This window comes from Sceloporus occidentalis, unplaced genomic scaffold (assembly GCF_023333645.1).
Source record: "Sceloporus occidentalis isolate IW3139 unplaced genomic scaffold, rSceOcc1.0.p SCAF_2, whole genome shotgun sequence".
In the NCBI taxonomy this organism is placed as follows: domain Eukaryota; kingdom Metazoa; phylum Chordata; class Lepidosauria; order Squamata; family Phrynosomatidae; genus Sceloporus; species Sceloporus occidentalis.
In genome coordinates this window covers 148257621-149411053 of record NW_028316982.1, presented here as the reverse complement: position 1 = coordinate 149411053, position 1153433 = coordinate 148257621, and the positions used below count along the sequence as shown (strand labels likewise).

Here is a 1153433-nt window from a genome sequence, read left to right as displayed (position 1 = left end):
GGTAATACCCTCGATTTGGTCTTCTGTTCGGAGGCGGAGAATCCGTGGGCGGAAATAGATAATGTTTCCCCCCTGTCATGGACGGATCACTTCCTGGTAGAGGTGAAACTCAAGGCCTCTACCCAGATCCCCCCCGGGGGTGGCGGACCTGTTAGGATGGTCCACCCTCGAAGGCTGATGGAACCTGAGAGGTTCCAGGAAGCCTTAGAGGGACTCACGGTTGGAAATGACGGCGACTCTGTTGATGCCCTCACCGGTATCTGGAATACCGGTCTTTCTAGGGCTATACACAGGATCGCTCCCAAGCGCCCTCTCAGGCCCGCTTCCAAGCGTAAGCCCTGGTATACGGAAGATCTCCGGGCAAGGAAGCGAGCTCTGCGACGGCTAGAGTACCGTTGGCGCAAACACCTTCGCTTACACGACAAGACTCTCCTAGACCAATTATTAAAGGACTATGGAGAGGCAATACGAGCAACAAAGAACTCGTTCTATGGTGCTCGTATTGCGTCCGCTGAGTCGCGTCCGGCAGAGTTGTTCAGGGTGGTCAGGGAGCTAACTCAGCTCCCTCCCACCCCGAACCAGATCCTTGAACCTTCTAAGGCCTGCTGTGACTTGTTTAACGACTTTTTTGCGGATAAAACTTCTCGTATAAGCGAAAGTCTGAACGCCGACGTTATAGCAGAACCTAGAGTAGAAGTGTCCAGAGCCTCCGTGGACTATGTTAAACTGGATCAGTTTGAGTTGGTGAGTACCGAGGATGTGGACAAGATCCTCGGAAGTGTTCGGAAAACGACCTGTTCTCTTGATCCCTGTCCCTCGTGGTTAGCAGCCCAGGGGGGACCGGCGGTAACATTATTGTTACGCCGGATAATTAATTCATCTTTGAGGGATGGGCAATTTCCATCGGATCTTAAATTGGCCATCGTAAAACCGATCCTAAAAAAGCCCTCCCTCGACCCCCTGGTACATAATAATTATCGGCCAGTTTCGCTGCTACCATTTCTGGGAAAGGTGATCGAGAGGGCGGTTGCTATCCAGCTTCAGGCGGTCTTGGATGAAACGGATTATCTGGACCCATTTCAAACTGGCTTCCGGGCGGGTTACGGGGTTGAGACGGCCATGGTCGCCTTGGTCGATGATCTCCGTCTGGGCATCGACAGGGGAAGCGTGTCCCTGTTGGTGCTCTTGGACATCTCAGCGGCTTTCGATACCATAGACCATGGTATCCTTCTGGGACGCCTGGCAGAGGTGGGAATTGGGGGCACTGCGCTCCAGTGGTTCCGCTCCTACCTCTCTGGGAGGTCCCAGATGGTGCAGCTGGGAGACGTGTGCTCCGACGAGAGGCCCCTTAAAACTGGGGTCCCTCAAGGAGCCATTCTGTCTCCCATGCTATTTAACATTTACATGAAACCGCTGGGAGAGATCATCCGGAGACATGGGGCGCGGGGTTATCAGTACGCTGATGACACCCAAATAATCTTCTCTATGTCTCCGACTGATGCAGTGACTGGGGATGGCGTCTCTCCTCTCGTGGCCTGTCTGGAGTCAGTAATGGGCTGGATGAGGGAAAACCGACTCAAGCTGAATCCAGAGAAAACGGAGGTACTTGTGGTAGGTTCTTCTGGTCCGGGAATGGCGGTGGTTCCACCTGTCCTGAACGGGGTCACGCTCCCTGTGAAGGACTCCGTGCGCAGTCTGGGGGTGCTCCTTGATTCGTCGCTTCACCTGACTGCTCAGGTGAATGCGACGGTCAGGAGCACCTGTTATCAGCTTCGGCTGATTCGCCAGCTGCGCCCATACCTGGCCCAGAGGGACCTAGAAACTGTTGTACACGCTCTGGTAACTTCGAGATTGGATTTCTGCAACGTACTCTACATGGGGCAACCCTTATACCAAACTCGGAAACTGCAGATGGTGCAGAACATGGCTGCTCGGCTGGTCACTGGCGCTTCCAGGACCAGCCATATAACACCGGTCTTAAAGGACCTCCATTGGCTGCCCATCCATTTCCGAGCTCAATATAAGGCGTTGGTAATTACCTATAAAGCCCTAAATGGCTTGGGCCCAGGATACCTAAAGGACCGCCTCTCCCCGTATATTCCGCCTCGCACCCTCAGATCGACTGGGCAGCAGCTACTGAAGGTGCCTGGGGCTAGGTTAGCCTCCACTTCGCGGAGGACGTTTTCCACAGCTGCCCCAGCCCTTTGGAATGAGCTGCCCATAGAGCTCCGCTCGTCTACCACCCTGGCCCAATTCAGGAAGGACTTAAAAACCTTCCTGTTTCAACAGGCATTCCCCGAATAGTTATCCTGCGGGCCTCCCTCCTCTATTCGTGGCCATGAGGTTGGGTCATGGGGTTTTCTTTTGACTTTTTTTTTCTATTTGTTGGATTTAAGCTGTTTATGGTGTATTGGATGTTTTTATTGTATTTTTATGGTAATTTTTTATCGATCTGTATTTTAAAATTGTCTGTTTTTACTGTTGTGAGCCGCCCTGATCGAAGGAAGGGCGGCATACAAATAAAATTTATCATTATTATTATTATTATTATATTGCCTACAGTACCCAGTATTCATTAGCAGTCTCTCATCAAAGTACTAATCAGGGCTGACCCAGCATACCTTCCAAGATCAGATGGGCTCTAGTGCCTTTAGGATATTTAGACTGGTGTGCTTCCATCACTAATCCCAGCTTCTCCCAACCCAGCAGTTTGAAAGCCTGTAAATGCAAGTAGATAAATAGGTACCACTTTGGTGGGATGGTAAACAGCATTCTGTGCAATCATGCTGGCTACATGATCACAGAGTAGTCTCTGACAATGCTGGCTCTTTGTCTTAGTAACGGAGATGAGCACTGCCCCCTATAGTCGGAGACAACTTGACAACCTTGTCAATGGGGAATACCTTTGCTTTTACTCTAAAGTTAGAGGGGAAATGTTTTTGTTTAAAGATGATGGCCAAGATCCTACATGTAATTGTAGTTCTGAATAATCACAGGGATTGATCCTCAAATCCTACCTAAACTCCAGTGAGTTGCTCCACGCAACATTGATCTGTGATGTGGGTGAGTAAGACACTCAGAATGAAGCAGCCAGTCACCTCCCACCCCTGACCTGCAGTGAGTTGCAGTGTAATAAGAATTGATAGTTGTGCTTCTTCTCATCACATCATGACATGGGAATGGGAGGAGGTTGGCTAAATCATTCTGAAGCCCCCACTTGACAATACCTCAGGTTGCCAAAACAGAGAGAAGCTCCCTGGACTTTAAGGGGGATTCAAAGAATATTTATGTTCATGGTAACAGTTCGTGGTAACAGTGCCACCGTTGTGAATACACAGTTTAGGTACACTTACAGATCCATACCTCTAGATTACACATCTGTAACTGTAATGCAGGGTGAAGCCATTCCTTATATACAGGCTGAATTCAAAATGCTGGGGACCAGAAGTGTTTTGGATTTCAGATCTTGTACTTGGAATAATACGAGACCCAAGTCTAAACACGAAATTCATTTATACATTGTATACACCTTACGTACAGAGCCTGATGATAATTTTATATACAATATTTTTAGCAATTTTGTGCATGAAATGAAATGTATATACACTAAAGCATCAAAAACCAAAGGTGTCACTATGTCAGCCAATCATAGGAACAATGTTGTATTTTGGAGTATTTCAGATTTTGGAATTCTGGATAAAGGATATTCAACCTGTGTTACAGTTTCAAGTTTGCTATTTGAAAACTGCATTGTCTAAATTTTAAACGGGCATTTACCAAAATAGGGCATAGAAGTAAATAATAACATATTAAAAAATAAGATCCCATGCACTGACCATTCAATTTGCAGAGGTTCCCGGGAATGTTCTAGAACACATGCGAACATGCTATAGCACGGTCTGTATATGACTCCATCAAGAGGTGTGTATTCACATGTGGTCTAGGAAGTATACAAGTATACAAAAAGACAAAAGAATATAAAAAATGAAGACTGGTAGGGGAATGTGGTAGTGATACTGAGTGGTTAATGAGTGAATGCTTTGTGTTGAGTGGATGGCTGCTTTAGCATATAGCTCAACAAAGGCAATAATAAGGTTAGAATATGGTAATCTCTCCATTTTTATTTGGTTACATTTTTCTGCCTCCAAACTACCTTTTCTACCCATCCTTTCTTTTTCTTTCTCTGCCTGCATTATTCCATTGGAGAGGGGATGCAACAAAAGTTCTTCAACTCCTTCATGCATTTTCCTAATGTGTGCACTTATTTTTTTCTTAATTTACACATTCCTGACATTCTCCCCCCCCCCCCAACCTGTGTACAATTTAGCTTTTCAGAAGCTGAAATACGTACATTGGCTGCAATCCTGCATCAAGTCGTATTGTAAAGCTATGCTCAGGTGGAACTATGATACATATCTTCTTCCACCTCTAACATGACTTACATTCCTCCCATAACTCCTTATCCTCCATTGCTATGCCAGAGCTGATGAAGAGCAGGGTAAACAGAAAACTTCCTGTCTCTCTTCCTAAATCAAGACATACAACATCATCCTCTAGGACTGCTGCACAACCTCCACCATTTTGTAGGATGCCACTGCCTGCTTTCCGATGGCCAGTATATAGTACAACTGTGGAGGAGATGAGAAATAATAAAATGATGCAGTTCAAAACCACTTTAAGTGCTGTGACTCCATTCTATGGGTTTGTAAGGTTTTTACAATAAAGCACTTACAGTTCTATACTGCTAAGCACTCTCTAAGCAGCTTACATTGTGTTAGCCAATTGTCCCCAACAAGCTAGGTACTCATTTTACTGACCTACAAACGGATGGTTGAGTCAATCTAGAGCCCGCCATGATCAAACTCACAACTTTTTAGCTACAGTACCACAATTTAAGCAGTGCACCAGCAGGGCTCCTGGTACAAAATCTACAAGGTCTTTAGCTTTCTCTGCCAAAGAGTACTGGGGCATCAGAAAATTAAATATACGATGATTTTGTAAAATGGAGCCATGGCAGTTAAAGTGGTGTCAAACTGCATTATTTCTACATTTTAGATGACCCAGGAATACATGTCCTATGTGAGCTGTGATTGTTGTGGTTGTGAGATAATGAATTTTTCCTTCTGTAATGACCATAAATCATTATAAACATCCCATAAATCAGGTGTAACTATTTATCTGTTTAGTTACTGTTCCACCTTTCTACCAACATAGGATCCAGGATGATTTCCAACAAGTCTAAAACATGAAAGAGCTAAAAAACCTGGAATGGAGAAGCTCAAGAAGCCCTTTGCTTGCATCCTTAGCTTCGTGGGGCTTGAAGTAGTAGATGGAATTCATGTTACTGCCCCTTAAGCTCTGGTTTGATAGAAGAAAGCATATCCCATGTTGTTGTTGTTTTTAATGAATTGTTGATCAATATCTTGCATGCTCTTGACACAAATTCCCAGAGGCAAAGATGCAGTGCTGCTGCTGTCAGAGGAGAAACAATGGATGGCTGAGATATTTCAGCTTCAAAACCCCCAAAGCCCTTAATGTGCAATTACAATGAACTTTCAAGGGTTTAATAAGCCATATCTTCAGAGTGTGTGTGTGTGTGTGTGTGTGTGTGTGTGTGTGTGTGTGTGTATACATGTATACATTCACATATACACACACCAGCACCAGCAAGCATGAAGGGGGAAATTATGTATCTGGGGAGGTGGGAGTGGATACAAAAACAAACTGTGAAATCAATATGCCAAATCAGTAAAGGCCAAGTTTTCCTATTATCTCTCTGTCCCAGTACAATAAAGCTTTCCTTCTGAATCACACATGTATTGACCTAATTGCATAAATATTGACATAATTTTATATGAAGCCTCTTTTAGCCTCAGTGTAACCACAATGTCAATATTTATTACATGGAATAACACTGAACTTTGATTTGTTAATTTTGATTGATAGTACTACTGTATGAACTATCATATAGGATGAGAATTCAAATGGCAACTGTAGTGTTGTAAGATGCATCTCTGTCTTGTTCTTATTAGGATTTATTGAAAGAAATGTTTGATGAATCATGGAACGTCATTATACTGGATCCTTAATTTACCCACTCTTCAATAAAATGTACTGCTCTTCACATCTAGAGAGTATCTATCACTATTCAAACATTGGTAAATTACAATGTAGTTTCTCCCCCTCATCACCACCATACATATCTTTTATCCAATTGTTAATAATCACTAGAGCAGACCCATAAAATTAATGGGAACATGGCAAATTGAAACTTACGTGGCTTCCACTGATTCAGTTGCTTGACTCCTGCTGAAACTAACATTTGGATTTAGACCTAACAGAAGTGTCTGTTGTTTATTCATACACATCTCCATAGTGTGAATGAACAACACTGTCTGTTTACTAGGAATTCTGAGGAATATTCAGAATAGTCAGTAATTTATTGTCCTGTGTCCTAGGCTCTAGGAATGGAGACTTTTCTAGTTTCTGATGTGAACAAAATAGGAATGAAAGCTTTTTATTAATTTGAAACTCTTTGAACTGCACCATGGCTGAAACGCATCCCACAACAATTATTGGAGGCATATCTGGAGATTAGGAGGGCATTGACTTCTGTGGAGCCAAACAAGAACAAAAAAGATCTTGCAGATTCAAACACCACCATTGAGTCACACATAGGTCTTCCCCACTCCAGCTGTCAGAGGACCAAAGTCAGAGATGCAAGGATTGCAGAAGAGTAAGGAGGTCTGCCTTTGAAGGAGAGTCCTGCACCCATCATCTTTCCAGAAGATTATGGAACATCTTGAAAACGGGCCTGGTATGCGGCCAAAATCTACCCAGTAGTACTGCCACCAAACCCTTCTTTGGAGATTTAATCATTCTCAGGTTGCTGAGAGTGTAAGGGCTCAACACCCTCACCATCTCTCTTTTGGCTATTGGGGACAGATAATGATAATGATAGGGTTCCTCTTAGTCCTGGTCATGGAGATGTGAGACCAGATCTCCCCCTTCACTTTCCCTTTGAAAATAAAATGGCCTGAATTCAACTGCTACTCTTAACTAAAGCAGACCTATTGAATTTGTTGCTGAATTGATCTTTAGCTGATACTAGCAATTTGCGTTTAGAGTTTACAGTTTCAATTATTTGGGGGGGGGGGGGTTAGAATAGTAAACATTTGTTCCTGTTAATTTAGAATTACTGTTTTAATATTTTAAGGCTGAAGCAGGAGCAACTCTGAAGGCAGGGACAGCTGTCTGTTACCTATACGTATCTCTTCAGAGATCTCCTGTCCCTGAGGATAATGGGCCTGTCACAAAGATGGTCCATAAATATGCATTCAGAAAAATCCAGAATTGGTTGGAAGGTGCGGGTTGCTTCAGTGAGCTTCCCCTGCACCAAGCAGATGTGACCTCAACTCTGCAATCTTGCATAGACTGACAAAGAAATAAAAATAGTTAATTTCTGAAGAAGCCAAAGATCTTGTTCTTTAAAGAGTCCAAGGCTGGAGATTCCTCGGCACACACTCCAGCTATGTCCTGCATGAGCTCCTTCGTTTTCCCAATGCAAAATGATGGAGAGGACATTGCCACTTTTGTGCTGTCATACAATACAAGAGATGCCTTAAATTAATATTTTACCTCTGTCATTTCTTTTAGATTTCCATTTTTTAAAATCCAGCTTTTTAAAGGGTGGAAAAACTGCTGGGGGAGGAAAAATCACACCTACACACCTCATGCAAGACTCTTGGAACAAGGAGATCTATGATAGAAGAGAGACTGTAGAAAGTAGAGTGGGTACAGGAAAATAGCTGGAAGGGAAATTCCCTTCCCTGGAGGGACCCTTGGGCCACAGTTGGGGGCTATTTTCATCAACTTCAGCCCATTTACTATATTTGGTCCTGCTTTCCTCCTTTGTAAGCCAATAGAGAAAGCTTCCGCTTCCCTAGCAGGAACTAGGTAAATTTCTGTAGCACTAGAAATGCAATAACAATAAATTACCTGACATTTTGCTCCTCTTCATGACACCAGGAATCTGCAGCCTGAGGCAGCTGCCTCCCTCTGCCTGTAGTAGGACTGCTTCTCTGTTTAACCATCCCCAAATCTGTTACTGCCTGAAACCTTTCATTTCTATTAACCTTCTTGGGATTAGAGAAAAAGCTTGGAAAATGTCACTTGTCAATGCTTCCATAAGCTAGGAAACCATTTAAAACCATGTTTAATGATTTCTGAAATGATGCGCTTGTGATTTTCTTTTCCTTTTTTGAATTTAGTTATATCAGGTCTCCTGTCAGTAAACCTGGCTGGAAGTCTTCGAAAGTGAGACACAAGTTTTCACACTTCCCCCTAGCCTGTCAAGAAAAATGAAACACCGCCTAAGGATCAGCATGCAATATTGGTTGCAGAAAAGTTTATAACAAAACTTAGATTGTGCAGAGAAACTATGTGGATATCTGTATATAATGAACTCATTTGAAAACAGACTACACCAGACCTTCCTTTTCTGCTTCCACTTCAGTTCCCAACATCCCTAAACATTGGCCATGCTGGCTGGAATTGATGGGATCTTGAATCCCAGACCTACCTATCTTTGGATATTTGCTATATCCATGCATTTTGCCCATGATATTATGACTGTTGCAAAGACGACAGATAGAGAAGACATTACTTTTTTGTCCCTTCTTATAAAATTTAGGTTCCCCCATTAAACTGATTGGCAGTTGTGTGGAAGACATTGAAACAAAAGTAACTGATTGTGGGTTTTGTTTTTATAAAAAATTACAATGCACACTTCATTTATGGGAATAACTGTCAAAGGATGTGATTATCACCACTAGTTTAAATGGCTTTAAGAAAGGATTAGATATATTCATGAGGGATTAGCCCATTACAGTTATTAGGCATGATAGCTAGTTAGAATCACTGCATTCCATGGCAGGAAATCACTGAATAGCCACAGTTCCTTCCTTTGTCTTCCTTCAGGGCATACTTGCAGTCTTCCCGGAGGTAGCTGGCAAGAAGTATGATACTGGTATACATGGACCTTTTCTCTGATCCTGCATGTCTTTTGTGCTTATGCCCCCAATGGTGCATAACTTACCTTTAAAAAAACCCTTTCAACTCAGAATTATCTTCTCCTCCAATTATTCAGTCATTTTAAAAAAGGAATAATTCTTTGCTACAGTGACGTCCTTTTGGAGCTCATGAGCTTTTTTTATTCTAATCTTTTAATATCCTAAAATACATTAGATTTAAATTAAAGTTACTCAGCATTTGTCAAAGAGACAGACTGTAATTGCTGAGGATATAATAAGCTGGACTAAGGGAGATGACATATTTCAATTTAAATGAGTAGATGGGGAGGAGGGAGAAAAAGATTCTGGCACTTGGAGAGCCGCTGGAGGTCAACGAATAAAAGAATAGGATAATAATGCTTCCAGGGTCATTTTGGTCAACCACGATTGTAAAGCTGGTATTGCAGTTATTTCCAGCATATCCTGATTTATTTTATTATTATTTTTGAAGTGGTGATTATTGAACTCTCAGTGTAGTGAAGGGACAGCTGGTGGCTTTTATGTCAGTGGGATCATGAATCCACTCTTGAATTTAGTTCATACTTTTTTTAAACTATCCAAGATGCTGAACCATTTCATACCAAAATGCATTCCTCGCATAAGACAGCTCCTTTAAGATTAGAGCTATAGGGGATTCCCTGCCCAAATAACACAGCAAGCCCCAGCCACCACTGTTCATACTGAAGATAGAGTACCCTCTTGTAAAGCTCCTGCTCAAATCCTGAAACAGGAAAATAATTTCCACATGGAACTGAGCTGTGGAACTAGGTGTGAAGAGCTGGCAGAGATGGGCCAGCCAAGCAACAACAAATACAATGAGAACTAGCAACAGCCAAATCAAATTGAAAGCTGAAGCTGATAAATGGTCTGTTGGTAACATTTGGAAGTCAGATCGGTTAAGTCCAGAGAGGGGCAGTTGTAGTGAGGGTTCAAATATGACACAGGGACGGTTAGGGGTAGAGTCCAAAAGTGAGGGACTCCCTTCCGATACACGTCCACAACTCTGAGAAAGAGAATTTAGGGACTGTACAGACAGGCCAAAATGAAGCTGTTTTGGGTCACTTTGGAGGTAAGCTGTTTAAATGACATGCATCCTAAGAGGCCAGAAGGACTGGAGTGCATCTTTGGCACAGCTTCTAGCCTCTTAAAATGCATGTGACATTTAAACAGCTTACCTCCAAAGTGACCCGAAGCAGCTTCATTTTGGCCTGTCTGTGCTGGCCCTGGGTTAGCCTGGTTGGCTAAGGTAGAGATAAGTTTGAGAAGGGAACATAATACAAAGATTGTGTGATTTTAAAGTGAAAATAACCAATTTGCTCTAGAGAGAGTGTGTGTAAAAGAAACCATAAAACAAACAAACAAACAAACAAGCTTCATTTATATACTGCTTCACACTGCCTAAACAATGTCTAAGCAGTTTACAACTGTAAGTTAATTTGCCCCCAACAGTCTGAGTACTCATTTTAGCGACCTCGGAAGGATGCAAGCCTGAGTCGAGCTTGAGCCCTTTTGCTGGTCTTGAACTTGCAACCTTATGGTTTTGAGTGAGTGGCTGCAGTACAGGCATTTAACCACTGTGCCACCAGTAACAGTAACATGTGTATAAAACAGCTCAATACGTAAAACATTGTTAAATCTGTTGTTTAAATAAAGTTTAATTGTTGTCCAAGAAAGACTCATCTAGAACCTGAATACTTACCACACTACTTACAATTCAAAACATATTTGGGGGGTAAAGAGACAGAAAAATAGTGTTAAAAGTAAAGGTAACTGTGACAATTAAATAGCAGCGGTGGGATGAAAAGGCCCAAGGTGCTGTCATCGAAGAAACTCAGTGGTTGAGAATAAAATGGTCGTGACACTAGGTTAAGATACAGCTTTGAGAGCAGGCAAGTGCAACCACCTGTTAAAATCCCTGGATTTTAGACCATAAATAGACCATAAATAAAGATAGTGTTATTTTTTTTGTTCTCCTTCTTAAAAAAGGTAAAGGTTTTCCCTTGACAAGTTTGTCTAGTTGTCACTGACTGTAGGGAGTGGTGCTCATCTCTGTTACTCAAAGACAATTCTGTGATCATGTGGCCAGCATGAGATTTCTTATGACTTCATGGATTTTTACTTACTTGTGATTGTCTTTTTCAATAAGTGTGTGTGTGTAGGGATAATTAAAACATGTGCATCTGTCATTTTTATCAATAATGTGTGTGTGTGTGTATCTTTGAATAATACTTTTGTTCTTCTTTTGAGATTATTACATTGATAATATTGTTGTAGGTCTCTAATAGTTCAACAAAGTATTTTGTTTATTCCCCATATTTCCTTCCAGTATTCTAAGATTGGTTGCCAATCTTTTTCTAGTTTTTGCATTGGTTTGTTATTTTTTATGTTAGTATATCTACTTATATTATTTTGTGAATTTTCTGCATCCAGTCATCAATATGGGGAGGATCTTCTACCTTCCATTTTCTGCTTATAGTTGTGCTTGCAGCCACGACTAAGGTCCAAAACACACTGCAGAAATAATCCAGTTTGAGACAGCTTTAGCTGCCCTGGTTCAGTGCTACAAAATCCTGGGAATTTTCGTTTATTGTGGCCTCAAAGCTCTCTGACATAGAAGACTAAATGTCTCACAAATCAACAGTTCCCAGGATTTCCTAGCATTGAGCCAGGGCAGTGGTCTCAAACTGGATTATTTCTGCCATGTGTTTTGGACCTAAAGTATTATTCTCCAATATTTTTCTCTTTGTCTTTACATAGAATTGAAATTATATTAAGCAGGTATAATTCTGGAGTGAAAGAATAGTACAGTTTGAACTTTTTTTTTTTTTTTTTTTTTTGCATTATCATGTGTATCTTTGGCCAGAATTTCTTTATTCAAGGACAGGACCACCTGTGTTATAAAGAACCAATTTCTTTTTGGCACTTCCACTATTTGTTATTTCCAAGCTTGTACAACTTATCCAATTTCCAGGGTGTACAATACCACCTGTTTGCAATTTTGAAGTAATTTTCCTTCAAGTCTTGTGACACTGTAGAGTTATTGATTTTTTTTCTCCATACATTTTAGGTGGGAGTTTCATGCAAGAGAAAGCCTACAATTGCAGGGAGGTGGGGCATTCAACAGAACCTCCATTGAGAAGCTAAGATTTCAATGACATTCACACATGAGAAGGTAGTCTTTCATATATCCTCACTCCAAGCCATTTCAGGCTTTGTATGCTGAAACCAGATCCTTTATTTGAGCTCTGAGTTAAACTACAAGCCAGGACAGCTTGTGCAAGATTGGTAATGTATAATTTCTGGTTTCATTCTTCTTTGTCCATCAAAACCGTTCATGTTTTCTATCTCTAAAGTAAAAAGAAACCAATAATGGAATGAAATTGCCAATGAAATACCTTTCAAGATAAGGGACAATTAATAACCTACTTCTCAGTCATATTCAACAGGAAGGAATACATGGACTGATCATGTGTGTGTGTGGGGCGGGGGAGATATGTATTTATCTGACAGGTAACTGTTTCTGAAAATTAGAGCATTGTAATAAGTTCCATTTGGACTTCCATTTGAATTACTCTTCCAGTATACTATTCTTCAATCATTGTATAAGGTTTTTCTAAGCGAAAGATTATGATAGAAGTCATCTTTAGGTGAACATAAATGGGACATGCTGAGACATCAGTTGTGGTGGTATAACATGAGAGAGGGGGGCGGAAAAACTGCAATGGTATTGCACATTAGGGCTATTTTTTTTAATGTTTTGGTAATTTAAAACAACCTTCAAAAGGTGGATTATAGCTGTCAAAATTTCCTGATAGAAGATTAATAAAAGAAAAGACTTTGATTTGATGATTAATAGAATGCTCAGGTTTTAGTATAAAAAGGTCACTCGTCTTAACAATAAAACCACTCTGGCGGCAGCTAAACACAAAGTTGGATGAAAGTCAAATAGTATTGCATAGATAAATTATCTGAACCTTAGAAATTTAGAGTGGGTGTGACAGCAGGCGCCAGCCAACTCAGGTGAAAGCAGTTAGGGAGGGAGAATGAATCAGGTGAAGTCCAGTCATCCCCATTGGTGGTGCCACCAAGCCACCATTGTTGACAATAGGAATTGAACATTCGCAGATTTTAGTATCAGCGGGGGTCTGGAATGGATCCCCCATGGATACTGAGGGCCCACTGTACTCACTTGAAAAGTTAATACTGCTACAAAAGGTAGAAGGCAGTTGAAAGAGAGAGACCATACACCAGATGGCTGGGCTCAAATCAGGGAAGTCACAGGCAAAATCTACAAGACTTAAGCAGAGCACTCGAGGATAGGGTGGCTTGGAGATGTCTCATCCACAGCCTTGCCATGAGTCGGGACTGACGCGAAGGTAGTTAACAACAAATACTTAAAAGGGTGTTTCCTTTTTCAAAAAAGATAATGTTAGCTCAATTTAAAATTCGTTATTAAATATTAAAGAAAATAGACCCTGGCAAAGTTAGGGTGAGACCAAGGGGTCTTCTTCAAGACTTTTGCTCACTTGTTTGGATGTCTTGTAGCAGGGTGTAGGATTAAAATTTCTACAATATTATGCAATATCCTATTCACACATTGGAATGTTTCCTACAAACTTCATGGATTCTGTTGAAATAAAGTTATCCTTCTTTCTCCCTTTAGACATGCCCAGAATGTTTGTTAAGAGGAAAGCCAATGCTTCCTAAAATCTGTCCAGGAAGCTCCCTGGTCTGGATTTCATTACAGCATCATGTTCTTTGCACAATCTGGTTCAAATGGTTTTGATCACAGTTTTGATGTGGTAATAATAAGAAAGATATGCTCTTTTGGGGATTGTGGGAGTTTAATAGAAAGTTAATAAGGGGGGTTGCTGGCAAGACAATGGAATAACTGCTTTGAGTGCCCTCATGATGGAAAATCCTAATCTCTTTTCTTGCATATATTAGAATGCAATTCTTTACAATATGAGAACTCGAAGCACAGACTTTAAAAATAACAATGCAGCAGACATTTTCAGGATATATTTCTGAAACTGCTGGAAATGGGATTATGCGATTTCCCCTGGGCTTTGTTTTTGGCAATGCAGATTCCACAAGTGACACCCCTTGACCTTTTGTTTCTCTAAGAAGCAACGAAGCATGCATTCTCCTTACTTTGCATTCCTGTTGATCAATGGTTACATGTCATTTGAGAGCACAGTCAATACTGATGAGAAATGGACATCTAGTTGATTTTCTGAGAGAGAAAACCAGAGGAGGAGGAGGAGGAAATAATCATCATAATAAATAATAAATAATAAATAATAAATAATAGTCTCATGTACTGGGAAGAAGGCGGGATATAAATAAACATAACCACCAGCACAACAACAAAGGTGGTTCTTTCTGAACATGACACTCCTATTTTCCTTCATATGATAAAGCATTTTACATCCATTTATCATTAGGGTTCCCAAATGAGATGAATTTGTTTCTACTTTAAACCAGGAATAGGCCTTTCTCAGAGCTACTCAGGAATTATTTTGAAAATGTGGTACTTCAGACCTGAAAACTGCATCTTCTACCCTAAACATTTATTATTTAGTATCCACCCTCAGATTGGTTGTGAGAGAAAGGTACATTCCAACTATTCAAAAGCAATATGGCAATCCATATGTTCTAGAGGTAGATTCAAATGCTGAAATCCATTGTTCAATTGAATTCTGTAAGCCCTTTGCACAAGGACAGTCCATCACAGAAATATTGCTAAGTATTTCATTATTGTTATATAAAGAAAATGCAGTGATACAATACTAATGAAACACCAAACTGCACCCAATTATTCTAGGTATTCTTGGATTGCTGTTCTTCTGCACTCCTCAAGACTTTTTCCAGATTTCTTCACTTTTTGATTTCTTCTTCCCAAGAAATGCCAGTGGACTTATATGTTTTATTTATTATGGAGTTGTTTGGGAGGGGGTGTTAAGAGGCCTATTTATTCATTCATTCATTTCCCAGCAAGTCAGGCCCTGGAAAGCAATAAGGGCTGGATGAAAAATAAGATTTGCCACAGCAGTGTTATTGTACCAAGGTATCAGTAAAAGAACAAGGGTTGTTTTAATCAGGAAGAATGAATGAGTCCACGGCATCCGATGCTAAAGATGTTTGGGATTAGCTTCTTAAATTTGTATTTTTTCATTTGTCACATAGTTTCTAAGTGATGATATTATTTTGGGAAGCAGATGCTCTGCCTCAAAGAAGAATCATCATAGGAATTGTCACACATTAAAGAATAATTTTTTTGGCTTTCATGACTGCATCCTACTTCATCAGATGACTGTTTGTCTTTCAGCTGGAGCAGACTAACACAACTCTTTCTCTCTCACAAGCCACAATATGAATGGGTTCCCTCAGTATACATTTTGCATCTCAAAGTATTTGAAGGTCACCAACGTCTTCAAAAATCTATAAGTTGTGAAAAATTTCATTTCTCCCATGTTCGTTTGTTTGTTTGTTTAGCAAAAATGTGTAGGACTTTGTAAGTTATAATCATCTAGTCGGGCTTTTCTAGCAAACGAGTCATGTACTTCCTATAACCAGCCCTAGCCTAGCTGCAGCCTTTTGAATTAGTTAAAAGTTTCCAAACATTGTTCAAAGACACCTGTGTGTACAGCAGTTAGAAGAACTAATGATGATAAAACTAAGGCGGGATACAGACGGGCAAAAAGGGGTGTGTTCATGACGTCAGCCCTTACCTGAATGCCGCCATGAACACGCCGCCTGCACGCCCCAAGCGGGAAGAAGCGGCATTAAAAAGGTGCTGCTTTTCCCCGCTTCTTTTCTGTATGATGCGCAGCTGCGCAGCTCCGTATGTAAGCTGCTGCACCAGTACGCCAGAATTGTTACGCTGATAATTTAAGTTGCCCATTTAAAAGCTCCGAGTCAGCTGCGTCGCATAATGAGTCGGGGTCCTGGAACATGCGCAGTTTGCAGTCAGGCTTTAATTGCAGCGTCAGCTGCCATGCAGGTGTGGAAGCTGCAGCACAGCTGCAGCGCATTTTAAGACTCGTAACCCTAACCCTAACCCTAACCCTAACCCTACAGCAACATGTACGCATGCGCTGCTAGAATTGGGGAAAGTTTGGAATGTAAAGTGAACCCCTACACACATTCCTGTGCCATATTCACCTAACAATAAAAACCTCTAAAACTTTAAATATTTACATATGTACAAGGGAGGTGATGGGGGATGGCAGGGGGACAGCGGTGGCAGCGGTGACAGCTGTGGCTGTGCATTGCAGATTCAGCAAGAGCGCGGGGACCAAAGGAGAGGAGGCATCCATGATGCTGGTGACATTGGCAACGTGCAAGCGGACAAGGGTGCCAACACCAGCTGATCACCAGCTGGCAGGAGACCACTATTGTTCTTGGGCAGAGCGGGGGGAAAAGTTTTAAAGGGGCTTGGGTGCTTTAAATGTGCACATAGGCTTTCTGCCGCCGCTGCTGAGCGCCACAGCTGCGCATCCGCCAGCCGGCAAAAGAAAAAAAAAGCCCTGTTTTTGGCCGCCCGTGAGGAAGCTGCCTCTCTCTTTGCAGCGTCCTCCGAGGCGGCGGTTTGGAAACTGCGGGTCAGAAACGGCCCCAGGTGAGGCGTCTTCACTGCCCCCCATGTGGAAGCCCCATCACCTGAGCCACGCCCCCGGGGCAGGCGGTCTGGAGGCTCCGTATTCAGCAGAATACACCTCCAAGATGTCTTCCCCTGCCCGTCTGTACCCCGCCTTAGTCTTGTGTCACCAAGTAAACCTGGTGCACTGGCTTCATTTGTGCAAATGGACTCCAGAACCCATATAAATATGAATATCCTGAAAATGGCTGCATCTAAGAGCATGCCTGAATTTCAAGACTGCATCTTCAGAAGAAGTGTAATCCATCTAGCATAGACTAAAATCCTGTTACCAGAACAGTCTTTCAAACCAGGAACACTTCTGGATTAATCTTTAGTTGGATCTCCCTCATCAAGTTGATTCAGGATGGCAGGCACTGGTTTAGAACCAAGATTGCTTCCTCAGATTTAAGTGGAAAGGAAAAATAGTAGTGGGTGTTATCAGTGTATTGGTTGCACTGATACAAAAATTCCAGACCCATGGGTTGCATGTGCCCCCCAGGGTTATTTTGTAGCTCAAGTGAACATCCCACTGGTGGGGTTTTTTCCTGTTAAAAATTAATATATAGGAAGAAAAATTTTGGAGAGATATTCATGGTGGTATAAGAGAAATACATGGCATTGATTTGAAATTTAGCCCAGATGTTTTGCTTTTGAATATGGTGGAAGAGAAAGTGGAAAGAAAATATGGGAAATTATATTTTATATGCTAGCAGTAGCTAGGTTAGTATATGAGAGATATTGGAAAACAAGGAAGGAGATACAAATTGGCGAATGGGTTTTGAAACTGTTAGATATGATGGAAGCAGATATAATATCCAAAAAGTTAAATGACAATGCTAAAGAAACTGATATGGGAAGCTGGGGAAATTTATATAAATATATTAAGAAGGAATGGCCAAATATCCCATTTACAAACTAAATGAGGAGAAACTAGAAATAATAGGAAGGGGAAAAATTAAGGAGGAGGTAGTGTTATAATATATACAATGATATTGAGTATATACGAAATAGAAAATAGGTGGGGTCAACGAAGGTAAAGATTCTTACACTGATTATGATAAGAAAAAAGGATGTAAATATGAATCGGTGAAGGATGGATTAATGGAAGTTTGTATGATGAAAGAATGACTGTGTATGTCTATGTTTATGGAAGGTTAGTGTATATGGAAGATGAGTATGTAACTATGGTTTACTGTTGATAGGTAGATGTGTTTGTAGTACGATTGTAGTACTAGTTTGGTTGCAAATTGTGAGGCTTTTTTAATTGTTGTAACAATGCTTTCTAAATAAAATGAATTAAAAATTAATATATGAATTTTCCCTCAAATGCCCTCTGAGGTACAGGGATGTTCACTATGGGCCATTTTAAGCTAGGAAATGCCTTTTTAAAAAAAATCCACAAAAACAGAACTAAACCGGAAGTGACTTCTGGTCACTTTCTGTTCTGGAAAAAAAAGTATTTTCTTAAGCCTAAAATAGTTCAGAAACACAGCAAAAATGTTTCCCAAAACCCCTAGAAGGCATTTGGGGATGTTTGATGGCAAAATAAATTTGCAGTTGTGGTGTGGTGGTGTGAGGATGCCTCCACTGTCTCCTAAGGGGCCCTAGCCCCGCATAGTCGTCCATCCCCGCCACAGGTCAATGATTAAGACATTGAACTGGAATTGCGTAACACCATCTTCAGTTTTCCTGACCAAGAAAAAATGTTGTCATTGTAAAACAGTGTTTCAAAGTTCCACCCCAGCAAGGCAATTCTGTGGTATCAAAAGTTGCCAAGAATTCTAGGAAAACTAATAGGAACACACTCACTCTGTCCAGTTCCCAAAATAGGTCATCCACCAAAGCAATCCAAGAGATCTCCATCCTGCAACCTCTCCTTAAGTCACATTAGATCTAGATAACCTATTTCCTCTATGAATATTCAAAGCCATCATTTGATCCAATACCTTACCAAGAACAGAATTATTCGTAGTTACTCAATATTCTGTGGTAGTATGAAGATGTTGGAGTAAGTGTGCCTTTAACAACAGAAAAATATTTTGAGTGACAGATGACATGGAATGACACATATGCCATGGGACCGCCACAGACTGCTGAGTCAGGAGCATGTCGCATGAGGCAAAGCTACAGCAAAGTTGCATCATGCTATGTGGCACTGATTAATGACTCAGTACCAACATCCTATATAAGTGGACCAAGAGACTGGTCACATGTAGGTTAGCTGAGTTAGTTTGGACAGTTGGAGAATTGTTTGGAGCAGACATCAGAGTAGTTGGTTGGAAGTTGACAGAGATTGAGTCAGTTCAGTTGATTCAGTTAGTCTAGTTAGATTTGGTTGGTAGTCCTACTAAGAGAGCTAAAGTAGGATAAAAAGTGGTTAAAAGCCTGCCGAGTGTTTGATTTTAAAATAACAGTACTAAGCTTGAAGCTAACTCACACCAGATACTTTATTTCTGTATCTTTCCCAATAAAAGTTACTGTTGGTTTTATAGTGGTTGACTTTGACTGAAGTGATTATTATAAACTGTAAAGAAGAACATACACACTACCTAAAAACACTGAAAGTGGTTTATGGAAACACTTGGAACCCTTGCCTTTATACCCTTAAGGATAGTATTGAAATGGTAAGAGCAGGGCAAGTGTTAGTGACAGGGGACTTTCTGGAGTTGGAACGTAAAAGCAAACTAGGCCTTCAAGAAGATCATGTCATATCCCCCAACTGACTTTATAAGCCAGGAAGAGGAAGGATCCAGTGCGCTCATGGTATTAAAGAACAATCGTATACATATCTTTAAGTTGTTCAAATTGGAAGTATATATTATTGCTGGACAAACAGGAGCAAAGTTAAAATCCAAGGGGATTGTATCAGCTCCAGTATCTCAGTCAGAACTGAGCCAGATGATTTTAGCTGCAAAGTACAGTCAGACCATGGTATCCATGGGGGATCCATTCTGGATGACCCTGTGCATACGAAAAAATGTGACACCTCAAGTTCTGTTGTCCCTAATGGCAGTGCACCATGTACATAGCCACAAGTATGGCCAAGTGCACACACTGCCATTGGGAACAAAGGGCTTGCTGTCCATAGATGCTTAAATCTGTGGATGTCAAGCCTCAAGATAGTTAGGCCCCACTGTACCATGTAAATTGTTTATATCAGGACAGAATGTAATAGATCTATGACAACTCAAGACACATTCACTCAACAGATTCAATGTTAGCAGTCAATGTCCCTAGAGAATAGCCCTTCCTATGAAGTCTAACCCATTTTCAATCAGTTTCATTTAAAGTTTTTCTGTCATTATTGCTCTAGTTGCTCTCCAATTTGTTCACCACCAGCTCCCTAATAAACCAGGGGGTTAGCTAGGCTCCACTCCGTGGAAAGGTACACCCAGAAGTGTTTATCTCACTGTTCTTATTTTTTCACCATTCCAGAGGCTAACCAAAGTCAAGAGGAAACATCCCAAGAGCCATTATGAAATAACTTAGATCCATCAACCTTCTGGCAAGAGGACATATTAATTCTTCCCACCAACCCCTGCAGTGGTTCCAAGTTCCAGGTAAACCCTGTTGTCCATGGCAACAGGACTAAACAGAGTCCTGCCATGCCAACTTCATCATTTTCCCATATGGCAGAGAAGAATAGGTGACATGTGTCATGAGTGAGATCAGATCTCACTGGGGATGTACCCACGCTTGTCAGGGAGGAAATGAAGTCCTGGCCATTGATAAAAAGGAAAGTTCAGCATGTATGTGTCCCTCAGTACAAGCCTAAGGGAGTTCAACACCACCGTAGAGACCAGCTCATGTAACTCAGGCATGATACTGTTGATGACAGGAAAGGAGGTGTGACACATCTTCACTTTAAACTGTCACCAAAATTCATACTTATGTGACAGTGGGTCCCCAAACTTGAGCTGACCCTTTTAGAAACTCTCTGGTTTTAAGCTACTATGTAGGGATGATGGTAATGTGGTTGTACTCTAAAATGAAGACACTCTTTTTATTAAAATAAAATATGAACTTTATTAAACAGGTGTTTCTAACAGATGTTATTTGAATAGCTTTAATAGAAACAATTGTTGGTTCAGGCACTTATCTCTCTTAGATGTTAACGTTGTTACAAAACAGTCCACTCTTTTCAGTGTGCCAGTGTTACGAAAGCTGAAGGACATTCACACTGCCCTGTTCTCTTACTTTTTTCCCTACGCCTATAATAACTCTGGCACTCAGACAAATGATAACCCACAGGTTATTTCGTAAGGTAACTCCCTAAACCTGGAGTATTTGTCTGGTTAAAAGTCCCTCACCCTTGACTTTAACCACAGTTTCCTCTCTGGATCTCTACAAATCTGCATCCTTCTCTGGACTTGGCAGAACCCTATCTGAATTTCCTAAGCAGTGTTGCCAATCACCCTCGAAGGAAATTTCCTGATGGGCTTCCTAGAATGCCCCCAAATTTCCCGGAATGAATGTGGGGCTTCTAGATCGGGGACAGGACTTCTGGGCCAGGGGGTGGGACGTCCGGGTTGGGGCATGTGCAAAGCACTATGGGAAGGGTAAAGGGGTGGGACTTCTAGGATGGGAAGTATGTCCAGAGGTTTATTGGGGGTGGGAAGATATTTTTGGCTGAGTGTTTTGGGCAGGAAGGCTGAATTTGTTAGAATCTTCCTGAAAATTTAGCAATCCTGGAAATGACACAGAAAAACTTTAAAAATCCCAATTTCTGGGGGAAATTTCCAAAATTGGCAACACTTTTCCTAACTGCCACAACGGAACTTCCAACCTCTCCCTGCCAGCATCTCATTGGCTGAGGGCAGCTGGCTTGTGATTGGCTGCTGCTGTTGCTAGGCTAATCTATTTTTTCTCCACAGGAAGCTACACTGCTAGTATTCCTATTCTATTCCAGGCACTCATGCTCAGCATTGTACCCCCAAACCCAGCAGATTATGGAACATGAAACCCTGGGAGTGGGAGTGGGAGTGGGAGTACAGCATTTACCCCAGTCTTTTCTGGTGCTGTACAGAGGATTCTGGTAGAGAAGACTAACAGAGATTACCCTCATCCCAACTCCATTTAAGCAGGTCTCTGAAATACAGTCAAGTCGGCACAGCCAACTCATGGATGGCTGCTGTTTTCCCTTTCACCTGCCAGTCAGCAACAGTGTTGTCAACTGAAACCTCAGACAGTCCTTCCAGAGTGAGGATTCTTGCCCAGCATGCATGAGTCCCAATTCACACATTGAGAGAGAGATTCTTTATGGCAATTTATTAAATCTTGCAAGGTTGAGTACATGCAAGTTAGTAGCAAATCACATAGTATCACAGAGTTGGAAGAGACCACAAGGGCCATCCAATCCAACCCCCTGCCATGCAGGAACACACAATCAAAGCATCCCTGACAGATGGCCATCCAGCCTCTGTTTAAAAATGTTCTCCCATTACTGATGAGAACAACATTATTATACAGTTTTACAATTATCTCTATGACAACAGAGCAAGCTCTGATTGGAAGACTGCTTTCTACATAAAAACATAGTCTAAGCTTGTGGACATGCATGGACACTAACTCATGATCGGCTGCTCATGCTTCACTTACTATGTCCATATATGATTTTCTGCTTATGCATAGTAATATTGAATTCATTTATTGTCTATTGGCCCATCAGAAATGTGTTTCCTGTTATAGTTGTACTCGCTTATGTTCCCAGGGGAAGGAAAGTCAGTTGCTACTCCAAAGAACCAGATCTCAAGGCCAAATCTGGCCTGCTTTCCTAAATCATACTGTTAAGCTTGAGGCCTACCTTCTGTCCCAGTGTTTGTTTTGGGGTTTTGTTTTTTTACCAAGCATGGGGTGAAGGCTTTCACCTTTTGAGTAGAATTTGGACCCCCCCCCCCCATGCAGCACTGCTGTGTGGAAGGGGAGATGCATTTGCTGACCTCACTGGAAGGCAAAGACAGGTAAATGTTGCCTCTTGGTGCTCTATGCCTGATGGAGAATGTTGGGTAGGGATAGAGCAATGTAAGGATCTGCTGCTCCCCACTCCTTCTCTTTCCCTCTACACTCAACCCACCCTCCAGCTACTGACACAGTGTGAAAAAATAGGTTGTTACAGGTCAAAGTAGGAATTTTCTCCCCTTTCCTTGTGTGTGTGTGTGTGTGTGTGTGTGTGTGTGTGTGTGTGTGTGTGGTTACCCTACACTGCTGAAAGAGGAATCAGATAGTTGACCAGGGCGTTGTCTTAAATAGATGATCACCTGGCAAGTAGTGTGTGGGGAGTTTGGAGTTTGGTGAGCACCTGTGCTTGTCATGGGCCAGGAGTAAGCTTCTCAGATGAAAGTCAGCCTCAAAGGAGGACATGCAAATGCAAGCTCACCAGGAACTTATCAGGCCATGAAGGAGGAGGGCATGGATGAGAGCCAGCTGGTTCCAGCGTTTTTAAGGAAGGCGATAGTCCAATGACAGAAATGTGTGGGTTGGTCTGTACCTCTGTGATCTGTGCCTCAGACCCCCGCTTTGCTGTCTACCTGGAATCCCTGAAACCCAGACTGTCTGACTTTCTGTTTGCCAAATTCCTGACTGACTCCTGACTGATGTTTGACTATTCTTCTGCTACACCCTCCCAGAAAGGAAAATGTAAAACTTTTCTGCCTCCAGCCAGCCCTGTGTTCTGGTGCCTAGCAATAGGGGGCTGGCTATGACAATGGCACCCCCTTTTGGTGAAGGAGAGTGTGACTACATGCCTTTATAAGCTGCCTAGTTTGAAGAACAGCTTGGTAGGTGATAACCAGGCAAAGGTCAACACAACACAAGAGGAGTGAAACTCAGCCCAGCTGTGTTTGATGGGCAGGGTCTCCTGATAAGAGGGGAAATTTGAAAATGCAGAGTCAGTTGTATCAGTTGGTCTGGTCTGGTCAGATCTGACTGGTTGTTCTACTTAGAGAGATAACAAGAGAGAGAGAGAGAGAGAGAGAGAGAGAGAGAGAGAGAGAGAGAGAGAGAGGGTAGATTAAATATTGGGTAAAAGACAAGATTTTGACTTTAATGTCATCATACTGAACTTGAAGTTAACTTACACCATAAACTTTATTGCTGTACATTTCTCAATAAAAAGTACTGTTTGTTTTACGGTGGTTGACTCTGGTTGGAGTGATTACTATAAACTGTAAAGATGAACATGCACACTACTTAAAATATTGAAACTGGTTTATGGAGACACTTGGGACCCCAGCCTTCATACACTTAAGGATAGTGTTAAAAGGGTACAAACAGAGTAAGTACTAGTAAAAGGGTACCTTCCTAGGGTTAGAAGGTAAAGCCATTCTATGCCTTTAAGAAAGTCCCATCAAAAGGGGCTGCTAGAATCTGCTCTTTTGGTCCTGCAACTAGAGGAGTTGAAGAAAATGCTTCCATTGGGGCTGTCCTGAGACCTAAATCCTCGCTTTGGCCTTCTCCAGATGGGCCTTTTATCACATACCGAGTATGTGCTAGGGTTGCCTCAGAGCGTCCTTTACAGATGCTCCCTAACCCTAGCACTTAAACTGTATGTCAAAATGGTGGCGCCTTGTACAGATGGGTGCCACCATTTTGATGTGTTGACCGCACCACGTCCAAATGGCGCAGCATGGCTGTGACATGCTTGCACAGCTACAGGGCGCATAGGGTGCTCTATTTGCAGCGCTGGAAGGAGCTCCTCGTTCCTGCAGCCACCAAACGGCTGGGAACGAAGCTGGGGGGGGGGGGCAAGCGGCCTCTTTCTCTCCCGGCAGCAGCTCCCTGGGGTGTCCTGGGGCATGAAGCCCCAAGGACACCCCTTTCTAGGCCGGGGGGAAGTGGCATTTTGCCGCTTCCTTGAGGCCTGGAAAAGTGGTGGATCGGGGCCTCTGAGGCTGCCGCTGTGACTGCTCAGGCCCTGATCCGGCAGGGAAAGTGGCGAGTGCAGGTCGCCCCAAAGGGGCAGCCTGTATTCCGCCTTTGTGACATTGGGGAGGGAATCTTGGCATAGGACTCCAGATGCAGGGGAGCAACACACTTACTGTGTTCTCCTTGGGGCTAAGGTGTTTCCACCGAAGGGAAGTTGTGGAGGAGGCCTGGAGGAGGTCCACCTGCATCAACTGCTCCCCCTATTTTGCAACTCTCAAGACAGGGATTAATAAATATGAGATAGTTTAAATATAGTGGCCCAATTTACAATCCAGTGTACATTTCTGGTTTAATTATTTCCCGTGCTAGTCAGCAAATACTTACCCCCAAGGTATATATCGATAATAACATTTCATCCGAGAAGACAAAGTTCCTTCTTGTTTGCTTGTAGGAATGGAATACAAAAATGAAATTGGACACATGCCAATGAAGTGGATGCCACTATTACCTGCTATTGAAATCACACTACAATGTTGGGCTGTGATGAAGTCTTACCTTTTTTTTCAGGGGGGGAAAGAATGTGAAAAGATTATTGTAGGTCATTTCTAGTGAGAAAGAATAGAAACCTCTAAATCTTTGATATTTACTTGTTGCACAATCGGGCAATATTTCATGATGCTGTGGGAAAACTGGAATATAGGATTATCAGCTGCACAGAACTCCATGGTCTCATGGAAAGCCTCAGTTTGAAATTGAAGAGAAGAAGAGAGGACAAATTCTAGGGATGATCAGCCCAAATCTTTTTAGACAATGTGTCTATAATTGGCAACAGAAATTTCAGAGAACAAGCCTGTGTAAGACATTGACCTGGTGCACTAAATGTCATTGTAAAGGTATCATGTTGAAATATCACTTAAAAAATAAATGTCAGAGCTTTCTCTTCACAATGATGCAAACTAGCCAGATTTACAGACTTCCTACAACACTTCACATGGAAATTAACACTGACAACCTGTATTATGACCACTCTTTTTTACAACACAAAGAGGAGTGAAGGTTTTCAGACAGTGGCAGCCAAATGAAGAAGCTGGTCTGTTTCATACTTTTTCATTCCTGAGTCTAAAGTCCACTTTGAAAGAAGATTCATTATGACACAGCTCTGGACCAAGGACTGAAACAGGCAGCATGATTGTGTTGTGCAGACCAAGCCAAACATTAACACCTGTGCAAAGCTTCTAGACTTATTTTTAAAATAATGTGAAACTAATAAAAAAGACAAGAGTCCAACTCAAAAAGTAAGACACTAAGGATAATTGAACTCAGCTTTAAAAGAAAAACATCACATTTCATTTTAGTGTGAAAGTGTTATGCTGTGTACCTAGCTGCAGAGAGGAAGGCCAAAATTAGGAGAGGGTATCAGAAGTGGCTGCATTTGGATTTTATCTCTGGGGCTTACTATTGTCTTTATTGTAAAGGTGTGTGTGTGTGTGTGTTTTTACAGACTAACATTAAAAAAGAAAGCACAATACACTAAGCGAAAAACAGCCTGTGCAGACCGACCATTAAGGCTGGCCTGGGGGCGGAGTCAGGGGTGGCATCCACATGGCACACACCCTAACTCCGCCCCCATGGTGGTGTGATGCTGCATGCCACACCACAGGGTGCGTGGCATCATGGCGCTCTCTGATGCTGTGTTTAGATGATGCAGCACCCAAAGAACACCATAAAGCCACAGGGTGATGGCTATGGCACCCTTTCCAGGGTGCAAAAAGGAGCTGCTGTTTGCACCACAGAAGGACCAGATCAGGGCCAAAGAGTAAATGAAAAAGATTACTCTCTCTGAGCTCTAAATGTCTTTTTTCAACGTTTCAGTTTGAACAGGAGAGGCAAATTAAAATGGTGACACTGGTGTTCAAACTGAAACTTTGAAAACTAGTCCTTTAGAGGTCAGAGAGAGTAATCTTTTCCATTAGTGTTTGGCCTGGCCCTTCTGTAGTGAATTTAGACAGGTAAAACCACATGTTGGTTCCATGTGGCTTTACCTCCAGGAATTTCCTCAGTCTAGAGTTAAAATCCTTACCTGTTATGAAGATCCATCTTGACAATATTCTGATTCCATCTGTTAACTATCTCTCACTCAGAAATGGATCTTATGCTCTTTGTGACATCATGCTTGACATCAGAATGTCATATCTGCATTCAGCCCAGCCATCTCCATGCCAACACAAGAGGCAGGAACCTTGTATTTATAGATAACAATCAACCTAAGTTTCTAGCAAGTCCAATACTTGCCTTTGTTCATGTAAACTATTCCCCTCTTCTTCAGTATTACATATTTTCAATCCATTCTGTTCAGTTTCCGCATCTGTGTGTAAATTAGGGGTTTTTTGTGCTGGGTTTTTTGGCTATGAGGCCATGTTCTAAAAAAGTTTATTCCTGACATTTTGCTAGCAGCTGTGGCAGGCATCATCAGAGAATGCTAACATGGAAGAGAGTGGGGTATATATACTGTTGGTTGAGAGGAAGCAATTTGCATGTTAATCTGTGTATTGTTCTGTTGTTGAATGGCAAAGCCTCAGGATCTCTATTTAATTAATGATCCACTGTCTGTTGGGAAATCCCCTCACCCTGGGTGGTTTTCATTTGCATTTGCTGGGTCATGATTTTGGTGTTTTTCAGGACTCGCAGCCAACCTTTGTTTACTTTAAGGGTTTCTTCTTTCCTGTTGAAATTGTCCAGGTGTTTATGGATTTCAATGGCTTCCCTGTGCATTCTATCCTGATAGTTGTTGGCATGGTCTAGAATTTCAGTGTTTTCAACCAACATTTTATTCCCAGGATGGTTTATAACATGTTCTGCTACTGCTGATTTTTCTGGCTGACCCACTCTCCAGTGTCTCTCGTGTTCCTTGATCCATGTTTGAACACTGCATTTGGTGGTCACTATGCAGACTTGCCACAGCTGTATGGTATTCAGTAAATTCCTGCAGCCATGAGATGGTCTCTCCTGAACTTCACTGAGTGCAGCATTTGCTGGATTTTCTTGGTCAGTTTGTTGACCATTTGAAGGTTGTGTTTCCTCACCAGTTTCCCTATTCTGTCAGTGACTCCTTTGATGTATGATAAAATACCTCCCCTTTGGATGGTTGGTTGTCTTCATTCCCCTGGGTTTTTCTGGGTCTGGCAGCCCTTCTGATGTCTGAGGTGGAGTAACCATTCACCCGTAGAGCCCAGTCTAGGTGCTTCAATTCATCTTCCAGGAAGTGGGGTTCAGATCCTTTTTGCCAGATCTACCAGTGTGTGTGAATTGTTTAATATACATTTTGTATGAGGAGTAACCACTTACAGGTTCTATTCATAACAACATATAATTAGTTACAGTATTTACAGGATGTGTTAGAAACAAGGAATCAATAATTAAAATAATGATAGAAAATTAATCTCATCTCGTGTGAAGAACATTTGGAAATATGTACAAAGAAAAGAGACATCTATTATGATTTCAGTTTGTATGATTTTTTTTTCTTTTCAACTTGATGTTTTATTATTACAAAATGAATAAAATATATACAAAAATTACACATTTTGTAATTTCCCCTAGCATACACATATTTAATACACACCATTTCTAAAACAAGCAATTTTGTTACCAATTTTTGAGCTTAATACCCCACTGCAAATTTCAAGAGCTGTGCAGTCTGTTTGGCACAGTAATCCAGGCAGCATAAATCAGGTTTATTTCTTTTAAACTGGAGACCAAACAAAATTTTCCCTGATCACCCGATGATATGAAAACATCTACCTGGCAATAAGGCCCATTGTACTGAACAGGACATACTTCTGAATAGACATAAATAGGATTATAAACTGGAAATGTTTAGCTCCAGCATAATGGTATTATTGCATGAAATATTATTATATATACTATAATAATTTGGTGGGTTTTTTTTCTCCATTTGAAAGTATTTTCTAATGATCTGAGTGGGATTTCAATACAAGAATCAAGTTTAGGAGTCATTCATCTTGTAACATGTTACATATTTAATTTGGTGGTCATTTCTGAAAGGATTTCTCTTTCTGATCAACTGCTTACTAGGCTTTTAATGGTCACTTCCTGCTTAGTTCTACAACTTACTCCTGTGTGTTCTCTGCCATTACAGAGCCTAGTCAAGCAAACAGTGCAATCCTTTGAAGCTGAAAGCAAAACTAAACTTTGTCAAGGCCATGCACAGAATGATGCCAATGAAGCAGACAACGCTGCAAGAGATTGTGGCAGATACAACATGGCATTACTTCCTAAGAAGACAGTGATAATAGCACAAATTGGTCTTTCACACATAAAGCAACAAAGCTGGACTTTTTTACAATTTGAACACACAACAGTGTGCCATGGCCACTGCTGATTCTCTATACCTTTATAACATATACGTTTTCCAGCTTTTGCTTATCATACTCACATTTACATTTCTAAGATTAATATAATGAGTATGGGTCTTTTTAGAACAGAGAATTCATGACAGCAATCATTGTTGTTTGTTTGTTGTTGTTGTGTGCCTCTATGTCATTTTTGACTTATGGTGACCCTAAGGTGAACCTATTACAGGGTTTTATTGGCAAGTTGCTTCAGGAGAGGGTTTTCATTGCCATCCTCTGAGGCTGAGCACATGTAATTTGCCCAAGATCACCCAGTCAGTTTTCATGGCCAAGTAGGGAATGGAACCAACATGCAAACCATGCTGGCTGTCACAGCAGTCATTAGATGCCAGTAAATTATTTCCAATTGTAAGTGTTTACAGATGATAATGATGAGTGGATTATGTGCTTACCTAAATCAAGCCCAGACCTATCATTAGCCAACATGATATAAACCATTCATTGGAAGATGCTTGGAGGCAGCAGTACCAGTTGTATATGCTTTCCTGTACCCTGAAGCTAGCCTGCTATCCTCTGGTGAAGACGCTGTACTATTTGCTAGTGTTAAAGTGAGATGCCCCTACCATGCTTGTTCATGTGGAATGGGTTGGATATCTTTTCCTTTATCTCAAGCAGCAAAACAGATCAGGGTGGTCTTGGATTGAATCAGTTCATCCATTGCCTTTTCCAGTGAGTTGTTATTTCTTCATTCCTTCATCCTCAGTACATCACCTTTGTTTAGGGATAGTACTGATGTACCCACATCAGCTGACAACACTGCTTTTCAGCAGCTAAAAATACTTTACATTTTCTGTGCATGAAACCGTAGCAATCCAATTTACTGCTAATTCCCAGTGAACTGTTATTGTTGTTTCAGCTCTCAACTCAATTGTTCAAGCATCTTTTGATATGACTCTTGCTTTTTAAATTAAGTACAAACCAGACCAGTGCATCGCTCATATTACATTGGCTGTCTGCCATCACTCCTCGGTTCAGTCAAAAGACATCTTTGTGACTCTGCATCTCTAGTTTTAATTTGTGGTCAGTGTATCTATTTTGTCCAATTTTGCTTTGGTTTTGTACCAATCAACATTTACAGGACGTCTGCCAATGATATAGTCCTCTTCAAGAATCTGCATTTATTTTTCCTTTGATCACATATTTCCAGTACATCTTATTTGTACTAAGGAAATAATTTTAAACTAACAGTCAAGGTTCAGAAAACTTTACCATCTAGAGAAGAACTTGTAGATCTCCCACCCATGACTTTAATCAGCAACAGACTGATTTTCCTTACCTTGCATAAGGCAATGGATCCAAAATGACTTCCGTTCTTCAGGAAGGTGGTGTTAAACGTAGTACAGGCCTTGCCAGCCCACACTAGGCTTAGTTTGGCTTTAGATAGCCACTGAGAATGATGGAAGCTATCTTCTCCCAACCATACCAAAAAAAAATGCAAGTTTTATTTATTTACATATTTCATGAAGGTAATGAATTCTATAGACATTTTGAGTATAGGCTAAGCATACTTGGCCATGTAAGCCTATGTACAACCTCCTTTAAGGTAAACAACCATTTCTCAGTCCTTGCTAACTAACCCATTCCTCAACCATTGGTACCATAGGGAACACATTATATAATGTAACCTTCACAAGTCATCTTGTTCTTCTGAAAGAAATTCCTAGGACCAAGACATACAACCCAAAAGAGATTAAACATTTTTCTGTATCCCTCCAGTAGGTGAAATAGGAAGGTGAGCTCCTGACAGATGTACATACAGGGAACTGTATATAATTCGGACTTTCCTGACCCTGCTTAAGACCACTCAGTCATTCTTTGCCTAAATAAACTTGCATTTCCATAGTTTATTTTGGCTGGATCTAATATTTTAGACTTGACCCGACCTCATTTGGCTTGCATAGAAGAGGCTTGGCCTGACCGTACCATGTCCACTATGAACTTTGATGGAAGAACATACACATACTCTTGATGAAAACCCAACCAAGTAGTTAAAAAAATGAAGCCACCTCCCATGAGTCTTATACATACAGCTGGATAATAAATTAGTTTGTGAAAAATTATAGACAACCACATTTGGATTGGGCATCACTGTTCCTATTATTTATTCTCTTCCACTGTTGTTGTTTTGCTTGTCTGGGGTGTTCCACACATATGAAACATCACTTCCATGATGTGACCCAGTTATTAACTATCATAGATAAGTCACTCAACTGGCATTGTCAATCAGCCCAAAGTGGAAGCAAGCTGATGAGGAGGCATATATGAAGCATCTGGGAATATTCATGGGAAATACAAGCGATTACTTAGGTGAGGAACAAAGTTGACTGGCTGTCAGAGTGTCTGGGGGCATGAAGACCCAAGGACACCCCTTTTCTGCATTGCCTGGAAAAACTCTGGATTGGGGGCGCAGGGCTGCCGGTGAGGCTGCCCTGCCCCAATCCAGAGCAAAAAGGGGCAGGTCCAGGTGGTCTGTACCTCACCATAGTTGCAAGCATTCTTGAAATAGACTGAGAACATCTAAGGATTTCTCTGTGTGTTTATGTGCCTTCAAGTCATCTTTTGACTTATGTCAAATGTATGAATTTCACAGGGTTTTCTTAGACAACAAATGCTCAGAGGTGGTTTTTCCAGTTCTTTTCTCTGAAACATAGCACACAGAACTGCATCTTAATTGGCAGTCTCCCATCCATGTACTGGCCAGGGCTGATTCTGCTTAGCTTTCACGATCAGAGATGATCTAATGCCTTCAGGGTATTTAGGCCTAATTTCCCTTTAATTAATGGACTTTATATCTGAAGGCTTCCAAGAGATGCATGTTGATTCTGTGGGTTGATTCTGAATTGCAGTATCTTCAGATTTAGAGATTAAGGCAAGATTGAATTGGTCTGGCCAGTAAGAAGCATGCTATACACTTGCAACAGACATTGTGCATTCTAAACATTGTTTTAATTGTGTTTTTGTAAATGTAACAAATGTAGGGCCCAATTCAATTGCACCCCTGAGTTGGAAAGACAATGAAGAAAAGAGATAGCAATGGGGGACTGTTGTAAGTAATGCAGTTTAACAAAAGGGATGGTTTATGATGCACACACACACACACACTCAAAATTAATTTGAATTCAGACAATCGATATATGAACAGCACTGCATGTTTGGGGAGAGCTTATTTTGGGATCATCAGTTTAAACAAATTTTGTCTTCATTTTGCCTTCATTTCAAAATAATCAGCAGAATTTCCATTGACTAGATACTTTCATTTGTTCATTTATTTATAAATTGCTGTTCGTTATAACATTTCAATACCAATTTTCAGCTAATGCGCCCATTACAAGCAATTTCACAAATAGATTAAAATTGCAATTAAAATCCAGAACACTGCACAAATACTCAATACCAAGCATCCATAAAACAATTAAAACAGCAGAAGAACAGAAAAAAGAATTTGGGGATGACAACAAGCAGCATTGTACTATTGCAGAAAGGCTGAGGGATTAAGCCTAGGAAGATGTGCTTCTTCAAATCTTCTTTCAGTGTCACTGATCACTGAGTAGGTTTGGGGGAGTCCTGCTCTTTCAGCCTAATCTACCTCAAAGGTGTGAGAACAAAACCCAGATTTACCAGGTAGAGGGCAAGATTAATATGTGTTAAATAGCAGCTATTGTTTTAAAATAACATCACAAAATTATTTTCCCTTGCTTCTAGAATAGCATAAACTTTAAGAACTGTCTTACTAGAACATACCAACATAATTCAGCATCCTGTTTCTGATATGGTTGACCCTATAACGACCAGAAGGCAGATAGGATGTCAATGGAAATCTTTTACTATCACTTCACAGAAACTAGTATTCTGGAGTCACATGTGAGCCTTGAAACTAATACAGCCATTGTTGTTGCTGCTACTATGCTCTTTAGCATAGTAAAACTGCTTATTTCTTACCTATATGGAAGAAAGAATAATTTCAGCAATCCCTCCCTGTACAGCACATAGTTCTCTCCTCTATCCTTGCTGTTGTTTAACTCCATCTTGGAACAAGGGCTACACTCTGCAGATGAGTGTAAAGTAGTGATAAAATTTTTCATAGAATCATAGAATCATAGAATCGTAGAGTTGGAAGAGACCACTAGGGCCATCCAGTCCAACCCCCTGCCATGCAGGAAATCCAATTCAAAGCATCCCTAACAGATGGCCATCCAGCCTCTGTTTAAAGACCTCCAAGGAAGGAGACTCTATCACCCTCCGAGGGAGTGCATTCCACTGTCGAACAGCCCTTACTGTCAGGAAGTTCCTCCTAATGTTCAGGTGGAATCTCTTTTCCTGTAGCTTGCATCCATTGTTCCGGGTCCTGTTCTCTGGAGCAGCAGAGAACAAGCTTGCTCCCTCTTCAATATGACATCCTTTCAAATATTTAAACAGGGCTATCATATCACCTCTTAACCTTCTTTTCTCCAGGCTAAACATCCCCAGCTCCCTAAGTCGTTCCTCATAGGGCATGGTTTCTAGACCCTTCACCATTTTTGTCGCCCTCCTTTGGACACGCTCCAGTTTCTCAATGTCCTTTCTGAATTGTGGTGCCCAGAACTGGACACAATATTCTAGGTGGGGCCTGACCAGAGCAGAATACAGTGGCACTATTACTTCTCTTGATCTAGACACTATACTTCTATTGATGCAGCCTAAAATAGCATTGGCCTTTTTAGCTGCCGCATCACACTGTTCACTCATGTTCAACTTGTGGTCTACTTGGACTCCTAGATCCCTTTCACACGTAGTTTCATTCAGCCAGGTGTCACCCATCCTATATTTGTGCATTTTATTTTTCCGCCCTAAGTGCAATACCTTACATTTCTCTGTGTTGAATTTCATTTTGTTAGCTTTGGCCCAGCTTTCTAGTCTATTCAGGTCATTTTGAATCTTGATCCTGTCCTCTGGGGTATTAGCTATTTCCCCGTAATTTGGTGTCATCTGCAAATTTGATAAGTATGCTCCCAATTCTGTCATCCAGGTCATTGATAAAGATGTTGAATAGCACTGGGCCCAGGACAGAGCCCTGTGGGACCCCACTGGTCACTTCTCTCCAGGATGAAAAGGAGCCATTGTTGAGCACCCTTTGGGTTCGGCCGGTCAACCAATTACAGATCCATTTAACAGTTCCTTTGTCTAGCCCACATTTTACAAGCTTGTTTGCAAGAATGTCATGGGAAACCTTGTCAAAGGCCTTACTGAAATCAAGATATACTATATCCACAGCATTCCCTTCATCTACCAAGCTGGTAATTTTATCAAAGAAAGAGATTAGATTTGTCTGGCATGACTTGTTTCTCTGAAACCCATGTTGACTTTTTGTGATTATGGCATTGCCTTCTAGATGTTCACAGACTCTCTGTTTAATGATCTGCTCCAGAATCTTTCCTAGAACTGATGTCAGACTAACTGGACGATAATTGTTGGGATCCTCTTTTTTCCCCTTTTTGAAGATGGGGACAACGTTTGCCCTTCGCCAGTCTGCTGGGATCTCTCCTGTTCTCCAGGAGTTTTCAAATATGATTGCCAATGGCTCCGATATTACTTTTGCCAGTTCTTTTAATACCCTTGGATGGAGTTCATCTGGTCCCGGAGACTTAAATTCATTTAGATTAACAAGGTGTTCCTCTACTATCTCTTTACTTATTCTGTGCTGAAATTCCCCTATTCTGTCCTCTGCTCCATTATCCTCAGGTTGAGCACCCTTTGCCTTTTCTGAGAAGACTGAGGCAAAGAAGGTGTTGAGTAATTCTGCCTTTTCTCTATCTCCTGTTAGCATTTTGCCATCTTCTCCACGCAGTGGCCCTACCGTTTCCTTCTTCTTCCTCTTGCTGCGGACATATCCAAAAAAGCCCTTTTTATTGGTCTTAACATCTCTAGCAAGCCTGAGTTCGTTCTGCGCTTTAGCTTTTCTGACTTTACCCCTACACATGCCTGCTATTTCTTTGAATTCCTTTTTCGTGATTTCCCCCTTTTTCCATTTCTTATACATGTTCCGTTTCAAACTTAGCTCGGTTGAAAGTTCCTTAGTCATCCATCCTGGTTTCTTGAGACACCTCCCATTTTTCTTTCTCACTGGAACTGTTTGAAATTGTGCCTTCAGTATCTCCCTTTTGAGAAAGTCCCATCCGTCCTGAACTCCTTTATCTTTTAGTATTTCTGACCATGGAATCGCCCTCAATGCTTCTCTAAGTTTACTGAAATCCGCTCTCCTAAAGTCTAGGATGCGTGTCTGACTCTGCCTGGCTTCTCCTTTCCACTGTATTACAAACTCCAGGAGAACATGGTCACTTCCACCTAATGATCCCACCACTTGCACCCCATTAACCAAGTCATCCTTGTTGGTTAGGATCAGATCTAAAATAGCTGACCCCCTTGTTGCCTCTTCCACCTTTTGGACCATGAAATTGTCTTCCAGGCAAGTGAGGAATTTGCTAGACCTTGAGGATTTTGCTGAGTTTGACTTCCAGCAAATATCAGGATAGTTGAAGTTGCCCATCACTACTACATCTCTCTTTTCTGACTGTGTGGTCATCTGTTCTAGAAAGATATCATCCAATTCCTCAGTCTGACTTGGGGGTCTGTAGTAGACTCCCACCGTAACACCCTTGTTGTTTCCCTCCCCTTTGATTCTTATCCAGATGCTCTCCACCTGGCTTTCATGATTGATGTCCAGGATCTCTTCACTGGTGTAAATATCTCTGACATATAGTGCTATTCCTCCTCCTTTCCTGTTTGGCCTATTTCTCTTAATAAGGTTATACCCCTCTATTTCCACATTCCAATCATGAGACTCATCCCACCAGGTGTCAGTGATGCCTATTATATCATATTTGCTTTGTTGTACTAGGAGTTCGAGTTCATCTTGCTTATTTCCCATGCTCTGTGCATTAGTATAGAGACATCGCAGACCATGGTTCTCTTTTACTTGCTGCCTGTGCAAGTTTTTTTGCCTCCCACTGTTGGGTCCTTGCACTGTTTGCCTTGTTTCCTCTGTGTCAGTTTGACTATTTTCGCCATCCCTTTCGCCTTCCTTAATATTGTCTCCCTTCCCCTCGGAACTCAGTTTAAAGCTCTCCTGATCAAGTTCTTGAGACTGTTGGCAAAAACATTTCTTCCAACTGGCGTGAGATGCAACCCGTCTGTTGCAAGAAGTCCCTCCTCATGGAACCGCAGCCCATGATCGAAGAATCCAAATCCTTCTCGGCGGCACCATCTGCGAAGCCAGTTGTTCACATCTGCTATTTTCCTCTCCCTTCCTGGACCATGCCCTTCAACTGGCAGAAGAGACGAGATGACAACCTGTACATCCATTCCTTTCAGCTTCCTACCAAGCGCCTCGTAATCCCTTTTGATGTTCCGATGTTTTCATTAAGTTTCTTTTCAATGATAGCAATGAATAATTTTAATAATGTTCTTCCCACTGTGGGAAAGTCTTCAAAAACCATGCAGTTTCTGAATGCTATCTGCAACTTGGGACTCATCTGTACAAAACCCACACATGGTTGTTTTGCACAGAAAACAACATTTTCTGTATAGAGAACAGCATTTTCTGCATTAAAAAAAATCAACACAGAAATGTTAATTCCTGCACAGAGAATTCTGTTTTATCCACAAAACAATCACATATGACTCTTGGAGAGTATACGCCCGAACTGTGAAAATTTTTATTAGTCTAAGGTTCTTTTCATAAGGGTTTCTCAACACTCAAAAACATGGTGTGTGTGTGTGTGTGTGTGTGAGAGAGAGAGAGAGAGAGAGAGAAATTGTCAAAAACATGTTTTTGAGTGTTGAGAAACCCTGATGAGAAGAATCCTATATATATCTCAGTCTAGGGTTCTTCTCATCAGGGTTTATATATCCATCTGTAGGTGAAGCAGTTTGTTAGGAAACAGAAGTGAGCAATGGAAAGGGACTCCTGGAGATAACTCTCACCTTCTGCTATTTCCTATCAGCTTTTTTTTTCCTTTTTAGTTGCAGTGGCAAGCTAGCTTATCATCACTGCTATCCATGATCCTCTGTAAAGGTTTGTGAACATGTGTTCTCCAATCATATACATTCCCATGCTCTGGGTAAACAAGCATCTCCCAGAAAATCCTTCCCCTAGCCAATTTTACAGGGCTATAAACCCTGAGAGTGTGGGGGGGGGGGGAGAGGAAGGTGATAATGAGCACTCTATGTGATACTTTTTTTTATTCTCCTCTTGCTGATTGTGTTGATCACTTTGAAAAATTCATGTGCATTCTATAACAGCCTCAGGGTGGTTGTACATTAGTAGTTTGCAACCAGCTCTGTATAATTAAACAGTATTTTAAAAATGTTTGCCTGTAAGAAGATCACTGTAGGAAGCTTTTCCCCTGCCCTGTAGCTCTGACAGTCAATTACGGGGGTGCTGGGGGACCTGTACTCCCTCTGCTCAGTCCAAGGCAGACAGACTCATCTCATTCAGGGAGGGAGGCCCTCGGGCAGGAAGCATTTCATCTGTTGTGTAAAAAGCTTAGATACTTGCTCACACCAGTGTGCTCTGGCTGCAAGAAACAACCAAGCAAGAGGGCACAATGTTTGAACTGGACACGAAATATATTTGTTTAAAAATGTATATCTCACTAGTAGCGAGTATGTAGAGAGAACTTGTAGCACCTTTGAGACTAACTGAAAGAAAGAAGCTGGCAGCATGCACTTTCGTAGACTTAAGTCAACTTCTTCAGATGCATTTGGTGGAGTGGAAAGCCATGAACAGACCTATATATATGCTCTTCTTGTGTGAGAATATCAACTCAAATTCAAAATCCTTTGTGTATGGAAATGAAGTGACAAGTCCAGTTTTAACAATGGTCATTTGTGAGCAAAGGCATTAAAAACTAGCCTTTGTGTATGGAAATGAAGTGGCAAGTCCAGTTTGGCATTGGAAACTAACCTGTAGATGAAGAGAATAGAGTGCAGGACACCCCCATGAGCTGGGGTTAGAAATGTTTGTAGTATGTCAGGAAGCCATTATGTTTGTTCAGTCCATTGCTGATGGACTGTAGTCCTGAGTAGAGAATATGTATTTTATCTGAAAATTTTCCCAGTTTCAATCTTGACATCGCCAACATAGGAAGCTGCCTTATATTACTGAGTGAGATCATTGGCTCATCTAGTTCAGTACTGCCTACAATCATTGCACCTTACCTGGAGAGGCCAGGAACCGGACATTTTCTTTGGAAAATTGGTACACTACTAATAAGCTGTATTTCCTCTCCATAGCAGTTGATGGAAAAGACCATGCTCTGCCTGGGACTCTGAGAAGAGTCTGGCTGTCCAGACAGTACTGGGATAGATGAACGACTAGTGTAAGCCAGTGTATAGCAGTGTCATGTGTTTGTTATGACCTTTAAAATAAGTTGATAAGTGTGGTATGAAAAGCTAAAGAAACATCTTTCTTTAGTATCAAAAGAACAGCCATCTTTAAGTACGTTAGGCCAAAAACAGATGGCAGTAAAGGGACAGCTTAATGCTACCTCTTTTAGCATTGGGTTGGGGCCGTGGCAACTGCATGCCACACCCCCAATCTGGCTTTTTCCTGGTGCAAAACGAAGCAGCAGAAAAGGTGCCTTTGCCGACATGGTAATTTTTCAGCATTTCTGCAGAGCAGTGTGTGTAAGCGCTGCACTGCCAAAATACCATGAATCCGCCACACATGTGCTTAACCGTGGGGCTTCCTGGCAGCCGGGGGCATGCTGTTGTCTAAACACCAAGTTCCCATGGCACCAGGAAGCTAGCTTTATTTATCAGTCTGTTTTTCCCCTTAGTCTCACTTTTCCCCATTCACCAAACATATGTATTACACAGTTAGAACTGGTGATTGACAACAGAATCCTTTTTTCTGCATTAATAACACTTTAGAACCTGATTTTGCTGCAGGTTATACCACATGACACATTATGGATAAATTGACCCTAATGGTCTAAATCTCAGTTGCTAGTTCCAACTATAGTAGACACATTGAATTAATTGCTAAATGGTAAGTCAACACCTATGTAGATGTAATTGATTAAATGGATCTAATTTAGTTGGGACAAGGAATTGGGTGTCGGCATGTGATAACAAAGACAATGAGGAGCATTAATCAGGATGTGGAGGGTTAAATTCTTAAATAGATTGTATAAACAGGCAGATTAGCTCTGAATTAAGGGAACTCCTTTCTGCTAGTCTGTTCAGTGATGGTGTAACAGAACAGAGGCATGCTATACTTTATATTCCTCTGATTACATCTGAAAATTTTGATTGGTTTGAAGGGAGTGAGTAGCTTAGTTCATTGGAAGTGTTGAGGTCATCCCTTAATATATTTTGCAAAGATATTTCCATAATCAGAAAAAAATGATCACAACAATTTTCTTGTCCTAGTGTTTCCATTAGTTAGGCCAAATAGAGAGATGACAGTGCAGGTTTCTGGCAAACATTTCTAAATACAGTTGGAATTGACTTAATCCATCAAATGTATGTTGTCGTTACTATCATCATGGTCTTCCCATTTTCCTGATTGTGTTTAGTGGTCATGTTAAGGGAAGTGTGTTAAAATGATGAAAGTAGACAGAATTTTGGGTACTGATTCATGCTGTTGTATGTAGAATTATCATAACAAGTTCCAGATTAAGTATCTGTAGAATAACTAAGAAATTTAATGATGACAATTTGACTTTTTAGCACTTTATGTGGATGATTTATTTTTTATTTTCATAACTTGCAAAGCCAGAATTGATTTCCCACACCTATAAAATAAAGAAAGAAACTTTTTTTTACTACTTATGGGGGTGACGCATTGCACAGTCATTTACTCTTGCAGTGTACATAGAATTGTAACAGACTGGCACAAATGTTTTAGTGTTTCTTTTCCAGTGCTGTCAGTAAATGCACTGCACCATTTTGACAAAATGTTAATGCAAAACTGTTGCTTGAGCAAAACTTGTAAAATTCCTTTTAAAGAAAAGGAATATAATGGCATGCTATCCTTGCAAGATGACATGCTGGGGCAGTGTTTCTCATACTGTCTAATGATGAGGTAGTGGTGTCAATTTCCCTCCAGTTCACCAGGGACCAGTACAGTATTTGTTGACATTGGTTATAACTATTTTTTTTCTTTCCAAGAAACTCCCCACAGACCAGTACTCAATGATTTGCAAACTGGCACCAGTCCATGACCCATCACTTTAAGTATCACTACTCTGTGGAACTTTTCCAACTTTGTCTGTGGACTGCAACTAGATATGAAGGAAGGACAACAGTTCATCCCTCTGTTTATTCTATCTGTTTCCTCTCTTGAGTTACCTTGAGACAAATCATCATATTTATGATTCTATATCAAGGTACTTGCTGATGTGCTTGCTCTTATTTCAAGGCTACATGGAACATATTGTATTACTCTATAATAACACACACAAATGTAACATAGACAGATGGTAATTTGATTCTGTTTACTTTTGAAATTAACTCTTCCAAATTTACATTTTTCCCCATAAACTTCTCATGGAATCTCAAGGAAACTCTTGAGATTAAAAAAAAAAAAATCTGGGTAAAACAAATAAATGTGTTATTCACTAAAGACAACCCATGCAATTACTTGCTCTCCCCTCTTTCAGTTCTATGAAATTCTAGTCCCAGCTAGATCTACTGAACCAATGGAATCTGCATAAGTGATAACTCACGATTTAACCATGGATTCAGAACTGAACACTCTGCCTTTGTAGACTATCTATATCGAGAGAGAGAGAGAGAGAGAGATATGAAATATTAATGAAATATAACTTTCATCACTTTTGTGGTCCCTGAAGCCCACCTGTATTTGTAAATACAGTTCTCAGAGAGCAGTATTTTGTAACTTGAAATGGAGAAACCCCAATGCCCTAGGCAATGGCCTATATTCCCATTCCACTTACATCTATAGGATGAGGCTCACCTTTCATCTAAATACATTTCCAGTAACATCTAAAATGTAGATGCTATGACATCTATGCCTTATGAAGAAGCCTGAGAAACTCTAAAAGCTAGTATGATGTGCTTTGAACCTTTTGGTTGGCTCAATAAAATATCATCACAGAATGAATATTCAGTAGAGGATTGGTGGAGCTTGCTGCTGCAATGATGGTCTTCAACTAAACTTGCATTTACTGAACTTAAGTTTTAAATTATTGAAAGGGTTGGAATGACCAGTGGGATTGGTGTGTGCAGTGAACAGTTTTGGAAAAACCAATTTTGCTTTCTGCAACTGATCTAATGGAAATCTGTTGGTCAGGTGAAATCTGAAGCCATTAGGCATCTCAATTGAGGCTTCACTTTACTGCATAGCCACTGGCCATGTGAATGTCATCCTTTAGAGGTAAGTAGAAAAAAATAACATTCCCATAACATATAGTTTGCAATAGCACTTAACAAATCAATAGTTTGCATTTGTGTTGTATCATTACCACCTTTACCGACTTTATTTGATTAGGAGGAGCACCATTTTATTTGAAATGAGCACAATGATTAAATATAACATCTGCTGCAGAGAAGAGACACTTGGATATCTGTTTCTTTTAAAAGGTTATAAAAGAGGGGTCAATAAACAGGAAATTGTGAAGGAAGACTCAACATTCTCCCACTGAAAGCTTTAGGGAATACTTCCAAAGATAATGCAAGGCAATTCCACCCTTCTGCTGCTAGTAGAGCTTATTAAAACAGCATTGCAATTGCACAGTAAACCCAACATGTTAAATAGACAGAGACAAAGAGTATCTTCTGTATCCCAAAGGACCAAAATCAGCCTATAGCAGTTTCTTAAATGGCTGCATGCTAATGTCCCTGGTAAAACCAAATAGTGATTTTGTGGAGAAGGGACATTTCCCCTCAAGAGTAGTTAGTGTGAAGGAGTCAATTCATTCAAAAACATTGGCATGCATACTAGAAGATTGCAAAATCTCTGCTTGTATTGATTTAGGCAAATGAAACCTGAACGTTATAGGAACAAAAAGCTACCGGGGTTGGTTGGTTGTTGTTTTAGGAAGTAGGTTGTTGTTGAATTTTGTAACAGATGGTCTTGGGCTGCTCCACACACAACATTTTTCCTACATGGAAATAATTTCAGTTAGACAGAGCAAAACTCTGCTCTTGTTGCTATATACCCATTATATTTTTTTTACAATAGTTTTTTTCCTAAAAAGAAAACAAAAGGGGAAAGATTTGTTTGTTTGTTTTTATGTAGGGAAATCCAGAAGTTTAAGACTCTAGTAATTATTGGAAATATGACAAAAGTTGGTATATGTTACCACTAATGTTGTTGTTATTTTCCAGATAGCTTGCCAATTCATGTGGCATTAGATCATAGTTCATAGATCATAGATCATAGACCATGGGATATTAATGCTTGCCCTGTGTCTATGCGTATTTGTATTGAATTTATCAATTTCTGAGACATATGGGAGGGACTTAAGAAATTACAGATTTTTTTTTTCATATTATCTCTTTCTACTCAAGAGACTGTGGGTGCATCTACACTGTCTAAATAATGCAGTTCAGCACCACCAACTGCCATATCACCATCCTACAGAGCCTTGGGATTTATAGTTTTGTGAAGCACCAGCACTCTGGCCAACAAGTCTAAAGACTCTGCAAAACTACAAATCCCAAAGGATAGATTGGAGATACATCACTTAAACCAGTGTCAAATTGCCTTATGTATAGTGTAGATTCACCCTACGTGAAAGAAACATTAGAAGTACTATATGTCCATTAGTAATATTTATGTTGTGAGTCACAGGCTAGTGTGAACCCAAGTTACCATTACCTTAACAAAAAACATGTACCAAAGTTTCTTACTACTGGCAGTTGATAAATCAAGAATGTTCTACCAAAATATCACTGATTCCTAAAAGGTTTGGCTGTCTTGCCCACTCCATTTGGTTTGGTTCCCTGGATTCTAGCAGTTTTGCACAAATAATTTGAACATCTATATGTACATATGTGCACATATGTGTGCATGCACACACACACACATATTTGTGGATCTGTTTAAATACACTGTGCACAGCTTTTACTTCCTGCAAAGTGTACAGCATTAAGTAAGTTAGTGAATCATCACTTAATGAAAAAGGCATAAACACTGAAATCATTGTGATCATTGCAATGAATGTGTTTTGCTGTTGGATAACATAACATTTTCATAGAGTCAGTTATTTTGAGTGTAGGAAGCCAATATTTTTGCAATTTTCAATGTATACACTGTTCTTTTCATTGACTTGAATAATGGCCCTTAAAACCTAGCTAAATCCTTTTGTTTGGGCTTCCTGGACAAAATATTTTGTTAGAAGAGAGGTGTATTAAACAACATGACAAATCTTCCACACAGCTTCAAGTCCTTGCCTGGAATTTTCTATAAACAGAAGGTTTAATGGAGATCACCAGATTGTCTGAAAACATATTGGGACATAATAGATTGCTTGAAAATATATCACAAATGACACAAGAGAAATATTCTGCCAATAAAAGCTTCCTCCTCCCCCTTGGGTGATATGAATTTATCTGTTGGGGCCAGTCATCTCGCTCCCTTCCATTCATCCACACAACTGAATTGCTTGGAAGAGCCAGAATGCCATATGGCATACCAGAGATCTTGCCTAATAAATCTAGCTAAGCAGGCCTTTCCTTCAAGCTGTTGTGTGTATACGTGTGTGTTTTTAATACAGTCTACTGGTTGTTTCAAACATCTGGGCCTAACAATGAGGACAATGCTCATCCTACAAAGATATTCAGGTCCTCTATTTTCTGCATCATTGACTTTGAGTGCTTGAAATGATATTTTGCTACCGCCTCGTAGCTATCTTTATGAGACATTGGAGAAATAAAATGGAAAATGGGACGCAAGCATTGACAAACTGTGAATGTTTGGGAGGATTGCTTTTTGTCTTTAGTATGGCAATGAAAGGAAAATATTTAGGTCATAAAAGTGAGTTTTTAAAAAGTGGCAAATTAAGATAAACACTTAAAAAAAACTGTGCAGGCACTCCACATCATCTCCACAGATGCACTTCTGTAAAAAATTCTCCAGAAACAACTGTTATTGTATATCAACCACTTAAGGGTCCATATCCACAGTCAGTTGGCAGAAAATTATGCCAGGTCTATTCCCCTGTAAATAAAACTACCTTACCATACTTGTTGCATAAGGTAACCAAGTACAGCATCACAAATGTAATATGAGCAATGTGCATATAATGAAAATATGATCTGCTCTTCCTGAATAATTCCACAAGCCTTCCTCTCATGCTCCAAGTACAACAGGCCTTTTCAGCACCAGATATGTTCACACAGTAGCGGCCAGGGAACTGGATGGGGAGGATAGCAGTAAAAAGAGACTTTGACCTCTCCGCTCTCCAGTGAATTGGTAGAGGTTACAACGGAGCATTACAGACCGCCGTTTTGCGGCAGTCTGCCGGTGCTGCTAGTTGCTCTGCGAGGGAGCCGCAGCAGCCAAACCACGCGACTCCCTCGTGGAGCAAAAAGGAAGCTCCAAAATGGAGCTTCTTCCTGCGATGCGGTTATGACACCGCGAGGCGCCAATGGCGCACTCGTGACGTCATAAGTGCTGTGCGACGTGCGGACGCACAGCGTCCGCTACGTCAATATGGCAGTGGCCGTGTGGAACGGCCGCCGCCATATTGTACATATTCACTACGTACTAGGGTTAGGGGGGGCGGAAGCACCGCCCCTTCCTAACCCTAATACGTAGTCAATACGTATTTTATGGCGGTCTGTAACCCACCAATGATGCCACTGGGGCAGAAAGGGAAGTCCAGTGATGTAGTGGAGATTCAGAAGAAAGATGTTTGTTCTTTTCACCAAGAGCCAATCCTGAAGCTAGATGCTTCCCAGGCACCTAACACATACACCACACCACCTCCCTGGGGCATTTATTTGCCATGAGGACATGTTTTGAGGCTGGAAAGGTCCACTGTGCTTGGGGAGGGAGGACCATTGAGCAAGGAGGTATTGGATACCTCTTTCTATAATGAACCCTCCCCCCCCCCGCAAAAAAAAAAATAACCCTGCATAGCAAAATGTAAGAAGATCAGTATATGTTGTCAGTGGGATTCCAGACTTAATGTTACAAATCATCACTGGTTTGGAGGAAGGAAAGATTTCTACTCCGAGTTTCAGAATTTCACTTTGAATTCCTTAAGAGTACTTTAGGGTGTTTGATAAATAGATTGCAAATATATAAGCTCCGGTGTGTTGATACTGTCTTAGCAGAAAACTCCACCTGGAATAAAATGAGGGTTTGGGTTTTGTTTGTTTTAAACAACAACAACATATATGTAAGACAAATTTTCTTAAAAGAGCTCAGAGCAGCAAATAAGCGCTGCCATTTTGCCCTTACAACATGCAGCTCGGAGCCTACAGTTACTGTCCAAGGCCCTGAAAAGTGTCCCAGTTCATAGAGTAGTAATGTTGATGGAGACCAAAAATAAGGCTTGTGTTGCAATGTTCTTCTGACTGAACTCCCTTTCATGAGAATTGGATTCTCTCTCCTGCAATTGGCTTTTAGAAGGCTGGGTAATTCTATACTGGCCATCAAAACATTTATTAATAAATTACAAGAGTTCTGATTTTTTTTTAAAACAGTCCACAGGTTTGGGCCAGAAATCACTAAGGCACTTATTAGAATGTAGCCTAAAGCTATGCATTTGTGACTTAATCTTTGGCGGGATACAAACGGGCAGGGGAAGATGTCTTGGAGGTGTATTCTGCTGAATACGGAGTCTCCAGACCGCCCGCCCCGGGGGCGTGGCTCAGGAGATGGGGCTTCCACATGGGGGGCAGTGAAGACGCCTCACCTGGGGCCGTTTCTGACCCGCAGTTTCCAAACCGCCACCTCGGAGGACGCTGCAAAGAGAGAGGCAGCTTCCTCACGGGCGGCCAAAAATGGGCCTTTTTTTTTCCTTTGCCGGCTAAGCAGCGGCGGCAGAAAGCCTATGAGCACATTTAAAGTGCCCAAGCCCCTTTAAAACTTTTTCCCCTGCTCTGCCCAAGAACAATGGTGGTCTCCTGCCAGCTGGTGATCAGCTGGTGTTGGCATCCTTGTCCTCTTGCACTTTACCAGTGTCACCAGCATCATGGATGCCTCCTCTCCTTTGGTCCCCGCGCTCCTGCTGAATCTGCAATGCACAGCCACAGCTGTCTCCGCTGCCACCGCTGTCCCCCTGCCATCTCCCATCACCTCCCTTGTACATATGTAAATATTTACAGTTTTAGCATTTTTTATTGTTAGGTGAAAATGGCACAGGAATGTGTGTAGGGGCTCACTAAACTTTCCAAGCAGCGCATGCGTACATGTTGCTCTAGGGTTAGGGTTAGGGTTAGGGTTACAAGTCTTAAAATGCGCTGCAGCTGTGCTGCAGCTTCCACACCTGCATGGCAGCTGACGCTGCAATTAAAGCCTGACTGCAAACTGCGCATGTTCCAGGACCCCGACTCATTATGCGACGCAGCAGACACGGAGCTTTTAAATGGGCAACTTAAATTAGCGGCGTAGCAATTCTGACATACCGGTGCAGCAGCTTACATACAGAGCTGTGCAGCTGCGCAACAAACGGAAAAGAAGCGGAGAAAAGCAGCACCTTTTTAATGCCGCCTCTTCCCGCTTGGGGCGTGCGGGGGGCGTGTTCATGGCGGCATTCAGGTAAGGCCCGTCTGAAGGCTCTACCTTCATGACGTCATGAATACACCCCTTTTTGCCCGTCTGTATCCCGCCTTTGTGTATTCCCTAGTTTATGGGATACATAAGGACTGTGAAAGCCTCCCAATCCCCACTTACTGGGCAGCAGTCATTGCAATTAACAGGGATCTGTTCCCCTGTGCATTTGGGAAGCAGCTGACTGACAGTCCAACCCCACTTGGGTGAGTGATTTCCAGTGCAAGGGGGAATTATAACAGAGGTTCTGCTTCTGGCTGTCACATCAGAGGTAGTTCACAGGAAGTAGTGGGGACATCAGTCAGTTTCTGCCTGGTAAGTGAAGGGAGGGATAGGCTGGGAGACACTACACACCTCTGTAACTAATATAGCTATGCATTCATATTTTTTGTGAATGTTGGCCAATCATTTTTATTTTGTTTGGAATTGTTACATTTCTGTTGTTTCTTGTTAATCACCTCAAAGACATAATACATAAATTCAAGTAATGCATAAACAAATAAACCCCTGTGAGATAGGCTAGGCTGAGGAAGAATGACTGGCCCAAGGATTTCTTGTGAACATAGTGGAATAACAGGTATTCAACCCTGTCTTTCCTTGGCTCTAGTCCAACATGGAAACAGACATGACTGTGATATTGTAAAAAGCATTACAAATGTAGAATAACATTTCTTGCCAACAGATCTACAACATTCCCTTCTTCCACATTATATGTGTTCTGAAATACTTATGTAAGACCCATATTCAATGCAACTATGTAGCATTCAGAGGGGAATTTCATGCCTACACACATGTCCCAGACTCCCAGGCTGAGAAAATATTTAATTCAAAAGTCTGTGTGGTTCCTTTAAGCCAAGATGTACAAATGGGCAACATTCAGTAGCAGCTCTTCTGTCTCATGACCCAGTTATTATTCATTATGAATAATTGTTTGTCTCCTTGCTTCACTACTTTGGTACCAGTGGGTATCCCTCCAGCTGTTTGAAGAGCTCCTTAAGATCCCTGAGTTAAGAAGTGCATGGAGTGATTTTTATTAACACTCTTACACGTATTTCCTCAGGTTCTCTTCAAATGAATAACCACTGCCAACTAGTCCTTCATCATTCCCCAGGAAATCTCTCCTTCTCCTAGTGTACACAAGTGAGTCAGAGCTTTTCTTTTTTAAATGAAATAAGATGGGACTGTCTGATCTGGCTGTATACTCTGAAGTGCCAGATTAAAACTGGCCATAGATTCAAATTGGCCTTGTATAATAGGGAGAAGTAAATTGTCAGGAATCACATTCATCCTTGCTCATGTATATCCACTCTGCATGGGCTATTGTGGCAATTCTACATAGCTCTGTCTTCTCTCCCTTTATTCCAGCCTCTCATAAAGTTAAAAGAAACAATCTCTTGTGAGATGAATAGTTTCTTCAACTCTGTATTTCCTACCTGTCCTTCAGATTCCTGTTCTATCTACTTTGTTGTTCTTCTGTGCCTTCAAGTTGTTTCTGGCTTCTGTTTCTGGCACCCAGTGGGTTTCCATGGCCAAACAAGGAATCAAGGCCTGAGTCATAGTCCAGCACTCAAACCACTGCATCACACTGGCTCTATGTACCTAGGTAAAGGTAAAGGTATTCTCCGTTGACAAGGTTGTCAAGTTGTGTCCGACCGTAGGGGGTGGTTCTCTACATTACTGAGCTGAAGAATCAGTGGTTTATCACAGGGGTTTATTTATTTATGCATTACTAGCTCTTTTTTTGTGCCACAGAAATGTCGGATTGGGGCCGTGGCGTGTAGTTCCCACAGCCCCGATCTGGCGATGAAAGAGGCAGCTGCAGGCTGCCACTTAAGGGTGATCTGTTCAGCCCCCTAGTGTGTTTGTTTCTCTTAACGTCTTGTATCCACAATTGTATATCTTCCCTTGTTAAATTTAAATCTCTTTCCCAGACTCCTTTCAAAATGTCTACAGTTTTAAACTTATGATCTAATACCACTCTGTATATGAATCCAATGATACCTTTGCCTTCATTTAACATCTTTTTGGTAATCCCCTCCAATGGTGTTATATTATCTTCCTTCAAATGTTTAACTATACCCTTAATCAGTTTATTTATTCCAGCTGCATAGACCCAATACTTCTTTCCAATTAAGTTGGTGAGTCTCTCCATTCCCCATGGCTTACCCTCTTCATCAAGCAGGTCACTTACAACTCTATAACCTTCATTTTTAACTTTCTTTAGTGTTCTCCCTAAGTTTTCAGTATTCCGTGTATTCAAACTTTCTATAGCACTGAAACAGCTTCCTTGGAATTAGGTGGAAAGGAGTGATAGAGCTGGGTATCATCAGCATACAGGTGGTATCTTACTCCAGAACACCGAATGACCTCTCAAAGCAGTTTCATGTAGATGTTTAAAAGCATAGGGGACAGGACGGAGCCCTTAGGGACTCCATGGGCCAATGGCCAAGGAGTCAAACAGGCATCCCCTAGCACCACCTTCTGAGAACACCCCTCCAAGAAAGAATGGAGCCACAGTAGAACAGCGCCTCCAAGCCCCATCCCAAAGAGGCGACTCAGAAAGATATCATGGTCGATGGTATCGAAAGCTGCTGAGAGGTCTAGTAGAACCAACAGGGGCACACTCCCCCTGTCCAGTTCCCTGCATAGGTCATCCACCTAGGTGACCAAAGCTGTCTCTGTCCCATAGCCAGGTTTGAAACCAGACTGACATGGATCTAGATAATCTATCTCACTCAAGAACCCCTGGAGTTGAGAGGCCACCACATGCTGAAGCACCTTGCTCAAAAATGGAAGTTTGGAGATTGGCTTGTAATTATCTAATACAGTAGGATCCAGGGAAGTTTTTTTCCAAAGAGGTCTTACCATAACCTCTTTTAGGCATGTTGGAACTCTGCCTTGCTGTAAAGAGGCATTAATCACTTCCCTTACCCACTCCACCAGTCCTCCTTTGGCTTTTTTAATAAGCCAGGAAGGGCAAGGGTCTAGTATACATGTGGTGGCTCTCACCTCTCCAAAGATCGTGTCCCCATTCCTCAGGCTGCACAAACTGAAAGGTATTTATCAATACTGGACAAGCAGGAGCCAAGGTTACATCCACTGAACCCGTATCAACTCTGGCATCTAGGTCAGAGCAAATCTGACCAATTTTATCAGCAAAATGGTAGGCAAGTTCCTCACAGTGAACTATTGAATGGCTTAAATTCTCCTCAGAACCAGATCGTAACAGATCCCTGACCACTCAGAATAGCTCAGCTAAACAATTCTGTGCAGCCCCAATAGTTTTAGTAAAAACAAAAGGCAACTAGATCACACACCCCAAAAATTCAAGAGTATATGGTCACACAAAGTAAACAAGCTGTATAGGGACTTTAGGGATGTTAATCCTTGTTTATATTCCTCTCACAAGGAAGAATGACAGTCAAGTCACTATTTATTTTCCTCATTGGCAGGACTGTGAAAATTGTGCAAATGATTTTCCATAGGTTTCAGTTGCTGCTTTCAAGACTTTCAAGAAGAATTAAGCATTGCATGGTTTTGTATGTCTGTGTCTTTTTTATCTAACCTTTTGTGGTATGTCTGTGCTTTGCTTAATAAAGAGAAATGGAGCCACCCCGACTCACTGGAGCCAGTTCCGTTGTTGCCGGGGAGGGAGCCAAAGCCCAGTGGGCTTCTGGCACCTGCCCAAGCTCCCAGTGTGCCTTGCTGGGGCCAGTCGGGTGCGCGATTGGCTCCTCATGCTCGAGGAGTGGGTCTTCCGCTCCCCAGCAATGGGAGACTACAACTCCCAGCATGTCTGGGGAGTAGAAGTGCATGTGATTGTCTGGCCCAGTTCCCAGGCTCAGCCGTTGGTCACAGGGGCCGGGGAGGCGGTGCCTCCTCCCTCTCCCGGCATCCACAGGCTCAGGCCTATATAAGGCCATGTGGAATCCTGCGTGGGCTCCATTCTAGCTCGGCTCTCCCATCCTCCCTCAGTTTTGGTGGTCTATTATCACAACTTTGGGGGGGGGGGTAGCATACGTCTTGGATTTGGTGGGCATGGTTTCCAGGGCTGCATAGCACTGGATTGGGAGTCCTTTGGGACTCGGGAGTGCTGAGGACAGATGGTGTGGCCATTGAGGGGGCCACTTCGATTCAGCATCTCCCAGTGACTAGGGGCTTCACAGGAACATGTGATCGTCTGGTTACATGTCCTCAAGTGGGCCTTTTCCGTTACCCCATGTCATCCTGAAGCTTGGCCGTGACCAAGCAAAGAGGTTCATCAATAAACCAGGGGTTAATGGATGTTCCAGATCCAGACCTCATGCTTTGGGCCAACCCTACCCCTATTTTGCTTGGTTTAATAAAGTTGTGGCCTTTCTTCCAACCTGGTGTCATGGTCTTCTTTGGCATCTTTCCTCTGCAGCAAAAACTCCGTTTGTGCACAATTTCCTGTGCTAGTGGTGTGGCTGAGGGGGTGGTTGCCACCAGATAGCAATGGTCACATGGCCATCGGTGTATGTGCCTTCAAGCTGCCTGTCAACTTATAATGATCCCATGACTTTCATAGAGTTTTCTTAGGTGAGAAAAACCCAGAGTTAGTTTCACCAGTTCCTTCCTGTGAAACAGCCTACAGCACCTGGTATTCATTCACAGTCTCTCATCCAAGTAGTAATCAGAGCTGACTATGTTTAGTTTACAAGATCATATGGTATCTAGTGTATTTAGACTACACTCATCATCTGCCTGCTGATATATCTGGGCAGTAAGAAAATTCCTCTGATATTTCAGGAATCTGGTTCCAAACGTTGGCCTAATCCTGTTGTTATTCCTGATTGGATAGACCCACTGAGTCAAGAGAGTTTACCTATATATTGATTCTTCATTCAACAGCTGCTTTGATGAGTCTACTCTAGCTGAGATTAACTAACATGATTCCAAACAATATCGGTATTCATTCTTGTAATACGATACTTGGCCATGCATTCAAAAAACAAATTTCCCTAAAAGGGTGGAAACATGACTTTCCTTTCTCCCAGAGTGGCTCATTATGCCAACTTTCTAACAATTTTTTGTCCTGTTGACAGTGTGTCATAATTCTGTAGCAGGCCCCAGATTAGCTTTCTGGCATCTCCGGTTTTAACCAGGACTAGACAGCAGTTGATGAGAAAGAGTGAAGGCTGCATTCTGTGGTCTCTTTTTTTATTAAGAAATAATGACTGGTGTACATCCAGTCATTACTGAAAATTTCTAGTATGATGCTATACAATGAATAACTGATATGAATATCTTTAAGAAAACCATTCCATAAATGGGGAAGTCAGCTAGCTTTTTCTTTTAACCATCAGTATTAAAATGTTCTATTTTACTCTACATTATTATGATGGATAGGGAACTAATTAAAAGACTGCAAGGAGTAGAAATTGTAATTAGAAGACTTACCCCTGGGTTCTCAATTTAAAAACTGTGTAAAACTTAAGCCAATTATTAAAATGGTTGTGGACAAATCAAAGTGGGAGACAATTAGGCAATTGTCAAAGGCCTACAGGTTTTAAACTAGTTAATAGCTAAAACACTGAAATGGATTCATGATGAATCAATGATTTAGGCAAGATTAAAAAATCCTCCTGTCATGACCACTTTACCCTCCAACTCTAAATTTCTTCAATGACAGCACCCTGGGCCTTTTCATCCCACCGCTGCCACTTAATTGTCACATGCACCCATACTTTTAACACTATTTTTCTTATTGATTTGTGATCCTGCCACCTCTTTGTGACTCTCACTTTACCCCCAAAATATGTTTTGAATTGCTAGTAGTATGGTAAGTATCCAGGTTCCAAATGGTTCTTTCTTGAACAACAATAAAACTTTATGTAAACAACAGTTTTAACAATGTTTTGTGTATTGGGCTATTTTATACACTTGTTACTGTTATGGTTTCTTTTACACACACTCTCTCTCTAAAGCAAATTGGTTATTTTCACTTAAAACTCACACAATCTTTGTATTATGTTCCCTTCTCAATCTTATCTCTACCTTAGCCAACCAGGCTAAATAAATTCCACAGGATATCCCACTCCAGCAGCTCTCTCTCTCAGAGTTCTGGAAGTGTACTGGTAGGGAGTCACTTTTGGATTCTACCCCTGACCGTCCCTTTCTCACACTCAACCCCTCACTGTAACTGTCCCTCTCTGGACTTAACTGAAACCCTATCTGACTTCCAACTGTCACCAAGAGACCATTTATCAGCTTCAGCCTTCGATTTGACTGGTTGTTGCCAGCTCTCATTCTAATGGCTATTCCCAAGGCTTGCCCTATTCTGCCTTCTCTCCACACCTTCCAAGAAAAATAAATGGATCTCTCTCTCTCAATCTCTCTCTTTTCCAAGTAAGGAAGCAAGGACGTGTTAACCTTGCAGCTCAACAGTGGTTTTTGTTTGTTTGTTTAGTTTAGTTTAGTTTCTCTCTCTCTCACTCTCTCTCTCTCAATTTTTCACATGCTTTATATAAATAGGACTTTTAAAAAAGAATTGAAACATTCAAAATTCAACTCCATGCATAGGAATGTTTGAATACGGTATCCCTTGCGAGTCCCTATATAATAAGGAAGAAAAAAGCAGTCGATCTCAGACAATTGAAAGTGCTGTTACGATCTTTAAAGCCCTATATGAAAGACTATTTTCTCCCTATACGAGTCTATGCATGTCTTAAGATCTATGGGGAAAGGCTTTCTCTGGATCTTCCCTCTATCACAAGCGCATTTTCTGAGGACATGGGAGGCAGTCCTCTCAGTGGCTGCTCCCATTCTGTACAATTCCCACCCATAGGAAGTTGCTTATCCCCCTCTTTTTCTTTTTCTTTTTCTTTCCTTTTTTTATTTCTTTCCACTGGCAGGCAAATTCCTTTCATAGGCAGGCCCTTGGCTCTTAATTTGTGATAGCATAAGGAGCTTTTAATGTGCTGTGCTCTGCTTTAATCTTTTTATTATGTTAAAATGAGTATTAAACTGTTTAATTACTGTTTTTAAAATAGAATTGTTGTTAATTGTTTTTAACTTTGTAATAAGAGTACACTCTGTACAGAAAATGTCAGAGATGTGGCTATAGGCTGGACCTGGGACAAAGGTGACAGGTGACCAGAGTTTGAGTGGCAACCATCATGAGTCAACATTTGGAGAGTCCTGAGTCCCAGGACGCTGATGACAGAAGGGCAGGAGGTGAAACCAGCAGGCTTCAATTCTGCAGTGTCACAGCTGTTAGCTGACAGTAAACTGGGTGACGTACCAGGAGTGGGATGGACTCAAAATCTCAGGCATTCCTGTTCCATGTGCATGTCTTCTGCATGTTGCATGTTGAATCCTGATTCTACATGCCCTAACAAGGGTGCTGTGTGAGGTTTATTAAAAACAGTTGTGACTTCAACTTATGATTCCATGAATGAGAGACTTCCAAGTCACCCTGTCATCAACAGTGCTGCTTAATTCTGGCAAGCATAGGGCTATGGCTTCCTTGACTGAGTCTAGCCAATTCCTAGTCTTTTATCTGATTTCTTGACTGTGGTCTCGGCTCTTGATTAATGACTAAGGCAAAGTATGAGAAATCTCAAACTATGTCACTGTCTTCAATATCTACTTAAAAGTTGTGTAAATCATCTGTGGTCATTATTTTTGTTTTCTTAACATTCAGCTGTAAACTTACCTTTGCACTTTCTTCCTTGACTTTCTTCAGTTTCAAGTCTTGGCTATTTTCAGTTGGTAGCATGATGTTATCTGCATATCTTAAATGACTGGTATCCCTCCAATTTTCACACCTCCTTCCTCTGAATCTAATCAGCTTTACATATGATGTGTTTAACAAAGATTAAACAGATAGAGTGATAAGATGCTGGACTCTCTCGCTGGTTGAAAACCATTCTGTTTCTTTGTCGTATCTGTCTTGACAGTAGCTTTTTGTCCTGTCTGCAGGTAATTGCAATATGATAATTAAATGTTGTGGAACACCTTGTTTGTTTAACAATGATCACAATTTTTCATGATCTCCACAATCAAAGACTTTGCTTCAGTTTATAAAGCACAGGCAGATTTTCTTCTGAAATTCTTTGGTGCACACGATTTTCCAATGTATGTTTGTAATATGATGCCTAGAGCCTCTTCCTTCCCTGAAAACTATGGTCCAAAACACACTGCAGAAATAATCCAGTTTGAGACCGCTTTAACTGCCCTGGCCCAATGCTAAGGAATCCTGGAAAGTGTAGTTTTGTGAGACACTGAGCTTCTTCTGTCAGAGAGCTCTGGTGCCACAATAGACTACATTTCCTAAGATTCCCTAGCACTGAGCACTCTGCAGTGTGTTGCAGACCTGTGTTTCAGACACAGATCATCATCATCATCATCATCATCATCATCATCATCATCATCTCCACCAAACAGGAGGGAAAACAAACAATTGGAGATGTTAGTCAGATGGCTGCATGTTGTTTCAGTCCTTAGGGAAGAGCTCTCAGTAAAGATGGTATACCTCTTTCCTATCATTACCTCTTCCCTATATTTATGTTATTCATGTGTTTTTATATAGTGGTTTGAATGTTGGACTACAACTCTGGAGGCCAGAGTTTGAATCACTGCTCAACTGTGGAAGTGCACTCACTGGGTGATCCTGGGCAAGTCACGCTCTCTCAGCCAAAGAAAAACACATTTAGGGTCACCATAAGTCATAAATTACTTGAAGATACTCAACAACAACGACTAATATATACACACACACACACACACACACACATCTAGAAATACATTTTAGTGATATTTTAATAAATATTGAAATTATTATTTTGTAATGAAGATTATTGCAGAAACAAAATAGAATGGAATTAGAGTTGAGAACAAGTTATCTGCGATCAGTTTTATATGTTTGTGGCACACTGTACATTGCACACAAAAAAAAACACCACAACCCACATAAAAGTGATCTGAAGTAGAAATAAACTTGTTCGTCTTTCCTTCCACAAGTCATCTATCTAAAGTGGCATGGCACAGTACAAAATGTTCCCATCTCATTTTGCATATTATGTGGAATGACTTGACTAAAATACTTTAGATGCATAGCTTTACCTCGTTCTCTTAATATCAAGGAATGAACATTCCAAAGGTTAAAGAGAAAGCTTTGCACAAAAGCCTGCCTTCTCATTCTGTTCTTTTTCATTCTTCCCATTCACACAAGGGATCCCCTGGGCCTGGGCACAAAATTGAGTAGGAGTCTGAACTCTGCAACTTTGTAGAACATTGGCCTAAATTAACTATAGCCTTTAAAATAACAAATAAAAGTACAGATAAGAGGCCTAATAGAACATTCTACCAGTAGTTTTAATCCAAAAGGTTACCACTTAGAATCTAAAAAGCCTTCTGTTTTCTATTCTGTATAGCACACATTTAACAGCACTGGTGTGAGGCTTGTGTTCCTGAGGAATAATTTCAGAGTTTTCATACACTATAGGAACTTGTGCATGAAGGATAATGTGTGGGTGAGTCCAATAAAATGATCCTCCTGTGGTAATGATTTGGGGTCAAGAGATTAGCCACAAGGAAGGACTTTGTTACTAACAAATATGATCCCATCATCATCATCATCATCATATTTTATTCCTCAGTCTTCAAAACTGGGACTCAAGGCATCTTAAAACACACAAAACATCAACATTAAAAGGAAAATAAACTACCAATAGCATTTAAACTCAGTTTTAACCTTTCTGTTGAAAATAATTTAAAAGCGATTTTAAAAAGAGTATGTGTAAAACACTAAAAACAGTACTGTCTTAAAGCTTGTAAAACCTGCAGTTTGCAAAAGGCTATCAGGATTTTAAAAAAGTTTTTGCTTACCAATAGAAAGACTGAAAGGAGGACCTATTTCTAAGTGAGTTTAGAGACGAGGCTTTATATATTCCCAATATATATTCCCTTCTGTTAAGAAGGAGGAATGGAATAATTGAAAAAATGCTTTTTGATCAGTCACATTAGAATCCTCCATCTGAAAGTATCCTTAAACTCTATACTGAAATGTTTTATGGTAGTGGAAAGTGCTCTTTAGATAGTATAATTGACTTTGTTTGGTTTAAAAGCTAACAATCCAAGCTTGTGTCTGAGGGATCCCCTGCTCACTCTGAATGAGAGTAGGCCTGGATGTTTGCTCACACTCTTCTGATGGTACCATTGCTTGTGATATACAAATTTGTTTGTAATAAAATTCTGCTTTTTGTGCACCTGTTTAAAAGAATATACTCCTTGTTAGGTTCAGGATGTCTATAACTTGAAGTGTGTTGATGGTGAAACAAAACTTGATAGAGAAAACATAAAGCTCAGCCAAAAGTTTCTTGACCCCTGACCACGTACAGACATGCTTGCAGCACCATGAAGTAAGGGTCTTTATTGATTATTGGAGGGGGTGATAGATAAAAGTATTGTAGTTTTCAGAGGTGAAGAGGTTACTGAGAGAAACAGCAATGTAGATTTACCACTGGCACAAGTAATGGCAGTATTCTTTTCAGTTGCCACAAGATGCTACAAAATTCTGTCAATTTGCCCCTGAAAGACATGGGTACAGGAAATAGCACCATCCCGAAAGAAATGAGAGGAAAAGTTCTCATCCCCTTCACCTTACTGATCTGAAGTGCTCTGGGAAAGGAGAGAGACTTGCGTTTAATAAAGCAATAAGAACAATATTTTTCCCCACAACTGTTTTCTTAAAGTTGGTTTATTAAGATTATCTTTCTGATCATTTAACTGAAAAATTGCTAGTTTTTGTTTGTTTTGAATTATGTATATCATGCAAGTGAAATCCATGTTTACTAATCAGATCCCCCCACTCCAGCGGGGCATGTGCTTTTAATATTTGGCCCAGCAGGCTTCTTCAGCTAACATTGTATAATACAAGATACTCTGGCAATCCAATTTTAATACAATAGGATAGTGACAATCAATCAGACTGAGCAACAGTGAAAGCAATTCGCTTACACACATTTTGGACACACAAAGCTTCCAGCTTCATCAGCATACTCTCAATAAAGAGAAAATTATGTTTGCAGGGGAAAGCCTTCATTTTGCTTTTGTCTCCAAAAGCTCAGTAGCCTGAGCAAGTCAAAACCTCCATATTCTAGAAATAAAGCTGCTACTTTGTTTTTGTCCAGCTATAATGACTGTAATAGAAGTAACATTGTTGAAGAAATTGGGTATTGTCCCCCCCAATAAATCTGGATTTGTACAGGCCTTCTCTCATAGAAGCTGTTGTGTGCTACATGCAGAAGCACACAGAATCCAGGGGAAATCAAAATGTTTTGATGCAGTAAATAATTTTTTAATAGAGATATACGCAAGCAAACTGTTTATGCACAATGTCCCATACCTGTTCTAAATGAATGCAGATGTATACACATGCCACCAAAATATCTGGTAAGTGGATTTGTAGTCTCTGTCTGCTATACAGCAGCCCTTTGAATCCACCACCCTCACCTCAATTCTACAGAGAGTTTCCAGGGATCTTGCTGAATGAAGTGAGCTGTGGGGTATGGGGTGAAAGGGAGAGGGTTTTTCCAAAGGACTATTCAAGACATTAACCAAAGGCACATTTGTGTGCATATTTCTAATGTGTTTGTATGTGTTGAGTGTACAATAGGTTGTATATGTTTTGTAGAGGAACAAGACAAAATGTGTAAAAATAAAATCCTGGACAATGACAGTGGATAACAGCAACATGAAGACGAGACACAGAGTAGATTACAGATCATGCATACATCCCTTGTTAGCATCCTGGGAAAGAGATATAAAACAAAGGAACATCTGATTCTGTAAAGGCATTTGTAACATACAAAGCAATGGGCAAATATCACCCATCCTTCATGAATTCTCAGGCAGCAGACTCAAATCTGTCTTTCAGTTGAGTACCCATTTCAATTCACACAGGCCATTACTTTAAAGACAGAGTTTTGAGGCCATTTTCCCTGAACATCTCTCATGCTTTCCATTTTCTTTCTAAATAACTGTAAACAGAACTTCCCCTCTTAAGTACTCCTTTCATACCACATCTCCAAAATACACAAGTACAAAGCACTACACAAATTTCACACCATCATTATTATATATATTTTTTTTGCACAGAAAATGCTCTATTTTGCACAAAATTCAGGCTTTTTGGACAAAAATGTCTGTGTGTATATACAAATAAGTTTTTTTTTTTTCATCCCCACAGAAAAGTTCCTGAAGAGGAAAGGCTAGGATGTGACTGAATGGCCTAACTCAGCTAGAGCTAAACTAAAGAAAACGTCTGCTTAAGCATAGCAAAGCTCTTAGAGATTTCAAATCAAGCATGGATAATAAAACCATTCTGTCCCATTTTGTGAAACATCTTCACCCATTTTGCTGGTAAAAATACAAGCTAGAATACCAGTGTGAAATACAAAGAACACATGTGACATACATAGTTAGGTTAAAAAAAAAAGTTCCTAGGCAGGTATTAGGAAATATGAAAACAAAGCTGCTGAACAGAAAACTAATAAAATGTTTAGGACTTGGAAAGTATTTAAAAGCTAAGTAGAAAATACAGGTTTTATGTTTTTAGTATATTCTTTTTGAGATTAATAATAATTGTATTAGCACTGAATAATTGTTGGTTAGCTTAGTGTAGCTCACAGTCCTCTAAAAAGCAGCTCAAGAGAACAATTCAAAGAAGAAAGCAGGAAAATATAAAGGAAAAGGGACTTATGTAAAACACAGAGTGGGCTACCATTGCTCCTCTCTCTTCACCCAACTACACATCATGAGCAGCAGGACATGAGGAGAGAACAGGACATCAATAAATCTCAAATAGGAAGGTGACAGACAGGACAATGGGAGCAGAGGTAGAGCAGCATAAGGAATGTGGAAGAAGAAAAGGTAAGTGGGATTGGAAAGCTGTAGTCATATATTGACTATTCTGTAATTACAGAGCATGTAACTTTTAAACCTAAACTTGTTGTCAATACAACAGATGATTTCTTACTTCAGATTACAACTTCATTTGGACTGCTGTAGTACAGGAAAATCTGCTTACAATTAACATAAAATTATCTAGTCTATCCCCTCCACCCCCATAGCAACAGTACTACAAGTTTTCTGCCTTGACTGTTGGTTAAACACACACACTTACATGCTTGCACAGTTCATAATGCATTACATCAAGCACTCTCCCAGCCCCTACAAGCCGGTCCCATGAAAGTATGTGAAAGCTGAGCTATGCTGTTTACTGTGTAATGTAGTGCTGGGAAAGCATCCAAAACTGAGGAATCTTTTAAGATCAGCACTTCAGAACTGGACAGATAACAGGTTAGATTTCAAGGCATCATCTGGGCTTTTCTATGAGGCTTTGAATGCTTGGAGTGGTGGGAGGGAAGTGGTACCAAAGGAGTCTGAATCCTTAGAGGAAAGAACTACCGATTGTTCTCTGTCTATAAATCTCTCTCTTCATTTTGCTTTTTGCAGTTGTTCTTCCCAAAAGGCCACAGTTCTGGTAGGCTATGCTGTAGTAATGATTTTGGCTTATGCATGCAACTGAATGTTTTGCAGACAAAGCCACATTACAGAACAGTTGTGTCTGTGATCACCCACCCCAATAACCCAGAGACAGTAGTTGAAGAGCATCATATTACTAACCCATAATCAGATCTCCCCTCTGTTGCTGCCAAAAGAAGACATTCCTGGAGTCACTCTTTCCTCACACAGAAATCTGAACTGCCTTTGAAAAGAAGCAGCCAGACAATTTGTCTTCACAGAAGGAGTGGATTGCAAAACAGTTCAGAAAGGGAAACTGGCCATGGTTGAAGATGAACAGGGCTGGCCATCAGAAATCATGCTAGAAATAGCTTTCTGGCGCTGTTTATATTCCACCATTGCAGAAACATACAGTTTGGAATGATGAGTGTCAGCGAACAAATGTGACAGCTTCAAGAGGGAGCCATTTATGGATGCCACAGGCAGCTGGCAAGTATATTACTGTACCAGGAAATCCTACCTGATCAACTTGCAAGACTGATATGCTGTGTAGGAAGTGTCAAGAAAATTATTTAACCAGAGGAAAATGATGGAAGGAAAGTATTGCCTTTTTCAGTGTTTCACACAATGGAGTAGTATTCTTTAAGATTATGCTCTGGTAAAGTCATTAGCTCCTCACATGTGACTCATTCTAGAATAGAGATGGATACATTTGCCAGCTTTACTTTCACTCATTGTTGATGTTAATTGCCAACAAGTTGACTTTGACTTACAATGGTCTTATGAATAAGAGAGCTCCAAGTCACCCTGTTATCAACAACCCTGCTGAGGTTTTGCAAACATTCACTCTTACTCATTAAAAAAAGGTTTTCTCCATTCTTCAAATTTATGGGGAAAAAATAACATTTTTTGTGGGGGAGAATCAGAAATAAATAATGAAACAACTGAATTTTTCACTCGAAGGCACGGGACAAATTCAACAAGTATAGCTATTCACAGTATGGAGAGGCTCATGTTGTGTCTTCCTGCCATAAAAGTACAGACCATCATAGAAAAAGAGAGAGGTAGCAACCCTAATTCAGGAACTGTACCCATCTCTACTCTGCTCCAGGCAGAACAAGATGTTAAAAGAAGTCTCTCATTGCCTTTCAAACACCAACCCTGTGTTTACATTCATCCTTTCCCAATCCTTCTTCTTTTGTACCATATGCTACACAATTTGTGTATTCTGCAAATGTCCTTCTAGCTAACACTGCAGACAGTGAGATCAAGTAGTGGGAGGACTTGCTGCAGAGTAATGTCACAACATATATACAATGTTTCTTGAATGTTCAAAGCATGTCACATACCACAACATAGGGCATTCCTACAGCAGGGCCATATATTATAGCACTATTGTTATCAACATACTACAAATGGAGGGGCTGAGACTTAAACAATGGTTGCTTAAGATAAACCAGTGAACGATAGGATGACATGCAACGTCAGGCTATAAACTTCTTATTTCATTGTTCATGTTTTTAGTCACCAAATTACAGTCAAATATTACACTACTGACAATAATAATATACAATTGACCCTTGATATCCATGGGTTCTGTATCCATGATTCAACAGTCCACAGCTTGAAAACATTCTGCCTTCCCCCACAAAAAACAAATCCAAAAAACAAACACTGATTTTGCCATTTTATATAAGGGACACCATTTTACTATGCCACTGTATACAATGGGACTTGAGCATCCATGGATTTTGGTATCCCAGGTGCCGAGGGGGGCTGAGGGCTGGTACCGCTGTACTTTATGGTAGCAACACATGTTACTATCACCTGCATTTTTCTTCCTTCCTTCTATTTGTACTACAGATTATTTTATGAGGGAAGGACATGGTGGCTCAGTGGTTAAGTCACTGATTCTGACAATTGCAAGATTGGCAGGTCAGCAGTTTGAGGCCCAAGTGCTGTGAGATGGAGTGAGATACTGTCACTAGTCCCAGTTTCTGCCAACTTAGTAGCTTGAAAGCATGTAAAAGTGCAAGTAGATAAATAGGTACTACAGTGTTCCATGACATTACTGGCTCTTTGGCTTAGTAACAGGGATGAACCCTGCCCCCTATAGTCAGACATGACTTGGCAACCTTGTCAAAGGGCTTGCCTGAAAAGGAAGAAGGCCCTCCCTCTATCCACCATAATTCATAGGGAGAGAAAGACAGGCCGGCTCCATCAGGCCTAGCCACAGTAAGAAGGGCCCTCCCTCCAGTCCATCTGCCTTGGTCCAGGCTTCAGAAGCAGAGAAGACCTGCTGGACTTATTCCCCTTTCCCGTCGCCATTTCCTTCTCCTTTTGTGTCTTGTCTTCTTAGATTGTAAACCTGAAGGCAGGGAAATGTCTAATTAACAGTTTGTAAGCCACTCTGAGAGCCTTTTGGCTGAAGAGCAGGTATAAATACTTCAAATAAATAAATAAATAAATGGGAATATCTTTACCTTTACCTTTTTTTTAATGAATACATGCAGAACAGTGCATTTATTATGTGCCATTTAAATACTGGTTTTCACAAATGAAATCAACACAAACTGAGAAGTATTATATTAAGACTGGCACAATTCATGTTTGTATCATGCTAAATGACTTCCCTCCTGATTATGTTCATATTTCTCTAGAGGTTTTCATCATCCCTAGACACTGAGATTGCATGTCACCCTATCACATAGGCCTTTACAATTAGGAGTTGTAGATTTTCTGGAATGGGAAAATCTTCTTACCTCCATTCCATTTAATCCCCTTTGTTAAACTGAGTGCCAGTGAGCCACATCAATGAACTTGATAAATCCGACTCTCAAAAGCTTTCGTTTAACCTTTCTACTGGCAAAGAAGACCATTTCAAGATTGCAACTCAGTTTCAATCAGATAGGAGAAAATGCTTACTTGTTCTTTCAAGATATAATTCCATTAGTAGAGTTCACAGAAAGAAAATGACTACCAGAGGACTGAGATTGCCCAGAAAGTTACTATTAGAGATGACTGAAAATATGTGAGTGTGTACGTCATCTTGGAAACTAATGGAAAAGAATAGAGTCTTATGAAAGAGGTAGTGCCGATCCAACCAACTATTTGGGAGATGAGAAATACTGTACTTTCAGGTACCACTTCATTCTCTAGATATTAATTCTGGGCTTAGACAACTAAAAATGTCATCCTCTCTCAATGGTCAGCTAGGTTTTGTAATAAATATGACATCATCTAAGATAACATAAGTGCAAAGTAGAAAAAACTCAAAATAATATGAGGTAATTACTTGGGAAGGCTGATAAATAAACATGTCTGCTGAAAGATCCAGGTAACTGACAAGGCTATGGGTTTTCTAAGTGCTTGGATATCCTTCCTTACTGGTATGGATCACATCTCTCTATGGCTTCCAGCACTGATTGCTTTTTCTCTAACCTCTGTGTGGAAGCTGAAATTGTAGAGCAACTACCCATAGTGGCTTCTAGTTAAAAGTGGTGGGAAATCTGCTAGAGGCTTACTCCCAATATTAAAGGCCTACAAATTGCATTGACTCTTTTTCAGGGAATAGGGATCAGCAAGCCTTCCCAGAATAAAATGCTCGGCCACAAATAAGACTTCCCATCCAATGAACTCTGCCCATGATGATTTTTATTTAGCTTAGTCAGTTTTAATATGTAGATTTTAATCTTACATTGTTTAATCTTGTTTTAAGGGGGTATTATGTATATATGGATGTATTTTAACCTGTTGTACTCCACTTTGATTGCCTGGCAAAAAGCGGGATAGAAATAAAAAATTTATTATTATTTATTTATTAATGCTTTGGGAATCTGGACTGAAGTCCTGGGCAGATATGTTACCCCACTGCAGTGGAAGCCACTATCTTCTACAGGCTGAACCAAAAAGTCTTTCTCATACTGGTCCTACTTATTGTGTACACTGTACATCACTGAATGCCATATACATCACTGAATGTCATACCCCCATATATTGGTTACTACTAAGGGTTATATAGGCCATCCCTCTTTGGCTGTGTAGGAATACATAGGATCCGAGAACTGGAAGTTACTAGTAAGGGTGATATAAGCCAACCCTCTTCGGCAGTGCAGGAATACATAGGATCCTAGAGCTGAAAGGTACTACTAAGGGTGATATAAGCCAATCCTCTTCGGCCGTGCAGGAATACAGATAATTCAAGACAGTGGGAAGGGAAAGGATTAACTGGGATAATTGGGGAGTTTGCAATGGAAGGAAGCTAAGGATGAAGGAGAGAAGGGAAAGAGAAACTGGTACATTATTAAAAGCAGCTGAGAAATTGGGAGGTCAGAAGGTCTGAAGAAAAAACACAGCAAAGTGCATGAACACACAAATCACTATTTAACATAACCATTTTTTATTATAAAATAACCATACTAAAACTGTCTTTCGCCAGCCTTTTTGGACTCTCTGCTGCTGGTTTTGCCTCTTTGGCCTGCTGCTGGGCTCATCAACAGGGAGCTGGTTCATCATCATCCCATTCTCTGCTGCAGATGGCAGGCAGGCAGACGGACGGAAGGAAGGAAGGGCCATGCTAAGCACCAGCAGAGACCCATCATTATTCTCTGCCGCTGGCTCCCAGAGTCTGGATTATTGGGAGCCCTCCTCTTTCATGGGAAGGGAGGGAGGGAGAGGGGAAAGGGAAAAGGGGAAGAAGGGAAGGAAGGAGGGGAAGGGGAAGAAGGGAAGGAAGGAGGTATGGGGGAAGGAGTGAAGGAAGGAGGGGAAGGGGAAAAGAAGGAGGTGAAGGAAGGAAGGAAGCAAGGAAGGAAGGAAGGAAAAGGGATGTAGATAAGAAAGGAAAGAAAAAAGAGGGAAGGAAGGAAGGAAGGAAGGAAGGAAGGAAGGAAGAAAGAAAGGGGGGAAGGAAGGGAGTAAAGAAGGAGAAAAGAAAGGAGAGAGGGAGGGAGTAAAAAAAGGAAAGGAAGGAGGGAGGGATGTAGAAAGGAAGGAAGAAAGGAAGGAAGGGACTAGAACTTCTTTTTGGATGGTATAGATATCTATTTTATACTAAATTAAATTCTAAGAAGCAATTAAGAGTATTGGTTGAATATTAAACCTAAATGTTGTTCAGTCCTTCCTAAATGGGCATCCATAAAGGAAGCGTTTTGTAACTGGGTCCAGCTAAGCCAAGCAAAATGGGTAAGATATGCAGATCTGATTGATCAAAAAGGCAAAAGGCATACAAATAAAGTCACAAAGCAATTGATATCAGAAGGTCTTAGCTGTACCCGGTTTACTTATAGACAGATTGGGGAAAGGTTTATAATGGAAGTTAAGACTTTAGCAATTGGCGAAGCGGATATGGAATAGGAAAAAAAATTGTTCAATCAGAAGATAATCATAGAATCAACACTTTTTATAAAATGTTATTAAAAATTGAATTAGAGAATGAACAAGTCAAAACCCAGATGGTGAAATGGACGCAACATTTGGGACCAAATATAGATTTTGATCAGTGGGAGAAAACAGGAGTGAAGAGATTAAAGTATAGGTCTGAAAAGCAATGGGAGCCTTTGATAAAAATTTTAAAAACAGAATGAGGAAAAGACTTTACTTTTGGACTGGAGTGATAAAAATATTTGTGAAATAGTTACTGTACTTTAAAGCAACCACAAATAGATGGACTTTACAATCGTGTATGCGATTGTAGATACTTCTTGAAAATGGAGTATGTTTACTTTTAGATTGTAAGTAATATATTTCACTGTTAATAATGTCTGGAGATATCATTTAATACTAGAAGGCAGGAGATCTCAAGTAAAAAGAAGGAAGAGTTGATATGGTTTAGACATATAATTAGATTTCTCTGTGGTTTGTTATGAAAGAAAATGAATTGTATGTGTGTGTTTAAATTATATATATTATTGCTTTTAAAAAAATTAATAACGAATATATTTTTAAAAAAGAAAGGAAGAAGATGATGAAGGAGAAGAGGAAAGAGGAGGAAGAAAAGCAAGAGGAGGAAGAAGATGAAGGAGGAGTAAGGAGAGAAAAGAGGAGAAAAAAGAGGAAAAAGGAGGAAGGAGATGAAGGGAAGGAAAGAGGGAGAGGAAAAATGGGAGAGGAAAGAGGGAGAGGAAGGAGGTAGAGGAAAGAGGGAGAGGAAAGAGGGAAAGGAAAGAGGGAGAGGAAAGAGGGAAAGGAAAGAGGGAGAGGAAAGAGGAGGAAGGGGTGGAAGGAAGGAAGGAAAGAAGAGAGAACTATATCTCCCAGCAGACCCTGCCCACCATGCCCTTCCATCCTGCCACTGCTGGTCAGTTGGCTGGGCTCCACTAAGCGCCAGCCAACTGACCAGCAGTGGCAGGATGGAAGGGCATAGTGGACAGGGGCTGCTGGGAGATATAGTTCTCTCTTCCTTCCTTCCTTCCACCCCTTCCTCCTCTTCGTTACTTCCTTCTTTGGTTAAGCCGAGGTGTGAATCCAGCCAACGCTCAAAGCACCTGGCTGGATTCTGAGAGTTGAAGCCCCAGAGTTCAATCCATACCCGGGTTTGGGTGATAGTGCTCCCCTCGTCTTCCCCATTGGTGCAGAGATACGTCCGGTGACTTGAACCCGGCAAAGGCAGCCCGATCTGGATGAGGCAATTTAAGCCTGGGTGGAACCGGTGTGATTGTCCCACCCGAAATGGGGAAATGTCCACACCCAACGTCCGAGTGGCACAGCTTGGAAAGGCATGATGGCATCCTTCTCTTGCCACGCTCTCCTGCTGCTGCCTGGCCTCTGCTGCCTTCTGTGCCCCTGGTGGAGTTGGGGGAAGAGGGAAGGCTCTCTTCTGGTCTGGCTGCTGGTCTTCCTGAGGGCTGGAGGAGTGGCTTTTGAAGCTTACCACTCCTGCCATGTCCTCCTGCTGCTGCCTGGCCTCTGCTGCCTTCTGTGCCCTTGGTGGAGCTGGGGGAAGAGGGAAGGCTTGCTTCTGGCTTGGCTGCTGGTCTTCCTGAGGCCTGGAGGAGTGGCTTTTGAAGCTCACCACTCCTGCCAAGCCCGCCTGCTGCTGCCTGGCCTCTGCTGCCTTCTGTTCCCTTGGTGGAGTTGGGGGAAGAGGGAAGGCTTGCTTCTGGCTTGGCTGCTGGTCTTCCTGAGGGCTGGAGGAGTGGCTTTTAAAGCTTCCCACTCCTGCCATGCCCTCCTCCTGCTGCCTGGCCTCTGCTGCCTTCTGTGCCCCTGGTAGAGTTGGGGGAAGAGGGAAGGGCTGCTGCTGGCTTGACTGCTTGTCTTCGTGAGGGCTGGAGGAGTGGCTTTTGAAGCTCACCACTCCTGCCAAGCCCTCCTGCTGCTGCCTGGCCTCTGCTGCCTTCTGTTCCCTTGGTGGAGTTGGGGGAAGAGGGAAGGCTCTCTTCTGCTTTGGCTGCGGGTCTTCCTGAGGGCTGGAGGAGTGGCTTTTGATGCTTACCACTCCTGCCAAGCCCTCCTGCTGCTGTCTGGCCTCTGCTGCCTTCTGTTCCCTTGGTGGAGTTGGGGGAAGAGGGAAGGCTCTCTTCTGGTTTGGCTGCTGGTCTTCCTGAGGGCTGGAGGAGTGGCTTTTGAAGCTTACAATTCCGGCCATGTCCTCCTGCTGCTGCGTGGCCTCTGCTGCCTTCTGGATTATTGGGAGTCCTCCTCTTTCATGGGAAGGGAGGCAGGGAGAGGGGAAGGGGAAGAAGGGAAGGAAGGAGGTGAAGGGGAAGAAATGAAGGAAATTGGGGAAGGGGAAGGAGTGAAGGAAGGAGGGGAAGTGGGAAGGAGGGAGGGAAGGAAGGAAGGGAAAGGGAGGTAGGAAAGGAAGGAAAGAACAAAGAGAAAGAAGGAAGGAAGGAAGGAGAGGGGGAAGGAAGAGAGTAAAGAAAGAGAAAAGAAAGGAGACAGGGAGGGAGTAAAAAGGAGGAAAGGAAGGAGGGAGGGATGTAGAAAGGAAGGAAGAAAGGAAGGAAGGGACTAGAACTTCTTTTTGGATGGTATAGATATCTATTTTATACTAAATTAAATTCTAAGAAGCAATTAAGAGTATTGGTTGAATATTAAACCTAAATGTTGTTCAGTCCTTCCTAAATGGGCATCCATAAAGGAAGCGTTTTGTAACTGGGTCCAGCTAAGCCAAGAAAAATGGGTAAGGTATGAAGATCTGATTGATCAAAAAGCCAAAAGGCATACAAATAAAGTCACAAAGCAATTGATATCAGAAGGTCTTAGCTGTACCTGGTTTACTTTAGACAGATTAGGGAAAGGTTTATAATGGGTGTTAAGACTTTAGCAATTGGCGAAGCGGATATGGAATAGGAAAAATTTTTTCAATAAGAAGATAATGATAGAATCAACATTTTTTTATAAAATGTTATTAAAAATTGAATTAGAGAATGAATGAGTCAAAACCCAGATGGTGAAATGGGCGCCACATTTGGGACAAAATATAGATTTTGATCAGTGGGAGAAACCAGGAGTGAAGAGATTAAAGTATACTTTAAGTGTTAATGACAAAGAAAATTATTGTAAGATATATTTACGTTGGTATAGCCCCTTTAAAAAGGCAAAAATGTTGAAAAACACAAAGAAAATTTGTTGGAAATGTGAGGAAAAAACACGGTACGCTATTTCATATGTTCTGGGAATGTGCTGAAACTAAAAAAATACTGGATGAAATACATAAGTCAACACAAATTATATTAGAAGAAAAGATAGAAAAAGACCCCAAAATGTATTTACTTAATATTATCTCAGATGATAAATTAGAACAAAAATATGGGAAACTACTATTTTATATGATTTCAGCTGGCAGAATGGTTTACACTCAGAAATGGAAAATGAAGACAATACCTAATGTAAAGGACGGGTTGATAAAATTGTATGATGTTATAGAAACTGATGAATTAAGACATTTATTAAAGAAGAATTCAATGAATACGTCTGAAAAGCAATGGGAGCCTTTGAAAAAAATTTAAAAAACGGAATGAGGAAAAGACTTTACTTTTGGACTGGAATGATAAAAATATTTCTAAAATAGTTACTGTAGTTTAAAGCAACCACAAATAGATGGACTTTACAATCATGTATGCGATCGTAGATACTTCTTCAAAATGGAGTATGTTTACTTTTAGATTGTAAGTAATATATTTCACTGTTAATAATGTCTGGAGACCTCATCTAATACTAGAAGGCAGGAGATCTCAAGTAAAAAGAAGGAAGAGTTGATATGGTTTAGACATATAATTAGATTTCTCTGTGGTTTGTTATGAAAGAAAATGAATTGTATGTGTGTGTTTAAATTTTATATATTATTTCTTTTTAAAAATGTAATAACGAATATATTTTTGAAAAAGAAAGAAAGGAAGAAGATGACGAAGGAGAAGAGGAAAGAGGAGGAAGAAAAGCAAGAGGGGGAAGAAGATGAAGGAGGAGGAAGGAGAGAAAAGAGGAGAAAAAAGAGGAAAGAGGAGGAAGGAGATGAAGGGAAGGAAAGAGGGAGAGGAAAGAGGGAGAGGAAGGAGGTAGAGGAAAGAGGGAGAGGAAAGAGGGAGAGGAAAGAGGGAAAGGAAAGAGGGAGAGGAAAGAGGGAGAGGAAAGAGGGAGAGGAAGGAGGTAGAGGAAAGAGGGAGAGGAAAGAGGGAAAGGAAAGAGGGAGAGGAAAGAGGAGGAAGGGGTGGAAGGAAGGAAGGAAAGAAGAGAGAACTATATCTCCCAGCAGACCCTGCCCACCATGCCCTTCCATCCTGCCACTGCTGGTCAGTTGGCTGGGCTCCACTAAGCGCCAGCCAACTGACCAGCAGTGGCAGGATGGAAGGGCATAGTGGGCAGGGGCTGCTGGGAGATATAGTTCTCTATTCCTTCCTTCCTTCCACCCATTCCCCCTCTTCGTTACTGATTCCTTTGGTTAAGCCGAGGTTTGAATCCAGCCAGCGCTCAAAGCACCCGGCTGGACTCTGAGATTTGGAGCCCCAGAGTTCAATCCAGACCCGGGTTTGGGCATTAGTGCTCCCCTCGTCTTTCCCATTGGTGCAGAGCTGCTTCCGGTCACTTGAACCCGACAAAGGCAGCTCGACCTGGATGGCACATTTTAAGCTTAGGTGGAACCGGTGGGATTGTCTTGCCCCAAATGGAGAAATGTCCACACGCAACGTCCGAGTTGCACAGCTTCGAAAGGCATGATGGCATCCTTCTCCTGCCACGCTCTCCTGCTGCTGCCTGGCCTCTGCTGCCTTCTGTGCCCCTGGAGGAGTTGGGGGAAGAAGGCTTGCTTCTGGCTTGGCTGCTGGTCTTTCGAAGAGGTGGAGGAGTGGCTTTTCAAGCTTACCATTCGTGCCATGCCCTCCTGCTCCTGCCTGGCGTCTGATGCCTTCTGTGCCCCTGGTGGAGTTGGGGGAAGAGGGAAGGCTTGCTTCTGGCTTGGCTGCTGGTCTTTATAAGGGCTGGAGGAGTGGCTTTTCAAGCTTACCATTCCTGCCATGCCCTCCTAGTCATGGTGTCTGCTGCCTTCTGAGCCCCTGGTGAAGTTGGGGGAAGAGGGAAGGCTTGCTTCTGGCTTGGCTGCTGGTCTTTATAAGGGCTGGGGGAGTGGCTTTTCAAGCTTACCACTCCTGCCATGCCCTCCTACTCCTGGTGTCTGCTGCCTTCTGTGCCCCTGGTGGAGTTGGGGGAAGAGGGAAGGCTTGCTTCTGGCTTGGCTGCTGGTCTTCTTGAGGGATGCAGGAGTGGCTTTTGAAGTTTACCACTCCTGCTTCACCTGCTGCTGTCTGGTGCTGCTGCCTTCTATGCCCCTGGTTAAGTTGGTGGAAGAGGGAAGGCTTGCTTCTGGCTTGGCTGCTGGTCTTCTTGAGGGCTGGAGGAGTGGCTTTTGAAGCTTTCTACTCCTGCCATGCCCTCCTCCTGCTGCCTGGCCTCTGCTGCCTTCTGTGCCCCGGGGTGGAGTTGGGGGAAAAGGGAAGGCTTGCTTCTGGCTTGGCTGGTGGTCTTCTTGAGGGCTGCTGGAGTGGCTTTTGAAGCTTCCCACTCCTGCCATGCCCTCCTGCTTCTGCCTGGCTTCTGCTGCCTTCTGTGCCCCTGGTGGAGGTGGGGGAAGAGGGAAGGCTTGCTTCTAGCTTGGCTGCTGGTCTTCCTGAGGCCTGGAGGAGTGGCTTTTGAAGCTTACCACTCCTGCCACACCCTCCTGCTGTTGCCTGGCCTCTGCTGCCTTCTGTGCCCCTGTTGTAATTGGGGGAAGAGGGAAGGCTTGCTTCTGGCTTGGCTGCTGGTCTTCCCAAGGGCTGGAGGAATGGCTTTTGAAGATTCCCTCCTCTACCTTGCCCTCCTGCTGCTGCCTGGTCTCTGATGCCTTTTATGCCCCTGGTGGAGTTGCCGGAAGAGGGAAGGCTTGCTTCTGGCTTGGCTGCTGGTCTTCCTGAGGGCTGGAGGAATGGCTTTTCAAGCTTACCACTCCTGCCATGCCCTCCTACTCCTGGTGTCTGCTGCCTTATGTGCCCCTGGTGTAGTTGGGGGAAGAGGGAAGGCTTGCTTCTGGATTGGCTGCTGGTCTTCCTGAGGGCTGGAGGAATGGCTTTTCAAGCTTACCACTCCTGCCATGCCCTCCTACTCCTGGTGTCTGCTGCCTCCTGTGCCCCTGGTGGAGTTGGGGGAAGAGGGAAGGCTTGCTTCTGGATTGGCTGCTGGTCATCCTGAGGGCTGGAGGAGTGGCTTTTGAAGCTTCCCTCCTCTACCTTGCCCTCCTGCTTCTGCCTGGCCTCTGCTGCCTTCTGTGCCCCTGGTGGAGTTGGGGGAAAAGGGAAGGCTTGCTTCTGGCTTGGCTGCTGGTCTTCCTGAGGGCTGGAGGAATGGCTTTTCAAGCTTACCACTCCTGCCATGCCCTCCTGCTGCTGCCTGGCCACTGCTGCCTTCTATGTCCCTGGTGGAGTTGCCGGAAGAGGGAAGGCTTGCTTCTGGCTTGGCTGCTGGTCTTCCTGAGGACTGGAGGAATGGCTTTTTAAAGCTTACCACTCCTGCCATGCCCTCCTGCTTGTGCCTGGCCTCTGCTGTCTTCTGTGCCCCTGGTGGAGTTAGGGGAAGAGGGAAGGCTTGCTTCTGGCTTGGCTGCTGGTCTTCCTGAGGGCTGGAGGAATGGCTTTTCAAGCTTACCACTCCTGCCACGCCCTACTACTCCAGGTTTCTACTGCCTTCTGTGCCCCTGGTGGAGTTGGGGGAAGAGGGAAGGCTTGCTTCTGGATTGGCTGCTGGTCTTCTTTAGGGCTGCAGGAGTGGCTTTTGAATCTTCCCTCCTCTACCTTGCCCTCCTGCTGCTGCCTGGCCTCTGCTGCCTTCTGTGCCCCTGTTGTAGTTGGGGGAAGAGGGAAGGCTTGCTTCTGGTCTTCCTGAGGGCTGGAGGAATGGCTTTTGAAGCTTACCACTCCTGCCATGCCCTACTGCTTCTCCCTGGCCTCTGCTGTCTTCTGTGCCCTTGGTGGAGTCAGGGCAAGAGGGAAGGCTTACTTCTGGCTTGGCTGCTGGTCTTCCTGAGGGCTGGAGGAATGGCTTTTCAAGCTTACCACTCCTGCCATGCCCTACTACTCCTGGTTTCTACTGCCTTCTGTGCCCCTGGTGGAGTTGGGGGAAGAGGGAAGGCTTGCTTCTGGATTGGCTGCTGGTCTTCTTTAGGGCTGCAGGAGTGGCTTTTGAATCTTCCCACTCCTGCCACGCCCTCCTGCTGCTGCCTGGCCTCTGCTGCCTTCTGTGCCCCTGTTGTAGTTGGGGGAAGAGGGAAAGCTTGCTTCTGGTCTTCCTGAGGGCTGGAGGAATGGCTTTTGAAGCTTACCACTCCTGCCATGCCCTCCTGCTTATGCCTGGCCTCTGCTGTCTTCTGTGCCCCTGGTGGAGTTAGGGGAAGAGGGAAGGCTTGCTTCTGGCTTGGCTGCTGGTCTTCCTGAGGGCTGGAGGAATGGCTTTTCAAGCTTACCACTCCTGCCACGCCCTACTACTCCAGGTTTCTACTGCCTTCTGTGCCCCTGGTGGAGTTGGGGGAAGAGGGAAGGCTTGCTTCTGGATTGGCTGCTGGTCTTCTTTAGGGCTGCAGGAGTGGCTTTTGAATCTTCCCTCCTCTACCTTGCCCTCCTGCTGCTGCCTGGCCTCTGCTGCCTTCTGTGCCCCTGTTGTAGTTGGGGGAAGAGGGAAGGCTTGCTTCTGGTCTTCCTGAGGGCTGGAGGAATGGCTTTTGAAGCTTACCACTCCTGCCATGCCCTACTGCTTCTCCCTGGCCTCTGCTGTCTTCTGTGCCCTTGGTGGAGTCAGGGCAAGAGGGAAGGCTTACTTCTGGCTTGGCTGCTGGTCTTCCTGAGGGCTGGAGGAATGGCTTTTGAAGCTTACCACTCCTGCCATGCCCTACTACTCCAGGTTTCTACTGCCTTCTGTGCCCCTGGTGGAGTTGGGGGAAGAGGGAAGGCTTGCTTCTGGATTGGCTGCTGGTCTTCTTTAGGGCTGCAGGAGTGGCTTTTGAATCTTCCCACTCCTGCCACGCCCTCCTGCTGCTGCCTGGCCTCTGCTGCCTTCTGTGCCCCTGTTGTAGTTGGGGGAAAAGGGAAGGCTTGCTTCTGGCTTGGCTGCTGGTCTTCCTGAGGGATGGAGGAGTTTTGAAGCTTCCCTCTCCTGCAATGCCCTCCTGCTGCTGCCTGGCCTCTGCTACCTTCTGTGCCCCTTGTGGAGTTCGGGGAAGAGGAAAGGCTTGATTCTGGCTTGGCTGCTGGTCTTCCTGAGGGCTGGAGGAATGGCTTTTGAAGCTTACCACTCCTGCCATGCCCTCCTGCTTCTGCCTGGCTGTCTTCTGTGCCCCTGGTGGAGTTGGAGGAAGAGGGAAGGCTTTTTTCTGGCTTCGCTGCTGGTCTTCTTTAGGGCTGCAGGAGTGGCTTCAGAAGCTTCCCACTCCTGCCACGCCTTCCTGCTGCTGCCTGGCCTCTGCTGCCTTCTGTACCCCTGGTGGAGTTGGGGGAAGAGGGAAGGCTTGCTTCTGGCTTGGCTGCTGGTCTTCCTGAAGGCTGCAGGAGTGGCTTAGCCAGCCACATCCACGAACATCAAAATCCACATCCACGAAAAGACTCGAGGGCCCCATGGCAGATCCGTAGATGGAAAATTCTTCTTCTACAGTGGGGTCTTCTTGACCTCTCGGGCGGACGACGAGCATCGGCAGAACCAGGAGAGGAAGCCGACTGGATCCAGCCATGTTGGCTTCTCAAAGCCCCTCTGCCCAAGTGGATGCATTCTGGAACCTTTTCAGCCATGTAGCTGATTTCCCATTGTGACTTCATCAGACCTCAGGGTTCTGCTGAGCTGTCATGGTTGACTCAAAGATATATGCCCTTGTTACTCTGTAAAATCAGTGTCTCCCAGCACCTTTGAGACTGAAGGAGTGAATTTGGCAGGAGGAACTTTCCTAAAGTCCAATTGCATGAGGCCACTATGACCACGATGTGGATATCTGGTCTTATAGCATAAGACCGTAACATCTGTTTTATTGTATTGATAAAGTCAGTTCCCCCTCCTTCTCCATGATTTCTCCAAAACAAACCAACTTATTTTTATTTTTATGTGTTTACGGTATATCTAGCCTGCTTTTCTCCTGGGTCAGGCTGTTGGTTAGGAGGGGCTGATCCGAGGCAGAGAACATGGGAAACTCTCTTTCTCTGTGTCCATCAGGGTCACAAGATGGGAGCCCCTTGCCATTTATTGGGATTTGCTGAATTAGCAAAAGCATCCTTCCTCCAGACTGTAAAAGAGAGCACTCCTTAACGCTGTGTCTACATCACACGACATCCCATTATTAGATCAGTTTCATACCAGCTGAGCCTCCTGGGAGTTGCAGTTTTGTATGATATTTTAGCCTTCTCTCTCAGAGAGTTCTGGTGCCACAGCAAACTACTGCACATCCCAGGATTTCTATCAGATGGAGCCACGGCACTGTCAAGCTGCATTATTTCTACAGTGCAGACGCACCCAAAGTTAAACCTGCACTGGAAACGTGGGCTGTATCTACACTGTGGAAATGAACGCAGTTTGACGCTGCTTCAAGCACCGTGGCTTAGCGCTACAGAAAGCCTGAGATGTGTAGTTTTTGTGAGATGGCTTTGGTGCCACAGCAAACTGGGCATCCCAGGATTTCCATAGGATGGAGCCGTGGCAGTTAAAGCGGTGTCAGGATGCATTGATTCTGCAGTGTGGCAGCAGCCTGGGCTTGAAATGGAATTGCTGCTGTGAGGGCATTTCCCATTGTCAGCTCAGTTCCCAAAGAGGGATTCTGGCCGGCCAGAGCCGCTGGGGCTCTTAAACGGCTGGTCTGATCTGGAAGCTGAAATGGATGAAGGCACTTTAGATGTCAGGCAGAGGTTGGTCACCCCTCCCTCGCATTCGGCACATGGCCAGGGGCCTCTTTGCGCTTCTATTGTGGTTCCATCCAATTTTAGACCAAGTGCTTTGAAGTTGTTTCCAATTTATCAGGGGGCTTCCTTGGCATCTTTCTTCGGGGGGGGGGGGGGGTCTTTGCCTTGGCTATTCTCTGAGACTGAGAGAGTGTGCCTTGGCCAGGGTCACCCACTGGGTTTTCATGGCCGAGGCAGGATTTGAACCCTTGCCTCCCTACTTCCTAGTCCAACACCACATTGGCATTGTGTCTCTTATATAAAATGGAAAATCAAGGTTTGCTGTTTAAATCTGTGGATAGAAAATCCACGGATAAGGAGGGCCGACTGTATTCCAGTCTATTCTGCCTTGGTCAGGCTTCAACTGGAATAATCCTGTGTCCAGTTCTGGGCCCCACAATTCAAAAAGCATGTCGAGAAGCTGGAATGGTGTTCAAAGGACAGCGACTAAAATGGTGAAGGGTCTTGAAACCATGAAGCCCAATGAGGAAAGACTTAGGGAGCTGGGGATGTTTAGCCTGGAGAAGAGATGATTAAGAGGTGATATGATAGCCCTGTTTAAATATTTGAAGGGATGTCATATTGAGGAGGGAGCAAGCTTGTTTTCTGCTGCTCCAGAGAACAGGATACAGAACAATGGATACAAGTTACAGGAAAAGGGATTCTAGCTCAACATTAGGAGGCAGTTCCTGACAGTAAGAGCTGTTTGACAGTTGAATATGCTGCTGCCTTGGAGAGTGGTGTAGTCTCCTTCTTTGGAGGTCTTGAGACAGAGGCTGGATGGCCATCCGTCTCAGGGAGGGCTTGGATAGTGTTTTCCTGCATGGCAGAACGGGGTTAGATTGGATGGTCCTTGGGGGTTTCCTCCAACTCTATGATTTTAGGATTACAAAAAGGCAATAATTAAATAGCAGCAAGACTGAGAATCCACATTAGGCATCCCTTTTGCACTCTGGCACCTCCTAGCCAGCGTCTGGATGACCATCAGGATTGCCTCAATGCCCATCAGTGCCTGTTGCACATTGGGTCCATGGTGCATGAGTCACTCCACCGTCAACTATTGCACAGCGGTTGTCTCGATGATGTAATGTCACAGTAGCCCCTGAGGTGAAGACGTATTGCAAAAGTACTTAATTATGTTCTCCACACATGTAAGTACCATTACAAAGACCCAAGTCCCATGCCAAATTGCAGCCATATTCTTAGAACCTGGGAGCAGCCATAGAGAAGGCCCTGTCCCTCATTCTGATTAAGTGTGAAGGTGGTGGGATCCAGAGTAGTTCCTCCCCTGAGGATCACAGCGGCGTTGGATGTTTTATGAGATCAAAATCCTAACATCTGATCACCAGTGCTTAATATATGAGAAGAAATCTGTTAGGAAGGCCATGGTACCCAAGTGACCAGATATTCTAAACAGAAAGGAGGACAGGCACCGTGAAATGTAGGGCCTTCAAGAAAAACGTAGGACAAAATGCAAGCTAAAAACACGAAAACGGTCAGCCCCCAATTTCAAACGGATTTTTTTTTTTTTTAATCCACGGATTCAAGTATCCATGGATTGAAAATAGTCCAAAAAATATAAATTCCAAATAGCAAGTCTTCATTTTGCCATTTTATATAAGGGACACCATTTCAGTATGCCATTGCATTTAATGGGACTTGAGGATCCACAGATGTTGCTATCCATAGGGGATCCTGGAACCAAACCCCAGCAAATAACAAGGACCCACAGTAATAATAGTAATAATAATAATAATAATAATAATAATAAAATATAATGATAATAAATTTTATTTTTATACCACTTTTCCAGAAGATAATAATGATAATAATAATAATAAATTTTATTTGTTAACCGCTTTTCCAAATGATCAAAGTGGTGTACAACACGAATTGCAATAACAAGAAAACATGGGAATAAAAATTGCAATACAAATAAAACTTCAATAAAACACTACAAAATACCGATAAAACCATCACAGTATACACAATATAATAAATCCAACTAGCAAGTGTGGACGATAATACATTCATCTGGGGGGGGGGGTAGTCAGGTGTTGTTAGAGACATCAGGGAAAGCTTGCTCAAACAGAAAGGTCTTAAGTCTCTTTTTAAAGAGTTCTAGAGAGGGGGTGGAGCGGAGCTCCTCGGGAAGAATGTTCCAGTTCCTAGGGGCAGAGGTAGAGAAAGCCCTTTGCGAGGTAGATACATATCTCGCCTTTGGAACTTTCCGCAATTTCTTCCCAGCTGATCTGAGTGTGCTGGGCGGATTATATAGGGAGAGGCGGTCCTCCAAGTACCCTGGGCCCAAGCCATTTAGGACTTTATAGGTTATAACCAACTCCTTGTATTGTGCCCGGAAGCGAACCGGCAGCCAATGAAGATCGTACAGGATTGGTGTTATATGGTCGGCCCTGGAACGACCAGTGACCAACCTAGCTGCCATGTTTTGCACTAACTGAAGCTTCCGGGTTTGGTACAAGGGTTGCCCCATGTAGAGCGCATTACAGAAATCGAACCGAGAGGTTACCAGAGCGTGTACCACCGTTTCAAGGTCCCCTCGGCCCAGGTAGGGTCGCAGCTGGCGTATCAGCCGAAGCTGATAACAAGTACTCCTGACTGTCGCATCCACCTGAGATGTAAGATGGAGTGGGGGACAAAATAGCACCCTGAGGGACACCAAACGTGAGTTCCCTCTTAGAGGAGCAAGTGTCCCCCAACTGCACCATTTGGAATCTGCCCGAGAGGTAGGATCGGAACCACTGGAGCACAGTGCCCTCGATGCCCAACTCCCTCAGGCGTTCCAGAAGGATACCATGGTCAATTGTATCGAAAGCCGCTGAGATGTCCAAGAGCACCAACAAGGTCACACTTCCCCTGTCGATACACAGAGGGAGATCATCGACTAAAGCGACCGTGGCAGTCTCAATTCCATAACCCGCTCTGAAGCCAGTTTGAAATGGGTCCGGATAATCGGTTTCATCCAAGACAGCTTGGAGTTGGAAGGCAACCGCTCTCTCGATCACCTTACCTAAAAATGGCAATAGTGAAACCGGCCTATAGTTGTTTCTTATCAGGGGAAGTTCTGGACACCTTTACAATTGTCTCTGATGAAGTGCCAGCGTCGAGATCAGCCCTTACCCGAGAGATTTTATCTGCGAAGAAGTTGTTAAAGTTGTCACAGCAGGCCTTAGTTGGTTCTAAGATAGGGTTCAGGACGGGGGTGAGCTGAGTTAGCTCCCTAACCACCCTGAACAGCTTTGCTGGATGCGACTCTGCAGACGCAATACGTGCAGCATAGAAAGAATGTTTTGCTGCACCTATTGCCACTCCATAAGACTTCGAAAGAGCCTGATGGAGTGTCTTATCGGACAAACGGTGGTGTCTCCGCCAGCTGCTTTCGAGTCGTTGCGCAGCCCGCTTCATTTCCCTGAGATCTTCCGTGTACCAGGGTTTCTTATTAGAAGCGGTCCGGAAAGGACGCTTAGGAGCGATGCTGTATATAGCCCTGGAAAGGTCATTATCCCAGATGTCAGTCAGGGCATCAACAGAGTCGCTGTCAGATCCAACCATAGGCCCCCTAAGGCTTTTTGGAACCTTTTGGGTTCCATCAGCCTTCGAGGGTGGACCATTCTAATAGGTTCTCCACCCCCGGGGGGGGGGGGGATTAAGGTATCTGCCTTAAGTCGAATCTCAACCAGGAAATGATCCGTCCAGAGGTACCACCAACCTCTGCCCACGGATTGTCCCCGTCCGTGCTAAAGACGACATCGAGCGTATTACCTGCTCAATGCGTTGGACCCGAGACTAATTGGGACAGGCCCATAGCCATCATGGAAGCCATGAACTCCCGAGCTGCACCTGTCAGATCTTGAGAGCCAGCCTCGAAAGGGATGTTGACGTCCCCCAGAACAAGAAGTCTGGGGGACTCGAACACCAGTTCCGAGACCAGCTGTGTCAGCTCGGCCAGGGAGTCTGTTAGCACACGGGGTGGATGGAAGACTGTCCCTAGCCTTCAGGGTCAGGTAAATACACTCGATGAAGTCCATCTTCCGGACGGGGTTCCTGGTTAGGGTAAGAGTGTTTCTATGGACGAAGACAACACCTCCACCCCCACCCCCGCCCACATAACCTGGTGTGCTCCTTAACAACATACCCGGCTGGGAGAGCCTGTGCCCACACTGCAGTACTCTCGGCCCCCAGCCGGGTCTCAGTAATGCAAGCCAGGTCACAGTTCCTATCCTCCAGAAGGTCGTGAATAATGTGGATCTTATTCTTGATTGACCTGGCATTGCACAGGAGCAGAGACAGCGTCTGTGGTACGATTGGACTGACCCTCGGTTCTATTGGGTTAGCAGGGTGGATGGAGGGCAGGATAGGTATTAAGTATCGATCCTGTCTTCCCTTATATTGTGATTCCACCCTCCTACCGCTATATCTCCCCTTGCCCCACACTACTTCAATTTGAGCTCCGTCAACACGATCAAAATTCACAATACACCCCACCTCTCCACCAATCCCATAACCAGTGTGTGACATAATTAATAGCTGGAGGAGAACCTGTATTCAGGACATTCCTCAAGCTATCACAGATTTATCCAATCACATACACCAACCCACTTAGCCCCACTTCGGTGCTCCTCAGGGCCGATAACACAAACCAAGTCCTGGGGCACAAAGCAAAAACAAATGCACATACGCCGAGTCCTGGGGTCGGAAACGGGGAGGGAGCCGGCGAACGCAGTTGTAGGGCAACATATGGATTATTGTTCTGCAGCGTCCCTTGGGTTCAGCAGGCAGAGTCCTCCGAGGGACCTGTATTGGAGGGGAGGGGTCCAGCAAGCCGGCTTTTGAGTGTGCCGCTCTCACCAGCACACCCCTCCCTCCTCGCAGATGTTAAAGCGATCAGGCTCCACAGTTATTCCAACACAGGAGTTGCACAGCTGAGCAGCTCCCTGCAGTGTCCCCTGGGTTCAGCAGGCAGAGTCCTCCGAGGGGCCTGTATTGGAGGGGAGGGGTGTGCTACCAACCCCATTGTATTTAATTGGACTTGAGCGTCCATGGATTTTGCTATCCATGGGGGATCCTGGAACCAAACCCCAGCAGATAACAAGGACCCACAGTAATAATAATAATAATAAGAAGAAGAAATGACAAAGGATGAGTAAGAGTACTGAAAGTGTAGGGGAAATAATAATATGAAGCATTTTCTGTGTAGAGCCTCTGGATCAGCAAGTTCTGCCAAAAATTGAAAAGTTGCATCATTATGCCACCTGCACCAGTGCTATACTCCCTTTGGGAAAAGCTGGACTTTTGGACTCCCTGGTACAGGGATATCTCTGTAGAAAAGAATTTAGCAATTTCCAAATGTGATTTGGATATCATATAAAATAGTGTCAAAAAACTGGCCACCTGATCATCCAGTGTCAATCTCCCATCACTACGACAAGCTCTATCTCTATAGTTTAGAACTGGAGTGCTTCAGTCCCTTTCAGAACTGAAAAGTAGTCTTGTTCTAGTTCTCTAGTGTAACTCAGCAATAGCTAAGCTTCCCCATACTATTTTTCTATTTCCCCACTCTAAACTCCTTATCATAAATGTTATCTCACATTAACTAAGTAGATACTATAACCCAAATCCCATCTATAGCTTTTCTATGTAACAGGAAGAAATGTAGGAACGCACCCTCATAATAGTTACCTGTGATTTATTTCACATGTAAAAACTGAGTGATAAGAGAACCAATTTGAAAAGCAAATTTTTAAAAAAGAATTGCTAATTTCTGAAATCATGAACAACATAAATTCATCTGGATGTCTGTGTTAAGAATGGGATAGGTGGTTTCTGTAGAGTCACACTATTCCAACTTAAAAAACATACCCTATACAACAAGCGTAGAGGAAACCTGAACTTGATGGGAGCCTGTGTTTAGCTCGTGTGATGTAGTGGTTTGGGTGTTGGCCTAGGATCCTGGGAGACTAGGGTCCAAATCGCCACTCAGTCCTGGAAATCCAATGAGTGACCTTAGGCAAGTCACACACTCTCAGCCTCAGAGGAAGGCAATGGCAAACCCCCTTTGAACAACTCTTGCCCGGAAACCCTCCTTCACATTACGGTCGCCCTAAGAAATTATTTGAAGGCCCATAAATGTGTTTAGTCCTTTCCTCCCTCCACTCAGTCAAATGTGATATCAATCAGACCCATTTGCACACTCGTCCTTCCACATTTGCGACTTTGACTATTGGGTATTTGATTATTCATGAATTTTATTAATATGTTCTCTCTAGGAATATCTCGGTCCTCCAATGCAATGCTGTGGCCAACATTAACCAAAAGTCGCACTGAAGGATCTAGAGATTCCTAGAGAGAACACTCCACTAGACATTTGTAGCTCCTCCAGCTTAATTCTGTGGTCAAGGTCTAGCAGATGTTGACCACAGAGTTGCACTGGAGGACCTAGAGATTCCTAGATAGGTGTTCTCTCAGGTAAAAACAAGTGTTTTTGTTATTTGCAGTTTTTCTGCATTCACGGGGGTCCTGCGCCTCTAACCTCAGCAAATGTGGAGTGATGAGTGTATTTACATCCCCCCCCCCCCGCTACTTATAATTTTTGGGTGAGGAGATCACTGTCAAGGATCTCCATTATCATATGCAATTTAGACCTCAATGGTGAAGAAAATTCTTTCTGTACAAATATTCTCTTCATTATTTGTCTGAAAAGGAGTTCTGAGTCGGCTCAAGGATGCTGTTGGGAGACAGCGCTGAGACTGTATCACCATGGGTTCCTGGAGCATTTAGAGCCAATCTGTGAGATCTTAGCTGCTGGTCTGCTGTGAGTTTCCATGAAAGAAGCAAAGAGTTGTAGTCAATGGGCACAAATAGGGGACTGGTCTCTGGCACACTGGGGGGAAATACCCCATCTTTCCAGTTCCCTGCATCAGACGCAATTATTGCTTTAGAGCAGTCTCCTCAAACCTCTTGTGTGATGGAGCTGGGCATTAGTAAGAGATGTCAACCTTAAAAAGTGAGGACATTTTGAAGCAAATTTGATCCGCCTTTAAGAACTCTTCACAGCGTTCCTGCTTTTATTTCTTCGCAGAATGTCTGCACCTTTTACAAGAGAAAAAAGAAGGAAAAAAAGGTGGCTTTCTCCCTATCACGCAAATTTTAGAGGAGGAGTGGGAATATGTTGCCCTCTAGATGCATTTGGACTACAAGTCAGAGCAGCCGTACGCAGCATAGGCAATTGTGAGACATGTTGGGAGTTGCAGTCTATCGACATATTGTTTGTTCTTAACTGCCGTCAAGTCAACTTTGTTTTATGACAACCCTATGAACGAGAGACTGCCAAATCCCATGATCATCTACTGCCCTGCTCTAGTGTTGCTGTCATGGCTTCACCTATTCATCTGGAATGTGGTTTTCCTCTTTTTCTGCTGCCTTCTGTCTTGCCATCTAATTCCCTTCTCTCTTTTGGATGCACAGGAAGCCAGTTTTGTGATCGCCCTTTTATACATTCAGTCTCAGGAATCTATTACTGGAAATAAGTGTTCACCAAAATGATCAACATCCTTCTCGATGGGCAACTGGTTAATCCTTCCTGCCAAAGACTACAGGACACTGTGGCATTTTAAAAATAGTCTGCCAGCCACAGAATTTTGTTTGTTTTTCACCTTTTAATGCCATCTTTTCACCAAGGAGTTGAAAGCGGTGCTTTGCCCTCCACCTTCAACCAGCCAAGGGCTGTTAAGTTGCCAAACAGTGAAGCCCACGGCCACCTAGCTAGTTTCACAGCTGAATGGGGATCTAAACAGGGACAGAGTTTTCCATTCTCCTTTCTCTCATGCAGAGACTCCCAAAATGGCATTTTTAAAATGGTACTTAGAACTTCTGTGACTAACATTTTCATTTTATAACAATTTTTCTCCTGGATGATTTTCAACAACTTTGTCTAATGAAGAATTCAGGGGAGCTTTGAAAGCCAGCTACATGTACAATGTGCATTTGGGTTGGCCAAATAAAGTTATCATTTGCTCCATACAGACAGGCCAAAATAAAGCTGCTTCTAGTCACTTTGGAGTAAAGATGCATGCATCCTAAGAGTCCAGAAGCTGCACCAAAGCTGCACTCCAGACCTTAGGACTGGAGCGTGCCTTTGGCACGGCTTCTGGTCTCTTGGGGGGGGGGCAGCAACTCTGAAATGGTTAGGACATGCATTGTGATGCAGCAGCCACAATGAGGCTCAGCTTTTATAGAAGATTACCAGTAAGAATACTTCCTGTCCAATTTCCAGAGAGAGATGATGCAATAGCAATAATAAAATAGCAATAATAATAGTCAGAAGGAGAAAATCACATCCATGCATGAAGGGCAAATACAAGAACATAGAAATTATTATTCAGGGTCACACAAACTCATTAATTCCTTAATTATACCAAATGATAGATTAAAGGCCAAAGTCCCATATGACACCCAGCAAAGCAATTCTAGTTTGACACCAGAACAGAGGTTTGAAAATGTTATGATATCGTCATACTTCACTGAACAAAAAGAAAGAGGGTACATTGTGAAATGAGTAGGACATACATTCACCCATCTAAAAAGATTGTAGACTGGTTTGAGTGATAATTTTATTTCTAGATATGTGTAAGGAAAAGCAGTACTTGAAGCAGCCATTTTTTAAATAGATTCTAGCACTTTAGGATCACTTCACTGACCATAAGAAGCTTTTTATATTGCTATCTGAAAAGAAGATTCATGTGTTCTATGGTGACAACAAAAGAACTGTTAACATACATTCCTTGAGTGATTTATCATGTTTAAAAACCTGAAGGTAAATCAGAGTGAACATTTATTTTTAAGAGCCATAATGAAAGGACATGGCAGGGTGCTTCAACTCTGTGTTGTAACTAACCATGTACAGAACATTAGGGAAATTCTTTAGGTTTCTTTTGATCGTGATATACATAAATGTAGCATTTCTTATTTGAAAATATTTTTTTCATTATACAGAAGAATAGACTTTGCTGGCATAAAACATTGGTGAAGCATCAAGTCAGAGTACTGACTTACAATGAATAGATGCAGTCAGCACAATTTCAACACAATCCTATGCATGTCGGCTCACAAAAAAGTCCCACTAGGTTCAATGTTTACTCCCAGGTAAATGGCTTTAGGATTGTCACATTAATGGCAAGTATAAAATTTACCAAATGGAAATAGGTTCATTTCATACGTGTAAAGCCCCTTTAAACATATCATATAGCCATATTAGATAAATTACATCACACATGTCATCAAAACAAGCTTTGTTTATGGAATGTGGTCTGTCCAAAAGGAGAAAATCTAGGTTTATGTTTCTCTGTAGTAGAAGTGGGAACTGAAATCTTCAGTACTGTAGCCAGGGAATGTAGCCATTCTCAGGGAATGTCTTGAGATATATTTATCAGTAAATTAAATTAAATTACATGCATTCATCATTAAAATTATACAGCCACTTTCATTAGAGGTGGATAAGCATTTTGTTTAGTTTTGTTAATAATTTAACAAAATTCATAAATTCTTCATATTCTAGATGGTAAAAAAATTAAATTAGAAAAAGAAAGAATATAGAATAAACTGAAATTAACAGATTCAGCTTTCCGGACTAAGGCTTTGAGTGCTTAGATGTTTAAAAAATGGGTCTGAATCTCTCTATATATTCAACCATGCTTATGGCACTGAATTAGACTTGTTTTTCAATATATATAGGCTTGTCATCTTTAACACTTATACATATAGTGCATAGTTTTCTATTTGATAGGAAGAGCTGTATCTGTTGAGTTAGGCCTGCACAAATGGAGATAACTGAAAGGGTTGTCAGTTCATTTTTGGAGAATTTACTAAAATTCACAAATGCCTTCATAGTGAGGTTAGAAATGGGGAAAAATATTTATTTTTAAAAATGCAGGAGGAAGTGACATTGATAAATCAAAGCTGCTGCCACACTGCAGAATGCTTTAATTGCTTTTACTGTCATGTTTCCATCCAATAGAATCCGCAGATTTGTAGTGGCACCAGCCCTCTTTGACAGAGGAGGTTAAAGATTTACAAAACTACAGATTCCAAAATTCCATTACATTGAGCCATGTCAGTTAAAGGGTTCTCAAACTGCATTCATTCTGCAGTGCAGGATTGCTCCATCTGTGTTGCACATTAAATAGAATTATTCTTTGCCTTATATACTGAAATATCATTATTCAACATTAAAAACTAACACAGAGAGTAATTAAAGGTGAAAATATGCCTTAGTATTGTCGGTGAAAGCTAACAGAGATGAATGTTATATTAACTAGTTTGGATCCATAGTTAAGCATGTGAAACCGGCCTGGCAGAAGTGGATTTCACCATTTCCTATCCACAGCAGCTAATCCAGTCCCTGGGAAATCTTACATAATAAATTATGTGGTAAAGCAGGAAGAGATCTCATCACTTATCAATAGAGCTTTGTCATAAATTAATAACAAAACTATGACTTATTAGATATGAAAACTCCTGGGGAAAAATGTCCCAAGGCAAGAGGGACACATCTAACTGATGTGATTTTAGTCCCTTTAATTCTCCTTAAAGCTGTTTGATCTGCTTTGTTTTTATCCATCATGTTTTATACGTATTGTGATATATGTGTGGATGAATGGCAATGGCCAATCTTAGAATGTTGTTGTTGTTGTTGTTATTATCATCCTTTATTTATAAAGCGCTATAAATTTACACAGTGCTGTACATACAGTCTTTTTAATTAGATGGTTCCCTGCCCTCAGGCTTACAATCTAAAAAGACACCACACAAAAGGAGAAGGGAGTAGTGGTGGGGAAGGGGATGAGGTCCAGCAGTTCCTCTCTACCTCCAAAGCCTGGACCAAGGCAGGTGGACTGGAGGGAGGGCTTGGCTTCATAATGGATGGTTAATCTTCATCCAGGGAGGCAAGCGACTATTATGCAAGGCCTGGGAACGCTTCTCTGAACAGGACGTTCTCTGACAGAACAGAATGTGGCTCATGCATGTGTGATTGGCAACGTATGTCTTCTCTAACTGCTCAGCAACACTAAAGACAACATCTGCTTTTGAAAAGAGAGGCAAAGGATGCTTAACAAATCATGTTCAGAAAGGGTAAGTCACAGGGCTTCCAACAACCATGGAAATGCAATTTAACAGTGTTCTGCCACACATAGCACTGCCAAGACAATAAAAGACTGTGACCTCCAGGTGGAACCCAGCATGGTTTCTGGCTAAGATAAACAAGAGAGCAACAGTAGACAGCCCTGAAAAAGATACATCAGCAGCACCTGAAAAATGTGGAATAGGTTTAATCCAACTATGTGCAGCTATGAAAAAGCTCATGGAGGACAAGATGACTGAAGATAACTCCAGGTTTACACATCTAACCATAATAAATGATACAACATATAGAATGGACATGGAGCGGGGGACATAGATACTAATTTAAGCCATCCTAGAAATGAAGCAGAAACTTGAGAATCTAGCAAATAAGATACATGGTATGAATATTATGGTCCAAGAACTTATGAAATTGGAAGATGGTAACAATTCGGTGAGATTCTCTGTGATATGGCTTAATAAACTGTTACCAGAACTGCAACTGAAGAAGATACATCATCTTTAGGGCTCAGTATGTGTGTGACCCTAGACTTCAGGATCAACAAAATCTAGAGACAGATTTGTCAGCTTCTCATGCTTTATAATAAAAACAGTAACACTATTTCAAATGTTGCTTTGTTATGGTTGATTTTATAATACAGTCTTTTATCTTTTCATTCAAGCTGCCCTGAGAGCGCATCTAAGCTGCAGTTTCAGCCTACAAACGTTAGGAAACATATTGATGACATTTCACATATTATGCAGCTAATTATTATGACAACAATCATTTGGGAAGAGAGTGACTTTTCAGAAACATTTACCACTGTCTGGATTAGAAATGTCAAGACTCAGAGTCCTAATTCTGAAAGACAATCAGTGATAGAGAAATCAAAATTAAAGAAATAGAAATGGAGATTTTTCTGCATCCCTAAAAGTGGTGATTGATTCTAGGAGATTAAAACATATTCTTCATTCCATGTATATTCTGCCGTCCTCATGGCATGGGACCCTTTGTAGCTCAAAAAGCTAAAAACAAAATTAGTTAAAAACCTAACAATAAAATTAAAGCAAATTAAACTAATCACATTTAAATTGTTCAAGTATAAGTATAAAAATAATTTTAAAACATATTTTTTTTAAAGTTTAGAATAAGGAAAGAGCCTACTTTTTAAAACATATTTTACAGCAACACTACCGCAGATGGCAGAACAATTCCTTTTGGAGGAAGACAATTCACACCTGCTATTTTAAATACATTTATTTATTAATTTATTTATTTACAAGCGCAGGTTCTCAGCAGAGTGTAAACTGATCTTAAAATAGTATTTTAATTGCTTCGTGCATTCTTGTCTTATTTTTCAATACCTTAACCTTCAGTTTGGTTTAAGAGTCTCTTCAACATCTCATAACTATCTCTTTTCCACCTTTTGGGGTCATTTCAAAAAAAATCCTTTCAGCTCCAGCAGCACTATATTCTCAGACATAAACATTATGTTTCAAAATAAGGCTAGATTAAGACATGGTGCAGTTCTGGGCATGCTCATCCAAATACATGCATGCCCTTCCCAGTTCTTCCAGGTCAAGGTGCATAGTATACAAACTGACCAGGATGTTTTGGCACTTGAGACACAGAAGAACACAAGTACCTCTTCCATGCCCTGACAATTAAAGAATGCAACTGTAACTGAACCTCTAGTAATTTGTTGTCCTTCCATGAAACCACAGATCTGCTGACTGGGGTGGCTACCTCACTCTGGTGAATTGCATAGCTGTTCCTGATCACATACAGCACATAGGAACCATCATTTGATAGCCACTTGAAGGCTGATGTGCCCCAAAGCAGTAAAGCACTTATATTAAAGTAAGGGCCAAAGCAGAAAGAAAACTATGGAAAGAATCTGTGACTTTTAAAAATGTAATTGGGAGAAAGTGAAATGGACAGATTAGTCCATCCCTCCCTTTAAATAAAAGCATGTCTGTATGTTGAAGACTGATACAATGTATCTCCATTCCGCCTGGCTTGTAAACTTCCACATAAACAGGTTGATTTGAAAGTAAAATAAATCCTGTTGTAGTCCCTTCTAGAAGAGGCCCATTGGCTCAATGAAGTAAGCACAAGACTTGGTTTACCAGTTCTCATTGATTCTTTGGATCTAATCCAGTTGCAACTAACAATCTGATTTAGACTGAAGTAATGGTTTCACCTTAGGGTCACCATAATTTGGAAACGACTTGAAGGCACACAATGAACACACACACACACATACACACACACAATGGACCTTTGGCTAATCTGTCAAGGAAATACTGACAGACATGACCATATGAATGTTATGCACATTGCAGACAATGACTTAGCATGTAAGACATTCATATATTTTCCCCAAACCTCCCAATCCCCAGCAAGGTCATCTTACAAGCATTCATGCTTTTGATAATATTTAGAAACTGTGGTTTGGGATATTGTTCCAAAATATACTGCAAAGTGAAAATGCATAAAGGCAGATCACCAGTACTGTAATCTTTGTACTTCATTTCTATGCTAATTATAACAAATGAATTATGTGGTATAGGTTGTAAAACAACTTACTTAAAGAAGTGCAAATACCAATAAACATGAAACAATGCTACTGGAAAGAGATCAAGACCTTGTTTCTTCTATGTGCTTTACCTTGCCTGTACTAAATAAAAAGCAAGAGCTGACATCTATTAAATGCCCACCCAAAAAACCCTCTGAAACACTTGGCCTGAAATATAATTCAATATAATATTTTTTAAATAAATATAATTTTAAACTAATTAATTCTCCAAAGGATCTGAAATGCTGGAACCTCTGAAATTTGGAATGGCCATTTATTCACAAAAAGTAATATTATATTTCAAGGAGAGCCAGTATAGTGTAGTGGTTTGAGTACTGGATTAGGAGTCTGGATTTAAATTCCGTCTCGGCCATGGAAACTTATTTCCCTCTCTCTCTCTCAGTCTCAAAGGAAGGCAATGACAAACTCTCTGAATAAATCCTACTAAGAAAGCCTCATGATAAGTTTGCCTCAGAACCATCACGAGTTGGAAACTACTGGAAGAAACATAGTAGTAAGGTTTCAAGAAAAACAATATTCTAGGAACACACCAACCAATGTGTTTTGCTCTTGGAATGCAGAGTGTTGAATGTACACAGCATAGTTTTGCTAGAGTGTTAGTCTCAACTAAAGTAGATCCATTGAATCAATGGGAGATTGAGAATTCAACACTTGTGTATATTTCATTGAGTCATAGGACTAACTTTAGATGGGACTAACAATAGGATTCAGGCCAAACCGTAATAATCTTTGAACTGTAGCTCAGAACTCACCAATCGATGAAGAACTGTTTTCTTCTTTAATGATGGATATAGTCTTAATTAAAGGGATAAATAAATACCTCCCTGTTCAGTACATTCTAAATTCCAGTCACTTTGGAAAATTCTATGAGAATAGTTTCAGTTTTGTCAGGGATGATGGGAGTTGTAGCTCTTCACCTCTGGCTCGAACTCACCACCTTGTTACGCACCGGCGCTGACCAGTTTTGGCCAGTGGTTAAAGCTTTGCTCTAAAGCAGCAGAGTTACAGAGAATAGGCTGAAGACCCTGACAAACTCTTCAAGCCTTCTCACTCTTGCTTCCACAGAAGTCTTCACGCTTCTTCAGGATCCAACTGGCTCTTGTCTCAAGACACCAGACAACTCAGTAGTCTTATATAAAAGATCTACTTTATTCTACTATATACAGCTCCAAAACTATCCAACACAACTCCAACATTCCTCCACTATCCACTGCTACTACCCACAAAATACATTGGGAATCATAGCCATTATTATAGCCCTTGGAAAACACCACCCACTCTTGTCAGTTTCCACCCAGTGGGCGTGTACAATCATTTTCATTGGTTCTCTTGTTTCATCCCATAATTAATGATTTCATCATTTCACCTTGTCCACTTAACAATTCTCAGGTGTGTTCAATTATCCACTTTGCATTTCTGTCCTTGGCATTTAGGACTTGTTAATTACATTACCTTTTACACCTGTGTGGCTTCTAATTGCTTTTGCTGAGTCATCCTGACTCTCACATACATGTTTTATTTCTTTCACTGTATATCCCATGTTGCTTTTTCCTTAACAATCCCCTCCGAAATAAAATATTGTATGTGGCTTACAACGTCATTCCAACCAATTGTGTTAACCTTTCATGTTTTTCCACTGTTAAAGCTTTTGTAAACAAATCTGCTATGTTATTTTGTGTTTCTATGTATCTCAACTCTATTTCTCCTTTTTGAACCATGTCTCTCACATTTTGGTACCTTACACCCACATATTTGGTTCTGTTCTTCAAACTTTCAGTTTCAGCCATTGCTATGCATGATTGCGAATCTTCCTGAATTTCCACAGGTACTTTGAAATTTTCGTTTAAGTCATTTAACAATTGTTCAAGCCACTGTACCTCATTCACTATTTCGTTCAAAGCGGCAAATTCTGCTTCAGATATGCTTAATGCTACATTCGTTTGTTTCCTACTTCTCCATACTATTGGACTTTCACTATACTTGATGATCATTCCTGTAACTGATTTCTTGTCTCCTAATTCTGATGCAAATGAACTGTCTACAAAACAATCTAAATCTGCATTACTGCTTCTGATGATTAACTTTTTGTCTAGGGTCCCTTTCAAATATCTTAATAAATGTTTTACAGCTGTCCAATCCTCAACTTTAGGATCACAAAGTCTTCTGGATAAAACGTTCACGGCATACGAAATGTCTGGTCTAGTGTGGCAAGAAATGAATTGTAGAGATCCTATTATGCTCCTGAAAAAAGTCTTGTCCTCAAAATCTCTTGTTGTTGGTTCAGATACAAAACCAGTTGTCATTGGAGCTTTAACTATTTTAGCATTCTGTAATCCACACTTTTCAATCAAGTTTTCAATCTTCTTTCTCTGACTTAGCAAACAATGACCTTCTTGTGTCCATTCAACATTAATGCCTAAATAAGACTTCAACAAACCTAAATCTTTTAAAACAAATTTTTCTGACAACTCTCTCTTAACTGACTCAATTTCCTGTTTTGTCTTTGCTGCCACGCACAAGTCATCTACATAAATCACCAGCACTATGTCTCCTTTTGTATAAACACAAGCATCTGCAACGCTTCTCTTGTATCCTAGCTTAACTAACTCGTCATTAATGCACAAATTCCAAGCTCTGGCACTCTGTTTTAAACCATACAATGCCTTCTTCAATCTGTAAACTTTCTGACTTCCATTCTCCTCAAAACCTTGTGGCTGTTCCATAAAAATTTCTTCATCCAAATTTGCATTTAAATAAGCTGTTTCAAAATCAAAATGTTCTACAACTAGATTCCTTCTTGCTGCTACAGCTAACACCATTCTCAAACTTTCTGGCTTTGCTGTTGGAGAATAAGTCTTGTCAAAGTTCTCATACTGCTGTTGTGCAAAACCCTTAGCTACTAACCTAGCTTTGTACTTAATGCTTCCGTCAGGCATTTCCTTTCTCTTGTACACCCATTTACAGCCAATTACTTTCTTATCCTTGGGTCTATCCACAACTTCAAAAACATCTTTGTTCACCAAGCAACTAAATTAACTATCCATTGCATCACACCATCTTTCCTGTTCTTCCCTAGAAAAGGTTTCCAACTCTTCAAAAGTCTCAGGCTCTTCTACAACTGTACAAGCCCTTGCCTGTGTCACAACAAACCTATCTGGTGACTTTCTAACTCTGTGACTACGCCTGGGTACGAATTCTGTCGACCTGCCTCTCTCTTCATCATTGTCTGCACTAGAAGTTGTTGTTTTTCAGCTAAATCTTTTGTCTTCTGTCATTCTGGTGGTTACTGGTCTTGATTGTGTCTCCCCATCTGAGGTACTACCGCTACTGCTAGTAGAGGCTTCTGGCTTGACTGAAACCCCTCCGTTTCCTGAAGTTGGTTCAGTCTGTGCTTCCTGCTCACTTGAGCTACCTATCCTCAAGAACACTTCCTTGTTGGCATGCAGCTTGTCCCAGCCGGCATGTCTTTCAAAATTTGCAGACCTGGAGTACTGCACTTCTCTTCCACCCAAATGAAATTTATAGCTGTTCCCTGAGTATCCTAAAAACATAAGCCTTTTACTCTTGGGTTCTCCTTTTCTCCTAAAACAAGCAGGTATATATACATGTGCATACTGTCCAAAGACTCTTAAGTATTTAAAATTTGGCACTCTCCCATACAAGACCCTGTAGAGAATGTCTTCAATCTCAGAATGAAACAGCCTGTTGCTTATGTGTATGGCAGTCAGAGTTGCTTCACCCCAAAAGCTGTCTCCAACCCCGGCATCTGCCATCAAGCAAGCAGATATTCTTTTTATGTCCTGGATTTTTCTTTCAGCTAAACCATCCTCACTTGGACAAGCAGGGTTGGTGGTTTCATGTCTTATCCCCACCTTCTGAAACCAATTATACAGCTGGTTGTTTAAAAATTCTCCACCTCTATCTGTAACAATTGTTCCAACTCTGCTTTCAAATTGTCTTTCTACCATTCTTACCCATGCTTTCAAACTTTGCCCAGCATCAGACTTATTTTTCAATATTCTTACAAAAGCATACCTTGAATATCTATCCACAATTACTAGGAAATATTTGCTTCCTCCTAAAGACAAACAATTAGCTTGGGCTACATCAGCATGTACAAACTGAAATGGTCTTTGAGCAATTCTTTTGGATTTCTTAGCAACTGGAAAAGCTCTGACCTTCACTTGGTTACAAACAGTACAGTCTAAATGATTTTTGCATTCTGCTACTTTTAGATCTGGACACATGCTTATTAAATTCTTTAAACACTTGAAACACATGGCCAAATTTTCTATGGCGCTCATGTATGCAGTCTTTGTGCATTGGAACATTATCAATATTGTTAGCATTTTCAGCCTTGTAATTATCAACATTTTCCTCCAGGAAATAAAGCTTATCCTTTTTTTAAGCCTATACCACACAATTCCCCATTCAATGTTATTTTACACAAGTTCTTTTCAAATGTGACTATGTAGTCTCTGTCTGTTAATCTGCTCACTGATAACAAATTGTTTTCTAATTCCTTTACATGCAAAACATCAGTAAAGTTTTCTTTTAGCCCTGGAATGTAAACTGTCCCCATTTGATTTATAGTACTGAGCTCATTCCCATCAGCCAAAACTACAGCATTTACATTGGCTGGCTTTCTATCACTAATCAAATTAATATTATTACACATGGAGGACGAAGCTCCTGAATCTATAAGCCATTTAGAATTTGCATTTTGTTTTTCTTTGATCATGGTTGCAAACCCTTTATTATCATTACTATTGTCCTTCAAAAATGGCGGCTTGGACTGCTTCTGCCTCTGATAGTGCCGTGGTTGCCATCTGCTCTCTTGCTTGCTTCTCTCAGCAGCCAACTGCTTGCAATGCCTCTTCAGATGTCCAATCTTCTTACAGTAGAAACATTTTCTTTGCTCCCTCGAAGAAGCTGCCTGGTCCAGCCCACGCACATCAGGCTTCGTTTGCTCACTTGGCACATTCTTAGAAGTTGGAGCGTCATTCCTCTCAGACAGTCTCCTCTGGTTTTCTTCCAGAATCCTGGCCACAATTAAGTCTCTAGTCAACTCTGCTTCCGGTAAGTTTTGCAAACTGTTGGTAATGTTTCCCCAAGAAGGGTCTAAAGATTCAATCAATATATAGCACTGTTGTTCTCTACTTATTTTCACTCCTCTTAGCTCAGCCTGCACAAACAAGTTTTGCATAGTTTTTAAATGTTCTATCACACACTGCCCTTTTGCCATCTTCTGCCTATAAATTCTCTTAGACCATAGCATTTTTGCAAAGGCAGTCGAAGGAGTGTGTAGTCTCTGCAGAGTGTCCCACACATCTTTGGCGGTTTCCTTATCTCTGACATCATTAATCAAGTCTTCTTCCAGCATTAGAAAAAGACAGGCTTTGGCTTTATTATCTTTCTCTTTCGTGGCTGCATTTGCGGCGGCTGGCAGCCCGGCTTCAACTGTGGCCCACAAACTTTCTTTTACTAGTAGTGACTGGGCATAAATCTTCCACGTGGAGTAGTTGCTTCTATTCAATTTACTAAACTTCAAAATCTCCATCTTAATTTGTGCAGTGACTCAATTGACACAGTCCTTCTGAGTATGCACAGCCAACCCCTTTCAGGCTTAATCAAAACACAGGAGTAGTTACTCACAGAGCTTATCAGTGCAGCGCAAACAGCTTGCTCTGATCTGTCTTCCACAAAACTGTCTTCCACTCTCTGGAACTTTTCAGCTTCTGTGGATGCTGGGTGCTGCAGTATCTGGGCCCATAACCCTTGTCAGGGATGATGGGAGTTATAGCTCTTCACCTCTGGCTCAAACTCACCACCTTGTTACGCACCGGCGCTGACCAGTTTTTGTCAGCGGTTAAAGCTTTGCTCCAAAGCAGCAGAGTTACAGAGAATAGGCTGAAGACCCTGACAAACTCTCCAAGCCTTCTCACTCTTGCTTCCACAGAAGTCTTCACACTTCTTCAGGATCCAGCTGGCTCTTGTCTCAAGACACCAGACAACTCAGTAGTCTTATATAAAAGATCTACTTTATTCTACTATATACAGCTCCAAAACTATCCAACGTTCCTCCAACAATACTCCTCCACTATCCACTACTACTACCCACAAAATACATTGGGAATCATAGCCATTATTATAGCCCTTGGAAAACACCACCCACTCTTGTCAGTTTCCACCCAGTGGGCGTGTACAATCATTTTCATTGGTTCTCTTGTTTCATCCCATAATTAATGATTTCATCATTTCACCTTGTCCACTTAACAATTCTCAGGTGTGTTCAATTATCCACTTTGCATTTCTGTCCTTGGCATTTAGGACTTGTTAATTACATTACCTTTTACACCTGTGTGGCTTCTAATTGCTTTTGCTGAGTCATCCTGACTCTCACATACATGTTTTATTTCTTTCACTGTATATCCCATGTTGCTTTTTCCTTAACATATTTGTAGTAGATTATGCATGCCAAGGTTCACATTGTTAGTTCATCAAGTCTGATTTGTATAAGCATTTGAATGTTGAGGCTTATAATGGCAGCAACTCCTTTTTATGTAACTGAAGGCCGTTGAATACACAATGCTTACTCTTATGTAGGAATTCACAGGACACAGCTGTACTGTCATAATATTGAAGAGTATCCACAAACATCTTGAGACAGATTAACCTTATGGGAACTGTGGCTATCCCGTCATATGATAAATGTCTGACAAGTGCTCACATCAGTCATAAAACATCATTGCTTCTACCATTCCTGACTAATATTTCATAAAGGAAACCAAGCTGGAACCCAAAGGGGATAAGACAGTACTCTCTAGTGACTCACCAAGTGGTGATTTATGCCAACAATATTTGCTTTCAGATTCTTGCATCTGATCATTTAGCAGGATCCCCTCCCTTCTTTTTGACTCTACTAGTTTGCAATGACAAGAAAAGATAAATTTTCAACAGATCGAACTCTACATTTGTCTTTTATCTGGAATTTTAATTCAGCAATATCAGGAACTTTAATGGTTGAACCTGATGTAAATGTATGTTGATCTCATATATCACTGGGAAGACATTTGTACTATTTTATAAGGCAAAATTTAAAACTATAAATTCAAGGCAAAAGCATTAATGTTGAATGAGATCCCTGTGGGACTTCCCATAATCTTCACTTATGTTTACAAAAATGTATGCCAACTTGCTCACTTGTGCTAATTTAAATTTTTCAACAGAGAAGATTAATTGAGGTTAGTATTGACTAAATTAAACATCTCATTTATCATAGGAAAGATAAAGGACCCTCAAGTGACTAAAATCCATAACAAGCCTGGAAGATTTGTTCTCTGAGCTTTGAAAGTGCTCATTTGCAGCTGTTTGTGGTTGTTTGGTTAGTTGTTCAGCATGTTTCCTTGTAGTTTTAGAGATGGACACTTTCTCCCACATTCAGACTGTTTAAATATCATTTTTCCATCCTATTTATAAAGAAATTTGAAATTTTTGATAACTATCCGATACTAATAATTTTTACAAGTCCATGCAACAAGGCAGCAAGTATCATAATTTAGCTATTCAAATCACACAATTTATACAAGACTCTCTCAAACACACACACACACAAAATCTCTCAATGCTGACAGGAAAAATCTCTCAGTCTTGTAGATAAAAACTGCATTTTCAATTAGTTTGCATGCTAAGGCCCTTGGATTATACTGTTTATATCTGTTTTAGTGAAAGAGCCACATTTTAGAAATAAGACTGGTTTACTTTTAGTGTTAATATTAACATTAGTAAGTTTTTATGTTGATTATGTCTGATGTATATGTATATGCTAATAATAGCATTTAATTGCAATGGCCTGTGACTCAATGCAAATAAAATTTGACTTGATTTGATTTTATAGTCCCCCATTCTTACTTGTGAGGACAAGACAAGCAAGGATTTATATCTCTAATTGGAAACAGGATGTTCCATTTATAAACACGATTTCCTAACCACAAGCAGACAATATGGAAAACTTATTAAAGCAGACACCGCATGTCTGATGATTTGTGTGTCATGAATTCAAGTTAGTTGTTGCAACATTATGGCTATGAAGAATCAGGAGCTATTCATGGTCTCTACTATCAACATGAACATCAGATCAATAATTAGGGACAATAGCAGTAGTTTGTGAATAAGATTGCTTCCCCAGACTTCCCCTCCAAAAACCAATTGTCCCAAAGGGTCCTGCCACTTCCAGTACTTCCTAATCTTCTGAACCATCCAACAGAGGCAGACATTAGGCTAATTAATACTGTCATTCACAGCAAAGATACTTGTCAATTTAAATAAGGGGTTGAGGGGACTAAGATTGTGTCTTCGTAACTGAGGCAAACAGGATAATGCTCCCTATTTTGCAGAACTGACATTACAAAAGGATTTTGTCTCAAGGTTCTAGTTGCATATAGCTATACTTGACAAGTACAGTTGAACGTGTATTGCAATATTTGTGCATATGTCTGTCTGTGGGAGAATATTTTTAATGCCTTCATCCCTATATCAGCCCTTCCTATTGGATGATGCTAGGTTTATTTCAAACCCATGAAGAAAGCTGGCAAAATACATTTCTACTTAGAGCATTATCTGAAGCATCTATAAAGTAATCCCTAAGAAGGCAGAGGTCAGCCATCTCGATTTTATAGCACATATCTAGATAGATGCTCTTTAAATATAATTTCCATTAAAGGTTTTTTTTTTCTTTTTTAAATCCATTACTTCAAGGTGATGTTCTAAACTTACAATCTGCACTAGTGAGAAAGATCTGCAACAGGCACAGGCTGTAATTTTTTCTTCATGATATGTCTCTATTTACCAAACAGAAACACAATGAAATGTTTACAGAGGAGGCTGTTAAATATTGAAAACTTGGAGCAGTGAAATCTGTGGAGTACAAATCATCCTGTAAACTAGAACATGAGGAATTCAAGTGATAGAGAGAAAAAATCTTCAGAAGATCATATTAAAGAGGAAAATATGAAATATCTTTTCAGAATGCCAACAATGGCTCAAAAATTTGATCAGGAGTTATATGGGGGAGGGAGACAGTATTTTGGAAGACTGGAGCTCATCAAGGGCTGGAGATAATAGTCAAACTGTTATAAAGGGAGCAAGCCAAATAGTGCAAGGCTTCAACAGTGTGAGGCAAAAAACTTTACACAGGCAGCAAGTGGGAAGGACCTACGGTCTTAGATGTCTCTACACTAATGCACAGAGCATGAGAAATAAACAGGATGAACTTGAACTCCTAACACAACAAAGCAAATTTGATATAACTGGCATCACTAAAACCTAGTGGGATGAGTCTCATGATTGGAATGTAATAATAGAGCTGTATAAACTTTTTAAGAGAAATAGACCAAACAAAAAGGAGGAGGGATAGAATTATATGTCAGGGATGTTTACACCTGTGAAGAGATCCAGGACTTATAGTCTGGAAGCAAGAGGGAGAGCATGTGGATAAAAATGAAAGGGAAAGGAAACAACAGGGATGTTATTATGGGAGTCTGCTACAGACTCCCAAGTCAGACTGAGGAATTGGATGATGCCTTTCTAAAACAGATGACCACACACTAAGAAAGCAGAGATGTAGTAGTGATGGGGGACTTCAACAATCCTGATATTTGCTGGAAGTCAAACTCGACCAAAACTTAAAGGTCTAACAAATTTCTCACTTGCCTGGAAGACAGTTTTAGTGGAAGAGGCAACAAGGGGATCAGCTATTTTTAATTCTGATCATAACCAACAGGGATAATGAGGTGAAAGCGGTGGGATCCTTAGGTGGGAGTGATCATGCACTCCTGGAGTTTGTTATACAATGGAAAGGAGAAGCCAGGCATAGTCAGACACACATTCTAGACTTTAGGAGAGCTGGTTTCAGTAAACTTAGGGAAATACTGGGGATGATCCCATGGTCAGGAATACTAAAAGAGAAGGGAGTTCAGGATGAATGGGAACTTCTCAAAAGGGAGATACTGAAGGTACAATTTCAAACTGTTCCAATAAGGAGGAAAAATGGGAGGTGTCTGAAGACACCAGGATGGATGACTAAGGAATTTTCAATGGAGCTAAGTTTTAAATGGGGCTTGTATAAGAAATGGGAAAAGGTGAAAATCACCAAAGAAGAATTGAAACGAATAGCCAGCACATGTAGGGGTGAAGTCATGCTCCACAATAATCTACACACAGATTGCAATGATAGATAGAGGGGGGGGGGGGCTTGATATCTGCTGGGGCTTGCTATCAATACTCTCCATGGACACCAAAATCTGTGAATGTTTAAGTCCCATTATATATAATGGCGTAAAATGATGCCCCTTATATAAAATGGTAAATCAAGGTTTGCTTTTTGGACTTTTTTTCTAAATATTGTCAAGCCATGGATAGTTGAATCCATGGATGCAGAATCCATGGAAACAGAGGACCGACTGTACATGATCAATAGAATGGCCATTTATACACAGATTGTAGTTTAAAGTATCTTTTCTGCTGAAATACTCATTCCTCTTTATAAAAATACATCTGCACTTCAAAATTATGGGAGTTTTATATGACTTTACCACTTTAACCATGATGAGTATAGTACTTATTGGTGAAGTACTTAGAACTGTCTCCTTGATAGTTCCAAGAGTGCTGTAGTTCAGGGGAATGGGCTTCAGCTCTCTAACATACAATTCTAAGTGGTATCAAGGTACTAAAAACTGTTAATATGAATATGCTGTAAGTGTCCTTTTAAAATAGAAGTTGCAGCAGTTTTTGAGCTGAGAATAGCATCATGACAACATCCAGGAAGCACCAAAGCCAATAGAAAATTTACAGAATGATCTAGATGGTGTTGATTGAGTTAGGTTTTGCTAGAATTTATTCAGATCAAATTTTTGAAACATTGACACTATAGCATGCACTCTGATCCATAGTTTGGGAAAGTTATATTTTTGGTATCCAGGTCCCTGAACGCCAATCCTCAGCCAACACAACCAGTGATTAGTCCATGTTCTCCTCTGATCTCAAACAGAATACCTCACTCCTTCATCTCTTATTCTGTATGTCTGCCTGTCACACAGACTTCCACCCATGTTAGGGCACAAAAGTGTTTAACTTCATTTATATTGTTTTACATGCCTCTGTTTATAATATAATAATAATAAAATTTTAGTTATATACCGCCTTTCCAAAGATCAAGGCGGTTTCACAACATAACACATATCAACAATAAAAGCCATTAAAAACATCATAAAAACAAATCATACAGTAAACAATCTCATGCTAGCTCAACAATACTGCTGAGAGGAGAGAAGAAGGGAGTACATCAGGGGTCGTCAGGGGTATGCCTGCTGGAATAGGTGTGTTTTTAACCCCTTTTAAAATTGTTCCAGCGAGGCGGCCGAGCAGAGCTCGCCGGGAAGCGAGTTCCAGAGCTTGGGGGCCGAGGTAGAAAAGGCCCTCTGCGTGGTGGTGACATATCTAGCCTCTGGAACCCTTAACAATTGCTTCCCGGCAGACCTGAGTGTGCGGGGCGGATTGTATGGAGAGAGGCGGTCCTCCAAGTACCCTGGGCCCAAGCCATTTAGGGCTTTATAGGTAATAACCAACACCTTGTATTGCGCCCGGAAGCAAATAGGCAACCAATGAAGGTCTTTAAGGACCGGTGTTATATGACTGGTCCTGGAAATACCAGTGCAGCTTCCGGGTATGGTACAAGGGTTGCCCCATGTAGAGTGCATTGCAGAAATCCAATCGAGAGGTTACCAGAGCATGTACTACCGTTTCAAGGTCCCCCCGGCCCAGGTAGGGGCGCAGCTGGCGTATCAACCGAAACTGATAACAGGTACTCTTGACTGTCGCATCCACCTGAGATGTAAGGTGGAGTGACGAGTCAAGGAGCACCCCCAGACTGCACACTGAGTCCTTCACGGGGAGCGTGACTCCGTTCAGGACAGGTGGAGACACAACCATTTCCAGGCCTGGAGAACCTATCACGAGCACTTCCATTTTCTCTGGATTCAGACTGATTCTGTTTTCCCTCATCCAGCCCATTACTGACTCCAGACAGGCAACGAGAGGAGAGATGCCATCCTTGGTCACTGAATCAGTCGGAGACATAGAGAAGACTATCTGGGTGTCATCAGCGTACTGATAGCCCCGCGCCCCATGCCTCCGGATGATCTCTCCCAGCAGTTTCATGTAAATGTTGAAAAGCATGGGGGACAGAATGGCTCCTTGAGGGACCCCAGATGTAAGGGCCCTCTTGTTGGAGCACACGTCCCCCAGCTGCACCATCTGGAACCTTCCCGAGAGGTAGGATGAGCGCAGTGCCCCCGATTCCCAACTCCCCCAGGCGCTCCAGAAGGATACCATGGTCAATGGTATCGAAAGCTGCTGAGATGTTCAAGAGCACTAACAGGGACACACTACCCCTGTCCATGCCCAGACGGAGATCATCGACCAAGGAGACCATGGCAGTCTCAACCCCGTAGCCCACCCGGAAGCCGGTTTGAAATGGATCTAGATAATCTGTTTCATCCAAGATTGATTAAAGCTGGATTGCAACTGCCTTCTCGATCACCTTCCCCAAAAATGGCAATAGCGATACTGGCTGATAATTATTATGCATCAGAGGGTCGAGGGAGGGCTTTTTTAGCAGTGGTTTTACTAAGGCCAATTTTAAGCTAGATGGAAATTGCCCATCCCTCAGTGATGTGTAAATTATACGGTGTAACATGGAAGTTACCACCGTCCCCCCCTGAGCCGCTAGCCACGAGGGACAGGGATCGAGAGTGCAAGTTGTCTTCCTAACACTTCTAAGGATCTTGTCCACATCCTCGGTGCTGACAGACTCCAAATGATCCAGTACAATCGAGTACACGGAAGCTCTGGAGACCTCTACTCTGGTATCTGCACTAATACTAGCATCAAGACCTTCCCTTATCCGAGAGGTTTTATCCGCGAAGAAGTTGTTAAATTGGTCACAGCAGGCTTTAGATGGTTCCACTATAGGGTTCAGGGCAGGGGGGAGCCGGGGGAGCTCCCTCACTACCCTGAACAGCTCTGCTGGACGCGACTCCGCGGACGCGATACGTGCAGCAAAGAACGAATTCTTTGCTGCATCTATCGCCTCTCCATAGCCCTCCAACAGGAGGTCTAGGAGAGCCTTGTTGGGTAAGCGCTGGTGTCTACGCCAGTCGCGCTCTAGACGTCGCAGCACCCGCTTCCTCACCCAGAGATCTTCCGTATACCAGGGCTGTTTTTTGGAAGCAGGCCTGAGAGGACGCTTGGGAGCGATGCTGTGTACAGCCCCGGAGATATCAGTATCCCAGATGTTAGTCAGGGCATCAACAGAATCACCGTCATTTCCAACCATATAACCCTCTAGGGCTTCTTGGAACCTATTGAGTTCCATCAGCCTTCGAGGGTGGACCATTCTAATAGGTCCACCACCCCCGGGAGGGATCTGGGTAGATGCCTTGATTTTTGCCTCCACCAGGAAATGATCCATCCATGACAGGGTGGAAATGTTGGTTATTTCCGCCCACGGAATTTCCATGTCCGTACAAAAGACCATATCAAGTGTATTACCTGCAGAATGCGTAGGCCCCGTGACCAGCTGTGACAGACCAATGGCTGTCATGGTATCCATGAATTCCCAAGCCGCACCTGATGGAATATAGTTGGTCGCGAAGGGGATGTTGAGGTCCCCCAGGACCAAAAGCCTGGGGGACTCCAGCACCAGCTCCGAGACCAACTGTGTCAGCTCGGTCAGGGAATCTGTTAGGGCACGAGGCGGCCGGTAGACCAACAGAATCCCTAAACTGTCTCTGGCCTTCAGGGTCAAGTAAATGCACTCGATATAGGAAGTTTGTCTGACATGGTTCCTGGATAGTGATAAGGTGTTCTTGTGGATCAAGGCAACACCCCCCCCCCCCCGCCCACCTAACCTGGTCTGGTCCTTCACTGAGTACCCGGCTGGTAGGGCCTGAGCCCACACAGCTTCCCCTTCAGGCCCAAGCCAGGTCTCAGTAATGCAAGCCAGGTCGCAGTTGTTATCCTCCAGCAGGTCATAGATAATGTGGGTCTTGTTTTTAATGGACCTGGCATTGCACAGGAGCAGAGACAGGGTTTGTTGTACGGTTGGAATGACCCTCAGATATCTTTGGATAGAAGAGGGACAGGAAGGAGAGATAGATATTAAGCATCGATCTCGCCTTCCTCTGTAACGCTGGTCCACTCTCCTACCGCCATACCTCCCCCTGCCCCACACTACTCCTATAGGAGCCCCGCTCGTAACAAGGGAGTTACCCTCTGTCTCCCCAACCGAAACATTCCCCACATCCGTACCCCCCTCCCCCCACAATACAACAATGATGGCAGAGAGGAGACACACCAGTCATTCTCTGCCATGTAGCTAGCACGGGTTTGTTGTATATCATGCCAGGAGACTTTGTGGGCTGGAAGGTGACATATAACTACATCATAAACAAATTAGCTGCTCATGGTTGAGTACCATCCATAGGTAAATGATAACGTGCATATAGGATGGATGTAAAGTAGTGAATTTTCTTTAATTTTTTTCCTTTTTATAAAGTATGCCACTTCACCAAAATTTAAAAAAATTATTTTAGTTAGAATAGAAAGAAATTAAGACTGGGGGGGGGGGGGGTGTAATGGAGATCCTGAAACTGATAAATTTATCCATTGACATCCAAAGTTTTAAATGCCTAATTTAAAATGTAGCTTTGAATTTCTGCATAATAAATCAAATTGCCATCTCTTTTTTTCCAGCAGACTCATCTTCTTAAATACATAGGGAAGGAGATACGGAGTTGAACAAAGAATTTAAGAACGAGAAGGAGAAAGTAGATACAACAAGGTCCTCTCCTTGTTGAAAATAGCTCTACCTGTATGTATTGAATTTGACTGGTGCAGGTGGGAGAGAATTTGAATTCATTTTTGAAGAACTGATTAAAGTTTGGATATTTATTCAAATTTGTAATGGAAAGAACTTGATCTTTCAAAAACCTGAATGTGAAAAAAACAAAAAATAACTGATTTTCCAATCCTGAAGGTAAAGTCTTAATGAAAACCCATGTTACTGTATACTGTAAGACAGGTACTTGTCATTGTCTTTGCTTGCACAAGGTTGTCTTAAAAGGTGGAGGCATTTTCCTGCTTCAAGACTTAACACTTCAATGTGGCTTCCCATTAAAAAAATCTGAGACCAGAATATGCACTCCAAGTTATTACAATGAAAGAATTAGCATCATGCAAGATCTTCTGTTCTCTTTATCTATTCTGTGCCCCAACCCCTAGGATTGCAATCTAATCAATGATCACTTTGCTCTTGCTCGACCGATGACCTCAAAAGATCAGAGTGTAATTCACTGATTTGAAGCTGTCAATAAAAATGCCAATTCCACGAACAGAGAATATTGCTTTGTAAGCAAATATTATCACATTGTGTGACCTCATTGTGCAAATTCTAGTACGGAGTCACAGGAATACATGAACTCTCCTCTTCAGAAATTATTACAGTCAATATTAATTAGAGTAAGTCTTTCAGCAGACAACAAGAACTACTAAATGCGGACTACATTAAGTTACCACAGTCTTAAACGTTGGGCCTACCTGCAATAAAAGGAAAACTGTTCTTATTTCCTGACCCACTCCAACTAATTATAAATACGAGCTGTTATTAATATTGTTAGTACCATTATTTTTGTTTATTTATATCCCCCCCTTTTCCTCTAAACCTGGAAGTGAAGGCAAACTTTCAAAAAATTGAATGAATACAGATTTTAAAAAACAACAATAAATGGTTGAAATGTAATTAAACTATCCGTAGAACTGAAACGATTTAAATCATATCAGTAAAACAGATCCAAAGAAAGAGATCCTTTCATGAACATTATATTCCTGGTCAAACTGAGACAGTGTTAAGTATTTCGAGTATATATTTATGCCCTTCATTACACAGTCCTGGTTCATATTGCCCTTCATTACACAGTCCTGGTGAAAGAAATAGCTTGGGATCTAACTAGTCTCTGAACAGTGTTTTCCCCCCTCCCTCTAATGAACCTCAGCACAAGTTAATATCTCAATAAGGCCTTCTGAAGACTCTTCTCAGGAGAAAATCAAAAAATGACCGCAAGGAACAGGGCCACTTCAGTTGTGTCATCTTCCCCTCAAAACTCTCTTCCTTTAGGTATGCACAAATATCCTTCTTTGCTGTCTTTTTAGCAATCAAATTAACCCCCCAATGGAAACAGTATTACTGTGTATGAAGTTGGCTTTACATTGTTTAAACAAATTAATTAAATTAAGCGAATAAGTCAAATCTGTTTAATCTTAACTAAACATCCCTTTGCGATCTTTATGTTTATACAAAGGCAGCTGTCAGATAATGCCTGGACTTGAACTGAACTTTTCCTCGTCTACAAATGTCTTGCATTCCTAATTGGCAGCAACTTTTCCCCTCTACAACCAAAGTATGAGAAGACAGCTAGTATCTTTGCCTTTTTGATCTTTCTTTGACCATATAATACAGTAGGTACACTTGACCTAATCTGGATCGCAGTACTGGCACAGGCATGGAGGGGGGGAGTTTAATTGTTTGCTCCTCGCTGTGCTCACAGTTCTGCCTGGGTCTGCTATGCCTGCAATTTTGTTTCGCAAAATGTGGTCTTAAAACAAATGGATCAATTCAGGGCAACAAAAATTGAACCTCTGAGCCCACCAGTCTGGGTTGGGACCACAGCAGAGGCCCAAAGAACAAAGGTTTTCCTACGTCCTCTCCAGTGGCTATTCATTTTCACCATCAGTTGTCTTAAGGAATGCAGCCTGCTTTGTTAACTTTGTCTTAGACTACTCAGCAGAAGCCAGTGGGAATTGTTGCTGTGCCTAATCTGCATAGCCCTAGCCTTGTATGAGCATAAGATTTGCCTTCCAGTCTTGTTTATAGCAGAGTATCCATGAACTGTGTGTCTCTCTGTGTATCAATGATTCCACTCGTCGGCCATCTAGTCAGTTATATTTAGAACTTGTACTGAGATCATCAGATTGATGTTGTCTTGAGAATTCATCAAATGTATCCGACGGGGTCTTTATGAGACATGCCAGACTATGGTAAACAGGAGGGCACTGCACAAAGAAAGTATTGGATGCTGCCAAGTATGTTTCGTTTTGAAATATAATTAGGTACATTTCGGATGAGAATTGGCTGTTTAATTAACAGACATGGATGGTTTTGAAAATATGGGTCCGTAAATGTTTGAGTCAAATTATAGGGGAAAGAAAGTAATGGCTAGGAATGAGGCAGGCCTCAAACCACTGGAGAGCTCAGAAGCTGCAGGCTGCCCATGCAGCTGCAGAAGACTAAAGCCATTCCCTAAATTGGCTCTTTATTTTATCTTCTCCTTTTCCCAAACAGCTGCTTTCACTCATTGGCAACCAGATCCCTTACTCAGAAGAAAATTCTAATGATTGCAGTATGTTGTACTCTCCCCAGAAGTGTGTAGAGTGTAAAGTATTAGGACTTATTTGTGGTCTCTTGAGACCTCTATTTCATCTGCCAACCTGAGAAAGGCTAGCAAATATGTTCCTTCCCCAGTCAAGGTACACAGAAGTCTAGAACATGCAGAGTTTACTTTAAAGTATTGCTGCAGTGTTTTGTTTTACTAAATGCTTTTATGGCATAAAATATGCTAAATAAAATACGCTACTGGTCCTTACAGGCCAAATACTCCAGGAACAGCCCTGAGTATTCTGACCCTGGAACTGCCTCATTCCCAATTCCTCTTCCATTTGGCAATGTTCAACTTCTTGCTCTTTTCATCAGAAATATGAAGAAATGTATTCATTTTGGCCAATTCTTCAGAACAAACTAAACCAACTGAAATTCTTCAGAGGCAACTGAATCTGATTTGGACATATCCAACGAATGCAGTTTATTTGTAGCCTTCTACATCTATTTGCCATTTAATGATTAAAGATGAGGGGCCTGATAGGGAAAACAGGCAAGTAGTAACTGTAATTTGACACTCACCCCTCACCTGCACTGCAGAAATAATTCGGTTTGACCCCATTTGAACTGCTATGGCTCCATGCTATGGAATTCTGGGAATTGCATTTTGTTGAAGCACCAGACTGGACCTCTGGGGCCTCAGAAAAAAATCAGTTCCCAGAATTCGACAGCATGATGGAAGTTCAAGTGGAGTCAAACTGGATTATTTCTGCAGTGCAGATGCAGCCTCAGACTTCTAAGAGAGTGCATTCATAAATGGCCAAAGGCCAGCTGCACTAACTAAGCATATGAAACTATGCTGAATCCAAACCGCTTGTTGGGACTTGTGAAAGAGTTGCTAGTCAGATTTGGCTTCCTGGCAGCCAATTCTAGTTCAGGAGGACTGTGGGGCAGTACTGCCTAGGCATAAGATCTAATGTGCATGTCTGAAAAGAGGAGAGATAGAGGGTTTTATTTAAAATCAGATGAGGATTCTGACAGGAAAAAGAGTTCAGTTCATCCAGAGGGAAATGAGATTCAGTTAGACTAGACAGGTCTGGTTGGTATTCCTACCAAGAGCAAGAGAGTAGAGTACAGAGTATTTAAAAGCATGCTGCCTATATATATTTTTTACAATAATAATACTAATAATACATTTTATTTATAGCCCACCTCTCCCTATGTATTGAAGCAGGTTACCACAAACAAGAATATACAATAAAATAGTGTGTAACCACACTAAGTGTGAAGTAACCTACATATGATACTTTCTTTCTTAAGGTTAGTCAATAAAATTACTGTTTATTTTTTTACAGTAGATGTCTATGTTTGTGTGCTTTCTATAAACTGTAAACAAAAGCAGACGGAATACCTAAACATTCTACTGGTTTATGGGGACACTTGGGACCCTAGCCCTTATACACATCAAAATAGTGTTAATAAGGTAAAAGCTGGGCAAGTAGAGTAGGCCCTCCATATCTGTGGACTTGCCATCCACAGATGCCAGAATCTGTGGATGGCAAGCCCATGGGGGGGAGAGCAAGGAGGTGGAGGCAGCCCCTTGCCATGGCAAGAGCAGAAAGGCAGGCTTTGGTGGCTGGGGAGGCAAAGTCCACTTGTTCCTAATGGTGGCACATCCACATGGCTGCACCACCATTGAGGACAATGGGACTTGAGCATCAGTGGATTTTGGTATCCTGGGGGGTGGGATCCGAAAGAGTTCCCTTGCAGATACTGAGGACTGATTCTATCAGTGACTAGGGACTTTCTGTGGATAAGAGGTAAAGTCATCTAAAGTTTAGGAGAAGGTGCATCACAAGACTATTATACACTTAAGACTATTTTCATCATGGACTAAGCTTTTGCTGACATTGTGGTTGTGTCCCTGGTCTGATGCCAATTTGTGTCTAACATAATTCAGCTCCTCCCTCATGGCACCTCATCTCCATCTCCATTTTGGTTATTCTTCTGAAAGGATTCTCTTGTGCTGCTGGAAAATTGTTGTGTTTGGAGAGTGTTGATATCAGCTGACAAAAGAGGAATCTGAAGAAATGCATGTGATTGCAGAAGGAAAGAAAGAAAGAAATTCTGCTGGCATAAAAGTTGTATGTAAAATCCACCACAGCTGCACATCACATTAGAAGTACCTAGTATTCAAAGCTCTAAACATGAATGGAAAGTTCTGCTCATTTTGTTTTTTTAAAAAACTCAAGCTTTTCCTATATCAATGCAAAAAAAATTTCATCTCAAATAAATAATATTTTTTTAAGGCAAAACAAAATTCTTCTCCATCGCAGCATCTGTTCCATCAAGAATCATGAATGTTTATCACACTATACTCTTAAAGTGCTACAATTCCACTTTGACTCCTCTAGCTGCCTCCTGTTGCATGCTGGGATTGGCAGTTTTAAGGAGCTGAACTTCTCTGCCTGAGAATTCTAAATACCCCTCCTTAAAACTGCCAATCCCAGCATGCAACAGGAGGCAGCTAGAGGAGTCAAAGTGGAATTGTAGCACTTTAAGAGTATAGTGTGATAAACATCATGGACTGGTAGAATCATAGAACTGGAAGAAACTCCAAGGGCCATCCAGTTCAACCCCCTGCTATGCAAGGGCATGGTACAGAACGCCCCAAAAGGGTGGCCTGCCAGCGCCTGTTTTTCCACAGGAAGGAAGCCTCAGCTGCCAAACCACAAGGCTTCCCACCAGCTGGCGCACTCATTACATAAGTGCCGTGTGGCACCATGCAGACACCGCACGGCACTTACGTAACAATGGCGGCACCCATGTATACAGGGCGCTACCATTGTTACACCCTCATCACATGCAAGGGTTACGGGGCGTGTGGGCGCTCCACCCTCAGCCAACCCCTAGTACATGACGAGGGCACCTTAAAGGCCCTTATGTACCGGGCCAAGAATACACAAACAAAGCAGTCCTGGAAGATGGTCATCCAGCCTCTATTTAAGAACCTCCAAGAAAAGAGATTCCACCACACTCTGAGGGCTCATATTCCACTGCTGAACAGCTCTTACTGTCAAGAAGTTCTTTCCAATGTTGATGTGGAATCTCTTTTCCTCTAATTTGTATCTATTACTCCATGTCCTAATCTCTGGAGCAGCAAAAAACAAGCTTGCTTCATTCTTTATATGACACCCCTTCAAATATTTAAATAGGGCCATCATATCACCTCTTAATCTTCTCTTCTCCATGCTAAACATACTCAGCTCCCTAAGTCTCTCCTCCTAAGGCATGGTATTCAGACACTTTACCATTTTGGTTGCCCTCCTCTGGACACACTCCACCTTGTCAACATCCATTTTGAATTGTGATTCCCAGAACAAGACACTAGGTGAGGCCTGAGCAAAGCAGAACAGAGTTGTAGTATTACTTCCCCCGATCTAGACACTATGCTTCTGTTAATGCACCCTAGAATCATTGTCTTTTTAGCTGTGCATCACACTGTCAACTCATGGTCTACTAGAACTCCTAGATCCCTTTCACATATACAGTTGTTAAACCAGACATCCCCAATCTTATATCTGTCCATTTCACTTTTTCTGCCTAAATGCAGTAACTTACATTTCCCCCTGTTAAAATTCATTGTTAGTTTTGACCCAGCTTTCTAATCTGTTAAGGCTATTTTGAATGTTGATCATGTTCTCTGGGGTATTAGTTACTCCTCTTAATTTCATGTCATCTGCCAGTTTGATAAGCAGGCCTTCTGTTCCTTCATCCAGGTCATTGATATAGATGTTGAATAGCACTGGGCAGAACCCTATGGCACTCCACTGGTCATGTCTCTACAGGATGAAGAGAGATCTATCCAAATGGACCTAAGAAGAATTACACAATGGCTATTCGCCTGCAGGAGACAGCACTGTCATCTTGGCTCTTGTGCATGCTTTCCAACAAACATGCTAATTACGCCTCAAAGTTGGTGCTGCCAAGCTAGGTAAAAATGTGTCCTGTTTTTGAAGACCAAAGTATTCTTGTGTCTATGAGTTCAAAGGATGATAAAAGCAAAGCTGAAACCATTAAGAGAGAGGTCAAAAAGGTACAGCTGTACAAAAAACTTTCACACAGGTTTTCCCATGTATGGTTTAATGAGAAACCTATTAACCCTAAAAAGCCAGTGAATAATTAGAGCTGATGTGTAATGCTAACCTTGAAGTACTCTGTGGGAGTGAAAATCAACATATTAAAAGATTGTTTGAATTACTTGCATCATTGAATAACTGAGCAGTGCCTCTAGAAGCCTTCGTAATCATTTAGAAAAGCTTTGGTGTATTAAATCATGTATTTATATATTTTAAAACTTTGACATCTATACAGATACATTTGAGAGTCAGAACTAAAATTGCCTGAAATGATTACCAGTTTAAGAACAAAGAAGCTGTTGTTTTGTGTAAAAAGTAATGATTAAAAAGAATATTCATCCAGGCAACAAATTTCTGTCAATTAAGCCACTTCTGGTGTAGGCCACTTCTGTTGAAGCAGATGCAGAAGAAGAAGAAGCCAAGGAAGAAAGAAAACAAACAAACAAAAAATCTTTATGATGTCCAACCATATTTGTTCCTTTGAAGTCTTCAAAGATATTTCAAGGATTTTCCCCTTTAGTTTGATCTCTTTCCAGTGGATTCCTTTAAGGCAGAGAAACAGATTAACATATTTAAGAGAATATGGCTTTTGATAGGTCATTCAGTTAAATTTATGCTGAATACACTGTTGACTGCACTTTAAAAACACAGTGTATGCTACTGAACTAGGACCTATGTACAGTACAAAAACATCTCCACAAGTGTGCTCCAACGTCAATCCATCCCTCTTTTGTGGTGCACATTGGATGAATATTGTTGGTGTCACTGAATTGGTGGCAATTATCTACATGTTGACATTCAATAATCAATTTAATAGGTCTGTTCTAGCTGGAACTACCAACAGGATCCAGGGCCTGAGGAAGATTGACTTTTGTAGGGGTCCTAGAGGGCAAACCTTCCTCCACATCCCAGGCTTAGAACTGGTCAGAGAGAGAGATGGGAGGATGGGTAGAAGAAAGAGTGTGAAGAGAAATAATTACAATGGTCTGCTTGGAGACTTGATCATTCTTCAAAATCAATTGCAAGCTTGTTTTGGACTCTGTTATGTCCAATGAAGCACTGTGGTGCAGTAGTTTGAGTGTTGGACTAAGGAGCTATACAGATGGGCAGCATTCAGCCGCCCCTTTTTGCCCTGGATTGGGGTCATGGCAACTGCACACTGCGGCCTCTGGAGGACACAAAAAGAAGCCACGAAAAGCAGCTTCCTTTCGGAGTCCTGGAAGGAGCATCATAGGCACGCCATGATGACGCCCCTTCCGTACTGTGTCGTTTGAGTGCTGTGCCACAGTGGCATCATCATGGCATGCACCATGTAAACGGGGACATGCCAAAATGGTGCCATGGGGGCAGGGGCATAGCCCCAAGCATGTGGACACTACGCCGTGACTCTGCCCACAGGCCGGCACAAAGTGCCGGTCTTTATCCCCCCTAAGACTCTCAGCGATAAAGATTTCAATCCTCATTCCATCATGGAAACCCAGTGAGTGACTGAGCTACACTGTCTCAGCCTCAGAAGAAACTAGAGGCAAACCCAAATAAACAATTTTTATTGTTTCACAGAAAAAAATATTGCCAAGGTTTTGCCTTAGGGATGTGTAAGTTGGAAATGACATGAAGGCACACTGAAGTATTTCACTAGGAGCATGACAATATCTAATTCTTTTCACAGTATCCACTGGTAGAAGCGTAACACCCAACACCTTCCTGAATGCTTCAGGACTGACGGAGGAGTGGAGGGGTTTCTCTCACTTTCTTTCTGATGCCTGGCATATTGTTATGAATTTTCTAGTACTACTGATAGGAGTGAGCAGCACTGGGAAATTTTAAATTCTCAGATATCCTTGCCCCTGGTAGACAGCCACTGTAATGTGTCAGGCGCCAAAGAGGGGCAAGTTATCCCCCAGCCAGGAACAACCATTAGGTTGGACTGAGCTTGCATCATGAGATAGACAAGGGCAGGACTGGACATAATTATGTAGGATTTAAATCATCATCATCTTTATTTATACTCCATCTTTCCCCCCAATGTTCAGGGTGTTTTTAAATCAACCCAGAAGAAATTTGTGTGAAAGTCATAACACTTGTTTCACACTGAGAAACATAGTATGAACCAACTGAAATCAATTTCTGGCATTCTGATAACTTTATGCAACCTCACTACATATGACCCAGTTCAGGCTTTCTTAATTTGTTCATCTCACAGTAGGAGGAAAAAAGATTAATCCAAATTTTTATCTCATTGTTCTGCCACAAGGAGAGCATACATGTCCAGGCAATGCAAAAGCCAGTCCATACATCTGCTGCCCTGCACAGCAGGTGTTGTGCAGAATTTAGTAGATTTCGGAGTTGCCCTAGAAACCACCTTGATGCAATGTTTTCATGTTAGTGGTGCCACCTTGCCATATGGATACTTTCTGTATGTCTACAAGTGTTGTAAAGGAACTGGAGCTCACAGATTCTACGAATCTCCTTCAGTTTCCCTATTTCTCCTAAACTTAGGTGCAAACTGCACAATAGGGAAAGAACTTCCCCAATAGCAATATATTATTGTAATGATGTCACAATTGCAATGCAAATTATTTTGGGTTGGCTTTGACTTGCACAAGCTATTAAAACCCATAGCATTTCAATGCACAAATATAACAACTTGTACTGCACTAACAGGCAATGTTGCATGCTATGAAATCCGGTAATTTGTAGTTTGGGGAAATACATAAAATTCCCCCCATTTGCCTGAGCAAGAGCTCTCTGATAGAGAATTAGAAGAAAGGGACTGTGGCACAGACTACTGAAGGAATGGAGAAATCACTCCTGGTCCTAGCATTCTTGTCTCATCCCAGTTTCACCTTGGGTAGCACTTCAGGGTTTTTTTCTTTCCCTTTCCACTAAAGGTGAAGTGAGCACCAGAATGAAGACAATTTTTGGACTCTGAACCTAATCCTCAGAACAAATTATTTCAGGGCCTCAGGTAGGGAGAGGAGAAAGGCATAGGATTTTTTTTTCTTTTCATCAACTTCATTAACTAAATTTTAGGAGCCTGTTCAATACAGGTATACCTCAGTTAAGAAAACAGATGTGTTCCTGGGAATTATATCTTAACAGAAAATTTGGTACCATATAACATGGAAGGAGTAGGAATAGCTTTTATGCTGCAAAAAAAAAAAAAAGTGCAGTTTGTTCCTGTCTCTGTGTATATTTATGAGAGAGAGAGAGAGAGAGAGAGTAGAACCATTACTTTTGTAAATTCTCCATTGGTGCAGTCCAGACCACCAAAAAGCTGTGTACCAGTGCTGGTATTAGGCTTAGGCAGTGAGCACCATGTACACTCCCTAACCCTAGTACATGCCACCGGCGACATAATGGCGGCACCCTGTGTACACGGGCACCACCATTATGATGTCATGGCTGTGCCGCGTCCAATGACGTGGTACAGGCGTGACAGGTTTGTGCCACCCCGGGCCACTTGTGGTGGCTTAACAGGCATGTGCCTCGTTCCCGCAGCCACCAAATGACTGCTGAAATAGCGCCAGGGAGAAAGGGGCCAAGCAGTCCCTTTCTCCTCTGGCTGGGGCTGTCGGGGTGTCCATAGGACATGAAGCCCCAAGGACACCCTTTTTCCAGGCCACAGGGAAGTGGCATTTTGCAGCTTCTCCGTGGCCTGGAAAAGTGCCACGTTGGAACCGCAGGGGCTACCAGTGAGGTTGCCCTGCCTCCAACCAGGCAAGAAAAAGGGCGGCTGCAGAACACCCCTTTTCTGGCATCTGTATCTCGCCATAGAAACAGACTCTCCATTACAGATCTCTTTAAGATCTGACTTTTGATAATTTGAGTCAAAGGGATAGGGCCTTTTTTGGAGCTGCACCTAAACAGCTGATACACTGTAGAATTAATGCAGTTTAACACTACTTTAACTGCCAATGAATCCAGAAATTTGCAGTTTGTTGTGATACCAGAGCTCTCTGACACAGAAGCTCAAATATCTCACAAAACTACAAATTTCAGAAATCCACAGCACTGAGCACTGTGCTCATTCTATCACACTGAGCCATGGCAGAGTCAAACTGCATTAATCCTTGTCGTGTTCCTTTATTTATCCTGCAAGGTTTGGTTTTTCTGTTTTCTAGAATTCGGGCTCATAGGTGATTGTAAATGTTTTAAATGTTGCATATTTAAATAGTTTTCTCCTATATTCATCTTTTTCAATACTTCTTCCATAAACTTCCAGTTAACACTGTCAAAGCATCTAGGAATATGATCCCTAATTTTCTCTCATTATGCATCTCATAAAATTTGATAATGTTAAGGACTGTTCTTACGTTTTATTTTAATTGTATGTTTGGCAGGAAGCTTTATTAGTTTTTGTTGATACATTCTGTTAGTATTTTTTACTTTTTTTCTGTCAATATTACTGGAAAAAAATTATAATCATGAAGCAGTGAAATTGGTTTATAATTTTAAACTTCTGATGGATCTTGGGGGTGAAACAAACTACCCAAAAAGTGCAGATTGGAGCCGCCCCATAGCTGCTTGCTCCAGAGCCATGGCAAAGAGATGCATACAGCCCCAATGCACCCCAGAGCTGGCCTAAATAGGAGCAGAAAAAAATCCTTTCCTTTTTGGGGTGGTAAAGGGCTTCTTTAGGCAGCCCTGGCACAAATCCAGGGTGGCTTCTATGCACTCTGGGAGCATGTGGCATCAAAATGCCATGCCCCTAGAGTGGCTTGAAGTTGCCCCCATCTCGTTGGCTAGGCATCTTCAGGGCTGTGTCAAAATGCCATGCTCCCAAACTGCCTGGAAGCCAGCTTTTTACTGGCTTCTTTGCTTGTTCAAAGCACCCCTGTCTTCCAAATTTCATTTTAGAGGTTATTTCAGCAGTTGTTTCAATAAACAGTTGTTTTGCAAGACCTTGATCTCATTTTTTAATTTTACCATCCTTGGATTTCTTTTCTTGTTCTTTTTTCTTTAATTCTTCCAATATTTTCTCCCTTTTGTCTCTACTTTTCTTTTTCAATCCTATCTCCTGCTGGTTAAAGAAAAATCTCCTTATTGTGGCTTTACTTGCTTCCCAGACAATGACTATAGGTATATCTTTATTCAGATTTTCATTAAAATATTGTCTCAATTCATTTTTAATACAACTTTTTCAATTAGATCCTTAATCTTTAGTGGGGGGGAATCTTTCACCTTCCAGAAATATTCTTGTTTTCTTGTTCTCCAGGTTAGCGAAAGATTATTGTGATCAGAGAAAGTCCTGGGGAGTATTACTGTATCTTGAATCATCTTACTCGTTGATTTGGAAGCCCAAAACATGTCAATGCAGAATAAAATTAAAGAAGATTTAGGAGGAAAACAGATGGGACAGAAGAGGTGGCTTGAAACTGCCCCTTCTGAAGATGGATTGGGACTGCAGCAAACACATGCCGCAGCCCCAATTCACCTTGAACCCAGCCAAAAAAGGAGCTCCATGATGGCTTCATGACACTTCAGCAGCATGTGACATGTAAACACCGTGTCATCGGAATGTCATGAAGCCACCTGCATCTGGGCAGCTGGGTTCATCAGGATATGGCATCTAAATGCCACATGCCAATGATGCCCAGAAGTGGCCTTTTTTGAGTCATCTGTTCCAGCCCTTAATGAAATGGATAAAGTTGAAACTTTCTTTACTGGGAAAATTTTTGGCAATCCAGATGAATGCATTTCAAAACCTTCCTGTAACTACAAATGACAAAACTTTTAAGCAATGGGACAAGGGATTAGCCAACTTTATACAGCTTGGGGGGAAAAAACAAGAATTCAATGGAAAGTTCTACAGCACAGGAAAGAAAAGAGAGGCCTTGGATTACCAAATCTAAAGGTGTACTATCATGTATGTTGCATGACGTGGATAAAGGACTAGATAATATTAGAAAATGAGAAACTTCTACACTTATAAAGGTTTAATTTTTATTTTGAATGGCACATCTTTTTGTGCTACAGCAGATTCTAAGAATTTGCCAACAATCATATGAGGAAGTCTCTACTGAGAATATAGTCTGAGTATAGCTAAAGTACAAAAAATGTCTGTGCCTGAAAATAACATTAGGGTCCTTGCCCATAATAAAGGAACTGAAAGTGGGAAAACAGGACTGGATATACTGCTTTAGTCCAGAAACAAATAAGCAATTAGAAAGTTTTATAAAATGCTATTGACCTTCAAAATAAAGGATGAGACATTAAAAGATAACATTTTCATAAACGTCCAAAACAACTGTGGGAAATGTAGAGAGAATAATGGTATCTTCTACCACATATCATGCCAGTGCATCAAAGCATAATAATAACTGGAGAAATATTGACTAGGATGCACTCAATATCAACTTTCTGTTCACTCTGGAACTTTGCTTATTAAACATGCAGAATGGATTGGACAAATAAATAGAAAAGAAGTACAGAAAAAAAATTCTACTGTACATGGCCACAGAATAATTTATGCTAAGCAATGGAAAACCAATGAGATATCAACAACAGAAGAGTGGCTTCTAAAATTACTAGACATGTCTGAAATGGACAGAGTAACAATTTATCTCATTGCAAATAGTATGAAGCATTTTGAAGACAACTGGAAATGGGAAAAGAAATGGGGAAATCTAATTGTATGAAGCAGTCTTTAGTAGGAATCTCAGTAATTGAGGTTGGAACCCGTCCTAGAGGAACTGAGAAACAACAATTTAGTTGGGGTTGAATATAGTTAATGGGACAGAACATAGATCAATAATCTAATTTCTAGGATTAGGATTATGGAAACAGTTATAAGGCATATAGAAGGGTTAGGAACAATGAAGCAACAGCTCACTTTTAGTAGGAGTAGAAAGTCATCAGAGTATGTTCTATGTGATCTGTGTGTGTGTACATTGAGTCATTCTTTTTGTTTGTTGTTTGACTGTTTTATAATGGTTTCTTTTATATTATGTCTTGACAATAAAAACGGGACATAAAATGACATAAACAATTTAAAAACCTGCATTAATTCTGCAGTGTAAATGCAGCCCAAGGCCTTGTCTCCACTGGCCAGGATACTCCAGGGACATCCTAGAGTATGCTGGCCCACAGCTGCCCTGACCTTCCCTTGCTACCTCAGCCTCTGTTTCCATGCTGCAGCAGCTGTCTGCATGGGTGTTCCACTGGGCAGCTCAGTACTGCTACAAGTCACTTGCTTTTGAGGTCAGAATGAAGTAGCCAGCAGCAGTCACATACTGGGTGATTCATGCTGACCTCAGAACAAATGGCCCACAGTGATGGACAATGCACCAGATGGCCCAGTAGAATACCTGTGCACACAGCTACCACAACACAGAAACAGAAGGCTCTGGGTCTTCCTGGAAGATCCAGATTAACAGATAAAATTTTAAAATTCATTTTAACCCTCTTATGCCCCGGTTCTGGTGTGGGTCATTTTGCCCACATCAGAACTAGGGTTTGGGACATGGTTTGTCCAAAAAGGAATGTAGTAGAGTCTCCATCCCTGGAAGTTTTTAAACAGAGATTGGATGGCCATCTGTCGGGGATACTTTGATTGGGATTTCCTGCATGGCAGGAGGTTGGACTGGATGGCCTTTGTGGTCATTTCCAACTCTATGATTCTATGATTCTATGATAATTCCAGAAAGGGAAGGAAACAGGCCTTTTGGCCCATGCAGATATGCCACTAGTCTCTACAACATCTTACTTAGGAAGGTTGACCTCTGGAGGTATTCTGTTGTTCTGTGAAGAGCTTTCCTTCAAGAGTCAGTTTTGTTAGGAACTCCTCATAAGCCTTGAAAATGAATACTGGAAAGGGGCTAATGGAAAAGGTGGTCAACGGAGAGTTTCACTTTGATCTGAATTAATTTGTCAATTCTAGTGTTAAAATAATGATTGTTTTCAGCTTGGAAACAGAAAGTGCCAGATGTTGTTGTTGCTTTTTAATAACCTGTACTGCCAGGACTGAAGTCTCAAAGTACAAATACTTCATCAACTTGCATTAGCACTAATTTCAGTCATTATCCCAAGTGATTCACACTTAAGATGGTGGGAGGAACAATGCCATGTCTTCAAGGTTTCTCTCTCCCTGTACCTGCCTTGCCTCATTTTGTGCTTTTCCAGACAATTGCCAGGGTCTATATGGATTAGAGAAGATTATTTGTTGTGTGGTTTTTTTCCCCTTTTTTAAAGAAAAGGTAACAGCACTGTAACACAGCAAAATAAGCTAATCAAATATCCAATTTAATAATACCAGTAGTGGCTGTCTAAAACTAAGCCAAAAATCAATACTTTTAGCATAAGCATCCAACGGTATTGCTCAGAAACTCCTTCAGGGCAGAATAATAAGTGTTACTGTATATATCTGGGATGCCTATAAAACTGCACCTCACTTACTTTTTTTAAAGGCATATTTCCCTAAAATCCTGTTTTCTCTTGATAATTTGAAAAGTTCAACTGCTGCCATCTTTCCAGTTAGCAATAATTCTTACACTATAGTTGCAGACTAATTCTTTAACAATTATTTTTCTGGTGTTTAGTACAAATACAGTTGACCTTCCATATCCACAGATTCTTCATCAACGGATTCAACCATCCATGGTTTAAATTTTTTTTAATGCCAAAAAGCAAACCTTGATTTTGCCATTTGATAAAAGGGACACCATTTTACTATACCATTGTATTTAATGGGATTTGAGCATCCACAGATTTTGATATCCTGGAACCAAACTGCAGCGAATATCAAGGGTCCTCTGTAGGTTGCCCTCGGCCCTTTTAGCCAAGAATCTTGTAGCTGGGGCAGACTTATGTGAAGGTGCATATGTATAAAAAGCAGGCATATATACCAAGCAAGAATTTCATATGTAGTCCCAACAACAAAAACATTTTGGAAACAAAATGTTGGCACTTTCTCAGAAGTACTGCAACTGCTGATACAGTCAGAATCCTATATCACTTTTCAGGAAAGCTTCAGGCTTATTCCTACATAAGGAAGTTGATTTGCTTCTTTTTATAGCAGTAAAAATGAAGATTGTCAAATACTGGAAAAATTACTTAAGGTGCACAGTTGAAGTCTGGTTTATGAGAATCTGCAAATATCATTCACAAAAAAAGAAAATACATCACGGTAGCCTAACTAGAGTTGCAGTGAAATAAGATTCCATTTTGAGATGCAAGATTCATTTTCTGTCATATATGAAGAGTGGGCTGCTAGGTTTCCCTTGTAAAAGTAAATGTACTCTTCAGACCACTTTCTGGGAATATGTTGTGCTACCAGATCCCTCTGATAGAGAAGTCTCACAAAACTAAAAATCCCATAATTCCACAAAACGGAGCCATGGCAGTTAATCAGTCAAACTGCATTAGTCCTACAGTGTAGATGCAGCCATTGTCTCTATTAGAACTGAAAACTTCCTTCTCTTGCAGTATTCTGTAACTTTCTAACTGTCTGACATGCAATAATTTAACATCTGAAATCTTTCTGGACACAGGTAGAAAAAATGTCACCAACCCACTTTCTGTGTACTAGGAAACTGTTACAGGTTCAGGAGCAGAGCCAGTAAAAAGCTTATTGTAGGCTTTATGTTGGTTCTTCCAGCTGAAAAGTGAAAAAGGGAGGTTGATTTGTAGGCTCATATTTCTGATGCAGAAGTTTCACAAGCCACAGAGGTCATTTGTGTGTGATGTGGACTTGGCTTGCAAAGAGCTCTCTGGCTGTTGTATTCAACAAGTCTGAAAGGTCACAGATTGCCTTAGCTTCAACATTTGCAAATTCAGCAACAGTTAATTCTTTAAAATTAATGCAGAAGATTTTTTTTCCCTATGACATTATTTGCAAAGGTTGTCTGAGGCTGCTGTCAAACTGCAGAATTAATGCAGTTCGACACCGCTATAACTGTCATGGCTCCATTCTATGGAATCCTGGTATTTGTAGTTTCTTGTGACACCAGAGCTCTCTGTCGGAGAAGGCAAGATATCTCACACAACTATAAATACCAGAATTTGATAGCATTGAGCAATGGCAGTTAAAGTGGTGGAAAACTGCATTAACTCGGCAGTGCAGATGCAGCCTGAAAGCTCTGGTAATGTTCTGAGGTAATAGATGAGGGTGTATTCTTCTGGCCCAAGGATTTCCTTGTTTCAGTTGCAAAGCTCCAGGGCAGATACCAGTAGTGGGTGGTATCAAAAATGGCAATGGGCAAGGGGGGCTGCATTGCAGATGTATATACACATATTTATTTCGATTGATGACAATAAAATTTACAGGTGTGTGGACTCAGTCAAGGAAGACATGTCTCTTAGCAAGGATATCAGTACCAGCGTGTTTTAGAAGTTCCTCATTCGTAGGTTTACCAAGAGCTAAAGTCAATTTGAGAATGAATCATAACCATTCTGTCCTAAGATCTTTCGATATAGGCTGGATCAGAAATATATACACACACACACACATACTAGAATTGTTTCTCTGACTAGGCTCAGGACAGGGACTTTAAGTACTTGCTGTTGAAAGATGCAACAACAAATCTGAGGCAGTGGGTAGGATGAAAGGGTGACAGTGGGCAGTTGCAGTCCTCCATGGTCCTACTGGCCTCTCATCCATGTCAGTTGTCAATCCCAAGGTAATCTAATGGTAGTACAAAAATTTGCTTCCTCTTCTTTTTTTCTGTGGAAGGCAGATGACTAAATATTGTAGCTACTAGTTTAGAAAAATGAGTACCAAACTCACTGGAAGTCTTTGCAGCAACAACACCCTTCATTTTTCCTCATCCTGTCACAGCTGTGCTACCTCCTCTCCCTCCCTCATCTCTTTATTTTTGGTGTGTCAGTGAAGTTTAAAAAGAGGGGGGGGGTCTTGTACACCAGACAGCCTGTTTTAAATCCACATGCTTTGAGATGTCGTATTTCAAAGGCCTGCCAGTAATAGCAATGATATCCTGCCAGTATATAGGCTCTAAATTTATTTAAATAAAGTTCACTTTCTCTTTAGGGGAATCTGAAAGAATGATTTCTCAGTCACCAAGATCAAACAACCTGTTAGTGAATAGCAAACAACAAATACAGTAAATTACACTGCAGAGTTGCATTTCAGTTGTATCTTTGGCTGGCAGTAGTGACAGGAAACAGCTTGAAACCAAAGATACCAGCACATCTGTCCTAAAGTAATATTTATCATTGGAGGAATGGGGGAGTGAAGTTATATCATCATCATTCCTTTGATGCATCTTTGCATTTTAGATATATACTTTAAAAAATAAAGAATATTTCATGAGAGGAAGTGCATTATAAAAATGATTTCATTATCAGTGAATTAAATAAAATAACCTTAGTTCTGTACAGCATGAATAATCACTTGCTAACTTCCATAGACCATCTGCTCCCTGCTAACTGGCTGGATCTTTGTAAAATAAACCATTCTGGATTGGGTTGACCTTTAGTGTCATTCAGGAAGACTAAGAGTAGTGCTTCCAAAATTCAGTTTGCAAGCCTTTCTCCCCAATGCTGGATATTACCAGGTCTTTCTTCTGATGTGGATCAAATAAATTAAGTATTCTCCAGTGATCTATGTTTAATGTCTGCAGTGGTTTCCAAACATTGGTGCTCCAAATGTTTTTGGACTTTAGGTCCTAGAATTCCTATTGACCAAGCTGGCTAGGGCTTCTGGGAATTAAAGTACAGTGAACCCTTGTTATACGTTGGGGTTTGGATCCAAGATCCCCCATGGATAACAAAATCCAGGATGCTCAAGTCCCATTAAATATAATGACATAGCAAAATGGTGTCCCTTATAAAAAGTGGAAAATCAAGGTTTGATATATGAAATTTATACTTTTTTTGAACATTTTCATGTATAAAAAATCCAAGTATAAGAAGAGTTGACTGTACTAAACAATTGGAAGACCAGAGTTTGGGAATCACTGATCTAGTGTTTGTGTAAATCACTATGTTTATGCGGTTTGCCACAGTTTTCAGGAACTTTGTATCTTTCTGTCACTTTCATCATCATGTGTATTCCCATCAGTAAAATGCCACCAGCTTGGTGATATTGATGCTGTTTGACACTGTGCGGGTTATATACTGTATGTGTGACACAGTAAAACACAAGCTTTGAAGTCTCAATGTCTCTGGGTCCCATAATGGGAGAAAATATGATATATAAATTAAATAATATATTTTAAAAGACTGGATTTTTTGGCAAATGGACAAACGTGGCTGGCAATATAGAGATGTCAAGTAAATGAGCTGAAAGACCTGAAAAGTTTTGCAACTACACCATGCCCAGCGCAAGAGTTAAGTTTAGTTGTTCTATGTCCCATGTCTACATCCTTTGAGTGTATGAAAGTAAAATTAAGATAACACAATCATCAGTAGGACAGAGGGTGCTAGAGAAGCTCTCATCCCTCAACCAGATTCTTGTGTTCTGGAGTGTGAACACTCCAGATTAATTATGCCTAACTGATAAGAGATTCAAAAAGTGCACCCTTGCTTTGTAAATTTAATTAAAACACATTGGATATTCTAATTCTTAAAATGTTAGACCATGCAAGACTAAAGTACATACTTCTCTGACTGAGAGTGCAATCATCTCTATCTCCTTTAAATATGTTGAAACAGATACCAAAACATTCAAGAAAATGACAGTTTGCACATAGCACTGTGGCAGTGTTAAAAGGGAAACTGTGGGTGACAATCATCTTCCCTCTGAGGTTTGGCTTCTGGTGCTGTTCTGTACTCCTTGGTTGGAAAGGACAAACAAAGAGCTACACACCATTGGGAGACCTACTATAGAAAACACAAATATTAGAAAAAAGAAGAACAAAGTAAAGGAAACTAAGGACTACACAGACCAGCATTTCTTCCAACGCATAGTGATGCCTCTGCTTGAGGTATGTTCACACTCATGGTATGCAAGAGTAAGAGACAGAAATATGGCTGTAGCAGGTTTTTTGTTATTTCAGTTTTTACCAATAAAGAAATCAAAATTTAATTGAGAGCCACACAGGGAGACAGTTATCTAGTTGCATTCATGTTGCCTCTGAACAGATGCGTTCCATCCAGGAAACATAGAAAGAAAACATGGAAAGAATATTCATTCTGTGGCACCTCCTCCCAGACCTTTCCTGACCTTCAGCTGTCCCTCAAAGACAGCTGGGGGTCAGGAAAAGCATGGGGGGGAGAAAGTCCTCCTAGACTTTTCTCGACCTTCAGATATCTCTTTGGAGGCAGCTGGAGGCCAGAAAAGGTGTTGGGAGAGAAGTCCCACCCCGGATGTCCCACTCCCAGAGGTCGGAAGTCCTGCCCTGGGTGACGGAAAAATTCTTATTTGGGTTATATATCCCCAAAAAGGTTCACCTTCACTGCCCTAGGGTCTGCCCTTAAGTGCCATGTCTGCATGCTATGGAATCCTGGGATTTGCAGTTTGGTAAGGGCCACTAGAGAGGCTATCTGGCTGAAAATTATGTGCCCCTCCTTCAGTGCCCAATCCCAGGATTCCATAAGATGGAACCATGGCAGTTAAAGTGAAATTGTAGTGTTATACCTCTTTCATGTGAAAAGGTCCTTAGTTCTGATCCGTAATGTATATTATTATTATTATTATTATTATTATTATTATTTTCTATAACGCTGTAAATGTACACAGTGCTGTACATACAAATGATCAAATCAAAAAACAAAACCTACCAATGGCATACAATCTAGAAAATAGATATAAAACAATAGGTAATAATATAAAATAGAATTGGTTAAAATAAGCAGGCAACAGTTGAAAACATCAACATCAACTATCCAATCAAAAATCAGATAGATAATCAGATCAGATACTCTCTATATGTGAGGGCCCACATAACCAAATATATGTGGAATTCTACATATATCGTTATAAAACATTCCTTGCATATATACAAATATTTTTATGCCACTCACTCAGATAGAAGAAGAAATCATCTGGAAATACAATCAAGTAAACATTATCTAAACTTTATATAAACCCAAAATCAATGGATCAAATTAGTGACAAAAATAAATCTCATACTTATAAATATATTATACTCCCTAAATCTAATTTGTAGGTGATTTCCGGATCTTTATTAGCACCCTGTACATAAAATCAGCTTCTTGTCTTGACCTTTGATTCACCCAAATAATAGAAATCCAATGTATCCATTGTCATATCAACCATGAACTAAAAGCTTGATTCTCTTGGCCTAATAGTCTGCTGAAAGAATTCATGATGCTGAAAAATGTTGAGAGGAAATTTTGGGATGAACAGTTCTATCCCTGTAAGAAGTTATTACTAACTATGGCTGTTCATTTCAAGCCAGTCTCTATGCTTTCACTGCAGCCTCTTTGACATTATTTTTCAGTACAGTGATTTTTTGATTTGTTTTGAATGTGACATGCAATCTTTTAGCAAAGGCTCCTGGTGAGTCTGCTCACACAGCAAGCTCTGGGTAGCACACACTATTGTCATATTTTATTAAGAAGTGGCTATCTTGGTTTCACTGTTGACTATGTGTGGACACATACACAGAAGGGTATTGGTGATGATATTAATTTAGAGGGCAAGAAGAACACCAGCTGGGAGTTTCCAAATGCCTAAGACTTCCTACAACTGTGAGGACTCAACAAGCTCTATTGGCAGCATGCCTCGACAGAACACAGAACCACGCAAAAGGGCTGCACTGGGAAGACAGTAGTACATCTCAAGAACTCAAAAATTCATGCAGTCTCCATCCAGGTTGTTGCAACTGGGTAAATTTCAGCTGCTAAACCAGCAAAGATGCTTTGGGCTCCTTGACAGTTAATATAAACTAACACAGGTAGTCCTCTCAGAACTGAATGAACTAGATAATCCATCGGAATCTTTTTCTGGAAATTATTTTGAACCAAACAAATCCTTTTCATTCACAGGTTTCTTGAAGTTAAAACGTGTTTTGTAAATAGTGAGGATTAAAAAAAAATGGTTTTGCTCCAGCATGCCATTTCAGACAGGAATGGGTTTTATATCCACCAGCAATGAAAATCCACTTACATAGCAGACCAGTAGGAGGAAGACTTGCTTAAAAAGGACAGTTATTCCTCCATCCTGTGGTGTTTTCCCAACAGTGACAGACCCTTCTTGATCTTCATCATGAGATTAGGCAATTGCCTATAGTTAGGAACAATGGGGATGGGAACTGAAGGAATAGAAAGCTCCAGGAGTGTTGATTTTCCCTTTAAACAAGGCACAACCCCTCAGCTTCCTCAAAAGTTAAAAGAAATTCAAAAAGACATGGGGTTTACAAAATTGGAATTGGACTTTTAGCTCATTCCAATTTTATGTTTGGGGGCTGATGTGGTTCTGGGGGCCGAAAATGGGACCCAGATCTTTGGTGTTTGTCCTCTTTCTCCAGTAAAGCATTCAAAGATATTTAACAACTTAAAACAGGAACTTGCCAGTTGTATTATTCTCTCCATGTCTGACTTATATCATAGTTAATCAAACAGGATTCACTTATATTAATTGGGAATTTAGCATAGTTGCATAAAGGTATTGTTGCCTTTCTTCTTTACCCTTGCTGTCTCTCTGTCAAAGCTTTCGTACTCTTTCATAAAATCAAATGATGCTGGGGAGGAGGAGAGGTTCATAGGACAGCCAGAAAAGTCCTCAATGTCCTGGAAGTTTAATTGTACCACCAGGAAGCCTAGCAAGAACCACCAGCTGCTGTGTAGCAGATGGCTATCATTAGTGAGTGATTTTTGACTGCCGTCTTTCAGAAACACATTAAGACATGCTTCACAAATTCTATGCATGGCCCAATCATCCACGTTTTCTCTGTGTAGCTGAACTCTTGGCCAGTTGGGAAGGCTTAATTTGTCTTGCCCTTCCTGCTTCTTTTGACAACTAAGGATGGGAATAAAAATGTTCTTAATCCCAGCCTATCCCCTCTCTGCATTCATTCTTCTTTGTGCAACCATGCTAATTTCTCTCCACTATGGTATCTACACATCCACAAACCCTTACACTACATTAATTCAATACAGTTAAGTACTGTATGGAACAGACAGACAGAGAGTCTACAATCAGTCAATTAGTCAGCCAATACCAGGAGAAAATGTATGAGTAATTAGCACAGTTGTTTATTCATGGAACTATACAGTTCATGTTGTTTTCAGAAATAGAGTTGCTAAGGGGTAAGCAGTGTTAAACACAGTGAAACAAGCTTCTGGTTATTAAAGGATTGTGCTGGGAATATATGAGTGAATGAAGGACACCTTTTGACAGGCAACATCTTCTGTTAGAAGGTATCTGATAAGCAATTGTATCTTTTAGTAACCCATCCCAATAGCTATGTATGTACATTTTTAATGTATGAACATTTTAAAAATGTTTCTTTTGTATTACTACATTGTTCTAGAGATGGATGCTAAAATGATGTATTTAATTTTTTGATGGCAAACCTGAAATATGTTTTCATGACCATATGGCCTAGTAGACCTTACCTGTCATGGCTGATATTAATAGAATCATTAAGAAGGGCTATAGGGGCCATTCAGTCCAACCTCCTACTATGCACAGCTAAAAGACTCCTGACAGATTGTCATCCAACCCCTGTTTAAATACCCCCAAATAGGGAGAGTCCACCAGCTTCCAAGGAACCACTTATGATCACTGTTCAGATTCAGTCCATGAACGAGTTAAACTTCCACCCAACAACAGTTTCATCTATCCCACATCTTACTAGCTTGTCTGAAAGAATATCATAGAGGTCTTCCCAAAAACATTACTGAAATCAAGTTATGCTAAATTGGCCAAATCCCCCTAATCTGCCAAACTTGCGACTCTCTCTCAAAAAGAGATAAAATTAGTCTGGCATTACTAAGGGTTTTTATTTTGTTTTAAGAAAACCATGCTGGCTTTTAATAATCAAAACGTTCTTTGCTAAGTGCTCACAGACTGACCTTTTAATGATCTGTTCGAGAATCTTCCTTGATATTGACATCAAGATGACTAGCCTGTTCAGCTCCCCCCCCCCCCCCGCCACCTTCTTTTGGATGATGGGGACATTTGCTTCCTATCCACTGGGACCTCTCCTCTTCTCTAAGAATTCATAAAGAAGAATTCATAAAGAACCTCTCTGATTACATCTGTAAATACTTTTATCACACTTTACAATTAGATTGATCTTCTTGTTGCCTTCTCTACTCTCTGGACAGGAATGGGGATGTGACAGAACAACAAAATACTGATGTACTGAAGTCCTGCTGCACTGTGGAATGCATTGACAACAGGTCTGGAGAATTTTTGGCCCATCAGATGTTTTACATTACAGTTCCCAGAGTCTTCTGGTCACTAAACATGCTGGATAGGGGTGTCAGGACTACAGGCCAAAAAAACCAGAGATCAAAAGGTTCTCCATGCCAGATTACAACCATCTTCTAGTAATTTCACATGGATAAAGCTTTCAGATGAAAATTCTTTATTTAGATGTTTATTATATTGGGTAGGATACATTATTTACTGAATAAGTCTTGTGGAATTGCCACATGAATCTTAATGTAGCAGTAGTAACTCAAAGGAATTATTCCATCAATTCCAGGAATTTATTACTGTTTTATGAAAAAAATGGAATTATGATATGTAGTCATTTCAATGCACTGGATACAATTTTAATTTAAACTTTATTAACAGTTATGCTTACCATGAAATCTTGTCCACCACCTTTTTCTTTGTTTCTTCATATGTTGTGCGCTATTTATAATGTGTAAGCCTAAAATGATTTAAATTAATTTCATTCCAGCTTTTTAATATCAGTTTTCATTAGTGTGACAGTTTAGCTAATGTAGCATTAATTGTTAATGCATAATTATTTTAATGAAATTCTAAGTAGTGGAAATCCTATTTTAAGAAGAACATTCCACACTCACAGGCGACCAAACTTGCTCAGCCAAGTATCAAAGATTGGCTTTTTGCAAGATTGGTTTGTCTGCTATGTAAGTATGTAAGTATGGTAAACAGGGGAGTAAACCCAATGTGAATGTCATGTGACATGCTTTTGAGGTAACATGCTTAGGATTACAATGCACAAATCTACCCAAGTGCTCTCAGAATCAGGAAAATGGGACCTGCTATTATCATGACTGACCAGGCTGCAAGGTTCATTTGTTTTTGAGAGAGAGAGATCATGAAGACCTGACAGTTCAAAGTGCATGACTTCCTCGAAGTGTCAACTAGGTGTTGTTATACTCTCATCTTCTCATTCTCCAACTAGTAAAAATGTCAGAATTTGGTTTCTTTATAATTATCTTATGGCATTTTTGTGATATTTGCATTTGTGTTCAAAAAGGTTGAACAGAGGTGGAAATTCACGGCATTAATGATCCAGCAAATGCTGTTTCCATGTCCAGATATCTTGCTGCCTACAGAGAAGGACAAGATGGTGGTCTCCCTCATTTAGAATACAAAAAGCTAATCAGATTAGTAATTGTAGCTTATTTTAAAACTTGGAATGGGGTATTATTACGACCACACGTGAAGGAAGCAAACTACTGGGGTAGGGAAGATTTACAGGATAGGTCACATTATACAGAAGCTATCACACTATCACAGGACCATACTAGCATTCCTTTGCTCTGCCTCTACCACCTGAGATGGCTGCCTCAGTGTCTAGAGCTAGCTCCAATAGATTTTTATGGCATTCTTACAGTACCAATGTGCCTCCAGAGTTTCAGTCCAGCTGTATGACTTTTATACTGATCTTGTATCATTTATCAAAAAGATAAAAATGTGGCATAATACTTGACAACACCATCTCCCATGGGGGTGGGCTGATGGGTTATGCTAAGTCCTTATTTTTGAAAGATACTCTTGCTCTATTTTATTTTTATCTTTATTTATTTCAAGGATTTATATCCCATCTTTCTCCCACAATGGGATTCATTCTAGAAGATTCTAGCTACATAGAGAAATATTTTATCTGACAAAGTCAGAACTATTTGAACATTTTACCATGTAAGCAGGACTTCTTTGTTCCGATCCCAAACTTGGAAAGATAAAAGCAATGGCTTGGAAGGGACCTTGAGGAAATCTAATACTACTATCCATCTCAGTACAATATCCACTGAATGTCCCATGTTATACTTTGTTTTTCAAGTCATGGTTTGTAAGGGAGGAAATTTCAGTTACCTTAGTAAAAGTGGAATTGTTCTGCTGGTATATTTTCATAATATTATTTGATGGCTAGCTTCACTGATTTATTTTTTAACATTATTTTTAAAATAGTCTTTCTATGAGAAAGAATTATGGAACTTTATACGGGTCAGAAGGCAGATCTCTCCCCTCCCCCTGCATAAACTCTACAATACTGGGAGATGTTGCCGTTTCCTTGGGCTTAATTCCTCTTCCTCTTTCCCTGTTTGGTTGACCGGCCGAATCCAAAGGGTGCTCAACAATGGCTCCTTTTCATCCTGGAGCAAAGTGACCAGTGGGGTTCCACAGGGCTCTGTCCTGGGCCCAATGCTATTCAACATCTTTATCAATGACTTGGACAACAGAATTGGGGACATACTTATCAAATTTGCAGATGACACCAAATTAGGAGGAGTAGCTAATATTCCATAGCACAGGAACCAAATTCAAAATGACCTGAAAAGACTAGAAAGCTGGGCCAAAGCTAACAAAATAGACTTCAACAGGGAGAAATGTAAGGTACTGCACTTAGGGCAGAAAAATGAAATGCACAGATATAGGATGGGGGACACCTGGTTGAACGAGACTATGTGTGAAAGGGATCTGGGAGTCCAAGTAGACCACAAGTTGAACATGAGTCAACAGTGTGATGCAGCAGCTAAAAAGGCCAATGCAATTTTAGGCTGCATCAATAAAAGTATAGTGTCTAGATCAAGAGAAGTAATAGTGCCACTTTATTCTGCTTTGGTCAGGCCCCACCTGGAATACTGTGTCCAGTTATGGGCAATACAATTCAAAAAGGACATTGAGAAACTGGAATGTGTCCAAAGGAGGGCGACTAAAATGGTGAAGGCTCTAGAAACCATGTCCTTTGAGGAATGACTTAGGCCCATTACAGATGGGCTAAAAAGTACGCGCAGAGCGCGTACTAGGGTTAAGACGGGGCGGTGCTTCTGCACTGCCCTAACCCTAGTGCGCGCTCTGCGCGCACAAAATGGTGGTGGCCATTCCACATGGCCGCCGCCATCAATACGTGACGACCACACCGCCTCCAAACGAGGCGGCACGGTTGTGACGTATTGGGGTCGCGGCAGGGCGCCTAGGGCACCCTTTCCGCAATCCCGGAAGGAGCTCCGTTTCGGAGCTCCTTCCTGGTTTGGTCCGCTGGGCGCAGCCTTCAGATGGCTGTGCCCAGCGGACCAAAGGAGAAAGGGGCCAAACGGCCCCTTTCTCCTTCTCCCCGCCGCTGCAGGGAGTCCTTGGGGCTTGAAGCCCCAGGGACACCCCTTTCTAGGCTGCGGGAAAGGGGCCTTTTGCCGCTTCCCCGCTGCCCGAAAAGCGGCGGATCGGGGCCTCAGCAGCTGCCGCTCTGCATGCTGAGGCCCCGATACAGCGAGGAAAGGGGCGGGTGCAGCCCGCCCCAAATGGGCGTTCTATAACCCACCTTAGGGAGCTGGGGATGTTTAGCCTGGAGAAGAGAAGGTTAAGAGGTGATATGATAGCCCTGTTTAAATATTTGAAGGGATGTCATATTGAGGAGGGAGCAAGCTTGTTTTCTGCTGCTCCAGAGACTAGAACATGGAACAAAGAATGCAAGCTACAGGAAAAGAGATTCCACCTCAACATTAGGAGGAACTTCCTGACAGTAAGGGCTCTTCGAAAGTGGAACACATTCCTTTTTCGGAGAGTGGTGGAGTCTCCCTCCTTGGATGACTGGATGGCCATCTGTCGGGGATGCTTTGATGGAGGGTTCCTGCATGGCAGGGGGTTTGAACTGGATGGCTCTTGTGGTCTCTTCCAACTCTATGATTCTACGATTCTATGATTCTATATATGTATGTATAAAAAGGTCCCCATCCCTGGCCTATGGGTCCCTAAGGGTTCCATTTTGTCCCTCATACCATTTTATTGTACTGCTTAAAGAGTTTGCGGGGGGGGAGGGGGTTGTGCCACCAATGTGTTACTGATGCCTAACTTTATCTCTTCATTCCATCTAAATCAAAGAAAGCTCCTCTTGTTCTGAACCATAGAATGATTTCAGTAATGGACCATATGAGGACAAACAGAATGGAACTAAATACGGCAACAGAGGTAGTGCTCCTGCTCAATTAAAAAAATGTCAGTGACATGAATAGGCATTCAGTATGTGTTGAATGGGGTTGCATTTTCCTTGAACACTTCAGGTATTTGTGACCAACCAGTCTGCCTGAATTATGACCCCTGTGAAGTAGGGCAAACCACAAAGCAGCCTTTATTATTTATTTATTTATTTATTTTACTTTTAATGCTCTACTACTCATCTGATCTCATAAATGTGTGAGAAAGCAGGCTCACACAATTTTGGAGACTCGTTTCAACTCCCTACCAGCTAGGTCAACATGGCCAGCACATGGGTGAAGCCCACCTTCAAATTAAGAGACAGAAGGTAAATCAAATATTTTCCAATTTGATACACAAATTAATGAACCGGGCCAAGAGAAGCTCAAGTACTGTCAGTTTCTTTTAAAATGAAAGGAACAAACAAATCATTTGCTATCTAAATGCATCAGGATACTCAGGTCAACACACCAAGGAGCTTTCTAGGGGAAGAACAGCCCTGAGGCTCCTTAGTATAGCTTGAGGCAGAGCTTATCTCCTTGCTAGCCATGTGGAGACAAATAAAACCTACTTTGCAACTGAAATTTGGGCAGCTCCCAGAGAGGAAAATTCAAACTGACCAATCAATAGCCTTGGATGACCTTTCATTCAGGTTATTTCTTTGAGGCTGAGTCAGGCTTGAATGTACAAAGCAATGCAAATTGTATCTATATATGCCTGGCTGTACAAATATATTTCCAGAAAAGAGGCGCTAGGGAAGAAAGACTGGATGTTACAAGATCTGATTAAAATGCTTGCCATAATACATGGCTCGGTTTTTTAAAGTACCAAAGAACTCTGTGTAGTTTTTACTGCAGGGGACTAATGGAGCCTCACTTTTAGAAACTCATCTTAAAGACACTGGAAGGATTCCTGAATTCAAGGCTACATACTGTGGCCAGACTGTTAAAAAACGTGTGAATCATTGCTGCAACAATGGTGATGACTACCTATCTGTTTTCCAGAAGAATTTGCAATGCTGGTTATTTGCAGAATAGTTTTTCTTCCTTATGAGTCTACCTAGATTTTAAGAATTTATGCTTATCCCTTTATCCTACTTGCCTTCATAGGAACATTACTTTCCTCTTGGCAACCGGGCATGACAAAGTAGCACCGGAAGTAAACCCACCCTAAAGAACCATGAGAAATCTGGCAACAAGTACAAAAACTGTAAGAATCCTGTGAATAAACTGCAAATAGATTTCACACTAGAGCAATCGCACAAAAAAGAGTGATACCATGAATGAAAAAGAAATGAATTCATAATATTTTCCTGAAAATGACTAATTGCTGGTTCATGTCTCTTTCTGGTGAGATTCTTAGTGGTTTGCGCACAATGGCATGTGAAAATCAATCGCGTAATTGCACTTAATAAGCTGGATAATCATGGGTTCTTATCCTTTTAAAATTTCCCATGTGATAAACTCAGAAGTTGTGGGTGAAGGAGATTCTGACTGACCGATTTTGAATTTTTTAAAGAAAGGAAAGAAAAGGACACGAATTCTGAGTCATAAAAATTTCAGTTGTGTGACCTTTGATTCTAGTTGAGTGGAGTAATGCATTTTTTCTTGCATTTAGAAATTATAATTTAATTAAGTCTTGAATGGTAGAAGGTTTCTAAAATGAATTAAATTGTTTGTTCCCCTTCTCTCATGCTGGCAAAACAGTTGCGACATTTAACTCCTGCAAGGCAACATATTTTAGCTCCGTGGGTTTGGCTTCTTCTGCTCCTCCAGGAACTCTGTGTTATATTCAAATGATGAGTTGTTTCCCACTTTAACACTGGAACACAGTTCACACCTCATCCAACAGTGAGTCTTAATTAAACCATTCAATGATCTGTAGCATGTGCCTTAAGCAAAGGTTCCGCAGAATACTTAACATTTCAGTTTGGGGAAAGCAGTTATTAACTAATGGTAAAATGAACACACAAAAACAATTGCAAGCTAATGAGTTCAAATTAAAGAGATCAGTAAACAAGAACAGCTGTTTAAGGTCTAGAAAGTATGAAAGGTAGAAATACAAACTAGAACAAGGGGCAAAGGTAGCTTGTGTAATCACCCAATTTACAGAAATTAGGCCTCCTCTTCTAGTATTAGGGAGAGTCATCATAGTGTGGTGGTTTGAGCACAGGACGGTGACTTTGGAGATGAGGTTTTTCCAAGAAAATCCTGTAATCAGTTTGTCTAAAGGTCACCTTAAGATGCAAATGACTTGAAAGCACACAACTTCTAGTATTGGACCCCTACATTTCTTATAATTCCTTCAAAAAAAGGGGGGATGTGCTTTCTGTCGCACATACTGAAGAAAATGTGTGATAAATTTCTCACTGAGATTTTTCTGGAGCTTCATTGAGCTATTCCACATCTATGAATTATGAATGTGTGGTGGAAATGTAGGCTCTGTCCCAACCTACACATAGCTCCTAGAGCAATTATCGGGAATATGTGGCCACTCAGGTTGGCATGCAGAGAGACAGACAAGGCAGGGGCTGGAAAGGAGGGCAGGGCAGTTTACTGCCACTGTTGACACTGCCCCCCAACAGCCTTTTGCAGGCCTGGCTAGGCAGCTGGTCAGGCAGGTGGGTGGAATTGTGGTAGGGAAGGGAGAGCAGGGAGTCCGTTGCTTCTGCTGCCTCCTAATATCCCTTTCTGGGTGTAGCTAGGTGGCTAGCTGGCTAGAATGGGCAGGCAGATGGATGAGGCAGCAAGAGAAAAGGGGGGCCATTGTAGTCCACTGTCTCCACTGGCCCCAACAGTCCTTTCTAGGTCTGGCTGAGAAAGTTGGTTGGGCTGCTATCCAGATGTGCAGATGGGTGCACCAAAGGAGGAAAGAGAGGGTGGGTGGGGCAGTCTGTTGCCCCCACTGTCACCATCCCTGGCAGGCCTTTCTAGTTGTGGACAGATGAGGGAAGCTAAGGTGGTGGGGCAGTCTGCTCCTGCCATCACCCAACATCCCTTTCTGGTCCATGGGGATGCACTGGGTGAAACCAATCCTAGTAATTCACTGCATCTGGATGATCTGTCTATACATGAAGAAGCTCTATAAAGAGCAAGGGAATAGTCACCACCACAGTCCTGGAGATACAGCTCCCCTGACCCAGAACTGACTTATTGTCCCCAAACAAGCCCCAAAATTCAAACTGAAAACAAACATTGCTGCCAAAGCAAAACATAGGAGTTCCACTTTGAATGTAATACCAGTCTTTTGCTGCTTGGTGAGTTCCTATCATTTAGCAGTTCCAGCTGGTGAGAGGAGTCAAGAAGGAGTGATAAGGCAGCATGTGCTGGCATGGTAGCTGTGAACATAAAGCCAAAAGTCTCAGCAATTCCAGTTTATTATAGTCTGCAAACACAGAACTAATCAAGGCTACTGTGCTCACTTGCTTTCTGAACACAAACCATGCATATACAAGCCATTCTGAAAAATGCAACAGGCCTGAAGGACCAACTGCATTCTTTTCCCCATTAACCAAACAAAAGTCAATCAATTTTTACCTGGTTGGCTGGGGGGGGGGGGGGGGGGAGACAGCAATTATCTTTAACAGTCACTGTGCTTTAAAGGTCCTGTCACCAAATTGAGACAATTTTACCTGTATAAGTTATGTTTATGTTTACAAGCTATACATACACATACAATCACTTTTAAAACAGATCCTTTCAGTATTTCACTGCTTTCTGTGCAGTGTTTAATTTTTAGGTGTAGAGTGCATGAAGCTCAAGTGTTTGTGGAAACACAATCTCTTGCCCAGATGCACGTCTGTCATTAATATTTGAGGACTATGTTTATCCCATGGCTACTTAGATGCAGTGGAGATTGTTGTCCAATCATCATCATGGTTAAAGAATGATTCAACGATCACTCCACCTAACCTCTATATATGGACTGGAGTGGGGTGCCATTTTGTCCTTTGCCTCAGATAGAAGTACAGCTTGAGCAAGTCCAGGAGGCAAGAGACTGCTTAGGGTAGCAGGGTAGAGTAAAGTTGACTTTAAGGCTGAGAAACAGATATATGCCAGGGCACAGTTGAAACAATCTATGTGCCACAGACACGAATGTATTTTGCTTTATGTCTGTCCCTTTCTTTTCTCCCCCTCCCTTTTTTCTTTATAGATATCTATAAACTGCTGTATTTCTTATGAGATATTCTGAAAGAAATAGGGACAGCAGATGGTTTTCTTTACAATATATCTAAATGAATCCAAACCCAGAATTTTCACCTTTCCTGAGGATCAGATATCACTCCTGGCTGAAATCTCTGCTTGTTCCAAACTAAAACTCAGAATGGTGCCCCCTGGTGTGAAGCAATAAGCAACTCCTATTTTTGCACTCTCAAAAATTTTGCAGTGTTGGCATTCCTCAGAAGACTCTGGTTGCAGTGTTGGCACCCAGAGAACAGTTCTTATATTGCAGTTTGCCTCCATTTTCTTCTCAGTCTGAATTTCATATAACTGTTGAACTCTTTTCCTGCAGGTCCTTATGACTAATTCATAAACCAAAAGTTATCAGGGAGTTGGAATGAGCCGGCTCTTTGGTCGTTCAATTTATCACATCTCTCATGGCAAAGACATCTGATTTTACTTCAGCTTCCTTCGAAGAAAAATACTGAGCATGAATCATTACTCAACAATCTTGTCATTCTTGCCTTCTTGATCCATTATGTAATTATAACATCACTGTTCCATTTGCCTTGGTCTTTCACATTTTAAACACTTAACTCCAGATACTTATGACTCCCATTAAAATCATCCCTGAGGTCAAATAAACCCAAGTTCAGTTGAAACCTGAAAGGGATTCACTGCTATATTGATATTAAGGTGCCATTGTTGGTGGAGATAACGTGGTGTGCAACAGAGGGGATCTGAAAAAGTTCATCCAGATCTCTTAAACCCATTATCTTCTGGTGTGCTGCAAGGTCCCTACTCTTGTTCTTGTTTCCTGATAGATGCTGAGCTCTCACAGGACCACCAATATATCATTTAGATATATTGTAAAGAAAACCATCTGCTGTCCCTATTTCTTTCAGAATATCTCATAAGAAATACAGAAATAGACCTCTGTTTGCAAAAGAAGGCAATGCATGAAGAGGAAGAAATATGGAACAGTCTGTCCATTTCTCTTTTACCCACATTTGAAAAGAAAACCCTTCAAATTCTTTCCATCTTTTTAAAAATTATTTTTATTAAACCTAAACATAATCACTATTAAACAAAAAAAAACATACACTATTGACTCTCTCTCTCTCTCATACACAGATAAATATACACAACTATTACTCTACTTTCTTATTTATAATAGTACAGCATGCTCATGTCATACACAGCTTTCAGCTTATGCTGAAACTGTGCACAGGAAAAGGCAATGATGCATGCGCTTGTAGCACGCACGCCATACCATGCCATGTGCACAAGCCCCATTGTTTTCAATGGGGCTCAAGCATATGTGATATTTTCCTTACATGGGGGGGGGGGGTCAGAACTGGTCCCCTGCCTAAGGGATGGGCCCACTGTATATATAATTCTTTGTTATGTATCACTTCTGTTTATTTTACAAAAGCTAAATGATTCATATCCCCAATGTGACTGCAAGTAGGTAATTAAAAAATCGCATTTTAAAAAAAATATTCAAATATATTTTCTTTGATCAACATGGTCAATTATCAGCAAGTTCAATCATCTACAAGTTTTGTTTTTTTCATCTTGATTATATTTTAAAAGTGAAGCACACAAATGTCCACGCTTGCTAAAGTTGGTGGGTAGATAAAGCTACTGACAACATGGAATAAACTGTGCTGTGAGCCTTTAATTGTTAAAGAGCAGTCAGTTTACCAATATGGTGAAATACAGAAGTATTATTATTATTGTTACTACTACTACTACAGCTGCTGCTACTCTTCCAAAATACAGTGGGACCTTCCCTTATGCAGGGGATCAATTCCAAATCCCCCTGTGTAAGGGGAATTCTGCATATGCTTGTGCCCCATTGCAAACAATGGGGCACATGCATGCCATTTGTTTCATTGTAGAGCAGCATCAGCATATACTTGAAGCCGTGTATAGTGTGCCCATGTATTGCACAGATGCACTGTATTATAAATACCATAACATACATTCTTCACAAACAAAACAAACACATAAACAACTTTAGTAGATCCGTAAAGATTATCCAATATTATCTTGAAGAATACCTATACTGTTATCTATACTAGTCTATCTAAACTATCTATAGATCTTGCAAACAAAACATGACACAAAAAACAATAACAATAACAAAATATTATTATAATGTTGACTTCCTACCTTCCTGTATTGCTACTTCTGTAATAACTTTCCATTCTTAATCTGTGTATTTTTATATGAAACTCTACTTAATTGAACTTACAGAAGGCAGAAAGGTTCAGCTAGTCTTGAAGAGCTAAGGTCCTAAAGCTGTAGGCCTACCTCACAGCCAGAGCAGAAGTGATATTATATCACTTTGAGTTTCATATTTTGCCTGTTTGGGGCATTTGGAGTCTTTTGGAGGAAGAAAAGGCTAAACCATTTGTGGTGGTGGGAGTTCTGCCTGCAAGATCACACTTTTACCGTAATATCCAAAACCACAAGATGCAGATGTGCAGTCTTTTGTGATTATGGCCCTATACAGACTGGCAGAAAGTGCCGGTTTGTGGGTAGAGTCAGGGCACAGTGTCTTCACGCTGGGTGCCCTAACTCCACCTCTATGGTGCCATTTTGGCATGCACCGATCCAAAAAACACGTGCCATCATGACGCACCTCCACATGATGCAGCACCGAAGGAGCATCATAAAGCCACACTGCCGCGGCTATGGCACCCCTTGGAGGGTGCAAAAAGGAGCCATTTTTACAGCTCCTTTTTGCACTCTCCAGAGGCTGGATCAGGGCTGTGGTGTGAGGTTCCTGTGGCCTTGATCTTGCCAAGAAAGGAGCAGCTGCATAGCCCCTACAAAATCATACATTTCCCTGCATGATTTTTTACCTGATGGATAAGCTACTATAATGTTTTTGTGTGTTCTGGCTGTCCAAGGATAAGTAGCAGCAAAAGAAAATAGTGAGAATCAGGAAATGCCTACTCATCTGATATGAGCATTACAGTCTCTTTTTTAAGGCAGGGATGACTAAATCTGTCAGTTTTGCTTCTTACACATTTAAATTTGCTTAATCTAAAGTTCTTTCTGTCGCATATATGAAGGCATTTCTAAAATTTGGATAGTTATTTTTTTAAAAAAAATCTCATTCATCTCTCATATCATTATACATTTGTTACTCTTCAAGATATGCACAAGACTCTTGTTTGTCTTTGCAGCACAAAAATCAGAAAGGGGAGTATTTAACAAGTGCAGACAGTAATATTTACTTTATGTTAAAAACTTTATATTGGTTCATATCTATGGCAGCCCCCACAAGAGTGCTCTAAGATCATATGGGGGCAGTCAGGAGATTAGCAGCCAGGCACCATTTCTATGGAGGTGAGGACTTGGAGAGATGCATGTTACAGTAGCAATTTGCAAAATTTCAGGATCTTAAAAAAAGAGAGAAGACTGCTATGATTGCAAATGGAGTACTTTGAATAAAAAAAAGAGTAAGAAGAAGTATCTTCTTTACAAGAACTAAGTAGTAAGAAAAGCTCTTTGCTTTAGAACAGAAGGGTGAGTCAGAAGAGCTGGTCTAGCTAAACTGGAAACAAGGAATTTCTTACTTCACAAAGCAACGTCTTTTGGAGCTTCTCAATTAAAGTAGATGAGCTTGACTTATCTCCAAATATTGTGTAAAACATAAGCTTGTTCTTTTTGTATTCCTCATCATTTGGGAGTTTTGTTCTTTGCTTTTGTTCAGGAAACTGCCAAATGAGAATGAAAACTAACTTCTATGAAGTTCAAAAACAAACAGTGACCTAAAGCCTCATAATAGCAAGTTTTGGGGGAGTGATTTTGTGTGTGTCAGGAGCTGTAATTGTAAAATGTATGACACAGTCTCCGTTATCCAGAATTCAAATATCCAGAATTGTTCATATGGGTGGCTGAGATAGTGACACCTTTCCTTTCTGATGGTTCAATGTATCCCGACTTTGTTTCATGCACAAAATTCTTTAAAAAATATTTTGTATCAAATTACCTTTAGGTTGCGTGTACAAAGTGTATAAGAAACATAAATGAATTTCATGTTTCGACTTCGGTCCCATCTCTCAGATAGCTCATTATTCATATACAATTATTCCAAATTTTTAAAAAAAAACCCTCTGAAAATCAAAACACTAACTATGCATCCTTATCACCCTTAGTAGTTTTTAAGAAATTATGGTATGACATTAATGGAGGTTCTATTGGCACATGCATGACACTGAACTCAGTTTGCATGCTATTGTTCATGTTATTTAATCATAATTGTTTGAAGCCTTTCATTACAATGGAGAACTGTGTACAAATAATGAAGCTAAATAGCACTTTCCTTGCTGGTGATGGGTTACTAGTGAGGGGACTCTAATGACCAATTTTTTCTGATCGTACCATTTTTATCCTGCCTTTCTCCCAGTGAGCTGAAAGCAGTGTACATGGCTCACCTTCACACCAGGGATGTAAATCTTTAATTTTCTCCCTGCTGTGGGAGGAAATGAATGCTTCTGTGCCACATTCTTCCCATATGTGTACATCCTGAAGTGTTATAGTTTATTCTGCATAGAAATACAATTCTACACACACACATATGGGATAGTTTCTTCACAGAAAGTGCATTTTGTATGCAGGAAACAGTGGCTGGCATCCTGATCAGTATTTCCAATGTTGTAAGCTGGATTTATGACCTCATTTTTTGGAATTTTTCATTTAAGATTCTTGCACTACTGCAATTCTGAAAGTGCTCCTCAACTCTACCTTTGCAGTAGCACAGCTCTCTCACCTCAACAGAAGGATTTCTGAGGCACTGGAGAGCATGACAGTGTGCAATGATACCTCCAGACTTCTCCCAAGGTGAAAAGCTATGTGACAGGCAGCAAAAGGGACCCCTGTGTAATTCTGTTACAACTGCCTGCCTCAAAGTGCTGTGCTGCCAGGAGAGGCCTGGAGGTGTCATTGCATACTGCCCTGTTCTCTAGACCTTGTAGTTCCTTCTGTTGGGGGATATATGTTGCTGAAAAGATAAGGGTTTGGGGATAGATGGAGCTCCATCACCATTGCTCTGTTTTCTGATGCTGCATCTTGGCCAGTATTTTCTATCCACGCAATATATTTTCCATTTGTATTACTACACCAAACAATCCCCCCCCCCCCCCGAATACTTTGGAATGTTTAAATACCAGGAGAAAACTGCATAAAGGACTTGAGTTTGTATTATTCTTTCCACGTGTTAGAAACCCATTTTGGGGAGGAACAAATATTATTGACTATTCTTTTAATCTCTAAGCTGCATTACACTTTTTCTTCACACTCTGGTGAGATAGCCCAGGCTGAAAGAGAGCAAGTAGCCCAAAGACACCTCACCCAGTGAGCTTCATAGAACTGGATCTCCCATTCGGATATTCTAACTATACAACATGCCAACTGTAAGATAGGGTTTTAACTATCAGAATAATATCAGTGAACAGATCTTGTGCTTAAAGGATGCAAAAAAGCCATCAAAAATGTATATGTCATTATATTATTCTCAATGCCTCTGTACATCAATGATTTCTCATTTAAGAACATCACACTTTCAGATACATAGGCATTAGAGGCCTATTCCCTGAACTCAATCCACTTTCTTCTTTCAGTTCTATTCTTAGCAACATCCTTCAAGTTACTGTCACTTCCATTTTTTCCAATTCATCTTCTGCTCTCTTCATCTTTTTTTCAATATGGCATTCTTCTTGCCCTAATTCCTTTTGCTATTCACTTTGTTTCATGACTTCCCCCCTCCTTATCTACATCTCATTATATGTCATGTTCATGGGGTCTTCTGATTTTTTAAAAATATCTACAGAAGACAAAAAATTGTGTGCAGTCAGCTCCCCTGGCTAGCAAGAACTGAAGATAGAAGCAAATTTTCTTTTTCATCCTATGTTGTAAAGAGGAATCTGGAACTCTTTGCTGAGAACATATAATTTGAGTCACTTGTTTCCTCAGCAATATAGTGTGGTCTGTATGATATGATTCCATGCTGCTCTGGTTTGGAGAAGCCACAAATGCCAGCAAGTGACATTTTTTTTCTCATATCAGTGTCATTGCATGAGGCCAGGTTGATATTTCTGCATATAAGTAAGGTTCCTCGCATAGGTAAACCTGCTGTAGGAATGTCAACACGCTTCTACTCAGATAGCAAAAAATAAAAGGTGTGGTTCAGTGGTTAGAGTGTCAGACTAAGAGTTGGGAGATCTAGTTTCTTCTCCCAAGTGAGCTGTGACACTCACAGAGTGACCTCAGACCAGTCATTCTTTTTCAGCTTGACCTTGCTTAAAGAGTTATTATGATAGGAGGAGGAGAGCCAGGTATGCCACATTGAGCTCACTGGAGAAAATGCAACAAAGAAATAAATAAAACAAATCAATGCTCTAAGAATGTAAGCTGCAAGTAGAATCCAACTGACCACCCATATTTGGGAGTATAGCACTTTTTACGGTGTTTCTGTTCTGTCCACACAGTGAGAAGACATACCCATGTGCAGTGTGCCCTCTCACTCAAAATGGAGGCACTGTTAATTGACAGGAGGGTTATTTTGTACTTTGTATCTGTATTTTATGTTACCTTTGCTTGTAATCCACCTTGATTCTTCAAGGAAAAGGTGGGAAATAAATTTATTATCATCATCATCATCATCATCATCATCATCATCATCATCATCATCATCCATTCCTTTACCCAACTATAAAGCCACTACAGCTCACCACTCATGACATTTGAAGCTGATATTTCTCAGGCATTTCCTGTATTTCTGTATCTCTGTGCCTGTGTGTAATCTATGTATTCTGCACCTTGTGGTGATGGTAAGGTGGGTAGAGGTCATTAAACTTTCACAGACTTTGGCAACCAATATGTTTAGTAGCTCTGTAAAGAACCCTATAACAGTGGTACTCAAACATTTTAACCTTGGGACGCCCCTTTACATCTACATGTACACATCGTGGCTCCCCTTTAGGTAGTATATGAATTATATATATATAATGTGTATTTTAATTTGAACATTCGTGTATATTAATATTTTAACATTTGATAAGGAAATAACATGGCTCAAATTCGAAATGTTTTATTTAAGTAAATTCAATATTTAACACAACAGGGAGGGTTTATAAAAGGAACTCTGTTATGTCTACACTTTTTTTCCCTCCCACACCATCCTAACTACTGTGTTGCAGGTAGTTTTGTTATTTGAACAGTAAGATGCTATTTTCATGTTTTCCCCTTATCAAACCAGTAAGTGAGCAGGCAACTATAGGGTTGAGAGCAGTGTACAAGGAGAAGGAGACGAGGAGAAGCTTCTAGGTGAAGAAAAAGAAGAAGGAATAACCCTTTTATAGTGGCAGCTATTCCCATATCTCCCTTCTTATTATTCTTTTCAGCTGAGAAACCCATGAAAGGAGGCAACAATAGCAGTAGCAGCAAAGCTCCCCTCCCTATTCCACCAACCTGCTTGTCGTCCTCCTTGTGTCCCCCACATATTCCTTAATATTGTGTAATAAAATGAAATGAGGAATGATGATACATGATAATTAGAATGAGAGATGCTGATTGATGGAAACCAAATCACTTACAACTTATAACCATCATTGATTCTGTCATCAGAATCTAGGAATCAGTGAGATATCATCAGGTAACATTGCATGTGTCAATTTTTGTAATTGTGCTGTCATGATGTTATCTACAGTGACATATTTCAGAAGTTTTGGCAGTGTAGAATGGTTACTAAAACATCTCTTCACTACTGGAACTACAGTTGTTTTCTTTCCACAGTGGCACTACAGCCAAAGGTTTGCTTGGCTTTCAAAGTGTCTGTGAGGTTTTGTCTGAAGTGCTGATTTTTGCTGTCTTGCTGTTGCTGCTTAAGGTTTTTTATTTATATTTTTGTTGCTACTTTATTGTATTAATATGCCTTGAAGATTTCTTTCTCTATGCCTTTGTCTGTTAATCAAATGCAAGATATACAGAATAAATAATAACTAAATAGCACTCCAGCCTTTCTTACTTCTTCTCCTTCCAGTCGTTTGTTTCTCAGTTCCACCCAATCTTTTTGCTAATTCATAATGGTCACAAGGAGCTTCTTGCCTATGCCTTGCGGTTACCTTTTCACCTCAGAAAAATTTGAAAACCCCTCGTAAATGACACCTGCCTGGCATCCACTCTTTATACACTTCTCCTAAATGTACAAGAGCTAGGGTCTTCTTCTTATGAGTTTTATAGCTTTGGTAGTGTTTTTCGTATGCCTATATGGTTGTAAACTCACTCAGGCAGAAGCTTCTGTTGTAACAAACAAACCTTAGGAGTTTATTGCACAGCCCCTTGGGACAGGATCGGGGCGTGATGAAAGGGAATGGGATGGGAACAGAATGGGGGGTATCACCCATTTTATCACATGCTGGAATGCCAACACTGCCGGAACTTCCCATTCCATTCCCGATCTGTCACAGAGGATGCAATTTTCAGGAACTGTTCAAAAGTGTTCCTGAAAACTGCCTCCTCTGGGATGGATTGGAAATGGAATGGGAACATCCCTTCTGGCCATCTTTTCCTCTACCGTTACTTGTCTTCTGGGCCACATCCTATTTTCCTCACACTTTACCTCTTCAGTATTCCAATGATTCTTCCTTTAACAAAAAATTCATAAGGGCATCTATATAGCCTGTTTGTCTCTACCGGGGGTGGAAAACCTCAAGGAGCCTCAACTCATTGAAAAGTTGAGTTGAGCCAGATCCAATGATGGATGAAGCCAAATTCCAAACTGGGAAGAATTTCCAGCACTGAGCAGGGACGTAGCCGGGGGGGGGGGGTGTTCTTGGGGTCCGGACCCCCCCCTTCCATTAGAAAAATGAATGGTGCATGCTGCTGCGCCACCGCGCTCAAGCCCCATTATAATGGTGGCACTTAGTCTGGACCCCCCCCTTCCTAAAATCCTGGCTACGTCCCTGCACTGAGGCATGATTGGCCATCCATTATGAGTCGACAGTATTTATCATGTTTGCTTTGAGTGTTCTGCAACGTGGAACTGAAGAGTTACAAGCATTGTTCTGTTGTAGAAATGTTTATAAAGGACTGTCCTAGAATCAAGCCAGCAAGCCCTCTGAACAAGAGACAAGGACTAGCCTATATAAAACTACTGTAAACAAGAACAAAAGTCATGATGTAATTCAGCATGGCTTGCTTTTCCAACTAGAAAAACATTAGAAGCCATCCCTGACTTTATGGGAATGTAGCCAACCCAGCCAGACAGTAAACAATTTCAATACTTGGAACAGCAACACAGGTTGCAAGTAATGACTGTTGAGAGGAAGTACCATATACTTCCTCGCAACAGAATGCCAGGGCTGGGATCCAGCCCAAGTGTGTTGTGGGCCACTAGTTTCTAGTACTTTAGGGATTTCAGCCCATAATATTAACAGATAAGAGAATGGCAGCCACAATAATAAAAGCCAACTGATTTCCTTAGAGGCAGGGCAGACTGATAGACTGCATCCATTAGGCTGTTTCCTATGCTGTTTGCATGCCAAAAGAGAGTGAGAAACTTACTCTAACTGAAATGTTGGTTAATAGATACTGTCACAATACTCTCTGAGCAGAGAAACAATATTATTTGTGTTAAATTATTATTATTTTTCCCCCACTGGAAAACCAGACAGTGAAACAGGCATTATGCACATAAACTAAGCACATAACAATATACATATAACTGGAAAGAAACACAAATAAATTACACAAAAGCCCATCCTGGCCCCATCACCCACTTAAAATGACTCCTGCACTTCACTGAATACAGTAAATTAATTTAGATTTTTGATTCCTCTGAAAAGACAGAGAATATCATTTCAAACAATGATAATAGCTATTCTGGATTAATGCAAGGCGCTGGAAATCCTGAAAACCTTCCAGATAATGCAATATATGTTAATACCTGCATGTGACACACCAATGCCCTCAACAAATGTGATATGAGTTTAAATGCCTCACTATTGTGCTGATGTTCCTTACCATTGAGATGAATTACCAGTGCCATGTTGCTTATAAATGTTTCTTCTAGGGGGAAGATAGTATGCACAATAGGTTCTGCATGTCTTATAAGAAGACATATGGCTATACTATGGAATGTCTATATAAGCAATATGCCTAGGTTAGAAATCTCTCTGTTTAGACTGGAAACGTTCCGTGTGCTTTGATGAGCCTCCACAAGGATTGTCCATAACCTAACTGTTGTACATAATAAATATATAAAAGAGATAAAGTATCATTTTTATACACTCCCCTTATAGCAATTCCCTGAAAGAGATTCTTAAGGGGAATATTGATGCTGGTCTGCCTACTAGACAATGCTGTTGTTTGCAACCTTGAAAGTGCCAGTCTCCAAAATGGTAAATTCTAAGGAACTCTGTGTAGATACAGACTGAGGCAAAGAACCTTCAATCCCTCAACAAAAAGATAGACATGGCGGAATCACATCTGTTTAAACAGGATTATATAGCATACTACATACACCACCATATTTCTTTCTGCCACATGAAAGCAAGCAAGGGTTATAGATTTCCTTCTCAAACTCTACAGGATAGAATGTTACATTATAGTGAAGTTGAAGGCTTTCATGGCCAGTATCCATAGTTTTTTGTGGGTTTTTCAGGCTATGTGGCCATGTTCCAGGAGAGTTTATTCCTGATGTTTCGCCAGCATCTGAAGATGCCAGCCACAGATGCTGGTGAGACGTCAGGAATAAACTCTTCTAGAACATGGCCACATAGCCTGAAAAACCCACATGAACTATTAGATTATAGTGATAGACACTTTTCCCACTCATCAGCCTCTGGCATAAAGGCAATCCATTCCTCCCAGTTTCTCCAGAAACACAGAAGCCTTCAGAGCAGAATAATATGCATGCTATTTTTGACCCAAACCATGGTAATCAATTAAATGGATCACTAACATCTGTTTCAGTATAAATTGTAGGGCTAGTGGCACCCTGTTCAGATTGGGACTATAGAGAGAGTCGAATTACTGGACCCTGTCCCACTCACAGGTCCAGTCCAGGTTGGGGCCATGTGCTTACAATAGAGGAGTGGTCCCCAAACTGTAATCTTTAAGTGAATTTGGATTTCAGCTCCCAGAGTCCAAGACTATTGGCCAACATGCCTGAGGCTTCTGGGAGCAGATGTCCAAAATCTCTTAAAGGGCACAGTTTGGGGACCTTTTGCTGTAAAGCAAAACAGGAAGGAAGCTGTAGTGATTATGTTAAAGCTTGGCTTTAACATAATATTTGCTATATTCTTAGCTACTAGTTTAGCAACTAGTTGCTGAACAAAACACATTTTCAAATAAGTCATACATAATATTTTCAAAGGTTGGCCCACAATTAAATCCTGTCATTCAACTGGTTAACCAAACCGAGGCAGATGGCTATAGATTAACACTAACATGTCTTTATTGCCATGCAGTTAGTGCCAGCTGTACTTGCCAGCAAGTCATGAAGATTAATTTTATTTCTGCCTCATAGTCACATGACACCTAGTGACCTAACCATGAATTGCAAGATATAATTGATGAGGAATGACTTCAGCAGAATGAAGAGGGAATAAAGAAAGGGATGGGGGTGGGTGGGAAACTCTGTGTTTTTTTATGTGCAGCTGGTGTGTATCCATTTATGAAGCTTACATAATACATAATGAAGAATTAAGCCATATATTTGAGAAATATGCATATAACTATTACACATGCATCAGTCAGCTTTCTCTGGCTCAGCCAACAGCATAAGAATAGAAGAAATGCTCTGGAAACTGAACCAGCATCCTCTTCCTGACAGTGTCCAGACAGATCCTTTGAGAAAGCCCATAAAAGTGACACCTTTCTCCCATGGCTTGACTGCAGTTCACTGTAAACTTGGCAATCATGATTAATACCTGTTCATAAAGGTATCTTCCATCAATTTAATAGAAATGCAATATCCGTCAATGGAAAAATTCCACCTACTCCATTTTAGGAATTCCACTTTCACAGGGCAGGGTAACTTCAGGCGGTCCAGAAGGTATTTGTACCCATCACTGGATCTCAGCATATTAGCCTTGGCATTCACTATCCACATATACACAGAAAGAGAGAGGGGGAGAAACATTGGCATAAAAATGGCCAGTTACATACATAGACAAGCCTTCAAGGGACATGATCTGCCACGTAAATACCATATTGGATCTCCATAGGCCTATTTTATGCCCCAAAGAGACTTTTAGAACAGGAAAAAGATTTCAGAGGGGGGCATGTGCTTGAGACTCTGGTGGACACATCTAGCCTGCAAACTGCACTAGTGATATATTTTTTTTCTACTCACTTCCACAGACATTTGCAGTACTTGAATATCTACTCTGAGATTTGCACTGGTGCACTGGGTAGAGAATGGTTGGGGAAGGAAGACTCGCTTCCCTTAGCTCTGGTGAATGATGTGATTCTGATAATGGAATGACCCAACTAGATGCAATTCAAGGTTTTTAAATTCCTATTAAAGTAATCAAACCCAGTGAACATCATTCTACAAATTCAGAAAATATTTGTTTTTATTTTCATAGTAAATTTGCAATACCCTAATTGAAAGGAATTTCCTGCTAATTTAATACTTTAATGCTGCTTTCAAATTTTGGTGGGATAGCCATGACAAGATGTACAACCCATGAAGGATTCCAGGCAGAGGAGGATAAAAACCAATATTTTGCGCAATCATTTACAGCCTTACTGAATGGCACTTCCAGGTATATTGAATTTAGAACTTCCATGTGCAAGACTAGTGCACTATCACTAGCCTTGACCATTAAATGCACTGTGTACTCTGCACCATAGTTATTTGGGCTTTTAAACTGAATGACAGCAGATAAACAAGCAAATCCGTATCTCTAGCTCTCTTTCCCTACAAAGGAAGTGTTTATGCCTAATACAAATAAATCATTCTTTAAAAGACATTAAACTTGACCCCATAGTACCAAGTGGGTTTGATTCAAACATAAAGCATTTTTCAGAGCTGAAAGCCTATCCCAAAGATTCCCACAATATGCTCAGAGACAAAGATGGTGGTTCATTTCACTTGTCTGGTTTATCAAAATAATTTGTCTGCTTTTTCTCAGGTGTATTGTGGTGATTGTAGAACATCCATGAGGTTTCTTTCATTACATAAGCAGTTGTGGCATTAGCAGTGTGGCATAATGGTAGGTAATGTGGATTGGAAAGCATCTGATGACAATTTAATGTTTGAAATGTAATGAATAATTCAGCCTGTGGATCCTGAATATCACCCTTCTTGCCACATTATTAAAACTATATGGCAAAGACTATTGTTATAAGATCACAGCAGACTACTTGACAAAATAAAAGCTGACATCACAGGCCAACACCTTTTATAATAACATTAGTTTGCAATCTCTTTGAAGAGAATTTGTTAAAAGAAACCAGAGTTTTATGCAGTCAGACTATTACCTAATCCCTTGCCTAGCTCTCCAAAGTATGGTATATTGCTTCAGCACTCGCCTTATTTGTTATAGCTTCCTGAGACAATATTTGCCTTTTATATGAAAAATATTTTGTGTAATTCCATAAAACTGGCTGTCTATAGAGAGAACAAGAGCATAATATATTGTAATAGGCTATAATACTGCAAACAGATAGAAAGAGAGATAGGGCTTAGCATGGAAAAGTTACCCTTCAGAGTCAACTAAAAACCCCATGCCAGGGGATTCTTGGGCTTATATTCCTAGATAGTACCCTCTCTGAGCTCTGCTAGGCTTGTCTTGTTTCCATTTCCTCAAGTACAGTCTTAATCAAAATGTGAGAAAATAAACTTTGTATGCCTAAATGTGATGTCTTCTGATGTCACTACTTTTTGGCACAATGTGGATTACACTCACTGATATAAGATTCCTCTGATTCATTTTACATCTAGCTTCACACAAATCTTCAGTGCAATCAGGTGTGCTTCATGGGAGGGATCATTTCATCTGTTTTATACATTGAGAGAATTTTGGGACGTGATATCTGACACAAGACCCATTGAAACTGACCATTCAGTACCTACATTAAGGGAATCTACACATGTACAGATATGTAGAACTCCACATATGAGGGAGAATCCTGGTTGGTCAAGGATTCTCCCATCATGTGGAAGAGTTCCACACATGAACAGTGATCTGTCCATGTTGCATTTTGACACTGTAACTGTCTGTTTCTACCACCAGAAAGTCTTGTCTGTGGTCCAAATCATACTCCAGAAATAATCCAATTTGAGACTGCTTTAGCTGCCCTGACTCAGTGTGAAGAAATTCTGTGAACTGTAGTTTTTTGAGACATTTAGCCTTCCCTGTCAGAGAGCTCTGGTGCCACAATAAACTACATTCTCTACCAATGAGCCTGGCCAGGTACAGCAGTCTCAAATTGGATTATTTAAATAACCATCTGCAGATTATTTCTGCAGTTTGTTTGGAACCTATAGCTACCTGGCAGATCTGGCCCTGATTTTATCTATTTAAAATGCTTAACTAATTTAAGCATGTTATTGCTATCAGCACTACCATTCATAGATAGCCATTTTTGTCTTCAATCATTTTGAAGCCCAACTGAAGAGATGGGGTGGATTTTAAAATTATGTCTGATATATGGGTTTCTATTTTTGGTAACTAAATCTAGATTAGGTAGTGGTGTGGGTGTGTTCGTGTGTGAGAAAGTTGTATTTGTTTTGTTTTTTAAAGCAAGCAGTTGTGTAATAATCTTTAAGATGTTTTTTTTAAAATAAGTAATGGCAATTCAATCATTTCATGTGGATTATGCATATAAATATGTATATTTCTTCATAAGTGCATTACTTTGTGTGATTTTCCATTTATGTTTCTTAAAACTAGCTTTAATCTTAATAATATCATTAATCCCGTTGTTTACTATTTTGCCTTTCATTTTTCCATGAATAAACCCTTTTTTAAAATGTTTAAACCTTGAGTATTTTCAAATAAGAAAAGGAACAGTTGTATTAATATTCATTCTTGTTGAACAGATTTAAACTTACCAATATAGGATGTAATGCTCTTACTGAGATGCAAACCATAGCTTGCTTTGTTGACAGGACATTTTTCCCTAAGGATATACCTGTAGGTTTAACAAATGAAATTATTTAAATATTTTTGTATGGCTTTGAGGATAGTACTAAAAGCAATTTACCATAGGCCCATAAATGACTCCCATTAATTATTCCTTATCCTTGATTTGCATAATGTCTTGAATCTATAGAAGGGAGACTTTTTCTATCAGAGTCATGTCTTCTGATAAAATATCTCACATATGCATAGATTCCAAACTTTTTCTTTTAAATGTAAGCATAGTTTGAATAAACCCAACCTGGTGAGGGCAGCTGTTGTGCATGCCAATATTGATGCAAGGGCAATATTAATCAGGGCTTCATTGAGATTGCTAGATAGGCATCTAAAAAAGAGAGATCTATGCAGCCGTAACAGGGCCACTAATTGCAATACAATGGGCTCTAGGTATCCTTGGGGTTTGGTTCCAGGACCCCCTCTGGATAACAAAATCCATGGATGCTCCAATCCCATTAAATACAATGGAATAGTAAAATGGCATCCCTTTATAAAATAGCAAAATCAAGGTTTGCTTTTTGAAAATTATTTTTTTAAATATATACTTTCAAGCTTTGGATGGTTGAATCCGTGGTTAAGGAATCCATGGATACAGAGGGCTGACTGTACAACAAAGTTAAATTAGGCCTGGATTAGAAATAGATAAGAATTTCATTCTGCTCATTTTAGAATTTGCTTCAGTTCACAGACTGCTTGATAAATTAAATGAGAGGAAATTGAGATTTAAAATTATTTATTGTAAGGAAAAAAAATAAAAATGACAGATTTATCCATCCTGACAGAGGCGTCTGAGCATCTAGCTCCCGCATGTTTACATTCTGGTGGGTTTGAATTAGGGTTGCAACCTCTTTTTTCTTCTTTTAATGAATTCTTCTCCCTTAGTCATGTGACAAATGTAGCACTCTTCATGGTGGGAAGTGAGTATTTTGTTTGGTGTGTTTCTTCAAATTGCACATTTCTTCAAAACTTGAATGAAAAGAAGTGTAAAACATGGAAGTGAAACAGACTGATTCATCTATCTGCAGCTGATATTGTGGCTGTAGGATTGCATCCCATGCTGTTCATCTGCTAGCAGAGCATAAATCACTCATAGAATGCATTTTCTCTCTATGTGCTACCATCCTTGTCACAGATCTGCTCTAGAAAGTTGGAAATTCGTACAGAATATATGTGGGAATGTATGGGGCTGTAGGTGTGAATAGAGGAAGGAAATGTCCTGCACACACATACAAGTCAGCTCATGTGTCACTGGGTAAATCCCTCAACAGTTATGCTTTGTTTTTCTTTGATTTTTCCAGAAGAATACAAACCAAACAAAATATATGCCTACCAAAGTAGTATGTACATTAAGATACCAACCAACAACATCAATGGAGTAATGTACAACTATTATGACAGTATGCAAATATTGAAATCTATTTAGGACCTAAAATTTGCATTACCATATGTTACTTAATGCCTGTTGGCAACTAAGACAACAAGAAATAATTTCTCAAGTAAATGTTGAAAATAGTGACTATCTTTTCTTTAATCCTGTCAGCATGACAGCTTTTTAGAAATAGCACCATAAATATTATTATTATTGATGGTGGTGATGATGTCAATGATGACAACAACATCAACAGTATCACTTTCTCCCCAGTTTGGGAGTCAAGGCGGCTTACAACAGTTAAAAGAGACATAGCTAAAAAACTCTATACAAAAGTTAAAATTAAATTAAATTAACCACAAAATTAAAACCAGTTTAAAAACATATCAATCTAAAATATCATGAAAACAAAATAAAGACAATACAACATAATTCTGCAAAACCCAGTTCCCTTGAGTAGTTCATCTTCAAAGACCTGCTGAAATAACACAAAAGTCTTAACCTGCTTGTGGAATGGTAGCATGGGGGAGCAGTTTAGCCTCACTCAGAAGGGCATTGCAGAGTGTAAGTGCAGCCATAGAGAAGGATCTCTTCCATGTTCCCACCAGAGGTATCTGCAAAGGTGACAGGTCAGAGAGAAGGCCTGCTCCAGAGATTCATATGTGAGAATACAAGCCTTTACATGGGGCCTTACCTTATCTCATAACTAGCATTTAGAATATCAATACCTTCCAGTATCTACTGCAGTAAAACCAGTTTGTTTTTTGTGTGTGTTTTAAACTACATTTGTTTTATTGTATTCTTTGTCTCTTTGTAAGCTAACTTGAGTCCCCACCAGGGAGAAAGGCATGATATAAATAAAACAACATATGAATGAATCAGTAGGTTGGAAAGAGTTCCATTCAGGTTTTCACTTTCTAGGACACAAAGCAGAGCCTTTTCTGCAGGGGTTTTGAAATTTTGAAACAAGATTCCCAAAGAAATGGACAATTGTTTCCTTACTGAAAATTTGAGGTTCTATAAAGCTTTTTTCCCCTGGAAGAACTTGTTGAATGAGTTTCTAGTATGGTTTTGAGATGTTTGCCTGTCACTTACTTTTATAAGGTTTGTTGTTTCTATGACTCCCATTTCATATATTCCTAAACTTAGCCATAGAAGCCCATGGCCTATAACATGTGTGAAGATCACCCCAGGATTGCTGATTTTTAGCAAAATGGTATGTCATCACCTTGGTGAAACAGAAATAGAACTTTATGTATGTTTAAGGAACTGCACAAACAGCTGGAGTTTTCAGCTGGAAAACTAAAAATAGGTAGATTATATGCACATACTGTATATACTCATGTAAGTCTAGAAATTTTAGTCAAAAAACTGACCCCCAAAATGTGGGTCAACTTATCCACAGGTCAATGTAACTATTTTACTTTAACTCTTACCAAAAAAAGTAACCATCCCCTGGTGAAAGGTGAGGACTTAATCCTTTCTCAGAACATCAACTCCCTCTACTATCTCATCCAGCCAACCTTTAGAGTGAGCACAAACAGTTGTGCTTGTCAAAAAATGTTAAATTCTTTAGCCTCATTTTCCTTTGCTTCATCCTTTACATCCTTTGTTACATGCTGCTAAGTTTTACCCTTGATTTATCCACAGGCCATATCAAAATCCATAATATTGGCCCCAAAACCTGCCCTCGACTTATACATGAGGGTGACTTATAGTTGAGTATATACGGTAAATATCCTCTTCGTATCATGTTTCATATTTACACATTGTAAACCCCACATTAACAATGTGAGAGGAGAACTGAATATCTCATATATTTGCAGGATCCCTGCAATTCTTTGCAATACTGAAAGACAAAACAGAGTCTGCAGGATCCAAACCCATTTGAACTACAAGCTTGAAATCTCAATATTTTTCCAATTTCCTTTGCTGGAGACCTATTATGAATAGACAAAGCTATCAAATTCAAGAGTGGGTCTGTAAAGCATACCTGTTTCCTTAACTGTATCTAAAGTCCTTGTTTACCTGTTTCATGTTTTAAATGCCTAGTTGTATAGGGCTAGGACTGTACATTGTGTGCTCATATTACATAACTTTGCAACTGGCTATCTAATCTCTACCACATACACACACACACCACTGTACATGGATATGCCAGAGTTTGGGCTTAGCTCTTTCTAAAGACAAATCAATTGTTCTACCACTGAGGCATGTTTTTTCACTGTCAGGTGATAGTGAAGCCCAATAGGTCTGGCCCATTCAGTGCATGAATTAAGGATCATCTTGGAACTGGAATAGGCAACTGGTGACCATCCAGACATTCTTGGACTCACTACCATCAGTTCTAGTCAGCATAATCATTGCAACAACTAGAGAACCACACATTGCCCACTCCTACCTTAAAACATGCCCCACCATCCTCTCTAATACACAGGAGGTTCTCTGAAGACTTGTTACCATAGTAGTGTTCCCTGGAGGGTAAAGGAAAGGGAGGGTATAAGAAGGATGAGTCTCTCAATGATGAGATAGTCAATCTGCAATTTATTCCTCACAAAGGATGTATTGTTTGTCCAAAGATCTGGGCGACGTGTGCTTAAGCTGAATGAATCAGATGCTGTTTAGGACAAGATAAGGCTTTGTGTTGAGGTGTAACTCCCAAGGGACCTCTCTTGTGTTCTTTGCACAGGAGTGGGAGATTTCTTTTAAATTAAGGAATGGAGATGAAGACGAATAGTGAGATGCCACAACAGAGATAGAGTAAAATTCAAGATACGGTCTACTAAAGAGCAGGGGATTTACCTGTCTGGAAGTATAACCTAAAACAGAAGATTCATATAGCCCAACACTCTTGTTCAAATAATTGTCTCATGCCTAGTCTAGATGTACAGCTGTTTTCTCCAGGATCAAATGGGAGGAATGGACTTTGAACTTGCCCATCCCTCTCATTCATCCAGATATACCAGCAGACGGTTTGGCCAATAGATAAATTAAACACTGTTGCTGTGGCTGTCCTTGAGATTTCCATTTCAAAACAAATGGATTTCTCCTAATGGAAGGGTGAGGGAGGTGTTCTTTCTCTTCAAAGCCTCCCACCTCTCCACCCCTGCTTTTTTTTGTCGTTCTTGTTGTTGTGACGACAGTGGATAGTGTTGTGTGATGTATTATGTATGAAGCTTTGCTGCTTTTATTAATTTGTATATAATTTCCCCGAGAGCTGTGCATAGAGGCCTGCTTGCTGTTCTTTTAAATTTTTCAGCAGCGCTCACAACCATCTGCTGAACAGAACACAGGATATTCTGTGGCCTCCTTGAGGGAAGGGAAGGGAAGACAGAGAAAGGAAAGATAAATATTCTGCCATGACCACTCCCAACCGAGAGCAGGGGAAAGAAAAGAAAAGAAACAGCTCTGGATGGAGTGAACCTCAGTGGACTGATGTAGAGAAAATGGAATGTGAACATGAAGGAATAAAGAAACAGAATGTTTGTTTAAAGCCATTTTCAGCTGCTCTGACATTACTTTTCACATTATGGGCCAGCATCTCATCACAACTCATACACACACACCAGCTGCTATTTCTGGAAGAGATTTCAAACTGTTTTAGCTTATATTGGAATATCTTTAATGCATTATTTCTGTTGCTGTTGTTTGTTGTTGTTGTGCTGTTTGTTTACTTTTAACCAAAAGCTACCTCTCATTTTTTGCAATTGGTATAAGAGAAGGAGCTATTTCATCTATAAAGGGAGAAGAATCCTGAAGTGTTTATGACCCCAACTTAGCTTGGAGGTTAGACTTGACAGAACTCAGGGTTGGAAGTCCCAAGAATGTGTTATGCTTCCTGAGTCTTCAGGTAAAGAGAAAAATGGTCAAATAGTAGTGAAGGAGAAAATTTCAGTTTTCTATGTGAGATTATTAAAGCCTAGGCAACAATCTTCAACCATTTCCAGATGAGAGCAGGGTGCCTGAGCTCAGCTTTGTTGTTATACCATTCCCACAAAAAAGCTAGGCATAAGATGAGGAAATTGGGTTGAAATCTAATGGGTGCTTGCCCTTGGGTCCACTAAGCCATTTGGACCAAGGCAAAGTTCCTGTGTCAAAGACTTACAAGCCTTCTTGGAGAAGACAGCATATCACCAGGGTAAGAAAAATCCCCAAGTGGTGGAAACAAACCTCCCACAAGCCCTAACTGTAGCATATTTCCAGGACAATAATCTCCAAGTACAATGAATGGTTTAGGTTAGTCCACAAAGGATGTGAACTTTAACAGGAATGACAGTGATGGTTGCAGCCATTTTGTGCATTTGGCCAGCACCTATATGTATTTGTGTGTGAGAGAGAGAGAGCTGAGCTTAACTGAGCCAAAAGCATTTCCGACCCACCTTCTTACCCTTGCCTGTCACTTATTTCTGACACCACCAAGGCTCACTCTTCTGGTTTTATATGGGCCCATCCTGTAACAAGGGTTGCCAGCTCTGAATTATCTTAAGCACTGAGATTTTTTTAGTCAAAACCTGGGACCTAGGATACAGGCCCTTACAAGTATGATGTTAAAATTGAAAGGACAATGACTGGAATGCAGATAGTGGAAAACTTGGTATCTTACAAAACATGATATAGAAAATATATCTGTTCTTATAAGGTGGCATATGTGCAAAAGCTTTCTGATCCAGGACTACGTTGGAAACTGTCACCCAGAAGACATTTTCTTCAGTCATCCCTGGACTGAGAAACAACCTATCAGAAGAGATTCAACAGCTGAATATGCTGACTGAATTTAAAATAGCATTAAATACCAGTTTCATCCAGGCCTATCCAGATTATTTTAAAATTATGAATTTTAAATTAACTATAGACTGATTGTTTTAATATGTATTGGTTTATACATTCTTTTAAAATGATGCTATGTGTTTTAACTGGTTATGTGTTTTAACTGATGTTATGTGTTGTATTTTATTCTGTCGCTGTTCCCCAATCCATAGGGAAAGGTGACTAAAGAGTTTATCACACTAGCAAGATCCCGTGGGAAAACAGGATTTAAACGCAAAGAAAACCCAGAAATGCCCAAAGTTTTTCGCACTACATTGCAGTTAACATGACATAATGCGAAGTTAATCTGCAGTTAAAGTGAAGGAAACCAGCAGCTTTTTAAATTCTGTTGAGTTCTGAATTTGAAAAGTTGCTGGTTTCCTCCACTTTAACTGTGGATTAAATTTGCATTATTGCACTTTGCATTATTTCGCTGTGAAAAACTAACCAAATTTACAAGTTTTCTTTAAATTCAAATGTAGTTTAACTCCCGTTTAACTCCTGTTTGCCCACGAAAACTCGCTAGTGTGATAAAGGCCTAAGAAACAGCAACAACAACAGTAGCAGCAGCAGCAGCAGCAGCAGCAACAACAACAGTCCCTATCCATGCCTCATTTATAAGTCTTCAGTTTGTTCTTCTCAAGAGCCTGCCAGGATTCAGGGCCTGCTAAGTGACAACAGAGCCATTTTCAAAAGGCAGAGAAAAGATTGAAAACACAAATGAATGGTTGTAAGTTGATCGGCCATCACTGAGGAAATTTGATGTCATATCCCTATCTGCCAATGGCAGGTGTTTTTAATTTCTCTCCAGGATGTCAGTTTTCAGCTAACACGGATGTATATTTTGATGAAAACCATATCAGCTCAAGGGATTATTCTTTCTTATTTCTTTCTCATTTTTTATCACTTCTTCTTTCTCTTTTTTAAAAATGACTGACTGAGTAACTGCGGGCAACATGCTGAGTGCTGAAATTGAGGCGAAATCCCCATTCCCCTCTGGGATTTTATGTGCCGAATATTGCCCAGATGTTCTCTGGCTCATATATTCTTCAAATACCAGGCCACTGTCCTTGATGCTCAGTGATATTTAAGTTTAAGCATTTAATAGCTGGGCATGATGAAGAAACACAGATGAGTTGTTTTGTTTTTGTTTTTCAAAAGCCATTTTAGTTGGCTTCACAGTTTTCTCTGCAATATGTTTAGACAATGCTATCCAGCTTTATACTTGTCCATGACTCCTACCATAAGCCTTAAGCATTCTCCTTCTGCCTGCCATTTTCCACACTGGAAATTATACCTTCTGGTCCTACATTGTAATGGAGAAGCAGCATCCAGGCTTTGAAGTCATGCATCAGAGGAGGAACATGTAGTTCTTTCCTCAGCAGAAACATGCCCTAGTATGTTGAAGAAATATAGGTGTGTTTTGATAAGAATTGCAAAATTTCTCTGTTGTGAATAAGAACATGAAAGGGTCATACTGGTTCAAGCCAAAAACCTAGCTAGTCCAACATTCTGTGTCGAACTAGTTGCCTTTGTGAAGCCCACCGGCAGGATGTGAGTGCAATTCTATTATCCATCTCATGTGCCCTAGCAAATACTATTCAAAGGTATACTGCCTCTAACGCTAGAGGTGATTTACAAGCCTTCTGACTAGTAGCCATTAATGGTCCTAACCTTCACAAATTTATCCGGTCCTCTTTTAAAGTCATCCAAATTGGTGGCCATGTAGTTTCTCATACCACCTCCATTCTCAGCATGATCACATTAATAAAGGGAAGTGCATACACACCAGTTTGGGGGCACTCTGTACTGCACGTCCCTTCAATAAAATGACTTGACCCTCATGCTCTCTTCTGCCCTTGTCCTTAACCATGCCCAATGCTCTACCAAGTATGCTCTTTGTTTCTGTTTCGAGTTTTTTCAATGCAATTCTGATGTTATGTGAACGTGATTTAATAAAAAAATATAAAAGAAAACAGGAAAAAGTCTGTTCTGGAATAGCAAAGGAGAGGGGGAGAGGGTTGAGGAGGAGACACTGACACCATGTTACTGTGCAATCCCAGAACGGCCATGGGATAATTTACTGCACCTGAAGACTAGTGCTATACCAGCAACACTGGGAGATTATTGGTGTTTTTTTTTCCATCAGTGGTAAGATGTGGGCTAACCATGTTTCTAGGACAAAGTGGCAATGAGAGGCAGATGGTGCTGCACAATAGTTGTTGTTGTTATATTCATATTTATTTATATCTTGCCTTCCTCCCAGTACAGGAACTCAAGGTGACTAACAAACTTTAAAACAGTCTAAGGCCCTGTACAGACCGGCCTGAAAGGCTGGCTGGGGGGGGGGGGGGGGGCGGAGTTGGGGCATAGCGTCTACATGATGCACGCCCTGGCTCTCCCCCAGGGTGGCATAACACTGTGCACTGCACCACATGATGCACAGCATCACAGCACTCCTCCAGCACTGTGTCCACATGACGTAGCACTGAAGGAGTGCTGTAAAGCTATGGTGCCACAGCTACAGCACCCCTGATCTGGCTGTCAAAGGGGCAGCTGGAGGTTGCCCTTTGGGGCTGTGTGCACAGTCCCTACATTAAATCAGTATGAAACATTAAAAATTCAAAGTTTAAAAAACAATTAAATAATTCAAATGATTAAAACATTGTTATTAAAATTTAAAACTCTTTAAAACAAAAACAAAACAGCACTCATGTCAACATGTGAAAGCCTGACAGCATAAAAATGTTTTTATCTGTTGTTGAAAAGAAAGTAAAGATGGAGCCATCCTGGCCTCTCTAGGGAGGGGGTTCCAGAGCTTGGGAGAAGCCACTGAGAAGCCCCTCTCTCCTGTTCCCACCAAACATGCCTGAGAGGGTGGTGGGACAGAGAGAAGGGCTTGGGCTCATACAGAAAGATTTGGTCCTTCAAATAACCTGGACCCAAGCCGTATAGGGTTTTATAGGTCAAGGCCAGCACTTTGAATTATCACGTTAGTTATGACCAAAGGCCCTGTTATCAAAATTTTATGGTGGTTTAAATACTGTGTATGATAAAGTCCCATAATTATGACTTGTGTCAGTGAATTCCACAGATTATCTAAGTGCTGAGTGCTAATGGTACATCTATACATTCCTCTATATTCCCTTTGTCAGGTCTTTATTTTTTTTCCATACAAATATTTTCCCATTAAGAATAGTGCACACTTATCTTAACTCACCATATGCTCTGTATACATAATTTAAGTGTGTCATGTCAAAGGTTTCTTCATCACTTCTACACCTAGTTGTGCCCTACCATTACCTCAAATTCCCAGTGCTGCCTATTATCCAATGTGTCTGTCTTTATACCTGACTACTCATCTAATCACTGCCATAGGATAAAAGGTAGGTTTTTTGCCCAGAGAAATCCACCATGATATGGAACTACTTGCATTTTAAAAGATCTATAAAACTAGAGTTCCACAATTTCTGAAGAACAATAAGATAAAGAAACTATTGTCTGTCAACTTAATGCTCAGAAAATGATTGAAGGAAACAAATTATGTTACTGCACTTCATTCTATCAGAGGCCCATTCACATTGCACAACTATAACACAGTGATTCCATTTTAATAACCATGGCTATGGAATCCTGGGGATTGTAGTTTAATGAGGAACTAGAGGAGTTCCTGGCTAACGATTCAAAATACACTATTGTAAACTTCCAAGATTACATAGGAAGCTACCACAGTGCAATAATTGTGTAGTGTGAAAGAGCCCCTGGTCACATCACTAATGTCTCATTACTAATTTTAAATCTTCCTGCTTCCCTCTCTAATATTGTCAGATCAGAAAATCCACTTACTGGCTATGGCCTTGTGCATAACACGTCTGTTTTCTTCCCCTGCCTTAGATCTTAATGTTGCATTCTTGTATCATAAACTGAATTCTATCTACTTTTACATCTAAGGGATTTACTGCATGAGAAAAGAAAGGTGAAACCTATCAGGAGAGTAGCGGCTTTATCCGTGTCAATCTGCATGATCTCATAGCACTTCCGTTTTCTTTTGATGGGAGACAGTCATCACAGACTACCTTTTGCCTAATGGAAAAATCCATTCATCAAAAGGCATGCTTTGATGACCATCTCCCCTCAGGAAGTGCTACACAGTCATGTGGAGTGCCACAGAGAAAGTTGCTACTCTTCTTACTGGTTTTGCTTTTCGTTTCTCATATGGTAAAGCCCTTAATTTTTTTAGTTACTATTTTACACTCTTTCCACCCTGTACCTATTATTTACCAACTTCAATATCTTTGGTTAATTGTGAGTAATATACTAGAATATAAATCTTCCATAATGGATGGTGAAGACCATAGTTCAGGGGTTAGGAATTGCAAACCCTCCAGATGTTGTTGGATTTCAGCTTCCAGCCACCCTCACCAATTGCTATGCTAGCTAGAGTTTATGGGAACTGAAGGTCTACAGCTTCTGGAAGGTCTTTTAATCCTTGTCCTTGCTATACAGTATGTTTGTGGCAGTTAGAAGGCTGTTGGAAAATCTTATTCGAAATAGGGGATATTCAAGAGACTAGAATTTCTCTTCTAGTTAAGAGTGTTCATGTTAATTGAAGTTCTTCAGTATAATATAATACGTTCATTCACATGATTAGCCGAAGAAACATGGATTGTAAAGAAGATTAACCTTATAACCTTTGCATACAATAGGTGATTAACCTGACAACTACTGACAGTTTTATGGTGTGAATTGCAAGCTATTTAGCTTGAATTTGTTGGACTTTTACAGTTTAATCAAATCCCTGTTAGCAACTACAAAACCTTCTGTAGAATATCATTGTATACAACCTAATATAGAAATACTCCTATACATTTATTTTGCTAGTGTGATGTATGGTTACAATGCTGGACTGGGCATTAGGATATCAAAAAACCCAGTTGATGACCTTAGGCTGGTCACGTTTTCTCAGACTGACCTATCTCATAGGCTTGCAGGGATAAATTCAGCTGCAGCTGGTTGTTCCTATGTCATAGGATCTGTGGATTAACTTCAGGTTTTAGGCTATATTTTGAAGGAGTTTTGCAAGAAAGTGAACCTTTTCCTGGCTGGACTATGGAGTAAAACCCAAAACAGATTCTGCATTCCACTGACATCGGAATTACCAGCCACCACTGGATGGGTTGCGGAGGGGGAAACCATGTACCCCACCTTACTCTCAATAGAGGAAAGATGGGATATAAACATAACAAAATAAAGGTAATTTGTCCATTATTTCCAAACATCTGTCAGTGCCGTCATAGGCCTTTATCACACGGAGGCTTACCATTAGCAAAACGTTCCTGAAGCGCGAAAGTGGGATAACTGGTCGCACTTCTTAATCGTCATTGAGGCATCTCACTTCTCTCCCATTGTCAAAGCATTCACAGAGCAGCCATATCTTAAATAACGGAAGTTCCTGTTATTCAAAAAATGGCTGCTCCATGAATGCTTTGACAATGGGAGAGAAGTGGGGTGCCTGAATGACAATTAAGAAGCGCTACCGGCTATCCCACTTTCCTGCTTCAGGAATGCTTCAGGAACATTTTGCTGGCATTTTAGCAATGATACATGCCTCCATGTGAAAGAGTCCATAGTAAACATTTTTCCTGTCCTGGACTGCGGCCAGCACTCACAGACACACATCGATAAGAATGGCTCAGCCAAGCAAGTGGATGCAAAACACAGCCCTTGCAAGGATTCAGCGTGAAAGCAGTCCGAGAAGTCAAGGCGAGGTCAGGATACCAGAAGACAAAGCAAACCGAAAGCCAAGCCGAAGTCAGAATACTGGGAGTCAGAGTGGTCAAAGCAGTCTGAGGTCAAAGCAGCCAGGAGATAACAAGGGTCCGGTCCTAGGTCAAAGCAACAAGGAATCAAGATATAAGAAGCCAGTGCTAGCAGCAATCACGCCAAGGGATCATGCAATAAACTCTGGCAAACAGTGAAGGTCTCTCAACAGTTTAAGTAAGGGAAACTCTCCCCCGTGCCACCTGAGGCTGGTTGGCTAATTGCCTCTCTGCAATCCTCTTGGATCTGCGCCTGCAAGCATTCTCAGCCCTTCTCTCTTGGAATGTAGGCACCTCCAGGCAAGCTTCCTCCCCAGAGTCACCACTAGGCTGTTGCACCATAGGAGGCCCCTCTCTAGCACTAGGACCTGGTTGGGCCTCCTCCTCTGGGGCTGGGAGAGCACAGCTGGGACCTGGCAGAGCAGGATTGCCACCTGGTGTAGCCTCAATCAGCTCTTGCTCTGGAGAAGGCTCATCCTCCTCCTCGTCCTCTGAGAACTGATCTTGGCTGGCCATGACATTTCCACCATTAGAAAAATGAGTTGTGAATGACTAATTGGAGACTTGAACTCATCCCAACCTGCAGAGAAACTGGGACTGTTCAGACATTCCTGTGCACATGCAGTGGACACATGTGTGCAAAACAAGAACACATTCTCCAACACCTTCCCTCTGCCAAGAGAAAGCCAAATGAGAAACATATGGTGGCTACTGACTTTTCAACTGAAGCAACCCCTTTATCCCACAGTGTGAGAGGATGTTCTTCTGCTGCTCTTTTCCATTTATCCATCCAGGCTGCCACTCTGCTTTATAATTGGCCTGGAACAGAAGGAAGAGCCAAGATACCAGTTGCTGGTGGAAAGGGAAAGAATATAGCCATCTGCTCTGCCCACTGCTTTTGCTTTCATTTTTCCATCCCAGGTGGGAGAAGGAGGATCAATTCCAATGCCAAGAGGCAATAAACGTATGGAGTGGCTATTGTGAGCATGGATAGCCTAAAGGTTGAGGGCACTTTAAGGACCATTAGAATTAAGACAGTTTGACACCACTGTAATGGCCATGATTCTGACCCACAGAATCCTGGGATTTGTAGTTTGGTGAGGTATTCAGACTTCTCTCTAAGAACTCTGGTGACTCTCCAAACTACAAACCTCAGGATTGTATAGGATAGAGTCATGCCAGTTAAACTGCTTTAATTCTGCAGTGCAGATACACCTTGCAACAACCCACAGTTGGCCCTTGGTATCCGCGAGGGGATCTGTTCCGTATCCCCCCACAGATACCAAAATCCATGGATGCTCAACTCCTATTGTTGTGGTGGCCGTGCCACCACTGGGGACATTGGGATTTTGCCTCCCCGTATGCCTGAAGCCTGCCTCACTGTTCTCACCACAGCAGGCGGAAAGGAACTGCCTCCTCTTCCACCTCCTCCTCTTCTCACTACCACTTTTCCCTCCTCCTCTTCCTCCTCTACCCCCCACTGCCACCACCACCATAAGTCGGAAATGACTTGAAGGCACACACCATTAACAACAATGGCCGATCCTTAGTCAGAGAGAAACGCAGCTACCTTTCAAAGGGGACTTGCCCCAAAAGTCAATGCCCATCAGGGGATCACAGCTGTCAAAGATTTGGGAATTTGGTGAGGTATTCAGACTTCTCTCTGAGAACTCTGGTGATTCTCCAAACTACAAACCCCAGGATTGTATAGGATCCCCTCGTGGATACCAAGGAGGAAGAGGCGGAGATCCCCTCTCAGATACCAAGGGCCAACTGTGGGTTGTTGCAGGGTGTATCTGCACTGCAGAATTAAAGCAGTTTAACTGGCATGACTCTGTCAAAGATCTTCTCTTCTCACCGCCACCAGTGCCTCCTCTTTTCTCCTCTTTCCCCAGCCACTTTCTCCTTTTTCTCCTCTTGTAACTGCTGCAGCTGCCTCCTCCTCCTCTGACATCCCACACACATAGGCTTGCCATCTGCAGATGCTGGAATCCGCGGATAGCAAGTCTACGGACACTGAGGGCCTACTGTATTTGTTTTCCAAGCAAAGAAACCCACCTCTGGTCAGGATATCCAGGAATCTGGATGTCCAGCTATTCCTTCTCTCTTGGCTTACTTTCATCTGAGACAGCCCATGAATCCAGACCCAGAGGTCCAACAAAGAATTGAGGCTCTTGCTTCCACTCTGAAAAAGAAAGAAAGAAAGTTAAAAACTTGGGTACACATGCCAAGTATTCTTCATCACCCTTTTAGTGATGTGCTCCCCAGTTTGGAAACTGTCCATCTAGCTTATCAAGGTAAAGGATGAGGCAACCGCCCACAGTTTGCTGAGGAAGAAGTGGGATGTGGGTGTAAGTGTGGCTCTTGTTAGACATGGTATCAGTGTTCCTCTGCCATTTGTTAGCACATGCTGCATACCCCATGTTGTATTTTTGGGGTCCCCATATTTCATATCTCATATCTGGAGATAGTATTTTTTTTGAGAGAGAGAGACACTGATGACCTATTAGGAATGCTAGGTCAGGTTCCCAGGGAAAAAAGTAATGTGTGCTGTGGCATGTCCACATCGAGGTAAACAAGACAATCAAATCCAGATGAGTGTATCAAGTCATCTGCATTTCCTCTTACAACTTGAGACAAAGGATCTCCTTGCACCCAAAGCAGTAAGCCAATCTCTCTGCTTACCCCCTGTTGTGTTCCCAGTCAGACTTCCCTATCCACCCATCCTGGGGATATCCTTATCTAATCACTGTTTTTGTCACACACAAAAATTAATGCCATTATTTTAGAGATAGGATTTGGCTCTAAAAAATATAACTGGAAATTGAATACTATTCTATTAAATGATGAAAAGATTTTGTTAGAAGCTAAAAAAGAATTAAAAAACTATTTTAAAGAAAATTCAAATGGTGAAGTCAAAATGGATATCGTTTGGGATGCAATGAAATCAGTTATAAGAGGATTCTATATAAAGAAAGGAGCGGAGAGAAAAAAGAAAGGAATAAAATATTGACAGATTTGCAGGGACAACTGAGAAATAAAGAAAGACAATTACAAGCAAGATGTGGAGATAAAGATATAGAAAAAGATATTAAACTAATACAGAAGCAAGTCTCTTTATTACTGACCGACCAAATAAATAAAAAAATGAAATATGTAAAGCAAAAATTTTTCGAGTCAGCCAATAAACCAGGCAAACTTCTAGCTTATAGATTAAGAAAGCAAACTCAAAAAAGACAAATAATAAAGATCAAACATAACGGGAACTTATATACTACCCAAAAGGATATTTGTCAAATTTTTGTTAATTATTATAGTCATTTATTCCGGCAATCTCACATCGATGATACCAAAATTATAAATTACCTTAAAGAAAAGAATGTCCCTAGAATAACAGAAGAGCAAAGGATGGCACTAAATAGGGAAATAACATTGCAAGAAATAAGGGATGCTATCCAACGTAGTAAAAATGGTAAGTCTACTGGGCCGGACGGACTCCCAGCAGAGTTTTATAAGACATTTGCTGATGAATTAATAAACCCTTTACAACAGACTTTAAATAACATTCTAAATGAACAAATTCCTGAATCATGGTCTGAATCTAATACTACGTTAATACCAAAAGAAGAAAGAGATGTGTTAGATCCAAAAAATTTCCGGCCAATAGCGCTTTTAAACGCTGATTATAAGCTCTTCGCCTCCATTCTAGCTAATAGACAGAGGCCTGTTACAGACTGCCAAAATAAAGCTGCTTCGGGTCTCTTTGGAGGCATGCTATTTAAATGATGCATGCATCGTAAGAATCTGGAAGCTGCATCAAAGCTGCACTCTAGTGCTTAGGAATGGAGTGTGGCTTTGGCGCGACCTCCGGACTCTTAGGACCCATGCATCATTTAAATAGCATACCTCCAAAGAGACCCGAAGCAGCTTTATTTTGGCAGTCTGTAACAGGCCTAAAAAAGCTTCTTAAAGATTGGCTAAGTCAAGAACAAAGAGGGTTCTTGCCTGGAAGAAGAATGAGGGATAATATAAGGTACTTAATAAATATTATTGAATATCATGAAAAAAGAAATGATAAAAAATTAGCTATTGTTTTTTTGGATTTCGAAAAGGCTTTTGACCGTGTGAATTGGTCTTTTTTAAGAGAAGTACTTAAAAAGATTGACTTGGGTCACAACTTTTGTGAATGGATTGGACAAATATATAGGAAACAACAATCCAGTTTGATAATAAACGGAGAAAGATCAAAGAAATTCAGCATATTTAAAGGCACCAGACAAGGATGTCCCCTCTCCCCCCTTTTGTTTATTCTAGTTTTGGAAATAGTCATGGCAATTATCAGACAAGATAAAGATATAGAAGGAATAAAAATTAAAGGAATGGAGACAAAATCTAAAGCCTACGCGGACGATGTAATTCTTACATTGTCAAATCCCATAGAACAGATATCTAAGGTCAACAAAATTTTAGCTCAATTTGGAGACGTTTCTGGCTTAATGGTTAATAAAGAAAAAACATCCATACTAGCAATGAATTTAAGTAAAGAAGAAAAGACGATGTTAGAAAAAATAGCAAACTACACAATTAAAAACAAAGTAAAATATTTGGGAATTTGGTTGACCACAAAGAACATTGATTTATATAAAAATAATTATATGAGAATTTGGCAAGATATCAAAAACAATATTGAAAGATGGAAAAAGCTTGGCTTATCATGGTTAGGAAAGATAGCCACGGTCAAAATGAATATACTACCTAAAGTTCTTTTTCTCTTTCAGTCTATCCCTATTATTGTCAATGAAAAACCTTTCCTGCAATGGGATAGGGAAATTAGTAAATTTATTTGGGATGGGAGAAAACCCCGAGTGAGGTTTAAAACGATGCAAGATGACTGGAAAAGAGGTGGATTAGGTCTTCCAAGCTTAAAAAATTATTTTTATGCTTGCTGTTTTGAGTGGCTAATCGATTGGTTTAAACTTGAAAATAAGGAAATATTGAATGTAGAGTCGTATGATTTAATTCATGCGATTCACGCATATCTATTCTATGATAAGATTAAAGTAAACAAAATCTTTCTTAACCATTGTATCCGGAAACCCTTAATTAAAGTGTGGTTCAAATTCAAACCATTAATCTATGGAAAACTACCTTTCTGGACTTCAATCAATGAAGCCTTTCATAAAAAAGATACAATATCGCCCATGAGGTGGGTAAACTATAAGGACTTGACCAAATTGGATACTAATACTAATGCTCCAAAATTGAAATCATTGGAAGAGATGCGTGCAGCGGGTTTATTGGTAAATTGGTTTCTGTACAGACAGATAAATGAAAGATTTGTACAAGATATTAAATCAACCGGAATAGAATTGTCTATGCAGGAATTAGACAGAATTATTTTTGATAAAAACCCCAAAAGAGTGTCACTATTCTATAAATACTTTTTAAAACTTGAAATGTATGAAGAAACGGTGAAACCCACAATGATTAAATGGTCCCAGGATTTAAATGAATCAATCCTGCTGGAACAGTGGGAAAAAAATTGGAAAAACAGACTTAGGCAAACCGTTTGTGTAGAAATTAAAGAAAATTAAAGAAAATTATTATGAAATGCAAAATCGTTGGTATCTCACGCCGGTTAGAATTTCCAAAATTTATAAACATAATAACCCGAGTTGCTGGAAATGCGAAAAAGCCCCAGGCTCCCTCATACATATGTGGTGGAACTGTGAGTTGGCAAGGAAATATTGGTTTCAGATACATGAGAAAATACAAACAATCTTAGACCTTCAATTTAAGTTAGATCCGAAATGCTATCTGCTAAATATGATTATGGACTCAAAATTAGAAAATACTCACGGTGTTCTTTTGTTTTATATGATTTCAGCGGCTCGGGCAGTGTACGCTGCGCACTGGAAAAAGAAGAGTCTTCCAACTTGGAATGTGTGGTTTGTGAAGCTGATGAACTACTTTGAAATGGACAAACTTACCTGTTTATTAAGAGAAAAAGACTGGAACAAGCATAAAAAGAATTGGATGCCACTAATAAAATTTGTGGAAAAGGAAAGCAAAATGGACAAATTCATATGCTAAACAACCTTTTTTTTTGGGAAAAATTGGGAAAAAGAAGAAAGATGTGTTAGGAACCTTTTTGTTTTTCTTCTTTATATCGGGTAAGGTAAAACTATTTTTTTTATGAATGAAATATGGCAGTTTATTTATATACAAGAAGGAAACAGCACATAGAAATTAACTATGTTATAAAAATATATTAAGGACTAAATTTATACAATATATCACAGACTAATGAACTTTAACATCAGGAGGTTAAATGTATGTGAGATTTTTTTCTTTTTTGTATAATCCTTGTGTGTAAATGTATGTAAATAGTTTTTTTTTCAATGTAATTGTATGTGATGCGATCTGATAATGTCTTGTGTTTTTTTTAAAAAAAACCTCAATAAAATTTAAAAAACAAAAAAAACAAAAATTAAAGCCATCAACCAGGCTGGAATCCCATTCTTGATTCCTTGAAAAAGACATCCAGCCTTTGTTACATGGTGAGATAGCCTGCCACTCAGGGCTATACTTTAGGTATAAATATGGTTCCAAAATCTAACCTTTGTGCACACAGCTGGCATATACCCCACACTCTTTGTATTTTCTGTGTTGCCCTCAGACCTCCCAGTCTGAGCCTCTCCAGCTTTATATGGTCTCCTCATTGGACAGGTAATTATAACCCCCTATAAACCCCTAAAATGCCACTATCACCTCTCTGTATTTCTGTTTCAGTTAGCTCTGTATGCTTTGTCTGTTTGAAATACTATGGTGTGTGTGTGATTTCACTCTGCATATTTTTATAAATAAAAACTCTCATAATTTACCACAAACTTAGAGATATCCTCAGTTAGTACTGGTATAATCAGGTGGAAATGGCCCAAAGGTTACCCAAGCTTCTTGCAAAAGCTAATTTCCCCCACATTTGAAATAATTCTGACATCCAGTCCCTCTCACCTGGTAACACATCCCCATCTCATTTCTGTTCTTTTTCTTCTTTGTGTTCTTCCACTTTGTGTAAGCAGAAATTCTATTTCAGATTTCAGTAAGACATAGACAGATTTCAGTAGGTGAAGTGGAACCATTTGCAACCAGATTGAAAGGAGAGATTCAGTCTCATTGAGCAAGAAACCCAGTGTAGCTTGAGATCATTAAATTGCAGAGGGTGCTTACAACTCATCATAATAAACCTACAGCTTAGTTGAACAGCCTGGTGCTTTCGGGAATGGAGCAAAGCAGATACAAAACAGAGGCTGGAATCTTATTGGTGTGCTATGCTGGCATAACTACACAAGTGGTGGCAGCAGGAGGAAAAGGCCTATAGGCACCGTAGAAGGCAAAGAATTGAGGGGATGATGGTGTACGCTTTTTGTACCTGGGAGATGTGGTCCTCTGTTTCTTGCTACTGCTGTGGGTCCATGGAAAAAGTGTAACTCATAATAATATGTTATAGTAAATGACTCCTAGCCTGAGTTATATATAGTTCACCAAAAAGACTGTAACCAAAGCTGCCAGATCAGGACTGTCTCAGGCCCTGAAATTTGAGTACCAAAACATGAGGCCTAGGGAAGGCCCCGGGTGATGTCATTTAGCATGATACAGGTGTAAACGGCATTATACACACACACACCACCCCAAGTATATGGCTGGCATCCTGTTGGTTAGTTCCAATTGTTAAATGGTGAGTTAACACATGGGCAAATCTCATTGATTCAATGGGTCAATTGTAGTTTAAACTGAAAACAGGATTTAGGCAGCACCTTCTAATCACACCCTAAGATCTAATTTGCACAGCAGAAATAATATAGTTTGACACCACTGCAACTGCCATGGCACAATGCTATGAAATCCTGGGACTTGTAGTTTGGTGGAGCACTAGGTAAGATTTTATTTATTTATTTATTTATTTATTTAGTTATATCCCGCTCTTCAACCAAAAGGCTATCACAGCGGGTTACAAATTGTTAATTAGACAATTTATTATAAAATATCTTATAAACTACAAATACCAGAAATCCACAGCACTGAGCCATGGCAGCTAAAGCTGTCTCAAACTGCATTATTCCTACAGTGCAGATTAGAACTAAGATTCCTTCCCTTCCCCTCCCCAATGCTGTTTTTTAATAATGAATACAGAGCACCTTCTCCACTCGATTCTGTAAAGTATAAAGATGAAAAGGATCTCTGCTTTAGGCATGTGCACTTTAGAAATAATCCTGTTTTCCTTTAATCAGTAGGCAAAGCTATTTAAATGAGCTTTTGTTGATTAACTAGTAACTTCAGGTGGTTCTTTGAATGGTGGGAGAGGCACTACTCTTATTTTTTTTAAATGCTTTTAAATTGTTTGAAACAGTTCTTTTAAAATATGATAGTTTATTCAAAGTTTCAAATTATTATGGGTTGCTCACTCCTTCCTTCCTTCCTTCCTTCCTTCCTTCCTTCCTTCCTTCCTTCCTTCCTTTTACAGTTAGATTGTTTAATGGGAACATTTTATTTCAATCTATGTTGCGAGCTGTATTGGTTCCCATTTTGAGAATGAAATAAATAAATGTTGCAGCCACTGTACAGAACCAACAAATTTGCTACTGAGGAATTATGATGTTATTGAGGAATGAATCTGGAATAAATATAAGAAAGAGAAATGTCCACTTGCCCAGTTGTACCTAACTGATGTCGTCAAGAGTATGTTAACCACATCGTTGTAGAGGGCTGAGTGAGGCAACTACTTCAAGCAGTCAATCTGGGGTTCAAAGAAAGGAGAGCAAATTGTTATTATGAGATACTGTCGTTACTAAGGTGTTTTTATTGAATGGATGAGAATTCCAGGGTGTGATTATTCTGTTTTGTCTTTAAGTGTCACAACAGGTAACAACGTACAATACACCTTGACCTAGTGCAGGGTTCTTTTATGTTCTCCCTCAGGCAGAAACATGTCTTTGCCTATCCCCACAAAAAGGAGGCCGAGCTCACACAACAGGAACCCATATTTATCTATTTATATGAACTCATATATGGGACTTGCTATCATAAACTGGGGCTGCAACTACAGTGCAGAATTAATGCAGATTAACACTGCTTTAACTGTCATGGCTCAATACTATGGAATTCTAGGATTTGTAGTTTTGAGACATATTTAGCCTTCTCTGTCAGAGAACTCTTGTGCTAAAACAAGCTATACATCCCAGTTTTCCCTAGGATGGAGCCATGATAGTTAAAGTGGTGTCAAACTGCATTAATTCTGCAGTGGAGCGGGAGACACAGGAGATTATCACACGAAGATAAGAAACAGGAGAAAAGTGCTATGCTCTCATCATGTTTGTGCGATCACAGGACAATTTTCACACTACATGGTGCACATACTTTACTGATCCCATCATCAAAGCATCGTGTTAGTGCAACTTCTCATTAATGACAAAAATGTGTAAATGGCTTGCTTTCATTAGTGATATCATGAACGTGTGAAAGGCAATCACATTTCAATAGCGCCATTGAGAATCCATCATTAAACCTTCAGGAAATAAATTGAATCCCCCAGTGTGCTGTTTGGCAGAATCACTTCCTGTGTCACACTTGCAAATCAAATGAGTGGTGAGAGATTACCTGTTTTTTCTCTGATCACAACCCCTTCTTTCGACGTGAGGAATGTAAAAGCATTATTTTACCGTTCATGAATTGTTAATGCTCCATTATTGAGATACCATGTGAAAGTAAGTGTTGCAATTTCGCCATTGTATCATTGTTTTGAATATTGTTAGAACAGAGTTATTAAAGTGTAAATAGCCCTCATATGATAATCTCCATAGTCTCTTCCATACATGCAGGCCTGCCTAACAGCATTTTCAATAAATAGCTATGTAGACATTTGCTTAAGTAATACCAAGGAATGTTGCCTCCCTTGCCATCTATTTATTTTGTATTCTTCTGTGCTAAGGAACTTCATAATATTACAAACCTACCTCTAAGTTTCCTTCTGTTCCTTTATCCTCCTCATCCCCTGTTCGTTCCATATTATGTCCTTTTGAGGATTGAGTTTGCCTGATTTGTAATTGTATTTTTCTGCCTGCTGCTTGGTTTGGTAGAAAGAATGGATTTTGTTGAGTAATGGAAGGCCATGATTTTATGTTTAGATGGCATGGATTTTTACAGTATGATAAACTTCAGGTGAATGTAGATTTTAATAATAATTTTGTGAGCGGTCCCTTAGTAGAAGTTTGGAATAAACATAAACAAAAAACATGGGACCTCAAATCCCGTTGTTTCCTATGGTGGTGCAATGTATGTGTAACCACTCATGCTGATGCATGCATGCATGCACCTCCATTAAAAACAATGGGGCTTCGCATCTGCAGAAGCTCAAACCCATGGATGGCAAACCCATGGATAAAAGGAGCCCAGTGTATGGGCAATTTTTAAAAAACTGTTACCTATTTAAATTTATTTCTTGAGAAATGCAACAAGAATGGGGGGGGGGGGGCAACCTAATGTGGGACCAGGTGAGGCAGTTGGTCTCACTCAGACCTCCTCCACAGTTTCCCTTATATGAAACACCTGAGTCCCAAGGTGAATCAAAAAACTATGTTGCTCCTCAACCTGCCAACTGCTAGAAAACCTACCAGAGGATCCATCCCCCAACACACACACAAATTCTGTTGAGGGCAAGATCCCCAAGGACAGTCTCCTTCCTCACCCCTCTAGCCGATTGAACCATGAGGGCAGTTCCAGAGGCATATCCTTCACCAAAAGGGTACCATAGGTCATCACTGAACTCCACCCACTACCTGCCATGGATAAGGGGCAAGTGTCTGCTTGGTCCCTTTACCCAGTCAGATTGACCAAAGTATCCCTCACCTCCCTGTTGCAGATCTTCTTCAGATAGGTGAATGCTGTCTGCTCAGTAGAGCTCTGGTCATTGGAACTCTTGTGATGTGGAAGTAAGCAACCCATCCCATGGCATTCTTCTTCTCCCTGTTGATCTTCTTTTAAGCCACACTGATACTTCAGGGGTCTCCCACACCACTCCAAATCTGTATGGGAATAATAGCAGATGAAATAACAGCCAGCCCTGGTCAAGATTATCAAATTCATTCAATGTCATCCCTTGCTTGAATAACAAGGGCTTTTATCATTTAAAAGGCCAAGGTCATTTCCACTGAGGTAGATAACCAAAACATGTGATGGAGGCCCACAGTTCTCCCCATTAATCAGGTTCAGGAATTAATGAGTGAAGCTTAGGACTCTGAGTTAGCTAGAAGAGTGTAAGTGAGAGAGAAATATTTGTTTTAAACCTATTAAATTTTGTTATGTTCAATTTCTGTTATTAAAGAAGTGTTTTTGTACCATATGCTTTGGCCTTTGGAAACTCTAGATATATAAAGATTCAGTTCAAACACAGTGTGTGTGGTGGCAGCAGAGAAGAGAGAAAGTTTGTGTCCAGTGGGGTTAGAGGTTGCTTAGTATCCCATGCAGAAATCTTGAGGGCATATAGTAGGTCCCTGGAGTTGGTGGCTATAGCAGAGGGACAGGAGGGTACAGTGATGGCAGGGGTAAGGATAATAGAAAGCTCTCGCTCTTGGTAGTAGGAGTGGGATTTGTAAAAGTGTTCACATGTGATGTTGGCAGAGATTTTGGCAGAACGTTACATCTGGTGAGAAAAGTGGTGGAATAGGGGGCAAAAGCCTCACACACATATGCTTCAAAGCTAGACAGCTCAATGTCAATGCATGATCTTTCTGCTAAGGCCTGAAAAAGGCCTGGTGACAAGCTGTAGGCAATACTGAGCTAGATGGTCCAACAGTCTGACTTCTGCAAGACAAGTTCCTCTGTTCCTATTTTATTTTTCAATACTGGACTGAAAATTAAATCCATAAAACTTTTTGGTAAAGGTAAGATCTTCCAGTTGGTTAATTAAAATGTCACTTCATTTCTTACCATGAGTGCCAGATATTTCTTGGCATACTATTATGACTGATCACAGGATATTTCAAAGCATCAAACTTTGCCCATCCTTTGCTATTTTGTACATTGTCTATATAATTGTAGATCATATGCCTGGTCACTCCTCCTGTTGAATTCATGATAATCAGTTACAAATTACAATTCTATTTTGTCCCCTTATTGAATAGACCTGATATACTAGAGTTATTGGTCAAATTCTTACGGCAGCCTGTCTTTGTATTATTATTTTTTAATCCACTGGAATCAAATGAACTGTAAATTATCTGGAAACACTTTGATTCTACCAGGACGTGATTGTTGCTAAGATACTCATGGTCAAAAGGTGACACTGTAAAAGTCAGTTGTTGGAAAAGAAATGGCAAGCATGATCACTATTGGGGCTGGGAGTGGAAATTGCCACTATAACAAATTCTCAAGACAGTTTCAGCCATGAATTGCTTTCTCGTGAGTATCAGTGAAGTTTGGAAAGGATCCCCACTGTCGTCATCCCCCCCCCAATATTCCCTCCCTCCCTTCCTGTTCTCTTCATTTCCTTCTTGATTTATCATACACTGGCCTTGAACTAACTTTCATTTCATCATGCATGCCTCCAGTACGTGAAATTGCACTACAGCAAATGTGAGATGTCATGAGACTTGTGTGTCCTTATTATTCTTAGTCAGAAGCCATTATATAATAAAGCAAGAGTTTACAGGTTTTGAAAAACTGGGATTATTATTATTAGTAGTAGTAGTAGTAGTATCAAACATAATCACATTATTGGACATCCTGCTTGAGCTAGACTGCATCATCTGAAATGAGCTACAGTTTTTTTCACAATAACTGGGGAAGGTGAGGAGATGAAACTTGTATATTGTTTTCAGAGACCCCTGTTACTGTGCAAAGGGATTCTCTATTGTTCCAGAGGTTAGGATCTGTACTAATAAATTCAAATGATGAGAGACTGCAAATACACATTAAAAAGAACTTGTTACTGCCAGAGCTGTTTGACAGTGGATCTGACTATCTTAGAGGTTAATAGAGTATCCTTTGATGGAAATTTTTAAAGCAAAGGTTGAATGACCATCTGTCAGGAGGGCTTTAGCATTGGCAAGGAGTTAAGTAGATGACTCTCCAACTCTATAGTTATAAGATACTATTATTATATTTGGTGCTGTCTTGTTCTGAAATGGACAATTAAGACTCATTTGTGACAAACCGGAGGGAGAGTTGGGATATCAAGCAAGAGGAATGGGGGCAGGGCTGATGGACGAAGTGGAGAGGAAAACAAATCATGGAAAACAGAGGGGAATGGGAGAAAGAACCAAGGAGGAAGGAAGGGGTCATGAGCAGGCAATTGAAGAGAAACAGCAAGCTGTGAGTAAGGGAAGGGTTACTGGTCAGGGAAAGATGGATGAGGAAGGATTGGAGGGGAGGAGAATAGAAAAGGTGGATGCAGAGAGGGAAGGAGGAGGAGGAGATGGAGAATGCTGAGAAAGATGGACTACTGGTCTACAAAGAGGAAAAGGACTTTCAAGGAAATCTAGCCCAACAAGGAGCCAAGTAAGAGACCCTAGGAGGAAAGGGTCCTTAGAAGAAAGACCCCGAGCTGCAGGTTTAGGGGTGGAAGACCCTGAGAGGGAAGTCCTTGTTCACTCAGTGGAAGATGAAGGAGAATAGTGGAATGCATGGGGCTGTCGATGGACTAGAGAGTCCTGAATACCAGTGGTGGAGATGGTGGAGAAATACCTAAGGCCAACCCAGGGAAGTGAATTGAACATCTCAGTCAAATAATGAGGAACCTGTGAGAAGATAACAGGTCTAAAACACTATATGAGCTAGTTCTACCTTAAGTTTGTTCTAGACATGTGTTGGTGTCAATAAAGTTCTGTTTCCAGTTTTGAGCATTCCCTGAGAGACAACATTTGCTCATTTTGAGTGTATAAAAGATCAAGCAAATATGTCAAACCCCATCGATAAGGGTGGGACCCTGAGGGGCCCCACCACATCATTAGCTGTAGAAAAGGCCTGCTTCTGTTAATGTAGAGATGAAAACTGCTATAATTGGTTGGTTGCTGTGGATCAAGACAGTTGCCTGCATTTCTGAACATTCTTTAGGAATTTGGCTGTAGATCTGCTTACACTGATGATCTACATGTCAAAATGTATCACTACACTATTGCTTGGAGTTCAGTCTGTTCATGTCAATGGAACATATTCTTAGATAAGGGTATGTAGGGTTACATTAAGCAATGTATCACTGCATATCTCATATATATGTTTCTCTCTGTTACTATATTCTGAAAAGGCTTAGAATAACTGCCAACCTGCCTCTTCACATTAGCTTTCAGGAAACATATTTGTTCCTCCTCATCCTCTCCACCTATTTCATATCTATCACATTCTCCTGTGGAGCTAACAAAGCTAATAGATGCTGACTTTATTCCAGAGCCCAGTGACCATGAGGAGGCTGTTTTGTTCCAGTTTCTGTAGTAACAAATATTAATCCATTTAGCATATATATATTCTATTATTTTTTTAACAATCATTACTCAAAACCATTTTTCATGAAGTCATTTAACTTCTCAGGCTTGACATGTAGGGGTTTTTCCCCCCATCCCTGAAGAAATAAGTTTATCGCAAGGCCCTGGAGAATGCAACGGGAGTGGAAGGGAACGGAATGGAGAAATAACACATATTAGTGCATGGAAGAATGCTGCCAATGCCACCAGAAGTCCCTGATCTGTTTCCCATCCATCCCACAGTAGCCGATTTTCAAGAATGGATCAGGGAATGGATCAGGGACTTCCAGCGGCATCGCTGTTGTTCTTCCCTGTGGTAATATGCATTATTTCCCCGTTCCATTCCCTTCCTGCTTCCTTCCGTTCCACTCCGGTCACGTTCCCCAGGGCCTGTGCGATAAGCTTAAAGAAAAAAGAGTCCCTTAACATACACATAATTATATACAAATTTCTGGCTGTTTTGGAAAGCAATCATTATTGAAAGCCCCCTTGCTCACCCACCAACTCCAAGACTAAGTTTGACATGTCTGATCCTGCCACACAATTCTTCCCTCAGAGAGATAAATGATGGTAATCTGCATCCTCTTTGGTAGAAGGTTATGATGGAGTTGTCCACTCTTGTTGGTTTCCACTGTCTTTACTTTAGGAATGAGCAATCCCAGCCACTCCCAATCAAATCCAGATTCTAGTTAAATATATTGCTGGCAAATCTTGGTGTGCTGCAAGGCTATTTTTCAGTGGAAGGAGCTGTCAAAATACCTCTGAGTATTCCTTACCTAAGAAAATTCTATGAAATCCACAGGGTCATCATAAGTCAATCATGAAGGCGCACAATATGTAAAACAGTCTACTACCGAGACACATTGAAAACTGTAGTGTTGCTCCTCACTCCAAAGTGTAACAAAATTGCTCGGGGCTGGTCATTATCTTTATTAAAATGAGGGAGTCATTTTGCTTGAGGCTTGTGGGCCATTGTATTGTTAATGCTATATACAAGTCACATCTTCCACTTGCTGACCTCAGTATGATAGCATGTTGTACTAGAGAGCCTTGAATAAATAGCACAGAGGGCTAGTTATATGCCAAACTGGTGACCATATTTGTTTATGTGGATGACATCTTAATTAGCTTATCTGTCTTTTGGAGGCATATTCAGGAACACTCATTTAGTTGAACCTTACTCTCCAACCTGCTCTGTCCTGCTGCATATTTGGGTAAAATTTGCATAAACAATACAACTATAATTATCCATGTTTCCCACCAGATTAGAGGAGAAAATTACTAATTAATCTTATTTACATGAGGATGAGGTTAATTACCCGGGCATACTAATGCTTGTTATTGTGCTATATTGTAATGTGTCATTCCTATGGTGATGGTGCAAAGTATGGATTTAGCAACACTTCAGTAAAGTGAACATTAGAGTTTGCAGCTGCTCAGCTACACCTATATCTCCATGTGGATTTCCCTTGAAAGAGCAGCAGCAGCAACAACAAAAATCCACCTAGGGTTGTGTGTGATAGTACAAAATAATGGATTGCAAGATCAAAGGCAGCTGGGGACATTCTGGAGAAGAACTTGACCTCTGCTACAGGTATTTGTCACTTTTTCCAGTATAAGTGGAAGGGTATACCTTTCTCAAAAGGGATAAAGTGGAACACTGCACTTAAGAACAAAACGGTGGAAAGGCCAAGCTTTCTCTAGTGTGAAGGGTATCATATGTTTCTGTATGCTAACCAGGGCTTCGAAAAGGTAACTGTTTTCACTACATCTCGCTCTCTGTAATGGCTGGGGATGTGGAGTTCAGTACAAAAAATGAACTTTTCCAAGTTCTAACAGAGACCCTTGATGCAGTAGAAAGCTCTCTCTCTCCTTGCATCCCTGTTCCCACATGCTCAAAACAGTAGCTTTATTCACAAGGTGTTAGCAGAAATTGTTGACTTTATGCTCCCCATAAAGTCTTTCTTCATGAAACGGACCCTTGGAAGGAGTGAGGCTGTAAGTGCCACAAGTGAAATATCTCTGAAAAAATAGTGTAGGACAATGGGAGAAGTTGGGGGGGGGGGGGTTCCTTTAGAATTCCTTCTAGATATCCTGGCAGAAATGTACACCAGCTTCAGCGCTTTTGTTTCGTTTGTTTTTCCTCCAACCACCCCATGCTTCTCCCTGTTGGAGATGAGAGTTTTTCTGTCATGGATTCCTCCTTTCTTTCTTTGGACTACTCTTCACAACTTCTTGGCAAATAACTGGTGCTTTGGTATGGGAAAATATGTGCAAGCATACAAGTCGCATCAGTTTGAGAAACAAATTTATCGTGGAATAGCTGTAATAACTACAGACACCCCTTCACATTTGCAGGGGTTAGAGGCAGAAGACCCCCTTGAAAGTGGAAAAACCAGGCATATGTTAGCCTCTGCTAACAGGAATAATAGAGTCTTCTTCCATCAAGAGCACCACCCATAACTCTTTGCAACTTTCCAACATATAGTGTCCCCAACATTTCCAAAGTGCTTCCACTTTCAATCTGATTTTAGCAGTCATCAGATAATGTGCTGGCAAATGCAATGTGCTGGCAGTTGATCCACCTTATCTCTTCCTTTCTCCTCCTCTTCTTCCCCTCTCACATCCAATCAAAAGCAACACCGTACATTCTCCTGCTTTGCCAAACTTTGTATCCTCCTCATTTCCAAAGTCTTTCCCTCTGAATCCAATATTTGCAGGCAACACTAGAGAAGATACAATTTCCTTCCCTCCTTTCTCCCACTCCAGGCCAAGCAAAAGCAACAACATACATTCTCCTGCTTTGCCAAACTTTGCATCCTCCTCATTTCTAAAGTCCTCCCAGTTTGAATCCAAAGTTTGCAGCCACCACCACAAAGGGAAGGTACAGTGTTGTTTTTGTTTGGCCTGGAGGGGGGAGTAGCAGGAGGGGAGAGAGAATGTACAATGCTGTTTTTGACCAGCTGGGAGAGAGGGTGGAAAGGAGGGGACGAAGAAGTCGACCTTGTTAAGCAGTAACTACAAAGTTGCAAATAGTCAAAACTATGAATTGGCAACCCACGAATGTGGAGGGCCCACTGTATAAAAGATAAGAAAAAAAAATCTACCCTGGTAACAGGGAAACTTCATAGCATCAAGTGGGACCTGACCATCTGTCTGCACAGATTCTTTTTCCTGTAACATGTCAAACACGCAAGATGTAGATCTGTAATTCAAAGAACTCACCTTTCTTTCTGCACTATACTTTCTAGCACCTTTGCCTGATGAAAAGCCAGTGTGTTTCACAATCTAGCACAATAACTTTTGTGCCTGGCCTAATAAAGGCATCACCACAATGTATATTTTGGATTTTCAGTTTCAATCAGAATTATGAACTTGCACATTATTTAGAATTGTGTGATGAATGAGCATCTGTTGCATGTTCTTAGCCTTCAGAATCACCGAAGGCAAAGGAACATGAAAACCTGAAATGTGAATTGTACCCAAAGGATTTCTCCATGTAGTATCAGCAGTACCAATGGAGAACATTTACTCTTTACTGACACAAATATGAAAAGTACGCAACAAGAAAGACTACAGAAATAATTTACAACTTTAATGTAAAGCTTGAACAGAACTCTCTCATGGGAGCACACGAAGGGAAAACAGCAACCTGTTTAACAGTAACAAGTTATTAAACCAAGCATTAATTTTTTTTCTTCATTTTCTAGTAAACTGGAATTTCTCTTTCATGTCTCTTTAATGTTGCAACAAACTCTCATGGCTTAATCTTCTGAACCAGCACAAAGGTAACTGAAGGTCTGTACAGATTGCCCCTAAAGGGCAGCGGGATGTCACCCCTTTTCTTGCCAGATTGGGGATGGAGCAACTGCACACCACACCCCCAAACTGGCAGATCCATGGCACAAAAAGAAGCCACAAAAAGTGTCTGCTTTTTGCTACACAGAAAGGGTGCCATAGCTACCAGTGCCATGGCTTTTCGGTGCTCCTTTGTCACAGTATGTGTACACACTGCGCCAAGGGAGCGCCATAATGCCTCCCATTATGAGTTGGGGCATGCGGCATCACGCCAGCATGGGGGCAGATTTGGGGCATGTAGTGTGTGGTCACCATGTTCCCACTCTGCCCCGATGCCAGTGTTTATCGCGGGTCTGTTTAGGGCCTGAGTGCTTTGGGTGAAGTGCCAGGACTGTTGTACCTGCAGAAGAGATGAACATGATGGCTTGCAGTGATGTGAGCAGATGCAAAATCTGGGGGCCTGGTTCTACTTCATTGATGCCCTTGGAATGAGTGGGTGATATGCTTTTAGCACTAGCAATTTCCCACCTAGCATTTGTACTTGTAACCATGCAGCAGTGGTAGTTATTATGTCAGTGAGATAATGAACCCAATCTTAGTCTTAGTTATTTTGAAAGAGTTACCTGAGGCAATGAACCTTATCACCAAAATAGATTCAGCACCTAAGATAGACCCTTTGACATTCAGATTTAAAATTATCATGAATTCACCACCCTACTGACACTGTAGTGGTAAGCCCTCATGGTCATGAGACATTTAGCCCTTTGCAAAATACATCCTATGTCATACCATGCATGGTCACCATCAACCGTATGGCAAGTCTTCATGGCATGGGGTTGGACTTCATGGCCCTTGTGGTCTCTTCCAAATCTATTATTCTGTGAATTGCAACAACATGCTGACTTTCAAAGTTTTTCATTTCATCAATGATGCTTTTATGTTCTGTCTATTACTCTGCTCAAAAGACCAAAGAGCATGCTCTCTACGACTGTTCAGAGCAGCAGCATCTTGTTGTGCCCTATTTGCATGCATGAAACTCCACTTACAGTTCCTTGTTGACTTACATAGTTAACCATCCATTTAGGGCACACAGTCTCCCGAAAATGGTAGCTCAATGGGAGATTCAGATGTGGTGAAGATGTAGATGAAGAACTAATGAAGCCCCAAAATAAAACACTAATTAAATGTTCCCCTTAAATTGGAACTACCTCACATCTGTATCACCCAATTAGAGCAAATTGTCTGGAACAATGTATCAGTAACTTCCCAGAATTTGATACTGGGCTGTAGCTGTGTTGCAGTGCCCGTGTGGGTTGAAACAACAGTCAGCAAAATCAACAAAAACTTTGCAGATACTTGTTCTTTGCCATAGCTCCACCTCTCTGTTGAATATACATGTTTAGCACCTCTAAGATCAGAATTGCTTTTAAATACAGAAATACTAAAGGGTCACCAAAAATATCTAAAATTGTAAAGAGAAGATGTGCAACTTGTGGTTTCAAGACTACAGGAGCCATCATCCTTGGCTAGATAACCATAGTATGCTGAAGGGCCACAGATTATTCACACCTGATGTAAAGGGAACTATTTTCTCTGCAGTATTCAAGCCCTCGGTGCTGCTGTGTTTATGAGGTGCATTTGCACAGCAGCAAATGACCTGAACAAACTAGAAAACTGGGCCATAGCTAACAAAATGAAATTCAACCCAGAGAAATGTAAGGTACTGCACTTAGGGCAGAAAAACGAAAAGCACAGATATCGGATGGAGGACACCTGGCTGAATGAAACTACATGTGAAAGGGATCTAGGAGTCCAAGTAGACCACAAGTTGAACATGAGTCAACAGTGTGATGCGGCAGCTAACAAGGCCAATGCAATTTTAAGCTGCATCAATAGAAGTATAGTGTCTAGATCAAGGGAAGTCATAGTGCCACTATATTCTGCTCTGGTCAGGCCCCACCTGGAATATTGTGTCCAGTTCTGGGCACCACAATTCAAAAAGGACATTGAGAAACGAGTGTGTCCAAAGGAGGGCGACTAAAATGGTGAAAGGTCTGGAAACCATGCCCTACAAGGAACGACTTAGGGAGCTGGGGATGTTTAGCCTGGAGAAGAGAAAATTAAGAGGTGATATGATAGCCCTGTTCAAATATTTGAAGGGATGTCATATTGAGGAGGGAGCAAGCTTGTTTTCTGCTGCTCCAGAGACTAGGACCCGAAGCAATGGATGCAAACTGCAGGAAAAGAGATTCCACCTCAACATTAGGAGGAACTTCCTGACAGTAAGGGCTGTTCGACAGTGGAACAAACTCCCTCAGAGTGTAGTGGAGTCTCCTTCCTTGGAGGTCTTCAAGCAGAGGCTGGATGGCCATCTGTCAGGGATGCTTTGATTGTGATTTCCTGCATGGCAGGGGGTTGGACTGGATGGCCCTTGTGGTCACTTCCAACTCTATGATTCTATGAAATCATCCAGTTTGACACTACTTTAATTGCCATATCTCTATGCTATGAAATTCTGGGAACTGTAATTTTTTGTTGCACCAGATAGATAGAGCCTTCTCTGATAGAGATGGCTAAATGTCTCACAAAACTACAATTCCCAGAATTCCTTAGCACTGAGTTATGGCATTAAAGTGCTGTCAGACTGGATTATTTCTGCAGTCCGGATACAGCCACAGGTTCTGACTGAAAATGCATATTTTTAAAACCTTGGCTTTCCTCCAGTCATGATCAGTGTAATACTCTCTGATACATAATATTATTGTGTTTTCGCTGGATGGTTTTGTGGTGCAGTTGTAAACAATTTGGGGATTTGAGCAAATGAGAAGTGATATAGAAATATTTATAATAACAGTAATTGTTATTTTCACTGAGTAGATGCGACCTGTATACAATGGGAAAGGAATTCATTTCAAGGCAGATGGCAATGTCTGAGTCCTGCAACTTCTTTTTTCAGGAATTAAGTCCTGACCTGCCTCCATTGAGAGTATCTTGAGATCATTGCAGAGTTTCTTTTTAATGAAAATAATAAATATTTTTAAAGCAGAGAGATTATAATGTTATTTTCATACCATCTCCAAGTCTTACACTTGCATTATATTCCTTGACATCCATCCCTCACTTTCCCTGGGAAGCACTCTTACTCAAATGTCATACAAAACTCTAAACTGCTTAATGAAGCCTGTAATTTACATTGAAACAGCCTATGTACACAATTTCAGCCAACTTAATTAGGAATTAGAAAAGGGGGAAGGAACATTAAGAGGTCCATTTGTAACCATGACAGTTTCATAAAAACATTATGTGGATGTGCTTTTGGTATCCATTCTTTTCTCTCAGAGAAGGTTTTCTGAGAGGAAAACAACCCAGCAGCACAACAGTAGTTTTCTAGGAATATATCAGAGTTCCGGGTAAACAGAAAAAGCATCATCATAGGTTTTGAGAATATGTTTATCAACAACTCTATGTCAAGCTTCAAGACTGAAGATAGTGCCTCCTTATTATGATCCTAACATGCCTTAACCATGTTTCTGACTATGAAACAATGATGATGATGATGATGATGATTTATTTATTTATTTATTTCTATTTCCCGCCTCTCCCTGCGGATCGAGGCGGGATCACAACAGTATCAACAATACAAATTACAAAATGCACAATATAATAAAAACAGTATTATTTAACAATACATAAAATACTACTCAGCCAGCTGTATTGCTGTAGGTGAATTAAAACATCCAAATCGTCGTCTGTTTCCACATTATCCACATGATGGTTTGTGGGTGTCATTTAGTAATGAAAATCTTTTACCATTTCCTTGAATTCAAAGATATAGACATGTTAGTCTGTAGAATCAGTATGTAAAGAGATCTTGTAGTGCCTTTGAGACTAACTGAAAGAAAGAAGTTGGCAGCATGAGCTTTTGTAGACTTCAGTCTACTTCCTCAGATGTATTTAGATGCATTTGCTTCATTGAATGTTCACATGAATACACTACATAGACTTCTTCCTTCATGAAAAGCGCATACATTTCTGGCTACGGTAGATTTCTTTTTCATCAAACAATATTTTTCTGCCAAGAAAACAAACAAACAAACAAACAAACAAACCAAAACCAAAAGAATAGTTTCCAGAAATGTGACTGTTGGTGCAAAATGGTTTTTTTAAAAAATGCAACAAACCAAATTTTTTGCCCCAAAAAGGGTGTTTCTGGAACGCATTTTTGTAAACAAAAACAAAGCCCTGCATATTCACGCAGTATTTGTTTTGTGCAAAACATATTGTTTGCAGAAACACACACATTTCAATGCAAAAACCATATGTCTCTATTTGTTTGCACAGAAACTGTGTATCTGTGTAAAATAATTTCCCAAAACACATTGCGATGTGCAAATACCAGGTGAAAACTGCACAGAATTCTCATTTCTGTGTTATTGTTTCCATCTGGGTTTCTCATGTACTGAGAATTTTCCAGCTGGGAAATGAATAATGGTGAGCTTTCTCTTCATTTTTATTCTAATGTTGTGGGGCAGTGGAGCCATTCTGGACTTCAACTCAAAATGTAAATATGCCATTCAAGGTGAAGAACCATATCCTAAAAACAGGTTTAATACATTTGTTAGTTCTTTTAATGACTGGAAAAAACCTTGACTGGGTTCTCCACCCCATTGGCATGAAAGTCATTAACCACCACTGCTTCCAATGGACATGGAGTATTCCAGTTGGAGGTCAACTAATAATGGCTGCATGACCGCCATATTTATATGGACCATAAATGGACAACTTGCTGGCGGACTGCATTCAAAAATCTAGGACCCTTATTCTCAGCCAGTTCCATAGTTGCTGCCCAAATTCAGCAGTAACTGTGACAGATCTAGGTTGCAGAGGAGTGTCAGAGCACTTCCAAAAGGGGAGGGAAAGCATGCCACAGTTTCTGTAGTCTGGATGACAGTGACAGTCACTATCAATTCTGCTGTAGCTGAAGGGGTCACAAGAAAGGGATGCAAGGGAATCATAAGGGGATTTTCCTCCTGAATAGTATAGTGTTCAGTGTAAAGTGGGCTGTAAACATATTTGTTATGTCAAATAGCTTTACTAATAGCTTAAGGTGTTGTGCAGTGTTGCATTTGTATCAGAATGTATATTTTTGCAGATGTGTAAGAAAATTGTTAAAAACTATGCATTTTTTGAAAAATTATTTGCATTTTGGGACTTATTCTGTGCAAGGGGGATAAAGGCAATTTCCCCCCTTTTGCATGAAAAACAAATTTCCTGTTCACCAAACAAATGTGCTACACATAAAATAGCATTTCTGCACAGAAAATGCTATTTTCTGTGCAGGAAACTTGTTTTCCATGAAGAGATTGTTTGAATAGTAAATGCCATCCCCCCCCCCCCCAAGAAATCATTTTCTTTGTAGAAAATGTCACACACGTTTATTTGTGAGTGTGCACTTTTGCACAGGATAAGTTCTAAACTGTGAAGAGTCTGACCTGTCTAGGATTTTCATTTTCAGAGTTTCTCAACATTATGATAAACAACTTCTTTAGTTTTGGGTTGTTTTTTTTTTCAGGCTATGTGGCTATGTTCTATAAGAGTTTATTCCTGACGTTTCACCAGTATCTTCTCTGAAGATGGCAGCCATAGATGCTGGCAAAACGTCAGGAATAAACTTTTATAGAACAGGGCCACAGAGCCCGAAAAACCCACAAAATACTGTGGATGCTGGCCATGAAAACCTTTGACTTCACAAACAACTTCTTTTTCTTCTTCTTCTCTTCCTCCTCCGCCTCTTCCTCCCTATCATAACTATTAGGATGCTATATGAGGTTATTCACTCAATAGCCATTCTTGATGAACTACAAAGAGGTCAGTTTATATGGGGAGACAGATTTGACCCCTCATGAATTTCTCTCAGAAATGAAGTGCCCCCAAAATGCAGAAGATGGCCATCATCGATTTACCCTTTATGTGTAGGGAAAATGTTGACACATCTTTACAGATTTGCAGTATGACCTTTTGCCAATCAAGCTTTTAAATCATCACAAGTGCTACATTTTTTTTTCCAGTAGCCCTTTTCATTATGCAAGTAGGTCAGTAATAACCTCAACATTTCTGTGGTGTTGTGTGAATGTTAAATGGAATTCCATTTTAAGATATGCAATTCCATTTGAAGATATGCAATTTGCTGAAGGGGTTTAGTGGGAAATTATTAAATTAGACTTCTGCACTGTGTTTGTTCTGTGTACCTTTCTGTCTCCCTATCCATTAGTGAAATTGACTTAAATGGTCAGCATGGTAAATGGTCTGAATGAGCTAGCTGATATTAAAATTGTGCTAATTAAACTAATTTCTAAATTCACCTACTTGCTTTTACCAAGGTCACTTAACCAAACTTCACTGCAATATATATATATATATATATATATATATATATATATATATATATGCTATCTCCCTTATATTAAATCGGCTCAGAAGGATTAGCAGAGAAACCAGATTGCTCTTCAACACTTAACTTTTTTAATCCTTCTAGTCTATTTGACTGAGTCCCTGGCATAAATTTTATCTCCAAAAATTAAAAAAAGGCATATGTTCATTGACTTTGGGAGGGGCCACACATTTTCCTAAGTTGTTACTTTGATAGGCTGACCATATTTCCTTGGGACAAAAATGGAACATTGGGATGGCAAAAATGGGATGGGGTTGTTTGACATTCATGAAAAAGTAAGATGATAATAAAGGTTTTATTACATGAATTTACTGAGCTAACAATTATTCTTCAGTGACAGAACTCTTAGGTAGATGTAGAGTGAGACTGTATTTCACCACAATCATACCATGATTATTTCTCCAATGAAGTAACTATCTCCCTAAAAAAGACAGGAAATCCCAGAGAGGATGCCTGTTGGTAAGGAGAGGGGAGAAAAGATAAAATGAGAGGAGAAAGGATAAATTGAAGGAAGAAAAGGCAAAATGAACTTCAGGGACAGTAATGTGTGCTAGGGATAATATATACAGAGCACCCATACCTTATGTGAGGGATCCGTTCCGAAACACATACACCGCTACGCAAAGCAAAAAACATGTATGCTCAATACTGAATGGGGCTCTGGCATGGTGGCATGGTGGCACAGCAGCACATGCGCACCACAGGCACACGCACCATTCATTGTATTGCCGCACGGATTCAGCATAAGCTGAAAGCCACGTATAGTGCATCTGCATATTTAGGTAGATGTAGAGTGAGAAAATATGAAATATGCAAGCAAAAGTTGGGGGGGGGGGGGTGCCATGCAATGACCAAATTAAATGAAGGCCCTCATTGCTTGCTTTACTTTTGATTAATATTTGTATTCTATTATAACTATCCTTGCTGGAATAGTTTGCTTTTTAGAGTTCATTTGTTCCCTCTGCCAATTAGAATATAATATACTATAACCTTTGAGCTTCTTTGTATTAGCCTGTCCTTAAACATTGGCTGAGATCCAAGGAACAATGCAGCTAGTTTTGTGTACCCAAAGGAGGCTTAGATTTATGTTTCCCCAATAACAATATGGTACATCTGTTTTGAAACAGTGGGAAGTTTGAGAAGCAGTTTGTGCTATGAATGGCAGTCATATATTCCCCTTGGAGACACAACCAAGCAGTTAGTTGTTGGGCTGGCTGGCATCTGAAACTTTGGCACATTCATACATTAGGGGAAATTTATGGTGGCTCAAAGGAGTTTGAATCCTTTTTCTTGTCCAGTTCTGGTCATGACAGTGGATGTTACTGGCAGGAAGTGTTTATATCGCCATGGATCTTAAAGAGTGAGCTGGGTATACAAGGAGCTACTTTGTGAAGTTCTTCCTTCACAAAGCCAGTCACTGTCAAAATGCTGCCAGAGAATCCCTTGTTTGTATTTGAATCTCACTTGAGAGTTCCTGTAGACTGGTGATTACAAGAATGGATAATTATGGAAAAGTAATGGAAATGGGAGAAAGGAAAGGACAATACTGGAAGGATCATCTTTAAAAGAAGAATTAAGGTTTCTTTATGTGTGCATGTTTACTTGCCAGCACTGCCTAGTAAATAGAAAAGGGTGGGTTCCATTTTTATCAGTATTTACCATTCTATAACAAAAAGAAGTTTGGGAAAGAGAGAGAAGGGGATAAAGCCAAAGAGAAAGCCTGGATGTGGAAGAAACTGGAACTGATACATTTGTCCATCCAGATTCAAGGCTCTGCGTGCCTAGTTTGGTTTTGAATTCCTGTATGCTAGTACTAAATTCACATTGCCATTGTTGTTGTTGTCATTGTCGATGATGATATTTTCGTCTTTTTCCTGATGGCCTCCTCATCTTTAACCATTTATTGAAGGCAAATAAAACACAGTCCTCTCCATTCAGGGAATAACTGTACTTCTAGAATTTGCCCACTGTGGATAGGTAAGAACATTATTTCAGTTCAATTTTGATAACAATTTAACAAAATCCCTATTTTTAAAAATATTCAAAATGGAAATAACTAGAGTTTTGTTTTTTTTGATTTTAGCAAATGCATTAAAAATGAACTTTGGTGGTTTGCTTTGCTTTGCTTTGCTTTGCTTTGCTTTGCTTTGTGGGGAAGAAAACACTCAGAAACAAGCTATACAAGTTGATGTATTTTACCATGATTGACTGTACCATCAAGTCACCTCCAGTTCTGTGTTTCTGTCCTTGTAGAGTAAGCCACAGACTAGTTGTGGTTAAGAACTTTTAGGGCAAATTTAGTTGGGTAACAGATTTAATTATGCTGTTCTTTTTAATTTACCTTAATGGGACTATCTTAACTATTAGATATTGATATAGCAGGAGTTAAATTTTTAAAGAGGTAACAGTTATTCCAAAACTTGCAGAGATAATTAACAGTTAACCACCATTTTACAAGCTTACAGATTTGCTAGTCCATTTTGAAGATGTCTATTTTAGATGGAACAGAAAATAAACAAAAACCATGGCCTAATATTTCACAATAATGGCTGTATATTGGCACATAGGCTATGCAGGAGTGTTTAATTAGGCATGCTATTTGCATGGGGCTTTTGTGTCCCTTGCAATTAAATGCTGAATAATTGATCCTCTTGTTATGAGAAATGCTGTGAAAAATGGATTGGCTCCCATAGTTCTGAGTGTGTAGATTCTCTGGCATGACTCTTAAGCTGAAATGCCGGCTCAGCCTTAGATTTTAAGCGAGAGCATCAAGTAGACCAAGTCAATTTGCAGATCAAAGCATCTAGTTTGGGAAGTTGAAGGCCTTGAAGATTCACACTTTACATGGGAGATTCAGGTAATTTACAGCCCAGGATGTCTTCTGACAGGGCTAAGAGCAAGAACAATTCTCGCCTCTGAGTCTATCTACATCAAAACAATCTTTGCTATGTAGATTTGGGTACCTTTGAAATATAGGAAAACAACCTTCACTTCAGAGTAGAGATAGTCTACTTAAGGAACCCCAAATTCTTTGTTTAGTGTGCTAGTCAAGATTTGAGTGTCCTCCATTTCACTCTCGGTTTTGATTTAGCTCTGAACCTCAGCCACTTTCACAGTCCCTTCCATATGGCTTGGAACCTGAAACTTCCATTCATCATAAGGAGCAGCCTCATTCAGGTAATTATCCCCCATTAGCAGGCATGTTGTCTATATCCACAGCTAATACCTTTATTCCTGAGCTTCTTGGGTATATGTGATAGAGTGAAAGGTTGTCTTTAGCATGTGTGCATTTCCCCAATAAATTTATCAGTTAATTTGAAACACTTTTTCTCTGCCAATCTCTTGTCCCTAGCTACTTTCGTATAAATAGGGATAGAACATAGAGTTAATTAACTGAGCTAATTCAAATTCACCAGATCTAAGTTCAAGTCTAAAGTTTTGGTGGGGAATGCAACCATCCTCTTAAATTTGAATATTCCAAACTGCACAATTGGCATTGTTCAAATTTGGGGTGTAAATGTTAAAAGGAACAGAGATATGGCAGACACAAAAATAAAAATCTATGTGTGTGTGTTGCTTCTTGCATGTTTGGCTACAAAGGCTTGGGCCTATGTGGGTTGGCTGAACCCATTTCATCACTTTGGTTGGGTGTCTTGTCAGCTGTCTAGGTGCAATCATCCCAGTGGCGAACATCCAATCATCCATGGGTCTGATGTCAGCACAGATTCCTGACACCCTATTTGTATTTTTGCTATCATGGGTTGGTAAACAGTGTTAGGATTCTCTTTCAGCCCACCATGCAGTTCAAAACCCCAGGTTCAAGTTCAAAATCTCAAACCTCAATAAGTAGAGTGATGGATTGATAGCCAGTCTTAGGTGAAGGGCAGTAAAACCAGGTTTGGAGAGATGTCTCCTCTCATGGTAATCAGACCCTTTGCGAGACTGAGGAAGAATTGAGGAAGCCCTGTCTGTCTGTCTTTCCAACTCAAGGTAGAATCATTGAGATTACTCTGACAGAGCCTTGATAAGGAGGACAGAAGGCCCAGATTTTGGCTCCGGCCCCCTTGTTTTAGTCTAGCTAGGGACCAAAGTCCTGTACTGTTCAGCCGACTACTTTGAGCTCAAGTGGGACTGTCATGCTAGAACTCCCTAGTGACAAGGATCAGTGGATCCAACTACTTTGGCCAGATCTAGCAGGGGGATAATCCGTAGGTTCACAACTGCAGTGTGGCAGGACCCTCCAAAGTGAAAGGGTGAGCAATTTTGTCCCCAGTCTGTTGGAAACATGGGGAAGGTGTCCCTGTGCGAGAGAGAGATATCTGAGTTGGAAACACGGGGAAGGTGTCCCCACGGGAGAGAGTGATACCTTAGGAAACCTGGGAGGTGTCCCACAAAGCTAGGAGTAAAAGATACCCAGAAATGATGGCAAATGTGTCATCCAATGCAGCAAGGCTGTTCAAGGAGGAGCAGCCTTGAGACCACTTAGAGAAATGGATTTTGAAAAAGGGACCTAATCCCTGGAAAACAACAGGCTTCCTAACGGAAGATCCATTTGCCACCTTGTTTGAAGTGTACAATGCAAAAACAGAGAAAAAATGATCAATAAAAGGGGTACCACAAGCAGAAACAGATAGGTGGGTTTCATGGGGACTTTGGATTCTTGCCCATGAAGCAACCCAAGAATATCAAAAGCTCAGACAAGATGCAGAAACCTTGAAGCAACACATAGGAGATCTGGTCACACAGGTCAGGGAAAAGACAGGAGAACACTCATTGCTAGTGTGCAATACAAGTGAGGCAATTCAAAGAGCAGAAAATGCAGAAAAAGACATTTTTTCCATAAAATCATCCCAATCCATAGTGTCAAAAGTAAGGTATCCCATGCCAAAGTAAGGTTTGGCTGATACCTGGAGCACTTGCTATACTTTTTCCATGAAATCAATATCTTATCCAGAATCATTCCAGACAAGATGCCTACCATTTTTTTTTCTTGCTACATAAGTGGCAGGAGCTTCATCAGGCTTTTGCTGTTCACTTTGATACATGGACTTCCTCATTGTGCCTGGCCATAGGATTTCCATTACCTTTTTCATCCATGGATATATGGTTAGTTTGGGCAGTTCATAAAGTGAAACAGCTGCCTCAAATGTCTGATGTCTCAGATCAGCCAACCTAATCCATACTCTTTTCTGAGCAGATGATGGATTTGATATTTAAATTATGTTTCACAAACATCAACTAGAATCATGTTCAAATGTTTTTGTGGCTAAAGTAGTAATCATTTTTAGCTGCAAAGATTTACTGTATTTGTTTGTAATCAAAATTCCATACCAAGCGAATGCATACCACACTTAGGAAATCTAGATTACAATATAGAGCTCCAGCTCAAGACCTGTATAGATAGATCCCAGACACCTTTTGCTTCTGACATTTTGCCCACACAAGTGTAAGCCAGTTCACATCACTGTAAAGACTAGTAAAATGATGACTTAAGTTTTTCCCACCTGCTTACTGATTCTGTCTTTTGGTGACATCGGAGATAACACATAGACCCGTTTGTCTACATGTCCTTGACCACATAGAATTATTTAAGTATTAATCCTCTCCTGCAATTAGGGACATAGTACTAATGGGTTTATTTACTTTTACATTTGTCTATCAGCCTTTAAATCTAATGGACTTTATCCCTAGAATATAACTGTTGCTTTTCCATCAAAACTAACTCATAATTGTTGATGAAACATACATGTATAGTTAAAGCAAAAATAGGGCTTAATAAATATCTGATTCATAGGGTTTTCATAAGTTGAAATGGCCTCAATGGCAATTAAGAACATAAAAAGACAAAGGGAGTGTTGAAAGAAAACTTTTTTCTGGAAAAGGAGATCTTTGATGCTGCCTGTTTAGCCTTATATTGCAGTCATAGAAATTAATAACTCCAGACATGATGTAACTGAAAAGCAAATAGAGAAGTAGAGACTCTTTCTCCAGTGGCAAAAGTCCATGGTTGACCTCACCAAAGGTGAAGGCAGAGGTAACATTTCAAAGGTAGTAGAGACAGTTTGAAAGTGTGCTGATTAACTGAGATCAGCACAAATGTATTCTTTCACTCCCAGGGAGATTTTTAAAAATTACATCTATAAGTTTTCATTTGTCTTTCCCACCCTGTGCCGCCCCAACTCAACTGGGTTCGATTATAACCTCATCAGCCACAGCTAATGTAACTGGCATCTATACTAAGTGTGGATGATGGGAATGGTAATATAACACATCCAGAATGCACCACGTTGGAGAAAGCTGATTTTAAAGCATTTTTTCAAAGTATTTTTAAAAATTAATCATTTTTAATGTTGGAAAAAAGATGAAGGATGGGTGTATTTTTAAAAGGGGTTGCTTTGAAAGGTCATTAATAAAAGTTCCTTGCCTTGTAAAATCACTGACAGTGGAAGAAATGAAGAAATCGTGTACAAGAATATTAGTGAGTGGTGATTTTTACTTTGGGATCTTAGAGCCTTTTCAGACTAAAAGTAAACAACAGGGAAGCTGAAATTCTATCAAGTAGGAAATATCACTGGAAACAACAACAACAACTGAGCTATCTAATGTTTGAGTGGAAAACTTGATGCTCATGATCTGCTACAGAGAGATCCATAGAGTAATGTTGGGAGCTTGGGGCTTGTAACTCTTAGCTCAGCAAAGGAAAGGAAAGCTAATGAAATCATTAGGACTAAAGTAATTAGCTCATTAGTATAATTTAATAGGAACAAATGAACACAGCTTTCATAAGGGCAAATCAAATATCTTTAATCCATTAAGTTCATTGGAGCAAGAGCTTTCATTTATAGATTGGTAGAATCTACTTTTATGGCCACCCCTCAAAATAATTTTCTATAAATATTTGTGGGTTTAACATCCATTGTAAACCCATCCAGATCTATTGTACAATAACAAATACACGATACTTAAATTAAGAGAAGATGGTTGTGATGGTAACCCTCTCCAGGCTGGCACCACGGTTCCAAATCATTGGGATCCTGTTGTTCATCATGCCCCATTTCACCTCAAGATCCCTCCCTGGATCAGATAATTGGGCCTATATGGACCAGTTGTTACCAGCTGTGCTCAATAAATATGAATATTAGACTTTGCTAGACAGAAAAGTGGTCTGTTTTCAGCATCTGCACAAACTGTTAAGAAAACATACTGGACAGGTAGGATTGATGGTGGCCTGTATCCTTGTCCATCTTGGGAGGGGGGAGTTACACCTTATTCTAAAGTATGAACTGGAAATTCCCCTATCCCCTCCTGCTGAAAAGGAACTTGTTTTATTGATTGAAAACAGTCTTGTCTACCTCATCTGAATGGAGACCTAACAAACTGGCTCACACAGGTACATCCCTCATGGTGAGGTATCATGCAGCCTCCAGAGAGGCTGAGAAATCTATCTGGGTTTGAAAGAGGGCATCTATGTTGATAGTCTTTGTCCTGTGTATGCAACCACATTTTTTACTACATTACTTAAGGATCATTATCAGTACTGAAGGGCCCATTCAACTATCCTCTTTGCAAGCACATGGTTTTGGGGTGGGTTACAATATTGAGGTAATGTTTTGGCCTCACCCAGAAGTATTCCCTTCACTTTCAGGAGACAGTTCTCACATTAGAACGAGGTTGAAACACAAAGAAAGAGTCTCTTTCTGAGACTCGTCTTCTGTTGCTCCCATCTCCAGCCTTCTTCTTCACAAGGGCAGGTAATACAATCCATGTGTACGTTTTAGACTATAGTCGCTTATGTTTAGCTACACCCATGTATCCCCATTTAGATTAGTTAGGAGAAGGATTTTTTAGCTTCCATGCTGTTTTTTCCTCCTGCCGTTTTTTAACCTTGAGAAACAGCTCACATAGAGCAGAACTCTATGAAGACACCAGATGACACACCAACCCCTGAAATATTTAATTATTCACAGCTCCCCAAAACCTAACTAGTTCTTTTCCTTGGCTGACTGTCCTATCTCTATTACAGCTTTCCCCTAGCTCTATATAATTTAATCTTCATAACATTTCCTGAACTGTGACTGGTTGGCACCAACAAGCCATACCCAGCTCTTCCTTTGCAATGGTCAGGGAAGGTTTTATTTGCATTTGGATATATAAGTTGTGTGTGTGTTGTTGTTTTTAAATCAGATTAATATGTACAAATATATACAAATCTGGGCAGGTACTACTGTCATATTGAAGAAGCATGAAATAGCCTTTGTATTATGGATTTCTTTTTTCACCACCACTGGCATAACATTATTTTGCAGAATGCATAAACTGCATTTCTAATAGAGATTGCACACAGTGATATACAAGACAGAAAGACTAAATTTATTATATAAAAGTAAACAATAAAATAACAGCAACAAAAATATAACATAAATCAGTACAAACAATAAGGCCAGTCATTTGCTAGTTGCACAACTTTAGAATGAATCTATCTATCTATCTATCTATCTATCTATCTATCTACCTACCTACCTACCTACCTACCTACCTACCTACCTACCTACCTATCTATCTATGGTACTTTCTCACTTGTCTGAGTGCCGAGAAGCTCAATGAAAAGTAATTGCACAGGTCAGCTTCTTTTTAAAAGAAATATCATTGGAGATTTATGGTATTTCTGCTATATGTAGGTTTTGTTACCAAACCAGAAATTGACTATATACAGGTTGAGTCTCCCTTATCCAAAATGCTTAGGGCCAGGACTGTTTGGGGTTTTGGATTTTTTTTGGATTTCTGAATACCTGTTTTTGCATACATGTACACAATGAGGTATCTTGGAGATGAGACCCAAGTCTAAACACTTAATTCATGTATGTTTCATATACACCTTATACACACAGCCTGAAGGTAAATTTTATATAGTATTGTCAGTAATTTTGTGCATGAAACAACGTTTGTGTTTATACAAGTTTGTACACAGAAGCACCAAAAAGCAAAGGTGTCCCTATCTCAGCCACCCATGAAACATGTTTTGATTTTAGGAATACTTCAGATTTTGGAATTCTAAATATAGGAGGTTCAACCTGTACTACAAACAGCAAATCCAGTGAACCCTAGAGAGTGCTTTGATTTTACAAGTTATTCAGATGTCACTCATTCTATATTCCCAAACTGCTTATTGAGCAGCGAAGAGAAAGTCAAAAACAATGTCCCTGGGGCCATAGGATTGTTCCTGTGTCATCTAATATTCTCAACATTTAATCCATTTCTTTCTGCTCCTTCCCTATCTCTTTTACTCCCTAATTGTTTATCTGAGAAACGTCTAGTTTGTATACTTTTCCCATATATCCCCCTCTGGCATTCAGAAGGCCGTGACTATGTGGCTTTACTCAGTCATGCCATACATGCTTCACAGACACTTCACATGGATTTTATGGATTCTAAACTGTAATGTGGCAAATATTCACAGATTTTCTCATCTTTTGCAGAAAAATATTGCCGATGGCTTTCTTTGATCCCTATACGAGAGGAAGTTTGCACAGAATATAATGGTTGGTGTTTTTTTTTTTTTGGGGGGGGGGGGCTTCTGCAAAAAAAAATGCAAAAAAGACTTAAAATACAAAAAATAGAAATGAATAATTCTCTATAATACTGCTCTGCCTAAATGTTTCATTCTTATCTATTATTATTTTATTATTATTATTCTTTATTTATATAGCGCTGTAGATTTGTCTATGAAGACAAAATAAGTAAAGATGTATTTCTCTATAACAGTTTGTCCATCTGTATTAAAGAACCATTCTCTGAACATTCCATGGCAGTGACAAATTACTTTAACTACCCCCCGTCCAAAAGATAGTTTGTACAGCTGACAGTGACCAGCATTCACAGTCTTGCTTATTTTAGGCATTTGGATGATGATGATGATTCCTCTACCTTTCCCCCCAAGATTAGGGCTCAAGGCAACATAAAAAGATTACAGTTATAAACATCAAAAAGTCAACATTAAAACCAAATTAAACTATTAACCATGTTAAAAAACATACACAGTCAGTCTTCAGTATCTGCAGGGGATCCGTTCTTGATCCCCCCCCCTTGGATACCAAAATCCACGGATGCTAAAATCTGTATTGTTGCCAATGGCAGTGCGGCCACATGGCCAAACCACCACTGGGGACAATGGGATTCGTCCTTCCTTCCTTTCTCCCTCCCTCCCTCCCCACTCTCATAGTTGGCAGGCAAGTGGCCACTTCCTCTTCCTCCTTGTCTTCCTTCTATGTCTTCCTGCTGCCTCTTCCTCTTTCTCCTCTGCCGCCTCTTCGTCCTCTTTCTTCTCCCATTTCTTCCTCCTCCTTCTCCTCTTCCTCTTCCCGTCTCTTCTTCCTCCCCCTTCTTCCTCCTACCATTTCTTTTGCCTCCTCTCACTTCTTCCTCCTCATCTTCTTCCTTCTCCTCCTGCCTCTTCCCCTTCCTGTTTCTTCCCCCTCCTCTCACCTCTTCCTCCACCCAATTCCTCCTCCTCTTCCTGCCACCTCTTCCTCCTCCCATTTCTTCCTCCTCTTCTTCTCTTCCTCTTCCTGCCTCACTCCTCCCATTTCTTCTTCCTCTTCCCCCCCCCTTCTTCCTCCTGTCTCCTTTACCTCTTCGTTCACCACTGCCACTGCCTCTTCATAGGCTTGCTGTCCACAGATGTTTGAATTCATAGATGGCAAGTCCATGGATACCAAGGGTGGACTGTACTCTAAAAAATATTTTAAAAAGTAAAACAATACAGTTTTAAACAGTGCAGCACTTATAACCCTTTTGTTACAAGCCTTCAGTTCTAAAAGGCTGTCTGAATAAAAACGTATCTGTCTGCTAATGGACAGACAATAAGAGGTGACCATTCTAGCCTCCTTAAGGAGCGAGTTCCAAAATCTAGGGGCAGCCACTGAAAACATGCTATCATGCATCCTCACAAACTGTTCCTGTGAATATTTGAGACTGAAAGAATGGCATTTCCTGTGGGTCTCAGGGGCCAGGCAGGCTCATATCAGAATAGACAGTCTGACAGATAGACTGGATCAGAGCAGTGGAGGCACTTTGAATTGTGTTCAGAAACAGGCTGGCAGCCCATGGAAATGTCATATCAGGTGCGTTCTTTGATCCCTGTAACCAACCCTGTAACTAGCTCCACTCTAACTACAGCTCTTCATACCAAGTGAAGTTTTCAAATACTCTTCAAAGGCATTCTCATGTAGAGTGCATTACAATAATCCAAACAGGATATCACAAAGGCACCTCCCCCCCCAGGTATTTTGGCCTACAATTTTCATCAGTCTCACTCAGCATGGTTAATTTTAAGGGCTTATGGGAGTTGAATTCCAGAGGTTCAGAAGTGCCGTACTATATGGTATCTCGTTATTCTGAGTACATATGTAAAAGAATATGCTGGCCATGATACTATCATGGATTGTTGAACTATCAGTCCACAATGGTAACATGTCAAGGTCATAGCTAAGAGGATAAATGAAGTAGCTAAGGCCTCATTCCCACTACCTTTTAAACCAGATCGCAATTCATTTTGAACCAGTTTAAATGACTCTGGTTCCCACTTAAACCAAATCACTGAAGCGATTCAGAGAGGGGGGGCACATGCTAGATCCATTTAACCTGCATCTTTTTGACACTGATTTTTTCTGCATCTTTTTCAATAAATTGATTCCACGCAAGTGTAAACCAGATACAGATTGGAATGGATTTAAATTTGCCCTTTGGGTGGCTGGAGCGGGTCCATTTTTAATCAATTCATGCATGAATGTGAACCAGAAGTGAATTATTTTTAGAGGGTAAAAATGTGATCGGGGCAAATGTAGTGGGAACCACACTCTGCTGTCAAATCGATCCAGATCGCACACTGATTTATCTGTAAGTGGGAATGAGTCGTAAGCTAATCCATTTTTTTAAACGGACACATACAATGGATGTTCTTGAAAGTAAGTTTGAATATTTGGGAGGGTATCTCCCTTTTCAAAGCTAAATTCTAAAGTTCCTTCTGAATGTCATTTTCTTCTTTTGGTCATTGCCCTCCTCATACCTCTGGGGAAGACTAATGGAAGGCTGTTTCAAATGATATGCACCATCTACTTAGATGACACTTCAATCACACTGGGGATGTGGCGTGCAAGTTTTATTCATTTGCCTACACGTAAGTACTATTCCCTAAATAGGAAATGTGAATCCCCAGATTGCTGACATATGAAATCAATGCAACTTTTTTGAAAGACCCAAGGAGAAACAACCATTCAGAAAGGAATCTGGCCAGCATGAATGAGGGATAATTTAAATTTTGTATTTTTACAAATAGTCATACAGTATAATCAGAGAGTTTAATAGTTTTAAGAGGAGACATGCATTTTAGCAGGAAGGTTTCTAGGTGGTGAGGAGGGAACAAACCTCAAAGATGTCCTGGAAGAAAAATAGCATTCTAGTTAGTCACAGTATCTGTACTGACTTGAAAGGATATAAAATATCCAGCTTCAAAAGACACACATTTTGAACAGCACTATATTAGAAACCATGTGAATATATAGTTACATATGATGCTAACCTTGATTTAAAGTAGTTGGCATGTTCTTTCACTTAAGGTATCTGTGAGTTCAACTGATACAAACCTGTGCACTTATTTGTCTGCAAAAGAGGCAATTAAAAGTTGTTAGGAGGAGTCAGTGTGGAACCTATTGTTTTACTTGTGAATCAATCCCTGCTATTGAATTTGTGCAGAGCTGGCAGACAAGTAAAATGGAAGCATAATTAATTTGGATTCCCTCTGGAACACTTATGCTTTTTCCATACAAATTGGGGGAGAATATTGTACACTCCAATCTTGGCTTCTGTTATGGAAAAGAGTCATCTAGAGGATGCAGGACAGAGTGAGGAGAGAACCTGCATATTTAGCTCTCTCTTTCTCTTTCTCGCACACACACAGAGAGAGAAAGAGAGAGAGAGAGAGAGAGCGCTTGGTAAGATAATCAGGTTTTCTCCTATGGGGACTGGAGATGGGATTTAAACAGTTCAGTGGTGCTCAAGAGCCATTTTTTGGCTCAATCTTACACCAGGGATTCAGAGAAGTACCCATGTTTGCAAAGCTGGATGGTTGAAATTGCAGTTGTGTGTAAATGGCCTCTCAAATTTAATTGATACCATTTGTAAGCAGAGAACATAGGGTGAAAATTTGATCAAATTCCTCTGGGGAACAGTGAAATTTTCAAGCAGTTACTTGGGGTGCAGCTTGCCGTTACCAATGGAAGCAGCTTAACTCTCTCTCCCTTTCCTCCATTGGGGGTTTTTTGTGTGTGTGATGGGATGGGATAGCAACAATTCTGCATCCTGCACAATGTCCCAGGCCCTTTTGTAAAAAAAATAATAATAATGTGTGTGTGCATGTGTGTGTGTACATGTATATGTGTGCAGGAACACACACACAGTGTACTGGAAACCCCCACATAAAATAATGATATTTGTTGAAAATCCTGCAAAATGATAGATTTCTCATTGGTTTGCTGATAAAAAAATGCTAAGAAAATTTGTCCAAAAAATATCTTCTCAGACATTTCAGCTCATCTCTAGGTGAAATAATTTGACAAGGTACTAACTTCCAGATTCATATCTGAGCATGCAATCAAAAAGTTTGGGAACCCCTGCTATATAGAATTTGTTTGAAACTTTCCCTTTTTTTCCATTGCCTTATTTATGTCTAGCATTTTAAATCACAGTAACATCTCAAACTGGGGTTAGACTCCACTATCTAGCTGTTACCTGTGTTCCTGCTGAAAATGACCTTCTCAGGTCAAATGGTTTCTCTTTTCTTCCATCCCATGTAGCTTCACGATGAACTAACTTAACAGCAGACATTCTTGCCCACCCTCAACATAACCTGCTGCTACCAGCAAAGGTGGAGGTTTTCACAATATCTTTTGTGACGTCACATGATGTTCTGATGTTTTTTCTGTTTTGTGGGAAGGTAGAGGGACTGGACATAGATGCCATTTTGAGAAATGTTCCCATGTCACTCACAAAGTATGGTTCCAAACTCATAAAAATGTTTTTGAAGTGGCAAGTGGGCTTGTGCCTCTGTGTAAAAACCAGCAACACCACAGTTGTTTGCTTTACATGGTATGTGTCTACAACTTGTAAACCTCACAAATGTCATTTTTCCTCCCTGACAATTGGCTACTCCAGGGCAGCTGATGAGTCAAACTGGTTGGCTAATGAGCCAATTTCCCCCTTAAGAAGGTATAATTGTTGTCTGAAGATATTTCAAAGGTCACACTAGAGACCCTGCATGTAATTTATCTGCTCCAGTGGGAATGAGTGGGAAATTAAAGGCAATGTGTCTTTTAGGGGGTAGTGGACATGGGCCATCATAGTCATATCTGAAAAATACTATCACCTTGAAATCTTAAACTCTTTATATACCATCCAATTTTTTATTCTATTCCAGAGTTCTATCAGGATCATAGGTCGTGCCATACTTGTTAGCTATGTTTGCATGCATATTTTGTAATGCTGGATGATGGGAAATACAACAGAACTGGTGAAACATTACTTCCTGTTCATGCTGTGAATAATGAGCAGATGTGTGGAAAGTAATCAGATGCTCTGAGTTATGAAGGTCATTCCTGTGGGAAGTTTAGTGCAGAGGAAGAAGAAGGAATGAACTCTAGGAAGAAAAAAATGTTTTGGTTTGTAGACAAATGGGATGCAAGCCCACAGAACCATTTCAACTGCTATGAGCTTTTAATATGTTGTGTGACTGAAAGTGATTTAGTCCTGACAACATCATTATGCTGTAATAAACTCCATTTTCTGAATAAAGATTTTTGCCTGTGTTTCTGAACTGATGTTAGCCAATACATGACAAGTTCCATCTCACAGCATTTTACTTCTTTTCTTAACATGTCCAGGCACTGGTCAAGGCACAGGCTATTTTCTTCAGTTTCTCATCCCTTTCATGGTATTAATATGCAACAACCCTGGAAAATTGTATATTGTAACCCACCTTGAACCTCATTGTGGGTGAAAGATGGGATATAATGTCATTAACAATAGCCACTTCATTTATATACCACTTCATACCACTCTAAGCAGTCTCTAAGCTTTTTACAACTGTCAGCTTATTGTTCCCATCATTCTGGGTACTCATTTTATTGACCTCAGAAGGATGCAAGCCTGAGTCAAGCCTGAGCCCTGGCTGGTATTGAATTCACAGTCTTGTGGTTTGTGAGTGAGTGAGTGGCTGCAGTACAGGCATTTAACCACTGCACCACCAGAGCTCATAATTAATATAAATCCTGGAAATAAATAAATTAATAACCTGAAAGGTGTCAATCTATACATTATTCACTTTGCATTATTAAAGTTAATAGAAGTGAAGAATAACAGCAGCTGTTAACACACTTTTTAATGGTATTTTCAAAGAAAAATGGAAGGTAGAAATGCTTTTCCCATAGTGCAACATAGAGATTGATTGATAACTTTGATTATAACCTTTCTATGCTTAAGGTGCTGAATAGTTTACATACATTATTTTAAAATGGACATGTTGTTTTAAAGTAGAAGAAACACAAGTTCCTTTTGAAGGACACCGGTGGGTTGTCACAAATATCCATGTTTTTCAACTACTTATACGTATATTCCCCATAAAAAAGTGTCTAGCAAGAGGTTTGCAATGCCTTTGAATGGGACACATGAAATGCACCTCACCCAAGGAATAATAATACCAGTGCTGATGTGATACAAAAAGGTGATTTGGACTGGGATTATATCTGCTCCTGTTATTTTATCAAGTCCCAAACAAGAAAGGACATTGTGTAAGATGATAAAAATATCTGTATTTATTATATTTCTTTTTTTTTTCTATCCCACCCTTTTCCCAGATTGGGATTCAAGGCAGCTTACAATGATTAAAAACATGGTGGCCATTTCACATGGGAACCAATGCATGATCGGAGTAATGCACAACAGCACCAATGCACTTTGGGCATCACCAGGAAGGCACAGCATATACCTGGGCTTGCAGTGGATAGGTAGCTGTGAAAGAAACATGCATAACTTAAAGAAAGAGGAATCTTTTAACAGAATGGAACAGAACGTGGTGGGGAATCCATTTTCAAACACATTGGTGGGAATCATGTGGCCCTCCAGATGTTAGTGTACTACCACCCATTGCATGCTGTGCCATTGCCTAGGCTGACCAGATACCAAAATCATCTAAAGGGCTACATGATTTCCACCCCAGTTTTAACAGAATCCAATCATTGCCAGGATTAGTGATCCAGTTTGGACTAAGATGCTCCATATTTCGACTGAATAGTAAGCCTGCATGATTCATTAGGCTTCCATTCATTATGAAGATAGAATAGCAAATTATATCCTTTGTAAGTGGAACCATTACGGTGGTAATTTACAAAATATACTGAGCCCTTTGATGATCTTTTTCAAAGAAAAAAAGTAGTCTAATACGTATACTTTTAAGCATATTGCCAAGCAATTATCATTTTAAAAACTCTAGGCCCTTTATTCAGAGTTTGATCACCTAAAAAATATTTTTGTGTACATCTAATCTCCAAATTTGGATATAGTTGCACACTACGGTCTTTGTAATTGTCAGGAAGATTAAACCGTTAATGGAATGTAAGAACAAGACATAATGGTAAATTGCCTTAAATTGATTTACTTTTCAGTTCTACAATGTTCTGGCTCAAATGCAATGCAAATCAGCTTGTCCATCAAGGGTGACTGGCATACTGAAACGTTTTGTTAGATAATGTGGCATGTCTTTTCTTGAATTTTTAGCAGTGGCATACATATAGAAATAAGTATTGACTATGAGATGTCTGCTCAAAAAGCTCACTAATCATTTGAGGATGATCTTTAGAAACCTTTTCAAAACTGTTGACGGTAGTATGAACTGTGGCTTTAATTTTCAGTCTTTTAGTGGGAGAATAAAGAAGTCAGATGAAAAAGGGAGGATAAAACTAGAGGTGGCATAAAGCAGTGATTAACCTATGATTGCACTTCCACCCACCTTACAGGGAAAAACAGCAACATGGTGTGATTGTTAAGCTTCAGGTTTGTTTCTGAATAAAGTATCTTTGCCAAGGATGACTTGGATATTTTGCTGTTTGGTTCAAAGGACAAAATGGCTCCTCTATCCAACTGAACCAACAGCTGATGCTATTTCAGTACTTGCAGTGGGATGGATTTGTTACTACTACAGTTGAAAAGAGCAGGATAGGGTGTGTTGAACACTCAGATTTGTACTCCAAGAGAATGGAATGGCCAAGGGGCCCAAGAGAAACAGTTGAGGGTGGCTATTGTTGTATCGCTCATGAGAATTAAAGCACCAACATTGCAGCAGGTGACCTGAACCCATAGTGAGGGCAATAGGAAAATAAACACACCCTGATCTTCTAAATTCTAGATCTATATATAGATTGTTGTGCTTGGCCTTTACTTCTTTTTTCCCTTCCATGAAGGTACTTCCTATGTTTGCTTCCTGTCAGAGAGAAGCAGACAGAATATGGTCATAATCCGCACTACAGAAATAATGTAGTTTGACACCACTTTAACTGCCATGGCTCAGTGTATGGGATTCTAGGCTTTATAGTTTTGTGAGATGTTTAACCTTCTCTCTGAGAGCTCTGGTGCTGTAACAAACTACAGTTCCCAGAATTCCATAGCACTGACCCATAGCAGTTAAAGCAGTATCAAACTGCATTATTTCTGCAGTGTAGATGCAGGGAACCCCAGTAATGATTACCTGTACAGATTTGCAAAAATGGAAGCTAGTTTTAAGGGGCTTCTGTAACCAAATTTAGAGAGTCTAAATCATCTGTGATGGGTTTTTTCCTGAAACAATAAAGTTTTTCCTTTTTATTTACTATGAGCATCCTACAGTAGTTACTAGCCTACTGCAGAATATTCTTCCACTTCTCACATCTAGTGCTTGAGGCAGTTGCTTTACTAGGCCATATGGTAGTCCTGACCCTGATCTCTGTGTACAGATTTCATCTGTGCATGTGTAACAAACCAAGGTTCCACTTATATGTAGAGAACTCATATGATAACAGCACACACACAAACACACACAGAGAGAGAGAAACAGAGAGACAGAGACTATTCAAGGGTGAAAACAGGGACCCTGTTGTCTAGTTCCAACTAGAGTAGACTCATTCAATCCATTGTTGAATGGTGAATCAACACATAAGACTTTATCCCATAGGGATAAAATGGGGGGGGGGGGGGGTGGAGGTTTAAACAGTGATTATCCCATGAAAATCATACAATCACAATTAAAGGGTTATTATCCTGTGAATAACCAGGATATAACCAGGCAATAAACAGCAACAAATCATTCACAGGATTTCACCATAAATGATTTGTTGGTGTTTATTGCTTGGTTATTCCTCGTATAATGGCTCTTTAATCGTGATGTCGTGTGAAAATCTTAACCACGATTGTGTGATTTCCATGGGATAATCACTGTTTAATCCTCCAATTTCCTCCATGTGAGAACGTCTATAGATAAATCCTATTGATTCAATAGGTCCACTTCACTTGGAACTAAATTATAGGATTTAGACCCTAGGTTACAATCTTTTTTTCCTTAGAATAATTATGAGCTCAAGCAGACCAGTGACTTGGAGGAGCCTCTAGCTGCTCCAGCCCCAGTTGGCCTCTGATTGGCTGTGCACCACAGCAACGGGCCATCGTGGTTCCAAAGACAGCTGCTGCCACAGTCCTGAATGGACCACTAGCAAGGAGCGGCTTTTTGCACCTTTCAGCTGATCCAGGGGCATGTGTCATCTGCACACCATGTCCCTGAAGTAGCTAGAAGCCACTCTTTTTTGCCCCCCCCCCCCCCCGTGTTTTGGGCCATAGCAAAGAATTCTTTGGCCAGAATTCTATTTAAAAGCATATATGTTTGTATTTAATTATGAATGTGCTGAAAATACTTCATACTTTCAAAGAAAGAGGAAAAGAAACCCTATGATGTCCATACTATGTGTGTGAAGAACAACAAGCTATTGCAGTCCCCAGACCTGTTAGTTCATGCTAGATTGTTCTAGCTTACTCTAGAACAACACAGCATGTGTGTAGCAAGTAGCAATAACAAATACATTTCTATACCGCTTATCAGTGCACTTAAGCACTCCCTAAGTGGTTCACAAATTGTAAGCTCATTGCCCCAACATTCTGGATATCAATTTAGCAACCTCTGAAGGATGCAAGCCTGGGTCGAACTTGAGCCCTTTTGCTGGTATTGAACTTGCAACCTTATGGCTTGTGAGTGAGTGGCTGTAGTACAGGCACTGAACCACTACACCACCAGGGCTCATGGATGTGCACCAGGAGCCCTGGTGGTGCAGTGGTTAAATGCCTGTACTGCAGCTACTCACTTGTGAGTTCAATCCCAGCCAAGGGGCCTCAAGCTCGACTCAGGCTTGCATCCTTCAGAGGTTGCTACAATGAGTACCCAGACTGTTGGGGGCAATTAGCTTACACTTTGAATACTGGTAAGGGAGTGCTTAAGGGCACTGATAAGCAGTATAGAAATGTACTTTCTATTGCTATTGCTATTACCCTCAGCAGTGAAATGCCACATCACTGCATTGAGCCATGCATAGCTTCACTTATGGGCCTTTGTTCTATACTTTCTTTGATGGAAGGTAGTTTAGAAAAAAGAGCATGCTCCATCTTAACATCAAGTTTTGGCTTGAACAAATAACTGTTTCCTATTATTTGCTGTCATCCAGGATTTATGAATAGAGCCATGATGTTAGACTATAACAAAAGGCCACTTTATTTCAGGAAGGTACAACCAGAACTCTTCCAAAACAAGCAAACCAAAAGCCATCTTCTGTCAGAATCCTATAAGTGAATAGTACCGTTCCTTTCTGCTTTAGGATATCAAGTGCCTTTTTGACAATATCAGCTATTATTCAAACCTTCACTCCCAGTTCAGACCTAAGATAAATGACAAATAGGTTTGAAAATAAGATGACATGAGTGTAATGGTATAGCAGAGAAAAGTAAAGTGGGGCACAAGTAAGTTGGTAAAGGATGTAGCATATAGGCAGCTGTGATTGTATTTTTATATACATTGCTACCCATCATTTACCAATCATCCTGTGATTTTCTTACATTATTCTTTCAAAAACATGCATATTTCTCCTCTTTCTTCTGAATCCTATTTTAATTCATTTTCTGTGAGCACATTAAGAATTTCTGATGAATATTAAAAACAAAAAGGTTATGTCAAATGCTGTGTGGGTAGGATGAGCAATCAAGAACAGAATTATTTGCTAACTTTCTTCTTCAGGGACATTGTTCGGAGAATGGGACTAAAATTTAAATTACTTCTTAAGGCCCATATTAACCACTGTGTTCCCCTCTCCCTTCCTCTGCTCTAGTTAGTAAAAAGGAATATAAGACAATGCATAAAGATTGCATTAAGCAAGAGTTCAAGGTGAATGGACCATTTATTTGAAGAATTCTTCAACAGCTGCAATTTAAACCTGTTTAACAGCATTGATAGGTAATGAAAGAAGGAGAGGGGTGCACTTGTATATTTGTCCATATACACAAATCTTTACATACATATGCACTAGACTCAAGTTGTATCATCCCAGGCCCCTAAATATAGGACCATTTAATTTCTAGAAAATGAAGAGCTAAGAACTAGCAGAGACAACCAAGGGCGGCAGGACTTCAGAAAGGAAGCATACCATAGTACAGCATTTCAGTGTGCTTTCAGCATGTCCAACCATTATGAGGGTTGGATATGCTGAACATGGATTAACTATAGGGTAATTTAAGTTTTCTAAAGCTTCAGCCTTTAGTAAGGAAATAAAAATATTGAAATATCAAAAATGTCCAAGCCAAGCCTGTTAGAATCAGGCTTTAAATTAGCAGAGTAGCAGAAATGTGCTTTTGGCTAACTGTTCTTCTCTAAGAACTAAGACTGACTCAAAAACAACAAACATGTGGCTTGTAGTTTAAAACAAAAGTTTACTCATGGCTTTAATTTATATTTACATAAAAGGCTATATCCTAATCAATCTAGTGAATAATTCAGGTAAAAAGGAATCTTTATCTCACCATCTTTCCAAGGAAAGTTGAAAGAGGAAGAAAACCAACAGTTCAGTTGAAAATCTTTGAGGGAGAAAGGCCCGAGACAGACGGGCCGAAAAGGGAGTGGTGGCGGTAATACTAAGGTTAGGGACTGCGGACCAGTCCCTAATCCTAGTATGGAGAGGCAGCGTACTAATGGGTGGCATCCCGTGTACACGGGCACCACCATTGGGACGTAAGCACCATGCAGTGTCCGCATGGCGCCACGCGTTGCTTATGTCATGAGTGCACCACTGGCGCACTCGTGACATCACTCCGGTGCCTTAAAAAGAACCCAGAAACACCAGGTTCTTTTTACTCCAGAGAGAAGCTGTGCAGTTTGGCGGCTGCGGCTTCCCTCCGGAAGGAAATAGGCCACCGCCAGCCCGGACATTCCTAAAGGTATATACCAGGCCAAGGTCTGCTAGACCCAAAGGTGGAGTGACCTAAATCAGATGGTTAGTCTGAATGAGAGGGGAGGAGTTTGAATGCAGGAAATCCCTATCTATCTAAGGTGGGGAAAAGAGAATGCAAAAATCTTCCAACATTAACAACATGTCCCATAGGCATAATGGAGTGAAGAATCTATGAGTCTCCAGATGTTCCTGAAATCCAAACACTCAGCCCCTGCACAACCCTAGTTTGAGCCCAGGCCGGTGCAAAGCATCCATCTGTACAGGCCCTTAGCCCCTTTGCTTGCTTCCTGATGTTGAGGTCTCTTCTTCCTTCATGAAACATGGGAGTTTATCGCACCGGGGATAAAACGTTCCCCGATGTGTTCTAACAGACATGAGCGGGGCCGCGCACGGAGCGTGATGGGAACCCAATGGGGCCCAGAATGCGACTTCATCGCACAGGGAATGCTGCCGCCGCCGCTGCGCGTTCCCGTCACGTTCCACTCGGGTTCCAGGGGACGCCATTTCTGTGAACGCTTTGAAACAGTTCCCAGAAATGGTGCCCCCTGGAACCCGATGGGAACGCTCGGCTGCGGCGTTCCCTGTGTGGTAAATTCGCATTCTGGGCCCCATCGGGTTCCCATCATGCTCCGTGCACGGCCCCGCTCGTGCCCGTTAGAATGCATCGGGGAACGTTTTATCCCCGGTGCGATAAACTTCAAGATCTCTTCTTCCATTTGTCTGAGAAAGAGGCAGCCTTGTGAAGTCCCATCCCCACTTATGGCTGCCAGTGTACCCATCTGCATAGAAGACAGCTTTAGGGGCTCCTATAATCATGAGTGTATCCACACTATAGAAATAAAGCAGTTTGACATCACTTTAACTGTCATGGCTGTATTCTACAAAATCCTGGGATTTGTAGTTCTGTGAGGCACCAGACCTTGACAGTCTAGGCTGAATACCTTGCCAAACTATAAATCCCAGGATTCCACAAGATGACATGGCAATTAAAGTAGTGTCAAACTACTTTTTATCTCCAATATGGAAGAGGTGCAAATCTACTGTTGTTCCTTTATCTGCTTTCCTATCCTTGAATGGATTTCCTAATCAGTGAAAGAAAGTGTTCTCCTCCTCTTTCCCTTATTAGAGCATGTACTGCAATTACTACTCTTTCTATCCACCCATCCCACCCCATCACATTGCACAGCACTCTTCTGGCAAAAATGCTGAATATTTGTACTTCTCCACCAGCTGCTGCTTGGCTATGCCAAATCCTGACACCAATTTCATATGACTACCTAATGCATTCCCCCTCCTTGTCACATGTAAATGTGCATAATGGTAAACATGTTTTCTCAGCTGCTTCTTGCCAGCACATACGTATTATCAACTCTCTCCACCACCACAACCACTTTTGCTACAGCTCCTCAATCCACATCAGGGGAGCTTTTTGAATGGACAACTAAAGCAATGCACCATAAACCCATGTGGAAATTTGCAATTCTGTTTTCTACAACTCTGTGTGATTATTCCTGGCAATATATCTTTGAAAACAAGAACAGGAAGGGAGGGGCAGAATGTGATGTGCAACACTTCTTAGCCAGCAAAGGGATAGAAACAATGGCTTAACAGTCTCCCTTCTTTTTCTTCTCTTTCTAACAGTATGATGTAGAGCTGTCTGTAGGGAATCAGGAAAAGAGGCCAGCACAGGTGCTGATGGTCTCATAGACTGTTCCTCTCCTTCTAACCCAGTGCTTTGCTTTAGCCAGGAGGCAAGGGGCCAACCAGCTCACCTCCCATTAGATTGAAAGTGGCTCTTTGCCCAAACCCTAGCCTGGATTGTTAGTACTGGCAGGCCTTTTGCTCTTCAATAATCCTTCCTTCTCAGGGCAAAGAGGTGGGGACTGCTTCCCTCCAACACTCCCTGTCTGTTGGCTCTGGGGATGAGAGTGAGCATTTCCAGATTATCCATCTGGCCGGACTCTTTGGGCATATATCAGCACTGTGAGGTGTTTCATGCAAACATTTCAGAGCTCCAGATTCTTTTTGCTCTATGCTCAGCTTGCTTTAAAAGATCTCATAAACTAAACTTTCTGTATAACAGACTGGATTTCTCATTCCTGAAGCATGGAGTGAGAGTTGCAAACACCACAGTGGTGACTCCAAGTGCCTTCCTATGATTACAATTCACTTCTATGGAACAAAATAATGTAAGGCTGTACAGGAGAGAAATAGGAAGGGATGGCCCTATTACTAGGATGATTGGAACAACTGTCACAAATAACAGCTCTGTCCTTTGCCATTCTCTGTCCTCCCTCAAGTAGTCAGCTGCCTCAGATGCAAGTGAAGGTATTATCCCATTATTTTCCATGCTAGATTGTTTCTGTACATAGAAGGGTTGAGGGGGCCAACTTGTCTTTCACCTCAGGCAGCAGGGTGTCTTGGGAAAAGCCAGCAGGGACGATTTCAGTTGTCTCAGTGGTTAGAGAAGACACACATGGGCTTTCACATGCTGTTGTTGTTAATTGCCCTTGAACTGAATACACTCATGGCAACCCTGTGGATGAGCATCTCCAAAATCCCCTGTCCTTCAGGGCATTTTGTTTAGGAGTTTAGGCTTGATCTGTTCTAGACTCCATTTGTTTGTCTTTTTGGCTGTCCACAGTATCCTCAGCACTCTTCTCCAACACATTTATGAACTATGAAAAGCAATGTCCCTTTTTAAGATTTCTCTTCTGAGGAGTGAGGGCAGAGGTTTCAGATATAAGTTCACTACTCACAAGCTGTGGCAGGGGAAATAAGTGTGTCCCCATGTTGTCTAGGAAACAAGGTGAGGCTCCCTGACTTCTTACATTGTGCTCTGAGGACTAGGAATTTCTTGTTGCCACACAACATGGAACGACAGGGGAAATTGCCCAATTTTATAGCCATTTTCACCCCACAATGATGGGAATACTCTTTTGTGATAATGCTACACAGCCACTTTAGAAGAGACCCCTGCCTGACTACATAAGAATGTGATGCCATCTCTCACACAACATTACTCCTAGGTTGTTAGGTTCATAGGGTGGGGTGGAGGTGCCAGAACAAAAGAAAATAGGAACATGGAAACAATGTTGTACATATCTACAAAATGGGAGCAGATACAGTTAAGAGGTTTTCAGGAGCAAGTCATTAGAAATTTTGCACCTTTTCATATCACTTTTTTAAAAAACCCTTTCCCATTTTTTTAAAAAAACAAATGTGATTATTCTGTCACGTTAGTTTGAAGTCGGGGGACAGACAGTGATTCTAGATAAATCTGTCATCATGCCATCATCCTGCTTCCTTCATTTAATTTTACAAAGGGTTCACAAGATGTCTTCAACTAGTAATCCGCCCCACCCTACATACACACACCTACACAAATGAACATGCACACACACTCCCATCTTTTTTACTAGGAAAAATTGCTGCAGAATACAAGAAAACCCTATGATAGGTAAGCCTTAGTGTTGCCATAAGTTGTAAACAACTTGAAGACACACAACACATACACTGTAGCAAAGTGCCTCCTAATTGCTTCCATGAGGAGCCGTCCATAAAAAATGCCCAGTGTGTCATCAGTTTCTAACAGTGGCACATTGAATGAACTTTGTAAATCTGACTATGATGCTCTAATTGATGCATTGCTATCCACTGGGAATTAGTGAAGCATTGTTCTTAAAATCCAACTTTTATTTTGCTCATTTTGTTCATTTTGACTTTAGAAGGGACCCCTGCCCCATTTCATGTCGTCTTATTTCTGTAATATATAAAATGGAATAGCACAAATAATTGTTGTTTGATTCAATCACTTCATATTTGTTCAGATATATTTGGATTCCTCAACATTGAAATTATGAAACTGTGCACCATATCATTTGATTATACTGACTACAAGTAAACAATTAAAACTCTTCCTTTCCTCCCTCCAACAAAATGACATAATTGTCTTTTGCACTTTATAGGGAACTAATTACTCAAAGGAAACAAAAAAAAAATATTTTTAACAATTTTCTTCCTGCTGCAAAGAAGTCTTGGGTTTTTTTGGTGTCTATTTGCAATCCATGACTTGTTGCACTCAAAATTCTCATATGGTTATTTTGCACAGAAAGAACATTGTGTACAAAAAACAGCATTTTCCCCTGCAGGAAATAACATTTAAACTCAGTAATAGTATTTTCAGTGCAGAAAAATTCTGCTTCCTGCACAGAAAATATTGTTTTTGGTGAAAATCTACCATGTGTCAATTTTTCACATACTAAATCCCCACTTACCTCATTTGTAGGAAATATTTTTGTGTAGAAATAATATTTTCTGCATAGAAAATGCTATTTTTTGGTGCAAAATGACCAGGAGAAAACTTAGTGCTGAATAAAGCCCAAACTTTCTTGTCAGTCCAAGATTCTTCTCAAAAACTGCAATCAAAATCCCACCAAACACACAGTGGTGCTTAGGTGTGCGGTATAGGTGCCTTTTTGTAGATCTATAGCAGAATTCTTATTGAGTGTTAATGTCCTCATTTTCCTCCCAGCAGCTACATCTCTGCCCGTAGTACTAGGATGAAAACATGTTTGTCGTGTGAAACTGCACCTGTGAAAGTTTTATTTATTTATTTAAACTAAAGATTGGCAAGTATTTGTTTTGCTCTACTGTATCAGAATGCAGAAGTTGCAAAGCATGGAATAATAATAATAATAATAATAATAATAATAATAATAATTTATAGCCCGCCCAATCACAAGGAATCCAGGTGGGTTACAACAGTAAAAATAAAGATAATAAAATAAAATACAATAAATAAATAAATAAAATACAATAAAATTAAAGAGAGCGAAATAAAATTAAAGAGAGCGAATAGTGGTGGGTGGATAGTTGAGGAAGCAAGGGCTATGTCCATTGGCAGGTTATGACCCGGGGGGTGGGTGGGCAAGAGGCACCTCACTTTGAAATTCTGAGTTCACCTTCTGCCCTACTCACTGCCCTACAAGCCAACCCTACCACTTGGGCACTTCATAACTGAGGTTACATCTTATTGTTGTTAACTGCCTTTAAGTCAACCCTGACATATTGTGACCCTGTGAATGAGACATGTTAGGAAGGATCGAATTAGGGGAATTTACGAGAGGCGTGTCCTAACAACGCACGCAGCGGGGTCAGGTCCCTATGTGTATACCAGAGGTCATCTAGTCCAACCCCAAGAGACAGAGACTCGAATGCCAATGAGTTGCAATACAAATATAAAACATTTATTTAAGCCACACAACAAAAGGGATCACACACGCACACACACATTCAATGCTACAGCAAGGGAGGGGTGATTTTGGGAGTAAAGGAGAAAGGATAGAAGCACCGTTGGGATAATTACCTTAGGAGTCTTCTCCAAAGCGATGGATTGAGGGATGGTGGATGGTGAGGCACGGCCGAGAGAACGGGAACGGAAGCGGCGACCGCAGTGGCTAGGAGCTGAGTTCCTGTGGGCAAAGCGAACTAGAGGCCTGAGAGACAATGAGCTTTGGCTTAGCTCGAGTGATTTCAGCGGAGCCCAAGGCTCAAGGATTGCAAGCTCAGAGCAAGATGCTCTACAAACAAGGAACTCAGGCAAGGAACAACAGCTCGACAAGCCCAGTTTCAGGTTTGGAACTCAAAGCTCAACAAGCCGGATGAGGGCTGGAATCTAGGTCCTATTTATATTGTGAAACATATCCTCAGGCTATGGCTACCTGGCGAACAAAGGTCTTGATGGCTATCTTTTGTCTAAGCTGAAACTTACACAATGGATACACAAAGAAGTGGTCTGGCACTTTTCAAGGGAAGACAAATATCTAGATGGCAGAGCTGTTAATTCAATCACTTGCTCATTGAGAGAGAGGCTGCTTCCTTTGTCCTCTTCTCTTTGGGCTGCCTGCGAAACTTGTAGGGCAACTTCCAAAACTGCTTGCTTAAGGTTTAAATCTCCCTTTTCCTATAACCATATCCAATAAGGCTGGCTGGCTACATGGTCAGCTCACTTTTAGGATAATGGCGGCTTGCGATGGGGTCAGTCAGGGGTCATGATTTTTGATCGCTTGGCACCCAAAATTTATATTAAACCAAACTTGGTAACAGACATCTCCAAGACCCATCATCCACTGCTTTGTTCAGCTCCTGCAGACTCAGGACTGTGACTTCCCCAATTGATTCTATTCCCCTGGGATGAGGTCTTGCTCTCTTTCTTCTGCCTCGTACCATTGTCTCTCCGAAGTATCCATGCCTTCTCATGATGTGGCCAAAGTACAACAATCTCAATTGAGTTATCCTGGTCTCCAAGGAGATTTCAGGCTTGATCTGTTCAAGGGCCCACTTATTTGTCTTTTCGGCTGTCCACAGTATGCTCAGCACTCTTCCCCAGCACCATAGCTCAAATGAGTTGATCTTCTTCATCTGTGCTGCAGAATTAATGCAGCTTGACACTGCCTTGACTGCTGTGGTGCAATGCTATGAAACTCCAGCAATTGCAGCTTTGTGAGCTGTTTAGCTTTTCTGTCAGAGAGGTGTGGTGCCACCACAGAATAAAAATCCCAGGATTTTATAGGAAGGAGCCAGAACAGTTTGGGGTAATACTGAAGAAGTGGGTTCCTGTAATTTTGACAACTGTGTGGAAGGGAGGATTTGGGCAGGGGAAGCTTCCAGGAGACCAGTCACACCTGCTGAATGCCTGTCTCTGACACAACTGGTGAAGGGCACCAGAGCTCTGCCCTCTTCTTCATGTGACCAGATGTCATAACCACAAAGGAAGACAAGGCACCACAAAATGGAGGGTGTTCAAGAAAAATCCAGGCCATTACAAAACAAAAGCTCAAGACACTCCTATAATATAAACACATGCTTCTTAACAGTGGTGCGGGCTGCACCAGGTGACACCCTAAAGGAGGTGACACCACTGCTCCTCAAACACCTACATTTTGGCAGAAACAGGCTGTGGCATTTGTCTGTTTTCCTTTAAAATGCTTTAAGAGATGGTGGGAGTGAGGAGGGGGAGCTCAATGAGAGGAGAGACGAGTGGTCCTGGAATTTTTTAAAATTAAAATTTTAAATTTCAAATTTTTATTTTTTTAAAAAATGAAATTTTTATTCTTTTAAAATTTTATTTAACAATGTCACATTTTAATCAAATCTTCACTCTGTATATGTAAATACATTTAGGTTGTGTGTATGATATTGGAATTTGAAGGTACAATCTGTATTAGTAATGTATTTTTAATGATGTAATCCCGCTTCAATCCTTCAAAGAAGTGGGAAATATGAATACAAATTATTACTATTATTATTATTATTATTAAATTTGCTGGTTGTTTAAGTCAGAACGATTAGCATTACGTTGAGTGGTATACGGTACTTGTGATTTACGAGTAACATTAGAACAAAAAAGCATTACTGATAATTTTATATAATGCGAAATGGAAGGAGGTCAATGGAGGGGGGGGGGTGACACCATGACTTACTTCACTGGGTGACACCAACCCAGTATGTTAGCCCTGTTTAAATATTTGAAGGGATGTCATATTGAGGAGGGAGCAAGCTTGTTTTCTGCTGCTCCAGAGAACAGGACCTGGAGCAATGGATGCAATCTCCAGGAAAAGAGATTCCACCTCAACATTAGGAGGAACTTCCTGACAGTAAGTGGAACACAGTTCTGTGGAGTATAGTGGAATCTCCTTCTTTGGAGGTCTTTAAGCAGAGGCTGGAAGGCCATCTGTCAGGGATGCTTTGCTTGAGAGTTCCTGCATGGCAGGGGGTTGGACTGGATGGCCCTTGTGGTCTCTTGCAGCGCTACGCTTCTACCCTTCTAACCCTAGGGATGCCAGTGCTTCTTAGTCAGGCTCATAAGGAGGACGTTTTGGAATTCCTCCTGGACAGAAAGCTGGAAAAAAAAGCAGGCTGTGTCCTGGCAAAGGGGGATGCCTGGTTGCAGGGAGGTAGCCAGGATTTTAGGAAGGGGGGGGGGTCCAGACTAAGTGCCACCATTATAATGGGGCTTGGGCCCGGCGGCACAGCAGCATGTACCATTCCTTTTTCTAATGGAAGGGGGGGGGTCCGAACCCCAAGAACTCCCCCCTTGGCTATGTCCCTGCTGGTTGCCCTACCTAGGGCCACCATCCCAAGTAAGGCAGTCTTGGGGGGGGGGAGCAGAGTGCCCAGACACGTCCTCTTTTTCCAAGACCTTTCCCACATTTCGACTTTCAGTCCAGGAGGAACCCCCCAAAACGTCCTCCATTTTGAAGCATGACTAAGACGTTGGCTTGACATTTCTGTGGGTGCTCTGAGCTTTGACTGGGCCCTCTCCTCCCTTTTCCTGGACTGCCCTCCATATTCTGTGCAGGACTGAGGAGCATAAACATCACACTCCTTGGAGCCCTTTGAGGGGACCAGGCTTCCCATTATTTTTCCCCTCCATTTTTGCGGTGCCTGGTCGTCTTCCTTGGGGAGGACACCTGGTGGTCACCCTGCTATGGAACAGGTTGTGTGTGTGTGTTCCTTAAACCTAGGCCCTAATGTCCCCTGACACACGCACAACTCCACACCCAAAATGCCCCTTCCCCCTTGAGGCGCCAAATAACCTGTGGAGGGGGAAGGGGCATTTTGGGTGTGGAGTTGTGCGTGTGTGTGTGTCAGGGGACTTTAAGGCCTGGGTTTAAGGAACACACACACACACACACACATATATATATATTCATAGGAAACCAGAAAGGGAGAAGAGGCCACCAAGGGCCCTCAGCCCCTCGTGTGTGTGTGTGTAGCTGGTCCAATCCATCCCTGGTTTTCCTTGCTGCTGCTGCTGCTCTCCAGTCCCTCGGCGAGGCAATGGGGAGCACGTTTCCTCGCTGCCTGCCTGGCTCTCCTCCTCCTGCCTGGCGCTGCCTTCCCTCCTCTTCAGGGCCGGAGGAAGCAGGGGCTGCCTGGCTGGGTCGGGAGGGCTGCCCTTCCTCCTTCATGTCTGCCGCCAACCCTCCTCCCTGCCTCCTCCCCGAAAGAGAAGGAGGAGAAGCCGGGCAGCGCTTCCCTGCTCGCCCCTTCCTCCTCCTCAGACGCTGCGGGGGCTGACAGCAGCAGCAGCAGCAGCAGCAGCAGCACCTGGGGGGCTTCCCCGGCTCCAGCGCTGCCTCCAAGCCCACCCTCCGTCTCTCTCTTCTCTCTGGAGTTTCACAGGAGCAGCAAAAGAGGAAGAAGAGGAGGGAGAAGAGGAGGCTGGCTGCTTCTACTGCTGCTGCTGCCTTTTTCTCCTCCTCCTCCTCCTCCTCTTTCCTCTCCTCAAAGTTTGCCCGGGCTCTTGCCCAACGGGGCTGAGGGCTTTCCGCTTGGCACGGTTGGTTTTCCCTTTTCGAAGGAGGAGGAGAAGAAGAAGAAGAAGAAGAAGAAGAAGAAGAAGAAGCCGTCTTGGAGGAGTCTATTAGGGATTGGATTTGGCTGAGGCGCCTTTCGGGGACCAACTTGGAGGGGTTCTCGGTCTCTCTTTTGGGGCGATGGGGGATTGAAGGGAAGGCTGGTGTGTTCGTCGTCTCTCTCTCCCTCCCTCTGGCTTTTTGGGGAGGAGGAGGAGGGGGCCATGGCTCCTGCGGGGCTGCTCCGGGCGCCGGTGCTGCTCCTGGGGCTTTGGCTCTGGCTGGGCGCCCCCGAGGCAGAGGCGGCGGAGGTGAAGGCCAGGGGCTGCGGCGAGGTGCGGGAGGCGTACCGGGCCAAGGGCTTCAGCCTGGCCAGCGTCCCCTTCCAGGAGATCGCAGGTAAGGAAGGCAGCGGGGCGGCCACAAGGACTGTGTGTGTTTGTGTATCTCAGTCTTTGTGTTTCTGTGTGTGTGAGAGAGAGAGAGTTGCGAATGCCCATTGACCGGGCATCTCGGGGGCATCGCCTTCGCTTCCCTCTGCGTCCGCACTGCAGCCATAATCCGGGTTGACACCACTTTGGACTGCCATGGCTATGGCAGTTTGTTGTGGCATCAGAGCTCCGATATATATATTTGTGTGTGTGTGTGTGTGTGTGTGTTAGATAGATAGATAGATAGATAGATAGATAGATATCAACACACACATGTGCACACATATACACAGAGGAGCTCTGGTGCCACATATACACACACACACACATTTACACACATACAGACACGTGTGTGTATGTCTGTGTGTGTGTGTAGTGTATATATAGTGTATATTTAAAGTGTTTTTTTTTTTATCTTCTGAGCCGCCCTGGGTCCCTTTTTGGGAGAAAGGCGGAATAAAAGTGATATATGTGTGTGTGTGTGTATTATATACACACACACACACACAGACACACACACGTATATACACCGAGGAAACCGCCTCGCGGTTCTTTTAAACTGGGGCTCCCTCCACCACATCCTTTCAAAACCAAAGTTTGGCACCAAAGGCCTCCTCCATTCCTTTGGCTCCAGACCGAAAAAGAGACCGCCTGCTTTTTCCCCTCCAAGCCGCCCTCTCCCTTCTCGGCCAGGGACTAGAAACTTGCCGATTTCCAAGCTCCAAACCCCGCTCCGGTGCCCATGGCGACTAAAGCGGTGTCAACCCGGGTTATTTCTGCACTTTGGACGCAGCAGCCCCCTTCGCCTTGCCTGGACCTTTTCCTTCCCTTTCCAGGGAAAAGGAGCGCTGCTGCTTGGGGAAGCCGAAGGCTATGAATGGCTTCATTGTGCCTAAGAGAGGATCATTCCAAAGAGATCTCTAGGGAGAGGAAGAACCAAGGAGGAGATGGAGAGTTTGGCCAAGAGATGCACCCTTTTCTCTTTGGGGACAAACACAGAGGGATGAAGTTGGGATCTGCTTCCCAAGAAGCAAGTTCCTAGTCCCTGGGAGGGAACTGGGTTCCAATCTTGCCTGGGAGGAGGGTGGCTTGGATGGGAAAACAGAAACACAAAAGCCAGGTTGGCTTCCGCTCTGGAGTAAATTCCATGTCAAACTTTTTGGTTTTGAAAAGATGTGGTGAAGGAAGAAGCTCCAGTTTGTCAGGGCTGCTGTGGGGTTTTCTCAGTGTGTGTTTGAAGGTGTGCATATGTGTGTGTACATATTACCTGGCAAGCTTTGTGTGGGTGTGTGAGGGGTTGATAGTGGTTGCCTTTTGCCAGTAGAGTGTGCTCTGCTTCGTGTGGGATTCTTGCTGTCTGTCTGGTGGAGCACCTGGAAAGGATGAAAGAAAGGTTTGCTTCACCTGAGGAAAGGGAATAGACAATGCTGTACACCTGAGACTGGAACGATGTAGTGGGAATTACACTGAAGCCACCCCTCTCCCTGCACACCCTCCATTTCAACATAGTGATCCTTGGATATTATGATAACTTTTTTTCTTTTTCCTTTGCACCATCATAGCATACCAGTTTTTAAAAACACCAATTTTCGTTGGACTTTTGCACACAGGGACCTATGTGCTTCAATCCCAAAAATGTTTGAAGTGTTGGCGCCCCAGAAAAGCAAGCCCATTTGCTAATGGTTATCACACACAAGAGCACAACTTATCTTTAGCCGATGTCTGTGTATAATATGGTTGCTATAGTCTAGCCTTGCCCAGCCACCTATTCCTATCATGGGACTGCAGGGCCCATCATTCTCTCCCAGCCATGGCTCAGAATGATTGAGTTGTCATCCCACCCATCTGAAAGGCTCCAGATTATATTTGAGGGGAAGTGGTTATAGCCTTAGCATAGTTCAATATGTGGGAATTAAGTAGAAGAAAGAAAGTATGGTTAAGAGAGAGAAGAAAAGCTGTGTGTATGTGTGAGGGAGAGTGTGTAAAAGGACAAGGAATAGTTGTTCCAGCCTAGCAGAGTGAAACTTGCTGCCTGTCAGTTTCCAGCACTGAATTAAGCCATCCACCAAAAGGTCTCTTTAATAGTCGAACTCGAGGCACGTCAACTTTCACTTGCTCCTCTCCTCCCTCCGTTTGGGGCTGAGTAACACAATTAATATGGATAGCTGGCTGTTTACTGGGGTATATTAATCATTTTCGGAACACCATCATCATCATCACCATCATCATCATAATAATGGGTCAATTCAGACAACAGAAACAAACTTCTAGGTTTAATACGAATGGGGTTTCCTGCATGATTGGGTTTAGCTGTTTTGATTTTGAGGGGACACAAGTGCAGTTGTTGGCTGTCTCTGTATCTACTTTTAGGACCAAGCTTGATGCAGTATTAGTGATATAAATACAATGGATGTTTGTATTTTTTAAAAGTCAGTAGCTGTTGTCATAAGTATTGGGTTCATGAGTGGATGCTGGGGACGGAAGCTTCCTTTTGCAGCCAATACTAGGTTGGCTGGGGGTGAGCATTACTTTCTTTTGACAGGACTATCATTCTGGGAGAAGAGGGTGGTTAAACTGCGCCCTCACACTTTGATCCTGATGGTATTTAGCCCCATGCCTCCATAGCTGCTGTTCACCTTTTTAGAAATGTGAAAACTCACTGCATTCATGCAGCTTGCTTCATATCTAGTTTGGCTCCTTTAAGCTCTGTTTCAGGGCCAGATGATCCTAACAAATAGTTTAAATAAATCCATTTGTTGACCATAGGGATGTCCCTATGGTCAATACTTGATGCGTCTGACTCTCAGAAAAGCCACAGTCCTATAGCACAGTATCTGACTTGTACTTTGCATTTATTTAAAGTAGTGCTTCTCTGACATTTTGTGATAAAACACGATCAAAGAAAGAATAGTAAGTGTTATAGAAAGAATAATGAACTGTTTTGGCTTCAACAAAACCTAAACGAAATAAACAGTACATTAAATAAGGTGGGAGGGAGGGATGATTAACTATAGAAAACCACAACACAACAATGTATACGGACTCGTAAGAATACTTGAAGATGCAAATATATGTAACAAGTAGTAATGTTTATTTTAAAATGTATGAATTACAGATGTTGAATACAGATTATATATATATATATATATATACACCAGTGCATCTCAAAGTGATGGTCCATGGGTTGGTATTATCAGTCCATGAGCTTTTGGCTGTTTGTCTGCAGCAAGTTTCCAGGAAAGAAAGAAACAGTAGAAACTGTAGTACAAGCTCTGGGTGGGGACAGAGCTTGGAAGAGTATTTTTAAGACTGCAGGTCCCATTATCCTAGCCAACACAGCCAGGGATGGGAAACCAACAGCCCAGTTGAGATCTTTTGATCATCAGTCCACAACTTTGGCTTTCCTCACCAGGGCAGGTGGGAGTTGTGGTCTAGTAGTATGTTCCCTATCTCTGATTTACTTTGATATGACGCAAAGTCAGGATTGACTGGAAAGCATTGCTGCAACGAGCTGAAATAGTTGTGGAAATATGTTCACACAATGCTCTCAGCTTTACCCATTAAAAACAGGACAAGGTGAAAATTCCATCTGTCAATTCCTTGCTAGCTGCCTAGATCGTTATTATGGCCAGGTGGTTAAGGGGCATTACAAAGGGGAACACATTTTGGTTTCCTGATCATGAGTTTTTGATTCTTTTCAGAGCTGGAATGGGTAACTCAGCCCCCAACCATGTGGGATATGGAGTTTCATCTTCCACTAGTCTCCTTAATAAGGTGTGTACCAGCCATTCTTCCTAACCGAATGGTCCACCTTTGGTCACAGGGGCAGAAGAGCCTTTATCTGAAGCAGTGTGAAAGTTGCTACAGGGCAAGGGCAACTGCAGCCATGGCACACTGGGTTAGGTGTAAATGAGGCTTTTGCATCAACTGCTTTGTACCACATGTGGTTGAGAGAGCAGGCAGAAGATGGAAAGCTATTTTAGGTTAGATGGTTTTTTTTTATTGGGAAAAGCATGAACATAACAATGTTGCTTAGTAGGAAGAAAGAAGAAGGAAGAAATCAGCTAAGCAAGAAGAGAATTGTCCCATCTTAAGACATACAGTACTGGGATTTTTGAGGCCAGGAAGAAAAGTAAGAAATAGAAGGGAAGAGTCCTTCTTGTAGTAATTTCAAATGGCTCGCAGTGGCTGCTTGAAATTTCCCCTCAAGTTGTTAATCAATTACATGAGAGCCCTTCTCTGACTGAGCCCAAGAGCCTCTGGGTTTTTAAGTCAAGTTTTCTCTGGACTGACTGTGATTTCATTTTAGGTCAGTGATGGATGATGTCTGTTTTTCCTTTGCCTTTTTTTTAAAGGCCAACTATTACAGTTTGAATGGCTCAGGTGCTACTTTCCAGCTTTCATTGGAAAGTTTTTGGGTTTGTGGGTGCTTTTGTATTTGTTCTCCAGTTGTAGATGGCTCTAAGTGCAACACTATAAACACAGAGAGAAGGAGATGCTTTCAGTATTAACAAAATAGCAGATGTAACTGATGAGGAAACTAATAATTAATCTTTGTTTTAAATGACTATATCAGTCATTCTTGAACCCAATATTACCCTTCATCTTTGCTTTAATACTTGAGTCTAGAATATGAAAAAAAAAAGGGGGGGGGGATCCAGGTGTATCATTGTTCACTATTTTAGAAAGCTTCTCTGACTATTGCTCTGTGAGTTTAATTTAAGCTGATGTCACTTTATTGCAATGGTTTACTTTAATAGTACTGTATATGCATCTGACGGAGGGACTGGGTTATTTTAAGGGAATGTATTTGCCAGTATTCTCTTCTGTGGGTGCTTTGTTTGAAGCAAAACTAAATTTGGAAAGATGTAATGACATGCAGTGTTGTGACATTCATGTAGTCACCATCCCCAAGAAACTACTGTAACCGACCTAAGCTATTAATGAAAATGTATTTTGGGTCTGATTTCTGTTGGTTCTTATACAGGGCATATATAAATCAACTTATTTCAGTCGTATTTTGCATATGAAACGATGTACTGGATTTTAAAAGACCTTGACTAAGATTCAGTATAGAAAAAAAAATAGATGGTAATTTTTTATTTTCATTGAATATAAAGTTCTATGGGCATATTCAGAGTTTAGTGATTGAACTGATTAATTGATACCTTTGATAATAGGGTAGAAATATGCTGAGGACAATGCTGTGTAGAAATGAGCCGAGAAGGATCGGTCAAAATGAGTGGCTGTGTTCAATTTTTGTGGATCAGTCTTTCACAAATATTGTTTAAGATTTCCAGTGTTTTCCTGAAATAAAGGCATGTTTGGTACATGCCTTTGGTTTTCATGTAAAAACTATAACAGAGAATGTCTCATCCTTCAACTGTTGCTAGAGTGTGTTTCTTATCAGCCCTGTCTTGTGAATGAGAGTCTGTCCTATCAAGGATATATCTTACTGCCATCCAAATTTCAGCACCAATGATATGGATCTTTCCCATAAAGTCCGTTTAGTTTCCATGAAGTCTGTAAACTGAACTCATTCTTTTGCATAAACACTTGCATCGTATTTGACAATTTATGTCCAGATGTTCAAAATACTCCTATCGTAGATTACCTCACCTCCCCCCAAAAACCCACAGTGATACTAGTGTGATTAGTCATCTGTTTTGTGTTTGTAATACTATTTTGTGCTGGCCAAATGGCCGTAATAAAGTTATTATTATTATTATAATACTATTTTTCTTTCTCAGAATATTGTTCAGAAAACACAGCAGTCATGTGACAATAAGCTACTACTTTGTCATTTCATTATATGGGTGTTAAATTGCTAAGTGTAACTTTTTTATGCACCAGCTAGCAAATTTTGAAACAGAACACATACATCTAAATCTGTTTGGGGATTTGCATACACAGATAATGTGCTGTGTTGCAAATTTCTTTAGAGTATTGAATGTCCTGGCAACATTTCCATGATATGGGGGCTATAGGCTGGCCGCACACACGCAGCACTGGGGAAGAGGGACTTTTGCCTGCATAGATGATGGAGTGGATTGCTAAAATAAGGCTGCTGTATCCATGTAACTTAGAATGTTATCCTTCCGTGCATCATTGATCCACAGAACATTAACTCCAAAATTAAATCAAACTATGTGTAAAATATTAGTCTTCCATATGTTCATTCTCTCAGCCCATTTGAGGATTATAGAACTGGTATATTGTAATTCTTTCATTTAAGAACATGTTGGAAGTGATAGTTTGGGGGCATCTACACTGACTGAAAGACCAGAAAGTCCCAGATTTTGCTCCTGTTCTTTCTAATTTTATTTTGGAGATCCATATACCTTCTGTTTATCCCAGAATATTTTCAGTCAGCTCCCAGTTCAGTGAGAGATTTTTTATATCAGCTTCCCAGGTTAGTTTATTTTAAACCAATATGAAATCAGATCTATGTGTGATATAGTGGTTTCAGCATTGGACGAGAACCCTGGGAGAGAAGAGTTCAAATCCTTGCTTGGCCACGGAAACCCATTGGGTGACCTTAGGAATGTCACACTCTCTCATCCCCAAAGGAAGGCAAGAACAAAACCCCATGAACAAATTCAGCCAAGAAAACCTCATAATAAGCTCGCCTTAGAGTCACCATAAATCAGAAACTACTTGAGACACACAACAAAATAAAATCTGTAAGAACAGGAACAAAATGTGGGGTTTTTCAATTGGTCCTAGGTGTGCACTTTGACTGTCCAGAACCAGAGTTACTATTGCAATGCTGGGACCTTCTCAGGGATAAAAAGGATGAGAATCTTGCTACTTTTAGGCAGTTTACTGAATCAAAAAGGAGGGGGCAGACACAAGTGCATTTCCAGATTCTGTCCCTAGTATTTCCAGATAGTGCTGGGAGAAGGGGAAAAACATCCCAAACCTCTGCCTGAATCCTTGGAAAGCTACCACTAGTTGCAGTATACAATACTTTATTTACTTACTGTCTCTATATAGCTGTTTCATAACACAGGATTTCCGAATAACTCATAAAACAAATACTGAGCTAGATGGACCAGTGACTGTTCTACTTGGTAGAAGGCAAATCCTTACATTTTTTTTTTAAAATGAAAGTAACCTGAAAGTTATGAGTTGAATTTATTACTAGAATTTCAGAGGTTAAATTGCAACCTTAATTTATTGTCAGCCATATAGAAGATAATATTTCACAATTAAGGGTGCTGAAAATGGAAAGCTGCTTCAGATGTTATAGCAAAAAGTTGCATAAGCACAATCCATACCAGAGGTGAAAAGAATATTATTTTGCTGTTCATGTCTCAGTGGAGAAAGGCCTTTCCTGATACTCAAGAAACCCCATTGAGAAGGATGTATGCAGTTGTGATACTATGGAGATATTCTCTGCACTTCAGGAAGTAGTCACCGTCACAGAAATACATGTGTTTTCTTGGCACAGAAATGAGGCTTCTGCATATAAAACCTTGTTTTTTTCTACACCAAAAATGTGTATTTCTGCACAGAGGAGAACCCCACATATTTGCACAGATAAATACATTCCAAAGCACTCAAAGACATTGGGAACTGCACAGAAAGCTCATCCAGCAATGACAGAGGATATGAAGAGGTACCTCTCTAGTCCATACTTTCCTCTGCTGCAACATCCAAAAAAAAAGGATGCTTTGACAGATCCTATATACCTCTGTATTAAGAGGATAAAGTTTCCCACTGTATAACTCCCCTTTTCAAAGAAGCCTAACTTTAACCTTAAGGAAATACATGCACATGCTCAAGCATAACCTCATATGCAAAATGGAAGTACTAGCATTGAAGGGTTGCTGCTTTTCTCAGTCTCACAGAATTAATTTTAACATTGACTGTGATTAAGGTAACTGGAAAGGTTGAGTAAAACTATGCAAAACTATTTTGAAATAGATGTGAACATACCTTAATTATTTATGTTGTGACAGCTGGGTATGGGTGAGCTTGTCTTTTCATAGTGCCATAAAATGCATTCAGCAGCTTTTTCAAGATTCATTGCACCCCATTCCAGATTAAATCACATCTATATAACTGTCAAAAATTGTTCACATTAGGTCAGAAGCAAACTCAATGGTTTCTGCAAGTGGTAGCTTTGTCCTTTGTGCAAGGTTGGTGAATGTATGTCTCAGCAGATGTAGCTGGGTTGCAAACTCTCAATGATCCATCACCATTGGCAAATAGTGATAGGACTTGCCAATGAACAGTTTCAGCTACATGCTCCTTGAGTTTCTTTTCCTTTTTCCAAACAGCACTGTGGGCTCCTCCCAGTCCTAATCTTCGTATCCCATGTATTATGCTGCAGTTACATTTTTAATCAAGGAGTGGGAAGGTTAAGAGTCTGTGCATCATTTGTTGCTAATGTGCTCAAGCCATTTTACTGCCACTGTGCTCATTTTTTTGCTTCCTTGGATATCTTATATACTCTTCTAGAGACTTGGTGATGTTCAAACACCAAAGAGGTCAAGCACTGTGTTAAAAGCTTGGCCATTCTTTTTATACGTTTGCAATAAAGAATATATTAATTTCATTTATATTACCACTTGGCTCTCATAAAAGGTCAGTTTCGGTTGAATGTACAATTACTTGCAAATGGCAAGTCTTATAACAAGTCATCAACAATAAAAGCTTTTTCTGGGCGATTTGTTTTTAAAATTATCACCTGCTGTTCTCTTGACTGACTCTGTGGACCCTGCAGGATCACCCGACTCTCAGCTTGCTTTTAAATTTTTTTATTTAATTTTACTTTTTTAACAAAGGGCAGCACACTACACACATTAATCTTGGTTTCTGCTTTGTAAAGTAAGGATTGGTGTAATTACATTAAGGCTTTCAGTTGAAATAACAAGCCATGTACTTAAAACACCATTATAGTACTAAAGGATCAGTGGTCGTATTTCCAACATAGTGAAGTCATATTTTCAGTAAAATATTAGACTTCAGATTACCATTACTACCTACTTCAGCAGCTTCTCCATTTGAATAATTGAGTTATCCTATATAGAACCAAGAATGTAGACCCCAATGTAGTACCAAGGAACTGACAACTCAGGAGCCTTACTGTCTGTATTCAGAGATAGGCCAACTGCTGACTTGCTCTCCAGCTGATAGAGATGTTGCTGCTGTAGATGACTAGAAGGTAGTATTGTGCTGCAGTCTAACCAGCAAGAGTGTAGTGTAAGAAGCCAGTGGGGTTTTAATCTTACCTTGTTAAGATGTCATCTTTATTCTTGAGTATCACTGTCAGCCGCTAAGCCCTGAGTGCTTTCAGAGAAACATCTGTGACAGATTCCAACATCAGTATCATAGGCAGAATCTACAAAACAAGTTCTAAGCTTCTCTTGAATCTGCTTCAGTTTACAGTATTTTGGATCCAGGTCAGCCCTGACTTGCTGTGTCAGGTTTTTTTAGTCCAAACTTGCCTTGTGAGTCACATGGTTGTGTTTCAAGTGTAAAATCAGGGCAAGGGCCATGCCAACAATATGCACACAAGCAGCGGCATCACTAGGGGTGTGTGGAGGTGTACATCTAGTGGGATGGTACCTCTTGTTGGACTGGCGTGAGTGCTGGGCAAGTGAGAAAGGGTGTTGCTTCCCTTTCTCACTTGCCCAGCACACCCAAAAGAGACCTCTGGAGACCATAGCACTGCTCCCCTCAATTAAACCAGGCTCCTAAAGTGGGGTAGTGACCTCCATTTATGCTCCAATATGACTATAGCTGTGCCACTGCCCCCTCCAACAGCCCAGGCTGCTGAGGGGCCAGTACCTTCTGTTTGGCCTCTGGCATGGCTGCAGTCACACTACAACCCAAACAGCCTTCTGGAGGCCATGGCAATCTGCTCCCCCACTTCCCCCACACACTGCGTGGAACCAATCCCAAGAACACCACTCAAGTGTCTTATTAGTATGATGTCCTGCATTGTCTTGACTATGTAGTAGTAGTTTTAAAAAAACAACACTCCTCCTACATGTGCTGATCCAGGAAATATTTTTATTCATATTTATACCTACATATTTGTATCACAAGACTTCTTCCTGTCAGTTCTTCGAGAATACCTTCCCACCTCAGGAATGTGTGAAGATTCCTTGTGAATAATACTTGCCCAACATCCACCCTTAATGCACTTTCTCTTATAAATTTTAAATCTGTGGTGGTATGTTTCTTGTGCTTCTAGTGTTATGAATTTGCTCAGTCAGAAGCTTTACTTGAAACAAACAAACATTAACTTTACTCACAAGCATGTAGATGAATATAACATGGGGGAGTACAGACCACCGAGAAACGGCAGTCTGCAGGCACCTGTTTTTACTCCGGAGAGACAGCGCAGCCCACAAACCGTCCGCCATCCCACTGGAGTAAAAAGAACCCAGAAAAAGCGGGTTCTTTTTGCTCTGCCATTGTTACATTTTGAGTGTGCCAGTGGCGCACTTGTGATGTAACGGACATGCCACAGCGTGCGGATGCTATGCATTCGTTACATCAAAATGGTGGCACCTGTATATGTGGGATGCTGCCATTATTGCAACACCGGCACATACTAGGGTTAGGGACTGTGCGGTTGGTGCGCGGTCCCTAACCCTAAAATCGGCACCAGCACAGCGCATTTGAATCGTCTGTTCCGAGCCTTATTTAGGATTGTTTCATAGATGGTATAGTTACAGTATATACAATGAATCAACAATTGCAGGTACTTTACTACTCAATTTCCTTTCACTAAATTCTCCTAACCTTAAACTGCCCCCTTCTGCCTCTAAACTATTACCTTCTGCCTCTGAACCCTTTCTCCTTCAACAGAGATCTGAATTCTGCTAAGGGAACTTTGCACTGAACCCCAACTGACTTTAACTGCCTCTCAACTGAACTGTTGACTATCACTCACTCCTCCCCTTTATAATCACTCTTCCTACAACAGCCTCTCCTCCAGAGCCAACTTGAATGTCAACTGGCTGTTGGCAAATCAAGTCTGCCTAGTTACTCTGTCACAATTTGCATATGCACAGACTCAAATATCTTGTCAGATTCTTTGTTTGCAATTTGTATTTTCAACACCACCTCATCTTTCTTACTTATACGTGCTCCTCTGCATTCTCTCTGCTTTTATACAGTACAATCCTATATGTGTCTGGGAAGAAGTATGTCCTGTTGACTTTGGAGGGACCTACTTCCATCTAAAGAGATTCTCTGCAACTCTCATTTTGCTTTGAAAAGAAGGGGGATGGTTGTAGTTGTGGCGGCAGCAACAATAACAGATCTTCACCATGACAGCCAACCCTGGTCCCCCATAAGCATCAGCACTTTTGTATGTGCCACACCCATTTGTCCTTGCTGGAGTAGACACTCTCATTCCCCCCATCCTATCCAGCTACAGTTGTCTGAGGAAAATGCTATGTAGTGATACCTATGTGTTCATATTACCAGACAGGAAAGGGAGGAGGGAGGAAGGTAGTTCCTATGGAACAACAAAATATCAGCATGCCTCCTGCTCACCCCGGTACAAGATCAAAGCTGAAACTAAACTGTAGTGTAGATCACACATAAAAGTACAACAAAAACTTGGATAGCAAGGAGAAATCAGTGTTTGACTTTAGGGGCAAGAAGAAGTGAAGGTTTGATGTGGGAGCCAGGAAATGTCATGCATTAGCAGGACAGGCCTAGCAATGGGGCTGCAATACATTTTCAACCCCATGTAGATTAGACTAGATAGTCAAGCTACACATCATTTTAGCCATATAGTTCTACCCTTGAGTGCTGGGTTATTTTGGCAGTATGCCTCATCATGATTTGTACTGGATCTTTCATATGGAAATGGAAATGGTGGTTGTGGTCATGTAGAATTATTACTTTGCTTGTAGTTGTGGTTGTGGCATAATTGACCAAACTAGTTCTATATTATGGTCTTGCTATACTTTTCAGTGGCTGCATTCTGATCAGAACAGCCTCTTCCACAGCCTTTCTGTGGGTCTCCTGAATGGAGATATCTGTCCACCTGTTATCCATGCACCACAGCTGAAGACCCTCTACTCCTTGGTTTAATGCTGTGTCTTAAAACAGCAGATCTTGCATACCTCTGTTCTGAAACCTTGATTTCTCTATTCCCACTAGTTTTACAGCAGCTGTTTCATAGCAGAGAGTATCAGGGTTTTAATCTATTATTTATTATTAGGTATTCATTGCATCTATATCCAGCCTTTCCTTCCTCAAGGTGCTATCTGTGGCTCCCTTGCTCTTCATATTATTCTCACAGCATTCCTGTAAGGTTGATCAGGCTAAAGGAGTATACCTGGCCTGGATTACCCAGTGAATTTTATTAATCTGTCATATTCACAACAGGTTTAAGCAGTTTTGTATCTTGTTTCTGTGGTAAAGTATTTAGTGTCACATTGCATACAACCTAGAAGTTTGTTCAGAGAATTCTGGAATTCTTTATAGTCTCTTTAGAGATAACTGTGTAACATCTGTTCTTCATGAAATCCTATAAACAATAGCTCCTGGTAAGAAAAATGATCTATTTCAGCATTAATTTCTTATGTCAAGTCACTTCTTGAATCAGCTGTGTATGACACAGAACAATATGGTTTCAATTTTTATACACTTCCTACTTTGTTCTCCTCTATACAATGAGGCAAGCATTTCTAAACACAATGGATATATTTCCATATCTGTGAACATGAACTAAAATGTGTATAAGTTTTGATGCAAAGCTTGCTGTCTTAATTGGCAAGACTGCTTTTCAGACATGTGAGGAATCCATTTACCGGTTTGAAAAGAGACTGAACAATGTCTGTTAGTTTAATGTTTTAATCATAGATAGCACAATAGTTACAACAATCAACTCCATGCCACATCAGGCTGAAGCTTACGTGGTCATCGCTTTCTTTTGCCAGAACATACTTAGAGCCTCTCTGTAAACACACTGGGATCAAATAGTTTCTTAGTCCCAGATAAAGTGGACACACTGAAGCAATGGAAATATATCAATACAACACTTACATCATTGTTCTTGTTGTGTGCCATCAAGTCATTTCCAACCTATGGCAACGCTATGATAAACCTACCATGGGATTTTCTTGCCAAGATTGGTTCAGAGGGGGACTTGTCCTTGCCTTCACTGAGGCTGTGAGAATGTGACTTGCCCAAGGTTACCCAGTGGATTTCCCTGGCTGAGCAGAAATTCAAAGTGTGGTCTTCAGAGTGGTAGTTGAACACTCCAACCACAACACAATGTAACAGAGTAAACTTTCCACACATTACAATTCCTCCCATCAACTTGACAAAACTCTGCCCTAATACCAGCATGGCTGTTTTGCTTCTAAGTGACTGCTGCTATTCATATTAAATCCAAGTGAGAAATAATATTTAAGACAAATAGCAGTTCATTTGATACTGAATTAATATGTCTGATTAGAATACCGAGGGACAATAGCCGAATACCAAAATAAAAAACATTTCTTGAGCATTTGACATCTACATATCAAGATATGTAACTTTGTAAGATATACACTGAGACACTATAGTAATGACTATTTTCATCTTTACATCCATATCTGTGTTAGAAGAATGTTTCTATGTGGACATTCTTTGCAAAGGCTCTAAGTATTGAATAAGGGGTGGGAAGCAATATCTGATGCTTTTCAACCTGATCTCATTTATGGGGCTGGCATGTTGTGACTGTCTTATACATTCTTTTCCAATCCAAATTTTTGTGCTGATGTTACTTTGTAAAACAACAAGAAACAAAAGAAAACTAAACTTCTGTTAACGCTGTGCTGTACCTTGTATCTTTAAGTAGGGTTGCCATTAGTCCGGACCTCCAAACCGGGACAAATGTAGGACAAAATTTTCAAATGTAGGACCTTTTTTTTGGGTCCTACATTTGAAAAAGAGCCTCTCTGAGGGGAGGATTCCTTCTCTGCCTGGGCTCTGTTGGAGGGAGCCCAGGCGGAGAGGGAATCCGCCCCCAGGGAGGCTTTCTTTCCCCCCTGGGCTCCGTTTTTGACAACGGAGCCCAGGGAGAAAAGAATCCTCTCTGAGGGGAGGATTCCTTCTCCGCCTGGGCTCTATTGGAAGCAGCCCAGGCGGAGAAGGAATCCACCCCCAGGGAGGCTTTCTTTTCCCCTTGGGCTCCGTTTTTGACAACGGAGCCCAGGGAGAAAAGAATCCTCTCTGAGGGGAGGATTCCTTCTCCTCCTGGGCTCCGTTGGAAGCAGCCCAGGCGGAGAAGGAATCCACCCCCAGGGAGGCTTTCTTTTTCCCCGGGTTCCGTTTTTGCCAACGGAGCCCAGGGGGAGAAGAATCCTCCCCTCAGGGAGGCTTTCTTTTCCCCGCCTGGGCTCCATTTTTGCCGGCGGAGCTCAGGCGGGGAAAGAAGTCTGGCCTCGGCAGGCGAGGCTTCTTTCCCTCCCTCGGCTCCAGCGGAGCCAAAGAGGGGAGGGAAGCCCCCCGCCAAAGGAGAGAGGCCTACAGAGGCCAACCTGGGGCGGGACCGTGCGGATCCGGCCAAAACCGGGAAAGTCCCGCCCACAGGCGGGATATGGCAAGCCTATCTTTAAGTGGCCTTAGTCTTTTATTAAATGTGAACAGCTTCATCCTGTTGCAAGAAGCCGTAACAAGAAAACAATTATTTTTAAAGAAATAAATCAGCATATATGGGGGAAAAAGAGTGCCCTTCTCAACAGAAGTTATTCAGAAGAGTAATAAACTAGTTAAGGTTGCATTTTCCTTCTGTTTATTAACAATAAAACAAATTAACCTTCTGAATGCTCAAGTCTTTCCCCTGACAACCCCAATTACAGATTTCTCTTGATTTACATAATTTATACGGAGCCTGTAAGGCACAAAGAGGTATGTCCAAATAAGCTGTCTGAACTTTCAGGGAAAGATCTCCACATTCAGGAAAATGTGGGGATATCCTCCCTGCCACAGAGTCATACTACCAGTATGTAAATGTGCACTGATACACCCTGCAGAAAGATCATATGGGGGCCCTTGGTTTACAGTGGGATTTGGTCCTGGGACCCCCTGGACCAAATCTGTGAATATTTTAAAGCTGTGTGTGGTTGAAAGATGGATATGGATATGCAGTAAGATCCTTTCTATTTGATATCTTGCATATGGACACACAAACACTGAAGAATCTTAAAACATTACACAGACAGACTCTTAGCAATAAGAGTACACATGGCATTTTGGAGGGGCTACATAGATTGGACCTACCCTGACATCTCCAAAATATTTGGTAGTTTGATTCTGGAACCTGTACTGCACAACTTAACCTTTCCAGACTGACTGTAGCTCCCTAATGAAGCTTGAGTTCCAGATCATCAGCTCAGTGAGATAATTTTGTTCTCTCCACTTAAACAGTATCATCAGTGGGGGACATGCGACTCTTTGCATATTTTTAGACATTTTGCATGCAGATTTCCCTAATACACACACACACACACACACACACACACACATATACACACACACACGACTGTGTGTGTACAGTGTTTGAGTCGAGAGAGAAGTTATCCAAACTAAAACTGACTGTGTTCTGATCCATATATTAGTCCAATGTGTAAATTAGGTGGCTTATTTATTTATTTGATTTATTACATGAATTGATTAAAAATAAAAACGAAATGAAATACTTCCCCATCTGGACCATCTTTAGCATCTGTCTCTCCTGCATTAAAAGAGAAACTGAATTCTAAACTTGAACTCTCCCAGACTGCTGCAATTTCCATTTCCTCCTCAATTGGAAAAGCTGGGGATCTAAGATGACAACAGGAAACTTGGATTTTGCATACATAATATCTCCTTTGAACAAGTAGTTCCCTCTGTTCTCACAATGGGTACAATCACCTATCTTACACATATTGAACTGGTATCTGGGCCCAGATCTGGCCCCCTCATTGCCTGGAATATCACTGATTTGCCCACAGAGTGCACCAGAACATTTCCACCTGGTTTCAATGATAATGATAACGATAATAATTTATACTTCCTCCTTCTCCCTGCAGATTGAGGCAGGATTATAACATAATAAAAATGCAAAAACACAATAAAAGATTACATTAGCCCCTGAACCCTCCCACCATTAAAATAATAAAAATTCAACAATTAATTACATCAATGGCATAATCTAAAATAATCAAAATGGAATGGAACGTTAGAGGCGGACGGGGCTATCCTTCTTCGGGAGGTCAGTCAGGGAAGACCCGCCAGAAGAGATCCATCTTGACAGCCTTCTTAAAGGCATCTAAGGTGGTAATAAGATGGATCTCCTCCGGCAGGTCATTTCACAGTTTCAGAGCGGCAGAAAAGAAAATCCTCTGGTAAGCTAATCTGGTCTTCTGTGTCTGAAGTAGATTCTACCCAGAGGATCTGAGAGTGCGGGATGGATTATATAGGGACAGGCGTTCCCACAAGTAACCTGGACAAAAGCTATGTAGGGCTTTAAAGGTAATAACCAACACTTTGTACTGTGCCTGGAAGCTGATTGGCAGCCAGTAAAAGGTTTTTAGAACAGGTGTTATATGGTCGAACCTGGATTTGCTAGCAACCAGTCTGGCTGCCATGTTTTGGACTAACTGAAGCTTCCAAACTTGGCATAAGGGTAGCCCCATGTAGAGCACATTGCAGCTTCTGTCAACCCCAGTCATCTCTTCCAGAGGTCAGGGATTATAAGTGTTGTAACCTACAAAAATGAGGGAGGTTCAGGTTCGCCACCCTGACATAACAGAATGAGCAAACTAGAGAATATGCTGGTGTGTCTTTAAAAATCTGCTTCTGCAAAGGTGTATTTCAAAAAACACTGGGCCTACAGAATCTTTTCTTCCCCTGATGTCCAGCCTTCTGATTTCGTCTTTGTCCCTCCTCCTTTTTCCAGTTATTTTTCCTCCTTATATTTTCCTCCTCCATATCTAATATAGTCAAATTATTCCATCTCTTTCAAGGCAAAGAATGTTGTGAGCAGAAAGCTGGAAAAAAAGATGTACCTGTCAGAAATGCCTATTTGGGGGAAATGTGTGTGTGGTAAAACATACAAATTATTCAGTTAAGTGAACTGTAAGGAAGTCTAGCACAAATCTAGGACCACGAAAATATGTGTGTATATGGCAGAAACCTTTCCCCCTGCACATCATATTAACTGGCCAGTAAATCTGACTTGGGATTGTTTTTACTGCATTTTTTTAAAGTATGAAGTTTCAGGATTATTTCAGACCATTTTTTTTCACAGAGAAATAAGTTCTATATTTTAAAAAATGGCCCTGTGGGACATAGTTAATATGAACATGTTCAGAGTGCCTCTCCTCTGCACTCTGAACATGTTCAAATGAACTTTTAAAAATTCAAATTTTGAATGTAAAGGACAATCCTATCATATCAAACCTTTGTTTCATGGCTCACAGAAATCCTCAATGCTATCTTGTGCAAGGAGAGGAGCAGAGTTGGCACCAAACTTGAATGCCAGCATCAGAGGAGGAAGCAGCTACCTAGTCTGCATCCCCAGCTAGAGTTTGGTTCTTCTGTTACTGTTTGGCACTTTTTTGGGGGGGAGGGGGGTCATGTGTAAAGATGGGAACTATATGCAGAAATATTACAAAAACAGTAAACAATAGAACTCCAAACACAATAACCATGCTTCTTGAAGATATGAGTTTAGAACTTACTCTGCACAAAAACTGCACACAGTATTTTTGCACATGAAATAGCATGTTCTCTAAAGAACTATTAGTTTCTGGGCTGAAATATTAATTTTTGCACAGAAAACCCTCTTGTTGAACAGGGTTTTCTAGAAAGAACCAGTGTCTTGAAAGAGGTGCATGCCATGTCACTAGTGTAGCTTGCTGCCAGTATGTCATGTCCCACTGCAACATCATAGGATCCTGACTGATTTGAAGGACATTTGCCTGTAACGGAGTCCTAAGAGAGGACACATGACTGGTTATATATTTGACTTACCTGCAGAATAATTAATTGACTACACATAGATAGTATGTGTAGTCTTCAGTCAGCAAATAATGACCATGGTCCTATTTAACCTGATTGAACACAAAACCCTCCCATTTTCACTTTGGTGTGTAGCAAGATTCCAGGTTCTTAAAATGTCAGAGAGGGTGGGTGGATATGGCTTGGCTTGTCGTAGTATGGATGGCAGTACCAGAATCTGGTGAAAACATCCTGATGCATCCTATAAGATAATCACAGGCTCATGCTGAAGGGCGAGCTTGACTGAACCAGGTGCCAGTCTAGGGGGAAATTAATTTGAACTTCATTTTAAAGTGTACCCTCACTGAAAAACTGCATTCACAAGATGCACATGTTAGGAAACCCATTCATCAAAATGCATATGATATAGAAAAAAAATTAAAAAGTGTACATTAGAAATTGTTTTGTATAAAAATGCAGTTATTAACTATTTGCCAGTGAAATTGTAGTTTTCTTGTTTCTAAAATCTGGAAATTTGATGGTGTGGATTCATGATTGAATACATGCAAAACTGACAGGGGTTGTTGTCATTCCTGAGGCAAAGCAGAGCGAGTGCAAAATAGATTACCACACCAGACAGAATCAACTATTCGAATTGGCACCCTTGTGCATGCTCAGTGGGGCTCTGGATGCTGTCATCCTTCCCTGCTTCTTCCATTTGCCCCCTCCTTAGCACCAGGACTAATGGAGGACAGGACCAGATCCCCAGCTCATCACCCAGCTATATAGACCAAGCCATGCCATTCTTAGCCCTGCAGGGCGCTTGGGAACTCCTCCTGGAGAGAAGGCTGGGATGGAGGATGCATCCTGGGAAAAGAGGACGCCTGGTGGGACAGGCAAAACATAAGGCTGCAAACTGATCCCTGCTTCTGGTCCAGTCCCTCCTGGACAGAAGAGGGGGGGGGGGCTCTTCTGGGCTCTTGCAAGGTTGCTGCCTTCAGGGTTAGTTGGGCATCTATGGCCTGGGCAAGGCATCCCTCCCGCAGGGTTCTCTCTCTTCTCCTCTCTGGCCAAGTCCAAAGGGGAAGCCCCAGGCAGGCAGTGGCAAGCGAGCTTCCCTCTGCACCCAAGCCCTGGCGTCCTTCCTCCTCTTCCTCTCTCCCTGCCACCTCCAATCACGTCCTTCCTCTTCTTCCTCCCTGCAGGATCCAGGGGGCCAAAGGGAGGTGAGATCAGGGTGATCTTCCACTCCAGACCAATTCGGAGTGAAATCAAAGTGACCATGGAAGCAATTTTTGTAAATTCGCTTGTTACTGAATTCACAAAAATCAGGAGTCACTTTGGATTGACTCTGGATCTGGCTCGGAAGTACTCCCCATAGAAAGCAATCACGTGTGATAATACATCACGTTTCAATGTGAATTCGCATGGTTGGACCAGGAGTGACTTCGTAGCTGAGCTGCAAAACCCCTCGTGTGATAAGGGCCATTGTCTTGTTTACACCCAATACTGAAAGTCGGTGTTTCTTTGTGATTCTGCTTTTTAAAAAAAGTCGGGTTAGGGAGACTACAAAGCACAAAAGGATAGTTAAGTGTAAAGGGGGATTTCTTTGCCAAGATTTTTGTTAGTTGGGGTAAACCTGTAAAATTATTTCCACTTGAACTCCCCTCCCTATATGTGTATACACATACATATATGCATGCAAAAAAACGCCATATTTCCATTGACTTTCCACTGGTAAAGCAGTGAATAACCAGGAGTAATGCTACCTAAGTGGTATCTTATCTCCATCTGCTGTCATTTCTACTTTCAATCCCAGGAATTGAGGTGGGGTGTGGGAGCCATTCCAATAAAATAAAATAATCATTCTCTTGTGACTTAGAAGACAATTGTCACCAAGCTCACCAATCTGATAACGTACAATTTACTGTCACTCAACATGACCTTTTTACTTCAAGTCATATAAAACAAAGCTTTATTGCCTTTAAAGATATTTGAATATTGTTATTTGGAAGGGAGGGCATGCTAGGCAATTACTATAATCCAGGACATAAAAGAGGCAAATAAAACCAAGCATTGAGCTGATCCCTCCCTGCTTGGCATTGCTTCCCGCTGCTTGCTCTGAGCATGGTTGTAATTCAGATTTGAGAGAGCCAGGTCTCCTGTGAGCTCTGTTGGAAAGTTATTAATAGTACCTGAACTGTTATTTGTTTCATGAAAGCCTTTGGGGAGCGTTCCTTACAAAACTGCTGGTAGATACCACAAGTGCCCAGAAGGAGGCTCTACTGCGTCAGCTGGTCCTGAAGGCAGAAGTACCTCAAGCTCATTTTACCCTCGTTATTGTGGAATTGATTTTCACGGCTCATGACAGAAGCTGTTTGCAGTCCAGGCAAAGGAAGTGGCTGGGGCTCATGCTCCAAATACAAAACAGCAAATTGCTCTACTTTGTTGTTGTTTTTTCCTCTGCATCCTACAAGGTCTGTTACGTTAAGGATCTAAATAGCCTTTCCTCAGGGTTTCCTATTGAGCAGCCAATGTAAAAGATATGAAAAGCTGGTGGTTGAGAATTTCTCCTTTTTCCACCAAAGCAGCATTTCTACAGCTACTGCATCAAACAGTGGATCTGCCCTGCAATAGGTTGAACTTAAATTATGCATTATGAACTTTCTGAAGCATCTAAAAATATTAAGCATTCTGCACCCATTAAAGTGAGAATTGTCTAATCTATGCCTCATTACCATGTATGGATGTACAAGCTGGACAGTGAAGAAATAAAAATCAATTCATTTGAGATGTGGTGCTGGAAGAGAGTGCTGAGGATACTGGGGACAGCCAAAAAGACAAGCAGATGAGTCCTTGAACAGATCAAGCCTGAAGTCTCTCTGGAAGCCTAGATAACCAAATTGAGGCTTTCATACTATGGCCATGAGAAGGCAAAACCAGGAACATAGCCAAGGGGTAGGGTCTGGGGGGGTCCAGACACCCTCTTGCATTAAATACAATGAATGGCGTGTGCTGCTGCGCTGCCACACCCAAGCCCCATTATAATGGTGGCACTTAGTCTGGACCTCCCCTTCCTAAAATCCTGGCTGTGTCCCTGGCATAACTCACTAGAAAAGACAATAATGCTAGGAAATGTAGAGGGCAGTAGAAAGAGAGGAAGACCACATACCAGATGGTTGGACTCAACCAGGGAGGTCATGGGCCTGGGCCTGCAGGACCTAAGCAAAGCAGTGGAGGACAGGGGATCTTGGAGATGTCTCATCTACAGGATCGCCATAAGTCAAGGTTGACTTGAGATAATTGTTAACAACAATAATAAAAAAAACAATTAAGCCTGATTCCAGGCTTACACAAAAGGATAGATAAAGAGAAAAGTAAACATGAGCAAACTATATACCAGTGAAAGTTGCATAATTGCTCTTATAAGGACCACTTGGATTAATTGCAGCTTAGGGACGGTAGGAGCCAAATTGGTTGATCTCTTAGGCAGGTCATTGGAATGGGTCTTTCTGCCCGTTCTCTTCCTCTCTTGCAGGCCAAGAGAAAGGATGCTGGCAGATTACAGTTGAGGAGAGGCGATGCAGACCTATAATGCATTCACAGTATTCACCAGTGCAGAAGCTACTCAGTTTTACATTCTGTGTAAAGAGTCAGATAATTTCCTTCCAGCCCATACTTATCTGAGAGAGGACAATGACTGAGGTTTCTTCCACATTAGAAATTCCTGAATTCTGTAGAATGTTGCCATAGAAGTTAGAGTGGAATCCCAGCATTATAATTGTGTAGTGTGATTTCAAGTTCAAATATGTTGAGTCCATTAAGTCATTTAGACTAGGGGCTACACTGGCAGGAGAAACTGTTTCAGTTCTGTTGCTGCTTTGGTTAACTATTAATTCCACATGGAGAACTAATTATGCTAGGAGCTATTCTGTGAAGGGAAAACACCATTTCTTTGGATGTTACTATCTAAAATTGGTAAATGGCTGCTGTACAAATAAATAAAATTAAAAAAAAACATTACTTTTATTTACAGTAGTGTCTGTTAAATATTTCATGTCATTTCTGAGTAAACAAATCTGCTTTAGATTAGGACTGTGCAGGAAAATATGTATGATTAGAAACATGCATTTTTGTCCTATACTTTCTGCATTCTATAGTTATTTCAAAATAGGAATGCACAGAAAACAAATCTTTGCACCAGTCTTTCAAATCTTTCTTCCCCTCTAATCCATGGTTGGGCTTTAGTATAGTGCCCCCCAGCTTATATTAAATGTCTCCTTCTCCCATAAAATGCTTTGAATTTTCTGTATGTGATCTCTGTTTCGGATTTAAGAGACCTCCAAGGTGTCTGGTGATCAACTGCCCTACTCAGAGGTTGCAAACTCGGGTCCATGGCTTTCTTGATTTAATCAATCCACCTGTAATGCGGTCTCTGACTGCCTTTCACTTTCCCAAGAATTATTGCCCTTTCCAGTGAGTGATATCATCTCATGCTTAAGCTGATAATAATGTTTGTTTGTTCAATAGTTTCTTTCATGCAGTCACTGGATGAAAGGAAGGATCATGCTACTGTATCCCTGTTCATCACTCCTTCTCTCACCACACGACATGTGGGTGATGGTCTGAAGAGAAAAGATGCTGCTCTTCATGAAGTTCTTCCTCAAGGATTCAAATATGAAAACAGTCCAATATGGACAATGTGTCTACTAGTACTGTATAAACTACTATTCCACAATAGTGGGAAAGTTTCTGAGTAGCAATAGCAATAGCATTTGCATTTCTATACTGCTTCCTACTGAACTAAGTAGTCCCTAAGCAGTGTACAATGTGTAAACTAATTGCCCCCAACAAGCTGGGTACTCATTTTACTGACCTATGAGAGGATAGAAGGCTGAGTCAACTCTGGAGCCCTGGGATTGAACTCACAAACTACTGGCTGCACTACTGGCATTTAACCACTGCACCATCAGGGCTCCCTTCTTTGGTTGAGTCTCCCTTATTCGGAATTCTGAAATCCGAAACATTCTAAAAACCAGAGCTTCTTTCAAGAGTGGCTGGGATATTACACTTTTGTTTTCTGATGGTACAATGTACACAAACTTCATTTCATGCTAATTATTTAAAACTTTGTATAAAATTCCCTTCAGGCTATGTATATAAGGTGTATATGAAACATAAATTAATTTTGTGTTTAGACTTGAGTCCATCTTTGAAATATTTTGTATGGATTTGCAAATACAAGTACTATTCCAAAATCCCAAACACCTCTGGTCCCATGTATTTTGAATAAGGGAGACTTAATTTTTCATTAAGGTAGGTAATTTAAAAAAAAAATGTCAGAAAGAGGAAACATGGAAGTCCAAAATTTTGGCTAGATATTTTAGCTATGAGCTCCACATGTAAATGAAGGGGCTAAACAGACCACCCCAAAGGAGCAGCTTGTCATCGCCCCTTTGAGCACCAGATCGGGGCCACAGCAACTGCACACTGTGGCCCTGATCCGTCATTTTTCTGGGCCAAAAAGAGCGACAAAATACTGGTTCTTTTTGGCCTGGACAAAAGGTAGCCCTTGCTGCTGCAGTGGCACTTTCCACATTCTTTTTGGTGTGCGGCATGTGAACGCTGCACCAAAGGAATGTTGCAATGCCACCCACCATGCAGTTAGGTGGGCGGTGTGATGCCAGCTTGGGACTGGCATCGGGGCATGCACACTGCCCCCAAGGTGGCACTTATTGCTGGTCTGTAACGCCCTGAAGTGAATATTATTTTAATTTTTGGATCAACACAGCTACCTACCTTTTTGGGTCTAGAGTTAATGTGAGACTCTCCTCTTCAGGCCATTACCTGGCAGATGTAGATAGAGATTGAAGTAGTGATGGGGGAGTGGAATTTCCATCCTCTTGTGCACTTCAGAACAGGGGCCAGAAGAGCTCAAGCCACTCAGTTTGGGGACTGAGCTTTTACTTAAAATGCTCAGGCAGAATTGAGCTATCAAGACTCTTATGCAGTTGAGCCAATCAAGAATTATAGCCTATCAGAAATTATCAGTTAGAAGTATATAAAATGATTGAGCATGTACACAGGCACTCATACATACATACATGCACACATATATCAAGGCAACTGTTGTTTTGACCCCTCCCAGAAATGACAAAAATGACATACAATCTGTCCTAGGTATGTTTACTTGGGAATATACTACACTGAACAAGCAAGAGGACTGCTAAGTACACATTGTGCTTGTAAGCGTCTTAAGGATGATTGAATATGAGATGGGAGAAGTAATTTGTCCTTCCTGTAGCTGTGTCCTAAGCCATTATGATAGCTGTTGTGATTCCCTGACTAGAAATCCCAAATCACAGCAGGAGATACTGTTTTGTTTTCACTGATTCCTGGATACATCTATATTGTTTAGTTGTTTCATTGAGCCAAGGTTAGCCTTACCTTCTGGAGTTGGAGAATGTAACAGGGGAACTTGAAGCATTTCTACTTTGTGTGATAGAGAAAAATCTGAATAAAAAAAGGCTTTTGACAGCATTGCCATATGAAATAATCTTGGAGTTATGTTATTCATAACCCCTTGTGTGTGTTGTTGTGTGCTTTCAACCTGTTTCTGACTTAAGATCTTAGTCTGTCTAAAATTTGAAAATTATTTTTTGGTTCTGTAGTCATAGTCATAGCCTGATCAGTCAGCACAGCAGCATTTTTAAATGAAACAGACTGCAGTAAGAGGAGACCAAATGGGTTGTAGGAAAAGTTTAAATGATATAGATATTTTATATTAACAATGAACCCAAATGTAAGGGTGTTTTCCCCTTCACTTTTTTGGCCTATTTACACTTTATTTTGCTTTTAGTTAAGATGTGTGAGGCAGCTCCCATAAAAAAAAAAAAAAACAGGTCTCTCTCTCTCTCTCACACACACACACACACAGGCATATATGCTGCTCATTGCCTCAGTCAGGTAGAAGCTCCTATTTTCTCCTAAACTTTCTTTCTAAAAACCTATATTTTTCTGTTTTTGAATGTTCTGTTTAGTATTGAGGTTTTTTAGAGCCTCGCAGAAATTTTCTTAATTCTTTAATTTTTAAGATTATTTCAGAGCCCCCCCCTCTCTCTCTCTGCGTGTGTGTGTGTGTGTGTGTGTGTCTGTGTCTGTGTCTGTGTGTGTGTGTGTCTTTGACTGATTCTCCCTTGACAGCATGTTTACTGCTGGTTCTGCTTTCCAGCATAAAGTGTCTTTGACTTTAAACAATTCAGAATGAGTCCATCATGGTTAAACATGTGCTACAGCAAAAAAATATCCTATAAAGTTCTCTGTTGCTAAAAACGGCTGTTTAAAAGGGTATCTGCACTGTGTCCCACTGAGACTTCTCCTGTAATTGATAGGTCCTTCGTGGAGGCATCTTTGTACCCAGTTAATTAGCAATGTAGACTTTGAATGAGCTTTTTTACATCTGTTCCAGCTGGATGTTGTAAATCATTGTCTGAAACTGCGTCCATATAGGGTAGGGAAACTGTCCCTTCATTGAGACCAAGATGCAGATTTTTGAATGCTCTGCAAGTTGAAATCTGGTTTCAAAATGATGTTTAAAAGAATGAATTCAGACATTGATCAGTTGGGAAATTTCCTTTCACTGTGGGTGGGTTCCAATTTTGTTTCTGTCTGCCTCATTTGGGCACAAATGTACCATTAGCTTTTTGTTCTCTTTGTAGCTGGTAATGCAGTCCAAGTAGGGACTTCAGGAAAGGTACTTCCAAATTTTCAAAAAGAATAAGCAATCCAATAAAATGAATAAAGGAATCAAAAAGGAGCAGCATGCGTTCTCTCTTATTTCGCTAGCCATTTTTCTGGTGTCACAGTAAATGCCTGAAGTTCCTCAAGATAAGGTTTTGTCCTTTAGTTGTGTTGAAACTGTAATGTGCTAAAAATGGCTGACAACCACAGTTTTGGACTGCAGAGGATGCCCAGAGAGGCTGTGATACTCCTTTATACAGGATAATTCTCTTTGGTTAGCTGTCAAAGGATAGGCTTCCAACTGAAATGAGTTTGAATGAGTCTTGTCAGTTTTGCTTTGTCTCAGTTCACAGTATTCTATCTTCTGCTTCTTGCTGTCCTGTTTATACAGAAATATGTAAATGTTGTTATATCCTTATTAAAAAAATTGAACCAAATAAAACTCTTACCAATCTGTACCATTCAAATGCAATAGGTCCAGGTGGCAGGGCCATGCTGTATGCTACTGCCATGTAGCTGTTAATGATAAGTCTTGGATGAAAAAAGTAGTGGCAATCCTAATTCATCACTATAAATATGGCTGAATGCACATAGATTCAAATCCAAGCTTTTAAATTATGAACACAAAACCCTCTGCTTGGACGGGCAAAACTGTTACACTGTCTCCCTTGTGTGTATCTGTTTAATATCTCAAGTTCTTGCTCTTTTTAGAAGATATGTGGAAATTTCCAAAGCTAAAATAAATATAATACTTATCCATCCCTAGCCACTTTCAGTTTGAATTTATGCTGCTGTTGGTGACATTCAAAAACCCTAAATGACTTTGGGCATTGGTACATGATACAAGACCATCTCTTTCTCTTTCCCCCTGCACACACACACAAACACACACACACCTGCTTAAGGTGTGAGGTCTGCAGAAGAGGTCTTTTGCTGTGTTCCACAAATGGGATCAATATACTATGAGAGGACATGGGAGAGGGCCTTCTTGGAGGCCAATTAGTATCAATATGGTGCCATTCCAGCACCAAGTACAGTCTTGGCAGTTTAGTAAAGCCTCGGGTACTAACTAATTTCATCCAAACCTGAAAATATGTGTTGCTGTGGAATGTCTAAACTGTCATGATCCCACAATATAGGCTGAGATATAAGCATTTGAGTCAATCAAACAAACAGTAATATCTTCTGTTTGAAAATCTGCCAAGGACAAGTCTGCTGTTAATACAGTCAGTCCTCCTTATACGCAGATTTGCCATGCGCGGATTTAAGCATATGCACATGGCAAATCCGGGGATTTTGTCCCCAATGACGGTGCGTGTGCACGCGCGCCACCATTGGGGACAACTTCCCTCCCTCCCCTCTCCTCCCCCCAACTCTTTCCTTCCCTCCCTCCCTCCCTCCCTCCTTACTTACCTTTTCTCCCCGGTGCCGTGTCGCTGCTGCTGCCGCCTCAGCCGAAGCCAGGGGGAAGGCCGGGTGGGGGTTTTGGAGGCCAAGAAGCCTCCAGCCTGCCACCCGGCCCTTCTGCGGTGGCGGCGGCGGCGGCAGCGGAGCACCAGCGCCAGAGGCCTCTTCGGCCCCCACTCTGCTGCCACCGCCACCGCCAGCACCTCTGTGCAAGGGCCGGGTGGAGGGCTGGAGGCCTCTTGGTCTCCAGTCCGCCACTCGGCCCCTACATCGAGGTGCAGGCGCTGGTGGCGGCGGAGAGGGGGCTGAAGAGGCCCCAGGCGCTCGGCCTCCTCCTCCTCCTCCTCCTCGCCGTGGCGCCGCCACCGCTGCCAGGAGAAAGGCCGGGCACTGCTCCTGGAGGCCTCCAGGAGCAGCGCTCGGCCTTTCCCCCGTCAGCCGTGGCGACGGAGAGGAGGCCTCTGGCGCTGGTCCTCCAGCGCCAGAGGCCTTCCCTCTGCGGCTACAGCCAGGGAAAAGGCCGGGCGCTGCTCCTGGAGGCCTCCAGGAGCAGCGCCCGGCCTTTCCCCCGTCAGCCGTGGCGACGGAGAGGAGGCCTCTGGAGCTGGTCCTCCAGCGCCAGAGGCCTTCCCTCCGCGGCTACAGCCAGGGAAAAGGCCAGGCGCTGCTCCTGGAGGCCTCCAGGAGCAGCGCCCGGCCTTTCCCCCGTCAGCCGTGGCGACGGAGAGGAGGCCTGTGGCGCTGGTCCTCCAGCGCCAGAGGCCTTCCCTCCACGGCTACAGCCAGGGAAAAGGCCCGGCGCTGCTCCTGGAGGCCTCCAGGAGCAGCGCCCGGCTTTTCCCCCGTCAGCCGTGACGACGGAGAAGAGGCCTCTGGCGCTGGTCCTCCAGCGCCAGAGGCCTTCTCTCCGCGGCTACAGCCAGGGAAAAGGCCGGGCGCTGCTCCTGGAGGCCTCCAGGAACAGCGCCCGGCCTTTCTCCTGGCAGTGGTGGCGCCGCGGCGGCGAGGAGGAGGAGGAGGCCGAGCACCTGGGGCCTCTTCGGCCCCCTCTCCGCCGCCGCTGGCGCCTGCACCTTGGTGCAGGGGCTGAGTGGCGGACTGGAGACCAAGAGGCCTCCAGCCCACCACCCGGCCCTTGCACAGAGGTGCTGGCGGCGGCGGCAGCGGAGAGGGGGCCGAAGAGGCCTCTGGTGCTGGTGCTCCGCTGCCGCCGTGTATTATGCGCCTGCATATGACATGGGCGCACTGTACTTTATTTTCCCTAGAAAAAAATTTCTAGCAAACTCTATACAAGTACAGATCCCAAAGTGGAAGTAGCAATCTTTAGGACATGTCACTCACTGGAGTTTATCAAACAAGACGGGAAGCTCTCAATTTCAAAACAGAAGATAGCAAGGTCAATTCAAAAACTCACGCAGTTATGTGATTACTTATCACACCTTAAATTTGCTGTAATGACCTCTCCAAACACGACCCAGATTCTGTGAAAGTAAGCCATCACATTGGTAGTTCTTAATTGTGAATTGGCACCCTTGCACATGCTCAGTGAGACTCCAGATGACTGGAGCATAGCATATTTAGGCGAGTGAGAGAGAGGAACCAAGGAACCCCACAATTTGCAAATGAGGTGGGGGGGGGGGAAGAATGGTTGAAAGAACATGCTCTATTCACCTTAAAATGAGCATATCCAATAGCTCCCGGTCCATGCCTCTTCATCAGAAGGCAGTAGTCCCCCCTCAGCAATGCTGAAGGACAAGCGGAAGCAAAATTGAAGCAGAATTGCAGCGTGGCTTCATGGGAAACCCCCCTTCCAGATTTGGGAGTGGGGGAGGAACCAGGACCAAAGGAGACATGTACATCACACCAAACAACAGCGCACTGAGTGCGAAGTTGCCCAGGAACAGGGTTTGTGACTTCACTAGTTCACTGAATTTACTTAACGGTGGATTGATGCATGATTGCGTTCGGAGTACGTTCAGACTGCCATCGATCACGTGTGGTAACATTTCACGCAATAACGTGAATATGCATGATTCCGCTCAGGATGACACTGGATTATACTTCCAATTTCAGACATGTGATATCGTTCGCTGAAGTTCCCTAATCCTCTTAAAATGCAAATAGCAACATAAACACCCATACACAATGCAAAGAACCCCTTTGTGGCATTTCCCAGAAAGCAGGAAGGAATCCCAACATGGACAAAGAAGAAGCAAAAACTTTTGCAACATAAAACAGATCAATACCCTGCCCTTCCTTACAGAAGTATGACCAGAATCCCTGAACTCTGCTTGAGTAACTGGGGCAGGGGGAATGGGTTCCAGTCATCCAGGTTACAGTCCAGTCAATCCCAGATTATATTTTGTGTTAGTCCCCTTGGAAGGCTATACCAGGAGACATGTTGGGTTAAAATGGGCAGAGTCTTGTGTCTCTTCTCTTTCTACCACAATTGAACATGTTATCAATGCAGAGAGTGAGAGTGAGACAAACACTCTGAGAGAGATGCTCCATGCACCCATTATTCCTTGTTACAGACATATGACTGGTCTGTAACAAGGAATGGTGTGGGACACACTTTCCAGCATTCTGCCCTTAGTGCATTGCAAGTGAGGTAGTGTGATTCACAAATGGAAGCCTAAAGATTTTAGAGGAAAACTGGAGACTATTTATTTGTCTGAAATACTGCTCAAATGCAAACAGAAATCTCTCCTGGGTTCATGAGGGACTTTCCCCCTCCTTTTCTTTTAAAGCTCCATAATCACAACTGTTGCTTCACTATTGATTTTGTAATTTTGGTATGCCTGTTCAGGTGCTGCTGTATCTATTGTGCAAGGCAATGTAACTATTCTATTAAGAGTAAAGGAGGTACTAAGAATGGGACAAATCAATCCAGTGGTTTAACCACAAGTCCTGGTGTGGAGGAGGGATGGAGGAGAGAGATTTAGAAAGCTGATGCATACCGAAAGCAGACAAGATATGCTTACAACACTTTCAAGAACATATAAATCTTTGGGTGTGTTCAAAGAGGGCATAACATATCCTCTGCTTGTCTTTCTTTACTGGGAACAGTTTCTTGTCTTTTGATACTTGTTCCAGGTTAAAAAACAAACAAACAGTATTCTTACTTACACTTTAAGAATGCTTCTTGAATATGATAGTTACCTCTTTGTGTTGCTAGTTTTCTGCTCCAGGTTTCTAGATTTTTAATAAAGAGCTTGCAAGTAACTAGTTAAAGTTAATAGCTACTAATAGTTCATTTTCCTAATAACAGAGAGAGAACTATGTGATGTTAAGATTGGATTCACTCTTCTTTCACGGTAACAATAACTTTTTTGCATTCCTTTTATAGTTATGAAGATGTGGTTTCACTAAATGGTAGGAGAAAGATATCACATGTTTAAGTTTTGGCTTCTGTTCTGCCTTGTGATCTATTCTGTGTTGAGCCAGTGGTCTGGTAGGTAAGAGGAAAACGTATTTGGTAACTTGTAGCATTCAGATAGGTTCTCCGTTTTGATCACACTGAGAAAGGATGATGTCTTACATTTCCAATTGCAACAACTGTCACTTGTAATGTGGTGTCCTCACCACATTAGACAGGGCTTTGGTGTTTAAGGTGGATTACTGTAATAGGAGTTTTAACTGTTCGGGTACAGTTTTTTTAAAAATTCTTGTGTTTTAAATTGAGTTTTAACCCGTCTTTTTAACATTTTAATTATATCTTTTCAAATTTCCTTTTGTTAACTGCCTTGAGTGGCTTTGAAGGGGAAGGGCAAAAAGGCAGGATATAAATTTAGTGAATAGACAATAAACAAATGAATATGAATGTTGCGATGGAGCCAGTGAGACAAGAGCAGAGTAAGCCCATGAAAATCCCTGCCAGTGCAGTCTGATTAGCCTCTGTATTTGAACAATTCCTGAGGTTTACAGAGGTCCCAGTAGCCAACGACCACAGAGACAGCTTGATGAAGTAGTGAGCCTTAAGCTGCCATTGGAAGCCATCAAGTTAACGATTCTGTTTCAAAGGAAATAGGTTCATTATTTTTTAATTGGGTGGCTGTTTGAGCATTTTCATGAACTGCTTATCAAAATGCATGCAGAGTTCCTTGATACCAGAAACTAGAGGCTTGTTGAAGTATTCAAGAAGCTTCCTAGGTGGTGGGGAGAGGATCTGACATTTCATGCCTTTCACAAGCTGCTTGATTCCTATATTTTTAAGGTCTGATCAGAGAACAGCCCCCTGAGTATTCAAAGTTGTGAAAATGAGGGCTCACCTAGATAAATTCTAAAGGAAGTTAATCTTTTTTGTTTCTTTATAAGCAGGAAAGCAGATAAAAACTGAAGGGAGCACTAGCCAAAAATCATGCCAGGGATTCGAAGCGCTGAACCTCAGAGGGTGGGTTGACTGGGTTAAAGCTAGGAGGGAAATATATTTTTCACATGCTCAAAAGTGATTTCTTCAGTGCTGCTCCCAGGTTCAGAACTCTTTCAAATATTCTGTGTGTATTCCCATATTAACCCAATGAGCACCTCCTGTTGCCCTCTCTTTCATATGCCGGGGTAAATCCTGGAAATACCTCCTTCCTTCCCTGCCCAGGGTTTCAAATTGTATTATCTCATACACCCCCCATATCATCTGTGTCTTTTCTCAGAAAATTGCCTGAAGAAAATATGTAAGCATGAGCACAGTGCCTTTTGATTTTAACAGAGGATCATGAAAAATGTTTCAGACGCAGACTGTTTTTTACACTGCAGTTTCTCTCGCATCCAGCACTTTAGCCATAAAAATTAATCAAGTTCTCTTCCCCATTAAATATACAATAATAATAATAATAATAATAATAAAACTTTTAAATATGTATGACAATGTGTAGACATGTACCACATTGTGAGAGGAGATAACCTGCTTTTCATTTAGGTACTTGTATTGGATTCTTTCTTAGTCAGAGGAAATGGTGTCAACACTGTTTCCAACCCATCCCAGAAAAGGAGGAACTGTAGGAACTCCTTATGAAGCACAGTAGCAATCCTGATACCCATTGTGCTGGGCAAACCTTAAGTAATACAAATCCTTCAGTTCAAAAAACTACATTGGATTTTGAGTTTTATCCATGTGGTGACTGTTAAACACATCGTTGGTTGTAAAACTAGGTGATTCCCCCTAGGTTAATGGCAACCCTCAAAGAATTTGAATAATACCAAGATCCTAGTCGGTTTTCTTTTATCCAATTTCATGGTTTGATCATGAGTTGTGCGAACATGAGTATGTCATGTAAAAACCTGGTGGCTGAATGAAATCTTCTCTCAGCTCTAATAATTAAACACCCTTTCCCACCCATGGTTCAGAGAAATGTTTTATGCATGACTGTGCATTTGAGTTGTGTCTTCTACCTTGACAAATTAAAAACAATGTATTTTTTCCCCTATTGAACACTGAACACTGCAAAGGAGGCAAGTGTAATCTGCTTCTATTTGTAATTCTGTTTGTAATTAACTGGTAGCCATAATTATATTTCCTAATGTACACAATTAATGATTGCATGAAGGTGCAGTGGTGGGGGGGGGGGAAGAGAGGGGAGAAGGCACAGGTCTTGCCCTGAACACACACTGCAGAGGGGAAAATGTTTATGGAATCTGTGCATAGAAATTCTTTCTGTGCTCTTGGGTCCTGTATGATTAGATTTCTAAATTGGGGAAGGGAAGAGGTTCCTGTATATACCATCTCCAATGTACATTATTGAGGAGCAGTGGGTATGGCTCTGCTTGCCTCTTACATGACTATTAAGGATGTGATGACAGACATATCAACAAATGTATGGCTACCACATGAAATAGTTGCCTGGTATCTTTCTCCACCTAATGTCAACTGTGTTCACATGTTTTTGACAGTGTCAACATATGCCATGTGTTTTGTTTTGACTTGTATCTTCACACACAATTTCAATAAGCTAAGTTCAGATTAGTGTAAGAAGTTACAGATGTGGTTGACTTTGAGGGGAAACAGTACAGCAAGATCGCAGGTAGACTGGGCACACAGAGCATGTCTTGTTATTCTTAAAACAACTACCTTGGCAAATGGTTGGTCCTGATCCCAAACCCTTTCGGCTTAGGGCAAATGTATCTTCAGGACTACAGGCTTTCGTATAAACTTGGCAAGGAATTGAAGAGGTGTTGTTCATGGGTTTTAAAATCCCTTTGATTTGTTAACTGCACTGGGAACCCCTTTGATGATGAAGACTACAAAGTACATGTGTGAGAAAAACAATAAATAAATAAATTTGAAAATGCCCTGTGTTGTCCTTCCTAAAAGACTATCTTTATATTCAGCAAGATATCTTATCTGTCTTTGAGTAATTAATATATCTCTTACATAGCAAGATGCTATGCCAAGAATCCTGAGACAGTTAAGAATTGGCACTCATTCACTCTCTTCTCTTTTTCTAAGTCTGTCAACAATTTCCATTTGTCAGTGTCAGCCTGTGTGAAAAGAGCTTGACGGGAGTGATTAATTATGTGATTCAACAAAGCACATAAAAGATCTGTTTAAGACATTACAGAAGCATGTCTTAGAGTACAAACAGGGTGACCAAAATCAGACCCTTACTTGAAGACAAGAACATTTGCGGGATTAAGATGGAGAGTTCCTCAGCTAATGCATTCAAGGTTTTAAGGAGCAAAATGACTAGTGTAGTTGTGAAGAAGTGGAGATGTTGGGAAGATTTGATTTAGTACCACTAGGAGCAGAATACTTTCCCTAGCTGAACAAGGAAATAAGGGGCCTGAACAGACAGGCCAAAATAAAGCTGCTTTGGGTCACTTTGGAGGTATGTTGTTTAAATGATGCATGTGTCCTAAGAGGCCAGAAGCCACACCAAAGCCACACTCCAGTCCTAAGGACAGGAGCGCAGTTTTGGCTCAGCTTCTAGCCTCTTAAGACACATGTGTCATTTAAACAGCATACCTCCAAAGTGACTCAAAGCAGCTTTATTTTGGCCTGTCTGTTCAGGCCCAAGGTTACTCATAATGTGGAGCTGTTGGCTCCTATATTCTTATAAGTGCTCTTTATGTTAGAGCAGTGGTTCCCAAACTTTGGTACTGCAGGTGTTTTGGACTTCAGTTCACAGAATTCCCGACTATTGGGCAAGGTGGCTGAAACATCTGGAAGATGAAGTCCAAAACCCAGAAGACTAAAGTTTGGGAATCACTGCATTAGAGCATAGTTGAGCATGATGAAGGTAAAAGTGCAGACATAAATACAGTGGTGCCTCGGGTTACGAAATTAATTCGTTCCGCTGTCAATTTCGTAACCCGAAAGGCTTTCGCAAGCCGAATCCCCATAGGCCTAATGGGGAAAAGCCGCGATTTGGTGTAAAATCGCGCAGAAAAGCACCAAAAGTTTTTTCGTAACCCGAAAAAACTTTCTTAACCCGAAACAGTTTTTTTAAATTAATTTTTTTCGTATCCTGAAAATTTCGTAACGTGGGTAATTCGTATCCCGAGGTACCACTGTATTTTCTTCAGACATTAAGGTTAAGCATGCCTCTGCACTTAGGTTTAAGGAAGTTAATGGTATAGTGTGGTGGTTGATTGCTGGACTGTGACTCTAGCCACCCGGATTCGATTCCCACTCGGGCATGAAACCCACTGGGCAACCTTGAACAAGTCACATTCTCTCAGTCTCAGAATAAGGCAAACCTTCTCTGAAAAAAATCTTGCTCTTAAACCCCCATGATAAGTTTGCCTTAGGGTCGCTATAAATTGGAAATGACTTGAAGGCAGACAACACACACACACACATACCACTCTTCCTATGTTTAAGGAAAATAATGTCTGAGGCAGACCTTTATTTTTTATTCTTCCAAAATCACAGGCTTCTCCAAATCCTCTAAAATTATTTTTCTTCCAAAATCATGTCTCAAAGTACAGTATTCCTAATACTACCAGCATAACTACATGAGACTAAGGATATTAATCTCATTTCATTTACCCATAATGAAAGATTTTCAAAGTTTTCTCCTCACTGGACAATATTATGACAGTTTTTTCTCTTTCTCGTTCTTTTCTTTTCTTTGTTTATTTTTACATTTGGGCACTTTAAAAACATCTCTCCACCAGCTCAGTTTGTCAGACATTTTGCACAAGGTTTCTTCAAATCAATGTTTTGCCCAGAAAAGAATATCCTTTGAGCAGAAGACAACTTTCTGTGCAAAATCATTCCTTTGCACAAACAACCAACAGTTTTTCCTTTTTGAACAAATGATGTTTTTGCAGCTCCTTCAAAATGTGAATACTCTTGATTGATCATTTTTTATCACATCTCAATGTGCCAAGAAACCCTTTCTTATTGAGAATGTGAAAAATTTGTGCGTATTCTTTATATCACTATGTGAGATGTTATGCTATTTCAAATGCCATGCCTAGGTTCAATATTTTTATTATCCTTTTCCCTGCAACATTCTTTTCTTTATATTCTGAAGTGTACTCCCACTTTCCTGCCTAGTGGTATCCAAAGCAGTTTACCATAGAACTGAACAACATGATAATGTAAAAACCTTTAATAGATAAACTTAGTTCTCATTGTTTTTTGTGGGTTTTTCGAGCTATGTGGCCATGTTCTATAAAAGTTTATTCCTGATGTTTCACCAGCATCTGTGGCTGGCGTCTTCAGAGAATGCTAACCTAGAACAGAGTGGTTATATATATATATACTGTGTGACCCTGGGTGAGGAGGAGTGATTCCCATGTTAATCTGTGTATCTGGGAATCACTACTCCTCACCCAGGGTCGCACAGTGTATGTGTGTGTGTGTACCCACTCTCTTCCAGGTTAGCATTCTCTGAAGATGCCAGCCACAGATGCTGGTGAAATGTCAGGAATAAACTCTTATAGAACATGGCCACATAGCCTGAAAAACCCACAAAAAACTATGGATGCCGGCCATGAAAGCCTTCGACTTCACATTAGTTCAAAGTAACTTACACAAATACAGCGTGACCGCGCCATACGCGGCCTTGAGCATACGCGCTCAAGCCGCGGGGCGGAAGGGGCGGCGCGGCCCATTCAATTGAATGGGCGCGTGCGCCTGTTGCGCCCCGTGCGCTCTTGCGCCGCTGTGCTGCCGTGCACGAGCCCCATTGTTTCCAATGGGGCTCGAGCATAGGCGGAATTCGCCTTACACAGCGGGATCCGGAACGGATCCCCCGCGTAAGGCGAGGATGGACTGTATCCATTTTGCATTCCTCAAATTTCTCACAAACTAATGTGCATCTTGTTTTGGAAATCTACTTTTATGAGCCTTGGAATATATACAGTATATTTTGACAAAGAAAAGAATGGACAAGACCAAACATTTGGGCAACTTGTAAGGCTCTATGTACTGCAAAATTATTCCCTTAGAAGAGGGAGGGCCAAAGCAATCAGGGACGTAGCCAAGGGGGGGTTCTTGGGGTCCGGACCCTCCCTTCCATTAGAAAAATGAATGGTGCATGCTGCTGCGCCGCCACGCCCAAACCCCATTATAATGGTGGAACTTAGTCTGGACCCCCCCCCCCCTTCCTAGAATCCTGGCTACATCCCTGAAGCAATCCAATGTACCTGGACACCCCCTCCAATTTTTGACTTAAAACCATCCTGCCTGGCCTCTAGACAATTCAGGGGGCAATTTCAACAAAGCCCCTCACACACACACACACACACACACACACACACACTGTCCAGACCTATCTTACAATCTGGGGCTTTTTTTCTTCTTCTTCAAAGAAGGGAGTGAACAGAAGTCACATTCATTTTTGTGGGGAGGGAAGACTTGGAGGGGAACATGGTACACTGGGCCTCGCATCCCCTAGAAGGAATGAAGATAAAAATATTTGTGGGTGGTGGTGTTATTTTGGAGATTTGGGGGTACATTGAAATTCCTGGGAAGTGCATTATAGAGTGCCATCTATGGTAATGGATACCAAACTTTGGGAAATGTGATAAGGCTCTGTGATGTTCCTTTCTCCCTGAGAACAATGATATGTTCACAGATGCTGGCAAAAGATCAGGAATAAACTCTTCTAGAATATGGCCACATAGCCCGAAAAACCCACAAATAATAATAATATGGTCCATCTGTTACCATACTCAGTATGATAATCTCATTATTCAGGTAGTCTCTCCCCCATTCCACTGACATTTTTTTCCTCCCAACAAACTCCAAACTGTTGATGACACATACAGATTCCTTAGAAGTTAGAGTTATAATAAACCTCAAGGGCCACTCAGTCCAACCTCCTACATATTTCAGACACATAGGTTTTGTAATAAAGAATCAAAAGAGAATGTGGGGAGGGGGATGAGGGTTTTAAAAGGAATCCTGGGGGGGGGGGGGAGTATACATTCGGGACAGTAGTATACATGAAACAGAATGTGACACATATGTATATTAGAACCACTGCTCCTAGATAGTCAATAATATTTGTGTTAATAGTCTGTTTAGTGGACAGAGCAAATTCGAATTCAGCACTTTCCTTTTTTCCAGTGAGATTTCAAACTCTACTGGGGGGGGGGACTGTGGAAGACTAAGGGCATTAGCCCACCAGAAGACCTTGGAAGGTTTCACCCTTTCCATACCTTCACCTGCAATAAATAAATAAATAGATAAAAATCATTCAAACCCCCCCCCCCCCCAGATGTCCTTTAGGGAGCAGGGGGAAATCGTGTTTGGGAAAATACCTAAGTCCCTAGGAAGAATTTGGAAATCGGTCACTTAGGGACCAAAAAGATCCTGGGAAATTGTTGCAAAAGGTTGTTTTGACCTCTGTAGGTTGGGGAGGTGTCCAAATGAGGTGGAAATATCCTCCACTCATCCTAACAGGTCATTCTGGGGCATTTTGGAGCAATTTGGTGGACCCTAGAGGCCATGAAAATGGCCCTAAGGGGGTCACATGCAACCTGTGGGCTGGACCTTGCCCACCTCTGCTGTATGTAAAAATATGTGTATATTGACAAATGTAAATATCTATTTATTGGGAACATTCATTAATGTATGTTAGTCAGTGGGATGGACTATTAATGTCTGAATAGGTACATTAGTAATATACTTGGGAAAAGTGTGAGAATAAATGTAAACATTAGGAAAATGCATGCAAAAGTAAGTGTGTCTTTCTGTGTGGGAAGAAAAAATGTCTCATAAGCTGCTCTAGATCTGGGATGTGACAAAAATGGGATTCTGAGGAACATAACATCAATGGAGGAAAGATGAAGGATGCTGCAAGCTAGATTTCAGTTTGTCTTCATGATACAAAGAGTAGCTTCAGAGAAGCATTTTTTTGCCAGGGCCAGTGGGAGACAAAGAGTTAAACCTCTCCTTCCCACCCAATTTCCCATGGCTTTCAGGCAACCCAGAATGTCTTGTGGCTGTGATTGACAGAGCAAAATGCAAACACAAACACAAAAAGCAAAATATGTGTACTAAATGTATTCACACACTTCACAAGCTGTCTAGTTTGGTCCAGATGCATTGGAAAATCACTGTATTGGACAGCTGCCATCACTGGTATGAACTGTGCCACCAATTATGATTTTCTATAGTGTTATTGCAAGTATATCCCTATGCATTTCAAATGCCTCTCTGCATGATTGTCATGAAGCACAAAAGAATACAGCGGACAAAGTACGTCATTATCTCACAGCTTTCTGCCTAAACACCAGGCTCCCTTCCTCCACTGCCACAGCCCTCTGTGATTAGTTACCCCACAATTTTGTCTCAAGTGTTGGTGCTCCTCTAACTGTGTAGAAGTGGTTGCCCATATGGATCTTTACCACAAAATTGCAGGTGTGGCCTTCTTGTTGCTCCTGTATGTATGTTCATTGCCAGATAAATGTTTGCAATTATTAATGAAAGCCCACGTATCTCAGAAAAGCAAGAACAATTTGTTTTTGTTTTCACCAGCTCACGGATTTGCCCTCAGTCTGACAGTGTATTGTGAGTGTGACAGTGGAAAGTGTATTAGATCCAGCACACTGATAATTAAATACCAGTTTCTTTAACAAAAAAGGTAGGAAGGGGAGAAAGTTAGTGGCAAAGGTGAAGAACAATTTCTTTTCAACAGAAATATGTTAGTTTTCTCTTGTTCTTTGCACTGTCAGAGAGGCTATCTGCTGTCTTGACAAGGTTAAACATGCACAGTTGGTATTATTGGAAACCTCATGATTTTCATACTTCACTTGCTTTTTGCTGTGGCATTCCACCTTTTCCTAAAGCATTATTTTTGTTGCTGTTTCCTTCAGAGTTATCATATGATTGAAAGAATATACCGGTAGGTACACATACACATTCAAGGGGGAGATCATGCTTGTTTTCAATATCCTTGGCAGCAGTGCTTGAAAGAAAAAATAGTCTATTTTCATATTCAAGTAACAAGCTTAGAACAACTAATACCAAGAGATTCACAGCCCAGTTCCCAGTGCATGTGTCCCAATGAGGTGTCCCAATAGGCAGTGGGGGTGGCCATATTCTTCCTCCTTGAATGCTGCTTGAAATGACCCTGCCATAACCTAGCAGTGTTCCCATGGGACATTGTATTCCAGACTGCAAAACTGCTGGGCTGCTGAGGGCAACCATATAAACTACTTGAAGCAGTAGCAATTATCTTTATTTTCCTGTTTAAAAAGAATGAAAAAGCCGCTTCCTACCTCAATTTGGAAGATAACCCCAACAAATTCCTACAGTTCACTATCCCCACAAATTACTGAATTCTTCCTTTTCTTTGCAGGGTTCTTTCTATGTTTGTGCTTATGTATGTGGCACAATTTTAATGAAAATCAAATTCCATATGTCATATATTGATATCAGGTAGAGTAGTGTAGGATAGGGAGTCTTGGAGATGTCTCATCCACAGGGTAGCCTTGAGTGTACATCAACTCAAAGGTAGTTAACAACAACAAATTTAATGAATATCTGATAAATATTCAGATAAAATGTTAGCCTAGTGGCACTGATTGCTAATATGTTTTTTGGCCAAATTCAGAGTGTACATGTGTTTTAACCTATAAAGCCTCAAATGTCTTGGAACTCCATACTTGAAGGGATACATTTCTTGTCATGAGCCTTTCCATACCATAAGTTCAACACCTGAGGTTTTTTTTAAGGGCCTCAGAAGGTAACAAAGGGTAACTATTTTAGTTATGGCACCCAATATAGAAATTTCTCCCCAATGAGACTGGCCTGGCCCTCCACATTATCATATTTTCAGTGACAAGTAAAAACATTTGTCACCAGATCTAATTGGATCTGGTTGGACAGTCTTTAATATCAGGCTTTGCCCAACTGATTATCCCTATAATTTGTTCTTGGGAGTGTTGTTTTATATTGCACTTTATATGGTGTTTTTTGTCCTTATATTTTGAATATCTTAACTATAAGGTGCTTTGGGTCATTTTAGAAGGGTGTCTAAGGTGGGTTATAAACGGCCGCTTTGAGGCGGTCTGCCGCCGCCGCCGTTTGCTCCGTGCGGGAGCCGCAGCAGCCACACCGCGTGGCTCCCGCACGGACCGAAAAAGAAGCTCCAAAATGGAGCTTCTTTAAGCGGCGCCTCTGTGACTTCACGAGGCGCCAGGGGCGCATTCGCGACGTCACAGATGCCGCGACACGTTCGGATGCACAGCGTCCGATACGTAAAGATGGCGCCAGCCGTGTGGAACGGCCAGCGCCATATTGTACGGACAGAGTCCGTATTAGAGCCAGGGGCGTCTAGAAGAGACGCCCCTTTTTTAAAATGGGACGTCGGACGTCCCAAGTGGCGGTTTGTAACCCGCCTAAGAAATGCTGGTGATGACAATGACAAGGTTATGCAACTTTAAAAATGCAGATTTTTGAAAGACTTTTCAGGGGCAATGTGGTAAAGTGGTTAAAGGTTGGCTTGGGAATTGGGAGACCCAGACTGCATCTCCACAGCAGAAATAAACCAGTTTGACGCCACTTAAATTGCCATGATTGAGTGCTGTGGAATTCTGGGAATTATAGTTTGTTGTGGCACCAGCTCTCTCTGACAGAAAAGGCAAATGTCTCAGCCACAGGGACCCTCTCAGCCACAGGGTCATTGTGAGAATAAACAGATGAGGGGGAGAGCCAGGTATACTTTTGAATTAATTGAGCAAAAGGTAGGAAATAGAATGTCATTAATAATAATCATGAAATATAATAAATCAATTTTTTTAGAACATGTGCCTTTTATAGATATATCACAATGTTGGTTGCCTCCAGATGGAAGTACATGTCATTCAGCCTCAACAGGCCTGAAGCCAGTATTGCTGTTTTATTTGGAAAATCAGGCTATAACTCTGTGTGTGTCTATGGACCACAAATGAAACCCACTTGAATTAAATGAGACTCCTTCTTAGTCACAAAGGCTATGGAGGGTTGCCTTCTAAGTGCTTATAGCCTCCCACTGCTGCCTATTCTCACACAAGTGCATTTAAGAACCCCAGAACTGGCTAGTCACAGAGTTAAGCATATCTTGTACAGCTATTAAGCTGTTTTGTAGGCCAAGTGGGAAGACAATTCATTTTGTGTGTGGAGATATATATATATATATATATATATATATATATATATATATATATCCCCCCAAACCAGTTCCTTTTTTGCTAACAGGTTTTATAATAGTTTACAGATCTGAAGTGATTTCTTTTGGCCATACTTTGAGTGGTTTCCACTACATTAATAATCTCTTTACTTGGAAGAGCTACTGCAACAGGTGTCACAGGTGGCAAAACAACTGAAGAGACTTAAGTGATTTTTTGCTGAATGTACAAGCTAAGAGGCCCTATAAATAATAAATGAACAGCCAGTGCTGTGTGCCTGATAGCTCAGAGTGGATGTGCATGATTGTAAGGAATACTGCGCACTGAAATGATAGGGTAATATTGCCCTTGTGTACTTTCCTGATGGTTTAGTTTGACAAACATGGTTCCTTGAGGGTAATTGTTAATGAGATCAAGAGCAGCACACCACAGATTCTCCATCTTACATGGAGAAGAAGTGTGAGAGAAAAGAAGTGGCTATCTGGGAAATAAAAGGAGGCAAGCATCCTTTCTGGTGAACAAAAGATGAAGCTAGCTTCCATTTTCCTTTAACATTCAACTGAGAAAGCTGTTTTGTCAAAGTTGGCTGAGAGAGAAAGCACAATGAATACAGTCAGTACTCCACATTTGTGGCTTTGACTTTTGCAGGTTTGATTATTCATGGATTTGAATAAAATGTTCTCTTTAGGAATCCCTAGGTCCTCCAGTGTGACCATAGAATTGGGATGGAGGACCCAGAGACTCTTAGAAAAACAATTATCTAGGCATTTTTAGGTACTCCAGACAGTGGCATCACTAGGGTGGTGTGAAGGGTTCTGACTGCACCAGGTGACCATCCAGAGAAGGGCGCTACCCAGTGGGGTGGAACCCCTGGAGACACTGGTATGGCTACTGGGCAAGTGAGAAAGGGCACTTTCCCATTTTTCCAGCAGCTGCACTGGATCCTAAACATGCCCCCTGAAGGCTGCAGGACCATCCCTTTCAATAGCGGTTATTGCTAGGGAGGGGAGCTGCCTTCAGAGTCTGGCATGGCAACAGTCATGCCAGACATGAAGACTTTGGGGGGGGGGGGTGCTGCTGCAGTGGTTTGGCTGGGTTCAAGGAAGTTCACACATTCCTCACCAGCTGACACCAACTTGAAGGATGCCACTGCCTCCAGTGGATATAGACCATAGAGTTGCACTAGAGGACCTAGAGATTCCTAGCGATATGTTCTCTCAGGTTAAAAATATAATGGGTTTTGTTATTTGCTGTTTTTCCACCATCAGAGATCCTGTGCCCCTAATCCCAGTGAATGTGGAAGAACCACAGTAAATCAGTGGCATAATTTATACACACACACACAAAATAAAGTTATGTAAATCATCATTCATTGTTGTTGTGGTTGTTATCTTCATGTTAAGCTGTAAACTTCCCTTTACATTTTTTCCCTTGATGTTTTTTGCTAATTGTTCCAGATCTTTGCAGTTTTCTGCTAGTAGTATGGTACTATCTGCATATCTTAAATTGTTGATCTTCCTTCCTCCACTTTTCACACTTTCTTCTTATATATAATTGGATATCAAAGATGGTGTAAAAAGCTCATAGGAAGAAAATCAACTCATTTGAAATATGGTGCTGGAGAAGAGTTCTATGGATTTTGTGGACTGCTAAAAAGACAAATAAATGGGTCCTAGATCAAATCAAGACTGAATTCTCCCTAGATGCTAAGAAGACTAAACTGAGACTGTCATACTTGGAGTATATTGTGAGAAGACATGATTCACTGGAAAAATAATGCTTGGTAAGGTAGAAGGCAGCTGTAACAGAGGAAGACTGCATTCTAGATGGATAGACTCAATGAAGGAAACCATGGCCTTGAATTTGTGGGACCTGAGCAGGGCTGTTGGGGATTGCGGTGACTTGGAAGTCTCTCATTCATAGGGTTATCATAAGTTGAGAGCAAATGGATGGCAATTAAAACAATAGCTAAAAAAGAGAGAAAGAGAGTAATGTTTTGTGCTCTGTCAAAATTCCTTTTAAAAAGGCAGATATACAGCATTCAGCCTTAGCAAAATTTGTATCTTTGTGCCTTTTACATAGCCAGGTGATGAATGGATTGCCATAAACTGAGACTGACTTGAAAGCAGTTAACAAAAACAAATATGGCAAAAATCCTTTTTGTAAATTGTTTTCAAGAATGTTGAGTATCACTTTGTGTATGGGGAAGATTAAGGAAATGGTCCCATGGTTACTGCAATCCCTGTTGTCCCCTTTCTTGGGTACTTGAATGTATATTGAGCATTTCCAATCTTTGGGCCATTGATTTGTCTTTTATATCTATTGACAGGTTTTAGTTAGAGTAGATTCTGTCTCTGTAGATTGAACCAGCCCTCTTGCTCTATCATTTGTTTCTGGTGATTTCTTTCTCCCAAGAGCTTTGAGTGCAGCTGTCACTTCATTTTATAAAACCGGAGGTTCATCTTCATATGGTTTTTCTTCAAATTAATGTGTGATTCTTTCATCTCTCTTATGTATTCTTTCCACCATCATTTTATTTCTACTTGGTCATGTTATGTTTTTCCCTGCTGATCATATAGCATCCTTACTCTTGATTTAAATTTAAATTGATTTAAATTTCCCTTTGAATTTTTGGATCTTGTAGATGAGGTCTCTTGTTTTCCCTTTTTGTTGTGGTTGTCATCTTCTATTTCTCTGCATTGATTATATAGTAGCTCTCTTTGTCCTTGTGTACAAATCACTGACCCTACTTCTGTCACCTTTTACTTTTGCTTCTGATCTGTCCTTAACTGTTTGAAAAGTTTCATCTGTCATCAATAGAGGCTTCTCGCTCTCTCTCATTTTGCTGCAGATAGTATCTGCACTAACTATGGCCTGTTACAGACAGCCAAAATAAAGCTGCTTCGAGTCACAGTGGAGGTATGGTGTTTCAATGATGCATGCGTCCTAAGACTCCAGAAGTCGCACCAAAGCCACGCTCCAGCCCTAAGGACTGGAGCGTGGCTTTGGTGCGGCTTCTGGACTCTTAGGACGCATACATCAGTGAAACACCATACCTCCACTGTGACTCGAAGCAGCTTTATTTTGGCTGTCTGTAACAGGCAGCAACATTGGTCTTTGCATCCACTGTTAACCAGACAAAGGAGGATTAAGGTATTCATTGTGACAAGAATATCTACCTCCCCCCACCCATGGTGATAAAATGGATCTAGGAATATCCTAATGCTACCACCTTGGGGGAATGGAGTCCTGTTCACAAATAGTGGTTAAAAACAATTCCTGACCATGAAAACGACCTACCCTTTATCTTATCTGAATAAAATCTGAGTTTACTGGCCACCATTAAAGAACCATTGCCTCAACTCTGATCCAGCATTTTCATGGCCATAGCAGGCTTGATAAGGAGAAAGAGTGATCAGTGTTATTAGCATACTGCTTAATCTTCTTGTAAATCACCTGGTGACTGTCCCCAGCAGTTTCATATATATATTAAAGAATATAAGGAACAGGATCCATAGGATTCCATGGCATAATTGCCTAGGTGGGAGCAGTAGCTGTGGAAATGTTCCCACAGCTAGTCATAGAGTGGCATAGAAAAATGCATTATATTAAGGAAAGTTGCTTGGGAAATGTGTGTGTTAGGCAAAAACTACATACAGTGGGCCCTCGCCTTATGCGGGGATCCATTCCGGATCCCTCTGCGTAAGGCGAATTCCGCCTATGCTCAAGCCCCATTGTAAACAATGGGGCTCGTGTGCGGCGGCGCGCAGGGCGTAACGGGCGCAACGGGCGCGCGCGCCCATTCAATTGAATGGGACACGCTGCCCCTTCCGCCCTGCACGCGCCCTGCGGCTTGAGCGCGTATGCTCAAGCCACGTAAGGCGCGCCCGCGTATGACACGGGCGTGCTGTATTAAAATACATACATTAGATGAAACAGGCATGAAAATAGGGTATTTTAGAAAAGATATCAGAAAGAGGCGCAGAAATAGGATGGAAAATATCTAGAACTAGAATAATAACAAACTGAAATAAATCACAATTGACAGCCTTTGCCTCTGTCTAGTTAGTATGAGTCCATGCCACTTAGGAGTGTGTGCGAGTGAAGACAACATAGTCTGAATCATATCAACTTTCAGATAACCAATGTTTAAAATGTTATTGAACTGTACCATGGGAAGCATTAAAATAAAATAAAAAACCATAGGAAATGCTGAAATAACAAGTGTAGATCTTGAGGGAGAATGTGAACAGTATGAGTTATTTGTGCTCTGTGTTTAACTCATTTTTAGTGGTTGCAATTTCATCCTTCAGAGATTGTGGTTTTAAGGTAGGCATATAGGTGCCTTCAAACAGAATTCTTAGCAAGCTTAATTAACAAAGTTCCAGTTGGTAGGATTCCTTTGGGAAGTGTACATAGTTGAACCATGTTGAATCTAATTTAACATTTCCAATAGAGATTTGCTCTTAGGTTTCCAAGAGCCCCTTGTTTTCAAGTTCATATTTTGATTATGATCTCTCACGCTACTCAGGTACTGACCTGTACTCAAGCAGCACATGAAAACTATAGTTTTGCTATACTTTTAATGCATTTCTTGTTCTGCTATACATTTCAAAGTTTTAAAAACTTGAAAGAAAGAATCCTACAGTCTCTGACATGTCATCTGTTTGGTGTTAGCATTTTTACACTGAGTGTAAATGTATTGGAAGAAAACTGGTGAAGGTGCCTGAACACCAAAGGTTTCTTTAAAGTAGCACCAACCTTGTTAGTTCCTTAGACACACCTGTCTCTTCTGTGGCTTGGGTCAATATCCAGAATAGTGAATGCATTCTGGATTCCTATCTCCTTTTCTTCCTAATCTGCACCAACCCCCTCATCCAAAACAAAACTCTCTCTCTCTCTCTCTCTCTCTCTCTCTCTCACACAGACACACACACACACACATTATTCTTACAGTAGTGAAAAGAGAAGAGGAGGAGAAAATGAATCCAATCGATACATTCCTTGATCTTGTTGGAAGGAATGGCTAAATGGAGACCACTCTTCCTTATCAGACCTTCGACTCCTAAAACACTTTTCACATCTTTCTCTTTTTTCTTCTTACAGGTAGGTAAAGGTAATTACAGTGACAGTCAGCAAGACATTTCAGAATGGAAAGAGAAGTAACTGGGAGTCTTTCCAGTTACTTCTGCTCTTCTGTCCTGATATGTTGTGTAGATGGTGGAGAGAAAGGGGAAAGTCCACCCCAGTCCCAAATCTACTTTCTGGCTCTGATCTTACCATTATCACTGCTTGTAGGCAAGAAGACAGAGAAGTTTGGAAGTAGCTAATTATGACAACCTTTGTTACTAACTGCCATCAAGTTAACTTCAACTTAAGTTGATGCTATGACTGAAAGACCTTCAAGTCAACAGCCCTGCTCAGGTCTTGCAAGCACTTTGTTGAAGTATTCAGCTTGGTCTGTCAGAGAGCTCTGGTGTCTCACCAAGCTACAAATCATAGGATTCTATGGGTTAGCATCATGCAGTTAATGTGATGTTCAACCGTTTTAAATCTTCTGTGTGGATAGCCCATAGATACTCATCTCTGTCTTTTAGGAGCCCCACTATAGGAGAAAATGTTAGGCTTATGTAGGATACATGGTTTCAAATCCCCAGTAGGTCATGGCATTTATGGGTGGAGGCATTCAAAATGGGCAAAAAAAGAAAGACCAGATGAGCTGTTTGCCAGAGTCACAAGTAATATTTATGCATCTTCTGTCAGGAAATGTGGGCCGTGATTTTGATTGACAAGATGAACAACTGGCAGAGAATAAGAACTCGTATTTTTTGATAGACTGTTATTCTTGTACCACATTGCAAAAGAGAACAAAGCCATTTGAAGATACCATTTTGCATCTTTAGAAAGCACTTAATCAGAGCACAATTCTTCTCCCAAATACATATTCAAAGCATCTTTTGGGACACAAATGCCATCAATGATCCTTGTTGTAACATTTACATGATGTGACACACATTATGTTAGGATGCACTCTCAGGTCCTGACACTGAGTGTATGCCAAAGCAGAAGGGGGCTTGATGAGAGATGGAAGAGTAATAGATCTCCAGGCCACCTGTTCAGCCATCCTGATTAGCTTATTCAGTTCCACAAACACACACATGCAACCCCTTTTCTTCTATTAGTACTTAATCAGTCAAAGGGCTGCAAAACAGCATTGGCAAGAGCTGTAGCAGCTTGGAAGAACAAGCTCTGATTAGGGACTTCTGGCAGAATACATCCCTCAGAAAGAAATTTTGACAGCTATATAATTTCAATCCTATTGAACAGATCTGGGCTTTAAGGTCAAAATCAAGAGTCTCAAATGAGACTATTTAAACCTGCAATGAGCAATGTGAGGACGAATCATTGCACGTGTGTGCTTTGTATAAGTACACAGTGCTCTAGCAGAAAAAAGAAGATGCTTCCTGAGACAAAAAGACCACCACCCCCCCCGCAAAAAAAAAAAAAAAAGCTTACAGTTTCTAAGAGCTGTAGGCATAGTCTTGGCTATGTTATGTTTAAAAAAACAAAAACAAAAACGAAACCCTTGGGAATCATAAAAATGAGAAATGGGAATGTATAAGCTTCCTTTAGTTAATTATTTTATATGGATGATCATGTAACTGCAAGCATTTAAATATTGTATGTGTGTCAGTGGAGTCTCTTATGATGTTTTGTTGCTTGAATGTACAGTTCTGGAGTGTCTATTTGTTTAGACTTTTATTTTTCTGTATACTTGAGTATGCAAAACAGATTACACTGTGTTTCACATACAGCTAAATTCAGCGAAGCAATAATAAAAATTTCTAACAAACTATTAAACATTAATTTCTCTCCCTTAGTGCTTCATTTCATCTTTAGTGCACCTCCTCCCATGGTTGTTTGTTCCGCACTCTTGCAGCTTTTCTTTTCTCCTAGGAATGCACCATGCCTGCCTTGTCCTATATTTCTTCCCACTGTCAAGCTTGGGGAGAAGCCATCGTGTGGACCAGTCTTTTCCCAGCTGTGGATCCCCAGATGTTGGACTACAACTCTCCTCGCTCCTACTGGTGATCATGCTGGCAGATGATTTAATTGTGGCTAAACAAAATGCACAATTATTTAACCATAATTGCAAACTATGAGGAGTAAATTAAATCAGATCTTAAATATAGTATTCAGTCAGTTGTCACTCTGAAATAAGAACCTTTGAACTCTTGTCTTATAGAATCTATGCACTTATAATGCTATACTTTGACACCATATTCTGATTCCATTGATAGAAACCTCATATTTTGGTTTGTGGAAATCACAATGTTTTGTTTACTGTGGCTATAATAAATTGGCCTTTCTTCCAATCTGTCCAGTTTTTATCTGTTCTTTCCAGTTTAAAAATAAATATTTTCCCCTCCTTATTTTATCTCATTGCAAACCTACCAGGAATCAATAATATGAGATCAGTAAAGGTATAATTCTGTGGAATTCTACAGAATACCTTTTTCCATTCTGAACTAGGATGAAGTATTTCTGTTTCCCCACTTATCTGAGGGTTTGATCTGAAGAAACCATGCATCAGAAAAAATAATTGAACTGGAAAAAGTACTCCAAAGGAAATGCTCTTTTCACCAACCCTAACACAGATGTAACTGGAAGAGGGCTTAACAAAATGTCTACGGGCCTTTTCACACTACACAATTGTAGTACTGTGATTCTACCTCAGTTGCCAAAGCTGTATCCTGTGGAAGCTTGGAACATGTATCTGATGAGGCATTGGTGCTCTCTGGCTGAGATATCTAATTGCCCCTTCCTAAAATGTAATTTACAAGATTCCATAGGATGGAACCATGGGAGTTAGTGGAATCACAGTGTTTTACTATATAGTGTGAAATGGGCCCAAATCAATTAGCAGTAATTCTTTTTCACAAAGCATTGGAAACCCCAAATCTGAGATAGGGTTCCTGAGTACATGACACGTTCCATTGCAATAATATATTTCAGGCTATGATTATATGCATACTTACTGGAGATTAAGCCCTTTTGAGCCATTTGTTTTGGTTTGGCAAGTATGCTTTGTATTGCTAGAGTTTTCTAGCTTAGTTTCCACACACACACACACACACACACACACACACACACACACACACAATTCCAGAAACTGCAGAACGGTTCACAAAACTAATCACAGGTATAAATGCAACACTTCAGCTGCTGTGAAGATGCTGGAACAGATTTTTACAAAAGCAATATATTTATTTTCTGATGTCCTTTATATCAGCCCTCCACAAAAGCCTTCTGGGATTTGGAGCATGGTAGAGCTACCTAGGTAATATTTACAATCTTCTTAGCCAAACTCCCACAAATAAGACCAGAAATTAATTTCCTTTCAAAACCGTTTTTCTTGTTGGTAGATTAAAAGCAACTCATCCCACCTTGCAGCAACTAATAATGAAAGCTTCAATATTTGTCCCCCCCCCCCCAAGTCATAAAAGAATTGATGTTTTGTAAAACCTGTCCAGAACAACAATAGTGTTCATGGTTTGGTTTGGTGTCCCCCCCCAAAGGAGGAGGATATTATTATATACTTCCTCTTCCAAATAGTAGCTTTATGTTTAAATGGCTGTAATGACTTCCTACCTTGGTTTCATCTGTTTATATGGAACAGATGGAACTGTTCAATCTAGAGTTATAATTTTTTAACTTCTTTTTTTGCTCACTTTAACACCTCTCCCTAGTAGATGTGTGAGTGCTCTGTATTTTCGTGGATGTCAAGAAGAGAAAATGTACATCAGGAAAAGATGTATTTTCAATATGTTTCTAACTTTCTGATAATTGGATATTTGCTTGTTTATATTTTATCATAATGTAATGTTTTTGTCATAACACCTGCCTTCCAGAAGCAAGGCCTGAATCATGGTTACGCTATTTATTTTTTATTTATTTACAGTATTTATACCCCGCCTTTCTCAGAGTGACTTACAGTTATTATTTTTAATTAGCCGGTTCCCTGCCCTCAGGCTTACAATCTAAAAAGACACAACACAAGGAGAAGGGAATGATGGTGCGGAAGGGAATCAGGTTCAGCACTTCTTCTCTCCTCTGAGGCCTGGACCAAGGCAGATGGACTGGAGGGGGGGCTCTGCTTCTTAATCTAGGCCAGACCCAATAGAGCTGGATCTGCATCTCTCCCTACATGGCCGAATGGCAGTAGGTGGACTGAAGGGAGGACTCTGCTTCTTAATCTAGGCCAGGCCCAATGGAGCTAGACTGCTATATGAGTTTGGAACAAACAGTGTGTTGCATTCAGAAACTCTTAATGGAATAAATTCTACAGTTGGTCCTGACTAGAGTAAACACACTGAATCAGTGAGATCTCAACAGGTTCACTCACCACTCAACATTTGATTCAAATGGTTCTCCTCTAGTTGGGACTAACAAACAGATTGCTAGCCAGTGCCCTCTCCCAGTGTCCTATAAACAAGCTATAGGAATAGCATATTGTTGAAACAGCCTTTTCTATGCAAATCAACCATGTGCAAATTTACATAGAATAAATCCCCAGTTACAGGGTTTTTTTTTCTACAGAGAAAATAATATTTCCATGTGCAAGATTTAATATTTCTGTTTTGAAACATTATTTTCCACATAGAAAATGTTTCCTGCACATAAAATGCTGTTTTCTGCCTAAAATAACCTTGTACAATTTTTGCACAGAATAAGTCCCAAACTTCAAATATGTTTATCAGTCCAGGATTCATCTCATGAGGGTTTCTTGACACTTGAAAAATGTTTTTTTCTACCATTTTTTGGGAATATTTTTAAATAGCCTTTCCATCCCTAACTAAAAGACATGTCTCCTCCCTCCATGAGCCCACCAAGGGTTTGGCGCTCAGTGGGCTTTTTGTTCTTTAAACACTGTGCCACAAATCAGTTTTGAAACACAGCCAGTTTCAAAAGGAGCATACTGCTCAACATGGGGAACTGAGACCCGAGATCAGAAGTAGGGCCCATATTTTGCTTGCCAAAGGTCCAAGGTTCATTTGCCTCAAGAAGAAGAAGAAATATTAGGTCATGACAAAACCACTGTTTGTGACTGAGAAGACTGGCTGTCAGATAGACAATAGCAGACTAGATGAATCAACAGTCTGATTTAATTTAAAGCAGCCATTATGGGTTCCTCCAGTGGGCATTTTCAGGTTGCAAATTCATGGGAGTCTGTGAGTTTTGATAATCTCACTTGCCACATAATCAGTTCCAGATTCCCTTATTTCAGATCTGATTCCTCACTGAGGAATAGTAAAATCTGAGTATGAATATTTTATCCAGCCCATTTAAATAAGCTGCCTTACTGAATTCATATAAATGGGTGGATAAAAGATCAATTTTGTACCATAACACTAGCCTTTTCTCTATATTTGTAATGTGGAAGGTATTTTATTATCAGACCCTGGTGCCAATTAAATCCATGGCAGTTGATTACTAGTATTAACACTTTCTGTGAGACTTGTATCAAGAAAATAAAGCTTTAAATGTATATCTTAGGAAGAAAAGCCCTACAGCTATTATCACTTCAGAAGTCTCCTTGAACTACATGAAGATTAGTACGTGAATGTAGGAGCTTTCTGTCTGTTTGAATATTTAATAACTTTTCGTTTGGATTAACAAGGAAAAAATGCCTCACCAAATGTTCATCTTTCATATATCTGCTGCAGTAATTTGATATTCTGTTTATACATGTGTAACAGTGTTGGAGAAGCAGAACATGCAGTCTTTCATTTAAAGTTTTATCACATTGGTACATGTTCTAGAGCCTCTAATAATGCTTTTTCAAAGCCTTTCTTTGCTCTCTCTCTGTCAGTTAATTGCAATCAACAGGCTACAGTTTTTTCTCATTTTAAACTTGGAGATCTATGTATATGAAGGTGTCACTCTGGCTTCTAAGAAATGCAATATTAAAATTATGGGAAGCAACATTTGACAAAGAACAATGATGGCATGAACATTTGTCATTAGCTTGTTTTTTAAAAACAAACACACACACACACACACACACAGAGAGAGAGAGAGAGAGAGAGAGAGAGAGAGAGAGAGAGAAATATATCAATTTCACTTTCTCCTGCATAAAGACATTTAAATTTCAAATTCTTTTCCCTGGATTTATGAAGAAATGTATGTATATGTATGTATATTTGGTATATTCTTATCAAAGAGAAATCAATGATTTTTTTCAATTATCTGCACAAATCCCACAAACAACAGCTGTTCCACAATGTGGAAATCATGTACCTGCCTACCCTATAGCTATTAAAGATGACAAGACTATCAGAAAAAAGAGGTAGCAACCCTAATTGAACAGTATCGAATCTTCACATATCACCAGGCATGGGACTCAGAGCAGCTTCAGAACATTAAAAAACAACAATAATATTTATTTATTTATTTATTTATTTATACCCCGCTCTTCAGAAAAAAGGCTATCAGAGCAGCTTACAAATTGTTAATTAGACATTAGAATGGGGCCATTGTAAAACAGTACCTCCAAGTCCCATCTCAGAGAGATGGCCTAGAAGGATACCATGATGGACAGTATTGAAAGCCACTGAGAGATCCAGGAGAACCAACAGGGACACACTTCCCTGTCCAGTTCCTTGCGTAGGTCATCCACCAAGGCGACCAAGGCTGTCTGTTCCTTATCCAGGCCTGAAACCAGGCTTGAAATGGATCTAGATAATCCATTTCACCCAGAAACCCCATGGAGTTGGGAAGCCACCACATGTTCCACTACCTTGCCCCAAAATGGTAAGTTGGACACTGGTCTATAATTATCCATTACAGTGGGATTCAGAGATGGATTTTTTAACAGAGGTCTCACAACTGCCTCTTTTAGGCACGTTGGGATTTTGCCTTGTTGAAGGAAGGCGCTGACTACCTCCCTCACCCATTCAGCCAGTCATCCTCTGGCCTGTTTAATCAGCCAGGAAGGGCAAGGATCTAAGACAAATATGCTGGCTTTCACCTCATCAAGAATCCTGTCCACATCATCAGGCTGGACAAGTTGAAAAGTATCCATTAATGCTGGACAGACAGGTGCCAAGGTTATATTTTAACACTATATCAACTACTGCATCCAAGTCAGAGTGGATTTCAGCGACTTTATCTGCAAAATGCCATGCAAATTCTTCACAGCAGGCCTCCATGTTTCTAATTCATAAACTCCTTCCCTGTTTTCCCATTTGTTCACAGTTTCATCAATGTCCTTAATTCACCTATATCTTTCTCCTCCTTTCATTAGGAATGAAGCAATAAACAAATGTGCCATGACTGGGGGGGTCAATTTTTGTTGTGAACCACAGCACTGTAAAACCCAAAATAGGAGTGACAATAAGTTTCAAGGGTTTGAAATGTCTAAATCTTAGTTTAAAACTCAAATCTAATAAGCATTTGATGCTAAAATGTATAAATTATTGTTGAGATTTGAAAGGGGAACAGGTGAATGATTGTGTAGTGAAATGGGCTGAAAATATCAGTTTTCCAGTTCAAAAGGATCAATGGGAAGAATGTTCACAAAGAGTTTGAAATCCACATTGAGTTATGATTTAAGGGAGAATGTTTATAAAATGATATATAGATGGCATTTAACACCAGATAGATTGTTGAAAATGCATAAGAATAATTAAATAAATGTTGGAAATGTAATCAGAAAATAGGGTGACATCAAAGGCTTTCACGGCCAGCATCCATAGTTTTTGTGGGTTTTTCGGGCTATGAGGCCATGTTGTAGGAGAGTTTTTTTCCTGATGTTTCACCAGCAACTGTTGCTTGCATCTTCAGAGAATACTGGCATGGAAGAGAGTGACGTATATATACTGCTGGTTGAGGAGAAGCAATTTGCATGTTACTCTGTCTATTGTTGTGTTGTTGAATGACAATAATAATAATAATAATAATAATAATATTTATTTGTATCCCGCCTCTCCCTGTATTGGATTGAGGCGGGTAACAACAAACAATAACAATAAAATCAAACATGACTATCAATAGATAAAAGCATAACAGGGCATATTGGATCGTAGTTCCCCAATCTCCATCCCACCCTAAAATACCATTAAAAACAATTCCCAATAAAATGGTTAATAAAATAAATTGAGATTAAAGTCCAGTGGATACAGCTAAACAAATGGAGAGTGAAAATTCTGAGATCAGTTTGGGAAGGCCTGCCAGAAAAGATCCGTTTTTATTGCCTTCTTAAAGGCCTCCAAAGATGTTAGATGGCGGATCTCATCCGGCAGGACATCCAGATTTTTGGAGCGGCAACAGAGAACATCCTCTGGGAAGTCGTCTTCAGTCTAGTTCTCTCTAAGTGCAGTAGGTTCTTCCCAGAGGACCTGAGAGTGCAGGAAGGATTGTATGGGAGGAGGTGTTCCCTCAGGTAAGCTGGGCCCAAGCCATGTAGGGCTTTATATTATATGGTTTTAAATTGTTTTTCAGTTGTAATGTTAGATATTTTATTGTCCGAAATACTGTTGTAATCCCGCTTCGATCCGTCAGGAGAGGCGGGAAAATAGAAATAAAACTTCTTCTTCTTCTGCTTCTTCTTCTTATTATTATTGGTAATAACCAACACCTTATACTGTGTCCAGAAGCTAATGGGCAGCCAGTGTAGGGATTTTAAGATAGGTGTAATACAATCAAAGATAGGTGTAATAGAATCAAGGCCTCAGGGTGTCTAATTAAAGATCCATTGTCTGCTGGGAAACCCCCCTCACCCTGGGTGGTTTTTATTTGCATTTGCTGGGTCTTGATTTTGTTTTTTTCAATACACAGATTAATATGCAAAAACCCACCAAAACATAGAAGATAAGGTTTTTTTTCCATATGTGGTGGTCATGCAATGAAGGACACAAATAGTGGATTCAGATTCATCTAAGTTTAGAGGTCATTTTTAATGTGAAGATACAGTTGAGAGCAAAATAATAATTTTATTATTCAAATAAATAATTTTAATAATTAAAATCCTACTTTGAGATTTGGAATGGGGGTGCCAAAACTGCCAAATCTGCTGAGGTTTTGAGTGTTTGAGGTTCATTTTGAGATGGAAAACCACTCTCAATTTTGGAGGGAGGGGAGTTGGGTGATTTTAGGAGGTATCTAGGCATTCCAGGGACTGCATAAAAAGTGGGCTGGAGCCATGTGAGGCCTTTAGACTGCACTGTCTCCACCTCTTGAGTAAAGAAAGCTGTCTCAATCCAGGCAATGCTGTTTGTCTATCTAGCCCAATACTATCTATACTGACTGGTTTTCCAGTGTCAAAGAAGTGGTTTCCTAAGCTTTTAACTGCAGATGCAAGAGATTGAACTTCAGAATATCTGCATGCACGACACATGTTCTGCCACTAAACTATGACCCCTTGTTTGAATGCCTTTTTGCTATTGCCTATTTATTCCTCATTTATTCTTGAACCTTTGCTTCCAAGTCTCTCAGAGTTGTTGCGTCTTGGTTGTAAGTGCATAGAAATAATTCTGAGAAGAGAGCAAGGATTGGTTACAAAGGGATTAATCACTGCCCTCCCCCCAAAAAAAAGTTGGGGAAGGCAATTTGGTGGGAGGGTTTTGGGGAGAGAAGTATATCTGTCTGAGATGTTCTCTAAACACTTCAATATTGGCATTTCACTAGTGTATCAGCTGAGGTATAAGACATTGTTCTAAGATGGCATTATTTACTGTTATGTCATAAAGCAAGCATAATAGTTATCATGGGGCATCAAGAGGAAGCATATGGAGTGGGGAATCTGACCAGGTTTTAATGAAATAATTCTCCCTTCATCTCTTACTATTGATTGGGTTCTGGGCCTGATGGGAATGGGAGCACAAGAAAATCTGGAGGTCCACCACTTCCCCAATGCTGTAGCACATGTTGGTATATTGGATCCAAACTATGATGAGATAGAAATCAAGATGTTGTATTGTGTGAGAAACATGTATATGACTATCATGGACCCTACAACATCAGTGTAATGCACTCCAGCCACCACATCTTAATCCAGATGAAACATTCATATAGTCTTTAAGGCTATTTCTTATAGAACAGATTACAAAAAATAACTTGGGGGTATGAAATGATGAACTACATTTTTGCCAAGTGTGAATATGAAAGGAAATAATAGCTCAACTCAGCACCCAAAGAGCTGCTACATAACATTTCTAGAGTACTGTTGGGACAGTAATGTTGAAGGAGCTACATCATGTTTCAATGTCACTTTCATATGTATCCATCTATCACCATCATAATCATTATCATCAGCACCACCATCATTATCTGCACCCAGACTGTTCAAGAGTTTATACAACTAGACACTAATGATACTTTGCAGATTACACCTGTATCCTTCTGTAATACCATTGTTTTGCCACTGTCTTCCCTTGAGATCATGTTATCTTCTATAGGCTAACTGGCAACATGATGTCTGCAATAGTAATGGAAATATTTGCATCATAAACTTGAGTAGGTTCTCAATATAATTTCTGTGAAATTAAATACCTAACACAACACATATTCTTTTTAATTCTCAATAAAAAAGAGCTTTATGGACTGTAGTGTGTGTTATTTTACTATAATTTATCAATCCAGAGATACTGTCTGCTACTTCATAATGCATTTGCTACTGGGATCCTGCTTGAATGTTTATTTTTAAGCTCTAAAAGATTCTGAACATATTCATTGGGATTGACTTTTAAATAATACATGAATGAATGACAGTATTTTTTCGGTATTTCTGCTCGGAGTATTGTTTGGCTCATCTTTTATTATCTCCCACTTTTCTAAACAACATAAATTCAACACTGTTCAAATGAAACTAATATTTATGCGGCAGGTTTTGAAAAGAGGCTAAGAGTTTACAATCAAAAGTAGACGAAGGCCAGAAATATATTCGACAGGCTCTCAAATCTCTTTGAAGTCAATGACACTTCAGAATCCGATAATAGATGGAGAACCTCTGTAGTGTAGTACCTAAGAGCACACATATGCACTCTGCTTCCAGGGCTTATATTTGACTTGTTCTTTGCAGAGTCTAGGTCACCGACAGCAATTTCCAGCAGAGAAATTGTAGGCAGAAGTGGGGTACTGAACACTTTGCTCACTTGCAGTCCCCCCTCCTTTCCAACTGGTTTGTCAGACCACAAGCTGTTTTGCTCACAGTGTGTTTTCATAATGGTACCACTAGTAGGCCCAGAGCACGGAGAGAGCAGATTAAGAGAAATACAGTTTACTAGGGCTGTAAATAATATTTGAAAATATCCACTCAACAGTGAAAAAAGGGTTAAAAAACAACCAGTCTTGAGCAAAGGAACATCCCAGATTCCTGCACAGGAAATGCAGTTTTCCACATGAAAAAATCCATGTGGATTTTAATATTTTATTTATTTTATTTTCATCGAAAAAATCCAGACTTTAAATAATAAAACCATAGTTCTCCAGGACTTCCTCACATCAGGAAGAAAATTTTCTAAATTACTTGTTGCTTCTTTTGAGAATGAAATTGTGAAGATTTTCACTCTCACACTTTTCAAGGGTCCAGAGAGGTCATTGCTCAATATCATGAAAATAGGCTACAGTGTTGTAGATCGTCCTTGATGATGATATTATTTCCTTGTATTTTTGTCTCTGTTCTTCAAATCTGGATGAGATTTGCTGCAGCCATTCAGAGAAAGAGTGAAGAATCCAAACAAGACACATTCTGAGTAGTGAGCTGAGGTCATTCTTTATAATATTGTGTGCATGATAACTTACAAATAGCACTTGGCAGTTTGTGTTTCCCTATATTATGTATTGTTTTAGGAACTGATGGGCCCAAAGTTCCTTTTATGAATATAAATCTCCACTTATTTTGTTTTTGCAGACAACAACAGCAAAAGTTTTAAAAAATTAAATGTTTTCTCTTCTATGGGAAGGATTATGAGAATTTCTCATAACTTTCAAAGATTTTAAATTTTATTTTCAATTATCTTTCTCATTTAAGGGCATTTTTGCAGATGTGTTGCAAAAAAAACCCCATTTTATTTTGTGTAATGTCATTTTGTTTAGTACAAATGTAACATTGGCGGGATACAAACCGCCATATAGTATGTATAGGATACGTACTAGGGTTAGGAAGGGGCGGTGCTTCCGCACCCCCCTAACCCTAGTACGTATCCTATAAGTACAAGATGGCGGCGCCCCTTCCACATGGGTGCCGCCATCTTTACGTACTGGACGCATAGCGTCCAGACGTGTCGCGTCCTTTGTGACGTAGCGAGTGCGCCCCTGGCGCCTTGCTACATCACAAACGCGACTCTAAAAGAAGCTCCATTTTGGAGCTTCTTTTTAAGTCTGCACGGGAGCCGCGCCGTGTGGAGGCTCCGGCTCTCCCGCGGACTAACCGGCGGCGGCGGCAGACTGCCGCAAAGCGGTGGTTTGTATCCCGCCACTGTATTTTGCATAAGACTTGATTTTTTTTCAGCCAACAATATTGATAAATACCCCAAACTAGAATCATATTTCTTATTGTGTTCTTCTAGTTTCCATACATTGAAACAGTTTCAGTGTGCTGCTGAACTATGCTGTTCATTTGTTTCTTACATTACAGAACTTTTCAGAAATTCCACTGTGTCCTTTTGTTTATTCTGAGGAGTACCCTTCATTCTGCATCAGCAACGTTGGTCTCTAACACCTATAGAAGCAGCCATGCAACTTTTGCACATAGTCTTCGGTGCACCAATACCCTTCTAATGAGATAGGTAAAACAATGTGGTGCACTAATACATTAGACTGAACAACGCTCAGAAGAGAAATCTTGCATCTTTAGGAACTGGCTGTTCATCAGATTATGCCTCCAGACATTTCCAAATAACTTTAGTCAGCCTGAACAATCTGGTCTATCTATGATCTTCTATCTGAGGTTGCTGAGAAACAAGAATCAACTTTGAGTGGTAGCTGTCAACCTAGCTGCACTCCTGAGACTTTTCTCCTTCTAACCTATTTTAAGTCCTGCAATGTATTTTTCTATGTAGCTGTGTTCCTTGTCACTTTGTATCAGAGACAGAACACATAAGTTCCAAGCAGGACAATGAGGGGCTGCACTCCCTGCACCACAACTGACTTGTTATTTTTATTTCACTGGACAAGACCGGTAAGATGCCATTTTGCCATCTTTACCTAGCTATTTGCCACCCAGGAAGGCTTCTTTTCAGAACAGGAACTGGTCAGAAATCACTTTTGATTATAATAATAATAATAATAATAAGGTCCCTGAGGAACCTGTGAAAATTGTCCCCAATGATCCCTACTGAGCGGAAGGAAAACAGTATAGCATTGACTTCTATAATAGGGAAAAGCCCACTGCAGCTATTGCAATTCAAAAAATTTCAATTAGTATTAAAGGTGCCTAGGATTCTTCTAACAGATTTCAAATAAACACATGCATACACATTAACATTGTACCTTCATATCATTTACTATGTTGGCTTTCTCCTCGTGTGTTAGAGTTTCACCCATCAAGACAGAATACAAATAGAACTGCTGTTGTTTGAAATGAAAGGATGCCAGGAATTATGCAGGCTCTTTAGACTTTGCCATTAAGGCAGAAGGGAATGTAAATCCAGTTGTTGGAGGGTATGCATTGCCTGACCTCATTGGGATAAAGTGCAAGTAGTTCAGACCATTCAAATAACTTCCTTTGATCAAGAATGTTCCCGAGAGACTTAGTTTGAGAGGAGGATAGAAATACCTCAAAACAGTAATGCTTATTTTGCTGAAAAGGGGAAGATACAAAAAAGTAATTGAAGAAAGAAGAATATTCCCTGTCACAAATTGGTAATAGAACCATCCTAATCTATTAATGGAACATTCATGATCAAATAAGTCATTTGAATGGCCTGATCTACTTGCACTGATCCACACCAAAAAATAAGATTGGACTCATACCTCTCTGATGTGTGGTTCCAAACCAAAATGGATCTTTATGTGGGCTTGCTAGGACATTTGAGGAGCACTCACTGACACCTGCCTTCTCTTATTTATTGAGAGATGTTGGAAAATTTGTTATGGTAGGCCTCTGTTAAGCTTCCACTGCTACCATGGTAGATGCAGCAACATTTAATGAGGCAGGGAAACTTTACTGTAGTTCTTTATGTCTTTTGCTGCTGTCACATATTGATGGTAGTGTTGTGCTGCTGACCCAACTCCCAGCAACCAAGCAATAGCTTCCACGAACAGAGTCTATGGCAGGTTATAGACCACTGCTTTGAGGCGGTCTGCCGCCGCCGCCGTTTGCTCCGTAAGGGAGCCGTCGCAGCCACACCGCGCGGCTCCCTTATGGAGCAAAAAAGAAGCTCCAAAATGGAGCTTCTTTCTGCGGCGCCCTAATGATGTCGCGAGGCACCGCTGGCGCACTCGCGACATCATTAGCACTGCGACACGTTCGAATGCACAGCGTCCGATATGTAAAGATGGCGCCGGCCGTGTGGAACGGCCGGTGCCATATTGTATGGACAGAGTCCGTACTAGAGCCAGGGGCGTCTAGAAGAGACGCCCCTTTTTTAAAATGGGACGTCCTGCGGACGTCCCAAGTGGCAGTCTATAACCCACCAAAATTTAAGCGTTTGTGTTAGTCGCTGCAGTAAGAATCTAATCCACAATGTGGAGGTTGTATTTGTAACAAGGGTTTGGAGGACATTCTGTAGAATAATTTGATTTCCTCAAATTATTTTCCCATCATCTTTGGTAAATGTGTACACATTCATTTGTGAAACATAAGAATTAACTGCTCACTAAACTGGAGTAGCCCATTCCAGTTTCTAGGCTTGTTAACCTAACATTTTATAGTCAATAGTACACTCTTACAACTTTTATTAGCATTAAGTGGATAATACAGCCTTAGAAAATCCAGGAACACAGCTAAATTTAACACTTGATAAACTCAGTGGGAGTCTTAAGTGCTTAATTGATTTCAGAGGTACATAACATCTGTTTTTCTTGGGTTTACAACAACTTGCAGGCATAATATTTAAGGATATTTTTGATTAAGTATGAACTCTGCATTTACTTATGAAAATACTACTAAATTTCAGTTCATTTTAAAATATTTTGTCTTTCTCTCTGTGTGTGCTTAATGATCTCTGTAAATGCTAATCTTATAATAAACAGTATCCCAGAAGATACGGTTTTCTGAGAGACTGTACAATACCAGAGAAGGTAGTTTTTAGGAGTAATCAAACAAGAGTATCAAGGAAGTCTGTTTATAGAACAGACTTTATTTATACACTGTTGGAATGGTAAGATAAAGACTCAACATAAAATGAATCCATATACTTTTTTCATGTATAATGGATCTGGAAATTTTAACATTATTTTCTATGAAGTGGAGGAGAACTCTATGGATACAATGGACTGTAGATATGGATGGATGGATGGATGGATGGATGGATGGATGGATGGATCTGAGATCAAATCTGAAGTCTTCCTAGATGCCAAAATGACCAAAGTGATTAATAATATTTATTATTTTTAAAAAAGTAATATATAGTGCCAATATTCTGCTCTGTAAAACTAATGGTGAACATACAATTCCCTTGCTACAATAGCAGCATTGGCAATTAGTTCTTTTCTGGGCACACTTTAAAGTGATGGCTGTGACATATGAAACTCTATACATTTCCTGTTCAGGTTATATGAAGGACCTTTCTTTATAACCCTGCCTTGGTTCTAAGTTGTTTCGGAGAGGCTCTTCTCTCCCCCCCCCCCCCCCCACTACTTTGACAGTCAAGTTTGGTGAGAACACAATTGAGATCTTTCTTGGTGGTTGCTTTTGACTCATTGGAACAACTTCCCTGGGAAGACTAGGACAGCTCCTTCCTTGCTTTTTGTCTTTTGATCTTTTTCTATCCTGACAAGTTTTTGAAACCAATGGCAAAGGCTTCTCAAATTCTTTTATTTATGGATAATTTAATTGCATTTTATATCTTTGTATATTTTTACTTCTGTGTCTGTATGCATTTTTATCTGTTTGATTTTTTAAAGTTATCTTGAGTCCTGTCTGTGGGGGAAAGAAATGCAAATGAATTAGTGATGATGATGATCATGCTCCTAATGATGATGCATGCTCTGGTCTGAGCGGCAAAGTAGCAGTCCTAGACTGTAGTTAGGTGTCTACATTCTCAGATTTAAGTCATTTATTGAAAGATAAAATTGCTTAGTTTTTGATTTCGTATTTAATTCTTTTCTAGGTAGATTTTGTGTGTCAATCATTTTCTTAAAACACTCAAAATTAATAAAGAAAAGAAGATATTAATCAGGGATTGTTTCACATTGATTTACATAAATTAATTAATGCCAGCACTCACAGTGAAAATTTAGCATATCATTCCTGAGCAAAACAACAGACTTATGAAGCTCAGAGATTATCTCTTCAAATACATATCAAGGTCACAAATAGCACAGTACAAGTGACTATAGAAATCTTAATCAATATGATTCATAGCTATATCAGTGAGATGGAGAAGAAAAGAAATATATATAGAAAGCAATCTCTGTGCCTTTTTCTGCTTGGTCTGCTCTTATTCCCATTCTCGCTGTTGCCATAGTAAGGGTTTCTTTCAGTGTTTCCTTTAGACGTAGAACCCTGTTAATAATTCACAGCCAATAATTTATTCAACAAATTGCTCCTCTCTGTGTTTGTGAATTGTGTGCCAAGTATCTGCTGTTTTCTTGGACTAATTTGATATCCAACAATGTTTCACCATTATATTCTACAACTGATCCTTGTTTGATTATGAAGTTACTTGAGAGTGGTAATCCCCATACTTGCAACCCAAGAAGCAAGTGATTAAGGATACTCATTCCCTTCTGGAGTGAGTTCCTCCCAGTGAAAACAGGGTAGAAATTGTGCAGCCCTTTAGAAGTTGCTGGATTACAGTTTCCAGCAAGCACCATCATTGGCTGGGCTGGTTAGGCCTTGTGGGAATCACAATCCAACAACCTCTGGAAGACTAAACAATTCCAACCTCTGGTTTAGGCAGGTTTACCAAAAGGAATTCTTGATCCTCCCACCCCACATTATCTCTCAACATATCTGCAAAGGTCAACTTGTGAAATGCAGTGTTGTCATTTTTCTAGTTTTGAGGGTGATATTTCCTGAAACGAACATCTCTGGCAACCTGCAGATATAAGTATAGGTCAGTATTCTTTCTCATCAGTGAACAGAAATTGAACAAACGTAAGCCCATTCAGGTGTTCTTCAAGCACATCAGTAAAAAAGCTGCTCATCCTGCTCTGCCTTTCCACTCATGACCTTCTCATTTTGTGGCTTTCCCTATTTTAATGTTAAGCCACAGTTTAATTTCTATTCTTGAGGTGCATGTGTTTATAACATGGCCAGTCTGGTACAAGCAGTTCCCCTCTTTAGCACTGCTTAAGCATTTGACTCCTCTTTCGATTTTTTCTTCTCTTGCTTTCTCTTGCTTTTTGTCTTCATTTTGGCAGGTTACAAACGGCCCTCAAGGGGCCATTTTCCTGCCGCTGCCATTCGCTGCGTAGGGAAGCCCCAGCGGCCAGACCGCGAGGCTTCCCCACACAGCGAAAAAGGAGCGCCGAAATGGCACTCCTTTTTGGAACGCGGAAGTGGCACCACGAGGGGAGGAGCGCGCCCTCGCGGCGTCACTTCCACCGCGACACATCTGGATGCACAGCGTCCAAGACGTCAAAATGGCGGCGCCCATGTGGATGGGCGCCGCTATAAAGTCCACACTCCGCACGTACTGGGAGGAAGGGCCGTCAGGAAGGTAAGAACCTTCCTAACCCTAATACGGCCCTTCCTAACCCTAGTACGCGCGGAGCGCGTACTTTATAGCGGTTTATAACCCGCCTTTCTTTCCTTTTGACTAAGGGTCATCTCCTTCTCTTTTTTCTTCTTCACTTGTACTTTTTCTCCTCCCCATCTACATTCATCTTCTACCTTATTACCTATTTTTTTGCCACTTTCTCCTCCTCTCCTCCCAATCCCTTGCTTAACACAGAATCATGGAAGAGAGCAAAAGGACCACACAGGAAAATAGAATCAAAGCACCTCTGACAGATGGCCATCCAGCCTCTGTTTAAATACCTACAAAAAAGGAGACTCCACCACACTCTAAGGGAGTGTGTTCCACTGTAGAGCAGCTCTTACAGGGAGGAAGTTCCTCCTAATGTTGAGGTGGAATCTCTTTTCCCGGCGCTTGCATCCATTGTTCCGGGTCCTGTTCACCGGCACAGGAGAAAACAAGCTTGCTCCATACTCATTATGATACTCCTTCAAGTATTAAAATGGCTATTGTATCACCCCTTAACCTTCTCTTCCCTAGGCCAAACACAACCAGTTCCCCAAGTCTTTCCTCATAGGACATGGGTTCCAGATCCTACACCATTTTTGTTGTCTCCTCTGGACATGCTCCAGTTTGTCAACATCCTTTATGAATTGTGGTGCCCAGAAAAGTATTCCAGCTGAGGTGGCATTATTACTTCCCTTGATCTAGACACTATACTTACATTGATGCAGCCTAGAATCACATTAGCCTTTTTGGCTGCTGCATCACACCATTGGCTCATGTTCAGTTTGTGGTCTACTAGGGCTCCTTGATCCCTTTCATGTATGGTCTTGTTAAGCCAGCTGTCCCCCATCCTATATCTATTGATTTCATTTTTTCTACCTAAGTGCAGTACCTTATATTTCTCTCTGTTAAAGCTCATTTTGTTAGTTTTGGCCCACTTTTCTAATCTATTAAGGTCATTTTGAATTTTGATCCTGTCCTCTGGGTATTAGCTACTCCTAATTTTGTATCATCTGCAAATTTGATAAGCATGCCCCCTATTCTTTCATCCAAATCATTGATTAAGATGTTAGATAGCACTGGGCCTAGGACAGAACCTTGTGGCATCCCACTGGTCAATTCTCTCAAATATGAAGACGAGCCATTTTTGAGCACCTTTTGGCTGGTCTATCAATTATAAATCCATCTAACAGTTCATTTGTTAGGTAGATTTGTAAATGTCAGACTCCTTTCATCTTCCAAGCTGGTAATTTTATTTTAAAAAGAGATCAAATTAGTCTGGCATGACTAGTTTCTCAGAAAACCATGTTAACTGGTTATGATTATGACATTCCCTTCTTTCACAGACTCTCTGTTTAATGATCTGCTCTAGATCAATTTTTCCTGGTATTGATGTCACACTGAGCAGTAATTGTTGGAAGCCTCTCTCTCTCTCCCCCCCCCCCCCATTTTGAAGATGAGGACAAAATTTGCCCTCCTCCAAGCTGCTGGGACTTCTCCTGTTATCCAGGAGTTCTCAAATATTATTGCCAGTTGCTCTGATATTACTTCTGCCAGTTCTTGGATTTAGTTCATCTGATCCTGGAGAGTTAAATTCATTTAGATTAATCAACTATTCCTGCACTTATTCTGTGGTGCATACCCCCCTTTATGCCCTCTGCTCCATTTTCTTCAAGAAAGCTTGAACACCCTTTTCCTTTTGTGAGAAGACTGAGACAAATAAGGTGCTGAATAGTTCTGCCTTTTCTCTGTTGCCTGTTAGCATTGCACCATCATTTCCACACAGTGGCCCTACCATTTTCTTCTTCCTCCTCTTGCTACAGACAACCCCCCCTCCAAACCTCTTTTAATGTTCCCAATCTCTCTAGCAAGCTTGGTATCATTCTGTGCTTTAGCTTTTCTGACTTTCTTTCTGTATGTGCTAGCTATTTATTTGAATTCCTTTTTGGTGATTCCTCCCCTTTTTCATTTCTTATACATGTCTCATTTAAAACTTAGCTCAGTTGAAAGTTCTTAGTCATCCCATCTGGTTTACTGAGACATCTCCCATTTTCCTCCTGAATGGAACTGTTTTAAATTGTGCCTTCAGTATTTCCCTTTTGAGAAACTCCAGTCTGTCCTGAACTCCCTTCTCTTTTAGTATTCCTGACCACAGGATCACCCCAAGTATTTCCCTAAGTTTACTGAAATCAGCTTTCCTAAAGTCTAGAATGCATGTCTGACTGTGCCTGGCTTCTTCTTTCCATTGTATAGCAAAGTCCAGGAGGACATGATCACTCCCACCTAAGGATCCCACCACTTGCACCCCATTTACCAGGTCATCCCTGTTGCTTAGGATCAGATCTAAAATAGCTGATTGCCTTGTTGCCTCATCTACCTTTTGGACAATGAAATTGTCTTTGAGGTAAATGAAGAATTTGCTAGACCTTAAAATTTTGGCTGAGTTTGACTTCCAGCAACTGTCAGGATAGTTGAAGTCACCCATCTGTACTACAACTCTCCTTTCTGAGTCTATGGTCATTTGCTCTAGAAAGGCATCAGCTAATTCCCCAGTCTGACTTGAGGGTCTCACAATAACATTCCTATTGTTTCCCTCTCTTTTAATTATCTAGATGCTCTTCACCTGGCTTCCAGGATTTAAATCCTGGATCTCTTCACACATGTAAACATCCCTGACATTTAATGGTCCTCCTTTCCTGTTTGGCCTATTTCTCTTAAGAATGTTATACCCCTCTATTACTACATTCCAATCATGAGACTCATCCCATCAGGTTTCAGTGATGCCTATTATGTCATACTTGCTTTGTTGTACTAGGAGTTCAAGTTCTTCTTGTTTATTTCCCATGCTCTAGAACATCTTGTTGCCTTCTCTCTTCTCACCTGCTTTGTCCTTTTCCCATACCTCACCCCAAACCCTCAAAAAGCATCTGGTCCTTCTCTTTCTTTCTTTCTCTCTCTTTCATTCCATCTCCCACTACCACATCATCTAGTTTCATACATCTTCTCTATCCTTCCCTTGTCCCTTCCCTCTCTCTCAACTGTTTTCTTTCCTCCTACTCAATTTCCCTGGCTACATTTATCTGTTCCTTCCTTCCTTCCTTCCTTCCTTCCTTCCTTCCTTCCTTATCCTCCTCTTTCTCTGACTCATTTTTTCCTAGATAGACCCATTATCTTCCTTTGGTACTTTCCTCCCTCTCTATCTTCCCAACCCTTTCTCCTTGCTTCTCCACTAACCATGACTGTTATATGTAAGATTCTTAATGTTTTATTTTGTAGGTCCAATTTAACTCACTTGGGCTTGATTCTTAGTAGATGTACGTACATAGGATTGTCCTCTTGGTCCATCTTGGTTTATCTTCCTTCTCTTCTTCATTTTCCCTCTCCTGAATATTTGCTGATTAGTAGCAGCATGTTTAAAAATAATTTTGCCAATCATTATTGGTGATGGCAGTGAGGAATTCCACAACTAGAATGTAAAAAGAAAAAGAAAATATAACCAGTGGAGGGCACTAGTTAATGGGGGCAATCCACTGAAAGCAGGATTCAGAAATCTTTCTCTTTTCTTGGATGATGATGATGATGATTATTATTATTATTATTATTATTATTATTATTATTATTATTGGAGGGGGAGAGGAAAGTCTTGAGTCCCCTGTGTTAAAACCAGTGTTTTGCAAAATTGTTCAAACTAGAACCGGGGAAAGTTCGCTTCATTCAATGTAGAACTTGAAAACTTAAATTCTAACCGGAGGTATATTTTCTCATTCTGGTGTTGTTGTTTTTTTTAAATCCAAATGACAAATGCTTAATGCTTTATGATGTTAGCAGGACTTTCTCAATGATCAGCTCTGTTCCTAGGTTTCATCATTCCTAGGTTCCAGGTTTTGGCACTAACATCTCAGGGCTCACCATATACTGTACCTGTTGACCACCTCATACATTCAATAAAGTAAATCCCCATGCATCCTGCTAAATATAATTGAGGTTTTTCCTTGTGTCCACTTTGGAAGCTTCTTTGATTTCTTCCTGCCTTGAATTGTTGAAAGGTAAACATGAGAAAGATTCAGCAGAGCACTGTTAGAGAGATGAAAAACTTGCAAGATTCCTGCTGTCCTCCCAGCCAGTAAAAATAAGAGTGTTAAAAGGCCATCTGGGGAAGGAGGGGATAAAAAGGAGGGGGGAGGAAATGTCCTTGCAACTTTAAGACAAACAATATACGGTGTATACTTAAGGAAACTGGGACACAGAATTCAAGTATGTATTTAAGCCTGGCATATTTATTTTGGCTTTCTCATCCTCTTTGCTGGTTTATATATTGGCATAACTTCATGTTTCAGGATGATTTACACCAAATCAGACAGCAGGCATATGGTTTTCCTGTTCTCCGTTTGATTGCCATAATTTCTTCTGAATTCCCTTGAGATGCTATTTAGTATTTGCATATTTTCTGTGTCACACGCATGCTTGAATGCTTTACATGCCCATGCCTTTAAAATTCCTCTTTAGTCAGCCTTTGCATCTCATTTAGTTCCTGATTCCATAGAAGAGTTACCTTGTTAATTTTGGGTATTGCCATTATCCAACCAGATATTTCTCTTTGTGCAAACAGACGAACACATTTGTTATCACTACTGGGCATCAGAATATTCCAGAGGCCTATCTTAATGACCATCAGAGTTGGGATGTGGGGTGTTAATGCAGTACCCAAATGTCTCCACATTTCTAAATTGGTCAATTATGCATGATTTTACAGTGGACCCTTGTTATACACTGGGGTTTGGTTCCAAGATCCCTTGTGGATAACAAAATCCATGTATGCTTAAGTCCCATGGATGCTTGAATCCATGTATAAAAATAAATCTGTGTATAAGAAGGGCCGACTGTACTTGAGCCTACATAGTGGCTTAACCCAGTTGTGTCTGATCCACAGAATCACAAAATGGTACATCTGGAAGAAACTGCAAGCGACAAATATCCAACCTCCTGCTATGCAAGAACAGATAGCTGCCACACTCCTTAAAGATGACTATCCAACATCTGTTTAAAGATCTGATACTTTTCTGTTACCATTCTGCCTTAGGCATGTAAAGAACAAGCAGAACTGGTGCCACAACAAATGACAGTTCCCAGAATTCCATAGCATTGAGCCATGTCAGTTAAAGTGGTGTCCAACTGATTTATTTCTGCAGTGCAGATGCAGCATGACTCAACATAAAGCATCGGTGAAAGTCAATGAGGCAGTCTTTCCCCACACTTCAGTCAGCTGAAAGCTGCTGCAATTTTGAGATTATGGAACATAATTTATTTCAAGATAGAAAATGTATTTGCAATTTGGGAGAAATGGTAGATCTTGTTCATGTGTGATAATGTCTGCTGTATAAATTCATGAAGCATGAGTGAAATATCAATAGATGTGGCCTGCAAAAAAAAAAAAAAAGGGGGGGGGAGGATTGTTCTGATTTTCATGGCTCTTATTTTGACGTATGATCTCTTAGGCCTCAAACAGATAACCCAAAAAGGCCGCCATTGGGCCGACCCAGAATCACACCAAGGCCATGCCAGGGCTGCTGAAATTGGCCCAGAACTGGCTGTAAAAGGAGCAGTTTCTTATTGCTCATTTTTGCGGCCTGTTCAGGACCATGGTAGCGGGCACCCTTGGGATCGCTACGTCTGGTTGCTTTGGTCTCATAGCACTCCTGGGACAATTGGGATGGGAGCAGCCTCAGGTTGCTCCTGCTGCCCCATCTGCTTCGCCAGTGTATTAGATTTATATGTTCAATGGGAAAGAGTAGACATAGAGAAGGGGTAGACATGGGTTGCTACAATTTTGTTACTGCTACATAGTGTAGAACTATATATCAGGGCCTACATCCAGTGGTCAGCATCCATTGATGGAATAGCACTCATAAGGAAAACTGGGAGGGGAAAATTCATCTGCTTTTTCCAGACACCTGGAGTTAATGTTTAGGTTGCAGCGACGTGGAGGGAAGGGAACTGGAAGAAAGTTTTATTACTATGGTGCTGCAGTGCCGGGGCAATGTTAGGTGTAGGCCTATGCTTATTTTCAGATATATTTTTTAAAATTAGTAAAAGAAGCAGAGGGCTTGCTTTGTTACATTGGGGTTCACCTGAGCTTCATATCTAAGTCTGATTTCAGTGACTTTTGTGAGCATCTCTAGGCCTTGGAAGCATCTCATCTGTTTCATACCCTGTTCAAACTAAGGGCTTATCTAGGCCCAATTGTACTGCAGTCCCACCAACTGTATACAGTGTGCAGTGAGGCCATGACCTGTTCAAGGAGTCATATTGCTATTTCTTGATACCCTGTGGAATTTTAATATTTCCATGTAATATTCATGGTGATGCTTGCCTTGATATTATTATTTTTTAAAAGAACCAATTATTAATTCCCAGGTCTTTAGGGCTTTATTTGGCCTTGAGTTTCTTCATTAGTCTTCTGGTGGTGAGGCAACTTAGTTTTGTTTTTTGTTTGCTTTTCAATGAGGATTATTGTCATATCTCTTCATTAGTATGCTGTGCTGACAGCAATAAGATTTTCATTCATTAGTAATTAACTTTATTGCTTTTTAAAGCCTCCTTTCTACTGTGTGTTACACACATCCATTTTGATATGGACTGTAACACTGAAACTGGCAGGCTGTCTCTTGCTGCAAAAGTTCAAGAGCTATCACATAAGAGGTAATCTTGGGTGCACATGGCTATAAGCTACACCCATGCATGCATAAAAATGCATTAAGAATGCATATGTGGTGACTCCAGCATTTAACTTAATATAATGTCAAAACAAATTTTCCTCAGGAATTTGCACCCGTCCTTATATAATATACCCCTTGCATCCTCTGAAGTTTTTAAATGATTTTTTTTTTGCATCTGATCCCTCAAGAACATAGGCCAGTGAGAGAAAGAGTATCAGAGTGTATGTGTGTGAGAGAGAATTAGCAAGTGAGAGAGTTGGAGAATGTGTGTAAATCGGTATCTGTGAGGCAAGAAGAAAGACCATGACTTTGTGTGTGTTTCTGTAAGAGTTAATTGGCTAAGGAGGTGTAAGGGAGAATGAAAGCAAAACAAAAGTGTGGAGCTGAGCATTTGTGCCTCTGTGCAAACAGAGAGGCTTCTGTGTGTCATTAACAAAGTGATAACACATGTGCAGCACCCTTTGAGACTGAAAGGAATTCTTTTCACAGAAATGGCTGCCCAGTCATCTGCCATCCCTGGTGCCTCCAATGGCTGACCAAGGTCTCTTTCTTCATTTCTTGTATGTATCGAGGTGCATGGGAAGTGTTGTGCTCACTGGAACATTAGTTGTACAACTTGAGGCTACTGCTTTCTCTCTTAAGAAACTGCAGAAAGCAATACATCTGGCAGATTGTGTGTTTGAAATTTCATTCTGAACTGCAGATATACCTTGGGTCCGGTCAAGTTCCTGCCTACCTGCCTGCCTTACCAGACCAGAGGAGCAGCTTATCATGCACCTGTTCCTGTAAGTGGGAACTGCTGGCTGGCCAACCAGGAGGGTAGAGCTGGTGGTACCAGGCAGTGTTGAGCCCAGGCACATGCTCTGCTCCAGTGTCTTGAGGGAAGTAGAGTGCTTGCTCCACTATTCTTGGCTGGCTGGTTCAACTTTACCTTCCTTGAGAGTGGAGCCACTAAGATCACTTCCCCTGTGCCTCCAAGAGGGCCCAGCCAGAGCCAGGTGACAGCATTGGCCCTAAACAAGAGGTGCTACTCGCCTCCACCACCACCACCACCACCACCACCACCAGGGGACATTACAGATGGCTGCTCTTCTTTGGCCACCATGCACCTAGAGCTCAATGGGCTGAGGGCAGTGAATGAATGGCAGCTCAGGTTGGACCCCACCAAAAGCTATGTTGCAGTGAGCCTCCCTCCTCCGCCTCCAGTAAGGAGAGCTGCTCCAAGTATGCTCCTTGCCTTTCCCTTTGGGAGGAGGGGATGGGAGGAGGAATCAAACCTCTAAGTCTCACCTCCTACGTAAAAATCATGTCCCCCCCACCCCAGGAATCCCGAGAATTGCTGTCAAAGGCAGTTGTAATATATAAAACTAAATCATACTTTAAAGTTTATATGAACAAAGGCATAACAAATTCACCCTGCGAAAAATGCTAATATTCCTGTATATATTATGATTGTGTTGGATATAAAGTCCCCACTGCTCCCTTGGTTTTTCACTACTGACATCATGTACAACAGAATTTTCTGGAGGAAATGTTTTCTCTCTTTAAAATGCATTCGTTGTATTGTGCCTACAAGTAATTTCTGACTTACGGTGACCCTAACATGAAGCTATGGGGGGGGGGGGGGTTGTGTCAAGATTTATCCAGAGGGGGTTTGCTTTTGCTTTCCTCTACTCCTGTTACACCCTCTCTTGCATCCTAATTTTTTGTAGGCTACATAGATGTTAAGAATTCTCTTAATGAAGTTCACCGATTAAAGAGTTTTAATCTATTTAGCATGTGAATTGATGAGTTAAGAATCTTAACCTTTGAGATTCTTTTCAGCACAGACAGTGGATACAGTTTTAGGTTCACACAGCGGGATTTTGTATTGTCAGAATGGAGCGTTCTGCTTTTCTCATCTTTCTGCTCCTCCCGCATCTTGTAGGCTATTCTGGGTGAAACCTAACAACATGACAGTTCTCACCATTTGAGAGTCTGTAGATTTCATTCTCATTGCACCTCAATATGACATACATACATACATACATACATACATTTAAGATCAAGTCTCCACTGCCACCAGTTTTCCCTACTCCTACTTACTTTTTGTAAACTCTTGCCTTACCAGACCAGAGGAGCAGTTTTTCCAGGCCTGATGAACAGTTTTAGATATGTTAAAAGGTCATGCCCAATTTTGGTTGGCCTGATAAAGGTACTTATGAAACAACATGGATATGGAATTTGTATTCTGACCAATATGGCTGCTTCTGCTTTTGTGTTTTTTGTTTGTTTCTGAGCTGTTACAATAGAACTAACATGCTCTGGATGCAATACAATCAGTGTGCATGTGTCAGCATACAAGCTTTTTAAAATTCTCACTAAGAAAACTAGTAAATACTAAGTTCAGTCTGTTTTGAACAGGGAAAATACTCCCAACAGTAAATGAGTGAATCTGTTGTGATCTCAGGAAAAAAAACCTGTTTTCTACTCTCCTAAGAAAAATAAAATGTACACTTAGAATATTTCTGCTCAGTTGACTTTCCCAAATTACTTGAAGTATAAGACAAGTCATGCAGAAAGTCTGTTTGGCTTTTGGGAATACATTTTGCCTTGTAGCCCATCACTCTGCTGATTTTCAGTGTTATTAATCTTCATATGTTGCATGTTGATTTCTTTTTCCTCTGTGCCCCTTTTGTGTTTATCTCATCTTATTGTTAATAGAGCTATCATTAATATTGGACCATATATGCACAATGCAGAGGTTTTTAAAGAATGTTTTGGTTTTAGCTTAATTCTGAAAGGTCACCCAGTTGGGAATAACATATATGAGAAAGCTGCAGTTTTAAAACATTTTCCAGATCTTCATGACCACTGATGGCAGCATTTTAAATCTTTATTTGGGAACTCAAATGTGCATAGCATTTTTACCAGATAGGAATGGAAAGAATATTTAAAAATATTTGAAAAATGGCCAAGAAGCAACAACAACAACAGACCAAGAAGCTTGTTGGTTGAGTGTTGAAAAACCCTGGTGAGAAGTTTGCTCATAATCTTCATCACTTGGGTCTTATTTTGCACCAAATTGGCTCTTTGCACAGAAAACTTTACTGTATTTTCTGTGCAAGAAGCAGCATTTTATAATACTTATGTGGATATTTTTTTCTGTACAGAATTTTTTTTTTTCCAGCACTGAAGATACTGAGATTTGAAACTTATCATCTGCAAAATTAACACATGGCTGTTTTGCTCATAAAACATCATTTTCTGTACAGGAAACACAGAAAATGCACAGAAAATACTATTTTCTGTGCAAAAACACCCATATGCAAAGTTTCCACACAATAAGTACCAAATTGTAAAGTAGGTTTCAAAACTTCATGAATTTTAAGGACTATCTCACAGTGAGAAGAAAATTGCTTAAATTGCTTCCTTCAAGCAGTACATAAATTGCATCCTTCCTCCCTTCCTTCCTTACTAGCATCTTCCCCCCAGCACCATCAGGACTTGCTTGCCCAGTGGCGCTTGGGGCCCAGTGTGTGCACACCCAGCCCCACCTGGCCACACTCAATTGACATATCATGTACCCATTGGCTGCGGCGGAGGGAGCGGGACGTGCACACGCTGAGCCCTGAGTGCTGCTGGGAATGGTATCCAGCCCTGATGGTATCCAGGGCTGATTATAAGCCCTGGACCCAGAGGAAAGGATAGATTGAAGGGGGGGAAGAAAAGGGAGGAAGGGAGGGAGGGAATTTTACACTGGGGACAATGGGACTTGACTATTTGCAAAATTTGTTATCCGTGGGGGGGCCCTGGAACATATACCCCATGAATCCAGAGGGATAAGTGTACACCATAAGTGGTTTGTTGTATTGTTGTTGTTATGTCCCTTCAAGTTGACTCCAATTTATGGTGACCCTGCTTTAGGGTTTTCTTGGCCAGCTTCTTTGTCCAGAGGAGTTTTTGCAATTGTCTTCCTCTTAAGCTGAGCAAGAGTGACTTGTCCAAGGTCACTCAGTGCGTTTTTGTGGCTGAGTGGGGATTCAGATCCTGGTCTCCTGAAATCTTAGTCCAACACTCAAATCATTACACCATGCTGGCTCTCAAGAGGTTTGTCAGGAGAGGCTAAAACCAGCTCTTGAATGGCAGCTATCAGGAGTGCTGTAACAGTAGATTTTCCTGCATTGACTGAGAGTTCTCCCCTTCACAGCTCTGTGGTTTCATGTTTATACTCACAATTAGATCATCCAGTGATAGCAGTAGCTTCAGGATGGCCAACAAATTGTATCTGTTCACACAATGTACAGTTAATTCATATCAGTCACTTCTACAGGGTGTAATGGTGATAACCTAGCTTTAGATGTCATGTGCGATAAGTTTCATTTTGGTGATTAGGTATGAAGAGTACATGTAGTCTCTAGATACTATATGCAAATATATACTAATTGCTTGGGAGCAACAATTGGGAAGAATTATTCAATAACCACTATTTCACCTATGCTTCCCTTCATATATACTTCTCAGACACAAATTGGCGTCTACTCAAGGAAGCAGGACTCAAAAACATATATGTTTATAGACAGCAACTTCCAGAGTCCCCCAGCCAGTATTCCTAGTGGTGTATAGTCCAAAAGTATGGACCTATTCCAAACACACATACACATATACTTTCCACCAAGCTTTTCAGTGGGAAGTAAGATGGTAAACTAGATGGATTTTTGAACTGATCACATGTAGATCTTCTCAGTTCCACAGTCATTATTATAATTTGTTCTGGAAGCGTAGGGAACCAGAGATTGCATTTTATTATACCAGTGGTTAATATTAGGGGCAAATCAGTTCAGGTAAGAAAAAGGAATTACCTTTCAGTGAATGGGTAAAGAAAAAACATTGCTTCCTTACATAAAGAAACAATAATATATGAACATATCATCTGAACAAATCAACATCCATATATTCTTTTTAGTAAAAAAATATTTTAATAAATGTTCTGTCACCAGGAATTATATTAAAAATAATGCACATTCATTGACTAAATTTTATTTTGTTGATGGAAATACATTAAGCGACAAAACAATCTGAACACAAATGGTTTTAAAAAAGGCATACTATGGGTTTTACTGTCTTTTAAGGTCACAAGATGCTTTTTGGATCAGAGTATATACATAGCTTGGGCAGTGATCTACTGCCACACATATTTTTGTGAGTCCTTTGTGATTACTATATCATTGCTGTATTTAGTTGTGATGTACGTTACATCAAATTACGTGAATATTTAAGGAACACAAGAGAACATAGATTAGCTCCACACTGCCATTAATCCAGGCTCCTTTCTTTCCTTAATGAGTTGATTTGTTTTTCTCCTTGGGTTACCTGCAATCATGTCATACATCATTGTCCTACTCCCTAGCATCTAATTAGTGGCTGTGTATATTCTTTAAGAAACAACACTCCAATAATTTTTCATTTCATGGAATCCAACATTAATAGATTTCTTGTAGCTGCTCTTCCTCTGGTGGACTCTAAGTGTAATCTATTTACGATATTATGGTCTTGTAAAATGTAAACATAAGTTATAACCAATTGTCAGTACTGCAAAAAGGGGCATTTTTTAAAAAAATCAAACATTTTATTCAATGTTAACTTGTGTTATCTAATGCTGTTTGTATACTTGTAATACAAAGGAAGAAAAACACAGAATCCAATCCGAAGAGGTATTTTACTGAATAGAACAAACAATCAAAGCAAGGCTACCCTTACCCCCGCCCTATTCATCAGGGCAGCTGATGAATAGAGCTCTTGGAGAGCTCTCATTAGTAGGGTCACCATCTTGGTTGCCATCAGGTTGACTTGATGGCAAACTAGAACAACAACGTAGCTTGAGAAGATCCAAGCAAAACTGTTAATTACGTGAATTCTCAACTTTAAACTTCCTATTTTGATATTATGGATTTCCTTATAGTGGAATGAAGATCCTGAGGTCCTGAAGCTGAACCTGGCCCTCTTAAGGTCCAAATCAAACTTTCTGGGCTTCCCAAGATGTCTGCATCATATGACATTCTGTTCCACTCCCATATAGTGGAATTATATTTAAAATCCTTATCACTTTATCAGTGCATCTTCATGTAGATGGTGCATGCCTCCAACGTGGCCGGAAGCCACTCCAAGACCACCTAAAGTGAAGCTGATGAGCAGTGAAATTTTGCTCCTTGCTGGAGGCCCATTTGTGACCACAGTGGCAGCCTGCTTTCAGAATGGGCCATCTAGTCGCTTTTGTCCCCAGCAGATTGCAGGGTGACCGTGACCAGCTGTTTGCTTCACCCCAAAGCAGTGTATTGATATTAACAGAAGCTCATTCTAATATAGATCAGTTGTTCTTACAGGTTCTACAAGATTTCTAACGTCTCTTTCCTTTTTATACTGTGACATGCAAATAGTCCAAGACATGCAAATGACTATTTTCTTTGAAACCAGTACAAGTGTTATACAAACAAAAGAAGCCTTTTTAAAAAACTGATTAAAATAGTTTCAACTTTAGGTTATAGCTGTGTAGAGCAATGAAAAAATTCTCACATTTTCATCTAATGGAAATATTAATGTACAAAAGTCCAGGAATAACTGGTCAATGCTCATATCATCTTTATGAGATAAATATTTGGGAGGAAACTGTGTCAGAAAATGTATTTTAAAAGGCCTAGTTTCTCTCCTGCCTGAGTTTGTGGGTAATACTGGTTTCATGCAAGCAGGAGCCCATAAAATTCATTACTAAACATGTACCAAAAGATTTATTTTAACACCACATGAATGCATGACTTCACTATCCATCTTCCCTAGGTCAGATGTTTAGATATATAGAATCATATATAATGGCAAAAATATGTATGTTGGAAAGTTTCTGGGAGACCTTGGTGCAATAAATGGAATTTAGAACACCTGGGGATGGAAGTATTTCCATTGGGACAGAGTACAGAGAAATGTGATTTGTATTTTAGCAGTTACAGGTTACACTTATGAACATTTTATGACTTTGCTTTTCTGCCAGTAAATCCACAGTGAGAATTTGTCAGTGTTGTCCTTGTCAGCCTTGCTAAATCAGAGGGTGATATTTGTTTGAACTGTTAGACTGTTGGCTAAGGTAAACAAAGTTGATGGTTTCCCTTCCTTGGTCCAAGACATGCAAACAGACAAAGCAAAGAGAAGAAACAAATTCCAAAAAGACTAACAACCAAGTACAGTGTTGGGATTTGGGAGCTGTGATTTCTACAAATCTTAACTGTAACAGGCTGGGAAACTTGGACCTAATAGTCATAATAATCATAAATATCTCCTACTCAGATTAAGTTATTTCTCAGTTCCTTGTAAACATGTGTATCATTAAAACTTAGGATGTCAACCCCTGTGTTTTCTTAGGGAGATTCCATTGAAGTAGGGCTGCCGGCTTATCAAGTGACCCTTGTAACTGTGTCTTTAAGAGTAGATCAACAGTGGACAATTTCCAACTATGCAGGCTGTCATTTCTTTCCTCCCCCAGACCTTGGAAAGATATAGCATCCGTTGAAAGTCCTATGCCTGCAGTTGCAAATCATGGCCTCATATGCCTTTGGGGGTACAATTTGTTATTTAAATATTATTCTTCTCAGGATCAGTTTTAGGGCTTAAAAGGCCCTAAACAGGAAATGCTTGGCTGGCTAAATGGGGAGAGGGGTCCAGAGGGCTTTATGTGGCACATGGACCATCCCAAAAAGGTTTATCTGTTAAAGCGTATGTGTCATGTTGCAGTCATCTGCAAGGGCCAGACAAAAAGCTACCATTTATACACTGAACTAAGTATTAGTAAACTAGACACATGATCCCTGTCTCATTCATTGAAAACTGGTGGTTCCAGAAATCTTTTTTTGTTTATGCCATCATACTAATGTATATGAATATTGTGATCTCCCCCCCAAAAAAAAAAATTGTATGCAAATAATTGAAAGCAATGTCAGATTCTCAGTGACTTAAGAGCCTTGGTTTTTCTGTAGCAGAGGACCAGATTGTACTATTCTTTAGGACTGGTGTTTGAGCAATTGAGCAATAAAATATAACATTTTATTGTTATTGTATTACTGTCATTTTAATGCTGGAAATGTTAATATTTATTTTAATATTAGTGATGCTTTCTATGAGATGATGTATTTCATTATTAGCCACATTCAGTATTTTCATTTTGCTCTAAATTATTTCAAATAAATACAACTTACATTGAATTCATATGGTGAGCCTTCTTCTTTCACTAGAATATGTACAGTATTTTATATGTGTGTTTTTTAATTCAATGTTTCCTTCTGTGATGTAGCAATGTGATAGCCTGTTTTAAGGGCCCATCAGCACTTAAAATGAAGGTAGTATCTCCTTGCATATGATTTAGCTTCCTTTTCTGAATCCTATACATGTCCACTCAAAAGTCATGTGCAAGGTTTTCTTGCAGGAGAGTGAGTATAAGATTGTATCTTATGCAAAGGTTAGACACCCATTTTCTTTGTAAATTGTTTTTAATCTTCTGCTTTCAGGTGAATGTCTTTCCTTCATATAATTGGAAAAGCAAAGAGGACTGGTAACACCCATAGAAGGGATGCAAAGAAGAAACAAAGGTCCAAAACACACTGGAGAGATAATCCCTGGCTCAGTGCTAGGAAATCCTGGGAACTGTAGTTTATTGTGATACCAGAGCTCTCGGACAGAGAATGCTATATGTCTCACAAAACTACAGTTCCCAGAATTTGCTAGCATTGAGCCAGAGCAATTAAAGTAGTCTCAGATTGGATGATTTCTGCAGTGTGTTTTGGAGCATAGTCTCGGGGTGTTGAAAAAGATGGCTTTATTCTTATAAAAAGCCCATGATTTTATTCTTACAAATACCCCAGGCAATCTAGGCTATTTGTAAGAATAAAATAATATTTTTAAACACCTGAGACTTGGTCTCTTCTTTACATCTCTTTATATAATTGACACACATTGGTACTGAGTTATAAGTTTCATTTTCATATTATGTTTCTTCTTTCCATGGTTGTGGTTGGCATGATTCCCCCCCCCCCCCCCCCGAAAAAAAATGTATGCAAATAATTGAAAGCAATGTCAGATTCTCAGTGACTTAAAAGAGCCTTGGTTTTTCTGTAGCAGAGAACCAGACTGTACTACTCTTTAGGACAAGTGTTTGAGCAATTAAGTAAATGGCACTAAGTATGAGAGAACATTGGTGGCTGGTGGCACTAAAGTGACGGTACTGAATCCATTCTGTATTTGAGTCTTAATTTGAAAGGAGAGCTTCAAGGTGCTGAACTTTAATGAGGTTAACCAACTAACCCAACACCCCCTACCAAGCTTGTTATCTCAGTAGTAGTTGTAGTTAAATTTCCCCATTGGCCACTTGAGAGTGGATTAACTCAGGATATCCATTCCTACTTTAGAAATTGTGGGAGCAGGTTACAGTTCCAGGTCACTGCAGAAATGTGGATTACAAACAGAGTCATTTCTGAATGTTTTGAGGCATTATCTTTTGTAGATGTAAGAAGATGTAAGAAGATTGCCAACACCTGATACTCAGGATTTTGAGATCCAGGGATGTGGAAAGCAAGTATCTTGGGCCTTACTGGGCTCATGCTGGAAGGAACTAATTCATGAAGGTTTGTAATTTGTAAACACTTGAAGTTGTGTCCAAAAGGAACAGAGACAGATGTACAGTATTTGTGCCTAAGGCAGGGCAAGATTACCCCTTAACCAGACTGATTAGGAAGAAGTTTCAAGGGGCAACTCCTGCCTCAGCCAGTTCTGACACAACTGATCTGTTTCTGGTCTAAGACAAAAACAAATGAGAATTGAGTTAATGTAATATATGTGTATCACCCCTTTATTCAATGTTAGATGCATCTTCTTCCTTACCAGTCACTTTTTTGGTATCTTGGTCAAGGCTAATACTGGAAAACCTGTATCATAAAGCTGGTTTTGCTGTATTTTTAGGGAGCATTTTGTAATTGTTTTACACTACTCTGAGACCAACTCATTAAATAACGAGACCAGACACAGAGAACTGGGTTATAAAATGGGCAACTTTATTAAAATTCAACCTATTTAACTTTATTTCTTGAGAACTGCAAGCCCAGGGGGGAGAACCTTGTGTAGGAATAGCTGGCGGATGGTCTGCTCCAAGACCAATTCCCCAGCTTCCAAAAAGGGCGAGAACACCTGAGCCCCAAGGGCAATCCATAATTTGGGTTTCCCCTGGCCGGCCCTCATCCGGAAGGCCAACCCATGACTTCCCCACTTAACTCTCAAGACTTAGGTGAGGGTTTGAATCTCAAGACCGCCCCAAGGCAAGTCTCTTTCCCTTCGTGTTTAGCCTCAAGACGTAAACCTCCGTTCCAGAGACCCACCTTCACCCTTTAGGAGGGTGCCGAGGTGCTCACCGAACCGCCTATGCATGAGGCCTATTTATGGCCACACCCCAAGTCAATCATCCAATTCCTCATCCAGCAGTGTAGGGTAGGCAAAAAACCCTTGGGAAAACAAGGGCAAAAAATCCTACCCGGCTCCGAAGCAACCAGAACGAATTTTACACTGTCATTGAGGGTGGGCCAGCTCTTTTGAACTGACAGGGAGGCAAGGGCGAGAGAGCCTTAAACAGGCTTAGCCCCTCCCTGTCTAACGGCCACACAAAGCGCACCGTTTTTATTTAATCTTCTGGTCTCTCCAATGAGAGGCCAGCAAAACCTTCTCGCTGGGCCAATGGGCCCCGAGAACCATTCTGGCAGGAACTGTACCTCATGTCAATAAGATCTAGTAGCCTGTTTGTGGCAGGAAGCTGCACCACAATATCCTCTTTTAATATGTTCATAGAATCACAGTATCATAGAACTATAAGGAACTTCAAAGGGCCATAGAATCAATCTCTCTGACACACAAGAATCCACAGCTGTTTTGAAAGATTGTCATCCACCCTCTGCTTAAAAACATCCAGTTAAGGAGAGTTCATTATCTTCTGGGGTAGTCTGTTCGACTTTGGAACAGGTCTTAACATCAAGAAGTTTTTTCTGCTATTTAGGTGAAATCTTCTTTCATGTAATTTGAATGTGATGGTTTGTGTCCTAGTCTCTGGAGCAGCACAAAGCAAGATTAGTCCATCATTCATACAATATTGATATCATATCACCTCTCAGACTTCTCCAAGCTAAACACACCTAGCCCACTAATAAGTCTTGCTTTCAACTCATTTTTTTTAAAAAAAACCATTTTGGTTGCCATTCTCTGAACATGTTCCAATTTGTCAATATTCTTCTTGAACTGTTGGGTAAGATCTCACCAAAACAGAAAAGAGTGGTATTATTATTTCCCTCAGTGTGGACACTGATGCATCCTGGAAGTGCATAGACATTGCATGTAGACTACTAAAATTTTGGTAACCTTTGTACACTGTTGCTCTGGTTTCCTCGTATAATGCCACAATTTCTGCATAATTCTAAAAAATGTTTACTCACTTAAATGTTAAACATGTATTAATAAGTGAACGGCAGATCTATAATTTTATTTATTTATTTGATTTCTAGCCCGCCTTTCTCCCCAAAGCAACCCAAGGCAGCTCACAAATAAAAATTATAAAAACATACTACAATAAAACAATTAAAATTATGATCTAAAAACTGTATAAATTACAGACATTAAAACCACACTAAAACCATGATACCCACCCTATATAACAACCACCCAAGCCACCCCGTGATTATAAATCAAAAGCCTGCTTGAATAAAGCCATGTTTGCTTGCTGACATAAGGCAAGCAAGGAGGGGTCAGCCTTGCTTCTTGTGGAAGGGCATTCCAGAGGACAGGAGCAGCCACCAAGAAGGTTCTCTCTTGTGTCTTCACCAGGCAAGCCTGTGATGGTGGCAGGACAGAGAGAAAGTCTTCCCTGGAAGTTCTTAGGGCTTTAGTAGTTTCGTATGGGGAGATATTGTCTCTCAAATAATCTAGCTGTGTAGGGCTTTATAAGTCATAACCACAACTTTGAATTGTGCCCAGAAATGGACTAGTAGCCATTGAAGCTGTTTCAGCAAGGGAGTTATGTGGTCCCTATTACTAGCCCCAGTTAGCATTCTGGGTACGGTGTTTTGCATATGGTGAAGTTTCCAAACAGTTTCCAAAGGCAGCCTCACATAGAGTGTGTTACAGTAGACCAAATGGGATGTAATCAAAGTATTTGTCACTGTAGCCAGATCTGACATATCGAAGAATGGATGCAGCTGGCACACAAGTTTCAACTGTGCAAATGCACTCCTGGCCACAGCTGAAACCTGGGCACCCAGGCTCAGAGTGGAGTCCAGGAGTACACCTGGAGTACAACCCCATCCAGCACAGGCAACATGCCTGTTCCCTGATCTGCCTTCCAATTGACCAGAGCACCTCTGTCTTGTCTGGATTATGTTTCAATATATTTGCCCTCATCCAGTCCATTACTGACTACAGACACTGGTTCAGTACAGAGACAGCTTCCTTGGAATCAGATGGAAAGAAAAGAGAGTTGGGTGTCATTTGCATACTGGTCACACCTCACCCCAAAACTCTAGATGACCTCTCCAAGTAGTTTCATGTAGATATTAAATAGTATGGGGGACAAAACAGAACAGGATCCCACAGGCCAGGGCCCAAGGAATCAAACAGGAGTCTCCCAACACAACCTTCTGAGTCCACTCCTCCATGAAAGAGTGGAACCACTGCATAACAGTGCCCCTACCTCCCATCCTAGAGAGGCTGTTCAGAAGGTTGATGATATCAAAAACTTCCTAGAGATCCAGGAGAACCAACAGGGACACACTCCCCCATCTAGTTCCCTGCAGAGATCACCCACCAAGGTGACCAAAGCTGTTTCTGTCCCATAGCCATGTCTGAAGCCACATTGAAATGGATCTAGATAATCCGTTTCATCCAAAAACATCTGGAGCTGGGAGCCACCACTCACTCCAGAACCTTGCCCAAGAATTGAATATTAAAGACTCTCCAGAATGGTAGGATCCAGGGAGGATTTTTTCAGTAATGGCCTCACCACAGCTTCCTTTAGACAGGATGGAAATCTGCCTTGGTGCAGTGAAGAATTCACCACTCCCTTTACCCACTCAACCAATCCCTCTCTAGCAGCTTTCAGGAGCCAGAAAGAGCAAGGATCCAGAATGCAAGTTGTGGCCACTTCTCGAAGGATCCTCTCCACATCATCAGGCTGCACAGGTTGAAACCTATCCAATAAAATAGGACAAGCAGGTGCCGTGATTGCATCCACTGGACCTCTATCAACTACAGCATCCAAGTCAGAGTGAATCTGAGCAATTTTGTCTGCAAAGTGTCTTTCAAATTCCTCACAGCGAGCTGTCAAGTGGTCTTTGTTTTCTTCTTAGGGGCCAGAGTCTAAAAGGCCCTTGACCACTCGGAACAGCTCTGGTGGACGATAATGTGCAAATGCAATGGTGGTAGAGAAGTGTACTTTCTTCCCTGCATCCATTGCATCACCATAGCCTTCCAATGGGCCTTAGCCTGTGTTTGGTTGGACTTACTCCGAGTCTTCTGCCATCATCCCTCTAGTCTCCATCCCACTTGTATCATCACCACCAGCTCCCTAGTGAATCAGGGGGCATGTTTGGCACTACTTTGTGGGAGGGGACACTCAGGAGCAATTGTGTCCACCATTTCCCTATTTCAGAAATCTGCCAGGGCTTCAACAAGATCACCTGCCAAGGCAACAGGAAACTCCTCACGAGCCATCAGGAATCCATCCAGAACCATAAGTCTCTTGGGTGAACCATCTTAATCGGTCCTCCACCTCTGCAGAGGGTCTGAGTCTCAGTGAATCTAAACCCTACCAGGTAGTGATCAGTCCATGACAATGGAACTACAAACAGTTCCTCCAGTCCCAAATCACTGTCATCCTTCCCAGAACAAAAAACAGGTCCAGAGTATGTCCTGCAACATGGGTGGGACAGCCCCATGGTTGTCATGACCTCCTGAGCTGCTCCTGGCAGAGTAGTCTCTGCATGGATGTTGAAGTCCCCCAGGACAATAAAAGATGAGGGGACTCCAATGCCACTGCAGAGACAAACTCATCCATCTCAGGCAGGAAGACTGTTGTGCAGTGGGGTGGGTGGTACACCAGCAAAATCCCTATTCTGGTCTGACCACCCACCTTTAAGTAGACACACTCTTACCTAGTAGATTGTGGGACAGGGTAAGGGAGAGGGAGTCCCTATAGATGAGTGCAAGTCTGCCTCTCTACCCCCCAGGCCTCACCTGTTGCTGTATGAAGAACTCAAAGCTGGGAGATATTACTACCACCACCACCACCACCACCACCTCTGGTTCATCCAGCCAGGTTTTCCATTCACCGTCCTGGCATTGAGCAGCAGCATTTTCAGCCCAGGGGGCCTGTTGTGAAGACCTTCCAGATTATTTGAAATGGGGAGGCAGCTTGGGAGAAACTAACACTCTGTGATTCTCCCTTCTCCCAGAAGAAAAGTGCTGACTCCTGATGTCATAATTTCTGTCTTCAAAGTGATTTATGTGGTAAGTGATTGTCCAAGGAACAGAATATTTTAGTATTTGGGGAACAGTATTAGAAAGTGCTATAGATGTTTTTCATTTCCATTTTATTGTTTGTAATGTTCCTGGTTATAGATATTACTGCCCATTATTGGTGTGATGACTGCTCCATGCATTACTTCCCCTCCAATGCCCTCCCCAAAGTACATATTTGGCTGCTAACAGGCAGGTTGTTTCAGGATCACATGCAACAATCCTCCAGTTGAAGCTAGCAACAGTAAGCAGGCAGGCAGGCAGTAGATGTTAAAACTCTGTCCCAGGGTGGTGGTGTGGCCTGGTTGTTCCTCTCACATGCTGGCTCTCTCAGTCCTAGCAGGCTGTTTGCTAAAGATGTCATTGTGAAAATCCAAAATTACAGTATTTTAAAATTAATGTTTTCCTTATTGCTGGGGAACAGTAAAAATATTTTATGGTAACTAGCAACTTTTCATTCACATCAGGGCCTTTTACATCCTAGCCAAACGTTGCAGAAAACAGAGCTTCAATTAAAGAAATATTTTAGGATATATTGCAATAACAGTTCATAATTTCTACCTACTGTTTGAAAATCTTATTTGGGAATAATTGTGCCAATTAATAGCTCTTGCTGCTGTTTCTTTGTTGGTTTAAAATTAATGTTTAGTAGATGTTCCTTTTCAAAAGCAAGGTTTTGTCCAAATTTTATTTCAAACTGAGTTTGGCTAATCCATTTCTAATCTATTCTAGCTCAATTCAGTTCTGTTCCACTTCATTTCTTATGAGTTGTATATGCATCACAAAGGGAAGGGGATACAAGTACATCACCTTCACTCCCTTCCTCATGTGTTTCCCATTACCCACTAGACCAGGAGTGGGCAAATGGAGCAGGACCACTTTTCTACCCTTTAGCCTCACATGACAGTGTAGGCTGCCATCCATGCTAAAAATGCCCCAAAGCCCACTTCTAGTTTTGAAAAAAAAAACCTGTTTTTTTAAAATGATAATATATTGCGACTTGTTTAAATGGTGAGTTGCCATCCAGTAGAAAGGAGAAGAAATTAATGCAATTAATAGATGGTAAGGGAAGGATAGTCCAGGAAATCTGCAGGTCTGTGAGATTTGTTTTGACACCCCAGCACCAGGCTTTCATCATTTCTGCTCCAGATAAAAAATGCAGAAGGCAATTTTCTAAAGAGGATAGCCTCTCCTATCCCTGGATGCTCTCTATTTGATTTGGAATATTATTTCCAAATTTTGGGACATCATCCATAGATGGAAGTAGAGATGACAATTAATTCACTATCATTTATTTATTATGTATAATTCATTGTAATTTCTAACAAATTCACAAGTCATTATTTTAATTAGTTCAGTATTAATGACACTAACAGTTTCTGAATAATTATTCATGTTTTGTGTTATATTAATTCATTATTTGGGGAGTTGGCTGTATGGGACCAGTTTTATTTATGTTGTTTATTTCATTTAAGTGTAAAAGTAGCATCATTAGAGATTATCAACACTTAACAAAATAATTTTATAGTAACTACAGGAAAGTGATTAACCTAGATGGATTAATTTTAAATTCATGTTGCCATGCCAGCTTTATTATCAGTGTTTCCAAGCCCTGGACAGGAGAACCAGATATATTTTTGTTTTGTTTTGTTTTAATACACTATGAAGAATGAGATGATAGACTGGTACACAGTCCTAATATCTGTGAATCATCAGCCTGATGTCTTCATATGAAAGATGGATTAAAATATATTATCATCAACAGCAATAGCAGCAGTAACCATAGCATTCATAGTGCCAAACTCATGAGAACCAATATTTTTGAAGTACGGTAAAATTCTCCCTGATTTTCACTCTTTCTACTCCCTATTCTGTATCTTATCTAGTAAATGGAAGCCACACATAAAGAGAGAGCAAGTTATCTTTCAGTCATAAAGTAATTTAAGTGTCTGTTTGTACCCTTCTCCAATTATGGCCCGGTACATACCTCTTCATAAGTCTGGGCTGGCGGTGGCCTTTTTTCCAAACCACGTGGCTTCCCTCTGCAGGAAAAAGAACCCAGAAAAACCAGGTTCTTTTTAAGGCGCAGGGGCGGCATAACAAGTGCGCCACTGGTGCACTTGTTACGTAAGTGCCACATGGTGCTTACGTAACAGTTGCGGCTCCCGTGTACACACGGTGCCACCATTGTTAGGCCACCAGTACGTTCTAGGGTTAGGGACCGTGCGGTTGCCATGTGGTCTCTAACCCTAGAACCGGTGCTGGTACACCGCTTTATGGCAGTATGTACTGCACCTCTATTAGGGGTTTCCATAAATTATGAGCCACCTTCCCCGATGCAGGCTCTAAATTTTGATAGAGGATTTGTTTTTCTCTGATCCTGTGTTCCAGTACTTGCAGAGACAAATCACTAATCTCACTCAAGCATTTATAAGCCATCCCATGTATGTGTTGTGAAAGAGCTTCAGAGGTAGCTGTTTGAGTAGTGTTAAGGATGTCTTTTGTTCAGATAGGGATTTACGCAGCTAGATGGGCTGCCTTGAATTTCTTCCTCCCTTCTTCCCCAGCTCACATTTGCTTACCTTCCTTCCTTTCATCACTGGGATGACAAAATCCAGAACAAATTCTTTACATCTTTGTATGGATTTTTTAAAAAGAAAAACTGAGGGAAAAAGTTGTGTTTGAGATGATCAGTTGCTTGAAAACAAAAATCTATATCTTGGGCTTACAGCTCTTTTATTCTTTAACAGGCCAAGTGGGAATTCCACTTCAAAAGTAAAATTAGAATGCCAGTGTGCTGGAGTCATAATTGTGCACTAAACTAAACTAGATCTCATTCTTTTGAAAAGATGCCCTAAGGAATGCTTTCAACAAAGATGTTTCCATTGTGTGTTCTTTTGTTTTTGACTTTAAGCTTCAGATAAAAGTTGGAGAGGAGGAGGAAAAAAAAACTTTTCTGTTTCTGTAATAGGGACATGTAAGCATTGAATCTTTTATCATATTAGCCTCCAGCATGTAATGGCAGTTGCCTGAAGAAATCCCAGGAACATCTCAATTGCAGAATGCTGAATCTATTTGACTTACTCAAATTCCGAGTGTTTAGACTGCAGTTAAAAAGACTTGTAGATCGTTGACAGATATGTGTCATTTTATTTGTCATTGCGTTGTAGCTTATCCCATGATGGCTCCTCACTGAAGTTGTTAACTAGATTCATTGAAAAATAACTTTGTTTGAGGTGATATCTGCTGTTGGTTTCATGATGGTCCATCATGATGTGTTGTGGAAATGTAAAGGGGGCAGGCTTCCAAGCTTCCAATATCTGGTTATTTTTTATTTTTGAAAAAAATGGGGATGAGATGTAGCTTGAACAAAATGCACATTTATAATAATAATAATAATAATAATAATAATAATAATAATAATAAAATTTATTTATATACCGCTATTCCATTCGATCACAGCGGTGTACAACAATAGCAATAACGATACAATACAAGATAAAAATTGCAATAGATAATTAAAACTTACAAAACAGTGCACAGTATACATAAAATCAACATTGAACCAAGCCAGCAATATACTCGAAGATATTAATCATACAGGGGGGTCCACACATATCAAGGAACAGCAGGGAAGGCTTGATGAAACAAAAAGGTCTTCAGTCTCTTTTTGAAGAGATCCAGGGAGGTGGCGGTGCGGAGCTCCTCAGGAAGGGTGTTCCAGATCCCAGGGGCCAAGATGGAAAATGCCCTTTGAGAGGTTGACCTACATCTTGTAGAAGGGATCCTCAATAAACTCTTCCCAGCTGACCTGAGTGTGCGGGGCGGATTATATGGGGAGAGGTGGTCCTCCAAGTACCCTGGGCGCAAGCCATTTAGGGCTTTATAGGTTATAACCAACACCTTGTATTGTGCCTGGAAGCGAACAGGCAGCCAATGGAGATCATACAAAATTGCTGTTATATGGTCGGCCCTGGAGTGTCCAGTGACCAGCCTAGCTGCCATATTCTGTACTAACTGAAGCTTCCGGGTTTGGTACAAGGGTTGCTCCATGTAGAGTGCATTACAGAAATCCAACCGAGAGGTTACCAGGGCATGTACCACTGTTTCAAGGTCCCCCCGGCCCAGGTAGGGTTGCAGCTGGTGTATCAGCCGAAGCTGATAGCAGGTGCTTCTGACCGTCGCATCCACCTGAGAAGTCAGCTGGAGCAACGAGTCCAAAAGCACCCCCAGACTGTGAACAGAGTCCTTCAGGGGGAGCGTGACCCCGTTCAGGACAGGTGGACAAATATCTCTCCCTGGGCCGGGAGAACCTATCACTAGCACTTCCGTTTTCTCTGGGTTCAAACTGAATTTGTTTCCCCTCATCCAGCCCATTACCAACTCCAAGCAGGCATTTAGAGGAGAGATGCCATCCCTAGTCACTGGTGTGGGAAGCTAGCTCAAAGAAGTTTTACAGGTTCCCTGTGTGCCAGGTCTTGTTGAAGAAGCATTCTTGTTTAGAGACATAGGTAAAATGTCCTCACACAGTCAGAAAACTTGTAGCTTTCCTGAGCTAGCCCCCTCCAGGACCCCACAATTTTGAATAGACAATTTACGTATCTTATTAGCCTCCTTCATGTAATGGCAAATCCAAAAAGGCAATCCAAAATGCCCCAGATCGCATAGTCCTAAGTGGCAAGTTTCAGGAATCATCATTCAACATAAAGTTCATTCTTACCTGAGAGGAGTAAAATTTTCAGTCAAGTGGCTTTTAATAATATTTGACTAAACTTAGCAACGTTCATATTTGTTGTGGAGAAAACTAGCGGATTTTTTCCTTTTAATGTGAATATGGAAAAAGTGAAACCTGAGAGATTTGCTCACCCAGGCAAAGGGCTTTAATCATTTAGCTCTTGAGATTTAAGCTTTGAAGTTCCAGTGTTCAACCAAGATTGTAGCCCGTCACTTATGTGCTGTTTTATTTTAATTTTTTTCCTAAGGTGCAAAACACACTGCAGAAATAATCCAGTTTGGGATCACTTTAACTGCCCTTGGCTGAGCACTAGGAAATTCTGGGAACTGTAGTTCTGTGAGACATTTAGCTGCCTTTGTGAGAGAGCTCTGGTGCCAAAATAAACTACAATTCCCACAATTTTCTAGCACTGAGCCAGAGCAGTTAAAGTGGTCTCAAACTGGATTATTTCTACAGTGTGTTTTGGACCTCAGAGGCACATCATCTTTAACAGTTATATGGCAAACAAATGCACCATAACTTAATAATACACATAATAAATGTCTGGATGTGACCTGCCCCACCATTAAGATAATACATGATTTTATACGCATTATCTTTTCCTTCAGTTTCTAAACTCCTTTGTCACCATGAGAACCATAGTGTCAGTTAGATTCCATAAAGAAAGGAAGCTGTAAATTGCATTGTGTGTTATGTTATCTCCACGATTCTTTAAACAATGCTGCATCAAGCAGAGATAATATGGACAACATTTTTCATTACAAAAATCTTCCTTTCTTAAAATGATTTTGTGGTAGAAAATATGCTGATGTCCTTCACTCTGAAGAGCAGGATGTGAAAACTTTGGCTTTTTATTCAACAGGTTCTCTTTTTAAAAACAAAAACAAAAACCCAGAACATTAAAAAAAGTAACCCAAACCCACACCTTACTGAGTAAAAGAACAGTGATGCTGAAAATCAGGCTATTTAGAGTTTTTGTCCTAGGAAGAAAAAAATGAGTCACTCTGATTAGTTGGATGAAATAGATAAAACTAACCTTGAACAGATGCCCTAGATTTCCTGTCCTGTCTTCTGTCTCACAGCAATGTGTTTTCTCCCCAAACCAAGGATGAAATTCTGACTCCCATCACAGTCAATTTCTGTTTTCCCAGGAACGTCAGTGGAGGCAGGATTTTGTCTCTTGAACAGGGATCACTAAGGTGAGGAGAGAAATCAAAGATAATGCTGACATTTTCCAAATTAAAAAAAGGAGGAGAAAATAGGGGAGGCTGTGAAAGATCAAGCAACAAAGGTTTTTCCTGACAATGATGTACTGGGTTGTATGCCTAGTGAATCAGAAAGTAGAGCAGGTTTTCCTCTGTTGTATCAGGTGATGGTAGGATTTATCCATGCCAACAGGCTTAAATGGGAGAAAAAGTGAGAGGGGATGAATGATGCAAGTGAAAGGCACAGAGCAGTCGTACTCTAATCTAATAACTTTCCCCCCAAAGTTATTATCTACTAGAGCAATAGTTCCCAACATTTGGTCCTCCAGATGGTTTGGACTTCAGCTCCCATAATTCCTGACTGTTGGCCAAGTTGATCGGAGTTTCTGGGAGCTGAAGTGCAAAACAAATGGAGTACCAAAAATTGGGTACCACTATACTGGAGTATTAATTTTTGGACTGTGCACTGGGTCACACTATTAAACAACAGTAAATAAGTGTACTCCAGTCAAGATGTTACTAGAGTTTGCACAAGAGTGGCAAAGTCTTTATTACACAGATGCCTGGAATATTCCTCTGGGGAATATTCATTGCTTCTGTTCAATGCCCCCTTGGCTGGCTTGTATGAAACAAAAAGGGGAAATATAAATAATTAATAATAATAATTTGTTTTATTTATATACCGCTATTCCAAAGATCATAGCGGTGAACAGCAAGTAAGCTAATTAGCAAGTAAGCTAATTTGCCCCCAACAGTCTGGCTACTCATTTTAGCGACCTCGGAAGGATGCAAGCCTGAGTCGAGCTTGGGCCCTTTTGCTGGTCTTGAACTCGCAACCTTGTGGTTTTGAGTGAATGGCTGCAGTACAGGTATTTAACCACTGCGCCACCAGGGCTCCAAAGAATGTGTTCTGTCCAGTTCCTCAGCAAGAAGTATACCAGACCAGTGTTCTGCCAAACTACAACAAGCATCTCTTGTGAATTTCATTCTGCATTCATCCTTCATTCTGTGAACAGCCTGAACAATTAGATGCTTGACTGACAATATTATAACAATGTTATAATGAGAATCTCCAAACATTGTTTCTGAGACATTTCATACTGGCCTACGTGAAGAAATGTGTAGGATTTGGATTATTATTATTATTATTATTATTATTATTTAAACTAATAGGAACTTAAATTTTCATCTATCCCTATTGGAAGTTTCATCCCAGCAGTGAATGGGGCCATATCCCAAAATGAGTTGGCTGTCTTTAGAATGTGGGAGACTACTAATGTATTCATGGCCAAGATCCAGATCCAGATTTCCCAAAGTGGTCATTCATTGTAATTCACATCAATCAAGGTAGCATGAACAAGGACCAGAGATGATGAGAATTGTCATCTAAAACATTGGGGACTGGAAAGATTGAAGAAGAGTGGTCTTACACAGTGCTGGACATACAAAACTAATGCATCTTCATGAATACTTCACAGCTAAAAGCTTCTATGCAACCCCATAGTCCCTAGATAAATACTACCAACTGATAGTGTGGTAGACCTGTGGCCTTCTTATGAATGCCCTATGGAATGATTAGTTTTTCACTGTGATTAATAATAATAATAATAATATATTTATATCCTGCCTTTTCCTGAAGAAATCAAAGCGGGTTACAAGACAAAGAAAGCACTAAAATACAATAAACACACACACACACACACACACACACACACACACACTTAAAAATAATCCCATACCCTAACCCCCATCCCAAACATAAAAACTGTTACACCATAATATAGGTTACAAAGTACAATAAAAAATTAACAAAAATGAGCTAAAATTAAAGGTAGAAAAATTGAGGCAAGAATCTCTTCATGGGGTAAATGGGGGCTATCTGTATCGGAAAAGGGGAGGCTAATCTGGAAAGGTCTGCTGAAAGAGATCCGTTTTAACATCCTTTTTAAAGGCTTCTAGGGTAGCAGTGTGATGGATCTCCTCCGACAGGTCATTCCATAGCCTAGGAGAGGCAGATGAGAAGGCCTTCAGGGTTACCATAGCCAATCTGGTGTTTTTAGGCTGTAGAAAATTCTTCCCAGAAGTCCTTAATGCATGGGGTGGATTATGTGGAAGAAGGCGCTCCCACATGTAGTCCGGACCCAAACCACGTAGGGCTTGGTTGTACTGCACCTTGTACTGCTCCTGGAAACTAATTGGCAGACAGTAAAGAGATTTCAAAACAGGAGTTATATGGTTGATTCTAGATGAACCCGTGACCAATCTGGCTGCCATATTTTGTACCTGTTGAAGTGTCTGAACTCGGCACAAGGGTAGTCCCATGTAGAGCGCGTTGCACAAGTCATGTCAAAAGATTACCAGCACATGTACCACTGTTTCTAGGTCGCCCGGCTACAGGAAGGGGCACAGCTGGCATATCATCCAAAGCTGATAACAGGTGCTCCTGACTGTCACATCTATTTGTGCTGTCAACTGAAGTGACAGGTCCAGGAGCACCCCCAAGCTGTGAACTCCGTCCTCCAGAAGAAGTGTGACCCCATCCAAAACTGGTTGATATATCTCCATTCTCAGATTAGGGGTCCCTATAGCAAGTACCTCCATCTTATCTGAATTCAATTTGAGTCTGTTTTCCCTCATCCAGTCCATTACCACCCTAAGACAGTTGTTGTTGTTGTTGTTGTTGTTGTTGTTGTTGTTGTTATTCAGAGGAGAGATGCCATCCTTAGTCACTGCATCAGTCCGAGACATAGGGGTTATTCCTACAACGATTTAAACCGGATCTTGATCTGGTGTAAACCACAATGGTTCCCATTTAATTCTAATCCCTGAAGTGATTCAGAAAGGAGGGCTATGGCTTTTAACCATTTTTAAAATGGGGTGTAAAATGGGGTGTTTTTGGGCTGAATAAATTTATTTGGAAACAGCCCAAGTGGGAACAAAGTGGAATTGAATTGGATTCGAATCTGCCTTGGTTCCCACTGGCAACGGCTTTCCCGGCCATACCTCCATGCTCCATCCTCAGTCCTCCATCCTGCCTCTCTCCTTCCACCCCGGCCTCTCCTCCACCCACAGTATGGCCAGGAAGGACATGGTAGGCTGTCACTTCCTGTACTGATTCTTGCAAGTGGCGCAAACATAGTGGGAACCACACTGTTTGTTGAACCGGTTTCAGGAATTGGTGCAGGAAGTGGATCAAGAGGTAAGTGGGAATGAGGCCATAGAGAAACATATGTAATGTAATCAGTGTGATATAATCAATGTGCTGGTTCAGCATCATGCAAAATATTGTTTCACTCATATTTGGGGATGGATCCCATATGCCTAGGAAACTATAGTTTCCAGGGATTTTTACATTGGAAAAATCTTGTTAGGCTTTCAGGCAGCGCTAGCCAAGTTACTTTTTTCTGTTGAGCATCACATGGTTTTAGGTGAAGTCTGGTAAGGGCTACATGTTGGTAATGGAGGAGCTTGGCAGTAAAACCAGAGGTAAGTGAACCTAACTATTTGTGATTGATTGATTACTTAGTATCCTCATATAGATGGCCAGGAAAGGGCAGCTAACAGTTAGTTCTGGTAGGTGGAAATAAGATCAAGGAGGGACCAAGGAGACAATAAAAACTCCCTCCCTTTACTCAATGGTAGACTGCTCATGATGGGCAGCCTTTGTATTGCTGCAGCTGTTCCTGGCTGGTAAATGCCCTTAAGATGTTAGGAGGAGAGAATCTCATTCAATGCATAGTTGCAAGCAACCCCAATGGAAGATGTCTAAAGACACTAGGGTTTCCCCCACTTTTTTTTACATAGAAAAGAGCAGCGTTGCACAAGAAACCAAATGCAACACTTTTATGCAACACTGCTGGAATTTTTGCAGCATTTTGGTTGTTTTCTACATAAAAATAATAATATTGCAAAAACTGTTGCACAACAAAAATGTACAGAAAACAGCAGTGTTGCACAATGAAACCATATGTGAGTGAGTCTGCAGTTGCCCTGGTTTTTTTTCCTGCTGCATAACATTTGGGTTGTGCACCTCTCAAACTAGAAAAAAATGCAGCCACAATGTCAAATTTTCACTTTGTTGTTAGTGTAGAGGTATACTGTACAATTAAGTCTTGCATTTTTGTGTACCTTTCCCAAGAACATAGTGAAAAACAATATAAGTACGCAGGGTTCCCCCGTCAACCATTTGCAGAGTTTTCTATGTGTTGTTAAAAAAAAGTGAGTGTAAGTTTTTACTATAAAGGTGCACCATTTTGATAACACTTGTGCATGTCTCAAAAACTGTGCAGTTTATGTTGTTCCAGGAACAAAATGTTTCTACGATTTGCAGGAATGTTGATGTGCCATCTTCCCTCCTATGTAAGTTTCTTGAGGGGTCAGGAATTCAATCTTCAGCCCCACTCAGGAAATTGATTAATTTCCATTCTGTCCCTAATAGATATTACTTGTTTATGTTAATAAAATATCCTTCAAGATAATTAAGCTTCCTGCTCATTGTCCCATTCTAAAAATCTTGGAATTCCAGTACTTAAGTGCGTATAAGTGGAACGTTGATGCCTATTTGGCCTATAACATTGTTTCATCAGTTGAGAGCTAAGCTAGTTAGAAGATATTAAGAGGAACCTCAAAAGATATGCAGATTAGTGACAACTGGCAAAGAACCTTCCATCCCACATTTTAAATACAGTTTGCAATTGGGAAGTCTGATGAAACAGGTTATCTTCCTTCGCTAACCACACAAGGTAGGTTAGAGCAAGGCAGAAATGAGAGGAACAAGTTGCTGGTACCCAGAGGTCCTGCAAGGAAGCAAGTGGAAATCTTTCCAAGATAGCACAAAAATAAAATAAAAAAACCTCTGTGAAAGAGCCTAAGCCTCATTTATTTATTTACAAATTCTCTGGGATAGGCCAGATGTCATGATCACATTCTGAATAGTGAAGAACCAAGTGTACTATTTCGTCCACAGACCGGGCATGAAGATCAGTTTTCCTCGTGTTTTAGTCTCAAATGATACTGCACTATTTCACAGTCAAAATAGCTCAAAATACCCAGTGCTTTGGCAGGTTAGAGAGCCATTCTTAAGACATATGAAGGGGAAAAAGAAATAGTTCTCCTTTCAGACTATCCTCCTTATGAAAATGTCATATAGACTAGCTTATTAAAATCCTCCTGACCAGGCTGTTACTACCATGTAGATTGAAGTCAGATTCATTTAAAAAAAGGGAAGCACTGCAGTTTCAACAATTTTGTGGTCAGTTTGTGGCTATGAATTTTCACTGGTGGTGTTTTCCTTTTCTTTCTTTCTGCATTAACTTTTACAAAGAATAGAAAGTTTAAAGAGAGATGAACAGAAATGTATTGTGGTTTATGAGCAGTGATGGCAGATCCAATAAAATCCATCATTTTGTAAATTAATTAATTAATTAATTAATTAATTTTGGAATGTTTGCATATCATTTTTCAGCTTGAATAGTTCTCAAAGCAGTTCATGAAAATAAAATCACATCTGTGGGCAGATAATATCACCCACAGAATCATAGATCTAGAGTACATTTTGCTATCAGACAAAAGAACTGTGTAGATTCCCCCCCCCTCCCTGAAAAGGTTATGACTGCAGCAAAGGATGGTCCAGAAGGAGATCTGTTTTCCAGCATCCTCTCTTTGGGCGTTAGGAGTTAGAATATCACTGGTACTCCATGGTCTCTGTCACAAAGTTTCCAGCTCTTAGGGAAATGGTCTGTTGGATATGCCAGGGGGTGCAATAGAGGTACTATTTACTAATATAAATTGTATTATTATTATTCAGCACAGATGATGTACGTACTTCATATGGGGCTACTGATGTTGAAACCTCCTGGAAGTTCAAGTTGACTAGAACATTATGCATGCACCTAGTTTTAAATGAGAACTTGATTTTAAATGGAAGCAAGGCACACAGAATCCAGCTTTAAAGTTTTCATTGTGGTGGCTCTCTGGCACATTTGTCAGCAAGCAGAGGGTGCTTCACTCCTTGGAGGTGTTTGTGGTGCTGATGGACAAACACAGAGAGAAATTATACGGTGTCAGTCTTTCTGGGTGGAAATATTCTACCACATTTTGCTGTGACCAGATTGATTCAAAACTCTGGACCTTATAACTGTGGCTCAACAAGCAAGAAGGTGCCCAATAGAAAGAACATGCTTTATTAAAAAAAGATCCCATGTGTCATCCCTAATATTTCTATTTAAGACTGGTAAAGTCTCCTATTCAAAATCATGTTTAGCCACTGTCATTCATCGTGGACAGTACTGAGGTATATAAACTAGTGGTCAAATCTGGGAAAGATAGGTGTCAAAACTACTGTACTGACTGCTTGTAAAAGCGACTGTGGGATTTTGTCTTGCAAAAGATGGTAGCCGTGCCTGTGGTTGCATGTGAATGGCAGTTTTTGAACGTCAGGGACAACATCCACAGTTACATTGTGCCACAAACCATGAAAGCATAGCTGTACTCCTTCCACCAAGAAGGCTATCTCTTGCATACTCACCAAATATATGTCTGAAGGCAATGGGACAGAGACAAGGTGTCTTCTGCAGATTTCAAAGCCTAGGCTTTTATGGGAGAACATGGTCTTTCAGATAACTTAATTTGAAGAGTGTCAGTACAGTATTTGAGCATTTTTTCAGTGTGGACACACATGTAGCATTTAACAGGGGTGTTGAGACATCTTTTCATTTCTTTACTGCTTCCATTTCTGTTAGTAAAGGCTCTTTAGGGCTTCTTTAATTTCATTATTCATTCAGTAAAATCAAATTCCCATTGTTAATAATTTACATAACTTTCATTATGAATTTACATTCATTTTCTTGTTTATCAGCATATTTTATTTGAATGCTTTTGAAGATAGCTTCCTTTTTGGCTGGATAAAAACGAGCAACTGTCACTGAATTTGGAAAAGCTCTAAATTTTCCTTTGCAAAAGAGGATGTTTTAAAGTAGTATTTTAATGTCTTACTGTTGGTTGGAAATCTCTCTTTGGAGGGAAGATGCTGTCCATGGTCCTGACTCATATAGCTACTCAAAAACCTTTGTTGTTAATTGCCTTAAAGTTGTCTTCAATCTATGATTAGTGCATGACTATGAGAGTGTGACTTGCCTAAGGTCACCCAGTGGGTTTATGCTCGGACATGAAACCCACTTGGTAACCTTGGGCAAGTCACACTCCCTCAGAAGAAGGCCATGGCAAACCCCTTCCAAACAAATTTGCCAAGAAAACCCTATGATAGGTTCACCTTAGGGTTGCTATTAGTCAGAAATGACTTGAAGATAAACAACATACACTTGTGAATGAGAGACCTTCAGATCACCTTATCTGCAACAGCCCTGCTCAGGGCTCCCAGATTCAGGGTTGTGGCTTCCATAATTGAACAGAATATGGTTTTCCTCTTTTCCTACTGCCTTCTACCTTGCCAAGCATTATTGTGTTTTCTAGTGACTCATGTTTTCTGATATGTCCAAAGTATAACCATCTAACTTTAGTCATCTTGACCTCTAGGAAGAGTTAAGGCTTGACTTTTTCTAGGAATCATTAATTTATCTTTTTAGCAGTCCATAGAAGTAGTATTAGGCAATCCATAAAACTCTTCTCCAGTACCACATTCCTATGAGTTTTCTTCACTATCCAAGTTTCACAACCATATATAGATATTAGAAGTATGATCTCATGGTCAGTCCTAACTTTAGCCTTCAGTGATATATCTTGATACTTCAGGATCCTGTCTAGGTCCTTCAGAACTGCCTTTTAAAATTTTAGTCTCTTTTCATGTCTTGCCTGTAGTCTCCATTCTGTCTCATGACTAAGCCAAGGTATGGAAAATCTTTAACTAGTTCAATGTCTTAATCATCTGCCTTAAAATAATCTAAATAATCTGTGGTCATTAGTTTTATTTTCTTAAGGTTCGACTGTAAATGTACCTTTGCCTTTTCTTACTTGAATTTCTTTGGTAATCATTCTAAGTCTTTACTATTTTCTGCTAGTAGTATGATGGACATCTGCACATCTGAAACTGTTGATGTTCCTTCCTCCAATTTTTACACCTCCTTTCTCCCAGTCCAATTCTGGTTTTGGTATGATATATTCAACAAACAAGTTAAACAGATAGGTTGATAAAATGAAGGCTTGCTACAAAAATGTGATTGTGGATGCCGTGTGTATAGACTGCATCATATTTTGAACTTGCTTTAGCAGTACTTTCCCCCACACCTTAATGTTGAGCAAGAATAGAGGACATTGAAAATGGGTACTTTTTAATTTCTTTTATTCGGATCATGTATTTTCACCCCACTACTATATTTGAAATAATATTGTTTCTTTGTGTAGAAGTATTAAACTGGTGAGGTTTTCCAAGCTTGTTCATATAAACAACAATCATATTATCAAGTAGAATTGTTACTATGAAAACTGCTTCTATGCTGCACAATTATAATGGTTGTGAAAATGGAATGACAAATGTTTCCCTATGGTAAACAATTCATTCAGTCTATACTGGATTTCTTATTATACTAAATTTTTGGATAGTCATACTCTTAAATATGTTCTCTATGGTAAAGCAGTGGACTGAGTAATTTAACAAGTATTCCATTGCAAGTCATGATCTGCGGTAAGCTTCTTTTAAAAGGGATGGTCAGGCATCATTAGGTTCCTTTTCAGGACATTATTGTTGAGATTGCCATTGTAACATGATGCAGTGCAACTGTTTGCCATCTCAGGAACAGATTTGTATCTCTGGTCTGTTATATACTTTGGTGGGTTTTTTTAACAATATCTTTGGAGTCTGATGATACTAATTCCTGGATACCTTCTAGGTTTGAATAGAGGGTGAAAGAAAGGGAAGAGTGAAGATTGAAATTTTGCAGCTAGTTGGCAGGATTCAGTCTTTGTGGGATGTCAATAGTAGAGTTCATGGGTTTGCTGCCTTACAAATGATGACTGCCTTTCTGATGCTCACCTGACCAACAGATGTTACATAAATATCATATCACAAGTCTCTCTTCTGAAAATGTATGTACGGAATGGGGATCTTCAAACAGTAGAGACCCATCCGAGGCTATAGCTTTTAATATCAGTCACAATCAATTCCATTATAAAACTGGTAAACCCACCTTTTGGTGCCTGTCCAAAATTCAATCTGATGGGTGAAATCTGTGTGGTTTTTTTTTTTTTGGGGGGGGGGGGGGAGGTTACTTTATCACCATAATACCACTAAAAGAATAGGTTTTCTTTTGCTTTAACTTATGCTCACCCGCCAGTTGAAGACCTGTAGTTTGAAAGAGTGACATGTATTCTGGATTTTGAAAAACCAAGGTAGAGAGATGACTGGTTTAAAGAAGTATATGAGTCCTTTTGAGTATTCAGACTACCATTTCCCACTATAAAGGAAGCTTAAATTTTAATGAACTGAAGACTGGATTTCGGTCTTCTCTGTTTGCTGTTACATTTTCTTTGCTTTAGATTTGTACCAAGTTGAAAACCAACTGTGAGACGAACAGACTGTGTGCAAACCTATTCTTACTTACCAGAGAATGCTGCTTTCATTATGCTTCATAGTGTGCTATTCATGAAGTAGTTTAATTATTCTTATTTTTTAGTAATGAGGAAATACCTTCTGTCCCAATTCAGTATCAGCTGGAGTAAAATTATTTATTTTACTTGGGAAGGGTATGGTGCCATATTTGACTGGGTTCAAGATGTTCCCAGTGCGCTTCTCTGTTGAATTGTTCAAGGTGACTTTAAAAAGTCAAGAACCATAGACTAAAACAAGGACAATCGTACAAGACAGCAGGAGAAAAAATAAAAAACATTCTAGGAATCTGAATAAGAACAAGGATCACATTTTAAAAAGTTTTATACAGATCAGATCTTCTATATGTGCTGCCTAGAAGCAAAAATTAAAACAGCTTCCTATTCACTGGAGGCCATAACTTCATGTCAGAAGAAAAGATTCAAGATGAGTCAAAGCCTAAACCAGGTATTGAGAATCTTGTAGTTACACTCACCCCACAGATACATCCCTTTCTCCCACCTGCACACAGGCTGTCCTTCCGCTTTTGAAGAAACTGGAATTGACTGGAAGATCACTTCTAGTTGTAGGGACAGAATCCAGAGGGATCTTGTAGCACCTTTAAGACAACTGGGTAGGCTATTTAAGCATGTTGCCCCCTAGACTGGCACCTTTTGCGACCCACCTACCCACCCTCAGTAAAGTGTGAGCTCAGCCGGTTGCTTATGAGATGGATAGAAATCCCCCCTCCACTATCTGGGTTTTTGTTGCCTATCCCATACTGTATATCTAGGGGGATTGGACAATTGGCTTGAGGTGGTGTCATTAAATAGGTTTTCCCTTGGCAGCTAGTCTGGGGAGGAGATTTTAGATCGGTATACACTTTGACTTCCCATTGATTGGAGGGATGGTCTCTGGAATTTCACTGGGCATGTGACTGGGGGTGTCCTTGGGGCCGTTCTAGAATTTGTTCTTTCTTATGAAGCTTTGCGGCTTGGGAGGGAGATCCCCAGGTTTTGGCCTTCCAAAGATGACACTGGCCGAAGGAACAACCAATCTCTTTTGGATTGCCCTCAAGGTCTGGTGTTTTTGGTCAATTGTTCTGGGAAGGTGTCATGGGTTGGGATCTGGGCCTCAGTTGGACTCACTAGGTTGCCCCCCCCCCCTCCGTTTATTACTTTGCTTACTCCTAGGTTTCAAATAGTTAAATATTTTTTTAGATTAATAAAATGGCCCTTGTTTAATCCAGTTATTTGTGTCTTGTCTCATTATTTCATGGTTGGTCAACAAAGAGCAAAGGTACATTTCAAATAAAATGATGAATAGAAAGGGAGATACTTTGCTGCTGTAATGAGTAAATTTTTCTAATTACTTTCCAAAGTTACACTCCAAGGGTGTTTTAGATGCTACAATGGTGTAGCAAAATTCTGACAGGAATTTTTAATGTAATTCTCTTAGCAGTCCTAAGGGTTTAAAAAAAAAAAAAGAAAGTAATGAAAATGTTATAAGCAATGCAACAAATAGTTCAATATGGCTTGAAACAGACAGGCTGAAAAAAACCCGCACGGGGGCCACAGTGGTGCCATTTGCACTGGAGACATAGAGACTGCATGTGCCCAGCCCCAATCTGGACCGCTGCCATGGTTTTGAACCAGGCTGGCAAAAGGAATGGTATTTTACAGCTCATTTTTGGCCTGGTTCTTTTGGAAAAATGCTGCATTGGCATGGTTTCTGGCTTTGCTCAGCTTTGCTCGGCTTAACACTACACCCAGAATGTGGCAGGAAACCACATAATTTAGCCTGTCTGTTTTAGGCTTTAGTTGCTTTCCAAAAATTGCAACAAGTAGCAGCAACAAAAGAGCCAGATGGTATGGTGGTTGGAGCACTGGACTATGACCCTGAAAATCATGTTTTAATTTCCCGCTCAGCCGTGATCACCCACTGGGTGATCTTGGCCAAGTCACACACTCTCAACGCCTAAAAAACCCTTGATAGGTTCATCTTAGTGTTTCCATAAGTCGCAACTTGAAGGCACACAGCAAAACAGCAACAAATTTTAAAATAGGGTTGTGATTTTGTTGTTCTTATGTTACATTGTTATGTTTGTTGTGTTGACACTTCGGCTTCAACTCATGGTGACCCTGTAGATGCGAGACCTGACAGCCTTATTCAGGTGTTGTAAACTCAGGGCCATGGCTTCCTTCACTGACTCAATCCATCTGTAATCTTCCTTTCACTACTGCTTTCAACTTTCCTAAGCATTACTATCTTTTCCAAGGATTCGTGTCATGTCATATGTCCAAGGATGATAGCCCCAGTTCTGTCATTTTGGCTTCTAGTGAGAATTCAGATTTCATTTGCTCTCAGACCTATTTATTGCTCTTTTTGATGGCTCATGGTATTTGAAGTACTCTGCTCCAGAAATACATTACAGATGAGCTGATTTTTCTCCCTGTCAATATTCTTTACTGTCCACCTTTCATATTGACATGTTCTAATTAGAAATACTGATGATGCTGACTTTGGCATTCAGCTATATATCTTTACATCTGAGATGCTTACTTTGTTCCTTCATAACTGCCCTACCAAATCTTAATAGATTACTGCACTACACGCTTAAAGTGCTGCTATTCCACCTTTACTGCTCTGGCTGCCTCCTGTTGCATTCTGGGGTTTGTAGTTCAGTGAGACCTAAGAGCTCTCTGGTTGAGAATTCTATATGCCCCTCCCTTAACTGCAAATCCCATAATGCAACAGGAGGCAGCCAGAGCAGTAAGTAGAGTAGCAGGGCTACAAGAATGTAGTACGGTAATCTCCTTATTCTACTGATTTCTTGATGACAGACAATATTTCCCCCACAGTAAAATAACTAATGGAAAACAATGACATTTTAATAGTGGTTTTCTAAGCACTGGACAATATCTCTGTGAAGGCTGATGTTTCTTGTTTAGATTCATACTCTTCTAGACACATCCCGTAATTGTTAGTATATTGAAATGGCTTTTGGCCCACCTTTGTGCAATATTTGCATTCCAACTCACTTTTTGCAAAGAGCCATATGAAGCAAGCGTGCACATTGTGTATGCCTATAGGCTTGTAAATGCATTAACAGTTTTTAAAATACAAAATCATTGTGCCGTATTTTAAAAAGTCTTAGTGCATTTGCAAGCCTATTGGCACACACATTGTGCATGCTAGTTGCACAAGTTAAACAGGAAAGGTGAGGTGCATTTCTATGAACCTAAGTTCAAGTCATTCTTTTTGTATTGTGTTGTTTTTGTCTTAAAGACTGAAAAGAAGAAATTTACAAGAGTATTATTTTGTCTGTGTATCAATTTGTGTGTTGTAAAGCTGGTGCATTAAGGGATTTCCAAAACAATTTTTGGTCATTAATATAACCCATTAAAATTGTAATATTTTGGTGTCTAATAACTAATCTGTACAACAGTCGGTGAGTGTGTCTTTGTGTGTTCTTAAACCGCTGAGTGCTATCGAATCTGGCTGCTACAAGCAATTTCCAGAACTTTGCCAGCATTTTTGTCACTTGTCTGTTTAATTCCTGTTTAAAACCTGTGCATGGTTTCTTCTGCTACGAGACAGAAAAATAATATTACAAGAACTTCCCTTTGGCATTGCTCCCCTCTGCTCCCATTTGCATGGTGGCCTTTTATATCCTAGGATAAACTGATCCACAGAGTCAGAGTACATTCAGTCTGGAGAAGGCTGCCATTACAGAAGAAGGATATGGAAATTTAGAACGCCTCTGTGGTACCACAGAAACACTTGGCTGTTTTTATGGAAATACTTGGAGGCACATAGATGCCTTTTGGATCCTCGCCTATATTTTAAGTGATTGCCTTGTCTGCAATCTTTTCTTTCTCCTTAATGAGTCTGTTAAAATTACTTGGGGGACATTGTTAAACATGTGTGTAATGGTTTGTCCCTGCACATGTTGCCTGCTGATCTGACAGGTGTAACAACCAAAAAACAGAGCAAATATACACGTAGCATTACGGTGCATTTTATGCTGCTAAAGTGCATACACTGTAGTAAGGCAGATGATGTTTCCAGTAAGTTATTCATGAAGGATTTGCTTTGCATCAGAACTTGGAAGAATTAAGTATCTCTCTTGTCAGTCAGAACCTATTCAAATCATTTCCCTCTGTTGTTTTCAATACAAGCATCTAGAAGGATAAAAATAATCTTCTGTTGTATACATAGCTAAGCTTGTACCCATGCATTAAGATAATGGCCATTGTTACTATAATGGCTGCAGAGGGCAGGAGAGACAATGTAAGGGTGGGTTAATCTGGTTTGGTGCAAAAATACAGCTACAAAAGGAGGATATTGTGCACCTGTGTAAACAGGCATACTTTAAATACATATTGTATGTCTCTTTTTTTCTCCATTGAACACACAATAGAGTGCCTATTGCCACTGTAATAGTAATAGTATAGTGAGCCCTCTGTATCCACAGGGTTTGGTATCAGGACATGCCCACTCCATGCATACCAAAATCCACGAATGCTCAAGTCCCAATATATACAATCATGTAGTAAAACAGTGTCCCTTATGTAAAACAGCAAAATCAAGCTTTGCTTTCTGGATTTCCTTTCTCTTTCTTTCTTTCTTTCTTGGTTTTTTTTTTTTTTTTTTTTTTTTTTGGTGAATTTTCAAACTGTAGTTGGTTGAATCAGTGGATGCAGACTCCATGGATATGGAGGGGCAACTGTTTTCATTGTTTTCATTGAGTCATTAATTTCATTGGTTTCATTATCCAACCATATAAGAAGCCTTTTGTCTGTCTTCCTTTATGTAATTTCAAAGAATACATGCAAGTGATCTTTGGGTCCATGTTATATTTTCAAATAGGTAGCCATTGTAGGATATTATCACATGGCACTTGGATATGACTACCCCAATAGGATAGACACACGTTTAACTTGCAATGGTGAATCTTATCGTACTCCCCTGTGGTCGGGCCATAGGCAGCCTGTATGCATCCTGTGCTTGTTCCTTAGCTTTTCAAGAATGGGGTTTTTCCATTCTTGAAAAGTTATGGGATAAGCCCGGATTGCATACAGGCTGTATACAGGCTGCCTATGGTCTGGCCATGCGAGACCGCAGTAAGATCCGTCATTGTGGGTTAAATGTGCATCTATCCCATTGGGGATAGTTGCATCCAAGTCCTGTGTGATAATCTCCTCAGTCAGTAAAATGAGTTCTGGGGTACCTTGAAAGTAAATGAATGCTTATGTCACAATCAATTTATTAGTCTTTAGTTGACACATGTCTATTTTATTATGTATATTGGCTTGGATTATTGTAACAAACTCTCTGTGGGTTGGTTTTAGAAAATGTTTAGAGGCTTCAGTTGGATAAAAATGCTGTGGATGGTTATATGGAACCTTGCTGAAACAGCTTCACAGGCTACTGGTCCATTTCAAGGGAGAATTTAAAGTGCCATTTATAACCTATAAAATCCTATATGGGGCTTGGGTTCAAACTACTTGAAAGACTGTAACTCCCTATATAAGCCTATTCAGATTTAAAAATCTTTGGGGAAGGTTTTCTTTTGGTTGTACCACCATCACATGCATATTTAATAAGGGCATGAGAAAGAGAGTGTTCTTGGTAGCTGGCCAGAGGTTGAGTAATACCCTCCCATGGGAGCTTTAATTCCACCCTCCTCAAACTGAGTCTGGATGCTGTGATAAAATTGTTGGTACCTCAGTAATTTTGCACTAAAATGAGAAGTAGACACTCCCCATGGAGAGTTTCTTTGCAATTAAACTTCAAATATACATCTTGATACATTCCATGTGATATGTCTTACATGGTTGAAATGATAATATAGTATTGACTATGGCGAAGAGCTTTCACATCACTTCATAATATTTCTGATGCAACACGTTGGCTCAAAAAATATTTTAAGCTAAGATTCCGCTAATGGAGGAAACTTCTTCAGATCCAGTCCATATCCATACAGTTGTCGACACATTTCACTATAAGTTATTGAGACTTGAACAACTATAGATCATACTTGTGTGTCTCAAAGGTCATTTGTTTCACAGTAAGCCCATTTACTTCAACAAGAACGCAACCAGTGGGTCCTGTTAACAAAATGTTGTTAACCAGTGATTTAGATTAAAATCCTGAACACCGCCAGTTTATTTCCAAGTGCCAGTTCTGCATGCATATATATTACCTAATTACTCAGCATGTCTTGCCTCTCAGCTGAATGTGTTTATGGTCTCTAGTGAGAAGATTTGAATTTGTCCTTATCAGGTGAAAAGTTATTGTCATACCATCTATCCTCAAAGGTCATTCACACATATAGATTGCCAGCCGAAGACTATGTATGTGTTAATCAGACCTGTTTAGCGCCAGGGTGCCAAGATAGTATGTTTTCCATTTCAAATTGGAAAAGCTGAAGTAGAATGTTAAATACCACTGTCAGGGATTACGAGGGGCTGATACTCAGCTAAGCAATCAGGCAATGAGATGGAGACTCAGCTAAATAATTAATGGAACAATTACTCTGACAAAACCTCAGGCTAGAAACAGAGGCTGTCAGATCAAGTACAGTGCTTTCTTTACTTTGTGGATGGCCATACATGTGTCAAATGATGCTTCGGTGTACAACAGCAAGATAAACCTAAGTTTGTAATATGTGCTGCTTTAGTAAGAAGGCAACATAGTTGTTATCCATTTTTGAGTGAAAATGACATTTTCCTCTCAGCTGTTGACATACATTTTATTAAGAGTGACGGGCCTGAAGTTCAGTGCCAACCTTCCTAATTAGGAGGCCTTGAAGTTCTTAGCCTGGAGGTTGTTGAAGCAGAAAAAGTATTCACTAGCACAAACATATTTTATTTCAAGTGCAAGTATGCCTTGCTTGTCTAAATTGCAGTTTGTTATTACAGAGATGCACCCCTTTCGCTTCGGGCAAACACTCTAAGTTACATTTGTATTCAAGAAGATAGGTATCCCTCAGTGTAAATTCATGTCTCCTATGCAAGATGCATCTTCTGAACTTTTCAGAAAGTGCTAGAAAATTGGATGGTATTAGCAAGAGCTGTTCAGCTGAGAAATGTCAATAATGTAATTCTGTCGAGCCCAGTACATGGAATTGACTTGTTGGGAGTTGGGTGACTACAGAGCCAAGAATGAAATCTGTATCTGACGGTTACAAATAACTTGAGTTTACTGATGAGGGATTGTACACAGGACTCAGGGTCAGTACAATGTGTAGAAAATCAATGTCATGACAATTCATAAACAGACTACTGATTTAGATTTCAGATCCTCTGGAAAAAAAGGTGAATAGCTTTGCTTGCATGTAATAGCTGCCAACTATACCAATTTCCCACGGTGCTGATTTTTGGGAATCTGAAGCACTAAGTGGTGAATGAGACAGGTCTAATTTTGGTTTGAGGTCAAATGTCCTCAGAGATAGGACTAATCTCATTCAGTTAAGCTGCTTGTCATTGCCACACATTAACAGTGTCATGCTATCTAAGAAGGCATTTCAGCTGAAAACTTTAGGTGGGGACAAAACAGATGACAGGGGAGAAACTGATACTTTTTCACAAGAGGAGAAAGTAAACTGTGGGATCCTTATATTGGGAATATTTATCTTTAACTTTGTCATAAATTATCAGGAGCCAAGTGCTAAGCATGGCACACTGGTGGGAATTATTCATAATAGGAATCCAAAAGAGTCAGTGAAGACTAGACTTACATCCAAAAAGATCTTTCCAAACTGGATAGGGAGAAAGGGTAGTGAAATTCCTTTTTAGTACAAAGTATTGCACTTTAGAACATAAGAGCCTGACTTCCTAAATTTCCCTATAGTAGTCTGTATTGGCTGCAATTTTCCAGGGGAAAAAAAGGAATGATACAGTTATAATGGAAAGCATGCTGAAAACTTCAACTCAGGGCCCTGTGGCTATGAAAAAGACAAATACAACCTGTGTTTCAGTGACTGTGCTTAGGACTTGTCTGAAAGAAAGAAAGGTTATTGGCGCAGGTGAGCCATTAAGTGGGCAGATGAATGAGTGGGACAGGTTTCAGCTCTTTTGGACTGTACAATATCTGTCAGAAGTATAAGCCGTATAGAAAAGGATTGAAAATAGCTGTCTCGTGTTCCTTTTGCTGCATTTGTTTTTCTTGGAACCTTTCATAAAATAAAAGATTCTGTTTTTGTAGTGCTACTTGTTTGATTGGAAAATACACTGTTGGAAATGATTAAGTAAGGAAATGGAAAATGAAAGTGTCCAGGAGTCACAGCTAAGCCCAATATGGCAGCCAAACCCCCTTGGATCCATTCTATGCCACTCCAGTAAATACAAGATAACAAAAGGGATAGACAGATAACATAATAATTCTCCTTGCCAATGTCTCTTGTTCTCCTCTTTTTGGATATAGATACTACTTGGGCAACATAAGATGGGGGCTGCTGGAAAACAAAATTAAAAAAAAAACACCCTGAGAGTGATGGTGTTTGATATTCTGTTTCCAGGTTCAAAGAAGATGTATGTCTCAGCAGTTCTCCATTTCCATAAGTCAGGATGGGCAAAACATGGCCTGTGGATTACAGGCAGACCCCATATTTTTGTAGAGTTGACATGAATGGGAGCTGCACTGGTTCATGTTTTTTAACAACAGTCGATAAGTCCATAAAATGTTAATCCTCCCCCCTTAATCCCTTTGTGAGATTTTGCCAGTCTGCAGTGCTTAATGTCCTCTCTCTGCAGGTCACTTCTTTCCATTCATATTACTCCCAAGAATATGAAAAATAATTACCCCATTTTGAAGTGATTATCATTTTTCTGTATGGTGTATGTTAATCCATTTGCTTTAAATAGATTATACTTTTTTAACATTTTTCATTTTTTTTTAAAAAAAGGCATTACAGTCGCTGTGTTTATCCCATTAGAAACTCTATCTAGCAGTTTGGACAATGCCACTCAATTATGATTTCAATAAAGCTGGAGACAACTTCATATAAAGGGAAATGTTGGAAGCAATACATCATTAGAAAAACATCAGCGATAAATAGCTATCTGGTTAAATTGCATGTTTTAATAATAAAAACAATGAAATAAAATGTAATAGACTAAAGAAAGCACAATGTGGGGTGGGGGAACTAAGAACAGAAACATAGACCTTTCCAATCTGTTCTACAAATAACTGGAAACTTGACTGTATTACTGGAAAATTAGCAAAAAGCTATAGCATTTCAAGCAGATCAAGACCATGAGGTGCATTGGCCACTATAAAGCCATCTCCCTCATTTTTTTAACCTAGTATATCAAATCAGTTAGATATAATATTATCAAATCTGCAGCTTCTCCCATCCATCTTGTGCATTGTGTGTTGGCATTCAGGGCCTGAGAGAAACCTTTTCATCTACCTTGCCCCATCACTGTTACCCATCCCCTCGCCTTGGTTAGTGAGGGAAAAGAGGGTGGAAAAGGCATATATCAATTTATAAAGTAGAGAAAGCAAAACCAATCCAGTGGGGATTGTGTTTGTACTCCAGATATGTTAGCTTCGAGTCCTAATTCAATGAAGCAGGGAAATGGAGACAAAGAATGCACCGACTGTCCACAAATACTATACCCTAACATTTCAAAAACCCAGATATTTTCTGTGCATATTTTAGAAAATTTATTTTGCACATTGTGTTTAAATTCTATGGGGATTTTCTTCAGATTGTATTTCAGCATGATGGTAGGTTTAGTGTTCTTTAATTGATCAGGAATAAATGAACTCTAGACTGAATCTGGGGACATTGTCATTAAGGAATGCAGAAAGACACTATCTGTAAAAAGAAAGAGAAGAGTCTATGGAGGACAGAAGGGAAGCAAAAGTGAAAAATGACAAAAATAAAGCCAGAATCCTGAATGCAACTGTTCAGTGACTTGTGTCAGGGATATGGAGAACTACTATGATAATGAATGCAGAGAAACTGAAGTTGACAACAAACATATCAGGACAGAAGAGCAGTAGTAATTGGAAAGACCCCAAATATCAATGGCTATGCTCTTTCAGTTCTGATAAATTGCAGAGTATGAAGAAATGTCTTGCTGACTGTTTGTCACTGCAGTTACCTTTACCTATTTGTAAGTAGAAAAAGGGAGAAAGAGATGAAATATGTTTTAGGCGCTGTAGGGCTGGTGAGAAAGAATGGTCCCCATTTAGCCATTCCCTCCGGCAAGATTGGAGAATACATCAACCTGATTCATTTTTTCCCCTCCTCTTCTCATTTCACTACTGCAAGAAAAGAGAAGGGTGATGGGTGTATGGCTTTTTTGTGGGGTTAGGATGGAAGCTGGAATGCAGGATCCATACACTATTCTGGATAGTGACCCAAGCCACAGAAGGGACAAAGTGTCTAAAGATCTAACATGGTTGCTTCTACGTTGAAGAAACATTTGGTGTTCACACACCTTTCATCAGTATTCTTCCTATACATTTCTTTTTATACAACAGAGTGCAGAAATACTACCACCAAGCAGAAGACAGGAAAAGTAGGATTCTTTTGTTCTGGATTTAAAAAAACCTTGAAATGTATATCAGATGAAGCAATGCATTAAAAGTATGGCAAAGCTATTAAGTTTCATCAGTTTCCACTGAGTACAGGCCAGCACCTGTGTAGAGTATGAACTTGAAAACAATGGAATCTTGGAAACCTTACAGCAGATCTCTATTAGAAATGTTAAATTAGATTCAACATGATTCCACTGTTTACACTCCCTAAAGGAATCATACAAGCATGTTGAGAATGAAGGCACCTATAGGCCTACATTAGAACCACAATCTCTGAAGGATGAATTCAAACCATTAAAAATGAGTTGAAGACATATATCACAAATAACTCACAGTGTTCACTCCTGTGTCTACAGAGCATAAGCTACCAAGGGAGTTTGAAAGGGATAGTTCAAACACTTAGTTCCTAGAGTGAAGTGAAACCAATCCAGAAATTTCCCAGGTATTTTGTACTCCCAAAACCAAGAGTTTTATCAGTTTCCATTGGAAGATATTTTAACTCCATAATTGGTGTCTGCTTTAATTTTATATGCATATTTTCTCATTTGATGACAGTGGCATTTAATAATTACCTGAATGTGCAATCAGGTCATAAATGATATAACGAGGATTGTCAGTCTTCCCTGATTTTGTTCTTGCATGTAAGAATGTATAATTTATAGTATATTATCTGTGCTGGATAAGATTATAAGAATTTTTGAATAGTTTTGAATTTCACACTTTGGGACTTTACTAAAGTACACATGCACATTTACATTAAAAGGTGTTATTGGTTTTTGATTTTTTGAAAATATACATTTTTTGTAAAAATACATTTTCTGTGTAATATGTTACTTTTTTTCAAAAATAATGTGCAATCCACTTTTCTTTTAACAACCTTCCTTCATGTGAAACTCTCATGATAGGTAGTAATTTTCTTGGCATGGTGTCTTGATGTCTCAGGGTATCCTTTCTTGTAGAAGAGAAGAAAAGTTGTAAGCATTCCTTATATCCTTATAGATAACATTAAAGTAACACAGAATGTTTCCTTTTAAAAAATTTCCCCAAACTGTTTTGAAGTACAACTCCTGTCAGCTCCAGCCAACATGTCCAATGTCTGCTGGTTTGTTTCTGAGCACAATTCAGATTGCTGGTTATGAGTTATAAAGGCTCACATGGCTTATGTCCAGACTATCTGAAAGATTATGGGGCTCGACAGACTGCCCCAAAAGGGTGGGCTGGAGCCACCCATTTTTACTTCTGATGGAGGCTGCACCAACCAAACACCGTGGCCTCCATCAGGAATAAAAGGAACCCACTGAAAGCAGGTTCTTTTTAGTCTGTGCAGCAGGTGTCATGAGTGCGGGAATGGCACACTGTCGTGCAGTGATGACACACACGTAGCACCACAACATTTAGATGCTGCGCCACACTTGCATCATCATGACAGTCCCCATGTGGACAGTGCCACACTGATGGCGCCATCGCTGTGCAGTAGGACTCGGGAGCATGCAGTCGCTGTGCAATCCTGAGCCCTAAGATTGGCCCCAGACTGCCACTTTCCGGCGGTCTGTACCGGGCCTAAATCTCCTTACATGAATCTACCAGAGTCTTAATATCCTTGGAGGAGAGTTTCCTTTTTGTTCCATCACCATCATAATGGCTGGTCCCACTGGCTGCTCCCAGGCTGTGGAATTCCCTTCTATGTTTTATCAGGGTCGTAGCCAGGATTTTGGGAAAGGGGGGGGGGGTCCAGAGTAAGTGCCATCACCTTAGACACTCTCTCCCACTCACCTACTCTTTTTTGTGGTGGCCACCTAGGCAGAAGGGGGGTCTGTACCCCACCCCCACCCCCGGCTGGTTTTATCTATAATAAAACTGGTTTTATCTATAATAAAATAGTGAGGTGACTGATGGATTTCTGGAAATTTTAAAAATACTTTTCCACCAATGACTATTTGTTTTCATATTTATGATTATCAAGTGAAATCTAACGAAGGCAACACTGAAATCATTGACAGAGTCTTTGCATTCTTTCTTTCAGTATAATTTTGGAAGTAAATGTTTAATGTCATTCATTGCACATAATAAGCACCACGGTGCATGCAGCCTTTTCTTCTTCCTTAATACAAGAGTCAACATTGTTATAGTTTGTTCTAGGAGGAACAGAAGGTAGTTTCTCTTGTGTATTAATTATATTTCAAAACATTGGAAATGACAGGGTTCAGTAGACAACCTTAAACTTAACAGGAAGGCTACTAAAATTTTCTTATATTCTACTTTCAGGACCATGATCAGGAGATCTACCATGACTCCTTTACAGTCTTAACTTCTACTGGGATTTCCTGGAAGGGAATATCTCTTAAGAGAACAAAAATGTCAAAAATTTACACTGGGAAAGGTGAGCAAAGAAGAGTTATTGAACAGGGAGTAGCATAGAATACACTCGGGATGCCATATGAATCCCCACTATCAAAAGTCCAATGTCTCTCATGGGATTTGCATTAACAGTTATGAGCATGAACAAATGCTACAGAATTTGGATACTTAAAATGGCTACAAACAGGAGGGACATTCCTGTGAGTATCCAGCATGAGGCTGACAGCACTTTCTGGTATGTAGCCCTAAAAGATAAGCGACAAGCAAAAATAGTTATAGAAACACTACCTTTGGCATAACTTTATATTCCTTATATATGAAAGTGTCATGGACCACAAACAAACCTATTCATTAATGCCTAGTGAGGACTAAGCAAAAACATGCTTACCTATAGAGAGGCAAACACCAATCATGCAGATTACCAAATTAAAAGTAGAATTTTACCATACATTGGATAACAAGTTGGCGAGGGCTCTAAATGGGTAGCAGGATGGGATCTTGGATCATGGACTTTCCCCCTGCATCCTCACATCTTCATGCCCCTTCTCCTCATCCCCAAACCTGCCGCCATTGAGCAGAAAGGACAGAGCGAACACTCTAGTCATTTTCTCTTGAAGATGCCACACAACTGGGGACCCTTATAGGTGGGTAAATGTAGATCACTCCTTCCATCCATCCTGTTCACTGCAGGGATGCCAAGATAAAAAGGAACAAAACAGGCAAGTGGCCGGATGGTGGGATTGTGATGAATATGTGTGATAAAATGTGTGGTTGAATTGCCATTAGCAGTCCACTCACTCATGTGCATAACTGCAAGGTAGTTACACTGCATTATCAGTTTCATAAATGGTTGCCAATATTGACTCTAAATAGCTCAAACAGCACTGTATTTAAAATGAAATATGATTACTTTGATGTTATATTCACAAATTGGAATAGTAAGGCCTTTAATGTAGTACTGAATGTTTATTCACTTGAAAGTTTCAAATCATTCTTGATTTTAGCCCTGCTCTTCTTGTTTTTCTTTCATCCTTATCTTCTTCCCTCCAATCGCTTCTGCTTATTGTTGTGAAAACAGTGTGCAGAAGATTTCATTTTTGCCTGCTGCTTTCACCTGGAAAGTATATTGTGGATACAGTTGCTGTATTCTATCTGACAATTTAGAGGGGGAAATGATTGCATCATGCATCACAAAAAGAAGAGCTTAATAGATTATAATCACATAATACAAAGACAATAAATGTTTAAGCACCAAATCTGAAGCGGAGATGTGAAGCCACCTCCTGGAGCCAAATTTGAACAATGGAGATATATTTATCTAAGTACAATGAAGATTTTAAAACTCATTTCTGGCGTATTTAAAATACTTTTTGAATATGATATACCCAAAATTCAGAATTTTCTCAGTGCCCTCAGGGCTTTTTCAACACCTCATTTGTTTTATCAGCAATGCACTATAGTCAAATCTACTTTCTACTGGGACCTGTAGTCACATCAACCTTTTTACAAAATCTCAAGAACATTTTCAGCTGATTTGGGTATATATGATCTAATTGACATTCAATTGGCCCTCTGTATCCACAGATTCTTTATTCACGGACTCAACCATCTACAGCTTGAAAATATTTTTTTAAAAACCATATAAATTCCCAAAAGTAAAACTTGATTTTGCCATTTTAGATAAGAGACACAAGGCCCACTATATATTGATTTGCTGTGGCAATAGATAGTTTCAACTTTAAAACTTTAGTTTGTTCAGTTATGACTATAAGTCATTTGTTTTGTTTTAGTTTTCATTTTAAAAACCCAGTATAGTCCATGCATATTTCGTCAAAAAGTAAATTCTACTGCACTGAGTGGTATATCCTCCCTGGTATGTCTATGTATGCTGCTGCTTCAGTGTTGAAAACCTATTATCTGTAAATTATACAACTGTCTAAAGTAACTTCAGCTATTTAATACTATATGTTATATGAGGTCTGTAGTCCCCAAACTCAAATTGCCACATAACCCTAAATTACTACAAAGCAGCCTGAACATCTTTCTATTCTCCGCATGACACTGAAACCTTATTGTCTCAGTTTGGGCTTTGAATGCAAATGACTGTTTTGTTCAACAAGCTAATCATGTGGTACCACCCTGGTGACATCTAAAGACATGTGTATATAAAACAGGAAGGTGGCTGCTAGCTGGAGGAAACATTCCTGAAGGGCATAGTACTGTACACTGTGACTTTTTCAAGGGATGTGGTTGTGCTGTGACCAGACAGATGGGTGGCTATAAATGAAGTATGGTGCTATTCCCCCTGAGACATATGAAACTATGTCCTTCATTGGATGTTCTGTCATGGTAGTGCACACAATTAGCTACAGGATATTAGTTGCCCTGCTGGATGCAAGATGACATCTTTCCATGAAACAGAATAGTAGAATGACAAACTTATTTGCAGCACCAAGGAATGTCAGACTCTCACTATATCCTTTGCTCTCTATTTGCATGACTCCATGTGTTTTGTTTTGTTTTTGTCAAGGGGGCAGAAAATAGGTGAACACATTCCCAGAGATAGCATGGTGTTAAAGTAAATAAGTTGCTTCAACTGCCCAATTTGGAGGTACCAGTAAGAGGAACAGACTCAAAAGAAGGCAGTGCTGAAAACCAGGCTTTGCCAAGTTCACTTGGTGCAAGCCCCATTAAAGAAATGACAGCTGCACAAGAGTGTGAGTAGCACAGATCCTGCTCATTTCAGTGAGGTCCATAGCTGCATATATGGGATACAAGTCCCTTAAGACCCAAGCAAAATTGAAAAGCAGGAACAAGGATGTGGTTGTGCCATGTCACTGCAGTAGTCACTGCAGCTGTAGCCAATCAGTGACATTTGTGCAGGAGACATGAGTTCTCCCTTCTTCTGTCTACAAACGGTGAATTTTTTAAAAGAGCCTTTTGTGCCCATTATGCTACTAGCAATACTAGCAATACTGACATACTAGTACTAGCAATACTAACATACTAGAATCTGGAACCTTTCCACCACAGATTTTAGTCAGTACTTCATATCTTTCCCTCTCTCATTCTCTCTAAGCAAGGTCTATTTAAGCAACATTGAATCATCTTCTGGGCCTTAAAGTACTTGTTGCAATGTCATCAAATCTCTAGGAATGAGACCTGCTCTTTGGGCCTCCAAACAAAGGAGCCAGTCACCAGTAGCTGGGCAGGATTCTTCAAAAAGAAGAAAATACTGAGCCATCCAGATGAGTCTGAAGCAAACATACACACTAATTTTAAAGGAAAGTATTTCAAAAATGAGACGTATTAGTAAGAGGAATGGGCAACAGCAGTGCAGGAGAGAGGAGAGTAAGTCCAGGTCAGAACAGAAGATGTGGAAGGACCTTGCCCAGCAAAGGGGGGAGAGAAGAGGTTATCAATATATCCACAATTGAACACAATATTCTCCTGATACATTAGTATACAAAAATATTATTTCTTGTTCAGAAAATAGAATTTTCTGCATAGAAAATTCTGCTATTGGAGATTCACACTGTGCAGCTCTGTCTGAAACCTCCTAGGGGTTTGGTTTGAATTGCTTAATATTCCTACATAGAAGATGCATCTTCCTATGTAAAAATGCTGCGCAAATTTTGTGTACACTACATCTTACAATGTTTTGAAGACTTTCTCACAGCAAGAAGAAAATACTAAAAATACTAATTGATTCTTTCTGGAAGATTTACATTTTGACTTCGGGGTTAGCTCCCATGATGCAAATTGGCTTCTGTAGTCCATAATCAGGTTCAAAAGAAATAACACGAGGAACAGAAGGTATGTTTCCTTTAGTCACTGTCAAAGATAACATGTCCTGTGACAGACAGGACAACAAGCCAAACTGTTGGGGATCCAGCTTGGTCTGAAGCAGCTGCATTGTAGGTAGCAAAAGTACTGAAACACCCAGGCAGATTTTGGCAAATAAAATAATCAGTAAGTGCTCCTCCTCTTCTTCTTCATCGCCGTCAAAAAATAAGTCATCTTCTTTATTAGAGCCCTAAATTTAAAGTGGCAGTCTTGCTTTAGGCAAGAATCTAGGAGGTCTCAGACAGAGCTGCAAGAAATAAAAGGTTATGACTTTTCATTTTTGGAAGCCATGCTAGACAGACAGACAATATAAGAGTTGCAGTGACGTTGGCTCCTGCCTCCATACCACACATGCTATCAGGATTTTATTTTATTTTTTATTTTATTTTTTGAGAATGCAGCTGCTTGTATTGTTCAAAAGACTATCCAACCAGAAGTCAGAAGATGAATCATTGATTAAACTTGGTACTTGTATGAATCATTTCACTCTGTATTGGCAGCCACAGGTTGCCTTAGCTGTTCTAATGATTGCTCTCTAGGCTGCACTTACCTGCATATTTGTAGGGCTACCATCACTCTAGAGTCTGAGCACATCAAATATGTCACTGCATTTGCCTTTCCTGGGATGCTGAACTGTTTTACCCAGTGATAGGAGTGGGTGGGGGAAGTATTACCACAAATTTAAGATCTACATATACCATCTGTGGGTTTTGTATAGTATGTTATATAAAAAGGGAAGAAAGCATTGATAATAATCCCATTTCTAAGTACAGCTGATATATCTGAAGCCTACATAAAGTAAAGTATGTATCATAAATTAAGTAAGTACTCTCTGTGTGAGAGAAGAGCTTCCTCACACACTTTCCAGCTCACAAGCCATGCCTTTTAAGAGGGAATTTATTTGAGGAGGGAGTGTTAGAATGACCTATTGCTTTTGCAGGAATGATGTTGTTATTTCCTTTGTGAATGTTCTCTTCTGAAGCTTTTATTATACAGTCTTCCTGCTTAATTCACGGACTTCTAATGTGGGCCTCTGGATGTCCTTGTCTTCCATTTGTAGCCCTCTCCACACACAGTTCCCCCACTACTTTTTTCACGTTTTTCCTTACCACAGAAAAAAATGTTATGAGGAGTAAAAGACAGAAAAATTATATGAAATCTTTCAGTGTGAAGTGCTAAGAGCTACCTAATGGGAGAAGAAACCGCACAGAAACCCATGGGGAATCCCCACTATCCTAAGCACAGACCTCGGAGCTGCAAAATTATTGCCAAACACCTAATGTGGATAAGTGTCACAAAGAGGCCCAGGGATTGAGAAAATTGTTGCATTCAACTAAAAGCTGCAGCCACTGAATTATACAAAATGTAGCCAAGGCTGATGGTAACCGACAACATTGGTTCAGTGTGTGAACCAATTCAGTCAATCATTCAGACATTTAAAACAGTAGATATTTTCTGCTGTATTAAAATGTAAGAATGTGGTAAGAAAGAAGGGGAAAGAAGTAGTGGGGTAATTGTGAGTGGGGAGGGGGATACAAATGGAAGATAAGGACACCCAGAGCTCCTCATTAAAAGTGGATGAATTAAGCAGGGAGACTGCATGATAAAGACCTCAGAAGAGAACATGCACAAAGGAAATAACAACACTGGTCCTCCAAAGCAGTAGGTTATTCTAGTACTCCCTTCTCAAATAAATGCCATTCAGCTAACCATAATGCTCAGCTCCTTGGGAAACTGGATCGCTTTCTTACTATAGTACTCTGCAATGTCAGAATAAAAGAATCACCCTCTATTAAGTTATCTTCCATACTTAATCCATTGTTATATCTAGCTCCACTTCATGGAGATCCTGTTTGTCATATTTGGTTTGTTTTTAGTTATTTGTTACATGTAGGTAGGAATATGTATTCCATATTCATTACGGCATTTTGCAGCATAGTGTGTCACATGAGCATACTTTCCTTAGATAAATAGTATTAGAACCGTAATAAGGCATGCACCAATGTAAGAAGTCGGTATGCTTTTTAAAATGATGTCTGCTTACTTTTTTGTTATGATGGAGCTCAATATTTTCTCTTTATTTGCTGTTTTACCTTTGTAATCTATTTTTTAGAAGAGAATCTCCATTTTGACACCTTACAAACTGTCTGCAGATCTGTAATTATTCACACATCATTTCATCAGTCAGTTAGGCACACTAATTGCTCCTTGTCCCTTTCTTAAATAGACTGTGATGTCATACTTGGCCCCATAAACTAAAAATAGAGCAATGTTAATATGGTGTATGGTCAAATTAATTATTCATAAACTCCTACTTGTGTGATTATCCTGACTCTCAATGTAAATTATGCTTATTGGTTTGGGCTCTTTTATTCATGGAAAATCTTAATGGCAGTGGAAGAATTGCTATGTTGTTTGAGGTGCCGGAAATCTCAAAAGTGCAACAGAAGAAAATCAAAGGCTTGGGTTTCAACGTACTTCCCTTCACTTCTAAGCAGTCTAGCATGTTGCTTAGAAGCAAAAGATGGCAATTACACTGAATCCAATAGATTGAAGAGGTACCTGTTCTTAGAAATAATAAAAAACATTGGTTATCAGGATGCTAACATAGGGGCTCTACAGACCACCCCAATAAAGTGGTGTCCCACCTCCCCTTTCAGCACAGAATCAGGGCTGCAGCAGCTGCACGCCAAGGCCCTGATCTGGTGCTTTGTCAGCTCTAAGAGAAACAGCAAAATGCCGCTCCTTTTAGTGCTGGCAAAAAGACGCCCTTGCCGTCTCTGTGGCACTTTTCTGTGCTCCTTTCAGTGTATGTTGTATAAACACTGTGCCAAAGGAGCACCGTGATGCTGCCCAACATGTGATTGGTTGGCGTGATGCTGGCGTGGGGGCATGGGTTATCCAAACACCATGCCCCCACACCACCCCCAGGCCAGTGCTTCAGGCTGGTCTGTACAGCCTCATAATCTCTTTTTAGCTATAGATGATGGTTAGTCTCTCTCAAAGTATAGTAAGGCTGACAATTAGTCATTGACATGCATCTGTTCCATGGGCTACGGACCAGTCCTCTGGTTTCTCCCTTATGCCTGTAATAGTCTTGTGCCTCTTGTTTACTATATCCACACACCCCACCCCATACTCTAGAAGCAAGAGAAAGTACTGTTTTATCCAAGACTTTACTGCTATCTATCAGAGGAATGATGGTGGTTTTCTAGCATTTTTCTGCGACTAATTAGATTTGAAGACATAATTTAATAATAATAATAATAATTAATAATTTGTTTTATTTATATACCGCTATTCCAAAGATCATAGCGGTGAACAGCAAGTAAGCTAATTAGCAAGTAAGCTAATTTGCCCCCAACAGTCTGGGTACTCATTTTAGCGACCTCAGAAGGATGCAAGCCTGAGTCGAGCTTGGGCCCTTTTGCTGGTCTTGAACTCGCAACCTTGTGGTTTCGAGTGAATGGCTGCAGCACAGGCATTTAACCACTGCGCCACCATGGGTCCATTAAAAGTCAAAGGAGCATATGGTTCAACAACTTGGTGTGCATTGGCTTCCAGTGACTGGAAAGTTGGATCATTTGCGCTCCCTGGGAATGGATTTTATTTTATTTTAAAAATAGGAGACAACATTGAACACATGCAAGGTAATTATGATGGGCTGTAGTTTAAGCTGCTCAAGGAATGCAAAAAGCTGGATCACTTTGTAGACTTAAGCACTGGCTTTTAAAAATGAAAAAAAAAGGTCTGGTTTTTAATTTAGACTGAGATAGGCCTGTTATAGACTGCCAAAATAAAGCTGCTTCGGGTCTCTTTGGAGGTATGCTGTTTAAATGATGCATGCATCCTAAGAATCCGGAAGCTGCACCAAAGCTGCACTCCAGTGCTTAGGAATGGAGTGTGGCTTTGGCGCGACCTCCGGACTCTTAGGACCCATGCATCATTTAAATAGCATACCTCCAAAGAGACCTGAAGCAGCTTTATTTTGGCAGTCTGTAACAGGCCATAGAGACCTTAAATAGATATTTATAATAATAATAACTTTATTACGGCCATTTGACCAGCACATAAATAGATATTTTGATTTATGAGCTGCACTTAAATACCTAAAAGCTATGCCTGCATTGGCCTGAACTGATTGCAAAAATTACACTTTTTGTATAAAAACAGAGTTTTCTCTTCCTAGGTTTGCATAGAGACATTTCTTTCATATAGAGCTATGTATTATTTTCAGAGTTGCTTATATTCCACCACCTTCTGATTTACCACCTTCTTCTGGATGAACCTGATCCATGTATGGAGGAAAATGAAGTGTCACATTTCCCATTCTGCTTTTTCATTTTTTCAATATTGCGCTCCCAACCCCTTATTTGCAACCAATTTTATGTTATTGTTACACACTTAATTCCTGACATAAAAAGTTGGTTGTTCTTGTTGTGTGTCTTTAAGTCATTTCCAACTTATGGCAATGCTTACTCAGCCATAAAATATATACTTTAATTAACAAATCTGATTCCACTCTCTGTCTTCACACATGCATAGATGTATACACCTATACATGCCAAAACCAAATAGGATTGGTTGAATCCTAATGGTTTGAAGTTACCAGATGGTAAGTTTTGATCAAACATTGGAAGGAATATCTTGACAGTAAAAGTGGTTGGGCAATGAAATAAATTGCCTAGAGAGGTGGTGTGGATGTCTTCTCTGGATATCTTCAAAAAGAAGCTGGACGGGTACCTGCTGGGAATGCTATAGCTGAAGACCCTGCATTGAGCAGGAGTTGGACCTTGATGGCCCAGTGGGATCTTCCAACTCTTCTATGTTTCTATGATTCTATGAATGAGTGCTGATGTTTCAAGTGTTAATGATGGTGATGACATATTAAAACAGCTCCGGCCATGCAGATCAATACTACAAGTTTGAGATGTAAAGATTTACACTACTACTCTTTGTTTTGTTTCTTCATATATAGTTTATTGTTGATACCTTCAGCAATTGTCTATCACTTACTTCATATCAACAGCCCTCCTTCTATTCTCAACAAAGTTGTTGTTGTCGAAGGCTTTCATGGCCGGCATCCATAGTTTTTTGTGGGTTTTTCGGGCTATGTGGCCATGTTCTGTAAGAGTTTATTCCTGAGGCTTCGCCAACATCTGTGGCTGGCATCTTCAGATAATGCTAAACTGGAAGTATGTGTGTGTGTGTACACACACACACACACACACACACACACACACACACACACAGATACTATGTGACCCTGGGTGAGGAGGAGTGATTCCCAGATACACAGATTAACATGGGAATCAATCCTCCTCACCCAGGGTCACACTGTGTGTGTGTGGTGTGTGTGTGTGTGTGTGTGTGTGTGTGTGTGTATCTCCACTCTCTTCCAGATTAGCATTCTCTGAAGATGCCAGCCACAGATGCTGGTGAAACATAAGGAATAAATTCATATAGAACATGGCCACATAGCCCGAAAAACCCACAAAAAGTTGTTGTTGTTTCTATTTCTGCTTACATTTTAAAATGTATTTCATGTATACTCCCACCTGCAATTTGAAATAGTTCACTATTTGCATCAATCTCACAACCAATTTAACTTCATTGGTATCATGTGTACACTGACTTTCAGTGAGTACACAATACAGATCTTCCATGGGAGTTCGCTAAAAACAGAATTTATGAAGGTGCCTAGTTATCCTAATTGTTCATCAATCAGAAAAATAAATATTTACTTTGAGTTACAACTCCTGCTGATCATCCTGGTTGTGGCTTCTGAAAGCTGTAGTCCAAAAAATAACTTTTCTAAGCTCAGTTCTTTAATATATACTTGGAATTCTCCTATGGCGACTTTCTGTAAGCCACATAAACATGAAGCTTACGAATTGCCTGCAGAGAGTGAAAAAGCATGATGTTGAAAAGAGTTGTACTGGTCATGCTTAAGTGGGTAGAAGAGTCTGTTAGATGAGGAACGGTGAAATAATAATAATGAAAATTCAAACAGCCTACAAACTGCAGGAAACTGCAGGTACAACATGTTTCTGCAGTGTATGCTCCAAGGTGTGATTTAAGCACCCTATAGATGTATTGGCGTGCTAATTGGTAGTGCTACTCTGCTGAACAAATAAAATCAACAGAAGGGAGATGCACAAAGCCTGCTTTCCTGCGAAGGTCCACCTCCTCATTTTTAGTCAAGCATTATTATCGTTTTATTTCTGTGTAATTTGAAGACAAGTTCAATGAAAAACTGTGGAGGCTATTAATGGCTGTCACAGAGAATTTATTCTCTTTTAAATGGAATATGGAAGTAATGCAGCAGGCACAGGATGGCTTCAACATGGATAATTTAGTGTTTCTTCTTTTTTATTTTTATTTTTCGTGCTTTTAAAGACCATGCTTATTGTTTCACATTATGACTCCCTGGACTATTCAGTAAGGTAACAGCCTTTGCTGCTGTTGTACAGAATAAAATTTATGGAGTAACCATGGCCCAAGAGAGCAAACACTGACTAGTTTTAGTGACTATACTAATAGTTCACAGTTAGTGTCAATGGGAACTTCTAGAAAACATCTTGAAAATTCACATAGGCCTGTCAGGATATAGATTCCAGCAGCATTTTCTCTTTCACTTACAAGAGAGAAGAAACTAAACATCCACTGAACTGTTGTCGGCATCTCATTTCATTTAATTCGGCCATAATAATAATAACTCCAAAGGTGTAGATGGAAGTAATAGATTTAAACTTCTTTCTTGATTATTTGTCCTGCTTTGTTTATATGTTTCACAAGGGATAGTCAGATGTCAAGCTTGCTGCATCTTCTTGAGTATTTATTAAAAATCTACTCTCCAACAGAAATTGACAAGTCTGAGCCCAGGAATGTGTTTTCTTTATCAGAACTAAACAGTGGTCCTAATTTTTCCACATACAAATCCACTCCTAGAAATCTCCACTCACACTGCTTTCTTCATTTTAGCATTATAGTAGCATTATAATTTTTATCCTGTCTATAGTATCTTTCCTTACACCAATAAGTTGGGATAATTTTGGCATTCACTCTTTTCCCCTCCTAGGATTAAAATGAACATAATAAGACTTGCCTATCTTTCCACCCATTGTTGTTGTGTGCCTTCAAGTCATATTCAATTTATGGTGAACCTATTCTGGGGTTTTGTTGACAAGATTTGTTCAGAAGGCATTTGCCACTGCCTTCCTCTGAGGCTGTGAGCATGTGCTTTGCCCAAGATTATCCAGTGGGCCAAGCAGGGAATTGAACCCAGAGTTCCAGAGTTGTAGTCCAACACACCACACTGGCTCCACAAACATGCATAAGAAACACATATATACACATAGTGAAAGGATAATGATGATATTTTATACCCTGCCTTTTCCCACCCTGAAAATTGGTCTCAAGGCAGCTTAATAATTATGATTAGAATATAGCTAAAGATAAAAAAAATCAATGTTAAAATAGAAAATATAAACATTGTTAAAATGACATAAACGTATACTTAAAATTTTAAAAAGTTAAAACAGTACAAATCTTACAAATCTTTTAATGAAAAGCTTTCAGTTGTACAGCCCTGTCTAAATAAAAAAAAAATTTACCTGTTAACTGAAGAACTACATGGAGGAAACTATTCTACCTTTTCAAGGGAGGAAATTCCAGGGCCTAAGGGCAGCCACTGAGAAGATCCAATCTTGAGTATCCACCAACTGTTTCTGCAAACATGGTGAGATTGAAAGAGGGGCCTCTCCTGAGACTCTCAGGGTATAGGCAGGCTCATACAGAGAGATAAAGTCTGAAACTAAAGCATGTTTAACTGTGGCCAGACGAGACATACAGTATCTAGAAAAAAGTACAACTGATGTGGTAGCTTTTAGTGTGCAAAAGAACTCTCACAGAAACCTGAATCTCCTGGTTTAGAGTCCAGGAGTAAACTCAAACTGTGACCCTGCATCTTCAGAAGTGTATGCCTACACTGATCTGTCTTTCAACTGACCAGAAGCAACTGTGTAGTGTCTGGGTTGAATTTCAATTTGTTTGCTCTTATTCAGTCCTTTATTGATGCCAGACACTGGTTTAAAACTGAAACAGCTTGCTTGGAATTAGACAAAAAGGAGAAATAGAGCTGGATGTCACCAGCGTATTGGTAGCTCCAAATGCCAACCTGCTGGACAACCTCTCCAAGCAGTTTCAGTGTGGAATATCATGGGGGACAGAATAGATCCCCAAGATACCCCACATACCAGGGCCAAGAAAACAAATATGAATCCCCCAACACCACCTTCTGAATTCACCTCTCTGAGAATAGCTGGGACCACTAAAACAGTACAACATGTGCTGTCCCAGAGAAGTGGTCCAGAAGATTACCATGGTCAGTCATGACTCAAAGACACAAAGAAATCCAGAAGAAATAACAGAGACATATCCACATACCCAATTTAGTTCCCAACAAACTATGGATCCATGAAGGTGATCAAAGCTGTCTCTGTCCCATAACCAGAGTTGAAGCCAGATTGAAATGGATCTTGACAACCTGTTTCATTCAGGAATCTGTAGAGCGGGGAGGGCACCATATGGTCTATTACCTTGGCAGAAACAGAATGTAATACACTAGATTATTATTATTATTATTATTATTATTATTATTATTATTAATCCAATTATGAAGGGATCCAAGGAAGCCTTTTTCCATAGAGACCTTACAGCTGCCTCCTTCAGGCATGTTGGAACCCAGCCTTGTTTTAAGGAGACATTAGCTACTCCCTTTACCCACTCTGACTCTTTTATTGAACCAAAAAGTCAAGGCTCTAGTGGACATGTGGTGGCTATTACTTCTTCAAGGATCATGTCAATTTCCTCAGGCTTAGTGGAGATATGTCATCCAGCCAAAATACAATCCTGTGTTTAATCCTGTGCTTTTCTTGCACCACAGAGCAGTTAGATGCTCACTATATATAGGCAACATGCCCCTGTAACCTGCAGTAGAGTCTCTGCAGGAGTTTACTCCCAAAAGGGACTGCAACAACGTATAGTTTTTGTAGGAAATATAAAACTTATATCTCATTTTCTTCTGTACCTGAGGCTAAGACCCAGTCAGTATGGTATAGTAGTTGGAATGTTAGCTTGGGAGTTGGAAGATCCAGGCTCTCACAAAGTAATCAGGAGTCAAGTCAATATGCACAAATCTACCCCACTCTCCACATTTCTAATGATGTGCTCAAAACTTTCCTGTATATTCCTAGTAGAGAAAGTTTTCAGCCTTTATGTCCCTAGTATGAGCTCAAGACACGTTTAAATACTGGTATTAGAGATATCTACTTAGTTTGGTGTTTTGTGTGCATGTAGATTACCATTTATTAGCAATAGGAGAAGGTGAAATAGAAGACTGAATCGATTATATATTTGAGCAAACGATATTTCCTAATAGTTACTGCATTTAAATGAACTGTCCAGTTTTAAGATACTGTGAATTTGTTCTAACATTGGAGTAACAAGCTGAAAAATGTATTTTCCTTCTTTTTTTAATTAGCACATTTTAATGTACAGTGGAAATGGGTAACTAAAACATCCAAACTTACTGCTGTTTCTTGCTGGCTTTTCCATTCCACTTGAAGAATTATAGCACAAAAGAAGCCATTAATTGGCCAGCTGTATCCAATCAGTGTTTAAAAATCCAGCATATATTACAGTTTCTCCCGTTGCATTTATTAGAAACAATGAATGGGCACTTGTTGGTAAATTATTTCCCACAGGCCTGGCTTATTCCCTTGTTAAGCAAATAAGTGTTACTAAAGAATTGCTTTGAGCATTGATTTTCCCATTTATTTGATAGATTCATCAACTTGTAAAAAAGAATCCCACATGCATGATTCTGCAGACATTAGTTGCATGTACTGGAGAACTTTCTTTGTCCTGATGAGCCTATGGAATTATATTTTTTTATTAGAAGAATGATAAAAGTTTTATTTTAAAAATAGTAAAAATAAATAAATAATCTGGAACGGTCTCCATGGAACACTGATGGGAAGCCAAGCAAGCCAGTGTGGTGTAGTGGTTTGAGTGTTGGGCTATGACTCTGGAGAACAAGACAATTCTCAGCTTGGCCATGAAATCCACTAGGTGACCTTGGGCAAGTGACTCTCTCTCAGCCTCAGGGGAAAGCAATGACAAACCTCTGAACAAATCTTACCAAGAAAACCCTGTGGTAGGTTTGCCTTAGTATCGCCATAAGTCAGAAATGACTTGAAGGCACACCTACTATTACTATTACTACTACTACTACTACTACTACATATTATGACTCTTAATGGTTTATTGTGGCTAGAGCTACACCTTTCAACACAGTTAATACCTTGAGTCGTTTCATGATAGACTGAAATCAAGAGCTGAAAGGCTTCCTAGAAAGAAATTTCAGTGATGGAAAAAAAGTTTCTACCTAGGATTTCTGAAGGCTGTGAGGCTGTTATAAGATGTAAGAACCCTCTGTTTAAAAACAGATTACTTGTATTTCATTGGGACCAGAAAAGAAACCATCCATACCAGATGCTTTTCTGTATGGCCTCTGTGGGTATCAGGAACTGTTCAGACTATAGTCTCAGGAGAACCAGAGATGCAGGAGAATTCCCCAGTGTTTCAGTAGAAGAGTCTCATGGCTTCTGTGTCGGCAAATAAGGCTAGGCTTGGAAACCACTGTGCTGTAGTCACTGTCATGTTTGTCTTGGATGTTTTAGCCCTGATCCAACTTCATTTTAGGATTTGCCTACATGATTAAAATGCTCATCATTCCAGTCTAACAGAATGTGACCTGGCCACATGTGATTTGGCTTTTTGTGCCTTCCCCCGAAAAGCTCTTTAAACTCAGCAGAAAAAGCTTCATGGTATTTACTAGAATATCTGTGGAAATCCACAGAAACATGTATTATTCCACACATGGCTGTCTTGTGGGTTCAGATAGCTGCACATTTTTGACAGAGAGAGGATTAATAGATTCAAATTTTTGCAGGAAAGTGATGATTTTGTGAATGTACAAAAAGCTACAACAATTCATATAATGCACTTATGTGTAGACTATTGATTAGTCATACTGAGTTTTTTGTGGGTTTTTCAGGCAGAGTGGCCATGTTCTAGAAGAGTTTATTCCTGATGTTTCACCAGCATTTGTGACTGGTATCTTCAGAGAAAGCTGGCATGGAAGAGAGTGGGGAATATATATACTGTGTGACCCTGGATAGGAAGGAGTGATTTGCATGTTAATCTGTGTATTGTTCTGTTGTTGAATGGCAAGGCCTCAGGGTGGGAGGATATGCAAGGAGGATTAGTGTCTGTTTAATTCGTGATCATTGTCTGCTAGGAAAACCCCTGACCCTGAGTGGTTTGTATTTGCATTTTGCTGGGTCTTGATTTTAGTGTTTTTTTTAGGACTGGTAGCCAAACTTTGCTAACTTTAGGGGTTTCTTCTTTCCTGTTGAAGTTCTCTTGATATTTGTGGATTTCAATGGCTTCTCTGTGCATTCAGACCTGATAGCTGTTGGCATGGTCCTGAATTTCAGTGTTTACAAACTGCATGTTATGCCCAGGATGGTTTATAACATATTCTGCTACTGCTGATTTTTCTGGCTGACCCAGTCTGCCGTGTCTCTCATGTTCCTTTGTCATACAGTTTTTCAAGCCATTGTCCTAGTTTGTTGGAGGGTGACTGCTGCAATAGTATGCTGTAAGAACTTTCTCTCATCTCCTGAGGCCCTGCCTCCATGGACCAGATACAAAGGCCTCCCCCAGTTCCAGTGGCAGTTGTGCCATTAGGATTGTCATCACCCAGTGTGATACTCACGGTGTCACCCCCATAATATACAGAATCCTTAGGAATGCTAGTTTGTACTAATGTTACTCATAAATCATAATTCCTGTATATCACTGCATGTAATGACAATAGTTGTGACTTAATCAACTAGCAAAGTTAAAATTATTCCTTGGCATTACAATATCATATGCACAGCCTAAATGTATTTACATGCATGTTATTCCATGTGGTTAAAGTGGACATTTGGTAAAAGCTGATTTTAAAAAAATGTAAAAAGAAAAAACAATTTAAAATTATTGGTTTAAATACTTTTTTTATAAAAGCATTTTTGAAAAAAAAATTAAATTAAAAAAATCAAGGTCCTCTCCTTTTTCATAGTCTGCCTGTGATCCAATAGCTGGTACATAATAGTCCAAGGAACCCCAGGGATTCTTAGCCCACCCTTTCCTTGGCCACTATATATCCTAGTTGCTTGGGGAGGGAAGGAAAACAGTAAGTGGAGTTGGGAGACTTTCACAGATACTTGAAGACAGTCTTTTGGCAAGGAGAAAATAATATTAAATTATTCATCCACCCCTGCAGGAAAAACTAATAATCAGATGCACATCTCTAATTGTAATTGGGCTGATACTATTATGATGTCACTCTATTTTGTTATTCTAGGTTTTATTTGGATTGTGTACTACATTAATGTTATTTAGAGCTGCTGATGCTTAATTTGGTGTTACTCCATTGTCTAAGTTTAAATGTGATGCTTTTTTGTATTGCTATAACATTGTTCAATTTATATATCCCAGTAAGGCTCTTTGTGAGGTTTTTCTCAGTTTACACAAAAACAAAACAAAAATTGTCTGATAGTCACATAGGTTGATAAACTCAGACGCAGATAAGTATTGTACTTTATTTTGTCAAACCACAAACAAATGAGCTTTACTGGCCACCAAACAAGCACATTGGTGAACCTGTCTTTATGAGTGGTTATGAGATTATAGTGGAGTATTTCAGTAATTATTCTGTATCACATTCAGAGCCTTTTGGGTCCCTGAAAAATGAATTAAAGCCTTGAATGTAAGCCTTGATCTAACAAGGAATGAGATCAATCCCTTTCCTCATATGGAGAAATGGCAGAGTTGCCTTTTAACAAATGTGATTTATTTGGGTTACATGCCCAGCAGTTTGTACCATATTCCCCTCTGCAGTTTCTCCCCATAATAGAAGCAAAAGATTCAGTAGTATTTCACCTGCATTATTACCTCCAAGAAAAGATATGCAAGAGAGTTTGAACTGTATTTCCCAAGCTCATTAGTTTGAGGAGTGACTCCAAAATTAATTTTTTAAATTAACTGCCTGACTTCTTCTTCTTCTTCTTCTTCTTCTTCTTCTGCTTCTTCTTGGTTCTTTCTCAGGTGGCTAATCCATATGTGTCCTCAGGGCACACAGGTGTCGTTTTATGAATGTAAATTGTGACTCGGTGGAGCATTCAAAGAGAAAAAGCTCTCATTAGAAAAATGCACATTGCCTGACATGCAGCCATAATTAGCACTCTTTGAAGGAGGTCACTGTTTTCATATATGTGTTTAGGAATAGTACACAGAACAGAGCTAAAGATAGGCAAGGTGTGCTAAAACCATAGAATGACAGGCAGTAGTGACAGTGTGCTGTAAATCAGTGCTTCTTAAAGTACCTGATATGGCAGACTGGCAATACCCATTGCTCCCTGTACTAGGGACCAGTATTCTATTTATGCCCTTTGGCCACAACTTTTTCTTTCTTTCCTAGAAAGTTGAGGCAGACTGACAGCCTATCGCCTATGGATTTACCCGAATAGCATTGGTTTAAATCCTCCTCCTCCATCATCTTTATTTATAATCCCATTCTTTCCTGCAAAATTAGGACTCAAGGTGGCTAAAGATTGTTTGCACACGTGCAGCCAAAGAGATAGGATCAGTTCAACACTATTTTCTGTCACAAGCAAAGGATTAGATAATATTCTTTCTCCCCTCCCCACCTTTAGCATATCAGCTAAACTTCAAATAGTTACAGTAGGATAATTTTCTTCTGCATAAGAGGGCAGCAGGTCATACTGTTCCATACAGTGTGGCCCTTTAACAAGTCACCATTGCTTCCTTCCCCACCCCAGTGCTGTGATTGAGGCAGTTGCCTCACTTTGCCTTATGACAAGATCAGTCCTATCCACAGAAAAATATTTACAGTGTGGCTTCTCCTCTTGAGCTACATTCCTAAAAAACCCCACCTAGATTTAGTTTTTAAAAAATTAAGGGAAATCACTCAACCATTTGCAATGATTATTTCAGTGTTTGCATTGGCTGAATCAGAGTGGCCAGCATTCTCTAGTCAGCCCTGATGCTAAATCAGCATGCCTCAAACTTTCTAGCACGAAAGTTCAGAACTGAAAGGCAAGCCTAAAGGATCCCAGTGAACTGGTATAAAATTAGAGTTGGAAAGGGCCCATTAGGCCATCAGGTCAACCCCCTGATCAATGCAGGATGTCCAGCTACAGCATTCCCAGCAGGTACCTGTCCTGCCTCTTTTCAAAGGTATCAAAATTTACACTTCTGTATCTCAAAATCATTAGATCCAGTTATACTCTCTGAGGAAACAAAGAATACTCCCAAATCCTCCTCTTTATGGCAGCCTTTGAGGTATTTAAAGAATGCAACTATGTCACTCTTCAGTCTTCTCTTCACCAAAATAAACATGTCCAGCTCATTCAACCTCTCCAAATATATTTTGTTCCAAATAACTCTTATTATCCTTGTTTCCTTTCTCTGAACTCTTTCCGACCTGTTTATAGCCTTCTATTTGGCAAAAGCCACACCATCTGTGGTTCACCCCCCACTTGGCAAAATGGCCACATAGCAGTCTGGACATTGTTGATGACACAACAGGAGGGAAAGGTAGGACTTCATTATCTTCCCATCCTCCACAGGTGTGGTACAAATGGTGGCAGGATGCAACTGAAGGGGAAAATCTGGGTCAGCAAGTTTTGACTGTGCAAATGGATACCCAAACTTAGTGACATAATGAAATACTGCAATTTGGCCTGAGACTGTACCTTGAAAACAGTTCAGGAAGGTTTATTTAGAAAAATGATATCCTGTAGTAGAGTTAGGCACTTGATCTGTAACATACCACCTGATCATCTGATTCTCTCCCTGTCCATATATAAGCTGGAGTGCTTGAATGAAAAACAAGAGAGCCTAAGGAGCTTATCACATGCACAAATAAGCCATTTTACCTATTCCAGCTTAAAATCAGAATCCAGGATGCCTGAGAATGTTATCAGACCTAAATCACCACTGATCTAGTCTCTGACTTTCAAAAATGCTGGCTGAGCGAGGCTTCAACCATGGATGCATCCAGGCAGTGGCATCGTGGCTAGATTGGTGGCAATTTATGTCTGATAACATCCAGGCACATCCTGGATCCTGAATTGAATTTGGAAGAGGTAAGATCACTTATTTGTGCACGTGATAAGCTCCTAAGGATGCTCTCACATTTAATATAACTAGAAGGGAATAAAAGGAGAACATAACCGTTATATGGTTTTGTGTGTGTCTGCATAGAAATAGAACAGAAATTATAATCTGGATAAAGTTGTACTGGCAACTCACTTTCCTCAACATTTGATTCTCTACCCACCCTGTTTTCATAATCTTTTTTTGACACAGCACACCTGAATAAGACGCTGGAGATCAGGAAGTATCAAGTTAAACATGATTTGTTTAATGACAGTCTTTTTGTTGTTGTTGTTGTCTAGAGCCATAAGCATTTCTCTCTCACCCCTTTCAAGATAAAAGGTTGTACTATTTATGTCTTATCTCTACCTCATTGTATTTGAGGGTGCATGGGCCAGATGACTGATGGCTGTCCTTTTAGGCTTCCAGGCATTGATTCCAAGTTGCTGACCCAAAACTGATAGTAGACCTCCTTATGGCATAGATTATCTGAATTTCCCTTTTCCCCTCTGCTGGAAGTGATGTGTTGTTTACCTTTTCTGTGTTTAAACATAACCATTGCTCAAGTGGGCTGTGACCCTTATGGGTGTCTCCCCCCTGCACACAGTATTATAGTAAGCTTGCAAGCAAAGTGATTTTTGTTCCATGATTCTAAGGAAATGGCAGCCACAAAGACTTCTGCTATGGAATGGTGTGGGGACTGTGGGGGAGGGATCAGTGATGCTGAAATTTACTTTAGTTGGTCTCATTCAGAAGATGGGAGATCCTAGTATGAAATAGCTAAAGTAGAATTAACAGCAGAAAGGTTAGTTTTTATTATTTTTTTAATATGAAGAGAGACCATAGTTTAATTTATTTAGCTGTGACAATTTATGTTATCACTAATTACCGCTTTTGTGAATGGCCAGTGTGCTTATATTACATAAATTCTAATTGAAATTTCACAGACTGTACCTTTTACTCTTTCACACCCACGTATCTGCAGATGCATAGAAATACAGATATCTACCAAGTGGGAATAGTACTTCATACATCTGATATAAGTGAACTGCAATCTGTAATAGCTAATGCTGTGGTAAGTTTTTTAACCGTAAAGGTGCTAAAATATCCTATGCTTTTGTTGTAACAGACTAACATACAAACCCCACAAGAACTATTTGATAACCATTTTAAAAATCATTTGCTCAGGACAGTTTTTCTTACAGTAAAGATGATAAATCCAGGTAATAGGTAACATCTTATTCTCCTACATTGTTGCATTTGGAATCTTAAAAGGTATATAAATTTAACATAAAGCAAACTGTGGTCCAAAACACCTTGCAGAAATAATCCAGTTTGAGATGGCTTTAACTGCCCTGGCTCAATGCTAGGGAATTCTGGGAACTGTAGTTTTGTGAGACATTTAGGCATCTCTGTCAGAGAGCTCTGGTGCCACAATAAACAACAATTCCCCAGATTCCCTAGCATTGAACCAAGGCAGATAAAGCAGTCTCAAACTGGATTATTTCTGCAGTGTGTTTTTGGACCACTGTTTGAGAAAAAGAGTACTCTCGTCTCTCCCGATTCATTGGGGATCCATTCCAGACCCTCTCGCAAATTGGAAATATCGTAGATATTAAAACCTCATTATATGGGTTATAATGGGGGTGTGCTTGTGTGTGCACTGCAGCATGTGCACCCCAGGCATATGCCCTGTTTTGTCTCTCCCTGCTTGCCATCCATGAAGGACCAAAACTGCAGATCCCAAGTCTGCAAATGGGGAGGGATGAGTGTACATGTAACAACATCTTCCTGCACATTAGGATCCAGCCTCAGAAGCGTGCTTTTTCCCTCTTGTCAATATGATTTGCCCTCTCCCATCTTTCACGCACTGTAATCATATTTCAGATTACATCTGAATCAAAGCCAGAGGGGATTATCAAATGAGGATAAAAACTGGAAGTCAAGCAGAATAGACACATGTATGGCTGAACCTTATCATATGATGCCATGGCTGAGCTGTAGCTGGTCTGTCTTCCGTCATGACTATTACACATCTTTTAATTCCACTTTTATCCTCGTTTCATCATTCATGGGCTTTCCCCATCAGTTTTTACCAGTATCACTGCTGTAGTACTAGATTTGTGTGTAATAATGGAGAGTATCACAGGGGAGGCCTACCATGAGTAAATCACCATAAAATCATCCAAAATCATGAAAAAAGCATAATTGGGGTTCACACCCATGTGCTTGTCATGACAGTAAATTGTCATGGAGGCGTCAGCGCTAAACAAAACCTTTCTTTTCCTTCTTCCCTGCCCAAATCACATTGCCACAATGCCTTTTTTTTTTACAGAGATAGAGAGAGGAATAATTTTTTTTTAAAAAACTGTGAAAACCATGATAGTAAAGCAATAGGGAAGGTAAGGGGGGTTAAGGAGAATGCTAGCAATGGCTACTACAGTGCTTGCAGGCATGTGCTATAGGAACGGCTCCTAAGACGGTATGCCTGAGTTATTTTCTGATTAACACAACTGTGGTGAGAATGGGCACTTATCTGATAATCTCAACAGTTAATGCTAACCATCTTAAATAAGGTTTAATGCTAAGATGGAAAGCAAGTTTGCAAAATAAGATTGGCTCTTAATGGTCAAGATTGACACTAGCTTGATAAATGAGTGAACCAGGACTCTCTCTCTCTCTCTCTCTCTCTCTCTCTCTCTCTCAGTATATATATATTGTCCTGGCTAGAAGTGGTTCTCTGGTGTCTCAGATGGAGACCTTTCCAACTTGCAGTCAACTTGCTGTCCGTTTTTGAAGCTGCCAGGGACTGGATATAGTTTCTCAAATGGTGGCTTCTGTCCAAGACTTATGGTATCAGGGGATCCAAAAGTATCTAAAATGGCTTGAATTCTATACTACTTTGCTAGTGGAAATCACTAGGGAGGGAAATCTTTCAGAAGTTAATTTTTGTGGGTTTAATTTTGCTAAAAGTTCTAGGGAGATGTTTCAGTCATCACTTGCACTTGAGGCATGGTCTTCTATCAACATTCAGTGAAGGAAAAAGTTTGAAAAAACTTCATGCACACTTATACTTTGAACTGCTCTGATGTCTTTCATTTTCCAGTAGTGTTAAAAGGCAAACAGTACTACAATATGAAAGGTAGCTGTTTTTTTGTGATTGTGGAAAGTGCCTATTGTGCAGTTCATAAATTGAGTATTATTGGCAGAGGAGATGGTTATACATTACCAAGTTCAGCAGTCTGAAGAACAGGCTACAGAACTGTCATTAAAGTGAATGCTAAATGAGGTTCATTTGGATTAGCTCATATGCACAAGTCTGTGATTGATTTTCACAGTCTGACTAACAGAACATTTTTCTAGACTTTGGTGCAATTATATTAGTATTATGATCTTTTCAATTTTCTCCAGTATTATGTTTTAATAGAATCTTTGAGGCTACTTGGTACTGATAAGGCCTGATTTAATTGGATCTGAAAAATCTCAGTGCTGGAAAGTTCACCTTTTTCTTTTTCTGTATCAAATGGGTTTTGCATTCTCACTCTATCATCTCCCCCCCCCCCCCACATACATGGGTTATTTGAAATGGTTATTTGAAAGTATCAAATTTAACCTTAACAACTTTATATTATATATATATATATATATATATATAGAGAGAGAGAGAGAGAGAGAGAGAGAGAGAGAGAGAGAGAAGGGGGGTTGCAGTTCCAAATTGGGATGTGAGATATGTGGTGATTTGCACTTTTTGTTTGATTAATTATTGAAACATAATGAAAAAGTGTAAAGGTTTTTTCACAATACAGTTTGCTTTTACCACACCATAACTTGCTTGATATAGTTACAAGGGGGGTGGAGGTACCTGGAATGTCCTTTCAAAGGGATTTCCAGTGATAAGTTCATCTGTACTGGACAGCCACAGCCAAATCTTAACTCAGGGAGACTGGAGGTCTCCCCCCCCCCCCCCGCCAGTGTAAGACCATTGGCAAGCCACCCCAAATTTGGATTTGAATAATATTTTATCTAGCTGAGGGTTGCAGATCTCAATGGCCTGTACTGAAGCAAGAAGTACAGATTATTTTGTTTGGTTCATATTCATGGATTAAAGGCCAGACTCTAGTATGTATGCCATTCTTGGACAATCTTGAGACTTCATATTGTCTGCTGAACTGGCATTGGGCTGATGGTTTGTGGCCTTTCTAGAAGCTGATTCCCTGCCTGGAGCCTGAGTACACCATCACTTATTAGGCTAAATGTTTTTCTTGGTCCAGTCTGTGGAATCTTTTTGTGTGTTACTGAACAGAATCTAAACTCATGATTGACTTCCAGGCTCTTGGTGGTGTATGCAGAACATTTCTTCTGTTTCTCTGGTAAAAGGAAGGTACTGAGATTGTTCCACCCTGTTCTAGTTTTCTGATACTCAGAAAAAGTTCCAACCGGATGTAGGAATGCCTTTTTTAGAACAAGGAAACAGAAGGGGATACATTCCCTGGTTAAGATCTTTGTGCAGAAACCTAAGCACAGTGGTGCAGCCTGCTATCAGGTTTTTGTAACATAGTGGTTTCAAATTTGGGTTCCCAGATTTTGTCAACCTGGCTTCTAGAAGCCCTGCTATTAAAGCCATTAGAGATTCTGGGAGAGGTAGTTCAACAACATTTGGGAACCTAAGATGGGGAGCCACTGCTGTAGGTGACAGTTAACATAATGAGATGTGGCATAAAAAGGAAGTAGGCCAACTATCCTAGCTTAGTTTTTTGTGGGTTTTTTTTGCTATGTGGCCATGTTCTAGAAGAGTTTATTCCTGATGTTTCGCCAGCATTTGTGGCTGGCATCTTCAGAACATGGCCACATAGCCTGAAAAACCCACAAAAAATATGGATGCCAGCCATGAAAGCCTTCGACTTCATATCCTAGCTTATGTTATTCAAGCACTGGCATAGATGACCATTTCTAAATCAGACTGCAACGTCCCATCCAGAGTTCTCTGCTGTTCTGCTATTCTCCCAATAGATTTATGCACCATACATTCAGTGTCTTGTGTCTTTCTTCTTGCATTGTGGAGGATCACAGTGATACAACAGGACTAAAGGCATCATTAGGGGATAGAGTTGGGCAGTTCTTGCATGATATTTGAGGCAGTGAGAGTCTTCAGCTATGCCTTAACAGATGCGATAAAGTATATCTTTAAAAGGAAAGTGTGAGTTTTGACCCATAAAGTATAATTGTTGTACCTTGTAAACAGAACTGGTTCAATGCAATGTAAGTGGATTAATGTGCTGGAGAATGCAGTCACTGATTTTCCCTGACACCATCATGCCACAGTTTCTTTTAATATCATTGTTTGTTCATATAAAACATAACAGTAATGACAACTGACCAAGCCACAGAAATACGTATTATAAGCACTCAAGCCAGTCTTAAATATCATCTTAATGACATTCCCTTTACTTCTTATAAAGACCTTCAGGAAATTTTTCCTGATTTCTCCTCATAAGTTAAATATTGCAAACAGTGAAGAGAAAGAGAAAGTAAATGCAGATGTAGTCCTAAATCAAAGAATTGTACATTGGTTTCTGTGTGTGCATATGAGGCTTGGTGGGTTTGCTACTCTTCAGTTATCAAATCCCCCCTGCATTTCCACAGCCATGACTGGGTGATTCTGATGCATGACCCAACATCCTAAGCACAAATCAGCAATTTACATTTGCTTAGATCACCGCTTTAGGCAGGAGTAAGGAATGTACAACTCCTTATCAGCAATGATAGTCTAATCCTATCTGGAGGACCACATATTTATTTATTTAGTATATTTATAGCCTGACCTTCAGCCAAACAGTCTTCCAGGATTCCTTATAAATCATCAATTTGAGAATTTGTAATGGAAGATGGGAATGGGATCAAGTCCAACAGATGATGTCTGCTTTTCTCTCCCTCAAAACCAGGCCAGGGACAGTTAGAATGGAGATAGGGCTTCTTATCAGCCATTTGGCCAAGGCACAATGGAGCTGTGCTTGGCTACTCTTCTCCTGTCAGAGGCCAGAGCAATGACAGTTGAACATGGTGGGAGGACTTCTCACCAGCCAGTTAGCCAAGGCATGATGTAGAGGCCCATGTTCATCACATCTGGTTCAGAGTATTTACCATGACTTCTTTGTATCACAATCACAACCTGGTTCAGTCATTCTAGTTTACCTTTCTAAATCTAAAGTGTTGCTGTGACTGTTGTGATGGACTAGGGGAGGGAATCATGCCAGCCTCCACGTGTTGGGCTGTGACTTCAGCTGCCTTAGCCAGCAGAACCAGTTGTGAGGAATCCCGAGAGCTCCAGTCCAACAACATCTGGATGGCTGCATAATTTCACCTCTCATTTAGACTGACTTTATTATTATTATTATTATTACTATTAACCTTTATTTATAAAGTGCTATAAATTTACACCGCGCTGTACATACAATCTTTTTAATTAGACGGTTCCCTGCCCTCAGGGGCTGGATCCAAACATAATGAGGCTTATAGCTGAGTCTCTAAGGTGCGGTACAGGCTGGCCACGTACTAGGGTTGCATGGGGGTGGAGCAATCGCACACCCTGCAACCCTAGTACGTGGTGGCGGTGTAATCATGGCGGCCTCACATCCACACGGGGGCCGCCATGATGATGTCACGCATGCGCCGCATCCAAAAAGCATGGTGAATGCGTGACATCTCTGCGCCGGCCCAGGCCACTTACGGTGATCTGGCTGCGGCGTGGGAAGGAGCTCCGAAACGGATCTCCTTTGGGGCGTGCACATCATTCCTGCAGCAACCAAACAGCTGCGGGAACGATACCAGGAAGAAAAGGGCCAGGCGGCCCCTTTCTCCCATGGCTCTGGCTCCCGGGGTGTCCAGAGGCATGAAGCTCCAAGGACATCCCTTTTCTGTGCCATGGTCCGGAAAAACTCCGGATTGAGGCTGCAGGGAGGACAAAGGGGTGCCACATACTTATTCAGCTTCCTTGGTTCATAACTATCATTCTAATGCAGGGCCAGAAACTGTGCTTCCTGGAAGGCTTTCTATGCAGCCTACAGGGCACTCCTGGACTTCCTTCATCTAACAAGATTAATACAATAAATGATTACACCTGCAGTGGTCTCTGTTCAAACACAATTACTACCATGCCCCCATGAACAGTTTAAAGCCTGTAAATAACATTTTAAGAAAGAAAGAAAAATCAACTTTTGAGCTATTTCTAGTTTTGAAAAACAAAGAAACAGGTGGATCAAAGGGATGGAAAATGGAGGGATGACTATCCCCTGGATCCAGCAGCACTGCTGACCCCTTCTCTAAGACTTTTTCAGACTATTCTCTTTATGTGGCTAATACACTGTATGTAGTTTCACATTCAGAAGATTACCAGCATACTGCTTAAGGCCCTTGATTTATCTCTTTAAAAAAAAAGTAAGAAAAAATGAATACTTTGTTTCTTAGGACAGGATATGTTCCCAGTTGTAGAGTCCCACAAGGCTAGAAACGTATATATTTATGTATTATACTTAAATTGGGGGGAAAGCACCATTCAAAAAGTAATTAAAGTGTGAGCACAAAGTTAACCTTTCCTTGGAAGAAAGGCCATAGCAATCTACATATTGAAAAGGAGACTGCTTCCCACAACTTTTTAACATAGCTGAACTTCAAGAAACATAAATCAGTTATATGAATAACCCATGGACATAATTTTGGAGCCACACATAGACACAGCTGTTTCATTAGGGGGTTCTTGTAAGAAAAAATATAACTCAGCCAATCACTTTTTCTCATTGTCATGACCTTTGAGTTTCTCATAAAATTCATGACCGAAGGATTAAAGATATTGGACTGAGAAAATGACTGTGATGTTCCATTCCAAGTTAGCTTTGCAGTCCTCCCTGGAATTGCCATCTGTTACAGAGATCTCTTCACACTATAGATTTTTGTGCCATAGGTTCAGACAATCTATATTTATTGCTTCCTTTTTTCTTCTGTGGGATATTTTACTGACTTGATAAGCAGGTGTGTGTCCTGCTCTGAACATAATGAGATGATGAGGTCTGTTGTAATGCCTTTCCTTTATAAGATCCCAAAACACCAAAGTGCCAGTCAGTGTAGTTCATTATCTGCTAGGGCACTTAAGAGCATGTCTAACCTCAAGCTTAAAGTGAGGCCAACTGACTGACTTCAGCTATAATAACCATTAATTTTGAGAACACACAAATGGATATATTACTTCAAGTGTAAATGCAGATATTCAACCTCTGCTGATTATGTCCAGAGGAGTTCATTAAGTCAAATGCTGTGGCTTCATTTTTGAAAAACGTCTCTTCAGTTCTTTAGCCAGTAATAATAAAGTGACATGTACAAAGAGAGATAAGAAGTTCTTACTGTGGGAACCAAGAGTTGGTAAAAATGCTAGGATTTTTAAAAATGTATAAATGTGATATGTAGTTGACAACAAAAGAAGCAATTCTCTGTAATCCTTTTCTCCCCAACTAGTTTCTGTTTGTGACAGAAAATCTTATAGGTTGTAGAGCCACACAACACAATACGGTAATCACAGTGTGTTTCTAAAACTTGTGCTGAAGCTGACCACTTTTATTTTGCAGAAAAAGGGGTGTGGGTCTTTCCGTTCAGACTGGGGGCATGTGTTAGCTTCCTGCAAATGCTTTGATCGCTTCTCCTAATTTCTTCACTTTGTAGATATTCTTTACTGAAAAAAGTACCTTTGGTGAAAAATAACAGCTGGAAAAATATTTTGGCATGAAACTGGTAGGGGGCCCTAGCCTATATGAGGAGCATATTTCAGACTAGAGACCTTGTGGATCCTTTGAAGGGTTAGGTATGACTTTTTCTTTTCCAAAATACAGGCATTTCTCAGTTAACAAAGTGGATGTGCTCCTGGGCATTATTTTGTTAACAGAAAATTTGGTACAGGAAACAGAAATAGCATGGAAAGAATAGGGATACATTTGTACACCACAAAAATAAAAGCAATTTTAAAAGTTTCAGCAAAATTTGCCCCCAAGGCCAGAATACACACATGCGAAAGGAAACAACCAGGTCAAGTATACTGTATATACTTGACGATAAGTGTATAGATTGAGGGCAGGTTTTGGGCCATATTTATGGATCTCCCCATGGATAAATCAAGGGTAAAACTTAGGGGCATGTAACAAATGATATAAAAGATAAAGCAAAGGAAAACAATGACCTTACAATATTCTGACAGGCATCACTCTTTGTGCTCATCCTAAATGCTGGTAGGATGAGGAAGGAAATACAGTAAATGGTGGCAGTGTGATCTGTAGGGGAGGTGACCAGTCACAAGTGGGGGTTAAGGAAACATGTCAAAAAGAATGAAAAGGAAATGCAAAGAAAATGGTGGCAGAGGGCCCGTACAGACAGGCCAAAATAAAGCTGCTTCAGGTCTCTTTGGAGGTATGCTGTTTAAATGACATACACATCAAAAGAGGCCAGAAGCTGTGCCAAAGCTGTGCTCAAGTCTTTAGGACTGTTGGGTGGCTTTGGCGTGACTTCTGGCCTATTAAGACACATGCATCATTTAAACTGCATACCTCCAAAGTGACCCAAAGCAGCTTTATTTTTGCCTGCCTGTGTTAATAGTGATTATAGCCTTTCACCACTCTGTTCAGAAAAGAGGATGGTTCCTTTTTTGACAAGAGTTAAAGCACAGTACTTACATTGATCTGTGGATAAACTGACCCAGGTTTTTTGGGTCCTTTTTAAACTAAAATTTCTAGCCCCCAGACTATGGAACGACCTGCCGGATGAAATCCGTCAATTGACATCTTTAGACAGCTTTAAAAAGGCTGTCAAGACGGATCTCTTCCGGCAGGCCTTTCCTGGATAGATAATCCCGGCCTCAGGAACCCTCTTCTCATGAGAGTCCCTAAGGTCCTCCCTGGAAATTTGAGTGGAATGCTGCCAGTTTGCTGTTTTGTTTTTGTTTGTTTTGTAATGGTCTGTATGTGTTGATGTTGTTTTCATTTGTCGGTTTTAATTATAATTGATGTAATAACTTTTTAATAGGGGGAGGGAAGTAGATTTTGATATATATTGTATTGTATTTTATTATTGTTAGCCGCCCCGATTGACCTCAAAGGGGCGGGATATATTATTATTATTATTATTATTATTATTATTATTAGACTTATACATGAGTATATACAGTAACCTTCTAGCTCAGTGGTTACCAACCTTCCTAATGCCGTGACCCTTTATTACTCATGTTGTGGTGAATCAAACTCATGAAATTATTTTCGTTGCTACTTCATAACTGTAATTAAATAGGTGTTTTCCAATGGTCTTAGGTGACCCCCATGAAAGGGACCCCCAAAGGGGTCCCGACCCACAGCTTGGGAACCACTGTTCTAGCTAGAGAACACTTGCAGGCTTCTTCTGAAATTTTTCCCCACCAATTTCCACTTATCATATGATTTCCATTTGGGTGTCCAAACTTACAGATCCATATTTTAAAAAAAAACATGCTAAGGGTAGCTGATGCTTATATGCTTTCCCCATTTTTCCCTGTTTTCCATTTGTTTATATCTGCTCAGTAATGGATTCTGGAGGCAGCTGCTGTTTAAATTGCCCATTGTAGGCAGGCAGGGATAGCTACTGTAGGATCAGCTAGAGTAGAATGCCATTTGTTCTCAAGTTTTATTGCATCGTTTACTGCAGACATACTGTTTCAACCTGAAGTTGAAAACCAGCATTTTCCCCACACCGCCATCTCAGTGTCACTGCTTCTAAAAAACTTTCAATTTGGCAGAGGACTAAGAAGGAAAAGTAGTCTGAGATGGCATAAAAAGACTTTGTAACAGTGAGCATCTTTGTCTGAGGCTTTGTTAACTGAGACACATCAGTAACCAATTTCATTTTAAAGACTTTCTTTTTTAAAAGTATGAATAAGATAATATTCCATTTGGCTTTAAAAACAGATAAGAATGACAATGTGGTAGAGTTTAAAGAGAAAACTGAGTAGGACCACACATGGACCATTTACTCCAACAGAGAAAATGAAGGCTACTTTTATCTTGAATGTCAGTCAGGGACACCCACTGTACTCTGGAAATATTGGGAACATTTCCTTCTCATTCATCAAATGCCACTATATTTCACTGGATGCATCTACACTGCAGAAATAATGTAGTTTGGCAACACTTAAGTCCTGTAGTGCCATTTTATGGAATACTGGGATTTGTAATTTTACAAGGAGTTTAGCCTTCTCTGCCAAAAGAGTAGCAGTGCCTTGCAAAACTACACACTTCAGGATTTTGTAGGATGGAGCCGTGGCAGTTAAAGTGATGTCAAATGGTATTATTTTTACAGAGTAGATGCACCCATTCAAACGCAGAAAGTTCTGGGAATACTAGAATATGTGATATAATAAGTCCAAAGAAACCTGCACTGGAGAGGAAGAAAAATATGGTCCTCATGATTTTGGCAAGGGAGGAAAGTGGGTGTCACTTCATTTCAGAGAAACAAGTTTCAGTAAAACAGAAAGTTTTATTCAAAAAACTAAAGGTGTTCACAATATGGTGTTATTGTCAGCCCTTAGGCACTTTTAGTTGTAGTGTATATTAAAAGTAATTAGCAAACTTCTCCGTACAAAGCATTCCTATCAAATTGACCTTGAGCTTTCTTCCATCCCTCCCTTCTGTTCATTAGCTAGCTTCAAGAACGATACACATTATTTCTACCCATCATCACCACTTGTATAGCATACCCCATCATTGTATTGTAAGCATAATATCTAATATCTAATATATACATAATATCTAATATCTAGCCAGCAAACATGGCAGGATCTATGATGCTGGCAGTGGGTATTCATCTGAAAGGTTCAATTAGCTACTACCCTCCAGATAGTTTGAACTACAAATGCTATATCTTTGACTTCTAGCCATGCCAGCTGGAGTTTGTAGGAATTTTCATCCAAAACATCTGGTAGCCTAGCTTGACCAAACTATTTAATTATTGCTTTTGGCCTGCTTGATAGGATTTATGTATAATCCTTCGGTTATCATATGGCTGAACAAACTGCAGAAAAGATTGGGGCTCATGATAGAAGAGAGTCCTTTCTTATGAACAACATATGCTAATAAATTAGAAATGATTTCATATGGATGAGCATCAGGGTTCCAACACATACACACAGTTACCTGTCATTTCCCCTCCTTGAGAATTTTAAGTGCTGTGATTATCCAGAAGCAAAAGTGCCAGTATCAAGACAAGGGCTTCAGGTTATCTCCGTGAGAATTTACCCTACCAGGTAGGAGGCTGTTTGATGTCATGGGTCCTTTGTCTCTCCCCACTTCCCCCCCCCCCCCGCTGCCCACCCCAATATCTTTTTTCTAGGTTGTATCTCTTTTCAGACGACACCATTTCTTAGGGTTTTATTTTAATGGGAATGGATGTCACTCCAGCTCCTGCTGTGAACAGCTGCAAGAGAGTGGTGAGAGAAGCTGCTTTTCTGATTAATAGAGAGGTGGGCTGCTGTGCATTAACCTTATTCATTCTGGGGAAGGAGAAGTGCGACACGGTGGGGTTTCTAGCCTCACACCAGGCAAAACAAAATTAAGTTAACTGTTCTAGGAATAATATGGCTTCACATCCATACTTGAGATCAGACAGAAATTTGTTCTTTTAGCTGATGGCAATGGTGGCACCAAATCCTGTCTGATTTGGAAGATAAACAGGGTCAGTGTTGGTTAGTACTTGGGTGCGAGACTGGCAAAGGAGTCAGGTGCTGTAGGCTATATTTCAGAGGAAGTAAGAAACAAAAACTTCAGAGTATTCCTCGTTTAAGAAACCCCTATGAAATTCATGGGGTTAAGTCAAACAGGTGAATTCAAAACACATGCACACACACGCAATGGTGGCAATGGTATGTAATATTAATTGTAACAATGTATTTTCCTATAATCATTACTGGGAGTATACAAATCTTGACCAAACATGCATTCCAGATCAACAGTCATAAACATTTAGAATGCATTACTAGTCTCTGGGTTTTCTCCTGGAATACCTGATGTAGAAACAAACAAACAAAAAGTTTGAAGGTAAGCCTTGTTTAATACATAGACCAGGGGTCAGCAACCTACGGCCCGCGGGCAGGATCCGGCCCGGCAAGGCCTTGGGACCGGCCCCAGCCCAGTCCTGCTGCCGATTGCCGCCCCCGCCGCAGCTTCCCGCCGCTCCAGGCGCCATTTTGAATTTGGCCCCCCAGTTGTCTGAGGGACAGCAACCCGGCCCCCGGCTCAAAAAGGTTGCCTACCCCAGACATAGACAATCTGTAGAGTTCACTGACATTACCTTCTAAGAAACATCAGTTTTACCTTTAAACAAGGTTTCATCTACAGTCATGGCCAACTCTGTTTAGAACTTTATAAAGTCTGCCTACTTATAAAGTTTGTATTTCTGGACAGGCTGAAATAGTACCCACAAGAAATTTATTTAACCGTAAAGCAACATGAAGAACCTGCTGGCTGTGTTGCCTGCCTCTGTAAGCAAACAAAATGGGAAGGCTATAGATATAAACATAATGACTAGTGAGTTCCTTTTCACTTAGTTGGCAGGCCTGATTTGAAGAAAAGTGTTGAAACATTCATACTTTGCAAACTATAAATCAGGTATACTGTACTAGAAAAAATTCTTATATCACCAGTACTGAGGTAAGATTCAACTTCCAGTCCAGTTGGCTTCTTCTGTACATGGAATGAGGAGGATGGTGCTCTATTGTCCTTTCCCTCAGGCAGCAAAGTGCCCTAGGCCTGCCCTGTCCATTGCTGATCTATGTAGAAACTTGACAGAGAATAAGGGATAAATATTTGTGGTGAAAAAGAAAGGGGGGATTCATAACAAATACAAAATTTCAGGTAGAAAAAAGAATATCCTGATGACAAGAAGTCTAATCTACACTAGGTTGCCCCATGGGAATGCCATTCTTTTCCAGTGCAACTTCTAGCTGAAACAGTACTCTGAGGACCTAAACTGTTTCAAAGAGGGATGTCAGCAAATTACTAAAAAGGCTTTTTCAGTAGGAAGCAGAAGGTGAGAGGAGATTAGGGAGACAGAAGACAAGATGGATAGATATCATTAGTACCAAAGAGAGGGGGCTGTAAAATAGAAGCAGTTTTGGAATCTCCAGAGTTTATATGCCACATACAGAACAGACTGTTTAAAGCTTGTGAAACATCCACAATGCAAACTCTGCAAGGAATTAACTGATAATGCCTATGACGACCACATTAATATACTACCTTCATAAAATGCTTGTTCTTGTTATCAGAAAAAGCCTAGGCAGTGCTCGTCTGTTAATGGCTGCATTGATCGTCTTGGCCAAAACAGCAAATAATATTACTTGGAAGAAGGATCCCTTGTTTAGATTGATTCCTCTTTAGAAAATAATACATTAGAAAATAATACATTAGAAGGTGTTCTTGTATGCTTGCAGGACCAAAAATGTCCATGGAACTCATTATGTTTCTGCTAAAACATGCTTGAAAACTGTTCACCCCAGATTACAGTGTCTGTTTGTACCAAAGCCTTATTGCACACAACAGCATTTGGGACTGCTGACCCACTTCTCATCCATGACATTATCCCCATCCCTTTTTATTGCTTGTTACATACCCATGCACACACACACGCGCACATCCCCCCCAACCAGAAATGTAAATGAAAATAGACCCCCTTTTCCCTTGTGTTGGTGCCTTCTTGATTGGGATAGATCAGGCTTCCTAGACTTAGCATTTGCAGAGAAAAGTCAGCAGCTACAGATCTGTCTGATCTGTTCCTGGCTTTCAGTAGCAGTGATTAATATGTCTAAAGAAAGAGGCAAAGGGTTTTAAAAACTGCTTTTTCCTATTCCATTTCCAGGCACGTGTGTATATATGTGAGTGTGTGTGATGGAGAGATAGAAAGAGAAAAAGGGAATATGAGGGTATCATTGTGTAGTGGTGAAAAAGACAGGCTAGAATGAGGCAGTGAGTAAAATTTGGCTTTTCTGACAAGTGCCAGAAAGGGGGGACTAGACATTTGGCAACAGATTTTTTTTTCCTAGATTAAAAAAAAAAAAAAAAAAAAAGCTTTAAAAGTTTCTCACAGTTAATTTTGCCAACTGAAAGGAAATCAAATTGAGATTCCATACCTTTCCCTTCTCCCCTGATTATTATGTTTCTCCACCCAAAGCATGCCCACTGACAACCCCCCTGACCATTCAAAATTGGCATAAAAGCACAATTAAATTTTTGCACAGAGAAGCATAGCACAATAGAAGAAGAAGAAGAAGTTCATTAACAGATATTTGTGTTAATAAAAAATAAATGATTTTAAATTTTTTAGAATCCAACTCTATGATTCTGTGAAAATGGTATCTCATATGAGAACAACAGAAGAGGAATGGAGTCATGCAGTAAGCCCCAACCAAAGGTGCTGTTATCCAGATGCATTTGCAATTTACTTGCCATGTGAAATAAGGCTCATATCCTACAGCTCTTGGTATTTGTTGGTAGTCTTCCATCCAAGTGTTAACCAGGGCTAACTGTGCCTAGCTTGCAAGTTCAGATAGGGTCTGGTGCCTGGAGGGTATTTAGGCCTATTCCTCTCCTGGGTGCAGTCTAATAAAAAGGATGGCCCAGATAGTAAAACAACACCGCTTTGATCTAATTTGGAAAAGCGGTATATAAATAAACATCATTATTATTATTATTATTATTATTATTATTATTATTATTATTATTATCATGTGATGCCACACTAAATATTTCACTTGAAATGATCATTGCATTGTAATTTGGAAATAGCAGGCATGGGACTGCCCACTCAGGGTCAGGACCACATCACATAGGAAAGGTGGCTAACCCTTTCTTCCTTCACTATGGTTTCAAAAATATTCTCCTTCTTACCCTCTACTGTTAGCCCTTGGAGAGAAGCTTCCAAGTATATCTCTCACTCCTCACTTGTTTGCTCAGCTGGCATTATAGTGGCTGTTACAAGTGAGGCTAAAAGGAAAAGGAAAAGGAAGCACTCAACTTAATTTGTGCAACTGTTGTCATAAGACTTTCACTACTTCTGCTGATCATAGCATTTGATTTGATCAATATGGATAGGCTGTTTAGTTTCAGTTCTGTATTGTTGGAAATCTTTTTTATTTGTGGATCCTGGATACAAATATTAGACCAAGGATGGATTAATTGATATTTTTCCATCTGCTAAAAGAGTAGTGTAAATGTATATTTAGTTTAGTTAGCTATCTTAGTAATGTGGTTACAGACTGTAATGGAATACACACACACCATATCCACATACACAAACACACATACATACAAGGATTAAATAGTAACTCCAGTCAATTTTAGTGTATTATAAAAAGATGAGTTGGTTTTTGTTAGGCACAACCAGTGAGACGCCTGATAAAAGCAGGAGTGTAAAGAACACTTGCAAATTTTCTCACCCTCTATGAGAAAGAATATCTTGATACATCAGAACATCTCATAGAATCATAGAATCATAGAGTTGGAAGAGACCACAAGGGCCATCCAGTCCAACCCCCTGCCATGCAGGAAATCCAAATCAAAGCATCCCCGACAGATGGCCATCCAGCCTCTGTTTGAAGACCTCTAAGGAAGGAGACTCCACTACACTCCGAGGGAGTTTGTTAACCTCTGTATGTTTTTTGGGACTTTTTGTAGAAACAGTGGTCAAAAACAGAGGGGTTTTTTGCACCTAAACAGTATCTTTAGACACAAACATCATTTTTTTTTTTTTGCCCAAATGCAAAAGATCATTGAAAAAGAACTCTAGTAATCTCACCCAGTGGGGATCAGACTTTTGAACCTCTTCCTTCTTGTATGCAAAAATAAAATAAAAAGTCAAGACTTACGTCCTACTGAAAGCCATCCTGAGTTTGCTTATAACAGGGTTGAAAACTTTGGCCCAGGCAGCCACATATTATAATGGGTGGTGGGTGAAGGACCAAGTGTTGGTAGTGGAGCTGGTCAGGGCTGAAATCCGCCATTACCTATCTCTCACTTACACAAATACACCCATAAACCCATATGCACACAGCCTTTCTATTCACTTGCTTTTTTAACTCACTGTTTTCACACATGAGAAATTTAGCACGCTGATTCCCCTTTAACTGCTATGGCTCCATCCTGTGCCTCAACAAACTGCAAAGTACACAAATTTGATAGTATTCAACAAAGAGAGTTAACCAGAATCATTGCACTATAATTATGCTGTGTGAAAGGATTTTTGCATATACTTACATAGAGACACATACACAATCACATATCCCCGTACACCCAGGGAAATAAAGGATGGTTAGGAGAGAGAACATCTCCCTTCTACTCTTCCAATCTCTCACACACATATTACCACCCACAACACACAATGGACTTCCTCCACAACTGAACTCTGTTGTTCCCACTCAGTCCACCAGACAACTGAATGGTAGACTTTGGGGCATGGGGTACAAAACCTTGAGGCTGAAGGCTTCACATTGGTCTGCTATTGTTTATATGGGAACAATTTTATTGACGTATTTGTTCATGTTGACAAAGTGGCTTCCGGCTTTTGTTTTTCAAATAGCTACCTCGCTTTTCTAAATGTCAAACTCCTTTGAGGCTGAAGCAGTTTTTTAAAATACAGCTGAAAATATAGTGTGGTGCTTTATCATTTGGAAAGAAAAAGAGAAAGAAAAGGCAAATATTCGCTTGACCACAAGGGCATGACCAGGAGGCTAGGCATGCTTAACACAGCTCTTTGCATCCCAGATTTAATGTATAGTCCATCTCTTCAAATGTTTAGAGCAGTATAGAGAAGTGAAAGCCCAAATAGCCGCTTCAAATCAAAGGTGAAAACTGATGATAAAGTTGTACAGTTAGTTGCACTGAGTGAAACTCAGGGTAGCTGAATGCACTTGATTCAATCCATGAATGTCAGAGAAAAATATTTCCTGTGTAATTCGTCCAGAAAGGTAGCAGAGGTGAACATTTGCCACGTCAGCATTATGATGACCACAAAGAAAGCACTATCTGCTACATTCTTATTCCATTCTGCATGGATATTCTTATCTGCACATTGCCTTTAATGAAACCTCCCCCATGACCTTTATGGGAGAAGGTTTTCTTTAGCTATTCAGGTTCCCAGCTGTTAAAGCTCTTTTACAAGCCAGTAAAAACATCTAAATTTGAACACTAAAATATAACTGGAACTCAGTGGAAATTGCCACAATATTGGTTGTATATGCTTTTGCCTACTTGCAGGTATTGAGCTGGGAATCAACCAGCTACAGCTTTCAAACTATAACTAAGGGGAGCCCAAGACAAATCATGTTACAATGGTCCTGAATTCATAATTGTATTTGAATAGAGTTATGGCTCTCTAAGGTTTATGTGTGTGTATGTGTATGTGTATATAGCAGTCTTAAGATGGGTCCAAAACACACTGCAGCAATAATCCAGTTCGAGACTGCTTTAACTGCCCTGGCTCAATGCTAGGAAATTCTGAGAACTGTAGATATTTAGCCTTCTGTGTCAGAGGGTTCTGCTGCCAAAATAAACTACAATTCCCATAATTCCGTAGCACTGAGCCAGGGCAGTTTAAGCAGCCTCAAACTGCATTATTTCTGCAGTGTGTTTTGGACCAAGGTGAGCTGAACATGTACTCCACACTTGAAATATTGAGCAAGAAGGGAACTGTGTCATTTCCTTAGTTGTATCATTCCTTTAGAACAGACCTGCACGACTTGGCAGTAGGCAGGGGCCAAAATAAAACTTCTTAAACTTCTTTGGGCCGCAGATAGATTTTTAGTTGCTCATTTTCCAAGTAAATGTATAATTAATAATTACATATTTTAATAATTAATTATTATTAATATTAACTCTTTCTCCTCCACCCAACCCTAGTTTGAACTAACAGTAGGATGCAGGCCAGCATAAGCCAGTACTTATTCATTTCACAGGTGGAATTTTTGCCCTACAATTCCCAGAAACCCCTGTTAACACTTCCAAGTCCTGCTTCCTTCATAAATATCAATATATAACATGCATACCTATTCTAACTCCCCTCCCACACACACAGGTTCAGTATTTGTCCATGAATCATGAGGTTGCTTAAAGGGATAAATGCACACATATGCCATTTCAGTAAACTAGATTTCATTTGGGCTGCAGCTTCTTGATTCCCCACTTCTTTAAAAAAATGAAATTCCTAGTCTGTGCCTTCATGTTGAGGCTGAGAGAGTGTGACTTGTCTAAGGTCACCCTGTGGGTTTCCATGGCTTGAGCCAGGATTTCCCCATGAAACCTTGTGCCTCCACCCACTCTTTCTTTCCACCCAGGCACAACCTTCCTTGTTGCAGTGGCATCCCACTTGGGGTGACCCCAACTCACAGGCTGCCCAAAATCATTTGGTGGGCTGCATGCGGCCCGCGGGCTATATGTTGTGCAGACCTGCCTTAGAAGTTTCATGGTGTTTTTAGAATTAGGAGTATGATCCAGCCAAATTTACACACTTAATTTAGTTATATTTACCTCTATTAAAGCATGAATTTTAAAGCCCCATTCTTTCAACTGGAGAGCTAAGTGCATGCTTAACTTCACAGTTCCCAAAATGAAACTGTGGACTCACAGTAATGAAGCTGAACTTTGGATGACTAATATAATTTTGATCTAAGTTGCCAGAAGTATAATTCCTCCTATTGTTATCTTCCCTGCCTCCCAGTCTTTATTAATATACTGCCTTGAGGGGATGAAGCCTAGCAACCTCTAGACTAGAGGGTAAATGCAGGTGTCTTGCATTTTACCAAGATAAAAATGAAGGACAAAATTAAAGATATTTGTCTCCCTTGTTCATCTTTTAAATTTCTTATTAACCAATCTCAAAATACAAGAGAAATGATAAATGCATTGTTCAGGCTTCAAGTGTACTAAAGAGAAAAGCAGCTTGACTCATGCATGACCATCTCTGCAGTGAATAGAAAGGTTCAGCTTCTGGTGGATATTGTTTGTCAAGTTCAGTGTAGTCAATTTTTAAAGTAATATTTTTCCTTTTTGTCTTTCATTCTATTTGATAACAAAAGTTTGATCTGGAGAGGGAGATAAAGTTTATGGAAATAACTGGTGCATATTGAACAAAAATTAATTCTCTGAATCTATAATATTGAAACTGTGTTTGCTTACAATGTTGCCACTGTGAAAAATACCAAGCGCTTCATAACATAATTGACTTAGGTGATAGTGAAATGGTTGTAGTGCTGCTGCTCATGGTTGTTATGTTGATAACCAGTGTGTGAAGTATGGGAAATAGGGTACAAGTTTCTGCATTAAACAAAAACAACCACAAAAGCCGTCTTTGGTATTTTTCTTTTCTCACTCTTACATTCAGGTTGACACAGAGTAGCAAAGGGAATAGATTTTAAAAATAAGAGGAATTGATCTCTTCTCTGATTAGTGCATATCCTGACACTTTTCCATCTAAATGGTGGCTGACTATTGAGGGTCAGATCTCATACAGTACTGAGGTGCAATGGAGTAGTAAATTTATGGCGTATTTCTGTTAGAGATTGAAAGAATATTAAAAAATACTCAAAAAGTGGTTGAAAAATCCCTGATGTGGAAATTCCTGGACTGAGGATAATCAGGATCTAAGCTGCACCAAATCTGCACATAGTTTTTAATGCAAAACATCACTTTCTGCACAGAAAATACGCTTCTGAGCAAAACTGTTTTCAAATTTTGGACATAATGAAGAATACCGCACTGCGTTCTCAGAACGTTCTGAGAACCCGATGGGAACGGAACACATTTGAGTATACCGCACATATGTGTTCCCATCGGGTTCCCATCGGGTTCCAAATGTGTTCCACATGTGTTCCAGGGAGGGTACAGATTAGATGTGTTCCCAGCGAGCTGTAACGTGATGAGAACGTTCCAACAGAGGTCTCTGCAGTATTCTTATCGGTTCTCAAATCCGTTCTCTCATTCCTCCGTCTCCTGATTGGCTGAAAAAATGACAGGCAGAGAGGCAGGCAGACGAGTGACTGCAGTGAGGGAAGGTGAGTGTGTGTGTGAGGGGGGAAAGAAGGAGGGAGGGAAGGAAGGAAAAAGGGAGGAAAGTTGGGACAAGGGAGAGAAGAGGAAAGGAGGGAAAGAGAGAGGGAAAGAGGGGACCAGGGCAGAGAGCAAGAAGGAGAGGGTCTGGCTGCTTCTGCGGGGGGCCTCTGGTGTCATGTCCAGTGGGGCTCCTGCGCTGTCATGCAGGAGGCAGGGATGGCAGGGATGCCCAGGACCTTCTCCTCCTTCCCTCCAGGAGGGAACCCACAAAAGCTCCTCTGTTTGGAGCACCACACAAAAGCAAGCAAACAACTCCCAGAATTCCATAACAAAGAGCCAGACAAGAGTTAAAGCGGGGAGGGAAGCTCACAACCTGAAGGCACACATTACATGCACACACACACAGGAGGCAAAAGGGTGACAAGCTGCCAAAAAGGGGAATTGGGATGACAGCAGAGGACTCTTCTTTTCTAACCGGTTTAAAGAGCTGCAATGGCTGCCGGGGCTCTGCCCATGGCCCAGTCCCCTCCCTAGCAGCTTGGTTTCCCTCGGCTTGAAGGGACCTCCGTGGAGCTCCTCCTTCCCTCAAGGAGGGAACCCACAAAAGCTCCTCTGTTTGGAGCACCACACAAAAGCAAGCAAACAACTCCCAGAATTCCACAGCAAAGAGCCAGACCCTCTCCCCCTTGCTCTCTGCCCTGGTCCCCTCTTTCCCTCTCTCTTTCTCTCTCTTTCCCTCCTTTCCTCTTCTCTCCCTTGTCCCAACTTTCCTCCCTTTTTCGTTCCTTCCCTTCCTCCTTCTTTCCCTCCTCTCTCTCTCTCTCTCTCTCTCTCACACACACACACACACACTTTCCCTCACTGCAGTCGCTTGCCTGCCAGCCTCCCTGCCTGTCATTCTTTCAGCCAATCAGGAGACGGAGGAATGAGAGAACAGATGGAAAATATTCTGGGAACGGTTTCAAGAAAAAGGAAGCGCTGTGCAGTAAAATGCATTCCAATAACGTTCTCATCACATTCCAGTTTACTCAATGCGGTAATATCCGTTCCAGGAACGTTCCCATCACGTTATGATGCAGAACATTCTGAGAACGATAGGCGATAATCTCCAATGTCTCATACAGCAAGTAGTCTTCAAAATACTTTCTCATAGGGATCAGAAATTTACAAAATTATTCTTTGCTGCCTTCAGTAATGAAATTAATGAATAATTGCATTTTGTGTGTGAAAGAGAGAAACAGCCAGATACAGAGAGTGGGGTGTGTGTGTGTTTCCTTTCAACTTTTGGTAGACTGAAAAGGAGGATAGAACAAGCTTATTCCTGCTGGCATTTTCCATCTGATCTCTTTAACAGTCAGTCAAAAGTAATTTAAGGATAACGTTCATATTCTTGGCACTATGGATGTGGAGAGATTCCTTGGAGACGTGTGACTCATCACTTGGGTCCTTGATTCTCAAAGCATACCCTTGTTCCCTCCCTCCACCAGAGACCAGCTGCTTCATGATCAAAATTGCTTTCCCTGTCCCTGCTCCCATTGGTAAGCTCCACCAGGCGTCCCTCCTCAGGTCTGACAGTTGCAGGGGCAGAGGAAGACAAAGAACTGCTTCTGCACATTAGTACACCCTCCTGGACAGCCTTGTCATCGTTTGAATTGTCGCCTTTCACTCCCCACCAGTAAGTTGCAGTAGAAGTCCCTTCCCAAATCCTGACAGCTTCAGGGAGGGGGAAATTTTAGACAGAGTGCAAAGAGTTAGAGAATAGCTGCCTGTACCCCATCCCCAAAGAAACATATGTATGTGTAAGTCACATGGCCTCACTGTATTGGTGAACTAGATATCTGCAGGTGCAAAGACCTACAGATCTCCATACTCCATTTTATTCACGTTGCTGCCATTGAATAAAATCCATGTTTTTTTCTCATATGCAGCTGGAGAGGGGAGGCACTCAGAACCAAATCCCCACAGCTAGAGGGACTGTGTGTCACTGACAGGATACCACTCACTGATTTTACAAGTAACACTTGAATCTGTACATTAGTGAGTTCTTCCATAAAGATCACACATCTATGAAATGAATGCCACAAGGCTGGAGGTAGAAAATATAATTGAATTCTTCATACCAGATTATTTCTCTACACATCCTTTATCATCAAGAACTCTGACCTCAACAACATAGTCACAAAGGATACACAAGCGGTGTGTGATGGAATGAGCTCCTGTCACTAGTCAAAGCTTCTGCCAACCTTGCAGTTTGAAAGCATGCAAAAGTGCAAGAAAATAAACAGGTACCACTTCAGTGGGAAGGTAACAGCGATCTGTACAGTCATGCTGGCCACATGATCAAAGAATTGTCTTTGACAAAACTGACTCTCTCAGCTTAGTAACGGAGATAAGCACTGCCCTCTACAGTCAAACATGGCCAGACAATCTTATCAAAGGGACACTTTTACTTTTAAGGATATCAATCTTATTTCCAGATTACCTGTGCTGAAAAATTGATAGGGAGGAAGGAAGTACCATGTTTTGGTTTGTTTTTTGTTATATTTGTGTAACTTCTCTGATGGTTCATCCAAATATTATACAAGTCTAGCAATGATTTCCATCAACTAATCGAGGTACATGTTAGATATTCCAAACTTATTCTAGAGAAGGTTCTCAGATGGCTAAAGTCAAACAAGTGGAAATTTAATTTGAACAAGAAGCTGGTGTGAAGGCTTGTAAGTTTGTTGATCTGGAATAGAGGGATGAAAGCTGTTCTGGGTAAAGTTATAGGATATTTCACATACTCCTGGACCCTGCATTACTCATGAATGTTTAGATGTCAGTAATCAAGAGTGCCCCATATTAGGTTTTGTCTTTTTACAAGTTATGAATCTAGCCTCAGTTATGCATATATTTACATTCATGCTGTAAAACTGTCTCCAGCTGGGAATGCATCTTAGAACAATTTGTAAGGTTTTGTTGTTAAAGTTGCAGTTGGAAAGTTATTGACAGAAGCAAATATTTTTATTAGTTTTCCTAAGTGTAGTCTTCAGAACTAGTATTGATTTTGGAGCTCTAAATGAGCTAGCCCTATCTGGAGCTTCCCTGTCCCTGTCCTAAAGAAACAAGTGCCAAGAGGTTTGAATCATACATATCTCCTCACCATGAACAAACCCACTGAGGCGCATTACAGATGGCCCAGAAGGGGCCATCTCGCATCGCCGCCGGTTGCAGCGTCCGGGAACCGCAACAGCCAAACGGCGTGGTTCCCAGACGCTGCCAAGAAGGAGCGCGAAAATCGCGCTCCTTCTTGCTCCCCGGAAGAGATGCCGCACTAGTCGCGCACTCGAGGCATCATTTCCGGGGCGCGACGTGCGGACGCAGAGCATCCGTTACATCAAGATGGTGGCGGCCGTGTGGAACAGCCGCCGCCATTTGTTACGGACTCAGTCCGTGCTAGGGTTAGGGGCGTCTGGAAGAGACGCCCCTTTCTAACCCTAGCACAGACTGAGTCCGTCCTAAGGTGCCCGTTTATAACGGGCCTGAGACTAGTATTTTGGATTTCTGGCTTTAGACATATACCTGAAATTGCCACAGTCTGCATGTACATCAAATGAAAACCAGAACAGTAGGAACCTAAATGCCTAAAAGATGTCAAATCCTGTCTAATCCTGGAAGCTAAGTAGGATTAGTCAGCTTAGTACTTGGATGGGAGACCACCAACAAATACAAGGTACTGTAGAGTATATTTCAGAAGGAACTGGGAAAGCCACCTCTGAGTATTCCTTGTCTAAGAAAACTGTATGAAATTCATGGGGTTGCCATAGGTCGACTGGTGACTTGTAGGCACAGACACACACACACAAGTATATGCCTAGAGTCTATCACATATTGCACTCAGTACAATAATTTGGATCCCATTATATTTCATCCCACTCTCGCTTCTACAACTGTGTAAATATGCTTTATATCTTGAGATAATCTCTCTGTACTTCATCTGAAGAGGTGGGCATTCATGAAAACTCATTCTAAAATAAAAACTAGTCGTAAAGTTGCTGCCACATTCTTATCTCTCCCCCTCTTCCTTTGTAGCATTATCATAAGCAGTGATTCTGTTTAAATCTCAGCTAAGAAAGTTTGTGAGATCAGGACCCATTTTATTGGGCATACCAGGATAAATAAAGCAGTTCCACGTTCTTTAAATTGGTTGTGTTTTAAAAGACAAAATGGATTTTTGAAACATTGTTTGATTTGCTTTCAAGAGCAAATAGTTAAAAATCTCAGTTGGTATCCTGGAGCCATGAGAGCTCTTTTGAACTGCAAGGACTATGTCATGTTCTATTTTCTTCTTAGTGCATGTAGCCTAAAAGGCTGCTCAGATTAACAGTTTTGTTCATGTCATGTTCATGACTGATTTAAGGAGGTAGCAACTACTGCTTCTTTCCTCGTCTTGTGTCTCCAGGGCTTCAAGAATATTGGAGAAGACACCATAGATATATCTGTTAAGATATGTAGCTGCACTGCCTTTCACCTTTCCAGGTAGTATGTTAGAGGGGGAAATGTAAATATAATTTTATTGGAATGGATCCGAACAAGTTACACTTAGTTTGTGGATAAATTTGTGGGACTTATGTCATGTCCAGCCTGTCTTATTGATTACAATGGAACCTTAGTTCAACTAATTTATTTAACATCTCAGCAAATATCTTGCTAGTTGTATGATATAACCTTGCCTTCTCTTTTATTTCACAAAGATCAGTTTGTTACCAGTTATCTTTTTCTATACTTAGAATCACGTAATATTTGGTCAAGTTAATGTATGTTTTTCTGGTCAATAAGTATTTTATTTAAAAATGCTTCTACTGTTACATACTGTTAGAGTGATGTTTCTCGTGAAATTCCCATAAAAGTGAAAATACCTTGTGTCATAGAAAAAATGAGTCATCATCTCTTCTAATATCTCTTCTAATCAATATATCATATCCTGTTCTGATTTTGTCACTGTCTTGCTCTGCACCTGTAGGAAACCCTGTGCTGAACTCATCGCAAGTTCAGATATATGTGTACATGTATGGAAGAGAGTGGAAGAGAGAGGAAGGGGGGAGCAGACCAGTGGCTGCTCCATCCACAATCAAGCCCCAATCATCCTGAGACAGCAGTGATTGGATGGCCAGGTCCTGAATCAGGCCACCACTGCAGTCCTGAATGGACTGCCAGCAGGAGCAGTTTTTTACCACTTCTTTTGTTGGCAGCTTTGGGCTGCCTTAGGCGGCCTTGGAGTGACTTCTTACCACATTGGGGGCATATGTTGTGTAAACGCCATACCTTCAAAGCAGCCAAAAGCTGCTCTATTTGGCCCATCTGTTTTGACCCTAAGAAAGAGAAACTTGTTACTTAGTTTAGTCATGAATAAGCCCAGGGTGATCCATGCAGTGGGCACTTCATGTCCCTGGATGTTCCATTCCATGCCAAAAACTGCAGGATGTCAAGTCCTATTGGTTTTAATAGTGGTGTCCTGCATGGGTTGCCACGCTACCATGGCCACATGCATTTGCCACCATTTGAGTAAATAGGGCAAGGCCATCCATGGATGCTCCAATCTGCAGTTGGCAAGCCTGCAGTTGGGGTGGGCCAACTGTACCATGCAACAATCAGTCAGCAAAATATTTAAGTGTTGGATGGTTCTACATGCAGGTATATTCAGAACTGGCTGAAATACTGAACTCAAAGATTGTTTGTGATTTCTCATCAGATTTGAAGAGAAAGGTTTCACATAGGGCTCCATGGGGCTTTTTCTTGGATACCATACTCCTTTTAAAATGCATATATTGATTGAAACTCTCTCAGATACTCTTCAACAGTTGGAACAATTAACTGTATTGAAGGTACTATTACTAATTCACTGGAGGTCTAGTATTCTTGAAAATTTGTGTGAATGACTTAGCTAATGGACTTGAGGGATTCCATGTCAGATGTGCATACATTACTTGACAATATAGCTAACATCTCAGAACAGAGGAATAAAATTCAAATTTATCTTGACAGAATGGAAGACTAGACTGAAACTAGCAAAATGAACATTGAGAAAGACAAGTGCAAAATTCTGCATTTAAGACAAATGATATTGATGTAAGATATATGATTTGGACATACTACATATAAAAGGGATCTATGAATTGTTGTTGATCCAAAGCTGAGCATGAACCAATAGTGTCACATCATTGTCTGTCTTTCTTATATGGTCATCCCTCCATATCTGGAGATTCTGCATCCATAGTTTCAAACATCCACTGCTTGAAAATATATTTTTAAAAATAATCCAAAAATAAACCTTGATTTTGCCATTTTATATAAACCCAAGCCTTCTACTACACCATTGGGACTTGAACATCCATGGACTTTTTTTTATCCACAGAGATCCTGGAATCAAACCCCAGTGGATACCAAGGGCCAACCTTATCACATCACTACATAATACATAATTGTGAGTTTATTTTTAAGGATGATTACAATACTAGATCCAATGCATACCCTCCAACTGTCCAATTTGATGGAGACAGTTGTGTTTAACCCTCTATTGTACCCTTCATTCAACTGCTTTTAAAATGTCCCAATTTCTCTGTCTTTGGTCTCAGCTTACTCTAGCTACTTCAAACAAAAGTCAAAGTGAAAAATTAATCCAGCAGGTGGGAAGGTGAAGTGGGTTGGAGAGAAGATTAAGGAATCTGGTCCTTCCCAGTAGGCTCAGGCAAAAGCAAACTACTGAAGTCTCTTCTAACTTATTTTCTTCTTCTTCATTAATAGCTTTTACCATTTTGAGTATACTCTGATGTCACTTGGCCAGAGGTGTCCTGGTCTTCATTTGTGCTAAAGGGTTTGCCAATGCACAGATGGTTCTAACCATCAGCAGAGCCTCACTTTTGTTCAGTGTTTGTATCCATTCTACCCCAGTTGTCACTGAAGTCACTGATCCTCAGCACACTGAATTGCTAATAACAAAAGGAGTGAAATTGCAGAATATCAAAACAAGGAATTGTGCAAGAGATGTCGAAGTTTACTTTCAGGCATCACAAAATGCAATCATAGTTAAAAATATCCATGCCATTCATAAAACTTTATAATAATTAATAAAAGTGCTCCTACTTGGATGTAAATTTTAAAAGAATTGCAGCATGCTGAATCTTTGTTAGTAGCAAACATAATTTGTGTAACAAAATAAAATCCCCATTTTCTGTATTACAAGTTAAAAGGCTTTTATTTTTCTACATTGGTTGATTTCAACTAAACGATAGGAAATTGCTTGCAAACAGTCTTCACCACTACATGCTCATTAATTTATTCCTAAGACATGGCGATTTCATCACTGTAGACAAAACAGGATCATTTAGCTCTCTGGAGAGTTAAGAGGCTGCTAAATTAAGTTCCTGGGGCATGGGTTTGGGCATGGTTCTTCCATACTAAAAAAATAAATATGTGAGACAACTTAGATCTAGGCTTTCTGAAAGACATATCTCCCCATATAAATTTCCATATAAACCTGGGATGTATGTTTTATTTATTTATTTTAATTTTGTGTCCCTTAAACTATTTTTTCTGTTGTTTGGCTTGGCTTGGCTTTTAATTTTTTTTTTTTTTAAAAAATCATACTGTTTTTTAAACTGACTTTCTTTAGGAGTAGCTTTGGGTTCTGCTCTGGGAGAAAAGTGGCAAACTAACTAACTAACTAGTGTAATGTCTTGATGCGGACCTTTCCTTTCCCCACTTATTTAGGCAAGCCATTGTCTTTATCTTACTGAAATTAGAGGTGTTAATTGTTTCCACAGTAGGGGGAAATGGGAGGATGTAACTTAACTGCACATCTTAATCATGATCTTTATTCCCAAAGTCAGTACCTTGTGAAGCAGATGTATGTCGTTTTCCAAATAAACAAAGATGAAGACGGTGGGTGGATAGGATTTTGGTGCTGAACTTCTGGTCTTTGCCTTTTTCTTCTTAACATCAATTCTTGCCACATCCCAGTGCATAACGCAGTTTTCTCATTGCCCGCTGTCTGCTCTCAATAGCAGAAATGATTTGTGTCTCATTGCCACAAAGCAGCATCCTTCGATGTAAGCAGCAGAGCCTTAAATAGAAAACCCATTCATGATTGCTTCTCCCACTCTATTCCTTTATCTTTAACCTGCAATATAGAGATGATTGGGGGGTGATACAGTGTTTACCGGGGCAAGGTTCTCCTTTGTTAATGATCCTCCCCCCAAATGACTGGAGGAAGTGTCATTTTTCAGTCTAGGATAATGTATACAGCACTGGGAGAAGAATCCCTAGTGGTTGATTCGGCTGTGAACTCTGGCAGTCACTTTACTTTTGAAGACAGGTTGGTGACCATGCAGTTGTTCCTATACCTGTTGGACTGCAATTACCAGAAGCCATAGCCAGCATAGTCAATGGTTAAGAGTGCTGGGAATTGCTGTTCAGCAACATCTGCAAGGCCACATTTGTCCCACCTTTGTGGAAAGTCATGACAATTGCACAGATTGTTACCAGAAACGGAATGGGGATGCAACTAGAACGCCCGGCAGCAAAGGCAGCGTTCCAGTGTGCAATAAAATTGGGGCTTTGGCCCTATCCTGTTCCATGCGTGCACACTTTTAGAACGCACTGGGCCCGTTTCAGGGACAGTACGATAAACTCCATTATCTGCAATATGGATTCAGCCTTTTTTAAATCACATGTTTTGGTTTCTTTGAAACAAGATGTCCACAAAAATCAGTTGAGAAAATCTTTGTTGGCACTCTCTTGTTTTGGTAGCAGTAAATTGTGCATGGAAGCTAGTTTCTGGTTTGGCATGATGTTTCATGTGAAGCTTGACTTGAGCTTCAGCCAAGTTTGGATCGTTAGATCAGATATATATTCACAATTCCCCTTTTCATACAATTATGAACATTTTACTAGTTAGTATGTCTGGCTTAGCCAAATGCCAACAGCTCTATACTATTTTTTAAAATGTTATTAAATAAATTTGTAAATTGAATATAACATGAGCAAATTCCTAAAAGGAATGACCTAAATCCTATTGTTAGTCCCAACTAGAGTGTTGTTGTTGTTTCTCTTCAAGTAATTTCCAGCTTAGTATGATTTACCAAATCAGTGCCAAAACTTACTCCCCAGTGCTATACAATGGTCTCCAAGTGTTGTGCTTTAGCTTTGTTCTCTGGAAATATATAATATTTCCCATTTAAAAAAAACAATGTATGAAAAGAACACAAAAGTGTGCTGTCCTTGAGTGGTTGTGTAGCAAACCACACTCTTGAATATTTCAGTATTAGTAAAATATTTATTTAAGCACTTACACAAGTCTCCAGTAATGTCCTTTGACTAATGTAAATGATGATATGCTTGAACAAAATTCTGGACTATATGCAAGTGGAAGAGATATTGTTTTGTGCAAAGTGGAACCAGTTACATAAGCAGTAGTATGCCTAGGGATTGCAGGGGACTACAGAAATAGATGCACTATTGGTTACACAGCTGGACAAACAGGTACAATTCTAATTATACCTTGCATTTATACCTTGCATTTACATCTTAATACTTTTAGTTAACATGACAGAAAGAGTAAAAATAGAGAAGCAACACCAGAATGGCTAGGAAACCTGCCACATAAAGGGAAAAACTGATATGATCCCAGAATATGATCTGAGGTCATGGGATGAAGCCACCTGACTGACACGAAGCAACTCATCATGACATGACAGCCTAAATGGACAATTGTCAGATTATTCTGTCTACTCTGCCTTCAGTTATAAGATGCAATAAATAAACAAATGAACCAAAGTAAATAATCTTTAAAATAGAAACAGGTTGGGAAGAAAAGAACAAACAAACCCACAGTTTAGATACAGTTGAACTGTTGATCGAGTCTATTTTGATATAGAGGAGTCTGATGGGTGTGTTAAGCTAGGTTAATGAGAAGGACCTGAATTCTCCATATTAACAATGGTTTTACTTTATTATATTGCAAACCACAATCAAAGCACTAAAAGGAGCTGGATTTGTATTACAAATGCACTAAGGGTGACTTTAATAGTCTGCTATATTTTAGCTGTTTAGCCATTTCTCCTCTGTAAAAAGTGGTCTAACAATAACTTCCTTCAGAGAGCTGATGTGAAGGTGAGGCACTCGAAATCTCTTTGTTCACCAAAGCATAAAGCTGGCACCTTGTTATGCATTTGTGAGTCCCATTGGAACCAATGGACTGTGATATATTGGATTGAAATCTAAATGCATTGTAGACATATTAAAAAAGATGATGGGTGGGCAAAATGCAACTACTGGTATCTTTTAAGAATCTCCACAAGGCATAGGTGGCAACAACCATTTAATTTTATTAACAGTTGTGTTTAAAGTTTAGCAAGAAGGTTACCTTTTTTAAAAAAGTGGTTATTAGACAGATTTACTAGGCTAAACTGGTTTTCAGAATATTAGACATGTTGTCTGTGGCAGTGGTATCAATGACTGAAGGGAAGAAACCTCTGAAATTTTTAGCCTAACACGCCAGAACAAATGCTATTTATCTTGCTTAGGAAGAGTTGTAGTTGGGCCATCATTCGGTGATGTCCTTTAGAATGAAATCAGTGTGTCATCTGTCAGCTGTTTTTTTCCCCCCTGTAAAATGCATTAAGAGTACACAGCTAATTAGTACTGACCTTTTCCAATATTCATCATGCCACTGCTTTATCATCCTGAAAGGTTGCATTCAAGAGGATGTGGGGAATATTGGATGAAGGGAGTGTGGCTGGTTTACAGCATTTTAAAGAAATGGATTCTTATTGGGTTTGCTTACAAAAATCAACCTTGGTAGAGCCAGCGTGGTTATTTTTGTATCATCTGTGATGTCATTGTTGTTTTTGTGACAGTGAATTTTTCAATGAATGGTATGGCTAGTGGACAATTCTGTGGGAAGAGGTGTGCTTTATGAAAAGAATCCTGGACTGAAAAGAATTTCCATAGTTCAACACTTATTCTGTTCAAAATTCACACTTAGGTGAAAATGGCCTTTTCCACATAGGAAAGAGTATTTTGCATAAACTATACAGTCATCCCTTCCCTTATGTGGAGGATCTGTTCCGGACACACACACAGACACACACACACATACACCCCAGGTAAGGGAAAACATGTGGAAGCTCAAGCCCTATTCAAATTAATGGTGCTTGTGCCCATGGCAGTGTGGCGGCGGCACATGGCGCACGCCACGGGAGCACACGCCATTGTTTTCTTCCGGTGCACGACTCCCTTCCTTCCTTTCTGTGCATAAAATGCTGTTTCCTGTGCAGAAATTTTATTTTCTGGCAAAACAACTGCATGTAAATATTGGCCAGAAAAAGTCCCAACTTGTAAATGGGCTGCATGGTTTTTGGAGGCTTTCTAGAAGCAGTAAGAAAGATGCAAAATTATTTTTTGCTTTCTTTGAGAGGAAAATTAATGAATTTAATCCCAACTTTTTTTAGTGCATCATATTTGAATGCACTATATAGGAACATGTGATAGCTAGTGTGGTGTAATGCTTTGAGCATTGGACCAACAGCTCCAGAGACCAGGGTTCAATTCTCCGCTCAACCATGGAAACCCACAGGGTGACCTTGGGCACTTCACACACTCTCAGGCCCAGAAGATCCTGCCTAGGTTCAACTTAGGTTGCCTTACGTTGGAAATTACTTGAATGCACAGAACAACAATGACAACAACAATAACGACATAGGGACACAAATATTTCCTTTTTTAGTTTCAGTCATTTGTATTTGTATGTGATTCTCTGATAATATTTCATCGTCATCTGACCAGTTCAGCATAAGTAAATGAAAGTAAGACCACAGCTGCATCTTGACACACAAAAAGAGAGGTAAAGTACACTAATTGCTGCTTCACCTGAAAGGTAGTCCTAATTATCTCCTTGTGCTGCTGGTTTTAAAGAACATATCATGGTTCTCCCATAGCAGAGGATGGAATTAGCAAAAAGAGCAGTGGCAGCTGTTAGATGCCATGTTAAGCTGGTAAATTCTGGGTTTGAGTCTGAACCCAGAAGAAGCTATATGTGGTGCTGTACTGTATCCACAAGCCAGCACCCTAGATACCTCCTTCAAAGTTTAGACTCAAAATCAGTTAATTCACCACTTCATTCACATGAAAATCACAATCTGCCACTGGAAGAACAGTGGGGACAATGATATATGTTCAGAAGTTTATAGATTGTAGAGAGGATTTTATGCCTCCCATGTGATTTAATAATGGGAAACAAGTAACTGGTGAACACACCATCATGTTTTTGGATGATTTAGCCACGTTTTAGCAACAGTAAGCCTCTGTGTGATAATCTCCAAGCTCTACAGTTTCTAATAGTTCAAAAGAGGGATAAGTGAGACATGTAGGAAACACAGAAGATGATAGTATGCCTTGTGGCAAGCCTATGCGACATGGAAGCATTGATAACATATTGCAGTACAAGACATATTTTTGCAGAAGGAGTTATTTGCACAAAGGGCTCAAAGCAAATGAGGAAATATCTGTACAGCTCACAAGTGGAAGTCAGTGAACAGTAAGCAATAGTTGACCACCATTCATATGAGAAGTAGCTATAATATTTTTCTTGGTTTGGTCTTGTGTGACTGTTCTGTTGTAGGTCAGTGGTTAGTTGAATTCAGCCCAAAGAGCTTTACTAATCGCTGGCTCAATTTGGGTAAATCTGAAGTGGCTGAATTGGAATATTGGCCTATTCTGTCCAGAAAACAGACATAAATCTGCCCTGTTAATGTGTGAAAAGGCAAATGAAACTTCCATAAACCAGGCCCTACCTAAAAAGCATATATTTAATTATACCAGATATTTAAGCAAACAAGATGTTATTTCCATGGTAAGTGTCATGTTTCTTTTTTATTCTAGACAATTAATGTGCCAGTAAAAACGTCATACACACTTAATCATTCATAACCAAACAGATCTGATTCTCTCCAGCTAAAAGCTTCTGCATCCATAATTAAGCAGAATGGAACTAGTGAAATCTGGAAATGGACAAAATGAAAGCTTTAATGAATGTTAAGTCTATTTTCTGCTGAAATGCAAAAAGCAGCTACTCCCTGCTATAGCTTTCAGGTACAATGAAATAACATTTTTTGAACTATAAAACCTATGGATGGGACTCATCCCACACATGGGAAAATTACATGGTCTATTTCCAAAGGCAAAAAGGGAGAGAGCAAAAATTAAATCTGGCAAAGGAAAAATGGATATAGCAATCAGGACTGATATATATAACATACAAAGTATTATACATGAAAGCCTTCAACTTAATATCAATATTTGACTGTCAAAATATAGATTTCATTGGTTTTATAATCAATATATGGATTTGCACATTTTCAGAACCATAAAGGAGCCTAGGGTTTAATTCTGTGCATACTCACTTGAGAGTTGTCCATTGTTATAGTGCAGCCAAGGCTTACAGTGTCAACATGCTGGGATTTTATTTATTTTCCAAGATTAGTATTTCATTCACTACTCATCTCAGACTTCCCTCTTCTTCTTGAGATGAGCAGCAGTCCTCACACAGGCGGCTTATAGACCGCTCATTTGGGGCGGTCTGCACCCGCCCCTTTCCCCGGTGTATTGGGGCCTCAGTGGCCAGAACGGCAGCCGCTGAGGCCCTGATCCACCACTTTTCAGGCTGCGGGGAAGCGGCAAAACACCGCTTCCCCGCAGCCTGAAAAGGGGTGTCCTTGGGGCTTCAAGCCCCAAGGACACCCCGCGGCGGCGGGGAGGCGGAGAAAGGGGTCGCTTGGCCCCTTTCTCCATTGCTTCGCTGGGCGCAGCCATCTGAAAGCTGCGCCCAGCGAAGCAAAGCACCGCTGCAAACCAGGAAGGAGCTCCGAAACGGAGCTCCTTCCTGGTCCACGGAAAGGGCGCCCTGGCGCGGAGTGAGGACGTCACGTCCGCGCCGCCCCGTGTAGAGGCAGCGCGGCCGTGACGTCCTCATGACGGCCAGAGTGCGTATTAGGGTTAGGGAGGTGTGGAAGCACCGCACCTCCCTAACCCTAGTACACGCTCCGCGCGTACTTTAATGGCGGTTTGTAACCCGCCACAGATAGCAAAAGGGAGTGTGTGAGGTTTTCTTAGTACTAATATCATTGTGATACTATCCCTGGTGCAATTTGTAGGTGGTTTGGGTTTGAAAAGCAATTAAGGCCCATTCGCTTTGCAAAGGCCTGCTTCAGCAGGATGTGGAAAATGTTAGAATGACAAATGGACACCACCCTTCCACTTTTGTTTGGTTCTACTGACCTGCTTGCAGAAATGTAGCATTTGAGCTGCCTTGTACTTGCAGTGTGCACCCTAAGTTAAACAATTCACAGTGTTATACTCAATTATTTAAAAAGATTTGAGTCAAAGGCAAAATTTGGCTCTAGTAACTGACTGTGTTTGAATTTATCAGTTAGGTCTGGAAGATCACCATGGGTATTTTGGCTTTAGCTCACAATGTATTCATCCAAGTGGTTCAGATGGAACCCTTTTCTCTTCTTTTTCACTGGATGTACTGCACAGATTACAGGATGACCCTCTACCCATGGGCAATACATTCCTGGACTTTCTGTGGAAGCAAAAAATGTGGGTAATATCAAATTCTATTGAAATGAATGGGTTATGGAAGTCGACTATAGAGTTGCACTGGAGAACCTAGAGATTCCTAGGCCAAACACATTATTAGGCATTTCTAGGTTCTCCAGCATGAGAAGCATACTTGAAGCATACCATAGAATCACACTGGAGGACCTAGACTATGCCTAGAGAGAACATATTTTGGGTACATGGGTAAGTGAAACCATGGCTATCGATCTCTCAAATGTGGGGATAGTACTGTATTTGCATTCTGAACAGAAGGCTAATGTCCATTTTTCTTCTTGGTCCAAGTGTGATGTCGCTCTCAGCTGCACAGGTTGCTGATCTCTTCTTAAAGGCTTCTACAAGTAGGCGATCATTGAATTGCTTTAATGAGTTTCATTTCTCTTAGCTTCAGTATTTTGAAAATGTTTGCTGTTAGCAACATTTGCACTCAATTAAATTACTTTATATTTGAACTAATAAAATAAATTACTACCATCTGTATCTTTTTTTCTTCTTCCAGTCATTAGCAAAATCAGATTTCGCTGAAACAACATGATGCTGCAGAATTAGTCAGATTTTGGATTTGGTTCTCTAATTCTGACAAGAGATAAATGAAATGATTGGTAGGTAAATACTGCCTTATTGACAGCTGGTGCAGTTCAGCCTAATTCTATTTGCATCAATTGGAGAATCTTCCCCTAAGGATTGTCAGCGGTTAGTGTTTTCCTGCCTGTTGTAGCAAACACACAGGCTTGTGTAATTTCCCTCATGATATTCGGTGGATTGTATACAACTACTTGGCATGAAGGTTGTTTTGTCTGCATCCTCTCATCTGCACAGTTTTGGGGGAAAAAATTTAAAAAAATAAAATATTGTTTAAAAACAATTTTAATTGAAACATTTTTATATTTACATCCTGAAAAAGAAAGCAATCGCATACAAAGCAAGTGCACAGAGGAATCTGATGGCTGATAATTTACATTATTCAGTTTCCCCTCTCTTATCAACAGTGTTCCATTTGTGTCCTGCCAGATGTTGGACTGCAGTTCCCATCATCCCTCATCTTCACTGTGTTGGCTTTGGGTGATGGGAGTTGCACTTCAGCAACATACGGAAGGTCACAAATTGTTCACACATGATCTGTATTTACACAAGGGAATAAGGCAAAAGGCTGGATGTGGGAGTAGGTCCCACTGGACTTAATGGGGCCTTATTCTGAGAATGTATATAAAGGATTGTGCTGTTTCAGAAGGAAATATTGGCAGTACGTATTTCAGAGGCAAATACAATGCAAATCACCTCTGACTATTCCTTGCATAGGAAAATCCTATAAAATTCATGAAGTTGTGACTTGATGGTATGTAGACACACATTTTAAATGAGTTGTTTATTTACCACATGCCTGATGTGTGTTAAATTATATGTGCTCAAATCTCAAAATCTCCAATTGATGTCTGACCAGATATGTACAGTATGGGATATAAATGTGGGATATATATGGGATTTATGGGAAAGTGGTTGTGTGTCTGTCAGCCTGCCTGTCTGCCTCCTATATTTATCGGCTTAATAATAATAATAATAATAATAATAATAATAATAATAGGATTTATTTATATGCCGCCCAATCACTGGGAATCTGGGCAGCTTACTACAGAGGGAATAATAGACTGTTCCCTGCCCTCAGGCTTACAATCTATATAGCCTTCATGCAAAAGATGAGTAATTTATGCAGCATAAAACTTATAAACAGATAATCTCTTTTTGGATCCATGTGCCCCCTTTCTTCTAAACACCAGCTAATATGATCTTTTATAGAAGATTTTATAGAATAAAATTATAAAAGATGCTCTGCATTGTATTTACATCAAGTTTTAATAAACTGCTTTGACCAAGAACTGTTGATGCTTCTAAATTTTCACCTGCGTGTTTGAAAACACTTTGTGATCTGATAACTGCCTATTCAAAATAAGATTTTCTGTCTATAATAGAGTGTCATACAAACGTATGGTGTGGCAAAACTGGGACAGAAAGTCAGCAAGGAAGTAGACTTAGGAGGGTGGGAACGCTGAATCATTCATGTCCCTCTTGAAGAAAATCGGTATTTGGAAGCCTTTATCTAGATATTTTTCTAGGATTTTCTTCTATCTGGCCCAAAACATCCCTATCCTCTAAGTAATAAATAGTGCATATCAGTGGTCATAACATTCAGAAGACAATCACTGGCATTCCAAACACACATTGGCTCTGGTAACACAAGCAACAAACACCACAGATGGCCTTTACTTTCAGAGTGTTGAATAATTTCCATGTGCCAAATTTTAAAAAAAACTACCCAGATCACAGTACAGTTGAAGTACTATCTGCCCACATCAAGTGTGGGCTTGCCATCTGTGGATTTGAGTACATGTGGACAGCAAGCCAGGGGTGACAAAATGGCGTGTGCGCCTATGCTGCACATGGGAGTGTGCAGCCATTAGGATCAACGGGATTTGAGGCCCTGTAATTTTTTTTTTGCATATGCGGGGGGGGGGGGGGGTATCTGGAACGGATCACCTGCATATACAAAGGGACCACTGTCTGGGGATTTTTAGCCTGGACAAGAGAAGGTTAAGAGGTGATATGATAGTCCTGTTTAAATATTTGAAAGGATGTCATATTGAGGAGGGAACAAGCTTGTTTTCTGCTGCTCCAGAGAACAGGACCCAGAACAATGGATGCAAGCTACAGGAAAAGAGATTCCACCTCAACATTAGGATGAACTTCCTGACAGTAAGGGCTGTTCGACAGAGGAACACACTTCCTCGGAGTGTAGTGAAGTCTCCTTCCTTGGAGGTCTTTAAACAGAGGCTAGATGGCCATCTGTTGGGGATGCTTTGATTGAGAGTTCCTACATGGCAGGGGGTTGGACTGGATGGCCCTTGTGGTCTCTTCCAACTCTATGATTCTATTCTTTTCATTATCATCACATGGTATATGTGTGCTGTTCTAATCTTTTTCAAGTGTATGTACATTGGGGAAGGTGAAATTTTCAAGTGTATGTGCATTGGGGAATGTAAAATATGTCTATTTCATTTTCTCTGTCTTTATTTAAAAGATTTTTTTCTATCCTAAATATGAAGAAATTTACAATTTTGGATAAATTCTTCAAAATTCTTTTCGCATTTGTTCTGGTTCAGGTCAATAGTTATAGATGCTTCCAAGCAAAGGGAAGACTATATTTCTTGTGCCTGCTATACAGGTGTTAAGGGTGAGGAATTTTTTCAGGAAAAAGTAAAAGAGGTGGCAACTTTAATCTTGAACTAACATGTCTCAGTACACAGAAATTCAAAACTAGAGTAAAGCACACTAATGGCCTGGCTCTGGATGGATGAATCTGACAGCTTTAGTTTCCCCCCACATTTTTTAAAAAAGTTCTTTCCATCCTGAATATGTATAAAATGGCAAATTTTGGTGTACTGAAACAAAATTGTGACCTATCCCTAGTGCATGTGGTAATGTGTTAGTAATGCAGAGAAATAAAGGTGACTGAAAGTGGAGTCTTTTGAAGGCATGATGATGGTATAAGCACATTCAACATCTAAAGTAGCTTTACACAGCTTCTGATACTATTACTTTTGTAAAAACTGAATTCAATATTTGGGTAACTAGTAGAACCTTTCAAATAAATACTTCCCTTACACTTCCCTCAATCTATTTGTTAGTTGCTTCAAATGGAATCAGAAATATATATGCCTCTGAGACAAGCTTAATCCGGAAAATTTATGAGTGGCAGAAATAAAAGTGCTGATGTCTTCCATCTTCTATCTATAACTCTCCTGCTAGTTTCAGTGTTTTATGTCAGTGGGGGTCTGTCTACTTATGCAAAGATCAGGCTGGATAGAAGCAGGGGGAAAGGAGAGTAAATGTCTTAACTGCCATCATTGCTAAATATTATTTAAAAGCTGTCAAAACCTTCATTTGCCTTAGGAGTTGTGACATATGGTCAGAAACGGCATGAAGATTTATTGTCATCTCTGTTGGAAGAATTTCAACATACTCTCTTAGTAAGATGCCTGTCCCTTATCATTGGCAAATCCCTTTCGAAACTGTGAAGCATTTAGCAAGTAGACAGAGAATAATGAGGTTTGGATAGTTTTAAAACAGACTTTAAAGAGGATTGCCTAGTCAAATGACTAAAACATGGCTAATTAAAGAAATTGCAGTCAAGCCAAGTTTTGTTCTCCATTCTTCATTTTTTTGTCCCCTAAAAGTGTTCCATTATTAACATCTACATTAATTAGAATCCAGTCCTATGCAATTCAGTCTTATAAATGCTTAATAGGATTTGCACCGCAGTAAGTTTGTTCAAATCTCACAGTGCAATGCTGATTTACCAAGAGGGCCAAGGGCCAACTGAGCCAACACTAAGCCATCTGAAACTATGCTAAATATAAATTTCTTTTCTTTATTTAATTTTTTTCAAAATTACAATCTTACATTCTTACATTATTGATATTGTTTTACAAAATATATGAGTGTGTCTTCCCTTCATTTTCTTATTGGTTTGTTTGTCTTCTTATTATCTTCTGCTTGAATTCTTTGGTAACTTCTCCTCCTCCCCCCCCCCCAAGGTTTTCTTCCTTTCTTTCCTCTCTTCACCTATCTTTTTGAGTATCATTTTACAAATTAATTTTCCTCCCAAAGAATTCTATTAATAGTTGTTTTTATAAATACTCTCATGATAATAACATGAAAAGAATGCTCATAGTCTATAGCAAGAGTCCCCCTTTTTTCTTTTGTTATCTAATATTTGACATTTCATTTCTCCCATCTATAAACTTCTCTCACTTTAGGACCATTGGAAATTATTCAGAAATAATAATTGCAGGTGTTGTTCATTGTTTCTGGCTGTAGCTGGATGAGTTTTACCCAGACTCTGCTGGGAGTTGGCCTTGCCCAAATATAATTACTGGCCAAATTCATCAGAATTTACCAAAATTCATACAAATTGATCATTAGCGAAAGTAAAACTAACAGATTTGCCCATCCCTGGATTATGGAAAATATCTGTGACCCAGTTGTTTACAAAGCTTGGAGTAGTTACTTGCTTGGCTTATGTCTTCCAGAATCCTTCAGCCATTATGATTTTGACAAATAAGTGGACCATGCAAAGTGGAGCATTCCCACATTTTTCAGTGATGAAGCCTTCATTTCCTTCCCTCATTCAGATGGCTCTGAGAGTTCCCTTAAATGATGGTCATGAAAGATTCAGCAGAACCATCAGGTGCACACACACCTTCACCAGGTTTCGCCCATGTTCTTCTCTTTAAACATGAACCAAACATAAAGGTTTTTAAATCTTTTGCTTTTTTACAACAGTACTTTGCTACCATAGTCTTTCACTGCTTTGCATGTAGAAATAAAATTGAAACTCATTTATATGTATATGGGGAGATTTACCTATCCCCAAATGTGAAAGGTACCAATAACACATAGTGAAGTTTCTTTTTCATTATCCTTTTCTAAATTTTGCATTAGCTGGACTACTTTAAACCTTGGACAGAATAAAATGCTGCAGTTTTAGTAGTCTTGGTTAAAATGTGTTCTCTTTTGGAATAACGAAATAATGCAGAAACATAATCCTCAATCATACGTTCAAAGGCAACTTCAAGTTATAAATCATACAGCTTGCAAGATGGAGCTGTAGCTACTTTATAACAAAGTGTCCTTGACTATATTTTGGATAACAGCAATTTGTCGCATGCCTGCAGCTTCTTATTTTTCTTAACATCGAGTTAAGAGTTGGTGGAGGTGGCAGTTATGATGATGATACAACAGTGCTGTCAGAGAGTCATCTCATGCAGACACATAGAATAACCCAGGATTGGTGGCTTGACCCATGCAAAGGTACTGCTACTTTTTAGTTTCACATGGATGTTTTGGTCTAAATGTTTAGGTCAAGAGCAACCTATAACCAAAAACAAACTGGTCCCAGAAAGTACCTTCAAAATTATCTGTAAATTCTTCCAGTAAATAGCCTCTGAATTTCATTTTTGCTTGTATGTTTGTTAATTCATTTGTCTGAGCTCTAAATGCACTTATAAGTGATTTAGGGCAGGATTATTTAGTGCAGCAACCATGAGATAGGTTTCATACAGTTATTCCTGAAGCAGTCTGTAGGATGTTCCTTCCCTCCCCATCATACAGAGAGCCCTTCCCTTATGCAGGGGTTCGTTCCGGACACCTCCCCCCTGTGTAAGGGAAAAAACATATATGCTCGAGCCCCATTAAAAACAATGGGGCTGTGCAAGTGGAATGGTGTGGCGCACACACCAAGGGTGTGCACACCATTGTTTCCTCCCAGCTGTGGCTGCAGCGTAAGCTGAAAGCTGCATATGGCACATCTGTGTATGGTGCGGGTGCACTGCATATGGCAAACTATAGATTTCTTTAGTGTTCTCTCTCTCTCTCTCTCTCTCTCTCTCTCTGGGAGAGACTTGTGTTCAGAATGCATTCATATATATGTAATATATTATTACATATAGAGTGATGTTGGCTATGCAGGAAGATTATTTTAAATTCTCACATTCTGGGCACCGTGTTTTGTAACTGGGGCCTTTCTCCTTCTCCCGTCATTTGATGTAAAAAAAATCCAAGACAATGTATTCAAAACTGCCTAATCTGAAAAATGTTGCCTAGTTGCTGGGAACTTCCCCAGCAACCCTATCTTGTAGCCCGACTCATAAGCCAACTTGGTACAATGTCTGGAATACATGTTCCATGACCTCAGTGGGGACCATTGACACAATACACAGTGCAAGTAAAGATCATTCATTTGTTATGAAATAAAAGTGTGTCATACATCAAAACAGTGTCAAATTATTACACATGCAGCATGTTTGTTCCTGCTGTTGCTTGGGTGATGCTTCTGGCCTTTGTATGGACATTTTGCTCATATACTCTTGTTCATCTACTTTAACTGCTTTAGGATTGTTTCTTGGGGTTTTGAGACTAATAGCCTACAGCTTACTGTGATAAAGCATCTTACCTACAGTTATGTCTTCATTCATAGGTTGTAAAAATGATCTGTCTCTTGCTTCCTGTCACCTGATTTGTTTTAGAGGCCCGTTCCAGATGGGTGCTGTAGGATGCCATTGTGACGTGCGAGCGGCGGCGCTTCCAGACGTGCCTTGCCCCTCGCAAGTGATGAGGGTGTCAAAATGGCAGCATCCTGTACACATAAGCGCCACCATTTTGATGTGATGGATGCCTAGTGTCCGCACATCCTGGCGTCATTGGGGCACTGCGAGTCACAATCGCACTGCAAGAAGAACCCGCTTTTTGCGGGTTCTTTTTGCTCCGTGGGAAAGTCCCACAGTCTGGAGGCTGCGGCTTCCCTGTAGAACAAACCAGGGTGCCAGGAGGTCATCCTTTTTGGACGGTCTATCCCGTGCCACAGTTAGTATGGAATTTATATGTATCTGTAGTCCTCCCCACAAAGATTTGACACCCAAGCCAATATATTTGGAGACTTTACTGGTAGTCTCTAGTTGGATTGAATTAATATGTCACTTTGCACAGAGCAAATGAGAGTGGTAGGACAAAAAAAAGTACAACAATAAGAAATGTTTCGAATATATATACAGAGCAGGGTGGCCTATTAAGAATGGTTCAGAAATGGCTCTCTGCCCCATGGATGTTAGAAAAGCTTCAAAAAGTTGTCCTCACATCACAGCTTGATGACATTTGGAAGATTGACTTGATGGGTTAGAGTAAGGACAGAAAGAGCGCACTTCGTCTGGAGTAAGATAGTATTTTTCCCCATCTAGTTTCTCCTTCCTGAGCTCACAAAAATATAACCCCAAATTGCCAGTTTTCAAAAAGCAGTTCCACTTCAGCACATATTGTTTTGATCTTGTTAAAGGAGCTTTTCCCCCACTGATAATATCAAAAGGTTTCAGCCCTGAAATATCAATAATAATAAAAATAAAAATGGTGATCTGTTTACCAGGCAATCCTACACCTCATATTGGTAGTACCAGGTATGATAATATAATAACCCAGGGAGTTGATCTGGGTATCCTGCTCAGCCATTTGGTACATCCACCACCCTCATGGATAACTCACTCTGAGGTCAAAATGAGGCACTTAGCCAAATGATTGAGAACAACCACCACAGTGAAGGAACTGAGAGCCAGGTGGGGGAGGGAGGAAGATTGGGGCAGCTGTGGAACAAGGATGCTCTGGACTGACCTCATGCAAACAGGGCCTAAGACCTGATCCTTAAATGGTACTGGTTCCTGATTCTACTCGTTCTTTGTCTTTCTTATTGAAAAAAAGTGAAATATTATGAATCTAGGCTATGAATTGCCCTTAAAGACATGGGAGTGCCAACACATCTGATAGTCCTGATGAGGAATCTCTACTCAGGACAAGAGGCTACTGTCAGAACAGAACACAGAGAAACAGAATGGTTCCCAATTGGCAAAGAGGTCAGACAAGGCTGTATCCTTTCACCCTATCTATTCAACTTGTATGCAGAACATAATATAAGAAAAGTAGGCTTGGACACAGAAGAAGGAGGAGTGAAAATAGGAGGAAGGAATATCAACAATCTAAGATATGCAGATAACACCATAGTACTAGCAGAAAACTTCACAGACCTGGAACACCTACTAAGGAAGATCAAAGAAGAAAGTGCAAAGGCAGGCTTAATGTTGAACATAAAGGAAACCAAAACAGTGACCATCGAGGACCTTCACAAGTTCCACCTAGACAATGAAGAAATAAAGAACTAGAAAAGATTCTGAAATGCAAAGATATACAACTGAGCACAAAAGTTAGAATCATACAAGTCATTGTATTCCCTATAACCATGTTTGGATGTGAGAGCTGGACAGTTAAGAAAGAAGATAGGAAGAAAATCAACTCATTTGAGATGTGGTGCTGGAGAAGAGTGCAGAGGATTCCATGGACAGCCAAAAGGACAAACAAATGGGTCCTACAGCAGATCAAGCCGGAAATCTCCCTGGAAGCCAAGATGACCAAACTGAGGCTGTCATACTTTGGACACATCATGAGAAGGAAGGACCAATTGGAAAAGACAATAAAGCTCCAAAAGGTGGAGGAAAGTAGGAAGAGAGGAAGGCCACATGTTAGATGGATGGACTCTATTAAGGAGGCCATGGGTATGGGTTTTCAGGAATTAAGCAGTGCAGTGGAGGGCAGAGGGTCTTGGAGATGTCTCATCCATATGGTCGCCATGAGCCGAGATTGACTCAAGGGCAGTTAAAAACAACAAGAAAGTTTTGTTTTTGTTGTTTTGTGTTTGATTTCTTTTTGTGTGTACAGAAACATTTTTATGTGTGTGTCTGCATGTGTGTGTGTGTATGGGAGAGGAGGGAGAGATGTGGCCCATTCTCCAATGAACTGTAGTGTTTTTGGAAGCTCTTGAGCAGAGCCAGGCACCTCCCCCCCCCCCCCGGCCGCCATTCTTGTCCTCCTCTTCTTGTGTCACCCTTGGGGGCATAGCACTGCCTTTTTCAGGGCCCAGCATACTCATAAAATCAATTTTCTATGTTCATCCAGAAGTATGACAAGCCTAGATGACGTTGGTTTTTAAAGCAATTTCATTTTCCTTTAAAAAGCATGAAACACAAAGTAATCCACTGATCTCACTAACATCAGGAAAGTATGAGTACCCCCAGTAGGCTTTACTCTGTCAGTGTTCAGCAGACTACTCAGGCACACAGATATGAATTCATTTTTAATGTTAGGAAAATACACTCATTAAAAAGCAGCTAACACAAAATGCCAGAAATGCTTTTAACATTACACAAAGTGCACTCCTTTGCTGAAATAGCTTGTTACTTTTGGAGATCTGGAGATGCTGAAGTCTTAAATATTTAAAGTGGAATTGGCTTTTTTAAAATGCAGTGTTTCTGATCAGAAAATTGTTTCAACAAGCAATGTTGTTGAATAATGCAAGACACTGTTAATAAGATAGTCTGGGAGAATCATTTGTTTTGCTGAAAAAAATGACTAGCTCTTTGAATGATAAAGAAGATTCCTTTGATTAGAAAGTCCATAACAAATAGGTAAAGGTGCAGTGAGAGCTTGACAACTTTCCAGATAAATGTGTCCCATTCCAGTCAACTATTCACCTTTGTTAGTATGATTACTTTTTAGTTTTTTATTCTTTCTTTCTTTCTTTCTACTTCACCTTCTAGTGATAAACAGTCAGACTTCACAAGATTCTTACATGGACCAAAACCTGTTGGATGAATAGAAATGTAAACACAGTACAAGTTGTATTTTTCAAATAATTTCCAAAAAAGGTAGTTGCATTACTTGGGCACAGCACGAAATGACAAAGTATCAAATGGCACCTTCAAGATTAATAATTTTATTCTAGCGTTAAAGGTGTCACAGAACTCTTTTCATACAAATGTAAAACACACAAATAAAATGTTGAAACCATGAGCTTTAGTACATTGATACATGGCTACCTACAGGATATGTCATAATAATGTTTTAATAACTAAGGCGGGATACAGACGGGCAGGGGAAGACGTCTTGGAGGTGTATTCTGCTGAATACGGAGCTTCCAGACCGCCCGCCCCGGGGGCGTGGCTCAGGTGTATGGGGCTTCCACATGGGGGGCAGTGAAGACGCCTCACCTGGGGCCATTTCTGACCCGCAGTTTCCAAACTGCCACCTCGGAGGACGCTGCAAAGAGAGAGGCAGCTTCTGCACGGGCGGCCAAAAACGGGGCTTTTTTTTTCTTTTGCCGGCTGGCGGATGCGCAGCTGCGGAGCTCAGCAGTGGCGGCAGAAAGCCTATGTGCACATTTAAAGCGCCCAAGCCCCTTTAAAACTTTTTCCCTCGCCCTGCCCAAGAACAATAGTGGTCTCCTGCCAGCTGGTGATCAGCTGGTGTTGGCATCCTTGTCCGCTGGCACATTGCCAATGTCACCAGCATCATGGATGCCTCCTCTCCTTTGGTCCCCGCGCTCTTGCTGAATCTGCAATGCACAGCCACAGCTGTCGCCGCTGCCACCGCTGTCCCCCTGCCATCCCCCATCACCTCCCTTGTACATATGTAAATATTTAAAGTTTTAGGGGTTTTTTATTGTTAGGTGAAAATGGCACAGGAATGTGTGTAGGGGTTCACTTTACATTCCAAACTTTCCCCAATTCTAGCAGCGCATGCGTACATGTTGCTCTAAGGTTAGGGTTAGGGTTAGGGTTACGAGCATTAAAATAGAGTGCAGCTGTACTGCAGCTTCCACATCTGCATGGCATCTGATGCTCTAATTAGAGCCTCGGTGCAAACTGCGCATGTTCCAGGACCCCGACTCATTATGCGACGCAGCAGACACAGAGCTTTTAAATGGGCAACTTAAATTAGCAGCATAACAATTCTGGCATACCGGTGCAGCAGCTTACAGACGGAGCTGCGCAGCTGCGCATCATACAGAAAAGAAGCGGGGAAAAGCAGCACCTTTTTAATGCCGCTTCTTCCCGCTTGGGGCGTGCGGGTGGCGTGTTCATGGCGGCATTCAGGTAAGGGCCGTCTGAAGGCTCTACATTCATGACGTCATGAACACACCCCTTTTTGCCCGTCTGTATCCCGCCTTAGAGTGCATAGTCCACCATGAACTCATGTTAAGTTCCTCTGATTTACATAGTAAATATATTTAAGGAAACAGCTGCTATATCTTTGGTGTCCATAACGAGCAAGTTCTAAGACAAGACAGGGTAGTCAAGCAGAAACCATAAATACATGTAATTTTATCCTGTGTTGTCAACCCATGCATAAGAAATAAAGGGGACAAAAATGGTTGAAATTCATTGCAGGATGACACCTGTAGCTGTGTCTTAATTTCACTCATGGAGCAAGACCAATGCTATCCATACATGAGCATCCCTGGTGAGGAAGCCTTTTCTTTTTATATAATGTTCTGTATGTGAATACATGAAGATCAATTTCAGCAAACCCTATGGATGGTAACCCCTATATTTCATGATGGAAATTTGTGATAGCAGCCACTGCTTTATAAATTGTATCCCATGCATCTCTTCTATAATCTTCTGAAGTTATTTCTTAAGATGTTTTGGCAATTCTTGTGATATTCCATAACTGTGTGAAGATCGAACTAAGTGTAACTTCAGTTCTTTAGCTCCTGTTGAAAAGCAATTAAAGGTAGAGACCTTCTTGGTATTTTGCCTTTGCGAGATTAACTCAATTGTGTTCAAACAATTGGGTTCACTTTTAAAAGTCTAAAAGAGAATTTAGGCTGCACTCCAATCATACAATCTGACAGCATACATTCAGGTCTCTTCAAACTGTTAAGAATACTCTGATTCAGCAGTGTTGAATTTTCCCCTTAAAATATTAATGTCTTTCATTTACGATAGAATCACATGACAAACAAACAAAATGGGATAACGTCTTTGCATCATTAACCAGTTGCAGTCTCCTTACTACTTGCATGTCAATCCCCATATCCACTCTCCTTCCCTCAATGTAAATCTGAAATCCTTTCTTTAAAGCAGTGACTGAATTCCAACCTCTACAAAACTCAATTCATTTTCTACCTTTCTACCTTGGGTTGCTGTATGATTGATTACTCAACAGATTCCATATTTACCATTGAACCCCCAGTTGGGCCTGGTAAGTCTGTGATGAGTGTTTTGGATTGAAATTACTTCTCATCTTTCATTTATATAATTTTACTCTAAAGACTTTCATAAAATATGAAAAGACACAGAGCTTGGATCTACAACTTAATCCAATTGTCAATATGCATTTGCTGTTACCAGCTGAAAGATTTTAGGAGCTACTTCTATATGTCTAAGTCTATTTATTTGTCTCTTGGCAAAGTAAATAGAGAAGGCAATAGCTACCTTTTGGCAAGTGAGGGCCAGTTCTGAGATGACCATTTTGAACTTTGATCTCTGTGGAAAGTAGAAGCATAAACACAGAATGCTTGTGCTGTTGATACTGTGAAAATGTTTTTAAGTTAGTGATCGTCAGCACTACTTTTGCAGCTAGACTGGATAAAAATTAGTTCATTTGAGATGTGGTTTTAGAGAAGAGTACTGAGGATATCATGGACAATCCAGAACAACAATATAATCCAACATAACATTATATGATCTCCAATATAATCTAAGAATATATTAACTGCATAACTGCTTCACCAGAGCTTTCTCACATACAGTCTTAAGCCCATCATCTACTGCCCCTCTTAATAAATGGTGTATTCCCATAACTGTAAATTCCATAACTCAAACTCTATTCTGAAACTCTAAACTAACCAGTTTACATATAACTTTTAAAAACATTGAACTTAACCATGAGAATTAGAAACAAATTCATAACAGGCTTAATTTGATCTAATTAAATCTTGACAGATGACCTCAATCAGAGAGACCACAAGCTTGGAGACCTCTGATTCACTGGGTCTCTGTGAGTTGAAGTTGACTCAAAGGCAGCTAACAAGAACAAATGTATCCTTTTAAAAAATAATAATAATGCAGTAGCCTATTCATTAGGAACCCAGTTGTATGATTAAAACCTGATAGCCTTTCAGTGATAGCCAGTGAACCCAATAACCCTCCTATAATACTCCAGTCACCATCCATGGCCTAATCTCATTTATCTATCCTGTGAGGAATGCTGGGAGCTGCAGTTCACAACTTCTGGAGGGCTATATGATTCCCCCATGACAAAAAATAAATTATGTTTGCTCCTTAAAGTTATGAAGGAAGGGAAACATGGGGCAGTTCATGATTTATATTGGAAACAGAAATTCTTGTACATGTAAGATTATTGCCAGGTTGAGAAGGGAATTTATCCCATTCTGGTTTTATTGTCCATCCATCCATCCTTCCATCCATCCAATCTGTTTGAGATCTGCAGTACACCAAACATTTTATAGTGGACTGATCCTGATCAGAATGCTGGTGTCTTCTAGGCTACTGCCTTCTAATTTCTCTTGCCCTAAAAGATTTCTGTGACCATGCCTTTTTGTCACTTAGGTAGATATTCTGTGTTCCCTGAGCACTCTGTTCTTGCAAGGATAGAAAGAATACGGAAACACACACACAAAAACCAAAAACAAAACAACCTCTTATGAGAAGACTCTTGGACTGATGAGAATCTTTGGAACGTATTCTGCACAAAATTTATATATTGTTGTTTTGCACATTAAACATCATTTCCTGCACAAGAATTCTCGTAAATGTAAGGTTATTGTAAAAGGTTATTGTCACATTTACAAATCTTCGGGTTACTCCACGTCTGCTAATATCTCCACCTTAGGTATGTGTTATAATGTTTTGGCATTAAACTTAAGGATTAACTTTTTAAACTAGATCTACAAAAAGATGAGGAGTTAGTAAAGAAGACTGAAAATGATCATAACTCCTACACTCAGAGGATATAAAAGCATATTCTATGCTAATTGCAGCTCCTGAGCAGTCTTGAAAGGAAGGCACCATGTTTTGCACCTGGACTGTCTGGCTTGTGGAAAGGTTTGGAATGAGTTCCTTGCCTATTTATTCATATATATTCTATCTTTTTGCTTGAACTGAGACCCGAGATAGCTTGAACATTATGTTTTGGCTAAAAAAAATACAGTACATGAAAAATACAATAAATGTAAGGTTAATGTGTTCAAATATAACCAAGCAAACTGTTATTTAATTAAAAGCAATTTAGAAAAACCTTATTGAAAACACACACATATAAATAGTACTGTCGAATTACACATGCATCTTTATTCAACAACCAGTCAATTGTAGAAGGGACTTTGCTTGACAGTGGAAGAACATTATGAAGGAGGCCAACATGACCTTGCTAGGTAGGAAGCTTCTGCATTAAGGAGGCAGGCACTGAGAAAGCCCTCTCTCTCATCCGCAACAAATGTATCTGTGAGTGTGGCAGAACTGAGAAGCAGGCTTCTGCAAAAATGTCAACATGGAAATTTAATACTGAGTAGAACAGAGTGTGTAGTGGTTTTGAGCATTTGACTATGTCTCTGGAGACCTGGACCCAATATAACCCAGTATGAGACTGCTTTAACTGCTCTAGCTCAGTGCTAGGGAATCCTAGGAATTTTACTTTATTGTGGCCCCAGAGCTCTCTAACAGAAGACAAAATGTCTCACAAAACTACAAATCCCAGAATTTCCTAGCATTGAGCCAGGGCAGTTAAAGCAGTCTTAAACTGGATTATTTCTGCAGTGTGTTTTGGACCCAGGTTTCAAATTCCCACTCAGCCATGGAAACTCACTGGCTGACTTTGGGTAAGTCCCACTTTGTCAGCCTCTGAGAAAGGCAAAGACAACTCTCCCCTGCCCTTGAATAAATCTTGTTACAAACCCCATGATAGGTTTGCCTTAGGGTCACCATAAATTGGAAAGGACTTGAAGGCACAGAACATCAGCAAATTTATTCAAAGGTGAGCAATGCTATTTTTATTCAACAAGAAAATAGACTATTTGTTTTGGTAAAGTAAATGAAAATATAGATCCAACAGGAGAGTAAAAAATATTAAAGTAAATTGGTTATATACTGCATTAGAGAAAATTCAAATAAAAATGTTTTAAGATCCACAGAGCAAACAGTAAAGCTTTCATGTAACCTTTTCAGCAATCAGAATCCGTGTAACAAGCCAGAATATAACAGGATGTAGATTCACTCCATCTGAAGGAGAAATAAATGAGACCTAGAAATAATGGAAAAATCTGATATATGATTTACAAGGAAGCTGACAATATAGGTGTGATTAGAGGAGTGTTTTAGCAACTCACATAAGTGAATGTCAAAGCACATGTTTTTGAAACAATAATCCAGTTACTTTAAAGCTCTAAGCTATATTATTCCATTTTGATAAAAAGCGATCCCCCCCAACTGATATGTGTGGCATTTGCAGCAATGCTTCCTAGTAACAAATTGTTTTGATTAGCATATTTCATTGAAATGGAAATCGAGGCCACTCTTTGCTTTGTCTGATGCTTAAAGAAGAATGTGTAGGAATGTTGCCTGCATTCTGGACTTCTGGATGTGATCCATGCATGCAAAAGAGTAATGTGTAATGAAGATAACCCACATCTAGCAATGCAACAAGGATATGTGTGTGTTTGTTGTTCACCACACTTCATGCAGAAGAGCTTGTAGTATTAACTCATGAGCTATATCATATTCTCCACCCAATTTCTGGGCAGTGGACTCAAGGGAAACATTTCACCACGTTTTGCCCAAGAAAGAAAAATTCTGTTCATGTTATTTAAGGGTATGACTATAGCAGAACATTTTTCATAAGATTGTGTGTGTTAGTTTATGGGTGTGCACGCACACGCACACACTGCTGCTGCAGGTGATGACAGGAGGAACTATTTGGACAGCTTGACCACTATTAGGTGATCATAATACCCTCAAGGTTATTCCAGGATGAAAGAGATGGGGAGAAAAGTGCAGAATATTCAGAGGCTTTTCTACAAAGTTGCCATCTTTTCTGGTTATGGTGAGAAAAAGTAGAATCTCAGAAATTTTCTCTGGAAAAAAAAGTCTTCTGAGAAATATCAATTTTTAGAAGTCTTATATCTTTGAGAACCATATGTCAACAGTAATGTATGAATTTGTCAATTTCAGTTTCTTTCTGTGTTCAACATCAGATTTATTGTGTTCCAAATTTGCATTAGTATGTTGCGATTGTTTAAAGTCTGTACAAATATTTGTGCACATTTTTATCCTCATTTCTTCTAACAAGCACATTTTGACTTAAGCATACATGTTTTGATCGTCATTTCTTATATAATACATGGTGACATATTGCTTGCATATCATGTGTGTGTATGTGAGTGTGCAGTTTTCCCAAATATATGCATTTTTCAAATATAATTCTTTGATCACAGGGCTCCACTGCATAGTTCAGACATGTTTGCATACTGCTTTCTTATACTTGGTTGGTGAATTAGGCCCTATACAGACCAGCCCAAAAGGCCGGCCTGTGGACAGAGTCCGGGCACAGTGTCCTGATGATGCACATCATGACTCCACCCCAGGGTGGTATGATGTCGTGCGCTACTCCAGATGGTACACGACATCATGGCACATCTCTGGTGCTATGTCCAGCACCAAAGGGCTGTGCCACCGTGGCTATGGCACCTTTTGGAGGATGCAAAAAGGAGCTGCTTTTTGCAGCTCCTTTGTGCACCCTCCAAAGGCTGGATCGGGGCCATGGTGTGAAGTTGCCACAGTCCTGATCTGGCCAGGAAAGGGGCGGCCTGTAGAGCCCCTTAGATAGATTAACATTAAATGTGAAGTAAAAGCTGATCCCTTGATGGCAAGTGTCACATAACAAGGGATGGCTATGTTCTCCTTCAAGTTTTTCTTGTGGACTCCTTCATGCAGGAATGGAGAGAGTACAACCGCCTGCAACCACTATTGGCTATGCTGACCATACAGCTTCGACTTGCAGTCTGAATACATTTGACTCACATGATTCCCACCGGTATGAAAATGGTGGATCCCTATTTAGACCTAAGGCAATCTTAGGAATCCTTGCTTCTGAAAAGCATATGTGTGCTGTCCATATGATAACATCAGCTCTCCTTTCCTAAGAGTGTTGTAAGAGTAACCAGTTTAAAACATAAACAAAAAACAAAATCCTAAACCATTTGCTTCTCCCAACTAGAATAAACCCATTTAATCACTTGCCAGCACTGTTACGATAATATACCTTTGATTGATTCAATGGATCTCTTATCTGTTGGAAGCAAAGAGGCATCAACTCTTATATAAAGTGATTAGTGAGGGAAGGGAGTCTAGATAATTCCTGCTCTTTGTTTTCATCCCACTATATTTTTCTTTGGTCTGTGTACTCAAACATTCTAATGTCAGTGCATCTCCTCTCATGGTACTAGCCATAAATTTAAATTTAAAGCTATAAATGGCATAAAGCCATAAATGGTTTTGAATTACAGGCCAATCATATGTGTATTTGGATCTGACCCATTTGTGAGGGAATGGAGCACAATCTTACTTTAGCATGTTCTGTCAGTGTTAAACACTGTTCCTTCAATATAGCTTAATACCACGTGTGGGTGGGTGTTTACTGTGTGCATCAATGTAAGGTGATGGGGGGATACAATTTGTTTCCTTTTCCTACATAGTCCTTTCAGTCTGATGTGTAGGTTCCTCATTTTATATATCAACAGGACATGTATGATTACCTTGTATGTATAGCTTGGCCCATAGCTATCACATCATAAGGACATGTAGAAATGATTATTATTATTATTGCAGTGATAATGTTCTCTTTATTTTATTCAGAAAGAGGGGGTGTTCCTAGTTGTTATTATCCATTTTGATGATATGCCTGCCTCTATTAGAAGTCTTGGATTTGTGGAAGATTTGTGGAAGATAGACAAACCTTCCCATTTTTATGACAATGCCCATAACACTGTATCAGATTTGGGAATACGTGCTCTAGTATTTCTGGAGCAGCCGTTTGTGTAGTACTATTTGATCGAAATTTCAGTAGTCATTCAGTATGCATAGTACCTATTTCACTGCAAGAAAGAAACCAGAGCTTGGAAAAGTTACTTTTTAGATTACAACTCCCAGAAAACTTAAACAAATATGCACTTTAATTCCCAGAATCCTTCAACTGTATCATTCTCATGCTTGCTAAAGGTATTTTCTGAGTGAAAGTTTCTTTTTCATATTGTAATGGGTGTCATGCATGCCAACTCATTTTCATAATTTTTCAAAGCTTTGGAAAAGACCCAGCTACTAGAGGAATGGCTACATTTTGTTGACTTCTAGGATATGGTTGGTCAAAGCATATTCCATGTGTGCTGCTCTGTTGCTGCTATTGTGCTTGTTCACAATAACATTTCATTGGAACTTGGATCTGAGTAAGAACAAAGTATTCTTAAAGTGTATGGGACCTAATAATGTATATGTAATTATTCTAAGAAGGTACCTTGTTACTTGTTTTTCAAGGTCTCCCTCCCATTTGTTTCCAAGATAAATAGTGAGTATTAATAATCTCAGTTTTTTCTATAATTAGAGAAGTATTTGGCCTCTTCACTAAATTTCATCCAAAATGTATATCAAGATGCACTTGATAACTTCCAGGTTTCAGTCTTACCAGCAACACCTTTGTTCATGCCGGTGGCATTTTTCAGAGAGCAGATGTTGCATCACCTTTGCTAATTTAAATATGCCTTTTCACTGAGTGTTGTTTTTGATTTAGAAGCCACAGTAATATTTTCTTGTCTTCCTGGAAATCTCTAATTATGCTAGTGTCTGCATTCTGCAAGGATGGTTTTATCAATGAGACCGATAACAGCCTATTCATTATCCTGCTGTGGTGACAATGAGCTTTTCAGCATGCAATGTCAGTTGGCCCTGCAGTTAAGTCCTTGGGCTTTTGCTGCAGGTGAATACTGATCAAAAGGTGGCTGCACCTCACAGTGCACTGTGTGAGTCTAAATCACCAGCAATAAACAGCCTTTAAGAAGCTTAGAATGAATTTTATCCGTGAAGACAAAATTGGGGAGGAATGGACATAGGCAATAAAACTGTGAAATCAAGATGTGCTCCCTGGCTTTTTCAACATATGCAGTTATGTAGATTTCAAGTGGAAATGAGGCACTCAGTAAGGGCCCAGGAACTTTGTCGGAAACACAGATGACCTGCTGTGGCAAAAGAACGATAAATGAAATAGTTGAGCATTTCTTTCCCCTTTGTGATAGCTCCAGTCCTTCACTTGACTAGAGGTAAAGACAATCATTCAGTTGGGAGGAAGCCACTCAAGTTTATTTTTATGTACAGAATATCAAATAATATATTGAGGCTGTGGAGTGAACATAAATATTGTTTGGAGAGTTAAAAAATGAGGAGACTATAATTTGATAAAGTGGGTATGTGGTTTCCCCCCACTCTTTCTCCTCAACATGTTGTCCTTGATGTAACATGCTCCAGGTGGGAAGAAGGTTTTAAAAATCCACACATTTTCAGCTCTCATAGCTCACTTGCTATACAGTGTTTCAGAAAACCTCTTTTACATGCTCTCTCTCTCCCTCCCTCCCTCCCTCTGTGTGTGTGTGTGTGTGTGTGTGTGTGTGTGTGTGTCACTCATACACATGTTGATCATATAAAGGAGGTTCTCTGAAGTACCTTACTGCAAGTATGCTATGGATTTAATTCTTCACTAATTTTGTTCTTGAAGCAAACAGCAGCCCACTGTGGGAAAAGCTTAAAAGCCTGCATAGTTTCTGAAGGCTAGTTGCAACTTGGGACTTGCAAAGTTCACTCGTGACTTTTTTTGCATGTGTAGAAAAGAACATTTCCTGTACAAGAACACTGTGTTCTGTGCAGAAAACAACATTTCTGTACAATATTAAGAATTCCCTAACATCGAACCAAGGCAGTTAAAGTGGTCTCAAACTGGATTATTTCTGCAGTGTGTTTTGGACCACCCTAACTCTAATAAATCCAGACAATCAATCCAGATAATGCAGGGCTCAGTCCCCAATTCTGGTGCAATCTGTCCCGTTCACCACTGAACCCACATTATACTACCATTTTAAAAACCCACCTTTTGCTTTGGATCTTCCCAGAAGCTCCAAAGCCCTCTGGAACAATGTTGGGTGGCAGTTTACTATTCCTCCCACTGTGCCTCCTGCTAGTGCTGGCATGATCCACTCCCCTCTGAAATCAGACCAAGACACCAAACCTGGACCCATCATTTTTGGCTTCAAAAATGGTTTGGAGTGTCCAGATAGCAGGGGGACTTCAGGGCAGCTTCAGGGCCAGAATACTCCCAGAGTACCTGGCCTGTCCAGACACAGCCTAAAACCCAAACTAAAGATTCCTCTCAGTACAGCAATCTCCTTGTTGGGATTTTCTGACACTCAAGAAACACAGTGGGAAGCAGGACCCCAAAGCATGACTTAATTCTCCCCATCAATATGTGAGGTTGTCTATATGAGTATCCTTCGCATCTTTTCTGTAGGTGGAAAACCATGACAGGGATACACACACACCCTGCCTGCTCTTCTCTTTCTCTCATGCTAGTCTTTTATGTTTGTGAGACAAGGATATGCAATTGGGGGGGGGACATAGTTGGGTATATTCCCTCTTCCTTTCTCCCAGCTGTAACAGATAGGCAGCACTCCGACTTGGTGGATTGAAAGTTGTGCAGCTTTCACCTGCATACCACCATTTTATTCTTTTCTCTCCTGTGTGTGTGTGTGTGTGTGTGTGTGTGTGTGCGCGTGCACGTGCGCACGCGTGCACAAAGATAAGGAAAAAATAGTTTGTCTAGGCTAATGACTCATTTCTTTCTTGGTCATCAAAAAAACTTGTTTCAACGTCTGCAAAAGTTTTAACAATTATTCACTGAACTGCTTGGGGATGACAAATTACTTCTTCTACACATTCAGTTTGGTGACCCATTTAATTCACTTGAGGACTCAATGTGTCAATTTGTTAACTTTAGCCAAGAGTGGAATGAGATATTTGACACACATCCTTAAGACTGATTTTATATTCATATAAGTATATACATAAAATTTCATCATTAGCTTTGAGAGTTCTCAATAGAGCACCTACTTTTGCAATCAGTTTCTTTATTGTGAAATGAAATACTCTCTTAAATTCATCACATCCCAAATCTGACATCTTAGTCCACTGCAACACTGGCTTTCAAAGAATGCGATTTCCTCAGTTACCTCAAAGATTAGTTGGTATTAATTTCTGCAATTAACGTTTCCAGTAAAATCTTACAGAACGTAGACATGTCTTTTCTAGTCTGTTGTATGCACAGTCAGTGCTCCAGTAATTGATAAACTGAACCTCTTTCTCCACCAGTTCACACAGAATATATGGTGGTTCATTTCTCCTCCTTGCACTGTCCACTAATGTGTTCGTTTTTGGTAATTTTGCAAAGCTCTGTCATAGAAACAGTATTTGCAGTTTTTTCACATAGATCTAAGAACATTAGTAGGGAGGGATTGTGTCTGTTGCAGCTGCTGAAAAATAGTTTACATTATTTCTAGAAGTTAGTTTTAAGTCTTTAAACTTTTCAATGAAATATAAACACCAGTATTAAAGAGGTTGGAACATACCTACTAGAAGGTAGCAGGACATTTATTCTGAATGTTCAGGCTCAGCAGAATAATGGATAATCTGAGAAAGGACCAACTATATTTAGCTGTTTGTGTACTTTTGTTTGGAAAAAAGCAATTCAGCTTTCCCTTGCCCTGTGCATGGACAATGATAGAATGGAGTTGAAAGCTTTTTGGGGATCAAGAGGAGACAGCATGACCATCAAGAGTAAGTTGAGACACTGCTAACTGAAAAAAGGAGCCATCTGCAAAATAAATTAGAGCTTCGGGCAAATGCAAGCATGGGGTTTGGTTCACGGCAAGGCACTTCAGGAACACAAAGGTTTGTCTCCTCTGTGGGAATGGTCAAGCTGTTTGACAGGCAGGAAGCTCTTTTGCATGTAGTGCCATGGCTTACTTTTATCTTGGACAGATGGTAGCAAACACAGGTGGAAGCCTCCAAGATGAAAAGGAACAGGAGAAGAGCAAAGCAGCTTATGTGCTCACAACCTTCAGCTTATTGATTTGGTTTACTTCCACTTTGTGCTTTGGGGCATGTACGCCACTTGGATTGCTGAACTACACTTGTCTTGTGAAGCAGCATAAATCATACAAAGGCAGGTGATGAGTTAGTAAAAAGGAGCTTGCATTAACCATCTGCAATGAAAAAAAGTTTCAAATTAACTATCAAGAGAACTTGGTGGATTCTGAACAGCCATAGAGAACATCAGAGGCGCATGATGGGATGTTTTTCCATATCTTTATGGAAACTGTTGCTCCAACCTTCAAAGGACTCCAACAATTGGCAGGGCTAGAGTTTCACCTCATCATCAACTCCTACAGCTGGGATGCCTATTCTATGGGAAAGAGCCACACAGTTCTAGGGATGGATGAATTCTAAGAATTTTATATGATTCATTTCTTTTGGTAAGAATTGAATAATGTTCACAACATCTTCATAAATGGTATGGAAATAACATATACACTGCTTGAGTGTGAAAGGAAGTAAAACTGACAGATTCATCCATTCAGGGAGAGGACTTGGAGTACTTTGATTTTAAAAGTCTGGGTTTGAATCCCTGTGTATTCAGTCAAGTCTTTGGTGCTGGATTGGCACTTCCACATTTTATTTCCTAATACACTCATCATCTGTAACACTTACATGAGAGGCGAGACACCACAGTTTTCTCTGTTGTTGGAAACTGCTGTACTTACTGAATTTATCCACTGCAGGTGGCTAAGAATTTTTATTAATTTTCATTAGTTCTTGCTTTGTATATTGAGAACAGAAATGAGAAAGAGCAAATCTACAGCTTGCTTATAGTTTGCCAATGTGAGGAAAAGTAAAATTGTTAACCTCCATGGCTTAAGTAAAGCCAACTAACCATAGCCTTCAGAATGCTGACAGGAGGGAGATAATATAAAACTAGATGTTTGTTTGTTAAACTGTCAGGTAGAGTCAATTAGAAATAGAGAAAGGTACGAGAAACAGATGGGAATGACTTAAATTTCAAGCAGGACGGTTAGAGATAGAGTGAGTTAGGAAGAGAGGAATGGTTAAGCTAAGAATAGATAAGATCTCAATAGGGACTTTGGTTTGATGGTTTGATGTGGAAAGAGTTCTGGGGAATTGTCATATTGTATTGCTTATGAAGCTAGATGTTTAACTATTTGTGATACAATGCATCTTTGCTGTTTTATTTTTCTACATCCTCTCTAAATATATTTTCATTTATGAATTAATGAAGAGGTTTAGTTCCACATTACCAAACTGAAACCAACTCTAAACACACCTACCTGCTCAGTATATTGGGACCTAATTAGCAGATCTGGAAAAGGATAAAAGGGCAAGTTGAATGATAGGAGCCCAAGGGTTGATACTTTTTGACCAACCAGAAGAGGGGTTCATCACAGTCTACTACTGTGTGAGGCGTGCTAACTCTCAGAACTGTGCCCCCATAGACTAATAGTATTGTATCATTTTGTTGTTGTACTTTTTCAGCTGCTGTAGAAATGGTTACTGTGCAAGATCAGTGTTTACACAAAGTTTTGTGCATATGCCAGAGTTGTGGAATCTTGAGTTCACTTTTCTTGCAGTGGCAAGGCAATTAGTTCATATTTCTAGTCTTCTGGTATGGCATCCTTGTTAGAGTATATCTCCCTGGAACCTCATAAATTTTAACTGGTGAAAGCTGCAAGTGACCTTCCATAGATGGAAGTGGGAAAAAATGATTCAACATATTTTCTTTCCCTACCACATATTGCCATGCTCATGCCATGCATACTTCATACTGGCAGTTGACAGCACAGTTAGCAGTAAGATCAAGGCTTTTGTAATAACCCATGCCCATGTTTTGTGATGCCTAATGTTGTTATTCTCTCCTACACCCCAGCAAACTCCAGAAAACCAAAGCGTTACAAGGTTATTTTGTTGTGAGTGGAATGCCTAATAATTCCTCATCAACTGAGATGTTGGTACTTGAAGGTGTTGAGGACTAGAGTCCACTCTTTTCTGGTTGGGTCAGTAAGACTGACTGAAATTAGATTGAATAAAATGTTGTGGGGGGAAGAAAACATATTTTGGAAGTTTGGCTTGTAAGTCGGGGAGCTAGCCAGCTAATAGGAGGTTGTGAATAGTTACTTCAGGATTTTAGCCATCAAAAAGCATGATGGTATTAGTCAGAGTTTGAGGAGGTGAGGCAAAAGTACTATGTAAAATTTGGGAAGGATGAAGTAAGCAAATACATAGAAAGGAGAGCCAGACTGTTAATGTCATATGTTTACGGTCTAGAAATAAAGCCCTTTTCATGTCGATTCACTGCCTAATCTTATTCTACCAGGAAATGTACGGCTGGGTTTCTGACTATAGAGGCTTAGCGATGCCTTTATAATTCTAGCATTATAATTCTATTCTATCTGCCATAGCTGCATCCTTGGGAATCTTTGTAGTTTTGGGAAGCACCAGAACTTTCCAGTAAAGAATTCTACGTACCCTTCTTTAAATGAATAAATAATAAATAAATTGCAAATGCCAAGATTCCATGAGAAGGAACCACAACAGCTAATGTGGAATCATTGTGCTGTTACTGGGTAGTGTGAAAAGATCCAGGGACACATGTGCCAATATATTTGTAGTCACCTTATTTTCCTTGGGACAACCCAGTTGTGTGTTTGAAAGAAGAGTTAAAATGGGACAGAGGCTCCAGGGTAAACATTAAGAAGTAACCTCAGGCTCCATCACAGATGTTTCATTCCATGAACCTTTGTTTGAGTGAAAAAGACAATACGCAGAGAAATCTCCTGTGGGCTATTAATTAGTGGAGGCTGATTTCCATATTAATTGTTAATATACACAGAGCTCCTGCTGAGAGCAAAACACCTTCATCCTGCTGTCACAAAAGGCCAGAAGAGATAGGATACACAAGGCCAGCTTCTATTTTGTGGCAAATGTGTTAAAATAAATGACAATCATGTTGGACAGACAGTCAAAGCCACTGATCCTGGCTTTCAGATTCTGCCGGGAATGAATTTGTTTCAATTATATTGCAGTTCATAAGAGTTGAATAGGCCTGTGATGTCACCGTGCACCATGTATTTGCCTGTACTAAATTGTTACATGAGCCTTCAGTTATTGCAAAGCGAATGCTCTCCTACTCAAACTGAATACCTTCTCCTGCGTAACGTTTAAATAGATATTTTTTTATAAACTAAAAGTAATTTTCAGTGAAGTGTACTGAGCCCTATATTTTGAACACTACCAGTTCCTTTGCTAGAAAGGGAAAGATGTTGTTGTTGTTGTTGCAAGCTTGCACTCATCAAAAATTGTAATTTATCTGCTACAGAATAAGAATGGTTATACCAGGGAGCTCTTCTGCTTGTTCAATATAAATGTGCATGAAAAACTGATTTGGGGAGGTAATGAATGATTTTAAAACAGAAAATACATAAAAATAGTACTTCAAAGTGAATTGGTGTGTTTACAAAATTTTACTGCTGCTTTAGTCTGTTCAAAGAAAAATAAAAATAAAAACATAGTCAGGATGATACCTTTATTAGGACTGACCAAAATGTTACAAAATAGGAAGCAAATTTTAGAATTGTCTTCTTTAGCTTGGTTGTTATGTCAACCCCCCCCCCCAAAAAAAAAGAGAAGTGTGTGTGAGAGAGAGAGGGGAGGGGGTTGTACTTTTGTCCACAATACTTGGATAAGATTGTGACCAGGTGCTAACAGTTATGGGCAGCTTGAAGTCCCTTGTTTTTCCATCATTCTAAAGATTATTTTTCTTCATACTGGAATGGGTCTGCACGATCTGAATCCTTCAAGTAGATTTGATTCCTTTATGTAGAAGACTCTCGTCTGAAAGTCTTCTAAATGGAGACATATCATCTAGGACATAATACATAGCCAGTTTATAGGGTGGCTATGATGGATCATGTATGAGTTTCTTTGAAATGCAAAGGCTTTCAATTGTTTATATTATTCTAAAAGTTTTAATACCTATAGGTTTTTAAAACTAGACAAGGGGAGAACATGTTAAAATTCAGTACAGAATGATCCTGAAATGCTTAGTTTAGTAATAAGCATAATGAAAAGTAATAAGAAGTCATTTTTGCTGATTTCAGTGGGAGTTACCTTGTGCATGGGTGCTTCTTATAAATTCTAAATGTTTCACTCTGTCGCAACATGAGATAGCAATATGTACTACAGTTCTCTTGTAATCTCATATAGAAGCCTTTATTTTCTGCCACAAAAACATGATGGTAAAATATCCGTGTGCTTTGCTATGCATAGACAGCTGCTCTAACTCTGTCTTTAGTAATACTGCCAGGATGTACAGATTATTTTGCTGTTCTTCACAATGTCATCTCACCGATTAATTTAGTTCACATCTGAGCCAAAATCTTTAGCTAGGAAATGTATTCAATAAAGCAGATAAGAGTATGGGTCTGCCATAAAAATCTATGCAAGATAATCTCCTTTGTTTTTTCAGCGTTTTATTCACTTTAGGAATTTTTAAAAGATTAGATCCCACCCATAAATTATATTAAGGATTACCTAATGTTTTCATTTTATAATGTCTTTGAAACCTTCTAAATTGGTATCTTTTGGTGGGGTGCAGGGAGATGAGTTATTGACTACTGTATGATCAACATAATTCACAATTTAGGGTGATATACTTCAGTTTAGTGTATTTTCTCACTCAGAAATATAACTCCCACATCCAGTTTTTATTCAGAAGCTGTGCAGTAATGGCACTTAGTCTGAAATTACTTCTTAGACTTGAGTGGGCATACTAGGTCTTGGGTGCAGGAAGAATGCTTGACTTGATAAATGCTGACCTCTAGACATTTTAGGAAAGAATAAGCAGCCCAATTCACATAAAATAACCCAGCTCAGGAGAGCCAGCATTAATTAGAGTAATTGCAGCTCAAACCTTTACTTACTAATGGATATCCCGGATTTTTTTGCGACCCAACTCCATTTGACTTTAATTGGGGTTTTTACATTTTGCTCCTCCAAACTTAGATGTAATTGCATTCTGTTGACCTTTTCACTCTGTAGAATTGTGCTTGTTTTCTTTGGAATAAATGGGAGTTGTGCCATTAACTTGAACTGAGAGCAGGTTGGAGTCCTACGAATCGGCAAAGGGCACACTTTACATGAAAACAGGATCTCTTCTTTGCATAATTATTAATGAAAAATATGTGCACATCCTTTCAATGAATCCTTCTCAGGAAAGAGAGAATTTTTTCATTCCAGCAGGAAATCCATTCCCTTCTAATTTAAAAACTGGCATAATGTAGATGACAAGTCAATTATTACCATACTGCATGCTGCAAGTTATTCTTATATGTTATAGTCCCACTTTCCATTCATGGTTGTAATGGATTCAGTTGATTAAAACAGCAGATGGTCTGGACTATCTCTTAGTACTTACATTATATATAAGAGAGTCAAGACATAACTCTTTATATTTGATTAAGGCCTCCTTAATACACGCTGTTCCAATGGGGATGTAGCTAGGTTTTAATAAATCTGGGGAGGATGGGGCATGTGAATTGTAAGGATCCCAAAATTGCAAATAGAATTCACTACCAGTTGTGACTTCGTTTTTGATAGGCTATTTCTATAGGTTTGGTAGGTGGACTGGGTTGGAATATGTGTGAGAGGGGTAAACCACTAGTTTAGGAGTGATTGTTTGCCTTAAAAAATATGGGGTGTATTACCTGGAAATGTAATTATTATTTGTTTTGTGGTGCATGGACCTTAGCGGGGAGGGTCTCAGGGAATCTGGGAAGCTACAAAAGGCCCCTGGGAAACCAAATGCAGCCCACAGGTTACAGTTTTCCCACCCCCTGATTTATAGTAAAAATAAAACCATAAAATAAATAAGAATCATGACAACTAGAATAAAATAAAAGAACTAAGCCAGAATAAAACAAGTAACAGTGCATGACAATAGTGCAAAGGCCTTTAAAAAGGGACTATCATGTTTTAAGATTTTAAAAACCTGCAGGTGATGAAAAGTTATTCATTTGGCACTGCAAGAACCATAGCATAGGGAACAGATAGTCTGTTATATAGAGTGTGTTTCACAGTTGGGGCACTACTGTGATAAAGCCTGCCTTGGGGCACAAGAGCTAGTTCCCAGAAGATGATTTTCAAGTCCAAAGTCATATATTTAGGAGGAGATGATCTTTCAAGTAACCTGGCCCTAAGCACTATGATGAGGATTATCTCTCTTCATTTTCTCTTTAAAGAAATTGGAATAGTAAATGCTGTATGAAGTTTGCTCAGGCAAGTTTTTTTTAAATAAAGGTACCGGATACTGTATATTTTAGACCAAATAGGTAAACAGATGCAAGTTGTAGTCATAAATATGTATATTTCCCGACTTGTGATACATTTCATGAAAAATGAAAAATAAAATATATTTGACAACATGTACACATTTGAAAATAAAGAAAAACAGCATTGCATACATTCCTGAAACATGTATGAAATACTTTTATTATTGCAGCTTATCTTTCCTTTTGAGCCTGCCCAAGTTTTAAGATTTTGGGGATCTGCCCCACCATTTGCATAGACATGTTTTGTTGTAATACTGGATAGGTCCTTCTTGGTGGCTGCTCCTAGGTTCTGTGGCTCTCTTCCTGAGGGGACTAGGATAACTTTCTCTTTACTGTTCCTTCATAGGCAAATGAAAAATTTTATACTCCAACATGTTTTAAGGAATTGACTGCATGGACTGCTATGATCTTTGGAATAGTGGTATATAAATAAAACAAATTATTAATTATTATTATTAATAGTATACTGTTCTGCTGATTTTTATTTTTATTTTTCTATTTTTAAATGGATTTGATTTAAACAATTTTAATTCTATAGATAGTGTGAATTCATTACGATAATTATCTTTTTAAAAAATATATGTTATTTTGTGCTTTTATCTGTATTGATTGTCATTTATTTAAGCATGTTTTGGGGGTGTGACAATGATGTGATTTTATTCATTTTATCTTGCCTTTTCCTTAAAATTGGAATTCAAGGCAGCCTACACAGTATTAAAAATATACAAAAACATGAGTACAATATATGTGTACACATACAAGTTGTGTACCCCAATACAAAATCTGAAAACCTCCAAAACCCAAAATGTTTTCCCACCATCTGCCCACTTCTGCCTTTGAGGCAGCAGATGCATTACTGCTGCTCACTCATCTCTCAGATCCCCAGTCTCATTCCAGCCCCACATCTCACACATAACACAAGTAGTGAACAAATGGAATGTGAGGCTGCAGAGAGACATGAGGCTGGAGAAAGAAAGATGAATGAGCAGCAGTGCTGCAGCTGCTGCCTCAAAGGCAAAAGTGGGCAGATGGTGGCAAAAAGAGACAAGGCTGGATAAAGACTGAGGATCTGTGAAATGGTGGGAACCCAAGCATAGTAGTCAGTGTGAATCCATACCTCCTGCCAATTCACAGATCCTTGCGTCTCTCTCCACTCATGTCTCTCTTCCGTCTTGCAAATACAATGCAGATATGTACTACACTACTTTGGAGTAGAAGTATTTCAGAGTTTAGATTTTTCGGGAGGAGGCTTTGTGGTATTCCCGAAAAATCCAAACTCTGAAATACTTCTAGTTCCAATCATTTTGGATAAGGGATAATCAAGTTGTATAAGGACATTTTCAAAACACTCACTCTATAGAATTAAAACCCCATAAAATCATTAAAAGACTGCATATTTATATTAAAAAACCTCAAAAAAAAAAAAAAAAAACAGTTTACCAATAAAAGCTCCTGCACTTATTTCCCAAAAGTTTGTTGGAAGAGAAAAAAATGATGATGGAATGTAAAAAAAGAAGAAAAGAAAAGAAAGGCCATTCTAGACTCTCTAGGGAGGGAATTGCAATGCGTGAGAACAGGCACCATGAAGGCCTCTTCCTTGTACACACCAAACATCCCTAGGAAGATGATGGGACTGAGAGAAGTGCTTCTCTACAGATCTCAAAGTTTGGTCAGGGATGGTGTTGTTGATGCTGGTCATATGTGCAGTGAAATGTGTTCATTTGAAAAGTGTGGCAAGAATACACCCTCTTTCTAAATCCACACAGAACTGCCATAGAATTAGGTAGGTAAAGGAGGAAGTCCATGGAAACAGACTTGACAGATTGGCCATACTCTAGAAATAACATGTAACATTTCTGATTTTTTGTTTAGAATGTCTATTATGTAAGTTCTCCTTTTTAGGCAGATAGCAGAGTTAATCCAGCAGAGTTACCTTTCCATTGCTTCCCACTTCACTGACTGGAATGTAATGGTAATATCCTTTTGCTTACCTTGGTTACTGAGACTTCTCCCCATCTTTCTTTATGAACAGTTCTTAAGGATCAGCCAGGTCAGGCCACAAAATAAGGGATTATGTAGTGGAGGTATTAGTGAACTAGTAGGCTCAGCATTTCTTATTTAACTCAAAGAGAACAAGATCTGTCTAGGGAGCTAATGCTTCGTCACAGCCATTGAGCAAGGAGCCAAAAGAAAATTGTATTTCAGGAGAGAAAGGAGGATCTGGGTGTTCCATAGAACGGATAATCCCTGAGAGCTAAGATGGGATGTGTGGCCAATATAAAACAGGTAACACCAAATTTTTAAATTCAGCATGAACAAGGCTTTGAATTACTCTTGGGCAAAAACGAGATCTGAGTTTTAGAATTAAGTGTTTTACTGAAGTTGAAGCTTTCACCTTTTCTTCATCATGCAAACCATAGAATAAAAGAAAGATAATAAGGAATGCTAGTTAGCTATCATCTAATTGCATGAAATATCTGTGGCTGTTTGTAGGAGCATGAAAAATACAGGAAAATTCACACATGCATCTTATGAATTGATGATTTCATGTGTCAAGTTACATAGATGAATGACTATTCAATACAGAGCAAACAGAGGCAGCAGAAATTTCACAACAGAGTTTGCATCTTAATTCATTGAGATATATTTCAGTGAATTCTTTTCATGTTAGAATTTACAATGGGTTAGGCTTAAAGCTATATTTCACATAGGTTGTGGGAGGTGTGGAAGGAGCCTCTGAGATTTTTTAAGGGAAGCTAATTCCAGTATCCCTCAATGAAGTTCCAGGCATTCCTACTTCACAGAAAGCATTAATGGAAGTTAAGTTTAAATTCATAATAATTTGACTAGCACCGGATATTGCAAATATGAGTCCGGTCACAAAACTCTCCATTGAGAGGTCAGGATAAGAAATACTATGTCTATAAATCACATTTTACTGAAAGCAAGTAGCAGTATGTGTTTTTGAGAATTCAGGAAAAAAATTCAAGGGTGAGAAAAGAAAAAGAGCTTCACCAAACCAAGAAAATCCCATGATAGAATTGCCATACGGTAGTGATGGCAAATCTCATAGAGACTGAGTGCCCAAACTCAGTGATGTTCCCACACTGGGTGTCAGCTGGTGCTGGAGTGGGGGCAGGACTTCTACAGGTGGGACTTCTGAGAGAAAAAACTCAAGGCACACTTTCTCAGCCTCAGGCTAGCAACAGCAAACCCCCATTCCTCTGACGAAACTTGCCAAGAAAACCTAGGGTCACCATAAGTCAGAAATGACTTGAAGGCACCACACACACAAGTCACACTCTTTCAGCCTTAAGGGATGGCAAGGGCACCCCCTCCACTCCTTCCCCTTCCCTCCCAGTTAAAGAGACATTGGGGGGGGGGGGGGAGAGGCACAGGCGTGTTCTGGCTCCTTCTTCCCCTGCCCTCCCCTGCCTTTAAATGTCTTCCCAAAGCCAGTCAGAGGCACAGGAGGACAGGAGGAACAGGTGCATGCCAGCTCTTCCTCTTCCCCTGCCCTCCTGTGCCCAAGGAGAGAGCTTTGCATGCCCTAGAGGGCACACATGACACTGAAGACGAGCACTTACCATTGGGTAAGTGCTGGTAAAATGCAGCTAAATCATTTAGGAAGTGTGTGTGTGTGAAAGCCTGATGCACTTCCTAAATATCAGGGAATCATTTGCTCCCCTTCAGTGTCCCTGAATCATTTGGAGAGAGGTAATTTCCTATAAATGCAAAGTTTCTGTTCCTAGGAAATTGCCTCTCCCCAAATGATTCAGGGATGCTGGAGGGGAGCCGACAGTTCCCTGACATTTAGGAAGCACATCAGGCTTTCACACATGCACACTTCCTAAATGTTTTAGCTGCATTTTACTCTGGTCTCAAAATCTTCAAAAGTTCGCTAACACTGCCTTAGGGTCATCATATGTCAGGAATAACTTGAGGACACATAAAAACAACAAAACAGCTGTCCTCTCGAGTGATTCCACATATCGCCAGATCATCTCATAGTTTTCCACATAGCAGTTAGTAGTTCCAGTGGTGGAAAACTAGATGTATCCCCTCATGGAAGACAAAGTCTGTACTCATTGATGAAACACAGTAAAAGGGTCCATACTGAATGTTAGAAAGGTCTCCCCCCACTTAAAATTTGGAGAGCCATTGTTGGTCGGCTTTCATAGTCATGAGCTACCTTGGTCAGTGGTTTAATGTGAAATAAGTTATATTCCTTTCTTGGCTAATGTTCTAAAAGGAAAAAAATCGATAAAAGTTAATAAGCCAGCATGACAAGGAGAAAATTGGAGCCGAGACTTCATCTGATTGTGGTTGTTTTCTGTTTGTACAGTGATTGTGTTTTGGGTGGGGGAAGGAATTAAGTTTGTTCTGTAGTTTGAAGTAATATCCATCTTTCCACCTCAGTGATTCCCATATTCTGGCATTCCAGATTTTTTGGATTCTGGTCTTCAGAATCCCAAACCATTGGCCACAATGGCTGAGGCTTCTGGTAGCTGAATTCCAAAACACCTGGAGGAACAGAGCCTGGGAATCATTGTTCTGCTTCATGTGGTGGATCGGGTGGAAAATCTCAACCCTGAGGACTAATGTAGCCCTGTTGTTATTGTTAACGGCTTTCAAGTTGACTTTGACTCGTGGTGACCCTGTGGATGATACGCCTCCAAGGCCTCATTTTCTCAACCACTCTACATACTTCCTTCAGGCTCCTAGCTATAGTTCCTTGATTGTGTCTATACGTTTCATATGCAGTCTACCTCCTTTTCTCCTACTCTCTACCTTTTCAATCATTATTGTTTTTTCCAGTGAAAAGGCATCATGCCTTCTCATGATGTGGCCAAAATCTAATACTACTGAAGACTGTATCTATTCCTGTTTTCCAGATGGTCATACTTCCCCATGATATACATTGTACCCCTCCTGAAGACTGTACTGGCTTTAAAACTAAACCCTGCTGGTATTTTTTAATACATATATATCACTTAGTGCTTTTAGCTCAGATAAAATGCAGCCCCTGGAAAATTTCTGTAAAATTGAATTTGGATCTTGGACTGAAAGAGGTTTTGTATTGATGGCCAACTTTGCCTCCACTGTAAGTCCTGAAGTGCTGATTATGAAGTAATAAGGTATCATATGATACATATCCATAGATGATTGTGTCCATAGATGAGTCTTGATGAATGTGTATGTGGACCTCAGTGGGGTTTCTTACCATGTAGACATATACTGTATAGGATTGTACCTTTGTAACGCACATTATCATTATTTTAAGGATTGCTTATGCTTTAAAAATGGTTGCACCCAGTTTGTTTGAGCTTCTGTCCTGGAACATGTTGCCTGAGAGACAAATTCCCCTTTTACTCCTCTGCCTTGTGTAATTAGAATATTCTATATATTACAGCCATGCTCATTGCCAGACAAATATTGACAAATTGCTGAGAATTCAGAGAGCAGAAATGCCTGTAGAGCTGGAGAAACTGACTTAGAAGAGCAGATTAAAAGAACTCAATATTTATCATTCTGTTAAGCAATAACTAATGGGAACATAAATCTATGGATGTTGAAGGGCTATAAATGCCAAAGAGGGGAGAGAAATAATTTAAACCTACAAGTGGTATAATTGAGATCAGTGGAATGAAATTAAAGAAAGAAACAGTGAAGCAGAGCTACAGAAACATAAATAATTGGGAAAATACCTCCCAATTCAGGCAGTTCTTTCAGGGTCAATGAAAAGGATTCAGTACAAACTACTAACAAACAGAATAAACACTATTATTTAATATTAGATGAGTGACTATCAAAAAATGTTTTATAGATGACAGGATACTTATTTGATGTGAGGATGTTAATTCAAACATGTTAATTTATAATGGAATGAGATGTTTCCCCACGTGACTGTTTGGGTGCTGGAGTCCGCACTTTAAGGTCTGTATCATTAGATGTGCATATCATCTTTGAGTTCCTTATGAAAATGGAACAGAGCAGATGCTAGTCTGCAGCATAGGACTAGGTGATATAGGTTTTTGAAGTTTTCAAGAAGTTATACTAGATCTGCATATTCTGTGATTTAACATCACTGACAGGATAGTCAATTGTTTTACTTTACAGTCATAGATGTCTTTGTTATAGATGACTTATGTTTGAATGGTTATCAGAGAATGATTTCCATGAAAGCAACTTCTGTATGAAGGACTTTCCAATCAATGTCTGATCTAAAGTTTAAAAAACAAAAGAAGGGAGAAAAGGGGCCCTGAAGTTGACTGCCATCCATTAATGGCTGCCCTGCAGATTGCACTAGCACAGAGGTTACTGGTTTACAGTCTTCCTGACTATGGTGTGATCCATTGCGTTTAAATTTTAATACCAAAAAAAAAAAAAAAAAGTCTACTTTACAGGGCTGTTATAAGGCTTACTGAGATAATATGTATGCAGAACATTATGTTCAGAAATAGACTCCACTGAGTTTTAATAGACTTACTGTCAGGTATGTCTGGGTTAGCTTGCAGCCACAATGGCTGAGAATTACAATTAATGAACTAGTGTTGACCAAATTTTTGTGGAAGTATAAGCTGCTCCTTGGTCATTACCCCCTTACCCTCTCCCCAGACAAAATCAGGACAAAATTTGTATAGTATTTTGTCAATATAAGGAAAAATAAGCAATGGGAGGCTATTCAAATTTGATCTGTACACTTGTTACCTGCTTCTGCATAAAGACTGAGGATTATATAGAAGTCTTGTTAATTGTTTTCCTGACATCCCCAAGCAACCAGAAGTAAGTTAGTTCTTCACATGTAGAGCACAAAGTTCTGAAAAGGGATTTGTAACATGATTAGGAGAATGTGATTACAAAGCTCCCATGAGTGGAAAATCTGAGAGATAAAATATGGTCATCTTCTACTGGACAGGGCTACATAGCTATATCCAGGTCTTTGTGTACAATGTGTAAAAGGCTACATCTGTGTGCCTGAAGACACATCCCCTGTCAACAGTTTGAGCCCTGCACCTATTTAGATGAAAGCCTGAAAAGGGCTAATAATTTCACAAGCTGAGGGACATGCCTATATGAAGAGCCTTAATTAAACAAACAAGTAGTAAAATGAAAGCACTGAGTTCCATCCAGAGGAGCGCTGTGAATCTGGAAATCAGATGCCATGTTGGAGATGGCTTCGTCTTAATTTCTTCCTTATGGTTTTTCAGAAGTGTTGCTGGTGATTTCTCTTGAAAACAGAATGGTTCACTAGATGAATATTGGTCTCATTTAGCCATCTCAAGTTTGTTTGTAACAGAAGCCAGTGCAAGCAATTCATAATGTGCTATAATCATCTTTTGAAAACATACAAGCCCTTCTGCACTACGTTTACATATGTACAAGCATATAGAGTTTATTTTCATGACCTGTACTCTGTTTTTTACATGAACAGGATTTATAGCAGGAAGAGAGAGTGTATAGCCCTTCTGAAGTTGCTGGACTTCAGCTCCTAGTATCCCTGACTATTGGCTATGCTGAGTAGGACTGATAGAAGATGCAGTCCGACAAGATCTGGAAGGTCACACATTTCCTCATCTCTGCTTTTCACCTTAGGGGTGGAAAGGATATTCCCAATTACTCATTTCCAGGTGAAAATCTGGTTTCCTAGCAGTTGGGAACCCCCATTGGGAAAATTAATAGGCCAGTGAGATTGTTGCACAATTTTCCTGATTTTCAACATCCCAAAGTATTACGTAAGAACTGTTGTACAGAGAAATATAGATATATTTGTTGTTGTTTTCTAGGGAAAAAAGTGAAATACATACAGACATAGGAGGCTTCAGAATATGATGCAAGTCTGTACAGCATATAAAATATCTAGCTGACCTTAGTCCACTAGTAATGTACATTGGCTCCTAAGATGTTTGATAAAACTACTTCTGTAGGTATAGAAGATGGGTTTGTCATTCAGCTTTCATGCCATAAAACATGACATAGATTCCACCTTTTTGGCAGGTCACCATTTCTATGAACTGGGCATTGTGCCTCTGACACATGGTTTAATCCAGTAGTGACCCTTTTAGCATGATGCATGAATAGAAATGACAAGTCTAACCTTTGACTGCTAGGAAAACCACAAAGCATTCATCTACAGAAATGTTAAAATGTTTTGACAGCATGCAGGATCATATTAACCCAACAGTTAATATTTCTGTGCGCGCAGCCATTCACTGTTCCTGAATGCTTGGGGAACCAATAACTGAGATGAGAGAATGAAAAGAATGGAGAGAGGACCAAAGACCAAGGTTTGAAATTAATTGCATTGCCCAAGCTCTTTAGAGCATTACTGACTTCATGTGTGCTTCAGGTACACATTAATTAGACAGCTTAAGCTGCTGGCAATCCGTGTCGCTGGTTTGGTGGGATTTGAAAGTAATTTATGTCAGCATTACTTTCTGAACGTTATTTGGACTAAATGAATAAATGGAGAGGAAGACACAACACAAAAGGAGAAGGGAGTAGTGGTGAGGAAGGGACCTCTCTAGTAGCTTGTCCTAGAGGACATGTAGTCTGACCCCTGTTCAACATCAGGATGGCACTGGAAGATGGGACAAACCGAGGGTTTTCTTGGCATAAAGAGGAGTTTTGCCATGGGATGCCCCTCAAGCTGAGACAGTGTGACCCACCAGGGACGTAGCCAGGATTTTGGGAAGGGGGGTCAAGACTAAGTGCCACCATTTTGAGAGGCTAAGAGCCCCCCCAAGACACAAAAAGAGGGTCGAGCGTTTACCCTTGACACCTTGATGGCACCACTTTAACTTCCGTTATGGCTTCGTGCTATGGAATCTTGGGATCTGTAGTTTTGAGGACCTGTTGAGTCATCTGTCAGGTTCCACAACAAACTACAAATCCCAGCATTTCACAACATGGAGTCAAGGGCAGTTAAGTGGCCAGCTGGATTATTTTTTCAGTGCAGATGCAAACTGAGTCCTTCCTCTGAAGGTGTTTACATCAGATAAATTCATCTCGATCAAGCAAAGTGCAGCTGCTCAAGCAATGAACGGCAGCCACTCTGTTCATGCTCAGAGGCACTCTGCTCATGCTTTGAGACACTGTATTCCAACTTCTGAGCTGAGTTAAGAACCCAGGCTGCATCCACACATTTCATTCCCACTTCCAAGAGGGATTTTTAATTTTAAGACACACACACACACACACACACACACATCTATCTATCTATCTATCTATCTATCTATCTATCTATCTATCTACCAACCATAATTTTTAATTCCAAGCCATTATACGTTCCTTTCTTTTTATAATAAACAAACCCCTTTAAGAGAATCCTATTTTGGGAGAAAGGCAGGGTATAAAATCAATCAATAAAAAATTATAGTGCAATAGTCCATCGGTGCATGGCTTGCATTATAAGACTTTATACCTTTATACATTTAAAAACAATTAAAATCACAGTATGCTCAGAGTGCTATAGAATCATGGAATCATAGAGTTGGGAGAGACCCCAAGAATGGCCCTGATCCAGTCCAACCCCATTCTGCCATGCAGGAACTCCCAGTCAAAGCATCCTCAACAAATTATGTAATGGAGGTGTCCATCTACATTGTAGAAAGATATACTATAGCCTTATTACACTGCAGTTCCCAGCAGTCTGTGGTGCTCCTCTTTTTTGTTGTTGCAAAAATCCAAAAATGACTGTTTTTGAAAACATGAGTCCATTCTCAGGAGAAATGTCCAGAGTAGAGTCTGAGTCTCCTTTCTCTGGACTTCTGAAACCTAAATTATCAGCTCAGTGTGCAGAAGCACAACATGATTTTAAAAATATTGTGCATTAAATTAAGTTCAGTCTATGTCTATGAGATGCATATGAGACATACATGGATCCCATCTCCCATTATATCCCATTAGACATACTGTATAAAAATATACCAAACTCTGAAAAACTCCAAAATACATCTAGTCCTCAGCATTTTGGGTAAGGGATATTATTATTATTATTATTATTATTATTATTATTATTATTATTGCATGACCTTAGCATCACCATGAGAGAGGTGCAGAGAGAGAGAGTTGGTCATGTCTTGCCTCTGAGGCTGAGAGAATGTGACCCTCACAAAAGAGAATGTGGGAGAATGAGGATCTGCTGAACTTTTCCCCTGCCATTCGCTTCTCCTTTTGTCTCTTGTCCCTTTAGATTGCAAGCCTGAGGGCAGGGAAATATCTAGTAATTTGTAAGCTGCTCTGATAGCCTTTTGGCTGAAGAGCTGGGCAATAATAATAATAATAATAATAATAATAATAATAATAATAATTATTATTATTATTATTATTGGCAAGGAGAGTGCAGAATTTCCAGGAATGAGAGAGTGTGACTTACCCAATGTCACCCTGTGGATTTACATGGCTGAGCTGGGATCCTCCCAGTTCACCATAGAAATTCACTGGCTGACCTTGGGCAAGTCACATCCTCTCAGCTTCAACTCCAACTCCTAGGTATTCCTTCATGGTAGGTTTTATTCATGGCAGAATTCTTGCCATCACACCCTACTCTGCTCCTAATTGAGGATTCCTGCTTGGCAGAAGAGCATTGCCACTTGGCACCCGACCCCTCCCCTTCTCATCTGTGAGGGTCACACTATCTCAGCTTCAGGGGCATCCCATGACAAAACTCCTCTTTATGCCAATAAAACCCTCGGTTTGTCCCATCTTCCAGTGTCATCCTGATGAGACAGTGTGACCCACTTAGCTGTTGATGTTTGTTGCCTTCTGGTGGGCACTCTCAGTGCTTTGGGAGGACCCTGGCAAAACGGGGCAAGAAGGGGGGGGTTGTGGGTTTTGTGTGTGTTTAGAGGGCTCTTGCAATGAGGACATGCCAGTGTCTTCCTCTGAGACCCAGAGAGTCTCAGAGGAAGACTTGGCCAAGGCCTCCCAGAGGGCTCCTATGGCCATCCAAGCCCTGAGCTCCCTTTCCCCATGACCTCTTGGAAACATGGCTGTTGTCGTGTGTTGTGACTTTTAGGATTCTCCTGGCATGCAAGGCTTGTTGGGGGGGGGGGCAGTGCCTCCCTTTGAGGCTGAGAGTCTGTGCCAGGGATATAAGAAAACAACAACAACAACAACAATATCTGGGTATTGTAGTTTTGTGAGACATTTAGCCTTCTTTGTCAGAGAGCTCTGGTGGCACAACATACTACAAATCCCAGGAGTTTCCATAGCATTAAAGTACTGTCGAACTGGATTATTTCTGCAGTGTGCAGCCTTATTAGACTGCAGTTCCCAGCAGTCTGTGGTGCTATCAGAGCAGCTTACAAATTGTTAGACATTTCCCTGCCCTCTCTCTCTCTCTGTACCTCTCCCATGGTGATGCTAAGAGGTCATGCAATAATAATAATAATAATAGTTGGCACATTCTCTCAGCCTCAGAGGCAGGACATGACAAACCTCTCTCTCCAACTCTTTCAAGGTGATGCTAAGGCAAACCTACGTTTATTTTGCAGTGTGTGTGTGTGTGTGTGTGTGTGTACTTGAATTTCTTGGCCTTGGAGAACCCAAATCAATGTCTCCACTGCAAGGTAGTCTCCAGATCATAGTGATGTAACTGTATTTCATCAAAGTGATTAGTCATTTTTTTATCATCAAAATACCTGTCTTACTCCAAAAAACTGTGGCCAAGACCTTTCCTGCTAAGTTTTGAGATTTGAAGTTATTCTCTTCTGTGAGAATTTGAATGTCAGAGCATGGCATAAAGGGCAGAAGCCTCACCTTTTGTTATCTTTTGTTTTTCAAAGCAAAGCTGTGATTAAGCAAAGTTGGAGCAAATCACCCTAACAAAGGAAATAGCCTCCAGGATGAATGGTAGCTTTTCTTACACAAAATATGCAAATAGTGGCCATTGAGAGTCAGATGAAGGTTTCTTCTCTCCCTTTCATTTCGAAATGACTAGCAGTCAAAATTCTTACTCATTGATCGAGAACTGCTCAGAATTTTTCTCTCTAAAATGTTATAGAAATTGTCGAATTAGGCATATTTCTCCTAATTTTCGAATTTTGGAGAATATTCTTTACATCCCTACTTCACAGTGAAGCAGCTAGCAGACAGAAAATTCAGGTGACAACTTGAATTTCAGTGTATGTTCTGACAACTGCCAAGTTGTCTTGGCAATAGATCTAATAGAAGAGGGTGTCTTGCACCAAGTCTTTATACATTTCAGAAAGAGAAGAACACTGAAAGGCTACTACAGTGCTGTCTTTATAAAAGAAGGCTTTGTAGTACAGAACAGAATTTCCCTGTTAATTTAAACCTGTGCGTTTGGGAAAGCAAAGTAAAAGTTGCTTTGGATGTTAAGTGTATGTGTAAAGCATAAGGAAGTCTGGCATTTTCTATTTATTACTAAGGACAGAATTCTGTAAAAAATACAATTTCCATTTTCCTCATTGTATTTCAATAATACAGCCCCCCCCTTCCCCATTTCTTTGTTAAGGTTTTTCTCCTAGAAAAAAATTGTATGTATTTTTCTGTGCATTTTGTAAATGTGGACATTTGTGTGCACATATTTTAAACTCTAAACTCCCTGGAGCATGAACATTTAGATAATGTACATTGTCTAAAGCAAATTCATGAGCCTTTTAGAAAAATGTTGCTTCCAAAATCTGTGCATGTGGGTGAGCACCTGTTGTTGTTGTTCTATGGCAGGGGTCGGCAACCTCCGGCCCGCGGGCCGGATGCGGCCCGCGGAGGCCTGGCGACCGGCCCCTGCCTCCCCTTGCCGCCGCCGCCGCCGCGGCGGCGGCCGCCCGTCGCGGCGTTTCGCCGCTCTGGGCGCCGCCATTTTGGGCGGCAAAATGGCGGCGAAGTCTCGCGCGACCTCCCTCGAGGTCGCGCGAGACTTCGCGGCCATTTTAGCTGAAAAAATGGCGGCGTCCAGAGCGGCCTCTGGGGCTATGGGCGCCGCCATTTTTTCACCCAAAATGGCGGCGAAATCTCGCGCGACCTTGGGGGAGGTCGCGCGAGACTTCGCCGCCATTTTGCCGCCCAAAATGGCGGCGCCCAGAGCGGCGAAAAGCCGCGATGGGCAGCCGCGGCGGCAGCGGCGGCGGGCCTTTGAGAGGCCCGCTGCCGTCCCTGGGGCCCTCCAGGAGGGCTCCGAGGGCGGCAGCGGGCCTCTGGGGGGCCCGCTGCCGTCCCTGGGGCCCCCCAGGAGGGCTCCAAGGGCAGCAGGGGGCCTCTGGGTGGCCTGCTGCCGTCCCTGGGGCCCTCCAGGAGGGCTCCGAGGGCGGCAGGGGGCCTCTGGGTGGCCCGCTGCCGTCCCTGGGGCCCTCCAGGAGGGCTCCGAGGGCGGCAGGGGGCCTGCTGCCGTCCCTGGGGCCCTCCAGGAGGGCTCCGAGGGCGGCAGGGGGCCTCTGGGGGACCCTTTTCCGTCCCTGGGGCCCTCCAGGAGGGCTCCGAGGGCGGCAGGGGGCCTGCTGCCGTCCCTGGGGCCCTCCAGGAGGGCTCCGAGGGCGGCAGGGGGCCTCTGGGGGGCCCTTTGCCGTCCCTGGGGCCCTCCAGGAGGGCTCCGAGGGCGGCAGGGGGCCTACTGCCGTCCCTGGGGCCCTCCAGGAGGGCTCCGAGGGCGGCAGGGGGCCTCTGGGGGACCCTTTTCCGTCCCTGGGGCCCTCCAGGAGGGCTCCGAGGGCGGCAGGGGGCCTGCTGCCGTCCCTGGGGCCCTCCAGGAGGGCTCCGAGGGCGGCAGGGGGCCTCTGGGGGACCCTTTGCCGTCCCTGGGGCCCTCCAGGAGGGCTCCGAGGGCGGCAGGGGGTCTCTGGGGGACCCTTTGCAGTCCCTGGGGCCCTCCAGGAGGGCTCCGAGGGCGGCAGGGGGCCTGCTGCCGTCCCTGGGGCCCTCCAGGAGGGCTCCGAGGGCGGCAGGGGGCCTCTGGGGGGCCCTTTGCCGTCCCTGGGGCCCTCCAGGAGGGCTCCGAGGGCGGCAGGGGGTCTCTGGGGGACCCTTTGCAGTCCCTGGGGCCCTCCAGGAGGGCTCCGAGGGCGGCAGGGGGCCTGCTGCCATCCCTGGGGCCCTCCAGGAGGGCTCCGAGGGCGGCAGGGGGCCTCTGGGGGGCCCTTTGCCGTCTCTGGGACCCTCCAGGAGGGCTCCGAGGGCGGCAGGGGGCCTGCTGCCGTCCCTGGGGCCCTCCAGGAGGGCTCCGAGGGCGGCAGGGGGCCTCTGGGGGAACCCTTTGCCGTCCTTGGGGCCCTCCAGGAGGGCTCCGAGGGCGGCAGGGGGTGTCTGGGGGGCCCGCTGCCGTCCCTGGGGCCCTCCAGGAGGGCTCCGAGGGCGGCAGGGGGCGTCTGGGGGGCTCGCTGCCGTCCCTGGGGCCCTCCAGGAGGGCTCCGAGGGCGGCAGGGGGCCTCTGGGGGGCCTGCTGCCGTCCCTGGGGCCCTCCAGGAGGGCTCCGAGGGCGGCAGGGGGCCTCTGGGGGGCCCTTTGCCATCCCTGGGGCCCTCCAGTAGGGCTCCGAGGGCGGCAGGTCGCCTCTGGGGGGCCCTTTGCCATCCCTGGGGCCCTCCAGGAGGGCTCCGAGGGACGGCAGGGGGCCTCTGGGAGGCCCGGTGCTGTCGCTGGGGCCCTCCAGGGGGCCCTCCAGCGCTGGTGGCCCCCACCAGCTTTTTTGCCGGTCTCTGACGGGGCCTGGGGCCCCGTCAGGGGCCAGCAAAGGTGGGGAGGCCTGGCCCCCGGAGGGTGGAAGCTCCGCCCCCGGTACGCAGCCCCGCCCCGGAGGGTGGAAGCTCCGCCCCCGGCACACGGCCCCGCCCCGGAGGGTGGAAGCTCCACCCCCCGCATGTGGCCCCGCCCCGGAGGGTTGAAGCTCCACCCCCCGGCTTCGGCCCCCCAGTCGCCTGAGGGACACCAACCCGGCCCCCGGCTCAAAAAGGTTGCCTACCCCTGTTCTATGGAATACATCACAAATCTGAAACTGTACAGATTTCTGGCTATACATTGCACTAGGATTAATTATAACAATTGGGCAATTGTATGAATCCATCATTTTTCTCCTGAGCCATTACATCTAAGGCAGAGGAGGTGGCCATATGACACTCTCATAATAGTCAACATTTTAGAGAGACAAACTAGCCAAGTACCACTAAAGGGTGCCCACTGAATTCCTCTGAAGTCACAAGGGCTTACATCCCTTGTTAATTTGAAGGGAATATTGCTCTTAGAGGCAGAATCTAATCTCCCCACACATGCACACACAGAAACAAATTCTCATTGATCTCACACACAAATACAGACACACTTTTCCCCTCTGCATCTCACACAGGTACACACATTTCCCATTTCTCTTTCCCATATGCACATGTGTACTTCTCCCCGTCTATATTGCTGAAAACAGACATTCTCTTCACTTTGCTCACCCACACATTTCCTCCACTTTTTTCCCCCTCATACATAAAGATCTCACTCATGGAAACAGGCACACACAGAGATAGACAAGAAACACATCATTCCCCCATGCCTTTCTCTTGTCTGTCTTCCCTTGGCCTCTCATGGCTCCTGAGCAAGCCAGCCTGCACATCCTCAGCCTCTCAAATAGACTAGCATGGCTGTCTCTTTGAAATCAAAGAGGTGGTAGGGTGAGGAAGAGTGAAGAAGTGAATCAAACCGATGACTAAATCCTTCAAACTTGCACAAAAGCAAGTTCAGGAGTGACACAGTTGGCTCCTGCCACATAGCTCTTCCCTCCGATACAATTGAATAGTTTTATTCCCTCCCTTTCCACTAAGGACTCACAAGAGCTTCTATTTTTTTCCTTGTTCTTTTACAGCATGGTGACTTGAGATGTGAGCTCTTGAGATTTTCTCTGTTTTGTCTATTCCTTTTCAACTGTTACCTATTTTAAAGCTATCTTTAAGTTAACACAAATACCAAAGTTTAAAAGATTTGGCAAAAGCATCAGGATGATTAGGGGGTTTGCATATGGGAACATTTTATTTTCATTTTTGGTGCATTATGGATGTAGTGAAACTGAATTAGCAGACTGGATTGTTTTCTTTCATATTTTCTTTCAACTGCTGTTTGCTTTGAAAGTGCCATTATAGCCAGATGTAACTGGGTAGGGCATGTGCTTCTTAACAAGTTCCTCTGAGTAGCTTTGTCCATGTTCTTGGCATCATGCCGTTAGAATTGTCATTGTCTGTTAATTCATGTAAGTAATACTTTCATTGCTCTCAGAAATCTACTCAGTATGAAGAGCACCCTCTACATTGTTAAAAAACCCAACAATGTTAGTTTTAGAAAATTAGCTGCTTCAAATATTACTGTTTCTAGGTGCTTTGGAGTGAAGCTGTCAAGCAGGTTTTTCTCACTGTGTTTTTGAAAAATGATGGTTGGTAAAAGACATGCAGATGTTTGTCTCTGAAAGGCAAGCATCCCTTCAAATATTCATGAAATTCCTGCTATTGCATTTTAATTTGCTTTAGAAAATTGCCTACTTTGTTATTCATTTTTGGTTTGTATAGTAGTTACTTTGCCTCAGATTGGTTTCCATTTCTAAGGAGGATTTGCAGATGACATAGGAACACTGATTTTTGTGTTGGATCATAAATTGAATTCCTTTCATTAAAAAAGTAATTTTCACTGTGTTACGGGTACAATTTTTTTTGCTAATGGGACAGATCTTTTTGAGAGTGTTGTTGGGCTTTAGAAGTTCTAGCCATGTGAATATTCAAATACAAATTTCAGAATATATTGTTAGTGTTTGTAGTGCAGCTACATGAATATTGTAAATTGAGCAGTTTCAATAAGGAATTGAAAACAACGCTAAAAAGTATGTTTTCTATCAAACTGCCAGTACTGGCCAACAAATGACATACAGTTCCTTGTAGAGGAGGAAAAGACATTTATAGCAGTCAGGTACTGGAAGTAAAGAATGAGAGATTTATGTTAATCTTCATGCACTACAATGGGACTATTCAATCTCTCAGGCTTGTTTTCTTGCAGAAGTCACATAGAAATTGACCTGCAGTGTAAGCATGCCATCATTGTCACTTGGACATTCTGACCAATGTTCTCACATTTTAGTTATTTGCCATCTCAAGTGCCCCCCCCCCCCCGAATAAAAATGGTGGTTTAACTGTTTTGGGTGTAGGTGGAATACTTTGACCCAACAAATGCATTTTTTGTTATCATGTGGCTTCAGTTTGGCTTTTGCTTATTGTGACCCTCTCATAAGGTTTTCATGACAAAGGAGGTAAGTTACGACTTTCCTCTAAGGCTGAGTGTGATTTGTCTAAGGTAACCCATTGCGGATTCAGACTCTGGTATCCTAGAGTTCTAGTCCACCACTCAAACCACTGCACATGCTGTCCTTCATACATGTTATGGGTTCATTGAGACCAAGAAAAACCCCATTCTGTTTTTCAGTGAACCACGATGTGGTTAAGTAGATATGGCATGCTCCAACTGTCATCAAGTTGGTCCCATCTGGAGATAGTTTAAAATTTGTTCCTGAGGGTTTGGAATTCATTAGGGTTAGAAAATACCCTACAAAATACTGATCAAAACAGTGTTTTACAGCAAAGTTGTACCCCCAATCAATGTTCAACCAAAAATAGGAGATTTGGCCAAATTTATGGAGGTACTCAAAGGCTTCATTGAGGGGGTCTGGGGGAAAAAGTCTGACAGGAAACCCTCTCCATAAGAACAACATGCAGTCCACCAGTTGCAAAGATTCCCACCCCAGTTAATAGTGTAACCAAAGAGGTGCAGTTATTGTCTACACAAGATTGTATGCCATTGGCAGATTATATGCTGTTTTGATGATGCTTATAGCACTAAATAAAAATAAGGGTCTCCATTTGATTGCAATGAACTGCACATAATCTTCACTCAATTTTGTTTTGGACATTGAACCAAAGGTTTTAACTTTAAATTTCATATGAAAATGTGGTGACATGAACCCAAAAGCCAAAAACAAACATCCGAGCTTCCATGTTCTCTTAGACAACATTTAGTCTGATACAAAATGCAGAGATGTGGATCCAAAACACACTGATGAAATAATCCACTTTGATACCAGTTTAACTATCATGGCTCAATGCAGTGGAGTTCTGGGAATTGTAGTTTTGTGAGTGACTTAGCCTTCTCTATCAGAGAACTCTGGTGCCACAATAAACAACAATTGCCAGGATTCCCTAGCATTGTGCCAGGACAGTTAAAGCAGTCTGAGACTGGATTATTTCTGTCTTGTGGACCTTAATATGTTAGCAAGGATGGATAGATCAGTGTAGTTCAGATCTATGTCTGTTTTTAATGTGTTCACTAAGAAATTTGTTCTTTCCATTTTTTCATTAATTTTATTTTAAAACAACAACAATTAATACATTTTAAATAGGGCTTTGGTAAGTATTTGGTATGTAACCTATAAAGCTAGCTAAGATATTTTGGCCCATATGACAGAAAGTTCCCTATAGAGTGGGTCCTTGGCATCCACTGGGTCTTGGCGGAGAGGTTAATTTTCTTGCCTTTTCATTAGACCTAGATCAGTTTAGGTTGCATCACAATTGGCAAAAAAACCCAACCAAACAAACAAATTCGTTGAGCATCCTCATGTGTGACACATCTCCTCATGCAAGACAAAGTGGGAGTACCATACTTTCAAGTATGCAATCAAATCAGTAACACTAAACACCTGTGATACCACTGGATAAAATAGATGCACAATATTACTTCAGTTTATAGCCCTTAAGCCACATTAAGGACAACAACATGATGCACAGCAAACATCTGTTGTATTATTCTTATATTTAATCCCAGAGATATTGAATTTAAGAAATCCTATTAAAAAGGGGAAAATATTTAGATTACCGAGAAAGGAGAGTCCACGAAAAAGAAGGAATAAATTTGGCTGGAAATGAACAGATACCATTTAGCACTTCTGAACATTATATTGGAAAACAAAATTGCCATTTAGTCCTGTGACAACATCATGGTGTTAGATGCAGTAGCTGGGTAGATAGCAGAAATAATTTCTCAGAGTTTTCCTTATGATATGGCAGTTGCCACAATTTATACGTAAAAAAACTAGATGCGAGATCCCTAAATAAAGAGAAGCAATGAACAAGCTTAAAGTATGTGTTCTTTTTTGGATAACTTCCAGAATCCCTTGGCTACGATCACCCCAGCTGTGGTGTGTATGTGTGTGTGACTTTTTTTCTTGGATAGACTTGCTATATTGAGGATGTTATCTCTTGGGAAGAGTTGCTGAAAACATTGTGGGCATCTTGTATCACCATGCCAGCTGATTGCATCACACAGCCAGTGCCTGAAGGTTGTTACCATGGCACATGTGCCCTTTGTTTTTCTGGCTTCCATCTCTGGAGACAAATTATAGTAAAGATCATCATGTCAGGGGGAGGGATATAACCAGATATGCTTGGGGCAGATTTGTCATTCAGGTCAGCATGTGGCAGAGGGAGAAGATGCTCAGTGTTGTCTTGTGATAATGAGGTATATGATTTAAACTTGATGTCATGAACTTAAAAATATAACACATGTAACAAAAATGTATGTCAAGGAGAAAGCTATACCAGGATCTAAACTTTTCCCACTCTTACTCCTCCTCTGCTGTACCTCACAAAGACTAGTTTTTGGGATTAGGAAACAGACAAAGCCCTGAAACAGTGCAAGCCATGGAGGGGGAATTAGAATTCCTTGAGCAGAAATGTCATCTGTTCCTCAAAAGACTCCCCTAGATCAAAGGCACTCATTTCTGACTTGTAGTCCAGTAGTCCAGCAGTGTGGTCTACATAGAGTTTGACCATGTGATTCTGTTCATAGTGCTGCTTAGCTCCGTTCTGCTCAAAAATATGTTGTATGCATTTCATGCCTACAGTTTCATTAACTTGGGAAGAACAGTATGCATAGGAAAATGATATCATGATTAGGTTCAGTTGATATCATGATTAGGGTAAAACTAAATTGATTGGTTATGAACCAGACACTATCATGCTTCAGCTAAAACAACTCAGAAAATTCGTAGTGTTCTGATACTTCAAAGACAAATACTTGTTCCTCTCAACCTCTCCCTCTAATGCAGTTCAGTTGGTGTCCAACATGCAGTCTTCACATCTTTGTGGAGCAGTCTGCTTCTTGGTTGCTTGCTTCCCACTTATTTTGGAGCTGAAAAAATCCACATGGCCACCTCATTCCCTGCTGCTAGACGAGTGACAGGAATACAGTGCAGCTTATTATGGCATATTGTCAATTCCTTTATGACTATTTTTAAAGATTCACTATGAAGTATGAAAAAGTCATTATTACATACAGTAAAAAGAATGACGTGTTTAAATCATGTCTTGGTTTTATAATACTTGTATTATTTTATCATGTAAGAGAGGAACACTTTTTGTGTGTAGGAGAGCTTTATACAATCAGCTGTTGCAAAAGGAGAAATAGTAAGCAGAATTTACAGGCAAACATGTACATACACTTCCCTGAACAGATCGGAGAATGTAAATAAAAATGAGTGATGATTATGTCTTTTGAAATCCTCACTTCTCTATGGACATTATGTTAGAAACAACCTCTATGCTGAGATCCTATTGGGAGGAAGTTGCACTGAACACAATTGGGTTGGTGGCTAGATTGTATTTAGGATTGTAATCCAATTGTGTTCAGTGCAATTTCCTCCCAGTAGGATCTCAACATAGAGGTTCTCACATAATGTGAGGATTTTAAAATACCTAGAGGTTCTCATATAATGTGAGGGTTTCAAAATACTTTATTGTTGTTATTAATAATAACAACAGTGACTAATGCAGTTTTCTGCACATGAACAGCAGCACAGATTTTCCTTCCTATTTGTTTTGAAACTGTAGGGAAGTACTCAGGTCTAGAAAATCTTTAAAAATAATAATAATGATCAAAGACTGACTTTCTTTGTGGGAAAGGGCTTGGAGGATGCAGGGAAGGATAGGCAGAATGGAAGAATAGTGAATTCACATTATTCTCTCCCTCTCTGTCTCTGTCTCTCTCTCTCTTTCTGCTGCCCCCTTTTCACTCTTTCTTCTCTTCCTTTTAGAAAACGGACACAGACACACAAAAAGCCACTCTTCAAGGACTGTTCAGCAAGAGCAGTGGCTGAAAGAGTAGACACACACACACATGGGAAAAAAATCTTCAGGTGTCTGCTCAGATTCCCAGCCAACCAAATCTCTAGGCACACATGGATTGAAACTTGCTGTATTAATATTTATTTGTTTATTTATTTATATCTCATCCCGCGAAATTGTATGCTGTAAAGCTGAGTGAGAGAGTCTTGTGCTTTTGCAAGGCGTCACCTGAAGACCCCCACCCCCAACCTCCAGTAGAAATAAGATTAGAAAGCCACCAGAATACAAACAGAATATTGATTTCCAAAAAAGCTAGAGAAGCCAAGGAGTGACTTACCATGAATGTATGCCTGCACTAAGGCCTGGGCAAATAAAGAAAAAGCCCTGGCCTAGAATGGGTTAGAAGAGAGGTCAGTGCTTTCCCACTTGCATTATATATTTAAAAAGTATAGTCTGTCCAATTAATTATCATCATGTAAGAGGCAATGTGGTGTAGTAGTTTGAGTGTTGGTTTAGGACTATGGAGACCAGAGTTTGAATCCCCACTCGGCCATGGAAAACCACTGGGTGACTTTGGACAACTCACTTTTTCAGCCTCAGAAGAGGTCAGAGTCTGAGCAAATCTAGCCAAGAAAACTTTGTGATAGTTTCACTAAGTCTTAAAAGGTTTGACAGTACATAACAACAAATTACTGTTTCACATAGAGATTTCTCCCTTTTATAATTTATAAATATATAATTTCATTAAAGGTTATAAACATATAAATATTGCACCCATAAGATGAGGCCAAAATACTTGCTCCATAGAAAGTAAGTTGTGGATAAGTCAGTTTGAACAAATGAAGATTAAATTAGGCATGAGTAGTCTGTCCTTTTTGGTTTAAGCGGTACATGACTGTGAATAAATTAGTCTAGATTCTGCCAAATATTAAATGTGTCATACAAAGCATTTAGACCTCTGTGCTTTTGTGAAAGAAGAAATAGCTGAGAATCATAAATAACTCTTGGCATTGCCCCATACATCTGATAAATGTCTGACTTAGGTATGGATGAGTGTAATTCTACTTAATGTCACTTTTGCATATGTTCATTATAAAGTCTGTTTTTCCCCCAGATTCCATATTAATGTGTAATTTAAAAATATCTGCACAAAAACAATCTTATTTTAAAATCTATGCTTTTACAAACTGGCTTTTAAAACCTTGAAGTTATCAGTCACTATTAGCTGAGGACGCCTGGTAGCTACTGTAATCCAACCCACCCATCCCACATATACACACACATGTTCAAATGTTGCTGCAGTTGCCCCTAGGAAGTGACTGCATGTGACAGTACATCATCATCTCCATTGCTTCCAGGGGCATTTGCAGCCCCATTTCTAATGTGGTTACAGCCACAGCTAGATGTTCTAGCTCCTCGAACTATAGAACAAAAAGGGGACTTTAAAAAAAAAAAGCAGCGGGCAATGTTGACTTGCTTTAGACATGAGATCAGATTCTCATGCCTTGGTAGTCAAATATTAACCAGTCTTTCCCAGACCAGGCTTAATGAGAAATAATTTTAACATATCCTGGACTTTATGATGTACAGTAGCCCCTCCGTTTTTGTAGGGGATCCATTCTGGACCTCCTCCCCATGAAAACGGAAAATCACTGGTATTCAAGCCCCATTGGCTTGAATGGTGGCATGCGCCTGCGGGCACTCCCAGGCATGCCCCATTTCCCCCCTCCATTTGCTGCCCACTGTTAGGAAGGATCTAATCAGGGGAATATCTGAATTTAGCTCAAATTGCTGAGAGGGGGGGTCCTAACAACACCCTCGCGAGACCGTGTCCTGTGATGTATACGAGAGGTCCACAAGAATCCCTTGAGAGACGACGCTGAGACAGACTGCTCCGATTAAGTCCAAATATTTATTAAAAGGGGAAAACAAACACACAGCAAAAGACACACACATACACACATTCAGTGAAAGTAAAGGAGGGAAATTCAGGAGAGAGTTGAGAGAGAGGCAAATCTATGGGAGATACTTACTTCTGAAGGCTTCTCTGGGAACCAGATGTGGATGTAGATGATGAGAGGACACAGCAGCCAAAACGTGGGGGGAAATGGCCAAGGGAGCTAAAATCAGAGTTCAGTCTGACAAGAAGCCAGGCTGTATTCTGAATGTAGCACACCGGTGTGTGCTTGGGCTGAGGCTTAGACAATTTTTAGCCTTTAACTATGAACTTAATGGCTTAACTGCATCCAAGACAAAGGGTGTAAAGACCTGGGCTTTTGTTAAACCAAGTGAAGAATAGAATGAGTCCGTGAAAATGGAGGGGTGACTGTATTATGATTGGGGAGTAAGGTAAAGGAGAAGAGAAGAGGGACACAAAGTTTGGACATAATATTTGTTCTCAGTCTAATGAACCATGGTTTATTGAACTTACATCTAAAATTAGGTCACTGTGTTCAGGAAACAGACTAAGACAGAATTTTAACTAATATTGCTATCTTATGGATCTTTACCCAGAGTAAACCAAGCATTGAATGATACCTGATCTCTAGAAACTGTTTTTACAAGTATACCTTAATTTTGGAGCAAGAAACCCAAAACAAAACAAAACCCAAGATGCAACATTCTTTATTTTCACAGCTTTCTCTTTAATTTCTCCTATTTTGGAATATAGTTAATAATTACCGGCCATGCTAACAGAAAGACTGGGGAGTTGTTGTGCCAAAAGGTAACTTTTACAAGCTCTGCTCAATACTGGTAGATGAGGAAATAAACTAGTTGGACTGGTTCTTTTCTATGATAACCACATCTTTCCTGCAATATTATTTTCCATTATGAAGTTAGCTGTCTCAAAAACTCTATGCTGCTACATGTAGGCCGGAGGTCCCCTCTCTCTTCAGTGTACTTGAACCAATTTCATTAATGGAAAAATTCTTTCTTGAGACTAAGTAAAACTTCCTTAGATAGGCAAAGTCCACAGAGGGCTAAACTTGATAAATGAAGAGTGAAGAAATAATTTAGACTTCACATCTAAGACTTTGGGTGAAATAATAATGCTTCAGAGTTCCTTTAGGGTATACTGATTAGTATCTTTGTTAATGAATTAATTGGACTCTTTTCAGACTTGAACATGTTCTATTTAATTATATTTGTACATTTTATTCTTCAGATCCTGTGGGTTTGATGTCACATTATTGGTGCAGTTTAGCTAGTGATGTGTTTTTGTTTAATGAATTGACCTATGTGATCCCATACATTTCTATTCAAAGCTTCACCTCACTGCAATCACTCTTAATACTGGAAAGGGGGACACAGGATTGTGACATAACACTGAAATCCCATGTAAACTAACGTTTCTGTTTGCGCATGTTTAAGTGATAGGTTTTGGCTATGGAAACATTGAGTGGTGGCAATCACTTGCTTACTAAATATATGCTCATTCTGACTAGTAAAGCAATCTAGTGGGTATGACCATGTAACTGTAAGTATCTCCAAAGAGGGATTGGTACTGAAGCTGGTACTGGAGACTCATACTGGAGAAGCAGTGGTACTACCACAACATGTTGATGCTGAATCCTAGTAGGCAAGAGGTACTGGTGCACCATAGACAAAATAATCTGGGATTGAGATTACTCCTTTTCCAGATGGAGTTTCAGTTTAGAGGTATTCCCTGATGTCACATTGCTTATGGAAACCAATATGGCTGTTGTAGCCAGGTGTAGTATCACTGATGATCACCAGCTCGTTCTGCCCCAGATCAGAGAAATCTGGCTAAAGTACTGATACACACATTGCTTTCTTTCACATTAGGTTACTGCAACTACATGGAGACTAGAAACTACATGGAGCATGCATGGAGAGTGTTCTGAAAGTATGGTCAGGGCATACTGTACTGGCCAGACTAATTTCTAGCCTTGGCAGTTCAGTGTATTATCATAGTCTTGCATCAATTATACAGGTTTTTGGTTCATTTTTCAATCTCAGTTTAAGATGCTATTTGTTGTCATTTAGGCAACTGGCAGTAATAGATGTAGCTATATAGAAATGGAGATATATAAATAGAAATGTATATTTGTGATTTTTAGTGGCATTTTATTAGAATGTAGAGCTTTCTTTCTCTCTTTAATTTCTGAGGTTTCTTCGATTTCAGTTTTTTTTCTTGATCTGTGCTTTAAACACTGTTCATGTTTTAATTTTTGTTTTTGAATATGGTAAACTTCTTTGGGAGACATTATTTTGTGCAGAAAGACAGTCTAGAAAACAGTCAGCCCCCTGTATCTAAAGACTTTTATCCATAGATTCAACCATCCACATCTTGAAATTTTTTAAATATATTTTAATATATCCAAAACATACACCTTAATTTTACTATTTTATGTAAAGGACACTATTTCACTATGCCATTGTATTTAATGGGATTTGAGCATCCACAGATTTTGGCATCCATGGGTGATCCTGTAACAAATCCCTGGTGGATACTATGGTCCCAGGATACATATAATGAAATAATTCATGTGATTAATAAAAATTCATATACATTTTCACTCATAAGTAGATCCCACTGAGTTCAATGAAGTTTACACTCAGGCCAATGCATATATGGCAGTAATATTAAGGCCTGAATCCTGTTTGTAGTCTCAACCATGTAGTCAACATATTGAACCAATTGTTGAGTGATGAATCAACATTTATGAAAATCCAATTAATTCAATGGGTTTATTGTAGTTTGAATTATTAGTAGGATTCAGATTTCAATGATTGCTAAACTGACATTGTTTAGCAATGTTTTCAAAGTTATGCTTTGATTTTGGTGTGCTCATTTTTGTAAGATTCTTTGAAGTTTGTTATGCGATTACTTAATACATACAAGTCATATTGTTGAGGGCTGTTCCTAGAAATATAAAACATTGAAATTCAATATTTTTAATAGATATTCTGGATGGAGAGAAGATGACTACTCTGGATATTTTGATGTTTGCTACAAAATTTAAACTAGGGATGTAATTCTTCACTAATTTCTTTCTTGGAGGAACCAGTAAGTAAATTTAGCAATGTTCATCCCACTAGAAGAAAGTAATTAAAAACTGGAACACTGTAATAAACGATTCACAGATCAGGAGTTATTCTGTAAAAAAATAAATCACAGATTGTATTTTTGCATAGAAAACAGCATATTATGAGTAGGAAATAGTTTTCTTTGCATAAAATAACTATTATTTTATGCAGAGAAGATACTTTTCCTTGCTCAGAAAATGTTACAGTTGAAGATGCATTCTACACAAAATCCTTTTACATGTAGTTATCCATAGTACACCTTGCAGCAATTCTAAGCAATAGTCAGCAACTGTTGTTGTTGTTGTTGTTGTTGTTGTTGTTGTTGTGTGCCTTCAAGTTGTTTACACCTTATGGCAACCCATGGGGTTTTCTTGGCATGTTACTTCAGAGAGGATTTGCCAGGGTCATCCTCTGAGGCTGAAAGTGTGAGACTTGCCCAGGGTCATCCATTGGGTTTCCATGGCTGAACTGGGATTCAAATGCTGGTCCAGTCCACTCAAACCACTATGCCACACTGACTCTCAGCATTAGCAACTATCTAATCAATTTTTTAAACTTTATTTTTTATACATCAGTTTAAAGAAAATTTCATAAATGGATATCCCCACAAAAAACCATTAGAACAACTAAGGCCCAAAATATATGGTCCAAATAATGCACCTTCCGGGCACTTTTGGGGCATGGTTTTCAAACAAGACATACAGTACTCCAAACTGCCTGGAAGTCAGTCTGAGGCTGCCTAAGGTGGCCTGAAGCCAGCCCAAAAAGGAAGGGCAAAAATGTACTCCTGCCAATCGCCAATTTGGAACCAATTCAGGACCATCTGATTGCCACAGTCCTGGAACAATCAGGGCCAAAGTGGCCTCTGATCACTCCTTTTGCCTCATCTGCTTACCCTTAAGAAATTAGTCTCCTTTAAACACTGTTCAGAACATCTTATTGAGATCCATTTTCTATTTAGTTCATTCTTATTATTTTCTCCACTTTGTGTTATCAACATGTATTGACAAAATGCTTGGCCCTGATCTATTGAAACAGCACTGGAACAAAGTTGTTGGGTTTGAAACTGCACCCACCTAACTTATCGTTCTTTTACAAGGCCTTTTCTACATCATTCTACACAGCTCACATGGTGTCAAAGAGATCTGGTAGTGCAATTGGCCTATGAGAAAGAGAATGAGAGAGAGATTGAATAAATAATTCAAGAGTCTTAGAACACCCTGGATATGCATCTTTTCAAAACTTTTTCAGCCCATGTTTTTGTGTCTCTCTGCAGGGGAAATAATTTTGAGTATTATACTATTCAGAAACACCTGTGAGAATTTGCTGTTCTCACAGGAGGTGCCTTACCATGTTGCTGCATGTCAGGACTCTGGATGTGATTTTGTTTCCTGATCTCTTCAAGTGTGCATCTCATTTCAGTGCAAATAAATAAATAAATAAATAAATAAATAAATAAATAAATAAATGTCTCAGGTGTCAGAAGTCTGAGAAACCTTAGGTTTACTGATGGAAATGAGGGAATTTACTCCTTTCATAAAAGGAAGTGAGAGGTCACAAGTGGAAGACTCTACACACAGCCAGTGTTTTCTCTTCCTTTGATTTCTATATGGTCTCTCCACATTTTTGAACACCAAGATAAAAGGAATAATAAAAGAAAACCAGAGATATTTGCAGATTGCCTCTGGAGTAAACAGGTAAGAGATCAGAGCAGTTGCTTCAACTTTGCATCTGGTTACCTCAGGTCAAGACCTTCATGGTTACTAGTTGCAGAGCAAATAACAAATTGTGAAAAGGTGACATGGACAAAAAAGCTTCCAGCTGCTCCAGGGGTGTGGTGTGCAGATAATGCATGCCCCGGATCATCCAGAAGCCGATCTGGGGCCACTGTTCAGGACCGTGGTGGTGGCCTGCTTTAAAAAGAGGCCACGTGGTTGCCACTGTCTCTGGCTGATCGCCAAGTGATCGTGGGCAGAGTGGCCTCTAGCTGCTTTATCGTGGCCATCTGCTTGACCCCATAGTAGAGAGGAACTGCTGGACCTCATCCCCTTCCCCTCCACCACTCGCTTCTCCTTTTGTGTCATGTCTTTGTAAGATTGTAAGCCTGAGGGTAGGGAACCGTCCAATTAAAAATATTGTATGTACAGCACTGTCTAAATTTACAGCGCTTTATAAATAAAGGTTAATAATAATAATAATAATAATAGTAGTAGTAGTAATAAGCAGCGAACCATAATATTAGTCCTTTAAAAATTAATGAAAATATAAAATGGCCCAATGCAGGCATGGGCAGATGTTGTTGAACTACCATAACTATCTCCGTTCTTTGGCTGTTCTATCCATGACTGATAGGAGTTACAGTCCAACATTATGCAATGGGCAGACATTACCCAGGCTTGGTTTAAGGTGATCTCCTGTAGTATAGGCCTCATCCAACATAACATTGGTGGGATGGTCTATGGCCATGTCATTTCCACCAAACAATTTCTTGAAAATATGCTTCCCTTTATTATTTTTAAAACATATTTTTTATCTTTTAAAATGTTTTACAGCCTCACATTTTTCACAATTCTTTTTTTAAATACAGCATCAGAAATGCTGTTCATTTGGTGAACACTTTCAATATGTTACAAAATGGATAAGCATTGGGATAAGTAGTACTAATTATTATTTGCAAAACAGTGAAGTGAATTATCACTGAAAATGAACACTGAGGAATCACTTGAAATAGTTTCTCACAAGGGCCAATTTGCTATTTACAAATGACCTCAGTGTTATCAATTATAAAGAAATGGAAATATTCTTTCTGTAATCAACAGAGCTTGGAAGTAACCTGATAAAAATAATTTGTTACTCAGAATTCCTTTTTTAAAGTTATATAACAGTTATAATGCAACAAGATAAAGTTACCCATCTTTCTGTGGTACAGCTATACTTTTTTAGTTACTTTTATAGTTACACATTGTTCCTGGCTTCTCTTAGCAGTGTTTGGTACCACAGGCCAGCAGCTTGAGATGCTCTGGTTTTTTTAAACAATACTATTTAATTACTGTTGAATATAATTTTTAGTAACTAACTCCTTATCTGCTGTCTAACTGTGGGACAGTGTTTTTGAAAGTAACTTTTCAAGCTTTGTCTACACCTTGAATACCTTATACCTGCATTTCTGATCATCTAAAAAAGGGAATTAAATTTAGTTTGCCCACTGAAATATTTCAAAAATATAAAGAAATAAACCATGAGTTTCTTGTATTGCTGCTGGAATTTTTTTTAAAAAAAGAATTATTATGAACGTGGCCTCTAAAATTTATTTTTATCACAAAAATTAATCTGTATAATTGCCCAAACAAATAGCATGTTGTGCAATATATAGCATAACAATAAGCTACATTTAATGTAGTGGTCCTATTTAGTTATAAATTAACATATCTTTATGGTTCTACCAGCTAATGAGAATACCTTTTCCCCTTGAAATTAACTGACGTACAAAAGGGAAAAGCTGATTAAAGTCACAGATTTAAATTAAGGCTTTCTGCTCAGTGCCTTAAATCATTATTTAAGTTGCCCTAGATTCAATGCAATGTTAAGAGAGAGAGAATATAGCTCTTTGGAATCATGTAGTGTACTCATTCAATGCCAGTATGATAGCAGCATGTTTAATCATGAGGGTATGGCATTGATTGATCACACTTTCACCTTTATGGACTTTGCTCACTATATTATCTGCCAGTCTCATCTAAAAATGTTTCTGCCAATGATACAGCCTCTTGTAATGGAAATTCAGACACTTTTCTGAAACTCTATTCACTAGTAGAACAACTGACAAGGATCCAGTTTGATTGTTCCATACTTTGAATGTGCCTTGTCAAACAAGGCTTTGATACCATCTTGACTCTAAAAATGCTGCATCAAATTAGCATGAAATCGCTGCTTATTGGTTTTTGTCTCAAAAATGTCATCAGGAGTTATACAATTGTAGTTTGACACACAAGGTATTCCTTAAGTGGGTGGAGGGCATGCCTCGGAAGAACACAAGATGTTTTAAAGATCCTACTAAAGACTTCACACAAGGCTGGCATTCTGAGATTTCTTGTTTGTTTTCTGAGTAAGGTGATACAACTCTTTCAAACTGAGGGCTGGATTCAGTTTCAGAGAGGTCCCGAAATTGAAGCAAACCCCAAAGATGAAAGAGTAGGACCACAAATGCCACCATATTGTAGTTCATACCTCTATGGGGTGCATTTCAACTTTTTAGAATGGGTGAAATATACAAAAGTTTCCCCATCACACCAAATGAGGACATAGTTACTTAGGGAATCTTAGAGGGATGGAATCGAACCTCAGGAGGTCATAAATGGCCTTGTGGCCCAGTGTTCCTTATCTCTGCATTGAACAACGGCATAAAATATCTCAAGAATAGAAGCCTTTCAGATATTGAGTACAGTCGGCCCTTCATATACACCGATTTTTTATACATGGATTCAAGCATCCACGGTTTGAAAATGTTCCAAAAAAGTATAAATTTCAAATATCAAACCTTGATTTTCCATTTTTTATAAGGGACACCATTTTGCTAGGTCATTATATTTAATGGGACTTGAGCATACATGGATTTTGTTATCCACGAGGGATCTTGGAACCAAACCCCAGCATATAACAAGGGTCCATTGTACTCATGGAATCACAGAGCTGGAAGAGTCCACAAGGGCCATCCAGTCTAGCTCCCTGCCATGCAGGAACACACAGTCAAAACTCTCCTATCTGGCCTCAGTTTAAAAACCTCTAAAGAAGGAGACTCCGCCATATTCTGAGGCAGTGTGTTCCAGTGTTGAACAGCTCTTACCACTAGGAAGTTCTTCCTAATATGTAGGTGGAATCTCTTTTCCTGTAGCTTAAATCCATTGCTCCATGTCCTAGTCTGTGGAGGAGTAGAAAAACAAATATGCGCCATCTTTAATATGACATTCCTTCAAATATTTAAATATGGCCATCATGTCACCTCTTAACCTTCTCTTCTCTAAGCTAAGCAAACCAAGCCACCTCTCATAGGGTATGGTTTCCAGACCTTTCACCATTTTAGTCATCCTCCTTTGGATACACACCAGCTTGTCAAGATCCTTGCTAGTGCTGACAACTGGTGGCTCCTACGTTTGCAGGACAGGAAATCCATTTCAAGTTTGGTCCAGGCTTTATAGGAGCTATTCAGTGTTCTGAACTCCCAGAAATTTCTGGTGTTTCTCCAAGATAAGTTCTGCACAATGAATAACACCTTTAAAGTTACCCAAAACCCAGAGTGGATTCACTGCTCTACTGGCATGGAGGAAGTCCATTGTACCTTAGAGAACATGCCTCACATGACATGGCCTTTACTGCAGAAAACCTCTGCCATAATAAATTTGTTAATCTTCAAGGTATCACAAAACTCCCTTCTCTCATTCCACCTGTTAATTAATTCAACATATGCTAGTTTATATCATTGTATGGTACAAGGCTTGAAGTATACATTACACCAGGAACTTCGGAGGGGGGGGGGGTCCCTCTCTGTTTGTTCTATTAGAACCCAACAAAATTAGTAACATTATTTGCTTTGAGAACAGACTGTAGAAGCAGCAAGACTGCCGAGTTAATTCATACTAAGTCCAAGGATATCTGTCTCAGTTCCTAAAAGTGTCTGTCATATATGAATCTACTAGCATGTATGACTATTGGGATACTGCACCAGAGGGCAAATTATATTTATTGTGTGTTGAAAATAGGTTGGTTTTAAAAAAAAATCTGGACCTATGTATTGATCTAAAATATACTGCAGTTTCCACAGTTTGCAGAATTGTACATCTTACAGAACTCCCACATTCAGCCAGTTTCCTCCATAAAAAGAACTGTCTTGCCAACTAGGATCATCCCACCTAATTAGTTGAGCATGACTGTATAAATCAAATTCTAATTGATAAGCATTCAGTTGGTACACACCATCTTTTTTGTTTATTTGTTTGTTTGTTTAGATGGACAGGAATTTAAAACAGTCCAGGGGAAAAAGAAGGTACCAGCTGCTTTGGTTCCAAAATTTTGTTTCAGAAAAATATTTGATATGTGCATTTCTACAATTTGGAAAGTACTAGATGGTCAACATGGATTCCTCTTGCTCTTACAACAACTAAAAACTCAGGTTCAAAGGCTGGAAAGAGAAATACTCACTATCCATTGTTAAGTGGTCAGAAAATCTAGCTGCTTTAGACACTCATTGACATGTATTTTGTAGTTGTCAGCTCCAAGTGCATTTACAACATTATTTCACCTTATATGATTGTGTATACCATACTTGAAGAAGTAATCCCCTTGAATTTTCCGCATTTCTTTGTGTTATAGCATAGAACTAGAGGACTTAATTATTATGATTGCCACTTGATGTATGCAAGCTAATCAACACTGTGCAGGTATAAAGTATTTTTCTTGTGGGAAAAGGTTAAGTAAATAAACAAAAATTACACTTATTTGTTGCTGAAGTATACACACACACACGGCTGTGATATGTTTAAACATGTTCTGTTGTAACCTACTGCCACCAGAAATTACCTAAATAGTTGAATGGAGTCTATTGTCAGAGTTAGTGGTGGTATCTAGCACAATAGGTTGTGCAAATGATTGTCATTCAGTATAGGAGTATTAGTGAGGATTTTCACTCTACTACTCTGGCCATAGTAGATGCATGATTCTGATGGCTATAGTCTGGGGGGGGGGGGGGGAGGACCTTTTGCCATCTATGAGCATTCTTTTGAGATTGCTCTATGATCATGGTATTTAAGTTTGAAAGAACAGTTGAATGCATGTTATAATTTGAATTGTTAGAATATTGTCATATTGCAATAAACTTGTTTTATATGAGCTCGACATTTCTTAATTAGTATTAACAACCCCTGGAAGATTTGAAGATTTCTTAATGTGGGGTTTCCAAATCTTGAGAAATAAGAGAGACAGTAAAAAAAAATGAGACAAGGATCTTAGGAGGATTTGCTGAGTCTGCCTCCTCAGAAAAATGCATTGAATAAGTGTATCAGGAACAAAGACACAATTCTGTTGGTGTATTCATTGCTGCAAAGTTTGTCAGCCCATTATATCAGCAAAGGATGATCTATGTTTGGTATGCAGAGGCTTCCTTAGATTCTGATACAGAACATTTTCCAATTTTCATCCAGTTGTAAGATAAGGTGTCTACAGGTGACATTTTCAAAAGCATATTTTCCCACTCATCCATTGAATTTTCAATGAGTGAAAAAATAGAATCCCAGTGTTTCAATGGTAGGTAGTTTTTATTTTATATATATATTTATTTTTTAGAATAGAATAGAAGTTTATTGTTAAAAGCTAAAAGCCGTCACAATATAAAATAGATCCAAACAGTAAATACAAAAACAGTATTAAAAAAAACCAAGGCATAAAAACTGCAAATAAAACATGGTAAAATTAGTAAGAGAGACCCATCAATAAAAAAATAATACATCATAAATGATAAAATAATAAAAAACATAAAACTAGAATGGTTCCAGTCATCATTCCGATCAAGAAAACTGATTCTAATCTTGCCAGCAGCTAAGTCAAATTTTGCTACCATAGAGGTAACAAAAAAAGGACGCAAATCTGCTGAAAGCAAGATCTATCAGAAAGGGATTTTAAAATACATTCAAGAAACCTTTGTCTAGGAGATATATACAGAGGACAATGTAAAAGGTAATGTTCGATATTCTCCACTTCCCCGGTTTTGCAGATACATAATCTTAGATGGACAGGAGTGTTATTATATCTGCCCGTCAAATAGGCAGAAGGCATATATTGGTACTTTAGAGCTGTAAATGCTTTTCTAGCAGGGGCCAAAGTAAGATGAATAAAGTAATGCTCTAACCCCCAATGAAGTCTTGTACAATGGGTACCAAAAAGAAAAAGAAGAGTTTGAGAGTGAAAGATCGGCCCATTTGGAAGCAAGATAAATTTTCTCTTTAATCAGTTGCTTTACGGATGGCATAATTTGGAAGTGAGTCCACATTAATTTCATAGCTCTGCAATATTGTTCTAACTATAGATACCCAAGAGCTTGGAGAGTTAATAGATATTTGTTCTAAAAAACATTTTTGGGGAGCCTGGAATCACTCATGGATAACAACTTTAGCCAGTAGAAGGCAAGAGCAGTATGTGTACCAGCTTGAAGAGTAGTTTGGCCTGTTTCTGCTCTCAGAAAAGAGACAGGGGAAAACTAGGGACAGCCAACAGGGATCTTAAAAATAAGTCCTGAACAGTTTCTAAATTTGAGACACTGTTGTATCCCCAAATTTCTGCTCCGTATAATACCTGAGGAACAATTTTTCTTTGATAAACCTCGATAGTAGGTGCTACTAAATGACCTCCTTGAAGTCTATGGAATTTCAACGAATTTGTATAGAGAGATGATTTTAGCTTAGTAGCAAAGACACAATTCCGTTGTTATTTATTTTTTAATGATTAGTGGAAGAAAGAGTGAAGCTATACAACCAATGGGAAATGCAGGGCTGGAAATCATTCCTGTTCCTCTCATTTGCAAAGGAAATGGCCATCACACAAAACAGCAGGAGGGTATCTTCTTCATCTTCTCATCATTTTTCTTCTCTGCAACTTTGTTCCTCACCTGCTATTCCTGTTTGACATAATAAATGTACCTGTGGTGATCAAGATTGGGTTACTGTGGAATCTGTGTGCATATTTTAAGAAGGGTGGAGCCATCTCTTATTGCTCCTGGCATCTCTCTCCTCTCTCATATACACAACTCTTTCAGCCTTGGTCTATGCCATAACATGGGGTGCAATTATCGGCTAATTTTGGTCTGTAAGAAAAAAACAAAGTAATTTTTAAAAAATATTCTCATCGCAGGCAAGTAAAAAAAACTGTGCAGATGTCAGATATTATTTGCAGCTTGGGACTGATTTTGGGCTAAAGTCACATGTGGTGTTTTTATGCAAAAAAATAAATAAACAAATAGCATTTTCTGCACAAAAGTGATTTTCTGTGCAGAAAATGATGTTACCTAAAATGATGTGTGTGCACATGCATGTAGACACAGATGTGCAGAAAATAGCATTTTCTGCACAGGAAATACTATTTCTTCTCGTATCTTCTGTACAGAGAAATGCAGTGTTCTGCGTGTGTGTGTTTTTGCGTGTGTGTACACATGCACACCCACATACAGAGAGAATTACAAAGCGTATTAGGAGATGCTATTGTTTTCTGTGCATCTAAATGATTCATTAATTCTGTGCAGAATAAGTCCAAACCTACAGAAATGTTCACCTGTGCAAATTTTTCTTATTAGAATCTTAACACTGGAGAAACACTTTTTTGGCCATGTTTAAAAATATTTTTGAATATTCTTTCAATCCCTGGTGGAGAGGGAGTTGCTTCTAACCATCTTGTATTAAAGTAGTCCAGTTTAGTCCACCAGTTTCATTTTTAACACTGGTGAGAATATTAAAGAAATATAGAATTTGTACTGTGAAGAATCAAATGCCATCCCACGACTCTCTTTCTTTCCTTTGTAATATAAAGTGGATCAGAGGACTTTTCAGAGTCCTATCATTCAAGCTGGAGCTCTTGCAGATATGGCCCATTAAATACAATGTGTCTCTATTTCAAGTAAGCATTCAAAGATAATGTGCAGAAGATTCAGTTCTTTTTTGCAGAGGCTTTCAGGTTTGGTTAAGACAAACTAGGCACATACATTTTTTCCCCAGCAAAATAATCAAAATGTACAAGAAACCAAAATCAATAGATTTTTAAGTACATTGATTTACATTTTTGGTTAGCAAGGTGCTGTCAAAGAGTTTGGTCTCAAAAGTATTTGACAATTGTGGATGCACTCTTAACATTGCTCAGACTTTGAGCATAATGATTAGGACAGTTAATATCACCTGCAATTTGATGTTCCACATTATAGACCAATAAATCTATCTTCCATAAACAAAAGGCACTGTGGGAATCATTAGCCGATAATAAATGGATATAATTAGCATGACTAATTGCTCATTTGTATTTTTTAAAGCCAATACTAGTATTCATATCATTTAGTGGACAGATGTGCACTATTGTTTTTGTTTTTCTTTAAAGCTACTCTGACCTTGACTGTGTAGGTGACTTGTTTAGATATCACAAGCACACTGTAATAAATAGCACTATCCCAGCTTTCTTTGATGACATCAAAGACTCAGGGAAAGTTCAATAGCTCTATTGTCCCACTAATATAATATTACAGAATATCTAGAAAATACCTATTGTATTCAAAGGACCATACTGTGTGTACGCATAATGTGAATACTGAAAAAGCATATGACAGATTATTATATTTTATTATATTTCATGCATATTCCCTGTTTTGTTCTTAAGTGGTTTGTTGTTGCTGGTTTTTTTTTTTCCTTTTTCTTTAACCTGGTCAGTACTTAGGGGATGGTCTATGCATTTGCCAAAGTACTACTAACTAGGGATGTGAGGAACATTCTCCAAATGTCACATTCTTTATGAGAAGCTTTCTTAATGCATCAGACAAGAAACAGCCAAATTGCATAAAGAATTCCAGCACAAGAAAGAGACAAGGAACATGATTTTTGTTGAAGTTTCTATAGTTTTGGTAAATTCTAATTGGCCTGAAACAGATGGGCTGAATAGATTGGTATGATGTTGTGCCAGCACCGTTTGCAATGTGATCACATCACTCACACCCACCATTTTCCAATCCAGTCCTGAATTGGGCCACTGGAAGGAGCAGGAGTCTATCTCCTCCTTCTTGCCTGGTTCTTTTCGGATGATGTGGGCTCGGTGCAGCTTCTGCATTGGAGGCATGCATCATCTGAAAACTACACCCCAAATGTGGCCATAATCTGCATCATTTGGCCCATGTGTTTTGGACCACTGAAAAGATAATGAAGCAAAGTTCTTACCCACCCCTACTATAGACCTGAGAAATTAGGGAGGTTACATTTATGGGGAGATACAGAATTAGAAGAAATTAGGAAAGTTGCATGTGTGGGATGATACAGAAGGCATACCAAACCTATAGGTAATAATGAAGATATCAACAAAACTGGGTACACAAATATTTCTTCAGTGGACAATCCCAGAAGTAAAATCCACGGAATTCAGTGGAAGTGAGTAAATGTATATAGGTAAAAGGTGAATCAAATTTGGATATAAGTGAAAGGTGGAGCAACATCTATGAGCTAAATCCAAGTACTAGTCCCAAATAGAGTAGACCAATTAAATCACTTGCTAAATGATAAATAAATACTTACATAATCCCTGTTGGCTGGAATTGTGTTGGTTAATCCCAAGCAAAATTTGGACCCATAAACTCAATTGTGAGACAATACATAGTCTAATTCAACTGACACATTCAAAGATATAGCCATGTTAGTCTGCAGAATCAGTATGTACAGAGATCTTGTAGCACCTTTGAGACAAACTGAAAGAAGGAAATTGGCAGCATGAGTTTTTGTAGACTACAGTCTACTTCCTCAGACTGAAGAAGCAGGTTGAAGTCTACGAAAGTTCATGCTGCCAATTTCTTTCTTTCAGTTAGTCTCAAAGGTGCTACAAGATCTCTCTACCAACTAACACATTGGGTCTGCTCTGTTTGGGACTAATGGTTGGATTATGTCCCATCAATTTAAAATTAAATGAACCTTGACTTTCTCATTGGGGATTGTGTGAACATATTTTATTTCATTTAGTTATTTTCAATACCTATTAGCTGATAACAAAAAGTCTGTATGCTTTATGGGGTTGTGTTATATTTAGCTGGACAATTTAGGAATTTTCTCTCCTCTGACTGCCTGAAGAAGCCTCTTAGTATGAGAATGGTGAATTTTGGACTCTGTGAATTCCAGTGATAAAAGCCAAGGGCAGAATCAGAATGTTATCAAAAACTTTCTTTGCAAAAAAAAAAGTATGTGGAGATTTTAAAAAAGAAAAGTAAATAACAAGGAAGATGTCTATCGCTGAAGTACATAAGGAAGACTATTTAAAGAGATCACTACAGAGAAGGCATGAAATTCAGATGTGGATTTCCTTTCAGGTTGATCTTTAACTGTAAAGGTCAAACATTTGCCATTAAAGGAGATGAAGGGCAAGAATCTATTACATTTGGTTATTGATTTTGAAGGCTCTGAACCTTGCCAAGTATCAGAAGCTGCCAGGAATATAATTCTATAGGTAATAATGAAGATAACTGACAACGTAGAAGACCAGCTCTATGTCTAAATACGAATATAGTAAGCAGATCTTGAAATGCTGCTTTCAGTTTTATGTGTTCACTCTTCTTTTATCTAAGTATCATTAATATAAACCTGGGAGGCTTTCGTGGAATAAAAGGCACTGTTAGCAGAACAATAAGAAGTAAAAATGTACATGTCTTAAGAAATCATCTTTAAAGATGAGTGCCAGTGGCTATTTGATCTCCTTGTAAATGTAACTTTGATCCGTTGCAGTATCAAATAATCTAATAGAAAGGTTGGATTTGGATTAATAGACAGCTGAAAGAAAATGAGAAACCATGTAATTGCAGATGACTTCCTCTGCATTGCATGTGGCTTTGGCAGGATAAATTATGATTCTCTTTGAAAATGTATGTGTATCTGCAAGGCTGCAATGTTCTCTTCATGATAAGTTAAATATCCTGTGAGGCGGTAAGAGAGATATTTGGCACTGGACATTGCATCCTTATTTTACTCTGTCACATATTTAGGGAGTTTTGAGATTGATTTTTGCTGCCATCTGTCATAACATTAGAACAGGAACTCACCTAACAATAAATTGTTAATAATTAACAAATATCACCCAAAATCTTTAACTCTGTTTCACTATGAAGGGGACACTGTAGGTCCCTAGAATCTCATTTCATTGCAGAATCTAGACCTACCACATATATATATATGCATTCTTTGATTTTGCCTGCCTAGTTGTAAACAATATTCCCAGATTTCAGCCACTTTCCCCCATTGGGGAGAACACTGAAGGGATACGGGAGTTCATTAGGGTCCTGTATACCACACAATAAAAAGTACACATTTTGTTTACCTTCTATTTGGTTGTTTGTTGTTAAATTTTTCCTTTCATCCCACTTTGTGATTTTGACTATTTGGTTGGAATATCCTTCTGCACACACAAGCACTCCTTTAGACGTGGGACACTTCCACATCCTGATGGAACTCTCATTGAGATCAGAAAATATGACACACAGTATAAGTGTCCTTATCATCATACAAGAGAGTTAATGGGAATTAAACCAATACAGAGAGGATATCTCCGTAAATTACTATCAGCAATGACAGAGAATTGAAACTGCTATGTTCAAATTCATAACACTAGATAATAAATATTGGTGAACAGAAGTGTAGTGGTAAATTTTGAAGCACGGGCACTTATGACAGTCCAAATAAACTTTCCCCCAGAAGTGTTCAGTAATGCAAGCCACTTTCTTAGCAGTTTTCATTGCTATGAGGGGCAGGTCTTTTAGTACTGATATGTCTTAATTACCCATTTAGAATCACATCACATAGTTCACATAATAGCAGGAACAATTCACAGCAGTGCATGGTTGCATGGTTACTCATAGCTACTGTGACAATTGCAGCTAAGCCTAGAAGATTTGGCTCCATTAATGATGACAAAGAAAAAGAGTGTCATCGCTTAGCTACCCAGAACTAGAAAACAGGATCCTGAATCTAGGGATGGAATGATTTTATTATTATTAGTTGACACTGTTTCTCTCAAGTGGCCAGAAATCCTGATGAGGAAAATCCTGGTTGATGAGAATCTTCACAGATCGGGTTTTACTCTGAACAAAAAGTTAATTTTTGGCACAGAAAACATAATTTCTTATGTAGGAAACAGCATCTTCTGCACAGAAAGCAATATTTCTTCAGAAAGTATTGTTTTCTGTTCAAAAAACAGCATACAAATTTTGTGCAAAATAAGCTTCTAATTGCAGCCAGCCCTCCACATTTCTGGATTCTTTATCCACAAATCAATCATCCACAGCTTGAAGATATATATATATATATATATATATATCTCCAAGAATCAAACCTTGATTTTGCAATTTTATATAACAGACACCATTTTACTGTGGCATTCAATGAGACTTTAGTATCAACATATTTTTATATCTAGCGGGTTTCCTGGAACCAAACCTCAGTAGACAAGGGACTACTGAATATCATTTTCTGTGTAGAAAACAGCATGAATGCACTTTTTTTTACTGTGCAAAAATAACACATGCAAATTTGGACATAAATGTGAAAAGCTGAAAACTATAGTTTTGAAGATTTTCTTGCAACAAGAAAAAAAATTGCTAAAATCACTTCTTGCTTCCTTTGAGAATGAAAATAGCAAATTTACTAATTTATTTATGAGATTCATATTCTGCCTTTCTCCCAAAATGGGATTCAAATAATTACATCCTTATCCAAATCCATTTGTTAGTGCCAGCTAGTGTAAATGCAGTGAATGAATGGGAACTTCATCAGTCAATACTTCACATGAATTCTGGGGCTCGTCTTTTTCAAACTAACAAGTGGACTTGGGCCATAACAGTGAACTAAGGGATCTGGTTCTACATGGGTATTCTTGTACAATTCTGTTCTTATTCTTTTCAAAGTGAACTGACTTGCTCTCTATAGTCAGATGTATACATACATATGCTGTCTCACATCTGGTTATGGCACTGGAAAAATAACTGTAAACCTATCAATTTGACATGTATTATGGCAGAGGAAGGGGACATGATCTTCAAGCATATTAGCATAAAAATTATGCATAGTTTTCCCCCCTCCTTGTGCTCATGTAGTGCTAGAATGAACAGCTTTGCCTCAACCTCTATTTCTGTGAGTTTCATGGTTTCACAAGGACAACTAGGTCAGGACATGTTGTAAATTAATGTCCCCCATGAGACTCATAATGAAGAGACTGTTAACTAATTATCAGTCTGTTTTGGAAGGCATTCATTTTTTAATTGACCTCAAATCTCTAAGGGACCAAAAGGTGTATTAAGATAGAATATTTTCCCCCTTTTTTCATTCCAGTTGAAAACAAACAGATGCATTCAAGCAGGGTATGAAAAGTCAGTTTCTTCCTACTAGTTTAGGATGCCAAAGAGGGACTACTTACATCTCATGTGCTATGCACTGATGTTCAGCTGCTCATTTGGTAACCATATTTTGGAAAAATATTGCCTCAATCTTGCCTTGTCTGAAATGTTTCCAAAGAATGAATTTACAACATTACAAGTTCAGATCTGAGCTTAAGTAGAAAAGTTGAACTGTGCAATTTAAATGCCAGATGCAATTTCAGTGAGGCAATGTGCTGCGTTGTTATACCCTACAGAGAAGATAATTGCTAAGCCAGAAGGAGAGTCAAGACGGCTGTTCATTGGGAACAATATTTGGTCCAGTGAAGTGATATTTCACTTTAATTCACTTTGAATATTGGCTAGAATGCTAAATCACAAATTTTCAGTTCATTAACATTTTTAAAAAAAAAAGTAAAGAAAATGTTCTAGAAACTACTGCCTTGTGCAGCTGTTCTGTATGGTATAATTTTCTTAAATCTGTATCAGTGTTACAGGGTTATGTGTTATGTGTCTTATGTAGGAATGAGAGTGGGAAGTTATTTGATGCATGCTTTCATACAAAGAAATCTGAACTTCCTTAACAAATAAGTGAAGGAGTATATGGAAACACATATATAATTTTTGTGTGTGCAATTTTACCAAAGTATTCGCAAAATGATATGGATACTAGATGGGAAAAGAAATGAGTATTTGAAGATAATACAAAATGGACACAATCATAGGGTGCATCTGTGAAAAGTTTGCTGGTTCTCTTCAAAACTGCTTTTCCCATTACAGATATCTCATTATCGATGTTATAGTCAATACTGGTCCCACACACTGCAGAAATAATTCCGTTTGAGACCACTTTATTATGGTCTTTATGCAACAATAAAGCATGGAATAGGACAGACATGGTATGCAAAATAATCCAGTTTGAGACTGGCTCAGTGTTAGGGAATACTAGGAACTGGAGTTTATTGTGGCACCAATGCTCTCTGAGGTGGGATACAAACCGCCGCTTTGCGGCGTTCCCCCGCCGGCGCCATTTGCTCCGCAAGGGAGCCGTAGCAGCTAAACTGCGCGGCTCCCGCGCGGAGCAAAAAAGAAGCTCCATTTCGGAGCTTCTTTTTGCGGCGCCTCTATGACGTCGCAAGGCGCCGCTGGCGCATTCGCGATGTCATAGGTGCCGCGACACGTCTGGACGCTATGCGTCCAGTACGTAAAGATGGCGGTGCCCATGTGGAAGGGGCGCCGCCATCTTGTACGTATTGTATACGTACTAGGGTTAGGGGGGTGCGGAAGCACCGCCCCTTCCTAACCCTAGTACGTATACAATACGTACTATATGGCGGTGTGTAACCCGCCAGAGAAGCCTAAATGTCTCACAAATCTATACTTCCCAGAATTCCAGTCTCAGACTGGATTATTTCTGCAGTGTCTTTTGGACCACTGTTGCCTTTATTTTGTACAGTATGATGTGCTTATTTTATGTATATCATTTGCAGACCTGGCAATGAAAGCAACTTATACAACATTTAAACAGATATAAAACAGGAAGGAACTGTACTATACGTAAGCAGCAATAGTAAAACCAAGAGCCTTATCACACAGGACTGGCTGGAACAGTACAAAAGGGGCCAGGAAGAGAACAAAATGAGTGAGGGACACATTTTACCGCACATAGAATGCTGCTGCCGCCACCCACAGTGGAAGTCCCCATTCCATTCCACATCCGTTCCCCATCCATCCCAGAGGAGGCAATTTATGAGAACTGTTCAGAACAGTTCTCAAAAATGTCCTCCTCTGGGACAGATGGGGAACGGAACGGAACGGGGACGTCCTGTGTGCTGTAAAATGCATCCGTCACGTGTTCCGTTCCCTTCCCAGGAGCCCTGTGCGATAAGGCTCCAAGGTAAAAGAAAATAAGGAAAATGTTACGGCAGATCCAACCAAGGTAATAAAGCCAGTAGCAAAACAAAAGAATGCTACAATCTAAAAGGACTGGAAACAGTTCTTAAAATGTCTGGAGAAATAAAACGTTCCTTATCTTATGCCTAAAAGACCATAATAGAGGTGCCAAAGGAGTCTCTTCGGGGAAAGTATTCAAAAGATAAGGTGCCACCACTGAAAGTACTCTCTTTGCTTGTATCCACCTGTCTCACCACATTTCATAGAAACTCATACAAGAGCCTGTTATTACACAGAATTATACTTGCTTCTTTGATGGCAGGAAGTCATAAGGATGCAACAATATGCTGGCTTTTACGTGCCTTGATAGAAGTACATTGGAAACAGGAAAAACTGGAAGTTAGAGCATGATTCTTTGACATACTGTAACACTAGAGATCTGCTCAAGGCTGCTGAGAGAACGTTGAAACACCTTGTAAGAGATAATTACATCCTCCAACTACCTATTCAAGATGTATGGTACTCAAAACTAACCGTATCTGTCTGCCTGCCTGTTGGTCTGCCTGCTTGTCATTTAATGGGTATGCCATCTTTCTCCCAAAGTGGTAGAAAGGCAGCTCCCAGAAAAAAAATCACTAAAAACCAGAACAATTTAAAAAACAAAACAAAATTAAAATAATCATATAAAACATTATAAAATAATTTAAAAGACATACAGAGTTTTAAAAAAAGAATAAAAACATCTGAAACAACAACAACAACAACAATTCTGGTAAATGAGGCAGAAAAGCCCATCAACAGTTCTTTCTCCTCCATTCTTGTCAATCAAAATGCAATAGTAAAGCATGGAATAGGAAAGACATGGTATACATAATATGCTGCCTGAGATGATAGCCTGGCTCTGCCTAATGGTAGGGCTGGCCATGGTGAAGTTGTGTTGTTGTCCAGGATAGCTACACTTACCTCATCAAACCCATGATTTTCTCATTCCAAATGGCACTACCTTTTCCTCTGAACTCCTCTCTAATTAAGAGCCATGCTTCATCGTTGTTTGTTTCTGGTTTCCCACACCTAATTATGATCTCTAATATTGATTATACATACAATTCAAGTTGCCTCTGGATATTCCCATTTATAGAGACTCAAAGACCAATCTTGTCCACCATTCTGATCACACAGAGACCCCTCAGTTGCCTGTGGGAAGCCCATCAGGAAGGTAGGAGTCCACCCACGCCCTCCACCTCATTTTCCATAGTAGCTAATTACAAAGAGGTATACTTTGATACTGGATGCGATATATATCTATCCTGAATTAGTAGAACCTATCTATCTATTTTCCACTCCTAATGTGATTTTAGTGCAACAAATCCCACAAGGTTCCAGAATATAAAAACTCATTTTCTGCACCAAAAAACACCTCTCTTTTTTGTTCAAAGTAGGTCCCAACATAAGAAGAATCCTCAGAACTGGCAATTTTCAAAGACTCTCACAGCAAGGAGTAAATGGCTTAAATTATTCATTCTCACTCATAAGAAATAAATAAATGAAGATTTACAACTCTAAGCCTGAGTAGTAGCCATTGGTGGTCTCATCCTCCATGAATGTATTTATTTTTTATTATTTATCAATTTATTTAATGCTGAATACTTTTCTAAAACCATCCAACTTGGCAGCCACTACTACATCTTGTGCCAATTAATTCCACATTTTAACTATGCATTCTACGAAGAAGTATTTGTGTCTTTGCTGCATCTCCCACCATCAACTTCAGTGGAGCACTAAAAAAGTCTAATATCATGACAGAGAAAAGTTCTCCCAATCATTTTCATTTCATATATAATTTTCTGCACCTTTCGGTTTTTCCTAACCCAAACCACCCCCAATGCTATAGGAGAATTCTAATCCTTTGATCATTTTGCATGCCCCTTTCTGCAGCTTTTCTGGTTCTTAAATATCCCTTTGAGATGATACCATAGAGCTGGAAATGTTGCAGAAACTAGCAGCCATAATAATTAGCAGACAAGGAGCAAATCCCCTATAGAGAAAGGTCTTGCCACACCGTGATGGCTACATCATATCAGCTTTGTGCTAACCCTATAAATATATATAGTTCATTAAGGAAAAGCTTCAGATCATTGCAAGAGCGAAAACAAATATTGCCACTGATATCTGAGTTCTTCCAAGAGTTCAAGAGGGCTGGCTACAGACTAGGAACCTTAGATTTCTTTGCTTCACCAGAGAAGTACCTTGGGTTTGTTTCTGGATTCAACCACTGGCCTAAAGGACCACAAGCCAGGGTAAAACAAACCAAAACAACCTCCCCACAAACATCCAAATCTAGGTTTTCCAGGTCTCAGGGTCTCACCTGAAGTCCTGACTTTTCTCCCTCAGTCTGCATGGTGAGGGAACCTGACCACTGCCCCTGTCTCCTCCATGTTCAAGGTGAGGAAAAGAATATCAGGGCAAAGTAGTATAGTGTTGTTATTTGCCTTCAAGTTGTTTCCAACATATGAAGATCTTAAGACAAACCTATGACAATGTTTTCTTGGCAATTATTCAGAGGAGATTTGTCATTGCCACCCTCTGAATCTGGGAGTCTGTGACTTGCCCAAGGTCACCCAGTGAGTTTTCATGGCCGAGGGAGGGACTCAAATCCTGTTATCCAGAATCATAGCCCAATGCTTAAACCACTACACCTTGCCGGCTTTCCAGGCCAAAGTGTTACCCCTAAAAAGAAAAGAAAACTACTCTGTATTACTGGCCTTTACTGCCACAGGCTGCTATAGACATACCAGAAGGTCTAACTAACCACCTTCTGACCACCTTCCTTTCCCTCTCAAAATTTCTACAAAGCTCAGTAGGGGGCATTACTGTTTTGTGGCTTTTTAATCTTTTTAACTTTCCCAGTTCTGTTCCTACCTACCTCTCTGTATCCTACACAGCTGAAAGTTCTTTTCTGCTTCCTTTTTTGGCCTAAGGCACACATGGGTTGCACCACTGTAGACAAAACAAAACAACACAAAACATGTATGTCTTCTTCTCTTCTGCTTTATATGTTTATAACTTTCTTTTTTGAGACTAGGTTATTTCTTATCATCTCTCTCCTCCTCCTCCTTCTTCTCTCCCCTTAACCCTTGGCTAAATAGCTTAGGGACACCATAAGTCAGAAATGACAAGAAAATCACAAATACTAATTCATGCAAAGCTATTTTAGACATGAAATGTTTACATATTCCCTTTGCTAATATTGGTTTGTGTAAAGCACAGGTATCTATAGTGATTTATGCTAAACTTTTCCATGTAAGATTAATATGTCTTCTTTGGCAATATGGGTCATATAAAACTTGGATAAGTGGTCTGGACTGGCATATATGAATAACTGCTCCAAATTATGGAAAGTTTATTATGGGTTACACATGGGTGTTTTTTATTCTTTATTGAATATTCTTAGTGATAAACAAATATTTTGTTTGGAAGTTTTGTCCTTTTGAACTTTGTTTTGTTGGCTGTGGTAGATGTCATGCCATGAACCTTTTGCTAAAATTAAGTGTGCTCATTGTTAGAAGAGTATCCAGAATGTGAAATTGGGTTTTTTTTTATTTCCCCCACAGCTGAAATTTTACCAAAGTTCTGACCGCAGTCATTAGTGACAACAGCACCCTTGTTAAAATAAAATTTAATCACACTAACTTATCTGAATTCCTTATGATTTGTGAGATAAATTTTACAATTACAGGGATATTTTTTTATGATGTACTCATTTTTTTTTCATAGCTCTTGACCTATCCCCAGCTAAAAGCCAATCATAAATTCCATAATTTATGCTATTCCAGCTGAGGTTGTTAAACTAGTGTCAGGACTATGAAAGAAATAATATGGCCATTACCATTCTTTGGGTGTAATATAAGAGCAAACAACATTAAAGGCAAACATTAGACAGATGCTAACTTAAGTTAATGTCCATGGAACAAAAAATTCCCATCCACATCTCGTCCTTGCCACCATTTACTACTCACACTTTTTTCATGGAGGCGGGGGTGGGAATGAATCGCAATAAAACAGTGATGGCAGATGGACTTGAACACTGGTCAACATAAAAGTGGTTTTTGTGGGAAAAGAACCTTAATCCAAAGTGAACAGTGGCTAATGTTACCTCTCTGGGAACAACATCCTGGGACAGTTTGTTGTAACCCATGCCTGACCTGTGTCCATCATCTCTTACATGGGCCTAATCTTGACCCCCCCCCCCAACTGCAGCTGGGGACCCCAGGGAGTTGCTGGAACGTGATCTGTTTTGAGACAACTGGGCTTGTATCATTGTCGGGTACTGGTGCAGTTAAAGTGGAATAACACATAAACTAAATGAATCACAAATGCATGCATTAGGTGTGTGAACTCTCCTTAATTAAGGATGGATGCTTGCAGTTAGAGTTTATCTTTCCTTATGGAGCAAGATAAACTGGTCACAATGGTGGATAATGTGAGCACTGGTCCAACGCGTAGACAGAGGATGAATCAGAACTGTTGTGTGTTTTCAAGTTTCCAGGTGAAACTGTCACAAGGCTTTCTTGACAAGATTTGTTCAGAGGGTTTTTCTTGGCATAAAACATGTGTATACTAGTTCATGTAGCATAGTGGTTTGTGTGTTGGACTATGACTCTGGAGAACAGGGTCTGATTCCCAGCTCAGACATGTAAACTCATTGTAGACTCGGGGCAAGTCACATGCTCTCAGCCTCTGGGGAAGGTGATGGGGGTTTCTTGAGTAGATTTGTTCAGAGGAGATTTTTCCATCACCTTCCCCTAAAGCTGAGAGCATGTGACTTGCCATAAGATGGAAACAACCTGAAGACACACAACAGTCCTGATTCATCCTCTGCTGTCTCAGGCGGGTTACACACCGCCATTTAGTACGTATTCTATACGTACTAGGGTTAGGAAGGGGCGGTGCTTCCGCACCCCCCTAACCCTAGTATGTATAGAATACGTACAAGATGGCGGCACCCTGTTCATACGGGTGCCGCCATCTTTACGTATCGGACGCATAGCGTCCAGACGTGTCGCGGCGCCTATGATGTCGCGAATGCGCCAGCGGTGCCTCACGACGTCACAGAGGCGCCGCAAGAAGGAGCTCCATTTTGGAGCTCCTTTTTTGCTCCGCGCGGGAGCCGCGCAGTGTGACTGCTACAGCTCCCGCACGGAGCAAGTGGCGGCGGCAGCAGACCACCGCAAAGTGGCGGTCTGTAACCCACCTCAGTTTTTCAGCTACTTTTAAAATATCCCAGTTTCTCTCTCCTCTTTTTACTTTCCCCCTTCATTCTTGATTTATTTCAACTGCTGCAAACAACACACAGAGTGCAAAGAAAGTGCAAAAGTAGTTTGTATTCAATTAGCTCAACCACTGAGAAAACAATAGGAGGCACAATTTTGACCTTCCCATTAGGTCTGGGTAAAAGCAAACTCCTGCAGTCTCTCCTAACTTGCATTTTCTTGTTCATTAACAACTTTTGCTATCTTGACCTCACTCTGATGTTGCTTGGCCACACATGTCCTGGTTTTTATTTATGAAATGTTGGAGGATGTAAAACTCCCTGTGAACAAATGTGGCCATTTTATGTTAGGTTTACTTTTGGTGCTGTATTACTTCAAGTTGTTTCTGACCTATGGTGAGCCTAAGGCAGATGTGTCACAGGATTTTCTTGGCAAGATTTGTTCAGAGGGTGTCTACCTTTGCGTTCCTCTGAGGTTGAGACTCAGTGTGTGATTCAGCCAAGGTCACCCAGTGGGTTTCCATGGCCAGGCAGGGATTCAAACCCTGGTGTCCAGAGTTGTAGTGCAACACCCAAACCACTACACCACATTTACTCTCAAGTTCACCTTAGGGTCACCATAAGTCAGAAATTACTTGAGAACATGCAACAGCAATTGGTTCAGAAACTGAGAATTAGGCTCACATTAAAGAGTGACCTGCACAGATTTATTCCACTTTCCTCAGTTGTTTAATTCTCATACTGGCTTGGGAGTTACCCATAACAGATATCCATGTGTCACTTTAGGACTAGCTGTTGTGTATCTTTTAACCACTAAAACAGGGGTAAATAAATTTGAATTGAATGAAGTTCTCCAGGGCACTGGCTGCCCAGGAATGCTGGACCTCAGACCATCTTCTTGTATCATAGCATTCTGTAGGATCACAGAGCAATATATCCTAAAGGACTCTGGTGCATTGGGAAGACAAAACACAACACTTCTTCAGAGCTGTCTCATTTGTGGCAGAGTTCAATCTGATGCTCAGTTTGAGGACACTGTGAGAGGCATGTAAGGCCACAAACTGGTGAAAGGGTCAAGAACATATTGCCTGTCTTGCCTTTGAAGATGTTGTGGGAAGGCTTTTCTTAATTCATTACAATTATCTGCATTTGAGAATAATACATATATGCTCAGAAGCTGTTCTAATGTGTTGCACACATTCCAGGCATTTGCGATTATACCAAATTTAACTGTAAGACCTTGCCAATATGGAGCAAGTGCAGACAGGTGTGAGATTACAGCTGTAATAAAAATGGGAACTGAACACTAGTTGCTGAATTTGTAGCAGGTGATTGGCTTGATTTATATAATATGGGCAACAGAAAGAGAGAGACGTAAGTCAGCATCTTTAGTCTGAAGCACTGTGGTTCAATGAGTTGCAGCAGGTCACTAAGAACCGCTGAATTAATTCCTGCTCATGCCTGGTATAGTGCTGGCACAGCATAACAATGCAGCCAAGCTTCTTTATGGAGACACACTCTGGGGGCAACAAATGCCAGTCAGCTGTATCTGATGCCCCTTATGCCATATCATCTTTGCTGCAAGTGCTGTAAGAATAGAAAAATATATGTTGTTTTCCAGGGTAAAAAGCATGCATTAGTTGTGAGCATAGTTGTAGCCTGTAAAATAATTAAGGCTTGTAAATAATAAATATTGATAATTTTGAGACTTTTTAACCCAAAATATTCCAACACTATGAATTAGAAAATTATAATTTGGACTGGAGGAATTAAGGAATGTGACACAGACATAGTCTGATGGGAGAGATAGGATGAATGATATTAATGAGGAAGAATTGCTCACAATAATTCACTGAACTGTAGAACTTCTAGAATTTAAGGTGCATTTGTTATTTATTACCAAACATTGTAGACAGGAAAATCTTGACACCTAATACTGGAGCCATTTGCAGTAGTGCTGCATACCTTATATTTAACATTTTGATACTACATTATTTCAGCTTCAGTGCTTCCAAAATTATATTGTAAAATGTCAGGCTCCACAAGGGCTGTCCTTGTCTTCAAATAACCTGACAGTTGTAAAGAGCTTATCAACATTATTGGCTACATCCCTATACAGCAGGGGTGAGCAACACACAGAGAAGTGTTTTGTGTGGTTCCTGCTACTGTCATTGACCACCACTACATTGGCCACCACTATCAGAAGTATGTCAACAAAACTTTATGTCACACACACATAATACTCTCTCTTCCATTCCTTTCCCTGCAGGAAAGAGATATTCTGCTATGATGTAGAGTTCTGTGTTGCAGGGGAGCACTGTGTCCCCCGTCCTGCACCTCAGATACTCATTATTCTTTTTTCCTAAATTTAGCAATAATAGCAGTAGGAATCTTGGCAGTGACTGCAAAAAACGGATTTTATCGCACCTGAAAGCATCCTCCAAAAGACCCCATTCCATCCCCCAGCGCCCAGCCATCCCCGTTCAGTGCTGAGGCATGTGAAATCTCCTGGTCGGACATCTTCCGACCAAGCAAAATGGCGCCCGTCAGCACTGAATGAGGATGGCTGGGTGCCGGGGGATGGAATGGAGCCTTTTGGAGGATGCTTTAGTGTGCGATAAAATCCATTTTTTGCGGGTCGTGCGCACACACGAGCGTCCTCTTTCTGTACCTGTAATGGAGAAAAAAACAGGTGCAATAAAGTTCTTGGTAGTGGTGATGCAGCCCCTACCAGGTTCAGTGTAGCACTCCATCAGCAGAATGTTGTCCACTTCAGCAATAAAATATTCATAGATTAATTTAGATGCTATACCCAATGTGATTTAGTGATTTGAACATTGGATTATGGTCCTGAAGACTAGTGTTCAAATCCCTGTTCACTCATGGAAACCCACTGGGTGATCTTGGACTGAACACATCCTCTAAGTTTCAAAGAACAATACCAAGAAAATTCAATTATGGTTTGCATCAGTGTCATCAAAAGTGCGAAATGGCTGGAAGTCACACTACAATAACAACAACAACAGAGCAATATTCAGATGTGTTTTAGCCATGTAGCAATGTAACCAATGCATGGAGACAGAGATCAAAACGGGGTCCAGTGAACCAGTCCATCTTGTATGCAGAACCTTGTTTACTGTGTATATTGTGTATACACACAGTAGTGTGTTGTATGTAAACTATGGGGATGGGGTCAGTTGGTATGATCCCAATCTCCAGTGATCATGGTATATTACTGTTATGCTATTGATCATAGTATTATACTTGCCCAGCCCTTTGGGTTAAATTAAGAGATATGGTGATGGCATGACTCCACTCAGCTGTAGGTCAATTACATGTAATATTAGGGGATTTCTGCTTGGAACCATTGAATGGTGTCTGCAGTTTTTCATCAAGCTCTGTCTACTGTTTCCTGCTTCTTAACATTTACATGAAACTACTGGATGATTTTATCAAAAGCTACACAGTATCAGAAATATGCACACTGACAACCAAATCTAAATCTAATTCTCTTTGCCATCTGTGAGTCAAGCAGACCTGTGAAGTTTTTGGAACCTTTGGTTAGATGTGGTAATAGGTTAGATTAGGAATAACACAGAGAAAGTAACAAGCTGGAACCCATGTGTATGTGGTGTCCTGGTCTGGTGAATAAGTGTTGAGCTTGTTCTGGAGGTTTACACTGTCCCAAAATATCAGGTGTACAGTTTTAGGAAACTCCTCCATTTAGCACTATCAGTGGAAACCTAGGTGGTCACTGTAGCACTGAGGCCCTTTTACAAGCTTCAGATAGTTAATCAACTATGTATCATAATCCATTTTGAGGACAGAGAAGCTCAGGAGTTAGCAATCAAGAAAACCAAGACAGATAGAGGGACACACTGAAGATTCCACCATGAGAATTCTGACTGGTTTTTCAAGGTGGAATCATATTACATAGATTCTTAGTGACATAGATCTAAACCTCAGGTAGAATAGAACCACTGATCAAAAGGGAATTTGGGATGCAAATGTTCACGTGCATCCCATTGATACAGCTGGTCTACTCTGTCTGAGATCATCAATTAGATTCAGGCCATGGACTTTTCATTCATTGGTGCTCATCTTTAAAGCCCTATATCGCTTGGGATCCAAATATCTGAAGGAGCCTTTCCTCCCTTATCGCTCATGTATTCTGGTGGGCCCTTTCCATATAACATCAGTAGATGAGAGGAGATATGCTTCTACAAAGGAAAGGGCAATAATATTTACTATAAAAATTCTCACAGAGGTTTGATTCAGCATGGGTTGCTCCGAAAGTGAAGCATAGCATTTGTACTGGCATGCAATTAACAGGGGCAGATAGTTTGCTGCATTTCTCAGGAGAGACAGTGGATTTTTCTCCCTCCTTGCACACCAGGCTAAACATTTCTGACAGCCAGAGTGCAGTACCAATTGGAAATTCACAGTTCATGTAATAACTGAGCATTTTAATTTCATGAGCTAAAGAACTGCAGATTGCAGTGAAGAAAGTAGTACTGTCAGAAACACTGGTGTGGTGTAGGAAGAGATAAATTTTTGGAATTAAAGAAAACATGTTCATTGCTTTTCCATTGCATCCCTGCTGACTACTGTATATCATAAACATTAATTAAACCTTTCATTGCATTGTTTGACACAATGATGTGTTTGATGTCTCTGACATGAATTCAGCTGTTGTCTATAGGAGGGTGCAGCAGCCAGTCTTACCATAAAATGCATTATATTCAGCGTGACTGAGCTGTATAATGTTATATATAGGAATCAAAAATTAAGTTCCAGTGATGAGGAATTTCCCTGAAATGCTGAATTCCTTCCTTGTCCATGTTTTTAAACTATAGCAATGCCACCAAGACAAATATCTCATATTTAAAATGATGGTAGAGAAAAAGATCTCCTTTCATGCAAAACTGTGCAGTGTATGTGTGTAGTAGTGGTGTGTGCAGTTACACTTACTCGTGCATGCCATCCTCTTCCCATCCCCATGGATGTTAATCATATTCTGTACAAGGAGCTAAGCCAGTTCATGTAGTGTGGCAGCACGGGGGGCAGCACATCCCATCGCAACTAATGGGGCACACCCGCCATTGCACCACTGCGCCGCTGTGTGCACGAGCCCCATTCAGTTAAATGGGGCTTGAGCATGCGTGGTATTTACTTTATACGGGGGAGTCTGGAACGGGTCCCCCACGTAAAGCAAGGGCAGACTGTATATCATAAATATTAGGCAACAGAAAAGATGTTTCAGGTGTACTGTTTAATGAAATCCTGTTCTTTTTAATGCATTAATTGGTTTAAAAAGAAGAAGTTACTGTGCTTCAATCAAGTCTTTTATTATTTCCTAGCATTAATCAATTTGTTGTTGTTAACAGCCTTTGAGTCAGCCTCAAATCATAGCAACCCTGTGAATAAAACACCTCCAAAAACCCCTATCCTCAACCTCTCTGCTCAGGTCCTACAGGCTCAGGTCTGAAACCTCCCTGATTGAGTCTAACCATCTGGCCTGCAGTCTTCCTCTCTTTTTCTTGCCTTCTACCTTTGCCAGCATTATTGCCTTTTCTAATGAATCATGTTTCCTTATGATGTGGCCAAAGTATGACAGCCTCAGTTTAATCATCTTGGCTTCCAGGGAAGCATTTATGAAGCCTAAATCCAGTGTTGTGCTAACACCCATGACATGACGGAAATTTATTTCTCCTAAAGCCCTAAATGTGAAAAACCAGCTGAACCGGGTCTCCCAGTGCTCTGGAACAGGTTTTGAGTTGTAGGATGGGAGTTGCAGTCCAGTAACATTTGAAGGGGCTGCATGTTGCTCATCGACTTAAGTAGTAACATGCATTTTTCAAAAATTTAAATGAAAGCTACAAACCATCCATGGAAGACATAGCACAGGCTCATGGGAGAGTGGCAAATTCATGCTTGAGAATGTTTTGAAAAAGAAAAAGAAAATAGGACATTTGGTTGCATCCAAACATAGTTTTGGGTGAAGAACACAAGTGATAAACATATTTCCAGCTGGAGGCACATTTTGCAGTGTAGTGTCATAATGTTTATATCTTTCCAAAGATAGTAATGGTCTTTAAATACATGAAAAATCAATTTCTTCAGAGTGATACTGACTTGTCAGTATGCATGTACTGATGGGCTTGTTTGCTTTCCATGCCTCCATTTATACTATGTATTTATTTGTTCTCATTGCAGGGGAACACTTGAGAATTTGCCCTCAGGAATATACATGCTGCACATCAGAAATGGAAGACAAACTAAGCCAGCAAAGCAAATTGGAATTTGAGAACTTGGTGGATGAAACAAGTCATTTTGTGCGCACTACATTTGTGTCCAGACACAAGAAATTTGATGGTAAGTAGCCTGTTAAAAATTTGATTATTGCTAAAGCCAAACAGCAAGTTATCTATAAAACTGTATGTAAATCAGCTGGATTGTATTCCTTCAGGTAGGAAGCAAATGTTTTCAGTATTTTAATGAAACATTTAAAGTTCTGTGTGCATGCAAAGCTAGCATGCCAGAGAAATGGTTAGGCTACAGAGCAGAGATGGAGTACTTGTGGCTATCCAAAGGCTATTATATGCCAACTTCTATAGCCTGAAACCATAATAGTCAGTGGTCAGAGGTTGCACAGGGGTTGCAAGTTCCCAATTTTGCTCATTTTATACAAACCAGACGTTTGTGTGTGTGTATTTAAAAAAAAAGAAAAGAAAGAAAACAGAGTAGCACCATCTTTTTCTTTTGGAAAGTTAAAATTTATGACCAGGCAGATCTTTAAAACGTTCAAGTTTTCATGCAAAGTTCCAGGTTGGAGGATGTGGGTGACTAAGACAACTAAGATGGCTGTCAGAAAAGGCAGAGAAGCAAAGCGAAGAATTCTGCAATTATCTCTTTAGCGAAAAGCTGTTGTTAAAAATGGTGCAATCTACAGACAACTGCAGATCTAGCTTAGACTAGCCAGTGTCAGGATGAAGAATAAAGTGCAACTGAAAGAGACTGACCACAAGGTAATTGGTTTTATTTATACTGATATATGGGTTTCATAAAGCAATGTGTTTCGTAGTATATTTTTGTACTAATTTGAGCACATTTCATGTTAAAACTATTAGATATTGAAAATTTAATTATAATTTAATTATAAGCAGATTAGTTGTTAGTATTATTAAATATTACTAAATAATACATTAAAATTGTTATTAAATACAGGAAAAGTTAGGAATATTTCTAATAGCAATTATAACAGTTTATCTGGTAGGGGTGTTTACTGTGAGCATTTCACAACGGTCAGTAATTTCAAATAGTCAGTAAATGTGTCCTCTTTTTCTTTCTTTCTAGTTATGGTAACCCTAAACATTCTGCGGTAGTTACTGCTTTTAATTAGAAGGATATGATGAACTAGACTGTTGAGAGTGTGAAGTCTTGCCTGCTGTGTAAAAGCATGAGCGGAAGAAAGATTAAATTTCCCTCACTTAATACCAAATGCTTCTTTTCCCTATTTTAAAATGGCTGTGTGGCTGAGAAGTAATATATATGTTTTTAAGAATAGATAGATATTATGGAAATTTAGTTGAACTGTTCTTACAGTATGATTTCTAGCTTGCTTTATATACCAGTATATGTCCAAGATCAAGTGAGGTATGCCATATATTCCCTTTACCTAGACCATGAAGGTGGCTGGAATCTGTGACACAGATGCAAGGCCCAGTTTATTATATTAGGCATATCCATATCCTCAAATGCCATTAGAAACAGATTGGGTATTTTTAAAGATAATTTTTTCCCCAAAGCACACAACTTTTGTCATCACAGCTCAACAAAACAAAACAAAAACCTTTTTTGCACTGCAACCACAAGTCACTATGAACCCTATGAAGTTCTGAGCTTCTGTGAGCTCTGTTTTATATTGATAAAGAAGAAGGTGCTTAGTTCTCCCAGGATCTTTTCAGCTATGGTCCAAATACATAGATGTTTGCTATGGGGAGGAGGAGCACCATACACAGTAGTGTTTTTCTCAGTATAGTTCTTTTTTTTTTTTAAATGAGCCAAACATTGCAACCTAAATTGATATTTGAAGATGGACAAGGTCGATGTTTAATTACAGAAATTAACTGGAATAGTGAGATAATGTATTTTATGGACATTTATGGCCCTAATAAATGAGAAATCAACATTTTGTGAAAAGTTATTAAGAAAGACAGCTATATTGAACTTACAAAATCTGATTTGCATCTGTGAGTGGAATGAAGTTGTTCAAGAGACTACATCCCCCCCCCCCCCAAATCACCGCCAATTGCTTATTTTATAATGTCTAAGAATATGGTTGACCTAATCAAGGGCAAAAAAAAAAATCAAGCCATGATACCACCATGATATCCTTGAAATAAAGCAAATGGAGAATGAGTGTTGAAGATGTCACAATTAGGAGGGTTCCTTTCTTCTTACTGTATGTGGCGGACTTGTAAAGAGACAAAAAGTTATTATATTCTGATTCAAATAATGTTAAAGATAGATGCTGATTTATTACCAGAAATGTTACTGTTGTGCATTATGATTAAAGAACTGGACTTTAAGTATTGATTACTTCTTTGTTACATGATAACAGCAGTAAGAATATTGCCCAAATTTTGAAATGTACTTTAGATCAGAGGATAGAAGAATGGATTGTTAAATTTGCTGTGTTAATCTAAATGGCCAAATTAATGTAGGTACTAAACGATAAGGCAACTGAAGACTTTTTGAAAGACTGGAAACTATTTATGGGCTATTTGAGCAATAAGAAACCTTACAACATAATTATCTGCGGTTATGAATTTTAGTAATTCTAGAAGGATTGTTTAGTTAGATCTGTAATGGTGGATCTATCTATCTATCTATCTATCTATCTATCTATCTATCTATCTATCTATCTAGTCATTATAAAATTGAGCCCTATTATGGTTTATGTGTTTCATTTTTTCCCCTTCCTCTCTGATATTTATTTTAACTTTTTCTTTCTTTTTTCTTTTTGAATGTATTTGTGAATGTATATTATATTGGTTTGGAGTGAAAATTAGTTTGTTAGTGTCAAAAGAATTAATAAAACCTTCAAGGAAAGGGTGGGAATGAAAGGAAAGCAAGCTATTGGTTATTATATTTGTTACTATTGTATTTTGAATGCCACAAAGACCGAGAAGTAATTGAGAGATTTTTTGCTTTCTACATGAAAATAATGGGGTATGTTTGTTACTAGGCATGCTAACATGTGTGAGTGTTACTGCCTCTTTGGACAGTTCTGTTGAAGGGAAATACAGTCAGCCCTCTGTTTTTGCAGGGATACATTTTGGGACAGCTCCCCACGGAAATTGAGACTCACACATATTCAAGCCCTATAGGCTTGAATGTGCCAAGTTCTCTTGTGTATGCTCAGAGCGCACACTGTGGGGACTGACTCCATTGAAGATAAGGGAGGTCGCTCCTCTGTGAATAATCAAGAACACGTATCTCAAGTCCATGAGAAAGGAGAGGCAACTGTATATCAGTAACTCTTTGAAGCAGCAAAATGGGCATTTTGGATGCAACTATGTTGGAGATGTAATTTACCATTTCGTAGAATCATAGAGTTGGAAGAAACCCCAAGGAACATCCAGTCCAACCCCCTGCTGTGCACAAATAAACAATCAAAGCACCACCAACAGGTGGCCATCCAGCTTCTGTTTAAAATCCTCCAAAGGAGGAGACTCCACCACACTACCAAGGCAGCATATTCCGCTGTCGAACAGCTCTTGGCATCAAGAAGTTCTTCCTAATGTTTAGGTGGGGATCTCTAATTTATTACCCTGGCCACAAAAGTGCTGACCCAAGAGAAAACATATTTATTAATATTTTTTCAGTCTCTGGATAAAATAAAAGCAAAAACATTGGGGCCCTTTCACACTACATGATTACAGCTGTATGATTTCACTGCAATTGATATGGTTCCATCCTATCGAATCCTCATTTATGTAGTTTAAGGAAGCATATTTAAAATTATCACCTAGAAATCTCCAGTGTCTCATCAAATTCCAAATCCTAGGATTCTGCAGGATGTACAGAATGGCAACTAAAATGGAATCATAGTGCTATAATTATGCTATGTGAAAAGGATCCTGAAGGCTCTATGCCACAGTTAGTGTTAAATTACCAGTACTACTTATATGTTACCATTAGTTTCCACAGCCAAGGACTTCTAATTATGATGGATTTTTTTTAATGGATTCTGCATTTTATTATTAATTACTGATGTGTGACATTCATCAATGAATATAGTCTTGGCTGTGTGCTGTAAAGTGATCTGCTCAATAAAGGGAGATGCTTTCCTGTGCCTGCTGTAGTCAGTGGGTTTGGAGGTTTCCTCTGAAAACAAAGATGGAGAAGAAATGATGAGCAACAGGGGAAATTGGGTAAAATTCACAGAAGCTGCAACTTTCCTGTTCCTTTGGAGCCTTGAAATAACGTTCTTTGGTCTCCAGAAGCACAGTTGGCAACCTTAAATGTCCTCAATCACAGTGAATTCTGACCATAGAACTGTTTAGCCTCTGACTCACATCACATTCTTTTTGGTAAGGTAGCTTGAAGCCATCACATTACTATTTTTGTCCATGAAAACTTCATGAGACCAGGAAAGATTACTATTACAACAGAACTGATTCCCATTTAACCCTCTCCAAGGCTGCATCTGCACTGCAGAAATAATGCACTTTTGACACCACTTAAAGTGCCATGGCTCAATGCTGTGCCCTTCTGGGAGTTGTGGTTTTGTGAGATGTTTAGCCTTCACTGTCAGACTGTTGCACTTTAAAGTCACTTAAAATATATTCTCCTCCCAGTGTTGCAGTAATGCTATCCTCTTATTATCACCAATTTCCCCTGCATCGTGGCTTTGCTGAGCAGCTGTTTTGCCGCCAAGCCAATTCCTTTTTTAAAGTATTGCTCTATCAGCAGCTGAAACCAACCCTACCAGAAGGGGGGTTGCCATGAATGTTAATAAGGAGGCAGTATCTCTTCAGTGACATTTCTTAAGCAGTCCTGAATAACTATAGGCAAATTGTGATGAGATTTTGACTTTTTCTCCCTTTAAAGGGAGAGCAATTAAAAGGAAGCTGGTTACAGTTCTACTCTACAAGAATTAGGAGGAAATCACTCCCCATGAAGTTGTTTCTACACCAAAGTGACTGGCTTTTCAGTGTGATAAAGGCAAAGTAAATGTTGTATGTGAGACTGAAAACACAGCCAAATGTAGCTGTTGTGAAACATCCAAGTGCAGAACACTAGAGGGATTAGCTCTTCAGATGTTAAGAAAACAACTTTAATTAATTCTTCAGCAAGTTATTTAATGAGACTTTCAAGCAGATATGGCTCTGCTTCAAAGAAGTTGTGCTAGGATTTTCTTTTTCTTTTTCATGCTCCATAAGGCAGACAATAAGAACACAATCCTAACTGGCCCAAGGTAACCAGGGACAAGCCAAGATGACACTAGGACTGGTAAAGCTGGGTTAATTCAAAACCTTCCCATTATATTGGGTGCTAGAATTACTTACTTCGTGTCCCATCCTGGTTTAAAAAATTTTGGGCCGTTTTCTTGAGCTAGAGGAGGTTTGGTGATACTTAGCTCGTCCCTTGCCACAGCTTTTCTCTGGCCCCTTTTGGATCCTCACATCACAGGTAGGATAACCTGTCCTTTATGGCCATATCTCCATCCTTGAAAAGAACCACTGATGTAGAACACTAGTTAGATGGTGTAGTCCCATTCTGTAGTGGAAAACCTTAGCAAACAAGGATAATTTAGAGAGATTCAAACTCAGCTAGTGAAAGAGAAAAAAAGATTTATGGGATATAGTACTGTTGTGCAGAGGAAGAATGACAGCATTGATAAGATTTTAAGGCTTTTCTCTGGCTTGAAAGCTAAAAACGTAATAGTACTGGCTTAATGGGGATAAGTGGATCACAGTCCACACATTCTAGCCAAGGTGAAAAAGAAGTGTCAGAGCAGAAAAGGACCTGTAAAGAGTCAGATAGGAAGGTTAGAGGCAAATAGGTAGTCCTGACAAGGTGCAATGCAGGGATGAACATATAAAAAATACCTTCACTTTCCCCCCTCATAGTTATGCTTTTGGTGTGTCCATCAAAAAAGAAAGAAAGAAAGAAAGAAAGAGCAAAAGGGTCAATTTCTGAGATTTTTTTTTTCCTTTTGCACTTTGAGACTTCCATGGGGAGAATTTCAATCCCCTCCACAGCTTTTAAGTGTATAAAGTTTGATTTGGGGGCCAAACCAACATTTTTCAACAGAAAACACTGTCTTTTGGTATTGCAATTTTTTCACAAATCCTGAAGTGAGCGGGGAAAAGGAAATCTTGTTTAGTGGAAAGAAACTTTTGAAAATATTAATTCTTGCACTGAAGAAGGAAATATATGAAAATTTACATGCCTGGGCAAGGACAGAAAACCAAGGAACAGACAATGTATTGTGGGAGCAGGTCAAGTTCCCAATGCCAGCATTTTAGGAGGGGAAGGGGATGGAAAATCACAGGATGCCTTTAGAACTTCAGAAGATATCCTCATGCTGGTGGGAAAAGGTAGAGGGTACAGTTATATATAGTCAGGCAGGCCCATATTTCTCCCCAAATATCTGATACATCTGTACTAATGATCTGAAGTACCTTATCTGACGGTTGTTTGGGTGGTGACATAGGGCAGTAAAGATCAAACTAACATGGTCCTCCGACTGGATGGTCAGCCTCAGTGGTCTATGAGAGTCTGGATCCCTTGGTGACTTGCCCTGATTTTGCAGCTTTGAAATGCCCTCCAGTCTGGCCTGCTTGGCTTTGCATAACAGAGACTGAAAAATAGGGCTGGGATAGTTTTGGAATGGTTAGTAACACATGGCTTTTGGCTACACTTCATTTTCCTGAACCGGTGCCAATTTAAAATTACTGTTACCTCTCTGGGTGCCTGCCTGCTCTGTATGACCAACTTGCATGTTTGTAAACAAAGAAAGAAAAATTAAATTCCATAGACCATTAGTTCTTGCTCCTCACAAAGAAAGTGAAGCTATAACTACGGCTTGGACCTCCTACAATCTGGGGAAACAAAGAAACAGCATGAGTCAGCGTGAATCTTCATATAGATTTCTCCATTCTTTAGTAGATCTGAGTCTTTTCACTCCACTCCTGGTTCTAATCTTGAATCTCCTGTGTAGAAGGAATGAGCAAATGGTTCTGCACAGTACTACTTCACAATGGAATATGACTGTGCTTAATATTATATTTTATGATTGTTTATAAATGGTGCTTTGGGTTTGTTTGTTTGTTTTAAATCACATTTGGTACTTTCCCCAGAGTCTAATATGTCCTGCAGAAATAATGCAGTTTACCTCTGTTAACTGCCATGGTCCAATGCTATGGCATTCTGTGATTTGTAGTATTGTGAGATATTTAGCCTTCTTTGTCAGGATTCCATAGCATGGAGTCATGGCAGTTAAAATGGTGCCAAACTGCATTATTTCTGCAGTGCAGATGGATATAGGTCCACTGAAGAGGAGGAGGAGATAGAGGTGAAGTGTGAATTCCAGTGGTTCTATGTGACACATGGGTATGGTAAACATCATTCTTTATAGTTGTTAGCTGCCATGTGAATGCTTCTAATAGTGTGTTCATAGTAGGAGCAGCTAGGTCAAGTATATCAAGCTTCAGATAAAGCACAGATTGATTGCAGTTTGTTGTACACATTTTATGTAGACTCTGGTCTCAAAGCTGTACAGAGAGTCACATTAGTTTGAGAAGAAGAAGCTGTAAATGGCCCATAAAATTCATTTGATTTACAGTTTGTTGATCCTTTCTCATGGAAGTATTTGAATGCTGGAAACAAAATGTTGCTTTCCCATGAAAGGAACAATAAGATAATGCCAGCAATCCATTCGGATATATGTGAAAATAGCTACATTTAGAAAGTAGTAGGAAGTAACATTTTCCATCACAATACAGCCAGCCTTGAGACAAGAGATAAGACTGAAATTTGTTTAGTTTGCATTTTAATGTTAACCCATCTAATTCACATTTCCAACCAATACATGAACTGAAATGTAGTTATCCTTCTACTTGTACATCTCTACATTTAATGATGTCTTGTCAAAAAATTTAAAAAATATACTCAGAAAACATATCTATTTGGAAAATGCTGTGAAAGGATATATATTGTTGAGATAACATGGAAAATGCATTATACTAAATTGGCACAAAGCATGTATATTAAACAAGACTGCTAAACTGGTATAGGAGAAGAAAAATGAAGGAAAATGTGTACATATATTAATGCATAAGGCCTGTTACAGACTGCCAAAATAAAGCTGCTTCGGGTCTCTTTGGAGGTATGCTATTTAAATGATCCATGCATCCTAAGAATGCGGAAGCTGCACCAAAGCTGCACTCCAGTGCTTAGGAATGGAGTGTGGCTTTGGCGCGACCTCCGACTCTTAGGACCCATGCATCATTTAAATAGCATACCTCCAAAGAGATCCGAAGCAGTCTGTAACAGGCCAAACTTTTTAAAAATTTAAACTGAAATGTAAACTGAACAAAATGAACTTAGGCTCAGTAAAATGAGAAACAGAGAAGACTGAAAGATCGTTCCATCCATGTTTGCAACCCATCGAGCTGAATAGCGCCTATGAATCATGTATTGGACTTGCTTATTTATATGATGGTCTCAAAGCAGATGGGAGAAGCGGGGAGTTTAGTGATTACAGGAAAATGATTCAGCTGGGTTGCAATACAATACATAGCTGCAGGGTTACATTTGGGCCAACAGGGTCATAGAATTGGAAGTGTCCCTAAACATGAGCTAGTATCTACACCCTGATGCAAAGTAATGGTTGTCAAGCTGCCTTTCTTTTGCTTGTCTCTTTATTACATACTGTGATAGATCCCCTCTCCAGGCTACTCTGCAGTTCCACACTGGGTTTCTGTCATACACCTTGGCCCTTTCCCCCTCATAATCCCTCACTGAATCTGGTACTTGGACCTCAAGCGGATCTCTATATGGACAGGTGGACGTGTTGTTCAGTGGGTTCACTGTAATAAGTCTGACTGTACTCCATCAAAACTAGCAGGAATGGCTAGACACAGTTGTGACAAAGAATACAGTAGTTTATTGATACACGATTAGTGCAAACCTGTGGACTATTTAAACCCACATAGCTATCCAAAACCTTACTTATTTCTTCCCTGTGGCTTATAGATTTTCCCTAGCTCTAGGCCATCTTTCCCCTATCTTTCTGCAATCCTACTCCTTCCCCTATTTCTAGGCCATCATTTCCTTATCTATCTTCTGAGATAGATTCTTCCTCTATCTCTAGACCAGTGATTCCCAAACTTGGTCCTCCATGTGCCCTGGACATCAGCTCGCAGAAGCCATAGACAACTTGACCAGCAGTCAGGAACTCTGGGAGCTGAGGTCAAAAACATCAGGAGCACCAAAGTTTAAGAACCACTGCTCTAGATCATATTTCCCTTATCTCTCTGCAATCCATGCTCTATCTTTAGGCCATCTTTTTCCTAGCTCTCTACAATCCTTTCCCTATCTTCTGACAGAGATAAGCCTCCATTTTATATCCTTTCTTTCCGTCCTTCACAACAACCCCTGAGCTGTGATTGGCTGGCACCAACCATTCTTCCCAACTCCTCCTTTCATTCATCCAGATTGAATGAGTGGAGTATGAGTCAGCTAGATGTATGACCTTAATATGGCTTCTATTTCTGCTTGAGGAGATACCATCCAAATCCATCCAAGAAGCCCACACATAATCAATAGAAACTTCTGCTTCCTCATAATAATGAAATAAATTAGCTGGCAAGTTTCATTCACATTCATGTTCACTAATAGGGCAGATCAAGTGCAGCCTGACATTTAAAAAATGTTTACCTTTGTCTTTTGCTGGCAAAACATACATTGAGGTTATTGTATATTGCATGCAAAGCTTGGATTTTTTTTTTAATGCCAGATACCTGAATCCACCAGCCACTGGACCAAAAAGTAACTTTTGTAAACTTTGGTTTAGGCTAATGATCTAATTAATACTGCTTAGTGTGTTTCTGTGTTTATGAATACACTAATAGAAAACAGACTTGGATCATTAGGAAACACAGAGCTAACCTTTTCTATCCGGATTAAGGTTTTATTTGTTCAGAGAGTAAAATGGGAAAGTTGACTGCCTTGCTGTCTTCATAGCCTTTACACTGGGTCTGTTCCGGCATTTTTCCTGATTGGAAAGGACAGCAATTCCCCTCAATTAAAGTCCCCAATTGCGTCCAGCTGGCAAGTGTACTGTCCCCCATAGTAAAGGGGCAGAAAGGTCACAGAGATGCTTGTAAATAAGCTTCTTCTGCTTCTTGTATTAATTAAGAACAAGTCACTGAAGGGAACTTGAAGACAGGATTTCAAGAAGGATGTAGTATATTCAATTTATTTATTTATTAAATTTTGAAATCAGGGAACGTGCAATCAAGCATACTTCAGTAATTTTTTTTGTTGTTGTTGAAGGGTGACTTATGAAAATTACAAGGCAGAAGTTGTAGTTAAGAGGTTGAAGTGCTGCTACTAATTATCTAAATTATTGCCTGATCCAAATAATAAATAAGGTTTGCTATACAAGGCATTACCCTAATAGACTGGCCATGCATGCATATATACACACAAACAACTGAGGGGAAGAGAGATCACACCTGATGGCCCCAGCTTAACATGATTAGCATAATTTGTCCCCAAGCCGGTGTGTGTTATAAAGTTTTGCGACTATTCTATCTGTGGAGGACCTCAAGAGGTTACATTCAATTTGTTTTGTGTCAGTTGTAGCTTTTGCTTCAGTAATGAATGTATTTTATGCGCTCTTGGTATTTGACCCCAGCCCTCTGTTAAACATTTTGAAATGTGTGCTTTTATTGTGGTTTTTGAAGAGCTATTTGAATGATACATATAATTACTTGGTGACGCACTAAATCTCTCTGTCTGAGAATTCTAACTGTCTCTCTCAACACTACAAATCCCAGGATTCCATTCCTTTACATGCTGTGGATATTGCAATAGCAGTTAAAGTGGAATCATAGTGCTACAACTATGCAGTGTGAACAGAAGCACTTTCTAAATGTGTCCTTTTATATGAATCCTAACTCAAACATGTTCTTCTTGAGGCCATAATCTCCATGTTTGTTTATTTTAGCAACCGTTGGATGGGGTGATAATCATCCAGATTACAATAAGTAGATAGTGGGAGTTTAACCTTTCCTATACCATAGTCCTGGAAAATATTGTTCCACTGAAGCTATTCTTTTATTTTAGAAAAGCTCCCTCATTGGCTTGAATTATGATCTCCCACATGAAATATCAGCTTCAAATGAGAGATTTTAATAAGGAACACTACAAAGGAGGAAAGAGTTAAATGATCCCTCCCTGTCATCTCCAATCCTGATCATTATCATCAATCAAACCAACAATGTATTCTACAAACCTGAGGACAGTAAAAGTAGATTCATTTTAATAAAGTATCTAGTAAGACATTTAAGCAGCTAATAGAATACATGGTGAGATCCAGTGTGGTTTTGAGTGTTGGACTATGACTTTGTGACCAGGGTTCAAATCCCTGCTTGGCCATGAAAACCTACTGGATGACACTGGGAAAATAACTCTTTCTTAACCTCAGAGAAAGCAAAAGCAAACCCCTGCTGAATAATTTCTTGCAAAGAAAACCCCCATGATAGTTTCACCTTAGCATTGCCATAAATTGGAAATGACTCGAAGGCACACAACAAATACAATGCATGATCCTCTGGCTTGCCAGTCCTGTGCTGACATTTGTCTGCCATTCACTCACAGGTCAGTTGTTTGGGTCAGAAGGAAATTCACTTCTGAGGGACAGCATGTTTTCCAATAATATTTCAAAGATGACCTACTTACAATTTCTTATTTTTGTTGCAAGGATCACTGCCTCTTCCATTGTCATTCATTCTTGACAGATTAACTATGCCTACTGTATTTATTCTTGTGTGTTATTACTGAAGAGTTGCCAGAGGACAATTTTCTAATTGAAGCTTTCTTCTGTTTGAATGTTGTCTAGTAGTTCAATTTGTTTTGTATTTTTAAAAAATAACCCTGAGAAATTTGCTTGTCAGGGCCTTGAAGTTGCCTGTTGACATTTAGCATCCTATACAGAGAACAAGCAGGCATATATGTCACCTAGGGTGAGATGTGCTATATTTTTTATTTCCTTGCAAAAAATTAGTCCTAAATGTTTGCCTATATGTAAGAATCATATCTTTACTATAGTTATTGGTAACAACAACAGAGGGCCAAAACAGATGGGTGAAAAAAGCCCATTTCCAGGCGGCTTGGGGGCATGGTGATTACATGGTGTATGCCCCCAAGCTGCCAGGAAGTTGCCCCCAAGTCACCCGAACCCAGAAAAGTTGCCCTGAAAGGGAGCCATAAAAAACACTCCTTTTAAAAGGCTATTCAGAATCGTGGCAATGTGGCACATTGGGGCTGTGTGTACACTGTTGCCATGGCTCTGGGTCGAGGGGATCTGGGTCGGCCACGATCCACTCTTTTTGGATGGCCTGTTTTGCCCCAAAGTTGCCTTTCTAAGGTAGGATGGAGAATTGTAAATCACTTCACTTGTGTAATGGAGAACATTTTCTAATTACCTTTAAAATGGTATTTTAAGGGCATCTTAAGACATTTCACAGGCATTTTGATATATGGGTTTTTCAAGTGTTTTGGATTTTGGAATTTTTGGGGGGATTTCAAAATACCTGGTCTTGCACATACATACATAATGACATATCTTGGAGATGGGACCCAAGTCTAAACACAAAATCATTTATGTTTCACATACACCTTATATACATAGCCTGAAAGTAATTTTGTGCAATGTTTTTAATACTTTTGTGCATGAAACAACGTCTGTGCACACTGAACAAAGAAAGCAAGTGTATCTATCTTAGTCACCCATGAACAAAGTCTTGGATTTTTGAATATTTCAGAACTTCAGACAAGGGAGACTCAACCTGTAATGAGCAATGCAACAAGTATCACAAAAGGGTACATTTTTACATTACTGCAATACATAATAACAACAAATTACCTTTTCAACACCCTAACAAGTAAAAGGAACATTTTTTTTTTAAAAAAAAAGGTAAATTTGCAGGCCCTGATATCAATTTTTGCAATTACAGTCGGCCCTTCTTATACACGGATTTTTTATACACGGATTTAAGCATACACGGTTTGAAAATGTTCCAAAAAAGTATAAATTTACCTTGATGTTCCATTTTTTATTAGGGACACCATTTTGCTATGTCATTATACTTAATGGGACTTGAGCATACACGGATTTTGTTATACACGGGGGATCTTGGAACCAAACCCCAGCGTATAACAAGGATCCACTGTAGTCTTTTTTCCCCCTTCTGTATACATGGGCTCCCAAAGTTAGGCTTGTGTAGTCTGAACTGTTTATTTAAACAAGGTTTTGCTATTAGGATAAAATATACTCTAGAATGATAGACCTATCATCCAATCTGTCATTAAAAGCTGAACCTGAGCTTCCCCAGCATGAGAATGAAGAAGTGGAGAGCTACATGGGACTTCATTGTTCCTGCCTGTGTATTTACTCATAAATGCAAGAGATAGGAATCAACTATCACTATTTCTGTGTTATTTTTAAAATGCAAATTCCATAGTGCTGGTAGATCTTGAGAACTAAAACATACAAAATAGCAAGCCTAGCTACCAAAGAATGTAACAATAATCAGAGAGAAGGGCCAGAAATTCCCTGTACTATCCATAGTAAAATAAGGTGGGTTAAGCATATGGGGCAAGATCTTCATAGGCCATGCACTGGGTATTTTTAAATTATTTTTTCAAATTCAAAACCATCATTCATTCAACAAAACCTCAAAATGAATATTACAATGAAAGACAATAAAAATGAACTTTTGCAATAGAAAAACCTCCCAAAAGAACATTAAAACCTTCAGTACACATTTGAAAGCCAGCATGGTGTAGTGGTTTGAGTGTTGGGCTATGACTCTGGAGACCAGGGTTCAATTCCCAGCTTGGCCATATAAACTCACTGGGTGACCTTGGGCAAGTTACACTCTTTTAGCCTCATGGGAAGTCAATGACAAAACTCCTCTGAACAAATTTTGCCAAGAAAACTGCATGATAGGTTTGCATTTGGGTCACCCTAAGTTGGAAATGACTTGAAGAAACACAACACAAAGGAACATTGGTTTAAAGACACAACTCCGACAGATACATTGTGACAATTCCTATACTTTGTGTCAGTATCTAAGACACAGATGGGCAACTGGAGCAGATTTAGAGGCAACTTTAGGCCCTGGAACTCTTTGAAATACCGAAATACAAAACAAAATAAAACCCAAAGTGCATGGCAACCCTTTTCTGGTCCTCTAAGCTGAGCATTTTTAGATGTTAGGCAGTACTCTGAGGTCAGAATGAGGCATCCAGCCATGTGATCGAGGCTCGGTATTTTCTGACCTCAGGAACCAATGGCTTGCTACTGCTGTGGCCAACGTCTTGTCTCAAAAGTGGTTTTTTGTTATTGTTTTTTATGTTAGGCAGTACAGGGAGGTCTTGCCATCTATTTAAAAGGCATATTGTTGCACCTGGTGATGTACCTGGAGAGCAGTAATTCTCCCTCTTTTGTCCAGAAAAGGGTTAGTCTTGGGATTCTGGAGATGTTGTGGGCCACAAAAACATCTTTGGGTGGACACACATGGCCCCAGGGTTGTACATATCCCACACTTCATTGGGAAGACATTGTACATATCCCACACTTCATTGGGAAGACAAAGAAAAAAGGAACTTTACTGGTATGGATCATAACCAGTTGTTCTACCATTTCAACAAACTTGCTCCATTCCTTTCAGCATAACCCCCAAACACACTAAGGCCTATGGGATTTGGAACAGATTGAGGGGGGCACCAGAACAGTTTGTCTGTTGCTCATTGCCCATCACTTCAGTGCTGGTAAATATTAATATTCCTCTAATTAAAAACAAAACAAAACAAAACCCAAACTTTAATGTGTACATTTTATGACAAGGAATTTTTGTGTGTGGAAGAACATCAGATTATGGGAGCGTTAACTTCTGAACTCTCAAGTAGATAAGCCCACAGACAGTTCTACTACTTCTGAGTCCATTCTAGTCTAATAGAGTCTAATAGACATTGGTTTGTAACCTTTGGGGAGTATGAACCCCTTTGAGAATCTGTTGAAAGCTATGGAGCCCTCCATAGTAGAAGAAAAGAAATTCAAGGGGTTTTAAAAACACTCTTACCTTTGCACACAGTTCATGGACTCTCTGAAGCCATTGATTCCATTGACTACAAGTTTTAAAAAACCCTGACTTAGATTTATTTTGGAACTTGTTTTATATTTGGATCTTACGCTGAAGTTGCTCTTGAATATTAGAAGGCTATCATCATCATCACCACCACCACCACCACCACCCTTCTTGTGTTTATATTTTTATGGGTCAAAGGCAGATTCTTTACATCTTTCCTCCACTATGTAATGTTGTCCTTTTCCCATTACCTCCTTTTCATTTTTCTTTCTGGCATCAGTGTCACTTCCTGGGGTTTTGTTGGACAGGTCTGCAAGTGCACTGTTTTGTTCTCTTTATGGATAATTAATTAATAGATTCCTTAAAATTGAGCATCTGCCATTCATCTGGGTCTTTCAGTTTTCTTTTAACATAGATAATGAACATGTTGACTGTCTGCCATAACTTCTGTTGCCTCATTGGCAGCCGCTGAACTTTTGAAACAAACGTGTTCTGCATTCAATACAACAAAAGTACCATAGATCACTGAACTCCATGTTTATCACCAGTTAATGCAGACATGTTGTTAGGGAGAGCTGGCATTATTATCACTTACCAGTATTTCAATGTTCAAACCCTTTTCAAATCTCCATAAAAAGATACTATGATTTGTTGTGGTGGTTGTTAAATTTAACTGTGTGTTACTGTTTATGCCTATCCAATCAAAGTTGCCTTTCTCTTTCTCAGCATTAATCCATCAGTCTTTTTTTAAATGTAGATTATCAGCTGCTTTTTCTTTTCTTTTCTTTTTTGGTGACTTTTATCCTTAAACAGTTTGCATTTAACTTTTATCCTTCAACAGTCTGCATTTAACTTTCAAATAGACCAGTAATGTTGATCTTACCCTGCATAGCTTCTTACATCTGTTAGGAAAGGGGTATCCACTTGGATCCCAGTGGCTGTAAATTCCTCTATAGAAACAGGGTTCCTATCTTCTTAAAATGAAACAATAATTTAGCCACTCCTAAGAAACTCTTTTAGGGAGATGAAAGATGTTAACAATGTAGATTGGAGGTCAGCAATGTAGATTGGAGGTCAGCATCCCTTTCAGCATCCCAGGCAACTTCAGGAAGTTTTGAATGAACCTGATTGGGATGGGATGGGCACTGTCACTGGGTCGAAGGACTTTCCACCATCCCCCTGAAAGCAGGCCTAGCCAGTACTACACTTTTGGTTTCATGCAAACCTTATTTTTGAGCAAAACAAAATCCAGGAGAGAATACTCTAAATCAGGCGGGAATGTGATAATGGTGCAGTACATTAATATTAAATCCAGACAGGATGGAAGTCTTACTTCTAAGTGATTTGTCTGCTAGGCTGAGAGCTATTCAATCTGTTTTGGAGAGAATCACACTGATCCAAAAGGAACAGGCTTGCATTATAATGTTCTCTGTTCTGGGGAGGGGGATTTGTGGTGTTGAAGGAGTTCCTCCTTGTCACTGGGGAGACAGGTGGCCTTAGTGGAAAGGCATACTCTGAGATGCACACTCTCCATATCTTGTTTTGATTCCTGAGTTAGGGCAACTGGCACTTAATTCAGCTGAGGTTATAAATAAGATTGGGGAGATTGTGACCTCCCCTGCAAATTCACGAGAGGAAATGTTTCCATGTGTGGTGCTATGCTCATAATGAAACAGAGAAAATGCATTTTCTTTTCTAATACCCACATATTTTCACCTTCAGCTGGTGCAAGACCAGTTCCATGGTTGGCATTAAACTCTGGCTAGAGTGCTTAGCTTCTCTGTTATCTGAAATCTTCTGTCTAACCCCTTTCAGTACAGATGGGATTCTGTGTGTCATCAGAGGGGTTTGCCCTGTGAAATATTTGTGGACAGAATACCAAAATAAATACTCCAATGTCCTTTACAAAGCTATTGCTGGCAGATAGCTTATTACTTGGAATGATTGATTTGTACTTTGCCCTTTCCCATTCAATGTGTAATCTGTTTGTTTTATGCTTCTGGAACATGGTGCTGTTTATCTCAGTATGGTAGAAGTGTCCATCTGCTAGCTTTTAAAACATATTTCTTCTATCCCTGTGATGAGACCTGGGTAGTTGTCTCAGTTTACAATTAAGATAGAGTGTCTGCGTAAAAACTGCTCACCAGAATATGGTAGGGGAAGAAAGAGTCACACAGTTTTAAAATGAATACTTATTCATTAATTTGGTGCTACTGCATAAATGTGTTTGAGATGCACTAATTTTCAATTTGAAATTATACTTTCTTTAGGTGTATGGATGTGATAGTTTTGATCAGAAGTATTTTCACAGTATTCATATTTTTTTTCTGTTAACTGTTGTCAAGTTGGCTTCAACTTCTGGTGGTCCTATGGATGAGAGATCTCCAAGTCACCCAGTCATCAATAGTCCTGTTCAGGCCTTACAGACTCAGAGCCATGGCTTCCTTGGTTCAGTGTATCCATCTGGAATGTGGTCTTCCTCTTTTCCAACTACCTTCTACCTTACTAAGCTAGTGAGTCATGTCTCCCAAAGAAGGGAAACTTTAGTTTAGTCATTTTGGCTTTTAGGGAGAGTTTAGACCCACTCATTTGTTTTTGTAGCAGTCCACAGTTTCCACAGACCTTGTCTCCAGCACTATAGCTCAAATGGGTTGGTTTTCTTCCTAGCAGCTTTCTTCAGTGTCCATCTTTCACAACCATTCATACAAATCTTGATTCTTCAAGATCTTGTCTAGTTCCTATATAGCTGTCCTTTCAACTCCTATTCTTCTGATTTATTGGCTGCAGTTGCTATTCTGATTAATGATCAAAGTATGGAAAATTTTGAACTATCTCAATGTCTTCATTATTTACTTTAAATTTATGCAAACCATCTATGGTCATTTTGGTTGTCTTAATGTTCAGTTGTAAACCTGGCTTTGTACTTTCTGCTTTGACTTTATTCAATTATAGTTCTAACTCTTTTCTATTTTCTGCTCGTCATCTGCATATCTTAAATTGTTGATGTCCCTTCGTGCAACTTTTATACCTGCTTCCTCTGAAAGCTATACATGGCTTTCAGCTTATGCTGAAAGCCGCATGTCGGAAGAAGCAATGGCGCACTCGCCCTTGGTGTGCGCGCCACACTGTGCTGTGGGCATGAGCCCCATTGTTATTAATGGGGCTCCAGCATATGCGGTATTTCCCTTACATGGGGAGGGGGGAGAACGGATCCCTGTGTAAGGGAATGGCGCACTGTATGTTTAAGTTTTCACTGATTGCAGTGAGAATGATTCTCGTGTGATAAAGTCCAAAACTAAAAACACTGAATATATTGAAATGATATTGATATAACTAAAAATATAATTTTTTTGATTCAGTGGCACATAAATTGATTTTGTTTTCCCCAAAGAAGTCATTACAACTTTCCATTATTATTATTTTGGGAGTGGGCTTTCTTAATATTTTGTTTAATATTCCATTTTAGTGAATTTGAAAGTATGTGGTGTTCTGACTTCTGATGAGCAAATGCCAGCCCCAAAACAGATAAGTTTGTTATTGTGCATGAGAGCTGACTCTGATAGAAGATTTGGTGTTTTTGTTGTTGTTGTTGTTGTTGTTGTTGTGTGCCTTCAAATCATCTCTGAGTTATGATGATCCTATGGTGAACATGTCATGGGGTTTTCTTGGCAAAATTTCTTCAGAGTAGATTTGCCATCATGTTCTTCTGTAGCTGAGAGCATGTGACATGCACAAGGTCACCCAGTTAATTTCTATGGCTGCTGGATGCTTAGCAAAAAACCCAAATATTTTTATATTTCTATTTAAATTAAATTAAAATGTATCTATATACAGCATGCACATATTTTATATGACTATTTGTCCTCTTTTTGGTCGGAGGCAGAGATCTTTATGTGTGTAAGTATGAATGTGTTATGTGCATATGGCTATCCAATGTAATATGAAGAGGGAACCTAGAATGCTAAATCTGTGGATTATTCCACTGGTGGGAGGTTGGACGAGATGAATCTTGGACCCCTAACAGCTTTATGATTCTAGTGGTGTCAGAGTTCTTACACATTACAATGGGCCTTTGGTATCTGATGGGGTTTGGTTCCAAAATCTGTGTGTGCTCAAGTCCCATTATATACAATGGGATAGTGGAACAGAAAGAGAACCCAATTTTGTGCTACCATTTTCAACATTCTGGACCAACATGCTTTGGGTTAATCTCTGTGGCTGTAACAAGTGTAGGTGCAAAGACAGAAGATGAGATTACAGATCCATTTAGGGACTGTTTCAAATCCTCCCAGTATCAATAGAAGAAAATGGAAATTATTGCAGAACAAGAATTGTATAGTTATCACCTTAAAGTGTCACACAACATAAAACAGTATTTCATACATATTTGGGAAATCAATTTTTGGAAAATGGCCCAATTTGAGAACCCTGAAGTTGACTTATAGAAAAGACTCCAGACTGCATGCCATCATGCCATCTTCCTGTATCTTTCCTTGAATTTTCAGGAAGCTTCCAGCAATGTCATCTTCCACTCATAGTCCTTCCTTTTTTTTCTACCATGAGATCTTAACTGGAGAATGAATATCCATTAAAATGAAAAAAGAAAGAAAGGAATGGACAAGCCTTTTTAGTTCCTAGTGTGAGAGGCCCACTGTCTGAACATGCCCTTCCCATGTCTGGCAAAGCAGTAGATGAGCAACATGCATCTCATACCACTTTCTCAATGCAAACTGAATATAAATTTAAGAATAAATAATACAAAAAATATGTATTCCATACCTCAGGAAATAGGACACCAAGAATTGCAATACTCACTTTCCCATGGAAGTGAAGTGATGCTCAGAATTGTACAACAAAGACTTTTACCATATATGAAGCAAGAAATGACAGATATCCAAGCTGGATTCGGGAAATGAAGATGAATTAGGAATCATATTGCAAACATGTGCTGGATAATGAGCTATACCATTAAAAAAACAGCCTGTGTTTTATAGACTATTGCAAAACCTTTGATTCTATAGATCATGCCACAACATTTGATTGTACTGATGCATAACCTGTAGTCAGGACAAGAGGCTACTGTGAGGATAGAATATGAAGAATTGTTTCAATTGACAAAGGTGTGAGTTAAGGCTGCATTTTATCACCTATCTCTTTAACTTGTAGGCAAAAATATCATTCATAAAGTACTGTACTAGATTTGTGAGCAGACATTATTGCTTCTTTTTGCAATCACACAACTGGGGAGGCACTCTTGTGCTCTTTTCTGCCAACTTGACCTATGCCGTACCTCGAATATCACTTGTTTTGTTTTGTTTTTAATTTTTTAAAACACAGTTTTGCAGTTCTGCTAATGTGAGTTAATTTTTTTTGAAAAGAGAAAATACAAAATAACGTGAATATGGCTGCTTGAAATTACCAAGGGGAAGGGAGGACAGGAGCCGGGGGGGAGTGGCCCGTCACATGGCTGCCAGTCCTTCAACTGCCATGGCATTGACATTTTACTCTTGAGGAATCTTGGGACTTCCACATGATTGTGAACTTTTGATGGGTTTCCCCCATTAATGAAAAAGGATGCCCCAACCATACTTATTAGATATAGTAGCAATGGCTCAGAAGTAACAGTATTGCCAAAGGCTCTATTTTACTACTATAACAACAGTTTAAAAGGAGTAATCTCCTTTGTTATTTCAAAGTTTGGCTGTTGCTGTTGATTTTTATTTTGTTAACTTTTGGGGTTGTACAGCTGAGGAGAAAGAGGCAGACAGAAGCCGCCCCTTTCTCCCCCAGATCATGGCCGCGCCAACCAAACGGCACAGCCACGATGCACCCGGAAAAAGGAGCCATGAAATGCGGCTCCATTCTCTGCTTAAGCACCCTGGAGTGGTGCTGTGACATCCTTCATGTGCTGTGCCGTTTGGATGCAGCGCATGTGGCACATCATCATCATGTGTGCTGTGTAAACAGTGTCATGCCAAGATGGCACCTGTGGTAAGGCTTGGGACCGTGCGGATGCTCAACTCTCCCAAGCCCTACTTTCGGCCCCAGGCCAGCACATATCAACAGTCTGTACTGGGCCTTTGTATCTTTTTTTAAAAAAAAAACTGATCTTTAAGACTTTTGATTGATTATTATCTTTAAAGTTTTTTGTTTTTTTTAACTTTTAAGGTTAGCTATCCAATGGACAATTGTTCCTTGTGTGGCATAGAAAAGATATAAATTTCAAACATAATAAAACAACTGCATAATATCCCCCAACTTTTAAGATCAAGTTTCGCAAATGCAAGAAAAAAAATAGTTCATAATCGTATGTGATTAAGGTCAACTTCCCACAGTGCTAGCTTGGATGTGAATCCCATTGAATTCAGTGAGATGTACTTTTTGAATTCATAGAAATAAAATTCAAAAAACTAGACAAATGAATGCTTATACCCATTCTCCCATTCCAGAACTCCAGCATCCAGCTTCTTTGATATTATGTCCATTCCTTTCTCCCATGACTTCAGGAAACTCAATAGAAATTAGCTTTGGGATACTATAAATCATTGGTAGTATTTAAAGAGAGAGAGAAAGAGAGAGGGGGGAAGTGCTATTATGTTAAGCATAACTCTCATATGATTGATCGTTTTTGTCTCCTAAGTGGTAAATTAACTGTCTCATTTAATTATCTAATAATTGAGCAGTTTCTGAGATTTAATGTGGAATGAACATGGACTTCTCCATTAGTTAACTCCATCTTGCCTGATTGGTTTTCTCTATAATCTACACGGCCGGTTTAGGCCAAAAGTGGGATTTCATTTTGAGCCTGGGATCCAAGGTCCATTTACAAATACAGTGGGTCCTTGTTACCTGCTGGGGTTTGGTTCCAGGACCCCCTGTGAATACCAAAATACATGGATGCTCAAGTCCCATTAAATACAGTGTCATAGAAAAATGATGTTGCTTATATAAAAAGGCAAAATCGAAGTTTGTTATTTGGAATTTATCCTTTTTTTAAAAAAAAATATTTTCAACCCATTGATGTTTGAATCCATGGATAAAGATTCCATGGATACGGAGGGCCAACTATATTTTAGATTTCTTATATCTGGAGATTTCAGAGTGGTGTACAACAAACTATGATATAAGTTGGCCAGCCTCCTCCTTGTTTTAAGGTGTCCTCTAGCAGAGGTAAGTTCATTTTCCTGATGAAAAAAGCTTCAGTGGTGAAGAGTATCTTAGGGTACTGAAAGCTTCACATGGTTCACAGAATATGATTGCCACTCTGGGTTTAAAACAGTGATAGATGGTGAAGAGTGTGTGTGTGTGTGTGTGTGTGTGTGTGGCATGCATGCACACACACAAATGATTAACAACCAGAATAAATGAATTTTCAAATGTTCCTGCTTCAGTCTTCTTAACTTACTCAAAATAGAAGTAAACTTCATCCAAGATGGCAGTTTAGAAAACTCTGTTGTCCACATTATTTGGTGAATGATAAGAGTTATTCTCTGAGTTCAGACCTTGAGGCATTAGGGCTGTAGATCCAGAAATTGTCCCTTATGACCACAGTATGTTCCCATGCAATGAAATTGAACTATTGGCCCCAAAGAAGGCAAAAGATCAACCCCATTGCTCTCTAGAATTTTAGTTTGGCTTTTCTCTATTTTATTTATTTAATTAATCTAGATGTCCATGCTATCTTTCAAGAGAAGTAATTGAAGCAAGGTAGAACAAACCGAACCAAATAAAAAAGTATCATTTAATCATAAAAATCCACAATAGAACCATGCTAAAAGATCTAGATATAATTTAGACCACTAAAATCACTAAAAAAAACTAATTTGCCCAATGTGACTGATATGTTCCTTGGTCTGAAATTATACAATTAAATACCAGATTGTGTTCCAGCCTATTCAGATTCCCTTTCAACTGACCTGAAAGCATTCACACATCCTAGCCATAGAGAATAGGGCAGCAGTTTAGTCTTTTTGTCAGTCAGTCATCCTGTTGCAGATCCTATTTACATGATCCACAGAAGCTTGCCAAAGACCTGACATTAACATTCGTATTTCCTTGATATTATAGTCCTAATAGTAGACTCTCTGTTTCAAGTCTAGAAGATGTTGCTGAATGGAATATATGATGCATAACAATACAGTTATAATGCGGCCTAAATCCTATTGCCAGTCTTGACTAGATTTGATTTGCTAAATCAGTGGGATTTACCTGTTCATTCTCCATTCAGCAGGGATACTCTAATTGGGAGTAACCAAGAGGTTTCCAGCCTATGTGTGCAAAAGGAAAAGTTACGAAAACTCAAAAGTATTGTTTTCAAAGTCAACTATATAATATAAAGCATGAGAACAGAGATCTGTGATTTCACATGTTAGGTTTTTTATGTCACTTTTGTCAAATCATTGCAAAGTCCTGTTGTGTTCCTGGCACACTGCACATTTGTGGCTGTTCATCAGTGATCTGCTGAATATGCCAGCATTATTGTTATGGTTTCCACCATAGGTTCCACTCAGTTCAAATGACTTTAGGCAAACTTAAACTTCAGTCTTAATCACATTTACTTGAAAGCCAGCTCAGCTGCAACTATTTAGCTTTACTTCAGAATAAATATGATTATAATCAAAGTCATCAACTTAGATCTCTTGGGGTAAAGCAGCGACAGGAATTTACCGCTGCTGCTGGTGCCTGTATTTATACAATATTGCTGGTATATGTTCTGTGTATATGTGTATCATGCATACGATTGCTGGTTAAACTGAATTCTGGATGGCACGGGACTAAAAGGGTGCTACTCTGTGATTGAAAAGGGCTGCTCTTGCCAAATCATTGAGTTACCACCCAGATGAAGAAGTTGTATCTCTTCAAGTCATTTCCAATCCTAAAGTAAAACTATGACGGGTTTTTCTGAGGATGAGTGTGTGACTTGCCCAAGGTCACCCAGTGGGTTTCCATGGTCCACCAGGGAATCAAACCCTGGTCTTCAGAGTTGTAGTCCAGCACTCAAACCATGACCCCAGATGGTGCTCAGTATAATATTTGCTATGTCCCCATATAATAATTGGGTCTACTTTGATTTTTTTGTTCTCAGTACAGCTTCCCAATAGAAAACTATGTATGGATGTACAATGTTCCAATTTAAGTTCCAATACTGGCAGTGTTAAAAGGCTACTTTAAACCTTTTTGTACACTCTCAGTGGTGAAGTGGTTAAATGCTGGTACTGCAGTCACAAGTTTGTATGTTTGATCTCAGGGCTCCAAGGTTGACTCAGCCTTCTGTCCTTTTGTAGGTCATAGGGGCTAGCCTGCAATTGAATGAGTACCCACCTTGTTGGGGCCAATTGACTTACAGATTGTTAATGCTCAGAGAGTGCTGAGTTCCCTGATAAATGGTATAGAAATGTAAATGCTATTGCTATTCTCAGAACATGCACAAATTGTAACTCATCATGAAGGCTGTTCAGACTATGGAATAAGTATTAAAAAAATCCTGATGAAAACATCATAGTCCACATAATAAAACCCACATTTCAGCATATGGGCTTAAAAACAGGAAAAACAGGAAAAATACTTTACACTTTAAAAAAAGATATGATTGTGAAAACAATGCTTCCTTTGGTCAGACTTGTTCATAATTGGAATATCGTTCAGATTTTATTACAGTGGACATTGTCTTTCATGACAGCTTTCTGAACTACTGTTTACAGTGACTTTTTTTTTCAAAACAGGCAAGTTAAAAGTCAGAATCTGCATATAAATAGAAGACTTTGTACACAGAGAAGTGGAAAATTTCTGTGTGGAAGGATAATTTAGTTCTGCACACTTTCCAATTCTGAATCAAGTACATACAAAGAGAATGTTTTGTAATTAAATGCAGATATGCTCCAAAAATAAAGACTACCAACTTCATTTGACATCAAAATATTATGATTGTTTTTAAAACTTAAAAATAGACATTAAGAGGTAATCTTAACTCAAGTTTTACTTGTACATAGATTCCTTCATACTGACTTGTTAACTTTAAGTTTAAATGTTTGTTTGGTGGATCTCTCTGTCTTCAGCTATATTTAACTGTATGTGTTACTGAATTGTTAGAAATCTTTCATCTAAACACTAAAACACAATCCTAGGAGAAGAATCTAAAACACATTGGCAAGACTTGCCACAGAGCCAAAGCCTAAGCCCCAAAGGCTGAGGGGACTTTTAAAGACTTTACAGGTGAAGATGTAGGCCAAGAATCCAAAGCCAAAGTCCTTATCCTGAACCAGATGAGCCCCACCTCATTTCTTTTAATTAATAGATAGAGAAAAGACAATAAGATCTAGCAGTAATTTTCAGTCTTTGGTCCTCCAGATGTTTTGGACCTCAGTTCTCCATATTCATGATCATTGGCTAAGATGACTTGGTCTTCTGGGAAATGAAGTCCAAAAACATCTGGATGAGCAAAGATTGAGAACCACTGGTTTAGAGGGATTAAGAAGTTGGATGAATTGGCACAAAGAAGAAGTAAAGGACTTGGAACTTTTTTGTTCATCTTCAATTCTCTGTGAGAAGGAGGAACTTTTCAGAGATTATGGTGTTCGTCTTGGTTAAGTGCAAAAAATTATTCTTACAGGAACTGAACCAGGGGTTAAAAACCTTATTGCATTGCCTGGTGGAGTAAACTAACTAAGCAGAGGCTTGGTCCTTTCTGTGGCAGGATAGTATAGAAAACATGGGACCTTAGGCAGTTATTCGTGAGCACCCACACTTTTGGTGCAAGATTGTTCTCTCGACTTGACCTGTATCTCATGGGTCTCACGGGCCATGGAGGGTCAAAACCTGGACACTGAATTAGAATAGAAGTAGATGGACAACCAATGAAGACTCAAAGAATTACCTATCATTGGCTAAAAGCCAGGCAGGCTGCCATGATCTGGACCGAGTTGAGGGCTTGAAGTTATTTGTAATAGTTCTTTTGTCCATTATCTATAAATTTGTAACTGTGTCGCATAATACTTAACAAGGTATAACGTCTATTGGGATGCAATTGTAACTGATTCTTTTATGGTCTACTTTTACTTTTACTTTTAGAGATGTGACCTCAGTAAATGGTGGTGGAAGAATATCACATTTGATGACTTGCTACTGCTGTGCTTCATTCTGCTGCTTTGTACACTAATCTGGGTGTTGCAGTGATGAAAGGCAGAAAGAGAGGAATACATATTTAGTAGTGAAGGTCAGCCACTTGTATCACTCAGACGGGTTTTGTTTTTTTTTAACTAATCAAAGGCGGGATACACACCGCCATATAGTACGTATTGTATACGTACTAGGGTTAGGAAGGGGCGGTGCTTCCGCACCCCCCTAACCCTAGTACGTATACAATACGTACAAGATGGCGGCGCCCCTTCCACATGGGCGCCGCCATCTTTACGTACTGGACGCATAGCGTCCAGACGTGTCGCGGCACCTATGATGTCGCGAATGCACCAGCGGCGCTTCGCGACGTCATCAGTGCGCCAGCGGTGCTTCGCGACGTCATCAGTGCGCCAGCGGCGCTTCGCGACATCATCAGTGCGCCGCAAGAAGAAGCTCCGAAATGGAGCTTCTTTTTTGCTCCGCGCAGGAGCCGCGCGGTTTGGCTGCTGCGGCTCCCGCGCGGAGCAAATGGTGCCGGCGGGGAAGCGCCGCAAAGCGGCGGTTTGTATCCTGCCAAAGTAACTTTTTGAGAAACATCAATGTAAATTGTTAACTTTATTTTAAACAATAACTATAGAATAGAAATAGAAAATAGGACATGGAACAATGGATTCAAACCAGAGAAAAAGTGATTCCAGATCAACATTAGGAAGAGATGTTTGACAGTGGAACACACTCTCTCAGAGAACCTTACTGCACAGGTCCTCTGTGGTAAAGCCTCAGAACGGAACGGAAGGGGCAGGAACAAGTGCGGATCGAGTGGGAGATGCATTTTAGCACACACAAAAGTTCTCAAAAATTGCCCCCTCTGGAACAGAATGGGAATGGAAGAGAGGGGAATGGAATGAGTGAGGGACTTCCTTGTGTGTGGTAAAATGAGTCCCCTACCCATTCCGTTCCCTTCTGTTCTGTTCTGAGGCCGTTACTCGAGCCTGTGCAGTAAGGTTCAGAGAGTGGTAGAGCCTCCTTATTTCGAGGTCTTCAGAGGCTGGGTGGCAATCCATCAGGAGTGTTTTGATTTTATGTTGCTGTATGGCAGGAGGTTGGACAGGATGGCTCTTGGGTCTCTTCCAACTCTCTGATTCTATCAATTTAAAGAATTTAGCAGCCTTCATCAGTGGTGTACATATAGTTGGTTTAGGCAGCAATCAAAAGGCTGTTGATAGGAGTCCTGAAACTTGTGAAAGGGAGAAATGCTGATGGTGTCAGATTATTCAGAAGAGAGGCAGTAATAAAGAAGGTGTATAGTGAAGTATAGATAAGGGAAATCAATTCCATTTTTGTTTCTCTTGAAATTGTGCTTTTAGTGTTTACAGTGTCCCAACTTTTATGAGCATACACTCTTGAATTATTTCCAGTGGTTAATTAACTTTTAATTAAGCACAAGATGAGAAGGTCTAGGAAAGTCCATTGTGTTGTTAACCCCTTCATAAGACTTCCTTTAGACAATGCCATAGCAATATTTAGGTTTACATACCATTTATGTTGCATCAATTGCACCTACAGCCAAGGAGGTTGTGAAGAACATTACAAATATACATTTTCTTTTGTTCACACTTTGCAAAACTTTGTATTTTGTTTAATTTCATTCTAATTTATCTTCATATTTGGAAAGTGCACATTTTGTAGATTTTCAACTGATTTGTGAACTAAGCATGTCACTCTTACAGTGGTCCACACATACACATGACAGTGACTCTCAGTAATGGCAACTTGTTCATTTCATTTCATTTTTTTTCTTGTTCCATCCTGAAATAACTATACATTTTAAGTGACTGTTTAGTGTTATTCAGAGACTTTCTGTGTGTCCATTAACATTCATCTTGATGACATCATGCAGAGCTAGTTTAGAACATTGTATGGAGGATAAAGCACTTTTGGCCATAAGGACTTCTAAAATGAGAATAATTTATTCTCAGTCATCCTCTGTGAAATAGATTCTTGCTGTTACTGATGTAAAAACCTGCTGCTAAATGTTTAGATCAGGGGTAGGCAACCTGCGGCCCGTGGGCCGGATGCGGCCCGGCGAGGCCTTGGGACCGGCCCCAGCCTGGTCCTGCCGCCGATTGCCACCGGGGCCTTTGGGGGGGCAATTGTCTATAGAAGCCTCAGAAACATGCATTTATATTAACATTTTTTTAAAAATCAGCAAATTTTTTTGGTTGTCCTCCTTTTTTTTAAAAAAAGTGTCTTCCATTTGAAAATTTTGTCCTACATTTGTCCTGGTTTATTTATATATTTAATTTTTTAAAAAAATATTTAATTATTTATTTTTTGGCTTCGGCCCCCCAGTTGTCTGAGGGACAGCAACCTGGCCCCCGGCTCAAAAAGACTGCCTACCCCTGGTTTAGATTGTGCATATTAACTGGTTGGTGGTTCAGTCTTTGCTTTTGAAGTTGCTATAAATTGAAATCATTAATTTCCAGAAGACAAGAAAATGATGGTGTATACCTTTTGGATTTGTAACTGATTTGTACACACTACTAAACTTTTTTAAAGATAGGCAATTAACCTAGTCATGATAATTTATAGATGGGAAATGAGATCTTCCTGGGAAATAGAAAGGTTTCTGTTAATACACATAGAAACATTTTTGTGCAATCTATTTGCAGCTAGAAAACAGTTTAATATTTAATGTTAATCTAAATATAAACACAAAGTGTTGAAATTTAGTCAGGCATTTATTGTTCTATGATTCACAATATTCTTCTTCCTATATCCCTTTTTCCAAAAGGAAAATGTTTCTTTAAAATAAAGCATCGTTGACATTATTGACAGTGCATGGCAGAGGAAGCCTTTTTGATATTGGGCCATATAAAACCATTAAATATAGGTATTTGTATTCTACTAGTCTCACCTCCTTTTTTTTAGAGCACCACTGAATTGTCTATGGTGATGCTATTAAAAAACTGCTTATTTGTTATTGTCACTACAAACCGTGAGCTCAAATATTCAGAAGGAAAATACTCTGCTTGGCCTATGTATCTGAAGTTGAGCAAAAGTGAAATGGACAAAAAGTACTGGCTTTGTCTAGTGATTTGCACAATTTCCATATTAAGGTTGACCATAGGTTTCTTAAAGTGTGTAGACACACACATGAAGCACCCTAGTTTGGAGATGGTTTTTCTTCTTGTCTTTTGATTAGTCCATTCTATTTTCTTAAACTTTAGTTTTCATAAGAGAGGTCATAATTTAAGGTGGAAAAGCACAAGGCTGTCACAGAGCATCTATTTCTAATTATAGTTTCAGACAAGGTGTTAAAGAATATGTTTTCTGTATCATAACCTATATCTAAGAAGTCTGCTGATATACATCATAAGAAGGCTAATAGGGCTAGGTTATCCTGCAGGCCAGATAAGTAATCTCCAAGTCAGCAATTTCCAATCTAGGGTCCCCAAATGTTGTGGGGCTAAAGCAGCCACAAGCTCTGACCAATCTGGCTATAGTTTTTGGGATTTGAAATGAAACAACTGGGGACATGAGAATGAAACAAGTAAGGATTTATATTCTTGGTCTGGAAACAAAATGAAAATTTTACTTGACTACAACCACCATTAGGGACAGTCCCCGTTTCCTCAATGGCGATGCATGGATGTGGCCACGCCACCATTAGGAAAAAGGGGATGGGGCTTACCTGAAGTCCTGTTGTCCATAATGGTGGTTTGGCCACATGCCCCCACCACCATTGGGGACAATGTGGGCTTACCATCTGTGAATGCTTAAATCCACTGATGGCAAATCATGGATAAGAAGGCCCCACTGTATCTTATACAAATATTAATTGTGTTGGAAGAAATTTTTGAAGCTATTTTCTTAAGACCAGCCACTTAAAGTCACTGAAAGGGTATCTTGTGGAGGCACTGACAGGTTTACGCTTAATGTAAAAGATAGGAGCCTAAATCTAGTCCCAATTAAAGTAGATCCATTAAAGCAATAAGACAGCAATGAGTGCTGACCTGCAATTAAACAGTTGAGGTGATCAGTTTCTTCTAGCTTAGACTAGCAATTGGATCTAGGTAGGAAATTCCTGAATTCTGCTGGTATTGAGGAGCTGATGCATTTTTCATGTATATCCCCCCCCCCACACACACACACAATGTCATCCACTAAAACAAAAGAAAGTATGTTAAGCAACTGACCTCCAGTAGGCTAACACTAGTGAGGCTCTTAATTAGAGTCATGTAAATTAGAAAGCTGAGCTGTTTTTTCTGATCCTGATACTTTCTACGTTAAATCATGCTATCAATTTTGTCTTTGAGGGAAAGGTGTGTGGGAAAAGTGTCCCCTCCACCATCATTTCATCATGTCATCCATGTATTTGAGGAAAAGATATGAAACAAGGAGCCTGCTTTATGTAACTCTTTGAGGGACTATTATTGTATTTAAAATTGTGGGGGAGTGTCTATGTAACAGCAAGAAATGTGCAGTCCTCCAGTTGTTGGACCATACACCAGCATAAACAATCCGCTTACACCCATCTCTCATCTTACACCAACATAAACAATGTTGAGAGATGGATGAGAGTTTCCAGTTCATGTCTGGAGAGGCATCCATTTCTCCACTTTACCCTCACCCTACATGTAGAGGAGGTTCTTCAGGACCTTCTCCTTCATTTGATGGAAGCCAGTGGGTCCAGGCAAGAGGACACTGTTGGAGTAAATTGAGCCAGGAAGCAGAGTCTCTCACTTTCTCTTTCTCATAGAGAGGTTCTAATTATACCAGCAAGGATGATTAAAACAAGGGGTAGGCAATGCTTAAGTTATTGAATGTTGAAAGGATCAGCTGAAAATGGAGAGTGAGAAATGGAAATGGCCTGCTTCAGTCTGTAGCAGTTTGTATTATCTTAGTGACAGTGGTAGCTGGTGCATATGATGTCAGTTGAGGTGGTGACTCTGCTTTGGCTTTTGGTACCAGTTTTAAAGCCGCTACCATAGGCACTGAATTCAAACTCCCCAAAATATTCAGTACCTCAATCGCTTAGGCAGCTTTGGGCTAAAAGCCAAAATGGACGAATTACCCCACTAACAAGGAAGCCCCACCCATAAGGAAATTGGTGCTGGTTGGAGGTGCACATTTAGTATCCAACAGAACCTAGAAAAGTTAAATTATTGGACTGTAGCTTCCCAAATCCTCATATGGCAGGGGAATCTCATAGTAGAAAACAGAAAGTAGAATTTCCCAGGTCTGATATACAGAGCCCTTTGCTTAAAATACTTTCCTCCCTACACTAGATCATTTCCCAGCTGTATAGCTGTGCAAAGCCAATGCTACTTGCTTTTCTCACACATGAATTTAGGACAAGTATAAGACTTGTTGGTGGTGTTTTTAGCTAGCTAGACCTTTGAAATTGCACCAGCTCAAGGACTTTCCAAATGGTAGCTGCAAACTCAAAGGCAGGTATTTGCAGGACCAGTGAGTGACACGTACAGTTATAGTTTAGTGGTAAAAGGATTTGCTCTAGTGGGTTTCAGTATGTGACAGGATCTGCTGGTTCAGAAAGATGAGGAGATAAAGCAAGTGGACAGTGAGAGGGTCACTGCAAAACACCAAGAAGACAACTTTGATTGGATTGTGAGACAGCTTTGATAAGAACCATAATCTCTTTGACATGCTGCTTTAAAAAAATAAAATAAAACAGATGTTCATTTTAAAAAATTGCATTATCATGGAATCAGCTTTTGAGGACGTGTCTTCTGTTGGCTGATGTTTTGTCATGATCTGCCATACATAGTAACTGTTGGCAGGGGTTTAATTAATGAGAATGGAATAAGAAGAAGTCTAATCAGTCTCCTAGTGTGCAGCAAACAGTCGGCCATAAAACACAGCCCATTTTCTGATTTTATTTGTTTTGGGTGTGCTCTTTGAATTTTGTACTACTCTAGAAATAAATGTATTGAAGGTTAAAACAGAAATGTATTACATAAATAAAATAAAATGTGACTGGACAGTGCTGTGAGCTTATGTGTCTTCAAGTTGACTCTAACTTATGTATCGTGAACCTATTACAGTCCACCCTTGGCTTACATGGGGGATTCGTTCTGGACCACCCCCGCGTAAGCCAAATACCGCGTATGCTCAAGCCCCATTCAAGTGAATGGGGCTCGTGTATGTGGCGACACGGCATGTGCCCCATTAATCCGAATGGGACGCGTTGCCCCCTGTGCCCCGTGCGCTCCCTCACAGCTTTCAGCATATGCTGAAAGCCGGGTATAGTGTGCCCACGGGTATAGTATGCGGCGGGTGCACTGTATAGGGTTTACTTGGTAAGATTTATTGAGGGGAGGTTTTCCATTGCCATTTTCTTAGTCTGAGACAATGTGACTTGTCCAGTTAGCAAACAATTAAAAATAAATTGAATAAACTATGTTCTTTCGAATGTAATAAATAACATACAGTATGAGAGCCAATGTGGCATACTGGTTTGAGTATTGAACTATGACTCTAGAGTTCGATTCCCAGCTTGGCCATGGAACCCACTGTGTGACCTGGGGCAAGTTATATGCTTTCAAGCTCCAGAGGAGGCAATGGAAAACCTCCTGTGAACAGATCTTGCCAAGAAAAACCCATGATATGTTCACCTTAGGGTTATAAGTCAGAAATGGCTTGAAGCCACATAGCACCACCACCATACATAATATAGTGCACCTGCGTTATACAAGGGCACACTTTACTCGGCTTTCAGCATACACTGAAAGCTGCATGGGGAGAAGGGGCAGCGCATCCCATAGGGACAAATGGGGTGTGCGCCTGTGGTGTGCGCACACCGCCGTGCCGCCGCATGCATGAGCCCCATTCATTTTAATTCTCTCCATGCAATGAAATGCTTCAACAGGTAACAATTTATATACTTTGTTACTCAAAATTGAAATGGAAAATGAATTAGCAAAGGAATGCATGATAAAATGGGCCCAGGAAATTGGAGAGAACATACAATTTAAAAAAAAATGGAAATAAACTAGCAGAAAAGATTAAAAACACTCAACAGACCTGAAAGAAAATTATTTTAAAATTCAATATAGATGGCACCTGACTCTTATGAGAATAAATAAAATCTATATGAACACCATTAACAGGTGCTGCAAATCTAAAAAAGAAAGAGGTACCATGTTGCATATGTGATGGTCATGTGAGGAAGCAAAAAAAGTACTGGTCACAAGTTCATAAAGTATTGCATAATTATCGCTTGCTATTTGGTGTTCTTTTGGTGCCTGTTTATCAAACCATTTCCGGTATTGCTATGTACTGTATATGCATTATCCTACTTGAGAGTATGTATTTTCCCTGGAAAATGATTAACCATCCATTATGAAGCGAAGCCCTCCCTCCAGTCCATCTGCCTTGGTCCAGGCCTCGGAGGTAGAGAGGAACTGCTGGACCTCTTACCCTTTCCCTCCACCACTCCCTTCTCCTTCTGTGTCATGTCTTTTTAGATTGTAAGCCCAAGGGCAGGGAACCGTCTAACTAAAAAGATTGCATGTACAGCGCTGTGTAAATTTACAGCGCTTCATAAATAAAGGTTAATAATAATAATAATAACAGAAATTTTGCAAGTTAAACTGAATAAAAATCGTGTGTGTGTGTGTATGTGTGTGTGTGTAATCATGTTTTAAGGAATACATAGGGTATGGTAGAAGAAGAATTGGGGGGAAAGACACAGAAAGCTCTTATTTTACATGGTAATAGTGGCTAGAGTAATATATACTAGAAAGTTGAAAGAGGAGAGAATACTGGACCTAGTTGAATGGAAATGGAAGATGTATGATTTCACGGAAAATGATAAACTAACACAGCTGCTTAGAAATGCCCCTTTAGAAAAATCTGAAAAATTATGGGGAAGGAGGAAAGAGTATTTGAATTCAGCTCATGATTAACCGATATATACATATTTATATCTACTGTCAGGCTCTTTCTGTCCCTGTTGTGTTTTAGACCACAAATTAGAATCCAATGGGATTATCAGGCCTTTGGCTTTTTCTTTAATGACCTGTTTTATTTAAGGATTTATTTATTTATTGTGACTTCACAAGATTTTATTATGCAACTGCTTATTGATATGAGGACCCTGTTAAACAGAAAAGTGATATATACCTATTTTAATAAATAAAATGAAATAGAGGTGCTCTCCTGAAGCTGCCCTGTTGTTGCCATGCCAGATAACTTGGGGTAAGAGACAGAAGGGAGGTTCACCAGCTGCAGCTGGGAAAGTTAACTACCAGTAGTTCCAGGTTGAACTCATTGGCGGGATACAAACGGGCAGGGGAAGACGTCTTGGAGGTGTATTCTGCTGAATACGGAGCCTCCAGACCGCCCACCCCGGGGGCGTGGCTCAGGAGATGGGGCTTCCACATGGGGGGCAGTGAAGACGCCTCACCTGGGGCCGTTTCTGACCCGCAGTTTCCAAACCGCCACCTCGGAGGACGCTGCAAAGAGAGAGGCAGCTTCCTCACGGGCGGCCAAAAACGGGGCTTTTTTTTTTCCTTTGCCAGCTGGCGGATGCGCAGCTGCAGCGCTAAGCAGCGGTGGCAGAAAGCCTATGGGCACATTTAAAGTGCCCAAGCCCCTTTAAAACTTTTTTCCCCGCTCTGCCCAAGAACAATGGTGGTCTCCTGCCAGCTGGTGATCAGCTGGTGTTGGCATCCTTGCCCGCTTGCACTTTGCCAGTGTCACCAGCATCATGGATGCCTCCTCTCCTTTGGTCCCCGCGCTCCTGCTGAATCTGCAATGCACAGCCACAGCTGTCGCCGCTGCCACCGCTGTCCCCCTGCCATCCCCCATCACCTCCCTTGTACATATGTAAATATTTACAGTTTTAGGGGTTTTTATTGTTAGGTGAAAATGGCACAGGAATGTGTGTAGGGGCTCACTTTAAAGTCCAAACTTTCCAAGCAGCGCATGCGTACATGTTGCTCTAGGGTTAGGGTTAGGGTTAGGGTTACGAGTCTTAAAATGCGCTGCAGCTGTGCTGCAGCTTCCACACCTGCATGGCAGCTGACGCTGCAATTAAAGCCTGACTGCAAACTGCGCATGTTCCAGGACCCCGACTCATTATGCGATGCAGCAGACACGGAGCTTTTAAATGGGCAACTTAAATTAGCGGCGTAGCAATTCTGGCGTACCGGTGCAGCAGCTTACAGATGGAGCTGCGCAGCTGCGCATCAAACGGAAAAGAAGCGGAGAAAAGTAGCACCTTTTTAATGCTGCCTCTTCCCGCTTGGGGCGTGCGGGGGGCGTGTTCATGGCGGCATTCAGGTAAGGCCCGTCTGAAGGCTCTACCTTCATGACGTCATGAATACACCCCTTTTTGCCCGTCTGTATCCCGCCATTATGAAGTGGGCTTAAAATGTGGCAGAGGTTTGCAGAATTTATCCCTGATTTTGGGTTTGAAAAACAACAAAACTTTTCATGTGCTCCCGTCCACTTACTTCTGTTGCTCATGTTATGGTATTAGTTTAATGTAAACAACTGCCCAGAGGATTAATACCTCAAAGGACTTTATTGCACCGTTTTTTTTCAGCATTATGGGTACGGAAAGAGGATGTTTGTGTGTGTGTGCGCGCACACGTGCGCGCAACCTGCAAAAATGGATTTTACCGCATGGCCAAGCATCCCCCAAAAGGCCTCATTATGTTCCATTGCACCAAGCCATCCCCGTTCAGTCCTGAGGCGCATGAAATGTTCTGGTCAGAAGTCTTCCGACCGAACAAAATGACGACAATCAGCACTGAACGGGGATGGCTTGGCACAACGGAACAGAACAGGGCCTTTTAGGGGACGCTTTGCCATGTGGTAAAATCTGTTTTTGCAAGTCGTGCGCACACACGAGCGTCCTCTTCCTGTAACTGTAATGTTGAAAAAAACGGGTGCAATAAAGTTCAAAGTCTTACGCTAGAGATGGGAGATTTGGGGTCCTTCAGATGTTTTAGATAACAGCTCTCACAGTCCTTTGCTTTTGACCATACTGCATGGGCCTCTGCCAGGGCAAAGGTACCCCACTCCTCGCTCAACTCAACAATGATTCCATACAGCCTTTTTGTCTTCATTGTAGTCTTGGTTGCATCCCTTTTGGATACAGCAAATAAGTAAATAAAATAAAATAAAATAATAATTACTGGTCCTCAATATACTCTTCAACTTGCCCTATGGATTTAATCCCAGTAGCACATAAAATGCCCCTTGTTTTTGAAGTCAAGAACCTGCAGGAAAACAACATATTTGCCTGACATTTTCTAGCCTTGTTTGAACTGTCTTGGGAAGCAATTTTCAAATATGTGCTTGTTTATTATTATTATTATTATTATTATTATTATTAACTTTTATTTATAAAGTGCTGTAAATTTACATAGCGCTGTACATACAATCTTTTAGTTAGACAGTTCCCTGCCCTCAGGCTTACAATCTAAGAAGACATGACACAAAAGGAGAAGGGAGTGGTGGTGGGGAATAGGATCAGGTCCAGCAGATCTTCTCCACCTCCAAGGCCTGGACCAAGGCAGATGGACTGGAGGAAAGGCTTGGCTTCTTAATTAATGGTTAAAAGGAGGCTTCCTGGGTCAGAGAGGGGCTAGCCTCTGGGAATGCTTCTCTAAACAATATAGTCTTTAATTCAGTTTTGAAACTGGGTAGAGAAGTGATGAGGTGTGCATGTGGGGGAAGAAGGTTCCAGGAGTAAGGGGCAGCAAGCGAGAAGGGACGAATTCGGGAGGGGGCAGTGGTAGTCCTTCACTGTGACAGGAGACCTTGACTACAAGAGCGGAGGGTGCGAGTAGCAATGTAAGGAGAAAGAAGGTCAGATAAGTAAGGAGGGGCCAACCCATGGAGGGCTTTGAAAGTCAATAATAAAAGCTTGTACTTTTAGTAGCTAAAAGATTCAACTTTGAAATCGCTGCTTCAAATATTTTCATAAAACAAAATGGCTGTACTGTCAGTCATGGAGTCCCTTTATCGCTCATCTACATATGAAGAATTAGCTGCACACTTAACAATTAATATGCAAGCATAAACTCAGCTTTTTTTAAAAAAAAAAAAAAGAGAGAATATTTTATGAAGATTTATGAAGACATATAACAACACAATGCTAACTTCCTTGTTTGTTTGCTGTTTGGGGCATTGGGGACCATGAATAAGAGATTTTTTTTAGTAGTAGTTTTTTGCTTTGAAAAGATTCAGAACGTTTGGGGAATATATTATTAGAATACATTACTGGAAGGATTTCATTTGAGTGGTCTTCTCACAGGGAAAGTTTGGGAATAAGAATGGCAACATGTAGGTTCATAAATGTATTTCGTACTATTGTATTTTTTCCAGCTGTGTTTCTGGATGGATCGGTGGCACCCAATCTTTCTTATGAAACTACAACAACACACATTTCTGAATAAACCTTTCCCCAAGTTTTAAAAGGCAATGCTAAATCCATGAATAGTTCACTTTCATTATTCTGGCTCTAATCCTACACACACCTCCATGTGAGTAGAGTCTATCTGGGGCAAGGGAATTTAATTCTAAATAGACGTGCACAGCATTGTTCTCATAGTCACTTTCTGGCTTTAAAATAACGCATTTAGAATGTATTTATCTGTTTATTTTCAAAGCTGTTTTCATGAAACAAGTGTTGATAAATCTAGTTTTCTTGAATTAAGACACATGTTTTACAAAAAAAATAATATGCTGATAAGGAAATTGTAGTACATTTTTCTTATTACTACCACATCTAATAACATTAGGTGAATATATAATAGTGTTTGGTCTGTTTAACTACAGTTTCAATAGGTTTTATTGACAGTTATGTTCCTATGATGCATAATTATATTAGAATTTTAGCAATTTCAAAGAGGAATACTTGCTTGAAATTCAGAGAAAATCTAATTTGCAAATAAGTTGAAGCTACCTGTGGTTCTATTGTTGATTTATTGTATTATTTTAGGCAGTTCGAGGCCCAAGTGCCACATGATGGGGTGAGCTCCTGTCCCTAGTCCCAGCTTCTACCAACTTAGCAGTTCGAATGGATGCAAATGCAAATAGATAAATAGGTACCACTTTGGTGGGAAACTAACAGTGTTCGGTGCAGTCATGCTGGCCACATAACCACTGGAACAGTCCTCGGACAACACTGGCTTTTCGGCTAAGTAATGGACTGGGTTATCACACAACTGAAATTGGAAGTATAATCCAGTGTCATCCTGAACACAATCATGCGTATTCATGTTATTGTGCAAAAGGTTACCACATGTGATCACTGGCAGTCCGAACACACTCTGAACACAATCACACGTTGATCCACAGTTGAGTAAATTTGGTGAAGTAGCGAAGTCACAAACCCTATTCCTAGACAACTTGACACTCAATGTGCTGTTGTTTGGTGTGATGTACATGTCTCCTTTGGTCCTGGTTCTCCACACACACACACACCCCAAAATCTGGAAGGGGGGTTGCCATGAAACCACACTGCAATTCCTCTTCAATTTTGCTTCCACTTGTCCTTCAGCATTGCTGAGGGGGGCTGCTGCCTGCTAATGAAGAGGCATGGACCGGGAGCTATTGGATAACCATTACATTCACATTTTAACATGACAAGAGTGAATATATCCTCATTTTAATGTGCATAAAGAGCATGTTCTTTCAACGATTCTTCCCGCCCCTCTCCAACCTTTTTTGTAAATTGTGGGGTTCCTTGGATCCTCTCTCTCACTCACCTAAATATGCTATGCTCCAGTCATCTGGAGTCTCACTGAGCATGCGCAAGGGTGCCAATTCGCAATTAAGAACCCACCGATGTGATGGCTTACTTTGCACAGAATCTGGGTCACGTTTGGAGAGGTCATTACAGCATAAGTAATCACGTAATTGCGTGAATTTTCAAATTCACCTTGCTATCTTCTCTTTCGAAATTGAGAGCCTCCCGTCCCATTAGATAAACTCCGGAGATGAGCACCACACCCTACAGTCGGTTATGACTAGACATTCATGTCAAGGGACTACCTTTATCTTTTACCTTTATTTCTGTCCGTATGATATAGTCAGGGGCATAAGAAATATTTAAATATATAGATCTTGCTTTTTTAAAATAAGGATACGTATACATGACTAAATTTACCTGGTTTGGGGCCATACAGTTTATCAGGCTTTGTAGAAGTATCCTTTGAAAATATTAGATGATATTTTAAATTATTATTATTATTATTATTATTATTATTATTACGACGTATCAATTGTATTTAAGAAAACAGTATCAGTATTTTTAATCTTCTTTAACTTCCTATTTTTGAAAAACTGGATACCGTGATACGTATATAGCAGAAAGTGAAGAGCTCTATTTAATTTCATTTTACTTACAAGCTGTTCCACCACGTAAAACAAAGGGCACATTTCCATTAAACAGCATCATCTTGATATATTGCATTACCAAATTATCAGTGAGAGTTGTGAATGTCATGCATGTTAACAGCAACTGTGTAAGTGACTCCAGTGTTGGATAATTTCACGCAAAACTGAAGGAGAAAGAGCTTGGGAATGTCAGGTCAACAATTGGATCCTGGCTTCATAATAGGCTGTGGATCTTTGCTATTATTGCTAAATTTGATTCAATATTTGAATGTGCATGACTTTTATATTAGCCCTTGAAGAAGCAGGTCTTTCATGAGATCATGATAGAAAGGAAATGAATGTTAATTGCACATTCTGCATTTCTTGGCACTGCTTCAAACATTCTGAATTCAAATGCAGCATCCTAAGGATGTGTTTGGAAAGCTGTGCGTGTAATATTCTTTCTCAAAAATTCTCATAAAAGACAGATGGTATATATTATGCCAAGTATGTTGAAAGAATGAAGTAAGTTACAGTAGAGAATGCCAAAACTTGAATTATAATAAGGGGCTGTCTTTTTCATATTTTGAGGTTGCAATCCACAAATCACTTAAGCTAGCCTCTTATGCATAAATTGATAGGGCCAATCTAGTTTAGTTGTTTGTAAGCTAGATTGTAAAATTGTGATCCTCTTACAAATGAAATAGAGGCAATGAATTTAAAGGAGATGAGGATTGCTGTCTAAAAGAATGTGGAAGTCTGAAAGTGTTCAGATATTCCTTTCAGAACAGAGCCTGTTCTTTAATGCCAGATGAAAACCATACATGTACTGGAATTGTTTCAAAAAGAATAGTGGAGTAGAAAAACCAAGAAGCACACACTGGAAGCCTATAGTAGTGAACAAGAAATACTTTTGAGGAAAAATCTAAAACTGAGCGAGTTTCACATATGAATCCCCACCCCCAGAGAACCTCAACATATTTTGAAAGGGAATTTGTTTCAAGTTGACACAACACATTTGCTCCAGAATTACCTAGTCCTTGCACACTGAGGAAGGGGGGGGGGGGTAGGGGTAGGAAGCAGTAGAAATAGTGGTTTTGGATGGCTTTCAAATATGTGGGAAGGTGAAACCATGACAGATTTGAGTCTGAACTTTAAAGGAGATATTTAAAGGTAGATGGAATATTAATTGTGGCAAGTTGTCCAGAATGAGGAAGAAGAAATTTGGAAGCTTTACATCAGACAACAACATAGGCTCAGATCTCTGATGTCATCTGGTTTATCAAATCAGAATTCTGATCTATTTTTTTATATATATATATATATATATATATATATATATATATATATATTTGTTTATAAAAAGAACAGAAACATTTAAAAACGGAGTTCTTCCACAATTTTTACCAAAATTAATTTAATAAATATTTTTCAATACTAATATGTATCTCCCAAAAGATATGGTGTGTAACCAATATAACAAGTTCAATCATTTCAGTTAACTTCTATAATTATCATTATCTATTACTGTTTAATAACCTTTAACAAGAGTTGAAAGTTTAGTCTTATCCACATTGTTTATTTGTTTGTGTTTGGCCTCGTTGCCTCCTATACTAAATAATTATGCCCTATTAAGGGAATTGTCCCAGTTTAAATTTCCCCTTGTTATTGCCTCAGATCATCTGGCCAAGCCAAGTATCCAATAGTGCATAGAGAATGTGTATGACTATCTGCACTCCAAAATGCACCCCCCAAAAAACATGTCCTCCATTTTGTAACTTTTGGCACTTTGGCAGTGGTATCAAAGTAGAAGCTATGAGGTTGTGCCATGGTATAGAAACATTTGTGGATATACATTTTACAGCCCTTGGAAGTATAATTATAAAAGGTGCAACTCATATTGGTTATTCTGACTAAAGCATCTGACTTGGTACCAAAAAAGGCATGCAAAAACCCTTCTCATGCAGTCACTTAAAGCACAATGGAGGTAGGACCATGTCACAAATAAACCACAAATACTGCAATGTCATCACTCTGTGGTAATGCATATAAAATTGTTAAGAAAGGTTTTTAGATGTATACAGCTGAACATGGAAATGTCACCAGAGATGTATTTACTAAATATGTTAGAGAACCAAGCAGAGGGAGAATATGCCAAAGTCACACTCTACATGATGACTGCAGCAAGGAGTGTCTTTACTCAGAAATGGGAAGAGAAATTGACTCCTTCAACGGAAGATTGGACATTAAAAATCTATGATATGATGGAAATGTATACGTTATCAATTCTAAACAGTGACAAATCCTTTTACAAAATATCAAAGAAGATTGGAAAAAAATGTTAGAGAATACCTAAGAGAAAAATGGGGATAACCAATAGTTAAAATTTAATGGAATAAGAAAGATAAAATACCAATTAGCTAATAAAGAAATCAAGACACAAACACAAGTCATGCATATTACATTAAAATTTTGGTAAAATAACGGGGCGGGGGGAAAATATGTGGATCTGGATATGTTGTACAGTTTCACATTAGGTAGAATAGTAGGAAAGGAAATATTGATTAAAAAAAGAAAGGTAGAGAATAAAGTGGATAAATTCAATCCTGTAAGGTAAAATGAAACAAGTAAGGGGGTAATTTAAATGTATAACAAAAATTAAATTTAACAATGGATATGGAACAATGGAACAAAGGATGTGTGGATTGTCTTTTTTTATGGGACGTGATGTCTTTTTCTTTGTTCAAGTTCTTAAAGTAACATAATGGTGGGGGAAAAGGTGTATACAGCTGTATGTGCAGAAGGCTTCTTCTCACCATCAAGAACCCTGATTGTCCTAGAGATCCTGAATATCAGAAATACTCCTAGGCAGATGTCATTGTGCATGTATCAAATGTGCATATGCTATATTTTTAATACTGTGCTCATATGGTTATTGGGAATGCATTCATTATTTATTTATTTATTAGGAAAATCAGTGGGTGTGATCCCACTTTTCCTTTGTATGGTAGAAGAAAGTTTTCTAAGTAGTTCATTAATAATGCTATTACATAAAGTTGAAACATTCCAGTCTATCGCATCAGGTGCTAACAATAATGAATAAAGCACAAATAAGTTTATTCAAAGCCCAGAACTTTACTAGGGAAATGAAGATGAAGAAATGTAATTATAGCAGCCCTCCAAAACACATTGTACTTCATTCTTACCCCTGGGGTTCTGATTAGGAGAATTGAATACTCTGAGCTTTTATGGAAAAAAATATAGAGAGCACAGCATAGCAGTGAATTAGAAATTGAAAGTAAAAGTGATAGCATCAAATATTTTTAAAAACGAGTGAAAGGTTCCACTTTACAAAGACGTTGTAAAGAAGTTAATTGTCACATAAATGTGTCTTATGGAAATGCTGCTAGGAGTAACCTCTAATTATAAATATAATTAAAGTGAGTCACCTTTTTCTCATAAAATGGCAAAAGATGAATTGCTCAGGCTGTTGAATGATTTCCATTCATTTTTGCTGCCTTGTCAGTTTAGACACAATAATATCTTAGAAAAAGAATGTCATAAAAGTAGTGAAACTTTATTAGTGGAAGGGCAGCATAAAGGCAGATGGTAGGCATAAATTGAAGCCATTAAACAAGCCAAAGAAAGCGCAGTCCAGTTGTGGCTGGTAGCTTCCATGTCAGTGGCGTGGTGAATCGGATCCTGTTTTTTTATTCAAACTTTAAAGGCACTATCCAAGATCTCAACCCAAAGCATCAAGAATTTCACACTAAAACAAAGAGTTGATTCACCACCACACTGACATGGAAGCCACTAGCTCCCACCAGCAAAACCTGGGGGTGACTTGTATCATTTATTGTGAAATATGTCTACAGTAATTGGATGTGCTGGTGTTGTGTTTTGAGACACAATGGGAAAATGTAAAAATGGACAGCAAGAAATGGATACATTCTGATAACTGCTGAGAAATTTCACTGCACCTATTTTGGTCGGCGCTGGAACATTTTTTATGCTCTCCTAAAAGTGCATGCTTACCCAGACATACCCTCCAAGTGCCCTTGTTTGGCACAGACAATCCAATTAATCCACTGTTGTTCCACTTTTCAGCTGTTTTTGAAATACTTCTGTTTTTTCTTTCTTCCAACTTTCCCCCTTTGTTCCAAGCTTACTTCAGTTGCTGCAAACTGAGTTCAAAGTGCAAAAGTAGTTTGCAGTCAGTTAACTCAGCAGGAGGGAGAGAAAGGTGGAACCTTGCCCTTCACATAATGTAGCATTCAGGTCAAAGCATATGGATGTAGTCTCTCCTAGCTTGTGTGTTTCTTTTCCATTTAATAACTTTTGCCATCTTGACCACACTCTGATGTTGCTTGGCCACCTATTTTTCACCTGTTTTCACCTGTGAAATGTTGAAGGGTATGTCCAAAAGCAGTTAAGCACCTTTTCCCTTGTATTTTCTTCCATACTGCTATTAATCCTTCCAGTAAGTGGATGGTACCTGAGACCATGTACACACAGCCCTGAAAAAGTTTAGATCTCATTTGATTTCAGTTGGATGTAGGTTCAAATAATTCATTCTGGATCCAGGGTACTATTTTATTGATCAGGAGGAGAGGGCCTTTCATTATATGTGGTATTGTTGGTATTTGTTTTTCTTTTTAATGGTCATGCCTTTAACAGCTTTTAATTTAATTGATGGTTTAATTTTTAATCTAGTATTAAGTGACTATCTCCTATCTGTTTCTGGGCATTTTGTTAGCTGTCTTGAGTCCCAAACTGGAGGAAGAGGCAGGATGTACATTTTTTCATCATAATTATCATTGGGTGCATCTACAGTGTAGAAATAATGCAGCTTGACACTATTTTAACTGCCATGGCTCCATTCTACAGAATCCTGGGATTTGTAGTTTTGCAAGGCACCAACACCTAGGCACAGAAAGCAAAAGACCCTGTACAATTATAAATCCCAGGATACTACAAGCTGGAGCTACATTATTTCTATACTGTAGATGCACCCATAATTATCTTCACCACTATCCAGATAGATACTAAATATCATTACACATGAAATACCTTTACACATCTGTTGCTATTATTATTATTATTATTATTATTATTATTATTATTAAGCTTTATTTATATAGCACTGTAAATTTACACAGCACTGTACATACAATCTTTTTAATAAGATGGTTCCCTGCCCTCAGGCTTACAATCTAAAAAGACACAACACACAAGGAGAAGGGAATGGTGGTGGGGAAGGGGATCAGGTCCATCAGTTCTTCTCACCCTCTGAGGCCTGGACCAAGGCAGATGGACTGGAGGGAGGGCTCTTCTTCTTATTGAGTGTAGGCCCGATGGAGCTGGGGCTGTCTTTTCTCTCGCTCCAGGTTGGAAATGTGAAATGTTATGAAATGTGACTATAATTGTGTGTTCATTTTTTCTTAATGAACTACATTATCTTAGGATGGCAAAAAATAGATGTCAGATAGCCAGCGAGCTTTCAGTAAAATTTTTAATAGTTGAAAATTACCTGGAAATTCTGACAACACTTCAAAGATCACCATGTTTCATGGTCTCTTAATAGTGAAGTCAATGAGTAATATGAATTGTGATCCCTACTTTCCATTTCCAGCTCTAACCCAAAATACTTATTTCAAATAAAGCATATATACAAAACTGGCCAAGAAAACCCCATGATAGGTTTGTTTGCCTTAGAGTTTCCACAAGTTGAAAACAACTTGAAAGCACACAGCACAGAGAGGGAGGAGAGGAGAGAGAGAGAGAGAGAGAGAGAGAGAGAATGCACTGTCTCATCCTCTCCTCCCATCTTCCTCCTCTGTCATCCCTAATGCCAAAAATGTAGGCTGCAGTTTCCTTCGGATCTACTACTACTACTACTACTACTAAAGCTAGCCATGAGAACTGGCACAGTGTAATGGTTTGAGCATTCAAATGTGATTCTGGAGATCAATTTCCTGCTCAGCCATGGAAACCCACTGTGGGTAAGGTAACCCAGAAAACCCTGTGATAGGGTTACCTTACAGTAACCATAAGCTGGAAATGACTTGAAGGCATACACCAATAACAAACACCACAACAACCACCACAACTTGAAGACACACAACAACAACAACAACTGTGACAACCATAACAACACTATGCACATTGATGTCACTGTATTGATAATACTTTTCTTGTGCTCTATTAATAAAGCCATATTTTTTAAACTTCACCATTTTAAAGTACTAATTGGAAAGTCCTGAGGAAAGGAAAAGATAGCATGGAATCCAAATCAATATGCCACAATATACACCAGAAAATAAAAATGTTAGTATGCATGAGGAGTTTTATTTAAAATAGGTTGTGACAGTGCAGAGGAATATCTTGTATAAATTGTTTAAAATAAATAAAATGAGTAATTTATTTTCTAATAGAGTAAGAAACCTTTGGGGAAATCTCATGCTCTGTGCTGTAGAAACACAGAAAGAGAACCAGATGCTGATCTGAAGAAAGGGTTCAGAGGTGTTTTTGTTTATTTTTTTAAATACAGGATAGATAGATAGATAGATAGATAGATAGATAGATAGATAGACAGACAGACAGACAGACAGACAGACAGACAGACAGAGTGGAAAGGTTTCTAAAGAGGTAGTCACACTTTACACCAGGGCTTAGAAACCTGTGGCACACCAGATATTCTTGAACTTCAATATCCATCACATGTATCTAGCTTTACAAATGGTGAGTCATGTTAGGAAAATGCATTAACCTCTAGGAGGAGAAAGATTCCCCCACCCCCCCCCCCCAAAAAAAAACACCCTAATCAGACCTATGGAACATATGTGCTTTCCACAGGCATTCTTTAAACACCCCTGGCTGCTCCTCCTCTGAAAAAACCCACAAGGTCCACACTCCCCATTAATTTTTCCAGATGATATGTTGCCCTGAAATCATCTCGGTTGCTAGAAAAAAGCAAACTGCGGTTTTCAAAGTGTCAGTTTGACTTGATTAATACTAGTTTTTATTTATTAACTTGATTAATATTAGTTTTGTGAAAAATGTGGGGTACAAATAAAATTAATAATAATAAAATTAATAATGATTCACTTCCCTGCAAAGAAACCCCAGAACTTTAGAATAATGAAAAAATTGTCTGAAAACTCACAATCCTGTGTGGCTTGTCTGGAGCATGGGAACAGAATGGAAGAAAATTGGTCCTTGCCACAATTCCCCACCACCAGCACCACCGTGCATTAATGCATGTACAAGTCTCCAGCACCTTGTTTTCTATAAAAATGTGAGGAAACAAAGCTGTTTTAGTGAAGGGGAGTTTAGGCCAAATAAGTAGTAGAGGACAGGAGAGAATGTAATCTTTTCCTTGCCTATATTTTCTCCAGTCAGTCTGAATTTTTTTTTTTTTTCATTGAAGAGGGATCCTTTCACAGTGAATTTGCTTGCTGATGTTTCAAGTTAAAATTAATCCCATACAGCTGGAACAGACAGTGGCCATGCTTGCATGTAGCAATATGCCAGGAATCCTAGTTCAGGAGGACTAATGATATAGATGACTTGCATGCAATTACATGCAACATTTCTGGAAGTGAATTATGGGCTATACAGACAGGCAGCTAAAAGCCCCTGGTCGGTTCTGCGGCAGCCACATGGTGCGGCACCAACAAGCTCCCTAAAAAGAAGCCGCTCTAAGCAGCTTCTTTTTAGGAGTTTGTTATGGCCCTTGTACACCATGACGACACCTCTTCTGGCAAGCACTGCTTGCATCACCATGGTGCACCCTGTGTAAATGGGTGCACCATGATGGTGCATGGGCACCGATATTAGGACTGAGTGAATGTGGATGTCCAGCCCTATCTAGCCCTAATTTGGGGCCCAGGCCAGTGTAAAGCGCCTGTCTGTACCAGCCCTTAGAAAACAAACCAGCTTTTTGTTATTAAACCCAGGATTATGATTAAGTGTACTCCAATAAAATAGACTTCATAAAGCAATGGCAACCCTCCATAATGATAATCTTAATTTTAGAAATATTTAAATTTCTCCCCTGTTTTCTTTGTTTAACTACTTCCACAAGAGGAGGAACAAAGTAGGAATGAATGAGCAGTATGAAGCAGCATATGGCTTTTCTACATTGAAATTAATTAGGTCATGATTCCTGGCTTATAGTTCTATGGAAGCACGGCCAATATAAGGTTGCATATGGCTGCCATCAAATGCAGCAATCCCACATCTCTACTTTTGCTTCTGATAAAACTTTCAGGAATGAAATGTGCACCCCACCATGGGCTCTACAATGCCATTCAGCCTAAATTATGTGCAAGCCGTAAAACTAGCTCACAGAGATTGTAAGTAGAGTTTCCCTATGGCTGTTTTCTTTCAAAATTAGTGCTTGAAACACTAGGTTTTAAACTTAAAATTGATAATGTTAAGCATAAGGAAATAAATTGGAAATGAGAAAATAAATGGAAAAATTGATTCACTAGCTGATTCATTGCTTAATTCATGTCATTAAGTATCACATTGATTGAGCTGTTAGTGTGGGTTCAGGCCATGGCATTTACAGAGAATGAAATATAGTTGTTGTTCTGAGGGAAACACATTTGTTACTGCTTACTTCAAGGGGCTTCTTTTTGTCCTTTTAAAATTGACTTCCTGCACCCTGGATTTCTCCCCAGAAAGTCCACACAAAACACATACTAAAATTGTTGTTTAGGGGTTGTAGGAGTGCAACACCCCTCAGAACGCACTATCTCGGAGTGTGGTACAGTCTCCTTCCTTGGAGGTCTTTAAATAGAGGCTGGATGGCTATTTGATGCTTTGATTGTGATTTCCTGCATGGCAGGAGGTTGGACTGGATGGCCCTTGTGGTCTCTTCCAACTCTACAAGTCTATGATTCTATGACTCTTGAGAAATGACAGTTTATGTGCCAAAGCATGATATCTCAAGTTGGAACCTCATCAGTTCAGCTGTCACACATCTGCATCTTCCTTTTCTCTCCATCCCCACCAAAACATACACTTCACTCAGTCAACTGTCTCATTTGTTAAAGGTAATAATATAGTTGATCTAGACAAACTAACAACGGCAATGACAAATAGACAGACATGGTGAGGACTGGAAACATTAAACAGGCATGGTGATGACTAAAAATAACTACAGTAATAAGTTTTTGGAGACAAAGATGGAGCTACTCTTCCTTATTCCTCCATCCCACCCCTGTGACAGCAGTCTCAGGCTGGCTGGGCCAACATTTCCCCAATACAGTGGATCCTTGTTATATGCTGGGGTTTGATTCCAAGATCTCCTGTGTATAACAAAATCTGTGTATGCTCAAGTCCCATTACATATAATGACATAGCAAAATGGTGTCCCTTATAAAAAATGGAAAATCAAGGTAAATTTATACTTTTTTGGAACATTTTCAAACCGTGTATGCTTAAATCCGTGTATAAGAAGGGCCAACTGTACTGGAACCTGAGAGTTCACCCTTGTGAACACTGTGATGCCAGTGTTGTTTCATTTTTCAGATTCTGTTTTGCTGTGACTGTAACCATTTTTCTAAAACAAATGTTACAGAGTTATAAATATGTGGAAGCCTCAAGATCAAAGTAATGATAGACACAATCCTTTTGTCTACCATTTCAAATTTGCAGATGGGTCAAAAGTACTTTCTGATATATAGGATGTTGCATAATTTAGAACTCAAAAATAGTTGATGTGGTAAAGTATTTATCTTGGAATGGGATTTTGTCCATCTGTTGTAATATAACTTTCCAGTGCTTCTTTTTTCCATATGTACCAATTTGAATGTGGGTGATGATAGCTTGCACGTATAGGCTCAGAGTTCCAAACCAAATCTTTATGATCATTGCATTTTCTATGCAATATCATTCATAACATAAGAAATAACCATTCAGCTGCATTTGAAGATGGTTTCCTTTCTCTCCTGTATGTTGAGAATGATGGTGATTATTTGAAGAGGAAGTCTGTTCTTTTTCTCTCTCCCCTCCCCCCCCCCCTTGTTGTGCTTGTTAGTAAGATTTTGTTTTCAGCCCTAAAAATACTTCATTGGTCCAGGCTTTATTCATTATTTTGGTGGAACTTGCTATTAAAATGGAATTTTTTGATGATTCTGTTCAGGGGTGGAGGAGAACAGGGAGAAATGATGAAGGCACTAAGAAAAAGCCATAGTGCCATACACAAGCAGCTATCGCCTGCAAATAGGTGATGATGGCGGTGTGTGTCTTTAAGTCATTTCTGACTTATGGTGACCCTAAACCCTATCATGGGGTTTTCTTGGCAAGATTTGTTCAGAAGATGTTTGCTGTTGCCTTCCCCTGAGGCTGAGAACATGTGACTTGCCCATGGTCACCCAGTCAGTTTCATGGCTGAGCTGGGGATCGAACCCTGAGTTTCAGAATCATAATCCAACACTCAAACCACTATGCCACACTGGCTGTCTACGCAAATAGATACAGATGCCTTTTTAAAATAAATAACATATCTCTTTTGTAACAGCAAGCATCTTTTAAATACAAAAAATAAAATAAAATAAAATAACAATAGCTCCCCAGTAAAATAACACATATATCACTCATGCATAAATTTCTAGCAGAAAGATATCTGTGATACGTTCGACTACATATGCTGTTTAGATGAAAGTCACTATTATCAGACATAGGAACTGTACCTGAATGTGACTGGTTCTCAATTTTCAATGTGGCAAAATTAGAGAACATGGTTAATAGACAACAAAAACATGTGATAGATAATAGCTAGGTAGATCATTCCATCCTTTTGCCACAGCAATTCTTTCCTTTTGGAATCTACCCTCAGATCTAGAACATGAAAATGCATTGGATGAGGAAGTTAAGATGGCAAAAGTTATAAATGAAGAAGAATTCCTGCACAAGTATGAAAAAACCAGCATACACATAGCCCTACAATCACCACCATTTAGTCGCAAAAATACCATAGTTCATTTAAAAAAAAATATGCAACAAGTTGTAAAAAGTGAAGAATCATTAAAAATGTCCCCTCAAAATCTCATAATTTTGCCCATTGAAGAGATGGCATTTGAATGTTTTTGTTACATGTGAGAACAAAATAAATGAGTCCATTCCTGGTCAAAACTGACGTGAAAATGAGAGACATGGTAAACACACTCCTCATATAAAGGGGAAAATGCACTTTTAAAGTACAGATACAGCTTTTTACACCACTGTAAAACTGTGTTACAGTGGCACATCTGGCAGCATGGTACATCTTCCTGCAAGATCAGAGAGAAGAATTTCCCTGAGATGAGCAGAAATTCCCTGCTTCTGTGCTAAATTATGGCTTACTGTGGTGGACGCAGCTTTAATTATGTGAAAAGGTTTGTGCATAAGCAGAGCCTTGCTAATTCGGGCAGCTAGTAGTGAGCTTGGATTTAAAGTCCAGTTTCTTTTACATTTTTCATTATATAAACTTTGGTTTCTAATTAAGTGTCAGGCAAAATACCAGCATAGTGGGCAGACTTGAAGGCTTATACAGGGAAATTGTATGGAACATTGCTCCTCAAAAGAAGAACTCTCAAAGCTGTTCTATGTGTGATGATTATGAAATTCCCTGGACTTTGGACACTTTCATGATTTCTGTGTAACTTTATTTCTTTTAGGGGAAAATTTTGTGATGCCTTTCACTGAAACAAATTAAGATATTGATGATAATGTCAATGCAAATGCCAATACTTGCATACTTAAAAGAGCAAATCCAGTGAGACAAGACCCCATTTTTAATTCTACAGTATAACAAACGACTACAGGTGGAAGCATACAGTACTGACTGACTAGTTGTAGTTTCTGCAGCAGATTTAAATTGTTGAACAAAAAGCATGTATACCATGGATGGATGATATACACACACATTTTATTGCGTCTTTGTTGACCTTGTTTTGATGCAACATTAACTTCCATTAGACAGTTCACTTGTATCTCACCTGAGATGTCAACCAGGAGTCTATAGCAGGGTCTTTGCTGAGTGCACCCAAAAGAAAAAAAAATACAGCTGAGATTTGCCACAAGATGAAGACCAAGTGTTTGTTCTGAAGTGCATAGCAGAAATTGTTTTAGTGTAAGTAAGTGGTGCAAGGAAGCATGAAATTGAGAGAGCTTGAAAGGCCTCTGGGAATGAAGGGCGGCTGTGCTTCTGCTACATTTGATGTTCTTACTCTGGTGATTTGTCTTCAAAATGGGGTGGAATCGGATAGGAAATTAAGAAAATGGCCCACACAAAATCATTTGAACAAGATAGATAGATAGATAGATAGATAGATAGATAGATAGATAGATAGATGATAGATTTGTGGACATAATGCTGTTTCACAATAACACTTGTCACAAGTAAAAATCATCTCCAGGTTATGAATATCTCAGAAATGCAAGCAGAAACTGGGTTGGTCCTCCTTGTTATCTTATTATTATCTTGTTTTTATTATCCTGCAATATTCTTTTTAAAAAAATCTCAGATGCATATTTCCATCCCCATCATAGGACTTCTTCCAGGCAACACAATGTGGCATGCAGACACTTTGTTAGCTGTGTTGTATTGGCTAAAACAATGCCTTTCCACTCTACCCAATATTTAAGACACCATTTCTCACTTGCCCTTCCATTGGCATTATACAGTGGGCCCTTGTTATCCACTGGAGTTTAGCTCCATGGTTACCAAAATATGTGGAAGTTCAAGTCCTATTAAATATAATGGATAATAAAATGGTGTCCCTTATTTAAAATGCCAAATCAAGGTTTGCTTTTCAAAATTTATATATTTTTTTGAATTTTTTCAAACTGTGGATGATTGAATCTACATGGATATGGAGAGCTGGCTGTACTTTGAAAAGCCAGCATGCATGACTTGTACTCTACCAAGATATTTAGACAGGCAGTTGTTGGTAGCCAGTCCTTAGAAAAGTCACTTTTTTAGATTACAACACCAGGAGATCCTCAACTAACATGGCCACTGGCCCAGGCATGGAAAAGCTTGCCATCTAAAAGTAACTTTTCCAAGGTGCAGCCTAGCAAAAGCTTAGAAACTTATTTGAGTGACTGCCTAGGAGACTGTGAAGCCCTTAGAGCTATATAGTTTTGTGTTAGCTGGGGCTTGAATGAACCCAAATAGTTCAGGCCTTCTGTAGAAGCTTGCTGTAGGGGAAGAGGCAAACTGTCCCTTACACTGGTGCAGATTTTGAAGTGTGTCAGATCTCATGTGTCCTCATAGTGTGCAGGGTCTTGCTATTACTCTGAGACATTTCCCTGAAGCTCTGACAAAGATCCTTCCTCATTTGGACCACCTTAGGGCTAAATTTTAGGGCCATGGGATGGATAAACTGTAAAATGTGTATCTTCACAGTTTCCATTCTTTTAGATCTTCCAGGTCTGGACATCTGCCAATTTCTTTCCTTCTGCGTTCTAAACCTCTTGGTATGAAAGACTCTTATCAAAGGAAAGAAACAGAAATAAATTCAGGACTCAGTGGATATTGCTAAATATTAGCACCCCCACCCTGGTTTAACAATGTGAACATAAAAGATCCCCTTGATGAAGGCTGTGGGATGTTGCATGTTATGATTTATTCTACATCTAGTCTGCTCTCTTCTCTCACAACCAGTAATTCATGACTCTTTCATGTATTAAATTTTTTAAAACCACAATGCTGAATAAGCACACAAAATAACAGTCCCCTTTCTCTTGCAGTATTATTTTCTCTTAATGTTTGATTACTTTTAAAACTTACATTAAAAATTGGGGAGTGGCATCAAGAATTTAGGATACTCAAAAATAGCTGAGAGATCAGCAGTTATGAGTGGATTTTGTTAAAGAGCTTGTTAACTAAAGTGACAGGTGTGATTAGAAAACATGTCCAGGTGTAGTCAAAGGGATGTCATTACTTTATACCTGACTTTGTCCAGAGGCAGCTGGTATTGCGTCTTTCCTTTTCTTTGGTCTCCTTTATATTTTCAGTATAATGAGAACTTGAGCATTTGTTGCTGTGGTTTTTAGATCCCACTTTCAAAACAGAACCAGCTGCAATAAGATAAATAAGGATGTAGTTGTTAGGTGTGCTACAGTAGTATATCTCTTGTTGACTCCCATAACCTCAAAACTGAGCCTGAAATGAATGCAATTGAAGCTGGAGGATTTAACTAAGTTAATTTAACCATATCATGTCTCATCAGCATGACTTAAATAGCTTTGATTAAACTTATTGCAGTCTACATATAAGGGGATTTTCACTGCATTTTGTAATGGGAGCTGAAAACTGTTCTGTTTTGTATTCTATATTTTCTATGACATGTATTATTTTCCATGCTACTCTGCTGCCTTCCACTGCTATGCTTAGAAGGAATATACTGTTGACTGTTTTCTTCCACGGGGTTGCCCTCTGCAGATTGGAGCATCCACAGATGGCCTGGCCCATTCTCCCCAATGATGGTGCATGCTTGTGGCTATGCCACCAGCGGGAACAATGGGACTTAAGATCCTACAGACTTTGCTATCTGTGTGTGTGTGTGGAGAAGGGTCTAGAAATGAACTCTTATGGATATGAAGAGCCAACTGTACATTTTTTATCATAAACCTGAACAGTGTGTGACCTGCTAATCTAGATAATCTAGATTAAACTATGGGCCTGAACAGACAGGCTAAAATAAAGCTGCTTCGGGTCACTTTGGAGGTATACTATTTAAATGATGCATGAATCCTGAGGCCAGAAACTGTGCCAAAGCCACGCTCCAGTCCTAAGGACTGGAGTGCAGATTTGGCACAGCTTCTAGCCTCTTAAAATGCATGTGTGGTTTAAACAGCATACCTCCAAAGTGACCTGAAGCAGCTTTATTTTGGCCTGTCTGTTTGAGCTCTATGTTTCTAGAAGTTGGTAAACAATGTATTCTTGATGATTTCGCTTGGTGGGTCACTTGTTTGATAGGCTCATGTTACATGTTTCCACCCCACATCGTATGTTTGTAAGTTTTTTCCACATCAGAAGACCCCCTTTAACGTAAAGCTAGAATGTTAGCCAAGCTTTCACTTGAATCCTAGTTTTCTATGGTCAAGGACAGTGTGTATATGTGTGTGTCTGAAAGTGTCAATCCAAGCCTGTGACCTCTCTTTTACACCCAGAGTTATGATATTTCAGAATACCCAGATTGTCTCTGAAAGTCAGTGGAACACTATGTTTCTGACATGTGGAACAGTGAAGACAAAGGGTGCTAAACAGTTATCAAGACCTCTTGATACAAGAGAGTAAAACCTCAAAAATACGGTTCATTTCAATGACCCTCTGTGCTGTTTATCATTTTCTTTATAATGTATTTATTTGATTGTATAATCTGATTTTTACCCCTGGTAAAACTGGGACTTAAGCTGCATAGAGAGAAAATCACAGAAAAGTTTAAGTGTTAAACACAAAGGAATTGCAATATTAAAACTTAATGGGATTTAAAAAATCAATTTTAAACCATGTTGATAATAAACATACAGTGCCTTCAGGTTAACAGTCCCTTCTTCAATAGCCAACTAGTTGCCAGAGGTCTTTGGAAAGAGCTTTTTTTCCTGATAGCAGAAGGAAAATAGATTGGGAAAGCAAACTGACCTCCCTTAGCCCTAGAAGGAGTTCCACAGCCTGGGAGCTGCCATTGTTGTATTACAGTGCAGCAGAAACTCCAGATAGTAAATTTCAAAGCAATTGTCATGTTTATGAGATAGCTGGAAGTTATTCATCCCTGGGCTTGTGCATTAATGCCCCCAGTTGCATAATAACTATCCAAACATGAGCCATCATTTCGTATTATTTAATTGAATGAATTTCAGATGGTGTTTTGAAGTCTCCTATTCCCACTTCGAATAACAATTTTCAGACTGAACCATACCTAAGAGTTCTTGCTAAATTGGATATACAGGGGACTAATAATCTACCCCATTATTCATTGTGGATGTTACTCATTTATTCTACACTCTGAATTTTCAGCGATATAATGACAATAAGACTTCCCACTAGCAGAAGGCAGAATAGGGATATACACAACAATATGTTGTCTTTGTTGTACACGGAGGAGGGCCATAGTTCAAAGTACCACATCAAAGTACAAAGTACTACTGCTTGTGAACCCAAGACAGTCATCTTGCTCAATGGTTAGAAGTGTAGAATTGGATGTGGGAAATCCATGATCAGATTTGACCATGGTCTGGGGCAAGTCATTAGGACTGTAAGTCGTTACTTATTTCATTATTAAAGAAAGCAACAAAGCAACAAGTCATTTTAGCAATTTGCTCTTCACTGGCAGAAAATCATCAAAAGCTACGTTTTTCAAAGCATATTCACAGTTTAGGAGTATTTTGTGCATTTCGTTTCTCAGAACGAAAGTGGGTTTCTGCACTGTAAACAACATTTTGTGCAGAAATTAATATTTCTATGGAGGAAGTGCTGTTTTGTTTTTTATTTGTTTGTTTGTTTTTACAGAAAACACTGTAGGTGGAGACTATAGGAACTTCCATATGAGCCCCAACTGCAGTCTGAAATGGTGCATTCTACAAGATACATACCACAACTAGGCAACAGAGCTATTGTATGTCGTTCAAATCTACCTTGGTCTCTTCAGATAAAAGCAAGGGACAGATAAGAGTTTTGGGTTGCTGTTTTTTTAGACATATACTTTCAAAACAAAAAGCCAGGTAACAAGTTTCAAAAGGCAGACTTTTAAAAAACATCTGCAATGTGAAGGGGCATGTATGATATTCCTTCTTTCCGAATGTGCTGTTTAAAATCTCAATCTCATGTGCCCAAATTCAGAAAAACAGATTTCCAAACCAAAGCAATCTTCCATGTTCAGTTTTGTTTATTTCTATCTAGGCATCGGGCCATATAAGAATTAACACAGTGGCATTGACACAAACCTCAACTATAGAAAATAAATCAAACATTTTGCACCTCTCTGGTAATCACCCTTACAAGTGTTATCCTTATTTTAAGATGAGAGTAAATAAATATTTATACAAACTCAGATCAAATTTTATAAGGTTAGTCGTGAACTCTCAATTCTAAATTTCCTTGCCAAGACACAATATTTTTCTTAAGAATAATCTCAAATCCACATTACTGAAGTATGTGCTGTTGGAAACTTGTTTTGCACACAGAGCAGATATACAACCTGCTTTAAATCACAAAGACTGAATATGGCCAAGTATTCTTCTTTGTAACACAACTGAGGATGTGAGATTTAGCTGAGCTTTAGTAAAGACTATTATATTTCCTGGGTTTCTGTGAATCCTTTAAATAACATGGCAAGACAAAAGAAATGCAAGGTAGACTCAAGATACTAGTGTAGCATTAGTGCAGAAACTCTCTCCCTAGGGAAGCTAAAATACCAGCACTACCCCTGGAGTCCTTCCACCAACAAACAGATATTTTTTTTATTATTATTATTTAGACAGGCTTGTAGAACTGACGACTTTTAAAGAAAGGGCTGTAAGGGTGTGCTGTATTGCTTTAAACTTTAAACTATTTGGTATGTTCTTTCCTTTCTAAAGCAGGTGTTTTAAATTAATTTAATAAGGTTTATAGTTTTGTTTTAGTTTAATATTGACTTTTTGTATGTTTTAATTATGTTGTAGTAATTTTAATTTGGAAGTTGCTTTGAATCCCAATCAATTTGGGACTTGCATGGTAAGTTATAAGTTGCTTTGTGTCCTAATAAACAAACTAATACTACATTGTCATCATCTGTAGTTGCTCAGTTCATCTGTAGGCTTATGTTGAACAGTGTCTATCTCATAAACTTTTTTTTTTTAAAATCAAGCTCCGTTCCTAAACTATTCAGCCATTCTTTAAAAAAAAATACAGTAGAGATAATATTACCAGTAGAGATGAGACTAGCCACTTCCAAGAATAATCATTCATTTCCTCAAGTACTGTCTTGTTGTTGTGTGCCTTCAGGTTGTTTCTGACTTATGGCAACCATAAGGCAAACCTATCACAGGGTTTTCTTGCCAAATCTCTGCAGAGGGGGTTTCCCATTCCCTTCCTCACAAGACTGAGAGACTGATATGTCCAAGGTCACCCAGTGGTTTACATTGCCAAGTCAGGATTTGAACCCTGGTCTGCAGAGCCATAGCCTAATGCTCAAACCACTGTACCATGCTGGCTCTCTCTCTCTCTCTCTCAAGTGCTATCCAAAGAGAACACAAAGACACACTAACAATGATTTTAATCACTGGTTTAGCATCAGTTCCTGTGCCACTGTTTGTACTGTTGTGACAGTTTTGCTTTTCACATATCAGCAATAGCAATGATTGTAGCAACATATTTGGTACTATCTCAAAAGGATTTCAAGTAGATGTTGGTCCACATACAAAATTGACCATTCAGCCATCATTTGCAAAAGTTGAGAACTAGTGCTGGATCCCGAGAGCCAGTGTGGTGTAGGTTTAGGTCCAGGTTATTTGAAAGAACCATTTTCTCCCTTGTGAACCAATTTTATGCTTTGACATCTGGTTGGGAAGCCCTTCTCTCTGTCCTGTTCGGACCACAAAGTTGGGGACGCAACTTTGGAACTCCCTTCCCAGAGTAATTAGATTAACGTTATTAGATTGGAATAATATTAGAGTAATTACGTGGTACCCTCCATCCTCTCTTTTCACAAACAAGTAAAGTCTTTGAATAAAGACAGACATTTGATAAGTAACAATATAAAAGCCTGTCACACCTAAACAATGTTCAGGAACCTGCTAGTTGTTGTGTTGTGGTGCGTCTAATGATATGTGTATTAATTTGGTTTTAATTTTTTGATTGTTTAATCTGGTTTTAACTTTGTATCCTGTGGATTTTTAACAATGTATTTTGTTAATTTCATGTAACCTGCTTTGAATCTGAATTGGGAAAAAGATGGGGAGAAATAACCACAACAATGGTTTGAGCACTTGAGTATGTCTCTGGAGTTCAGAGTTCAGATTCCCAGTCAGATATGAAAACTGACTAGGTGTCCTTGGGTAAGTCATATTTTCTCAGCCCCATAGGAAGGCAAAGGCAAACTTCCTCCGAATAAATCTTGCCTAGGGTTTACTTAGGGTTGCCGTACATCAGAAATGACTGGAAGGCACTTAAGCATAACAAAATGCTGGATCATGACCTTTCCTTTTTTAAAAACAAAAACAAAAACATAAAGACACCCATTAACTGACATTCTGCTGCAGTACCTACTGTTTATCATCTTCACTCCCTGTTTTGTTCATCTGATGAATACGATTTTGCCCTTCAAATCAAAGGGATGTTATTGCACAGGGATGAGTGTTGAAGTAACATTACTCAAGCCCTCATTAGATGACATAGATACATCTTACGGTAAACAAATGTGTGCAGAAAGTGATGTAGGACTCAACAGACAGTACAGGCATTCACTTGAAATTCTAAGATAAAACTGTCCATATACATCTAAGAGGGCTGTAGTATTATCTGAAGGACTCATTCCCACTACTGTTTAAACCGGCTTGTGATTCAGTAAGATCCGGTTTAAACGAGCATGGTTCCCACTTAATCCGAATCGCTGAAGCAATTCGGAAAGGGGGGGCATAGTTTTCACCCATTTAACCTGCATCAAAAAGATGCTGGTCGATTCAGCCCAAATGTGAACCATGCGGATTTGAATCTGCTCCCAGTAATGGGGGGCTGCTGCAGTGGCCCCAGCCTTTTCCTATCACTGACCTCTCCATCCTGGCCAGTCCTTACTAGCATCCCCGTGGCCGGGAAAGCTGGGAAGAAAGCTGCAAGGTAGCTGGGAACAGAAGGAGGTCGCAGAGAAGCCAGGGAAGCTGCGAAGGAGGTTGAAAGATAGCTGGGAATGGAAGAAGCCTTCAGAGAAGCCAGGGAAGTCAGGAAGGAAGCTGCAAGGTAGCCAGGAACAGAAGGAGGCTGCATAGAAACCGGGGAAGCTGGGAAGGAGGTCACAAGGCTTCCCCAGCTTCCCTGCGACCTCCTTCCTTACCCAGCTACCTTGCGGCTTCCATCCCGGCTTCCTCGGCCATGGGGAAGTCAGGGAAACCGGTAAGGAGACCGAAAGGAAGCCGGTAAGGACTGGCCAGGGATGGAGCGGCAAGAGAGGCCATTGATGGGACTCACTCTCTGATCGGAATCCATAAATCGGTTCATAAATAATGTGAACCACGCTCTCCTTCTGAACTGGTTTACAGATTCAGATCGGAGAGTGAATTATCCGTAAGTGGAAATGAGGCCCTGGACTAATCACTAGCAAGCAAGTGTGATTTATTAATTCAATTATTCAGTATTTATTTCAGTATTTTTAAATAATGTCCAAACCCATCAGCCTTTCAAAAAAGGCTGAATATTATCAACACCATCAAACATTATCAATGACCATGGGCATTGTCCTCTAAGGTTGCACCTGCACTGAAGAAATAATCCAGTTTGACACCACTTTAGCTGTCATGGCTCATTGCTAGGGAATCCTGGGAATTGTGGTTTATTATGGCACCAGAACTCTCTGACAGAGAAGGCTATATGTCTCACAAAGCTACAAATCCCAGAATTCCATAGCACTGAACTGTGGCAGTTAAAGTGTTGTGAGACTGGATTATTTCTGCAGTGCAGATGTAGTTTAAATAGGTTAAGACTTCTAAAACTACAAGCATTTAACTTGGGAGTAAGCCTCTACTGAACTCAGTGCTATTTACTTTTGAGTAAAGATATTGGTATTATGTTGACAATTCCAGGACTCTCTATGCAATATTTTTAAAATTGTTTTGAACACAGTATTTTACTTCTGCAGCTTTTTGTCTTATACAAACCCAAGCTTGTTGACAATGTTACTGGGAAATTGAGATTTATGTATGTTTATTTCTCCCATATATTGACATTTCTTCATTGAATTTTTGGTTGCATAAAATAGGAAAAGTTTTCTCTCTTCTCCTCTTGTTTTATTACCTATGACAGCGTGTGCCTCTGGAGGCTCTTAGTCCACTGGGTAATTTCATCAATGTCAGCATGGATGTTAGCTAGTGGCTTTGACTTGGCAAGTTAGGCTTTGATAAAAGATTCAAACCGACAACAATAACAGAGCGGTTGGGATTTCTATATCACTGAAATGTCAAAAATATATGTTTCCCTATTATGAGTCTGAGCTATGTTCATTTTAAAGAAATCATAGCCTTTTTTTTAAGAGGGTGGGGGCTGAAAAGTATCAGCTGCTTCCCACTTGCCCAGAATAATATTTCAGAAATGGACTTTTCTTTGGCCCATAGCTACAGTAAGTGATGGAAGCAGTATGGGGCTTCCTGCCAGACATACAATCCTGTGGAAAAATATTTTTTTTAACTAAAGATAATGTAGGCCTGAAAATCTGCTCTCCCCCAATAGCAATAGCAAGTACATTTCTATACTGCTTATCAGTGCACTTAAACACTCCCTAGGCAGTTTACAATGTGTAAGCTAATTGCCCCCAACAGTGGCGTCACTAGGGTTGGTGTCACCCGGTGCAGTAACTCATGGTGTCACACACACACACACCATTGACCTCCTCCCATTTCACACCATATAGACTCATTAGTAATGCCTTTTTGTAGTAATGTTACTTGTAAATAATAATTCCCGTATACCATTGAATGTAATGCTAATTGTTCTGACATAAACAACTAGAAAAATTAAAATTATACTTTCAAACTACAATGTCATACACACAACCCAGTGAAGATTTGGTTAAAATGTCATGTTGTTAAAGAAAATTTAAAAATAATTTTAAAAAATCAAAAAATTCCATTTTTTAAAAAGAAAATAAAAATTTGAAATTTTAATTTTAAAAAATTCTGGGGCCATACCTTTCTCTTCCCACTGAGCTCCCCGCCCCAATTCTCACCATATCTTAAAGCATTTTAATGGGAAGAAAATGAATATCACAGCCTGTTTCTGTCAAAATGTAGGTGTTTGAGAATCAATGGTGTCAGGCTGTTTTATTTCTGCAGTGCAGTTACAACCTTTGAGCATCTAAGGCACACAGTAGTAGCATTTCAAGGAATATAATTTTCAAGTTTAAAAATGGTTTTGTATACTCTGCTTGGTCATTGTTGCATTCATTTATACCATTTTCTTACTAATCTTACGGATTTTTAAAATTCATCGGTTCATGTGCTTGTGTACATTTTTAACACTGTCTTAAGCTACTTAGGTGTGTTTTGGTACCTCATGTCTATGGCTTGTTTAGTATTCAGGTTTGAATGTTTGTTTGTTTAGTTAACAACCAAGAAAGTAGTGTTATATATACACACACACACACACACATATATATATATATATATATATACACACACACACACATTTTAAAATGTTACTAAAGTTGTACCTAATTACTTTGGCAAACTGAATGTAACAGTATTTCTTGCTTTATCAAAATAAATACAATATAGTTTGTGAAATTAACTTCCCACTCTCTAATTTTCAGGATAGCTTAGAAACCCTATGTCCACCTAGCAGGGAGGTGTTGGGTGTCCATATTGCATGACATGGGAACATTCCATGAGTCTGCATAATGTGTAAATAAACCTCATGTGCATAACAGCCCATTTGTCTAGTTGTGACTGCAAATAATGAAGGTTCAGTAAAAAGGCATAGTTTTGGTCCAGTGCCCTGTTGTCCATTCATATTGGTTACATTAGTGTGCTTCCCATTGGCTCTACAGTACCCTTGTCTGCTGCCGTTTTATATCAAAACAAGAGGTGCTCTAGGTTTGTTACAGCAAATATAAATATATAAGGAAGCTTTTTTCCTTCTTTTTAAAAACTTAATTTCTAATAAATGAAATACAACATGTCACTCACTCCATCGTCCATCTTTATCTTTTAGCCTGAGAAATGACAAGAGGGTAATTCTGGAATATTATTTAGCTTCTTGAAGTATGTACAAAACAATGGTAGCTGCATCTGGTTTGTGAGATAACCTGGGTGAGGAAGAAGGTTTGTTTGAAATAATAAAAAATTATCATTGTCATACCAAATTGCCTGTCAGATGCTTCCATTCATTGGACCTTCTAGTATATTTTAGAGTAAAAGGAGCAGATGAATCATTTACATCATAAGAATCACACACACACACACACACACGCACGCACGCACACACACGCCTCATTGCAGCAACCTTTGTTTTGTGTAAGGATGGAAAAGAAATGATGCTTAAACTCTAAGCTCTGTAGAAATTTCCATTAGACATTCAGCAACAACCTCTGGGTTTTGGAGAAGGGGAAGTACACCTGTTCAAACTGTAATCAGCATAAACAAGGCTAAGTCTCTGGGGAATGAAGGTTAAACTAAAACCCTGTCTTGGATCCCTGGGGTGGCCGCCATTTTTTTTTTTTTTCATACTGGCAAGAACAAGGCACTAGCTACTGCCAGGAGCAGGAATTTCCCCCCACTGTGGGATGGATGCTCATGGGATAAATAGCAACAGTCAAGTCAGCTTGGAGTGACATATGCATTTGAGTCCCAGCCTCTGCCAACTTAAACCCTGAAATATATATTTATGTGTTAATTTTGGTGATAAAATGGAAGATATTAAAAATAGGGACCTCCTTTTCCTCCTTCTGCAACCAGCCTTGGTTCCTAAGCTGATTTACTGATGCAGTGCGTTCATTTTCCACCCTGGTCTGTTTACTGTGATAGATGTACATTGTTGGGAAGGCAGCAGTCTAGTGATGGAAGCAATTTCTGCATTAGGTTTCTCGTGGCAACCTAAATATTCTCAGGGTGAATGATCTCAACCTTGTCACCTTATGCTGTCCAATGCACTTGTGGGATCCTTCACTTAATGTCCACAAAGATAAAAGAAGGAGTTGTTATTTCAAGAATCTGGTGTGAAAATGATTGAACTAAGTCCTGCTTGTATTTTAGTATGCAGTAATCCCTGCCTCCATCCTTCATCCCAGCTGCAGCCCGGAAGGCTTGAGCCGGTTTTAAAGTTCATGCGATAATCTCCCTAGTCTGTACACTGGGGCTGCTGCTGCACTGGGAAATTAATGCAGTTTGACACTGCTTTAATTGCCATGGCTCCATCCTATGGCATCCTGGGATTTTTTTCATACTGGCAAGAACAAGGCACTAGCTACTGCAAGGAGCATGAATTTTCCCCCACTGTTGGATGGATTTTGTTGCAGCACGAGCACTCTCTGACAGAGAAAGCTAAATATCTCACAAAGCTACAAATCCCAGAATTCCATAGCATTGAGCCATGGCAGTTAAAGAAGTGACCAACTGCTTCAAAACCTCAGTGTAGATGCAGCCTGAGAGCCCATTTCATCCATGTTCTGCTTTCTTCACATTCTGTTCCATTACATGTATAATTCAAAATGCTAGTTGAAATGTAGATTACATCTACATATTGTATTACTTAAGCACAATTTATCTCAAAGACAGTTTCTCCCCTATTGCTGTCTTTGTGTTTCTGCAATTTTGGGTGCTTTCTCAAATAGCAATACACAACAGCAAAGGCAGAGAGGAAGCCCCCTTAATTCTGAAACTCCCTCCCACAACATATTTGCCCAAATACAAGATGCTGGAGCAGTTTCAAAAATGTTGTATGGATAGCCTGTGTTGGATGCCCTTTGGGCTTCAGCATTTACTTGGGGAATAGAGGGAGAATGTAAATAAATTGATGGCATGTTTGTTGTGTCCCACTTTTTCAAGAGCAAAGCCCAGAAGGCCTAAGTAGTAGCTTTTGGTTTAGAGACAGAAACTAGCAGGGAAAATCTGTCTCAACGTCTCTGGAAACCAGGACAATCCTGATATGGTTGTACCAGCCACCAGGGAAAGCTTGTTAGTTGTGTTGTTGTTATGTTTGAGGAAATCTTAATAAATATTAGTTGCGGGTATTTGCATGTAGTGTTATTTGCCATGCAAGAAAGAAAGTTGATAGGTAGATAGATTTATTGTGTTTTGCTGGAGAGGGAAGATTGTCTAGTTTTGTTTTGTTTTTAATTTGCCCCAAGCAATTGGGATGAAATGGGATATAAATCTAAAGTAATTAATCTACCAGAAAAATGCTTGCTTAAATGAACTAGATATATGGATCCAACAAAATGCACACACAACAAATCAGCTCCCCAAGGCAGCCCCTTCTACTTAGTAGCTTGGAAATCATGTAAATTCACCACACTTCTATGCACCATTTTCTTGGATTAACGGTTGAGCCAGAATTGAGGAAACCTGCCCAGAATAGTTGGATGGCACTAAAGAGACATCATGTCAAATAAAATGCAGATTATTCAGAGGTCTAGAAAACAAGAGCAGAAGTGCCCTAATATTATGTGTAATTAGGGAGACAAAGATCAGGGCTTTAAAGTGTGAGCTTAGCTAAACAGATGTCCAAGTAGCATTAGCAAGTCAAATGTCTCTAATTACACTTTGGCTGAAAAGGGGGTTGAAATACATGGCTGCTGCCGCCTTTACAATGAGCTCTAATCTTCACATGGTTTTCCACTGGTCCTTGTCTACTTTATGTTTGGCTAGTTATAATTTCAAAGAGAATACTGATTGTGTCAGGGACACATGACAGCAAAGATGGTGTAATGGAAGACAAAAACCATTTTTAGAAGGTTTGAGTAAATCCACAGATGCATTTCATAGAATTTGATTGCAATAACAGATCTCTATCAGTAATGATTTGCTTTTGTTTTCTGGACGCATAGGCTATTCAAACTAATGAGTACAAATGCACATGCTGCACCTTTAAAAAAAGTCATAGTCCACTGTTACACAAACACATTCTCCCATGTATTTGCACATGGGAAAAAGCTTCTTATAACTTTGTAAATATTACAACACAGCTAGAGATATTAAAATAGCTAGTTGCTTCTACCATTCCAGTCTATATTAATCAGTAAATGACTATGTTTAGATATGTGTGGGGTGGTGGGTGGCGTGGGGCTGGGGATGGTGATGCAGCAGCTATAAAGTGGGGTTGGGGAGGATGTGAGAAGAGACATCACATAGTTCTGCATGGTGGCACTTTACATTTTCCTGTTTCGGGATCTCTAGCTATTAATGAAAAAGGAATGAACATTGGAAAACCTTTGGAAAAAATGGTCAATATATATATATTGGCAGCTGAGAAACCCTTACAAGAAATATAGTTTGACTGACAGTGCACAATATAGTTCTGGACTAATTATGCACAAAATTTGTACAGTTATACCTTCTTATCTGTGGGGTTCCATTCTGCCCTCTCCCATGGATAATAAAAACACGGGACCTCAAGTGCACATGCACATCCATTTAAAACAATAGGGCTTGCCATCTCGCAGCCCTTGAACAACTTTCAACACCCTGGGAGTCCCACCCCACCATTTCAGAACTATTGTTCTAGACTGTCTTAACTGATAAGAAAACCAACATTTTAGGACAAAATTTAGGGTTGTGTGTCTAACCATCATTTTTTCTTCTTCTCCTGTACAATTTTAACACCTTTGCAGGATGAAAAAGCCAATAGAACTTTGAAAGCCTGCATGGTGTATTTTGTGCTTTTTTAGCTGTCCCAAAAATTATATCACTATTTTGTGGATTTTGGATTTTGGATTTTGTTTTATTTTGCTATGAGAAGCTAGCTACCCCTGAATATGTTTCCATGCCAGATATAATATGCATACTGATCTTTTCTGATGAGCATTTACAATATTTTTAGGTTTCTTCATAAAATCAATATACAGTACTTGAGATATATATAGATATATGTGTGTGTGTGTGTGTGAGAGAGAGAGAGAGAGAGAGAGAGAGAGAGAGAGAGAGGGAATTGAATTAATAGATTGTTGACACAATACATCCAGGAAATATGAGAACTACTAAGTACTTTGAATTCTGATCTGTGGGGAAAGCTGGGGTTTAAATACAGAGGATGTTGTAAACAGAAAAGAGGGATCTCATTGGTTCTTGCTTTTTAAATTTCTGCTGGCAGGAAAAAGTCACTTTTATGCAGAAAGATATTTGGCCTAATAAAGTGGTTTGTTTAATAACACCGTAACTATTTGCCATTTGTCCAAGTGTCAGCTGCTTTCATTCATGTTTTTGGCCTGCTCTGATTTTATGTTGCTATTTATTGTTCTTTTGCATTTTACTTTTATCTTACTCATTTTTTAAAAAGGCACAGTAAAGACCTGATCCTGCTCTTCACTAAGGTCCAAAACACACTGCAGAAATAATCCAGTTTAAGACTGCTTTAATTTCCCTGTCTCACTGCTAGGGAATCCTGGGAGATGTAGTTTATTGTGGCACCAGAGCTCTATGACAGAGAAGGCTCCAACTTTCAGCCAGAGCAATTAAAGTGGTCTTTGACTGGATTATTTCTGAAGTGTGTTTTGGACCATAGTTGTGTTCAAATGGGACCTGAAACCAAGGGTATATTCCAGAAAGGATCAATTAAAAATGAAATATAATGTTGCCAATGCAACTCTACAGATGGTTGTTTGGGAACCAGTCCCATTGAACTCAGGACACCTGGTTTCAGAACAGACCTGCACAGAATTACTGTAAAAATTCACTTCAGGGCTCAAAATCAGCAGTCCTCATTTGTCCAATGCAGGTTGTCCAGTAAACTGTGTTCTACCTGCCTCTGTGCAACACCTTCTCTATTGACTATCATCATGTATTAACATTTGTACAAAATGGTTAAAGGGATTGAATCTGGATGTTGAATATGTCCAGACATAAAATTCCAGCAGGAGGCATTTCATGGAAAGAAAACCTATTTTTGTCTCCAGACAAATAGATCCAGGTTTAGATTCATACTGATGACAGTGCTGGACCATATTCTAAACCTCCTTCTCAACTGTGACACCATCTGGATGTTCTCAAATTGTTGCCGGTATGTCTTGGCCCATTTCTATTTTTGGTGCCAGAGGAGTGTAATTTATCACATTTTGTTAGAATTCCATTGGAGCTTAGAATTTTTTTAACCAAAGGTTTCCCATATTCCTATTCAGATTGTCTGCAGACCATTTCTTTCAGATACTTCTCCAGATATATAATTATGGAGAGGTATTATTTCCTATTTTGTTTTTCTCAAGGTCATGAACAACCTGCAATTGAGTTATACTGAAAGATAATTAAATATCTTAAAGAGACAACACTGAGCTCCACATATTGGAGAATCTGAATCCAAAACCAGATTCAGTTCAGAAAAATAATCTTCCAGCCAGCTAACATGACCAGCTAACATGAGGCTTCTGAGAGCTATTGTCCAAAACAGTAACTCTTATAATCTCCAGTTAGAATTGTAAGCAAGTAAGCTTTTTTCTGACTCACAGACAAAACAGAGTAGGGATTCAACCTGCTTTGTCTTTGCATGGTAAACATGACAAGAACATTATTGCTGTGAGATGACAAGATGGAGTGGGGGTAATTCATTCAGAAAGAGTTTGCACATTTTGAAAACTATTATGTGTTCATATCTGTAAAATTTGCAGACCTGTAAAAATAGATACAACTTGTCTTGCTTCATAGACTAGTAAAAGTTTTAACATTTAAATGGATTTGAGTCTTTATGATCAATCAGCTTCCTACATTGGGCTTGCTGTGTGTGTCTTTAGTTTCAAAATCTGAAAAGAAGCACTGGTTTTATGCAGACAGGAGTTTGGCACAGAGACACTTTTGCGTAAAATGCATAAAACAAGATGGAGAGAGGAAGGAGCACTCTTGCATTCTAGGCAAGAACTCTTCCAGTAGAATCATTGACAGGCTGCTTTTGTTGAAATGACCTCTCAGCCAAAGCCTCAGCAGCTACAATATATTTTTTCATTTCATATCTTAAAATATAGTCTTTGGACTGGAGGGAAGGATTACCATTGGCAGAGACGAACTTAATAATGTGCATGGGAGGATGTATTTGTACAGATAGATATGCAGGAAGCCAGTCAGACAATAAACCAGCCTATTGCTATGATTCCAAGGCCCCCTTGGATCTTTACCCATGACAGTTAAATTTTTTCCTAAGTAACTCTTTTCTCTTCATTTTTAAAAAGTAACTAAAATTGTTATTTTGGGGTGACATTAAATAAAAATTCTACAAACTGTGGGTCTTTTTTTTAAAAAAATGGGAACTGTTATCTTTTTCTTTCCATAGTGTGATGGAAACCATATGACTCTTCTCATGTGATCAGTCTGCAAATGTCAGCATTCTACATCATTGGCTGCATTGACTAGAACTGTTGGGTCTGACAGTTCAACATCTGGATGCAAGATCCTCACCTCTGCTTTACATTGGCTGCATCTACATTGTAGTGTGACACCACTTTAACTGCCATGGCTCAATGCTCTAGAATTCTGGGATGTGTAGTTTTGTGAAATATTTAGCCTTCTCTGGCAGAGCACTCTAGTGCCACAACAAACTACAAATCAGGGGTGCCACATGGGGTATGTGGGGAGGTGCAAACTGCACTAGGTGAAACCACAAATCCCCAAACATCTCCCTTTAGACTGAAATAGGCTGTAGCATTCACCTAAGTCCCTATAAAATGCTGAAGAGATTGTGTGAATGAGAGTGGCTCAGTGGGAAGAGAAAGAAGTGGTTCTAGATTTGTTTGGGGCTTTTTGTAAAATAATTTAAAATGTAATTTTAAAATATTTTAAATAAATAAATAAAATGTATTCTTTTTAATTTTTCTTTAAAAACGTATCGTCTTACCAAAGATTCACTTTAACAAATGAAACAATGGACATGTAAATACATTCAGGCTGGTACTGTAATTTAAAAGTACAATTTTAATTTCACTAGTTGCTTGTATCACAACTATTGCCACTACATTCAGTGATATATGGGGATTACAATTTATGAGTAACATTAGTACAAAAAATACCACATTAGTAAGGATTCTGTATGGTGTGGTATGGGAGGAGGTCAATGGGCGAGTGACACCATAAGTTACCATGGGTGACACCTAGTCATACCACTGCTACAAATCCCAGGGTTCCATAGGATGGAGCTATGGCAGTTAAAACAGTTTCAAACTGCATTAATTCTGCAAAATGGCAGCAGCCATTGTCATAAGGAACCATGCTAGATTATCACATAAGAGCATGACTTTCACTTTTGATCCCCTGCTGAATATAAATTATAAAGTAGTGAAAGCTGGTTCCCCAAGTGCAAGGCTAGACAGAGAATGCATTAGCAGAAGAAAGAAACAAATAAAAGATCACCAGACAGGAAATGTAATAAATAAAATTAACTCCTTTTTCTTAATGTGTTGAAGCAAAACCTTCCCATTTCCAATCCTATATATCATTTCCCTCCCTCCCTCCTTCCTTTTTAGAAACTTTTTTGGTACTTGAGGAAGTTCATTATTGAAAATTATATTTTCTTGCCAAGTAAAAGTCAGATGAAATTTTTGGAATTAATCTCTTTGTGAAGGGAAGGGAGAAAGAGAAAACAAAATCCACTTACATTGATCAGAGTACGACTAAGTCAAAGCAAAATGTTATGTCAGAATACAGACAAGAAAATGTTCTTCCTCCAGTTCAGAATGATTTTGCCCAGCAGAGTCTTTTTGTTCTGTTGGATAAAATAATTTCTTGTAAAAGCTAAGGACAACTTGGTCAAGGGGATTATGGTGTTGGGAGTTAGTGTAAATCTCAAATCCTGTATTTATTTTAAAATATTCATCTTGTCTGTAGGACATTTGGTTTATGGGTTTTAATCTCTAAGCATGTATTAAAACATGCTTGAGAGTTTTTAACATTTGAAAGAAAGAGTAACTCATTCTCAGAGATCTCTTTATAAAATACAAGTCCTATCTCATGGCAGCCATAGTCTTCATTTATTGATAAAATAGAATGTGTGATGTAGGTAAGGTGAAATCTTCTGATGGACTTGTGTTTCATAACAGATTGACAATATAATTTATTCTGTTGTTTCTGACAGTATGAAAAAAGCACCTGTCAAAGTAGCCGAAAACCCTCCACAAGAAACACCCCTTGAAAGAAAATGCATACAGTCAGTAAAACATAGCCCCATAACCTGCAAGATATATCACAACAGGTAAAAGGAGTGGAGAAGAGCTAAGGGAAAAACTGACTCTCTCTGTGTGTAGGCTGTATCACTCACATTGGCCTGTTTGAAAGTGTTATTATCTGCAGCCCTTTGGGCTGCTTATGGCCATCCAGGGACTTTTTGTTATCCCCAAGCCCCCCTTTTAATTTGGTTAGTGTAAAATGTGCTCTAGGAATTGCTAGATGGCATTTTGTCACAAAAAGTGACCCAGAAGGTAACTTCCAGGTCACTTTCTGTTAGTTCAAAAGTATGGAAAAGTGGCCTCTCACAGCCCCTAAGAGGTATTGGTGGGACAAAACTTTGGACTGTAGACTTTTGACACCAAAAAATGATTCCATTCTATGTGGTATGGAGGATTAGCCATACTAGCACCAGTTCCTCATGACAGATCACCAAGGAGAAAAGCCAAACTGAACAAATGCCAATTTCATGGAGTCAGCATATTAGTGACTGTCATGAAAACAAAAAGAATCAATACGTTCTCTAGTTAGCCACCAATGCAGTAAGATGTCTGTTGTTCTGGACAATGAAAATTCCACTCCTAGGCTCACAATTCCCCAGGATATTTTGCAAGTGGAAAATGATGCATTCCTTGAAAGGATAACACCACCACCATCACTCCACTGCCACCTCTGCCATTCGATCACAGTTCATTTGAAGGAAAAATTGTTAGTGAGCTTGGCTATCTCAGCCAGAGAATCTAGTGCCTCACCAAACTACAAGTCTTAGGATCCCATAGGATATCACAGGAATATAGTGCTATAATTGTGTGGTATGAAAGTCTTCCTTGTCTTTTTAAAGTTCTGATTTTTTAAAAAAGTTCTGGGAGCGATATAACTAGAAATCTTGATAAGGTCTCCCTTATCAACTGCTGGACCTCTTACCCTTTCCCTCTACCACTCCCTTCTCCTTCTGGTAGTCAAGGTCTGCTGTCCCAGCCCAGGATTTCCTCTGCCCCATCTCAGATTCGCCCATTTTCACTTGCTGCCCCTCACTCCTGGAACCTTCTTCCCCCACGGGCAAGAGCCATCACTTCTTTAACCAGCTTCAAAACGGAGTTGAAGACCATCCTGTTCAGGGCAGCATTCCCAGGCATTGCATAATTGTCACTTGCTATTTGATGTTCTTTTGTTGCCTGTTTTATTGAATCATTTCCTGTATTGCTATGTATTTTATATGTATTATCCTACTAGAGAGGCCCCTTCCCCACCACCACTCCCTTTGTGTCGTGTCTTTTTAGATTGTAAGCCTGAGGGCAGGGAACCGTCCAATTAAAAAGATTGTATGTACAGTGCTGTGTAAATTTACAGTGCTTCATGAATAAAGGTTAATAATAATAATAATCTGCATAGAAGGAACCTGAATTTTTATGTTCTACACCTTGTTTCCAGGAAAGGTCAAACAAGATCCAGTGATTCAAATCAGTGGTTTTAGAAATCAAAATTTAACTTCTGGGATTCCTTATCCTGCTGTCCCTTCTTCCACACCCTCTTTTCTCTATCTCTGTGTGTGTGGGAGAGAGAGAGAGTTTAAAGAAATATACATAAATCCTATCTTTAAACATTGTAGTTGGGAGACCATATACTTAGCTGACCTTTTCCCTGATGATCCAGTGTAAGGATCGCGACCACTTTCCATGTTAAGAGTCCTGTCCCTCCCACCTTCCCCTCTAATTCCTTGTCATATTTATTATCTTTGCAAATTCCTTTGAAGGATTTGTCCAAAGCAAAGGATGGACCGTGGGGTCTTTGTGAAAAAAGCCTGACACCGGAGCATCAAAATAATTCAAAAAATATGTTTGTTACTCCTGAACCATGTTTTAAATAATTAAAGGTCAGTATTTTAATTGGTAAATGAGAATAATGTTAATGTGTTAAGTAGAAAGTAGCATTTTGTGTTACTTTAATTTGCTGGGGTAATTGGCGGTGATGTGCCCCTTTTTTTGCCCATTTTGGCCATTTTTAATAATGTTGACATGTTAAAAGTGATCAATGTAACAAAAAAAAAATAATTTTATAATTTTCCACTGAAGTGATCAAGGTCAATTAATTAATGTTTGAATTACCAGTAATGGATAAACATTAATGCTAATATTTCCAAGTTGTGTCTGATACTTAATAGATTTCTGAGTAGAAAACAAGAGGAACCTGGGTAGAGCACACAAGCCATCTTGCTCTGAATGTTTTGGTGTTAGAATCAGATCTGTGGAATTAATAAATGGGGGTGGGCAGCACATAGAGTTGCTGCTTTTCTGTTTCAAATTCCACCTCAATTTTCAACATTAGATTACACAAGATTAATGTCATGGACAGCCAAGAGCCGGACTCAAAGGATGAAGAGGAGGATGTAGCTCCTCTAGTGCAAGGGGAAATTGAGGCTACACCAGGTGCTAATCCTACTCTGCCAGATCCCAGCTGCAACCTCCCAGCCGCAGAGGAGGAGGCTCAGCCAGGTCCCAGTGCTGGAGGGATTCCTCCTGAGGCTCAGCAGCCTAGTGGTGACTCTGGGGAAGAGCCAAGCTTGGAGGTGCCTTCCTTTAAGCAACGCAGGGCTGAGAGTGCTTGCGTGCATCGGTCCAGGAGAATTGCTGAGAGACAATTGGCAAACAAACCTCAGCTGGCGCCAAGAAGAGAGTCTCCTACTTAACCACCTGGGAGAGGCCTACTCGGTGCCAGAGTTTATTTCTGGGTGATTACTGTCAGCACTGGCTTCTTGCTCCCTTGTTTGCCTTGGACCTTGACTTTGGAATGGACTGGACTTTTGCTATCTTCTGGCTGCCCTGACCCTGGACCAAACTGTCTTCTGTGGACTCTGGAATCCTGACCTTGGCTTTGTTGTTGGTGTGCTTCTTGTGGACTATCCAAAAGGTCTGTAGACTGCCTTTTAGATCCTTTCTTGCTACAACACCCTTATCAGCATTTGTTTGGACTTGTGTTGGCTGTAGTCCAGGACAATTAGAGACCTTGCAGTTTCTGCCAAATGTCTATCTGCCAGACTAGAGACATACATATAACTAAATAAATGAAATAACTCCTACACCAGAAGCTAGTACCATTCAGATTTGTTAAAATAATCTCAACCATAACTACTTGAATTACTAGTGTAATGATTACTTGAAATTAAATGCTATGACAATCCAGAAATCCTAGCATCTGTCATTTGTAAAATGGGAACTGGAAAACTAAATTCCATTCTCAAGAGGAGATTCTTTACTGAGGCTATTTTTATGTTTTATTACCACACCTGTTCAGATAGTTATATTAATTTATTTTTTCATCCCATGCCACACTTTTTATTTCCTTCACATTTCATATCAAATTTTTAGTAACAGTGGTCTATGCACATGCTTATCTGAAAAATAAATACGTATATTTTTACTCTTTTTCCTGAGCAGGTGAGGAACAATTTGCCTGAAGATGCAGATTTTGTGTGTAGCTTCTTCCCCAACCTCATATACATCCTAGAGGTTGATGTGGAAGAAGTAACAGCTTTGGTCAGGATCCAGTGGCGTGCATCAATACATTCAGCCCGTTCTAACTATGGAACTGGGACTATCTCCCCTGCTCCTTCACTCTACAAGTCTCAACAGAATCAAAAGTTTGCTTTGGAGGGTATTTCAGCCAGAGCAGGTTTTTGAAAGGATTTAAGAGCAGCAGAGAAGGGAGATAACTCCCTTCTGCTTTTACTGGCAGAAAGAGTGGAACCAAACAGAAGTCCACCATGGGATCCTGACCTTTGCATATAATTGTGTGCAGAGTTCTGGTCTTGATTCAGAAATGTTTTGGTACGTTAGCTAGTATGTGATACTTCCCTTCCACTTTCTATTGGGGGGTACAGGTGTATTGATATGTGTTACTGTTTATCTTTTTTTAACAGAGCACAAGAATCCACTGAGCACTTTGAGGCCCAGTTATCTGAAAAGGACATCCTTCTTTAAAACATACTCCCTTGTTACAGAAATTAAAAAGAAGAACATTAAAAAATATACCATATTATGTTCTCATATATTGAAAGGGCTCCTTAAGATTTTTAAACTCTGAAATTTACCTGTGGTGGTGGTGATGATTATATCTTTAAAGGGTGGGAGAGACCCACTTTATAATTTGGAAAATGATCTTTGAACCAAGGACAAATTGAAATCATATCATAAAATTTTATATTGTCAACAGATGAACAGATGAAAAGCACATTGGGATTGGAATGGTGTTCCTTTCCAAATACACCCTTAGGTTTAGATTTGTCTTTAGAAAGACAGAGAGCATTATACTAAAGAAACCAACAAAAAGTGGAATGCAGCAATGAAAATCCATCTGTTATATTTTGTTAAAAGACACTGCACCAAAAAGCTACTAGGCTAAGTCCAGTATATGCACCCTGGCATTGTCTCCATGTTTCATCATCCTCTCTTTCTAGCTACAGATGCTGTATGTGTTAAACTGTCCATTTGTAACTGGCTCTAATGCAAGTATTTGAATAGTGAATCATATTGTTCAGCAGAACGCAGTCCAAATTGTGTCCTCATACTTCTCCAAATTTCAACATCTCTATTTTCATATCATTGGTGGTCACTGATTGGGTGACCACATCGTGTTCAATTCTACCATATCCTATTCAGTGAATGTTCGGGGTTTGTTTGTTTTTGTGTCTTGCTTTAAGAAATCAGGACTGTAGCCTTGTGTACAGACTCCTGTATATTATTGACTATAAATCGACTTCATGTATAAGTCAAAGCCAAATTTGGGGGTTAAAATTATGGATTTTGATATGAACCGTGGATAAATCGAGGGTAAGATCTAGGGACACGTAACAAAGGATCTATTCTAAAGGATTAAGCAAATCCTACGCAGTATGGAAGCAAATATTGCAACAGTGTCAAAATATAAAAAGCAGAAAGAAAGGGGGAGAGTAAAAAAAACAACAGGAAATGTGGCAACACTTGTTCCTTTTTAGGTATTTTATTTTTCTTTTTTCCTCAACCCTTTTTTCCTCCTTTTGATGTTGCAAGAGACTAATACAGCTTTGTCTTTGAAAAGTATAGAAACAGTAGCCATTCATTCAGTATGGTATTACCTAATAGTCAAAATTTATTGGACACAGCCATCGCTCCATGCAAGCAGCATATAGTAAGATCAATGAATTGGCATAGAAATTCTGGGATACTATGTTTTGCAATCACTACGTGAATCCCATAATGTCTTCTTCAAGGCTGAAAAAAATAGAGATGTTCAAATTTGAGAATTTTGGTTTTTCTTCTATTTTGCATTTTTTAAATTGCAAATTCAATCCATCTCATTTCCTCAACATGTATGCATAACGTGTGGCTCATGGTCAATATCCTATTGTGGTACTACACTAGTATGATAGTGTGTGATAGTAGCAGTTTGACTTTCTGGACACTTCAGGGAAGACAGCAATGACATGAAGCGGCTGTGTTCATTGCCATGGCACAGGTGGTTGTCCAAGTCATTCTCTCCTATGCTGCTTTGGCTCCATTGATTCCGTCCCCCACCCCAAAAAACATCAAGTCAAGCCTTTAAAGAATTATTATTATTATTATTATTATTATTATTATTATTATTATTTGTATACCGCCCTATGGGAAACCAATCCGGGCGGTTGACGACAGTAAAATATAAAATACAACAATTAAAAACACTTTATCCCTCCCCCCCTTAAGATAGTATTAAACAGTATAACATATTAAAAACACAATATGAAAGCATAAAAACAACAATTAAAAACTAAAACCCCTGATATCTAAAACCCCTGAATAGATAACATAGGGCAGCAACCCTTCTCGTCCACATGCCAACCTTTGTCTCAATTCCTTTCCTCTGCTGCTACTTACTTTTCCTGCTACACTTTTTCCTCTGCTGGCATAGTTATGCCATGGATGGAGCTAAAAAGATCCCAGCCTTTGTAAGTAATTTTATTTTCATTAAGATACATATTTCTGAGGCACTTTCTCTTAATGGCTGTTGGCAAACTTTATTGCAAAATTCAGAGAAGGGTAATACAGAAGGATAATAGAGTTTCTGTTCATATAGTAATAATTGGGTAAAAGTTAAACCAAACAAATGCAAATTAAGTTTTAAAAAACCATAAAATTATTCAGATTCCATGCTACCCCTAGACAAATACATATATTTACTTACATGGTCTTTTAACACTGGTCACAGGATTCTAGAAATGAATAAAAAAAATGGGGGGAAATCACCTAAATTTACATTTTTGTTCACATTAAGAATAGAAAGAATTTGAAAAAAAATCAAATATGGAAGAAGGTAAAACTGACATGTTCATTCATCCAAGCCCTGAGATTTGAGTGTTTGGCTCTTAAAAGATTGTCTCTGATAATCTTTTGAATAGTTACATCATCGTAAACCAACTTATGTTTGCATAAAGTCTCTGGTTTTGGACTCCCAGCACAAAAGTTTCAGTGTCTTGAGAAGGTTATAAGCAGGGAGAGAGAATCCAAGCTCAATAAAGTGTCAGGAGCAAAGCAGAGGTAGTCTAGTGTGGTCTGGGCCATTCATGAGATGATATTCAGTCAAGAATAGTCAGCAATCCAAAAGAATAGTCAGAGTCCGGGCTCAATCAAAGAACAAAACACCAACATGGCTTTCTCCCAAAGAAAAGGATGGTTGTCAGCAATGCAAGACAGAGTGAGGGACTGGGTTATTTATAGCACATCTGAATCTCACGGTGCTCAGTGGGCCCTTGCCTTACGCGGGGGATCCGTTCCGGACTCCCCCTGCATAAGGCGAATTCCGCCTATGCTCGAGCCCCATTCATTTGAATGGGGCTCGTGCACGGTGGTGCAGGAGCATGTGGGGCGCCACGGGCATGCACCTCATTCATTTTACGCTCAAGTCCGCGTAAAGCGCACCCGTGTATAATGTGAGTGCACTGTATTTGCAGAATGCTGCTTATTTAGATGCTGAGAGCACTGACATCTTTCTCTTTCCCAGCGTCTCTACATGGGGATTGGTATGAGTATGTCTGTCTCTTCATCTGAGAGTTATGGCTGCAGAGGACTCTGCTCTTGCGGCTGCTAGAAACTCTGTTCCTTTGTTGGCTGAAGGGTCTCCTCCTGGGGGTGTGGGAGTTGTGGCTGCAGCCCTGGCATGTCCCCTGGGCTCTCAGACACTTCATAAGAGCCTTCAGATTCAGAGGACATGGCAGTATCCTGGAGGCGGGGCATGGCACAAAGTTGAATTGTGCCATTGTGGAACATTCATATTCTCAGGAGGGGAAAAGTAGCTATGTCATCAAGACGTTTGCATACGCAGAGCCAGCAGTACTGCCAATGCACCCTGGTCACAATGTGCATTGGCCAAAGTGAATGAGGTATCTATCAAATTCCACACATTTCTTTCTAGCTGGGACAAAAAGAATTTCAAACATAACAAGGGCGGGTTATAGACTGCCGCTTTGAGGCGGTCTGCCGCCGCTGCCGTTTGCTCCGTAAGGGAGCCGTCGCAGCCACACCGTGCGGCTCCCTTACGGAGCAAAAAAGAAGCTCCAAAATGGAGCTTCTTTCTGCAGCGCCTCTGTGATGTCGCGAGGCGCCAGGGGCGCATTCGCGACGTAACAGGTGCCGCGACACGTTCGGACGCACAGCGTCCGATACGTAAAGATGGCGCCGGCTGTGTGGAATGGCCGGCGCCATATTGTATGGACAGAGTCCATATTAGACCCAGGGGCGTCTAGAAGAGACGCCCCTTTTTTAAAATGGGACGTTCTGCGGACGTCCCAAGTGCCGGTTTGTAACTGGCCAATAATGTGAATATGAGAGACAGTGAAACTAACCATCTTTCCTATTCCTGCTTGTGTGCTATTACTGCACATTTAAAAACAGTGTCTATAACTCTCTAACTGTTGAATTGGTAATGATGAAGGAGTAACTGTTAATATAGGGAGATGTGTGTGCATCACTGTCAGAATGTGTAGCAAATGTCCAGAATTGTACAATTGTCAGTAATCATGGTCACGTTGGCAATTCCAAGATGCATGTTGTGAATGGCAACAACTGCAAAGATAAGCAGGTGAATGCAACTGCCAATCCTCCATGGTAACACTGACAATTGTAGCATTATATTATCTGTTTGAGAATATTTGCACACCAGTGACTGTCAGTTTTCTTTCCCATGAGGCTGGCAACAATCAGAGAAGCTCTAATACCCCTCTAAAACACACCTATGTATATACATAAATCTGTTTGTATATTGCATCTACTCTTATTATCTAAAATTACAGTGTCAGTCTCTGAGGCTTATGAGTATCTCTTTCTATGCAAAAAGAGATGATGTTTCTGTACATTTTAATGCAAAAATTAAAGCCCGTATTATGATATATCAGGGAAATAAAACCTTTCACACACTCTTTTACATTTTAGAGCTATACTATAACATTTAACTAGAAAAATTATGACAAGTTTTATTTAAGAACACTTCATGCTGAATTCTCATTCACATTTGGGAGTTAGGCCAGGAAGCAATTGTAAGACGAAATAACAGTAGATTAACATTGGGTAAATGCTTCTGGCTTAGAGTTTAATCGTGCATGTGAGCATGAAAAAATAGTATTTCTGTCTACACTTACATAGCAGCTTGAATTACTTTTCCAATTTGCATTTTCTTTTATTTATTTCACTGTTTAAATCTAATGTTTGGTTTTTGTTATCAAGAGCTTTATGTTTAGACCATGGGTGTTAGTAAAAGAAGTAGCGGTTTTCTGAAGGTGGAATTATAATATTGTGTTTTACACAGATAGGGACTATAATTTCTTTCTGATTAAAAATAAATAGCATGGGGGTTGAATATATATATGGCACATTAAGATTCACTAGCACTGCATGTTCTTAGGCTGGTGTCCTTATAATCCATGTGCTGCAGGTGGCAAGTATACAGATTGTTGTAAATATAGATCCAGCAAAGGATAAAGATAGTAAAAATATATTCGACAGCTCAGCATACTTAAACCCTGATTCAAAAGGACATAGTAATCTCCCAAATATTGTAACATTGTGGCTGTTTTACACTTCACAGAGTAGAATTTAAAGAAGCTACTACAAACTTTATCTGAGCTGTTGTCAGAAAGTGATGAATGAGGTTCGTGGTTTGTAACCTCAATACTTATCCCCCGGGTGCCATTGGCTCCCTAAAAGCATCTGTTTAATGTGGCCCAATAACACATGCACTTTCTCTGGGTTGTCTGCACAGTCATAGATTTTATTTCTGCTTGGGAAATAGTTGCCCTGAAAGTCAGAAGAGAAATAACTTCCTGCTGCAAAGGCTTCTTTAGTAAACATGACAAACAAGGGTTCATAAAATAAGTGGTAAATCAGGATTGTCAGGGATTGGGCAAAGGTGCCAGGGATTTACTGGGGATTTCCATGACTGGCAGAGATTTTAGCTTGAACCAAAGGAAGCAAGTGTTGTCTTGTGAAGAAACTTTATTTACCCAAATAACAAATGAGAAAAAGGTCTGCTTGTTGAAACCAAGGATGAGGAACATGTAACTTTCCAGATTTGGTTGCTTACGAGTCTCAGCATCTCTGACCATTGATTGTGCTTGTTGGGAATGATGAGATTTGGAGTCAGTATCTGCCTGCACACAAATTCCTCCATTGCTGTCTTAAATAGTTGTTTCCAAATTGAATTCTGCTGAAAAGGAAACAAGTGTTACTCAGAGCAGGTCAGGCCTGGATGTAGAATCCTGAAACTGGAGGCAGGGGCCATTGTTTTAGTTTGATCTGTGGTCCCAGCACCACCCAAGAATGACCTATTTAAAACAAAAAATGGACAGTACAAGGAGAATACAAGTACCTTCCTTAACTGATAATTGGTCAAAAACAATAGGAAAAATGGGACCTTCTGACTTACTGGGCCGGCCCAGTAGTTGTGGCAGGGAGTGGGTGGCTTCAGTGGTTCTCTGAGGAAGGAGGTCGCCTGGATTGGAGGAACATTCAGTTAATTCATCTTGCAACTTGAATTTGTATATTTGTACATTTGTATATTTCAGTCATAGCATTTCCATCTCAGTTACATTTAGGGGTGGGTAGGAATTTGGTTTCCATTTGTATTTGGATCAGAATTTCCTGAAATGTCACCAACTTTGAATGTGGGGGAAAGTCAAACTGGCAAACTTGTCCATCCCTCACTGGAACTAGATCTGACTTAGAGTAAGACCCCAATCTGCCAACTAGATTTGGTTTTTTTTACCTAAACAAGAGGATTCTGATGTCAAGCTGATTTCAGGCAGTGAAAAGCCTCTTTCTCCCTCTTTTCTTCTCTCCCTTCCCCCTTTGTGCCTTTCCCTGGCATGTTGATGTTTTAGGTCAGTGTATGTTGTCAAGATCTATCACAGCCAGTGTTATTTAGAGTTATCTTGCTTCAGTACACTTCTTTGTCATCTAGGATCTCAGAAAAACAAATACCTCTTATAGCAGAAACCTTCTGGCTGGCACACATTTTTGGCCACAGTTGGCTGGCTGAATTATGTCTGTCTAGTGAGCATGCTGAGGTTTAGCAAATCTATTCCTTCAGGATCCAAAAAGAATAAAAATTAATGTCCCTCTTGAAACAGAGTGGTACAGATGGTTTGGTGTTATAGCTGCCTCTGAACACCAAATGCCAGATTGCTTTCAGACCAAGGAATGACACTGTAAAAGTTTAAATACAGTCTCGTCATGGAACACAAGCAATGGATGAAGCACAGTTGTGTTACACATCGCAGCACCAAATTGCTATTACCGAAATATATTTACATTCACAGCTGTTAAAATTGTAACAGTAAGAAAATCATAAACTGATTTTCATAACCTGATCAAAACTTGGAGGACGTACATATAACTGGGATGGATGAGGATTTTGTGAGGCATGCATTTTCATAAGGCATTAACAAAAGAACATAAGAATGTACACAAAGTTATGACACTGTTCATGGAGAGAATGAAAGGAACTTGGATATGTAATTAAAACTGAAACATGGAAAACAATCAGAACTGACAAATTACCCCTTCCCCAAGTCTCTTGGTCTTTGGTTTTTTAGCTCATAAATGTCTGGCTTTGAGGCCTTGTGTACTCAACTTGCAGTGCCTTGTTTAGATTGCCAGCATATCCCCCCTCCCAACCTGGCAGGCTTCTTTTTAACAGCTACATGGTAGCCAAACATAACACGGCCTACTCTGTTTAGAATACAAAGTGATCTTGTAGCACCTTTGAAACTAACTAAAAGAAAGAAGCGGGTAGTAAGAGCTTTGGTAGACTTGAGCCTACTTCCTCAGATTCATGTTTAGAGTGGAGAGTCCAGAGATAGACCTATATAAGCTAGATATATGTTAGTATATTAACTGAAATTCAAATTTTCAAAACCTTGCATTAGCGCCGCCTGTACCGCGCCATTGATACCATGGAATTTCATTTCATTTTTAAAATACATATTGAGGAACTGTGGCTGGCATTCAGGCAAGTAAGACTAGAGGTGGCTCAATATGTACTCGTGTGGTCTGGGAATGGAGTACATCTGCAGATTATGCAGCTTGATTGAGTTGAATCTCATATTCCAAACTGAATGGGATTGATTTGGTCCAATTTGGACTAGGCCCAGGTCTTATAGCATTGTTATGATTTGGTTCCAATGTAGATTTGCATGGTCCAAAGCAATTGAGACTTATCCCTAGATTAGGATACCAAACTTGGGATAGGGAGGGGGCAGACATGGCCATACCAAGGAGATACTACAGTGCTGTGATGTGGAGGGGAAAGACTTGCTTGCCCTGTTCTTCTAATCAATGCTGCTTCCAGTTGCCACCCGGTTACCTCAGTTGAGTACTTTAACTCTGATTGTTACACTAGAAGGTGTTATCTCTGCTGTTCAGTGCTATGTAATCTTGCATTGTGTCATCCTAGAAAGGTGCCAAAACGCACACATGTGTGCATGTGTGTGTGCGCGCACACACACACACACACACACACATACAAACTGGACTGTTTCAAACTCAGAAACCTGTTATCACCGAAAAAGAAAGAATAACAAAAAGAAAATAAAGAAAAATGTTTCACTTATAATGACAACAATATGGCATGGTTCAGTGCAGTGTAATAGTTCCCCATATGGAACTACCACAGTGCTTGGACATTTACTACCCCTAGATCTGCCACAGACTCACTGATGCCCTCTCTCCCATGGCCATGCCATGTGGTGAGCAAGAGGGATTGCAAAAGCATCTGGCTATGTCTGTTCAGATTGGAAGTGATTACATCGTCTGCTGGGATTCTCCAGAGGTCAAAGCTGCTGTGATAATTTTGCATCTGAGAGGTTGGATTAAATGTCCCTTGTGGTCTCATTCACCTTTCATGTTCCATGATTCTCTGATCACTGGGACATAGCCAGAAAACCTGTGATCTTCCCTCCACCCTATCAAGCATGCAATTGCCATGAAGGGGCTTCATTGGGTCTACAGCAGTCTCAGGGTGGCATTGGTCTCTGTGGCAGGAAGAGGGCAATACTAAACTTCTCAGCAACTATAAATAAACAAGTGCAGGTGAAAGAGTATCTTATGCCACTAACAGGGTGCCAGTCACTAGATATTACCTTTACTTGCTATGAACAAAACTGTTGAAACAGAAACACTCCATAGAAATCTTTCATACATTCTGAGAGTAGTAAAGTGAGCATATGGAAAGGGATTGGGATCACATTTACCATTGCAACTTTTCATCTCTGTGATTTCATTGCCTCTGCTCACTTGCCTTGAGATTGTTTGTGTGTTTTTATGAGGTTCCAGCATGTGCATACACTAGAGGAAGAAACCTTATGATTGCCTTTAAGATGTAGTTTATCCCTGCTTACATGTGCATATATTGGTGTGCTACACCTGCATAGAACTGGTATCCTTATTATCTGAGGTGACACATCACAAGATTTTCTCAGAAGAAATTATCAACACCCATTTCCTCCCCATTTTCCCCATTGAATACTGATGTGGTGATTGTTTAGTCCAAGTCATGCTCAAGATCCCTTGTGAAATATAGCTCTGGCTTAATAATTCAAGCATTGCAATTCACGGCATCATCACAGTTATGCCATTTACCAGATTGATGGTAAATTTAGTATGTAAGGGAATACAGTCAAAGAGAAGTCCAAACAGATTCCCTCTCCTTTATGTTTATACAATCTCCTCTTATTAATGTAGACTGTTATTATTTCCCACAGCTGTATGCAATATATCCACTGGAGTTTTGTGCCTTTAGTCAAAAACATGAAGCATTTATATTACAAAATTGTGTATCTCTAAAGACTAACTTTGTCAAATGAAAATGAGACCACTAGCCATTAAATCACACTTGATAAGCTTAGTCTTCTTTTGAAGAAGATTAAAAACAAACAACGTGATTGAAAAACATTTGCACAGAAAGCTATAACTCCTTGAGAATATATCCACACATAGTGAATTGTGCTATTTTCCTTTTAGAAGAATCAACAATCAGCATCCATGTATTGGCACACTGCAAGGGTAGGCGACTGTTGTCCTTCAGTTGTTTTTGGATTAGAACTCCCATAATCCCTCACCATTTGCTGGCTAGGGTTGATGAGAATTGTAAGCCAAAAACTTCTGGAGGGCTGTAGTTGCTCATCCTAGACTTTAAAATAGAGATGGGAAACGGTGGTAAGGCTGGAGGGCACCTCCCAAGATGCTGTATCCTGCCATTTTGTCTTAATGTTAATGTTTAATGCAGAGTGAAGAACATGTGGCTTCAAGCAGTCAAATAGATGAATATTTGTGCAACCAAGAAGTTTCATTTTGTTTTTCGATTTTCCTAAATGTTTGAGGTCAAGTTAAAATCTTTAGTACTTTCACAGTGTTGAGTATCTTGGGTACATCCAATTCCCACTGAACCCATTACAACTTCAGCTTGCAACATAACAACATGTGAAAAAGTCCAAGAGAGGTGAATACTTCTAAAAGGCACTGTATTTTGAAAGCTTACTCTATAAGAGGCTAAGAAAGTATGGCTTGCCCAAGGTTGCGCAGTGGGCTTCCATGGCCAAGTGTGGGGTTTACATCCTGGTTTCCAGAACTGTAGTGCAAAACTCAAACCACCACACTATGCTGACTCTCTGTACATAGACATATTTGTTTGTGCTTATGGGTGATCATAGTGGGTAGTATATGTCATGCTGAGTTAGATCATGTCTTGAAATATTGAAGGAATATCTTATTTGTCAAAACTACCATATGAAAGGACATTTTTATAATGTATTAACTAATAATTGGCAAATTGGAGGGCTAGCTCGAATGCATTTAAAACACAGTTAACGATAAATGTATAGAAAAATCAATAGAGATCACTTTGAAGAAGCAAGAGAGAACTGAAATACGATTGTTAAATCTCATGTGACAGTTTTTATTTGGCTCTGGTTCCAGATGTTGAAGTGAAAGGATAGTTAAGTCTATTATTTTTTAAAAAAAATCTTTTTATTACCCAACATATTAAACTGTATCTCTTTTCTCCTCCTCAGGCCATGCTGATTGCCACATATGTACTTCATAAAGATTTTTGATTTAGCCATTTATATTTAGCTGCTTAGAAAAGACCAAAGGGTTATTGCATTAATATGATAATTGGCAGTTTAAAGTGTCTAGGAGTGATTAAAGTCTTGAAATATTTATTTCCCTTTGGCCTTCAGTCAACATAGGAAAAGAGAAAATAACCCCAACTTCAACATTTGCTGGCCTGCAGATTAAACATTTATCCATGCATTTATTTGAGTGGGGGGCATTTAATATTTCCATATCATAATGAGTGGCTGGATTTCTTTTTAGACTGATGCACGTTTTTGCGTATTTTGGGTTGTGTTTTTTTAAGATACTGCCTAATGAGGGATTATAATTTTGTTTTATGTACCCTAATTTTGTTTAGTATCATTATTATTAGAAAAATGTCTCCTGTTATGCTGTGTGTCATGAATAGATAAAGGGCCTGCAAGCCCTCCTGGGTTACATGCATTACCCTTCTAAACTAACTTTTAGCACTCACATGCAAGAAAGCTGTCTGTGAAGCAATGGTGGCATCCATAGTTGGATGGCTGGCAAGTTAGGCCTTGACTACAACTCTTTTCACATAAATCATGCCTTACTCTTTTTAGTAGACCTAAATGGCCAGTTATGTCAGGGATGATGGGAGTTGTAGCTCTTCACCTCTGGCTCGAACTCACCACCTTGTTACGCACTGGCGCTGACCAGTTTTGGCCAGTGGTTAAAGCTTTGCTCAAAAGCAGCAGAGTTACAGAGAATAGGCTGAAGACCCTGACAAACTCTCCAAGCCTTCTCACTCTTGCTTCCACAGAAGTCTTCACACTTCTCCAGGATCCTGCTGGCTCTTGTATCTTCCTCAAGACACCAGACAACTCAGTAGTCTTATATAAAAGATCTACTTTATTCTACTATATACAAATACTAATGCCCTACAAATCACAATCTCTACAATCTCCAAACTACCCACAAAATACATTGGGAATCAAAGCAATTATTATAGTCATAGTAAAACACCACCCACTTAGCCAGTTTCCACCCAGTGGGCATGTACATCCATTTTGATTGGTTCTCATGGTTCAACCCATAATTAATGATTTCATCATTTCACCTTGTCCACTTAACAATTCTTAGGTGCTTTCAATTATTCACTCTGCATTTCTGTCCTTGGCATTTAGGACTGCTAATTACATTACCTTTCACACCTGTGTGGCTTCTCAATTGCTTTTGCTTAGTCATATATCACATACATGTTTTATTTCCATCACTATATATCCCATGTTGCATTTTCCTTAACAAGTTATCCCAGCCATGGGAGAACACAGTGGTTTATTGCCTAATCCTGTTCCTGTATCTAATTATTAAATTATTGAAAATGTAGTATTTTTTTACCTATGTATGAGGAGGCAGCATGGTTTAGTGATCTGAGCATCCAGCTCTCTGGAGACCAGGATTCGAATCTCATCTCAACCATGTAAACCCACTGGGTAATCTTGAGCAAGTCCCACACTCTCAGTCTCGGAGAATGGCATTGGCAAACCTGCCAATAAAACCCTGTGATAGGGTTTCCTTAGGTCGCCATAAGTCAAAACAACTTGAAGGCACACAACAATAATGATAAATGTAACCCTACTCTCTTATGTTTTTCACTCACACTAGAATATTAGAATATATTGTACCATATTAAATGACTGTGAGAACACATCATAAATTTTAGAAGTTGAATCCAGCAAACAAGCGATCTAAACATAAAGATAACCCCATAGATTTTGAGTGTGGATTGCCATGTGAGTGTTCATCTTGTACTGTGAACTGTAAAAAAAACCCTTCTGTGCTTTTTCTGATCAATGTGCTACTAATGTTGTGTCTGTGTGTATGTTTATGTATGCATATGTATTGCTTCAGTTTTCAAGATTATTTCACTATATTTGCTTGGATGGAAAATGCACGAAACAGATGTTTAGGAAAATGAAGAGATGATTATAATGTGCATCTGATTAATAGATCCCTAAGCAGTGTCTAGGTCAGATTTGAATAACCCTTTTCTTCAGATTAAATGCTTTTTGGTCTAAATAATAGCAAGCCTTTAATTTAATCAACTTTTGCCTTCAAATTGCTGGGACTCAAATGGAAATGTCAGGGGCATTTAGACTGATGAACCCTCACAGCTACTGCATCATTCCCAATATGGAAAGGAAATTAATGCACGTATGACCTTTGCTTACTTGGGTTATGCTGTAGTTTTAAAAAATTACAAAAGAGCTTTGTGAAGTTCTTGTGAGATTTTTGTTAATATTATGTAGCAAGTTCTCATTTTGTTCCTTGCCTTTCAGAAAATAAATGTTTTGATTCAAACATGATTGCACACACATGCGCACGTGCACACACACACACACACAAAGTGGCTTGCCCCAGTAATATACGCACATAGTAAAACTAAATCCACAATATATATTAAACAATCCCTTGTTTGTTTAATTTCTATCTCACCTTATACTTCTCAGTGAGGTTGACAACAAGGAAATGCAAACAGAAACAAAGTCACCATTAACACATACAAAAAATCAATTGAAAATTATTTTTAAAAACAATAATATAGAAGCAATGGATAGCACCCAACAGTTTTTAAGAAGCCCATCAGTCTCAGAATAGTTTAAACACCAAGGATAAGTTTAAGGTTGATGAAGCCATGTTTGGTTTTCAGAAACAGGGCCTCTTTTTGTGCACATCTGTGAGTTTTTCCAGGAGTTATGGCACAAAATGTACATAAATAAATAAAAATGAAGCACATGCAATACACTCAGTCATCATTATCATCATTTTTCTCATCAGAGTCATACAATAATGAGCCTTTGTTATTGCAGAATATCCTCCTTTCTGCAGATTTACTCAGAAGAAACAGACACACATAATGCAATTTACTCTTTAAAAAGAGTCCCAGCTGTTTTCCTGTTGCTGTATATGAAAGATACAGATTATAAGTGCACACACTTTCCCTAAATTATGTGGTTATTTTTTTGTACCCACACATCAGAAATTGGCCATATAATATAGCATTAAAAAATCAAATTGGATGTCACAGCATGGAATGTTGCTCATATATTTGTTCCTCATTATATCAGTGCTGGAGTGGCAGATATATGTGGACACTGGGAAACATAGGAAAAATATATTAACTTGCAGTATTGATTAAAACAATGTGAAAAAAAGAGATTTAAATACATTGATCTTTCTATCCAGAAAATGTATAGACCCAACTAATGGAAGAAGGGATTTCCCTGGCTTTCCTTCAGACCCTTAAATAACTTTTTTAAAAAATAGGCAATTTCAATCCAAAGTGAAAACTTATCAGAGTCATTTTTGAACTTGCAACTTGGGACCTTGGAGGTAATGTGATGTTTTACACCTGTGGTGCAGGGACACTTTGGAAACTTTCTCCCTGGATTTCCAACCTCCATCCCAATAATCACCCAGGATTTTCAGTCCATTGCCTAACACAGTCAGCGCATGGGAGGCATTTCTCTGAAGGGAACAGCAATCTGCAAATGTGTTAGAGTATAGAGCTGCCTATGGTATATCATTTAAATTTCTTTGCCTAAATATGTGCACATCTACTTTATTTTATAGTTACTGAATTTCCATTCCCACAAACATACACCCCACCTTTTTGTATTAGTTGGCTCCCAGACTTGAGTATCTTGCAAGGACTTGAAACGAGAATACATCACTACCATGTAGTAAAAAGTCACTGCACAATAGTAAAGTAGAAATGTTCTATCCCCGATCTGATCTATTCACATTAACTCGCAACAGTCTCAAAAGGGAAGATTTTGAAAATGCATTCTTCCCTCCACAATTGTGGTTTAAGCATTCAGAAATTTGATTATTCATGAATTACTGCATTTGCCACCACCTCTGCTGCTGCCTTGTATTCAACAACAACAAATAATAATAATGATCTCTCATAGCATTTCTAGAGAGATGGGTGTTGATCATAGAATCATGCTGGAAGACCTGGAAATGGCTAGAGAAGTGTTTTCTCCCATTTGTTTTTTTTAAGAATAGCATCCTATATTTGTGATTTTTCTACTTTCACAGACCGTAACCCCCACAAAGGTCGAGGGCTAACTGTACAACCTCCACCACCTTCACACAACTGCATTTGAAAGTGACATAAGCCATTCTATCACCTCAAGCCCTGCCATCTCCATTCTGCTGAATGTATAAATCAGGTCTAAATCATTATATTTTGGCAGATTGCAATATTATGTTTGCTTATAAATAAATCACAGGGTGTCTCTACTATCTTCACTTTTACATCTGTCAAAACCACCAAAGAAAAATAAATTAGATGGCCCAATATTTGTTTTCCTCCCTAAATTGCCTGAGACAGCTGTGACCCAAACCTAAGTCACCTAGTTTGCCTATTCATAAATGAGGCCTTGGCCTGTTCTAGTGTCTTTCTATTCAAGAATACAGTCAGCCATTTTTATCCACAGTTTTTGCATCCATGGATTCACCATCCATGGCTTAAAAATATTCGTCTGTCTGTCTGCCTGCCTGCCTGAGCCTGCAAAGCAAAGCTTGATTTTGCCCTTCTATATAAGGATCACCATTTTACTATGCCAACATATATAATGGGACTTCAGCATCCATGGATTTTGGTATCTATGGGCTGTCCTGGAACCAAACCTCAGTGGATAATAAGGACCCACTGTACTTTCTTCCACTAGACAGAGTGAGACAGCTATTTCATGTGACAGTTCCTTTGGCGAAACAGCTGTGTGTGCTATGTAGTTCATCCCAGTCTTTGTAAATGAGTCTGCTGCCCTTAGGAACACTGGAGTATGTGGTAGCATTACCAGTGTAGAAGTGAGTTTCACCTGCCAGTCCACTTGGCTACTTTACATGGATAGGGTGCCTAGGTAATATCTTCACTCTGAGCTTATTTTGGGTCAGTCCAGCCCTGTCCTCCTAGCATGTTATAGTTTTGTCTTCGCTAGGGTTCATTATACATGCTGCACAATTAGAACAATTTGATACCACTTTACATGTTATCATATGGGATCATGGTATAAGTATGTTAGATGGATGGATGGAATGCTTCATTAATTTTGTTTGCAAGGGAAGCACTTTAAAACATTTTCTGCCCACTGTGAGAAAGTCTACAAAATGCATAGATTTAAAAGATTATTCAGTTTAGGATTGATCCTGTGCAAGCTTCAGCCATGGTATTTCTGCGAAGAAAGCAGCATTTATTAAATTAGTTGTTTATTTGATTTATATCTTGGTCTCTCCCAGTATGGACCTAAATTGACCATTTATGCTCAGGAATGCTGTTTCATATGCAGAAAATTCTGTAGGGAACTTCTGCTGCTACATATAATAAAATTATTTTTTTAAAAGAAATCACACTTTTTTGACACAGGAAGGAGTTGCTTTCTGAGGTTGCTTTCTGTACAGAAAATGCTGATTCCTGCACAAAAATAAAAATCCTATGTGCAAATTTTGCACAGAATATGCCCTGAATTGTGTGGATCATCATCATTCTAGGATTCTCTTTGTCAGGTTTTCCTGACACTAAAGAAACATGTTTTCAAAAAATTCTTGAATATTTTCAAATATTTGTTCCATTCCTAATATAGATTGGTACAGTTTTTAAAAAGAATTATCTACTGGTACAGCACACCACTATCTGACACAGAATTTTAAGTAACTCATAGTAGTCCTGAAAGTGCTGATTGTTTACACATCTGATCCAAACAAAATTATCTTCCACCTCTCAGTAAACTGGGGTTGCTCATTTGACTTCTATCCTGTGAAAAATCCAATGTGAAATACATTGATAAATTCCATTAGAAAGTTGTTGCACCCTGAGGTAACAAGGGGGAAAATGTATACAGCATGCCGGCACTATACGTGGCTTTAACCTTATGCAGAAGGTAAGCTGTGGGAGAAACAACAGTGTGCTGAACCCTGCAGGAGTGCGCCCCCATTGAAACAAATGAGGTTTTTCCCCATATGTGGGGGTTCCAGAATGGATCCCCCACGTATGGGAAGCGCGCACTGCATTTCTTGTGGGACAAAAAAATATTTGGAGCAGGCATGTTGGCCATGCCACAAAATATAGCAAAATCCAATATGCACATTATGATAATAACCTCATTAGGCCAACCAAACAAAAAAAAATCACCCACTGAATTCTTCAACAGGCAAAGATGTTAAAAACTGTGCAAGAGGGAAAAAAGTGATGCCAAAGGCATGGCCCTGCATCTTCCTTGAGATGTTTGCTTAAAATGCTGTTTAAGGTAATCTTGAGAGAGAACTGAAGCCTGGGAGTTTTGAAAACTAGCATAATATATTTTGAGCTTTTTGGTCAACCTAATAACAGTATCAGAGCCACAGAGCTTTAATGGTTTGGGTGTTGGGCTACGACTCTGGAGACAATGATTCGAATCCCCGCTCCACCCACTGGGTGACCTTAGGCAGTACATACTCCCTCAGCCTCAAAGGAAGGAAAAGGCAAGACCCCTCTGAACAAATCTTGTCAAGGAAATCCCATGATTGGTTCATCATGATAGATTCACCTAAACGTTGGCAATAATATGAAGGCACACAACAACATTAAAGTGATCACCACAATGTGTACTTTGGATTTTGTTGCATCCTGTGCTTATTGCTCTGAACATTCTGAAGAAAACCTCAGACATAAACACAATTAATTGCATCTTGAAAGATAATAATAGCCCTTCCATGTAACTTTAATCCCATGCAAACATTAATTTTATATGTCAAGAGATATATTCTAAGCCAGGAGGATCTTGGGTGAAGAAGTAATTGCACATTTTTGTTTCAACTCCTCCAATATAGCCTGTCTAGAAGGACAAAGGAGAAGAAGGCTTTCTTTTCCCCAGCTTTAAAACAATCCCCAGAGAATCGGGAGAAATCAAAGTAAAAGTCTCTCTGGTAATCTGATCTAATTTAAATGAATACCAAATTTTAACCTCTGCCCCTTAATTTTTAGCTGTTTGGATTGAGCAGATACTTTCAAAAACCTGCTGGTATGCACAAACAAAGTGCATCACAGAGAAGTATTTCTTTTTATACTAACAAAATGTACTTTACATCCAAAGGAAGAAAGGAAGGCAGGAAGGAAGGGAAATGAAGCCTAAATATTTTAGCCACTTTATCTGATGCTCTCTAGTCGTATTTAACCTTGTTGTATTTAAGTGACCGACCAGAATTCTTTCTTATCTGATAGCAGAAGATGACTGAGTGTCTCTGGAAAGGCCATGATAAAGAAGAGAGAAATAGAGTTTCGGTACAGACCGAAAATGACAAGTTGCTCTAGAGGGATACTGTCACCTTTTGTTATCTTTATCAAAACTCTCCTGAAAGTGATAGATTTTCCTTATTTATTTATTTATTTCAACATCCAGTGCAATTCCCACGCCTCTGTGTGTGATAAAAGTATTTGAAAGATAATGTTAAGTGGCTCTGTTAGCTCACTCCCTTTTCAATTCACTCACTCACTCTACTCTTTCTCCTTTTGGAAGTTTGTATCTCCTTCTCTAGAGTATGAAACAAGAGGGCAAGTTACAAATGATTAGTTGATGGAATTTATAAGCTGCTATTTAGCTTAGACTCCCAGGACAAAGTAAAACAAAATCAAACAATATAAAATGCAAAACCTCAAGTCACACTCACTTTATACTGAGGTAGTCAACTGCAGAATGGAAGGGAGGCACGTTGCCTCCCTTAGACGATCTTGGAGGACCTCACTCCAGCCATACCTGCTCAAGCAAAAAATAAAAATCACTTAAATGTCCTCTGTGGGACAAGGCAATATTTTCACCATGTTTTGGGGCTTTCTTGAACTGTTTCTCAAACATACTCACCATAGGATAAGTGAATCATGATATAATTGTTGTTATTGTTGTTCTATACCTTCAAGTTGACTTCAACTTATGCTGACTCTATCGTAGAATTTTCCAGGCAAGATTTATTCAGGAGAGGCTTTTCATTGCCTTCCAATTAGGTTGAGAGAGTTTGACTTGCTCCAGGCCACCCTCTGGGTTTCCCAGAGTCCTTGTTCAACACTCAAACCACTATACTCCCCCTGAAATCTCAGGCTTGCAGTTTGGGTGTGCTCTTGGACTTAACTCTGAGCCTGGATGCCCAGGTTTCAACAGTGGCCAGGAGTGCATTTGCATAGCTAAAACTAGTGTGCCAGCTGCACCCATTCCGTGAGACATCAGAGCTGACTATGGTGACACATGCCATGATTGCATCCCATTTGGACTACATGGGGATGATTTTGGAAACTGTTCAGAAACTTCAGTGGATCCAAAATGCTGTGGCCAGAAGGCTGACTGGTACCTGTTACAGGGAGTATATAATTCCCTTGTTGAAACAGCTTCGTTGACTACCATTTCGTTTCTAGGCACAGTTCAAAGTGCTGGTCATGACCTACAAAGCCCTATATGGCTTATGTCTAGATTATTTGAAGAGCCTTATCTCCCCACACCATCCTGCAAAAACACTAAGATCTTCAGGGGAAGGGTTTTTCTTATCCTGACACCATCACAGACTCGCTTAGTGAGGACATGAGGGAGAGCTTTCTCAGTGGCTGCTCCCACCTTCTGAAACTTCATCTGATAGGAGGCTAGGTTGGCCCCCTCCCTGCTTGCCTTTTGTCGGTAAGCTAAGGGCTTTTTATTTATTTATTTAAGTAGGCTTTTTAATATATAAACATGCTAGGGTGACTTTTGTGTTGTGTGTCTGTTTTGGTCATGCCTTTTAGCTTTTGTATTTTTATGTGGTTTAGTTCAGTTTTTAGATTATTTTAAATGTTTTGTGTTTTTATAGTAATGCTTTTTTGAAATCTTTTTTTACCTGTGAGCCACCTTGGGTCCCTTCTGGGAGAAATGTGGCATACAAATGAAATAAATAAACACATATATCAATAAATGATGTATTTATTGGTATTAATGTACTAATATCAAGGTATAATACATCCTTCGGAATGCAAAGTTATTTGTTGCCTCATTGCTGAAATAGTAAAACTTTGCCAGATCAGCACCAAAGTGGGAAAATCTTTGGCTCTCTGGTGTTTTGGAAAATAGTTCTCTCAGGCGGGTTATAAACCGCCGCTTTGCAGCGGTCTGCTGCCGCCGCTGTTTGCTCCGTGAGGGAGCCACTGCAGCCAAACCGCGCGGCTCCATTACGGAGCAAAAAAGAAGCTCCAAAATGGAGCTTCTTTCCGTGGCGCAGCTATGATGCTGGGAGGAGCCGCTGGCGCACTTGCATCATCATAGGCGGCGCAACACGTCTGGATGCTATGCATCCAAGACGTAAACATGGTGGTGGCTGTCTGGAACGGCCGTCGCCAAAAAATACATACTGACTACGTATTAGGGTTAGGGGGGTGCGGAAGCACCACACCTTCCTAACCCTAATACGTAGTCACTACGTATTTTTGGCGGTCTGTAATCCGCCTCAGTCTTTTGCTAAGAGCTACATTTGATGGAACTGATAGGTACTGTAGGCCAGAACATCATTCCCCACACATGCTCTGTTCATTTCATTTTAAAGATGGAGGTTCGCATATTTTAAAATATTCCTTGGATGGAGAAACTCAAATGATTGAAGAAATTTTCTATCCTCTGATATGCCTGTTTTCTATGCCAAGATGTCCTTTATTCGTTTTTCTTTTTCTTTTTTTAAATCATGAAATAGACTTCCATCATGTAGGTCCATGAGTTTGGAAGTTATTTTATTTTGATGTTTGGACTAAAATCACAAAATTCCTAATTGAACATGTCCACTAACCATGTTGACTAGGGGCTTTAGGGAGTTGTAATCTAGTTTGGGGAGTTGTAGTCTAGGTCCCTAGTTATATTCTGAATAGCTGGAACTGTGAAGGCTCCAGATTTCTTTTCCAAGTTTCATTGTTTTATTTTCACATGGCCTCAGTATCTCAGGGTACATTTACACCATAGAAATAGTGCAGTTTGACTCCACTTTAAGTTTTGTAGCTCCGTCCTATGGAATCCTGTGGTTTGTAGTTTTATATGGTTCTTAGTCTTCTCTGCCAAAGAGTACTGGTGCCTCACAAAACTACAAATTCCAGAATTCTGTAGGATAGAGCCATGGAGGTTAAAGTGGTGTCAACTTCATTATCTTTACAGGATAGATGCACCTTAATTCATGAGATGACAATACAGTGGGCCCTTGGTATCTGATGGGTTTTTGTTCCAGGACACACACACACCCTGGATATCAAAACCAATGGATGCTCAAAGCCCATTATACCATGGGATAGTAAAATAGAGTCCCCTATATAGAATGGCAAAATCAAAGTTTGCTCTCTGGATTTTTAAAAAATATATTTTCAAGCCATGGATGGTTGAATATATATATATATATACCGACTGTATAAAGGCTTGTTTCCTTCCCTGTTTCTTTCAGTTGGCCAGTAAAAGTGTGGGCAGAGGTAAAAGACCTCCTTGCTTGTTAGATGATTCTATTATTATCAGAGATGCTGGATACATTCATGCTGATTTACCGATGTTCTGATGAAGCCGTTCAGCCTCTGTGATGTGTCATTTTTCACTGCCTCCTTATCAAGGTGGTTCAGCTGTGCCCAAACCAGGCCTCATAATTGCTTTAGTTGCTCATGGCAAAGTTACATCAATGTCAGGCGCTAAATGACTTTTGACTGTTTCTTGTCAGATGAGGCTCCAAAAAGAACAGGACAGATTTTTATATAGTGTCAGTGAATTCATTCTAGCTTGAAAAAGTGATTCAAATAGAGAGGGAGGCAGGGCAGGACTGGATAGCACAGCGTTTTCTCCTTTGTATGCAAAAGAGAAAAAGACAAAGGAATTTATTGACTGACATTCACAGGACTTGGTAAAGGTACACCAGCACAATTCCCAAAACATCTGACCTCACTGGCTGGAGGGTTCTGGAAGTTGTCGTGTAAAAATGAACTTTTCAGGTGTCTGAACACCGAATGCAACATACAGTGGCCATCTGATTTGTCCACTTTTCTAAGATTGTAAAAGGATATCTGTAGTAAGCTGCTGGCCTGTATTCAGGCCTGATGTACCCATTTCTACTTCCTACAAGGAAAACACACTCTCTGTTTAGATTGCTAGTGGCCTTAAAAATGGAGTGAAGAAGAGAAGCATCAGCCAGAAGACGTAAGGATGTATATGTGTGTGTGAGGGAGAAAGAGACTATGAGAATCAACAAGTTCTTGTACTATCACCTGTTTCTTAACAGCCTCATTGAGACACATTTTCTTTGAGAAGAGGGATATAAATTTTCAAATAGAATTTATGGGAAGTTTTTTAAATAAAAAGGGAAAAAAACCCATCATAGTGCTGTCCTCTCATACTATGTTCATCACTACAGGGTGGCTACTTAGCAGAGGAAATGTGTCATACAGTTGCATAAAATATGTGCATGCTAACTAACATGTAAAAATGCCCACCTAGAAATATTAACTTTAAAGGGGAAAGCTGTTTGGTCAGTTACCTGGGAAGTAAGTGTAAATTGACATTTTGAAGACAAATTCAAGGCTCTTATTATCACTTCCTTAGAGAGCATTGTCATTAACTTAGTTGGGTTGGGCAGCTCTCCAACTGGTAGACTTCCCTCTAAGACCTCTGTGAAGAGACAATTGTTCTCTTTAAAGGTGTAGTTCTCTTGATGCTATCCATTTTTCCTAGAGCTGGAATGGCATTTCCCAGAAAGTAATATTCTGATTGCTTTCCTGAGATGTTTCTGTTTTCACCACAAACCATCTCCAGAGAAAATATTAATAAGGGTTTCAGTGCAATCCCCACTCAGCTTCACCAGAAGTTTGGAACTATGGTGGTCTGCTGGTGCCAGTGTTTGCTGTGCCAGGGAATCGCAGCAGACAAACCGCACAATTCCCTGACACAGCATAAAGAACCCGCAAAAAGCTGGTTCTTTTTGCGGCGTAGTAATGATGCCACAAGGTGCCAATGGCGCACTTGCGACGTCATTTCTGCACCGTGCCATGTGGACACTAAGTGTCCGCTATGTCAAAATGGCAGTGCCCATGTAGAAAGGGCGCCGCCATTTTGTACATGCTCAGCACATACTAGGGTTAGGGCATCCAGAAGGGACGCCCTTTTCTAACCCTAGTACGTGCCAAGCACGTATTTTTGCCTGTGTGGAACGGGCCCCAGGTTCCAAACCAATAACATTTTAATATCACCAAAGGAAGCTCTAGGGCTCTAGGAAATTCATATGGAGATATATTAAAAAATAAAAAAAACAAATTAAAAAATTATATGATCTGGACCTAAGCTAAGTAGGGCTATATAGGTCATGATCAGCCATTTGAATCGTGCCCAGAAACAAACTGGTAGCCAGTGAAGCTGTTCCAATAAGGGAGTTATATGCTCCCTATAAATGGCCCCAGTCAGCATTCTAGCTGAGGCATTTTGAACCCACTGAAGTTTTCAAACAGTTTCCAAAGACAGCCCCACTTAGAGTGTGTTTTAATAGTCCAATTGGGATGTAATCAAGGCATTATCACCATAGCCAGATCTGACCGCTCAAGGAATGGGCGCAGTTGGCACGCTAGTTTCAGCTGTGCAAATGCCTTCCTGGCTACTGCTGAAACCTGGGCATCACTACTTTGTGAGTCCGCCCCTCCAAGAAGGATAGGAATCACTGCAAAACAGTGCCCTTAAGTCCCATGCCAGAAAGGCAGCTCAGAAGGATACCACGGTCGATGGTATGGAAAGCCTCTGAGAGGTCTAGCAGGACAAACAGGGACACACTCCCTCTGTCCAGTTTCCTGCATAGGTCATCCACCATGATGACCGAAGCTGTCTCTGTCCCATAACCAGATCTGAAGCCAGGTTGAGATGGATCTACATAATCTATTTCATCCAGAAACCCGTGGAGCTTGGAGGCCACCACTCACTCCAGAACCTTGCCCAAGACCAAAATATTAGAGACTAGCCAATTGTTATTCAGAGTGGTGGGATCTAGGGAAGCCTCACCACAGGATCGAAACTTCCTTTGCTGCAGTGAGGCATTCATCACTCCCCTTACCCATTTGACCAATCCCCCTCTAGCTGCTTTCAAAAGCCAGGAAGGGCAAGAATCCAGTATTCATGTGGTGGTCCTCACTTCTCCAAGTATCTTGCCCACATCCTCAAGCTGTACAAATTGAAACCTATCCAATAATACAGGACAAACAGGTGCCAAGGTTTTCTTCAATGAACCTGCTTCAACTGTAGCATCCTAGTCAAAGCAAGTCTGAGGGATTTTATCTGCAAAGTGTCTTACAAATTCTTCACAGTGAGCAGTTTTTGTTTTCTTCTTTGAGGCCAGAATGTAAAAGGCCCCTGACCACTTGGAATGGGTCCACTGGATGACACTGTGCAGACACAATGGTGGCAGTGAAGTGTAATTTCTTCACTGTCACCATCGACATGGCGTAGGCCTTCTAATGAGTTCTAACCCATGTTTGGAGCCCCCAACATCCCCCCCCCTTATGTCAGGGACCTGTATCATATTTGTATCCATTGTCTGAAATTGTATGTTTCTTTCCCAAAATCTTTCCAGGGAACCAGCAGCCAATGATCAGTGACTGGTCCGTGGAACATCACTTTAAATAGCACTGCTCTAAATTATGTGATTTAGTAATGTGAAAATTATATAACTTAAAAACAACATTTTGTCAAACTGCAGTTGTATGTTAACCACATATTACGTGTACATGTGCAGTTAGACATTTTTTACTTTGTTTAGCCTGTAACTTTATCCCCTAGGATAATTCTAGTCCTAGACTTTGGGATGTTGCCCTATGCTTGTGGCTGATTTGGAAAAGAACCCACATTTTGCTGTAATGTATATTTTATAGGTTCTTTGTTTTAAATTATCCTTTCCCCTTGAGCTTTTGTGGTAGGCTTTAAAAATGTGTGGACACAGTTAAGTTGATAGTAATGAATGTGGTAACTCTATAGACACAGGACTGTATGGCTGAAATAAACCAAAAAGCCCAAATTAATATTTTCACAATCACTAGCATGAATTTAATTTTAAATACTTCTTGAAATATTGAGAAAATGCATGATGGCACTATAGATGTAATCTCTCTGTATGAAAATAAGGGCAGAGAGATAAACTGAAGTGATGAAGAGTATTGCAAGTACCTTGCAATTGCTATCAGTATAGTTGCCAATAGTCCTTCATAAATTTTATTATACAAACCAGCTGGAGAAATGGAAGTGGTTTGTCTTTGTAGTAATTGGTGTTTTTTTTGGAATTGAGGGAGCTTGTTCTTCCTGCTGAGTTAACAGCTGCTGGAACAGATTCAGGAGGACAGCATGGCCTTTTCTGCTGCCCATCAATTGCTATAAGACACTTGAGAAAATGTTTGCTTGCCCTTGTTAAAGTTTTATTGTGCATAGGGATATGTCATAGCTTTTTGCTTATCTGTTTTTTTAAAAAGCTATCCAGTAAGCAGCCAGCTATGGGTGTAGATTTGCTAAAACATACCGATTTTTCACAGATTTGTTTCCACCACCACCACCCCTAAAAAAAAAAGTATTTGGAATGACTCTGCTCCTGTATGACAGATCATGCCCTTCATTGCATATGCTCAAGCTAAATGTCATTGGTATGTAGCCAAAACATAGAATATAAAGTAGTATGTAAAATCATTTGGGGGGAAATCCCCAAAATCTTGTTTGGATTGAGTTTTCATATTGACCACAGAACTGGCAGAGGTGTAGAATTGCCAATCCACCTGAATGGCAGGGTTTAACCTGGTTTAAAAGCATGCCACCTGGTGCCTGTTTGGATTATCATCTCGCCAGGATTCCAAACTTTCATTTTTTTAAAAAAAAAAGTGAAGTCTATAGCCTTGTGGAAACAGAGTTATAGAAGAAGAATGTGCAGTTACTGTTCTGTACAGTTTTCCTCTCTGTACTCTCTCAATTCCAATTTCTACTTCCCTCGCTGGGTCAGTGCTGCAATTTCTCTGCATAAAACTCTAGTTTGTGGAGAGTAGTCTAGCTGAAGTGTGTATTACAGAGCATCTTGTAAAGATGACTGAGGCTGCATCCACACTGCAGAAAGCTTGCATAGGCAGGAGGTAAGGTCAGAGAGGAAAGGAGGGAGAGAGGTGCAATGAGAGGGCACAATCAACAAGATAAGTAGGTACAAGACAAAGTGGAGTACAATTCTCACAGGTGAATCAGAAGGCAGTCACTATCAGGAGCTTCCTGTGGAATTTACATGGATCTGTGCCATTTTTCCATCAGTTAAAAAAAAACTAATGGGAAAAATGTTGTAGTGATCTGGTTAGAAAACAGAAGTGTAGATTGGAACCTTACCCCCCTCCTCCTCTTCCTCCCCCTCCTCCTCTTCCTCCCCCTCCTCCTACCTCTACTTTCATATTAGTATTAACATTAGCATCAGCATCATCACCCCATGAATGTACATGGCTCCTTAATATTTTGCTATTGATCCTATGGCAAAGAGAACTTTGAACTTGTCTTTCACCATTCAAAATCCATCACTTTAAACATTATCCTGTAGTATTTCTCTGAGAAGTGTCACTGCTTCAAAAGAAAAAAAAAAAAAAAAAGGGGGGGCAGCTGAAATATAGTAACAGAAAATACAGTTATTAACATTCTAAATTTTCATAATTTGAATGTAAATAAACAATATGCTATGTAATCATTAGCACAATTCGTACATTAGATGCATCATTCTCAGAAACTGGAATAAGCTAACCCTGGGTAGGGGAGGGATGGAAACTATAAGGATGATTAAATGGAGTGGGTGATACAGTGCTATATATTTCAAAATATTTATACAGGTTCCACTTATCTCTCTCTGAACTCCTCCTACTTTTACACATTGTGATGGATTAGATCTAGGCGGGATACAAACGGGCAGGGGAAGATGTCTTGGAGGTGTATTCTGCTGAATACGGAGCCTCCAGACCGCCCACCCCGGGAGCATGGCTCAGGAGATGGGGCTTCCACATGGGGGGCAGTGAAGACGCCTCACCTGGGGCCGTTTCTGACCCGCAGTTTCCAAACCGCCGCCTCGGAGGACGCTGCAAAAAGAGAGAGGCAGCTTCCTCACGGGTGGCCAAAAACGGGGCTTTTTTTTCCTTTGCCGGCTGGCGGATGCGCAGCTGCGCAGCTGCAGCGCTAAGCAGCGGCGGCAGAAAGCCTATGGGCACATTTAAAGTGCCCAAGCCCCTTTAAAACTTTTTTCCCCGCTCTGCCCAAGAACAATGGTGGTCTCCTGCCAGCTGGTGATCAGCTGGTGTTGGCATCCTTGCCCGCTTGCACTTTGCCAGTGTCACCAGCATCATGGATGCCTCCTCTCCTTTGGTCCCCGCGCTCCTGCTGAATCTGCAATGCACAGCCACAGCTGTCACCGCTGCCACCGCTGTCCCCCTGCCATCCCCCATCACCTCCCTTGTACATAAATATTTACAGTTTTAGGGGTTTTTATTGTTAGGTGAAAATGGCACAGGAATGTGTGTAGGGGCTCACTTTAAAGTCCAAACTTTCCAAGCAGCGCATGCGTACATGTTGCTGTAGGGTTAGGGTTAGGGTTAGGGTTAGGATTAGGGTTACGAGTCTTAAAATGCGCTGCAGCTGTGCTGCAGCTTCCACACCTGCATGGCAGCTGACGCTGCAATTAAAGCCTGACTGCAAACTGTGCATGTTCCAGGACCCCGACTCATTATGCGACGCAGCAGACACGGAGCTTTTAAATGGGCAACTTAAATTAGCGGCGTAGCAATTCTGGCATACCGGTGCAGCAGCTTACAGACGGAGCTGCGCAGCTGCGCATCAAACAGAAAAGAAGCGGAGAAAAGCAGCACCTTTTTAATGCCACCTCTTCCCGCTTGGGGCGTGCGGGCAGCGTGTTCATGGCGGCATTCAGGTAAGGCCCGTCTGAAGGCTCTACCTTCATGACGTCATGAATACACCCCTTTTTGCCCGTCTGTATCCCACCCTAGTGAATCAGATGGGAAAGACTGCTCTCCTTGGCCCGGTACAGACCGTCCCAAAAAGGTTGGTCTGCCAGCACATTGTTTTGTTCCATGAGGAAGCTGCAGTGGACAAACCGTGCAGCTTCCTCACAGAGCAAAAAGAACCTGAAAAAAGTGGGATCTTTTTTGCGGCATGATACTGATGCTGCAGTGCACCAATGGTGCACTCACCGCATCAGTATTGCACTGTGAGGTGCAGACGTTAAGCACCTGTCACATCAAAATGGTGGCGCCCATCTGTACAGGGTGCCGCCATTTTGATGTATGGAATGCGTGCTAGGGTTGTGGGGCATCTGTAAGCAATGCCCCAAGGCAACCCTAGCACATCATCAAGACGTGCCACGAGGCCCATCTGTACTGGGCCATTGACATCCTAAGCAGCTGCTTTGAGAAGACATACTGAGAGAACAAAATCCTGATCTAATCTGTACACTACTGTTCCTAAACGGTTAATATGAAGGTGGACCCACTCGTCTATCTACAAGTGTAATTAATGTACAATATTCATATTGATCTGATTTTTTTAGTGTGTCTCCCATATTGATTTATCTTTACTGGCCAAGATAAAGAGATTTCTGTTAGGTCTTCCTATATTTGGAAATATTATCAGTGGTTCACTGCAAACTTCTAAAGACACTGACATTTAAATCTGTGAATGCCCATGGAGCTGCTTGCTGCAATGACCTCAAAGTTGGTCTAACTCCCTAAGGAACCACATTTTCTCATAGCTTAAATTCTTGTACAAAATAAATTGTGAATGGGAACAAATTAACTGAAAAGCATCCCCACAGTCACTGCTTTCCTTCACTCTAAGTTTATTGCAATGTGACAGTTGGTTTGCTCTTTATTCATATCTTTCTTTGGGAATAACTTTCAGTATTCAGAGAAAAGTACAAAGCTGACAATGGATTTAGGTCTTTCATCTCAGCTTGAAAGATGAAAGTGTGCTTAGCACAAAACAGTAAATTAAAGGTGAACTTGACAACTTGATCAGTATTTTCAAAATGGAAAGATTGTCTTTAGGCAGCATGGCAAGGAAAAAAGCAGGTGGGTTTTATAGGTGTAGGAATATATGTCTTAAATTGATTTTAATGCAATTTTCATAACTAGGAGACCAATCAGTCAGTGGGGCAAATAGAATAATCAAATATTCTATGCTTCAGGTCTATAACTGCTTAAGTGTCTGCGTTTTTCACTACATTTTAGCTACAGCTTAGGATGTCAACACTTATTTAGGTCAAGATCTGAAGAAGGGGTGGGAGAGGTGAAGACCTAGCCACAACCTCTATTTAATCTGATTTTTCCTGCCCTATTTCTTACAGCCCAGGTGTTCTTCATCTTCTTTGCTCAGCAGAAGGAGCTGGTATACTACAACCATCCCTATCCTTTAAAGACAAATCATATTTTTCAGCACCTGTCTTTGTAAAATCAATATGGCTTAGGAGAGTTCTTTTTAATTTAATTTTATTATCATTTTTATTAGCATGAAAGAGTTACTTTTTTGGATGATAGTTCCCAGAATTCCCCAGTCAGCATAGTGACTGGCCATATAGGCTGGGGAATTCTGGGAACTATCATCCAAAAAAGTAACTCTTTCATGCTTTGGAAATCACTGTCCCCATTTAGCCCTCTTTTAAAGGCGATGGTTTAAAATCTCGATAATGTGGTCATTTAGCTAGTGGGATGAAAACAAAAAAATTCCAGCTCAAGGATGCTTCCCCACATAAGAATGTTCCCCACCAAATCTTATATATAATAATATTGGGTTCTACCAGACCTCTTGATACTTACTTCATGTGTATGTTTGTGTTTGTAATACAGTATTTACAAGAGCAACAATACTAATGCCTGAATATGATGAACAGAGAGAATAATTTGAGGGCTCAGCTGCCTCACCAGGGCTTTTAGACATGAAATCTCTTGAGTTGTTGGGTTCGTGTACCTTTAATTAGCATAAGTTCATGCAAGCATATGCACATCAATATTCAGACATTGTGGGTGTGCACAGTATGGCATTTCACACACTGTGATGCATTTAAAACTCTTGATAACATATTGCTGAAATTTGTTTCTGATGTAACCTTAACTAAAGAAGCACACCCTCTCCTTGCTTTTAAGCTAAAAGAAGACAAGATTTTTGGCAGAATAAATGGAGATGGCCACAGTGGAGAACCTTTGCTCCTCCAGATGCTTATGCCTAGGATTGCCATCAGGCCCAATAAGCATAACAGTGATAAAAGTTGTGAAAGTTGTGGTTTAAAACATCCCGCAAAGCCCAAAGTTCCCTAACCATGGGATAAAGTATGCAGAGTAGAACCTTCAACAATGTGTAATTGTGACTGGCCATTTTGGCCAGTAAGCCTGGCATTTGACATAAGCTCTTACAACTGAGTCTCCATTTTTGTTTCTGAAATGTTGGAGGGTGTGAAATCTGTGCAAATGTACCTTTGGCCCTTTTATATTAATATGTTTCTATGGTTTTCATTCCTAGGCTGCAATCCTGTGTAGTTGTTCATAGGTGAATATTACTGCAGTGAAGCTTACCTGCATGTAACTGTCAGAAAAGTGATGCTTAGACCTTTGCCATAAGTCCATAATAAAGACCAGAAAATGAATTCAGCCTGGTAAAACAAATATTTTATTCCTCTGTGAAATGTTGACTCAATAGAGATCACTGTTTTGTTATCTTACAACGTAAACCTTAACAGAAACCTTTGCAAAGAATCTCTCTAATATCCATAGCCATTAAGGTGATTTGTCAAATAAATCTTAATACGTTATTTCCATCTATTCAGTGAGATGTTTGTACGGTCAACCTATATCAGGTTTCAGAATCATAAAAGCCCTTTCAGGAACATGCAAGTTTTCATTCACTGGCAATTTTTGGGGGGAAAGGGGCAGGGAAGTTAAAAATAAATAATGTGTTCTTTGAATGTAAGCACTTGGAGCCAAGAAATATAATAGCTAGTGACTCACTTCAACAGATTCTTTGAAACAAGCTCTTCGTCATCATCTACTGAAATGACACATTGTTGGGTGCTGTTTTCTTAATCATCCATAGGCAATTTAAAAAAAATCATTCCACTTTAATTAGCACTTTATTTCCATTAAGGCTTTAATGCACATATTTCAGTAATGGCTTCTGATGGTTTTAAGATTAAAATTCTGTACAAAAGTGCTTGTAGTTAGGGCCATTTGAGCTGTACCGTAGCACTTATTTAGAACATGTACATACAACAAGGGACAAACTGAATGTGAGACAGTTCACACAGCCATTAACAGTAACCAAATGGGTAGATATTTTTAAAAAGTGTACATAGCAAGTTCAAGGTTGGGCTGGTTGACTCAGTCCCCAGTGCACAGAAGAGAAGAAAGGCTTTCTTAGCAGTGTAGTCTTGATCTAGATTGGACTGCATACTTCATACATACTGGACCATATACTTCATATTCATACTTGGGAGAGTAACTTACATTGGCAGGAATGTGAATGTTCCTTCAAAGTTCACAATCAGGAGCAGAGGCTTGATCCAAACTGAGAGCATATCAGGGATAGAAGGACCACCAGAACCTACTTAGGAACGGTGTCATGTTAAGGTTTATCTTAAATGGCCAGAGCCTATAAAAATATTTGCTGGGCTATACACATCTTATTATTACTTCTTACTAATAGGGATGCTGGCAAAACAGCTAGATGGGAGTGGGAGACTTCCCACCACTCCATCATTTCAATACTAAAGCAGTCCTTGGCTTTACATGAGTCCTTCACTTCTTTGCATGACAGATAAAAGGAAGGGAAATACCTTTTTTCTTTTTTTACTGAAAAGGAACTTTTCCTGGACAAATGCTGCTATTTTTAAAATATGTTTTAAAGAGATTTTTAATCTGGTTGTGTTCCAACATTATAGTCTATTTACTTATATTTTAGCATTTTAACTTCTGCTTTTGTTTGTACCTGTTTTTAATCTTGTCAGGAGTCACCCTGAATCCCACTTTGGGCTGAAAGCTAGAATGCAAATCAAAGAAAGAAACTAAAATCAATGAGAGGTTTCCCTGGTGATTTCAGTTCACACCAGGCAAATCAGGAGGAAAATCAGTAAGTGAAGCATAAAACCCTCAGGCCTGTTCCTAATCTCACTACAGGTAAAATAGCAGCACCAAATAATGATTGGACAGCTCTGTAAAGAACATAGATATTGGAGCAGTTCTACAGATAATTCTGCTAAGGAAATGCTGTAGTAAATGTTCTAGCGCATAGTTCCCATATGAGCAGTGCCTTCCAGCCCTTTTCAAATATGTATCTTCTTCGTAACAATTCTTTTTGTAGCCCCTGGGTGCAGCAAGTGTTTAACAAACAGGAAGGAATGAAAATAATTGTGTGATTGTAATAACTGCATCAGCCACTCTGCCACGTCCTCATGGCAGCTGCACATCTGTTCATTTACAATGCTAGTGGAAAATTAGCAGCATATTACAGTCACACACAATATATTCCTGGTTTTCAATTATGGTTTTATGAGTGTGCATGGGTTGTATAGTTAGTCATATTTCCTCACATCCTGTTTTATTACACAGCAAAAGTTTGAGACATGCACATCTTTAATATGATGAAGACAAAGGCAGAATCCTGAGAATGGAGGGGACTGAATGGCAACCTTTGGCGCCATATTGTAAGGTTGTGTTCCCTCCCCGAGAGCAAACTCCAAGATGATGGATGTGAGCCTTCCTGCATAATGCATCTGTAAATACTAATCCACTGTCTTCCTTTCAAAAAGAAGCTTAATATGAAGCCTGCTTAAGAGCATTATAAATATATACAAAAATCATAGGAAAGGGGTTTGCATAAATCCATACTCTTCTCTTACAATTCTTTATAATTCTCATGGTTATCTTGCATTAGGTGGATAAAGATTTTTATTGTTGTTTTTAACTGAACACATTTCATATATCCATTAGTTTTTAGCAGTCTGTGTCTCACTCATGAATGTCTTCAAATGGATTATAAATATTGTCTTATGTTTAAATCTAGAGGATAATAGGAGCCAGGAATCCTGAGTTCTATTTTCAGTTTGGCCACAAGAATAATATTTATAGTTATAAGATAGTTTGGGTTGGAAATATTGATAGTTTCTGGTTGCATTACCTTTTATATGACTGTGAACGCAATACTTCTATCACTTTTCTTTGGCAGATTTTGTTATGAAGTAAGTTTCAACTCAGATAAGGTCTGTTAACTATGTGGTTTTTTTAGTTTCTTAATACTGCTAGGAAAAAAGATAAATCTTGCTGTGAGATTATATTTTACCATTGTAAAATATTTAAATAAATACACACTGCATTGCAGTGTTTGTCAAAGCTGTGTTGGGCAAAATGTCAGCTCTTCCCATTTATCAGACAAGCTCTTCAGAACTGAAAAGGACATCTCTTTTTAAAGATAGCAACACCTTGCAGAAACTAATGTCCCCTGGCAAACCTATGGCCTTTCCTATAGAAGTCTGGCATGAATAGATTAAGACCAGATAGTCTGGTCCATGATATTTTGCTTCCACAGGCAAAGGACATGATGTACCTTTGCCACCTATTGTACCTGTATATACTGGCTGGACTGTCAATTTAATATTACTCCGACCCAGGTGATGGGGGAGCATCCTCTCTCTCATTTGAGGGGAACAGGCTGGATTAGCATAGTGCCTAGAAAATAGCTGTCTTCAAATAGAAGGAATTGACTTATGAGGGCATTCTCCTCCAACATTCTTCTCCACCAGAACTTCTAGGTTTTGCCTCACTCAAGGCAAGGATAGCCTTATATTGTCTTTCGATGGGAAAAGTGGTGGTGAGAAGTGCCTCTTTGGTAGAATAGCCATGTGGACTAAAATGCCACATTCTGTCACTCTAGTCAAATTATGCAGTTAGCCCTGGCAGTTTTTCATTTTAAAATTATGATATAAAATTGGGAGTTTATTATTATTATTATTATTATTATTATTATTATTATTATTCCACTTAATCACTTGAACTCCAAGTGGATTACAATAATAAAACAAGATACAGTTAAAAATTCTAAAAAGTGCACACACATTTCTTGTAAAAAATCTCCTTTGTCTTTTGTATATTTCAGTGTTACAGTTTCCAGAGTACAAATACAGTCAGCCCTCCATATTTGTGGGTTTCAGATTTGCGGTTTTGACCATTTGTGATTTTATAGCTGCTACGTAACAAGGTCAACCTATTCACTCCTCTCCTCCCCACCTTCCCTTCCAGTCAGTCAAAAGCAAAACTCTATGTTTCCCACTTTGCACACTCAGCATTTCCAAAGTCCTTCCACTTTGAACCTGATGTTTGCAACCACCATCAGGGAGGATTCAACTTCTCTCCCCTCCTCCCAGCTAGACAAAAGCAACACCATACATTTCCTTTGTGGTAGTGGCTACAAACATTGGATTCAAAAGGAAAGAGTTTGGAAATGAGAAGGATGCAAGTTTGGCAGAGCAGGGAACGGTATGGTGTTGCTTTTGTCTGGCTGGGAGTCAGAGAGAGGAAGGGGGGGAGAGAAGGTGGATCCTCTGTTGCAGTAGCTGTTAATATGATTGAAAATGGAAGCACTTTGGAAATGTGGGGGCGGCTATCGCAAGGTGGCAAGAAGAGTTATGGGTGGTACTCTTGAGAGAACTCTTTATCATTCATATTTGGGGAGGGCTAACAAATTAATGGTTTTTCCACTTTTGCAAGGGTCCTCCACCCCTAACCCCCATGAATTTGACTGTATATAGGGTATCATTCAATATCACACAGGTGGATTTCCACTTGATAAGCAGAACTGTCTCCTCATGTCCTCCCCCCTCCCTTGCACTTTCCCATGTCCCAGTGAAATCTACTCTGAGGGTTGCTCAGAGGACTACACAGGGAAGCCTGAAATCAAGTCCTCATTGTTCATGGACAATGGCAAAAGGTACTCTTTGAATAAAGCTCATAGAGCACATGAAGCCTTAGCACTGTGATGATGATCTTTGGACATACAGTAAATACAAACAGGGATTGCCATTCAAAACTTTATACTTGAATTATGTGCATTTGCTAGAGACTTTGTCCAGATCCTACCATGACTGATTGTATGAAACATATATCTGCTGCCTAGTAAGAGGGCCCCATCTGCTTGTGTCCAACAGTGTTATGTTTGTTTATCCATCCATACAAAAAATACTAAATAAATAGTCAAAATACCAAAAAATCAAAAAACAAAAAAACACATGTTGTACATCTTTGGTGAACTTTCCTCTAAATGAAACAAAACTTGAATAAAATTGTCCCAGCAAATGACCACCTCTTGGAGAAGCATATCCTTCAGAACAATATAGAAACAATACTGATAAATAGTGACACCCACCAAACCACCACATAGAAAGTAATCAGAACTATCCATGCAGATCTCTTGAAAAAGTAATTGTACAGTACACTCGCACTTAGAGAGAAGGAGTAGGAAAAAGTGGTTAAAAGCCTGCCAAGTGTTTGCTTTTTATGTAACCATACTAAGCTTTAAGTTAACTCACACAATATATTTTATTTCTGTATGTTTCTCAATAAAAGTTACTGTTTTGTTTTACAGTGGTTGACTCTGACTGAAGTGATTGCTATAAACTGTAAAGAAGAACATACACAGTACCTAAAATATTGAGACTGGTTTGTGGAGACACTTGGGTCCCTAGCCCTTGTACGCTTATGGAGAGTGTTAAAAGGGTAAAGGCAAGAGTTAGTGACAAGGGGCCTTTTGGGGTTGGAAGGTAAAAGCATTTTAGGTCTTTAAGTAGTTTGTCTCACAACAGTATTGGTAAATATTGATGCAGCCCAAGCTACCATTTAGAAAGTGATCACAAATACCCGTGCAGCTCTCTTGTAAGAATAACTGTACAATTCCTGCATAAGACCATAGAAAATCAGGCTGTGTAAAGTTCCAGTTGTGTGAGTAAATTCACTTCCACTCAGTGGGATTTACATGAGGTTACCTTGTAGACAACGGGGCTATCCATACTGGCCTGAAAGGCTGGCCTATGGGTGGAGTCAGAGCGCAGCATCCTGCCAACACAGGCCCTAACTCTGCCTCCAGGGTGCCATGATCGTGAGCCGCTCCAGATGGCACACACCATCTTGATGCACCTCCGGCGCTATAGCCGTGCCACCGCAGGTATGGCACCCTTTGGAGGGCACAAAAAGAGGCTGGATTGGGGCCGGAACGTGAGGTTGCTGCAGCCCTGATCCGGCCAGGTAAGGGGCAGTCTATATAGCCCCAACAACTCTGTGAATGCTTACTGAAGACTAAATGGTACTTTATATTCAGTATTAATAGTTTGGGTTGTATTTATTGATGTGTAAATATGCATAAGATTGGGCAATATCTGATAGATGCTGCCCACTGTGAATCTGGGATGTTTTGGGAGCTCATAAAAATTATTGAAATGCACTAGAAAGCAGTTTGAGTGAAGTAGGAGAAAACAGAAATCTCTCCATTGTGAAAATTACTAATGTGCAGTCTTCCCCCCCACCCACCCCCACCCCCCATGGATGAGGCAGCTTTGGATGTTGAAATGTATTCAGAAGCATGAAGCTCAGTGGTTCTGGTCTTAAAATAAAATAGTTTTTAATCATTTTATAATGAGAATATAATCCCGGAAAATTTTTTCACTCATAAATCTAGCACTTCAAAATGACAAAATATAATTACTTTTAGTGACAGGTATGTTACTTTCCATAAAATCATGATACAAATGAAAGGAATTAGAGGGAGGAGTAGGAGGAGGAAAAGGAGGAGTTATTTCATTTGTTATTTCACAGAAAGTGTTACCTTTCAGCTGACAAGGTTATTGGCTACAATGAATTGTGTTGTGAAAAGGGCAGATTTTTTTAAAAGGTTGAAAGCTTAATTTAGGAAGAAAGCAGGGCCACTAATTTGCAGAATACTCATGAATGCTACAATTCACATTATTGTAGGTTTTGCCCATTATAATCATTGCAGCATGAGCTTAACTAAGCTTAGCTGAAATAGAATTTAAATTGGAAATGTATGACAAAATTTAAATGCAGAACAGTTGCAAGCTAAATAGCATGGTGGACAACACGTTTTGCTGCTTTTCAACAGCAGTGCCAGCAGCTTGACTTTCTTCATTTGACATTTTCCCCAATCCTCCCACACTAGTCTCTGTGGCAAATTGGGGTGTGTGTGCGTGTGTGTGTGTGTTTTCTTCCATTACATCTCAGTTCCTTTTTCTGACATGCTGGAAGTAGTTCATTATGGGCCCTGTTATGTAGGAATGGAGAAATGTCTAGTCCAATTTGGGGAAGCCAGGAGAGGAGCAAAGCTGGTTTACAACTCAGACCACGCCTAGAGGAGTCATTTCTCAAACTACTAGCTGAGTTGTGTTCACCAGGTTCAGATTTTCATAAAACATCTATATGCAAACCTAATGTCTTTTCCCTTTGTAATTCAAATCTCTATCTCTGTCTGTTTCTCTTTCTCTAACACATGTACATACATACAAAACAAGCACAGAAGGAATGGCTGATTGATTGAAAAGATGCAAACAACTCATCTAGTTGCTTCTAATTCCATTGCAACAGCATAGCAGCTTTCATAGTTTAGCTACACAATTTGAGCAATTTAGACCATTTGTGCAAAAATCATTATTGCAAATGAGGAAACCTTTCCAAATGACAGAAAATATCTTACTCTCTCAGAAACAAGGAAATTAATGTTGTTATCAAATGGATAAAAATGAGACAAGCAAAGATTTACATTTGGAGTTTCCATTCTGAACCCAGGAATGTGTACTCTGTCCCAGCACCATCAGCCAGTGAGACTGAAAAGCAGTGTAATGACTGAAAGACACATTTGAGGGAATAATTCTGCCTACTGCTTAATAATTTGGAGCTACTATTTTTAAAAAGCTGCAGTTCCAGTGCTGTCTTACAGAGGATGATAGACTCTAGCAGACCCCCAATTATATTCCCAACTCTATGTGGAACATATATATATATATATATATATATACACACACACACACACACACACACACACACACACACACACACACACACACACATTCATTCACATATGATAATGTCTGAAATCTTAGGGGCTGTACAAACAGCCCTGAAGGGAAGGCCTCCAGCCGCCCCTTCTTCAGCCAGATTGGGGCCATGGCAACCTCACACCATGGCCCCAATCCAGCCTTCTGAGAGCACAAAAAGGAGCTGCAGAAAGGGGCAGAAAGGGCACCATTGTCACAGTGGGCACAGTGCTGGAGGTGTGTCATGACACCACATGCTCTGTGGAGTGGCGCGCGGCGTCAGGGCATCCTGGGGGCAGACTCAGGTATGCATCATCAGGATGCTGCGCTCCAACTCTGCCCCCAGGCTGGCCTTTCAAGCCGATCTGTACAGGGCCTTAGTCTCTCAATCCAGATACATATTTTGTAGTGTGCCTTCAAGCTGAACCTACCATGGGTTTTTCTGAGGCTGATAGTGTGTGACTTGCCCATGGTTATCCAGTGGATTACCATGGCCAAGCAGGGAATCAAACCCTGATCTCCAGGGTCAAAATCCAACACTCAAACCACTACATCATGTTGACCAGATACATTGCTGGAGTAGAAGAGAAAGAAGGGGAAATGACTTAGCAATAGTAGTGTGTACTGCATGACATACTCCATTAACCTGATTGCTAATGGTGCTAGTTACAGGAGCCATACAACACCTTTGTTGCAACAGGTCCACTGGCTGCCAGTCCATTTCCAGGCACAGTTCAAAGTGTTGATGACTTATGAAATCCTATACAGCTTGGGCCCAGGCTATTTGAAGGACAATTTCTAATTATGAGCCTGTTAGAGCTGTCTGAAAGAGGCCCCATATATGTGTGTGTGTGTGTGTGTGTGTGCACATGCACAGACACACAAACACACACATTCACAGATTCTTTGTTGTAGTAATAGTTGCTGTTGTTGTACACCTTCAGGTTATTTCTGACTTCATTATCTATTTAAATATATATGAATTTTAAATCTTTACATAAGTGTAAGCCATCTTAAGTATCATTGCTGGGAAAGAGCAGGATATAAATGAACAACAACAACAAACAAACAACAACAAGCCTTCTTAAACCTAAATAGGAACTGGAGTGAATTTCATTTATTAAAATCCTTACCCTTTTTTTTCTCAACACAAAAACTGTGTACACAAATTGTGCACCTTTGAACTCATGCATTTTAAAAAATGCATCTTTTGACAAACCCATTGAAAAATGCTCCGTACTATCAGAAAATCACTCAGAAGTATGTACATTCAAAAAGTGTGGGGAAATGTGTATATTTTAAAATGCATATTAAATGCATGCATTTTCTTGCAGACCAAAACAAATAAGAATTTAGAATCTAATGTGGAAATGGAATAGGATGGAATGAGCAGAACAGCTGAGGAAAATTAAGCATGACAGATTTGCCCATCCCTAGAAATAAGTAAAGTGTACTGCGTAATAAGCCTATTTTACATTCTGAAGAGAGGCTGAATTTTTGCTGACCTGCAGCTCTTTAAATAGCAGTTTCTGGCACTTTCCTTGAAAGGCCTGGCATTGTCACTTGTTAACACAAACCAGCATTGTTACACTGTTATGATGAAGCTTTTGAAAGGTAGTGCAAATGGTTGTAACTCAATAGTAGCCACTCAACTTCCCATCCATCAGATTTTCTCTTTCATGTAAAATTGTTATTGCTGTTCATTTGCCTAGGAGGTGCTGACTAGTAAGAGTCATTTTCTATTCTACAAAAGGCCTTTTGTGTTATCCCCCCTTCCCAAAACCAGTACTGAAAGTGTAATACAGCTCAGCCCTAGTTTGAGTTCAAAATATGAATTGAATTAGCAGCTAAAACAGTTTAAAGAATGAATCCATTTGAAATGTAAAAGCAGGAGGTGAATTAAATAGGGAAAGCACAGTTTAAAAGGCGGCAGCGGGGGGGGGGGAGAAAACTAAATGGGTTTCTTATTATTCCTTCTGTTTTTCAGCTTGTACTTTTTAGGGCTTTGCATATGAGAAAGGTAAAACGATATTCAGTATGACTTCTGCATAATGTCACAATATGCCTCACTGTGGAAATTAGACTGACAGTATATGAGATATTTTGAGTTTTAGGACCTTATCACACACAAGTTTTAAATCACCATTTTAGGAAGGGAAAACAGATTTGGCAGTTCTATTGCATGCCACCATCTCTAACATATTGCTGCTGTGCCTCTGAAGTGTTGTTAAAAGGCATATTTTCATTTATGGAAAAACTTGTCAATAAGCGGCCAAATGTGCTACCACCCCATTACGCCACAGATTCAGTGGTGATAGTCTGCATTTAGTCATATGGTATCAGTCTGCTCCTTATCCCTTCTCACACTCCCCTTGCTATTCCCAGGGAGCCTGTTTTCTTTTTCTCCACTTTTTTTCCATTTTATTTTTCCCCCTTTATCTTTTTTTTAATTAATTCACATTCCCATAACTCTGGAACTATGTTACAAATATAAATAAAAATAAAAAGAGAGAGGCATGCTGGGTAAGCGTTAGGGCAGGGAAGCAGGATTAAGGAGGAATGAGGAAGACACAGTGCAGGACTATGGATGACACAGAAAGCCTCCATTGTGCTATTGTAAAGAAGTGTGGTAAAAGCTCAAAAACTGGTATGTTTTCTTCTGTTGTTATTATTACTATCATCATCATCATCATCATCACCATCACCATCATCATATTTTATGTAACTGACAACAATAACTGTTTAAACAAGCAACACCCAAAAGTATCTTTAAATATAATAAAAAGTAGATAGATAGATAAAAACATATATTGACCTACCCTGTAACTGCATTCAGATGGGCTTGATTGTGTTGTAGAAAGATCTGGTATGCTCCCAGGCATGCAAGGACATTCAGGGGCAGGAGTTACATGTGCTCACATCCTTATCCTCGTTTCAGCCCTAAACATATATTGGCAAATGCCTGCATAGAGTTCTAGAGTGTACTTGAAAGTTGGGAACTGCTTTCTAAGGGGATAGGTAGTTAGATTCTACACTATGATTATGGTTGAACTGGGACTGGGTTGTGACTGAGCTTCCCTACGGCCTCAATATTGCATTGAAGAACTTGAATCTAAGATCAGTCCAAACAGGCCTTGCAGTTGTATTTGGATCAGCATGGTTGCAAAGCTCACACATTCAGGAGACTTGGGCTACTGTGATCTGCAGACAGTGAGCTACTGTTGGAAGGTGAGGGATGACATGAGCCCCCAGGAGACCTTTTACACACATCAGTAAAAGTAAAACAATTTTGCCCCTCAGATGTGGGGAGCATTTTATCATGTTCCCCTTTCCAAGCCACGTGAGCTCAGATGAAGCCCTGTTGTTGTTATTGTTATTTGTTTTGCTGCAGCCTCTCCAGAGCCTAAAATGGTCCAGGGTAGGCCGAAATGCGGTAAAATGTTTCTACACTCCCAAAGACCATTCTGGGGCATATGGAGGCATTGTCTACCTTTGGAGGCCTTTGAGGACACCAAAATGGTCCTGGGGACACATGTGGACCACTGGCTGCACTTGCCCCCCCCCCCCCCCCCCCCCCAGTGAGCAAAACAGGAGACTGAGGAGTATGACTTTGGTGCTTACTCCCCATTCCCACTTTAGAGCTGGCAAGTGACTGCATATCCCTAGACACTCATTCTCGGATTCCTCACATGTCGTCTACATTTAATCTGAAGAAAATTACCTGAATATAGCACAGAGAAGCACTCCAGACTCCCCTCCAAATGCCAGCTAATGGATGACTGAATGACTAAAGTGCTGAAAGTTTAGCTCTGACTTAGTTGAATTTACAATCTTATCTTTTATCATTCTGGAATGATAACACATGTTCTAAAGATATCACCCTGAATGTTCAGTAAAAGTAGTTAGATCTGATTGGTAAAGAATTTTGCTCATCCATATCTCTGGGCCTGAACACTTCGAGTACCTGTTTGTATTTGATAGGATGAGCTAATGTAAGGCGTGAGCACCGGCATTATTAATTCTTCATGTAGTCAACTAATTGGCCTTTTGCAGATTTGTGCAATTGTATCTCAAATACACAATGGCTTGTCATGTGAATGATTCATTGGAGTGTTTGGATTGCCATAGATAAACAATATAAATGTTGCCTTCTAAGATCTAGTTGTATCTCATAGACTTCTGGGATTCTGAACTTCTGTCCTTTTGTGAGATCCTTGCCTTTTGGAAATATCCAAACACATACATGGCACAGTTAGTTTAGTTTTTCTTACTCGCACCTGTGTATATTCCCACTATTACTCTTGTCATTCTTCATTGTTTTCCAGTTCTCCTGTTCCCCTTTCTAATAGTACAGACAGTCAGGATAAACTGGAAACATCCCATGAATCAGATGTAAAAGAGTGACTAAGGGGTGTATCTACTCTGTAGAAATAATGCAGTATGATACTACCATAACTATCATGGCTCTATCATACAGAATGCTGGGATTTGTAGTTTGGCGAGACACCAGCAGTCTTTTCAGAGAAGGTTAAAGAACTTATAAAACTAAAAATCATAAGATTCCATAGGATGGAACTACAGCACTTAAAGTGGTGTCAAGCTTCTTCCCCTACTGTGTAGATGCACTCTAAAGATGTATAAAAAGTGTTTTATTTATTTGCTGTTTAATTCCTTCTGTTCATTAGTTTTTAGCCTGGGACTCCAAGAAAAAAGAGTGCAGCTTCCTCCTCACCCAATGATACCATGAAGCCCATGAACTTCCTCTAAAGCTTGCAGTTTTCTTGGCTCATGCTGTTTGAATAAATGAGACTGGCGGCAGTCTACCAAAGCAGTTTGGCGTTTAGATCCAGGTATATGTCTTGACTCAGGGCTGTCCTTATAGTTCAGCTTTAGAAATAGGTGTGCCAAAGGGCAAATGGAGAGAATGAATTCTGAGGTGAAATGGGAAAAAAGAGAGAAGGAGAGTCTCCATTTAAAGGTTTTGAGAGAGATGGTAAAGGGAAGTAAAGAGGTGAAGAGTAGGAGCTTGCAGAACTTAATGAGTGGCATACATGGACAGGAATTGGCCAGCCCTGGTATGCAATTGGCCACAAGTGACAACACATGAAATGTGGATCTGTAGCTTCACACAGAGAAAGATGTTGTGTTGTATTGAACTGACTGGGTTATATACTGGAACTTAACATTAATACAGGTTTGGTCTCCTTTATCTGGAATTCTGCAATCCAAAATATTTCAAAATCCAAAATTGTCTACATGGATGGCTGGCATAGTGACATCTTTGCTTTCTGGTGGTTTGATGTTTATAGGATTACCTTCAGGCTATATGCATAAGGTGTATATGAAACAGAAATGAATTTCATCTTTAGACGTAGGTCCCATCTCCCTATGTATATGCAGGTATTCCAACATCCAAAAAACTCCAAAATTGAAAACACTTCTGGCCCTAGGCATTTCAGATAAGGGAGACTTAACCTGTAATAACTAAAATCTTATTCATTTTGGTGTGCCTGTTGTAAATGTAACCCATTGTACATGCATTCTCTTTAATTTTGGAACATGTACCTCATTTATGTTGACCTGTGTTGTCCTACGTCACTGGTATTGATCACTGGAATTTGTGACATATTCCACCACCTGAAAAAATGCTGAAGATCTCAGTCTTGTTAGAGAAAGAGGGCTCATGTTCTTGAGCTGTCTCACAGGAAACAGAGTTGTGAGGTTACAAAGGTATTAGGGATGTGAAGAATATATATATATTTAAAAAACCATCAAAACATTTCCATAACTGGTAAGAATGTGAAGACTATTTACATTCCTCCCCGTTTTCAGTTAGATATGTTGAGAGAAGAACAGCCACTGGAAGAGTTCACATTTTTTTGTGCAAGGGCAAGACAGTGACCATTTGAGAGGATGGCGGAGGGGATGAAAGTTTCCACAATTAGCACAGAAAGTTTCTGCACTAAAATTTTTCCCAAACACTTGCATTTGAAGCAGAACATGTAAACAAAGCAAAAAAAGATGAACAGTCTTGTTGATGGGAAAAGGTGCACACAGGTCACCCAAGATTTCCACATTTTAAAATCCATGCAACACAGCAGCAGTTATTTTAGTTTGCATAAAATCATTTGTGCGATTTGTGTACAAAATCCCATCTTGACCAGTTAAATACCTATGTTAAGAATGCGCGCGCGCGCACACACACACACACACACACACACACACTGCAGTGATACTGGTAGGAAGGCTGTGGGGGGGGGGGAGATTTCCCAGTCTTGAACTTGAGAAAAAAGGTCATTTTTATCCCTTGTTATTGCTTCTCAGTGACTGAACATGATTTAGAAATAGGATCCCCTTTCTGTGGGCCTGCTTGCTAACCAATTGTTCAGCATCTATATCACTATAGATTGATTTAAAGTTTTGGTTATTCTCTTATGCCTAATGCAGCATCCCATGAGGCCTGAAATTAAATTGAGTTGGCTTGGCTGCAACCAGTTTTAGACTTGACTTTGTGTACAGGCTCATTTTCTTTCAAAAATTGGAACAGTTTGCCAATAGCTCAGTGGTATGTTCTGCCTCGAATATCTACATGCAGGCTGAGGGCATGCCAGCAAGCATATTTGCCTGACTTCCATTGTGAGCAATATAACAGAAGCTAAAATGAATATGTGCATATATGGGTAGACTGTATTTGTCCACTTGTGTTACTTCTTGATAGAAGGGGGAAAGGTGAGTTCTAAGCAAAGACAAAACAGTTGAGTATACTGTAATGCCCAGGAGAATAACAAGGTGGCATTATCCAAATTTTAACACTTACACTTTAAAAAAAAACATGAAGCAGTTTTTCAGCTGTTCTGTGTCTGCATTTGTACAAATACTTGTTACGTTGAAACATGCCTCTATAAATGTCACTTAATAAAAAGAGGCCGAGTAAACTAAGAAAACAAATAACGATTTCTCTTTAAGTGATCAGAAGCTGAACAGAGATTTATGTAAGATGTAAACTCTTCACGGTAATTTCTATCTCTTTCCCATAAAGTGAGTATTGGCAATGCCATTCACTTTTGTACGCACATGCAAACACTTTTTTCTCTCCATTGTCTTTGAAAGAACAAGCAAAGCATAACAAGAAATAATTTTCTTCTTCGTGGTCTCTGCAAATCATACAAATGGGTTGTACTGCGCCTGCGCAGTGGCTTCGGAAACTTCTGGAATCACTAGGCAAAGTACGCTTTGCAACATGTTGAAACTTTTTGGCGGTAACCCTGCCCATCCCCTATAAAGCCTCCGTTCCCGCTCTTTTCCCCAGTTCCTTTTTTCCGCCGCGTTAGCTGCCACTAGGAACTTCGCTCTCTATCTCAGATAAGGAATCACTGGAAATTTGACCTCGGACCGTTTTTTTTTTTTTTTTTTTGACTCTTCTCTGCCTTGCCCTTGAACTGATTTTGGCTTTAAGACCCCGGACTGTTTGACCTCGCGCTTGTCTCTCCCTCGGCTTGTTCTTCCTCGCTCATTGCCAACCCAGACCGTCTGACTTCGCTCTTCGGATCATGCCATCGATGCCCTTTAAGAAGTGCTCCGTGTGTGGGGGTAAGATTCCCAGCCAGGATCCCCATTCGTCCTGCCTTCTGTGCCTGGGGGAGACTCACGTCCCAGCCTCTTGCGCCTTGTGCAAGTCCCTAACCCCCCAAGCGAGGAAAAATCGGGAGACCAGATTGAAGGCCATGATCTATACCAAGGTCTTCACTTCGGGGGCAATGTCTTCTGTGGGAGCTTCGTCTTCTACCGCGACCCCCCTGCCGACTCTCACTGAGGCTCCAACTCAGCTGCCATCGGTTGACCCGCCGGCCCTCGCCGTGGATGTCCCATTTGAGTCCCAGGGCCCGTCCGAAGAGGTCCCTCGGCCCCCGAAGAAGGACAAAAAGGATAAGCATAAGAAGGGCTCCAAGGAGAGCCGGGTTGTCGACAAGGACTCGAGCTCCCATAAGGGTTCTGCCTCGAGATCCTCTGTCCCAAAGGCACCCACTTCTTCCACTTCGAAGTCGGGTTCCACTTCGAGACCTTCGACCACCAAGACCCTGATGCCTTCGGGAGCGGGCAAGTCACCTACACAGACGGGAACCTCTGCTTCATCTAAGAGGCCCCGTACTTCCTCTTTGGATGGCGACCATCAAGCGTCAAAGCGACGCCATTCCGTGGAACGGAACCAGGAGGACACTCCCCAGGTTCGCCCCGACACTGATCACAGGCGCTCGGATACCGACCGCAGACCGTCGGACACCGACTCCCGACCATCAGATCCGCGCCTGGCGATCAAAAGGGCAAGGAGCTCAACCTCCAAGACACATGACACCGGTACCAGCCGTTCGGATCGTCCCCTTGATCTGGCCTTGGGGTCCCGGCCTCTACCCACCTTCCGCCACACTTCTGAGGACACCGTCCAACTTCTCTTGGAACCTGCTTCCCCTGCTGGCTCCATAGATGATCGTCGCTCCCCTACTCCGATGCCTACCCGCACACGTCGGGTCGTCTCACCGTCCCCATCCAGAGACCCAGAGCCTGACTACTATTATGACTCTGAGACGGGCAGGTACTATAAACTAGTCCCTCAAGATGCTGTTTGAGCCCTTCCTCGAACACCGGGACCGGAGGCCCAGACCAAGAGCCTCTTCTAGACCCTCCAGGGTGTTGGCGTTTTCACCCCGTCGCGTGGAAGCTACCACCAATCCGGAAGTCGTAAACCTCGAATCGGACGAGGAGGCATCTTCCCAGGTCCATTATCGTCCAAGAGGTGACTCACTCTCTTCCGGAGACGATGACTACCAGTCGGTCAACCAGGACTTTGCCCAACCTGGTGCAGTCTCCCCGTCCGACGACGTCCGGACCTTCGCAGAGCACGTCATCAAAATGAGCAATGCTCTGGACATTAAGATCTCCCAGACCGAAGAGGAAGCGTCGGACCCAATCGAGAGACGAGTCCATGGTAGACTGCCTACCCCGCCAGCAATCCCTCTTCTTCCCTCTTTGGAAAAGTTGGCCAGGCGTTCTTGGGAGGCTCCTGCATCCACGGCATCTAACAACAGAAAGGTCGAGTCCCTCTATAGAATCTCGCCGACTAATCCATCATGGCTGTTTGGACACCCCAAGCAAAACTCGGCCATTGTAGAGGGCTCCCAGCGTGCGTCGACCCCGAAGGCCTCCCTGATGCCCTCGGACAGAGAGGCCAAGAAAATCGACGCCTTGGCTAAAAAGGCTTACTTCTCCTCGGCATTGGGCATGAGGGTAGCCAATTACAACGCATGCATGGGTGCGTACATCCAGTGGCTCATGGAGAAAGTCTCCCCTCTCATACCGGACTTACCTGATGACTCGCAGGCTATCCTCTCGGAGGTCCGTGACGAGGCCCACTCGATTGGAGGGTGGCTCATCACCTCGGCCAGGCATGCCACTGACTGTTCTGCAAAATCCATGGCGGCTGCCATAGCACTCCGCAGACATGCCTGGCTACGGTCTTCGGACCTGAACCAAAATGCTCGCACTACCATCGAGGACATGCCCTTCGATGAGGACGGCCTCTTCCATCGCGAGACCGACGAGAAGCTTAATTTCAAATATAGAATGAGAACCGCGGCAAAGAAGCACGGTATGTCTTCTTCCCCCCAGTCATCTTCTCGCAAGCGTTTCACCGCTGTACGCCAGTGGTATGGACAGGGCCAAAGACCCTACCAACAAGATCGGCCTTTCCAGCGCCAGGATCAGTCCAGACAGCGCTTTCCGTCTCAGTCTTCCTCCTCCTCGGGCCGTCGGTCTGGGCCCAAGTACAAAAAGAACTACAGGAGGCAGGATTCGGACCCGAATAGAAAAGAAACTGAGGGGACGCAGCGTACTCCGTCATTCCTTCTGTCCCTTCCTTCCTGGACAGACTGAGGCCTTTTTCTAAGACCTGGGCCTCGATCACCACCAATTCTTGGGCCCTCACCATCGTCTGTAGGGGTTATGCCCTTGAATTTGAAGAGCTCCCACCAACTGGAGCTATCCTTTCCACACCTCCCTCAGACACCCTTCTCGACGAAGTATGCACCCTTCTCGCCAAAGGCGCTATCTCCCCTGTCGACCCCATCGACATCCCTAGATGCTTCTTCTCTCGTTACTTCACGGTCCCCAAGCCTGATGGAGGAATCAGGCCTATATTGGACCTTAGGGAACTGAATACTTACCTGTCTTATCGCCGCTTCCGGATGGTAACGCTTGCTTCTATTTTACCTCTGTTACAGCAGGACCTATGGTTTGCAACGATCGACTTGAAAGACGCTTATTTCCATGTCAGCATCCGAGAGTCGCACCGCAGGTTTCTGTCGTTCGCCATCGGGATGGACGCCTACAGATACAATGTCCTCCCCTTCGGCCTATCTACGGCGCCTCGCATCTTCACCAAGTGCATGGCGCCCGTGATATCCCACCTGCACCGCCACGGCATGAGGGTCTTCCCGTATCTGGACGACTGGCTCTTCGTGGCTCCTTCACGTCAAGAACTGCAACGACACACCTCAGAGACACTCCAGCTCTTACGGGACCTGGGTCTGGTGGTCAATTTCGAAAAATCCCAACTGCTCCCCACCAGGCAGATAAGATTCATCGGGTCCATCCTCAACTCAAACAGTTGTACGGCATACCTGCCTCCAGACCGTTTCCAGGCCCTGGTTCGAGCCGTCAGCCGATGCACCACCCGAAGGCGGGTCGCAGCCAGGGACAACCAGGTGGCTTTGGGCCACATGGCATCGACAACATTTGTCACTCCGTGGGCAAGACTTCGTTCTCGGCCCCTACAGTCGTGGTTCCTGTCGGCCTTCGACCTGGAAAGAGACCCCCCCCTTCCCACAGACTCACCGTACCAAGACCAGTCGCACGCTCCCTCCGCTGGTGGCTCGACTGCCAAAACGTCTGTGTCGGTATGCCCTTTTTGCTGCCCCAGCCAGAGTTGGTGCTGACCACAGATGCATCGGAAGAAGGATGGGGAGCCCACGCTCTAGACCTGTGGGCCAAGGGTATCTGGTCCCTAGACGAGAAGGCGCTCCACATCAACGCGCTCGAACTGTTGGCGGTGGAAAAGGCCTTAAAAGCCTTCGAGTCCTCACTGTCGGGAAAGGTCATCCAGCTCAGGACAGACAACACCACGGTGATGTACTACCTGAACAAACAAGGAGGCACCAGGTCGCGCATCCTCCTAGACATCACGCTCCGACTATGGGACTGGTGCATCGCCCGAGACATTTTGCTTCAAGCAGTACACTTACCGGGCACCCAGAACTCTCATGCAGACCTACTCAGCAGGTCCCCCTCGTCATGCTACGAGTGGAGACTCCATCCAGAGACTGTACACAATCTCTTTGCCCGATGGGGAACCCCACAGATAGACCTGTTCGCGACCGTGTACAACTCCCATTGTCCCCAGTTCTGCTCCCGGACGCCGGACGATGACTCCCTCGGGGATGCGTTCGGGTTCCAATGGTCGGGGATACCGCTCTGCGCCTTTCCCCCCTTCCCATTGATCACCAGGACGGTCTCCAAGATGGCCTCAGATGCAGCCGACGCGATCCTGATCACGCCTTGGTGGCCGGGACAGCCCTGGTTTCCTTGCCTTCTTCACCTCTCTCGAGCCAACTTTCTCCGGCTCGAGCCCAGGCCAGATCTCCTCACGGTTCAGGGAGGACGGGTTCGACACCCGGACATCGAGACCCTTCCCCTAGTAGCATGGAGAATCCATCCCTAGCCCAGCTACCGGCCTCGGTACGGAATGTCATCTTGGCTGCCCGAAAGCCGGCCACCCAGAAGTCTTATAGGCTTAAGTGGAACAGATTTCTTCAGTTCCTGTCTGACAGGCACCTCTCCCTAGCCCAGGTGACGACACCGGTGGTCCTGGAATTTCTGATGTCCCTAATTGATGCGGGCCTCTGTCTCACATCTGTTAAGTGCTACCTGTCCGCTATCTGCTCATCCTTCCAGTTTGATGGCAAGCCCTCCTTCTTCAAGGACCCCCTGGTCAAGGGATTTCTGAGGGGATGCAATAATCTTCACCCTCAGGTATCCTTACCGACTCCGGCTTGGAGCCTCGAGACGGTGTTGGGGGCCTTGCAGTCTAAACCATTTGAACCTCTAGCCACCACTGACATTAGACTTTTAACTTGGAAAACGGTTTTTTTGGTGGCTATCACGTCTGCCCGCCGTGCGGGAGAGCTTTGTGCCTTACGTCGGGACCAGCCCTTCCTTAGGTTCCACCTGGACAAGGTAGTTCTCAGGACAGATATTACCTTCTTATCCAAGGTTGTTTCCACCTTCCATATGTGCCAGGATATTGTTCTACCTACCCTGGCCCCGAGCCCGACTACCGATACCGAGAGGGCCCTCCATACCCTGGACGTCCGTAGGGCCCTAGCCTTTTATTTGGACAGAACTAGAGACTCGAGCCGCTCTGAAAGACTGTTCCAGTGCTACTCGGAACCGAAGAGAGGACTTCCCGTGTCGGCTCAGAGACTCTCTAAGTGGGTTTCTAGTACTATTGCCCTATCTTATGAGCTCTTGGGTAAGCCCTTGCCGTCCAGGATTCGCTCCCATGCCACAAGGGCAGTAGCGGCCTCTTCTGCCTTCCTCTCTGGCATCCCTTTGGATGATATTTGCAAGGCTGCTGTATGATCACAACCTTTAACTTTTATTAAACATTACAGGTTGGACACAAGAGCCAAAAGGGACGCAGCTTTCGGGAGAGCTGTCTTGGTGTCAGGACTACATTGATTATGTCTAGCTGTCCACTGTGTTTCAGGCTCAGACAGCGCAAGACTATGCATACCCGAAGGGCTCAATGCTTGGTGTTTTTGGATGCCCTCATCTGGACTTGTTCATGAGGTGGGATTTCTTTTGCAAGTTATAAACAAACAATCAACTCTTACAATTGTGTGCAGTTATCTTTTATTGACTCCATTAACTTTATTGGTTCACTCAGGTGTCATGACACTCCCGCCTCCACTGACCTTAGCTTGCCAGTCTCAACCCATTTGTATGATTCGCAGAGACCACGAAGAAGAAGGACAGGTTGCTTACCTGTAACGGTATTTCTTCGAGTGGTCATCTGCGAATACATACAAATCCCGCCCATCCTCCCCTCAGTGTCCTGCTCTGATTGGCTCATTCTCTTGTCGCCTACACGGCGGAAAATTGCGGAACTGGGGAAAAGAGCGGGAATGGAGGCTTTATAGGGGATGGGCAGGGTTACCGCCAAAAAGTTTCAACATGTTGCAAAGTGTACTTTTCCAGAAGTTTCCGAAGGCACTGCGCAGGCGCAGTACAACCCATTTGTATGTATTCGCAGATGACCACTCGAAGAAATACCGTTACAGGTAAGCAACCTGTCCTTATGTAGCACTGATTGTTTGTTGAAATGAACTGAAGATGAAGATTTTTGCTGTTTGGTCCTTCCCCACCATCTCCAGCTATCTTAGCAGAGAGATCTAGAAAAACAATATTTTAATTGTACACTATATTATTTTAGTATTATGTGAGCACACCCCCCCAAAAAAAATACACCAGACCCCCAAACCAATCCATTTTTATTAGAAGCTGGGTCTGACATTGCAAAACCCAACCTCCTCCTTTTTTTCATTCTACATATTCCCCATCCTTGTTGCTTTTCTTAAAATAGAGACCGTGAGGATATACATTTTGGATATATGGTTCTGTGCCTCCCGTCTAGATTGCTAACAAGATTTCAGTAGAATTCACAGTTGGATTTGGAGGAATCTTGCTTTCCCTTTGGCATCTCCTAAATCTGCCTAAATCATGGTACTGCACAATTTATGTTGTCTGTCTAATTTGTCCAAAAAGGTTGTCATAATCTTGCAGATCAAGATACACATTTTTTCTTTGTCATGTACAAGAATGAGATAAATGAGGATATTGCTATTAACACTATTTTGGATTATGCCGAGTTTAATAATTTCCTAGGGATTTTGATTTTTTTTTTTTAATTTTGATAATTTCTCATTCTGAACAAGATTTTGTTAAGTCTCACAAGATTTCTTACCTCCTGCTTATGGACAAGGCAAAAAAAACTTGAGGAGGAGAAGGTGATATTTCCACAACTTGTGCATAATATTTATTTGCAAACCAGTGTCTTATCACTTTCTGAAGCACAGTAAGCACAGAAAGACTGACTGCTTTATGGGAAAGACACAAATAACTCATCTGATATTTCTAATTCTTAGAAGCTGACGTGATGAGGTAGCATCTATCATTGTTTAGCTGTGCAGTTTCTGCAATTTGCATGACTTGTTCAATTTGTGCAAAAACTATTCTCACACATGAGGAAACTTTTTTTTCTCAGAAAGCGTTTTGCATTTTCTCAGAAAACATTTTGTTGTCTTGCTGCAAGGAGAAAAAAAACATTTTGACTTAGTGTCCTTGGTTTTTCTACAATTATCTTATTTCTGGTGGTTATCGGGAAAAGTAAAGAGGTTTTTGAGGGGAGGGCATGGTATATTTTCCCAAGTATAAGGAGCCCTGGTGGAACAGTGGTTAAATGGCAGTACTGCAGCCACAATGTTGTGAGTTCGATTCCAGGGATCCAAGGTTGACTCAGCCTTCCATCCTTTCGTAGGTCAGTAAAATGAGTACCTGGCTTATTGGGGGCAATTGGCTTACAGATTATAAACCACTTAGAGCAGAGATTCCCAAACTTTGGTTCTCCAGGTATTTTGGACTTCAACTCTGAAAGCCCAAGTCACCATAGCTAATGTTCAAGAATCCTGGGAACAGAAGTCCAAAATGCCTGGAGAATCAAAGTTTGAGAATCACTGACACTTGGAGAGTGCTGAGTTCACTATGAAGCAGTATATAAATGTAAATGCTATTGCGATTGCTATCTTGTGTGTGAGGTTAATGTACAAATTTTAAAAAGGGAAAATATTATTAGTTTATGAACTTATTTTTAAAAAGCTGATGAACTTGTTTCTGTTGAGATAGCTAATGTAAGCCCAGTCCAACTATTCCAAAGTATTGTATTGCAGTTACCATTGTGATTGTTGACATGAATCACTAATTGGAAGTATTGTTCAAAAATACTGTAGGTGGAAAAAGCCACTTTGTTTCTGAGAGTTCTAAATCGACTTGTGAATGTTGGTCCCACTAAATTATATTGTTTTAATTAAGAGTTGCTCTCAGTGTGCAGAATCTGATTTTCTCTTCTGAGCCACAGAGGAACTTGGAAGGAAATAATGTTTCCTCAGGTACTTCCAAGCATATTGAGCTAAATAAATCTGTATTCTAAATCAGATGATTATAAGTTTCAATAATATCACCAACTGTCAAAGTAATAAGACAGCGCTGAACAGTGATATTAAGATTTATAGTTGCCTTCCTGCACAACCTACTTGAAACCATTGATAACACTGACCATTAATTTTAACACACCTGCATAGGTATACTGAGATTTATTTAATCTCTGTGTATATACAGTGAGCCCTCCTGTTATGCGGGGAATCCATTCCAGATCCTGCCATGTAAAAAAAAATCTGTGTATGCTCATGTCCCATTGGAAACAATGTTGCACGTGTATGCACCAATGTGGCAACGCGTGCATCATTGTTTTTATCACCGTGTGGCTTCCACATAAGCTGGAAGCCACATATAGTGCACCCGTGTGTGGCATGGACACACTGTATTGCTTTTGTATATAAACACCAAACAGTATAGAAGATGATGAAGAAGAAACATATCAAAATAATTAAAAACAGTAACAATAAAACTAGTTATGAGGGATGCTATGCCATCACAAAATATTGTATCAGGGAACCTTTCGAAAATTAAAATGGAGCTTCATCTGGATAAGGCAAATTGCATTCTGCACACACGAATGCCGTTTTCCCCAAACCCAGTGCCATAAACCTGCCTCTTCCCCCATTTTTTTTTTTATTATTTTTATTTTTTTTTGTGGCCTTCACAATAAATGGGCATTTCAAAAATGCAAGACCAGAGTTATTCCTTTAGAACTGTTTCAATAAGGCTAACCTCCATAGTTTCAGGTCCCTTTGATGATGATGGTGGTGGTGGTGGTGATGGTGAGGGGTTAATTCATTTTGAATGGTTAGATAGAAACTTCTGTTATACTCTATTTGTATGTTTCAAAACAAAACAGTATACACCATGTAAAGAAACTGCCTAGTTGAAGATAATGAAATAAATCAGTCAATAGCACTAATTACAGTTAAAAGACTGAACAGATGGTCTGTGCGTGGCTGGGAAGTACTAAGATGGAAGTCAGCCCATGTGTTTGCTAAGATGGTTCTATTGCAAGAAAACACACCTGTTTGTTTTTCTAATAACAAAAATAAGTGGAATACACTGTATATTTATTATTATTCGGGAGTTAAATTACTCCATAATCTCTTGGTCCCTGTTGCATCCTGGCAGTTAATTAGCTTTGAGTATTTCATCTTATTTTCCTTCCCAGAAGCATTTCCCTCTCCCAGCTTTCTCTCTCCTGATGGCCTCATAATCATGACATCAGAATGGCAAGGCGTTTTTTTTTTTTTTACCAACTTGCACAACCTTGTTTGTGTGACACATGGCAAATGTGTTCCAACTCAAAGGGGAAGGGAGAGAGCAATGTTATAAATAATCAGAATGATACCTTCCAGGGATGTTAATAAACTGCCAGTTTTAGTTCAGCCTTGATAACGTGACGTATCATGATTAGCAATCATGCTTCCATCCAGACATGATGCCACTTTATCATTCATTCATTTATTTATTTATTTTGGAGGTGTATTCAAGGACACAAGATATGTCGTAGGAGATATGCACTTCTGGAACCAGGTTTCGTCAGGCAGTGAAGCCAAGCTCAATAACTTCACGACAGGCAGAATAATAAAATATGTAAATTTTTTGTGCAGTGTGCAAATGTCATGTAGTTGACTTGATTATATAAGGCTGTGAGAAAATAGAGAAAACCAGAGCATGATATAAAAGTAGCAAATAGATTTATTTCTTTAAAGTATTTTTAGTTTCTTTTTAGCTCAGCTATTGGAGCAGAAAACCCTGTTTTCTGCACCAAAAACATACCGTAGTTTTTTTGAGGGGCAGGAGTTTGATTACAGAAACAACACGTATTTTTTCACAAAAGACGTTCCCAATAGACTTTCTGAAGTCTGAATAGCCATTGAAGACTGTGCAATAATCTTCGACTCAGCAGGCAGAAAACCACAGAAATTGTTTGTTCTGGCATGTGAGGATGAAATGAATCAAGATTTACTTTACTAGCATGCTAACTGTAGAGAACAGTTTGCCTACTGCTGAGCTACGACATACAGTCAGCCCTGCAAATTTGTGGCTTTGACTTTTGTGGATTTTATTATTTGCGGGTTAGATTAACATGTTTTCTCTGAGAATCTCCAGTATAATTCTGCTGGAAGTTTGACACAGAGTTGCACTGAAGGACCTACAGATTACTAGAGAAACACTTCTCTAGGCATTTGTAGTTCCTCCAGGATGATTCTATCATCAGGTTCTGACAGATGTTGACCATAGAATTATGATGGAGGATGTAGAGATTCCTAGAAAGGTGTTTTTCCACTTTCAGAGAGGAAAGTGTATACCCCTAACTCCAGTAAATGTGGAGAGTCCAGTGTATTTCTTGGAGATAAGGCAACATGCATACAGATTACAGAATGACCAAATACTGTTACAAGATACATATCCCCCAATACTCACTGAGAAACTGAGAATATTTTTTTAAAAACTATTCATTTATGCATGCTTCTGGAGGTCTTTTGGAGACATTCTGGGAATTTAAAGCATAGTAAATCGACTTCCAATTGTGCAGTTTAGAATTGTGGCATTGAGCAACAAGCATAATCTTAGCACTGTCAGAGGAGCACTGTCAAAGTAGTGTCTTTGGAACCACCGTGTGGTTCTTGTGTAATGATCACAATACACAATACTATAGGAGTGTACAGCACAGCATGGGACAAACTCCATTGCATAATGACAGTACTAGGAGATGGTATGCATCAGTTCCCAAAATGCCCACAGGTAATCCAGACTCGGAGGTGTTGGGAAGACATGGATACACTGTGCTTGGCTGGAAAGAAGATGTCCCCACTTTTTTGCACAGTGGGGCATTTTATGTTATCCCTTGCAGTGCAATGAGAGTTCCCATTGCACATCACAAGAGCTTTCACCATGCCCCATTGTTCATAGTTGCAGTTCTCTGACACATTTGTATATCATGCAAGCAGTTTAGCTCCATCATTTTAAAATTACATATTGTATCCTGTGATGCAGGATCTTGGCCAATGTATATTGACAGGAATATATGCAAAGCACACACATTACATATAATGTTCAAAGTATCCTTGAGGCATGTATTCAACACCTTCTTTCCAACTCTTTGTTATACATATTAGCCATTCAGGACAGACGACCTCAATCATATCTACTTCATATCATTGAGATTTGAGATATAGGATGCAGAGAGGAAGCAAAGCTGCCTATGAAAAACATTTGTGCCCACAGACCTACCCAAGAGGGAAAGAAATGGGTTAACTGGCATTGTAGCTGTATCACTGGGTTTGTTGATCTCAACTGCATTCATCACCACAGAGTTCATTGCAGTTTTTTGCCTTCTTTAGTACTTTAACCTTCAGTACTTTAACCTAATTTTCTTCTGGGAAACTTGGAAACAAAAAAGAAACTCCCAATTTTTAAGACTTAAAAGAGACATAACTTCTCAGATTGAATCACATCCAGCAGCATGGTGCTGAAAGGAAGTGTTGTATCTTCATACATAATAGGATCATTCACAGGCTTATAGGCATTTTTTTTCTATTTCAAAGAAGCCCTAATTTAATCTATAGGCTCCTGCTGAGATGTTGTGTTCTCCTGTTTTTGTTTTCTTCTTCCATATCTTCTTTTACAATCATTTATAGAATGGCTTTTTCAGCTACTGGCTAGCTTATCACAACCCCTGAGATATATTTAACCATTACTAATGGGCAAATGAGCGGTCTAAGAGTACATTAATTTATCTAGGTATGAGGGAAACAGGAGAAATTAAAAAGTGGCTTATTATTGCTCACAAATCTGTTTCAGTCATTCAGTCATGTACAATGTGGGTACATGGGAGGGACTAGGCTCCATCTAGTCAGTGCAATCCATTCATGCGCACATTATGTTGAGTGGGGAATTAGACTTGTCTATGCTTGGCTATGCATTCGTCAAGAAGAAGATGCCCTCTGGGCACCAACATGTTCATATAGAACTTTTCCATATGATCAGGATCACCCTTGAATAGAGGAGCTTTGAGTGACTATGAGGCTGTACAGATTGGGAGAAAGGGGTGCCAAGATGGAGGCCACAGCAGACAAACGCTGTGGCCTCTGCGAGGCCTAAAAAGAGCCCGCTCCCAGCAGGTTCTTTTTGCACTGTGTGCTGCATGCCATTGGCACGCTCACACATAAAGATGACGTCCATCTGCCATGGCACTGTTTGGGCACTGTACCGCACGGATGTCATCGTTGCGTGCCCCGTATGGACAGGCCCACGCAATCATGGCACTCACGTGCCAAGTGTAGGGCTGGGTGTGTGCAGATACCCAGCCTAACAAAACCCTAATTTCAGTCCCAGACCGGCGCAAAGCATCAGTCTGTACAGAGCCTATGTCAGTAAATATAAAGGGCCCCTCAGAATTGTCCTGTCCATTAGACAAAATTCAGTGGCTCCCTTGGGTGAAAGAGTACCAGAAGAAATGATTTGCCCTTCCAGAAAGTCCCTACTAGTGCTCTTGTTTTGGAGAAATATGCTATAGAGAGCCAGGTAGGCCCCAAACACCTAGTTTTGTGGAGTCTTTAGCTCCCATAATCATTGATGAAATGTTTAGGTGATTGCCTGTACCTGAGATTTTGCCCACAGTGTCTGACTCTGAGAAAGGACCTCTTATAGCTGTGTTTCATGCTTGTCTGCTTATGTCATATGGATGCAAAGAATAGTAAAAAATATTCAACAAACGGTTGGGATTTGGTTTTGTGTTTTTTTTTTTTTTTTTTTTTTTTTTTTTGCATGTCAAGGAACTCTGATAAAAAGAATCCTGGAATGATGGAAATCTTCACAGTCTGGAACTTATTCTGCACAGAATACATACATTGTTGTTTTGTGCAGAAAATAGCATTTTTGCATGGGAAACAGCATTTCTGCAGGGAGATATAAACATTTCAATACAGAAATATTAATTCCTGCACAGAAAATGTTGTTTTTGTGCAGAAAAAAACTGTAATTGGGGATTCATTCTTCATAAAATTTGTACATGGTGGATTTGCATGGAAAATAGCAACTTTTCTGTGCAGGTATTAATATTGAAATATTATTTTTCATGCAGAAAATGTTCCCTCACCAAACAACAAAAAGTTTTGTTTGTATGTGTGTTTGTATTGAGAAAATGACATGCCCTGCACTTCAGTATGAAGTCTCTTCTAGCAACTAACAGTAGAGTGGGAAAATGGAAAAGTGCTGTATGTGGGAACTGATCCTTACATTATAAGAACCCGAGGTGGCCTTAGACCAATTTGCTACAAGCTGTTCCTAAATTTCATCTTGTTGTAGCTGTTCAGTCTAAACATGTAATTATAGAAATCAAGGAGGTCTAAAGGTCATCTACTTTAACACCCCTTTCTCAGTCCCAATCCCCCTGTGTTTAAATACCCGTAACACATGAGCCCATATCAGTCACATTACAATTCACTATAAACAAAGAGCAGGAGATAGCAAGGTGACCTTTGTGGCTGGCTTGCAATTATACTATGTGGAAATATTGCTTAGGAAAGTGTTATAATGTTTGCTTTTACGGAAGTCCTATCCAATGCTGCAAGAGCACTGCACCTTTTTAAACGGGAGGAAGGAAAATATTGCAAATATTATTTTATCTAGGAGTGACATGTATTTTTAAAAAGCAGGAAATACCATAAGCCCTGAATTGCAAAGTGGCAAAATGGTAGTCAAAGAATGGCAATCATGGTAAGCAACTAGGAGGGAGAGTATTATGTTGTGCTGGGATCAAAAGGATAAACCACAGAACAAGATCAACACTCAGATACCAGAGCTGAAATGTTGCATTAAAGATTGAAGACCATGCAGATCCTTTATGTGATAATAGTTGTCTGATTGTATTTCTGGATGTCAAGTGGAAGGCAAGCGGGAGCAAATTTTTATCTCTGCAATCTGAGTGGGTCTTTGGGAATGAAACCAAACAGAGCTATTAAATGATTAATAGTATGAAACAAGAAAAACACACAGGTTCTCCCCATGCTACTTAGATGAAAACAGAAGGGACTGAGCCAGGTCAACCATCAAAGAAAAGTGTTCATTAAAACTAAAAAGCAGTCTTTTTATTATCAGCAATTTTTTCAGTGAATGTTATTAAAATAAAAAGGTTGGCTATTGCTAATGCCTCACCAATATTTTGACATTCAAGGCAAAAATAAGCTTTCAAAGGATATGAACAGCACCACCCCTTTCTGAGGGTTCTCCCACATGTTTCCAATCCTGATTTGCTGCTGCTTTTGAAGCTTCTTTCTTCTTTGTTGAGTGATTTCAGACAATCAGGGATCATATGAGAGAAGATCATTTTAAAACCCTTTTCATGTATGGTCCAAAGCACAGAGAGTCAGTCAGCAGGACTGTGTTTCCCTTAAGTGAAATGAGAGAAAGGAAGTAAAGTTGGCCCTTCTTATACACAGATTTTTTATACATGGATTCAGGAATCCACGGTTTGAAAATGTTCAAAAAAAGTATAAATTGTATAACTGGATGGTTGAAAACTCTATGGGAGTATAAAACAGGGTGGGAATTTGATATACAGTCGGTTATTTCAGATGCAGAATGGCATCATATGTCCTCCTTATAAGTCTAAGTCATATGCCCTCCTGGAAAACACATTGAAAGTGTTATACAGATTGTACCTGACCCCTGTCCAGCTAGCATGAATGACAAGGAAGACATCTCCTTTGTGCTGGAGGGATTGTGGGGCAAGAGGTACTTACCTACACATGTAGTTGGAGTGCCCAAATGTTCAACAATTCTGGGTACAGATTGTTCAACTGATGTCAGACATTACTAAGCAAAAGGTTCAACCCACCCCAGAGTTGCTTCTCTTGTCAATATTTCAATTTGATAATAAATTTCTCCATCATAAAGAAATTATATACTTTTCAGTTGCTATGGCTAGATTAATCATTGCCAGAAACTGGAAAACAGGTCATCTCTCCATGGATCAATGGTGGATGAAGTTCTGGGAAGTATGGTTAATGGAGAAGCTTACAGACAATGTCAGGAGAACCTCTGGGGTAAGGAACTGTAATCAGTTCAAGGAAAGGTGGTCACCTCTTATAGAATATATAAACTCCAATTCTCATGCTTATGTTCCACCACAGCACCACAAGAGATTTTGGTTTGGGGTTTTGAATGAGATCTCAGTTTTGTAAATCTGTATTTTAGCTTGTGTTTAAAAGTAGAATGATAATGTAATTGTGTTTTACCTTTTGCATACAATAAAATGGGGGGGGGGAGTATAAATTTCAAATATCAAACCTTGATTTTCCATTTTTCATAAGGGACATCATTTTGCTATGTCATTATATTTAATGAGAACTGAGCATCCACAGATTTTATTATCCACAGGGCATCTTGGAACCAAACCCCAGCGTATAACAAGGGTCCACTCTATACCCATATACACTGATGTTCTGTTCAATGCACAGATGACCAGGACTGGGGAAAACAGTACATCTATTACATTTGTCTATCTATCTATCTATCTATCTATCTATCTATCTATCTATCTATCTATCCATCCATCCTCCATGCATGGATATAAAGTACATATGGACGATGCACTTCTGAAAATCTCTGATCTTCAGAGTCAGTGAGGAATCAGTGAGGAAAACAATGAAGAAGAAAGGAAAAAATGAATGAATGCATGAATGAATGAATGAATGAAAATGGTATGAAAGGAGCAAGACATCAATTCATGCATATCCTCTCCCACCTTTCTTGTGTTTGATTCAATGCATGGACATTGGAAACAGGGCTAGATAACATGGAAATATCAGGGCAAGGCAGGCCCAAGAGATGCAGTTGTGCTAACTTCTCAATGCATTAGATATACAGATAAACACAGGTTTTCTGAATAGCTCTGTAGTGATCATGGCATCAACATAGCATCTTGGCAGCAATCACAGCTGACTACAATATGACATCAAGTTCTCCTACCATCTTCACTCTGAACAGAAGATTAGCCAAACAAAGGGATGGCCAGGAAGAAGGAATGCTTCCTTCTTTTAGTGGAAATTAGATCAGTGTTCCTTGGCATGCTGTACTTTCTTTCCTCACCATTCCTCAATAGTAAGACTGTGCTCTGTTCTACCATTTGATGTCATACACGAAACAGAATGTGGATTCAATATTGGTGTTGTTTTGGGGAGTACACTTTCCGTGATCTAAAGATGGATTTTCTCACTTGTCTCATTCTCGTGAATAACAAAAAAGGGGAGGGGGCACTGAGGTTTGTTTTTTTTAATGTTTTGTGTTTTTTCATGCCCTTTTTGGAAAATGTTCTCTTGTTTGCAGAAATGCCCTTTTGCTCAAATTGCACAATAGCACAATCGCACAACAGAACAATAGCTGTGATAGTTGATTATGTAAAATTATGATCTTTTTCATCAATCAGGCTTTCTCAAGTCTTTTCACAAATCAGTCTGCTTTGTATATTTTTTGTGTACTTTGCTTCAGAAATGGAAAAGACACTCATTTTGCATAGATACTTCCTTCTTCCCAAAAATTATAGAAACATTGACAAAAAAATAAAGCAGGCAGCTTTTTGATAGTCTATGCTGAGTGAGCCTTTCTCATTGAAAATGAGTGATGTTGTAAATATTTATAGTGCCCAATGATCTTGGGAAGGGAGAACTTCCCCTTTTATGTGGATGTCTTTTCCTTCAATATCTATTAGATAGTGTTGTAATACATCCTTCATAATTCTTGATCTATACAACAATTACATCATTATTTAAACATTGGCTGCTGCCACACTGGAGAATTGACACCACTTTAACTGTCATGGATTTGTAGCTTGTTGTGGCACCAGAGCTGTCTGACAGAGTAGGCTAAATATCAGACAAAACTTCAAATCCTAGATTTGACTGCCATTGAGCCATGGGAGTTAAAGTGATGTCAAAACTGCATTAATTCTGACGTGTAGATTTAGCCAATGTGTGTTGCAGAGTGTAGGTGAAAATTTTGTTTTATTCATTTTGCTTTATTCACTTAACATATATATTCTTAATAACCATTGACCAATTTCCTTCATAAAATTCAGTGGAAAGAAAAGGAGGAGGAAGAGGAGGAGGAAGTGCAACTGACAGATTTGTCTATGCCTAGCCTCTTGCAAATTTGCAGGAAGTTTAGAACACTAGATGGAAGGTCATTTACATTGATAATCTCCCTGTGTGTCACTTTATTAATGAATGTTTGCAAACTGTTTATATAAATCTTCAATGAAATTATTTCTTAAGAAGTGTTATTATGTAGGTCACTCAGTGTCTCACTGAGAATGTAATCCAATAGACATTTACTTGGAATTAAGTTCCATTATAGTAAATGGAAACTAAATATGCTTTGGACTAGGCTCTTATATGCAGAAACAGCTACAGCAAGATGGCCCACTCTACAACCAGCCAGTCTCTCATGGCTGGGCTGTGGATGCTTACTAGTTTTTCACAAAAAAACATTCTTATGTTCTGGAATGTCATTCCACGGTGAATAGTTCAATGAAGCCTAGTTTCCACCTTGTCTTTTTTATGAGCACAGTAACTCTTTCTTGCTCATTATAGGCTGTACAGTACCATCTATTCTGGTGATATTTGCCACACCTACTACAAATTGGTGTGTGAGACAAATCAGTTCAGGCTTGTAGCAGGGATGTGCAAATTGAGCAAAACACCTTCCTACATCTGTTCTTATATTTCATGTTCTGGAATGAAAATACTGTACCTCAGAGGACAATGGCTTTTTCAGAGTGATTCTTGCAGTGATCTCTGTATATCTGAAAATACTCTGCTATGTTGCACAGAATGTAATGATAATGTTCACCCCTAGCATGTTAAGGAGCAGATTCTGGAAGTGTTTCCAGGTACACACAAAAGAGTTGGGTTCAATGGTTCTGGTCATTTAATGGGCAGAAGACCTAGAAGCAGGAGGCAGGAAGTGCAGACTCACCTGATCCTGCCCTTCAAGAACAAAGTGAAGATACTGACATCATGAAATTCAAGGATTGGAAAGAACTGGTTTGGACATTCACAGATAGTTTACCACACAGAAGTTGGAAATATATTTATTCAGGATCCCCGGGGTCAAACAGGATATAAATGTATGCATTCACAGGATGCATTTTTTACCACAGTATCGTAGGCCTGTTACAGACTGCCAAAATAAAGCTGCTTCGGGTCTCTTTGGAGGTATGGTATTTAAATGATGCATGGGTCCCAAGAGTCCGGAGGTTGCGCCAAAGCCACACTCCATTCCTAAGCACCGGAGTGCAGCTTTGGTGCAGCTTCCGGATTCTTAGGATGCATGCATCATTTAAACAGCATACCTCCAAAGAGACCCGAAGCAGCTTTATTTTGGCAGTCTGTAACAGGCCTATGAATCAAATAGACTGGTACAGAGTATATTCAGGACATGCAATGAGAGTCCCAAGAGTTTCAAAGTCAACGTGTGAAAGCCTCTTGACATCACTGAGCACACTATTCCTAGCATGCATGCCTCATAGATAGCACGAATATTTGTCATAACTGCAACTTCCAGAACTAGCAGTTCAAAGAAACAATGGTCCTGGAGTTGAAAGATTTTGCATTAATGTTTTCTTGACCTTGGACCCTGTTTTACTTCTTGCTGGCTTTGCTTGTCTATAATACTGGCTTGCTGTAATGATGTCTGGATGAGCTGATCACATTCTTGTTTCTCCCTTCATATTTCTGGATAACCTGTGGCTCACCTGGAATAACTACTTGACAGCTCTTCCACACCAACCATCTACTTCCTGAGTCAGTTGCTGAATGGATTATAGAACATGAAGAGATTTTGCAAATTCACAAGTTGCTTCAAATTTGACTATATGGAAACAAGAACTGAGTCACTGATAATCTGGCTGCCTTTTGAAACATATGGACTATGTTAGCTGGAACTCCTTAAAGGTGGTACATCCCAGGGACAAAGCTAACCATTGATTAACAGCTGGTTGAGTTCAGAAATAAATATCCATTCCAATAGTATATGTCAAGTAAACCAGAAAATAATGGAATAAAATGCGATGGTGTTATGATGCTGAAACATTATGTCCTCTGGAAGGAGACATTTATGTGCACATTTTCTTGCTGTACAATGCACTCTAAATCCCTTGGGATCTTAAAATACCCAGAAGTCATTCTTTGCAAGTTTTTTTAACCCATCTGGATGAGATTGAGTATAATTTGCTTATGTGCCATTTAGCTAAAAACTATGTAGTATCTGTATTTAAAAAAAAGATGTAAAGTATAAAATCCACAGTCTTTGTTGAAAGCCAGATTGAAGCAATTACACTTCAGTACACATTCTTGTTCTGCAATCTCTGTTCCATTTGTTCCTCTGAACTGAATTTAGCTGTTGTAAGTCCCATTCTTGGCAGAAAAATGGGCATTTTTGAATGAATGAGTTTTCCATAGATCACACCCTGAGGGCTGTAACTTTGTGTCGCGGGGGGGGGGGGGGGTTGAGATGCTTAGTAATGGCATTCCTGGTGTTATTGGTCTTTGTATCTGATTTATGTCCATTCAGCCTTTGTTTTAAAATCAGGTTCATTTACTAATACACATTGCCAGAGGGAACATAATACATAATATTAGGTATACAGATTAGTTAACATGCAGGTATAAGAACCTGAGGTGCAGTACATTGCACTGCATTATCAATGTTAATTAAAGGACACATTTGTCACTTGGTTTTGCCCTAGTTCTTCTAATATCAAAACAAATAGGGGTCTTTTTTTCTTTACAAAATTAATAAATATCCTGTAACATTTCATGGATGAAAACTGGGACACGTGGCCAAGCAACATCAGATGGCAAAAGTTATTAATAAGGAAGAACACAGAAGGTAGGATAGGCTGCAGCAGTTTGTTTTTGCCTGAGTTGACTGGGAAGAGCAAAATTATTCCTCCTACTCTTCTCTCCCCCTGCTGAGTTAACTGAGTGAAAATTACTTTTGCACTTCGATCTCAGATTTCAGCAATTGAAACAGACAGATTGCAGCAATTGCCTGAGGTAGTCATCTGGCTTTGAAATCTGCTTCATCATTGTCTTATTTTCAGACCACTGACATCTTGGCTTAGTTTATCTAGTTATTCATCATGGTCATGAAGATCTGTGCAAATATGGTTATAATGCATAACTTGACTACATACAGTGGACATCTTCATGTAGCTGGAGTGGTAAACCATGTTGCAGATGTACACATATGCATCAGTTGTTTTCCTCTATATATGATGGTGGCAACTTTTCCAGTTGAAAGCGGAGGTAATATTTATAGAAGAAGCTCCATACTCAGATTACAAAAGCATAATCAATATACATTAAGTAGATGAGTGCAACAGTAAAGATAGCTGTTCAAAGTCTGCTGTAAACAGGTTGGTATATTGCGAAGGGGTTCATGGCACCATTGGTGATGGCATGAATTTTTAAATATAATTTATCCATAAATTTAAAGTAGTTTGGTGTTAAGAAACATGGCACAATCTTGTTATGGTGCTCTAAAACAATCTTTGATAGTTTCCCATCTGTGGAAGCGCTTCCCACCCCCACTCCTTTGGCTGGCAGCCTTCCTGCATCCTCTTCCTTTCTCTTGTCTCTGTGGAGAAGCCCCTCCTGCCCACCTGCCAACATTTAATGAGGAAGAACACAGAAGCAGGATAGGCTGCAGCAGTTTGCTTTTGCCTGAGTTGGCTGGGAAGAGCCACATTATGCCTCCTAATCTTTTCTCCTCCTATTTTGTAAATTCTGGAAGATAAAAAAGGGGAGAGAGCCCTGATGCTGGGTCAGCTGGGGCCAGGTGTCACCCCTGACTACCTCCCCAGCCTTCCCTTGGGTGAAACACCTGCCCCTGTAGGGCAGTCCACTTGACTGGACTGCCCCCTGGCCGCGCTTTTGATGGAAGCCAGACCTAGCCACCCCAACCCAAGCCGTATAACTTTAGAAGTGGGGGCAAAACCCCAGGTCCACCTCAAGGTTCAAGTCCTTCCCCACCTTGGAGCCATGTGAACCCTAGCGACATGGTTCCAGAGCTCTACCCACACCACAAGGAGGTGCCCCGGTGTATGCCAATCTCTTCCATTCTCCCCACTACCTGCCCGGTGTCATGTCATTTACGACTGCCACCCTTAGCCAGTCATTCCGATAATTCCCCTGGCTGCAGTATGGAGTAGGCAAAAAAAAAAACACCTTGAGAAAGAGGGGAGAAAATTCCTACTTGGCTCCGAACCAAGCAGCAACACTCAGACTGCACCAAGGGCAGTAGGGTGTGGCACACTGCTGAAGCAGAAGGAGGGCACATGTGGGGTTGGGTCACCTTAACTTGTCTTTGACCCCACCCCCTATGCGGCATCACAGAGCTCATGCTCCACCCGCTGAGTTTCTGGTTCATCACACTGAGCTCATCAAATGCTGGGTCCCTCCCTGCCATCTCTGTGCTCGGCAGGCCCCAGGGATCCTCTTCTGGTTAGGTTTCCATATACTCAGATACATTCTTTTTTAGTCTTCATTCTGATCCAGGAAATGTTGTCACCTCATGCTCATCACTTCCCATGGGCACTCTGGTCAGAATTCTATTTTGAAGGTTCCTCTGCTCCACTCTTACTCTGCTCTGCTCTGCTTACATGCAAACTGTGAGCTGTTGCCTTCAATATCTGCTTGCAGTCTTTCCTCAGCTGCTGTTTGAATTCTTCAGAATTTACTCAGCCCTTCTGGCTTCTTCCAATGCTTGCTGCTTTCTTCTCTTGATAACCCTGGACATAAATACTATTCCAGTCAAAACCCATCACTATGTAGATGGATAAAATTCAAAACTCTTCCCTTGCCTCCCACAACACACAGAAACCAACAGATTACTATGGAACATTTCTTTTTAAACTTTACTAACCTATCTTTCCATATGTGTATAGGGCAGAAAGCTCTCTCATATGATCAATTATTTCTTTGCTTTAAAGTATAAAATCATTGTTTAACTACTATTTATTATTCTGCCATCCTCACTTTTACTTTCTTTCACCTTATGGTCTAAGTCCAGTTCAGTCTTAGGTCCAAAACACACTGTAGCAATAAGACAGTTTGAGACTGCTTTAACTGCCCTGGCTCAATATTAGGGAATCCTGGGAATTATAGTTTATTGTGGCACCAGAGTTCTATGGCAGAGAAAGCTGAATGTGTCACAAACCAACAGTTTCCAGAATTCCCTAGCATTGAGCCAAGGCAGTTAAAGTGGTCTCAAACTGGATTATTTCCTCAGTGTGTTTTGGAACTTACTCAACTTTTTAATCCATTTCCCTCTTGGTTCTTCTTTCAACCCAAAAACAATAAACATGTTTAACTTTTTATGTCAGGTGCTTATGATTTCTTTATATGCTCACAGTCTATTCTGCCATTTCATGGTATTGAACGTGGTAACCCATGTAATTTCTGTTGGTGACATCATATCACACTGACTAGTGTGATTATATCAGAGATGGTAAGTCTCCTTTGATAATTGGATCAAATGACAGTATAGGCAAGTAAGCCTAAGAATGGAAAGTGTTTAAAGTAAAGCTGCAACCCAAGCAACAAAATTCTTAGGTAAGTTGAGCTTTGAGTTGGGCCCTTAAAATACTTGGGTTTCAATAATAATTTTACTGCATAATAATTCTAGGTGGACAGGCTATTGTTGCTGTTATGGGCCTTCAAGTTGACTTTGATTTCTGGCAACCCTTGGGAAGATTTATAGAGAGGTTTGGTGTTTCCTTTCTCTAAGAGGAAGATAGTGTGACTTGGCCAAGATTACTTTGTAGGTTTTCATGGCCAAGCAGGTATAGTCATAGTTCTTGGTCATAGTCCACCACTCCAACAACCACATTGGCTCTTAGGATCGATAATAGGGAAATATATTAACCATATAGTGAATTTTATAAACCAGTGCCTTTTGTGCATCAGAAGCACCATAAGACATTTAATGTTGTGTTTGCTGTGACTGGCTAACTTGCAATTGTAATTAATAATCTGATTATCAATTTATACTCTGTGAAGTTTACAACATGCGCAGAGTCTGCTGCTTGATCTTCTGATCCCCCTCCCTCCTTTTTCTTTCTTCCAGTAACAGATTTTCTGGCTGCTTTCAGCAGTCTCACACTGTTTGGAATGCTTGTATTCTGCCACAATATAATTATTGCATGTAACATATTGGGATTGCATTGTAATGCAAAAGACTACTGGCACATGGCCAGTGCATTTCAATGAAAATTCTAGACTGATGCTTAATGCTTCCATTCAGATCAATGAAATTTAGATGCAAGAAATGTTGCTGGCTGGTATTTTTATTTAATGCAGTGACTAGATTATTATAACTGTTATTGGGTACATTACTATTCATTATCATTATAATTTCAAAACACACACACACACACACACTCACACACATATATTTTGGCAAATAAAAGTGAACAACCCCACTACTATTTATTGCAATTATTAAATTGTGTTGGGTTACCTTACGTTTTCAGTATATCATTGTAATGGGTGTGGAGAAGCACATTATTGTATTATAATTTCTACGTTGCAATGGCCAGGGATGATGAGAAATACAACTTAATATCTAGAAAAATGTCAATAACCCATCTTTGTTCTAAAAATCGCCTATATAAACTCTTAGTCTTCTCAATCCTGTTTTTTCTCAAGTTATATTAAGCTGGAAGAATGGCATTTGCAAAAGCAAAATGGTGGACAAGAGTCCCACAATGTACCCTCAATGTACCCTCCAAGAAAAACCAGGCAGTCACTTTTAAAACCTGACAAATCCAGGGTTCTGATTTAATTTCTTTCTTTCTCTATCTATCTAAAGATCACCCAAACTGTTCTTTATTCCACCCCATAAATGTGTCTGTCTAGCTGCCTGCCACATGCCTTTCCATGAGGATAATGGGCACACAAACAAGTGACCAATTCCTGCAAATGTATTGCAAATGTATGTCTCTGCTCTTGCTTTGAGCATAAGGCTTGCATAAGGCTTGGATGATTATCAGTGGATACTCACTATGATTAGGGACGTAAAGAATACTCAGACATTTTCTCATCCTCAATAAGAAAAAATTCAGTCGCAACAATATATTTTTGTATTTTGGGGCCATTGTTGAAATATATAACCATAATAGCCACACAAATCTACCCTTGTTTCTTTACATTAAAACATTTTGTGTGGAAAGAACTCAGAACATCCGGGAAGAATTTAATGGAACACTATAACACCAGGTTAATAACAACTTCCCATAGAGCATTTACATCCACAGCCCCTAAACTGTGGAACAGACTACCAGAAGAGAGCCATCTTATTACCAATTTAGATGCCTTTAACAAGGCACTTAAGACGGATCTCTTCCAGCAGGCGTACCCCCCTGATTTTGTATAAGACCATAATAAATGCTCCACCCTTGATGATGATCATAAGATTACTTGATGATCAGATATTTTAATGATCTAATTGGAATGTTGTAATTCAGTATTGGTATTTTATAGTTTGTATCTGTATTAGTATTGTATTTTTAATGATGTAATCCCACTTCGATCCTTGGGAGAAGCGGGAAATAATAATAATAATAATAATAATAATAATAATAATAAATATTATTATTATTATTATTCATCCCATAGCATGAAACAGTGTTGTTTTTTAAATGCACCAAAACCTCTCATTACCTCATCCAGCAAGGAAAAAAAAACTTTTTTTGTTCTTCTCTTTGCTGCATGTTAGCTATGGATTGTCTCCAGCCATCAGAGAGAGTATGTCTTTGAATACCATTTGTTTGGGGAAATGTGTGGGGAAGTAGTGTTGTTCTCATGGCCTGTTTGTTTGGGCTTCTCACAGACCACTATTTATGACTATTGAGAGAACAAAAATGCAGAACTAGACAGGCTTTTAGAGCAGTGCTCTTCCTATGCTCTTATGTGTAGTTTCAGACATTGTGCTGAGAACCATATGAACAGTATTAAAATTCATAGCTTTAGTCAACAAGCCACTCCTCCCAAAGAAGGAGTAGTCATTCAAAGCATTTGTGTTTGCTGGCAGATGTGTGTGTGTTGTTTTGCCTTCAAGTTGTTTCTAACTTTTGGCAATGCTAAGGAGAACCTGTTACAGAGGTTTCTTGGCACAATTCTTCAGAGGGGGGTTGCCTCTACAACTGAGAGGCTGTGACTAAACACAATGATGCTTATAACTGTATCTTATAGTTATATACAAAGGGACTCTCAAAGTTCTCTAGCCTGTTTGTGATAAAAGAAAGTGGGTGGAGGAGACATTCTCTGGTGGTTTTACAGAGGTAGAACTCAATACTAGTAGTTGTAGCATGCCTTTGAAGTGGCTGTAGCATTTTTCATACTCCCATCAGAAGTGGCAGCAGGTGCCTGTTTTGCTTTTTCCACAATCTCTCTGTTGAAGATGGAGATGTTCCTGAATATATAACTGCAACTGAGAGATAGACAGTTTCAAGTATTTATCAGGAATTGATTAGCATCCAGTTTTGTCTTTCTGTATGATCCCATTCCATGCAAATTCTGCGATCAATCCTTCGTGTTGAACCTGTTCCCCCATCCCATGTGCATTCTTGAAAACTATTTCCATAGAGGGAGACCCTCTACAGTTGATTTCTGGCAGCACAGAGGGCTGTAGCAGGAGAGAAATGGGAAGAAAGTCTTGGTCCCATTGGCACTGGATACAGAGATAGACCATCGAATTGTGGCCAATAAACCCTGCTGAAATTATTGAGAATGAATGGACCAAGATCACAAAATTTCATCCACTTATATAAGCAATGACATTTTTGGTTACCTTGCATTCTAGTTATGTACACGTCTTATGACAAAACATTCCATGTGCCCTGAAGGAAGGCATTGGTGTTCTAGCTAATTTCTTCTCTATCTTCCATTTCTTTTCCCCTTTTGAGTGTTGTTTGTAGATTACCTAATCCCTGTGGAGAGTGTCTTAAATAACACTTGTTTAGCTAATATTTTGCTTCATAGGTAACTTTCTTACAATATCTAATGAAGGTGGAAAGCTGTCTGATATTAATCTACATTGGCCTGTTACAGACTGCCAAAATAAAGCTGCTTCGGGTCTCTTTGGAGGTATGCTATTTAAATGATGCTTGGGTCCTAAGAGTCTGGAGGTCGTGCCAAAGCCACACTCCATTCCTAAGCACAAGAGTGCAGCTTTGGTGCAGCTTCCGGATTCTTCGGATGCATGCATCATTTAAACAGCATTCCTCCAAAGAGACCCTAAGCAGCTTTATTTTGGCAGTCTGTAACAAGCCATTGTATCCATTATATACATTCAGTATATTATCTTTTGTCCTCAGCAATGTGAAGCTTCAGGACACATTTCAAGTTCAATGCTTGAAAAAAGAAGTCTGAAAAAAGTGGAGATTTTTGCCTTATTGTATTGTTGTTGTTGTTGTTGTTGTTGTTGTTGTCATATTCCACATTTTTCTCACAACTGGGAAATAAAGTGGCTTTCTAATTCCAATTCTGTTGGCTGTGTGTGACATTCTTTGGCTGCCACACCTGGGAATGTACATCAGTTTAAAAATTCATTCTTGGATTTAGAGTTCAATAATTTAGTTTAGAGTCCAAGATTTCCTTAGTCAGCACTGGACCAGGCAAAAGCAGAAAGCAGAAAGGACTGTTGGTGTTGTTACTGTTACTACTGCTCCTTTTCTCCCTTCCTTTCTTTCTCTGTTGTTAGTCTATCCCTGAACTAACGTGCATGGGAAATCTCCTTAGAAAGTCAACATGTTTTACAGAAACCCTTTATATGTTCCTCCCAGTTTTCTCAGTTATTTTATCAAAAGAGGAAGCCAATAATGACTTCAAGTTTGGCACTGTGCTATAATTTTAATGGCATCTCTAAAAGGGAGTACTGGTCTAATGTTGTGTTTCTCTACTTATTTACTAATATACAAGTTGTGGGAGGCTTGGTGTTAATATATTCAGAGAAGTCAGATATATCCCCCCACAAGCAACTGTAGGTGCTTATAGCTTCTTCAAGATGTTTCATGCCCAATCACCACAACACTCAGGCATCTTTCTCCTCTTTTGGGCTCAAATTCAGAAATACTTCTGCTTTTGCTTTTTCTCTTCCCTTCTATCTCAAGGCTTACTCATACAAAGAGTTGTCATGCCCCCTGTCACTAATAGAGAGATCTAACCTGAACTCTGAAGAGATTTTGATCCCCTTTCAATCAGATTTCACTGGTACTGGCTGCAACAGTTCTGCAAGAACCCGTTGCCACATTGTGGGCTTGGAAGCCACACAGTTTAGGTGATTCTAGGCTGCATCAACAGAAGTATAGTACTCAGATCAAGGGAAGTAATAGTACCACTCTATTCTGCTTTGTTTCTATTCTGGGCACCAGAATTCAGGTAGGATATTGACAAGCAGGAACACATCCAGAGGAAGGTGACCAAAATGGTAAAAGATTGGAAACCATGCTCTAAGTGGCTTAGGGAGGTGGGTATGTTTAGCCTGGAGAAGAGAAGGTTAAGAGATGGCATGATAACCATGCTTAAATATCAAAAAGGATGCATACTGAAGAAGGAACAATCTTGCGTTCTGCTGTGCCACAGACTAGGATCTAATCTGCACAGCAGAAATAATTTAGTTTCAACCAATTTAACTGCCATGGCTCCATCCTATGGAATCCTGTGATTTGTAGTTTGTTGTGGCACCAGAACTATTTGACAGAGAAGGCTAAATGCATCACAAAACTAAAAATTCCAGAATTCCACAGCATTTAGCATATAGTAAAAATAGTGTCAAACTGCATTATTTCTGCAGTGCAGATTAGATCTTGGACACAGAGCAATGGATTCAAACTACAGGAAAAAAGAGATCCCACCTAAACACTAGCAAGAACTTCCTGGTGGTAAGAGCTGTTCAGCAGTGAAATATGCTGCCTCAGAGCATGGTGGCATCTCCTTCTTTGGAGGTTTTTAACCAGAGCTAGATGTGTCTAGAGTGCTTTGATTGTGTATTTCTGCAGAGCAGAACGGAGTTGGACTAGAGGACCCTTGTGGCCTCTTTCAACTCTATTATTCTATGATTCTAGATTTTGTGAAGTTTTTACATTTAATAAACAGCTCTAATTGTACTTTGATCTGGGTAATACAAAACAAAGGCTAGGGATGCTTGTTTTTGAAAAGTTACATTCTAGGTGTTTGTGACACATTCACGTTGTAGCTCATCTGTAGTAATGCTTCTCATATTATCCATTGCCCCATTCTACAGCAACCTTAGTTTATATTCCAAAAGTGAGCCAATTCAATGGTGTTGATGATTATTTAGCCTTTTCATTTCTTTTCTGAGGTCCTAGATATCTTGAAAGAACACCTGTCAATCTTGGAAGCAGCTTGTGGTACTTGTTCCCACTTGTGATGTCAGTTATAGACCCAGAATACATGTTTCCTAGCAGCAGACAATTACTAGAGGTAGTGGTGAAGCCTGATTGAGCCCATGGGCACTGTAGCTGTCACACCAACTGCTGAGGATTGTGAATTAATGATCAGATGAATTTTGCAGCGTGTAGAACATTAACTCAGACCTGGCATTTTGGTTGGACTTGTAGTCAGGCTGAGAAACAATGTGTTAGCTCCTCTAAATAATCTCCCCATTACACTATCACATTGCCTACCTAACAAAGAGATCCTTGCAATGACTCTCAATTTCAGACTTCTCAATGGTCAATCATTAACAGGTATAGCTGCCTAGCTGAGAATTTTTCAATGTGCAATGAAGTTTTTGATCATTCTGCCTGCATTTAGGTTTTGACCACTTTTATTTCTTTGAATTCTTATCCCTTGCTGTTGCTTGACTCATGTACTCTTCAAGTGTTGATGCAGAGTGCAAGGTTCTTTCTAGTAACTATGGATTTATCAGACAGGAGGCAAGCGTCTTCCTCCCATCATTAAATAATAATAATAATAACAATAATAATAAAATTTATTTATATCCCGCACCTATGAGGTCAATCGGGGCGGCTAACAGCAATAAAATACAATACATTATACATCAAAATTCCCTCCCCCCCTTAAAAAATTATTAAATCACTTATAATTAAAACCAACAAATTAAACAACATTAACACATACACATTACAAGACAAAAACAAGCCAAAACAAAACAAAACAAGTAAAACAAAACAAAACAATAAACTACGGTGGCATTTCCAGGGAGGATAAGAAGAGAGTTCCTGAGGCCGGGGTTATCTATCCCGGAAATCATCATTAAATCATGTTAACTGTGAAATCGGAAGATTATCACACCCCCACGGGCTTATCCCATTCTTGTCCCGTCTGTAAAAAGTAATGGAGGTGTCATTTGGTATTAATGGAAACTCCTGTTAATACCAAATGACATGTCCATTACTGTTTCAAGACGAGACAAGAATAGAATAAGTATGCGGGGGTCTGATAACCTTCACCAAGATTGCACAATTACTATGATTTAATGACAATTTAATGACGGGAAGAAGACACTTGCCTCCTGTGTGATAATCTTCTGTGTCTATGCTGTCCTTACTGATGCATTTCACACCTCTAGTAGCAGAAGCCTAGGCTGGCCTACTTGCAAGTAAATCCCATGGGGTGCAATAAGATTTGCTTCCTGCCCAGGACAAGATGCCATTTCCATGCATAAATAAATAAATAAAGTCTGGCTTTGGGATAGCATGAAATACCAACCTTCTGTGTAATTTAAGGGAGTGAGATTTAATAAAGAAAAGAAAATGAGGACTGAGATGCTTCAAAGTAAATATTGTCTAAATGTGGCCCTGAGAAGCAAAGAGAGCAAGGATTCTGAAATAAATTTGGATGGGAGAGGCAAAGAGGAGGGGGGGGGGGTCTCCAGCCCTTTTCACAGGGGAACTGATCTGGGTAGAATCTCCCTGAGGGGGAATTGTATATATTGTATTTTTAAAGGTTGTACACCACTTTGATTGTGGAAACAACAAGCGGGATATAAGTTAAAGTTTTATTTATTATTTACAACATGACATTTGATGTGTGAGCTTTTTCTTACAAGCTTTCCTTGGTATTTCATTCAAAAGCAAATCTAAAAGGAAACTGTGTATGTTATTTCACAAAAAAATTCACAATGAAATAATTTAAAATCATAGCTGAACTTGTCAGAAAAAAGACCTTCACAAGAACCCTTCAAGGTAGGACAGGAGAAGATGAGATGGATTGCTACTGGAGGAAGGTTGCCATCATGCAAAGTGGCATAATAGATTGAAAGACTTTCGGGACTTATTCATTTTCTTTTCTCTTCTTCTTTATTTTCCTATGTGGGATGTGTAAATGACCAAAAGGACAAGGAGGGACACTGTGGGAAAAGGTTTATGTGGAAGTCTCTGGAGTGGGTTGGGTGCATGTGTCTGTTAAGAACTTAACATGTACAAATTCTATGAAAGATACAGGTGCCACCTAGTGGCTTGATGTAATACACTATACAAATAGAATTAACAGTAACTTGACCAAAATGCTCTCTGGGGATTTCCCAGCTTCTCATTTGTAGTATTATCACATCATAGATTTGGAAGAGACCACAAGGGCCATCCAGGCCACTATTCATCAGCTTGTGCCAATCTAATGCAAATCACTCACAGATCTAGTTGTAGATTCCAATCTACAGCCTCTCCTTCTAGTCCCATTCCAGAACAACCATTGAACCACACTGACCTTTAAAGCCAGGCTATATTTCAGTCATCCTGGCTGGTACCCCACGTAATTGCTGGAGTTTGACCCAATCTTATTCACTTGACAGCTTTCTTCAGTCAGCCTGTAGAAGAAGTGCCTGTGCAGCAGCTGTCAGACAGCAAAGGATGAAAGCTTTTCCTTCTATGTTACAATTACTTTACGGCCTCCAGTATCAAAATCCTGTTTGATGTGCCGTCTGTTCAGTGCTGAGCTGTCTGTAACACAGCTTTGCACACTATCCTTTCCTGCTGTGATTCGCAACTAAGAGGATTCATGTAGTTCAGGAAAACATACCTTTGAGTTCTACAAAATTAATACAATGGCATCTACATTGCCTGTGGTGAGATTGCCTTTAAGATGCACTGTTTCAGAGCATTTCTGCATCCTGAACTGGCAGTGCTCTGGAGGGGTTTGTCCTCTGACAATTTTTTTTATGAATGTCCCATGACAGGCAAAACCTATTTTCTCTCCCTGGGAATAATGATGTGGAATATGACTGGGTTTCTCCCCTCCTTGTTTTGCCGGAAATCTGCAGGATAAGTTGTTCCTGCTTTAATTCTTCCTGATCTCATTGAGTCACAAAGACATTTTAAGGGAAAGAATTACTCCATAATATTGTACCCGTTATGTGATAAAAGAGAGTAAATTATGTCAGCTACCTTGGAGGGCTGTTAACAGCTTAATGTTTGCAAAGTGGTTCAAAATCCTTAGATGAAAGGTAACTACAGAAGTACAGAGTGTTACCATGCGTCAGAGTCAGAAACAAAATCAAAGCAAAGCAAAAGATGGAAATTCAATACTTCTGCTGCCGAAGAGCATTTTAGAGGTGGAAACTTGAAATTCGGGCTGGCTAGTCAGAGAATACTTAATAGCATAACATTTTCATTTTACTTCCTTTTATTTCCCCTCTTCTTCCCTTTTTCTTCATCAGATAGTGAATATATGAAATGGGTGCAGTATAATAGTGACTATAGGGAAGAAGCAGTTATGTTTTGTGGATATTAAATGTTCTGGGTATGTTCCACTTTTCCTGCCTTGCAAAAACTCAGGCAAACTAGCAGAGCTACCTCAGGCTTGACATGTTTCTTGTGTGTTCCCTCTACAGAGAGTCATGTCTGAATCTTCCCAGAGGGCTGTCCTTCGGATTTTTAAGAAGACAATGCTGACCTGTATTTGTATTTAAGCTAAAAATATCCAGTAACTGTATTTAGGAAACAGTCTGACTGATTTTTTATTTTCCATACTATGGGGACACTTTCAGAAAAACAAGGACACAGCTATGTTGTTGGTTTTGTGTAGCACTGTACCTTTGGTGCTCTGCTAGATTTTATCTTTTAGTTCTTCCACAAAGTTAATTCTGAGTGGTTTCTTACATACTCAAATTATTGTTTTGTTATATGATTATTGAGCCCTGGTGGTGCAGTGGCTAAATGCCTTTGCTGCAGCCACTCACTTACAAACCATAAGCTTGCAAGTTCAATCCCAGCAAAAAGGGCTCAATCTTGACTCAGGCTTGCATCCTTCAGAGGTCGCTAAAATGAGTATCCAGATTGTTGGGGGCAATTAGCTTACACTTTGTAAATCCACTTAGGAGGTGCTTAAGTCTGGTGCAGAAATGAAGAATCCTAAGACGGTACAGCTGAAGCTTGATGCTGTCCATCAACAGGTAGTGCCTGGACAGCAGAATGAGTAAGCATATGCTAATCTAGTCATAGTCTTTCCTACCATAGTGAGATGTCTTGAATTTCCACTTATATTGCAGAAGAATGTATCACCTATCTTGATACAGCTATCTGTATGGAAGTATGTACTGTGCAAGTGATGAGGTGTACTAAAAGGAATTCTGCATGCAGTATTACTTTTGTAGAAAAAGAAATACCACTGGGACTAAGTGGTATTTCTCCTGGCATAATGTCTGCTTAATTGCCTAGATGCTTGAGTTCAAATCCCCAGCTATCTAAGCCTTAGGTAGCAGTGCCCAGCAATTTGTTAGCATTAGCAGAGCTAGGAAATCCATAAAATATGTATTAGGAAAGAAGAAATAGAGAAGAAATATGTTTTGCTATTTTTTTTCCTGCATGCCACTAAACTGTTTGCCTACAGATGTGCTGTAGGTGTAAAACGCAGTATTTGTTGCCGGATCAATTATCAAAAATGTATAGAAGAATAGAAAGTAAATGTTGAAAATGTGGCAAAACACCAGAGACATTTTTTCACTGCTGCTGGACCTGCAAATTTAGTAAATCCTATTAGAAAACAATTAACTTTACTGGGCTGATCCCAAAGCATTTCCCCTTTATTTTGGGAGAGTTGTCAGGGAGGTGGAATGATACCCCATCAAAAGGCAGTGTACCATCACAGGGTATGAGAAAATAATGGTAGCCCTTCGGTCCTGTGTTACAAAAATGTTACATCATGTTGTGCTGTCACTCAAAAGGTAACAAAAATATTAACTTTAAACAAATCGTTGGCAGGTGAAATGCTGCTACATTTCTCACCGCTTTGCTGCATTTTTTCCCAGTAGTTTGGATGATTTTTGCCTGATTTCTCAACCATTTTAAGAAGGGAAAAAAATCCTGGGGAACAGTGATTTGGGTTGTGACCTGGGAGCCTGGATCTATAACAAGAGGTTTAACTATGCTTTCTCCACCCCAATGCTAACGAAGACCAGGCTTTTAATTAGTTCAGTCTTACTGACTTAATTGCAAAGACATATATCAAAATTTATGTGAGCAACATTTCACTGTAAATGGGTTGTTGCAAAGCTATGGAGAATATCAAATCTGGTTAGGCCACATATTTCTTGAGGATAAGCAGAAGCTAGTGAGGGCAATTCGTTATTAGCAGGCAAACATTTTTCAAGTAACTGTTGATAAATCAAAGGAAGTGGTCTTTTTTATTTTTCAGAATTTCTGAAAATGTTCATTCAAATTAATAACACCTTATTTACATTCCAGGAAATGAACGGGATGTTTGTCTGTAGGTCTCATGCACTTGAAAATTATCCTTTTCTGCCCAAAATAACCATTTCTGAATTTTGCACAAAATCAGTCCAGAAATGTGAATAATTTTTGACAACTGTGTAATTTTTTAACACTTTATCGCAGCGAGAGGAAAAATAGTAAAAATTACTTGTTGCTTCCTGCAAAGGGCAGGAAAGACTGATTACTGACTTACTAGTTGTATTTTTCACTGTGAGGATAGGGGGAGGCAGTTCAGGGACTTTTTACCTCATATGTCTGAATAATTTGGCTAGCTTTCGATACTCCTCAACTTGACTGGGGAAATTGTTTGTAATGCCATTTTCTGTTCTGCCTCAAGCAGCAAAACATTTTGGATTGGCCATGTTATGGATCAGATCCATTCAGTTGTTTGTTATATTTTGATTTTCAAAATAAATGTTTAAACCATGCAATTGCTTTCCCTCTTATCTCTCACATATTCAGAGTTACAGAGGTTAGTATTGTTTCTCCTTTTGAGCACCTGCATGAACAGATAAGAACTTGGTGCATTCAGATGGAAAATAAGTTTTAGTCCTTCCACTGTTAGCTATTTTGAGTGCCTTTAGCACCCCAAGTCACGATTTTTGTTTATGACCCAGATCAAACATATGTAGGAAAAGAGGACGTTATAGTCTTAGATTTCTCATGCCACATGTCAGTATTCAACATCTAAGATTTAATTACTTGGAATTCATTGAGGCAGAAAGGGACACAGGGAAGCAGAGGGTTTGGAGGTCTTCTAGAAATCAAAAGTGATAATTAAAACATGGGCAAGCTGCCTAGAACTGTAGTTTTGATTGTGTGTGTGTGTGTGATTATGTGTACTTTCTGAAATAGGGAAAAAATCAGAGAGGAAAAGGAAGACAATTTTATTAAGCTAGTGCAATAGATTTGGTTACACCATGATTTCTAATATTTATTTCAGTGCAGCAGTGCACCAGCTTGGCTTTCTAATTTATCCTGAAGTTACTGAGAAAGGAAGATCCCCTTCACACACCAACTTTGTGCCTGGCATTGACATAAATAAAAGAAATCAGATTGATAACAAAGATTAAAGGCCAGTATGGAAACATGAAGTGGATGTTCAGGTGTGAGAATAGAATGGTACCAAGAAGCAACAGCAGCCAGACAAGCGAAAGAATGACACATGCACAGTGGTATCACTAGGGTTTGTTTGTTTATTTGTTTGTTTGTTTGTTTTTATCCTGCCTTTCTCCCAAGTTGGGACCCAAGACTGTTGGTGTCATCTAGTGTAGTAACTCATGGTGGCACACACACACCGACCTTTTCCCATATCACACTACATGGAATCCCTAGAGATTTTTTTTTACTAATGTTAATCATAAATCATAATTCCCATACATCATTGAATGTAATGGTAATAGTAATGACATAAACAACAAGCAAAGTTAACATTATACTTTAAATTGCAATGCTTAAATGTATTTACATTTACATAGTTTCTTTGGGTTAAAGTGAAGAATTGGTAAGAAATCAATAGATTTCAAGCTAAAAAGGTTTAATAACTACATTAAAATTAGATTCATTTTGATGTTAAACTTTACTGTTACATGAGATGCATTAACCAGTTAGGTTTGCATAATCAGTAATGGCCCAAACCATGTAAAAGTTGTAGACAAATGCATATGGAAATATACTTGTAAATGAAATAAGAAGCCCACCCCCATCCCCATCCCATACAAAAGAACAAATACACAAGTGTTTCAGCATTTAGTGAATATTGTGACTAAATCAGAACTTTCTTTTCTTTCCTTCAGTGCTGCAAACTTGTAAATCACTTCATCAAAATCAATGCCTCTTGCCAACTCATTTTCTATTGGTAATATCACAAGATTAGATACCTTTCAACTGTTTCATGCAACAGACTAGATACTGAAGGACACAATTCACCAGGTGGCCTTGGACAAGTCACACTCTTTCAGCCTCCGAAGAAGATAAAGGCAATCCCCCCTCTAAACAAATTTTGCAAAAAACAAAATAAATACATAATAGGGATCCAAAACACCCTGAGGAAATAATCCAGTTTGAGACTGCTTCAACTGCCCTGGGTCTATGCTAGGGAATCCTGGGAATTATAGTTTATTGTGGCACCAGAGCTCTCTGACAGGGAAGGTTAAATGTCTCACAAAATGAGTTTCCAGAATTACCTAGCATTGAGCCAGTTAAAGTGGTCTCAAACTGGATTATTTCTGCAGTGTGTTTTGGACCCCTATCATGGGGTGTTCTTGGCAAGATTTGTTTGTCTTTATCTTCCCAAAAGATTGTGTTAATAAAAATGGCTTTTCTGAGGCTTCCCCGCGAACGCTTCCGCAACAGAAGGAAAGCGAGAAGCCACTATGATGTTTCAGAAGTGCAATGGATGATCCCACCTCCGCCAATTCTGAAACGTTTGTGTAACACTTGGGCAGCATTTGCGTAGTGATAAGTGCCCTGTGTGATAAACTCCATAGAGGCTCATCAGTTTATTGGTTTGTCTCTTTGAAGACATAGATACAAAAATTCATACTAGCCTAATCTCATGGTATTACATCCTCTAGGAATTTTATCCCTAGTTCATTGAGATGAATGTATGTGTATGTGCTTAAGTGTGTGCAGAACAAATGGTTCGTAATCCTTTTTGGATCATAGACCCCTTTGAGAATCTGATGAAAACTGTGAACCCACATCCCTAGACAAGAGCTCTTACACATGATTTTCACAATAACTGAAAGGAAATAGAAAGAAATAAAGTCATTCCTCCTTCATGGGCCATTTGATGTTTATCCATGACACCCCAAAGGTCCATGGACCATAGGTTTAAAAAGGCCTGGTGGGGAAAGGGAGAGTGCACACACAATATTTCTAGTCTGTTTATCATAAAATAAAAGAATAACATCACTGGAAATTCAAAATGGAAAGAAAACAGCATATCTTAAACAACACAACACAAACCAAAAAGTCCCATGCAAGTAATTGTATCTTCAAGGATGGATATATTCACAGGGAAAGATATTTTATGTCATTGTCAGCCCAAATAATGTACTTTTCCATCAGTTATTAAGTACATTTTAATGTCAAGTGAGTATTGATTTTTTACAGTGTATTGAAAACAGAACACTGGGAGAAAAAAAAGAAAGTGGCCAGAATCCTATTGGCACGACCAACGGTGCTGGTTCTTATGTCATCTGTTGCAGTGGCAGTGAGAAGGGAAAAATGTTGCTCTGTCTGATGAAAAGGAAAAGAAGAAAAAGCCTGAAGCAAGAGCAATGGTAGCAGGAATCTGTCAACTCCAAATTACCTCTTTCTTGAATTCTGCTTGTTTGTCTTGAATTCTTAGCTTTGGGATGTTTCCTTTTTCTTTTCTTTTCTTTCTTTCTTTTTTTTACTTCTGAACCAAAGCAGTATGGGAAGAATGGCTTGAATAATTGCCTATGTGGTACAGTTGATTGTCCAAGTCACTCATCCCATTCTGCTTTGAATTTGAGGATGTATACACAGGAAGTTGCACAAATTGAAGGATATCTGGTATGGAGCCGGTGTGTTGTGGGCCTTCAAGACATTTCTGACTTAGGGTGACCCTAAGGCAAACCTATCAAGGGGTTTTCTTGGCAAGTTTCTTCAGAGAGAGTTTTGCCATTGCCGTCTTCTAAGGCTGAGAGAATATGACTTACACATGGTGGGTTTCCATGAATATGACTTGCCCAGTGGATTTCCATGGCCAAGGTGGGATTCAGACCCTGGTCTCCAGAGTCCTAGTCCAACATTCAAACCACTACACCACACTGGCTCTTGGAGCTGGTGGCCTCGGTAGTGTTGGTTCCAGGGACGTAGCCAGGATTTTGGGAAAGGAGAGGGGTCCAGACTAAGCGCCACCATTATAATGGGGTTTGGGTGCAGCGGCGAGGTGCCACGCACCATTCATTTTATCTAATGGAGGGGGGGGGGGTTCGGACCCCAAGGACCCCCCCACCTTGGCTATGTCCCTGTTGGTTCCCAACTTCCCTGTGGACTACAGTAGAACCACTTGTATAACTGATATGTGAGAAGTGTACAACTATAAAATCCCATCTTTGCCATTAAAAATCATACAGTTTGCATCACTGTCTTGGTTCATTTACCAAAATATATGCTAATTTAATTCTTATGAAGAAACAGCTTTCTTCTGGAGCCATATGAAATATATTTGCTTATTTATTCAGTTTGATCAGACCTACTGAGCATGATTCAAATACTGTTTGACCATTCAAAATGCTTTATAATCTCACAACAAAATCACTTTTGCTTAAATAAATGTGGGAGGATTATTACATTGCTTTAATTACATTTTAAGCCAAGATGGGCTGTAAGTTCATTATTTCTTTTCCAAATTAAATCTCTCTGCTTGAGAAATAAGTCTCAAATGTGAAACAGCTTAAGAGAGCTATAGAATGCAGGATCACTATATTACCAAGTGTGCAAACAGTGTTGGACAAGGATCATTTGTAGCTATTGAAATAACTGCCTTCCGAGGAAATAAAATCCTCAGAAATACAGCTTACTTTTTTCAGTGGTACCAGTGTAGCCCTGACTCATTGCTGCCACCACTATTGCTTTTTGGTACCACAAAAAAGGATTCTGGGCAGTTTTAATCTTTCATATAGCTAACCATGCAATCCTAGCAAAGGTACAGTGGTTATAGGGGGCAAAAGAATGTTCTTCTTCCTGAAGTGTTCCTCTGCTGGCAGACTGTCTTTTGCTGTGACATCCTTGCCAGCATTTGACAGAGAAAAAAAATGCTCTGCTGACTGAGGTCTGCCAGCAGGAGACCCAAGGATGGATGGGAACAAACTGGGAAGGGAAGAAGTGAAGCAATAGATGCATTTTCCCAAATCTGAACTCCTGTAACCCAGGAACAATGCAGAGGTAATTTCAAGACAAAGTGAGGTAGTCCTAAGCAATAGTCAACATCCCTAAGCTGAAAGTGGTTTAGATTCAGGACCATTTTAGCTGGATGAGTGTTGCTTTAATTGGCCATTCTAGCTACTTACAATGTACAAGTATGGCTGTAACTTAACGAGGGATAACTTCATTCCTTTTAACATGTCCTTGTAACTTGGGTTTTTTGTTTTTGTTTAACATTTATAGTTACAGACCTGTAGTCTCCATAAATGGAATGGGGGGAGGGGATATTGTCCGGTAATGCTGCCAGCACATACTCATAGGGCTGATAAGAGCCTGCTTGGTAAAAGGAAACCACGCTAAGCTGCCAAGAAGCAGTTCTTCAAACAACAATGCCAAACGATGTTCAAAGAAAGTAAGCCACAAGCCAGTCCAAAGTTCAGGATTAAAGAGAGCAATACTACCAGTCCAGTCCGAGGTCAAGAGTGCCAGAGGGTTGGTCAAGGTGTCTGGTCTGAGGTCAAGGATTCAAAGATGGTCAAAGGTCTAGGAAGCCAGAATTCAGATCCAGCAGCATCCACTAATGAGAACCAATAGACTCTGACAAGATAGCTCAGCGTTTGCCAGGTGTCTTATATCTAGCCCCCTTATCACAGCTGCTGAGTGGCTAATGAGCATTTCTCAGCAAGCCTCTTGGAACACCAAAGGCACACCCTTTCTGCTCTCCTCTGGCTGAAGGTAGGAACCTCAGTGCTCTGCTGCTCTATGTCTCCCAAGTCTAGAACTTCTACTGGGGCATGGCTGGGCTGCTGAGCCCCAGGATCCACTGAAGAAAATCCCACAGAGCTAGGGTCTGGCTGAGCCAAATCCACTGGGGTTGGGAGAGCAGAGCTAGGACCTGGCAGGGCAGAACTGCGGCCTGGCACAGCCTCGGGTTCCTCCTGCACCTGAGGAGCCGAGTCCTCCTTGTCATCCTCCGAGTCCTGCTTGTGGCTGGCCATGACAGATATTGCATGGTTCAAATGCAGGCTAGTTCTGTTATTCATATGTTATTGTGAGTGTTGAAGTGATAATGATGTAGACAGGAAGAGAGAATGTGATCCTTTCCTCTTGTTTTCCTTTTGATATGTGAAGTGGAAGAAGAGTGGACAATCTGAGAAAGGAAAGGCATGGCATGTCACCTCAAGAATTGTGAGAAGCTAGCAAGATGGACATGTAATCTGAGAGGGGAGGGGGTCACGGTCCATAAAGAAGATGAACGTTTAGAATTATGCGTACACCATGTTTTCTACTGCATGGTGAGGGGCAGCCCAGAACATGAAGCTGTCTAGAACAAAGGACAAGATGGTGCACTATTTCTTATTCCATGTGGCAATACTGGTTGGACCGGCAGTCCAATCTCAGCTCAGCACTGGTAACAGGACAGTGTCCTCAACCACACTTGAGGTCAAAAGATTAATGAAAGTGATGCAGGACAGGCCATGTGGGCATACGGAGGTTTACCCTGGAAAAAGGGAAGAGGCCAAAAATCTGAAGAACAACGGCTGCATTGATACTGCTTATAATCTCAACATTTGCTGCTTGGAATATTTGCCTCACTCTGCCTATATTAGACAACCTGATTTGGTTCTCCCTACCCCAAATCTCTTCACATCGTTTGCTTTCTATGGGTTTAAAGAGTTCATTTGAATGAAAATAACCTAGTGAGCATGCTTTCTTAAGCTCTCAGTAGTGAAGGAAAGAAAGGAAAGAAATGAATTCAGCTTGGTTGCTATATAGCTTCTATTAAGCTTTTCTCTTGCTAATGAGATAGAAAAACAATCTTGTGCTAATCTGCCAGTTGAATCATTGCTCAATTTGGAAGAGTCATTTTCTGAAATACCTTGAGTAATGTGTTAAAATTCAGCAGCGGTAAAAAAAAATAATGACTGCTAAAGATGATTATGAATGAATGCAAGTTTTCTTTGAGCAATGAAAGGTCAGAGGAAGGGACAATTTCTATGTCTCAAGAACTTGCAGTGGTGATAAGGTATGCAAAAAAGGAACTAAAACTCAGACAGATGTATGGGGAGAATAAAATAGTATAGAGTTATGAAATCTTTTGCCATTTGTTCATGTGTGCATCTGCAAGAGAGCAAGCATGATGTAATGATATGAGTGTTGGACTACAATTCCCAAGATATCAGGGTTTGAATCCCCACTCAGTCAAGCAAACCAAGGGGAGGGGTTACCTTGGGGAAGATATACTCTTTCAGCCCAAGAGGATGGCAATGGCAGATCTTCTCTGAAGAAATCGGACAAAAAAAACTGTATGGAAAGGTGTCATAAGTTGAAGTTGACTTGAAGGCACAGAACAACAAATATTGGCAAATGCATGTATCAGAGAAATGGTTTTTTGATGTTGTGTTGTTTTCAGTAGAAGTGGCACATGGATGCAAATTGTAATGAAAAATGATGCCATGTGAATGGAAAGTATCTATATCTGAATACATGTCTAGGTGTACATCCCATTTACTGGTGATTTTCCAACTCTCCAGAGAGGACATGAGAGTACATGAAGGAGGGATTACAGGGCAAGAGGAATTTAGTTGGTGACAAGTATCTATTTCACTAGCAGGAGGACAGCCTTGGGTACAACCTAATGTGCAAAAGTGATTTTTAAATTTGAGTGCCAACAATATTTTGTATATATGTACAAGCTAAATCTATGTTTATGTTATGTTTTCTGTAACCACAAATTGGAGATATCTTCCATGATGATTCTTACTGTTCTTGCTATCTTATTATGTGTACAGTCGGCCCTTCTTATACACGGATTTTTTATACACGGATTTAAGCATACACGGTTTGAAAATGTTCCAAAAAAGTATAAATTTACCTTGATGTTCCATTTTTTATTAGGGACACCATTTTGCTATGTCATTATACTTAATGGGACTTGAGCATACACGGATTTTGTTATACACGGGGGATCTTGGAACCAAACCCCAGCGTATAACAAGGATCCACTGTAATTAACATCCCTATCCAGGAATTTTGCTCACCTGTTGACAGAAAACATGAGCCATCTTCTTCTCTCGTTGGTACCTTTGCCTTTCCCATTTCTTCCCTCCCTCATTTAACTTTCCTGTTTTAGCTTCTAATTCTGGGCTAGGGAATGTGTCATCCAATGTCACTTACAGCCAACATAACCAATGGTGAGGGATGATCAGAGTTAACAGTTACCAACATCTGGATTCATGAATGTTCCCCACCATCTTTTGAAATGTAAGCCGATACTCAACTTTTATTCTTTAAACCTCATGCATATCTGGAAGCTATTTTATCAATCATAATTTCAGTCTCAATCAGTAGACATTTTCAAGAGCACAAGAATTAATTGTTCATGCAAGGAACAGAGAAATGTCAACACTTACAACTGAAACAGGGGTGTGGGTCTATTGTTTCCACTAGCAGAAGATGTAGGTTAAGAGACATTGCAAGGAATGCAGATTGAAGTCCATTCGATGGCTAGGTAGTGAAACAGCATATGATATTCTCTGACTGACCTCAATTAGCCTATGCAAAATGAGAATTAATTATCAGTATTGAGGAAAACTTCACCTTTGTGGCTCATTTCAAATCTATATTGAGTATTTCTTGGGCAATTTTACTAGAACTCTTGCAAACCTGATGGTAGCTTTCAGCCTTCACATCACCTCTCCTCTTACTTTCCCACCTTCTCCCCCTTCCCTTAATAGCAAGGGTGATCCTCTTACACACCACCAGCAGTTTAATCAATCAATAGACAGCGTAAGCACTAAATAATAGTCAATGCTCTTTAAAAGTATTGAGCCCCATCTCACTCTTTCGTGGTGCTCTGTCATCTAGAGTTACTGCATGTAGAATGGTTAATTTGGTCCATTTCCTTTGCAACAAAAGACAGCTGTGTCCCCAAGCCCTTTTAATATGTCTGTGTTGATCTAATGGATAGCATGTGCTAAAAGTAAATAAATAAACTTAAATAAAAAGCAGCCTACAATTACATGCCTTGTGCGTCTTTAATGAATTGGGAAGTGAAGGATCAAGGTGTTGTGTCTGAGTGTGTCTGCCTGTTAACTTATGGCAATACCATGAATTTCATAGGGTTTCCTTAGGCATAGAAAATTCAAAGATAGTTTTGCCACCAGTTCTTTCCTCTGAAATGTAGCCAATAGCACTTGATCTTCGTTGACAGTCTCCCATCCAACTACTAATCAGGGCTGACTCTGCTTAGCTTCCAAGATTAAACAGAACCTGGTGCCATTAGGCTATTAGAATCGTAGAATCGTAGAGTTGGAAGAGACCACTAGGGCCATCCAGTCCAACCCCCTGCCATGCAGGAAATCCAAATCAAAGCATCCCTGACAGATGGCCATCCAGCCTCTGTTTAAAGACCTCCAAGGAAGGAGACTCTATCACCTTCCGAGGAAGTGCATTCCACTGTCGAACAGCCCTTACTGTCAGGAAGTTCCTCCTAATGTTCAGGTGGAATCTCTTTTCCTGTAGCTTGCATCCATTGTTCCGGGTCCTGTTCTCTGGAGCAGCAGAAAACAAGCTTGCTCCCTCCTCAATATGACATCCTTTCAAATATTTAAACAGGGCTATCATATCACCTCTTAACCTTCTTTTCTCCAGGCTAAACATCCCCAGCTCCCTAAGTCGTTCCTCATAGGGCATGGTTTCCAGACCCTTCACCATTTTTCTCGCCCTCCTTTGGACACGCTCCAGTTTCTCAATGTCCTTTCTAATAATAATAATAATAATAATAATAATAATAATAATGTTTATTTATATACCGCTTTTCCAAAGTAGATCAAAGCGGTGTACAACAGGAAGTACAATACAAAGTAAAAAAAAAAACAAACAAACATAACAGGCCTCTCTCCCCCTCAAGATGGTGGCTGAAGGGAGGGCTTTTCTTCTTCAGGCAGGCAGTTGGAGCTAGCCTGCCTCTCTCCCCTCAAGATGGTGGCTGAAGGGAGGGCTTTTCTTCTTCAGGCAGGCAGCTTTCTGAATTGTGGCGCCCAGAACTGGACACAATATCCTAGGTGGGGCCTGACCAAAGCAGAATACAGTGGCACTATTACTTCTCTTGATCTAGACACTATACTTCTATTGATGCAGCCTAAAATAGCATTGGCCTTTTTAGCTGCTGCATCACACTGTTCACTCATGTTCAACTTGTGGTCTACTTGGACTCCTAGATCCCTTTCACATGTAGTTTCATTCAGCCAGGTGTCACCCATCCTATATCTGTGCATTTTATTATTACACAAAGTGTTAAATATCACAGTGGGGTGGGATGAGTGAAATTGAAATATGAATATAGACTAAGCATGGCAAAAGTATATTTTACCAGGGCATTGATGACCTTTGTTGTTATTGTGTGCCTTCAAGTTGTTTCTGACTTATGGTGATCCTAAGGAGAACCTATAATGGAATTTTCTTGACAAGATTTGTCCAGAGGAGGTTTGCCATTGCCTTCTCCTGAGGCTGACAGCATGTCACTTGCCCAAGGTCACCCAGTGGGTTTGATTTGTATATAGTGGGCCTTGGTGTCTGCTTGGATTTGGTTCCAGGATCTCCATGGATACCAAAATATGTGGATGCTCAAGTCCCATTAAATACAGTGTAATAGTAAAATGGTGTCCCTTATATAAAATGGGAAAATCAAGGTTTGCTTTTTGGAATTTATATTTTTTGGAATATTTTCAATCCATGGATACTTGAATCCATGGATAAAAAAAATCTGTGGACATGGAGGACCGAATGTAACTCCTTTTGAGTATTCACATACAATATGAAAATGAAGTTGTCCTTCCAACAGGGATGGGATGGGGATTGGTCTTGCTGAGGCTTTGGCTTACAACTCCTAGAAACCCCAAGCCGCATAGTCAGTGTTAGGGTATTCTGGGACTCATACCTCAAAATGTCTAAAGAGGCAAAGATTCCCCAGTCCTACCTCAACAGCATAAAGCAGGTTGATATTATAATTATCTCATTTTCAGGCATGTTATGTGGAAGAATACAAGGGGTGGGGACTCTTAATTATCAGTATATAAAAGCAAGCTGCTTATTCATTCATGTTTTTTACTAAGGCCAGTTAGAGCCCCCTCAAATAACTGACAGCTCCCTAAAGTTCTGTTTGGCTCGATAAATATATCTTCATGCAGCTTTTGAGATGAAATATGTTTAAAATAATATTAGAATGCAATTTTTGAGGCTTTTTTTTTTTTAAAAAAAGTAGATTAATGTAATGATAGTAAGAAACGCATTTGCAAATATGACACTTGGGAAAAGACCATTTTGCCCATGTCTAGTGTACTTTGGCACATTATGTTCTGTACCACAAAGAAGCAGGCACAAACAGTCCTGGAAAATGTAGATTCCCAAGGGGTTTCTGGAAATGCCTATATAATAGAAAGGAAGAAGGAAAGGGATAACTGAATAGCAAGCAGTTAGGGTAAAGCCAACAAAAGGTACCCCGCTGTTTTGTTCCATCATTCGAGGACTATCTTTCCCAATCTATCCAGAAGCCTCAGGATTTTCACAACAGTGGTATGGTCTATCATTCTATGATTCTATTATCATTATTATTATTATTATTATTATTGTCATCCAGTGTTATTCGTCCACAATACTAGAAACCTGGAAGGGAAGTTGTTCCCAAGTGTGAAATTTATTTCTGCATACCAAACTGCTGTCCCATCAGCCATGCTACCATGCTAATAGTTCTTCTAATATATCCAGTACAGTAATATGAAATGAAAATCAAATTGACAAACAACTTAAAACTTCATGAGTTTTTGTTTTGTTTTAGCAAACCCATGGCTGCATTAATTATCTCAGCTTTCTACCATTACTATGAATTAGCTGTTTAAAAAGGGAAAGGGAAAGGGTTAAGGAACATGCATAATTGTTGTTTTGTACTTTCAAAAATTAATAAAGAGCAATTATATATATATATATATATATATATATATATATATATATATTAGTACTGGATGTACAGATAACTGGATAGTTGCAATTTCAATATAGACTTAATCAGGGTAAAAATGAGAGATGACCAAACTTTAGAACATTTTTTTCTATGTGCCATATATTTTCTAAAAGCTCAATGTAACACAGAAATAATTTAGATTGATTCTTTTTCTGCTGTTAAATATCTCCCACATGTTTAATTTTGCTGCACACAGGAAGTTATAGCACAATATCTTTACATTGATTTACTTTATTTAATAAATGATCAGAGGGTGGTTTTTTTTGGGGGGGGGGGGTAGAGTTTATCTAAGATACTGAAATCTTCCAGGGTATTTTCAAATCAAAATTGCAGTATAACAGCATGCTTAGCAGATATCTGTCTGACTGAGAATATAAGGCAGGGTGTTATACAATAAGCAGAGTGCTCAGCAAGAAAGATCTACAGATCTTTTTCATCCCAGAAATCCAGCACATGATGTCTGTAAGGGTTTCACACAAGCTCCTGGGTTTTCCACTCAGCTTGGATGTGAACCGATTGTGCCTTTAGAAGAATGTATTTCTTCAGATAATGTTACCACAGAAGGTGGTGTTCAATTTTGAGCCCCCCTATTGACAACGTATTTGGCTTTGTGTTCAAAGTGGCACCGGATTCAGCTATTAACTTGTAAAGGTCATTTATGAAGGACAAAGTAAGTACATCCAGGGCTGGGGAGAAGGTGATTTGAGATCTACATGTAGATCTGAGGGTAATTTGAGAAAGATCTGCAAGAATTTCTGTCTCCATAACAATAGCAAGGATACCAACTCTTCCTCTTAGAATGCACATACTTTGTTCCAATGTACATGCATTTTATGTATTCAGAGAGATTTCAAGATAGCCAATGAGTTTACTCCTTGCCCTCAATTCTAGATTAGCCTGTGGAAAAAAATAAAATAAAGGCTTTATGAGTGTGAGACCCAGATTTGGTATGAAGCAATTGTTGGCTTTCTTTTCTTCATTGTCACGGAATGTCTTGTGTGCAAATTTTCTTTATCTGTGTAAAGGATGCAGGGTGTTGTTCTTGTTGTTGATAAGAGAATGCAGGACAGCTTGTTATATGGTGCCCAGAGTGTTTATTAGAACTCTTGCTGAGTACCGTATCCTATTGTTTGGAATGCAGCTTCTTTGAATCCATTCAAGATTTCAGTTTGACATCGGGTTCCAGGGGACGCCATTTCTGGGAATGCTTTGAAACACTTCCCAGAAATGGCACCCTCTGGAACCCAATGGGAACGCTCAGCGGCGTCAGCATTCCCTGTCTGGTAAACTAGCGTTCTGGGCCCCATCGGGTTCCCATCATGCTCCGTGCGCGGCCCTACTTGTGCCCGTTGTAACCCATCGGGGAACATTTTAACCCCAGTGCGATAAACTTCATAATCTAAAAAACAGCTTTTCAAATTCTTTCACCTAGCTGTGTCTGCCTGTAAAAGAGCTGATTGGAACAATTTATGAAAGCATTAGGAATTAGATATGAATGGATTCTGCCATGGAATAATTGCATGTAACCCTGCTTCAGTAGTACACAGACTGGAATTGTGTGTCTTCCACAGCTATCACACTTCCTTCTGTTTCTGTACTCTGGGATCCTGTTTCCTCTTGATAAACATATGAAAATGCATTTAATTAGAGGAATATGCATTGCTCTCCAATCAGAGACACTTAGTATTTTGCAAATGATCAGGAACAGCTGTGTGTGTGTACCTGCTAGGGATGTAAATCTTTCTTTGCTTATTTAATTCCCACATGCAATAATGAAGAATTTCAAAAGTTGTCTCCTGCTGGGAAGAATGAGATAAGGTTTCTTTATATTTGTTGCAAAAATTCCATTTGTGCAAAAGGCAGCGTTTCTGGGTTGTTATGGTTCTTTTTTTATTTATTTAATCAAAATCTTCTTCAAATTACAAATCTGTATAAGTAAACAAACAAGATGGTTCCGAGTAACTAAATAAGGAACAAACTACAACTTGGTACTAGCCTGTCAAATCAAGATGTGATTATTAAATTTTTCTTTCTCATATATCTTACTACATATGGTTTTGAATATTGGTTGTGGAGTTTCTAATAATGTCTCCACCAAGTGTTCATAACATCTTTCCAAAGAGTTTGATGGGATTCTGGTAGTCGTATTAATTACGTTTCTGTGTTTACAAAATCTGTGTCCAACAGTTTCTCAAGCAACCAAGTGTTCCATATACATTTCCACCCCTTCTCTAATGTTACATTGCCTGTTTTCCAAGAAGACGCTATTTCAAGTTGAGCCACTAGTAAGAAAAATGTTATTAAATATTTGTGTTTCAAATTTTTGTTTTCTTTTAGATATAAAGATAATAATAATAGGCCAGAGCAAAAATTCCATTTATGCAAAAGGCAGTTTTTCTGGGTTGTAAGGATTCTTTTTTTATTCATGGCTATGGTGGAAATTGACTTTAACCAGTTTTGCCAAAATTCATTAATAACTGGGCAATGCAACCACATATGGACATATATACCAGTTTGGTCACATCCCACCATTTAGAAGTTAGTGATTTGACTATTTGTGAAATTCTAACCAGAGTATAGTACCATTTATGTGTGATTTTAAAAGCAGTTTCCCTAGCTATTGGACAACATGATTTAAATGGAGGTAAATTCCATATATTTATCTAGTTCTCATCTGGTATGTCAGTGTCTAGGTCTATGGCCCAGTTTGTTTTAGCATTAGTTTCAATGTAGTGTCTCTGCCCCAGTAAACATTTATAGGATCACAGCCATTAGATCAGGACCAGTATGGTGTAACAGTTAATACTAAGATTGCGGATTTCAATCCCCACTGGGTGACCTTGAGCCAGTCATAGCCTAATCTACCTTGAACATGTTGTGAGGATATAAATGAAAGGGAGGGGGGGTTGCTTTTTGGTTTGAACACATTGGATGAAAAAGTAGGATAAAAATGTAATAAAATAAATAATGTCACCTATTCAGTGAAAAAAAACAACACAGACATATTGCTAGATTAAAGAAAAGAGAAAATTCATTAATTCAGTGAAACTCAATCTTTGATTAATTAATCAATTGAAGACAGTGCATGGGAATTATGACTTTAGGATGACAAGACAATATGACACACAACAACAAGAGACAGATTTGCTTATATCTATTTAGGTGAAACTAATGACCAAGATGTGTAACTACATAAACATAGTGATTTAATTATGAATGACCCGAGGAATCAACCCCTGGAACCCATCTTAAAACCATGGGAACAATTGTATGTTATGAAAATCTGTGCCACAGGCAAATTGAGTACTTCAGAAGGAGGGAAATAGTCCTCTCTTACCCCGCAAGCCACAGGTTCCAGGAGGTATTTAAGGTCATGGCAATAGCACCACCGTCTTGAATACAGAGCTTAGGTGAATATGCACCACTTATAGATCTGTAAATCTAAGTTACAACTCAACTGCAATGCAGGATGCCAGCACATTGAAATAATTTCATAGTCACCTTTAATGACCTGTCATACTTAATCACTAAGGCGGGTTATAAACCACCGCTTTGCAGCGATCTGCCGCTGCCGCTGTTTGCTCCGTAAGGGAGCCGCTGCAGCCAAACTGCGTGGCTCCGTTATGGAGCAAAAAAGAAGCTCCAAAATGGAGCTTCGTTCCGCAGTGCAGCTATGACACCGTGAAGCGCTGCTGGCACACTCGCGACATCATAGGCGCCACGACACGTCTGGACGCTATGCGTCCAAGACGTAAACATGGTGGCGGCCGTCTGGAACGGCCGTCGCCAAAAAATACGTAGTGACTACGTATTAGGGTTAGGGGGGTGCAGAAGCACCGCACCTTCCTAACCCTAATACGTAGTCACTACGTATTTTTTGGCACTCTGTAACCCGCCTAAAAAAGTAAATAAGTAGCCTCAAGAAAATCCCTGTATATTTGAGAATTTTTGAAAACTAATCACTGTTTGTGAACTATATGTGAAATGTGGCATGGATTATTGATGGCATTTTAAGGTTGGGTGTTTTTTTAATGTCCTTTCAGTGCATCTCTGTGTTATTTCATGTTGCTCATATACTGTGTTCAGTGTTATTTCCTGTTGTTCAATTTCAATGTTGCTGACTGTAGCAATTTTAAAATTGCTATCTTCTCTGGTACAGAAAACACAGTAGTTTCCAGAGTCCCTCAGACATAATGTGCTTGTAGAGTCCATTTGTCATTGACACAGTAACAGTAATGACTCTATATTGTTTTTTGTGGTGAGACAAACTGTCTCTCTTTATGTACAGATAATGGTCAAAGCTGTAGGGGGAAAAATGCTCCTTTGCTTATCTTCTGTGGTGCTCTGTATTCTTTCTGTCCATCAACTAAGAATTTAGATTATAGGCTCAATCTACGAATCCACTGTGGACTGGGCATGCTGAATGTTGACCGTCAGAGGACAGGGCTGGAAAAGAGGATAAAAAACAGTGGATGGGCCTGGAAAAGAAGGGTGGAAGAAGAGACACAACTAGAAGATGTGGTACAATGCTTTGGAAAACAACCCAGTTTGGAGGTTACATGGTTTGAATGCAGTCCAGGTTCAAAGCAGGACTCACAAACTTGAAGTTTCACTTCTCTCCTTTGCTACCCTGTGAATCTATCTTGGTGGATTGTCCCCCACCAATATCACAGCAAACAGTGGTAGCGCCCTCTTCAACCCCAGGGCCAAATATTAGGTTGTTCTGTTGGCATGCTTAGCCTTCTGGTTTTTAACCTTTAGCCCTCCAGATATTTTGTATATCAGGAAAATCTATATATTTCTAAAGCACTCTCACTTATTTCACAAAACACTGTAAGGAAGGTTATGGTCTCCTCAAATCTACTGAATGGTGTGTCTCCTCTGACTATTTGGCTGTTCTGGCTACCTCATTGAACCTAATGATAAGGCTAGTTTTTTGCAACATCCTAGAATCCTAGAGTGGTAAGAGACCACAAGGGCCTTGCACTCCAACCCCCTGCTAGCCAAGGATACACAATCAAAGCAGTCACAACAAATGGCCATCCAGCCTCTCTTTAAAAAACAACAACAAATTGTTATACATTGGACCTTTAGCATCTGTTGGACTTTGGCTCCTGGACATGCTGTAGACACCAAAATCCGTGGATGCTCAAGCTCCATTATATACAATGGTGTAGTACAATGGTGTCATTGATATGAAATGGCAAAATCAAGGTTTGCTTTTTGGATTTTATATATTTTAAAGCACATTTTGAAGCTGTTGAAGGCTGAATTCCATGGATAACAAATCTGTACATTATTTTATACACACAGCCCAACTGCAGGTTATGTGGAGAATACTTAAAAACTGTTAATAATAATAATAATAATATGATTTATTTATATGCCGCCCAATCACTAGGAATCCGGGCGGCTTACAACAGAGGAATAATACAAAATAAGCAATAACAATAAACATGAAATAAAAAAGATACAACATAGCAGCATATTAAGATCACAATCAACAATAGCAGTAGATTACAAAAATAAAATGTAGCAAATCAGTAGCAGCATATTAAATAACAAAATACATAGCAGTTAATAAAGCAAAACAAGTAAAAGGGAAAACAACAATAAACATTCCTTGCAATAAATAATTAAAACAAACTAAGGGAGGGCAAGTTCCTTCAGCGTCCTCCACCAGGCCCTCATTGGAGTTTGGGCAGGAGATGGAAGGAGAGCGCTGGGTCCCCCCTTCTCTCTCTTGGCTGTTCACTATTACACTTTGTTGCTGGCTGGAGGGTTCCCTTGGAGGAAGATATCTTACATTGCTCACTATTCATACAACCGGGGGTTTGTTTCCCTATCATAGGTCCCCTATCCCTATCAGGTTGGTGCAAAAGTCAAGTTCCTTAAATTGTGTTCACCACCACCTCTACCCAATATAATTTTTCTCAGGTCAAGTAAAATATTGAAAAGCATATTACGGCTTCATGACTGATTGTATTTTTGAATATGAAATAATAACAATTTTCTCCATGAAGTAAAATAAAAACTAAAGCAGGAATGCTTTTGATACTGACTTCTGTTTCTTCACATGTAGGCATATATTTTCCAGTATAAATTATTCTAGCTTCAGATCCAGTGATGAAAGGGAAGTAATATTGGTCAGCTTGATAGCTTACTCTGGGACTCTGGGATTCTCTTGGACCTCATAACATCTGCCACATCAATTGTGTTACCTTTCTGGACCATTTGGCTAGGGTGGGATTTAGAGGTAATATTTTATTGTGCATTCAGTTCTTCAGTTCTTCTCAGTGGGGTAGTTACAGAATGTCATGCAGATGGACTCATGTTTTATTGCTGGCCTGTGGTGTCTCAGAGTTCCATCTTCTCCCCCATACTGCTTAATATTCACATGAAACTTCTAGATACAGTCACCCATGTTTTACAGTTTGTCATCATTTGCTATCCAGTCAGTAGCATTCAATGTATGGTGACCCTTTGAATGAGAGGCCTCCCAAAGATCCTGTTACTAATAGGACTTGAAATCTCACAGCAACCTGGAAAGTGGTCTTACTCTTTTCCTACTACCTTCTACTTTACCTAGCATTACCATATTTTCCAAAGAGTCATGTCATCTCATGATATATCCAAGTGCAATAGCCTCAGTTTAGTCACTTTATTTTCTAGAGAGAGAGTTCAGTGTTTATTTGTTCTAGGTGCTATTTATTTATTTATTTATTTATTTATTTATTTATTTATTTATTTATTTAATCATCCATAATATCTACAGAATTCTCCAGTACCACATTTCAAATGAAGTGATTTTCTTCCTGTCAGCTTTCTTCACTGTCCAGCTTTACCAACCACACATAGAAATTGAAAATACCATGGCAGAGATGCATCTGACTTTGGTGTATAGTCATATATCTTATCTAGTTCCTTCATAGATGCCCTTCCAAGTCCTAGTCTTCCTCTGATTTCTTAAGTACAGTCTTCTCTTTGTTTGATGACTAATCCATGGCATAGAAAATGTTTAACTACTTTGATATCTTTTCATCTCTGTTTAAGTTATATAAATCATATGTGCTCACTAGTTTTCTCTAATTAATATCCAGCTGTAACCTTGCTTTTGCACTTTTTTCTTAACTTTCATCAGTAGCTGTGGCAAATCTTTGCTATTTTCGACCAGTAATATGTCACCTGCATATGAAGAACTCATCAATTAGGGAATAGCTGTGTGATGAGAACAAACTATAAATCCTGGGACCTCACTCAAACAACTTGTTGGTCACAACTGACTTGTCTGGTGGGTGCAACCTTCCTGATTCATGTTGCCTAATAACCTCAAACCTTGTTCTATTTAAATACTACACTTTTGTATCTCCCTTTTTGACTGTTGTTTGGACTGATTGCTTGATTGCCTTTGACTTGGACTGGCCTGGCTATGCTGCAACATCATCCTTGCTAGTGAGCCTCACACCCTATGGGGATTCTCCTGGGTTTTGTTGCCTCTCTCTTTCTCTTGGGGAGCTGAAGTCATTTTCGCTCCAAATCAGAACAGATTGTGAGCATTCCCACAACTGTTGCTGGCAGAATGGACACCTGCAGCAACAGAACCAGGCTCTTGCTGCTTAAATTACTCAACTCACCACAGAGATAGCATAATAGGACAGATCCCCTCCTAAAATAAAAAAGTAAGAAAGAGGTGACCATTAGTTTCCTGGCAGAAAAACCTGTAAATTTTATCTAACCATGTCAATTTCTTGAAACAATATCTATTTATTCTGGCCAAGCATATGAGACCCTTAAAGCAACAATCCTGGTTCAGGTTTGTGTCACAGGAAGTTATTTTAAGATGAACCTTGTCTTCTTAACTTAGAATAGTGGGTGGGCTGTTTATGTTTCCTACATATGGAGAAAATGTAGCATTTACTTCTGTCTTAACTAGCTCCTCAAGGGCTTTTCTCCCCACTTTTTGCTCACCTCAGGCTTTGGCATTCTGTAGAGCCATTTGGATGATGGCCAGCTAAAATATTTTCATATCAGCAAATCAACTCCTTGCTGTTTTAGATCTCAAGAATGATCTGAAAGGTGCCTTAGAAGCTCACAACATCAGAAAACACGCAGCAGCAATTTTATTCTGACCCACCCCTTGAAAGCTTTGTTATTAACCCAAAGCATTTATTTTTTGCTGCACAGTTCCCACATGCATGGGAAACAGAAAATGTGTGTTCTTATCATCACCAGAACAGAAAGATCCTGTGGATTATATAGCTATGTGCAAAACTACTTTTTCTTCGGAAATGGTATGGCCATGATAAGAACAATGAAATGCCTACCACATTTCTGCGTACCTTAATGAATAGTGTGTTCTGCTTATTGTTTATCACTTAGAGTTGATGAACCTGCTAATTTTGTTCTCTCCCATATTCATTGGCCACCCCAAAAAAGTCTAAAAGTCTATCAAATGTTTGAATCTTTGTGAGTTTTGTAAAAATTCATTTTATCAAAACAAAACAAGAAAATTCCCCTCCTGCAGCAGATAATGAAATAGACACAATTGCTCCCCGCATGGAAATGAGCGTGTTGGGTTTCCCCTGCCCTTCCATGTAGTTCTCAAAGAACTACATGATAGGAGGAGAATATTTATTTATCGACTTATTTCAATATATATACCACTTTTCTCCTAGAGTGAAACCTAAGGAAGTGCCCAAGCCAAGCCAAGCCAAGCTTTCACAATCACATTTTTAAAACAATTAAAATCAGCACATAACAGTATAAACTCAATTAAAAGACATACAAAGTTTAAAAAGATAAATAAGACATCCCAATAAGCAGCTCCCTTGCTTACCCATTAAGAGCTTGCTTAAACAAAAAGAAGCTCAGCACTACAAATATTGTTGAATACACACAGAATCAAACCAGACTTTTAAGAACTAAACATTTAGACATCCTCAACCTCAATAAGCAAATTGATCATTTGTTATCTCTCACACAGTTGATTCATGCTTTTTTTTTTTTTGGAGGGGGGGGGATCTATTAAATTTGTGAAGAAACGTGGATCTTGAAGTTCTTTCCAAAACCAAAGGTTTTCCTAGTTTATCTCAGTACTATCATTAGGATAGTTTCCCATTTGTGAGGATAGACTTTGCACAAATTATACCAATTGCTAATCCACAAGAGCTCATTTTAATAACTAATTAACAAAGGGGCTCTACAGACTGATCCTAAGGGGCATCCTGAAACCGTCCCTTTTCACACTGGATTGGGGACATGGCAACCACATGCCGTGGCCCTGATTCAGCCTTTGCAGGGTGCAAAAAGGAGCTGGAAAGGTGCCATAGCCACTCTGTGGTGGCTTGGCGGTGCTCCTTCAGCACTGTGTCATATGGACACAGTGCTAGAGGAGTGCCATTGAGGTAGAAGACTTTTAAAGTTTAATATTTAGTATGCATATATAAATTTAGTCTGTAGAAATAAGGGTACATATGTATTTGAAAGCATTTGAAAGGCCCCAAGAATGCAGGCATAGATTAAAACCTGAGGCATAAGAGCTCAAGATGACCCAGGGATCTGACCTCGAGGATCTGGATTTTGTTGTTAGTTGACATTAGAAAGGAGACATAAATCCTGGAAGTGAAATCTCCACAAGGCCTGTAAGGGGGGTGTAGCAGATAAGGCTAATAAAATGTGGCTAAAATGTACCTTTAATGTATTCATGAATCTGTACCCTGATTGTACAAAAATCCTATATGTTTAACTTTCGCTATGACCAAAGAAATATGCAACTTGGGGTTCTTTGTCTAAACAGCCATGTTCTTTATTCGTGGCTCTGGCATTCATTTTGGAATGTGAATTCCTCCTGGAGTGGCAGCTGCCAAAAATAAACTATCTGTGTTTTTAAATTCATCTTTGGTCCCCTCCTTTCTGGTTCTGTCAGACCGACGTCTGCTGTGAGTTTAGTGAGAGAACTTGCAGTATTTTAAGTCACAGAAGCAGTTTTGTACAACATCATGACACTGCACACCATGTGGAGTGGTGTGAGGTGTCATGGCAGCCTGGGGGCAGAGTCATGGCATGCGTCATCTGGATGTAACACTCCAACTCTGCCCCCAGGCAGGCCTTAATGGCTGGTCTGAACAGGGCCTAACTAACTAAATAACTTTAAAATTAGAAACATCAGCTGGGTTGTTTGCATCTATTTGATCAATAACTGAGTCCTTTTGTAGTTCCTGTCTGTGTGTGTACACACATGTGTGGAAACACACACATGCTTTGCTTCACTTCACAGCAAGATAGGTTTGTGCATTTTGCCCAAATTGTAGAAATCAGGAAACAACCATGTCTGATTTTCACACTGGCAGAGATCAATAAATTATTGACAGACTGTCTTGAAAAGCTGAGGCTGCCTGTCTCATTAAGAATGAGTGAGATTTCTTGACAATCCTACACTGAAGGTGTAATCCCTGAGTCTTTGCACATTACATTGTCATACAGTCAGCTCTCCATATCCACATATTCTCCATCTACAGATTGAGCCATACAGAGCTTGACACCCCACCCCCCACCAAAATACCCATTGTAATGAATTTGATAAAAAGGTTACAGTTCTTATTACCCAACTCATAATATGATCTGTTGAGACAGGGCAAACTCATTTGCAATTTCCTCAAGTCAAACTTCTAGCTTGTTTCTCCTTGGGACAATTCACTTCAAACATTTTTACTCCCTCTGTCTGTCTGTCTGTCTATTTATCATCTAGCTAGCTATTTCTATTAAATCATCAATTTTGTTATTAATTATTTTTTAACTTTCTCCTTTTGTCTGATGTGATCCCTCTGCTCTAACCTGACCATGCAATACAGCTTTTCATGCATCTCAAATGAGGGCTGAACAAATATTTAGATGTTTTATTTTCAGAATAAAACTTTTTATTTCAATTTATTCATTCTTTTCAATTTTTGTAACTAATAGTGAATTTACGGACAAAACAGACTGCCCCTTTGTGCTGCCTTCTGGGTTTATTATGAGCACAGCATTTACATTCTGCATGCTCCCAGGCTATCCAGAAGCTACCCAGCAATTTACATGGGGGTGACTTTATGATGCTCTGGCAGCATGGCGTTTACATGCCACATACCACTGGAGCATCATGAAGCTGGCTTCCGGCCATAGCACAGGTGGAAAAGCTGGCTTTTTGCTGCCCAAAAAAGGAGCAGCTATTTGGTGCTTCTTTTTTTCAGTGGCTTCAAGGCAGATTGGGGCCACAACATGCAGTTGCTGTGGCCCCAATTTGGCTACGGAAGGGACGGCTTCAAGTCACCCCTTCCACCAGTCTATTTCACTCCTTAATCTCCAGCTAATAAGTATTGTTTTTGAAATGCACTTACTAACCACAAGACTGGTAAAGCAGCAGATACAATATTTAGGGCAAATGTTACATCCTGGAGCGATTAGGTTAAAGGTTTACTGATTGAAATATTATCAGTTTGAAATTAGTACTGCTATTTACCTGGATACTAGGTATAATCTGTAACAGTTGTGTATAAAAAAATTCACAAGAATCTACCAGATCTAGCAATTTAAAAATTACCCACTCAGTATTGTCTTATTGTTGTGTTGTATTGCACTGGTTAGAATCAATCAGGGGAGTCCACAGGCCTGAGCCTACAGGACCTGAGCAAAGCAGGTGAAGACAGGGACTCTTGGAGATGTGTCATCCACAGGGTTGCCATGAATCAAAGTTGACTCAACGGCAGTTAATAACAACAATTGTGTTTTTTTAATAGGGCTGGAACAGCTATCCATTTTATTATCAAATATCATATTAGAGTTCCTATCTAAAATAACATGCCCTTCAGAGAATCTCTTGAGCTTCGACAGCAAATTGTACATAAAGGAAGTCTGATGTTCATACATTTGTTATACCATTATCTGCCTTTAATTGACACATCTCTACTACCCTTATCTTTTAACACTTGGTTAAAAGATAATAACACCATAAAATGCCAAGTTTAAGTTTAAAAAATAGCTCCCCTCTCCACCTTTGATATCCCATGTGCAACATGGGATTGAGGAGACATTGGCCAGCCTTCTCCAACCAAACTTTGTGTCTTCTAGATTTGTTGGACAGTAATTCCATCATCCAGAATGAACATGGCCATTGTCTGTTCTGAGTAGGAATACTGGGAGTTGCAGTCCAAACACATTTGCAGGATGCCAAGCTTAGGGAAGGTTAACCAGGGATATTTCTCCAGCCAGACTCTGAGAATGGAATTAGATCCAGGTGGGGAGACTGTGTATCTGGATAGGCAATGTAAAACAGGACAGAAATCGTGATCATCCACCACCACCCCCAATTTCTTTAATTTTTAAATAATGCTTTTGAGTATAGATGAAATTGACCTGTGATGCTGAAAATGTCTTCGTAATGTGAATTTCCGAGTTAGGGGAAGGTACAGGAAGCAAACTTGCAAGGGATTTTTAAAAATTATATTGTGTTCCTTTGTTTATACATGTTCATTTATCAGGAATCTCAGTAAAAGGTCTTTATATAAGGGAACATTTATAACATTTTAGACAGATAAAATGAGGGTTGGGGTTGAAAGAGAAGACAGTGCGTCCCCAGGGAATCTCTTACCAGCCAGGATTTTCTGATTCAGAATATACTAAACTGCTTTATACCAAGGCAGAACACTAACCCATCATTGTTACACACACTGACTGACAGCAGCTGCCCATGATTCCACTCAAGAGTCTTTGCCAGCCCTTCCTACAGATGTTGGGAAGGGGCTCACCTCTCGCATCTCTCAATCTCTGTTAGAGTTTTTAACAGCCAGAAGAAGACTCTCACCCACATGTTTCTTCAACAAATAATTTGCACATCAGCCTATTCCTTCCTCCTACAGCCTCTAAATAAGTAATTAAAGAGCTCGACAGACCCTTAGCGCTGGATTGGGGCCGCGTCAACTACATGTTGCAGCCTCCATCTCACCTTTCTGCGGCACAATAAGGAGCCATGAAAGGGTGTCATAGGTGCGAAACAGACAGGCTGAAAGCACCGTGTCAGCGCCGAAATTAAGGACTTGTGTCTTGGACGTGTCACAGTGCACCAATAGCACATTGGTGACATTGTCCCGGCGCACCAAACAGAACCTGGTTTTTCTGGGTTCTTTTTGGTCTGGAGGGACGCCATGCAGTTTGGCTGCTGCAGCATCCCTCTAGAGGGAAACTGGGCACCTCCAGCCCATCCTTTTGGGGTAGGTCTGCATTGCCCCATAGCCACTGGCATGTGGCTTTTCTGCGCTCCTTTGGTGCTGTGTCATGTAGATGCAGTGCCAGAGGAGTGCTGTGATGCTGCAGGCCATGTGGTGTGGCGCATGGTGTTATGCCAGCTTGGGGGCAGAGTCGGACACCATTATGTGGACACCACGACTCCACCCCCAGGCCCGCTTTAATGGCCGGTCAGTACAGCCCCTTGGAAACCATTTATAGTACCTTTTCCCAATGCTGTGTGAACATTTCATTGAATTTGTTCAGATCTGACAAAGAAAGAAATGGGAAATTGCTACAACATGATGGTACCTTATTTCTTTGCACAGTTCATTCTGTTCTTCATATTTGTGTTCTCAAATAATATGCCAAGGCAGTCCTCTTATCTTCCATTTCACACTGGAAGATAAAGGAACTGCACAGAGCAAGTATCCTGTTCTAATAAATGTTAATTCTGACACCTGTGTCAATTTAGCAGGAGAAAACCTCTTGGAAGATGCTGTTGTTACTTTGCAACACAAGAAGGCGGTCCTTCTAGAGATAAACATTCTATGAAACCATTGCCAATTGTTGCTAAATAGGAAGTTTTCATTTTAAGTCTTTGCAATAGAGATTATAAAGAACATTAAGGTCTGAGTTCACTTGTGCAGTTTACCAATAGTGGCTTAAGTTTCTGCCAGATGCTAAGCTTCACTTGATACACTTGGCAGGCAATTATCTCCCTTCCTCAAAAGAATTCTTGTGTAGAAATAAAAGGCAACTTCACAGCTAAGCAGAAAAAGCAACATCAACAGGACCAGTTCTAGATTTGGAAGATCCTATAAATCATGAGGAAAATAATGGTCAATCCCTTGAAAAAATGGTCAAAGGAAAATAACATCAACTGATATCAAAACACACAAAAACAATCTTCTTCCCACTGTGTTTCAGTTCAGCCAGGGCTAATAAAAATAAATTTAACCATCCAAAGTTCACATATCACAGACAAGCAATATACAAAGCTAGTATGACATCCTAACTAAAGTGTTTGACTAGTACCAGGGAGGTTTATCACATGAGCCCCGTTCTTGCTGTGATCATGTTAGTGAAAGAAACCAGATGGATACCAGTTTGGAAAGATTTCATGTGTCTTCAATTGCAGGTTTTTGCTGCCATCAACGGTCCTACATTCTCTTTCCCAGACTGCTCCTTAATCCTATCTTCCTTCCCTATTGCTCTACCCAGTGTGCCTTTTATTTTTTATTACCTTAATTTCTCTTTTTAATATAATTTAGCAACTATGGCAATGCAATTTAGTGGAATGAGGAAAGAAGAAAAGAAAGTGTAAAAAGGAGAAAACCAGCTTGCTTGGGACTAATGAGAGGAGGGAAGGAGGAAGAGCCTGAAACCATATGACTGTCTAGTCCTGGAAATGCAGCTGGAAATTTATTGCATGGGAGATCTAATGCAATGGCAGCATGATTGGCAGATATTGGGGGGCTTTCCCTATCAGTGAAAAGGTGTGCCAAGTGATGTATGGCCTACAGACCAGCTACAGGTCATTCACAAAATCATCTGATAAGGTTTTGCCCTAGACACTACTATCTTGCTTCTATTCCACTTTTTAGGCCTTGTGCGATAATCTCCTAAATTACAGAACTTCTGTTCACTTCTTAAAGGTAAAGGTAGTCCCTTGACATGAACTACTTTTATGTTATGACATCTAGTCATAACTGACTGTAAGGGGCAGTGCTCATCTTCATTTCTAAGCTGAAGAGCCAGCGTTGTGCAAAGACTGCTCTGGTGGTCATATGGCCAGCATGAATGCACCAAAGGTTGTTACCTTCCCACCAAAGTGGTACCTATTTATCTACTTGCATTTACATGCTTTCGAACTGCTAGGTTCACTTCTTACTTCTGTTCAAAACTTACTGGGTTGCTTGGAGCCAGGCATTATCGCTCAACCAGGGTACCACAGCAGAGGAGGGCTCATAATATACTGTTCCCATGGACGGGACACGGATGAGGTGCAGAAAACTAAAACACAATTATTTTTTATATCAGGAGTTGCTGTGAATAAGATCCATAAAAAGAATTTTTTAGATATTATTTATGTATCATCACTGCATGTTTGTGATATGTTTGATGTTTTTCAACAACATTTGATTTAAAATCCTGTTTAAACTACCCTGATCATATTTTCATCATAATCACTACTAGCCTACACTCACGCTTGTGATAGTCATTTAGAATCATGTTTGTAGGGATGGATAAATCCATATAATTTCAAGTGCTTCATCCACAACAGTGTTTGAAATGACTGAATTCTTGAAGCTTTTCAAATTAGTAATATATACCATTCTTCTCCACCTCAAGGATCAAATTGTATATGGCTTTTCTATGGTATCTGAATCTCTGGGGGATCATTTTTACTTCCTGTAGGTGACAAGACTAGTATCTTCTTTTAAGCCTGCTCTTGGTAGCTCTGACCTCTCTTTACTAGGCAGGTTTTACTACGCCTAAACCTGCTGTTAATTCATAACATACTTGACTGAGCTTTCATCCCCAACTAATTATTCCTCTAATCCCCATTTTAAAACTATTTTAATTCCTCAGACAATCTCACAGGATGCCAGTTCAGTATCAGCCTAAATCCCAAGCAAAAGGAAGAATGGAAAAAGTTCTTCCCATCTGCCCCCTGCTCCTTGCACCTTTGAACAGCTCTTCCTTGGGGTGCCATTCACCATTGACATTTCCTAGAGCAGAGCCATTCACTTTAATAGTCCCATTCTGAGCTATGAAGTCTTTCTAACAGAACATTTGCCGAGGGTTTTTGTGGCAGCTGTAGGGTAGTTCTGTGTGAAGGAAATGTAATTTGGACGAGTGCTTAACTGCCTTCGATTTTTCATTTCCTTCCCAGAGCCCTTGCCTTTCAATGTCTTCTGTTCCTTATCCCGCTTGCCCTTGTGCCTTCTGCCATGTGGCTTCTTCTGCTTGAGCCTTCCTCCCCCCTGGAGCCCATTAAGCCTCTTCCTTCTCCTCTTTTAAAGCTCTCCTACAAACTTATTTCTTCTCCAAGCTATTCCCACCCTCTGCCTTTAAACTTTATTCTGTCAGAAATAGTACACTTTATCTTTAATGGGTGTTCCTTGCTGTCTTTGAGAATCTTTCAAAACTAATCTGTTATGTGCGCGTGTTTTTTTCTCCCCCCAAAATTGGTGCAGTTATACCTCTTCCCTTCACTGGGCTGCTTTTCCTGTTTCTCTCTGTCAGACATGCAGAGTATAATATTTTCCAACTGCCAGGGGCAATTCCTATTTTCTAGTTCTCCCTTCCTGTTCTGTTTGTTTTGTTTTGTTTTTCCTCCATTGCTTTAATCAGAGATTTCAAGATGACTTTTAAAATGTATTGCCAAGTGTGCTGTACATGTGCAATACAACACAGAAATCTGTCTGCCTGTCTTTAATTCCCAATCCAGACAGTTAATGTTGCTGAATGCATTTAAGTGGTGGTGATTCTAAGTCAACTATAACTAGATTTAATGTGAAGTTAAACATGGTGTGGTTGACTGGTACGAGTTGAGTCTCCCATATCCAAAATGCTTGTGACAAAAAGTGTTTTAGATTTTGGAGTTTTGCAGATTTTGGAATATCAACATAATGAGATAACTTGGAGATGGAACCAAAGTCTAAACATGAAATTCTTTTATGGTTCATATATACCTTATACACATAGCCTGTAGGTAGTTTTATAAACAATATTTTTCATAATCTTGTGCATGAAACAAAGTTTATGTACACTGAACCATCAGAAAACAAAAGTGTCACTATCTCTGCCACCCATGTGTACATTGCGGATTTTGGAATATTTCAGATTTCAGAATTGCAGATAAGGGAGACTTAACTTGTACTCATTTTTTAAAAAGTAAGATACTTAAATGCTTGGATTATTTACAAGTCACTGAACACAAGACTATTTCATAGCACAATTCTTTGTGCATCTTCTGAATCCTATTCATGTCTACTTAGGTTAGTGAGTACAGGATTGTGGGTTTGTTTAGGAATTGGAAGTAATGTCTTAAAAGTACTGGTGTAACACATTTCTTTTAAGAGGATGGGGGATAATGAGAATCATTTTGCAAAATAATGTAACCACTAGCAACATCATTATTTATAGTGTAACAAATGATGTTTAACATTCTTTTCATAAAACATTTATTTTGGGGAGGTCATTTGGGGGCTCTTTTGATCTTTGAGGCCATTTTTATATTTTAAGTGTACCTTTAAAAAAAACGTAAGCAATAACAACCCTAACGGAATAATAGACATGTCGCAAAATAATTTATAAGTAACGGATGATGACAGAAAGAAAATGTCATACACCCATTTAAATAACCTAATCACGCTCTCAAAACAGAGGTATCTAGTGTACAGACATATATATATCATTTTTAGTTTTGTCTTGTTTGTTTGTTTGTTGGTTGGTTAATGACGATTAAATGTATCGCAATGTAAATATGTTTTATATGTTTTATTTGTTTTATATGTTTTATGTTTCTATAAATTTTGTATGTCTTGTTAATCATAAATAAAAAATGAAAAATGAAAAAAAAAACCGTAATTAACAAATAACTAAAAATGGGTACATTAGTAAAATGCTAGTAACACTTCAGCCTTTTAATAGTGAGGAATGAGTAACACTGCTGAGTGGCTTTTAAAAATTAATGGGTAATGAATCACTTTTTAAAAACAATGTTCTGATCTCTAGGCTTAGTGTGTTATCTCTTCTGCATTGTATAATTGAGAGGAGGATCATTATGGTAGTGGTGCATAGTGAGAGAACAGGTGCAGAGAATATTTTTTAGAAATGAACTTCTTCAGTCTGGACATTCATGGAGCAGCCAAGCTCAGAATTTCACTTTAACATATAACACGTCAGCAGCAGCTATTTTATCTTCATTGTTTCCTTTTCACCTGGGAAGGGAGGAGCTGAGCAAGCCTGGTTAGGCCTAACCAATTACAGCTCAGGGGTTGCTGTGATAAATGGGAGTCCCTCCATTTATCAGAGCCTTCTCCTCATACAATAAAGGGTTAAATGTGTGAGGAGATTCAGTGACATTTTCATAAGGCAGCATCACACAGGTGATGAGATAGCAACTGTCAAATGAGATTGGAGGTTGGGGAGAAGTCTGAGAACCCTCACAGGGGCCAATGGAGGAGAACAGATATAAAACTGAGGCTTTTCTCTTTTAGAAGGCAGTAATGAGAAAGATGACCTGGAGATAATAAAAACCTGTATAATCAGCCTTCCACTTTGACTTTTTCAGATTTGTTTATTCATAGATTTAATTGACATATTCTCTATAGGCAACTCTAGGCTCTCCAGTATGGCTCAGCTGAAAATTTACCATAGAGTCACTCTAGAGGACCTAGAGATTCCTGGAGAAAATGCATCTCTAGGCATTTGTAAGTCCTCCAGCACCATTCTAGGGTCAGCTTCTGGCTGATGTTGATCATAGAGTTGTACTGGAAGACCTAGAGATTCCCTAAGAAGTGTTCTTTCATGTTAAAAAAAAAGATTGGCTTTTTTATTTATGGTTTTCCACTTTCATGGGGGTCCTATGCCCCTAACTTCAGTGAATGAGGAGGACCCGGTGTAATAGAAACAGGACAGTCAGCCAGGCAAAGGACTGAATAGGGTCTTGGGGTTTACATAATAGGTTTACATAATTCATGGGTTAATGTGCAATCTAATTGTGTATTAATGAACTTCTACTTGTGATGTCAACCCTCGTGATGCCACTGGTTTGTTATTTGTGGAAACACTCCAGAAGAAAAAAAGCATATAAATGAAGAAAATAAATATATATTAAAAATCCCAAAGTCAAATCCAAATCAGAAAATAACAGGGTGGGGGAGAGTCACAGTGTTTGCATTGTTTCTGAAGCTTGTGGATGTAGGGGTTTAATACTTGATGACTTTGCAACTGACATCTTCAGCTTCTGTGAAGAAATTAAAATCTAGTTCTTCAGCTGGTTTTCAGCATCTGCAGAGAAATTAAAATCATCAGCGTACTACCGCTGCCGCCACCGCCACCAGCATTTACATTGGGAACAGAAGCATCCTATGTGTTGCTAGTGATGGTGGCAGTAGTGATGATTTTAGTCTACAGTAGCTGAAGGAACTTGATACAAACCATCAGAGCCAGCCTTACCATGGAGATTATTGCATGCACCTTTTCCCATCTTTTCCTCAATAGGATACAGACACGTTTAACTGTCAATAACAGATTTTACGACATACCACAGGCTTATCCTGTGGCTTTTCAAGAATATGAGTTCCCCATCCTTGAAAGGCCGTGGGATAAGCTCAGATTGCATATGGGCTACATACGGGCTGCATATGCCCCGCCACGGGAGAATGCAGTATGATCCACTATTGACAGTCAAACACGTGTGTATCCTATCAGGGAAAAGACGAGATAAGGTGTGTGCAATAATCTCCCATTAGGCAGAATGTAACTCCTAGCTCAAGAAGGATGTATTGGAGGTTATCCACCAGCTGCGTTGAAAGATAGACCTGTGGATCGTTTGCTAGTTGAACTCTCTCCCACCCTGCATTAAGTGTGGTGGAAGACATTGTTCCATCACTCACAATGAAATAAGATTCAGTTGCCAGCCCAGGAGTTTCTGTGTTTGGAATTTAGGAGGTAAGATGCTATATTGTTCACCTCAGGCAGCATAATGTCTTAGGCTGTGACCCGGATGTTCCTTCATAACACAAATCATACCCAGGCATGTGAATTCAGTTTTTTTTATTGCCTAGTGTTATTTTTATTGCTCATTCCACCATTTCCAGACCAGGGGACATATTTTCTTCCTCCCTAAAATATTTAGGCTAAGTTTCTGCATCATCATACCTAGGATGACAGAGCTTCATTATCTGACTGTGATGCCACCCTACAATACCTACCTTCACAGCCAGAGAACACCCATACCAAAATGCTTCTGAGGCTATAAAAAGTGGAGTCCACCTTATGATATATGGTAAATGGTGGACAGTATCCCAGTCTTAATCTGGTACTTGAATTTGGTGGAATCATTGTCTCACAAATTTGTGTGTGTTTCTGATATGTCTGCACAGGAACAATAGATCTGTAGTGCTTACATGTTCAAACACATAGAGTAGGTGTCATACACTTGTATGTGAGTAGCTCTGGTATACAACATGGAGTTTATGGTCTATGAGATTTGATCAGGAATACAAAAAGACTCAAATCCTGCTTTTGGAAAATGCTGAAAGTAGCAATAATCAAAAGTCAATACCTGAGACATTTAACATTTTTGCAAATTGTGGGTGTTAAACATGAAGCATTGATAAAGACAGCCACACATTTGCATGTAGACAAATAAATTAAATAGCACATATAGTGCCCTTGAAGTTTCATTGCCTACATTGCAGCCATCTGCAAATCATGGCAGCTAGAATTATGGAAAGTGCATGTCAAGTGGGTTCAGGTGTGTTTAAAACAGGCATCCAAAAGCTGTAAATGGAGCGAGTCTTCCTGCCCTCCAAAATGGCTGGTAATTTACATATAAATAGAAACCGTTTAAAGGAAGGATGCCACACAAGATTATTCTACAAAACAGGATTGTGCAAATTTATTTTGTCTTCTCCTTGAAACAGTTTTTTCCCCCAAAATAAAATAAAAATTTAAAATACCCAAAGAACATCACACTCATTATTGGATCACTTTTTTGTGATTTAACACATTGCATGAGACCAGAAACCTGCCTCGCTGGAAAATTTCTGAAAGCATGTATTGTAATAGAAAACTGATGACTAGGCATATTGTTACTGCATATTGTTTTCTCTGCAAAACATGCATCTGTTTTCTTATTGCAGTAATATCTGCAATATCATAGTCTAAGAGGGCAGACCCTTAACTGGACCTAGTGATTTTCTTAATTATACATCTTTCCTGATATTCCTGTATTCAAAAATAAAACCATGGTGGTGATTCCAGAAAGCTATATTCTGTATGCAGAGACTATGACTAAAAGGAGTAGCTTTCTTGGAAAGGGGTTAGCATTCCTTGAAGAATACAGATGAAACATCCAAATAAGTACACACACAAATCTTTGACATTTCCTTTCCTTGCTAGTCTCAAGCACAATAAATACATGACCTTTTTCAATTACTTCTTTAGTAATAGAAATCCAGTAGTGTTAACCCTGCCTTGATCCCTTTGATAGCAACAATATTTATATCCTGGGCCTTTTTTTCTTATAAAAGAATGACAGAATTTGGAGTAAAGGTTGCACATTTCAAAATATGGCATTGCAAAGCCAGATGTTGTCTCACAATCTAGTGGTCATAAAGACTTCTTCCTTCATGATGATGCCATCCACAGGGAAAAAAACCTGTTATCAGTTTAACAAACATCTCTGATTGATATCCACCCTGCAAACACAACTTCAAATGTTAGAGCAAGTATAATATCATAGAGTGGGGACAGACCACAAGAGCCATCTAATCCAACCCCCTGACAGGCTGAAGTAATATCAGGATGCACTGATAACAGTGCAACTTTGGAGGCATGTGTGAGGGACCGAGCTCAGAGTTAGAGGTTTATTAGACCCTGGGGGGTTTTAACAGCCAAGGTGTCTGAGGGGCTTTACAGACCACCCCTTTCTGCTCCCGAGGGATGCCGCAGCAGCCAAACCACGTAGAATCCCTCTGCACTTAAAAGAACCCGGAAAAAAACAGGTTCTTTTAGGACTGCACACCTGATGCCATGAGTGCACTATTAATGCACTGTGGCGCATCAATGATGCAAGTGCAGCACAGCGACATACGGATACTGTGCAGTGCTTGCGTCATGCAAGTGTGCCCCGTGTGACTGGGGCCATGCAGTCATGGCGGCACCCATACATACTAGGGTTCGGGACCATGTGGTTGCTGCGCACTCCTGAACCCTAGTATCTGCTGCGTCATGCCACTTTTGGCCCGTCTGTACCAGGCCTGAGAAACATTGCTGAAAAGGGGTAGTTGGAAGGGGGTTTGAATACCCAGGTTGGCCTTTAAAAGGGGGGTTCAAGTGTAGAAATTGAAATGGTGTGGCCGGTAAAGTCATAAAGTAGCAACAAAGTTTTAAAACTCAGAGTCTAGTCAAAAGTCTTATGTAAACCTAGAGACCACTTATAGAATATTGTAAATCTTTGTAACTGTTTAAGCAAATAAACTTTGACTACCAACCATAGGAAGGATATTGTAACCAAGTATCTTGTAAAGTTTTCTCTTTTTTTGACTCAATGTGTGTGGTCGCTTGAGGTATTTTAAGAAAATATAAATAAAATCTTACCAGGAATTAACAATACTTTTATTTCTGAAAACACTCAAAACAATGAGTGCTCTGTCTTCCTAAAGAGTGGCACCTGAGCAAAGAAAAGGGTGGAAAGAACTCGAGTGAGAAATCCAAGTTCAAGGGTCTCGCCATGCAATTTGGTGTTAAGCAGTGAGGTGAAATAAGAAAAAAACTAACCAGGGGGTTTGCATTAGTTTTGATGGTAACTAGGGAGATAGCCATCACTAATTGGTGGCAGTGATAAAAAGACCCATTGTGCTGACATCAGAGAAAATAGTTGGTTGAGTGAGTATCACCTTCATCATACCCCTCCGTCAGTTATTGTGGAAATGAACAATATGGTGGCACCTGCTAGATGAACTGTAGGGACTGGATGATGCCTTCTATCATTTGCATAAGCACAAATATTTGAAAAAGAGAAGCCATCCATTTGTAAAAAGAGGTGTTGTTGCATATGTTCAGCATAGCACATGAATCCTTCTATACCTTGAACCTTCCGATGGCCCAGTCACCAAACATAAGACCATCAAACATAGGAAAAAGGGATACAACTCTCTGATCTTTATGGGGTCATTTTGAGGAGAAACAACATAATAATTATGCCACCTTCAGACTTCAACCTTTGGTATCCACTTTAGCTATTGCCATATGTTAGAATACACAAAACATTAATCCCATGCCATTTAATTTCTGCTGTGTTACATGATATGAGGAGCATAAACTCTGGTGCAATTGAAAATCTCCACTTCATCATAGCATGTGAAAAAGCTTGAATTTTGTATTTCTTGGCTTTATTTAAGCAATGTGTAAAGTGCTTCAGTTCTCCTTTAACAAAGGTTTTGGTCACTGAACCTACAGTGCCCACATGGACTGCAGAGTGTCCTCAAAGGCTGCCATCTGAAGCTTGAGAGCAAGAATTTTATATGCAAAGGGTGTTCGCTCTTCTCTCGGGAGCAGCTACACACCATACTGAATAACATAAAACACTTTTGAAACCCTGTAGGGTTTTCTAAATATGGCTTAAAATGTGATGTGGGACTGTTGTTTTTCTGAAAGGAATCCCAGAAGTTCACAAGTCCACAGAACGTTTCCTAGGCACATAAATGGGCAGGTAAAAAGACAACCAGTCTTTCACGTGCTTCCTGTACTGATCCAACCTGGAACATTATAAGAAATAAGTTATTCAAACTTGTAATTTTTGACAGATTTCCCCCCTCCCTTTTTTATTTCTTACAGCTAGGAACTTTTATTTCACAATGGAAGAGAACTGCCACACAAAAATCATGGAATTATAGAATCATAGCTAGAAGGGATGACAAAACCATTGAGTCGAACTTTCTGAAATGCAGGAATATACAACTAAAGCATTCTGAAAGCTTGCCAGGTAACCTGTTTTTAAAGACCTTCAAAAAAGGTCTACCCCCCCCCCCCGACAATCTGTTTGAATCAGTGGCATTACTATGTGGGTGCAGGGGTGCAAACAGCACTGGGTGACATCCAGAAGAGTGTGAAACACCCAGTTGGGTCTTCCTCCCCCATCGAGGCAGAAGGGGTGCATGCATACCCTTGCAAGCTGCTCCATCCCAGGCTTCCTTTCCAGGGAGAAAGCTCTGGATGGAGGAGAAGGGCCACCATGCCACTGTGGTCACCCCAGCTGCCTTCCAAGTCCAGAGTGGACTTGGAAGGCATGGGGGAGGCTGCCCTTTTGGCCCTGCCCAGAAGCCCCACCCCTCACCAGGTGACATTCCTGGTGGGGAACTGGTTCAAATGCTGGTAGAATTCAAAGATATAGCCATGTTAGTCTGTAAAATCTATAAAATTAGTATGGAAAGAGGTCTTGTAGCATCTTTGAGACTAACTAAAAGAAGGAAGTTTGTAGCATGCATTTTCATATACTTCAGCTTACTTCCTCAGATGCATTTGCTGGAGTGGAAAGCCCAGGGACAGACCTATAGAAGTCATTTTTGTGTAAGAAAACAATGTTAGTCACAAGCCTTCATTTCGTCAAGAATCAGGTGGTATTCATGCAGGCAGGCCCCATCCTTCTTCTGGCCATGTGGGTATTCCAGGAAATAAAATTTACACTTCCTTTAGCAAGACAAAAAGAGATGCTTCTTTTGAGATCCAAGTTGCCTCCATCCTTTGTAAAGTCACAAGTTCCTTTTTTAGGCAGAGAACACTGAATTTCCAAAGAAGATCTCCGTATTTCTGCATTAGGAAATATTTTTAGTTGCTATGTTGGCAAAACATGCCACATGTAGTCCCATTATGTTTTATTAAAAATGTTTTATCTTTGTTGGTTACCTTTAGCAAACTTACCTTTAGCCATTGTTTGTTACCTTTGGCCATGAAGCTCACTGAGTTAATATTTATATCTCACAAGAGCGTTGTGAAGATAAAGGAGAATGTAGACCATATCTCATCAGAATGCTTTTTAGTCAGCTATTTCTCTTGAATGACAGACATGGTTACCCTTAATCCCAGAACAGTCTACCACTTTCCTTTGATGCTTATTTCCCTGAGTTGCATGAGATGACTGCTGGGATCTTTTTAGCTACTGCTTAGTGCATTTTACAGCAAATGAATGGAAGGAATAGAAACTTTACAGGGACAGAATCAGTACTTCTTGCTTCTTTTACAGTAATAGGATATAGCATAAAAAACTGCAACTGGGTACTCTGATGCTTTAAATGACATTCATGAATTAACATTTTAAATCCTATTCTTCTTCCAAGGAGCAAAAAGTCGCATAAAAAGTTTTGTCTAACATCCCCATTTTCCCTCTACTGAGGAAGACCTGGGAAACAAAGAGAACTAAGCAAAAAGCTAGTGCAATTAATGAGTTATTCCAGTAGAAGTAAACACCATGATTCTGATTCAAAAATATCCTGTACTGATGGAAGCTAGTCACATATTGCCACTTGCATGATTTTTCTCCAAACTACAGATGTGAATTAAATGTCAGTTGGGTGAAACAACAATAATGAGGTGCATTTCTTTTATCCCTACATTGGTTTTACTAGGAAAATTACTAGAGAAATTGTTTTGACAGCAATTGAGTAAAACACCGGAACAGAAGAGCTATTCTGGATCAGACTCAAGCCCTAACTAGTCCACCATCTTATTTCCATAGTGACCAACCAGACATCTATGGGAACATTGGGTCCAGGCTATGAGAAAGATGTATCCTCCCTGTCAACCTATTGGGGCTTTTATTTCTGAATGTGCTTTTGCAAAGAAAGTACAGTGAGCTAGAGAGACCCTTCTCTTAATCCTTCCATGTTCAGGAGGCACATTGGTTAAGGCCATGAGAGAGGGACTTTTTGGTGGCTGCTTCCTATCTCTGGAATTCTCTTCCAAGAGAAGTTGGGCTGGGCTTCTCCCTATTGTCCTTCAATTGTTCAGAGAGGCCATCAGCAACTTCTTGCCTGATGCATGTATATTCAGTGTGCCTCAGTATCCAGTAGGGTTTGTTTCCAAGAACCCCCCCCCCCCCCATAGATGTTCAAATCCTATTAAATACAATAGTATGGTAAAATGCCATCCCTTATATAAGTGGCAAAATAAAATTTTGGTTTTTTTGGATAAGTGTGTGTGTGTGTGTGTGTGTGTGTGTGTGTGTGTGTGTGTGTTATCAAACCATGGTTAGTTGAATCTGTGCATACAGAATCTGTGGATACAGAGGGCTGACTGTATTTTAATTTTCTTTATCTGGATTTAAAAATATATATATTTACATTTATTTTTTTTGTACTATTTTAACAAACTAAAACTATTTTACTTAATTATAAACCATACAGTTGTATTTTAATAATAATTATGGGATTTGGTACTTTTAAAAAATAAAGATGGCAGCAATCTTGAAGTTTATGCATTTGTCATGGTTTCGTATTCACAGCTTCTTAAACTAGGGGCTACATAGGGCATATGAAAGTCCCTCAGTATTCACTTACTAGGAAGCAGCCACTACAATTGATGGAGGTCTGTTTCCCTGTCTATTGGGAAGCAGCTGGTTGATGGTCCACCCCCACTTGAGGAAGAGTTGTGACAGGGGTCTTGCTTCTGCTTGTAGCACTGGAGATTGTTCATGAGAGCGGTTGGGAGCATCAGTCAGCTGCTTCCTGATCTACAGAGGATTTGAGTCCTTTTGATTCCATCAACTGCTTCTTGGTAAGTGAGGGTTGGAGTGACCTGATGGGATTCACTGCATAGTTCTCCCTTCATCCACCATCTTGAAGGAGAGAAAGGTAAGCCAGCTCCAATAGGCCTTGCCTGAAAAGAAGAAGGCCCTCCCTTCATCCACCATCTTGAGGGAGAGAAAGGCAAGGCAGCTCCTTCAGGCCTTGCCTGAAAGAAGCAGAGCCCTCCTTCTATCTACCATCTTGAAGGAGAGAAAGACAAGCCAGCTCCAACAGGCCTCCGAGGGAGAGCAGGTCTGCTGGACTTTTCCCCTTCCCTACTGCCATTCCCTTCTCCTTTTGTGTCTTGTCTTTTTTAGATTGTAAGCCAGAGGGCAGAGGAATGTCAAAATGTCTAATTAACAAATTGTAAGCCAGTTTGATAGCCTTAGCTGAAGAGCGGGGTATAATTAATATTATTGTTATTGTTATAGCACTGCAACTATTTTGTTTATGCCTATGTAGATTCCCAATAGGAATCTTGCCAGTGTTAGATGCTGTTTTGGGTCCCATTTCTGGAAGAAAAGATAAAAATCAAATCAATATGGGAAGCGTGAAAACAGGAAATGTATGTAAGACCTTTCATCTCCCAGCAAAAGATATACTGCCTCTAATACTGGGCTTAATCTTTTTCCATCACCACTAACATTCACTGATATTACAGTCACTCCTTGGAACTTGTGGGGGATTCGTTCCGGACACCCCTGTGAGTTTCAAAACTTGCGCATATTCTAGCCCCATAGGCTTGAATGAGGTGCATGCATGTGGGGCACGTGCCACAGGTGCGCGCCCCATTGGGGTTAATGGCCATCACCCCTCTGTGGATTTTCAAGTCCACAGATTTCACGCCCATGGATTTGAAGGGGCAACTGTATTATCTTCCATAGATTTTTCTACAGCTTTGTGGAACCACAAAATCACATTGAACAGAAATAGTTACTACTTCACCACCTATGTCTGATTCACATAGAGCTACAGACTAATGTATCAGAGAAGGAAAATAGGAACCAAGTGGTTGCCACATTCACATGCAGACCCCAGACACATGAAGTCAGCTCAAAGAAAAGTCTTTTCTGTCTCTCTGCCCCTAGAGAATCTGTGTGATTTCAAGTGATGCATAAATATGTGTGAATCAACCCAACAGAACAATCCTAGCCTGTTTTCTCCCCAAAAAGGATGCATGATTCTATTGTGCTTTGACTGCATATTCTATATTTTCAGTCTATATTTGATGCTTTTCGCTTCAGTGAGCTTATTCTAAATGGTATTTATGACCAGTATCTTCTGTTTTTAAAAACTAAGGCTGTAATTATTTGGCTAATTATGATGTTTTAAAATCACTCTTGAATGGAAAGCCAAATGAAAACTGCAAGTTGCCATAAATGGATGGTAATGAGAGAAATGGTTCACTCAAGTGCATTACAAATAAGCTGAGTATTGTATCATAGCTTGTTTGTAAAACAGTTCACATGGCTACTTTGCAGGCAGAAGATTAAGAAAGAGGGAATGAGAGAGAAGGATCAGTAAGAGAAAGATTAGGACAAATAAGACAATGATCCACAACTATTAGAAAGCTGGTGCAGAATAAATTTGAAGAAAGCACTTAGTGAAATATGAGGGTTTTGAAACTACATTTTTTGGTTCACTGAAATCGCTTATGCCCTGTGACCTAAGAAAGATATTAAATCTTCTGAATTATTTTATCTGTAAACAAAAGTGGGTGAAATATGGTTTGTAAAAATAAAGGAAAATGAGTTCTCACTATATACAAAAGCATCTTGTATCAGCATGAACATCGAGCTGGAAAATTGGACTCCATCATATCCCATATTTCTTTTCTTTCACAGGCGATGTCTTTTTCAAAAGCACTTTTCTCTTGTGTTTTTTAAATGTCACTGAAGATAACAATCAGAAAGAAATTCACTCCAGGAGACTTATAGTACTACAGCATTCACTTACTAGACAACAACAGCCTTAGATCAATTCTCTGTTTCCCCAGATTAGTTTAGTTATTTAAATTTATTCCACACTCTGCCCTTTAGGGTGGCTCTGGCCTCTCACAATGCTTAAAAAGATTAATGCTATATAACAAATATATAAACAGAGGAGAAAGACCTACTGCTCCAGTGAACCTTAGCTCATAACTATTCAAATCCTTGCCTCACTTTTTAAAGGAATTACATTTTCCTTAGGATAACGTTTAGCATTTTTCCATACGTAACCAAGCATTGTTGGAAAAGTTACCTTTGTGGACTACAGCTCCCAGGACCATTCATCCAAAAAAGGGTAACATTTACAAACTCTGTATTTTTCAGGAAAACCTTCAGACCTGATCATGAAGTCCTGAAGGAGGCTCCTGAGAATGTTCATATACCCAAAATCCTTGGTGAAATTGGAGATCTTAGCAAGACCTGCTCTAATATTAGGCAGATTGAGACAACTGTCTCAGGCAGCAGGTGCTATGAAGCAAAAGGGGTACCTCTTAGGCTGTTCCTCCTCATTTCCCCAAGAGTTCCCCCTTGTTGAAGGAAAGGGTAGCGTCTGCTACATGGCTTGTCTTGAGCCCTGTAAATTAAAGAGCTACCTAAGGTGGTGGAGCATGCCATCTGCTTGTTTGCTAGTCTGATCAGCTTCGGATAGGGAATGAGGAAGAAGCACCATCTTGCCCTTTGCCCTGGGTGGCAAAATGCAGCAGTTGGGAAAATTACTGTTTGTACTACAGCTCTCAGGATCTCCACGCCAGCATGTGCTACTAGTTGTGCCATATAAGCTTTTAAAATGTGTCCAACACTGAATTTTTTTTTATAATAATTTGTTTTATTTATATACCGCTATTCCAAAGATCATAGCGGTGAACAGCAAGTAAGCTAATTAGCAAGTAAGCTAATTTGCCCCCAACAGTCTGGGTACTCATTTTAGCGACCTCGGAAGGATGCAAGCCTGAGTCGAGCTTGGGCCCTTTTGCTGGTCTTGAACTCGCAACCTTGTGGTTTTGAGGCCCTTTCAGAACGTTTTGTTGATGTATGGCTCTAAATACAATGCAGAATTAATGCAGTTCAACATCGCTTTAACTACCATGGCTCGGTGCTGTGGAGTTCTGGGATTTGTAGTTCTGTGAGATATTTAGCTTTCTCTGTCAGAGAGCTCTGGTGCCACAACAATCTCCAAATCCCAGGATTCTGTAGAATGGAGCTCTGATGATTAAAGTGGTGTCAGACTGCATTAATTCTGCAGCATGTCAGCAGCCCCTGAATGTCTGCGGGTGTTGATTTTGAACACTTGAAGAGGGATGCATTCTTTTCTGCTACTTTTACTATTGTGCACAAAGAGTGAACTTACTGCCAGGGGAGATGTATTCATAGTAAAGATCTGCGAATTTGTAATTCTGTGAGCACATGAATGGATATAAGAGTCATAATTTCTGATAGCATACAAAACCCCTGGAAGCAATGCTACTGAAAGTGGTTGTCTGTGGACCAGTGTCAGTCCGTGTGCTGCCAACTCCTGGTTGACAGTATGTTACCAGCAACTATGCTAATATAATAATATGGCACAAATATGGTATCAGTCTCTGGCACATTGGGGGAAAATATGTGTCCACCAAACAAGATAGCTTGACAATCACTAAACTAACAGCCTGGACCTCTGTGAATCCTGAAAGGAAGGCTTTTCAGAAATGGAGGAAATGTCTCCTGAGATGGCACTCCCATCATTCAGAGCAACACAACAGACTTTAGGTGTTATGGTTAGAATTAAATTTTTGTACTTTATTGTTATTGCATTTTTACTGTCCATGGCTTGAGGGATTCTCTGTATCCACTGTCAATATGATTTGCTTAGCTTTTAAGTACTGTACAGTGAATTCACTCTGAGTTTTCATACAGAATATAAAGGAGCTATACAAGGAGCTGAAGCTGTTTTGAGGATAGAATTCAGTGCTTTGAATAGTTCCTTTAAAATTCAGACTGTCTCACTGACATGGAAACCACCAGCTGCCACTGGTATTATGTATTTTGAGTTGAGTAGTTTGGCCAGCCCTGTTTGCTCTCTGCCTCAGGTAGCAAACTGTCTTTGGCTGGCCCTATTTAACTGACCTTGCTGAGTGTATTTGATCCATGAATGTTCCATGTCAGAAGGTTGCCAGGAGCAAGCTGTAATGGGACATAGAGAAATTAAGTACCATAGCTTCTGTCATATATAAAGCTGTATAGAATCTGATGCATGGTGTGATGTGCCCTTAATATTCTTCTCTGTGGAGCACATTACAATAATCAATTCTCAAGGTTACAAGAAGTCACTGTTTAATGCAGAATCAAAGACAACAGTTTGAACATAGGGATAGTTTTGAACACCACATATTTCAGACATAGTCTGTGAAGCTCATGCTCTTTATATCAACGGGTTTTAAGTTTTTAACACAACAAAGACAATATCTTTTATTTTATTTTTATTTTTATTTAAATAAACCTCTATGATAGGGGTATGTAACTATAACAGGCCCAGTATCCTCTGAAGTATGCGCACGCTGTCAAAAATGGAAACCATAAAAAAAAACTAGAAATGGCTAGAAGTCCACTTCACTTTTTGAGGGAAAATATGCATTTTTTAAAAAAAAAACATTAAACAATTGTAAGTGGAACTATCATCTATTTAGAATAACAAATTGCTCCACCTCAAGGCTTATAGGAGGAGCAGTTCTTCCTTTTAGACAAAAAGGGGTCTGGAATTTGGAGAGAATGAAGGCCATCAAAACATCCTGAGGAACTGCATGTAGTCCAACAGTTACAAGTTGCCCACCCCTATTCTACAAGAAGCTGAAACATAATTTGCCCCCAAAAATCAATGTTTGCTGTCCTGTCTAGAGTAGGTTTTCATTGTAAAGGATGTTGGGCCTTTATGTTGGGTCCCAATCTGTATTGCACCTGGTATACACACCTGCAATTTGCATTGCAAAAGATTACCCATTGAAATAAATGGATTGGGACTGCAATGGGGCATGAAAGGTTAAAGGTTCATCCTTAAGGTTTCCAATCTGGTTGGTTTCCCACTCACCTCCTCTCTGTAAGAAAAAGAAAAGGATGTAGTTGACTAACAACATCCTTAACACAGTGTATAGTTTCACCCTCACACGGCTCTAAAATTTAATCTTTTCATATAGAATGTGATATCATAGTAATATATTTTACATTTTTCATTTAATATGCTACTAGAAAATTGAACTAATGTGGCAACTGTCGGATTCACTTATACATCTCACATTAGGTAATCTAGTTAATCCTTCTGCATAAACCCTAGTTATTCTCCATGCAACTGGAATTGCATGAGGCTCTGTGGGTACTCATGTGTCACTATTCCTGTTGTCCTTCAAAAGCTGGATGGTGGATGTTTGATCTTCCAGGAAGGAGAATCATACCCACCAAGATTTCACAGATCAAAATGGACATAACCAAGCAATATCAGAGTGTGGACAAGATGGGGAAAGTTATTAATGAGGAAGGACACACAGTGTAGGAGAGGCTGTGACTACATCTGCACTACAGAAATAGTGAAGATTGACACCACTCTAGCTGCCATGGGTCATTGCTATGGAATTCAGGGATCTGTAGCTTTGTGAGACACTTAGCCTTCTCTGTCAACAAACTCTGGTGCCATAACAAGCTACAAATCCCAGGATTCCTCAGCATTGAGCCATGGGAGTAAAAGTGGTGTCAAACTGGATTATTTCTGCAATGCAGATGCAACCTGAAGCAGTTGGCTTCTCCCTGAGCATAATGAGAAGGGCAAGATTCTGTTCTTTCCTCTCCCATCACTGAGAAATGAATGCTTTTGCACTATAAATTCGGTTTTCATCAATTGAAGTAAGCTGCAGACAAAGGGGGAAAGTGGGAAGAGGAGAGAGAAACTGGAATGTTACAAAAAGCATTTTAGAACTGGGATGACATTAATAAGGATTAATAAGGACTGTGTCTATCAAACTGGAACAACTAAAGGGCATGAAGAATTGTGTGGGCTACCTAAATAAGAACAGTTTCTCCTTCTTAATGTTTACCCTTCAACTCGTGGGGTATGAGAAAGATGGTAAAAAGTATAGTGATAATGGAGTGGCCATGTTGGAGTAACATGATTAAACAGAGTTTGAATCATCTCTGATTTGTATAACCAACTGGAAATCCCTGCTAAGGAGCAAAAGAAGAAGCCCTGTTTTTCGGAGAATTATTTAGGTTAATAGGACACTGGAGTTGGCTCAGCAGAACATAAGGAGAAAAGCAAGTGCCTACTTAGCAGAAGACATAAGGGAATCTGAGATATTTTAGCTGTTGTATTTGAGAAAGCTGTTTCTGCACTCAGGAAAGCACCAATGCCTGCATTTCCTTTTAAAACTAAGAATCTGGCAAGGGGCCAGGTTGAATTTACAAAACTGCATCAACCCTCTCCCCAAGAAAACACTGTTTTGCTGTGATTAAAACAAGGTTAAAGGAAGCAAGGTCCACACCAAAGAGAATGTCACTAGGAATAAATGAAGACCTTTTAAAAATTACTGATTGGTAACAAATCACTAGCAATTGCAGCTGTTTTTTTTTTTAATTGGAAGTGGAATCTTGAGATTTTTGTAAAAGAAATGATCAAATGTGGGGGAAATAGAGATTAATAAGCTCATCACAGGCCTACAACTTAGTCCTTGATTTTTAAAGGTCCAGCTCTGTATCATTGTATGTACAGATGAAGTTAGTGCTGAATCATGGCTGTCATTTCATATTTTCTGATAAGCTCATCTGTAATAACTGTATGTGTCCATTGAATTTGGCTGGTGGAAGTGCAAGATTATTCCATTTTAGATTCCATTATACATTCACGGGGTTCTTCACATTTGTAAGAGTGGGGTTAGGGTGGACCATTGAGCAGGATTTAAAAATTCCTTTGTGGAAATAAGTATTACTGAGCTTCCCTCATATTGTTTTTAAAAAAGCTTCACCCCTCTCCTCTATAGGAATTAAAATGATAATTGTGACCTCTGGAAGTCTCTGGAGGAGTGGTTCTCAAAAAAATTCAGCTAAAACATGGGGTCTGGGAGAGGCTCAATGCCCAACCAAAAAGTGGGAGCTCTAGCTAGAAAGTAAGCCATACAGTTCCCACCTGGAGAATATAAAGGGCAATTTCTTTACAAGCAACCCATTGTAAGGGATCCACAAAAATAGTTTTCCTGGCCTAGGGAAATTTGGAATTACTTTTATGCACAGTTGACCTAAGAGATCATAGAGATATTTCACTATAAATGAAATAGACCAAAGAGCAGGATGTGACCAGATTACAAGACGATCAATGCAACACGAAACCTTTTACAAAGATCATTTAAAGCAGCTTAGCAAAGTGCACCTCCCTATTAAACTCATTAGGTGTATCTCCAGAGACGACTTAGCAGAGCTGTAGTAGGGAAATAAACATTTAGAGCAAGAAAGGAAGAAAGCCTGATCAGAGGTTAAGAACTCCATAAAAATGTAATAATCAACTGGCTATAAATATTTTAAGTGCCTTTGATAATGATGGATTAAGAGAAATGGCCCAGCTATGAAAGAATGGCTCAGTCAGAAATTTGGAGTGCACTTACACCTACAAGCAGTTTTTTTTTTAAAACCATCCACTTTTTAAAATGTTAATGCATTCTTTAACATGTAGACCACTGAGGCAAGGAATAGTTGAACCCCTCAGCAGATGTAAAATGAAGGGGGAAAATTAATCCTTCAACTGGCTTTTGCAGTATGTTTCATAAAGTAAGTGTACATTCATGTTGAAGATTTCAAAGGAAACATGAATCAGAATAATAATGTATGGGAAAGGGGTATGTAGATTTTAGCATGCACTGATAAGTTTTTTGTTTTTCCTAAAGGTTAAATCCTCCCTCTGCATAGCAATAAGTGCAATGTTGGTTTTCAAACCATTTTTTGAGTACATATGAGCCACAAAGGAGGATATCACACGGGACGAGAGGCTCTCAATTTCAAAAGAGAAGATAGCGAGGTCAATTTGAAAATTCACACAATTACATGACTACTTATCCCACCTTAAATTCACTTTAATGGCCTTCCCGAATGTGACCCAGATTATGTGCAAAGTAAACCATTATTATTATTATTATTATTATTATTATTATTATTATTAAACTTTATTTTTAAAGCACTGTAATTATACACAGTGCTGTACAAAGTCTTAATTAACAGGCAGCAGCCCCCACTAAGCAATGCTGAAGGACAAGCGGAAGCAAAATTGAAGCAGAATTGCAGTGTGGCTCCATGGGAAACCCCCCCTTCCAGATGGGGGGGGGGTAAACAGGACCAAAGGAGACATGCACATCACACCAAATAACAGCGCACTGAGTGCGAAGTTGCCTAGGAATAGGGTTTGTGACTTCGCTAGTTCATCCAATTTACTTAACTCTGGTTTGAAACATGATTGCATTCGGAGTGCGTTCGGACTGCCAATGAACGTGTGTGGTAACCTTTTGCGCAATAACGTGAATATGCATGATTATGTTCAGGATGACACTGGATTATATTTCCAATTTCAGTCATGTGATAAACTCCAGAGTGTATTTTGAAGTTGTAAAGAGATGTCATTACATTCTCACTAATATGAGGGTATGTCTGCACAGGCCAATCTGAGAGCATTAGTTTCTAAAGAGAGGGATATAAATACAGTATATTATTATTATTATTATTATTATTATTATTATTATTATTATTAAACTGGTTTCCCCACACCCCCACTTGATGTGTCTACATGATACAAGTCCAAATTCCTAATTTGAGTATGGACTGTCTTCACAAGGGAAGGCTAGTTCCACCCTGAACCCACACTATCCCTGTCTAATTTCTTTTCAAAAGTCACCTTTTACTTCGGAATTTTCAGGAAAATGGGAGTACTCCATAGCAACACCAGGTAGACATTAACACAAGTGTCCTATAGTGCTCTGCTTCTGCCAGTGGCATGAGTCATTTCCTCTGAAGTCACAACAAAGTGGTTAGCCATGTGATAGATGCTGGGCATCTTATTTCTGACCCCAGAAGGAGTGACTCGTGGTGACTGTGCCAGGCAGTACAGTAGGACATGTGTGAAGACAGCCACCTATGGAGGTAATGGGAGAATCCAAGGCAGCTCCAGGGCCAGCATACTCTGGATGGAGCCCTGTTGGTACAGTGGTTAAATGCTGATACTGCAGCCACTCACTTACAGTCACAAGGTTGTGAGTTTGATACCAGCCAAGGGCTCTAAGGTCTACTCAGCCTGATGTCATTCCAAGATCGCTAAAATGAGTATCCAGTTTGTTTGGGGCAAGTAAGCTTACCCACTGTAAAGTGCTTAGGGAGTGCTTAAATGCACAGGTAAGTGGTATAGAAATGTACTTGCTATTGATATTGCTTCTCTGGGAGCAACCTGGTGCATTTTGAATGGTGTAGACGAGCCCTGAGTTTCATGCCATCTTCAAGCTAAATTGAAGCTGCAATGAGGATCTAATGGCCTGGCACCAGTATTAAGCAGTATTAGGCCAAGATATAATGAATGTGCATATTCATTTGTTTGTTTTTCTCACCCTTGACAAGAAAGGGTGACACATCATGATATCGTGTAGAGAAAATAATCAACCATTGGGCGATTTTTCACATGTTGAGAGTCTTTTTGGTAGGAAAAAATGTTTGCTGAAAAAAAATCTTTGCTCGAAAGGTGTATTTTCATATAATTCAAATATTTTGTAAAAACAGTCATTTTGGAATAAAAAGTCCTACTATGTTTTTAAAAAGTCACACACACACCCCATGAGCAAATGTTCTTGTAATTTCACCCAAAGGGTAGCATACCTTAGAAATGTTATGTTCTTGTGTGTGAGGGTGAAATAAGCAAAGATTTACATCCTTAGAGTGATGCAACCTTAGACACCATGTTTTTGTGTTATGAAAGGGTAGTGAATAGTTTTTATTGGATTGTTAATAACATGTTGATGACAATTGTGTTTTGTACAGCTAGTGAAGTATGGACCTGTCTGTGGGATTTCTGTCTCATATGTCAAAAGGACTGGCTTGGGGTGTCCTGTTTGAGGGAGAAGGCAGACCCACTTGCTTTCCTACCTCCAACAGCAAAACATCTTGGGCTGGCATGGAGAAATTGCCTCCATATAGCTGTCACCTGACAAGATGTCTTCAATCTGTTGATCTTTTGTAGAGAGCACTGGAAGTACGAATCAGTCTTCTGTTTGCTTGTTTTTCACTCTGAACAAATGGTCACATTCAGTGTAGCTGACAATTATGGTGCAACAGGTTTGTCATTTATCAGCTTAATTGGTAATATTGTCACTACTGGATTTACTAGGTTATTGCTGTAAAGGGCTGTAGAATATGAATAGGTGAGGGGTGGCATAAGGACTGCTTACATTACTTTCAGAGTCTGTGTTCAAATAAGCCAGCCACATCTGCTGTTTAGGAGATGACAGGTGAATGGCCCAGATGAGCCAGGTGATACCTGTATGTGTGTAAATGGTGAGGAAGCAAACTGTGTCACTGAAACAGAAAATTATAAATTGAAACACACATCTCCAAGATGCAAGAAGGAGATTGTAAGAGCTGGATTTGAACCCTGGAAAACTTCTAGAATGCTTCTCAGGGTATATCATGCAGGAAAATTGCTTGGATGTGAAACAGAAGTGCTACAATTTGTGTAGCCATGTATGTCCAACTAGGGTGTTTATAAATAAATATATATCACATAAATACCAAATTTCCAACGATCTCTCCTCCAAAGGAAATCAATTCCACTTCTCACTACTCAGGGAATTGCACCATATATAACATTATTGTAATGTTCCCAGAGAGAACAGGAGGCAATTTAAGAACACATTCCTATCCCTACATTGCCTTAGCAGCCCTGCAGTATCTGCAGTGTCTTGTTATTCTCCAATAATGTGATACGTAGCCCTGTCGTCACATAGGAAGAAGAGACAAAATAACCAGTTCTCAAGAGGGGTGCTGCTGGTGCAGAAGGTGTAGTGATATAATTCTGTCCTAGTTTTCATCTTGAAGCAAGCAATTTTCTCCCTGCTGCAAATAAAAATAAAAAATAAAAATCACAGTTTAGGACTTACTTTGCAACTATTCATTTTGTGCAGAAAACAGTGAGGAAAAACTAAGAGCCCAATATCTGAATCCTTGCATACGAATCTTGAATAATATATGCCACCCTACAAGTGAAACTGAGTTGGATTATGCCTCTATGAGTTGTTACTGAAAAGGGTGGCGAAGGGTGCAAATGAACTGGAGACTGCTGAGCTCTGAAAGAAGAGATCTTATTTTATTTTTAGCATTAAAGATGCACCTTTAGTGGGAATGTGATTGCTCTGTCAAAAATCTGTATTAATAATAAAGCCAGGTGTCCAAGGAGACTCCTTGTCTGAATGCAGAACTTTTCATTAGCAAAGCAAGGCCACTGCCACTGCCCCCTCCAACTCTCCTTCTCCTTCTTCTTCTTGAAGATCATATTCCCTTTGGGTATTGCAAAGGCCTTGCTTTCAGAACACTTTTTTCCCTCTCCTAGAGCTTGAAGGAATGTTCTACTTATAAATTTGAGTCATGAAGATATACATATATATGTTTTAGTTCAGCTGAACTTTTCCAAAGGTTTACCCAATTGCCCACGGCCAAAGAGAAACAGATCTTGAAATATTCTACTCACAAAAAGCAATGCCAAAATGATAAAATATTAATTCTTTTGCTTTTTATGCAGATATGAGTGAAGCAGAAGCAATTACCCCAATTTTAATTGCTTCATAGATGAATACAATTATGATGTTACTCATTGTGTTGGTAGTTTACGTAAAAAATAGAATCCACATGCTACAATTGTGGATTTCATTTAAAAGTAAGCCTCTACCAATGTGAGATATATTAAAGCAATAAACGGGTAAGAGATTAAACTTTCATAAACAGTAAGAGCTCATTGTTTTGTAAATGAGTGTATAATAAACATCTTGGTAGTGCAAAGAATACCATTAAAGTGACTGGGAGCCTCATGCTTTTGGGAAACTTTTGATTTATCTTTTTAATCATTTGTGAGTGCATTCTGTGGCAATTAAAGAATGAAAATGGGTTCCAGTATTTCTTCCTTCAACTGTCAACTTAAAAAAATATCATTGTAAAGATGCCATAGAGTATCGACAAATCCCACTATTAAGATGTACATTAATTTAAATGAATAAAGTCTGAAGAATAATTAGTTACAATTGAGTGCCTTAAATAATTAATTGTTGGTGGATATTTTTCTTCACTGAGGCTGCATCCACACAGCAGAAATAATCCAGTTTGACACCACTTTAACTGCCATGGAATGCTGGGATTTGTAGTTTTGTGAGAGATTTAGCCTTCTTTGGCAAAGAGGTCTGGTGGCACAGCAAACTACCAATCCCAGAATTCCATAGCACTGAGCCATGGCAGTTCTACCACTTGCAAACTGGATTATTTTTGCTGTGTCAATGCAGCCTGAGAGTATGATCCAACCTCCAAATTCAGTTGTATTCAGAGGATTATTTTGTTTCCCCCCTAAAAATTGTATCACACAGATAAACCCATACAAGCACCATCGGTGGGAATAGATTTTAGAAACTTTCAAAAATGTATGTTTCTTTCCCCACTGGTAAAAACTGTTGCAGGTGATTCCCAGAGCCAATTCACACAATTTCTCAGCTTCTCTTTAGCGCTCATTTTCATGCCAATGGGTTATGCCTCTTCCCATGCATGGCAAAATGGATTGCATCACTGGTTCATTATCAACATAATCTTTCTGTTTATGCACTGCTACACAACTTACTTTTGGAATAGTTGTAATACCATTAAAAAGACAGCTTCTGTTAATAACAAACTATTTTATCAGGCCTATCCATTAATAAACAGAAAGAATGTAGCTGATTATACAGAAATGTGCTTTGTTCTTGGCATCCTTTTACTACATCCTAGTCCAATTTTATACATATCCTAACTTGTAATAAGTTGAAATGGAGTGAATTGCACAAGCAAAACCTTGCAAAACACTTCCTGCCTTTAGGGTTCCCATATTACAATCTATCATATCTGGACATCTAATTTACATATTATGCATATCATTTACATGGCCACATAACCCGAAAAACCCACAAAAAACTATGGATGCTGGGCATGAAAGCCTTTGACTTCACAATGCATATTATTAATGTGCATTCTAGCTATGCAAATTCAACACATTAATCATTGCACATTTCTAAAATTATGTTTCAACCTCAGTATTTATTTTGTGCATTTTGATTGGCGGTAAAAGTACAGTCCACCCTCTGTATTGATGGACTTGCTATCCACCGATTTAACCATCCATGGACAGCAAGCCCCCATTTTTTTTAATGGCAGTGGTCCAAAAAGGGACCTAAGCATATGTGGATTTTGGTATCAGTAGGGAGGGGGGTCCAGAACAGACCATCCATGGATACAGAGGTCTGACTGTATCACTATTTTGTGGATTCTGAATGTTATTGAGCTTTGCTGCACCTTTGCTATTTGGGAACCATTCAGTTTTTCCAGATTCTGTTCCGACAGTAACAGCTTGCCCTAAATACAGATTCCTCTTCAGGAGTATCAGCTGTAGTGGCACTCCCATTTTTTAAAGAGCATTCCATAGCTTTTTGTGATCTGTGCAATCAAAGGTGTTGCTATAGTCTATAAAGCACATGCTAATTTTCTTCTAGATTTTTTTTTTTGGCTGGCACCATTATCCATTGTATTTTTGTGATGTGGTCCCTAGTGTCTCTTACTTTCCTGAACTCCCTTGTACATCTGGCAGTTCTCCCTCCATATATGATTGGAGTCTCTGCTGCAGAATTTTGAGCATAAACAAATCAGGGACAGTTGACCTGTTTGGGTAGTGAGGAAGCCTTCTCTCTTGCCATTCAAAGTGAAGGAAATGGTAATATTTTGTTTTCTGCTGTGGCACCAAACTAGTTGGTGTGTTCACCATGTGATCCCTTATTGGCTGGAATTCTAACAGTTGTAGTCCAAGAAATACTCTGGTCTAACTGTGTTGTGAAGCAAAGGACCATTCTGAATTCATTTTCCCTTATTAAAGCAAAACAATATGCTTGTGAATATATAGGATTTTTTTCTGCCATTTTTGTGATGAATAACAGTGTCTGAAAATAGTAAATCATGTCTGTACTTCATGGGCCTTATTGCTTACCTGGAATATTTCTTTCAGAATCATTAGGGTTTGCCACGGTTTTGCATATCTTTACTTCCTCTCTCTTTTAACTGATCTATGTCCCTGGACTTGGAAAAAATATAAATGCCACGAGGGGAGCAATCTGTATTTGTCCTGTCTTAATTACATTGCAGGAGTCACACAGACCAGGATAGACTTATCCACTATGCAGTGTTGCCGTGATCTAAATTGAAACACTTCCTTTCTCTTGAAAGGATTAAGAATTAGTATGCCAGTAGGGTTATTGTGTGCTTTTGAAGTATCTCTATAATATCCATAACAGTCAGCTTTTTGAAAGTCAGATGCTACCACTTCTTTTCATAGTGTACTGTAGATAGTCATAAGCATATCAAGTAATAAAGCTAGTAGAAGCTGACTCACATACATTTTTCCTAGCTCTTTTCAACACTGAAATTATATTTTGTGTCTTGATTGAAATCTCATACATGTTCAGAAAACAGGGACTCGGGCATTTCTACATGCAGATTAGAAAAGAAAACCTGAGAGGACAGAAACATTTTAACTCTTAAATCTTCAACTAATTTCAGCTGTTCTAAGCAGGATTGTGCTTGACAATGCAATGGATATGTGGGACAGAATTATGAAGAAATGTACAATATTGGTTAAATATCGTAAACATAGAAAGTCTACTGAAAATTTACTGAATAAAACGCATCCATTTTTGAACTTGTGAGAAAATAATTAAGAGCACAAAATGTTGGGCAAATATTTATTTACCCGCATGATTAGACAATGACTGTATGAGCCCTTTTCTAATATTGTGTTGAGTCTGTCTGTGGACAGAGGAATCCAAATTGTGCCAGCTAGCCCCTTTCCCTGGCTTCCACAAATTGCTTGTGCTTTGCTTCATGAGAAGGTTCTGTGCACAAAAAAATGTTCAATGTGAAGAACTTGGTGGTGGCACCTCTTGCCACTTCTTCTGGTATTCATTTTACATCATTTTAGAACAACTAAAAATGCTATTGTATTTATTTCAGAGACAATGTGTACAACTGCATCCAGCACAAGATGCTGAGCATGCAATTTTTGGTCTTTTTTCCATCCTCACCACTTCCTTTGTTAAGAAAAACAAACAGCAGCATATGAAGAACACATTTAGAAAGCAGCCTTTAACGTTTTCCATGCAACTTTCATTTCTATCCCTCCTCTTTGGCTGGCGTAACCCATGCACATCATTTTCTTTCATTTTAATATTTAGTGTGGCAAAGTCTGCATCTATAGTGTATGTCTATAGGGTGTGCAGACATTTCCTACTGCATGGAGGTGAGGGAGTGGTACAAGACTCTAAATGTCACTTCAATACACCCTAAATGTCAAAATTCTACAACCCCAAGCCACACATTTAACATATTTAGCCCTATATTTAGCCACTGTCCTGTATTTAGCCACTGCCAGATTTTAGAGTCTCTGATCAAAAAACGGTCGCCCGACTCGGCGGGCAGACCGTTTTGCCGCTAGAAGCGGCTGGAACTACAAGCCCCAGTGTGCACTGGGGCTTGCTCCGGCTCCCTATTGGTGCGTGGAGCGGATGGGGCGGTCCCATAGCTCCGCGATGCTCTGGGAGCCAGGCTCGTTGGTGCAGAGCTTCCGGTCCTCCAGGGCTGCCCATTGGTTGGGTGGCCTTGGAGGAGGGGCTCCGCACAGCATGCAATATGGGCGGGGCCTAGGCCTATTTAAGGCCACGTTGCCGGCCCCAGCCCTCAGTTGGCGCTTGGCTTCGAGCAGAGCGGAGCCAAGGTGAGGAAGGGAGAAAGACTTTGAGCTTCTCCCGCCCACCCACCACTGTTTTGTGGGTGTTTTTTCGTCACAACTTTGGCGGCAGCATAGGCCAGGATCTGCACGTTGTGGTACCAGGGCTATGGAGCTCTGGTTTGGGAGTCAATAGGTACCTGGGGGCGAATAGGGCAGGCGTTTGGCCATTGCGGGGGCCAGAACGCGGGAGCACCTCCCGGTGACTAGGGGCTTAGTGAATTTGTGAACGCAAGACAATGTTTGCGGTCAAGTTGTGTTCCTTAGCCCCTAGGTCATCCCAAGCACCTGGTGGGTGCCAGGTTTGGATAATCAGACAACATCGGGTTGTTTGATTTCACAGATCCTGACCTTATGCTTTGTGCCAACCCTACCAATTGTTTGAAAATAAAGTTGTGGCCTTACTTCCAACCTGTTGTATTGTGGTTATTTGACAGCAACATCTGAGGCAACAGGACTGATCCTGCTCTCATCTGGTATATTTGGTAGATATGTGTGTGTTCAGAAATAGGATGTCATCACCTTGCATTCTGCCACTTTTTTCCTCCTTTGTATCCTCATAAGCAGTGGTCATTGAACCAGAGCAGAAGTTCACAATATGACAACATGACATCCAAGCCATTCTGAGTTATGGCTTATAGGAGGGGAGTAGAGGGAAGCCAACACTGATCTATTGCTATTGGAGATAGTCAAATATTGGTCATAAAATGCAGTACATCTTCTGTGTGTAGTCTACACAGGCATAGCCATGACTTGAGTATAGCACCTTGTTTTTCAGAGTTTTAGTCATAATTGTCATGCTGAGTCATAGAATCATAGAGCTGCAATAAATCACAAGGGCCATCCAGTCCAACCCCCTGTCATGACGAAAGACACAATCAAAGCATTCCCGACAGATGGCCACCCAGCCTCTAGTTAAAAATCTCCAAAGAAAGAGACTTTGCTGCACTCGAAGGCAGTGTATTCCACTGTGGAACAGCGCTTACCATCAGGAGGTTCTTTCTAATGTTTAGGTGGAATCTCTTTTCCTGTAGTTTGAATCCACTGCTCTGTGTCGTAGTCTCTGAAGCAGCAGAAAACAAGCTTGCTCCATCCTCAGTATGACATCCCTTCAAATATGTAAACATAGCTATCATGTCACCTCTCAGCCTTCTCTTCCCCAGTCTAAACATATCCAACTCCCTAAGCCACTCCTCATAGGATATACTTTCCAAAACGTTCACCAGTTTGGTTACCCTCCTCTGGATATGTTCCAGCTTGTCAACATCCCTCTTGGATTGGCCCTTCTCTCTGTCCCTCTACCCTCTCAGACACGTTTAGTGGTAACAAGAGAGGGGGGATTTTCAGTGGCTGTTCCCAGGCTCTGGAACTCCCTCCCTAGGGAGGCCAGGATGGCTCCATCCCTGCTATCCTTCCAGTGGCAGGTAAAGATGTTTTTATACCACCAGGCTTTCACATAACAGGGATGCTGTTTTTTAAAAAAGAGTTTTAAATTTTAAATTTTAATACTTTAACGTTTTTAATTGTTGGAATTGTTTAATTGGTTTTTAAACTTGTATTTTGCATGTTTTATAGTGTTTTAACTTGAACTGTTTTAGATTTATAAGCTACCTTGAGTCCCTGTACTGGGAGGGAAGCGGGATACAAATAAACATAATAATAATAGTAATAATAGTAATAATAATGCCCAGAACTGTACATAGTATTCAAAGTGAGGTCTGGCCAAAGCATAATAGTGGCACTATTATTTCTCTTGATCTAGACATTATACTTCTGTTGATAAATCCTAGGTTGCTTATTAGTTGCTGCATCACACTGTTGACTCATATTTAGCTTGTGGTCTACTAAGACTTCTAGATCTCTTTTGCATGTACTGTTGTCAAGTCAGATGTCTCTCATCCTATATCTGAGGTATTTTTTTCTGCCTAAGGCCCTGTGCAGACCGGCAGTTTGGGCCGGATTGGGGGTAGAGTTGGGGAAGATGTCTACATGATGCATGCTGTGGCTCTGCCCCCAGGGTGACGTGATGGCACATGCCGCACTGCACAGCGTGTGGTGTCACGGAGCTCCTCTGGCGCTATGTCTGCACAACGCAGTGCCAAAAGAGTGCCGTAAAACCACAGTGCCACGGCTATTGCACCCTGTAAAGGCCAGATCAGGGCCACAGTGTGCGGCTGCATGGCCCCGATCTGGCAGTGAAAGGCTGCTGGAGGCTGCCCTTTCAGGGCTCTCTGCACAGCCCCTTTGTGTAATACCATTAAAAAAAACTACATTATATTAGTTTTGGTCCAGCTTTCTGATCTATTACGGTCATTTTGAATTTTGATCCTACCCTCTGGGCTACTAGATACCCTTACTAGCTTAGTTAATTTGGTGTCAACTGAAATTTTATAAGTGGGCCCTCTGTTCCATCATCCAAGTCATTGATAAAGGTGCTGAATAGCACTGGATCCGGGCCAGAACCCTGTGGCACCCCATTAGTCACTTCTCTCCAGAATGAATATGAGCCATTGGTGAGCACCCTTTGGATTCAGTTGGTCCGCTAATTACAAATTCACCTAACGGTCACATTGTCTAACTCATATTTTACAATTTCTTTGCAAGAATATTATAGGGAACCTTGTCAAAGACTGACAAATCAAGATACACTATATCCATAGCATTCCCCTCATCTACCATAGAGCTTGTGACTCTATGAAAGGGAGGCAGAAAGAGAGAGAGAGAGAGGAGGAGGAAGGAGAGGGAAGGGGAGGGGAGGGGGAGGAGGAAGAGAATTAGTAGTAGTAATAGTCTTAGTAGTAGTCATTGTGTAACGACTTGTTTTTGAGAAACTCATGTTGACCTTTAGTGATCACAGCATTCCTGTCTAAGTGCTTACAGACTCTGTTTAATGATCTGCTCTAATCATAGTGTGCATTTTAACAGAAAATAACTTTTGTGGCTTGCTTTATTTCTTATTTGACACTCTGTGGTATGTTCAGTAATGTTGATAATAACATGGTGGGACCTTTTCTGGGCTCTTCCAGCTAATCAGTTAATTGCTGATAAGTCCCTCACTAAACAATTATACTACAAAATACCATATTAAGTTGCATTAAGATTGTGATGTAATATCCTCCCACAACAAGGGAACTTTAGTTGTGAAATGCCTGTTGAAATATTTATAGCAAGAGTGGGCAATTGGAAGGGGAGAAAGCTGCATCCACACTCTGTGAGAATCTACAAGACTACAATCTTGTTTCATACCACACAGAGGCTCCAGGCAAATAACTTACCATTTTGCCAATTTAAGCAGGGGGAGTTATCCAGTTTTTGAAACTAGAAGTGACCACAGGGTCACTTTTTGTTTTAGAGCAGGTGTCTTTTTTTTTTTTTAAAAGAAAAATGGGTATAAAATGTTTTAGTCCCTAGAATTATAGTAAATTTTGGCATTTTTTTTTAAAATATTATTTGAGGACCATTGGTGATACTTTGCCCATCCCCTTTTCTGGACTAAATGCCTCTCTCCTGAAGGAGAAACACGCTGAGGTGCACTGCTGGTTTTCAGTTTACCTTTTTAAATGCCAGTATTTTTTTTTTGGGGGGGGGGGAATGAAACCGGTAGATTCATCCATTTAAGACCAGGGATTTGAATGCTTAGCTCTTAAATCCTTTTTAAAAATCTAGAATATTTAGCAATATGAATGATGAATTTATAATATTTTGCTATTTACAAGGAGTGTGTGTATGTGAGCACACACATGACTCACTATCTGATTTTACTATTTTAACAGTTGAATAACTTTATGTAAATCCTCTTACCTGATTTTAACCTGCAAGTGTCCAAGGTTTAGGACAATAAACAATCCAAGAGTCTTAAGCGTAATGAATTGGGTTTGCTACCTCTTTTATTCTGTGACTCCTTTGGTCTTTAACACCTATAGATAGGCAGATACAGTTTAGCCTCTCTGTGCTAGGAAAGGTGCTTTGGCCACTGACAATGTGGGAGCATTATATCGCTGTTCATTTCTGAAGAATTTACCAAAATTCCAGAATTCTTCCAATTCTGGAAGGAAGCTTAAGAAAATGTAGAAAAAAAATGCATTTCCCCCATCCCTGCTTGGAAACAGTAAACATAAGCAATAATGGATGAGATGGTCAAGAAGACTCAGAGGCTAAAAATTATAAGTTAATCCCAAATTTGTTACTTTTCTCCAGTTTTAAAATTCTGTCTTAAGACTCCATGTGTCAACTGGCTCTTTTAATCTTTAAACACTAGTGATGGAATTTTTGTGAAACAATGGCCATTTTTTGGTACTTTCATTCATCAATGGCCACTTAATGGTATAATTTAATTGAATGATTTAATGATTTAACAGAACAATAAATTTATTAATGACCAATTAATTTTATTTTTTCAACAATTTTATTTTTTCAATATACTAATTAATGGATATTTTTTTTGAGGATTTAACCCTAATTTCAGTACTACTAGTAGTGTTTCAAGCTCTGAGAAGTCTCACCAAGTATGTCCCTTTCTGCAGATTTTCTTGTGTAAAGCACCTGTGTTGGAAACTTCAGACATCAGTGCATTTGTAAAGGAAGCAAAAGAGGAAAAGACATAAGGAATCTTATCTATTCCTGTGCTGTCATATATGTACAAATGAAATACAACTTGTAACTCTTCATACATGTGCCACCATGATGCACCAGCAATTATAGATTCTTTCTTCCTTCTCCTCTCCATCCTCCCTCTCATTATCTTATTTCCCCTCTTTTCACACCAATTTTGATGGTTGCCAGCCAATTTTGACAAGGTGGCTAATTTGAATTTGCGGTTGTTCAGATGTTGTGCACACATTTTCATTAGTACATGAACATTTGCCTTGATTTAAATGTAGCTTCACTAATGCACACACAAAAACTTTCATTTGGGCATATAGTGTTTTACTGATGTGTAGGTGTGCAGCTTTCTGTACTATATTCTTTTTTTAAAAAAAAAAAATTCTATGAATTTTCCCTGACCTTCATATTTTTGTATGTAAATATCCTAAAATTGGTGTTCATCCATATATTATCACCACACCAACATGTTTTGCATTTCCATTATATTTTATACCAGTTGTTAACAGTCCTCAAGTCAATCTCTACCCATGGCAATCCTGTGGATGAGACATCCCCAAAGCTTCCTATCCTCCACTGATCTGCTTAGTTCCAGCAAACTCATACCCGTGACTTCCCTTTTTTATTAACTGCAGATTAAGGCAGAAACAGAATGGCCTTACAGGTGAACACCAAAAAAGTGAAATGGAACAATCTGCCCATCTAGTGCTTTTTAAATCTGAAACAGTTATGCATTGCACAGGAGGCAGGTTTAGAAAGGCACACATGCAGACTTCACACAGCACATAGTCACCCAAAGGAAAGGCGGAGGGAAACGTACATTGGCAAATGATCTGTCAAGTGACCCGTGAACAAAATCAAGATTGAGTTGCCCTTTGAAATAAACCTATTTGAATTTTATTATCTCCAGAGCACCTTGTGTCTCTAATCTTGTGAAAGGTTAGTATTCCATCCATCAGAGCAAGATTAGAGAGCTAGTTGATGGCTGCGCTTGATGATAACTGAATGCAGCAGTTGGGGCCGGAGGAAGGAGATTCATTACCATCAGCCATTCAGAGGAAGATTGGGTAAACAGACACTTGGGGGAAAGCAGATTCTCTAGACAGCTTGCCTCTATCCCCAGATCAGGAAGGCCTTTTAACCGCAGCCCAATGGAGACACAAGTGTCTTATTCCCACCTGGAGTCCACTCCCTGCCCCCAACCCCAATGTTTACTCTCCTCAAAATACTGTTGCCTCTCCATGTGAAATATTAATGATTTTCAGGGCTGCTTATCAGGGACCGAATGAAGAGAAGAGAAACATAATCTCTCTCAATCTTCGTTCTTTCTCTCTGTCTGTCTGTGTGTGTGTTTTAAATCCAAGCTAGACAGAAACACATAGTCAGTAGAATATATACAACAATTAGGGCAGTTAATATGAAAGCATGGGCACAGGAGCACAGAAGGCAAGCAATCTAGCATTTTCAGGAAAAGTGAATGTTGCATTTTTCATTCATTTTCCTTTTCTTGGAGGTAATTATTACTTTACGACAGTATTTCTTGAAACACAGGCTATTGTTAAAGTGTGAACCCTGAAGGCATGATTTGTTTATTGATCCCCAGTCTTCACCTACGGAGCCTTAATTTGTGAAGGGAATGAAAACAGTCATTCAGGCAGTGACCTGGTTTGCTGTTGTTGTTTGCCTTCAAGATTTTTCTGACCTATGGTGACCCTAAGGCCAACTCATCACAGGGTTTTCATGGCAAGATTTCTTTAGAGGGGATCTGTTTTTGCCTTTTTCTGAGGCTGAGAGAGTATGGCTTGGTCAAGGTGATCCTGTGGATTTTTAAAAACAGGGACATTCAAATCTGTGACACCCCATACTTGAAGTGCTGCAGTTCATTCTTCCCCCACAACCATTTTTATCACCAATGTAGTGCTTGTAGGTCTCAAGTATCACAACATAATATTAGTCCAGCTTGATATTACTGCAATGGTTAAACATTACAGGAAAAAGAACACCCACCAATTAAAATGCTTAACTTGAAAGTTAAAGGGGAATAAGAAGTATTACTATTTGGCTATCCAGAAGGGTAGCATGTGCCTAATGAAATTATGCCTATGCCAGTGAAACTGACAACTGTATTTCAGATGCTAGTTTGACTGAACAGTATAATTTCATAATGAACCCTGATATTATATTCCTTAATGGGAACACACACTTAATTACATGCTTGGTAAATACAGTGGCATTTAACATGTAGGCCATGTAGGGTACTATAAAATTATAACATACTGGTGATAGTTTTTGCTAATATTGAAGGAAATGTGTAATTAGTTGGCACCTAGTATTTTACCGGCTTTGAGGGATAGGAGACTGTGTCAAAAAGTAAGCATTGCTGGGAGGCATATGAAAATGACTTTTTGCTATTATTTTGGTTTCCTTTCCCTTTAGTAGCATAACTTATTCCAATTTGCAGTTTGCATTATGTTTGGTGTTTGTGCTTTTCAGCTTGCAGCATAGTTTTTGTGTGTGTAAACATCCCCCAATTCTCCAAGACAGTAAAACTGAGCATTAAGCCTCAACACTTGCTATCAGGAACTGAATTACTTATTTTAAGCTTTTTTCACATTTATATCACATTTTTATTCCAAGAAGCCTGAAGCAATGTGCAAGGTTCTCTCTACCCTGTTTTATCCTTGCAACCCTGTGTGGTTGGTTAAATAGGGCCCTCAGCAAGTATGATGGCTGAGTAGGGATGGGATTCTGATTCACCATCAAGAATGAGGGCTGAGCGGGGATGTGAATCTGATTTTTCCCTAGGCCTAATTCCAATGTAATGCTAGCAGGAAAAACAACCACAACAATACCCTAATGGAATTTATTTTGCAACTAGATGAGCAATTGTAAAGTAATGGATTCTCTCATTGTTCATAATCTACAACCAGGTGCCCACCATATATGCAACACCATTTGTGCTAGTCCAAAACCCTTAACTACCACAGTAGAAAGCTGAAAATTTTGTGATACCAAATTCAGTCTTTGTCTAGAAGACAGTTGCCACCAAATACATGAAGACATTTGATACCAATACTGGGGGCATCAGATTGGAGGACCATAGGTTGCTTGCTACAGGTATACGTATTCCCAAGGTCTAGCTCTACTTCCTTCCTAACATCCAATAACATCCAAAATCCACAAAACTGTGATAACTTTATTGGGACAACCAAAATTCACAAAGCACATTTTACAAGCTTTCGAAACTCCACTGGCTTCTTCATCAGGCCACTGTGTTAAAAATAATAAACGTAAAAGGCAAAGGTTTCCCTTTTGACATGATTGTCTAGTTGCATCTGACTGTAGGTTGAGGTCCTCATCTCCATTACTAAGCTGATGTGACTACCATGACTAAATGCAGTTACTTTCCCACCAAGGTGGTACCTATTTATCTACTTGCAGTTTTACATACTTTTGAACTGCTAGCTAAGTCCATCACAAGGCACATAGGTCTCAAACTGCCGATCTGCCAACCTTGCAGTTATCACCTGAGGAACTCCGCCTGATCACCCCCCTAGAAACATTCAAAAAGAGGCTAAAAACTTTCCTCTTCTCTCAAGCCTTCCCCTCTGGAAAATGAACTAGTGTACTTTGATCCCATCAACTTTCTGCCTCACCCTTTCGAATGATTGTTTTAGATTTGTATATTGTATATTGTGTTATTGGTTTTATCTATTTTATGAGGTGTTTGTAACTGGTTTTAAATTTTGTGTACACCGCTTTGATCTTCTGGAAAAGCAATATAAAAATAAAATTTATTATTATTATTATTATCATCATCATCATCACCATCATCAGAGTCAGTGTCTTAACCACTAAGCCACATAATACAGGAGAAAAAAAACTGATGTTGGTCACAGGCCTGCATTTTGTCAAGATGGTGGTGGTTGTGTTCTCAGTATGGATGGATATCTGTGCAGGTATACAATGTACAATGGGGGCCCTTGCCCACCAAGCAGCAATTCGGGCATAAGTGCAACCAATTATAGCAGTAATGGAAGGATGGAAGGACCACCCCCAAACTTACAGTGAGGTCATAGGGCATTACCCAGGTTCCTCTTTTTTCCATCACCAGCAAAGCAACGCACCTCCTTCATCACAGAGGGGGAGCAGACTACAGTTTCAGCAGAACAATCCAGAGAGCACAATAGTTCCTACTAAAGGCAAAGACAGGAAACCAGGAAACCTGGTCTAGGTTTCCTTGCCATGTGCACTTGGAGAGAGACAGGAGAATCAAACAGGAGCATAATGAAAGTTTCTATGCCCCTGCGCACCTTCAGGTCATGTTGTACTGGGAAACAAAGTACAATGAGCCCTTACCTTACGCAGGGATCCATTCCATACTCCCCTGCATAAAGCAAATTCCGCCTATGCTTGAGCCCCATTTAAATGAATGGGTCTCGTACGTGCGGCAGCGCGTGCGTGCCATGGGCACACACCCCATTGTTCCCTATGGGACATGCCGCCCCTTCTCTCCATGCAGCTTTCAGCATATGTATTTTAAAAACCAGGAAATTTAAATCCCACTAGCAAAACAAAATGATACTTCCTATGCATCTCAAGTCCTTTGTGATGCCACAAAACTCTTTATTAGGCAGAGAACACTGAATGTCTCAAAAAGCCTCCATGCTTTTGTATTAGGGGACTTTTCAATAACTAAATAACTGAAGATACCCTAAAACATTCCTGAGGTTAGTGCCATGTGAATTTTATAAATTAAAAAAAAAATGTTTTCTAAGTCTTTTAAAAGGCTTCTTTATTGATTTACCAACCAGAAGGTTTTTTTAGATCGAACAGTATGGCCAGAAGATGCTTCTTGTATTCTAGTACTGTATTACTTTGAGGTTATGGCAGGGCAGAGGACAATATTTAAACAGATATTCCCAGTACAATCCTTGGCAAATATCGTAAAAGTAAGTCACATTGATGGATCCTGGAGCCAATGTTCTATGACTGGAAACATCCATGGTCCACATGGTCTGCCAAAAAATACCCAAGAAACAACAATAAAAAACCCAGTCCATTTCTAATTTTCAAAACAGCTACTTTTCAAATGGCCCAGTTTTAATTTTCTCCTCCTATTTTCCCCTACACCCTCAGCTTATCTCAGTGGATGCAAGCAGAGTTCAAAATTGAAAAGTAGTTTTTACTCAATCAACGCATTGAAGGAGAGGAGATTGGGATGGAGTATTGACCTTCTCAATAGGCTCAAGCAAATGCAAACGTCTGCAGCCTCTCCTAGCTTGTGTGTTCTTTTACATTAATATTAATCTTGATGGATATTGCTCCGCCATACACACCCAGTTTTCATCTGTGAAAAGTTGTGGGGTAAACTGTCTCTCATAGACAAAAGGAGATTTTGGGCATACCGGGGGGGGGGGGGGCATCCACAGGGGATCTGTTTGATGGCTCCATGGATGATATCTCACACCATTTATTTCTTCACCTATATTTTGGTAAAAAGAAAGCAACTTGAGTTTGTTTTTTAAACCTCTTGTTCCTTAAATGTATACCCTCTTCAGATATTTTACAAAACTGACCATAGATTATAGACTTGCTGACATATATTTTGCTGTAAATGACTGTAGAATAAAACTCAGGTGGCACAGCTATGTAAAATAAATTACATTCAGCAATACAGTAAATAGTAGCCAAGAACTAATGTGAGACAGAGAGAGATGATAAAAAACATTTTTAGTTGTGAGAGTTGACTCAGTCATAATATCTAAACATGCACACTCACTTATCTACGTTCTATTAAAATTAAAAGTCATTTACAAAGATGATAAAGGGCACATTATGGGAATCATTTGGAGAGAAAAGTGGCTGTACAAAATAAAATACTTGGCAATACTTTCTGAATGTTATACTTTAAAATGCACACACTTTAATGTGTGCTATTTGATGTAAGATTAATTTTACAATAGTTCATTGATATTTTCACTTTGACCTTGTTTCAAAGATATTTCAAATATGAAATTTTTGTCAAGCTAGTTGTTCAAAAGACAGGTAGTAAAACAGGGACCCTTCCCATTAAATGAATGAAATATATTGGGGAAAGAAGAGCTGTTCTCAGATCCAGTACTGAATCTTACATGTATAATCTGTCTTGTCAGCACAAAATGTATAACAGGTCTGAAAGCACTCAGCAAATCTGATCCTAATATATCATCAGTTAGAAAACAGTCTATTGTTTGAAATACCAGACATGAATTAAAACACTCAGATATTCCATAAAAAGTTGCACTTGCTCCATACCTACAGTGACTTTCTTGTAAAAAATACTCTTTGCTGTAAAGTTAATTGCCATAAATAATGTGTTGTTGTTAAGTGCTGTCAAGTTGACTTCAACATATCACCACTGTATGACTCTAGTGGGTGAAAGAGACAGGCAAAACAATGTGGTTTCTAGCCGCTTTGAAGGTTGCATGACACATGCCTCAAAAGCAGCTGGAATCTGGACCAAAGCTGCACTCCAGGGCTAAAACTGGAGCAAAAAGAAACCTGGATAGTCTGATTCAAGGCGGGAAAATGAGCATTTTCATGCCTGCATATAAACACCCTGATGTGAGTGCGGGGCTGTGGCAAAGCAAAGAAATGAAAGTGTGACAATGCCAATGGGTGTAATTACAATATACACAAACCATATAGTCCAATGGGGGCATAGGGTGAAGCTGGGTGAAGGGGGCGTGTGTGTGTGTGGGGGGGAGTTCTATGATTGTGCTTTGTCAATGTATCACCTGCACACCGATGCACCAATGCCCTGTACTGGTGGAGCACTGCATGTGCAACTGTGTGGCCAATCAAAGGGGCAGCCATGCAATGGAATGGTATCTGGGTGGACATGGGAGTTACTTGGAAGTTTCAGATGGTGTGTTTGTGTGACAACGCAGATGTATGGTGGGGAGGCAACAAAAAAGTTACCCAGCAGCATGGCTTGATTCCTTGCCATGCAGTCAGGCCATGCCTGCTTGTCCCTCCTTTCAAGTGGACCAATTCAGTAGTGGGGTTTTGACCTGCTTTTGAAAAAAATGGGATCAAACTGCTTTTTCTTGCCTGTCTGCTCTGGCTTTAAATCACCCTATCATCAACTGCCCTGCAGACCCAGGGTCATGGTTTCCATGATTGAGACTATCCATCTGGAATGCAGTTTTCCTCTTTTCCTTACCAAGCATTCTTGTCTTTTCTAGTGAGTTATGTCTTCTCATGATATCGCCAAAGTTTAGTCATCTTGGCTTGTAGTGAGAGTTCAGGCTTGATTTGCTCTAGAGCTCATTTATTTGTCTTTTTAGCAGTTCACAGTATCCACAGAACTCTTTTTTAGCACCACATTTCAAATAAATTGATTTAATCCCTATCAGTTTTCTCAATGTCCAGTTTTCACAGCCATATGTACAAATCGGAAATACAATTGCATGGATAATCCTAACTTTAATATTTAGCATGAACAATTATATATCTTTTACCCTTCAGGATTATTATGCAAAGGGATCTTATAGTACCTTTAAGACTAACTGAGACTATCTAAACAACTACCAATCAATCTGAAACAAATCAATAAACAGTCAGTCTGTATACAGTTTTGAAAAATGTGATTCCTAAAGTGCCTGCATGAGTTTCTCAAAAAGAAGTAATGGCAACATGGTAGATCAAGGGAGCGTTGTAGGCGGGTTACAGACCGCCATAAGGGACGTCCTTAGGACGTCCCATTTTGAAAAAGGGGTGTCTCTTCCAGATGCCCCTTACCCTGTTACAGAGTCTGTAACAAATGGCAGCGGCCGTTCCACACGACCGCCGCCATTTTGACGTAACGGACGCTCTGTGTCCGCATGTTGCGGCCCGGAAGTGACATCGCGAGTGCACGCTTTGGCACTTGTGGCGTCTCTTCCGGGTTGCCGGAAGGAGCGCAATTTTCGCACTCCTTCTTTGCAGCGCGGAGGAGTCGCACGGTTTGGCTGCTGCGACTCCTCCGCGCTGCAACCGGCAGCGGCTTGAGACCGCCCCTTTTGGGCGGTCTGTAACGGGCCATAGATGTAGTATATCTTTATTTCAGTTAGGTTCAGTAAAATAGCTTCATGGCATTTTTGAAAACAACCTAATGAAATGTGGATGCTACTGTTTGGTAGATATTTATTTGGTTGACAGACCAGTGCCAAACAGTGCTTACCAGTGTTTCCTTTTCATTCTGGAGAGATGAGATCAGTGTGTGTTTTTTATAGATGGCACCAAATTTGGAGGGCTAGCTAGTACCCCAACAAACAGGATGATAATTCAAAATGGCCTTGACAGATTGGGAAACTGGGACAAACATCTAGGCAGGAAAAATGGAATGCACAAATATAGGATGAAAGACAACTTGTCTTGAAAGTAATGTATGTGAAAAGGATCTCAGGGTTTTAGTAGACCATGTGACCATGAGTGAGCAGTCTGATGAGATGGGTATGTTTAGCTTTGAGAAGAGAAGACATAGGGAGGTAGTATGATAATCATTCTTAAACATCATAATGAATGCCATGTAAAGGATGCTTGTTTTCTGCTGCTCCAGATATTAGCTCATCAGCCACTGTATTCAAATTACAAGAAAGGAGATTTCACCAAAAGATTAGGAACAACTTTAATGTAAGAACTGTTTGACAGTTGAGTGGACTGTCTCAGACAGTTAAGTTTATCACACAGGGTTCCTGGCACACAAATGGAACCGTACAAAGAGGGCCGGGAAGGGAACTGAACCGGTGAGGGATGCATTTTACGACACATCAGAATGCCAACACCGATGCCAGAAGTCCCCATTCCATTCCTCATCTATCCCAGAGGAGGTGATTTTTGAGAACTGTTCTGAACAGTTCTCAAAAATTGCCTCCTCTGGGACAGATGGGGAATGGAACGGAATGGAATGGGAACTTCCAGCGGCATTCGGCAGTGTTCTGGTGTGCGGTAAAATGCATCCCTCACGTGTTCCATTCCCTTCCCAGCCCCTTTTGTACCATTCCATTTGCGTGCCAGGAGCCCTGTGCGATAAACTTACATATCTCAGGAGTGTATAGCTGTTTTCCCCCATGGCAGGGGGATGAATTAGGTGGTCCTTGTGATCCCTTTCAACTTTATGATTCTATGACTCTGAAAGAGAAAGACTACTTTATGTGTTGCAGACCTTCAAATGATTGGAAATGTAGCATTCAACTTCAGAAAAGTGCCTTCCACATGTGAAGGATGACAGAAGAAATGATGGGGGAGGGAGGGGTTGGCAAACCATTGCCTCATATGTTTCACTTAGAGAGCCATAATTCAGCTGCAAAATTCTGATTTTCTAGTGTTTGATTCACATGGAGAGCCCACATGAGGATGGCAAACTCTGGGATGCAAACAATCATGCACACATCCCAAAATAACAAGTTTTTCGTAAAGAGGGCAAGACAATGGGGTTCTCTCTGGCTCCCCCTGATATCTGAATTTAATTTCTGCATAAGGGTAGAATCAGAACTGCTGAGATGTTTCAGGGTCAAGTGTTATATTTGAGTAATATAGGTTGGCACTAGTATTAGCTTGGAAGTTGACAGGTTATGTTTTCAAACTTGGATTTTCTCAGTTCAAGGGGGTGCATGTATAGAAGAAAATAAAAGGGAAGAAAGAATGCTTGACCTCTCCTGTACCTGCCAATTGTTCCTGACAGGTTTGTTTTCCTCTCAGCTTGTTCCATTTACTTCTAGTTCTGGAGCTCAGTTGAAAGTGATGGCGGTGGTGGTGGGGACAATTTTAAAAATGGCTGGAGGTAGGCATGTTCAGGACATGAATCAGCTCATAGAGAAGTATTAAAGACTTCTTTTCATTCTCAGATTCTTTTGTACAAGTCTGTCCAGCTCCTCATACACAGTAATGGAAAAACAAAACTGACTCTGATTGGAGTAATGGAAGAAAAAACTGAGCTAAGAAATCTGCGGGATTTTTTTTTTGGGTGGGGGAGTCCAGATTCACACTTAGAAAAAATTGCAGATTATTTCCATTTGAACGTGGCTCCATTCAAACATTAGGTAAGAGGGCTGTATGTCTTCACTGCTAGGATACTCATGGATAAGACTTCTGTAAGGAAAGATCTTATGTGTGAACAGTAGAAGCCCAGATGGAGTTGTGGATGTTCCAGAGCAAAGCCAGTGATATGCCTGATGCTAAGTGTGGGGCCTTGCAGTGTGTTCTCCCTGCCCTCACATTAGAAGAGTCCATACTTTGATTAATGCTTGAAGAAGGCTTTTAATTCAATAGGGGAGTCAAAATTAAATCCCAGTAATTCAGTGAGTCTTCTTCACATATTAGCATTCAGAGTTGCAACTCAGTTACCCTCACCATTGTCTTGCTAGTGATTCAAGATAGGCTATATTCTTTGTGACACATGGAAATTAAAGGTAGGTGGAAGAGATAATTGGTACTTGAAGAAGGAGTTTGAGGGTTCATTCCTTTTTCCTGTCCCTATGTTAAATTTTGGTTAGTATCTAGCCATTTTAGATCTGATCCTAACCAACAGGGATGACCTGTAATGAGGTGCAAGTGGTAGGATCCTTAGGTGGGAGTGACCATGTTCTGGTGGAAAGGAGAAGTCAGGCATAGTCAGACACACATTTTAGACTTTAGGAAAACTGATTTCAATAAACTCAGGGAAACACTGGGGGTAATCCCATGGTCAGTAATACTAAAAGAGAAGGAGTTCAGGAAGGATGGAAGTTTCTCAAAAGGGAGATACTGAAGGCACAATTTCAAACAGTTCCAATTAGGAGGGAAAATGGGAGGTGTATCAAGAAACTGTCTGTCTTGAAATGGGAAGGGAGGAGTTAAGCACATGTATTTTTTGGCATATTCTATTTGACAAAATTATTCAGTACTGAGTATTTAATACCAAAATTAAATGGGTTACTAATATATCTGCTGGTATCACTTCTGTTAAATTGTATTACATGTTTTCCAACACAGCCAATTGTCTGAAATTGCAGATGCTGCCATCTCCACTGCCTCCTCATTCCCTCTTGCTTCTCCTCTTCCTTCTATCATCAAAAGGAATTGTGTGGTATATTCCCAAGCAACTTTCAGGGAGATGCTGGGCCATTTAAAACAGGCATATATTTTTCTCACCTTTGTGGCTCTTTCCAGTTGATTTTATTGAAACACTGTGAGATGTCGTTTCACTAGCATAACATTTAGTTTACCCTTTGGTACTTCCCTGGCAAAATTATCCCACCTATATAGTTTCTGAGGCACTGTTTTCTAGAATTCAGAAGTATTCTTGGTAATGTGATCCACTTGTCAGAGCTCCAGGAAAACTCAGTAGTTTTCCAGGGATCATGAAAAATTGAGCTAATTCACCAATACAAATGCACACATACACATGTCTGATTCTGAGCTCAATTGCAATATAAATCTAAAACATTGTATTTATTTCTGGGGAAGTTTATAGGAACTTCATTTCTGTGGTAGGTGGGATGTAATAGAAAAGGCTAGGATGAAAAACATCAGCTTATTGTAGCTTAAAGGATTTCTTGCTAGTAACTAAGGAAATTAATCTTGTTTGAAATGACATAAAAAATGAAAATTGTATCATAGAGAAAGGGGTATGACCAGCTGAAAAGATACTGGGGACTTTACCGGGGGGGGGGGGGGACCAATCAGGAAAGTAGTGGCTTTCTCTGTGCCACTCCTGTTCAGCAAAAGACATGCTTTTATGACACCCCCCACCCTTGTGAAGAAAATAAAAGTGTTAAGACGTCATGCAGAACAGCACAGAGAAAGCCACTACATGCCTGATCAGTTTTACCTTTTTTCCCCCTTGTGCAGTAATGTCTTGGGATCCCAGTAGGACTGCACTTAGTCTCAGGGCCAGCGGATCCCCCTCCTGATTTAAATCAGGCCCAGATGTAATATCTAAATGAGTGCAGTGGAGACCAGTCTCTTCATAGACAATCCTGCCAAGTCTCTAAGTCCTTCCCTACAGTCCCATGCTCTCCTGCAAGGTTCCAACACAACTCTCGGCTTCAGCTTCCTGACTTTGGCATGCTGCTGTCTGACTCTCTCATTCTCCTGTATTTAGTACTCAGCAGCTGGAACTCCAGCAGTCAGTATCTTAAGTGGTAGGTGTTTCAGTGCTTAAATAATCCCCAAAATATAAGTGGAACAACTTTCATGGCAATTTCCTTTAAAAGCATATTTAACATTTAGAGCTATGGATTTTTTATTCTGCACTCTCACGAGGAATCCAAAGCTTTCTATTTTTAATATGATTTTAAAGAAACCATTCTCCAGTTCAAATCTAAGGCCCCATAATTGCACACATTTACATGAAAGTAAGTCCCATTGAAATACAGTAGGATTTGCTTTGTAATAACCTTCCATGCTATTTGACTATTTGCTATTCAGAAAAAAAAATTATGCAAGGCAACTAAATTATTTTAGATTTCTTACTCAATGTAGTCCATTAAAGGATGAAAGAGAACTGATATAGATTTGGCATGATTATTTATTGTCTGTGCAATTATCGTAAGTGTTACTATGACTTTCTTACACTCTCCCTCTTTTTTTGTATAGAATTTTTCCGAGAACTCCTGGAGAATGCGGAGCGATCCTTAAACGATATGTTTGTACAGACATATGGCATGCTCTACATGCAGAATTCTGAAGTGTTCCAGGACCTCTTCATAGAACTGAAGCGATACTATACAGGAGGCAATGTGAACTTGGAGGAAATGTTGAATGACTTCTGGGCTCGGTTATTAGAGCGAATGTTCCAACTCATAAACCCCCACTATCACTTCTCGGAGGACTATCTCGAGTGTGTCAGCAAATACACAGACCAGCTTAAGCCTTTTGGAGATGTACCGAGGAAACTGAAAGTACAAGTGACGAGAGCTTTCATCGCTGCACGGACCTTTGTTCAGGGGCTGACCGTAGGCAGAGAAGTTGCTAACAGGGTATCGAAGGTAATCAAAATGATTTCTTTGTTGTTGTTGCTAGGTTTTTTCCCCTTTCAATTGCTTCATTGGAGACTTGAGCTGCTATTCCAAGCTGTCATTTATGGTGTGCAACTTTCCATCTCTGTCACAATTATAGCTGAAAGGGAAGTTTGTTGATGTGTGAGTAACTGTATCAGGTTTCCTATCTTGGACTCTGTCAAAATGATAACAGGACTGCCAAAATTTCCATTTAGAAAAGAATATTGTGTCAATATACATCTAATATAATGTCCTTTATTATTGGAAGGGCTGTTATATCAGCCCCTGCTAGACCTTCAACCTCACCTCCCCTTCTCTGTACACCATGAGTCCTAATCTCTTAGAACAGATTCAGAGATGCAGAAAAAGCAATATGATGTACAGCTCTACTTAAATGATGCCACATCAGATGGAAACGAATAGATTGCTTCTTTGATGCTACATCTCGGCAACTCGCATAACAGGAGGTTCTGAAGTCACTTAGGCTAATCCCATAGTGCTGTACTCTAAGGCATGATATAAGATATGTGTAGACAATCTCATATCCTCCAGAATTTTCAGACTACAACCCCCATTATCATTTACCACAGGCTATGGTGGCTGAGGCTGATGAGAGCTGCAATCCAAAACGTAGAAGGCATTTGAGTTGTCTTGACATAGGTGATCTATTATTAGGATCTCCTATGTTTGGTCTTTTTGTTTTTCCCTTTATATCAATTAACAATGGCTTTTGAACTGGTGTACTGGTGGAAGATTTTATGTCTGTGGTGAGAGGTGAGGGGTGTTGTAGGTCAGTAACATGTGAAGGCCCAGAAGTTCTCCATCTCTGAGATTTTGCAGATCTCCTCCAACCAGTGATGGCCAGCAAGGTAGTTCAGAAATTCCATATCTTGAGTCAAAGTGGACCTCTTGGAAGAGAACTGAAAGATGTCCATTAGAAGCAGGTTTGTTATTAATTGCTCTAAAGCTATCCTTTGTGACAATGGCTTCTGTGTCAGTGGGATAGCACAGCCATTTTTAATTCAAATGTAAAGGAGGTGTCAAAGGTACTGAACCTGTCTCCAAAATAGGTTTAGCAACTCAGAACTCTTTTAAAGTTCAGACTAAAAGCCAGAACAAATTTACCTCACTGACATGGAATCCACCACCAGCCAGTGTTTCACGGACAATTTGGACATAGACTGTGAATGTGGTAATGTTTTTCCATAAGTTTAAAAAAATGGGGGGGGGGGGGAGAGATTAGGAAGGGTAGGGACAGAGGGTGGTTTTGTGATAAGCTAGATTTAAGCTTCCAACCTGGGAAAACTTTACTCGAGGTCTTGTTTTCCTATTCTAATTCCAGTGCTGATTGAGTATGTTAAAATGAATTTATCAGAGGTTGTGTCCCTGTATTTTCACTGTATTTTATACTCACATGCCAGCAGTATTACTCTGGGCTTCCAAGAATGTCTTGAACGCTGGATAAATTGGGACTTGATGCCTGCTTCTGGCTGCTGCTGACACCAACTTAATTTCAATAAGGGGCAAAACAGACCACCCCGAAGGGGTGTCATGAAACTGCCCCTGAAAAAGCCAAATTGGGGTCTCAGCAACTGCACGCAGTGACCCCAATCTGACTTTTTGCCAACATAAAACGAAGTGGCAAATTGCTGCTTCTTTTTGCACCAGCAAAAAGACAGTGTTTCCCACCTTGCTGCAGCTTTACAGCACTCCTGTGGCATGCGCTGTCTAAATGCCACACCACTGGAGCACAAAGAAGCCGGCCCACATGTGGACAACTGGGTGGCGTGAAGCCAGATTCCAGGCAGCTTCAGATCATGTGGCATCAAAACGTCACACTCTCAACCTGCCCAGACAGTGGTGCAAAGGGGCAGTCTGTTTCACCCCTAAGTCTTCACAGCCAAACTTCCCTAGCACTTTCTTACAGGTGCTAGGCAAACATGAGGATAGGCACACCTCCCAGCAATGGAGCCACCTCTTGACAAGCAGCCAAACAGTTATGGCTCTTGGGTGGAGAAAAAATTCAAAGCCTCATTCCCACAATACAGTGTTGAAACTCTACAGTGTACATAATCTACTGTCATCCAGTAAAATATCCATAAGGTCCACTGAGGATGAAACACTTAACATTTCTGAGACTTTGGTGCATCATCTGAGGGGATAATAAAACACTTCCTCTCAAAACTTTTTTTTTCATTTAGCATAAATCCCTAAGCTGTTCACCAGTCTGAAATTTTATGGTTTCCTTGTCTAGATACATCTCTATGATATATATTAGGAAGAACTTCTTAACAGTAAGAGCGGCTGTGGAATATCCTGTCCCTGAGTGTGGTGGAGTTTCCTTCTTTGAAGAGTTTTAACCAGAGGTGGTGCAGTGGTTAAATGCCTATACTGCAGCCACTCACTCAAACCACAAGGTTGTGAGTTCAAGACCAGCAAAAGGGCTCAAGCTTGACTCAGGCTTGCATCCTTCCAAGGTCACTAAAATGAGTACCCAGATTGTTGGGGGCAAATTAGCTTACAATTGTAAACTGCCTAGACATTGCTTAGGTGGTATGAAGCGGTATATAAATGAAGTATGTTTAAGCAGAGATGACCTTGTTTAGCTTCCAAGATCAGACAGGAGCCTAGTGCCTTTGGGATATTGAGGCCCTTAAAGTGGAAATCATAGTACTATAACTTCAGTGTGAAAGGCCCCCTGCAAAATTTCATCCATTTTATCTAGAAATAAAAATGGTGGAAACTATTTCCTTTAATACAAAAGCAGTATGCACATGTACAACATTTAAATATTACTTTTACAAATCCTTCTTCTATTTGTTTAATATTTGAGAGTTTTCACACATTTAAAAGTATGACTGCAAAACTTATCAAATTCTGTCAAAAGAGTGTGTGTGGGGAAATAGTATATCTTTGTTGACTGGTGAATTATAGTTAGTAGAAGAACATATATAGATGTGGCCTGTAAAGCAGTGTAAGTTAGTTGAATCAGGGTCCTTACTGAAGCAAGGCCTAAACCCCATCTTCCCTTTTGTGCACACCACATAAATAACTTATACTCTTCTCTTATGTATAGGGTTGCCATAACCCGGCTGCACCTGTGTATTTCCTGATTTGGGGGGCCCCGGGCCCCTCCCGGCACGGGTGCAGCCCAAAAACCGGGACCCCCCCCCCAGTTGCAGCCAAGTTGCTGCGGCCTGCAGGGCCTCGCTGCCCTCCTCCTCCGCCTCGGGGAGGCGGGGAGGAAGAGGAGGACAGCGAGGCCTGCTGGGGGCGGAGGAGGCACCTCCCCGCGCGCCCACACCACCCTCTTCCTCCGCCCCCTCGCCCCCAGACTTCGCGCCCGCCCGCAGCATAGAGGCAAAGGCGGACGGAGCCAGTGCCTCTTGCGTGCAGGCGCGCGGGGAGGAGGAGAAGAGGGGGCGGAGGAGGCGGGGAGCGTGGCGCGCCCGCACGCAAGAGGCGCTGGCTCCATCTGCCTTTGCCTCCCTGCGCGGCCGCGCCACTCACCTGCTCCTCCTCCGCCCCCTCTTCTCCAGGCCGCGCGGCTGCGTGGAGGAGGCGAAGCTGGAGGCGGTTCGCCTCCTGCGCGCAGCCACACGCCACCCTCCTCCTCCGCCCCATCCGCCCCAGCCCCCAGGCGAATGGAGGAGGGGGAGGAGGGGGAGGAGGAGGGGGAGGAAAAGGAGGAGGGGAAGGAAGTGGTGAGTGAGTGGCCAGAGAGGCCTCAAGGTGGGTTTTTTTTGGGGGGGGGGCTTTTAATGCTAACAAGTCTCCCTTACTTTGACAGTGATAGTGTAGTGGTGATGATGATGATGAAGATGATATGAGTGGGTCAGCTTGAGAGGCATGCACGCACTGTTTCAGAAGCCGAGAGAGTGTGACTTTCCAAAGTGCCTTTTCTGTGTGGTTTTGGTTCTGAGGCATGGTCTATGTAAATTGCTGTGATTTTTACAAACTCATGCGCAGTGAAGAAAAACCAAAGTCTCTTGACACACACTTCTGAGAAGTACACTTGGTGCAAGAACAGTGAAACCACCTTGACATGTTCAATATGCATAGCCATGTTAAACCATGCTAAGTGTTAAACCCAAGGGGTTTGGTTATGGAATAAACCTCTGATGCAAGAGGCCATGTTCAGTAAAGCCATGTGAAATGCCCAAATGTGCTGTTGTGTGTGTTTTGGAATGGAGGTTGGGGGTGTTTTGCCAGAAAGGGAAGTCCATTTCTGACATCTGTCTAGAAATAATGCCCAAATGTCCTCCATTTTGATCATGCCTAAGAAACAGGCATTTATATTAACAGTTTTTTTTTAAAAATCATCACTTTCTTTCACATGTCCTCCATTTTTAAAAAATGTGTCCTACATTAGAAAAATTTGTCCTACATTTGTCCTGGTTTGGAGGTCCTGACTTATGGCAACCCTACTTATGTAGAAATTAAGATTCAAATAATTATGTACACAAAATAAAATAAAATAAAATAACACTCTTTTTCTACTTAGCTAGTCTGAGTACTCATTAAGAGCTTCTAAGAGCCAAGTGGATTAATTCTCCTTTGTTGCAACATTAGAGATCCTCACTCCTGCCTTGCACAGTGAGTGTTGTGCCCTCCACTTTCAAAAGGATTTATTTTTCTACTGTTATTTCTCCCTCCACCCACCAGTCTAATGTAAAATGAGACTTTGTAAGTGGCAATTCTGATCAAATCATTTGTATTCATATCACAGAGTGTAGCTGAGTAGGTAAAATTCAGAATATAAAAATAAGTCAACTGTCATGGTCCCCCGCCTACCCTGTATTGCAGGTCTTTGTAATCTACTGGGTGGTGTTCACATGCAAAAAGGGATGGTATGAATGATTTAGAGGCTTTGTGATTAATGAAATACTCCATAAAGAATTTCCCTGCCTTGCCTTCAGCTGTGCACTCTACTTTTCTTGGTCAGCATCTCTCTTCTTCTACTTTGGGCATTTGAAATAACCCATAGTTTTGGTGTATATCTAATCTTGGTAACAGTTGCATTTGTTTAGGGAAATGTGCTCCATTGGTGATAGTTTTAATTTTCACTGTTCTGTACCTCTTCCAGAGATGGGCTTTCATTTACATGTAATGGAAATATAAAATGAAGATGTGATGCTTCTTGCTGGGCCATAATTTCTGAACAGTATTAGAGTCAGTTCTGGCAGAAGTTTATGCTTTTGTTGGAGACTGAAGAAACTTGTGTGAGTCACTTTTTGTGGAAGGAGAGGTTTTCTGCAACACTGGGAATATTTTTCCTGCATAGGAGCCTCAGAATTTAATTTTGGTCAACACTTGGTAATGCAAGGATGCAATTGTTCACTATTGATTCTTTTAAAAGGGCTTAAAGGGCTTCACCACTAGCAGAATTTGTGGAGGGAATAGAAAGGAGTCTTTTCAAGGGGAAAAGGTAGGAAGTGCAGTTGGGGGGGGGGGGGCAGAATAACCTCCTCAGAGGGTCAGGTCAGTCCTAGGTCTGTTTGGCTAAGTTTTATGCTTCTTTGAAGACAGATACTGCTCTGCATTCCAGCAGGACATTTTCATGAATTTTGTTAGTTGAATCTCTTCCTCCTTCCTCCCAAAAATGTAGATAGTCTCAATATTTGTCATAGTGTTTCTGGTTTTCATCTGCATTCAAGTGGCCAATTTCAAGCTGAACTTCTTAAAAGAAAGGCTTCCTGGAACCAAAAACGGGTTCCCTGACATAAATTATTAAGCCATCATGGTAGATGCGCCAAAATATGGTTGAGTGATTTTCATTGTGGCCCACATTACAGTGGCTGAGAACAACATTTGAAATGGAGGACTTCCAAGACGTTTGAAATGAGCTTGTCACAACCCATCAGGAAATACTTTTAATAAAGGTTAAAGGGAGGGGGGTTAGGGTATTCTTTGAGCTGCTTCTATTTTGCTTAGTGAGGTAGAAAAAAATGCAGGAAAACAGGAGAGTGCTAAGACTTTGCTGCTGAAATTAATGAGGGAAACATTAAGTAAGAAAATGGAAGAGTAGTGAGTGGTGGCACACACTTGCCAAAAAAGAAACCCATATGATATAGTCTTCCATAAACCAACTCTCTCTATTGGACTGCATTCCCATCAGTCCTGATTCCTGTCCATACCATGTCATGTGGGTGCAATGGGTAGATCCTTTCATGAGTCTATATTATTACAGCCTAGTCTGGGGTCTGTTGGTATAGCTGCAATGTATGCAGGTAGTCATAGGGGTCTCTACAGTATGGAGGTATGGGAATTCTCATCATTCCCATTATTACTAGCCCAGCGAACAGACTGGAGAGAGGGAATTCCACCAAATGAGCTGCCTAGTGACTGGATTTGGATCTGGATCTAGGCTTATGCCTTGTGGAAATTACATATTTCTGCTTCAGTCTTACTGAGTTTCTCCAAATCTCATTTTCTTCCCATTCTTGTCTCCTTGTGGAACTGGAACAGTTTCAAGTGGTTTCTCAAAGCTTGTACTGTTCAGTACAACTTATGAATGACCCAAATGGTGCTGGAGAACCCCATGTGTGATACATTGTACATTCCTTAACATACAAATCTACAAATGAATATTTTAAGACTTTCCCCCCTAACAGGTGCAATTCTTTGGCAATATACCTAAATTATGCAATGGGTTGCTTTGATTAGTTTGTATGGACTCCCCCCCCCCATTATTTCCACTTTCCCATTTTAAAAATGTGTGTACTATTTTGTGCACATTTTGTTTCTTGGAAACATCTTGTGCCCTGTAAGCCTCACAATTGTGCTAATGCTTAAAACATTCAACTAGTCTGAGAAGGTACTTTTTTTCCTTGAGACTCTTGAGTCCAATGGCATTCCTTTCCATTGTGAGCTATAGCCAATAAGCTTGTGGTGACTTCAGTCCCCAACATCATCTGTGTATGGTTGCTACCTTCTCCACCTTTATCCCAAAATACATTGTGAGTATAAGTTCTTTCTCTAGGGCATGCAGCAATTAATATACCACAGTCATCTCGTTCCAGCCTTTTGTCTTGGGAGAAAGGCAAGATAGCTCCTGGTCAACTGAAAAACAGATCAGGGAACAGGCATGTATTCCTGTGCTGAATGGGGGAACTCCTCCTGAAGATGCAGGTTTGCAGTGTGGAGGATATTCCTGGACTCAAGTTTGAACTTGAGAGATCAGGTTTCTGCAGTGGCCAGAAGTACTTTTGCAGGTTGAAAGCTAGTGTGCCACCTGCAACTATTCCTGGATGTACCTGATCTGGCAACAGTGTAGTATGGCTTAGTTATGTCACATTTGGATTACTGTAATGCCTCTGTGTGGGGCTGCCTTTGAAGAATCTTTGGAAACTTCCATCAGTACAAAGGGCTGCAGCCAGATTGTTAACTGGAGCTGATTACATGGATCATAAAACTCACCTGCTGGTTACTTGTCTCTCCAAGAACAATTCAAAGTACTTCTAATGACCTATAAAGGTCTGTATGGCTTAGAGTCAGGCTTTCAATGAACATATTGCCCCTGTGACTCTGAGATCCACAGAAGAAGCCCTTCTTTCATCCCCACCAACTTCACATATGGTTGGTGGGAACACAAGATATTGTGGCTGCCCCTAGACTTTGGAACTCCCTACTTCTTCAGTGGTGAAGACTTGTTTATTCAGACAAGCTTTTTTAGAAGTTAATGCTTTTTTTTTTAAATGGCTGTAATTAGTGGGCTGTCTTGTTTCAAATTATTCTATCTTAACTGGGTTTTCTTTCCTTAGGGGAAGACAATGGCAAAACTCCTCTGAACAAACCTTGCCAAGAAAACCCCATGATAGGTTCAAGTTGGAAATTACTTGAAGGCACACAACAACAGAAACAGCAGCACCAAATTTTAGATCAAGAATTCCCGACTTAGTGTGCCCACACCCCCAGGAGATGCAAGATAGAATTTCAGGGGGTGCGACAAAGAGTGGCTTGTGTCCTTGAATGATGGGTCATGTGTCATCACTCATTTTTCTTAATAAATTAGAATCTAATTGTTCAATTTGTTCACCGATAGTATTATACAACCTGCCCGCCCCAGCCATGGGCTTGACATCTGCAGATTTGAGCATCTGTGGTTAGCAAGCCCCATTGACCCTATTGGCAGTGCATGTGTACCTCTATTAAAAATTGTGGGACTGGAGGTCTCACAATTTTTGGCATTCATGGGAGAGGGTCCAAAACGGAACCTCCATGATTACTAATACTAATGGTTCAGTTTGTTGTTCAAAAAATAGAAATTAGACTTCATCTTGAAATCTAATATTACTTTTGCAAGGGGTGTGAACATTAATCAAACATTTCCTAGGGGTGTGGGGCATAGAAAAGGTTGGGAACCATTGTTTTAGATTGTTTTAATATGCTAAATTGTTTAATTTTTTTAAAAAATGTTGACTTTTGAATGTTTTTTTTTAATTATACTGTAATTATTTAAAAGTGTAAGCTATCTTGAGTCCACATCTTGGTGAAATGGTGGGATATAAGTACAGATAATAATAAAGAGAAAATGAAGAAGAGGCACCCCATTATAAATGAGAAGATGAATATGAAGAAAAAGAAGAAGAACCCCCACCCCCAAAACATAACTTTTTATCACAGAGAAAACACTCCAGCCTTTGATCCTGGTTGCTTTGGGTTGGGTAAGTGAATCCATGGGCATCCCAGTGCTGCAAAAAAATATTTCCAATATCTTTATATGAAACCACTCATTCATGTGAGGCCCTCTGGTTCTCGTTTAAAAGAATACGGTAATTATTGCGGGCATACATGTCACAGTAGCTTTCAATGCTACTGTCAAACTCTTGCGATGCCTATAGAGGAACTTAACAATTAAATTAGCATCTTTTTTTAAATGGTTATTTGAAAACATTTCTGAGCACCTGATGTCAATTATGCCACTGTCTTGCCTTCAAGCCTGATGAAATGATTTTTTATCCCCAGCTTTCATTAAATTATACAGATAGCTGATCCATAACCACATACACTAGTGCTTTCTGGGCAGAGTGAAACTAATGCAGCAATAGAATTAGAAGGTAAAGGCAAGGGTTTAGCAGTGAAAAATGTGCCCTGTTAATTACCCGTGATCATTTTGAGTTGCTGCCTGCCAGCCAGCTGCTTTTTAAAGACACTGAATCAATATTCTCACAAACTCTGTTTTCATGGTTTATAAATAAGCATTCAGCCTCCTTTCTAAGATGGAGAGAGAAAGCTAAAAATAAAGGTCAGTATCAAGTGTCACACTGATTCAGAATATAATTACTGGGAATAGGGGGAACAAATATGACATGCTGATAAAGTTGGTAATTAGGAGCCAAAACAAATAGTATATTAATGCTGGAAAATGCAATTTGAAGACAGTGATAAAGTGTCATAGGCATGGGGTGGAAAAAGGAGTTATTGCACAGTAGAGGGAAAACACTGGCGCTGCAAGGCCAGCAGGTATAAAACAAAAGCAGGTCAGAATTGTCTCCTTTCCCAGGAGGTAAGTGTGTTGGTGGGAGCCATTTATCACTTCCATCATGTGTAAGTGTGTGTGCTTGTATGTGTAAACTCTCTCAACCCTCTTTCCTATCTGTCATATAAACATACTAAATGCCATTATTCAACTTAAGAGATTTTTTAACAAAAGCCTATCAGGGACAAACACACTTTCTCTCTCAGGACATTAGTACACTTAATTTTTCAACCATGATTATACCAGGATATACTCATTAATACTGCCATGGCTTTACACCTCTTGCCATAGGGGGTGCTATACTTCTTCTATCCCATTGTATATACATGGATTTGGTATCTATGCAGGAGGGGGTCCTTGAACCAAATAAGAAAAGAAATAATTACAGCGCTTTAGAAATAAAGTTTAATAATAATAATAATAAAAGAAGGGCCCACTGTATAAATAAAAACAAAACATCTAAAACAATATGGCATACAAAAGTTTAAAAGGCATTTAACCAGACATTCAATTAAAACACTACTTTTTAAAACATCAACAATTGTTGTTGTTGTTGTTGTTGTTGTTGTTGCCCAGCCTCAAGTCGATCTCGACCCATGGCGACCCTGTAGATGAGGCATCTCCAAGACTCCCTATGCTCCACTGCTCTGCTCAGGACTTGCAAAGTCATCCTTAATAGACTCCATCCATCTAGCATGTGGCCATCCTCTCTTTCTGCTTCCCTCTATATTTCCTAGCATTATTGTTTTTTCCAGTGAGCCGTGCCTCCTCATGATGTGGCCAAATGTGAGAGCTGGACAGTTAGGAAAGAGGATAGCAAGAGAATTAATTCATTTGACAGCCTCTGTCTAGTCATCTTGGTTTCCAGGAAGATAACTGGTTTGATCTGCTCTAGGACCCATTTGTTTGACTTCTTGGCTGTCCTCAACACTCTTCTCCAGCACCACATCTCAAATGAATTAATTATCTTCCTATCCTCTTTCTTAACTGTTCAGCTTTCATACATGGTAATAGTGAATACAATGGCTTGTATGATTCTAACTTTCGTGCTTGGTTGTATGTCTTTTCATTTTAGGATATTTTCTAATTCTCTCATAGCTACCCACCCCATTCTTAGTCTTCTTATGATTTCTTGACTGCAGTCTTAAATGCACATTACATACTACAAACATCACACACAGCTGCATATTACTCTATTATGGTCAGCCAAGGCTGAATGCCTGTTTAAACAAGGAGGTATTTGTCTGCCAATGAAAAGGCCATAGAAAAGGGGGCACATTACACTTTTTCCAGACCAACAAATAGTATCACGACTGATGGCCCAAAGCAGCCAATAAGAAGGCTCTTTTCCATGTCTTCCCTTGCCAGCTGGGCCTGGAAGGGTGGTGAGTTAAGAGATAAACCCTTCCCCAAAGGTCATGACTTGGGCAGGCTCATATGGGGAGATAGTGTGGATCTCAGCCATAGAGGACTTTTTAGGTCAAACCCAACACTGTGAATTATGCCTGAAAATGGATCAGTAGCCACTGAAGCTGTTTCAGCATTATATGCTTCCTATAACCAGTTCCAGTCAGCAGTCTAGCCATAGCTTTTAGAACCTGTTGAAACCTCTGAACCATTTCAGAAAGCAGCCCCACATACATTACATTACCATAATCCAACCAGGATTTAGCATATGTGTAGAAATATTACCTTCTGCACAAAATGGTATTTCCTGTGCAACAATGCAGCTTTCTGTGCAAAACAATCATGTGAATTTTGCACAGAATAAGTCCCAAATTGCAAATACGCTTTGAAAATGTGACATTGCTTTAACTGTCAAAACTCCATCCTGTGGAATCCTGGAATTTGTAGTTTCTTGTGGCAACAGAGCTCTGACGGAGAAGGCTAAATATGTCACAAAACTAGAAATCCCAGAATTCTATAGCATTGTGCCATGGCAGTTAAAGTATCAAACCACTTTATTTCTGAAGTGCAGATGTAGCTTTACTCACATGTTTTACTTTTGTCCAAGCCTGTGACCAAATGGCTAATTGTTTTGCCTTTAAGTCTCCAGAATTTCTTAGCTTATATCTTTAGACATTTGAGAGCCATTCACATGAGGTAGAGTGAACATAGAAGATTCATTGCTGTTTGTAGTTACTGCTGCATGAAATGCTACATGATATTATCAGAAAGTGTACTCCAACTGTCTCAGGACACCCACTATTGTAGCAAAGATTAAATATGCACATGCTCTGACTTGGATCCAAATTTACCAATTTGTCAAAGGAAGGACATCTTCTATTTGTAAAATGGGCTGTACTCCAACTGAGCCTCTCAGGGGGCAAGCAGTTGTGGACTATTCTCACTCCACTCTGCAGTCCCCACTCTCCTTCCCATACAGTTCTACAAGTCCATCTGAGCAGGGAGTCATTAAAATGGTTCCCTCCATTTGGTTAGTGCAAGTGGCATGCCCTGAGTAGATCTCTGGCCAAGAGAAGTCTAAATGCAACACCACCACCCCAAGTTCTCATCCAACTCATCTGCATGGGCAATATGTTTATTCTGCCCCCAAGTCATGGTAGAAAAAGACCAAGCAGATTGTTGCAATTAAGCAAATCATTTCTATCCACCACCATTTCTGAAAAGTACATATCAAAAGCCAGGCTCCTGAAAATTTCTGGAAAGCTAGATGCAAGGGTAGAGCAAAGCCAGGAAGTGGCAATGTGGAGGACCTCCTCCTCCTCTTTTTCTTTTCATTTTCTCCCTCACCTCTGAATTCTCTAGAGAAGAAATTTGATAAACGTGCCACCAATGAGCTGGAGCTCATCTGATCCCCACCATTGACTCTCCTGCTGACACTGCTAGATTTGAACATACTATAGTTCTTCTGTTATTAATCATACAGCAGCTTTAGGATTTCCCCCCCTGTTTTAGCATGGTGGAGTAAGGTTGTGAGGGGGTGGAATAAAGTGGTAAAATGCAGAATAATCAAGCAGAGGATGGAAAGGGAGATTTAAAAAGCCGGAAGGTTAAACAGCACTCTGAGATGTAAATCATTCTGTGACATGCTGACTTCTTAGAACTACTGGAGTTACTGATTATCTTTAAGATGTTTTAACAGACTGCCGACAGAAGCAATGTTTTCAAACTAGAGTTTGATAAGCCCTCCTTATTTCATTTCTTTTATGGATCTGAAGTAAAAGGAGTAATGGATTATTGCCATTATGTCTGCATAGGACATATTATTCAAAAGAATATCTGATCTGTGCAACATTGTACTTCTTTTGAACACATTTATTAAAGCAGTTACTTCAGGCAGGTGTCCTAGAATCTATAAGGAAAAAAGCCAGTCTGTGCCAAATATCCCCTCACAGCCAATTCTGAAGTGAACATTGTGGTTTTGAAGGAGCAAAATGGTTCTTGAGATGTGGTTCTGCTACTGTTTTTTCCTCCTTTTTGGCACTGTTTACATATATTGTCAGTCAACATTTCTTTGGACCACTACTTTTTGTTGGTGCTGTTCTTAATGTAGTGATTTCTTATTAATATGAACCAGCTAATAAGGTATCTTTAAACTCAGTGAGTGCATCAATGAAGGCGAACAGGGCTGTCTTTGAATTTAGGCAACATTTTCTGGTTAGTGGTCATGTGGGTTTTCCTAAGCAACCAGGAGTCGACTGCTTGTCTTTAGAGGAGAGTGGAATGAAAAAAAACCCTTAAACTGTGGACCTGCAAGGTTGGGACCTGTAGTGCATTGTGCATTCTAGATAATTACCATCTGGGTTTCCAACAGAGGAATGTGTGCTGTGATTATCTCTGTGAAAAACTTTCCTTATGTTACTCATTTTGAATTTTACTGGGAATCAAATACATAGGCTGCCTGAAAGCAGCCTTAATGTCACAGCATCCCAACCAGCTGCCTAATTCAGTGAAGAACCAAGTTTCATCCGGATCAGTAGTTTCAACTGGTTTGCTTTGGAGATCCCTTTCTGCTGTTTTGATCTGTCTATTCAAAGATGGTTCAGCATCTGCCATGAAAGTTTTACAAACTACAGAACATTCTGGAGTATCTTCTCGGTCACAAACTCAGACTGTGCCTCTTGGGCCTCACTGTTGCTTTGCATCCAGGACAGTTTGTGTGTTGTATACTATTTAAAATATATGTGGGGGGGAGGAGAATCCCTCAAGTGCTATACAGTGTTTTGAGTTCTCTGAAGCTTGTCATCGGGTAAGATGATAAATCAAGCAAAGCAAAAACAGTCATGAGAAGTAATGGCTGATATGCAAGCCAGAATCTGAACTTGTTCGCCATCTAAGGTGGAATTCTGAAATAGAACTGGTTTGGTGTCAAAACCCATATCACTGATAGATCTAAACTTTGTGAATGGTAAATGATGCAAAAGAAGGCCTACATCAGATGAAGCATCACAGTCATTGAGATGATGGTTTCCAGCATTCCCTTTCAGCAAGTGGTTGAACTGAGCCCTAAGCAACTGATTCTACTGAGCCCATCCCATGACTACAACTCCAGCTCCTCCTCAGACTGAGGCCAATGGAAGATGGGCTCCCAGGTTCAATATAGTGCAGAAGCAAACAAAGGAAATCAAAGTATATAACTATAACCCATCACCCATCTTAATAGCTTTGAGAACAATGTATGCCAATTTATTACAAGAAAGTTTATTCCCCAGTCATTTCCTATATGCCAAAATATAAACTGCCTGGGTAAAGTAAAGCTGTCTAGTAAGACCTAATAATACAAATTAACCCTTTTATGCTACTGGACAGTATGCTACAGGGACTCTAAAACCCAAATGCCTGATGTCATAGGCCATGTCCACAACAGAAGGAAAGTGGGAAGAAGCTGCAAATATTAGATTTAGCTTCAGCTTGAACTTGGAAGGTTTCAGGTAGGACCTGGAACTCTTCCAAAGATGCTGAGAAGAAGGAATGATAAGAAGGTGACCCTCCCCTTGTGTATAATTTTTTTACATACAAAAACTAGTCTTACAACTGACTTCACCTTCACCTAAATTTGCAAGTTCTGTGATGTTAGAAAACAGAAATAGAGGAAGAAGCTAGACAAGTTTTATGGTATTGAAGCTGAATATAATTTTAGTTGGTGTACTAAATTACAAACAAAAAGGAAGGAAGAAAATAAAGGAAAAAGAAAAATCAGGTGGTTTACTTGACAACTAAGGGAAGTTTGATGCAATCTTAATTATTGTGTACTTTTTCTTTCTCTCTTTAGTGAGAATATGGCTAATGAGGCAAGGCTTCACTCCTCCCCATGTGCTGTGGGGTGCCCATGGCTATGCTCCCCTTCATGCCTGGTATTTACCTTATTTTTTAAAAACAGATCATTAATCATCATTAGCATCAAGTTTCAATAGATGAGACATTGTTGTAGGATTGCAATCCATGACAGCTCATGGTATAAAATGAACTAGTTAGTCTCAATGGTCTTAAAAAGTCTCCTTTCCTTTTAATGCTTTTGGTTCAGGATGAGTGTCTGTGTGATCTGTTTGCTCCCCAAATGCTTGGTTTGCTGTTTGTAAATAAAGAGGTCCTAGTCAGGCATCTTGAATCTTTGAAGACAAATAAAACTAAGCCTTTTAGCACTACCTCTAGCCTCCTGGATATCTGGAGAAGCAGAAGATGGCTAACAATAAGATAAGGAGCTGGTTTAAACATTTGGCAGAGGTCTGTTAAAAGAAAAATCAAGGCATGCTGTCACCTTGCCACACTTTCTAAAGATCTTAAAACAACCTTCAAGGAAGCAACCTTCCCTCTGCATCAAATGCAAGGAATGGAAGCTTTCAGGATATGCGTGGAAAGCTCCTGCTATCCCATCCGTCATGCATGACATGTACTTCACTAGCAGTGATAAGCACTTATAAGTCTTTCATCATCTCTCCCTCCCTGCTCCCTCCTCCCAATTTTCTCTCATTCTTTTTCTCCCCTCTTTTCAGAGTACAAAACAAAAAAAGCTAGACCACAAGGTTAGCTCCTGTCAGAAAGCACCACAGAAAAACCTGCCTGCCTGAAGCTCTTTAGGGAGTCCTCAGGCTATTTCCTCGCCCAGTGTAATAAACTACAAAAATCTCTGAACTCCCAGATTGAATGCATTATTACTGTGGTACAATTCATTCCATCAAAGCTTTCAACCTTTCATGCTGAAAGGGAATAAACTGAAGCTGCTACTCCCACCCTTTTAGTCTGTCTCCATGTGTGAGAGAAGCAGCAGCCAGGCATCTTCCTTCTCACTTTGAGCTGCCACCTCAACTACCAGAGGAGGGTGGCCTTGTAGTAAAATTGTCAAAATATTTATGAGCACTAACATTAATAATGTTTACATGGAGGCGAATTCCACTCATACTTTGTATTTCTGACTCATTATAAAAATGAGAAGCGAGTGAGGGGGGGAACCATGCTCATGTGCCCGGTCATATCAATAAGAGAAACTTTACACTGAACAGAGGATGCCTGTCTTTCAAAATCCAGTTCCTCCTCCTTCCCTTCTCTGTCTTTTGATTTTTGGGTGTTATTAGAGGAGTTAGGGATTGTGACAGGAAAACTGCCTTGTTTTACAGCAGTTTTAGCTGTTTTGGGAATGTTTGGGTGCACAACAAAAATTCCTTTGTTGTATGTTGTGTGTGTGTGTGTTATTTTATTCATGAGAATCTGGAGGGACTTTCAGGGTCTCTTGGAGAGCTTCAAGGCTGCAAAATAGGGTCCTAAGTGCCTCATGTGACCTGCAGGCTACACGTTCCAATGTCTAACATTTTAATCTCAGTAGCAATCCATTCAATGCTCACCAGCCTCCCCCTGAGTAGAGCTACAGGAGTATACATACAAATGAGAGGGAAGAAGAGACGTTGAAACTGTATTGACAAGCACTATTCACATTTTAAAATGGCATTATTTATCTGCAAAGCTGTTTATTCCTCTGTGTACTGATGTGCATTGTCAGTCGGCACTCGAACAATAGCATTATTGTGGCAATGCAAAGCGGCATTAAAAGGAGACGCTTGTCAGAGGAGAAGACAGACCTCAGCACCATAAGCTGATCTCCGAAGGATGTTTTGAACATTGCTCTTCTGTCATCCCATCTGCAGAGGTTCGGTAGAACAAGGACATCCCCTTAGGCACTATCAATACAGTATTGAGGTTCTGTAAGCCAAGATGCACATCACAAAGAATTTTAATAAAGCTTGACAGGTATATTGTGTTAATAGTGCTGATCTTAGTGTGGGAAGACCTGCACAGTCAGGTGTGTGTATTCTCAGCAGTGGCTATGATGTGACAAGATTGAGTTTGGGCGGGGGAGAGCCTTGATTTCTAGAATAGCATAATAAGAAAAATAGCCATTTTAAACTATAAATTGAGATTCCATCATCTGAAATGTTCAGAACCGAAGTGTTTTGGATTTTTGAGTTTTTTGGATTTTGGAATCTTTGCAAATATGTAATGAAACCAAAAATAATCAATTTTGGTCATCCAGGCTTTGCGCATAGTCTTCCTCAGAATATCTGTGTATTCAACTATATCAGTGTTGTTGAAATAGACTTACCACCTCTTTTCTTTTCTGAGGGATTTCTCATCTTTAACACCTCTGTGACAGGCAGGAATAACATCTTCCTCACTAGGCTGAGAGCAGGTATCTTTTGGATCTAGCCAGCCCAAAATAGGAAAGAATTTGGTTTCACTTTTTTAAAAAAAAAATTAAAATTCAGATACTATATTACTAGTGGTGTCTCTCATATATATATGAGAGACACCACTAGTAACTGGCCTGGCTATATGTTATGGAATTCTGGGATCTGCAATTTTGTGAGATCTTTAGTTTTCTCTGTCAGGGACCTCTGATGCCACAGCTAACTACAAATCCCAGGATTCTATATGATGGAGCCATGACAGTTAAAGCAGTGTCATTAATTCTGCAGTGGGGCAACAGTTTTGGTCTCCATTATTCCAAATGCTTATGTGCCTGTATTTATCTTAACACATCTGATGAAGTAGAGTTAAGTCTCCTTCATGCCACAAACTTAAGAGGTTATCACATGACTGAAATTGGAAGTATAATCCAGTGTCATCTTGAACACAATCATGCGTATTCACGTTATTGCGCGAAAGGTTACCACACACGATCGCTGGCAGTCTGAACGCACTCCGAACACAATCACATGTCATTCCACAGTTAAGTAAATTCGGTGAACTAGCGAAGTCACAAACCCTATTCCTAGGCAAGTTTGCACTCAGTGCGCTGTTGTTTGCTGTGATGTGCATGTCTCCTTTGGTCCTGGTTCCCTCCCCAATCTGGAAGGGGGGTTTCCCATGAAGCTACACTGCAATTCTGTTTCAATTTTGCTTCCGCTTGTCCTTCAGCATTGCTGAGGGGGAGATGCTGCCTGCTAATTAAGAGGCATGGACCGGGAGCTATTGGATAATTATATTCACGTTTTAATGTGACAAGAGTGAATATATGCTCATTTTAACGTGAATTGAGCATATTCTTTCAACCATTCTTTGCGCCCCCCCAACCTCTTTTGTAAATTGTGGGGTTCCTTGGATCCTCTCTCTCACTCACCTAAATATGCTATGCTCCAGTCATCTGGAGTCTCACTGAGCATGCGCAAGAGTGCCAATTCGCAATTAAACACCCACCAATCTGGTGGCTTACTTTGCACAGAATCTGGGTCGCATTCGAGGAGGCCATTACAGCGAATTTAAGGTGTGATAAATAATCACATAATTGCGTGAATTTTTGAATTGATCACACTATCTTCTCTTTCGAAATTGAGAGCCTCCCGTCCCGTTTGATAAACTCCTTAGTTAGTCCCAAAGGTGTTACAAGATCTCTTGCATACTGTATTACTTTTGTCAGCTAAGATTCGTCTTGATTTCAGCTACCTTCCTTTGCTGTGATTCTAGGGATGCCTTGCAGCACTGAAACAGAAGCTTCTGTCCTCGAAATGGAAATCAGTAATCTAAATAATAAACTTGATCAGTTTTATATTAGAAGCCTACCTGAAACCTCCTTGGATAATATAATAGCCTCTTTGCTTGCCTATATGTGCATCTGCCGATGGAAATTATTCCTTTTTTCAGAATGGAGACCAGTCCCCAGCCAAACACCTCCCAAATCTTTTCTCTTTTTTTAATACTCTCAGGAACATCTGCTGTCTTGGCAGTTTACTTGTTCTGTATGAGAGAGAATGGATTTGTACTTTTTGGATACTTCACTTGAGTTTCCTGTAAGCAAAGTTTAGGTTGATGTCATCATTGACTTGGATTGGCTTGCGTCATCCTTTTCCTTGCCAACTAGTCAGTAGGGATTGCTTTATTTTCAGCCTGTATGTTTCATCTCTCTTCCAGGTAAACTTATTTTGTTTCGTTTTTTAAACACAAAGCCAGGATTTTTGAAAGTATTCAATATTCTTAGAGCCAGGCTAGTTGTGAATGTGGTCTTCATTTTGTAATGTAAATAGCATTGCAATGTATGAGGGAGGGAACTAATCAGTCTCGGGTCATTGGGAATGAGGAAAGGATAATTCTAGCTCCCTCCTAGGTATAGAAACCACATTAAAAACTATTTTAAAACTGATCAAATTGTGTTTCCTGAATATTGGTAAACCGTGAAGTGGAAAATGATGAACTCTCAAGAATATTCACAGTTTAGGAAGTAATCTCCACAAAACTGAGACTTTTTTTCCTGTGCACAAAACAGTATTCTCTGTACAGGAAAGCAAATGGTATTTTCTGTACAATTATACCATGTGCAACTTTTGTGTGGAATATGTCCAAGCCATGGAATAGCCCTTGAAAACTGTACAGATTTTGAAAACTTTCTCACAACAGGAAGAGATAAAAAAAATTACTCATTTCTTACCTGAAGAATAAAATTATCAACCAGCATTGCACATACATACATGCATCTAGAATATGATCCCAATAAAATCCCCACTTCTACTACAGTGTGCACTTGATATCTACTGGGATTTAGTTCCAGGACCCCCTGTGAATGTTCAAGTCCCATTAAACACAATAGCATGAAATACAGAATCCATGGACACGGTGGGCTGACTATTTCATTTGGAAGGGCACTTTTCATCAGGAACATGTCAGGAGGGGAAAAGAGTAAAAATTCCCCATCCTAACATTGATCCCAATGTTTAATGTTGTACTGAGTGAACTTTTCATGACCTACAGTAGCCAGGAAGCCATCAGTTGACTTTCTGCTCCTTCTTGGCCAAATATCTGTCACCATCTCATGACAAATAACATGTTCCTTGAAAGTATTTGTTTTCATTTGTTAAGGTATAACTAAGTTTGTAGCCCCACAACAAAATTAAAGCAGTTTGACACCACTTTAAAGGTCATGATGTATCCTACCGAATGCTAGGATTTGTAGTTTGGTGAGGCACCAGGGCTTTCTGACAAGACCTAATTGAATACTTCACCAAACTACAAATCCCAGGATTCTGTAGAATAGGTCTTGAGAGCTAAAGTGGTGTCAAACTGCTTTAATTCTGCAGTTTGGCTACATCCTAAGTTCCACTGTGATTATAATGTAGCAGTACTGGTGTGCGGTATTCTGATGTGCTGTGGTTTCTTTTTAAGTAATCGAAACATAACTGTTATGAATAATGGAAAAGAAATTATTTAGTTTAAAAAAAAGAAAAGAAACGATAACTACATTTGGGGTCTTCCGATTATAACAAATCACTTTACTTTTTAAAGTAACTTTCCAAATTCTGGTCTTGCCCTCTGGAGCAATAGTGGAGACTTCTGTCCCATGCTGTTATGACAGGGCTTTGGGTCTTTGCAAAAAACAGTGCTAGGTGCAGCAAGGCGATTTGTGCTCCTGTGGCATGAATTTGTCCCTTTCTTGCCTTCCCATTGCCTCTTTTAGTGTTCCTTCAGTCTTGTTCTAGCTTCCTACTTTCCCATCAGTACCCTTTCAGTTCCTCCCAATGATCAGCTAAATTATAATTCCCAAATCCAGATCATTTTAGGATGACATGCAAGGAGGCACGCCTGCAGTATTCTTTATAGGGGGTTTGGCTATGACAAGCCTGTCTGTACACTTATCCAAAATAAATTAAAATAAAATAACATCTCAGTAATCATAACAGAATCCATGATTTTGACGAGTTTGTATTGTCAGATCCAACTTTAAATAAAGTAAAATGCAAATAAGTATTTAATATGCAAACAGCCTTGTTCCTTCATTTTCATTCAAACTTGGGGCTTGGCTTTAATATGAGCAAGTTGCCAAGCCATTTCACTTTTTCCTCCTTGGTTGTGGATGGTAAGTCTCATCCCTTGCCTGTAGGTACCCGTCCCCAAATGATGGAAATAGTAAAAAAAATAGATGTAGACTGCAGGCTAGGGTGTTATTAAAAATACTTCCAAAGGGAATCATTTCAAGGGATCATTAAAAATAAAGCACCCTGTGCAACATAATAGAAAACCATTAAAGTGGAATATTAGCTGCACATGTTGTTGGAACCTATAAAAGAAGTATAAAATACTTACCAAATAATCCATAACCAGCCAATGGTAAGTACAGTATACAGAATATTACTGTCAAGGGGAACATCCACAAAGGAATCAGTAAAAGCTAAGGATAGGGAATAGAAGAAGAAAAAACATAAGGAAATTTGTTGGCTCAAATAGCTTTTTCTTATTATATGAGAATTCAATGTCATTTTAACGTACATTCTGGCAGGCACTGCTCATCCATCAGTATGCAAGCAGTGAGAAGATGGTTTCTGGTGCAACAAGACATACTTGGATGAAGACAATAACAAAATGTCCATAAAATTTTGGGATCACAGCTAGCCCTACCATAATCCTGAGTGAACCAGTTACCTTAGTGGAGCACTAAGGCAGAAAATTCATCACCTCTCATCACACTTTCACACCACCTTGAATCTCATTTTGGTAGAAATGCAGGATATAAATCCAATAAATAAATAAAGAAGACCTGTCAGGATCCTATGTACTTTGGAGAACTGTCATGTGAACAGCTGAGTGATGGTGGAGTTTATCACAGGAGGGATGGGGCATCATTGTCATGTCCCTGTCCTGTTCTTCCTGCCCGATCACAGGAAGGACTTTCACACATGACCCCTCACTGAGCTGGCAGAGAAGTGCCAGTGAATGTGATTGTGTGAATCATTTTCACATGTAGGCACGCTAAAAAGCACATTCACTTGTCAACTGAAAGCGCTTTCTCCTGTCATTTGCAGTCTTTTGTGTTAACGGAAGAACCCATTAATACCATGATGGTTAAAAGTGTTTTCAGCTGATGGCTGAAAACATTTTTCAGCCTGCTTTCATTTGAAAGTGATTTGTGTGATCACTTTCACTAGGGGTGCAGATGGGTCATAGATGGAATAAGGATGGGGGACCAATCCCATCCCTATCTCGTCCCCCATGTGATAAACTCCAGTGGAGCTGACACACAGCCTGCTTGCCTGCCTTAATCCTTCTCTTTCTGTCTCTCTTTCCAGCCAAAAGCAGTTCAGTCTAGTGTTGTCCATGAGGTTGGTGTCAACTGGTGCGGGAACACAGGAACAGCCTTGCTCTTTTCTCCCAGCTGCCTGCAGTGATTCCACTGGTTCAGTCTCCTGTCAGAAACACTTCAATGCTAGCACAGCTTTTCAAATGGAAAGGAGGAAAGGGAGAGAGAGAGAGAGAAAAGGACAAAAACTGGCTGACTGTGCTGTTGCTTGGCTGCTTAGCCTACCTCCTTCCAAAGCAGGTTGGCCAAATGTCAGGGAACACACAGGCCCAACAAACCAGCCAGTCAGTCTTTGCCTTGGCTCCTGTCACGTGGCCACCCAATTCCAGATAGGAGGTGGGTAGAGTAGCCTTCAAACCTTGAAATCTTTGTGGGCTCCTGTGGGGATACCACAGCCTCCCATCTAGGGTTCTGTGGACCACAGGTTAAGAACCACTTGTATAGCACATTCTGAAACACCCTTTCCCCTAAACAACTAGCCCTCAAAGGCCTGCTGAAACAAAACAAAAAAAAGTCTCTTCACTTGTCTATGGAAGCATAGCGAGTGAGTCGCCAGTCTAATGCCTCTAGGAAGAGAGCTCCAGAGCCTGAAAGCAGCTACCAAGAAGGCCCTCTCCTGTATTACTCCTAGCTGTACCTGGAAGAGTAGTAGGCCAGAAGAGAAGGGCCTTCACAAAAAAGCTTTTAAAATAGGCATGTTCATATGGGAGAATACAGTCTTTAGGTAACCTCTGGTTATCAGCTGCAAAACAAACAAAGATCCTTCAGACCACTGGTAAAGCAACTTCAAACCACTGCTGAATATTTTGGATTGTTTTGAATGTGGTAACTACATTTTCCTGGCTCAGATGATTGAGGAAACCAGTGGTTTTCTAGTTTAATTATGGTTTTCATGCAGCAAAGAGTAAAACTACCGAATCCACAGGAAAAAAAAATGCATGTTTGTATCTTGGACTGTTAAGCTGACTTCTAATTGGTTGGAAGGGAAATCATTTTTATGCCGAAATATTTTTTTATCTTTCTTTCTCTCACTGCCCTCCTTTCTTAATGACAAGTCTTTCAACTCATATTTATTGAATCCCTGCAATCTGAATTGATGCCACCAAGATATGATTTCCCTCCTCATGGAGAGCTGGACCAAACTTTGAGGGAGTACTTTGGCAGGACGGGATCTTCTTAGTGGCAGCGCCCAATTGTAAAATTCTTGCTCAAGTGTAATTTAACTGGACCCTTCATTGATGGCTTTTAAGGAACCAGTGAAACTGTTTCTATTTGGTCAGGATTTTAATCAACTTTAATTGTGTGTTAAAATCATTGATGTCTACTTTTATCTTGTTTGTTTTTCACTGTTTTTGGTATACTAGAATTGTGGAGTTTTCTTTACTTCTGAAAACCACCTTAGGGACCTTACAGAGCCCAAAGATGATATAAAAACATATCAGTGAGCAAGTGAAATAAAAGGGTATGCATGTTGAGATGATCATAAGCATGTGCTTCAAATTGTCTGGCACCAGGAAGGAGCACAAAAATTTGATATGGGCTATAAATACCACTACTTCCTTCTGATTTTGTGAAAATAGTCTTTTAAAGAGAATTTTACAGCTGTTGACTATCATGGAGGAAAAGACCTATCTGGTGGCTATACATAAATCCTTGCCAGCATTTAATATTAGTGGCTTATGGGATTTCCCATCCCAATGAATCCAATAGCTGTATGATTGCTGTCAAAGGTACAGTGACATTTGGAGAAGCTTCTGGCAAGAAAGGAACATACAAATCTGGGAGTGGTGCTTCCCCCCCCCCCCCCAACAAGCTGGTGGTTAAAGCTCCATGGGACAAAAATAAATCTGTAATGCTCAATTCTCCATCTCTTTACTGTATGTTTAGTGGATCAGAAATGGGCATTGGCAGGTAGAAGCCAGAGGACAGCCAAAAGCAGCTTCCATCAATATTCATATGTCAGAGGTTGCAGCTACAGGATGTGAAAGCAGGCTGTATATCTCAAGCAAATAAAGCCAAACTGTGTGCTGAAAGCTTCCTTTCCAGCAGCAAAAGATTTAAAGCAAATAGACCTCATTTAAAATTTGGGGAGGAAGGAACCCCACAAATAATCCAGACAAAAGATAATGACCGTTGTGGTCAACCACAGATGGGTTTGTGAGGATATTTTTGTTCCCAGCATGTTTGCAGAGTTCTGTTCTTATTAGAAAGGTAAACCTCCCTTTGATTTGCCAATAATTCTTATTACTCATGTGTGTGTGTGTGTGTGTGTGTGTGTAGGGAGAAAGTGAGTCACTGAGGCCTCTGAGCTTATATGGAACTTTTCATTTGTTTTTCATAAACTCATGATGGATTGCTAGTTTTCACTCTTTGATAGAGAGCCTAAAATGAAAACAGCAAAGGAGTTACAGCCTCAGTAAATAGCACCAGCCGCTCTCGGAGTGTGCCCCAGCATTCTAATGAGACTCATCTCCAAGCATGTGGTTTACTTAATGAGAGAGCTGACTTTGGAACTCTTTCATAAATTATATTGTAGTCTAGTCAGAAAGTATAATATGTTCCCCCCTTTTTCCCTCCCTTTCCAACACACATACGAACACATCTTCCCCATCTCTGACAGCTGTCACTGGAAAATCAGAACCCAAAATTGACTTGCTTCATGATGGAGTAAATAACTATTTTACTGTTTAACTCTCCCTCTCCATCCCTCTCCATCTCTCTCCATTCATGAAGAGGTAGGCTGGTAATAGTTTTTTAGAGAGCTGTGGGTGGTATCATGATAGAGCCACAGGGTTGTGCTAATTTGTCCAAGTTCAATTTTGATCAGGTCATTCGGTTTCAATAATCAGATTCATTCTATCCCATTTTATGAATTTGCACACTGTTTTGAAAAAAAATCACACAACATTTTATATAGATGTTCATGAACATATCTTCAAATACATAAATTGCAGGCATAACCTTGCATATTCGTATGCACCCAAAATTAAAATATTCACCCCAAAAACCTACTGAGATTTTATGTTGTCACATTCCCCCAATATGAATGTTTTGTGCATATTTCTTCTTAAGGGAAACATTTTCTGTGCAAGTTTTTGAATGGAGCTTGAATTTCAATCTGTCGTTTGTGCCAATCTGTGTTTTGGTGTGCACTTTGGTTTCGGGTGGTTTGAACTTTGATTTGGTTTGGCTATATAATCACAGCTGAACAGAATTCTCATCTACTCTTACAGAGCTATTTGTGGCATATATGTGGTAGTGTTTCATCAGCATTACCTCTTACATGCAGATAGTGAGCATTTCATGATGTGAAGCCACTTTGTTTCACATGGCAAGCTTAGTTCAGTTACTGGACAAAATTTCCATCCATTTCATTCAGCACCATTGTTTCTCTTGGCTGCTGCTGCTCCACTTACTGTTGTGTTTAATTATATGGGCAATCCCACCTAATGAGGTATCATCCAATGGACAAGATGCCATTGTAACCCTCCATGACCAATCCAATTGGGCTTTTTAATGATGTCACTGAGTGCTAATGAAAACTATTGAGAAGGATGGCAATTGACACAACGCTTTGTAGTTATTTTGGTGATGCTACCTAATTAGGGATCATATCATGCTTGGAGCAAAAGCAGCAGTGCTATACAGAGAATCAGATTTGGCTGCATGCTAGTATATCTAGCGGCCAGTGAAAGAAACTGAGAAAGGGAACAATTTCCATATTTTTCAACATCTTTCCACCAAAAAAATAATAAAAAAGAGGGACACTTTTGATACTGCCAAAAATGGTTGAGAAAAAAATTTGAGTGCTCTCAGCTCAGTTGCAGTTATGATTTTCTCAAGAACTACTGTTTTTAGTCTTATGGCTGTTTTATGTAATACAGCTAGCAGATGGAGAAGTGACATTCAGCTGGCAATTTTGTAAAAGTTTCAGCAGCATGACCCCAAGATTCATTTTGTGGGCATAATTTATTTCAGTCTCATTGATGTATGGGATCCACAGAATTCTGAAATTAGGAAGTTTTAGGCTCCAGTATGTATACGTTGAGCCTGCTCTTCCATTGTGCTGTCTGACTGTGAATCTTTTTTGGAATCTTTCACAGTCTGTATGGGATTGTGTTACTTTGAATGCTTACATTTCACTGGAAAAGGTGACCACCTGACATTCTATTTGACAACATTTTAGAAAAGGCTTCACTCTGGAGCAGATCTTTGAGGGGCCCACACTGTTCATGATAGGGAAAATGTCAGTTTTTCATTTTTCCAAAATCTGATCTTAAGATAAGATTTTTCTAAGACATTAGGCTTTAGCTTTAATGATCACTTAATGTCAGGTGGTCGTACAGGCTATTTGAAGGACCATATCTCCCTGTATGAGACTGCCAGAGTGCTGAGATAATCTGGAGAGGCCCTTCTCTCTGTCCCACTACCATTTCAGGTGCATTTGGTGGGAACAAGAGAAAGGGCCTTTTCAGTGGCTGCTCCCAAGCTCCGGAAATAAATAGGCCAGGATGGCTCCATCCCTGCTGTCCTTCCAGTGGCAGGTAAAGATGTTTTTATGCCACCAACCTTTCACATGACAGGAATGCTGTTTTGTTTTTGTTTTAAAGAGTTTTAGAGAACTTTATCACACGGGCCCTGGAACAGGCCTGTTGCGTCCTAAAAAGGGGTCGTTCTGGGGTTGGAATGAGGCTTAGAAGGCAGTTTACCGCACACTGGAATGCTGCCATTCCAATCACGTCCTACATCCGTTCCAGGGGACGCGATTTCTCAGAATGCTTGGGAACAGATGTAGGACGCGATTGAAATGTCCTGCGGCAGTGGCGATGTTCCAGTGTGTGGTAAACTGCATTCTAAGCCCCATTCCGTCCCCAGAATGACCCTTTTTTAGGATGCAACGGTGCGATAAAGTTCAAACTTTAAAATTTAATAATCTAATGTTTTTAATGGTTTCAAATGTTTATTTGTTTTTAAACTTGTATTTGGCATGTTTTATAGTGTTCTAACTTGAACTATTTTAGAATTGTTAGCCGACTTGAGTTCCTGTACTGGGAGGAAGAGATATAAATAAGAAAAGGAAGATGTTTTGCTTCCTTAAGCAAAATACAAGATGGCAGCTCTGCCACTGCATATATAGAAGTCAACTGGACTAGTAAGTGAAACTCACTTCCCTAACAATGGTATAGTCTCCTCCATCACAGCAGAAGAGAGCATGTCAGCAGGGTATTTTGTTTGGAGGGGTATAGGATAGGGTGGGTTTAACATACTGCTATGTCCTCCAAGTTTCTGAGGAGGAACATCTCAGGAGGCTGCCAGTAGTGTCCTCAAGTTTCTATAAGTTGAGCCAGTTGCATTGATCTGCTTAATTGTACAGGCAGCCCTGCTTAGGAGTAGGTTCTGTTGAACTCAGAGGGACTTAACCGGTGAATAGACTTGTATTGCACTTCCATATGGGGACAATGAATAAATGATCCAAACAGTGTTTATTCTTGTTCTTTCCCTAGTCTTTTTTTTTAAGTATCTCAATCCATTGGGCTTCTGTGACTTGCTTGAGAGACTATTCCACAACCTAATAGATCTCAGTGCAATGTAATTTTGTGTCAGAATATATCTTTAGAGGTAGAGATGTATTATCAGGTTAAAAGATTTATTCCCCCTTTGTTTCTACAAAATGTAGAGAAAGGCCATTCCTTCTTACTGTTCTGCATCTGTCACAAGAGTTTCAGTTCATATTTCTCACTGGGGAACAATAATCGTGCAATCCTAAACAAACAAAAAAATGAAGCATTTCACAGCAAGGCTGACCTTTGAAGCCATTTAACTAAAAGAGAACCTGAATCAGAATTACTTTGCAATGCTTGCTTCTAGGGACTCTGATAATTCATCCTAACTAATTCATTAAGCCAAGAATCCCCCCCCCTTTCTTTTTGTTCCTACCATAATGCTCAAAGCACTCTACTGTGCATTCTCTTTCTCTCTCGTGTTAATGTATAATGGAAATTTAATGAATGCTATTTAGTTGCTTACACACATTACTTAAATCCACAGCTGCATGAGGGAAGGTAGATGACAATTTGTAGATGAAAATGCCTCAGGTAAATAACATGAGATTAGAAAGGAGCAGGACAGTTCATTAATTCTGAAGAGTAAAATATGCAGGTGTTTATCAGATGGCATCTTCTTTAGGAATGCTAAACATTGTGGTTGGGTTGCAGGCTCATGTCATGACCTGGAATAAGCAGCTTTATAGGGTCAGTTTATGGGCCTTTCTTCTTCATGATCACTGCTGAGCTGACAATTGCTTCATTGACATTTGTCATACCTTCTTCTTGCCATATATCATACTGTACCACAATGATATCTAGAGCAACAGCCTCATCCTCTGGTGCTATACCGCATAGAGTAATGGCCATCAATGGTAGAGTCAGTGGCAGATGCTAACTGCCATGTTAGTGGGACAGTGAATCTTTTCTAGATTTCCCCCCTAAACTTTAGATACTCTCCAAGGTGCTAAATTCATTTGGTCCTTTAAAGTCCAGAGTGGATGCATCATTTCCACTGACACAGAAGTCTTCAGCTAACATTGTCTAGAGCACAAAGTCTGAGAAGGCTGGTACCTTACAGTGTCCCTCCAAAAACATAGAATTGAATTTTCCAAGATATACACACTTCTCTTACTTGTTCACCCCCATTACTTACCATAACTTGTAAAAGAAGCCCCTGTCAACATGGGTTCTGGGAGTTGTAATCCAAATATTTTTCCCCCAAAATGTTGTCCTTTTGTTATTTTTGTGTGCCTTCAGAGTATATTTATAAGAAAATAGGATGGGGAAAAAACTGCATCAAGAAAAACTGAGGGAGAGACAAGAGCTGGTGAGAAGCAGTCAGAATGTGTTAGGTCTCCCTGACATTTCTGAAAATGTGATGGGGAAAAATTGATAAAATCATTTAATTCTTACTGAGAGCACAAATTTCCCCTCCTCCATAAAAATACACAGCAGAAACCAGATAAAGTTAAGCACTGCATACTCCTACTAGTGGGTTTTTTTTTTCTGGATAAAATACCAAATTACACTGGCTTTCTCCTTCTGAAAGCCCAAATATTAAAAGCAGCTTGACTTCAGAACTTTTTGCTCAAGTAACATTTTGTTTCTCATCTGTTCTGTTAATGCAGTAGAATAAACTAACTTGTATTCTGTGAGTTATTAGGTATTTTCTTCTTTTTTTCTGGGAGAATTCTAATATATTGTGGTATATAAAAATTGCTCCACATTCATACCAGTGTTTGTGTATATAGAATGAAATGTGTTCCACCCAAATTCCCAGAGCTAAGGGGGAAAATAAATAGATTAATAAAATAAAATAGAGATGAAAAAATATCTTTTCATGGGATATTTCCTGACTTCAGTGGGATTTTGATGTTCCCCAATGGAAGAAGTGGCCATTTCCATAAATAGAGTTAATCTACTGGTGGTCAGGCTGTGTCACTTCTGCTTCATTACAACAAGGTTTCGCAGAAAATGGTGTGAAAGCTCCTTCCTCCTGGTATGTTACATTGTAGGAACAACAATGACAACAGCAGAAGCAACGTAACTAAATGGCAGAAAAGCAATAGATTTGAAGAAACATTATTATTATTTTTTTTTGCCCCAGCCTTTCCTTTGTTTATATGGGGGGGGGGGGGGAATAGGTTGGCTGGTTGAAATTTGGGGATAATGTGTGCAATGCTGTTGGTGTACTGTGCTAGTAATTCTGCTTTTACCCACATCATGCAACAGTGGCAGATAAATGATGCTGGCTCTGACCAGCCTCTTTGTCCCATGGCTTAATTCCTTCCTGGCTGCAGTGCCACGTTCTTTTCCACTGGTGAAGTTACACCAGTGTTGAACATCAACAATATTATGGTCATTTTTACAGTTAGGCAGGTGACAATGTACAACCTGAATTCCTACTTTCTGGGTCTAATTCTCTGTGGGTTCTTAAAAAAAGACCATGACTCTGTGGTATAGAAATGTCCTGATCTTGTATGAAGGCTGATGTCATTTTTTAAAGAGAGAATGTATCTTTGCTTTTACCTGGCACACATAACCTCTTTTAATTGTACATAGCTGTAGTTACTTTCTGAGTATAGGCAGTCAGCAGCAAGCTCCTAATGAATAACTGCATAGGGTCTGAATCATAAGGTATGGAGGTGGGGAACTGAGGCACACCGCCTTTCTAAATGGCACCCCTGCCAAGCTCCGTTATAAGATGTGTTATTCTCTTGGCATCTTCTACCCACATAAATGATTTTTACTGATTGTGTAAGAACTCTGCTATAGTACTGAGACACTGGTGGTGCTGCATGTGAGATTCATTTGTAATATCAAATGTAATATTAAATATGTAGGAACCCTTACCTGGGAGTAAATTCTCCTGATTTATTCTGGGCAAATAATTGGCATAAATCCAGGGAATTTTGTTTCAGTTCATTTTTAGCAGATTTTACCAAAACTAATAAAGCCCTTCATATTCAAGATGGAAAGAATAAATTAACATGAGAGACACTGAGACTTGCTCATTACCCATCCAGGCACAGGGCTTTGAATAACTACAGCCATGGCTATAATGCTGAATCAGAGATGCCAATGTTTTTTCTCTGAGGGGCTTTTTTATCTTGAGTACGTATATGGCAATCAGGTACAATGTGATTCTTTTCATGAGGGAATAGATGAATCTACTCAGTTTGGCTGGAGTAGATTTCAGTTTGTTTTTGAAAACTCTCCCTCAATTTGCAAATTTCACAATATTGGGCATGGAAAAGTTCCCCAAAAAAGAAAAGAAAGGAAAGGAAAGGGAAAAGGAAAAGGAAAAGGAAAGGTGGCAAGATTTCCTAGTGTTTATGTTACATGGATCACAGGGATTACTAGATTTTGTACAATACAATAGCATCCTAAATCCACAAAACATACCTTTATTGGGCCAAGCAAAATGAATAATATACATTTTGCAAGCTTTCAAAAATTCACTGGTTTCTTCACCAGGCAAAGGGGCTAAAAATCATATAGGAGAAAGGGGGGAAATGATGACGTTAGCCATAGACCTGCATTTTGTCAAGATGTTTTGGTTGTTGTCCTCAGTTCAGATGGTATGGAGAGATATTCATTCAGGCAGTGCCCTCCTCCTTCTGGGCATGTGGGTCCTAGGAGATTCTTACATTTTAAATTTCATTGGCAAAACAAAAAGGAACTGCCTTTAGGATCCAGTCTCCAGTCAACAACCACAACATCTTGACAAAATGCAGGCCTACGACTAACATCATCCTTTTTTTCTTCTCCTGTATGATTTTTATCACTTTTTGGCTGATGACCAAGCTAATGGACCTTCAAAAGTTTGGATCATGTATAGTGAGTGTTTTGGTTGGCTCAATAAAAGTAGCACTGTTTTGTGGATTTTTAATGCAATTGTATTTTGCTATATGACCAACATGTCTACCCTGAATGTTTTCTAGATTTTGTACAATATATCTTCCCATTTTAGTTCTTGTGGACAAACATGTGATGCCAAGTAGGAAACTGGAGGGCATGTGTAATGGCCTCCCACTCGATGCCTTTTTACTGGGATGTGATGTTTTGTGGGTTTTGGTCTTGTTTTCATATTTTCTGGGAGGATGAATTGTTTGCAATTTGCACATTTTTCATTAGAGCATTTGAGAATTATATTTGTCGACTCATATGCTTGGACACCTGTGTTCTTAATAGGTTTCTCAGGTACTATGGCAGTTCCATTTGCCTTTGGCAGGACATGGCTGGCAGAGCCAACGTTTTCCCAATTGTTCACATATTACACATTGGCACATCAGGTGCTTTGGCATTAGTATGACATTGTGCATGTAAACAGCAGCCCTCCTGGAGAAAAGATAGTACTGGCTGTGCCTCATCACCTAAGCCCATATCTGAGTGACAGCTGTGCTCTAGAAAATTGGCATAATGCTTTGTTAAAAGGCATGATGCCACTGATGAGAGATTAGGCAGCAAAGTGATTGCAAATGTGAGCTTTCAAACTGGCAGAAGTATTATAATAATAAAGACCTCATCCTTTCCTTGCTTTTGTGAAGAGTCTCCTAGAAAATTAATATCTAAAAATTGTGTTTTTCACATGTCAGAAAGCGCAGACCACCATCTTCTGAATTCAAATTCAAGGTACACATGAGTCTCACACTCAGAATGTTCTTCTTGCAGAAGCCTTTCTTAAAGTCTCCAGTGTTGTTGATGTATACAACCTAGCAGCATCAGCCTTTGGTAACTGGAATAATGGGATTTGGACTGCGACACAAGGGACCGAAAGGTGGTAAAGATGGTTTTCTGAAGGCAAAAATTTAAGAGGCAGCTATCTTAGAAGAATCTGGAATAGGCTGATTATGACATTCCATCTGGATAGAAGGAGAAGAGTAACTGAAACAAAAAATTCCACCTCTGCGGAAGATATATAGTTCTGCAAAGTCTTTGTGAGAAGCATGGGGGAATCAGTAGATCAAACTTTATGCAGAAGTATGACAGAGGTTTAACACATGCAAAAATCATTCATCAGTTGACATTCTTTGTATAAATCCCTTCTAATTCATTCTGCTGGTTAAAAAAATTGTTACAGCACTGTAAAAATGTTATGTAAATGACTCATCCAACATGATAAACTTAAATAATCTTGATTTGTGGGAAGTCCTGGAATGTACTTGTTTGGCTAAGTTGCAATGCCCACTATTCTTCTTTTGGTAGTGGGTGACACAAGCTCTATTCTGCCCTCTCTGCATGTGTGATGGTTTTATCGTCTGTGATAATGCACTGGGTCTGTGTCACTCCAGGTGTCAGCCACATCAGCTTTGTTGCTAACATTATCAGTAAATGCTGGCAGAGTCATGATGGCAGCACTAATCTCCCACTGTACTCTCTCTTCCCAAAGGAGATATTGACAAGGGGTAGTATTGTGTTAACAGGGAACAATAGGAGTTTTGTTACTACAGAGAATCCCATGAAGTACCAATATCAAAAGAAAGATGTTGTAAATAATATGTTTTTGTAGCAGAGGCATCTCCCCAAACCTGAATTTTTTCACAGCCCACGTGTCTGAGGAATATGAGGAAATGTAGTCCAAAAGGGAAGTTTTCAAAGCTCTAACTGCCACCCTTACCCACACATGAGCAATCCAAATACAACTAGCCATGAACTGCATAAGTAACACCAACTGAGATCTTAGGAGTACAGGTATGTAAAAATATTATCCTGTTAAACAAACTTTATTTTTATTTTCTGTCATTGTCATTCAGTTTGTGTGTCTATCTTTGTCATTGTCATTTTGTCTTTTTACTAGACCAAGATTATGTTACAGCCAAGGCTTACTGGTTCCTCAGCATGGGTACTCCAGGTCTCTGCACTCTATCCAATTTGTAACATACTTGTCACAAATTGGCTAGCTCTTTTCTACACTTGTGTTTTGCTCTTCTTGTAAAATGGCCACTTTTCTGTGTTTATGGTTTTCCACATCAGCCCTTTCTTTGCTCTTACTGCAAAAGTTAGTGCAAAACAAAAAATACTTTTGTCCAGGTTTTGTCTTCGGCACCAAAGGCACTGCTACCTTCACAAAAAATGTTTTGCCACCCAAAATAGGTCACAAAATATTCCCAAATGTGATTAATCTTATGATCATTGGTCATTTTCTCAGCAAGATATCCTGATATGTTTAGATGCCCTTTCTAATTAAAGACAAGTATATTTGTAAGTACATCCTTAATGGACAGCCTTTCACATACAGCAAAAAACACTAACCTCTGAGAACTCTCTCAACAGAGGAATGTTCTCTTTATGGTCTTTGTCAGAAAGCACTGGTCACCCTACCTGGCAGTGAATCTGTGATGCATCATATATTTTTCCCCATCTTGACACATTTCCTGATGCACTGTTGGGTCTCAATTTTCCTACAACTCTTCATGCCCCAAACACATGGCAAGAATATGCAAAGTCACGTCAGTAGCTTGAGTGCCATGAATGGTAGGAAACTTAACCCTGTAATGTGTTTAGTGAAATGTGTCTTTGACAGACATCTTACCAAACATTTCCAGTCTACAAATGGCATGACAATTGTGTGACTCTGTGAGGACAATCAACGTTGTAGCAGAGATACAGGCAGTGTTTCACTATAACATTCAAACTGGGACCAATCATTCCCTTCATTTTCTTGATTTGGATGTCATTTGATGGGAGAACACCAATGAATACCAGGTGCTGTATTTCAGAGGAAGGAACTGGGAAAACCACCTCTGAGTATTCCTTGCCTAATAAAAACCCTATGACATTCATGGGGTCACTGTAAGTCAACAGGCAATTTGAAGGCACATACACACAATAGCATAGACTTGGGGTCATTGTGGCACATTCTGTGGAGTAAGGGCCAAAGTTGTGTGGTTTTGTCAGTTCCTCCCTCTGAAATATAATCAACAGCACCTGCAGTCATTGTCAGTCTCCCATCCAAGTACTAAGAATAGCTGACCCTGCTTAACTTCCAAGATCAGACAGGATATAGCTCCAGGCCAATGTTAGCAGAGTATAAATTGAGCATGTGACAGAAGAGGGATTAAGTTGTAGCTCAAACCCTATTTACTATAGTATTTTAGGTTACTTTTGAAAAAGGTTCCTAACCTCTAGATGGGTCAGAAGCAGCCAGTTTCTTCAGCCCTCTCTAGTATTATTAAAGATATGCTCTCCATACTCATTGCCATGACACTGTTGACACTGCGGTGAGAGAATAAGCTTAGCCCTTCATGCACAGAGTGTTTTCTCTTACCAAAATTATATCTATCTTTTACATCAGAGGTGTCCAAAGTGTTGCCCTGAAATAGCATGTGACCTTCAACACCTTCATATTGTGTGGCACTCATCATCTCCAGAATCTGCAAACTGACTTCTTTTATGGCGAAAAGAAATGGTGAATTGTGGTTCCTTTAAGCCTCTAGGAGCAACACTTTATCTTTTCTATAGGATGCAATACCTTTCCCATACTGTTTTTAGATCCAGAAGTGACTTTCAGCCACTTTGGATTTTGTTTTGTTTCATTGCTCAGTATTTCACATCACCCCTGGAACATTCTAGAACAGAAAAGTGGTCCACAGACCTGCTGCAGTTGCCCACCACTATTTTATACCTAAAACCTAAATCATTTTTGTATTAGCTTCTGAGGATATGTTTTCTTGACAACCAGGATGGAAGTTCAAGTTGGTAGATATCAAAGGTAGGCTTTTGGCTTGATTGTTAATTTGTTTGTGGTGAAACCTTGGCTTTGGAATTCCCTCCCTGATAATATCCTTCTCTCTTCAGACAAACTTGTGTTTTCTGTATGGTTAACATTGCAGGGAGAGCTGCAATAAAAAAAACCCAAACTCTCCCCTTCCCCTATTTGCAGTTTTGATACATTATAATGACTGGCATTTTACAAGTCTGCATAAAAACAATGAGTAAAAAAGAAAATGAGAGAAAGAAAGAAAAAACGAAATTGGCAATTGTCTCCATTTTTATGCTGAAAATTGAGTGTAAGGAAGGAATTACCTTGCTGCTTATGGCTTTCCAAACTACAAAGGCCAATTGAATACAAAACAATCAGAGGAGACAGCTTCCTGTCTAGCACAAAGGTACTTGAAAATGATCCAAATGAAGCTGCATCTGAAAATTAGTTGCTCATTTGCTGACAGCTTAAGATCACAAAAAGACAGTTGACTGTTTTTGAATGCATCTCTTGTAGTCTGTATGCTAATCCTGTTTGTATCCAATGCTTATGCAAATTTAGTCTTTATGTAATTTTCCCCCCCTTTGGCAAATTGGACTTGTATGCAAGGGTTCAGAATACATAAGATCCAATATAAATATACGCAAGGGCAAAGCAATTAATTCAAAATGAGTTTGCTAGTCTCAGATAGGTGTCAGATACAGTAGCAAATTGTACACTTCCTCTTGAAGGTTAGGTTTTGCAGATCTGATTAAACTTTAATACACCGAATAAGCCTCGTAAAATCAGATACTGGTGCAAAGTTACACTGGCAGAATATTCAAAGTGGCAAATTGCCAGGGGTCCTTGTGACAACCTCTCCCTCTCACATGCACAGGTTTCTTGAGCGCACACACACACTCAGACACAAACATTGCCCATTGTAATGACAGTCACTTTATGGGAAAATTCAATGAAATTCATGCATAATTTGCAATTAATTTTTTGTCAGCATAAAATTATCAGATTTCAGTTTAAGATCTGTTTTAGCACTTTATCTGAGGAAATATATAGCATAAATATGTAAAGAGTTCATCGCAAAAGCTACTCAACCCAACATCATTTCCATTAATCCCATTTTGGGATAAAGATAGGCTATAACTCCAATAAATAAATAAATAAATAAATATTGCACATAGCAGAGCATGCAATGGGTTATGCTCTATCTTCCCTTTTTTTGTTCTTGTTTGTAAGAATTTAAAAAATGTATTTAAAAAAATCTTTCTACCAGGTGAGATGACCAGAGTTTTTGTACATTTTTTAGTGGTGTTTTGCATTTCAGGGAGATTTTTTGGGAAAAGAAATCACAAGGTGTTTGGTTGTTTTTTGTTTTGAGGGGGTTCTTTTTGTTTGGTTTTTTGTTTGTTTTACAAAAAACTTATGTGTACCAGAAAAGAAAGCAACTTTGCACAAATGAAAAAGGATTTTGAGCAAAATATTTAAAAACTTTAAAAAATGCTGCTGGTCTTTTCTTTTCTTTTTTACTTTTGAGTTGATGTGAAAAAAAGGTTGCAGAGTTTAACTATTTAATGGATGTTTCATTATATATTGAGACACTCCCTCTTGTTGAGGAAGAGAACATTTTAAAATATCCCTTTACATACCTAGTGGTCTGCATCACCTTTAACAGCTCAGCCCAGTCTATCAACCATGCAGTATACTCCTTAAATGAGGGATTTGACGCCAGAAAAGCCCTGCCTTGCACAAGAGAGAGTTTTGCCTTGGATTAGCAAACCTGGGAGGAAATGTGCATGGTTGCCACCACTCCTTAACCACACACTCTGTCTTCCAGTTAGATATTCCACTCCTTGTCTAAGGAGTTTGGCTCCAGATATATGTGTGGTGTCACTTTAAGCTCATACCTAATTTTTGTTTCTTTTTTCTATTTGTAGAATTTTATTTCCACTCTAAAACTAGTACTCCTTTTTCCTATAACATTGTGAGGCTAACAGTTGTCAGTAGTTCCTAATTTGTTTTCTGTTTAAACAAGAATCACTTATTTATTCCTTTAATTGAGCTCATGTGTGCACTATCCACAGACCAATTCAGCTCATGCCAACAAGCACCTCTCACTGCTGTGAAAGACGGACATGCCATACTTTTGTAAGAGAAGAAGTTAATTTCAACTGCCAGGTGGATGGGACCAATAGAGTTGCAGAGGAGCTACATTCTGGCAGAAGAGATTCAGGTTTCTTATACTTTAAGGGTAGAGAAGCTTTTTCTGTATAGATGTTTTGGATCACAGTTTCATAATCCCTTACCAATAGCTGTTCTGGCTGAGGATTCTCTTGAGTTGACATCCAAAATGTCTGGACAGTCAAAGCTTCCTATGAAGAAGGCACAGGGCAGACTTATCTTGAGGGCAGTCAATTGCAGCTCTATGTGGCTGTGAAGGCGTGTGTGTGGTTGAAAAGAATGGTACAACAAAACAGAGGTTGCCTTTGTTAGAAGCCAGATAGGAAGCAGATAAGAAAAAGACGGCATAGATGACATTTAGCTTTGAGACAGATAGTATGTGGACTCTGAATTTGACAGAGATGGAGTCTGGATACAAGAGAGACAGGCTTGCCAGTCAAAAGGAAGACATGTCGCTGAGTTTTAGGAAGCATAAGTGAATAGAAGATTCAAAAGCTCATATATTGTTTTACTGTGTTTCAATACAGGTTGATTCTCCATGATCCAAAATATTTGGGACGAGAAGTGTTTTGGTTTTTGGAGGTTTTTTTTTTTTTTTTTTTTTTAGATTTTGGAATACAGTGGTCCCTTGGCCAAAAAAACGCGTAAGCTTGAGTCCCATTCAATTGAATGGGGCTCGTGCTTGTGGCGCGGAAGAGCACATGCACCATAGGCACATGTGCCATTCACTCTCCCGTCGCGCGACTTCCGCCTGAGCAGAAAATACGTTTTGGAGTACAAAATATATTTCTGTTCAAAATACACTGATTTGTGCACAAACAGATTGGGCTGTGCACAGAAAGGACATGTGGGAAAACTACAGGCTTTTTCTGCGCAGGAAATTTGTGATTTTACACAAAGTGAGTAACTTCTATTTGCATAAGCACACAGTATAGCTTGGTCCAGATTATCTGAAAAATTGTTTTTCCCTATATAAGTCTTTCCAAGTTTTAAGATTTTCAGGGAAGAACTCTTTCTCAGTCCCCACACCATCATGGATAGATGGTGCATAGAAGAAGGCCTTCTCAGTGGCTGTTCTCAGGCTGTAGAACTCCCACCAAGAGGAGAAGAGGTTTTTCCCTCATGCTTTTTAGGATGTAAAAATTCCTCCTCTCTTATTTAGAAATCTTTTAAAACTTTTTCCAACTAGTATTCTTTTGAGCTGCCTCAACACTGCAGAAATAATCCAGTTTGACAACACTTAACTGCCATTGCCCAATGCTATTGAATCCTGGGGATTGTAGTTTGCTGTGGCACCAGAGTTCTCTAACAGAGGATGCTAAATATCTCATAAAACAATACCCAGTATTCCATAGCATTGAGCCATGGCAGATAAAGTAGTGTCAAACGTCATTCTTTCTACAGTGTGGAGGCAACCTTTAATATGTTGCCTTATTTTTAAAGAAAAAACTCTTCTTACTGTAATGATTTTCTTTAGCTGTATTTTGTTCTAATTTGCATTTTAGCCACCTTGGGCCCCATATTGGGAGACAAGTGAGATATAAATTGATTAAATAAAATAAAATACAAATGTGTTTCTGTGCATTGAGCTTCCCTCAACAAAGTCTGAAATACAAATAATACTGAAAATTGCAAAGAAGCCCTTGTATTCTCACAGAATGGAGGGAAATTGCAGAAATAATTCATTCTTGCATGTGAGGATTCAGTAAGTGAAGATTAACAGCCCAATATTACATTAGATCAGAGCTGAAAATTAGAAGCCTAGATTACTTTCACATTTGCAAGCCCTGATTCTGGAAATCAACTCTCCCTTTAGCACTGCCATTATTATTATTATTATTATTATTATTACTATTACTATTACTATTATTATTATTACATTTTATTTATAAAGCGCTGTAAATTTGCACAGGACAGGACATACAAATTCCAGTTTAAATTATATTTTGCAGGTATTTTAATATAACCCTATACTGTATTTATATTGCATATAACCCAAGATAAACCTGCCCTTTATTGATGTATAAGTTTGTAAGAAAACTGTAAGAAATTATTTTCCTCAATAAAAGAAACCACTGATTTCCCCCTTCTTCAGAATCCACACTGACTGAATTTGTGATGGATTGTGATAGCTGACGTATATAGCTGTTTTGAATCACAAATTGTTAGGATCTCAAATTTACATTTCCTCAGAGTTAGACGTCCATTACAGTCAAGGTGGATTTCTAAAGGTTCATGTTCCAGAAGCTCCTTTCCTCAATATTTAGTGAATTGTGTTGTGATTGATTGCACATCCAATGAATGAGTGACAAGCTGGCAAGATGCATGTCTGTCAGTTAAATCTAGGTTGTTGGGTTTATTTTTTCCCCATGTGAGTGATATCATGTTTCAATCTGTGACACTGACAAGCTTCCAGGAAGACCAATTCTTCTCCCAATCCCCAATCCACATTTATTAAATGAGAATAAACCTAAGGCCTGTTACAGACAGCCAAAATAAAGCTGCTTCGAGTCACTTTGGAGGTATGGTATTTCAATGATACATGCGTCCTAAGAGTCCAAAGGCCGCACCAAAGCCATGCTCCAGTCCTAAGGACTGGAGTGCAGCTTTGGTGAAGCTTCCAGACCTGTAGGGCTCATGCATCATTGAAATACCATACCTCCAAAGTGACCCTCAGTAGCTTTATTTTGGCCTGTCTGTTCAGGCCCTCAGTTTTCAGGAAACAAAATAAACTGACGAGAAAGAGGGAAAGTAGGAGGAGGAGAGACAGACTGGGACATTTTAAAAGCAGCTGAAAAAGTAGAGGACTAAATGAGACTCTAATTTACTTTTGGATTATTGGAGTATATGTTACTGGACCTCTTTGGGTTATATTTATGAGAATTACTGGGGTTCTGTCCTTCTTTGTATTTGGTCATCCTAAGATAATAGTTCTTACTTTAGTAGCTAGAATTACACTTGCAGGGGAGGTGAATCTTGATTAAGATAATATTAGATTCAGATGGACACCGATTTAGTCCCAATATTTTTGTAAAGTAAAATAAGAAATAGATAATTAATAATTGCAGAAATCATTATCAATAGATTTGTTCCTTTTGTGAACCTCTCTTCCATAGGATGTGAAGTAAGTTCCCTTATTACTATGTTTTAGATATGCAGTAGCAACTATTTGGCTCTGTTGCACTTTTATTGCTGCCTGATGTTGTTTTATCTCACACTCTATTTTTAATTTGAATTTTAGCTCTCAGAATTTATTTCATTTATGGCTGTACTCTTGGGTGCCTTGTTTTATGATGACATTTTCCATGGTATTTTAAAAAATCTGTATCCTCCCACACACTTGTTATGCAGAAGGTACAGTTTATAAATGAATTAAATAAAACATAAGGTTTTTATTTGGGGGATGCTAGGATTTTAATGGCAGTTTTTTAAGTCACTGGGCAATCTTTCTTGTCACAGCTGTCAAGACCCTTTTTTCAAGATGATCTCCAGTACAAATTTTGTATTTGATAATCCACCATGTATTTTACAGCATGGGAGTAAATATTTGAGAAATGAACATGTTTTGGGATATGTTATATTGAGGATGCATAACTGGGAGAAGACAATATTGAGTTATGTTCAGTATGGATAAAAAAAATCCATGAATCATTTTTTTCTGAGATTATGCAACTTTTAGTTTATGAATCTATTAACAATATGTATCTTGTAGTTTCCTGTTGCTGGAAATTGAGGATGCCATGGCCTAAATACCATTATATCTGATTAAAGTAGATCCATTGAACCAATTGGATTTCTCTATGCACTGACTTACCATTCAACCATTTATTGAATGGTTTTACTCTAACTGGTACTAACTAATTTCAACCCATGTGTATCACTTTCAGTCTTTCTGCCCTGCTCCCCGCATATATAATGCCCACAAACATGCTTTAGTGAATGGAGAAAGTTTACATAATAAGAAAAACATGTTGGCAAAATCATACATTAGCAAAAACGTGTAACAAAGCAGACATGAATCTCTGCTTTGTATTAGGGGGAAAAGGGGGGGACTTCTCAGATTGTAACAGTGCTTGGATGGGATGAGTATGTTAGAGGGATTCAGAAGAACACAATGAAAACAAAGCTGACAGATTTTTGACACTCCTGTGCCCAGCCAGGTGTGCAAAATCTGTCCAAAAGCATTAAGCAAGGAAGTTGTTGCAGGTAGATGTCATCCAAGAAGGGAACACTTAAAGCAGTTTCATCACAGCTGTATATTTATGCTTATTTAGTTGAATTCACCATGTGTAAACACCTTTATGTTTAATGAGACATCTGGAAATCCACAATTTTCCTTTAAATGCTCAAAGTACAAGTTAGGTTGATTGAGGTGGGCAGTAGACACAAAGAATATCAGAGCTGATCAAAAATATTTGTGGAATGCTCTGTGATCAGCTACATGTAAGGCAGTAAAGTCTTGGGGAATTTTACAGCTGCCACGTGCATCTTGATGATGAGGAGAAGGGATTGGCCAACATGTTTCTGGCTTTATAATAACTATTTTCTTTCTGTTCATCTGGGGACTGCTGTTTTAAAGCCTGCTTTGTATTAGAATAAGCACAATTCAACTGTATGTTAAGAACCTGTCATTAACATCAGAAAGTGCATGTCTCTGGAATCAAGCAAGAAGTAACATCCTGTATGGAATGTCTTTACTGTATATCCACCACTGAATGTTTGATTTGTTCATTGCTAATTGAAGAAGGAAATGGTGGTGGGATTGAGGAGGAGAGTACAGAACCAGCATGTTTAGTGCCTAGAGCATTAAAGGGCATTGAGGGTGATACAGTTTCAAATCCCATTGTGCTACAAAGCTCTCTGCATGATGCCTAAATGGGTTCATGAAGCTGCAGTGAGGATAAAAGGAGGATGGATAGAACTCTGTCTCCTGCCTGGAGCTCCTTTGAAAAAAAGATGTCGTATGTATGTGATTAATTTATACATATCTTACAATGTTGTATCATTGTAAGGGTTGGTCTGGGAGGGAATTCTATAATTATTGAGAGCTTATTGAGATTTCTTCAGATTGTCTCTTGACAGGCAAGAGGACCTGAAAAGATCTTTTATCAACCCTTACATACATTCGTCTCTGTCAGACCTTGGAAAACTGGTCATATTGGCTGGGGGCACTGGGAATTATAATCTAAAACATAATATTCCCAAGATCTGTTCACAGCAATGTCTATGATATAGTTTGGTATGATATTTGAGATGCTCACAGTGAATTCAGTGTGCTGATGAGATCCAAGAAAAATGGTCAGTGTCTTTTGGGAGCTGAAGAAGTAGCCAAGAATGTATAATTTTCTGTAGTCTGCCAGAATTCTTAAGGGGAGGTTATGAGCTGACAAATTGATCCAGAAAGTGTTTTCCAAATGTAGAAAGGTTGAAAACTACTAGAGGAAGATTTCTGTGCTGTTTTCATTAGGATGACTACTGAAGCATCACTGAGGTAAGAAAACAAAAGACAACACAGACTTTCATCTAAGATTGCAGATACTAACCTATCACACCTTCATGCTTCGGAAATGTTTTGCTGATGTTTTACTGATGGTAAGCCTCCAGTGTGATAATTCCCATAGTTCAACAACATTCTGAAGCCCACAGAAATCTTGCTTCTCTAGCATAAAGAGCTGATGTGGGGACAGAGTGAGGGCATGGAGACTGCACACCGGCCAGCCCCACTCTGCCCCATGCCACCCCCAAACCACCTGCATGACCAGTGTCACGCCAGGCCTTCAACGCAGCGTTTACACATGCTGTGGCAAAGAAGCGATGAAAAGCCACCACCTTGGCAGCTAGGTGCCCTTTCCATGGTGCAAAAAAAGGAATAACTTTTGGTGGCTTCTTTTTGTGCCACAGAAAGACCAGAACAGGGCTGCAGTATGTAGTTACCATGGCCCCAATCCAATGATGAAAGGGGCAGCTGCAGGCCCCTCCAGTCTGTTGAGCCCCTAAGTGACCAGGTGCTCTCTGCCCTTTTTGCTTTCTTTGAGCTAAATGTCAAAGTACAGCTCAACCCCAACCACAACCAGACTTTGAGTAGACCCCTTCAAACAGTGAACCTTCCTCAGTGGACACATGGCCACCCTGCTCCTCACACTGTATTTTTTATTAGGGACGTAGTTTTATAATCATCAAGAATTGAACTATAATGACTGCTTCAACAACTCTTTTTATTTATCTAACACTTTACACGTATTACATCCATAGCCATTACATAAAATAATAAATTAAAAAAAGATAGGTGGGCTAAGATTAGCCCCACATTACTGGAATCATCCTTTTTCAGTCTTGTGCAGTGCACCAGGTGACAAGGCAGCCAACGCATCTTTCTCCCCTGGCCCCTTTTTCACTACCTGTTGTAGTACTATGATTGTACTTTAACTTCCATCCATGGCTTCATCCTATGGAATCCTGGGAACTGCAGCTTGTTATGGCCCTGCTTTTCTGGATGAGAACTCTACACTCCCATCCCTAAACTACGAAAGCCAGAACTCCAAAGGATGAAGTCATGGTAGCTAAACTGGAATCATAGCACTGAAAGGGTCTGATTTCTCATTTGCTTCCTATTACTGCTGTCTAAACATTTCCCTGTCTGTTGTGATGAGTTGAGGATTAAGAGGCAGTAGGTGGGAAAGGGGTAAACAAGAGGACTAGAGAGAGAATAGTTAAACTGGCTTGCGTGGCTGTCTGTCTTTTAAATTAGTTTTGTTTCCTATTCTCTTGTGCAAGATTCTTCTCCCACCACCACCATTGCCTTTTGGAAAGTATTTTGGATTTTGTTCTAAGAAACATCAAGCAGACAGGCAGATTTTAGTTGCAACAGGAGTGCTTCTAAATCTGAGTAGGTTGATTTTTATTCACCACCGGCAGTCCATGACCCTCAGTTAAAGTGACAGAGATTTTAAGTCAGAGCAGAGGTTGGAAAAGTTATATTTTCTGTGTAAGGGAATCATCCAGTAGGTTGAAAGGGAGGAGTTTTGGCCTGAAATGTAATTTTCCCTTGCTCTAATCTAATCTCCCACTTTGAGTATTGTCATCTCTCATTTTGGAAATTAACTGCTGCAGCCATTCTACATACAAGGCCAGTATAAGGATTTACAATGTGTAAATAAAAGACTGATTCAGGAAGCCAAGGGGGGAAAAAACAGAGCAATGACAATGTGATACTTTTGTTTGATGGTTTTGACCTTAGTATTTTCTGAGCAAAGACTCCCTATTGGAAATCTGCCCCTTCCAGGCTGTCATATTTATTAAAATGCTGGTCTGTCTCTGTTTTTGTTTGGGGGGGAAATGTAAACTGCACTTTCACCCATGTCCAGATATTATTAAACTCAACGCAGTAGTAGAAGATATCAATAATGCAATAAAATTGAGGGTAATAGTGTTAATCGAACAACATAACTGCTTTGTACATGGTTTTTGAGGATTTTTATTGAATTGTATGAGATTGCTGATGTCACTGTTGATGTATTGTATTGCTTTGTGCTATAGCATGTAACATGTAGCTTGTATGTAGTGAACCGCTTTGATCTGGAGGAAAAGCGGTATACAAATAAAATTATTATTATTATTATTATTATTATTATTATTACAACATGGCAGTTTCAAATCCATGAACAAATAGAAAGGTTTTAATCTGTGGTCCTCAGAAGGACATTCCAATGTTGGGGACATCACCACACAAAAGACCTCAATTGTCCATGTGGGCCTGCCCAAGTCAAACCATTGGACAATTTTGCTTAGTATTGCCTTCTCTGATGGGCAGCAACTGTCCAGGATCACAGGCAGAGAAAGGCTTTCCCCATAATCTCCTATTTGATCTTCCTGAGTGAGTTCTTCCTATAGTTGTAACACAAACACACTTCATTTTCTTAAGTCTATTGATAGTTTTGTCCACTAAATGCCCGATTTCACACTCCTAGGATGAAACTTCATTTGTTCAAGACTTTCTCCCTTCTTTAACTGGGAAAGCAACATCCTTAAATCTCTGCTTGGCCAGAGTTGCCTTGCTAATGAAGCAAACACAGAATATACAACATGGCAGAGTTTCAGTGAAGATGGCACTTAATCTATAGGATGAAAAATATGTCATGGTTATGATGACACAGCCCAAACAAACATTAGTCAATAAATGTGAATGTGTTAGTGGAAATCATTACAAGTAGAATGATTGCTTAAATACAGAAGGGTAAAAGTCAGTAATTATTAACTGAGAATCATTTGCCAGCTTGCCAAGATACAAACCTGTGAATATTTATTATAGGAGGGGAAAATCAATATCATCTTAACAGAAGCTTGTTCAGTTTAGACTTTACCGAAGTTTGTCAACTACTATGTGCAAATCCTTATCATGACTGAAAGCTACTCCCTGTTAACTCTTTTCCTCAAATTTTATTTTTTCCATCAGAGTTAAAGCTAATTTCTCGCTATCTCTACCCAGCTGTGAAGAACAGAGATAGCGCTTATTTGGTGGGTTGGATCCAGAATAAGTTAGTAATACTTTAGAAGTCCTAACGAAATCAATGGGGCAAATTAGTCATGACTAACAAGTTTCATTGGTTTCAATAACACTTAAAATATTAACTTACTCTGAGTATTTGGGTGGGGGGGGACAAGAATTATTCCACAACATCATTGATCCAGTAACAGATCTGTGTTTAATCTAAATTCTAAAGGATTTGACCAAGTCCTTGGTCCCCAAAACAAATTCAGCACTTTCGACTGCTCCTTTTTTTAGTTCAGTCCAAACTAAAACCCAGAGAAGATTCATTGCCCCATTGACATCGGAGTCATCTTTCTCCCTGGTAGGATGTCCAAAATACTGGAAAGTCCCCAGATAATATTTTAAAAGAAGATAATATCATTCAAATTCAGCAGATTGCATATACTTTGAAACAGAGCACATTGAAAAACCAGCCAAACTTGCATTCATTCATTCAGTGGAGTGTCTTTACCTTCCTCTTGCACAATAGAGAAAAAGAAGATAAAGAAAGGTTCCAAGGACAGCTTGTAAAGATGAACAATAAGAGAGCCTTTGCTTTCAGGCTTGCAAACTAAAAGACACAGCACAAAAGGAAAAGGGATTAGGAAGAAGGAGAGAGACTGTAAATCTAGGCATTTGTTCTTAACTATAAAGTCCTTATGGGAAATTTGTGGGAGTATGGTCACTAGATCACTCTTGAATTTGGTATGGAGACATTTTCAACATATATTGGTAAATAGGATGAACCATACATGAGATATTTTCCTCCTCAGCATCTTACTGGGAAGAGAGGACATGTGGGACAGAGAATAATGGTGTCAGAAGCTGAGGACAGGGAAGAGGCAGGAGAGAGGGAGAAGAAAGGAATGACAAAATAAAAAAAAAGATAGAATAAAAGAAGGGAATGGACCAGCCCAGCAACTTCAGTATGTGGTTCCTGAGAGAACTCAGTCTTTGAAAATGGTGTATGTATGTGTTGATCATCACCCTTACTTTAATTATGGGGGAATTTTGTTATGGAACAATGATGTGTTTTGACTTACAGGGATGCAAAATGCATTCATTTTAAAGGGACTTAAGCCCCAGGGATGGAAATAATCTTTGAAAATATTTGAAAAAATAGTCCAAAAACATATTATTTGAGTATCAGGAAACTGTGGCAAGGAAAATTCTGGACCAATGAAAATCTTCACAGTTCAAGACTCATTCTGCACAAAATTTGTGTGTACAGAAAATAATAATTCTGCATGTAAATCAATGTTTCCTATTCAAAGAATACTGTTCTGTGGAAATTCCATTTGAAAAGCTTGTGCAGGATAAATCCCAAATTACAAAAACTGCAGAGCTTTTGAAGACTTTCTTGTTGCTACTTTTAGGAATGAAATTAGCAAATAAGTGCATCCCTAATAAGCACCAAAACAAGCTTAGACAAAATCATTGGACTACATGTCCTAGCAGCTTTGGCCACTGCAGCCACTGGGGAAGGGCAACTTCTGGAGGACTCTAGTTTGCCCAACCTTGAGCTAGTGATACAGTTCTTTTCTAATTTTCTTCTCAGTGGATGAAATGAGTGATTTTAGCAATTTTTTTCCTTCTGTGAGAAAGTCTTCAGAAACTACAGGTTTTGGAGCCAATTTGAAATTGGGGACTTATTCTGTGGTTAACAATAAATACATAAATAAATAAATATTGCATATAAAATAGCGCTTCCCCCCCCACAGAAAATCATTTTTCTGCAGACGTACCTTCTGTGCAGAAAGACTATTTAGAAAGACTGCAAATAAGTTCCCAATTATTGCATTTTCTATGCAAGAAAAGAGCTTTTTCTGCACAGAGAAGAATGTCTGTAAAGAAATATTGCTTGCACAGAAAAACCTGAGCAGTTTCTGGCTCAGCACATGTTATTTTTTGCTTGAAATGACAACATGCAACTTTTATGTATAAGTCCCAATCTGCAAAGATTCTCATTAGCCCAGGACTCTTCTCACCTGGGCTTCTCAACATGCAAAAAATTGTTTTTCACCTTTTGGGGGGAATATTTTTCAATATTTTTCCACCCATAGTTTGGGGTATAGTATATATTTCATACAGAACCAGTATGGTGTAATAGTTTGAGCATTGGACTACAACTCTAGAGACAAGAGTTCAAATCCACATTCAGCCAGTGGCCTTGGGCAAGTCACACTGTCTCAGCCTTGGAGGAAGGCAATGGCAAACTCTCTGAACAAACCCTTGACAAGAAAACTCAGTGATAGATTTGCCTCAGGAAATAACTGAAAGAAAAAACTTGAAGGCACTCAGCAACAACATATTTCATACTTTAAGCTTAGTATGAAACTTTTAGCATGTTAGGGTGTGAAAGGAGCCAAAAACAGGAATGCTGTGCCAAGTGGTCAGCTTCAAAATCCACACCTCACTCAGCCTAGATTCCAGCCTATTTTCAGAATATTCAGAATACTGGAAACAGGAAACTAGAATAGGGATTCACTGAAATATGCTAGAAGCTAGCTGTGTTAAAGCATAAGTAATTCTGTTATATGGTTCCAAAGCAAGCCACCACATATCACACTGCCTTGGGAAAAAAAGGCTTGACATGTCTTGAAATTCTCTCATTGTCAGGTAGTTTCAAAGCCATGAAGGAACTGTGAGCAACACTGTTTATTTCTCGCCAACTGGTGCATTAGATGTACTTTTGTCTCATTGGTATTCACCAGCTTTTCTGCAGATTTATTTCCCCTCTTGTCCCTGTTTAAAGGAGCAGAACAGATATTTATGCTTTTAGCCATGATGATTCTCCTGGAAGCTGTGATTCTCCAATCGGCTCCATATACTACATATGACCTTTTTACTTACAAGCAAAATAAATCAAACACTTGGGGAACTTTACATTAGGCAAGTCTGTTACGAATAGGAAAGATCCCACTTGTAGCGGTGGTTAAAACACCTGAAAAATACAATACAGAGAATTCGTACAAAGGTAGCTGTTGGAACCTATTCTTTCTTTTCTGGAAAGAGTGGGGTGATATTTGCCTTCCCTCACAAACAGGCTGTGCACACTGGCCATAAAGGCCAGCCTAGGGGCAGAGTCAGGGTGTGGCGTCCACATAACAAATGCCCCAACTCCACCCCCAGGATGGCGTAATGTTATGCACCGCTCCACACAGTGCATGGCGTCATGGCGCTCCTCTAGCGCTGCGTCAGCACAATGCAGCCCAAAGGAACACCTCAAAGCCACAGCGCAGCAGCTATTGCTATGGAGCCCTGGTGGCGCAGTGGTTAAATGCCTGTACTGCAGCCATTCACTCAAAACCACAAGGTTGCAAGTTCAAGACCAGCAAAAGGGCCCAAGCTCGACTCAGGCTTGCATCCTTCCGAGGTCGCTAAAATGAGTACCCAGACTGTTGGGGGCAAATTAGCTTACTTGCTGTTCACCGCTATGATCTTTGGAATAGTGGTATATAAATAAAACAAATTATTATTATTATTATTTAAGGGGTGCAAAAAGGAGCTACTTTTTGCAGCTCCTTTTCACACCCTGGAAAGGCTAGATCAGGGCTGTGGTGTGTGGTTGCTGTGGCCCTAATCTGGGAAAGATGGAGATGGCTGCAGGCCACCCCTTCAAGGACAGTCTGCACAGCCCCCAAGTTATATGAAAATGATTCTTCCTACTCTGTTTCACTTTAGGTTCTGGGACATGCTGGAAAGTGTAACCAGGAGGAGGCTGTTGTATTCATGGTCAGTTTGTGGGCTTCCTGCATGAAGTGGTTGTCCACTGTGTAAACATAATAGTGGAATAGATAGGCCATTGATCTGATCCAGCATTTATTACTTTCTTATTAGCAGAGGCACCACATTTTGCCTGCCTTAGAAGTTTGTTATGACTTAGTCCCCTGCCATCTCAATGTAGTTATTTTTTCTTTAGGGTCTTTTTTCTCTTCTCTCACCTACCTATCAACCAACCCATGCGGTCTTCCTCTGTTTTCACCTAGTGGTCCATCCTGGTGTGTTTTTCTTTCCCACTGAGCTCAGTTTCTTTCCCTTCCCATGTCTTTCCCAATTTTGCTTCCCTTTTTGTTTCCTTCACCATGCCTACGGCTCATAATTTCTAGAGGTATAGAGAAAGAAATGTTTGTTGGTACTGCAGCTTCTTAGTGACTACATATGGCACTGCAGGCAACAAGGACATTTTAATTAACTAAACTTCAATAATTCATTAAAATGTTTTATTTGTACACTGGCCTGAGATTAATTAATTAAAATATTTATATTGCACGCTTTATTGCAGGCTCTTGGTGATTTATATTGATTCATTAATACAAAATAACCTTGAGGCACACACCCTAGGGTCCCCTAAATATCTGTTCCAAGGGTCTAGATTTCATGGTTTTAAAGCTAAAGCTGTAGGCACAGACTTTCTTTTTATCATTATTATGGACGCTCTTTCAACAAGTAGGTCGAACACACATTGTCCTGATCTCTTTCTGAGATAGCAAAGTTTCTTGGGGTTTGCATTCTTGGACACACAACTTGTAGCTTGTTTCACTTTGGTTCCATAGATAACCCACATGCCAGAACTGATTTCTGGGATAATCATAATTCACAACTAGATTGCTGTACCTAGTCCACGCACTTCTCTCCAGTCTTCTACTAGGGGTAGGGGGAAATCATTTAGTGTGAATGTGAAGGACAATTTACCTAATTTACACTTTACAGACCAGTGTGGGACCCTAAATACAGTTCTATTCAATCAACTGTAACTAATGTGAAGTCAAAGGCTTTCATGGCCAGCATCCATATTTTTTGTGGGTTTTTCAGGCTATGCGGCTATGTTCTGGAAGAATTTATTCCTGATGTTTCACCAGCATCTGTGGCTGGCATTTTCAGAGAAGATTCTCTGATGTAGCCAGCCATAGTTGTTCACAAAACGTCACCAATAAACTCTTCCAGAACAGCAACATAGCCCAAAAGCCCACAAAAAACTATAACTGTAACTAAGGTCCAAAACACACTGCAGAAATAATCCAGTTTTACACTGCCTTAACTACTCTGGCTCAATGCTAGGGAATTCTGGGAACTGTAGTTTTATGAGACATTTAGCCTTCTCTATCAGAGAGCTTGGGTGCCACAATAAACTACAATTCCCAAGAATCCCTAGCACTAAGCCAATGCAGTTAAAGCGATCTCAAACTGAATTATTTCTGTAGTGTGCTTTTGACCCAGATTGCCAAAAGTTTGCCCCCACTTGTACAGTGATCTTCAGATTTGGTGTAAATGCAAATAATAATACAGTGAGCCCGCAGCATATGCGGGCTTCCCTTATGTGGCTTTCAACATACGCTGAAGCTACAGTATTATAAAATGAATGGTGTGTGTGGCACACGGCGCCACATGCATGTGCCCCATTATTTTCAATGGGGTGCAAGCATACGTGATTTTCCCCTTACACAGGAGGGGGCCTGGAATGGATCCCCCACATAAGGGAAGGGAGGACTGTATATAAATTAATTATGTATAATAATGTAAGGGAATTATATTAGCGGGAATTTTGTGTACAACAATTTCTAAGATACTGGAAATACACATAAAATGCATACAAATGGTAATATTTTTTTGTTTTTGTTTTTTAATTACAAACTGGTGCTGAAATGAGATCATAAAAGATCATCATCAAAACTGATAGATTTTGCCAGGTCCTGAGTGAAACAACAGCATCGCACAGAAGGTGGAATTGCCCTATCACTGTTTTATCTAACATACACAATATATATCACACACACACACACCCCTCCCCAGCATGTTCACATTGTCTTTCTAAAACCCATTTAAGAGTTGTTCCCTGTAAAACGAAGTGTATATTTTTCTTATTCTTTGTAAATCTTTTTCACTTTCTAATTTATAACAAAGACATTTCACATACAAACCACAGTAAGTGTAAAATATATTTATCAAGCTATTCCCTTTAAAGGAATATTTTCCCCTAGTTTTAAACTTCCTTCATCTATTATGTAACAGGCCAAGGCTCAGAAAGCTTTAAGAAAGAAATGAATCATTTCTGGCCATTCTTTTAACAATGTTTTTATTTGCAGAATCTCAAGTCATACAAAGGCTGGTGAAATACTTCATAACAAATAAAGGTTGGCACATGCTTTGATAATAGGGCAAATGTGCTTTGAACCCACAAGAGAAAGACTACTGGAGAGAAGGTGGAGTGGAAAGCACTCCTTTCCTCTCCTAATCTTTATTCCTCCCCATCTCTCACTTCCCCAGCAGCTTTTCATTTTAAAAAAGTCAACATTACATGTAGTTATATGTGATAGATATATAGTAGCTGAGGCGAAACTGACAACGATGATCCAATGGAGAAATAGCTGGAGAAAATTCAGTGAGCAGACAAGAACAGACAGCTATTGAGAGACCATTAGGAGAAGGATAAAAACCTCACCACTTCCAGTTCTCAGAGTGAGAAGAACGTATATGAGCATGGTTTTCTTTCGCAGGAAAGATCTCTAGAAGTTTCTGTTTTTGTAACATTTGCTGTTATGTTAGTCCTGGGAGGGCAACACACTTCATGGGGCTGTTTGTCCCTTGCAACAGTGTAGGGAGAACATCAGTGACTTTAACTGCTAAATCAAGTGTCCTTACATTTTGATCAAATGGCTGGGAGTTTTTCAATGTTTCTTTACAAAATGCATCATCATTCTAACAAACAGACCTAGAGTAGCTCACCCTCGTCTTTGCTAGAGGAGGACTGTAGGTCTCTCTGCCAATCCATACAGAATGCCCAAGGCAGGCCCAGTTATCCTTTGATATTGAGAGAATGTCCATGTAGATCACTGAGTAATTTTGCTTACTCTGAACTATGGCCAAGCCCCAGATGTCTTCCTAGCCATCAGATATAAAGGTAGGCTTGTTCCCTGAAACTCTAGAAACTAAGGGGCTAAACAGACTAGCACTAAATGCCACCATTGGGCTGGAGTGGGGTAGTGGCAACTGCACATAGGCTGCCGTGACTCCTCCCCAAAGCTGGCGTCACACTGCATGCCCAACCGCACAGTGGGTGGCATCACACTATTTCTTTGGCACAGCTTTTAGACACACCATGCCAAAGAATCAGCGAAAAACCACAATGGCAAGGGCAGCTTTTTGAACACTGAAAGGGAGTGGCATTTTTCCGGTTCTTTTTCGAGTGGCAAACTGCTGGATCAGGGCCATTTCATGCTGTTACAGGATGGTTGACTTTGATTGAACATTAATATGGTTGACTTTGATTGAACATTAATATGAACTTCTTGACAATAAAAATGGTTGGCAATGGTAGGGTCTCCTTCTCTGGAGGTCTTCAAAAAGAGGCTGGAAAGCTATCTGCTGGGGATGCTTTAACTGGAGATCCTGCTCTGAGCAGGGGGATGAATTTGTTGGCCCATGAAGTCCCTTCCAACTCTGATTCTGTGCTTGTATGAAAACATCTGTGAGTAGGCATCAGGGCCTACTCACTCATTTCAGGATAGGCTTGATCAGGACATCACATCTTGATGTTAGGATCATCTCACCTGTCAGGTTCAGCAGGGAGGATTCCCTAGCTGAGGGATTCTATTCAGGAGTAGTGTGAGCAGTTTTTGAAAAACTGTAGTGTAAAAAATTACAAAAGCATAGGCTGCTTTCCAGTCGTTGGCTCTTAGTGTTAATCATCTTTACCTGTGATCTAAACATGAAATTAGTGTTGATCGCCTACAGAATTATTGCATTTTCTCCCTGTATAATCATCCTACCAGGTTCTTCCAAATTAGGGATATAACCTCTTTTTTGACATATTTGCACATGCAAGAAAAAAAACATACAGGCTTGAATTTGCTAAAGACTCTTACAAATGCATAATTTAGAGTTACATATTCATGCCTGCTTTGTTTTCATGATCCCTGCATATTCACTAGTTTATGTGATGCATAGGAACCATCAAAGTCCCTCAATCCCCACTTACTAGGCAGCAGCTGCTGTGATCGATGGGGGTCTGTTACCCTGATGATCCCATCCCCTTCCTACTATCTGTAATTTCCTGCTTCTGTCTGTTGCAACAGAGATCACTCACAGGAGGGGGTGAGAAAATCAACTGCTTCCTGATTGATAGGGGAACAGACTCTCATTGATCACAATGGTAGCTGTCCAGTAAGTGGGGATGTGGATGTCAGGCCAGGAGTTTTTACATAGCTATGGAACTACAGTGGTTGCAGATTCATAACTGCCTTAGTGAATTCTAGTCACAATTATATTCTTGTTCACCATGAGGACGTGAGACATTTCCTGTTGGTCTCAAGAAAAATTCACATTTGCAGGAATTATTTTTGTTTAAATTTTATAACTTGTGTATATAGTATAGACTCCAAACAGAGGGGCAGTGCAGACAGGCGACTTCATGCCACCTGTTTCTGTCCTGGAAAGAGGCCACGACAACCAGATGCTCCGGCCTCCGGAATGACGAAAAAGAACCCACTTCCTGGCAGGTTCTTTTTGCATCCACAAAGGGGTGCCATTGGCGTTCTCATGCACCATGATGACACCCCTTGTGCATAGCACCGTTTGGGCGCTGCACCCGGAGGATGTCATCATGACGCACCCCATGTGTATGGGCATGCACCAAGATGGCGCCTGGGTAACAGAACTAGGGCTCAGAGCATGTGTACACTCCACCCTAATTCAGCCCTAGCATGCAGTGAGGCTGGCACAAAGTGCTGGTCTGTACTGCCTCTAAGTTACAGTCATTGCTGCCTTGTTGCACAGGCATTACAAATGAGAAACTCCAGCTGAATTGTTTATAACTTTTCAATCAATTAAATTATTCTTTTATGCTTACTTTGTGTGTGTGTGTGTGTGGTGTGCTGTGTTTCACAAATAGACTATATGCTGGATTTTCACAAACAGTTGTGTACATTGAATAAACTATGACTGAAGAAAACTGCTCACTTTTTCATTTTCCCATGGAGGTGGTACTTCAAACCCTCCAAATGTGGATGGGTAATTTAGCATTATTTACTTAATTAATTTTTATGTCACCTTTCTTCCAGAGTGGACTCAAGGCAGCCCACAAAAAGAATCAATTAAAGCTTAAGAAAAATGTAAAAAAAAAAAAAATCAGATTAAGACAGTATAATATCATGTTAAAAGCATACAAAAGTTAAAAAATAAAGCACCAGTTTGCATAAGAAACTTTCATATGAGCAATTCATGTGATTTCATTGCATCCTTATTTCAACCCATCGAATGTGACACCAGGCTGAAGCAGATAACCCAGAAGGAGCAGCCTCTGGCTGTTCCAGCCCTGACCACACCATGACTGTGGTGACTGCACAGTCCAGTCTTGAAGTGGGCATCATCTAAACACCATGCACCCCCAAAGCTGCGGGAAGCCACTTTATTTGCCCCATCAATTTCAGACCACCATTGCACTGTGCAGCACTGGAACACTCACCAATGCTTTATAAAAATAAGATTTTTTAAGGACTAATTGCTTTTTTATTTTAAACGGGGGTCCCTATTTATTATCCTTTAAATGTCAAAACCCAAAATGTTTAACAGTTGTTTGGGGTTGGGAGTGTGTATTAGAGGTGCTTTATTATTTTATAGTAATATTATAACATTCTTGCATGCATTCATATAAGAAATATTTTAGTGAAATTTTAATACTTTAAGATATGCATATAAAAGTATCTATTGTTAATTCAACAATAAGTTTAAAACATAAAAAGGTACCCACCCTGGTTATACATTCACTATAAATTTTGTGATGAATGCCATTCATACCTTTTTATTTTTTAAACTGCAATAGATTCTTTTATAGCTACATTTTGAAGTATTACAGTATTAATAAAATATTTCTTATATGAATGCATGCTAGAATGCTATCACATTACTTTAAAATAATGAAGAAACATTCCCTTTCTGATCATTGCCATTTAAGCAACATGATTCATTGACTTGAATAAAGCACTTCTAATATACGTTCCCAATCCTAAACAGCTGTGACAGTTTTTCCTCTACAATATGCCACGGTGCATGTCAAAACCACAACTCTTTAAAGACAGACGCACAGCACTAAGAATGCTTCCACCTGTGTTAATGGTGCTAATCCCAGAAAAATCAATCTTGCTATTGTAAGAAGACAGAAAAAATGCTAAATAAACAAAGAAACAAAAAAAAGTAGGATAATTGCAGGGTATGATGGTTTTCTATTGCTTTATATGTGAAATGTGAATGAATGAAGCACACTAATTTCCTAATGTGGAATCAGTAATGCCTTTAGGGCATAGATGATGAATGGACATAAAACATTTATGGTTTTGTCTTGTTTTGTTTTTTGTTTTTATTTTGTACATATCCGTGAAACCTGAAAAGTACGGCCAAGTGTTGTCACAAATTAATCTGTCACTACAAACAACTGCCTTTTAGGGTTGCCTTTGTTTTGAAGTTCAAGGTATGGTAGTGAATTTGCTGCAGATAGTTTTGGTAATATTTGTGCATTCATTTAAAGTAAAAAGGGGAGTGATGGTTTGCTTGAAATCTGTGGTGCTGAAGAAGGGAGATGTGTAAAGCACTTTGTCTAAATCTCCCTCCCTTTGCTTGCTTTTTCTCCACAACAAATCCTCTCCCTCATCAGCCTTCTCCCTGAAGAGTTCCAGATGTTTGCCAGCATTTGTAGCAATAGTTGTCAGTAGCCACTGGTGAATATTTATTGTTGGTTCAATGCCAGCTTTTGTTCATTTTGACTCATCTGAAAAAGTGATGCAGGAAACGACCTAGTTATGAGGACGCAAGTCATTGTTTGTTCTGTTACTAATCAAACATCTAGAACCACTTAAATGTCCTAATATTTATGTTGGCTTATTTATTGGATGCAAACGAAGATAAATGAGAGCTGATAGTAGTGCAATATATTTCTCTATTTCTTTTCATTACAACCAAGAAAAAAAAAATCACCTTTCCATAACTCTGGGGGTGGGGGAGTATCTTATGTAGTTCATTGCTTATCAAAGCCAATTGTACCAATTTTATGTTTCTGGAACTAGGGATGGAAGAGAATTTTTGATTTTCAATCTTTTTTATTTTGCATTGCTTGAGCCTTGTTGCAAAACAAAGCACACTTTTCCTTGGAAAAATTGTACACATGCAAGATTTGGGATCCATTTTATAGAAATAACAAATGCAAAAATAAAGTGTATACAGTCACCCCTTGGAACTCGCAGGGGGGTCCATTCTGGACCCCCGCTTGCGAGTTCCAAATCTCATACATATTCAAGTCCCATAGGCTTGAATGGGGCGTGTACATGCTGGGTGCGTGCCATGGGCGCACCCCCCATTAAGTCTGTGAACTTGGAGGGGTGACTGTATTTGAAAAAAAAGAAGAAGTAAATAGCTAAAAATTGTACAGTTGGAACAAATGCCCACACATGCTTTTGGTCAATAAGGACTGTGCATACAAAAATGGAGTAGGGAAAGTGTGCGTACATGATGGAAGATTCATACAGAAAATGTATAAAAATGTACATGGAGAAAGAAAAAAACTCTCAGCAAAGTCTGGTATGAATAAAAGATGAGACTGGAATGCAGATGGGCTTTGATAAAGTAAAGTGATATCAAGACTTGAGAGTTTCCCCCATCCGTAGTTCGTACAACTCCCTCAGGACTGACGGTGCTTCCTCAACATAATGCTAGCTTTATCCCTATCAAAAAGGGCATGTACCTGAACCAAACTTTGACCAAAAACTGTGATCAAAGATTAAATGAAAATTACAAGTATATCTCTCACTTCCATTGTTTAATCCCACACCAGATCAGGAAAATAGTGCAACAAATGTGGGTGTGTAGCATAGTCAGATTATTGCTTTTGTAACATGCAAAATGAGAAGGAATCAGATTGTAAATAATTATGTCTTTGTTATGTAAGTGGTGCAGCTTCTCCACCTGTACTTTTCTTTGTTGGTGTTTGATATTGTCAAGTCTAAGGAAATATTTGTCATGTTTACTTCTTAGCAGTTGGCTGCCTGCAGCCATAACAACAAACAGCTGAAATGAAATGTGTTGTCAAGCAAAGAGTAGGATGGGAATTTAAAAAGAACACCTGTGTCTTGTTATTACAAATCATACCCACACTGGACTTCTAATAGACCCAATAATACAAATTTAGCTACAAGCAATAAAACAAATGGAAACATCTGTATGTGCCATGCAGTGAGAGATATTGGAAGAGTGGTAGGATGTCTGGCTTTGGTCTCACACTCAGTTGGTGTTTTGAAGACTTGGTTTTTCCCTCCGTTCCTTTAAATGCTTCCTGAATCCTTAACCATTAAAATAGTCTCCGCACTTTATAGAAGAAACTGAAAGTGTGTTTCCTGTTACAGCATTAGCAGGAGCAGAACTCAAATGAAAAGGGAATCACTTAATGTGTATACACATAATGCAAGGAGTTCTAATAGTGACTCATGTTCAGACTTTACCCCAGAACACTGGATAAAGTGAGCTGGATTTCATAATGAGAAAAGGGCCAGTTCACAGAGGAGGTGTCAGATGTGTCTGAAATTTTGATTATATTTTCTTATTAGCAGTTCGTGAGAAATTTGTTCAGCTCACGCTAGAATGTGAAGTCACCAAATCTCTACTATTTGAAGCTAAATAGTAATCAAATGTTAAAGTCATACTTTTGCAAAGTTTGTAATGTGGTTGGGGGGAAAAAGAAGAGGAATTTAACATACATTTGAAAAATTTCTCCATAAACAGAATGTGCAATTATATTCACAAAATAATTATATTTACATTATAACTATATTCACAAAAATGCTTTATTCAGAGGATGAAACATCCAGGAAAAAAATCGTACATTAAAAAAATTCTATGAAAAACTGTGTATACATTTTTAAATATCTATGCAAAATTGGATAACTTTATGTCCAGCTAAAATCATAGTTAACATCCAATTGAAACTGTAGCCACCAGAACAGCCAAAACCCTGCTGGGTTGTTGCCAACAGAAGACAAGTGCTAGTAGAGCTAATTTTTGGATTGTTTTCTCTTCCATAGGAAATGTCTTTTTTCTATTTTTTTTAAATTAAAAAACAGCCTCTCAAATAAGTTAGAATTGAAAGCTTTTTGGGGGGCAACACCTCACAAAATCCTCCAGCCAGCACAGTTTGGGAGCTATCTGGGAGCTATCATTAAAAATGTAACTTTTTAAAAATGACTGGTTTAGAAGGCTTACAACTGACAACATCATGGAGAGGGCAATGTTGCACCATGTCCATCCCTGCTGGCACCATCACTACAGGCCTCTCTGAGAGCTGCTCAGATGTCGTCATAAGTTTTGGAATGAGATTTGGCATGATTCTCACACCAGATCTCAAGGGAAGTCTCATAGAACTTCAAATCCTATGAGACCTCGTGAGGTTTGGGGCAGGTCTATATATGCAGAAGTATAATTAAATTTCTTCTCATGGTGGAAGCATGGTTGGCAGCGTAGAGGGCTGTGGATTAGGAGGAACCCAGTTCTCTCCTTCCATACTCCCCAACATACTCCAGAGGCATCCGGTTTTGCCTCTCTCTAAGGTTAGAGGTGTAACCTAGATGTGAGGGGGGCTTGTGGCCAAGAGAGATAGTGGTGGACTGATATTAGATCTCCTTTTCCAAGTTTGGACCTCTTGTTGAATGTCACCTGAAACTTCAGAAAGTAAAAATAATTCCTTTTGGTGGCCTTTGGGATCTGTTTCTGGCCTAGAGGATTGGAGCTTTCTAGGTCCCTGACTTTTCCATTAATGGCCTATAACCAGTGTTTCAAAAGGAAAGGACCTGGACCTGACATGTCTGTTCAGTTGTACAATTCTTTATACTTACAGCTGGGGGTGGGTGGGAAGCCTTTGGTGTTTCAGAAGGCAATCAATTTGTACCCTGAAGCATAAAAAGGTGATGACTTCTCATAACTTTTTTGACCTAAGGCGCAGAACCTGTGATGTTGATGCTGTTGGTATAGCTATCTAATCTAAAAGTGGGATTGTTCCAGAGGGTTTCCTTCAAAGATTTCTATCCAGTAGTTTCCAAAGTTTTGAGCTTGAGTTATGTTTCAGCTTGATGATTTTGAGATTCTTTCCAAGGAGAAGAGGGTATATTTTTCATAAAGGACTTTATTTTTTAGATGCAAAAACTGAAGTGGCATAATCTATTCTGTTCCGACAGTGCCCTTTATTTGTATGGATGTATTAAAATGGAAGAATGTACTTTGCAGCCTCCCATCTAGCTGCTCAGTATGATATCCAGTAAACAAGGACACACACGCGTGCACACACTGACAGAATAAAAACATTTTTAATGTATTATTCACCCATCTCTAGGGGTTCACTGCTATTCTCTATTACCGTGCCTATATAAATTATTTAATGTTCTACAAATAGAGCAACCCATTCAGGTGGTAATTCAGATTATACATGGGGAACACGAATTATCCACCAGAACTCCTGCAATCATACCTTTTTCCTGAATACATTCCACATTACCATAATGTTGATTGCTGAGGGGGAACGCATACCATCATGTTGCTCTTTGAGGAGAAAAGCACACCATCAGACATTTGGAAAGTGGCATGGTATAGTATTAAGGAAGAAAAATTAGATTCATGCACAGCATTGCTTTTCCCTACTAAATTACATATGCAAGTAGCAGTTAAAGGCAGAAGGTAACCCTGAAAAAAAAATCCATCTACCTATACTTGGTTTATTTATGCATTTTATATCCTGTATTTCCACCCAAAAAAGATACTCAAGTCATTGAATGATACTAAAATAAACATTAAAAGTAAAATCCTGATTGAAAGATCTTGATTATAAGATTATAATTTTTTTAAACTGTCAAAATTACAGGAATAAAAGACATAGCCTTCACTCAAGAGCCTCAGCCATAGACCACTTTTCATGGCAAAGGCCTCCTGGAAAAACAACAACAGAGGTAGAAAACCTGCCTCTGAAACAGTGAGCAACAGCCCCTAAGGACCCCCTCTTTTTAATCCTTCTCACACAGGCCTCTGATGGTAATTGAGAGAAGGCCTGAAGACCCAGGCAGACCTATTGAGTATGTGGTCCTCAAAAGAGCACCTGAGTGTGAGAATGGGGAATGATAAATTTGCCTGGTTTTAGTGCATCAGCTGAAGTGTCAGGGAATTATTGTGATTCTCTGGGCTTCCAGGTGGGAAGACATATCTAATGGGAAGCAGCACTGGAGGAAGAAGATTATGATTTGCATCTATAAGAGTGTCCATACTGCAGAATTATAGCAGTTTGATACCATTGTAATTGCCATGACTCAACTCAATGGACTCCTGATATTTGTAGTTTGTAGAACTCAGAATTCTCTAATCCCTAAACTATTGTTCTCTGGCAGAAAATTCTGCATGCTTCGTGAAATTCCACATCCTAGGTTTTTATAGGATGGATTTAGGGTAGTTAACATTGTATCAAAATGCTATAATTGTGTACTTTGGATTCTGAATTGTAAAACCTGGAAATCTATCCGTACACATTCCTAGCTAGAACCAGGGATTTCCAGTTCAGTGTAAAGTTATTTGTATATACATTGTATTAGTGAAATATTAGTGCCCCCAAAGCCTGGGAGCAAAAGGAAGGGACTAGAAAAAGAGAAGGTTGATGCATGTGCTTGGTGCACTGTGCCATGTGGAACAAGCAAGGAAGAGAAAGCTAATGTTGTTTGTCTGGAGCTTACTAGTACCAATCCGGCATCAGTAACACAGGACCTGGTAGAAAAACTCTGAGGGTTATCAGAGGGCCTTCCAAATGTCCAAGCAGCAGTGCAGGGCCTGGAGAACACCCCCCCCCCCATAGGTCATGTATGCTGTAGTAAGAACATTTAGTATGTGCGCTCAAGTGATGTCGCGCATGCCCCTCCATATGTCATGTATGATGTAGTAAGGACATATAGGATGTCAGCAATTATTGTAACTACTAGGTACATTTTGTGATTGACTGGCTATTTAAAAATGCTGCCCACTCCCACACTCTGGGTTTCCACATTACCTGGTTAGCTGGGTTTTGCCTAAATTCTGGATTCATGGACCTCTTACCTGTTTCCATAATCAGCTGATTCAGAAGTGTAGACTCCCACACTTTTCTGCTCAGCTTCTTAATACAAAAGAGATTTTTAATAAAGGGCCTGCCTCCTGATCTCAATGGCTTGGTCCTGCCATATGAAGAAATGGAATAATTTTGGCAGCCCTAGTGAGGGAGCAAAAATGAATGTGGGAGCACTGAGAGAGAGAGTGCACTGTAAGGGGATGATGACAAGCCAATAAAATAACTGGCACACAGTTTTTCTGTGTGCTATTCTGAATGGGAGAGAAAGTGGAAGACCTTTGTTCCAAGACCTCACAAGCACATGGGAACTGTCCTGGTGAGCCACATTTGGCCCATGTGCAAGATGTTCCCCATCCCTTACCTAGAATGAGGTTTTTCTGGGATCGCAGTTAAGAGAAATAACCACAGAAAAATTTGCATTGAAAAGAATATTAAATGTCTATCTCCAAATGCATTTTTTTCGCAAAGTATCCATTTCTAAATGCATTTGCATTCAAACTATGCATTTTTAATACATTTTATCCTCAAATACACAATTTATGCACATTTTGGTATGTTTTAGAACTAGGAAATTCTCTGAAAATTCAGAGAATGGTGAAATCCATGTGATAACAGTCTTTTGATTTGCACATTACTCTAGGTGTTGTGAGTGCTTTTCCACTTTGTTCTTGGGGAAACCTGTGAGGTGCATTAGCATGAGAGATATCACCAAGCAAGCGTCAAAACTTTGGCTGAATCTACACTGCAGAAATAATGCAGTTTGACACTGCTTTGACTGCCATGGCTCAATACTATTGCATCCTGTGACTCTCTGAAAGAGTAGTTAAATATTTTATCTCATAATTCCATTGTGTTGAAACATGGAAGTAAAAGTGATGTCAAACTGCATTATTTCTTCAGTGCAGATTCAGCACTGAAGATATAATTCAGAAGATACAAATTTTCTTCACCAAAAATGTGCTCTGCACATGAAAACCATGGTGTTTTCTTCCCCAGATTAATTTCCCCCATGAAAGCCCTCAAAGAACAAATAATATTCAAAACTGTTCTGAAACCTTTGTGTTCTTCTGAAGTGGGAAGACAATTGCTGAAACTGTTTTTCCTAGTATGCAGGAATGAAATAAGCAAAGATTTACATTCACACACTATTGCATAGGCTGCTACCACACTGCAGAAAAATAAAGCCGTTTGACACCACTTTAACTACCACAACTCAAAGCTATGTATCAGAGAGCTCTGGTGCCTCACCAAACTGCAAACACCAGGGTTCCATAGCAATGAGCCATGGAAGTTAAGTGATGCCAAACTACTTTATTTCTGCACTGTGGCAACAACAGTGTGATCTTTTATTTCCTTTAAAGAATCTCATGTTGACTGTTCAGTTGTCCTTTACTTCTTATTATTTCCTTGCCTTCTCCAAGTTTGGAAAAGTTATTTTATTGAATTACAGCCCCATCCTTCCCTTCGGAAGCCTTTACTTTAGCCCCTGAGAATACTCCACATCTAATGAAATCAGGAGTGACTACAAGTTGTGTCTTCTCACATTCATACCTCATGCCTCTCTTCTCTCTCCTTTTTCTCTTCTTTGTTTATTCCCCAGTGTCATAATTTGTACTGTAAGCCCTTCAGAGCAGAGATCTATCTGTTTTGTTAATGTTAACACTGTGGTTGCATCTACACTGCAGAATTAATGCATTTTGACAACACTTTAACTACAATGGCTCAATGCTTTAGAATCCTGAAATTTGTAATTTTCTGACATATTTAGCTTCCTTTGTCAGAGAGCTCTGGTGCCCCAATAAATTACAAATCCCAGAATTCCATAGGATGCAGTTAAAGCAGTGTCAAACTGCATTAATTCTGCAGTGTGGCAGCAGCCCCAAAGATGTTACATGTGATAACGAAGCTAAGAAATTGTAATGCTATTTTCGCCATCTGCTTTTTTTTTTTCCTGGCAAACCCCTTGAGTATAGCATTAAGTGGAAGGTTGTCTGGAACTTTTCGAAATAAACATTGAAACAGTAACTGCTGGAGACTGTAGTGGAGCATGAATGTGACTTTGTAGGGCACATTCTACTGCTTGCATGGCAAGAACATTTCATTTGGTGTGTCTGCTGTTCTCTCCCAGGGCCCAGATGTCACTACTAAAGTGAGTATTTTAGAAGACACACAGAGAGAGAGGCAATGGAGATGATAGGCTATTATTAAAGTAATGGAAGAAATATTCTATAATGGAAAATAGAATACTGTATATAACAAAAAGATATACACAGACACCAACACCCACATATATATAGTTCTCCTGATCTCAAATGCAAGCTTTTGTTTTTAAAGGTACCTGAGAGAGGTTCTATTATACCTACACAGCAACTGAATCAGAATTCATGCATTGTCCTAAAAATTCCCCCTGCTTTTCCTGTCACTTTTCTACATCCTGTGTGAAGTAAACCACCAGTGTCTAAATTTTCCATAGAGCAAGCAATTTGTCAGTTTCAAAAGATGACACTAATTCCCAGAGCACATTTTTACACTTTGAGCAATAGATTCTGTACCTCCTCCTTCCTCACAGATACTGCATACAAATCAGTTTCAAGCCAGGACTTGTGGGCTTCTCATCTCCTTTACATTAATAAAACTTTGAACAGGAAACATTGGCTGAGGTGCAAATTAGGGGGGGGGACTCAAACATCCTACTCTTTGCATTTGGAGACACTGAAGGAGTAACTGCTTTTTTGTTGTTGATGTTACTTTTGCAGGCAGAATACAGATCATATATTAACACATGCTAAATGCACAAACTGCTGTATTGCAAAGCACAATATTTTATTTTTTTATAATGAACCCATAAGCCCATAGCAAGTTAACAAGTGTTAACTTATAAACTTGTCCCTGGATAAATATCAAGAGAGGGAGAGGGAGCAAGAGAGAGGCTGGTGCCACACTCGAGAATTAATGTAGTCTGACACCACTTTAACTGTCTTGACTCCATCCTATGGAATCCTGGGATTTGTAATTTGTTATAGCACCAGAGCCCTCTGACAGAGAAGGCTGAATATCTCCCCATACTACAAACCCCAAAATTTCCTAACACTGAGCCATGATATTTAAAGAGATGCCAAACTGTGTTAATTTACAAAGTCAGGACAAAACTCATCAGAGGCATAAATTCTTCACAATAAGATGAAAGATGCAGATATACCCAGCAGTCTGGTAGGAGGTCATTTTCTCCAGTGTCTTTATCGGATATATAAGTGCCCAAAGGCAAAAGACACTGTATACTTTGCAAAGCCTATAAAATATCACTCTTTCCAATAAACTGTTCCCAATAAAATAGAATAGAAGGTTGCAACTCAGTTGCAAAGAGCTATTTGACAGTGAAATAGACTGGTGGGTTTTCCTTCTTTTGAGGTCTTCAAACCAAGATTGAGTGGGCATTACTCAGTACTACTCTAGTTCTCTATTCTTGCATGGCAGGGGGCTGAACTAGATGACCCTTGTGGTTTCTTCCAACTCTATAATTCTATGCAATTTCTATGAAAGAATTCCAGGCACCAATAATCTGGAAGTCCTTTACAATATATTCTGCTAAGGGAAGATAGCTGGATATGTTGCTGTTGATCCCCCTCACTCTCCAACAACCTGGAAATTGTTGGAGGGGGAGCTATGCCACTGACAAGGTATGTTAGGAGGAAGGGCTTTTGGCTGATGTGTAAACTAGAACAGAATTATGATCAACGCAATGAACAAAAAAGGGAGCTGTGATGTTGTAAGGCAGACTCACAACATTGTAACTTGCCAGTCATTATATTCTGTGCAGAAAATGCTGTGTTTTGTTTTGCTTTGTGTGTCTATGTGTAGTAAATGCTGCCATATTGCAATACTCTGCACAACATGCATATCTTTGTGTGTGTGCATGCCAGTAACAGCTACTGTACAGAAAATGAATTCTCTGTGCAGGAGATTTCTTCCTGAACTCCAAAGAGTCTCAATAATGCAGATTTCTCCTTTTCAGGTTCCCAAAAGGTGAGAAAGATGTTTTTATTTATTTTATTTATTTAGGTATTTATATCCCGCCCTTCAGCCCTAATGGCTCTCAGGGCGGCTTACAATTATTTTTAATCAGACAGTTCCCTGCCCTCAGGCTTACAATCTAAATTTCACACAGTATAGACCACAGACTGACCAAGCTTTAAATTCCTGGATTCCTGAATGGGCTTACTCTATGGCAGTGATGGCAAACCTTTTAGGGAGCGAGTGCCCAAACTCAAAGACATTCTGGAACTGGGTGTTACTCAGTGCTGGAGGTGGAACCTCTGGGGGAATGGAACTTTGGTGGGGGGGGGGGGGTTACACACTCTAGGGGCAGGACTTCTCCCTTCCTGGGGCAGGACTTCGCCAGAGAGCGCTAAAAGCTTGGGAGGGGGAAAGAAGAGGAACGGGCATGTGCCTGTTCCTCCTCTTCCCTCCCCACCCTCCCAGGCCTTTAGCTGCCTCTCCGGAGACAGCCAAAGGCCTGGGGGGGGGGGGGGAGGAGAAACAGGCCTGCCTTCCTGTCTCTCTGCATGCCCTCCAAAATGGCTTCACATACCAGAGAGGGCACACATGTCATGGGTTCACCATCATGTCTCTATGGCATCTTGATCTGTGGCATTCAGGAAGGCAGAAAAATATGTGTTGGTAAAAGGAGTATATTAAATATATTAAAACGTTAAAATCTAATGTTTTCCATTTTGATCATGAGTACTTGAATGAAAGCAATAAATCTACCTAAAGAATTTTGATGATATTCAGGTGCAGGCAGGGTTTGAGATGTGTTAGTGGGATTCCCAGCCTGCACTCAGAAATTCCAAGAGCCCTGTGACACATGTATTTTGTATCTCCTTAAATATGTAGAATTTGGCTTTTAGAATTACTCCTCCATGTTGTGCTTAAACTCACTGTTGAGCTGAAGTCTCTCTTATGCCTTTTGACCAGATCCTGGGGATCTAGCAACTTTTAGCTTCAACAGTTTTCACTGCCCTCTGTTTTGGCTTCCTTTCATTCACACAACTGTCCTTGCAAACCATCCCTTACGAAGATTCCCAGGTGAGACCTGTCTGACTCACGCACTGCTTTCTGACATAGATTAATTGACAGGGGGAAATGTGTTCCTTGTAATAGATGAAGCACAAAGTGAGCCTCTTTCTCCCTCCTCCAAAATATGGAGGCCAAACAGTTATGGCATATATCAGCTTCACTCCAATATATGTACTAGGGGGAAAGGGACACTAGCACCATTACTCATGCATTACAGCTTATCCACCTTTTCTGACATGGAGATTATTCTCCAGAATGTGTTTGGGGGGGGGGCAGTAAAGCACGAACTAGCATTCAATATGTCCTGTCCCTGTGTCTTGGGAGGCTGCTGCTACTAAATTCCTGTTGCTCAGGAATGGTAAGAGTTCAGAGAGAAGGAGGGTGGGAGAAAGGGCAAGAGGCTCTTCCAAGACATATTTTAGATTAGATTAGTACAGTGTGGTCATGATTCTGTTGGTGGTGGTGATACCATAGCCACCATAGCAAGGATCAAATGACTGTGAATACTGTGGCAATGGAAAAGACAATGTAGAATGCTCTCTCTGACCAGAACGACAGCTGCCCTGCTAGATCCCAAGATGGCCTCTGGTGACACAGAGAGCTTTTTCTTTATCCCATGGGTGCACACTGCTCCAGAATGTTCCTTATGCTAGCGTAGCAGAGCATTACATGTAAGCCATTAAGAGGATTCTAACCTAAGAGTTTGACTTGGCAATTTTGGGGGAACAGGCTTTGAACAAGGATAAACTAAAAGTAGGCATATAAAAGAGAAATTATCTCTAGGGCAGAAATACAGCAAAATGGTAGTTAAAAGCAAAATGAAGGTGCATTAAACTCTGCAGTTTTTCAAGATATGGCAACAACAAAGAGATGGGTCAGTCTTGTGTGGTTAAGTATGAATTAATGGATGTAGCAGGAGTGTCATGCATTTTAGTGTAGAAAGGTGAGGTTCTTAGAGAGGAGGAAACAAGGAGGGAAAAAAGTCATAAGGAAAGACTATCAGAGGGTGCAGATTATCTGGGGTAACAATGTCAAATGCAAGCCAGGGAGGGAAAAGACTGACCAATGATACAATGAAGCTCTGAAAGGAAGTATTATATGAAGATGTCACTCAGGGATGGTTCTCTCTTCCCCAGGAAGCCTCACTGCTGAAAGTCTCCTGTAGCATGTTCATGTTCTGAACTTGCTGCAGCATACCAGTTTTTTTCTTTCTTCTTTGATAACTCTGTTGAATAAACTATGTTCATACTGTTTCTGTAGTTCTGCTGTTCATGTCAGGTGCTGTGTTAGAAAGTCCAGCCCACAGGTCAAATTATTGTAGGCAATCATGGTGAGAGTTGTAGGAGTTCTTCATGAAATGGGGCTTGTAAATTTTAAAAGGGTCAGGATTCAAATGTGACAATAATGTTTCCCTACACCAATGTTCCTGCTCGTTTGACTTTTGTTTGTGTCTGTATGGTGGGAACCTGTCTTCTTTCTGACTCATTTCCACTACACATTGTACTTTCTTCCTTTGCTTGTACACTGCAAAATTAATGACTATTTTGACTGCCATGGCTCAGTGCTATGGAATCCTGGGAACTGTAGTCTTGTGAGATAGTTAGCCTTCCCTGTCCAAGAGTTCCAATGCTGCAACAAACTACCAGTCCCAGGATTCCATAGGAGGGAGCCATGACAGTTAAAATGGTGTCAGAGTGCATTAATTATGCTGTATGGCAACAGCCACTGTTCTGTATTAGCAGCAGTGCACTAGTGTGGCTCAGTTTGCTACTAGCATGAAAAATTTGGGCCCCTTGATTATGAGGAAGATTATAAGTAAGATTAGTGTGTGTGTGTGTGTGTGTGTGTGTGTGTGTGAACATGTATATGTAATATGTATACACACACATACATTAGTTAAGGGTGCTCCCCAAACTTTGGAGGAATAATTAGATATTTATTGTTGTTTGTCTTCAAGCCATTTCTGACTTATGGTGACCCTATCATGGGTTTTTCTTGGCCAGATTTGTTCAGAGGAGGTTTGCCATTGCCTTCCCCAAGGTTACCTAGTGGGTTTCATGGCTGAGCTAAGTATCTAACTGTGGTCTCCAGAGTCATAGTCCAACACTCAAACCACTACACCATGCTGGCTCTATCTAACTGAATACACTTGCTCTCAAATGCTGTTTAGTATTCCTGCCTAGGTCATGTCTACGAAGGCTAGATCTGTTGACAACCAGTTCAGGCTTTTAAAATCTTGTTTATAAGAGTTTAAAAATGCAATATATATATTTAGGAGCTTTCACAGAAAGCAATACATTAGTAGGAAAAGCAAATAAACAACAGACTTATCCTCAATAGCATTTGTTTGTTCATGGAAATACAAAACAGATTGTAGGTTCAGAGCTGTGTCTGAACATTCCATTAGTATAGTTGTATATTTTACCCAAATTATTCCTCTAAGGCCAGCAGTTAAGTGATTTGTAAATAACTCTCCTTGGGGTGAGAAGTACTCCTGCCTGTGTTACTATGGAGATCATGGCAGAAAGTAGGTGTGAAATAACAGCTTACTTTCATGATCTGAGGGAGTAGCCATGGAACGCTTTGAAAGGTTTACTCAGTCACACTAGTTAAAAGAAGAGAGCAGTGCAAAAAACAAAAACAAAACCCTGCAACACTGCGTATTTGCTGAGTCCTCTGAAGTGTGGTGATTTAGTAAAACATTTGGGGAACAAGGGAGAATGGACATCTGCAATTCTATGATTATTAGCCATATACATATAGAGAAACCTGTGGGGAGTTCTTATCACTTCTAAACACCAGACTTGCAAACAAGTATTCTTGGGAAAAGGAGTTCTGCGAGTTCTGCGAGTGTAAATAAAGTTTGGAATAACTTTGTATGCTAGATTATTTTTAGTGGTATCTGTGACTGAAGGCATTTGTTCTAAATTAGGTAAGGACCAACATCTGGACCTACAGATGATGGATGTTGACAACTTGTATTAGATAAGAGTCAGATTAGCAGATGGTGAGGGTGGTTGTAGTCCCCCAAAATATAGAAGGATACACATTATCCATCCTTGATCTAAAGCTACAGAAGTTCCCCATCCTAAACTGGGAGTGCCGGACCCAGAGGGTTCAAAGCTGAAGTAAGACTGTGTCCTTCAGCCTGCTAAAAAAAGTCTGCACCAACCTACAAAGTTAGGATACATCAAATGCTTGCATGGTATGTTAGACTTCTTGGGTCCAGTATTGGAAGAAAAACTGTTAAGGAAAAAGCAACATGGGACATACAGTGATTGAAATAAAACATGTATGTGAGAGTCAGGGTGACTCAGCAGAAGCAAGTAGCAACCACACAGGTGTACATGGTAATACAGTTAGCAAGTCCTGAATGCCAAGGACAAGAAATGCAAAGTGGATGATTGAACACACCTGAGAATTGTTAAGTGGTCAAGGCTGAGATGATGAAATCATCAATTCTGGATAGAAACAAGAGAGCCAATGAGAATGGATGTACACGCCCACTGGGTGGAAACTGACAAGAGTGGGTGGTATGATCCAAGGACTATATTAATGACTATGAATCCCAATGTATTTTGTGGGTAGTAGTTGGATAGTATTGGAGTAGTGTTGTGTTGGATAGTTTGGAGCTGTATATAGTAGAATAAAGTAGATCTTTTATATAAGACTACTGAGTTGTCTGGTGTCTTGGGTGAAGATACAAGAGCCAGCTGAATCCTGAAGAAGTGTGGAGACTTCTGTGGAAGCAAGAGTGAGAAGGCTTGGAGAGTTTGTCAGGGTCTTCAGCCTATTCTCTGTAACTCTGCTGCTTTAGAGCAAAGCTTTATCCACTGGCCAAAACTGGTCAGCGTCGGTGCGCAACAAGGTGGTGAGCTCGAGCCAAGGTGAAGAGCTACAACTCCCATCATCCCTGTCAAGGGTTATGGGCCCAGGTACTGCAGCACCCAGCATCCACAGAAGCTGAAAGTTCCAGAGAGTGGAAGACAGATCAGAGCAAGCTGTTTACGCTGCACTGATAAGCTCCGTGAGTAACTCCTCCTGTGTTTTGATAAAGCCCAAAAGGGGTCAGCTGTGCATACTCAGAAGGACTGTGTCAATTGAGTCACTGCACAAATTAAAATGGAGATTTTGAAGTTTAGCAAATTGAATAGAAGCAACTACTCTACCTGGAAGATTTATGCCCAGTCTCTGCTAGTAAAATAAAGTTTATGGGCAACTGTTCAAGCTGGGCTGCCAGCCGATGCTAACGCAGCTACGAAAGAGAAAGATAGTAAAGCTAAGGCTTGTCTTTTCCTAATGCTGGAAGAAGACTTGATTAATGATGTTAGAGATAAGGAAACCGCCAAAGATGTGTGGGACACTTTGCAAAGATTACACACTCCTTCGACTGCCTTTGCAAAAATGCTATGGTCTAAAAGAATTTATAGGCAAAAGATGGAGAAGGGCCAATGTGTAATACAGCATTTGAAAACGATGCAAGACCTATTTGTGCAGGCTGAGCTTAGAGGCGTTGAAATTAGCAGAGATCAACAGTGTTACATATTGATTGAATCACTAGACCCTACTTGGGACAACATCACTAATGCTTTGCAGAACTTACCGGCTGAAGAATTAACGAGAGACTTAGTTGTGGCCAGAATTCTGGAAGAGAACCAGAGGAGACAGTCTGAGAGAAATGACGCAGCAACTTCCAAGACTGTGCCAAGTGAGCAAACCAAGCCTGATGTGCGTGGGCTGGACCAGGCAGCTTCTTTGAGGGAGCAACGGAGATGTTTTTATTGTAAAAAGAGGACATTTGCAAAAGCACTGCAAGCAGTTGACTGCTGAGAGAAGCAAGCAAGAGAGCAGGTGGCAACCTCGACATGACCAGAGGCAGAAGCAATCCAAGCCGCCATTTTTGAAGGACAATAGAAATAATAATAAGGTGTTTGCCACCATGATCAAGGAAAAGCAAAAAGCAAATTCCAAATGGCTTGTAGATTCAGGAGCTTTGACCTCTATGTGTAATAACATTAACTTAATTAGTGAAAGAAAGCCAGCCAATGTTAATGCTGTAGTTTTGGCAGATGGGAATGAGCTTAGTACTGTAAATCAAATGGGAACAGTTTACATTCCAGGGTTGAAAGAAAACTTTAATGATGTTTTGCATGTTAAAGAATTAGAAAACAACTTGTTATCAGTGAGTAGATTAACAGACAGAGACTACATAGTCACCTTTGAAAAGAACTTGTGTAAAATAACTTTGAATGGGGAACTGCGTGGTATAGGCTTGAAAAAGGATAAGCTTTATTTCCTGGAAGAAAATGTTGATAGTTATAAGGTAGAGAATGCCAACAATATTGATAATGTGCCATTGCACAAAGACTGCATACATGAGCTGCATAGAAAATTTGGCCATGCAAGTTTTAAGTGTTTGAAGAATTTAATAAGCATGTGTCCAGATCTAAAAGTGGCAGAATGTAAAAATCATTTAGACTGTACAGTTTGTAACCAAGTCAAGGTCAGAGCTTTTCCTGTTGCTAAGAAATCCAAGAGAATTGCTCAAAGACCATTTCAATTTGTACATGCTGATGTAGCCCAAGCAAATTGTTTGTCATTAGGAGGAAGCAAATATTTCCTAGTAATTGTGGACAGATTTTCAAGATATGCTTTTGTAAGAATATTGAAAAATAAGTCTGACGCTGGGCAAAGTTTAAAAGCATGGGTAAGAATGGTAGAAAGACAGTTTGATAGCCAAGTTGGGACTATTGTTACAGACAGAGGTGGCGAATTTTTAAATAACCAACTGTACAATTGGTTTCAGAAGGTGGGAATAAGGCATGAAACCACCAATCCTGCTTGTCCAAGTGAGGATGGCTTAGCAGAAAGGAAAATCCAGGACATCAAAAGGATTTCTGCATGTTTGATGGCAGATGCAGGAGTAGGTGATAGCTTCTGGGGTGAAGCTACGCTGACTGCAATACATATAAGTAATAGATTGTATCATTCAGAAATTGAAGACATTCCCTACAGGGTCTTGTATGGGAGAGTGCCAAATTTCAAATATCTAAGAGTGTTTGGACAATTTGCAAATGTATACATACCTGCCTGTTTTAGGAGGAAAGGAGAACCAAAAAGCAAAAGGCTAATGTTCTTAGGGTATTCAGGAAACAGCTACAAGTTTCTAATGAGAGGAAAAGAGATACAGTACTCCAGGTCTGCAAATTTTGAGAGACATGCTGGCTGGGACAAGCTGCATGCCAACAAGGAAGTGTTCTTGAGGTTAGGTAGCTCAAGTGAGCAAGAAGCCCAGACTGAACCAACTTCAGGAAACGGAGGGGTATCAGTCAAGCCAGAAGCCTCTACTAGCAGTAGTGGTAGTACCTCAGATGGGGAGACACAAACAAGACCAGTGACCACTAGGATGACAGAAGACAAAAGGTTTAGCAGAAAGACAACATCAACTAGTGCAGACAGTGATGAGGAAAGAGGCAGAACGACAGAATTCGTACCCAGGCGTAGTCACAGAATTAGAAAGTCACCAGATAGGTTTGTTGTGACACAGGCAAGAGCTTGTACAGTAATAGAAGAGCCTGAGAGTTTTGAAGAGATAGAAACCTTTTCTAGGGAAGAACAGGAAAGATGGTGTGAAGCAATGGATAGTGAATTTAGTTGCCTGGTGAACAAAGATGTTTTTGAAGTTGTGGATAGACCCAGAGATAAGAAAGTGATTGGTTGTAAATGGGTATATAAGAGAAAGGAAATGCCTGATGGAAGCATTAAGTACAAAGCAAGATTGGTAGCTAAGGGTTTTGCACAACAGCAGTATGAGAATTTTGATAAGACTTATTCTCCAACGGCAAAGCCAGAAAGTTTGAGAATGGTGTTAGCTGTAGCAGCAAGAAGGAATTTAGTTGTGGAACATTTTGATTTTGAGACAGCTTATTTAAATGCGAATTTGGATGAAGAAATTTTTATGGAACAGCCACAAGGTTTTGAAGAGAATGGAAGTCAGAAAGTTTATAGGTTGAAGAAGGCATTGTATGGTTTAAAACAGAGTGCCAGAGCGTGGAATTTGTGTATTAATGATGAGTTAGTTAAGTTAGGATACAAAAGAAGCGTGGCAGATGCTTGTGTTTATACAAAAGGAGATATAGTACTAGTGATTTATGTGGATGACTTGTGCGTGGCAGCAAAGTCAAAACAAGAAATAGAAACAGTGAAGAGAGAATTGTCTGAAAAGTTTGTTTTAAAGGATTTAGGTTTGTTGAAGTCTTATTTAGGCATTAATGTTGAATGGACAGAAGAAGGACATTGTTAAGTCAGAGAAAGAAGATAGAGAACTTGATTGAAAAGTGTGGACTACAGAATGCTAAAATAGTTAAAGCTCCAATGACAACTGGTTTCGTATCTGAGCCAACATCCAGAGATTTTAAGGACAAGACATTTTTCAGGAACATCATAGGATCTTTACAATTCATTTCTTGCCACACTAGACCAGACATTGCATTTTCTGTTAACGTGTTATCTAGAAGAGTTTGCAATCCTAAGGTTGAGGATTGGACAGCTGTGAAACACTTGTTAAGATATTTGAAAGGGACCATAGACAAGAAGTTGATCATCAGAAGCAGCAATGCAGATTTAGATTGTTTTGTAGACAGTTCATTTGCTTCAGAATTAGGAGACAAGAAGTCAGTCACAGGAATGATAATCAAATATAGTGAAAGTCCCATTGTATGGAGAAGCAGAAAACAAACTAATGTAGCGTTGAGCACAACTGAAGCAGAATTTGCAGCATTGAACGAAATTGTAAACGAGGTACAATGGGTTGAACAATTGTTAATTGACCTAAACGAAAATTTCAGAGTACCAGTTGAAATTCAGGAAGACTCGCAATCATGCATAGCGATGGCTGAAACAGAAAGTTTGAAGAACAGAACCAAATATGTGGGTGTAAGGTACCAAAATGTGAGAGACATGGTTCAAAAAGGAGAAATAGAGTTGAGGTACATAGAAACACAATATAACATAGCAGATTTGTTTACAAAAGCACTAACAGTGGAAAAACATGAAAGGTTGACACAAATGGTTGGAATGACATTGTAAGCCACATACAATATTTTATTTCGGAGGGGATTGTTAAGGAAAAAGCAACATGGGACATACAGTGATTGAAATAAAACATGTATGTGAGAGTCAGGGTGACTCAGCAGAAGCAATTAAGAGCCACACAGGTGTATATGGTAAAGCAATTAACAAGTCCTGAATGCCAAGGACAGAAATGCAAAGTGGATAATTGAACACACCTGAGAATTGTTAAGTGGTCAAGGCTGAGATGATGAAATCATCAATTCTGGATAGAAACAAGAGAGCCAATGAGAATGGATGTACACGCCCACTGGGTGGAAACTGACAAGAGTGGGTGGTATGATCCAAGGACTATATTAATGACTATGAATCCCATTGTATTTTGTGGGTAGTAGTTGGATAGTATTGGAGTAGTGTTGTGTTGGATAGTTTGGAGCTGTATATAGTAGAATAAAGTAGATCTTTTATATAAGACTACTGAGTTGTCTGGTGTCTTGGGTGAAGATACAAGAGCCAGCTGGATCCTGAAGAAGTGGGAAGACTTCTGTGGAAGCAAGAGTGAGAAGGCTTGGAGAGTTTGTCAGGGTCTTCAGCCTATTCTCTGTAACTCTGCTGCTTTAGAGCAAAGCTTTATCCACTGGCCAAAACTGGTCAGCGTCGGTGCGCAACAAGGTGGTGAGTTTGAGCCAGGGTGAAGAGCTACAACTCCCATCATCCCTGACATGCATGGTATGTTAGACTTCTTGGGTCCAGTATTGGAAGAAAAACTGGATATAAAATAAATAATAAATAAGTGATACATCCTTCAGATGGCTGATAAACAACTGATAACCATATGAAATTATAAAGGTATAACAGTCACCTAAGATGACATAGGAACAGACATCTCAGTCTGTTACTTCAGGTTATGTTAATAGAATCTAAATGATTAGATTACTGACCTATCAGTGCAACTGATCTTCCATAATTATTGTTCTTTTGCCATTTTTGTCATATTTTAAATGTGTTGACCAAAGAATAATAATGGCTGTGCTAGCAAATAAGTCTGTTCTATACAAAAAAAATATGAATAGGACAGCAGGAAGTTGTTATCATTCACACAGAGGCTGGAGGATGTCTATATCTGGCCTGTGTTAGCTTCATGTTTATTTGATTGTACATCTATACTATCTAATTTTTACACCTGTCTATGAACTTTATGGAATGAAAAGAAAAATTGCACCCATATTCATATGCCATTTCCCCAAATATACTCATATGTGTGCAATTTTGTCTAATGTAAATATTTAAGTTTAAATTCAATTGATATTCTCAAAACAGTGGTTCCATTGACTTCTATAAATCCCATTGACTAAATTGGGCTACTCTTAGCGGGATTAGGATTCAAGACCTAACAGTACACAACTTTTGACAACATACACAGATCTGTAGGCAGTTTTGGAGCTGAGAATTGCATCACCAAAGTCAGAGAAGTGAGCAATCTGAAAGATAATTTGGTTATGATATGAATATTAGTTTTGGAAGTGCAGATGAGACCTATTTGTTTAAGAAAAGGAAAATAAAATGAGGACCAAACAAACTATTCCCCTGTCCCTAGCTGATGAATAACTGTTTTCATACTATTTGAAATGGGCTGCTGGAACAAAGTGTCTAGCATTTTCTAGTTATGTTGGTGGTGCCTTGATGTCTTCACGAACAGAGGATTATATAGGTAAAGGTGAAAGAGAAATGGGGTTGAGAGAAATGTAGATGGGAGAGACAGAACTATGTCACTGTATGGATATGTAAAAGGTAAAGTGTTATAGCTTAATCAAAAATTAGGTAATGGGTTTTACAATTGACATTTTGGCTACTCAGTTTGCCTCTGAGGTACTACAAAAGGGCAAAGTTGATTGGAAGAAGGTGAGAGTGGAAAGGAAGACAAAAGTGCAGTGTAGGCTAGGGGCTTTCTCCAGCAATCATAAAATGCAAATTGAAAAGTGAAAATTTTCCCCACCCTAAATTCCTGTTGCTTAGACTTTCCCAAATACTCTTCCATGTTGAGTATTTTCATGCTTTGCAATGAAGCCATAGGACAATAATTGGAGTCAAAGGCAATAATGTTATTAACTGATTAGATAAGAATCAAACCACCTAAGATTCTGAGTTCCTTCTTGTAAGTACCCAATAATAATAATAATAATAATAATAATAATAATAATAATAATATATTTGTATGCTGCCTCTCCCTGCGGATCAAGGCAGGTAACATAAGAATTCAAAATACAGTATAAAATCAAACATTCTCTCAATCCCCAACTCTCCCTCCCTCCCCCATGTATAGTACAGTCCCTATACTGGGAGGAATATGGGATATAAATAAACATTATTATTATTATTATTATTATTATTATTATTTGAGAAGAAAGCTGAGAGAGCTTCTTACTAACTCCTAGAACAGGGGTAGAAATCTGCATGTGGCCAGGGACCAATATCCAACACCCCCCAGCTACCTGTGGGCTACACCTCCCCACACATCAAGCCCAAACATATTGATTTGCTTCTGCAGTCATTCTCAAAATGGTGGCAAAAAAGACATGACTTCTCTTCCTGTTGACATTTTGAGAGTGGCTGCAAAACAAAAATTGGAAGTATCTTGGGTACTACAGAGTTCTGTGGTGCTTGAATGTTTTCATTGGGGGAATTTCTGTGTGTTTAAGGGCAAAAATTGTCCCAATATCATGCTGATTTTTTTAAAAAGGGGGGGCTGGTGGCTTTGGCAGTGCAGTTGGGGTTTCAGAGACTTCAAAGATAGGGGCCAAGGGGTGCATGCACCCCATGGACTACACCTTGTCCACCCCTTTTCTATCTCAGCACACCAGGGGTGTATTTGCATTTTAGTAGTCATGCTTCCATCACAAGGCATCCTGGAGTGTTCAGTTTGCTGAAGTACATAGAGAGATCTAAGTGCCTACCACACCTACAATTCCCAAGGTGGCCTCAGATGAGGACTGTAGAGTTCTGAGGAGAAAACTACTTCAGAATATGGTTTCAAACCCTGGTTTAGAAGATTTCATTCCTTTTCACCATAGTTTTCATAATTCATATGTCAAATGACAGCCTATTGTTATCCAAAATGCAAGGCAACTCAGTGCTGAGGATAAAATCAGTTGAATTCTGTGGTTTACAAGTGCAATAAAGCTCTCTAGCAGAGAAAACAACAGATCTCACCAAAACAAAAAGTCCCAGCTTGATATTGTTGTTGTTGTTGTTGTGTGCCTTTGCTTAAAGTAACCTTAAAGTGACCCTATCAAGGGATTTTCTGAGGCTGAGAGTGTGACTTGTCCAACATTACTCAGTGGGTTTCCATGGCTGAATGGGGATTCGAACCTTGGTCTCCAGAGTCATAGTCCAGTGCTCAAACCATTGTGTTACACCATACTGGCTCATGACCATTAAAGAGATACTAAATTGTTATAGCTATGTAGGGCAGATATAATCCAAGTCCATTGCATTACTGACCCATCCTCTTTGTTACCTGTTCACCTTAAAAGAAAAGGCAGGACATCGGATTGCTCCACTCTACCTCCATTAGACAACAAAAGCTGAACTGTAGCCTTCGTGACTCAGAAGGTTATCGCAAGGGGGCAAAAACGTCCCCCGATGTGTTCTAACGAGCACGAGCGCGCATGGAGCGTGATGGGAACCCGATGGGGCCCAGAACGCTAGTTTACCGCACGGTGGAACGCCGCCGCTGCCGCCGGGCGTTCCCATTGGGTTCCTGATGTGTTCCAGGAGGTGCCAAGCGTTCCACCGTGCGGTAAACTAGCGTTCTGGGCCCCATCAGGTTCCCATCACGCTCCGTGCGCACCCGCGCTCGTGCTCGTTAGAACACATCGGGGGACGTTTTTGCCCCCTTGCGATAACCTTCTCAGTGTAAAATCTCCTCCTCCATGCTCTGAAGCTGGGCAGCAATGAGAGGCAGGTTGACTAAGTGACCCTTCACTCTCGAAGGATCTCAGAATGATCACCAGGGTAAATTTGGTTATATCATTAGATGCTTGCTCTATCTGTCTACCTACCTAATTTCTATCCTATCTTTGTGTCACCTCCTCATTGCTCATTCAGACATTGACCCTTGTATCCTGTCACCTGTATTGCCTGGCAACTTTCAAACCATTCCATTGGTTTAGCAACAGTGACTTGAACACTGTACAAGGAAGTGACAGTTCTGTTCAGTTCAGCCTGGTAATATGCAATCATTCTTCCTATAAATCACAAACAAATATTTAGGCAGAGATGTAGATCAGCAAAACAAAAAGATTCATTGAATAGCAGACAGACTAAACATGTAGCATATACCTGGCTTCATATATATCATAATGTAATAACTTGGTTAGCACTGAAGTTACAACTTTTTCCTCAACTTGACAGTTCAGTAAACCTTCAACTCCCATCCAAACAGTGACTATATGCCATCTGACCTTATCTTGATCTTAATCCTCTATCAGTAGCCCCCTGTCTGCCTCTTTTTCTTTTGCTGGCCTTATCTGTTAACAGAAAAGTCGAACATTTCTTCATCTCCCTGCTTAGCCCTTATGGAATGGACTCCCAGAGGAGACTTGCCTTGTTACATCCTTGGAGATTTTCAAGAAGGTGGTAAAGACAGAGCTCTTCCACCGCGCATATCCTCCTGACCTTTTATGAAGACCATTGGTACAGACCAAGAGCACCTGACCCCATGATTGACCCCATGATTGATTGATGATTGATGTTTTATGTTTTTAGCTGTGGTTTTAATTGTAATTAATGTTGTAATATTACAAGTGTTTTTAACTCTGTTGTGATCCCGCCTCGATCGATTGGGAGAGGTGGGAAGATACAAATAAAAACTATTATTATTATTATTATTATTATTATTAACCATTTTACTGTAAAGGGACTTCAGAGCATCTGGTTGTAGCCTCTCCACATTTTGTTTAGAATGGCAACGCAATTTCTTGAGTGCATTTATTATATGTCCAGTATTCAGAACGTATAAGAACCCTCTAGGTTTTTTGAGATGTGCAACTCATAATCACAGCATTGCACATAGTTACTTTTTTCTCTCTTCCCCTGATGTATTGCTAAATCTCACACTTTACAGAAGACAACAAATAATACCCCTCCCCCCAAAAAAGTCCTTCTTTCAGTCTTTACATCGTTAAAGAAAACCAAGCTTGCCTTAGTAGCCTGTTTAATGTGCACTCTTCCGGATAGCTTTAAGTCAATAAGTCATAATATGGCTTATGGCTCAGGCCACCATTCCAAAACTAGTGGTAGAGCCCTAAATTTGACGTTCTGTTTCCAAGATATATTTCAGGATGCTTCGCCAAAACTGGGTTGTAGGAAAATACAGCAAAATTCTTATATTCCCATTTTCTTCTCTCCTCTTCCAGTGCTCTATTTTACTCAGATAATCTGCTTAAAAAGAAAGAAAGAAAGAAAGAGAAAGAAAGAAAGAAAGAAAGAAAGAAAGAAAGAAAGAAAGAATTCAAAATGAAATGAAAAATAGGAAAGAACTTAATTTGCTTCACCCGTCAAGCCTGCATTCATATTTCGTAAATCAAAATATATTACAGGTTTCTTCCATCCTAAATTGTACAATAAATGACAGAACTCACCCACAGCTCAATTAGAGAATAAAATGATGCTTATTCCTGAATACTTCATTGTCAATTCCAGGGTTTTCAGGAGCCCCAAGGTGACCAGTATCTGATTTTATACCAATTGGAGATCTCCATTACCTGATTAGCATACAAAACCTTTAGGGGATGGAGGTGGGATGTTTGACCTATTCATGTATTCTAACTACTATGTCCTCAATTAATTGCAGTCCCACAAAAGAAAAAAAAAAGATTTAAGGGTTGCCATGGACAGTTCAGGAAAGACATCTGCTCTCTGTACAGCTGCTGTCAGTGAGGATAAAACAAAGAGAGCAGGTGTGGGAAAGGCTGGCTGTTGCTTTCCTGGGGGTTTTCAGGTTAGAAGATGGGCAGGAACAGTCAGATTGTGTTAAAGTGGAGAGCCATCATTGCCCGTAGCTGGAGAGAAAATAGGGGGCCAGGTGTCCCATAGTTTCATCTCACCATGACAGTCCACATGAAAGCAACAGCCTTTTTATATGCAAGGAGGAACAAGGGATCTGTAGGTAACAAGCAATTAGCAGATCAAAGGGTAATTAACTAAGTTCTGGAATAAAGTTGTGAAGGTGACAGAGGCCGCTAAGCAGGGAATTGTAACAAGAGAGGGATTAATACACTGTATAGATCAAGAAAGGATTTGCCAAACCATTTAGTGGTGCTTGAAGTAATGAAGCCTACTTCCAGAAATAATAATGATGATGCTATTAATTTCTTATTTCTTTTAAAGGATCAGATGGTGTATAGTGTGAAGCAAAGAACAGAATAAAATGCTGTTCTACAGGCTGATGAACAAATTAATAAGCACAAAGAGAAGGAAAGTACTATGGTGCGAGGATAGGGAGGAAGAGATGTGCAGTTCTCCCTACACATTTGCAGGATAAGCATTTGTAGATTTGATTATTTGCAGATTACTGTATTTGCTGCCACCTCCACTGCTGCCTTAGTCATAACCAAAAAATCTATGTTCTCTCTAGGCATTTCTAGCTCCTTCAGTGTGATTTGATGATCAACCTCCAGCAGAGATTAACTATAGAATCATACTGGATAAGCTATAAATGTCTAGAGAAATCTTCTCTCAGATTTTTTTTTTCCAAAATAGCATCCTATGGCCTGCCGGCTGCCTACCTTCTTCCAGAGGGAAGCTGCAGCCATCAAACCGTGCAGCTTCCCCCTGGAGGAAAAGGAACCCGGGATAAGCGGGTTCTTTTTGCGCTGCAGGGCAGATGTAATGAATGCACCAATAGTGCACTCACTACATAAGCGGTGCACGGCAACATGTGGACGCCATGCGTCGCTTACGTAACAATGGTGGCACCATGTACACAGGGTGCTGCCATTGTTACGCCACCCATACGTAGTAGGGTTAGGGACTGTGCAGTTGCTGTGCGGTCCCTAACCCTAAAATCAGTGGCAGTACTCAGCTTGTTGGCGGTATGTACCGCACCTAAATTCTTTCAACAACCTGCATCCATTTCACACTACATTACAGAAGTAGTTTCTGCTAGGAAAATGCTTCTATCATGTTATAGTTTAGAACTCCCCATAATTTTTCAGTAATCTGCTGATATATCCCTTGCAGAATCCAAGGAGTTTATCACTTTACACTCTTAAAATGGGGCTAGGTCGTTTTAAATGTGGCCCCTGCCTCCTGTTGCATTTTGGGGTTTGTAGTTCAGTGAGGCTTAAGAGCTCTCTGGCTGAATATTCTAAATGCCCCTTCCTAAACTACAAACCCCAAAATGCAACAGGAGGCAGAGACTGCATTTAAAGTAACCTATCCCCCTTTTAAGAGTATAAAGCAACAAGCTTCCAAGAGTTATTCCGACAGCTAAGGGGCTGTGCAGACCAGCATCTTTGACCGGCCTAGGAGCAGAGTTGGGGCATGGCATCTACATGACACATGCCCTGAATCCACCCCCAGGCCGGCGTGACACCGCACACTGCACCACATAGCGCGCAGCATCATGGTGCTCATCTGGCGCTGCGTCTAGATGATTCAGCGGCAAAGGAGTGCCTTAAAGCCACAGCACTGGCAGCTTCCAGGGCACAAAAAGGAGCCTTTTTTGTGGTTCCTTTTGTGCTGAGGAAAGGCCCGATGGGGGCAGTGGTGTGCGGTTGCTGCAGTCCCAGTCTGGCAAAGATGGAGGCGGCTGCAGGCCACCCCTTCAGGGGCAGTCTGCACAGCCCCAAAGTCTCAGTGCCCTAGTTTTATGTTGTAAATAATAATAATAATAATAATAATAATACGTTTTATTTGTATTTCCCGCTTCTCCCGGTGGATCAAAGCAGGATTACAACAGTATAAAACAACAAGACAATATACATTGTTTTATTGTAGTGACTTGCAGTTGTTAGGTCTGATAGATAGCTCAACTGTCTTGACCCACAGGTCAAATCTTCTGTTCTCAATGTAATTTTAGGTTCAAGTTCTTTTTTATGCTAATACGGGGTTTATGAAAAGATCCATCACTGAATCAGTTCCTGAAGAAATGGCTACTATCTCAGAACATACACATCTTAATTAGAACAAATTGCCCCTGATAGAATAAACAGTCCACTAAAGATGGGTGTAAGAAGTGGGAGTTTAATGTCTAGTGCCACAAGGAGGGCAAGCCTGTTCAAAATCTGTCTTTAAATCAGAGCCTCCACACTTTTGAAGTGGTAAGCTAATTGAACAGAGCAAGAAATAAGCCTGATTAGCATTTTGCAAGTAATTGTTACACAAAAGATATATTAACAATAAAAGCCTAGACTTATCATCTGCAATGGAAGTTGACACTTGTGTAAGGGGGAAAAATGAATTGAATCCATTAAAATGACATTAAATAAATTAGATATTCTTTGCTTGTACACTGCTTATCACTTTCATTTCTAGAAAATATGGTTGAAGCTCTCCAGAACTTAATTGGTGTATGTGTGTGGGTGGAGGAGGAAACAGTGTTTTTGATGGCCAATGACATGTTTATGTTTGTTATGCTGATGCTGTTCTTAATTCACTGCACAGATCTCTCCACTGTACTGCACTTCAACACAGCAAGATATGAAATAAAAAAGGAAGATGTTAGGTTTATCTCGGACAATTTATATTCATAACCTCAGGGTATTTGAATGATTAAGCTGCATTATTTTGCCACAAATACAGGAGAATGGAGGGTATTTGCTCTCTGGACAAAATGGAGCCTACAGCTGGATAAACTCCTGAAGCTACATCTGTCAGAGTTCATGAATAAACCAACTGAATAAAACCAAAGATTGATTTGATCCAACATTCAGTTCCCACACTGGCAAACCACTTGCCTTTCGGAAGCACAGTAACTGCCCCTTTCCACTACATTCTAACATCTTCCAACATTTCTGAGATGGAATCTGGGACATGTGTGGCCAAGCAAAATCATAATGTGATTAATATGGATAAAGTTCTTGATGAGGAAGAACGCACAAGCTAAAAGATGCTACAGTAGTTTGCTTTTGGCTGAATCTATAGGGAAAGATTCCTCTCCTGTTCTCCTCTACCCCCAACTAAGTTGACTCAGTCCAAACTACATTTGCAGCCTGAACTCAGTTGGTAACAGCTGACCAAGCTGTGGAGAAAGTGGGAGGAAGAGAGAGAAAATGGGACTTTAAAAGCAGCTGGAAAAGTGGGACAACAGAGAATTAACTGGGATTGTCCTTACCGAAACTGAGCAGTTGGAGCATATGCATTCTTCCCAGAGGCATACTATAGCTAATACTAGGTGTAAAATATTGACACTAGAAGCCACTGTTAGTCTTGTCCTCTGTGAATTTATGTAAGATGCAAAGCTGGTATCCATATTCTTATTCGTTTTGAGATAGTAATTTCTACAGTGAACAATGTATGATGAGAAAGTACTTTAGACTGTTCTGAATCTCCGACTGTTTGGGTTCATGTGAGGGACACAAGTATGTTTTACGCAACGAAGAGAGAAATTATTTTCAAACCACTTTCTTCACACCATACATTATTTTATACATTTGTATTGTGCCTCCTACATGTTTTTTAAAAGCTGAGAAGATTCAAACACTATTTTTTACATTAATTTTTATTTATTTTTATTTTTATTGAATTTGTCAGTGCACTCTGGGCAGAAAATATCAGAGATGTGGCCATGGGCTGGACCTGGGACAAAGGTGACAGGTGACCAGTGTTCAAGTGGCAGCCATCATGAGTCAGCATTTGGAAAGTCCTGAGTCACAGGACACTGATGACAGAAGGGCAGGAGGTGAAACCAGCAGACTTCAATTCTTCAGTGTCACAGCTGTCAGGTGACAAGAAACTGGGTGACGTACCAGGAGTGGGGTGGACTCAAAACTCCAGGAGAGGAACTGTATATAAGAGAATGAGCTGAATGCTCAGTGTGGTGATGGTTGCAAATAGGAGTCTGGTGAAGCACTTTGATGGTATCTTGTATATAGCGGAACCAAGTTTAAAGCCTCTTTGTGAATACTCAGCAGTCTAGCACTTATTTATCTGTCCAGCAGCTTCTGCATGGGAGGATTTTTCCTTTGCAGCCTGCACAGAGCTTCACAGCAGAGACTTTCCCGTGGCATTCCTGTTCCAAGTGCATGTCTTCTGCATGTTTCATGTTGAATCCTGATTTTACATGCCCCAACAGAATTTACACCCAGCCTTTGTCCCAGGACGATCATCTAGATTATCATTTAAGTTGCCATTTTATGTACGTTTCCTGCCCTGGTGGCGCAGTGGTTAAATGCCTGTACTGCAGCCATTCACTCGAAACCACAAGGTTGCGAGTTCAAGACCAGCAAAAGGGCCCAAGCTCGACTCAGGCTTGCATCCTTCCGAGGTCGCTAAAATGAGTACCCAGACTGTTGGGGGCAAATTAGCTTACTTGCTGTTCACCGCTATGATCTTTGGAATAGCGGTATATAAATAAAACAAATTATTATTAATTAATTATTATTATTATTATTATTATTATCATGGGGGGGGGCTAAGATGACCAGAACTGTGCACATTATTCCACGTACAGTCACATCATAAAAATTTATAATAGAATTATGTTGTTGGCTATATTAATTTTAATTCCTCTCACACTGTTCTTCAACATTGAATTTGTATTTTTACAGCCGTAGTGCATTGGTTCAGTGTTTTCATTGACCCAAACTCTAAGATCCTCCTAAGCAACCTTTCCTAGGACTCTTCTGCACAAGCCCCATTTTCACAGCAGTCACGCTACTAAAAAAGAAGAAAAATGGGGGGGGGGGGGTATTAATTTTAATAAAGGTAGTTTTGAGTAGTGAAGCTGAGGGGGAACAGCAGAGGGAACTTTCATACCTCATGGCTTGCAATCACAGAATGGCCCCAGGAGCAACATTTCACACATGGGAATTCCCATCAATGGAAAGGGACAGCTTGGGGACAAGGCAGCTACAGGTTGGTGGCATTGATATGTGATGAGTATGGGCAATACCATTTCTTTTCTGCTGTAATCACAGTTTAAAATCCATGTGTAGCAACATTCTTAAGAAATCACAATCTGGTGGATATATTCGATGGGATATTTTTTGCCTCAAATGTGCATCATTAAGGGTTTGTAAAAGTTCCTCACAGAGCATTCCAGCAATGGCTATTTGTTTTTCTGCAAGTTGTCATATGAAAAAGTAACTTTTTCCTGCTTGGATTGGCATAGACATGGTCTCTAGAAGACTGATGTTTCTTTGCCTTATACCTGTCAAACTGTGTCTTGGCAGATTTCCTAGAATCCTATTTTAGTCATCTGGCTTCCCAAGTTGGCAAAGATTGTTCCCATGCAGTAGTCAGATGAACATCAGTATTCCTCTTAATGATCTATTAAATGTAGACCTATCAGGGAGAGTATTGCAGCAGAATGGGTCTTCAGCTTTATAACAAAAGCTTATTTTCTTAAATAATTTTAACAGGTTTAGGTATACATTCCCCAGCTTATATAAACATGGAATAGTCTAGACACATTTCATTCAGGTGTTTCAATACATTGCAACACACTGAAGGAATTCAACCTCTTTCAATTATAATTTAGATGTTTCCTAGGATTTTCCTTAAGAACACATTACATTAGCTCTGTATAGATTTAACCTCTGTCCCAGGGTGCAACTATCTTGTAGAAAAAATGCAATTTGACAGCACTTTAACTGCCATGGATCCATCCAACAGAATCCTGGGATTTGTAGGTTTGTGAGACACCGGCGTTCTTTGGCAGTTTATCCAATCAATTTTCTCAACTTAGATGGGCCCAAGAATTAAAGGCCCCTAACTCTGGAATTGGCTCTCTGCCTGTATTTCCCAGTGGAGTAACTATTTCTTTATATTTTGGTTTGCCATACCTTTCTAGCTATGTAGAAAATGTCCAAATTACTTCCTCATCTTTTGTTGCCTGTTTTGTCAGTTTGCAGTACTTGAGTTGGCACTTTTAAAATCTGTACTTTCTCCAGATGCTTCTGTATTGAAATTTAAGGTGTCTCAGCCCTTAAGTCTTTAGCTCTGTGATGATACAGAGCATGAAACAACAAGCCATTATGGCTTCCCATTGCATGATTTATATTCTCAGTATTCTTACATTCTCTTATTGAGACTCACTTCTCAAAAGGGAATCTACATGGGTCTCATTGACCCCAGGGTATGGACAATGAATGAAAGGTGGAAGGGATGGAGCAAAGGGCTAGAAATATATTTAGGGAGAAGACAATCATCCACTTTCCTTCAGGGAAAGGGTTACTCCTTTGTGCAAATATTTTACCCCTAGGGGTAATATGTTGAATTGGTGGCAGATTTAATTGGGACGTGGCAATTGCAGAACTCAAGTGAAGACTCAAGATTTAGAATTAGGGTTTAAGAATAAAATAAGACCATGAAGGGCAAATTTTAAAGTGTCGGATATAGACAAGCCACTCTGATTTTTTTCTACTCACCATTTTATGGCTACGTGCATCTTGGGCTACTTCTATAAAATTGCCTCAGTCTTTACACAAAACTGGCTTTAGCTTTGCTTTTCTGATTTTTATGTCTATTTTAGCCTCTGCTCTTTCCCAGAAATTAACTTTCTAATCATTATGTGGCTCAGGTGTACAATGTGCTGATTCAGTTCATAATTCTTCATGTTCTGCATAGAAGATTTTGTTCAACCAAATCCTCTTGTGTTAAAGGGAAGGCATTCTGCAAGCCAGATGTTCAAATCATTGGCTTGGAACACCTTAAAGATCTTGAAAAATTCTCACAGTAGAATATTATTCCAAATTAGGGTCATTTTGTTTGCGTACTATACATATATATATATACACACACACATACATACATATACTCATTTAGCTTTATCTTATTAATTATTCAAGTGCAGTCTGAATTATTCTTTGCAGTCTGAAAACACGTTGGTATGTCAGGGAAGAAAAATCACATTAGTCACAACTGACATAAAACAGAGAACTCTTAGGTGTGTATGCTTCGGGTTAGAAGGTACAATATTTCGGTTTCCTAACTGAGCAATGATACAAAGATAATGTCAGCATTCAGTAATAGCTTATTTTCTGCATGGCTCCAAATTACTGTTTTTGTATTTTCAAGGAGAGAAACCCATTGCTTCTTCATCCCACTTAAGTCTTGCTATAGCCTTAAATATTTGTGTACTAAGTAAAATTTACAGAACATCTCTTGCTTTAATACTGTTTTCCAACACATCCATCAAATTTTCCTCCATTTCCCATGCCCCTTGGCAATAATTCAGAAGTTCTTCCAGCAAACTTGAAAGCTTGCTGGCTACTTTTGGTGTTGCAGTTGGTCCTAATAAAAAATATTGTATAACATGACTGTTGTTTTGGGGGCAGTGTTTATTTTCTAATGGACCACAGATACTACCAACAATTCTGTAATTTATTTATTTATTTACTGCTTTCACGTTGCTTTCAAGACAATCATGCTAAAAATCATATGGAAGAACAAAACCAGTAGTTTATCTTACTTGATGTTGCTGTACGTTTGATGCATCATGAGACAATGTTGCTAATCAGAAAAGACAATAATTGCAGGCAAAGTTGAAGGCAGCAGGAGAAGAAAGACTGCACTATTGGTGGATTGATTCAATTAAGCCATAGCCTTAGAATTTACAAGAACTCAGCAGGACAGTTGAAGATTTGGGCTCCTGGAGGTCTCTCATTCATTATTGTCCTTTTTAACTGCTGTCAAGTCAACTTTGTCTTATGGTAACCCTATGAATGACTCTATCTTCAACAGTCCTGCTCAGGTCTTGCAGTCTAAGGTGCATGTCTTCCTTGATTGTAATCTATGTCACCGAAAGTCCCCAATCCATTCCCCAACTATCCCACAGGAGGCGATTTTCAAGAACTGTTCTGAACAATTCTCAAAAATCAACCTCTGTGGGATGGATGGGGAATGGAACGGGGACTTCCAGTGTCATTGGCGGTGTTCTCACGTGCAGTAAAATAGGTGATATCCTCATTCCGTTCCCTTCCCACTCCTTCCATTCCACACCAGGCCCATTCCCCAGGGTTCATGCGATAAGCTCCCAAGAGTGAAACAGAATATCTTCAGACATAGGATTAAGCAAAGAAATTTGGATTAAAACCAGAACTGAACGCAAATCTTCTTTCACACAATAATCTACTCTAGTTCTATTTACCAACTAGATGTACTGAAGAAGTGATATTAATCCTTGTATTGTGAAACTGATCTACTGTAAATCACATAGAGATCAATTATTGATCCCAATCTACCTTCTTCCCAGCCCTGCTTTATCCTGTGGCTCTGAATAATGATCCCAATCCAAACATTTAGTCTGAATTTTTAACTTCAACAACAATACATCTGGTTGGCTTCAAGGATTCACTTCCTGCAGTGAAAGGAGTTTTCCTGCTATTGAAGAGGTCCTTGCACCAGACCAAACACACGCACACACTTTTAATACATTACTTTACATATTAATATAACACCATATACATAGCTATTGCTAAGTTTACTATTGGACACATTTCTTATTTTACCCTGTGAAGCAGAATCTTAAATGATGTCTTACTTGTTTTTTCTAATAAATTCTTGAAGCAGTTCATAACTATTGATACATGACTGCACTGGTTTGTCTGTGCATTTCACATCGATGTAGAACTGGCAGGGCCTCCCCCCCCCCCCCCCAAGAAAAAGAGTTCCAGCAGCAAATTCCATTTACACCTGTGTGTTATAATTGGTGTCATTCTTGCTCCTGAATATGTAGATCATTTCACAAATAAATATGGAAAAGACTTCATTTTGAAACAAAAAACAGTCCTCATAAGCTTTCCTATTATTATTTTCAAATGCATGATATTTCACCATTATCCAGTCAAATAGAAGCATTTGTTTAGGATTCTATTCATTTAGGGGCAGAGAGTTATGCACAAACTGAAATGAGAAGTGCTCATTTTTTTTACTTCATCATGACTTTTTTGTTTTGGGGAGAGATATTTATGACATTATAAAATTAATATTCATCAATAAACACTACATATTGGTTGAGAGACCATCATGAGTTACTGGCTGCTGTTTTAAGTTCAAAACTCCTGAGTGTCATCATCTCTGATTTTGTTTTCAAATTGCCTTATTTTTCCACAGTTTTCCCTTTGCAACTCTGAAATGAGCAAATGGCATACATATGCATTCTCTTGAGTTCTAACCTCCTTAAAAATGGGGGAAAGTCATGGCAACTAACAGTTGACTTCAATAAGAAAAATAAAGCTAAGCAATGTTTAAAACCCTTCTTTCAAATATACTGTGTCAAATGCAAAAGCAGTGGGCAGGGGAAAAGAATAGCAGCATATGAAAAACAGTAAAACAGGGAGGCAAAACATACATTAGAAATCTCATTAAGAGATATACATAGTCATATAAACTATAACTTTGACAAAAGGTTCAAAATTACAATTGTATTTCACTGTCCAAGCTAATATGTGTTCAGGCTGTCCAATCCTCTTGTACAAATCTGTCTAACTATATATCATATGTTTTAATCACAGCATGCATTGCAAAGTGCTACATCTTCTGATCCAAATAAGCCAATCATGCCTCTTTAATTAACAGCAATGATTTTAATTGAATGGGAATAACAAGAAAACAAAATGATAACCAGAATGAATCAAGTTTCCAAAGCCCTTTAAATAAATTGCTTCCCCCCCCCCCCCCCCCGTTTTGCTTCTGAGCCAAATACTTTCTGCAGCTGCTTCTGTTAGTAGATTTGCATGTGGCACATCACCCCATCAATTCAAAGATGCATAGTCCTGGGTAAGGACATAAAGCAAAGGAGAAACAGGTTGGATAAACTGCAGTGTAACAAAGTGTGTGGAGAATTTAGCTCAGAAATGATCTCTTGGCATCACAGAAAGACAATTGTTGGAAAGCATATAGAGGAAAGTAAAGTCGAAGGCTTTCATGGCCAGCATCCATAGTTTTTTGTGGGTTTTTCAGGCTATGTGGCCATGTTCCAGAAAAGTTTCTTCCTGATGGTTCACCAGCATCTGTGGCTGGCATCTTCAGAGAATGTTTGCCTGGAAAGGACTTGGGCATATATAATGTGTGGCCTGGAAAGGCAGGAGTGAATTTGCATGTATATTGTTCTTTGTTACTAATAGCAGGCCTCAGGGTGGAGGGTCTGCAAAAGAGGATTGATGTCCGCTTGATAGTGCTCATTGTCTGCTGGGAGATTTCTCATTTGCATTTGTTGAGTCTTTGTCTTGCTATCTTTCAGTGCTGGTAGCCAAACCTTGTTTACTTTAAGGGTTTCCTCTTTTCTGTTGAAATTGTCCAGGTGTTTGTGGATTTCAATGGCTTCCCTGTGCATCCTGACATGGTAGTGGTTGGTATGGTCCAGAACTTCAGTGTTTTCAAACAGTATTTTATTTATGCCCAGGATGGTTTGTGGCATGTTCTGCTACTGCTGATTTTTCTGGCTGGCCCAGTCTTCAGTGTCTCTTGTGTTCCTTGATTCTTGTTTGCACACTGCATTTGGTGGCCCCTGTGTAGACTTGTCTGCAGCTGCATGGTATGCGGTAAGCTCCTGCGGCTGTGAGAGGGTCTCTCTGGTCCTTGGCTGAGTGAAGCATTTGCTGGATTTTCTTCGTCGGTTTGTAAACCATTTGAAGGTTGTGCTCCCTCACCACTTTGCCTATTATGTCTGTGACTCCTTTGATGTATGGTGAAAATACCTTCCCTTTGGGTGGCTGCTTGTCTTCACTTTTTCCTGGGCCTGGCAACCCGTCCGATGTCTGGGCCTGGCAGCCCTTCCATATAGAGGAAAATTTTTAAGAAATTTGTTGGCATTTCCAGTTTGTAATTTAATATTCTTCCAGATTCAGTATCACAGCACTGAGAATCATGCATCATTTCAGCTGTTTTGGGACTGCACCTCTGATCAACTTTAGCATCACTACTGGTGAAAGATGATGAGTGCTGGAGTCCAATAGTTTTTGAAGAGCCATTCTGCAGTCCTGCAGTAGCAACTGAAGGCTCAGCACAATATTATTGTGTTGTTCCCTTTTCTTCTCTCACAAAATTAGGCAAGGTTTCTCCTCTAAAACACTAAGAGGTGAAATCACTTGCAGGGCCTTAATAATTTTAAAGAAAGCCTTGCAAGATACATTTGGGCAGTAAGAATATCTTTGGGCAAGTTCAAACACCAAGCCAATATGCATCAAATTGAGAATCACCTCTGGACTCACAGACTTCCTCCTATGCACTCACCCAACTTTGGCACTGACAGCCTGGCTTCCTAAAACAATTTCTTGTGATGTCTGACACAATAAACTGTGGTTTAAGCACTGATTACAAACCTAGACATCAAGCCAAAATCTCAGTTGTTTAGGGGTTTAAAGGTAAACACCAGCACTTTGAAATGAGTTTGGAAAGGGAATGAGCTCTTCCAGAGCCCCTGGTAGAAATCCAAATCCTCTTAATAGAGTTGCAAATCCTTGTCTCATTCTCATGAGCTAAAAAATAAACTACCTTTTTTCTTCTTCTCATGTGTGGAATAAAATGTCTCTAATAAGTATATACAGTGGGATTTTTTTTATGGTCTTGATATCAGTTTTCACATTTGTAAGAATATATTTTGTGTAAATTGCACAATTTCATGAATGCTGTATAGCTAAACAATAACAGCTGCTGCCTCATTGAAAAGATGTTAAAAATTAGCTGGGTTGTTTAATTCTTTTTCATCTATCAGCCAATGCTTTTTTGTGCTTGCTGTTTGTGCACACTTCACTTTATGGCAAGAGAGAAGAAAAAGTATTAGGTTTGCACAAACATACTTTAAGCAAATTGCAGAATTTTTTGCAGGGCAAAAAAAGGACTGTTTGTATTATTTTCGTGCTGGAGACAAATCTAATGGGCAAGGAGAGAGGTTAGCAGACTATCTTGCTGAAAAAGAAGTCCTTCTGGGAGGTTTCTTCAGATGCCTATTTTGGAGCTCTGGTGAAATATATGAATGAATGAATGAATGAATGAATGAATCAATCAATCAATCAATCAATCAATCAATCAATCTAGTCCCCATTTTCACACTGCTAAAAGCTGTTTTAGATAATTACATTTTCAGAAGAATTTTCACCAGCAGATCCTGGTGCAACATATTGTAGTAGAATGGACAACTGTGAACCAGCCTATGTCATGAAAGATTATCTGGGTTACAGAGTTAAACATCTGCTGACCAAATTGGATCAGAAAGATCAAATATGACAAGTGAGCCTGATCTTTTAATTCAAGGGCGAGGAACATATTTCAGCCCAAAGGACAAGTTCAATATGAGACAGATTTCAAGGACTGAATTCCATTGGAGGGAAGAAACAAAGGCCAAGGATGTGGTCTTTTGCTTGAAGGTGGATTCCAACATTTTAGAAGAGGAATAATAGCAGAAAGGCTAGCAAACATCAAAAGATGGTATTATAAGGAAAGAGGCTACCCGGGGTAGCCCTTAGGGCTGGACTGGGACCACCAAGAGCTGGTATTCTCTATCTTTGCTTCAGTCAGAACCAGGATCCCTAAACACCATCTGCTTGATATATCCATTGAGAGTAGTATCTAGCTCTTCTGAGCTTCAGTTTATTGGCCCCTGTCCAATCCACTATTACTGACATATTTATTACCTCCATGTATCATTGGAATCAAATGTAAAAGAAACTTGTATATCCTTCCAGATTTTGCACTACAGATGCAATCATCCATGACTTTTTGTTATATTGACTATAGCTGATGGGAATTTCAGGCTGACAGCATAAGGACCACACATTTCTCAGCCCTGCTTGGGAAGTGAGAAGTAGTCCTCCTCTACCACTTTCCAGCATTAACTTTTCTGTGCATGAAGGTCCACCTTTTGTCATCTCATGGGGTGAACTTGTCAAATCACTGCTCAGCTCTATAGCATTTATGTTCTAAACACTGTTTGAATTCATGAATGTCATCCTTCCCTTCACCAGTCAAATATGCTTAGACAGATTTTCATGTTAGTGAACTTGGAGTGACAGGGTGAATCTAAACAGACTGTATACTTCCTATAGCTGTGATTTGTGTCAGCTGCTTTGCGGGGGAATGGTGTAGTCTCTGCTTTGTATTAAATTGATGTAGCTATTCGCGTTACTTCTCAAAAAACTTTTCTTTTCTGACTTCTAGATCACATACTGTTTTGCATTTTCTTAAAATGAACGTGGTTAGGGTTCAAGAGACAAGCGAATCTGACAGGTGGACTGTGGTGGCCTCTCCCAGCAGAAAGGTGGAAAACAGGAGTAGCAAACACAGCAGCAGTGGCAAACACAGGCCCACAACAGAAACAGAAGCAATGGGTACAGCTGCTTCAAGACAAGCAACTGTATTTTGAGATGAAAGGAGAATGGTGGCCCTGGTTTTCATCTATGAAATGTTGGGGGGTATGGAAATGTATAGGAGCAAAGGTGGCATAGTGGTTTGAGTGTTGGCCTACAACTCTGGAGATCAGGGTTCAATGCTCAGCTCAGCTATGAAACCAACTGGGGGATCTTGGGGAAGTCACATGCTCTTAGCCTCAATGGAAAGCAACAGCAAACCTCCTCTGACAAATCTTGCCAAAAAAAACCCATGATAGGTTCACCTTAGAGTCACCATAGATCAGAAATGAAGTTGAAGGCACACAACAACAACAACAAACAACAACAGAAATATATGCCCTGCATTCTATTTAGTTCCATTTTGAGTAGTCTCATTGAAGTAATGGAGCTGATAAGTCAACACGTATGATTCAATGCTTCTGCACAATTTGGGACTAACAGCAGGTTTCAGTCCTGTTCCTGGGGTATTTCAACCTAACCTAGATAATAGAGATTATGCACATACATTCTGAGTAACAGTGGTTGCTTTGGGCCTATTCATTCAAAATGATATTAGCATCTGAAAGTGATTTTATTTTTATTTATTTATTTAAAAATATTGTTTTCCAGTTAAAAAGATAAACATACAATTTTGGGAGTGTGTTATTCTTCTTCTGAAACTCCCTGTTTCTGAAACAATAGTTATGCATGATAACATTTTGTTGAGATGTTTCAGGAGTGATCCCTGTGTGATTAAAAATCATTATTCCATTAACGCTCATGCCAAAAAAGGATTAATGACTTCATGAATCATAATTAAGGCTCCAGGTTTTTGGCTTGGAGAAAGCTAAACATTCCATGGGTCTCCTCCTTATCTGGCTTCATGCTTCATTTTTCAACTTGCATTCATTTTAAAATGGATATCTCTGCCTTTCTATTTCATTTCTCTTCTGTTCGGAACACTGCAATCCCAGTGTCAGAGCAGAACAATATATATATATATATAGTTTTATATAGAAGCTGCCTGCTCCAAGCTTCTTAGCTTTCATTTCTAAATATAATTTATGTTTAGAACCTCCATGTGGTGTGTGTATGAGTGTGTGTGTGTGTTGCATAAAGCTCAAAGGTGTTAATTTTCAGGCTAATCTACCAAACAGATTAACAAGCATTTTCCCTCACCCACCCAACTAGGGATTTACTCAAAGAATAGTTGGTTCTTATCTAGTACAATTCTTGCCCAGTCAGAGAATGGGATTCAGCATTCAAACTGAAAGTGTAATGCTATATTTACATACTTCAGGACAACTCCCATGACACTCAGTGAGGCTTAGTTCTGAGTAAACGTGTCCTTCATAGAATGAGATTGTCAGTGGGTTAGACTGGAGTCCTGCCACACTGCAGAATTAATGCGGCTCGATACCACTTTAACGGTAATGGCTCCATCCTATAAAATCCTAAGAGTTGTAGTTTGTTGTGGCACCAGAGCTCTCTGACAGAAAAGGCTAAACATCTCATAAAATTACAAATCCCAGAATTTCATAGCATTGAGCTATGACAGTTAAAAGAGTGTCAAAACTTGAGCATCTATGGATTTTAGTATCCACTGGGATGGGGGGTGCGTGTCCTGGAACCAAACCCCAATAGATACCAAGGGCACACGGTGTGTGTGTGTGTGTGTGTGTGTGTGTGTAATGAACTCAGTGGTCTTAAATTCATATTAAGGCACTTTGGCTGAACTGTTTATATTTGTGTTGATACCAAAGATATATTTTAGGAATAATATTATTTTAGTATTAGTACAGGTAGGTTTTTATGTTGGTCAAGTACTGTAGTTGTTAAAAATGCAATAGCCAGTGGCTTGATGCAAATAAAAATGTATTTGATTTGACTTGGGTTTTGTGCCCCCTGCCACATGGGCAGAACTGGATTGGAACACTGTGCTCATGTTTCTTTATTTTTCTCCCTAGGGTTGTGCATGTGTAGTGAAAGAAGGCAGACAAAGCCTGTAAGCTCCAAGCAGCCTATTTCTCCAATGTCTTACTTCCTTAATAGCTGCAGCATCTGTGACCTTATTCCCTCTAGCTTCCAGTTCCTACATTAACACCAGGAAACCTGGTGGCGCAGTGGTTAAATGCCTGTACTTCAGCCACTCACTCACAAACCATAAACTTGCGAGTTCAATCCCAGCCAAAGGGGCTCAAGCTTGACTCAGGCTTGCATCCTTCTGAGGTCGCTAAAATGAGTACCCAGATTATTTACAGTTTGTGCACTTAAACACTTAGGGAGTGCTTAAGTGCACTGATAAGCAGTATAGAAATGCACTTGCTATTGCTATATTGCTATTAACATAGGGGCTGTGCAGACCTCCCCTAAGGAGCAGCCTGCAGTCGCCTCCATTTTCACCATATTGGGGACTTGGCAACCACATGCTATGTCTCCAATCCAGCCTTTCCAGGGTGCAAAAAGGAACTGTAAAAAGCAGCTCCTTTTTGCACCCTGGAGAGGGTGCAATAGCCACAGCGGTGCAGCTTTATGGTGCTCCTTCGGTGCTGTATTGTGCAGATGCAGCACCGGAGGAGTGCTGTGACACCGCATGCCATGTGGTATGCATGGCATTATGCCACCCTAGGGGCGGAGCCAGGGTATGCATCCTTTAGACGCTACACCCTGACTCTGCCCTCAAACCAACCTTTAAGGCCGGTGTGTACAGGGGAATGATTACACTAGTGTAGTGCACCAACAGGATTGTGGCTCATGGTTTTTTCACAATTTAATTAATTTATGTGTGTGTTTCAGTTAGCACAAACATGTGTAAATGTGTGCCTATAAAACCAAAAACAAGTCTTAAAATATTGAAAAGTAGACAAAGAAATATCATAATCTTACCCAATGGGTAGAATGTTTTTGTTTTGTTTTTTCATTATTCTTTCTTGTGTGCATGAATGAAATCAGCAAAGTTTTGCATCCTTGATACAAATATTTAGGAATAAAAATCAAGTTGTTCTGTATTCCAATGTGAGTAAAATCAAACACTGCTGTAAAAGAGTACTTACAAAAACATTATCTTTACCACCTGTCCCTATGCACATACACGTGATAAAATTCCAATTCATATGAGAATATTATTTTCTAGATTCTCTGTGAAGAATAAAACTGTCACCAAATAATAAAATGGAGAAGTCTGACATGGAAAGATGCCCCTCTCATAAAGTAGAACATTTTATATGTTTCATCCTAGCTGTTGACTGCAAAATATGATTTCTTGCCCAAAGGCAAGGAAAGATTAACAAACTACATTCGTCAGCTCAGCCAATAACTCAGCTGGAAAGGAATCTAAAGAGCAAATTGTAAGCTTCACAAATGTAATCAGTTTATCAAGGTCAGATAAGGACAAGAACATGAATGGATAGGATTCCGGATAAAAATGGAATAGATACCGATACTGTATGATTAGGATGAAAATGAGGCCACCAGCTGAATTGCAAGGCTGCAATACACCACAGTTGGCAAACTACATTGTTCCATCTGCATTCACTCGCTGGAAGACCCCGCTGCTGAGAAGAAATTAGTCTTGCAGGCAACAAAATTATCTCTATTTCCCTTTTGTTAAATGGAAAATGGAATTACCCACCGGAATAGAATAGAATAGAATGACAGTAGAGATAACAGATAATTTCTCAGGGAATGTTGTAGAAGACTTCTTAAGTAATAGTAAGTAAAGGTGATAAGTTACTAAAAATTGTAGTAAAATTATCTGTGCTGTTGTGGCGTACTAGCATGATTCAAAATTTAGTACTGATTATTTGATTTGTATTTACTAATTTTTTACACAGAAAGAAAATATGTGTATATTCAGATAGAATTCAGAGACATAGCCATGTTAGTCTGGAATACCAACATTCAAAGGGATTTTATAGCACGTTCAAGACTAACTGAGCATAAGAAGTGGTAGTATTAACTTTTGTAGACTTGTGCACAGAGCAGAATATCCCCGGGGCAGCCTGGAATATTCTAGTCCTTGAGCTGTCCTGGTGTCATCCCTCACTTTCATTACCTGGCATTCCAATGGCATGATCAGGAGGCTGTTAGCACACATATCCTGCTGTGCTGCCCACTGTGGCGAGTCACTCACTCTGAGTGGGAACAAGTCACCTATGGCTGGATGCCTTGTTCTGTCCTCAAGAGTAAGCTGCACTGATGGACACACTGTAAACTGCCACTCAACATGTAAACAGAGGGCTCTGGATCTTCTGAGTAATTCCAGAGCAAAAGATAACTTTTTAAAAATATATATATTATTTGTTATAGCTTAAGTTCAGTGCTGAGCAGGCTGGACATCATCTAGATTGTTTGCCCCAGAACCAGGGTTTGGGCCGTGCATCATCTGTATAGTCAGTCAGGAAGCCATTGTTTGTGTTCAATACACTGTCGATAGACTGGAGTTTGTGGCTATATTCCAACTTCTTTTGTGTTGTTGTTGTTGTTGTTGTTGTTCAAAGACTGCTGTCCTGAGGTCAGAGAAAGAATGCCCATGAAAACTGGAGTTTTCTGCAACTGGGCTGTATGGATTCCCATTCCTAATATATGTTTTATGTTCATTTATCCTCTGATGCAGAGACAGACCTGTTTGCCCAGTGTAAAGTGCTCAAGGGCATTTTGAACAGAGGATGGCATATATTACATTGAAGAATAACAAGTGGCAGAGCCTCTAATATTGTGATTTAGGATGTATTAAGTCCCGTTATGATGTTTTTTAATGGGTGTGTGGGCAGAGTTGGCATCTGGGTTTCTGGCAGAGTCATGTACCTGCCTCCCCAACTATGTTGTACTTCCTCCTGTTAGTAAATAACTATTTGAGATTGGGAAGCTGTTTGTAGGCTGGTAAAGACCTGATACCAACAGCCTTTGAGAAAGCAGTGTTATTATCCAAAATAGGTTTTGGTTTAGTGATGATAAGTCTGAGTGGTCTCAACTGGGAGCTGCATGTTAACTGTATAGGAGGTGAATTAATGAGGCCAAAAACCTTGGTGAACAGGCAAGTTTAATCCAAATTCTCTCCCCTCTCTCCCAGCCAGACAAAAGCAGCACTGCACTTCCTTTTGTGGGGATAGCTGCAACCATCAGATTCAGACTGGAAAGAGTTTAGAAATGAAGAGAATGCAAAGTTTGTCAAAGTGGGGAAGATATGGTGTTGCTTTTGTCTTGCCGGGAGATGGGGAGGAGAGAAGGTGGATCCTTTGAAGTCATAGCTGCTGCATCATGTTGAAAGTAAAAGCACTTTGGAAGTGTGAGGGAGACTATCTAGATTATCACACTAAACTTTGTTGAATTCTTGAATTTGTAATTCATTGAAACCTAAAACCTCTCTTGCTGAATATTCTAAATGTCCCTCCCTAAACTACAAATCACAAAATGCAACAGGAGGCAGCCAGAGCAGTTAAAATGGAATAGCAACACTTTAAGAGCATAGTGTGATAATCAAGACTGCAAAGAGAATTACAGGTGGTGCTCTTGGTGGGAGAGGACTCTTTATCTTTCATTTGGATGGACCTAACAGATTCATGGTTTTTCCACTTTCATGAGAGTCCATGGCCCCTAATCCCCATGAATGTGGAGGGGTGACTGTACAGTAATCCAAATGGGATGTACCAAACATGTACGTACCACCACGGCCAGATCCAACTTCTCCAGAACTTTAACTGTGTATAATATTGCTGATACCTGAGCCTCCAGGATCAGAGCTGAATCCAGGAGTATCCACAAAGTGCAAAGGTTTGTTTTCAGGGACAGTGTAGCCCCATCCAGCACAGGCTGAATCCCTATTCCTAGATCTGGCTTTTGACTGGCCAGGAACACTTCCATCATGACTGGATTAAGCTTCAGTTTGTTTGCCCTCATCCAATCCATTACAGCTGCCAAGCACTGATTTAACACGAGAACAGCTTCCTTGGAATTAGATGGAAAGGAGCAACAGAACTTGGTATCATCAGCATACTGGTGACACCGTACTCCAAAACTCTTGACAACCTCTCCTAGCAGTCTCATGGAGATGTTAAATAGTATAGGAGACAACACTGAACCCTGAGGAACCCCCACAGGCCAACAGAGTTGAGCAGGAATTCCCCAGTATCACCCCCTGAAAGCACCCCTCCAAGAAAGAACAGAGCCACTTTAGAACAGTACCTCTAGTCCCATCCCAGAGAGGTGACTCAGAAGGATACCATGGTCAACGGTATCAAAAGCCGCTGAGAGGTCTAGCAGAACCAACAGGGATACACTCGCCTGTACAGTTCCTTGTGTAGATCCAAGGTGACCAAATCTGTTTCTGTCACTTCTATTTAAAAAGACAACTTTTGGTTGAAGAAAAAGCCTCTCCTGAGCCTAAAGTGTCTGGGAGAGGCACCATGTCAAAAATTGTCCCCATGGACCTAAGGGGGCCTTTGGGGCACAAAAAAAAAAAAAAAGATTTAAACATATGCAGAATGAGGTACCTCCATGTGTCAGTATACATGGAGGTATCTCATTCTGCATATGTTAAAATCCTCTTCCCTCCCCCCCCCCACTGTTTTGAGCTCCTTTGTCAAAGGATGCATTAGAAATGTGATAAGTAAAAGAAATTGTTTCAGATCATGACCATTCAAAGAAAACAAGTTTTTTTTTTACTCCAGACATCCCAAACTATGTGATTGGAATGATACAACCTGCTGTCCGAATGCATTGTGGCACATGCAGTTTGAATATATCTAGATTTATCAGACAGTTACTGTAAGTGAGGTGTCAAACGCTTCTTGGAATTTGATATTCTGCAGTGGCAGAATTTTGTTATATCTGCTTAGTTCACATTTCATCCAGAGTTTCAATAATGCTTTTGTTGGCAAATCAGAAACTGGCGGAGGTGAAGTTAAAGTCTGATTCCTCGATACAGAAGTGGCAACTCTACTAAGCAGAGATCATATGTGCTAACAGCATTAGCAGTTTCTTATTGAGGTTATCAGATTCTCCCCCACCCACCCACCCATTTTCATTTTGAATCCTGTGCAGAAGAACAAGAATATCAGTGCTAAATCTAGGGATGAGTGTGCTAGTGATACTGCCTCAATAATGGCCATATTGCTAGTCCTATCATCCTAAATGTGTTCAAGGGCAAAAATCCACAGCGAGTATCAGAGTTGTAAATTCTACACACAGTCTACTTGAATAAAACAGGCTCAGCTATAGATTTCTTTTCCCCCTCAACTTAGAGCTTGCAACAGAATGGAGAAAGCTAGCATGCTCATGTAATTCCTCACACAATTCTAATGGCATATGGGATGGCTAGCATTCTGTTCATTAGTTACAAGATTATAAGATGGACACAAAATCTTGTATCTGTTGGGGATTTATTTGTATTATTGTTAGTGATGGAAGACAACCTCCAAAGTCCACCTTTTTCTAAGGGTTTCTCAGGTGCTGCAGATTGTGGCCCTGGAAAATTATGACTGCAGGGTACTCCTAGCTTTGCAGCAAATGATGAGATATGGTACCCTCCAGAAGCCGTTTCCTCCATAGTGACAGTGCTCTCACCTTCAGGTTCCTCCCCTTGACCTGGAGGAGAGGGTCCATATCCTGGGAAGGTAAGTAATGTCATAATACTTTAATCTGAGAAAGGGGCTTTTGGGCTCTCTACCCCATAGGCATGTGGTCTGGTCATGGAAAATATCCCTGTCTTTAGTCACTTCTTCTCTCCTTTCCCTATCTGCTACCTTTCCCTTCCAGTTTTATAACCACCAGCATTTTACCAGATTCATCTCAACTTAGTGCCCACTTATATTTGCCCCAGCCTCCTAGCCTATCCCTTTTGCTTCTCTGCATCCCAGCATTTCTTACCAGTCTTCAGCCTGCTGTAGGAGCTACACCTACCAGCTAATCTGGGTTTTTTTCCCTCAGAGAAGCTGCATTGGAAATATTTTGAGCCAGCTAGTTGTGCCAATAAATGACAGCTGCTTCATTGCTACAAAGCATAGTACAGCCAAGATATCAATGCTATAAACCTATTACAATCAGTGGTAGTTTAACAGTAATAGCTTTTCGTAGAAAATCCTACAGTTCTGGTTTAGTGAAGGTTTTATGACATCTGTATTAGAAATTTCTGGCAATCCTCACTCACTTTTACATGCCCATGGAAAGAAGTGGCAATGCCCATGGTAAGAGGGTTTTAATTATGTCTGGAGCCATAACATGGAAAAATGACATTTTTGGAGTAGCAGTCAAAGGAATCCTGCAGTCAGCGTGGTCACTGGGAACTGTAGTAAAAATAAAAAAACAGAACAAATTGCTTTTCCATGCTCTGCCCTAGACTGCCATCACATTAGCACCAGAATCAATAGACATTTTATTACTAGCATACCTGGCACTTGAGTATGTGCTCACACTGCAGTATCCTATGCATGGGGATCCTGGGAAATATGGCTGATGAGACTTGACATAACTTGATGTAACTTCTTAGTTTGAGCAGGAAATAAAATATTGTGGATAATAAATGATCATGGTGGTAGTGGTGATGATAATAATGTAGTAACAGTGGTTGAAAATAGTTTTGTCCAAACTCATTCTGAATTGACTTTACTAGGTTCAGTTAGTGTTGTTTATCAGTAAAGAGTTGGACATCTTTCCTACTATTCCTAGTTTCTTCCTAATGCAGAACTTGCTGCAGGCAAAGATGAAAGCAAGAAAGACAGGTCAGGTTCAGATCCAAAAGAGAACAGCTGTTAATGCCTTGCCCACTAGATGGTTGTTGCCATATGATAACGAGACATCTGATGTCTGCTATGCTTGCCAAATTGTTACAGTTGGCATGGTCTGTCAAAAGAAATACTAGGAAATGAAGAATAACCTCTGAAAGGGTTAGTTGGTGCCACTAAATTCCCAGACACTGAAGCAGTTAGTGTCCTGATTAATCCTCTCCTCATTTTTGGCTGCTTTTAAAATGGTTCAATTTCTCTCTCCTCTTCCCACTTTCCCCCTTTGTCCCTGGTTTACTTTCATTAGTACAAATTGATTCCAAAGTGTAAAGCTACTTTGCACTCAGCTCAGCAGGGGTGAAAGGAATAGAGGAGGCAGAATGTTGCCCTCAGGCCATCAGAGGCTTCAAAATTAACATCCAGAACCTTGAATTTAGCCTGATAGAGAATATGATGGCTTGGATTCTTGAAGAACCTTGAATTCAGTTTGGAAAGGGGTAGCCAAAGGAAATTATGGCGGGATACAGACGGGCAAAAAGGGGTGTATTCATGACGTCATGAAGGTAGAGCCTTCAGACGGCCCTTACCTGAATGCCTTCATGAACACGCCCCCCACACGCCCCAAGCGGGAAGAAGCGGCATTAAAAAGGTGCTGCTTTTCTCCGCTTCTTTTTGATTTGCGGCGTACGTGCGCAGCTCCGTATGTAAGCTGCTGCACCGGTACGTCTGAATTGCTACGCCACAAATATAAGTTGCCCGTTTAAAAGCTCCGTGTCAGCTGCGTCGCATAATGGGTCGGGGTCCGGGACATGCGTGGTTTGCAGTCGGGCTTTAATTGCAGCTTCTGCTGCCATGCAGCTGTGGAAGCTGCAGCACAGCTGCGGCGCATTTTAAGTCTCGTAACCCTAACCCTAGAGCCACTTGTGCGCATGCGTTGCTAGAATCGCGGGAAGTTGTAAGTTTTGCCGGCGGATGTTTTGGTTGTAGAAAGTGATAAGGGAAAGTTTGGAATTTAAAGTGACCTACACACGCCATTTTCACCTGGGAACGGGCACAGTTTGGCTGCTCCTGGCACAGCTGTGTGGCGGCTCCCCTTTGGCACCAGGCAGGATGGCTCAGCCATCCACCAGCACCCCGAAAAAAGGCAGGGGGACGTCTTGGTCTCATGCGGAGACGGCTGACCTCATAGCTATATGGTCCCAGCCAAACATTTTGCAGAAACTGGAGCAGTCCTACCTGAATGCTGACACATATCGAGAAGTGGAAGAAGCCATGAGAGCTGCTGCACCGGTACACCAGAATTGCTACGCCGCTAATTTAAGTTGCCCATTTAAAAGCTCCGTGTCTGCTGCGTCGCATAATGAGTTGGGGTCTTGGAACATGCGCAGTTTGCAGTCAGGCTTTAATTGCAGCGTCAGCTGCCATGCAGGTGTGGAAGCTGCAGCACAGCTGCAGCACATTTTAAGACTCGTAACCCTAACCCTAACCCTAACCCTAACCCTAGAGCAACATGTACGCATGCGCTGCTTGGAAAGTTTTCACCTAACAATAAAAACCCCTAAAACTGTAAATATTTACATATGTACAAGGGAGGTGATGGGGGATGGCAGGGGGACAGCGGTGGCAGCGGCGACAGCTGTGGCTGTGCATTGCAGATTCAGCAGGAGCGCGGGGACCAAAGGAGAGGAGGCATCTATGATGCTGGTGACACTGGCAAAGTGCAAGCGGACAAGGATGCCAACACCAGCTGATCACCAGCTGGCAGGAGACCACCTTTGTTGTTGGGCAGAGCGGGGGAAAAAGTTTTAAAGGGGCTTGGGCACTTTAAATGTGCCCATAGGCTTTCTGCCGCCGCTGCTTAGCGCTGCAGCTGCGCAGCTGCGCATCCGCCAGCCGGCAAAAGAAAAAAAAAGCCCCGTTTTTGGCCGCCCGTGAGGAGGGGCAGACAGTCCCGCAGGGAGCTCATGGAAAGGGCACTGGGATTTCAAGAGACGGCACTAGGATTTCAAGAGAGGACACTGGGATTTCAAGAGAGGAACCTAGAAGTGCAAGTGAGGGCAGTGGAAGTTCAAGAGAGGGCCGTTCAGAACCAGGAGAGATCAATAGACAGGTCAGACCAGGAGCAGAGGCGACTCAACACCACCTTGGAAGTGCAGACTGTTCTGATGGGGCAAATGCTGGAGATCATGAGGGGAGGGCAGGGTGGCCCGAGACGCAGAAGGGTACGTAGGGAGCAGGGTGGAAGAGGCAGGGCTGCTGTCCCCAGGGTCGTGGACGAAGGGGTTGAGCAGCAGGAGCCCCCAGCAAGAGCTGGAAGAGCCAGGGCTGTCCCCAGGGTCTTGGAGGAAGGAGTAGGGCAGCAGGAGCCCCCAGCAAGAGCAATCCTTCCAGATGAGGAGCAGAGAGTTGCCATGGAGGTGGAACTGGCTCAGCAGCCTCTTGCTGGGCCATCCTCCAGCCTCTTCAGTGACTCTGTGGCAGTCCCGCCACCCACAACTCGCCCCCAAAGGCAAAGGGCAACTAGAGGGGGCCTGGGATCAAGGGGCAGGGAGCACTGACAAGGCACTAGGTCCCATGATGTCCCATAAAGACATCATTTCGCCTCCCAGGGCATGTGTTCCCTCCCAGCCCTATCTACTCTAGTCTACCCTTCCTGTTCCCTCCTCCCACCAGGCCTGGCTCACTGGTCCCCAAACCAGCAATGTCCAAACTCTGTCCTTCCAGGCGTTTGGACTTCATCTCCCAGAATCCCCAGCCACCTTGCCCTGTGGTCTGGGATTCTGGGAGATGAAGTCCAAACGCCTGGAAGGACAGAGTTTGGACATTGCTACCTCCCAGCACTCCTGCCTAGCTTTAGACTGCACAGTTGCGCCTAAGCTGTCACATTCACACTCACAGCCACACTGCCACAGTTGCGCATAATGAACCACACAAGTTTTTTTAAAAATAATTTTTTTTATTAATAACAACAATAAAAAAATTTTCTATATACAATATGTACAAAGGGAAGGGGGAGGGTGAAGGGAGTGGTGGTGAAGGGGGATGGCAGAGGGGGCAGGGGAGGGAAGCTGCTTCAGGGAGGGGGAGGAGGCGGTGGGGCGGGAAGCCGGCGGAGGATCTCTTGCAGAGTCTCCTCCATGGAGGAGACTCTCTCCGCCAGCTTGTCCACCTTCTCCTCCAGGGCAGCAAACCTCCTCTCCGTCCGGTTCTCTGTGGGGGGAAAAGAAAGAGGATGGTTAGGATCAGCCTGTGGAGTCCATTACCCACTCCCACAGGCAGGGTTTCTGGGTGCCCCCTCTCCCTTCCCTGGGTTCACCTCTGCACTTACCTTGCTGCCGGTTTTGGAGGACTCGATCCAGGGTCCTGGCATCGAGGGCCAAGTCCCCTGGCTCCCCTGGCAGGCGGCGGCTCGGGCCAGGCTCCTCAGCGGCGGCGGCAGCAGCAAGGACATGAAGCCCTGCAAAGGGGAAGGAAAGGCCCAAGTTACCATGCTGGCATGGCAGACGAGGGCACAAGTGTCGTGGGGGCTGCAGTCAGGCAACCCCCACCCCTCACCCTGGGGACCTACCTGCCGCCAGAGGAGCCTGCTCTGGCTGCGGAGGGGCCACAGCAGCTGGTCCCGGCTGTGGCCCACCCTCGGGGACATCCTCGTCCCCCGAGGATGGTGGAGAGGGCGACCTGGCACGGTGCCCTCCCTCCCTCCGCCTCCGCCTCGGCCGCACGCCTGCAGAAGGGAAGAGGAGGGATGGCATTGCCACCATGCAGGAAGGAGAGGAGGGCAAGGGAAGGGTCAAGGAGGGGAGGACAGGGCATGGCAAGAGCTCTGACTTACCTGGAGGACGGCGATCTTCCGGTCTGGGCCTATCTCCCCTGACCCACAGGTCCTTCAGCCGCTCAAAGAATGGTGGCCGCCTGTCAACCGGGGGGGGTGCTCCCCGAAGTCTTCGAGGGTTTCGAAGAAAGATGCCTTCAGAGTTTTAAACTTTACTCTGCACTGATGCATCTTTCTTCGAAACCCTCGCTCTTCGAGGGCACGGGACGCCTGGAGAAAATACCCCCGGTTCGGCTTGTTGGTGCTGGCCATCACCCTTCGAGCGGCTGCCTGTGGCATCAGGGAGTCCAGGAGGATCCCGACCTCCTCATCGGTCCAGTAGGCCATGCGGATCGGGACCCTCCTGCGTGGCTCTGCCATGTTGATCGCCGTCCTGGGGTCTTGCACAGTTGCGCACGGGTATATATGGGCACCTGTGGCTCAGGGCCGTTAGGCCAAGGTGGTCCTAGGCCAATGAAAGCTTTCAGAGGAGCAGTTTGAATCTCTCCCCCAATAGATGCCCTCTGGGTGCCCTATTGATACATTCAAATGGGCCATTAGGAAACCTTGAATTTGAGGGGGATTGATACATTGTCAAAGGGGCAATTGGCAGTTGGAGCTGATGTATCTTTTTCACCCAGGAAAACAGGCGCCAGGAGACCTTTTGTGTGTGTGTGTTTGTGTGTGTCCCCCTCAGGCACGTGGCAAAACATGCCCACAGCACAGATCAGGAATGATAGGCAGACTCAAACTGTGGATAATGGAATACATTTATTCATGTGCTTATGCTATTACAGAACATTGCACTCTGACATCACAGATGATGGCACAGGAGCCATCCTTCAGATTCTCCTTGTCAGAAAAAAATCTGCCAGGGCATTCCTCACAGCCTCCCCTGCTGCCTTCTTGGCATCCTCTTCATCCGCCGTGATTGCTCCCAGGGTGGGCTGCACAAAACGGCGCCTATATCGCATGCCCTCATCCAGGACCCTGCCCTTGGTCTCACAGATGTTGTGCAGAATGACGCATGATGCCAGGATGGGCACCACGTTCTCCTCTGCCACCTTTGTTCTTGGGCAGGGCGGGGAAAAAAGTTTTAAAGGGGCTTGGGCGCTTTAAATGTGCCCATAGGCTTTCTGTCGCCGCTGCTTAGCGCTGCAGCTGCGCAGCTGCGCATCCGCCAGCCGGCAAAGGGAAAAAAAAAGCCGCGGTTTGGGCCGCCCGTGCGGAAGCTGCCCCTTTCTTTGCGGCGTCCTCCGAGGCGGCGGTATAGAAGCTACGGGTCCGAAACGGACCCAGGTGAGGCGTCTTCACTGCCCCCCGTGTGGAAGCCCCGACACCTGAAGCACGTCCCCGGGGCGGGCGGTCTGGAGGCTCCGTATTCAGCAGAATACACCTCCAAGACGTCTTCCCCTGCCCGTCTGTAGCCCGCCTATATGATTGTGCAGTAACATGAGTCAATGTATAGGCCCCAGTTAAACCTTTGATGATTGTATCAGTTCTGCGTAGCCTCAACTGACATAGAATTCATTATAGTACAGTAGTCTAATGTAGACCACTAGGAGGAGGGAACATTAACAAGCTAAGATATGCACACTAAACCAGAGCAATTATTGAGGAGGGCCAAGGAGAAAAGTGCTGAGGTAGGCTTGATGTTGAATGTTAAGAAAACAAAAATAATAACCACAGAAGAACTACAAGAATTCATCATGGCTAATGAGAAAATTGAAACAGTCAAGGAGTTCCTATAACTTGGATCAAGCAATGTGTAGAACAGAGACTGCATTCAAGAACTTAAAAGAAGGCTAGGATTGGGAAGAGCAGCTATGAAAGAACTGGACACGATCCTAAAGTATAAAGCGAGTCCCTGTAGTGGAAGAAAGGCAGGATAAAAGTGGTGGTGGTGGTGGTGGTGATGATGATGATGATGATGATGATGATGATGATGATGATGATGATATAATCAAAACACTAAAGTGAGGATCACCCAAGCTATCATATTCTCCATTACCATGTACAGATGTTATAGCTGGACAGTGAAGAAAGCCAATATAAAGAAAATCAACTCATTTTAGATATGGCACTGGAGAAGAGTACTGAGGATGCCATGGTCAGCTAAGAAGAGAAACAAATGGTTTTTAGAACAGATCAAGCCTGAACTCCCCATGGAAGCCAGGATGACTAAACTGAAGCTGTCATGCTTTGGCCACATCATGAGAAGGCATGCATCATTTAAAAATACAATAATGCAAGGAAAATTAGGGGAGTAGAAAGGGAGGGAGACCTCATGCCAGATGGTTGGACTCCATCAGAGAGGCCACAGGCTTCAGCCTACAGGACCTAAGCAGAGCAGTGGAGGACAGGGGATCTTGGCAAAGTCTCATCCATGACATTGCAATGATTCAAAGTCAATTCATGGGCAGTTAATAACAATATAGATGTAACAGGGAGTGTATTTTCTCTAGTTTAAAAGGATTCCTGGCCAGTAATAACAGCATAGTAACAAATATGTTTAAACATGTATACAAATGATAAATCAACTCATTAATTTGAAGGAATAAATCATTTAGGTGCACCAACCACAATTTAGCAGCTAGCTAGGGGTGATTTCTATACTTTTTGTTTTGAGGCCAAAGTAAGAAGGCCATGTTAGTCCTCAGTCTTTATTCAGTTTTCTCTCATTTCTATACTTATTTCAAAATCAATACATTCTGTGTCACCAACTAAATTTCTAATGAAAAAGAAAGAGACAAAAAATCCTAGCCATGGTGAACATTCATGTTGTGTTGAAGTTTTCCCACACCTTCCTGTTTTCCTAGCTCCTTGGCCTCATTTGCTTACACTATTACTTAATTCAGTTGGCTGTACAATCTGATTTCCCAATTTTATTTACAATTTGTTAAAATCAAACAATAGAGGGTGCTAGTTTAGATTATACTTTGACCACAGTCGACATGAATAGCCAAACCTGTCCCCATGTATTCCAATTTCATATGCAAATTAAAACTCAGTGAGGCAGTTCCCTTTTCCAGCAAAAGGGAAAACCAGAGAACTTTGTTCTGTTTTGTTTCTTGTATTCCTCCATGATTCACCTATTTATCCCATAATATCATCACAAGGAATTCATCCATCTAGAGGCCATCCAATATTGTGCCAGTTGCTACGATTGACAACCTAATGACCAACCCAAGAGTCCATCATGCGGGTTAGCATGTGTGCATTGCAAAACCTTTGTTTCATTTATTTCCCTTTTTGTAGTTTGCATTTTTAACTTCCTGCCTGTTTAAAATGCAGGCATTTTGAGTGTTCCTATGCATTACCAATAAGCTCTCAGTCACGAAAATTGCCCTTTCAAATTACCATTCTCAAATAACAGAATTCAGCAACTATGTTCTTGAATTCTAAATTTAAGCCGAGAAGGGTGGGAGAGACAGAAAGCATAAAGCCAATAATCCTGAGAGATGAGAAATCCATTTCTTGAGATGCACATTGCTCAGATGGAAAAATCAGTCTTCTGGTTTGCTTTAGAGAAGGTCCCCCTCCCACTACCATAAGTTATATATGATCTTACAAAGTGTACCCATCTCTGCTCTAAGTGGCAACACTGATTAGTGTGGTATGAACTAGGATTTTTTTTCTTTAAAAAATGTCCAAAAAACTGAATGCATTCAGTACAATAGAATAATTTAGAAATGGTGAACAGAAGCTAACAGTTGGAAGCTTGGTTAGCCTCCTCCTTTTCTAAAGGATGGGAAGCTATTCTTACTCCAGTTCCTTGGTGTGCTGTTAGCTGTGTATATCTATTTTTACTGCACATTGCTTTGAAGCTAGTGCAACCAGATCCCTTCATAGAGTGAAAAATGTACCATATATATCTTTGCATTAGCAGTATCTCTTCCCTTTTGTGCCCCTCTTAAAGTCTTTTCTTAGATATGACACCAGTCTATGAATTTGAATTACACATCTTCCACACTGAAAAATAAAATAAGTTGCAAAGCAAGCTATTTTTTCTCTCTCTCTTCTTGCCTACTAGCCCTTTGAACACAATATATAGAAAAGGCCTTTTATGGAATTTATTTAGGAATGTATTTATTTATTTCATCTCTAAGGAAGACTGCTGCCATATGCAGCCCGATTATGGGTTCTTGTCTAATGAGGATAAAGACTTGTGGCCAGAAACACCCACACTTGTGAGAATGTTATCAGTGCTTAGGTATCATATATCATATATGTGCATCTACACTGTAGAACTAATGCAGTTTGACACCACTTTAAATGTTGTCGTTCCATCTTATAGAATCCTGGGATTTGAAGTTTTACATGTTTTTTAGACTCCTCTGCCAAAGAATCCTTGTGCATAATAAAACTACAAGTCCCAGAATTCTGTGGGATGGAGCCAGGGCAGTTAAAGTGGTGTCAAACTGCATTAGTTCTACAGTGTAGATGCACCTTTCATATTTTCTTAAATATCAGAGGTAAGCCAGCATGGTGTAGTGGTTTGAGTTTGAGTTTTGGACTATGAATCTGGAGACCAGGGTTCAAATCCCAGTTCAGCCATGGAAACTCACTAGGTAACCTTGAACAAGTCACACTCTCTCAGACTTGGAGGATGCCAATGGCAAACCTCTTATGAAGAAACATGCCAAGAAAATCCCATTATATGTTCTCTTTAGGATCACCATAATTCGAAAATGACTTGAAGGCATACAACAATGCCTGCCTCATAGTACCAGTTACTGGTGAAGATGTTTAGGAAACTACTATTGTGCTTATATTCTGTTTGTAGGCTGCCTCTGGTTTGGGAACAGAAGGCTAGATGAAATTGGCCATCGGTCTGATGTGCTTGCCTTTTCCTGTGTCCTTTTGTTTCTAATCTGGTGAAGCAGAATGCTTCGGTTTATGCCTCATTTTCTTTTTATATTCTTGATGAATAATAAATAAAGTTGATGGCAAATGAACTCATGTTTAATTAGCACTAGGCTGAAAATGTCTTCCACATTTTTTCAGACATTCTTATTCCGTTTCCATAGAGAAAATGGTTTCTAGAAAGACCCAGATGAGAAGAAACTTCAGAACATATTTTCAAGTATGAGAAATGTGGGGTTCTTGTGCTTAACATGAATTATAAGGTAGTGGCCAAAGGGTTTGTATGTCTCTAAGTGCCCTGCCTTTCATACTGGCAGTCTTTAGCCTCCCTGACTTTTTAAAGCCAGTTGAAACTAGGGAACAAACTTTATGAGTTACTATATATACTCAACTATAAGTCAACCTCATGTATAAGTCGAGGGCAGGTTTGGGGGCCAAAATGATGGTTTTTGATATAACCCATTGATAAGTCAAGCATAAAATGTAGAGGCATGTAACAAAGGAACTAAAGGATCAAACAAAGGAATACGACGCCAAAGAACTTACAAAATTCCAGCAGGCATAACTGTTTGTGCTCACCCTAAAGACTGGATGGACAAGACAGCAGAGGGGAGCCAGTACTTCCAGGACAGAATACCCTCTTGCATTTCCCCAGGTGAAGATTCCTTTTTAAATAAAAGTACAGAACTTACATTGACCCATGGATAAGTCAATTCAGGTTTTTTCAGTCTATTTTTTGACTAAAATTTCTCGATGAGAGGCTTACAGATAGTTAAGTAGACAATTCCCTGCCCTCAGGCTTACAATCTAAAAAAGACATGGCACAAAAGGAGAAGGGAATGACAGTGGGGAGGGGAATAGGTCCAGCGGTTCTTCTCTGCCTCTGAGACCTGGACCATGGCAGATTGACAGGAAAGAGGGCTCTTCTTCTTACTGTAGGCCAGGCCTGATGAAGCCAGCCAGCCTTTCTCTCTCTCTGAGGCCGGATTATGTCCGATGGCAGAGATCCTAAATCCTATTGTTAGTTCTAGACACAACAGAGCCACTGAATCAATTCAGCATTTGATTCAGTGAGACTACTCCAGTATGGACAAATCCATAGCTGCCATGTGTCCCACCTTCTTTATGGGTAGTTTATAGATAGAAGTAATGCACACAGTGTGGATCCATTATGGTTTGAAACATCTGTCTAATGCTTGCTTATTTATTTATTTTATTTGGAAAGTCAGAGCCAGCTAGGTCCTTGGGTGCTCCATTGAAGCCAATAGAGCTGCACTAATTTGCATCACATGAAAAATCCAGCCTTTTGACTGCAGCTTTGTTTAATCCGTGTTCTGGTACAACTGTCCTTTAGAATAGATTCCAGTGTCAATGTTGGTATTTGTTTGAAAGACCCATGCCTCTGTTGGCAAGATCTTCTTTGGTTTTACTTTTGCTTGTCTTATCTGAGTTTTTAAAGGTAAGGAGTATGATGACAGGAAAGCAACTTCAGCACTGATGGAATATACACCAATAGGGTATAATGTGAGTATCTCTCTCCCTCTTCTAGTGTAGAATCATAGAACTGTAGAGTTGGAAGAGACCGCAAGGGCCATCCAGTCCAACCCCCTGCTATGCAGAAAATTTCAATCAAAGCATCCCCAGCAGATGACCATCCAGCCTCTGTTTGAAGACATCTAAGGAAGGAGACTCCACCACACTCCAAGGGAGTTTGTTCCACTGTCAAACAGCCCTTACTGTCAGGAAGTTCCTCCTAATGTTGAGGTGGAATCTCTTTTCCTGCAGTTTGCATCCATTGTTCCGCGTTCTAGTCTCTGGAGCAGCAGAAAACAAGCTTGTTTCTTCCTCAACATGATATCCCTTCAAATATTTAAACAGGGCTATCATATCATCTCTTAACCTTCTCTTCTCCAGGCTAAACATCCCAGCTCCCTAAGTCGTTCCTCATAGGGCATGGTTTCCAGACCCTTCACCATTTTGGTCGCCCTCCTTTGGACACGCTCGTTTCTCAATGTCCTTTTTGAATTGTGGTGCCCAGAACTGGACACAATATTCCAGGTGAGGCCTGACCAAAGCAGAATAGAGTGGCACTATTACTTCCCTTGATCTTGACACTATACTTCTATTGATGCAGCCTAAAATCGCATTGGTCTTGATAGCTGCCGCATCTCACTGTTGACTCATGTTCAACTTGTGGTCTACTTGGACTCCTAGATCCCTTTCACATATAGTTTCATTCAGCCAGGTGTCTGCCATCCTATATCCGTGCATTTCATTTTTCCACCCTAAATGCAGTACCTTACATTTCTCCATGTTGAATTTCATTTTGTTAGCTTTGGCCCAGTTTTCTAGTCTGTTCGGGTCATTTTGAATATTGATCCTGTCCTCTGGGGTATTAGCTACTCCTCCTAATTTGGTGTCATCTACAAATCTGATAAGTATGCCCCCAATTCTGTCGTCCAAGTCATTGATAAAGATGTTGAATAGCACTGGGCCCAGGACAGAACCCTGTGGAATCCCACTGGTCACTTCTCTCCAGGATGAAAAGGAGCCATTGTTGAGCACCCTTTGGGTTTGGCCAGTCAACCAATTACAAATCCATCCACCCATTAATCCATCATTCCAGAAGAAGCTGGTTTGGTTCAGTTTCGTCCACAGTCCTATTGTCAGCCAGTGCAGGGGAGCTGCCGGGGGAGAGGTTACAGCCAAAAGGGTCCACTCAGTCTTCTCCTTTGCTGCAGTGATAAGGTGGTCTTGTGAGGAGGCCATCACCACAACCGTGGCAAGCCAGAAGGGCCCGATCAGGTGCCACCCCTCTTGTTAGGTGTCACCGAATGCAGACAGTTCCCCTGTACTACTCTAATGACACCACTGGTTTGATTCACAGGATCCAGTATGTGTGGAAAATTTCTCCAAATTCCCTGCAGTTGCCCATGCCATCTGTAAAGATTAGAAACAAGGAGCTAACTGTGTTAATCCTAAATAGAATTAACCCATTGAATCAGTGGAATTTACATAAATGTTGATTGAACAGATCCTATTTATTCATAGAGGTACTCTTTTTGAGACTTATAGCCAGATGTAGCCCAAAATGAATTCAGGATCACCATCAAAAATTTAACATTTGGGAACCACACTTTGTACTACTTGGTCTTGCTAGAATTTAAGAATTTAATGCAAATGAATCGTGCATTAAACTAAAACCTCATGAATTATTTCTGGTTATTTTAGTAATTCTGTCTCCAATTATTCCATTTATGTTCGAATCTGATTTATGTTCTAAATTCTACAGTATCTTGGGAAATGCAAAAAAAGATGACTGTGTAATAACTCTCCTACTTCTTCAGTATAAAAATATCTTATTCTTCCTCCATAAAGTTTAAACCAAATTTAAACTAAATAAATCCTGATAGAGCTAAGAATGATTAGTCACCTATATTATCCCAAGTCATTTTTTTAAATGTCTAGCTGTTTTCAAGGGCATAACATTTATCCATTATAAAATCCTTGAGTGGGATAGAACTCAAGCATTGTTCTTCTATGTCATTCTTCTATTCTGAGCTGGGATTTGTCATCCATTTCATCCCCTCAAAACTGGATTGTTGTTTTTTCAAATAGCTTTTTGTAATAAACACGTTTGGCACGAAATACATTTCTTATACTAAAGGATGAAATGCAGCCCTATAATAAATTAACAAAAATTGAAAAGTGATAAGATAACAATCTTATTATCTAAAGGTGGGGCAAAGTTGTTCTTTGCTCTTTCAGAGGACCCAGAGGACCTTCAAGTCTGTGATTTTATTCAATAGAAAGCTCAATCACAATCATGGCTTTCAATAAGTACTTTTGACTATACCACTCAAATAGATTTTGCTACCAAAGACACTTCCAATTTTTGGTACAGTCACAACTTCTGGCAAGTCACATACTCTCAGCTCAGGGGAAGAAAATGGCAAGCCTCCCCTAAACAAATCTCACCAAGAAAACCGTATGATAGGTTTACCTTAGGGTCAACATAAGTCAAGTGACTTGAGGGCACACAACAACATTTATTTTATTTTGTTTTATTTTATTTTTTGCTCAATCACCTTTCTGGATTTGCATAATTTAGTATGTGTCCATACAATACTGTTATCATTTTGTAACCATCATGTATTCTCACACTTCTATTCTTTTCCTTACCACATGAAGACTGTTATGGAGGGAAAGACAGAATAGCTTCATAGAATTGTTTGACTAATAACACTTGTAACCCTCCATCTGGAAGCACTATAAATCAACACATTCCTTTTAATCCTTAATTAAATCTCTCTCTCTCTCTCTGTGTGTGTGTGTGTGTGTGTGTGTGTGTGTATCTCCCTCCATGCAGCCTAGTCCCCAGGGTGGTGTACAGCATAGAAGGCTGTATTTTAAATAGCTCCATTACAGGAAAAGCTTTTTGTTGGTGGTGGTGGAGGAGAAGTGTCACTGAAGACGTGTTGAGGAGAAAGAAGCCACATTTCCTGAACTTTTTGTTGGTAACTGCCCGCAAGTCGATTTCAATCCATAGCAACCCTGTGGGTGAGACATCTCCAAGACCCTCTGTCCTCCACTGCTTAGTTCCTGCAAAGTCATACCTGTGACCTCCTTAATAGAGTCCATCCATCTAAAATGCGGCCTTCGAGGCAGTACAAACTGGCACTTTGTGCTGGCCTGACAGTGTAACAAGGGCTCAGCATCAAGATGCTCCTAGCCCTAGTTTCTGCCACCTGGTTGCTATCATGGCATGCACTTGCGTACGCCATGATCACACGCGCCAGGAGCAGTGCCATGTTGGCACACGCCGGGCACAGTGCCCAAACGGTGTTGGATGGAAAGAGTATCATGATGCTGTGCTGTGGCGTTTATGATGCCCCTTCCAGGAAGCTGCCCAGAGCAGCTTCTTTTGGGGCGCAGATTGCTGCTGCAGAGTGTGGCTGTTGCGGCACTGATCCGAGGCAGGAAGGGGCGGCTTCCAGCCACCCATCTGTACTGCCCCTTCCTCTCTTTCTGCTTTCCTTCAACTTTCCTAGCATTATTGGGTTTTTTTCCATTGAGTTGTGTCTTGTCATGGTATGTGCGAAGTTCAACATCCATAATTTTGTCATCTTGGCTTCTAGAGAGATTTCTGGCTTGATCTGCTCTAGGACCCATTTGTTTATCTTTTTGACTATCTATGGGATCCTCAGCACTCTTCTCCAGCATCACATCTCAAATGAGGTGATTTTCTTCCTATCTTGTTTCTTAACTATCCACCTCTCACATCCATACTTGGTAATAAGGAATGCAATGGCTTGTATCATTCTAATTTTTGTATTCAGTTGTATATCTTTGCATTTTAGCATCTTTTCTAGTTGATTCATAGTTGCTCTCCCCATTCTTAATCTTCTTCTGATTTCCTGGCTGCAATCCTCATTTCTATCAGTGTTTGATGCCAGGTATGAGAACTCTTTCACTATTTCTAATTCTTTATTGTCTAGGTTGAATTTATGTAGATTGTCCATGGTCATTATTTTTGTTTTCTTTATATTCAACAGTAAACCTGCCTTTGCACTTTCTTCCTTGATCTTCCTTAGTAGTTGTTCCAGGTCTTTGAGGTTTTCTGCTAGTAATATGGTGGTGTCTTAAATTTTTTTAAAAAAAAAAACCTTTTTGGCCTACAGCTCCCCAAACCTCCTAGCTAGCATGGTCACAGGTCATGCTGCCTAACAGCTTTGGGGAAATGCATAGTGAGAGCCAGCATGGTATAGTGGTTTAAGCTCTAGACTATGAATTTGGAGACCAGGGTTGGAATCCCCGCTCAGCCATGGAAACCCACTGGGTAACCTTAGGTAAGTCAGGTTCTCTCAGTCTCAGAGAAAAGCAAAAGCAAAACTCCTCTGAAAAACCTTGCCAAGGAACCCCATGACAGGTTCACCTTAGGGTTGCCATAAATCAAGAAATGACTTGAAGGCACACATCAACAGTGAGTCTTTAAAAAAATGGGGAAAAACTACTTTCTGCTTTTCTCAAATAGGAAAACAGTTGTAACATTTGGGAGGTATTTTGGGCAGGGGAGTTATTCATGAAAAAATAGTAACAACATTGTCTGTCTTCTTGCTATACCTGTAACTACTATTTACTAGCCCACTTCAGAAGGTGTCACTCTTTTGCATTCAGTGGCGAGATTAGATCACTATGTTCTCCTGCAATGCCTATGATGTTATATCATGATTGCATTGTGAGGACAGGCAGTTGCTCATAGTATCATTCTGGAGCTTATGTACCCTACAGAGTTATAACAGTTTCATACTGCTTTAATTGCCATGGCTGTCTGAATCCTTATTGTTGGGTGAGATACTTAGAGCTCTCACTATAGACTCTAGTCCATCTCTCAGACCTACAGCAGACAATTCCAAGTCCCTCATCAAACAGATTCCATAATATCATATGATAGAGCTAGGGTATTTCAACTGGGATCAAACTGCTGTATCTATATATAGATAATAATCCAAAATCTGAATGACTGCAGCCCACTCAGGAGCACACTGGGGGGAAATGATCTAACAAAGCAGTTACATACCTTCCAACTGTCCCAATTTCTCAGGGATAGTCCTCATTAATTCTCTTTCATCCCACCTTTCCAGTTATTTCAGTTTTTCCACTTCCCACATTTCCTCTTTTTCCTCAGTTTACTGCCAGTTGTTCAGTGTACAAAAGTAGTTTGCACTCTATTAACTCAGTCAAGGGAGAAGAGGGGCCTAATTTTGGCCTTCCCTGTAAGATCAGATAAAAGTAAACTGTTGCATCCTCTACTAGCTTGTGCGTTCACCCACATGTTCAGATATAGCAACTTCGCATGCTGAGACCTTCTAGGAATGTAAATGCATGTCTGTGGTAGTTTTATTGCTTACTAACAGACTCCTCCTAATTTCCTCTTTACTAAGAGCACATCTCACCTTTTATCCCTGAGAGAATCACCATTCTCCTCTCTCCTTTGTTCCCTAGCATGCCAAAGGAAACTTTCTCCAGAAGCATGTAGTCTACCTTTTTACCTCATTTTCTACACAACATGAAGCTAGACCTGTGTATTTCTTCATACACATCATTTTGTAAGCAAACTTATTATTTTCACTCTAACTAAGAAATTTTGTCTTATTTTGGGGACACGTGGGCTGGGAGATAAGTGGACCTAGTTTTTTCCTGCTCACCTATATTCCACTGTGTTTGCTCTGCTGATGAGATTAAACAATCTCTCCTATTTTCTGGGTTTCTAAAGAATCCCAAGAAAGAAAAATTCCAATGTCATATTAATAACTTTTTCCTATATTGACTACATTCTGATGTTGCTTGGCCACATGTCTTGATAGTCATATGCTGGAGGGTATACTGTGGGAGAAGAGGCACATGCTCTCTCCATTTACTGGTAACCTTCCCCTCTTCCCTTATCCACTTTTTATGATGTTTTTCTGGCCTCACAAAACTGCTCCCTTTTTCCCTACTCATAGAACACTGCATTTGCAAGACAGTATAAAACCAAAATCTCTTGTACAGCACTAGCCACTGCATTGAAATCATGACATGACCATCTGGCTGCAATCCTAAATATAATGAAGTCCTATTAGATTTGACATGACTTTGTTCCAAGATCTTGGGATCTTCATAGAATAAGACTGTATATCTTTTCTCCTCTGTGCCTGCAGAGAGAAAGCTCTGCATCCATCACAAAGCTGTTAAACCTATTGGGTTCACCCTTGAAAAGTTGTTTTGAAGGTAATGTTCCTGATTCATTATGTTAAACTTTTTTTTCCAAGGTACCTTGCTTTTGCAAAAATCTCTGGTTTAATTATTGTCAACAGCTTGGCACTATCAGTGAAGCTATAACAACTTTGAAATAGTCCCACCCTCCTCCTCTTAACCCTGCCTATGGCTTATGTTTGGGTATATTATAATATATCTAAAAAGAATGCAACTGTGTCTTCTAATACAATTCAGAGACACAACCAAATCTAGGTCCCATTTTAAAAACAACAAACACATTGCTTATGGATGGTTGCTTATTAATTTTCATACCTTTTCCAGCCAAGAACATATGGCTGCTTGTCATTCATACAGCCAGTTAGGGATCACTTAGTAAATCTGATGATATTATAATATTTTGTAGGCATTCTTTTTTGGAAAAGGTAGAGAGAAATGGAAAGAGAGGAAAATTGCATGCCAGATGGATGGACTCAATCAGGGAAGTCATGGGCATCAGTCTATACAGGATCTAAGCTGCAGAGCAGTGGAGGATAAGGAAGCTTGGAGATGTCTCATCCATAAGGCCACCATAAGTTAGGGTCAACCTGTGACTGTTAGCAACAGCAACTTCTTTGACTGTGGCATCACTGGCAAAAACAAACAAACAAAAACAAAACACCAAAACCATGAGTGTGCATACATTGCTTCCTCATCTAATCACATGGATCAGTCCTGCTTCAGAAATCACTGATTTTTCTTGGAGAATATTGACACTTTCCAGTCATAACTGTTTGATACTACTTCAGCTATCATGGATCCATCTTCTGGGATTCTGGGATTTGTAGTTTGGCATGAAATATAGAATGTTCTGCTACAGAGCTCTGGCTCAGTATTATTAGAGCTCTCACACAGGGAATTCTAAGGGCCTTTCCCAATTACCCCTCAAGGGGTATTCTAAGTATACCTCCAAACTACAGATTCAAAGATTCTATAGCTTGGAGCCATGACTTCTAAACTGACATCAAATTCATGTAACTGCGTAATACAGATACACTTTCAATCTATACTGATAAACCTGTTTGCTTGCTTTTGCCACCCTGTCCCCATATTATAGAAGAATGCATTGGCTGGTTGGTTGGTTCCCCCCTCGCTCATTCCCCTCTATTTTGGGACACAAGGTAGCAATATTCAGCTTAGCTTTACTGTTCCTTTATTAAACAAATATATTTCTGAATTCATAACCCTAAGTTTAGAAGCTGAAATTTAGCCTTGTAGAATGTGTAGGCTGGGACTTACTTTTTTATGTCTCATTGCTGCTATAGCCTAGTCTTAATCATGCTGCCTACTTCATTAAAATCAAAATATTCTAGGGCTTTAAAAATGTCTTTGATATATGGTTCTTGAATTTCTTGTTTTGTTTTGAATTCCACTACCTTGTTCCAGCGACTTAACGCTAATTTATCAGCATGCCAACAGGGCAGCACTTACAATCTGCAGATGATGAATTTCAAAAATGAACATCACTTTCTGTAGAAAATCTTTCATCTTCTTTTGCTCTGTCAAGGATTACCAATTTATCATGGACATTTCAAGCTACTTTGGTGAGGACTTGGAGCCTGCTGAGATTACTGATCTCATTAATGTCTCTTTTCTATTTATATCTCTTTTTTAAAAAAAGAAAAAGAAAAAAGTATGCTGGCTATGACTCATGAGCTCTGTCATTGTTTCTCTTGATATATATGATACCACCATAGACAGCCAACTTGGCACCGCTGAGGGTAACTATAAAATGATTATGTGCTAACAACAGGTCATAAGGACCAATTCATTAAAAAGGTGAGAAAAACACTATCAACAGCTACATCAAGCATCTGTTTTTGTTAACACGTAGGGGTGAAACTCAAAGCTAACAGCAGCAATTACATCAAGAAGTTGGCCTATACTGGCCTTTGGGTCCCTTCCAATTCTACACTTCTCTTGACCTATAACAAATGTTAAACATTTGAAGGATGGGTGAGCAAACATGGCCCTCCAGGTGTTTTTGCACTGCAACTCCCTTAAGTTCTCAGCCATGTTGGCTAGGATTGATGAGAGTTAAAGGCCAAAACACATAGATGACCAAATTGTCTACCTCTGACTTAAAAGCAATATCCCCATATTGCAGATACATACCTTCCAACTGTCCAAGTTTGGCAGGGGCTGCTGCCACCACACTGCAGAATTAATGCAGTTTTGATGCCACTTTAACTGCCATGGCTCCATCCTATGGAAGCCTGGGATATGTAGCTTGTTGTGGCACTAGTGCTTTCTGACAGGGAAGGATAAATATCTCACAAAACTGCAAATCCCAGTATTCCATAGCATTGAGGCATCGCAGTTAAAGCAGGGTCAAACTGCATTAATTTTGCAGTGTAGATGCATGGATGGTCCCAATTAATTTTTTATCAACTGCCTTTAAAATGTCCCATTTTCTCTCTCCTCCCATTTCCCCCTTTTGTCCTCAGCTTACTTCAGTTGCTGCAATCTGGGTTCAAAGTTCAGATGTAGTTTACCTTCCCAGTAGGCACAAGCAAAAGCAACTGGTGTGCATATTCTTCCTCATAAACTTTGCCATCTTGAGCATGCTGTATTCACCCTAAAGACATCAGATTCCATCTAACCTTGGAAGCTAAGCTGCTTAGTACTTGGATGAGAGACTGCCAATGAATATCAAATATGTAGGCTATATTTCAGAGGAAGGACTGGCAAAACTACTTCTGAGAATTCCTTCCCTTAGAAAACTCTATGAAATTCATGGAGTTGCTGTAAATTGATAGGTGACTTGGAGGCACATATACACACACTTGCAGATAAGGCTAAGGCTGAAAAAAAAAAATAAAGAGGCTTGCCGAAGACTGTCTTGTGTGAGTTTATAGCAGAGATGGTGGCATTCCAGTTCACAGTTGTGTCTCTTAACTACTGTACTCCACTCACACAATGGAGTCACTTTTGCTTTCCATGTGAACCATTCACATTAGTGGATCAATTTAACAAGAAAGAAAGAGAGTTCCTTTTCTCCTCTACACACACACACACACACACACACACACACATCTTGCCAATAATCATCCATTGAAAAAGATTTAGTTCAAGACACACAGCTGTTCTCCCTGCTCTTAATGTCAGTCCATTCCAGTCCGCCAGATGTTTTGTAGGAGCGTTATTTCAACATAATTTCTATTAAGAAAAGTGTGTTTTGCATGTTTCCCCCATCAAAGAGAGTGGGAGACTCTTAACAATAGTGCCTCCAAGTTTTCAATTTGCATTTTCATTGCACCTGGGAAAGCTGCTCTATGAGAGAACATTGACTTTTGCAGACAAAAATAAACCCAAAGAGCTTTAATACTCTGGCAAGGCACCAATGTTTCATCATTTCATTCTCTGAGAGTCTTATGGGCTATAACTCAAATTTAATGATCTGATTCATTGAAATGATAAAATTCTAGCATTGGGTTAGGTTTCCCCCCTTGTTTTTGTCAAAAGAAAATGTATTTGCTTGTACTGAAGTAGCCTCAGCTGCCAAGCTGCCAGCCTCTGACACAGGGGTAGGCAATCTTTTTGAGCCGGGGGCCGGGTTGCTGTCCCTCAGACAACTGGGGGGCCGAACCCAAAAAATAAATAATTAAATAATTTAAAAAAAAATTAAATATATAAATAAACCAGGACAAATGTAGGACAAAATTTTCAAATGGAAGACACTTTTTAAAAAAAATGGAGGACAGGTGAAAAAATTTGCTGATTTTTTAAAAAATGTTAATATAAATGCATGTTTCTGAGGCTTCTATAGACAATTGCCTCCAAAGGCCCCGGCGGCAATCGGCGGCAGGACTGGGCTGGGGCCGGTCCCAAGGCCTCGCCGGGCCGCATCCGGCCCGCGGGCCGCAGGTTGCCTACCCCTGCTCTGACAGATTGCAATCAGCACAGAAGGTGTCTGAGGCTGCTGACACACTGCAGAATTAATGCTATTTGACACCGCTTTAACTGTCATTATATGGATTCCTGGGATTTGTATTTCGTTGTGGCACTAGAGCTCTCTGAAAGAGGCTAAATATATCACAGAACTACCAAGCCCATAATCCCATAACATTGAGCTATGGGAATTAAAGCAATGTCTAACTGCATTAATTCTGCAGTGCAGATGAAACCTGAGGAACTAGTACATTTATGGAATTCTACATTTGAGAGAATACACTGATTTGAGTGTTGGACAATGACTTTAGAAACCAGGGTTCGAATCTCCACTCAGCCATGGAGGCTCACTGGGTACCCTTGCCAAGTTACACCCTCTCAGCCTCAGAGGAAGGCAAAGGCAAACCTCCTGAACAAATCTTGCAAAGAAAACCCCATGATAGATGATAGATTTGCCTTGGGGTGCCATAAGTAAGAAACTACTTGAAGGCATCATCAAAAAACATTTAAAATACCATCACACCCAGTCTCGAATAAAACAGAGAGTTGAGACACCTGTTGTTTGGTAGGAAACCTTAATATTGCCTTCATATTGGTGCCATTGAGGTAGGTGTATGGAAAGGGGTGGGCTGTTTAACCTTTTCTTCCCTAGATCAGAAAAGTTGCTTTTTAGACTGCAACAGAATTATAGCACTATGATTCCACTTTTATTGCCATAGAAACATGATGTGGAATTCTGGATTTTGTAATTTGATGAGGCTCTCCAAATAAGAATTCTCAGATTTCTTCCCTCAACTGCAAATCCCATGATTCCAAAGGAAGGAGCCGAGGCAATTAAAGTGGACTCATAGTGTTCTCATTCTATAGTGTGAAAGGGCATTGCTGGTCTATAGCTCTAATCATTCCATATAATTGGCATTGCTGAGTAGAGCACCATCTGAACATAGGTACTTTGCCCAATTTTAGATGAACACTTGAGCATCATGGTCTGGAGTTTCTATTTATATATGTTTATAACTTCCTTCCTTCCTTCCTCCCTCCCTCCCTCCTTCCCTAAACTTCATTCAGTCCTCTGAGTATTACTCATCCTCTATTTACATTCTACGGGACTGTTTGTTAGTAGAATTCTCCATTGAGGCTGGACACTCATTAAATTGGCCTAAATGTGCCAAATACGAATGCGACATAGGGCTTCCCAAATATGTCAAGTTGAAGAACAGACTAAGTTTGTATGAGACACAATATCTCTATCAAGTTTTGTCATCTGCATAGTCCTTTGCCTGCAACTTTACTGTGGCAACCAGTTTTCTCATAATTTATCCAGGGTGTGTGAGGGTGCCAAGCCAAGGCAGGAAAAAAGACATTCCTTAGGATTAAGCAGGGTTGCCTCTGCACTACAGAAATATTCGTTTGACACCACTTTAAATACCATGGCTCAATGCTATGGAATCTTGGGACTTGGGCCTGTTGCAGACAGCCAAAATAAAGCTGCTTCGAGTCACAGTGGAGGTATGGTGTTTCAATGATGCATGCGTCCTAAGAGTCCAGAAGCCGCACCAAAGCCACACTCCAGTCCTTAGGGCTGGAGCGTGGCTTTGGTGCGACTTCTGGACTCTTAGGATGCATGCATCATTGAAACACCATACCTCCACTGTGACTCGAAGCAGCTTTATTTTGGCTGTCTGTAACAGGCCTTGTAGTCTTGTGAGATATTATTTCTGCAGTGTAGATGTAGCCCAGGATCTTGACATATCTTGGGCCATCCCATTTTCTACTATCATTATTAGGTTTACTACCAACCATTTGTAAGTAGTTGGCTTACAAGAAGAGGGTGGAAACATCAATCTGTAACATCTTGATCAGTAGGAGAACAGATCCCTGCTTCTTGCAGTGGCTGCTGCCCAGTAAGTATACATCGAGGGACTTTTACAATCTCTACATATTCTCTACTGAATACATAAGGACTGTGAATACAAATCAGTTACAAATGTGTAACTCTAGGTTGCACGTTCTTAACTGAGATCATGAATTTCAGACACCCTCTTTTTTAGGGGGAAAAAGACTGTGGAAATGATAATATCATTAGAAATATTTCATATTTACAGTATGTATTTTTATCACAAAATTGGGCAGAAACCCAGTTGCACCCAGGTTCTAATGGAATAATGGAGCTAAATCAATAGGGCTTCATTGACACCCCATTTGCTATCAGAGTCAGGTGAATTTCTGTGAATTTCTGTTCAGATGAAGCACTAGCAGGGTGTCACTAGGGTGTGCGGAGGGTGAGAAATGCATTGGGTGACACTTCGGAGAGGGCTGAACATCTGATGGGGTGGTTTCTCCCATCCCTCCCAAAGACCCCCCTCCACACACATACACACACTTGCCCTACTCCACCAACCAGTGTGCCTCTGCTATACATTGGCTGCAGCCACTGCTGGAGGTGGGGAGCTACAGCCACTCAGAAGTCCTTTCCAGGTTCTGTCTGAGCAGGAAACCCTTAGCAGGAGCCAGCAACCCTACCAGACTCAAAAGGGGCTGCTGGTTGGGAGCAACACCCCATTCCCACTAGCAGCCACCGATGAGAAGGGGCTGCCTTCTGGGTTTGGCAGGACTGCTAGCTGGGTAGGAAAGAGAATTCCTTCCCTTTTCCACCCACCCTGCAGTCCTGCCTGACCCAAAAGGGGATGACAGGTAACAGAAGCATCCCAAATCCACCAGCAACAGTGGCTGGCAGAGGGGGTCACTAGATGTGCCAGGCAGCTTGGTGGTGGCAGCATGAGTTACTACACTGGGGTGACATCATCCCTAGTAATGCTACTGAGTAGAAATGGCTACTCTGTAAGTGTTTATTGTACATATGCAACAGAAAAGTGTTTGGTGTTTTTTTTTAAGAAAAATGCATTTATCACATATATATCCAGTTTGCCTCAAGGAGGATCATAGTGGCATTTTACATTCACAATGCCATTTCCCTGGTGTAAACTCAGCTAGGGGGAAGTGACATGCCCCAGGCCAGTATGATTACTTGAGAATTAAGTTGGGATTTTAATCTTTTGGATGGAGTTCTCTAGCTCTATACTCTATTTTTATCATTTAATAGATGCTTTCAAAATGTTAATTTAAATAATGCCGTACTACAGCACTTGCCCAATTACATGTGTTCTAGCTAGCGGTATGAAAAATCTCTCAGTCTCAATTTTATTGTCTTTCTCAGAATCCTGCTCTTGTTTTGCATTGGATTGTGGTACCCTGTGTTTTCTTCTCACAGGGAAATTGCTGCACATCTTAAATGGGCTTTTCTTAACATGTGCATTGAGGGGTGCAATAATCCAGTAATCAAGTTAGAATAGGCTTCTTCAGCAGACCACCTCACATATGAGATTCAACCGCATCAGCTAGTCTCACCCTCTAACTTCCAGGTCTCAGGGAGGGGCATCACATGTGCAGAAATAAACCCAATGGTCCCTCTCTTCAATCATTCAGTCTGCAGATGCAGATGCTTGGACGCAAATTAAGCTCTTCCATTATTTAAAATTGTTATTATGTTAATGAGCATGCTGTGTAAAAAAAAAAAAAAGACAGTGAAGAAGAAGAAGATTCCCAAGCCAAAAAAAGAAAAATAAGTGTTTCCCTCCCTACTCTTGCTCACAAGACTTTGATGCAAAAGCTTGTGATTTTTTCCATCCTGACTTCTGCCCCCCCCCCCCCCCATTGTTCTCATGTGGTGGAATATATTTCTGTGTAATCAGTCTGTGCATTGTGTTCTCTCATTCTAATTGTCATCCCATTTTTTACATGGTTGTATTCTTTGGGAAAGAGTAGCCTTAGGCTTTGGAAGATGCCGAAAGATTCCTACAGAGAGAATTAGTCATTGCAGGGTAGAATGCATGATGTACTTGGTGCCTGTTTAAAATTCAGAAGTCAACTTCATTTTTTATTGTACAAATATTGACTCCATTTGGAGGAATTCTCATCAGCGGGTTCCATGGAAAGAAAAAGTATTGATTAGAGACATACAAAAAAGTCAAAAGCCTTACATATGCTCATTACATTACTCAACAAATTGATTTAACTAGAGAAGGGGGACTCTCCAGATGTTAGACTGCAACTGCCATGTCACCTGGACAGAACATACACTAAAGAAAGATTATGGGAGCTCCAGTCCAACAACTTCTTGAGGGCCACACATCTTTAATCCCTGACATATACTATCTGCAGGTACAATTAATATACTTGCATGATCCTGGAGCCATCTTGTACTGGAACTAGATATCTAGAGTAACAAAGTTTATAGCTGTTTTATTCTCTTCAATGACAATCTCCTTAGTGACTCTTGTCATCTATTCTTGCAAATATATAGTCCCTAAAGCAAAATGTATTAAAATTGTGTAGAAAATTTGAAATTTTGTTTATAAGCAAACTCTGCACCTCAAATTCTCTCAGTGCTATTTCAGTATGGAAAATATGGAATGATTACAGAGAAACATTTAGTCAAAATAAATAAAGAGAAACATGTGATCTTAAGAGGGGGGTATTATATGCACTGCAGCAATGCCATCAGAAACAGTCTTGAGCTCCAATAGCCTCCAAGCTAGGAACTCTGGAGCACTGGGCTGAGTTGCAGTGGCCCTAATAGGATGGGGAGTGGAGTGGCTATTTTGTACACCCTTAGAGCACCTCTGCTTGAGGTTACTACCTCACTCAGGCTTATGCAAGGCCCAACCCTGTGAAAGAAGAGTGGATATAAAGCAGGGAACATGTACATAAAATGAGTATGGTAAACTGTCTTGAAAGAAAGACACTACCTTATAATAAATACAACTCACATTCTCCAGCATTTCACAGATGAAAGCTGAGACATGTCTGGCTGTCAGAAATGATCAGAGTGTGATCAAGACAGCAAAAGTTATTAATACAAAGAACACAAGATAGGAGTGTTTTCAGCAGTTTGCTTTTGTTTGAGCTTACAGGCAAGAACAAGATTTCACCCTCTCCTCTCTGCTCCCCTCCTGCTGAGTTAAGTGAGTGCAAACTATGTTTACACTTTGAGCCTAGTTTTCAATAACTAAAGCAAACTGAAGAAGAAGGGGGAAAGTGAGAGGACAGCTTCATATGCACTGATAAAATAATGCAGTTTGATACCGCTTTAACTGTCATGGTTCAATGTTATGATATTCTGGGATTTGTAGTTTTGTGACGTGTTTAGTCTTTTCTGTCAAGTGGCTCTGGTGCTACAATAAATTACAAATCCTAGGATTACATAGGATGGAGCCTTGCCAGTTAAATCAGTGTCAAACTGCATTATTTGTGCAGTGCAGGAGAGGGAAATGGGCATTTTAAAAGCAGCTGAAAAAGTGGGTCCCTGCCAAACTGAGACAGCTGAAGGGTATGCATAACCTTCTTGTTATGCTATTTTTAGCTACTTGCATATGAAAAAGATATTGAACAATATGCACTATTTTCAAAATCCTCATGGAAACCCAGTCCCTTTTTGTGACACATATTGGAGACTGAAGAGACACAGACAAAAACAACTTTTTATTTTTAAAATGTTGTGTAAGATTTTAAGAGGTATATAGTATAAAACAAAGAACAATAGGATAAGAAGGCCTTCAGAATTTTTCGTTTTATCAAAATGGGCTCCAGGATCTTTGCAATCAGTTTCCTCTTTAGAAGCAGCAGCCTTGTTTGCTGTCATTTTATCAAACCACTCTGAATGTAAGACTGCACGCTAAATTATTCACCTTCAAGAACTGCTGGGCTACAGGGACAGGATTTGAAGGATGACAAAGAGGTAAATTCAGTGGAAGTAACAACCCACCCTTTTGTAAGCTTTTACTTCCTTCTAGAGTCACTAGCTTTCAGGGGCATTGTTACACACAGCAGACGCACAGCAAAGTTTAAAGAAGCTTGTAGGGCCTTGTAAATTATTGCCAAATATAGTCACCTAATATACTCCCTTTAAATGGGCCTATGGCATCTGAACTACACTGGAAGATAAATAAATGGTTTGGGGAGGACACTTTAAAATGAAATTCACCCATGCACACTTTGGTGGATAAATCAGGCTAATGTCAATACCGGGCACATTGAGCAAAGAAATATTAGCCTTGTACAGACAAGAAATCCAAGTTCTAACTTTGAGAGTTGGCATGTATGCAAGGTGGTTTCCTGCAAGAAAAAAAGGTGGGAGGAGGATATGCTGTATTTAATTAGCTAAATAGTGTGCTTGTTGACAAAGCAAAGAAATAATTTGAGTGATAAATAAGGTGTCTTATTACTAAGCCAGGATAATTATAGTTATTTTTATGAAATTTTAATTAACTTTTGTGGCTGCTGAGATGTTGGCTCAGAACACCAAGTTACTCAGGAGGCATTGCAATGAAAGGGAAATCAAAAGGGAAATGACTTATTTATTTATCCTGATATATTAACATTGGGAAAGCAATAACAAGGAGGAGGGAACTTTTCAAAGAGAGCTAACTTGTTCTCCTAAACTTAGAAAATGGGTTCATCCAAACTGATTGAAAAGTCCTAAATTTTATCCCTGTTCTTTCTGATTGTATACTAGGTTCAGATCTTTATCACGTTATATGGCACTACATTCTAGTGCCATTAAATGGCACTACATTCTACTTTAACTGCCATGGCAACATCCTATGAATTTCTGGGGTTCATAGACTAGTGAGGACTTACAGCTGAACATTTTAAAAATTCAGCCCTAAACTGCAAATCCCAGGATTCCATAAGATGTTGCCGTGGCAGTTACAGTGGAATTTAGCACTATGACAGTGTAGTGAACTAATCCAACCTGTTGTTGTTGTTGTTGTTGTTGTTGTTGTATGCCTTCAAGTCATTTCCAACTTTTGGCAACTCAACGTTTGGGTTTTCTTGGCAGGTTTCTTCACAGAGGGAGGTTGCCATTGCCATCCTCTGAAGCTGAGAGACTTGCCTGGTGGGTTTCCATGGCCTAGCCAGAAATTGAACTCTGGACTCCAGAGTTGTAGTCCAACACTCAAACCACTATGCCACATTGGCTCTCAAGCCAACCTGGGCAGCTGATATAAAAAGTCTCTGATCATACTTGGAGCTGACAGAAAGCATTTTGGAATAAATAGGATGTGTATGGATGTCCAAAATAAAATTGAAAGAACAGGAATCATAGAATCAAAGAGTTGGAAGAGACCACAAGGGCCATCCAGTCCAACCCCCTGCCATGCAGGAACTCTCAACCAAAGCATCCCCGACAGATGGCCATCTAGCCTCTATTTAAAGACCTCCAAGTAGGAAGACTCCACCACTCTCCGAGGAAGTGCATTCCACTGTCGAACAGCCCTTACTGTCAGGAAGTTCCTCCAAATGTTGAGGTGGAATCTCTTTCCCTGGAGCTTGCATCCATTGTTCTGGGTCCTGTTCTCTGGAGAAGCAGAAAAGAAGCTTGCTCCCTCCTCAATATGGCATCCCTTTAAGTATTTAAACATCTGGGATTTGCTAGTCTGGATGCACTCCATATTAACTAAATTGACTGGGTGGAGTCCTAGGTGGGATGGACAGTCACCAATACATCCACAGCATTGATTTCTTTAATTATCATTTCTTGATGTCCAACAATGGAACACATCCATTTCATGAATTGGGAACTATCCTGAAAACACTTCCGGTTTCACTTTTTACATATTTTATTCATTTGTTTTATTTTCAAAGTTTGTATGCTGTACCACCATGGATTGTTTTCTGGCTGGCTTACAATAAACAAACATGGAAAGGAAAGGAAATAATACACAAAGCCATAAAAGCAAGATCAATATAGAAAACAACCAAAAAGTAACATTCACAAAATCCCAGCATTAAACATGCAGGTCTTATTAATAAGAGACCAAGGCTACCCAAGTTATTGAAAAGGCCTTGGTCAGAACTAGGAAGTAACTAGTTACAAATATCTAGTTGCCTGAAATTAATTCTTTATTCCAGTAACAAAAGAATGGCGGCATCTACACTGCAGAATTAATGCATTTTGATACTACTTTAGCTGGTGCCACAACAAACTGCAGATCCCAGGATTCCATCGATTGGAGCCATGACATTTAAAATCATGTCAAACTGCATTAATTTTGCAGTGTTGCAACAGCCTATATGTATGTTATTAGTGTAACTTAACATGTGGCAACTTTATTCTTTTTGCGGTGTACCTGTAACTTTCAAGTTCCTAGGGGTCCATGGCCTTACAAAATGGGGAAGGAGAAGTATGATATAGTTCTATTGCTGAAGCCAGGTTTTTCCAGTGCTGGGCTAACAGTCCCACAGCTATGCCATTCTGACTATCAGCATGGCCCTTGTCGGTGTGCTGAATTTGCACTGTGATTAATTGTCATAACTGTACATTCCCATCTGAATCACCTTCTTCACACAGCAGATATGATACTTAAAATAGTGTAGCCATAATTGAAAGCTGTTGCAGCCTGATGCCTTCAGCAATGTAACCAGTCTAGGAAATCGGGGGCTATTTTAGGTGTCATTAAATAAATATGATGACTTCTGTTTTTTGAAAACCTGAGGAATATGGGGGTTGGGGAGAGAGAGGATTTCTTAATAAAGCAGTAGAGACCTTTATTCAGAAAGAAGATGAGCACAGGCGGGTGGGTGAGTGAGACAGAAATACAAGAAATTTCTTTCAACTATGCAGGAGCAGGCTGACACTGAACTGATGTGACAGTTCCCCATGTTTAGCTATTGCATATGTTTTCTGTCTCACTGATTTATTTCCTGTTGTAAATTATACAGGACAGTGACTTCTTTCCAAATGACAAACCCAAACAAAAAAGATCGAATCAACAGATTTCTGCACTATTTCATCTTTTGATGTTGGTGTTTCTTCAGAAATAACCCCATTTCCCACCTTCTCCCTTTGGAATAAGTATTCCTCTACAATAGCTAAGTGTGAGTTATTATTGGATAGCCTTTTTGATACACATTGGCAAAAAACAACTACAGCTGGTCTATGAATTGGTCCATCAGTATTTAAACAATGAAGAGTATATATAAGTACAAGGAGACATATCACTTCAGTTCCTATTAGTAGCACACACTGGGCTAGATTTTATCCTATGTTGTTAGGCAGAATGTAGCCAAGGTGCAGAAAATCCAATGTATTCCGTGTGGTGCATTTCTGATAGACTTTGGCAAAGGCAATGGTCAAACAAAGCAGCAGATGAAATTGGTACGAAAAGAGTGTGTAATACATAAGACATAAATGTTTGACAACTTTTACCTGTACCCCTGATAAAGGATATTCCATATGCATTGGCAATTGGAAAAACATATATTTTGAACAACTAAAAAGCTAAAATAACAGAATAAGACACATACAGCTAATAAGACTAAACGTCTATTTACTATGTCATCTTAATCTCAAAATAGCCATCCAAATGCATATGGGATGTCCACAAGGAAAATATAAACCCTGTAAGCACCTTCCCATGCCAGCGGCCAGTGGCCATTGATTATCTTATTTTTCATGAATTTGTCTACTTCACCATTAATACCACTGAAATTGGTTGCCATCTCCATCGCTCGTGGTTATATATTCCATCATTTATCTATGTGTTCTCTGACAACATCTTTCTGGTTGTCCTCAGTTCCCCACTACTCACTTTTATTAGATGAATCCAAAGTCTAGCATTGTGGAGGGGCTCTCCAGTCACCTTCTCTATGGCATTCAGAATTGTATAATGCTTGATAATCTCTCCCTTTGCTCACCTTTTACAATAAATAAATAAAAAATAAAATAAAACCTTTTTCTAGAAACTAAAAAAAATCAAACATGGCTTCCTCTTCTTTTGGTCTTGCATTCATCCTATCCTCATTTGCTTTTATCCTCATTTCCTTCTTAATGCCATATTAAGGAAGAGGATGTATCATTGCTGATGATGCCCATAATCCCTACCCTTGACCTGTGATCCCCAAGATTTACTATTATCCATCAACCTTTGTTTCTCCTCAGATCCTCTTCACACCACTAGATTTCAAGTTAGTTACCATCTGACTAGTGACTTACCTGTACTTGCAATGTGTATGTTGAATTCCTTTGTTAGTCTTGACTATAGAGTACAAGCAACAGAGTTTACATATAAGCCCTTTCAACAGTTGATCCAATGGGTCTATTCTAGTTGCTACTGCTAAAATTCAAACCATTTTGGGGTTTGTTTTTTTATTTTAATCCCAATAGAATTTGCTAGTTCACTTTTCAGTGCTTCAGCTGAAATCTGGCCATAAACAGCGACACAGAGAAACTTTGAAAGTTCATTTGCTAAAAGTTTTGAAAAGCATGAGGAAGCCATATACAAGCCCAGTATTTATTAATCTATTGGGTTATTTGGTGAATGATGAAGCTTTACAAATTGCATTCAGCAGTGGTACCTCATTAAATTTTAACCAAGAAAAATATATCCATAAAATGTTAGTGAGGATGTTGAGGCATGCAAATGTTTCCTCATAAATGATCATTTTGTGACAAATAAAAATCTTACAGCAACAAAGGCTCTACAGACCATATAACCTACGCTGTATACATTGGCCTGCAGCCCAACCTTGTGCATTCAGAGCCAGATTCTTTACTATGATAACTAATATAGTTAATTTTCCTGACAGACTGTTTGAACTATATTTGAATTATATGGCTATTAGTGTTCTGGCAATAAAATTTGAAAACTGGAAAATCTAACATTCTATCAAAATTGTGTCTGGTGATTTGGAAGGCAGTGGAAATGAAGAATCATAAAAATGCTGAGAAAGTGAGCACAGCACACACAGATGCCCTGACATTAAACAGGTTTGAAGAGAACAAAAACCAGGTTTGAAAAGCAAGAAACAAGGTTCCCTGTTTAGTTTTCATATTGCTTCCATTGAGTTTACACCTTGTGCCCATAGTAGGGAAAGGAGCAATCCCTTCATGCTGACAACTTGCTGAAATTTAACAGGATAAGCATTCACTATAAATAAGGAAAAAACACCTGGCTTAGGTGTTAAAATCTTGATAAATATATCTCTGATAAATCTCAGTTTCTCCAAGTCTCAACAGATGTCAAGAACAATGAAGCAGGGTTTTTTTGTCCCATAACTTTGAGATGCCCAGGGATTTCTCCACACTCACAATGACAGAAACTGCACAGCTTTTCAATGAAAGCAGTATAGCTTCCCCAAAAATTAGATTTCCAGAGTCTAAGCAGCTCTCCTGAAAACTGTGCAGCCTACACTGAAAATTGTACAGCTTTCAGGCTTTCAGGCAGCCATATGTGTGTTTTGTGCAAGATTGCTGTCTTCTGCATAGAAAACAGCAATGTTGCACAACAAAACCTTTGCTCAAAATTAGTAATGTTGCAACAAAAACAGCAGTGTTACACAACAAAAAATATTGTGCAAAATCAGCAGTGTTGCAAAACAACACCATGTGTGGCTGGAGCTTCACTTGGCCTGAGCTCCTTGTGTGGCTTTCAATCCTGCAGCCATGATGTGGAATGCTTCGCCACATTGTCCCTTATTTCATTACAAGATTCTTGCCACATCATGTTAAAGAAGTGAGATTTCAAGAAAACAGCTTCTGTTCAATAACAAAGGTGAACGATTGTTATTACTTATGAAGGCCTAAGTGCCTCACAAGTAAATTCAAAGGCATTCCTATCAACAATGCTCAGTCTATAAATAATGCAATTTTGTTCATCATCTGCTTGAAACAAAATCATTGGTCCTCCTTTACCACCACCCTCCTGTTCTGAATCTGGAAGGGAATTGTATGTTTCTGAGGCCCTTATCACATGAGCAAAATTTGAAGTTATCCCAGGTCAATGTGAAGGCAATGCAGGGGCAATCACTGGGTTTCAAGTTTGTTTATCACACGATGCCAAACGCAATCAGGAGGCATCTTTAACTCAATCAGAGGTCATTTCAGGGTCATTCCAGGATTAGGTAAAGTTTCAACTTTGTTTATCACACGACGCCAAATGCAATCAGGAGCCATCCTAAACACAATCAGGGGTTATTCCAGGGTCATTCCAGGGTTAGGAAAATTTGGGGGGAAAGAGGATTTACCTAACCCTGGAATGACCCCCGATTGTGTTTAAGATGGCTCCTGATTGAAACCCCATGATTGCCTCTGCATTGCCTTCACATTGACCCTGGGATAACTTCAAATTTTGCTCGTGTGATAAGGACCTGAGACTCCAGTGTGGGAGCTCTGAGAGATCAAGAAAAGGTTTGTCTTTCCTGAAATTCATACTGTGTGAGAAAATATATTTAGTAATGTATATTTAAATTTAATTTTGGGAAGGTTTTTTTTAATCAAAACTCTCAAACCATGCAGATGAATGTAGCAATGAGATGGAACAGATTTCTGAATGAATATAATGCCAAGGCTGGCATGCACAAGAAATAAAGTTACTTGTGCATCTTTCAGAGAGATGGGTACAGGTACAGGTACGGTAAAAGATACAGGCAGAGAGGGATAGAAACCTAACAGAAAAAAATAAAATAAAACCCAACAGTAAGCCTTCTTATTGTGGGAAGGAAAGGTCTTGTAAAACCTTTCTGAAAATAGAGAAAATTGCAGCCTTTTAGTTGGGTTACTTAAGTTTTCCTGTACTTGTCATAGGAGAAAAATGTCACACCATCTATCATCTCACCATTTCTACCTTGGTAGAGGACATGCTGGGTAAACCCATCATGCTTTTTTTTTTAGCCAGTTCTTAACAGAATTACTTTGATAGGCACCAAATGGAGGTGTTGATTTTAGTTTCGCCAGGAAATGCAGTCAGAACACGTAGTGCTGGGCAGTAGAAGGTCAGATCACATGTGGCTATCTGTAGCATTTCAATTTCCTTCATTCTGTTTCAATTTAAATCTCCTGCTTAATTTGAACCTCCTCATTATTTCAGGGTTGATTGTGTTCTGTGTTGCTGCTGTTGGGGTATTTTACTGATAATAAGGACATATTTCAGGTAAATTTAGAGTAAGAAGCAATACAGTAAATCATTAGTTACATGATTATAGCCCAACACTGAATTAACTAGATCTTGGAGAGGGTGTTATTTTTTAACAATAACAGTTTTCCCAGACCTTTCTCCAAAGTAAGATTTATTGTCAAGATAGCAGGACAGCCACTTTATGAGACTAGAATTTCAACTACAAATGAAGTGCACTCAGAGAGCACCTACCATAATGAAAACAATTCTTAAGAGTTTTCCTATGAGAATGATTTTGTGTTTCATGCTGGTGTATTTGGATAGGTTTGGCCAAAGGACTCTGGATGCTTGTATGGTACCTGCATATTTCTTTTCCCCTGCAACAAATATTACTGTGGGGGCATTTTAATTCAGGAGAGTGGCACAGGGAGAAAAGCTTATTCCTCTTGAACTACAATAGAGTATTGAATGCCCTGAACAGACTGGTGATAAATGCTGGCATCGGGGCAGAGTGGGGGCATGGCAACAGCACACCACATGTCCTGACTCCATCCCCATGCTGGTGTGATGCCATGTTCCCCACTGCACAGCGAGAGGCATCACACTGCTTCCTTGATGCGCTGCACCAAAGGAGCACCGAAAAACCATGCCACTTTCCATGGTGCCCGTTCCATGGTGCAAAAAGGAGCCACTTTTTGCAACTCCTTTTTGCACCATGAAAAGGCCAGATCAGGGCCACAGCGTGTGGTTGCCATGACCCCACTCCAGCAAGGAAAGGGGTGGCATCCTGCTGCTGTCTGTACAGCCCCTATGTCCCTGAGATACAATTTGGTCTTACAGACTGACTATACATTGATGAAGAGACACATTGTGCAGTGTACACTACATTAGGCAAAAGAAGAATACAACTTGGCACAAAAGGAAATGTCCCAACAAATCTGTGGGCCAGTGCAATGTATTGGGACAAAAATGCCCCATGGTATTTTTTTGCTGACAGTGATGTACACTGGCTGCCATTAAGTAGACGCCAATCGGATGAATTGAAATTGTGTCCACTGTGGGCATATTGAAATTCACTGGGATCCAGAATGCTATACCTCATTTTATTTTCTCTGATTTTATTTTACATGTTGTTTATTGTCTGAATCTGGGGGTTTGGGTGGAACACCCTGTTTTTGCACATAGAAACACTCCTTTGAATATGGACAGTTTTTATATCAAACAATGCATTGGAATCATCATTGCGTCCAGGAAATACTCAATAATTCAAATAACAGAAGTGTTTTAATGCAAGAGAGTTAAGTCTTCTTCCTCATCACAGCTCTGCATTTTTCTTTTTTAAACATTCCCATCTTCCCATTCATTCCCCTGTGTTTTAGGTCTGAGAAAACTAGATTTTATCCAAACTTTATGACCTTTTATTTCATAAACAGGACAGGGACACAGTAGGATTTTGGCTTGGTGGCTGTAACATGAAACAGTGGCATGAGTACATAAGTGGCCATACTATTACATAGTTCAATCATTTCTTTATTGTATCATATCAAACACTGTTTTTAATGGATGGAGGTAGTTTGCAAATGCATCTGTGAATTCCCAACTGATGAGCACTCAAGTGATTTAAATATTAAGGTGTGAATTGTGCTATTGATTCCTTAATGCAGAACTAACTGATCATCAGTACTTCTGCATGCAATGGACCAGTTTGGTTTTTTCCCCCAAAGGAATCCAACATACTGCAATTTTTTTTCAGCTGTCTTGCTCACATTGTCATTGTGAGTCAGTAAGATGGCACCAGCTCAAATTGTACCTTGTCAGTGATATCACTAAAACTGTTCCACATAGACCTTTTAAAAGACTTAGGAACTAGCTTCTAAAAATTACCAAATGAGTGAAAACCACAAAAATAATTGTCTTACATAGCATAGATTAATTCCAGCTGTTCCACAAATTTTGGTTATTACATGAGAAAATCTTACAACTGTGTTTTGTGGAATGCTAGTACAAGAATGGCATTACTATGTTTCCATCTTCTCTCTCTTTCTCTCTCTCTAACTTCCTTTGTCTTATCTTTGTTCTTAATCTCCTGGCAGACATTGACAACCAGAATGAGTTTTTTTGTGACTATCCTTCATACTAGACAAATAAAGTGCAGAGCACTGCTACATTTTCTTGGATGTATCTGTGTGACATCACATCTTCTTCTTTCAAGCTGTCATTTTTATTGATCTTATCGTCATTTTCTCTCACAAAAAAGAGACAGTTCAGTATATGCAGTTATTGTTTTGTTGGTTCCATACAAAATGGTGATACCTTAGCTCAGCAAATAAGTTGTAAGAGGAGGCCATATTTTCAAATGTGGGGAATGAGTTCCACTCACAATCTCATACAAGCCAAAACACAGACAAAGGGCTTTTTAACTGCATCTTATCAGATGTGAACAGCAATCAAGATTGTTCAGTTGTCCACTAGATTTTGCCTCTGTCTTGTATGGGAGTCAGCATCTGACTTCCAGAGTAAAAGGGAAAGGCTAAGTTACTGCCAAAGAGACAACAGTAGTCATGATACCTTAAGTGTAGGATATAAAGGGCCTGTGGAGATTCAGATGTGGTGTAATGGTTAGAACATTACACTGAGACTCAAGCGATCCTGGTTTTAGTCCCGTCAAAAGTGAAAGTTATTGAGTGACCTTGGGTCACCATACTTTGGCGGGCTACAGACGGGCAGGGGAAGACATCTTGAAGGTGTCTTCCCCTGAATACGGAGCCTCCAGACCGCCCGCTCCGGGGGTGTGGCTTAGGTGGATGGGGCTTCCACACTGGGGGTAGTGAAGACGCCTCACCTGGGGCCGTTTCTTACCCACAGCTTCCATACCGCCGCCTTGCAGGACGCTGCAAAGAGAGAGGCAGCTTCCGCACGGGCGGCCAAAAACGTGGCTTTTTTTTCTTTTGCCAGCTGGCGGATGCGCAGCTGCGCAGCTGCGGCGGTCAGCACCGTTGGCAGAAAGCGTATGTGCACATTTAAAGCGCCCAGGCCCCTTTAAACTTTTTCCCCCGCCCTACCCAAGAACAAAGGTGGCCTCCTGCCAGCTGGTGATGGCATCCTTGTCCGCTTGCACGTTGCCAGTCTCACTGGCATCATGGATGCCTCCTCTCCTTTGGTCCCCGTGCTCTTGCTGAATCTGCAATGCACAGCCACAGCTGTCGCCGCTGCCACCGCTGCCACTGCTGTCCCCCTGCCATCCCCCATCACCTCCCTTGTACATATGTAAATATTTAAAGTTTTAGTGTTTTTTATTGTTAGGTGAAAATGGCGCAGGAATGTGTGTAGGGGTTCACTTTAAATTCCAAACTTTCCACAATTCTACCAGCGCATGCTGTGAAGACACACCCAACTAAAGGTGGTGGCAGGTTTGGGTGTGTAACGCCGGTACCCTGGTGAGATCAAACTCTTTACCCAAAAAAGGCTCTGAAGCTGAATGTAAAGTTCAAAAGGGGGGAAATTTAATTTAAACGACAAAATAAAGAGTTTTCTCCTCCCCAGCTCTAAACAAAAGATACTTTACAGTTTCAGCAATCTTCAGGGTGTCATCTTTCTGGGTCTGATGTTAGTTTGCTCTCCTCACTCAATGGAGCTGGTGAAGGGTCTTTCAGCTCCTGAATTCCTCTATTTTCTTGCTGATAGTAACTAAAATGGCTAACTTGGTAACTGATTTGACTAAAGTGTAAGAAATGCCCTTTCCGGCTGTCTGGGCCTGTTTGCCACCAAAAGGCAGCTCTCTGCCTGCTCACAGCAAAGACTGCTCCCAAACTAAAGGCTTCCAGCTACAACAGAGCATGCTGGGAAAGGGCAAACCAAACCTGGAAATAATGCAGGGGAATCCTACAGCTCCTCCCACAACTAATACAAAGAACTTTTCTACACTAAACATACTATGGCCTGAACCAATGTGAAAGAAAATGCAGAGGGAAATTCAATCAGTCCTGGCAGGACATCACACATGCGTACATGTTGCTCTAGGGTTAGGGTTACGAGCATTAAAATAGAGTGCAGCTGTGCCGCAGCTTCCACAGCTGCCTGGCATCTGACGCTGCAATTAAAGCCTGACTGCAAACCGCGCATGTCCCGGGACCCCGACTCATTATGCGATGCAGCAGACACGGAGCTTTTAAATGGGCAACTTAAATTAGCGGCATAACAATTCTGGCGTATCGGTGCAGCAGCTTACATACGGAGATGCGCACGTACGCCGCTTATCAAAAAGAAGCGGGAAAAAGCGGCACCTTTTTAATGCCGCTTCTTCCCGCTTGGGGCGGTCGGGCGGCGCGTTCATGGCGGCATTCAGGTAAGGCCCGTCTAAAGGCTACACCTTCATGACGTCATGAACACACCCCTTTTTGCCCGTCTGTAACCCGCCTTTGTCTCTCAGCCTGACTTGTTTTGTGAGAAACAGGAAATCCATATGAGGCACCTTAATCACTTAAAAGTGAGGAGAAATATAATCTGAATGAATGAATAAGGGAAAATATGGAAGATGGAAAATATAGGAAATATAGGCAGAATATTGCATGGGAAAGGAGAGGCTATGCTGGTGGTAGAGAAGGCCTTAGCATGCATAACCCCTTAGGTATACATTTGTAACTACCAGGCCTCCAGTAACCTGTTCCTAGTTTAGCACTATCTTATGAGTTGACATTCCACAGTGGCATTCATGATATGATACAAGGATCTCATTTTCAGAACAATGCCAACTCATACAATACCATTGCAGTGCTGCTATATCCTCTGAGTCCCATTGGCCACATGACATTGACAGCAGAGACATGAAGCTGAGTTTCTGAAATTCCACTTGTATTTTTTGCCTATAATTGTTTCATATTAACACATAAGGGGTTTTATGCAATTTTATTCATGTTTTGGTACATGTTTCCCACTAATGTAAGTATTTTAATTGCATGTTTCTCATGAATGTATTTTTATAATTTTTTTTTCATTGAGCAATGAATATTTGTGTACATTTGGAGTTATGTGCAATTATTTATAAAGGGAAACAAAAGAACCTCCTACTTGAAGTTTCTTACCATTATGGGAAGCCAAATGATATGCACCCACTTTCAATAACAAGTCCTGCAAACCACTAATTAGATAAATTCATTAAAGAAATTATTTAATGCATATTTTGCCTCCATCCCTAAATTACATAAAATTGTAAATAAAATTATATTACACATATTTTTGCAGGTAAGAACACTCCAAAATCACTCAAAAGCACTGTCAAAGAAACCCTAGTTGCAGATGTGGACCTCAAACAAAGACATTAGAGACATCACAATTTGTACTTCCAGATCTGCACAGTCTGGCTATCACATTTCACTGATCCCACATGTACCCAATTGTATAGTAGATGCAAATGTCACTGTTACATATGATATTGTTCACCATTCTTTATAAATTGAACTCATGAAATTACCCCTTACATCAAAGTCACATCAAATATTATATTATGCCACAGTATTACACCACACACTCTGTTTTATATTTGCAGTCACTAACATAGATCAAAAGCTCTACTTTGGTCCAAAGAAAGTATTGAAAGGTAAGAACATAGCTTCTATTTTTCTATCCTGATTGTGGGATGATTAAAGGGGTTAGGAGCTGCTAATCCATGTTAAATTATCTTGAGTATGATTGTTCAGATAAATAAGCATACTATTTAAATATGGTTACATTGACCAAGCTCAGGTCGACATGTCATATTGTGTAGAAGTCTTAGTTAATATTCTCCATTTCAGTGCAAAGAAACACAATAAAAATAAATTATTGATTTTATTCCAGCAGTTGTTATTCATCTCTGGGTTTCTGCTGACAAATGAATACATTCATCTATGCAGAAATCACTTACATTTCAGTGTATTTTAGAAAGAAGGGCAAAAGCGTAGGCACAGAATCAAAACATTAGTCTTACAGACAAAACAGCAGCCTAGATATGCATTTATTAATACATGAGGTCCCTCTTGATTCAGGTATTGCATGTATGTCTGTGTAATTTGATAGGTAATATTGTATATGGCTTGAAGCCATTTTCAATTACAGTATTTGAGGAGATTCAGCATATGATATTCATGGTTCATTAAAAAATTGTTTTACCAAGTCCAAACAGCATAACAAAGAATTATCTATGGCCAGTTTTGATGCTTCCATCTCTGTGGCAATTGATACCTCTCTATGTTTGCTCGGTTTGTCAAATCATTCTACAAGATGATATGAAACACAGCACAAATCAATCCTCTAAATGTAAGGATTTGTTCAGTTGATAATGGACAGTGCACTGGAGCTTCGACCAAAAGGCATTGCCTAACACACACTGTGCTGCTACAAAAAATCCTGTTGGTTAATCCCAACTGTAATAGACCCATTAACTCAACTGTTAAAGATAAGTCAACACATACTGTATATACTCGTCTATAAGTCAAGAAATTTAGGCCCAAAAATTGACCCCAAAATTTCAGGTTGACTTATTTATGGGTCAGTATGGTAATGTGACACCAGCTCTTTCAGATTTCCCTATGTAGTCAGGAGAGCAGATTATTTCTCTCTTGAGTCAAGCAGAAAGAGTCCTGGGTGACTGATTGCTTTTAAACAGAGTCCCTGTCCCACCCATGCGGCTGCTGTCTGGGGAGTGAATCATGAAACGAAAGCTGAAACGCTGAAGTAAAAAGCCTCTGTTAGAGACCCTCTTGCTGCATGCACACATACACATGCTGGAATCTCCAAGTTTTACCCTCGACATATCCATGGGTCATAGCAAAATCCATAATTGTGGCTCCAGCACTTGCCCTCGACTTATACATGAGGTCGACTTATAGTTGAGTATATACGGTAGAGAAATCAAACTGATTCAGTGCATCTACACTAGTCAGAACCATCAATAAAATTTCAGCCAGAAATATAGGTAAAGAAAGAAATCTAATTTTCCCTAGGGTAACCAAACATATTTCCAATTCCTTCCTTCCTCCCTCCCTCCCTCCCTCCCTCCCTCCCATCCTTGTTGAATTAGCTGTGGCTAGCCAGCATGATGTAATGGTTTGAGTGTTGGACTGACTCTGGAGACCAGGATTCAAATTTCCACTGAGCCATGAACCTGATGGGTGAACCTGGGCAAGTCACATTCTCAGCCTCTAAGGAAGGCAATTGCAAACCCACTCTGAAGAAACTTGCCAAGAAAACCCTGTGATAGTTTCACCATAAGTCGGAAATGACTTGAATGCACAAACAACAGCAACAAAGAAAATAATAATGTATCCCTCAGTACTCAGCAACTGGATGAGCAAGCAGACTTTTTAATCAAACAAACCAAGGATGCTGCAAACTAGAGCTGAATCATTAAGATTGCCAGGTCTTATAGAAGTAGCAGAAAGCTGAGGATTGTTGTACAGTGCACCCATGCTATAGGCGGGCACCCATACATGGCTTCCTGCTTACGCACACGCTCTCCCATGCCGCGAGCACGAGCCCATTCAGTTGAAAAGGACTTGAGCATGCATGTTTTTTGGCTTACACGGGGGGGGGGGGGGGGGGCAGAACGAATCCCCTACGTAAGCCGAGGGACCACTTCTCATGGATTCCACAGTGGCATATGTCAAGATGAGCAGAACAGAAGGAGAAGAAAGTTTGTAAATTGTATATTAGGTGGCTTTAAAGCCTTAATACTCATTCCCAACTGGCAGCAGAGCTTACAAGCTCAGCATGAAGGCAGTGAAGTCTAGATGATGCAGTGCCAAAAGAGCACTGAAAAGTTGTGGCACTGGCAGCCATGGCACCCTTTCTGCAGCACAAAAGGACCCACTTTTTGCGCTCTTTTTGTGTTGCAGAAAGGACAGATCAGGGCTGTGGCATGTAGTTGCTGCGGCCCCAATCCAGAAAGAAAGAGGTGGCTGCAGGCCGCCCCTTAGGGGCTGTCTGTTCAGCCCCTGACTACCGTTCTTCTCATGGTTTTAACTGTGTTTTATTTGACTGACTTTTAGAGTGAGGTTTGTCGCCACAGAACTGTCTTCAAAAAACTCTCCATCTTGTGTGTTTTTATCATTGTTCAGTGCCGTACGTTATCGTCACTGACTTTCAGATCAAGCCATGGGAGCTCACTTATCACAAATATGTTCATGTATGTATCACTTCAAGAAATCTCATAACTTCTAGCCAGTGATGACATAGAAGAATGTAATAGAACTAGTATTGAATGGAGGAACATCATAGTTCTGGATGGTTTTCTAGTTTCATTTCATCTTTTCCCTTAAACAGATGGTATCTTTGCTGTGTTGTTGTGACACTGTGTTTGCTGCTGGCTGATGACTCACTAGAGTGAAATCCTGGGATGCTCAATACTTGAAAATAAGATTGTTTGGTACTCTTTGCTACATCTAATTTTCCAACAGAATTTCGACAGATGTGACAATTTCACTGAAATCTTGTCAAAATAACATCAACACATTGACAAATTAAATCTGGCTCATTTTCATTCCCTTGGTATTATAGCGCTTCATCTGCCACAACTGGGGATTTCATATCAGTGTCGTTCTTGACAACTTGATCATTTCGGATGGCAGATTATCAATTCGTTGCCCTTCCTGATGGCTTGCTTTGCAGTCGCTATGCTACTCTCTCTGGTATCTTTTTCAAATAATTGTAACCAAAGGAAGAATGCCTGGAAGTGATCCACATTTGATGAGGATAAAAGAAAACCATAAGCACTGTAGTTCTCTCAGAGGGAGGTCAATCAACTACCTTTAGCAAGTGACTGTAAATTATGTATTTAATGTATTTGCTGCCTAAGGTTAAAAATTTACTGACATTTATTTGGATGTAAGTTAAGTCCCATTTGGAACACAGTGAGGCTTAATGCTGAGAAAACATGCTTAGGATTGGGCTATAGATGTATAAATCTGTGATCACTTTTCTTGATAGAAAGTTCCATTGAATCTACCATCATGTGCAGGACTAAACTATGTATTAGACTCTACAGGGGGATATTTAAAGATAACACATCTAGATGGTGGTATCACTGTATTGCACTTATATTATGAGACTTTCTCTGATTTCTGCATCAAATCAATTATGGTATATAAACACATATATGCTATATTTTGTTTAGAGTACATTCCAAAACAGCCAGCTGTGGCTTTCAGAAGCCTGATGTATCAAAATGTAATCATTCATTGAGTAAACCCACCATTTCACTCATGAGAAAAAGATTAAAAATCATGAGATCTTGTTCATTTAAGAAACATTTGATACCTATCACTAGTCATAATAAATTACTGAATAAAGCAACAAATAAATTGCAGATTGCTTCAAACTTCAAACTCACCATGCTCTCTTGGGCAGTGGTGTGTGGCAAGTTGTGCGTGTGAAACTTTGGTTGCATCTCTGTATACCCAACATACAATTTCAGTAAGACAAAGATGGAAAGAATATTCTGTTATTTCTCCTCCAGCAGCAAAAATGTGTTTCCCATTACTCAGGAAACATGGTCAGGAAGAATAAGACAGAAGCATGAATTTTGCAGGTTTCTCCCATTATTCACACATTTTATTATATTTCAGGAGATTTTATGCAAAAATAATTATGGAGTTTTGTACAAAAATCATGTGCGCACGCACGCACACACACAGAGACAGATTGAGAATACACTTTTTTGTGCACACACCCCTCAACTGTTCACCCCACATAGCCACATGTAATTTTTGGTGCAAAATTAGTGGATTTTCACAAAAATACACAGCTATTAGGAAATAGTTTTTGTGTGAAAATTGTGTTTGTATGCAAAAAGAAAATAAAATAAAACCCTGCACATTGTTCAAACAAAAAGCATGATTTTTGCACAACACCATGTAGATGTCTGGAAACAGCTTCCCCCTCTCCCCACAAAAAACTAAAAATTACTCGCCACCTCATATGGGGATGAAATAGTTTCATATTTACATTCCTGCACTAGCATGAGGGCTCTACCACTTCTAGAACTTCCATTTTCATAGATGGATGTTCTGTCCGTGCACTATTTGCAGCAAGTGTCCCACTCATCCAGGAACAGACAATTTTTGAGAGTCAGGGAGGCAATTTTCCACACACATACCTGGCCCACTATCAGTGTACCATATAGTCAGGAAGAGTAAGACAGAGGCATGAATTTTGCTGTTTTCTCCCATTATTCACACATTTTAGTATATGTTGGGGGATTTTATGCAAAAATATATATATATATTTGCACAAAATATATCCTAGAAACCTACTTCTGGTTTGTGAAATCTCTTATTTTTGCACTTGTGTTTCTAAAATGTAGCACATCTGGCACTGTGGGCAGACCAAGGTCTAACCTGTACTGCAGAAATAATGCAGTTTAATACCACTTTTTTGTAGCATCAAAGCTCTATGACAGAGAAAGCTAAATAACTCACAAAACTACAAATCCCAGAATTTCATAGCATTGGGCCATGGCAGTTAAAATGGTGTCGAACTGTATTATTTCTGCAGTGCAGATTAGACCTAAACCACACATCAGATATAATTCTCCACTGGCATGGGACCAGCAGCCAAGAGCAAAGGCAATATCAAAATATGACAACTCACCCAGACCCTTCTGAACAAGAACTAGTGTGCCTTGATTCCTGGGGATGGTAGTGCTGGATAGGAGGTGGTGCCTAGTGTTACTGTCACCCCACTCCTTCACTCTTCTTTCCTCGCTCAAACCACAGATAACAGTAAATGGCAAGAGTAGACTTGAATGCAAATAGCTGGGATTATCTTTGCAAAGGTTCCTCTCTCATGTTAGAATGGCACAAAAGAGCAACTGGCATTTCTGGGGAGGGTGAAAGAGTTTGCAGCCCCACACTTATTGCTGAACACTTTCCTATATTTTGGTATGAGTTGAGAGATGAGTTTGCATCCTATCCTGCTTTTTCAAGACTGTAGCCGCTTTTGATTACTCTGTTGATTTTGATGGAGACACAGTCATTATGGAACAATCATGGGAATTTTTTTTTTATAAAACAAAACAAAAAAAATTGCTTTAGAAAAACCTGTGTTTCACAATACATGTGAAGAACTCCACTCCCTGTTTTGGATACCCATCTTGAATTAAAGTAAAATGGAATACACCAAAAGGTGAAATCCCAAAAGAATTCCCAAAGTGTACTTTTCTCATTCCTCTCTTCCTGTAATGCATCCAGTTACATTACAAGTTGAGGAGGGATGTGCAGTTTCATCTACATTGCAATGGCGACTGGAGTGTGTGTCTTTCCTTTGTCTTACTAGTGCAATTGTTTCATGGAACTATATTTTGAGTGGGACCAAGGATATGAAATAAAATGAGATTAATGACATGTCTAAGGTCAGCCACTGTGTTCATGAATAATATAGCACAGTCAAGTAGCCTTCATCTTCAGAGTGATTGTTGTTATTATTTCATTGAACCACAACATACAGGTCAGATTGGGATGAGAGGGAATTTGTAACCAAGCTGGCAGTCAGATCAATAATATCAGTGCCAGGTTTATGTACAAACTAAAATACCTCTTCGGGGTAATCTGCACTACAAAAATAATGCAGTTTGACACTGCTTTAACTGCCCTGACTCAATGCTATGGTATCCTGGGACTTGTAGTTTTGTGAAAGATTTAGCCTTCTCTGTCAGAGATCTCTGGTACCACAACAAACTACAAATCCCAGGATCCCATAGGATGGAGTCATGACAGTTAAAGAGGTCAAACTGCATTATTTCTGCAGTGCAGATTAGACTCTAGTCTCAGATTAGGAAGAGCCTTTGTTGTTGTTGTTTTAAAAGGAAAAAGATATTAGTGATTTTCAAATTTTATGAAAGTGTTAAAATAATATATACAATATTTGAGGGTAATGCTATGGGGCTTATTAAACCTGATATAGCTTATGCCTTCAGCTTTGCTTATGATGCATCTACACTGTAAAAATAATGCAGTTTGATACCACTTTAAGTGTTGTAGCTCCATTCTATAGAATCTTGGGATTTGTAGTTTCACAAGGGCCTTAGCCTTCTCTTCCAAAGAGTGCTGATACCTCACAAATCTACAAATCTCAGGATTCTTTAGGATGGAACCATGGCAGTTAAAGTGGTGTCAAAGTGCATTATTTCTACAGTACAGAGGTACCCGGAATCTTCCTCTGACTAATTTATACTAAAATTTAAACTGTTTGTCTTGTGGTACACAAATCCACAATCCACATTGATGCCACACTTGGTGGTTTATCTAATGGGACCAAAATAAGGACTGCAGTAAGATTTGGGCCCAGTCCATTAACTACTGTGCATTCTTCCCAAGCAAATGACTTGGTTTGATGCATTCTTTGTTGCAGAAGTCACACTTAAGAAAATTAATGTTGATCAAAGAAGTTGAATATACATTCCAAACTTTCCCATGCAATTTCAGGACTAATCAGCAAATTTCCTTTCTTTTATATTCCATCCCATTATATTATTTATTCCTCGTTTGCAAATGGCTGGTTTTGATCGGATTGTATGAATTTAAAACACACAGCCAAACACAAAACAAAAGAGGCAGGCACACATTATTCGGTCTGTTAAAAGTGACTTAATAGCAGATGGGATTATATTTTTAGCTATAAAATTGTTCTTGTAAAATGGGATGCTGCAAAACTTCCCTGGGGCTTTCAAAACCTGTTTCAAGTCTTTTGAAACAAAGCACGACATTTGGACTGGTGAAATGTCACCCATACCACCCATCTCTGTCGCCTGCCCTCTGAGTGTAAACGGAAAAGGGGTCTCAGTTGAGCTCGTCAAGCCTGCTGTGATTGTCCTCCAGGAACCTTTGTAAAATCTTTATGCTCTTCTCTTTTATTTCAGGATCTGCTATACCCTGTCCTTTCATTGTAATGCTAATGGCATAATACATTTATGTATAGCAGGACTTGCTCATATCATGAAAAGGAAAGGGACCTTTGAAGGAGAAGTAGTTTATTCCCAACTCAACTGCTGAGGAGGAAACAGGATAGTTATTACAGAGAGTTCAGAGCATTATGTATTGGAAAGCACTGGACGTGATAACATGGGCAGGAAAGGGGGGGCTAGCCATATTGAAGAGTGTTTCTTCTACAAAAATGCAGTGATTTTGCACTGCTTTGCTGTCTTGTATGTTTCAGAGTTCTTTCTCCAGCCTTCCTTTTCTTGATACTATAAAACAAATGTAACATTTCAGGTAGATTACTAGCTCTCTTTAGCATTATTGCTAGTTATAGAAGATTTGTAATTATTTAGTATTGCTTTAGTTGAGCTTACTCTTATTTGGACATAGAAAAGGTCTTTCCAAGATGATGGGAAGAGCCTTTCCCTTATTCCCACACTAAACATCTATAACAAATTGGCCCTATATAGACAGGCCAAAATAAAGCTGCTTCAGGTCATTTTGGGGGCATGCTATTTAAATGATGCATGTGTGCTAAGAATCCGGAAGCCACGCTCCTAAAGATTGGGGCCAAAGTGTCAAAGTTGTGCTCCCGTTCCTGCTCTCCTCCACCCCACTCTCATCATAAGTGCTGGAGACATTGTTGTGAAGGTGGATAGTAGCAGAAGAGATGTCACTATGGTGCAAAACACACTGCAGAAATAATCCTGTCTGAAACTGCTTTAACTGCCCTGGCTCACTGATAGGGAATTCTGGGAACTGTAGTTTTGTGAGACATTTAGCCTTCTCTGTCAGAGAGCTCTGGTGCCACAATAAACTACAGTTCTCAGGATTTCCTAGCACAGAGCCAAGGCAGTTGAAGTAGTCTCAAACTGGATTATTTCTGCTGTGTGTTTTGGACCTTCCAAATTGACATTCACATATACAGTACATTCCACAATTCCCCTATGCTTTATGAAATTGCTGTTCCCTCGTTTAGATAGCCATTACAATCCAAGTTGTTTTTTTCATGATCCCTAAAGGTGTTTGCCATCATGGAAATCCAAATACATATCAGGGATAGACAATTTGATACCGTCCTGATATTTTGGATTAGAATTCCAAACCATTTGTCATGCTGCATGGCATCTCCAAACCATTTGCCATGCTGCTTGGAACTGATGGATGGTAGTGTCCAAAATATCTGGAAAGCACAGGTTGCTACCTCATACCAATACTGTATTATAACTAAGGCCCTTATCACGTGGAGTCTTACTGTCAGCAGAAGGTTCCTGGAGTGTTCCTGAAGCTCAAAGGTGGGATAGCCAGTCGTGCTTCTTAATCGTCATTGAGGCATCCCACTTCTCTCCCGTTGCCAAAGTGTTAGCGGCAGCCATTTTTGAATAACAGGAACATCCGTTATTCAAGAAATGGCTGTTCTATGAATGCTTTCATAACGGAAGAGAAGCGGGACGATTAAAAAGCTCGACTGGCCATCCCACTTTTGCACTTCAGGAACCCTTCAAGAACGGTTTGCTGGCATTTTAGGAACAGTAAGTGCCTCTGTGTGGAAGAGGTCCAAGTCAACTGCATGTACAGTCAGCCCTTCTTATACACTGATTTTTTATACACGGATTCAAGCATACACAGTTTGAAAATCTTCAAAAAAGTATAATTTTCAAATATCAAACCTTTATTTTCCATTTTTTATAAGGGACACCATTTTGCTATGTCATTATATTTAATGGGACTTGAGCATACACGGATTGTGTTATACACGGGGGATCTTGGAACCAAACCCCAGCATATAACAAGGGGCCACTGTAATTGAAGTAATCACATATTTTCATTCCGTGTATTCATGCAGCCAGCCCTCTCTTTCTCTGTTGTTTTCTCTTTGCTGATTTAAACTACCAAGATATGTTCATTTTAAAATACTGTGTGTTTAAACAATACTGAACACATGTGTGCGCGCACACACGCACACACAGAGAGAGAGAGAGAGAGAGAGAGAGAGAGAGAGAGAGAGGTAAGTTAATAATGCTGCAGATAAATGTAAGAGGAAGAGCAGAACCTTCATAAACTTCTTGTGAACTTCTGGAGGCTTTCTAGCTCTTTTATTTTGGAAATAGAATGGAGGAATAGATGGACTTTGACCTGATTAAGTAAAGCAGTTCATAACAGAATTCTTCCATTGTTTTCCATCTTCACTTTTCTTTGAACCCCTATTGATTACCAGTGGAACATGATTAGAATTTTAATTACATGACTTTCCTTCCTTCAATCAACAGACCTTTGGCCTACATGCACCTAAACACATAAGCTGCTTACGAAGACTTCGGTGTGCAAACATGAACTTGATTAATGAAGCTAGCTTATTATTCAGGCATTCATATGAGAATAGATCATGTTCTTGGCATCACATCATCTAGCAGATTTGAGGTCCACCTGAGCAGCTGTGTTCCTGAAACAAAAAACATCCCTGTCAAATGTTCCTGGAACCGTATGAGATGCTTGCTACAGATTGTCCAGTACCTAAAAGTGAACTCTTAAAGCACCAACACTTCAATGGCTATGTGGCAATATGGCAGTCCAGCAATAATCAATAGCTAAATGCCTAAGACTGAAGATGCAAAATGCCACTCGTTCATGTACCCCATATTGCTGGTGTTCAAAGAAGGCAGGATATAATGTCTCTTACAGAGTAGGGCAAAGGGAGGCTCTTACCACAATTTAGACTAGCATTTGCATTAGTTTCCTTTTATAGAAACATCGTTTCCAGAATATGTTGCACACTTGGTCTTTTTGGAGAAGTAATATGCTTCAGTTGATCAAGAGCACAGGCTTCCAGAGGAAGGTTGCTAATATTGGTCCCTGGCTCTAAAAACAACCAAGAGAGTTGTAGCACCCTAAAGACTAGAAGGTTCATTAAGGCAAAAGGACAGCAATTTTGCTACAATGCAGGGAGATGATGTAGAAGTTGGGAATCTGTAGAAGTTTGAATAGAGAACAGTCTTAATGACTGTCTGGAGGCTTTTGTTAATTCTCTTTAGACAAATAGAGGGTGACAATGGGTCAGAGGATGAAAGCTAATTGTGCTGTTGTTCATGTTGTTCCTGCTATAATGAAGAACTGAGTGCTTAAGTTCAAAAGCATTCAGATTAACTGCTTATAGGAACACAAAATTCGGAATCAGACACATTTTGTTAAAAAATATGGAAACCAAGAGAAACAAATACAATGTTGCTGGAAGACAGCTCCATCTGACAAGAAAATGTTTTACAGTAAATGTACTGGCTAACTTACTCAAATGTTACTTAAAAGTGCTTGGTGACTTAGAAGAGTTTCATACCTGGCTCCATCGCTGGTCAAATGTGGCTCAAATGTCCTTAAAAGGTGGAGAAAATGCGTGTGTCTGGAAGCAAGGGATGCTTCTTCAATCATCAGGGAATTGTCGCTCCCTCCCTAGCATCCCTGAATCATCGCAAGGGGAGCGGATTTCCTATGAACACAAAGTTTGTGTCCATATGCTATGTTGTCTCTATTTGGGCACAATCTATCCAAGAAGGGGATTTTCTTCTACCAGCCTTCAATGACAGCTGAGGGAAAGTTAAGCAAATCTCTCTAGAAGGTACTTACCTCAATCAGTTTTTATTAAGAAGAATAAAAACATTTCCTATGATCAAGAATTTCTGTCAGTTGCATTGGGAATCATACCAACCTGTGCAGTTCTATATGGATGTGTGGGGTGGGATAGGTTCTGGATAAGTGTTGACAGGGCCAGTCAAAGAAATTTTACTGGCTAAGACAGATCAGAAAATTATGCACCCCAGAGTCAAGGTGATTAATACCTATGGCCAGTTAAATTTAACACCTAGTGCAAATGCCTATCTGGTATCTGTGTTTGTGGAATTAAGTAGGAAGATTAAGGCAGCAGGCGGGAAGGGAAACAGGCTGAGTCTCCATGGGCCAGAATGCTCTGGGAACAGCCCAGAGTATCCAGACTCCAAAGCAACTGTGAAGTCCTCCTGTGCAATCCCGAGTAATGCTGAGTGTCATGCTCCTTCTTGAGAGTTCAGCTTCTCTTCTCCAGGCTAAACATACCAAGCTCATTAAGTCTCCCTTCATAGGGCATAGTGTCCAGAGCCTTCACCATTTGGTTGCCCTTCTCTGGACACGTTCCAGCTTCTCAATATCCTTTTTGAATTGTGGTGCCCAGAACTGGACACAATATTCTAGGTGAAGTCTGACCAAGGCAGAACAGAGTGGCACTATTACTTCCCTTGATCTACACACTATACTTATTGATGCAGTCGAAAAAGGCTAAAGAATTGGGCTTTTTAGCTGTCGCATCACACTGTTGACTCATGTTCAACTTATGGTTTACTAAGACTTCTAAATCGTTTTCACACATAGTCTCATTAAGACAACTGTCCCTCATCCCATATCTATGCATTTCATTTTTTATCCCCCCCCCCCCCCACACCCAGTGCAGTACCTTACATTTCTTTGTATTGAAATTCATTTTGTTAGCTTTGCCCCAGCTTTCTAATCTATTGAGGTCATTTGACAGTTGCACTGTCTAATCCACATTTTTCTAGCTTGTTTGCAAGAATGTCATGGGGAACCTTGTCAAAGGCCTTACTGAAATCAAGATATGCAATATCCACAGCGTTTCCTTCATCTACCAAGCTAGTAATTTCATTCAAAAAAGAAGATCAGATTAGCCTGGCATGACTTATTTTTTAGAAGCTCATGTTGATTTTTTGTGAATAGGGTATTCACTTCTAAATGTTCACAGACGCTCTGTTCAATGATCTGCTCTAGAATCTTTTCTGGTATTGGTGTCAGACTAACTGGGTGATAATTCTTGGGATCCTCTCCCCCCCCCCCCTTTTTTTATTTTTTTTTATTTTTTTTATTTTATTTTATTTATTTTATTTTATTTTTTTGAAGATGGGGATGATGTTTGCCCTCCTCCAGTCTGCTGGGACTTTTCCTGTTCTCCAGGAATTATCAAAAATTATTGCCAATGGATTATATTTGCCAATTCTTTTAATACCCTTGGATGTAATTTATCTGGTCCCAGAGACAAAGGAGATTAGTGCACAGCTAAAAAGGGGGGCAATGCTGCCGAATTGAATTCTAATTCAGGATGTATCCTGATATAATTGCATGCATTTAGCCATCGATGCTGTCATCCAGGTGCAGCCCAAGTAACTTCCAGCTAGAATCCAAGCTCAGCCAGCCAATTTGCAAAGCTGGGAGCTTCCCAGTTTTTAAAAGAGGCTGGCTGAGCTCAGATTGTAGCCAGAGGTTAACCGGGCTGCACTCAGCCATCATTGGCAAAATGTGTGCGATAATATCAGGATATATCCCGAATTAGAATTCAATTTTGGCAGTGGTAAATCACTTTTTTAAAGCTGTGTACTAACCATCTTAAATCCATTTAGATTAACAAGGTATTCCTTTACCACCTCTTTACTTATGGTGTTCTACATTTCCCCTATTGTGTCCTGTGCTCCATTTTCCTCAGATTGAGCACCTTTTTCCCTTTGTGAGAAGACTGGAAAGATTGCCATGAGGACTGGAGGAGGATATGTTAGGAGGATGTGTGCAGACACAGCCTCAGTGTTACAGAGGAAAGACACAATTTAAGAGAATATCCACCAGGAAGTGTCTCAGTTTCCCAGTAGAGAGACTGAACTGGAGGGATAGAGACTGTTACGAGTTGGATACAAACTTGTTTAAATGAAGTCCCTTGCTTTTTATAGTCATTTCCACTGTATCCATAGTGGTACCTATAGCCACCTGAAACATACCCCTTTCTTGACAATTATAAATAAGGAAAAAATTGCTGTTTTTTCATGAAAACCCAAACCTGCTCTGACTGATACAGAGGGCCAGCCATGGATGTGGGCAAAGCTTAGGAAAATGCAGAACATGGAACTGCATAGTTCACAAGCTTATCTACCCAAGCAATGGGAAATCCTCCAAACCTGACAGTGGATGACTTTTGCAAAAGCCTTTTATGCATTCCCTATTTGCCCTCCCATGGCCTATTCTTTCTTAACCTTTTCAGCTAATGATGAGTCCCACCATAACCACCACAGAAAAGAAAATGAGAAAGTGAGAGAGAGAGCTTTTCTTCCCTGGAACCTCACAGTCTTAAATGTAAATTAGACTGCTAGTCTGCATCACCAGGCCCTTTGACAGCCACCTGCCTGATGGCAGTATACCGTCCCTGGCCTGCCTGTCAGATTCTAGCCTCACTGGCCTCCTGATTGCCGCCTATCTACCTGCCATCTGTTTGTCTGCTCCAGGTATTTGCAAGCCCTCAGACCTGAATCTCTGCCACCTCCACAGTGGCTAAAATGACTGCTGGGCCTTCTTGCCATAATTTAATCTAAAACTACTTCCAACCATGGGCATACTGTACAGTGGCAGGGCCTCAGCAGTGACATCTGAAATTATGTTGTGAAAAAGCCAGCTACACATTAAAACCAATTTTATTTCCCTTCTACTTCTGATGCTGCTGCCATTCCAGGCCACATTACACCTCTGATGAAGTAAACTTTATCCCATTATTTAAGGTTAGACAATTGTATGAGGGATGAATGACAATTTTAGCCCCTACAATCCTTGGCAAGGCTTCAAAAAAAAAAAAAAAAGGCTTCCAAAGAGGGATTCAGGCTGTAGCCTACAGGGCACACTTTTTCCACACCACCACACATGCTCATAGAACAAGACATCATATGGAGAAGCAGCTTATCTAAAAGCCCAAATGAAGGTGATGACCTGGATTCAAATAGACGAAAGCAGTCTCTGTCCACACAGTGTCATCCACATAGGCGTAAATGAGCCTTCTGGGCTGTATATTCTCATCTGCTGTTTCCAGCCATCAGCCAATTGCTCAATGCCTGTTTGTTAAAATCTGGCTATGAGTGTAGAGTGGGGAGCAGGTGTGCTATGATGTCTCTAGTTTTTAAGAACCTAAAAGTTAATGGATTCTAATAATGCACATATCAATGCTTGCATAGGTTTTAAATTCCTTTCTTTTAGCTTGGAGTTTACTGTTGGGTTCATGGATCTATGGCCGGTGACTGTCATATGTGGCAGGTAATTCTTAGTGAAGGAAGAGTTTAGTCCATTAATTTGTTTACCACCTTTCTACTAGTGCCCTCAAGACAGCTTACAATGTAAATTCACACTGCTATCATCTCTTTCATTCAAGACCAGCAAGGCCAGCTGTGAAGGAACCACCTACAATCCTCAACTGTACAGATATATCATTGAATACCAATATTAGAATCATCCATGCCATTTTATTTCACAATTCTACATATGGATGTGAAATCTAGAGAGTGAAGAAAACGATAAGAAAATAATAAAGTCGTTTGAAAAAAGAAGTGATTGAGAACTGCCAGAAAGACAAATAAATAAATAGATTGTATGTACAGCGCTGTGTAAATTTACAGCGCTTTATAAAGGTTAATAATAACAAAGGTTAATAAATGGGTCCAAGAACTAATCAAGCCAAAATGAGTAAACTGAACTACTAGAAGCCACAATAATTTAACAGAAGCTGTTATATTTTGGACATATCATGAAACAGCATGACTCATTGGGAGAAAGTGCTTGGTAAAATGAAAGACGCTAGGAAAAGAGTAAAATTTAATTACACGTCGATTGACTTAGACAAGAAAGTCGTAGTCCTGAGTTTGCAAATCCTAGCAGGGCTCTAAATAACACGGTCTCTTGAAGGTTTCTGGTTCATCGGGTCAAGACTATATTGAGGACGCATAACAACAACCACACATTTCTTTCATAATAACTGCCAGTATCCAGTATGACCTGGATCCTAAAAAGTCTTATTTTTTAATTTATTATGATATTTATACCCCGCTCTTCAGCCCTAAACACTATCAGAACAGCTTACAGTTATTATTTTTAATTAGACTTCTTCTGAGATGGGTAAATAGGTTCCTATAGAAAGCTCTGTTAATACAGGAGAGCAGAACTTGGAAAAGTTGCTTTTTTTTCCTTTTCTTTTTTTGGATTATGCTCCCATCATCTCCCAGCTAAAATGGCCACAGAATGATGAGTGGCAGGTGCAGGATTTTAATAGGGGAAATAGCACATGGAAATCAGTTTTCTAATGAATCATCTTTTCCTCCATAATCACACTCCTGAAAGCCCACTAAACTAATCGAGAAACCATTTGGAACAGTACTGCCTGCACACAGTTTTTCCTTTGAGCAATGTAGCTCCCAGAGGTCTAGATGAATGGTACTGTGGGAAGGAGGAGAGGTATTCATGGAAAGAAGCTTTCCAGCCTCCCCTTCCCTGTGTACCTAAATGGGATATTTTGCATATGTGTGTGTTGTTGAGAGTAAGTGTGGTGTAGGTTTGAGTGTTGGACCAGGACTCTGGAAACCAGGGTTCTAATACCTGCTTGGCCATGGAAGCAAGAATGACCTTGGGCAATCACACACACTCATTGGGTGACCTTTGGCAAGTCACACACTCTCAGCCTTAGAGGGAGGCAAAGACACTCCCCCAAACAAATCTTGCCAAGAAAACCGCCTTGATAAGCTTGCCTTAGGGCAGTGGTGGTGAACCTATGGCATGAGTGCCAGAAGTGGCACTCAGATCCCTCTCTGTGGGCACACACGCCATCACCACAGCACAGAGTTTGCCAGGGTTTGTTACTAGAAAGTCAGAGGAACATGGCACTTTGCGATAAATAAGTGGGTTTGGGTTGCAGTTTGGGCACTCAGTCTCTAAAACGTTTGCCATCACTGCCTTAGGGTCACCCACAGGGTAGGGTATGTCCACTTAGGGTAATAAGTTGCAATATTATTATTATTATTATTATTATTATTATTATTATGCCTTCTTTTATAAAAGTGCTGTAAATTTACAGTGCTGTATGCACAATCAAATAAAATAGATAAAATAAATCTACCTATGGCATGCATTCTATGAAAATAATTAAACATAATATATATTAATACATCTTAACATTCAAAAAAATAAAATATAGCAGACAACAAATTAAAATAACGTTGGATAACAATCATATGATGTCTGGAAATGCTTCCTTGAACAGTATGTTGTTGCACACAACATCAGCAACAAGTGTTGTGAACGTTTTTGTGTATCCAGCACTGCATGGGACTTCTGGAGGGCAAAAAGATTGCCTTTCCATTATCAGATTTCTTTTAATGTACTCACACTGAGGACTGTTGTCAGCACTTGTCATCCTTGGCGATGCCTTCTGGCACCCTCACTTTTTAATCTATACTTGAATGATATCATTCCAGCACTTTCAGGCCCAGAATTTTTTCCACCCACACTTGGGTCAAAAAAGATCTCTATCCTGTTATATGCTGATGATATGGTTTTGATCTCACTTACACGTATAGGTTTGAGAAGGTTAATTTCTAAACTTGAGGTTTTTTGTTCTAAAGAAAAGCTCGCTATCAATTATAACAAAACAAAGGTGATGGTGTTTGGGAAAAGACACTCTGATTTTCGTTGCTCTATTAATGGTCTTCAAATCGAACAATGCCGAGAATTTAAGTATCGTGGAATTTATTTTACAGAAAACCTCTCCTGGAAACTCCACATTGAAGCTACTAGAACAACGGCTGTGAGATCTATTGGAGCAATCCTTAGATTTTACAATCAGGCTGGTGGTCATCTGGTTGCACCAGCTCTAAAAATATTCCAGAGTAAAGTTATAGCCCAGATCCTTTATGGTGCTGCTGTGTGGGGATGGGATGACTCACAATTGGACAAACTGGAGACACTCCAGAATACATTTCTTAAGAAATTGCTTGCACTTCCACCCGGGGCACCGGCAGCTTTGGTTCGGGCAGAGGTTGGTCTCCCTCCTATCAGAGCTCGGGCCCATTTTATTTTATTTAATTACTGGACATCTGTAAATGTCTCTTCGGTTAAGGTTTTTCCTAGGTTATGTTTCCAACATTTCCCAAACTGCAAAGTCTGGAGATTAAGATATCATAGGTTGCTGGAATCATATCCTGCTCTAATTGAAAATCCCTCTATCCGGAACTCAAAAGAGAAGCTTCGTGAATACATTTTTAACCATGGTGTGTATCTGGATGGACAGGCTATCAACAATTCAAAATTTTCTAAATGGTTTAGATTATATAAATTGGACCATCAGATGACCATCTATCTAGGAAAGCTTACATTTCCAAAGCTTAGGCAGGCTTTTACAGCTCTCCGTTTTCAAACAATGTCATCAGCCATGATTGATGGCAGATATTCACATACACCTAAGGCCTTCCGCTTATGTATCTGCGGGGCACCAGAAATCGAGGACCTGCCCCATTATCTGCTTTTCTGCTCTCTTTATATTGACCCAAGGTCTAAATTTTTGGGTTCTATCTTGTCCAATTTACAGTCTAATACTATTACTGAAAAGATTTTTTTATCTTCTGTCAGATATTGATTCCAAGGTAACCTATAAGGTGTCATTGTTTACCTCAGCAGTAATCAAAATTTGGGCTAGAGTCATAGCAGACATTGCAGTTGATTGCCATGGGGACGATCTTATCTAATCCATCAAGTTGTTTTTAATGATATTTTAGTTAATTGTTTGGAATTGCTTTTTTAAATCTAAAGTATAAGATTCGGATGTTAATTACCTAATTAACTGATGTAGTATTTTGCAATACTGAAATTTTGTGATTGGTTTTAAATATATATTATGGAAATGGCCTTTGGCTTAAACATTAATAAACTTATATATATATGTAATCCTTGGCTATCAAGGGATGCCAGAGATTCAGGGGACTTCTGTAAGGGCTTGTGACTGGCCTACAGTCATACCATACCTTGAACACATCTTGCTCTCATCCAAATTTGCCTGTGACCAATGTGTGCTTCCCTTTATTTTTAGTCTTTATCCAATGTTACAAGAACCACAAGACAGCTGGGTTTAACCACAATACCCTTAGCTGGCATCACACGAGAGCATTATATAATGGGTTAAAAAATGAGCTGCTCAGAATATTGGTACTACAGGCAGGTGAGCCCACTGGCAAGAGAAGCCCTGGCAGAGATTATATTATCCAAACTCCTCTCAAAACTACCCCCTCTTTATTGTAAGCCTTCAGTCCTGCCAGACAATTGATTCCTAGGAGATCTTTTGTCCTAGAAAAAAGAACAGTCATTGCAGCTCAGAATCGATCCCTAGGTCAGTAAGAACAATATTGCCTTCCAGTATTGCAAAAACCCACAGGGTATGTTCACGACAAATCTTCTTTGGGAATGTTCACAATAAATCATGGAAATCATTCCAGCTTTTGCAGGTTATGCTGAAAATTAATTCAATTCTGCTCTCCACTGAAACTTTGAGATGCAAGACTAGTAGTATCACCAATCCTATAGTGTGGTAGTAAACACTGAAATTGAGATACTGATTGTGACAGTCCCCGCAACCCATCCATGCAGACATCTGCTGATATGTATTTAAGTGCATACAAACATGCATACCTACTTGCATTCTTGCTTTCTCGCTCAATGACCCATTGAGTCATTGCAATCACGTTGGTGGAACAAATGGAAACATTCCTGTTTGAAAACAATTGTTTTCACATTCTCAGCAACTGTATTGTTATGCTGCTTTGGCAATCTATGGTCTTGAGCTTGCTCTTCCACAATGCCTCACTAACCCTACCTTGCTCCCTGCCCTACTCAGTGCATGCCTGAGAATAGTGAGGTGGAATAGTCAAGGGGAAAGGGGGGGATTGGGAGATGTGATGAATCATATCCAATCACTCCATATCACTGCTGGAACATCAGAACTGCAGCAGGAGGGACTTATCACACTACCTATCCCATGGAAAAGCAGCTATATAGGGAGCTATTGATGGGGGTTGACTATCAGTGAAAAGGTGCACTTCAACACTGATTATGATGCAAAGTGGCAACAGGAAAGAAATTATGTGTGATAAGTAGCAGCCAAAGACTCTATTATCCTACTATAATTCTGATTTACTAGTCTCCTGTGATAAAATTTCCCCTCTCACTCTCACACACTCTTAATTACTTACTTACTTACACACATACACACACACCAGCTCAAGAGTTTTCAGGACTTTTTTATACCAGCTCCTGGGTGAAACATTCCTCCCTGCTGTGCAAACTCTGGCTAAGCTCAGAGGAAACAATGTACTCTGGCGAAACATGTTCCACTATGCTTCTTCACCTATCCCTATTTCTAACCATTTTCCTGCTGATAGTTGATCTCTTCAGCCCTTACCACGTTCACAAAGATTTGAGCATGTTGCCCGATGTTGCTGTGTTTCTGGTTTTCTTTGTGTTTCCTCCCTTCTCTTCTCCACCCAGAACTATCAACTGTTGTTTCCCCCCTCTATCAACAGTTAGTCTGCAAACATCTCAGGTCATTGACCTACTTTTCTTTGCTTAAGTTACTCATACATTGGCATGTGCGTTGACAATGCTAAGTATATAATAAATGTCAACAACAGCACAAGTGATTTTGCATTGCATCAGTATTCAGGCTGCATGAAAAGGCTGCTCTTAATGTTTGCCATCAAATACTTCGTCCATAAATGCTGTCAAATGAATATATTTATGTAGCAGCAAAGTAATATATTTATGCAGTTGACCCTGTTATGCTGTATTTGCTCCCACAAAAGGGCAGTGGTGGGTGGAGTAAGCATCCAGATGTGAAAAGCCATTGAACCAAGTAACTCCAACACTTGCTGTAACTGAACTAAAGCACTGATGTTTTCATTACACATTAACCTAAAAACACGCATAATATGTTTGCTGTAGCATCCAAATATCTAAAGGTAAAAATGTTTTTGTCTGCCTGGACAGTGCCCACTTCAACTTTCATAGGTTCTTTGAGCATTAATTGGCTTGCCTACATTGATGCCAGCATACAGGGGCATTCTTTTGTTGTTGTTATTATTCTACTTACATTGTGCAAGTTTTCCTCAGCTTTCTGGCCTCAGATGCAGCTCAGGTTTATGTGAGGCTTCCTAGAGGGTAGTCTTAATAGTCTTTCTTTCTCATCCAGATGCCAATGGACTAGAATAGAGATTAGGACATTTATCTAAATGCATTAATGCATTGTGGTTGGTGAAATCCATATTGGGATTCAATCCATTTTACACTTGCAGGTCTTCATATGGGGCTATATATGTAGAAACCTGTTTCTCTGTGTGGATTGCTTCATCAGATCAAATAGGGAATCTTTGGTTCATGTTAATACCATCATCCTCATACAGTTAAGGAGATATACTTGTCAATGTGTTTGCTGATGTCCTCTACCTCAGTTGTATTACTTTCAGGCTGATGCACTTTCATCTGTATTACTGAATGAAATTTCATCTGTATTACATTCTACATTTCTTTGCACAGTCTTACATTGTGTAATAGGCAATGGCTACATGTTAGTTAGATTGTAAGCCCGAGGGCAGGGAACCGTCTAACTAAAAAGATTGCATGTACAGCGCTGTGTAAATTTACAGCGCTTCATAAATAAAGGTTAAGAATAATAATAATGATACTATTAATTAAAACACCTAAAATCCTAGAAAAAAAGAATAAAGACTTACCGTCGGGCTTAAAATCTAAATGTGGTGGGGAATGTCCATGGTTTAAGAATAATGGGACAACAGCTGTGCCTTCACTGCAAATTTGAAAGTTTGGTAAATAATAAGGAAAATTGTGGGGAGGTTATTTATTAATTCCTTGCCAATATGTTCAGGTACTGACACTTTGTTGTGGCGAGAGGTAGGAAAAGGAGCTCTGTTTCTCACCAGAAAAGGAACCACGTAGCATAGGATCGTGCTGCGCGGGTAGTGTTCTTTCTCCAGTGCAGATGGCACCTGCACACAGTTCAAACAAGGATTGTATCAGGTTGCCATCTGGCTTTCCCACCGTGGCAAGGTTTTCATGCTGTGACACCATCTGGCCTTCTCTTTGGGGACTGCAAAGTGAATTCACTGAGAAAACTGGCACTGCATGTATTGATTGGATGTGAAAATATGTACTGTTCCTAATGAGTGCACTCTTAGATGGCAAATAGTACGGCTGGAATCAGTTGTATTTCCTGTCAGTAGCAAAAGTTTGTCAGTGCAGAATGTAAAGTTGACATGCACCAGATACGCTGTAGTTATCACTTCACGAAGACTGAAATGGTTGTACCTAAATTAGGCGTTGATTTAAGCTGGAAACAAGGGAAAGCATGTAGGAGATGAGATGGAAGTTGTCCAAAAAAGTAAAGCTGGGAAATCATCTGAAGGAGTAGAGTTCAGTAATGAAGCCCTGAGGGTAGGAATGATGGTTGGTATGTGCTATTCAAGCCTGCCTGAATATATCTCTGGTAGTTATGTAGACATAGGTCAGCTCTGTAACTGCCCCAAGATGTTTTACTGTCCCAAGATGTAGAAGACGCAACTGCCACTCCCTTCCAAATCACGTAATTGACAAAACCAAGGAGGTTATTTTGATCCCTGAGGTAGAATATACCACAAGCACCTTCCCTCTCTTTATAATAAACATACAGTAATAGCAAATTATACAAATAGCAATCTGCTACCATCTCATGATATCCAAATTCTGCCACTTGAAGTGTCCACATCAATCTGCCTACAAGTAACTTTTCTTTCTCTTCAAACGTGAATAGCATAAGCTACGATAGAAAGTCCATGCATGCAGCAGCTAGCTACTATGATAAAGGAGCATGGATACCAATGGCTGTAGGAAATAAACTAAATTTTTATTATAGGAAATCCATTTGAGATCGAAAAGCTCTGCAAAGGTACTAGGCTAAGCTAAGTTAGAACAGAAAGAGGGCAAAATTAATTTTACTTTGGGAGCAGTGAAAAAGCAAAAAGGAGGGAGAGATAAAAGGTGGAGTGAGCCCTACAAATATCAGTCTAAGAGATTAGGATAGGTGAATAAGACATGGGAAGATTTTAGGTCACTGAAAGACTCTTTAACCCTGGAAAAATATTCAGGGGTAGCTGTATTGGCCATATAGTAAAGTACATTCACATCCAAAATCCATAAAACAGTGATACTTTTATTCGGACAACCAAAATGCATAAAATACGTGATGGAAGCTTTCAAAACTCCACTAGGCTTCTTCACCAGGCAAAGGTGTTAAAAATCATAACGGCGGTGTGAGGGAGAATAAAAATTTAAAAATTAAAATGTTAGTCACAGGCCTGCATTTTGTCAAGCTACTGTGGTGTGTTTTTCTATATTGAGATAGTGTGGAGGGAAATTTTTGCAGGCAGTCTCCACCTTCTGTCCATGTGGCATTGAGAGCAAAGCAAGGATGTTTCCATTCTTTTCTGACCTCACCAAGGATGGAGACATCTTGGCTCTTAGAGGAATTACCTTTTTCTATACTGCTAATGGAATTCAAACTCCTGGTCTTTGGAATGCTTTGTTCTCAATGCCATGGTCAGAAGGAGGAGGGGGCTGCTTGCATAGATGTCTCTCCACATCATCTCAACAAAGAACAACACACCAACAACATCTTGACAAAATGCATGCCTGTGACTAACATAGTCATCTTTTTTTTCTCCTTTATGATTTTTAAGATGCATACTTTGTCTGATGAAGAAGCCATTGAAGCTTCACAAGCTTGCACCTTGTATTTTGTGCATTTTGATTAGTCAAATAAAGGTATCATTGGCCTGTTACAGACTGCCAAAATAAAGCTGCTTCGGGTCTCTTTGGAGGTATGCTATTTAAATGATGCATGGGTCCTAAGAGTCCGGAGGTCGCACCAAAGCCACACTCCATTCCTAAGCACCGGAGTGCAGCTTTTGGTGCAGCTTCCGGACTCTTAGGATGCATGCATCATTTAAATAGCATACCTCCAAAGAGACCCGAAGCAGCTTTATTTTGGCAGTCTGTAACAGGCCATTGTTTTGTGGATTTTGGATATTATCTTTAACCTTATCACTGCTGCCCTCTCTAGGACACATGTAACTTTTTTCCAAACACTGAGTGTTGTTATATTTCCAAAAATTACATCACCCTTTTTTGAATCTCCTGAATCTATAAGCAGAACTTAATTTAACTTGAAAAGCAAGGTGTAGTTCTGCTTCTCTTTGCATGTATATCTACTCCTGCAGATCCCTCTGGGCTTTTCATGGATATTTAGTTGACTAGTGTTCGAACTAAGTGAGGAACTGGGAGGCCCTTCTTGGATTCCAGGAACTCTTCTTAAATCCTTAGGAGAGTTAAGAATAGATTGTAATAAATAATAAGTGGCATCTTGATTAGACATTAGTTTTTAATATCTACATCAAATGAGATGTACATTTGTACATGTGCATCTACATCTGCATCAAAATCTATATCAAATTAAACTTTTGCAGAAATATTTTGTGTACCTTAGCCTCATTGATGTATGTACTATATTTTACAAGCAAAGAGTCAAGATTGGTGATCTGTCTTTGAGAATATTTATGATACATCCCTAGTTTTTCCATTGGCAGAATACTTGATGACCACCATTCAATAATATTTGCTTAATTGATCTATCTTTTTAACCTCTTGTATCAGAAATTAACATCTTTTTCAATGCACAGATATACAATATGGAAATAGGATCATTGTCAGACACTGTTTGGTCATTCCTGGTTCTTACAATCTGTGGGGACAAAGTTCTCTAAAAAGAAAAGTAAGCAGAATTTCTATTCTTTAAGAAGCTCCCGTTAGTTGGGGCATAAATCATAGAACCATAGAATCGTAGAGTTAGAAGAGACCACAAGGCCCATCCAGTCCAACCCCCTGCCATGCAGGAAATCACAATCAAAGCATCCCCGACAGATGGCCTTCCAGCCTCTGCTTAAAGACCTCCAAGGAGGGAGACTCCACTACACTCCGAGGAAGTGTGTTCCACTGTCGAACAGCCCTTACTGTCAGGAAATTCCTCCTAATGTTGAGGTGGAATCTTTTTTCCTGCAGTTTGCATCCATTGCTCCGGGTCCTAGTCTCTGGAGCAGCAGAAAACAAGCTTGCTCCCTCCTCAATATGACATCCCTTTAAATATTTGAACAGGGCTATCATATCACCTCTTAACCTTCTTTTCTCCAGCAGGGACGTAGCCAAGGGGGGGATCTTGGGGTCCGGACCCCCCCCTTCCATTAGAAAAATGAATGGTATGTGCTGCTGCGCCACTGCACCCAAGCCCCATTATAATGGTGGCACTTAGTCTGGACCCCCCCCCCCCTTTCCTAAAATCCTGGCTACGTCCCTGTCTCCAGGCTAAACATCCCCAGCTCCCTGAGTCGTTCCTCATAGGGCAAGGTTTCCAGACCTTTCACCATTTTAGTCGCCCTCCTTTGGACACACTCCAGTTTCTCAATGTCCTTTTTGAATTGTGGTGCCCAGAACTGGACACAATATTCCAGGTGGGGCCTGACCAGAGCAGAATATAGTGGCACTATGACTTCCCTTGATCTAGACACTATACTTCTATTGATGCAGCCTAAAATCGCATTGGCCTTGTTAGCTGTCGCATCGCACTGTTGACTCATGTTCAACTTATGGTCTACTTGGACTCCTAGATCCCTTTCACACGTAGTTTCATTCAGCCAGGTGTCCTCCATCCTATATCTGTGCTTTTCATTTTTCCGCCCTAAGTGCAGTACCTTACATTTCTCCATGTTGAATTTCATTTTGTTAGCTATGGCCCAGTTTTCTAGTCTGTTCAGGTCATTTTGAATATTGATCCTGTCCTCTGGAGCATTAGCTACTCCCCCTAATTTGGTGTCATCTGCAAATTTGATAAGTATGCCCCCAATTTTGTCCTCCAAGTCATTGATAAAGATGTTGAATAGCACTGGGCCCAGGACAGAGCCCTGTGGGACCCCACTGGTCACTTCTCTCCAGGATGAAAAGGAGCACTCTTTGGCTTCAGCTACATTATTACATTATTCTAATTTTTGTTGAAAAATACTACTGCATATCCCACAGACATCAGCTGCTTTCCTGATTCAGAGGAAGTAGTCTGAATATTGTGTATCACAAGCAGAAACCAATAAATATCCTTTTTGCATGTGGTGAATGAAGCAGTGGCATGTGGATTCCTCACATTAGTGTGAACCATGGGAGGGGGACCTCCTGCTAGTGTGAACCATGAAAAAGCACCTTTCAAGTAGTAAATCTTATATGTAGATAACCGTAAGTATTTTGGCAGTTTTCAGGCAGGGTGGCAACTTATACATTCCCAGTGAAGAGAAAATACATTAGCCATAAAAAGCAGAGGTTCGTATTAAAATGTATTTGCTTATCTGTATGTACAGATGCACATATGTAAATAATTTCTCTAAATTTCAATAGAAATTTACATGCTCTCAGCTTCAGGAGAAGGCAATGGCAAACATCCTCTGAAAAAGTCTTGCCAAGAAAATCCCATGATAGCCTTAGGATCACCATAAGTCAGAAATGACTTGAAGGCACACAACAACAACAACAACAACAACAACAACCAACAACAACATCCCACTGTAGTGTAGTTTAATAAATTGAGCTGTATGCTTGCCCTTTCAGTAGTCCTGGTACACACTGTTGGTAGGCAACTTGAAGACACAACTTCTTATGAGTCTTTTAAATTAGGGTGAAGAGCCCTGAACTGAGAAAGCCTTTGGGCAGAAGAGTGCCCTTTGTAGGATACCACGTAAGATACTATATAAAATCCCTGCTTCTAGGTGGACAATTGGATGGGAATTACAGGATACAACGAAACCTAGAGATTTTACATCATTGTTTATTTTAAAACTGTTGTTTTAGTTTTAAAGATCTTGCTTTAAAAGTCCCTCACATGATCAGAGAACCAATTGCAAGTTACTTACAGATGCATCTTCCATTTTTAAAAAATGTGTTTCCACATGTCTGTCAGATTTTCTAAGGGCATCAAAATGATAGCCATTCTGAATGGAGTGTTTTTTTAACTTGTTTCCAGGCATTGTTCAGGAGGAGGTGGGAGAAGTGGCTAAGGTTACTACTTTGCAGCTCTTGAGGATCCAAATGTCATCTATATAGCTATATCCTAGTAAAGCTGTTAGGCTAGCTGGTTATCTGGCATGTGTGTGTGTGTGTGTGTGTGTAGAATCTCAGTTATTATGGGGGAAAATAAAGACTCAAAGTTATATGCTCAGTAAGAGACTATGACTCTGTCTGCATGGGCCAATAAACCACTCTCCCCCTTACCCCTTGATGGGGAATATGGATGACACACGGTCCAAATCCCATCTGGTGCAAACAGACCGATAGTGTCTGGCCTGTTCAGCTCCAGACCCAGGGTACACCCCACATAATACACATTAAAAATCCTCCTTTTTTGCTCTGGATCTTTCAGGAAGATTCAGAGCCCCCCATTCTGATACCAGGAGGCATCTCTATGTGTTGCCTGACACATCCACTGCCACCACAGGTCACTTGTTCTGAGATCAGAATGAGGCACCCATCCATGTGATCATGACTTGTTCTGGTGTCAGAGTGAAGTGATGCAGCTTGGTGACAAATGTGCTGGGCAGCACAGTGAGATGCAAACAGCCACCTAACATTGCATCAGAGGGCCTGAAGTAAGGATGGGAGTGGGTTGAGGCAGTTCCGGGATCAGGATATGGATTGCAGACCGAACCTGTGTTCTTTGTAACTTCACAAAAACAATCCTGCTTATGATAGCATACCTCTCATAAAATAGGATAATCACATGACATCTCAGAAACGCCAACTTTGCTGCATTACAAGCATCTCATACAAAACCTCTGCACCTGGTGAACAAAACATTTCTTGAAGGCTGGTCTGTGAGATTTCAGAAATAGAAGCATAGCACAATAAACTTTCAATTGCATGTTTGCTTTTGTTCTTAGTTCCCAAATATACAGTTGCCCCTCCTTTCTAGCAGACTTGAGATCCATGTTCTTGCTTATAGATGGAGGGGCAACCTCCATTAACTCCAATGGGACACGCTCCCATGGTGCACCATATTCAAGCCTATTGGGCTTGAATACATGCAAGTCTCCATTTTCATGTGTGGGTCTGGAACTGATCCCCCACAAAAATGAAGGGTCAACTGAAATCGGAATCTCTCAGAATCTCTTACCACTGCCCATGCTGGTTAGGGTTTTTGGAAGCTGAAACCTACAATATCTGGAGACTCAAGTTTGGAATTTCACAGCTCTCAACCATGCTTCAGCAGCAGAAATGCTGGCATCAGTCACCTGCTCTTTCATTAGATTGAGGTGTTCGCCTTAGGCAAAACATGCTGAAAGGTGGTAGCCAAAGAGAAATGTTTGCCATGTGCCTTGTCCTTTGCCCTTTAAGCTAGTCTCTTTCCTTCACATGCAATGGGGGAATGCTGTCCCATCATTAGTGTTGAAGAAAAATTCATCTGCCATTACGCCTGGAATGGAAATGGAACCAACTTGTTCCTTGCTGCAGGCAGCAAAATGTCTTCTTTGGCCAGCCCTGATTGGCATACATCCAAAGGTGACTAGATCAGTGTCTCCTAGAGAACCATTTCTCAAAGAGTAGTCCCCATCCTGTATGACAAACCACTTCTGAAAATTTGGTATTTCTGAATTCATGATGTAGCACAGGGGCCTATCCAATGGGCAATGCTTGTATTAAGAGGGAAAAGAATCACTGCTTTCCCCAAAATAGATATTTAGCTCCCAATAAATAAATTGTTATCTGGAGTAATCAAAATTGTCATAATATGCTATGTCTTCCCCCGCCCCCACTAATAACCAGAGTATAATCCAAATATTAAATGTCTTTATCTTGCTGATGTGTAACTTAATGCCAGTTCTTCTCATGAGCAGTGATGAGAAGAGAACTTAAGTTATGTTCTACCGTTGGCTGCCATTGTGATGTTTCTTACTGCAGAAGTAAAGCAGTTTGAAATCACTTTAACTGTCAGAGCTCCATCCTGTGGAATCCTTGAGTATGTAGCTTGGTGAGGTATTTAGCTTGGTCTGTCTGGACCTCACCAAATTACAAATCCCAGGATTCTGTAGGATAAATTATGGCAATTTAAGGGTCAAACTGCTTTTACTTCTGTAGTGTGTATAAACTATAAACCCTTGGTTTCTGCTTTGCTTGGTATTAAGTAAAACTGGATCCTGGAATGTTAATAATGCATTAAGCTATGCAAAAATAAAATAAAAATCTTAGCCCATTTTCTGGAGAATAACTTAACATTAAAACAGAAGCAACAGCTCAATGACGGAAAATCCATTGATCTGTTTCTATAATCCTAAACCAACTTACTAGTGTGCCAACCCTTATTCTTGTCATGATCAACCTGTGTACTGGGCTAGGCTATGACTAAACAGTACCTCATTGTGTGGGATTTCATTTATTCCTCCTTAAACAATGCTGAAATTGCCTGGGAAGAGATGTTCATTTCCCCTGGGGGCTCTCAATGATGCACAGGGTTTCTAGTCTTTCTCCAGAAATCATGACAGGTGCTTGGATATATAAAATTAATTCTAAATAGAAAATATTAGTCAGTGGTGATGAACACTTTTTAGTCTGGCGTTCCTATAGTGTGTGTGTGTGTGTGTGTGTTTTAAAAAGACCCCTGAAACAAGTATATACAAATATTTGTGGTGAATGGAGCTTTGAGAAGGAGCTATGAAAAGGCATATTGTGTTTCTATTATGGCATAGCAATCATAATTAGCTTTATTGAGTGAATCCAATTTTGAACTAGAAAGCCATACTGTATAATTGCCACATTCATGGCTGATGTACACAACTCTTTCCTAGACTTCTGACTGTGGAGCTGAGATGCACTTTTTGTAATATTAAAACTGGAGGTAAACTTCATTCATGCACTCAAAACACACCCTTGTACACAAATAAGAACCTCAGCAGAGGTGCATTTTCTCTGTACATCTATGTTTGGAGTGAACCTTTTGATGAATGCTTCAATCATAGCTATCAGAGAAAGGGGATTTTTGATGTGATAATTTTTCTCCAGTTTAATATAGACCTGGTGTACTTTGGTCACTTACTGGCCAGCACATTTACATGGATATCATCTCCCAAGGGCTGGGTAAGCACCATCTATGTCCTGCAAACATTGAATTAAAGTGGGTGATGGATAGCCATTTTATTTTGCTTCAGTTGCCTAGCAACCTCCCTCAATTCCACTAACAGCAGCAAAATGGCTGGAGTGAAGAACAAAGTCATTGTAGGTAAGAAGAGATGGGAGCGCGTGCAAAATGAGAGTAAGGAAATGAGACTAAGGAAATGCATTCGGAAATGAGCCAAATGATTCCCCAAACAACCTACCGTTCAATTACCATTTGTCAACATGTTTATTGAACATGTGTGGCATTGAAATTTGTTCTAAACTTGCTTGAAGATAGTTTCAACTGTGCCAAAGAACTTTAGTTCAACATAGTTTAGAACCAGTCCAAGTTGGCCACTCTGTACACTCCATACTTGGGTTTCCAGTTGACTGGATCAAAAGGCAAGACATGTGTCCTCTCTTACAGTGGACAATCCTCTGTGTAAGGGGATGTCAGAGGATAGGTAGTTCTGAAAAGTGGTTCTGTATATTGAGTAAAATGTGAGAATAATCCTTAAATTTGTCTCATAGTGTTCACTTTTAACCTGACTTTCAGATGAAAGAACTGAAGACAGACTAGCTCAGTGATGGAGAACCTTTTACAGACCGAGTGCCCAAACTGCAACCTGGACCCCACTTATTTATTGCAAAGTGCCACGTCCCTCTGGTTTTCTAGTAAGAAACTCTGGCAAACTCTGTCCTAGGGCAATAGCATGTGTGCCCACAGAGAGGGCTCTGAGTGCCACCTCTGGCATGCGTGCCATAGGTTTGCCATCACTGGACTAGCTGTTAAAATCAACTTTACATGTTGACTAAGAGCATGGATCAGCTTGGCAGGCGATAGAGCTCTGCTATCCATACTTTTCCCTCCCCGACCCTGCTGCCCACCTGCAACCTTCCATCCAGTTACCAGCATCCACACACATGGTCTTATAATAACTGGGGAAGCAGCTGGGCATTGTCTCAGTGTGTTTCTGCAGCTGGAAAACACAGGCAATGTCATCCTCCCAGACTTTCTTGGAGATCTGGGAAGATGTTGTTTTCTCTGCACATCCAGCTTCAAAAACACATCCAAACATTGCCTGTTGCCTCCTAACCCTAACTCAAACTACTACCACCACTAAACAGCCATACGAAGTGTTGGTTATTACCTATAAAGCCCTACATGGCCTGGGCCCGAGTTACTTAAGGGAATGCCACTCCCTACATAATCCATCCCTTACTCTCAAAAATATTGGAACACCCCAAAACCAAGTTGAAAACTCTTGTAGAACATTTTCTACGATGGCCCCTAGACTTTGGAACAATTTACCGGAAGAGGTCCATCTTATCACTTCCTTGGAAGCCTTCAAAAAGGCACTGAAGACGGATCTTTTCCGGCAGGCCTATCCAACTGATCTCCTCTACTCTGATTTGTACATCTGAATATATGACTCAATCCTTACGACTGAGCAACACTGTAACAACTTTCTCCTTTTTTCTTTTATTTTTATTTCTTTGATGGATGTTTTTGAATTATGTATGTATTTTATGATGTTTTTACTGCTGTAATCCCGCTTCGATCAAAGGGAGAAGTGGGAAATATAAATACAATATTATTATTATTATTATTATTATTATTATTATTATTTGAGGGTGAGGGGAGTCACTGGGAGCAGAAAGGAAGATTGCATGGGCAAGGAATCCATGTGCAAAGGAGATTCTGGATACTTCCTTCAAAAACATATGTCACTAACAGTGAGTTTATGAAACACTTCCTATTATCAATGTATGACCTGTTTCCTAATGTACTTAAACCTTCTCACAGAAGAATTATGTCTTGTCTCAGTTCATATAGCTAGTTAGTAACAACAACCATTGACAAACCCTCTCTGTTGGAGATACAAATATTTTTGCTATATACATTGATTATACTTGACAGGTGGATCTTTAAAATTTTGAATTTTCAGCTTGAGCCTATTCAGCAACCTTTTTAATGCCTTGTCATTTTAATTTCATTGGGGTTTCAAAACATATTCCTTTTCTTATCTTGTTGGATTTAACAAGAGATGCAGTTATTAACAGAGTACATGTTTTGCATCTGTAGGCTCCTCACTTCAGAGCCCTTCATTTCTGTTTAAAATGGTATCATGTGTGGAAGAGAACCTGCTCTGACCAAATAGAAAAAAAGAAAAAGAAAGAAAGAAAGAAAGAAAGAAAGAAAGAAAGAAAGAAAGAGATATCCCAGATTTTCAGAGATTGAGAACATTACTTTTCTGGACTACAACTGTGGTCATGTTAAATGAGGGATACTTGGAACTGTAGTTCCATGCTTTGAGGTCATCTGAATCAGTAGTACTAAGCTAGATCACAGCTTGTCATCTCCTTGTTCCCATAATTCAGAGGCATAGCTATCTTAGCCTGTAATATGCAAACAGATCTTGTAGCACCCTTGAGACTAACTGAGCATTGCCCCTTGTTCCTAATATACAAAAAGAACATTTTTATTACATTAAGTGATTTTTATAGGCCTATATCCAGCAAAACCACTGGTAAAATGTGAGTTCCCGTAGTCCTCACTTCCCCTCTGGCACACAAGACAGCCACGGTTATTCCAGAACTGGCTCCATTATCTTAGATCCAAAACACACTGCAGAAATAATCCAATTTGAGACTGCTTTAACTGCCCTCGCTAAATGCCAGGGGATTCTGGGAACTGTAGTTTTGTGAGGCATTTAGCCTTCTCTGTCAGAGAGCTCTAGTGCCAGAATAAACTACAATTCCCAGTATTCCCTAGCACTGAGCTAGGGCAGTTAAAGTGTCTCAAACTGGATTATTTCTGCAGTGTGTTTTGGACCCATGTCACTGAACCAGCACATGACTGGACTGCCCCCAGACATATTCTGGTTGTTCTTGCCAATTTGGAGGAGAAGGAGATGTTTCAGCCTCCAGCAGAAGTCCTTTCCTCCTTTCCTGGATGCTTGAGGGAAAACAAAACGTACAAGAGTACAACCTGTGCCCAACTGGTGGTACCTGGAAGCCATGTCTAGAAGACCCCAGTTGCCCTTGAGCAGAGAGGTGCAGGATACCATCTTTCATTATATATTTCAAAGTATATATGCTGGCATAATTGAAGGTTCAGGGACGTATCCAAGGGGGGGGGGGTTCTTGGGGTCCGGACCCCTCCCTTCCATTAGAAAAATGAATGGTGTGTGCTGCTGCGCCGCCGTACCCAAGCCCCATTATAATGGTGGCACTTAGTCTGGACCCCCCCCCCCCTTCCTAAAATCCTAGCTACGTCCCTGGAAGGTTGTACCAGTATATGTCATTAACAAGATCCTGCCCAAAATTTACTTTTGTCACTGTTTGTAGTGGGTTTAGAATCCAATAACATGCATTGTTTCCCCTTTTTATCCTTTGTTGCTCTCAGTGAACACATTACTTATTTTTAGAGTAAAAGAGAAAAACAAAATTACAAATGTCTTTTATCTTTAGAGGCTCAGAACATATGCCCTGAAGAGGATACAGTTTAATACTGCTTGAAGTTTCTATTTGCATCAGACAAAATGTGTAGTTCTAAAGCAGATGTGTTTGTAAATGGAACTGATGAGAGGCTGAAATCCTAAACTAAGGTGAAGGGCAACAAACCAGGACTGTCGATGTTTGAAGCAGCATATCTTGCACATCTAGTTAGCATATTTCTTCTATCGCATAGCCACAAATAAATCTGCCATATTTTCTCTACAGACAAAAATGGCACACTCTCTGATACACAAGAATATGAGCACCTGATAGTTACACAAGGAGTTTTTTTCTAGCACATTTATAAGGAAAAGAATTTTTCCAACCCTTCTGAAGACTATTAAACTTGGCCAGTAGATTTTCCTTTATTTCAAGAACCAATCCACATGCTCTACCATGCTTTCACTTTACTAAAAAGTTGAATCAAGCTTTGTCACTCTGCCATTGGTAGGGAGGGAGGGATGCCAAAACTTCTACTCAGGGGTGTCACTAGGGGATGTGTGGCGGTGACACCTTAAGTGGGGTAACACCACTGCTTCCCAAATTTTAGTCTTCATGATAGCAGAAGTGGGCTGTGGCATTTGTTCGGCTATGTCCCATTAAAATGCTGGAACTTGCAATCAGTAGAAGAGAGGTAAAGTGAGTGAGCAGTGGTGCTCCTTTCTCCAGCCACTGAGCTTTGATGGCATGAGTGAGGCTTAGAGGTTGGGGCATCTGGGCATCTTTGCTGCCCACCCATGGGTGCTCCCATCCAGAATGGTTCCACTCCCCCATGCTGCTTGGAGCTGCACATGCCTGCACAGTTGCTTGCAAGGAGTATCTGTTGCTGCTTTTCCTCTACTACATATTCATTTTAAGCTAATCACATTAATCATTATCATCATCCCCCTGGTTTTCTAAGGAGCTTCAATGAAATGAGCTAGAACAAGAACAACCGTGGCAGAAAACTCAGAGTGAATCTGACTAAAAACAGACTAAAATCTTTGTGGAAGCCTATGATGGAGCAATAAAGGTAGCAAAAATGGATTTTCTGGATAACATTATTGTATCTGCACAGATCAGTTTAGCAGAGCTGTTTCAAGTGGTCAGGCATCTGTTAAAATCTAGCTCAAAAGAGAATCTAAGGCGCTTTACAGACTGCTTCCCTGCGGCCTGGAAAGGGGTGTCCTTGGGGCTTCATGCTCCAAGGATGCCCCAACAGCGGTGGGGAGAGAGAGAAAGGGGCCACTCGGGCCCTTTCTCTGTATCACAGGTGCGGCCATTTAAAGGCCACGCCAGTGATACACGTGGCAGAAGGAGCTCCAAAACGGAGCTCCTTCTGGCGCTGCTGAAAGAGCACCACAAGCGCCCTTCAGCGGCACCAAGACGTAATGGCCGCACTGCGCTATTTGGATGTGACGCAGCCATTACATCAAAATGGTGGCGTCCATGTGAACAGGGTGCCGCCATTTTGTACATACGCCATTCGTACTAGGGTTGCGGGCGTCTAAAAGAGACGGCCCCAGGCAACCCTAGTACATACAGAGTACGTACAAAATGGCCCATCTGGACAGGGCCTTAGACATCAAAGTTGATACCATCATGGTAGATGTATTTTGGTCCCTGCTTGTCCTGTATGGATGGACACTTTTCAGTTCGTGCAGGCTGAGGGTGTCAACAGCAACACTGGAGAGGTGAGAGCCACTACATGTTAACTAGACCCTTACACTTGCCTTGGATAAGGGAAAACAAATTTAAATTTGATCCAGACAAGACAGAGGTGCTCCTGGTCAATCAAAAGACAGATCTGGGAATAGGGATTCAAATTGTGTTAGATGGGATTCCGTTGTCCCTGAAAATGAAGGTTTGCCATTTCAGGGTATTCACCTCCTGTATTCAGCTCCGAGTCTGGAGGCCCAGATTCCAACAATGACCAGGAGTGCTTTTGCTCAGCTAAGGCTAGTGTTTCAACTATGCTTGTTCTGAGTGAATGATAGAGGGCCTGAATTTATTTTGAAGCAAGATGGTTATCATTCTGCTGTAATAAAACTAAATATTTCCAATTCTTGTTGCTTATGACTGGTGATTAGAATTAGTAAAATCTAGAGACATTCAATTTTCAGCAGTCCCCCCCCCCCACACACACACCATTCAGTTTCTCTCTCTCAGTCTGTGTGTCTGTGTATTTCTTCCTGTCTTCTTCCTTCACACTACCATTTCTCCATCTTTGTTTTCCAGTCAAACAACCTTGGAATTTAATGAGATCCCTTAGCCTTCAGGACATGCATATACCACATTCAAACATTAAAGTTCATAACACCAGCAAAGTTATAACAACAAAATACATGCTACGTTAGTTAGTTTGTGTCTGAGTCAGACTGACATCAGTTTTACCAGTCTTTCATCCTGAAAGGTAGTTCAGATTTTCAACAGCTTTCAGAAGTGACCTTTAACTTGCAGGATCCTATTTGCATCCACAAGGTATTCATTTGGGGTAGTCGAAATACATCAACCTGAAAAAATGTTGTTTGAGTGAACAATAGGTCTTGGCCTTTCTATAAGACAGACAGTTAGACACAAAGATGCTACATGATATAACTTGACAATAAGTCCCCAGTATGAAGAACTATAATTACTATATTGATATCTAAGCAAAAAACTGGATTCTATGGTCATTTGTGATGGGATTTATTCAGTTGTTTGCAATGCAAATGAGAACTGCTTGATATCTGCTGTGTCTGTATAGCATTTTTTGTCTCTCCATTTGCATTCACTGTCACTTTGAAGCCTAAGTTTTGAATGACAGAAGCTGCTTCAGCCATAAAAGTTGGACTGGGAACAGCTCATACTACAGTATCCAAGAGACAGCTGGAAATAAAGTCTTAAGACATATATTATCACCAGTAGTTTCAAGCAAATAAGAGTAGCTTAAAATATTTTGAAACATAATAAAGAAGGTAACAGTACATGCATCACCACCACCACTACCACCACTGCCTCACTGCTCTATAGGAAATTATGTTGGTTCATGAGAAAAGAAAAGTCCAAAATTGGGCAATACCATTATTAGAAGGTTCAAGCAAAATGTCAAAAAATACTCCCCTGTCTGGGAACATAGGGCCTTTACAGACCAGCCTGAAAGGTTGGCCTGAGGACAGAGTCAGGGCACAGCATCCTGATGATGCACGCCCGACTCTGCCACCCCCCAGGGCACCCTGATGCCACGTGCCACTCCAGACAGTGTGTGGCATCATTGCATGCCTGCGGTGCTGCGTCTAGATGACTCAGCGATGAAGGGGCACCATATAGCTGTACCGCTACAGATATGGTGCCCTTTCAAGGGTGGAAAAAGGAGCCACTTTTTGTGTCTCCTTTTTGCACCCTTGAAAGGTGGGATCGGGGTCATGGCATGAGGTTGTCACGGCCCCAATCTGGAGCAAAAAGGGGCAGCTACAGGCTGTTAAGCCCCTTTTCATTTATCCCAAAAAAAAGCATCACCTATCTGTGGATCTTGACTTTAAAAAAGTTAACATCTTAGTGTATATGAGGTATATAGGCGGGTTACAAACCGCCATAAAGTACGCGCTCTGCACGTACTAGGGTTAGGAAGGGCCATATTAGGGTTAGGAAGGTTCTTACCTTTCTCATGGCCTTTCCTCCCAGTACGCGCAGAGCGCGTCGTAAATAGTTGCGCCCATCCACATGGATGCCGCCATTTTGATGTCTTGGATGCTGTGTGTCCAGACATGTCGTGGAGGAAGTGACGCCGCGAGAGTGTGCTCCGCCCCTCGTGGTGCCACTTCCGCGTTTTGAAAAGGAGCGCCATTTTGGCGCTCCATTTTCACTGCGCGGGGAAGCTTTGCGGTCTGGCCGCTGGGGCTTCCCTATGCAGCGAATGGTGGCAGCGGGGAAAACGGCCCCTTGAGGGCCATTTGTAACCTGCCATAGTGATCTTTATTAAATTATATATACTGAATGAATCTGGTTCAACTATTACTTGATCCAAAACCTAGCATTTTGAGGACATATGAAGGGTACAAGCAGGGCTGTGAAGACTGGCACCACCCTGAATTTCACCATCCCCTCCAGGTCTCTGAATGTTTAGCTGAAAGCATAAGGTTCTCCACATGGTCAAGCATCCTATACAACTGTGGAGATTGTACACCAGCCTTCCCTATTCTGGTAGCCACTGGATGTTTGTACTATCAGATGGCATAGCTAGTGGTCAGGAGTTATGGACCTTGAAGTCCAAAACATCTCAAGAGCACTAGATAGGGTGAGCTGAACATGCCTTTTAGTACTTTTGTCCAAAGTGCAAGGGTTGTGGGTGAAACTAGCCTGGATGGAGACATTTCAAGGCAGGGCTAGTGTATGAAGCCCTCCACATGTATTCTCAAAAATGTATGGAGGTTAAATTCTGAATAAGCCTTAGGTGAACATAAATGCACTCTTATTAATATATTGGTGCTAGAGTTATTACATCTTTTAGTTGTGTTGTATCTATATGGCTATTACAAGGCAATATTGGTATATAATGAGATTGTATGCCATGGGCAGGTATACTCTTATCTATTTTATTGTTTGTATGTACAGCACTGTGCAAATCTATAGTGCTATATAAATAGAGCATAATAATAATAATAACAACAACAACAACAACAACAATAATAATAGATTGATTGATTGATTGATTGATTGATTGATTCATTGACTGACTGAAGATTTTCATGCCTGGCTCCAACATCACTCCAACATGGCTCAATCATCACTCAAAGGTGGAGGAAACTCGCATGTCTGAACGCCAGGTATGGTTCCTTAATCGTCATGGAAACATGGCTCTCTCTAGCATCCCTGAATCGTCACAAGTCCTGATAAAGTTTGCATTCATAAGAAATCTGCTCCTCAGGAATGATTCAGGGACACAAAGGAGGGAGCAACAATTGAATGATGATGGAGGAAGTGTGCCAGGCGTTCAGACACATGTGCTTCCTTCACTGTTGAGTGACGATTGAGCCACGTTGGAGCAATGTTAGAGCCAGATATGAACATCTTCACTGACTGATCAAACAAAGAGTGGTGCATAGAACTCATGTACAAAATATAACTAGGACTTTTCCATTGTTTTTTAAAAAATGCCTCACACATCCTACGAAGGTCCTTGATAAACTGCTGTTGATGAAATTGAGTGGGTAGGGGACTCCAAAATAGTGAAAGGTTATTTTAAAAAGTAAGTATGCATTGTTTGCATGTGTGTGTACATGCACACTTAGTTTCCTAGGAATCTCAGTTTCTTCTATATAATACATGATTCTTGCTCTGTGAACGTATGCTACAGTAAGCATTCTAAAATAATAATTAAATTATGCCTAGCATGATAAATAGGAAGTTTTGTTTTAATAGAATCATTGCACTGAGTTATGTGCATAAATGATTTTCCTTTGCAGAGAGTGCTATTAATGAGTTATAATTTTTAGTTCTTTGACAAGCCATTGTCATAAAAAGACATAAAACCCAATAAAGATTATTTGTGTATAAGTGCAATTTCCCCCCCCCCCAAAAAAATGTTGTTTCTTTAACCACATAGCACTCTACATGTGTGCTAAATAGTCCATTTTATAATTTTACCATTTTATCAGGACTTACTCCCAGTTAATTTTAACCACATAATGCTATATGTGTCTACTAAAAGTTTGGTCTCACAGATTTCAATGGGGCTTACTCCCAAATAAATATGTATTTGCTTCTTTATTGTGGTCTTTTCCTATCTAGTAATAAAGGGTATATCCCTGTAACACAAAGTTCTCAGAATGGTTCACACAATAAAACAAACAATATAACAAAAAGGTAAGACACCTTGATAATATAACACATAATAAAATCTAAAATGTCTCATAGAAAAGATGTAATACTGAAGAATAACAATCTGGATGACAGGTGCACCTTACTGAGGAAGGCATTGCATAAATGTGGTGCTACAATTGAGAAGGTCCTCTCATAGAATCATAGAATTGTAGAATTGGAAGAGACCACAAGGGCAATCCAGACCAACCCCCCTGCCATGCAGGAAATCTCAATCAAAGCATCCTCGACAGATGGCCATCCAGCCTCTGTTTAAAGACCTCCAAGGAAGGAGACTCCACCACACTCCAAGGGAGTTTGTTCCACTGTCGAACAGCCCTTACTGTCAGAAAGTTCTTCCTAATGTTGAGGTGGAATCTCTTTTCCTGTAGCTTGCATCCATTGTTCCGGGTCCTGTTCTCTGGAGAAGCAGAAAACAAGCTTGCTCCCTCCTCAATATGACAACCCTTCAAATATATAAACAGGGCTATCATATCACCTCTTAACCTTCTCTTCTCCAGGCTAAACATCCCCAGCTCCCCAAGTCGTTCCTCATAGGACATGGTTTCCAGACCCTTCACCATTTCAGTCACCCTCCTTTGGACAAGTTCCAGTTTCTCAACATCCTTTCTGAATTGTGTCGCCCAGAACTGGACACAATATTGTAGACACCAAAATTTTCAATGCATAATGACAATTGTTGTTCATTTGTCTAGAAATCCTGTACTAGATGAGATACTCGCATTTTAGACATAATTTACATGTATTTTATACTGTTATATTGTTATATGTATTGTTGTATTGTTGTGCTGTGCAATGACCTTTGGTCAAAATCAATAAAATTTGAATTTGAATATTGTAGACACCCACCGAATCTCATTTGGCAGGGGAACCCTGGGGAGATAATGACTTAAGATTCCAGTTATGTTCATATGGGAATAGAGGTTGTTTATATGAGGGATGGGCAAAGTTCACTCCTCAGAGATTGCTAGCCTCTAACTCCCACCATCCTGAATGAATGTAGACATGGTAAGGAGTGCTAACAATGACAGTACATCATCTCAAGCACCATGCTTTATCCATCTTGGCTTTGGCTTCAAGCCATTTATGGAGGCAGTACAGACCACCCTTTCAGTGTTGCAGCATTGCTGCAGCAACAAAACTGCACACCAATGTAGTGTTGCAGCCCTTACGACTCCTCTTCTTGTCCATGACGTGTGGGTGCTGTGACACCCACATGTCATGCACACACACCTCTGTGGGTGGGTGGGTGGGTGGGGCGCTGTAATGGCACAGCCTGTACGTCCTAGGGCTCAGCAGCATCTGTTTGGTGCACGCTCACAAGCCCTACTATCGCTGCCAGGACATCGCGTCCTGGCAGTCTGTACCAAGCCATGGTTTTGAAGATCAACATCAACATTTTGAACTGGGTCTAGAAATGGACTGGGATCCAGTCCAAAAAACAAAGCATTGGAATTACTTACCACATTACTGCACTACCCTCTTATAGCACTGCTATTCCACTTTTTCTGCTCTGGCTGCCTCCTGTTGCATTCTGAGGTTTGTAGTTCAGGGATGCCTAAGGGCTGGAACAGACAGCCCTAAAGGGATGGCTTGATGCCACCCCTTTGATCACTGGATCAGGGCTGCTCCTTTGGGCCCATTAAAAAAATGCCCTTTCCACTGCTGCCATGGCTTTTTGGCTCTCCTGAGAATTTTAAATGGTCCCTAAATTACAAATCCCATGATTATGCAGGATAGAACTGTGACAAATTAAAGTAGAATCACATCATTATAATTGTGTAGTATGAAAGGGCCCCAGACCATCTATTGCCTTCCTTGGTTTAGAAGACAAGGAGAAGATAGAAGATCTGGATGCAGTCTTTGTACTGATGTCACCTTACATCCTTAAGAATTGCATGCAGATGTGAAATCGTATGGTATTTAAAGTCTTGCCCTATGAACCTCAGAAACATACTGTAATTGCCAAAGCATAGAACAATGATCTCCCCAGCAGCATTTTCTTAGAGACCATCGAAAAAGTAACAGAACTGCTGTAAACCAATACCATAACGCCCAGAACAAATAACCAATCCAGCGGGAGGGTCATTGTCGCTGAAACCTGATAAAAGGTCTACAACAACCATAGATCACACTCTTTGATCACCTTCTACTTGTCAAAAGTAATCCAATAAGACTATGGTTTTACAGCAATTCTGCACAACTGGCATCCTCTATCAGTATAATGCTTAACAGTAGTTAACTTTTGTCTTAAAGGGAAGGTGAGACAGATTAAATTGTGCTACTGTAATTTGCTATAGGAGGCAGACAGATCTAAATCTGTGCTGAATTTGATCTTTTAAAAAAATAACCTAATTTAATAGTATCTAGAACTGATCAGCAACTCCTAATACACTCTTAACATAACAGACCAGAGCACTGGCTCATAATAATCACAACAACAAAAACAGCAAAAACACCTTTTGCAATATTGTAGCTGTTTTTAATGTATTATTGGGTGCTGAATTTGAAAAAAAATGTTATACCACCCATAATTCTTTCTCATATTCAATATTTTTATCAGTTCAATCGTTACTATGTTAAGTGTGGATGTTTCAGTATCTCCCATTCATTTTTGAAAAGATTTTTGTGTTTCATATCAGCAAATTAAAGTGTTTTGAAAGTCAGTCAGAAGACTTTAACTCTTTTCTGACTCTTTACAGGATAATTCTTTGCAGGATAATTTTATCCAGTCACATATTGCAGTATAAAAACATCAAACCAAGCTGTGAAAAAACTGTGCATGATTGAGGAAATCTGAGGTCATTTTTGGATTTAGAACACTGAATTCCTATAAAAACATCATACATTTTTACAAAAGTTTTTATGGCTCTCAATTTTGCAGGCCTGTGTCATGCCACATACGTACTTCATTTGGTTGAGTGTGTTTAGGGACAAGCACACAATAAGTCATGGAATCCATGTGAGATAAAAAAAAAATCACCATTGTGCAGTAAGGACATTTTGTTGATAGCAGTGGAAACAGAGTTACACAGACAGCAAGTTTGTCACACTAGAGGGCAAACAGGATTTAAACAAGAGTTAAACTAGAGAAAATCAGGAAATGCCTGATGTTTATCACATGACATTTCCTGGTTTTCTCTAGTTTAACTCTCGTTTAAATCCCATTTGCCCCCTAGTGTGATAAAGCAGTATGTCTTGTCTTTGCAAGTTGTGCATTATGGTTATGTGTCCTATAATTTGCATGCTGTTCATGCATTGCAATTATGCATCCTATACTATAGTTTGTATTGTGGTTGTGTATTGTATATTGTGCATTGAGCAATGGTGCCTAGACATTAACATGTGTTGCACAATGCTGTTATTCTGCTGTTGGGACTGTTGGATTGAGGCCATTGAGTGAATTTTAGGTGAAATGGCAAAACTAATTATACAGTGGACCAGGAGGGATAATAAGAGCTATGCTGTTAGGTCATAGTGCTCAGATTCTTAATATATATGAAGAATCATTGCCATATGGCGAAACATCTGAAAAAGTAACAATAACATAAGCACATTACATTTTAGGCTTGCATGTTATGAATTTAGAATATATTCTTGTATGTTCTTTACTGTGCAGTTTAGAATTACAACTAATCACTTATCAATAGCTTCAAATATGTTAATATCCCTTTTCTCATTATATTCTGGGGGACCTTGCTGGAGTTATTGGATAACTATGTTGGAAAGTATACGCTCGCTAAATTAGAAAGTGTATTTTTCAAATATTTGGCATAACATGCTTTTCCTGCAACAAAGTGTTGTGGCATGGAATGATCCTGTTCTAGCCAATGATCCAGTTCCAGGGTTTCAGCCAAATGTGCACTTTTTCAGACTATTCACCACTACCCCCCCCTTTTTTTTGTTTTCACCCCAGCAGTCAGCATCATGCATAGAGTGAGCATGTTCATTCTTCATTAAACTGTTTGGCTTAAAAGGGTTTTCTATTCCTACAAAGCTTGGCCTCCTGCCAAGCCTGCTTCTCTTATGTGTGGATGGTGCCATTTTGGCTACATCAGTATTGGCATGCAGAGAACTGAGTTAGCTATTAGTAGTATATATGATTCCACAGAGCAGTTGCTAAAACATTTTCAGGAAACAAACGCACAATTTAGCAAGGAAAATCTTTTGCAAGCTTCTATTTTAAAGCTAAGGTTACCGCCAAGGTTAATTCGAAGTGTCAAGAAAGTGTGACTGTGACAAGATTTAGTGACAATATAAGGACAAATTAATGCAAGATCAGTGGCCTGGCTATTGATTCTTATCATGGGATCCTGCTGAAATGAAGTAATTATTTAATTAGACTTTTATGTATACTATAAATGGTTCCCAGAATAGACTGCTCTCAGCTTTGATGTCTGCAGTTCCGTCTTCACTCTCCTAAGTGAGAAGAAAGACTCTGGAGGATTGACTGAATAATTTTACAGGAGTGTGCACACACACACTTGCACACACACATCCCATTTGTTAAATTAGTCCTGCTGGGCTGTTCCTCCCCTTATATAGTGTTTCATGTTTTCTTCACTGTCAGACCTTCAAGGTTTTGGAAATACCACATGAAAATTGTTCACCTGTAGCGGAATGTTGCAATTTAAACCCTGTAGTTTTTTGTAAATTAAGACTTGAGGCTAATACAGAGAGTTAAGACCAGTATATCCATTATTTCTAGGCAGAAAATTCAACCCACCTTGACAATCTGGACACTTCATGTTTATTCCCTCTACTATAAGGAGACGGGAAGTAAGGTGTTTTGTGTGAATGAGGCAGGCTGAAGGCAAGTAAAGAAGATTTAAGGCAAGAGCACATGATAAATCATCATCTTTTCTTTAAAGACAGATCAGAGAGCTAGAAAGACACTGCATTCAAATTTAAATAGTGCCTTTTTGCATGATTTTATATTATTGCCATACATCTTTATGCTACTGACATGAATACGTATATTTCCATGGCCCTTGCTACACTGCAAAATTAATGCAATTTTATACTATTTTAATTGTCATGCCACCGAACTATAGAATCCTGGGGTGTGCAGTTTGTTGTGGCACCAGAGCTCTCTGTCAGAGAAGGCTAAATATCTCACAAAATCACACATCCCAGAATTCCATAGCAATGGGCCAGGGCACTGCTCTGGTCAATCACTCCAGAGCCAATTATGACCATTATGCTCCAAAACTGCACTGGATAGGCTATGATCCACACACACACCAGGCCAAACCCATTGTGGTAGTGCAGCATTGCCTGCATGGGTCGGCCAGGCTGACACCAGATCAGCACAACTGGCCCATCACCCATCTATGAAGCCACCACTTCAGGACCTTTGTGGATAGCATACCCAGCATGTCACCACTTCTCCAGAGGGTGAGCTCACTTGTGCAACTAATGAGAGAAGACGGTAGAAGAACCCCCTGATCCCACGGTGAGGGTCTTTGGAGACCCTCTACCCTATCTCTACATGAATGAGCTCACCCTCCAGAGAGGTGTTGGCATGACAAGAGGTCTGACCATGGAGCCCCTGCAGGCAAGGGACATGGCAGCAACAGTTCTGGGGACAGGTTATCTTCTTTCCTTGTACTGCTCAGCACAGGGAAGGGGGATGGCATGACATCTGGCATGCAAACAGTTGGCTGGCAAAAATTATCTTCAACCCAGCTGTTTGCATGCCACAAAACTCCACACTAACCCCAGTATTTCAGAAAAACACTAGGGCTTTTTGTGACTTTTCTAACTCTGGTGCAAAGTCATATTAACCAGGGAAATCCACATTATTTCACCAGAAGTCGCCTTACAGTGTGGAAACAGACACCACTGGGAAGTCAAAGGCTTTCATGGCCGGCATCCATAGTTTTTTGAGGGTTTCTTGGGCTATGTGGCCATGTTCTAGAAGAGTTTTTTCCTGACTTTTTTCCAGACACCACTGGCATCAGGGTGAGCATGAGGTTTTTGACCATGCAGACATAGCCCTAGATTTATATATCTTGAAGTATTTTTTTGAAATTATTCAGAAATACGTGAGTTTATCAATGGATTCAACCATCCATACCTTGAAAATATATATCTTTAAAAAATCCAAAAAGCAAACCTTGATTGTGCCATTTTAAATAAGGGACTCCATTCTACTATGCCATTGTATCTAATGGGATTTAAATATTCATGCAGGGGGCCTAGAACCAAACTATAACAAGGGCCTTCTCCACTTAATGCCATTAAATGTAAACATAACTATTTGTGTCTGTCTAAGTATCCCTCCTTAAAATGTAAATTTGAAAACCTGAAACAACACATTTTTTTAAATGTAGCCCTCAAATGTTTGACTCACCTGAAAAGTGGTCTGCCTTTTGTGAATGGAATAGGATGAATGGAAGAGGATAAAGGCCTCTTTCAAGGTCACTGTTTTTTAGGCTCCAGTCAATTCAACACCTACTTACCCAGGAGTAAGACCCATTGAATTCAATGGTAATTACATCTGACAAGATATGTATACGGGGTTGCATCTAGTTCTTTGGGGAGTTTCTTCATAAATTTGATGAAAAGAAATTGAGATTTTAAAAAAAAGGTGAGTGTGGAAGTAAGCAAAACCACCTTTAGCTGACCTTGGCCACAATCCTCCAAAAAGATTTCTGTCTGTGTAGTGACAGTTCCCAGTCACTATCATTCATATAATTACAACTTCCAGCTGACTTCTCACATCAACATGGTGGGTCATAGTGGAGGGTGGGGATCAATAGATTTTTCTACATCTCCTTCCATATGTTCTGCGTCATAGCATATGAAGAAGAATTCAGAACAGTTGTGAAATGGACCTTATTTAATCAATGTATTCAGAGTCACAGCATGGCAAAACACATCTAAACATGTCAATATATCAGAAGTAAATCACATTGAATTCAGTTGAGCTTATGCCCAGGTAAATGGGTGTATCATTGCAGGCTTAATGACACTAGCATTTCTTGGATTGCCACTACCAGGTTGGTATTACACACGGAAGAACTGAATTTGTAAACATAACAGTAAGTTCTTCTTTAGATAGTGTATTTTCTCAAGTAATATTTACACCACTGAATGTTCCAGCCTATGCATACTCTTGATGGCACTTATAAAAACCTCTTTGCTTGCTTTTAATTCAAGCAGATCTGTCTTCAGTTACTCTTGAGAAAACACTCATCTACTGTGTGTAGTGTGTTAATGTTCAGGAAACACTTCTTGTAGTGCTCTGACAGTGATAATGCATGGTTCATGTCAAACTCCATCAAAAAGGTCTAGGCTATTGGCTGGAAGCAAAATAGTGCGATGTGGGGTTCAAAGGGCCTATAAAATTGTATTCAGTTAGTCTTTCCTGATAGTAGGTCACTTTCCCTCAGTATAGCTCCTACTCCCACGGCCACTCAGAAATTATTCTGGAGTGTTGGGAATCCTGTAGAGCAGAGCAGAATTTGGGAGGGAGCAGGTGCATGTAAGGTTTAATGTAGTAGTAATTTTAAGGTCTTATCTCCTAGCTGGGTTATGCAGCCAAGACTGGGGGGAAGTGGAATATTACAAAGAGAAAAGACTGAAGGTCCATCTACACTGTCAAAATAATGCAATTTGACACCACTTTAATTGCAATGGCTCCATCCTACAGAATCCTGGGAGTTGTAGTTTTGTGAGGCACCAGCACTCTTTGGCAGAGAAGGCTAAAGACCTTGTAAAACTGCAGCTCCTAGGATTCCATAAGATGGGGGGACAATACTTGAAGTGGTGTCAAACTATATTGTTTCTACAGTGCAAACACACTCTTAGGCCTGTTACAGACAGGCCAAAATAAAGCTGCTTCGAGTCACTTTGGAGGTATGGTATTTCAATGATGTATGAGTCCTAAGAGTCCAAAAGCCACACCAAAGCTGCACTCCAGTCCTTAGGACCAGAGCGTGGCTTTGGTGTGGCATTTGGACTCTTAGGATGCATGCATCATTGAAATACCATACCTCCAAAGTGACTCGAAGCAGCTTTATTTGGCCTGTCTGTAACAGGCCTTAGTCCCTTAAGAAAGTAAGGCATTAGATATCTTCTCTGAGCAGCTCCTTCATAAATACAGAAAACATTCCAGTGATAGTTTTCAACAGAGAGGAGAGTGAGAGGAAGTACAATGAACAAAGGTCCACCTACCTGACACTGAATTTCACCATACTTTTGTGTTGTGAAAGACACATTAAGCAACATTACAAGCTAGAGAGTAACTGATGGCAGAACCCCAGTCTCTTTGGTATCCTAGCACAATATTACTTTCCTTCGAAACAGCAAAAAAAAAAGTGCTGCTTTCTCTACTGGATGTTAGAACAATTTGTCATTTGTGTCTCAGGACACTGGGGTTTAAAGCTACGCATCTGAAAGGCTCCTATCTCATTACAGTCAAGTTCCAAGATCGGTTTGTCTGAAGATTGTTGGAAAGTGGGATAACTTGTTCACTAAAGTGGAAAGTTCTTGCACCACTGAATCCTGTGATAAGTGTTTTTGTTTATACAGGCTGACATCAGTGGGCTAAGAATTATGGCACAAGGTTTACATCTCAAAAAAGAACTAGTGTGTGGTCTCTATGGAAAACAGGAAAAGTAAAAGCAATACTTCTTGCCTGACTTTGTAATATACTTTAAATATGTCTTGGCTTGAGTCTCACATCTGATGTCCAACTGCCCTACATAAAAGGTCTGCACTATGTTCTCTTATCAACATTTGTCCAATCCTGTTTTAATTAAGTTCATAATCAAGTTCTTTTTCTGTTGCCAATTTGCTCTTTTTTTAAGCAGTTTCCTGGAATCTATATTTCTTGTTTGATTATCTGCCATTCTCTCTTCCTCTTAATCATACATTTTTAACACTAGCGTATGTAGAGCTCTGGAAATCTGGCTTTAACAGGGATGCAGTATTGTTCTAAACTCAACAGTGAAGAGTTTTGGGCTGTGTTTAAGAATACCGCATTTATTTTACCATGAGCCTTTGTAATTCATTTGCTCATAAGCACTGAGTAAAATAGCTTGAGCTTCAGCTATCCATAGACATAGTATATATGCTGTAGGTGGATTCTGAGTGAAATTGGAATCAGAATGTGAACATTAAACAACTGCTTGCTTAAAGCTAAAATATATCTTACACATAAGAGATGCTTCCATTGTGACATGTTTGGTTGTGCACCCACTAGGAATGGAAAGATTAGTTTTTAAAAATGAAAAAATATGTTTCTCAAGTGTTGGGAAGTATTGATAATGGGAAACCTGGAGTGATGAGAATCTTTGCATTTCAAAATTCAGAGATGATTCATTTGCACAGAAAACTGTGTTTTCTATGCAGAAAGTAATATATCTACACATAAGTATTATTTTCTGCACAGAAAATGCTGTTCCTTTGGGGGAAAGTCTGCACAGAGTAAGTTTTGAACTGCAGTCTTTGAAAACTGTGCAGTGGAAAGAAAATAGCTAAAATTTCTCCAAGAATCAAATTAGCAAAGAATTACATCCCTAGCACTCCCTCCAGTGTATTAGTAAAACTATAAAACATGAATGAAACATGAATGAAACTAACATGTGTTTATACAAACACATGAACATCATACAGTTACACTGGACTGATACTTATAAATGGCTGTAGCTCCCTTTTTACTGTAAATTAGATGGCGAGCCTGTGTTTGTAACATCCAAAGTATGGATACTGTGATTGCCATTTATAGGGATGGTTGCCGACAATTGAAGTACCAGTCTTGACTTGATGGGCTCCTTAATGGAGCAAAATGCATGTAATGTAAATGTTTGATTAAACAACAGCCAGGCAATACAGGGAGATCTGGTATTTAATATGTTCTCAGCAGGGAATACGTTATTATCCTGGCCCTACTGTTAGCATTGGGGAAACAGTAGAACTAATCAGGATAATTTTTCTTGTTGTTGTTAACTGTCTTCAAGTGGGCCCTGACTCATGGTAATCCTGTAAATGAGACACCTCAAAGACAGCCTATCCTCAGATCTTGCAGACTCAATAATGTGTCCTCCTTGATTTATCCATCCATTTGGTATGCAGTCTTTCTATCTTCCTACTGCCATCTACCTGTCCAAGCATCATTGCCTTTTCAAGTGAGTCTTGCCTTCTCATGATGTGGCTGAAGTACAACAGCCTCAATTTGGTCATCTTCGCTTCTAGGGAGTGTTGAGGTTTGAGTTGCTCTAGGACCCATTTGTTTGTCTTTTCAGCCATTGATGGTATCACAGAACTCTTCTCTAGCATCACATCTCAGATGTGTTGATTTTGGTCCTATCAGCTTTCTTCACTGTCAAAGGATAATTTAGCAGACTTTAATCTCATCTCACTCCAGCAGATCCTAGAGGCAAATGTGTCTGCAATCATGCACGCAAACACATGCCTGATTCTCTGAATATGAATGGGGGTGTGTGTTCTGGCCAGAGTTACTTTCTGGACTGCAAGTCACCAAATCCCCTAGCCCCCCTTGGCATGCTAGTAGGGGATTTGGCGAACCAGAGTTCAAACAGTAACTTTCCCAAGTTGTGGTCTCCTCCTCACCCACCATTGCCCCAAATACCCATGTAGCTTCCAGTGAGTTCTGCAGCCACCGGAGTTTCTCCACTCAGTGGATGTTGGTTGCCCTAAGATAGGTTCGGAATCTTGGAAAGATTATTTCATGTTTAGATGAGAACACAGAGCTGATTCACCTTACCACAGACATGGGACCCACAACTGCCATTGCCTCCACCAATCCTCATACTCCTTGGGAGCTGCTTTTTCCTGAATGAAAGTTACTTATCTCGAAATTAAAGCTCTGCAGCTAAAGGAGAACATGACCAGGGAAGAAAGGAAGCTGAAGACTGGCAAGAAAAGAGTATTTCTATGTATTCCAAAGCTTAAACTGTCAGTTATACACTGGGAAATATGGAACAGCATCCTCTCTTTTGAAAGCCAGGGATTAGCACTGGGAGATTAAAGAGCCATGTATCTCTAGATCAGCCCCTAGCTGCTCCCCAGCACAGAAAATTGCAAGCTTGTTCGGCTAAACCAGCAGTAATGCTCTGAACTTGGAAAAGATAAGCAATTGTCAATGGGGGGAAAATATTTTGTGTCAAGCAGAGAGCAAATTTAGTTTTAAAAGAAAGACAAAACAAGAGGATTTTTTTTCTTACCATCAAAACAGCATTATTTGCTAAATGGCATGTGCTTTCCCTAATAAGCAGGAAGCAACTACATTCTGCTAAGATAATGAGTTAAAAGAACACAGGGAGCATATGGATCTGAAAGGATGATTGTGTAACCCAGTAAACACAAACACAAATCGGCTCAGTATTGCCAGAAAAGGATCGTGGCTGACTTCCTTTATGGACTCTCAAAGCAGAAATGTAGATAATGACATTTAATGCATTGTGCCTGTACATGTCCTTGCTGCTCCCTCTTCAAAGTTATATAGTGAAGACATAGGGCTGATTGGTATGACCCTTTTAACTGCACTTTAGCTCACAGTCAGCCAGGAGAGTGCTGATTTTTAGCTCTCCTGAATTAAGGATGCAGGGAGGTTTTGTTCAGAATACATTTCAAGTATATAATCAATGTTCCCTAGACTAATGTATAGATCAGAATGAAAATCCTTGAGAAGTGGTGTCACTATCTTAGGACAGCCTGTCGTAACATGTGATGTTAGCAAAATGTCTTCATATTCTTAGTTGTACGAAAATTTAAAAAATAATAATTGAAATACAAATGGGGTGGATGATTTTTTCAAAAAAGAGTGGTTTAATCCAGAACTACACCTGAGTAAACACATACAACAGTGACTCATTGATATTTTATATCAAGACCTTCTTGATGTATTGCATGCCTTCACATCATTTCTCCCCTAATGGCAACCATAGAACAAATCTGCCATGGGGCTTGCTTTGCAAGATTTGTTCAGAGAGAATTTGCTTTTTCCTCCCTCTGAGATTGAGAGAATGTGACTTGCTCAAGGTCAGCCATGGCTGAACAAGGGTTTGAACCCTGGTCTCCAAAGCAACAACACAGAATTGGAGGAAAAGGCCACAACTTGATTAGCAAACAACACAAAGGGTAGGGTTGGCCCAAAGAATAACGTCTGGATCTGGAAACATCAATCAACAACCCGGTTGACTGATGTAAGGTTGCTTGGTCACGACTAAGAATCGGGATGATGTAGGGGCAATGGAAACGCCCTCTCGCATATATGCAACCGGTCAGTCACATATTCCAATGAGTCCCTAGTCACTGGGAGATAATCACTTGATGTGGCCCCCGCAGTGGCCACACCACCTGCCCGCAGTGCTCCTGGGTCCAATGGACTCCTGATCCAGTGCTATGGAGCCCTGGAAACCATGCCCACCAGATCCAGGACCTATGTTGCTGCCCTAAAACAATAGGGGGCCTGGAAAGAGCGGAGGCAGTGCTTCCCAGGCCCCTACCACCAATAGGCTGCGCTCGGGGGTCTGAGCCAGCCAATCATGGCCTTTTGCAGTGCAAGCTGGGACATGTAGTCCCAGCACCCGGTGCAAAAGAGCTGCCCTTTCCGCCCCAGCAGCCAATGGTGGGCCTTCTCACCAGCCCAAAGGCTGCTGGGGAAAGACAGCAGCAATTGCGTAGGCTAGGGTGCCTTCTGCCCCAGCAACAACGCCGACCTGGTAAGTTGGGCAGCATCATTTTTGCTATATTTAAACACTGATTTCCTAAAAACATTGACTTGAATAGAAGCATTTGCAAGCTAACAAGAATAAATACGTACGGGTGGATGAAGCACTCTGCAGTTTGACACTACCTTAACTGCGGCCTCATTCCCACTGCATTATAAGCCAGTTTGCTAACCGGTTTGAAATGGTTAAAATTATCCTTGTTCACACTTGAGCTGAATCGCTGAAGTGGTTTGGCAAGGGGGGCCCTGTGCTAGGCCCATTTAATAATAATAATAATAATAATAATAATAATAATAATAATAATAATTTTTATTTATAACCCGCTTTTCCAAAAATAGATCAAAGCGGGGTACAGCAAGGAAAAAAATGTAACACAATATGCAATATAAAAACATACAGTATAAAAACATCATAAAAATAACCCAATACTTTAAAACACTATAAAATCTACAACAAGCGTTAAAACCAAAGAAGACAAACTAGCTAGATAGTACCATTGCATTAAATTGCATTTAATACACATCTTTTTGATGCTCATTTTTTCTGCATCTTTTGCAATAAATTGATTCAATGCAATTTTCTATGATGTGATTAGTGATCAGCAACCCACTGAAGGGGCTTCATTTTAATTGATTTATCAGTCAATGTGAATGAGAAGTGGGTTATCTTACAAGAAAATGTGACCGGGGCAAATATAGTATGAACCACACTCCACTATCAAACCGATTCATCAATTTGGATCGCAAACTGATTTATTTATAAGTGGGAATGAGGCCTGCCATGGAATTATGGGATTTGTAATTTTGTGAGCCTTCTATGTCAGAGAGCCCTGGTATCCCAACAAACTACAGTTCCCAGGATTCAATACGATTGAGCCATGGCAGTTAAAGTGGTGTCAAATTTCATTATTTCTGCAGTGCAGAAATGCAGCCTCTGTCTCCCCAAGAAAACAGGCTTTAAATATCACAAATAACAGCATCAGTGCTGGCGTATTTACTTCCACTTGCCTTGGAATTGCTGATATCTGCTTCAGTAATTGGCAGGACAGTATGACTTCCACCGGAAGGAAATGTGAAGGGTTAAGTTCTTGTCACCAAGCACCAGTTGTGGTTTTATTGCCTGAGGGCTGTGTTTTTCACTCTTCAGGTCTCTGGATGGAAATAGGAAATTGACTTTCTTTGTTTTATTTTTTTCCCTTGCCCTTAAACTCTATAGGTCAGCCCTACCCCAGGATGCATCCGTGCACTAATGAAGATGTTGTACTGCCCTTACTGCCGGGGACTTCCCACTGTGAAACCTTGCAACAACTACTGCCTCAACGTAATGAAGGGCTGCCTTGCCAACCAAGCTGATTTGGATACTGAATGGAATCTCTTCATAGGTAGGAATGACTGGGAAAGGAGGGGATGGGAGGGGAGAAAAATAGAACTTTATGACAAGTTCAGAAAAGTTCAGCATTTACCAAATTGAAAATAGGACATACTGACTGAACACCTTTACACAGTTGTCACTCACAGGCTTCAATCAAAGTTACTGCAGTCTGTAGGAAAAGATCATTGTTTCGCCTTGGAGACATTTTCATGAAATCTCTCTCAGTGTCACATTATAAAGTTAAATTTCTAGATGTTTTTCTCTATGTGTGTGTGTGTGTGTGAGAGAGAGAGAGAGAGAGAGAGAGAGAGAGAAGCACACTGCAATGTTTGGTTTGAGTTTGTGATAACAAAACTAGCAGGGGGGAGAGAGAAAGCATGAGAGTATTGTGCACTTGAAATTATAGCTTCAAGCTGATATGTCCCTTACAAATATAAAGATATAATGGACCATGCTTCATTTTTATCCTAAGATTGGGGGAAAGGAGGCAATCAGAGAGCCATCGAAGGAACAGGCAAACCATCAGCCCCATAATTCATACTAAAAAATATGCCAAACTCTTTCCTTCCACAGAATAAAAAAGGAGGTATCATAATGCCCATCAAAATACCCCAAAGTCACCAGGTTTTATCTGATCTTGGAAGCTAAGCAAAATCAGCTCTGGTTAGTAGTTGGGTGGAAGATCGCCAACAAACACAAGGTGCTGTAGGTTATACCTCCAGAAAAGGAACTGACAAAACCACACTTGAGTATTCCTTGCCTAAGAAAACCCTATGAAATTCACAAGTTTGCCATAAGTTGACAGGTGACTTGAAGGTACATGCACATACACACATCACACTGATAAATGAGAAAGGAAAACTTTCATTTCCAGAAAATGTAAACTCTATTGTAATTCACTCAGCAATTTAGTGGAGTTTATTCCTTGCCTATGGAAATCATATAAAATCCATGGGTTTGTCATATGTTGACAGGCAACATAAAGGTATGTGCACACTCATCAATCACACTGATAAATAAGAAAGGGAAATTTTCATTTTTAGCACTGTAATTCAGTCACCAATTTGGTGCAATATATTCCTTGCCTAAGAAACACCATGAAATTTAAGGGGTCACCATAAGTTGACAGATGACTTGAAGGCACAAACACACACATGTCCCCAAAAGATTCTTATTTGCTTGCAACATAGAAAAGTCCAGGTGAGAGAGTAAAGAGTGAAGTGAAAAGCAACAGAGTGTAGAAAACCACAATACTGATAAGGAGAAAAGAGAAAAAGGGAGATAAAAGAAATTGATAGGAAAGTGTCCTTCATCTGATTTACTGTAGCCACAGGATTTTTTTTTTAAAAAAAATTAAGTACTAGAGAAATATCTTACAAATATCTTACACTTTCCCATTCAAAACAAATCCTGTTGGCTGCTGAGAGTGGTATGGTTTTTTCTTTGCCACAAAAATAGCAATTACTTCTCTTGAAGTGCCTGCCTAATCTTGCTACCTTTGTTCTGCCTAATCTTGCTGCCTTTTTCCTATACGTTCGTAGAAAACAAATTGTACAATGAGCAAAAAGGCAGAGCTCTGGTATGAAGGGCAAGGTAAATAAATAAATAAATAAATAAATGTAGAGAAATCTTGACATCTTTATTTTGACAGAAAACGCACAGGTGAACTTGTTTTGTCTACAGAACAGCATGAGTGTGATGTGTTGGGTTTAGAGACTTTGTAGAAATGCAGAGGTGATGAAAAATAGAGGTGAAGGAAAGCACAGTGAGGAAAAATATGTAATTTCTTTGTTGCTGTTAGGAGAAAAGACAGGGAATGGTGCCGATGACTGAGAATCTGCTTATGTTCTGTTATCCAAAAATGCAATTCTCTGTTGTAAGTCAACTGAAAGAGATTCAAGAACAGCCATCAAATTAGATGCTGTTCTTAGCAGCCTGGTCTTTCATCCAAGGATAAGTGAGCATATAATCCAGGTGTTAGGAACCTTTGTTCCAATTTCCAGATGTTGTTGAAGTCTAACTCCCACCATCCTCAGACAGTATTCCTTCCAATGGGAAGGAATGACATAGGATGCAGTCTAATAACATCTAGGGAGCACAGGTTCATTTGGGGTTGTGTAGAATTTCAAGATGGGGACATCCTGGGTACAACTGGGAATCTTGAAAATGTCATGAGATTCTACTCTGTTTCAGTACTGAACCTTCCATTCAGGAAAGAGAAAGAGAACAAGGGAGGTGAGTCAGCAACACTGGAGATGGAGACATCATGTATCATTCTTTGCCCTTGAAGCATGTTTAGAGCTTGGTGTCATTTTCAGAATGCATTACACATTGCTTAATCATTTCCCACCTCCCCATTTTGTTGTAAACTGCCCTCGTATCGATCTCAACCCATGGAGATCCTGTGGATAAGACAGTTGAACAGGTAGGATGATAAGATGCAGCCTCGTCTGACCCCTTTGCAATTGGGAACCATTCTGTTTCTCCATGTTCTGTTTTGACAGTAGCCTTTTGTCCTGAATACAGATTCCTCATCAGGACTGTCTGATGTGTTGGCACTCCCATGTTTTTAAGGGCATGATCTATACAATCAAAGGCTTTGCTATTGTCTATAAAGCACATGCTGATTTTCTTTTGGAATTTTCCCTCATTCACTCCATTAGCCATCGTATGTTTGCAGTGTGATCCCTAGTGCCTCTTCCTTTTCCGAACCCTGCTTGGGCCTCGGATTTTTCTCTCCATGTATGGTTGCAATCTATGTTGCAGAATTTTGAGCATAATTTTGCTTGTGTTGGAGATCAGTGCTATGGCTCTATAGTTGCTGTGTTCTTTTGTGTCTCCTTTTTTTTGTGTATGGGGATGTATATTGATTGTTTCCAATCTGTCGGACATCATTTTGTTTTCCATATATGTTGGCATATGTTAGTTAGCACTGTCACTGACTCTGTCAGTGTGGATTGCAGCAGTTCGATTGGGATATATCTGTTCTTGTTGATTTGTTTTTCGTCAATTTCAGTATTGCAGCTTCCACCTCACTTTTTAGAAATAGGGGTTCATCTTCATATGGGTCTTCATTCCATGTCTCCTTCATATTGTCAGCTCTTTTATATAACTCTTCTGTGTATTGCATCCAACATCTTTTTATTCCTCCATGTCCACGGATTCTGCATCCATGGATTCAATAATTCATGTCTTGAAAATATGCCCTCCCCCCACAACAAAAACTTGATTTTGCCTTTTTATATGGATACCACATTACTATGCCATTGTATATAATGGAATGTGACTGCCCATGGATTTTGGAATCCATGAAGGGTCCTGAACCAAACCACAGCTTATATCAAGGATCCACTGTACTTCTATGTTTTTCCCATGTTTCTATAACCAGCTTGGTCATAATACCTGACCAGGACTTTAAACATAATCCTCTCCAGCCTTTATACTTTCCGTGTGTGCACAAGTGTATCACATGTGAGGAGCATGCAAGTGTCTAGGGTGCCATGTGTATAGTTGGGATACTGTGATTGAGAGAAAGTGTACTGGTGCTCAATAACTTTCTTATTGTGTAAAATCACTGGGGAGATTCCCCCCTCCTACAGACACTGGCATTTGTGTAGAGAAACAGCATAGGTGAAAGCACTATGTACTGAACCTCTGCATTTGTAAATGAGATGGGGATCGAGGGAAACAAATGACAACATTTTCCCTACCCTTCCCTTTTTCAAAGTCTCCTTTGTCAATAGCAACTTGATCCATGTTGTAGGTTGTTCATCTTGATATATACATATAGCCCCGATGTTCAAGCTCTTTTGTTTCTAATAGCTGAGATTCATTACTGAATGCTTCTAATTCCAGCAGAGAACAATAATAGAAGCAGTCTTCAATGGCTGTGTGCAGCTGAGTCTTGATGGGATTTTACTCCTTCTAAAGAACCACACATTGCCTTTGGGAATTCTTTCGGATTTATGAAGGCCAAAGGTGGCAACAGTGGCTAAGAGTGATTTTTTACAAATTATGGCTGGCTCACCAGCTTTAGCCTTGTCAAGAGAAAGTTGACAGTGTCTCAGTAATGCATGATTTGTTTATGTTTGGTCTTCATTACTGTGCTGTGCTTTACATGAGTTTGACTAAAAATATGATTTCCAAATGGAGATTCCTTCAGAAAACAGCAACTAGAAGTCGTTTCACTGCTGGCATCCATAGGTTTTTATGGGTTTTTTGGGCTATGTGATCGTATTCTAGAAGAATTTATTGTTGACTTTTCACCTGCATCTGTGGTTGGCATCTTCAAAAAATGGAGGCATGGAGGTGTGTGGGGTATATATACTGTGTGGTGAATGACAAGGCCTCAGGGTGGGATGATATGTGGGGAGCATTCTTCACCACAGGAGTGAAGAAAAACAACCACCCAAAGGGAAGGTATTTTTACCATACATCAAAGGAGTCACAGACAGAATAGGAAACTGACAAGGAAACACAACCTCCAAATGGTCTACAGACCAACCAAGAAAATCCAAGAAATGCCGCACTCAGTGAAGGACAGGAGAGAACATACCATGTAGCTATGGACAAGTCTACATAGGGGCCACCAAACACAGTGTTCAAACGTGAATCAAGAAACACAAAAGACACTGCGCACTGGGCCAGCCAGAAAAATCAGCAGTAGCAGAACAAATTATAAACCAAGGTGGGCATAAAATGCTATTTGAAAACACTGAAATTCTGGACTATGCCAGCAACTATCAGGTCAGAATGCACAGGGAAGTCATTGAAATCCAGAAACATCTGGACAACTTCAACAAGAATGAAGAAACCCTGAAAGTAAACAAAGTTTGTCTACCAGTCCTGAGAAACACCCAAATCAAGACTCGGCACATGCAAATAGACATCATCCAGGGTGAGGAGGTTTCCCAGCAGACAATGGATCACTAATTAAATAGACACAAATCCTCCTTGCATATCCTCCCACCCTGAGGCCTTGCCATTCACCAGCAAACCAACACACAGATTAACATGTAAATCATTTCCTCTCAATCAAGGGTCACACAGTTTATATACCCCAGACAGCTCCATGCCACAATTCTTCTCTGAAGATGCAGCCACAGATGCAGGCAAAATGTCAGGAATAAATTCTTCTAGAACATGGTCACATAGCCCAAAACACCCACAAAAAATTATTGCAACTAGAATGCTTATAGGAGCTAGGCATTTGTGTCTTGTTATGTATATCCTGTGCCAAATATATTGTCTGTTGATATATTTCTAGGCCCAGTTTAATCTGTTATTACCCTTTAATTCCACAAGTAGCATGGAAATATATTACATGAAGGATTGCCTACACCCATAGAAGCCTTCTTAAATCTTAGGAGCACGATCTGAACTCTTGGCCTTTGGTTTTAGTCATGGAAGATGTCACAGGGCCTCCCAGGAACAAAGTTTCCTGTTCCTGGGCCACACTCCTATAACTATAAAAGTAATTTTAAAATAGTTGTATTGCAAAAGGAGTGAAATTGTTCCTGAATAGGTTGTGGGCCTAAGGTATAACTTTGTTATTATGAAAAGAAAACAATTACAAGTAACTTGCAATTTCCTGATAGATACGTTCAAACTTGATTAAACTTTATATAACCAAATCAAGAAACCAGAGTCAGTACTTTTGCCAGGGTCCTCAGATTGGTAAATGACACCTACCTGATAGTGATGCCCATAGAGATGAGCACATTGTACTCAGGAGGTTCACAGACAAGGAGAGAGAATGTTCAGTTTTCATGTCTTGATTCTTCGAGATTAAGAGCCAAGTCTGAGAATAGCAGTGATATTATGTGTACAAAATCAAGAGCAGAATGCTTCTGAGTTCTCATTTCCTACATTTGGGGCAGCAGTGGGGATGGCAGAGAGAAGGAAACAGCACCCATTTTCTAGTGGAAATATGAATATATGAGGCCTGGAATGAAAATTCTCCATATGATAAATCTCAGCTTGAAATTGGTTGTGGGGACGGGTAAAAAGAAATATACAGGAAATGGTAGGTGATTTCAGGGTGGTAATGAGATTGAAGGGGTTTACAGTTGCCATCATTAGTGGTTCCTGCCTCCTCCCTTTTAAAATTTATTTTTGTTGCCATCTGTGGCTGTAGACCAATAGTTCTCAAACTTTGGTCCTCCGGATTTTATGGACTTCAGCTTCCAGAATTCTTCACTATTGGCCAAATGGGCTGGGACCTCTGAGAGCTGAAGTCCATAACACCTGGATGATCTAAGTTTGGGGACCACTGCTGTAAAGTTCCCCACAATGACTGCTGGTTAAAATGTCTGTTACCTTTCAAATTCTTCTGAAACAGTTATGCCATGACAAAATAATGATGATATAGCAGCATCTATTGATGCTTGTTATCTTTTCCCAACCATAGTTTCTTCAGGAGGGTGCCTTGATTCAGAGGTATTCTGGGATGGAAATGGTATTTGGTGGCCAGCAGCAATCATGGCAAAAATAAATGAAAAAAAGAAAGAAAAACAATTGTCATTAGAAAGAATAACTTCTCAGAGACTCTGTTTTCCATGCCTACAGATGAAGGGGGGTGGGGGGTGGAGATGAAAAGACAGCTCAGTCCTAGAAAACACCATTATTCATCTGTCACTAATTTTTAGCCATTCCTAATTATTCTCCAAGCATGATTTTATTTTGATGGTATAACAACAACTAATCCAAGGCACTGTAATGTTAGAGTAACACACTTTGCTCCCATTTGGGAAGAAGCACTCTAATTTATCATACATTCAGCTTTGCTGAAACAGATAATTTTCAGAACTTCCTTCAAGAGGGATTGAATTGCAGGCAGGTTCCTTCTGTCAGACAGCTGTCAACCCTTCTAATAACAAACATCATATGCAGTTCCCATCATATGAAACACAACGTAACTTATACGAGCTGCATTGAAATGAAGAAGTATACAGCATCGGTGAGCTATGAAAGATTGGATAGAATGGATGAGCAATTTTACCTCTTGAGCTTGTGTTGGGAACCAGGCATGGAGAAAAGAAATATAATTTTGTACATTAACAGTCTTTGCTTAGGTAAATGTGAAAATATTTATTCTCCACCGCCAGCAAAAAAGGGAGTTATCTTCTGTCTTTTTGTGTATGACAAAACCTAACTGGCAAAGAAGTGAGAGAGGTGGATGGGAAACTATCCAGCATTTTTGCAGATAACTTTCATTTAGCTGTTGGCAGAGGTAAAGATATTACTCAGAAAATGAATGTAATGCCAATGTAGCTACGCAGACATGCAAAGCTGGAAGTCTACCCAAGTTCTGGATGAAATGAATCAATGTTTTCAAGTAATCCATTGGAACCAAATTATGTTATTGATAACACTTTTCTTTTCTTTTTTAATATCAATGAATATTTAAAGCTGTAACAGAAGGTCCAGAAACAATGAAATATTTACATGATAATTTATTGTATCAAAAACATTACTTTGCAGGAAGGGATTTCTGTACAAGAAAAAAACATCAGTATTTTTGTTTAAGCAAATTTTCCCCAACCAAGTCCGTATCGTCCAACTGTCCTGATTTCGTAGTGACAGTCCCAATTGATCCTCTGTCATCACATTTTAAAGCTGCTTTTCAAATGTTCCAATTTCTCTTTCCTCTTCCCACTTTCTCTGTCTGTCCTCAGCTTACTTTGATTGGTACAAACTGTTTTCAAAATGAAAACACAGTTTATACTTAACTCAGAAAGAGTAGGGCAAAAGAGTCTTGTTCTTCTCAATAGGTTCAGGCAAAAACAAACTGCTGCAACATCTCCTAGCTTGTATCTACTCCATCATTCATAACTTTTGCCACCTGGAGCCCACTCTAATGTTGCTTCGCCATGCTTGTCCCAGTTTTTACCTGGGAAATGTTGAGGTGTATGCAAAGCTTGCAGTGCAACAAATCGTGTGCCTTTTTTCCTTTTTATTTGCATGTCAAGACAGCCTTTTTCATTGAGGAGGTGCTTATTAATAAGTATTCTTCACATTCCTAGGCCAGACAAATGGAGACCATCATAAAGTTGGCACAATCTAGCAATAAGAGCTTCACAGTTGTGGAGTACAAGGAATCAGGCATAGTTGGAGAAATGCATAAAAATCCTTAAGGGTAATACAGCACTAAAATGCAGCTTCTCCCAGCATCTCATGCTACTGTAAATATATATACTTTCCCAATATAAAATTGTTCCAACAATTTAAAAATTGGCATTATTGCTACAGGATTCATAAAACAGCTTTGTTGACCTGACTGGTCATGGCTTCTAAACATATGAAACCTGTTTTCATATTCATCTTTGTTAACAGAACAATTTAAAATGTGCAGACATTTTTATTTGTTGAAAAGCTGAAACAGGACTAAAATAAACCTAAACATTGCTTATGAGTCTTAAAGGCTTAAATTACAAGTGTTGCTGCTCGCTCAGTTAGATAAGCTAGTGCTATCAGTCACCTGGAAAGCTGTATACCACTCAAAAGATTTTCCTGAAAAGAGAGCAAGAAAAAGAAAAATAACTGTCAGATGATACATTATCTTAACTGCATAGCATTTGACTCCAGTCTATAGGTTCTCTTTTTATATTTAAAAGGAATCATACAATGGCCCAGTCTGAATTCACCACAGCAGAAGGAAAGGTGTGTTAACCCTTCCTTCCCACACTACAATCTTGACAGATTCCTCCCCATGTGCCAGTTAGGGTTAGAGCAAAGCTCCCATTGACAGAACAAAAATGTCCCCTCTGTACACTTAAATCTAAGTGTTAAACATACAGAACAGACTATAGTCAGCTCTCTGTATCCACATGTTCTTTATCCATAGATTCAAACATCCATGGCTTGAAAATATTTGAAAAATATATAAATTCCAAAAAGCAAACCTTGATTTTACCATTGCACATAAGGACCATCATTTTACTATACCATTGCATTTATTGCAACTAGAATGCTTATAGGAGCATCCAGAGATTTTGTATTCATGGTGGTTGTATAATCAAACCCCAGGGGATGCCAAGGGTGCACTATATATCCTTTACACAGGGTGTAAGTCCTCTTCAGGGATTCCAAATTTATTTAGAGCAGTGTGCTAGAACCACCACAACTGCTTTTATTCATGTTGCCTCCAATACATGCAGACCACCCTTCTCAATGGGTAAGTCTTCCCTGTTTGAAGAGTCTTCATGATCCAAGCAGTCTTGTCATGTGATTTGGAAAACAACTATAGGGAGGATCTTCAATTTAGAAAGTCATCCTCCACATGTAGAGGACTAATGGAAACTCATGAGAAGTGAGTGTAGATAGCACATTTACTTGTGTCTTTACATTGATCTGGAACACTTTAATAGGACTGGCCCTAAATCTAGTTCTTATTTCCCCACCCAACTATCTAATAGCAACATATGCAAACCAGTTTACAACTCTTCACTAACTAGGGCTGCCATAATTGTCCACTTTTACCAGGGACAAAATGTAGGACAAATTCAAGACCAAACTGTAGGGCAACTGCAGGACAAAACTCAGCTCAAAATGTAGGACATTTAAGGTCCACCATTTTTCTTCAATGTCCTACATTTTGGGCTGAGTTTTGTCCTGCAGTTGTCCTATAGTTTGGTCTTGAATTTGTTCCACATTTTGTCCCTGGTAAAAGTGGACAATTATGGCAACCCACTAACCCATATTCATTCTCACCTAGATCAAGGTTGGGAATCATGTGACCCTCTAGATGTTGTTGTTGTTGTTGCTGCTGCTGCTGCTGCTGCTGCTGTGTAGCTTTAAGTAATTTCTGATTTGTGGCAGCCCTAAGGTCAACCTATCACAGGGTTTTCTTGGCAACTTTCTTCAGAAGGGCTTTGCCATTGCCATCCTTTGAGAGTGAGATAGTGTGACTTGCCCAAGGTCACCCAGTGGGTTTACATGGCTGAGCTGGGATTCAAACTCTGGTCTCCAGAGTCATTGTCCAATGCTCACACCATTACACCATGCTGGCAATGTTTGATTATGATACCTAGAGATTATGGGACTTGCAGCCCAGCAACATCTGGCATGATGCATAATCCCCAACCCTAATCTTGGTGAGGGGACTAGACAGCTATGGAGACAGGTTAGTAAAGAAGGGGGAAAGCAATCCCAGGGCCACCCTGCTTTACTCACAGAATCCCATTGCCCACTGCTATGAAAACTCTAGCAAGAGATGAAGTGTACATTTCCTGTGTCACCAAAGTCTTTTGCCAACATAATGCTTTCATCCTGTGGTATGAAGGAGAAACACTCTGTGGTGATTTTTTCCCCATAGAAGAACTACATTTCTGAGTTGACACATTTTTGTGAGAATTAAAACACTCACCCAGCTCTACTATTGTCTACTGTATGTAGACATCATCTTTCCATGCTCCAGTACCACCATCCTTGGAAGTATCGGTTGATGAATATCCTGAGTAGGTTTGACATTACCACAGCAATTGTACTGAGATTCAGCAAAACTAGCCTGCCTTGCTTCTAATGTATAACCCTTTGCCTGTCACCAAAACCCCTGAGATGTAAAAGCAAGAAATCCAAGACTTCCTGTCTCAGTGCTTGCAGGGCTTAATTCAAAACGAAGCCTCATCTTACAATAAGCCTTCCTTATTTGCTTTACACTAGCACTGTCTCTTGTCATTTCTAGGATGTGTAAGATGCAGATGGGTCCACCAGGAGGTGGGTGGTCAACCTTTTCTAATCCTGAAGAGTTTTCTCTACTTAAAAATGGAATTTTATTTTCCTGGGAAATTCAGAAACAGTTTGTGCTTCTTTGGAAGAATTTGATGCTATATAGCAATCCCCCCCCCAAACACACACGCATGCATGCATTTCTGTTCTTGTCTCTCAGCAGATGCTTGAGAAACAACTGGCTGGTCTACACATGTGTATTTTATGGGAACTGTTGCAAATGTTTGCACCTTCAAATCAACTCCTATTGTCTAGATTTCTCTGAGCTCCTGCATATTTGCATGTATGCAGTTTCTATCAGCCACATCCTGTACCATTTTGGGGTGTTGCCAATCAAAGGATGTGAAAAAGCGCAGTTCCGCTTCAGTTGCCATGCATTCCCCCCTCCCCTCCCTACAGGTTAGCACTGGCCATGCCAGGGAGAGACCACGACTCCCAGCATGCACCTCACCCAACCTCTCCTCCACTACAGTATAGCAGGATACCGTTTGGATCCCTTTGCTTATTGTATATTGCACAGTTTCCTAAAAACAGGACCTCAATTTATCTCTTTACCCTCACCTCCATATGAAATCTGGGAAGGCTTTTCATAGAACTAGATCCCCCTTCTCCTGAGCAGTGGCTGAGAGGAGAAACAGCTAGTAACTGGAGGAAAGGAGGATAGGATAACATGCCACTGAAATATTTCAGCCCCCTCCCTGCCATTGTGAGGGAGAAAGCGTCATTTCTTCCAAGGAACTTTTAACTATTTAAATGCCCATCACCTTGCACCTAATGCAAGATAATCCTGCCCTTCACCAGGGAGTTGTTGACAATAACCACAGTGCCATGTTCTTTCTTTGAATCTGGAGGGCAAGAACTGTTTAGGCACTGCTTAGCAACTAGGCTCATTATTCCACTTTCTCCCCTCATTTCACCATGGTGCTAGCTGGAGCAAAGCCTAAGAAAGAGTCAACTGTGGTAAGTAGACTCTGGGCCAGTCCAGACGGACGGGATAGGGCATCCTTGTCATGTGCAGGGGGCGTCACTTCTAGACACCCCTCGCCCCTCGCACATGGTGGCACCCTGTACAGATGGGCGCCGCCATTGTTACATGCTGGACACATAGCGTCCGCACATCATGGCGCCATTATGACATTGCGAGTGCACCATTGGTGCACTGTGACATCATAATAGTGTTGCAAGAAGAACCTGCTTTTCATGGGTTCTTTTTGGTCCGCGGGGAAGTCCCACAGTCTAGAGGCTGCGACTTCCTCGCTGACCAAAACTAGGCGCCAGGAGACCGTCCTTTTTGGATGGTCTGTCCCGCGCCTCTGATAGGCTTCACCCTGGTCAGCACTGTGGAGAATCTTGGGAGGGTGGATGCTGTTTGGCCCCATGTGCACTATCTTGAGTTCTTTGGAAGAAATTCAGACACAAATGTGATGAATAAATTATGTTTGGGGTCAGAGCTAGAATTTTACTAAACTTACACAATATCTAGTCTAAAATGTTGCATAAGGTGATGGAAACTGGTTAATACATGGCTTCTACACATCCTTTGTGATGCTACTGAAGCGGCTGCTGTAGGAGAACCGGGTTCTTTTTCCGCCAGCAGGAAGCCTCGCCGTTCGGCAGCTGAGGCTTCCTTCTGGTGGAAAAACAGGCACCAGCAGGCTGCCCTTTTTGGGCTTCTATACCCTGCCTATGCCTTGAGAATTTGCATACTTTCACATTTTATGGCATACTTTAGAGACACAAATTGTGATCAAATCAATGTGCACGTTGTGAAATGCAAACAGTTAAGAACGCCTAGAATAAAAATGCATTCAGTGTTCAATCCTTATCCAAAATGAAGACCCAGCTCATAGGTTGTAAGTAGGCTTCTAAGTAAGTAGATTGACAGTGTAGATACATCCTGAGTGTTTTTGAAAGAAAGAGCACTCTTAAAATACAGACAGAATGGAAACATTTACTCTAAATACATTTCAGGCCATGAGAGATGTCTTTCAAGTATGTCTGTCATTTTAGCTCTCTAGGGCTCTTCCAAAATGATTGCAAATGTCATGTTCACTGTGTTGTATTGCCAGTTATGGTGAGGTAGATCTGGGGCCCTTTTGGATGACTTATTGAACAAGAAATGTACAAGTATTACTCCAGTTTTTAACATCATCCACCCTTCTTTCCACTACCACCTTCCTTCCACTAACAGCCTTCCTTCCATTACCACTAGATAGAAATTGCCTTATACATGAACACATTTGGGAAAGGGAATGAAGTGAGCGCATTGCCTCCCAAATAATGATTCTGCACCCCATGAAATTTTCCTTCATTCCCCATTGCAGAGAGCAAGACCTTGAAAACCATTCACATGCAGAACTCTTAAATTTTCTGAATGGTTTTCAATGTCTTGCTGTCTGCAATGGGGAATGAAGGAAAATTTCATGGGGTGCAGAATCATTATTTGGGAGGCAATGCGCTCACTTAATTTCCTTCCCCCCTAGCTATACACTTGCAGAAAACTCCTTTTTATTGGAAAACTAGGCTTTCAGAAGGAAGGGTCTAATCCTTTCCCAAATGTGTTAGAGTATAAGGCAATTTCTATCTAGTAGAAAGAACCAGGTGGTAGTGGAAGGAAGGCTGGATCATAAATAAAACTGGAGTAATACTTGCCCCTTTGCCTTGAATGTCTAAAAGTTATTTCTAAATGTTCAATTGAAGTTTTAAGATACTGTAATGCTAGAAATTTGAAGACTGAGGTAAAACTTCATGGGGGGCAGAATTATTATTGGGGAGACAATGTTTTCATTTTGCCCCTTCTCTGTAACCACAGCCCTGAGTTTCCATATTGAATATGTCTGTACATGCATACCCTGCCACACCAGCAGTATGAAAGAACTGTCTTAATAAGGCATCATATCATATCATTTGACTATGCTGAATGTGAAGGTTAGATGTTCCACATGAGCCTAGGGGCATTTGTTTGCATTCATCCATCTAATCCAACCACTTCCATTATTTCTGCCTTAATCTGTGGGGCGTATTTTCACATTAATCTATGTCCTTTTTTAAATCCTTAAAAATGTCACTGTGGAATCACATTTAAATAACATTCACAACTTATTTTCACAAGGTCCTCATTTGTAAATATATTTTATCTCAAAATTTGCATTTCCAAATGACTTTAGAGAAGGCTTCTGTTAAGCAGAGCCTTTTTTTTTTTTTTTAGTAGTAGTTTTGGAATGCTTTCTTGAAGCCTGTATCTAGGTTGATGTAGTATTGTTTTGATGGCTGGAGTGAAAGTAGAGCAGAGGCCCTATTTTAAAAAAACAAAACAAAACACAGCAACTATACAATGAGCCCTTGGTATCAACTGGGTATAATTCAATTTTACTGATATATACACTCCTGGAATTCTTTTTGTGATAAAGGTTCAGTGTGTATGTGTGCAATTTTGATGTATTTCATATTTTAAACAGGAACTGCATCAAATTATTTGGGTAGAATTGCTGAAGGTGATAAGGATGTGAGTCATTCAAATTCCCAAACATTGTAGAACCTGTGAAGACCAAGGATGCAGCTACACTGTAGAAATAGTGCAATTTGATATCACTTTCAGTGCTGTAGCCTCTTCTTTCGGGATCCTGGAATTTGTAGTTTTGCCTTCTCTGCCAAAGACTGCTGGTACCTCACAAAACTACAAATTCCAGGATTCCATAGGAGCCATGGCAGTTAAAGTGGTGTCAAAACTGCATTATTTCTACAGTGTAGAAGCACCCCAAATCCAAACATCCAACCCATCAGATAGTTACAATCCCAGGTTCCAAAGCTCTTCCTCTTTGTATCCATAATTCGATAGTATGACAGTAGGCCAGGTGTAGCCTAACATCCTTTTAAAGTTTCTAACATAGGATATTGTGGCACACATATCTTACTAAAATACTGTTTTATGTATTCAGTATTCTGACAGAAGAAGGAACTGGTGAATAAGTTTCAAGAACAGAGTAAGTTGCAAGATGTCAAGAAAGAGGAAGAAGAAATGACACTTAGTACTTTGTACAATGTACCAGTTCTATATTTGTGATGGCTTCTCTGAATTCTATACTATTGTAAGCATCTCTCTTGCTTTTCCAAGCTGGTTGTTTCCCAAAGATAGAGCACCAGTAAAAATTTCATGAACAGGTAGAATTTTCTAATATACAAGATTATTCAGTGAGTGGCAGCCAAATAAAACAAGACTTATTAAATAATTTTGATAGTTTGCAAACCATACTGTAACTCATATTTTTCACGCAGTTCAAACATAAATACCTGAAAGGAAGCCCCATGAACACCCCTTTCCAGGACACAGGGAAGCGACGTTTTGCCTCTTCCCCATGGCCTGGAAAAGTGCTGGGCTGGAGCCACAGGGACAGCTGGTGAGGCTGCCCTGCCTCCAACCCGGCATGAAAATGGGCGGCTGCAGACCGCCCCTTTTCTACCATTTGTACCCCACCTTCCAGAGTTTTCATCAGCTTTGATCCTCCACTTCTTTTTGTTACTGAGGCCATTACAAGGGGGTCAGGTCAACTTTTCTTTTCCTAAATTTGACAGCATGACAACTGTTGGCCACTAATGTTTTCTGATGCCCATCTGCCACCAAAGAAGTCTAAGTCTTCCCCAGAATTTAATAATCCATTCCCAAAAGATTTATTGATCAATTTGCTCAGAAGCCAATGAAATGTCTAAGAGTACTAATGGGGCCAGATGCCTGCAGTCAAGTATTGAGAGAGCCCAAAATGCCCATGTCACTCATGGTTGCTTTTAGCGGCTTTAAAAAAAATGTTTTATGGTGAAGCCCCCAAAACAGACTTTTAAAGCACCCTGAAGATGTTCTGACTCTCCCTTTTTTAATGAAAAATAAAGGCTATTCAAAAAAAGGCTTTTCAGAGGTATTGAAGGGTTTGGAGGAGGTCAGTAGGGATCCCAAGAACAGCATTGGTCTTCCATCACCCCAGGACTGCATGTGGCTTACAGATTGTATGATTCCTATTCCTAGTTTAGGACACTCATTTTAGCCAAGAATTCAGAAGCCTGAATATTGACGATTGGTCCAAATTTATCTCAGTGTGGACTAGATTTGAGAAGTATAGCCTTCATAAAAAATAATCTGAAGCTGCCTCCAGCACATCTAAGATATCTTCTTATTGTAAAATGCTGTCTACATTTTTGATTGAAAAGTGATTAATTCACATGGGTGCCAATATTTGGTTCAGAAATAATGAGTCCATTGTGCAACTGTTGATAGAAAAGTTGCTTTCAGTAGCATAAGTGTTTGTGAGTAGGCGAAGGCTACAGCTATATTTTGATTCACTTGTTAATTATTCTGTTATGCTCTATTTTTTTCATCTTGTTTTCTTACTTGAAGCAGACATGTAGGGAAAGGGGATGGGTACCAACAGCTCAGTGGGAAAAGACAAGAATGCTCCAGCCCATCAGTCTTATTCCCAGGAGTTTCAAGTAATTTATTCTAAATAGGATGATTATGTTTTGGAAACACTTTTTCCCATTTGCTTACAAATCAAAATGCTGACATTTTGCAATTATGAATTATCCCTAAATTGCCTTGCATTTTTAGCATAGTGCTTGAAGCAACATCTACCAAACGAGGTGGCTTAATGTTTACTGTTCCTTTATTTTTAAGTTTCTAACTTTGCTGAGTGTGAACAATTGAAAATAGTTATAGAACTGTCCCCCTGTGCTTATTTTGGCCTTTTCTTTAAAGTTGGGAGGGAGGGCTTTCAATGACAATGTAAAGATAAATGAATATGGCAATCCCAGTACATACATATTTTCAAGGACCAAAGAGGGATGGAATACAGAGAATGTTGTATACTGTTTTCAGATAGTGAAGTTGGATGCATTTGTTGTGCTCTCATTTCTCTTTTTATTTTGCAGTCTTTGAAGGAGACTTGGGAATATTTCACCTTCTGAGCAAACAGAACTATATGCCAGAATCCTGTTGTCACCATCTATCTATCTATCTATCTATCTATCTATCTATCTATCTATCTATCTATCTAATCATCTTCCAAAAAGCAAACCTTGATTTTTCCATTTTGTTTTATATAAGGGGCACCAGTTTACTACACCATTGTGCTTAATAGTACTTGAGCATCCATAGACTTTGGTATCCAAGGGCCCACTATACTTAGAGCTAGTGTGACATAGTGGTTTGAGTGGATTATGACTCTGGAGACCAGGGTTTGATTCTACACTTGGCCATGAAACCTACTGCATGACCTTAGGTAAGTCACATTCTCTCAGCCTTGGGGGAAGGCAGTGGCCAACCTCTTCTGAACAAATCTTGCCAGGAAAACCCTGTGATAGGTTCACCTTAGGGTCACCATAAGTGGAAAGCGAATTGAAGGCACACACAACAAACAACAAGCTATGTAGCAGAGACACTAAAAAACCCTGATATTGAATTGTGAAGATGCATAACAGGACATCAGCAAGAGTGCCTAATGTGCATTGGTGACCAATGTGTCTTCAGACCTATGCAGTGCACATCCTGTTATACATAAGTCCCATTGTGTAATGGTCCCTTTGCTGGGTCTGCTGCATGGTAGCATAAATGCGGCTCTCTACTGGAAACAGATGTTATGGAATTATCCGATTCTAATACCTACAGACATGTCCATTTACAAATATGTGACTCCCCAACAGAATGCCAAACATGGGACTTAATGTGGTGTGTGTGTGTGTGTGTGTGTCTGTTTGGTCATGCATAAATTGTGCATGTATTTGGGTGCAGAGAGGCAGCTTATATGTAAATAAACTCTTCACAATCCTTACTTCAAGCCTTCTACTTTTACTTTTAACACCAGTGCTCACTTTTTAACCTAATCTTGAATAATATGGAAGGTTGGTTAGGAGGAGATGCTTTGTACTCTGTGCAGAAATACTAGATTTTATACAGTATTCCTACTCTTCTGAAGAGGCAGAATATTGTGCGGTGCAGAGGTATGTGAATTTCAAAGGCTATAGTCTGCAAAATAATTTTCTATTTAAACCTCGAGCTATAGGTAGTGAAACCCTAACAACCCATCATTAGAGAATTCTGAAAAAGAAGAGAATAAATCCTGTTTGATAATCCCCGATACCTTAAAAATCAAGGGGCCTGTCCTGTTCAGAGGAAATATGTCTTAAGTGGTCTCCTATATGATGAGCTTTAATGTAAGTCAATTCATACAGTCTAATAATGATGCTAAAAACAAGAAGAAAGAGGTTAAACGTACTTTGACAGTTTGAGAGAGTTGAAATCTTGCTTCAGAAACAACTGCTCGAAATAATGTAACAGTTGTATTATGAAAAAGTGATTCCTTTAGTATACAAAGTATAAGGATACTTTGGCTTCCAGTTCTAATGTCTTAAATACCCTGAGGATCTCTGATGTCATTATTAGTGTCTCTACTGATGAAGATCACAATCATTCCATGGTTCCTATGTCAGCTGGCCAATGAATCCATCCCAGGTTGTTTTTTTGAACTTCTAAAGAGCTAACCAAATGCTTGAACCTATTTGGGAGAAATGGTTCAGCACTCTAGATCCCTCCTTTAATCTCTGGAACAAATTCTGGGGTGGATTCACCACCCTACTGCCCTAGAAACCACCAGCCAGCATTGGCCATCCTTTGGTTTTTCCATTCCTTGTAGGCCAACCTTCTGGTAGTGAATGTGCACATACTCAACCAGGCTCATCCTTGGATGGCATGCACACCATCCACCTCCAGGAACTACTGAAAGTATTGGCCATGATGGTTGGAGATTTCTGGGAGGGGTAGTCCAAAAATGTAACTCTTCCAAGTCTTACTAGCTTGACTGAAACTGTTGGAGTTTGCTGGCATAGCCTTCAAGAACCCAAGGTCACCCTTCCATACTATGATGAAGCAGCAGAGGAGGATCTTGTAAAGGCCAGTCATAAAAGCTAGAGAAAGGTAACATTTTCTCTCTTAAAGAAGCTGTATACAGAGAGAGCTTTTGGAAGTAATTTTAACCCCTTTGGGAGTAGGGAGCTTTCCAGGCCATTAGCATGTAATTCAGGTAGTACAATATTCTGTTTGGAAACAAAAGCACCATGTGTGCTATTTTGCTCTGTAAACAAATGAATACACACAAAATTGGCTGACTGCAATTTTCATGCCTTTCAGGTGACCTGAAATTTTCACTAGATTGTAAACAGTCTGCAAATGCCTTTGTCCTTAATGTAGAGCTTTTCTGATGAACTACCATTTCCATCTTTTTCACCTGACTATTTTTGCACAAATATTGCCAGGCAGTCCATTCATTTTTCTAGGTGATATTTCAATTTCATGCTTATCTTTTGAAGTCAGAATAATTTATCAAAATTCTTCTGTGTTTTGCATTATCTTGAATTTCCACAATATATGCTGGTGGTTTGACAAACTTATGATCCATCTACCAAATATGATATTTTCCTGGTCAGTGATTGCTGTTTTTAAAAGATTGACTTCAAAAATAGAAAGAAAGAGAAAAAGAAAAAGAAACCAGTTCTACCTCCTTAGAAGCAGAGTCACCTGTGCAAACAGTCATGACAAAATGAATAGAATAATTTACATTGGTTTTAATGGAAGAGAACTATAGCTTTGAATAGCCATAAACTGGATAAAGCATTACCATAGTTGGAGAGATAACAGTGAATTTGAATGCCTTTAGGCGTCTTCATTTATAACATTTCTTAATTTGTTGAATATGTTTTAAATTTACAGTCCTTAAAATTAATTGAACCCCTAACCTTTTAACTCTTTGAATCCTTGAATAAGCATGCAGAGGACTGGGTTGCATGACTCTTTTGTTGAAATGGTAATGCAGTTTACATGGTGGATCACTACTTACTCCACATAACTTTCATTGATGTTCTTGTTGTGTGCCTTCAGGTCAATTCTCACTTATGGCAACTCTATCATTGTTATTTGTTTGTTTGTTTGGGATAATTTGTTAGGAGGAGGTTTGCCATTGCCTTCTTTTTTGGCTGAGAAAGTGTGATTTCCCAAGATCACTCAGTAGATTTCCATGGCTGAGAAGGGATTTGAGCCCTGGCAACTATTCACATCATGCAATTATAGTGCAATTATTCTATTTTAGTGGTAATGGTTTCCTTCTTTGAAATTCTGGGCTTTGCACAATGACTGAGAATTCATAGTTGGAAATTCCAAAATTCCATGGGAGAGAACCATGATATATCAAGTGGAACTGTAACTCTATACCTCTGAAGGTTTAATGGGCCCTGGAATCTCTTGGAGTCCTAGTCCAACACTCAAAATACTAAGTCTTGCTATCTCTCACACAGTCCTCTGGTTTGTTGTTGTTGTTGTTCTTACTATTGTTACCATTACTGCTATGGTCTTAATGAGTTCAATACATTTTTAAAGTGAGAAAGTTGACAAAAAAAACATTTGAATGATCTATACTGAGGTCTATACTTCCATTCGTTTTAACAAAGCAAAATGAAAACCTGAGACACTTAAATAATATATATGGTGATACAGTTTACATCGACAGGAGTGGAAGGAGAAGAGGGCTGATGCAAACTACACATGGACTCCTTTTCACAATTAGATTAATTGTGTGATTTCTGGGTGGGAAACCTGTAGCCATCCAGATATTACTAGACTGCAACTCCCATCAGCCCTAGGCAATATAACCCTAGCCAACATAACCAATGGTAAAAAAAATGTGCCAGAAGTACTCCGAGTTTCACATGTTGTAAAACATGCTGCAGGTTCCACAAGTCCCACTAAGTTTTATGGCAAAAGTTTTGAAAATAATGAGATGAAAAATAAACTTATAAATAATTTGTCTACTTTTTGAGGCATAGCTATGGAAATAAAATGAGGGCATCCCCATCCCCACACACACATAAGAATTCTGGTCCACCAAATGAAATTTTCCTTTAGTCCCCAAATTTCTAGCAAGTTGTAGCTGTATTCTAGTTTCACAATATGCCATCCTAATTTCTGAAATTCATTTCAGATTTGGGCCCGAACTGATTTGGACCAAATTGAGAACACATCCAAATCACCAAATTGGGTTCCAAACCAAATCAAGGGTTGTATGCATACTCCTAATTTTTAAGGATTGTTTCATACATTTGCTGGTTGAAAGAAGAGATCAGAAGAATGCCCTAAGGCTTGACAACGTTGAAAATATTATGAAAATTAATCCTCTGCAAACCTTTCTTCTAGCAGATTAATTTATGATGATTTTATTCTTGAGTCCACTGTGTAGGCAGACTTTGTTGTGGAAATATTAACAGCCCGTGTAGGTGACTCTAATTCATTATATCAGGTCATTACTTAGTCAAAACAATGAATAAGCTATAAATCAGTGTAGTCCAAGGCAGTAGTGGCATTGTGTTTGGTTTTGTGTGCTTGGTTACTCCGAAGTAAGTAGCTTTGTGCTCAGTGTAACGTATACATCTCTGTGTAGGATTGAACCCTCAAACAGTATTAGAGTGATCCTGCACTTTAAAGTAATCCAGTAGTATATTTACTCAAAGGTAAATCCAACTGAGTTTAATAGGCTTACACCCAGGAAAGTATACATAGGATTGTAGCCTCATGCTCCTATCTTGGACATGTTTACTTAGGAGCAGCGTTGCCAACAAGCCTCAAAGATATGTCCTGGAATGTTTTACCAAAATCCAAAATCCCTGGAATTCCCCATTATTTACCAAGAATATTCAGTCAAAATCTCCGGAGAGAAATTAAATTCCCCAGATTCCAGGGAATTCACCGGAAATTGGCAACATTGCTTAGGAGAGTAAATCCCTTTCAATTTAGAAGATCTGACTTCTGTTTTGAGTAAATGTGCATGGGATTAGATCAAAATAATCTATGCACAAGGATAAATGCACTCAGCTGGATGCATTTTCAGATGTTATTGTGGCAGACCAGGCAAACCAATTTTAAAATAAAAAAGGACTATCCAACAGAAAAGTAAAAGAGATATCCAGCTGGATGAATAGCTGCTGCCCTCCCTTGTACTCCATGACTTAATGGGACTGTAACTTTAATGTAGATAAGAGAGCTAGCGTGGTTTGAGCATAGGACTTGGCCTCTGGAGATCAGGGTTGATTCACTACTCGACCATGGAAACCTGCTCAGTGACCTTGGGCAAGTCACACACTCTCAGCCCCAGAAAGACCTGTAAGAGGGTCACCATAAGTCAGAAATGACTTGAAGGTACACAACAACAACTACAACAGCATGTTTTTGTGCAAAGCATGGTGACTGGATTCAGGATATTATTATTATGAAGGAGTTGGATTTTTTTAAACTATATTTCTCTAGATGGGTATTTCTTTTTAACTAGCATGGAATGGCATGTTCTTTGTGAGGGAAAACATGCTTGGTTGAAGTAATCAAAGGCTAGAAATAACAGCATCAACAACATTTGTGTAGTGTATTTAGGAGTTCAAAATTATTAATATGCACTACTGGATTGGTATCTTTATGAGGTAGCCACCAAAATATTTTTGCTGCTTGAGGCACAGCATCAAATCCTACATCCCCAACTACATCAAAGCATGAAACACCAAAGGCTGGTCAAGATATTTGGACAGCTGAGGGAGAAAATCCCACAGGCACCTCTCCTCTTCTCTGGCAGTAAAAATACAGGAAAATAAAATAAACCCCTAAGTATATATTCCTCTTTAATGACACCCTGATTTTGGAATTTCCTCAACATCAAGGTTAGATTAGACTAGTCTCTGATGAGTTTCAAATGGGCAATGAAAACATTTTTGTCTGCAGTTGCCAGAATGAAAACTGGAGCCAGCTCTTGTAATTTTTAATGACTGTGCAGAAGAGGTGTTATTTCATCAGGTGTTACTTGTTACCTGGTTGTGTGACAAGCAACGCCTGCTGGAATTTCCTCTTTTATATAACCATTAAAGGTACAGAAGCCTTCTTTAATTTTCAGTCTGGCAACCTGCTTTTGGTCCACCAAGGCTCTTGATGTTTGTTCTGAAATCAATGGCTGTACATGTCTTCATTTTCATGCCTTATTCTTGTTGTTTTACTGTGGAATTTTGTTTTATAAACTATCTTAAGGGCTGTTCTTAAGTCCAAAAGCTAGTACACAAATGTCTATAGCCAAAAATATATTACACCCAGAATATGTTGTGTGATATGGCTGCCTCCCTCTGCCCAATGGTAGGGCCATAGTCCTGAGGAGGAGGAGGAGGAGGAGGAGGATTTGTGGGCCTTCATGTCATTTCCAACTTATGGCAACCACAAGGCAAACTTATCATGGGGTTTTCTTGGCAAGATTTGTTTAGAGGAGGTTTGCCATGTCTTCTTCTGAGACTGAGAGCATGTGACTTGCCCATGGTCACCCATGGGTTTCATGGCCAAGCTAGGAATCAAACCCTGGTCTCCAGAGTTGTAGTCCATCACTCAAACCACTATGTTATATTGACTCTTGCAGTATTATTGGTATCTGTATATTCAGTAGAATATCATATATTTCAAATGCAGCAAATGAGGCTTTCATGCCTAAGGCCACCAAATGAGATCATAATGGCACAGGTGAATTTGAGGTTGGGGACTTTTTGATTTGTAGCTTAGTCTTTTAGCTTCAATGAGCAGTATCTGCTCTCTAAGCAATACAACAGACATGGAGTTACAGTGCACTAAGGCAGCCTGTGTCTCCTTCTTGCTTCTTCTTGTTCATTTTTCATAACTTAAAGTGAGTGTGTTGTGATATCATCATGCTACATATATCCTCACTCCCACTGAATTTCATTAGCTGCCTGTTGCAGGGAAATATGCAACATGGCACCACACTATGAGTTGCAGATCATGTAATGTTAGTTGCAAAGGGGATGGGCAATGAAACATTTACCCTAGTGGGGCTAAGACATTTTCTTTTGTCTAGTTCTAGCTGTAATCTGGTCTAGTTCCAGCAAAATACTCACAGCATTATCATTGCACCAAACCCTCAGAATAGACTAACTCCGAAGAAATTATGTGTCTCACCATCCACATCCATTGCTCAGGGATAATCATATCTAAGATGAATAACAATGGTTTGAAACCTGTTTGCCATGCACCCCCTCCACAGACACCCCAAGCATTTAGTGATCTATTTTACATGGCATAAGAGGAATATATGATGGCATAGGGTGCCATAAAATCAATTTGCTACTTCTTTGAGATGACCTGCATAACTCATATGCAGCAATGCATCAATAAAACCTTCCTATCAATGCAAACTATTACATGGTATTACTGACGTATACACTAAAAAGCCTAAATGTTCCTTTACTCTAGAGCTTAAAATCCTTCAGAGCGGACTTATCAATTTAACCCAATAATGGAAACATTAAAAAAGAGAAAATTTTCCAAAACAGAATTTGGATTTTTTGATATAACTGTGTTAATCAGACAGTAATAAATCTAGTGGAAGGAATTTATGGCTGGCAAAAGAATCTGATTCTCTTCATCATTTCCCATAAGCTTTCTCCTCTCTATAAAATGTTGTTCCTATTACACATCACAGATGTCAAGTGTACCTGGATAATTGCCCAACAGAATAAACAAAATAGGGATTTTTGATTTCACAAATTCATCTTCAGTCATCAAAACAAAACTAATCTCAACACAGGGATGAAAAACTGGCAGCGCACAAGCTGGATAAGCCCACAGAAGCAGCTTTACCTGGCCCTTTCGGTAGTCTTACTATACTTTAATCCAGTTTTAAAAGATGTAGCTCTTGGTTTCCTTTTAACGAAAAGCAGCAATAAGCCTGTTTTGTAGTTTGCTGCCAATCTGTCTTTTGAGAAAGTTTTCCAGAAAACATATTACTTTCCATAGCTCTCGCCTTCCCACCCGGTCATTGAAATGAAGCAACCCCAAACCATGTATTTTGTTGCATGTGATTCCCTTAGTGAAATTTGATGTCAACTTTATTATAGAGCATAGACTATAGAGAATAAGGAGGTTGCCCCAAGGCTAGTGCCTGGGGAACATAGTAACCTCTGAGAATGCAAAAGTAGGTCATCCCTGCCCCGCCAGTTAGCTATCTTAGGAAAACTAAGTGTAACAGAACTGGCATACATTTCTGATTTGTTCTTCCCTGAGATAAAGCATATTCCTCAGTACAAATGCTTCTTCTGAGTTTAAAAATTTCTGATGTGCATGCAGACAAAAATCTCCCCATTATTTGAATGGGCAACTAGTGATGACTGGGAAATTTGAGAATTCTGATAATGAACATATGCAAAAATGACACTGGAAATAAACTAATTCATCTATCAGAGGGGTCAAATTCATTAATGTATCATTTTGGTATGTTTCCCACCTCAGGGGAGATCATGCATTTGGACATCAAGAAATGTTGTCTCATTCATCTGTCATTTCCTAAGCCCTCTCTTATTTATTAGAACCCTGTGTTAACATAGTAGCTGTGGCTACTACTGGCTAGTATTCTGAAATCAACATACCTGATTTCATACTTGTAATTTTATTGTTATTTGCATTTTATTATTGTTTCGGATGTAATCCACCTTGATTCCTCCGGGAAAAGGCGGAATATAAATAAATTATTATTATTATTATTACTCTGAGAGTTCTAAAACTTGTGGCATTTTTTCCCATTATTATTATCATGAATGATATCTGGAGAAACTGAAAGTAGTGCTCAACAGGTTTTGACACCTAAGCACCAATTACTTATCCAAGCAATTTCATAGGTGGCAAATTGCAATTTAACTTGAATTTGGACTGGAATGTGATTTTTGACACTGAAATTGAGTGGTGTGTTTTGAAAAAAGAGAAAGAGCAGCCAATATTGAGAATGTGGGGAAAGTTTATTGGCTAAATGATCTTATTGCCCCTCTGCTTTCTGTATGTCTTATGAATTATTTTGAAGGTCAGTGTCCCTAATGCTGGTGGTGTGGGATTTCAGAGCAGTTCGCATTCTTTAAAGCGCTAGCTTCCAGACCTTTCTAGTGACCCTGCTAGAAGTACTTTTGTCCTGCAATTGTATTTAGTACAAGTGCCATTTACTGTAGTTACTGATGGAAACAGCAGGCTTTCAAAGAATAGTGACGTAGATCCCCCAGAAACATGAGGTTGGCTTGAAAAGTCATGATATTTTTGGGAGAAATGCACAATGAATTCTTTCAATTTACCTTTTCATTCCAGGTTTTTAAAGGCTGTGTTATCATAGGTTAATAGTCTTTTCTCCCTGCCCACCACACGTCTGAGACAAAGTAAAGTGCAGGTTTAGTTTTCAAGTTCAGGCAAAAGTCAGATGTGACTGTAAGAAAACTGAATATGAATAGAGAATTTCTGCACAATTTATGAGAACTGACAAGATTCAGAGTATAAGGTCTATATTGGTATCTCCTTAAGGGCATCACTCTTTGCCAGTCCATTGTTATACTAGCAGAAGAGAGCTGGTATAGCATAGTTATTTAGAGCATGAGCTATGAGATGATGACTTCTCATTTCAAATCTCTAACCAGCCATGAACTTTTGAAGTGGCATTATTCAAGTTTCTGCCTATTGCCTTGTGCTTCTAAACATCTTTTGCCTGGAAATAACAATGAAGAATAAACTAGTTAGGATTGTTATGAAGACTGCTGAAATAATGTATGTGACATCCTTTGAACAATTATTAGTAAAAGTGACATACAAATACTAATCCTGTGTATGCTTCATTGGAAGAAAGCTTACTGAGCTCTATGGGATTTTATTCCATCACTTACACGTCTCAGATAGAACTGGGCTCCATAATACTACCTACAGTCCAATGATTTTATACCACTTATAAGCCCAGTACAGACAACTTACATGTTTTAGTTCTTTGTGTATTTGGGGATCCTTCTAGATCTACCACATGATTCATCCATTCAAAATCATCTCTTGCTCCTTCTGTGAGAAGCCCTAAATCCTAGGTATGCTTAGCTACAACTCTGGTTACTCCCCAAGAGCCACACCCAACCACTCCAGTCTTTATCATGCTCCCCATGGCCCCAGTCTCCTTATTAGCCTCAGTAACCCTCATTGCTAGGAGAGATAGAGGATGCTCCAAAGCCAACCTCCTCAGTGGTCTGTCTAGTGTACAGATTTCCACTGTGTTTATGTGGCCCTCTACCTTATGGATATATAATGTTCAGAAGTCTCCATTCCCTACAATTCATATAGTGATATTTGCGTTGACTGCTTTTTTCAAATGAGCACATTCCCTAAAAGTGAATAATTGTTTTAATGACTACTGGTTATGAATGAACTGTCCAATTAAAAAGATTGTATGTACTGCGCTGTGTAAATTTACAGTGCTTTATAAATAAAGGTTAATAATAATAATAATAATAATAATAATAATAATAATAAATATTTCTTCCAGTGTCAAAAGCGGTAAGTCTCTGAGCAGTAAGTATGACTGGATGGGTGGTGTTTCTTTCAAGTCCTGTTTGCAGGTTTTCCACAGGCATTTAGTTGGAAGCTACAGGAATTGAACAGTTACAGATGGGCCTTTGGTCTCCAGTCCAGCACAGCTGTTTTAAACTTGTAAAATATGTCCCCGAATAAAATATGAAAACAAAAGGGATTATTGCTAATTACTCAGAACAACTTTGTCAGAGCGCTATTTCTACTTATTGAATATGAAGACCTAGTAGGTGTCTCCAGCCTTCCTTTCCTACATGTCAGTAATCATTACAACTACAAAGCACAAGCAACACTAAACTGGATTGTACCTATACAACACTGAGCCCTCATAATCAGTTTCAGAATTATTATCCTTTTCTCTAATTCTGCCTACAGGTGCAATAGAGTGAAAATGTGCATGCATTGAAGCATATTTATAATACTACTTAGGCTGGCAGGTGGGCGGTTAAATAAACATAATTGTTTTCAAAGTATTGAACTAGATTAACATGGATTAAGGCACTCATTTTCAAAGCCAGGGCAAGAACATGAAACATTTTAGCTGTTTTTGCAAATCACTGATTGGTATTTCTGCTTCTCTCCCAACACATACACACACACACACATCCTAATGCAAAGGAAAATATCCCACAAAAGAAAGAGAAAACTCAATTTGTATAATTGAATTTCAATTAGAAGGAACATGCATGCAAGCAAAATGGTGAAACAGATGCTGTCCATATCATTCTGAAAAAGAAGAAGAAATAGAAAAACAATTTGCATTTTATAGCTCAAGTAGTCTATGAGAAATTAACAGTAGTGAGGAGCCAAAAGGAACAGATTTTCTTCATTTATGTGTTTAGCAAACCTAGACTTGAGTTATGTTGTTTATTCCAACTATAGTGAACCCAACTATAGTGAATCATTGAATGGTAGGTCAACATATAAGTAAATCTGATTTAATGGGTCTATTATACCCTTTTAATGCACTCACATGTAGAAGGTGCAGGGTCTTTGTCTCGGAGTATTGTTGTTGTTGTTGTTGTTATTATTATTATTATTATTATATTTATAGTTACTTAGCAAAGACATTATGTCTCAAAAGGAGGACTCAGCAGTGAATCTATTCCTTCCTTTCCTCCTTCCCCTCTCTCTTTTCCTGCAATGAGTAATCATTTTTTAATAATTATTATCATAAAATTACCTTAAAACACAACTTTGTAATTTACGATTTGTTCAATTCAAGCATCTTCATAATCACTCTTATTGTATTTTCATATATTGCTTGGTGTCTATTCTATAGCCTATACATTATTCCCAGCCTATATTCCCTCTCGTCAGTAACTGAATCTGTTAAAACCCCAAGTTAAATATATTTTCATCTATCAGTAGTACTTATACCTTTGCATATTTTTTGTATTTCTTACTTATATTAACTATTGAGTCTCACCTGTTCTCTCCACCCTATCCTTTGCTTTTTCCTTAAACTACAAAAAAAAAGAAAATTTTCTTTCTTTTCTCTGTGTTGTCAAAACTTTATACCTAATCTTTTTCATTTATTTTGATTCTATCAACTCTTTCTATCCCCCCAAGTCTCTCAAATCTTCTATTTAATTGTTTCGCATTTTCCTTTTCTTATTCCTTTATATGATTCAAGGGCTTGAGCATACACTCATTTCCCCATACGCAGGGAAAACAGATCTCCCACATATTGGAAGAGCAGACTGTATAATGGTCAGAATGTCAGATTAGGATTCCAGGAGCCCTGGGTTTGAATCCTCACTCAACCATGGAAGCCTACTGGGTGACCTTGGGCAAGCCATGTTTCCTCAGCCTCAGAGGAAGGCAATGGTAAACCTCCTCTGAATAAATCTTGCTGAGCAAACTCTGTGATAGGGTTCCCACAAGTAGGAATCATCCTGAAGGCACATAACTACAATATCTGCCTTGAAAGCAATTAGTTAAATGGAATTGAAGGATAATAAGCAAACCATAAAGGATATTGACTGTACACTTTTAACCAACATAGAAGCATCAAATCATTTTGAAAAATTTACTCAAAATGTGGTGCAGCCATACTGAGCTTTCCAGATGTTTAGAATTTGGTAAAAACTCTAAATAATAAAACAAATAAATATAGATAGTAGTTCATGCTACAAGAAGGAAGGGGTTCATCCCACCATTAACATCTGCCTCCCTGCCACTTGGGCTACAGGCCCAGCAAATACAGAGCAACGTCTATTAACCCCGGCTTTGTTTGTCTACAGAGAATGGTAGGATTTTAGAAGCTCTGCCAGTTTCCATAGTGGCTGCCTGTGGAAATTCAGTGCTCTATTTAAACAGTGTCAAAACTTTCAGGGAAGAAAGGCAGTGTGTGTCTGACTCTGCCAAACAGAAAGCATTATTTTTCAATAAACCCATTCATAGGCATATTTGCTTTGCCTTATTTAACTACAGGCAGAGATTAGGAAAGTCAGGTAGTTAATGATTTTGCCTGGGTCCACAGAGCTCCTGATCTATGACCTGGTTTTCATTAGGCTATCATTTAAATTTCATCCTCATATTTTGAAGCTGTCTTTAGCAATTAAATGACACAAAGCAGAGATTAGGATCATAAGAAAAGCATTGCTTTGTGGTCTACTTTGTGAACGACTGGAGTGCAGCCAGAATACCAAAAGGCCAGGTCCCTCTATAATCCTCTTTCTGATAATTTATGTCAGGATTAACTGAATATATAACTGGAGAGAAACAAAAAGATTTTTTTAAAAAAAAAATTACACACTTGGCAGGAGGAAATGTCTAAAACTGTGGGATAAAAAAAAAGCTAGCCTGTCAGATCAGATATACTCAGTGCTAGAAAATGAATCCATAAAACAGGTAAGTTAAGGTTGGGGCACTTTAAAGGTTCCAGAGGAAGGAATTTCAGAGCTGAGCAATTCCTGCACTCAGTAGCCATTATTACTCACCAAATATTTCAGCTAGGCTGGCTTCAGTTCAGAGAATCATACAGTTTGAGGTGATTCCTGTGGCCTCCTAGTCCAACCCCCATTGATGAAGGAAATCCAGAATTCAAAAGCAACTGATTATATACAACAAATTACATGTAATCAATTCTCTTTTCAAATCCTGAAAATATAATTTAACAAAAGGATAGTTTCACTCATCTAGTGGCTGAACTGTAAAATTTTAGTTACTTTTGCTGTGAAGGGGTGCTCCTTTATTATATGATAGTAAGGAATATCATGTTGTTCATATACTAATTCATGCTGCCGTATTTAGGTTTTCTTCTAAATTAACAGAATTTTATCTACTGTAATTATTTCTGAGGAACAGGAAAGGAAAGACATTGCTTTAAAATCTGCAACTATAGAAATCTTTGCAAGCATTGAAACTACAACATAATTATTTCTTTTATCATTGTAAATTACTTTTTTTGCTGCCAGAACTGAGACTCATGACAGCTTACAGAAATAAATCAGATACAGAGGAAAATATGCACAAAATATATAAAAGCTTATTGTTAAAATGTAAACTATCTTTATAATTAACAGAAATCAATTAAAAAGAAATCATTATAGTGCAGATCACTGTTAAAAAAAAAACAGTTACTCTAAACCGTCAGAATAAGTGTCTTTATCTGCCAGTGGAAGAACAACAGTTGCTTTTTAAAATGTTAAAATTAATTTTAGAATGTAACTTTCCAAGATCTGAAGAAATTACCCAGGTTCTTGGTTAAATACCTTCCAGCTGTTCCAGTTTGTCAGGAAACGTTCCAACAAATCTTCTGTTGTCCCACTTTTTCAGCTGCTCTGAAAACTAAATTCAGAGGGAGTAGAAAGAGAGAAGGTGGGAATCTTGTAAGCGTCCTTGTAGGCTCAGGCAAAAGCAAACAGCTTCAACCTCTCTTAGCCTGTGTGTCCTTCATTATTAATAACATTTGCCATCTTAACCACACTTTAAAGTCTCTTAGCCACACATGTTCCAGTTTTCATCTGTGAAATGTTGGAGGGTAAGGGTTATTAGCCTGGTCATCATGTTAGAGTTGTGCACTCACCAAGAGCAGCTATCTGACATGTTGATATAAACAGGAATATTGTTTTTGAAGGTAAGCAGGTGCAGTGGATAAGGGACCTTCATTTAGTTTGCAATAGCTTGGGGACCTTGGTGTGCTTGGGCAGCGCAAAAGCCATCTGGCTAGCCCAACCTGAATCTCTGTCCTACCCTTTGTTCCTTTGCACAATGGTCAGATACTGTCCAGGAATGCTGCCAACACACACTCACACGGCTGATAAGAGCCTGCTCAGCAAAAGTAAACCATGCCAAGCTGCCAAGAAGCAATTCCACAAGCAATAGTACCAGTCCGACATCCAAATAAAATAAGCCACAGGCCAGTCCAAAGTGCAGGATTACAGAGAGCAAATCTACAAGTTCAGTCCGAGGTATCTCTGGCTGAAGATAGGAACTTCAATGCCCTGCTGCTCTATGTCTCCCAAGCCTGGAACCTCTACTGGGGTGAGACTAGACTGCTGAGCCCCAGGATCCACTGAAGAAAATCCCACAGAGCTAGGGTCTGGCTGAGACAAATCCACTGGGTCTGGGAGAACAAAGCTGGGACCTGGCAGGGCAGAACTGGGCCCTGGCACAGCCTCAGGTTCCTCCTGTATGCGAGGAGCTGAGTCTTCCTCCAAGTCCTCCTCATGGCTGACCATGACAGATACTCAGCTTCCAGTTCCCTGCACCAGGGAGAGGGGGGATCCTTGGCCCTCTCAATGTTAGTTAATATGTCAGATGGACCTGAAAGTGGACTTCAGCTGTTCCATATTTCTGTGACTGTTGTCAATTCCTACATAGCTGATAGTCTAGTGGATACCTAGGAACTGTGAAAGTCCCCCAATCCACACTTACCACGAAGCAGCTACTGCGGTCAATGGGGGGCCTGTTCACCTGACTATCAGGAAGCAATTGACTAACATTCTCAACCCCCCCCCCCTCATTTTGAGCAATCTTCAGCATGAGGAGGAATTGTAAGAGGAACTCTTTTGAACTGGAAATCACACACAGAAGTGTGTGGAAACAGCAGCCAGCTATTTCTAAGCAACAAGGGAGCAGACCTCTGTTGATTTTTGTGGCTTCTTCCCAGGGAATGGAGATCAGGGGATCAGGCTAGGATTCACTGCATAGCACCATAACTATAGTGCTTACTGTAAATCCCATAAAGGCGGATTCCTGCCATAACATTTTTTTAAAAAAATAAATCATATCTTCATATCATATAAATTAACTCATGCACATGTTGTGCAAATCTGTGTCTTTCTCTTTTGTTATTACATAGATGTATATATTATACCCACACAAATCTTTGATCTAAAACAAAAATGGGTAAATTGTGCCCCACCAGTTTTTGGACTGCAAATCCTGTCAGACCTAGCCAGAATCACTGGTGAAGAATTTTGGGAGTTGCAGCCCAGAAACATTTGAAAGGCTACTATAATTAGTAATCAGAAGTGTTACTGGCATAACAAACATGGTCCCCTTTTCTCCTTATCCAGATGACAAATTATATCATGATGAGAAACCTCCAGTAGGTGATCTGTAAACAAAGAAAAAATAGATCCAGGACTGACCCTCTCATCAGCAGAGTGAGGTTGTTGCCACAAGCAGTAGAAGCTGGAAGGCAACAGCAATGTGTTGGAGGGGAGAACTGTGTGCTAAGCAATCTACTCTACATTTCCTAAATTAGCCCACTGTACTGAAGTGTTGTGGAAGATGCTGTCGCATTGGCATTGTTGGAGAAAGATTAAACTGCTAATCCAGTCAGTTTTCATACATGGAATGAGGAGGGAATCTTGTTCTTCATGTCAGGTAGCAAAATATCTTGCACTTGCCCTGAGTACAAACATGAAATAATGGGAACAAGAAGTCACATAACTGGGCACAAGCATGATGCAGTGACACCCAGGAATCTATGGCGGGATACAAACCGCCATATAGTACGTATAGGATACGTACTAGGGTTAGGAAGGGGCGGTGCTTCCGCACCCCCCTAACCCTAGTACGTATCCTATACGTACAAGATGGCGGCGCCCCTTCCACATGGGCGCCGCCATCTTTACGTACTGGACGCATAGCGTCCAGACGTGTCACGTCCTTTGTGACGTAGTGAGTGCGCCCCTGGCGCCTTGCTACGTCGCAAACGCGACTCCAAAAGAAGCTCCCTTTTGGAGCTTCTTTTTTGCTCCGCGCGGGAGCCGTGCGGTTTGGCTGCTGCAGCTCCCGCGCGGAGCAAACGGCGGCGGCGGGAAAGCGCCGCAAAGCGGCGGTTTGTATCCCGCCTATATTCCACTACTCCTTATGTTCAAATGACCAATAAATCAAAGAAGGTCTTCATAGAACTTGTAAAACCTAGGCTTTTCTCCTGATGAACCATAAGCCCTCTTTCCATGGATCTACCTTGGGATGGGATGCTTTTGGATAAGAAAAAGACAGTCAGCTTCCAGATCTCTCTCTCTAGAGATCCTCTCTTCACCCCCTATCTGAAGATGGGGACAACGTTTTCCCTCCTCCAGTCTGCTGGGACTTCTCCTGTTCTACAGGAGTTCTCAAAGATTGTTGCCAATGGCTCTGAGATTACATTTGCCAATTCATAAGGGAAATAGAGTTACAAAATCACTTTAGTATAAAATACTCAATTCTTGGAATTACTCTGAAAGCTTTTGGCTGTCCAATAACTTAACAATTGCTAAGTATAGATAAGCTTTTAAATTAGCACAATTTAATGTTTTACCTTTTGCTTTATTGGAGGGGAAGTATTTTCTCACAGCTCTTCAAAAGTTTCATGGCACTGCTATAGTTCCAGGCTCTGTCTTTAGCACACTGGTTTTCATAACCCAGCCTTCCTGCCCTGTGAGCTTCCCAACATGCCTTTTGATCTCTATTTTTCCCCAGCTTCAGTCACAACAACCGATTAAGTAATAAAAAGAGAGGAAAAGAAATGGGCGGGAGAACAGCCTGCGTGGAGATAGCAAGGGGGAGTGGGGAGGAGAGGAGAGGAACATAATCATGCCCATTTGTACCATGTTGGATCTGCAGTAGAAGGAACGTATCACATGTGAATGAATAGTGGAAAAGTAGTACAATTTGGAGGCAGTGGTGGGTTTTACCCATCAATGAAAACGAGTGCTTCAGAAACAGATGGAAGATGGAGCAGCTATAAGACAGATATAGCATCATGTGATAAGCTGCAACCACAGACACTACAATCCTGTTGTAATTTTGCTTTGTCAGCCTTGTGTGCTATTCTTACTCTCTTATTATTCATTGTTAATTTTATGTGTTTATTTTATTTCATGTTATTTTGTTCTATATATCTTATGGTAAAATGGTCTCTCTTTTTTATGCTGGTCTAATGCCATAATAAATTATTGATTGATTGATTGATTGATTGACTGATTGATTGATTCTGTGACTGTGCAATTATCTCCCGAAAGAAATCTTTCAGGCATTATTCATGGTGTGCTGCTTTTCAGTATTATGGTAAAGGATGCATACTAAGCTGCATCTGCCTCTTTGCATGGTTGGAAGCATTTTACTTTCTGTATTATTTTGTTTTATTTCTATAGTGCTCAACCATCAAATGCCCTTGAGGCAGTTTAAAAGCAGAAAAACACAAAAGTCAATAACGTGACAACCAAAGAAGCTGATTTGGAATCATAAAGGAGGAAGGTGTTTAGAAGCCAGCAATAAAACTTAACAATAAAAGGAGGAAAACAAAGACTAAATACCTGATGTAAGAAGGTCTTTAAATGTGATGAGGACACCAGTGAATCTTTCCCCAGTGGTGGACAAAGGCCCACTTCTGAGAAGGCTCACACTGTGATATTCACCCACTGAACCATTATTTTTTTAAATAAAATACGCTTTCGCCACCCTATGTATTTTAGTGTAACAAAAAGCATGTGTGCAACTACTCATTCTTAGTTAATAAAACTAAGCTGTTTTAACTGTTACTCCAGTTTTTCCACATCGGTATTCAGAAGAGGAACCGAATGCAAAAAGAGCATTCTTCCCAGAATAGTCTAATATATGAAGACTCCACATATAATTTAGCCGGAGCCATTTTCATTCTTGTCCACAATTTACATAATTTTCTTCAACATTATTGCCACACAGAATCATCAACACCTAGCTGATAAAATATGAAGAAGTAGGTACTTCATGCTTGTTATCTTAGTAATTTTTACAACTGCTGTGTAAGATGGGCAGGTATAATTGTCGCCAGCTAGTGAGGCTTGAAATTGCAAGATGATGTTGTGGTTCAAATGTTGGACTGAAATTTGGAATATCAAAGTTCTGGTTCCAGTTTAGCCCTGAATTCTGATCTTCCAAATCTCATTTCAAGAACCACCACAGTATCTCTCAGTTTCACACCTCACCCCAAGGTATCAACCTGGCCTACTTCTCAGGCTGTGGTAAGGATACATTTGGTGGAAAGAAAGCCAAGCATGACACCTTGATGTCACTGGAGGAAAGATGAAATATAGGTTTACTGAAAGTTACCTAGTGAGTTTATAGTTGAGATAGTTGAACTTCATTGCTCGTGGTTCACATTTAAGGAGGGGAACAATACTTCATGAATTAATTGAATCACTGTAAGCGTTTCATTTCCTTAATTTACAGGTGAAGAACTAAGCCTGGGAAAAACGCAAGCAACTGAACTTTATAGTTATATTCTGATGTGGAGCCAAGGCTTCCAAATCTATGTTCAACCATATGTTCCATGATAAAGCATTCTGCAGTTAAAACTTGCCACTAGCATGAAGCTTGAATTATTAAATCACTACTTTATAATTGTATCTCATTCCCCCCTTAATGCCAATGAAGGTGAATAATGGCTGCTAAATACCAAGTTCTTTAAGTGCTTGGGGCAAAGGAAAATGCCACAATAATTTAATACCTCAAAACAGAAATATATTTAATGATCTTAATGTGTAACATGATGCCACCTTCATAAGGCTTGCCTGTCAGTGGGGTGCACCTGCCATGTCATCTTCACAGAGAAATCCACAAAGTTAGATGGGAACCACAGTTCTTCAGATTGTTCCCAAACACTCCCTACCTCCCAAGAGAAGGGAGTTCTAAGTCCCCACATAAACTATGGACCATGTTGGGGTCTGAGAGGAAACTCGCCTATTTCCATGTTAATGTTAACTTACCTACTGGTACATTTTCTTTAAAAAATGCACTTCTCTAATTTTTTCCAATGAAGTCCACCATTTTTTTAAGTGCAGACACCACTGTGGAAAATGCACTAAAAAATCTGTATGTTAGTGAGAACAGCATTCTAAAATCTATTATATTATGAAATGACTTAGAAAATGGTGTATGTTACACAGAAGTGAGTGGGGGAAATGTTCATATTGTACAAAATATAGAGAGAAATAAAATGTGTATAAGTTTTTGTACAATTACAAACATCTTACATCTTAAGATGAATTGAATTTAAGACTAAAAAGAATTCTCAGAGTTCATGATGAATGGGGTTTTACATTTGAAAAATGAAAGACAGAGAGAATTTGAAACAGACAGATTTGTCCATCCCTAATAGCAAGCTGTCTACTAAGTGTGGACTGTCCCAGGGGCATCACTAGAGAGTACAGGCCACAGCAGGTGACACCTCAGAGGTGGGTGAACACCAAGTGGGGCAGTCAGTCATCATCCAAAGACACACACACATCCACCAGGGTGCCTCCGCTGTCTGTCTGCTGTGGGCACTGATGGGGGTGAGGTGCTGTTGCTGCTTGGTAGACCCTCTTGAGTCATGCAGAGCTGCTGGCTGGGTGTCAAGAACTGCTCTCTGCCACCACTCACCACCCCCACACATACACATAGTTCAGTGAACCCATCTTCTGTGTTTCAAACAATAAAACTTTATTCCAGTAACCACAGGTGTTAGCAGGAAGACATCTGCAGACAAAACTGCTATCATTTCCATACACCACCCCAATATTATCTTTACCCTCCCTACAGTTTTGCAGACTTTTTACAATTTGTCCATATGTCAATACAACTCTGTGTACCACACTTCCTAACCAAATCACCCAACCTCCTTTACTATGTTCAGTTTACACTCTACAGTACTCTACCATGGGAAACAGCATCTCCCACACATCTGTGCATTCCTTAACCAGGCAACTGTCTTTAACACAAGGTACCAGCCAGGCTTTTCCACCATTCCACCTCTCATCATTCAGATACACATATATACCTTACAACATTATATTAACAACTATTAAACATTAACCATAATTATTAAAAAATATTAATTAATAAAATATTATATGAACCAGTGCATGAGAGTCAATGAGATCCTGCCACTGGCCAAGAAAGCAGGTGCTAACAGTGGTGGTGGCAGCAGCAGCCACAGACTTTTCTGCCACCATCACTTCCCTTTCCCAGGCAGCTAGCAGTCCACCAGACTCGGAAGGGGCTGCTAGGCAACAACAGCACCTTTCCCTGATGCCTGGCACACCACTGCCCACTTTTCCTTCCCTTCCCTTCCACTGCCTTTCCCTGCACTTCCTTCTGGGGTAGAGAGTGCAAGGTAGGACAGTGGCAAGAGTTTTCGTCTTTCACCTTGTGCTGCTGCTCTAAATATAAGCATGTTTCTGTCACCTTGATTACAGCATACTTATATTGAGAGCAGCTGTTATCCAAATACAAGAGGCCCAAGAGGGCACCAACAATTAATGTTCAATGGGGGGATTTTATTAGCTACCATCCATGCAAAGACACTGTCTCATACACACAACCAAGAACTAATGATATAGAAGGCAGTAGTAGACAGTGAATTAAGGGGGTTCAAAGAGCAATACTATACCTGTTCCAGACACGGAGCTCCAGTTGGCATGTGTGTGTGGAGGGGGAATCTTGGAGTAGAAGCGGCTCAGCAGGCTGCCTGGGGATTTTGCATGGCCAGCAAGCTAAGGAGTCAAGTGAGATGTAGACCTCAGACAAGACCAAATTCGCAGTGCCCAAGCAGGTATATTTATATTGCAGAATCTATTCCAGGGCAGAATATGGGATTAGAGTGGATTTTCCAGGAGGGAAAAATGGGAAGGGAAGTTGGCAATGGTTAACAATTAATGCAAATGTCCCTGGACAGAGAATTATCACTAACAGAGGGAAGTACTCTTGGATTTCTGTTTACTTGTGAACACAAGGTTTATCATCTAAAGGTATATTTATCAGTGAAGGGATTATGCACATTCCAATGTTGACCAATCTCTCCTTGGCTATGTGCTCTTGTCCCTCTCCATGCTGAGCCTTCTCGATCCCCAAATATGGTCCCAGATCTTCTTATATGATATGACTGTTTTCTCATGCTGGGTGTGCATTCATGGCTATGTGCCTCAGACAGTCCTTAACTTAATTTCAGAAAGGAGAGGAGTGAAGGTAGGAGGGATCTTGGGATAACACAGCTAAGGGAGGTGGAAAGATTAACCGTGTTGCTACTATTTTTGAATATATCTGTTTTATTAGACATTCATCTATATTTGAAGTGATTGACTGCACTCCCTGAAGTGCTGTTTAAAGCTTTTAAAAACAGTCAGTATATATTGCAGTACACCCATATGTCCAAACGTTCCCTTATTCACACATGCAGAGAGAGAGCTGCAGCCAGGGATTTTCCTTGGGGGCATAGCTATGTCATGATGAGTTCCTGCAGTTCGACATTTACCATTACAACACTCATCATTTCTGTTTCCTTTTCCAAAGCAAGTAATGGTACAGATAAATATTTAACTCTGTCTTCAGAATGTTGGAGTGTAGTCTTGTGGATGCAGGAAGATTGTAGTGAAATTTATATTGCAATTGAGAAGGAGATTGATTACTCTTGAGTGCTAAAGGCATCAATGATTCATGGCTGTACTTTTGTAAGATTTAGATCAAGATAAAGTCATTATGACCTGCAAAAATAGGTGATTTGTATATTGATGTCATAATTTATGTTTTGTGAGAGATGTCTTGTGTACAAATTATAGGCAGAAGGGAAGATTATCCTTCTGCCCTACTCAGTATATACCTTCAGGCTGCATTCACAAGTAAAGCCTGAGTCATGTAGACCAGGGATAGGAAACTATGGTCTCCAGCTGTTTTTAGACTCTATCAGCCTGAACCAGCTTAGACTGTGTGTGGGTATGGTTGCAACTAATTCCGCATGCCTCTCCAACATGATGAATGATAATAAAATAGGCTAAGATCCTGGTATTTCTTTGTAACCTCATCTCCTTAGAACAGGAGTAGGCAACGTGTCAGTCTCTAGATGACCATTAGCCACAGCCAGCTAATGCTCCATGATTAAAACTATCTAAATGGCATCAGATTGCTTATGCCTGCCTTAGACTACCAGTGATGCATCTGTCAAGTCTTACTGAGACCTCACTAAGCATTATGAATATTTTAGCATAGATTAGCAAACATCTTCATATTTATTCATTTTTGAAGCACTGACTTGTTTTATTGCTGTTGCTGTTACTGTTGTTGTGTGTCTTTATGTCATTTGTCATTTCTGACTCATGGTGACCCTAAACTGAACTTATCTTGGGATTTTCTTTGGAAATTTGTTCAGAGGGAGTTTGCCATTGAGGCTGAGAGAACATGAGCTTGTATTCACTGACCAGAATACTCTGGCCCCAAATTCTTCCCATTACTTATGCTATTTCCCACAATCAATGACTCTCTCCACATCAACTGCCTTCCCAACACAATCTGCATTTGTCAGTCAGAGCCTCATCAGAATGAAGTGTGCAGCCATGTTATCAATGCTGGACACGTCATTCTCACCTCAGAGGGACTTGTGCATACAGCGGCAGCAGGCAGCTTACAGGGACTGCTTGGGAAAGCAGCTGCCTGTTGTTGGTGTAGAAAGAGCTAAAAACCTAGCGTAAAAGATAAGTTGTTATAATTCAGGTTAAGGGAGGGAAATGCCAGATCAGGGTTTTGGCCCTTGGTCATGTAAATGGAACTCAGGGGCTGTATAGATGGATGGCATGCAGCCGCCCCTTTACTAGCCAGATTGGGGCTAAGGCAATCTCACCTCATGGCCCCGATCCGGTCTCTGGAGAGGACAAAAAGGACCCACAAAAAGCTGCTCCTTTTTGCACCCTCCAAGGGGTGCCAAAGCCACAGCGGTGCAGCTTTATGACGCCCTATTGGTGCTAAATCATGTGGATGCAGCACCAGAAGGGTGTCATGATGGCATGTCATGTAGACCGGTACATGCCAAAATGGTGCCCTAGGGGTGGGGTTAGGGAATCCAGCATGTGGACGCTGTGCCCTAACTCACAAAGTGCCCATCTGTATAGGCCCTCAGTGAACCCATGGGGATTTCAAAGTAAATAATCCATGTAGACAAGTGCTACAGCTCTTCCAAGATCACCCAGTGGGTTTCTGTGGCTAAGTAGGGATTTGAACCCTGGTCTCCGGGAGTCCTAATCCAATGCCCAAGTTCTCCTCTCACTCACTCAGGCTCTTTGGGGTTACTCTGCTTACTCTATCTTGTCTAAGAGAAGAAAAGGAAAGGAAGCCATCCTTGAGCTTGAAGGGAGTGTTCTAAATAGTTGTTAACTCTCCAGAGAAGATCCTCCCTAAATCAAGAGAAAATATTTAAGAGAAAAGAGATCTCAAGAGAAATGAAGTGATGCTCAGAAAACTTGTAATTATCTGGCCAACCTTGCAACACAGTGGTGACACAGGTTCATTACAAAACCCACAGGAGCTTAGCAGCTGAAGCTGGTTCTCTTTGATTTCACCTATTTCATGCTGATGCTTCCAAGAAAGGAATAAAAAAATAATTCATTTTTAGAAAGTAAGAAATTGGCACACAAGCAGAAACAAAAATATTAATGCAGTCTGTAATTTATATGCACCACTGTAACAAACAGAGCAGCCTCTTGAGAGAATGTTTAACAAATATTTCAGACACAGGATATCTCCAACCAGCCGTCGTCTGATTTTCATAAAACATAATTTTATAAAAGACTGCGTATTATTGTAGACAAATTAACTTTAGGATCATCAAAGAGTTTTGAATTCCTTATCATATTTATTCCTCGAGTGCTTACACCATTGCCAAAATAATTGAATCTACATGAATTATAAACCATTGCAGGGCTCTTCAGCAATCTTTACTGATTAACACTGCAAAGTAGCTCAATCTCATTAAAAACAACATCCCTGGTAGAAAGCAGTAGGACCTGGTTACTAGGGTCTAATCTGCATTGCAGAAATAATGCAGTTTGACACTGCTTTAACTGCCATGGCTCAACGCTATGGAATTCAGGGATTTGTCGTTTTATGAGATATGTAGCCTTCTCTGTCAGAGAACTCTGGTGCCACAACAGACTTCAAAATCCAGGATTCCATAGCGTGGAACCCATGGCAGTTAAAGCTGTGTCAAACAGCAATATTTCTCCAGTGCAAATTAGACCTAAGAGGGACTCAAGAGCACAATATTCCTTTCATGTAATATATACCTTGAATACCTTGGAGGTCAGTCATCTCATTGGCACAAATACCACACCATCATTGCAACATCCAGGTACTGCTCCAGCACCTCCACAGCCCCAGCTAATTCTGATGACAAGGCAAAGTGGTGCTGAGTGTGGTCAGTATATGGGTGGCACTGAATCCCCAAACTCCAAATGACATCTCCAGTGACCTTACCATCTTGATAGAAACTGCCAGAGCTTGCATTATGCTAGCTCAGCCTTTGAGAGACCAAGACTCACCCATCTGCAATGATTTATGTAATATATAACCTACAGTGGACCCTTGTTATACGCTGGGATTTGGTTCCAAGATCCCCCGTGGTTAACAAAATCTGTGTATGTTCAAGTCCCATTAAATATAATGACATAGCAAAATGGTGTCCCTTATAAAAAATGGAAAATCAAGGTTTGATATTTGAAATTTATACTTTTTTTGAACATTTTCAAACCGTGGATGCTTGAATCCATGTATAAAAAATCCATGTATAAGAAGGACCAACTGTATTTATATACAGGGTGAGTCTCTCTTATCCAAAATGTTGCTGACCATAAGTGTTTTGGATTTATTTATTTGGATGTTGGGATATTTGCAAATACATAATGAGAGATCTTGGTGATGAGCCTCAAGTATAAACATGAAATTCATTTCTGATACACGTCATAAACATAGCCTGCAGGTAATTTAATGCATAATATTTTTAAATAATTTTGCATATCAAACAAAGTTTGTGTACACTGAACCATCAGAAAGCACAGGTGTCATTATCTCAGCAACCTATGTGGACCATTTTGGATTTTGGAGTATTTCAGATTTCAGAATTTCAGATAAGAGACAGTCAACCTGTAATTTATATAAAAGAAAATAATAGTCTTTAACCACAAGACACCAGAACTTTGCAAAACTGGTAAGTTTGGTGGTCAACTTGAAACTGGAACCAGACCATTATATATTTTTTCCCCTCAGATAGTTTAGGGTGGTATGAAAGAGGAAGGACACTTATTCCCAGAGAATGGAAATTAGTTACCTGTAATTTGATATTTTGTGGTGGAGAACAAGGATGCAGCTGAGGCTGCTGCCACAGTGAAGAAATAATGCAGTTTCACACCACTTTAACTGCCATGGCTCCATCCTATGGAATCCTGGGATTTGTAATTTGTTGTGGCACCAGACCTCTCTGCCAGAGAACGGTAAATCGCTCACAAAACTACAAATCCCACAATTCCATGGAGCCAGTGTCAGGCTGGATTATATCTGCCATGTGGATGCAGCCAGTCACACTTCAAATGTAATGCATTTCTTTCTGCATCCCTTCACTTCACCTTCCCATAAGACTCATATATTTTTCTTTACTTAATGGCTATAAAAATCCAGTGATTTTTGGATTAGAGATAGAAAGAACACTAAAAATGTTTGGGAAATGGTCAAAAATAGGTTTTCCAAGTGTCAAAATACCTGACAAGAAGAACTCTGCAGTGATGAGCATCATCACAGTTTGGGATTAAATTTGTTCAGAATTTGCACTCTTTTTGTACAGGAAACAGCATCTCTGTGATATATATATATATATATATATATATATATATATATATACACACACACACACACACACACACACACACACACACACAGAGAGAGAGAGAGAGAGAGAAAGAGAGTGTTATGTATCATATAATAACTTCTTTCTACACAAAAATACTGTTTTCTGTATACAGAAACTTTGTTGTTGTTGTTATTTGTATCCCACTTTTCTCCCAGAACTGAGACCCTATGTGGCAAATTTTGCACAGAATATGTCCTAAACTATAGCATTATCTTCACAGGTGAAAGAATTGTTTGCTATTTCCTGCAATGCTGTTTTCTGCAAAGAAGATGCTACTTTATGTGCAAAATAATAGATTTTTTTAAAAAAAAATCAAGTCAAAAATTTAAAAATGTGAAGTTTGCACAGTATAAATCTGAAATTATGAATAGACTTCAAAAACTGCAGTTTTCATAGACTTTCAGCAGAAAACAGTTGCTAAAATTAATTGTTTTCTCCTTTCATAATAAAATCCATGAAGAATCATATCTCAAGTTTGGATTAAGTGTGACCTGCCCTACTTTCCATGGCTGAGCAGGGATTTGAACCCTGGTCTCCACAGTGGTAGTCCAATGCTCAAACCACTACTCCACAGTGGTTCTCCTCTGAACAAATCTTGCCAAGAAAACCCTGTGTTGGGTTTGCCTTAGAGTCCTTACAAGTTAACACAGAACAACAATAACAACAACAACAACCATATTATTTTAAATGTCCAAGATATAATCAAATGGTTTCTCATCTTCCACAGTTAATTCTGCCACTATTTCCCCAATAAATTCATCCCTCCTCATGCAATTAAAAGAGAGAAAAAGTGGCCAAAGGTGTTTTCTTTTTTTAACCCACCCTTCACATTTGCATATGCAGGATGGCAGTAGTAAAACGACTGCAATAAAGTCATTCTACAAAAATAACATAATGAATGCAGACAACCTGTGCAAGGAGTAATAGTTTCTAGTGGCTTTCAAAATCTTACCTTGAAAGGAGATTTTAGAGGCACTTGACATGAATTTTTCAAGTTTTATGCAGTTATCTATCCTAAATTTTTCCCCACTGAAAAATGAAATAGAGCATAATGGGAAAGTGGCAAGCAGCATAAAATATAATGTAACAAATTAGCTGTTCAACATTAAAACATGCACAGCATGGGAGAAAGTTTTAAGTTCCCCTTTATATATAGGGCTCTTGATTCTTGTTTGGCCCTGGGTGCTTAATTTTTAATGAAAAAGAAGTAAATCTTTAGCCTTATGCTCCAAACCTAACATAGTGTGTAATTTAACACACAGCTTGCCTGTGTTCTGGACAATGCCACCATTGTTTTTAGCCAGACCAGTAGTTTCTGGTGTATTGGCCCTGGGAGGATCTAGGGATGATAGGAGTCCTTCTGGGCCTCCCCAACATTCACCAATGCTACATCTGCACTGCAGAAAATAATCATGGTTGACATCACTTTAACTGCCATGGCTCCATGCTATGGAATTCTGGGATCTGTAGTTTTCTGAGATATTTAGCCTTCTCTGTCAGAGTGCTCTGGTGCCACAACAAACTACAGTTCCCAGAATTCTTTAGCATTGAACCATGGCAGATATCAAACTTGATTATTTCTACAGTGCAGATGCAGTCCAGGTGACCTTTTCAGTTGAGGGAGAGGCTGAAACAGATAGGCAGTCAAACTCCATTGTGTCTGTGATTTGCAGGTCTCACTCTGCAAATTCTTCACAACTTCCCACTTGTCTTCATATAAAAGGGTGGATCAAAGTTTGTAGCTTGCTAAACATTGAAAAATTAGGAAGAGGATTGCATGACCTCATGGCTAGCTTGCCACCAGAACTTGCAGCCAGAGCTCTGCACTGTTCCATCTGCCTGCCATTAGCTGCCTGCCTCCAATCCCTTCAGAATGTGTCAGAGAGCAGGTGTGCATAGCAGTTATAACACTCATCATCCTCAGACAGCATGGTCAGGTCCCCAAACACTATAGCCTCTTCTCCCTCATCATTTTGGTGAACTTCTTCAGTCACCAGAAACATCGCTTTGGGGATTCTGCCACACTGAAGAATTAATGCAGTTTGACACTGTTTCAAATGTCATGACCCCATCCTGTAGAATCCTGGAATGTATAGCTTGTCATGGCACTGGAGCTCTCTGACAGAGAAAGTAAAATATCTTACAAAACTACAAATCCCAGAATTCCATTGCATTTAGCCATGGCTGTTAAAATGGTGTCAAACTGCATTAATTCTGCAGTGTAGATGCAGCCTAAGAAATTCACCAAAACAGAGGTCAAAATGTGAAATGAAAAAGGGGGCAGGAAGGAAAGAAAGAAAGAAAGAAAGAAAGAAAGAAAGAAAGAAAGAAAGAACTCCTACTGAGGAATCCTCAATGGCTGACTTTGCTGTTTTCCAAGTGTTTATTCTTCAAATTGATTACGAAATCCTTTCCAAAGGACTCTGAAACAGCCCCGAGAATGGTTAAGATTCATAATTAAGTATTCTCCTGAATCTTAACACTAGACTTGGGAAATATTTGCAAACATTCCTTAGTTTGCTATTAAATTAGGATCCTAAAGGGTCCCATTAGTGGTTCTTAGTAGTGGCATATTGCCCATACATTGATACCAGTGGAACTCTTCATCTGTAAAATAGTTGCTGGATTGGGCTCAGCCTCATTCATAATTCGAAATCTTTTAGTTACCATTTGGCCTTCTTCTGCTGCATGTTAGTTCTGATCTGAAATATTTCTGACGCAATACTGTAAATTGACTCTTCCTTTGTGGAAAAAAATGTGAAAAGCTGTATTGCAGTGCTGTGAAATAGATGGAATCATCTGGGACTCCTGAAGATATTGCTTAGGGAACTCTTCCATTGTAGTTTATCACTTGCAAACCAGGTTAGTAATGGATTGTGCACTGAACTGGCCCCATCAGACCTTAGTTGATTAAATCACACTCACACATCATGTACCAGATATCTGTGTAAAGCAAAGAGAAGCCAAGCTAGACATTTCTGGACCATTTGTTCCCTCTGTACCTGCAAGACCACAGGGTTTGACAATTTAACAATATTTTCCAAACTCTTGAGTTCTGAATTAGAATTCTTGTAGTGCTTAGCTTTGGAAATATTCCTTCTTTTTCCAGTCTTATGCTCACTGGTGGATTTGGGAAATTGCAGTAAACCTGGGTGCTTTACAGCAGCAGTGGGAAGCCTGCAATCCCCTGAATGTTGCTTGCCTCTGATTCCCATCAGCCCAGTCACTGGAGATAATAAGAACTGGAGCTTTAGAAAAGTAAATTCATTAAAATGAAGATTTTATAGCATGAAACATAGAATTTACATGAAGAAAGAAAACAATTTATTTTCTGTAGTTTTTTGTGGGGTTTTCGGTCTATGTGGCCATGTTCTAAAAGAGTGTCTTCCTGACATTTCGCCAGCATCTGTGGCTGGCTTCTTCAAAGAATGCTTGCCTGGAAAGGAGTTGGGTATGTATATACTGTGTGACCCTGAGAAGGCAGGAGTGCTTTGCATGTGCATTGTTCTGTTGCTAATGGCAGGCCTCAGGGTGGGAGGGTCTGCAAAAGAGGATTAGTGTCTGCTTGATTGGTGCTCATTGTCTGCTGGGAAACCCCTGACCCTGGGAGATTTCTCATTTGTATTTGTTGAGTCTTCCTCTTGCTATTTTTCAGGAGTGGTAGCCAAACCTTGTTTACTTTAAGGTTTTCCTCTTTCCTGTTGAAATTGTCCAGGTGTTTGTGGATTTCAATGGCTTCCCAGTGCATCCTTATTTATTTTATTTTCTCATTTAGCTATGCACCTCATGTACTGAGTCAAATCCCTGGTGCATCTTGCAGCTGGTGGCAGTTCTCCAGTCTCCTAAGCAGATTTCTTTACCTGCACAACTTCCAGAAAGGCTTTAACTAGCAAGGAGCATTCAGCCTGGGATCTTCTGTAAGCAAAGCCTAGGCTTTACCACTGAGCTATTGAGCCCACCTCTTCTCTTCACTGATCAAGAATCTTTGATCAGCTACTATACGCTGTTTCATCTTTCTTCTTTCAGCAACCTTCTTGTGGTTTCTTTGCAGCTGGTGCCACTTGAAAGAAAAAGTGTAATACTTTAGTCTGTCATCCAAGCAACCTGCTGCTTCTGAGATCACTGCATACTATGCAAGAGAATCTGCTCCCCACCCCACTCCATTGTACATTGCTTAATTCTTGGCTTGGGACTCTCACAGAAGGCCAAAAATTCAAAGATTGGGTTTTTGTGGCAAATTGCTGTTTTTCATTATGCTAACAAATCTATGATGTAGGATAGGAAAGTTGAATTCACTGTGCTATAGAAAGCCCCACGTGACTAATGGTTATTGAGTTTATCCTTCCTAGAATTCACCAATATTATTTATTTTTATTTTGTTCATTTATATCCCACCTTTTTGCCAATAATGGGACAAAGGACAGCTTTCAAATTATTTAAACTAGTACAAATTGAAAACCATACAAAATATCAGTTTATCTGTATGAACATGTAATGGTGTGCAGTACTGTTTTATTTGGTTTTGTTGTTTTTTTTGTGGGGGGGGGGGTTGGAATTGTCCTCAAATGAATTTTAAATGGTTTTCAACTCCACAGGTTAACTGTTTTAAAAATTACACACAGAATTATAATTATAATTTAAAATTATTTCAAGACAATAAAAAATTCAACAAAACAGCAACACACTGTTAAAAGGTAACCATATTCTGTTTCTAAAAGCTTGATAGAACTGGAAAATTTTGCTAGCATAAGGAGTACTTGCCAGCATAAGGAAGCTATCCTTAGATTCCTAGAGAAGGAGTTCCAATCACCAAGAAGGGCCTCTCCCTTGTTCCCACCATACAAGTCTGAGAAAGATGCCATAAGGCTTCTTTCCACAGTACAGTATCATACATTTTTTTCTTTTTCTGAATTAAAATATTTGCATACCATCTTTGTACCATATATCAGACAAAATGATTTGTCCATGATGAGCACCATAACTTCATGTCAGTTATGCATGTCAATATGGTATATATATTTGAATGTCGTACTATGAATATGAAAGTTATTCAGGTTCCCTCTGCCACTTTAGTCAAATCAAACTGAGATTGTTAGAATTTCTATTGGATGGAACTGTTGTTTCTGCACATACCACAAAGTATTTTGATCTTCCCTTAAAGCCCCACCACCATTCTCCCATAATCTCCTCTGGACACATGGAGGCTATAAGGACAATACAGGAACTTCTCCCTCTGTATTCCACAGGTGGAAGCTTTTCTATTATTAGGATCAGCAAATGAACAAGGCACTACATGCCTTGTTCGAAATGTTTATGAATGTTAGCTGTTGTAGACCATTATTTTTCTGGTACCTATCGTCTACTTTTCTCAGATCCTGTACATGCCATGTGATACTACAGATAACATTGGTTATTTTCTTATTCTCTGACCTGTGTAAGTCTATTTTTTAAAAAATTACCTGCCCTCCTATGTTTCAAAGAATATTAGATTCAACCTTGTTAGGAAAAAAAAAAACCACCACGTGTTTACTAGTGTCTTCTTTTCACCAGTTCTGACTAGGAATATCAGTTCGAAAAGCTGCTCCCATTATGTTAAAGCTAGTGAAAGATGTGATATATTTGGAGGGCCAGAGGTTCATCATCCTTTGTATAAATCAAGAAAAAAATGCAATGAAAATTATTTTGCCACCAGCTTTCATAATAAAAAAATATGCAAACAATTTTATTAATAGAAACAGCATGGATACAATGTTGCTTAATTTTCCTTGATGCACAGGAAATGTATAAATTACCACATTAGTTACCATTCTCATCATGCCAGACTAATGCAAAAATAGACTTATACACACTAGAATCACTATTTTGCAGTTAGTATGAAAAATATTCTTCTAAAAGGTTTGGATTACTCTTAAGTGGAGAAGATTCCTAAGGTTTAATCACAGCAATCAAAATGAGAAACAATGAGGCTGTGCAGACCGCCTCTAAGGGGCGGCTTACAGCCGCCTTCAGGTGTGCTGAATTGGGGCTAAGTCAACCACACACTGCAGCCCAGATCTGGCCTTTCCAGGGCACAAAAAGGAGCCACAAAAAGCTTTTGTGCCCTTGAAGGGCATGATAGCCATGGCACTGCAGTTTTAAGGCACTCCTTTGGCGCTGCATCGTGTGGATGCAGCGCCAGAGGAGTGCTGTGATACCATGCGCCATGTGGAGCGGTGCGCGATGTCACACCACCATGGGGGCACAGTCAGGGCATGCATCATGTGGATGTCATGCCCTGACTCTGCCCCCAGGTCGGCTTTTATGGCGGGGTTGCACAGCCCCAATCTGATATAATTAGAAGATAGTTTGTTTGAAAACCCCTAGCAGTACCATCCTATGTGTGTCTATCAGAACTAAGATCAATTTAGGAATGCACCCTAAATTACTTCTTCTGAGAACATCCTCAAGGACTCTAGCTAGTGATGTAAACAAGAAAATATAGAAAATTACCTTTTTTAAAAGTAGCTAATTTCTTGCCAAGAAAATCCTATGGAAGGTGCTACTGCAGTGTTGTATAAATCTTGGGATAGTTTGTAAGGTGATTATATGAAAAGAAATAAATTAAAAAAAAAAAAAAACAAAATCCCCCAGGTAACTATCCATGTAACATTTCCAAGATCTGAGAGGGAAGGTTGTGCAGACTGTGTCATCCACACCACTGCATCTTCTGATGACTAATAGGCTGTGCCGCCAGATTAGGGCTGTGGCATCCACACGCTATGGCTCCAATCTGGCCTTTCCATTAAGACGGCTCCTTTTTGTGCTCTGGAAAGGGCGCCATAGCCACCGGCACGTGTCTATAGGGCACCGTGTCCTGACACCACCCCCAGGCTGGCCTAATGGCCAGTCTACACGGCCCCTAAGTGTCCATATGGTTGAGCACATAGATTAGTAGAGAAAGTGCACCAAACATCTGTAGAATACAGTATTTGTGAGATGCACCCTACTTAAAAAATAATTCAGACAAAATTAATAATCTAAGTATTCAACATGGTTAGATATGCTTCCAGCACATGCACAATGTGAGCCTGTTTTTTCCCTAAGTTGTATTTCTATGCATGGAGTTATGCTCCAAAAGAGGGCTAGAGTAAGGTGTACAGCAACTCCCATCAGGTCTAACCTGCACAACCAGTTGTGATGGATGTCAAAAAAGTTGCTATCTTGCAACAGTTGCAGATGTACAATTTGGCTACCTCTAGCTAGAAAGATAGCAGTCAGTGTACTGCAGAACTGTTATAAAGTAACAGGTTTGCTAACTGTCTGCTGAGTCTAGGAAATGTTTAAAGTATTAACCAGGCAATTCAAGGTTTCATTTGAAAGAGGAGACTATAGCTGGTTAAAAGTAATGGGGTTTTTTTTAAAAAAAAATCTGTTGAAGGTGTCATTGTAAAAGGCATTGTCATTATCTCACTATGGGCATTTGATGTGCAGGATTTTATAGGATCAGACCAAGATATTTTGCTGCTCTAGAAGTAAATCAATTAATTTATCTCCTTGTATTGTGGTATCTGGGATGTGAGATCATCCTAAAAGTATTTTATTTCCCTATTTACACAATCTTCTCCTTATACTAAAACAAAAGTTGTTGTTTGTTTGGAATGGGGTATTGAAAAAGAACTGTAATTGAGTACTTACATCTCAGTCCATCTTCTTGCAAGGATCTGGGAGGAATGAGTACTGGTTAGAAAGTCTGGGATTGTTGGCATTCTGATTGAATTCAAGTGGCCTGAATTTTCCATGAATCTGATCAAGTCGCTTGGGACAAGAGCAAAAGTAATAAGTGTATATGGCCACCGACATTATTGTCTTCTCATCATTGCATTACTATTTAAGCTGTATCACCAAACACCTGAATATGACTGACCATTACCATTTCTTTAGTTGTTTCTAAGAGATGGTCAGTTTAAAAGCAGGGTTATGGCTGCACAGTCCTATCTAATTTGCACCTTTTCTTCCAAATACCCTGCTTTTTTTAAATCTTTCTCTTTAGCAGTGAAGGCTGGTGGATCCCAAGATACAGCAGAATGGTATATCCGCTTAGGGTTCTGGTGTAAATTTTAAAGGAGCTATCTGAGTGCTGAGAGTATTTGGGGGACAGGGTTCAGTAACATGGGTATCACTGTTAAAATTTACATTACAGCCTACAGTAGAATCACCACCTTACTGGTATTAGGGCTTCCATCACCCACTGGCTTTTAACCAAGCACCAGCCATGGAGTCCTATTCCCACCATTCTGTGCTTGCCTGACTGCTTGCCTGATGAATGTCTCTCTTACTCTTGGATAGGAATCTTGCTTCATGCTTCAACACCTTGACACTGTACCTTAGGATAATTTCTGCTCACAAACCAACCACTTTTGACAATGCACAAACAGTCCCTGCACTTCATGTATAGACTGCATGTATATTGTTTAATACAATGATGGGAGATGTGTGGCCCTCCTGATATTCTTGGGCTGTAGCACCCAACAGCACCACCCAGCATAGACAGTAGTGAAGGATGATGGAAGTTGTAGTTTAACAACCTGCCTGATCTAGAGAAGGCATCACTTTTCTTCTCTCTTGCTGTTCTACATCTGATACTGTAAGTACAGAATAATCTTTCTTGGGAAAGAACTGAAATGATCCCATCCATTTTATTTGCTTTTTCAAGCTCAGCTTTCGAAGAGAAAATGCTAGTACAGCTTTCAAAGGATTTCTCAACTTGACCTTCTCTTATAGTAAAATGTGATTCCCACACCCAACCCACAGTATCTAAAGGTCTTTCGCCACTATGAATCATTGTTTCTCTCCTCCTGGTTCCTTAAACTGCTGTGAAAAATAAGCAATTCACCTAACAAAATCTGGTCTAGTCTCCTTCAAGCTCCCCTGCAGCCATCCCACTTCAAACTGTGATTTCATCAGATCTTTTAAAATGAGCCGGTTCTGGTATAATCAGTACTGCAGGGGGGAGAGGGAGGGGAAAGGGAGGGAGAGAGGGGAGCAGAGAAAGAGCGAGAGACTGGCTGGCTGGTTGACTGCTGTAGGAAATTACAGTAGCAAAATTTAATCTGTCTCACACTTCCCTTTAAGGTAAAATTTAACCACAGTTAAGCATTGTACTGATGGAGGATGCCATCCATACAGAATTACCTGTAAAACAATACTGTTATTGGAATCCTTTCCACAAGTGGAAGGTGATCACCGAGGTGCATTATTCAAATTTCGATGTATATATCCAGCCAAGTTTATCCTGCTGTGTCAAAGTTGCTTACTGTTCCTCGACTACTACACAAAATCCCCCCTGCTGTGGCCACCAGTTTGTTGCTTCCAGTTATTACTACGTTTATTTCACCCTTTTTTTAAAAAAAAAATTATGGAATTCATTTTTGGAAAAGTATATAGGAGGCACATGTGATTTCCTATCCAAGCAATATAATATTCAGAGCTGCTTAGTATCAGAGGGGTTGCTGTATTGATTCTTAGGTACTCAGTCATTTCTCATAGAGCCTCGTTGTTTAGATGAGAGCCTACTATGGAACTCATGAGATTGTATCTAGGTTACCTAAGGAATTCTGTCTTGGTAGATTTTTGTATGAGCTGATCTGTGACAGCATCCCATGCATTCATGCACTGGACAGGAGCAACACTTGCTCCTTCTATTCCCCCCTCCACCTTAAAGCCCAAAGATCCTGATCTGAAGTGCTAGGATACTCCCTGCAGCAAGTTTCTACCACCCAAGAGAACAACAGAAGCAATTGAGGTGTCGGCACCATGAATGTCACATTAGATTTAGGGTCTAATTGCCATCTCCTGGACTAATCTGTCAATGGGGATGGAGATTTCATTAGGTTCCATTCTTTAATAACCACTTGGCAGAATCAACAAAATCCAAACTCTGCAGCTTGCAGGGCCAGATGAAAATCCTAACATTGGATTTAGCATCACATTGGATCACATTCAGATGGGGGAATAGATTTTGGTTTTGTTTGGGTGGGGATTTTTAAGAACTCTCCAAACTCTATAATTTCTGCCTCAATGACATTTTATTAAGAGTGATGGAAAGAGCTTAGTCTCTCTCTCTCTCTCTCCTCCCCCCCCCCCCCCCCGCTTTAAGTGAATATGCAAGGAAGGAAAATTGGCATATTTATTCGTCCAGCCTAGTCCTTTGAGTGCCTAGTTCTTAAAAGTATGATAATGATTCATGATTCATTTGTCTCTAGACTACACAATACATGACGATATTGATAGATGTAGACCACATGTGTTCAAGGGCAGCATGTCTGCCATTACCAATTTTCCAAATGAGGAACTCAGAAAAATCTACCAATGATCTATCCTCCATAAAACACTAGGTGTTTTCTATGATATTAAGTGAAACTCGCTGTTCAAGCCTAACAATAAAAGGGAGGAAAAGAGGAGGGCAGAGCTTGGAGAAGTTATTTTTGCACTACAACTTCTAGAATTTCACAGTGGATATGCAGACTGGGAGACTCCAGAACATTTTATCCAAAATAAAAATGTTTTTCCTATTCTGTTGTATAAGTTTGGCTGCTGGGGACAGGGGAATGACATTCATAATGATGACAGAAAGGAACGAAGTGGGACACAAGAATGAGTTGGGCGTGAAGGAGGAAGTACAATATTTGTGATCCTAGTTAGTTTTACACCAGTAACATTTGTTTTGCAGATTCTTCTCCCATTCAGTTTCAGCAAATATACTTCTGAAAAGTAAAACTAGTTATTGCCATCTGTGAAACGGCAATGCAAGTAATCCACTCAGAAAGATTGTTGTGAAGACAAACCACATATCAAACAAGTCTGCAGAACTTCAGAGATATTCCTTGGATTTTACAAATAAGTATATAATCACTATGGTAATTAATTAGGAAACAGTGGATAGGTTCTTGGGCATTGCTTCTTTAATAGAAAACTATGTGCAAGAGGAAGAATAACATTGTAAGAATAGAGATATGTTCATACATCACAAAAAAAGAAGCATATTTCATCACACTTTTTATTTAAAAAATAACAAAATGTGCATGTGAACTAGTCCTACATAAATAAAAACATTTGAACATGCTAGAGACCACCTAAAGGCTGCTTCTGAAATGCATCCAAGTATGACTTTTTCCCAGTTTTGCTGTTAACACACACTCAGCAAGGGATTCTGGAGGCAGCTGCTGTTTACCTTGCCTATTGTAGACAGTCGCACACAGCTACAGTATACTCCAGTTATTTCCAAGTTCAAGTTTTCTTGAATTGTTTGCTGCAGACGCATTGCTGCAACCTAAGACTGAAAGTCTGTTTTTGTTTTTCTCTAGTCCGCTTTCATCAGTCTCCCCATGCCAATGCCGCTAAGAATTTTACAGCTAGACAGAAGATGATGAAGAAGAAAGGGTTGGGTGGGCATAAGAAGATTATAAAAAGGAACTTGTTTGCCAGAGGCTTTTTAGACTGAAGTATGCCTGCATTTGTATAAGGTATTATATTCTGACCAAATGAACTTAATTTTTTAATCTGTTCAACGCAAATATTGTACATGAATTCAAGTAATTCATTACAATCCTTATGTGCACTCTAATAAACGCACCTATATGTTTGTTTATTGGAGAAGCACTAGAGTTTGTTTGTTTTTTAATTCAAGATATGAATGTTCAGTGACTTCCACTAGATATATGGCATAATAAATTTCCCCAATATATACATTTAGAAGTAACTTAACATACGTTTACAATTATCTGTGGCTACATTTATGAGCCATGATGCAAGCACACATTTTCTGGATTGTAGCTCTTTAAAGATTTTCTATTTTATTTTTATGGGGATAGTGTATATTTTGGTCCCAGCAATTCATAGTAAGGTTTTAAAAGTCTAAATAAAACTAGAAAGTTTAATTCAAGTAGCAGTAAGTAGTAATCATCCTATACATAAAAAATTGAGTGAGTCACCCGCTCGCGACAACTAATTTAATAAACATTTCACAGTGCCAATAAAATGTGATATGCAAAGTAGTGGCGAACACAGAGTGTCTGTTTTATTAATAAAGGAAAAGCTTTAATTTGGACCTATTAGTCTAGAAAGCCAGCTTTCCGTACCCACAGAACTGTTCCTCAGGTACCATTTCTGTGGAGTTGGGTAAAGCTTTTGGAGGCAAAGTGAAACTCCAGAATCTATTCACTGTCACCGACACTGGCTAGGGATTCTGGGCTTTGTAGTCTACAAAGAATTTGTTACATGCCTCACCCCAGCTCAGTCCGAACTACATTTCTCTTCTGCCTTGTTGGGTTAACTTACAAGTTGTCCTGAACAATACTAATGCACTGAAAGAGTAAAGTATCCATCTCCTACAGCTGTAATCCTACAGTCCTTGGATGGAGAAGACCCCCTCAGCCCATGGCAGAGAAGTCAATTCTTATTTGGAGAGTGTGTGTGTGTGTGAAAAAAATAAACCAGCCTGAATTGGCGTTTCTGCCAAATTTTATCCCAGACTTGATCTGGTCTTCATGATTCTGTTTGCTTAGATATGCTCTCTAGCACTGGTGTTACTAGGGGTGTGTGGCCCTCACCAGGTAACAGCCCAGGAGACAAGCAACACCCGGTTGGGCCTTTCTCCCACGGCACCCCTCCCAGATTCACCATAGCAATGGAGTCCTACCCACAAGGAGACCTCTGCCACCATTGCAAAGGAAAGGGCCAAATGCCTTCTCCTGGCTTTGCCACAGTGGCAGAAGCCTCCTCATAAGGAGACCTACACTGCCTTGATGAAGGCCAAGTGTCCCTCTCCTGAATTTGCTACTGTGGGGGTGCCTTCTCACAAGGAGATCACTACCACAACAAAGGAGAACACCGAGCATGCCCTTTTGGCTGCCACACACACACCCCTGCACCAGATTAAAAACAAGTGTATTTAATCTGAGATCATGTGACACTGGGATTGCTCACAGATGCACTCCATTCAACTCTTGGAGGCAATGGGTTTGGGTGTACCAAAGCTAATTTAGTTCTTTTTACAGCAAAGAGGGTGAATACTTATGCAACCAACAAGTACAGTACTAGTTTGTTTCTAGTTCTGTAGTTTATGTGCCACAATAAAACTATTTGGTGTCTTCACAACATCACAGCTGCTGGTTTAATTCAAGCAAGATATTCAAGTAGTAACAATGCCATTTAAATCTATTTCAGTTGCAGCCTGTAACACAACAAATTGTGGAAAAGTCAAAGGGAGAAGTGAATAATTCTGAAAGGCCCTACATAATATAACATTAATGTTGTCTGATGTATGGGACATGGCAGCTGTGGATATGATTTTTGTTGTTGTCGTTTTGCTTTTTTCTGTCGAAGGGGTAAAGACTAGAATGCTGCCAAAGTCCCATATCATACTGTAAGATCAACTATTTTGGGGAGAGGGGATGAATTCAAACCAAATAGATTGTTGCAATCACATATACCATGCACTGCCCTGTGCCAGTGCTCATTGATAAACACCACAAACTCTCAATCAGCTGAGCTCCTGGTTTGATCTGAAGTTAAATCCAATGCACAAATCCAAGTTTATCAAAGAGGAAGACTTTTAAACAAGATAAGTTTCTGTGAACAGTATATAAAGTGCTGCAGAAGTTACAGCGAGGTTATGTAGGAATAAATCTAGCACATAGAAAATAGCTCCCTTGATGGAAAGCTAGCCTATCTTGCCATGTGTATCTTTCAGCACAGGATATCTTTTCTTGACAGACAGGGCCCTATTCTCCCTAGTCAATAGACTGATATGATAGCAGAAGATTCTTTCTTTGCATTTTTATAATGAGAAAGTCTCTCTGAAAATTGAATCCAGGCGTCAGACTTGGCTTTGCATTTACATCTTCAAATCAAACAGCCTGATTCTTTCTTTTTCTTTTATCCCCACTTTTTCACTGGCATGAACCAATATGCATCAGTATCACATGGTGTTATGGTGTTCCGACAAGACGTTGGCAGGGTTTCAAGTGGGGAGGGACTCATTTTAAAAAGGCTAAACAAGCATCAACCTCTCCAACAAGCATATATCACATTTTTCCCATAGTTGTAAAGATGGAGAGGTCGACTAAGAAGATTTCTATACCAGCACATAAGCGCTGGTAAATCCTTGCTGAAACGTTAAAGAAGCATGCGTGTGTGAAAGCCTGGCCCGCTTCCTCAATGTCAGGGAATCGTTGGCTCCCCTCTTGCATCCCTGAATTGTTCGGGGAGAGGGAATTTCCTCTGAACACAAATTGCCTCTCCCCAAACATTCAGTGATGCTAGGAGGAGCTGACGATTCCCTGATGTTGAGGAAGCATGCCAGGCTTTCACACACACACATATCCTCAATGTTTTAGAGGCAATTTACTAGCACTTACCCCATGGTAAGTGCTGGTATGAAAATCTTCTGATAAGTAATAAATAATAAAAGATTTACTTCTATCCCGCACTATCACGGAAAATCCGGGAGGATTACAACAGTAAAATGCATCAAGGTTACAATAAAATAAAATAAAAATTAATTCCTATGCCCACCCCCCGATCCCAATGCTAAAACAAGATTAAACAATCATAATATAAAAACAATAGAACAATAAAAACATTGAATTAAAATCTGAAGGAAAATAGGCAAATGAGGAGGCATTTTCGTGGTTGTGATCATGTTCATGTCAAGTTCATACGCAGATCTCTATATCCATATCTCAATGTCTCAATATCTAGGGAGGGGTAACAAAGGTGGTGTACAGACCACCCAAAAAGGGCAGTCTGCCACCACCTCCATTTCTGCCGGTGGGAAGCCTCAGCCTCCAAACAGCGAGGCTTCCCGGCAGCGGAAAAAGAAGCCGCAAAAAGCAGCTTCTTTTTGCGGCGCGCAAGTGATGCCGCAGTGCGCCATTGGTGCATTCGCGACATCACCTGGGTGCCATGATGTGCGGACGCTAGGCATCTGTTACGTCAAAATGGCGGCGCCCATGTGAACAGGGCACTGCCATTTTGTACGTACTCCGTACATACTAGGGTTGCAGGCGTCTAAAAGAGATGCCCCCAGGCAACCATAGTATATATGGAGTATGTACTTGGGTGCCCGTTTGTTCAGGGCCCAAGTTGGGAAAGGCTTGCTGGAAGAGATGCATCTTGAGTGCTTTCTTAAAAGCTGTCAGAGTGGAAATATGGCGGATCTCCTCCGGCAGGTTGTTCCATAGCTTTGGAGCAGCAGTGGAAAAGGCCCTCTGGGAAATTGATGTCAGTCTAGATCTTTTTGGCTGTAATAAATTCTTCCCAGAGGATTTTAGTGTGAGGGACGGACAGTAGGGAAGAAGGCGTTCCTTCAAATATTCTGGACCCAAGCCAGAAGGTGTCTAATGTTCTAGATGTCTAATGTTGAAACACTAAACACTGTCCATATCTGAGAGAATGACTGCTAGCACAAAGAAAAGAACACATTAACACAATATGTACTGTACATTGTTTCCCATGTGGGAGGATGGGCAGACAGACAGATGGAGCTGCCTTTGGACACAGAATTTTTTTTTTCTTGATGAAATAGTGGAGCCACAGTTTACTGGCCGTGTGTGTGTGTGTGTGTGTGTGTGTGTGTGTGTGTGTGATATATATATATACAAATACAATAGGACTAGCAACAAAATGTTGCTGCATGAGTGCTCCTCTTTATAAGTCTAGCCACTTCATTCTATTATTCTTCCTCCTAGACTAGAAGAATAGAATGAAGTAGCTAGACTTATAAAGAGGAGCACTCATGCAACAACATTTTGTTGCTAGTCCTATTGTATCTGTATATATATGCATTCCATGTCCACTGAGCAGACTCAGTCCTCACTGAGCTGAGTTTTGTGTATGACAGGGCCCCCAACCCACCCAAATCCATTTTCTAAAACTGGCTTGTCCTTTGTGAGCCTTAGGGTCAACTCAGTCAGGTGTCACCATTTTATGTTATTATTTACCTTCAAGTCAACTCTGACTTATGGCAACCCTTGTATGTGTTTCTTGGCAAGATTCATTCAGAGGATGTTCCCCATTCCCTTCCTTCTAGGTTGAAAGAATGTCACTTGCTCAAGTAGGTTTCTGTGGCTGAGTGGGGATTCAAACACTTGTCTCACAGAGAGAAACAACTTTGCCACACTGGCTCTCTTTTGTTTATAGGTTGTGCCATTTGTAGTGGCATCAGTGATCTATTTTAGACTAGAGAATCAGTCTGAAAGTAACTATCAAGTCCAAAATGACATTTAAAAAAATACTGTGTTCAACCATTTTGAGGGCTCATCATATAAAAAGTGTAGAGTCAACAAAAGCATTAATTGTAAATCCACCCGAATTAGAAACCACCATAGTGATTTCTAAATTAAAAGTTTAAACATTTAGAACTGAACTTCAGTATTGGAACATATATGTACAACTAGGGTGTGTTGTTGTTCCTACTGTTGGATCTCTCTAACTTAGCTTTGGCACTACTGACTATGGGCAGCTCCTTAGTTTTTTCAGACAAGAATTTTTCTCATCCCTACCTGGAGATGTTAGATATTTAACCTGGAACAGCTACATGCAGAGCACATGTTCTGATGCTGAGCCACCATGGGGCATTTGAAACCTGAACCTAATACACAGTTTATGTTGTTTATGTATCTGACAACCAACATTTTTGATGTTGTTGTTGTTAACTTCCCTCCAGTTGACCTCACCCCCATGGCAACCCTGTGGATGAGAGATCTCCAAGCCCCACCATCTTCCACTGCTCTGCTTAGGTCCTGCAAATCCAGGCCAGTGACCTCTCTGACTGAGTCTATCCATCTGGCACATGGTCTTTCTCTTCTCTACTACCCATTACCTTTCCCTGCATTATTGTCTTTTTTAATAAGTTGCCCCTTCTCATGATGTGGTCAAAGTACAACAGACCCAATTTGATCATCTTGGCTTCTAGGGATAATTCAGGCTTGATCTGTTCTAGGATCCATTTGTTTGTCATTTTGACTGTCCACAGTATGTTCAGAACTCTTCTCCAGCACCAGATCTCAAATGAGTTGATTTTCTTCCTACCTACTTTCTTCATTGTCCACCTCTCACATTTGTACATGGTGATGGGGAATACAATACCTTGGACAATTGTAATTCTGATGTTTGATACATGCTCTCAAATCTCAGGAAAGAGCAAACCTGTCCAGAGACTAATCACCAGTCCATTTTGGTCATCCATTCCAAAGACAGAATATGAAGGTTAAATTGGTGCCCACTGTGGGTTAAATGTCATTTGAGCTGCAGCATATACCCCTACCTCCTCATCAAAAGAGAGATCATTTTTATACATACATATTTTGTGGTTGCCCTTATGTAATGTATGTAATTTCCCCCACCCACCTTCCAAAGGTCTTTCTAAACCCATGAGTTAACAGCTCCAGCTTGGCTAGTGAATGGAATAAAAAGCCCAAGCTCAGCCTATCAACGGAGTAATCACTCTTGTTGTTTTTGCTAACACCATTGAAATTCTTTTCAACATCAGGCAGAAAGTGGTTCCCCTGAGTCTCTAGTTTAACTTTATTGTGTGATATTGGGCTTCCTCAGAAACCCCCAACACCTAATTGGATACTACATAATTGTTCACAATGAAGGGTAAAGCTCTCAAGGTATTATCTGCATTGCACCCTCATATACCACAAGAGCCAGGTTAACACATATATTGATGAGAACCCTAGCCTCCCATAATATTTAATAGTGCTCCATCAAACATCACATATTATACAGTGATGTTAGGAGCCTTTAAATTTCTCTGGCTCTAGGGCATCATATTCCTATAATTTGTCCTTGGGCTTTTCCTATGCTAGCTACTTTCTACAATTAGTTTTCTACTTTATTTGTCTCCTGCTGCAGTCTTATTTTCAGTATTCTTCCCATGTATGGTGTTGTTGTTGTTGTTTAAAAAAGTATATATGATGTGTATGATACAGTTTATTCAGGCTCAAACAGGAGCACATACACACATGCACATTTTGATTTCTGAATTTTAAAAACTCTGTTTTGTTCATAACATTAATATGTTCTGATAAAATGGGATAGAATAATATATATTATAATATATAGACTGGGCCCTTGGTATCTTCTGGGGTTTGGTTCCAGGATACCCCCGCCACCATGGATACCAAAATACGTGGATGCTCAAGTCCTATTATATAAAATGGAAGCGTAAAATTGTATCCTTATGTAAGATGGCAAAATCAAGGTTTGCCTAACCCATTTGTATGTATTCGCAGATGACCACTTCAAGAAATACCGTTACAGGTGAGCAACCTGTCCATTTTCAAGCCGTGGGTGTTTGAATCCATGGATAAAAATTCTGTAGATGAGGGCTGACTATACTACAACACATATATTATATAATAACACCTATTTTATTTTTAAACATGACAGAAACCTTTGTGATGTTTATTGTTTTCTGTTCTACAATACACTACACAGGTGATGAGCTTGTATGATAGTTCACTGGCAATCTGATTAAAAAAATGTTTCAAGCTGCTTAATATGCCGACATATGGATGGAGCAAGTGTTGCATGTGCTCCTCTTATGTCATTTTTTGGAAGATCCAACAACTCTCACTTCCCAGGTATAATCATGAAAAACTGCACCACAGAAAATTAACAGAAAAAGAAATCTGCCATCTTTCCCCTCGTGCACAAAGGTAAAGAGACTCCCAGCCCCATACACTGGTGAGGAGCCTCAGTTAAGTAGTTCTGTGATGCAAAAGGACCCACCAGGCTCTGGTGTTGAAACAGACAAATTTGTAACTTAGCTAGGAATCAATGTGTGAGGGACTAGGTGAGATTACAAGAAGTTTTCCATGTTTCTCAATCATTTTCAGGACATTTTTGTTCATGTTTTGTTGTTTCTGTTGTTTTTGTTTTATGAAAGGTGAAATCTAATGTTTTGGGGTTTTGTTTTTTTTATTAAAATGTTAACCAAAGAGTGGCACAGAGCTAAAGCAATAAGGATTTAGACATGCTGCCATGCTCTCCAAAATGCTACCATATCCCAGATCTTCTCACACAAATACACACAGAGAAAGGGAGAGATTAAGGAAAGACAAACTGAAGAATGACACTACATTGGGACATATTATTGCAGTCTAGTGTGAAAACATACAAATTCAAGCAAGGAAAGGAGAGTGAAATTAGATGTTTCTATCATTTTACAAGTGACCCTATCCTCAAACACCTCACAACTTCTCATTTCCTTGAGATAAATCACTAAAGAAAATCTCACCTGAAGATGGGGCTTTATAAACTATAGCAAAGCCTTTGACTGCTTAGATCATGAAAGGCTATGGAATGCCCTTAAAGACATGGGAGTGCCAACACATCTGACAGTCCTAATGAGGAATTTGTACTCTGGACAAAAGGCTACTGTCAGGATAGAACATAGAGAAACAGAATGATTCCCAATTGGCAAAGGAGTCAAACAAGGCTGCATCCTTTCACCCTTTCTGTTCAACTTATATGCAGAACATATTGTAAGGAAAACAGGCTTGGACATGGAAGAGAGAGAAGTGAAAATAGGAGGAAGAAATATCAACAATCTGAGATGTGCTGACAACACCATAATACTAGCAGAGAACCTCACAGACCTGGAACAACTACTAAGGAAAATAAAAAAAAGAAAGTGCAAAGGCAGGCTTACAGTTGAACATAAAGAAAACAAACAAAAAAAAAATGAGCACATTCAAACTAGACAATGAGGAGATGGAAATAGTAGAAGAGTTCTCATATCTGGGATCAAACATTAATTGGAACAGAGACTGCAGCCAGGAAATCAGAAGAAGATTAAGAATGGGGAAGGCAGCTATGAAAGAACTAGAAAAGATTCTAAAATGCAAAGACATACAAATCAGCACAAAAGTCAGAATCATACAAGCTATTGAATTCCCTATTACCATGTATGCATGTGAGAGCTGGACAGTCAAGAAGGAAGATAGGAGGAAAATCAACTCATTTGAGATGTGGGGCTGGAGAAGAGTGCTGAGGATACCATTGGACAGTCAAAAGGACAAGCAAACGGGTCCTGGAGCATATCAAGCCAAAAATATTCCTAGAAGCCAAGATGACAAGACTTAGATTGTCATACATTGGACCCATCATGAGAAAGCATGAGTTATTGGAAAAGACAATAATGTTGGGAAATGTGGAGGGAGGTAGAAAGAGAGCAAGGACACATGCTAGAGGGATGGACTTTATTAAAGAGACCACAAATATGAGTTTGCAGGAGCTGGGCAGAGCAGTAGAGGACAGGGGGACCTGGAAATGTCTCATCCATAGGACTGCCATGGGTCGAGATCAACGTGAAGGCAGTTAACAATAACAACCTGAAATATCTTGGATCATCTTCAGAAGCCTTTCTTTGTGTGTGTTTACTAAACAAGGTATGTCAGGTGGCTACTATAGACTGGAGGTGGCTTTTTCAGGGACAGTATCCTGGTTGCAGAAAGCCACTGCCACCCAGGGAGGCTTGCCTGGAATCTACAGAAGAGGTGCTTAATTTTGAAATGAAGCATATTGGCTATTTACAATCATGCACTTTTGGTCTGCTGTATATTGGCTGATTGTATTCTGATACTATTTTGATATGTGATCCATGTGTTATGTTTTCAAGCTATACAGTAGACTGAGCAGAGGACTTGAATGTTGTTGTCGTTAATGAGTGATACATAAATTATTTCAATTAATTAATTAACCATCAGGGCTTGAGGTGGTTTTTTGTTCTTTCTTTTCGGAAACTGTTTTGATCAGTTTATTAAGTACTTATTATGTGATTAATTAATTAATTAATTACCAATTACTTGCTTGAGGAGGCAGTGCAGGGCAGGATAATTGCAGAATTAATGGAAGTAGCCTAAAATAAGTGAAGAAAATCCTTAAATTAAATTATGAGTAGTACTAAGGAGAATGCATACATAGGCACTGATTGTGAATGTGAGAATAAGAGTTTTATATATACTCAAGAGAAGTGCTTTTTTCATTTATGAAATAATATGGCAGACCTAGCCCTCTGGAACCTTTAGTTTCCGTGTTTCAGTCCCGAGGAGTAAAGAGAGAGTAGCAGAACACAACCTACAAGGTGACTTCCTGAAGCAATATTCATGAACATTTTTTCCCTCTTAATGCAAGATGTAAATGTGTTACAAACACTTTTGTTCTGAAGTTTAAAAGAAAGTTGCTAAAATTTTAATCTGGGCACTGATGATCATAAAAAAGAAACATTTCCTGAAGGAAAATCTGTATGCATTAGCATTAAAAATGTATGGGAGTGGGTGGGATGCTGCATCCTCTGTTTAATGGAGCTGTCAACCTGCTTTATGAATGCAGTGAGAGAGACTTTGGGCAGTCCCATTTGCTGAAAGGAAGGATCTTGTGTTCTGGCTTCTATCAGCTGTCATCAGCAAAGGACTAGTGGGCTTGAGAAGCCCCCAAGGCAGTGTTCCATAACACACGATTACTGTATGCAATTTTGTTTACCCAAAGTATGTCGTTCTCTTTTGCCTGCAAACAAATTTCAGTCAAGACAATCTGTCCTGTCCATTTAAACAATGTACAGGGCAGATTGTCTTGACTGAAATTTGTTTGCTTCACCCACTTACTTTGTTTTCTAGAAGTTCATCACAGGTGAACTTTCCCCAACACTTTGTGTTTTATTTATTCTACTTGGGTCCACACCTAGAACAAAGGGGTAAGTCTAACAGCATTTACTGCGTATACAAGTACTGTCTGATGCAGGAGCCAGTTCATGGTTGCCTCACTACATGATTTCTTAATGCTGGGCCCGACCCTGCCATGACTCAGAAGCAGTGTAGTGTTTCCCCATCTAGCCACATAATCAGTGTTGGAGCATCAGCCCCAAGAGCTTGCTTTTACACATTCTTATCAAAGCTTGGAAATATTTCCTTTGTGAGCTATAAGTAATGGAATGGCCAGACTAATTCAGCATCCATTATGGAAGTAGTAATCCACAAAGGGAACTTGCACAGGTTTTGCTAATTTCTTTTGGTGTGGAAGATTGCTTTGGGTCTGAATAGAAAAAGCACCAGCTTGCTCAGTAGATCAAATCTCAGCATCAGCACATGTTGTTGCTGCTTCAGTCCATAGGCAACATCGGTGTCTAAAATGGGGCTTTTCCCAATATAAGATATGTTTCATTCAGTGATGGAAGTACCAAGAGATGTTCCTGTGGCTTAATTTTTTAAAAACTTTCCTCTCCTCCCTCCAGTAGCACAGAGGTTTTTGTTTTTGTTTTTTGTCTCCTTAAATATTTGGAAACTGATATAAAGCCTTATAGCCTTCTCTTTTTTTAATCCTCATCATGGCATTTTTCTTAAAAGAAATGTTTGCCAATTTTATTGCTCTTTCAGATTTCTTTTATTTTGCACCTCATTCACATCTTAGTGAATGCATGTTAAAAGAGGTACTAAAATGTTCTCTATGGGGCTGTACAAACAGCCCCAAAGAGGCCCCTTCTTCAGCAGGACTGGTAACATGGCGACTGCATGCCACAGTCCCAATCCGGCCTTTCCAGGGCACCATACCCGTGGTGTTGCAGCTATACGGCACTCCTTTGGCACTGCGTCATATGGACTCAGCACTGGAGGAGTGCCATGATGCCATGCGCTGTGTGGAGTAGCGCATGGTGTCATGGTGCCCTGGGGGCAGAGCCGGGATTTGTGTCATGGAGACGCTACACCCCAACTCCACCCCTCAGCAAACCCAAAATGCCAGTCTGTACAGGGCCTAAGGCTATATCCTCACTGCAGAAATAATCCAGTTTGACGCTACTTTAACTACCATAGCTCAATGGAATTGTGGGAATTGTAGTTTTGTGAAACATTTAGCCTTCTCTGTCAGAGTGCTATGGTGCTACAACAAGCTACAGCTGCCAGAATTCCATAATACTGAGCCACGGTAGTAAAAGTGGTGTCAAACTGGATTATTTCTGTAGTGTGGATGCAACCTGAGATACTGTATTTCTGATAATGCAGGCCAAACTTTTTCACATAAACATACAGTTATGGATTGGTGGAAAACCCAAACAAAAAGCAGTAGCGAGAATGAATGAGATTTTTACCTGCAGTAACAACAGGATGGCTGCTGGCTTCTGAATCTAGATTTTAATTTAAAAATTAAAAGAGCTACCTAAGATACTGATACTGAACCTATCTGGGGGATAGCATATAACACTTGGGTATTTCGTTTAAAATTTAGACTAAAATCAGAAGCAGATTATCCACCTAATTGACATGGAAGGCACTCACTGCACCTGCAGTAAAATACTCCACACAAGACCAATGCATGACAGACTGCATAAAAAGAAGAAAAACTGTACAGGCATATCCACAAAGTCAAATCTTTCCTATTATGAATTACTGGAAAATAATATGACTTACAGTATGTCATAGAGGTCATTAAATGTAGACTGTTTCAGGCCAAGCAATAATAATAAATACCAACCCTAAATTGATATAGCTAGTGATCAAGTCTTTTCTTCATACAGCATAAAGAACTGCTAGTGATTCAGTATTGCTGGCTACACAATAGAGAAGGCTATAAACCTGACAGCTAGGAGATAACAGAATTTATTCTGAGCCTACATCAGAAATAGTAACATAACAATAAGATATCCTAGTGGGGATATATGTTTTCAAAGACTCTACAGGGCCATTTTGATTTCACAGACAAATATTTGGTAGAGTACTTGCCACTACATGTGTGGATATTCCTCAAAGATAGAAACTCTACTTAAACAAGCCTCCTTCACTTGTGTTTGCCACTGCTTATGAAAACAGCCCACCTGACTGCCAAGGCTTCCAAAAAGGATCAGCTCTACTGAAATGATGACAATATCTTGAGCCATCCATGATGGAGTGTGGTATATGGGATGAGGAAAAGCAAAAAAGCAAGCTATTTGCAATAGGAGCTATATTTTGATTTGAATTTGATTCAGGTAGAGTCAAGAAGCATGCTTATTTAGATTTCCCCGGAAGAAGGAAATCCTATTTGTGAAATATATTTGCCTTTAATAAACCCAGGCACCTCTGGGAATCTGTTTCTCCTCTTTCTCTCTTGGATATTGATTGCATCCAAAAAGGTTGGGGGAGAAGCCATCTTCATGAATGACCCAGATGAAGAGGCAATGTGGGATCAATATGGAGACTCGTATTGAGCCCCCATTGCCTCTTCATGGGTACTGTGACACTCACAAACACCTTACATGTTTACAGTGAGAGTGGCGTTAGACCCATAGTACCGGCCACACAGATCCTTAGTGTACTTGTTTCTCAGTAGCTGTTGGTGGTTTTCCCAGTTAATCTGCTTGAGGGAACTGTATTCCAGACTTTAAAGGGTTGAGGACTCTGGAAATCTCCTTTAAAGCCCAGAATACAGGCCCCAGAGCAGATTACCATGAAAATAACTGGTTGTAGCTACTTTATTTGTAAATTGTTCTAAACTCTACTTAACAGGAAAGTATCTATTATGAATGAGCTCTCCCCAAAACTGAGAAACCTGATTTCCCAATTACATGAAGCAGTGGCATCATTAGGCTTGCCATCACCTAGTGCAGTAACTCATGGTGCCACCCACCCATTGACCTCCTCCCATATCACACCATACAGAATCCTTCATAATGGTTTTTGTACTAATGTTATTTATAAATCGCAATTCCCATATATCACTGAATATAATAATAGACATAAACAACTAGCAAAAATAAAATTATACCTTTTTTTTACTTTTTATTCAACATAAAAATGATTTACAAATCAATATAATTCTTATTACATCTTATTTGTTAAGCAGAATAACATTTTTGTTAAATCTATAAATTCATTAATACGAATACCACATTAAATTTCCTCTCTCCCATGTTGTATATGCTCTACTTCTATATATAAATCAAGTATTAGTCCCTCAAAATAACTTACTCTATACTATTATTATACCTTTCAATTACAATATCATACACACAGCCTAAATACCTGTATATTGTTTCATGTGGTTAAAGTGAATATTTTGTAAGACATGATGAATTTAAAGAAAATTGAAAATAATTAAAATGCATTTTTATTTTTTTATTTTTTAAAAAAAGCATTAATTTATCATTTTTAACTTTTTAAAACAACCTGGAGCCTCTCCTTTCTCTTCTCCCCATTCATACCATCTATTCAGTGTTTTAAAATAACACAAATAAATGCCACAGCCTTTTTCTACCAAAAGGCAGATGTTTCAGGACCAGTGATGTCACTCCTCCTTAGGATATCACCTGGTGCAGCCTGTAGTCCTCGCACTCTCCAGTGATGCCCCTGGCATGGAGTGCCTACATGGCTAGAAGAGACTATCTTCTTCTTCAATCAAAATACAGAAGGTGATGGTGAAGGGAACAGAGTAAACACACTCCCCTTTGTGTGTGCTCATTTAAAACAGGTAGCAGAATAAGGATCTTGTGTCAGTGGTAAATGGGATATATTACACATTCATATTGTCACTTGTCAGAACATGTCCATATTTTGAACAGCACAAGTATTCCCTAAACAACATTTTTCTATATTTTTTGCTAAGAAAAAAACCCCACAATATTGTTAGAAGAGTAAGTTTGGTATCTGCACTCAGATGCAGAAATGAACTGTAGAAAGTGACCATAGTCAATCCTTCCAGGATTTGACCCACTAGGTTCTCAAATTATATCTATGGAAAGAGAATGGTAAAGCTGCCATGATGCATTCCCACAGTGTACTAGACAGAGTGCATGGTACACAATATATACTACAAATAATGAACATATTTTATGCATGGCATCAGCTTTCCCCGAACTGGCACCCTCAGATGTGTTCAAAAACAACGCCCATCCTTACCAAGCATTACAACCACTAGCTGTGGTGGCTGGGGATGATGGCCAGGTTTAACACATCTGGAGGCACCAGGTTGGGAAGGCAGAGACAAATGCATATTGAGCCTACTTTGAGAACTGCCCGCATAAAAACATTGTTGCTATGTTTCCCAGTTATGAATGCATGATTTCTATTCTGCTTCTGTTTGTGACCTCATGAAAAGAAAGCTCCTTTTTGGCAGTGTGAGCTTCGTAATTCACACATGGCTATTGGGCTGGCTGTCATCACATATTATCACAAATTGGGGCTATTTGTATATCAAATTATTTTCACTAGGGACAGAAAAATATGAGAGAGAGCAGGAGGAACATGGTTGATCTACATTATAGGAGGATACAGAAAAGGCAAATCCAGTTAATAAAGCCAATAAACTGTTAAAGGGTGTGGTACAAATGACTGCAATCTGCACTAAACATTGCTGCAAATTTTGAGTTTATTGCATAATGCAAAAGAGGCCTGAAAATGGTTCAGTGAATATGTGTATGTTGGTAAAAGTAACTCTGAGCTTCTTTATCCAGATCTCAACAAAATTGTGAGTCAGAAATGAATTTAAATGTATTGTGTAAAGGACAGGTTTCAGTGATGTAGGTACACTGCTAAACAAATACATGCAAAGTTCAAAAAGACCCCAGAGTCTACTATTTCCCTGTCAATGCATGAAATCTGCAGCTAAAGTATCCTTGAGAAATGTCCTTCCAATCTCTGTTATTTTTCTTTAAAAAAAAACCTCCAGTGAAGGAGAACCCACTTCAGAGGTAGTCCATTCATCATTTGATGTTCCTCCCAATATTATGACATTCCTTCTGATATTTATTCAAAATCTGCTTCCTTGTAATTTTAGTCTATTACTTTGGGTTCTACAATGTGGAGCGAAAGAAAACAAATTTGCATCACCTTCTACTTGAGAACCCTTGAAATATTTGAAGATGACCATTATACCACCTCTCAAAGGCCCTTTACAGACCAACGAAAAGAGCTGGCCTGTGGGCAGGGTGAGGGCTGAGCGTCCCCATGCTCGAAGCCCTACTGCCACCTGCAGGCCGCCATCTTGGCATGCGCCTGTTTACATGGGTTGCACCAAATGATGCAGTGCCAAAGGGGCATCATCATGCTGCGTGGTGGCAGCTATGGCGCCCCTTCAAGGGCACAAAAAGGAGATGGTTTTCATGGCTCCTTTTTGTGCTCTACAGAGGCTGTATTGGTGGCGCAGCATTTGGTTGCCACGGCACTGATCTACGGCAGAAATGTGTGGCATCTTGCCGCCCCTTCCTGCCAATCTGTCGAGACCCAGATTCATTTTCTCCAAGCCAAATATATCCAGTCCTCTCAAGTATTCATTATAGAGTTTGGGTTCCAAAACTTCATTTCTAGATCTTTACCATCTTGGTCACCATCCTCAGGACATGTTTCAGCTTGTCATGTTCCAGCTTTCTAAACTGTGGTATTCTGAACTGGGTACTGTACTCCAGCTAAGGTCTGACTAAGGCAGAATAGAGTGATAGCATGTCCTATGGATAGTGTCAATAGTTTTCAAACTTTTCACCTCTAGAGAAGTCTAATGTTTCTGGAAAACATGCTAAGGAAAGACAACATTCCCACATAGATGTTCCCAGTAACTAACAGTCACAGATAATTTTAGAGTACAGGGTTACTTTTTATTATGCTTCCAAACCAAAAAATAGCAGATTTGTCTATTTAATGTCAGGTTACCATGCAGCAGCCTCTTTCAGAATGGCAGTTGCAAATCATTTTGTTAGGAACTAGCAAAACACACTCAGTAGAGCTTAGGGATATAAATCTTAACTTATTTCATTCCCAGATGCAAGAATAAACCCTTACTGGGTGAGATTACCAGAGTTTTCAAAGAATTGTTGCATCTTGGACCCCCCCCCCCTTTTGAGGTGTTAAAAAAATGTTAAAAAAAACATTGACTGGTATTCAGTAATGCAGCTATAGATTTGCAACCTACTGCTTTATCACACTAGGGGGCAAACAGGATTTAAACGACAGTTAAATGAGAGTTAAACAGGAAATGTCGTGTGATAAACATCAAGCATTTCCTGTTTAACTCTTGTTTAACTCTTGTTTAAATCCTGTTTGCCCCCTAGTGTGATAAAGCAGTTAGAGTCACTGATCCATAATTGCTCTGTATTCAGTTAGACTATTTATTCACATTGCAAAACTACATAAATACCAGCCTGGTTGGTCTGACTCTGGAGACAAGGGTTCAATCCCTGTTGAGCCATTGAAACCCACTGGATGACCTTGAGCAAGTCATACACTCATAGTCACAGAAAACCCTGTGATACGGTCACCTTAAGGTTGACATAAGTCAGGAACAACTTCAAGGCACACAACAACAACATAAATGTCAACTCAACCCAATTTAAGAACCTAAGTGCCTGTTTTGCCAGACCATTCAGCCAGCAATTGAGGTGCATGAAGGATGACATTTCCACCTCCCTCCTGCCAGCAACCAAGACCGCAACAATCAGAACTGAGACCTGTTCGCAAGTCTTTGTCACAGCTTCACTCACTGGTGGTGGGGGTGTGTGTGTCTGAAAACATCATCTTCCTTGCATCCCATTTGGAAGCTAAATGGATCTCCTTCATTTGATCCAGCTCCTGGATCTTAAGATGGCTTGGAGGGGCAGGGGCAGGTTAGAGGAGTTTACCTATTTACACATATGTAACTATATTCATTCACATATATGCAACTAAATAGTCAATGTAGAATATCAGCGACAGTATTTCTCACACATTACAATGTTAGCCTGAATGTTTGCGCAAACACAATAGTTGTTAGTCTAATTAAGTAATTTTATTCCCACTTATGATGTTACTTCTGAAAGGTAATTTCTCGTATGACCTCATTACAGAAAAGGGTAACTCAGTGCAGGTAAATGTGGCCAGAATCTTGTCTAAATTATTACACAAACTCTTGTGTTTTCTCAGAGGTTGCGCAAGTGTGGTCCCTAGTGCAGTCAATGATTGTGTCCACCTACATACCCAATCCTATTTTTGTTTTATTAGATAGGGAGCTATTTGACCATTGTGTGATAGAAAGGTTCATGGCTATGACCCTGTTGTGCAGTCACTTCCACAGCTCCAGAATCCACTGTTAACTACACTGCCATATATTTCCAGCATGCTAAAACTGTAGCCTTGACCTATGTTACTTGACATATTGGAGCTCTGACAAAAAATAGCATCAATCCTACAAAGGGTGCTAGAGCTGAAGGTGGGGTGAGGCAGGTGGAAACAACAGTGCTCTAAGGGCAAACACAGGGTCTCTCACCCCTCAAATATGTGGGCATACTTGTCTTATGGGGAAAACATACTGTAAAAAGCAGCTCTTCAGTTTGACTGAAATGAAACCATGAAATTACTTACAACTGGTAGCCTGCACATTATGGCCGAAGGTTGTGAAATAAGGAATGATAAATGACCTAAATTAAATTGGTCTGGCTTCTGAACTGCAGAGAATGCAGTAGAAACCACTGAAGGATAATAATGTTTTCCTTCTGACAGTCAGTCCCTGTGTGTGAAAAGCTTCTATATACTGGATGCTAAAATGTTCTCTAAATTTTGCACCTTCCTCAAACATTCCGAGGGTGAATTGCACAGCAGGAGTGACTGAGCAGAGATTTCTTCATACCTGCCAAGCCAGCACCAATTCTCTTTTCTGGAAGAATAAGGTCTTACCATCAAAAGAATAGAACAGAATTAAGGGGAAACAATGGTTGACCCCTTAATGAGGAATAATTGTAAGTGGGTAAACAGGTGGCTGTTGTTATCAGGGATAACTGGTCAAACATTAAAACAATGAGAACTTGTGCTCATTCCTTTCGTTTGGTGAACCATACAAATTTTGTTTAACATTTTCTGTCAGCTCCTGGTATGATCAGAGACTTTTTATATCAAGTTAGCTTTATTTTAATCCATATAAAATAGGAAAGAACAAGAACAAAATTAGTATACTGTTTATGAGTTACAGTTTCATCAATCATTATTAAATTGTTACATATTCTATTAAATTGTTACATAATCTAAAAGGTTATAGATGAAACAAAATATGAAGTCATAAAACAAATATTGGGAAACTGTTTTTAAAAGAATAGTTTAAAAAGAAATGTAAAGCCTAACAGTCTATGGAATGAACATACAAATATAGTGTAGCCTGTGCAAAATACAGTGCACCCTTGCTTTACATGGGGGATCCATTCCGGACTCCCCCACATAAAGCAAATTCCATGCATGCTTGAGCTCCATTTAAATGAATGGGGCTCATGCATGCGGTGGTGTGGCAGTGCAGCGGCGTGCATGTGCCATGGGTGCACACCCCATTGCTCCCTATGGGATGCACCACCCCTTCCTCCCCACGTAGGCTGAAAGCTGCGTAAGGCACACCCACGTATGACGCAGGTGCACTGTAATAATTTTTTTCTATTGTTTGTGGATTCCCCATCTCAAAGTAATAACTTACTTAATTTTATCTCTAACTTGATAAAAAAGTATGAGAACACAGCACCTCTGTGACCTTTGACCTTTTGAATAGAGATGCTTAAGACTAGCAGAATAGCATGACTATGGAGATTATTGCATTTACCTTTTTGCCCAATCTGGGCACGGGATGAGATTGGGCCAGAACAGGGGGAAATGTGTGTTATTGCACACGAAATTGCTGCTGTGCTGCCAGCCAGCCACCACCCATCCCCGAGCCAGCTGATTTTGAAGGACAGAAAGCTTCTGTACAACCAAAACCGGTGGGATAAATGCAGCTTGGGGACGGGTGGTGGCTGGCTGGCAGCGCAGCACCAATTTTGTGTGCGATAACACCCATTTTCTCCTGTCAAAGCCCAATTCTGTCCTGTGCCCGGATCTGGCAAAAATGTGTGTGCAATAATCTCCTAGGACTAGGCTGGCTTGATAAAAATTCATACTGAGACAAGACATTCAATCTGGAGATTTGGGGAGCATGCACAGAGTGGTTACAGGTCCGTGTGTACCAATATTCACTTTTGGCTTACCACCTCAACGGTCCCATTGTCTGATTCATTCACTTGCCTCCCCTTCCTTCTCTAATGGAAGCATAGAGTGTTTCCCCTTGTTAAGTAAAACCAGGGGAATTAGAGGACAAAAAGAAGGTGGCATAGTGGGAACAAGGGACCTTTTGGTATTGATTACCAACACGGAGTGAAGCCGAATCAGAAATCGCTTTAAAGTGCAAGTGGGAATGAGCTCTCAGTTTTACTTTGTACTCTTCTTTCTTTCTTTCTTTCTTTCTTTCTTTCTTTTTCTTTTTTTTTTTTTTTTTTTTTTTGGGGGGGGGGTCCTAGAAGGAATTCATGGTAGTGTATAAGACTCTCCTTTGCTTGCTTGGTTGTTCTCTCTCTCTCTCTCTCTCTCTCTCTCTCTCTCTCTCTCACACACACACACACACACACTATTTTATCCACTCAGCAACCCTGTGAGGTAGGTTAGATGGCAAAATAAGAGTATGAGATGAACCCATAATTCCTAACTGAGTTTTGCATTTGAGTGGAGATTTGAATCCAGGCCTAGTGTGACACTAGAGTTTTATACCTAGGAATCACTGCAGCCCTCCAGACTCCTGGCATTCATAGCTATTGGCTATGCTGGCCAGGGCTGCTGGGAGATACAGTCCAACAACATTGGTAGATGCACTCAATTCACATCCCAGTTCTAGACACTACACATTAAATTAAACTGCACTTTGTGTGGCTTCTTTAAGAAAACAAAACATATTTGAAATGAAATGTCTTGCCTTAGTTTTGGAAATGCTAGAAATGTTCTAACAGTCAGAAAAGGGGAAATGAGTGCAACTTAGTGTACTGTGAATGTCAAGAAAAGATGGGGGGACGCAAATCCTCACTTTCCTTTGAACTGTTCAACGATATACAACACCATATTGGGATAATTCTCTAAAGTTTAAGTAGCAGATGGGGTAGAGAGAATTTCTACACAGCTTTCTGAAGTTGGCATCAAAATCTTAACAGCAATTTGAAAATGGAAAACTAGACCTATTTTGAACTTCCAGTTGTGGCTCTGAAAGCAGCTCTGAAAGCTGCTCTTGCTTCTTTGAAAATAAGGATAATGGAGGAATTTACAAAAAGTTGTCTTTCTTTTTGTGAAATGCCTAACAGAAAAGAGGTCCTAACAACACACATATTTTGTTCACTATATTTTTTTTTCTTCATGGGCAGCACCAAATTTCAAAGGGCCCTTAACTTACATGCATTTTTATATTTATGGGCATAGGATGGCAACATTCAGCAAATGATGTCAAAGAAGACACTGTGTGTGTGTGTGTGTGTGTGAGAGAGAGAGAGAGAGAGAGAGAAGGCCAGACACTGGGTTATGGGTTGTAAAATTGGCCACTACTTACAAATACCACCAAGATATATTTATACAATGTGTAAGAAGGAGAAGACACTAGTCCTGATGGTTCAGGACCAGCTAATGGGTGGAGATGTCGGCCATGTAGGCCAGTTAAACCTCAGTGCAGGGCCTTCCAAATGTACAATGTCCATCAACTTGGGTTGTGAGTATGATCACTTGCATCCATCCTGATTTTCCTTCTATTAACCCCATTGGTTAACCTCTACTCCACGTTAATTGTGCTCAATGTCCTTCCTCCTTTCTATATCTGCCACAGAAGGGGGCCAACCTAGCTTGGCACTCCTTCCTCCCTGGGGCTATATGTGGCTGGCCGAATCATGGCCAAAGCCTCATGAGATCTGTGGTCATGTAAGATTGCTCCCAATCATGCTCCAAGTCTCACAATGGTTGTGCCACCACGAGACTTCATGAGCAGCTCTTGTGGCAGCCTTGCTGCTCTGGCTTGGCACAAGAGGAACCCCTCCTGATGTATCAGGGCAAGAATAATAAAATAAATAATTAAAACTTTTCTTTGTATCCTGCTTTTTGTAAAAACAATCAAAGTGGCGAACAACATATAAAATCATACAATAATATACATAATTTGCTGCCCTTAAAAAAGAATTGAACACACTGAGATTAAAATTACATAATTAATATTTAAAATCTAATAATCACAGGCTGGGTTATAACAAGACCAAGAATATCCATGGTGTATGGGAGTGATTACTATATGGCCGAGTACTCAAAGGCCCAGTACATACCCTCCCTGAAGGACGCCCTCGTCACGTGCGAGGGGCGCCCCACCCACACGCCCCTCACACATGACGAGGGCATCCTTGCTGTGTGGAGCTGAATAGATGGCATGCGCAGTGATGATGTCACTTCTGCACGGCATCCAAATGGAGCCACGCAGCAGCAATGTGCTTGCGCCGCCACAAGCTATTTTTGGTGGCACAAAAAGATGCCGCTTTTTAGCGGTCCTTTTCGCATAACAGCACCACGCAATATGGTTTCTGCGGCGCTCCTACGCAGCAAAGAGAGGCGGCTCCCGGCTGCCTCTTCCTGGCGCTCTGTCTTCTGAGACACACTGAAATAAGCCACAAGGTTGGTAGTTTTAAAACGACAATTAAATGTTTCAAGACAGTTGACCTTCTCAAGAACTGTTCGAAATTTATTATTCTATCTTTGCTGCCCCAGAATGGGTGATGTATTTTGGGGAGCATTGTGTACCATTGTACAGTGATGGTGAGGTTGAGTGTCAGTCCTCTCATTCATAGATTTCTCTCTCACACACAGACACACAGACATACATAGACAACCTTAGTTTTTGCTACTTTATCTAAAACTATTTTTAATAAGTGAAAAGTATTATTAAAGGATGAATTAGGACTTTTGAAGATGGAAAGAAAGAGGAGGCTTCAATTTCACTTTTCTTGACAACTGCATGTTTGGAGATTGCCAAACATTGGAGGCTTACAAGGGAGATCCTTTTCCTTCCTGGATTAAAAGGATCAAACAGATGGAGACAAGTTTGTATCCATTTTTTATATCTAGAAAATTTGCGGTCACTCTGGAATAGCATCTGAACTTTTGGACTAACTAATATTTACAATGGGAGAATAAACACATAAACAGTATTGAACTGATTTGCAGATCTTGCAACTAAGATCTAAAACACAGAAATAATCCAGTTTGAGACTTCTTTACCTGCCCTGGCTCAGTGCTTTGGAAGCCTGGATATTGTAATTTGTTGTGCCACCAGAGCTCTCTGACAGTGATGGTTAAATGTCTCACAAATCTATAGTTTCCAGAATTCCCTAGCATTGAGCTAGAGCAGTTAAAGCGGTCTCAAAATGTATTATTTCTGCAGTGTGTTTTGAATCTGAGTTGAGTTTTATATTGTTAAATTAGGGGCTCTACAGACCACCCGTAAGGGGCAGTTTGATGCCGCCCTTTTCCTGGCCAGATAGGGGCTGCGGCAACCTCACGCCACAGCTCCAATCTGGCCATTGGAGGGGGCAAAAAGGAGCTGCAAAAAGCGACTTTTTGAACCGCCCAAAGGGCACCACAGCCATGATGGTGTGGCAGTATGACGCCCTTTCGGCGCTGCGTCATCTGGATGCAACGCCAGAGGCATGCCATGATGCTGTGCATTGTCTGGAGCAGTGTTCAGCATCATGGTGCCCTGGGGGAGGAGTCACGGCATGCATCATCAGGACGCTGTGCCCCAACTCTGCCCACAGGCCAGCCTTTTGGGCCGGTCTGTATAGGGCCTTATTTTGGGTTTTATTTCTACGTATTCCTTTTGGTATTAAACAAATGTAGTTTTGTTAAAAATTAGGGGAAAAAAACCTTTTTATGAGGGCCATTGATGATGAGAAGACAGACACACAACACGTATTTTCCCCAGTAGCAGGTAGTAAACATGCATCACTACTGACTTAATTATGGCTTTTACTATTTCAAAAGCTTTATGTAAGTTTCTGCCTTTATCTAACTCCTACATTTCAAATTCTGAAGGGGAAAGAACATTGTCCAAATGGTCCTTTATAAAAATAAATTATACTCGACAATGCTGCAGTTGAGATTATTTGCTCTCTCTCACTCTCGCTCTCTCGTGGATCTTTTGAAATAAATTACTTTATAGTCTCTCATCTGAATTTGCTGCAGAGTAAAGTTGTTTAAAATGAGATACCTTTCACAATAACCTTGAGTGTAGATTGTCTTTAAGTGTAAACATTTTTTTTTAAATTCTATTGATATTTATATTAGTGAATGAAACTTGGGGAGAAGGTCCCATATGCAGAAGACTGAAGAAGCGTCATACCTCACAGTACCAAATATTTTGGTCTTTCGGGTTTAGGGGCAATATATAACCTTCAATATGTACCTTTCTTTCTTTCATATTTAAGAAAACTCGGACACATGGTTTGGAGGGGTTCTTAAATAGAGTCTTTCCTGCATAAATTCTTTCTCTCTCCCTCTTGTCACCAGACCTTGATGCACATCACTGCATCAACAAATATATGACAGCTTCATAAAATCTGTCTAATTTTATTCAGGAAATAGTTGGGGGAATATGCTGGCTGGTTACCAAGCATCTGTCAAGTGCTTTCTCATGGAAACTAGAAAGAAATGAACTTTCTTAGATTCAGGGAAGAATTATGAGCTGTTAATAAGACCGGTGTAGGTAGTGACCATGACTTGGTCTGCTGCTCACATGCAGGCAATACTTATATTTATGTGGCTTCATAAACACTCAGTTTAATCTAGTATGCACTTAAGTATACTAAGACAGACTGCTGTTATACGCCAGCCTCGGGGCAGAGTGGGGACATGGCATCCACATGATGCATGCCCCGATGCTGCCGATACAGTTGTCACACCGTGCACTCAACTGCACAACAGGCGGCATCACGGTGCTCCTTTGGCAATGCATCCAGATGACACAGTGGCCAAAGGAGTGCCAGAAAGTGCTGCTGCAACAGTAAAGGTACCCTTTCCCTGGTGTGAAAAGGAGTGGCATTTTGCTGTTCCTTTTAGCATCGGGGAAAGGCCAGATCAGGGTCATGGCATGTAGTTGCCGTGACCCTGATCTGGTTCTGAAAAGGGTGGTCTGTTTAGCCTGACAACTACCAATGAAAGATCTTAGAGTTTGAACAAAAAACCTCAGGGTTTTATTTTGCCAAGATGAATGCATACCGTACAACATTTCACAGATGATAATTGGAACATGTGTGGCCAAACAACATCAGAATGTCATCAGGATGGCAGAAGTTATTAATGAGGGCAAACACACAAACTAAGTGAGGCTGCAGCACTTTGCTTTTGCCTGAGCCTACTGAGAAGGAAAAGCTTATGTGACTCTCCTTCCCCCCTTGCTGATGATTTGCAAACTGCTTTTATACTTTCAGCTCAGTTTGCAGCAACTGAAATATGCTGAAGATGAAGGAAGGAAGTGGAAGGAGGAGAAAGAAACTGGGACACTTTAAAAGTAGCTGAAAAAGTGGGATGACAGAGCATTAATCAGGACTTGCAAAATCGTGACAGTTAGATGGTATGCTCTTGATCTATCAACAATCCAAACATATTATTAATAGGTCATCCTCTTATTTACTCCTCTCTCTTTCCTCTGTTGTGTAAACTGAGTGCAAACTACCTCTGCACTTTGCAGCAACTGAAGAAAGCTGAGGACAAAGAAGGAAAGTGCAGGGAGGAGAGATAAGCTGAGACATTTTAACAGCAACTGAAAAAGTGGGGTTCCAAAGGATTAGTCAGGATTGCACTTGCCAAATTGAGATAGTTGGAGGATAAGTGAATGTAGCATTGGGCCTGTTACAGACGGGTGTAAAGTACGTCCCCAGGATGTACTAGGGTTAGGAAAGGGAGTCCATTCCAGACGCCCTAACCCTAGTATGTCCTGGGGACGTACAAAATGGCAGCACCCATTCTAGATGGGCGCCGCCATGGGGACGTCACCACCGCGCCGCCTCCAAATGGGGTGGTGCAAAAGTGACATCCCCACACCGCACGAAGGTGCTTGGGGCACCCTTTCTGCGTAGCCGGAAGGAGCTCCATTTCAGAGCTGCTTCCAGCTTTGCGTCACTGGCGCAACCTTCAGACAGCTGCGCCAGTGACACAAATCAGAAAGGGGCCAAGCGGCCCCTTTTGTGTGTCCCCGCCGCCATCGGGTGTCCTTGGGGCATGAAGGCCCAAGGACACCCCTTTCCAGGCCGCGGGGAAGTGGCCTTTTGCTGCTTCCCCGCAGCCTGGAAAGCGGCGGATCTGGGCCTCAGAGGCTGCTGCTGTGGCATCTGAGGCCCTGATCCGGCAGGGAAAGGGACGGATACAGGCCGCCCCAAACGGGCGGTCTGTAACGCACCATTAGATTCTTTCTATCTGGCCACAGCAGTCTCTTCAGTCGCAGAATGCAGAGTTCCTTACTATTTATTATTTATTTATGGTATTTATATGCTGCCTTTCAGCCCTAAAGGCTCTCAGAGCAGCTTACAATTATTATTTTTAATTACACGGTTCCCTGCCCTCAGGCTTACAATCGAAAAAGACACGACACAAAAGGAGAAGGGAATGGTGATGGGGAAGGGGATCAGGTCCAGCAGGTCTTCTCTTTCTCTGAGGTCTAGACCAAGGCAGATGGACTGGAGGGAGGGCTCTGCTTCTTCGTTCAGGCTAGGCCCGATGGAGCTGGGCCTGCATCTCTCCCTCCATGGCCGGATGGCACCAGATGAACTGAAGGGAGGACTCTTCTTCTTAGAAGGCACTTGGAAGGCAGAGGTCCACGTGGCAGTAGAACCAACAGCTTCTTCTTCCGCCTGGCCCCAGATAGCCACTGTGGTCCTCCCATTCTCTCTGCTGGAGTGTTTTGCAGCAGACCTCTGTCAGGTCCTGGTTTTATAGCCCTAGCAGGCAAAGCAGCTGTGAGTGATGGCAAACACAGTGCCCACTGAGTCAGGGCCTCAGTCCTGAAGAGAGAGGAATCCATTTGGAAGGCAAAGAGAATTTAAGAGCAAAAGTATCCAGTAACCAGGTTGGATCAGGCCTATGTTTGATGCACTGAAGTCTTCAAACAGCATTTTGCAGCTATCAGAGTAGGATATAGCCCACCCCATCCCCGCAAGTGAGGCCAGGGCTGGAGACACCTCCAGGTTCAGCTGGGCTGGCTCCTGGGGGAATCTGCCTGTTCCTGTGTTACAGTATTAAAAAAATTAAAACAAAAGCAATTTAATACAACTGCTTGTCTTTAATCATTCATCCATATTATTCTGTCCTTCACTTTGTGCTGGAAATGGATCTAAATTAAAAGCAACCATGCATCACTGGCTTCATCATTTTTATCACAGCTGCCTTGAGTAAAATATGGATGAGAGTTGAATAATACAGATGGAACAGTATGAAGGAAACTAATGATAACCTCTCTAGTTGATATGGTCATCATTTCATTTGCACTATTACCCCCCCCCCAAGCAATATAATGTATTGAGGTAATCAGACCTCACCCCTGGTGATTACACAAATACATATTTCATAGAGTTCATCTACCATCTGAGTTGTGGGTCTTGGAGGCGTCTGTGTTCAAATTTCATCTTCTGGTTGACTCTCAGGAATTCAGAGCAGATACAAGCAATTTATGCAAGCATGAGAGACTGCCTGCCGCTCTGGTTTCATTGTGAATTGTGCCACTGATTACTGGAATTGGCACATAGTTATATACATTTTCACCCTGATCTTTTCTGATTTTACACACTGCAGTGAGGAAGTATTATCTGAAAATGCATTAAGGTCCTAAAGATAGCAAAAACAAAACAAAGCAAAATTGAGTGAGTGATGCAATATTAAGCGATCTTGGGGTTCAAGAGAGAAAAGGACCAATAATAGTCTTTCAAGCACTATGCCATGCCAACATTTTACTGCACTGTCCATAGGATTTGTTTTCAGATAGAAGGGAGGAAATCCCGTAAGAGATAGATTGTAAGCCCGAGGGCAGGGAACCCTCCAAATAAAAAGATTGTATGTACAGCGCTGTGTAAATTTACAACGCTTCATAAATAAAGGTTAATAATAATAATAATAATAATAATAATAATAATAATAACTACTACATAGCATCAGACACATACATGTATAATGATCTTTCTTTGCACTCATTGGACATAAATGAAAATGTCAGTGCATTCAAAGGACAGTTTGTCATTGACTTTTTAAATGCACATTTTGTATATTCTTTAAAAGTGTTTGTAAATGTGCCTTTTACCATTCTGTTGGTCAGTGAGCACAAATGGTACCTACTTGCACATTGCAGAAAGGAGGAAATGCATCACCCAAAGAGATGACAAAAAAGGATACATGTCTGCCTTAAATTTGCACCTGGTCATTTATGTCTCTAGACATAAATTTACACATATTTATGATAATTTGAATAGAAACACAACTTATATCAGCATATTGAAAGAAGACTGGCCAGCTGATCTGTATGCCTTCCTGATCTACTGTCCAGAGCTTTATGGTAACCTCAAGGTTGCTTTTTTCCTTTCTTGTTTTTTCTTCTTCTTTAAATATATAAACCTTACTTGAACTGGACAACCCTTCAAATAAAAGCATTCTTGAAACAGGAAAGTTCTTTTTTAACAGAGGACTGGCCATCAAAAACACTCCTTTAATCCTGTAAGTGTGACAGTGTGGCTAGGTGCATGCTAAACATCACTTTCATTGTGCATTGCTGAGAAACACTGTCAGGAAAAGTCATCCCCTTTTATAGTTTTTTTGTGGGGGTTTTTGGGCTATGTGGCCATGTTCCAGAAAAGTTTCTTCCTGACGTTTCGCCAGCATCTGTGGCTGGCATCCAGCCACAGATGCTGGTGAAACGTCAGGAAGAAACTTTTCTGGAACATGGCCACATAGCCCGAAAAACCCACAAAAAACTATGGATGCTGCCCATGAAAGCCTTCGACATCCCCTTTTAATTATCAGACAAGTCTTGCTAAGCAGCCCAAGGACCCCAAATTGATTAAAACACAGAGAGGGGGAGAGAGGGAGGGAGAATGTGTCTGTGTGTGTGTGTGTTTCTGTGTCTGTGTCATGGAGGTATTGTTAAACCCCAACATTTGGGTGACAGAACAGAGTCATATCTGTGTCCCTGTATTGAAAAAAATAACAATCAGATTACTGAACATGTGTGAGAGAGCCGAATATTTAAGGCTGGTGAGAGTATTATAACTCCTACAACAATGGCAGAGGATTCTAGATGTTGTAGTCTAAAAAAGTAATGTCTCCAAGCTCTCATTTGAGGAAGCATGCAGTGTGAGATGCTTGTGCAAAGAGGAGCATATTTTGGACACTCAGAACTTATTGCCTTTCCTTATTCTTAGATGTAGATGTACCTAAACTGGGTATTGTAATGTGCAGCTTCTTACCATTACTTCTGAGTAGACAAGAAGAAAGATGGCTTGGGGAACGCTTTGTAGTAGATATGCAAAAGAGTAGATTATGGAGGCTCTCACAACATGCTGCTAGATTCCAAACACTGCTTTTCTGTGTGGGTCTAAGATCATTACTGTTGGTGGTGGTGTTGCTGCTGTTTCCACTGCTGCTGCTATTCCTTCCCTGCGCATTCAGCACTCTCTGTGTTCCAGTTTGCATGGGTTGCAGTGGTTGATCACCTTCATCCACATTATATGTCTATGGTGGATTTCCTCCCCCACTGTTTGACACTCTTGATCTTAATGTTCATGTGCTCCACTTTCCCTTTCCCATGCTGCTGAGAAATCAAAATATTGCCTTGCCTCTGGTGGCTTTAATTTCTGCCCCATCAGTCCCAAATGGGGGCCAGCCTTCTTTGATTGTTATTCCAGTTTTACAGATGAGAAACTAAAATAGAAGGTGTATGACTCATTCAACACCTCTCACCTCCACTCAGTTGCTAGAGCTTGGATTGTAACTGAGATGTATCAAGGTCAATATTTACAGGGTCTGCCCTGGGGAAAAGGAATGCTGAGGAGTAAGCTTTGGTGCCTGCAGTCACATTTTAATGAGAAATGAATAGTAGAACTGCAGCTTAGTAATCAGCTATTAGTTTAAGCAAATTTTAGCCCAATGTTGTTGTTTTTAATATGAAGTACCTTCTCCCTGGAAGTTATATTGTCTTTTAGTGTTTTGAATTTTACCCAGAATCTGAATGTTATTTGAGTTTTCATCAGTGTTCCAAATCACTGTGAATTCTTGCTGGAATATTTTGTTGTCAATGACTTTATTTGACAAGTTCCTGAATGGAGACTAACAAGAAGAAAAGGTGCCAATCAAACCAACTGTTTCCCTTTTATTTTCCAGCAGAGAAAAAAAAATGTAACAAAAGAGGCAGCTGTTGCTTCTGGCACTTCATTTCCATACCATGTTTTTGATACATATAGTTTTTTTTAAAGTGATAACATAATTTGTTTAACAATATATGTATAAATAAATATAATGTCTAGTAAGCACATTTTATAGACATGGTAAAATCATGTAGAAACAATTTTTTTAAAGGATCCTGGTTTGTACGTGTATGTGTGCATATGTGAGGAGCAAATTTCCACATATATATGTGTGTGTGAGAGAGAGAGAGAGAGAGAGTTCCATTGATTCAGTGGGTCTACTCTTGTTGAGATTTACAGCTGGATTTAGGCTGAAGTTTCCAGCAGAGTACATTCAGCAGCTGCTAAGACCACTCTTTTTAAGCTGCAGAATACAGTGCAGTTGTGGATTTGACTTCTATGGATATGATTAATCACAGATTTGATTAATATGTTCTCCCTAGGTCCTCCAGCATGACCCTAACAGAGGCTGACCATAGAGTTATGCTGGAAGACCTAGAGGTTCCTAGAGAAACATGTCTGTAAGCATTTGTAGGTCCTCCAGTGTGATTATATCTGCCTATGGTGGGTGTGGACTTAGAGATGCAGTGGAAGACCTAGAAAGTCCTAAAGAGATGTTGTGTCAGGAAAAAGAAAAGTGTTTTTTTCCCACTTGCGCAGAGGTCCTGCACCTTTAACCACAGCAAATGTGGAGGGTTTGCTGTATTTTTTTAATGGGTTTGACCATACAGTAAACTTGTGTGAGTTGATGCAACCTCTGTGAGGTGGGTCACTGTTAGTTTTAGTTTCACAACTGAAAATGTGAGACTGTGGCCCCGAACAGACAGGCCAAATGAAATGGCTTCCAGCTGCTTTGGAGGCATGGCATTCAAACAATGCACACCTCCAGTGCAGTCCGAAGCCACCCTGAAGACATGCTCTAGTCCTTTGGAGGAGAAGCAAGAAGAAACCAGGATAATCTGGCTCCTGGCAGCACTGCTTGGGTCCTGCGGCCACAACCTGCTTTTGGAGAGTGGACTCATGCCACTCTTTCTTGCCTGTTTGCTCTGGCGCTAAGATTCAGTTCACTTAATCTCCTCAGTTTACATGGATAGGAACTTTGATGCAATTCTGTGAAGAAGAAGCAGCAGCTCCCATTACCTATCAGTCAGAATGCTCAAGTGATGCCACAGCTACCGGATTACCATCTGCACTGACAGAAAAGAAAAAGGGAGAAGAAACTCATTGCTACCGTTGCCTCACAAAAGCCCCATTCTCCACATGGCACATATGTGTATGCATCCTTTGAGGCTGTACAGACCAGCGATAGCCAGCATCAGGGCAAAGTGGGTGTGTGGCAACTGCACACCACATGCCCTGTCTCCTCCCCCATGCCAGTGTGATGCCACTTGCCCCACCACACAACAAGAGGCATCACAGCACTCCCTTGGTGCAGTGTGTACATTCACTGCACCAAAAGAGCAACAAAAATGGCACCCTTTCCACAGCTCAAAAAGGCCAGATCGGGGCTGTGGTGTGCAGTTGCCACAGCCCCAATCCGGTTAGGAAGGGGTGGTGTCCCACAACCCCTTAGGAACTGTCTGTACAGCCCCTTTGCTCTCTTTAAGAGTGTGAGAGGAGGAGGAGGAGGCAGTAGCATTGCCATGCTTCCTCAGTTTCTTCAAACTTCCTTGTAGTTATTGGCTGATGGCAAGTGGGAACTCACATCTAACTACATCATCAAAAGAATTATGAACAAAACAATTGACCAGGTAAAGCCTATGCTAGGCCCCAGTCCCAATGTGGCTTATGCTCATAATAACATGTCATCTGACAGTGTTCGCTACCCATACTATATAACTTTCCTTTATGACTTTGATACTGGGAAACCACATGGTGCAACAAACAACTGGGTTATATCCATATCATGCTTGCCCTGCTCAATACAGATAGTTCCACTGTGGTAACTTGTATAATGTGGGACCAGATAAGAGAAGTGACAACAATCTACTTTAATTATGTTTATTTGTGCCAAGGACATCTTAACCAAACTGGCTCTTGAATGAACATGTCTGAGACTCATTGGACAGCTCTTGCTTTGAAATATAAGAGAAGGAAATATATTCTATAGATTGTCTTCCATGAATAGGAAAATGTTTCCCCCACCCCGATAAAGTGGACCCAATATTAGTGAGTGCTCTTGAATGATTTACTTTTGTTGTTCATTCTCCCTCTGGTAGTGAGAATATATAAACCATAGTGTTATGTGATATTGTTTCTCCATTTCTGTGTTAAATGTGGTTCTTATGTTTGTTCTGTTTTGAACACTAAACAAAAGATATCTCAGTCCTACACCAACTCACACATTTCTGTACAGTTTCCTTTCTGTAGGCTTGCTAAGTGTTTCATTTGCTATAATTACAGTCTTAACACTTGCAAAGTACAAAATGTAATCTTCAGATGTGACCTTGTGCTTTGATGGACATGTATTTTTTTCCTACACTGTGATTGTGTATCTGTGGATGAAATAATGTAGAACTGTATTGAATATTTTCCATTTTCAGTGTTTAGGCAGAAAATAAAACTGGGAAAGAAATGTTTCCTGCAACTCAGGGCTGAGCCGCTCCTTTTTGGACTGGCAAAAGGTGGCTTTTTCCACCCCATCTCGGCCCATGGATGGCTTCAAGCTGCTCCAGTGGCATGCGACATGTAAACACCGCGCCACTGGAGCGCTCAGACACCAGCCTACATCTGAAAGCTGGCACAATTTCTTGGCATCTTGGGGTATGTGGCATTTGTACGCCATGCCCCCAAACCAGCTAGAAGCTAGTTTTTCATCCTGGTCGGTTTCCCCCCTCACTTAGGGTCAAAACAGATGAGATGCTGAGCCTCTATTTAGAAAGAATGCTCCCTCAAGTGGTGAAAGGTCCTGAATTGTATTTCCCCCTGACTATGCATTTTGCATTTCCCATGCTTTATTTCAGCAATATGATCTTGTATATGATCTGAGCCATATAATCTCAATCTTCAGCACATATCAGCTTTGTACCATGAAGATAAACAACAGTGCATCCAGCTTTTGCCACCTCCCTACTGCTTTCTTGTTTTGGGCTTTTATGGGGTAATGGAGAATTATGCATCTAGCTTCCTTTTTTTTTTTCCTTTGCAAAAAATAAACCTCATTCCCAGAGAGATGTGATGTCTACAGAGCTAGTATGACTTGTTCACTGTGTAGGAAGAGCCTGCATCCTGAGTTATTCAGAATCTGAGAGGAAGCAATAACCCCCACCCCACATATATACACAGACCTCAAACCATGATGACATGGATTATAAAATTTCATTGTAGGACTACTTATTATCTGAAGGTACTTTTCACATTTTTGCTGTTCCTCCTCCCCATGAGTACAATCTGTTCATTTATCTCTCCATATATATACTTTCAGCGTTGTTTTTTTTATGTTTCAGTGTTGTTTTTATGGAATGTCATAAATGGGAGTAATATAATATAAATTCACACTTGCCTATATATAATTATCACATTTCTTGAGATATCTTGGAGCACTCTGCCAGCAATGTCATGTGCACTCACTGGAGAGGAAGTCAGATTTCACTTGCAGGTCTGATTGCTCAGACTTGTATTTGGAAAGAAGTTCCATTATTGCAGGGAAAACGAGCTAACAGTTTCTAATTACAAGTGCTGCATTTAATCTGTTTTAACCCTTAGGCTATATGATCTTCACCTTTGGGGGATCCCATAACAATTGCTTTTCTTTTTCTTCCCTATCACTCACCAGTTGTTGCTTTCTTTCTTATCTTCCTAGATTAATCACTGGGGTGGTCATATGTATCCAATCTGGAGTCACTCAACAAATGGTATGGCATCATTTTACAATGCAGCCAATCAGACAATGCTATCTAATGAAATGACTAAAGACAATAAGGACAACATATGGGCAAGAATGTGCACATGAATGTGAATACTTTCTGCAAGGGAAGGGTTTTCTGTGGGGGTGGTATGGAGTGGTCAATTGACACTGCTGAAAACATCAGGAAACAGTTGCAACTCATCTCGAAAATAATGCTGTTGCAAAGACTTTTTTGAACTGGACAGGGGGAGTGTGTCCCTGTTGGTTCTCCTGGACCTCTCAGTGGCTTTTGATACCATCGATCATGGTATCCTCTCTGCCTCTCTGGGATGGGGCTTGGAGGTACTGTTCTACAGTGGCTCTGTTCCTTCCTAGAGAGGCGAACTCAGAAGGTGGTACTGAGGGACTCCTGTTCGACCCCCTGGCCATTGACTTGTGGGGTCCCTCAAGGTTCTGTGTTGTCCCCTATGCTGTTTAACATATATATGAAACCGCTGGGAGAGGTTGTCCGGAGTTTTGGGGTGTGGTGTCATCAATATGCAGATGACACTCAACTCTACTACAACTTCCCACCTCAATCCAAGGAGGCTGTCCGGGTCCTAAACCAGTGCCTGTCTTCAGTAATGGACTGGATGAGGGCAAACAAGCTGAAACTTAATCCAGACAAGAAGAGGTGCTCCTGGTCAGTCAGAAGGAAGATCAGGGAATAGGGATCCAGCCTGTGTTAGATGGGGTCACACTCCCCCTGAAGACACAGGTTCGCAGTTTGGGGGTACTCTTGGACTCAGCTTTGAACGTGGAGGCCCAGGTCTCTGCTGTGACCAGGAGTGCTTTCGCACATTTAAAACTTGTACGCCAACTGCGCCCGTTCCTTGAGAAGCCAGATCTGGCCACGGTAGTACATGCCTCGGTTACATCCCATTTGAACTACTGTAATGGGCTCTACATGGGGCTGCCTTTGAAAAGTGTTCGGAAAATTCAGCTGGTTCAAAGAGCTGCTGCCAGGCTATTAACAGGGGTAGATTACAGAAACCATACAATGCCCCTGTTGAAACAGCTTCATTAGCTGCCAGTTTGTTTCCGGGCACAATTCAAGGTCCTGGTTATTACCTACAAAGCCCTACATGGCTCAGGTCCACACTATTTGGCAGACCGTTTCTCCTGGTATGAACCGGCCCGGACTCTAAGATCCTCTGGGGAAGCCCTTCTCTCTGTCCCAACATCATCACAAACACAGTTGGTGGGGACACGAGAGAGGGCCTTCTCAGTGGCTGCCCCTAGACTCTGGAACTTCCTACCCAGGGAGATCAAAACTGCTCCCTCCTTGATGGCCTTTCACTGGCAGGTGAAGACCTACCTGTTACACAGGCATTTAGGGAATTACTATAAGGACAGGCTGGGATGTTCGATGCTGGACCTGTTTAAAAATTATTTTCAATGTACTTTTTATTTTATTGTACTATTTTTTTTAAAATACTGTGAAGCCACTCTGAGTCCCAGTCCTGGGAAAAGAGCGGGATACAAATAAAAAAAAAAAAAAAATAAAGACTTCCCTGAAGTCTTTTCCTGTGGCTGGTGCCAAATGCTAGTATTTCCTGAAGTCTTTGCAACATTAATTAGCAGTATTTTGGAGAAGGAATTGCTTTGCATTCCAGAAATGCTTTTCAAAGAGCCCTGATCATACCTCAGCTTTTTATTTAAGCACCTCTGTATGTCTTGTTTGTTACTGAGGTGCGTGAATGGAAACACTCTCATGGCTTTTTGATCTAATCTTCAAGCTGCCCGCAAGGTATTACATATGCAAGTGAACCACCAGGTTTCTTTGTAGAGGCATTTACTTGGCGACATTTTTACAGAGCTGTTCAGGATGACGACTTGAGCAAGGTGAAAGCGGCCTGCTGAGTTGCTAGAGATACTTCCCCATATGCCAAGATTTCCTGTGGCTTGTGCCAAATGCTAGTCTCTGAACCAAGCTTCTGAATGACACCCAGACAGACCAGAGCATTCAAGGAGAAGCCTTTAAAGTTCTTTTTGGAATATAAACTGGAAGTACTAAGAGGAAAACTGAATGGCAGAAAGTTGCCAGCAAGTGTCTATATCAGCTTTGCTTTTGGAAGATGCACTGTTACTGGCTTAATTGTATTAATTTGTGTTGAATTCCCCTCCCTCCCCATATATTTCAAGGAGATCATCAAAAGTGCTATCTTCACAGTGATTTTGCTTTAAAAATTCTAGAAAGGTGGTAACTTTACAGTTAAGGCTCCTGATAGTTTTCAGGAAATTGCATTTTTGTGGGTAAATTGTAAGAACTCTCCAGTGAATGTCATATTATTAAATTTAATAGGGCTGCAGCTGGTGCTGACCATGGGGGTTTGCAAACACATGGGGGTTTTGCAGGCTTCATGTTGTTCTCTACTGTCTTTCCCCCATCCCCCTCCTAACCTTTTGTCTTTAATTGGCCCTTTGAAAGTTCAGAAATAGTATATAAAGCTGGCTTTTTTCCCTCTTGTGCAAACATCTTTGTAGTTATAACAAAGTGGATTTATTTCCATGGGAACTAACACAATCTTTTTGACATAATTGGATGACAGTTGGAGTTAAATGAGTATTAAAGGTTGGTAAACTGGGGATGAATGGGTATTAAATATTGGCAAAGCCACCTTTTATCACCTGTTAGTCTGTTTATCACCTTTACTGTTGAAGAATGGAGAATCCATAGAGGAAGAGTCTATAGATTCAAGGATTACTTGGATGCATAAGCAGGACTGAAAAGTTTGTCCTTCCATAAGGCAGAACAGGGCAAGGGAGGCCTCTGCCCTGAATGATGTTCCTGAACTCCCATTCCTATAGGCCCCGGACAGACTTATCAGTATCGTGGCATGATAAGAGAAATAGCTCATCAACATCTGGAGGGCTGAGGTTCAGCCACCCCATTGAGGTACAGTGAGACCATTATCTCAGGTGGTGTCTGCTAGCAATTCGGAGGAGTGGAAAGTTCTTTCCAGCTATTTTCCTTAAATTGGTGCCCTGGTGGCAAGGATATTGGACCACTGCTACTTTTGGCTAGCCAGCAGCCTTACCTAGTTGTTTTTCCCCCCAATCTATCAAAGCCATTAGGGTCAAGAATTGATTTGAGGAAGCAAAGAGGTAGGCAGGTAGGCAGGCAGGCAGTCACTCTGTAGCAGGCATTGCCCATTCATGTCTGATGTGTCACTCTGCACATGTGATGCATAATAGTACTGCCACTGTTGTATATCTCTAAGTGGGCAATTAGTAGCCCTGGATGGTGTGGTGAGCAGAGGGCAACAAATAAAGACCTGTGTGGCCTGTAAAGTTTGGCACCTTGCTCTTAGCCAAGTGGAGAGGGCTACTCCTTTGCCAGTGTTGTTCGTGTAGAAGTAAGTCAACGGCTAGCTCAAACAGATTTTCTCCAGGGGAGCACCATCTTGTCCTTGCTTCACATAATAAAATGCCTTGGGCCATCCCAGTGCAGGAGGCAGACCTCAGACACAGCAGTTGCTGATGGCCAGGAAATGGCTTGGGCATTTATTTTTGTCCTTACTGTTGAAGCAAACAGCCGTGTCAGTGAACTTCCAGTGCTGGCTGTGCTGATGTGAAAGCCAAGCCTTGAACAGAGAAGACATTTGGCAAAAGGGAGCACAGATACACCAGCAGGGCCTGAACTAAGAGGCACAGTAGGACAAGTAGGAGTAAGAGAGAAGAATGAGTGACTAGGAGCAAAAGATAAAGGAAAAAGGCAGCTCACACAAAGAGACTGCCAACAGGCTGTCTGTTTGACAAGAAACTGGCAATGACAAATAAGCCAGACACAAAAGCCTTTTAAATGGTGGACATTAAAGCTACAGTTGTTGAGGGAAGCGGGTCCAAATGGAAGTAGAAAAATCAAGACAAGTGTAAATTGTGTGGTCAACACAATTAATGACCAGAGCTGTCAAAACTTATGTCTTTTTACTTCATTTCTCAGAAATTTTACTGCTGGCTAGGGGATTCTTGGAGTTATAATCTAAACAATAGCTTGAACTAGGTCTTTACATTCCCATTTCCCCACTGTAACTGTGACACAGTTGTTCAGAGCACAGGTTGGCATTGCAACTGAAGTTAAACATGGATTAATTTGTCATTTGTGGTTTCATTCGGTTTCTTATTTTCTAGCTTTCTAAAGTTCACATAAAAATCTGTTCAGATTTTTGTGTGCATTTCTTCCAGTACATGCATTTTTGTGCATAAAGTTTTGACTAATGTACACATTTCTTGCCAGCATTTTGCCTAACATAAGGAATTTTTAAATGTTATTTACATGTTTTTCTCCACGTTTGTGAGCCTTTTGTGACTGGAAGATGCCATACAAAAGTCCAGGGATTTGTAGATTTCAAAGGAGAATCAAGTTTCAGTTTGCATATTGTGAAATTAAGAATGTGTGGAATTAAGAAAGTCTGCATTAAAATTCAAACTTGCCCATTACTTTTTAAAGCCCAACTGAAAGAGCGTGTGATGGTATAGCACCAGAATGTTTGATTCAGATTCATTGTCAGAAACTTGAATTGTAGAAATTGTTCTCTGAGTTCATAGCAACTTAGCCCATTAAGGAGCGTATAGCAATATGACCACAAAAGGCGACTGTAATACTATAACTACAAAAGAAGAACAAAACTGAACATTTCAGTTTCAAAAAGGCTTTGTTCAAAAAGAATGTACAATAAAAGGATAAGGCCACAGTGATACAATTCAGAGATAATGGCAAGAAGAATGGTTGGGGGTGGGGTGGGGGCGTGCAAAAAGATAAAATTCAGAGATAAAATAGATTATTACCCAGAAGTTGCACACAATACGTACTCATGTATCAGTCTAGAATTTTTAGTCAAAAAAAGTGATCCCAAAAATCTGAGTTATTTTATCCAGAGGTCAATGTAAGTAAGTTTTTCCAAGTTCTTTGGCATCATTTCCCCTTGACATTGACATTTACTTTCTTTGTTACATGCTTCTAAGTTTTATGTTTCACTTATCCACAGGTTATATTAAAATCCATAAGTTTGGCCCCAAAACCTGCCCTTGACTTACACATGAGGTCAACGTATATATGAGTTTACACAGTATGTCTTCTATCTGACAGTCTATTAGAAATACTTTAACCAAACAAATTAATGAAATGGTTGGGAAACAGAAGATGTTGCAAATGTCAGAAGTATGCAAAAACAAGTTCCCCATCCCTCTTTTCTGCAGTGGACAGATCTCACGAGTGGAGCTGCATCTGTACTGCAGAAATAATCCAGTTTGACCTCACTTTAACTGACATGGCTCCATGCTACTAAATTCTGGGAATCTGGGAAGTGGCACCAAAGCTTTCTGATAAGAGATGCTAAACAAAACCACAGTTCCTAGAATTCCATAGCATTGATCTATGGCAGTTAAAGGGGGGTGAAACTGGATTATTTCTGCTGTGTGGATGCAACCTAAATAATCTCACATACAGATTTATGTAGACATGTTATATTGCTAGACTCATGCAAGACAAAGATTAATATTCTTTCTGAATGCTCTGTAGTACAGAATGTCTAGCAACCATATGTACATGGCTGAATTCTTCATCTAGGGCTATGAAATATGATTTAGAAAAGCAGCAACAGTAAATATCTTGTATTTCATGTACATCCCTGTAATGGACCACTGTTCTCAAGAAATTCACATGGCAGGACAGTGCATTGAGGGATTTGTGATTGGTGGAAACTGTTCCTAAAGATCATAAGAAAGACTTAGACCATAATCTTCTTGACTCACTTAATATCAAAAGAAGTTAATGGAATTTCACCCTGTTAAAACTGGAGTGCAAGAGTTCAGGCAGGCATATTTAAACATGCCTATTCATTTAAACCCTATAAACCGTACAGCTACTGCTATGCATTAATTACACATCTTGTGCTTTGCTCTGGCTCATTCTGCGAGGATATAATGTGACTCATCAGCAATTCTATTTATCTTTGGTTAGAAACAGTTAGGAACAAAATTAAATAGGTGAAATGAATTAAAAGGAAGAAGGCAGAAAGTATTTTAGGTTTTCTTTTTTCCAAGATGTCCTCCTCCCCACTCCCCACCTTCTAAGTAGGTTATGCATCATGTAGGAGTTTGCAATGTCTTGGGATGGAAAAGGAGTGGGGACAGGATGAAGTCTATGTTTGCATTTCAGATATGACCCTTCCTGTCCTTGCCCTTTTACTGCCTCTTTTGCTAATGAGGAGCACCAAAGAGCAACCCAGTGGGAGCTTGAGAGAAAGTGAGTTTCACCCTCCAAGGCAGCAGGTGGAAGTTTGAAATGGAGTCAGGTAGAAGTGTAAAGCATTTGGGAATCATTCCCAGCTGGCATGGAGGGAGGACTCCTATCTTTTGAAACACAGCTATTATCTACAGCCAACCCCCTCTTGTAAAAAGCAGGTGTTCTGGTAATTCATTTCATACACAATACCTTGCCCTTTTAGGGTATTAAGCACATCTCATTTTCTCATTCCACATGAAGCCTGTGTTGTATGCTGAGAATACCAAGGATTTTCCTTTTAGCTTGCAATTTGGCAGAAGTAGTTTCTTGGCAGGTGCTAATTTTGATGTCTGTTCTATTAAAGATCTAAAGAAAGACTTTGGGGGCTGACTGTCACAGCATCCATATGCTCCTTTTAAATTTTGCCAGTTCTGAGTTACAATGAATTCTCAAGCAACATGAATTATCTTACCACCACTACCCTAGTTCATACTTGACTTGTCACAGTTGGCATCTAGCTTGTCATGTTCATCAGCAAACAGAACCGCTAAAGCAGTCATCCCACTTGGTTTATTGAATGGAATGGCAAATGCTACTTCGTTTATAAACTTGTTTTGTTTTCATTTTGCTACAAGAGCAGTATTAGCATTGCAGTCCTATAGCTGAGCTCCACGAAGCATCTGCGCATCAACATTGTAGCCTCCTAATAACCATGTGATAGTGTTCAGAAAATGATGTTGCCAGGGCCAAATCTGGTTCCATGAGGTCTACCAACTTTTGCTTTCCAGTTGTCAATCCAGATGTAAGTGAGGTGGATGTGAGTGTGTGGGGGCAAAAGAGTAGTCTGGATAAGACTGACATATTTAAGTTGCATTTATGATGCAGTCCTAGGCACATTTATATAGGATTAAGTTCTGTTGAATTCAATAAGACTAAATTCTGACTAAGTATGTACAATTCCTCTGTTAATTCCAAAAAAATCAAGCATGGCACACAATAATGATTTGTTGTTAATTGCTGTCAAGTCCACTTGAAAATGCCCTGAATTTGGAGGGCTGTCTGTCCATCCCGACATCAGTTTGAAGATCAAGAAGCACAAAAGGTTATTGTTATTTGTTGTCATGTCATCCTTGACTTATGGTAGACCTATGAATGAGAGACCTCCAGATCATCCTATTATCAACATCCCTGTTCCAAAATCAGGACCGTGGCTTCTCTGATTGACTCTATCCACTTGTAATGATGTCTTATGACTTTCCAAAGATTATTATCTTTTCTAATGAGTCATGTTTTCCCATGATAGGTTCAAAGTACAACAATCTCAGTTTAGCCATTTTGGCTTTTACCGAGATTTCAGACTTGATTTGCTCTCAGCCTCCCCCTCCCCTGTTTTTCTTCTTCTCTTTTTGGCAGTCTATCTGTCCACACCATGTCTGAAAAGAGTTGATTCTCTTCCTATCAGCAGTAGAAAGGCAGCTTTGCTTGCATGAAAGCAGCTTTTTCTTCCCTAGCCCTGTAGCAGCCAGAGAGCCACCCAGACACCTCCATGTAGAACCCAGTCCAAATCAGTGATTGGAAAGGCAATGTTCATCTGAGTTCCATTTGGTTGCCATTGTGTTACTTTGGGGAAAGTGTTACACAAGGGGATGTAGAATGGGTGCCGCCATTTTGTACATGCTCAGCACATACCTTTCCGGACGCCCCTTTCTAGCCCTAGTACGTGCCGAGCATGTACTTTTTGCCCGTGCAGAACGGGCCATATAATATCTTCTTGCACATTGCACATTTTTTGTGGTGGCCAGACAGCAAGGTACAATAACACCCAAAATCCACAAAACAGTTATACTTTTATTGGGCCAACCAAAATGCACTTAATACATGACACAAGCTTTCAAAGATCCACTTCATCAAGCAAAAGGCGTTAAAAATCAAACAGGAGAAGCAGGGGAATGACGATGTTGACAAAATTTAGGCCTGTGACTCCGACATCATCAATTTTCCCCTTCTTTTTCTCCTTTTTCATTTTTAACACATTTCCCTGATGAAGAAGTCAGCATGAACTGGTCAACTTTCATTTCCATTCTTGCATCCTAATAACATCAGGAAACTTAATGTATACTGGCAATCATACACAAGAAGAAGAGCAAGAAATCCAGTTGTTGCTGTTGTTGTTGTTGTTTTTAATTCTAAAAAGGGCTGAGGTTGGAATAAGGAAATGAGGGAAGCTACTGAATTTAAATCAGAAACAAATGCTTGGTTTACCTAAACCTCCCGAGAATCAGCAGAGTCACTAAGAAGTAATATATCTGGCATTTCATATTCACCTATTTATTCAGCACAAGAAGGAGGCAAATATGTTGTTTAAACTTGAAAGCACCCAGGTGTGACAGCTTTAGCACTGTGAAGAACTCTGTTAGAAAATAAAAATATATTTTAAATATCCCAAACAAAATAAGACTTCCTTGTGGCAAATCATTTCAGGATGCTGTCCCAGCTGAAACAGCTCATTATTAGTGATTAGGGGAGAAGGAATGAGATTACATAGGAGCCTGGAATGGAAAGTGGAAAGAAGCAAAAAGGAAGATAGAATACATATTTATGTGAAAGAATACATATTTTGCATGCAAAGGTCTTAGGTTCAATCCCCAGTTGTGGGAGGGGATGACTATCTTGTCCTAAGGTGAGCATTGGCACCCAGGAGGTGTGTCAGGCCAGATGCTCCCATTTGGTAAAGAGAGAGTGCTCACCAAGAGTGTGCAGAGTCATTCAATCCCTCTCACTCATCCTCTTTTGCACAATCATTCCCTCTCACTCATTTACCACCCCACCGCATAAAAATAAAATTGATTGTGATGGATGAAGAAATCCCATCTCTTCCTCCTTAGTCTCTTCTACCTTTGCTGCTTGTGTGTGTGTCTCTATAGGGAGAAAGAGGCCAGCGCTTTCTCTGTGGATAGAGTGAAAATGGAGTAATCCAGCTATAGAGAAAGAGTCCTGCTCTCTTCATGAGTAGCTCACTTATATGTTCCCTTTGCCTTCTTTGTTTCAGGGGGTTACCAGCAAGATATCAGACAGAAACAACTATACTGGAATGTTCTCATCAATCTCTCTTTGTTTTTTCCCTTCCAACTCACCTTAAAACCACAATGGAGATTATTTTGACTATGTACCTAACAATAATATTGGCCCTCAGTCCAATAACATTCACTCAGACATTGGTTAGATGTGCACTGAAATGTGTAATTGGTGAAGTGTAGCATCATTTTGATACAGGATGATCTGTTTCATATTCTGGAAGTAGTTTGCTTTTCCTCCCTGCCATTGTTTCCTCCTGATAGCTCTGATAGTGACTGCATTCAGATATAATTAACCTAGAAATGTGCATTATTGAGTTAGTACTTCGCAATGGCTCCAAAGGAGCTATTACAGAGAATCTCATATTGTAAATAAATAATTATGGACTTGTTAAAGCAGACATTTACTCAGTAGTCCATGCAGGCTCCTTAAAGTCTACCCTGTAAGCAAATCCATATTTAATGTAACATTGATTGGTAATTGAAAAGCATTAGGATGGTAATAATGAAATGTATCATAAACAATTGTATGCAAGAAACTTTCTGTGTGGTTATTCGTGTGCTTTAACTCAGCTCATAAAGCTGTCTTTTGGTCCAGGTTTGCTTTTATTTAGAAATGATTCCTCTGATTAATTTCCTTTAATTGGCAATAGAATATTTTATACTCTCAGCTGAAAACACAGGGTAGCCACGAGTGGATCTTTTAAAACAGACTTATTGAGACAAGGGGAAGACAGGTCATGACCAAGGAAACCTTGCTAGTCCTTACATCATTGTGGTTAAGCCTTTTGCCCACCAAGGTCAGGCAAGCGAAGCCCTTTCATTACTGTTTGTGTTACAGGTCTTATCTGAAACTGTTTTTAAAAGGCTGGGAGGGCCTTTATTTGACTTCTCTCTTTTCCCTGTTGGACTACAGTTGGAACAATACATTCTTCTTAATTTGAACAATTAACTCAGTTTCTACCTGACCTTTCCACCGGGTTCAGGGAGTGAGAACAGTTAAATTTAACAAAAGTCCCAGTTACTGTGGTTAAAGTTCATCTTGTTCAATTATTTCCTATCTACATTCACTGAAAGCAAATTTGAATAAAACTCTATACATAGAACCAAGTTGAATTAAATGGTGTTAACTTGCAAATAAACTTGCAAATGGTCTCTAAGGCCTGAATTCCATTAGTGGTCACAACTAGAGTACACTCAATACATCAACTGTTGAATGTTGCAACAACAGATCTGCAAATGCTATTGATTGCCATGGGTCCACCAATAGGAATTAAGATTTAGGCTGAATCTGAACTGAAGAATTAATGCAGTTTAGCACCACTTTAAATGCCATGGCTCCATGCTATAGAATCCTGTGGTTTGTAGTTTGTTATGGTACACGATCTCTCTGACGGGGAAGGGTAAATATCTCACAAATCTACAAATCCCAGAATTCCATAGCATTGAACCATGGCAGTTAAAACAGTGTCAAACTGAATTATTCTGCAGTGCAGATTAACCTGTAATCTGCAGGAGACAAACAGTGGCCTGTGGATTGAAGGTCTATGAGAGCTTTGAACCAAAAAGGTAAATAATTCAAAGCTCTGTTTTTGTTTGTTTGTTTGTTTGTGTTTGTTTTTATGGAGATGCTCCCAGAGGGTACCTAATGCAACCAATCAGAAGAAACATGCAGCTCTTCCATCTGTCCTTCCTCAACAGATTGTGTGTGTGTGTGTGTGTGTGTGTGTGTGTGTGTGTGTGTGTGTGTATGGGGGGAAAAGATCAGAAGACGAAGGGAAAAAACATGAGTGGAATACAAAATGAAGGCAAAAACACGTAGATTCCCTGATTCCTGGAGCCTCTGATACATTAAAAGGACAGGACAGGGCAATCACATAATAAAAACTTTGTCTAGGAACACTCAGCCTTCCAGGTTCAGTCACTAACAGGCTGAATAGACTGGCATTATACACCATCCTCAGAGCAGAGTGGGAGCATGGCATCTGCAGAACACATGTCCCGACACTGCTCTGATGCTGCTGTCATGACATGCACCCAACTGCATGGTGGGTGGATTCACAGGGCTCCTTTAACACTGCATCCAGATGATGCAGTGCCAAAAAGAGCACTGGAAAGTACTACCACCACAGCAAAGGTGCCTTTTCCATTATGCTAAAAGGGATGGCAAAATGCCACTCCTTTTAGCACTGGGTAAAGACCAGATTGGGGCTGTGGTGTCTGTTTGTCATGGCCCCAATCCAGCAAGGAAAGGGGCAGCATGAAGCTGCCTCTTATGGGCCACCTACTGAGCCCCTCCATCTCAGGTGCCATGACTGAAAAGTGCTGAAGAATTCTGAGGATACTGTGGACAGCTAAAAAGACAAACAAGCTTGAATCCTAGCTAGAAGCAAAGATGATGAAACTGAGGCTGTTGTACTTTGGCCACATCATGAGGAGCCATGACTCAATATAAAAGACAATAATGTTAGGGAAGGTAGAAGGCAATAGAAAGAGAGGAAGATTGCATGCCAGATGCATAGACTCAATCATGAAAGTTACAGGCCTGAATTTACAAGACCTGAGCAGGTCTTGGAGATGCCTCAGCCACAGGACTGTCATGAATTAAGGTCAACTCAAGGACAGTTACCAAGAACAAATGGCTGGAAAACTTTCCTTTTCCTTGAATCTGGAAAGGTTCCGCAAATCAGGACAAAGCCAGGGATCTGCAAAGTGCATCTTGTGGGCACCTGCACTATTATCCTGCAGCTCCTGAAGCCCCTATTCCTTTCCCAAAGCCCCCCTCAATTTAAAAAAATAGATTGGCACAATTTTCAGGCAATATTTTTGCCTGAATCATATGAACCCTCCATGAGTTAAAATACCCCACAAGAAGCCCAGGATTTCATACCATATTCTACTTTCTCTGTAGCATCTTTCAAAATGGTTACAGAGCTACAGAGGAAAACTGTGGTATTTGGCTTGTTGTGGCAGAATGCAGCCTGCAAGGAGGCCCAGGGGAATTGACTCCTGTTCCCCATGCCACTTCTAGTATAGATAATACTGTGTTATATGGAGCCTATGGTCAAACTTGATTTAATGCAATGCCAAGTAAGAATGGAAGGAAGAATTTTCACGCCACTTAAAACGTGTTTCAAGATGAAGCATACCTTTCTTCAGAAATCTGTACATTTGCAACTGCTGTGGTATGTTTCATACACAAGAAATCATGTGTACATTAAAAAGCTGAAGAAATTATGCACAAAATGCTTTAGTTAAGGGGAGAAAATAAGTTTAAAATGTGTATGTTAGTTGAAGTGTATAAATAAATGCATATATTATGGAAAATGCATAAAAAAGATGCATATGAATTTCTATAGAGAAAGAAAAAGTCTGGGAACTTGGTATGAAAAACGATTGGGATGGGACTACAGGTGAGATTTGGGGTTGGGGAATTCACCCATATACAAACTATTCTTCACATTCCTAGCATCTTATACTCTGTGTTCAGGGGCAGCCACAAATAATACTTCACTTTGAAGCTTTTCAGTTCACTTGTGGGCTCAAAAACTAAGACGTTCTGTCTGATCAAGTTTCATAAATTGCAATGGGATGTAAGAATGGGGATGGGTCTTAAGTATGCTGGGGTCAAGCTCTTTAGAGCTTTGTAGCTCATCCCCAGTTTCTTTTTTGAGGTCTCCAGACAGAATAAATGTTGCTGTTGGCTGCTGTATTTGTTGCTGTATTTCTAATTTAAAACAAACAAACAAACACAGAAAGTGTTTCTGTTGTGCTGTTGAGCATTCAGTGGCAATTCCCCACACCAGCTGCTACATTTTATTCCCACCCAGAGGATTTATCTCTTGAAAAAACACCAGGATAAATTACAGCCAACAAATACCCCAACTCTCATATTGTTCTATACTTGTGATTCAGATCGGGTTCCTTCTTTTCCTCAATGGATGAGAGGGAGAACACACACAGTTTACATCCATTCAGTATGATTCTTGGAATACTGTTCTTTTAACAAAAAAGAGAGCCCATTCAGAGCCAACAGCAAGCAAAGATAGTACAGAGATATGATAATCATCCAGGTATCTATAAAGTTAGGAGATCTGAATGATGATTGGCCAACCGCTTACCTTGGAATACATTATTTTATCCTTCCACTCTATTTCTGCTGCCTTTTACTAACTCTGTGTAGTAGCAACAAGAGGCACCGACCATCAATATTTGTTGTAAGAGTGCTTGCTTCTTTCCATCACTGTGGAAGAAACTTTTAATGAGAACTTAGTCCATGCTGTAATTTTTTTCATATATAGGATAGAAATAACTTGACAAGTGAAAGTAGGTGAAACTGAAAGGTATGCCCAGGCCGAGATATTTAACTCTTTTAAAATCAGGTTTAGAATTCCTGCATTTTCAGCCGTGATAAAAAGCAATTAGAGTTTCTTCAGTTTTTGCTAAGAAGCTGCTCATCTTTCATTGATATGTAGCATGGTCCTCTCTTTGCTGAAGGAGCATAACTATTAAATTTGCCCAGTGCAGTTACAGGAAAATTTTGTTTCTGTTAGTTTTGAATTTTTCCCCATAATTCATACATTTCTTTATGACTGGGAGGGGAAAACATGAGGTTTGAGAAGTTTGGATGGTTGAAGAAACAAAACTCTAATGATACTGTACCACAGTCTTCACTGTGGTCCAAATGCGACTTTTGATTTAGTTACATGTGTTTCGGTTACATCCATACTTTACTATTGTAACATGCTTTACCAAGGGATATGTTTTTAAAATGTTCCAGAAACATCTGGTACAGTATGGAATCACTGAAATGCTTGCTGAGATCCAGTATTCAGAATGTTTAAGTTAGTATATTAGAACAGTTTCTTTGGCTGCCAGTTTGTTTCTGGGCCCAGCTTAAATCCTGATATTGACCTTTAAACCCTAAACTATTGGGTCCAGTTTACCTGAGTAACTTTCTGTGCCCATATGAACCTGCCTTGGCCTCAGAGGTCCATTAACAAGATTTATGCAATGATTTTGGAAGGGGAAAAAATGGGAAATAAATACCTTCCCTTCCAAAACCAGCTGAATTGTTTCAGCTCTGTCCTCTCTAATAATAGCAAAACCCTCTTCACCTCATAGCAAAATGTCATCTAATAGTGATAGAAAACATGTTTCATTTACAGGTTCAAAAAGGAGAGAGGAGAGAAAGCGAGTTTGTCAATTGGTATAAGGAGTTTTTACACCTCCCCATCCCCCAATTGTAACTAATGAAGAGTAATATGGCATCACTAGCATGATCACAGACAAGACCAAGCTGTCATAGGATGGAACAAATATTGTCTTGCTAATACAATTGGCTATTATTTGTAGATCACTCAGATGTCCTTTTTAAAAATGTCTAAATTGTGGGACATCCCTCCAAAAATAAGGAATGTTATCTGTTTTTGCATAAGAGGTGTTACCCAAGGTGTTGTAGCTTGTATTGCCTGTTTGCTTCTCAATAGATTTTGAAAACAACACATTTTACTCACCCACGCTGCTTGCACAGGCTGCGTTAAAGAAGGATGTTCACCTTGTTGTGTGTCTGTTCTTCTAATTGTTCCATTCTCAGCATTAACATTAATTAGTAAATTCATTTTTCAGGCTCTTACATGTGGGACAGCTTCAGTCAGGGTTGGGTGGGTAGGGAATTTAATTAATCTATCAGCAAATTGGAATTTCATTAGGTGTCCTTGCTTTCCACTCCCTTCCCCTTTCTGAATATATATTTTCCACTCTGTGTAGTTTTATTAAAACATGGTCGCTTTTATTTGAATTAAGTTTTTTTTTCCAGGCTACTCATCCCATTTATTTCTGTACAACCAAAAGTTATCACAAATCAATACTTCAATTTAAAAAAACCATAAAGATTTTGAACACATGAACACAACCATTCAGTTCACTTAGCTACACACAAACACAAACACACAAACACATATTTATAAACAGGATGGAGAGTGAGTCTTTGTTTCCCAGCTAACTTGGTTCTTTTCTGGGGCCCTTTCTCCCATCCCAGGGTGGCCGAATGGGAATTGTAAGTTACAGTAAAGCTGCCAATAGTTAGATATATAAAAGCCTGATATTTATGGCTTAAGAACAAAGGGTATCAGTGTGTGAGAATTCAATTCAGCAAGGCTAATCTCAAATGCAATTAATGTTCACATTCTTTATGTGTCCCTATGGTGGTGTGTTTGCCCAAGGAATTTATTGGAAGTGATACATTTAATTAAACTCCTTGAAACACTTGGGCAATGATATATTATTTGGTCTATAAGGCGCCAGTTATGGAAGGCAGATTGTGGGACAAAATGATAGCATTTTTAAAAATATTGCTCTGTCTGCATTCCCTGAGAACATTTCAGAGGTGAATGGGCTGGAGAACAAGGGGCTACTGGCTACTGGAACAACATTTGAAGGAGCTCTGTGTAAATTGTGTTCATGTTTTGTAGCGTCTAATATCCACATCCATCTGTTGCTCCTTCAGTCTCTCATACATGCACATATAGAGGCACATACAGTTACTCACACTGCTCACATGAAACAGACATACTTACATGCACATATCACTTTCATATAGTCATAGTGTTCTGAAACTTGAGATCTATTCAGGCATTATTGCAAGTTACAAAATCAACATGCAAGTGGAGATGGCCAAGTAGCCTATTTTCTGGTGGTTGTATGCCATGAACTGTCAGCTTTCACAATTGCATGGAAGCCTGCACATGCTTATATACCACCCAAAAGGCAGTGCCCTCAGGGTGTGCTACTTTCGATTACACCTGAATAAAGCTATGGCCTAACCATTATTGACTAAAGCTTAAATTCTGTTGCTGCAGTCTCCCCAGGTGAACCCCTTCACAGAAACGGCACAGAAAGGCTCTCTGCTTTATGTTCTGACACATCACACTTGTTCACTCACATGCTGTCAAGAACTTCTTTCAAAACAAGTAAAGCTAATTTAAATGGAATAAACTGACTGCTTCAAGAAACTGCAGCAGCATTGAAATGCAATGGGTGTTCATTATGTGTCCTTTCCCCCTTCTCTTGTTATCTTCTTGTCATTCTATATTGACTGTATATAGCAGAGAGTTGTACTCTTCCTCAAATTTGGTGCACAGCACCTAGTTCTTTTTTACAATATTACAAAATGTTGGATTGAATACAAATTATTGTACTTATAGGAATAAATGGCAAACTTAAACTAACCACAAAAAAATGGAGCATACTTGCATTCTGGGTGGGAAGATGATCAGGTAATGTTTCCACTGCTGTAGAATGGGGAGGGGCAGGTGTTCCTTTCCTTATAACTCAGCCTGGAATATCCAGTGCAACTGAGAGGATCACCAACTGTTTTCCAACTTTTCTCAAGTCTCCTAATACATGATTTTTAAAGAGAAGAAAAATAAAGAAGAGTGACAAAGGAGACAATAACGAATGAGGATTTATGTGCTAGTTGCAACCCAGCATGGATCCATACATCTTTCTCCATGTAGGTGTGCTAGCACTTCATCAATCCAAAAAGCTGCACTGACAGGAGGGTTATAAGGTATCCTGCAGCCCCATTAGTTATACTGTCGGCTCATCATGCAAGAATGTCGAAGGCGGGATGTGAAGACAATATTTTCAAGATCCCAATAGGCAAACTGAAATGATTCCTGACTAGGCTGTTTTTGTGTTGTCTCATTTTGGGTTCCACTAAAGTAAAACTGCTGTTTTAAATGAACACACATAGCAATACATGCCTAGCTTAATAAAAAGAGCTGGATCCCCAAAGTACATGTTCATTAAAAAAAATCTTCCTATTTTTCTATTGACAAGCATGGATAATAAAATAAAATGTGGACTTGAACTCTGCCATTCATCTGTTGTCAACTGACTCTTTCTCTCCCTCTCATTCTCTAAATTGAATCCACAGTCCTCTGTCTCTCACACACATATACCAGGGCAAAAGAAAAAGTAGCTGCAAAAAAAGAGAATGGATTAATTAGGATAGTATTTTCAATCTTTACTCCCCTCACCACCACCCATACCTGCCAGTCAACTCACTCAGGCTTATCTGCTTCCTGCTTCACCCTGTGGAAAAGACTGGGCACCATTTTAACGCAAGTCCTGGCATGTGTGTCTCACTTGACTAACGAGTTCAGAGCAGGGAGGAAAATGCACTGACCAGACCAATGTGGTCCTAACAGGTTTTGTCTCTTTTCCAGCTGCAGGTTAAGAGCCTTGCTTGAGCCAGAGTTGAAAACATTATTTTTTAAAACAACAGTTTCCAGATCTCCCCCCCCCCCCCCAGCCAGCATGGAATGCTACCACATTCGGGTTAGAACACACCCTGGGGTCAGCTATGGTGACAAAACTTACCAGTGTTATATCTCTGAGATTCTTTCAAGCATGGCATGAGGGGAATGGCTTGCCCCTGGTGTTTCAATTCCCAATGATGGCTGTACTGCCTGAGAAATGCCATTGAGCTGTCATGCACATTGCTGTTGAAAGACTCAAGCTGCAATCCCCTGCCTATATGCCCAATAGTTAGCCCCATTGAAGTGCCTTGAAATAGATTTTGAAAAAGTACCTTTTTGGATTACAGTTCCCAGAATCTCCCAGTCTTCTTGAAAAGTGAGGTGCAAAGCTGGGAAAGTAAGAGGCTGTGCAGACCGCTTCTGAAGGGTCGGCCTGCAGCTGCCTCCATATTTCCAGATTGGGGCAGCAGTAATCACATGCTGTGTTCCTGATCTGCCCTTTCCAGGGTGCAAAAAGGAGCCGCAAAAAGTGGCACTGCAGCTTTAAGGCGCCACTTTAAGGCGCCCCTACGTCATGTGGACGTAGCACCAGAGGAGTGCTGTGATGCCACGTGCCTTGTGGAGCAGCATGTGGCATCACACTGACCTGGGGGCGGAGTTGCATCATGTGGATGCCATGCCCCAACTCCGTCCCCAGGCCAGCCTTTATAGCTGGTGTGCACAGCCCCTATCTTTAGCAGGCTCTTCTTTTAAGTAGGCATGCACAGGATTGCCCATTACTCACAGGATGTTTGTTTTAGGGCCGGTACAAACCAGCCCTTTCCGATGCCATCGTCACATGCTAAGGTTGCCTCCAGACAGCACTTCCAGATACCCCTCAACCCTAGCATGTGATGAGGGCATCAAAATGGCGGCACCCTGTGTACAGGGCACCGCCATTGTTATGCAAGTGCCGCACAGCATCCGTGCTACACCACACGGCGCTTGCATAACAAGTGTTATGCCGCAGCCGCAGTGTAAAAACAACTCGGGTTTCACGGGTTCTTTTTACTCTGCAGGGAAGCCGTGTGGTTTTGCAGCTGCGGCTTCCCTGCGGAGAAAAAACAGGTGCCTTAGTCTTTCTTCCCTCCATTGATCAGATTTTTTTTAAAGTTTCTAAACCAATAACAAAGGAACAAAAGGAAAACTGCTTCTGTGCGTTTCCAGCCATGATGTAGGAAAATCATAGATGTTACTTCTATGGGTCCCAGACAATTTCTGCTACAGGTTAATATCATCTTGATTTTTGCAAATGATCCCTCAACTTTTCCAAGTTATTTTTGATGCCATTATGAACTACTGTTAGCATCGAAAATATTTGTACTTATTTTTAAATGTCTTTCTTGGAATCGGCACAGGTAAAAAATGGAAATCATATTCTAAGCAAATCATCTTGAATATTTAAATGAATATAAATGTTGACTTATGCTGATTAGGGTAGTGTACATGTGGTCTTCAGACAATGGCTCCATCTACACTGCAAAATTAATACAGTTTGACACCACTTTAACTGCCATGCCTTCATGTTATAGAACCCTGGGATTTGTAGTTTTGTGAAATATTTAGGTATCTTTCTCAGATAGCTCTGGTCCCACAATAAACTACCAATAAGTGGCATCACTAAGAGGCTGCGAGGGGTGCAGACTGCACCAAGTGACACCCTAATGGGGAGGGTGACACAATTGCTCCTCAAAAAGAGCTGTGGCATCCACCTGCTTCCCTTTAAAATGCTTTAAGTAGATGGTGGGAATGGGGTGAAGCTCAGTGAGAGCAGAAAGAAGAGGCCCCAGATTATTTTAAAATTAAAATTTCAAATTTCAGGATTTTAAATTTAAAAAAAATAATTTTCTTTTAATCTTTTTTAAAAAATCAAATTTTAACCAAATCTTCACTATGCATATGTAAATATATTTAGGTTGTGTGTATGATATTGTAATTTGAAGTATAATTTTAATTTTGCTAATTGTTTATGTCACAGCTATTAGCCTTACATTCTGTGCTTATACAGTGTGCCCACACTGTGCACGGATGCATTTTATGTGGCTTCCAGCTTACATGGAAGCCGCTTGGGGAGGAAAACAATGGCTCATGTGCCCATGGCGTGTGCGCGCCACTCTGACGCATGCACGAGCCCCACTGTTTCCTATGGGACTCGAGCATAGGTGGATTTCCCCTTACATGGGGGGATCCGGTACGGATCCCCTGTGTAAGGAGAGGGCCCACTGTATGACAATTTTGTTTTACAAGTAACATTAGTACAAAAATTTTTTACTAAGTATTCTGTATGGTGTGAAATGGGAGGAGGTCAGTGGAGGGGGGGTGACACTATGAGTTACCGCAACCCTAGGGACACCATTGCTACCAATCCTGGGATTCCATAGTACTGAACTGTGATAGTTAAAGCAGAGTCAAACTGCATTATTTCTGCAGTGTGACAGCAGGCGATGTTGGACTACAACTTCTGTGACTCCTTCCAATGGCCAGAGATAATGACACTGCCATCCAATAGCATCTGGAGGGTGATAGGTTTTCTACATTAGTGTAGATATCTAATGAAATCCTGAATCATGAGGATGGAATGGGAAGTTCCCCCATGAAGCAACTCTGTTCTGTGTTCCCCCTTCCCACATGGAGGACTTACCACTCCTCCTGACATCACCTGTACTTTCTGGAGGAGGATGGGGGCAGCTGAAAAATATCCAGCTATCTTCTAATAAGTCCTGAAAAGTGTTAAAGTGGAATTGTAGAGTTATAACTGCATAGTGTGAGCAGAGTCAAGGATTGTAATGTGAGCTCAGTGCCCATCATCATCATCATCATCTATACTACCTTTTCCCAGATTGGGATTCAAAATGGCTCACAACAATTTTAAAAAAATTGGCAAAAATCCACAAAATACCAAAGTTAAAACACAAACTATCAAAATAAAATTAAAACCAGATCAGAACACATATCATTAAAACATATCCATGCACACCAAGGTGCCCTGGGAAAACAAATAATCACTTTAACAAAAACAGCCCAAAGATCTAAATCAGGGTTGAGGTGCCTTTGGCTCTGTAGAAGTTTTGGGCTAACAACAGTAATAGCAACTACATGTCTATACCACGTATCAGTAAACTAGCACCCTTAAACGGTTTACAATTTGTAAGCCAATTGCCCCCAACAAGCTGGGTACTCATTTTACTGACCTACAAAAGGATGGAAGGCTGAGTGTACCTTGGGACCCTGCCTGGGATCAAGCTCACAACCTTGTGGCTGCAGTACCACCAGTTAACCACTGTGCCACCAGGGCTCCATACAGTTTCCACAGCACTTTACTATTGGTCATGCTACTGATGGGTAATTGGAACTGTAAGGGGATCAAAAGCTCCTATGCCTAACCAAACGATCACTGAGTACAGGCTTGGCCGATATAGTAAAAGAAATGGGATCTGACATGTGGCTCACTTAAGGCAATGGGTAGGAACACAATCTGATTGTTCAGCACAAAGCAGTAGAGTCAGACTGCCTACTTTCCTCCTAGTCCACTATGGTAGAGTGCACCTGTTTTTATGCTGATGAATAATACTGCTCTGTGAAGAAAAGCTTAGGTATCTATCTCTAGCCTTCCAAGATAGAAGCTTTGCTGTAGTCTAGGGAATAGTACTTTCTGCTGATTCAGATCTTCATGTCCTTATATGAGCTAACTGGTTTTACAGCCATGCCACAGTATGAGCATTTTTGTTTTCTCCTCCTGTGTGAGCTGTGTGCCTGCAGCTCTGCTGTATCCATTAAGAGTAATGGGAACCATTTGTATAAATCATCTTGTGCACACTGTGTTTTTTTAAAAATAGCCTTTCTAGTCTTGTCTTGTATGGAACAATATGTAATGTTATCATCAAGTCATGAAGGGAAGCTATCAAATATTAACTACAGATTGATTTAGCTTACTCAGTTTTTTTTCTTGATATTGTACATGAATTATTTATTTTGTAGAGGGGGAGATGGTAATCTTAAATTATGGAGGAAGGTGAACATTAAAGGAATTCTTAAGGGCAGAGGTGGAAATGTATGCGATTGTGGCATTCCTAAAGACAGAAGTTCAAAATCTGAACTTTGCAAGCTAATTATATCTAGCCATCGGGTAACAAACATTTGTTTAGATCCTTAAAACACTAGAAATTTGACATCTTTGGATACTGAAGTCCACTAGTCTAAGATTGCAAAGCAATTATGGATTGTTTAGTATTTCAGATGACCTTCGCAGATGTTGAAGGAATATTGTAGTCTTGTTTGAAATCACCCTCTTTAGACCCATATGCTTGATGTCTATTTTCCTGGAGAGGTGCCCTTAAGATACATGTAGGCTCCTGGGGGAACTCAAACCTTGGAGCTTTTTATTGTGATTTCTCTCTCCGTCTCAGAGTTCTCTCAGGGCTAAACAAAATGTTATTTTAATGGCATGATTAACAAGCATGTCTGAAGGCTTTTAAAGTTAGAAATGAGGCATGTGTGGTGGGACACTTTCCTTGTGACTCCACTGTGCTGGGAGAGGAAATTTAACCCTTCCCTCCACAGCTGTAAACTTACTTTAAAACAAAACAAAACAGAGCATTCACTGTTAGGGGAAAGCTTTCTTTTAATGCTATCATGAAAAAAATGGGAGGAGAGGGTTTGAATGTTCTTGGATTTTTGTACTCAGAATCCACAAAACTTTCCAACTTGATATTCCTTCCATACCAAAAAAAAGAGACCCCTGGATGGTGACAAAGGTCTAATATCTACTGCAGAAATTATCCAGTTTGACACCACTTTAACTGCCATGGCTCAACGCTATGGAATTCTGGTATTTGTAGTCTGTTAAGGCACCAGCACTCTCGGAGAGAGGAAGCTATCTCACAAAACTACAAATCCCAGAACACCATAGCAATGAGCCATGGCAGTTACAGCAGTGTCAGACTGCATTATTTCTGCAGTGCAGATTAGATCTGCTACACTGTAGAAATAAAGCAGTATGACACCACTTCAGCTATCATGGTTCCATTCTGTGGAATCCTGGGATTTGTGGTTTGCTGAGGTATTCAGCTTGGTCTGTCAGGGGGTTCTATAAGTCCCAGAGTGTCACAGGAAGGAGCCGTGACAGTTAAAGTGGTGTCAAACTACTTTATTTCTGCAGTGTGGATGCACTCTAATACGCATCACACACATGGAGACCTTAGGCATATAAAATAGCAACATTGGGTATACCATGCAGAATGACTAAAATAATTGATCAACTCCATAGAAACTGGTATATTTTTTTCAACTGGACCACATCTTGTGGTAGCAAGCAGCACATGACAGGCTTTTTTATGTGTACATATTTATTTATCCATTGACTGCCTTTAAATACCATGTTTTTGCCTGTGCAGACAAGATGATTCACAGCTGAAAATATTGCTTGATTAGTAAATTGTATTTATTAGTCATTCCATAAGCTAACTTCTCTGGATAACATTCAGTTAAGGAGGTAAAGAGAAGTAAAATATATAAACCAACCAGTTCTGACTTAATACCGAAATCCAGTAAAACAGAACAATCAGTATAAGATGAAGAATAAGCATAATTGAAGCCATCATACATGATCTAATCACACAGAGGTCTAAAAATCACTTCACAGGGCAAAAACTTTCTAGCTGCCATAAAACGATAAAATAAAATATAAAATTAAGTGTTCTAAATGATATTAAAAGACCTGGGAGACTTAAAACATAATTGCCTGTAGCAGAGCTTGTAAGTAACATTTTGAAAATGAAATGGTTACCCATTGCTTGTTCTTTTTTCCCTTGCACCAAGGGGGAAATCATTGTTTTTAAACGTTTAACAAGAATGATCCAGTTTTTTGATGATATGCAGGCTGGGCAATTTCTAGTGATAACGATATAAATAAATAAATAAATAAATAAATAAATGTTGCTCCATTTTTTTGGCCCTAAAACAAGTTTCAATGAAATTCCATATAAATGGAATTAAATCCCATCTCAGGAGAAGAGTGGGATATAAATTCAATAAACAATAAAATAGATAACTTGCACCCTTGAGAGTCTTCTGTGGATGTGATTCAAGGGGGAACAGAATATTTCAGGGCTTTGGTGAGGGATAAGATGGGCTCATTGGGTGTCATGTTCGGAGTTCTGGGAACTGTATAATAAATACTGATCCTGGCATAATATCAAACTTGATGGTTCAAATGTCATGGTTGATTTTTTATCGGCGGGAACAGGGGCAACTGTGAGCTGATGTCCTTGTTAAGTATATAGGTGCTCAAACATTGTTTATCCTTCAATTCTCTGTGTCTGATTTACTTTGAGGCATTCTGCACTTGCTTGGAGTGGCATAGCGATCTTGTGATCCAAAAGCCTTTCCTGGAATGGCCATGTGGTGCTCCTTGGAGTGCACATGGAGCCCCTTCACACTACACAATTATAGCACCATGATTTAACTTTAACTGCCTTGGCAACATCCTATAGAATCCTTTGTTGTGCAGTTTAGTGAGGCACTTGAGTTCTGAAAAGTCTTAATACCTGCCCCTGAACTATAAATCTCAGGATTCTATAGGATGGAACATAGCAGTTTAAGTGGAATTGTAGTGCTATAATTGTTTGTGTGCAAGGACCCCTGGTCATTTCTGAAAGGGCTATGGAAGAGTGAGATTGCTGCATCACAGGAGTCCTTCCTTGCTCAACCCAAATACATGCAGGGGGGTTCAAATGGTTATTGAGGGCAGGTAAGCCAATAGAGGAGACCTTCCTCTATTCTGCCTCAGTCTCACTGAGAGCCAGACAAAATACCATGTGATGGAAATCATTCTGTGAGAAGAGATGCCATACAGCAGTTGGTCCAAGCTAAGCCAATGGAAGGGGATCTTGTTCTCTCATTTCCCCCTGTGAGCATGCTTGAATTCCACTCACTCCCCAATAGGGCTTGAACTCTGCAAGGTGTACTACTGAATAAACAGTAGATTGGGTACTAGATGTAATTTAGGAAGAAGAGTGGAACAAATTTCCCATATCATCAAACATTATTTGTGTGGAGTACTTATGTACATTATTTGTGTGGCATAGTGGTTTGAGTGTTGGACTATGGAGATTATCAGAGGGAGGTAATGATAGGGGAAGGACAGGGGTGAAGCATAATGCTCCCATCCTTACTGTGCAATTGCGCAAAGATTATCAGATGGTGTCACAATTATTCGGTGATTATACCATCGAAAAAGAGGAATTGTCCTATCATTTATCTCCATTTCTTAATAACGGGATAACCTGTTAATAGTGAAGTGACGGGGCAATTCCTCTTCATTGATGGGATAATCATGGGATAAGCACCATGTGATAATCTTCACCAGATCACGCAATAAGGATGGGAGCATGGTGCTTCATTCCTGTCCCTCTCCTGTCATTACCCCCCCCCCCCGCCCCCGTGTGATAATCTCCTATTACTCTGGGAACCAGGCTTCAAATTCCAACTCATCCATTAAACCCACTGGGCAATCCTTGGGCAAGCCACATCCTCTCAGACTCAGGGGAAGGCAATGGCAAACCTCCTCTAAACAAATCCTGCCTAGAAAGCCCTGTGATAGCTTTGCCTTTGAGTCACCATAAGTCGGAAACCCCTTGAAGGCACACAATAACAAACATAAATAGAAATGGCATGTATAGAAGGATGTATAAAAAAAAATGAAGATTTTATTTCAGACTAGAGATATAATTATGTCCTAGTTTTTGTTTTCTTCTTCGAAGTAGGAATGAATATTTATGCAGTCTTTTCTCCCCACTGTAGGAAAATTTTCCAAAGCTGCAGTTTTTAAAGACTATTCACAATTTAGAACTTATTCAGCACAAAATTCAGTCTCTTTTTCGACACAGAAAAACATTTTCTATGCAAAAAAAAAACCTCATGTGGTGTTTGCACAGAGTATGTCACTAACAGTGGTGATTCTTATCAATCTAGGAGTCTCCTAATCCTCTTGACACTCAACAAATATGATTTTTTACAATTTTTGAATATTTTCCATCTGTAATTGAGTCCTTGAAGGAATTTGAAAACTAGAACATGAATATTTTAATTCAGACACTGAAAATTGGTGTATTTTAATCAGATTATAGAAACAACAGACAAGTAAAGATTTCCTTCCCATTTCAACTTTTCAAGAAAAGAAACAGACAGACAGTTAATGGAAGGAGCTTCATACACATTCCTGTAATTTGTTGCTGAGTATAAGTGGGGTTTCATAAGTTGTTTGCTTATTTTATTACAGGCTTGTAAAATATGCACACAGTAATAAAAGAACCCGTAAAACTCCTTTGGGAGCAGAGCAATATTTTTATATATATAATGCCACCAAGGAAATGTATTTTGACAGTGGGTGGGAAGGAAAAGATTATGAAGATGTATGACTGCCATCAAAACGCTGTTCCCACAAAAGGCTACACAGTACAGTGCATAGTCCAAACCATATTTTTATATATATATATATATCACAATTCATATTCTTAGCTTGCTTTAAATCTTATTTTTCCTTGCCAATATTATTTCGCCTGGAGGAAAAATCTTTCTCTCTTTTCACTTTAATTCACTAAATAAAAGGGTGGAAAGAGCAAATGAATAAGCCATATTTTTAAAGGCCAGAAGCCAGAAGATCTACACAAATCTACAAATTAACCAGAAATTTTGGCTGTGGAGGAGACAATCCACATCTTCATCCCCAAAACATTTAATCGTACTTCAACACTTAATGAGCAACGTCTTAATGCCAGAGATCTAACATCAGCTTGGCAAAGGATAACAACATCCTTCTCCCCCATACATATATTTACAATCTAACCATCAGTTGGCAAAGCATGTCTCCCCACACCCATTTAGTGTCTGGAGGAAGAGGTACACCTAGGCAGCCTTCACCAGCATTTCTACAGTTGGATAAACTAATAAGATGCCATCCTCTCATATTGCAGCATCTTCCATTTAGGGTAGAATAAAAAAAGATGGCAACAAAGAAGTAAAGTAACAATAATATAGGAAGAGCTACAAAGCAGCCATCCTGTAGTTACATAACAGTGGCCTCTTTCACAGCTCAGTATTTCCTTACATTGATTCCTCTCTCCTGCTCTTCCCTGGTGCCAGTCACAATTTGGGAACCTTGGAGAGAAGAAAGGGAGTATTTGGCCTGGCAGAGTGTGCAGCAGCTGCTCCAAAGCAGACTGTAGCAGTCAGGGGACAACAGTATATGTTAAATATATATACTTTTTCAGGACCATGCTCATGCCCTGAGGCCCATGTGAAAAGAATCCAGGCCCTATGATCTGGGAACACTGGCAGAATCCCATAATCCTTCCATCTACACCTACATCCTCAGGGTTAAAATCTCTGTGGCTTCACCACAGATTTTCTGAATTGAATCATGGGGATGGTGGAAGGCACTCTAGATTACTGTATTCTTTCCACCTCCACCCACCTACCTGCCTACCTTTAACTTCCCCAGGTAGTCTATTTGTGTGCATTACTGAAGAAACAGAAGCTGTTGTGAAATGGACTGGAAATAGTGGCCGATCACACTGACAGGGACAGTATCCTGAACAAGGCTGATCCATTCAGTGTTTGTATAATGTAGAAAGAGGAGCACCAGAAGCTATTTCATTTTTCCTTTCCTTCATCACCCTGCGGCTGAGACTCTCCATAGAAGCAGTGGCTCTGAGTGCCTCTTAAAAGTGAGGGCAGCAGCAAGGGCTCATGAGGAGTGCCTATGTGGTTGTGTATATCTGGACATGTGATGGAGCTAGATGGGAAGACTTGTCTCACACCCACATTTAGTTAAGAATATTACTAGGATGATATGGGCATGCTAGTTTATCTTAACCTAACTAATTCAGTGGGCTGTTGTCAGACCAAAAAGAAGCTGTGAGCTACAAATAGTATCGTTCTGTGCCTCCAAGTCATTTTTGACTTCTAGTGACCCAAAGGCAAACCTATTACAGGGTGTTCTTGGCAAGCTTCTTCAGAAGGAGTTTGTCGTTGCCATCCTCTGAGGCTGAGAGAATGTGACTTGCCCAAGGTCACCCAGTGGATTTTATGCTCCAGTGGGGAATCAAACTCTGATATCTACAGTTGTAGTTGAATACTCAAACCACTACACCACACTGGCTCTCTATACAAATAGTACACAAATGGTTTAAACAGAAAAGCACAAAGCCTTTATGGAAGCTGGGTTTGGAATAATCAACAAAAGGCCATCTTCAGTGAAACTACATTCAGTGAAACTACATTTTAGGAAGAGAGAGAAAGTTTGTGACTTCCACAATGAATCTGCTCTGGGTTGTAGTCCAAACTTTAAAAGCCATCCCAGGTAATGAAATCAGTCCCCACAATAGGCGCATCACTGTGAATAGCTCATTTCAAGTTTAGACTGAACAACCTGGAATGGATTCATTGCCCCCACAGATAATGGGAATTACTAGCTGTCACTGATCTCAACAAATACGTAAAAATCCTCTTAACACACAAGTGCATGTAGTATTTACTGATTGTGTGCTCTTTATTTGCCATGCTGAAGTATTGCACTGCCTTCCAATATTTTCTTATCTTTTGTCCACACAAATGAGAAATTAATACAGGCTGTATTTATAATTAGGTACAGTATCACTAGTTCTTCTTTTTTAAAAAAACAAATTGTTTGTTTAATTTCCTTATGATTAGGTTTATAATGAACTTTTCTGTGGTAAGTACAAAAGAGCCAGCTTAAACTATTTTAGGCAATTAAAATGTAACATCACCAAAACATTATTTATCTTAGTGTTTTGCTTATCTTTCCCAGTATTAGAAAATGCTTACTGTTACACCTTGCTAAATATTTGCAGTCGAAAGGTTTCTTTATTTAAAAAAGCTCGTGGTAATTAAACTGCAACGTAGGCATTATGATAATGCATGCTCTTATGTTTTCCGACCAGTGTTTGCTGAATAGGAAAAAGTCAAAGGGGTGAGTTCATAAATAGAGAATCAGAAGCAAAAATTCCACAGTAAACCAACACCTGGGAATAGACCTGGTTGTGACAGAACTAAAGCCTAGTTCATACTTGGTAAACACCCTGATGCAACAAGGACCCTTGGGCCTAGCTGCATAAAGTAAGTTATATATGAGCACTGAAGACCTATTTTGGGATGGTATAATGGCTGTTACACATTAGTGACTCAGTTTCCTTGGTCTTCTGCTATTCATATTGGATTAAACATCTTATCAGCATGCTTAATACTTCTTCTCTCTGGATATCTCTTTTTACCTCATTACCATCTTGTTCTAAAAATGATTTTTTAAAATTTTGTTATAATATTACTACCAAACTTAATGTTTTTCTATATTATTTTCCTCCCTTTCTACATTTACATTTAGCTATATTTTTTGTAAATACCAACAGTATTTTTCATTTTGGCTGTAACCTTCTTTCTGTGCAATATATCATTAAAGGATCCAAACTGTTTGAATAATTTCACCTCCTATCCATTAACAACAATTTTCTTTCTGCAACTAGCTTGTATTATCTGATCTTTTATCCCCTCTTTAGTAAAATAAACCACAGTATCACTTGGAAGATTTTTCTTTTTTGCTGTTGTAGAGCTGATTCTGAAAATGTTATCAACTTCAGTGTCCAGAAAATCTTTTGAGATTCAGTTCAGCTAATGGTGATATAATTGTTTCATATAAGTCTTCATTGTATTGTTCTTTCAGTCCTCTTATCTTAATAAATTTTATCCTGTGTTTGACTTCTTTCAATGTATTAATCTCAGTTTCTCTTTCCTGAGTAATTCACAAATTCTGTATTATTTTTTTCTAAATGTTTAGTCTTATCTTCCAAGTCATTAACTCTTGTATTTATTTTCCTTTTAGCTTCAGAGATTGTATTGTTTCCTTCAATCCATCTTTTCTTTTTTAAAATACTGAGTTATTTCCTTTCCGGATTCTGTAATTTTTTATCAGATATTGGTTTCTATTCTCTGAATAGCTTCTACAATTTTAATATTCCAAAGTTCCAAAGATGGTCTTCTCATTGGGGCCTGCATTTGTGTTTGACATTCTGCAGTTTTTCTTGTAACAATTGACATTTTCCCCTCCCTTCTTTCTTCTTTTTCTCCTTCTCTACTTTGTTTCACTCTCTTTATTAATATATTCTTCTCAAACCCTCCTTCTCTTGCTTTTTTTTACTATTAATGATCAAATATCCAATAGTCAAAAATATCACTATTCAATAGTCCATTATTTAGTTCTGTTAATTGCTATTAACTTCCTTTAACCCACACTATTTAATCAGATTTAGAGGGGGGAAAGCTGTTTGTTTATGGGGGGTTTTTAAAGAAAAATACAAAAAATATCAATAATGCATCAATTCATCAATATACCCATGCATCAATTCATCTAAACCATACTCTAAATATATTATTTAATTTGAGCTTGAAGTAATTATATTATTATTATTATTATTATTATTATTATTATTATTATTATTATTTGTATCCCGCCTCTCCCTGTATTGGATCGAGGCAGGTAACAACAAACATAAAACAATAAAAATAAAACACAACAAACCACATGTAAAAATAGCAAAACATATAAAATCCAATTCCCTATCTCCCTGTATTTAAAATATTAATATATCACTTGTATACCACTAGTATAAAGTAGGAATCAAAAATAATGAATAAAATAGAACCCCTCTATTTATACATACAAAGTTTCTCCTTATTTTATAATCTAATTTATTATATATATTACAATTTCAATACATATTTCATCCATTAATCAATTCTTGATGCTCTAAGTGGATTAAATATATGAGTCAAACATATATCAGCAAAGAAATCAAACAAGTCCTCTTTCATTTGACATTAACTGATATGTAAAATAAATTATTTTATATCTATTATTTCACCTATTCTTATTTTAACTTTCCACTTCTTCCTTCCTGACTTTGTTGTAGTCCTCTTTATTTTACAATTATTATTTTAATGTCTCAATTGAAGCTTTTAAGACCAGTTTATAAATACGATTATATGACAGTCAATGCCAGCAGTCAATAATACAAAGCAAACTAGACCAAGTCCAAAGATATATTATTTCCTTCTATCCCATTGTCAAGGAAGAAATATTTCTTTTCTTCTAAAAGTCCAATCAAATCCAAGAAAGAAAAAGAAAAAGGAGTATAGTTCCAAAACAAATGTTAATCCCAAAAAGCAGCTCTTAGTCTTCTCCTCAATATTCTAGAGTCCATTCACTTTCTAATCAGGTTTTTATTTCCCTTTAATTGTAATCCAAGTTCATATAGTTCAAATCCACAAATGTGTTGAGGAAAGTAAATGAAGAAAAATCTCAGCAACAACAGCAATAAACTAATGTTTCATAGACTTCAGCAAAGCTTTCAATTGTATAGATTGTACCTGCTATAACAGTAAAACTAAAACTGTCACTATATAGCTTCCGAACTAGTTAACTATTTAAACTACGTATAACTAGTTATTTGCCTGTTCAAGCATAGTTATTTAACTTCTCAACAACATAACTAATTCTTAAAATAAAAACTGTGGAAGTAAAAATAAAAATAAATATGCAGTAGGCTCTTTGTATTCGCGTGTTTCCATTCCTGAACACACACACCCATAAATGCAGAAAAACGCCGATATTCAAGTTGCCATTGATTTTGATGGTGGCACACACCCATCCACACCATTTTGTCCCTCCCCACTTGCCATCCACGAATGGACGAAACCGCGGACTCCAAGTCTGCAAATTGGGGGAGATGAATGTAATCACCTTGAAGGGTTTATGCAAGCCATGGATCTCCTTGGGAACTCCAGAGAGTTCATATAATCTGAAGTCAACTGATAGGAAGCATCCAATTTACAAAAAAGATGGATTTAAAATGGGTCAACAATCTCATGCTTTGGACAATTTGTTAGATTTCTGGGGGTAGAACCGAAGCCACACAAAGTCAAAATCATGCTAAGATAGTTTTTTGTGGGTTTTTCAGTCAAAATCATGCTAAAATGCTCATAACTTATTAATAGTCTGGTTATACATTTCCTGTTTTAAATGTTTTATATAAAATGCTATATCAAGTGTACCTAGTGCAGGCCAGACGTATACCTAATAGCCCCCAAAGTACTGTTTTCCTGACCCTCTTTTTTAACATCAGCAATCTGGAGAATCTCAGAAAGCCCTTGCACATTTCCCCCATTTTTAAATCTCAGGAATTTCAGAAGCAGCATCCCTCTCCTCTTTTTTAGTGCCTATCAGGAGAAATGGCCACTGGAAATTGGATGATAATTCAAAACAAACCGGCATTTTTGAGGTATTTATCATGATTTCCTAATGAGTTGGTTCACTTTTTGCTTCTAATAGGCCCCACATTTGGAATTTTGACACCACAAAAATGTCACTACAACTTAGATGACAATCAAAAACACTGTCAAATTTTGAGCATCTAGCATGATGTCCCAGTAATAATAATAATAATAATAATAATAATTTATTACCTGCCTTTCCCCATGGATTGAGGCAGGAAACAACAACAATTAACGGACTCACAACACCAGTTAAAACATATAAATTTAAAAAGACATGCATACAGTTTAAAAGGACGATATATACATTTATTAAAACAATCCGCATTTAAAATTCATCATTTAAAATTTACACTTTAAAAATCATCTGGGTAAGCCTGCCGGAAATACAAAGTATGACATTCTTTTCTGTTATGTTTAGATGTGTAAGCTGTTACCAATATCACATTTTTAAAGCATCTTACATCTGTCTTTCATATTTTTTTAGATTACATTAAAAATTATTTTAAAAGAATTCTAAACAAGCAGAACAATGCATTTTACCATGGCAGTTAGTAAGTATATGAATACGTTCCATTCTTCTGGGATGTTGGTGACTGGGCTTTTGATCAAATATGTTCATTATTTGGCTGTGACCAAATTCAATTTTCTCACATTTTTTATCTTTGATATGGGATAAGCAAAGTACTCCCAGAGGGCCCAAAAGACAATTAACGATGAGTAATTGCTTTGTGCATTTGTATTACCTGAATATTTAGAGGCAATTCCTGCAACACTTACATACACTGACATCAAGGAATTATCTTTTGCCATATGGGTATGCTGTATGGAAGAATCTGTACAGCTGCCAATGGGCTGTTTCTCCCACACTTACTCTGTCCTAGTTAGCTTCTCACTTCCTATTGGACGGAAGTTATTCAGTGGCAGGATATATTTCATTTTTCTTCTTATGAAACTTGTGAAGTGCTGCTCTAATAACAACAGCAGTTGTTTGATGAGGGTTGATGAGGTTTCACTTTCTATTATATTCTTAAACTTCTGTTTGTCATTATTGAATAGTAGAATCTTATTGCAGAATCCTTGCATGCATGTCTTTGAATCAAATGGGATTATTTGTGAATGAGGTTATAGTTACACACTATAAATATAAAAACAAGCACAACATCAACTAAACATACGTATAGTTGTACTGTTAGTTCTTACTGAAACACCAGTAACTCTCACCCCAAGTAGGTGTAGAGCTGTAAAAGAAATTCTGAATCTGATCAGAAAAGGAAGACATGTAAGCAAGACCTTTTGATCAAAAGGGTCAGGCCCACCCCACACTCCTCAGGTAGAGAGCAGGTGAGACAAGTATATTATGTCCCTACAAGCCATATATATATATATATATATATATATATATATATATATATATTAACAAGACAAAGAAAGGGAAGTTCCTCAAACACTAATACACATGGCTATCTTTACTACTTGCATAGCTGAGCTTTGGCCCGATACAGACCGCCCAAAAAGGGCATTCTGCCGGCACCTAGTTTTCCGCTGGGGGAAAAACGCAGCGGACAAACCGTGTGGTTTTCCGCTGGCGGAAAAAAACGGGAAAAGAACTCACAACATCAGTATTGCGCATTATGTGCAGACGCTAAGCGTCCATCAGGTCAAAAGGTGGCACCCATCGCTACAGGGTACCGCCATTTTGACATATGGAATACATGCTAGGGTTGCAAGGCATCTATAAGCGATGCCCCAAGGCAACCCTAGCACGTCATCAAGACGTGTGTTGAGGCCCGTCTGTACCGGGCCTAAGTCACCTTTTTATTGTTTCATGGACTTGCTGAAAGCAGTCCAGCCAGCTCTATGTTCACGTGGACCTCTTCTCTATGCTGTACAGAAAACTTTCATGGAAAGATGCAAAAGAAACAGCTAAACGTATACAAAATGGAGACACTTTAGTTCAGTGTTTAAAGCTCACAGTGCTACAAAATGGTTGAAGTTATCTCTCATCACATTGTAATTAGAACTGCCATTTTTGGATAATCCCAGAATTTGAGACCTAGGGATTACCCTTGGTGATGTCAGTCACTCACAACTTGTCAATCAAGAGATTGCCCAGATGAAGGTGAAATGAGGAGATTATTCCTTCTCAGTTACTTAGTGAGATGGTACAAGGAACATTTACTCTACTTGATTAAAGCCAGAAGGTAGATCCAGAGCAAAGCAATGGAGTGAAGGAGGATGCTAAGTAAATACATAGAACCCTGGAAAGTCTTCACAAATTGCAACAACCAATTAAGCCATGCAAATTGTAGCAACCTGCTCCTTTCCTACCTAACATGGAGATTTCCACACAGCCCTTTCTTCTTGCCAGGAGCTGAGCACACCAAAACTTAAGAATTTGCATTCCACCTAGAGGTAACCTATGAAAACTGGCAAATTATGGCCAGGCCCTGATATCTGGCAACCCTAACTGTAATTTAAATGTAATGTAGTTATGCCATAGTCATTATAAAAAAGGGATTAATTATAAGCAATTCCATATTTATATCTAGTTGCATCTCCAATCTGCTTGTCCTCTACAAACAAGGCTGTAAAAGAGCTCATTTTTGTGGCAGATCTCCAATGTAGAGTTTCTAAATAGCCCTTGACTTGTTAGCTCAAAGCAAGTGTGTTGTGGTGTTCAGTACTGGAACTAGGAAAAACTAGGAAAATTCTCACTCACTCTCAACCTGACCTACCTCACAAGGTTGTTGTGAGGATAAAGTGGGAGTAGAGCCATGTGTGCCACCATAAACTCATTGGCAGAAAGGCAGAATAAACAAGAAAATAAAATAAAATAAATCATGATACTAGTCTAGTTTTCTCTGAGTTGAGAGAAAATCTGTGCGAAAGATGCTGTACTGTATATAGATGGCTCCAGTTTTGCATCTCAGAGAATAGGAAAGGTGACAGTTTGCATAATCAAAAGGAAATGCAAAATTCACTTTTTATTCTTTTTAAAATGACGTGTATTGACAGTGGTGTAATAAATTCATGTTTTAACAAATAATAAGCATATTGTTCACCACATTGGCCCTTCCTGCATTATAATCAAAAAATATGCTAATAACAGCACAATAAAACAAAGTTTTAATGGACAGAAGAGCTGGTTTGGCAAAAACTATAAAGCGTTCCCTAGACATAGAAAATATATGTATATGCAAGTGTTACTTCTGAATTCTTCAAAACGACCTGTAATAAATATTGAAAAGAAAAAAGAAACAGCTGAAGACAGCAGGGTGCCAAATCTCCAGTCTCCATCTCGACATCCAAGCAAAAAAGGTTCCAGAATGTATTAAGGATGGGGTAAGTAGCAGGGAACGGGATCAGGAGTAGAAAGCACTGAAAAATAAGAGAATAAGCTTGAAGGTGGTGGGGTTGGAAAAACTGCCTGGAGAAGAGAAAGCATGGGTGGTGGTGAGGGGGACTTCTTATACTAATATGAGATATAACTTTTCATTTCCCAAAAGGACTTTTGCCAGGAAATAGCACTAGCAAAATCGTACTATCCAACTGTCCCAATTTGACAGGGACAGCCCTGATGAATCTTAACCCCCCCCCCCCCCTTTTCAGCTGCTTTTAAAATTTTCTGGTTTTTCTTTCCCTCTGCCACAACCCCCCTTTGTTCTTGCCTTCCTCTTGACCACACTTTGATGTTGTTTCGCCACATGTATCCTGGTTCTTAATCTGTGAAACGCTAGAGGGTATTCCTTGCTTAAGAAAAGAGATTCCATATAAACACTAGAAAGAACTTCCTGATGGTAAGAGCTGTTTGACAGTGGAACTCATTGCCTTGGAGAGGGGTAGAGTCTCCTTCTTTGGAGGTTTTTACACAGAGGTTGGATGGCCATCTATCAGAAGTGCTGTGATCGTGAATTCCTGCATGGCAGACAGTTGTCCTCCTTGGATTTTTCCAATTCTATGGTTTCATGATTCTAAGAAAACCATATGAAATTTATGAGGTTGTCATAAGTTGACAGGAGACTTACACAGACAAAAGTCATGGGTAGATCCAAACTTATTCTGGAAAAAGTGTGAGTAAGCCTGGCATAACTAAACCAGCCCTAAAATTAATCCTAACCTGAAATTAATTGCAGATTGATTTATTTTCAGAATCTTTGGAGGGGGGCATCCACTTATCTGTAGCCTCTGTTTTCATTAGAATGGTTGGTGGAGGAGAGATTCTTTGCCAAAGCTTAAAGCTGGATAACTCTTGTACAGACTGTTTTTGCCACTATTAGTGTACCTTCAAACCTCACATGTAATTGTTTTAAACGCATGTAAATCACTTCAACATACCCCCCAATATTTCACAGGTGAAAACCAGGACATGTGTAGCCAAACAATATCAGAGTGTGGTCAAGATGGCAAAAGTGATTAATGAGGGAGAACACACAAACTAGCTGTTTTATCACACTAGGGGCAAACAGGATTTAAACAAGAGTTAAATGAGTTAAACAGGAAATGCCTGATGTTTATCACATGACATTTCCTATTTAACTCTCATTTAACTCTCGCTTAAATCCTGTTTGCCCCCTAGTGTGATAAAGAAGTACGAGAGGCTGGGGCAGTTGGCTTCCACCTGAGACTACTGGGAAGGGCAAAGTTTCACCACCTCCTGTCCTATCCCCAGTGATGAGTAAACTGAATCCAACCTAATTTCCACTTTGAACTCAGTGTGCATCTACATGGGCCAAATAAAATGGTCTCGCCTAGTTTATACAGTGAGCTGTCCAAACAGCCTATGGGATGATTGGATCTGAATCTAGTGGGGGGGGGGGTCATTGCCTTAGGGCTTTAATCTAGAGTTGGGAGAAGTGATAATTTACCCCAGTTTTGAGCAGAAAATCTTGATTTTTGCATATGTGTGGATTATGCACTATAGTGACATTGGTGTAAGATCAGGGGAAGAATTCAGAGAAATATGAATTTGCATGCATATAGGAGGGGGTGATTGGAGCGGACACAGTTGTGTTGCCGCACATACTGTAATTAATGGGATTGGGGTTAGTTTGAAAGGGAGAACTATGTGTGGACAGTTCTCCAGCACTTGTCTCTATGTATGTAGACAAGCCGGTGGTTGTTGTGGATCAGGATAACCCAAAGGTAAACTGCCCTCAGTTTTCAGTAACTGAAGTAAACTGAGGACAAAGCCGGGAGGGGGGTTTAGGAGAGAGAAATGTGATTTCTGGGAGACCTAATAGGAACAGATACAGCTCTGCTTGGAGCTCAGACCTGATCCTTAACCTACAATGGCTACCTTAATCCACAATCAAAGCACTTCCAACAGATGACCATCCAGCCTCTGTTTAAAAATCTTCAAAGAATGAGACTCCACTACGCTCAGAGGCAGTGTATTCCATTGTCAAATAGCTCTTACCATCAGGATGCTCTTCCTAATATTTAGGTGGGATGTCTTATATAATGATATAAATGATGTAAATGAGCTTGAGCTATAATGATATTCCATCAATTGTTGTTAGAATTTACACTTTGATCACACCTTTGGCATTTCTTCAACTGACATTGTTAGTGGCCACACTGACTAGGAGATTCATGGAGTCTTAAACCAAAAACAAAAGGAATGTTTCCATATTTTAGTGTTGGAACAAATATTTGTGAAGATTTCTGAAGTGTGAAAGCTGATAGCTCTACAAGTGTGAGATCTGGGTCAATTCTGCAGATCAAGAACCAATGCAGCTGAGGAGTTGCAGATGGAGTTTTGCCGGCAGAAAGCAATTTGCAGGCTGTGTGTAAGCGAGTGAGCCTGCGCTGATAGATGCTGACATATCTGACATAATAAAATGGAAAATGTTAATAGACTGCTTCTTAATATTTCTCCTATTCCTGCAGGTTTACTCCTGAGGTTTCTATACTCCTTATCATTCCTAAGAAGGTGCTTTTGGTATTCAGTTTTTAAATTGTCTAAGGGACTGAGGACCAAAAATACGTGCAGCATGCCTTTGCAAATGTTGCTCAAAGTGACCTTCAGACAGAGCAATAAGCACATAGAGAAGGGGGAGAGAGGGGGAGGGAGAGATGGAGAGATGGAGGGAGTCCTCACTGAAAAATCATTTCCAGAACTTGGTTCCAATTCCTGTGATTTTTTTCAGTGCCACATTGATTGCCTCTTACCCACTGACCCCTCCACTCCAAAGTCAAGGAAGTGATCTAATACCTTTGGACTGGTGAACGGATGTCTCTAAATCACTTTTCATACCTTGAGAGTAAATGAGACCCGCCATCTTCTTTGTGTGTGGGTGCCCTTACAAAATGATTTAAACTTCAAAAGTATTTCCCTCACAGAATTCACTGACACATGCATGCACACTTACCCTTTTCCACATGTAGCATTAGGCTGGGGACACCTACCATCAGCCCCAAAGGCTTCTTGCTAGATTTGGGAAGAGGTGCTGCCAAGGTTGAGGGACTCCACCGGCCAAAAGCTCTCCGAAGAGCATCCCTCATTGCAAGCTTCCCTCCCTCCAGCCTCTCCCTGCTTTTCTTTATTTCTTTATTTCTGTTTTGCCTCCTCTTAAATCCTGCTTATATTTGATACATCTTTCTCTGCTAAATAACATGTGAAACAACATTTAGATTGGGATGGAAAATCTGTATTGACCAAGGGATAAAGTGGCTTGCAACAAGCACCTCAGGGGACTGAAAGTAGTCAAGTAATGGTCCTTGAAGAGTGCTTCTTTTACCTATAGCTTATCTGAGGGGTGGGGCCTTGGGAAGGGTCTCCCCCAAATTGCTTCCATAGGTTAGATAGTGTGGTCTAATGGGCTGAACTAGGCCTGCAGTCTGAAGGGAACCCATCTCTCATTCAGGTAGCTGCTCAAACTTTGGAAAAGAGGCTGATAGGAAGTGTGTATTGAGTATAGTCCATTGCGTTTGATATACACATGTCAAAGAAATCTGATGAGATAAAGGCATTGGTATTATATTGGCCATATACTGCATGTGTACTTGATTACCCACCAATTTGTGCATATGGGAGTCAGAGTGTTACTGATTTAGGTAACCTCCCAAACCACTATGTTCTGTCAGCTGGTCCCTGTGACAGGTCAGGCTCCTATTCTTCTCATATACCATGGCCCCAGTTTCTGTTTTGATTACAGATCCAAAACATTCCATCTCTGCTTAGTTTATCAGCATAATTCTGGCTTCTCTGCCAGAATTTTCTTAATCACTGTAAAAGAGTTGCCTTTCTAGAGAAGAGTCTGAAGGGATAGCTGGTTGGATAGTTTTCAGTGGCTTGGACACCAGTTCCTCTGGCTTATCTCTACTGACATAAGATTTGGCAGGTTAAGAAACCGTCACATGAGGGTCTTTATATTTTAAGCTGCCAGCATGAAGGTCATCTGTCCTTCATTTTGCCAGGATACAAAACTAACATTAACCTAGAATCCCATTGGCTTTGAATATACATATTAGTCATGCCTTTGACAATAAAATGCCTAAGCAGAAGCATACTCCTACCACCTGATTACTTTTCTGATCAAGAATCTATTTTATTTACCAATGAGTGCATTGAGGTTTAAAGATATACAACACAAGTGAACATATAAAAATTAATTTCCTCCAGGAGTAAAATGCACAGCATTAAATTTTGGAACATCTTCAAATCTGCCTGTGTCCTAACTCATTATTATATTTTGTTTATTGATTAATTAAATCATTGGTTAGCTTACCTGTAAGCTTTCTTTCTCAGTGCAATATATTATTTATTTTGCTAAATTTCTATCCCACTTTCCTGTCCAGAATTAGTGTTTGATGAAACTTGGCATAAAATGAGACATTAACTTTAAAACACTGAATTCAAATGTTAGTTTCACTGAAATGAATGGGACTCGGTCATTATTTATTTCAGCCTCATTGATTTGTGTAGGTCTACTCAAGTTGGGAATAGCATTGGAATTAGGCCAGAGATTGTAGAGAATACTGTAAGAGTTAACAGGAGAAGTATATCAAACTAACTAACCTCCAGCCTTTATCTATGAACTGTTGTTAAGAAATCTGGGCAATTTGTATCCTGAGTATTTTTATTCATTCATTCATTCATTCATTCATTCATTCATTCCAAAGATTTATATCCCACCTTTCTCCCACAATGGGACTCAAGGTGGAGAAATATTTGTTTCTTGTTGTGTGCCTTCAAGTTGTTGCTGATTTATGGTGACTTTATCATGGGGGTTTCATGGCAAGATTTATTCTGAGGGGGTTTGCTTCTGAGACTGAGAAAGTGTGATTTGTTGAAGGCTACCCAACCCACTGGTTTCTATGGCTGAGCAGGGATTTGAACCCTGGCCTCCTGGAGTTCTAGACCAAAACTCAAACCACCGCACTACACTGGCTTTCATCTTTAGTATACAAAAGTCTCATTGAAACCAGTAGAACTTTCAGAGGTTTAGCTTTCACATAGTGGGTATTAGAAGACTTGTTTGTGTTTTGTACAGTATATGTTACTGCATCAATATGGATGTTTATATGTGCCCTTCATCCAAGATACACATTTTTTCAAAAGCTGAAAAACACTGTACTTTGAATAGCTTGGGTTATCTAGAGTGATGTCATACTTTTTAATATCTGATGGACATCACACCATTCAGAACTAAGTTAAATTTCCAGAGTTGTTGCAGAACAAAACAAAAGACACTGGTTACAACAGGGATGAGACTGATCTAAACTAGCTGTGTGTCACATGATTTCTGAATCAGAAAGTATGAATATCCATGCACAAGCACCCCTAGAAATGCAACAATCAAACAAATTCTATTCCCTCACTGTAAATCTGGAAGCTCAATGTTGGTTTTTTAAAGGACACTGAAGCTGTGAGTAACAGGGATAGGCATAGGGAATGGGAGAGAATAACTTGCTGGAATGTTTCATCTCCCCTTTTGTATACATTTTCCCCATAGCAAGATTCAGATTTGGAGACATGTCAGCATAGTGTTAGTTCTGTAACAATAGAAGGTCTTGTAGTGAGCTAGAGACAACCGAGATTCTATCACGAAGGATATTTTTCCAGTATCCACCAAGTTTGTAATTAACATTTTTCCTCCCAGAACTGTCAACATTATTTCCCCGATCGCATGCCACATGAGCCTGTTCAGTTTTGCTATTCAAGACGGAACACACCATCACCCGGTTTTGATGATTATATCTGTCTCCAGTACGACAGCTGATTTTAAAAATGGCGCCTGGAGCACTCCAAAACACTGTAGCTAAATTATCTCACATGTGCTCATGCCACAGTGGGGAAAAACAAAAATGTTTTGGGGTTCCTTGCTTGGGACTAATCTGTCCCCAGGACTCATTTATGACATCTCCTCACAGTGCATGAAGTGTTCTTCTAATCTCTCAGAGGAAGCCAAGAAGCTCTTGTTACATCCTGTTAGCCGTTTTATCAGCACAAGCTCCTCTCTAAGAGATACACAGTCAAATAAAATTATCCATAGAGTTGAATCAATCCCAGGAGGCCATCTAACTTTTGGTACTTTTCCCTCCCTCTCTTTTTGCAAGGCATTGATCAGCATGCATCATTATCTCTTCCTGTTGGATGGGGGGAAATAAATCATTTATTTTTCAGCTAGATTGATTTATGTGCGTCTCCCATTTTAAAGGTAATTAATTTCATATGAAGTCATTTGCTATGTGTAGCATGCAGACGCTTGAAATATTGATGCTGCATCTCACTGTTATGATGGAGGCGCAGCCATTTATCATCGGAAGAGTCTCAAAGTTTGCAAACATAAACAAAAGGGTTTGAGGGATGAAAAGTACTAATGCTCTTAGCTCACTTTCCTTCTTTTGGTGTTCTCAGCTATCATATTTTTAGTTAATGAATTGCTGAAAGTTTTTTCTTTGCTTTCTCATGGTGTGCGGGAGTGTATTATTCATTTCTTTGAGTTGGATGGATGCTCTCACTCTTCAGGTACCCTTCTACAGGGTAATCAAAAACAAGAGAACTAGTTGCAAAAGCAGTGTTTTATTTTACTCTTATTTTACTGACAAAGTGGCATTTTATGATTATGCATACATATAAAGGAAAATTCATCCAAATTTCATTTTGATTTTTTAAAAAAGCATTGTTTTTTAAACAGGTCCTCCTTGGTGCTTCCTGATTCCACTTTAACTGCCATTTTTCCATCCAATGGAATCTTGGGATTTGCAGTTTAGGGAAAGATATTTAGAATTGCCAACCAAAGAGTTCTAGGGCCTCCCCAAACTTCCAGTCCCCAGGATTCCATAGGATACAGCCATGATGGTGAAAGTGGAATCATAGTGGTATAGTCAGGTAGTGTGAAAGGGCTCCTTTCTTTTTGTTTTTTTACTTTCTCTAGTGCCCCGGATGGTTCTGTGTCTGTGATGCTTAGACTAACTAAAAGTACGTAAAAGACTTCTGATGCCAATAGTAGCAGAGGCTGCTTTGAGAGGATAAAACAGTAGTACCAAAAGCTGCTTTAAGAGGGAAAAACAGTAGTAGGCTGCTTTGAAAGAGGGGTTTTTCGTAGCACATGTCTTCATTTACAGAGAACAACCTATTTGAAGTTGTCCTGTATTTGAAGAGTTTGCAAATCCAAGGGCAAATTTAAGGTCAAGAAGTATAAAAGGGTGCTGTTATTTGCTGTCAAGTTGACTTTGTCTGATGGTGACTCTGTGAATGAGAGACTCTAAAAGATTCCCAGTCATCATCTGTCCTGCAAACTCAGGGCCATGGTTTCCTTGACTAAATCAACCCACCTATAATACAATCTTCCTCTTTTCCTACTGTTTTCCACTTTTCCCAGCATTATCATTTTTTCCCAATGAGTCATGACATAATATGTCCAAAGTACAACAGCTTCAGTTTAATCATCATCATCTGTAGTGAGCTTTCAGCCTTGATTTGTGCTTAGATCCATTTATTTGTTTTTTGGAAGAGTGAGTAAAGGCCCTGATGTTGCTTTTCAGCACCTGATAGAAAGCTGAGGAGATCTCCCCCACTATGGTAAGATGTTGCCTATTTTGATTTTAGTTTTACCAGTTATTCTGGAGTGTGTATCTATACATACAAATCAGCAGCTGCAATTTAGATATGCCCTCTTTTTTGATGATGCCTTCCCTCTATTTGGTCAGAACTGGTGCATCTACGCTGTAAAATAATGCTTTAATTGCCATGGCTCCATCATACGGAATCCTGGGATTTGGAGTTTTCTGAGAAGGTTAAGAGCTTGTAAAACTACAAATCCAAGGATTCCGTGAGATGAATGCAGTGTTAAACTGCATTGTGTCTATAATGAAGATGGACCCTACATCAGACACCAACCTAATAAAGGAAGAAAAGCAGCAAAGATAGTGTATAATACTCTTCCACGCTATTCCCCATGGACAGGTTTTTCTGCCTCCAGTGGGATTCAAATAAACTGTGAATTTGTGAAAATGGTGTGAAACAGAGAAACAGCAAGTACATTAAAGCACAAGGATAGGCTCCGCTCTACAGTCCCCAGTCATCTGTCCCAAACTGCTTTTCAGATTTTTTTAAAGGCATTAAATATTAGATGAATTTGTAACTAATGTGTATCTAGTACTTGAGATCTGGGAAGGCATCTTCTAGATGATGCTTCAGCCCTGGCCTGGTTGCCAACTAATCTTTTACAGAAGCCAACTTAGGAATTCATATGTGTCTCTATCAGATGCATTGGTTCTGTTTGTGCCTATAATAAGTTTAGATATGCTACCCCTCACACTGGATGCATATCATTCCTACCCCAAGTGATACTGCTTTCCTACCCCAAGTGATACTTAGTTCTTCCTCTAGGTCAAGACATTTACTTGTTCAAAATATGTCTAAAGTTTAAAATATTTCTAGCATTTGCCAGTGCTGCCATATTGTTAACCAAATAAACACGAAGTTAACATGTTTGACTATACAAATTTAAAAGTCTGTTAAACTATAGAAGCAACATCTGCAATTTTATCAGATTTGTTTATTTGTCTAATAGTTAACAAAGGGTAACTACTTTACACGAATGGAAAAAGCTGTTTCCTGATTCTCTGGGTTTTTTTTTTTTACCAAATATGCAGAAACATGTCTTAGGATCTTTTTCCCCCAATGCTGTATAATTGAGTAATTTTGGTCTCCCACATCTGTGTATATATTTGTGTGTATATGTGACTTCAAGTCACCTGTCAATTTACAGCAGCCTCATTAATTTCAAAGGGTTTTCTTAGGCAAGAAATACCTGGAAGTCGTTTCCCATTGCCTTCCTCTGAAATACAGCCTACAGCACCTTGTATTTCCTCAGTGTCTCCCATCCAAGTACTAACCAGGGCTGACCCAGTTTTCAAGATCAGATATCCCATCAAGCTTTATTCTCTGTACATCACTTCCACTATTACACATTGCAGCAGAGTCTTCAAACCTGTCGCAAACCTATAGATGTCTATTCAGAATTATGTCCCATACTTGAAATGTATTCCCCAGACTGTGGAGGTCTGTAAATAATAGCACTGCAGCCCAAAAGAACAAACCTCTGAGTCTGGGGACAGAAAATATTCTATGGTTGAGACTTGCCACTTGCTAAATCATGCTGGGTCACTAGGACAGGTAGAATAGGTGGGATGGCTTTTTCTCTAGTCTCCCATTTAAGTTAAAGGGGAAATTAACAATATCACTTTCAGGCTAGTATAGTCGAGTATTCTTTGGATGTGGGGGATATTGGAGAGAAGAACGAGTTTAGGATCCTGTGGATGTTCAGCTGCTCCCAAGATGCTCCGTTCCACTATAGATATCACTGGCAAGACAAATAGGGCAAAGAACCTTCCATTGACATATCAGAAGTCTCCATTGCCCATCTCCTCTCATACAGTAGTGCAGCTTCCTCCAGTGATGCCTCAGCAGGCTTTTGACTCCTTAGTCACCATCCTTAATCTTCAATTTTCTTTTTTTTTTTAAATAGAAAATATATAGGTGTTTCTTGGAGCAGTTCATCTGACAGAGAATTCACTTCCTCATAACAGAACAGCTGTATCTCAGACACATTCAGTAACAATTATTCTCTGGATACATAGTCAAAAAGACAGGGATGGAAGGGAAGCTAGTGCACTCTAGTGCAAAATTTTTGCTACAACATCCCTGATAGCTGTCCAAAACACAAAACAGCGTTAGTGAGTCTAAGCAGGTGCAGCTACAAGAAAACTGAGTCTGTCCATAATAAATAGGAGCAATATGACGGCCGTGGTATACAATAAATTATCACATATGGGCTTTCTTCTTAGGGTTTGCCAAAAGGAACGTGGAAGGGTCAAGTCTGATGCTTAACCCTGTGCTTGTGGTAATAACATATCAATGCAGGCCGGAAGATACAAATGCTTGCTGTATTCCCTGGAAAATTGTAGAACCCTAAGATTGTAGGATGCTGCATTTTTCTTATTTATTAGTTCTGTTTTCACCTTAATAACATTATTAGCCCAGCGAGATGTGTGGAGAAATTGTTATTTGAGATGGCTAACCCCCACCCACCCCCCACAAACATAGACACCCTTCTTTCTTCCTCTCCTCCACAAGAGATGTCAAAATAACAAATAGATAAAATGATATCAGTCATATTGATCTGTGGCTGTCTTAATGTACTGTCTCCCCTGGGAATACAAAATGTGCTTTTAGAGTTACAGTTTAAGTAGCTGAGCACTTAGCTGGATGTTATCCCATTTTTTTAATTTAAAAAAAAAAAAGAAAATGCGTTTTTCATTTGTCTAAACCTTATGTTTATTTGTGGTATTGAGCTCTGTGGAGAATAAATGTGGCAAACAGGCTGAGAAGACCAGATTCTGGATTGCTCTGAGAAATGTGCTGTAGGTTTCCATATTAATCAAAAAGCAACAGGTAGTGGAGGAAATCAATATTGTCTGTGCCCCTGAGTTTGATAGTGCTTAGCAGTCATGCCATTGGAATTTATTACATACTAGAAAAGCTGGCCATTGCATTGTTGGCTATTCTAGAGAGCAAAGCACTAGCCAGCATGGGGACTACTAAACAGCCTGCATCGTTTTTGTTTATATTTTTAAAAAAGCCCTCTCCCAAAGCTAACCCAAAGCCATGGGCCTTAAATAGTACCAGTCCTAGAGATGCAGAAGATTCAGTGCGTAGGTCAGAGAGAGCATGGCAAGCATCAGCTCAGTGCTGCAGAGATATCGACAGTGAAGGAGATCTATCAAGTAAAGCTCTCAGGCAGAGAACTCGGGGAACGTATTATTATTTCTGCTCTTCAATACCAGATGTCACTGCTACAAAAGGAATTTTGCTGCATACTCGGTGGATTAGGGGGATCTAGCTAAGCTGGCATTAAGGTATGAACAATATGGTTTAGGCTCCACAGCCCCTCTGCTAGCTCAGATCTCATTTTCCAATTTTCTCAGAACACGTTGACATTTCTCCAGATATGTTGACTTTGGGATTCAACGTAATGTTCTCCTGAGAACACTGTTGGCATAAAAATGGTGGCACTGGGGGGGGGGGGGGGTTTAAAAAACTTTCTGGAGGATCTTCTCCACACACAAACTTTCACTTGTTTTATTTATTTTGGCAGCAGCCATTTCACCACAAGAAGAAAAAAAATCACCCCCCTCCCAATAGGGAGCAGGGAGAAGAAATCTCCTTCCTAATTCAGTTTAGTCCTAGTTGGATTCTACATATTTTATTATATTGTCTTTCCCCCCTCTTTGCAGTGGGAGCATGCACATTGCTGCAGTGAAAATGGATGCTCCAGTTTCAGCTAGTTCCCATGAAAATCAATGGACTGAATCCCCATTGATTTCACTGAAAACTCCATATAACTAACTGTGTTTGAATAGATCAAACTCCATCAAAACAAAAAACAAAACAAAAAATGCAGAACATTGTGGTAATACCTGTTAGGTCAACCAAAAGCTGCAAAGTATTTTACACAAGCTTACAAACCTCACATAATTCTTCATCAGCCATGAGTGTTAAAAGTTACTTATGGGAATAAATGTGAGGATAGACGCTCACAGAGCCACATCTTTCTCAAGATGTTAAACTTGAGTTTAAAATAGTGCTAGAGAGAAGTTTCCTGCAGGTAAAGACCGCACGTCTTCCAGGCCATGAAGTGTTTGGAACTCAAAAGCAAGCCGAGGCAGTAAACTTTTTTCTTGCTTGTTAAAAACAAAGGCAGTTCCTTTAAGATTTAGTCTGTATCGCTCCTGTTCGAGACTACAAGCCCCTTTGTAGGCAGAATACTGTGAGTCCCTTGAAAAGTCTCTGTACTGTAAAAGGTAAAACATGTCCATGATAGCCAATTTCAAATAGTTTTACCATAGTTGGAGGGGAAAACCTCAGACAGTCTGCTCCAGTCCCTGGGTTCTCTCTAGATCACAATGTATTTGTGTCTTTTTGTTGGTCTCAATAAGGTATCATAACAATGGGGTGTGTGTGTGTGTGTGTGTGTGTGTGTGTGTGTAGAGTTTACTATATTTTGCTGCATGGTTCATAAACATAAACATAATTTATTTTGGAATATAATCAAAGAGATAACCGTATTAGTCTGTTTTGACATAAAAAGTCATAAAAGCATCCCGTCATACTGTGAGATTAACTGGGAAGGAGAAATGTCTTTCATCTGATAAACTGGACTGGATCCCAAAAAAGCTTATGCTAGAAACTTCTTTTCAGTTAATCTGAACTGTGTTGCTAGATTCTATTATGGCTTTGTTTGGATACCATCCAATCTAAGATTTTTGCCAGTCATATCCTCAACACTCACCTTGTTTTCTATAACATCTAAAGGTGGTACATACAAATTCAAGTCACCACACTGTCCATAGCTATCTAAAAGAGAAGCTTGAATTCCATTTGGGAGAAAAGAAGGATATAAATCAAAAGCTTTTCCTGCACCCATTCTCGATTATTTGTGCACTCTGTGAGCTATGAATTGATTTAACCCTCTCAATGAAGTTCTCTCCCAAATCCATTTGTTCCAGCACTTTGAAAAGAAATGTCCTGTTCAAATTATCAAAAGCCTTTTCAGTGTCTAAAAACATCAAAGCCACCTGTTTCACATTATGATATTCTAAGTTTTCGATAACATTCAAAACAATTCTGACATTATCCCTTAAATGTCTCTTAGGTTAAAAAAAAACCACATCATCATCATCATCATGAACAAAATCTTGTATTTTCAATCTTTTGGCCAAAATCTTTGTAAAAAGTTTATAATCATTATTCAGCAATGAAACTGATCTATAATTTTTAGTCAAAATCCTACCTTGGCTCTCAGTGCAATATTAACTTCTTTCCAACTTTCTGGTATCTGCCCATTTTAAAGAATGTTATTGCTTGGCCACACATGTACTGTCCCATCTGTAAAACGTTGAATGGTATGATCAACTGTGGATGTCAAGCAGAACATAACAAGATGTGTGAGATCTTTTTTTCCTGCTTATACCCCTATTCACCATATGTAATTTCAGCCATGATTGCTGATTCAACCAATTTGCTACTCTTGCAGGGCCATCGATGTATTCTGACTCCTTAGTGCTGAAGTCTCCCAAGGAACCGATTAGTGCTAGTTCTTTTAACGCTCGTTAGAATGCTTTTAGTACTCATTTGGTACTAATGCTTTTAGTACTAATTTCAGAGAGAACGTGTTAGTCCTCTCAAGGACTAGAGCATTTCTGGTCCTAAATATAGCTGAGTGCAAATATGGAAGGAATGGAATGGTGTGGGGCTGCACAAAAGACAAACTTGAACAAAGATGCGTATGCATAAATAGATTTTTATCACACCGTAATTATTCTGTATAAATAAGAGAGCTGATGAAGCATACAAATAAGCAATTAATCCTTATTAAATTATATTCAATATATATATAATGGTATTTATTTGCCCTTGATGATTTGGAGACCCCCATAAGATGAGCATCTCTTTTGAAAGTGACTATGTTTATCCAGCATGTGTGAAACATTTGTCATCATACTTGAATTATCAGCCCCAATTTTGCTCCATTTTGGGGGGAGAGGGGGGAGAGACTATGATGGTATAATACTTTAAGAATATTAAGTATGTATAGGTTTTTGCTTTTCCCCATTGACATCCAGTGCCCTCTTCAGTGTACCCTCAAACACTTACCATAAAATTTCTGGCCTGCTATTGCCCCAAAAGGAAAAGCAGAACTTGGAATGTAATTCATTTTGTGCCTCATTGCAAAGCTCCAAAACTATGACTCTTTACCATTCATGTTCTATAGTTTTTATAGTAGTTCATTATGTTGTGGTGGTATGGTAAATTAGACCAAAACAAAGATTTCAATGACCATATAACAAGAAAATCTCTGTTGAGAATTTGTTTGAAATATAAAGAAAATATATATAGACAAATCCCAGGTTGGGTGTCCCCTCACAAAGCATTTATGAAAAGAGGAAAACTTGAAGGGAAAGATTGGCTCAAATATAATGATTTGTCCAGTACAGGGAAATGGACAAACCACTCTGGAAGAAATAAACAGAGCTCTATTGTGGGTTTCTTGGGGGCAGCATTGGGAGATGTAGCTATGGTGAGGTCACTGTATTAGAATAGCTACATCTCCAGATAATTTCAACCCTTTTCTCCCCACAAAAGGAAATAAAATGCCACAAATAAGAAAAAGCAACACTGTGAACTAGTTTTTTATTATTAAAATATTTTATTTCATATTTACATTTCATATACAAATCATATAACAAAAAAAATCCGTAAAAACATAGCTTCACATATTTCTTTCTCCATTGTTTTATTTCCATATCCCCCCTCCCTACTGTTTACCTGGATATTCCTTCCTTTATTTCTAGGCAGCTTATTTGTATCATATTCCTCTATTCCTGTTTTTATATAGCCCTCATCCCACACTAATAACTATTTTTCTTGCTTGTACATAACAATCTATGTATAGAATTCCTTTAAAGACATAACTTTCCATATATTCACTTCATTCTGGTAAAGAAATTATAGCTTTCTAACTTTCTTACTCTTCTTATGTCTTGTTTCTTTTACAATTTACTTCCCAGTCATTATTCTGTAGATTGATTCATTATCTATATTTTATGATTGTAAAAACTATCCATAGTATTAAGGATTTAAAAAAAGGAAATAACACACATAATGCTTAATATACTCAAGTACACCCTCGATCTTTCATGTTATCCAAAATATGTGCTAACTTCTTATCTTTATATAGATTTTGACCATCTGTTCTTACAGTATTTCAATAAAGGTTTCTGCATTTCTTCATTTGTCTTATCATAACACTCAGCATCTTGCAGCAGCATTGTTAATTTAACCATCACTATCACTTCTAAAGCTTTACTTAACCATAGTTTTTTGTGGGTTTTTTGGCTTTTTCTACTACTCCATATAATAGGACCTGGAACAATGAATGCAAGTACAGTGCTACCTCGGGTTACGAATTTAATTCGTTCCGCGGCGCCGTTCGTAACCTGATACATTTCGCAACCCGAAAAGGCGCTGGAAAGCCGCTAGCCGCGGCTTCCGATTTGAATTTTGCGCCGAAATTAATTTCGTAACCCGAAAAATCCTTCGTAACCCGGAACAGTTTTTTCCAATGTAACTTTTTCGTACCCCGGAAATTTCGTAACGCGGTGAATTCGTATCCCGGGGTACCACTGTATAGGAAAAGAAATTCCACCTAAAGATTAGGAAGAAATTCCTGACAGTAAGAGCTGTTTGACAGTGGAACCACTCCCTTGGAGTGTGGTGGAGTCTCCTTCTTTGGAGGTCTTTAAGCAAAGACTGCATGGCCATCTGTCGGGGGTGCTTTGATTTGGATTTCCTGCATGGCAGGGGGTTGGACTGGATGGCCCTTGTGGTCTCTTCCAACTCTATGATTCTATTATTCTGTGAAGTCAGGAATGTAATTAATATCCTGAAAATGATTTAGCCTTTTAATATGTACTGATAGATGATTTGAAAGTATCCTTTTACAGGAAAAGATTAGTTTCACAAAATTCAATAAAAGTTTACTTCTACTGATAGTGTGAAAATGTACAATTTTAAAAACCATTTTGTCTTGTATGACAGGTAAATTTAGGTCTTTAGTTATTATTGTATTAATAAAAACACTTAACAAGGGAAGTAGCTATGACAGACCATTGAAGATGCTAAGTGCGTTACTGCCCCTAAGAATTCATCCCTCAAAATTGAATTTTTTCTTCACTCTTCAAGGTTCTAGCATTTCAAAGAATTTGATACTGGCAGTTGTTCATGCCTAGAACCAGTGGCATCACTAGGATTGGCGTCACCATGTACAGTCACCCTTCCCTCCATTGACCTTCTCCTATACCACACCATACAGAATCCTTAAGAATGTTTTCTGTACTAATGTTACTCATAAATCATAATTCCACATGTTAGTCATAAATCGTAATCACTAAATGCAATGGCAAGAGTTGCGACATACTCCTTGCACCCATCTACTGATGCCCCTGCCTAGAACTCTCATATTTGCTGTGTTCATGTTTCCTTCATAACTTTGCCTTCCCCTTTTTTTTGGATGCCTAAACTGTGTGTATAAATGTTCACTTGGAGTTTTAAGTTACTGAAATGCTAGAAATTTGGGGACAGAAGGAAAATATCATGGGGGAGAGAATTTTTATTTAGAGGAACAATTCTCTCTCAATTTGCCCCCCATAGCTACACTCTTGTTTACACCTCACCTTTGTGCATCAGTGATGGGTACTTGGGATGGTTCAGTTCCAAAACAGTCAAAAACAATCAGGGATGTATAATAATAACACTATATAACAAACTGTATTCTAAAACAGCAGTTAATCTCAATTACATTGCATGCCCAGAGGGTAACATGAGTGCTGAGTGTAAAATATTCAAATTTGGAGTGAGCAGAAAATCTGCTGGAAGGTTTAGTTAGTTCATTGAAGTATTTCTGCCACCTCCAACAGTTGCTCACAATGCTATTTAAAAGACAGGTAGGAATGGTGAAGACTTCCAGATGCTGGGAAACTTCAGCTCCCAACATTCTTGCCCACTGGATATGCTGGAGAGTCTTGCTGGGAGTTGCAATCAAATGACATCTGGAAGGCCACTCCATTCCCACCCTGATTAAAACAATGTAAGATTTCCTTTCCTTTCCTTTCTTCTCTTTTAAAAAGGTTAATACTTTTAAAAACACTAATACTTTAGAAACCAGGGTCCAATAGCTCAGTAGAAACTGCTCAGTTAGAAATATAAGCAGGGTACAGACCGCCCAAAAAGGGCGGTCTGCCTGCGCCTTGTTTTGCTGGGCGAGGAAGCTACAGCAGACAAACTGCGTGGCTTCCACGCGCCACAAAAAAGAACCCTCAAAAAGCGGGTTCTTTTTGCGGTGCCATTGTGACACCACAGTGCGCCAATGGCGCACTTGTGACATCACAAGGGCGTCATGACATGCGGACGCTAAGCATCCGGTGCATCAAAATGGCAGCACCCATCTGTACATTTTGATGCCCTCGTCACGTGTGAGGGGCGAGGAGCATCTGGAAGCGCCGCCCCTCGCACGTGACGAAGGCGCCCCATTGTGCCCGTCTGTAGAGAGCCATAGTTTCTAACATAATATTTTATGAAGTATGCTTTTAAAAAAAAAACATAAATTGGGGAATGATTTCCAAGGACCCTGGGTTGGATGCATATTCAGACCATTCAAATCAAAGAGACTTAAATTAGTCAAGGCTAACCAAAGTTCAATTGATTTCAGTGGTTCTACTCTGATTATGTCTGGATCCAACTCCCTGACTCACAGGCCAATACATCTGATTAACCTTAACAGGAAGCATGAGAATGATGCTTTTTAGGCCAATCTTGAGGACTTATGTCATATGTTCCAACATTTGACAGATGAAAAGCAGGACAAGCAACACAAGGGTATGGTCAAGATGGCAGACATTATTCATGAAGACAAATAAGTCAAGCTAGGAGTTTGGTTTTGCCTGACCTGACTGGGAAAGTCAACAGCTTACCTGGCAAGACCTTACCCTCTTATCACATCTCTTGCCTCCTGTATTAACTGAATGAAAACTTATTTTGCACTCAGACTGCAGCAGACGTAAAGCGAGGACAAAAGGGTATGAGAGTGGAAGGAGGAGAGGAAAACCAGCAACTTTTTAAAAGCACCTTAAAAAGTGGGATGACAGAGGATTGATCAGGACTGTCCCTTCCAAACTGGGATAATTAGAGGGTATACTCTGCGGCTTATAGAACTATCTAGAGTTGCCAGTGAGGAGGGATGATGGCAGTTGTAATCCAACATTGTCTGAAGGGCCAGCCTTCTCCCGGCTTTCCCATAAAAGAAGGGAAAAAACCATAGCTGGGTCATGAGAACAATGTTTCTATGCGAAACAGGCCCTGCACCACCCTGCATACACTTGGACCACAAACTGGGACTGCCCAAGCAGATCTCCCAGGGTGAGGTATACCAGTTCTCTCTGTTTTTCTCACTTTTGCTGACATACTCTGCTTCTCTCTAAGTTGCATCACACAGGCTACAGACAGAACCCACGGCTGAATGTCAGGAGTTTATCACACAGCCATTTTTGCCTTATCTGGGCACAGGGCAAGATGGGCACTGGACGGGGGGAAATGGGTGTTATCCCATGTGTGCTTTGTCGGAGGGCGACTACAAGCCGTCCCCCTGCCACCCTTAGCCGGCAGATTTTGTGGGATGGAAAGCTTCCGTACTATCAAAATCAGCAGAAGGAGCACAGCTGGAGGACAGCTTGCAGTCGCCCTGTGACTAAGTACACATTTTTTCTGTGTGATAACACCCATTTTCCCCCGTTCACTCCCAGTCTCATCCCATGCCCAGATCGAGCAAAAATGACTATGTGATACACTCCTGTGATTTCTAAAGCCTAATCACAGCCACTCATGGCCCTTGTTCAGCTGATGGCAGCAACACATTAGCCAATTGGCAGTTTTCTAATTCCTCTCCAGCAAGCCAACTGGGCCTAAACAAGCTATAGAATACTAGCAAGGTAAAAGAGGCTTCCAATGTGGTATAGCTGCAGGTCTCTTTGCAATATTGTACCGTTCAACTGTCCCAGTTTGGCAAAGACAGTCTTGATGAATCCTCTGCCATCTCACTTTTTCAGCTGTTATAAAATGTCCCAGTTTCTTTCCCCTTCGCATACTTTCTCTCTTTGTAACTTATTAAAAATATTTTTATACAAAATAAGCAAATGAGATTTATTTAAAAAAAAAAATAGGAGAGCATTGATTAACTAAAACGTTGAATGCACCAATCGGATACAGAAGGCAATGTTATTTATATTATTCCAGGAAACACTTTTTATAATATTTACTTCCCAAATGAACTCATTAATTCACAACACACAGTCAAGGCTGTAAAGACCTGTGTAAAATTATGTGCAGTCTTAATATTTAAAGGAGCAGTAACCAATATGTTGAGGTTCAAATAATCAATTTTTCATAGTTTCAGCTAACCCTCAGTGGAGCAGCGACAAGTACAACTCCATTTCCTCTGACAAACAGCATTCGAATATTCCTCTTGGTGGATTTGTAGATCTCCTCATATCTTTCTTCATCAATTTCTATTGTTGTCACAGTCTCTTCAACATCACCCAAAATCATATTTAAATGCTGGTCATAAGCATGTAATCTGCCTCGAAGTTCTCGGTCATTTCTCATTTTTACATAACTTCGTTCATCAAGACTAAGTCTGATGTGATCCAAAGGTTCTCCTACAGTATTAGTAGTTTGTTGCTGGTCTACTTTGCCTGCCATTATTTTTCAAAGGCCTCTCTCTTTGTAACTGATTTACTTCAAATTCTGCAAAATGAATTCAGAAGGGGAAAGTAGTTTACTCTCAGTTAATTCAGTAGAGGAAGAGGAGAAGAGAGGGCAAAGTATTCCCCTTCCCAGTAGGCTCTGGTAAAATCCAACTGCTGCAGCTTGTCTTAGTTTGTTTTTCCATCTTAAAAATGTTTGTCATCTTGACCATACTCTGATGTTGCTTGGCTATACGTGTCCCAGTTTTCAACTATGAAATGTTGAAGGGTGTGATATGGTGCAGCTACTCGTTTCCCCCTACACACACACACACTCAATTTTAACTTCTTTCACATTTCCACTTCAAGAGTGACTATATGTATGAGTCCTAACAAAGCCTTACAGTGTCATGGGCTTGGTTAAATTGTCCAGCACATTTAGTTTTTGTAAAATACATTTCCTTTGTCATTTCCGCCCTGCATCCAGGAATATCTCATATATCACCCCATGGAGCTCAATTAGACTATTTTGGAACCAAGCCATTGTCTTTAAAATTGCCAGGAGTGCTTTTGGGAAACATCTGGCAAGTCTCTTACAGAATCACCTTTAGAAAATTACTCTGCAACTAACTCTGAAAGGAAGGGGAAGACTGAATGGCAATGTCAAATGTGGTTTTTGCAAAATGAGGAGCTAATGAGATATAAACGTGCAAGCAGTGGTCTAAGGATATTTTCACCTGGCTCTTATCTGACACTAGGAAGACTATCGCACTGGGGTAAAAACGTTCCCCAGTGCGTTCTCATGGGCGCGAGCACGGAGCGTGATGGGGACCCGATGGGGCCCAGAATGCTAGTTTACTGCACGGCGGAACAGCACCGTTGCCGCCGGGAGTTCCCATCGGGTTCCCAATGTGTTCCAGGAGACACTATTTCTGGGGTCAGTTTCAAAGCGTTCCCAGAAATGGCATCTCCTGGAACACGATGGGAACGCCTGGTGGCAACGGCGGCGTTCCACCATGCAGTAAACTAGCGTTCTGGGCCCCATCAGGTTCCCATCACGCTCCATGCTCGCGCTCATGAGAATGCACTGGGGAACGTTTTTACCCCAGTGCGATAATCTTCTAGGTCTCATTTTCACAATTTGTTCAGGGGCTATAATGCATAAATTCTGAGGCTCTTCCTCCATATAGATTCCTGTTAGAACTGTGATGAAGTAGAAGTCTGATCTACTGTACTATGATGCTGCATGTTCTGGGTTGCCCTGGGCAAATATCCAACCATCATGGTCTTTTCTACGGAGCCAAACTGGGCCTTGTCATGGCCATAAGAATAGTTTTTGTGGAAGGCATGTCCTTTTAGTTTGCAGATATTATTAATTCCCTACAGGGTAGGCAGTTTACATGAAAATGGAATACTGTAGAAGTGTCCTGTGATGAGAAGCCTTCCAGATATCAGAAGGATATGTACCAGGAGCTGTTGTCCTATGTGAGAGTTCCACTCCTTTGCCCCTCACCACTATTGTGTGGCTTACATGGGTGATGGCACACATCCAGGTTACTCAAGATAGAGGAAATTCTCAAGGGAAAGTCATGTAAATGAAACATATTGAGCCTAGAAAATGAATTGATGGCATGTAGCAGGGGAACAGATTGTCTCCCAGGACAAGTCCAGGAAGCATTCTATCAGGCCTTCCCCAACCTGCTGAGGATCCTTGTCCTACTTTTTCCTTGCACACACAAGTACAAAGAGACGGTCTTGGCCAGTCCAACTCTTTGTGCATCCCAGTTGGACATCTTGAATAAGCATATTTGTTCTGCCAGCATTTCCTTTATAAAAGCTTCCCTTACCCTAATGGTCAGCTATAGCTTGCCCTTGTGCTGCTTCGATATAAAACAAAACATTGGTTCACCTAGTCAGTGTGGCCTGTGCTTATTAGCAGCAATTCTTCATGGATTAAGACAGGAGTCCTATGTAAAGATGCCAGGGATTGAACCAAGCACCTTTTACATATAGATCACATGCCCTGCCACTTGCCTGTGTTCCTTCAAAGCCTTCTGTTGGCTCCTGAACCCTGTGTTAGTGCTCAGAGATATCCACAACAGCTCCATTTGGCCACTTGGTTTCCTTTCGTGAAGCTCAGATTTTTATCTGTCCAAAACAATTTCAGCAGTTTGGATTGCTCAGTGGAAGTTTGGACTAAAATCTCAAATGGATTCACCATCTCACTGGCATCAGAGTCACATCCCCACCCCCCATGGTTCCTTTTTTAAAAAGGAGTAGGGATAGTGTGGCCACATGCAGCCCCTGTACCCATTTTTTTCACCACTGAGGACTACTCAACTTCTCCCCATTGGAAAAACAGGGGAACAAATTGCCCCTGAGGTATTGGCTTCCAGGTCACTTCTTATTTCAAACCAAGGTCCTTCCAGGGTTTTAAGATGCCCAGAGGGGCATGCAAATCTGTGAAATTGCCTCCATGCCCCCTGGGGTTCTTTGGTAGCATGTGGAACCAAACTTTGTTCATATTTATTTATTTATTTGAATTATATTCCGCTGTTCTCCCTATGCAGGGTCCAGGATTTCAGGATGAGTGAGAGTCCCAGTAGGGAACTGTGGTCGTCAAGAACCCCATGAGTGGGTCAATGCAGTCCCTTAGCCTTTGACGTTTGGCCAGCCAGACTATAAAACCTATTTCTGTATTACCTGCAGTAAGTGGCAGCCTCTGCATGGTTTCAACCAGGAGAATTATCTCCCAGATCTGCCAGGAAAAGCAGGCATTGAATTTGGGGCTTCTTGCATGCAAAGCAAGCATTCTGTCACTAACCTGTGTTTGAAGCACACATTAAAGGAGCTGCTTTCAATAAGAAACAGCGGCACTGTGCTAAGTTCTTTGTATGTACAACTGCAAGTTCTTTCCATGTATAACTACAACAAGGGGAGAATCAGTTCAGTGAAAAGGCTTGAGAAGCAATGATGAGATTCAAGAAAAATGAAAGCTCGACTTGCCAGATATAGAGTCATGACAAAGGATTTGTGGAGATAAATATGTATTCTTTGAAGAAATATTGGCTTCACAAGTATGTGGCCGATGTTTACAAAATACTTGAAGGATGGAAACATTTTTAAAAAGAGGTCCAGATGTACATTGTCATTATAAATGAGGATATCTGGTCAAAAAAGAGGCCAAAGGGAGTAAAGAAATATTGAAGTAAAGAACAGAGAGGATGAAAAGCTGAACACTGAGGTACGTTTGATACTGAAGTGGAATGATGACAGTCTAGGCACCTGAGTCATTTTAAAATTGGACTGGAAGGATCTCTAGAGAATATATATAGCAGGTAATAATTCTATACTGCCAAGGAAATGAACTAGCTGAGTGAAAGGATTCTCCCCCCCCCCCCAATTCTGATATCTGTGATCAGAAGAAGATGAAATGAACAGTAAATTTAGAGGGGGGTTTTTTCCCAAGGAAAGCAGAGATTAAAGTTGAAATTTCACACGCTGATTTGCCTTTTGAGCATGTCTCATCAAACAGAGGGCCAGACTCAATCTGTTAGTATGAATTATGCTAACTTTAGCATAATTTAGATGACATGCGGGAAATATTCATATAAATAAGGAGCAATACATTTTTTAAAGAGGGGGAGGTTATAACAAGGGTCAGACACTCGCAGACTCATCAGGGTAATTATTTACAAAGTGTATGACTGTCTGTAGTTTTTGATGAGGGCTTTTCATGCGGTCAGACAGATTCTGAGTGCATTTTCTAAATGAGACAATGCCTCATTTAGTGAAAGCAAAAGTTCAATGATCATTACGTTTGTACAAAACTAGTCAACAGAACAATACACATAGCTTTCTGTTACAGAGGGAGAAAGAGGCCAAGGGATTGCTGAACCAAACAAGGATAGTAACAGTTCACTTACTGCCAGATTCATATATTCTACAGAGTAGGGAAAGTTTATGTTCTTCCTCAGTTTTTAGTTTGTTCTGGTTTCTCTCTCTGATCAATCTGTTCCTTTAGAATTTCAGTTTTCCTAATTTTGGATGTAATGTGACTGCTTTTTGTTGTTTAGATTCAGTCTCCTATATTTTCATGGCTACTAGCCATAACAAATAGCCATGATAACTACCAGTCGTGATGACTGTTGTCTTCATTTCTTGATCGATGCTGCAAAAGCATGAATATTACGAGCATCAAGTGACACACAGACCAAGGCATGGCCAATACCCAAGTGAGACCCATTAATGGTTCACAGTTCTTCTTTAAATCTCATTGTCAAAGAGAGTTCATTTCCCTGCAGTTCTCATGAGGACACATTTGATAGATGCCTGGTAACCAACCAGTACATTCTCTGGCTATTTCCCAGATGACATTAGGCACTTCTTATGAAACTGTCAACTCTTTCTTTCACATAGGGATTTTCAACAAGACATCTGATATGGTAAGAAAAGTGAAGGAGAGAGGGAGATGTGACTTTTTCATCAAAAATACTCAATGTGGGGAGGTATGCAGTTTAGTGTAAGCAGTGATGGGAAACAGGGCCCATTTTGGAGAGCAGTTGGAGACTCCCACCAAGATGCAGGATGCTCATTTGTAACTCCCCTATTGCACCATTTATCAGTCAGTGTAATGGCCCCCCTTTCAATGAGGGGGGGGCTAAATATGCATATAATCCTTTAAAGAGCGTATCTATATCTGACATCAGAAGCAGCATGTTCAGACTGAGCTGACTGGAATAGGGATCCAGCAATATCAAGAAGGCCACCAGTTCCCTCACCCTCACTCCCACCATGCCCCTGGCCTAAGTTTTAGCTCCATCTCTACTTGAAAACTATAAAGTGGTGGTGCTTTTACATGATGTAGTAATTTGAAAGTTGGACTGGGACTCCAGATCAAGGTTTGAATTCCTATTCAGCTGTTGAAATCCCTGGGTCACCTTGGATAAGTCACACTCTCACAGCCTTAGAGGAAGGTAATGCACACTTTCTTTGACTAAAGCTTGCCAAGAAGACTATGACAGGATTGTCGTAAGTCTGAGTTGGCTTGAAGGAACAACAAGAAAAAGTATAGAAAGAAAAACTGAGCAGGACTTTGCGGTGGTGTTGGCTTTGTTGTTGTAACTACAGTGTTTAATCAAACACATTATTCAATCCTAAGCCTTTTTACAGTGTGCCCGCATTTTACGCAGGTGTACCATATGAGGCTTTCAGCATACGCTGAAAGCAGTGCCGGAAGAGCCTGTTGTGTGCCTCGGAAGAACTAATGGTGTGTGCGCCCATGGTGTGTGCGAGCTGCTGCACTGCCACGCACCACAGGCGTGGGACCCATTACTTCCTATGGGGCTTCAGCATACACTGATTTCCCCTTGTGTGGAGGGATCCGGAACAGATCCCTGTGTAAGGGGTGGGCGCACTGTATTTAACTAAATTACCACCCATTTGTTCTAACACAAATTTATTCTATCAACACATTTTAGTCATTTTTTTTTAACTGTAAATATATACAACAAGCAAACATAGTCCTAAGAGGTACTCCTCCTCCACTCTCACATAAAAGGAATAGCTTTTCTAAGATGACACATGCTGTTATATATACATGTACTATCTGAAATCAATATAGGTGTGAGGACTTCCTTCTGTTTTTCTGTTCTTGAAGTTCTAGGCAAATTTACATAGGTGTATCACACATTTTTATGCCTAGCAGCTCAGAAGTAAGTCCCACTGAGTTCAATAGCATTGTTTCCCAGGTAAATGTATGCAGAAAGCTCTTGGTATTTGTTGGATTGGATACCCATGTGGATCGCAAAATCCATAGATGCTCAAGTCCCATTATATACAGTGGTGTGGTAACATGGTGTCCTTTTTACAAAATGGCAAAAAGTAAGGTTTTGATTTTTTTTCAAAAAAATTCAAGCTGTGGGTGGCTCAATCCATGGATACAGAAAGCCAACTGTATAGAATTTCAGCCCTAGTAGGTTATATAATTTAGTCAGTGTTAAAACTATGTGTAGCTTTTCTGAATGGAAAACATGCTTCGAGGGAACCAAAAATGCATTTTAGTCCCTAAAGCACAATTTTTGGTCAGGAGATATGCAAATATGAACACAGAAATATTGTTTTTGGGGAGCAGAAAACACAGATTCTACCAAAATCACTTTTTCTGCACAGGAAACCAGATACCTTTTTGTGAAAATGAATTTCCCCCTGTGCAGTCTTGAAGTACAGATCATGCTGAAAGATACTCACAATCCCTTGTACAGTGCTCTTGCGTCATACACAGGTGCGCTTCATGTGGCTTTCACCATACGCTAAGAGCCGCACAGGGAGAAGGGCGGAGTGTCCCATAGGGATGAATGGGGCGTGCACCTGTGGCGTCTGTTTGCTGCCACACTGCCGCATGCACAATCCCCATTCATTTAAATGGGGCCCAAGCATAGCGGGAGAGTCCAGAACGGATCCCCCACGTAAAGTAAGGGCGCACTGTATTCTTGTATTTGTTGCTGTTGTGCATTCAAGTCCTTTCTGACTTATGGCAAACCTATCACGAGGTTTTCTTGGCAAGTGTCTTCACAGGAGGTTTGCCATTGCTATCCTTGGAGGCTGAGAGGGTATGACTTGCCCAAGGTCACCCAGTGGGTTTCATGTCTTCTTGGATAGCACAGCGAAATTTGCTGAAATTATTCACGTGTGCATGCAGGAATGAAAAAGTGAAGAGCTGTGTTTGTATTTCTGCATCTTTGTGTAATTCATAAATGCATTAATTTATGGCCTTTTCTGTCATGCCAAAGTGCTTGACCCTCCAGTGTCTTTCCTCTTCACCAAGATTGTGAGAGTGGAAGGAAGTTATGTAGGTAATGCAGTGATAGAATAAGTTGTACATGGCTTTTGTCTGGCTTTCTTTAAAAAAAAATATTCTACAGGCAGAGTGTCATTTTGTCAAATATGTAAAGTAGCGTATGCTACCAGTGTCCAAGCTACTGCAGGGAACCCACCCTGTTCCTCCCCAGAAACTCATTTCCTTGCTATCACCTAGTACAAGACAGTGAAAGCCTGCCAATATTTTTTGTTCTTTATGTCCTGTGCAGTAGGAGAATGAATTCTGGAACTGCTCTATGCAGAAGGCAAGAGACAAGCACAATAGGACTGATTGAAAATCTTTCTTCACTGTAGTCGGAAAGAGGAAGCAAATAACTTCTTTTGTATTATTCAGCTCTCCTTTTTTTTTTGGTGGCCTCCTTCCTGCAACCCAAGCTGCTCAGCTGATAGTGTTCTTGACAGTTCACCAGAGAATGGAGCGTGCATACAAAAGTTAAGCCCATTTTCACATTCTGCTAACAGCTCCCGAGGAGAGAAAAAATGGAATCAATTTTGGATGGGGGAAAAAAACCACATTAAGTGGATATTGTGCCAACACCTATCATGCATCTTAGAAACCCTAAGACTGGCAGAGGAAATGGCATATAATAGTTTGATTGACACCATTGCCTGAAGTTCCCACTCGTTGCGTTACTTTCAAAATGTAACCCTTGTTACACTCTTGTTATTAAAACAAATGCATTACTTCACTTCCGACCTCTGGAGCTCATCAGTATATCAGTGCTTGCTTTGAGATGGGGCAGATTATAGCCATTTCTCAAAACTGTAATCCAGCACTCCCTGTGCATATGAATAAGAGTACTTCAGTATCTATGTATAGCTTCCATTCATTTAAACAAGTGAGATCTGCAAAAATTGGAACTGCAACCACTGGTGGTGCAGTGGTTAAATGCCTATACTGCAGCCACTCACTCACAAACTATAAGGTTGCGAGTTCAATACCAGCAAAAGGGCTCAAGCTCGACACAGGCTTGCATCCTTCTGAGGTTACTAAAATGAGTACCCAGCTTGCTGGGGGCAATTAGCTTACACTTTGTAAAACCGCTTATGGAGTACTTAAGTGCACTAATAAGCAGTATAGGAATGTACTTGCTATTGCTATAAAAAGAACTCATTGTGGTGCTCTCCACTTTATGGTTCCATGGCCTCTTGCAAGCCACTTCACTCAATTCTAGTTCTCCCTCCCATCCTTTCCCTTCCCCTCCTCTTCTGTGTGGACTCCAAGTCAACCAGCATTTGAGTACCACTGAAGATACTCACTTCTCGTTTAAAGTTTCTTCCTTCCTGCATTTTCTTATTTTTTGTACTTCACTAATTATGAGATCCCCCCACCACTTTCAACTGTTTCTTTTATATAGTAGATGCTCTTTTAGCTACTTTTAAATCAACATTTTGAGAACTCAGTTTTGTATTTGTTATCTGCTGCTTGGTTGCCCTTTTGGGATGATCACTCATAAGAGAAAAACAAGGCAGTATACCCCTGTTATATCTTCACCAGCTCTTGGTGACCTTTCAGTACCATCATGAGGAGATGTCTAAATTGGGAGTTAAAGCCAGCATGGTGTAGTGGTTTGGGTGTTGGACTCTGAAAACAGAGTTCAGATCCTTGCTTGGCCATAGAAACCCACTGGGTGACCTGGAGCAACCTGGACTCTCTCAGCTTCAGAGGAAGGAAATGGCAAACCTGCTCTGAAATCTTGCCAAGAAAACACCATGATAGGGTCATCTTAGGGTCCCGATATGTGGAAACAACTGGAAGACAAACAACAAACAACAATAACACAACATTTTACAGTGGTTCCTCTTCTGTTTAGACAACTGATTTGAGACACTGATGTTGGAAAACTACTCTCAAGGCCTATTTTCTCCCCCTCAGTGTTAGGCATATACATTACGGTAACATTTGTCTGATGTTCCATAGGAATGGAGTACACATTCATTTAAAGATTTTGTAACCATTGTGAGATATGTGGTGAATATTTATTTTTCCAACCTTTGAGTATAAGTCTTTTAATAATAATAAATGTATGCAGATCCAACAATAGTGACTATCCATTAAATTCCACATCATGGGGATATAATCTAAAATAACATATTAACTTAAAAACGATTAACTTAAATACTGACTAAGAATTGGACAAATAAAAATATGATGATAGCTATTATAAAAAGGACAATACAACAATACATGTCTAATAGTCTCCAGTGAACCAGTTCCATATGGGCATATACGTACTTCATAGGGAATTTTTTTGTATCTCCCTTCCAATAAGGCTGAAATACAACATTACATTTTGTTAAGGTAAATGCTATCCCGTATTTTGGAAGAGTTAGAAGACTCAGATAATTGGTTAATGAAAATGTATTACCATTGTCTCTAAAATCAGGTCATACAGAAGCTGATTTAATATGTTGTTGCAACTCATTATCTATTATTCATTGATGTATTTCCTGTTTTGCTTTATTATAGGAACTGAGGGATAAAATGATGGGACATGCACTGAAATAAGTCCCATTGCATTCAGTGGACCTTTCTGCCAAGCAGATGGCTATAAAATTGCAGCTTTAATACCTTTACCTATATTTACACCAGTTATTAATACTGAAGCCGCATTTATTCAGACAAAACATAGCCAGGTTTGGGGAAAACGCACTGGAAAGGCAACTGAAGGAAGAGCCAAGCGTAGAGTGTGATAGGTCTCGTTTTTATAAAAGAACTCTCTTCTGTTTGACTGACCAGTCCAAGGCGGGATACAGACCGTACAAAAAGGGCAGTCTCCCACTGCCCTGATTTGCTCCTTGAGGGAGCTGCAGCGGAAAACCTCGCAACTCCGCTGCGGAACAAGAAAAACTCGCAAAAAGCGGGTTCTTCTTGTGGAACCTTTGTGATGCCACTTGCAGCGTCACAAAGGTACCGGGGCATGTGGACGCTATGCCCATGTGTACAGGGCGCCACCATTTTGACGGCCTGTCACATGCTAGGGGTGAGGCTGGTATGGACGCTATGTCCTCGGCCAATCCCTAGCGTGTGACAGGGTGGCGCAAAGGCCCATTTAAATCAGGCCCAAGTTAGATTTGAAGTCTAATTGTAAGATGGGAAAGCAAGGATCTTGAAGTTGGCCATTAGGAGGTAGTTTGGGGACAGCAAACAGAGTACAGAGCTCACCTGGGGCACTGTCACACCATGGAGATATTATGATGCTTCTTTAATTCTCATGGCAACATCATATGGAATCCTGAGATTTGCTCTGTGTGTATACACATGCGCCTTCAAGTCACCGGTCAACCTATTGGTTTTCTTAGGCAAGGAATACTCAGAGGTGCTTTTGGCAGTTCCTTCCTCTGAATTGGGGGGGGGGGGGGGGGAGTATTTAAAATTCTCAACCAGAGTGCCCCTCTAGTATGGAGCAGAGCAGACAGGCAGAGAGAACCAGGCTGGTACCACTTTATACAAAAGCAGGTGGAAGCCCCACTGTCCACACAGCCATCTATAAAGGCTGGCCAAACCCCCATGGGCTGTCCATACCATGTGGAGTCCAGCCACATTACTCAGTTTGCCCCCCCCCCATGCATGCACACCATTGAAAGAACACACAGACTGTAACCACAAATTACCTCCCTCTTCCTGCCCAGCTGCCATCACATTGGACACTCCATGTGACTGACCACATCTCCACATGCCCATTCAGTGCATCAGTACACCCAGTGACATTGGCAAAGCATGCTTATGGAGGTCCCCCATACATGTCACCTTTTCCTCATGCCCCTCCGTTGGACTGTCTCGTTTGTGTATATTGTAATTATATCCATTGCATGATTGGTGGCCTGCTGTGTTTTGTTGTACTTTTGAATTTTGTCCTGCTTACCTCTACTGAGGGCAGCACATCAGAGGGAAATGCAAAGGAATAGTCCAGAGTCCAGTGCAAGGGTCACACAATACCAGTCAGTCAATCACAGCAAAGGGCAGAGGCAAGAGTGTGGTCACAAGGCAGAGGTCAGATAACTTGAATCCAAGAGCAAGGAATACAGGAACAATAAGGCTAGAAGACTGATTGTTGGCTACAAAGAACCTCTGCAGCTGGAGGTCTTTTAAAAGGCCTCTACAGTGCTACCTCGGGTTACGAAATTAATTCGTTCCGCGGCGCCGTTCGTAACCCGATACATTTCGCAACCCGAAAAGGCTTTCCGTTAGCGCTGGAAAGCCACTAGCCGCGCTTCGGATTTGAATTTCGCGCCGAAACGCGCCGAAATGATTTTCGTAACCCGAAAAATCTTTCGTTACCCGGAACAGTTTTTTCCAATCTAACTTTTTCGTACCCCGGAAATTTCGTAACGCGATCAATTCGTATCCCGGGGTACCACTGTACTTCTCTCGCTGAAACCTATTAGCTTCCTCTTGGCTTTCAGCCTGGAAGACCTCCTCAAGGACTCCTTGACCTGCCTTTACTCTACAGGTCTTAGCACCTGCAGTCTAGAGTCCATAGAGCTTGTTTCTCCCTCAGCAGCTTCCTGAGCCTCATCTGAGACTGCTGATCCAGGCAGCCCCAGATCTGCCTCTGTCTCAGCCTCTGAGTCTTCTGACTGTGCCTCTAAGTCAGGCCCAGGGCAGTCCATGACACATTTTTGCTTTTCCATCTTCCCCATGCTCGTGCCATGCTGTTTATATGCTGGCACAATGGTGCACATTTTCTGCATTAAGAGCTTCTTTTTGCTCCGGTTATTTGCCCAAAGCACAACTTCGAGTCAGTTTCCAACCAGTTTCACATTGTAAGTCACATAAACGGCTTGGCTTCAAGTTGCTTTGAAGCTGCTTTATTTTGCCAATGCAGACAACCCCTACCTCTCCAAACTACATACCCCAGCATTTCATAGGATGCAGCAGTAGCATTTAAAATGGAATAATAGCATAACCGAAGCCCAAGTCACAGTTTTCCTCCCTCTTATGGTGAAATTAGACTCTATCTAATTTCTATAAACGATTATGAAAAATGCTCTTACACATATAAATTAGCAGATCCAGTTTTTATGCAAACCTCTGTCCTCTTTAGCCTTTTTTAAAAAATGTGGTACACTTCCTTTCATTTGTGAGAGCATGTCTGGTTATATAGGCCTGCAAGAGTGAGGGTCTGATTAAAAAACAAAAAAATGCTGTTTTTATAGGAATTATCTCAAATTTGCTCCATCATGCATAGCTTTTTTCACAACTTGCTTAGAACCTGCAAAGAATTTTCCTGCAGAGAGATAGGGGCTGTACAGACTGGTAGTTTCCTGCAGAGAGATAGGGACTGTACATTTTGTCACATACCGATGCATGATGATGCACACCAGGCACAGCGCCCAAATAGCTCAGTGCAGAAGGGGTGTCATCATGATGTGTCAGCGCACCTATGGTGCCCCTTTCAGGTCTTCTTTTTGCTCTTTCTGGAGGGCGCAGCATGCAGTTGCTGCGGCCTCCATCCGGGGCAAAAAGGGGCAGCGTCTCGCTGCCCATATGTATAGCCCCTAAGAAAGGGGTTAAATCTTCTAATAGACTTTCCAAAATATTTTAATTCACTGATATAAAATGCAAAAAAATCAATTCAAAAGCACTAAAAAAAATCACACTGGAACATCAGCGTCCATACTTAATCAAAGCTGAACAACTGAATTGATAGAAAATATCGAATTTGTGAAATAAAGATATCTAAGATTACATTTTTATTGTGGGTTTTTTTTTTCAAATTCAGCACTCAAAAATACATTAAAACAGTGACAGTATTGAGAACAGTTTTCTCATCGCAGGCCTGTGCTTTCTTAAAGCAGGTATGCTACCCTGAATTTCATGGAAGGGGAATGGAAGAGAAAGTTAATAAATAAAATATCTGTTTCAGCCTCTATGGGTTCTCTCATCAAATTTCTAAGAGCCTCAGCCACCAGGCAGCCCTGACTCTACACATACAGCCTCAATGTGCCATTGTAATTGGAGAGGAGTGGGAAAGCTTTGACTTGTGATCTTTCCTGAGAAACCTCAGTTCAGGCCTCAGCTTTGCAGAATATCAAAATGCAAAGCAATTATCTTTGTTAATTACTCTATAATTATTCACTTTATCAGTTATCTCTGTTAATTACACCATGATTATTCAGTTTGGCAGTTTGCTCTGTAATTACTCTGTAATTACACAAAATTACTCAGCACTGGGAAATCGGCATAGCTAAATGGTTGGACTGGGGCTTGGGTCCTCCAGATTCATGTTTTCTTGTAGCCTTGAAACTCATTCTGTAACCCTAGGATGGCAGTTGTCGCCTACCTGGACTTAACTCACAGAACCGTTATAAGCATGAAGCAGGAAGTAAAGGTGGAGTAGAACACATGGAAGACATGTTGAGATGTGAATCTAAATAATAAATGCATAAAACTCCCATCTTTGATTCTGATGTAATATGAGTTCATCAGCATTAAAAAAAAAACCAACAACCTGAAGCTAGAAACAGATAAGGATAAAGTAAAACAGTGGCATTGGTGTGTACCATTCAGAGTTTAAATAGAACAAATTAATTGTTAGCCTGGTATAACACTACTTGCTTTATGGAAAAAAATATCAGTCACCTGTCTTTTTCGGGTCTGAAATCATGCTTGATTCACATGCCAGAAGTCAACTGCGCAGCAGCCATGTACTGTAAGTGCTGGTTTTCATTTGAAATATAAATTATGTGCCCTTTAAAAAGTCTTGTAACAACTCCCAACAGTCAGTCTAGTTTGTGCAAGCAGAAAATAAAATGCTATGCACTTTTGTCCTGATAGTACCCCTATGTTCTGTACCACATCTAGACATTAAGTATAAAGGGGAGATGATCTTCATCTCTTCTTGAGTTCATTGCATTTTTAAAAAAATGAGAAAAGTCTTGGAAGGTTTTGATGGTTTCAGTTTATTCATTTTTAAGCAAGCAGCTGTAGATTAACTGGATTTTTTGAACCGAGTTATCTTTATTCATTTACTCAGCATTCTTGGTTTTATTTGCCATAATTTTTCATGTTAATTTAATTTTTACTTCATTATATTGTGCAAAGCCACCATTAGTGGCATATTAATAAATTAATTCATTGCCTGCCCACTCCATTCTAAATCTCAGGCTAGATGCAAACTCTCTAGAAGCAAAAACACAAATATTTAAAGGTTGAACGCATGATCCAGCCAGCATTAAACAATTAAGTTCTTGTTTATTTAGAAGTAAATCTAAATTAGTTCAGTTAGACTTACTCCTAGGCAGCTGTGGGTGGGACTGTATTTCCCATCCACAGAATTTTGGAAAGTTGCTTTTTGGAATGCAATTCCCAGTATGGCCTAGCAATAAACCAATAGGGGTGGGTGGGTTTGTCATTCAAGAAAAGTAACTTAATAAAGCTGTAGAACTACAGAAACAAGTTTCATTAATTTCATTGGGGAGAACTAGGCACATACTTTACTCTCTCCAACTGGGATTCGTAATGCTTACATTTGGTGGGATCAGATATTCATTTGCTTTTTTATCCATTTCGTTTGCATTTTTCCTAGTCTTTTGTCCTGATAGGACCCCTATGTCCTGTACCACATCTAGACACAAGTAACAGCCAAGACAGACTTATATTCAGAAGGATGGCAAATAAATAAATGTGTATACTTATTTTCAGACCAATGGAACTGATTTTAAATAATATAATTAGTATGCAAAAATTAAAGCTTTTACTAGAAAAGGTTTCATATAACTGGATGACTTGTTTTAAGGGAATTTTAATGCCAGCACATTAAATAAGGATTATATGTGTGTTGTTTGCACAGCAGTAATCTATGGATGAGATGGGAGCTAGGCAATACTGTCCATGTAGGTGCCAGCACAGAGATAAAGATGAAATACTGGTCTATGAGAAAACTGCACAGGAGAGCAGGGTTCTCAGATAGGGGTATAACAGTCTTAACTTTGTTTAGGTTCTCTGAATCTCACTTGGATTTTTCCCTGTTTTATATCGGGTTGTGAGACTTTATGTATTCGCCCTGCAATTAAATTCACACAGTTCTGATTGCATTGTTCCCAGTTTGCACATTTATTGTCACAGTTTACCTTACTTACACAACTTTCCCCCATGGATTAAAGTGGGTTTCTGCATCCCCCCCCCCCTCACAATCACATGCATTTGCCTGTTCACTTTTCCAAACTGCATTTCCCCCCTAAAATCAAGCTGCATTGCACAAAACAAAAACAGTTTATCACACACAAGGGCTCCCATCACCCAAACGTCACCAAACTGCGACAGAAGTGCCATGGTGGGTTCACGCCTGGCACTATTAAAGTGTAACACATTCATTTTTGTCATGGAAGCGTTATCGTAATCGTCAAGAAAACAGCCCTTTCTTATTAATGATTTAATCCATTAATAAGAAAGGGCTGTTTTCCTGACGATTACGATAATGTGGATTTAAAGCAAAGCTACCATCTCGTTTCATTTTTGTTGGAGAGTTTGTTTTTCTGCCACTTCCCATTTTGTTGTAGGTGTGTGTTTTTTAATTCATTTTATCATATTTTAAATGCTTTAAAGACCTCTCAAATTGTTTCTAAAATCTAAAGATCAATTAAATAAAGAAGGGTGGAACATAAACTGGTTTGTTTACAAGCAATTACAAGAACAATTTAAAGATGACAAAAAGGAATTTGGATTTGCTCCACCTCGAGATAAGTCAGAACTAATTCAATGAATGATAGACAACACCAAAAATATGATAGGGAAGCTATATAAATTGCTGTTAAGTTGGGACCTGGAAGAAGAAGTCGTGAAGCAACAAATGATCACATAGGCTAATAATATTGGGCACCCTATAAATTTAAACCAATGGGAAAAAACATGGAGGAACAATTTCAAATTTACGGTCTCCCAGAATTTACGTGAAAACTTTTATAAAATGTTCTTTAGATGGTATCTAACCCCGGCTAAATTGGCGAAAATGTCCAAAAACTCAAATAATAAATGTTGGAAGTGTAAAACCGAAGTTGGGTCTTTCTACCATTGTTGGTGGACCTGCAAATTTGCCAGAGAATATTGGAACTTGATCAACAACCAAATTAATTTAATTATGGGTAGGGTAATAAAACACAACCCCGAATGTTTCTTGCTAGGGATTTTTGAAGAAGAAATCAAGGGGAGAGAGGAAAAACTGTTATTCTACTTGGTGGTAATAGCAAGAATTTGTTATGCGCAGTATTGGAAAAACCAGTCCAATCCTTCTATGGAAGAATGGATATTTAAGATATATGAAGGAATAGAAATGGATAAACTGACTCAAATCCTGAAGGATAACTCTATAAGCAAGATTAACGATGATTGGGAAAGATTTTATAAATTTTTGGAATCCAAATGGGGTAACATTGCAATATGTTATATATGAGAGGAATATATAAATATTGTTGTTGTCTCTAACTAAAAGTGTATAATGCATTATGTTTGATAAACAACCTAAATGTTTCAGTTGTTGTAGGGTAGGTGGGTCTAGATTGCTATATCTCTGAATTTTAAGAAAGGCATGTCAATCAAAAATAGAACAGATACTGGTGACAGGAAGTCATTTTTTTATGTCGTATGTTGGCAAATCTGTCTACGAGTGGTAGAACGAACTTGGGAAGAATAGTAGGAAGAGGAAACGAAGAAGAAGATGATTAGGAATAGGTGAGGTGAGAAGAAAGTGTAGAGGGTTAGAGTAGGTTGTTTTAAGTATCAAGGCTAGTCTAGGAGATGGGGGTAGAGAAAGTAAGAAGTAAGAAAGTTTAAGGAAGGAAGATAAGTCGAAGGCTAAGGTAAGGGTGAGTACTTTTAGATAGGTTTCCTCTTATATATTCCGTGTGATTAAGTATGATTGTTTTGTTTGTTGTATATACTTCTTGGTATTGTTTGTTTTTGTTACTATATTTTTGTTTTATTAATAAAATTTAAAATTAATAAAAAACAAAAAACAAAAACAAAAAAAGACCTCTCAAAATGTTCATTGTTCTTGCTGACATAGCATCAGAATTGAAACAAAATAAAACAAAATTATGAGTTGGGTATTAGACTGAGAGTGCATCTACACTTGATAAATAATGCAGTTTGACACCACTTTAAGCACTCCATACTATAGAATCCTGGGATTTGTAGTTTTACAAGGTCTTTAGCTTTCTCTACCAAAGAGTGCTGGTGCTTCACAAAATTACAAATCCCAGGATTTTGCAGGATGGAGCCATGGCTGTTAAAGTGATGTCAAACTGCATTATTTCTCCAGTATCGGTACACCTTGAGGTTTGGGCCAACTGATGGTCTTGACAATGATAGAGAAGGGCTAGTGTGAAAGGAAGTGTGAAAGTTCCCCATCAGCAAAATGAAAAGAAAGTGTGCTGGATTTCCATAAAGTGGGCTATAAAAAAAATGAGATGATTTTATTCCAAATCAAGCCGGGCTTAACTACATCCATTGAGAAACCACGGGGTCATTTTAGGTCCACCTAGAAAGACATTAAGTCACTTGATATCTCAACTCAAACAGTGGGCTGAATGTCAAAAAGTGTCTTCTAGGCACAGCTTGCTGGATAGTCAGTCCATACCTGTGTTGTCTTTGCATTACATCCCTTTTGCCAGAAATATCATGTTTGTTTCTTGTGGGTAGGAAACGGGCTGGAATCCAACATCTCCTGACCATCATGTAAATATCCACATGTGGAGGTACACTGCACCAGAACTGATGTTCTAGATGTTCTATCAGTCCATTTAGAATTGCTCCCAGACACCTTGTCACTGGGCCCAAATTGACAGGCCAAAATAAAGCTGCTTCGGGTCACTTTGAAGATATGCTGTTTAAAAGACACATGCATCTTAAGAGGCCAGAAGTTGCTCCAAAATTGCGCTTCAGTCCTTAGGACTGGAGTGTGGCATTTAAACAGCATACATCCAATGTGACCCGAAGCAACTTGGGCCCACTGTTAGAACTACAGCTCTTTTCTTTTCCCATAGGTGCTGGGCATGTTTTTGTTGTTGTTAAGATTTATTTCCTAATTTCAGTCATTGCATAAGCAATTACCCTAGCTCAAACTTTGATATATTTTATTTTTATTATTATTATTATTATTATTATTTGCAATATTGTGTACAAACTGGTTCACTAATAAGACTTTCAATGAAGAATTGACTATTGCTGCTAATGTGTTCTGGAAGTGAAAAGGAATTATATATTTTGTGGGAAAGAATGTTCCATTTTTATACATGCGCTGGGGAAAGGAACACCATCTGCATATGCTTGAAGGTTAGAAGGCTAGATAGCATTTACTTTGGGATGATAGATTATCCGGCAGAGTCTGATCTGGTCAAAGGTGGACTGTAAAGACGATGGCATATACATCACCATCTTTTTACTATTGTACATTATGGAACACCCAGTGTACAGCAACCAAATAATTAGACAAACGAGCTCCTGTAACCCCAGCAGAACCATAAAATATCTCTTGCAACAGACGGCATCCAGCTGCATTTTGTAAAACGCACAGAGCATAAAACATGGCCTATACCTGTACATCATGGCAGGAATCCAATATTTATCCCCAGTTTGTATTGCAAGGAAATGGGGTCCTTGGGGTCAGAATGAACAGCTGCTTTAATTATAAGATCCCCGTATATCACATCAAAGTTTTCTCCCTTCTTGTACAAAACTTCAGCATATACCCCCAGGGTTCATTCCAATCAGCTTTCATTTTTATGATGGATAAGTCTATGTAAGAATTGTCTGGCAAATTATCTGTTTCTGGTGTCAAGATAAAAGGGATTCTTCTCATCTCTGCTGCATGAAGCAATAGTATATGGCATCCATTATTAATGTAGTTTTTAAAATCTCCACTACCTCTCTCTCTTTCCCGCTTACTCTCTCCCTCCCCTTTGCTAACGATGACAGGAGAGGACTTTTAGGAAGAAAATCTTCAACCTTTTTCTAGGTTACATCAGTTACAGCTTCACATGTACGCATCAGTCGACATGAGGATAGTGGCCACTGCCTGTCATCAGTCTTTTCTGCCCTTTTCAACTCCATCCACATAAGCCATGAAGACTAATACTGGACACTGAAGCAACAGAATAGACATGGAAGGCAGGAACGGTTATGTCCATCATTCACAAAAGAGGGCCCTGTCAATCACACCTCTCAAATCTGGTTAAGGATGAGAGGAATGTGTATTGCTACACACCTGTTTACATCTGTACACCTGTGTGGCCCTCAGTCACCCCCATTGGTGGCTTTGGATTTCTATGTCAATGGGGGTGGTAAGTCTGTTAGGGGTTTTACTCCATATATTTAAACAGCTAAGCAGGTGCAGAAACCTATCTGTAAAACACATTGGGGTGCTGAACGCTATCCCCAAAAGAAATTGGCACCTTGGATAGCTTCCTGAAAGTTCAACTAAGCCCAGAGTGGATACTCCATTGGCATGGGGGCCAATTGCTTCAGAATTTCTGAGACAGGTGTTTCCCAGGGCCTGAACCTTTTGCATACATAGCATGATCTCTGTGGCTGAGCTGTGGTCATCCCCCAGAACACCATGTGAGCTGAGATCACATTGCTACTATAGTAGTGGTTCTCAAATGATGGGGTAGGACCGCCATTGGGGGTCTGAGAGTTGCTTAAGGAGAGGGGTGCAAGATTTGGAGGCCCTGATCCTTCCTCCTTCTTCTCTTCCCAAACATTTTATGTGTACATTTTACTCATGCAATGAGTTAAATGTTGAATTTACTTGAATAAAACTGTTCTAATTTGAACAATATTATTTCCTTATAAAATGCTAAAATATGAATTTATATGAATATGTGAATGAAAATGTGGACACTACAACAAAATATTTTTATTCATAAACTATGTTGATGGGGTAGGGGGTGACATCTGCATGTAGATGGAAATGCAGTCACAAGGATAAAAAAAAATTGAATACCACTGTACAATAGCATTGGGCCTGGACAAACCAAGTCTAAATGGTTTGGGTCCAACCTATCTTCGGGACCGCCTCCTTCCATATAATCCTCCCCGCATACTTAGATCCTCGGGGGAAAATTTGTCCACGACCTCCCAGAGGACCTTTTCAGCTGTAGCTCCCAGATTGTGGAATGGCCTGCCACTCTAAACAGCTTTTAAAAAGCTATAAAGAAGGATCTATTCTGGCAGGCCTTTACTGAGTAGTTCTCAGGCCATCAGAAGGAAAATCTAACTGCTGACCTCTGATTTCACCACAGTTTATTGTATTGTTTTTAAGTATGCTTTATGTTTTAAATTCTGCATTGTTTAATTGTATTTTAAGGGGGGTGGGTTGAGGGTTCGGACTGTATATTTTAATCTTGTAAGCCGCCCCGATTGCATTTTGTAGAGAGGCGGGATATAAATAAATATTATTATTATATTATTATTATTAAGTGAAAATCCCTGATCAGCCATGACATTTACTATCTTTGGGATAGTCACCCTTTTTCTGCCTGATCTATCTACCTTCCAGGGTTGTGTAAAGATAAAAATTGGATCCAGTATTTGTTCCAGTAAATTGCTTGGAGGAAAGCTGGGAGTGAAGTGTAAAGAAATTTGTTGTTGTTGATTGAAAAAAAATTGCTTGTTTGCACTGGTGAAAACCAGTTCTGGTTATCTGGTACATGTAATTCTACAGTGCCTGCAGTTAGAAATGCATGTATGTGGTGTGTACAAATATTTCAAATAATATCTTTAAAACATGCATTTAAAAAGGTCTGAGACATTATCAGAACAATATATACTTCTTACCTTGTATTCTTGAACACCTCTTGGTAGCTGTTAGCTGAGCATTTGCTAGTTCTGTTCTCTCTTCCAGAGGAGGCACAATACAGAGGCACATTCACGTGTACTTGGGTTTTTTTCATTACCTTCATAACTTTGTGTTCCATAGACCTATAGAGGAAACATACTTGATTTCCATTGTCTTTCTATTAGAATCAGAAGCAGAATGATTTGCTAGAACATGACATATTGTAACATGTGACACTCCATAGTTGCTTGTTATTTGATGGATGCTTCCTTATCTTTTAACAGATGCTATGCTTTTGGTAGCAGACAGATTAGAAGGACCATTCAACATTGAATCGGTAATGGATCCCATTGATGTCAAGATTTCTGAAGCCATCATGAACATGCAAGAAAACAGTGCACACGTAACAGCAAAGGTATCAAGCAGATTTTTGCTACTAAATGCCTTGAGCGCTTAACCAATTGTGCTGCTGTTTTGTTTTGTTAGTGTTTGTTTTTGTTAAAGAAGCTTTGCTTTCTTACCTGGGAGGTCCAGCTTGGATTCTAACAAATATGTTTTTCCAACTTTGTTGGTCACAGATAGATAGAATAATGTAAGGAGGGCCGAGGAGTGGCTTCAAAGTTTTTAATAAGAACTTACCAAACTTCATAAGCATGTTCATAAACAAGATTGGGAGAAAACTTGACATTTTTAAAAAATTAATATGGGGGGAGGCTAAATTGACAGATTCACCCAGCCTGAAAGGCTTTTGAGTGCTTAACCCTTAAATGTCTGATGAGAGTCCTGAAATGTCAGATGTAAATGCAGTGATGGAGGTCTATCATCATAGTTACATCTGACAATACCACCTCCAAAACCTACCTTTCAACCAGGCACTAGAGCATTCTCCCAGTTGTGGGGTGCATCAAGGAGAAAGAGGAAGAACAAATCAAGGAATGCATGGTGAGTTGGTCAAAGAATGTAGGGCATAACATACATCTATGGAATTGGGAGAAGATGTGGACAAAGATATCAAAAGTTTGACATGTTATAATTTAAGAGAAAATGTCTATAAAACAACATATCAATAATACATGTCACCCAACAGAATAGCAAAAATATACAAAGGAGCCGGCAACAAATGTTGGCAATGTGACAAAGAGGTAGGGACCTTCTTTCCCATGTGGTGGAAATGCCGTAAAGCAAAGATGTATTGGCTACTGATAAGATAAAAAATGCAGAAAATTTTGAAAATAAAATTTAATGTTATACCTGAAGCATTCTTACTGGGCTTTTTTTTTCTTCTTTTTTTTTTGGCTTTGATAAACAGAAAAAAAGATGAGTAGATTGGCTTGGCACATGGTGGCAGTGGTGAGAATAACTTACCTAAATATTGAAAGATAGCAAAGATCCCAAATAAGGATGAATGTATATGTAAATTAGTAAAGATTTCAGAAATGGACAAATTAACACAACTAATGAAAGCCAAACCCAGAGAACAGTTCTTGCAAGAGCAGAACCTGCTTACAGCTCATCTGCAACTAAGAAAGGGAGAAGTGGCATCAGCAGGCTTTGAAGTTAAATTGATTTTATTTAGGTTAAGAAAGATTATGTTACAAGGAAAGGGTGGTGTTTTCTCCCTTCCTTCTGCTTTAGTTATAAAGAGTTGAAATTAAGAGTGAACTGAATACAGGATTTTTTTTTATATGAAAGAAATGGGGGAAGGATTAAGGGAATATGCCATTTGATTTAACAAATAGGAAGTCAGTATTTGTGCTCTTTTTATTTATTAATTGTTTTGTTTCATTTTGTTTGTTTATTGTTTGGTTGGTTGGTTGGTTTTTGAGAGGGGGATCTATGTATGTAGAGGAATGTTGTCATGGGTTGTAGTGCCGTGTGCTGCTATTGTATGATTTATGTTTACAATTATGTATGCATTAATGTATCACTAAACGTATACTTTGAAAAAAAGAAGAAAAAGGAAGAGGAAGCTGGACTCCTGCCAAAACTGTCTCACCCCATAACCAAAAGAATGTGGCAGACATAATTTCCCAGTCTTCAGCTCCTCATTAACCCTTCAACTAGCATGGTGCCTGGGTGTAAATATAAGGTTTTTTTTTTTTTTTGGGGGGGGGGGGTCTCATTCTGTCACTAACAACCACAAATATGGAATCCCAGCAATTACAAGATTGTAAGTCGAGTTTACAATCTTATAACTGTCGAACAAGACACCAGCCATCTTGCTTTGAATTCTTATGTATTGAACTATGCTTGTGGTGCTAAATTAAAGTTGCCCCCCTTTTTTTTCCTGAAAGTTTTCTCAACATTATCACAACAAGCATATACAACATAGCCATCTCCAGGATGGAAATATTTATTTTTGCTTGTTGTCATGGAACTGATTGGTTTATGATTTGATAGATCCATTGATTATATCAATGAAACTGACTTCCTTTTCACTTTTGAGTTTCCTAGTCTGTCTGTTCCACCAACCACACCAAGGCTCCTTCTGAGTCATTAGCAATCTACCAAAAGTGTCTCCTTCAGTTTATGTGGATCAGGATTCTTTGGTGCACACATGAAATAAAAAATGTTGTTAATCCACCTTCCCTGTTATCCAAGCATAAGCCTGGACATCATACATCTGTGGAAGTAGGCTCAAGTGTATGAAAGCTCATGCTACCAGTCTTTTTTCTTTCAGTTCATCTCAAAGGTGCTACAGATCCCTTTGCATGCTTTTTCCCAGACTAACACAACTATGACTTTGAATTCTGTCCTGTGTTGTGCCAAAAACATTTTCCCATAATTTTTTATGTTTGCCTCAAATATGCTTTTTTTTCTTGAGGAACAATTTTTTTCCACTGAAAAACTACTTCATGTTAGAGAGGGGAAATTTGCTGGTCTTAAATATCTGAAGGCTGGGTGCCAGTCCTGAATGGTCTCATTTGAGGAAAATATCCTGCCTTTGGAAAAAGCTCTGCAATCTCTGAACTACCATAAAAGAACAAAGCACAGAGAAGTTCCTAAGGTTTGAAAAGAGAGGTTGAGTGGCACTTGAGGAAATCCATATCAGTTCCATGTTTAGGTAGATTTTAACATGCTGAGCAACTGGATGAAAAACAAAGGTCTTCTTCAGCCTATATAACCAGGGCAGGCAAAGTACAGCCATGGGCTACAACAAGTGTTCACCACCACTACCTGGCTGTTTCTGTACACTCAGCTTCCTTCAGTCTCTTCAGGCATCCCTCTTCCTGGTCCAAAAAGGGGAAGAGAAGAAGTGGCTCTCCTTGAAACCTCGAAGGCTGCATCCGCACTGCAGAAATGATATAGTTTGACATTGCTTTAACTGCCATGGCTCCATCCTGTGGAATCCTGGGATTTGTAGTTTGTTCTGGCAGCAGAGCTCTGTGATATAGAATGCTAAATAGCTAAAAAAAAATACAAATCACAGAATTCCACCTCATTGAGTCATGGGAATTAAAGTGATGTCAAATGGATTATTTCTGCGGTGCTAATGCAACCCAGGAGTGGCCATTCACTATAAACGGGTTTGAAGGGGGGGGAGCTGTACTACTTAACATGGTTTAAAAGTGCATTTTTCAAACTCAGAAGTGACCTTCTTGTTTTGTTTGGGGGTCATTTTTGGCACTATGACAATCCCCCCAAATATCTCAAGGACAAAAATGTGCCCCTGGACTCACTGTCGTTGCCTCTCTCTGCTATACAGAAACTTAATTAGTTTTTACTCAGCCTTTGTTACTGCATCTGTGAAGCAACTCTCATTGGGACACAGTGGAGAGGCAGGTACAAGTTGGATATAAATGATGCAACCTGAAAGCTCTACTTAATTTATATAGCTTGACCTTTGGTAAAGCAATCTACTAAAACACTGCACAAAAATCAATATCAAAAAGTCTGTTTATTTGAGTGCTGACGATGACATCATTGACAGATTGTTTTTACTATGTTATCAAATATATCATAATTTCTGTCCAGGAAGAAGATGCAGCTGGGGTGTATTTTAAGTAACTTGTCTCCATTGCTTAACATGGTCCTTGCAGGTCTTTCAAGGGTGTGGACAGCCCAAACCAGCTCCAGGTATAAGAACTTCCCGCTCCATTCCTGATAACTTTAATACCCGCTTTCATCCTTATCACCCTGAGGAAAGACCAACAACAGCAGCGGGTACAAGCTTGGATAGGCTGGTAAGTAATGTCTGTGGTAAAGTGAAACAAATGGAAATATGAAAATACTTTTTAAAAATCAAGATTAAAACCTTATTTCTTAGGTCTTGGGAAACCCTGAAGAGGAGTATCTAGGACTAATGAGAATCTTTCCAGTTTCCATATTCTGTACACAGTTTACATTTTTTTTGGTGCAGAAAACAGTATTTTCTGTGCCAGAAACATTATTTTCTGTGCCAGAAAACTGTTTTCTGTGCAAAAAGCCCACATGTGAATAAGCCCTAACCTGTGAATAGTTTTCCAAAAAAAAAACCTGTTCTCAAAGACCTTCTTGCAGGGGGAGAAGACTGCTTAAATTACTTGTTGCTTCCTTTAAGAATAAAATTATTCAAGAATGGAATTGCATGCCTATAAAGGGAAGATGGCTGCTATTAAAACAAAAGAATTTAGAGTTTCAAACTTGATCGTTTCCACATTAGATTTGTATGGTACTGCCAAAGAAAAATGTGTGACAGGAAAAGAGTTGAGTAGAGTAAGAATTTCATTTCTGTTTTTTTTTAAATTAGAATTTAGCAAATATCTCCAATTTATTCATATTTATTGATATTCAGATTGAAAAAGAATTGAGATCATCCATCCAGATCCATAGCTTTGAGTGCTTAAAGTCTGCATTTAATCATCCTATATTCTACTGGGTTTGTAGCATTGAATTAAACTTTCCACTTCATTTTTTCTAAGAGGCTCATTTTTAATACCTGTATGGCAAGCCAGGCACAACATGGATCCCCTTCATGCTGGGAACAATTATATCCATTGAGTTTGCTTGAAAAAGTGAGAGGATTTCATGTCAGTTCATTTTTTAAAACATTTTCAGCCTTTCCATGGATTCCATTATCCACAGCTTGAAAGTATCCCCTTACCACCACCACCACCACCACCACCACCACAAAATCCAAAAAGCAAAGCTTGATTTTGCCATTTTATACAAGGGGTACTATTTTACTACACCATTGTATATAATGGGACTTGAGCATTCATGGATTTTGGTATCCAAGGGTGGTTCTGGAACCAAACCAAGGACCCACTGTACCAATATTTGCAAATTTCTTCAAATTCAGAATGGAAATACCTTAGGGTTTAAAGGGAAATGTGAAAATGATAGTTGAGATTCTGCATAGCTGTAATGTCATGGCTATGTTCCATCTCCTGATCCAAGCCACCAAATACACCTTAAAATCCAGGCAACCATACTGAGCAGCAAAGTACTCTGGTGAGCAATCCAATGTAGGATGATGGGTCCAGCCCCTTCTCATAAACAAGCCTCAGTACAATGAGCAGAAGTAGGGTCCTGTGAAATCTTTCATCAAACCTACTGAGAGGGAGCTGGACATGCAATCCTTTAGCTCTCACTTGCCATTGCCACAGAACTCTGTTCCTTAGTATGGCTACCTGGATTTTAAGATGGATTTTGGAGACATTTGAGGTGATGGCAATGGTGCCATGATCATACAGTGAATGCCAAAAAGTTACAAGGTTGTAAGTCTAACTGATTGCCTCACAGGATGCCAGCTTCCATTTATTCCCAAGTGAACTGAGTGGTTTCAGTGCCAGTGTGGGATGGCAAGTCCAATTTGGGTTTTAGTCTGAATCTCAAAGAAGCTATCCAAAATGCTAAAAACAATAGGTTCAGCTCCTCTAAAATTTGGGATAAAACCTGGCATGGATCCACCAACCTCTCCTCCAATGGCCAGCTGTTTTCTTCTAAAAATGAGGAACTGTAAAATAATTCCATTCCTGGTGCTGATAAGATAACAGCACTGAAAGTGCTGATGCTCTTTTCTGCCACCCATTCGAACAGCATAGATTCTGTGAGTCATGTGTAACCTTTCAAAGCAAGGCAAGCTTTTCTCCCTTTTTTCCCCCTCCAGAACAGCTGGCTCCAAATGAGGAGCCACGTTTTAGCAGAGAAAGTCTTCCTGACTTGTAGGAGTCGAAGGAATGTTGTCGGCTAAATTTGACCAGGGAATTTCATATTGCTTATTCTTGAGGCAAACATAAGTATGAGCATAAACTATATAAAAGCAATCTACCTAATACGTTTATTTAAAAGTTAAATAAAGTATATTCAAAAGCTAGCTCTGGCAGAATTGTTACCTCTGCTTATTGATGCAGTATATAGCTTCATTATAAATTCACAGATTGCATATCATTTCTTTCATTTAAAAAAGAGAAAAAACAAAATTCTGGTTAGCTATTTTTTTTTTTTTTTTTTTTACAGATCATTAAACTTATCTCATTTTAAACTTGGGTTGTGTTTCTTGTAACAAGATGGCCTAAATCCAAGTACTGGTCCCAACTAGAATAGACCCATTTTCTGAATGGTAAATTAGCACTGGTACAAATCCCATTGATTCAGTGGGGCTGTGCTAGTTAGGACTAGCAATTAAATTAGGCCAACAGCTATAGTGTTTAATCACATGTCAGCCAAGGCAGCAGTATGATAATTTGTCAGTATGGCATACACAATTATCTTCACATAATTTTTAAGTAATATTAACAAATTATGTTTAAGGGTTGCCTGCCTACTGTATTATTTGTAGAACCAAATGATACTACTGAGCCCTGTTCTGACAGAATGTGAAAATATTCCCCCAGCATTCATGAGTATAAAGTATAGCTAGATAAACCACTTGGATATGCATTTGGGTACAGAGCTTATTATCTCATCATCATTTGGTTTCAATGAGATGTGCATCCTATTCCCGTACTGGGGCAATTCCAGCACATGAAAAGTTACGTTTTGGACTATAAAAGAAGGAAGGAAGGAAAGAAGGAAGGAAGGAAGGAAGTTCTGACCACATCACACATAGGTACTAAAACTGGATCAGCACAGTAGAGATAATTGCATTGCCTTCATTCCCACGATAGAAGTGGGATGTAACTTTAAGAAGGAGGTTCTTAACACATTTCCTTTTGCCAGGCAGTACGCAGCCTGTATGCAAACTGGGCTTCTCCAGGCTTCTCTCGCATCTTTTCAAGAACGGGATTTTCCCATTCTTGAAAAGCTGAGGCAAAAGCCTGGGTTGCATACAGGCTGCATACTGCCAGGCGATGGGGAAATGAAATAAGATCTGCCTTCTTAAACATCCCACTTTTGTCGAAGAAGCAAAGGCAATGTGATAATCTCCAATGTCTTCTCTCTTCCTTCTCATGGCATTTGCTGGATTTGTTGAAACTGAAAGTGAGATTACCAAAGATAAAGGATGCTTTAACTGCACTATTATCACTTTACCAGATACAGCATTGAGGGATGTCCTGAAATATTTGAGGGATCAAACAATTCATTGGTAGTGGGAAGGCATCCTCCACAACACCAGAAGCAGCAGACTGGTTTGGGGACCCAAGACAGAATGGTAGGGCCAGCCCTGGCATTTTTCCAGTCTGGTCACTGTCCAAAATATAAGAAGGATGAGAATCTCATAAATTTGTTTCAAGATCTATCATGATTCACTTAGGAGAAAGGACATCTCCCGAATAGTCTGTCTCCCATCAACCAAGCAGCAAGTAAAATCCTCTGCCAATGCATAGCCAAGGACTACTTTGGCAGCAGCAGACCATAGACCATTCTCTCCCTCTGTCAGTCCATGCTGGCTGGAGGACTCTGAGAATTGTAGCCTAAAATAGTAACTTTTCCAGTTTCTGCTTTTGCCCTCTCCACAATTTAAAAATCTGAAATCCTACTGGTCAGCTGTTCTGTACTATGGATTCAGAGCCTTCCTACAGGTTGACATGTGGGTCAGTTGTTGTGATATATTACCCTTAAAAAAATGGTGAGAACAGCTTTTTGACAGACAGATCCATTTCTGTCCATGACAAAACTGAACATGCCTACAATTCACAGAAGTAATCCTGTGCCTGTCACATTAAAGTGCAATCACTTCACTTCCCAATTAACTTTACAATACACTCATTTTTACAGCTCCACTCATAATTAAATAAGCACTTATTGTTCTTAAGTGTCCCTATGCATAATGCATCTTCCCTTGCTAAAGTTTAATTAAAGAATTCACATTTCATAGAAGTCAGAACAAAAAAAAAACCACCTTGTTTTATAACTACATTAAACACATGCAAGAGTTTTGTAGCAACCAGAGTCTTCAAACATAGTACTTTTTTTTTTTTTTTTTTTGGGGGGGGGGGAGTTCCTTCAAGCAAAACTTCTACTTTTTTCCCCATTTGGGCAGATACTACACCTTCTAGAGATTATCCTGTTCAGGTACTTTTGTGAAAGACTATTCCAGACTGACTCTTTACATCCACATTATAAAAAGTGAAGCTTCTGTTTTTAGGACCTAAAAGCAACTTTTGTCTTTCACTGTAAATCTCTCTCTTCCTTTCTCTCTTTCTCTCTTTCATTTTAATGTCACTTTTTAATAGTTCTGCAGCCCATTCAAGGATATATGAAACAAATATTCTAATAAAAATTCATGGTTGTTGTGTACCAACAAGTATTTTTTAATATATGGTGACTTAAGGCAAACCTATGACAGGGTTTTCTGGCAAGATTTGTTCCAAGGAGGTTTGCCTTTGTCTTCATCTGAAGCTGAGACAGTATGATTTGTCCAAGGTCATCCAGTGGTTTCTATGGCAGAGCACAGATTCCAACCCTGTTCTCCGGAGCTCAGACCACTACATCATACTGGTTCTAACAATTCATTAGGTAAAGGTAAAGGTAAAAGTAGTCCCTTGACATGAATGTCTAGTCATAACTGATTGTAGGGGTGGTGCTCACCTCCATTACTTAGCCAAAGAGCCAGTGTTGTCTGAGGACTACTCTGGTGGCCATGTGACCAGCATGACTACACCAAATGCTGTTACCTTCCCACCAAAGTGATACCTATCTATCTACTTGTATTTGCATGCTTTTGAACTGCTAGGTTGGCTGATACTGGGACTAGTGACAGGAGCTCACCCCATCATGCAGCACTTGGGCCTCCAAATGGCAACCTTCCAATCTTCCAATCATCAGAATTGGCATCTTAGCCACCACATCCCTAACACTTCATTACAAATGCCTAAATATTAGAGGCTTTCCTAAAACACAGAGATCTTAGTTGTGAGTATACACCACACTTTAATAAAACATGTTGCTAGATGCAGCCTCAGTTATCATTGAACTCTAGAATCATAGAGCTGGAGAGGATTTCAGCCAGCTAATCCCTGTTTGATGCAGGAAATTCAGACCTAGGGCATTAAAAAAGCTAGTTCAGGTTGAGTTTTCCTTATCTGAAATGCTTAGAACCAGGGTGGGTTTCAGATATTTTTGAAGGGGGGGGGGGGATTTTGAAATATTTGCATAGACATAATAAGGTATCTTGCAATTGGGACCAAAGTCTAAACATGAAATTCATTTATGTTTCATATGCACTTATACACAAAAGGTAATTTTGTACACAAAATTTTTAATAATTTTGTGCATGAAACAAAGTTTGTGTACATTGAACCATCAGAAAACAAAGGTGTCACTGTCTCAGCCACCCGTGGAAAAAAGATTTGCATTTTGGAGATTTAGGGTTTTAGAATTCTAGGGAAGGGAGACTCAACCTGTAGTTCAGTAATTGTCTGCATGGAATGATACATTTCATCCACTGGAATTTTCAATGAATGCTAATGATAAAAGATGCAGTATTTTAATAAAAATATCTTCTGCATTTAGGCAAAGGTAGAGTAGTTGGACTGCAACTCTGGAGACCAGGGTTCAATTCCCTGCTCAGCCATTAAACCAACTAATGACTTTGAGTAAGTCGCATGCTCTCAGCCTCAGGGGAAGCCAATGGCAAACCTCCTCTGAACAAACCTTGCCAAGAAAACCCCATGATAGGTTTGTCTTAACGTCTCTGTAAATTAGAAATGAACTGAAGGTACACAACAACAGCAACAACAACAACGCTATTCACAACCATTAACCTATTCATCTGCTAATTCTAAACAGAGTATTCAATGTGAATAAAAATGGTGAAAAATCCTATGTTGTCAAATAGCAAGGAAAACAGAGACAAATCTGTCCATGTGACAATCCAGCCACTACAAACTGTTGATAATAACAAATCTTCATCTCTGTTTGTTGACAAAATTTGAAAAAAAACCTCAATTACCTTGAAATGTTTTAAATTTGGAACTCGTTTTCCAACAATTTACAAAATTAGTAGAAAAATATTGTAATACCTTTGAGACTGAGAGAAAGAAATTGTAGCATAAACTCTTATAGAGTTAGGCTACTGCAAAATTAATGCAGTTTGATGCTGCCTTAACTATCATGGCTCCATCCTGTGTAATCCTGAGATGTGTAGTTTGTTGTAACACCAGAGCTCTGTGTCAGGGAAGAATAAGTATCTCACAAAACTACAAATTCCAGAAATCCATAGCATTGAGCCATGGCAGTTAAAATGGTGTCAAAGTTCATTAAATCTGCAGCATAGAATCTGCTTGTGTCTACATCTGAGTAGTCGATGAAGCTTATGAAAGAACTTCTTTCTCTATTAGTCTCAAAGGTGCTAGAAGATCCCTTTGGCTGTTCCAGACTAGGAGAGCCATTGTGGTATACTGGCTTGAGCACTGGACTACGACTTTGAAGAGCAGGGTTAGATTCCCCACTAAACCGTGATAACCCTCTTGGGTGAGACACATACTCTCAGCACCAGAAAACCCCATGATAGAGTCACCATTACTCAGAAATAACTAGAAAGCACACAACAACAAAATTCTAGACTAACACAGCTATGTCTTTGAATTTACAAAGTTTTTTCCACAGAAAGGTTGAGGTTTGCATGCGTGAAAAAGATGTGGGTTTATTCTGATAATAAATTATATTTTGGACAAACTGTACTGCTGTTTCACAAAACAGTTGTTGTTTTGCAAAAAAAATCTTTTTTGCCCAAAAACCTTTGCCAAAAAAAATTCACAAAAATTCCCCAAATGCAAATGCAAAGAAATCATCACCATCACCATTAAAATTGTGCAAAACTTTTCAGACTGTTGTCCAACAGGAAAAAACAAACATGCATCTCTAATACAGACACAGAGGTGCATCTGTATGCATTTATCCATCCATATTATGAGTGCTAATCTGAGCTCTGTTGAAATTGTAATTGATGCAAGTGGAAATTATTCTTCATTCAGTGCTGTGGTTGGATTGGACTAAGATATTAGCCCTTTCATATCCTCCAAGTAGGACACAACCTGTATTCATCCCTGGACTTGGATAGGGAGGTACCACACAAAGTCTTTGGCCAAAGAATGCACAGAAAAGCAGAACTTCTTTCAGTACAACTTACTCACAGCAGTGTCTCTGATGGACAAACTTTATTTCACACTAGCAGCTTTGTACAGACAGTTTAGAATTATGCAAGACATGTGTAAGACATATGTGCAATGTTGAGCTTTCCCTCCTCAACTGCTTGTGTGGCTGCCTACAAGGCATTCCTTGTGTTTCTTACAGAACATGGTCTACTTGACTAGTACAACATGCAGCAACAGATTGTTCATTGAGGATGCTGTCAGAGCCGAATGATTGAAGTCACAACTGCTCTCAGCTTTTATTTAGCAATTACAACAACTTTTGCAAATATGATAAGCAAAGCATTCTAGCACAAAGGTACGTCTTACACATGTCTTGAGTAATTTATAACATGTTGTAAAATACACAATTTACATTAGACATTTTAATAAAAATTAAGCTGGACAGAATAATTAGATAAAAATTATTGTGCAGTTAGACTTTTCTACCCAACACTGCTGCAATGAGAATCCCACTGGAAATATGGTCAACCTCTGCCTTTTTCCTTCAACCCTCCTAGATCCAGGCCATTGAGTTGGACCCAGATTTAGGGTAAGCCTATTTCAATAAATGGAATTTTAGTTAATTAAGTATGTTGGTAAGTATTTTTAATATTTACTGGGGACAAAACCAAGGACAGAATATGCATCTAGCACAAGAGTTTAATACTACATATCTAATACATAGAATTTTTGAAGGATTTACAGGCCTATTAACATCTGCAAATAAAACTGAAAAATTGGAATCCGTATCATTTACTGTATATCTCAATGAGGAGCATTTCCTAATAAACCTTAAAGATGGTAAATGGAAAACTATATGACCTGTTATGTTACTTAACTTTATATACACCTAACTAACAGGATTCCAGTTGCCTTTCCTTGTTCTATAGTAATGACAGACAGTAGTAAAACATGAGAAAGTGCTTTTGTACAAACTAAATACATTGGCTAGAATCCTTGTCAGGTCTTATGTCTTTGTAAGTGGGGATATCTGTGGGGATTACAACTGGGCAGTTCTGTAACGTTCGTATCCAGTAGAGGGCTCCTGTCATGTTACATGGCAATGCTGGCAAAGTGACTGATGAGCAGTGGGACCAATGCACAATGGGATTTCATCATATCACTCCTGATCTATATCGTATCAGTCCCAACATGCACTGGACCAATGCGCATTGGGCACTCTTGGTTTCCCATTACACATCTTTGCAGTTCAGTAAAGGGGTTTCTTAGCACCTCTGTGATGTAGCTAGGAATACATATAGTTATATAATGTAACAGATCATACAGTCAGTATCCATGGATTCAAGCATCCACAGTTGGAGAATATCTTTAAAATAGATAAATTGCCATTTTATACAAGGGACACCATCTTAATGTGCCATTCTGCTTAATGGGACTTGAATATTCACAGATTTTGGTTATCCACAGGAGGTTCCTGGAACCAAACCCCAGTAGATACCAAGAGCCCCTATATAGGATTTTGGCTAACATATTATTTGAGTATTTCAGCCAGATAGATGCCCTGCATAAATTCTTAAAGCAGGTCCACAATTGGGGTTAAAGCTATTTTCTTACCAACAAGTTGAATCCAGAATCAGCTATTTTAGACAAAGAAAGCATTTTAGAGCAACTCATGTCTACCTGTACTAAGGATTTGCAGCAGCTGTTACCAGTGGCTAGTCCTTGCTGTCTAAGATGTGAGCAAAGCTCAGCATAAATAAGGCAATCTGTCCTATGTTCAATCTCATTAACTTGTGGCAAATCCTATATTTCACTCTGCTTTTCTGCAGAAACAGTAAGCAAATAACTGTATTTCCCATGTAGCCATATGCTACAGCTAATGGATATTGCCATTTCCCCCCTCTGGCTAGAGGATAAGTGGAATAACTGTGGGTTCCTATTCCATTTACTTGTAAACCTTTTTGTCACTTTTCTAAACAAATAATGCTCAACATGACAGAACAAGCCATGATACAATCATTTCTTTCAGTTGATTGTATCCTGCCTTTATCTGTCACCTTTGAATTAAAAAAAAAAACTACTATGGCCTAAACCCAATTTTTAATCCAAAGTAGGACAAAGCTGTTGAATCAACTGGAATTTTGTAAGTCAAAATTTATAAGTTCCATTGATTCAGTAAATTGCTCTGCTTGGGACTATCACTTTAATTTAGGCCTGTGAATAAAAACAGAAGCATTAATAGTATTATTAAAAATCTACGTAATAGCCATAACTCTCATTCAGTCCTACTCAATATATCAACTGTGGTTGAGAATTCATAAAAATCTGGAGCCCTTCACTGTTAGTGAAACAGTCATGGGGATTTTCCAGTGGGCAAGAAATTCCTGACTGTGGGCAAGAAATTTGTGACTATACAAAAGGGTCCTTGCTCTGGATGTCAACTACTTTCTGCTGTGATCCTATATTTATCTGCCTGGGAGCATGTATGTTATTAAACTCACTTAGGCCACATTCTCACTTACATTTAAACAGGTTTGTGATTCACCTTTGCTCCGTGTCAGTGAATCGATTCCCAAAGGTCCATTGTTCCCACTACGAAAGCGGATCTTTTCATTATCCCCTTGTAATCACTTTTTTTGGGCATGATTGTCATCCCTACTAGTTTGTGCCACTTCAAAATACATGTCAATCATCTGCTCATCATCAGTGACGTAAGCGGCAGTGTGGCTTGGGAACTATATTTTTTTTAAAAAAAATTGATAGAAGATTCAATTCATCATTTTGCAGCTACATGCCTCACTGAGCTGCCGCCAACCAAATCGCCTGGCTTACCACCCAAGTAATTGCAAGTAGTTGCAAAAAATCAATGAATCGAATCTTCTATCAATTAAAAATAAATCATGCACCCATAGGTCACACCACAAGCACAAAGGCAGTGCTTGGGGGAGGGGGATGGTGGATTTACCAAAAACTGAGAAGGGATAGTAAACGCCCCTCTGCCATTAGTCCCTCCCCTCCAGAATGATGCAATTCATATCCGTCATTCCCACTTGTTGAACACGCTTCGGAATCTATTTTTTTCAATGACAGAGCGCTTGCGCATGCAATGAGAGACCATATATCAAGAATACACACACACACACTCATTCATTCATTCATTCATTCATTCTGTGGATGAATGTGCATAAATGAGGACCTCCTATGGTAAAATACCCACTAAGGTACTTTGGTGTTTAAAAAGTATTTGCTGATGACAGTTATGAATGCATAACATTGAGTCAAATCAAAACTTCATTGCTTTTGACCAAAGGTCATTGCACAGCACAACAATATAACAATACATACAACAATATAGCAATATAAAAATACATGGAAATTATATCTAAAATGCAGGTATCTCGTATCTCGTATATATCTAGTCAGATATGTGTAGCTTATTCATATTCATGATCTCTATGCATTCATGATCATGGCAACAAAGTAGGGAATACTTGCCATCATCAAAGTCCCCCAATTGTGCATTATTATGTGCAGCCACTGCGAATGATTTTCAGGATGCAGCAGAATATTGTTTCCACCCTCCTCCTGCCAGAGATCTTCAGACAAAGGAAGAATTGTAACAAGGATCTTCCTTATGATTGTTGCACCAGAGATTGCCAGAGAAATTCCACATCAACTTTCGGAGGAACTTCCTGACAGTGCGGGCTGTTTGACAGTGGAACACACACCCTTGGAGTGTAGTGGAGTCTCCTTATTTGGAGGTCTTTAAGCAGAGGCTGGATGGCCATCTGTCGGGGATGCTTTGATTGAGATTTCCTGCATAGCAGGGGATTGGACTGGATGGCCCTCATGGTCTCTTCCAACTCTACAATTCTATGATTCTAGCGGGAGAAGGATGGAAATGTCAGTCTGCTGGGTTCCAATTGACAAGAGAATAGACCTTTATCACTCACAGTGGCTGCACCTGGTAAGAACTACATATTCCCTAAACTATTGCCATGATTGTGAATATGTAGGACCATGTATATGAATCAGCTACAGATGCCTAATACTCGATCGTGCATTCATAGCTGTGATCTCAAGGCAAGATGCAGGGCAGCATCTTAGCACCAACCCAACCCGATCCCTGTATCTTTCCTTAATGATCACAGTTATATTAAGTATACATAAGTACCTAATTGTCTACTTAAGTAGTTAGGTGTACTTAACTAAGTAGTTATGTATGCTTAACTGAGTAGCTAATCTTGAATCTCAGCCAATTTCTTAACATGGACCAAGAAGCAAACTGGAAGCAAGGACAGATGAATCCTAGATTGCTGTAAATAATCGCTACTGGAAAATGCAGTGGAACAGAGTAATGGACAATGTAGCAATTTTACACTTCAATGGAGAAATACAATTATCACAAGTCTAATAAGTGGGAATTCATCCTTAGCAATATAGCACAATCTAAAAGGTTTCTGATCACTAAGAACTTTTTTCTCCCCCCCCCCTTTTTTTTTTTTTTTTTTTTTGGTATTGCATGAAACAGAAGAAAATAACAAATTGATTGCAACTGAGCCACAATGGGACAAAAATAAATGCAAGGGCTTTGGAAGAAAAGTACCTTTCAGGTCTCTGATAATATACTGCCAAATTGTTTTATATTGATTTATCATAACACACTCAATACAAGGTGGCATAGTCTGTTTAGAATGAAGTGAAAGACATCTCTGCCATCATCAAACCATCAGTCTTTGTCAAAATGTCACCTGGAAAACAGTTCTTCCAAAGGAGAGAGAGGGAGAGAGAGAGAGAGAGAGAGAGAGAGAGAGAGAGAGGTGTTCATGGGGTACAAAACGTTCAGATACAGTGATGATTTAACTCTGAATTTCAAATCTCCTTTTGCATCTCCTGTATGACTCAATCACCATGCATTTAGTTCTAAATTTGTTTCTAGCATCTTGAGCAAGAGTGCTTGACGCTGTTATTCTAAAAATCTGCCCTCTTTCTGTAGGAAAAAAAAGGTTTTAAAAAACTGAATTTATCAGAAGTTTTCAAAAGGCTTAAAATTACAGTATGCATTTTTAAATGGGAAAGTGACAGAATGTTCGTGAATACTTTTATTACATTTCTAGGAGTTGGCCTTTTGAATTTTTCAAGGATTAGCTGTAGAGAAAAGTAAAAGCATAAACCTAAAAATAAAATATTATAAAGAGTTAAAAGTAGTACATAGGTTGCATGGGACTAATTTGAAAGTTATATATTGTCAGCCAAAGCATCTATAATTTAATAAACCCTATTTACAGTGGTTTGCTGATATCAGTACCTTACCTTCTGTACATTTGTTTGCCTTCTATAAATTAACACTGCATCTTTTTAATAGTTTAATATAGTTTATATATTTCATGCTTCAGTGTTTTTAATTGATGTTTGGTAACAGTATAACAGGTAAATACAATTATGTAAAATTCAGTCATACATATTTAAAAGCAACACAGAATTGGGAGCACTTTAAAAAGGAACCAGTTTAATTTGATGTAAACTTTTCTGAACTCCAGCCCAAATCTTCAGTGTCTGAGGAAGTGGGCTGAAATCCACAAAAACTTATGTAGTAGCTTATGCCAATTTTTTTTAAAAAATGTTCATATTGAGAAGAGTTTAAAGGTTTTGTGTTGTCTTTCTGCAACAAGCACACAGGGCTACTGCCTATTTACAAGATAAACCATATCCAGATACAGCCTAACACTTTGTCTTGAATTCTCTTTTTCTCTTCTTTTTTCCTCCCTTTCCCTTTTGCTTCCCAGAGGACTATCTGGAGGACAATGCAACATGCTGTAAGCTCTGGTATTCTTACTCTTGACTTTCATATCCATTTGCCTGTTTCTGACTTTGTTGTTCAAACAGCATCAAGTAACATCTATGTAACGTCCCCCTTGCTCTAATGTAAAACAATTTCCTTTCTAATTTTAAGAAAGCCTAATCATTAGAATGGGTGACTCAAGTTCATCTCATCATTCTATATCACCCTGTGTGGTTTTATGGGTGTAAAGCAGTGTTTCCTGGATTTCTGAAATTTGAAGAATACTATTGAAAGGTGAAGGACACTTCAGTTTCATAATAGTAAAGATATCCTTTCAGAGCAGATGTAGGCAAAGCACAGCTCCCTTCTGGCTGTCTCCTGCTATCTGCTTCCTAAGAATACTGCCTGACTCTTCCTGCAGCCTCTATTCAGTCAAGAAGCATCTGCTTCAACTGTCCCTCCAATTTGGCAAGGACCACCTGAATTACTTCTCTGTCATCCCACTGAACCAGATGATTTGAGCACTGGACTATGACTGAATCCCTGCCCAGCCATGGAAACCCATTGGGTGACATTCAGCAAGTCACACTCTCCCAGCCTCAGAGGAAAACAAAGGCAAACCTTCTCTGAACAAATTTTGGCAAGAAAATTTCATGATAAGTTTGCTTTAGGGTTATAAGTTGGAAACAAGGTGAAGGCACACAACAACAACAACAATATGCCACTTTTTTTATCTGCTTTTAAAATATCCTGTATTTTCTCTCCTTCCACTTTCTTACTTTCCACCTCAGCTTACTTCAGTTGCTGCAAACTGAGCTCAAAGTTCAAAAGTAGTTTGCACTCAGTTAAGAGGAGAGAAGAGGGTGAAACCTGGTCCTTTCCAGTAAGCTCATGCAAAGGCAAACTGCTGCAGCCTCTTCTAGCTTGTATTTTCTCCTTCATTAATGTTTACCATCTTGACCACACACTGATGTTGCTTGGCCTCACATGGCCCGTCTTTCACCTGTGAAATGTTGGAAGGTATGCGTCTGGTCTGGACTGGTCTCCAGTGAATCAGGAGTCATACAGAAATGCTGAACTGTATTAGGCAGCTTCCTGGGATAGGAATGGTAAATGGCAAAAACAGAAAACTGGACCGTTGTAGCAGGGAACTTCTTCTGCAGGATAGTTCTTTGAGCACATGGCACCTTTAATTCTTTGAATAATCTACTTACTTCTTCACAGTACATCACATGAGCAGTTGTCTCACAGAAAACTAGCATGCTCCTGACACGCTGTTTGATGATTATTGATTCCGGCAGAAGAATGGGAGAGCAAGTATGAAAAGACAGGGGGATGATTCTTCAGTCTTCCCAGTGGTATCTGGTTGGTGACTGAAGGAAACAGAATGTGGCTAAACAAAATAGCCGTGATGAATGGACCTTTAGTCGAATACATCAGGGCTATTTATGTACTCATGAATAACATGTTTACTGTGCAATAAAGCTTTCATAGACAAAGGTGTAGTTTATCACATCTGAAAGAAGACAATTTGTCCAGAATTCTAGTCCTTACCAGATTTTTTCTCCTGTCTTGTAAATCATGATGTTTTCTATTACCAAGTACCAAGGCCTAGCATTTTAAGACATTAGCAGGGTTTTCCCCCCTCCCGATTCAGCTCTTTAATGATAGGATTTGCTTCTGGCCTGAAATACCTAGGATTGCACTATAAATGAATTTAAAAGAGCTTAAGGTTGCCAATCTGTAACAGGAATGTAAACCACCAGGTTTAGTCGGACGTGCTTCTGAGTAGGCATGTATCAACTTTCAATGTAAATGAAGTATGAGCTATTTGAGAAAGACCCAGGAACACAATTTCACATTTTGGGAGTGGATGGTATATAGCAGTTGAAGGGAGGCAAGGTTCAGTAAAATCCAAAGGCATACAGTTGGATACATACAACTGATCACAATGGCAGACATTTTAAAAAGTAACATTGGTTAATTCCCTTTGGAATACATCACCATAACATACTCTCTAGCATTTCACAGATGAAAACATATGGCCAAGCAACATCAGAGTATGGTCAAGATGGCAAAAGGAAGAACACATAAGCTAGGAGAGGCTACAGCAGTTTGTTTTTGCATGGATCTATAGGGAAGGGCAAGGTTTCACCCTCTTCTCTCCCATTCAGTTAACTGAATGCAAAATACTTTTCAACTTTGAACTCAGTTTGCAGAAATTGAAGTAAGCTGAGCACAGAGTGGGAGCATAATAAAGAAGCTGGCAATTTTAAAAGCAGCTGAAAAAGTGGAGTGATGGAGAATTAATTGGGACTGTCCCAGCCAAACTGAGACAGTTGTAGAATATGTCACAAAAACTACAGCAAAATTATCAATGTTCTTTTTTCTTTAAGCAGTAGGATTTGTGCTTTTATCCAGTATATATGCCCATTTAATTGCTCCTTCATAGCAGTATTTATATGTGTTTGTCTGTCAGTCAGTAACATGGGTTCTCTGGTTGAAACACTCTAGAACCATCTAAAACAATTAAAACACTGAATCCACAAAATGCGGTCATAATATACTATGACAGATATGTTCCTTGATGATCTCCACTTAGCTCAGGGATTGAGGATCATGTTCCCTCAGGGCTAATTTGTCAAGGGTCCACTTGTTGAACTCAGCCATAAATTGGATCAGAGCCAAGTGAACAAGGCCATCCCTTTCCACTCTCCCATCTTCTCCTCCCTCTTTCTTTTCATACTTTTCCTCTCCTACACTACACTCCTCTAGTCACGGTCTGAATTGGCTGCTTGCAAGGGAACTTTTGAAATTATGATTTAGCAAGATGTGTTTTAGGAGATTATTGCATGTGAATTGCAAATCCGTTGATTCAGTGGGTCTACTTTATGTGTGAGTTGTGAGCCTTCAGGTTGTTTCCAACATATGGTGACTCTAATGCGACCCTATCATGGGGTTTTCTTGGCAAGATTTGTTCAGAGTAGGTTTGCAATTGCCTTCCCCTAAGGCTGAGAAAGTGTGTCTTGCCCAAGGCCACCCAGTAGTTTTATGGCCAAGTAGGAAATTGAACCCTGGTCTCCAAAGTTATAGTCCAACACTCAAACCAGTATGCCATGCTGCCTAGCTGGCACTAAAAATAGAAGTGAAGCCTTTTCCTTCAACATAGTAACTTAAGCCTACAGGTGTACAGAATACCTGAGTCAGGAAGTATGCTCTAAGTATGTTTTATGTTTTAAGTGTCTGCGCAGCATAAAAGAGAAGAAATAAATATTTTAATGAATTCAAATAATATGTAATAACTCTGACACCAAAATAAAAGGGACAGTCTTTTCCAGAAATCATCTATGCAGCTGTAGCTAGATAGAAATACAGATTATGTTAAAAAATAATAATAATGCAAGACTCAAATGCTATCAATAACACTTCCATGCCAAAAAAAGAACAAGTTCAAAGCAAAAAAAACAAACAAACCCAAAAAACCAAACCACTATGATTTTGACATATCAGTATTTTCATTTCACCCAGATGCTAAGCTTATACCTTTGCATAAACTGGAAGATGCTGCGAATGAAATCACAACAGAAAACCTGATCACTTTTAGACATGCCATTTCAGCTCAGCATCTTCAGCTTTGTCTCTGGTGATGGACAACAATTATTAAAAAGGATTCATTAGACCTGGGTCAGTTTCACATGGACTAGACTAGTCTGGCAACAGCCTTGAAACTGGCCCAATGTTCTCCCATTACCTGGGGCGCTCCTGAGTGGTTGTTTGCATACACGTCCCAATAGACAGCCTGCCATCACCAGTGCAAATTGCTCCCTCTGAAGTCAGGGACAAGGTGCCCAGCACTGATCACATTCTGACCTCAGAGGGATCACCTTCTGCCAGTGGTACTGGAAGTGACTGGCACTTGTAAACATGTAAACAGCCACCCAGCTTTGCTTAGAAGGACTCCAGATTTTCCTAGAAGAGCTGGAGCAAATGGTTGCTTTTTAAAATCCATTCTAGTAATGGTATATCTTGAGTTCAGTGCTGAACTAGCCATACATTATTTGGACAGCTCACACCAGAACTGGGGATTGGCCTTGCATCATCTGGACTGATTGCCATGGGCATAAGGAGAGGACATGTTATTTGCCTTGACAGCCCCATGAATGAGTGGCGGCAAAGATGTGCCAGTTTTAAAAGAATCTAGATATGCTCACTAGTGAAATGCAAATTGATGATACCATTCCCCAAGACCTCAGCAGATCTCTAAGAAGATGTTGTCATTCTACTGATTTCCCCTCCCACTCTGTACCTGCCACAGAATGGCCATTCAGAGTGTTTATTACAGCAAATCCATGCGTTCTGGATATGGTGAGTGGCAAGACATAGCAGAGTTCCCTGTGCTGTGCTGAGCAATGTAAGATCTCAGTTAATATCTTAGCTGCATCGTGAAGTGGTAAACTCTAGGGCAGGCAGTTCCCATATCCTCCAACTGTCCTGATTTGGCAGGGGCAGCTTCAATTAATCCTTTGTCGCCCCACTTTTCCAGCTGCTGTTAAAATGCCCCACTTTTCTGCTTTGACCTTGGCTTACTTGAAATACTGCATACTGAGTTGAAAAGGCAAAAGTAGTTTGCACTCAATAAACTCAGCAGACGGGAGAGGATGGGACAAAACCTTGCCCTTCTCACTAGGCTTAGACAAAAGCAAACTGCTGAAGCTTCTCCTAGCTTATATGTTCTTCCTGATTAGTAATGTCTGCCATCTGACCATACTTCTGACGTTGCTTGGCCATCTATATCCCCATTTTCATCTATAAAATGTTGGAGGATGTGTTATACCATGTATGTGTGTTTTTATACATCTGGACTCACTGTTAAGTTAGCACATGTATATTACAGCAGATCTTTTACATTTATGCTTTCATTTAGACTGATTCCATACTAGCAAAAATGGAGGCTGTGATTTCCTGCTAACAGAATGAAAACAGAGAATACTGCTGGCAATTCTCATTCAGTTGAGAATGCAGATCTCATCTGACAATGTTGTAATTTATGTCAAATCATTCCAAGAAGTCTCTTGAGAACTTGGTTATATATGATAAATGAAACTGGATGTCTTTTTCTTCAGAGCTCACTGGAGACAAAGAGGGCCAGAGTTGAAAATGGAAAAACCCCTGTTCAGCTAGTCTCTTGATATTAGTTCTCCATGTCATTTTCAGCTTTTTGTTTTGAATAGATGCACTGCTTGAGTAGTCACAACAGAGGCATGGTGCAGAGGATTTTGCCTCTGACAGACACAGTCATAACAAGAGGACAGTTTACAGCAAATGAAGAGTGATTTCCCAAGTCAAACATATAGCCTTTAATACATTTTTCTTTTGCTCGTAATGGAAATATGGTACTTTTATGGACTTCTATGGACACTACTAGAGCTTTGAGGGGAGGGAAGCAAAGTAGTGAAACTAAAGAGATTTATTTACTTTGCTCCAAGACTCGCTCTCTCAGAGAACTTTCAAGTAAACTATGACTGGGGAATGAAAAAATAGTGTGCATGAAGTTGATATTGAATCAGATGGTGGGCATTGTTTCTCAGTTTCAACAAGTTACCTTTTTTGTATACAATTCCCAGAATCCATGCTAGTTGGGGGTTTCTGGGAGTTGTGATCCAAAAGTAACTTTCCAAGCTCTAGTAGTGAGCAAGAAACCCATTTTCTTTTGAATTGTCATATCTTAACCTTTTTAATGGTTTTCTTGCAAATCAACTTGCCCACATTGATGGTACAATTCATATCAATTTAATTCAAATATGTGATACAAAAATATGCTAAAGCAAACAAATAACTAAAGCATGAAGTGGAGAAATTGACATGGTGTCTTACTGAAAATGAAAGAGTAGACACTGAGCTGAATGTGTGAGGGCCATTGCTTAGAGATTTTGGAGGAACATGTGATGTCTCTGACTACAGCATCCTTACCTATGATAACCCTGAGCCCTCTGATCCCAGCCTTTTCACTAAATGTGTACATAACTGGAAGCCCTGCAAGTGACAAAGCTGGATCCAAGATAATCTCTGTAACTATGAATTTGAACCTTAAGGTCAACTGCAGTTCCATACAGAGGAAGCTGAACTCTTAAGTGCCTTTGATAGAAAACTGTGAAGAAAGACAAAGGATTTCACTTGACTGAAAACTAACAGCTCATCATAAATAAAACATGGAGGATGAATAAGTATATTTTTGTATGCAAATTATCCTTTTATGTCAGCATACTTTGCTAGCTTAAGGACAATGATGTCTTAAAAATAATGATGGTGTCTTCGATAGCTATAGTATTAAAGGCTGGGCGTACATAGGCAACAGGTTTCTTAATGTGATTTCAAGGTTACAGCCACTGGCTCAAGAAACTAGGAGGTTTATCACACTATACTCTTAACGAGCCATGATTCCAGTGTGACTCCTCTAGCTGCCTCCTGCTGCATTCTGGTATTGGCAGTTTTAAGGAGGGGTATTTAGAATTCTCAGGCAGAGAACTTCTGTGCCTAAGAATTCTAAATACCCCTCCTTAAAACTGCAAATCCCAGAATGCAGCAGGAGGCAGCTAGAGGAGTCACACTGGAATCATGGCTCGTTAAGAGTATAGTGTGATAAACATCTAGGACATGTAGTTTTAATCATTATCAAGTGGCAAGTTATCAATGGTCCTTTGTTTGTGGTATTTTCTGTGACACATTGGTCTGCAACAGACTAAAGCTTGGGAAGGTTCCATTTTGGAGACTACCATCTCCAGAGCCCCCCAGCCAGTGTTGCCATGCTGGATGGGAGACCCTGGGAATAGTGGTCCAAAAAAGAAACTTTCCCAAGCTGTGGAGCAGACATACCTACATGCCCAATGTATCTATTTTTGTTCAAGAGACACTATCTAGATGCTTTGGGGACACACTACCACTTGGATTAAATCTGTAAAATCTCAGCAATTTAAATAAAAGGGTTCAGCATATGTTTACATCTTCCTATTTGTTTTTCCTATATATCTTCCCATTTCTTTCTTTGATTTATATCCAGCCTTTCTCCTAGAACAGAACATCTCACCCTTTGAAATCAAATTTAAAATGCTTATCTTTTGCTAGGTGACATCTTTTCTCCATACAGAAGCTTAACTTTTAAAAGAAAGTATGTTTTGGGAAGAGAGAAAAATAATTTTGTGTTTTCTGAATGAGTCAGCACATACTCTACTAGCAAACTGCATTTCACCAAGGACCAATGGGGCATCAAAATCCCTAGGCCTGAGGACTATATTGGCATATATGAAATGGGCAGCAAGGCAGGCAGACAGGATAATGAAGAAAATGTGTTTATTGCTGTCATCTAAATGTCATTTTGCTTTAGACAACATATTTATAGCATTGTGATGTTTCATATTGTAAGCACAGGTCCTTTTATGACTTTCACGTCATGTTTACTTAGTCAAACCAATTTTTCTGCTCCACTCAGTTTTATTGGTCAGTCAAATCTGGAGCGAGCAAGAGGGAGGGAAATCAAATTTCCTTGCTTCTCTTTCATACATCATCATTTAGGACCACCACCAATTCCTCTTCAGGTACCTGCACTTGTTTTCAGCTACACTGTTCTGATTATTTCTGGGTGATGGTTTGTCAAGGAGTTCTTTGCTTTTCTTGTTGTGAGGGGAAGGACTACTGTGTCGGCACAACAACTGTGTTCTGTAGAATTCATACTACACAGGGAAGTAGATTCTTATATTTGACTTGGCCCATCAAATGCCAAGCAGGGAGAAGGGGACAGAAAATAGCTTTATGCTGAGTGAGTGCACTGATCCATCTAACACAGACTGCATCTGTCCTGTAGAAACAATGCATCTTGAGACCCCTTTAACTGCCATGGCACCATCCTGGAGGATCCTGGGATTTGTAACTTTGTGAGGCACTTCTAGCATTCTTTGGTAGAGAAGACTAAAAACCTTGAAAAACTGCAAAATCCAGGATTCCATAGGATGGTGCTACAGCACCCAAAGTGGTGTCAAACTGCATCATTTCTACAGTTTAGATGCATCTTCGGTCTTATCTCTACTGATTGGCAGCAGGTATCCAAGACCTCAGACAGAATCTTTTCCATCCGGATGAGTCCAATGCCTTTTGGTGCCTGAGGTAAAAGACAAGATGATACCTTCCCATGCAGTGTACAGAGAATTGTACTTGGACATCACTAAAGGGATGGTGTTGCCCATCACACATGAGTGAAGCAATATTGCTTAGAGGTTTTAAGGCAAGTAGCTGGACACCCAAAGCTCCAGCACCTCATTGCTACTATTCAATATGGCAGTTGCCATATTCTGTCAAATGCCAGGGCTGTCCTGGTTTCTTATGCCTACTTGGAAATGCTGTGGATTGAACCTGGGATCTTCTAAATACAAAGCATGCACTTTACCATAGACCTATGGCCCTTTCCTAAAGTAGTTATGAGTGCGGATATCCAAAATGTGCAGTAGGCCCTTGGTATCCACTGGGGTTTGGTTCCAGGACCCTCCAGAGAAACCAAAATCCCTGGTTGCTGAAGTCCCATTAAATACAATGGCATAGTAAAATTGTGTCCCTTAAATGAAATAAGGTTTGTTTTCTGAGATGTGTATATTTTTAAAATATTTTCAAGCCGCGGATGCTTGAATCCATGGTTTAAAAATCTGTGGATACAGAGGGCTGACTGCACTTCTCAACTCACTTAACCCATATTCAGGCATTCCCAGTCTTGGTGTAACTAACATACAAGGAGGAGGGGACAAGTAACTCTCACTATAGCTTCCTCCTCTCTCCTCATGTGACTTTCCTCAGAGTGATTTTCTGAAGATAACAACGTCTTCTGATTATCCTTTTAAGAGTAATTGCTGGTATAGTTACAGTTAAAGATGGGGCAATTATTCATTGCAGTTTTCTAAAACATACACATTTTCAGTTTCTCAGTCCCTTTAAAATTTTTGTACAAGCCAGGAAATTTGCCATACGATCACCCAGGTGTGATAATTTTCAGATGGTTCATTTTCAAATGAAGTAAATGGGTGGGAACTTCCATTTGAGATGTGATGTTCTGAAAATTTTATTGTTTTATTGCTTTGTTGCTTCAGTGCAGTTAAACAGCAGGGGTGCAGCAGACCCTGTGCATCTTCAAATTGGAAAGGTCCAGTAAGCAACATAGGAAGTGCTTCTTGCCAATGAGATGTTGAAATTGTGTGTTTCTGTTGTTTTTGCAAAACTCTTGGATTCAAATTTGCCAAACCTAAAACAGAAAATATCACACAATGAAGGGGGAAGTAGATTAGTATAGTTTATGAGGAGGGTACAGTGAAGAAGACAACCTGGGATCAGTTTGAACTACAGCTCCTGTAGCTGGGGGTGTGATTATGGGAACTATAGTCCAAGCCTTTTCAAAGCTCTAATTTTCTCTCTCCTTCTTCTTCTCCCATGCAGGGAGGCATTTTAATTTTACATTGATAATTTAGATATTATATTTATTGTTAATCATGCTGTGCATACTCACACAAATTACACACAGAATTTTGTATTTATTGATTTGGAATACACACTCACACATTCCAGGCTTTCCTGAACTCAACACATTAATTCCAAGTTTCTGCTGCTTAAAATAATAGCTTTATATGTTCTTTCTCAGGAGTGCCTTTGCCCTCTTGATACGTAGCCACAGCTTGACCACATTGCTCCACAGCATGTGTTCTGGTTTTCATCTGTGACATATTGGAGGGTATGCAGTTGGCTATACAGATTTATCAAAGCTGTTCATGTTTTTACTTTTATGGGAAGATAGTGAGAAGAGTGTATAGACAACCATTCTTTCCTTCAGTGAATTGTCAACAGTTCCAAAAATTACAGCTACTACTCTCTCCACATACTTCTTGCCTTTGAGGTGATGGCTCATTTTATAATTATCAGCCAGTCTCCAACATTTGTTTTGGGGAAAGGGTCTGGAGTGTGTGGTGACCTCCTAGCTCCAGAAGTTTCTGAATGAAACTGATCATCTAGATCATTGATCCCCAAACTGTACCCTTTAAGGGATTTTGGACTTTGGCTCCCAGAAGCCTCAGCCACGTTGGCCAATAGTTTGGAATTCTGGGAGCTGACTCCCAAATCCCTTAAAGGGCACAGTTTGGTGATCACTTATCTAGATCCATTTCAATCTGGTTCAGATCTGGTTGTAGGATGCAGATAGCTTTGATCACCTTGGGGATGACCTATACAGGGAACTGAGCAGGGGAAGTATGTCCCTGTTGGTTCTGCTGGACCCCTTAGCAGCTTTCAGTACCATTGGCCCTGATAGACCTCTGGGCTGCCTCTCTGGGATGGGACTGGTGAGCTGGTCTTAACTGGAGGGACGAACTCAGAACATGGTACTGGGGAACTCCTGTTTGATCCCCTGGCCATTGGCTGTGGGGTCCCTCAGAGTTCTGTGTTGCCTCCCTTGCTATTTAATAGCTACATGAAACTGCTAAGAGAGGCCATACAGAGTTTTGGGGGTCAACGTCACTAGTATGCTGATGGCATGCAACTCTGTCTCACAGCCCCATCCGATTCCAAAGAAGCTGTTTCTGTACTGAACATTGTCTGTTGTCAGTAATGGACTGGATGAGGGCAAACAAATTAAAACATAAAGCAAACAAGACAGAGGTGTTCCTGGTCACTTGTAAGGCAGATCATGGAATAGGGACTCCACCTGTGCTAGATGGGATTATATTCCCCTTGAAATGTCAGACTTGCAGCTTTGGTGTTTTCCTGGACTCAAGTCTGTGCTCGGATGCCCAGGTTTCAGCAGTAACCAGAAGTGCTGCCAGAGTGCTGGACCAGTTATAGGGAGCATATAACCCCCTTGTTAAATCACCTTCACTGGCTACCAGTACATTTCTCAACACAATTCAATGTGCTGGTCATGACCTATAAAGCCCTATATGGCTTGGGTCCAGACTATTTGAAAGACTATGGAGATTATTGCACTGTCTTTCTCCCCAGCCTCAGTGTGGGCTGAAACTTCTGAAACTTTTTTAAAAACAGGTGTTTCTGGGAAGAAAGGTAGTGTGATAATCTGCTGTTATCACCCCATAAAAACCTGCCAGAGCTTTAAAATCATCAGGGAAAGGCTTTCTCTTGGTCCTGTCATCATCACAGGCCTGCTTGGTAAGGACACAAGAGAGAGGCTTCTTAGTGGTGACTACTACCCTCTGGAATGCCCTTCCATGGGAGGCCAGACTGGCCCCCTCCCAGCTTTCCTTTTGCTAGCAGGCAAAGATGTTTTTGTTCAAACAGACTTTTAATGTGTGGTCACTCTCAGAGAGGCCCTTTATTGGGATGCTTGCTGTATTTATTTATGTTTTTAACTTTTGTATTTTTAACATAATTCTATACTGCTAAAATAAAAACATTTTAATTAGTCTTTTTAAAATTATATTGGTAAGTTTTTTACCAGTTTTATCTGTGAGCTGCATTGGGTCTTACTCCAGGAGAAAGATGGCATATAAATATAAAATCAAATTAAATTAAATAAATAGCAAGGAGAAGAAGATTTGCTAACAATAAACCACACAAGGCACTGGAGCAGTTAGTTGTGGATCTGTGCCTTAATTTTTTTAAAGGTGCTGTTAACACTGATGTTTCTTCTTTGCTCAGAGGAGTGAAAAAACAACATACATGGCCCTCGTCTTCATTTTTTCTCCTCTCAGAAACCCTGTAGAGAGCCTAGGCTGAGAGACAGTGGCTGGCCCAAGATCACCCAGTGACCCTTCTGGCTGAGTGAGGATCTTAACCCAGCTCTGTTATGTATGTTTCAAAATATATAGTTTGCCTAAAAAAGTAAAGATGATTTAAACTCAGCCTCAGTTTGCTAAAGTTTGTAGCTTCCCTGCAGATATTCTCATTTCTTCCTTGCAGAAATTCTCTCTGAACAGGATAGTTGTGTGATCATTATTAGAGGGCAAGTAGGAAAGTGGCAAATTATCAAATGGAAAAATGGTGCCTGTGTCTTTCCTTGTATATTTAAAGGAAAATAATGAAGCACAGCTGTAGGTTTGCTGTTAAATATTAATTTTGCACTCCTATCCCACAGATCAGCACTCCTACAAGTAAAAAAAGGGGGGAGATTGGTTTGTTACTTTGAGCAGCTGTAGTCAATTTTTAACCTCAGGTAAATCACTGTCTCATGTAGCGTAAGAAATCAATCTACCTTTTCATTGAGCAGGCTTCTTTCTCGACATGATCTCACTCTGGAATAGACCCTCAGTGAAGGAAGAGGCTCCTAGGCCTGAGGTCTCTGGATATGCCGCAGGCTAGCATCTGAGCTCCTCAGACATCTGAGGCATCATTCTCACCTCAAAATTCACCAGTCTACCTGGACTTCGTGAGCCTTCCAAAGAAATGAAATAATCAGAACAGGTCTACTACTGGATAGCAGCAAACAAAAGAAAATTGCCAACTGTGTGGATATTTTGAAAAGATGCAAGTAGGTTTGCCAGGTTAGGACTGCCCCAGGCCCTGAGATTTCGTTACCAAAATGTAAGAATAAAATAAAATCCAAAATCCTTCAAAAGACTGATAGCTTTATTGGCCAGACAAGATGCACAAAACATTTAATGCAAGCTTTTGAAGTTGCTCCTGTTTCTTCATTAAAAAATATTTTAAAAAATCATATAGGAGGAATTATGTTTGTGACAGTGTTGATGTTACAGACTTACATTTTGTATAGATGTTATCTAATTTGTTTTGGAATGATCTCATGTAAGTAGAGGCCATACCTTTCTTGGCCATGTGGGAGCCAAGACAAAGAAAGGTATAATTCCATTGGATTTTGGGGTGGGTCTACACTACACTAGCCAGAATACTCCAGGAACAGCCCAGTGTATTCTGGCCCCAAAGCTGGCCCAAATTCCCCTCATTACCGGAGTAACAACTCGTGGCTATTCACACATGCATCCCACTGTGCCATGCGCTAGCACAAGTCACTTCCTTTAAAGTTGAAAATGAGGTACCCAGTGTCAATCATGCAGCTTGGCACTTCATTCTGATCTCAGAGGGATCAATCTGTGGGAGCAGGTAGCACAGTGGGACATGTAAATAGCTGCCCAGCATTACTCCAGAAGGCTCAAGATATTTTTTTTGGGGGGGGGGGGAGGGGGAAGACTCAGAGCAAAAGATAAGTTTTTTAAAAGTAGATGGATACTCTACACCTTGAAAAGCCAGACTCTCTGGCTCTTGCTCAGAACTATCTTTTTGATTCTGCTGCAGAATAACTATTCATCAGATACATACCCTTGACCCTTGTAGTTAATTGTTGTTGTTGTTGTTCTTGTGATTGTTCTACAGACTTTATGTGTTTTATTGTCAAAAATTCAATAAAAAAATTAATTAGAAAAAAAAAAGTAGATCAAAGGAGAGATTGCCCAAATTCACTGTGGAACTCGCTTTTCTGCATGAAGATAGTACACAGTCAAATCGGGCCTTTGTGACATGAGGATAGGAGAAAACTGGGTCATTCGACCCATGTAGACAAGCCCTTTAGTTTTATTTTGCTGTAAGGCCAGCACGGCTACCCCTGAAGATGAAGACCTAAGAATGTCTCCTTATGATGGCTCTGGTGGTGTTATAAGTGTGGTATTACATAGGGAAGTCCCTGATGAGGTCATTAAGCGTTATACCTTAAGTATCAATCATCACTGCAGAATATGATGTTAAAATTACAAAGAAAGAAGTCTAACAAATTAAGGGGAAAATACATATATAAGCTTTAAAAATAGTACTCTTGCCTCAAGAATCCTCGCCATCACCCTGAGGATGAGAAAAGAGGAAGGAGACAAATGAGAGGACATTTTAAGCTTCTCAAAGATCATTTCTAATATTTTAAAGGCATGTTGGACAAAACTGTACTCATGCATCCATTTTATGCTTGAAGGCTGTGGTATGCTAACAAATTATGAAAACACTGCATGTCACATGTGTGGGCTTGTTATAGGAGCAAGTAATGGTAGAAATACCCAAAGTTGTATAATACTGAGCACACCATTGGCAGAACATTACTGAAAAAAGTCTAGGAGTCTAGGCAAAGTTGTCCTGAACTCAATGTGACTTGAACCAAACGTACAAAATGTGTCCTGAAGTATGGCGTAGTGGTTTGAGAGTCAGACTGTGACTCTGAAGACCAAGGTTCAATTCCCGACTCAGTCGGGAACCCACTGGGTGACCTTGGGCAAATCACATGCTCTAAGCCTCAGGGGAAGGCAACGGCAAACCTCCTCTGCACAAATCTTGCCAAGAAAACCTCATCAAAAGTTCACCACCTTAGGGTCATCATAAGTTAGAAGCAACTTGAAGGTACACAACCACAACAACAACAACAACAACAACAACAATGGAGACTTTGGGTATGTCCTGACAGGTTGATCTGCTACAAAAAGAGAGTGAAGTGGCACATGGATCAGAGACTAAGTTTTTCCCACCCATGTGATAAATGAAATACTTTCCAATGGCAAGCCACATCTCCTAACATTTGTTTGTAGTAGCTGCCAGATATTTCTCATCTTCTGTTGTGTGTTATTTGCCTGCAAGATTTGCCTGTGTATCTCTCATTGGATTTGTGCAATAATTTCAAAAGCAACACAGCCTTTCTCAGAATTTCTCATCTGGTTCCCCTGGAGCCAATATATTACTACTTGGTATAAAAATTGCAAAGGCCTGCTGGTTTGGACTGCAATCTACCCATTGCTGCAAGATTTTGATTTATTGTCTAAATGTTGCTAGGTCAGCATTAAAAAAAAAAGTGAATGAAGACTCCATGTTTATAAAGAAACCATCCAGAACAAGAAGGTCACTATAGCTCTCCTTTCTGAATTGAAAATTAGGAATGACAGCATGAGATAAGGAAGCGGCTTCTGAATAAGAATCTCTTGAGACTGTGAGGTCATTTGCTATCATAGGCAGTACTGGAGATTACCTAGTAAAAGAATAGACATCTTGAAGGCTTGGGGGATTTTTATTTTATTTTATTACTAGAACTTGCAGAATGATGCCTGAATGATTCTTTTTTCCAGATATTCCAGTATGCCGCCCGTCTTTGTCCCAGTCGGTGCTGCAGAAGCCACATGCTGCAGCACCAATTCGCCACCAAAAAGAAGCTGCCTAGAATCACTTCTTTTTTGCAGCGCCGTAAAGGGGAAAGGGTGCCGCCATGATGCCACTTCCTGGAAGTGACATCCAGATGCTGCAATGCGTTGTCATCATGGCGGCCCCCATGTGGACAGGATGCCGGCATAATGGTGCTACCAGCACGTACTAGGGTTCGGGAGCATGCACTTGGTGTGTGCTTCCAAACCCTACAATCGGGCCCAGGGCACCACAAAGCGCACGCTTGTACCGGGCCTAAGTGAAAGATAAAATAAAGTAAATAAGATAGTTTTTTGGAATTGCATAAATTCTGGTCAAAGCTTGTGAAAGATTGATTATAACTCCCAGAATTGCCTAGCCAGCATGATAATGCTGCCTGGGGGATTCTCAGTGTTGTCATCCAAAAGAGGAACTTCTTTTGAACCTAATAATATCTGGGGACTTATTGGACAAAGCAAGTGTCATTATAAACTGTTAATAGGTTTGCATGTTCAGTGTGTGCCCAGTGTTATTCATTTGGGAGAAGGACATTGATATACATGAACAACATTACTCTAGTTATCAAAGAAAATAATTCTAAGACATGCTCTTAAAATGCATCATGGTTGTGCAATTTCATTTTTCCTAGATAGTTTTAAAAGCCATCCAATATTAAGCTCTACTGATAGCTCTACCCTTTCCTCTGAAGTTGTGTCACTCATTCAGATTTGGCCCTTGTGTTTACCCAGTTTGGTCTGGAGAAAGGGAAGGAAAAACTAGTTCTGCTGGTCAGGCTCACATAAGGCAGAGTGAGGTAAATGTCTTCAGTGGCAGACAATCATGACTGCTAAATTCATAAAGTGCATATGTTTACTTCAATAATAGAATAATACAATTTAAAGAACCAATGGAATAATAAAACCATTTGGTTTTATCATTCCACTGGATATTTAAATGGTATTGTTGTAGTAAACATATGCAATTAATGAATTTAGCACATTTTTGCATTATTGTTAAATAAGTATTCACAAGTACCAGACTTTCCTGCTTAGTCTTTCTTGTCACTTGGTTTAGAGATCTTCTGTAAGGATATATTGCCCTACATCTTCTGCAAGGAGACAGTCCCCATCACTGGTTACCTGTCCTGTTTTGGACACAGTAATGTGTATGCCATATGACCTGTTGTAAATTAGCCTGGTGCCCTCGTGTACAATGAAGAATGTTTTCCCATAACCAGTATACAAGTAAAATTTAGGAGTCTGGCACACAGCTAAGAAACCTGGCTTACCTTGCCCAGTTTGAATCCTCTTCCAGGATGCAGCCAGATATTATCAGATGCATTTTGCTGCCGATGTCACCTCCTGCCTAAAACCTGCCTAAATCCCGGCTCCCAGCCGCACTCAGCTGGTCAATTTGCAAAGTCGGGAGCTTCCTGACTATGCAAATTGGCCAGCTGGGCTTGGATTCTAGCTGGGATTTAGGCAGGTTTTAGACAGGCGGCACCATCAGCAGCAAAATAGATTTGATAATATCTGGCTGCATCCCAGAAAAGAATTCAAACTGAGCAATTAAGCCAGATTTTTTTAGCTGTGCGTTAAACTCTTTAGTTGTCCATCTGGCCAAATTCTGTACATGGAAGGAGGGCAGAGTTTGCAAGTGAGGTGATGTGAAACCTACATATGAAAATACATTTCATTACAGCCATGGTTATACACTGAACTGATTAAGAAATATTAACTGTTTTTACTCATCAATTCAAAGGGATTTACTGGATGAGCAACCATTTTTCTGCCTATAAAAGAGGTAAAAATATCCTATAACTGGTTTTTTGGATGACAAATGGCATAGGCAGTTTTGCTGCTTCACAGTAGAGCACATCATTTGCTCACACAAGGTCCCAGGTTCAGTCCCATGACTCCTCTAGTTAGATATAGCTATGAAATAATAATAATAATAATAATAATAATAATAATAATAATAATAATTTTTATTTATATATCCCACCACTCCCTACAGATCGGGAGAACAGCACATATATAAAGTTAAACATAGTTAAAATACATTCTCATTATACAAAGCAAAATTTAAAAACACATTAAAATACCTGTACATGTGCAATATCAAAATCTGAATACTCATCAAGTTCTGAGTGGAGTATCATCTTAAGCTGTTAAAGCAGGTCTGGGGGGGTAGGCTCGCTGGAAGAGATTCATCTTGATTGCCTTCTTAAAAGCATCTAAGGTGGTAATTAGACGGATCTCCTCCAGCAAGCCATTCCACAATTTGGGAGCCATCACAGTGAATGCCCTATGGGAAGTAGATCTTAATCTAGTCTTTGGGCAGTCCAATAGGCTCTTCCCTGTAGTTTTGAGAGTGCGGGGCGGATTGTGTAGGGAGAGGCATTCCTTCAAGTAACTCGGGCCCAAGCCATATAGGGCTTTAAAAGTAATAAACCAACACTTTGTACTGCGCCCGGAAACTAATCGGCGGCCTGTGTAGAGATCTTAAGATTAGTGTTATATGGTCAGTCCTAGGTGTACCGGTGACCAATCTGGCTGCTGCATTTGGTACTGATTGAAGTTTCCAAACTTGATACAAAGGTAGCCCCATGTAGACCTTACTGTCATAGGTGTTAATGGACTAGATTGGGTGGGGTAATTGTGGGAGGCTAGATGGAGATATTAGTCCTTTAGGATACCTTGAAGGGATGCAATCCCCACTGCACCCAGTCTGCAATCTGTGTGTGTGTTTATACCCAAATACCCCCCCCAAAAAAAAAAAAATCTTCTAGAGGTCATGGGAGGCATTTCAGTTATGTTTTTAGAGCCTGTTCCTGTTCACTTCCTGATTTGTTTCTTTTTAGAAAAGGCCTCTCATGGTCCTAACATAGGAGCTTCTCGTACAGCTAAAAACCCCGGTTTACCACTCCCTAGCTGAATTCTACTTCGGGAGGCAGCCCGGTCCTATCACATGAGTTTTTCCACCAAATTTGCCAGACAAATACAGCCCAGCTGCAGCCCGGGTACCAGGAGTGCTCAACAAGCTACTTTTCAAAGTTAGAAAACTCTGGACTTTGAAAAGCAGCTTGCTGAGCACACCTGGGATCCTGAATGCAGCTGAGCTGAATTAGCCTGGCATATTTGGCAACAAAACGTGTGCAATAGAACCCAGCTGCCTCCTGAATTAGAATTCAACTCAGTAGAACTAAGGCGAGTTTTATTAGCAGTGCGATAAACTCCATAGTATCATTGGCATTGAGGGAGGGCAAAAGATTTCCTCCTAGGGGCCTCTGAGGACCATATGTGGCCTGCAGATCACACTTTGCCCACCCTTAGGCTAGATGGACTAGAGACTGACTGAACATAGAATGCCCCAGGCTCCTTCTATTTTTCACAGAATTACAGTTTGAGTATATTTACTATAGAACTCCCATCATTCTCCAGTGTTTCCCCTCTTTCATTCCTACAAAAGCACAAGGTGGGGAACGGGGCCACTCCACCCATCCAGCTCCACTGCTCTTCCTAGAGCCTTCTCCGCACAGAGAAGGACCTCAGGTAGAGAAGTTCAGCTCCATGTACACATGAAAAGGGGAAAGTTAAGGAGCTATGACAGGAATGATAGGGGGAAGGAGGGGCCAATGGGGCCTTGTTCATCCTCTCTTTCTCTCCTGCTATGGAGATTGGCACTGAGAGGATGATTCCTTAGGACTTTTGTCCCTCTTGGCACTGGAGTTCCTTCAAAGCAGCCTCTTTCTAGCCCAGTATTGTCAACTCTGACTGGTGGCAAAGGTTCTCCAGGGTTTCTGGCAGAATTCTTTCCTCGTTCAGCCTGAATATAACTGGCAGTCCCTAGTATCCCTTGGTATCCCCTGCTTAGCTTCCTTCAGAGGTGGTTTTGCCAGTTCTTTCCTCTACACTATCCAGCAACCTCACTTGAGTGCACTGTGTGTGTGTGTGTGCATGCGTGCATGCCTTCAAGTTGCCTGTTGACTCATGGCTACCCCATGAATTTCATAAAGTTTTCTGAGATAAGGAATACTCAGATGGTTTTGCCATCACCTTCGTTTGAAATATAGCCCTCAGCCTCTGGTAATCCTTGGCAGTCTCCCATCTAAGTACTAACCAGGCCTCACCCTGCTCAGCTTCCTGGATCTCCTAGGCAAAAGTGGAATGGCTTGCAGCCTTAATCTTTTGGTGTGTATTCTCCCTTCTACCATTTCTGCCCCCAAAGATGAAACTCTGGAAATATATCAAAAGAATGCTATGCAAATATCCTATTCAATGTGCCATCATACCAAGTCCATTAAGACCAATGGGTGATTGAGTTCTCTCAGCATATTTTGCTATTCGGCATTAATTGAACATCATCCTCATCCTGCATGCTAATAGCTCCATTTTCATGGCTAAGAGAGTCAACGAAGCAAAATAAAAGCTAGTCAGCTAGCTCAAGCCTGCCTAGCAGGGCTATTTAAAGGATTCTGACCATTAGCCAGCACCTCAATATTCTCTGTCTTTGCCGACTCTCTCTGCAGCTGAGAGAAAGGCATTGATGGAGTAATTCACTTTGATTTCTGCTTCCTCTCACAAAGGAAGAAGACTGGAGCTCCCTCAATTGAACCATGGAGCCGACAAAAGCATTTGCCTTCATTTCACCTCTTCAGTCATTTACCATTCACTTATTCTTTTCTCTGACTGAATATTTAATATTTTGAAAAGGCTTCTATGGTCATGCAAAGGAATGAGGACAATATGTTCAGATAGTGCCTATAAATGCTGCAGTTCTATGAAGGTGTCACTCATACATAGCTTCAGTTGATTTCAGTGGCAGGAATGTAAGAAGTAGAATCTTTTTGCTCCTTTGCTAAGAAAAGGAAGAAGTGTGGACCTTCAGATGTTCATAAACTGCAATTATCATCATCCATGTCTGTTAGCCATGCTGACTGGGACAGATGGGAGCTGGAATCTAACCATCTCAGGAAGGCCATAGGTTTTAATTGGCAATAATTGTATTTGTAAACTGTCGCTGCATTGTGTGTGCATAGCAGCAGTTGATTCTTCCAGTACTTGTAACACTTTGCCTCTTAGGAAGTCTGACTAAAAATTATGTTTGAGCATGAAGGTTGAAATCATGTATCCACATACCAACAAGTAAACTACATCACATTTCAAAGGAGGAGTTACTTTTTAGTAGATGTACAGTGTGCTCGTGCCATACGTGGGCACATTATACACAGCTTCCAGCTTACGCAGAAGCTGCACAGTGACAAAAGCAATGGCATGTGCACCTGTTGTGTGCGTGCTGCCATGCCACCGCATGCACGCTCCCCATTGTTTCCAATGGGATGTGAGCATATGCGGATTTCAGCTTACACAGGGGGATCTGGAACGGATCCCCTGTGTAAGGGGAGGGCCCATTGTATAGTATTATGTTGTTAGACTGTGGAAATTGTGTAACCTTCTAGATAGAAAGCATCTCAAGACTCCATTATTGAGTGTTGGGTGTGAATCCACGTGTGATTTTAATGTGAGCATCCCCAAGGTTATATGTGAGCTGTCCAGGTGACAGACCTATGTCTGGCCCTTTTATAACAGAGCCACCATCTGCTTCAGCTTCCAATAATAATGGACTGAAATGTGCTGCATTCATCACTATTTTTGTGGGTAGAGGGGAAAACATGCAGCCACAGCCTCCTACAACCAGCACCCTAGCCCTCTGGCCATCATTCTTTCATGCCACAGGAGAGCTTGCTCCCCACCCATGTCAACTGCCTTAGAGCAGCAAACCAGGACCAACCAGAAATTGATCAGGAGCTGCTCTTAGAGGTCAAGCAGTTAGGAAAGAGCTGAAAGAGCTACTTGCCTAAGCCACAGAAATAGAAGCCCTCCCCCCTCCTCTTCTTCCTCCTGTGGGCATTATGGGCACTCCTGGTCTCTGTTTCCAGGTGCTTCTTCTTTCATCCATGCTTCCATTCCCTCATTTGGGCCACAATCCTTCTTTATTTTGTAGCAAAAGCAGGCCTTTATGCAATCTTTGGTATATTGTTACAAAGAATTTTGTCCATTGTTATTATTTTCTTTGAAATTCACATTTTACAAAGCATATCAAACACAATCAATACATGATGATACTACCAAGAAAGGCAAAAACCATATGCAACACAGTTGATTCCCAGGGGTCCCTCTGGACTGCTGGGCTCTGGTGATTTTGTACAGTACTGCCTTCTCCACTCACCTCTAAGCTGCCTCTGATGAATAGCAGTAGGTACAATATTTCAAGTACTGCATTTTACACAGCACACTTTTTTAAAAAATTAAAAGCTGATGGAAAAGTAATACAAACGACATCCTCCTAGATGTTGTAAACTCTTGTATTGAGTTGTAAATTAACATAACTTAATGATTAGATATGCACTGTTCTTCATTAAGTACCAGTGTCTTTCTCTTGGTGATTTAAATCAAGTGTTGAGTTTTCCTCTTCTCCCACACCACATAATATTAGTTATTATGGGCAATTGTTAGCCTCCAAAGCTAATGTTTTAGAATGCAAAATAGGAGCTGTGATTAGGATAAACTCTGAAAGAAATAGTGTATTAGGCTGTAACTTGGAATTTTAGCACACGAGGCTGAAAAGCAGAATTTTAACAGAATAAAAGCATGTTTGGCTGGTACTTATCACATCGTAACTACCCTGCTGTTGCCTTGCATTGCATTTGTTACCGTAGTACCTTTTCACTGTTGAGCAAAACCCATCAAAAGGCTCTCAGTCTTGCTGCTGTTCCATTACCACCTTCATGCAACAGGTCCCTTCTGCAGCAGTTCCAGTTCATAGGGGGAAATGCAATATGAAATAATTCCAAACCAGTATGCTTCCACTCATAAAAAAGCATGTTTGTGGAAGGATAGCAGAATGGTGTGATAAAGACCTAGATTGAGAACTCTCTACTGTTCTCCTTCAGAATTCAAACCCTGTCCACTACATGTACATCATACTGAGACTTCATCATGACATGATTTCCATGACTTTGCCACCGTTGCCAATATACACAATGAGGGTGGGGGTATGGAAATGTGCAGCATGGCACTATGACACAAAAAGGTCTGTTGAAACTTTTTAGAAGAAATGTCCGCACGTCGCAGCACCCAGGTGATGTCGTGAGTGCGGTCTGTATCCCGCCATGGATAAGCTTTGCAAAGAGTTGAAGTCTGGAGTTTATGTTCACTGGCCTTTTAGGGCTTTATCACACTTGAAAGTCTCCATAATCGCATTAGTCTAGAAAGTGCAAATTTAATGGGCTGGGGACAGTCATTGTCACACAGCATTTCCAAACTGCCATGATGATGCTTTTGTCTTACACTCTGCTGGCCTCACACTGGCCTCCATAGTTCTGCCTCTCTGCCCTATGCCTTTATTTTTTATTTTTAGTGCAATTGTGTAATCATGGCAATCCATTGAGTTTTTAAAAAATGAGTAAAAGGAAAGAAATTGAGGGAGAAACCAGTCCAATTGAGAATGGGGAGGGGAGAGAAGCAGCACAATTGGGAAGCACTAATAGGTCTCCATCAATGAGAACGAGCGCTCAAGCAACCAATGGACTACAGACCAGCTACTGGACAGACACAGTGTTGTGGCTGTGGCTGTACCTTATCACACGGCTATCTTGTTCTAATTTCACGTTTTATGCCTTGTGTGATAAAGTCCTTAGAATCATTCTGAAAATCAGTTGCTGAGCTTATGTGTTAACATCTATATGTTGCTTTACTTCCGCCTCATACATCAGGTCCATTTAAGAATTCTTGTTGTGTCTGTATGATGCCTAACAGCTAAAAATCGCTGTTCTTCTTTCATGACAAACTGCAGTAGATCAATTGCCCCAAAGACCCTTTCCAAAATGTCCTCATTTGCTTGAAAGGCCTGTCACTGCCATGTCGTTGTTATTTTTTCAATTTTCCTGTCTGTAATGCCATTGAGTTTGATGGAAAAATAAAATATAAGAGACTGTGACAAGCTTGACAGTGCATGACATAGGCCTGGATTAATTACAGTAACTCAAGGACTAAAGTGCATTTCTAGTGAGTAAGTTATAAAATATGAATTAGGGCATAATCACAAGTGCTGATCCTAGTGATGTCTAAATTAGAACGCTGAAGGTATCTATGCTTTGGATGGAGCCCTGGATTTTTTCCTATTTCATTGATATTGTACATAACTGAAGTATACTGTGAAACCTTGTTGTTGTTGTTGTTGCTGCTGCTGCTGCTGTTGCTGTTGTTGTTAGCAACAAATTCAGAATGAAAACACAAGGCCAAAGCAGACAGACATCCAGGAGTGGCCGGAAGCCATTTCCAGCCTGATCGTCCCGGGGCCACAGTAAACACATGCCATGGCCCTGAGGGTGCCTCCCACCTCAGCCCCAAATAGAAGTGGAAAAGATCTGCTCCTTTTGGGGGCAGATTTGGGCCACCATAGGTGGCCCTGAGGAGGCCCATGGCTAGCTGCTGGGCCCTCCGGGGGCATGTATCATATAAATGGCATGCCCAGCATGGCCAGAAGCCAGCTCCCTATGCCCATCTGTTTGGGCCACAGTTATCCTTCAGAGTTTATATTTCTCTGGATGTTGTGCTGTAGTTCTTAGCCTTAAAAACTGACCAAAATGTATAATAAAAAAGAGTCAGTTTGGAGAGAAAATCTGTTTTAAAATACAGACTTAAAGAGAAAAAGTTTGGACTAGAGAGATTAAAATACAGATTTTGGTGCAAACGTTTTGTTTTTAAATTATGCAAATTAATGGTCTATCAATAAACTCATGCAAAACATATATGAACTGGAAATAGACTAGTCCATCAGTTCCTAACACTGATCTGTGTCGAATACCACTGATCTGTGTAGCATCGCTTATGGCATCACTACCCATGTTGCCAACCTAACAGCAGCCTTTTCTGCACAGGCCAAATAAACCAGCCTCCCCACATCCTGTCCGCGGGAAGTCCCAATGACGCATGGCTCAAACTCTGGTTCTGGTGTAAAAAAACTAGATGGCATCTGGCACATTTGCAGAACCAGGACTGAGCTATACTCCCCTTAAAACAAATTTTTAAAAGTTGCCTTTCACTTTGACTTTGCCAGCAAGTGTATATGAAAATGTACATGTCTACTGTCTACACTCTAAGAACATGTTTGTATTAATATCAAGCTGAGGTAGGCAACTGTGGCTGTCCAGATGTTTTGGACCCACCTAGCCAGCATAGTCAAAATGATAAAACTTAGGCTGTCATATTTTGGACACATCATGAAAACAGAAGACTCATTAGAAAAAACAATAATCTAGGAAAGGTAGAGAGAAGTAGAAAGAGAGGAAGACGACATGCTAGATGGATGGACTCTATTAAGGAGGTCATGGTATGAATTTGCAGGAACTAAGCAGAGCAGTGGAGGACATGGAGTCTTGGAGGTGTCTCATCCACAGGGTCACTATGGTCAAGATCAACTTGAAGACTGTTAACAAGTCCTGAGAAACACTGAATTAGAGGACACTCTCATTCTTGAATATTTTAGAGCAGGGGAGAGAGTCCATAACAAGTGTCATGCAACTGTATATAATCATCTGGCTCTCATTATTCCTTCAGCCAAACCTTTCCCTGCTCCCCCTATTACATTTGGAATATATTTTGAATAAGACTGAAGCTCAATAGCAAAGCAAAACTCACCAAACCCTTCATTTCATTTGCTGGACTGGAAAATCAGACTAGCTTTAATCTTACTATTCTGTGGAATTTGATATTTGATGAAAGGATATGTATGTTTTGTTTGTTTTTAACTAATACCTAACCTTTTCCTCAAGGGCTTCTTGTGTGAGAAGAAGGTTCTTCTACCAGGAAACGTTAATCCTAGTATGGTATAATACTGAAAATTGTTAGTGCCCTCCTGCAAAGCTTCTATGTTTAAATTCAGATCCTTCCTTTAAAACAATTAATAATTAAATGAGACATTGGCGCATTACAGACATGCCAGTAGTATGTACTAGGTACGTACTAGGTTTAGGAAAGGGCGTCCTTTCCAGACGCCCTAACCCTAGTATGTACCTAGTACATACAAAATGGCGGCGCCCATTCTACATGGGCGCCGCCATTTTGATGTCATGGACACTTAGTGTCCACATGTCACGGCACGTTTATGATGCCACAAGTGCACCATAGGCGCCTTGCGGCATCATAACCACACCGTAAAAAGAACCCGCTTTTTGCGGGTACTTTTTGCTGCGCCAGGGAATCGCGTGGTTTGTCCACTGTGGTTCCCTGGCACAGCAAACACGGGTGCCGATAGAGCGCCCTTTTTGGGTGCTCTGTAAAGCACCATTGAAAGGGTTTAAGGAAAATAATATGAACTAGCACTGGGATATATTTCCAGTAAAACCCATGGACAAAGTTGGGAACCTTATAAATATGGAAGATGTATTTTAATTATGTATATTTACATTTGTGGGCCATTTCTGTATCTGAAAATACCCCCAAGGTGCAAAACTACATTTCCAGTGCCATGAAATAATTAAAACATAGTTGCAGAATAACATTAAAGCAATTTAAATGCAAGAAAAAATGGAATTGAAAAATTCAAGCAGCATGCCACAAGATCAAAATGAGAAATTGAAACAAACAAAAAGAGCAGAAACATATAGCCCCAAAAGATGAAAACAAATGAAGGTAGACAATTTCTTAATGCCAAGGTAAGGTAAAACAGAATAGACTTTGCCTGCATCAGAATCCTAATTGGGAAGGATCTAGATTGGGATTAGATAGCCTGATACACTTTCAATATTTTGGACTGTAGTTTAGTATGATCTATTTGCTATGCCATGCTGGACAAGTCAGTCCTTTCCTTCTCTCTTTCTCACTTTCACTCTCTCCTTGTTTCTGTCTTCTATTCGTGTTCCTCACTAGCTGCACAACATCCCACAGAAAGCATCCCAGATGACTCTTCCTCTTTCCCTTTCCATTGCTCAGGGTAAGATTATCTCACACAAAATTCATGCCATTTTACATGTGGGTTGTAGCCATCAGTGATGGATCTTATCACATTGCTCCATGCCCAGCCAGTAGGCAGCCTGTGTCCAACCTGGGCTTCTCCTGCAGCTTTTCAAGAATGACAAAATCCCATTCTTGAAAAGGTACAGGAGAAGCCCAGGTTGGATGTGGGCTGCCTGGAGCATGGAGCAATACAATAAGGAGATATGGGCGTGGATAGTGTCCTTCTAAGTTTCATTGAGAGCCAATGCAGTCCCCATAAACTCTGGTGGTTGCCCACCCTTTAGGGCTTCTCTGTTATAGATGAATAGCGTTTTTAGTTAACATGCAGAAGTAGCTGTGTTGGCCATTTAGTAAATTCAAACAAAAATCTACCAAACAGTGATACCTTTATTGGCCAAGCAAAATGCACAATATACTTGCTGCAAGCTTTCAAAGCTCCACTGGCTTCTTCATCAGGCAAGATGTTACATACCAAGTAAGATGCTTGCATTTTGTTCTTTCTGCCCTTAGTTAAGATGGTATGGGGAGGATATCTTTAGCAGGCTGGCTCCTCCTCCTCTGGCCATGTGGCAACTGGGAGATTTTCAAAATCCACGAAATTTAACATTCATTTGCGTATCAACAAAGACTCCTCTTTTGCATTTTTAGTTGTGCTTGAAAACAAACTAGTAAGTGATGAAGAGCAAATCATAGCAGGGTTTGGCACTCTTGTCAACATTCTGGGTACATGATTTTGTACAAGCTGACATTTTCAAATATTGTCAAGAAATGCCCAGCAGTCTGATAGTTTAATGCAGATTGATCAAGGCTTGTGTGTCAGTGGCTTGGTCTGCGATCTCCAGGAGAGGGCATAGGGGAAGTCTTGCTCCACGCCACATCCACCAACCAATCATCCACAGCTGGATTCAGAGTCACCCTCAAGGTGGAAACCTGCTTCTTCAAGTAATGTACAGCTCTGTCTAAAATGTCTCAATGTCTACATTGGCCTTCCTGGTCATCAGAAGAACCTCATTTATTTGAATTAAGTCACATCTTGTTAGTCTACAATCAGTCTATCAAAGACACAGCCTTTGGAAGTAAAGAGAGTCTTATTCATGTTAGCTACCTTTGGAAACTGAACCAAAGTATAGAGATGATTAACCCTATGGCCACTTACCATAGCATGCATGAAAACATGAGAAAAACTGTTGTAGTACAAGGAAAATTGGACTGCACCATTCTCTTCTTTTCGGATTCAAAAACAGGGACATGGTAAATATCATCGACTTCTGATAAATGATACTTTTACACAGCATGGCATCTGTTAAAACTGAATGAACATGTTAAAAAGTCTAATGTATTAAGCTGATGTAGAGCTGTTTCTGCACAAACTTTCAAAGCCAATTCTCTGTGGATGAAGACCAACATAATATAAAAAGGAGAATCCTCCAGGTGGTCCTACATACACAGCTTGAAAATGCAGAGGTCATTCCCACTGAGGCCAGTGCTAGTTTAGTTTATAGTCTTGTCCTTTTTTCTGTACAATGAGTAGGTTGCCTGCTTTGCTATATATAGGGAGGAAGAGAGAAGGATAGATAGATGATAGATAGATAGATAGATAGATAGATAGATAGATAGATAGATAGATCTCCTGTGGAATCCCAGCTTACAAATGCCCTGGGCAGCAGGTGCTGGGGAGCAGCAGTAATAGCTGTCCAGATGTTTCTCCTGGCCTGTCCACTCTGATGTGAGACAGAGGTATATGTCCAATACTACCTATCTTACTATCTCTAAACTGTCCTCTGGGTCTCCAGTGTGGAAGAAGGTCTTGTTGCCAGTATTGAAATCAGATCCAGCTGCTGGTGTGGCTAGCTTCTCTACATAGAGGAGATGACATCTTGTCCCTTGCCACAAGCAACAAAACACCTTGGGCTGACCCTGGTAGGCAACACAGTAAGGTCTAGGCTCACACAGAGGGGTGAGACTGGCTTAGCATGGTTTTCAAGTAAATCACCCCCTTTCTTACTTTTTGAGTTATGGGGCCCTTTTTAGAATCAATTTCTAAGCCGGAACCTAAGAGGCCTACTCTATGGCTTACAAGTTAATGGTGTTTAGGAGTAGTATTACGAGGGTGGGGGTGGGGGTGGGCAGTGGGATAGATTGTAATTTTCCTGGGGTGGCCACGGAATAACTGGGAACAGGTTGGGAACCACTGCCCTAGAGTAAACCTATGTAGATCCAGTTATCTTTAAGCTAGGTGGTTTTCAAATGGTGGCACAGGACCTTCAGAGGGGCTCAGGGGGGCAGGGCAAGAAACTCGGAGGCCTTTTTCTGACTTTTTCTTTTTCTAATCTGGAGAAGAAGAAAGGAGGGTTTTTAGAGCAGTAGCCTCTGCTTGAGGGAGCATGAGAAGGAGAAGGAGAGCAAGGAAGCTCATTAGATCATGGCTTCTGGCAGGGCCCTCCTAAGCTATCATTTCTTCTTCCAACACACATCCCAGCACTGCCCTGAAAATTAATGTTTCTGTGTTGCTCTGTGTGTGAGTGAATAAATAAGTATGTGTATGAGTGAAAGAAAGACTGGGGGCTCATTCCCACTTCCATTTAAACCAGTTTGATATTCGCCTTCACTCCACAGAATCATAGAATCATAGAGTGGGAAGAGACCACAAGGGCCATCCAGTTCAACCCCCCTGCCATGCAGGAACTCTCAGTCAAAGCATCCCTGACAGATGGCAATCCAGCCTCTGTTTAAAGACCTCCAAGGAAGGAGACTCCACTATACTCCAAGGAAGAGTGTTCCACTGTCGAACAGACCTTACTGTCAGGAAGTTCCTCCTAATGTTGAGGTGGAATCTCTTTTCCTGGAGCTTACATCCATTGTTCTGGGTCTTAGTCTCTGGAGCAGCAGAAAACAAGCTTGCTCCCTCCTCAATATGATATTTATTTATTTATGGTATTTATATTTGACATCCCTTCAAATATTTAAACAGGGCTATCATACAACCTCTTAACCTTCTCTTCTCCAGGCTAAACATCCCTAACTCCCTAAGTCGTTTCTCATAGGGCATGGTTTCCAGACCCTTCACCATTTTAGTCACCCTCCTTTGGACACGCCCTAGTTTCTCAACATCCTTTTTTAATTGTGGTGCCCAGAACTGGACACAATATTCCAGTTGGGGTCTGACCAAGGCAGAATAGAGTGGCACTATTACTTTCCTTTAGCTAGACACTATACTTTTATTGATGCAGCCTAAAATTGCATTGGCCTTTTTAGCTGCTGCATTGCACTGTTGATTCGTGTTCAACTTGTGGTCTACTTGGACTCCCAGATCCCTTTCACATGTAGTTTCTTTCAGCCAGGTGTCCCCCATCCTATATCTATGCATTTCGTTTTTCCGCCCTAAGTGCAGTACCTTACATTTCTCTGTGTTGAATTTCATTTTGTTAGCTTTAGCCCAGCTTTCTAGTCTATTCAGGTCGTTTTGAATTTTGATCCTGTCCTCTGGTGTATTTGCTATTCCTCCTAATTTGGTGTCATCTGCAAATTTGATAAGTATGCCCCCAATTCTGTAATCCAGGACACTGATAAAGATGTTGAATTAGCACTGGGCCAAGGACAGAACCCTGTGGTACCCAACTGGTCACTTCTCTCCAGGATGAACAGGAGCCATTGTTGAGCACCCTTTGGGTTTGGCCAGTCAACCAATTACAAATTCATGCAACAGTGGCCTTGTCTAGCCCACATTTTACAAGCTTGTTTGCAAGAATATCATGGGGAACCTTGTCAAAGGCCTTACTGAAATCAAGATATACTATATCCACACCATTCCCTTCATCTACCAAGCTGGTAATTTTACCAATAAAAGAGACAAGATTTGTCTGGCATGACTTGTTTCTCTGAAACCCATGTAGACTTTTTGTGATTATGGAATTGCCTTCTAGATGATCACAGACTCTCTGTTTAATGGTCTGCTCAAAATCTTTCCTGGTATTGATGTCAGACTAACTGGACGATAATTGTTGGGATCCTCTTTTTTTCCCTTTTAAAGATGAGGACAACGTTTGCCCTCCTCCAGTCTGCTGGCACTTCTCCTGTTCTCCAGGATTTCTCAAAGATTATTGCCAATGGCTCCAATATTATATAAGTCAGTTCTTTTAATTCTCTTGGATGGAGATTTATATTCATTTAGATTAACCAGGTATTCCTGTACTAGCTCCTTACTTTTTATGTGCTAAATTTCCCGTTTTCTGTCTTGTGTTCCATTTTCCTCAGGTTGAGCACCCTTTGCCTTTTCTGAGATGACTGGTAAAGCAATTCTAAAAGGTCTGTCGTTCCCACTATGGAAGCTGATCTTTTCTGTAATCGCTTCTTTTTAAATTTATGTTTAAATTTTCATCTATGTTTAGAAATTATCACATGCAATTTGGTGCAGTTTTTTTCTCCTCCCTTTAGTTGATGCATTTATTGGAACTGGGGGGGTGGGGTATATGTCGCCACCTTACTATAGAAATGGTTCACATCACTGCTTTTCTATACTCCCCTAGATGTAGAAAACTAGGTGGGTGAAATACCAGTCTAGAGACCTTCTGTCAACTTGTTTTGTATGTGAATAATGTCTTATGTAGAGTTTGCCTATTCAGTTTGCCTATTCTATACCCCTTTACCTGGGAGTGAGCCCTATTGAGCTCATTGAGTCTTTCTTTTCACTTCTTCTGGTTCTTTTTCTTTTGAAAAAAGGCTTGAGCTCTTCATCACATAGTCAAGAGCAGCTGTTCGAGGAGATTTAGGTGTAAAAAACTAGGTGCTGTTGTGACTATTTTTTTCTGGATTGTGTGCCTTATCAATACTATCAAGGGTTTGCCTTGGAGCTTTACTTTTCATTCTTTTTCATCATATTTTCATGAGTTTTTCTTTTCAAAATCTAAAGATTAGAAGGGCATTCTCTTTTCATAGGAAACCTCAAAGTCAACTACACTTTAGGGGGAAATGTTACAGAGATTTATACAATTCTGAACGGAGAAAGCTGATAGGGAGAGGTTTCTCTCTTTCTCCCATCATACTAGAAACTGGGGTCAACCACTGAAGCGAAATGGTGGGAGATTTAGAACAGGAAAAATTTTGGTACCACACTTCAGGCAGCACATAGATAAACTTTGGAATTTTTACAACCAGGCATTATAGTCATCGTTGCCAACCTTGATGGTTTTAAAGGACGATTCAGAGAAGGCTTTGAAGGCTATGAAGGCTACTAGCCTTGACTGTCTAACAGACTTCTGAGTACTATTTGCTGGTGATCCAAACAGGAGGTGCTATTATACTCATGGCATGTTTAAAAGTTTCCAGTAGACATCTTGCTGGCCATTGCAAGAACAGAAGGCTCTTGACTACAGAGGCCTATGATCTAATCTCAGAGACCTCTTCTTGTTTTTCTTACTCACTTATTGCATAACAAAATTACATTTTTAAGGTTGTCTTATATTTTTCCATAGGATTGTTTTTCTACTGAATATTTTCCATTTTTATAAGCACAAGCTGCTGTATTGGGGAGGGACTCCAACAGTTAATTTGTTACACAGATTTATATTTTCCCCCAGATTGTACCTTGCTTTTACCTTTAACTTGCTTTTACCTTCTTTTACGCTGTATCCCCCTTTTTACCTGTGCTGCCCTATGAATGTAATAAAGATGAATTAGAACCCCAGATTGTAATTATTATTTTCATATGCAACATCTCTTTTTCCCCCCTGTAGTGCATGTAATTTTACATGCAATAAAAGTACAGCAAGAGACAAGTGACAAAGCCATTCCTTCTTCTTTAAAGAAATTAATAATCTCAAAATATGACCATTTTGTACAGCTTCAGCCCTGGTAGCAAACAAAAGAGACTTACTCCTTAATTGTGAAGAATCTCTGAAGATGTGAAGATTGGGGAGTTGCCTCTATGGAAATGTTAAGCTAGGACAAATCATGAATCCCCCTGATAAAAGCTAAAGATTTAGAAAGGAGTGTTCACATTTTTTTTCAAAGTTTTTCTCTTTCACTTTAAAGAAGATAGACTATAAATACAAAGTGCTCTAGTTATTTCTTTAAACTTAGTAAACCAGCCCCTGTTTTTACTTCTTGCTTCCATGAACAGGCATTTCATTGAAATAGGTTAACTACAATTAACTGCATTCATTGTGTCTTGCAAAAGCTTGCTGGGGGGGGGGGGGGGGATCGTATATCAGTATTCACTGGGTGATGGGAAGGGGAGAACTAGTATTGATTGAAACACTCTGCCTGTAAGCCCTCTTTTACAAAGACCTGGAAGTTTAGAAAATCCAAAAGGAAACAGGTAATTTAGAAGTGCCTAATTCGATGCTGTTTTTTTAAAATCAGGCTCTGTTTTTAGTATTGTTATTGCTCTCACATTGTATCTTTTTGTTTTATGCTATGTTGTTACAAGTTTTAATAGAGCAGTATTTTAATGGGTTTTTTTTCTTATAAACTGGCTAGAGTTCTTTGGAGATAAGGAGGAATGTAAAAAGGTTTTTAATGTGTATGTGTATATACACATACACACGCATATACACAGGGCATCGGATCAATAATCTATGGACTGAATGCCCTCAAGAAAACTCAGATTTGCTGCAGTCAATGTGAATTCCCTAAACCTCTTACTTCGTGAAATTTATTTTCTGTTAACAACAACAACAACAACATGATGCAAGATGATGTACGTTTTTGTTTCATCTGTTTGTCCTTTCTTACTCTTTATTTATCTTCCCCTTATCACTAAAAAAAATTTTTTTAAGCGTGAGAATTTGGGGATCAGTATTACAATACATAAAACCAAAGGTTGGAAGTTAATTGTTGGACCACAACTGCCAGAAACCCCCAGCCAATGTGTTTAGTAGCCATGAAGATGGTGAGAGATTTAATCTACATAAAATCAGAAGGAAGGAGACAAAAAGATGGTGACCAAATGATAAGGGGAGATGAGATCACAGCAACAGATTTATGCAGTGTACCAGTTATACCTATTTTAAATGTGTGGAGAGGGTTGAATTAGTTGCACTCATGATCACTGCACATTCCTTCTGCATGTCAAGTTGATGTTCATTGGAAAGAGTTCTCTATGCACAGCAGTGTGTAGAGCTCCTGCACACAAGGGGAAACCCTGACCATTCGATGTTCTCTACAAATAACTGAACATGTGAAGAATAACTTCCAATGAATATGAAGCTACATTATATTTTTACATCTGTTGTAAGATCTCAACCATATTATTTTGTGTTTTCTGTTTGTTTTTTCTTTAAAATTAAAATGCATAATCCTCTAACCAATGTACTAAAAATATCCATCAACATATCAGCCAGTATGTTAAAAGGGGGTGGGGGTTATTTGACCCCTTAGCAAAAGGAAAAAAGTACACTGGGCCCTTGATATCTGCTGGAGTTGAGTTCCAGGACCCCATAGATACCAAAATTCATGTATGCTCAGTTTCCTTTAATGCCATAGTAAAATGGTGTCCCTTATATAAAATGGCAAAAATCAAGGTTTGCTTTTGGGAATATATATATATATATATATATATATATATAACATTTTCAAGCCATGGATGATTGAATCCATGGCGAATGAATCCAAGGATATTGTGGGTTGACAGTAAAATAAATACAAACAGATAGGCTCTGCTAGAAAATCTCAGATTGTCTCTCCTGAGAACAAGTGACTTGGAATGTACCTTGTGATTGTCATCCAATAGCCTGTATTTATTTAAGGCTTTTCTAGATGTTTTGAGTTTCCTGTGGGAAATTGCAGCTGTGTGGAATTAGACAGCATTGACCTATGACATATCCTCCCAGTGTGGAATTGGTTAATAGTACTCAAAGCACTAGTCACATTTCTAGTAAACGCTGCTTTGACTCTTGGGTTTCCTTTCCATGAACAGAAGAATTTCAGTCATGGAAGGTGCCTCCACTCAGCTTTCAGGTATTCCCTGCCCCAACTTAGACCATTACTCAACCCACTCAACAGGGTTCCCTAACTCTATGAGCAATATTTTCATGTGCAGATATCTGGATTCAACCTAGCAGATGTGTCTACTTTGTGGCTTTTGTGTGGAAAAAGGGTTCAGGTCCATGGCATAGATACTTATTCATTATCATGTTGCTAAATTCCTGATCCACATTACCTGCATCATTTTCATTGTCCACCCATTTCTTCCACTCTTGTTTCTACAAACTGTAAGGATCTTCTGTAGCACCAGAGCATAGTAATGACAGTGCTATTTCACAAGGCTCTTTCTCTGCCATCCTTCCTTTAGATGGGGGTTAGGCCACCACAAGAAAAGACTAGTGGTGGCACAAAGCAGGAGTCTGAAACCAAAGACATGAAGCAGAGCCTAGGTAATACTCCTTGCATTGCTGGTAGGAAGTTGGTGAGGAGAGTCATATACAGTGCCTTAAATTCACTGGAGGAAAGACAGGATATCAATATAATAAGTATTTAAATGATATTGATAAGACGCCTGTCTGTAGTGATCCAATACTTTGATCGCTGAGCTAGATTTAGTGACTTAAGGAACTGAAGGAGCCTTACTGGACCAGTGGAAGCTTGGTAACATGTTTGCATCTTATTTTAGATTATACACAATGCCTCTGGCTCTTTGGATCCTTTCTCTGTCTGCTTTGGCTTCTGACACCCAGTTTCACTGGACCATCTCATAGGGCCAGCATCAGCCCCAACTAGACCCTGGCAGTAACAGCTCTAGAGGAAGTAGTTATTACCTTCACATTCACATCTTGATGCTGACAATGTAGAATGGACTTCGAGAAAGTACAAAAATAGAGTCAAAAGTCCAATTTTCCCACTTCTAGGAACATTAACAATCACATTTAGATGGCTGTCATTTTTTTTCTAGTGTGTGCCTTGAGTTGCTAGATTTTCATAAAATGTGGCTTAGATTGTCAACATTTATACCTAAATATCAACATTCATCACCTTCCATACACTGAAAGGGGGAGAAAGATGTTTAATTCTAGCATATTGATTGAATTAATACATGAAACCTATTTTAAGTCACACCATACAACTAATGCTTAACTGTAATGGCCTCACTAATAACCTTTAAAAATCTTGAAAAGGAAAAAAAAAACATTTCTTTACTGCAATCAAATCAGTTTGCAAAGATAATGGAAAAGAAGAATCCAAGTTTCTATTGTTATTACCTGTTTGCCTGAGATCTTGTTTTGCATCGACTTTCTCAGAGAGATGAAAGTTTATGCCTGAAATTTCACTGCTTAGCTAAAGAAGTGTCATAGAAAAGCCCCCAGCACTTCATCTTCAAGATGCTAGTGTGCTACTGATATTGTTTTTATACTCACTTGCAATAAAAAGCATCTCCTTCAAAATGCTTTGGACTTGGCTTGAATCAGATTTACAACTTAAGCTTTTTAATACTGTTCTCAAGTGTCTAGCAAAAGGAAACGGAAAAGCTTTTACAGGTTTCTTTAGACTTCTGCTTCAGGGAACAATTTTTTGTTTTGTTTTTTAAAAAAATTACTGAAACTTCCATCGTACTGTTGGGTGTGATAGAGATATTAAAGCAGATGCAGACCTACTGTGTGTCATAACTTGTGCATTTTGAAATCATTTTGACTAGTAAATTATACAACCCTATTTTCTGCTGCTTCATCTGCCTTTTTCAGCATTTTTGTTACTCCTTGTACACAATGCACACAATTCTCATTTCACAATCATAAATAGGAAGTGACTGAATGGAAGAAAAGAGATGGTGCAAATGTGATGGTCAAGATCCTGCATCAGCAGACATAGCAAAAACAATGGAATCCCATTGTTGCAGCTGCAGATGCTGACACCACCCCACCATGCAAAAAAAAACCTCTTACATGAACTAGCATTGCAACCAAAAGGTTTCTGAAGCACTTATGATCAGTCTGCTAGGAAATGACAACTTCAGTGCTCCCCTGGTGACAGGTCATGTTGAGACAGGCAGCTGGAAAGAGCCCTCAGGGTCCTGCTGCAGACCCTTGTTTCAGTGTGCCCCATAACCCAGAAAAGCATTACAGTCATCATTTCCCAATTCCCTAATCTGCAGAATGTTAGAAACCCTTCAGCTGGAGCACTGCCTGAGTTAAAAGGTAGGTTTTCTTTTTTGGGGGGTCATGTTTAGTCATTAATGACTGTAAATGTCAACCCCAAAAGTAACAAGATCTTAAGCCCAGCATATGATCCCATAAATACTGAACAGGATGCCAGCCAACATGTTCTGAAATGGTATAAACAATTTTGCTTTTATATTAAAGCACTCTGGAAAAGAGCATGAGATCATTTATTATAAATTATATACATGAAGAACTAAATGCAATTGCTAGTCCTAGAGCACTGAATCGATTGTTTAAGAATAAGTCAGCTAAGGATAGGTATCTTAGCTCACATACAAAAATAAATACTGTATATTCTCATCTAAAATTATAAAACAATTATGCCTAAAAATAGACCCCAAAATCCTAGGTTTACTTATTTGCAGGTCAGTATGTTAATGTGATAGCAGCTCTTGTAGATTTCCCTATGCAGTTTCTTTCTGTCCTGAACCAAGCACATAGAGTCCTTGGTGTCTGATTGACTGCTGTTTGTTTCTCTCCCTCCTGCGTGCTTTGCTGTCTCGGGAGTGAAGGCGGAAACACTGAGGCCTCACATCGATTTCTGTTTCCCTCTTGCTACTCCCATACACACACTGAAGGAGCCTCTAAGTTTTACACTCGACCTATCCATGGGTCATGTCAAAATCCATAATTTTGGCCCAACATTGCCCTCGGTTTATATATTAGGACTATAGTCGAGTATATACGGTAATTTCAAAAGATACTACTAGATGATATTACAATATTTATTTATGATTGATTGATTGATTGATTTAAAGTATTTATACCTCATGTTGTGTATTGTTGTGTGCCTTCGAGTGGATTCAGACATATGGCAACCCTAAGGCAAATCCACCACAGAGATCTCCCAGTGAGTTTCCATGGCCATGTGGGTAGCTGAACTCTGATCTATATATTCAAAGTCCGTTGCTTGAACCATTACACCATACTTTATACCCCATGCTTCAACCAAAATGGATACTGGAGCAGCTTGTGCATTTTTAATATTTTTCTTTAAAAAAAACAATTGGCACAGTTTTATAAGATTCATTTTTATGCAAAACAACTTAAGGCGTGTGCAAAAAAAGGACAAAAACATTTCACAAAAATGTTGAGGGTGTGTCAAAATAAAGGGAAACAAGCACATTTTTAAAAGCCCCAAAGTAAAAAAAGAAATCTTGCAGGAACACCATTTCTGATTGAGAAGGAGAAAAATTATGAGTAATTTTACATCCCTATAAAAAAAAAAAAATTAAGGCATATTGTAAGTGTAGCAGCTGGAATTGTTTAGCACTTGGAATTTTGACTGAGCACATTTTATTCTGTTTAGCACCCTAGTAGAATAATTGAAGTTGCTACTGCATGGTAGTAGCACTGTCTTACTCTATTCTTTCCTTGGCCCCGTCTGCATGGGCCAAATAAAACATCCTCCCCCTGTTCTCACAGTGGGTCCAGACAATGTACAGCTCATCCTCTGGTTCTGGTGCAGTCTGGACAATGTTTGGCCCATTCAACACTGAACCTGTGGTAAGTAAAATAACTCACCTTTTGCTCCAAATCTTCCCAGAAGATCCATAATCCTCCATTGTAATGTTTAGAATGTGTCTCATGGTGAGTCAGTCACTCTGAGATCAGAACAAGGTGCCCAGCCATACAGTGTGTTACAACATGCTACCCTGGGCACCTCATTCTGACATTCTGGGCTCCTCATTCAGAGCAAGAGATATGTTGTGGTGGTGGCCACAGAGGTGACAATGGGTGGCATAGTGGGACATGCATGTGAACAACAGCTCAGTGTCACAGCAGGAGTGCCAGGTAATTGGGGGACTCTGGGCTGCCCTGGATTATTCTGGCCAGTGTAGACCAGACCCTTGTGTCCTGGTGCAAGACAGTTAAGGCAGAATGCCTGCAGTGTGTGGAGAATTTGTTAAGCATACTTAATGGCAGGTGTGTGTGTGTGTGTGTGTGTGTGTGTGTGTGTGTAAAATACTCTGTGAGACTTATTGCTAATACACTGGGGAGCATGTTGCAAAATTGCTACCAAAGTGGACTGTATAAATTCTTGCTTATTTTAAATTCTGATCTCCTTTAAACAATAAGATCAGTTGCTTGTAATATGTCCAGCAGAGAACGTAGCTTAATAAGCATTCTCTACAGGCAAGTCACCCTCTCTCAACCTCAGAGGATCGCAGTGGCAAACCTCCTCTGAAGAAACTTGCCAAGAAAACCCCATGATAGGTTAGGGTCACCATAAATTGGAAATAACTTGAAGGCACACAACAACAACAACAACAACAACAACAACAACAACAACAAAACTACTGCAAAGCTCCAAGCATCCTAATCTGGTCTTGCTTGCTTTAGATCACTGTTGCAAGGTGCAACTAAAAGCTGTTATTTGACCTTGTCCTGGAAGAAAGTTACCTTTGTATCTGTAAGGATTCACGCCATCAGGTCAAGAAATCTATTTCACAAAAATATGTGAAGATAAGATGGAACTTGGATTTTGGTTTCAGGCACAAGAACACTGACTCACACTATAAATGTGAATATTGTTTATTCAGCATAGAACATAGAAGAGAAACTGAGTGTACCCTGGCTGTTTAAACACCTCTGACATTTTCTTAGCCCCATGCATTATAGTAGTGCCAATATTAAATGCACATTTTCTTCTTTTCAATTTCCTTTCTTTCTTTCTTTCTTTCTTTCTTTCTTTAATATCGGTGGGAGAAAAAAGATCTGTTGAAAATAAAAGTCTAAAGTTATTTTACAAATTATGAGCATGCCTTTTGTTACTAGATGGCATGGAATTAAATGCACTTTGCTATTCTTTGAAAAAATAGGATCCCACTTTGGTGTACAGCTTGATATCCATGAATGGCACAGTGGTCTTGCCTGTGTGATGAAGACCTGATTAGATTGAGGGACATGTGAATCTCTCTCAGATCTGTCCACCTGCCTCTTCTGTACAGCAGGCATGGAAGAATCTTTGGCCCCTGAGGTATGTTAGATGTCAGCTCCTCAAAGCTTCAGCCAGCATGGAAAATGATAACAGCTGGTGGGAATTCTACTTCAGACGTCTGGAAGGACTGTGGTTCCCCAACCCTGTTATAGCACTAATCATGACTTCAGGAGAGATAGAGAAGCAATGTCAAATTTATGTACAAGATAAAATAAGTAGGCTTTTTTGTCTGCAATTGGATTCTTTCAGTAACTCAGAAGCTTCCTGGATCTGTCTAGTATGATCTTAACATAAGTTTTTGCTCGTTATGTTGATAATAGAGTTGGAAGAGACCACAAGGGCCATACAGTCTAACCCACTGTCATGCAGGAATACTCAATGAAAGCACTCCCCGTGGCATGCCTGCCCAGGGTGTTGCCTAGTGTGGGGTGCAGGGCTTCTGGGGCTGGGGTTTCCAGGGCTGGAGCTTCTGGGGGCAGCCAAAAGGGTGCCTCCCCAGCTCACTGCTGCGGCACCATTCTACTCATGAGTAGAAGGGTGGGGTGGGGGTGAACTTGGCCCTCTTAGGAGGAAGCTGCCACACACACCTCTCCCCAGGCCTTCCAAGACCAGCGTGACAGATGCCATGCAGGACTCGGAAGGCCTCAAGAAGATGGGGCTGCCTTCCAAGTCCTGCATGGCAACTGCCACATGGGACTCAGAAGGCTTTGGGGGGGGGGGGTTGGAGTAGCAGAAAACAAGCTTGTTCCTTCTTCCATATGACAAGGCTAGCATGTCACCGCTTAACCTTTTCTTCTCCAGACTAAACGTATTGTTACCTAAATTGCAGAGGGTCCCAAGAAGGCACCCACAAATTTAATTCAATGGGGAAATGAATTTAGCTCAATATAAAGCAGTGAGAGGGCCAGGGATAACACTAGCTAGGATTTTTCAGCTTATGTTTATCAGTTCCAAAAAACTAGAACTCCAGAATACCAAGTACAACTTAGTTTTATTATTTGAAGAGGGGTGTCAACATTCATACAAAGCACTTACACACACACATAATATATACAAGGACTAATATATAAAAAGTAGTAGTGAATAGCAAATTAAAGGACAGCAATGGGCAATGCTTACCAGTTCCAGAAGCCAGGTTTCAATCTGGGGAGTGGATGCAGAGTGGATTGGACTCAGATCACTACCTGGGACTGAGTTTGGCTAGCAATCTGAGACATTTCAGTTGGGATCCGACAGCATGTCTGCCTGACTCCAACTGAGACTAAAATAGGAGTGCCCAGCCTGAGGTATTTATGGGCCAGGTTTGACTTGATGCAATTTGAATTGATTTTCCAGAACTCCCAGAAACAAAAGGAGTATTTTTGGTTGATCGGAGTAACATTGATTTAAGATCAGGACAACCCCAGGGAGTTTCGGATAGGATAGGATGTGGGAAAATACCATGTGAGCTAGCAAACAGATAGAGGGAATACAGTGGCTCTTTGTGCTGGCCTGTGGGCAGAGTCATGCCGTAGCATCCACACTCTTGATGTTGCGACCCCACCGCATCATTCCATGACACTACACACCCTTCTAGATGGCACATGGCATCATGGCATGACTCTTGCACAGTGCCCAAACAGCACAGAGCAGAAGGGGCATCATCATGCTGCCCCATCGCGGCTGTGACGCCCCTTCCAAGGAGTGAAAAAGAAGCCCCTTTTCAGGGTTTCTTTTGCTCCCTGTGGAGGCTGTGGCAGGCCATGGCCTCTATCTGGGGCAAACAGGGGCAGCAGCCCACTGCCCATATGTACAGCCCCATAGTGGCTTACTACTTTAGGCTACCAAACTTTTTTGTGATCTTCGAGAGGAAATGCACATGGCAGAGGGTGGAGGTGGGAAGCAGCAATACTGAGAGCCATAAAGTTATATGGGCCCTTTCCAAATGCACTGAAGTCTATGTGACTAGTCATAAATTCACTTTAAGGTCACCTGACCTTTCCAGCTTCATGCTCTTTGGCTTCTCTGCAACTGCTATTATAGTAAAATGTAACAAAATATTTGTACCGCCTCCCAAATTTTTGTGATTTTTTTGTCCATTTTAGGTAATTTTCCCCCTGTCTCTAAGCTAATTAAGTTTATGAGGGATGCCTAAATTAAAGTCAGATTATGGGGGACATCTAAATTTCAAATATAAAGTAAAATATGCTTTTGGGATAAGGTTATAGTGCCTTTTAAAGGTGGCATATCTCTTAACCTAATCTGACCCTGGAAGAATAGATATGTTATGATGCTTTCTGTCTTGCCAAGATCTCTCTCATAACTACCAGCAGTTTTGAGTAGTAATGTGAACACATCATAGATCTTGGATAGAACAGGGATGTTAATGCCAACCACAGAAATACTTTCACATTAACTAAATTGGTCTTTTTAAACTGTCAAGTTTAAAGGGCCTATGGAACAGGTTTATGTATTAACAAAGTTAGAGGACAGACTAAAAGAAAAAAATGACATGCATTCTTTATTTTCTTTTCACTCATTCATCATTTCTGACCTCCACTGCCATGACATCCTATTCCCAGAATCCTGTTTATAGTGGATCTTTTTGATGCTTGAATGGTTAGTTCACCCTTTCTGGCCCTTAGTTGTTTTATGGTCATATTAAAATTGCTCGAATAAACATAAAATATGGAACTTCCTCAGGTCTAACAGATTAAGATCATTCACACAGTTTCCCCAATAATTAAACTGGATAATAAAAATAATTCCACATTATCCCATCCATTAGTGTAGAAAACATTTGCTGGAAACTTATATGGCCTGTTACATTGCATGACTTTATGTATCCCTAGCTATGTCACAGGGTTGGTAAGAAACCCTTTTACTGAATTGTGAAGCTGCCTAATGGGACTCTGGCAAGAGGTGTATGATGCACATTGGTGCTCAGTGTACATCAGTGTGTGACATCCATCAGTGCTGCACTGCACACCAATGGACATCATGTTCATTGTGCAACAATGTACATTGGGTATTTCTCTGGCTCTGACTATGTAGCAATCTAACAACAGCCCTCTATCACATATGGTTGCAACTGTAAAGTTCTAATTCTGCAGACATAAGTCCACTTTTGAGAACCAGTGTTGTGTTGTGGTTTGAGCATTGGATGATGACACTGGAGACCTGGGTTCAAATCACAGCTCAGCCATGTAAGCCCACTGGGTGACCTTGGGCAATTCACACACTCTCAGCCTCAAAGGATGGCAACAGCAAACACCCACTGAACAAATCTTGCTAAGAAAACCCCATGATAGGGTTGCCTTAGGGTTGCCAAAAATCAGAAATGGCTTGAAGACACACAACAGCAACAAGTCCACTTACAAAGACATAAGAACCCAACAAGATTCCTGTGATCTCCCTGGTGAGCTCAACACCCAGAGTCTGAGACTTGTAGTTCTAGCTTTGGTCTCAGTTTACAGAAGGCTACCATACTATATATGTGATAACAATCTTCTCCTCTTATTCCGGAAAGAAAGAAAGAAATTTGTCCATAGCTGACTTTTGTTAGAATTTCAGAATATCAGAAGCCTTTCGTGTGCAAAACATCCCTGCGATGCAATTTTGAGAACTTGTGAAGCTATCAATAGCTCTAACATCTTGCAACCCCTTGCTGAGAACTGAGGTCTTAACGTTTTATAAGGAACTAAGGCTTTGGTTAACCTTGGCTCTGGCAGACCTCATTAAAATAGTACGCTGTCAGTTTCAAGCTTTAAAATATCAGACCTGTCAGTTTTATATTCAGTAGGAACAGTCTGCAATTTTATTTGGGCAGTAGTAGTTTGTGTGTAGTTGAGTTGCCTGGAGCAAAGGGGAGAGTTAAATATTGGCCAATACTGCCATCTAGGGGATAAGATGGTTCTGAACCTTTTAACTAGGAGGGTGGACATGACAACTCTAAAAGCAACATATTTGATTCAGCACCATAAAATGGAGGGGAACATGATTGCTTTTCAAGAAAATAGTATTAAAAGCAATCAATATCTCTCAGACTAATTGAAAGAAAGAAGCTGGTAGCATGAGCTTTCATAGATTTGAGCCTACTTCCTCAGATGCATATAGTTTCTTTCTGGTACCCTTTGCATACTGATTTTCCAGACTAACACAACTATGTGTTTTAACAGTGCAACACTAGTTCCTCTCATTGAGTTTGCATGATGGATAGGATAGGATCACTTTTTTTCTGTCCAGAGGTCTTTCTACCTACAGGTTGTGCATTCTGCATCATTTGTTACCTACAAGTTCAAGACTGCAGCACAGGATTTGGGACATGTTCTGGGGATATATTGATTTCATATGTTTGTATGCCTGCTTTATTTTGAACCTTACCAGTTATGGCTCTGTGAGTCCACTTTAACTGCCATGGTTAAAACCTGGGATTTGCAGTTGGAGGGTGGTGGTGGAGGTATTGGACTCAGACAGAGAGTTCTAATGCCTCACCAAACTAAAACAACAACAACAAAACAGGATCCCATAGTATCCAGCCATGGCAGTTAAAGTGGAATCATAGTGTCATGAGATTTTCTTTGGAAGGTCCATTAAGAGGAGATTTGGCATTGCCTTTTCTAAGGATGAGAGAAAGTGACTTGCCCAAGGCCACCCAATGGGTTTCCATTGATTTGAACTCTGGTGTCCCAGAATCCTAGTGCAGTGTTTAATCCACTGCATCATGTTGGCACAGTCATGTGAATTGAGCAAACTGTATAAAACATCCCACAGTATCATGAAGCTACATATTTCACAGGGAGGTCAATAGTTATGGATAAGAAACCCTCAAGGGAGGTTTGTTCATTTCTACTGATCCATTTCAGATATCCTGAGCAAACCCAAAGTCTGAAATGGCTACCTGAGGTAGATGGTGTGTGTGTGTGTGTGTGTGTGTGTGTGTGTGTGTGTGTGTGTGTGTGTGTGTAAACACTATTGCTGTTGTTATTTTTGTTATAATTCCATATCGTCCACCAGGAAATAAATATAAAACAAGCGGGACAAGCATAGCCAAAGGAGGCAAGTGACTAACCCCTCCTGAGGAATATATTTCAATCACAGAAAAATCTTTGGTTGAGAATGGAAGACAGTCCTCATAGAAAAGTGGTCTGGCTTAATACATAAAGTAGTGTGCAGGATGGGTCAAAATCACTTATTGTAGTTTTGCATCCCAGATCTTCAGAATGGAATGATGAAAACTAATGTCTTACTAATAATATTTTTATATTACCTTTATGGTGCCGCAGGTTGTAGGCTCCATGTTCATATTTTATTTTATTATTTTAAGATTTCCAATTTTTATACTGGTAATATTGGATAGTGGGTGGAGTATAAAGATTATATTGGATCCAGATCAAATTCCACAGGAAACCAAGTCAGTCAAATGCAATTGATTACAGTGGCTATTCTTTCTATCTGGATCTAACTTGCGGTAAATAAATGAATGTAAAAATTCAAACCATGTGCTGTTTTTATCATGTTAGCCCTATCAACCATGTTCCAGGAGACACAAACCAGTTTTCCCTTTAAGCTATCATTTGCCCCTCCAGATGTTTTCAGACAGCTCTTCCCAATATCTGAACCCAGCATAGCCAGTGGTGAAGAATGCTAGGAGTTGCAGTCTAAAAGCATCTTAAGAGTCATATGAGTACCACTCTTGTTTGGGTCCCTTCAGTGATTTTTGCTAGTTTGCACTCCTGTCAAACACCAGAAAAGACCAAATTTTCTTTCTCAAAAGGTTTCAAGCAGGGAACAAAGATATACATTAATTTATGATAGTTCTTGAGCTCAAAAACTGCTTACATCTGGATTCCATAAGATAAGTAATCTTCAAATAGTGGTTTAAATGCTGTTCTTGAGAAAAGTAAGAAAATAGTGATGGCAAAAGTTCAGTAGGGTATGCTAACAGCCGACTTCTCATGCTTCCCTCTGCATGTATCCAGTTAATAAATGTGGGGACAAGGAAAGGAATCTCAATTGTTTGCCATGTGCTAGATGCCAAGTTGAAAGGGTGCTCAGTTGAATTCAGGGACTTGGTGTTTGTTGAGTGTTTTACTTGCTATGTATTAGGTTGGGGCAAAGTTGTAATTGTCTTTGACTGATCCTTCCCTTCCCCACAGGTTTTACTAATCATTTTGCCCTCTAGATGTTGTGGGACATAATGTTCAGTATTACAAAAATTAACTTCTGTCAATCACCATCAAAGTATGGTTTCTTTTTCAGTTTCTAGTTTGGGGTCATTTGTTCTAGAACTAGATTTTGTTTTGAGATGACATGGCCAAGCCTTAAAAATACTGTAAATATTGTATGCAGCTAAGGTTATAAGCAGAAAATAAGCAATGGCCTCCAGATCAGATGGGGAATGCTTGGCCTCCAGAAAATCCCCATCATCCTTCAGCTGTAGCTATGCTGAGCTGATCCTGTCATTAGTCCCAACTGAAATATATCTAGTGAATAAATTGTTGAATGATGAGTCAACATTTATGTACATCCCATAGATTCAGTGGGTCTAAGCTAGCTGAGATTGCTGATGGGAATTGCAGTCCAACATCTAGAAGGCCACATATTCCCAACCTTTTCAATAGATAGGACACTATTGATCCTAGGGGAGCACTACAATAATACATACAAGGGATGTGTTATCTAGCACTGGTCAGACTACCTAATTATGAGTACACACATACAACTCAATCATTGAAGATTGGTAAATGTAGTTTCTCACACTTTCCACACACTGGTGGAACATTGGAAGGGAGCAGGAGACGATATCTAATATGTAAGCACCTTTAAATGCCAAGGAACATGTCTAAAGTCAGTAAAGTAGACTGATACTGCACACAGCCATATGAAGACTATCAAAATAGGCTGATACTGCACACAGCACCCACCTCCTAAAGGCATTTGACCCAGCTGTATCTTCACAACCCTATAGGTTTTGTTAAAACTGGCTGGACCTCAACCAGTTATTAGCCCTGTTAGCTGATCGTTCTGTACTATCTATAGAACACTACAGATGTTATTTTTTAAAAGCACATAATACTTCAGATGTTTCCAATATTTTCAGATGTTTCTGTCCCCCACAATATGATTTCCCACAGTGTGTGAGTCCTGCAGAGCTAATACAGAACAAAAGCCTAGTTTCCTCAGAGCTGAGGATAAAAGCAACAGAGAAAATACTGTCACCACTAAAAGGCTGCCTTAAAATTGAATGAAACCAAAGGTGTGTTTCATTCTTTTTCTTTGATTGTAAAGAATAAAAGTTTAGTGAATCTATTCAAAGCTATTTATTAAGACCTGCCTCCAAACTCTAATTCCATTATACTTTATATGAAGTGAGCTACATCATACAGTTAAATGAAATTTTGGCTATGAATAAGGGTATAAGAATTCTGGGAGTCTCGGGCTGTTCTTGCTTATGACGGGAACTCAGCATGTTGCACATGTTTATTCCATAGATGGAGAGAGAGAGAAAGACATGTTTGTAGTGCAAATGTAAAAACTGGTCATATGATTTGCTATTTCTTTCTCACAATTTTCTTCTGGATTAACAAGTACAAATTTGCATACCTAATAAGGAAGAGTCATTTAAATTTTGTGTGAAGATGCTCTTAAAGCAGTCATGGTAGAGTGTCAGTGAGAGGAATAAACCAGCTTCCACGTTTGGGATATCACAGCCAATGAGGATGCATGAGACCCATCCCCTTTCACTCTAGTGACTTCACTAGCCATGTAGTTCATCTCTCTGCCACCCCTAAATTTAATGGGAACTACATTCAGTTAAAATGGCATGTGTCTGCAAGCTCAACTGGTTGGCACAGCACTTTCCTTTACAGTAAGTTGTGGCTTGCCAGTGTTGACCCACCAACACTGGGTCATTGACATGTGGTGGGGCTCTGATTTCATTGGATATTTGGCATACCACTTTTTCCAGTTAATAAAGAAATTCAGCTTGAGCTCCAGAATTGTCACTGTGAACAAGAACAATATTTGCCACTTTTAAATCAAATATTATTCCTATATTTTTTAACCAGGTCATTGACATTAAAGAAAAACTGAAGCTTTCAAAAAAGTTCTGGTCAACATTACCATACACCATCTGCAAAGAAGAAAGAGTGACCGCTGCCCTGTCAAATGAAGAGGACTGCTGGAATGGGCATACCAAAGCTAAGTAAGGGGTAGAAACGTAACAATTGATATTTGCATATGAAACCTCCATGAAATACTGCACTGTTCAGCAGCTCTCATTTTCTGAAACCATGCTTTGAAACACAATGCTGTCTGTTCATGAAGGATGGTGCTCATCTAAGGACAACTCAAAGACACTGGCCTCCAAGAATTGGGAAGAATGTAGAGAATTGCTATTGTTGATTCCAAAGAAGTCATGCTTTGAAAAGTACAATTGAAAAATACTGCTTAGAGAATCCATTCTTCTAGAAGGACTTTTGTCTTGTTACTGTTTAACCAATCGGCAGCTTAAAGAAAGAAATCAGAACCAAGCTTCTCAGTCTCAAGGCCTGTTTCCATGTAATTTGAGGTAATGAGGAGTCCTCTGATGCTAAGTATGAGCAAATTTGCATAAAAACAAGTTATCTTTCAAATAACTTGGCCTGCAAACTGTTCAGAGCAGTGCTACTCAAAGTGGTGGACCATACATAAGTATTGGTCCACAGGCCAAGAACTGCTAAGTATTCAGAGGAGAAGAAATGATTGTAGCCAATGGACATAAATATGGCACCAGTCCCTGACTCATTAGGGAACATATTGCTGGTCCTCTGCATCAAATGGCTTACGAAGCCCTGGTTCAAGCCCTTTGACTTGTGCCCAGAATTGTTCTGTTAACTAGCATGAGTCTGTGCTTTTTCCAAGGGACAAGTCCGAGGATTCCTTGTTGTCATGCATGACCTTTTGAAGTCATATAAAACTGTTCTGTATTCGAAAATAGACATGCCTCTGGAATCCTCTTTGATGATGTTCTCTCCTCCACCTTGTAGTTGAAGGCCCAGTCCTAACTCAAGTCATAATAAAGGTAGCTGCCTGACAGCATTCTCAAGGAATCAGTGTGTCAAGATCACATGGCATCATTCTAATCCCTCCATTCCCAGCAACAGCCACTGCTAATTAAGAAGAGGCCAAGCAGAGTTAATTCTAGGCCACCAATTAGCAAATCACACACAGAAGGATTGCTCTTTGGAGCCCTTCTTTTTTGAAAAGCAGCCAGTAATGCCTTATTATCCTCTGTGTCATTTGATCAGGTCATCTCTGAACAAGGTGTTGGGAGAAGCAGGTGTCAGAGAAATTGTTTCATGCAGATGGAACACTAATGAACAAACGAAAATGAGATCATAGCTATTCAGAACCTTGTGGCCTCTTAGAAAATGCTCAGCCGTTCTGCCTCTATCACTATTTGTACACAGAAAAGACCTTTGTACTTAAAAAAAACCTCTTATTATTTTTCAAGGGATGTAAATATTAAACTATTTTGTCTTTGCGTGAGATAATGGATACTTTTTGCAGTTTTCTCTTACTGTGGAAGAAAGGATTTCTGTACAGTTCTTTCCTGGTATTCTGAAGTGTTTCAAGAATTTCTTCTCTGGAGTAATACATGTGGACTTATTTTAATTTTTTTGCTGGGGGAAATAAAAAACTGTGTGCGTTTTATGCAATCCCACCCGCCACACACAATTTCATGGCAAAAAAAATCCCATGTGTATTTCCATACAAAATAATTTCCCAAAATACTTTTGGGTGTGTGAATGCTGGGGAAAAACTGTGCAGTATTCTTGCCTCTGTATTATTCACACTACAGTCAGCCCTCCACATTCACTAGGGTTAGGGGCACAGGACCCTTGCAAAAGAGGAAAAACTGAGAATAACTCTAAGCCCCCCCAAACTCAAGTTTAGCACATACAAAAAGTACTATCCTTAGATTCAACTCACCATGGATCTCTTTGAGGTGACAGGGTTCCTTCACAAGACAGAAATGTCCAGCAATTTTTAGTAGGGACTTACAAGCCTTGCCATACATTTGCAGTCTCTCAGTCCTGCAATGCTTGCAGTCCCTATTAAAAATGGCATTTGGGAGGCAGCAGAGGAGGCAGTTCTGAGACAGTTCCCCAGATCTCAAGCCAGTGCTTTTCTATTCACCTGCCATCTCCCCTTGTCAACAACAAACCACTAGAAATTCCACTCTTGAACTCAGATCTTCTATATAAGAGATGGACAACTTAAGAAGGTAGCGAGGCTACACTGCCATACAGATTCCACTCCACTGGAGGACAAATGCACCCCACCACTGCTGCCATTCCATGAAATTTCAGCTGCAAGATAGCACCCCAAGAAACCCCACTTTTAAAGAGGTGCTACCATTTTAAAACAAGGTTACTGGGGAAAACCTGCCTTGCTTTGAAGCTAATTAGTATGTTTAGATTACTTCCAGTAGCACTAACTGGTGTCTAAAGAAGAAAGTGTGCATCTTGTTTTAAAAAATAAGCACTAATTCAAATGTAACTTTTTCACTTTGCTAGTCAGTTCCCAGCATGGCCATAAAACCCTTTGGGTGATCTTGGGCAAGTCACACACTCTCAGCCTCAGGGGAAGGCAATGGAAAACCTCTGAACAAATCTTGCCAAGAAAACCCTGCGATGGGTTTGCATTAGTGTCACCAAGTCTGAGACTACTTGAAAGTACACAACAACAAGTCAAGTTTCATGACACTACAGGAGAATTAAAGGAAAAGATATCCTTTTGCCACCACCATGCTGTGAAATTTTTGCCAAATGTGGTGACTGCTATAGGGACTTGGGTAGCTAGAAGCACACTGCAAAAATAACCATAGGACTATATATACCCCAATATTCTATTCCTGTTCTACATGGAGAGGCTATGCTGTATTCCATAACCTCAGAAGTGAAATCTTTCTCCCTTTCCACTCCCCTGGCTTCTCAATGTTTTCTTTTCATGATAAGCCAGCCTAACCATTAGGGAGAGTGAAGCAACTGCTTTTGCTGGCAGGTATTGGAAGCTGTGGTGGTTATTTGTGATTCCTTTGAATCCCTTGGCTTAATTTTGCTTTTAGCAGTCAGGACTGGGTGTGCTCCTTGTCATACCCTGAAATGGGCCTTAAACTAGACTGCTGCCTTAACTGCAGTTGAAGGTCGTGTTTCAGTTTCTGCTGCTAGTCCCGCCATCTTCTGTATATATAGTAGGACCAGATGCCTACCGTTAGATAACATCTCAAACAGCAGACAATGGGCAGTCATTCCCCCTGCTTCTATCTTGGAAGATAGAGTTGTGAGCCTGTCCTCATTCCTTAAACTAGCTTGCTGCCCTCAGGTAGAAGAGGTTATCCAATTGCCATTACTGCCAGTTTATTTGACTCTGTACATGAGATATGAGGCTGGTGCCATTTTGTCCCTTTTTGATTTTGTTTTCTCTGGTAGCAATATATCTTGGACCAATCATATTCCAGGGAGGGAAAGACAGAGACTAAGAAATGGAGACAGAGAGAAATCTGGGTCCCTTTCATGCTACACAGTTATAATGGTAGGATTCCACTTACCTGCTATGGGAACATTAAGGAATCCTGGGGTTTGGAGCTTAGGGAGGGTTACTTAAGACTGTCAGCTCTAGTGCCTCACCAAACTATAGACCCCAGGATTCAATAAGATGCAGCCACAACAAAGTGGAATCCTAGGCTTCATCTGCACTGCAGAAAAAATGCAGCATGGTGCTCAGAGTTAGGGAATTCTTAGATTGGTTGTTTTGTGGGATATTTAGCCTTCTCTATGAGAGACCTCTGGTGCCACAATGAACTAAAAATCCAGGCTTCCATAAGATGGAGCCATGACAGTTAAAGCAACATCAGACTGCATTAATTCTGTACTGTAGAAGCATCCCTAGTACTATAACTATAATGTGAAAAGGGCCCAGCTCTTGATGCTTCCTAGAATCTCTTCTCTGTCACCTCTAACTGCTGTGGGAGTTTCTGTAACAGGGCTCTTTGTGTCACTCAAGAATATCAGAAATCCTAGGGCAGGTGAGAAAAGATTACACTAAAGCCTGTCTCCATGAAATTGCTTCTCTAGAGGTATGAATGGATGCTTGCAAGATTAAAAACCCCAGCACTGGCTTCTTGGTATTTCTGATGTTGGTTTTATGCCATGACAAGGTGCTGCACTGAAGCTGCTTCCAAACCAGAAAGATGACATGAGAATATCAATCTCCTCCATATCCAAATATATGTTGAGATTGTGAAGCAAAATAAGGAGCTTAAGCACTGTCAAGTTTTGTTGTTGGTTTAACATTACTAGTAGCATGATAGCAATATCAGTAGTAACACTGCCACAATGCAGGAAAGCAGCCTAGATTATTTACAGTTCAGGTCTTTTAATTTGCACATTGGTGTATGCTAACTCCCTGCCATGTGTTTTCATGAGTGAAGGGCTAAATGGAAGGATTAGGCATGTGGACACTGTCTGCCAAGTTTGATGTTTTGACACTGAGCAGGCAGAGAGAAGAGGGCTGTCAAAGCTATACATCAGAAAGAGCAACCATTTGTTAACTACTTCTGTATGAAACTCCCAATGCCGTTTTAAGCCTTTGGTTGAAAAACCTGGATATTGATGTTTTCAAATGGTGGGTAATTACAGTAATTTCTGACAACTGCAGTCAAAGATTCATCTGATTATATGGCTTTTGACTGAAAAACTACTCCTCAAGTTAGAATCAAGTTGTTTGTGAACTTTCCACTTTGAGGAAGTCCTCTTTGAATTGACTTGTCCATCAAAGAGCTTTTGCAGGCCCATCTGCCAAAGGGCACATTGCAAAGGATGCTGGGTTCTGCTTTATGGAACTGTTCAGCCATTTCTGAAACTATTAAGTTTCTAAGCCACAATATATCTTGAACTATGTGTAGTCTAAAATGGGGCCAGGTGGAAACTAGATCAGGAACTGCTGGTAGATCTCTGCATGTTTTGTAGCAGATCTGTGAGAGTTTCCAGCTCCCAATTCTTTAATCACAACAGTGAAAAAAGCTCCCCACATTGCAACAAGATTAGGTTGCTCAAATAAAGAAAAATTATTGCTGGAACAGGAATAGATTTTTGTGTGAAAGCACACGTCTCTGGTGCTGAATTTTCACCATCCTAATATTTAAGCTTTCTGAAATATCAAGATGCCTGGAGCACTCTTTACCCCAAAAGGCGATCACACCAAGTCTGTTTTACTTAAAGAAGTGAGAAGACTTATATTTATTATAACAAATACCTTGTGGTATGTAAGACACTAAAAATCCTAATTCTGTCTAAGGCAGATGAGAGAAGGAGCCATGCTTAGAACTAAAATCCGGCAGGTGGTACCACACTTTCTCTTCTTCAGGGCAAAAATAAAGAAAGAGTCTTAGGAGAAGGAGGAAGTAATATTAGCAGCTCTTATTTATCAGTGTCGAGTTTAAAAGAAGGTCATCCTCAGCCCCAAAGGATGGCAATGGCAACCCGCCACTGAGGAAACTTGCCAAGAAAACGTTCACTTTAGGGTCACCATAAGTCAAATATGACTTGGAAGCACACAACAACAAATAGACCAGAAAGAACAAATAAGGTTAGGAAATTTGAGGAGGTGTGTGTGTGTCTGTCAGTTTAGTTCCCTGCCATGCAAACACATATATCTTCAGTGCAAGATGAGTTGCACCCTTGCCAGCACCAAAAGAATACAGAGGTTTAACATTAGCTATGAAGCATATTATATGGATAAAACAAACGAATTGCCTCCAGTAAAATTCCCCCATGAAATTTTCCTTCTATTCCCAAATTTCAAGCATTACAATAACTTAAAATTCCAACTGAGCATTAGAAATATAGTTGAGGCATCAAAGAAAAGGGCCAAAGAAAGCTACCAAGAGAATGTGCATACTGTAAATATGAATTCTGGGTGTGAACAAGTTTAAGGGTCTCACTCAGTGCATTGCTAGAAATCTGGGCTTTTGTTATTATTGTTGCATGTCTTCAAATCGTTTCCAACTTACGGGGACCCTAAGGCAAACTTATCATGGAGTTTTCTTGGCAAGATTGGTTCAGAAGGGGGTTTCTTTTGCCTTCCTGTGTGGTTGAAAGTGACTTGTGCAAGGTCATCCTGTGGGTTTCCAGGGCCAAATGGGGAGTCAAACCTTGGTCTCCAGAGTCATAAGATTTTCATACCAGCACTTACCGGGGGGAAGTGCTGGTAAAACACTGGTAAAATGTCAGGGAAGATTGCGTGTCTGAAAACCAGACATGCTTCTCAAACAGCAGGGAATTTCCCCTCACCTCTAGCATCCTTGAAACATTTGCAGAGCTGCAATTTCCTATGAACAGAAACTTTGCATTCATAGGAAATTGCTGCTTCGCAAAGGATTCAAGGATGCTAGAGGCAAGGAGATGATTCTGTGCCATTTGAAAAGCATGTCAAGCTTTGAGACATGCAATCTTCCCTGATGTTTTACCAGTTTTTTTTACCAGCGCTTACCCCACAGTAAGCACTGGTATGAAAAGGTCCAGTGCTGAAATCACTTCACCAGCCTAACTAAAGGAAGATTTAATGTGGAGGCAGAATTCTAATGGGCATGGATAGGCCTTAATTTGCCCCTCATATTTACACCCCCTAGGTCATGACTATATAGAGGTCTCCTCTTCCTCAATGTAGCTACTCTATGTCTGTCTTCAGCAACTATTATGCAGCTAACTGCAGTTGATAGATCCTGTGTTTCTAGAGGGAAAGAACATTTTAAAAATTGTCCACTCTTGCTCTAGAAACCAAAGTTTGGAAACATTAGGAGAGTTTTTTAATTATTACATTACCTAGATTCTCTTAGCCAACATAGCTACAGGTCTTTCATGTTTGTCTAGAATACATCCAATATTTCCCAGCAGCTGGGACATTGCCAGGAATTGCCATCCAAAAAAATAATATTTCCAAATTCCTGACAAAGTCATCCCATTGAGTCCAACAAAAGCATTAGGCTGAATACAATACATAGCTCTTTCTTTACAATATTCATGCTGAAGAGGCTAAGAATGAGTTTATTTTTGATTTAGGAGCACTGAGATATGGATGCAAGTGGGCCTGTCACATTCTAACTGTGCTTCTTAAGTGACATTTTGCACACATGGAATTATTAATTTCTCTTGCCAAAGTTTAATAATATTAGCTTGTGTTTACATTAAATCCTGTCTTAACAGTAAATGGTACCTTCCCTAAATCATAGCTGTGTTAATATAAAAATCATGTTTGCTCCTCCTTCCCCACCTCCCAAATCTGCATAAAGCACAGTATGTTTCTGTGCAGAACCTGATGACTGGATTGTATAAAAAAGTACTGTATTTTGTAAAGAAAAAAAAGTATAAACCGGCACAATAATATATAAACTGGTACATTTAATTATAATTTCTCAGTAAATCTCAAAATGTGGGTTATGGTTTACTGATCAGTTTAGAGTGACCTTTCTGAAACACAGGGTGCTTATTAATGTGTGTTTTAAAAGCAAGCAAACAATACCAAATCTTTAAACTGAGCCAAAAGACTGAGAGATTATGTTAAAATGTTTACAGCAAATGATGGATGCATACTGCTTGGATTAATAGAACCTTCCAGCTTATGTCAGGGAATAATGATATATCTTAAGGATGATGCATCTTAATTCTTTGTTCTGACACACAGATATCTACCAGAGATCATGAATGATGGCCTTACCAACCAGATCAACAATCCTGAGGTGGATGTAGACATCACCAGGCCTGACACCTACATTAGGCAACAAATCATGGCCCTGAGAGTCATGACAAACAAACTCAAGAATGCTTATAATGGAAATGATGTGAACTTTCAGGACACAAGTAAGACATTACTATGCTTTGCTGCAATATTGCTTTCTGGCTCATGAAACTTCTGTTGTACAACAGTGTTAGTTGGTGAGACATGGGTAAATCCATCAGTTCCACTTTCTCTCACATTTGACTGTTTTAAACTTCCGAGTTTTTTCTATCTACAATACAAAGAAACTTGTGGATTTTGGTAGGTTCTTCAAAAAATGAAGGGAAACAAATACTCCCACATTTGTTCTAGCTAAATTCAATAGATGTACCTATTCCCAGCACAGAGAGGGGCATATTGTAGCTTTCTGCCACTGTGGGAGTTAAAAGCTGAAGAAGTGGGGAAAGAGATGAATCAGGCCATCTGATTTTTCCCTCTCAGAAAATAAAGATGTGTCAGACAACCCTAATTCAATTGAATATAAAAAGATTCGGATCTAGTTTTTCCCCTCACTCAAACCTTTCACCCTAGACTCCTGCCACACTGCAAAATTAATGCAATTCGACACTGTTATAACTACCATGGCTCTATCCTGTTGAATCCTAGGATTTGTAATTTGTTGTGGCACCAGAGTTCTCTGACAAAAAAGGCTAAATATCTCACAAAACTACAAATTCCAGAATTCCATAGCATTAAATTATGGCAGTTCAAATGGTGTCAAACTGCATTATATCTACATTGTAGATGCAGCATCAAGTTCTTTCCATCTCCAAACTTAGTGAATTTTAGGCAGTTTTTCTCCATTGAATGCTTTTACATTTAAAACTAAATTCTCATCCATACAGTTGAAACAAATGGCTGCAATGCAGGAATCTTTTATCTGTTGGACAGAAACTCTGTCATTCAAGTTCAGTTTTATATGTTATAAATATGCATAAAATATAGATATGTTTGTTATTTGTCCAGTTATTTCAGTTTCCACCTTTCTCTCAACATGAAACCCAAGGTGGCTCACTACATACTTTAAAACAAAGTACAACTTTAAAAAGCAATTATTATAATTTTTAAAAGTTCTTAAAATTAAATAAACAATTTAAAACAGCAGTAGTTTAAAACATTAGTTTAAAAGCATATCAGCTATATAATAAATAGGTATAAATACTGGTACTTGTTGTTGTTAATTGCCATCAAGATGACTTCTTAGAGTGATCCTATAAATGAGAGATCTGCTGGAGTTCCAGTCATCATCAGTCCTGTTCAGGTCTCGCAGGCTCAGGACCATGGCTTACTTGATTGAGTCCCTCCATCTGTAATGTAGTCCTCAACTTTTCATCCCGGATTTCACCTTACCAAGCATTAGTGAATCATGTCTTGTCGTGATATGTCCAAAGTACTACAGTCTCAGATTAGTCATCTTGGCTTTGAGACAAAGTTGGGCTTGAATGATCTTGGTCCCATTTATTTGTCATTTTTGGCAGTTCGTGGTATCTTCCTATCAGCTTTGTCCACTGTCCAGCCTTCACAGCCATACAGAGAAACTGGAAATATGATAGCATGGATGATCCTGACTATGGTATTCAATGATATATCTTCACACTTGAGGAGCTTGTGTAATTCCTTCATAGCTGCCCTTCCAAGTACTAGGCCTTATCTGCATGGGCCAGGGTACTCCTGGGGCAGCCCGGAGTAGCCTGGTCCTACAACTGCCCCCATTACATGGCCTTCCATTTTGGTGTTGCAGCCATTATCTTCATGGGCATTTTGTTGAGCCACCCAGCACATCCACTGCCACTGTGGATCATTTGCCTGAGAATGAGGCATATAACTTTGATCACATGGCTGACATCAGATTGAGTGACACAAAGCAGTGATGGACATTCTGGGTGGCTCAGTGGATGCCTGTACAGAGAGCTACCAGGGCAGAGAGCCACAAGAGCAGAGGGCTCTGGATCTTCCCAGAAGATCCAGAGTAACAGGTATGGTTTTTTAAACCATTTTAAGGGTGGCATACCCTCATTCCGGTGGGGAACGTGGCAGATGTCATCCAGACTGCTCACGTTAGAGCGAGGGTTGGGGACACCTCATCTGAACAGGACAACGCCAGAGCAGGATGGGTGGGTGATAGGCCTTTTGACCTATTCAGGCAAGGTCCCATGCTTGGGCTCAGTCATTAATCAGAATGGAGACTGCAGTCAAGAAATCAGAAGACCAAGGCCATCTAGACAGGGCCCTAGTCTTCTTCTGATTTCTTGACTACAGTCTCCATTCTGATTAATGACTGAGCCCAAGCACGGGAAATCTTCATTTTCTACTTGAAAGTTATGTAAATCATCTGTAGTTGTTATTTTTTTTAATGTTCAGTTGTAATTTCACCTTTGCACTTCCTTCCTTGACTTTCTTCGATAGTTGTTTCAAGTCTTTGCTATTTTCTGCTAGTAGTATGGTGTTTTCTGTACGTTTTCATTTCTCCTTTCTCCAAATTATTATTATTATTATTATTATTATTATTATTATTATTAAACTTTATTTCTAGAACGCCAAATCTAATACATCTTTACATATGATCAGTGTACATGTTAAACAGACAGAATAATAAAACGTAGCCTTGTTTGACATCTTTGCCAATTGGAAAACATTCTGTTTCTCCATATTCTGTCCTGACAGTCGCTTCTTGTCCTGAGTGCAAGTTGCACATCAGTACAATCAAATGCTGTAGCACATCCATTTCCTTAAGAGCAAGCCCTAATTTCCCATGGTCTATACAATCAAATACTTTGCATAATCTGTAAAGCACAAGATGGTTTTCCTCTGAAATTCTTTGGTGCACTCCATTATCTAGTGTATGTTTGCAATATGGTCCCTGGTGCCTCTTCCTTTTCTGAACTCAGCTTGGCCATCTGGTATTTCTCACTCCATATATGATGAAAGTCTTTTACAACAATTACAGTAAACCTTCTGTGACCACTGATTCAACCATCCACAGCTTATTCAAGGTTTATACAGTTGGCCCTTCTTATACACGGATTTTTTATACACTGATTCAAACATACACGGTTTGAAAAAGTTCAAAAAAGTATAAATTTCAAATATCAAACCTTGACACCATTTTGCTGTGGCATTATATTTAATGGGACTTGAGCATACACAGATTTTGTTATACACGGGGGATCTTGGAACCAAACCGCAGGGTATAACAAGGGTCCACTGTAATCCCAAAAAAGTTAACCTTGATTTTGTCATTTTATATAAGGGACACCATTTTAATATTCCATTGTATATGGTTGAATTTGAGCACCTACAGATTTTGGTATCCATGGAGGGTGGTCCTGGAATGAAACCCCAGCAGATACCAAGGGCCCACTATATATGCTATAATTTTGAACATCACTTTGCTTGCATAGGATATGAAAGCAATGGTCCAGTATTCCCTAGCATCCCTTTTCTTGGACAATGAAATGTATATCAAGTGTTTCCAATCTGTGAGCTGTTGTTTTGTTTTCCATATTTATCAACAGATTTTAGTTAGAACTTGAGCAGATTCTGCCTCTGTAGACTGAAGCAGCTATATTGGTATGCCATCTGTTCTTGATTATTTATTTCTCCCAAGTGTTCTGAGTGCAGTTTCCTCTTCACTTTCAAAAACTGTATGTTCATCTTCAAATGGTTTTTCCTTAAATTAATCTATCATCTTTTCATCTCTTTCATATAGTTCTTCTGGATGTATTCTTTCCATTGTCTTTTTATTTCTTCTTGATTATATAGGATGTTCCCCTCCTGGTTGTATAGTATATTCACTTGTGGCTTAAATTTACCTTTAAGTTCTTGGAATTTCTGGAAGAGATCTCATGTTCTTCCTTTTTGTTTTCTTCTTCTATTTCTCTGCATTGATTATTATAGTAGTTCTCTTTCTCCCTGCAGATAAGTCACTGAACAGTTGCATTCAAGGTGGTAATTAATATTTATATGTAATTTACTATTTAGATATTTGTTTGAAGTTTATATTTAAATGCATTGAAGGTATCAGACCCCATCTGATCTTGAAAACTAAGCAGGGTGAAGCCTAGTGCATGTTTGGAAGAGAGATCACCAGGGAATGCCAGGTGCTGAAGCCTACATTTAGAGGAAGGCAAAGGCAACCATCTCTGAGTATTCCTTGCCTAAGAAGAAAAATGTTAAATTTATGGGATCATCCTAAGTCAACAGGTGACTTGAGGTGACACTCTCTCAACTTCAGGGGATGGCAATGGCAAAGACCCTCTGAAGGAACATGCCAAGAAAATCCTATGATAGGTTCACCTTAGGGGTTCCATAAGTAAAAAATGACTTGGAAACACAACAACAACAACAACAAATACACACACACATCATATGCAAAATAAACAAATAACCACCAATGCAATACAATAGAAACAAAAAAACACATCTCATTATAAATACAACCATTATAAAACTAAACTCCCACCCTCCAAGCCAAATACATAATGACAATGTTTAAAAAAAATACATGGTGCAGTTAAATAAAAAATACATGGGAAATTAAAAAATAAATAGAGAGAGAGAGAGAGTGGAGGGTTTAACTCTTCCCTACCTTTGCACTGATTCCAATCTAAATCAGGGCCATGTACGTTTATTCTAAAGTAGAGGGGGGGGGGAGTATGGAACAAGCTGCATTTTAACATGATGTGTATTTGGACCCTGAGAGTGTCCCAAGGCTGTTTCACGTTCCAGTAACTGAACAATGACACCCATGTTTTTTCATGTTTCAGAACCTAGAAAGTGTGCACTTCCAGAAACAGATAGATATAATAATAATAATAATAATAATAATAAGATTTATTTGTATACCGCTTTTCTAAAATGAATTAATCAAAGCGGTTTACAACAGTTCGCAAATAATAACATAATACAGCATATCTCAAAAACATCATAACATCATAACATCAATGGCAATACATCTCAATACAAAGGCAACAATATAATTCTCAGTGCATATCACAAAACAGCCAATATTACATAACAACAGTAACAGCAATAACAATATCCAAACAGCAGTTAGCCCTCCAACCCCCAGAGTTACCACAAAAACAAAAGACTCCAGATTGCCCAGATGGTATCAGGGCACAAGCCACAGTTCTTCTGGCCGCACTAGCAGCAGCGGCAGTGGGGACGCCCCAAACAGGCGCAGGCAAGTCCTCTGGCCTCTCTCCCCGATGGCGTGGGGGGTGTGGAGGCGTCCTCCGTTGGGGCCGGCGAGCCGGGATTTTATAGAGGCTGCTGCCACCGGCCTCCTCCCGGTGGAGGGAAACGCCCCAAACAGGCGCAGGCGAGTCCTCTGGCCTCTCTCCCCGATGGCGTGGGGGGTGTGGAGGCGTCCTCCGTCGGGGCCGGCGAGCCGGGATTTTATAGAGGCCGCTGCCACCGGCCTCCTCCCGGTGGAGGGAAATGCCCCAAACAGGCGCAGGCGAGTCCTCTGGCCTCTCTCCCCGATGGCGTGGGGGGTGTGGAGGCGTCCTCCGTTGGGGCCGGCGAGCCGGGATTTTATAGAGGCCGCTGCCACCGGCCTCCTCCCGGTGGAGGGAAGGAGGATATGATTTTTAAAGTATTTATTTTTCTTGTACTTGCTTATTCCCACCCACCCCACACTTCCTAACCATGTTTCTTTTCCACAGGCGATGAGACCAGTGGCTCAGGAAGTGGTAGTGGTTGCACCGATGACATTTGTCCAACAGAATTTGAATTCATCACCACAGAAGCCCCCCTTGTTGACTCAGACAGAAGGGAAGTGGACTCTTCGGCATGTCATCCCAGCCAATCAGGGCTCACATGGTTCATCATCTGCCTGGTCCTCCTACTGCAAAGACAGTGCAGATAATCCTGGCTCTAATCAGTGATGACTGTCTTTTAGCTATTGATAATATAATAATAACAACACAGCCAACTTTCTCCTTTTCTTATGCTCTTGGACAAGGGACCATATCACAAACACTTAACAGTTTTCTACAAGAGAAGAGTGGTGCGGCAACCTGCTCCCCTTTGTGTTTTCCCAAAGAGTACCAGGTGTCAGAATGGACAGTTTCCTCTTTGTTTCAGATAGCTGTGAAGACAATGTCCCCTCCTCAGAGACCTTTTTTTCTCACATTTTTATTACAGGAGACTTTTCAGAGCTTAATTTGCTTTTATGCTGCAGGAAAAGAAGGTCAGGGAGGGAAAGGGTTAGAGCACGAGATTTTATTTTCCAGGGGGAAGGGAAGAGAAACCAAGACCATAAATGTGTTTCAAAATCAAGCAAAGCCCATAGCCCAACAACAAAAAGAACATCAAAAAGTGAAGCTCAAAAGAGAGGTGATACCTCTTTGTGGGGATGTATCTGTATTACACATCAGGTTACCCAATGATGTTTACCACTGGAAGAAAGTTTCTGAGTTTGTTTTTTGTTTTGTTAATGTGACACAAAACAACTGGTTCACATCCAACCCTATCATTAGGCAGAATGAGGGGAAAGCCTTAGGCAGAAAATGTATGAAATGGGCAGCCCCTGAACCCCTCTTCCTGAACTCCGAAGGCATGCCACACTACTGGAAGACAAAGCTGCAACCCCTAAACTAGCCTGCTACCATCAGTTGTAAAGCAAGATACCATCCGTTCATCAGCACTGAAGTAAAATTAAACTGCCAGTCCAGTTTGCTTCAGTATGTGGAATTGAGGGAGGAGACCATCTTGTTCATGGCCTCAGGCAGAAAAAAAAACCAGCCTGAACAAGGATATGTTTTGTACTCTATTGGCCATAGACAAGCTTTGGCAATAGGTCTTGGGGGGGGGGGGGGGGGGCAGACAAGCTCTAGTAACAGAATAGCTTCACCCCTCTTCAAAAACCCACATTGTTTACCCCAGTTCATATCTGAATTCTCTCTGGTCTCATTGGTTTAATATTTATTCATAGTATGTAAATCACAAAGGAGTCCACCAGGTTACACATCATCACTGTAGTAATGAGTTGACAATCCCTTAAAATGTTTTAACGCAAAGGTTTGGACATGGAGGGGGATCTCTTGCAATATAATCTCTTTTCTTTAGCTGCAGGTTTGGGGGCAACTGTGTTCCTTACCAAAGCAAAATGGCAGTTTTCAAAGGAAGTGATAACAGTAATTGGATCAGTACGTTAAGTTTTGCATAGAAATGGCATCCTTCGTATCTATTAGTTTCTGTATCAGAAGGAAACTCTGTCGCTAAAACATTGACACAAATATCTATCTATATATAGTACTGACATGCAAAATTTCTTTCACTTTTTTAGTCTTAGTATGACCATCTATTTTTATATATATGAAAATATATATATCTATAAACCACAGATTTTAATTTCTTAATTACAAGCTCAGGGTTGACACGTCGTTGTAGGGGGGAAAGTTTTGTCAACCAGCTTTTCTTTTGGTTGTGCTGCTTAAGAAAAAGGCATCCTTTCATGACTGGCAGGTGCTAGTATCAAAGAAAAGAACTTTTTTTTTCATTTTCAGATGCCCATTGCTTTCTGGATTTGCTAAGGGGCAGCGTGAACCCTTTTTCATGTCTGTACTTTTGTGTAAGCAGGTGGGTGCAACACAGACATGGAAATACAGGGAGCAGTGTGACTTTGTAGGAACAGATTGTACTCTGGGATACTTTCTTCAAAGGTCAGGTTAACTGCCTATATGGTTATGATACTTTCAGTAAGAAAATATGGTCAGAAACCTCTATTGTGGCCTAAAGTAACTTTATGCATACTTAGCTACATAGCAGAGTCACTAAGGAGCACTTTTAGCAAACTGCAAAAATGCATAACGGCAACAGTGTCCCAATTTGCATCAGGCTCTACGAATGCAGACTGGTACTCTGTAGCCAGTGTCCTGGTGTACTTTGGTCCTGATGTGCATTGGTCCCATTGAGTGTCGGGTCCCATTGTGCATTCGGTCTCATTGTGTGTCAGTCACAATGCACAATGGTCACTTTACTGACTCCAACAGCTCCTTTCTAAATATGAATGTTGCAAAATAATTCAATTTTATTTTCCACAGACATAGGTCCACTTAAAAAGACATAAGTTCCCAAGTGAATTACAGCCAGCAATCAGCTGTGATGGGGAATAATGGTCCTGCCCCCATAAAGATAAGCATAAACCTTCCTTTCTCTTGCTTTGTAGCCCTCTAGCATCACATCAGGAACCATCCAGTGTCTAACCTTTGGTAGGTCTCTGTGAGCATTACCATGCTTCCCCCTACTGTGATTAGCCTAGGGACCTGGAAATGCTGAGGCACTTCTGCATGTCACAAGATAATGTGCCAAAGGGATTTGTCAATGGCAGCACCAGTGTGCCAAGAATGAAGAAAGCAGAGGAGGGAAGAGGAGATGTATACATGTCCCAGGCTCTCTGAATCCTTCCCTCCATTTGAAAAGGTAGTTGGATTTCAGTCAAGATTGTAACCATAAGCCAGGACTTTACTACCTAAACCAGCCTAGTTGAAAAGGGCTAGCATGGAATTATTTGCAACAAATAGATTGCCCAGTTTTGATGATCCTTTTAGTATGGATGAAGAAAGACTTAGCACAACACTTTCAAGTTGTCATTTAGGCACTGACCATGTAATCTGTATACATCCTCTGATTGTAATTAGCTGTCGACTTAGTAGTGGAAGTAGTAAGCTCACAGCACAAATATATAATATATACTTAAGCACTTTTACACTTCTCCCCCTAAAATGAACCATATATTCAGCTAATGATTATATAATAGAGAGGAGAAAATGAGGATATTTTGGTTCTCATAAAGAAAAGAGAGAGAGAGAGAGATTTAGGTATTAGTACTAGTCTATTATTATTTAAAGCCCTATCCCAAATTACACAATGATTGCTGATTCATTTAAAGTCACTTGTTTTCAGACACCTATTTTCAGCCACAAGTCTTGACTGTAGACAGCGGTGTAGCTGTGGGGGGGGGGGGTAAAATGATGGCATTGTTTCCCCCCCCCCAACAATTATACCACACCCCAATGAAATTTTCCCTCAGTCCCCAAATGTCTAGCATTACAGAGAATGAGACATTGAAAGTCAACCAGTTTCATATTCATTTATATTTGCTACGTTTGCATTCCCTTGGTGTCCTGTTTTCTGTGGACACCTAAACTACATTTCTAAATGCTCACCTGACATTTTAGGTTACTGCTGTGGTAGAAATGGGGGGACAGAAGGAAAATTTCAGGGCCTGAGAATTAATATTGGAGGCAATGCTCTCATTTTCCCACCATAGCTACATCCCTGACTGTACGTCTGCCATTTCACAAAGTCATGTTTGGATGCAGCCCAACACAGAATTCGAAAACTTGTCCTCTGATGGATAGTAGTGCCTGTGGTCATGTGTACCAGAGTGCCATTCATTTCAAGAGGATGGAACTGCTACTAGCCTTCACTGGATTGAGGTTTACATGCCTCCAAACATACACATGGAAGGACCATTTAGCCAGAGGTTGCAGCCTACAAAGCTATTTTGTGGCCCTTGATCCCTCCAGATTACCCAGACTGCTCCCTTTTTGTCCAAAACAGTTTTCAGGAGCAGCAATTCAACATATAGGTTGCAGTCCTTTACCTCTGCTCTTGTTTGACATCAAGAAATACCTCCCCCCAAAAAAAAAATCAGTACTGGGCTTCCAACCACTCTTCCAGCCCTTGCGGCCTTCTGAGGTTCCTGTCCTGACTTTAACCCAACATTGCCTTCACTCACTGCCTGCAACCCAGTTAACAGCAGCTCTTCAGGACCTCACACAAAGGACCTCTCTGTAGGCCTCTTACTCAAGACTGTTTTAACTGAAGATGTCAGGGATTGAACTTGAGATGTGATATATGCATATATTGTTCCACCGAGCTATGATTTGCTATACCCTCAAAGATGATGTACTCAATATTTTTCCCCTCCAATATCTTCACTACTTTCATATTTTGACAAATTTGACTGGTACTCATTCACCCAGAGCACATAAACACAAAGCATTTTCAGAGAGGAATGTTACCAAGGGCTTTTATTTCTCTAGAATTTTTCTATTATTTTATTGATCTTGTAAGGATGCACCATGTGATGAAATCAAAATGGAACTACAGGAAGAGCAGTGCTCATTTTCAATGGCTGTGTATCACATTATCTGAGTCTCCCTACTTGGCATCATATATATGACAACAAACAACCACAAAAAAATTTGAGAGACAGACTACTCATTCCATGCAGATGCCACTGAAATCAACATCCTTGCAGCAAATTCTTCATACATTCCCAACTCTGATGTGTGGAAGGTGTTGCCATGTGGTTGTCACATGGAAAGCAACATGTATACATACCATTGCCTTGGAGGCTCTACTTCAGTCATCTAGATGTTTTAGATTTCAGTTCCCAAAAGTCCCAGCCAGCATGATCAATTCTAATAGAATTATTGTGGAAGTTGTACTCCAAAACATCCAGAGGGCCAAAGGTTCCTTGACCCTGTTTTACATAAAGGTAGCTATGATTGACCAGAACCACTAACCAAACTCAGAAACTTCTGTGTTGAAAGAGATGTCCTGGGATGCTGAGGATCCTGTGTTGTCTCATGAAAGAATGCATTGATGGTCCTTTGCCTCTGACATTTCCTGTGGTTGCACACTACGAGGGAAAGGAAAATCACACACACACACACCTTCATACACACCCTTGCCAATGTGTTTTCGGACACAATGCGTCTTCTGCTTCTTTGCCAGAAGTGCACTCACCTCTAAGCATCTCACCTCATCTTTCCCCAGGCTCAAAGATCAGAGGAGATATATCACAAAATCTTGCCTGTGTTGCCAGTATGCACCTCTCAAAAGATCCAATGTGTTAAGGCTGAAACCAGACACACACTACAAGCCCTCCATTGACCCCTAACCAGTGCTGAAGCAACAGCTCAGGCTACCATTCACAGCCCTTATGGTCTCTTGAAGCTTCACAGTGCTCTGTCCAGGATCTTAATACCTTACCAACCATCTTGGCTGGCATCATACACTCACCTCTTCTGCTTGCCTGCTGATCCTGCAGGGAAATTAAACTATCTTCCATAGCCAAGGCAGTGTGGTGAACCTGCCATTGGTAGATCCCTTCTAGTAGCATCTCTCTACGCATTGTTAGATATGTCCTAGTCATTAGCGTAATGAAATATTGAGTTCACTTTACATCTGACATATCAATTATAATCCAACTCTGTCACTTAGACATTTCAGTTCACTCATCCGGTACTACTGCACTAAGATTCTTATTTGGCCTTTGCCAATGTATGAAATATTTCTAAAATGGAAACCAGTTGAACTTCCATATGATGATGCTGTGTGAGAGTATAAAATATGGTCCCATTTGTCCCAATGAAGATTCTTTACCATCATATTCCTGGCACAGACATAGAAAATGGTGCAACCTTGGCACATGAGCTGCCTACTTCTAAAATGACTTCCTACACCACAGATATGTGTGCTCTAAGGGACACACTAGTCTGTCCCTTAGAGCAGACTGTATCCTCATTTCGGCAATTAGATCTGTTACTTATGGCATACACATTTTAGGGTGTCTTAGGGTGTCTTCCCTGCTTAATTAAACCTTGTCTCTGCTTCTCAGCATTTTTTTCATGTAGACTATTTCCACATTCCAGAATTTCTCATTCTGTTTGCTGTTGTTATTTTTTAAGAAAGAAAGAAATTTTAAAGCCTGTTTATGGGACACATATGAGAGGTATTTCTATTCAGATCAATCCAATGCCAGTGCAGTGGGTAATGGACATAGTTGTTTTTCTTCCCAACTTTAGCACCATCATATCCCCAGGGTCTAGTGAAAACAATGCAGGAAAGAACCACTTCACTTGTATGTCACATAGGCTTCTTTCCACAGTCATCAAGAGGGAGACATATGGGACCTAGCCATATTACAGTAGCTTTCACAAAATGTCCATAAATGCATGATTTGGCCCTGAATTTAGTAAATACAGGTTTCGATTTATCTGAATATTTGAATTGTCAAAAGAACAAAAGATGATCAACCTAGGAATGCATCACCAACCTGAGTTTCTCTGGAGGAGGCATTTTTCTGGTTCAGGATGGTACCCTGTCAGGGCACTTCTGTTGAAGATGCTGGATGCCATCTAGGGATCATGGTTCTACCTCCCTGTCCTGACAGATTCTGGCCTGATTCCCACTACCTTTTAAACTGGATCGCAAATCAGTTTGAATTGGTTCAAATGACCCTGGTTCCCATTTGAACCAAATTGCTAAAGCAATTCGGAGAGGGGGGCCATGTGCTAAACCCATTTAACCCGCGTCTTTTTGATGCTGCTTTTTTCCATGTCTTTTTGAATAAATTGATTCCACACAAGTATGAACCAGGTGTGGATCAGAATCTATTTAAATATGCCATTCGGCCAGCTGGAGAAGGTCCCTTTTGAACTGATTCATTCATGAATGTGAACAACAAGTGGGTTATTTTACAGGGGGGAAATGCAATCAGGGCAAATGTAGTGTGAACCATGCTCCGCTGTCGAATCGATCCATAGATTCGGATTCCTAACCGATTTATTTGTAAGTGGGAATGAGGCCTATGTTAGGTAACAGGAAAATACATTAACATGTCTCCATCCATCATGTTTTGGTCGGAGTCCAACAATTAATGTGAGTTAAATCAGGGATAAATTTGTCCAATCATACTTCTCTGCATATTTCTTCACTGTAGGTATGGTGATGGCTTTGTGCGAGATGTGCACATAATTCTCAAATATTCCCTAAAGCTTGAATTGTCTCTTTTTCACACCTCACATTGTCTTGGAATGTGAAGGAGCTATTAAATCTACAGAGCGTGTTGAATTTCAGAGTTAGGAAATAAAAATTTTAAAACCCGGTGCTTCTAAAAGCAAGTTTCTATATCATTTGAAGTGCCTCACTTTCCATTTTCCTTGCTTATAATAACTGTTTGTTTAACTGGAAATGATGAGTTATTTCTGTACCGTAATGCAAAATTTCCTCTTCTGTTTCTGGCCAGATACAGAAAACAAAGCCTCTGTTAGTTTGGCAATGAGATTGCATTAATAAGCTTGCAATAGTTGGAGCAATAGGTTTAAAATCCTACAACATATCCAACCATGTTGTATTAATATAACATCCTAAAGAAATGGATGTCAGAATGATGGTGTTTTGGTTGCTAATTGTGTTATAATAGTTATTCTAACCAGCCTGATCACTGCAGTACCAACCAACTCAGATTGCTTCCAAAGGATACTGATAATTTTTACTTTGGAAATAATCCATCTGTCAATATGACCTACATATCCATTATTTCCTTTTAGTATTGCATTGTACTGATTTCCACATACCAGCTGACATATCTACAAGCCTGCAATTTCTGCCTAGTAATACTGACAATGACTGGCATCCTATCCAGCAATTGCAATGTTGTAAGGCTGGCATACATACATTTATGTATTATGAAATACCTAAATTCAACCTAGACAATGAGGAGATTCCTGTACTTTCTACCAAATATTGACCACAATGGTGACTGCAGTGAAGAAATAAGAAAATAAGGAATGGGAAAGGCAGCTATGAAAGAATTAGACAAATTCTTAAAGAGTAAAGATATACAACTGACCACTAAAGTCAGAATAGCCCAAGCTATTCCCCATTACCATGTACAGATGTGAGAACTGGCCAGTGAAAAAAGGCGGATAAGAAGAAAACCAGCTCAATTGAAATGTGGTGCTGAGAAGAGTGCTGAGGATACTGTGGACAGCCAAAAAGACAAACAAATGGGTGCTTGAACAGATCAAGCCTGAAAGATCCTCAGAAGCCAAGACTATCAAATTGAACCCTAAAGTGGTCACTACCCTCATTTTGTCAGACAATTGGTGTAGAAAGAATCAACTAATCCTATGCTATGCATATAGCAGAACATAGAAAAGTTGCTTGTTTGTGGCCTTAAGTCCCATGATGCTCCCCCAGCAGCCAGCAAAGCAACTGGGGAATTCTGGAGTCCAAAATCTAACATTGTCTTCATCATTAGATAGGATTAAGTGAACCTGTCAAAATGAAGATGCATGACCCATTCTGTTGCTAAATAAACTTAGGCTGCTCTGAACATTTTAAAGGAAGAAAAGCATACACTGTTGATACACATGCATTAGCAACCAGAAATAACGACGAGGCACCTATAACACTGTGAAAAAGTACAGTGATTCTAAAGTTGAACCTCCAGATCCACAGATTCTTTATTCATGGACTCAATCACCCACAGTTTGAAAATATAAATTCAAAAAGCAGACCTTGATTTTTGACATTTTATGTAAGAGAAACCATTTTACTATGCCATTTTATTTAATGGGACTTGAACATCCACAGATTTTGGTATCCACGGGGAGTCCTGAAACCAAATCCCAGCAGTTACCAAGGGTCCATTGTGCATTAATTCAGGCGATTTTAAGCCTCTAAAAGCACCCTTTGCAAACCAGTTCCATATGTGGTGACTAGTTTACCAGGAAGTCCATGAAACCCAGGAGCTTGTGATTAAGGCACTGTTTTCAGAAAATGTCTTCAGTCAGTCAAATGACTCTTTCAAAGACTGCAGCAGTCCCACTCACATACACTCACACCTTTGTTCATCCCTTCCAGATTCCAGCCTCTCCATTTTCAGGTTGGATTATCTATGGAATTGCAGGAAGACCAAGAGGTGGACTTCTTCAATGGTTGTGAATAGAATCTCACATTATACAAAAAATGTGAGTTATGAACATCTCCCCGATGTTCAACTGGAAACAGAACTGCAAATGGTACTGTGTCCTGGAAATGATACAATGGGGCTATTCTAGAGCTGGGAAATCACATGGTTAAAATTGTTGCTCCTTAATTCTTTAAAATGTTCACACCCATTTTAAAAAAATCATTAAATGACAGTGATGTTAATGGGCTGAGTAATGATAAGGGGTTTGTGTTATTTTAATTTGCTATTTGTTGAGGTAATTTGGGAATTGGCCCTTTTTACTCCTTTTAATTATTTTTTTCAGTGCACAACTAGTGTGTTATTGATGGCAAACTGAAACCATTCTGTTAACTGATTAATTTCCAAATTAATGTTAACAAATTAGCTTTTACACTGTCATTCCCAAGCTTTGGGCTATCACTGCCTGTAGTAATATTGTTCATGTGCCACGGTGCTCTCTGTTCAGTTGAGTTTCCACAGTCTTGTAGCCCTTCATGGATTACAAAACAAGCTAAAACAAGTTCTCAGAAGCATGAGAAGCATTGGTTTGCAAAGGGTGCACATTTTCCTTACCAATAAAAATATCTGTTTAAAAACAAAACAAAACAAAATCACACCAAACACTGGGTGCATTTCCTCAAAGGTATTTATGGACATATTTGTAATCCCATGCCTTCAAGTCTTTTCCAAGTCATGGCAACTCTAAGGCAAACCTACCATGAAATTTTCTTGGCAGATTTGTTCAGAGAGGGTTTGCCTTTGCCTTCCTCTGAGACTGAGACAGTGTGACTTACCCAAGGTCACCCAGTGGGTTTCCACGACAGAGTAAAAATTCAAACCTGGTCTCCAGAGTCATAGTCCAGTGGTCAAACCACTAAACCACATTTACTCTCTTGAATTCACTTCAGAAAGAAGGAAAAGTGTGTTACTAGTAGGAGAAAAATTGACCAGAAATAGAATTTGAACTAACCTAATCAGCTTCAACATTCTGGTTACTTTTATGGGCTTAGGAAAACTACTGAAATTAAGAAAAAGTAGAATTAACAAAGAGAATGTCTGTCTTCAGTTTACATATTTCTCAAGCAATGAGAGATTGGGGGTAGTATTACAATGCCCCAGTGAGCAACTGGGGTCTTCTTATTACACCATGGAAATAATCACCTGTACAAAGACATCCAGCCACCCTAGAAGCTTTCTGAATTCCCTTTTGAAACAAAGAAAGGATGGCCTTTTTTGCCTTTTTTAAAGATTGCCAGACTGAAAACCAGAGAAGGCTCCTATGCCTTTAATGGTTGTGTAGAGGAGGGAATTTCAGAAGGTGGGCAAGAGGACATACATCTGGTCAGAAATTAGCACTGTATGCATCTGGAAAATTCTCATATTTACATCTTCTTAGGTTTAGCATGCGCATGAATTCAACCTTCAGATACACACCTCCCAGTAACAAAGAACAGCAAGTCAAATGCCAGAGACAACAACCTTTCCACTCTGCTTAGAAGTGCTTTCTCACTATGATGGTATCATTACCTTTTGCCATTGTGACCATTTTGTTAGATGCTTAAGAGCACAAAGAACTAACATAACTCTGGTGAGAATGTATTTACTTGAGAGGAAAGGCAAAAGACATTTGGCAGCACAGAAGGAAAGGTGGAAAAGAGGTCAAACAGTACTGTAACCATGTCAGATTTTCTGACCACACAAAATAGCCAGCTGCTGTAGCTGCTTTCTGAGAGCTGAAAGTTGCCAGTGAGCATATCTTGCTGTCACTTCTCTTTGCAGCAGGTAAGAATTACCTCCAAGTAACTAGAGGGTTATTCAGACATTGAAAATAATCCAGGATGAATCCGGTTCAATCTTGTTGTTCACACACACCTCGAATGCACCTGATTAAGTTAGGGGGCCTGCCAAAACCCCATTTAATCCAGGATAATCGATATTGGGTTTTTCTCTGAGTTTTCTTTTCTTTTTTTTAAAAGATCCACATCATTGGTAGTGTGAATAACTGATGCAAATAGACCTGAAAGACCCAGGATAAAACTCTGCAAGCCTTGAATGTGTTCCAAATGCATTCAAATCATCAAGTCCATCTTTACTGAAACGCTTGCACATGTGAGCAATGGAACTTGCAGAGATGTGCATCGATGCAGTTCCATAGTGTAAATAACAAACCCGGAATGCATGAGTGAGATTATTTGCACTGTCACACTAAAAAAACGATGTTACTCAATATTCCTCTTTGAAGACCAGCTTTGGCACTATCATTGAGCAACAAAGAGCACATTGGCTAGCCTTATATATTTATGCACCCCCAGTTTCCTTCCTCACCATTTTAGGAATGGTAATATATATATATATATATATATATATATATATATATATATATATATAATCTGTTTTGCTTTCTCCTGCAGTCATTTTTTTTTCCTTAAATTTGAATTCTTCAGAATTGATATGAAATTCACCAATGATTTCTCAGTAGGCACATCAATTCCAGCATGAAAAGTTCCAGAGAGAACAGCCTTTCCACTCTGCTTAGAAGTGCTTTCTCACTATGATAGTATCATTACATTTTGACATTGTGACCATTTTGTTAGATGTTTAAGAGCACAAAGAACTAATATGACCTTGGTGGCAACATATTTTACTTGAGAGGAAAGGCAAAAGACATTTGACAGCACAGAAGGAAATCTGTGGAAAGGAGCATGGAGAGGCCACAGAAATAAATGGGGTTTACATTTGAATGTGTTTTTAAGAGTTGTGCAGTACCTCAGATAACCTTAAGTTTCAATAAGAGAGATACTGTAAGATGCTAATTAAGTCACAATTAGGTTTCAATTAAATTAACAACAAGCACACTTAGAATTCATAATCTAATTTGTTAATCAGCCTGCAGCAGCATCTCTTGCAGGGGAGTACAGAGATGTTAAACCACGTGTAGCAAATCACTGAATATATTAAATTGAAGTAGAACTGGGGAAGGATACCAGAGAATGCTACCACTTTTATATGTGCACACAAGATCTGTTTTATGGGCCTAATGCAAAGCTGGGAAACTCGCATGGAGTCATGGTTCCCTTTCCTATCTGGGAAAGAGCTCAGGAACTAAATGCCCAAGAGATGTGACTTATGGGAAGGGGTGAAACTTAGCAAAAATTTTAAAATAGAAATCGTATAAAATTGAAAGTTTCTCCATTTCTATTTTATTCTTTATATTTAAATTTAATTATTAAAATAACATTCTCCACCATTCCAAATGACACCCCCATTTTTGAATAGTTAGTACTTGGAATGATTGATTTCATTCATAAACAAAATTGCACAGTTCATTTTTAACACATAAAATCATCTTCACTCCTGCTTGATTACTTATTATTACATTTATATGTAAAACGTAAAAGAACCTTAAAGGTATCTAAATTGATTAATTAATATAATATTGATTATGGAAAATTGGCACAAAGTGTGATATTGACACTCAGTGAACCTAAATGCACTACAACTAGTCAGTGTGTACTATTACCAGATTGATGCAAAACTTTGGTAGCAAATTGCCATGTCCTTTTATTTAAAGGGAAACCCAGGGGGTCCAAAAAGGGACTTTGGAGGTGCATGCAGCCAGCTACATTAGGACTGTTGGAAGACAATTTTAACAAAAGACAAACCTTGGAGGGGCAGAAGGACTGTGTCAAAAGTCATTATAGGAGAGGTTTCTGTGTTTTCAAAGGTAATGGCAAAGGTAACTTCCCAGCTAGTGCATATTAATTAAAAAGTATGTTGTGAAACTTCCACAAAAACAAATCAACTTAAAATGCAATATTTTACACATGCAAAATTGTTGTGTAAACTAAATAACAGTGAGAAAGAAGTAGATACCTTATTGTGCAAATCATTCCATTATATAATGCTCTGAACTGTTAGTAAAATCTAACGCACCATGGTTTCTCTCGAAACCTCTAAAAAAATTGAAATTTCTTCAAAAATGTTACTTTCAAAGGTCAGGATTATTAAATGACAGTGTGGTATATCTGCACATGTATCATTAAGAGCAATGCACTGGATTTGGTGGGGGAAGAGAAAACTGTTCTAGGCATTAGCTCTCTGCAGGATCTTACAGGCTGAAGGCTTTAAAACCAGTAAATTAACCAAAGTGGCTCTAATTAAACATAAGATAGAAGGTTTTGCAGCAAAACCACTTATTTCTTTATTAAAAAGACAGAAAACGATAACAGCAGAAACCAACGGTACACTCTATATACAGCGCACCTGCGTCATACGCGGGCGTGCTTTAAGCGGCTTGCGCATACGCGCTCAAGCCACGGGGCGCGTGCAGGGTGCATGCGGGGCGGCGCGTCCCATTCAATTGAATGGGCGAACGCGCCCGTTGCACCCCGTGCGCCGCCGCGCCGTCGTGCACGAGCCCCATTGTTTACAATGGGGCTTGAGCATAGGTGGAATTCGCCTTACGCGGAGGGATCCGGAACGGATCCCCGCGTAAGGCGAGGGTCCACTGTATACTGAATGCAAGCAAGTTGTTTTTCTAAGGAAAAGAGGAGGAATAGTATGGAAACTAAGGCCCTGTACAGACGGGCCATTTCGTACATACTCCATACGTACTAGGGTTGCCTGGGGGCGTCTCTTTTAGATGCCGGCAACCCTAGTACGTATGGAGTACGTACAAAATGGTGGTGCCTTGTTCACACGGGCACCGCCATTTTGACATAACAGCCACATCGCATCCAAACGGCGCGGCATGGCTGTTACGTCATGGCGCCACTGTAGGGCACCAGCAATACAAAGAGAAAGGGGCTGAGCGTGCCCTTTCTCCCTTTCCCTGCCACTGTCGGTGTGTCCTTGGGGCATGACGCCCCAAGGACACCCCTTTCCAGGCTGCGGGGAAGCAGCGTTTTGCCACTTCCCCATGGCCTGGAAAAGCGGCGGATCAGGGCTTCTGGGGCTGCCGCTGTGGCAGCTGAGGCCCCAATTCGTTGGGGAAAGGGGTGGGTGCAGGCCGCCCCAAAGGGGCGGTCTGTATCCTGCCTAAAACTCTTCTCCTAACCAATCTGGGGAGAAAGTAGAAGGGTGTTGCTAAGGCTTACAGACCAAAACACACACATGGATTTCTTCCCACGTGAAGAAGATGGCTGGAGATTGGAGCAGCAGGTCAAAAAAAAGGGGGGTCCAAGAGAGGATATGTTAAAGAGAGAGAGAGAGGGATTCTCTCTATGTCTCTCTGTTTTTAAGGACTTTCTAACTTGGGGCTGGTCTCCTAAGGGTCTGGCAATGGATCTTAAGTGGTCTGAGCAACCAAGACAATGGAGTTGGCTGTACACAGGACAAAGCCAATCAGTATATTTGGTTGTTTTTTGTTTGTTTGTTTGTTTTTGAAATCCAGGTGTGTTTGCTAACTTCTCTGAAGGCAGCTCTATATCTCCTCATGACATGAGTCCCAGTGTGAACCAGTTTGGCAGTGTTGTCAGTCAGCTGAGGCAGACATATTGGTTAAGCACAGATTGCTCTCAATCAATGCACCCATTTCTTGTCAGTGCAGGAAGGGGTAATGAAGGAATTTTGCAGTTTGCAACTGGCTTGATTTTCCAAGATGGACAAAGGGTCCAGGCCAGCATCAGCAGCCCTAGTTTGTCCATTATGAATTCTTCAAACACTGGCAACAGACAGTTTTCCTGTCTTATGCACCAAAGTCTAATATTCATATTTACTGAGCATACCTTGTTACATGAGAATGAATTTTTTGACATGGTGATTTTGAAATATTCTACCATATGCTTTTGAGAAGCCTAAACTATATTTCTAAATACTTGACTGCAGTGATAGAAAATTGGGGGTTGAAGGAAAATTTCTTAGGGGGGGATTCTTATTGGGGGGGAGCAATGATCTCATTTCCCCCACATACACATTACTAAACCCCTGAACCACATACAGAAACTCTCCTAGCTGAACTTTACAATTCAGACTCATCATAAAGGCTCTGTCATGTTCTGTGGATGCTTTTTTAACTAGGTACCAATCTAGGGACTTTATCAGACCGACAAAAAAGATGGTATGCTCCCATCAATATCATGCAATAACGCGAAGATTATCACATGATGTCACAATTATTCCATGAATAAAGAGGCATTCTAGCACTGCTTTTTATTCATGGGAATATCTGTGAATGGTGCTAGAATGCCTCTTTAATCATGAGATAATTGCATGATAATCGCAACATTGCGTGACATCATGTGATCATCTTCGCGTTATTGCATGATATTGATGGGAGCATACTGGTATGCTCCTGTCTTTTTTGTTGGTCTGATAAAGTCCAATAATAGATTTGGGCTGAATTTACATGGGGGATGTATCCTAGCTCCACTGTGTAATAGCCTCCCCCAGTTTGACCCCTGTACTCTCTCTCACACACACATGTTTTAATCCAAACTTAAATAAGTTTGGAAGCCATATGGGAAACCTCATTGTGTAGTCACATTGGTATCAGGGAGTAATTCTACTATGTGCACATGTTCCCCATGTTGGCTTATATCCAGTTACATGACCATGCACCATGTCAGAACATGACTCATTAATCCAGATGAAATTTTCACAGTAATTTACTGCTGAAAATTCCTTTTCTGGAAATGAGGAAAGTAGCAGCCGGGGAAGGGGTCAATTTTCAGCAAAGCACAGCAGCTACATTTCCTTCAAAGGAGAATAGTTGTGCATTTTCCTCCCAAAAATGTGAATAGCCTAAGAACAGGGCATTTAAATATCCTCCAACAATTCCCAGATGAAAACCAGAATATGTGTGGCCAAGCAACATCAGTGTGCAGTCAAGATGGCCAAAGCTATTAATGAGGAAGAATACACAAGCTAGGAGAGACTGTGGCAGTTTGCTTTTGCCTGAGCCTACTGGGAAGAGCAAGATTCTACCCCTCTTATCCCACCACTTGCTGAGTTAACTGAGTACACACTACTTTTGTACTTTAAGCTCAATTTAAAGCAAGTAAGCAGAGGTCAAAGGGAGAAAGTGGGAGGAAAAGGGAGAAATTGAGAGTTTTGAAACGCAGCTTTAAAAGTGTAAGGATAGAGGATAAATTGGGGCTTTTCCTGCCAAACCAGGAGGTTAGAGGGCATTTTGGGCTTCAGTCTTTATTGTTTATCAGCAGAAATTAGGAGGGGGGAAGAAAACCCAATTTAGAATAGTCTGTGTTATTTTCAAGAAAAGCCACAGGAGGGCACCCTATGATTTTATACTGTGCATGTTCCAATTCCTTCACTGTTTAGAGACTGCCAGTTTTATTCACTGAGTAAAAAAAGAGGAAAAGCAGATACTGTTTACATTTGTGTTAGCACAGTAACATCTCTAGTCTATGAGACCTATGACTGAAAGTGTCAACACTGTGTTAGTGGAACAATTCCATCTCAGTGGTACTAAAGAGTGATGAGAACCTCTGAAGAAAAAAATATATTGCATTCTGAGGTAAACCTACAGCAGGTCTTTTGGTTAAGGATTTAATTCAGAAATCACAGCATAATTTAAAACATATATGAATGCATGCAATGAGTAACATTGGGCTAAATACAATTGTCACCCCCCAGCTAGAGAAACCCAGCTGAAATGAACTGGAACTACTAAGTTCCTACTTATCTATGGCTTACTGATTTCAATAGGGTTGGTCTATTTGGGACAAAACTGGCTTTAGCCCTGAGTTTTGGAAAAGCAATTTCACTACCAAGCAATCACTAACAGCACATGGAAGCACCCTGCCACAGATGGACTGCATGTCCCAAACAGTCCTATGTATACAAAAGTATGGGATATACCCCATGATATGGGATGTACATGATGTATCTCATCATGGAGTAATATCTAGTACCTGAAACTGCATCTATGCTAGATACAATTATGTGTCACCTAGATGCTATTTGGGAGTGTGAGATTTTATGTATGATGTAGTGTAGTACGGGGTGGACAACTTCAGGAGGGCCGAGGGCAATTTCCCCCTTACCCACCCAAAACACACATACACACATAGATGGGATTTTTGCATGTTTTCTTGAGTTTACAATGGGAAGGGGACTTTCTGTGCTGTCTGAAAGCAAAAATTGCCTTATAATAATACAATTTTAAAAAATGTTAGGGATTGAGAGGCTTTGAGGGACTGATGGAAGGCTTCAGGGCCACAAAACATGGGACCCGGGGGCCATACGATATTTACTAAATAGTAAAGCAATAATATCTTGTGGAGAGGAAAAGGGGGCCTCTCTTACCTCCAACAAGTGGTTGGTGCTGTCCACGTTGGTGTCCAAGTTGACACCAGTAATAACCTGCTTGGTGGCCATTCTCTTATAAGGATGTATCAAAATCCACTGTTGTACACAAGATGGATCACCTTTTGTGTACACAGAATATGATGCTGAATCTTGCAAAAACACAACATAATCAATACTCAGGGTTGGCTAAATATATAGAAAGGGAGCAGCATTGATTACAGTTTTTTCCGAAGGAAGTGGTTTTTAAACACTAGGGGCATGTTCTGTCCAGCAGTTAGCACACTGTGCTAAATAAATGCTGAAAGAGCAATAGCAGTAAGAAGGCATGCAATAAAAAATGTGCTTCCCCTATGATTTTGTGTATCTAAGGCACAGATGGATGTTTTGCAGTCCCCTGTCCATGTCTGCACAGTCCCACCACACACACAGACACACATTATTTTGTTTCTTTGAAACAAGGTGCTTGCCCCCTCTTGTGCACCTTGCTTTGTTTTAAAGTATTAAAAGAGATAGAATTTTTCGAACTAAGAGTGGACCTCCATGCATTTCTGGTTTAGATAGTGGTTCAGCCCATGGTTTGTCCAGGGGGTGGAAAATTTACTCCTAGACCTTCCAAAGCTGACTTAGGCCTGATACAGACTGGCACTTTGTGCTGGCCTGTGGGCAGAGTTAGGGTGCAGCGTCCGCACGCTGGATGCTCTAGCCCCACCCCAGGGCACCATTTTGGTGTGTGCCAGTCTACACAGTGCACGGCATCATGACACCCCTCCGGTGCTGCATTCACATGATGCAGCACCGAAAGGGCGTCATAATGCTGCACCACTGTGGCTATGGCACCTGTTGGAGGGCACAAAAAGGAGCCGCTTTTTAGTGGCTACTTTTTGCATTCTCCAGAG

At 40.2% G+C, this 1153433-nt stretch overlaps 1 protein-coding gene and 1 pseudogene across 1 annotated transcript; one reads left to right on the top strand and one right to left on the bottom strand.

Annotated features, from left to right (window-relative positions):
• Positions 1 to 219474: 219474 nt before the first annotated feature.
• On the top strand, positions 219475 to 1136809 carry GPC6 (glypican 6). Its single transcript, XM_089508392.1, has 10 exons — positions 219475 to 219649; positions 472354 to 472512; positions 697782 to 698173; positions 893234 to 893399; positions 1057497 to 1057627; positions 1061253 to 1061396; positions 1074461 to 1074490; positions 1121756 to 1121892; positions 1129416 to 1129591; positions 1135178 to 1136809. Exons 1-10 carry the CDS (start codon positions 219475 to 219477, stop codon positions 1135378 to 1135380), a joined length of 1713 nt encoding a protein of 570 aa, XP_089364518.1. The 3' UTR covers positions 1135381 to 1136809.
• On the bottom strand, positions 1036263 to 1036571 carry LOC149319147 (U6 snRNA-associated Sm-like protein LSm3 pseudogene; annotated as a pseudogene).
• Positions 1136810 to 1153433: the final 16624 nt, after the last annotated feature.

What these genes read in the sequence shown, in the direction of transcription:
- GPC6 (XM_089508392.1), top strand. Translation starts at nt 219,475, where the DNA reads ATGGCTCCTGCGGGGCTGCTCCGGGCGCCGGTGCTGCTCCTGGGGCTT. An exon ending in CCCCTTCCAGGAGATCGCAG is followed by an intron (nt 219,650 to 472,353) that starts GTAAGGAAGGCA and finishes TTCTCATTGCAG; the next exon opens with GGGAACACTTGAGAATTTGC. An exon ending in TGAATGGAATCTCTTCATAG is followed by an intron (nt 893,400 to 1,057,496) that starts GTAGGAATGACT and finishes ATCTTTTAACAG; the next exon opens with ATGCTATGCTTTTGGTAGCA.